Source organism: Sus scrofa, chromosome 9 (genome assembly GCF_054392235.1).
Source record: "Sus scrofa isolate SSC_HxYL_T2T_F1_AM1 chromosome 9, Sscrofa_HxYL_maternal_Yorkshire_Landrace_v2.0, whole genome shotgun sequence".
Classification (NCBI taxonomy): domain Eukaryota; kingdom Metazoa; phylum Chordata; class Mammalia; order Artiodactyla; family Suidae; genus Sus; species Sus scrofa.
Window position 1 is genome coordinate 95,507,257 of NC_139391.1, and position 1,153,433 is coordinate 96,660,689.

Below are 1,153,433 nucleotides of genomic sequence, written 5' to 3' on the forward strand. Positions count from 1 at the left end.
CAGCCTCTATGGAAAACAGTATGGAGGTTTCTTAAACTAAAAAGACAGCTGCTAGATGATCCAGCAATCCCTCTTCTGGGCATTTATCTGGAAAAGATGAAAAATTTAACTCAAAAAAAAGTACCCCAATGTTCATTGCAGCAGTATTTACAACAGCCAAGACATGAAAACAACTCAAGTGCCCATAATGAATGATTGGCTTAAGAAGATGTGTATATATACACAATGAAATATTACTCAGCCATAAATGAATGGAATTTTTCCATTTGCAACAACGTGGATGAATCTAGAGAATATCACACTAAGCAAAGTCAGTCAGAGGAAGACAAATGTTATGCATACATTTACCATGTAACATAGGGAAGTATAATATCTTTACAATAACCTATAATGGAAAATAATCTGAAATATATATATAATTGAATCACTTTGCTATATACATGAAACTAACACAACATTGTAAATCCACTATACCTCAACAACAACAAAAAATAGTAAAGATAATTCTGAAGAAGAACAGAGGAGATGTCCCTTACCAGCTATCAAAACATACTATAAGGTAACAACAATTATTCTGGTGTTAGTACAGAAAAATAAAAGAATAGGGCATTAAAGAGGAGATCCATGTACTTACAGGACTTGAGCGTATGATAAAAACAATACTTTAAAGTAACAGGGAAAGGAGAGACTATTAGTAAATATTGTTAGGATAACTGGAGAGGTTTTAGGAGGAAGTTTTTATATTCAACTGCTAAGTTTAACTGCATCAACATTTTTTATTTTATGTAATATATCATCAGAGCAAAGCTAAAAGATAAGCAACCTTTCAGTTAAAGATGCTAGATCTCTGTCTTTTTAAATCTTTTTATCTTTCCTTCTTCTCAAGGCTCCAATAAAATACATGCGAAGTCACAAATACAGAAATTCACAAGGGCAAAGAGAATGGAAGAGGAGTTAACAAAGGATGAGAGATTTCTACCTATTTTGGTGAGGTGTACAGCAAATGGATACCTGTTAACTGATTTAGAAAAGTGGAGAAATTTGAAGCCAAAATCCACAGGGGAAGAGGAACGGGAAGGGATCCAGGTTGCCTCAACAACCTGGAGATGCTGAGGACCCAGAGGGGCAAGTACAGCCAAGGGCAGGTTGAGATGGACTCTGAAAACATGAAGACTGGCTCAGAGTCTGCATGGAGTGTGGTTAGATGGATCCCCAGACTTCCTCCTTACTCCTTATACACCCTGGACTCAAACTGCTGGTAGGAGATCAGCAGTTTCTTGCTCAGAGACTGGGCAGCCCAGGAGAAAAATGCCACATATTGACATCTGAGGGTCCCCAAGTGAAATATTCTGTGCTCTGCACTACTGTCCTAAAGTGACACTCAGGCCAACAAATCAGGTCTGTGCCACCAGACCACAGCATTGGAAAGTAAGCATTGTTTGGGCTCCTCTTGGACATATACAATAAAATGAGGAATGCCAGGCATCTTAGGAAAAGCTCCAACAGAAAATAAATTCACAGAAGCCAATAGGAAAAATAAATTTGCTCAAAAGACGTATCATACTCTAGAGAAGATAATTTATAAACCATTTTTTTTGCATCCTCAAAGTGATACTAGAAGATATGGTACTTATATATAAGAACAGGATGCCGAGAGAGAGAAATTCAGAAATGAAGTGTATGTTCAGGCTGAAAGGACTTACTGAGTAGCTAACATAGCAAGTGCCAATGTATCCTTGTCTTCATGAAATTTGAAATCATCCTGAAATTTCAGAACACCAGGAGTAAAAAGATCCCAAAAGTTTAAAGAAAGAACAAGACCACAAGTATCACAACAATAGCACACTTCTCAGGTAGTCTGGATCTAGAACATGGAGAAATATTTCCAAAACACAGAGAAAACATGATTTTAAGCTACTATCAAACACCCAGCAAAACTAGCAATTCAGTGTTAAGTATTAAAAAAAAGTTACCACTGTGGCTCAATGGGTTAAGAATCTGACTGCAGCAGTACAGGTCTCTGTGAAGACACGGGTTTGATCCCCAGACTAGTGCAGTGGGTTAAAGGATCTAGCATTGCTGCAGCTGTGGTATAGGTCGCAGCTGTGGCTTAAATTCAGTCCCTGGCCCAGAAACTTTCAAATGCTGCAGGTATGGCCATAACAAAATAAAAATAAAAGTAAAAAATAAAATAAAGCCATTGTGTGATTATTATATAATCAAAGCATACTTCTCGGGTATTAGAAGATAGACTCAGGTAAAACCAGGTAGTAAAATTAAAGAGGGTCCAGAAAGGAGACTGTCAGACGGAAATGCTGAACAATAACTGCAAGGCAGGCTGAGAAGTTAAAAATATGATCATCAAAATCAAACATTCGGTGAAAGCTTTGGAAGGTTCTGAAAATTTGCGAAAAAGTAAAGCAGAAAGAAAATGAGATGGAAAGTATTAGAGAGAAGCCAAGAGACACATAGAATTAATGAAGGGGTTCTAACATTTGAGGAAGATGCGTTCCAAAATGAAAGAACAGAGAAAATAGAGTGGAAAATAAAAGGCAGAGGGAGAGAGGGAGGGTAGAAAGCTCTAGAGGGAAGGACAGCAGGGAGTTCCCGCTGTGGTGCAGTGGATTAAGAATCTGACTGTGGCATCTTGGGTCACTGTGGAGGCTCAGGTTCGATCCCCATCCAGCACAGTGGTTAAGGATCCAGCACTGCTGCAGATGTGGTATAGGTTGCAGCTGCAGCTTGCATTGATCCCTGGGCTAGGAAATTCCTTATACCATGAGTGCAGGTATTAGAAGATGGACTCAGGCAAAACCAGGGAAAGAAAAAAAAAAAGAGGGGGGCACCAAGAAAAAGAGGAAGTTGAAAAATACATCACCAGATGGAGCATAGAGGATATGTGATATAAGGGAAGAGACCGTTAGAACGCCAACAAAACACAAAGCGGTACTGTAAGAAACAGTAATTATGGTGTATGCCCTGGCTCTGCAATATGTGATATTTGTGGAATTTTTTTTTTTTTTGTCTTTTTAGGGCCACGCCCATGGCACGTAGAAGTTCCCAACCTAGGGGTTGAATCAGAGCTGTAGCCGCTGGCCTACACCACAGCCACTGCAAAGCGGGATCCTAGCCACATCTGTGACCTATACCACAGCTCACGGCAATACCAGATCCCTAACCCAATGAGCGAGGCCAGGGATTGAACCTGTATCCTTGTGGATGCTAGTCAGGTTCATTAACCACTGAACGATGACGGGAACTCCAAACATTTGTGGAATTATGACATAAATACAGGTTATTTGACTAAAAATAGTGGTAACAGTACATTGAGAAGGTGAAAGAAAAGAAGTAAATGTAAAGACTGACTGCACTTTTACCTCTCAAGAAACCATTAATACCCAAAATTGAACAAATAAATAAGTAGTAATATAAGTATATTATTTAAGAATATGAAAATTCTTAACAGAATCACAGCTTTAAAACAAAGCAAAATATGATGACTCTAGGGATCGGGAAGAAAGGAAGCATAATAGAAAGGACTTCTCGTTTTTATTATAAGCTTTTCTTGGAGGAGGGGTTGTAACCATCGAAAGAAGCAAGAGCAAGGTTACTGTAACCTCTGTGGTGCCTCTTTCCAAAAGGTATTTGAAATATCTCACCCAAAGATATTTGAATAAGAATAACCTACATGATTGGTTATGCGTAGTTAACAGCAAAGGGAGTTATGAATTACTCCATTTCCAGATTAATCAAGATGAAGAGGAGGAGGAAGATGAGGATTAAAACTCAGGTATCTGCCGTGAGCTGTGGTGTAGGTTGCAGACGCGGCTCGGATCCCGCGTTGCTGTGGCTCTGGTGTAGGCCGGTGGCTACAGCTCCGATGAGACCCCTAGCCTGGGAACCTCCATATGCCGCGGGAGCGGCCCAAGAAATAGCAACAATAACAACAACAACAAAAGACAAAAAAAAAAAAAAAAAAAAAAACTCAGGTATCTGTAATAGTTTTTATGAGTTCTTAAATACAACTAAGGAATGAAAAACAGTGTATTACTGGGGCAGATCTAGGATGTGTGGCACTTAATGTTCACATAATATACCCTTTAAGCAAAAGAATAAAGTTTATAAATAAAAATTAGTTATAAAGGTAACTATTTAAAATGAAAATCTAAGACAAAAAATTATAAATGTAAGAAAAATGAAAATACCAAAGACATCATAAAATACAGAAAAGACAATATTTTTTATTAACTGCCTGATTAGCCCTATAATACATTTTCTGACATTTTTTTGGATACATATTTTGGATTACCTCTTAATTTGTAATATGAAAGTAATGTCACTTCCTTTAGAGGGAACAAAAGATTTTTTTTTTTTTTTTTTTTTTTTGTCTATTGTCTTTTGTCCGCACCCACTGCATGAGGAGATTCCCATGCTAGGGGTCGAATAGGAGCTACAACTGCTGGCCTGTGCTACAGCCACAGCAACAGGGGATCCTTAACCCACTGAGCAAGGCCAGGGATCAAAACCGCACCCTCATGGATGCTAGTCAGATTCATTTCTGCCGAGCCACAATAGGAACTCCAACAAAAGATAATTTCTTCTTTCTGGGTGATTGTCATTGCTTTTATTATTGAGAGTTTAGAAACGTTCCTTTGTTTCATGAGTTGATATTGATAATGTCATTTATACTAACACATTTATGACAAATTTTGGAAAACTCTATTCACATTTTTTTTTTTTTTTTTTGCTTTTTAGGGCTGCACCTGTGACACATGGAAGTTCCCAGGCTAGGGGTCGAATTGGAGCTGTAGCTGCCGGTCTACACCATAGCCATAGCAACGTGGGATATGAGCTGTGTCTGCGACCTACACCACAGCTCACGGCAATGCCAGATCCTTAACCCACTGAGCGAGGCCAGGGATCAAACCCGCAACCTCATGGATACTAGTTGGATTTGTTTCCACTGCACCAGGACGGGAACTCTTCTATTCACTTTCTTTAATACATGAATAGTAAAATGACAAGGTATTTAAAATTTTCTTCTGCTGTGATTAATAATCTTAAATACTCTTTTTAAGTTGAAGATACTGATAAACCAATTTGTCATCAATTCTTTTTGTCTCCTCAGTTCATTTGTCACTGTTATATATTGATGTCGTGATTTATTATGACAAATAAGAATTTGCAGGCATGAAGGAAAGCCTGATCTTCGGTTTATAATTTATAGATCTGATCACTGGAAGGATCTTTCATAAACTAGTTTCTGGCTCTGTAAATTTCAAACCTCACTTCTTCTCTCTTACATGTTGCCAGTACCAGAATACAGCACATTCCTATTACAGTTTGACCTCTGGCCCCAAAGCTTCATGTCACAATACTAGGTGAGTTGGCCAACAAACAGTTATTTCTGAAAGTGCTTTCTGTACCTCGATGGCCAACAATAACTTTACCATGTGTGGGAAGTAACTGCAAACCATGTAAATACATTCCACTAAATCCAAACAAAGTATGTCTCCTTAGATCCCAATAATTCCACCACTACTTCCAACATGAAGGAAAGTAGGAGCCAAGAGAGGCAGCGGTCTCAACAGTGTTATTAGCGTATCTTGCTTTTGTAAATTTTACGGAAGCACATGACTGTGAGGACTTTGCTAGCGCCTCTCCCAGGACCCTGGAAAGAACCCACGCAAGTGAAGACCCTGAGGGTCAGGTTTCATTAGTTTCCAGGAAAAGCCGCTTGTGGATATGAGTTTATTATTTTTTAACTATATGCACATATTATCTTGACAAAAACAGAGAATGAGAAGGGGAAATAAAGCATGTTAAATAACTGGGAAACAACCAGGTTCTACTGTACAGCACAGGGAACTATATTCAATATCCTGTGATAAACCACAATGGAAAAGAATATGAAAAATAATATATGTGTGTATACAACTGAGTTGTTTTGCTGTACAGCAGAAATTAACACATAAATCAACTATACGTCAATAAAATTTTTAAAAAAATAACTGGAAAATTATTTGCATTATACATATCCAAAGATTAATATCCAGAATATGTTTTGAAAACTTCATATGGCTTACAACAACACAAAGAAGCCAATAGGAAAACGGTAAAATAAATGACATACTTGTTACAACAAAAATATAAATACAAAATATAAAAAGGCATATTTTTATGTAAAAGATGTCAAAAGAGATATACAAATAGCCAGAAAACAAAAGAAAAGAAGGATTTTAGCAACCAGGGAAATTCTAGTTTGCAACATGAAACAGTAAGCTGGATAGGTTTTATGACACATTACATGATCTTGTACAATACACATAGGCTTATGAGGGCAAAAGGGTTACAGGCATAATAGTAAAAACTTTAGGTCTCAAAACTAATATACTTTTCAAAAGTAATTAAATATGGAGTTCCCATTGTGGCTCAGGGGTTAAGAAGCTGGCATCGTGTCTGTGAGGATTCAAGTCAATCCCTGATCCTGCTCAGCGGGTTAAGGATTAGGTATTGCCGCAAGCTGTGGTGTAGGTTGCAGATGCAGCTGAGAGTGTGTGTGTTTGTGTGTTTATGTGTGTCGTATACTCCTCCATGAGTCACTATTTTTAACTAGGTGATATTTTGGGGGTCCTCTGATGACACTAGCAAGAAGCTTAGCCATCTCCCACCTCCCCCTTTTTTTGTGCCTGGCAGAAATAATAAAGCAAGTTCATTTCTAGGAGACATGGGAATCCCCTATCAGGTGACTTTGGCTGGAGGGCTCCCTGGTGGCATGATCAGACTTTCCTAGGAACTGCACTGTAGTCTGAGACACTCTCACCCATACATTCTTCCTCCTCTCTCTCCTGTACTTAGGGTTCAACCTACCCTGGGGTCTGATGAGTCTCCTAGCCTCTCCTGGCTCCCTCCCCATTTTCTCCCATGAATATTTCTCCTCATAAATTTCTTGCATGTATATCCTCTCTTGGCCTCTCCCCAAGGTATTACAATGAACGCACGCATCTTGGTAGTTTTAAGTCTCCTACTTAGCTACTGTAGGAATTCAAACATTGCAGTCACTGGCTATAACAGAAGAGACTGTACCATTTCCATCCTCCTCATAATTTCTGTAAACTCACACCTTATTTCCTTCTAATCTCCCCTGTCTCACAAATTAATCCTTATGGGCCATCTTGGTTCAGCCTCAAACAACATGCATGACCCATTGTTAGCTTCTGCAGGAAACCAGTGACACTAGGCATAGCATGCATTTGAGGGTCTTATTGAATATTTGCAAATTTCACAGGGCATGAAGGCACATCATAGGGAGGTTGTCTCAGCCGTTTCAATGGTTTACATAGTCTTCATGGGTTTTCCTCCCTTCCCTGTAATTTTCTGTGCTTCCTGGGACCACCTCCCAAAGAAACTGCTTGCATATATGTCCTCCCTCAGAGCCTACTTGCAAGGGAATCCAAACAGAAACAATCCAAATAACAGCTAAGAAGGTCTTTTTCAAGGCTATATTAGCAGAATCCTCCTGCTTTGGTAGCTTACTCTCCTCAGCTGGGTATCCTCCAAGTTGCTGAGTCTGGTCTTCGGGCTCATGTGGCCACAACCTCCTTCTCACCATTTCTATGCCCTGTCTCCTCCAGGGAACCTGTCCTCCAGCCACACCAGCTTACTCTGTTTTCAAACATACCCTGGCCATTCAGGTGCTTGGGTGGTTCTGCAGCAGAGGAGGACCCTAGGGGGCTTTCAGGGAACAGATTCCCCAGCCATGTCTTCCACCTGCCTCTTGTCTGTAGAAAAACGTTAGCCTCCTAAGCCTTCCCCCACTTCCAAAGAGTAAATTTAATTACAGAAGTGAGAAAATGCAGAAGGAAAGGGAAACTGTGAAACGAGACAAAATAATAAGTGTTTAACCATTAAATGAAGTGAAAGACCTTTAGCACCTCCTCAATGGCTGAAAATAATGCTCTGAGCCATGCCCTCTGAGCTGTTTTACAAACACTGAAACCCCACCAGGTGGGAGAAATCACCCATATGCTGCCCACAAGCATGTTGACTCTAGACTGGTTGGAACCAGAAGGCTGATGATGTTGACTCCTGATTACTTCACCACCCACCCATCAGATGCATGTGGTGTAGGCCAGCAGCTGTAGCTCCAATTCTACCCCTAGCCTGGGAACCTCCATATGCTGCAGGTGTGGCCCTAAAAGACAAAAAAAAAAAAATCTAATATCCGTTAGGATGCAGCTTCAATCCCTGGCCTCACACAGTGGGTCAAGGATTTGATGCTGCTGCAAGCTGCAAGCAGCAGCACAGACCACAGGTGCGGCTCAAATCTGACGTTTGCTGTAGCTGTGGCATAGGCTATGGCTCCAAGTTGGCCCCTAGCCTGGGAACTTCCATAGGCCATGGGTACGTCCCTAAAAAACAAAACATTTTTTTCATTAAAAAAATGCAAATCTCAGGGGTTCCCGCCATGGCGCAGTGGTTAACAAATCCGGCTAGGAACCCATGAGGTTGTGGGTTTGATCCCTGGCCTTGCTGGGTGGGTTAAGGGTCTGGTGTTGCCGTGAGCTGTGGTGTAGATCCCAGACTCGGCTCGGATCCCGCATTCCTGTGGCTCTGGTGTAGGCCAGTGGCTAGAGCTCTGATTAGACCCCTAGCCTGGGAACCTCCATATGCCGTGGGAAGCAGCCCTAGAAAAGGCAAAAAAGACAAAAAAAAAAAAAAAAGGCAAATCTTATTGGAAGATAATGGAAAAATAAAAAATAAAAATAGTATTCTTTAGTCTCTCCACGTATACCATTGACCAGAACCCAGTCACATGGCCTTTAAATGCTTCAAGAGCTCCTGGGAAATGTAGTCCAGCTTTGGTTCCAGGAAAAAGAGTAAATCCATTCTGTTGAGCACAAATTTTCTGCCACAATCCTATTAATTCATTTATTCCTCACAAAAATCTTTTAGGGTAGGCACTATTATTAAACCTTTTTATAGACAGGTAAGCTTGGCACAGAACACTTGAGCAATTTGCCCAGAAATATAGTGTAATTACATGTCATGTCAGAGCCAGGATCTGGACCTAAATAGTCATTCCATCTTTTAACATCTGCACCTAATGTCTCCTCTTTAAACATCCACCCCTCCAGAAAGTGGTAGCGTGGATGCATTAATAAACTAATCAACCAAATCTTTCTCTCTTCAGAAACAGTGTGTCTGAGCTTTCAAAACCAACTGAGAATAACACAGCCTCACTTTGAAAAGACATCTTGGAACTACCTATCCTACCTATCAATTCAGAGGTAAGGAAACGGAGAATTGACTTGTCCTGTAGCATCAGCCCTGGGAACACATTCTCCTGATTTCTATTCTAGTGCATTCCCCACCACATCCTGCTTCCTCCCAAAGCCCTATTTGTATTGTCATCATTTTTTGGCACCAATGGACAAGGTCACACTCAGTCAAGTACTAAAGCGGTGAGCTCTGCCCTTTTCTCTCTTGCTACCCTGCAGTCAATTTTCCTGTCACTTTCCAAATCTCTTCTAAATGCCACATACTTATACTTCTGACATCTCATGCACTTGGTGGCCACAAATATTTGTGGTGAAGCAAGTTCATAAAGAGAAAGGGGAATTTCAGTGCAGCCTTAGGAATGTTTGTGCATTAGCAAATTTCCCTTTTTTTCTGACAGTTTTTACTTTTGTGTCCCACTTTCTCATATGTGACTCTCTAGATTTCCTCCCTGAACCAGCAGTCATTTGGCACGTGTGTGTGTGTGTGTGTGTGTGTGTGTGTGTGTGAGCTGACTGACCTGTGCTCAAAAGCCAGGGCTACAGAATCCTCCAATTTGTCAGCTCACACAACTATCCCACAAGAAAAAATGGTTTCCTTTTGTTAGCTCTCTGGCTGTAAGAAAAACAATGAAAAGTACATTAAGAACATTTTTTTTCTTAACCTTGAGATCTTGACCTTTCTCAAGATGGTGAAGACATAAAGATTACAGTTAGTCCCAGGGTTCTCACTTTGTCTGATCACATTCTTCCTAGTTATTCTATGGAGTCTGCTGTGCAAACTTTCTCACTGTTGCCTGATTGAAAATTTTTAATGGCAATAAACCCATTTCACCAGCAATTTGTTTGTTTGTTCGTTTGTTTTTTTGTAAAAATGCTTGGGAAATAGATTTAAGATTTGATCCAGGGTCAAAAGTATCTTGAAGAGGAGTTCCCATCGTGGCGCAGTGGAAACGAATGCAACTGGGAACCACAAGGCATCGGGTTCCATCCCTGGCCTCGCTCAGTGGGTTAAGGATCTGGTGTTGCCGTGAGCTGCGGTGTAGGTCGCAGACACTTGCTGTGGCTCTGGTGTAGGCCAGCAGCTGCAGCTCCAATTACACCCCTAGCCTGGGAAGCTCCATCTGCCAGTGTTGCGGCCCTAAAAATACAAAAAAGGCAACAACAACAAAAAAGTATCTTGAAGAAATTTAGACATCAATGCACAGCTTTCCATGGGATTTGATTTAACAAATCTTAACATGAAAAACATCTTTTCTAATCTATTTTGATAATTACCCAGGATATACCGAGTACCCAAATATTCTTGTTTTCTCTCTCTTGGCCTTGGTAGACATCTCCAGTAGACGTGGTCCGTGCTCTGCCTGTAGCCCTTGCAGTGTGCCCTGGCTGACTTTTCGGTTGCTGGGACCTGCATCTCCGTCTTTGAGGATTATTTTTCCAGAATTATAGAAGACACCCTGCCTACTGCCATGGCCAGCAAGAGTGCCAGGGGGAACTCCTCTGGGAACAGCCATCACCCAATGAGGCTTGGATAATTGGTGTAAATACCCTGGTTCCCTTGCCCCTTGGATGGAATAATTCTGTGTGTGTTTTGTACCATTTCCCGTAAGATTAAGCTTCAGTTCCCACTATGGCAGCAGACTTAACAATGGAGCCTTTAATACCCACCTTCCCCTCCCTATATTATTTCGCTACTTCCCTCTGAGTGTTCCCTTCACTTTCTCAGAATAAATTCCATACCTCTTGTTGCCTTCCATCATCTTGTCTCATTCTCCCTCTGAAATATGCACTCTGCAATACCCTTTACTAAATTTCCACTTTCACACAAGGACTAATAAAATCCAGATTTGTTTTCCCAACTTAATAAAAACACCAGACAAAATATGTGAAACATTTAAAATATTGCCACCAGGGAGTTCCCGCCATGGCTCATTGGAAACGAATCCCACTAGTATCCATGAGGATGCGTGTTCAATCCCTGACCACGCTCAGTGGGTCAGGGATCCGGCATTGCCCTGAGCTGTGGTGTAGGTTGCAGACTAGGCTCAGAGCCCATGTTTCTGTGGCTGTGGTGTACGCTGGCAGCTGTAGCTCCGATTTGATCCCAGGCTGCAAACTTCCATATGCTGTGGGTATGGCCCTGAAAGGCAAGGGGAAGAAAATTAAAATAATAAAATAAAATAAAATATTGGCCACCAGGTGGTATAGGATAGTGGCCCCTGAGAGAATGGAAAATAATGAAATGGACCCCATAATTGTCCCAGCTCACCGCCTGGAAGCCATGACTCAGCAAGAAAGGAGAACCCAGGCAAACCTGGAAGTCTTCCTGAAATGAGATGAGGTTGGGTGTCTGGGGGCCAGATAGCTAGAATCTGCAGGGCAGAGAGGAGAAAGCGGCACAGAGGTAGCACCAGAAATCTGCAGGTGTACCTTGAGTTTTCAGCAGGGTGTTGATCAGTGCATGTATGTGATGATGCTACCCAAAATAGCCAGGGACAGAACCACCCCACATAAGCAGGCAGAATAGTCCTTGTAACCCATATAGGGCCAGGCATAACTTATAACGCCACCAGCTAGAGTAGAAAAGCCTCTTAATATGTGGGCATTAGATAGTCTCTGAATGATCAGAAGTCTCTGAATGATCTTATCTCAATTGTGGTAAAGATTAGCCTCAGCAGTGGTAAAAATTAGCTATGATCCCACCTAAAAAAAAGCTTAAAATCAAGTCTCAAAACGATCAAAGTGCTGCCATGTAACTTAATTGCATCCCAGAAAAAGGGAGATTTAAATTTTTTCAAAAATATCTAGCACCTAACAAAGTAAAATCCATCATGCCTGGCATCAAATGAAAAATTACCAGACATGCAAAACACACACACACACACACACACACACACAAAGCAGGAAAATGCAGCCCATAGTGAGGAGGGAAAAAATCAATTAACAAAAACTGACCCAGATATGACACTTATGGTAGAATTAGCAGACAAGGACATTCAAACATTGTGTTCAAGAAGGTAGGCAAAGTATGTGTATATTAAGCAGAAATACAAAAGGTATTTTAGAAAAAATCCAAATTAAACTTTTAAAAACAAAAAATACCACATCTGAGATGGAAACCCTTTCACATCTTCAATCCCACTGCCCAACCTCATTCTCCTGAGGCTGCTATAAATAGTGTGATAAAATTACAGGGTTGGTACCACCATCAGTTCACATCCATGGTCAAAATGTGCTTGGTAGTTCTTTTTAATGTGTCTATGGCAGCTCCTTCTCCCATCCCCCCAGCAGTTTCTCTGAGCCTCTTCCATTCACCACCGTCACTTTCCTTACTCTCATTAAATGATTTAGGGACTGGAGTTCCCTTCATGGCTCAGCAGTTAACGAAACTGACTAGGATCTATGAGGATGCTGGTTCAATCCCTGGCCTTGTTCAGTGGGCCAGGGATCTGGCATTGTGTGAGCTGTGGTGTAGGTTGCAGACACAGCTGGGGTCCCATGTGGCTGTGGCTGTGGCTGTGGCCGTGGCCAGCAGCTGTAGCTCCGATTGGATCCCTAGCCTGGGAACTTCCTTATACCTCGGGCGCAGCCATAAAACCAAAAAAAAAAAAAAAAAAGAAAGAAAGAAAGAACAAGATGTAGGGACTACGTAATGCAGACAATAGAAGCCACCTGACAGTATGTCCTACGTCACTTCTTTCTCCCGCCTCTAGACACCACCTCCCCAATAAAACACACCTTTATGATCTCTGAGACCTTGATCCACCCATTGGCCCCTTTCTTCTGTATTTCGAGCTCCATCTCAATTCCAGCATCATCTTCTTAGCTTACAAATATGTTTCCCTGTTTAATCTCAAAATAATATTCCCTTAGCTTAGATTATTCCTTCTTGAAGAACAGTATATATAAAACTATAAAACACTTGGAAGAAAATATAGAGGAAGACTTCATTACATTGGATATGACACCAATTTGTAAAAACAGACAAATTAGACTACATCAAAACACAAAACATCTTTGTGTCAAAGGACATATTCAACAGAGTGTAGCGGCAACCAAAGGAATAAGAGAAGATAATTATAAATCATACATCTGTTAAAGGGTTAATATCCAGAATGTATAAAGAATTCCCACTGTGGCTCAGTGGGTTAATGAACCTGATCAGTACCCATGAGGAGACGGGTTCGATTCCTGACCTTGCCCAGTGGGTTAAGAATACAGCGTTGCAGATGTGGCTTAGATCTGGCATTGCTGTGGCTGTGGCATCCAGCAGCTGCAGCTCTGGTTTGACCCCTAGCCTGGGAACTTCTATATGCCATGCATGCAGTCCTAAAAAGGAAAAAAAAAAAGTGTGCAGAATATGTAAAGAACTTCTGCAACTCAAGAACAACAAAATAACCTGATTAAAATAGATTTGAATAGACAGTTCTCCAAAGATGATACACAAATGGCCAACAAGCATGTGAAAAGATGCTCAATATCACTAACCATTAGAAAATGTAAATTAAAACATGAAGTGTCTCCTCATATCCATTAGGATGGCTAATAAAAATGACAGAAAAAAACAAGTTTCAGCAGAATGTGGAGAAATGAGTTGTTTCTACTTTCTGTTGCACTGCTGCTGTGAATGTATAATGATGGAGGCACTATTGAGAATAGTGTGATGATAACTCAAAAAATTAAAAATAGAATTACCCTATGATCCAGCAGTCCCACAACTAGGTATGTATCCAAAAGAACTGAAAGCAAGGTCTCAAAAAGGTAACTGCATCTCCATGATTATAGCATCACTATTCACAATGGCCCAAAGGTATCCAATGAGGATGAATCAATAACCCAATGAGGATGAATCAATAAGCAGTCTACACACAATGGACTATTACTCAGCCTTAAAATGAAGGAAAGGAGTTCCTGCTGTGACATAGCAAGTGAAGGACATTGCTGCAGCTGTGTCATAGTTCAAAGCTGCAGCTTGGATTCAGTCCCTAGCTTGGGAACCTCCATATGCCACAAGTGTGTCCAAAAAAAAAAAAAATTAAAAAGGAAAGAAATTATAATACATACTACAACACAGATGAACCTTGAGTATGGTATTAGTTTGCTAGAGCTGCTGTAACAAAATAGCAGAGATAGAAATTTATTTTCTCACAGTTCTGGAGACTCTAAGTCCAAGATCAAGGTGCATGTAGGTTTGGTTTTTCCTGAGGCCTCTAGAATGGGTTTGCAGATGGCTAATTTCTTGCTCATTCTTTTCTCTGTTCAAATGTCCTTTTCTTAGATTGGGTTAGGGCCTATTCTAATGGCTTCATTTTAGTATCATCAGCTCTTTAAAAGCCCTGTCTTGAAATAGAGTCACATACTGAGGTGCCAAGGTTTAGGGCTTTAACATGTAAATTGGGAGGAAGACACAATTCAGCCATCAAGAATATAATGCTAAGTTAAATAAGCCAGTCACAGAAAGACAAATACTGTATGATTCCACCTAGGCAAAGTATCTAGAGTAGTCACATTCACAGAAACAGAAAATAGAATAGCAGTTGCCAGGGGTGGGAGGAGATGAAAATGTGGAGTTAACATTGTAGAGTTTCAGTTTTGCAAGATGAAAAAGTTCTGGAACTTCCTGTTGTGGCTCAGCAGAAACAAATCTGACTAATATCTATGAGGACACAGGTTCAAACCCTGGCCTCGCTCAAAGAGTTAAGGATCTGGCATTGCCATGAGCTGTGGTGTAGTTCAAAGAACAGACTTGGACCCAGCGTTGCTGTGGCTGTGGTGTAGGCTGACGGCTACAGCTCTGATTCAACCCCTAGCCTGGCAACCTCCATATGCTGCCAGTGGGGCCCTAAAAAGACAGAAAAGTTCTGGAGTTTGGTTGTACAACCATGTGAATACCCTTGACACTACTGAGTTGCACACTTGGAAATGGCTAAGTCAACAAATTTTATATCATGCATTTTTTTTTTTTTGCCACAGTACAAAATACTCATTAAAGAAAAGAGAGTAATGTGATTGCTCCAGCCTCTCATCTCCCATTCATGGCAGATGAATTCACCACCCTCATCACCTCCACGATTATCCAACAGGAGATCCAACTACCTCTAGGACATCTCCTTTCAAAGTGTACGATGCTCAACACAGCAGGGTAAGATTTACTTGATTTTCCCAAACCTACTCCTCTTTCTACTCAGTTTGTCACCAAGGTGACATTTTTTTATCACTCTCTTCCCAAGATCTCAAGCAAAAAAAAAAAAAACTTACGATCATCCTAACCTCCTGTTCTGCCCACACACCTCCACTTCACACCACTCAACAAGCCTACCTCTTCAATGTCACTGTCATGGCCACATCCTGTCCTTGCCAGGACAACTTGACACTTGTCTCTCTACTACCAGTTTTCTGCCTTATGACCCACTTTCCTAACTCACTGCCTTATAGCACTCAGGCCGCTATAACAGAGTATCTTGGACTGGGTGGCTTATTAGCAGAAATTTATTTCTCCCAGTTCTGAAGGATGAGAAATCCATAATCAGGGTGCCGGTATATTCAGTGTCTGGTGTGGACCCACTTTTTGGTTCCCAGATGGTCATCTTTTTACTGTAACCTCACATCAGGGAAGGAGGGAAGTGGGGTCCCTCTGGGTCTCTTTTATAAGGGCACAAATCCCACTCAGGAGGGCTCTGCCCTCACGCCCTAAGCATCTCCCAAATGTGCTTCCTCCTAACACCACTGCATTGGGCATTAGCACAAATTCTTGGGGAACACAAACATTTAGCTCATACATCCTCCATCCCCCTTCTGAACTGCCTCCAGAGAGCTCTAAAACACCAATCTGATTATTCCCCCCACCCCATTTAAGTGCCTTCAAAGCCTCCCCAGGATAAATTGTAAAGGACCACACCCTGGGGTGACCCCTGCCTGACTCTTCGGCCCTGACAATCTCCACCCCACCCTCAATACACCTTCCTTTCTGCAGCCCTGCTGAAAGGATGGAAGCCAGCCTGGGTTCTGTGCCTCCACCTTCCAGGCACACTGTCCTCACAGCTGTTCATCAGATTGGGCTCTGCTTATCCTGAAACAGGCACGGCCTTGATCCTGAACACCCAGTGTTTCCCTCTTCCTGTGGCAAGGCAATCTCACAGCAGACAGCTTCTTCTTTCTTCTCCTTTCTTCTCTTCCTCTTCCCCCTCCTTTTCCTTCTTCTTAATTCCTTACTTTATTTTTTAAATTTTTTATGAAAGTATAGTTGATTTACAAGGTTGTGCCAATTTCTGCTGTACAGAAAAGTGACTCTGTCATTTATACATTTTTAAAATATTTTTTTCCATCGTGGTCTACCCAGGAGATTGGATATAGTTTCCTGTGCTCTACGGTAGGATCGCAAGTTTCATCCACTCTAAATGTAAAAGTTTGCATCTACTAACTCCAAACTCCCCATCCATCCTTCTCCCCTCCCCTTCTCCCTTGGCAACCCCAAGTCTGTTCTCCAAGAGCAGACATCTTCTTAGTCGTCCGTGCTTCCTCTCAGATGCCAAGCACCTTGAGAACAAAGACTGTGCTCTTCCTTCACGCTGCACAGATTAATGAAGTTGATATTTACTATACCTCCCTGTGCTAGATCTTTCTGCCCTCATCACCACCTTTAGAAGAATATCTGGCGTGGATATTCAGTGGAAACCTGATAAATGTTTGTTGAATTAGATATTAAATCTTTTCAGTTTAATTCACATTCATTAATTATCTTGAAAGTGCCTGTGGAGTATGAGGCAGGATGCCACCACTCAAGGGGGCTTGTGGTCTAATGAGGACAAGAGAGAAAGCCCATGGTTCATGTTTTCCAGTAATGCCTCAGGGAAGGAGAGCAGCAGAACTGCGGCCATGGAGAAAGGGAGGCAGGACTCAAAGATCGTGGCCTGCAGTTAATGGGAATTCATTTTTCCTTCTCCCTATGTCACAGTGAGACAATGCAGTCGATGGAAGTGAGTGTTAAGTGTGCGCCTGCATCAAAGATGAGCTGCAGGTCACCAGCTCGGCCTGTGGAGACAATTTTCTGTTTCCCCCAAATTCTGCTCTGACTCTCAGGCAAGCATATTCCGAGAAAAAGAAAGAAGGATCATTTGCTCTGATTTTAGAATTGCTTGAATGTTGACCACTATCTATTCCATTTCTTTATCTTGATATCGTCAGAATTACCTTCTGCTTCATAATGTAGCCTCCAGGTTGGTCTTTCCCATGTTGTCTTGGGCCACTGTTACCTCCTATTGATAAGGATGGAGTAGGCACAGGTAGTTGTAGAGGTCCCAATAAAGGACCATGAATAACGAGGGAAAGTTAGCAGACACTGGGAGGTCACTGTAAAGTGATAAATTGCTCAAAAAAAGCCATCAGAACAAGGCAGGCTTGCTTGGCTAGTGGAAGTGCAAGAATTGCCTCAGGTCGTTGGTTGGGGATGGGATGAGGCCTGCATTCAGATTCAGACCAAGGGCAGGTGTTTGAGGACTGCCCTTCTGCTAATCTGAATACACACCTTACCGGATACCAAGGAGGAGCTACCACTCCCAGAAAGGAAGAGGCGGGCTTTTCTGACCCCCACTCCCCTTGGACGATAAAACTGTAGTCCACCGGATCCTCAGGACAGAGTCTCCTTGCCTGCCTACTTGCATGTCTCACAAGTGTCCTATCCTAGGAAATCTATTTCTTTCCTATCGCGCTTTGTCTCTTGCTGAATTCTTTCTGTGCGGAGGCGGGAAGAACCTGAACCTCAGTGAGTCCAGACACAGGGTGAGTGATTCTAATTTAAAACCTTGGGTTCAAGTCCCAATCTGTGTTCTGCCTAGGTTCAGGCTGTTAATGCTGTCAGTTTCACTATCGCTCAGAACCACAAGGCCAATAAGAACCATGGCGTGCCACCCACCCCAGATAAGTACACATCACAGCCTAATGCCAGTTAGCCAGGGACAAGACTCTGCAATGAGGCAGCTCTACCTGTAATAACAACAGTGGTGAGACATCACTTGCCAGGGCTCTAGAGCCCTGGGCTCTTCTGCTGATGAGCCGAAAATATAGGGGAGTCACTTAACTTCTCATGCCACAGTTTCCTCAGTTTGGATTGGGACTTTATCTTTTTTTAAAGAATGGTATCTTTTGAAGTCAAGTTTCACATGTAACTCTTCTCTGTATTACACTGTATCGGTACAAATAACTTAGGTTATTCCACACGTACGATTCCACAATCTCAGTAGATTGACCCAACACAAGTTGTTCATTCCTGCTACATGCCTGCCTGGCACAAGTCAAAGGGACAATTGCTCATGGTAGCCATCAGGGACCCAGGAGGACAGGGGACCATCTCAAAAGTGACCTCCTTAATCATTGAAGTAGGGAAAAAAGAAATATGATAAACTGTGTGCTGTCTCTTAAAGGATTACCTCAGACATGTCACATATCATGTCTGCCCAAATTTCACTGGCCAAAGTATGTCGCTTAACCACAGCTAAGTTAAAGGGGCAGAGACATACAATCCTACCACCTGCCTGGAAGGAAAACCAAAGTGTTTGTGAACAAATCATTAACCACACTCACACAGCAGTTGTCACTTGGCACATGGTAGGCATCCGATGAATACTCATGAGGCAAATAATAAGATGTCGCAAACACTGAGATCCCCTCATGTGAGAATCCCTCAAGAAGATTTTTAAAAAATCCAGAGAGTAAGTCTGCCCTCCAGACTACTTCAATTGCCATCTCTGGAGACATGGCAGAGGCAGTAGGATTTTTGTTAAACTCCCGGGGTTTGAGAACCATGGGTTTAGACTCTCCCCCAAACATCATTCCACAGACCAGCCTGGCTTGAGTGCCACAGAGACGTGCCCAGGTCTAGCTACTTTGATTATATTATTTTGATTCCTGAGTGGAATTGGTCAGTGAAAGGAGGAAGTTAAAGATCACCAAACTAGTCATATTTCTGGTAAGATATCTGTGTCTCATACTAGAATAGTTTGCATTTAATTTTACTTTCTATTGCTTTCACTGCTTCGTGTTCATTCAAGAGCTGTTTTCCTGACTGGACAGGAAGGTCCCTGAGGACAAAGCCCAGGCCAAGCACCTGTAGCCCCGCAGAGGGACACTGAATTGACCCCAGGTTGGGGGTTCAGTACCCCTTAGACTTGCTGGTAGATGCCTCGGGCACAGTCCCGTGGCTTTTCTGAGACAGTCCCCTGTGCCATAAGGCTTCTCTATGGAGAAAGATCCTAGGTTGTCAGGGCAGAAGTTTTGTTTCTCTGTCTACATCCTACACTTTGTCTTCTTCCAAAAGTATTTGAGATAAGGAGCAGAACTCTTAATGCTTTTAGCCAAAGGCCATTGCAAAATTGCAGGAGAAAATAATAAGCAGTGTATAATTATCAAAATTAATTTAAAACCTGAAAACAGGAAAATCAGTTCTGAATTTATATGCAAAAAATATGCAATGTGCTTGAGATTCTGAAAATGAGGGATTTTATCAGTAGTATTATGGGTGGCACACTGATTCAACTTCATATTTGCCCACAATCCCTGTTTCCTCTGATTTTTAAAGCAGCCTCTGCACAACTGAGAATCTTCAAAGATCTAGTGTACTTATTCCACAGTAACTTACTTTTCTAAGAATAGCCTTGACTCTCTGTTTCCCTGCCTTGGGAACATCTAGCATGACTTTAGTTAGTCTACTACCTAATTACATAATCAATACCATCTAATAATAATGTGAAGGACTTCTAGCTCAGAGAGTCCACAAATTCAAAATTTGCTAGTTCAAAAAGTGCTATGGCTTTTTGATAAATCCACAAAGCACCCAGAGACAGAACAGTGCAGGATTCAAACATCTGTGGAAAAGTGCGTACTGATAAGAAGCCTCCCAAATGCTTTTTGGGGGAATTTCTATTTTCCCTTTAATCTCACTTGCTTCCTCTTAATCCTGGTCATCCTTTTCTTGGTCTTATTTTCATTACACCTTAACATGACCAAGTTTTACTTAGAGGTGAGCATAATTGATTTAGAACAACAGTGTAGGAGTTCCCTTTATGGCTCAGCAGTAATGAGCCTGGCTAGTATCCATGAGGATACAGGTTTGATCCCTGGCCTTATTCAATGGGTTGAGGATCCAGAGTTGCTGTGAGCTGTGGTGAAGGCCATAGATGTGGCTCGGATCCTGTGTTGCTGCGGCTGTGATGTAGGCCAGAAGCTACAGTTCCAGATTCAATCCCCAGCCTGGGAACTTCCATATGCTGTGGGTGTGGCCCTAGAAAGGCAAAAAAAAAAAGAGAGAGAGAGAGAGAATAACAGTGTATAATCAGCTTATTAGACACACATCCCACTGAGAGGAGACTTTACTTGAATTCATCTTTTTCCCTCCAGTCCTTTGACTAGTGTCTTACCCACAGCAAGTACTCAATAAATGTTGATGAAGTGAATGAATCCATAATGTATGAGTTGAAGCTCCCAGTATTTTCCAACCAATTAGGTTTTTAATTATTGTTTAAAACAACCAGATGTAGCAGCATTATTCACAATAATCAAAAGGCAGAAGCAACCCAAGTTTGCATTGACAGATGAGTAGATAAAAGCAAATGTGGTTAATACATACAACGGACTATTATTAAGCCTTAAAAAGGAAAGAAACTTTAACACATGCTACAGTATAGATGTACCTTGAGAACATTAAGCTAAGGGAAAAAAGCCAGTCACAAAATGACAAATACTGTATGATTTCACTTATACAAGGAACGCAGAGTAGTTAAATATATAGAAACAGAAAGTAAAATGGTTGTTGCCAGGAGTGAGTGAGGGGAAAATGGGGAGTTGCAGTTTATTCGGTATAGAGTTTCAGTGTTGCAAGATGAAAAAGTTCTGAAGGTTGACTGAATATGACACAACATGAATATACTTAACACTACTGAACTATACATTTTAAATGACTAAGATAGTAAATTGTATGTTATGTGTATCTTACCATGATTAATTTTTAAAATCAACATCAACCTAACTCTCATTATGTGAAGTATTTGCCAAAAACCCATTAATTCAGTTTCCAATTTGTATTTGGAGTAGCACATGGGATAGTGTGTGTTGCATTTAAAAGAAATAAAAGTGATAATCAGAGCAAGTGTGACTATGTAAATATCATGGCATGGAGGATTAGTGAAAGGAATTGGGGGTGGCTAGTTTAGAGAGAGATTTGGTTTGAAGATTACCAATTTCCCAAATAGCTGAAGGCTGAGCCATGTGAAGGATGGCTATTAGATCTAGCCCAATTTCTTACAAAAAAAGGAATTTGAACAGATGGAAGTTCCAGAGATAGAGATTTCAACACAAACTTTCTACAAAAATGTTGTTTAAATGTGGAAGGAGTTATCCCATGGGGGAGTTCCCCGTCAAAACAAGTCTTCAAGAATAATCTGCAATAAATAAATAAATAAATACACAAACAAATGGGACCTAATTAAACTTAATTTTTTTTTTTTTTTTTTTTTTTTGCCTTTTCTAGAGCTGCTCCCATAGCATATGGAGGTTCCCAGGCTAGGGGTCGAATTGGAGCTGTAGCCGCCAGCCTATGCCAGAGCCACAGTGACACTGGATCCTAACTGTGGCTGCAACCTACACCACAGGTCACAGTAACGCTGGATCCTTAACCCACTGAGCAAGGCCAAGGATCGAACCCGCAACCTCGTGGTTCCTAGTCAGATTCGTTAACCACTGTGCCACGACGTGAACTCCAAACTTAACTGTTTTTGCACAGCAAAGGAAACCATGGATAAAACCAAAAGAACTACCGAATGGGAGAAAATATTTATAAATTTTATATATAACTGATAAGGAGTTAATATCCAACATATATAAACAGCTCCTACAATTCAATATTGAAAATACAAACAGCCAGATTAAAAAATGGTCATAGGACCTGAAGAAACATTTTTTTTCGAAGATGACATGCAGATGGCCAACAGGCATATGAAAAGATGCTCAAAATCACTAATCATCAGAGAAATGCAAATCAAAACCACAATGAGCTATTGTTTCACACCTGTCAGAATGCCTATTTATCAAAAAGAACACAGATAACAGATTCTAGCAAGGATGTGGAGAAAAGAGAATCTTCATACAATCTTGGTGGAAATGTAAATTGGTGCAGCCACTGTGGAAAACTGTATGGAGGTTTCTCAAAAATCTAAATGTAGAACTACTATATGACATAGCAATTCTATTCGTGGGTATATATCTGAAAAAAAAATACTAATTCAAAAAGATATATACACTCCTAATGTCCACAGCAGCATTACTTATAATTGCTAATATGTGAACGCATCCTAAGTATCCTTCAAAAGATGAATTGATAAAGATATGATACACACACACACACACACACACACACACACACACACACACACACAATTGAATACTATTCAGCCATGAAAAAGGATGAAATCTTGCCACGTGCAACAACATGGTTGGATTTTGAGGGTCTATGCTGAGTGAAATAAGTCATACAGAGAAAGACAGGTACTGTATGATATCATTTATATGTGGAATCTAAAAAATAAACTAGCAGATATAACAAAAAAGATATACTGAGTCTAGTGATTACCAGTGAGGAGACAGAAAGGAGAAGGGCATTATAGGGATAAAGGATTAATAGTTTTACTAATGTGGATACAAACTATTATGTATAAAATAAGCTACAAGGATATATCATACAACACAGGGAATATAGCCAATATTTTATGATACTTATAAATGGAGTATAACCCTTAAAAATTATGAATCACCTATAACTTGTGCAATATTGTACACCAACAATACTTCAATAAAAGAAAGAATAGCCTGCAAAGTTGCTTATCTGGATGTTATCGAAGAAATTCTTCAGAAAACGCTTACTTCCAGAGTTCCCATTGTGGCTCAACAGTTAATGAACCTGACCAGTATCCATGAGGACAGAGGTTTGATCCCTGGCCTTGCTCAGAGGGTTAAGGATCCAGCATTGCCATGATCTGTGGTGTAGGTCACAGACGTGGCTTGGATCTGGCATTGCTGTGGCTGTGGTGAAGGTAAGCAGCTAGAGCTCTGATTCAGCCCCTAACTTGGAAATCTCCATATGGCACGAGAGCTGCCCTAAAAAGACCAAAAACAAAACAAAACAAAACAAAAAAACAAAAAAAAAAACTTACTTCCATATAGTTCCAGACCCCCTTTCTTTTGAGATGTTCTCATTAATGAAGCTTCTCCCTGATGCTGTCATCTGAATGAAATCATCTCTTTGATTTTGGGTACATTTTGTCTGGCCAAGTTTTTGCTGTGTGACTTGGCTAGAATTGAAGCTCACCTTCAGTTCCTTGTTAACTCCACCTGAGTGGAGCCCTCTCGGAATCCTCTGTGCTCTGTTCCTGAACAGTGATCCAAAGACCCAGTGGTGACTCAACTCCTGGTCTCATATTGCTAACTCTGCAGCAAAGATTTGATTTGGATTCTCTTTGATTATTTGCTGCATTTTTCTGGTGCCCAGCTTCACTTGGTTTTATGATCTGACTATGTGGTGATCTCTGTAAAGGGGATGACAGTTCACAGAGCTCTTGTCTCTTTGGGGTAAAAGATGAGAGAGAATCTGCTTGGTTCTCCTCCCCTGTTGATGGGTCTATTTATCTGAATTGAGCTCCAGTCACGTAAGTCATACCTGGCGAGGGGTTAAAATATGAGGTGGGAGCAACATATACACACTACTATAAATAAAATAAATAACCACCAAGGACCTACTGTAGAGCATAGGGAACTATACTCAATATTTTGTAGTAACCTATGGGGAAAAGAATCTGAAAAAAAAAAACCAGATTATTTACGTATAACTGAATCACTTTGCTGTACAACTGAAAGTAACACAACGCTGTAAGTCAACTACACTTCAGTTTTTAAAAAAGGAAAAGAAGTCATACCCACTAGGAAGAGAACAGCTCTTTGATACGGTTCAGCAAATTTTGTGATCCTCTGTTAACACTTTATCCATGGCTGATGCTGTAGTATTGAAGCCAGAAGCTCTCTGTGCCTGAGTGTTTTTATGTAATTCAAAAAGGATCTCACTATACATTGGGTCAATGTATAGTATTTTTCTTATCTCTGAATGGCATTACCAAATGAGATGATAAAATCCTGGCCCCTCCCTTCTCTTGGAGACATTCCTCTTAATCAGTGTGATTCTTATTGTAACGGCCTGAATAAAATCACCTTTTAATTGTCTGGGACATGTTGTCTTTTATAGGTGAGAGGCTCTTTAAGTAGGGTACCACGCATAACCATGTATTTTACCACTCAGGACACTTTTGAGCATGAAAGAAGGTATCACAAAATAAACAGAGTTTCAAAGGATATTTAGTTACCGATCAGTAAGCTATTTTATTAAATTGGTAGATATATGTGATATTTCTAAGTAGATTTTATTCACAAATAAAATTCTTTCTCAAAATAAAAAAAAGCATACATCTGTGCACATTGAGACAAAAAAATTTATACTCTTTATCAAAATAATTCTCTAGATTTTACCCAGAATGATATTAGGAGTAACACAAGCATTAAAAAATCATGCTGAGAAAAAAAGGAAAAAATATCATCCCGGGTACACATTCTTTTATTTTAATCTATTTGTTAGCTGTATCAGTTTCCACATAGTCATTATTATCTTTCCAAAGAGTGTAAGTGGTATTATTTTTAACTTTTTCACAAAATTTCTATCAGTCTTCTTCACATTTACATTTTAGTGTTGATGTATTTGAAACTGACCTTTCTCTCTCTGTGGGCCATCATGTTTTTCACTGAGAAAGTATTTTCTCTACAAGTGTTGACATATCTGGTAAAGTCGGAGCAAGTGCTGATAAATGAAGGCTCTGTGCAATTCTAAATTTTTTATATTAAATGTGAAAATATCTCAGTCCAAGGAGCCTCATGGGTCCTGCTTCATCTCTGTTCAGAGCATTTTTCTTAAACAAGTATTTTTATAAGATAACATTTATCATATAACTTGTCTGTATTTAGAATTGTATTGAATATTCAGCCAAATTAAGATGCTCCTAAATGTTCTGTTCTGGCGGAGAATATAAATGCACCCAATTAAAACCAGGAGCACCATCAAAATATTCTTTCTGCATGTGGAGAGAGTCCAAAAAACAACTGGAGAGTTTAAAAATTCTATCTTGTACATCATCTGAGTGCTGATTAATTTATTAGTTCAGGTCCTCCCTTGCTTCTGTAGGAACACATTTCAATCTCCAAATATCCTCAGGCTTTGTTTTTAATAATTGTGATTTGCTAAATGTTTTAAAATCTGATCTTAGGTGATGGCCTGTTTTTTCGTGTGTTAAAGACCGGGCATTAGAGATTTTTAATATAATCCAACTAAAATGAGAAGATGAACTCAGAAAAAAAGTTCTATACCATCACTGAACATTTAAGTTGACTTACAAAGTAGTTCTTCAACAGCTCCAAATTTCTAAATGCTAAGTGAAGGCAGAGAGGAGCATGCACTTTTTTCTTCACATCAACAGCATCATCACAGAAGTTCTGTGATTCAGTTACTATGGTATAGAAAACATGTATTTGACAACTCTTGCTTGCATTGTGATTAGAATACTGCAGCTTATTTGAATAAAACTTAAAATTACATACATAAACACCAATTCCAAGTACATTTCTGCTACTTCAGCTTTTTGTCTAAGAATACTCTTTTAAGATGTACAGTTTGAGGAGTTCCCACTTGGCACAGCGGGTAAAGAATCCGAGTGCAGTGGCTCAGGTTGCTACGGAGGCATGGATTTGATGCCTGGCCTGGAGTAGTGGGTTAAAGAATCTTGCATTGCTGCAGTTGTGGCATAGGTCACAGTTGTGACTCAAATTCAATCCCTGGCCCAGGGATTTCCATATGCCATGGGTATGGCCATTTAAAGAAAAAAAAAAAGTGTTTACAATGAGATCCTGCTGAGTAGCATTGAGAACTATGTCTAGATACTTATACTGGAACAGAACAAAGGGTGGGGAAAAAAATGTATACATGTAAGTGTAACTTGGCCCCCATGCTGTACAGCGAAAAAATAAATAAATTTTAAAAATAAAAATTAAAAATTAAAAAATAAATACATAAAAAAATTTTAAAAAGTACAACTTGATGGTTCAAGATATATAAATATACAGTAAAATAATGACCACAATCACAGTAATGAACACATCCATCACCTCCTATAGTTACCTATTTTTTAGGTTTTGTGAAAATGCTTAAGATCTACTCTTAGCCTATTTCAGGTATACAAATACAGTATTATTATCTACAGTCTCTATGGCTACCATGCTATATATCAGATGCTCACAGTTTATTCCTCTTATAAGTTTGTACCTTATGACCAACATCTCCTCATTTTCCCCATGCTTCAACCCCTGGAAATGACCGTTCTACTCTCCAGTTCTGTGAGGTCAACTTTTTAAGATTCATATAAGTGAGATCCTACAGTATTTATCAATTATACCTCAATAAACCTAGGGAAAAATTACGTCATGATTCTGAGGCCCTCAAGAGGTTTTTTTTGTTTTGTTTTGTTTTTTTGTCTTTTTGTCATTTTAGGGCTGCACCTGCGGCATATGGAGGTTCCCAGGCTAGGGGTCCAATCAGAGCTGTAGCTGCTGGTCTACACCAGAGCCGCAGCAATGCAGGATCCAAGCCGCATCTGCGACCTACACCACAGCTCATGGCAACAATGGATCCTTAACCCACTGAATGAGGCCAGGGATTGAACCCCCAACCTCATGGTTCTTGGTCGGATTCGTTTCTGCTGTGATGCTATGGGAATTCCCTGAGGGCCTGAAGAGTTTTTGAGGCAATCACTGGGGACCTGCTGTCTAGCACAGAGAACTCTACGCAATGTTGTGTGATAGTCTCTGTGCAAAAAGAATCTGAAAGAGTGGATATGTGCACATGTATGACTGAATCCCTTTGTTGTACAGTAGAAGTTATCACAACCTTGCAAACCAACTATATTTCAATAAATTGAAAAAAATTTTTAATTTTTTTAAAAAAGAGATGGTCAGGAAATCCCTTGATAAGATACATAGTATTCTTTGAAGAGAAACTTCATTTGAGTTGCCTTACCACTTTCTAGCTGTTAATGAGTTTAAGCTAAGATGGGTTGTGTTTTTACACAGTGAGCACAAATATTGAATTTTCTAAGGCTAGATTTTCACATTGATAAGAATGAGATTTCAGATTTAAACATGGAATAGATAGGAAGCACAATCTTCTTTATTTTTTTTTAGGGAGCGCAGTCTTTTAAGCAGTAAGTATGTCATTTGCCTTTTCAGCATTATTTAAGGAAATAGGAAGACAGTGGGGGTAATATCTGATTTGGACAACACAAAATCATAAAGCACGAAAAGAGGACTGTTTGATGTGGTGGGAAGCTTGGTGTAGTAGCATTGTGGTAAAATGAGCTCAGATAAGTCTTACTCAAATTTTATTTGAGTTTCTCATGGAGTTAGAGTGAAAGGCCTATTGTGAAGAAGACCTCCTTTGAGATGGTGTTATTAGAACTGCCTGGACTAAAGCCCCATTTCAGGTGTTAAAAGAGGCAGCAAATCCCTATTGGAATAAGTAAATAAATAAGTCTGGAATATCAAGAGGGTATGATTCCTCCATGCAAGAACAATGAACTGGAATCTTTTGGTATAAATTCTGAGTCCTTGGGTGTAAAATACAAAGAGCAATTTCATGTTTCTAACAGGTGTTAATACTCTAATGCTAGAATAACTCTAGGAAGGACAATTAATAAATTGAAAACTGCAATGAACTTTATAGGAGCAACAACCATCAACATTATTTGAATTGGTAATTTTCCTGTAAGAAATATTACTGGATATCTGTTAACAACAACAACAAAAATAGAATATTTTTACCATGATACTATCAGACTATGCTCCAACAATATTTGGATACTCACAATGTCATGTCCTTAACATGCTAAGCCACAATGAGAACTCCCCTATCTGGACTTTTAGAGAAGAAGTTTGCAGAACTCTGATTTAGTACAACTATCTTAATCTAGCTGAAAAGTCATGCTCCACAGAGTGGTATGTATACACACCTTATGTCTTCTTTTTTCCATATGCTCAGTGGTATAATTACTGTGACGCCAGTAGTAGATGGTAAATATAGACCATTTGGGTAAAGTACAAGTTTATCATCAACTTCCGCAAAAACAGAACTTTTAATTAGTTAATTAATTTATTTATTTTGTTTTTTTAGAGCCACACCCGCAGCATATGGAAGTTCCCAGGCTAGGGGTCAATTGGAGTCGTAGCTGCCAGCCTACACCACAGCCACAGGCAATGTGGGATCTTTCACTTACTGAGCAAGGCCAGGGATCAAACCCAGGTCGTCATGCCTACTAGTCAGGCTTGTTACCACTGAGCCACGACAGGAATCCCTCATTTAATTTTTAAATTAAACGTGCACTTATATTTTTGAGCTCATTGTTGCTAAAATGCTTTAATTGAAAAAAACTTTAAGTACTACAAAAAGTATTCTCAAATAAATGGTTCTAATTTGCATTATGGTAGAGAAAATTCATTTATGAAACCAATAAAAAGATGAAATATTGAGGAATAAATATAATAAGAAAGGTTTGAACCCATATGAGAAAAAAATTAAATGCTCCTCGAAAAAACAGACGTGGCCTTGAAAGACATCCCTTATTGTTAGATGGAACAACAAACAGTGTAAAGATGTACCATTTCTCTCATAAGAGAGTATATAAATGTTAATAAAATTCCAGTGAAAATATTAACAAGCATCAATATATACGTGTGATAATGGCACACACATACACAGGCTAGTGCAAGAGAAGACCAGAAAAAGACCTCAGTACATGTGGAAACTTGGTATTTCAATATCAGGTAAGACTAGCATCTCAAATAATTGCTCAAGTGTTAGACATTTTAAAAAAGGAGGGTAAAAAACTGGCAAAGTATACCAAAAAAAGAAAACTAAATCCATTTTTCACAAGATGCATAAGAATAAAGTTATGGAATCTAAGTGTAAAAAAATGAAACAACACAAATACAAGTAAACATGGTGAATTCCTTGTCAGCCTCAGTGGAGGGAAAAGCTTTTTAACTATGACTCAAAACAGAGAGACAAATAGGAAAATAATAAATTTTACTACATCAAAAAAAAAATCTGCACAGCAAAGTGTTATAGTCAATGTCAAAAGATCAGTGGCAAACTGGAAGAAATATTTGCTACATATACTATAGGTGAACAACTAATATCCATTTGTATGTATATATATATATTTTAACTCTTTTATATCTATTAATAGATAAATAGAAAAATTTAACTCCTCAAAATTGAGTAAAGAACCAAAAATCCACTAGAAAAATGAGGAAAAGATATGTAGACAATTCCCCAAAAAGGATATAAAAATAGGCCTCCACTATAAGAAAATATATACAAATTCAGTCATAGTTAGAGAAATGCAAATTTATAACAACACTGAGATACCGTTTTTCACCTGTCAGATTTGCAATAATTAAAAAGTATGGTAACACCTGCTGGTGAGGCTGTGGGGAAATGGGTATATTAACTGAGAGGAAAGAACACTGATATAGTCCTATTGGAGGGAATTGGACAATACCTACAAAACTACCTGGTGCTTATTTTTTCAAGGTGTTTTGTCTTTGTTTTTGTTTTTACTGTGATAAAATATAAATGACATGATTTATCACTGTAAACACTTTTTGGGGGGGCACACCTGTGGCATATGTAGGTTCCCAAGTTAGGAGTCAGATTGGAACTGTAGCCACTGGCCTGAGCCACAGCCAAAGCAACGCCCGATGAGAGCCATGTCTGTGCCCTATACCCCAGCTCACGGCAAAGCCGGATCCTTAACCCAGTGAGCAAGGCCAGCGATCGAACCTGTGTCCTCCTGCATGCTAGTCAGATTTGTTTCCACCACGATGGGAACTCCTGGAAACATTGTTAAGTGTCATAGGTATGTTCTCATTGTGCCACTATCACCACTAACCACCTTCAGAACTTTTGTGTCATCCCAAATTGAAGCTCTGTACCCTTTGTCTATTTTTTGGTTGCCCTCACAACATATGGAAGTTCTCAGGCCAGGGATTGAATCCTAGCTGCAGCTGTGACCCACACCCAGCTGTGGCAATGTCAGATCCCTAACCCACTGCATCAGTGTGAGAACTCTACGAAACTCTGCACCCTTTAAACAGTGACTCCCCAGTCTCTTTCTCCCAAGCCCCTGAGAACCTTTATGTTATTTCGTGCCTCTGTGAATGTGACTACTATTAGTACCTTATTTAAGTGAAATAAAATATTGCCTTATGTGTATGGCTTCTTTCACTAAGGATAATGCATCAGAATCTCATTCATTTTTATAGCTGAACATTATTCCATTGTACTATATGCCATGTTTTGTTTCCCCATTCATTTGTTGATGGACACTTTGGTTGCTCCTACATTTTGGCCGCTGTGAATCCTGTTGCTATGAAAAAAGATCTATAAGTATCTGTTTGAATCCTGCTTTGAACTCTTTTGGAGTGGAATGGCTAGTTCTAGAGTAATTGTTCAGCTTTTCAAGGGACTCTTTTCCACAGCTGCACTGATATTTTGACCCAGCAATTCTACTTTTAGGAAACTGCCTTGAAGACAGACATCCAACAACATATGAATATACAGGCACAGGTTATTTGCTGCAGTATTGCTGGTAATTGGCAATATGAGAAACAACTTCAGTGGGTACATGTAGGAAAGTGGGTTGAATAAATTATGGTACATCTACCCAATGGAATAATATGCAACTGAAAAAAGGGAAAAGAAAGATCTCTGTGAGTCAATTATGTTGTAATATCCTAGATATAAGTACAAAAAACAAAGATCAAAAGGTATGCTACCTTTCTCATGAGAGAGGATATAAGAAAATACACATGTATTTGTCTACTTGTGAAGGATAAAGCCAGAAATTAAACTCCATAGCTTATACAGAAAATGTATAGGAATGGACTGGAAAAAATTGAGAGAATGGCAATAAGGTCGCAGGAGTGGGGAGAAAACAACTTTTCTCTAAACATATGTTTTTTCTTCTGCCTCTTAGAACCACGGTAATATTTCACAAACCTTAAAACATAATTAAAATCAATCAGAACACGGATGGAACCCTATGTAATACAAACAGTAACATGAACCTAACTGTGTAACAAAAGAACAACATAATTGCATTGAAGGAGTGGGCAAAAAAAGGAACTAACCTAAGTAAATTTGGAAAACATGATTTTAACTTTATATTGTAAGGCTAAAAGCTGAAGATACTGTATACAGATGCCCTAGTTAATGGGCTTCTAACAAGGATGTGGGAAAGCTATTCTGAAACTGTTTTATGTGTGTACTAGAACTGAACAATAAGGAAAGGGAAAGATAATTTCAAAAGGAATGAACCCTATGGTATTGGATTAGTGTCAAAATTATCAGTATAAACTCTCGTGTGTGTGTGTGTGTGTGTGTGTGTGGATAGATAAATACATAAATATAGGCATATGCATAAATTACTATACATACACAAAAGTTCACCAAGTTCCTTGTCTGCTAGGGCAGCCTAGCAACAATGATACTCCAGAGGCCATGAGCACATCTAGTGCATCGATCATGTTTTCTAAATACCATCCTCAAATAAAAGAATGGGCTCCTTGGAGAAATGGTTGCTTCCAGGGCCAGAACAGACAAAATATAAGATGAGCCTGGAACATCCTGGTATGGCAGAATACACAGAACTGCTCACAAAATGATGGGGCCATGTCAAAATGGTTTTTCAGAACCCATCTGAAAGCGCTCCTAGGGCCAAGGCTGGAAAAATATTCAGCAAGGAAAGAAATGAAGACAGCTTTATTTATTTATTTATTTATTGTCTTTTTTTTTTTTTTTTTTTTGTCCCTTTGTCTTTTTTGCTATTTCTTGGGCCGCTTCCGCGGCATATGGAGGTTCCCAGGCTAGGGGTCCAATCGGAGCTGTAGCTGCCGGCCTACGCCAGAGCCACAGCAACGCGGGATCCGAGCCGGGTCTGCAACCTACACCACAGCTCACAGCAATGCCGGATCGTTAACCCACTGAGCAAGGGCAGGGACCGAACCGCAACCTCATGGTTCCTAGTCGGATTCGTTAACCACTGCGCCACGACGGGAACTCCGAAGACAGCTTTAGATTATAACCTAAAGAATAAAATAAATGAGTCTACACCGATATTAAAAAAAAAAAACAACTAAGTAAATAAATAAACAGGGTAGAAGAAAACTCTTCTTTACAGAAGAAATCCAATTAGTAAGTCTAAAAGTGATAGGAGAAATAAGGGGAAAATCCATGGTAATAAAACTGTTGTAGGTATTAACAGATGCCAAAATTAGTGGATCAAAGTTTAAGAAGAAACAGGATATTTACATAGTCTTAAAATTTCACCTCAAAGATGTTTATTAACTATAAATGGGATAATAGTAATTTGATTGTGGAGAAACTAGTAGATGCCACCTTAACATCTTACACTTCCAGTAATAAGACACATTGACATCACATACTCCCTGATATGATGCAGGGAAAGTACCTGGTATCACTTTCATAATATTCCTGCTAAAAATGCCCACCCTCATCTAAGCATTGAGAACACATCAGACAAACCCAAATGTAGAACAAGGTACATTCTACAAAATAACTAGTTAGTACTGTTCAAAAGTGACAAGATCGGAGTTCCCGTCGTGGCGCAGTGGTTAACGAATCCGACTAGGAACCATGAGGTTGCGGGTTCGGTCCCTGCCCTTGCTCAGTGGGTTAACGATCCGGCATTGCCATGAGCTGTGGTGTAGGTTGCAGACCCGGCTCGGATCCCGCGTTGCTGTGGCTCTGGCATAGGCCGGTGGCTACAGCTCCGATTGGACCCCTAGCCTGGGAACCTCCATATGCCGCGGGAGCGGCCCAAAGAAATAGCAAAAAGACAAAAAAAAAAAAAAAAAAAAGTGACAAGATCACCAGCAAAAAAAGGCTGGAGGAGAGGAAAAAGATGCCACAACTAAATTCAAGGTGGGATCCCAGATTGGGTCCTGGTCTCGAAGAGGATGTTAGTGAAAATTCGAATAAGGTGAGTAGATTTAATTTATAGGCATGGGACTAATGCTTGATTTCCACACAAAACCTACTGTGATATGTAAGATGTTCACATTAGGGAGTGAAGGATATTCAGGAATTCTCTGTACAATTATGCACTTTTTCTATAAGTATAAAACTATTTCAAAAGAAAAAGGGTTTTTTTTGGATGGGTTTTTGTTGGTTTGTTTGTTTTTAATTTGCCACCCTGAGGCGTATGAGTTCCCGGGCCAGAGATTAGATCTGACCCACAGTGACAACCCAAGCCACAACTGCTACAACGCCAAGTTCTTAACCCACTGTGCTGGGCTGGGGATTGAACCTACATCCCAGTGCTCCCAAGAGAGTGCCAATCTTGCTGTGCCACAGCAGGAACCCCTGTGTGTTTTCATTTAAACCTTGTTGGACCTGAGGTTCCTTATCAAAAAAGTAAGTAGTTTGCTCCTTATGTTTATAAGATCTATTCCGGCTATGAAATCATGAATCACCAATCACTAAGCCAGACAACATCAGCCCCTGGCACCAACATGTGCTCCAGCCATAACAATTATCCTGATTTACTAAAACAAGCATCTTGTTTCTGTTGAAGGTAGCGACCTAGTGTACATACATTACTTTGAAGTAATTGCTGGGGTCAGTATTTCTTTAAGAAATGAACCAGATCCCTCCATAAGGCTGGTCATTTTCTTACCTCAGCCGAAGTCAATGTTTGAAAATTAAATGAGATTAATCATTGAACAATTTAATCATTATATCCTACAGCCATAGCAATTTTCATATGAACAGCATCATTTATTGAGAATCTGCTCTGTCCATGTGTACATCACCCAGCTGAGGATAAGGAGACCTCTAATCGCTTAGAGCCACAGTGAGAATGTCACTGACTGCATTCCTTCTAGACCAGGAACACGGGGTTCAGAGGGATCGAGCAGGTGGAAAATGCGGACATGAACTCTTTGCGGTACACAGCATATGTGTCATCTTTCCACCCCACTGTTCTGGGTCTCTAGATGTAGACAAGCTAAGGAAAACCCCAAAACAAAAAAGCGGTCAGTTCCTCACTCCACACCTTTATCTTAGAATCATAATAATGGAGAACTAATCAAAACACAGCTCAGGTTTCTCACCCCTCTTTTTTCAAACCAAAAGTGTTAAACTTGGGGCTTGGGACATATAGAGGCGGGGAGGGACGGGGAGGGAGAGGAAGGGAGGAAACAAGGAAGGAAGACAGGAGGGGTAACCTTGCAAGCTCCATTATTACCATAAATAAAAGGGCAGGGTCCCCGGAATTATCAAATACAGACGTAGCCAAATAAATAAAACTACTTTCCCATTAGCGTCATCCATTTTGTACCACAGAAGAAAATCCTCTCATTATTCACATTTTCTGTGTTTGTCCCCTGGGGAGAGGGAGGGTTCTAGGAAGACAGCAAAAATCTTTCTTGGGTCCCTTCGACCTAATTGATGGGCTGTTTTTATACAACAGTGCCATCTACTGGAATAACTCAGAATCACAGGACGTTCTAGAAATGTTCAGTTTTTTTCCTGCTTCACTTTTGAAACAAGCTAAAAAAAGGTAAGATCTCCATTCTTAGTTATTGCTACCAAAATCTCCATCTTATTAATAAATATGTCTGTAGAGGGCAAAGACCAAGTCAAATCCTGGGTCTGCACTAAAACCACCCAATGGCCTAGAAACATTCCTCAAGGATTTCATCTTGGAACAAAGAGAAACAGATGCACATCTGGAAGTTTGAGGGTTTTTTCAAAATTGAAAAAAACTATTGTTGAGAAATGGTCCTTTGTGAAAAGATAAGAACATTTAGAGAGGCCAAAGGGCTACCTAATCCCTATAATTCTGCTAAAAAATAGCTATCCTTTGGATTTCTTTATAGTTCTATTATTTACATTTGTGGAGTCATACTATATGTTGTCCTATAAATGTTTTCTTCCATTAGTAATAATAATAATATTATGCATAACCATCATTGTCCTGAATATTTCACATATATACCTAAGTATGTATATATAAGTGTGAATACGTATAATCACTTGTTCTGAAAAGGTTAATCCTCATGCGCATCGCTATTTCATTTCAGTTCCTTTGAACGACAGGTTCTCTGGGCATCTTTAAGTGGAGACTTGACTTTCTCATGGGTATTGATCTGTTTACTCAGCCCCAAAACATCTTCTATTAATAAGAGAGCAAAGGAACAAGAAACTAAGCGCTTTCCACCTCTCTAGGTCTTCCCTGGTTCAGGCTGTCCCTCCCATGGAGGAGGGGGAGTGGAGAGGCTGCATCACAAAACAAAAAAGAAATGAAAATCTTTGTTTCAAAAAGCTTTTGAACCGCAAGGCCTCAGGGGTCCCTTAAATATTTAGGAGCAGTAGGGAGTACATTGGCAAAGACCAATTCCATTTCTTAAGAGGAGGTCCCTGGAATTTTTGTGAATGTCTCTGCTTTTCACGGAGAAATGTATAAGTCACAAGCCATTCAATGAATGATTTCCTCCAATATTACTCTAAATTCTAAAAAGAACAGTATTATTACAAGTTAGGGGTTATGACAGCAGGGATCCTTAACACCTATGGGTTCAATATGTTAGCAGTGCCCTTCCCACTATGGGTTTGCTCAATCTAGGTATGGAGCACATCTGCCTATTTTGTAGAACGTGGAAGATTATTTTATAAGCCTGCTATAGGTTTATGGTTGTTTTATGTCTACTTCTTTGACGCATTGTGGCCCGTGTTAATGATTTACTTGATTCTGAGGCTGTGTTCAGAAATACAACCCCGGTCAGAATATGCTTCCTATGGGAAAATATGCAACACTTAGAAATGATTTACTTGCACAGAGTGGTTTCCAGGGGACCATTGTGGAAACAAAAAGTACTATGTCTATACGTCATTTTGGAGTTGCTGACTGAAAATTGTCACTTGCCCTTTGGTTCTACAAGGATGAAGTCACTAGACCCTGCAGTCCCTGACCTTCAATACCCCCTGAAAGGAGCTCAGGGCGGAGATCAACAAGGAGATGCTCTGGGAAAAACAGAATAAGCCTTTGGAGGAGTTCCCGTCGTGGCGCAGTGGTTAACGAATCCGACTAGGAACCATGAGGTTGCTGGTTCAATCCCTGGCCTTACTCAGTGGGTTAAGGATCTGGCGTTGCTGTGAGCTGTGGTGTAGGCTGCACATGCAGCTCGGATCCTGGATTGCTGTGGCTGTGGAGTAGGCTGGTGGCTACAGCTCGGATTGGACCCCTAGCCTGGGAACCTCCATATGCCGCGGGAGTGGCCCTAGAAAAGGCAAAAAGACAAATAAATAAATAAATAAATAAGCCTTTTCCAATAAGGTTGGCTATTTTCAGGAGATTTTATGAACCCAAATTCTTAGATCTTCTATAGTTCATTTTCACATATGCTTCTCTGAGTGTTTGTGTTTGAGTGGACCCAGTGGCAGACCTTGTACCTGGAGAGTCTATGGTGAATAAGACACAGTCTCTGAGTTCAAGTTTCTCACAGGCCTTGTGGGGAGTCAGACCCCTAAAGGGAAATGATGGTGCATAATGGAAAGTGTTCCCAAGTCATACAGACTAAGATGCTAGGGAAGTATATTTCCTAGGAGGGGTACCAGCCAGCCTTACGGGGTAAATTGTGGTTAGGAAATACCAACAATTTCTCCTAGGAATCAATAGATGAACTAAGACCTTCCTTATCCCATCAGGTTTAAAATAGCACCAGCTAGGGAGTTCCCTGGTGGTCTAGTGGTTAGGACTCAGCACCTTCATGCGGGAGCGGGGTTCAATCTATGATCTGGAGACTGAGATCCCACATCAAGCTGCTACATACAATGGCCAAAAAAATAAAAAAACACTAAGCTAGCACACGGTCATCACCCAATCAGCATCAGGCATGCTCTTAAGACCCATTATTTCACTTAATCCTCATGACAGTTCTCTAGAGTGGTACTATTATTCCCGTTTTGCAGTTGAGAAAACTGATGCTTTGAGAAATCAAGCAAGTCATCTAATGTCACCCAACTAGTAAGTGGTGTGCCCGGGATTTAAATCTGGCCTCTCTGACCAACATGCCCAGGCCATTAACCACTCCACCGCACTGCCTCCATCTTACACTGTTATACTGAGTTCACTTGTAAGAAACTTAAACTGTAACTTTGACTTCACCATATCTGCAGTTTGCTGTTTCACTGGTTTCAATGAGCATTATTCCACAAATAAACAATTTTTATTTAAAAATTTCTTACTCGTAACTACTACGTTAATAGGATGAACCCAGCTCATTGCCTTTTCTTAAGCTTACAAAGATGCACAGTTTCACATGCAACACAGGAGGTTGGTAAACTTGGCAAAGGATCCTTCAGTTTTCAATTGGTGAATCCAGATCCCATTTTCTATTCTAAACTCTGTTTGACAGATTTGCAGATTTTTGGCTGGAAGGCTGTACAAAGTAACATGAGGTCATGGGGAAACAGATTGGTCTAACCTTGGTCTGATTCCTTGAGAAATCTTCATGAGGAGGTGAGTTACTTAGGGCCCTTATGATGTCCTCTTTTATCAGCATGAATCAAGACCAAACAGAGGAAAGCCAACCAAAAGAGGATGCTGGAATACTTAGCAAGATGTAATTGGCCGGAAGGTAGAATATGATTAGTGCAACATTTAATAACCAGTCAAGAGCTTTGGCCAAATTCTCTTACGGGGCATAGAAGTGGGCATGGTCTGGCCCCTGACTCCCTTTGTTCCATTGTTGCTTATGGACTTCCTCCTAGTCCCTTCCCCGACTTCCCCATCTCCACATCTCAAAACACCACCACCTTTTGAGGTCCAGCCCCAAGTTTCTTGCAGCTCCCCCTACACAAGCCAGGCTCCCTATGATCTCCCAGCTCTTGCACATGTATTTGCCTCTTGCATATCCTTCCCCACATGTCCTTGACCCTCTGGCTTCTTACCTTTCCTCAAGGTTAATTCCCATTCAGATACTCTCCAGAGATTCCTTTGGGTCTGCATGAAAAGATTAGGAGCTTTCTCTTTGGTTTTCCCATTGAGCCTTCTGAAAACCTTTATTCCTTTTCTGACACCATTGCTCTAATTCCTGGTTGCAAGGCTATAAACCTGTATGGTTTTCCTGACAAACCATTCAGACTGGAAGACAAGAATTGTATTTTATTCATCTTGTACTCAACTTCATTTTGAAGAGTACCTGCTATAGTTTGGGTGCTTAAAACAATTGACTGGATGGATGGATGGTGGTATCAACTCAAAGGAAACTCCTCAATCATGACACCACTGATTACTTTCAGAATTAAGGATAAAGAAATTTCTGACTTTAAAAGGAAAACATTTAATTGGAAGTCTATAGTTACAGATTTTAGTCCAGTGATTTACCCCCTAGCTTAGATCAGTTGTTGTCTCATTGATGTAGCCTAAAAATGGAACAAAAAAAAATAATAAGGAGAATTTAAATACCATTTACAGATTTGCTAGAAGTCACCAGTCCACCTTTCACAGGCAAAAACTAACAAAACTTAACAAGAAAATAAATGCCAGATACTCTCAAGATAAAAAAACGGCCACAAGCTCTGGATATGGTAAAAGAAAAATTGGATCATTTCTATGCTCCTTTCTGCTTCTGAATTCTCGTCTTCCTGATGAACAAGAGGGCAAGGCAAGGGGTTTTGAGGTTCAACCTGTGCCTTGCTGGCAAAACTCCAGAAGTGAGAAAAAAAAAAAAAAAGGCACTTCTCTCCCTGCTTCAGATCCTTAGCAAGGCTTCACTGAAGGCTGCGGAGGAGTGAGGGTGTCTACACCTGCTATTTCCTTCCTATCTCAACACTGTGAAGCAGTACTCAGGCTGCGGAAAAAAACAGATCAGGAAGCTGTCTATTGCGCAGGCTCTGTGATAACTGCCCTCACTTCTAGTAATTTCTATTAGCATACAGAAAGCTTTGTGACTTTAAATTCTACCAGTCTCTGCTGGTGGCACCTTTACTGCTTGCCTCTGGGGAAGTGATTATTGCGAATGTACATGGTTTGATCCACAATATACAGTATCGTGTGAAGCTTGCTTTTATTGCCTTCAGCCTTTTCTTTCTTGCAATTTATTTTAATACATTTGAAATTATTATCCCAAACATTAGCCAGCTGGCCCGCTGGGGTTTCCTTTGCTGGATTCACAGTCTCTCTTTTTCTAATCCTCTCTTCATGGATAATCCACTCTAATGCTTCTTGGCTCTTGAGGGGGTTTTGCTATTACTACCTGTTGATTAGAAATTCACTTTGTCCTGTGTAGGTGGTTCTAATGGTTAGGTAATGAACACCTTATTAGAGTCAGCTGAGGTCAGAGTTATAGTCATGAGGTTTTCTTTCTTTTCCCCAGATTTCTGGATGCTTACTTATCTTTTTTTTCTTTTTTTTTTTTTTTTCCTCCTGAGCTGCAATTCAGTGAGCTGGTCTTTGAAAAGAGTCTCCAAGACCTCGCCTCTCAGAAAAAGAAAAAAGAGCAGGAAGAAAGGAGAAGAAAACTGTATGGTAAGACCTGAGAAAGAGAAAGGCTTTTATTTCAGCTGCACAGATGCCAGGTATATGTCACTTTTGTCTTTGCCAACCACTGGGCCTTCAGGGTCCTGGCTGCGGGCTTCCCTGCTGACAGAGGTGGAGGGTTTAGGAGGGGAGCCAGGAGGAGAGCAGGCAGCAGGCAGTGTTTTCAATCATCAGAGGCCACCCAGATGCCAAGGGTATGAAGTCAGAAGCCAGCTGGGTGTGTGGCCACGTGGTAGGAGCACCAAAGCCAAGTGTTCCAGTGGGTCCCCCAGCCCCGCTGAATCCTCTCCTAAGTTGAGCTTCTCCAGCTCCCTCTGCAGAGAACCCCAAATGAATCGTGCTTCCTAACAGCCACTTCAGGAAAAGGTGCCGTGTGTCTCATCAGATGGAGCATTTCTGTATTGAAAAATCTGTGGTCTGCATTTGTCCTAAGGGACCTGCAGTTTACAGTGGGGTAACTACTGGCTACATTTCACCTGCCCCTCCATAGAGGTTTTTAAAATTACTACTATAGGTTTCAGAACAACACTCTCTGCCCCATTCTTTTTTTTCTTTTTTCCCCCTGTCCTTTTGTCTTTTAGGGCCGCACCCACAGCATATGGAGGTTCCTAGGCTAGGGGTCTAATCAGAGCTGTTGCTGCCCGCCTACACCACAGCCACAGCAACGCCAGATCCTTAAGCCAGTGAGCAAGGCCAGGCATGGAACCCACGTCCTCATGGATGCTAGTCGGGTTCGTTAACCACTGAGCCACGACAAGAACTCCTCTCTGCCCTATTCTTGATAGCCCCACCAAAGGTGTCCTTTTAGTCTGTCTATAGCTACATTTTGGAGGTGTTGAAGCTTGTGTGAATACCTCGCCAGGGGATTCTGTTATTTATATCCAGCTAGTCTCTGAATCACACATATTGCCTGGTGCTTTGTGGGTAATTAATAAAAAGGGAGGAAGAGAAGGACAAAGAAAGGAGAGGTTTGAGAGGCAGGAGAGTAAGGGGGATTATTTGATGATGGTGGTTGCCATTCTTTTTCCCTTTTAAATTATCCCTGTGCCTATTAGCCCTTAGCACTTTGGTACACATTTTCACCATTTTATTGTGTTTTATTCCACTGTTGGATAGCTTACTGTATATGTTTCCAGTGGAAAGGCCCCCAATGAGATGAATGGAAGTAAATGGCCTGGAGAAGTTTTAATGGCTGTCCTCCAAGAGAGAAACTCAGTATGGTACCCAATTCGTTAAGATATAGTTTCTCTTCCTATAACAATGACCCAACTAAATGATAGCTTAAACAGAACAGAAGGTAATTATTTCTCATGCAATCACTGAAGTAAGAAGTTCAGGGATGAATTGTTGATTCCCTGGTATAAGGAACAGAGGGGTCCTGGATTCACTATCCTGGTGGTTGGTCATTTTTATCTCATTTCAAGTGGACCGTCTACCTGTCTACATTTAAGAATAAGGGAAGAAGAAAAGGGACGGGACAGAGCACCTGGGCACATGCTTTCTTTTTTAGGATATGACCTAGAACTTGTATACATCACTTCTGGAACCGAGCAGAACCCTAGATCCACCCTTCCCCCTAAGTACAAAGGCCCCTCCATGTCTTCAGCCTCTTGTTTATAGCAAAGATGAAGTCTCCCAGGCCTGAGTCACAAAAGCACAGGCTCAAGCAGTGTCTGAGGCAGACTCCTGAGGTGTTTTATTGATACTGTAACTGCTGCCAGAAGGATAAAGCTAACCGCAGGATGACCAGACTGCAGGCATGACATGAACTGTTCTATCTTGAGCAATACCGAGTCTATGATGAGCACAGTTCTAAGAACTCACCATAAGAGAATGGGATTAACGCTATTGCTCATAATAGTGTCTTTGTGGACATCAAAGTAATTGTAACTTGTTCTGCCTGTATATGTAAGTGGGCAAGTACAACTATGAGCAAAAAGACACTACTGATCAAGGTTGAGAGCTTCCACTCTAAGGATGTGGTGCCCTATGTCGGCATGAAGAAGTTACAGAAGGAGGACCTTCCTCTATGATCCCATAGAAATGGCATGATATTCTGACAAGCAGAGATTTGATTTTTAAGCAGCTTTTGGCAGGAAAAAGCTTTTTGCAGGAAAGAGCTCTCTGCAGGAGGCACCCCTTTGTCTTGTCACTAATCTTAAGCCGGGCACCTTCATGCTCTACTCATCTCTGGCCCTAGCACAGCTTTCAGATCTTCCCATCACACAATACCTTGTCTGACTTAGTTCTTTCCACACATCAAAGAAGTAGAAATGAAGAACAGGTAATTAATAGATGACCAGATCTCCTCCCTAGCTTCGCCCTTAAGTTATCTCATGGACAAATCATGTGAACTAGACAGCATCTAAAAATCACAAGACATTGACAAGCCTGCACACAAGACTGCTGTGGCTGACTCCAGGCTCTTCTTTTGGTCTTAAAACTGGGCAAGTGCAGGGCTTGTTAGCCTTTGGGTGTGCAGCCCAACAAACAACATGTCACGTGCTTTTATAAACCTTAATGTGATCTTGCTGCATTCCCTCCATATTGCATTGACACTTCCAATCTGAGGTTCCTTTCCCACAGTAACTGTGTGTGTGTGTGTGTTTGCACACATGCATGCCTACTCTATTTCTGGCTTGAGCAAGTGATGTGGGGATGCATGACTGGCTTAGCGAAATTGGGTACTTAGCGATACTAAGACCAGCTGCCCGCTAAACAGAATGCCAAAGAAAAATGTTGGCATCTCGTTGTCTTGGAGAGGTGATGTGTCTGATGATTCCGTGACAAGCTGGTTTGAGTCTGGGTGAAGTCACAGTCCATAAGCCCTCTGAACCTAGCAGACCAGGCAGAGCTATTAAATGTGAAGAGTTAGAATCTGCAGCCCAGCCATTTCTGTGCCAAGGAAATGGGAAGGGACATTATAATGAGGAGGCAAGATGGGATATTTTTAAGTCATGAGCACTGGAAGTGTTTATGAGGAAGAGGGAATGACTAAGGGCTAAGAGCAGATTTGGAAGGGGTGGCCTGGGGGTCAGACAAAGGGGAAGTTGGGGAAAGCACACACTCAGAAGGATGCTAAAGCGTGACCCCAGCCAGGAAGAGGGGAGTGGGAGATGGGCCAGAACCAGTCTTGGATAATGAGGGGATGGACTATTTAGAGAAATTTATTAGGAAATAATGAAAAGGCAGATGGGAGGAGCCGTCAGGTCAGGTGAACATGTCTCTCTCCGTTATTCTCCATGGGCGCCTGGTTTTGTGGGGTGGGGGCTTTCAGCGACATCACACTTCACTGTGTAATGAGGAGTGAGCCACACTAGCCATAGAGAGGGCCGTTGGGGTTGAAGGTGCCCCATGCTAAATATGAGAATCTGGGATAAATGAGAATAGCTGGCCTGAATCCAAGAGCACGAGAAAGGCGATGCTTGCTATACCCAGATGGGCAATAAAGGAATGATGGAGAAACTCGGGAAGAGGGCTTCTAGGCCATCCATGGAAAGTGGCCTCTTCTGGGCTGTAATGTTCAGTAAAGGAAGATGCACACCCTGCTCTGGACCTGCACTGGCCTATTATATGGTGGAATACATCTGCCTGGCTTTCAGAGAACCTAGAGCCCTAATGACAAGATTACAATATTTTTTGTTTTATTTAGTAAGTTGGTTGGTTGGCTTTTGTTGCTGTTGCTGCTTTGTGGTTGGTTTGCAAATATTTATTTATTTATTGTTTATTGCCACCTGTTTGCAGGCTGAAAGAAAGCAATTGAGAAGCTGTCAAAGATGTAAAGCACATAGGTGGAAGGTCTTCCTCGAACCAGAAAAGGATGCAATCCAGGGCAGGGCCTTGAAGGATGTCTAGATACAGATAGATACGTACTGGGGGAGCCTGTCATGCCATAAGTATCTATTAAGTGCCTAACAGGTGCTGGGTCTGTGCTTAGCACTCCTCTAGAAAGTAGGTGCCTAGAGGTCAGCGTGTATTAGGAGTTTAAAGAAAGGCAAAACATTTAAAATAGCTTCAGGGGCTATGATTTGTCTTTTAACAGTTGAACCAAAGAACCATCCATCAGTGATGACCTAGTGGGAATTGCCCAGCAGGACTTTATGATGGGACTTTAAGGTCTGCAGGGTTAGCTAGTCCATATTGAGAAATGCAGAGAAACACATAACGGAACCCAGAAATGCTTTATAAGCAGGGTCTAGGAAAAAGAGCAAAGCACCCAAAGAGATGTCACACACTTCCAGGCTCCTCTTGGCCCTGGTGTTTCCCCATTGCTGTTAATAAGAACAGTTTCTGAATTCCCAGGAGAAGTGGAAGAGAGAAGCCAAATGCGCTATTGAGTGAAACCACAGTGTACCAGCACAATATAGGGGCCTATTTCTAGCAATAAAGGCTGATGCATATTAATTCATTCAACCAGCCCCATTGTTTATAATTCTTGCTTACATTTGCTGTCATGCACTGGAGTTAAAATTTACACCCTTTTTTGGATGCAAGAAGTTATTTTTATTTATCCTTCTTTGTTAGCTATTTCACTTCACAATAATTAATCAAATCACCAAAGCAGCATCAAATTGGGGAGTGACGACTTATTTACATTATTTGGCTTTTCTAACAAGCTATCTCAGAGGGTGAGGACTCTGCTATAATATGGCCCTTATTTTATGACAGGTTGCAATTTTCTTGTACTGTTAGATGTGTTTCATCTTGATAATTATGCTAAATTAAGTAGCCTTACACATTATAGAACTGTATATGAAGATATATTAACTAAGATTAAGAATTTTAATTAGGTTCTACATATCATGGGATCCATGTTAAACAAGAATTCATCCGAAATTGAGATTCTGAACATAATGCTATATAACTCAAACCAATTATTAATGGAGAACCCAAAACTCCCATCCTTTTCCCTGATAGGATTTTTTTTTTCTCTTTTTGGCCATGCCCAAGGTGTGGTGAAGTCAACGGGCCAGGGATCAAAACCTGTGCCACGACAGTGACCCAAGCCACAGCCGTGACAAGGACAGATCTTTAACCCATTAAGCCACCAGAGAACTCCCCCTGATATGAAATTTTATAATGGGTATTAAGGCTACACATGAAAATGGAAAGCCTGTCTAGTTAGGAATTCATTTCAAACTTTCTCCCTTTGCTAGTCTATCCTTTCCATGACTTTTTCTCTTGCTGCTCAAGTTATCAGTAATAAAGAAACGGGTCAGTAAGGCAACTTGACAGTTTCTATGAAATCCAAGTGCTGGAGAAGGACCAGACATAAGCCAAGAGATGTGCCCTGGTGCTGGCCGCTGGATTTCTTCTACCTGGGTGAACAGAGCTTTGAACCCACATCAGCTCTGGGATCACAGCTCTCTCCATGGGGCTGGGGATTCCTATGACAGTAAAAGAGGGGACCCTGGAAGGCCATACCCTAGCCTTCATCTGGAAGTCCTAGTCCACCAAACACTCTGTCAGGCTCGTCAAGGCACAGGGGCTGTGCTGAAGGGGCTGTTATCGTGCAAGACCTGATCCTCACCCAGCAGAAGAAGACTGTTAGGAAACATGGCCCTGAATTTAGAGGAGCCACAATTTAAACAAAATGACTACAGAGCTGGCAACATCCTGCTCCTCTGAACTCGATTTTTAGGGTTTTTTGTTGTTGTTGTTGTTGTTTGCTTTTTTGTTTGTTTGTTTGTTTTGCAAGCAGCTGAAACCCACTTTGACTACTGGCTATGGCCAAAGTGTGTGCCTTCAAAACTCGTATGCTGAGGTCCTAACTTCCAAGACCTCAAATGTGATTGTATGTGGAGGTGGGGAAGGCAAAGAGGTAGTTCAGGTAAATGAGGGCCATATGGGTGGCCCCCAATGTGATATGATTCATCTCTTTATAAGGAAAGGAGATTAGGACATAGACACCCTCAGAGAAAAAACCATGGGAAGATGGAGAAGGTACCCATCCAGGAGCCAAGGAGAGAGACCTTGGAGGAAACAAGCAGACTACACAAAGCAGCTCCTGTCTGCCCCACCACCCTTGGTAGGACTGGTCTTCCCCGGAACAGCTTATCTCTGCAACGCCCACACAGTAGTCTGTGGGTGACAGGCTCCCAAAATGACAACAAGCAGCACTCTGTGGTTTTGTTGCATCTTGCAGCCCAGATGATGGGGTGTGCAGCTATCATAACTAGCTACCCAGATTCACATGTATAAGAATATCACACGCTGTGTTTTCTCTAAGTTGACTTGATTTCTATCTCATCATCAGTCCAGCCAGCTGGGGAATTCAACCTTCTCCTTCTGTTCTCCCGAGGCTGTATTTACGTGCAGTGCTTGATGGAGAAGATAGACAGTTGAAAAGTATCTATCTTGATACAGATATAGATATAATTGCACATTATTTTTATAGCATCACATTCCACAGGATTTGAGGCAACACAAAATTGAATTAGGATCTCTCTTACACGCATATGAAATATGACACATGATAAATGTATATATAGTTAATTAGAGAAAACTATGCACTCTAATCATTTGTGATAAAACATGATAGCTTGGTGGGAAAAATCAGTTTTAAGAAGCTTCCAAGGGAACAAAGCTTTTTATTGACGGCTCTTCTAAAGGAATTTTTGGTTAAGAACATCCTTTTTTTCTTTCCCTGCCTAAAAAGACTTGTCCTTTTTCACTCTTATAATCCCATTCCTCCTAGTTCACCATGACCCAAACAGAGGAGCCCAAAATAGGCATCTGGAAATTATACTGCTGTTAATGCAGCTTTTAAATTGACTCTCTCTCTCTATTGTCTTTAGATAAAATTTAGAACCCATTAAATCAATAAACTTAAGAAACTATTGTCTTCACTCTTTTTTTTCCCTACAAAACTCACTTGGGCTTAAAGATACATTTTGGCTGAATCTTAATAAGAGATACTATTAGCCTAAGGTGCACTGATGCAAAGTTAAGATTTTTTAAATGTTTTTCTGTTTTTGGTCGCCCCATAGCACATGGAGTTCCTGGGCCAGGGCCAGGGCTCAGATCTGAGCCACAGTAGTGACCTACACCCCAGCTATGGCAACACAGATCCTCTAACTCACTGTGCAGGGCTAGGGATCGAACCTACGGCCTGGCACTGCAGAGTCGCCACTGATCCTGTTGTGCCACAGTGGGAACTCCAAGATGTTTTTCTATTTTTTGCCAGTAGTTTTAGAATTAGCCATTGTACTGTCCTTTGTTTCTTATTAACTCCCTGAAGTTCAGAACAACTGTGGCTGATACAAGAAAGGAGGAAAAAAATCTAACTATCACCAGCATAAATCTCATTTTAACCTAAGTAGGAATTTATTGCACAAATGAAAAGAAGGAAAAGCACAGTGTATTAGGAGAATCACAAATGCATTTTTCAAGTCAGAGCTGATAAGTAAGTTCTTTTTTTTTTTTTTTTTTGTCTATTTAACTCAATGATTTTCAACCAGCAGCGATTTTTGCCCCATAGGCTTCCAGAGAGCATTTGACAATGTCTGGAGACCTATTTGTTACAAATGAGAATGGGTGCTCCTGGCATCTAGTGAGTCAAACACCATACAATGAACGAGACAACCTCCTGGCATCTATGCCAAACACCCTACAATGAACGAGACAACCTCCCCAGCAAAGAATTATCCTGCTCCCGAGGCAGGAGTTGAGAAACTCTGCTTTAACTCTCCAAGACCTTTCCATGTGGTTAAAGGTCTCTCCCATGATTTTATTCTCAATGTGCACTCAGAGGAGGCCAGCGCCAAGGAGAGACTGGTGTGACTTTGGCACATGGGAGTCCCCTCTGCCCATCCCCTGCACACTTGGATAGAAAGGACTTGAGAGAAAAATCATGTCCTGTAAAGCCATTTTTTAAAAAAACTTATTGATTGCAAACCATTTATTTTGCCCGTCAGATAAACTGCTTGCTAGTTTTCATTGAAAACACTGCTGTGCCTGTAGTGAAAGAAGGCTGCCTGGGGAAATTTTAAGGGCATTTGGGGCGGATCATTTTTTAAGTGGTGAGGGCAAATGGTGGCAGTCGTACCTTTTCAGGAGTGCCCTGGGAGAAGGGGGGAATTTAGACCTTCCTGCTGTTGAGTTAAATCTCTGCTAAGCATAGCATCGTGTGGAGTTCCCGTCATGGTGCAGTGGTTAACGAATCCGACTAGGAACCATGAGGTTGCAGGTTCGATCCCTGGCCTTGCTCAGTGGGTTAAGAATCTGGCATTGCTGTGAGCTGTGGTGTAGGTCGCAGATGCGGCTTGGATCCTGTGTTGCTGTGGCTCTGGCGTAGGCTGGCAGCTACAGCTCCAATTAGACCCCTAGCCTGGGAACCTCCATATGCCGCGGGAGCGGCCCAAGAAATGGCAAAAAAAAAAAAAAAAAAAAAAAAAAGCATAGCATCATGTGATTGTGTGATTACGTAGTGCTGGGGCTGGAAGCAAACAAGGAGCCGAGGAAGACCAAGGGTGGGATGCACCCATCCCATGGAAGCCAAACAAGTACATCTCATTTTCTCCTTTATTTCTTATTATTGTTCATAACCAATCATAAAGTTGCTTTAGATTAGACTTTAGTTTGCAAAAAAAAAATTTTTCTAATTATATGAAGGGAGAAATTGGGTTCTGATGATGGTTGTACCACTACACATGTAATAAAAATTCATTGAGTTTTAAATAATTAATTTTTAAAAGAAGATTATTTGAAGGGATAACGATAAGCCTGTGGATATGAGAACCTCTATGGCTGGGGCCTGGGCATTGATGTTTTGTAAAATCTCTCCACTGATTCCAATCTCCATCCAGGTTTGAGAACCACTGAGCAGGAGTGTGAAAAATTGGAAATTTAGACTCTGTCATTAGCCTACTGACTAGAGGAAATCTAAAGTGTGGAATCCCAGGAATTCCTGTTGTGTTGCAGTGGGTTAAGAATCCTACTGCAGCAGCTCAGGCCACTGCAGAGGAGTGGGTTTGATCCCTAGCCTGGGGCAATGGATTAAAGGACCCAGCATTGCCGTAGCTGCAACATAGGCATAGGTCACAGCTGCAACTCAGAATTCAATCCCTGGCCTGGAAACTCTGATATGCTGCAAGCAGGACCATAAAAAATTTTTTTAAAAAAGGTAGGACAAAAGAATATCCCTGGGTTAAACTTCTGGGAGAATATATTTTAAATGGTGACTCTTTCCCCAAATTTAGTTTTTTTGTTTTGTTTTTCAGTTCGGTTGGGTTTGGGGCGGGGGGGTGGGGGGGATTCTCATGGCATGTGGAAGTTCCTGGGCCAGGTATCAAACCTGCACCACAGCAGCAACCAGAGCCACAGCAGTAACAACACCAGATCCTTAACCCACTGAGCCACCAGGGAATGCCTTTCTCCAAGTTTATGTGTTTTTAAGAACAATTCAGTGTGATCAACAGCTCCATTCTCATTATCAGAAGAAACAAGGAAACCTTTATTTAATAGGGTCTAAAACTATATAAAACTAAATAAAGCACTCATCCCATCCTAGTCAGACACCTCTTCTTCTTTCTTCCTGGCTATAAGTTCTCATCCTCAAAACACACTTCTCTCTCCACCTTGCTCTTCTCTTGAGTCTTCTGGCTTTTCATGGTGCCTCCACATTTTTGGCTCAGCCCCGTGATTCACCCCTTGCAGTGGGTGGCCTGAAGTGTCAACTCAGCTCCAAAGAGCTCCACCCACATCAGAGCCCTGGGTCACCAGCTCCAAAAGAGGAGTCAGAACAGACAAATCTATCCATCCATCGATTCCCCACCCATCTACTCACTCATCTCAGCACCAGCATCTATTCATCCTTCTACCCATCAACCCATCCATGTATCCAGGCATCTGACAAATACATGTCCTATGTTGGCTATTTGGGAAGAAAATGGGGACATGACAGCCACAGTCCCTTCCTGCTCTTCAAATCCAAAGGACATCTGTAAGGACAGGTACTGAACATTACATATGGGGTGAGAATTACAAAAGAGGAAAGCAGATCTCCACGGGAATATAAAAAAGAGAATTTAACCCCTCCCTGGGAAAGCAATAAAGGTTTCTAGAGGAGATGAATTTTAAGCTGAGACACAAAGAAAAATGAGAAGTTGTTCATCAGTTGGTGTGACAAAGATAAAGAGCAACAGGAAAGAAGAGATCTAGTATCAGGAAAGAACAGGGAAATTTTTGAAAAACTACGCTCAGTAGGGCTAGAACAGAGGGAGAGAGGATGCTGAGGATGCTGACAGGAGGCCTGTGGCGCACACCCCCAGCTGTGGCTTTATCCCAAGTAGCCAGGAGTTTAACTGCTTTCAGACTCCTCAAATTCCTCCGGATTTTACTTTCTTTGGCTATAGTCAATTCAAAGAGTATTTTCTGAGCCTCCCTGCTAGTTATGATCCACACTGCATTAGATGCTATGGGGCCAGGGCAATGATGCCAAAGCCAGGGAAGGTGTGGAGTCTGCCTTTGAGGAGCCTGTGGTCACAGGGAGCCAGCAGCATCTACTGGAGGATGAAGGACCCTGGGGGACGGCTGGGTGGGAAGCACTTTTCAGGCAGAAAGAACGGCTTCCATATATATGAACATTTGTCCCCTGCTCACCCATATGCTCTAATCTACTTAGATTATATAAAAATACACATTAAAAGTGCTTAGCTGGAAAAGCAGCCCCCAAATAGAAGCTGGGCATTTCACGCAGCTTGGGGCTTTGATTTGGGGAGAAGCATTGGTCCTGCCCTAAGTGTTGAGCAGGAAGCCCGGGGTCCCTTTGCTCCTGGTCTATATCACCCTCTGCTTCAAAGCACTTCAGATAGGAGAGCAACTCTTCTCATGAATGGCCAGTTTTGCCAGAGTAAGAAAAAACTGGATGACAGCTCCTCTGGAAAATGAGATAATGGTGCACGAAGGAATGTTCAGCATCTAGGACCTTCCATCAGAGATGAAGGGGGCACTAGGGTTAAATTGTAGTGAGGCCTAAACTTGGCTTTTATTTATTCTGTTCCTGCCAGGCCCTATAGAGAAAAAAAAAAAAATTTCGTTTTTCTTTCTTAAAATGTTAGCGTGCAAATTTAGACAGCTCCACAGCAGCGTTGAGGGGGGTTAACGCCACGCAATCTGGCAGAGCAGCCAGAAGGGAGAGGCGGATTATTGAACTCCTTTCCCTCTGGGAGGCTTTTTCCTTAGTGGGATGACTCAGTCCCTCAGAAATCCACAGTAGGGGGACCTGCTTGGGACAATTACATTGAATCATGTGCCTTCCCCAAACAATTTACTCTGTGGGGAGGTCCCCAGCTTGCGGGCCATCCTTTCACAGAAGCCTTATTTTCTTTTCTTTGCCTCAGTAGGAGAGGAAATGGATGTGATCAATGTTGGTCCCTGAAAGAGCCATACGTGCCGTGATACGTGCGTTTTCTAAACATCTTTTTAAGCAGGATAAGCGATTTTATTATTATTTTAAAAGTCAGAAGACTGCCTGGAATGTGTCTGTTGACACATGGATGTCAAAAAGAAGTAAATAAACTGAGATGAAGTAACTCTGGGAGAATTAAAGTCGGGGGGGGGGGGGCAAGGTTTTTCCTGGAGGCGGGCGTAGATGAGGAGGCTGGGGAGAGGCGGGTAACCGCCAAGATGAAGCCTCTGATGTACAACCAAAGTAGCACTGATTGCTATATATCTTGTGACCAGAAATTAATTGATGTACATGCAACATTCATTTAATTTGCCTAATTACAATTTGTTCACACCCGCACCACAGGGTTTTGTTCCAAATGACTGCCCAGCCCCGTCCACTGGGGGCGGGGGCGGAAAGGCGCTCCTCCCGCGGTTTGTGGGGGGCAATTTGCATATAACATCTCCCCCACCAAATTATTAATTGGCTCCCGGGGAGGCACTGGTTTCCGAGGTTCTGCTTAATTACTGTTCGTGTCAAGGTTAAACATCTGCCCGGGGGTAAGCGCGGGTACCTGCTAGCCTGTCTGCACTCGCTGCTGTCAGCATCATCGTGTTTACATTCACAGCTAGGTAGCTCGTGTCAACACATCCTTTCCAGGAAAACAACAGCAAATGTTGCCGTGACACTGTTTAGCTGATCGCTGAAGGTTGTGTGGGTAGAATGTAAACAAGGGAAGGAGGCGGCTCTGGGCGGTTGCCTGTTCTGTGCAGGGCCTCCCGCAGTGTTAGGCTGGGGCTGGGGGTGGGGAGAACCTAGCCCTTCCCCTTTGCTCCGCTCCTTGCCTAGGGTGCGACGCGGCTGCCCAGCGGTGAAAAATATTCCCAACACGTCTCCTGAAACTTCTGAAGCTCTCTGGGTTTCTTGGAAATGGAACGGTGCCTTCTCCCAGCCCCACCGCCCCCATCAGATTAAAAGATCCTATTTGGGAATATGAGGCTGAGATGTGTTTTGTTATTGTACACAGCTAGTTTGCTGTCCGGTCCTCGTTTTAAAGGTCCCGACTTCGGTTAAAGACTAAGCTTTGAGGGCAGGAAGAATCCCTGTAAAACCACCTGCTAGTGCTATAAGCATTGGGATGTGACTGTTTTTGGTGTAACTTTCAGGTTCATTTTCAAATGTTCCTACACCTTTGGGAGGGTACATGCAACGTAGCTGAGTAGGAGAGGTGGGCCAGTTAGGCAAAGGAGCAAACCCACTTCTTGGGCTTCTCCATTCCTCTCCAAGGCTAATCAGTAGGCATTGCACACAGGAAGCTAGAAAACCACATTTCATTTTTCATAGCCCATATTCCATTTAGCTTGCTAGGGAGACACCAATTTTAATAGCAGGAAGAGATGGAAAGAAAGAAACTAACCAAAAAGCACAGGTTCAAAGTAAATCAAGATGGAAGATGATGTGAGAAAAAGAATGTGTATTATATATATGTGTATGTATATACATACATATATATATAAATAACTGGGTCACTTTACTATACAGCAGAAATTGACAGACCATTGTTAAACAACTATAATTAAAAAATTACAAAAAAACCAAGGTAAATCAAGTGATCTAGAACAAGAACCAGCAAAACACAGTGCACAGCTTGCCTGCTGTCTGTTTCTGTAAATGACATTTTATTGAAATAGTGTCATTCATTCATGCATCATCTGCTAGGGGCTGAATTGTGTTTCTCTGTCCTCAAGCCCTCCCTGCCCAAATGAATGAAGCCCTAACCCCCCATGTGACTGTATTAGAGATAGGGCTTTGAGGAGGTCATTAAGGTTAAATGAGGTTCTGAGGGTGGGGTCCTAATCTGATAGGATTGGTGGCCTTATAGAAAGAGGAAGAAAGAGTGTCCTCCTCTGTGTTTCTGAGGACACACACAGAGGAAGGCCACATGAGGGCACAGCCATCTGCAAGCCAGGAAGGAAGGTCACACCAGATTCTGACCATGCCATCTGCAAGCCAGGAAGGAAGGTCACACCAGATTCTGACCATGCCTAATCTCAGATTACCAGCCTCGGAAACTGTGAGAAAATAAATGTCTGTTGTTGAAGCCTCTCAGTCTCTGATAGTTTGCTATGGCAGCTGGAGCAGACTCAGACCTCCCGTCTTATGGATGCTTTGGGGCTATGGCAGAATTGAGCAGCTGGACATGATGTACAAAGCCAAAAAATTTTACTGTTTCGTCCTTTACAGAAAAAGTTGGCTGACCCTGATGTAGCCTGATTATCTTCCCAAACCCTATTTAGGACTAAAACTATTATGTAAAGAGGAGAAAAATCCTCACGAGATATTAGAAGCAGGCAGCAATGTATGAGTGAAAAAGGTAAAGATAGGCAGCAATTAATATACAGATCTAGATTAGAAAAGTGAAAAGTTGATAGACAGCAAAATATAGACAAAACCCAATTATTGATAGAGGTGAATTAAAAGAAATAAAAGAAGGCAAGGAATGTGAGGTTTGGGGCAGAAATTTGTACCAATGGCTAATTTTAAACCGTTATTTTCTAAAACCAAGGAGGAGTTACAAACTTAGACAATTACAGCAAACAGACAGGCAGAGTGTGGGCACCTGAAGGGGAAGAGCGGATCCTCTGTGAAAATGGGCAGATAGAGCTTAGCTCCAGCTATTTCTGCTCGGTCCTGATTTCACTAAAAAAAAGAATATGGATTTATAAATATATGTGTCTATATATTTGTATATATGTATTCTTGTATGAAATCTCCCAATTTATTAAAATAAAAAACACTTAGTCCTGTAGAGCAATGTGAATAAAATCCTTGGCCCATGAGCCTCTAGTTTGTTTTCTTTTTGCTATGATATATATTATACTAAAGATTTTTTTTTAAGGAGGAGAGCACAAGAAAAGACCTCCTCTGCTAATTTCCTTAATAATGGTGGAGGGCGTACTTTCTAGAGATGCTTGAGTTTCAGATAGGTTCAGTTGCAGTATTTTCCTGATGTTTCCAAATTTAGCCAATGGATTAACCATCGGGGTGTCACTTAAGCCCCATTAGTCGCTCATTTCAGGCAGGTGTAATGTGGCGTGATGCATGAGATGTTGACTGACAGGCTTTAATTGCACTTAATTGCTTTGAGTGGAACAAATAGTTTATGTATATATGTTTAAGTATGTATATATACATGTGTATAGACAGATGAACATTTTTTTAAAGTGAAAGCCCTTAAAGCAGCAAGATCATGTTCTAGGAAATCTTTAGCTCCTGACATCCACGTGCCTGCAGAAAATCCTCAAAGATACTGAGTGAGGCCATCTCTTGTGCTCCAGCTGGAGCAATAGCTTATACAATTTGTTGCCTTGTTTTGTTAAAGCAAAATTTACACTGGCAATGAATTTTTTTTTTTCATGTAGTTGAGTTGCTTTAAAATATTAATATTTTTCGTTTTTCATTTCTGGCCGAACCCACAGCTTACGGAAGTTCCCAGGGCCAGGGATCAAACCTGCAGTGACAATACCACATCCCTAACCCTCTAGGCTACCAGGGAACACCTGACATTACCGTTCTTCAAAAGAAATAACTGGGGTAGAAAATAGTTGTTTGAGCCCAAGTTTATAATGAAAAGCCAACCAGAGGAACCTAGACTTTGTAAGGACTTCAGGTTGTGTTCTTTGTGGCCATTTTGTCTCATTAGAAGCTCAAATAGATGGTATCTGACAAATAAATACTGATGGTATCTGATGTAGAGGTCGTATATATTAGAAACTTCTCATCGGAAGGATCAGGACCAGTATTTGTTACTTAATCAAAAAAAGTCAATTAAAATGGAAATATTTTATTTTTTATTAATTATTTTCTGTTTACATCTATCTGCAGCATGTGGAAGTTCCCAGGCTAGGGGTCACATCGGAGCTGTGGCTGCCGGCCTACACCACAGCCACAGCAACTCAGATCTGAGCTCCATCTGCAGCCTACTCTGCAGCTCATAACAATGCCAGATCTTTAAGGCAGAGCAGGCCAGGAAGCGAACTTGCATCTTCATGGATACTAGCCAGGTTCATTAACCACTGAGCCTCAATGGGAACGCCCCCAAAATTTTTTTTTAAAGATTCATACATTGCCTAAACATTTCATTTTAATGTAATATTAAAACTTTCCACTAACTTGCCAATTTAGCTTTTTGATGGAGGGCCAAGACCTTGTCTTTGAAAATGGGACCTCTGATTAGAGTTCCTTATTATCTTTCTTGCATTAACCTCACACACAATCCTTCAGGCAGTTTCCAGCCTGCTTTCTTCAAAGTGGACTGAAGAGTTAATACACAGGCAAAGCAACCTGAATACATGAGCACGTCCACACCATGATTATTTCCTCTAATCTGTCATAGTTGTCTCATCACTCATGTGACAGCATTTTTTAAAGAGAAAGTATTTTTATTAAGTCTTCTCAAAGTTTCAGCATTTGTTTTCATAGGAACCACAACTGTCTTTATTCTCACATTCATATTTCATTGTTCTATGTAATAATTAAATTATGTGATTATAATGGCAACTGCAATTGGAATATGCAGGTTTGGGAACAGATAAAGCCAGCTCCTGGTGGGTATTCAACTCGATTGGTGAGAGGAGATATGGAAGGTTATATTTGAAAGAATCCTACTAAAGAAAGACCTCAGCGATATTAGGGGTTCAGTTCTAGGCCACCACAATGAAGCAAATACCACAATAGAGTGAGTTAAATGAATTTTTTGGTTTCCCAATGCATATAAATGTTGTGTCTATACTATACTGTGGTCTCTTAAGTGTTCAAGAGTGTTGTATCTTTAAATTCAGGTATAGACATTCTCTTGCTAAATGATGCTAAGCCTCTAGCAAGTCAAATCATTTTGCAATAATAACATCAAAGATCACTGATCACAGATTGCCTTATGAAACAAATAATAGTGATGACAAAGTTGGAAATACTCCAAGAATTACCAAAATGTGACACAGAGACATGAAGGGAACAAATGCTTTTGGAAAAATGGCACCAAAAGACTTGCTCAAGGAGTTCCCGTCGTGGCTCAGTGGTTAACGAATCCGACTTGGAACCATGAGGTTGCAGGTTTGATCCCTGGCCTTGCTCAGTGGGTTAAGGATCCGGCATTGCCGTGAACTGTGCTGTAGGTTGCAGACGGCTCAGATGCCGCATTGCTGTGGTTCTGGCGTAGGCCAGTGGCTATAGCTCCAATTCGACCCCTAGCCTGGGAACCTCCATATGCCATGGGAGCAGCCCAAGAAATGGCAAAAAGACAAAAGACTTGCTCGACATGGGGTTACCACAAATCTTTAATTTGTAAAACAAACAAGCAAACAAATAAAACCCATGCAGTATTGTGAAGCACAATAAATTGAGGTGTACCTGAACCTGGGAGTGATCAGTGAGGTCAATGTTCATGATTTACAGGTGAAAATAGAAAGTTTTGCTTAATACTTACATCATTTAAAGAGAGCTCAACTAAGAGAACTCTTACTGTAGAGCTTTGCTTCAAGTGGAAAACAGGATGTAAGGGAAAGAAAGCCCCTTCCCAGCCTGTGCTAAATAAAATCGTCACACATGAGAATAAGAATGACTCCTGGTCAGTCACACACAGCAGACACTCCATCAAGTGTGGCCTCTCCTTTGGGCCCTACACCAGCTGTTACCCTCACAGGTTACCTTCCAGCAGAGGGCACAGACTCTTCAGACTCAATCTGCTCCCAACCGAGTGTTTATCTGCTCCCTAACCTGCTCCTCCTGTGGTGCTCCCACCTGTCATTCACCCAAGACCTCAGCTGTGAGGAGTCATTCTAGAGTCAACTCTTGCCTGCAGCCCTTACATTCAATTGGCCATTAAGCCATGTCCATTTTGCCTCTCACACTTCTCTCTAACTTTGTCTTCTCCTCCCTATGCCCTTGCTCTGGCCCAGAAACTCATTCAATGCTGCTCCTTTTGTCTCAGATCCCTTTCCCATTGCTGCCAGGGTGATCTTTCCCAACTGCACTCCTGATGAGCTCACTCCCTTGAAGAAATCCTTCCATGGCTGGCCACTGCCATCAGGACAATGTTCATACTCTTTAGCCTGGCAGGCACCATCCAGCCTCTGCCAACATTTTCAACCACATGCCTCAACACAGGCCCCTCCTTTACTCCAACGAAACTGAATGAATCCCCAGACACACTGGGCTGTTTTATAACTTCACCCGTATTTCTTCCTCTGCCTGTAGCTCCTTTTTCCCCCACGTTCCCCTGCTAACTCTGCTTATCCACTGGGACCCAGCTCAGGGGTCATTTCATTCTTTGTGTCACCTGAGCCTTCACCAGTTGTGAGCCTCTCTGTATCCCTTAAAATGCCATCACACTGCTTATTGAATCTAGTAATGATTGCTGACTTTCTTGTCTGTCTTTTCTGTTAGGTTGATGTTTCTCAAAACATAGAATGTATTTTGCTATCCTCTGTATCTCTTGCATGAGTATAAATCCTGAAACATGTTGAGTAATATATTAGATGAACAGATGCATGAATGGATGGATGAGGGAGGGACTGGGAAAATGGTCATAAAAAGAGTATACTGTGCCTTACCCACTACTCTCTTTAGTAGTAAAGCGATGTACAACTGAGCAACATAATTAAAAGGCAATTAATTTTGAAGTACCAAAGTTTTTAATGTTTCTTAAAAGGTAGAGGAAGGAAAAGCATAGTTCTAGGTGATTTTAACTGTACATTAGATGAAGAGCACCTAAATTGCTACCATGGCATGAGGAAATAACGCTGTGATTTTATTATAGGGAATTTGGGGCTTATGTTCAATATATGCATATAGAAACATATAGCAGAGCCTATTATCAAAGATGCTGTCAGATGGTAGCTATTGTATAGTTATTAGTACCTCTTTTGAAATGGTAACAAATATTCTGCATACACAGCATGTATATACAATTTTGTTTAATAATTATAATTATATATTCTGTATGTATATACAGAACTTCATGTATACACAGAACAATTATATGTATAACTATTTGTATTATTTATATATCATATATATACACACAAATTGCTATTTTAAAGCCATCATTATAAGACTTAATCCATAAGATTGAGATGTAAACACCAAGTATAAAAATGAACTTATGTCTTTTTGTGCATAGTTTGTCAAAATGATGGGATTAATATGAGAGTAGTCACATAGCTAGTAACTTCAATGCAAAGTATAATCGTTAAGAGTAATTTAAGAAATGGATGTTCATTGCAGCACTCTTTTCAATAGCCAAGACATGGAAACAACCTAAATGTCCATTGATAGAGGAGTGGATCAAGATGTGGTACATATGCACAATGGAATATTACTCAGCCATTAAAAGGAACGAAATACCAGCATTTTTAGCAACATGGATGGACCTAGAAATTATCATGCTAAGTGAAGTCAGCCATACAATGAGACACCAACATCAAATGCTATCACTGACATGTGGAATTTGAAAAAAGGACAGAACGAATTTCTTTGCAGAACAGATACTGACCCACAGACTTTCAAAAACTTATGGTCTCCAAAGGAGAAAGTTTGGGGGGTGGGGTGATACACTGGGGTTGTGTAATGGAAATCCTATAAAATTGGATTGTGATGATCATTGTACAAATATAAATATAATAAATTCATTGAGTAATAAAAAAAATCTTAAAGATTAAAAAAAAAGAAATGGAACAAAAGTGCCACCATGACAAAATTTGTCATCTAGCTATTTTTAAATTGTAATGTACATAAGAATCAAATGAAGATCTTGTTAAAATGCAGATTCTAACTCAGGAAGTCTGAGATTCTGCATTTTAACAAGCATCAGGTGAGAGCAATGCTGCCAGCCCACAGACCGTATTTGAGTGGGAGCAGGGTACCTCAATCATGACCAATCACAAGGACTCCCTGGGATGTTTATTAAGACATGAATTACTATCCTCTAACCAGCTGTAAACACGCATATACACAAACCCATGTTCATGACACAGAGATTTGAGAGGAGGGGACTGGGAAGGTCACTAACATGTGGTATGTAAATACTTATGCAACATTATCTTCTGTGGAGATTCATTCACATTCACCATGAATCCCTCAATTTCTAAGAGGTTACTTAGAAGCTTCTTGTAAACTTCAGATATCTGAATAAAATATCCAAACCAAAGACCTTGGACAATTCCTGCTTTTCACCTTTAAGTTCTTTACATTTTTGTTAGTATTGTGTCACTCATTAAAAAAAAAAATTATTGTATTTTTTTGGCCACATCTGTGGCATATGGAAGTTCCCAGGGCCAGGGACCAAACCTGAGCTGCTACTGCAGTGACAATGTTGGGTCCTTAGCCTGCTGCACAAGAGAAATCCCATTCATAATTGTTTGATGAAAGAGACTAGTTCTTCAAACTTTGAAGATTTCTAGAGAAATTTCTGGTTCAAATTCTATCTTAGAGATATTTAAAAATTCTTTTTTTGCCCTAAATATATATTGTGAATATCAAGATGGGATCTGATGTAGTCTGATTATCTTGATTTTAAAACAAATCTCTCCCCCTTTTTTGACAGTGTACCCAAGTAGCTGGATTCCCTCTTCTACCAAGGATGATGATGACAGCCATGGTGATGATAACAGCCAATACTTACGCAGCACTTAGTAGACGCCAGCCACTTTCTAAGTGCTTTGCATCAATCAGTTCTTTCCATAAATTGATGTGGGCTATCATTATTATCCTCATTTCACAGATGAGAAAACTGAGCCACAGAAGTGCTTTGCCTAAGATCACCTAGCTCATGAACAACAGAGCCAGAATTTCAGTTCAGACAATCTAACTCTGAGGTCTGGGCTCTTGACCATTACAACTTATTGCCAACTGTTGCTACTTGAGACTAAGATTTCAGGTGTCTAACCCTCTTTAATTTTATTGTCATCTTCAGGTGTCTACTGATATTCGAGCCTTCATTACTTTCACTATGGTGTCCATCAATATGAAAATGGGCAGGAAAACCATTTTCAATCCTGTGCATGGGCTGTGCATAATTCCAAGAGACATCATTCCCATCAGCAGTCCTGATAAAGCTGTGTAGTTATTACAATTTTCTAGAAGAGAGTAGCAAAGTGTCTTGAGGCGTCTTTTTTAATTATTTACTTATTTTTTATTTTTTGTCTTTTTTAGGACTGCACCTGTGGCATTTGGAAGTTCTAGGCTAGGGGTCGAATCAGACCCACAGCTGCTGATGTATGCCACAGCTCACAGCAATTCCAGATCCTTAACCCACTGAATGAGGCCAGGGATGGAACCCTCATTCTCATGTTTCATTGTCAGGTTCCGTTTCCACTGAGCCACAATGGAAACTTCTTGGGGCATCTTTTGATAATCTGTACAGCAAGCAGTGAGGACTGAATTTTGGCACCTCCAATTATATGACGGTGGTAGCCTAGAAAACATGGCCGGAATATTTTATAGCTACCTCAAACAAGAGAGATGGAGTCTTATTTCTCCAACTATTAAATCTGAACTGCCTTGAGACTTGATTTGACCAACAGAACGTGCTAAATGCGAAGTCAACCAAGTTCAGGAATCTAGGTTTCAAGAAGACTTACAGCTTCTGCCTTTGCCCTTTTGGAGCCCTTCTACAAAGCGATTCGGTCCAACCTCCTGGAGGACAAGAGGCCATATGAAAGAGAAGTAAGGGATCCCAGGTGACAGCTCCAGAAGAGTATCAGACCAAGAGAAAATGGCCCTCTGTCCTGTCTTAGCTGAGCTCAGCTCCAAGCTGCCCTGGCAGCTGAATGAGTGAGCTCAGATGGGCCTGGTAGATTAATTTCCCAGTCAACCTCCAAAATCATGGGAATTAATACCCTACTGCTTCAAGCTACTAAATTTTGAGGTGGTTTGGTAGATACTAATACTTTATATGATAGTTTAAAAGATAAATAAAAATTGTTGTTTTCTAACTAATGGTATTTGGAGAATTATTCAATGGAATAGGGCCTTTTGATTCAAGGAAATAATTTTGTATAAAAGCTGACCAAATTGAAGATTTACCCTTAGTGATTTCCGAAATCACAAATTTTCCTAACTAGCAAGACCACTAACTAAGTACACCCCTATAAATTCTGAGTTGTTTTCATTGATTTTATAATCTGAGATTTGTACCCAGTGGATAGAAAAATTATTTTATAGTAAAAATTTGATAGTGTGTTAAAAATAATACAAATCCCCTCTTTTAGAAAAGATAATACACTACCAGAAATATGAATCTCCACTCAAGAAGGGGTTCAACTTCTAATTAAAGGGAAACTATGAAGCAATCTCCATGGATCTAAAATCACTTTGTTTTTTTTCTTTGTTTTTCCAGTTACTGTGTTGTAAATCCCTTCTCTGTGTTGGTAAGGAAACTTGTCAAATTGTTTTACTACAGAGCTTATCTTTACCCACCTAAATTGTAGACCTTTATATTTTTATTGCTGTCAAAGGTTTGTAAAATATGTCTCAGATAATTGTGGAAAATCATAAAACCTGCCTGGGGTAGGACATGGTAATAGTTCACAAATTATACTTACTGTTAATCAGTTCAGACATAACTGAACTGCAAATGAACTTCCTTTTATTTTTTTCTGCCTCAGGCGAAGCCCCACGTTCTCCAACACATTTATGATTTCTGATAACGGAACCACAAGCTTGCTTTTGTCTCTTCTCTGCAGTGGTCACAAATATAAGAGCTTCTGACAGCTGCAAAGTCTTACATACCACAGAGCACTGTTTACTAGTCTGAGAGCCGTGGTAATCTAACACCATCAGTAAATACACTAAATCCTGCATGATAGGGACACACAGGATGACTACATGAAACTATGTTATCACAGTTACATGACTGTTAGTAGTTCCTTAAAAGAGTGAGAAGACTGGTGGAAAGGTCATGTGTCTCCTTAATCCTGGTGGAAATTCTTTAGAAATTCCAGCAATATATGACCATTATTTTGTGTGCTGTAGGTTCCATTGCAAAATGTTAATTGTTTGCAAGTTTCCTTGACATCACACATTTTCAAAATAATGGAGCCCATAAGTAATTTAGCTTTTTCTAGCTTCTATTATTGGCCTTTACTATGAACCATTAGGAATCTATCAAAAATTAGTTTAAAAAAATAATGGAATGCATTAAAGTTCTACTGTTAGCTCCCGAGAGCCTATTTATGCTAAATCTTTGGTTTGGACACACAACCCTTTTTAAAAATTACTAGAGATGTAAATATTTTAGTTAGGATTCTAATGGATTTCTAAGATTTTGTGAGACTTCTGTCAGATTTGTACACTAATATGACTCATGCATCCATCCAAGGAATTTTCTTATGTGCTAAAAAAAGCCTTGAACAATTCCAATGAGTGAGTCAGTCTCAAATACTGCCTGGAATTTTAAGAACAACTTTTGAACCCAGCTTTATTTTACAGTTTTCTCATCTTTAAGCTTGATAATAGTTCTTGCTGGTTATTTTTCTATGGTCAGTTTTCCTTGAGAAACTGTCAGTGAGGGTGTGAAAAGTTTTTACACAGAAATGTAGATCCCAACCCCTGCTAGATGGTGTCACCCACCCTTCTAGACAGAATGGGCTCAGCTACCCTTCCATCTGTTTCTATGTCTTATATGAATTCTTTTTTTTTTTTTTTTTTTTTTTTTTGTCTTTTTGTTGCTGTTGTTGTTGTTGCTATTTCTTGGGCCGCTCCCGCGGCACATGGAGGTTCCCAGGCTAGGGGTTGAATCCGAGCTGTAGCCACCGGCCTACGCCAGAGCCACAGCAACGCGGGATCCGAGCCGCGTCTGCAACTTACACCACAGCTCACGGCAACGCCGGATCGTTAACCCACTGAGCAAGGGCAGGGACCGAACCCGCAACCTCATGGTTCCTAGTCGGATTCGTTAACCACTGCACCACGACGGGAACTCCTTATATGAATTCTGATGCCCTCTCCAAGATATCTGTTCTGAGGGGTTTACACTTTTATGGTTACCACTAACTCTTTGAGTTTTTTCTGTGACTTTAGTTGATTCCAAGAATGTGCAATTGAACTACTTTCCCTGATTGCCAACCAACCAACCCAAAACACCCTACTCATAGAAGGCTCTTGTCTAAAGCATTCACTTGAGGGTTTGGGAGCGATTTGGGGGAGAGATTTTTAGAAGACTGCAACAACTTAAAATTATTTACTGGATATTCATGGTCCTTTTATTTAAAATGAAAGCATTTTATTGTAAAAGACAATGCATACCTTTAGCAATATATTTAAAAATAGCAAAAATCAAAAAAAGCCAAAATTCTTTCTCTCATCTCTGACCCTCTGGCTACCAGTTTCCCTCCCCAAAGGTAACTACTCTTACTAGTTTTTTGTGGATCATAGAGAACTATCCTATGAGTATAAAAATTATGTGACTGTTTCATCTTTAAAAAAGAAAAAATATTATATCACAATTTGCTTTTCTCACTTAATGTTGCAACTTTGAGATCACACACAATCATACAGAACTGCCTCAAAGCATGCTAGTCATTGGATGTACTGAATTTATTTAACCAATTCCCTTTGATGACCATTTAGGTTGTTGCTAATCTTCTGCTATATCTTGAAGAAGATGAGCAACATCTAAGTGTTTAGGTTAAAAATAATATTGTTATTGTTTTCATTTTAATTTAATTGAAGATTTGTAAAAATTGGTCTGTAAATGTTTAGGTTTACTTGTTTTTATAAATTTCTTCTTTTCTAAATGAGTTCATTTTTCTTATACTATATTAATATAAATTGTGTGTGTGTTTGTAGTTTGTATATTAAAATAATCTACATGGGAAAGGAATAAAAAAAGAATGGATGTGTTTTATATATATAATTGAATCACTTTGTACAGCAGAATTATAACATTGTAAATCAACAATCCTTCAATCAAGCTTTAAAAGGAAAAATTAAAATTAAAAAATCAAAAATTATGTATATATATAGTGCTTCACGTTTATTTACAGTCACTGTTTTTCACTTCCCTGTGTAGTCTTAGGATGAGCATAATTAATTTTCTGCAGCAGAACAGCTATTAACACCCACTCCTCATGTGCATACAGCTTCTTTCTCTTCTTCTAGATTGGCTTAACAATGAATTATGGTGGGAGCCAAGTTTCTCACTGTTGGAGTGAGAATTTATTGATAAGTAAGGGGAAGTAAATAGGATGACCCATATGATGAAGAGATGGTGACATCAGTATGAACTCATATTTACCTTAATATAGATACAGAAGGTTATATATAGAAAAATTTTTAGCTATATGTCTATGCATGGTTTATTATACATATTCTTCCTTGGTCCGTGAGTTGAGAGGGTCTACAAACAACATCACAGTAGCACTGAGCATACCTAGCACCCAAATCTTGGTTTCTAATACCATTAATCAATACAAGTAACCATTCCTTGGAGAAATGGTTCATTTTAAGACCCAGATAGGGCATGAAATATACTAGGTGAGTATGGAGCATCTTGTTGTACCAGAAAGTAAGCAAGTGGTTTTTTAAACAAATAAAACAAACAAATAATACAATAGGACACAACCAAGAGCCAAGTGAAAGTATTTCCAATGCCAAATCTGGAAAAATTTCAGTGACAAAATAAAGTGATATCAGATTATAATCCAAAGTATAAAATGAGTATCTATGAATTCATATTGATATCAATTTTCAAAGAAATAAGTAAATAATAGAGATAAATATCCCATCTGCACTTGAAGAGGTAAAATATAACACACTGCTTTTTGGGGGAAGGGGGGAGCGCACCCACTGCCCATTGCATTCAGAAGCTCCTGGGCCAACACACTACATCTGAAATGCGGGCTGCATATGGTGATTTCCAAAGAGTAAGGTATAGAAAGGAGGGGGAAAAAGAGGAGCTTTATAGTAGAAAAATGTGACAAACACTGTCCCAGACAGATGATCAAGTTCAGCAATAATAGTGATAAGTCATGTACGCTTTATATGATGTGATGAAAATGGCCCTTCACCTTCTACGCCCCAAAACACATAATCCTAGTCTAATCATGAAGACAAACATCAGACAAACCTCAACAGAGGGACATCGTACAGAATACCTGACCAATACTCTTTAAACTCCCAAGGTCATCAAGAACAAGGAAGTTTTGAGAAAAAAACACAGCCTAAAGAAATATGATGACTAATTGTAATATGGTATCCTGGATGGGATCCTAGTACAGAAAAAGCTTTTCATTGGGTAAAAACTTAGAAAATCGGAATAAAACACGGACTTTAGTTAATAGTGCTCTATCAATACCAGTTCACCAATTGTAACCAATGTGCCACATTAAGATGTAATGACAGAAGAAAGTGGGTGCATTGGATGTGTGGGAACTCTCTACTTTCTTTGCAATTTTTCTGTAAATCAAAATTCTAACTTTAATTAGGTCCCATTTGTGTATTTTTGCTTGTATTTTCATTACTCAGGGAGGTAGATCCAAAAAAATATTGCTGCGATTTATGTCAAAGAGTGTTCTGCTTATGTTTTCCTCTAAGAGTTTTATAGTATCCAGCCTTATGTTTAGGTCTTTAATCCATTTTGAGTTTATTTGTGTGTATAATATAAGAGAATGCTCTAATTTCATTCTTTTACATTTAACTGTCCAGTTTTCCCAGCACCACCTATCAAAGAGGCTGTCTTTTCTTCACTGTATATTCTTGCCTCATGTATTGGAGATTAACTGACCATAAGTATGTAGTTTTATTTCTGGGCTTTTAAATCCTGTGCCACTGATGATATTTCTGTTTTTGTGCTGGTACCATACTGTTTTGATAACTGCTTTTTAGTATAGTCTGAAGTCAGAGAGCCTGATTCCTCCAACTCCATTTTTCTTTATCAAGATGGTTTCGGCTTTTCAGGTTCTTTTGTGTTTCCATATAGAAACCATTTTTTAAAAAAAGACAACCCACTGAATGGGAGAAAATATTTGCAAACAAAGTGATCTACAAAGGATTAATCTCCAAAATATGCCAATGTCTCATACAGCTTTATATCAGAAAAACAAACAACCCAATCAAAAAAAACGGTCAGAGATCTAAATAGATATTTCTCTAAAGAAGTCAGAGGGCCAAAAAACAAACACATGAAAAGATGCTTAACAGTATTAATTATTAGAGAAATGCAAATCAAAACTACAAAGAGGAATCATGCACACCAGTCAAAAGGGCCATCATCAAAAAGTCTACAAACAATAAATGCTGAAGAGGGTGTGGAGAAAAGGGAACACTCCTATACCGTTGGTGGGAATATAAATTGGTACAACCGCTATGAAGAACAGTAAGGAGGTTCCTTAAAAAACTAAACATAGAACTACCATATGATCCAGCAATCTGGTTTTCTCTGGATAGATGCCCACTTCTGCGCATCTATCCAGAGAAAACCATAATTTGAAAGGATACATGCACCCCAGCGTTCACAGCAGCACAATTCACAATAGCCAAGACATGGAGGCAACCTAAATAGCCAACAAGAGAGAACTGGATAAAGAAGATGTAGTACAAATATATGACAGAATATTATTCAGCCATTAAAAAGACTGAAATAATGCCATTTGAAGCACTATGGATGGACCTAGAAATAATCATGCTAAGTGAAGTGAGTTAGAGAAAGACAAATATCACATGAGATCACTAATATATGGAATCTAGTAAAAAATGATACAAGAACTTATTCACAAAACAGAAATTGAATCAAAGATTTCGAAACTAAACATGATTACCAAAGGGGAAACGGTGGGGGAGGGATAAATTGGGAAGTTAGAATTGGCATAGACTCACTGTTATATAGAAAATAGACAACCAACAAGGACCTACTGTATAGCACAGGGAACTATAATGCATATTTTGTAGTAACCTTTACGAGAAAAGAGTTTGAAAAGAATGGGTATATGTATATATGTAACTGATTTACTTTGCTGTACACCTGAAAAGAACACAACATTATAAGTCAACTATACGTCAATGATTCTTTGTGAATTCTAAGAAATAAAATTTATTCTAAAAAACACATTATAAAGAATTTTTCAGATACCAAAAAGGTTAAAAATAAACTCCGTGTACCCATTCCTCAGCTCAAGAAATGATGCTAACTAACAGCTGAAGTTCCCTGGGCATTCTTCCTCATTTACACTCCCAACTCCCTTCTCTCAGAGGCAACCACTATCCTGGATTTGGTATTTATTACTCCCTTTCATTTATTGATACTTCTAGGCCATATTCTTCTGCATGTTAAAATTTTATATAAATTACATCACATGACACCAGCTTTTGCCAAGGTTTCACTCAATATCAAGCTTACATGACTTGTGTTACCTTATGTATCTCCAATTCATTTTTTTCCTGCCTTGGAGCCTTGCATTATATGAATATACCCAAATATATTGTTCCTTCAGATAGACTCTTAGGGTGTTCCATCATTCCAATTGTTGAAAGTCCTTCCATTCACCTTTCATTGGACACCAGGGATTTATCATTCGCTGATCCATTCCACACAACACTGCACATCTCAATCTAGCTGCCCAGCTCCAATGTCTCCTGTCTGCTTGCTCTCTTATTCCCTTCTTTTCAGATTGGCCTCTGGAAGTGCCAAGTCTTCTCTCCTTATGCATAGATGTTTAGCTCTTCCCCTCCTTCTCCTAAACACAAATCCCAACATGACTTTGTATATTTACAAACCATCCAAGACCTCAGCTGAGGAAAAGGACCCTCTACTTCTTCCCTAGCAACACCTATCCCATGCAAAACTATGAAAAAAATCATAGTTAAAAAATTCTTCTGTTCAAATGTGTTTTGAAATAATCAGAATGAGAAGTACCCATTGTCTTTTTATAAAACGATATTCAATGACTTCTTTATATTCAACCTATTAGTAAAGGCAGTTAAAATATAATCTTAAATCCTAGGTAGCCTACATAAAGGAGAATTTTAATAAGTGAAATTCCTATGAAGCACATGGTTCTCTAGAACTTGGCAGAATTTGGAAAGAATGAACCAGTTGGGTATCAGTTGGGTATCAAGTTAAGCTTGTTCTAAGTAAAGAGGGACACACACCAACTTATATGTAATTTCTATATCCTCAGTATATCCATATTCCTCTTCTTTCCATTTAAAGTCATGTACCTAGATAAAAGACATTTCTTTGAAGGGATGCACAAAGAGTTAAATGTGAACAAAATACCGTTCAGAAAAATGGAACCAGAGTTTGGAGATCCTTGAATTCTCAAGAGAGAAGTGATTTTTGAACCTATAGGTAATTTTCTCAGTTGCATTCCAAACTAGATCAAGTACATACTCTTGGTTTTAAGGTACAAAAGAATTGTCACATTTAGATTTCTACTGAGAGATAATATTAATAAAACTATGTAAAATCTATGCTGCTCCCCCAATTAGGAAACTACTTTTAGCTGTTAAGGAGAAAAAAATGGCTCTGGTGTTTTTGCACTATTCATTTGACAACAGCCAGTCAGATGCATGAGAAGGTGAAGGTATGTGTCTGTGTTCATGGCAGAGGCGTGTTGTCATTGAGAAGAACAGAGCCTTGGCTAAAATAGTACTTTATGTATAAAGCTACGAATGTCTCGATGCGATGCAGCAAGTGACAGTGAGAAAGGAGATAAATGGAAAAGACCTACAGTGAATTGACAAGATCCCTTGACCAGACTGAGTAGTTGATGGGGACAAAGGCGTGAGAGGAGTCTAGGTAATTTCCTAATTGCCCAGGTGTGGGGGACTGGGATGAGGGTGGGGCCATTGACAGAAATGGGAAAGCATAGAATTGCACTATGTATAGCATGAGGATGCCACTCACAGGGAGCCAGCCCAGAAAGGACTGAGTATCAAACACCAGATTTCCAAATGAGACAACTGTCAGGATAGCCCCACGCAAAGGAGATTGAAGGGGAAGAAATGAAACCAGTGAAGGAGATGGAAGGGAAATGCGTTCCGCAACATGGAGGCTCAAGAGAAAGAATATTCAACAGTCAAATATAGTCAATATGGGGCTTTGAGGAGGCTCTTGATTATGTTACACAGAATAGTTCTGTCTCCACATCCCCAGCTCCTTTCTTCAGTGACATGGCAGAACCCTTGTCTGTTGTCCCGCCTAGGTTCCCTGTGTGACAGAGGAATGTCACAGCCTAAGGGCACAAGTTTATCTATTGAGTGAGGATAAGAAATTTGAAGAAAAACCGACAATGTCTCTGACTCACAAGTTGCGCAAAGCCTGGTCCTGAAATGCCTTACTTCCAGGTGCCAATATCACTTTTTCTCACATCTGAAGAAGGACATTTGGCTCAGCTGATTGTGTAGCATCCCAGGTCCTCCTCCTGGCTGACATTTATCGTTTATTTCGTCCATAATGTAGGGCTAAACATGAAAATTCTCTTCAATACCCTCTTGCATAAATCTCCTCTAACTTTGCATTTTCATACTTCCTTAGCAAAAGTTTACTCCTCACCAGAAAGATTTAAAAACTTATGATTTTACTAATTGCCTTGCACGCACTGAGTTGAAATTATCCATTGAGAATTTAATATATGGCACAAATGAAACTTCCCACAGGAAAGAAATTCATGGACTTGGAGAACAGACTTGTGGTTGCCAAGGGGATAGGGGAGAAGAGAGTGGGAGGGACTGGGAGTCTGGGGTTAATAGATGCAGACTCTTGCATTTGGAGTGGATAAGCAATGAGATCCTGCTCTATAGCACAGGGAACTATATCTAGTCACTTGTGATGGAACATGATAGAGGATAATGTGAGGAAAATAATATATATGTGTATGTATAACTGAGTCTCTTTGCTGTACCATAGAAATTGACAGAATACTGTAAATCAACTATAACGGGAAAAAAATCATAAAAGAAAAAAATTATCCATTGAGAATGAGAGGAAATCCACACCCTTCAACCATTTATTCAGACAGCCATGTACTAAGCACCTACTATGTACCAATCACCAGTACAGGTGTTTGGGATACATATTCCAAATAAGACACGGCCATGATTGACAAGCAATCTTCGGAGAGAGATGGATAAGTGAGTCAGCTTTTCCAAGTGCACCCTGAAGAAAGGATCATTTGGAGATACAGCTGCCATCTCTCACCACTATTTTTAGTTTATTGTTAGTTTAGAAGGAGGTTCTTTGAAGGATCCACATTTAGTAAGGGAACCCGGGGAGGGGGGGGTGTTGGTTGGCTGATGGTTTTACACAAAAGCAGTTGTATCTGGAGTCCGTTGTAAATGTCACGCTCAACTTAGTTTGTAGGAGTTGGTGTCTATCTGGGTTGAGCATAAAAATAGGTTGACTGTGGGATTCGGTAAATGATGAAAGACAAGAAAGCTCTCACATGCATATTTAGGAAGTTGTTGCTGGACGTACTGAATGTGGAGATACTATCCTTGGTCCAGGTCTTTGTGTCTTCTATTTAGAATCTAATTCCTTGTGAGTTTAATAAAAGTGAAATAGTGCCTGGAGTGTAATTCTTTCCAAATGTTCTTTGTGCGTTGAAGTTTCTCTGCCCTTTAGAAAAATTAGGCAGATTGGACCAAGAAGCCTCAAATTAAAAAGAACCAGATGCCTTTATCCAGTGCCTCATTTTGCAGTGTAGAATCACAGGAAAGGCAACACTCTAGCTTCCTTTAGGCGCCACTGACGAGGCTTCCTGTTTGGCTCTCCCTAAGGAGAGGATGACCGGCTTGTGGCCATCACCTCCCTCTCTCCCACACCAAGGCAATCTTACTTTGTAATTCAAATCAGCCTCTCTTGAAAAACAAGTGCAGCAGCCTTAAATCTTCTGAGGCAGTTAAGCAAATTTTGCATTTTATGAGCGAGGATAATCCTTTCACATTTTCAGAAATAAGTTTACAAGCCCGTGCGCCTGGTGAGCAACGGAAGCTGTGTGACAAATGGGGACACAGAACGTCCTCCAGGCAATCTGGGTGACATGCAGTAAATCCTCCTGCTTTGGCAGGTCCGCAAGTGTGGGGAGAAAACAAGATCAATTCCCCCTCGGCCTCACAAAGGATCCTTCATTGCTGATGGCTGTTCAACCAGAGGAGAAGCTTAATGAAGTAGATGCTGAAAGATGACAGGAGTATTGGAAATGAATATAGAGAAAATGAAAATATTATGCACCAAATTGGCAGAACAGAAGACTGAGTGACGATTAGTGGACACAAAAATAGAGCGTGGCTGAGTGTTTTCTCAGGCCAGCTGGTGACAGCAGAATGTCTACGAGAGGAAGTAGTAAAATGAAAATCCGCACATGGGATGAGGAGCCCTTGGAAATCCGAGTTATAGCCCAGAAAGCAGTGCAGAAATTGGAAATTGAGGCCTGCCAGCATTTCAAAAAATCAACTCGGCTATGGTGAAAGGGAATGGGAGTCGGAGAGAAAGGAGAAAACAGAGGACAGTGGAAGGAAAGATAAACTGCAAATAGCATCTGAGGGCAGAAAATCTTTTATCCCCTCTGATTACTTTTCTCCTCTGGCTCCTAATTTGCTGCTTGTTTGTTCTGTGATTGCTCACCTCATTCCTGCTCTCCAATTTTTTTTCTTTCTGCATTTTCCTAGTGTGAGTTTACACAAATGCACCTGAAAAATAACATTACAATTCAAGTGGAAAAGTATTACAAGATGGGGAGACATAGTATTTTACAGTTTTAACTGATGTTATTAGCAAGTTATGTCCAGAGAAGTATCAGAGTGACAAAACGGGAAAATAAATGCATTGTCATCAGGGAGAAGGGGGAAAGTGGCAAGGGTGTTACACTCCTACTTTCAAGGAAAGAAGGTCTGGCTATTTCCAAGAATAAAATACATCATTGAAAAGTACCCCCTCTTAATGTTCTGTTTAGCTGAAGCAATAAGACTCTCGTTCACAGCCCCCTTCCCTGGTGAGCACATTGCTGTTATCAGCCATACAAATTCTGTTGAGAAGGATGCGGAGTTCTCCACCACTGGCCTGAGTTCAGTTTAGGAAAAGGGCAACCAGGGACTATGCTCCCTCATCTCTGAAGCAATCTCTTGAGGGAAATGTGGTCATTCTGGAACAATTTGACTAAAGTGAGAGAACTCTGGTGATGTGGTTCTGTTAGGAAAAGAGAAAAGAGTGAAACAAGAAGGGATTATACCAGTAGGAATCAATCCCATGGGCTAAACTTGTTCAAAATAGAAGAGGATATCACTGGACATAGATTTGGGCAGCTTTATCCATCATGACCTTAACTGACCCAGCAGTTAAGGGGGCACAGGAATATGATAGACTATGTGAGAGTTACACCTAACCAGTCAAGAGATGTAGGCATCTTTATCTACTAGCCCCTTGACTCACAGAGTGGGGGGCTAATAGGACTAGAAGATACTATGTTAGCTCTAGCCATTAGGCCACCACCAGATGGGAAACCGTCGGTGGGTTTACAGAATGTCAGGGTTTTCCTGCTTGCCTCAGACAGCAAACTCTCAAGTGAAGCCAACATCTTTTTATGATCCTATCAACGGAATTTGGAACTTAGTTCCAAATGGAATTCAGTCCTTTCATGGGAAAGTTGTCTGCTTGGGAGACTGCTTTCCTGTAGGTTTGCATCTTCATGGAGTTTGGCTCTTTAATTTCCCCAAGAGTGAGCATCAGGAGTCTGAAATCTTGAGTAGAGGCATCTACACCCCTGCTCCCGCCTTCCCTCTGTAACTAGTTTCAAAGAGGATGTGGAAGAACAGGGCAGAGAAGCTAGCAGAAGGGACAACGCAGGGGTTGGGGGGGAGATGAGGGAAACAAAATGGATTATGAATTTGAAAATTGCCAATTATCTTGTATCATCCAGCTCAGAGCCCTGGCACAATGATCAGCCACAATCCAGATTTTTCAGCTTAAATGGCTTTACATTCAAGCAAGCAAATTAACCATAAAATAGGGGGGGAAAAAAAAACAAAATATCCCAAGGAAGAATAAACTGCAGATAATAAGCACCAATCTGGTGTTGAATGCAGCCCAAGATACCAATTGTTTTAAGTCACGACAAAGACAGCTGAAAGCTCATCTTGTGGAGGCAGAACGAGGATGATTGCCTGCCATGAGTATCTTCTCTCACAAATAACAGTTTTTTCGCTCTTAATTTTCTGCTAAATTGGAAGCTAACTGCTTCCCACATTGTCATCGGAACACCTGCAGCTGTGCTGGATTTCTGCACACCATTTCTTTTAGGTAAAACAGCACTCCACTTCCTTCAGCTCCTCATTATGCCGAGGTCTTCCTTTCACTGCGCCACAGCACTAATGATGCAGGCAGGCTGGTCAGTCATTAAGTGACAAGCAAATGATACCGTGTGCAACGTGTGAGTAATCGGTCTGAACAAATGAAATCACAGACTTGCCTTTCCCATCATTCATTTCACAAACAGTAGCAATGTGCTGCACAGCAGGTAGTTCGGTTAAAACCAGCCTTGTAAAACAAATTTCCTGCAGCCGTTTAAGTGAACGGCGATGGATTGGATGCTTCAACGAGAGTGGATCGTGCCTGGAGGAGTTAAGAAAGGTTGGGGAGGAGGGAGAGGGGAGGGGGGCTCTGTGAGGGGAGAGCGGCGTACATACATTAGAGTAATTAAGGGTTTCGTGTCTTATTGCTATGTTTTTCCTTTGCATGGATCTCAGAAATGACTGTTGGTTGAGCAAACCCAAAACAGACAGCATCCACTTCTCCTGTACTTTAGGAGGAGGCTGTTAGGAGACTGAAGCAAAGTTCCCAAATATTCTAAATTCAGAGTCATGAGGACGTCATAGGGAATCAGATGGATTGCTAGAAAGCTGGTGATGCAAATCACCATGATTAAGAAAAAGCTTCGGGGCTTTTATTTTCACAGTAGAACCCCTTTTGACTATCAATTATTTTGTGAACAGTGCAATGGGCTTCTAATAGAAACCCAACTAGCGTATTAAAGCTTAAAATGGGTTTGAGTAGCCTGAAAAAAGTAAGATGTAAAATTAAGAGAAGCTGACAAGGAAATCTGTGTTGTCCCAAACTCTGTACCTGCAGGCCTCTGGCTACTGGACCCCACAACCCGCTGGCTGGGACAGGGAGAGGGGCTGCTTTCTTCATGGAACTGGGGTCTCCATGCAGTTTCACTCCCAGTGCCAACCCCAGTGACTCTCTTTGGGCCGAGGCCCCGGCAGATAAAGGAACCAACAGTGTTTGGGTTTAAAGCATGATCCGAGTCTGTCATAGCAACAGTGTGGGGTTGTGGGAGCACAGTCGGGTACCACGTGTGCCCATCAGCTCTGTTCCTGCCACACCATCAGGGACAAAACTAACAGGCCTCCTCCGTTTTTCTTATCTCATGTAATCCTGATTTTGGCTTCAACCGTCCTCGTCGTGTCCTTGCAGGCAACTTGTAGAAGCTCTCAGAAGAGGGCCTAGGCAAGCTGGCTCGGCAGGAACCCACATGGTCTGTGCATGTGGGGAAGAAGGAAGACCTCAGCCTAGGGTCTGGCACTTCCCCGCTTGGGGCTGGGCTTGCATCTGCCTTCCTAGACACACAAGCAAAATTTAGTATCCGCAACCTCCCTCTGGCCCTGACACACTGTATAACATAGAATGCAACCTAAAGAGTGAAAAGAAGACTATTCCTCCTTCAAGAAAACGTGAACGCATGAATTAAATTCCTTTTGGGTGAGGCCACTGTTCTCAGTCTGGGCAGCTTTGCAGGTGGTTCCTACTCTCTAATTCAAGTTGTGGCAAGAAGATGCGATGATAAGGCCTTCTCGTAAATGGATGACAAGGCACCCAGTGCCAAAGGACCACATACTACGCCTTCAACCCCGTCTCCATCTATGCCCAGCCATGAGTTTACCACAATAAGACTGGTGCCAGGCTGTCTCTGATTTGCGAGAAGGGTGCACAGATTTTTTAAGTTTTCTGTAGACAATTATTGAATTCATACCTACTTATTGCAGAGAAATCAAATGGTTCTGAAGATTGTATAAGACACTCCTCTGTGTTCCCCTTACGGGGGTATCACCACTGCTGTGAAGTAGGTTGTTCATCCTCCCAGCATTTTCTGTGCTTCCACCAATGCTCTCATGAACAGAATCTCGCTCCGTACGCCATCCTACAAGTGACCCAGGTGCAGTGGGCACCTTTCCACTTTAGCACACGTAGGTATGTCTCATTCATTCTCACATCCACAGAATACTTGGGCCTATTGGCGCATTTTCATTTATTTAACCAATCCTCTACTGAAGGACATTTAGGTTGCTTCCAATTCTCCGTCTATTGAAAATAATGTGGCAATAAGCATTCTTGTACATCTATCCACATGCATTTGTGTAATTGTAAATTCCTAAAATCAGAGTTAGTTACCAAACAGTATAAGCCTTGCCTATCTGACCAGTGATTGTTTTGCATACACAGTCTTATTTAACTAAACATGAAGCTGAAAATCATTTCAAGTTTCAAAGCCATTTGCAATTCTTTCTGCCTGGGGCTTGCTTATATGCCCACTTTTCAGTTAGCATGATTTTTTGTTTGTTTTTTGTTTTTGTTTTTGTTTTTTTACTGATTTACAAACACACTTTTTAATGCATGTCTATCTAGCCTGTGTTACAAATGCTTTTTCAGGTCACTTTGGCTTTTTAAACATTACTTTTGCCCTAAAAATAATTTAGTATTTATGCAAATATTACAACTTTTTTCTCTAATGATTTTTTGAATTTGCTTTATGTTTGAAAAGTCCTCTCCATTCTGGTATTGTAAAAATATTCACTCTTTTTTCTACAACGTTTATGGCTCTGGGATGAATGGTAGTTAAGAAGGAAGGGAGAGATCCAGCTCTGCTTCGTTTCCACGTGGTTAGCCACGTCCCAGCACCATTTGTTGGGGGGCAGTAGTACTACTCCACCCTGTCATCTCATAGAAAATGATGTGGTAAGCCTGGCTGCTTTAATCACGGATCTAGGCACTAACATTCAAATCTACATATTCATAAGTTCTGCCCTGAAATGCCAACAATCTCAAGTTAATATAAACAGATGTTTTAAGCTTGTTTGAAGATCCTGGGGCTTTTCAGTCGTCCTGGTGCTGGTTTGCCTCTTGGTTCAAGAATGGACTACTGGGCGTTCCCATCATGGCACAGTGGAAATGAACCCGACTAGAAACCATGAGATTGAGGGTTCGATCCCTGGCCTTGTTCAGTGGGTTAAGGATCCAGCATTGCTGTGAGCTGTGGTGTAGGTTGCAGACGCGGCTCAGATCCCTCGCTGCTGTGGCTCTGGCGTAGGACGGCAGCTAGAGCTCCAATTAGACCCCTAGCCTGGGAATGTCCATATGCCGCAGGACCAGCCCTAGAAAAAGCAAAAAGACAAAAAAAAAAAAAAAAAAGAGAGAGAGAGAGAGAGAGAATGGAATACAGCCTGAAATCTCTTCATCGGCATGCTGAAATGCAAACAGCTCTGGAAGCCGGCAAGGTTGTCTTTTCACTTGCTTGATTTTTAATTCGTAAAACCTAAACCATCACACATCTATTTACAGTCTCTCTTCTCTTTAGCCTGAATATCAACACCTTCTGCTTCAGACCTTAATGTTCAGTATACATACTCTGTGATCCTTTTAAAATTGAAGAATATGAACTTCCAAAACATATCTGGTCCTGAGCGTTTTGGAAAAGGGATTATGGCTCAGGTAAGAAGAGTCCTCTCGTCTCCCATGGGAACAAAATTTGCTACTAAAGTTTGCTACAGATGTGTGTTGAGGGTTGATGGAAAGATGGAGGGAAAGGATGAAACTTGCCAGAAACCTGAGTGGAAAGGAGGAGACGCTTTCATGGACAACTCTTATTTAAAGCTGCAAGACTGCTTATCAGTCAGACTCCTAGCTCAGTGATATGAAGACTGAGAATTTATCAGGTGAATAGCAGTCAGGAAGTCACTCAGATCCATGGCAAACAAAACAAAGTTGAAATTTTGAACAATGTCAATATGAAAAAAAAAAAAAGATTAACTTCACAGTGACTAATAAAACAAGGTTGTGAGGGAGTTCCATTGTGGCTCAGTGGGTGAAGAACCCAACATAGTCTTTGGGAGGATGCAGGTTAGGTCCCTAGCCTTGCTCAGTGGGTTAAGGATCCAGCCATTCTGGTGTGGCTGTGGCGTAGGCCTGCCACTGCAGATCCGATTGACCCTAGCTTTTGAACATCCTTAGACCCTGTGTGTGGTCATCAAAAGAAAAAAGTAATAATAAAAATAAAATAATGTCATGCTTCTGCATTTTTTCAAGGATCTTTCAGGACTTGGTGCTACTCTGGGGTGAGGCTTCATTTCAGTCAAAGGATGGGTCCAGGAGATAGATTCTCCCAGGCACATTTTCGACTGAGCTTTTTAGAATGGGCCTAGGAAACCAGAACGCTCTTGGCAACAGCTGTTTGATCTCAAGGACCAGAAATGAAACAGGCAGGTGGCCTTTTTGCAATTGAAACCACACAAAAGTAAGCACAACATCCCTCAGGATCCACAGGGGAGCCCATAGACATGAAAATCCAAGGATACTCATATAAGTTCCTTATATCTAAGTTCCTTACATAAAAGGGTGCGGTACAACAAATAAAATTGGAAGGAAGGACTTAAAGTTGCACACTACAGCCCTCTAAAGTTATATTTTACAAATATGAACTGAAGAGGCAATTCCTCTTAAACTTGAACATGATCAGAATCACCTGGAACCCTTATTAAACCAGAGCTCACAGGCCCCACCTTCTGAGGGTCTGATTCAGCGGTCTGGGGTGGGTCCCAACAAAGGGCAGTTCTGACAAGTTGCCAGGTACTGCTGGTCTAGAGACTTTACACTCTTGATGTAATTAGTATGTGGTATGACGATCATTGTTCATCTTTCAGAGTTCCCCGGGTGACTTAAGATGCATCCAGGCTGGAGAAGCACAGAGCAGGGCAAGGAGCCTTTCACTGTACACACCTGACCAAAACAGCCCACGTTGTTCTCTCACACAGTCAGGAAGGTGACGGCCCTCCGCCTCCTTCGATCATCAGTACTTTTTGCTTAAAGTTGCAATGAAGGGGAAACTCCAGCGACTGCGCAAATGATACCCTTAGAAAAGAAATTACGCAGTGATGACTGTCAGTTCATTTCTGGAAACCCAATAATCTACTCTGACGAAAAACCTTTTAATAGAATTGTGAAGATGAATGTCAAGGGTGAGCGAGGCACTTGCTTTCTTTGAAATTTCACGTTACCCATGATTTTGTTTGTCCCTTATTCTTAACTGTTGGAAGGGGCAGAAGACATTCTTGGGCATGCTAATACACCCCCTGTGACACTAGACAGGCTTGAGTCTCCCTTATCTGCTGATTTAAAAAAAAATTTTTTTTTGTTATTTTTTTTTTGGATAGTCTTTACTGGGCTAATAGCCTCTTGGTGCTGCCAAAAAGAAATCTGGGAATTTTCCTATCTGCCTTTGTTTGTTTTCCAAATCTGCTTCAAGGACATGTGGAACTGGTTCTGATGGATCATGAAAGCCCAAGTTAGAGAATCTGAACAAAACAGAACCAAAGGAATGAATCTCCAGAATTCATCATTACGGCAGGACCAGTTTCTTTCTTTCTGCGCCAGCATCCTTCTTTACATGCTTCCAGGAGGCCTGACCCAGTCTGCTGTACACTCTCTGTTCCTGCTCTGCAGTCTGCTCTCAGGTGAGAACACCAAGTCCCACACATCTTAGCAAGATCAGAAACCACAACAAAGACTGATGTCTGGCTTTACAAGGAAAGGCTGCATTTAACTTAAGTAGTAAGGGCAGAAGTGCCTCTTAATTCTTTCTCTAATGTAGCTAATTGCGCCCCAGACACTGGGGTTAATTCAGTTCCTTCACTTGGTTGATTTATAAGACTGTGTTTCATCACCCAAGTGAAAACAGGCTTATCAAGCAGTTTTATTTCTTTGGACCCACATTAGCTGGAAGCCTAAGAGGTGGGGATTTAGCATTTAACTGCTTTTCAGCCTTTGCCTCCCTTTTTGGATCATCACCCAAAGGTCCGTGCCCTCCAGGGCTGAAGATGGGGGCACTGTTGCTAATAGGTGGCCGGCCATCCCTATAGGACTTCCTTTCACCTGCCTCCACCTATTTGAGGGTGGTTTTGCCACTCACACCACCTCTATTACGTGGATAGGAAAGGAAAGCAAAAAAAGGCAAAAGGCAAACAACTCAGTCTTGCATGTGCCCATCGGAGGTTGGAGGCAGCATAAAACATTGCCTGATGGTGAGAAGTCAATTACAATTCGGTATCAGATGAGAATTCTAGTTTCCTGCCCCTTCTTAGTTATCATCTCTGCAGCAGAGAGGGGCCTGGCTGGGGCTTTTGCCACCCTCACTGTCTCATCCCTTTAAAGCCAATAGGGGCTCTGATGGTGGGGAAGGGCAGCGGACTATGAGAATTTCCTTCTTGACTCCCTTTCAGTTTCCTTCCTTGCTACCTGCCCACCTTGGCAGTTGTGAGCAGGGCTGACAGTCAGGAATTAGGCTGCCCCTTTTGCTGAGTGCCCAAAGCCATCAGAGGCGATCCTCCTAGGAAGCTACCCTCCCATCACAGAGCCCACAGCACTTCATCACTTACATTTCTCTTGGAAACCACTCTGCTTCCAGCCTTCTGTCAATCTGCAGCCTTCTCCCGACCCCCTGGGCTGTATGAGCTTTGATCCATGCTCCAAAAGGTTCCTAAGGCCCTGCTTTGAGTACCTTCCCAGGCTTTCTCCCCAGGAACTCAGGCCCTGATCCCCAAATGATTGTGACTTGCTTTACCATCATGTTTACCTCGATATCTATCAGGACAGGTCTGCTCTTCCTTTTGACAGAGTCTAGAGGTAACCTGGAATAAAGTACATGCGATGGCTATTTGTGGTGTTTGGTGCTTAGTGTTCAGAACCCAAAATTTTCCACTAAGACAGCTCTTTGATACAAATTAGCTGCCCGGAGTTCCCGTCGTGGCGCAGTGGTTAACGAATCCGACTAGGAACCATGAGGTTGCGGGTTCGGTCCCTGCCCTTGTTCAGTGGGTTAACGATCTGGTGTTGCCGTGAGCTGTGGTATAGATTGCGGACGCGGCTCGGATCCTGTGTTGCTGTGGCTCTGGCATAGGCCGGTGGCTACAGCTCCGATTGGACCCCTAGCCTGGGAACCTCCATATGCCGCAGGAGCGGCCCAAGAAATAGCAAAAAGACAAAAAAAAACAAAACAAAACAAAACAAAACAAAACAAAACAAATTAGCTGCCCAAGGATGAGAATCAGGTATAAAGAACCCAAACAAATCCCTTAAGAAAACTTAAATCATCCCCAAGTAAAAGGGGCAAGAGGAGAAGAAAGGTTCACCAAAAAAGAGAAAACTTCAAGTACCAATAGCTATCAAAGAGGAAACTCAGCCTCACTAGCAACCAGGGAAATGAAAATAAAACCACCATGAGATTAGCAATCTTCTAAAAGTTTGATCATATAAAATGTTGACAAGGATGAAGTGCAGGGGTCAATGAATACTCTCAGGTCCTGCATTTAAGCAGGTAAGTTGTTCAGCTGCCCTGGAGAGGATGTGGCAATGGGCTGGGAAGGTGATGGTGTACTTGACATAGAGCCTGACCATTTTTTCCCAAAGCATACATCCTACAGAAAGTCATGCAGATGGACCCAAGGCATTGTTGACAAGGATGCTCACCACAACATCAGTAGGAAGAAAGGGAAACATTCTAAATATTTATCAATAGCAAAGAGAGAAACCACAGTATATATTCATATAACAAAACAGTACATAGCATTTAAAATGAACGATCGAGAGGTACCTGTCTCAATATGCTTAATTCCTGAGAACATAATGGAACATAATACAATTTATTTAGATTTAAAAAGCACGTAAAATGCCACTATTACCTATACTTTTTTTTTGGCTGTTTAGGGCTGCGCCCACAGCATATGGAAGTTCCCAGGCTAGGGGTCGAATCAGAGCTGCAGTTGCCGGCCTATACCACAGCCAGAGCAACGTGGGATCCGAGCTGTGTCTGCGACCTATACCACAGCTTGTGGTAACACCAGATCCTTAACACACTGAGCAAAGCCAGGGATTATACCCACACCCTTATGGATACTAGCCAGGTTCTTAACCTGCTGAGCCACAACGGGAACTCCCTGTGTGTATGATTTCTAAATCCATGCTTATGCAGTCAAGATATTAAAATATCAACAGAAAAGGCAAATACTGAGAGCCATACTGTAGTTACTGCTGGAGAGAGTGGGAGGGATGGAAAGGCTGAGGGTTGCAATGGAAGCTTCAACTCTATCCAAAAGGTTTTGTTACTTTTAAAAAAAGGAAGCAACATGGCAAGATGTTTATGTTTATTAAATATGGGTAGGCATAGACATGGGTGCTTTTTTGTGTATCTGAAATATTTCTCTTTTTATCATTATTATCATAGTAACTTCCACTTTAGTCAAGAACACATCTTTTAACCTCCTGATATGTTGGATAAGCCTAACAGCTAAACTCTTTCTCATTCTTAGACCTCTTCACAGGAGCTTTCAACACAGAGCGTAGGAATAGAACCCGAAGCCATGCAGCAGACAAGCTGGACACACAGAAGACTTTGGACTAGCAAATCTCTCCTTGGGCTGGAGCTACACATCAGTGCTGAGACACTTCCAGAAACCTCTTTTGGTTTCATTCTCCTTTAAATGCTACATAGGAAGAAACAAAAGGAGATGCCCCCCATAGCTTTAAGTCAAACCCTTAATTTTATTTGAATATAGTTTTTTGTCATTTAATTACTGCCATTTTTTCTTTTCTTTCTTTCTCTTTTTTTAAAGCCTCCAGATTGCTGTGTAATTTTTGCATCTATGCAGATTAGACTGAGAGTCCAGGAAGACCAGCCACATAATTAAGGACAGAACAGAATCTTCCCCTTTACATCCATCGTCCCCAATTCCAAAAAGATGACATTTTCTGTTTCCTGATCATATTATCATTGGCTTCCAGTTTTTCTCTTTAGGCCAATAGTTGCTGTTCAAAACCTGCTGCAATGAATTGGCAGCCCCTCACGTAAACATGGATTTGAGCGCAAGGTGCATCTTCAGAGCTCACTGGCATTTTTGCTCTGGACCCAGTTCTAGGAAGTAACAGTGGGATACGTAATATTCTCCCTTCATCAGGGCCTTTCCTTGAGAACTTTTGTGGGACCTCAAATCAGAACGTGTTACAGATTTGAACAGACCTCCTTGCTGCTCCTAGATGTGTTTTGTTGCCTCGCTGGCCTTGGAGGCTAAATTGCTTTTGAGATGCAGCAACAATGGGTTATCAGTCAGTACCTAGCAAACAGGCAGCATCCTTAAATTTGGGAATTTGAGCAAAGTCTGATACAGGGACTGTCATCAGGGTAAAGGAGACCGTAAGATTTAGTGATCCTGGGGCTTCAACGGGCAAGGAGAGGAGTGGTTATCTACAGCTAGAGAGACGTGTGCACAAAGAGCAGCTGACCAGGCTTGAGAAAGGCAGCAGTGCAGGGAAGAGGCCAGGAAATAAGACCTCAAATCACTTTGCTCCCTCCTTCCATTCTCTTATTGGTGCCTCCCATTGGCCAAACCCAACAGGAACCAGAAGGTAAAGAAATTCCCTGATTTCAGGTCAGCCACCTGAGCAGAGGGTAGGGCTCATAGGTAGAGTGGACATCCAACACACCCACTACCCAGAGAAGGTCTACCAATGCACTTAGGTGTCTACATGCTGAACATTCCATGTAGGCTGACAGGCACTAGAAATCAATCCAAGGATAAGATATCCTCCTTTTGGGTGGTTGGGGCACTCACATTGCTCAGGCAATTTACCTGTCACTTGGAGATGCCCTGATTCCCAATCTATTCCACTAGTGGGACTTAATAATCGACTGACTTAATATGGTACATTAAGGGCATAAGAAAAGATGATTCATCAGAGGAAGGGGCAACACATTTTGCACTAACCAGGAGTTCAATTAAGATAAGAACAAAGGCAAATGGATATTGTAATAGCTGATTTATGACATGAAGAAGAGTCTTTTCATACTTTTGTGTTCTGTAGAGCATTGAGAGGGATCTTCCTATCAATAGGAGACATCTGGATTGAGAGAGAAAAAGTCTATTACATTCTTTCTAATGTTAGTAAAACTTTTATGTATTAACTAGGATATATAATTACATTTGAAAAAAATTGACTAGCTGCAAAATAGATTATTTCCAAAATAGAGGTATTACTAAGATGAGTAAAGGCACAATTCCTGACCTCCAAGACAAAAGCAAATGGTCTATCCTGCTAACTAGGAAAGTAATATCCTAGACACAGGTGGCGACATAACCACAGTCACACCCTACCCACCATGCCCTTGCTGGCCCCATCTGAATCCTTCTCCACTTAAACCTCCTTCTTCTTGCAGTTAAATAACATAATACATGTTTGGTGCTCCACATAGGAAGTACTTGATAAATGCCTGCAATAGCAGCAGCAGTAGTAAAAATTAAAAAAAAAAAAAAAAAAAAAAAAAACAAGAAAATTCTTAGAGCATTTAGAAGAAAGCTCATATATAGTTTAAAAATTCATAGTATGTTTAAGAAATGAACCCCAATGTTCAGAGCAGCACAATTTACAAGTAGCCAAGACATAGAAGCCACCTAAACGTCCATCAACAGAGGAATGGATAAAAAAGATGTGGTACATATATATATAATGGAATTCTCCTCAGTGATTAAAAAAGAAGGAAATAATGCCATTTGCGGCAACAAGGATGGGCCTAGAGATGACCATACTCAGAGAACAGAAATAGACTCAAAGATTTCAAAACCAGACTTAAGGTTACCCAAGGGGAAACACTAGGGGGAGAGATAATTTAGGAGTTTGGGATTAATATATGCACGCTACTGTATACGAAATCGATAGCCAACAAGGACCCACGGTATGACGCAGGGAACTATACTCAATGTTTTATAATATCCTTTAAGGGAAAAGAATCTGAAAAAGAATGGCGACTTAAGTATGGATAATTGAATCACTCTGCTGTACACCTAAAACACAACATTGTCAATCAACTCTGTTTCAATTAAAAAGGAAATTAACATTTGAAGTGGTCGTCAAGAATGAGAACATTCTAACAAGTGAAAAAGAGAGCAAGACTGCCAAAGAGTATGGAGTTGAAGCTTCAAGACAATAGCATTTGCAAAGGTAGTTAAGTGTTGGTTATAAATGAGATTCCAGTACATTTGTCATAATCCTGTGCCACTGATTTTGAACTTAATTTGGTTAACATTGGAGAGCTAATGAAGGAATTTGGAAGAGAGGGGCAGTAATAATAAAAATGAGCAGCTAATCTTTATTGAGCACTTCCTGTGTATCTCAGGCACTGTACATGTGTTGATCTGATCATCCTTACAGACATCTGTGAAAAAGTTGATTTTCATTGCTACACTGGGTGAGGTGCCATGGATAATGTCAACATTACAAACAGTCTCTCAATTCCTTGACATACTTGCTGGGGGTGAGGGGGAGTGTTTTCACAATTTTAGACCATCCGAGTTGGACCTGCCCTAAAGATATTAACTTAATTATTCTTCACCAGAATCCCATGAGGTAAGTCCTATTATTCTATCAATTTATAGACAAAGAAACTATAGCAGAGGAAGTTGAAGTAACTTGCCTAGAGTCACACCATGACTAGGTATTAGGGAAACTGACGGCACTAACGGCCTGAACCCTGCCAAAACCCAAATTGGACTTAAACCCATGTGCCAGGACTCGAACCCAGCCTAAACCCAGATTGGGACTTGAACTCATGGTTTTAAATTAGAATCACTCACCCAGTGTCTGGGCTCACTGAGGCTCAGGTTCTTTATGCCTCGGATCAGAAGGATTTCAGTGAGAAACAAAGTGACAGGCAAGAAATAGCTTATTAAAATAGGATGCTTGTGATAGATGCAAGCAGGGAGGCAAGGAGGCTCTGCCCGGAGGATCTGGTGGGCTATGGTTTTATCAGTCATGGGGAGTGGGGGTCAGAAAAGACCACCTCTTCCCTTCTGGAAGTCGTAGCTCCTCCTTGGTAACTGGTAAGGTGTGTATTCAAATCAGCAGAAGGGCAGTCCTCAATCTCCTGCTCTTGGTCTGAAGGCCTTGTCCCATCGCCCACCCCATGACCTGAGGCGGTACTCACGCTTCCACTAGTCAGACAAGCCTGCCAGGTTCTAAAGCCTTTTTCTGAGCAATGTATTTACTTAACATCCCCTAGATTTCGCTCTCTATCTAGGATCCTTCACTGGGACTTCTACAACTACCTGTGCCTGCTCCATCTCTATCATTTGGAGCAAAGTACTTGATTTCAGTTGGTTTAACTCCGCAGTCCTCCCTTTTGATCACTGCGATGCTGCTCTCCCACATTGAACAGACGTCTCTTGTAAAACTGGTATCTGTCCTTAACTGGGCTAGAAACTGGGGCTACAGAGATAGATGCGATGTGGCTCCTTCATGGAAAGGAGTCCTAGCCATAGACAATTATAGGTATTATGACAAAAGCTGTGGTGGAGCCCCACTCCCCACCCCCAGCAGACACAGGGACTCACAACTGGAAGTCCATGCTCCAGAGGCTTCAAAGAAGGTTTCCCATGGGAGGGTGGCAGACCATGCACTGGTCTGACAAGAGTCAGAAGAACTGACTGGCGGGGAGGCAATACATGCAAGGATAAAGAGGCAGTAGAGGACACGGTGGATCTGGAAGCAGCTGGGGTTGGTAATGGAGATGAGCAACAGTTCAGAGAGTAGAATCAGAAGGCTTTAGAAATGAGTTGGTTGGAGAAATAAGTAAATAGAAGGATGGCAGGATTCTGGTCATGCAATGGGGTAGAAAGTCAGGCCAGCCACAAGGATAAGGGTGGGAGGCCTAAAGGTTAAGGAGATGGAAGTCTATTCTTAGGGGTGCACCTGTGGCATATAGAGGTTCCCAGTCTAGGGCTCCAATTGGAGCAGTAGCTACTGCCTACACCACGGCCACAGCAATGTGGGATACAAGCCTCATCTGTGATCTATAGCACAGTTCACAGCAAAGCTGAATCCTTAACCCACTAAGTGAGGCCAGGGGTTGAACTTGTGTCCTCATGGAGGCTAGTCAGATTTGTTTCTGCTGAGCCACAAAGGGAACTCCCGTAGAAGATGAAGTCTAAAGGGAAGGCCAGTGAGGTGAGCTTCGGACACATTTACTTGGGGTAGGTGTGATATCTCCTGATGGAGGTGTATGCAGGAGGCAATTGGGTCTACAGGCAAGAAAACTGACATCTATTGTGACTTCCAGGGCCTGTAACAATATCATTTGGAGTATATCATTTAACCATGATGAAAGCTAAATAATTCCACACTGAGAAGGTGGTTTTGGGGTGTCAATGTGAAAAAAACCCTTGGAACTCCATGATGGCATTTTCTTGGAAAAAGAACAAGAATTCTAAAATTTGGTCTTTTGAGGACAGATTTGCATGAGGAAATTACTCAGGATAAAATATTTTGGCTTTAAAAAAAGCAATTATACCTCTAAAGGGAAGAAAACAGTTACAGCTTTCATTCTGGCTTGGTGCTATCTCTGAAGGCAATTTAGAAAGACCTCATGTTTCCTAAAATGCTATTTGCTAAACAGGATTGCCAAATGTGGTAGATAATAGGTAGGTAGGCTTAGATGGACAAGAGGGAAAATAATTAAGTCAAGTGTTTCATTTCCAGAGCAATCAAGTGCTGGTTTCTGTCAAGTGAATGGCTTTGCAGGCCTGGGATGAGGGTGAGGCAAGGAAGACCTTGAGGGACCCGAGAGTGAGTGTCTCCTTTGATTTTGTGTCTGAGATGCCTCTCTCACACCTGCCTGGTCCTGGCTCTAGTGATCAGCTTGAGAATCATACAGGGGCTGATTAAGCAGTAGGTGGCCTTGAGCCCAGGGGAGAAGAGATGGGGCCAAGCCAACCCACTCACAAGACTTCCTGAAGCCCAGGGGTCACAAGATGAGGACACAGCCAATGGTTCTCCACCTGCCTGAGCTTAGAAGTCATCTGGAGAACTTGTAAAGAAATCAAATGCCTGGCTGTCCCCCTCTACTGATTCAGATTTCACTGGCTTAGAGATTCAGACACCAGGTTGTAGGGTTTTGTTTTCGGCTTAATGTGGGATCTCAATTCCCAGACCAGGCAATGAACTTGGGCCATAGCGGTCAAAGTGCCAAATCCTAACCACTAGAGCACCAGGGAACGCCTAAGTGTTTTTTAACTTTCCCAAATGATTTTAATATTCAGTTAAAGTTGCAAAAGGCTCACCTAGAAACAATGACAACTACAGGCAGGGGGAAAAGGAAAACATCAGATCCAGAAAAATGCCAAGTGTATGACTGGAATGCTTCAGATCTTTAGTTACTGGAAGTCACTGAAATGAATTAGTAATGTTATAATGACTTTTAATATTCCTTGTAAGTAATAGTTCCTTTCTAAGGCAATACCTGCATTGTCTGCCGACATAACCATCCAGGATGAAGGGGATTGGCTTAAATAACAAAGTATGGCCGTGGAAAACACAAAGCTACAAATCACCCCAAGGAAGATAGGGAGTGCTTGAAAAAATAAAATCAAGTTCACAAAACTGAGGAACCTACCTGAAGGCCCTTCACTATGGATTCTGTCAGCAACAGGCCAATACTGGAGCAAAGGGGTTTCCATGATGTAGTGTGGATAAAGCAGATTGAAAAAAAATGTTTATTACAACATGCAGGCAACATTCAAAGATAATCTAGCTATTTCCATAAACCTAGATCTTGGCTGTAAACTACAGAACAAAGGAGAGAATACTATTTGCAAGTAAGTTCAATTCAAAAGCAGAGAATTCCCACCAAAAATAAAAAGAATAAACTCACCCTCCTTTGCTTTCCATCTTCATGGAAAGTTTTACGCTTTTTTTTTTTTGCCCCCTTCCTTTTCTCCTTGTCTCCTGACACCCTCTAATTAGCGCTCTCATCTCTGCCTCTGGCACCCGTGTTGCTGTAGGTGGCTGGCGTGACATCGGATTCCTGCCCCTGCAGTGCTATTAGGCCCCCTGTGGTGCGCAAACAAAAAACCCAGAAAGCCTGACCCAACTATTTTCCTATGAATAGAAGATGCTTTCTTTATCGAGATAGAAGGTGTTTGTGTGCGTCTATTTGTATAGAGCTGTGCTATGCATGTAAGCATAAATAGAGGGGACTTGGTGCATGTGTATTGCCTGTGAGTTTCTTAGTCTATTTTAAAAGATTCAGGGTCAGAAATATTTTGGTGTGTCCTCAAATATGATTGGAAACTCCTCCAAGACTAAACATTCGTCCTTCATGTTGGAAAGGCTAAAAGAAGAGAGTGGATGTTTCTAAGAAGTAAGCCAGAGTTGAGAGAAACTTTTTTGATCTTACGATTTAAAGCAGCTCCCAAAATTCAGTTAACCCCCTTCCCCTTCTTCCAACTTCTTTAATGACATCTTAAATTGCAACGTCTCCCTTTGCCTTGGAGACAGAAGTCTGGGTCCCTGTACTTCCTGTACCCTTCCACCTCCAGTGGAAGATGGAAACAAAAAGCTTATTTTCCACAGCCAGATATGCAGTTGGTATTTGTTAAGGGACTACCAGTGACTGAACAGCCCACCTTACTGAAAAAAGGTCACTTCAGGTCTTACTGAGTTTACTTTATGGAGAGGTATAACTAGTGTGAATGCCAAGAATGTTGAAAGGTGATGATAGTGGATGGTCATAATCTGTGCTGAAAACAGGGCCACCGAGGAGGAGTTGCAAGGGAACAGCCTTTCTTGGGGTGGTGGCCTATTTTGGCAAGGATTAGTGTTAAGGCTAGGGAAGTCAAAACACGATGACTAGTTAGACCTATCAAACCCACTCAACTCTCTAAACTTGAATGAGGTGCACACCCTGCTACAGTCCTTACAGATGACCCAACCTGGAAGATAGGCTATTCCCCCCTTTTTGTTAGACAGGAGAGCTGGGAACTCTCTGATAAGGGCACTAATCCCAATCATAAGGGCGCCACCCTTATAATCTAATCACATCCAGAGGCTCCACCTCCTAGTACTCCCACCTTTACAGTTAAGATTTCAAAAAATACACTGGGGGCTAGGGGCACAAAAACAGTCAGACCATAGCAGAAGTTATCAACTCTAGTGCCCAGGGCAGGGCAGGGCAAACCAACCAATAAACGATGAGCAAGTGACTGAATGGATGTATCAACTACCCTCTGGGTTCAGAGAAGGGGAGATTGACAAGAGAAGAGAATGCATTGATTTCTGGACAAGATGGAAACCTTCATGGAAGAATGAGTTGGATGAAATAATAGGAAGGGTTTGTGGGGTGGGGGAAGGGGAGCAAGGAGCTCAGTCAGTCGGTGCAGCAGGCTGACAGCTGAGAGGAATGAGCCCATCCTAACAAACAGATGCAAGGGCGCATTTTGCCTGCCACCACCACATGCAATTTGCCAATAGAAAAAAAAAAAAAAAAAAAAAAGGCGATTTTATTTCCAGTGTTAGGGAAAGGAGCGACATAGTGAGTTCTAAGAGCACCCCAGGTATGATTAACCATGTAAGCCTTTTTGACCTCAGGGTCTCTAGCTGTGAGTTGACATGCCACAAAGGGCTTGATGATTTAGATATATCTCTCAATACACTCAGAGCATCTGAATTCTTTGAGGCGAGAGTTTATTCTGACAATTCCACACGAACATGAAGAACCAATGCTGAGCATGGACATGCTGAAAGCTGGGGGCCACAAACTCACACGCCTTCAGGAGCCAGGCAGGTAAGGCATGAGAGCAGCAGACACGGTGTACCACAGTAAGAAAAGGCTTGTGTCTTCTAGACACTGTGCAGCTCTTTTATTTTTTTTTTATTTATTTTTTATTTTTTGTCTTTTTGCCATTTCTTGGGCTGCTCCCACAGCATATGGAGGTTCCCAGGCTAGGGGTCCAATCAAAGCTGTAACCACCAGCCTACGCCAGAGCCACAGCAACGTGGGATCCGAGCCGCATCTGCAGCCTACACCACAGCTCCCAGCAACGCCGGATCCTTAACCCACTGAGCAAGGCCAGGGTTCGAACCCGCCACCTCATGATTCCTAGTCAGATTCGTTAACCACTGAGCCACGATGGGAACTCCAGACAGTGTGCAGCTCGTTTAAAGCACTCTAACTTTTAAAACCCACTTGGGTAACCAAAGAAATTATTTATAAGCTGAATTGAACCTCTGATTAACAGTTTGCAATGCATAGACCAAGAAAATACCTATCTTTCACTGATACATCCAAACAGCCTAGAATGCTTGGAAGTTCTTCAACTTTCAATAAAGTAGACTTTTCAATAAAAAGGTCTTTGTTCCCTGATGTATCCATGTGTCTGGACCATGATAGGCACTCAGTAAATACTGTTGAATGAATAGCTAGCCAATGTCTCAGAGACATTTCGTATTTATTATCAGAAAAGAACCCAGTGACCATGAGGTCCTAAGTCAAGGCAGATAAAAAGAAGACTGTTCTGTTTTTCTTCATGCTTAAAATTTAGTTGTGGCTTCACTAGTTGAGAACCTTTGAAATTTGATCATTAAACAGATCGCAGTTCTCTATTTCACTGGGGAGAAATTATCTAGGACCTGTACCTGCCCCCTCCCTGCCCCCGGCCCTTTTTTTTTTTTTTTTTTTTTTTTTTTTTTTTTTTGGCTACTCCCATGGCATGTGGGAGTTCCAGGGCCAGGGATCAAACCCCTGCCGTAGGAGTGTTCCAAGCCCCTGCAGTGACAATGCCAAATGCCAGATCCTTAACCCACTGATCTACATAGGAACTCCACAGGCCTGTACACTTTGACAGTCTCCCTTTGAGCTACATTCAAAATAAATCGGACTCTGCAGAGAGAGAGGTAAAGAGCAGTTAAAACCACACATACCAGAGATTTGATGTTGCCATTGCTGAGGCGTAGGCCTATGGCTGCAGCTCTGATTCAACTCCTAGCCCAGGAACTTTCTTATGCTGCAGGTGAGGCTATAGAAACAAAAAAACACAGAGATTGACAATCCACACTTTTTAACCCAAAAGGTGCTGGGATCAAACATTCTCAAAAACCAAATTTGTTCAATTTTTTTTTTTTTCCTGTCTTTTATCTTTTTACGGCTGCATATGGAAGTTTAGGGCAGCATATGGACATTCCCAGGCTGGGAGTCAAATCAGAGCTGCAGCTGCTGGCCCACACCAGAGCCACAGCAATTTGGGATCCGAGCTGCGTCTGCAACCTACAGCACAGCTCAACGGCAACGTTGGATCCTTAACCCACCGAGCAAGGCCAGGGATCGAACCCGCGTCCTCAGGGATGCTAGTTGGGTTCGTTCGCCACTGAGCCACAGTGGGAACTCCCTTGTTAAACTTTTAAATAGAATTTCTACATAAAGGTTATTGTGGTGCACAGGGAAAACTGGGATATGGCAGTTAGGAGGCAACTACATCTTAGACCTATATCACATTGCTTGTATCAAGTGACTGAGAGAACAAAGGATAGACTCGGCGATTCTGATTTGAGTTCCACTACCAACTAATGTGACCTTGAACAAATTGGCTTATCTCCAATAAGATAAATACCATATCCTGAAATTGGTCTATGGAACAGAGCTTAAATTTAAGAATAAATAAATGTGCAAATTACTCTCCCTTAGATATTAAAAAATACGAAGAGTTCTGAAAGCAGAAATCAGCACAGTTGCACAATTGCTCTAAGGAAATGAACAAGGGAAAACCTGTATAGTGAAGCATTTATTATGCCTACTACCAGCATCAGAAATGGAATCTCTAAGGCTGTGCCTAAAGAGAGCAACTACCAGCTCACCTACAACTGCACTCCACTCCATTCTTCTGTGTTTTAACACACTATCTTTCATTTGAAGTGTTACTTCTAGACTGCATATATGAGAATGTTTTCATCTACCACAGGCTACTTTGTGTACCTCCCCCCAAAAAAGGAAATGAGGTAAAGAAAGTAAGTCATCTTTCTCTCTTTTTTTTTTTTTTGCTTTTAGGCCCAAACCTGTGACATATGCAGGTTCCCAGGCTAGGGGTCCAATCGAAGCTACAGCTGCCGGCCTACACCACAGTCATCCAAGCCCGGTCTTCGACCTACACCACAGCTCACACCAACATCAGATTCTCAACCCACTGAGTGGCACCGGGGATCAAATCCGAATCCTCACGGACAGTAGTCAGATTTGTAACCTGCTGAGCCACAACGCGAACTCCCCTCTCTGTCTTTCAACCATAAAAAAAAAAAAAAAAAAAAGGGAGAACCAGCTGGGCTTGCTCACCTTTTCCTGGACCCCAGAGCTTTAGAACAAGCCCCCAAACCTATGCCTAAGGTTAGGGTAGAATCATGGAATATCTGCTTCTTTTAAAAATTTGATAGCCCAAGGCAATGATAACTGTTAGAATTCATCAGTCTCATCCATCACCAACCGGCTATGTTAGGATGATTATAGTTTTAAGTTGCAAATGGTTAGAGATTTTCATGTGGCTGAAGAGAACGATACTACTGTTGGTTAACAATTCACGTTAGAAGACAATTTTACAGAGTTCTATTTTACAGACATGGCCCATGATGTGCCTACAAATGGGTAAAGAAAACATCTCTGGGAGAAGCCTTGTGATAAGTGAAGAAAGCAGATACAAAACAGGGTGGAACCATCCTGTTTACCACTGTCTTCCAAGAAAGAGCCTGTCCAGCATGGTGGCCTGGTACATGGGTGCCACAAAAAATTGTTTACTAGACAAATAAACAAATGATTTCACTATAGAAAATGCATTGGGGAAAAAATACTGGAAAGAAAGTGCTTGTGTGTTAGTAGTGTTTTTCTCTCTGGACTCTCTTGTCCTCTTGGAACAGTTTTTGTCCAATAAACATATATTGCTTTTATAATAGGAAAAATAAGTAAATGCAAAAAACAAGGTCTTTTTGTTTTCTAATTCCTCAGTGTTTCCCATCTCCAAGTGTTAAGGGCTGTTTTTCTGTAGCAATTACATATATCTCCAGGGATCAAACCTGCAACCTCATAGTTCCTAGTCAGATTCGTTAACTACTGAGCCATGATGGAAACTCCTACTTTTATATTTTATCCCATGAAGAAATATTTTTTTCCAATATTGAAAATATAACTGCACATGGAAAATGATGCTCTTTTGCTAGGAAAGCTTAAGATCCACTAAGGAAGTTAAGATAGTACTTCACAGAAAACTGCAACAGGGCTGAATAACAACCTCGTAGGAGCAAAGAAGTAAACCAGGCAAATCTGTCCAGAGGGAAGGAAATGACAAGACTTCATTAAGTTTGTGCACTTCCCTGCCATTTACTTCATTGTCATTGCAGAGTAAAAGCCAGCAGGGCTGGTGGAAACTTTGCAGGCTGGCTGAGGTTTTCTGAGCATTAATTGTTATCTATTCATTCAATCATTTGGGCATTGTCACCATGTGTTTGTCAATCACAGTGCCTTTGTATGAGGCTGGTTGAGGTTCAGGTCAAACTTGTGGCCAATAAAAAGGCACCTGAGGTTCTTCCAGTCTTAAAGAATTTTGCAGGATCATATAGGTAACTCTACTTTTAGTTTTTTAAGGAAACACCATACTGTTTAAAAATAAATTTACCTGAGCGTTCCTGTCATGGCTCAGTGGTCAACGAACCTGACTAGTAACCATGAGGTTGTGGGTTCGATCCCTGGCCTGGCTTAGTGGGTTAAGGATCCGTGTTGCTTTGAGTTCTGGTGTAAGTTGTAAACTCGGCTCGGATCTGCGTGGCTGTGGCTGTGGTGTAGGCCCTACAGCTCCGATTCAACCCCTAGCCTGGGAACCTCCATATACTGTGAGTCGGGCCCTAAAAAGACACAAGACAAAAAATAAAAAAATAAAAAAAATTGGAGTTCCCATCTTGGTGCAGCGGAAACAAATCCGACTAGGAACCATGAGGTTGTGGATTCAATCCCTGGCCTCGCTCAGTGGGTTAAGGATCCGGTGTTGCCATGAGCTGTGGTGTAGGCTGCAGACGCAGCTCGGACCTGGCATTGCTGTGGTTTGTGGTGTAGGCTGGCAGCAACAGCTCCAATTAGACCCCTAGCCTGGGAACCTCCATATGCCACAGGTGTGGCACTATAGAGACAAAAAAATAAAATTAAAAAATTAAAAAAATAAAATTACCATATGATCCAGTGATCCCTCCTGGGCATATCCGGACAAATCTTTAATTCGAAAGGATGCACGCACCCCTATGTTCATAGCAGCACTATTTTTGATAGTTAAGACATGGAAGCAGCCTACATGTCCATCAGTGGAGGAATGGTGCATATATACAATTGATTATGACTCAGCCATAGATAATGAAATAACCTCATTTGCAGCAACATGGATGGACCTAGAGATTATCACACCAAGTGAAGCAAATCAGATAAAGACAAACATCTTATGAGGTCACTTATATATGAAACCTAAAAAATGAGGTAAATGAACTTATTTACAGAACAGAAATAGACCTACCGACAGAGAAAGCAAATTTACGGTTATGAAAGGGAAAGGGATGGGGAGGGATAAATCAGAAATTTGAGATTAACAGATGCACACTGCTATACATCAAGAAGATAAGCAACAAGGATCTACTATATGGCACAGGGAACTTGTACTCAGTATTTCTAGTAACCTCCAAGGGAAAAGCATCTATAACTGAACCACTTTACTGTACACCTGAAACTACCACACCATTGTAAATCAGCTGTATTTCAATAAAAAAGAAAAACAGGAAAAAAAAAAAAACCTTTTACAAATTGTACTGACTCTTACTTAAGTCAAAGAATCACATCAAATGACAAAATCTAAGGCATTCAACAGCAGAGCTCCTGATCAGCTGACACTCCCTTGAGGAGACCATCTCTGACAGCTTCCATAGGGTCTGGGGATCAGGACCATAATTAAAGGAGTTAGGGTAGAAGATCTTTCATTTGTAGGATATGTTCTATTCACATTTGTATGGAAATTTTCAAAATGTTTTCACGGTGTTCCTCACTCACCAGCTCGGTAACCACCGTTTCAAGTCAATACGGCTGAGGGCATCCGCCGCCTCTCATGGATGGGTCTACTGAGGACCCCAGAGATGGTGTGACTTACAGACCTTTACACTGTTAGCTGGAAGGCAACTGAGGCAGGCCTGGAACTGACTTTATACGCCCTGCAGGAATTAAACAGCTGAAATGCTCACACCTAGGACAGGCAGATCCGCCCAACGTCACTGGCATTAGGTCAACAGTCCTCAGTAATGGACCCAATCTGATGGGGACACAGGCAAGTCATTTTCTGTTAGACATCATCATCGTTAGCATTCAACAATTACAATTCTCATTCCTTTAGCCCAGAAAAGCCAGTGGAGAAGCTGTTCAGGTAGTTTGGATCCAAATTCCACAGATCCAAGAGGCTTGGTGTTTCCATTGCAGGCTCAGTAAAGCCTACAAATAATTGGCCGAGGAGTGGCGCCAAATGGCCGACCCTTTTGAGGTTTGCCGGCCACCATGGGTTGTTCCGTTCAGACTGTCATCTGGCAGCTGCAGCTTTCAAGCAATTACCCGTGGCCACTTAGTGACAGTATTAGGAAAGTTAAGTTGGGATGGTTCCCAACTCCTAATTTACCTCGCAATAAAAATGGAAAGTTAAAAAGAAAGCTAGCTTGGCTGCAGCCTCTAAGTGTTTTTGGAAGACACATCTGGGGCAGGGGGCTATGAAGGAAGTCATCTGACCAAGAACTTGGATGAGCTGGCGATGCTGAGGGAGGACCTGGCGAGGGCCCCAGGAGCTGTTTTCAGGGCGCAAAGTAGCTAAGAGTTGTGAGAGGGGAAAGTGGGCAATTCGTGCTTATCCAGAGGATGTTTCTCTTTTATCCATGCTCAGACTAGACCCTGTCATCTCTGCCCTTTTCAAGTGTTTTCTTGACTCCCCTTTGATGGTCCATCTTAAACCCCATACCATCAATGTAAACATTTATGACTCTAATTTTAATGTCAGGGTATTTTTTTTAACTTTTTTAAATTAAGGTATAGCTTGTGCCAATTTCTGCTGTAGAGAAAAGTGACTCGGTTTTATATAAATATATATATATATATATATATATATACATACATTCCTTTTGTTTTATTATCTTCCATCATGGTCTATCCCAAAAGAATGGATATAGCCCCCTGTGCGATACATAGGATCTCATTGCTTATCCATTCTAAATGTAATAGTTTGCATCACTAACCTCAGTCTCCCCATCCATCCTACTCCCTCCCCTGACCCCTTGGCAACCACAGTTTGTTCTCTGTGCCTCTGAGTTTCGTAGGTTCATTTGTGCCATATTGGAGATTCCACATACAAGTGATATCACATGGTCTTTGTCTTCCTCTTTTGTCAGGCAATTCTCACTGCTACATCTGACTGTTTCAGATACCCTAACTAAAAGAAAGTCAACTGTATCTTCATTTTTGAGTCCTGTAAGTTGCTTATTTGTTTTAAAAATTACTCCTGACTCAAAGAACTTTCTAAGAACTACAATAAAAAGACACAAAGGAAGTAGGGGGAGACACCCTTTACCCTGCTCCCCTATGGAAGCTGTCAGAGGTGGTCTCCTCAAGGGAGTGTCAGCTGATCAGGAGCTCCGCTGTTGAATGCCTTAGATTTTGTCATTTGATGTGATTCTTTCACTTAAGTAAGAGTCAGTACAATTTGTAAAACTGCTTTCACTTTTCCTCTATTACATTCATTTTAGAGAGTATTAAAGAAATTTTCCATTAAAGATGCTGAACATTTCATGGGACTGGGCTTCATCACTGCAATCATGATGAAGTGGCAGGCTCTGGGAGGCTGATTATTGTTTTAAACATGAGTGGATGCCAGAAGGATCCCACAAGTCCTCAGCTGGCAAATGTTTACCGCTTTCCCACCCTATAGCTCTGTACGTTCACCCACCTCCCATGGCTCTCTTCCAAGAATTCTTGACACTGGAAATTAGCTCAGCTCCTTATAATTTAAGCAGGACTTAATTTAAACAAATGGTTCCATTACCATCTGGGAAAGGCCTGGCAGAGAACTAGAAAAACCCTCTAAAATGTTTAGCCTGTTTTACTCCACATTTTCCTAATATTTTGCTTTATGTGTCTCTTTCTCATCAGCAGCTATTACTGGGTCTTTATCTTTCTCCCTGCCCACTTTCACCTGTTCAGCGTCAATTTCTATCCTTTTTCCCTCTCTCTCCAGTTCCCCCCTCTTTTGATTTTCTCTGCCTTCCCTTTGGATGGGCAGATGGTGTAGCAGGCAGCACCTCCTCCTGGGCTAATTGAGAAGGTTCCTGCAGAAGGTGCTGCTCCTGTTTTTGTCCATCCTGGGCAGGAGAATTGGTAGGTAGGAGAGGGACAAAAGTGATGATTTAGAAATCACAACCCATTACCCATTTTTTAAAGCCGACAGACACCAAAAGCAAAGGCAACAGAGGCAAAAAATAAACAAGTTGAGACTACATCAAACGAAAGAGCTTCTGCACAGCAAATAAAATCAACAAAAAGGCAATGTACCAAATGGGCGAAAATATTTGCAAATCATACATCTGATAAAGGGCTAATAACCACAATATATGAAGAACTCATACAACTCAAGAGTGCAAAACCAAAACAATTTGATTTAAAAATGAGCGGAGGATGTGACTAGACATTTTTACCAAGAGCACATGCAGAGGGCCAACAAGAACATGAAAAGGTGCTCAGCATCACACATCGTCAGGATAATGTAAATCAAAATCATGAGGAGCTATCATCTCACACCTGTCAGAATGGTTGTTATCAAAAAGTCAAGAAACAAGAAGTGTTAGGGAGGATATGGAGAAAGGAGAATACTTGTGCTCTGTTGGTAGGAACGGAAAGTGGTGCAGACATTACAGAACAGAGAATGGAAATTCCTCAAAAAATGGAAACTAGAACTCCCATAGGAGCCAGCAATTCCACTTCTGGGTACTTATCTAAGACAACAACAACACTAACTGTACAAGTTGCCTGCACTCACATGTTTGTTATAGCATTATTGACAATAACCAAGCCATGGAAACAACCGCAGTGTCCACATAGATGGGCCACAGCGATGAATGGATAAAGAAGATGTGGCATATAGATATGCCATAAAAAGGGGAAATTTTGTCATTTGAAACAATATAGCTGGACTTTGAGGGTATTATTCTAAGTAAAGTCAGACAGAGAATACCGTATGATCACATCTATAGGTGGAATCTTAACAAAAAAACCCCTCATAGATGCAAAGGACAGATTGACAACTGCAAGAGGCAAGGATTAGGGGTGGGTGAAATATGCGAGGGGTGACAAAAGGTACAAACTTCCAGTTTGAGATAAGTAAATCCTGGAGATATAATGTAAAGCATGGTGACTATAGTTTTTAATACTGTATTGCATATTTGCAAGTTGCTGAGAGTAGATCTTAAAAGTTCTCATCACAGGGAAATTTATGATTATATTGGTGATGGGTGTTAACCAGGCCTGCGTTAATCATTTTGCACTATATACACATATCAAATCATTATGGAGTTCCCGTCATGGCTCAGTGGTTAACAAATCTGAATAGGAACCATGAGGTTGTGGGTTCGATCCCTGGACTTCCTCAGTGGGTTAAGGATCTGGTGTTGCCATGAGCTGTGGTGTAGGTCACAGATGTGGCTCGGATCCTGCGTTGCTGTGGCTCTGGCCTAGGCCGGCGGCTGCAGCTCCAATTAGACCCCTAGCCTGGGAACCTCCATGTGCTGCGGGAGGAGCCCTAAAAAAGGCAAAAAGACCAAAAAAAAAAAAAAATTATGGTGTACACTTGAAACTAATATAATGTTATATCTCCATAAAAAATAAAAGCTGATGAGTATCACAAACATCACAAAATCCAGAGACAGAGCATTATGTAACTTAAAATAACTCTAAGTATACATATATTAGTTGACCGACCAGTCCATCATCATTTTTCCCTACACTTTTGGTGGTGGACTTTTTATATAACAATGACTTCTGTAATATCAAAGAGAAGCAACTCATTATTCTTAATGTCATATACGTTTTAAGGATTGTTGTCAAATTTAGGAAAACTATTAAGTTTGATTTCAAGACTAAGTCTTAAGATTTTAATGTAGCAATAATTTTAAATACTACAAATTGAAGACACTTAAGAATCAATCTGTCATAGATGTCCTTGTTGCAGTGGCCCATTATGATTTTTTTATTAAGGATTTTTATTTTTTTCCATTATAGCTGGTTTACAGTGTTCTGTCAATTTTCTACTGTGCAGCAAGGTGACCCCGTCACACACACATGATTTTTTCTTTAATTATTGATCTCTGATGGGATAAAACCTCCACTCTGACCCAGCATCAGAGAGAACTAAATCTTCTACTGACAATATTAAAGTTCTGATGACTACACAAGTTTTATACATACTAGCTCCTGGCATTGTACATTTCAGACCTATTTTTTTCCTCATTACAGACAGGCTTCAGTCTTGGGCACAAGCACGGTAGTCCATGGGGGGCACTCATAAAAGCCTCGGCCACACTGGGACAATGAGCATCACTTATTTCAACAGGAGAGAACTGGGAACCAAAAAAATATATTCCATGAAGCCCAAAACAAATGCATGTGCAAATCAACTTTCCCTTAGCTGGAGCCCCAAATGACCATCACCAGCTCAACTGCTACCAGATGCAAAAAGGCACTAGAGGGCACTGTGAAAGGGAAAAAAGATAGAGGTTTCAACGGGTTACAGTTAGAATACCTCATTTTTACCCCAATTTTACAAGAACACATGTCATGTGAACACATTCCCAGATCAGGCCCAGGCCCCTGGAAAAAGCCTTACAAGCACACAACTCTGATAGTGAAGCTAGTGAAGCTGCAGGTTCAGTCTGCCTCTGCTAAAGAAAAAGTCCAATTTGGGCTTTTTCAGAAATAGAAAATTAAGCTTTAAGAACCACAGAAACCTTATCCTACAATGAAACAAAATTCAGTTGTTTCTACATATTTCAGAAGCTAAAAAAATCCTAACTTTTGTACAGTGGCTGTCTGTACAGATACAGCTACTGAGTAAAATGTCAGCTCCATAGGTAATGAGAAGCACATGGTGACAGTGAAGGGAAGGGAAGCATGCTGGGCCAAGGAATTGGTGAAGCAGAGCAGAGCAAGTGGGAATCACTTCAATTCAGGCCCCATCATCACCGAGGAGTTAAGAGAATCACCATCTGATTCTTTGGCACGCAACTTCTTTCAAAACCAAACAAACCAAACGACAATGGAAGAAACACCTTTTCTTCCTCTTCTGTCTTACCCCCAAACCTCATCCTTTCTTTGTCAAATCCTTAACCCAGCTAACAGGAGAAAGCTCTTTTTGTTGTTGTTTGTGGGTTGGGAAGGCACTTTCACTTCTGCTTTGGGGTCCATTTTTATTGCACTTGCCCTTCTAGAATGGGCTCTGATGTCACAAGTTCTGTTTCCACACTTAAGAAACCAGGGAAAACTCTTCCACAGCAGGTGAGGGAACATGGGCTGATCCAAGATCAATCGTCACTGAGGGGTCCATGCCTTGGGGGTGGGGGGTGTCTGCATTCCTTTGCTCAGTGGGCGTGTTCTTTCCTTTTAGAAACTGTGTTCTTTGTGTGTTTGGACCCTAGGGAGCAGGAAAACCTCAAAACCCTACTGATGCACAGAAGTGAAAGATAATGTTGCTGAGCTGTCTTCCCCACCACTGTCTCCCACTCTAATTTCCCTACTGAAACAACATCCAAGAATCAAAAAAACACTATTCACAAGTTCATTCATAGAAATTCATTCACAAATATTTGTCAAACACCAGCACTGAGGTACAGTGTACAGGACAAAATTGCGGTCCTCATGGTCATGACATTCTAGAGAGACAGGCCCTAAACTGAGAAGGAAAGAAGAAAGAGCTTAGCAGGCAGTGGGGGATGGTTAAAAAAGAGGAGGGAGAAGCACCCTAGATCACAGCCACTAAAGCTTCCAAGGCCAGAGTCAGATTTTATGCTAATCCATTGGAAAGTTTGGGACAAGATCTGGTTATTTGTCATGGCCCCCTTTGGCTGCTGTACTGAGAACAGACTGCAGGGGGCGCACAGAGGCAGGAAGCCCTGTCCCGCGGTTGAAAGAAATACAAGTGAGAGCTGAAGATGGCTTGGTCTAGCGAGGTCCCTGTAAATCGGCTTTGGTGCATCACTACAAACAATTGAGAACTCACTGGTACACAGCCATGTCCTATGTTTAACCAGATCTGGACCCAAACCCCTGCCGAATCTGCAGCAGCCACCAAGTTAAATCTCCCACACATTCTCTGCCTTTGGCTCCAATAATCTGAAGTCTGCAGAACCTGCACATCATTGTGTCAGGAGTTAGGCTGACAGACCAAGTGCCCACACTTCCTTTATTCATTTGTACCAACTACACAAAGCTTTGGGGACCAGAAAGACCTGGGGGAGGGCACCCTGGGCAAAGCAGCCCTGGGCAAGTTCTTAACCTCAAGAGTCTGCGTTCCCCAGGGTGGAAATGGAGAAACTGATGCCATTATGTTGTGGGAAGAACAAATGAGTCAAATATATAAACAAGGGCTTCGCCCAGTGGTGGGCATTTGGTAGAAATAAGATCCAAAATATAGCCTCATCCATATGAAAACGGCCACTTTCTGCCCCTTGGGGGTAAAATTACTTCTGCTATTTTCTGATTACCTAGTGAAACATCTTTTGAAACAGCACCTAAATTCCTGGCAAGTCTCCAGGAAATTGATTTCATCTGACTGATCCTCTTCACCAATTGTGACACCAGAGGTGCCTGTTAAAAATGCATATTCCTGACAGCGACCTATTAGTTCAAAACAAGAAAATCTAGGGTGAGAGTCAGGATGGGCATTTATAGCTCCTCCCCTAGTTGTGCTGCCTTTTGAGAACCATCCCCCTGTGAGCTCCAGGTCGGTCCAGGGAGAAGGGGCCCCAGGACCCCACTGGCCATGAAGAGTTGGCGCCAGGTCTCAGCCCTGCTTTGACAAAAAGGGACAGTCGGCTGCACCGTGGCGGCCGCAGGAGCCACTGACAGCAACAGTTTTTCATCTTGGGGAACATTTCAGTCTGTTTGGGAACTGCAGCTGTTTACATCTTAGTTTAGGGTCCCCTTCCCGGGAACCCTCCTACCCCCTGCCAAGCCGGCAGCGCACAGCCTTCGTGCATCTTGCAGGCTCTCGCTTTCCCGACCACAGTGACACCTGCTGAGGCAACCCGGTAAGTATGATGCTGCGATGGTGCTGCCCACGGAGCATCCGGCGGCCGCACGGGGGCGGGGGGACGGCACAGGGGAGAGTGCAGGCTGGTGGCCTGGCTGAGGTTCGCCGGGGCTGCTGCCCTAGAGCGCCCTGGGGAATTTCGGAGGGGTGCCCCACTGGCCCACGAGATCTGCTGGAGGACCAGGTTTCTTTCAGGAAATCGAAGGACCAGCGCCCTCCAGCGCCCGTCAGGCGCTTAGGTTTTCTTGAGAGTTGAATGAAGCTCAAATAAAGAGAAGGATGAGACTCTATTGAGGAAAGAAGTGCTTCCATCTAATTGGGGCTCCCTGCCAGCCCGGTCCTGGAGCTCCCGTTTCCACTCCGCCCTGTTAACGGGGGTCTCTGCACTGTCCCATCCCCCTTCCCTAAAAGGGAACGCTGCAAGAGAACCTATAAAGTAGGTATAGTGGGAAATTTCCCAGAGAACAATTGCAAGGAGGCAGATCAAGCGGGGCCAGACGGAGGAGAGAAGGGAAAAGACGCAGACTGGGATCCTAGCCCACCACACTTCCCTCCCGCAGTCCACACCCAACTCCATCTTCTCTCCCTGTCCCTTAAGGACCCCCATTGGGCACAGCCTAGGGGCACCAAGTCTGACTTGGAAGTCTCCCTCACTTGGGTATCTAAGCTTGGGCTGCTGTAACACAACTGTAGTCACTGGATGACTTAGAAATTGCTGTGTCACAGTTCTGGAGGCTGGGAGGTCAGAGATCAGGGTGCCGATATATCAGGTTCCGGGCAAAACTTTTTCCTGGTTTTCAGACTGAGGTCTTCTTGCAGTGTCCTTAGGTGGTGGAGAGCAGAGGGAAGTAAGCTCTCTGTGTCTCTTCTTCTAAGGGTGCTATTCCCACTCGTAGGGATCCACCCTCAGGGCCTTATTGCCTTCTAAAGGCCCCACCTCCAAATACCATGACTCTGGGGATTAGAGCTTCTGAAGTTTTTGTTTTTTGCTTTGCTTTTTAGGGCTGCACCTCCTGCGGCATATGGAGATTCCCAGGCTAGGGGTCCAGTCAGAGCTATAGCTGCCAGCCTACAAACAGCCACAGCAATGTAGGATCTGAGCTGCATCTTCGACCTACACCACAGCTTATGGCAACGCCAGACCCTTAACCCACTGAGCAAGGCCAGGGATTGAACCTGTGTCCTCATGGATGCTAGTCAGATTCGCTTCTGCTGTGCCATGATGGGAACTCCTGAAATTTTTTGATGAAACACACACACACGCAGCTGATAAGAGTCCTTCAGGCGATCTTGGGATCTCTGAGATGTAATTGAGTAGTGTCACATTATACATTATCACCCTCTGTCCCTTCCATTGTCTGCCCTGTGAGATATGGGACTTGGTGTTGTACTCTCTGCTGTACCAGGTGCCTGGCACATAGGAGCTGTTTAATAGGTATTTGTTCAATAAACATTTTTTTTTTTTTTGCTTTGTTTTTAGGGCCGCACCCACGCATGGCATATGGAGGTTTCTAGGCTAGGGGTTGAAACCAGAGCTGCAGCTGCAGGCCTACAGCACAGCAACATGGGATCCGAGCCACATCTGTGCCCACAGTCATGGCGATACCAGATCCTTAACCCAATGAGTGAGGCCAGGGTTCGAACCTGAGTCCTCATGGATGTTAGTCAGGTTCGTTACCACTGAGCCACGACAGGAACTCCCAACGAACAATTCTAAAACACACTAATTTGGAGTTTCCTGTGTGCCAGGGAGTGTTACAAGATTTTCACCTGTAGGAACCCACTTAGTCCTCACTACAACCATAGGAGGTAAGGTTTTCAGATAAGGAAGGCCGGACACCCCATAAATAATGCACACAGAGTCACACAAGCTGGCATCAGACATAGGCCTCCTGGTTCCAGAATCCTTCTTGCTAACCAGGGTATGGCAAGGCCTCTAGTGAATGAATGAGTAACAGTGCTGGTTCTCAGGCAAAAGAGAAAGGCTTTGGGCTGCAAAAGGCCTTAGTAACAAGGAGGACCCTTCTGACAGTGTTGGGGGAGAACTGGAGCTCTGGGATCTCTAGGCTCTTAGACAAATGTTCCGGAACCACACTCATAGTAACCAGCCGAGAACTACTGCAAATGCTTGCAGCTGTAGCCGTGGCTCTCAACTTTGCACATCAGAGGCACCCTGCAAAAAATTTTTAAAAACCCAGTGGCTCAGGCTACCCCTGCCCCCGCCCCCAACACTAAATGAATTAGAACCTTTAAGGGTGAGGCCCAACCATCAGTTCATTATGTCTGAAAGTTTTCCAGGTGATTCTAATGTGCAAGCAAAGCTGAGGACTTGGGGAGTGGGCACCTCATTCATTCTCCAAGTGTGGCTACTGATCACTGATTCAGAACCACTGGGTTTGCTTGTCCACAGCACTGATTTCTTGGGGTTTTTTTTTTTTTTTTCTTTTTCTTTTTTTGATCTTTTTAAGGCCACACCTGTGGCATATGGCAGTTCCCAGGCTCGGGGTCAAATTGGAGCTGCAGTTGCCAGCTTACACCGCAGTCACAGCAACGCCAGATCTGAGCCGCATCTGTGACCTGCACCACAGCTCATGGCAACACCAGATCCTTAACTTACTGAGCAGGGATGGAACCTGCATCCGCTTGGATACTAGTCAGGTTCATTACCGCTGAACCACAAGGGGAACTCCATTAGTACAGATTTATTGAATACAAATCTCTTGGAGTCAGCCTGCTCAAAAGAATAAAAGTTCCTAGTGATTTGTATACACATTGGGGCCTGAGGACCGCTAGGGCAGTTGTTATTAAAATATGGTCCTCGGAGTTCCCGGCGTGGCTCAGTGGTTAACGAATCTGACTAACATCCATGAGGATGCAGGTTCAATCCCTGACCTCATTCAGTGGGTTAAGGATCCAGCGTTGCCGGGAGCTGTGGTGTAGGTTGCAGATGTGGCTTGGATCCTGCATTGCTGTGGCTGTAGCATAGGCCGGCAACTACCCCTAGCCTGGGAATCTCCATATGCTGTGGATGAAGCCGTAAAAAGCAATGAATGAATGAATAAATAAATAAATAATAAGGTCCTGGACCAGCAGCAGCAGCATCACCTAGAACTTGTTAGAAATACAAAGCCATTGGCCCCACCCCAGGCCTCCTGCACAAGTAACTCTGGGAATGGGGTCCAGCTGTCTGGGTTTCATAAGGCACCAGGTGACCTTAGAGCCCCCAATATTTGTAAACCACTTCTCCGAGTCAAGGGGCTCTGTTTCAAATCCCAGCTTGGTCCCTCACTAGCCATGTGACCCCGAGAAGTTCATTTAGTTGCTTTACGTTTCAGTTTCTTCATTTGTTAGTTGGTCAAGGGAGGTGTTATTGGTTGAATTATGTCCTCAAATGCCTGTGTTGAAGCCGTCACCCCCAATACCTCAACATGTGAGCTTATTTGGAAATAAGGTCATTGCAGATGACATTAAGCTGAGGGCCCTAATCCACCGTGGCCGGCGTTCTCACGCTACAGGGGAACTTGCAGCCAGGCAAGCACACAGGGAGAATGTCACATCAAGAATGGAGTGATGTTGCCACAAGCCAAGGAGCTATCAGAAACGAAGAGAAAGACCTGGAATAAACCTTTCCCTAGTGCCACACAGGGAGCAAGGCTTAGCCCACACCTTGCCTGGGGACTTAGAGCCCCAGACTGTGGGAGAGTACATATCTGTCCGTACCAGCAAATGCAGTCAGGGACACGGGCCATGCAACACGTGCTATCTGCCACTAGTGGTTTCCCAAGCCATATAGATCTTATTCTTTATAAAGAAGGAGGAAAGGTGATTCTGTCCCCTGCCTCCTTGGGTGGGGATTAAACCTGAGCAGGAGGAAGCAGAACAAAGCAGGACATTCCAGCCCATGGATGGAGGCTGGGGTGGGCGGTAGCGGTGCTGTGTGCCAAGACGTTCAGCCCTGGCCGGAGGCAAGGAATGGTGGACAGATGGTCACCATTTCTGGTCACTCCTGATCTGGACGAGAACCAAATGAGGGATCCAGAGGCAATGGTGTGTTTAGCGCCGATGTAGCTTTCTCTTTCATGTCTAAAGCTCTCTGTGGAGGCCTCACTTGCCTTCATGAACTGCCCCAGCCCTGCCCGGTCATAAGCATCCTGTCCTGAAGACCAGAGGCCATTACCAGTGCCCTGATCTACTCAGACCCCCTCACCCCAAATTGCGTGTGTGTGTGTGTGTGTGTGTGTGTGTGTGTGTGTTTGATGAATCACCCGAAGAGAATACTAATGAGGCAGAATAGAAAGTTCCTTCATCACTCTCACAGAATAGTTATCTGGCTGCTGGTTAGCCACTGTCACCTTCAAACAGGAGCCCAACCCCTGTGAGTAACTTCTCTCACTGCTATTGGTCTACCAGACAGAAAGGAAGAAACCAGACTGCATCCAACTTTCTCCTGTGCCTCTTACCTGAGCAAACGCGGATCCCCTGCTTTCTTGCCAGCCCCATCATACACCGCGCCTGGCACTGGGGACTGTCCCAAGGCAGCTGGCAAGCCAGGTTTATCAAGGAAGTGGGGTCTTCTGCCATCTCTGAGGCACTTTTCCATTTTAAAGCCTGCCCAGCTCCTTTCAATTCACAGAGGAGGCAGAGAGCATCTGAGGGATGGTTGTTCCTCAGAGGTAGCTCCTCAGTGCTCAGCTGGGCTGACGTCCACTTCTGTCCTAGGACCTGGGCAATTTCATGGCAAGTTGGGGGTGTTCATCAGGCTCCATCACACCCTGGCAGCCCAAGTGCGACCTCCAGGCCAGCTGTTAGCTGACTTGAGTTGTTAACAGTGCAAAGCCTGTTCCAGCAGGAGGCTAGCATTCCCACCAACCACAGAGCTTCAATTTAAATTCCAACCAGCTCCCTACTGGCACCCCATCCTGTTCTTAAACATCCTCCTTTCCCTCCTGGCTGTAAGGGAAATAAGGGGCGCTAGTCTTGGATTAGCAAAAGACTCTGCTGTGTGACCTTGTGAAATTATATGACCTCTCTGAATTTCAGGGCTTTGTTTTTTCTTCTTCAAAAGGGATGTAGTAATACCTCCTTGGTTTTTCTCATGAGGTTGTGAAAATTCAAGGAGATTGTGTATATGAAGTGCTTTGTCCACAATCTAGTGATTTGGAAACAATAAAGAATGATACATATGAAAGAACTGAAAGTAGGGCAATTGATCATGGCCTTGTAAACATTCTGCTTGGAGGGCCAGGAGGGTTCTTTGACCTTGGTATGGTGATAGGTCTTCAAAGAATGCAGACAAAACTCAGCAGGACATAGACGGAGTAAGGGCAGAGTGAAATGAACTAAGATCGATGGACATGATCTCATTTAATCCACTCAAAAAATCAAGTAAGAGACAAGCTGTAATTGAGCTGGACCCCATGGAGCCTTCAAGGGACATACCACCTCTGACCCACCCGTGTCCTCCACTTGCCTCTTGTTTGTAGAAAAACTAGGCCATCCCCAAGTTCCCAAGAATAAATTTAATCAGGGGGGTGAGAAAATGCAGCAACAAAGAAAAACAGTCATACAGGACAAAATAATAATACTTTAGCCATCGAACAATGTCAAGGACCTTTAGTTCTTCCTCAAGGGTTATGGATAATATTCTGAGCCAAATCCCTTGAGCTCTTTGGTAGATACCGAAGCCCCTACCAGGTGGAAGAGATTAACTGCCTGCTGCTCACAAGCACATGGCCCCAGACCAGCTGGAACTAGAAGGTTGATGACCTTGACTCCCAATTACCTCACCATGAGCTGCTCACACACCACACACCACCCTCTCACTCCATCTTTATAAACCTTTCCCTGAAAGCCAATGAGGACTAAGGTTCTTTCAAGCATTCGCTGCCCTTGACTGCTTGCTTGTCGTCCCTGCATTTCCCTTTATCACCCACGTTAGGAGATTGGCTTTAGGTGAGAGAGCAAGTGGACCCAAGTTTGGTTCAGTAATGAAGTAATTAACCCACTATTAAACCATAGGTTCTCCAAGTGTCCCATTTCATGATCCTTCTACTGCATCAGCATTCCTAGGAAAAGAAACACCTAAGAGTTCTAATTATACTGTGTAGTCAGGTTCAAACCATTCAATCCGCATGGACAGCCTGGCAACTGAGCAGCCCCTCACATCTTCCCACCTTTTGGAATCAGACGACTGCCAGCTCATTTCTTGTTCCTCATTGCCTTTCCCATAGTGCTAGTATTTTATCACCGCTGAAATTGCTTGTCATCGATAAGACATCATCAAAAGGAATCCAGCAATTGACTATTGAAACTGAACTATCTCAGGCCAGTGGTTCACACAGTGTTGGATAAATGGTGCTGTGTTTCCCAAGAAGAGTAAAATATTCCAGAGAATCCCCTTTGAGTTCCCTGTGGTACCCTAGGGTGCCTCAGTGCACAGTTTGGGAACTGAGGTCAAAAAACTGATGGATGCTCAAAGATGTGGAGTAATTTCCAATCAGAGCTTTTCAAATGTTAACCTGCACAGGGCCCCCTGGGTCGGGGGGTCTTGTTACACCTCAGATTGTTTCAGTGGGTCTGGAATGTGACCCAAGGGATGGCTTTTCTAAAAAACTCATGAGTTTGGAGGATGTAGGGGATTCATGGACCATTCTCTGAGGAGTGAGGCTGTGAGTGAAGCAGCCAGGAAAGGAGGACAGCCAGTGAAGAGTCCAGATCTCCAAAGCCCAGGCTCTTTCCCACAACCACATGCTTCCCACGTAATTACAGCTGTAACAACACTTAAAGAAGAGTATTTGAATTCTGGTTTCTAGCTCTGCCCATAAGAGGCTTGGAAGTTCTCCCATCAACACAGTAACAACAACAAAAAAGTAGAACAAACTGAGAATCACACTTCTTCTTAGATCCAACAGAGAGCTGAGGTCCCAGGACAAGCCACTTCCCCCAAACAGGAGACACACACACAGAAAATCACAACTTACCAGGGCAGAAGCCTCTGTGGAAATCAGCGCCCGGGGTTGGGGTGGGGGGAAGCTGAAGAGAAGTTGAGGGATTGCTGGAGGCGAGGTGAGAACACGTTTGAGAGTTAAAACTTCAGGGAAGTATCCACAATTCTGGGAGCATTCTTCTGCTTGGCCAGGTTCTCCCACTGACAGATCAGAGAATAATCCCCTCCTGGTTCTGAGAGGGGAGGGGAACACAGCCCTGCTTAAATACACCCAGGAATCTCACCCTTCTTAACTATTTTGCCAGAGCCTAACCTGCTGAGATTTTATCAGATCCTAACCCACCTGGGGGTAATGGAAATACCCAAATCAGCCCTCTCTAGCCTCCTTGTCTCACCTAAGTGGGAAAAACCAAACTAAAACTGAGAAGCTCTTGTGAAGGTCCCAGGTGGGGGCCTGGCTCATTAAGGCTGTGCTCTAGTCACAGGACAGATGCCCTCCCGTGTACATCTTCCTCATTACGAGGGCCCCTGTGTGAAAACAGGACACACTCCTGGGGGACTTGCTCCTCTGAGAAGATTTAAGAAGCCTCTGGGAAAATCTGAAGACCACCAGGGAGGCAAAAACAAGGCCACTTGGAGGAAAGTTCAGCCTCTAACACTTACAGCTGATCTCTGAGAGCAATGGCTTGAAGAGAGATCTTAAATCTCTGCTCAGGAATTGAACCTGGGCAGCCTGGGTGAAAACGAGGAATCCCAGCCAGCAGACCAGCTAGAGGCTAGAAGCAGAATTGCCCTGATTCTTGCCCCTTGTTGAAAGCAAGACTATTTCAAGGAGGCAAAGACAGTGAAAACAGGTATAAAGTTTATTGTTAGAGTCACAGCACAACATGGGGGAGAGCACACATGAGAAGAGGAGAAGTAGTTTATTTAAGTCAGAAGCAAGAAGTAATACACACCCTAAAGAGGAGTGCAGGTGCGGGCATCCCCCGAGTGGAGAGCACAGCTGAGAGGTCATTTAATTCACTTATATATGACAGTTCTTTTGGGTCTTTGTTTTCCTTTGGCCAATTATCTTGTTTTATTTCTTACACCTGACCAAACACCAGACCCTCCCCAGTATGTGTGCACATCTTTTGGCAAAGATGGATTCCAGAGCAAGGGGTTCTGGGATGGAATTGGGACTTATTACGGCCTGGCACCTTTTGACCCCTAGGAGCCTTATTATGCATGTGTAATTGGGGAGATGTCCTTGACCCCACGAGTGACTGAAGGGGTCATCTTATCTTTCTATTCCAGCAGAGCTCAGCTCGTGCCATTAGCTTTTTCCTTACAGTGTCAACGAGAAGCAAGGTCCAATTGACTCAGCCTGACAGGTCTCAGCAGTTCTTAGTCCAGAGGCCCATCTTCCCTACCACAAAAAATTAGAAGGCACGCTACAAGCCAAAATGCAAAATATGAAGCCTCCGAACCCCTGACCCATGCTTCATTGTCCCTGCAGACGTCACTCACAGGACACAAATTCAAAATTAAAATGAAGAACTTCAGGACAGAAGCCACAGAGCATTAGAGCCCAAGCAGGGGCCCTTCTCAGCACAGGCCACATCTGTGAAGCCAGTCCATACACCAGTCACAGTATGGCCAGCCCTTGTGACGGCGGTCGCTCCCAGCCAAACTGTGTCCAAGTCCTAGAAAGGACAGGGTTTGGTGTAGCAGTCTTGCCCCATCAACTGTGTGTTCCTTCAAATCATAGTATAGGCAAGAGAGCGTGGATTCAGCTCCAAACCACTGCTGTAAATCACAATAACGCAAATCATGGGTAGTCTTTGGTTTCCCAGTGCACATAAAAATTATATTTACACTATGCTATAGTCTCTTAAGTGTGCAATAGCATTATCTCTAAAAAAATTACGTTTAATGTTAAAGTATCTTAAGGCTAAAAAATGCTAACCATCATCTGAGCTTTCAGCTAACATCAAAGATGATTGATCATAAGTCATGATGACAATATAATAATAATGAAAAAGCTTAACATATTGTAAGATTTACCAAAATGTGACACAGAGACATGACGTGAGCAAATGCTACTGGGAAAATGGCACTGAGAGACTTGCTCCATGCACCACTGTCACAAACCTTCAATTGTGTAAAATATCTGCGAAGCACAAGAAAGTAAAATACAGTAGGAGTTTCCTTGTGGCACAGCGGGTTAAGGATCTGGAGTTGCTGCTGCAGTGGCTCAAGTCGCTGCTGTGGCTCGAGTCTGGGAAACTCCACATGTCATGGGTGTGACCAAAAACAAAACAGAACCAAGTGCCCTAAAATGAGGCCTGCCTGTACTGTTCCTGGGGCCACCTCAAGCTCACCTGGCCTGTGGTAGCCTCTGTGTTCGCTCATGGGACACATGTCCTGACCCTGAGGGCAAACCCTCTGTCCTACCTGTACGATTCAGAACACCCAGTTCTGTGTGCACCTGCCATGCTCCACCTCACAAGGCAGGGATATCGACTCAGCGCAGGGGCGTGGAGCTATTTTTTGATGGAAAGCATATACATGAAACCCTGTGTGTCATCTGCAGAAGTGATTCAACTGAAAGACACTCTCATAAGATATTTACTTAAAGCAAATCAAAGCTATTCAGTAAGACAAACAAGAAAACAGGGGCAGCATTATCTCACTGCAAAGAAGATGACCTCAACATCACGGACAGATACTCACAGCAACAAGCACCTAAGTCAAAACTCAACAAAGCCCTGGTCCCAGCAAGTGTTCTGTCCACCATCAGAACGTAGGCCCCAAACCATCGTTTATGCAGCATGTTGGAAGCAGTAGAGGGTCAACTGAAAAACAGAGTCAGGAGTTCCCCTTGTGGTTCAGCGGAAATGAATCCGACTAGTGACCATGAGGTTGCGGGTTCGATTCCTGGCCTTTCTCAGTGGGTAAAGGATCTGGGGTTGCCATGAGTTGTGGTGTAGGTTGCAGATGAGGCTCAGATCATGCGTGGCTGTGGCATAAGCCAGCAGCTATAACTCCAAGTTGACCGCTAGCCTGGGAACATCCATGTGCCATGGGTGCGGCCCTAAAAAGAAAAAAAAAGAAAAAAAAGAAAAACAGAGTCATCCATCTTTCTTGGGAGGTTTTCGATTACCAATTCAGTCTCTTTACTCTTATAGGTCGTTTCATATTTTCTTTTTCTTCGAAATTCGGTCTTGGTAGGTTGTAAATTTCTAGGACTTGACCCATTTCTCTGAGTTTATCCAATTCGTTGGCATGTAGTTATTCACTGTATTCTCTTATGTCCTTTGTTTTTCTGTGGTGGATTAGTTGTTATATCTTCTCTTCCATTTCTCATTTTATTGAGTCTTCTCTCTTTTTTTTCTAGTTAGTCTGGCTATAGGTTTGTCCATGTATGCAGCTTCTGACTCAGAACTTAGGATGAGCCAAGAGAGAAACAAGCTTCTTTGGCAGCATCCACACAACTGGAGAATTCAGAAGCTTACTCACACATTCTCACTTTCTCCCACACTAGAGAGAAAAGCTCTCTTGGCCCTGAGCTGAACTGCCCTCAGGAGGCATGACATAGGTAAAGTCAGCTGTTCCTCTCACCCTCATTGATGTGGCCAATCTCAGATTTTTTTTTTCCCCCTAGGGAAGTGCTGGAACTTCTCTGCTGGACTCCTGGCATTACACAGAGTCTCTCTGATCTGTGAGTAATTGTCAAATCGGTGTTTTTTAGGGGGAAGACTTTAGAAACCTTCTATTCTGCTATTTGGATGATGTCACTCTCCCACAGATAGCTTTAAAAACATAAACTAGGAGTTCCCGTCGTGGCGCAGTGGTTAACGAATCTGACTAGGACCCATGAGGTTGTGGGTTCGGTCCCTGCCCTTGCTCAGTGGGTTAACGATCCGGCGTTGCCGTGAGCTGTGGTGTAGGTTGCAGACTCGGCTCGGATCCTGCGTTGCTGTGGCTCTAGCATAGGCTGGCAGCTACAGCTCCAATTAGACCCCTAGCCTGGAAACCTCCATATGCTGTGGAAGCGGCCCAAGAAATAGGAAAAAAAAAAAATACATAAACTAACGAAGCTTACTCAAGATGAAATTGATAACCTGATAGTCCATCCGATGACAACTGAAGGAATTGAATTCATAGTTTACAATCTGTATCAATTTGCCTGCTTCCAATCTGGAGCTTAAAACCATACAGGAGGTTAAATAGGGAAGGTTTAATATGAAGAATCATCAGGAGTTCCTGCTGTGCTTCAGTGGGTTAAGAATCAGACGGCAGCAGCTCGGTTGCTGTAATGGGTTCAATCCTCAATCTGGTACAGTGGATTGAAGGATGTGGCATTGCTGCAGCTTCAGTCTACACAACACCTGTGGCTCAGATTCAGTCCCTGGCTCGGGAACTTCCTGTCGTGGTGCAGTGGCAACAGATCCGACTAGTATCCATGAGGATTCAGGTTTGATCTCTGGACTCACTCAGGGTCAGGGATCCGATATTGCTGTGAGCTGTGGTGTGGTCACAGATACGGCTCAGATCTGCTGCTGCCATGGCTGTGGTGTAGGCCGGCAGCTGCAGCTCCAGTCTGAGCTGGGAACTTCCATGTGCCACAGGAGCAGCCCTGAAAAGCAAAATATGCATATAATTTAATTATACATAAAATTATACATAATTCTGAGGTCTACTTTAGGCTTCTCTCCTTGGCTTGTGGATAGCTGTCTTCTCCTTGTGTCTTCACAACATCTTCCCTCTATGAATCAAAGTACATAAAAAAAGGACATGAGAGTTGTCTGAACTTCTCATAAGGGTATTGAGTTAGGGGCCCCATCCTGCTAGAGCATGACCTCACCTTAACTAATGACATCTTCAGTGATCCTATTTCCAAACAAGATCACATTCTGAGGTCCTAGGGGTTAAGACTCAATGATGCATTTGTAGAGATAACAGTCCAACCCATAAAAATGTGTATAGTGATAATTATTATTAAACTTTTTTTTTTATCTTTTTAGGGTCACGCCTGCAGTGTATGGAGGTTCCCAGGCTAGGGGTCAAATCAGAGCTACAGCTGCTGGCCTACACCACAGCCACAGCAACATCAGATTTGTAACCAGCTGGGTGAGGCCAGGGATTGAACCCACATCCTCATGGATACCAGTCGGGTTCGTTAGCACTGAGCCACAACAGGAACTCCTTATTAAACTTACTCCATAATTACATATCTTTGAGAAGAAAAGCTTCTGAATCCCAGCTTTAGGAAGCAGATGACATTACCCCAGTGGCTGCTGGCCAGTCTATACCACAGGATACACAGTGGACTCTACTCTGACACCTTTCTCTGAAGATGTGCCCACTCTGGTGATGTGGGCATGCTCAGGTGAGTGGATCTCAAGTTGCAAAAGAGAACAGGTGACAGTCTGTATGAGGTCACTTCAAGTTGGCTACAAAGAAAGCCTGGCCAATCATCAAATGCAGAAAAACCTGGTCCTGCATATCGGAAGGAATCCCAGTGGAAAAGAAAGCAAGAAATACGGAGGGGATATTGTAAAACTTTTTTTAGGATTTAAAACTTGCTTTCCTAAACTGGTGTCCACTTATACCCCCATTCAGTGGATTGCCTCAAGCATGAAAATATTGAAAACTACTACTGCATTAAATAATCTGTTAGATGAAAAAATTAAACTGTTGACTATTAGCGGATTTGAAGGCACTAGCGGGCTCTCACTGTGCTCTTGAGGTCTCGCTTTGGCTGCCTGCCAATCAGACAGCCTCAAAACCCAGCATCCAGAACCGTCTGGAGATGGGCCAGGCAGCAGTGAGAGGCACTGTGTCTGATCTGGAATGTCTAAATGAAGCTTTTACAGAGTAATTGATCTCCGCAGGGCAGAAGCATGTGAGCATGTGAGCATATGAGCCACCAGATGGCGCTCCAGGCTCAGCAGGGACTTGCCAGAACTCAGCTTCCCTAGAGCAGGGCTGGCTTCCAGGGCTGGCTTATCTTTTGGGCACCACAGACAGCATGCCTAAGGCCTACTCAGTGTTCAGGAACTCACAAAAATAGTTTACTTTCTTTTGAAAACAGGAGAAAATAGGACTACAATACTCCTCGATTACTCGTTGCTGTGGCTCTGGCGTAGGCTGGTGGCTACAGCTCCGATTAGATCCCTAGCCTGGGAATCTCCATATGCCCCAGGAGCGGCCCTAGAAAAGGCAAAGACCAAAAAAAAAAAAAAAAAAAAAAAAAAAAAAAAAAAAAAAGAAAAAAAGAAAAAAAGAAAAAGAAAAAGAAAAAAAAATCAGTTTCTTCGTTTGTTTTGTCTTTTAGGTCCACACCCACAGTATATGGAGGTTCCCAGGCTTGGGATCGAATCAGAATCAGAGACGCAGCCGCCAGCCTACACCACAGCCACATCAACTCGGATCTGAGCTACATCTGCAACCTACACTACAGCTCACGGCAACACCAGATCCTTAATCCACTGAGCGAGGCCATGGATTGAACCCACGTCCTCATGGATGCTAGTCGGGTTTGTTAACCACTGAGCCATGATGGGAACTCCTCAACCTTTTTTTCAGAGAAGGATGCCCCAGCAAAAGTGATTGGAAACTTTCGAAATGATGCTGAAGATTTTCGGAATCGCACAGGGGGCCTTTGGATAGGAATCAAACTTACCTTTAGCATCTCCTCTGTTTGGTTCTAGCCACACAGAACACCCTTTAAGAGCTCTAGGCTGTTCAGCTTGTGTGAATTTACAGACATTTCAAGCATAGGCTGCACCTGCCCAGTCCTCACCCTCACCTATCAGATCTACCAACCCTGCAACACCCTGCCTCGAGCTCCTGCCCTCTGCCACCTCCCCTGGCTCCTCTCAGCAGTCCTGCTCTCCCACGTGCTGCCTTAGCTCTAATGTACTTCTTCATTTGCATCTTTTCTTTTCCCTTTATCACGTGATGGAGTGGGTGTGTGTCTGATCTGCACGCATGGACCCCAGAAGGGTTGCATCGATACAGCAGCCACTAGATGCCGGGCACTCAGCGAGGCCCTACCTATGTGTCATTTCAATTCATCTCTCCTTGAGGTGACCTACTCACCCCAGGTTGCCCGGAACTTTCTAGATTTTAGCTCTGAAAGTCCTGTGTCCCAGGAAAACTCCCCAGCCTCAGGCAAACTGGGATGTCCTGGTCACCCTGTCCAATAACCCCCCACACAAATGAGAAAAGTAAGGCTCAGAGAAGTTGTCACAACTTAGCTAAGCTTGCAAAGCTAAGCAGCACTGGCACCTGGCTGTGCCCCTCAGAGCTCTTTCCACCACACCTGTTCATGGGCAGGGACCAGGTCTGGTTCACTTCTGCACCTTCATGCCTGTTGGGATTCCTGCATAATGAGATATTTGATGAATGAGTGAATGAATGCATAAATAATGAACTCTCCAACAGGGAGCCAGAACAGTGGTGACAGGATGACACAGTGACCTAAACAAGCCGTGCTGCCTCCCTCCCAGGGATTCTACACCATTACAGAATGTGACTAAATTGGGTTCAGAGAGGGCGAATGACTTGCCCAAAGTCACAGTTCCAGGAAGAATACGGGGCGGGGACCAGAACTCCTGGTCCCTCCTTCCTGATTTACACTCCGGTTATCTTTCTACTGGAACACGGAGTGAAATAAACCAAATAGCAGAGAAAATAAAGGGAGAAAACTGGATATTTTGGGGGCATTGGGGGGCTGCACCCATGGCGTACAAAAGTTCTAGGGCCAGGGATTTTGAACCCGAGCCACAGCAGCGACAACTCTGAATCCTTAGCCACTAGGCTGCCAGGGAACTCCAAAGCTAGACTGTTTTTAAACATCTAACTTAAGATGCTAAGGAGCTCTGAATTGCTGGGATTTGTACCATAAAACAACAACGACAATGAAAATCTAAGATTGGGAACTTCTCTGAAAAGAAAAGGAAAAAAAACTCTACTAAGAAAGAGAGCCTCCGCATCAGGTGGGCTAAGAACCAGAGCAGGAAATACAGGAGGTGCCATATTTGTCATCCTGAGGGAGCCTTTGTTCTGACAATCCTCCCCACTCCCACCCCGAAACAGTCAAGCCGTGGGTCTGAAACAACCTGGCATCACCAAAACAGCAAGACTGTTAGGAGTCCCGGTGGCCAGGCACTGCCAGTCAGAGAAGGGGCACTGCCCCACGGCCACTGCCTGCGTGCCCTGAAATGCCCATTTGTTTCCATCTTTATGGGCGCCTTTTGGCTTCCAGGCCGTGTTTGTGCTTTGTCCCCTGCCTTTGTTGATCTCTTTGAGTCTAGGGAGAAACTCAGCCCCAGGCAAATGGAAATTTCAATGCACAATGGAAAACTCAGGTTCCTCTAGGGCTGTTGGCTGATCCCGGCATTGTGATTCTGGCCTTTCTAGAGGAGCTGCAGCCCCAACACTGCCTGTGCCAGAGAACGAACAAAGGAGCCCAGCGGAGGCGGGGGCAAAGGAGTAACTTGCCCTTCTTTTCCTTCTGGATCTGCCCTCAAGGCTCTTTGTGGGAAAGAGGAGAAGGCAGGGAGAGAAGGAAATGAAGCCTTGTCTTTGCATTTTGTCCTTGTCCACCCCCACCTCCCCCCCACACCCTGCCCCAATCTGCAGGCTGCCTACTGAGGCCACATCTGGGAATGTTCCAGATGCTTATATGACCGGAAAAGCAGGGTTGCTTAGCCATGGAGTCAGCTTCCTGAGATCTGTGGCCTAAGTAATTAGCTCTGGTGGGACTGTTGGGGTGACAGTGGTAGTGGGGGGGGGGAAATGGAGGTGGAACAGAGGACAGATTCTCAGCACCCCCAATCAACGAGGGTGTCCTTTTGAGTGGGGGTTCAGCCAACGCCTCTCAGGGTCTCCCTTGAATTGGGGATGGTGTTCAGAGCTGCGAGGGAGAATGTCACAGTGGTGGTTCCTAAAGCCTCTCCAAAAAGATAAAACGCAAAAACCCTCTGGCTGAGATAAGAATTACCAGACCCTTATCATTCTGTCTCACTGTAATTGTTCAATGTTCATAAGGACCGCCTCACCCCAGCAACCTGGCCTACTCCTTCCTGCCTCCTACTAGGAAAGGTAAGTGGCTTCCTCCTTACCCACCCCTATGGGGCAATATACGCCCCCAACCAAGCAGCAAGTATATCCCAAGACACCATCCTTCCCCAACCAAGCAGCAATTGTATCAGAAGACCCCATTCCTCCCCAACCAATCAGCAGGTCAACAGGTGAATGGCAAAACCTCTCCTGGCACTCCTTTGTCTCTGGGCTATATAAACACACGACCATGTGCCCAGGATATGCTCTTCCTGAATATCAGGAATTCGGCCAGCTGTGTTAACAGTGTCTCTTGCCTCAATAAACTTGTCCTTTCTAGACCTGTCTTTGAATCCGGAAAATTCTTTTTCCACCTGTGTGCAGAGACCACAACAGTCCTGGGACCACTGTACTGGTTGCTGCTGGCACAGACCTCAGGTGGGCTGACCTGGATCACCTTAGCAGTCCTCCGACAGCTGTTAGGAATGTGCTGGAATCATTACAGGCGACCTCCCTGGCCCCACCCCGGCTCCAGGAGATCATCAGCCGTCCCCATCACCCTCACGGGGACCTGAAACCGGCAGAGCTCGTGGGGTGGGGGGCGGGCTAGGGGGGTTCTGAGGAAACCAAAGCATCTCCCCCTGCAGCATCACTGAACCCTGATTTAAGTCCTTTACCTGGGCCTCTGAGTTACCTGGGGGTAAACCTGGGGCATCTGAGGCTCCCAGCAGAAGCCAATCCATGCAAGCGGGAGGGGCTGGGCGGCTTCCCTGCAGGTGCTAAGGCTGGAGTGTGAGAGTTGCTTAGCCAGGAGCAGAGGGGAGCGGCAGGCGGGCGGCCTCATTTAGGGAACCACGCACGCGTAGGAAGCAGAACGTGGGTCTGGTTCAGGGATGCAGCCCCGCGTTGAGCACAGCGCCGCCTGGCGCCGGGAGAGCCCACTCGGTTCTCGGCTGTGGAATGAATTGTCTTCAGGCTAGGGAACCGAGAGGCCTGAAAGGTTGAGTTCGGCTGGAGTGGAGTGTGTTTCCTGGGAAGTGGGAAGGAGATGGGGAGCAGTGCCCAGAGGAGAGGCTGGGGACGGGAGAAGGGGTCTGATCCAGAGGTGCCCTGTAAGCCTTGTTTGGGGCTTTTCACCTTCTATTGAGAGTCAATGGCAAGGAGCAGGTAGGAGTGAGCACCTGCCTGGTCCATCCCGCATCCTGGCCCGCCATCCTGGCCCTCACCCTCCTTATCCCCTTAAGAGACAGAAGATGACATTACCTGCCTGACCCCTTCAAATGTCAACATTCTCCAGTTCGACTGCTTTCTCATTCCTTTGATTTCTGTATTAAAACAACAACAACAAACCCCAACACAACTCTGCATTGTATTGTAAAAACAGAAAACAAGAACCCACTGGGACGTGGCCCAGAAAGGCCGAGGAGCCAAGGCAGTGCCTCTCACAACAGTGCCCCATTGTGTCCTTAGATTTAACCAAGGCCTGAAGAACATACATTTACAACTGAGATTTTTAGGCTGTGCAGGACCGGCACATGCCCACCAGATGGCGCTAATGCCTCACATTTTGGTCCCACCAGCGGCAGAGTCCTTCAGTCAACAAATACTCATCAAGCATCTAACGTGGACCCTGCGCTGAGCTGAGCACTTTAGATGAAAATTCCTTTTTCACAACATTGTTCTGAAGGTAAACGGTAAGAAGTTATTTCCCATAATGGATAAAGTTTGTCTCTGGCTGTATCATGGAAAATTTGAATTGAAAGTCTGGGAGCACCTTCAAAAGTCTGTTTCAAGAGCCTATACCTCCAACTGAACCCCTAGTCTGGGAACCTCCATATGCAGTGAATGCGGCCTTAAAAAGCAAAAAAATAAGTAAATAAAAATCAATCAATCAATCAAGCATTCCTTTTTTTTTTTTCCCCATAAGCAACAAAGATTTATTTCTTACAGTTCTGGCACCTGGGAAGTCCAAGATCATGGTGCCACTGGGTTTGGTGTCTGGTGAGGACAGGCTTTCTGGCTCAGAGATGGCACCTTCTTGCCATGTGCTCATGTAGCCTCTTTTGTAAGCATCCCGATTCCATGAGGGCTCAGCCCTCCTGACAGAACCACTTCCCAAAGGCCCCACCTCCTAATACCATAACCTTGGGCATTAGGATTTCACCGTATGAACTTGGGGAGTATACAGACATTTGGACTGTACCTCATGGGTTCAAGTTTCTACGCTGCCACTAACTCAGCATGGACAGGTCGCCTCACTTCTACGGGCCTCAGTGTCCTCATCTGTAAAAGCAGATTGAGCTTGGTGGTCTCCAGGCTTCTTTCCAAGCTCTAGAAAATGTGGCTCCCAGTAGTTCTTTGCTGGGTCTTATTGTTTCTGCAGGTTCTAGATTATCTATTTCATAAGCATATAAAGGGCTCACAGGGGTGGTCCCTCCAAAACTAGATCTGTACTAGGGCTGGGAAGAGTTAGGAAAACAGATGTGTCTATGAAAAGTGGGAATGAGTGACATTTACTGGGATATGGGTATAAACTAAAGTTGACAAAACCATATAGTTCAATAAATATTTATGGACTGCCTACTATGCAGTGGATATAAAACCATTACAAAGGTTTTGTGATTTCACAGGAGTCAGGTTACATTTGAGAGTGAAATGGGCCACTTCAGAGCACTACCTCCATTAAGTTCTGCCCAGCTACCAAACCCTGTGAAAACCGATGCACCCACTTTAAGGAGGTGGTCTGACCCTCCCAGGGTCAAGCTGTATGACTGCAAGACAGAAATGATGGAGGGAGGTAGCAGGCTTAGAGCCGATGGGCCTTCCAGGAGAGGAAGGAGTTCCAGATAACAGCAACTCACTGGACAACAGCCAACCTGCAATGAAGAGGGACCAGGCAGAAGTTGGCTAACTGCGCAGCAGGCCAGAGGTAGTAGTTGGTGATGAAGGCATCAGGATAATCCCGCTGGAGTTTGGCCCAATTGTCCCGGTAACAGTCCATTCAGTGTCCCTACCAGTGAGAGGAAACAGCCTAGAAAACACGGGGTAAACCCCACCCCCACCCCCTGATCCAGTAGCAACCTCTTTAGTGCATCCACCTTGGTGGCGCGAGGGATGAGCCAGTCCAAAACCTTGTACCAGCCTCCAACTATAGGGCCCACAAAGCCACAGCCCATCAGGGACCCAGGGGTCAAGACCTGTACTTTCCATGGGTGAGCAGTCAGAGCCCTCTGGTATGCTGGACAAAGTGCCATGCTTCCTGGGCAGGAGCTCAAACCCTGCAACCATTCTTTAATTAAATAAAAATGAAACCAGAGAGAATGTTCCCCAGCCACCAAAGACACGACTCCAGAGCAGTGAGCATCTGTCTCATGTCAGAATCAGGATGCTTCTGTGTTGCTGCCAGGAAGCCTACAGCTTGTGAGGGGAGCTGCTGGCTCTCAGGTCTGCTGTCCCAGCAGAGGACAAGAGGGGAAGGGGTGAAGTAAGGTGAAGGCACAGCCCTCCTGGGAGCTCCAGGGAGCCCTCAGAGAGCTCATGAGCAGGCCCCAGGTCTGCTCAGCCTTGCTTCTTCCTATTAGCAGTGCCCCAGTTTGCAGGCTCTATCAGACATCTTTATTCGGATCAATCAGCAAACACTTAGGGCTTTGTCCCAGTGTTTGCAGAGCACGTGGAGCTCTGGAAGGCAGTGTCACACTGGTGTCTCACTTAAGCTCGGACAGGGGAGGCCTGCCTGCATTGTCTGTTTCATTCACCCAACTGCCCAGAGGCCAAGATGTGGCTCCTTACCTTGTTAGACAATCAAGAGAACAGAGAAGAGAAGTTAATTCCCTACAGCAGAGTAGAAATGTGAGTCCACCAGGGACCTATGGGTACAGCACAGGGAACTGCCCTCAGTATCTTGTAATAACTTGGAAGGGAAAAGAATCTGGAAGAGAATAGATGAATACATGTAAGTGAGTCACATGTACGTGTGAGTGAGTGTACCTGAAACTGACACAACACTGTAAATCAACTACACTTCAATAAAACAAAAACTAAGTAAGCAAACATTTTAAAAATGTTTAAAATAAATTTTTAAAAAGCAATGTGGATGCAAATCTTCCAGCATGCATCCAGGACTTATCATCAGAGAAGGTACCATTTAAGTGTCTATTCTGTACTAGGCGTTGTATTAAGCCTTGTATGTGCATTTCATTTCTTATGCAATCTTATGAAGGAAGAGGTATAAGAACCCCCATTTTCTTTCTTTTTTTTTTTTGTCTTTTTTTTGTCCTTTTAGGGCCACACCGGCGGCATATGGAGGTTCCCAGGCTAGGGGTCCAATCAGAGCTGTAGCTGTCAGCCTACGTCAGAGCCACAGCAACGCTGGATCCTTAACCCACTGAGGGAGGCCAGGGATCGAACCTGCGTCCTCATGGATACTAGTCAGGTTCGTTAACCACTGAACCACAATGGGAACTCCAGAACCCCCAATTTCTGAGGCAGAGAAATAGCAGCTAAGATTGTGGTGGAAACTTTCACCTGTTTTCCCAGCTCTTCAGGGCCTGAGCCTGATAGAAACCTGGCAGCCTGACCTGAGGGGCTATGCCGTTAACCCTTGTCTTTACCTCCAGGCAGGATGGGTGGAGAGACGGTGCAAGGGGGGCTCCTCAGAGAGTTAACGGGTAGGCTCTGCCTAGGAGTTCAGACAGGGATTAGGGGGTTGGGTGTGGGATGAGAGCTCTCCAGGAGGGCTTGGGAGTGGACGAGCCTTATGTGGCAGGTAAGGAAGGGTTCCTGGGCACAGCGAGTTCCCCGGTTGGGTGGAGGGCCTGGCCAGACTGGGCAGGGGGCCTGGGAGGGAAGGCAGGGTCGGGCCAGGTGGCAGGAGCCCGGAATACAGTGACAGCTGGGAGGATGCAGATCCCCCTGGGGAGGCAGCAGCCGGCTGAGTACTCGGAAGCAGGCCCTGCTGCCTCGACTCCAGGGGCTTATTTGGCAGTTGAGGGCAGGCCTTCATCTCTGCAAGGACTGTGAAGTCAGCAGGGGCACAGGACGGGGAAGGGGCGCGGCGCTCCTTTCCGCCCCCTCCCACTGCCTTTCCCTTCCAGCTGAGGCCCAGCCGGGGTCAAGGGAATACAAAGGACCATGAACAGTTCTTATTTCCCACAGCGGCCAAGTCACTTCCTGAAACGAAACAAAACCAGTTATCTCTAGCGATCACAGGCTGCACCAGTCCTCTTAACAGTCAGGGGCTGGGAGGAAGGGAAAGGTCCTCCCCAAGAGCCCTCATCTGACGAATGAATTGCCCGTTGGGTTTACCTCTGCACATCTTGAGGAGGGAAGAGCTCCCGGTCCTTAAGGCAATTCCAGGGGCCTGTGAAAATTCAGTTAGACACTCCGCCCAACCCCAGCTGGTTCTGCATCCTCACCAATCTGGCTTCACCACACTGATGGCTTCAGTTTGAAAAGTGCATGTAATTCTCACATACTTATTTAAGTAGCAAATGTTTAGTGCATGTTATTTGTGATTGGCATTTTTTTTTCTCTCTCTGTTGGGCCACCTCGTGGCATATGGAGTTCCCGGGCCAGGAATCAGATCCAAGCTGCAGTTGCAATCTCCACCAAAGCTGTGGCAATGCCAGATCCTTAACCCCCTGTGCTGGCAGGGGATCTAACGTGCTTCCCAGGGCAGCAGAGACACCGCCAATCCCGCTGTGCCACAGCAAGAACTTCTCCACTGGCATTTTTATTAGTTGGAATCCATGAATCTCCCTGAGTAGAATAGCGGTTTAAAGGGGGAACAGGGAGTTCCCGCTGTGGCTCAGCAGTTAATGAATCCCACTAGGAACCATGAGGTTGTGGGTTTTGTCCCTGGCCTTGCTCAGTGGGTTAAGGATCCGGTGTTGCCATGAGCTGTGGTGTGGGTCACAGGTGGCTTGGATCCCGTGTTGCTCTGGTGTAGGCCAGTGGCTACAGCTCAGATTAGACCCCTAGCCTGGGAACCTCCATATGCCACAGGAGCGGCCCTAGAAAAGGCAAAAGAACAAAAGAAAAGGGGGGGGGGAGGACAAAATGACAAGTCTCCTGGCGACCTCTTCCCCATCTCTCTGGCCTGGATAGTAAGGAGCAGCCAGAACGTGGAAAATTTGTGTGCTACTGAGGTTTAGTTCTATCGATAGCCTGGAAGGTGCTACCAAGGATTCTGAGCTAGGACGAACACGATCAGCTCTGTGTTTTAGGAAAAAAAGGAAAAGAAAAAAAAATTGGGGGGGAGTGATTTAGACCAAAGGGAGGAAGCCTACGTAAGGGTCACTGTAATGAGTGATGAGTACGACTCATGCGGGCAAAGTGGGGACGGAGACGCTGGTGGAGAACTCGATGAGCAAGGGTTGCTGGACATGAGGAACCAAGATAGTTTCCATGGTTCGGACTTGGCCAGTAGAGGCATCACAGGTCCTCCAGGAGAAAGGGACTTACCGTTTGGGGACACCAGAGAGCCACTGATGCTGCAGAACGTGGGAAAGATCTTGCCACTGCCTTGAATTTGCCCCCATGGGCTCATTGGTTTGGGAACGTCCCGCTCTCTTTGTGTGGGTTTGCTTGGTTTTCGTCAATCAGGACTCCTAGGACTGAGGGGACCACTGCAGGGATTTTCTCAGAATGTGACTGTTTTCACTCAAGTTCTAACTAAGAGATTACAGCCTCTAACCCTCTAAGCACACACACACACAGTTTGGGAACCTCTAACTTCCAAGAGCAGGCAGGGGCCCTAGGGAGAGGGGGGGTTCGGTACCACTTCCCAGGGTTGCATCTCAGGTGGGCAGGGCTCCAGGACTGACACTGCTTTCAGGGTCTTCCTGAGGGAAGGAAAGTCCTGTCAGGAGCGCCTGGCTTTTTCAGCATCTCCACTTCCACGGTGAAATCTGGGGATGTTAGAGACAGCCTGAGATATTGGCAGAGGCGGGGGGGTGGGGGGTGCAGTCCACAGCAGGGGCTTGTTCTTCTCTGTAGGGGAAAAAACCCCAGCCCTTTGGGAAGCTGTGCAAATGGTGAGGTTTCAGCAGGACATAGACACGGACACGGTGGGGTTGGGCAGCAGGAAAGGCTTGGAAGAGTTCCCACTGCCCACTGCCCTGGCTTTACAAGTGCCCTGTGAGGGGGACCTGGATGTTTCCTCCCCTCCAGGCCGGGGCAGAGCAAGGACTCTGGAGGTGGCTGCAGAGGCCATGGTGGGGAGTGACGTGACCTCAGGGCAGCAACCTCCTGGAAGCTGACCCTAGGAAACCCAACCCCAGAAGACCCCCAGCCCGAGGGAGGGGGTGCATCAGTGGGGACACAGCAGGGCTGGGGAGTCACATGGTGACACCAAGTCACCATAAGAGAAGCAGAGCCTTGCCCAGTTCAGAGTGTGGTGGGGGTGGGGGTCTCAGCTTGTACAGAGAACCTGCCCTCTGCACCCCTCCCTCTTCGCTGTGTGCGCCCCCCTCATTAGAGAGATTTTCTGGTGCTGGGAAAGGGAGTGGCTGCTTCTCGGTTAGGGCTAGGGTTAGGATTAGGGTTAGGGAGAGGCATTCCTGCTGCCTTCAGGAACATGTTTTCCAGAAGGACATCGGCAAGTTTAAAATTTTAGGAATTTCATTTGCTTGAAGTAGTAAATTGAAAACAGAAACACAGGTGGCTCACTGGGGATCCAGAAGAATTCAAAGAACTGGATCCGACCTGGAGCTCTCCTCCTCTCTGAAAGCTGAGCTTGTGATTTGTTTGTTGTTGTTGTTATTTTAATTTTTGTCTTTCTAGGTCTGCACCTGCGGCATATGGCAGTTCTCAGGCTAGGGGTTGAATCGGAGCTACAGCTGCTGGCCTACACCACAGCCAATACAAGACCAGATCTAAGCCACGTCTGCAACCTACACTACAGCTCACAGCAACGCTGGATCCTTAACCCACTGATCAAGGCCAGAGATTGAACTCATATCCTCACAGAGACCATGTTGGGCCTTTAACCTGCTGAGCCATAACAGGAACTCCTGAAATCTGATTTTGTAGCCAGTGCACCAGGGCCAGGACCAGAGAGTCCATTTTGAGGCTTGCTCATTTGAACAAGAACCAGCTCCCGAGTATGTGGGAGCCTTCGTCTTTCCAGTGGGCATAAGCCCAGTGAAGCAAACCTCCAAGCATCCCAAGCAATGGGAAGGTCCCTTCCCTCTCCGTTCCCTTCCCCTGCAGGAGCCCAGGACTGCCGTCCTCCCCTGCTCCCGATCCAGGCCTGTGCCCAGAGATGTAGCGATGCTGGGGCCAGGACAGTGTGGTCAAGGTCAGTGGGCCTCTCTGCTCCCTAGTGTCTGTCTTACAGGCAACGCCCCCCATGCTCTCTCTTCCCATTTTCCCTTGTTTCACAGAAGTGCCCCTTCCCGATGATTAAGAACCCAAGGAAATCACCTGCTCTTTTGTACCTTTTCCCATATAAATGCGAGGCATGGATGTGGGCAGCAGCTGCTTTCGTCCCATTAGGTATTGTGCAAAGTCAATACTATCACCCATATAAAGAGTGAGAGGAAGAGATGTTTATTAAGATAAATGTGTCCCAGGAATTCCCGTCACGGCTCAGCAGTAATGAACCCGACTAGTATCCATGAAGACATGGGTTTGATCCCTGGCCTCACTCTGTGGATTAAGGATCCGGCGTTGCTGTGGCTGTGATAAAGGCTGGCAGCTGCAGCTCCGATTTGACCTTTAGCCTGGGAACTTCCATATGCCCTGGATGGGGTCCTAAAAAACAAAAAAACAAAAAAAAAAAAGAAAGAAAGAGGGAGTTCCCGTTGTGGCTCAGTGTCAGTGGAAACAAATCTGACCCACTGAAGATTCGGGTTTAATCCCTGGTCTCACTCAATGGGTTAAGGATCCTGCAGTGCTGTGGCTGTGGTGTAAGCCAGTAGGTGCAGCTCCCATTCAACCCCTAGCCTAGAAACTTCCATATGCCATGGGTGCAGCCCTAAAAAGCAAAAAAAAAAAAAAAAAAAAAAAAAGAGAGAGAGAGAGAGAGAGAGAGAAAGATGTGTCCCAGAGGTTGTATCACTCAGCTTAGGTGAAATTCCTGCTCAGGTTACAACCCACCCACTCCCCACCCTCTGCCATCTAATCTCAGTGGCTTCTAAAGATGATGTTTTATTTTTATTTCTCACTCAGGTTACACATCCTTCACAAGCCGGAGACCCTGGTGGATGGACACAGCTTTACCTGGAGCACTGTGGGTCTCACAGGAGAGGAGGCACGGTGGCCACAGGTTCCTTCAAGGCCTCAGTTTCCAAACCACAAAGGTCACTTCTCCCCCTTTTTCACTGGACAGAGAGAGTGTGGACAACACAGTGAGCTACCAAATGCTCTTGCAGGGAGGCAGCGCCACACACCAAATGCCAAGCTTGACATCCACGGGCAGGATGAAGAAAGCTTCCGGAGGGAGGGGCGAAGATTTTGGACAGTAGGCCCCTGATGCCCACAAGCCTCTTCTTTCCATTCTTGCCCATCGTCACCGACCCTCTGCTTCCTCCTCCTACTGCAGCTCGTGTGCAGCCACCCGTCTAGGCCCAGGGCATCACCCCTGGGGCCTGGAGCTTCCCTGTGTCCAGGCTGGTCAGGAAGGGAGGGCACCTGGCCCTACGTGAGTGGGGTGAGGGGACTCTCCAGATCCCAGAAGATGAGAATACTGGTGCCACTGCCAACATCAGGTAACGTGCTGGCCGCCTACTTAGGGGCTGCCTGAGAATCTCATCACGCTACAGCACATTCAGAGGGCAAATGTTTTCTGAGTTCCAAACTTTTGAGCAGAATATTGCCAGGACACAGGCTATGGGGCCCCCAAACAGCACAGGCAAAGCATGAAGCTCTGAGGCACTGGAGTTCCCATTGTTGCTCAGCCAGTTTTGAACCTGACTGGTATCCATGAGGATGTGGGTTTGACCTCTGGTCTCACTCAGTGGTGTAGGTCACGGACACGGCTCCGATCCAGCGTTGCTGTGGCTGTGGTGTAGGCCATTGGCTAGAACTCCGATTTGACCCCTAGCCTGGGAACTTCCATATGCCTCGGGTGCGGCCCTAGAAAGCAAAAAAAACGAGGCTATGAAGCACAAAGCGTATCTTTAACATAATCTTATATTTGGAAAAGCAGTTTTTTAAAAAAAAAAAAACACTTGAAAATACAAGATAAAGTAGCAGTGACTTATATAAGTTTTCACCTTATATTGCTTGGCCATTTTTACATATAAATTATTGCTTACTAGCTTTGATAAATACCCAGCACGGTCATATATACAGAAGCGGAAAGCATGAAAAACTGAGAAAGAAAATACTGTGAATGGCGATTCTGGTAATTCCACAAATGTTTCATATTTACCAGCTCTTCTAATGGTGGAAAACTACGAAGTGTAGTCCCTGAGAAGTTAGGTAGACACCCTGATGGCGGGTTTTCTATCTTCTAACTGTTAACGCAAGCGGACAGTGTCACAGCAGTCCTAGTTAATGGTATCTTAAAAGGCGAGAGTCCTTGCCTCCGGTCACTGATTTCATCCCAGTATTTAAGAACAGTGTAGTACGAATACAATAAATAGGCTATGCAAATAAATATTACTCTGCTAAAAAATGTTTAGTATATACAGCTTGGCTTTATACAGTAGTACATTTTCATCTAACTTTTTGGCAATTTTTAAAAACTTTTATCCCCCTACTAGTTTTAAGCATAACGGCTCACACATTCGTAAGCAGGCTGAAATTTTAAGGACACGTCTTTGAAGCATTTAAAAGAAATGAGACCGCTGCAGTGGACCTGACCTTCCCCATTAGACTGTTTCTGCCTAGTTCCCGAGAGGTGTGGGTTAGTTGCGCCTTTTAGGGACACTTGGGATTTGTGGTGTGATGGTTACAACAACATGGTGCGGCTGGGGTCCTGGGATGGCTCCAGGGATCAAAGGCCACCAGCACCTTCTCTATCACGTGGCCACTTCTCCTGCCTTGAAGGTGCCTGTCCATCATCACATCTTCCTACAAACTGGGAGGGGCGGGTCTTTGTCTTCATGCTTCTGAATTGAATGTATACTCCATCCAATTTGCTCGTGGACAGAGGTCTAGGAAAATGAGTTTATTCTAAACAGATACTAGAATAAAGTGAACGCAGGCCATAATATTTAGCATGGCAACCACGTGGCAACTGTACAGATTATAACAAAGAGTCAATTTAAAACACTGTAGTCTTTGGAGCATCTGAAAATGTGAATGGAAAAAAAAAATTTAATTTTTGGAAAGGTTCTACTTTTGCCTATATGAACCTGTCCTGTGCTAGCCTCTAAGCAGGGCTGGTGTGGAGGAACAGTGACAAATCCAGAGACCCACAGGGCCATATGAGAGCTGAGCTTCAGCAAAAAGAACCCACTCAGAAGTGCCCAGGCACCCTCGCTGGCGAAGGTGGCAGATGAGAGGGGACTGTTCAGAGTGAAGGGCGATTTTGTGTGATCGTGAAACTCTAACAGAGCTGGAAAGGAGCTCAGATGTCTTCCAGGCCACCCTTCCGGCCTGGACACAACCTATTCTAAACAGGCGTTGGCAGGGATTTGGAGACGGACTGTGGCCCATCCCTGTTGACAGTGACCCTGCTTTTCCCGTGCAGCCTGTTCACTTACACAGACTCATTAGAAAGAGCTTCCTCATGTTGAGCTAAATATGCTTCCCGCAATTCTGCCTTGAATTCTGCAATTTCAGATTTCGGTCCTCTCAGTGCTTCTGAAATTTCTGAGAGCGGCTGCCTGGGAAACTCCTGGAGATAGTGGTTAGATTTCAGGAAGATTCAAAGATTATGATTTTCAGGACACAGGGGATGGAAAAGCCCTTCTAAAGTCAACAAAATCCTTTTCTTTTTGCTGCCCAGAGAGCCATGTGACCACAGCTGGAGGAAGCATGGACAAGCACCGTCTTCTCCCCAGACTGTTTCCACCTGTACCACATGTGGTACCCTGACCAACCCCTCGAAATGCACTCAGGCTGGATGTGTGGGATGGACGTGGGGGCTCATCTGGCCATGTACATATCTCAGTTGCGGTCCAAGCAGCAGGTGCTATGCTGAAGTAGTTCACTGGAGCAAGTGAAATTGTTTTAGTTGGAGCAATGCTGATCTAATGTAACAATTTAAACCGTACGACACAGAGACATCAAAAATGGCCTTATATGAGGAGGATGGCCAAATGCTACTCTGTAGCACAGAGAAAAGACCAGAACACCCTCTTGGTGCTGTAAGCCCATGCCATCCTCATTAATTGCCAAGGGGGAGCTTTTCCAGTGTTTCAGCCGAGAGAGAAGCCTCTTCTTCCGGATTCTGATGGCTCTGATCTCCAAAAGGTCCCAGTCCATTCCCAGCAGCCCGGGGCATTTCTCTGAGTGGACCAGCTTGGGATGGTGGCTCGCTATAAAGCCCTGTTAATCTTCAGGGCTGGAGACAGAATGAGTCGCTTTCAAAGTCCTACCCCAAATGTGCTCCTGGGGGTTCCTTCCAGTGATCTTGCAAGCTGGAGCCCAGGAAACAGCACTGCTAGAAAGGTGACAGAAAGCCTCAGGTGCATCTCAGTAATGAGGTGCTGATGAGACAAAGGGAAGCAGTTCTGTCCGGGCACCAAGCAGAGTACCGGGCACGGGTGGCAAGAAGGGCACCAGGGTCACACGTGTGAAAAATCAATGGATCTAATATGTGAAGCAGGGTCCTTGTATTTTAGCACAGTGACAAGGATCTGGCTGGCAGGGGTCGATTTCATTATTGTATCCCATAGGCTTTTTTGTTCATTTGAAAGTTGAGGGAGATCCCCTAACCGGTTTCTGAGAACAGCAAGAGGTCTCATTTACTGGAGGAGCCCAACTTGTAAAAATGGGAATACAAAGAGACTTAAAAGCCTCTGAGACTTCGAAGAAAAAAAGGCAAATTATAGAAAGCTTCCCTGTTCTTGGTTGGGAGGTGGACTATAAGATTTTTAAGCGGCAAAGGTAAATGAAACAGTTGGATGTGTGGGGGCACTTTTCATTTGCTGAACGACAGGCAATCACCACTATCTTAATCCCTTGTTCTTCTCCGGGGAGTACGAAGTGCCTCACACATCAAATCCCACTTAACCTCCCTGTACTGGCGGTTCTCATTCCAGAGTAGGGGCTCGAGGCTGCCAGAGGCATGCAAAACACAGGGCATCGCCAGGCCCAAGAAGGCAGACCTCTGTCACTCTGTCATCTCCGCAAACAGAGTGTCCACAATGTGTCAGGCACTGTGCTTTTTTTCAAAAATCATATTGTGCCCAAGGAGAAATGAGAGCCTGCTTGCACTTGTAAAAAAAAAATCCCCATAAATTAGGCAAGTCAATTTCTTAAAGAGGATAGTTTTTCCACATTGGCAAAGCAACTTAATCTAACTTGCCTACAGCTATAAATGAGTTGTGCAGACACGAGTTGCACCTGCAAGCAGACATCACTAAGTGATTGTGGATGCAAAGAAATGCATGCCCTGACATTTCTCTCTGTGGAGCAGAGCACGGAGGCCAGGGGCCCATCCCTCACTAACTCCCTAGACACGAGCGGCTTTGGGTGATGGCAGAGTGCGTAAAGACAGAGCGCAGTCAGTCTCCCTGGAAACCTAGAGATGTCATCACTTCTTTGGGTGTTCAAACAAGCTCCTTCTTTGCAGCCTAGAACGAGTCGTCTCCCGCCAGGCTCTGCGGCTCACTGAGATGTGTGGTCCCTGTATCACCCAAGATGGTCTCTCGGCCTGAGGCTGGCATAGCACATCTCAAAGTGAAAACTGGATTGGCTCAACAAGGTGATCCTAAGAAACTGGACTTCCCTGTTTCGAGAAAGCTTCTGCCTCTCCTTCTGCCTTCTCCTTCCAAGAGCAGCCTCTCCCTGTCTCTGGCGGCTGGTGTCACTCCCTGAGCCCGTTCTGGCTGGCTTTCCCGTGCAGTCCCGAGACACTGATAAAACTCAGCAACTTCTTCTCTCGCAGGAAAGCCATGTGCTTGGCACTGCCAGCACCATGACTCCCGGGGCTGCAGTTCCAGGGGTGGCGGGGGTGAGGCGGCGGGGATCACACCCGAGGCTCGATCCGGTGCGAGAGCTCGAACAGGGCCTGCTGGCTGTCAATGACGTACAGGTGATGGACATAGGATTTTAACTCTTGGTGCTCTTTGGGAGACATGTCACCTCCTATTTGGGGGCGGGGGGTGGAAGAAAATGACAGTCAAGCTCACAAGAGCAATAATGCTATTTTTAAAAACCAAAAAAATACCACCTGAGGCTGAGAGTAAATCCAAAAGGTAGACTCTCAGCAGTCAGGATCCCAGAGGAGGTATCTTTATCCCAGTCACAGAGCTGCCTTTTAGCTCAGACTAGATTCCTCAGGTCAGGTCATTAGACCAGGTAGATAGTTGTTTTACCCATGATGATAGAGCACCTTCTCCTAATGTGACAGAGGATTTAGTGATGATGTCATTATCCCCTTCACAGAATGAGAAACAGCACAGACATAGCAAGCAGGTGGCAGAGCAGGACAGGGACCCAGGCCGTGAGGCCCCCGAGCCCAGGGTCTCAGCTCCCACGCTCCGCAGCCTGTCACAGCGATGGCCCCTTTCAGTGGCTTTCACAGGCTGGAAACGTCAGAAATCACTGCTAATCTGGGGCCTGCACAGACACAGTATTTTTGTTTGTTTTGCTTTTTTCAAGATTTGGTATAATCTTTTGGCGTCCTTATTTTGGGGAAAAAGAAATGAAGGGAACCGTGGAATGAACAGCTACCCCAGAAGTGAGCAGAAATACAGTTAACAGGCAAAGCAGGTTCACCAAGCATGTGGATGGGCTAACGTCTACCCAGCGCAGGACAAGGCAACGAGGTTCCTACACCCAAACTCAGGGCTGTTAAAGGTTTCACAAGAGACTTTGGTGCCCTGTGAACTCCTATGCGCCAGGCTGGTGCCCGCTCTGATAAGGAAGCAGAGATAGATAAAGTAGCCTGGACCATGGGCAAGCCCATGTTCCAGAGTCAAAACCAAACAAAAACCTCCAGAAGGCGTGAGCAGACAGGCTAAGCCGCTCCAATGAGACAAGGTAACCTTGCGTCTTGTGACTTCCTGCGATTTCAGATGGAGAAGTAGGTGTGAAGCTGAAGCTCAGCTTCAGCAGAAGGAAGGGGCCCCCAGGAGGCTGAGCATTTTAATGCAGACATTTTTTTCCCCTTGGTGAAAATCCATTTCTTACGAGGAAATAATATAAGGCGTGTACGTCATAGGTGGCTTGTTAAGTCTTAGATTTAGTGGAAACAAGGCTCCCTGGTTTCAACAGGTAAAAGCACCAGGAGTTAAAGTTTTTACCATCCTCCTTGTTTGGTTTGGAAAAAAAAACATGCTACCAAGATAATTTTGTTAACTTTCCAGCCTTTAAAAGATGGCAGGATGGAGTTCCCTTCATGGCTCAGTGGTTAACAACCCCGACTAGGATCCATGAAGATGTGGGTTCAATCTCTGTCCTCGCTCAGTGGGTTAAGGATCCGGTGTTGCCATGAACTGTGGTGCAGGTTGCAAATATGACTCGGATCCCAAGTTGCTGTGGCTGTGATATAGGCAGGCGGCTACAGCTCTGATTCGACCCCTAGCCTGGGAACCTCCATATGCCTAGGGACTGGCCCTAATAAGCAGCAGCAACAACAACAACAACGGCAGGATGAATGCTTTCAGCCATGACAAGTGACACTTGCATTTATAAGTGGCTTGATTAACATTATTTTATCCCACATGCTGACCTTGGTTAACCCTGCCTCTATAAACTGTCGAAATGAATTTAGATAGATCACTCCCAAACTTGATTTTTTTTTTTTTTTTTTTTTTTTTTTTTGCTTTTTAGGGTTGCATCCTCGGCATATGGAGGTTCCCAGGCTAGGGATCAAATTGGAGCTACAGCTGCCAGCCTATGCCACAGCCACAGGAATGCCAGATGCCAGATCCGAGCCCAGATTTTTAAAGACATATAAATACAAAACACAAAATGGCCTAATAGTTAACTTAAATTTTCTTTTGCTTTGTGCTATGCCGACTTACTCTCTGGTGATGGGAGGTTCAAGAGCAGGGTTAAGGCCAGCCGCGCAGTATAAACTTCCTGCCCAACTTGCAGAGTATATGGACCAGAATCCCTTGGTAAGTGAGACTGATGTCTCAGAATTAGCTGAGTACCCATAGGCACTTGGGAAGCAAAAGAGAATACGCACCCACTACTCATCAGCAACACTATCCTTGTATATTTGAATCAATCTCCATAACAATGTCATTGCTATTTCTATTCTAATTGCACTGTCCTTGGGTAGTTAATGGAGAATTTTAGAAGCATACCAATTGGTATTTGACAATGTGACTACTTAGAAAATTAGGTCCCGTATTTATAATTCTTTCAAACAGAAACTTTTAATCCACAGGAAGTTCAGTTGCACGGTCGGAGGACAATATTGTTACCCAAGACCGGCACACACAGAAAGAAAAATTTTGAGAATATGTACCAAATTGTTAGCAGCATTTTCCTAAGAAAGTGGGATTTTGATGGTTACTTTGATGCAGGAAAAAAAACTGGCTTACAATGAGGATGTATCACTTAAAGTAGGTTTTACTTAGTGGTCACTTCAGATGATTTAAAATTACTGAACTCTCTGTTTTGCTTTGTTTTTTAACTGCTCTTTATACCAACAGAGTCTGTATGAGGCAAAGGGAAGGGCACAGGCCAAGCAGCCAGGGTCTTGGTCTGGATGCGCCAGCCTCTCCCAGCCTCTCGGAGAGCTTGGTTTTCTGCTCTGCACCCAGGGGGTCAGTCATCTCCACTTATCAGCACTAGTGTCAGGACCCCATGGCCCATATGAAAGCTCCTTGAACTCAATACAGTTGATTTCCTTCCTTCCTGCAACGTTTTAACATTATTTAAACATGGCGTAAATTATTCCTGAGATTTAAAAAGGAACAAATATTCCTACATACATTCATCTCAGTGGGGAGTCTACAAACGTGCTCAGAAAAATACCTTTTCAGTGAAAGGCAGCACCAGGCAGGAAGTTTTTGTTGGAGAGGAGCAAAGATTCTGGAAGGCTGCTTTAGACACTTTTACAAACTATATTCCTATTCCAGGAAGGCTCTAAGCAAGGAGGTTATGGGCAGAGTCACCTGGATAAACCCATGGGTCATTCTGAGCCAGTGGCAAGCTAACAAGACCATCTGGGTGGGGGCAGTGGGCGTTTCTGATCACTGAAGTCACTCTGTAAGTGTAAACTTCCTGCCAGGAGAGGGTAAAAAGCTGCCATTTCTTGTCTATTCCGAATCCCAAACATGCCATGATGAAACATAGAGAATACAGGATACACGTATGATGTGCATATTATATTTTATGATCTATTTAATTTTTTTTTTAACCACCAAATCACTTGGATATGGCCACAGTCTGTACCAATGTATGGTAAATTAACAATCCATACCTAACTTTAATTACTCACCAAACTGGTTAGTCCTGCAGTGTCTCAGGGTTCGGACAGTATCTGCAATCATGTGCTGGAAGGCAAAAGAGGAAACACATCAATGGAGGAGTCCTTTGGGGTGGTGCTGAGGTAGCAGTGGTGTAAGGCCGGCTGGACAGTTTAACAGTCTGGGGTGTAAACAGAAGAGTTATATTTGGTGCTGGACCAAACTTGAATGGATTACACTCAGTTTGGATTATAAAAGAATTTCAGACTTTGTCTGCAGAAATAGTGGTTCTCACTTCCAGCTGTATAGATTGTAACCGAGGGATGGAAAAACACATTGTAGAGAAATGCAGCACAGAACAATTTACAGAATGCGAGAAAATATTTGCAAAAATGATATGATGGATAAGGGGTTAGTATGCAAAATACATAAAGAGCTCATACAACTCAACCTCAAGAAAAACAAATAACCTGATTAAAAAATGAGCAGGGAGTCCCTGCTATGGTGCAGTGGGTTAAGGATCTGGCATTATCTCTATGGTGGTGCAGGGTTCAATCCCTGGCCCAGGAAATTCCACATGCTGTGGGTGAAGCCAAAAAAAAAAAAAAAGGTGGAGGCAGAAGACCTGAACAGACATTTTTTTCCAAAGATGATATGAAGATAGCCAATAGATATACAAAAAGATGTTCAACATCATTAATCATCAGTGAAATGCAAATCAAAACAACAATGAGATATCACCTCACATCTCTCAGAATGGCTATCATCAAGAAAAATACAAATAACAAATGCTGGTAAGGATGTGGAAAAAAGGGAGGTGCCTTTGTACATTCATGGGAATGTAAATTGGTACAACCACTGTGGAAAACAGTACAAAGACTCTCAAAAAACTAAAAACAGAACTACCACATGACCTAGCAATTCCGTTCCTGGGTACATAGATGAAAAAAATGAAAACACCAATTTGAAAAAGTATATGCACTCCAATGTTCACGGCAGCATTATTTACAATTGCCAAGATATGGAAGGAACAACCTAAGGGTCTGTTAAAAGATAAAGAAGATGTGGTATATCCACAATGGAATACTACTCAGCCATAAAAAAGAATGATATCTTGCCATTTGCAAAAACTTGGATGGACCTGGGAGGGCACTGTGCTAGGTAAAATAAGGTAGACAGAGAAACACAAATACTGCATGATATCACTTATATGTGGACTCTAAAAAATAAAACAAATTACTGAATATAACAAAATGGAAACAGACTCACAGATATAGAGAGCATACTAGTGGTTACCAGTGGGGGAGAGGAAAGGGAGGGGAGGTAAGATAGGGGTAGGGAATTAAGAGGTACAAACTGTTATGTATAAAATAAATAAGCTATAAGAATACAGTACAACTCAGGGAACGTAGCCAATATTTTATAATAACTATAAATGGGGTAAAAACTTTAAAAATTGTGACTTGCATTGTTGTACACCTATAACTTATATAAGATTATACATCAACTATACCTCGATTGAAAGAAAAAATACTCAAAACGTATATAGCAACGAGATCCTGCTGTATAGCACTGGGAACTATATCTGGTCACTTATGATGGGGCATGATAATGTGAGAAAAAAATGTATGTGTGTGTGTGTGTGTGTGACTGGGTCATCTTGCTGTACAGTAGAAAACTGACAGAACACTGTAAATCAGCTATAATGGAAAAAAACAAAAATCATTAAAAAAACATACAAAAACATATATGCTAAAAAAAAATAAAAAATAAAAAAAATAAAGAAAAGCAGCGTAGCCACTCCCGACCTACCCATCCACATTCGCTCATGCTTTCCCTTCAGGAGCTGCTTCACCTTCTCCCGGGGCAGCCTAAGATCTCCATTCCGGACTTCGGAGCTTCCATTCTCACCTCCCCCACTGTTCTGTGTACCATGGATCCTGGGTTTGTGTTGTCCTTACTAGGGAACTTTCCTCCTCCTCCAGACCAGGTACCGCAAGGGGGCTGTGCGTGCCGGCCCCTACCATATGGCTCCCACGGAGCCTCACACATATGTGCTGAATGGAGGCAGGAATTTTTGTGGAAGCAAAACCCAAGGAACTCAAGCGATGACAAGAAACACAGTCTTTATGAAAAACGAACATTCCCTAAAACATCAGTATCGTCACAGAGACCATAGCCTGTTGACGACTTACATTCTCTTTTATAGTCTTCAGTTTTCTATCTTAATTTCTTTCTCTAAAGTTCTTACTGATCTCCAGGGAAGGGCTTCTTAAACCTGCAGCTCCTTTTGACAAGACCCCCCCGGCCTCTGACTTGCGTACCTGCAGCTGTCTTCTAAACTCTCTCTACCACAGTCAGTTTTCCATGGCAGAGGAAAGACAGCATTTAGGACAAGACCAATCTCCACTACACTTCCTCCTGTGCAGCTGTCAGAATAACCTCCAAACCCTTGTCAACGTGTTCCAGTCCTGTGAAAGGCTACAGTGATGACACACTTTGATTCATACAAAATTCAAGCATCACCCTGTAATTCACGAATTGAAATTATTCATGATCTGGCCCTCTAAACCCTTCTAAGTGGGCCATCATCTTTAAAAAAAAAAATTGAAATATAGCTGATTTACAATATTATAATAGTTTCGAGTGTATAGAATAGTGATTCGAAATGTTTATAGGTGGAGTCCCCGTCATGGCTCAGCAGGAATGAACCTGAGTATCCATGAGGATGCGGGTTCAATCCCTGGCCTCACTCAGTGAGTTAAGGATCCGCTGTGGCATAGGCTGGCAGCTACAGCTCTGATTAGACCCCTAGCCTGGGAACCTCCATATGCTGTGGGTGTGGCCCCCCAAAAAAGACCAAAGACAAAAAAAAATGTTTATAAATTACACTCCATTTAAAGTTATCATAAACCATACTGCCTGTGTTGTATAATATATCCTCCTATATTATTTATTGTGTACATAGTAGTTTCTCCCTTGGCCCATCATCCTTCATGTCCCACCCCCACATAGAAAATGGAGCATCGTTAATATACAGCAAATCCTCAGTGAATTATTGTTAAAACTATAATGTTAATACTAAATATATATATATTTTTTACTTAATATTCAGCAGACCTCAGAAACATTATTTGAATATGACCTACTTATTAAATTGTTCTCCCAGGCTGGATTTCTATTGTATGTCTACTCAATAGAGAAAAATTAAATAGGACAGTGATTATAGCAACAGCTCGAATTGCATTTATACAGGAAATGAGACCTGACTCATGTCTGTGAATGTATTGTTAAATTTCCTTCCCAAAATTTTGCCACTATTCCCAGGATAGTCCTCTTGTTGTTTTAAGGTATGGCGTCACCCTGATTCCTATCGTGTGCCACAGGCGCGGCTGATGCAAATGCAAGGCGCACTGAAACCCAAGCCCTGATCTCATCTTTAGGTTTTCTGAAGTGGGAGGGAGGACGCTAGGAGACCCAGTGAGCACTTCTGGGTCTCTGTGTCCTCTGACTTAATGTGTTGGCCTGGATCAGCCAGATATAGGTAATACACTGAATTATCTGTTTGCTGCTAATATCCATCACGAGGAACTGGCTTCTCACAAGTTAATTCAGTTAGGAGCTATCGGTTCATTATTGTGAAAGATGATCCTATTTTAGCTTAAATGAAACCCTGTCTTTTGCTAAGAAACATGCCTTGAAACTAACTGACTCTCCTAGGAAATTCAGTTTCATTCCCTGGCATCCAAGTATAACACGGAGCTATGCAGAGTGTAAAACAGAGGTTTATCCTTCCAGTAAAAAAAAAAAAAAAAAAAAATCTGACTCCACCCTGGCTTCTCTGTGCAAGGAGGGGGTCCGCAAGAAGCCTGCTGTATTTATTTATTTACTTACTTATTTTTAGGGCTGCACTCAGGGCATATGGAAATTCCAGGGCCAGAGATTGAATATGAGCTGCAGCTGTGACCTACGCTATACCAGCAGCCATGCTGGATCCTTTAACCCACTGCACAGGGCCGGGGATCAAACCCGTACCTCCACAATGACACGAGTCGCTGCAGTTGGATTCTTAACCCACTGCACCACAGCGGGAACTCCAAAGTCTGCTCTCTTTAGAAATGATGTGCCACTGAGCACCTGACAGTGCTCCTGTGTGCCAGGGGCCTGCTGTGTGCATGTGTAATTGCACTTACCCTCTAGCTGTCTTTTTAATAAGAGGCCTCATTAGAAATTTAAAGCAAAAGTTTACCTATTTATGCCATGTGATTTCCTTAGACTTTATTAAAGGATTATGGGCACATACACTTTCTGACTTAAGAGAAGAACATCAGTTAGACTTTGTTTGAGTCCCTACAGTTATTCTGAAGTCTTGACACATATGAAATCAAGACCCTTGACTACACTGGCAGGCATTAAAAGGCTCCCACTGGACCACTGGAGAAAGCAGGGGAGGACCAGAGACACTGGTCAGGATGAAAGCGAGAAGGGTGCAGGAGACCTTCCATTGCTTTTTCATATCCACAGCATACAGAAGTTCCCAGGCCAGGGACTGAACCCAAGCCACAGCAGTGACCATGCTAGATCCTTAACCACTAGGCCGCCAGGGAACTCTCCCATTTCATGTCTTTATCAAATTGTCCTCTTGCTTGGGTAGCTCCATCTGAGGGGAAATGACACAAGGAACTTAACCAAATCACTGGGCCCCTTTGTGAAGAAAGTCAACCCCTAGCCTGCCCATCAAAATAGACAAAAGTTGTCATATAAAGAGCAGACCTGCTCTCCTGTGGTCCTGGCTTTGTCAGAGGGAAGGGTACTAGACCTTTAGAGGGAATTCCACTTGGTGTGACACATCATCCCACATCTTTGCACATGCTCTTGAAAGAGTATGTGGCATTCATAAGCAGATGTGTTGGCCAGGATTTGAAACAATATTTTTTTTCAGGTTTTTTCTATATAATGATTTTTATTTTTCTCCATTATAGCTGGTTTACAGCGTTCTCTCATTTTCCCACTGTATAGCGTGGTGACCCAGTTACACATACATGTATACATTCTTTTTTCTCACATTATCATGCCCCATCATAAGTGACCAGACATAGTTCCCAGTGCTACCCAGCAGGATCTCATTGCTAATCCATTCCAAAGGCAATAGTCTGCATCTATTAACCCCAAGCTCCCCATCCATCCCACTCCCTCCACCTCCCCCTTGGCAATGACAATAAATATTGACCAGAAATAAATACGGACCAGACACTTTCTATTCCCACAATCATTTCATTAATACCAAGCACTGGAGATTAGCCTGCCTACAGACTAGAATGTTAGTGCCCACAGTCTCTACCCTGAGACCTTCAGAATGTTATACAGAAGGAATCTAAAGACTAAGTTCAAGAAAACCCAATACTTAAATATCCACTTCAGGCTGTCTTGGTTCAACTGTAGTATCTATAATAACCGAGTTCGATTCCAAAGCACTTAGCATGCAGAGAGACTTGGAAACGTTATGGCCATATGTCCACTTCAAAACTAATTAGTCGCAAAGTGATCTTCCTCAAATAAATAAAATGGAGCTATGGCAAGATAGCAGTCTTTCACATTTTAGCTGCTTGGGTTTTCAGGCTGTACAGAGCTGACTGTACTGGCTCCGTGCCACCTCCTTCTATGTGTGGTCACTTAACCTCATCCCTGGAGGAGGATACTTATGACGCAAAGGTCAGAGGCCAAACATTGTCTGGACTCATCAGCTGGTACTGTTCTTGGGTCATGGTCTACGGCCCTCAACCTTCTCTCAAAGGCCTGACCCAGTTTCACCAGGAACTATGGGTCTATTTCTGAAAGAGTTGACACAAATCCATTACCATTACTGAAAAGGTCACTCAAAGGTCAGGGTCTATGGACAGGGGTCAATGGTATCATCTTTGACCAGGCATGGCAGTCTCATCTATGACATGAAAGTTCATCTGTCAGACAAATCCATTCGTGTAGTCAATTGGGTCACTTGGGAGCTCTCCTATTTTATAGTTGCTCAATTTCTCCTCTGCCCTCAGGCAGGAAGAAAGGCTAGAAGGAGCCCACTGCCTGACAAAGTACCTGGGAATATCCTGGAAATAATTCAGGAAGGGACGTTTCAGTAACCTGTGAAAAAGAATTGGCTGGGGACCCCTTTCTCATGAGCAGGGAGGGTGCTTGGCCAGAGCTGGTCTCCCCGCAGTGGCACCATTTGTCTACAGGCTGGTAAAGGAGTGGTTCCTCCCCTCACATGTGGACACTACAAGTTTCAGCATCATATCCAAGCTGGATGTATTTCCCCAGAAGGACAGCTTTCTCCTACAATGTGGAAGCAGCAGGTTCCAAGACACAGAAAGATGTCTTTAAAGTAGTAAGGCCGAACCTCACGAGTGTGAATTCCTACCGACAGGAACCTTGCAGTTTTAATTCCAGTTCAAACACATACTCTCAACCACTGATGCTAATCCAATGAAGTTCCATTTTCTAAAATAAAAACCAGATATTCATATTTGGCTCTAAAAACCTTGCCAGCACACTTCTATTTAATGGGAATACATTTTATTGACAAGGCACAACATGCAGCAAATAAATCACACATTCAGTGAACAAAAGCCCTTAAACCATTTGTTTCTTGGAGCAAGAAAAACATTCGTTTCCCTTACAGTGGGAAAAAGGAGAAATAGTGACATCTACATACCAGTTTTTCAAAATTGACGAGATTATCCAAAAACGTTTTATTTCCTTCATGAATAAATGTTACATCTGAAAATTAAAAACAAAAAGATATATGTACCATTAGGAATGGATTGTGAGTCAAGGTTGAAGAGATACCTTGCTGCAATGTAGCTTATTAATTTTTCTAAAGCCTTATGGATTATTTCATGCATTGACAAGGAAACTTGAAATTGAATCTGTACAGTATTTGATGTGAGAGGGCATAATGCATGTGTGTGGGGAGAAAACACTGTAACATTCATGCAAGTATATATCTTATACTTAAAATGCAGGCTTTGACTTCATCGTCCTTAACATTAGCTAACACTATTCTATAACCTAACTGGTCCATAATGTCTTTAGGTCAAAACACTGAGTAGAAAAGAAATGAATAATGAGAAAGAAAAAGAATTTTAATAGTTACGTGTCTGCTTTTTAACAGTGCCTGGAAAGTATATGGGATCTGCTTTACTTAAAAAAAAAAAAAATTAAGGTTTAGATTTAAATGTTTAAATTTATTTATTTATTTATTTATTTATTTATTTAGTCTTTTTAGAGTGGCACCTGAGGCACATGGAGGTTCCCAGGCAAAGGGTCAAATCGGAACTGTAGTTGCTGGCCTTCGGCACGGCCACAGCAATGCCAGATCTGAGCCACATCTGCAACCTACACCACAGCTCATGGCAATGCTGGATCCTTAACCCACTGAGAAAGGCCAGGGATTGAATCTGCATCCTCATGGATACTAGTCAGATTCATTTCTGCTATGCCGTGATGGGAACTCGTAGGTGTTTAAATTTAGATTTTTGGTTCTCAAAGCCAGGTCCTGATTAGCTATCAAAAGTGAGTGAAAAAAGGGTAAGTTTGCAAATGGCAAGGTTTCCAGGCCCACTCAGCCACTGGAAAGCAAGCATCATTGATGAAATAACATAAGGAGACTAGGATGAAGGTACATTTTTAGAGGAAGCGAAGGTTAGCTTGATTTGAGCTTCTTTGCATTTGAAGTGACAGAAGATATTTAAATAAAAATCTTCTTTTGGTTGCAAAAATCACAGGAGTGCCTCTTGGAGAGATGGTAATTCCTTAACATAATGACAGCAGCTGAAGCTCTGAAAAGGGATGGCTTAAAAAAACTCATAGGGTCAACGACTAAGCATTAGGGAATCCTTACAGACAAGAATCAAAGTAAGACATATACTACAATTTAAAGAATGTGCAAATAATCATGTTATATCACAGACGTGGAGGGCAAACCAAATGAAAATAATTTTCAGAAATCGTGTGAAAAAATAACATGACATAAAAGACGGAAGTGAACAGACAAATTCCTCTAAAGAGTGAGGGAAAGCATTTGCATATAATCAAGCCTTTGATTCTGCTGGTGCCTATGGGGGCATTATCAGATAGGTGCTTGTGAAATCTGCCTACAACACATTCAGCTGCTGAGCTTTGATGACCCACCAGGGGGTGACACCAGTTACATGGTTAACACCATACAGTGACTACAACCCTTTTTTTGTGACAACCCTTTTCTCTGCCACTTTTTACACAGCTTCCAGCCTGGCCAGACTGCATCGTTTTTCTAAGCTTTCCCCCCACACTTTTCTTTTTTTTCATTTTTTAAACTGACGCCTTCCCAGGAAAACAATTCGCAATTACACAGTCATCTGACAAAACTCTAGCTATTTTATTATCTTTTCAGGGTTTGCTTTCAGAATTGAATTGCAAGGTTCTTTCTATGACACAATATTTAGAAACAGAGTAGCCAACACAGAGAGCTTGTATCTTTTTTTGCATAGCAAGTACAGCACTGTGTGCCTAGGATCTTCAAGAAACACCATTTTACAAGCCTGGTATCCCCTCGCTCCCAGAGATTTCAGATTACAAATGCCCTGTCAGAGTCTCATGGTCCATGTCTGTCTCAGTGTTCCAAGGTCTGTCATCCCCTCCTTGTATTCCCAAGGATGATGACAATAATACAGCTTATATTTATGAGCAGCATCAGATATGACACTAACCTATTTAATCCTCACAAAGGACTGTAAGGTAAAGCCCTAGCAGGAGAGAATACGAAGTATGGTCCAGGGAATGATCACAGCTCTAAGTCTCAGAGGCAGGATCCAAGCCCAGGCAGTCTGCTTCCTCTCACCACTGGGCCTCTCTGGTACCTGAAAGGACTCAGACATTTCTTACCACCTGTTACAATCAATGCACTGAATTAACTAGATGTGGGGGTTTCTGCCAATTTTTAAATGTTCCCATTGTCACTCCTCTCTCTTCTTTCTCCTCTGTCTTGGCTGGCCTTGCTTGACCTCAACTCTCAAGGACTTTTCAAGGTCAGCAGATGAAGATGCTCTACGGAGGGTGGGGGCTGTTAGGCTGATGCTGACATGAGGATAAGGCAGGAAAGGTGTGTCTGGCCAGGTGGGGAGGGAAGAGAGGCTGGAAGGGGCTGCTCCCCAGGAGAAGGGGGTCGACGTGGCTGCAGGTGTTGATGTGATGAATGGCACGTGTGTGATGAGGAACCAATAGGTGGTTGAGCTCAAAAACTGGGGTCTCAGAACCCAAGTCATGGGCTGTGAAGCAGTTCTGGGTACCTGCCAGGTTCAGAGTGCTAGAAATGAGCGCCTGCCAGACACGCTCCTCACACTGCATGTAATACAACTGTTGGATGAAAGGTCTCCATGTGAAGAGATGGCAAGTGAAAGAGAAGCAAGAAACATACAAGCACGTCAACATTCCTTTTATCCAAATACCCCCCAAAATCCAAAATAATAATCTGCACTCCAAGATACAGACACAACCTCAGTTTACCTTAAGAGGCTTGTTGATTATTCATTGTGTTGGAAGGACCGCCAGCTTCCCAAACCCTACATGATATACATGATTCAACTGCTTTTGACCTTTCGCTCAGCTGGAGCCTTTGCCCAACACTTATTTAGGGTTTCCCACTCACTACGGTCTGAACTGGAATCCACAGTAGAGGGGATTATAAATGGAAAGAAATTCACTGGGAAATGGAAAAGCTGATGGCTGGAAGCATCTTCAGGTTATGTGCTTACTTGATAATCTGCTCGTGGGAACTGACTGTCTCACAAAATGCAACATGGGGGGCCCGGTCCTTCTCAACACCCAGGAGATCAGTGTGGTCTCCGTCTCTAATCAAGAGCAAGCCCAGGTAGGAGGCACAAGGGGGAGGGCTGGGAAGTTTTGCCTGAAAAAGCTGGTGGTTTTAAAGTAGTTTGCGGCACATTTTAAAATAATTTTGCAGCTCACAAAAGCTAAAAATTCATGTCGTTTGTGTTTTCCAAAATGTCTCATCTCAGACATGTTATACACATATTTAAAAGTTTCATCTTATTTTCCATTGGAAAGTATTTCAGACAAAAATGTAACTTTAGGTGTTCCCGTCGTGGCATAATGGTTAACAAATCTGACTAGGAACATGAGGTTGTGGGTTCAATTCCTGACTTTGCTCAGTGGGTTAAGGATCTGGTGTTGCCGTGAGCTATGGTGTAACTCACAGATGCGGCTTGGATCCTGCGTTGCTGTGGTTGTGGTGTAGGCCGGCAGCTACAGCTCTGATTAGACCCCTAGCCTGGGAACGTCATAGGCCGCAGGAAGCGACCCTAGAAAAGACCAAAACAAACAAACAAACAAACAAAACAAAAAAAAGGTAGCCCTAAGTACAGTAGAGAGTACTAATGCTGTTTATTTTTACAATGAACAAAATTAGGATAAAGGAAAAATAAGTGCTTATTTAAACTCAAGAGAGCTTCTAATGAAAAGATGGAAAAAAGTTTAATTTACTAGTGTGAGTGAGAGAACATATTTTCAGTAGAAAAAAGGGAAATTTGTTTTGCTGCCAACAATGAGGGCTAGATAAGTTCAGTAGAGCAGAAAATTGCATCCAAGCTAAGATAGTGAGGCACCTGAGTGCATTAAATATTTTGAGGGGAAAACCACTAATACATAGCAGAAAGCTCAACTCACATCTAATTAAGGTAAAGGGACATTGTTGACTATCTTCTCATTACCTTACCAACATTTATTGCTTCAAAGTTTTGTCTTCCTAAAACCAATTCCCTTCCCAGATCTGTCTTCATCTCCTATTTTTCCTATCTGTGGCTAAATAATTCTAACTGTTACTTCCTACACTACCACCTCCACTCTCCAGTTGGTATTTTATTTTAAATAAAAATCACAAGTCTCACTAAACTTATCTTAGATATAAATATGAAAAATTAGATGACCTTTTTTTTTTTTTTTTTTTGGTTGTGCCCATGATATGAAGAAATTCCCAGGCCAGGGAGCAAAACTTGGGCCATAGCAGCGACCTGAGCCACTGCAGGGACAACACCAGATCCTGAACCTGCTTCACCACAAGGGAACTTTCTAAATGAACTTTACATTTTTATTTTGGCTTTATAATCTCTCTTTATTTCATCCATTTACATTTAGCAGAATTCTTTGCATCTGAATGAAGCATTCTGTGTGCCTCTTGACTGTCCTAATATATGAATGTTTCATAGCAATTCTTGCTATATGCCAGATGAAGATGAAATAAGTAGCTGCAAGAATGCATAACAACTCAGAAATTCTCCAAGCTCTGGCTGTTCTTGAGAAGTTGAAAAGGGAATATCAGCTTTATTGCCAGTGGGGCAGGCGAGAGGGGAGGTGGGGGAGAAAGATGGCCAGGCAAACTAGCAATCCAGTTCCCAGGTCATTCATTTCCAGAATCACACTTGTGGGTGTAGGCACTGGGGCCTGACCCAGCAGAATTTACAGGCCTCTGAAGGGCGGAGGCAATATAAAAGAATATTCCTATAAAATCCCTTGGCAAGAATCAAAATATGGCCAAGAAAAATGACCAAAGCCCTTTCTCCTGGAGAGCACACAGAGAGGATGTTCACTGAATGCTAGGAGCACAGGCCAGATGGAAATGAACGTCCCTTTCATGCATCCCCCTGGTTTCAAAGAGATCACCGAGACCTCAACAATAAATTTAAAGAACATGTTTTCATGACCAGTTATCTGGGGGTCTCCTGAAGAGAAGTCAGTGGACTCACTTGGAGGTGTCATATACTTTTCCAACTGGACTCACTCCAGGGAAGAAGAAAGTACCTTCTCTACCAATGCTTTTCATACATTGCACTGCCTGTGTTGACTGAAGGTATTCCTTTTTTTTCATTTTTATTTTTTGTCTTTTTGTCTTTTTAGGGCCGCACCCACGGCATATGGACGTTCCCAGGCTAGGGGTTGAATCGGAGCTGCACCTGCCGGCCTATGCCACAGCCACAGCAATGCCAGATCCAAGCTGCATCTGCAACCTACACCACAGCTCATGGCAATGCTGGATCCTTAACCCACTGAGCAGGGCCAGGACTGAACCCGCATCCTCATGGATACTTTGTTAACCACTGAGCCACTACGGGAACTCCCCGAAGGTATTTCTTACACAGCAGCAGGCCATGCGCTGAAGCTCTGAAACATAGGTTACGAATGCAGAACATGACTGATTACCATTCGGGCTCTTTATGGCAGCCTTATTCTTGGCTGAATTAAGTGAAATGTAGACTCAAAGAAAATAAGATGGCTTAGAAGCAGAGTAAAATACAACCACAAAAGTGTCCAGTGCCAAGTTTGATGAACCAAGTGAAAATGCTTTGCTGTCTGCTCCTGTCCAGTTAGGTTTCTGAGGTATCTCAGAAATCATGGAACATTTGTAAAACAATCCCAAGCCAAGAGAGTTAGGTCTGAAGGTCAAAATGACTTTAAAGATAAAAACAGAGAATCCTTTTCTTGCCCTTTACAGTTGAGGGATACTTTTCCGGAACACAGAATCACACACAGTATACAAGATACAAAATTGTTACCTTTAAGCAGTAAGGGCATGAAGGGGATTTTAGGTGGCTTCATCTTTTTGAATGCATCTCGATAGGCTTTGTGGTTCAGGGAAGGGTCCTGCCGAACCAAGCAGATGACAAAGACGAAGGAAAATCAATGCACCATAGAAACAATTCTAAATCCACTTTTGCTATACAATTTGAACATGATTTAGATATAGAGCGGTTCTTCCTAAGAACAAAGTAGATAAAGGTTTCCTAGGAGAATAAACTCACTAAATGAGGGCAGGAAATCTAGGCAATGAATGAAAATCAAGTTATTGGTTGACAATAATGGGAAATGACTGCCAAGGAGAGACACCTTTTGATTGCCCTATTATCTTCCCTCGAATAGGTTCCTTAAGTACAGTTTCCTCTCCATAATTTCTATCATGAAGTAACCCCAAAGTCTTTTGTTAGGAACACTGCAAAGAAAAACTGCCCTCATAATGCACAGATAATGCAGAGAGTAGTTTTACTGCGTTCTGAAAAGAAACTACCCATTTTGTATCTAAACGTAAGAAACAGCAAAAAGGAAAAAAGAAGAAAAGTGTAATGCCTAAGAATTGCACACTCAATTTATACTGATTAATTCTGTAGGCTTGGAAATGGCCTCTACTTAAAAAAAATCTGCCTTCTGAAAATCACACCAAAAGGACCATTCCTGCTACCTTTTTTACATGCAGAGGAAGAAGCATTAACTGTCAACTTGCTTCATTTTCTAAGAAACAAAGCTACATTTTTATAGACATATACATATATATTTCCATATGCACACATTTTCATACATCTAACATGGTAGGTGCAGATTGTGACAGCAAATTCCAGAAAGAAATTCGACATTAGCAATCAATTGCAAGATTAAATCCACTTTGGCTCAGCGACTTACTGTTAAACTTTCAAGTTCAGAGAAAAGTTTCTTAAACTTCCCAGGAATTTTCTAAAAACAAACAAACAAAAAGGTCAGAGAGGTCAGCTATTTTGAGAGGCACTAAAGGGGAGCGTTCATTAAGCTCTGTTTACATATGTTACATTTCTGAACATAAAGACCTCTAGCATCTGGTTCTACCCTGATTGCATCTCATTATGCAATTTTCATCACTTCTAAATGGGACTGTTCTTGGGAATGTTGCTAAAAATAGTTTAAAATAAATAACAGCCACATGAGTCAGGAATCTCATGGTTAGACAGTCCACACATGGGCGATCTTTTAATAAAAACTTGCATTTCAGTTTCATATCTTACCTTTGACAGATGCGTACACTTTCTTAAACAGTCTTGCTGAGTGGGAAACAATAATGTTGGCTGATGCTTTTTTGTATAAATGATCTAATAATTATGTTTCACTGCAGAGGGATAAATAGTGAAAGGCCCTGAAAACCCTAAATGATGAAGCCTGCACTTTAATGGGTAGAAGCACTGAGCTGTAAAGATCCACCAGGCCAACAGGGGGCACAAAGAATGACAGAGGATGCAAACAGAGGCCATCCTCCCAAATAAAAATTCAGGCCTCAGAAGAGCCTGGGCTTTTCCAGCCTGTCCTGAACAGTGAAGTGTAAAGCTAGGTGCCTCAATGGTAGGCCAGTCTTTATTTGAATTCTGACTCTGCCCCTTTCCAGCTGTGGGTCTGGAGTGAGGCTCCAAGCTCTGACTGACATGAAGACAACTCAAGAAGCATACCGTCCGTAGCTGGTGCTCAGCAAATTCCAGCTCTTAACGCTAAGGACAATGTCCCAGAAGATTTGGGGGTTTTGGGGGGTTTTTCTGTTTCCACACAAATCAAAATAATGAAATCAACCCACAATAATCAGACTTCTAAGGTATTTGAAAACAGACTTTCCAATGTGGTAATTTTGAATCCAGACTCAGTTTATTACAGCAAACAGGTTGTCTGATCCGTTTGGAAACTTATCCCAATACACATGTATTAATAAATGGAAGAGAAACCATATGAGAAAAGGGCAAACACAGACCTCTGCAGCTGAGGCCAAATGTTCTTCTGAGCTGTGTATCTTCGTTTGTTGGATATTCCACACAGATGTCCCAGTGGCATCTCAGAACTCAATATACCTAAAGCCAAACTGATCTACTCTGGGAGTCGGTCATGGGCCAGATTGGACTGCTTGCTTTTATAAATAAAGTTTTATTGGAACACTGCCATGCTCATCATTTATAGATGAATCACAGGCTGCTCTTGCACTGAACTGGATCACAGCAATGGAGACCACATGGCCAGCACAGCCTAAAATTATTCACTATCTGGCCGTTTCCCCAACATGTTTACTGACCTCTATTCTAGTTCTCCAAACCGACTCCTTTCCCTATTCTGCCTTTTTAGGAGAGTGGAGTCACTCTCCAGGTCTAGAGATACTGAGCTCACCTCTGCCAGGGACATCACCCCAATGTCCCTCTGTAGCAACTCTGGTCTCAACTTTCAAGGCTCTGCTGCTCAGGGCTGCTCAGCCACCCTGAGACAGAGCAACCCCTGCCCGGCTCTGCTCTGATATGCTTGGAACTGGGTCAAGACCTCCTTGCTCACAGCACACCGTGTCTGGATCTGGCCCACCTTCTGTCTGACACAGGGCTGACGCAGAGCCCCGCACATGGCGGTGGGCCGTCAACATGCACACAAAGTGCACGCGGCCTGAACTGAATTGAATTGAACTGTCCCCCTCTCAATGTTTGCCAATCAAAGCTTCCTTCCAGATTTAATTTCAGTTTCCACTCTCCTCCTTGGACCCTCATCAGCCATTTGTTTTCCTCCTGCTCTGATCCACGGAGGCACCTCTTGCTCACCTCCTTGCTCACCTCCTATCTCACCTCCTATCTCATCAAGGGGATGTGCATCTTGTTTGCTTAACCGGAGCTGCGGGCCTTTCAAGCCTTTTCTTTTGAACCAGTTTAAGGAGCACTGACCCTGACCTTGACTTACCACAGCGCATTCCATCAGTGCATAGCCCAGGATGCAAAGAAAGGGAACCGCGCCCCCCCCCCAAAGGTTGCCCAGAGACCGTCCCTGAGATCAAACGTGAGAAGACAAGATTTGGCCTGTTGGCTTCTCCCTTGCAGGATTGTGAACTGGGGACCAGGAGGAGTGAGGTACAGGTGTGGAAAGGGGCTGCATCTGAGAGGATGGGGAGAGGCAGAGGGGGCCCAGTGAGCCACAGGCAGGTTGGATCCGTAATGTGGGAGAGAAGTGGTACAGGCAGTGAGCAGGTGGTCAGTAAGGAATGGAGAGGGGAAGAAACAAAACCCCAAAGGAAGAAGGTGGCAGGGCCTGGTGCAGGCAGAGGGCCCTATATCTGTGTCTGGCCAACTTCAGGGACACCCCGGTTTCAGGTCTTCCCACACAGACCCTCAGAGTCCCTGTTTGAGAATGTGTGCTCATGTGAGTGGGCCTCACACTTGGAACCCAAACAGTCTGCATCACGCAAGGTGGACAGGCAGAGCCAGGATTTGGGAGGCTTGCAACTTATAAGGCTTTGTGGTCCCTCTTTGGGAAAAAAAAGAGTACAAATTTGTTTTTTTTTTTTTTTGCAAATTTTGCAAAGATAGACATCGCTATGTGAACATACTGTCAGGGGCCCCACAGGTGGGAAGCACCTCAGCAAATCTGCTTCTGGACACACAGGTGAACATCTGAAGGGCCCAACATGGAAATGTAACCACGCCATCACAGGAAAAAAGTAGAAAACTAATTCTAGCTGGGATGCATATTACAATGTTTGTTTCTTTCATATATATTATAGAACCATTTTGAAAATCATTTGATGGAAATAGTTCCTATCAACTCAAGACACTAATTTTCAACATTTTTCTCTAGTGGTATTTATCTCATTTAAATTAATTTATTTTATTTTACTTATTTAATTTTTTCTTTTTGTTTTTTTAGGGCTGCACCTGTGGCATACGGAGGTTCCCAGGCTAGGGGTCCAATCAGAGCTGTAGCCGCCAGCCTACGCCAGAGCCATAGCAACACGGGATCCGAGCTGTGGCTGCCACCTACACCACAGCTCAAGGCAACACCAGATCCTTAACCCATTGAGCGAGGCCAGAGGTTGAACCTGTGGACTCATGGATGGTAGCTAGTCAGGTTTGTTAACCACTGAGCCACGACAGGACCTCCTCAATTTATTTTAAATAAAGAGTTTCAGTTGCAACATTTCTGGCTCAGTTTTATTTGTGGTCTTTCCCCCCCCCACCCCCCTACCCCGTGCCCATGGACCAATCCCCCACTCCACCCTCCCTATTGACCCCCCCAGAGCTCACCTCCCAAGTCTGGGACAGCCGGCTGACAGAAGCAGTGTTGAGACCCATCACAATAGCAAAGAAGGAATTCAGGTTTCTCTGGGCTTTGCAGCTATGGAATAAAAGAAAGCAGAAGGCACTTTGAAGCAACATCCTTTCACCAGATGATCTCAAGAGATAAAGCTACAAAGACTCTCCCAGGCCAGAGTTCAACTTCTAGGGCAGGGCTGTACCCATGGCCTGCCCCGTGGGAGGGGTGGGATCTCCTAGCACAAATGAAAGGATTCCAAACACTTCAGCTCATTACCTTTAGGAAAAGATCAGTGTTCTTGGTACCCTCTGGACACTTCCAAAGATCCCTCCATTTTAAAAAAAAAAAAATCTATTTTTGGATTCATTTATAATTTCAACTGAAAACTCTTACATTCATGTTTTTTTTATATATTCCACACTCTCATTATAACCCTAGTATGTTGCCTTTCTTTTCATCTTGCACCCCTAAGCTCCCCCTTCCTTCACATTTAGACATATTTTCTTTGCTCTCAACAAAACAGTGTAGGAGAAAATGTCTCAATAAAAATGTACAAAGGAGAGACCCCAGCCATGATGACTAAGCAAAGTCCAGCCAACTGCCCCAACCACCCCTCTCCCACACATCTGCTTCTGTAAAGTTGTTTCCGCATCTACTACCTTGCCTGACGTCACTCTGGTCCGACTAGCCAAGCATGGACCTGGAAGAGGCAGCCCATAAAAGCCTTGTGAAACCCTTCTTCCGGGCTCAGACTCAGGAGAGTGATCTCCCCTGAGCCCGCCGGCATAATAAACCTGAGTTCTCCAACTCTCCGAGTGCTGGCTTGGTTTCTTGCCAGGTAAAAGAGCTGATACACTGCAGCCACAGAGCTGCTGGAGCTGGTACACTAAAGCCAAAAGGCTGTCGCTAGAGCTGGTACACTACAGCCACAGGGCTGTCACCAGAGCTGATGCACTGTGGCACAGGGCTGCTGGGCGGCTGCCGTAACAACGGCTACTATGTTATATATACCTTTAAAATATCACATATAAAGAAATAAATAGGAGTTCCCGTCGTGGTGCAGTGGAAACGAATCCAACTAGGAACCATGAGGTTGTGGGTTCAATCCCTGGCCTCACTCAAGTTGGTTAAGGATCTGGTGTTGCCATAACCTGTGGTGTAGGTTCCAGATGTGGCTCGGATCCTGCATTGCTGTGGCTGTGGTGTAGGATGGCAGCTATAGCGCTGATTGGACCCCAGCCTGGGAACCTCCATATGCTGCAGGTGTGGCCCTAAAAAGACAAATAAATAAATAAATAAATAAACAGGAGTTACTGTCATGGCTCAGTGGGAACAAATTTGGCTGGTGTCCATGAGGATGCGGTTCAACCCCTGGCCTCAGTGGGTTAAGGATTGGGCGCTGCTGCAAGCTGCAGTGTAGGGTACAGACATGGCTCAGATCTGGCATTGCTGTGGCTGGCAGCTATAGCTCTGATTCCACTGCAAGCCTGGCAACTTCCATATGCCACAGGTGTGATTATAAAAAGACAAAAATAAATACATACATAAATAAAATATCACATATATTATGGGGACACTGTTCCATGTTTCTAATTTAAGGAAAAAAGGAAATAAAATGCAAAAAGGTCACATTGAGCTCCAGTCATTCTGCAAGGTTATCTGCTCTGCAGAATGTCAATCCTGCCCTTCAATTTAATCTATCAAAACTCCCCTAATTTTCGAAGCCAGACAGGAGGTGGGGGGAGCTTAGAATAGCAGAGGGAGGATGGACATCCAGGTCACCTGCAACAGCCTGTGAAGTCCAGACACTCCTTTATCTGGGACTTACTGGAAAATAGGCATGTTTTTAAAATTAAAAAAATTACCCTAACTTGATAAATATGAAAGTGATTAGCAGTAAGCTGGGTGCATAAAAAAGTACCTCGTGTGTGTTGCCTGAGCAGCCCTCAGATGTCATCTCTCCAACAATGTCTCAGATGGAATCTGGGGACAACATACACACAATTCTGAATCCTGTTTTTATTTACATACTTTGTTATATATTATGGTTCCTTCACTGTTATCATTAATGGCTAAAGAACACTTCGTCAAAAACATATTTCATCATTTGTTTACTTATTCCATTATTGTTGACATTTAAATTATTTTCAACTCATTCCAACTCTAAACAGAATGCCACAATTGATATCTTTTGTGTATAAAACTTTTTACTGTCATTTTAAAAAATTAAGCTTGACTTCCAGTCTCTACATGATTGATCAAAAGCTATTATGACTTTACAGGTTTTCAACACATATTACAAACTTCTGTGCCCCCCTCCAAACTATACCAATTTCCAGTCACAGAGGTGTGTATATGAGCATTGAGTTCAGAACCAGGAAACTGGTTTGGGATCTGAGAGTGGTAATCTATAGAGCTGGCTGTGTCCTGGCTGGTCTTGTCTGAACTGGTCAGCTCCCAGAGCCAGCCTCGAGGACTGGACACTGCCCAGTACAGCTGTGCCTGGGCATCAGGCAGTGGGGGTCATGCTGGGGGACAGTCTGGAAATTCTATCCTCATTAACAGGAGAACCTGGAAAGGCACTGCTGCCTCCATACCTAGTGTCCCAAATATCAGGGTGAACCCAGTAATGCAAGCCCCTCACTGCTGAGCCTCCACTGGGCATGATCTGTCCCCTCATAATCTTCCTGTCCAGCTTTGGACTCAGCCTGTTAGGCAAGAGGACTTGAAACTCAGTCTGACTGGCCCCTTCATCTGGTTTCTACCAACTTTCTCCTGCGTGGACCCTGCTTTAAGATACTTCCTGGTCTATGATATAGAAACCCACCTGTTTTAGAGAAACCCTGCCTAAAGGCATCCACACTGCAGCTCTGCTTCCCTTTTGCCACTCATTTCCCTCATTCCACCCTTTGTCCCATCACACCCTGGAAAGTTCACACAGGCCAGAACAGCCCTGAGTCAGCTCCATCTCTCTATGTGATGGCATGAAGTACCAGGCTCCTCTGCCAAGGCTCTGTCACCAGTGAGAACAGGCCTAGGCCATCCCTGGGCCAGAAGCATCTCCACCAGATGTTTTCCTTCACTCCCAGTCCTGCCTCCTAACTTCATGATGGAAGTCCCGCTGGGTCTGTCATTTCCCACTAGACATTTGTATATTCTGCCCATCACTCAAATGCATAAACTTTTGCAAAACTTTCAGGGGAAATGATTTTATTATTATTCATTATAAAAAGTTTATTCTTCTTCTTTGTATTCAAAATCACTTACTGACATGAAATTTTTTTTTTTTTTGGTCTTTTTTGCCTTTTCTAGGGCCGCTCCTGTGGCATATAGAGGTTCCCAGGCTAGGGGTCGAATTGGAGCTGGAGCCACTGGCCTATACCAGAGTCACAGCAACGCGGGATCCGAGCTGCATCTGCGATCTATACCACAGCTCACGGTAACACCAGATCCTTAACCCACTGAGCAAGGCCAGGGATCAAACCCAAAACCTCATGGTTCCTAGTTGGATTCGTTAACCACTGAGCCATGATGGGAACACCTGACATGAAATCTTAGATATAATTCCACCTTTTAAATTTTTTTTTTTTTTTTTTTGCTTTTTAGGGCCACACCCATGGCATATGGAAATTCCCAGACTAGGGGTCAAGTTGGAGCTGCAGCTGCTGACCTGCACCACAGCCGTAGCAACAGAGGATCTGACCTGAGTCTGCGACCTGCAGCACAGCTCATGGCAACACGGGATCCTTAACCCACAGAGCGAGGCCAGGGATCGAACCCGCATCCTCATGGATCTTAGTTGGATTCGTTTCTGTTGCACCACAATGGGAACTCCATAATTCCCATCTTTTGATGTTTTAGCTCCCCATAAACAATTTTCCTGGTTCAGGTTTCTTTTTTGGTCATACTTAAGATTAAAAAAAATAATAACCCACATATAATTCCCTCTGTAAAAAGAAAAAATTAATATAGAAATGATTTCTCTATACAACAAATTGATGTAGTACAAATATGATTACCATTCCAGTCTGGAGTCTTCCTTTACCAAGGTCCATTCACTCCAAGATAAGAACAGACTATCTGACATTAACACATTCCAGATTAGCAAAGACTCCTTTGTCTGTGTGAAGATATAAAATCCACTCAATCCACAGAGGTGGGGGATGGGACCGGTAAGAAGGAAGGAAATATGAATATGCAAATAGGATGCCTTAGGCAGGGAAGATGCTTCAGGATCATGGAAATCACTGTTTTCCCTGGGCTATTCCTACCAGTTTGATTATGAAGAATGTAACTTTTATGTTTCTGTTGGCATTCTACTCTACCTGCTAGGAATAGAGACCAGCTCAGCAAATAATCCAAGGGCATGAGGCCATGCACAGAAGACGTGACTATACATAATTTCATTTCCCTGAGGATGGATATAATCTTACACTGGGAACTAAACTATGTGGTGTCATTTTAGTCCTTGGGATGTTAATGTCCCATTTCACCAAGTAAGGGGCCTTTATAAGAAAGTTTTTGAGGAGTTCCTGTTGTGGTGCAGCCGAAACGAATCCAACTAAGAACCATGAGGTTGCAGGTTCAATCCCTGGCCTCGCTCAGTGGGTTAAGGATCCAGCGTTTCCGTGGGCTGTGGTGTAGGCTGCAGACACGGTTGGGATCTGGCACTGCTGTGGCGGTGGTGTTGGCCGGAGGCTACAGCTCTGATTCGACCCCTAGCCTGGGAACCTCCATATGCCGCAGGTATGGCCCCAAAAAGACCAAAAAAAAAGAAAGAAAGAAAGAAAGTTTTTGATCCCAAAGAGCCTCACCCTTCACAGGCTATTATAGACAATGTACTGGTCAAATTAAAAAAAAAAAAAAAAAAAAAGACTGTTTACTCTAGAAGAGTTCAAGACTGAGGTCTAGCTGTTACCTATCTCGCCTTCGATTCCCAGTCACATCAAACAGCAGGTCAGGCACTGCTATTCTCTCACCTAAGTCAACAAAACACCCTGCTTCTGGGGTCTCCTTGCCAACAATTCAGCCTGTGTGCTACTTCCAGATCAACCTTCCTGCAGAACAACTTGGATCATCTCCATCTCCTGCACAAAAACTTTTCAGAGAATCCTCACTGCCTTCTCAATTCAGTCCAAACTCCTCCATCTGAAATTCAACATCCTTAACAACTTTGTCAAAGCACCTTCCTTTTCAGATCGGTCTTCCACAACTGCATGACAAATGCCTTTCACTCTGGCAAAACTGGATGGGGTTCCTTTCTCTGACCACCATCTCTCAGCCTCCAAGGAACTTCACTGCTTCTCTCCTCTGCTGAGTTTGACCTCTGTGGAGAGTGTGCTCTTTTGAATTCCTACCCAGAATTTAAAGATAGCTTCAAATGTGACTTTCTTTCAAAAATTTGTCTAATCCTCCTTTCCCATACCCTTGGCATATAAATTTCCCATCCCCTAAAGCCCCCAGAAGAATTTCATCTTATAAGAGGGCACCCCCTCCACGTCTATTTTGCAAATTAGCCATTTGAGTTATAGAAAGTGTCCCCCCCAGTAGACTGAGAAGTCCTTGAAGGCAGAGTAGTTCACTCTTATTTCCCCACCCTGCCCTGGATGGATATGCAAATATAGTTAAATGATCAGAACATATTTCCTAAATATATTACACTGTCATGTACTCAAAAACGCTTTGATTTAAAAAAAAAAAAAAACTTAAAGAAAAAAGAAAAAAAAAATGGGAAGATCAGAAGGTAGAAGGAAGTGGGAAAGATTGAGATTCATGTTGTCTATTTCTGTTGGGAAGCTGTCCCAGGAGTAGTCTCAGGATAATAATCTGGTATTTTGAGAGATGCTCACAGGAAGTTACTAAAATGTCATTCAAACAACCTTCCTGAGTCACTGCTATTTACCAAGTTTAGTACCAGGCACCCCAGGCACAATGATCGATTAGAAATGGTCCCTGCCCTCTGGAAGCTAACACAGCCTAATGAAGGAATCCTACACAAAAAGTTAGGTTTAATCAATATAATAAAGAAATTTTTAAAAAAGGAAAAAAGCCTGTGTGCGTGATATGGGGAAGCTGGGGTAGGGAGCAGCTGATTCTGCGTTTGAAAGTCAAGGATGATTTTAGGAAGGAAGCAACATATGACTTAGGTCTTGAATGACAGCAATCTGCTAGATGGAAGTGGCCATTCTTGGCAGGGCCAACAACACATGTGCAGGCTTGGGTGATAGTGTGCAGGGGACAGGGAGAGCCAGTTATTGTCATAAGGGGAAAAAATGTACCCTCTCAAGGAGAGGAGAGGAATTGCATTTTTAACCACTAGAAACTCACTGAGCAGCAATTTTGATGAATTTTTTCACCAGCTGCACTCGCTTGCCTAGCTGGCTGCAGAGGAGAATCTCCGTGGCCACCCAGAGCTGGACTTCATTGCATCTCTGAAGCAGAAGGCTGAGGTTCACCGTGTGCTCCCCACTTCCTTGTCTGCTGAACGTGAAGTAGATCAGCTCTTGCTGAAAGACAGTGTATTCATGTCAGTGTTTATTTTTACAGCACAGAGTCAAGTTGATACAAAATTCAATACACTTTTTTTTTGCTGTGCCCACAGCATATGGAAATTTCCCCGCCAAGGATTGAACCCACCCCACAGCAGCAACCTGAGGTGCTGCAGAGACAACTGTGGATCCTTAACCCACTATGCCATAAGGGACTCCCTCAATCTATTTTTTTGTCTTTTTAGGGCTGCACCTGTGGCATATGGAAGTTTCCAGGCTGAGGGTCGAATTGGAGCTGTGGCTGCAGGCCTACACCACAGCCACAGCAACATGGGATCTGAGATGCATCTATGACCTACGCCACAGCTCATGGCAACACCATATCCTTAACCAACTGAGCAAGACAAGGATCGAACCCGCATCCTCATGGATACTAGTCAGGACTGTTACCACTGAGCCACGACGGGAACTCCCTCAATCCATCTTTAAGAGCTACTTTCAGTAACCCCTGTCATATCATAATAACAGTATATTAAATTCAAGACAATTTACCTTGACTTTTAGAAATTCCTCATGAAATAATGTTCTCGTAGAATCATTACATAAATGTAATTTTTTAGAATGCAAGGATGATGCTTTTCATGAAAATCTAAGACGTTCTAAAGTTTAGGTCAGGAGTTCCCATCGTGGCTCAGAAGAAACAAATGCGACTAGCATCCATGAGGACACACGTTTGATCCCTGGCCTTGCTCAGTGGGTTAAGGATCCAGTGTTGCTTGCCATGAGCTATACGTGTAGGTCTCAGACCTGGCTTGGATCCCGTATTGCTGTGGCTACGGCATAGGCTGGCAGCTCTGATTCAACCCCTAGCCTGGGAATCTCCATGTGCCACGGGTGCAGCCCTAAAAAGCAAAAATAAAATAAAATAAAATAGTTTAAGTCACGAGCTGAATCAAACCTCAACTCCCCAAACTTGTTATAGAGGCAACTTCAAGTGAAAAAGATTATCACTAGAATCCGTTAAGATGCACATTGGACCCTCACAGGTAGAGTTTCTAGACATGGGTTTTCACATTTCAGCATGAACCAGAATCACCTGGAGGCCTGTTAAATAAAGCACAGATTGCTGGAGTTCCTGCTGTGATTAAGAATCTGACTGCAGCAGTTCAAGTCGCTGTGGAAGTGCATGTTCAATCCCTGGCCTGGTACAGTGGATTAAAGGATCTGGCATTGCTGCAGCTGAGGTGTAGGTTGCAGCTGTAGCTTGGGTTCAATCCCTGGCCAAGGAACTTCCATATGCTGAGGGCGCAGCCATAAAAAAATTAAAAACAAACAAACAAAAACCACACAGATTGCTGGGCCCCATCCTCTAAATTTTCTGAGTCAACAAGTCTGCGGTCTGGCCAAAAATGTGCATTTCTAACAAGTTCCCAGGTGTCCTGCTGATGCAGATCTGGGTACCCACTCTGAGAACCACTGATATAAGACACTGTTAAATAACAGACAGAGAGTGAGATTAGGACAAGGCACAAAACTTACAAAATTGAGTTAGACCAGTAACTATTGATATGGATGGATCATATGCAAAGCAATGGAAGAAATTTGTTTCTAATTGGAGGGGAGTGCGTATGTGTGTATTTGCAGGAGTAATTCACATCCTTCCACGGCATAAGCATCCATGAGCAGGGGCACCCCACTCTACCAACACTTTCAAGTTTCAAGTCATTCAGCTTGAATGAGTTCACGACTTACTCAAATTTAAATAATCATGTTGGAATGTTGTTGGCAAAAAATCATGATGATATTTAAAAGATGTTACAAAACGAAAATGAAGCTTGGGGGTCCCTACATTGGGCCCAAGTTCCTTCTTCAGAAGGAAAGGCCTTTTTGTATGAAACAGTTCACAAGAAAGCAAAGCAAATCAACAAACCGTATGTAGCAAGAGGTGCCTCATTTTTCATCTCCTGATTTCTGAGTCTTTCTACTGGCTATGTTTATTCATTAATTGTCAGTAGCATTTTGCTCCTCATCTATTGTTTTATAAACGTTTAAGCTGTTCTCAAGGGAGAGGGTGATGGACATACACATTTGAAATATATCTCAAAATTTTCAAGTACTTGAAGACTCACAATATATATAGTCTAAATTTATAGAATGTTCTTAGAAATGTGTGTGTAGGTGCATTTATAAATGTGATTCTTAAAGTACTGTAAAGCTCATAGAAAACATAAAAAGCCAATATCAAAGGTATCAAATGTAAAATGTCTCTTAAATCCCATTAGAACTTTATATACGTAAGCATATATATGAATACATGTTTTCAAGCAAAAAATATAGCATATTTATGCTACATTACACAAACATACAATTGTATTAAGTACAAATAAAGCCTGGTCCTGTATCCTGATTTTCCTAGGTTTGGGTCAGTCTTTCAATATATGTAAAGTCCCCAAATATTTCTGGGGGCCTTGGCATCCTAAAGCCTAACTATATCACTAGATGATGGATCTTCTTAAAACCTAGTCACACACAAATATTCTTCAAAAAGAATCCACAGTTAAAACAGCACTGGCACTTATTTTATCATTTCGAGTCTTACCTCGTGAATTGAATTAAAGAGGCTCCAATCAAAATTCATCAATTCCAGAGCGAGATCCCAAGTGTTCATTCCCAAAATCCTAATCGACCTTTGCTGTGACTCCTCATTGTCTGCGAACGGATTCTAAACCAGCAGAGAGAAGCAAAAGGATCCTCAGTAAAACCCCTACAAGTTGGGCACTGAAGTGGCTGGCTGCAGAAAGCCACTAGAAGCCCACATTAGAAAAGTCATCTTGTTTGAGTGCACTTCATATTTTCTCTGATCTGTTCACCTTCAATGAGTTACAGCCAATTTAGGAAACAGCCTTGGAAGCAAAAGAATGTGATGAATGATACTGCACTGTGGTGCCCCCCTCCCCCCCGCCCGAGAGAGAGAGAGAGAGAGAGAGAGAGAGAGAGAGAGAGAGAGAGAGAGAGAGACGTGCATGCACAAATCTGATTATAAAACACTGCCCCAGCCGACAGCATAATGAAAGCAAAAGCCCTGAAGTCACTTTGGCTTCTGGTAAGAATTAATGTGCCAGCAGGGCTAGTATAAAAACAAACAAAAGAAATGTCACGGTGCACTTCAATAAAGACAGACAAGGCTTTTACAGGAAATATGTTTAACGAGTCTCATCCCAGACATACACTGACAAATTTTATTAAAATGCTCATGGAAAGCAAATGAAAAAAAAAAATTAGACAGGAAATAAAATGAAAGTTACTTCATTTATATGGTGGACAATTATTTTAAAGTATCAGTTGCTTCCCTGCAGTAGCTGTGAATTTGGTAATAAAAGTATTTCCTTAAAATCTGGCATAAAATTATTAAATGTCATCACAGCTTTAAATCTACTGCCATTGTTAAATGTTAAATTGATTAAAAATTATTTGGCATCTTTTCAAAATATGTGATATTTTCTAATTAAAATGGAAATTCTCGCATTTGAGGAGCTGGACCTGAATAGTTAATGTTAAAATAGTTAATGATTTGGAAAAAAAAAAAAAAAGAGGGCCTTGCAAAAATAAATGTCAAAGCAGGATAGAGAAAATTTCAGATTCCAAATATTAATCTCTATTTTTGAACTGCAAAATAAATTATTGACATTTTCAAACTTTTACATTTACAAAAAGGTTTCCTAATTTAAAAAATGACTAAAGACCTTCATGAGCTTTTCCACAGACTTGATTCTCTTCAGCATAGGTCAAGGTACAAATTGCCCTTGTACCCTCAGTGTGGATACAGGGTGGAGCTCAGTAACGGCAGAATGAATGATGTGTGTACAAACACCAAGGTGCTGAGATGGGTGGGAGAGAGCCTGGGCTTCTCAGGGATTGGTTTGGCCACACTGGGGCCAGATGGACTCCACGCTGCCCTGCAGACATCCTAAGAGCCACGAGTTGGGAAGTAATAGAGATCTCTGCTTTTCAATTTGGAGGTGTAAGGATATTTTCACTTGGCTTTTTATCCCTCTTATTTTCTCCCTAAATGTGCCCTTACCCTGACATTGCTCTCTGGTTATCCAAGGTAATCCAATGTGCCCTTTAAGAAACACTATTCCTCTGTTCCATTCATTCAGGACTATGAATTCCAGTCTTCCAAGAAGACTAAAAAATCTATGCACAAGTAGAGTGGATACAAGCGGTTTCACGTGTTTTTCTCCCCTTACAATGTTCCATTTCAGCTGCTCTCTTGGGGATGAAATACCTAAATGATGACTCCAGTGGGGAAATTCTAGGTGACTCGAAAAAATTTCAAGAAGGGAAGCATCCCAACACAGGATGGCATTTTGCTCAAGCGGAACATGCTTCCCAGTACCTATTTATCCCCTAAAACTCTTCCAAGGCCCTGGACCACAGCAGAAGAGAGCCTGGGAAGGCACAGGAGGGAACCAAGTGAGAATCAGTATGTGTGTTGGGAGGAGGGGGGTTGACAATTCAAGTGCAGGTCCTGCCATTACCAGAAGACCATAGAAAGTGCACGTTTGATCCTACTTCAGTGAGGAAGGGTCCAGTCACATCAATCTCATTATTTACTCAAAGATGCTGTTCAGCATCCTGTCATGTTCCACTGATGGAATTACACCATACACAGACATGGGCCCAGTGATCTGCAGAAAGACACTTAGGACCCAGAAGGCCCAAGTAAGATAGATGGCTTCCCTCTCCTCTTCTCCCTCATGATGTACACATGAAGGGAAGGTGCAGGAGCTCCAGAGTCAAACCTAACTGGACTGAAATCCTAGCCTTCTCCTTGACTTTGCTGTAGGAAGATACCCAGCCTCTCCAAACTTTACAGGGTTAGCGGGAACATTAAATGAGATACTGTGTGTCAATTAGTCAGTACATACATGTCTGATACTAAGTGTAAAAATAACAGTGACTAATGCTATTATGGTAGCTTGGTATCTTATAGATAATTTTACATAAACTATTCTTATTAATAGCAGTGTTGGTTAACCCACAGATTCCTCCATTATGTATACAACAGGGGCCAGCCAGCTGGGAAGACCCATTCCTCTCATGACTCCATGGAACAGACCAGGACCATGGGTCTGGATGATACGATCATCATCTGGCCGAGCCTGCTTCTCAGGGGTGACCCTACCGTTCAGAAAGCAACCACCAGACTGAGTTTTGTAGGAACAACAGCAACAGATCATCCACTTAGGTGTAAATGTTCTTAAATTTAGGATTGAAAATAATGTGCAGCATGGGCTCTACCTTTCTTCACACGTGTGCTCTTCAGTGACATCTGATGTCCCACTGCCATGTGCCGGTTTTACACAGGAAGCCTGATCATTCGCCCTTTCTTCAGGGGAACAGCACACTCAGTATGCACACGATGGACAGAAACTAAGAACAGACTCTTCCCTCCTAAATCCATGCAGGATGCATTTCTCAGCCTAATCTCGACATACCCACCCCCAAGGAAGAAAAGGAATTAAGATTTAATGGGAGAGGGCGTTCCCATCATTGTCCAGTGGAAACGAATTCAATGACTATCTATGAGGATACAGGTTTGATCCCCAGCCTCGCTCAGTGGGTCAGGGATCTGGTGTTGCCCTGAGCTGTGGTGTATGTCTCAGACACAGCTCGGATCTGGTGTGTCTGAATCAGTGGCTGCAGCTCCGATTCAACCCTAGCCTGGGAACTTCCATATGCTGTGGGTGCGGTCCTCGAAAGCAAATAAAAAAAAATTAATTGGGAGAAAGAGTCATATCTCTCAAATCCCTTGTTTCCGGAGCTCAGAGAGAAACAGGGTTTGACTTAGGAAGGGTTTAGAATTCTTTAGGATGGGCTTGGCTTTGATTTGCAAAAGTAGTGTTATGTGACATGTTGGCTATAGAAATTAATAGTTTGATATATTTTTCTAACCTTCTTTTTTTTGTTCTTTTTTAAATTTTTTCTTTTTCTTAAAAAAATTTTTTTTTGTTTATTTCTCTTTTCTTAACCCTCATTTTAAAACATACAAAAACTAAGTTCATAGTCTGACATCTGTGTCTATATGTTTCAAGTGCAAGGCTAAAAGTCCTCACCAAAGTGTCAGCCAGGTCTTTCTGGTAGACATATATCCGACCAGATGCTTCAAGGGATTTGGAGATGGCCAAGTCATTTGGCTGAAGTTCATGCTTTTCTTCATTTTTTAAAAAAAAAAAGAGAGAGAGAGAAATTAGAAACACAAGAACAGCACTAGGCATTCACGGTACATCTAAAAAGTGAAACTTGCCAAAGAAAAATATTTAAAAGTAAATGGGATGGGAAGTAGATTTAATTCAGTTCTGCATACGCTCTATTATGGCACTAGATATCAAAGCTTGATCACAAGTGGTACCCTCTTGTGATTCTTTTTCATAATATTTCTTAGTCATTCTTTGGGACACAGAACAGTTTAGAGAAGAAAGTAAAATTCACCCATGATCTCATCACTCTGAAGTAACCATGTGATAGTAATATTGATAACAGCTGGTATATTTTTGCCCTGATCAAATGTGTGTGTGCACACGCAATACAAATACTCATAACTATTATTTATATGTGTGCATTAATAATCATTATAGATACATATTTATAATTATTCCTTATGTGGGATACTCCAATTGTAAGTACTTACCCACCTGTCAAAATTATTTATGTCATGTGTAATTTGTTATATAACAATCCATTATACCATCATTTAATCTTTATGCTTAACATATAATGGTTTCCAATTATTTTTTTGTCATATAAATAAGACAGCAAGATACATGCTAAATACTAGCATGTAGCCCAACACATAACAGGGGTTTGATAAATGGGATCTATTATGTCAGCAACCATAATATACATTGCTAAAGTCAATACCCTTGTGGATAAATCTTTGGGTGCTTATAGATGAATTTATTAAGATAGATTCCCAGTCATGGAATTACTACATCAAAGAGAAATGAAAATTTTTAAAGTTTTTGATACAAAGTGTCAAACTGCTTTCCAATTTATACACCCACCAACACTTTGAATAAGTTAACTGGTTTGCTAAAATCAAAAATAGATTCTCGGGTTTATTTGGTATTCCTTGACTACTAGTGAAGCTGATTATTTTTCATTTGTTCTTCTTCTATTTTATTTTCCTGCCTCTCCTATCCTTTGGCCATTTTTATTCCACAGTTCCATAGAAAAATAGAAAAATATCCCCCCTCCCCAACCTACCAAATGCAGATGGGAATCAACTAAAGCGCTTCTCAAGTTTATTCCACTATATCTATCCTTAGCCTCTCCTGAAGGCAGCCCTTCAGTTATCCAGGATGATTGGAAATATAATAAGCCACATATCTTCTTCTAAGAATGTCACCGGTTCAAATGCCAGGTTTTGTTTTGAACATTACTGCTTGATCCAGAGTACACAAATGAGAGTCTAATACATTCTTTATGGCCCAGCATCACAAAGATCAATAGGACCGTCATGTCTGGCTGTTGTTGTCTGCAGTTAATGGTCTCACATGGCTGGGCTCCGAAAGTTCTGTCACCTCTCAATTTGTTTAGCTACAATTTCTTGCAACCCTCTGTGTGTCCATATGTATCTTAAATCCGAGTTTATAAAAGCCATTTGGCACTTGCTATGGAATAAAAGGCAGTGGCTTTCTGACAGTAATTTTTCTATTTGCTAAGAAATACTTTTTGTTTTATTTTCAGGTTTGTCACTATACTGTAAAGGATTAAATATGATAAAATTTTAGGCTCTGAATAACTGGGTAGGCTTCTGATACCACATACATATACCTGCCCTGGGTACAAACTAGCCAGAAACCTCCTGAAGGTTGTGAAGATAACAGTACCAGTCTTTTTTGAAAAATCTATAAAACCTACAAGATGTCCAACATCCTTAAACTTCTTTTGAAAAAAAGAAAGTAACAGTAGATCTCACTGTCATTTCATTTTGAAGTAGCATTTAAAATATTTATTAAACATGATGGAGGATAATCTGAGAAAAATAATATATACATATGTATACACACAGACACACACACATATATATATGTGACTGGGTCACTGCTGTACAGTAGAAAATTGACAGAACACTGTAAACCAACTATAATGGAAAAAACAAAAGCCATTATAAAATAAATAAAACATTTATTAAAAATTACACAACTAGAGCAAGGAATATATTAAGCTCTGCGAGCTTTTTTTTTTCCTCGATAAAAACATTATTGTTTGGGGGATATGAAGCTGCAGGCAGAAAGGTTCGGAACGGACAAAGCTACTAATTGATGGAAAATGATGGCACCTTTCCAAATAAAACCTAATTTAATAGAGTGTAAAAATGGTATTTGACAGCCATCAAATAGATATTGGGTAGTAAAAGAGCCACTCATTAATTTCGAGGTTCATGCATGGCCCTGGGGCGACTCTGACTCAGCCTCCAAGGGGGGTGGGGCTCAGCTGTGCCACCAGGGTCACTTGGGGTCCTTCCTTCTGCAGCACATTCTGTCTGCACAAGGACTCAATGATTGCTTTCTATAATGGTATCACCCGAGAGGCAAATGCTGGCTCTGAAGAAGCTTCATATTCTTTAGAATCATTTAATGTTTTTGGTCATTTAAAATTAATATACAAATACCACCTTGATCTGGAATCCCTGATATATTTTATTAAACATTCGACAACTCCCTGACTAACGTTTCTGAAGTTTTTGCTCTTTCTCTTTAGATAATTTTTTTTTTTTTTTTTTTTTGATGGGATGCACAGTGAGGGCTGGGGAGAGGAAGGAGGGTCACTTATTAGGCTTGGGGAGAAGGGCTTTATCCGTTGGTGCGTGGAACCGACCAACTGGTGGGTCCATTCTACCTGCCTCTGAGTGATAAAGCAAAAGAGGCAATATTCTGTCACACAGTGCTTTAACATCAAGTACACTCTGATCTTCTCCTGACTCTAGAATGATTAAAAAAAAAAAAAAAGCAGGAATGCCCTCTATTTGCTCTCCCTCCCCCATCCACCCCATCTCTGGCTGACAGTTCGCAGAGCAGAGTACTTCTATTTTTCAACTACTGAGGCTAAGTCACTTTCTTTGTGGTTTTCTCAGGGTTAATGAGATATTAAATAAAGATCATAAGCCAAAAGAGGAGGCCAGTGACACTGAGATCTGACAGGCTCCAGTGAAAACGAAGGGGTCTGTTCAGGTCACACAGATCAATAGTGTCAGTTTGTAATCTGTGTGATCTTATTCAAAACAGACAATAAACCATTCTCTGAGGATAAATAAGGCCCAAGAGAAGGAAAAGCTATATCCAGGCCTCACTTCTCACGTCCACCTGAAAGAACATTGCCTATGAGCTTTTGGCTTATTGTACGGTTTTTATTTCCTTCAATAGGGAGTCATTCAATATTAAATTGTCAGCCAGCAAAATGACTAATTTAAGGCTGTCTTTCTTTTTTTCTTCCCAAAGTAATTTCATCCTTTAGCAATTTCCCAAGTTAATTTAAATATGAAAACAGAAGGCTTATCTAGAGCACGAAATATGTAAAGCTTTATAATATATTTCAAAACACTGGCGTGCCTTTCCATTCAATAGTTCTTGGGGAGGAAATTCAGCATCCAACGGTACCCAACTGTTGTCATGGAAACACCTCTGGTAGGAGGCTTCTTATTGCTTCTGTTGTCATCCAGCTGCAGACCCAGAAGGGACACAGTGCACGTTTACTCCATAAAAATGTCAAGTCTCTCCTTTTGTAGGTGATCCAGTAACAGATTATTAATATTCAAAGACAGAAAATTATTTACCCCCAGAGAAGGTAATGGCTACCAAAGCCAGATCCTCTTCTGCATGCTGGATCTTTTCTGCCACAACTCTCAGGATCTCCTGGGCTGTACTGGAAACTTTGGCCTTCACACTGACATAGGAGTGCTCTGTTATATATACGTGGCAAAAAACTGGATGAAGCAAAAGAATTGTGAGTAAACAGAGAACTGTGGCCATGAGGTAGAGACTTTTTCAAATCAAGCACTTACTATACCCTTCTTTTTGGGACAGAACAGACACCAGCTGGATTTACATATTTATGGATGTACGTGGGCACCTGAAGGTATATGCATATAATTATGTGCCTGCATGCACATGAGATGGAGATGTCAGAAATCTGGTGAGCAAGCCGCAGTAGTACCAGGCATCCCATACTCTGGTAAGACCCACATCACGCAAGCGTGTGCTCATGGTGGAGGCAGACTGACCACAACACAGTGGAATCTGTGCTCCATGGGCTGCCCTTTGGAGTCCCTTCTTTGAGCGTTACTGAGATCTCCCCACGCTGTCTATGAAAATGTCTAACTTGTACATTTTTACCCTACATTTCACCTCTAGACGGTCACGGTGACTCAATCAAGAACATCACATTTGGTTATTAGAATTCTCATAAGCTTATCTAAAAATCCATCACTTGCCATGGATGTTGGCTTCAGCCTTCTTGATCACTGACGAATGACTCCCCCTTCCCCCTCCCCATTCAAGGTAGTAGTGAGTTTAGTTTCCAAATGGATGTCATATCTCCAGCCTTTTTAATTTCCTTTGTCTTGTCTGTGGTGCTAGGCATTATCACTAGGACATCAGCACTGTCAGGGTAAATGGGCCCAGGGAAAACGCTGATGATTTGATAGCAGAAACTTTTAGTAGTGATGGATACAACTGACACACATTATTTGTTTCTTATATCAGCCCTTCTGAATGCATAAAACACTAGCTTCTTTAGAAACAACAGAAGGACAATAATATACTTAGAAATTCTTCTTTTCTGGATTGCTTAAAAAAAAATGCAGCTCCTAGAGAAATTTCATATGCAGTTTAAAAGGCACTAAAAAAATAAACCCAGGGATGTTTTCACAGAAATGCAAATGAAGCAAAAGACAAACTGTGGGCTTACTAGAATAAATCTCAAAGTAAACACGCCACCAAGAGGCACCGACAATATTTCGTTTGGGGTTTGGCTGAGTGTGTCACTAAAACTATAGCATCTAACAAATAGCTGTTTAATGTGTTGTCAACAGACTTGTGAGAGACAAAAGCCCTTTTTTTTTTTTTCCACTTCTGCAGAAAGATGGAATTTTTGAGCAAGGCAAAGATCTACACACTATGCAATGTGAGCAAAGTTTCCAGCTTGCTTAATAAAACGATGAACAAAAAGTGGCTTGGGGCAGGGGGCTTGAAATGTTCAGACTCTGCGACACTCAGCTGGGAAAATTATGCAATTAACTGTAAGACAAATGGGGAAGGAAGGTCAGCGACTGAGACATGAGGAGCCAAGGCAGTTTCCCTTGTTCCTCCACTTGGAACAGGTGACACTTAGGATGACCCGCCGAGGACCACCGTGAGCAGCAACTTATACACAAACAATGGAAGAGAGGAGGTGTCCTTGTGACACATTGTGGGTTAATCTTTCAAGAAGTAAAGCAAATATTTCTGGTCCACACGTAGCATCTCAGTACCGTCGGGAAAGGCGAGGTAAAAGAGAGTCTCCCCATCATAAAGCTGTGGACATCTTGATCGCTCTGAGCTTTTCCCAGCTCTGCACCTGACTCCTGACCTTTATCCAAACAGGAGGGAACCACCTCCTGCTCCCTTATAACACAGTGACATAGCAAAGGTGCTTTGACGAAGCAAAGGGGCTCCCTGCACTGAAGGAGCAGCCCTTCTCAGGGCGGGTCAAGAGCCCTTCTGGCACTAGCACTGAGGACACACAGGACTTATGCCACTGCCCAGCACAGCCTTGCCTTGGAAGCATGTCTATCGCATATCCTTCCTTTCATCATTCCTTCCAAGATTGTCTTCTCTCAGTCCTGCGGACCGCCTCAGCCAAAGCCCTGTGCGGTGGATTTTGAGGACTTGCCAGTCATAGGCAATGGGCTGACAGAGGAAGGGAAATGGTGGTCGCGGGGAAAAGGGTGCCTTTCCAGTCCATTTGGCACTGCTCCCTAAGAATGCAGGGGGCTCTTTGCAGTCTTCTTTCCTAGGTTCCCCAATAAAAAATGTCCTTGGTCCTTAGAGCAGAATTCTACAATAACGAAAACTTGGAATGCACCCAGCAAGAGAAGAAAAACCATCATTTTGGATGCTAAGGTGCTGGTCAGAGGGGTGTGGCAGCTGGAAATGGTTAAAGGCAGGCTGGTGTGTTAAAGGTTGGAGGAGAAGGGTGATCAGCTGCTACTCCGCCTGCCCCAGACCCCTGTTCACGTCATACTCACTTTCCTCTGTTTCCGTCACAGTTCCTCTGTGCTGCAGCCAGTTCTCCTTGAGACTGAATTGGTGGAAAAGGGCTTTATTCTGCTAGCAAGGAGAATGAGAACAATGAATGAATGTATTCCTGCCCTTTGGAAAACCACAGCTGTTTGTGACATGTTCCAAAAGAGCATGCCAATTTTTTTTTTTAAAATATGAAATTCACCCATCCAATCTTAGAGGGATAAACTGGGAGTTGCCTCAATTAATGCATGTGGAGGTGGAGAGTCTGAGCAACAAGGCAGACTGTGGCTAAGGCCAGTGGAAGGGAAAAGCCCCCATAATGAGTTCCTGCAATGTGCTGGAGAATATTGGTGTGATTAAAAAAAAAAATTATTGGAGTTCCTGTTGTGGTGCAGTGGTTAACGAATCCGACTAGGAACCATGAGGTTGTGGGTTCGATCCCTGCCCTTGCTCAGTGGGTTAATGATCCAGCGTTGCCGTGAGCTGTGGTGTAGGTTGCAGATGCGGCTCGGATCCCGCGTTGCTGTGGCTCTGGCGTAGGCCGGTGGCTACAGCTTCGATTCAACCCCTAGCCTGGGAACCTCCATATGCTGTGGGAGCGGCCCAAGAAATAGCAACAACAACAACAACAAAAAGACAAAAGACAAAAAAAAAAAAAAAAAAATTATTATTGTGGGGGGGGCTGCATGCATGGCGAACAGAGGTTCCTGGACCAGGAGTTGAACCTGTGCCACAGAAGTGTTGATGCTGGATCCTTAACCCACTATGCCACCAGGGAAATCCTCAATGTGATTCTTAACCTCTGGCTACTACAAACATCTACAGCTTCTTGTGTTCAGAAAGACGTTGTCCTAGCATCAACCTTGCTTTTGGATAAAGGCACTGTGAGACGGTTTCATAGCTCTGCTGTAGCACAGTGACTGGCTTCATAGGGACAGGATTCACTACTGTTATTCATCTCCTGATTAATCAGGTTCTACAAAAGTGGTGTCTGGCATCTCATTTTGCATTTACCCGCTCAAGACAAAAGATAAGGAGTTCCCATTGTGGCTCAGTGGTTAACAAACTTGACTACGATCCATGAGGATGAGGGTTCAAGCCCTGGCCTTGCTCAGTGGGTCTGAGGATCTGGTGTTTCCATGAGCTGTGGTGTAGGTTGCAGATGCGGCTCGAATCTCACGTTGCTGCGGTTGTGGCATAGGCTGGTGGCTACAGTTCCAACTGGACCCCTAGCCTGGGACCCTCCATATGCCTTGGGTGCGGCCCTAAAAAGCGGGGGGGGGGGAATGAAAGATGAACAGGAAACACATTCCTTCTTGCTACCACCTCTCTTTCTGTTAGGTTGAAAAGTGCAAACCTTTGTCTTACAAAAGGCTTCCTTACTCTTGCAGTCAAGAGTCTTGCATAGATTGTTTCCTATTTTGACATGAATGATTAAAAAATCAAATTTATATCATTCTGAGAACAATGGGGAAACTCTGAGACTCCCAAATGCACCAAAAAAATGCAAAATGTCATAAAGTCAAGGGCACCTGGCTGAAAATGGATGGGCACCAGCACAGGGAAATTCAAAGTGACGCAGGAGTGGGCAGGCAAGCTGCAGCCCCTGCTCACTCTGCCTCCACTTGCTCGGCTGCAGGCAGCATTCATTTTAATTATGAAGAAATGCCAAGTGGAGCAGGTCCAGGTCCCTAAACCAGATCACCCCATGTCACAGAGAAGGGTCTGCCTTACCTTCCTCTGTGGTGAATATTCATCCACAGTGCTGAAAGGCAAAGGACAAGAAGTTAGTCTTTGTCTCGAACTCAGAATAATGCAGTGATTGTCACAGAGACTACTTTTCGGGTACTGGGCAGAGGTTTTTGCTTTTCACAAAGATAAAACACTCAGTATTCATTAGTTTATGATGTGTAAAATTCAGCTGACAGTGGGCTCTGGAATTCAGTGAACCAGGGGGGAAAGAAATATATTCAACCACTATATTTTGTTTTTTACCCACAGGAAGTGAGTAGTGAGGGGAGAACTGGATTTATTCACTCTACAGAAACTCGGTTCTCACATTTTGATAGATTTTAGGTGAAAATACTGTTATTTGTATGGCTAAATAAGCCAGCCAAGGCAGATCTTTTCCAAGATGTATCTATGTGTGGTGGAACTGGGGGACATCCTCTAAGGGCTCAGCTCAAATCTTATTCCAGAAACTAAAGAGATTTCATTATCTTAAACCAAAGAGGAAAGAAGCATGTCTTAGATAATATTCTTACTAAATGCATTGTTTCTCATTTTTATGTAAGTCTTTTTAATGGAAGGTATTAAATTCCATTAATGTATTTAATGCATTTAAATGTGTATTAAGCCAGAATTAAAATTTCCCAATTGTAAGGAGTCCCGCCTTATAGCATAGATCAACTTCCATGCAGGGGATTATTTTGACGTAAAGCTTTCTTTTTCCATTTTTGCTTCATTTGTTTATTCATATTTTCATGATTTCTTAGGCTATGGAAATTTATTATAGCACAGTCTGTGATAAAAGAAGGCCACCAAAATTCACAACATTCATTTCCAACACCTTATACCTCATTTCTGGATTGGTGAATGTGTGATTTTCATGACTGGGGAATAAGGCTTACACATGATTTCTTTGCTCCCTAAATTATTTATCTAGCCATTTAATTTGCAATAGGATCTCCATTTGCTAAAATTAAGTCAGGCTTTAAATCTCAAATCAATAACCTGAAAGGCCTGAATTACTATTTTCTATGAGAAGTGCATTTGTGCCTGCTGAAATCTTAACAGAGCTTTTTCACAACTTGATAACAGATGTTTCATGTTTAAAAAGCAGAAACTAAATCAGAGAACATTTTTTTCCCTTCAGATTAACTCTGCAGCTATATCTGAAAATTGAATAATGACTTGATAATTTCATTTACCAAAATTACTAAGAAAAGTTAATGGTAAATCAGAGTAAAGTCAGGTTTTGGCAATTTGAAAGATTAATAATGGATACCTCAGGGATACTCAGACATGACAAAAGCCACTGAGTAAATACTTTCCTTTAATCTTTCTAATTTGATAAAGAAACTTCAGAGAATCCATAAATTAAGCTTTTTAAAATGCTCCATGGGGAGTCCCTGTTTGGCTCAGTGGTAAAGAACTAGGATCCACGAGGACATGGGTTTGATCTGTGGCCTCACTCAGTGGGTTAAGGACCCAGTGTTGCCATGAGCTGTGCACACATGTGGCTTGGATCTGGCGTTGCTGTGGCTGTGGTGTAGGCTGGCAGTTGTAGCTCTGATTCGACCCCTGGCCTGGAAACTTCCATATGCCACAGGTATGGTCCTAAAAAGACAAAAGAAAAGCAAGCAAGCAAGCAAGCTCCATGGCTTGCTGGGACCTATTTATATAACTATTTTTTTTCTTATCCCACGAGAGAGCTATAAGCCCCCCAAGTGATGAGTTACATATTTACACTTTTAAAACTAAATAATAATTTAGTAAATAATTGTTCTTATGTACTCAGGTTGTCATGTTTGTTTCTAGTATATAGAACAGGGTTAATGAAACAGCCAATAAGCTTGACTGAGTGAGTGTTCATTTTGAGATATAAAAACAAAATATATATTTACTATCAAGAAAGCTAAGGAATCAAGATCAATGTTGGATTCAGAATGTTCAGAATGAGCTGTGTGAGACACCCCCGAATTCCTTCACACTGGGTGCTGCTGTCTTTCACTAACTGTGATGAGGAAAATGAAATACTTACTGACGACGGTGCATTCCAAGTATCTTTTGAAATTCTTTCAGTTCTTTTTCGAGTATTGGGTATTCGTATACATCATCCAACACATTCCTGTATATGGTCTAGGGGAGAAGAAAACGGTAGCTTCAGTGGTTTGATGCCTATTTTGTAAGGATTACAATTTATACAGTGGTGAACCTCCTCAAGAAAATAATGGTACCCGGAACAAGGCAGGGAGTTAAACCAGGTACCAATGAGATCCTGAGTAGGGTACCACCTTCTCGCCACCTCCCTCAACAGGTGTGGCTCTCTGACAGCTGTTAGGGGCTCTAGGTGGGAATGCTGGAAGCTTAAGAGAGCTCTGGCTCACTACTCAAGATTTCTGCACCTAGTCTTTATTTTTCAAAATAATATCCACATCATCATTCGGGAGGGAAAAAAATCAACTACATCAACCAACTACCCAGTTGTTTTGAAAATAATATTAGTTTAGTCAAAGACTTGGTTAAACCAGTTTTTAACTGGATGTCTAAATGATATCTGAATTTTGAAATCAAAGGGATTTCTTTCATGAAAGGCAGAATCAGTGTAGACACTTGCTTATTCGGAAACAGAACACTTTCCTGCTCAAATCCCCTCCTACCCCTTCTCTGTGTTAACCTGCACAGCTAAAATGGTTTGGTTGGCCAGAGGAGTCCAACTGTCCATAAACCATCTCCAGAGAATCATCTTTGTTGAAAAGATAGTGCAGGCTATTAATGATTAGTCAAATATATCAGTTTATTTAATTTCAGGTGGAAATCTAGATTACTATCTATTTTACAAGTTACTATTGCTTTAATTTCTCAAAATGCACCACGTCCTGAAAAGGTTTCTAGTATATATACACTGCCAATATAGTTTTTTAAATGATAAATATTGTTCTATCCCATTATTACAGACATAGGATTAGTTAGTTTAAACTTATAATACATCTCAACATACCTAATGGCATCAAGTTTTAAAGTATGTTTTATTTTACCTTCCTTAATTATTTCCTTTGCAATGAAAACTCCCATGACTTATATAAAATAAATAACCATAATGAGTGGCTGTGAAACATGCCTTTTACATTTATTCACATTGAATGACTTCAGTTAAAGTTTTATATCTATGTAAGGACTATCAGGCTTCAGAAATCAAAACCAATCAATACTTGCTCTGAATCATAACTTGAATATTATAAACTGGTTGGATGATGGTCACCCACAAATGAGATTTTTGAAATGTATAACTGACAATCAGTCATTTGGCATCAAAGAATAACTAGATAACTGCAAGTTTTACATTACCTTCAGAAACATTTTTGAATGCTCATCTTCGTGTAACCAGTCTTTGTAGAGAGCAATCCACTGGGAAACAAGATGCAAGACCTTACGTTTCCGGCAAGGAACATCGGAGCTTTCTTCTTTGCCTTGATACTTCTTAGCAGAATAGGTGCCCATGGTTAAGACGGAATATTACATTGTTGCAAATAAAAATATGCAGCGATCTGTTTATTCTGGTTCTCACAAGATATGCTAAAGCACATTTTCCAAAAAATCTCCAAGTATCTAAATACACAGGAAAAAAAAGAGTATGTGTAGGGAGAGTAAATTGTGTGCACTGAGAATAGCAAAGTAAACCCAGGAAAATGATGTATATACACTTGGGGGTGGGCTGTGAGGATAAGGATTGGACAGTTGAATTCACAGCTGCTGACGCAGTTCCACAGGCAGCTGGGTTAATGCCACCCCAAAGAGATCTGATGGGGCCTGTTAATTGCAAGGGTGGCTCCAAGAGATGTGGCCTCACTACACAGGTGGACACAGATTGGAACTAGGCCAGGTAAACTCTGATCCTCAGAAATTCTCATTCTCAAGTAGCACCAAATGAGCACAGATTTCTGGAGCCTAATTTGTGACAGGATTCAAAGGCCCACCCCTAGGGATTTACTTGAAAAAAAAAAAAAAGAGTTGGATAAGTGCAAATGTAAGTAAAAATGTTCACTTTTACTGGAGTGAAAGAAATATTACATTGGAATAACCTAAATGCTTTGACTATTGAGGACAGGCAAATAAACTATTGTACATCCATTTAACGGGCTCTTCCGTAGCCATAAAACTGATGGCCCAGCAGTGCATTTACTGACACAGGACATTCACAATATACTGTTGAGTAGGAAAGTAAGAAAAGAATTATGTTAGGATGCTTCATTTCTATTAATTATGCTTATTTAAATATTCATTACCTGGAAAGATATATATTGATAGTGAACAGTGGCTTCTTAAGGTGATGAAATTTCAGAGAACATGAATTATTTTTATTATACTTATAAGCATTCCCTAATTTATATACAATGATTATGTGTTAACTATGCTGTTAAAATTATACAAGAATAACAACCTCAAAGGTAACCTGGCTTAAAGCTTTAGGAATGGCACAGAAGCTTGGTGCTTTCCAAAACAAACAAGGTTTTTTGCCCCGCTAAATCATCATTTCTGAGTATCTGGGACACAATAAAAAGTTAGCTAGAAATCGAAAATGCTATGATGCCAAACAGAGAGAGACTCTGGGGTTACTGGACAGGATTCTATATTCTTTAAAGCTGATAGATAATTGCAAAATAGGAATAAAATTCTCTATCAGGCTTTGTAAATAAAGCATAATTCAATCACGGTCTCTGCAACCTGCAAAAGTACATTAAGGACATCTGAGTTCTACCTGTGAAACGAACTCAGGCAAGCACATAAAGAATCTGTTAAAGTATCTATCTCTTCTAGCTTTTCTCTTGAGAGGCATAATACAAAGATTTATTTTGCATTATTTCCACTTATGCAAATGTTCTTTTCTGCTTTTCTTGTGACTATCATGGCTTGACTAATGAAAAAGAAAAAACTCTTCCTTAAATGTTGTGAGGCAAGACACTCATCTGGAAACTTTGAGAATATTTCCTTGGCTTGACCTTCCAGTCTTTGATCTGGTGCATCTCTTCTAGTTAGTGTATACGATTCTAAAGCTTCCTTAACTGGTCATTAACCTTCTAATCACATCCATCATCCTAAGAGAGCTCCTAAGAGAGCGTGTTCTGACAAAGCACTGAAAGGATGACAGCTGATGATATGGTAAGACCTCCCATGTGGGGAATCCTCGTCTCATCTCCTCTGGGGTGCTTGCCCAGAAACACAGTATCAGTAGGTATGTTTGCCCACCCAAGTGGTCTAACCCTAACTGACTGACTGTCTTGTAAGTTCACTTATTGCCAATCCTTGACTCAACCTCTTGACTCTGGCGTTTTACCCAGCATGCCAAATTCATCTCTGAAGTCTTGAGACACAGGTTTGAAGAAAACCTAGTATCGACACACAATTTACCCATGACACAGAATGTGAAAACAGCAGCTCTGTGTTTCCAGTTCCCCCTGCCTCTTCTGTCTCATTTCATCTTTTACCTTGGCTATCATGACATTAATATTTAACACAGCCACACTCTACTGAGGGGTGGAGTAAATTAAGAAAGGCAGTTAATTCCTAATATGAGACATCTGTCTAAGAGGAAGCCGACACAGCATCCTGAGGTTAATGAAGGATATTGTCTCAACAGTGCCTGGCACAAGTCGTCGGTTGTCATGAAGACCGTGTACGTGAGAAGGAAGTCATCAAGGAGGGTATCTGCAAGAAAGGAAAACAAACACAAGGTGAGCAAATCCCGTGATAAGAAGGGCAGCTGCTTATTCAGGCCCCAGAACAGTGTGCACAGCAGAAATAAAATAAACGGGGGGTGGCAGTGGGAGGTGTGAGGTTAGAAGAATTTTAGACACAAAATATGTTATTTATTGGAGTTATTTTTAAAAACTCTTTAGATAGAATGCCTCAAGCATTAAAAAAAATTCTTTTTATTGCAAGGCTCTCAAAACATATAATTTTCTCATCTTTTTTTCTTCCCTAAAACATCATCTATACTTATGGGTATAGATGTTATGGAAAACCAATGCATAAAAAAATGTGCTTGTAAAAATACATTTTATAAGCTTTCTGAGGTATGCAACTGCAGTCCTACCGGGAAAAAGCCTACATGTTCTAATAAATACTTTCTAAACCCATTTACCTAAGTCTAGGGCAAGAACAATGGATAATAAAATCCAGAGGACACACATCAGGTGCCAAGGCCATTCACCTCTATCTCTCAAAAGCATCTGTAAGAAGCTGGGAAAGTCCTGAGTGACTTACTGTGGTGAAGAGAGACAGAGCTAAGGCCAGTTAAACACAGAGAGCAGGTAAAATGGATCAAAACAAACTCCTTCCTAATTCCTTTTCCACCTCTTCAACCAACAAAAACAGGTTCCATTTTTATTGCCTCTTTGAGTGTTTTTTGAAAAGTCCAGTTATATATAATATGGGACTGCTGAACAAGCAAACTGACCTCCAATATAATTTCCAAAATGACAGAAGATTTATATTCAGAATGCAAAGTAGACCTTTTGCCAGAGGAGTCTTTATCTACCCTCCTTACCTTAAAATCATTTTACTATATTATTTAACCTCTGTATCTTTTACATTCTGGATATCAAAGTTTTAGCTTATCTGAAATAGTAATAAATTGTAAGAAGAGTGAGCATGTATACTCAATAGCATTGATACTCTCTTACGCTAAAAATGTATAAGTAGAAAGAACTGCCTAGTGTGGAACTCAACAGCTCTATTTTGAAGACTGGAAAAATTCCAGAATTTTAGCAATAACCAGCAACATTTACTCTAAAAGTTATCAGTGTGAAACAAAAGGCCATGTTTAAGAAAACAAAACTCTGAAAAAAAAATTTTTTTTAATTAAATTTCAGCATTTAACTCTGGCTGTGAATTGCACCTATAGTCTGTATCAGCAGCAGGGGTTAATTTATTTCCATGTTTTTTAAAATGAATTTTATTACATTTATAGTTGTACAACAATCATCACAACCCAATTTTATTGCATTTCCATCCGAAATCCCCAGTGCATCCCCCCACCCCTCAACCTGTCTCATTTGGAAATCTTAAGTTTTTTAAAGTCCATGAGCCAGTATCTGTTCTGCAAAGAAGTTCATTGCGTCCTTTTAAAATTTTTTTAATTTTAATTTTTATTTATTTTTTTGTCTTTTCTAGGGCCCCACCCGCAGCATATGGAGGTTTCCAGGCCAGGGGTCTAATCAGAGCTGCAGCCACTGGCCTACGCCAGAGCCACAGCAATGTGGGATCCAAGCCATGTCTGTGACCTACACCACAGCTCGCGGCAATGACGGATCCTTAACCCACTGAGTGAGGCCAGGAATTGATCCTACCACCTCATGGTTCCTAGTTGGATTCGCTGGATTCGTTAACCACTGAGCCACGACTGGAACTCCATGTCCTTTTTTTAGATTCCGCATGTAAGTGATAGTATTTGACTTTGGTGTCTCACTGTCTGACTAACTTCACTTAGCATGATAGTTTCTAGGTCCACCCATGTTGCTGCAAATGCCGATATTTCTTTCCTTTTAATGGCTGAGTACTATTGCATTGTGTATATGTACCACTTCTTCTTTATCCACCCCTCTGTCATGGGCATTTGGGTTGTTTCTATGTCTTGGCTATTGCATACAGTGCTGCAAGGAACACTGGCGTACACGTATCTTTTCAAGTCATGGTTTTCTCTGGATAGATGTCCATGAGTGGGATTGCTAGATCGAATGGTTCCACAGTTTGTTTATGCTACAAAATATCAAGATAATCCTGATCTACACAGGTAAGTGGCTGCAAATGCTGTTAGTTAACAAAAAGAAATCTTGCTTTCTAGTTGCAAGAGGCCCTTAATTAAAATGAACCAGAGGTGTAATAAATGAGTATTAAGGGAATTTTTTCAAAGATACTTACTCATTTTATTTTTTATTTTTTTGGACACACTCACAACTTAAGGAAGTTCCTGGGCCAGGGGTTGAATCTGAGCCACAGCTGCACAATGCCAGATCCTTAACCCATTGTGCCAGGCTAGGGATTGAACCCACACCGCCCAGAGATAATGCCAGATACTTAACCCATTGCACCACTGCAGGGTCTCCTATTCATTTTAGGTAAGGAGCAGTATTCCTTGCTACAAAAATGATGTGACAAGTGGCACCTAAAATGTAAAATAAGCCTAAACTTAAAATGTTGTATCACACTGCGGTATGTGCACAGTCACTAGACTAACCTACTATCACTCTGTGGCAAAAACTATCAAACAGGTATGTCTGGGCCTTGTTGGGCACAAATTGAGTCTAGTACAAGAAAACTGTGTGAATGCGGCTGGTTGAACAACTGAGTATGAGTGGTCATGCACAGCCTGCATTCAGAGCAGGGCTGGGAACTCTCATATTTAGTCCCTTTTTTACAAAAGTTTTAAATCTATGCACAAAAAGGCAGGAGAAGCTTTATTCTAAGCTTTATTCAAAACCTGCTAACCTGGCAGCACAAGTTCATCATCACAGTAAAAATGTGGAATATCATTTGAAACTTTGTGTCTCTTTCATTACAGCGTTTTAAACAGTTGAAATTAAAATCCAACAATGGCATAATGTCTGAATTCCAAGGATGTTCTGGAATCCATCTTGAAAACTATCACTCTGGGATGGAAGTGAACACAAAGCAATGCAATGTTCACAAATTATAAAATTTCTCTGTACTAAATATGGTTGATGAAAATCCTCAACTTCTCTGGTCTGATTAGAAATTAAGTTTTTTTTGCATTTGGTGTTAGATATGGGCAGCAAGGACCACAGAGTAGCCTCAAATCTATTTAGGGATTTCAATGGGCCCTTATAGATTGGAGCCAACCATACAGAGAAGCCACGGAGAACCTCACACAACTCAGCATATAAAATCCTTGGTGTGACATTTGGGTTCAGACTCTTTGGGAGTCTCACACTTAGCTAATTTAACAAGGTTGAAAGTATTCTCTGATCAAGATTTACTCCATGAGAAGCTGAGGTTAAAAAGAATACCATTCACTTTGACATATGCAGTCATTCCATTCTGGAACAGCCTTAGATAAGGAGCTGAGTGAGTCTGGTTGGATGGTGGCAAAACCATTTGGCATTCCATTCAAATAATCAGCGCACAAAGGAAAATATTTTGTTAAGGGCTTTGACCCAGAAATGCTTATTTTCCCCTACGATACTGCCATATTTAATATTCAACAGCATTTACCTAATTATCTCTCTGCCAGAGAAATATTTGTTAAAATAAAAACCGTGAGGATGCATAAAAACATCTGCAGTTTAAAACCTAATGAACAGAATAGCTAAAAATCCTAAGGAACAGAACAGACTCTCAATACTTCTAACTCAAATCCTTCTCTATTTAACTACCATATTGTTCTGAAAATTTTCAATATATATGAAGAGCTTTCCTTTATTCTTTTTCAGCATATTGGTATTTTTTTGCCGCACATGAAAGTAACTGAGTGATACAATCAAAGCGACACACTTCAAATAAAAGTGCATTTTATAATAGCCATGCTTCAAAAAAGGCTGTCCCATTGGTATTTAGAGATATTTTTAGAACCACAATGGCTATATAAATGATCCTCTGAAGACGATTAGCCAACGATGGCCATTTAGAAAGACTAGCACATCCACCGGCATCCACATTAAAACACTGTAATTATCTATTACCTTATGTAGTGCTTAATTAATAGTAATTGAAGACTCTGTGCAGAAAAGCGCCTTTGTGTATAAAAAAATCTTTCATTTAAACACATTTATAGTTGCCAAATAGAGTAACATTCTGAACAAAAAGACACACTTGTTTTGATTTCTAGCTTAATGAATACCTAGGCATTAATATACAAAAAACTTTTCTTTGAAATTTTATTCATTAAATAAATTGCTAAATCTAATCCCAATTTTTTTGGCTCATCACTGACAAAAATATTCAGCTATCCTTTAGGGAAAACCCCCTCTCCCCAAAATAATATAACATTTTGTAGTGGCTGTTTAAAATACAGGAATTACTCTTCATGGTAGAAAAGTAACATACTGAAAACAATCAAAACTAGAGGGCAAATGCTACTACAGTTTTAAGAACTATGTAACTTGAAATAAAATATATTAACGAGCTGTCAAAATCTAAAGCCTTGACAGAAATGGCTCTAAAATGCACGTCTATAATCAGCTGCAATGATGCTAATACAGAATTTTCCTCTATCATCTGCTATTGTTTTAACCTTAAGGCATTAGAAAAGAATTATCTATTTTTATTTGACTTTACTTGAATGTATTTTTCTTTTAAGCATAAATTTAAAAATTACCATCACTTTTTCAGTGTATCAAGCACTAAAAATTTCCATTTTATTTTGCAAAACACAAGCATTTCCAGAACATCCCAGAGTTGTGTCAGGTAGAATGGTAGCTGGTTTGTTATAGACCCTTTCTATAGGGTTCTGTTAATTCAATCAAATTAAAGGCAATGATCTAAATATTTCCAAAAGTCTAAGCTTATTTTTTGTAAAGAAAAACAAAAACATAAAAACAAACCCTTAAGTCTAGAAATCATAATGAGTATAGCGTGACTTAGGAACAATTATACAAATCTACTTCCGTTATTTTTCAACACTCGTAAGCAAAATGCACTGCAATAATGAAACCACTCATCCATTAAAGTGAATTACCGAGAGAGCAAATGAAAAGAGTTTTGACAGACTACTGCCAAATTAGAGCCATTTAATCTAAGTAAGGTAACATGAATATTCAACATTTCTGTACTAACTCATATTCCCTAAAGTACTGTAAGTAGTTTTGTTTCACCTGTATTTCTACTGCAGAAGCAATGAAATTTAAGGCACTCTAAAATATGCTCTATATTTAACCTCTATTTCAAGAAGCCAAAAAAAAAGCTTTGTACTTGAAAGGGCCCATTTCTGGCCCTGGGATGTTAAACTGACCATTATTTTTTTGAGAAGCAGTGCCAAAATGTACCATGTAATTTGATTAAGCACAAAAGACAAAAAAAAATGTAATGTTTACATTTGTATCATAGGTTAAAGTGCCATGCCACCAATAAGCTATGCTTCTCTCTCAGTGTATTTTGCATTCCAAAAAGCAGTATTCATGACCTCAAAATGCAACTGCTCACCACAGCTTCTGCACTCACTCCACTCCTGCATACTTTTATTCTATTTTATTATTATTATTATTATCATTATTATTATTTTTGTTTTTTCAGGGCCACACCCACAGTATATGGAGGTTCCCAGGCTAGGGGTCTAATTGGAGCTATAGCCGCTGGCCTACGCCAGAGCCACAGCAATTCGGGATCCAAGCCTTGTCTGCGACCCACACCACAGCTCATGGCAACGCCAGATCCTTAACCCACTGAGCAAGGCCAGGGATCGAACCTGCAATCTCATGGTTCCTAGTTGGATTCATTTCTGCTGCGCCACGATGGGAACGCCATCCTGCATACTTGTATAATTTCACCAGAGTAACTGCTCAGCCATTCCTAGACTGCCAAATCTTAAGATCTAGTTTTATTTTTAGGTATTGGTTGTGTAAGATATGCTCATCCATTTAATGATGTTTCTATATCAGACCTGAAACGTCATCTCTTTACTGATAGGAACTTTCTATAGACAGGGACTGTGTGTGGCACACTTCCAATAATGAAATCCGATTTCATTTTAACTTGTGAAGTTTGGTTTGGAACCCCATCAGGTTTCTTTAGGAGAGAATGATTTGAATCCAGGAAGTTTTATATTCTTGGCTATGTTTAATTCCACGTGCTGCCTTTATACATGTCACTAGAAGGAGCATGGAGTATTAAAAGCGGATTTATCTTCTCTGCACTGGGATAGGGTCACATTTGCAGGTCACTCTGTTGTTACATAGAGGACAGGCCCCATGAGCTCCTGCTGTCCCAGCTCCAATCAGCTACTCTTTGGTGTCTAGGCAAAATTCTACCAAGTCTTCTGGGAGGCTCAGAAAATAGTGTAAAGCATGTAAAGGGAATCAGAGAGTTGGATTCCTACCTGGATAGAATTGAGCAGAGTACCTTACCTCTCTGGGCCTCAGCTGTATCACCCATAAAGTGGATGTCACATCAATACCCAGTAGAATTGTAGCTGGACTTAAAGAGAATAGGATAGCTAATGCATCTGGCGGGAGAACATGGCATACATCAGGTACTCAATGAATACCATCTGTTCTTTTTTTTTTTTTTTTTTTTTGTCTTTCTGTCTTTTTAGGGCCGCACCGGTGGCGTGTGGAGGTTCCCAGGCCAGGGGTCGAATTGGAGCTCTAGCCGATGGCCTAGGCCAGAGGCACAGCAACACTGGATCCAAGGCGTGTCTGCGACCTACACCACAGCTCACAGCAACGCCAGATACTTAACCCACTGAGCAAGGCCAGGGATCGAACCCGCAACCTCATGATTCCTAGTCAGATTTGTTTCTGCTGCGCCACAACAGGAACTCCTATCTGTTCTCTATTTTCCTAAAGTAAAATTATTTATGTCCTGTCTCAGCTCTCCAAGTGCTACCAACCAACCAACAACAAACTGTATTGAGACTGACTCTGTATAAGGCATTTGTTAAGGCACTAGAGGTGAGAACAAGGAAGCACGATGCTGATCCAGGGCTTCAGGCTCATAATGAGACTCCCATGAGATGAACTAAGCAAGGTTACACTGCAACCGAGCCGTATCAATCACAGAGGTCACGAGGGATGAAGGAGAAATACCAATATGCCAGGGAAGGTTTTGCCAAATGGTGGCATGTGAGATGATCCTGAAATTTCTGAGAAGAATTGGTGGAGAAAGAGGTGAAATATACAAGCAAAGGAGTGGATAGGGGCGTGGGTCTGAGACAGGAGGGAAGTGGGTACGGCACAACCTTTAAAAGAATGGTATAGACATTGTGGATATAACAAAAACTGGTTACAACACAGATGAGGCCCAAGACGGCAGAAGATCTAACATCCTATAAGACCTTAAACCTCATTATGCACTCGTCATAACACACGAGCATCTGAATGACATGCCACAGTAACCAGGACAGTTCTGAGGCCCATGTAAAAGGTTAGGAAGTGGGCAGTGGCCTAATTCCTGGAAATGCCTGCCCCTTCCCTCAAATAGTTGGAATAATCCTCCCACTCATCAGATTATGAAATTACCTAGTCCATAAAAACCCCCACACTTTGGGGCTGCCCTAGCCTGCTGAGACAGACCACATTCTGCCTATGGAAATGTATCTTTCAATAAACTGCCTTCACTTTACGATGGCTGGCTCTTGAATTCTTTTCTGCATGAAGCCAAGGCCCCTCACTTGGTGGCCTCGGAACATGCCCAGGACCTGGGACATAACTATTCTCTCACACCCCACTTTCCTGCAAGCTCTTTAAAAACAAAAAATATTAATAAATCTACCCTTGCCTATCACTCTGCTAAATACGCACTGAATTCCATCTGTGCCAAGGCATAAAGAACCTGAGCCTCATTAAGTCCTGAGACAGAAGAGTTGTGTGGTTTCAGCTGGAAGATTGTGGATTGGAGTCCTACCTGAGGTTCAAGTCCTATTTGAGGTGTGTAGTTTCATATCTGTGGCTGAGTCATAAACCTGTGACCTTTGAACCCTGTTTTGCCCTCAAAGGTGATTTCTGTTAAGTGATGATATTTAAAAATCAGAGCTCTAGCAACACCAGGTCCACATCTCAGATGGCAACTGTGGTCTAGAGCTGAGTTGTGTTTTTAAGCACGGTGCCCTTCCCAGGTTAGCACAGTTCTGCCCTGACTGGCGTCACATGAACTGTCTGTGGATATGAGTTTGTAAGTCTTAGCCTGTGGTACAGTTGTGATACAGTAATGGAAGAAGTCATGGGGTGTAACTGAAAAGCTAGAAAAGTAGGTTGGAGCCAGTTCCTGGAGGGTCTTTGAGCTCTGAACTAAGGAGCCTGGGGCTCACTTTGCAGGGTAAGCCAAGTGAAAGAAGACTTTCAAGGTGAGAAGTAGTAAGAGATGCAAATCCCGGTTGCTGCATCCAGGAAGTCAGCTGGGATAAAGGAAGAATAAGGGCAGAGAGATGACTTTACTTTTAAATGCACCAAGCCTGGGTTCCCTAGGTTACTCCCCCCCCCCCACCCCCCGGTCTTTTCCCATTTCTCTACACAGTGTACCTAATACAGTTTTATTGGTTTTTTTTTTTTTTAAGTTATTTCCCCAATACAATTTTTTTTCTATTGTGCAGCATGGTGACCCAGTTACACATACATGTACACATTCTATTTTCACACATTGTCATGTTCCATTATAAGTGACTAGACATAGTTCCCAGTGATACACAGCAGGATCTCATTGCTAATCCATTCCAAAGGCAAGAGTTTGTATCTATTAACCCAAACCTCCCCAACCATCCCACTCCCTCCCCATCCCCCTTGGCAACCACAAGTCTACTCTGCAAGTCCATGATTTTCTTTTCTGTGGAAAGGTTCCATTTGTGTCTTATATTAGATTCCAGATATAAGTGATATCATATGGTATTTGTCTTTCTCTTTCTGACTTACTTCACTCAGGATAAGAGTCTCTAGTTCCATCCATGTTGCTGCAAATGGCATTATTTCATTCTTTTTTACGGCTGAGTAGTATTCCATTGTGTATACATACCACATCTTCCTAATCTAATCATCTGTCGATGGACATTTGGGTTGTTTCCATGTCTTGGCTATTGTAAACAGTGCTGCAATGAACATGCAGGTGCATGTGTCTTTTTTAAGGAAAGTTTTGTCTAGATATATGCCCAAGAGTGTGGTTGCTGAATCATATGGTAGTTCTGTGTATAGATTTCTAAGGTATCTCCATACTGATCTCCACAGTGGTTGTACCAACTTACATTCCCACCAACAGTGCAGAAGGATTCCCTTTTCTCCACATCCCCTCCAGCATTTTTTATTTGTGGACTTATGAATGATGGCCATTCTGACTGGTGTGAGGTGGTATCTCATGGTAGTTTTGATTTACATTTCTCTAATAATCAGTGATGCTGAGCATTTTTTCATGTGCTTGTTGGCCATCTGCACATCTTCCTTGGAAAAATGTCTATTCAGGTCTTTTGCCCATTTTTCAATTGGGTTGTTGGCTTTTTTGCTGTTGAGTTGTATAAGTTCCTTGTATATTCTAGAGATTAAGCCCCCCCCCAAGGTTACTTTAAGTGGAACTACTGAGCAAAAATATAAAAGATCAGAGTTTGCTCAAAAGGCTAGATGACTATGGGAGCAAGTGTATAAAGAGAGTGGTTGCGAATAACATGAATTCTCAGATTCAGTCTTGGGAAGATGTAAGCAGTGGGCTGAGGGCTGAGCTGGAGTGGATGTTCATATTTGGGAAACAGCAGGATAAAGATGAGTTTAAAAAGAGGAAAGAGAAAAAGCTGGAGAATTGGAAGACAATAATGTATCAGAAAGAAAGACTGGAAAAGAGAGCAGATCATAAGTATCAAAAGATTCTGGAAGGAGCAGTTTCCCTCGTGGCTCAGTAGAAACTAATCAGACTAGCATCCATGAAGACACAGGTTTGATCTCTGACCTGGCTCAGCAGGTTAAGGATCTGGTGTTGCCATGAGCTATAGTGTAGGTCTCAGATGCGGCTCAGATCCCGTGTTGCTGTGGCTGTGGTGTACGCCAGAGGCTAAAGCTCTGATTTGACTCCTAGCCTGGGAACCTCCATATGCCATGGGTGAGGCCCTTAAAAAGACAAACAAACAAACAAACAAACAAACAAATTTCTGATAGGAGGTGCATGAGACAAAGCATTCTAAGACCACTGAATTTGCTGTGTGATGGTCCCTGGTCTGAGGGCTTTAGAGAGATGCCTCTTGGTAAATGTTAAGGCACACTCCAGTTAGACTAAAGGAACTAAGGGTATTTTGATTGTCAGCTCTCCCACCAACTAACAGGCTGTTTTTCCCCCAAAGACTCTGCTTGCATTTGTGTAGCTCATTGATCAGTAACAGCGGTTGCTCTCACAAATGAGCTGGGAGGACAAATTTCTTCATGATCAATACAAGGATCATTTTGCTTAACAGTACAGATGAGAGCGTGGGGATTGTCAAGGGTAAGGTGCTTTCAATACCAATCTGCCAGCATCTACCAACCAAAATTAATATCCAGTGCTAAGAGTTGCTCAGTCTAATGTAACTGACCTCTCCGCACTGCTGCACCTTATAGGATGAACATCATATAATGAACTCTTAAGATACAAACTGTGTTCCTAAGTGCTTGTCAATTAAATATTCTAAAATTTCATGAAACAAAGAAAAATTAAACATTAAATCTTAAATTAGAAGTCTCAGACATGGTTATTTCAAGCAATAACTGATATTTCAGTCAATGTAAACAAGGTACAATATTTTTATCTCCTAAACACTAAGAAGAATCTCTATCAGCTTTCTTTCAAAACTTGAAATATTCCACCATTCTGAGTGTTAATTCCCCCCCCCCTTGGTCATTATGAGTCATTAGCACTGAATTTCAAATAAAACTTTATGTATTTACTAATTTATTTTTTGTTTCTGTTTAAAAGACATTTTAGGGACACTAGAGAGAAGTTATTTTCAACAAAGTTTAGCAATGGATTGGTCAACCACCTACTTTAAAGCGAATAACTGGCATGATTGCTAGATATATTAAAGAGATATTCTGCAAATTTAACTAATTTAGAGTAAACACAACTAAGCAATCTGGCACAAGATCTTAGACAAACCAAACACTTCCAATACAAGAAAATTTAATGCACTGCCTCTGTTTGAAAACATTTCTAGGACAAGTATTTCAACTAGTGACTGACAGCAGACATGCCCTTGCTTTGGTTTCCAGAAGAGTCATTAGAGTTCTTTCCAATGTCACATAGCGACTTTCTCACACAGGTGAAAGGGAGGCTTGAGGTTTAGGGTCACAAAGAAAGGTCTGGTTGCAAATGATGATGATCTCAGCACCGTGCTCTGCTGTGGCCGAGATAAAGTCAACTTCCACAGGGGTCTGGAATTTGATGGGTGAGATCATGAAAGGACCACCGAGGGAAGTTTAAAGCCCCAGCCTAATGAATATTCCATCCATGTGAATGTCTGAGCAAACCTCTGCCCCACCCCACCCCCATCCACCACCACCACCCATATACGTTTTAGCCGCAGAGAGCCCCAAATTTGCTTTGAACCACACCCGTTCCTTACTGTGCCCCAGGAAGCTAGTGGTGGTTTTGGTGGCCCAAGAGGAAAGGTTGAGAGGGAAGACAGTAGGCAGTTTGTGAAAATAACCATATCAGTTACCCTTAGGGACGATAGAGTGTGTGCTGTACCAGACGCCTCACCCACATGACCTGTGATGGTTTCAGCCACCCTAGGAGGGAGGGATGATGACATTGAGACAGATAAGAAAGGAGAATAACTGCCAAGTTGATGCAAGTTCATGCCAGAAGGGCCTAAGTCCCAAGGTATGCTGAGCCCCAGCTCTGGCTCTCCCTGCATGAGGCTCTCCGCAAGGTGTGGATCCAGCATTCGGGCTGGAAGGAAAGCAAGTGCAGGAAAGCCATGGAATCTAGGGTTTGGAGAGGGAGATGAACCAGACACAGAAATTTGATTTTTTTTTTTTAATTGGTTTTGAACTGCCAAAGACGCCCCTATGAAGTTGTTTTCCACAGATGTGCCAGCGTGCTGGAGTTCCTTTATTCTGACTCAAATGTTATTTTGCTTCTATTTTCTAGCCAACACCTGGCAATAGCAAATAGCTATAAGAGATCAGCCAATTTGCTTTTCTAAATGTAGAACTGACAACCACATGGAAGGATTAAGATGGTCCACAAATTCATAATGCTTTTAAGATGTTTTAATGGCTAATTATACTTATTTATACTTTTAAAAATTGAAATATAAAGGCAGAGATGAAAACAATTTTTTAAAAGGTCAAATCCTAAAACACTTCCTCTTCTTCTTCTCCATATTAGACATCAGATTCTGAAAATCTTTAGTCACCTTATATTTTGTTCACTCTTTCCTAAATCCCAGAATTGACTTGCCTGTCAAAGTCTTCACTGTCTCTCCCCTCAGTTATCACCTACCAGCGTACCATCTGGATAAACAAGCCATCAAACATGTATCATCCACCACTGGCCAAATATGTTTACCTTTTGGCCAAGGGCACTCACATAAATGTCTTGTCTCAAATGGTTCTAATAAGTCAGCTCTGTTTTGTTTTAAAATAAATGTACTACTCACAAACCAAAGAACATCCTTCAACTTTTCTGTTGGCATGATTCACAGTAATTTGACCCACATACCAGGTATGTAATAGGCACATATGACTTCTCAAATATCACCAAGAGTACAATAACATAATTATAGAAAATTATATACCATAACCTGCTCTCATGGGGATGGAATTTAATTTATGCTACTGTTTAAAAAAATGTCTTCAAAGCCATGAAATATTTCTTGGTGTGTGTTTATTTTATGAAAAGTATTTCTAACAACTTGCAGGGAAATTTTTGGAATGAAAGACATAGAATTCTCAGGCATGAATACAGTGGCTTGAAATCACACATGAGAAAAGTGCTGCTATGTTAAGCGAATCTTGAGAATTAAAAATACATGAAATTAGTGTCAATATTCATTTGCTGAGAAGAATATAAGAGTTAATCCAAACCACTTTTTGGGCTTTAAAAAAGTGATTATACAGTGCTTTAAATCATAATATGCTTATATTACTTTGAAGAGACAGAAATATGTCATTATGGCCTCAGGTCTCAAGTATCAAAACAAACTCACATAAGCTTCCCTTTATAAAATTACATGCCATTTACCTCTTCTTTAGGAATCAAACTTTGATTTTTCTTGGGCCTAGTGCTTTCCAGTTATTTTTAAACCAAACTAGATAATACATTTTCCAGCTTCACTTGTAGCTGGATGTGGCCACAATTAAGTTTTGGTCTGTGAGAAAAAAGCAGAAGCCACGTGTGGTGAACAGGTGTGTTTTTTGACCTGCTCCATCCTGCACCTTGGACTGTGATGCTACAGTTATCCTGATTCTTGGGATGCAGATCAGACTCTACGAACATTGGAGCCAAGAGCTGGAAGGAATCTCACTCCTGGCTGACCTCAGAGTGGCCTTTCCAGCTCCGAAATGCATTTCCTTATTTTCATTTTCACATGACAGAGAAGTTATATGTATATCTTAAGTCACTGTTCCAATTTTTTCTGTTACCTAATCACAAATAAATTATACACACAGAAAATTTTCAGGCACTCAAACACACAATAAGGCTAGTGGTCTGGTTCTCAAGTTTCTCAATTATCCTAAGCAGGAAAAGTACATTTAAGCAGAGGTAAATATTGTGAATTTTTTCCGGATCCCACTACTGTGGATTTCTAGAAGGTGCTGATGAAGACAAATTTGCCGTGCATGTCTTTGATTATTTTTTAAAAGAACAAACAACCTCCCTAGAAGACTGTCAAATAGTGTAAACTGTTCTAATAATTATGAGATGTGTACTCGTAATATGACGATCAGCACTAGCAGAATCTGAGCTTTTCCACAAAAGTTGTCAGGGATGAATGAATATAGCTCTGCAATGCCTTCAAATTTGAATTAAACTGAACCAAGACATAAAAGGTTATTTTTTTTAATGTTCAGCTCTTAAGAAAAGATCCAAAATTAGGATGAAAATATCTTCACCTTGTTCTCTCTGTTTTTTTAACAAAACACATGACACTGGATTTACTATCTATATCCATAAGCCTGCTACACAAAACAAAATATATGATATCAAGCAAGATAGGAAGAAAACTGGTGTGGGGAGGATCTAACTTGCTCCAAGCACTATGGACATCTTTCTTCATAGCAAGTCTACTTAAGACACATTGAAAGGGATGTAGCAAGAAGAAAAGTACCAGATGCTTTAATGTTAGAATTACTACCTCTTATGAGCCCTGATACATACACTCATTCACTTAACTCTCCATTTTTTAAAGAAGTGTAACTTGAAAACTGAAAATGGAAAAAAAAAAAAAGAAAACTGAAAATTGCCTTTTATTTCTTGATTTATTTATTTTGGCTGCACCTGCAGCATATGGATTTTTCCCAGGCAGGGATCGAACCTGCGCCATGGAAGCAACCCAAGCTGCTGCAGGGACAACGCTGGATTCTTAACCCACTGTGGCACAAGGGAACGCTAATAAACTCTTCACCTTTAGACTGAGAATTTAAGTATAAATATCCAACCTGGCAGGCAAAGGGCAATTTTAACTTGTGCTTTTCATCTTTACACTAAAAGAAGCTCATTCACAGGATTAAATGAAAAGTTAGAAGATTCACCAAGTATCCTATATAATGAAAACGGACAAGAACGGTAAGTCTGAAGCAGAAAAGGATACAGGATTGCTCTCGAAGTAATTTTCTGTCACCATTTATATTATTAGAAGATATTCTAGGGATTGCAAGATATTTTAGGAACACTTTCTGTTCACCCATTACCTACCAGTTCTAATTTCATATTTACTTCTGAGATTCAGGGGAAGGACTACCAGCCAACTACTAGCCTTAAGTACAAGGCAAAAGGCTGCAAACAGAATGAAAAGAATGGTTTCAATTGATGAGCAAGAAAGCCCCCAAGGGCAGAAAAGGAGGATAATGGGAAATGGGGGGGGGGTTATAATGAGAAAGACTGCACGGAGAAACAAGGAAAAGCGCAATTACAGGTGTGTTGAAGGCAAAACTTCTCCCACCTGAAGAACATCCCCTTTAGACACCTACTTGTCAGTTACAGCAATTGTGTGGCCCTGCACCCTTTCTACGAAGCCAGGATTTCTTTGAAACACACTAACAGAGATTAACATACAGTGATTACACTCAACAAATCGACATCCAGTAGCATTCCCCCCTCACACTTGATCTGAAGTACACACTTGCACAGAAAAGTCACTTTTTTTTTTTTTTTTTTTGCATTTTCTGATAAGATGCTACATTTTGCTTGAGGACAAGGTCACAGCACTTTAAAATACAGACAAGAACATCTGATGATCTCATTTTAAATCCATCAACTGGGTAGATGACATATAAGATCTCAGAGGCAGAGAGACAGAGGGAGAGAAAAAAAGAGTTTTTCCATCTTTTGACATTGTCTTAAACAGAGTCTCAAGTAATTTCATTTGCTGATGTTACATTGAAACAATAGTTTTGCTGAAATTACTCAACTATCAAACTCACTTTTTTTTTTTTTTTTTGGTCTTTTTGCCTTTTCTTGAGCCGCTCTGTGGCACATGGAGGTTCCCAGGCTAAGCGTCCAATCAGAGCTGTAGCCACTGGCCTATGCCAGAGCCACAGCAACACGGGATCTGAGCGGCGTCACCACAGCTCACAGCAATGCCAGATCCTTAACCCACTGAGCAAGGCCAGGGATCGAACCCCACAACCTCATGGTTCCTAGTCAGATTTGTTAACCACTGCACCACGACGGGAACTCCTCAAACTCACTTTTGACATGGTATCTTGTCTCCAGAATTTTCAGAATCTGCGGCTTCTTTCAATTTGCTGCTCCAAAAATGCCTGACTAACATCACACATTTAAACAAGTTTCTGGAGATACAGCTGAACGCTGACAAAATTACCAATGTTTCTAATGAAGTACACTATTAAACAGCCAATAGACTCCAAACGCACTGAGAAAATATGGTACTTTTAAAAACTTTAGGCTTTAAGAAGAGCATTTTCTTTTTAAATGAAAAAAAAGTTTACAGGAACAAAAATCAGCACCAGACTAACAAAAGAAACTATACTATAGAGATTATAGGTTATAGCACTTTAGATAGAAAAACAGCAGTAACAGCCTTTGTTCTTAAAAGGTATATATTAGGGGGATAAAATACAAAGAGAAAACTGAACAAAGTTATTATCTTTCTCAAATGTATTTTTATGAGAAAAACAAGTTAGACTAGATTTGTGTTTCAAAAGCAACCTTCACCCTATTTCAAAGAGACTACACAGATTTAAGCCAATATCTAATTCATGTAATTATAAACTATTCTACATGTACTCTGTGACGTATTAAATAAGGCCTTTATATTTTATATTTTAAAGACAGATTGAAATACTATTTTGACTCATTGAAAACCGATAATTTACATACATATTTACGGCGACTCTCAGTTTACCAGAGCATTTTAGTATTTGTAGTAATATATCCACCAGCCATTCTAGGAAATTAGAAATTTACTGAACTATAAAAAAAAAGAGAAATACCTACGGTTGCTCACGGTTGTCTAGCTGTCTAAAAATTTGAGTATCAAAGTGAACACCTGAGGTAGAGGGAAAGCATTTTAGGGGAAGCAAATACACTGTCAATAGGGAAGTAAAGCAAAAAAGATGTGCAAAGGTGCACAAAGGACAAAGTCCATTTATTTCCAAGTCTTCTGTTGTGGCTACAGTTTGCACAAGAACATTGTCATGTTTGGGGGGTCAAAACATCACCAGCAGGACAGACTTCACAGAAACAAGCACTTAGAATACAGTATGTGAAAGAAAATTTCGAATATCCTATATCTTACTTCCTGACCCTAGGACATGGCGTTCGCTCTAACCCACCAGGAAACTATTGATATTTTCCTTAAAAGCATTCAAAGAACAAAGTCTAAAAACTTTGTTTTTTTTGCTTTTTTTAGGGCCACACCTGCGGCATATGGAAGTTCTCAGGCTAGGGGTTGAATCTGAGCTACAGCCGCCGGCCTGCACCACAGCCACCGGCCTGCACCACAGCTACATCTGCGATCTACACCACAGCTCACAGCAAAGCCGGATCCTTAACCCACTGAGCGAGGCCAGGGATCAAACCCGCATCCTCATGGATACTAGTTGGATTCTTTTCTGCTGACGGGCACTCCTAAAGTCTAAAAACTTTTACTAAGACAACTCAAATTTTTCAAAATCCTTATCATCTGGAGATGAAAGATTTAAATTCTAGTTTTTGCCCCTTGTGTATTTCATTTTCCATTTCCTATCTTCAGATCCTCCTGAAAGTAATTTCCCACAGCCCTACAATATTTCAGTTTGTTTCAGTGTGCTCTAGACTTACACTTAAAGCAGTGGAAGCAATCATGTGGAGTAAATACGAGAAGGATGCAACTGGGAGTTCCCTTCATGGCTCAGTGGAAACGACTCTGACTAGCATCCATGAAGACAGAATGCAGGTTCGATCTCTGGCCTCCTTCAGTGGGTTAAGGATCCAGCACTGCCATGAGCTGTGGTGTAGGCTGCAGGTGTGGCTTGGATCCAGCATTGCTGTGGCTGTGGCAGAGGCCAGCGGCTACAGCTCTGATTTGACCCCTAACCTGGGAACCTCCATATGCTGTGAGTGGGGCCCTAAAAAGACAGAATGAATAAAATAAAATAAAATAAAATATCCTTTAAAAAAAAAAAAAGAAAAGGATGCAATTGAAAACGTGCACTCCAATGATGCAGTCTCACTCTAAATAGGGACTGTTTCCCTGAAAAGTAGGCTGTACTCCTACTTATATCATTAGCCATTAAACAACTGCCTTTGCCCACTGGTTATGCTGTAATGAAAACATCCACATTTCCATTATTAATCAGCGTATGTTAATGACCTTATGCTTCAGCTCTGTCTCACTTCATTTCACCTTGCTTCATTACCAACAGGAGTATTAATTAACCCACAGTCTACTGGCAGTGTAAAAGCATCAATTCCCCTGTTATCATATCTAACATCACCTGTTCAAAGGTAGTGTGCATAGGTTAGTTCAGGTGAACACCTCAAATGAAATCCACAGTCAAACTCTGATTTTAATCATTTCTTAGTGAGTGGTCTGATGCAGCATCACCTGAATGGAGAATCTCTTCCCCCACACCCTCTTTCTTTTGTAACCTTCCTGAGGCAGTTAGTCACCCCAGCGGCCACCTTGTTCACAGCTGGAAACTAAGAAGTAGGTCTTCGTGCTGGAGATGAGATGGCTCCGAGGTGGCTACGGAAGCACTTGGTTTAGGGTTTATAGCTAAAGTCCAGTGATAGGTGTTTTTTACTTCAGTTTCTTTCACCCATGATTCTAGACAGGAGATAAAAGTGATGTCTGGGACCAAGCTAGGCATATAGCTGGGTTCAATTCCAGATCCAGATGATGGCTCTTATCTCTGAAGCAGCTTGGTCTACCTTAGCATCCATGTCCGTGAGACAGAGGTGATCATCCTGAACAAGCATCCATCTAACAGAGCGGAAGTCTGGATGAATGGAGGGACGGCAAATCCTGGCTCTCAGAACTGAAAGGGTTCTCAGCTCTTTGCTTTCATAAATGAGACAACTGAGAAGGAAACGTCTACACAGTTCTAACTGTCTCATCACTTTGTCAGTATTAATTTATAAAGTCTTCCAGCACTTCAGGTACAATCGGCAAGAACATTGCAGTCTCCATATTAGCAACGAGGAGAGAAGCTAAGGGAACTGCCAAAAAACCCAAACCAAACGAAAAGCACAAAGGTTATAGAGAGGAACGGAAACCATACTCTAACATGAGCACTTTCGAGCACTTTCTCTCTAGAAGCACTTGGGGGATTTTCACTGTCACAGGGGGGTCACTGTTTCAAGCCTACCTGGAAAAAAAAAGAAAAGAGCTCTCACTGAAGAGTAGAGCTTTCATCTGCAGGGGAGGCACACCCAGGGCAGCTGGAGTTGGTGCTAATGGATTTATTTAGTCTTCCGTTGATTTTTTCATTAGCATGTATGCAAACAAAATTAACCTAATAATTTAAAACTGACAGTTTCATAAGGCTGAAAAGGACCTCAAGGGGCAACCCAGTCCAGTTATTTGTCTTTGAGAAAGCTATTTCCACAGGTCAGGACAGGAAACAGCTGATATCAAGCATTTCCAAAGGTACAGATCCTAGGGCTTCCAGCTGCAGCAAGCACCATCCAAGATACTCATACTGGCTTCAAATTCCTTTACTACTTTTGGTTCTTTATTTTTTCCATTAAATCTATATCCTTTGGTTATGAACTGCTGAACAGGACCAGAAATTTCATGTCAGTTCTCCATAACACTTTTTTTTTTTTTTTTTTTTTTGCTTTTTAGGGCCTCACCCTTGGCATATGGAGGTTCCCAGGCTAGGACTGAATCAGAGCTACAGCTGTCAGCCTACAGCACAGCCACAGCAATGCCAGATCCGAGCCTCATCTGCAACCTACACCACAGCTCATGGCAACGCCAGATCCCTAACCCAATGAGTGAGGACAGGGCTTGAATCTGCAACCTTGTGGCTCCTGGTCAGATTCGTTTCTGCTGTGCCACGGCGGGAACTCCTCCATAATACTTTAAATACATTAAAATACCCTCTAGCTTCTTTATTCTTAAAGACAGGTGGATATAGTTCTCCTGAACTAGTGCCTGTAAGGAGATTATTTATTTTGTTCGTTTAATATCCATTATTACCCTATTTGCTTTTTGTCTGACTCCCTCTACTAAAACAGAATACCCACGAAGGCAAGGCATTTGTGTATTCCACTTATAGCTCTAGCCCTGCGTCTAGAATAGTGCCTACAAAATAGGTCAAAAATATTTGTGGAATGAAGGAATTAAATTTTCCTAAGGTATTCATTCACACGGATATAGAAACTGAATACTTTAAAATGCACTGTTACATTTTATTACAGAAGCAGTGTGTAAAGTGAAAAGCAAAGGAATCACGGGGGAGGGCTAGTATAGGAGCCAGGATGCAGTATATATCATCACTGGGGGAAAAACCGCTGCTTTCCTCTGGCAACAGGCTGTTTCTGAATATCCCCAAATAGCTTGGTAATAAAATGCCCTGCAAAAGGATTTTACTAGGAGGTGATAAATCAAAGGTGAAATGGTATACCATACTTGCTCAAAGGAACTTAAAAAAGTTCCCACTGGAGCAGGTTATATACAAACACACACTTAAATCATCATCAGGTGTGGCCATCAACATTCTAACTGCTCTCTGAGTGATGCTGAAGAAACAGAGCGGGGATGTAAAGTACCATGAAGTCAGACCCAAGAGCCCAGGTCCCTGTGCAATGGCAAAGTGATGGGGACACCAGCGTAGAATGACCACAAGGTTCTGGAGCTAGTCTCCATGAATTCCAGGGGCTCCTGCAGATCTAGAATTCTTTGGTCCTGTGACATAATTGGAAAGGGAAAGGGCTTTGGAGCAGAGCATTTTAGTGAGGCAAAACACTGTGGAAATCAGCTCGTGTTATAACTTGCTCAAAGTCTCAGGGTGTTTTACTAATGGAGCCCAGATCTGGGACCTGAGGCTTCAAAATCTCATTTTAGAACCCTTTCTTCTCTGCTAGGTGCATATCCTCCTCCCTTAAAACCATCATTTCTTTTTTTTTTTTTTTTTTTTTTTGTCTTTTGTTGTTGTTGTTGCTATTTCTTGGGCCGCTCCCGCGGCATATGGAGGTTCCCAGGCTAGGGGTTGAATCGGAGCTATAGCCACCGGCCTACGCCAGAGCCACAGCAACGTGGGATCCGAGCCGCGTCTGCAACCTACACCACAGCTCACGGCAACGCCGGATCGTTAACCCACTGAGCATGGGCAGGGACCGAACCCGCAACCTCATGGTTCCTAGTCGGATTCGTTAACCACTGCGCCACGATGGGAACTCCAAAACCATCATTTCTTACAGAAGTAAGCATTCTGGGCTGTGAGTCCTAAGAACCTCCCAGAGATTTTGAGTGTGACAGAACCCTGGCAAAATCCCAAGAGTTGTCACCTTTTCATTCCAAGAGTTAAGAGATTAAACAGCGGTGTGTCCAGTACCTCTGTTTCCTTTGATTGTTTCCTTTTTTCAAAACCATTTCAGGGAAGGACTAGCAATGCAAGTTTGTGAATTTTGAACTTCCCAGGCTGCAAGGCTCCAGGGCAGGGACAAAGAACCCTGGAGATGAACTTGGGGGATGGAGAAGAGAGGAAGGACACCCCTAACTCTCAGAGGTGAATATACAGCTACTAGGAACTTGGAATATGTCTTTGAAAAAAGTGGTGAGTGAGCCAAAGTCATCATTCTAGCTCAGTGGCTCTCACACCTGGCTACATATGAGCATCGCCTGGGGAGCTTTTAAAGCCCATCGGGCTTAGGCCCTGTCTCAGGTCAACTGAATCAGGATCTCTGTGGTGGGACCCAGACATTGGTAGTTTGAAAAATGCCCCATGTGCTGCTAATAATGCAGCCTCGGATAAGATCCACTGGTCTATTACGTGTGACACAGCATCCCACATGCAAAGAAAGAAAAGATAAATCCAAGATAATTTTACATGCACATTAATGGCCCCAAATCATGGGGAGTCCTACTCAGCTAATAACTTCTGTGCCTGCCCTCAAAAAGCTTTGGTCCTGCAGATGCCATGAGGCCAAAATGTTATGAAGGTCTTATCACCCGCAAGATAAAGCCTGGACCCGAGGCACCAAAACATCTTTCCAGACATCTTCAAAGGTAAGGAAACCAAGGAAGAAGTTCACCTAAATTGTCTTCTACCTTTCTCATCATCAGGGAAAAGGCATTCTGAATGTTCCTACACGAGAAATATGTATCAAGTATTTCTGACAGACTTGGTGCCGGCAGAGGGAAGAAGATAAAAAATGAGGGGCCTGTCCTAGCTTCGCTCAAGGTTCCATCAGGGCAATGCTCTAAAAGAGCCGTGAAACTGGCCATGGAGAATGGCTTTGGGACTCTGTCATTTAAGTGAGACACTCCTACGATCTAAAGCAAGGACTTTCACAGAGGTGGCTGCCTGGTTACAAAAGTAAGGGGCTCACTTTCTCCATGACATCATCAGCCCACGAGGTGCTACTGAAAGCACACTGCCCACACATGGAGGCATCTATGCCATGGTCAAAGCAGGCTGAGCACACCAAGTACACAAGATGCTGAATGATAACTTCATGAAGTAAAAGCATCAACCAGCCCTGGGAGAAAGCTCATCAAGCCCAATAAGAGTGGCTGATAGGCTTCACCTGCTTCCATTATCCTAGTCTGCTTGTTTTTTTGAAAACCTGTAATCATAAGTGCATTTGCTTCAAAAAGATGAATACAAACCCCCAAAATGGAGAAGACAGGAGTAAAGCAAGTATTTCCTCTTGAGTTTCCCCTAAGGTAGACCCATCATAATACAGATACAGAAAAAATAATCAGTAAGGTTTCTCTCCGTGTAATCTAGCTGATATACACTGTCTCCCTGCCCCACCACCGTGCCTGCTTTGAATCAGAAATCTTTACTCCTAACAGAAGCATCTCTACACAAAACACACTTCATCCTTTCCAGGGAGGGGAAAGGGTTAAATAGGAGCAGCCACCTCTGCAGACCTTACAGACCAGGGCTGGTGGTGGGAACCTGCTCCTCCATCCTTCCAGCTCCTCAACTCACAACAGACTGTTTTTCTTGCTTCTTGCCTTCCTTGTAATTCTCCTGGGCTGAGAATGCCCAACGATGTCTGCCCTATTTCTGGGAAGATGAAAGACAGAGCTGCTTGATTTTTCTCTAATATCCCTAATGTTTCAAATCAGAACCTGAACCTTGAAACAAAAGGAGATCTTGGAAAACAGCCTCAGTCTTGCCATGTTTGCAAATAGATGTCCAGCTACCAGACCCAGATAGCTTTTCCACTTTAAACAAGAATTATCCATTCATTCATTCATTCCACAGATATTCACTGGATGACTTTTTATGCCTGGTATCTACCGGGGAGGAAAGCTTAGCACATAGGGGGTTATGCAAATAAGCTTGGTTAGTGCTGTGTGAATCAGATCATTTAGGAAAATCATTAGCAGGTTGTTTGTAAGCTACTAATTTTTTTTTGCTCTTAAAGCTCAGTTTGATATAGTGATAGAATATGACACAAATTGTTGTTTTCTATTCTATTCCTGATGCACGTAACAACAAAAATACCTCATAGCCCTGGCTTTCTATTCCAATTAAGTAAAACTTTTTTTCCACTTGCATATTAACAGCAATTAGGAATTGCTTCAACCTGTCCTTCATGAGTATCAGGATCTTCTCTTGGGCCTTGCACCTGCATTTTCACAATAAAATGACTCCTGCAGGGAAGAGATGGGAGATAACTTATATCTCTCACTTGCTTATCTTGCCCAGCCTCTGGTGGGTACAGGAATGTAAGCATCCAGCAGGCTCATCCCAGCCTTCAGGACCATTCATTTCCTCCCATGTACCCTTTCTTCCTTATTGCCATGGGGGCCATGTGGACGACCACCATATGGCTCCACCCGGCCCCATATGGCTTCACCTCCCTAAAAGGGGCGCTCAAGAACATTAAAAACTGCTGCTGTAGACTTTTATTGCAGCCTCTTCTCATTTTCCTCCATCTGTCTTCCATATGTTTATGTGACTCTATTAGGCTCTTGCAGACATAGTCCTTTTATAATGAGGGTTGCCATCCTGACCAAGAAAAAGAGCTAAAAGTCACTTCTGTCAGGGACAAGAGGACTCAATGGCTTTAAATATGCGACTCCTTTAGTATTCCAACTGGAACAAACTCATAACCACGTTTCCTCAACTTGCACATGAAACTGATTTTCGATCTATGATATTTCTTTTCCTTTTAGCAACAGAAGCCACGTCGTGGCTTTTCTGCTGTATTTTCTCCAAGAGCTGCTCAGGAAGTCTGGAAGACCTGCAGGTGACTTGTGCTTAGGCGTCTCTAGGATATTACACAACAATCGATCACTCTCCAAAGTTGAGTTTTTCATTTTCATAAAGTGCTTCTCTGATCTGAGGAAAAGGTGTTAGCATTTTTCCCTCGGGTGGGTGTCTCGGTAAACATCTGACATCTCACACATGGCCTCTTTGCAAATGCTAAGGAAATGAGGAGGAAGTAGAGGCTGACCCCAAAGGGACTTCACCTGCCCCACTGAGATCACACTGCTGAGTCCCAGTCCTCTTTGCTTGCTCAGCATGTGCTAAGAGGGACATACGTGATCCCAGTGTTGATATAACTGAGAAGAAACTGGGAACAATAGTCACTAGACTCTGGGTACAACACCGTTGCCCAACAAGAGGCAACTCTTGGCCTTAGTAACAAGAATTCGAGTGATTTCTTATTTCGAATGTTAAATAGTCGGCACATGTTGGCGGGCACCTAGGCCATCTTTCACAAGAAACCAATGACAATGAGAAAGAAAAAAGAAATCAAGTAGGCCGAGGATTGACTTTAATAATTCCCACTCTTATTAATAGGACTTGGACTCAAAGTCTTAAGAAGAAAACTCTGTGTTTAAAGGTGTCCCCTTCAGGGCAGATAATGTGCCTGTGACCTAGTCTAAGCCACCTGTGTAAATCATTCTGGTCATCAGTACAGGGAAGATGATGGCCAGGTCCATGATGACTATCTCTGATGAAGCAGAACACAGAAAGAGTGCTCAACTGCACAAAACTATTAACTGGTAGACATACAGACACAACCCCGCAAATGCCATGAAAATATGTTTTTCTTTTAGCTTGTCTGTATATAAATGACACAACCGCTCATATTTTTTCCCAAACATAGGTGTGCTCAACGGAGTATGTGAATTTTGAGATTAAACAATAACATTACTGCAGGATGTATGACTGCCTCATTTTGGCCTTTAAAAAAAACCCACATTCACATTTCACACATCTCTGCTTCTCGGAATGTCCTTTATAATGCAATATAAAGCCAGATATCCATTAAGTTCAGGCAAAACTATTGGGACCCAAGGAAAGTTTTTTCCCACCTAGGCTGTCATTTCACAGTCCTTCCTGCATGGGAAAAAACCCAAGGAGTTACTATGTACTAATACAACCTAAAAATGCCTCTTATTGATGTAGTCAATATACTGCAAACTGTGGGCATCACAGGTGCTATGTATGGTGGCAGCAAAAAGTGCATTTTAGTCAGGGGATCAAGTTACAGAAATGAGGCTACAGCCAAAGCCCTATTCACTGGCATAATTGCTCCAGGCTGGAACAAATTACAAATTCTGGCTAACAGAAGGAAGTACTGCCCTTCTGTGATAAAGGAAGCACGCGTAGATCATGCAATCAAAGTGCAAGGGTGAAAAGCTAAAGGGGTACTTTGTTCCTAGATTAAATAGAAAGGACAAGAAGTCTGATCAATAAGACTTGAGTGAATTATAATTTCTGGTCTAAGGAGCTATTGGTCTCATATTCTGCAGAGCAGGGCTTGCTCTAAGCAGTTTGTAAACAACTTGGGAAAAGGCAGAAGTTGATGCTAAGCTTATAGTTGCTGAGTGGTTGCATTAATTGTTGACATTTCGGCAGGGAGGCTACTCCCCCCAGCCCAGTATTTCCCATACGCCAGGTAAATACTTGCTGGCAACCTCCACCCCTCCAATTCCTTCCCGTTGAACACCGGCTATTGAATGCTGGCCTCTTGCCAACTGCCTTTAGGTGAGAGGATTGGTAAAAATTGCCAAGGAGACAAGAACATCTGCCTTCCTATCATCTTCTTTGTACAGCTACTTCCCAGGCGGCTGCTAGGATCTGCATGTGTCCATTTACTGGATTTAAACAAAACAGCACGAGGCCAAGGGGGAGGCGCACAAAGCATATGCCGGTTCAGCCCACCCCTGTTTGGCTACAGCGGGAGCCTGGCCCCATAGGATGCAGACAAGGGCAGCCGCAGCCTGCGTCTGGAAGCAGGAGACATCCCTGCCTTACCTGTCTCTTTGTCCTGGACTTCTTCCAGGTGCAAGTCATTCAGAAGGTGCTCCAAGATCTTCTCCGGGGTCCCGGACACGACCACGTATCTGTCAGAGAGCAGAGAGTCCACTGAGTCATCCTCCGTGGAGGATTGTGAGCGGCTACTCCATTCCTCGTCCTCGTCCTCCTCGTCAATGTATTTGAAATAAGGCACATCGAAGGTAGGCAAGGGCAGCTCTCGCTCTGAAAGCGTGGCGGAATCCTTCCTCTCCAAATGAGGGTCAAAGACCCTCAGCCGGGAGCTGCCCATTGTGCGCGGCTACTAACAAAGGCATCCCCTAAACACTCCAAGATCTTGCCATCCCGGTCCTTTCACTGGGAACCGAGTCCATCTGGCTGCTCGGAGCTCTGCAGTCAGCTAGAACGCGCTCGGGAGGCGAGAGGCGGAGAAAAACGGGCGGGGGAGGGAAGAGGAGGCAGGGAGAGCGAGTGAGATGGAGCCGGAGAAGGGGAGGCAGTCAGGGAGAAGGCGCGGGGCTTTCGGCGGAAACTCACCTCCAATCACTCTCGGAGCTCCCCGCCTGGGGGGCTGGGCCGCAGCTCTGCACTTTCTTCAGCACCAGGACGTTCCGGTCCTGCTCTTTAACCTGGACGGTTGTCACTTCATCATCCTGCTTTAATTGCAGATGGCAGTGAGCGAATGGAAGAGGGAAAAAAGGAGAGAACATTAAAAAGGTTAAAAAAAAAAAAAGAAAGAAAAAAAAAGAAAGAAAGAAAAGGAAAAAAGAGCTAACTAAAGCTGCATTTTCTCAAGGTGCTTTTCCCCAGAATTTCTTTACAGATTCAAAACAAATTAGGAGGCTGGTCAAGAACCTCCCTCACATGGTACAGTGTCCAGGCTCAAGTTCTGTGGACACATAAAGCATGAAAAAGACATAAATACTTAAAGGAAATTGAAGAAAAAAAAAAAGTGGGGATGGGATTCAGAATTCATTGGTAAAACTACCTGAATGAATTAAGAAATCCAAAGTTCGAACTCTCAAAAACATGACATACTCTCTGCACGTGTAGTATACTCTCTTTTACTTGGTTAATGCTTTTTAAACAGTCACTATATTAAAACTAGAAAAATCATATAAAACACCATTTAAACACTAAAACAATAAGCCATATTAAGAAGGTGCAGCAGGGACATATATTCATTTACATCATAGCCTTGCTTGAAAAGGTGGGCAGAAAACTACTCATTCTATCATTCAGTTCATCCCCCACCCCCAAACTTGAGAGGGCCTTCACATTTATCATGGATTTGTTTTGCCAGAATACAAGCGAAAATGGATCTCTAGTTAGAATCTCATCTAGGTTGAAATTCGGATGTCACGGGTGAATGCACTGACTTTCTTCACCTCGGTCCCTTTTAAAAGAGAGAGAAGGCTGAACGATCATTCCTTTCTGCACACACAGCTTCCCCAGCCCAGAGCCCAGCGTGGCCGCTGACCTGGCTCTGTCGGAGTCAGGCTCCCTGCTGACCCAGCAGTGTGGAGCCCGACCAGAGCTGAACACTTTCAGAGCGTGGAGTGTGAAATTCCCCCATGGGCGACACCCAGCCAGGGAAAGGTGGCTGGGGTCAGGTGGGAGTGGGGGAAGAAATGCATGTTAGAAAATGTAGCTTCTGTATTTCTGAGGTCCTGAGCAAAAGGCTGAATTAACATTGATAGCAAATAGGCTTCGCCTTAAAAACAATGCTGCCTCTTTATTCTTTTTTTATTTTTTATTTTTTGCTTTTTAAGGCTGGACCTGTGACATAGGGAAGTTCCCAGGCTAGGGAACTGTAGCTGCCAGCCTAGGCCATAGCCACAGCAACTTGGGATCCAAGCTGCCTCTGGGACCTACACCACAGCTCACAACATAGCTGGATCCTTAACCCACTGAGCAAGGCCAGGGATCAAACCTGTGTCCTCATGGATACTAGTCGGATTTGCTTCCGCTGTGCCACAAGGGAACTCCCAATGCCGCTTCTCAAAAAGGGAAACACATCCTAGGATTCCTAGCATGTTTCTGCTCCTGACAGAAAATCCTACCTATTGTAGGTACACAAACACACAAAAAACCACTTTCCCCGTGCAATGGATCAAGAGAACTACGTCCTTGTGCCTTACTTATTAGTTCCATAGATCTATCAAGGATGTCAACATATTTTATTCACCTTTCACAAGAATAGGAAGGCACTACTCTTGCATAATTGCCAACCAAATCAGTGGGAAAATTAGGATTTCAACTCCCGGTGTCCTGATTCCTAAGAAAATGCAGCAACCTAGTCATTTGAGTCCTCCAAGAGCTTCTTCAAAACAAAAAAGACTGGTTGTTCTAAATAGCAATATAATTTTATGATCATTCCTTTTTAATCTTTTAGTGGCAAATAATTTTACTATGTAAAACTGATGTGTTACATTTCGGCAAGGTCAGACACGTAGTTACTGTGGCAATTAATGCTGGATATTCATTGTTAAATTCCCCGAGGACGCCAGTGCGATTCCTGCAACATGAATACCAATGTATAATTGCTCTCTCTCATTTCTCCAAAGGGGTTCTTTTGTTATCCATGTGGCTCAAGTGAAATAAGGTAGCCGGAGAGAGGAGCGTATAGTGACCACATTAAAAAAAAAAACAAAACAGGCAGAACATGAGTCTTGGATACTGAGACACAGGTACAGATAATTCAGTAAAGAGCAGGTCTGAAAGGACAAAAACCTTTCGCCAGTGTTCCTCTCATCCGTCATAAGCCAATACTCGTTTTATATGAGCCCGCTGTCACTCGGAAGTACGTTTTGCCTTCTACGTGCATGTGATATATGGCATTATTAACTTCCACGGGCCATGCACATACATATGGATGCGAAGGGCTTCTGAGTGTCTGTGTACCTAATATGTAGTACAGGGCTGTGCCCACAGCAGCCACACTCTGCTGGGCAGGGGAAGAGCTGAATCATATTGATGTACTATCAATAGTATCTTATGTCATAGTGAGAGTTTCCATTTTGAAAACCTGTTCAAAAATGAAGACGTGAAAAAGCAGGAAAAAAAAAAATCAGTGTAGAAAGGGAGATGGAAGTTATCTCAAATTGCCGTGAAAGCATAATAACCCTTACGCGTTACATCTGGCTCTCAGGAAGGAAGGTGAAATTAATGCCTCCCGACTGACCTGACTGCTCTTCCTGGAAAAGAGCAGAAGGGCCAGAGTCAAGGTTCTGGGTATGAAACTTCATTCGGGTGCTTGTTCAATTAAGAATAAAAGTATTCAGCAAATGAATGGCAAAAAAAAAAAAAAAAAAAAGATGTTCAACAACAAATAGTTCGTGAAATGCAAGGAAAGCATTATGATGCTGAATTTATAGTCATTCAACAAACAGGGTCTCCTGTGGCTGAGGCACCACGCCAGACACTAAGAGGCAAGCAGAGATGAGCAAGATAAATGCCCTGCCCTTAAATGACAAGGTAATGGTGCTATAACGACACAGGTTCAACATGGTGAGTTCCCTAAGATGAGGCCACAGGCAAGAGACGGTTCAAGTGTGGAACCCAGGGGATGTGACCATCAGAGATGACTGTGGGTGACAAGGAATAGGAATGCCATTAAATGGGATAAAAAAACTGGTTCTGTGGAGTTCCTGTTATGGTGCAACAGAAACAAATCCATTAGCATCCATGAGGATGCGGGTTTGATCCCTGGCCTTGCTCAGCAGGTCACTGATCTGGCAGTGGTGTGAGCTGTGGTGTAGGTTGCAGACGTGGCTCAGATCCTGAACTGCTGTGGCTGTGGTGTGGGCTGGCAGCTGTAGCTCCAACTGGACCCCTAGCCTGTTGTGGGTGCGGCCCTAAAAAGCAAAAAAAAAACTGGTTCTGCTGAGACCAATGATTCTAGTTTCAGACAACTGATGTTTCAGTGTTGATAATACATGATGCTGTAGATGTTTAGCAAGCAGTTAAAAATAAAGAACTGGGCCTCTGGACAAAGGCCAAGGACAAAGACAAATGTGTGAATTATTCAAGCGAGGGAGTGGGTGACATTGTTAAGGGGGACTAGGACAGAAAGGAAATTATGAAGATGGATAAAGGAAGGAGAATCACTCAAAGCAGGGGGAAGAGGGAGGGGATCAGCGTCACGGAGGAAACCTAGTGAAGAGATGTTGGAGAAGAGAGACGAGACGAGGCAGGAGAAGGTGTGGAGGACACTGTCACAGGAGAGTCACGGGCAGAGTCTGTCTGACGCCATCAAGTTTGGGAAGATGACAAGTCTTAGAGAAAGGGATGAGGAACTCGTGTTAGGGTGGGAAGCGGGGTGCTGAGGTGGGAGTGGCCGGGGAGAAGGTGCACCGACAGGGAAGACCACCTCCTCGGAAGGTGGTGCCTGAAGAGGGGGTCTGGCTGGGGAAGGAGGGGTGCTGTGGAGAAGAGGCAACAAGCCACGAACATGCAGGGAGGGGTTAGGCTATAACAGGAGCGAGAGTTCCTCCTTTCCGAGAGGATTACGGGAAAGAAGATGGGTGGAAATTGAGAAAAAAAAAAAAAATTAGAGTAGGGGAAATAAGGAAGCTGAGGTAGAACAGATGAGATGGTTTCTATGGTCTTTGTAGAGTGGGAATCCAGACCGTCTTCTGGAAGGGGGGTCCACTGGTGGCCTGAGGAGATACTTGTAGGAAAAATGGCTTTAGGGGCCGCAGCAGGGAATAAACAAGTTATAAATAAAGGGACTGCCAGGCAGCTTAGTGCTGCTGAGGGTAGAAAACACATGTTCATGGTTTTAGGCCTTTCTGCTGAAGTGCTCAGAAGCCTGGGAGGGGACCCTTGAACGATGGGCCCCTCGAACAATGGGCCCCTCCAGGGGAAGGATCAGCAAGGGCCACGGGAGGGAGGGAGGGAGAAGGGGGTTCTGGGCCACTGTCAGCACACATGTAAACAGCGCACCCCACGTGGCATCGTGTGGTTGGGCACAGGAGTGGGCCAGAGAGGAGCTGACAAACTGGGGTGACATGAGGGGCTGAGGACAAGACTTCACAGGGGTGGAGGGAGCAGGCAGGCCCCAGAGGAGGAAGGAGGTGGAGGCTTTGGTCAAGGAGGCTAAGCTCTCAAATGGAACAGCTCAGAGCAGAGAAGACAGAGCAAGAGAGAAGCAGCCCCTGACTCCCAGGAGCCGGCCTGGCATTCAGGCCGGGCTAATGCCCTCCTCTTGAATGTTAAGGATTCTTCGAAAAATCAATATCAGATAAGGCCACTCTGTGACTGTGGCGGGACAAGACAAACACAGAGCCACTTGGAAATCATATCTGAATACAGACAAAGCATAAATACTGGTCACGGCAGAGAAGACCAGAAAGCCCACCTAATGAGGGATTGCTGCTACTTTCCCAGTGACAGCTTTAGCTTCGTTGTCTTGCAATAGGTGAGGTTTAAGATATCATCACAGAGTCACCCAGTTTCCTAACTTAGAGCAAAGCTCTGCGATTTTAAATCCATCCCAAATCACCAAACACAAACCCAAGTCCTGTACGTCCTTTCTTCTAACACCTTCTGGTAACACCCACAGCTCCCCAGTGTGAGGTCCCATCACCCCACAAAGCAACAAACCCAACTTTTTCAACTGTAGGTGTGTCCTGGGGGTCTCTGGCTAGAGGACAGTGACCACTGGCATGGAACTGTGTGGAGATGCTGGCTGTTGGAGTGAAGGATAAAATGCAGGAATGTTCCTGCAAGTAATTGCAGGGAACGGGGCTTAGAAGATGGGTGAGGGAGGAGAAAGAATGCCGGAGCAAGTGGCACAGACCTGAGGAGAGAAGGGCCTTCCATAGGTGCATCACTGAAGAGGAAGGAGGAGTGGGGAGTGGGGTGTATCCCTGGAAGCCCCGCCCCGCCATGTCCTGGCCCGTGGTGCTCAGCCCTGACTGGTACAGTCTCCCTGAGAAATGTCCCCTCTCCCTGACCCATACTTTAGCTTTCAGATCTGCAGAAACCAGGTCTTTCCCCACTTTCTTGAAGGGATGTGGGAAGAGCAAGAAATGGCAAGGACGGGGCCAGAAGGAGTCCTCAGAGCTCTGCTTACAGGTTGCAGTCTGGGATGAGCCTGGAGGTGGGGCAGGAGAGGAAGTACAAAACTAAACAGGTGTCAGCTGCAGTGGGGGCGGATGCGTGCCTAGAGCGAAAGCTGTTTGATCCCAGACTCACAGGACCTTTTGAACAGAGTCCATGAGACAGATGACGACAGAGGAGGGTTTTCCAGTTCTCCCTGCCCTTTTCTGACTACCTCTGATTTCTTTTTATGGCTACCCTGCTCTCCTGCCTGCACATTCTGAATGAAAAATAAAACCCATACCTTTGACTTATTCTAGACTAACTTCCATGACCAAGATCAGCTTTTACACTGCTAAATCAAATTATTCCGTTCTCATTTATTCACATGACAGACATTTGTTTTTCTGATGAAAATGCCACAGAGTAATAAAAATATTGATTTTTTTTTTTTTAAGCAAGGTGAAGAACTGATGTTCACCGTTTAGCAGGTCTAAGGCTGCTCAGAACCAAGTTTCTGACCACATTTATATTTTCACTTATCACCAGGATGAGCAAGAAAAAATGACTGCTAAGGGATTTCTCAGGTCTGCTGGACTTGTCACAACTACTTGCCTGATTTTCATTATCTCTGATAATGGACCGTCTTCCTTCCTCTCCTCAGTCCTCACATAAAGCAGCCACTGGTATTCTCCCCGGCAGTGCATCCCTACTGCTCTGTGAGCATCAAATCTTACAAGAGTGCTTAACTAGGGGTTCATGGATGGGCTTTCGGGACTCTGAGAGCCCTCTGAAAGTAGATAAAAATTTTACATGTAGGCACACTTTTCCATGCAGAGTCCAGAGTTGTAGATCTTATAGGCACCTAGCAACCCCAAAAGGTACAAATCATTCCATATGATGAAACTCATATTTATCATGACATCTAAGGAATCTCCTTTGACAAATCTCCTGTCAGAAACCCTGCCTCTCTGCATGAGATGCCCAGAGAACACTGATCACGTGACCTCTGACTATCTGCCCCCTCTGCATTCTCCACTAAATCATGTCTTGGGACGGGGACTGTGACTTCTATTTCTCTTCCCAACACACAGCTTGGGGCCTGGGACTTGATGTTGACTTGATAACAATTTATTGAACTTGCCAGTTATAAGCAAGCAAGAGAATGACTGGGTGGGTGGATTACCATTATTTCTTTTAAAATTAATTATATTTTGTCATTTTAGGGCTGTACCTACAGCATACAGAGGTTTCCAGGCTGGGGTCGAATCGGAGCTGTAGCTGTCAGCCCACGCCAGAGCCACAGCAACGCGGGATCTGAGCCGCATCTGCAACCTACACCACAGCTCACGGCAATGCCAGATCCTTAACCCACTCAGTGAGGCCAGAGATCAAACCTGAAGGGCCCAAGCACTGGGCAGACATGGAACGGTACACTTTAAAATGGTTAATTTTACTGCCAACAAAACAAAACTGGGCTGTGATGAGCCTGTGGACACAGGAGTTTGCTGATGGAGGCACATGGGACTCTGTACCAAGCAGCTACAAGGGGGCTGGGACACATGCCCTGTGAGGTACACAGGCAGCTGCAATGGCTAGGGGAAAAAAAAAGATCAAGAGAATGAAATCACAGTAGGAAATTTTCATTCTCTGAGTTACCCAGCCTTGTGGGACAGAGACCCATAGAATTACCCAGGATGTTCTAGAAAGGTGACCTTCCCTTAATGGGTGGCTAGATCAGGAAAGCAGATTGAGGCTCAGTTTGAGGGAGTACTGATGGCAGAGGCAGAACAAGCTCTCTCTCAAGCTGGAGCAGAGCCAGTCAACAATATTATGGACACATGAAGATGGTTCTTCAGTGAGTGAGGCTGGACAAGAAGATGACCTTGGCATTTTGTCCAGTCCTCAGATCCCACAAAATTCAGTTGTAGGGGGAGGAGGGAGGGAATGGGATGGACGGGGAGTTTGGGGTTAACAGATGCAAACTATTACCTTTAGAGTGGACTGGCAATGGGGTCCTGCTGTACAGCACAGGGAATGATATCCAATCTCCTGGAGTGTACCATGATGGAAAAGAATATTTAAAAAAAAAAAAAAAAAGCCTGTACATTTTGTATGCCCGAGTCTCTTTGCTGTACAGCAAGAAATTGACAGAACAGTGAAATCAACTGTAATTTTTAAAAAAATTCAGTTGTCTTGATTCCACTTTTCTCACAGAAGCCCAACATGGTGCTGACTCTCCTAAATAGGAAAGTGTGATTTCATGGATAGAGATCTCTCCTCCTCTTGTACTACAGAAATTCACACACAGCTTAGCAAACCAAACCACCCATGCCCGCATCTATCCTTGTACAGTTAATATGGGTACAGCAGAACTGGAACACTTATCTGAAAAAAAGATCTCCTCTGGCCAAAAACAATTCTGTCTGAGAACAACCTTCACAGAATTTGCTGACAATGTATTTCATGATTCTCTTTTCTCATGGGGGGAAAAAAAAGCAAACAGATCTCTTAAAAAAAAAAAAAAAAAAAGGTCAAAAGGATATTGCCGGCAAGATAGAACTGATTAAGAGAGCCAACTAAGGGAAAGATTAAATAAACAGATGTGTGTCAAGGTGAGCTGGTGATTTAGATTTACTAGATTGCAAAGCTCTAGCCTGACAAACACATCCTGGCAGAAAGAATGCCTGAATAATGATAATTAGTTCTTCTGAAAAATCTTATACACATTATGATTAACAACTCAAATTCAAGCCTAAATAGGCTTAGTAGAATTCATCATCCACAAACTTACAAGATCTAGGCGAAGGCTGACTTCCACAGTGTGACAGCAAATACAAAATTGTTATGGAACATGACCAAACTCCCAGAGAAAACCAATACACAAGACTGGATAGGAAATTCTAGCTGCTAGAAAAAGAACTACATTTATTAAGTCTTATTGGCTCTAATAATGATTATCATGTCCAACAAGTTTTCTAAGAACCCTAAAATGAGTGCAAGGCTGGGAATTTGATCCTGAGGCCAACCTGAGCTAGTAAACCTATTGCACAACGGAGAGGAGGAGACAGGGACAGACTGTAATATCCTGAAACACACAGTCGTCGTCTTTCCATCACACGTCTATTTCCATGTGCAGTATTAGCTTGATGGGTTATACTAGACACGGGCAGAAAAGACAGGCACACTAACTAGGTTCTGAAAGTGTATAATGAAGGGACTATTTATAGAAGCAGGGGTAGGTCTGAGGAAATTAACCCTCAAGTGGTGAGAAAACCAGGGACTAGCAAAGTGGGAAGTATTAACCACTCCTGGGCTTGGACGAGCAAGAGGAAGTAAGAGTGAGAACTGGACCCCGCTGGGAGCTGGCGAAGTAAATGAGAGGCTCAGAAGAGGCGATGCCGTCCCAGCAGGGTGCATTCACTGCAGGAAGTGCAGCAGAGAGTGGAACAAGGGAGGAGGAAATGTCCTGACTTCCCTCTCATCCCGCACTCTGATCTCCTGCGACAGCGCCACTGGCCAAGTCCCACTCGCAAGTGGAAGGCAAGAGACACAGTCCCTAGGTGTGCCTGCTACCACACAGAGGGCAGAGGTGAGCATGGAGGAGGAGATGCAAATGCAGATGATCCAGCAAACCTGACCTTTCAGTTTCCAGAGAAGCTTCTGCCCATTTATCACTAGTTTAGATGTCACCATACAGGTCATAGAGTCCATTGCCTTGCTGTTAGGAAGACAACTAAAAAATCTAACAGCTTTAGAGGAGATTATGGTGGCAGCCCCCTACCTGACTTAAATTGAATTCCTGCATGTTTACTGTCCCAACACTCTTTCTGGTCTGATACCTACATCAGTTTACTACAGTTCAGATCCTACAATGTGCTTCGTACTTGACCCTGCCCATGTCACCTTTGAGTGTTATTAAATCACACAGGCATTATCATTTTTTTTTATCATAAAGCTTAAGTTTTACTAAATCCTTCCCAGTAAATCCTCTAGTTCTGGTATAAAAGCTCTTGGTTGGTAGCCAGATTCGTGGCTGGGGATGGAGGGGAGAAGAGAAAGGAGAAATGGCAGGACAAGTTCCACTCTGATATCTGCTGCATGAGAACAGAGGCTGTTACATGAATGAATGACCTGGGAATGACGGATGAAGAGACAGACACTAGACATTGGAATGGCCCAGATCAAGGATGGAGAGGTAAGCAAAGCCAAGGAAGAGCAGGTTCAGCCCACATAGTCCACAGAGCCATACTGAGGCCAGAGAGCAGGCAGGGGTAGAAAGGAGAAATTCCAAGAGCTAGTTAATGTCTGATTATATGTAAGGGAGCAGGCGATGTCCCTTTGCATCAGCAAGCCTACCGTATTAACAGGACAGAGCGCCAGCAGCAGCAAGCGAGGGGTGACATCAGTCACAGTCACAGAGTGAGGCTGCTGTACTCCATCGCTCCTGCCACTCCACAGTCCCAGCAGTGGTTTATTTCATTCTGCTAAGACCCATGGGTTATTGACACTCACCCTGATGAGTGGGCCCACGGGAATATGGAAAGGCTCAACTGGGCTGGGAAGTCACTACGACTTACCCCTTGGCTTCTCTGGAGTCAAGAAGCCCAGGTGGAAGAGCAACTGAGGGCACTGCCTTGTGCATATATATGATCCACAGAGGCCTATTAGAAGGTAGTTCAGAAGAAGGGAGGATGCCTTCAAATCCTAAAGTCAGTTGTTAAGCATTTCCTAACATGACTGGGGTCACTGGAGAAAAATTTTGTCTTTCAATACTTTGCATGTGTGAATTCCATCAGTCCAAAGCATCCATGCAGCTGGTGTGCATGGCATGTTCACGACAGATTCTGCTACTTTGCAAAAAAAACTGAGATGACTGCGTCCTGAGAATAGCACTTACTTCCACTTCTCATTAATGGTAATCTCGATGGGCCTCAAAATACAATACATATGCTGCTTGAGTTTTCAAACAACCAAAAAAATCTGAAATCTTGCTTCCTAGGAAATTTTACAGAAATGACAAATATAAATTTTAGAAATTCCTTCTAGTTCCCAAGAATTCTCAAGTGTGTGTGTGTGTGTGTGAGAGAGAGAGAGAGAGAGAGAGAGAGAGAGAGAAAGAAAGAGAAGAGAGAGAAAGAGAAATATATGCAAAGTTACTCAAAAGGGAAAATATCAATACTGACACTTTCCCCAGCAGCACAAAGATGAGGTGAAAAACCTACAGTAAGTTATGAATCAGACAAAATTTCTACATAGTTACAGATATACTTGTCACCCGGGGTTTGAATAATTCACAGCAGTAGTTTTACAGAACCCTTTAAAATCTGAGTACCAAGAGGACAGTATGGATTTTTAGAGTATCACTTGATAGCCAGCCCTGACTGCTTCCTATGGCTTTGGCTTCTCCTCCCAAATCCCTCTTACAGAAAACTCATTTGTATTTGGAAATGCCTCTTGATTAAGCAGAGATCCAATTTACAAACTGAAATTACTTGAAAAAGCTATTTGTTAACTCTGAAGAGATCCAGTAGAAGAATTCCCGAAATTTAAAAAGTATTAGATACATTGGAGTTCCAGTCGTGGCAGAGCAGGAACGAATCTGACTAGGAACCATGAGGTTGCAGGTTCGATCCCTGGCCTCGCTTAGTGGGTTAAGGATCCGGTGTTGCCGTGAGCTGTGGCGTAGGTCTCAGCTGCAGCTCAGATCTGGCATTGCCCATGGCTCTGGCATAGGCCGGCAGCTACAGCTCCAATTAAACCCCTAGCCTGGGAAATCTCCATATGCCACAGGTGCGGCCCTAAAAAAAGACCAAAAAATAAAATAAATAAATAAACAAAAAATAATTAAAAAAATAAAAAGTATCAGATACATGAAATTTGCTAAGAGAGCAGACTGAGTGTTCTCACCACACACACAGAAAATCTAACATAGTCACGTGAGGTAGGGATATGTTAATTACCTGGATTACAGTAATCATTTTACAGTAAATATATATATCAAAACATCATGTTGTACCCTTTAAATATATACAATTTTTGTCAATCATACCTCAATATAGCTGAAGAAATTTTTTTTTTATGTTCATTTCGTGAGTGTTTGAGAAATGTTTCATGATTATTAGTGTTTGTTATTGTTTTTGTTTTTTTTTTGTCTTTTTGCTATTTCTTTGGGCCGCTCCCGCAGCATGTGGACGTTCCCATGCTAGGGGTTGAATTGGAGCTGTAGCCACCAGCCTACACCAGAGCCACAGCAACACAGGATCCGAGCCACGTCTGCGACCTACACCACAGCTCACGGCAACGCCGGATCGTTAACCCACTGAGCAAGGGCAGGGATTGAACCTGCAACCTCATGGTTCTTAATCGGATTCGTTAACCACTGCGCCACGACGGGAACTCCTTTGTTTTTTTTTTTTGTGTGTGTGTTTTTGAAGAAATTTTTAATAAAAGTAAATAAAGTGTAAAGTAACACAGAAAATGGGAAGGCTTCAGGTCAAGGAACTCTATTATAACTCTTTCCAAATCTCTTTTGTGTGTAAATGTGTTTACATGTGTATGCCTGTGGATATGCACGTGTACGTGGTGTGTGTACAGGCATGTGAGTGCATATGTAACCTAAGAGAGGGCAAAGCGCTAATAAAAAGGGCAGCCTCAGTCCTTATGCAAGTTATGGAATGAAAAATTCCTAGTTACCATAGCAACTGCTAGATCACATGGCGTGGGAGCAAGGAGATACAAAGCATCTTAAGTAAACACTCTTGTTTTTTCATGTTTTGCACATTCCTTGGTGTTTTTAGAGAGGCACACCTTGGTTTTGTCTCTGCAGTAACCATCTCAGAAACTTTATTTCAGTTTGAAGCAAGATTGGGAGTAAGGTAAGACTGTATCAGTCTTGGTTTATTGCATAGCCATGGAAAGTTGGTAATAAAACAGGTTAAAGAAAATTTTAAGTGCAATGAAATATTGCTAAAACTAATTGAGAGACAAAAAAAAATTAGGTTAAAAAGGAGGAGAGAAGGTTAAAATAAGACAAAGATAAATTTAGTTGCATAGGAGTAGGTGTTTTTCCCCCTTTTTCTATAGTGAAGGATTGGTGGGGGGGAAGAGAAGAGTAGATTGAAAAGAAATGGAAGAACATAAGTAATAATACAGACCAAAACAAAACAAAACAAATCTTCTATTTTCCTGAACATTAGTGTGCACTTGGGGTGGCAGTGAGGATTGAAATCCTTATACACAAACCTGCCCAGGTAAGATTCTTGCTCCATAAACTATGACTCACTGAAAGTTTGTGTGTACTTTTTACCAAGTATGTTTTCTCCCAAAGCCTTGTCTACAGTTACAAATTGACATTGTTTCGGCTTGTTATTTCCAGGTTAATTCCCTTTGGTACAAAACCTGAAAACTTTAAATCTCCAATGAACTGGAAACCTGGAGCTGGTATAATTTCTGACTTGCATAGGTTTGGTTCAAATACTTGAACTTGGAAGACATTTCAAATCACCCACAATTGCATTCTCTACTTCATTCAGGTTTGCAAATGTTGATTAAAAGCTTAATGCTAGACAGTGAGGATAAAAGTTCAAATACAACATGGTGACTGCCCTTGGAGAGGAAATATTCCTTAGGGACAGAGAGGAAAGAGATATAAATTTGCTTTTTTTTTTTTTTTTGGCTTTTTTGGGGCCGCACCCTCAGCATATGGAGGTTCCCAGGCTAGGGGTCCAATCGGACCTATAGCTGCCAGCCTACACCAGAGCCCCAGCAATGCCGGATCTGAGCCATGTCTGCGACCTATACCACAGCTCATGGCAACGCCGGATCCTTAACCCACTGAGCAAGGCCAGGGATCAAACCCCCAACCTCATGGTTCCTAGTCGGATTCCTTTCCGCTGCACCGTAACGGGAACTCCCTAAATTTGCATTTTTTAAGAGCAGTGGTTTGAAGCCAGGCTGTGGCTAGTAGTTCATTCATGAACTTAGACCCTTTCTTCTTATTTCTAGCAGTTCAAGGTGGTTAACATCCCGAGGCTTTTTCAGTGTCTCAGTATTTGGAGTTTTATATCTCCATCCTCCTCAGGACATTCTGAACTCAGAAAAACAATTCCAAATATTTAATGACATGATTTGAAATATGGCTTGAACACCCTGATAGCAGAGACATGGCTGGATGCTAGATCACCATCTGTCTCATACCAATAGCGTTTCACAAAAAGTAAATTTTTTAGAAATTCTAGCCACAGGAGTATATTTAGAACATAAAAGAACAGAATGATTCTTGGCATTGACAGGAATAGTCAATCAGAGTAAAAAATGGCTATTCCAAGTCTCCTGAGTAATCAATTGGTAACCACTTTAAAATGGTGAAAATTTCCCCAAAGTGTTCAACACTCAAAAGTATGAATGCTGCTGAATTTGGGGGAGGGGGGGTGTTGTCCTTCCACTTAAGAAGGAATTTTAGAGCAAGAAAGAATCTCAGATCTCTAATCTCCTACCTTTCTAGATGAGAAAACTGAAGCTCAAAAAGTTAATGTGACTCACTAAATTTGTATTCAATATATTTAATTTGGAGGTAGTTTGTTAACAGAATTTCAATTTCTCAAGAATAAATGGGTTTTTGTATGGCTATTACAAAATAGTAAAAATCTGAAAATAAGAAAAAATTGGCCTGTGATAGCTAATCAAGAAATCTTACTTTTACAAATTAAAATCTTACAAAAATAAATCCTAGCTATACTAAAAACCTGAGTGAAAAGTGTAACTCTGTAAGAAATAGAAGAAAATAAAATTGAGTATTTAGACACAGAATGGAGAAGGACTTTCTAATTTCTACAGTGATTTTTAAAATCAAATGGTATAAATCAACAGTTTTGCTCATATATGTATAAAAATAAGAAACAAGTTTGAAAAAACTACACATAACAAGTATGACAAAGATTTATGTCCTTGATATATAAAGAGCTTATTTGAATCAATGAGAAAAAAAATCCCAGTGGAAAAATGGACAAAGGAAATGAATAGGTTATTTACAGAAGATAGATGGAATAGTAAAAATTGCAAGATTCAACCTCACTAGAATAGAAATGTAAATTTCCCTCCCATCAACCTGACAAGAATACTGGGTTTCTCTTCCTAAGAATCATAACAGTCAATGAGGAGGAGGGTATTACAAAGCAAGTACTTTCATGTAGTGCTGATTATCTGAAAACTGGAACAAACTCTATGAAAAGCAGCTGAGCAAGAAACATAAAAGAAATTAACACAGTTCATACCAATGAGCAATAACTACAAAGCCAGAAATTCATCCTTAAGAGACATAACCTTAGGTAAAGATCTTTATAGAGACGTGCATCTCAGATTATTTATAACAGCAAAATTCTGAAAATCTATTTGCCCCTAAATGGGAAGAGTAGTTAAGTGAAACATGTTATGGAAACATAAGAATGGCCTCTCAATGTATACAGTGACACAGGTGGGAAGGCGAGGAGAAACTATGGTTAGTTCTCACTAAATTTTTCCTTTCTTGCTTGTATCTTTCTATTATTTCTAAATTCTCTATAAAAAGGTATTTACAGTTAGTGGAACCTTTTTAGAAGATTATTATTATTTTTTTTTTTTGGTCTTTCTGCCATTTCTTGGGCCGCTCCCTTGGCATATGGAGGTTCCCAGGCTAGGGGTCCAATCGGAGCTGTAGCCACAGACCTACCCCAGAGCCACAGCAACTCGGGATCCGAGCCGCGTCTGCGACCTACACCACAGCTCACAGCAACGCCAGACCCTTAACCCACTGAGCAAGGGGAGGGATCGAACCCGCAACCTCATGGTTCCTAGTCGGATTTGTTAACCACTGCGCCACCACGGGAACTCCATAGTGGAACCTTTTTAAACATGAAAGTAATGGAAATGTGCTATCAATTCTAGCAAGTTGCTTGATGCCTTGTTCTCTAGTGGTAAACACCTATAAACCTTTAAGAATGAAGCTTGTTCTCAAAAACAAATTCAATCAGTAAAACAGGTCAAGAACTATCTAATATACTAAGTTAAAAAATATCTCAGGGCGTTCCTGTCGTGGCTCAGTGGTTAACGAATCTTACTAGGAACCATGAGGTTGTGGGTTTGATCCCTGGCCTTGCTCAGTGGGTTGGGGATCCGGTATTGCAGTGAGCTATGGCGTAGGCCAGCAGCTACAGCTCCCATGAGACCCCTAGCCTGGGAATCTCCATATGCCAAGGGTGCAGCCCTAGAAAAGACAAAAAATAAAAAATAAAAATATAATAAAAAATATCTTGGAGCTAGAAAATGGGGAGGGGGAGAATGGTAAACACCAACAATGTGTCACTTTCTTTAGATTGAAGATTTATGAGCTTTCATGTATGATTTGTGTTCTTACCTGGTCATAACCCAGGAAGGAAAAGAGATGATGTTTAATGTAGCAAACACTGAAGGTGAAGAAACAAATTTCTAGAAACAAACACCTTCTTCAAAGTAAACCCTTGCCTTTCTTCTGTCTGTGTAGCACCCTCCTTTACTCTCCTGTCTTTGTTTTCTCATCCTTTCCCCTCATAAACGGTGGGTGCCTGGGAGCTCAAATCAGATCGTGCTCACCTATGTCTCTGTCCCATTGTGTGTGATGCCTGGTTCACTGCGTAGCAAATGTTTTTCTCAGTGACTATAAGCAAGGATAAATTCATCTTAGCCAAGTCCTTTAAGAAGTTGCTCTATATATGAAAAGGAGAAAGTTCTACTGCAGTTAAAAATTATTTAGATGCTCACAAAGTCAATTTTGTGCCATGGCTGAATGCCCACTACTGGTAGCAGCAAGCTTAACAGCTATCTGGCTGTCTCCCATCTTTACCTAGTAGGATTCTTTCTATTCACCTCTAAGAGCTCATGGGAGTCTGAAATAAGCTACTAATGGTGGAGAAACCAAGTGTCTGATTGATGAGGGAGGCTGGTGTTTGTCTGGACATCTCAGCACAGTTAGGTCAGTGTTCGAATGCCCCAGAGTCGGTGGGTTCCCACCTCCAGCTAAGGCACGCACTTTTCATTCCCCTGGGTCTTCCATAGGCCTGTCCCACCCACCTCTTCTCTTCTTTCTGTGGTCCCTCAGACTGGGAGGTCTGCAGCCTGCCATTCCTGATCACTGAGATGGAAAAGGCATCATTCCCAGCTTTTCTAATCCAGGGTGAAAAGTCTCAAAACTTTGGTTTGGGCTAAACTGGGACAAGCAAAACTCTTACTAGACTCTTCCCCAAAGGTTCTGGCATAGCCAGTCTCGGTGCATAAAAGCAGAAGCTGGAGCAAAGATGCAAAAATGGCAAACCAAAGAGGGTGAGGCCCAGGGAAACAGCAGCTGCGGTTGTTGACTATACCTAGGGCCACCCTGATCTTTTATTGAGAAGGATTTTTCCAGGGTGTGGTGAACTTTTCTCAGGTCTATGCAGATCTTCTCCATATGCCAAGATTATGAGTAATACTGAAGGACAGGAATTTGAGACTTACTGACTTGGGACAGAAGTGGGATGTACTTAAAACCAAGATGCAAGTCAGATGTGGTGGCCCAATTACCATGGAAATGACACTTAACAGTGCAACCGGTCATGAAAAGTATCTGTCCACAAGCATCTGGCATTCAAGAGTCATTCCTTAAAAGTCAAGAAGAATAAAACTGGCTGCTTTGTTCCAAAGTTTCTCCTCTTGGATATTAAGGGTTAGTTAGAATTCCAGCTCATCCAGGCTCAAAAGCCTCCCTTCTCCATCTGGTTGGTGTGCCCCTTAACCTCAAGCCTGTAGGTATAAATCAGCACTAAGACAGCATGGTTCTGTCTCTGCCACTTTATATCCTGTAGTTCTACTCACATCTTTTAAAATTCTAGTCATACAAATTACAAGAGGAGACAGTCTGATCCCTCTGGCTTCAATTACCCTCTCGGTTCCCATGATTTCAGAGTTATATCTCAGTACTGTGTTAATACGGAGATAATTTTTAAATGTGTGCTTCCCTATGAGTGTCTAATGAGAAGCACTGAATGATCCCATTTACTTTTCACTGACAGAATTGTTGGGGCCTGCTTTCAGGACTTGCTGTGTTAATTTTCTGATGGGGAGCTGCTAATAAACAGGGGAGAAGCAGATCAACAGAAATGCTTACTGTGGCAAAGGTCATTTCAATCAGGCTAGTCTCGCTTTAAAGCCCCACAAAACGTTAACTTCAGAAACACAAACAGATAAAAGCCTGTTTGTGCTTTTATTATATCTTTCTCTAATAAACCTGAAGGATTTCGGATAATGACGATTTTAATGAATGATTTCTTGCTTCTGACAACAGAGGCTAAAAGATAATACATTTTACTAGAAGAATATTATCAATGGTCCACATCTTCTTGTGATTAATGAACTTCTGACAGAATTAATGGATTGTAAAGTACTTATTGCCTATTTTAGAGGATACTCTTTATAATCCTATTTAGCAGGTGCCAGTTTTTGAGTGAAACTCTTTCTTACCCAGTCAAGACACGTCATACCTAAAAAGTTCTTTCCACTGCCTCTGACTCTCCAAGGAAAAGTCCAAGATACTCAGACTGACTGCAAAAAATAACACACATCACAATCCCCCAACTTGGAATAATGGTGAATTCACTGAGCATGGAGAAAATGATAGCATCCATCAACCATAAAATTCAGTTTGGGATTTTATTATGCATTGCACCATTTGGGAATCATTAGAATTCTTTCTTCACAAGAGTATTAATATAAAGCTTGTTTTACCTCTCTTAATCTTCGCCAAGGCAAGATCAAGGAAGGTTTAACGAATGATCCGTATGAAGAACCATTCTCTTCCTCTTTGACTGCACAGGGTCAAAATTTTACCCGGATACCTTCCACCCTGCCCCCACCTGGGAGGTCACTAAGATACACTTCCATGACTCATTAAGTTTTCATGAGCTTCCTTAGAAATCCCTACCCCCCCAGCCACTTCCTGCCATCTTAATTGTCTTATTATCACCATTGTTCTCTCCCTCCCAGTACTTCTTGGATCCTGAGAAGCCCCTAATCCTTTCTTGTGACTCAGCTCACCTCAATCATGCCCAGCCATTCCTGGCACCAGAACAAAGGACATTTGCAAGGCTTTGTTAAAATTGCCAAGCCTTGTTCGATTAATTATGTACAAATGTACAATAAATGAGCATACATGCTGTATTTTATTTCTCCATTTTGCTTTCCATTTAGGAGGGGAAGATTGGAAAAGAATAAAAACCTTCAAAAACCTATTTCAGGTAAACCGAAGTGTGATGGCACTGACTTCTTCAGACCCAAACAATTAAGTCTTTTCTGCTTCAGAAATGGGAGTGGGTGGTTTTTTAAAAATTAGAGACAAATTTTTATGTAATGACAAGAACATGGTCATGTTTTAAGGAAAATATGGGTATTTAACATGATTTATTAGAAAAATATGTACTGTACATTTGCCCACAGTCTGCTATGTTCTGTTATGATATTTGCAGCAAGCATCTATTTTTGCTATCTTAAAACAACATTTACGGCTGCTGTACGCCAGATGGAATTTTCCCTTTCCACCCACTTACCACTGAAAAAGAGAAATAAGGTCCTTTGCATCCCACATGCAAATCTTTTATAAATTTCTTTTCCTCATCTTTATCAACTGAAGTATGTGAATCAACTCAGAAACCACCAAACTCTGGCTGAATCAGTATAGAGCAAATGTCATAGAGCAGAGTAAGTACATTTAATGTGAACATGCATGCCTGCTGGGTGTTAATTAACAGAAGTATTCACATTACATGCAGGCTCAAAATTCATTTCTATAAAAGTAGGGCTGGATTAAAGTCAACTTTTTAAAGAAAAATGATGATGTTGTGGCATATGTTAGGGAAAAGCGAACAAGTAAGAACCATAACTGGACATTCTGTCTTCATAACAAAGCATTAGTGGTTATGCCAGGTATCGCTTTATATAAAATCAAGAGAGGACCTGTGAGGAAAGGAGAGTCAGAAAGCTTTGCAAGGGGTGAGTGTGACCCAGTCTCCACCTGCAGACCCCGTTCCCACACGGCAGCAGAGGAATCGCCAAAATTCCAGTCTAATCATCTTTCTCTCTCTTGTTCAAATGCTTCACAAGAGCATGGGATACTGCTCTTAGCTCCCGCTTTGGCTAAGCCTGTGTGGAGGCCTTGCAGTACTACCCTCTGGCCCCTGTGCCCCTCCCCCAGTGCACTGTCCCCCACCCCCAACTCCAGCCACCGGGTTCTGTCTGCAGAGCTCTCTGAGGTGGCCTCTTCTCTCAAGTCCTCACACGGGTTCTTCCCTCTGCCTGGAATGCCTTGCCTTCCTCACCTCTCTCAGTCGCTCTTCTGAGTCTTCAGATTCTGTCTCTTTCTCAGGGACACAGGCATGTCCCCCTGGACCAGGTAAGCTGCCTGTGACAAGCTTCCACTGCACCCTGGAACTCAGTGCACAGGTAACCAGCCTCTGAATTCCTTGCCCAGGAGTTCCCGTCGTGGTGCAGTGGTTAATGAATCCGACTAGGAACCATGAGGTTGCGGGTTCGGTCCCTGCCCTTGCTCAGTGGGTTAACGATCCGGCGTTGCCGTGAGCTGTGGTGTAGGTTGCAGACGCGGCTCGGATCCCGCGTTGCTGTGGCTCTGGCATAGGCCAGTGGCTACAGCTCTGATTCAACCCCTAGCCTGGGAACCTCCATATGCCGCGGGAGCGGCCCAAGAAATAGCAACAACAACAACAACAAAGAAAAAGACAAAAAGACAAAAAAAATTTAAAAAAATAAAAAAATAAATAAAAAATTGAATTTCTTGCCCAGTCAAAGGCAGGGATGGAGCAGGGAAGTCTCTGGGGAAGCAAGGCTCATGCATGCTGGTACCTATGTCTCTATATTCCTTGATGTCTCCTCATGTTTTATGTCCCCAAGCCTCAGGAGCACATGATAGTCATAAAGTCCTGTCCCTCTCTCTGTGAGGGGCTGTCCATCTGCCTGTGCATTTTTTCTCTACCTTTCTGTCTTAAAGCATCCATTATAAACTCAAATGAAACCAACCCACTAAAGATTTCTAGTGTTATCAGACTGGATAACAATCTATGAGGTATTAATATTGTTATATTAATGCAGATCGGGCTATGATAGGTGTAGAGAAAAAAAAGAATATAAGGTTGCCAGGGGTCTGGTGCGAGATATACCACAGAGAGGAATGAAAGTCAAAGGAAAACAACCAATTTTTCAATATTACACCTCAATCATTTCTCAAACCTACGTGAGATGATATGGGCATTTTAATTTTCTAAGAATAACAACTTAAAAAACCTGGGGGGGTAGTATCTATACCACAGGGAATGTAAGATCCATTGAGAACACAAGTTTGACAAATCAAACTAACTGAGTCAGTATCCATTTTCTTAATTGAGCCATTTAAAAATAAACCTGGGAGTTCCCATTGTGGCGCAGTGGAAACAAATCTGACTACGAACCATGAAGTTGCGGGTTCGATCCCCGGCCTCACTCAGTGGGTTAAGAATCTGGCATTGCAGGTGTAGGTCACAGACGCGACTTGGATCTGGCGTTGCTGTGGCTGTGACGTAGGCCGGCAGCTGCAGCTCCAATGTGACCCTAGCCTGGGAACCTCCATATGCCTCGGGTGCAGCCTTGGAAAGACAAAAGAGAAACAACAACAAAAAATAAATAAATAAATAAATAAATAAAATAAACCTGAAGATTTTCAGAAACATAAACAAATATCATAATAAGTTCCTCTCTTTAAAATGTTAAAACTGTTAAAAACTGAAACTAGTATTTTAAAAATACCGAAATTTCAGGAGTTCCCTTGTGGTGCAGTGGGTTAAGGATCTGGCATTGTCACTGCAGCAGCTTGGGGTGCTGCTGTGGCTCAGGTTTGATCCCTGACCGGGTAACTTCCACATCTGAAAAAAAAAATGTTGAGACTTGAATCGAGATTCCTGTGAGAACCTAAAAATCTAGCTAATGGGCAGATGGCTTCCCCCAGACAGCGTGAGCACATCACTGATGTCCACTCCTGGCTGCCATTTTTCTGGAAAGAAAAATCAAAAGCAGAATTTAAAGTGAACCAAACTTGTAAACCTTCCTTTTGAAAAAGGAGAAGAGTTCCTTTTTGGATTGCTGCAATGGTGAGTAGGTTTACCGGAGGTATTTCCCTCTCCCTGAACGCCTGTGAAATTATTTAAATACTTTCATTAAATACTGTCTTGAATGGTTACTTTATTTTCCATGTGTGATTTTTTTCTCCAGGGAGGCTGTACACTTCTTGGCTGTCCTGCCACTTTTGTGGTTACTTTGTGACCATATTAATCCTGATGAAAAATGAACTAAAACAACTCACTCAAGGAAGGCTACTTGCTCCAAAAAAGTGAGTACTTTAGTACAAACCAACTCAAAGTCAGGATTTTGTAATTAAGAAAAAATAACATGGTTTTACACAGGATTTCTCAGTAGTGGGCAACTTAACATATCATGACTTGCCTATTACATCTGAATTTTGCCTTTCCATATAAAACAATAATGTTGTAACATTCTATTTGTCTTTAAATAGTTTCTTGGTTCACCTAAATTACTGGCGAACTTCAAATAATGCCATGATTGCTCTTTGACTTGCTGAGGTGTATAAGGCAAGGTTGAACACAGAATGATAAAGCCATTTCCGTTTAGTACTTCATAGACAGTAAAAAGACGGCTTTCACTTTATATTAAGCTTTTTTTTTTTTTTTTTTTTTCAAAGTAACAGACTAAATGGAAGTTGGGAAAATGCAGAGCCCAGCATTCGGTATGTGAAATAGGAGTGGCAGGAGCCAGAATACTCTAAACCACTTCTTCCCCTAGTAATGCAGGACCATAGAACCCTTTGACGCAGGCAGGGTTCCAGGATGAGGCTGCAGGAAACGGGGAAAAGGAAATTCCGGTTGAGGTGGAGAGATAGGGACCCTACCCTGGCAGCAGATGATGCCAAGATTCAGTTTCAGAATGTGCAAAAGCCCCTTCCCGCCCATATTTCATGAGTGAATTGGAAAAGGGGAAGGAAGTAGGGCGGGTCCCCAGGCTTAACAAAGGAACTGAAGAACTGCGGGTGGGGAGAGGGAGGGATGCAGACAGGGTCCCCAGGGAAAGCGTCGCTGCTTAGCATGACCTGCACGTCCATTTTATAGACCTTCATTTCTGCTGTTGGGAAATTAGGAAGTCCAGTTGAAGAGCTCCTCAGTTAGGAAATGAGAAAGTCCAGATGAGGCTGATATTTCTACTCTACAGGTTAATACACTACAGAGCACACACTACCTTTCGGGAAACACTGCGTTTCGGTTTTGGGGTACACGGTGCACCGGTACCCCAGAAAACAGCACCCACATCTAGATAGATATTTTAATCCTGCTACTTCACAGAGACTAAATGGGAACAGTTTACACACTTTAAAAAATTAAGTTAGGACTCAAGCTAGTGCTTCCTCATTTGCTTTTCTTTTTTCCTTCTCTCTCTTCGCCCCCAGCATCCCTTCCATACTCAGGAGTTCTGTCTTTCCTCCAGGGCCGTCCCCCTGGTCACCCCTCTTTCTCAGGACCATCTGATTCTTGTCATTCTGCCTTCCTGTCCTATCAAGCTTCCTGGGTGATGATGCTGAGACAAGGTGCCACCCAGGAGCAGTCAGACTGGAGCTCCTGCTTAGCCTGGCTCTGCTTAATCACTGAGCTGCCTCACACTGCACTAACATCGTTTACCTCACACAAGGGCCCCCCTCATCCTCCTTTTTCATGAAAACTGACAGAATAAGTCAATGGCTCTTTGATATTTCTAGGATGAAGTGAAACGTCTCAGCCCCCCAAATCCTCCGCAGCCTGGTCCCATCTCATTTCTAACGCGTCCTTCTCCTGCCTCCTTGGCACCCTTTCCCTCGACCCCACCCTTGGCACTCTGGTGACACAGAATGGTTTCATTTTCCAAAACATATCTTGTGCATATTCTAATGCCCTTCCTCCCACTGGGAATGTTATTCTTCAGTTTGAGTTGTTTAAATCCAACCTAAAAACTTACTTTATTTTTTATTTTTATCTCTTCGGGTCTGTACCCGAGGCATATGGAGGTTCCCAGGCTGGGGGTCAAATCGGAACTGTTGCTGCCAGCCTGCACCAGAGCCACAGCAATGCCAGATCCGAGCCATGTCTGCGACCTATACCACAGTTCACACAATGTCGGATCCTTAACCCACTGAGCGAGGCCAGGGATTGAACCCGTGTCCTCATAGATGCTAGTTGGGTTCATTAACCACTTAGCCACGATGGGAACTCTTAAAACCTATTTTAAATTCCCCATATCAAACTCCCCCTCTGCCATGAAAGAGAATCCTGTTTCTCCAGGTGTAAATTCTGCGTGTTAACACCTGTGCATCTCTCTGGGGCTTATCCCTGCCTCCTTCTATGGTGGCGATTTCTGACTTTGCTTTTCTCCACAATTTGGCTACACTCTTTCAGGGTAAGAATTACCATAGTTAATCTGGATCCTCTACAACATCAGCTTTAATAAAAGTGTACCGAATGAATAGACAAACAAGAGTGTTCTAGAATTACAGCACAGTAATGGGTTAGGAGAGCATCCTTAAAATCACAGTTAGTTCTAAAGGAGGCACACACATCACTGAAGCCAAGGCCAAAGCTTTGGCCAAATAATCCCATTCATTTTGATGTTGCCAGAGATCTCCATGGTCCAGGCACTGTGAAAGTATCTGGGACTCAGAAGAGGCAGTCTCTCTACTGTTAGCCAGAACAGTGTGTTCACGAGATAAACACTGTGTGCTTTAGAATATATCTCAGGCACCTGAAACACACTGCAGGTCAAAGCAAAGGTGACCAGCCAATCCGGTGATAAACAGAACTTTCTCATGTCTACCAAGAAACCGTAATACAAATTCAAAAATCGCTTAATACACATTAGCAGACACATCCCCTCCATTGCCAGTTGTCCCATTCTGCCAATTTTATCATGTAAATGACTCAACATCTGTGGCCTTCTCATTTCCCAGAGCTGCCACCCTGTTGAGGCTTATATTGCTCACCTGACTCACAAGAGTTTTCTAAGGGTTCTTTTCTGCTCAATCTTTCCTCTAAACCAATGCCAGAGAGATCTGGCACATCTGATTATGCCACTTCCCTTCTTTGATGGCTTTACTTTGCCAGAAAGGCAAGTCCAAACTCCTTAGAGCGGACCGCCAGGCCTTTCACAACTGAATTCTAGTCTCCCTTACAGGCCACTCCACCCACTTCATTTACCAGGAATTGCCCAGGGCTCAACTCCTGCATCTTCCTGCTGATAACCTCTGCCTTTAATGCTCTTCCCTGCTCTACCCTTCTATGGCCATCAGCCATCCTTCAAGGTCAATCTCAAAAATCCCCATGTAGTAACACATACCCCTTCCTCTATGGATAGAATCACAGAATTAAGACTAGAAAATATATCTATGTAAGAGGCACTTTCTTTAAAGAATTCATGACCCGATGTTAATCTCACTCTCATAATATTTGTAAGAAATGGACTCATCTGCCTCCTTCTTAAAATTCTCACATAATTTCCAACACTTGGAATGAGTGTTGGCTAATTCTGCCTTTCAGCTTCTTCATACAAAATAGGAAAACTAAGTGCTTCCTGAGAAACTTGTGATAATTACACACTTAACTTTTTAAATTTCAGAAACACTTTGGCAAAAGCACAGAGTGAAGTGTTTCTCTAATTGCGTCCATTTATAAACATGGCATTTACCAGTTTAAGAAGATATTAGATATCCTAACTCGGAAAACTAGAAGCCCCTTCAGTTTGTAACAAGACCTACCAGCAACAAAAGTTTTCTTCTATCCCATTCAGGTCTATCTGTGTGCTGCAGAACCTCAAAGTAGCTCTCTTATTTTGGCACATACGTATACAAAGGGATGTGACACTCTAGGCCTGGAGAAGCAATGAGGTTTAGTGAAAAGAATGACTCAATAGGCAACTTGTATTCTAACTCAAATTTTATCACTGGTAGGAATGGTAGGATGAGGGAGATGAAGCAATCACACAAGAAAGGAAATATAACCTAGATGAATCTAATCTAATTTAGCATGTGACTCTAAGGTTTGGTCATTCTTATTATTGTTATACCAAGAATAGGAAATGGCAGAAGGAGGTTTACATTAAGTAAACTGCAGTTTCCTCTGTATATTCTGTTTGTTGTAACTGAGCTTTTGTGATCAAGAACAGATGACTGCTCTTGCAAAGAAAGCGAGGGCAGGAAAAACGAAAATGCTGCAACCATCTTATGGACATTGTAAGCTCAATGGGTGAGCAAAGGTATCGCTATATCAAGTGCTTAAGACAAAAGAGTGAAATAATCTATCAGAGGGTTTTTATTCCTAGTAAATCACTGTAAAAAGTGGAAGCATCTGGTATGGAACATTCCATTAGGTGCTGGCCTTGAGAGTTAATGAGTTTAGCTATGTCAGCCCGCAGAAGGGGGATCACAGGGTGGCCAAGTTCATATTTATCACCAAGGAAGAAAGATCCTTAATACTCAACTTTCCTGCCCTTGGGCTACAGTAGGAAAAGTCTACATAGAAAAGGCCATCATTCCACTATTTGTTTATATGGAATCTTTTCTCTCCGAAGCACACACACTTCAGAGCTGTTGATACACCCAAACGATGACATTTGCAACATTTTGCGCAAGAAGGAAAAGACCTTAGTGTTCCTTTTTACGATCTTAAAACGAAGGTTTAAAGAGAACAGCAAGTACAAAACCGCAAGCAGAGTTGCAAACCTTCCACCACTAAATTTCCATCTCACATTAAAAAGTCTTTACAATTATCAGCAGCCTGTTCAGTTTTCTATTACCATATAGGTGGAGAGTATTATATTCTCATTAGCTGTAACTATAATATTGTGGATTAAACTAATAAACCAAAAGCAACACATGTATCTTTTCAATAAGCACAGAGCTGTGTGTGGCCTAAGGCTGATGACTTCTAACCTTGGTGATGAGGTAATCTACTATTGGTTTGATTTCACAAGATTTTGCCTTCCCCTCAGGTTGTCTCTGATCCACTGAATCAAATATGCAATCCACTGTAAACTAGGTCAACCATTTCTAGGATCACTAGGAAGGAAAACTGCTCCCAATTAAACTAGGACATGTTTTTGTATCATCAATTGTTAAGACGCATCCTGATTTCAGAGGTACTACAATGTGCGGGAGACACGCACCACGAAATCAATAAAATACAGCCCGTGAAAACTACTACTCTTCTAATTCAAAGGAACCAAAAGGGATATGGTTTTGAGAAATTTAAGATACACTGGGATATTCAAATATTCTAAGGATGTGGCAGAGGGTAGGAGTACGTCTTTGATAGGATCAACCTTCAGGGTGTTTTTAACATCTCAAACATGACCCTTAACTTTCTGTATCATCTGCGAACTTCTCAACAGTACCTGTTGAAGTGAAGGCTCCTGAGATCTTCACTTGCACTTAAAGCCACCTTTAAGTTTCTAAGTTCACCTCAGAAATAACTGCTATCATGAGGCTTTGAAACTGCCAGATTATTCTCGCCCTTGAGACGCCAATGGTAATGACGTGATGCTAGGCTGCTGGAGATGAGTTATGTTATTAAACTAAACAGCCTGCCATTTACAAACATCTCACCTCCTCTCCTGCTCAGTAAAAGTCTGGCATTTCTATTGATGGCCTCGGAGCAGAAAAGGCCTTGGAAGGGGTTGAGAATAAAATTCCAAGGAGAATTTAAAGGCCAAAAAAGACATGTTCATAAGCCCTGAGGAATGTTCCCCTTCATGAGCAATCCTGGACAGTTCAGCGCTGAGAGTGAAGCTGTACACACAACAACAACAAGTCAACAGACGACAACAACGCAGACCAGAAGAAAGTGGTCCCATTGTCTCCCCAGCATGACGGCAGCGTCCTCAGCTCTAAGGCTCAATCTGAATAACTGCTTTCAGGAGAACTGAGCAGAGTGTCCCTTTCCTCCAGCTGAACTGTATCAGAGACAATGTAACTCTTGTTGGAACACAAAGGTTCACAACACACTGGGAAAACCTCCCTCTGACTTTCCCACTTGGTGAGAACATCTAGGATCCACTCTTCTGCTCTTACCTATTTCTTGTGACTTCCAATCCATTCGTTTGGGAACTAGATCTAATCCCTTATATTAAAACATAAAAGTGCACTGACATGTTCTTTCAAAACTCACATTCCTCAAACTATCTGATGGGGTGAAACTCCCCAAGTCAAACTTGAAAGCCATCAAATAGGCGTGTATTCATCTTTGTTCCCATGTGTTCTTATATTTCTACATGATTTACTTCTGTGAAGAGTTCTCTTATAAATAAACCCACTGTCATAAACCACTGGCTTAGAAAATTACAGTAGCTGTCATTTTTTTTTTTAACTATGAAGGGGAAAAAAAAAATCCCAAACCTAAAGAATTTAACATCAAATATTCTTTCCTTGAAACATACAATCAGGCAGAAACATTTTCTACCCCTTAAAATCTGCATCCCCAAGAGGAAAAGGCTTACGTTGTCTGACTTCTCTTGTTCTTTTTTGTCCGTCTGCAAAAATTGACAGTTTTCTCTTGCCAGCTTCTGAACCAGTTCAATTCGCCCGATATCATCTCTCTCCTGAAGTTTGCACATCACCCCAGCCTTGAGAGTCGGAGAAAAAGCAAAGATGTACTTAAATCCACAGTCCCAGGACATGACACCACAGCAAAGTTCCCCTTATAATAAGCTCATCTTCTCCATCATCTGGATTAAATCATGGTCTTGGTAAGATATTTTGCCCTTCCAAAATTGAAACTGTATTATCTTAATCTAGGAATGTCGCACCAAAACACTTAAAAGTTGAGATCATTCCTCGGTCTAGTTTAACAGACTGAAAGGCAGAGCAAACTAAATCATTTGCTACTAAGGGGTGCTCCTGATATGCCACTATTTGTTCCTGACAGCCTGTTTCCTGTTACATAAGCCCAGCGAGAGGTTAAAAACTCATGGGAAAGTTAGCCAGGAACTACTCCGGCAATAAGGGTGAAGTGATAGAGAGTCCTAAAAATAACAGTACACGGCCTTCTAATTCCTCAGCTCCACCAGCTCATTCCATGGACAAATACCCAGCCAACAAGAAGATCACAAGATAATTTTTTTTCACAACTGGAAAGTTACTATGGGGCATTACTAGCAAAATACTTCCAGTGTTACATGAAATATGGTGGAAAGAGTTATTACAAATAAACTGCACAGAGAAAGCTTAAAATCTTATCAGGGTTTAGAAACGCTCTACAAAGCATCAAGTTTTTTATTACATCCAACACCAAATAATAATAACATGGAGGAGGAGACTCTAGGACTTGGATCAGTAAAAAAAAAAAGTTCATTATAACACACAAATTATGAACTGTGTCTGCTCAAATTCTTTCAAAAATGGTTCATACTGCTATATCAGGACATGATCTAAACAGAAATCTGAAGTTACTCTTGGCAGGAACAGTCAAAACTATCAAATCTCTTACTTATACAATCTACAGGATTTGAAAGGACTCAGCAACTAACCAAACACAGGGAAGAGGCCAGCACGTCATCACAGCTTCAGGCTCTTAACGGTTTGTACTAAAGATAGACATTTTGTTGAGGGGGCATCAGAAAAACGGAGAAGTAAAGACTAAGTATGCATTTCTAAAGGTAAGGACGTCTCCTTAACTAGCAGGCTCTCCAACAAACAGGAAGGAAACAAGCAAACAAAAAACCATTGAAATGGCCCAAATCAGACTCCCATGGAACAGCAAATGGAATTCCTCTGCCCAAGTCAGAGATTTATTTTTACAGCATTCTTCACAAGTTGTCTTCCAGTTCATCTCCAAGGTTTCCTTGGACAAGGATCTCAGTTTATTTTAAGACAGTCTGTGCAGTGCTGGAGAGTCAGAATTATTGGAAAGTCCCTTATCATGCTAGACAAAACTCTGAGAGCACTGAACTTCAACCCATAAATACTAGCATTGCCTTTTAAGCAACTGAAACTATGTCCATTTTTTTTATCCAAAATGACAACCTTACAAATACTTAAATACCAATGTTTATGATATCCTCCTTTCTGCATTCTCATGCATGTTCCCTAGCTCCGTATTTTCTTCATTCATTCACACATTCAACTGATTTTATCTGAACCACCACCATGTGCCACGATCTATTATAGGTTCTAAGGATACAGTAGTGAACAACAACAATAAAAACAAAGTCCCACATTCATGAAGCTTATATTTAATAGAGGATGTAGATAACATAACACATAATTATGAAAAATACTGGATGGCAATACATATGGTAAGAAGTAAAATAAAGCCGGGTAAGGGACAGAGAAACGTTATGAGATAGGAATGTCAGAACAGGAACCCTTGATTGATATTTGAGTAGAGAACTAAAATAAGTGCAGAATGTTCAAGGCAGAGGAACAGAAGTGCAACAGCCCTGAGGCTTGGGAGTGTTTGGTGTGTTCAAGGAAGAGCAAAGCAAAGGGCAGGCTGGAGCACAGATGTTAAGCGGGAGATGGGCAGGACTGCTCAGTGAGGTGATGCTGGACCAGAATATACAGCTGCCTTACAGATGTGTTAAGGGGTTAGATGCTTTTTCTGAATGAGATGGAAATACAGAATGTTTTGAACATGGGGCTGGTATACCTTAACTTCCATTTTAACAGGATCGTTCTGCCTTCTGGGTTGAGAAAACAGTGTGAAGTGGGGAGAAGCACTTGAAGCTAGGTGACCAACTAGGTAGGAGACTGGTCTTCAGACAAGAAATGGCTTGGAACTTGTGGCAGCAGTAAAGATGGTGAGAAGCAGTTAGAATCTGGATCTATTTCAAAGGTAGGGCTCGCCGAAGATACATGGCCTGAGTGCCTGGAAGGGTAGGGTTGTCATTTCCTGAGATTGGGAAGACTAGGGGAGGAGGTCCAGGGAGGTATCTGCCCATTAGACACCAAGTGGAGCTGGCCGTCCAGAGGTCCATAAGCCTAAGCTGGAGGTAAACTTTGAGATTCATCACAGTGCAGATGGTATAAAAACCAGAGGAAGAATGGGGTGACCAATGGCCTGATGGAAACAGAGAAGAAATCCATGAACTGAGGCTAATACTGAGATACAGGGAGGATGAGATGTCTGAAAAGGAGAATAAGGAGGAGCGGCTCTAGGAGAACCTGGTGAGTAGCAAAGATGCTGCTTTAAGGGGGAGGGAGTGAAAAACTGCATCCAATGCAGCTGCAACATCAAATAAGAGGAGTTCAAATCACCTGACATTGAAGTTAACAAACGTAACTGGTGACTCTGAAGATCATGCTTTTCTTTTTAGAGAAAAAAGTGGTGGTGGGGGGGAACCTCATGAGCTTGGGTTTAACAGAATGAGAGAACTCTTTTGAGGAGTTTTATTACAAGCAATGGGGCACCAGTTAAAGAATGATGTTGCAGGAGTTCTGCTTGCTTGTTTATGGTGAGTGTATTTCAGCATATTTATCTTTATTAGAAATCAGCCAGTACAGAAGTAAATTCGATGATGTAGGCGAGAGAGGGAGCCTTTTTAGGACTAATGTCCTTGAGTATGAAAGAGAGCATAAAAATCTACTCTCTGAAACGGGAATATGAAAACTTTACTCACTGAAGCAGAAGAGGGGGTGGAGTTCAGGGGTAAATTGCAGGGAAGCTGGCATATCTGGGGGTGGGAACATGTGGAAATTCTTTTCTGAAGACTTCTATTGCCCAGAAAAATAAGGAGTCAAGTTATTAGTAGAGAGGAGGGACTGTAAGGAGATGTGGGAGGTGTGAGAAAAGAAGCCATGTAATGGTCATTTCAGTTCCGAGGGCCGGCAAATGTTTTTTGCAAAGGGCCAGAGTGGAAATACGCTAGGCTTAGTGGGCCACGTGGTCTCCGGGCAATTACCCAATTGTGCAGTTTTAGCACAAAAGCAGCAAGAGACAGTATGTAAATGAATGAGCGCAGCTGTATTTCAATAACACTTTATTTACAAAAATAGGCAGCAGGCTGTGGTTTCTCAACTCCTGACCTAAGAGCAGAAGAAATTGGACAAGGAAAGTGGAATAAGATTGCCAAGCATTAGGAAGGGTCCATCTGATTTTATTTTTAGATCCTTTTACCATCCTAGCCATTCTCCTTAGGGCATACTGGTTTGTCAGGATTTTAATGGACTCCCCATAACCTGTGATAATGCTAAATATACAATCTTGAAGAAGCTCTTTTAAAAAAAAAAAAAGAAGTAGAGCTGATTTACAATGCTGTATCAGTTTCAGGTATAACACACACTGATCCAGTTTTATATACACACATATATATAAAATATATGCATGAGTATATATATATATATAGTATATATATATAATAGATTATCACACACACACATATATATTATCTTTTTCTTTTTTTTTTTTTTTTTTTTTTAGGGCCACAGGTGTAGCATATGAAAGTTCCCAGGCTAGGGGTTGAAATCAGAGCTGCAGCCTCCAGCCTACACCACAGTCACAGCAACACCGGATCCTTAACCCACTGAGTAAGGCCAGGGATTGAACCCACATCCTCGTGGATACTAGTTGGGCTCATTTCCACTGAGCCACAACAGGAAGTCCTGATTATCTTTTTATTGGCTGTGTCCATAGCATGTGGATGTTCCCAGGCCAAGGATCAAAACTATACCAGAACTGTAACCCATGCCACAGCAGTGAGGAGCCAGATCCTTAACCTGCTGAGCCACAAGGGAACTCTTGATTAAGTGTGTATGTGTTAATTCCAACCTCCTAATTTATCCCTCCACCTTCTCTTTCCCTGGTGGTAACCATGAGTCTATTTTCTACGTCTGTGGGTCTATTTCTGTTTTGTAAATAAGTTCACTTATGAAGATGCTCTTTTACACCAGTATCAGAGAGTAAAAATGGATCTGTGGTGCTAAGGATCCTCCTTTAGACTAAGAAGGCAAAGAAATTATTCAGGAAAATTTCTACATAAAAATGATTAACATTCTTCAAATGTTTGACACTTAAAGGGATATATTTCTATTATCTAAAAAATTTATTTATGCTGGCCATCAAGGATTTCTTCTCTTTCCATTCATGTCATCCCTGTGGTGTTTAATACACTGTCCTGCTAGAGAGAGGGGGTGTTAATGACACTGCAGGCTTTGGACCTGCTCCTCTCCCCAGTGTGGCACCCCTGTGTAACAGAGGGCATGTGTGGGAATAGGCCAGGCAGGGGGGTACCCAGGAGGAAAGCGCTGTGAGCTAACTAATTTAGCAAGTGGGAATGAAACGGTTACCTCTCCTCACCAGCACAGGTCCCAAAGCCACTAGACTGAGGTTCCACAGACTCTAATTTGGAGACAGGGGCTTTCCTTCTGTCTGTGGGTCCCAAAAATATTCTTTAAAAAAATAAAAAAAAAAAACTAATATCATTAGCAATAAAAGGGCAGGAACGAGTAAAGGAAACTTAAGAGACCTTGACTATTTTTCTGCTTTCTAGGTGAACACGAGTTTTTTTATTAAGGTCCTAAATAGAGACGTTTCTTTCTAGAGGAAATCCATTTTTATTAAAACCACACACTTGGGTATACAAATTATGTATTTTAAACTGAGATGCTATTACTTTAAAAAACGGGTTTCAGATTGACTTATTTCATATTTATAAGGAAATCATCTTATAATTGAAAAAGGAATATTGCTCTCTTGATTTTCTGTTGTCTGCATAATTTCTAGGTGCCTTTTCACAAGTAATCAATTCTACAGCACTCCTGACACGGAACTATCAAAAAAAGGCTTTCAAGGAGGGATAGGAAAGCATCTTAACTCCCTAGAGAACTTTAAGCCCAGAGAGATGCCCGTACATCATAGATAGTTTTATAAGACAGCCCTCTTTGAAAATACCCTGCGAAACCAGATGTTCTCCAGGGGGTGGGGTGGGGGGCATTCACAGTTCTGTAATTTAGTGATTTAATTCAAAAAAATTCATGAATTTATTAATGTATTTTGAGAGTTTTGTTATGGCAGAAGAAGCAAGATAACTAACAGCTCTTGATCTAGACTTTCACATTCCTGAACTACTTAATTTATCTATGTAAAATTGATTATAAACAGTTTACCTAACACTGCTAGGCCAGAAAAAAAAAAAAAAAAGATTAATGTGTAACCATCAGAGGAGTTATTTAAGAGCCATATTTTAAGGTCTGCTTTGGAAAAAAAAATCTCTAATGCATAATTAAAGCTATTCATATGATTTTCAGTCTTTGAGAAAAGAAATGCTAAGAATGTAAATGAAAAGCCTGTTTCCTTTATAAATTAAGTCATAAATGTTTGGTCCATTCTTTCAATGGCAAAATGAAACTTGGACAGAACTCCCATAGGAAAAGCTCCAGGGATGATAAATGAACGACCTTTAAGACATAAGGTGAAAGAGCACAGTACTATATATATAAGCATTTTCTGCATTATCATAACTTTAACAATCACCTTTTCTTTTTTTTTTTTTCTTTTTTCTTTTTTTTTTGTCTTTTTAGGGCCACGCCTGCGGCATATGAAGGTTCCCAGGCTAGGGGTCTAATTGAAGTTGTAGCTGCCGGCCTACACCACAGCCACAGCAATGCCAGATCCATCCAAGCCATGTCTGTGACCTACACCCATAGCTCACGGCAACGCTGGATCATTAACCCACTGAGCAAGGCCAGACACCAAATCCACAACCTCGTGGTTCCTAGTCGGATTCGTTTCTGCTGCACCACTATGAGAACTCCAAAACTCACCTTTTCTAAAACACCTAGAGAAAACATCATGTAAACACTGTGGTCCAAGGAAGGAAAAACCAAGATGAAAGAACCCACCTTTCATGAAAGTACTTGTGCAATAACAGAATGCTGTTCAATACACACTTAGGGAACTGGGGTAAATTCGTACTGATTAATACATAACAGATTCATTTCTTTTAAAATTAAATCTTGAGTAGACATTTGTTTTAGTTTCTTCTTTGATCTTTATAATTTCCTTCCTTCTGCTGACCTTAGGTCTTTTTTGTTCTTCTTTTTCTAATTCATTTAGGTGGAGGGTTAAGTTGTCAATTTGGGATCTTTCTTCTTTTTTGAGAAAGGCCTGTATTGCTATAAATTTTTGAGTAGACATTTGTAAAATCTTTGCTACGTTAAACAGAAAGTCCAAATGACCAACTAAAACATTGATGGACTGGGATGCTATGTGACATTACTAAATTGTACATGCCTATTCCCAACACAGATACAGGAAAGATCCTTTCCAGGAAAATTCAGATGACAATTATAGTAAATGAATCATAACAAAATCATTTCATCTTATTATTCATATTCTCAAATTTCTTCAGAGAAGGAAAGAAAACCATGAAATTTCTTGCTGGTTGGAATACACCCTTTGAAAACTGGGGAAAGGACATACGATGGAAAGTGTGACGGCAAAGGCAGGTTTACTGATGTCTGTGGTGTCATGACATCAAACATCAAACACCATGCTGGGGCATCAGACAGCCCCCAAATCATTCAGGGACTCCTACCTAGTCCCTCACCGCCCAGGCGAAGCAATGCCCATTCAGGGAGGTTCATTCCCTGCTCCCCATCCCCTGCAGAAAGACCTGTGCAAATACACCACCATCCCCAACAAACACTGTGTGATCCTGTGTCCTGCCAAAGGGGGGCCAGGGGCGGGATGGAGGCAGAAACCAGAGACACATGGAATTTACTACTGCTGTTTCCCTCAAATACTTCCTTCCTCCGCTCTATTTTCTCTTCTGATGAAACGAAATACATTACATATTAACTGATGAAGTCAGGGGTCCACTCATTTCACACACTGGATTCCTTGAACTTTCAGACTAGAACAGGGAGGTCACCAATATTTCATCTTGTGTTGACCTGAGAGAAATTACAGCTCAGATCTGTATATATTATTGACCATACCGCTAAGCAGAGCAACAAAGTTGGCAAATAGTAAGGTTGTAAAAAAAAAAAAAAACAAACAGAGAGGGAAAGAATAAACAAATTGAATAAATTCTAACATCAAGGACTTACAGGATAATGTTTTCTGTGATAACTACCACAGCCTTAAATAAGAGCTTTCTTTAGTCCATTTCTTTAAAAATCGCACTTTGGCTACTTATAAAATAATCATGAAATATTTGTATCATTCACAGTTATCACCACTTAACATTAAAATGACTGATTGCAATGGGAGACAGAAGACAAAGAAAAGAATTACTGAATCCAGTGGTCAATGGCCACCTGAATAAAAGCGAGAATTTTCAAAGTTCACGAGGTTATAAATTAGTCATTGAATGTCATTAGAACCCTTAAACTAGAACCTGGCAAGAACGCTCTACATTTTGATAAAGTTTCTTTTTTATCCTTTAGTCCTATATAAAGGGTTATAATGAGTAATGGGTCTAGAATGTTTTATGTCTGTGCAGACACCATAATGGAAGGCAGAGGGTGACACTGCAGCTCAGCCCCGCTGGATACCTTGAATATTCAGACCAAAAAGCAATGTGACCGATGAGCATGATGATAAGGACAGCAACGCCAGGCGGCTGACATTCTGGAGTACTTACTATGTGCCAGGCACTGTTCTATTGCTTCACATATATTCTTTAATCTTCAAAGCAATCATCTCCACTTTATAGATGTTAGAAAGGCAGTTTAGCACAGTGGTTAAAAGCAAGGATGTGGAAGCCAGACTACCTTGGTTGGATTCCCATCCCTGCCACTTAGCAGCTCATCTGTGAAGGGGCAGTAATTGTATTATCAGCCTTATAGGGTTTGTTGTGAGGTTTAAAGACATTAATGAAAACAAAGAGCTGAGAAGAGAGCCCAGGGCATTTGAAGTGCTGCCTCAGTGTTAACTCTCCAATACTCTTACAGGAAGGGAACAGGGGGCACAGGAGAGTAGGGTAACTTGACCAAGGTTGCGGGGACAGAGCCAGGAAGAGAACCTGGCAGCCTGGCCCAGGGGGCAACCCTCTTACCCTCACGCATGCTGCCTAACAGGCACTGAAACCCTTTTGTGTGCCAGGATGGCAGGCATTTTTAAATACTGCTTCATTTCAACCTCGTAACAACCTTCTAATGTCTCCGCTTTACAGAGATGAAAACCAAGCATGCCGAGCACAGTGGGAACACCTTGGTGACAAAGATATGGAGGCCACCCTATGGGAACTTACAGACATAGAGACACTCCAGGACTTGCCTACAGGCCCCAGCTCTGAGGAAGGAGGGCAAGGACACCAACTCCAGACTGTGTGCTCCCTTCACTTTGCCGACACATCACTGAGGAAACAGGGAGCTTTTGAGGCAGAAAAGCTCTTTTTAGTGAGAAAAGGAAGAAAGAAACCAACACATGAGGGGAGAACTAGAGTTTTCTGGTAGGTGGAAACCTGTAAACAAGAAGACCCAGCCTCTGGATTTAGCAACTGGCTTAACCTTTCATAACTCCAAATTTTCAGCAGCCACGGGGCATTTACCCCCTAGTGACATATTTTATCATCTACAGGGAAACAATGAGAAACCAATTTGCACTTAACTTGTTTAAAATATACTCTGGAGTGAAGACTGCAATCATATGAAATAATAATATGATATACTTACCATGGAGTTTGACTACAAGTGATCAATTAAATATATGTGTATACATCAAATATCAAATTAATATTTTAATGTCAAGTGCATACTTGTATACACTGATGAGCACACACATAATTTATTTCTATTTCTGCCTAAAATATCTGATGGTGAAAACTCTGAAAGTGTTTTTTAAGCTCGCCTTACACAACTTGAACCACTAGTGACTCTACCCAGAGCATGTGTATAGATGGACCTGTAGAATCTAACCAATAAAAGTGGCCCTTTTACTGTGGCAGCACGTCAGGCTAGCTCAGACACATCAGAGGAGGGGACAGCAGCCTAGGCCTACAACACTCACAATGATGCATCCAGTGAACTTACTCATGACTCTCCAACCTAAGTAGAATCTGTTCCTGATCTAATAATTGAATCACTGGTTTCCAGTGGTTTCACGATTTCATTCCTCTACATATCCTAGAAATACAGGTATGTCCCTGTTGCTGAAGAAAGACACAAACTGCATTAAAACTTTAATTAAGACTTTAGTCTACAGAATAAGTTCACAATAAATAAAGAAGAGCAACTTAAACTTAGAAACTAAATAATAAATGGTCCTACCAATAACTTAATGCTTTAAGAAGACCTGGAGAAGCCATCTCTCCCCAGATTTGCTTGGAAGCCTGAAGTGGAATTTCAGCATGAGTTCGTGGATTGCCGCATTCTGAATATTCCCACAGCCCAACAATTCCAAACAAGTCCTTATGTGAACTTACTAGAACATGACAACCTGTGCAGTCTTGCCTGAAAGAGCTAATTGCAGAGTAACGTGATTACTCTGGCCAGAATCCACAGATTTACAACTTTAAAGGTGAGGTACAAGGGATCAACCAAGCTAAGAATCTGGTTTTTTTATCCAGCTCTATTGAGGAATACTTAATATATAGAAAGTCGCACACATTTAATGAGTCTGATTTTGATGAGCTTGGACCTGCATGATATCATCATACCATCACCCCAATCTTGAGCGGCTGCTCCCTCTGTGAGATCTAGTAGGACACAACAACCCTCCGTGTATAATAAGGGCTCAGAAGGATGTGTCTGCTTCTAGAGGATTCCACCCCTTTGCCCCCGAGGGTAGGGTCTGTCTGACTCTTCTCCCAGGGGAGGTCCATCAACCCACTGCTCTGCATACATCACAATTGATTTCCAAATAGTATACTTTCCTGGACCCACTCCTTTCTCATTCTCACTTATACTAAAATCCGATGACTTGTTTATTCAACATACTTCTCTTTTTAATGCTCACAACTCTCCTATCAGGAAGGTTTACAGATGAATCACCTAAGACTCAAAAAGGTCAAGAAACTGGCTTGAGGTAGCTAAATATTTAGCCATGTCACATAATGTCACATAATAATTTTAGCCATGTCACATAATGTCACCCACATAAGGCTGGGTGTCAAGAGGGTAGGACTCTGAGGGGTGGAGCTGAATGGTTGGGGACTTGCAAAAGAATGCCTTTATGCTACTTATTCTGCTTCTCTCGCTGCTGTCCCCACCACTAATTTTTAAATGCTCTGCATTTATATAAAAAGTTAACAGCTGAGAGCTGTAGGGTGTGTAAAGTTTTTATGCAACCCTAGTACTTGGAGGTCAGTTGCTACTAAAAGCATGTCCATGTCATGAGGTAAATGCTGGGGGCAGGCACAGAAACTGGCAGGTGATGCCCGGCACTGGTCCCAGCTGCTGCACTGTCAGGTGGCTGCTTTTCCTCTGCTGTCTCCAAGGGATGGTCTGCCCAGGGCAGTTTCCCCCAGTTCTTCAATGACTTTGCTTACTTTCTCTGGGCAGTGGAGGTGTCTCTGTACCTGTCCTTCTTCCACGAATCAAACTATAAATATGATTAGCAATTTAGACTTTTCTTGTGAAATAGTGCTTTATAAAAAATAAGTGCCTTATTCCCACAATAGAACTATTTTGCAGAACACAAAAGGTCAGACCTCTACCACCTGCAGACACCTGCACTAGCTGCTCACCACTCTCAGCACAGAAGGGAGAAAGAAGGGGCCGTGGCAGAACTTGTCGCACCTGAGGATCTGGAATGCAGTCAGCCTCTGTCACAGTTTCACGTTTGTCACTGTTGTCTTCGTCTTGTTCAATTGCTTAAAAAAAAAAAAAGACAAAGAGTGATATTAAACCAATGTATCATCATAAGAAAACTGTTTCAGGTCATTTTCTTTTCGGAGGGCAATTTGGCAGGAAAAAATAACATTAGGTAGATTCACAAAATGTAACATCAGTACTACTTTTTAAATTATTGGGATAAAAAGTTTAACTAACAGCACTGGGCACTTTCCATGTACATTATTTCATTTGTTAAATCAATGGCATTGGAGAAATCTGATCTCAATTTTCCTCATCACCTCAACCTACGAGACACAATCATGTCAGTTTGGGGCTTCACCCAAAGAAGCAGAGGTGGAAGCGAAGGCTTCTATCCAGTTCATGTGAGAACAAGATTTTTTTAAGCATAATTTTTTTTCGCTAATAGTTTAGTGTTATATAATGAAGGAAGCACAACATATATATATTTTTTCTTGAAGTATAGTTGACTTACAACTGTTGTGTCAGTTTCTGGTGTACAGCAAAGTGATGCAGATATATATAGATACACGCACACACACACAACTATAATTTTTTTGGATTCTTTTCCATTATAGTTTATTATAAGATACTGAATAAAATTCCCTGTGCTATGTAGTACAACTTTTGTTACTTATCTATTTTATATATAGCCATGTGTATATGCTAATCCCAAACTCCTAATTTATCCCTTCCCTACCCCTTTTCCCCTTTGGTAACCATAGCTTCTTTTCTATTCTGTGAATCTGTTTTAAAAATAAGTTCATTTGTATCACTTTTTAAGATCCCACATATAAATGATATCATATTTGTCCTTAACTTACTTCATATGGTAATAATCTTAGTATGATCATCTCTAGGTCCATTCATATTGCTACAAATGGCTTATGTCATTCTTTTTTATGTCTGAGTAATAGTCCATCACACACACACACACACACACACACACACACACACACACACACACACACATCTTCTTTATCCATTCATCTGTCAACACTTAGGTTGCTCCCATGTCTTGAATAATATAAATAATGATATTATGAACACTGGGGTGCATGTATCTTTTGGAATTAGAGTTTCTTTGGACATATGCCCAGGAGTGGGAAGACTACAGGAAGCACAATATTTTATATTTGGATTGCTTAGGACATTGTTACCACAAAATTCCAGACTATAGAGTCTTGAATCCACTTTTTCTCCCATATTTCCCCAGCATCTCCCTATCCACGTCTTAGTCACCTTTTCTAGGTGCAATAACCTCTGACCATGAAGCCCCTGACTCTAGACTCTCCCTAACAAAAAAATACAACAATAAGTGCCCTGCTTTGGCCACTGTATCACCTATCTCATCAAGTCTGAACTTTGTTCATCACTGAAGGTCTTCCTTGAAATCTTCAGCTTCCTCCTCTTCTCCAACTTGACAATGACACTCACCATCAGAATGTACTATACCCAACTCTGATCCAAACTCTGCAACTGCATTCTTTTCCTCCTTGTACAGCTTGCTTTTTCATTCTAACAACTATGTACTTAGCACCAATGAGGCACTGGGATTAGTCTTGTGAACAAGATAGAAAAGGCTCCGACCTCATGAAGGACACATACTAGCTGGGGGGGCACAGCGAACAACTACTGCTCCAACTAGATACAGTAAGAATTGTTAAAATAATAAGGTTTTAAAATACGATGGAATTAAAGATCATGATAAATGGGGAAATGACAGAAAACAATGAGGGGCGGTCACTGTGGAGGGGAGGCCAGTGTCTGTGCTTCTCTGAAGAAGTGATATTTGGACTGAGGACCGAGACTGAAACGAAGCCGCCCACGGCTGGTGAGAGAGAGAGGAGACAAGCCTGGAGAGAGCAGGATCACGGTGAATTCAGGTGTTAACCTGAGAACATGGGGGAGCACTGAGGAATTTTAAATCAGGAAATGCATGATTTGTTGTCAATTTTCAAAAGCCCTTTTTGCCTGCTTTGTGGAGAATACATGTAGGAGGAGCAAGATAGGAAGCAGGGGGACCAGCCAGGCGACCATGGCTATCATCTGGGCTGCAGAAGACCATGGCACAGCCCAGGGGGTGGCCACGAGTGGAAGAAACAGGATTTGAGCTGTGTTTCTGAGACAAAACAGACACAGTTTGCCAATGAACTGAATGAGAGGCGGGGGACTGTGGGGGTTGGGGGAAGGGAGTTGAATGCCAAGAAGCAGTCAAGGTAGAATAGGCAGACCAAGTCATTGCTTGTACCCACCGTACCACTTTTTCTTTTTGTCTCCTCCATCGAAAGCCCCAAACACAGCAGCCTCCCTGAGAGTGAGGTCACCCACCATACTTGAGGATTTGGTTGGCACTGTTTTGTGTGCTTTTCAATCCTAGGCTCTCTGTGCTGCATTTTTTAAAAAATATCATTTCATGTACCCTTTGCTTTTGTATGCCTTCCATGCCTCTGTGTGATGCTCACTATGGCACCCACCTACAACGGTGCATGCAGGATGAGCTCTGTAAAAATTAACTGAGACGAACAACTGCTCCTCAAGTGACCAAAATGGCACCGCTTGACTACATATATAAATGACGTCTGTCATAACCATTTATGAAAAAAGAGGGGAGGAAAATTCTTCTGTTAAACTTCACGAATAACTAGAAAAACTCCTACCAGCTGAGCATCTAAAGGCAAGGCAGAAACCACAGAAGTGGGCAGAAGCTTTTCTTCTATTTTCAAACAAAAAATTCCATTCACGCTTATTCAAAAGGGGTTCCTGTTGCTACTGTTGCCCGGTTAGGAGGAAACTTTTAAGAATAGAGAGAAACACACGTTTTCTCCAAAAACTAGAGGCAAGAATGCAAAGAGAAAAATTAAATACAAAATGACATCTGATAATTCCACTTAAACTCCAGTGGAGGAGTTCCTGTCGTGGCTCAGTGGTTAACGAATCCGACTAGGAACCATGAGGTTGTGGGTTCAATCCCTGGCCTTGCCCAGTGGGTTAAGGATCCGGTGTTGCCGTGAGCTGTGGTGTAGGTTGCAGACAAGGCTCGGATCACTTGTTGCTGTGGCTGTGGTGCAGGCTGACGTCCACAGCTCCGATTAGATCCCTAGCCTGGGAACCTCCATATGCTGTAGAAGCGGCCCAAGAAATGGCAAAAAGACAAAAAAAAAGTGCAGTGGACTCTAGCAGTAAGGGACTCCACTAAGCTAACTGAAATAATAAAAGAACTTTTTCCTCATCCTGTAATTTCCCGGAGGGCAATTCAATACCAATGTGGGACAAGGTGCCTGCACGAAGTGCCAACCATACCTTGGCACTTAATTTACGCTTTATTTGAATTTTTGCTCCTTAAAGTTTGGCTTTTGATGAAAATTTAAAAAATGCAATTCTGGAATACTTTTGCCTACTAAATTCATGTTTTTGTTTTTAAAACAACAACGTTCTAGAGTTTGGGCATTTCTTTTTCTCATCTTATTATATAGCAACATACACCATGCAGGACAATGAATAACCATCTCATGATTGAGACTTAACACTATTTTTTGAGATTTAGGCAGAATTCTTCATACATAGAACCAAAGGAAGAAGAGATGAGCAGAGAAGCACACTTGGGATAAAAATTCAGTCCTTTATTTCTAGCTTATCCTCCACAATGATACATTTCTTATCACATCGTTGAAGACCTCAAAATGTGCTGCCTGGAGTTACACTCTGGTTAAAAGAGCAAAGATTAGAAACACAAGTTAAAGGGATGTGACAAAGGTAACTCAGCAATTGATCGCAACGTGGTTGATGAAGAGACACGCAAAGTTCTGGTGGACTCTTAACCTCAGCACCCTAATAATGAAAAAAAAGAGTGGGACCTCTTATACATTATTTTCCGGGAAATGCTAAAGAAATACCATTCCAAGAAGGCCTTTTAGCCAGTAGTTCACATACACCCTTTAGGAACAAAACTTTATTTATCATGGCCTTCTGAGGATTTATAATCACCCCCACAAAGTCTCAGGGATGCCCCCAAAAGGGAGTGCCTTACTGACCCTTTAATGTGAAGATTAATGTCAAGGAATCTTTAAGGGGGCAATTTGTCTCTTCAGGCGTCCTTGTAGCGTGGCTCATGTGGTAGAACAAGAGGAAGCAGTTATTTGGGTTTCTGAGCGGAATTCTTTTATCTGATCAGAATAAGAATATGTTGGGATACATTTTCCTACACAAATGTTGATTCTGGGACAGTTCCCTCCAATGGAGCATGACACAGGAATGACAGCTTCTGGGACCAAGGGAGGCTTGCAGCCTTACTCTCTGCCAACACAAACCATCCCCTTATCTCTCAACACACAGAATCTAAAAGCCCAAAATAGTCTTTGAAAATAACTTACAACAAAACTCACAGCACAAGATCTGAAGCGTACACTCTGAATAGTAAACATAAGCACCCCCTTGAGAACTAAGAATATATGTGGATTAATTAGCACTAATTCACACAAGACTACTTAGTTTAATTGTATCTATTTGTAAATTAGCCAAGAGCAATTCAGGAGTTTCTAGCAACAGCCTCTGAGGATTCCCAGGCTTGCCTGGATGTCACTTTCTTGCTGCCTCGGGGACAATAGGTTCTTTCTCCCTGCAACTTACTCGGATGGTTGCTAAGAAAACTCTCCTAGTAACTCTATCAATATTATTAGTAAACACAAAGAGGATTGATGCTCTTTCAGAATGATGCTTATATAATTTTTTTTGGTCTTTTTAGGGCCACACCCATGGCACATGGAAATTCCCAGGCTAGGGGTCAAATCAGAGTTACAGCTGCCAGCCTACATGACAGCCACAGCAACACCAGATCCAACCCATGTCTGAGACCCACAACACAGCTCATGGTAACACTGGATCCTTAATCCACTGAGCAAGGCCAGAGAGCGAACCCATATCCTCATGTGCACTAGTCAGGTTGAGACAAAATGGGAACTCCAATTTCCAATCAATACTGTAAAGGGAAAAGTCAAGCCCACAAATCATTAGGAACAATGATAGCAATGCACTGGGTGACTATAGTTGAGAATGGTCCTTAAAAATCAACCCAACTATTTTTTTTTTTCATTTACAAACCAACCAAAAATCTTATTATAGGCAGAAAATTTAGCACTTCAAGTCCCAATGGCAGAAATCAGCCAAAGTAATTCAATGAGGATCTTGCCAAGAATTAAAGTTTGGACAATAATGCCATTTTTCACCTGTGTGGTCTTTTTACAGAGAGAAAGCTCTTTCATAAAGAGTCTCATGTGATGTTCACACAACCTGAAGAGCTGGGCAGGTAAAAACACACTCGATTTACAGGGAGGTTAAGGAACTTGCCATAATCCTCCCATATAAAATATATGTAACTGTGGAGTTCAAGTCACCCTCAGTCAAGGATAGAGCAGTATAGGCTGGTGAAACTGCGCATCTGCAAACCCATTCATGTGGATCCTGTTTCATTTCATTTCTTTTCCTCCTTCCTTCCTTTATTTCTAAAAAGTTAAAAGTCAAAATGCATTGCAACTAGGAAAGCTAAGTATTTTTCACAAATGTGAATTAGATGTGTGCCAGGTCAGGCCCTTTTGGGTGTCCTATAGGTTGTGGACATAAAAATGTTAGGGAAACAGAGAGGTGTTTCCAGGCCACAAAAGGCAGAACCCAGTTCTTCATTCTCTAAATAACCAGCTTCTTTTTGGTACCATTCCTGGAGAAGGATCACAATATTTATCTTAGGAGGCCCCTCAACAAGACTCCATCCACATTCAGCATGGAATGTATCCCCCATGAGAGGGCATGGAATAAGCTTCCAGAAAGATATATTCACTTTTAGTTAGCAACATGTAAACACGAATGTTTCCAAATGCTCAGATCTTTTCTAAGCTTTAAGAAAGAAGGGAAAAAGCAGTTGCAAGCTTCATCTCATCACAAGGTACATTTTTAGTAGTAAAATTTGAAAACTAGTGGTCAATATTCACCATTAAGTCATGCCATATAATATTTTTTACTTTTTAAAGTTTTATCTATTTATTTTTCCATTTTTACGGAAATTTAAGGTGCACGGCAGGATGGTCTGATTTACATTGTGTGGTAAGTGATTACCACCATCTGTTCAGCTAATACCTATCTTCTCTTATGGACACAATAAAAAGAAGAGAAACAAAGGCAAAAGGTTTTTTTTTCATTAAGATGACAATTCTTAAGATTTAGTCTCTTAACAACTTTCCCATATACCACACAGCAATATTAGCTATGGTCATTATATTGTACGTTATATCCCTAGCACTTATTTACCTTCTAATTGGAAGTTTCTATCTTTTGATCACTTTCCTCCATTTCCCTTCCCCCCACACCCTCTGCCTCTGGTAACCACAAGTCTGATCTCTTTTTCTATGAGTTTGGCTTTTCCTATATCCATTCATCCATCGATGGATACTACGGTTGTTTCCATGTATCGGCTATTGCAAATAATGCTGCTATGAAACAGGGGTGCAAGTATCTTTTCAGGTTAGTGTTTTAATTTCCTTTGGATATATTCCTAGAAGTGGAATTGCTGTATCACATCGTAGTTCCATGTATAATTTTTTTAGTCTCCTCCATACTATCTACTCTAGTGGCTGCAGCAATTGACAATCCCATCACGCCACAGTATTATAATCTGGCCCATCCAGTGCCATTCAAATTTCTCTTTGAAAGCTGACCGATAACCACCCTATCTCTGCCCCAATCAGTTAAGCCTGGTAGCTGAACTTGAAACTGCTGTATTAAAACTCTCTTTTCTGGGTCCGTATCATGTGGAAACCCTCTAAAAATGCAGGTTTCCTGCAGGCTCTCTTTCCTCTCGTTGCCTCTTTCCTTGGTGATCTTATCGGGTCCTAGGGTTTCAACTTTCACTGTTATTCGAGTTATTCCCAGATCTGTGTCTCGGATCTCTGCACTCTTCCCTGAGTTCCAGGCCCGTGTCTCCAGTTACACAGTGAGTACACTCATTTCACAGATCATCATGTGTCTGTTCCATGCAAGATGCTATGACTGCTGTGGTGGCACTCCCTCTGCCCTCAAGAAAGAGTCATCTATTTAATGGGATGCGAGGACACCAAGGTCTGAACCCCATGCATCACACTCACTATATCCTGCAAGCCACTTCCTCCTCCTGGGAAATTGGTATTTTAGTTCAGATAACTGCCACGCATCTTCATATTCTTCTCAGTCCTCACATCCATCTCTCACTAGACCCTGTCACTACTATCTCTTAATCGTTTCTATCCCTCCTGCCTGCCACGGTCATAGCTCATGACCCCGCCACCTCTCACTGGGGCCACTGTCACAGCCTCTAAGCCAGCTTCCCCCTCAACCCATTCTCTACCCAGCTACCCAAGCTCCACTTCCAAATTGCCAGAGATCACACCACGAGGCCTCCCATCCTTTTAGCCTGATGCCCTCTGCCACTTAGAGAACATGACAGTCACACAAGGAGCTCAATACAGATCCAGGTTCCACAGCCCTGCCCCTGCATCCCCAGGGATGGGCAGGTTGAGAGTGTTAACACCTGTGCTCCCTACTCTATCAAACACTGAAGGCCAGGCATTCGGGTTGCACTCTCCCTGGTGAGCCTCCCATTTCTTTGTTTCTAGCCTGGAACAGCCTTGTCTCCACCTTCACCAGGTGAAATTCTTGTCCACTGAGCTCTTCCAGCTCAAACCCCATCCCTATGGTTAGAATCTCCCTGAGTCCACACCCCTGGCCCTCAAAATAAGTCCTTCCCTCCTGGCCTACCAAAGTTCTACTTCTATACAATTATGCTTTTTCATCTCAGCATTTTAAAACTAGCAGCACAAACCTCTGACCTTACTAATCTACATTGTGAGTTCCTCAAAAAAGAGAATCACTTCTAGGAACAGTGCTGCTGAGTATTGGTCTACTGAACTGAACAAAGGTGACCCATTCGGAAACAATTATATAGATATGAAGAGAATAAAATGTCCCACTGTTTGAGGGAGGTGAGATTATGAGAGAGACTTCCAGGAAAAGTAGATTCTGGCAGGTGAATGAGGTGCAGGAAAAAGGCAGTCAAGGTGGAGAATCAGCCTAAACAGACCTAGGGTGGAGAAAAGAACAAGATCTGAGGTGGGACCAAAGAATAGAACAATGTCAAGAAATGCTAAAAAAAAAAAAAAAAAAAAAAAAAACCAACAGAACAAGGCTGGGAAGAGTTAGTTGGGCTCGGATGTTAGGCTGAGAAACTTGGAGATGATCTAGCAGGAAGTAAGGTGATGTAAGCAAAAGAAATAGCACCAACATTACACTATATATGTACAGCACTCAAGCTCTTCCTGGATTCTAGACACAGCCTCTTCATGTGGATTAATCCATTTAATCTTCTCCATACCCCTCTGGAAGAGGGACTGGCAAGGATGGATTGAAGTGTGTGGCCACTATGGGCAGGTTAATAATTTACTCTTTATGCCAACATGAGTTAAATATCTATTCAGTATTTTCTTAGTAGGGCTAGTGAGAAACTTAGTTTCTCTTCCTAAAAGGCAAATACTACTTCTTGGAATTTAGCATTTCACTTCTTTTAAATTGTCTCATACGGTCATTTTTTTGGTACACTCTTCATTTTTTCCCACACACAATTTTTCCAATACACTGAGTAAAGAGAGGGGTAAATTGTGTACATGGATAAAATCCTGTCGCCCAAATCCAGCCACACCCCATGCAAGATTTGGCTTCAGAATGATCACTCATTGTCAACCAAAAGCTAGTAAGTCTACAGGTCAGTGGGCTGCCTCAGTGCACCTCTCGTGACCTGTTTATGCTCACTGACAAAGGACTCAATGATACTCAGACCCAGCAAGGAGCACCAACAAATTTCTAGTACACATGACCAATTTGCTTGGCCAAAGCAGAATCCATCTACATTTTAGCAGTTACTGAATTCACTTCATATAGAAATCTGAGTTAAATGAGATCATCTGTCTGTTGTCCCAGTGATGTTACAGGGCAGGCAAATGGTGGGCTTTCTCCTTAATCCGATTCCAAATGCTACTGTGATCATCCCTATTTTACAGGTGATAAAACTGAGGCTGAGTGATGCTAAATAGCTTGCCCAGAATTACACAGGAAGTCAGTGGAGGAGAGAGTTAAGTACCCAGGTCTGACCCTTTATCTGCTCCAATAGGCTATGAAGATTTACATTGTTTAAAATGTATTGAATAGGAGTGAGGCTGAAAACAAAGAAAACAAGTTTCTTTCCAATAGCCTAAACAAGAATTGACTTGAATTTCAAACTAGGATTTCAGTCTCTCTGAAAATTAGAGCCATAATGACATACTTTTTTTTTTTTTTTTTTTTTTGGTCTTTTTAGGGCCCCTCTTGCGGCATATGAAGGTTCCCAGGCTTGGAGTCTAACTGGAGCTACAGCTGCCGGCTTATGCACAGCCACAGCAATGCCAGATCCGAGCCGAATCTGCGACCTACACCACAGCTCACAGCAACGCCAGAGCCATAACCCACTGAGGCCAGGGATCGAACCCACAACTTCAATGTTCCTAGTCGGATTTGTTCCCACTGCGCCACAACGGGAACACTGACATACTTATTTTTATTTTATTTTATTTATTTATTTTTTTTGTCTTTTTTGTTGTTGTTATTATTGTTGCTGTTGCTATTTCTTGGGCCGCTCCCACGGCATATGGAGGTTCCCAGGCTAGGGGTTGAATCGGAGCTGTAGCCACCGGCCTACGCCAGAGCCACAGCAACGCGGGATCCAAGCCGTGTCTGCAACCTACACCACAGCTCAGGGCAACGCCGGATCGTTAACCCACTGAGCAAGGGCAGGGACCGAACCCGCAACCTCATGGTTCCTAGTAGAATTCGTTAACCACTGCGCCACGACGGGAACTCCCTGACATACTTATTTTTAAACACTCCTACATGTTCCCCACTCTCCAACTCTCACCACGCCTCCCAGCCCCCAGATTTATACACAACAGGTAATAATTGTTGCATGAAAAGAAATGCAATGCTTTCACTAACATTTGAATGTAGGTATGCTGATATTCTGGAAAGTCACAGCACTCAGACAACATGATAAATCTGTAATGTGGAAGCTAAAATAGAGGTTGTTGAAAAAAAAACTGCCATCTCTCCCCATTGGGTGCTCACACACTTGGCTGGAGAGAGAGGGAGGGACTCAGGGAGCCTTACAGCCTACAAAGATTTATCCCTGCCCTTAGGCAGAGAGGATTCCATTGCAATTCCGCCTTTGCCTTACAGGCAAAAGGACCCTCCAAATTTCCTCTCCTCCACTTCTTAATAGGTTTTTACCTATTAGGTATTTTCTTTAGAGTAACAGTTAATACACATCCAGCCAGTGGAAAAGTTATTCAACAGGAGAAAATGATAATGTCACCAGAATAAAGTGTATCCTTTAATGAGAGCATGAATATTGCCTCCACTGGCGAGGGTAATAAAGAGCTCATCGGTACTGGAGCCTCAGAGCCTGTGTGGTTGCCCTTCTTATAAGGAAACTGTAGCAGAAATAAACAAGCTTCTTTTTAATGCAAAGATGGCTTGTAGACAATCCAACTAAAATAAAACCTCAATGAAAAATAATCAAGTTAAACTTAGCAACAATTTTTCGAAGACACTGTTGTCCAGAGACAGAAAGCCTTTTGTTTTTTTAAGTGTCTTTCAAGGATTATGTTCTGGTGACAAGAACAGGTTCAGGCTAATCACATGGTAAAAGATACAAGCCGCAATGATGCTCAGACACTGAAAGACATTTGTTCATTTAAAAAGATCCTAGTGCACTCCACTATTCTGTACAGTTTTGCTGAGGAATTAAAATTTCTAAGGATTTATCTCAGGGAGTGAAAGAAAAGTGAGGTCTAAGCCTAACTATGTTCCAACAAGAAGTCTCGTCTTACTCTCTCCCACCCCTAAGAGCCCAGAGGCATGTGCTATTTGCTCCACTTCACAGAATAAGAACTCGAGCATCTGGAAGCTACCACTTCACAGTAAGGGACCGAGTCAGAACTGAACCTGAGAGGCTCTTCATTTGCTAGTGACAGCTACAAAATTCTGCCTCAGGGACTGTAAGCCAGAAAACACAACAGGTCAGATCAACATGGACACTCTTGTTAACGAAGGTTTAGAGCAGACAAGGAACCTACATTCAAAAACAATGTCTATTACAACTTGCTGCTATTCATACAATGCTTATTCTTTTTTATTGTTCCTGATTTACTAGCACTTCTACTGCAGCTGAATCTTCCCATTGATATTCAGTGAAATTCTAAAACATACAGAGAAACCACCAAGAATCCCCTAAAAGTCCCTGTGTTTGCAAATACAAGCAAAGAGACCAAAGGAGCCAATCAGTCATTGGTAAGGGGGCAGAAAAGATGTGAAAAATTTCCTTAACCTTCCTCAAAATCCATTCTGCTACTGAATAGACATCTCTCCAAGGAAGATACACAGATGGCCAGCAAGCACATGAAAAGATGCTCAATATCACTGATTATTAGAGAAATGCAAATCAAAACTACCGTAAGATACCACCTCTCACCAGTCAGAATGGCCATCCTTAATAAGTCCACAAATAACAAGTGCTGGAGGGGTTGTGGAGAAAAGGGAACCCTCCTGCACTGTTGGTGGGAATGTAAGCTGGTACAACCACTATGGAGAACAGTATGGAGGTACCTTAGACATCTATACATAGAACTGCCATATGACCCAGCAATCCCACTCTTGGGCATATATCTGGATAAAACTTTCCTTGAAAAAGACACATGCACCTGCATGTTCACTGCAGCACTATTCACAATAGCCAAGGCATGGAAACAACCCATATGTCCACTGACAGATGACTGGATTAGGAAGATGTGGTGTATATATACACAATGGAATACTACTCAGCCATAAAAAAGAACAAAATAATGCCATTTGCAGCAACATGGATGGAACTAGAGACTCTCATCCTGAGTGAAGTAAGTCAGAGAGAGAAAGACAAATGCCATATGATCCCACTTATATCTGAAATCTAATATATGGCACAAATGAACCTTTCCACAGAAAAGAAAATCATGGACTTGGAGAATAGACTTGTGGCTGCTAAGGAGGAGGGGGAGGGAGTGGAATGGATTGGGAGCTTGGGGTTAATAGATTCGGACTATTGCCTTTGGAATCGATTAGCAATGAGATCCTGCTGTGTAGCACTGGGAACTATGTATAGTCACTTATGATGGAGCATGAAAATGTGAGAAAAAAGAATGTATACATGTATGTGTAACTGGGTCACCATGCTGTACAGTAGAAAATTGACAGAACACTGTAAACCAGCTATAATGAAAAAAATAAAAATCATTATACATAAAAAAAATCCATTCTGCTAGAATTTCAAGAAATTTCCTTTGATTACACATTTGGGGAAAAAATATGGCATCACTCCTACAGTATTTCTACCATATGATCTTTGTCAAATTACTTCAACTCACCAACCTTTAACTTCATTACTTGCAAAACGGGATGATAATAACCACCACACCACAGAGTGGGTGTGTGGAAGAAAGGATGGATGTCAAGTGCTTAATCCAGGACAGCTACTTCATTAAAAAAAATTTTTTTAATTGAAGGTTAGTTGGTTTACAACATTGTGTTAGTTTATTTTAATTTATTTTTTAAGGTTTTATTGGAGCATAGTTGATTAGCAATGGTGTGTCAGTTTCTGGTGTACAAAAAAAGTAATTCAGTTACACATATACATATTCTCTTTTCATATTATTTTCCATTATGGTTTACTACAGAGTTTGAATATAGTTCCCTGTGCTATACAGTAGGATTTTGTTATATATCCATTCTATATATAATAGCTTGCATCTGCTAGTCTCAAATTCCCAATCCACTGCTCCCCCACTCCCCCTTTATGAAGGGTAGTTACTTTATGCTACAAAACACATGTGTGTGGGTTTGGTTGGTGGTTTGTTTTTGGCTATCCTGAGGCACATGGAGCTCCTGGGCCAGGGATCAGATCAAAGCCACAGTTGCAACCTAAGCTGCATTTAACGGATATCTAATTCACTGTGCCAGGCCAGGGATTGAATGCGAGTCCCACGGGCTCCCAAGATGCTGCTAATCTCATCCCATCACAGCAGGTGTTCCATAATGTGTTTTTGATTTTGCATTTTCATCTATGGATGGAATCTATTTTCGAATCAGACCTACCTATGGCTGGGGTCGAATGGAAGAAAAGGAGCATAAAAACAAAGCCAATAATACTTTTATTCCAACCTCCAAGGTAGAATTTTGCAGCAAGAGAGCAAACTTGAAAGGGGAAAATCTGTAGAGACTGCCCCATCTTCTTTTGCACTTCAAGAACCAACTCTGAAAGTCTCAGATCTCAGATCCCCCTCTCTGGGACAGCTAGGCCATAAGTGTGCCCTCCCCGCCAAAAGAGGTGGTCAGGAGGTAATGGGCTAGAAAAGCTCTAGGCTGTCCCCGTGTTGTTGCGAGTGAACTGTGGGAAACAGCAGAGGAAAGAGTCAGCAGAGGCAAAAAGGTCAGAGCAGTGGGCCTGATCCCCTCTGGCTAGGCCTGGGCTCTGAGGCTGAGATTGGTACAAGGTTAAGGGGACACTGAGGTTTACACACAGACTGGGCAGGGCACACAGAGGATCATGCTGTGTAGTCTACCCTAGCCCCTGTGAGCATGAGGGTCATCATGCTCACAGTGGATCGGCAGCAAACAGTAAGGCTAGGGACAGAGCTTATTTCTCTGATGTGCTCTTCTCTCTCTGGTTGGGAAGTTTGCAAAGACTCCAGTTTGTCCATGCCCTGGGGAACAGGGGTCTGGGATGGAGCCCACCCTCACCAAGGGCCTGGGATGGATGGAGCACATAGTGGGGAAGCGATGGGGGTCAGAGTTCCAACAGAAGGCAACATGGGGCTGGAGAGCCAGGAAGGTCCAGAAAGTGATCCAGCCGGGATGGGCTCCTGATGGCAATTGCAAATCCTAGGGCAGCCACAGGCGTGGGCACTTCCGCAGAGATCAGAGAAGCCCCAGGGCCTCATGGGGCTCCAATGACCCTCACATGCCAGAAACTAAGTGGTCCAAGAGTGGAGACTGCAACTAGACCCAGACAGGATCAACGTCCTGAATAAACCATTTACCACACAAAAAAGTTCAAATCAGAAACAGCTGAAATATGGCTCATGGGTAGAACATAGGACTACAGCCCAGTTGCTGAAAATAGAGAACAAATCATTTCCTATCTACGCTTCAGTGTAGTGAATAACTCTGAGAATGCATTACATTATCATTTTTGAGTATTAGTGTAAGTGTTCTAATGGCTCATAAAATAAGATAATCTCGTAGATTACCAGATAAGAAAACCAAGCCAAGATATATGTGGGAAGAAAAAAGGTTTGAAACATCACTGGCTATCAGCTTAAACTATTTTTTCAGGAGTTCCCGTCGTGGCTCAGTGGTTAACGAATCCGACTAGGAACCATGAGGTTGCAGGTTCGGTCCCTGCCCTTGCTCAGTGGGTTAACGATCTGGCGTTGCCATGAGCTGTGGTGTAGGTTGCAGACGCGGCTCGGATCCTGCATTGCTGTGGCTCTGGCGTAGGCCGGGGGGGCTGCAGCTCCGATTCGACCCCTAGCCTGGGAACCTCCATATGCCGCAGGAGCGGCCCTATGAATGGCAAAAGAAAAAAGAAAAAAAAAGAAAACAAACAAACAAAAAAACTATTTTTTCACATTCACGCTGAAGGCCCTGAGCCATATTTCTCTCAAAAAAAGTTTGTGTTCTGATTTTTCATATGAAATTGATAGAACTACAGGTTACTTTATTTGACTTTCTTCTTTAAATATCAAAGTAATGAAAAACATCACTAAAGCAGCCAGGAAAATTCCCTTGGACCACTGACAGAAATGTAATCTTTTGAAGAAATGGTCTATTTGATTACAAGACTAACTCAAAACTAGTTGATTCATGTAGTCCTGATGTTATTAGCAAAATGAAGCAGCTTCAATAACTTGGATTTAGGTACCAATGATAAGGCTGAATCCCACAACCATAGTTAGATTCAGTGATGACTCTGAGAGGACTGGAGGGTGCAAGGTGCCCAGTGTCCAAGTCCACAGCCTAGGTGTGCTACTCTAACACTGAGACTGGATGATGGGACCCCTGCTCCTTCCCTGACCAAACAAGATAGACAGACACTCCCTGGGGCCCATAGGCTGCTGGGACAGGGGGCTCTCATCCAGGGCTACAGACAATCTCCCCTATGCCTCTCACTTGAAAGTGCAAGTTTTCTTATTAATACATGATAAATTTGTGTTTTCTCTACATGATTCCCCTCAGACAGAGGAAAAGAACCTTAGCTCCACCTTCAAAACTATGGTATAGAAATGGGCCTTTTAGACACTTGAAAACAAAACTGAAAATAAAAATGAAGAAAATAGGAACATATAAAAGAAAGATGGCAACTGTATCTGCCATGCTTTTCTCTCTATTGTAGTTAGAGTGGAGGAAAATGGGCAACATTTCTAAAAACTCTATACCTACGGGTATAAAGAAAACCTCAATCTCAAATTTCTCAGTCATTTTCTACCAGAAAACAGTAACATGATAAAATGTAAACTTCCTCCATTATTTTAATAGGTCTTAAAGTGAATGCCTCCTATCATATGTGTGAAATTTTAATACATAGAAGTTAGCCTCTTTTTGGCAAAAGGACAGCCAGACAATCCCTTTAGTTATGTCGACTTGGAATGTGCTCACAGTTTATGAATTTGTGGCTATGGTTCAGGTGCACTTATTTCAAGCCAAGGTTTAATTCACTTCCTCTTTTAATCAGTGGGAAACCCCCACTTCCAAATATCTTCCTGGTAAATTTCATATACAATGTTTGCTTATTCCTGAGTCTGCCCACCAAATAAAGCTTAGTAATAATTCTGTTCATTTACAAAGGTTTTATTGCCAATGCCAAGAGAGCTTTTAATTCTGTTACCATTCCCATGACGAACTTTCCATTCAGGGCAAGAAACACGGAAAACTTGAGGCCTCTGTCCAATAAATAAGTTAGTAGCAAAAGTATACATAACATTTTGATTCCCTCTACCCTACTGGATTGTTAGACTGACACCCTTCAGTAAACACCAGCCCACTCTATGAGATTGCAGATCACACAGACTTTGGAATGTGTCTGTAAAAGCTATAAAAGCATGGCATCTAAATCGCCTAGGATGCCACGAGTGCAGCCCTAAAAAGCAAAAAAAAAAGCAAAAATAAACAAATACATAAAACACTTAGGAGTGAAGGCTCGTTAAAAACTCAGATACCAGGGCCCCCATCTAAACTTAACTGGACAGGGGATGGGGTCAAGCAGGGCAGGAATTAGCAGTATTAGCAAGAGCAGCAGGTAACTGCTAGGGAAATTAAATTTGAGGGCCCCTGCTTTAGAAAAACAAAATTGTATTTAGTTGAGCAATTCTGACGCATCTGTTCAAAAGGAAACTGAGGATTATTTTTATTTGTCTTTTTTTTGCCTTTCCCAGGCTAGGGGTCTAATTGGAGCTATAGCTGCTGGCCTATGCCACAGTCACAGCAACTCAGGATCCGAGCCACCTCTGCAACCTACACCACAGTTCCCGGCAACGCTGGATCCTTAACCCACTGATCGAAGCCAAGGATCGAACCAGCAACCTCATGGTTCCGGAACAGATTCATTAACCACTGAGCGATGACAGGAACCAGGAAACCTAGGATTATTTTTAAAAGTATCTATCCATCTCTGTTTCCTCTTTTCCAGCCAAAAATACTTAGGTTAACAGGTACTGCTGAAGGTGAAGCTGTATGACAGACACAAGCCTTCAGTAACTTTAGAGTCAAAATTTCTATCACCAATGTCATTCCATAAACAGAGCTCAATCACTATAGGCAGTATTAAAACAAAGTATTTTTACAACTTTTGTGACAATTGCAAGTAGCTAGAACCACAATTTGTCTAGCTGCTTACAAAGACAATGTCTGTTTAAAAGATGCTCAAATGTAAAGTATTTATGCGTCAGAAATGGAAAGAACAGTTCATGAAGCAAATTTCACTTTTATAGGAATGGCATCACTTTTTCTGGTAGAATTCGGCTGAACCAAATTGTGTGCTTTGCGTTATATACTATGGCACATTAGTTAACTTATAGTCACGCACACTGTGTCCGTGTCATTTTCAGTTTTACTGAGAACAGCTCCATTTTCATGGCTGTTTATACAATTAGACTTTTAATGTGACGAATGATGGACAATGACTGGGTCATGTGGCCAAGACAAAGATTTCCCTTGAGAGCTCTTACTTGTCAATACAAATGACAGCAGAAAATGTTCCCTGAGTGGGGCGGGGGGAAGAGGGCATTCTCTAGATCTTCAATAAGGAAACAGTCAAAAAAAAAAAAAACTATGGGAAAGAAATTATCAGTAGGCGGTTATTATTCTTACATCCTTAGTAAATAGATAGCAACATATCTTAAGAGAAGTCAAGCTGCTTAGGGTCTGGTACTTTTAGGGCATGGCCTGCAAGCCCAGCATGGAGCCCTAGCATCAACCATAACCAATCTCTTCCTCTTGAGAAAAAAAGAAACTGAGGCTGAGGGAAGCCAATGACTTGCCAGAGTGAACCGGCCAGTCTAAGAGTCAGATTTCCTGACGACATGCCCAGGACTGCTGGACTGTGGTAGCAGGCTGTGTTTACCAGACCACAGAATTTCATAACTTCATACAAACAGCATCTAGCGAGGATTCTTCTTAAATATTTTAGTTCATAAGAGAGCATTTTGGCCATTGATACTATCCATTTAATTATCCAATCATCTTTCTCTTTCACTATTTCCTTAACTATTCTAAGGTTTACTACTTTAAAACATCTCCAAACTGCTTTTATTCTGTACCTTAGGACTATACAAAGAAGCATTAACAATTGTCAAAATGGATTATAGGTCAATCCCTCTCCCGCTCCTCCCCCATGACCCCGCCTCTCCCCCCAAATGTAAACCTTTATTCAAACACACAGAAATAGTCAGATACAGGTTTAGTTTTAAGTGGATGCATGTCCTTTTGGGGCACTTGGTAATTTGCATACTGGCCTCTCGGGCTGGCCTCCAGACACAGGGTGGCATACATCACATGTTCATCTGGGAAGCAGCTCCCAAACCCCAGAAGACCAAGAACAAAGGAGCTGGCAGGCTCTGGAAAGAGCTACCCTGTCAACAGTGTATCAAAGGCACCCATTAGTTGCCTCAATCAGCTAATTAGCTCAACAAATGCAAAACACCTAAATCATTAAAGAAAGTGGCCCTGATTGCATTGCCAGGCTCTGATTTGGTGTCACTAACTCAGTGGGGTGGCAACAGGGTAGTTCCACAGAAAACAAAAAAAGGGTCCACACTGGGGACCTGGAATGGGATGGGTCTTAATTTTTTATGAAAGTTGAACCCTACCAGGAAGTTTCACTGGTGGAAAAAAGGGTACCAGGGAGACCTCTGTGTTTATGCTTTGAAATTTAAATCAATTTAAATATAAATTGCTCTCCTTTTTTGTCATTATGAGAAAGAAATAAAATGTGGGTTTCAGCTCTCTGGTGTGCAAATGGTCATTAACTTTCATTTGACCTTGGGTGCAGAAATAATATTGAATTTATGCACAGGGTACACTCATTATACTCATCTAGTTTCCTCACAGAAAATATGTTCCCAGGAGCTGCAGTGCTAGCAGCCGTTTTTTTTTTTTTTTTTTTCAGCACTCGAAGAGAAAACTTGGTTCTCCCTTTCATGCCTCTTTCCCACCTCCCACCTACCTCTCTGCTCCAGACCTCAGGAAACTGCTCCAAGGGCTGGCCATGGTTAAAAAACCACAGGCCAATACAGGTAGGAATCTGAATGACATAAAATCATTGCCCTGGACCACCCAAGACCAGGGGGCATCAGGGCTCAGTTCTTCTTCCTGGTATCTCACTGCCTAAAATGGGAACAAGCTCCCATTTAGAATGATAAGTACCTATGTCTACTGAGCCTTATAAACAGTACCGACTGCGGATGAAAGCCCCCAGCAGTGGTGGGGTTTTTTTTTTTAGAACAAAGGCCTCTAAACCTTTTATCCTTGAGCACTCTTGGCTGCGTTATTACAATTATTCTCCTTCTTGGCAAATCAGTTCCATTGACTCAGCTAATGGACATGACCACGTGGAAGGATGAAAAAGAAACTCACCTTGCCTCACTTGCTCATTTCCTGAATTCTAAGCAACCCTCAGGGGTAAAGGAGCCCAGCTTCCTATACAGGATACTCTGATCTCTTGCTATTCAGGAGAAACCAGGGCAAAGAGCTACTTTCTTTTACTGTATGTCACTGAATGGTTATTTATCATTTGCACCTAATAGCTCTAATTACAAAAGCCAGTGTCATGGATTTTTTTTTTTAAAGGCAATTTTCTAGGTATCCCAGTGGGAGAGTTAGGAAAAATTTACAAAGCATCTGCTTCTTGCATTTTCAATTGTCCCCTAGGTTTTTTTCAATGCTATTATTTTCTTGATTGTAAGATTTTTACATTTTCAAGCATTCTTTAACTTTGCACTGCACTGAGAATTAAGGTTTCAAGACTCTTATTATGGTTTTATGCCATTAAAAAGAAAAGGTAAATACAACTTGTCAACTGCTGAATTGATCATTGTTCAATAAGAACATGCACTGGTGGGGATGGGATGTGAATGTGCAAAATCCATCAGCGAGCAGGGACAGAAGAACAGTCTCTGGAAATGTTAGAACAAGGAGTTATTATAGCGCCAAAGAAGGGGAGAGAGTTTACAAACTTCAACAATCAGCCTGGTGTTAGGCAAAGCTCTCTCTTCTCAGGAAAACATGCTGGATCATCAATCAACCAGGAAGACCAGAAGGGAGTGCTGATTATTTTAGGGGAAAACACATGCTCCTGCTTTCCTCTTGGCTAACAAATGCACATTCAGTGGGGCTAACAAGACAGTCAGTGTGGGTCTGTGCTGACCAAGAGGGCCAGCTCATCATCCAGGAGGTGGAAGAGAAAAAAAGGACAAAATATAAACCATGTGGAAACAGCAATTCCTTGAGGACAAGGCGCACTCTTTGAGGACAGCCTGGGAAAGACTTGGGAAATTTGGAGTGGTTGAAAATATCACTCAAAATTAAGAGACATGCAAATCAAAACTACAATGAGGTACCATTGTTATTCAACAAATAACAAATGCCGGAGAGGGTGTGGAGAAAAGGTACCTTCCTCCACCCTCCACCGCTAGTGGGAATGTAAATTGGTACAACCGCTATGGAAAACAGTATGGAGGTACCTGAGGAAACTAAATATAGAGCTACCATGTGATCCAGCAATTCTACTGCTGGGCCTATGTCTGGACAAAACTTTCACTGAAAAAGATACAGGAACCCCTATGTTCATAGCAGCACTATTCACAACAGCCAAGACATGGAAATAATCTAAATGTCCATCAACAGACGAATGGATTAAGAAGATGTGATATATATATATATATATATATATATACACACAACACAGTATTATTCAGCCATAAAAAAGACAAGCTAATGCCATTTGCTGCAACATGGACGCATCTAGAGACTCTCATACTAAGTGAAGTAAGCCAGGGGAAAAAAGATGAATACTATATGATATAACTTATTTGTGGAATCTAAAATATGGAACAGATGATCCTATCGAAAAATAACAAACAAACAAAAAGCAGAAACAGATAACAGCCAAGAAGGGCAGACTTGGGGTTCCTGGGTGGGGGGAGCAGTTGGGGAAGGGGAGGGAGTGGGATGGAAGGTCATTCTGGGCTTTTTTTGGATGCAAACTGTTATATTTAGAATGGAAGGGCAATGGGATCCTACTCTGCAACACAGGAAAACGTGTGTGATTGGGTCACTTTGTTGTACAACAGAATGTGACAAAACATTGTAAATCAACTATACTTTAATAATAGTAATAATAATTAAGTAATATCTTAATTGCTTCCAATACAGCTAAGAGACTTTTGCCACTATATAGTACTTTTTAGCTTGAATATTATTAGAGCACTCAGAGATTAGATGCAAAAAACTATTCAAGAGAAAATTACTATAGCTTTTAGTTTTAAGAGCATTGAAACTTTTTCAATAACAAATTAATCACAGTCTGAGACAGTAGTAATTGTACCAGCACATAAGTCTGTTCTGGCTGGCTCTTAACTGTATTATTACCATCTACTCTAAAGTCCCAATTTCTGATGCATTCTCCTATCTCTAAGCAATGCGTTCACAAGAGGATAAAGTCAAACACTGTGCTACACTAAAAGAAGAATGTCAACTAAAAATAAAAAGTAAAAAGTTAAGAGGATCATAAAAGTTGGAGCAATTCCAAAGACTTAGTGGTTATTTTTTTTCTTCTAAATGTGCACAAGCAAAAGCCTTTCTCTGCTGTTAAAAATAATCAGTCGATCTATTTCCACTCCCTTGACAAAGCGACAGGGATGTCTTTTCTTTGGAAAGCTTCTGCCCTGAAAAAGACTATGTCTCTTCCACTGTGTTGAGACCTCCAACCTCACGGCAGAGCCTCCTGTCAACACTGACTTTTCCTCATCTCACAGACTCGTACTTAAGAAGGGGGCCTGAAACTGCTGAGTTCCTACAACATGTTACTGGTGACCAGTGATTGTTATCAACAGTCGATCTTCAAAGCTGGGAATTTAGCCAGGCTGATAAAAGGCCCTCAACTTGTCTGACTGGTCCACTATGACCACCAGATCCAGGGGTTGCTTGTTTGAATATTTTACACACACACAGTTCAGTGTGCAGCAAATAGCATTAACCAGGTTGTTGAAAGCACACACCCATTCAAAAGCCTATTTTAACTCAAGTATAGGATTCAAAGATAATTAAACAAAAGGATCTCTAAGGCTAGGAGAAACAATTTAACTCAGATATAAAACACTGGCTTCTCTCTCATGTTTTCTAGCCTATTTCTAAAGAGCTAAAACTAAACACGATAGGCAAAACCATTTCATACAATCTTGTTATACATATTTTGATATCCCAAAGAAATAGTAAAATATCTCGGTCCAAAAATAACACTTTTTTTTTAAGGGCCACACCCTCATCATAATGGAGGTTCCCAGGCTAGGGGCTGAATTGGAGCTGTAGCCTCTGGCCTATACCACAGCCACAGCAACACCAGAACCAAGCCGCATCTGTGACCTACACCACAGCTTACAGCAACACCGGATCTTTAATCCACTGAGCAAGGCCAGGGATCGACCCTGCATCCTCATGGATATTACTCAGATTCATTTCTGCTGAGCCACGATGGCAACTCCCTAAAATAACACTTTAACCTGAATCCCTGGCTGATTTATTTGAGAAAAGGAAAAAAAAAAAAAAAGTGATGCTAGCTACTACCTGAAAAGTTTGAGTTTTCATTCTCCTCTTTCCCATCTCCAGGAACAAAAGTGGAAAATGGGAAGGTCTTCACAACCACATCCTTCTTCCCCAGAATCCAGAACATCCCCACAAGGGAAGGGGCACAGTGCAATTGAGAAAACCAGAGACTGGGTGTTGGGAAGCCTGGGTGTGCATCCCAGCTGCAGCCTTTCTACCTGGTGTGCTCCCAGGCAGGACACGTCCCCTCTAAATCATGAGACTGGGATAAAACAAACAATTCCTCCTGCGCTGAGCACCCCGCCCAGCAGTCACTTCCTCTCCTGCTGGTTTTCTCTGGGGGGCTGCACCTGACCCAGCCTCAGTCTGTGGGTCTCGTGGGGGCTGAGGTAACCTCTCTGTCTCCCACCACAACCACCTGGCAGCTGCTCCAGAGATGGGCATTTCGGCCTTCCAGCAAGGTCCCCACCAAGGCTTCCATGGCACCTATACCAGGAAGGAAGTTCTCTCTTTCCGCAGAGACTGATTGACTCCACAGATTCCCTGAGTCGACACATTCCCTTTGTGATTTTTCAGTTTGTTTTTCTCTCATTTGTACCTGAATGAAAGATCCCCAAGGTGGTGACTCCATTAAGGATAATGAAGGAAATTAATGGAAATATTCGCTGTTATAATTAAATATTGGAGCTGGAAGGAATCTCTCACGTTACCAATGCTGCGCCAACTCCCTCATGATACAAATTGGAAACACTTTGCTAAGGTCACACAGATAATTAATGGCATAAACAGAGGCAAGAACCCCTTTTGTCTTTTCCAAACAGTAATATCCTAGATACTTAGTTTGACAACACTTAACTAGATATGGCCTAGGCAGAGAGAGTGAAATATCAAAACTGCCAAGGAGGTTTACCAGTATGAGATTTCTGGCTTTCCAGAAACAGAGGCCCACCATGGCACAAATTTCATGTGATCTAAAGATAATGAGAGCTAAATGTGCTTTGGCAGTGGATTTCCTTGCAAAGGGGAAGAAACAGATCTCCCAAGACTCTAACTGGCTAATAATGAGCAGCAGAATAAGCAAGTCAATAACAGAAAAAGAAAGTGCAAGCATATCTATGCTAATTAAAAAAAAAAATCTTGTGAAGCCGTAAGATGCTATTCACGTTCACTAAGGTTAGCATTTAGAGGAGAAAACTGTTTAAAGGCACATCCTAATGGCTTCTTAGAAAATTACAAGAGAATGGATTTTTTCCTAAGCTAGAGCCTTGAATCATTTATATAATCTATTGATTGGCAGTTACTTTTATTTCTGTTCGTATGGTGAGCTGAAACAAAAAACTTTTTGTTTTCATAACCCTTCGTAGTGAGACATAAATCCGGCAGGACCACCTGCGCCCTAATTAATGATTTTACTGTAAGACATAGACATTGGGGTTCTCAATCCCTTCTGTCAAGCCCCAGATATGCCAACTATCATTTTAATACTTTTTTATTAGAAATATACCAGCTTGTTTTTCTTCTTCCTCTTAAAAGTCAAAATAGTTTTTAAAAATGGGCATACACAGAAAGTACCATTCTGCAGTTAAATGCTACTTAATAAAGGCTGTACTTCATAGTTCTTCATTTTATCACCTCCTAACTACTCAGTAATACATTTTCCTTTTTCAGACAGCTATTGACTTATTAATGTTTTTTTTTTAATCTGTGAAACATACAGTGTGATTTTAAAACAGCAGGAACCGTATTTGTCCTTGCTCACCACTGTACCTTCATGCCTTTCAGTGTACATGGCATTGAACAGATTGTCAAAATCTGATAAAGGAATGATGGCAAGATCTATGACTTAGGATCTTGGAGTTTGCCTCTGTTATTTTTCATCTACTCTCAATGCCAACTCAAGCAGTAGGAAGGTAAGTGGAATCAGGTAGGTATCTCCTTATTTCCATAACTGGATTCTTTGAATACTGTAATTTCACCTTGTTGGTTATTTTTGCCCCTAGGTTTTTTCCCACATTTGTTGTAGTTTGGAGGATGTGGGACAGAAAGGTCTTTGTTTTTCTCTAAAATGATCTTCTTCACTCATACTACTTTTCTAATCAGGAAACATTTCATTTTGCCAAGGACAAAATAAGAATGTCAACTATCACTGATATTACTCAACCTATATCCGGATTCTAGCTAATGAAATAGGAGAAGGGGGAAAAAAAGGAAGCTATATGCATTGGTTAAGATAGAGATAAAATAGTCATAAATGAAAGATCCTGTAACTGCACACACAGAAAACCCAAGATAATTTTTTTGGGAGTGGGGGGGCCTGCACCACTGGTATGTAGAAATTAGCGGGCCTGGGATCCAAGAGAAACCCAAGCTGCTTTATTGACAATGCCGGGTCCTTAACTCTCTGCACCACAAGAGAACTCCTGGAAAACCCAAGATAATTTTAAACCAAGCTACTAGAATTCATTCGAGTTCAACACTTTTGCCAGGCACAGAGGAAACAGATCTCATTCAGCAAAAAAAAAAAAAAAAACCAATTAGGGAGTTCCTGTCGTGGCTCAGTGGAAAGGAAACTGACTAGTATATACGAGGCCGTGGGTTCGATCCCTGGCCTCGCTCAGTGGGTTAAGGACCTGGCGTTGTCTCGAGCTGTGGTGTAGGTTGCAGACGCATCTTGGATCTGGTATTCCTGTGGTGGTGATGTAGGCCAGCAGCTACAACTCTGATTTGGCCCCTGGCCTGGGAACTTTCATATGCTGTATGTCCCTAAAAAGTAAAAAATAAAAAACAAAAAACAAAACAAAACACCCAATGAGAAAAAAATAATAGATGTGAATCAACAAACTGATTCTAAAGCCTAAATGGAGAGGAAAAAGACCCAGAATAGCCAGCACAATGTTGAAGGAGAGAAACAAACTTGGAGGACTAACAATATCCAACATCACCACTGATTATCAAGTTACAGTAAAGCAAGCAGTGCAGTATTGGTGAAAAAACAGACCAACAGATCAATGGAACAGAATAGAGAGCCCAGAAATTAACCCACACAAATACAGTCAAGTGATCTCTGCCAAAGGAACAAAGGCAATAAAATGCAACAAAGATAGTCTTTTCAACAAATGGTGCTGGAACAACTGGACATGCACACACAAAAAAATGAACTTAGACATAAATCTTACAGTTTTCACAAAAAGTAACTCAAAACGGGTCAGACACCTAAATGTAATGTAACACCATAGAATGAGAATACAAGTTACAGACTAGAAGAAAATATCTGGAAATACACCCGAAAAAGAACTGGTATCCAAAATATATAAAGAACTCTTAAAACTCAACAATAAGAAAATAAGCAACCTGACTAAAAAATGGGATCAAAGGCCTTAAGAGATAACTCATCAAATAAGCACATGAAAAGATGTTTGACAGCATAGGTCATCAGGGAAATGCAAATTAAAACAACAAAATCTGGAACACTGACAATGACAAACACTGGTGATGATGCACAGCAACAGGAACACTCATTCATTGCTGGTGAGAATATAAAATAGCACAGTCATTTTGGAAGATAGTCTGGTGGCTTCTTACAAAACTAAACATATTCTTACTGTACAATCCAGAAAGCACACTCCTTGCTACTTACCTGAAGTAGGTGAAAACTATGTGTGTAACGTGTGTGATTGAAAACTACACAAAAACTTGCACCCAAATACTTATAGAAGCTTTTTTCATAACTGCCAATACATGGAGTTCCCATTGTGGCTCAGTGGAAATGAACCCGAATAGTATCCATGAGGACACAGGTTCCATCCCTGGCCCTGCTCAGTGGGTTAAGTATCCGGCACTGCCATGAGCTGTGGTGTAGATCGCAGATGCGGTTTGGATCCCACGTCACTGTGGCTGTGGTGTAGGCTGGTAGATACAGCTCTGATTAGACCCCCAGCCTGGCAACTTCCATATGCTGCACCTGTGGCCCTAAAAAAAACTGCCAAAACATGAAAGCAACCCAGATATCCTTCAGTAGGTAAATGGATAATTAACTGTAGTACATCCACACTATGGATTATTATTCAGGGGTAACAAGAAATAAGCTCTTGAGCAATGCAACGATATAAAGGAATCTTAGATGCCTATTGCTGAGTCAAGGAAGCCAATGTGAAAACACTCCATTCTGTACGATTCCAACTATATGACATTCTGGAAAAGGCAAAACTTTGGAGACAGTGACATGATGAATAATTGCCAGGGGATGGGGGGCATCCACAAATTATGGGGTGCACAGGGGTCTTTTAAGCCATGATAGATACATGTTGTTACACATTAGTCAAAACCTATTAAATACATAAAACCAAGAATGAAGCCTAACATAAACTATGGACTTGGGGTGATAATGATGTGTCAGTGTAGGTTCATTGATTATAACAAATGTACCACTCTGTGACCATGGTGGTAAGGGAGGCTGTGCAAGGGGGGAACAGGAGCTATACGGAATCTCTATGTACCTTCTGCTTTGAACTTGAAACTGGTGTAAAAAGTAAAGTTTATTTTTTAAAAATGTGTAATGAAAGACTGAGAGACCACAGGAAGAGATGAGGATAACTTTTTTTAAAAAAGTTAATTTAAAAGAGTAACCAAAACTATAAGGTACCAAAAAACACATCAAGCAAAATAATGTGGAAACCTAGATATCCTAGGTTTGTGAATGCAAACACTTATCTCCAAAGTGTCCATTTATCTAAAGATCTATAAAGGTGACACACTTAAAAAAAAAAGCTCTATAGGGGTTTTCCCGAAACTTGACAAAATAAAACTATGAAGAGAACAGAAAAGTAACAAGAAACTCAGGTTACCATTAAGTTCCCCAAAGTCTTATTATAAAGCATTGGTAACCGAAACAGGACAGTATAATCACAGGAATAAACAGATTAAAGGAATACAGGGACCAGAATTAAATTCAAGCATATATATCAATTTTATATACAATGGACTTAGCATTGTATCCAATGGACACTACTGGACTAACTGGCTTTGCAGAAGGAAAACATAAATTTTTTTTTTTTTGTCTTTTGTCTTTTTGTCTTTTGTTGTTGTTGTTGTTGCTATTTCTTGGGCAGCTCTCGCGGCATATGGAGTTCCCAGGCTAGGGGTTGAATCGGAGCTGTAGCCACCGGCCTATGCCAGAGGCACAGCAACGCAGGATCCGAGCCGCGTCTGCAACCTACACCACAGCTCACGGCAACGCCGGATCGTTAACCCACTGAGCAAGGGCAGGGACCGAACCCGCAACCTCATGGTTCCTAGTCAGATTCGTTAACCACTGCGCCACAACGGGAACTCCATAAATCTTGATTTCTACTGACACCATATACAAAAGTAAATTCCCGATGATTTAAGGTCTTAAACATGAAAAACAAAACTTTAACACTGTCCATACCAAGCTATTGACCTAGCTATTCCATTTTTAGTAACTTATTATTTGAAAATAATTGGAAAAGGGCAAAAAGATATATGTACAAGAATATATCTTCAGGCACTTCTAATATTATTTATTATAGAAAAGTATTCAAAACCTAGACATAGGTTTTAGTTAAAACAAAGAATTAGTTAAATAAGTTGTGGGGTATATGTGGCTCATAAAAACAACACAGAGCTACATTACTGCATGAAAATGAATCCTATGAAAAGTGGATTATTTATGCGATAGTAATCAAGTCTGCAGTACTCGTCAATACCAATGGACGCTGTTCAATGGAACAGAACAGAGAACCCAGAAATATGCCCACACAAATATGCTCCATTTATTTTTGATGCAGGTGCAAAAGCATTTCAATGGAAGAAAGATGGTCTTTTCAATAAATTGTGTTGGAAAAATTGGACATTCATAAACCAAAATAAAAACAAAAAAACTCGACATCCCTTACCTTATATAAAAAGTAACTCAAAGTGCATCATGAACTCAAATGTAAAACATTAAGCTATAAAATCTTTTAAGGAAAAAAAAAGACATAAGAGAAAATATTTGGGATCTGGGTCTAGGCGAAGACTTAATCCAAAGACATGATCCATTTTAAAAGTATTAAAAAGTTGGATTTCACCAAAATTTAAAACTTTTGCTCTGTGAGAGACTTTGATAAGAAAATGAGGAGTTCTCATCATGGCTCAGTGGTTAACGAATCCAACTAGGAACCATAAGCTTGCAGGTTCGATCCCTGGCCTTGCTCAGTGGGTTAAGGATCTGGCGTTGCTGTGAGCTGTGGTGTAGGTCGCAGATGCGGCTTGGTTCTGGTGTTGCTGTGGCGTAGGCCAGAGGCTACAGCTCTGATTAGACCCCTAACCTGGTGTGGCCCTAAAAAGCAAAAAATAAAAATTGGGAGAAACTAATTGCCAACTACATAGCTGACATCTAAGATATCTAAGAATAAAGAAATCTCAAAACTGAACAATTAAAAACAACAAGAATCAAATTAGAAAATGGGCAAAAGACAAAAACAAATATTTCATGAAAGACGACAGCAGATGGCAAATAAACACAGGAAAAGATGTTTAATATTTTTAGCCATTAGGGAAATGCAAATTACTACACACCTATTAGAATGGTTAAAATTTTAAAATAGTGACAATACCAAATACTGGCAAGGATGCAAGAACCTGGATCACCTATACATTGCTGGTGAAAATGTAGAATGGTACAGCCACTATGCAAAACAGTTTAGCAGTTGCATTTTTGTGCAATGACATAGCTCCTAAAAAACAAAGTATGCAATTACTAAACAAGCTAGCAACTGTATTCCTGGGCATTTATTCCAGAGAAATGAAAACTTAGGTCCACACAGAAAGTTGAACATGTAGTTTTATTCATAATGGTCTAAACTGGAAACCCCACCATCCTTCAATGAGTGAATGGTTACATACAGTGTAGTACATTCATATGATGATGGAGTGCTATTCGGCAATAAAGAGGAAAAAGCCATTGATGTACACAACCTGAAAAAAATCTCCAGAGAATTACAGCAAGTGAGAGAGCCACTCCCTTAGAGATTCCATTTATAGAACATTTTTGTAATGACAAAATTATAGAAACAGAGAACAGATTAGTAATTGCAGGGATAAGGAGGGAAAGGGAAGGAAAGTTAGTGTAACCATAAAAGACAGGATTCCTGTGATGATGGGAATCTTCTGTATCAATGTCAATATCCTGGTTGTGATGCCACCCTGGAGTTTTACAGGATGGTACCATGGGTAGGAGCTGGGTAAAGGGAACAGTGAGCTCCTATCACTCCTTACAATTGCACATGAATATACCATTATCACAAAATAAAAGAGCACATGTAAGATGACCCCACCCTTATAAGCCCTGCATATATTATATATTATATATAATATCTACATATTGAGAGAAATGTCTGGAAATACATACAGAAAATAGTATTATTGGTTATTTCTCTTGGTGAGATGATGGGTGATTTTTCAATTTCTTTGTCATACATTCATGTATTACCAAAGTTTTTTTTCAATGAATATGCTAAATACTAATTTAAAAAACGAAGTCGTTTTTATTATGAAAAAGACAAGCGGAGTTCCCGTTGTAGCTCATTGGAAAGGAGCCCGACTAGTATCCATGAGAATGCGGGTTCAATCCCAGGCCTTGCTCAGTGAGTTAAGAACCCGATGTTGCCATGAGCTGTGGTGTAGGTCACAGACATGGCTCAGATCTGGGATTGCTGTGGCTGTGGCGCAGGCTGGCAGCTGCAGCTCTGATTAGACCCCTAGCTGGAGACGTTCCATATACTAAGGGTACAACCCTAAAAAGCAAAAACAAACAAACAAGAAAACAAGTAATACATGCTCATTGTATACACTTTCTTCCAATGAACATTTTACTATATTAAATATTCAAAATATGAATTTAAAAATTGTTTCACATTCCATTACATTATCACTTTTACCATTTCTCTATTATGGGAACTTAAGGGTTGTTTCCAACTAGCATGCTAAGTGAAGTCTGCCATACAATGAGACACCAACATCAAATGCTTTCACTGACATGTGGAATCTGAAAAAAGGACAGACTGAACTTCTTTGCAGAACAGATGCTGACTCACAGACATTGAAAAACTTACGGTCTCTGGAGAAGACAGTTTGGGGGGTAGGGGGGAATGTGCCTGGGCTGTGGGATGGAAATCCTATGAAATTGGATTGTTACGATCATTATACAACTACAGATGTGATAAATTCATTTGAGTAATGAAAAAAAATAAAAATTTAAAAAAGGGTTGTTTCTAATTTCTTTACTGTTAAAAAAAAAAGCAATGAAATAGGTTTCTTCTGCCTGAATCTCCACATGAATCTCTGATTATGCCCAAAGCTAGACCTCCAATGACTGAGTTACTGGATTATAGAGTAATATACTGTAACACATTGAAAAACTGCTTTTCTGAAAAACTATGAATTTCTGTCCCCATCCTTAGTGTCTGTGTGTTTTGCTCTATCCCTGAGAAGTTGCCAGTGTTGTATTCACATTCCAAGCTCCACAGAGGAAATCAGTAAGGAAAACAGACATGTTAATCTCATCGCTATAATAAAGTCAACTTTGCAACAGTCTTTTCCTTTGTGTGTCTCGCTTCCTCCTCTTCATTTCCCTTCGCCTCCAGAAAGTTCACACTTCTTAGCCTGACATCCAAAACCTACCTCTGCTCGCTTCATTCACTTAGCGCCAGCCACTCTCACCTCCTTGCTGTTCCTCAAACACATCAGCCATACCTCTGCCCGAATGCTCTTGTCTTGAGGTCCACACGGCTCCCCCATCACTGACTTCAGGTTTTTGCTCAATTGTGTCCTATCAGGGCCTTCTCAGCCCACCCTGTGTATCAGCAATCCCCTTCTCCAGCCCCATTTCTTTTTATTTGCTCTGTTTTCTTCCAGCAAGCATGTACTGTAAGTTTTTGCCTATTTCCTTAACTTTTTCTGAAACTTAAAAACAAACCAAAAAACTATCCTTCAAGGCACTGCCATCCCAATTCCCAGAGTCCTTTATCTCCTTATGGTTACAGGAACCAATATCAGCTCTCACAATTTATTTCTAATTTTTCCCTCCTATAAACTTTATACTGATGTCCTTTCTCCATCTTGGCCTAAACTTTTGCTAATGTCCATGACCTAATGCTGTTCTCTGAGGAGCCCTATGATCAGGCTGGGCTCTCTGGGTCCAGATGGCTGTTCCCTGAATCTCCTCTCTAATACTTTTTTTTTTTTTTTTTTTCTTCTTAGGGCTGTACCTGAGACATATGGAGGTTCCCAGGCTAGGGGTCTAATCAGAGCTGTAGCCATCAGCCTCCACCACAGCTCGAGGCAACGCCAGATCCTTAACCCGCTGAACAAGGCCAGGGATCGAAGCCGCAACCTCATGATTCCTAGTCGGATTTGTTAACTACTGAGCCATGATGGGAACTCCACTCTCCAGTACCTTTATGGCATCCAGTCTCTGCCTCCTTTACAACAGCCAAATCAACAAAGATATAGTATAAACATAACAAACTAATTCAAACTAAGGGTATGTTTGATTACAAAAGCACCTAAGAGAAAAGCAAATTTTAGAGTTTCGAGCTAGAAAAAGAAAGATGGTAAAATGTACTGTTTCTCTTCTGAAGACATTTCTGTTCCATTTATTTCTTGAAACTTTGGCAGTTCTTGGATTGTGTCATAATGCCTGCATCAGAAAAGCTTTACTTTGGTTTAACACTCTCCAAGAAGTATCTTCCTTCTGTCTGTGGCTCCCTTCAGCATGGACACCTCCTGCTTCTGAACAGCAAAGGATGCCTCTGCCTACGTCCCATGCTCCTCCTTTCAAAGCAAGTTCTTCCTACCTTACTGTGTCTTGGAATTTCAGAAGACCATGGCTTTCTCTCCTCAACATGTATGTGAAAGATCCCCCTCCCTTCCACATATTCCCATCTACAGACTGCTGCTGAAGGTATTCGAAATCAGAGCCATATAAACTCCTATGAAAAATGCTTGCTATTAAATGACATTAAACAATTCAATTATTTTTAGAAAAAATTACTTTGAGATGAAAACTCTGTCTTAAAAAAAAAAAGACCACCTTTATTTATTTTTCTGTCATTATGATAGGGAATGCAAAGTGATTTGCTTTCTTTTGCTGGGTACCTAGATTTTTTTCCCCCATGCTTGCAGGGGACTACAAACACATTTTTAATTTTTAATTTCATTTTTCCTTGAAGTATGAAATATAGCAAGGCAGTGAATTTTAAAGAGCTATATACACACCTTTGCTATTTTGATATAGAAGCAATGATTTTAAAAACAAATGGACTGTACAGCAGAAATGAGCACATTATAACTCAAATATACTCTAATTAAAAAATTTAAAAACAAAAGCAAAGAAAAACAAATGGAGATACTTTTTGCATTCTCTACCAAAGCTTCCTGAGATACATTCAACAGCTCACACAATCACATGACATGTGAAATACCCCCCAAGAATTAGAACCTTCCTCCAGCCCCATGAAAGACTACTTACCAGACTTCTTTGCTTTCAAAGCAATAACAGCTGCTAGCTCTCTCTGCACCTAATAGAATATGAGAGGGAAAAATCAAGTTAGAATAAGAAAAAATGCAGCTATCAAAAGCAGTACTTTTGGGAGTTCCTGTCATGGTTCAGTGGTTAATGAACCTGACTAGCATCCAGAAGGACATGAGTTCGATCCCTGGCCTCAGTGGGTTAAGGATCTGGTGTTGCCATGAGCTGTGCTGTAGGTGGCAGACATGGCTCAGATCCCGTGTTGCTGTGGCTGTGGCATAGGCCCTCGGCTACAGCTCTGATTCAGCCCCTAGCCTGGAAACCCCCATATGCCACTGGTACGGCACTAAAAGACAAAAACAAAACAAAACAAAACAAAAAACAAACAAACAAAAAGCAGTACTTTTGTTTTAGATACATAACCAAAGTTAAGAGCTGTTGCAATAAGAGCTAAGTATGCTGCCATGTTTTTGTTTATTTGTAATAATATGGAAAAACCTCTGCACAAGAATTTTAGGCCAAAAATCTGGAAGAATATGATTGATTTACTTTAATTAGTTGCCAGAATATATACCTTCAAAAATATTAGTTCTTATGCTGGGATGATGGGAAGTACCTCAATAATATAACTGTATAACATCCAGATATAATGCAAATAAATTATTAATACAGGCACAATACTGTGGCAGATATTAAATATTCTTTATTCCTCAAAGATTCTAGTTTACAGAGAAATTCTAGAAAAACTGAGGTTTGCGATCCTAGTTTAATTAAACTAGGATCTAATTCGAGCACAGGGAATGTCCACTTGAGGCCTGACAGGTTGACAGCAACCATTTCCAATGCCAAGGTTACATAAAAGCAAGTGTTACCAACACACAGGGCCGGGGAAATAGCAACAGCCGACCTTTAAAAAGCAAGACAACCTTTAAAATCCAAAGTGCCTTAAACCCCACTTATGCGCCCAGATTTTTTGCTTGTTCACTCACTCTCTCTTCCCCTCACACCTTCTGAAAGCTTAAATCCTGTCTTAAAAACATTTCCATTCTCAAAGAGGAACATCAAACAGAGACCAAAAAAGACAGCCACAGTCACTTTCAAAGATAATATGTGAGGAAAAGAAAACATGAGGATCATCTTTAGGAAATCTATGTTGGAGAGCAAAAGAGGTTCTACTGAAAGCAAGCTCAGTCCTCTTTAGGACGCAAGCTTTTAAATTTAGGGGAGAGAGAGAGAGTGCGTGTGTGTGTGTGTGTGTGTGTGTGTGTGTGTGTTTGGAGTGGTGGGAGGAGGGAGAGGGAGGGAGAGAGGGGGAGAAAAAGAGAGAGAGAGAGAGAGGAGTGGTGGGAGTAATGAGTTTGGAAGGGTCCTGCAACAATGTATTACACTAATGGCATGTTATAGGGAGAGCATGGAAGTTCAAGGTTAAAGAAGATTTACTGTTGAAACTAATATAATTTACATTGATGGACTCGAAGGCAAAAGCAGCCCAGCGCCACACTGGGACTCAGGGCCAATTTCACCACGGCCAGGGTACTGCCACCCTGAAGAAGGCAGCGTTGCCCTCATACTGCTCCACGGCCGTGCTTTCCCTGGCAGGCTAGTATGAATGCCATTCAAAAGGATATACACTTGAAACTGGCACAACATTGCAAATCAATTATACTTTTATTAAAAACAAAAGGCGATATACTCTTGGAGTTCCCAGGTGGCTTAGCAGTTAAGGCTTTGATTTGGCATTGTCACTGCTATGGCTCAGGTTTGATCCCTGGCCAGGGAATTTCTGCATGCTGTAGGCGAGGCCAAAAAAACCAAAAAAAATCCCCAAAAGGGTATACTCTTGATTTAGCTGATTCTTTGAAACCTTAAGACTTTCCCAGGAAAATTATACTCTATTGAGAAGATAAGCAATCCCTCTCTAATCATGGGAGTCTGAGATGAGAAAATGCTCTTAGGTAGAAAAATTTAGAGTCGAAGAACTTAAGGGGGAAAAGAGAGCTGGGGGAGAGAAAAGTGACAGAGGAAAGCCTTTATAAATACTTGTATGTGTAGTAAAAATATAGCAACAAAATATACATTAGTGCCTGTTTTATACATTTGAAATTGTAACATTTACTGTAGTAACAACATCTCTTTTCAGGATTTTCTTCCATCACAGTGTCACAAATATTTGAGGGGTGGGCAAAGATGCAGATTATGAACACTCACTGGGACTTTGTCAGTGGCTTCCCCATTTTATGAGCTCGCAGGGAAGAATCCACTATGGCTCAGAGACAGAAAGAAAGCAAAGATGGAAAAGGATGCATAAGGTCAATCACTTCATATGCTTACAGGGGATTGAAAGCTGTCTTCTCAGAGTTCCCGTCGTGGTGCAGTGGAAACGCATCCGACTAGTGTCCACGAGCCTGCAGGTTCGATCCCTGGCCTCATTCAGTGGGTTAAGGATCTGGTGTTGCCATGAGCTGTGGTGTAGGCCAGCAGCTGCATCACCAATCTACCCCCTGGCCTGGGAACCTCCATATGCCGCGGGTGCGGCCCTAAAAAGCAAAGAAGAAAGAAAGAAAGGAAGGAAGGAAGGAAGGAAGGAAGAAAGAAAGAAGAGAGAGAGAAAGAAAGAGAGAAAGAAAGAAAGAGAGAAAGAAAGAAAGAAACTGTCTTCTCCACCTGCCTCCTTCAGTTCTCCACACCCGAAATTCTCTTCATGAGACCTTCAGTTTTCTTTTCGCAAATGAGAACTGAGGCTCAAAATAGAAACAGCTCAGAAAAGGAAATCGTTAGATTCCCAACACTGTGTAAAACTACATCTTTTCAAAGAGTTGATGGGGAAAGTGAGGCAGAATGGGAATGAGCAAGAAACCAAGAGAGCACTTTTTGGGGAGCCATGATCATGAGAGATGGACAGTTGAGAAAGATAAGAACTTCACAGTTAAATTTTGAAGGAACCTAACCTTTTTTTCTTTTTTCACATAAAGTAAATGAGATTATTGCACTACACTACATCCCCTGAACATGTGCAGTCTGGGAGGATGGAAAAGATTTATGTAGGGCAGAGGGTAGGGTATGTTTCTACCCCTGGAGGGGAAAGGTTTTTGACCAAAATGCCAAAGTTAGGTCATTCCTCCTCCAAGACACAAAGGGGGAAGCACTGATCAAGGGAATGCAAACTGGGAAAGAGCCCATTATAGGCTCCTAGAGCATCTTCCCAGCACTTGATTTTTTAAAACACACTAGCAATCATTTAATTCATCATTTCAATTGTGACGGATGCCTGTCTCTGGGCAGAAGCTCCTTTGAGGCAGCCGTTTCACCACCTTATCTGGGCCATCAACACTCACACTCCACAGGAGGCAGATGTAGAAGGAAGCTTAAGAGAAGAGATAGAGGCCAGCAGAGGAAAAAAGCTGCCTGAGGGAGGCCAGTGAAATGCAAAGAGATTTTTAATCTGGGGGTGATCTATTAAATAGCAATAGATAACTTATACAGGTGAAAGGATAAAACTTGGCTTGGAAGCCTAATAGCTAGAAGCTTCTCTACAATGCGCTCTTGAGAACACTACAGCTATTTAAACAGCATACAGGGAAGTGGTGAACTCAACACATCACACTATGAAGGAGGCAGAATCATGACAATGCACGTCTCCTGCTGGAATTTGGAGGGAGAAGGTCCTTTCCCATTAAGATGGATTGTACCGGAAGTGCAGAAACATGGTTTTCTCATAAAAATAAAAGTACAAATAATCACTACGATTTTAAGAACTGTCTCACTCAAGTGATATCTTACAGTTTCTGTGGTTAGGAGTTGGGAAACAGCCTAGCCTGATGGTTCTGACACAAAGTCATAGGCAAGCCATTGTCAAGAGCCTTCAGGGGGCTTGAGAATCTACTTCTGAGCTCTACTGTGACAGTCTCTGAAAGCACAAGCCAGCACTCCTTCCTCATCCTGTTCCTTAACAGCAAGCCACTACACCCAGCTTGCACTCAGGCGGAGGGGACAAGCCCTGCCCTGATCAATGGAGCAGGACCAAAGCATTTGTGGTAGTACCTTAAAACACCTCACCTCCAGCAGAGGGTGAACCCAGGTCAGGAGGGGGTAGCTTTAAATTAGATGACATACTGAGAGAGGTACTGTTACTGAGTTACTCTAAGACATGAGTTGACAAACATAAAAAACAGACTGGCTCCTCACAGCCACCTGCCAGTTTTGAGGGGGTGGCAAGAAATGGCAATCCCCAGGAGAATCTATCTATACATTTGCCTGATGTATACTACCTGCAACCCAAGGGTGCATTGCAAGACTTGGTACCACTTGCCCGCTGTCCCCTTCAGCTAGGTGTTGACAGAGGAAATCAGATTCTTCTATTTGAGCCACTCAGGTGGACTTCATTGGAGTTAGGGTTGTTAAGCAAAGGGAGCAAACATGAATTAGCTATAGGGTTATTGGGCTGAAGAAAAGCTAACTGTTCAGATTCAGGGTGAAGGGGCTGACAGCATCCGAAAGCCAGGTCCCCATAAGAGTCAATCCTTGCACCTGCTCTCACAAACCATACCAGCTGAAGCAGACATGGGTTGGGTCTCTCACCCAAGGAGCCACTTCTTTCTTAATGAGAATGGAACATCTGGGAATTAGAATATCTGCTTGATTCTTCCTTTAAATCCAGGATGCAGTTTAATGCTGCATGCCCTCCTCATCCCGGCCTTTGTGAGGGAAATGGGTTCTTAAAGAGAACCAGCCCTGTCTCATGATCGAGGGAAACTTAGATGAGGCTTATCAGTTCAACACATTCTTAGTGAATGTCTGCTGTGTGTTTATGGCACCCATGCCCAACCAAGCTTTTAAAATTTTCAGACATCTTAAGGATGCAAATTCTCATTTGGATTTATGTTCTGCCTCTTCCCCGCATTTTCTTTTTTTTTTTTCTATTACTCAAATGATTTTATTACATTTGTAGTTGTGCAATGATCATCACAATCTGATTCTATAGGATTTCCATCCCACAACCCCAGCACATCCCCCCAACCCCAAACTGTCTCCTTTGGAGACCATAAGTTTTTCAAAGTCTGTGAGTTAACATCTGTTCTGCAAAGAAGTTCAGTCTGTCCTTTTTTCAGATTCCACATGTCAGTGAAAGCATTTGATGTTGGTGTCTCATTGTATGTCTGACTTCACTTAGCATAATTTCTACGTCCATCCAATGTTGCTAAAAATGCCGGTATTTCATTCCTTTTAATGGCTGAGTAATTCTTCATTGTGTATATGTACCACATCTTGATCCACTCCTCTGTCAATGGACATTTAGGTTGTTTCCATGTCTTGGCTATTGAAAATAGTGCTGCAATGAACATTGGGGTACATGTGTCTTTGCGAGTCATGGTTTTCTCTAGATAGATGCCCAGGAGTGGGATTGCTGGATCAAATGGCAGTTTCTGAGGAATCTCCATACTGTTTTCCACAGTGGTTGCACCAATTTACAATCCCACCAACAGTGTAATAGGGTTCCTTTTTCTCCATACCCTCTCCAGCACTTACTGTTTGTAGACTTTTTTTTTTCTTTTTTTGGTCTTTTTCCCATTTTGGGGGCCACTCCCATGGCATATGGAGGTTCCCAGGCTGGGGGTTGAATCGGAGCTGCAGCCGCCAGCCTACACCACAGCCACAGCAACACGGGATCTGAGCCAAGTCTGCAACCTACACCATAGCTCACAGCAATGCCAGATCCTTAACCCACTAAGCAAGGCCAGGGACTGAACCCGCAACCTCATGATTCCTAGTCAGATTTGTTAATCCACTGAGCCATGCCAGGAACTCCCTGTTTGTAGACTTTTTGATGATGGGCATTCTGGCTGGTGTAAGGTGGTATCTCATAGTGATTTTGATTTGCATTTCTCTAATAATGAGTGATACTGAACATCTTTTCATGTGTTTTTTGGCCATCTGTATGTCTTCTTTGGAGAATTGTCTGTTTAGATCTTCGGCCTATTTTTTGATGGGGTTGTTTGTTTTTTTGGTATGGAGCTGCAGAAGGTGTTTATAAATTTTGGACATTGAGTCCCTTGTCAGTTGATTCATTTGCAAAGATTTTCCCCCATTCTGTGGGTTGTCTTTTCGTTTTGTTTAGGGTTTCCTTTGCTGTGCAGAAACTTTTAAGTTTAATTAAGTCCCATTTGTTTATTTTTGTTTTTACTGCTTGCTTTAAAGAGTACACTTGAATGAGAAAGCATTGCTGCTGAGGCAGCAATTTTTAAAAAGGTACTTCTTCCAGAAGTAAAGAACTCATCTTTAAAGCACCTTCAAATGAAATTTTTCCTTTTGATATTGAGATGGAGTCAAAATAAATGGTCGTTTATAAAAAAAAAAAAATGCAAAGAGAAGGCATTCCCCATTAAGAAAGGATCACCAGCAGAAATCTAGAGAACATATTAGAAGGGCTCAAAGCCTCTGTTAGCAAATAATTGCTAGGTTTATATTGAGGACTAAAACACTGAACAACTGCAGAAACAGAGACAAGAATTTTATCTTTAAGTACTAACAAGGGACCTGTTGACATTGAAAAGGAAATGTAACACTGCAGCACCAGTTAAGTCTTAGGATGCCTGAAATCCCGGTCCATATTTTGCTAATAATTTCCTGGGAACCCTGAGCAAAAACCATCCAGCTAAAATGCACCTGAATTCCTAATATTCAGGAACTGTTTAAGATAATAAATACGTGTTGCTTTCAACCATAAAATATGAGGGTTTTTTTTACGGTGAAAAGCCTTTTATGTTTTTCTACTTGATCTACTTGTGTTGCTGGTTAACCCAAGTTTCTCTCAGCATCACAGAAATGAAACCTTCTTCTCAGATCAGGCTCAAAAAATGTATATACAGCCAAGAGCCATGTTCTGATATTTGCCATTGTTTTTATTTAAATGCAGGTGCTAAAACACTGCTTAGGTAATTAGAAGACATGCTTGCTGTTAATCTGATGGGAAATACATTACTGCATTGGCCTTGCCTCTTATAAGCCTTCCCTGCTATGATCTGGAACCCCTGAGGCTGATGTATTCCAGAATCCAACAATTTATATGGCTCAGAAAGGTACCCTGGAGTTCTCTCATGGCACAATGGGTTAAGGATCCAGCATTGTCACTGCAGTGGCTTGGGTTACTGCTATGACGTGGGTTCAATCCCCAGCCCAGGAACTTCCATGTGCTGTGGGTACAGTCAAAAACAAGACAAAAAGAAAGGTACCCTTTCTAGGTTATACCTTCAGTGAGGTCTGGGGCAGTAACTTGTAATCAGAAATCAAATGCATTGCTATTTCTGCAACAAAATACATGATTATTCATACCAAACAGGATAAAGACAAACGAAGAAAAGCCTCACGAGTTTTTATTAAGTATATTCAGTTTAGATTTTGTCACCAAGTAAGTTATGAAGACCTTTTGTTTTTCAGAGCTTTTATATTCCAGACCTGAGAATAATGGATTGTAAGCCTTTACTAATTTTACGCTAAAATTTTCTTTCTATCTCTTTCTCGTTATTTCTTCTTGTCAAATAGCTACATAGCTACTACATTCTGTCTTCTAAGAAATGTTTTCTTTAAGTAGCTTCGATTTTCATCTATCTATTTCAAACCCGATGCACATTAGAATCACTTGGGGAGCTTTAAAAAAAAGAAAGAAAAAAAGATGGATACTTGGGCTGCAACAACTCAGAATCTCTGGGGAAAAGCCCATCAGTACTGCTGCTGCCATTGTTTCAAGCTCCCTGAGCGATTCTAGATTGTATCAGGGTTGAGAATCACTGTACTATTTAATAAGCTATCTTAGTGTCCTCAAAACTCAACCTTTTAATCTTGTAATCACTTCAACTGACAATCAATCTTTACTATTTATTTTGTTCTCCTCTAATTCAATTCATTTGTAAAGGAACATGGCCTTCAAGGTGTTTAAGGTATAAACTTATGCTATAATCCAATCAAACCATAAGATTCAGTTACTACCTCAGCAGTTTGACAGGCATGATCTACTCAAGCACAAGGAAAATTGCAAGGGAGCTTTTAAAGAAACTTAAATTCTAAAATACTGTTTACTCAATATAAAAAGAATTATATAACTCAACACACATCAGCAGCTTTGGGTACATTTGCTCTTGTGAATATCTAAGTAGAGGATAATTAAGGGAATGATAAAAACACATCTCAGATTTTTCTCTCTCCCCTGGGTACCACCAGAAATTGTGCAATGTTTTAAAATATTGAAATGTTTTGGCTTTCTTTCTATAATAACCAGCAGAGCTATCCACAAAATAGCCCTGAAGTTCAATAGGACTCAGAGCCGGTCTTAGCTCCAGCATTTTGTCTCTTCTCTCTGGCACTTTACATGCCTTCAACCTCAAAATACAAATGCTTTCAAAGCTGTTTTGCATCACTGAGCAGGACCCAAGAGGAAAGAGAAAGTGTCAAATACAAACCCTGAGTGCCAGAGAGCACGGCCATGGAAGAGGTTAATTGAGAAGACTTGGCAGGCTTCCTGGAGGAAAAGGCCCTTGAAAATCAACTGTGAAGCTGGATAGAAAATCAACGAAGGTCATTTGAGGAGGACGGACCAACAGTGGCAAAAGCCTTATCTAACCAAAGGGTTGTCTTTACAAACTAATTTTAAATAGAATCAAGAATTTCCTAAAGGACTTTAGTAAACCTATTGCTCTTAGAAACATTTAAATTTTGATACCATGATAGAAATGTCTTTAATACACAGAACCCACTTTCTCAATTTCCTAAACTAAATGTAAGAAGAAACATATTCCAATACTCTTCTCTGTTTCATCCTCAAACACACTTGTTTTTAAACCACTATAAAATCGTAAGCTAGTATAGACTTTAAGAATTCTAGGAAAATAAATAAATATGCTTCTTAAAGTCATCAGCATACTTTTGGATAATACACAAACTGAGCAGTAATGATGGCTAGACATTTGTCCTTTGAAGGAATACCTAGGGGCTCAGTAACAATTTTCTTTGTTCTTTGGAGGCCTATTTTAGCATGTCCAAGTTCATTATTTGTTCTGAAAAGCTAATTTTGCCACAAGTGTGACACATGGAAAATCTTGTGATTACCTATTAATGTCAACCAATAATTAGAAAATTTAGAAAATTATTTTGTCGAGACACTACTTCTCTCCTAATAGTTTACTTAACTATAAAACTCTAATAGTTTACTTAACAAACATGTGTTTTCCCAATAACTGCTCTCACCACATCTAAGATGGGTTTGCTAAGCCCACTGGGATGATAAAATACGCTTATGCTTACTCATTACAAGGTTATTAGGGATCTTTTTTAAAATCTTACATAGGCTTTGTTGAATACATACAGATATGCCTCAATTTTATTATAACTTAGACAACAGCTGACCACATACAGAAGTGATTTAAATACTAACACACATATATATAGAAGTGATCCGAAACTAAAAAATAAAGTGGAATGAAGTCCTACACTTAGGTTTTTAAAATCTGTTATTTAAGTCTGTAACACGAACATAGACTACTGTAAGAGAGGTTCACATTAAAAACATGTGATCATTATCAGCTGATAATAAACATGGAAGTTAATGGAAATAAGATTATTTAGAATGGACAGCAATGTTTTTAGGAATATTACTAGAATGACTACCAAAAAATGATGGACTCCAGAGAGATCAACATCTGGATCGTATTCAGTTTGCTGTACATTTGTTTAGGTTCGTGAGGCGTCAAGAGCATTCATAGGAGGACAACCAGGGTAATACCCTCCTCGTAGTAAGTGCGATGGATGCATCAGCCTTCGCTTACTTTGTCCTCCCTGTGGGGTTTGGCATTTGCCCACCCATTCCCTTCCTCTTAACCACTGGGATTCCAGGGCAGTGCTCTTCTCTTTTCTCTCTGGCTGCTCCTTCTCCTCTCCTTCCTCCGTCTTTAAGTTTTGATGATCCTCAGTGATCTATCCTTAGCCCTCTCAACTTTCTTCTCTTTCTATTCATTCCTCTGAGGCAATCTCATTTAGTCACAACAGTTGGATTTTATATGCATCTCCAGGGGCCTAAAGTTCCACATCCATCCATCTCCAGGACCTAATTGTCCCTCCCATTAGTAGCTCAAATTCAACACTTTCAAATGTGAAGTCACTATCCTACCACTTTCCTCTACTCTGTGAATCTACTTTAAGATAAAATACTCAGGCAATGAATGGTACCACCATGTACCCAGGGTCAGAAGCTAAGAAGTGAGGGTATATTGATCTGGCTCATCCCACCATCTTCTCCCAACTCAGACTGCTATGTCTTTATCTCTCTTCATGTCACATCATTCTTTACCCAATAGAAAATAAAAATCTTACATTACATCTTGCTAAAGACTTCCCATGACACCATGACACAGTCCAATGTCTAATACCATATATACAGAATTCTTTTAATCTGGCCTTAAAATCCATATTTGTTTGTTTGCTTTCTTTTTTAATTCCATGCTCTAGCCTTAGTAAAACAGAACACTTGAAATTCTCTGAATGGGCCATGGTCTTTCTTTCCACTTTGGGAAGCTGTCACTTACTTGTTCTTCAGGCCCCAACTTAGTGCCATCTTCTCTTGAATCCCCTACCTCTCCCAATGGAGCGAAGTGCTCCATGTTTATTCTCGGAGAGCATTCTATTCTTAACGTCAGTTAGAGCACTACTACCTGCTAGTGAAACCTCCTCTTTAGCTAAGGGTCTCCAATAGTAGATTATAAGCCCACTGAAACGGACTCCTTTATTAATAATTCTGACCCTGACTCCTGATACATACATTGGTGATCAAGAATGGAAGTAAAAACAATAAGGTAGTTCCCTGTATAGCACAGGGAACTATACTCAGTACCCTATGAAGAAACCGTAATGGAAAAGAATATTTTTTTAAGTATACAAAAAAAAAGTTTGTTGGAGTTTCCATTGTGGCTCAGTGGTTAACGAATCCGACTAGGAACCATGAGGTTTCGGGTCCAATCCCCGGCCTTGCTCAGTGGGTTAAGGATCTGGCATTGTCATGAGCTGTGGTGTAGGTCAGAGACGTGGCTCAGATCCCGCATTGCTGTTGCTCTGGCGTAGACCAGCAGCAACAGCTCCAATTAGACCCCTAGCCTGGGAACCTCCATATGCCGTGGGAGCAGTCCTGGAAAAGGTGAAAAGACAAAAAAAATAAAAAATAAAAAAATAAAGAGTTTGCAGTTGCTACTGAGAAGAGTAGACTTAGAAGGAACATGATCATTAGCTTCAAATATTTGAAAGGCTGAGGGTAAAATTCAGACCAATGGAGGGAAGCTGCAAATAAGTATGTTTAAGCCCTGTGAACTTTCAAATAAGCAGAGCTATTCACAGTGGAAATGGTCTACTCTGTGAGGTTTGGCAGAAGATGCTTTACATGGGAGGGTAAATACTAGAAGCACAAGACAAAGGATTTGTTCTAAAGATTTGCTTTATGAATGCCTCCTTTCCAAATCATCTACTATCTAAAGAGAACAAGCATGAGCCTCCTGGGAATGGCCATATCTGTCAAGCTGCAGTTGGACAACTGCTGATGTTATAGGCATCTAATCTATCCAGAGGAGATGGGGTTGGGCAAATCTCAACCAACAGATGAAAAATAGCTGTTGGAGGCCATTTCTTACTGTGAAAATCTCATAAATTTCATGGCACAAAGGACAAGAGAAGCTACAGATGTACTGACTGGATGAAATCTGAAAAGAGCAAGCAAATGGCACCGACATCTTTTCAAAAGAGCATGTGTATCTATCTGCTCCTCCTTCAAAGCTGTTCTTACAACTCTTCATCCAGTGATTTCCCCCAAGCCCTCACTGCTGACCAACATGAATTTCATAGCAGATAAAAATTTCACACATATAAAATGTATTTTAAGGAAACAAGAATATATTAGATATTCTGGGTTTTGCTAAAACAATGAAATAAAACACTGGTTATATTTATATCATTACATTTTTTAAAATTTTTATGTCTCAAGTTATTTTTTTTCTAGTTTCTGGCAAGACTAGAGCCCGTTCAATCTATGCCACATTTAAATGATACTTCAATAGATTTACATGACACAGTTTACTTAAGAAAGTATCTTTAAAGACATAATTTGCAAACTCATCTTAGTGTGCCTTTTATTTCATATTACATGTCACTCCTTACATGTCTTCTCTCAATCACGATGCTTTTTGGAGGTAAGGTTCTAAACCGTAGCCAAGAGTGTAATTACAACACTAGACATCCTCGGGGTCATCTATGGTAAGGATCTCCTATCTGTAGGGGTAGGTCCTGGAGGGATGTTACATTAGAAACTCTTGCATCGGGGAGTTCCCGTAGTGGCACAATGGTTAATGAATCCGACTAGGAACCATGAGGTTGCGGGTTCGACCCCTGCCCTTGCTCAGTGGGTTAACGATCCGGCGTTGCCGTGAGCTGTGGTGTAGGTTGCAGACGCAGCTTGGATCCCGCATTGCTGTGGCTCTGGTGTAGGCTGGTGGCTACAGCTCCAATTGGACCCCTAGCCTGGGAATCTCCATATGCCACGGGAGCGGCCCAAGACCAAGAAATAGCAAAAAGACCAAAAAAAAAAAAAAAAAAAAAAAAAAAAAGGAAACTCTTGCATCGGGATGAATCCAGATCAACTAAGACCCTTTCCAACAAGCAAATCTATCCACAAAACTGCTAACATGGGAGGGCTTCCTGAAAGAACAAAATTCAGAACTCAAGATCCAAAAATCTACAACAGGAATAGGAAATCTCTATTTATTTCAGGCCAACCTTGAGAGAAATTTGAGGATTCTGGCTGTTGAGATGGAGTTACAGCTCTCCAGTCCACAGCATAGGATTATTGAGAATTAAATGAGTAAATACCTAATAAAGCTTCTGGAATGGCTCCTGGAACAGTAAGTGATATTTGAGTGTTAGCTATTATCATCACATTATTGTAAGTAATATAGTCGACCTTAACAATAAATTTTAATAGAAGGATGGTCCAATCCTTAGTTGCTTTAATATATCATATGTCAAGCCACATCGTCCCACCTAAATTATAAACTCCCTGATAACCAGTATTGCTTCTGCTTATAATATTCCACCTACGTGGGGCCCCACATTACAACTAGCATAAAAGGACCGATAATTTTCACTGAAAAGTTTTGAACAGTGCCTACAGTGCTTGTATTGCCAGGGTTTACTTCAAAATAAGCTTTTACATGTCCACAGAATTCTGAAGCTTTTACATGTGTGTGAAAGACAGGCGCTGGTTTTAGAAATTCACTTTGAAACTTCTGAGGGCTCAGTCAACTAGCTGTGGCCTGGAAGCTTTTTTTCTTTTTGCCTTTTGGGCCGCATCTGTAGCATATGGAAGTTCCCTTTGAATGGGAGCTGCATCTGCGACCTATACCACAGCTCATGGCAACACTGGATCCTTAACCCAATGAGAGAGGCCAGGGATTGAACCTGCATCCTCAGGGATACTAGGCAGATTCGTTTCTGCTGTGCCACAACAGAAACTCCTAGCCTGGCAGCTTTTGACATCTGAGAAATAACTGATGCTTAATAAGTCAAGAGATTGAGGGTATGTATTTAACAAGTGGTGTGTGCTAATTTTGTACTTCTGCCACAGGAAATTACTACCCCTGAGCGGCTTAAGAGGGCATCCATTTTTCATCTCACATCTCTGTATGTCCAGAGTCCAGGGACCGCACGGCTCAACTGGGTTCTCTACTTAGAGACTCATGAGACCAGAGTCAAGGTGTGGGCAGAGCTGTTTCTTACTGGAGGCTTTAGGGGAGAATACACACTTCCAATGCATCCAGGTTGCTGGCAGAATCTGGTTCCTTCATCTGTAGGACTAGGATTCACATTTCCCAGCTGGTCGTCACCCAGAACCTGCCCTGAGCTCCTAGAGGCCTCTGTGTGGTCCTTGCAAATGGGCTCCTATTTCTCAGAGCCAGCGACACCACTCTGAATCCTTCTCATGCTCAGAACTTTTTCTTACTCTCTTCTGCCATTTCTCTTTGATGCCCACCAGAGCAAGCCCTTTGCTTTAAGACTCAGAGGATTAGATTGGGTCCATGCAGACAACCCAGGTCTGTAGCCTTAATTATGTCTGCAAAGAACCTTTTAGCACGTAATGTAATATTTATAGGTGCCAAGTAGCTCATTCATCTTTGGGGCCATTCTACCTACTACAGAATAGCAATACATATCCTCAGAGCTTTCCTAAAAAGCTAGCCCTCCACACCTTTTTATAGTTTTATAGTAACGTGCTAATAGAGTCTAGCCCTGGAACACGATTTGCCTGCTGCAGCATCTTCACCAGAGTATAGCTCTGAGTCACACCATGAAACCTGAAGACTTGAGAGCCATCTGAATCTATTTCTAAATTGCTACACCGTGCAGCCATGTTTATCATATTTGATGATTCCTAATATGTGAAAAATTTAAATGCTGTTTAATATAACTTTATAGATCTCATTTTGTAAAATTCTTCAAAAATAAGAAGGGAATTCTATATTCAAATCTCAAATACAACCTGTTGAGATCTATTCAGTAACTATGAAGTATTTTAAGGGAAGATTATGTAGAAAGTTGCTTTTTGAGTCCTTAAATGTTATTTTTAACTAATGTGGACCCTTCATTACCACCTCCTGTCTCAAATGCTTCATCTCTCCAATGCAAATGACAATATACCCTGCTGTGTGAGGCTAAATGTGATAGTCCATGTAAAGTATTAGTGGAATGCCAGCCCAAGGTAAGAACTCAACAGATATCACACATTCTTGGCCTTTTGTCCAGATCTCACCTGGTCTCTTTAATGCAACAACAGGCTAATAAGTTAACATCTGCATGCAAGTCTCCTCAACAATTTCCCCACATAGAAGTTCATCCCAGAGTTCCTGTCATGGCTCAGAGGTTAACAAATCTGACTGGCATTCATGAGGACGCAGGTTTGATCCCTGGCCTCGTTCAGTGGGTTAAGGATTCGGCATTGCTGTGAGCTGTGGTATAGGTTGTAGACACAGGTTGGATTCTGCGTTGCTGTGGCTGTGGTGTAGGCAAGCAGCTACAGCTCCGATTCGAACCCTAGCCTGGGAGCCTCCATATGCCACAGGTGCAGCCCAGGAAAAGCAAAAACAAAACAAACAAATAACAAAATATACATATAACATATATATAAAACATATATGTTATATATATAACATATATATAACATATATATATATATAATATATATGGATAAGTTCATGGAACGGAGTACTATGACCCACTATAAATATCATACGAGGTACTGTTAGCATTGAAAATACATTAGCACAAACCCACAAAATAAAAAGGTCATTTTTTTTTTTTACCTATTTTACCAAAAATATACACATGAGAAAAACAGCTTAGAAAGTAAAAAACACTGAAGTGTTACTAATGATTATTTCTAAGTGATTTCATTATAGGCATGTTTTTATTTTGGAATTTTTTAAAAAAATTATAGTCTTTATGTTCAAGTTAATCCAAATGTCAGGTGAATTTTCTTTTTTTTTTTTTGGCCTCTTGTCTTTGTAGGGTCACACCTGTGGCATATGGAGGTTCCCAGGCTAGGGGTTGACTTGGAGCTACAGCTGCTTGCCTATGTCACAGCCACAGCAACACAGGATCCAAGCTGCAATGCCAGATCCTTAACCCACTGAGCAAGGCCAGGGATCAAACCCACAACTTTGTGATTACTGGTTGGCTTCACTTCTGCTGCACCACAGTGGGAACTCCCAGGTGAATTTTTTAAAATTGCAAAGCATGATCCACAGTAATGACAACCCACTACCAGATTTACCATCATTTTGGCACCTAAAAAAGTACAAGAATAGACTTAAAAATACCAGAATAGAATTCACCCTATTTTCTACCCATTACCCACACAAAATTTTCTTATATTCTGATTTTTACAATAATATAAAAAATAAACTAATTTAAAATCTACTTATTTCATAACCACTAAAACTTCAAGAAATTTTCACTTTTGTTTTAATATGCCTCTTGGTTCTGCTTCCCATATGGACATACTAAAATAAAGTTACATCATTAAATTACAATGTAAAACTACATTTCATCTAAGCAGCTATAAGAAGTTCTATTTTAAATAAGTGCGCAAAGAAGCAACCCAACATGAAATGTTCATGGATCATCCTTTCAAAGCTCCTTTCAACTTCCCTTAGATAGGATTTCACGGTAACCCATGACTGTTAATATACCAATTCACAGCCAAATGGTATGCTTCTATTCCTTGCCAATTAAAAATGTCTGTTTCCTTTGTGTGTTGCAGATAAAAGTTATCTTCATCTTGGAAACAGATACTCAAAGACCATAGAATACATGTAGATGAGCCCATGAGCGCATGTGGGCGCTCTCTCTCTCTCTCTCTCTCTCTCTCTCTCTCTCTCTCACACACACACACACACACACACACACACACACACACTTCTTCCTCTACTGACAAGGGATTCATGAAGACACATTTTACTTCTGAATGGGTTCTTCACACTGACATCTTTCTGAACTGATGCTAAGAAACAAATGCCCCCACACTAGGCTTATTTCAGAAGGCAAAACACCAGGTATTATGCTGTTCACCAAAGCCACCTTCACAAGGCTAGAGTTAGGTTATCACACGATCTGGCCATGTGCAAATGGTTCCTTTGGAAGTAGAGATAACAACTTAATTTTTAATAGCTAGGTGTATATACCTGCATCTTTGGATATTTAGGGATCTATTCTCAAAATGAAGCAAATCACTTTGATGTGCGATAGACCTAGACAGAACACAGTACAGTATTTTTTATGGACGAGGGCTAGAAAAACACCCCTGAGCTATCTGTTCATATATTGACAATCCTGGGCTTATGAGGGGTTAGTAGGAGATCCTACTGGAGGGAAACTAAGGAGCTTTAACCAACTCTGCGAGTGGTCCTGGAGACTTACAAATCCACAGCCAAGGGCACGGTGAACACTGCAACAGCTGCTGAGGGCAGCTCTTACACACAAGGAGGGAAGGTACTAACAAGCCCCACGGCTCCTTATCAACACCAAGAACAAGGAATCCTGCCCCAGAAACGTGCTCCAAGTCCTCTGGGGCTTCCTTAATGCTCCTTGAAATCAGGTCTGTCTTCGAGGGCCTCCCCTGACCCTTTTTCTCAGATCCAATCTACCCAGCCCTTCCCCAAATAACAGGGCAGCTCTTAAGCCCCTGGAAGGGCTGGAGCCAGACTGAGGATTCCATGTAGGAATTTTGTGTTCCCTGCAGATAAGAAGTATAAGGTATCAGGATGTTCACGATCCTGTGGCAGCCAGACAGAAGGTGAGTCATTCCCTGGGGGAGTAACTTACTTTTATTCTCTGAAAAAACATGCCCACTCAGGTCCGTGACAGACATAGAAAAGGGAATTTAACTGCACCCTGGTTTTCCGTTCCCCAGGAAGAGGCAGGTGGCCAGGAAAAGGGGGAGTGGAAACTAGCATCTCGGCATTTTAAAAAGCCATATGTCTAAATGCAGTGAAATTCATCGCTAGATGATGGTGACATTCTCCCACTTTCCTTAACCTAAGACTATGTGTAGGCCTTACTCACTTGAAATACAGCCTCCGAAATAAGTCTCCAAAATTCTAGCTTTTTAAAGATTTGGCAAAACTCAAATCCCATGCTATTTCTGCTTCCTGAGCCAGTATCAGTGCGGCCATATCCAGTCGTAGAAACTGTCACTGCTATCTTCAGATACTACTGTTCAGAAAGGAATTTCTCCAACATAGCAAACCCGACGTGTAGATCCATCATGGACAAACTGAAGGAATGAGAGTCACTCTATGTACTTCCTGACCCAGAAAGGGTGTAGACAGAGTCCTGAGAAAGATACACCGTAAAGGAAATGACTGAAGCTCCAGGTGAATGACAGACATGACAAAGGAGAGGAGCTTCAAATGACTGAAAGCAAAATATGAGGACAGGAAACCTGAGAGGAAGGAGAGAGCTGACAACACAGAGAATCTTGGAAAGTTGGGGTCTTTGAGTTTCCTACTGTCCTGATGTTGCTGATACAAGACCAGGGGTTGTTCATGAAGACACAGCTCCTGGTACCTCTGTAATAAGGATTTCCCAAAAGAACACTATGCAAGGAAAAGATGACACAGAAGAAGAATCCGAGGCCCAAGTTAAGTGCAGGGCTTAGTTAATACCTTTATTAATCTGTAAAGCAGAATCCCAAATGGGAAAACAATGAGCAGACAACTTTTACTAGAAAGAAGGCTGGAAAGCACAAGAGAACAAGTTCACAGAAAATGTGATAACTGACGGGGCTACTTCACAACTTTGGACACTGAGCTGGGAAAACCCTTTTTGTGAAGTTGACAGCATGCTGCAGTTAATTATAACCACCTCTTCTTTCCCCTCGAGAGGTGCAAAACCAAATTCCATAGTGGATTTCTTTTTCTCTAACACTTTAACCAAAAGTTATATATCCTCGTACATGGCTTCTTGGGGCTTCATCTACTTCAAGGTCTTCTAGAACTTAAAAGAGTCGCCTTCATTTATAATTTGGGTTTGATTTTTTTTTTTTTTTTTGATCTCGCCCTCAGCATGTGGGTGCTCCCAGGCCAGGGACCGAACCTGAGCCTTAGCAGTAACCCAGGCCCTGCAGTGAAAATGCCAAATACTTAATCCACTGTGCCACAAGGGAACTCCCAAGTTAGATTTTTTTTTTTTTTTTTTGAAGCTCAGTGGTTTTTCTCAGAGGAGTGCTAATGCACTTGAAGACCCCATGAGAAGGCATTGGAAAATACCACTAAAAGCATCAAATGCAAAGGTTCTACATTAAAGGTGGATGGTCTGAAGAAAATGAGCAACAGGATAGGGCAGACACATGCAAATGGGGGAAACCTCAACTGAGGAAAATTATCAACTACATTAGCTTTGAAAAGGAGTGTGAAGGTGTAAAGAGTGTCCCCGAGGATTAGAGTCTGTTTTCATCTTCACTGAACTTTTTCTAAATTCTGTACACTCGATTTGCCATGTGAATTCATCTCTCAAGATAGGGCCACACACTCATAGCTGTCACCACCACCACTAGGTTAGTGTTTGTTGTAGACACTCAAAAGCGTTCTCTGTCACCCTCTGAGGAATGGCTGACTTTGCTGGACCACACAGCACAGAAGACCACACCACTGCCCTCTTTGTCCTTGTATAAATGCCACTCATAACTGTGCCATTAAATAGACATCTAACACGTAAAATTCACACCCTAGTCTAACGCAATTGCCTCAGTGGTTTTAAAATTAATGTGGATAAAAATTACAAATTTCCCTCAGATAAGATGTTTGTGTTTTCTCCTCTCTACCACTGCCATCATGACAACTGAGCCTGAAGTAACAGAAATAGCCCAACACAGTTTGTTTGGGATGTCCATTTTTTTGTAAGCATGAGCTGGAAGTCCAGAATCAGTTTTTCTCTCCTATTTAAGGATGTCCATGTTTCCACTTCCTGTCTTTGGATGAATCCCAAGTTCTTTAAAGAATCTCTGTTTTTTAAAATGCCTCAAAGTTTAGCTTATTTCGTAAATTTACATCCTAGGAACTATGACTTTGAAGGCAGTATTTCATTCACTATAAACTCTTGCCTATGTCTAGTTTATCTTGGATTGTAAAACAAATATATAAAAGCTATGTCATCAATTCTGAGCACTCTTTTTGTCATGTACACTAGGAGAATGAATGTTTTAAAATAAAATAATTCTCAGAACTTCAAGGATAGGAACTGGTAGATGGTGTCAACCAAGGGCCCTTCTTAGCCTTCTAGCTTCATCAGACCAACAGAGATGCAGCGTAAAGGACAAGAAGTTTTTCAAGTTAACAAAATGTGTTAAGGTCAGAAGATATTAGAAAGGATGCTAAGATGTTAAGGAAGAAACCATATACACAACAGGGAAAGCCAGACTACTTTCAGATAATAATGCCCAAATTCTCAGAAGCTTTCTGCAGACTTTATATAATGGAAGGAGTCTTATTATGGCCACTTCCTTTTTCCTTAAGCTGAAAACTTCTTTACAGAATTTTCTCATTTAGGTTTTTGGATGTCAGGCACTTGGGAGGGTGGCTCTTTCCTGAAAAGCACCAGAAACGTAGCTGGAACATGTTTAATGTTCATGTTTGTCCTAATTTAACAGCTGTAAATCTTGCTGAATTATCAAGGCATTTTTCTTTCTCTACATAACCTGTCTTCTAATATTCCTTTACCATGAAAACTCATTTGTGTTTTCTTCCAGGGTAGAATGTTAGATGTTATTTTTTAGATGAAGGGACCTTTCTCTCAATGAACCTAAGTTGAGACTAAGTACACTTTAAAAATGAAGATTTTTAAAAGGCAGCCATATAGAAAATTCCCAAGTTTGAGTAAAAAGAGGGGAATACACAGGACAGGACAGTCCACAGTAAACTGCCACCCCCTTTCCAGCACCCCCTAATTATACAAACCTTTGTAGAGAGCTCTAACAACCTGCATTACAGATGTCACTTTTGCTTTCCTTTAATGCATTTAAGGGTCACACTAGATGACAACTATGGCTTCAGTGGTACAGGCAAACATACCTCTTCCTGCATGGTGTCAACACCTAGGTAATAAAGTTTTCATACCACTGCCAACTGGAACAACTACACTGTGAAGAGGTGAAACAGAAGAGTGCCTTCATAAATGCTTATGCAGTGAACAGAGGAATTTTAGAACATAGATATTGTCTAGTCTACCATTCAGTTAAGCCAAGGTCACACTGTTGGGAGAATTAAAAATCAAGGTCCACATTCTCAGTTCAATCAGCCATGAAATGAAAAGATGAATTTTTCTCTTCTGCCCTCTATTCTCGTTCCTACTCCAATATCTTACCCAATATTTATACAGTCTTTTTAGCTTGGAGATTTTTCTAGTAAGATTACCTCGACCAAATACATAGCCAACACTTTGCTGTCCATCCTTCCTTCGTAGAGTCTCTCTTGACTTTGACTTCTAGGCTATAAACCATTCGGTATTTCTACTTCCTCTCACTGTCCTCCAATTTCCCTGTTGCCTCTCATTGTGGCTGCTGCCCAAGACTCCGTCTTCCACGCTGCTCCTCAGTCGACAGCCTGGAACTGGTTCCTGCAGCTCTAGCCCTGACCCTTCTGAGTTCCAGGCTCACGTTTCCTTTCTCTCCTCAAACTCAGCATGTTCAAAACCAAGTCAGCTACCCTTCCACATATTTTACTCAACTTCCTAAGAGTATCATCACTTTTTCATGCACACAAGTTCAGGACTTTGGTTATCTGACTCCTCCTCTACCTTTTCCTAGTCCTACTGAATTCTTAAAAATGCTGTGTGCTCCTTTTTAAACTCGTTTTTCTTTTGGTCTCCCCCCGCCCCAACCCTGCACCAACAAACAACATAAACTGGGTTTTTGTCAGCCTCTCAACCCATCTCCCCATCTCCAACTCACCATCTTTCTTTCTTAACCATCTACTTCATCATGTTAATCTGTTGTTCAAAAAGTCTTTTGCTTTCCCTTATGAGGTCCTTCCTCTCTAACCAGGTTACTCTACTCACTGTTTTCCCACTGTCCCTGCCCATTCCTCTGCCTGCACACAATAACCCCACAGCTGGAGCACACACTCTCCTGTCACCTGTTCAAATCCTAATGGCCTTCAATGCTCCATCAAGTCCAGTCTCTTCAGTGAAGTTTTCGGATACTGTGCTTGGGTTTACTGTCTATAACCCATGATTTTTGGTGCTCAAATGCCAGCTATTTTATAGGTTAACTTTTTCATGTGCTTGTCTTCCTGGTATGACTGCAGAAACTACATCTGACATGTCTGCTGCTTCTGAAATTTACCTAATAACTACACTACATTATTTAAAAATTGAGGCACAGTACTTAAGAGAACATGAGCAGAATGTAGAAAATTCTGAGTTCAGATGCTGGCTTTGTTCCTTTCCAGATGGTTGACCTTGGGCAAGCTGCTTAACATATACATGCTTTTATGTCTATAAAATACAGAAAATGCCACTTATTTCATAGGGCTGCTTTGAAGTGTAATGCGTATGTGTGCGTATGTACACATGTACCCAAACAAACACATACAATGTTTTACAGAATATTTGGTCAGTAGTGAGTACTTTTGGAAATGGGCAGCTATTAATGATTTTGCACACAACAGGCTCTCCCCTTTGGTCAATATTTTAAAATGAAAAGGTCATGTTAAATAGTTTTGCATAATGTGCTGTCAAGCTTCTATTTCGTGTGAAGTTTTGTATCATGGAGCACTATATTACATAGCCAAAAATTACTTTTCTAGGCTATATTCCAGAAGAGTAGGAAAGACAACTTTTTTTTCTTTCTTTTTACAGCCACACCTGCAGCATAGGGAAATTCCCGGGCAAGGGGTCAAATCGAAGCTGAAGCTGCCAGCCTCCACACAGCCACTGCAATGCCAGATCCGAGCCACATCTGCCGCATCCATAGTTTGAGGCAACACCAGATCCTTAACCCACTAAACGAGGCCAGGGATCCAAACGCCATCCTCACATACGCTATGTCAGGTTTTCAACCTGCTGAGCCAAAACGGGAACTCTAGAAAGACAACTTTTAACTTTCAAGTTGTGTCCAGATGCCAGGACTTGGTTGTTAAAGTTACAAGATTAGTTTCATTCCATGTACATAAATCAATCCAGCATGATTTTCTGCAACCACCATTTTAAAAATTCAGTTAAAGAAGAACTAACAATCTCTGGAGAGGCTTGAAAAATTTCCAGAAAGTCCAGCCCATGGATAAAGGTTGTGTGAGACAGCACTGTTAGAGCCTGTCAAAAACCAGTGCCCAATTATTAGCAACCGAGGCCAGCTTTTTCCTTGAAGAAGGGGATTTCCTTCCTTCCTTCCTTTCCTTCAACCTAGTCAGTTGCAACTCTAATTAATGGCTTGCAAAGACACAAGGAAAATGTTGCAATCCAGCACATTGAAAACTAAAGACCTGATCGTTTTGTTGGTTGAGGCAATGTTTTCCTTCCTAATGAAACATACCATCTTTGCTTCTTTGTGCAGCAGGTCACAACTTTTCCTAGGTTAAGCCATAACGTATTTTTAAAAATCAGGTATTATGCCTCCACTAAGGTTCCAGGAACTTTCCACCAAGAGTATCTATGATCTTGCAGGAGAGGCTGCATCAGAGCAGAGGGCATGAATGCCACTGTCTGCTTCTGCCTGAACTTGAACCTCCCTCAACAGTCGCAGCCCCAGGGCAAGCGTCTCTACACCACTACCCAAATGGATTCCCTTCAAAGACCCCAGGCTCATTACTGCTGCACCTCTGGGGAGGGAAAGGGCAGGGCCTTACCGCAGACGTTAGACGGGCGAGAATTTCGTCGCTGCTCTCCTCTGAGTCTTCAATTTTCTGATGAGATCTTTGAAAAACAAAGAATAAATTACTATTCTGCTTTGGTTATTTATTCACCAAGTTATGGGTAATGCATGGCAAGTAAAAGTGTTACTGCTTCATACATTAGTGAAAGTGTACACACGGTAACATGGGGACAATAATGCCAGAGGAACACAACTCTGTTGCAGCTCAACAGTTCCTTCAAAATCAATTAGTAAGACCCTCTTTTCCATACATCGATTAAGTCCTGGGATTATGTACTGCTCTCCAAAGGTTATCACAGAAGAATCCTGACACACCAGATTTACAAATATGGGCATACACAGAGCATAAGCAGACGGTGAATATAACGTGGCTAAATACTAAACTTCCCACTAATTCCAAATGAAATCCAGATTCTGAAAAAATGAAAAATGAATTTTCCGCTACCTCTGAGTTTCAGCCAAAACAGGCTTATTATGAATTGGTCTATTACAAGCCGAATGCTGGGACAGGAATTATGTGGATACCATAGCAGAAGCCCTTTGCCCTTTTTTATGAGACCATGGCCCAGTTAAGAAGATGTTAAATAACTAAGGAGACATACAACATATTACACAGAATAAGATCAGTTTTAGAAAAATCACCTTTCTAATGTAATTCATGAAACAACTGTCATCACACAAGCATACATGTGAACATATAAAATCATCTACTTCAAAAAAATTTTACAAAATCACTCCCCCCCCGACTTGATCAAAGGGAAAAAAAAAAAAAAAAAAAAAAAAAAACATTGAGTAATGCCGACTGAATATATGTAATTGTCTCCCAGATCTATTTCCACAAGCAATTCCTTTCAACACCTTCTGGGGACTTGGGGGGATTGGCGGTAATTGCCCTGCAGAGCGGCGTTATCGCAGTGGCAGTCCAGTGATTGATTTCAATCTCGGGAACTGCAGTGGGCCAGCTGAAGTGCTAGCCTTGCAGGGCAGGAGGGCTTCTCCCAGTTCCTAGGAGGGCTAAGAAGATGCTCTATAAGAAAGGAAAAGCCAGTTGGATCAATTCTGGCATTGGCTTCCTGTATCTGGAAATGTTATTAAACCCCTTCAGAGGAAAAAATGTCCCACCCTTCAAATCGGAGCAATGAATTACAAACTACTGCCTTTACAAGAACTGCCTGATATAGGTATGAAGCTGTGGGCATGTTGTCAAGTAACTTAATTACTTGTGCAGCAAAGCATCGGAAACATGACCTTGAAAATGAAGATTTCAAATAAAATGAGCTTTATTATTAAAACTATCTATTCACAAGGTTTCCACATATGTGGAAGAGATATAGAGGTTTGCAACCCTTTATAACCTAAGTCACCAAACCAGGGTTTATGAGGTGAGAGAACAGATCTGAGAGGAAATTAGGAGCCGAGAGCATTAGATATAAGAGCATCAAAACCAGGGTTTCAACGCTCTGTCTGTGACTGCAGCAAAGCGAGAGCTGGTCAAGCCCCCCCATGCTTCTCAGCCCCCAGCAGACACCTAAAGGATGAGTCGATGTGCATCTTTGCATTAGCACAGATTCTGTCATGGATGTGTTTTCAACAAACTGCTGAAAAGAACTCAAAACTGCAAAGGCAGCACCTGTGTAGGTGACTGATCATGGCTATCTGATGAGTAATGGCAAGCCGTTGCTAGTTAAACAACAAATAATTTCAACTCTGTTCAAGCGAAAGTACCTTTCATCATGCTTCCAGCACAGAACATGCATTGTGGAAATCTTTCTTTCTTTCTTTAATTTCTTGCCTTTTTAGGGCCGTACCGCAGCATGTGGAGGTTCCCAAGGTAGGGGTCTAACTGGAGCTGCAGCTACCGGCCTAGGTCAGAGCCACGGCAATGCCAGATTCGAGCTGCATCTGCGAGGCCAGGGATTGAACCTGCAACCTCACGGTTCCTAATCGGATTCGTTAACCACTGCGCCACGATGGGAACTCCTTCCCTGCCTTTCTAGTCACCAGATCCTCTGCTCAGCTGTCCTGTGGTCCCCCCTTCACAAGACCCACTAACAGGCCCTCACCTCCATGACTTATTTTTACTGCCACCTAACCAACTATCTCTGCTTCTCGTCCCATACCCCATCTCTTCTGAACACCAGGATTCTCCTCCTCAAACACAGATCTGATCTTGCTCCCCTAGGACTCCACGCCTTCTGGAATGATCCTGCTGCTCGCTCTGGAACACAGAAGGACTCTTCTGCTGAGCAGTCCCCAGCCCACCCTACAGCAGCAGCTACCTGCATGGCACCGGCGTAGAGGCAGGTCATGGGAGGGGGCCTGGGGTGGGGGGGTCAGGCAAATAGTGAAAGAGCCTAGAGAGGGGAAAGGAAGAAAGAAAGAGAAATGGGTGATGCCCACCCACTCTCCGTCCTTCCTCACGGGGGTGGTCCTTCCCCAGCTTGATGCCAAATGGCTGAGAAATATCCTGATTCTTTTATGATGTGAACACACATCACGGCATCCCACTGAAGACAAGTTCGCACATATCAGATCAAAACAGAAAATGAAACAGATGAGGGAAGGGAGAACAAAAGAAAGACTCTGGTGAGTCTCGAGTGTCTGTGGATCTGGGTGTCCACGGGGGTCCTGGAACTAACTTCCCCATGGATCCTGAGGGAGGACTGGACTTGCGTGTATTCCCCGTTATTACTAAAGGGGGCTGTGCTGCTTGGTGAGAGAAGGGAAACAAAGAAACCATGGCCGACTCAGCAGCTCATATCAGTGACACGCTGATATAAGAAGAAAAAAGAGGAGTTCCCGTCGTGGCTCAGGAGTTAACGAATCCAACTAGGAACCATGGGGTTGCAGGTGTGATCCTTGGCCTTGCTCAGTGGGTTTAAGGATCTGGCATTGCCGTGAGCTGTGGTGTGGGTCGCAGACGCAGCTTGGATCCCGTGTTGCTGTGGCTCTGACATAGGCTGGCAGCAACAGCTCTGATCAGACCTCTGCTAGCCTGGGAACCTCCATATGTCATGGGAGTGACCCTAGAAAAGACAAAAAAAAAGAAGAAGAAAAAAGAGAAAAGGGGTGACCCTGGGAAGGAGACATCCCTGAGTGTGTGTGCCAGCAGGAAGCTCTGGCTCTAAAGGTGTGCCCCTTATGAATTCTGCTTCTCAAGGTCTCTTCCTGCCAATAGCCCAAGCCTGACCAGTAATTCTCCATGGGAAATGCCAAGTCCTGATGCTCTGGGCAGACATCTTTATCAATTCGAGAGGTCTGCAATACCTAAAGATGCAGCAGTGAGGACACAGGAATGGTAAAAGTCTGTGGTCCTCAGCCCTTGTCCCTCTAACCATCACACAGAACACATTTTCATTCTCCCCAACTTCCACCAAAAAAGAAACAAATCCCCACCTGCATCCCTACAGTCTTTTCCACCTTAACTATAGGCAACTCCATCCTTCCAGGTGGAAGTCATCCTTGACACCACCCCCCCATACTCTACATTGTATCCTTCCCCTAACCCCATAGCTCTGCCTTCAAGAGCAAGCTCTCTTTTGACCATTTCCCACCACCTCCACTCCTTCCATGGTTGCCCCAGCCACAGAAGCTTGTACCTGGACCCAGGAGCCAGAGAGGTCTTGTTTACACGTGCATTAGAACATGTCCCTCCTCAGCTCAAAATCCTCCACTGATTCCCCTGCTCCCTGGGTCCAGAGCCCCAGCCTCCACAGGGGCTGCCATCTCTCGCTCTCTTCACTCCATCCCAGTCACTCTTGCTTTGCCTTTAATGCTCCTGTCGTGGGGCTTGCGCCAACCATCCGCTTAGCCCAGACGGCTCCCCTCACACTGCACACTGCCTTTCCCTCACATCCTTTAAGTTTCTGATGACCTCTTGGAGGTGCCTCTCCTGACCCACATCTCCATCACTCATTTCCTACTTTCTTTCTCTGCATAAAGTTTTTCCACCATTAACCAACATAAGCCCTTTTTATTTATGAAACTACCCCTCCTCCTAGACTCCGGGCTCCACAAGTGTGGGAATTTCTGTCTGCCGTGTTCACAGTTACATTCCCAATACTTAGAACACAACTAGTCCATAGCAAGCATTCAGTGACTCTTTGTTGAATAAATTAAGTGGGGACCTTCAAAACCTCCAGGAGTGCTCTGCTGGGAGCCACCCCCCATCCCCTGAAGACCGCTGCACAAGACATTAGCTAGTGCTCTGTGGTCAGTCGACTAAGGCTTAACCTGCTTATACTCAAGGGCTCTTGCCCTGAGCTACTCCATCAGCTTCCTGGATCCCTGCAGTGGTCCCTCCTTCAGTGACCTTCTTGTCATTCAAGTCCAACACGAATGACTTTCTTCTATCAAATGCCAAAGAGCTGACATCTTCGAAAAGATCTTGAATAAAATAAGGTCACTCCCACCTCCTCACCTTCCCCTGAGAAACAATTAGTACAGACTGAGTGACAGTTTCCAACCTGGCCAACTATTCGGCCATCACTTACTCAATTCACAGGGCAACAGAAAAGCAGGAAGTTCCCCACCCAGAAAGGTCTCCCAACCCACAAACTCTCAGCTCTGAGGGAGCTAAATAGTCAATGGTGTTGAGTTTCAATAAAAGCCTGAACACATGGGCCAAGATCTGGGCAACAGAAGTCCTTGTATACCAGTCAGGACCAGTATAACTTCTAGAAACTTGGATTTAATTGGTATACCTGCAGGGATTCCCAGAATTCTCTTAGTAAAAATTCCTCCATGAGAATTAGTATAACGGGTTTGAGATTATTCCCATGATGTTTTTAAAGATCAAAGCTTACCATATATCATCTATATATGTGATAGTATCCATACTCCTTAATCAGGTTTTCACCAAAATACTTGTGCCTCCAGATTCAAGAGCAACCAATATCATCCTGGAGTTGGAAAATCCTACTTCCTTTTCAACAGTGGAAGAGGTTTTCTGGGACCATTTCTTACAGAAACATTATCTAAATAATATCACTTTACATTTGTATATTGATACAACTTTAAAAATACACAAGTTCTGTCTATAATCTATGTTTGTTTTCTTTTCTTTTCTCCTATTTTTTGTTTTTTTTTAGGGTTGCACTTGTGGCGTATTGAAGTTCCTGGGCTAGGGGTTGAATCAGAGCCATAGCTGCCAGTCTACACCACAGCCACAGTAACGTAGGCTCCAAGTTGCATCTTAACATACGCCACAGCTCATGGCAACACCGGATCCTTAACCCACTGAGCGAGGCCAGGGGTCCAACCCGCATCCTCACAGACACTATGTTGGGTTCTTAACCTGCTGAGCCACAATGGGAACTGCTGTCTATATCTATGTTTCAATATTGAATAGCATATTCACTGAGCAGCCAAGAGCTACTGCTACACACATAACATGGTTCCTACATGAAAATGTGTTAAATGCATCCCACAGCCATAAAACAGACAAGCGTTTGGAGTCCAGGGGTTTCAGAGGTGTAGACTATGCACAACTGGCTTAGGCTAATCCAGCTAGGGTATCACACACAGCCTTCCACGCACAGGAGACAGTGCTATCTATCCTGGGCACAAGCGTGGTGCACACACAGAGGATGCTAACCATGAGATGTGTCCTCAGTCAGTTTTCATTTAAGTTGCTATTACTGCCATCCCAAAGGCTGTCATTTGTTTCTGAGCATCTTACATACACACTACACATCAACCTTTGCCTTCAACAGAGATATTCCAGATTGGGACTGAATGAGGGTGGGCAACACGCCTATCTCCAAATCAGAATTCTGAAAGGAAGAGGATGTTCCTGGGGAATTCAGAGCAGACCTATCCTCCACCTCCCACCCCGCTTCACGCTGATGCTGCTCTGCTCTGCCTTGCTTGGTTTGGAGGGACTTGAGGAAAACGCAATTTCTAAGATGGACCTCAGACTACCCTACTAGAGGCTTGTAAAATTCTAGGGCATGGAATACACCAGAACCAAGACAAACTATGCAGGAATCTTTCAAACATGATTTCACAAAAAATAACAGATGCACAGCACACATATATATGAAAAAAAAAAACATATAACACTTAGTGGGCTTAGCAAAACCTATCTTTAACATATTCTGCCAACACAAGTAACGGCCACTTAGCCTGATCTGTGATTCACAGGCGTCTTAGGAGAAGTGATATCCAAGCTGACGCTCTGTGGAAAAGGAGTGGCCCTGGGATGGAGCAGAATTACCAGCATAGGGGAGTGGGAAATGGTAAGACATTAAGCTGAGGCCAGAAGAGTCAGAGTCAGGGCCCGTCTACTACTGCCAAAGAGTTTGGGTTTTATGCTGAGGGCCATGAACCATGGCTGTAAAGCAAACAAGACAGAAAGAGAAGTAAGCAGAAGATACAAAATCAAAGGCAGGTTTGGTTTCTTGCTGTTATGATTTGGAGAATCATTTGCCTGTAGAAGGAGAATAGCCATGAGTGAGTGAGGAAGTAAGAAAGCAGGCACAGGGAATGTCCAGGGAGGGGTTGGACCCACAGTCCAGGAAGGAGAGTCTGGAGCAGGAGGGACTCTGCCACCACCAAGCTGAGGAGAAATGATGTTAAACATGTCCACTGACAAAGAAGATGTGATTATATATATATAAAAAATGGAATAATGGAATATTACTTCACCATAAAAAAGAACAAAATAAAGCCATTTACAGCAGCATGGATGGACCTGGAGATTATTATACTAAGCAAAGTAAGAAAGTCAGAGAAAACAAACATCGTATGATATCACTTATATGTGGAATCTTAAAAAAAAAAAAAAAGATCTCCTTTACAAAACAGAAACAGACTCATTGACTCCGAAAACAAGCATAGGGTTGCCACAGGGGAAAGGTAGGGGTGGGGGATGGATTAGGAGTCTGGGATTGGTATAAGCACAGTATTGTGCATGGGTTGGATGGTCAATGGGAATCTGCCATATAGCACAGGGAATTCTACTCAATATTCTATGATAACCTATATGGGAAAAGAATATGATAAAAAGTGAATATGTATATATGCATAACTGAATCATTTTCTTGTACAGCAGAAATTAACAAGATACTGTAAATCAACTATACTTTAACAAAATTTTTAAAAATGAAAAAAAAAATGATGTTAAGTCAGTTAACAATGCCAGAATCCAAGATCTCCTTACACAACCCAGAGTCCATTTCACATCTGCTGAAGGTCAGACAAGGAAAAAAGTTAGGGACTTTCTCTTTCAGAAATATCTCCTGGGGCAGATTTAAAAGTTTATGTCCTAAGAAATCACTGCCCCAAGTTCTAGATACCAAAAAAGAGAATGTTCCTCAAGAGGCACAGAGTCAATCTGTACCACATTTAATACCCATGGACCCCCAAGAGGATAAAAAGGTGTCATATCTGCCACGTAAAACTATATCTTCCCATAACATCGATAACCTGGACAGGCCTACTTTGCTTAAAACAGCAAATTCATATGACCAAAAGAAAAAAATGGGATGGTGAAAGCATGAGAATCAGATTTCTTTTCTGAGATCACTGGTATCACGAGTACAAATACTACTCAACCTTCTCAAGAGAAGATAATTTTTCATAGCATCAGCTAGTAGTACACTTATAGAGGAAATTTACCAAACAGTAGTAAACTGTGAACATGACAGGTTTCATTAAGGGTTCAGGATATATAGTGACACGGTCATCTACGACTGAATAAAATTAGTTATTACTGTTATCTCTTCTTCACATTTTACATGAAAGATTCAAGAACTAATGCTAAGTATCTAACTGAACAGCTACATTTCAAATGCTGGCACAAGCAAGCCTAAAAGTTTAATTTTTGTTAAAATTCCAGTACTATTTCAAAATTGATGTACTCTGATAAAGATAAGTAGTCTATTCCCACACCTGGAGTAAGTCTTGTCTGTAAACAATGGAAATTTTGGAGGACTGTTTCCTTGGGAAAAGGAATAATGAGTAAGAACAAACACTAAGACCAGTTGATTCCACAGCTTTGTTATGCAGGCAATTTAAAACAATAAATGGAAATTTTCTTCACCTATGACCCTAACACAAAACATATGCCAAGTTTCATCACGAAAATTTTTTTGTCAAATACTCAAAAAATATTTGTTTACTTATCTGGCATTCCCTCCTCTAGAGGGATCATAAAATGATAGTCTAAATAGGCAAAGTCAGGAATACAAATGTTAGATTTGGGACGTTGGAATGGCAGACTTGACGCTGATCTCCCTGGTTAGAAGGTGCTAATCCAACAGCATTTCAGAAATTAAAGATGCCAGTGGATTTCCTGTGTTGCTTATACATGTCAGGTAGAAAAAGACAAGTTAGACTGGATAAGGAGAATAAGGGACGAAGAGAATAAAGGAAGCAGAGGTGATAGGATAGCTGGTGGTGGTGTTATTGTATATAAGGTCCTAAGGGAAGACAGGTACCTGAATTTTAGGAGTCATCACCCTGGAGCTGCTATTAAATACTTAACTAGAGGAGGGTACCTCCACAGTGAAAGCAAAAGAGTCTGAAGACTGAGCTACGGGGCACACCCTATTTAGAGGTCAATGTTTCCACTAGTAGGTTTTATTATTATGCAGGTATGGTGAGGTCAACTGATCAGGGGATGACTGCCACTGAAGAGCTAGGTCAACATGGGGAGAATTAACATCTCAGCAATATCGAATCTTCCAATCCATGAATGCAACTAGATTTTCTAATTATTTAAATCCTGATTTTTAAAAATTAGGCTTATAAAGTGTTCAACAAAGCTCTTACACATTTTCTTAGATTTATACCTCATTATTTCATACTGTTTTTTGTGCCAGTACATGGAAAAATAATTTTGTATACTGACCTTGCAGGCTGTGATCTTGCTAAACCCACTTACTAGGCTTAATATTTTTTGTTGTAGATTTCTTGGGATTTTCTATGTATATAACTATGTCATCTGCAAAGAGAGATGGCTTTGTTTTTTCCTTCTAATCTGAATATCTTTTCTTGCCTTATTATACTGGCTACTGTTGAAAAGAAGTAATAAGAGGCAATGTATCAGCCTTGTTCCCAATCTTAGTGGAAAAGCATTGGGTCTTTTGCTATTAAGTATGGTGTAAGCTATGTGTTTTATGTAAGGCTTTATCAGATGGAAGAAACTGCCTTATAGACCTAGTTTTCTGAGAATTTTCATTTTTTGGCTACACCCACCACATATGGAGGTTCCCAGGCCAGGGACTGAACCCAAGCTGCAGGAGACAATGCCAGATCCTTAACCTTAGCCAGGGGGGAACTTCTCTGAGAATTTTTTATCATGAATGGATGTTGAATTTTTTTTAAAATGTTTTTTCTGTATCTATCTTTTCAGTATCTATAGAGCTTATCATAGTTTTTCTTTTGTAGGACCAAATCTGATAAATTACATTGATTGATTTTTGGATAGTCAATCATCCTTGTATTCCCGTGATAAATATCAGTTTATGACATAGTTTCATTTTTACATATTGCCAGATCCCATTCAGTAACATGTGTTAGGATTTTTGTGTTTACATTCATTTTCCTCTTCTGAACTTTGTCATAATTTTATGAAGCTAAATTGATGGAATTTTAGAAGCATCGACCAAGTGAAACAGGTACTGTGCTCAATAAAATCTTTATGTCCTGATAAACCTAATCTGGCTTCTTTACATAGTATTTTGAGTCTCATTAAATTAATTTGCACATTTCCTATCACTTAACAAACTCTGTAAAGCTAATTTTGTAGAACAGATTTCAACCTTGGTGTGCGTTAGCCTTACACTTTACAAAAAAATACTGATATCCAGGTCTCATCTCTCCATCCCAACCCTGATTCAGTAAATCTCAGGTTATACCTGTTTATTTTTAAAAGTAACATGCCTGAGAACCACTGTCATAAAGATCATTTCCAAATTCACCTTCTGCCTTCAAGTCGTATTGCTTCCACCAAGTACAGATGCGTGTCCCTTTGGTACGTTATGTAATCTGTCTTGCCTCGGTTTCCTCATCTATAAAATCAGAACAACTCCAAACTACTGTTGTGAGCCTTAAATGAGTCTTACATAAAATGCTCCACATAGTGCTTTGCATGTAGTAAGTACACAGCTGTTAATTAACTACTGTTGTTATTATTTTATTATTGCCACTACCAGGGCAGCTTCAGCCAAGTGACCAAGCTCTCTGTTCCTCATTTTCTAAGTAGGGGACCGCTTTAACACAGAAACTCATCACAGAACCATGTAAACTCTATAGCTGTTGATTCAGCAAATACATCACAAAAACGTCCCTATGAATTCAAGTAAACTATATTTTACTTTTTCAGCAGCATTTATATACAGTTAAATCATTCTCTTTGTTCCATATAAAGATAATGCTTGGCCTCCATAGAGATGTGCAGACCCCTGCAGTTAATCTGAGCTCTGTTGCCCCCTCCCCAAGGTCTGAGGTCCGCTGACTGTGACCAGCCACGCCAGTCACATCAAGCCGCCTGTGCTACCTCACCATGCCAACCATCTCTCCAAACTTCACCCCCTACACAATGTTCTTCCTTCTACCACAAGCTCCCTGCTGCTTCTCTACCCAGAGCACAGAATCATGGATGTTAACAGAGTCATCTTAACTCACTGGACTGAGCTTTCCCGAGAGCTGGTTAGTGAGGAATCGAAGGTGAGCCACACCATCCAATTAAGTAAGTACTCAGCTCATTAACAATAACAACAATGAGTAGGCACCATTTTTTTAATAGGTTAGCATCAGGGAAAGTCAGAGCGAGATGCCAGGAGAGGGAGCTATTTCAGCAGAGGTCAGGTGACCGAATCCATGTAAGCCACAGGCAGAGCTCCAGGCTCCCAGAAGCACGTATCCACCAGGACCCCCAGGCACTGATGAAGCCGAGAGAGACAAACCAAGCTGACACCAGTCCCAGTCCCCACAGTAAGAGCACACCTCACTTACACTTCACAGGTCACTAGGCAGGATCAGTGGGGATGGGAAAGGGCCACTCTGAAAGGACAGCCTGGCCTGCCAGGGTCAGAGACCCTCACCACTCACTGTATACCCAGGGGCTGTCCTGCTGAGGAGCAAGGACAGGGGGCTGAGAGGCCAAGCCTTTTTTTTTTTTTTCCAAAATATGCTCAAGAGGAAACTTCTCAAAGGAAACTGATAAAATTACATTATTAGAATACTTGTACTGGATTAGGCTAAAATTATGGGGCTTTTCTTTTCCTTCTCTCTGGCTATCCAGCAGGACAGAGGCCCAGGCGGACAACAAACAACAGAATGCTTAGAAGACAATGAAGCAATTCCATTTTTCTTTACCTGCCTTAGAGCAGCATGAGCTGGATTTTAGCCATCCTCTATGACTCTTACCAACAGCGTTAGTGTTAACTACTCTGTAATTGACAGGACAGAGTTTTATGTATCATTATATGTAACAGACTCAGATATTCAGAGCACTTCCACTTCCACCTCAGGCAAGCTCAGAGGACTGCCATAGAGGCTGCTGAATTAAAATATCCAAGCTCCCTCACAGCCTCAATTCTCAAGTGTTAGAAAGAAAAGCATCTTGGAGTTCCTGTTGTGGCACAGCGGAAACGCATCTGACTAGGAACCATGAGCTTGCGGGTTTGATCCCGGGCCTCGCTCAGTGGGTTAAGGATCTGGTGTTGCTGTGAGCTGTGGTGTAGGTCACAGACGAAATTCCGATCTGATGTTGCTGTGGCTGTGGTGTAGGCTGGCAGCTGTAGCTCTGATTCCACCCCTAGCCTGGGAACCTCCATATGCCACGAGTGCAGGCCTTTAAAAAAAAAAAAAAAGAAAGAAAAGAAAAAGAAAGAAACAAAAGGTCTTACTGGTTGGGAAGGAATCCTTAGGCTGCTTCTCCCCACACTGTTACTTCAGCATTCCTATTCCCACCCCTCCCCCAAGAAAAAAAAAAAGGTAGAAAAAAGGACATGCTGGATGACTTGATTTGGCTTTCAGTTTGAATAAGATGTTCTTTCTCCCCCCAGTACTGCTGACAGCTAAGGCACTCTCTGCTTTCAAATTATCTACTTAGCTTGGATATAAAAGTTATTTTGTATAGAATAGGAATTTTGTTTCTTCCCATTAGCCTAGAAACCTACCATAGCTCCATTTCCCTTCCTGCTTTAAACTGTTTATTTTATTTTTTTTTGCCTTTTTTTTTTTTTTTGCTATTTCTTGGGCCGCTCCCACGGCATGTGGAGGTTCCCAGGCTAGGGGTCCAATCGGAGCTGTAGCCACCGGCCTACACCAGAGCCACAGCAACGTGGGATCTGAGGCACGTCTGCAACCTACACCACAGCTCACGGCAATGCAGGATCGTTAACCCACTGAGCAAGGGCAGGGATCGAACCCGCAACCTCATGGTTCCTAGTCAGATTCGTTAACCACTGTGCCACAACGGGAACTCCTAAACTGTTTATTTTAAACGGAAAAAAAAAATGTTTCTTTTTTCAGTTTTCTTTTTAAAAATGTATCTTTAAAGAACAAAAATGTGTTTACATAGAGGCATGAAGTGGTTTTCTCACATAGTTTTAAAGACATTTAGAGAGATGAAAGCAAATTAGAGGTGTTTGCTGTAGAACTGCATAGGGAGACCTTCATGGCCTTTAAATGTCAAAAACATTATTCGAAGGGCCTTAGCACTGAGTTTTCAGCCCTTGAAAGGGCGGTGTAAGTTAATGAGTCACGAGGACTTCAGGGGACATTTCAGAACAATGGGTAAAATGAATGTGTAACACAGTAGAAAAGATAGCTACAGGACTAAGAATGACAAAGACAAATGGCAAAAAAAAAAAATTTGATATAAATAGGAAGAGCAGTTACGTTACTAAAAGTTAAGGCTGCCAAAGACTTCGGACATCACGTAAGTTCTGTGGTCAAGGTAGGACTTGGGCTCCCCCTTGAGGGGTGGGTAGAATGTGACAAGGAAAGAGCAGACCTTCACGAGGGTATGAGGGAATAAGCGGGGATGGGATGGGGGCTAGAATGAATGACAGTCACCGGATGAGAGCAGAAATTATGATGGGATCATATGCCCTGAACAGTAGGAAGGGCTGTGACAACTCCCCAGAAGAGGAGAGTTTTCTTGGACATCTTTTCTCTGACCACGTTTCATTCCAAATCTGAATAAATTAAACCTTGGCTCTCTAAAATGTGTCCCAGTGGAGTTCCCATGGTGGCTCAGTGGTTAACGAACCCGACTAGTATCCATTAGGACATGGGTTCGATCCCTGGCCTTGATCAGTGGGTTAAGGGTGAGCTGAGCTGTAGGTAGCAGACGTGGCTCGGATCTGGCATTGCTGTGGCTGTGGTGTAGGCTGGAGGGTACAGCTCCGATTTGACCCCTAGCCTGGGAACCTCCACATCCCACAGTGTGGCCCTAAAAAGACCAAAAATAAATTAATTAATTAAAATAAAATAAAATTTGCCCCAAAACATGTGACCATAGCTTAGAAATTTGCTTGTGACTCTACTATAGAAAAAATACATGTATATATTTTACTGTTTATATAATATATAAAGAATATATTTTAATAAAGAATATATCTTTCTTTATATTTTAATATATAAAGAATATATCTTTCTTTATATTTTTAATATATAAAGAATGCATTTTTTTTCTCTCTCTGCAGAAAAGACTTGCAGTGGGTTCAGCAATTTTATCATTTCATAGTTAGTACTTATAATATGGGAGACACAGGTCTATCACTCCCCAAAGCCAATTTTCCCTAAGGAATTACCACTCCCATATGTACGCATTCACACCAAGAGAAAAAGAACATACTGATAAGGCATGCTACAAGTGACTGTCAACTCCAGAGGCATGACTGTGTATGACGATTGGTGCGACAAAAGATTGCAAGTAATTTGGAATTAATATTAGGAACCAAATGTTTAAAATATTTCCCTGTTTAGAATCGACAGTAGACTCAGGATCTCTCTCTAACAAGGTCATCTCATTGGCACCTACTTTGCTTTCTCGGATGGGGAGGAAGGAGAGGAGCTAACCATGAGGACCGCTCGTGAGTTTACTTCAGGGGCCCGTAAGCCCCCAGTAATCTGGGTGCGCCTCCCGGGACCGTGCACACCTCCATCTTGAGTTCAGGATGGGAAAGGGTTAAGAAGATCTGCTAGAGAATGCCAGTCCCACAGACTAAAAGCAAGCCACAGTCACCTCTAGTTTAAAAAGGATTCCACTCCTTCTTAGAAAGCTTTTTAAAATTTACCGAAATGCTCCTTGACTTTTCCTGGGAAACGTCTGACCTAAGTTGACAGCACCTTACATTCAGGAACAATTTCCATATTGACACAACCAATGAGTGATGCGTTGTATTTGAATTCTGCAGAACCACTGCAAGGTCCTCTGTAAACACTGGTGGTGCCAGTGGCCCTGAATTCATAACCATTTCAGGATCAGTCTAACATTTCTCTAGTTTCCGATTATAAAATAAAGGGAAGCTAGAACGACCCCGTGACTCCTGCACACATACCCTAGCAGGTGTAAACAGCAGGGGCATTAGAGCCAGACAGGCAGGGATTCCAACCCGAATGCTTCACACACCACTTGAGTGACCATGGACAGGGTACCTGACCTCTATGCCTCAGTTTCCTCACTTTAAAATAGTAGGAAACTGTCTTACAGAATTCTTCAGAAGATGAAACAACAAATATAAAATATTTAGCAGAGTTCCTGACTAAAATGTACTCTCTACAATCAGACTATTAGTTCTCATACACTTTGACTTTTATTTCTTTTCTGAAAACCTGTATTAACTATCTTCTTTCAACAAGAGTAACTCATCTTTCTTATGGTTATAAGGGTTTCTCCCTGAATCTATTTTCTTAGCCAAGACATAAGGATAATACCACTTGCCTTGCTAATCTCAGGGAATTCAAAGTTATCAGTATGGGAACATTCTGAAAGCTGAATATGTAAAAGCTACTAACTGAAGCAATGAGATCCTGCTGTACAGCACAGGGAACTACAGCTAATCACTTGTGATGGAACATGATGGAGGATGATGTAAGAAAAAGAATTATATATGTATAACTGGGTCACGTTACTGAACAGCAGAAATTGACAGAACATTGTAAATCAACTGTAATTAAAAATTTTTTTTAATTTATTTTAATTTTTTTTTTTTTTTTTTTTTTTTTTTTTTGGTCTTCTTGTCTTTTCTAGGGCTGCACCGGTGGAATATGGAGGACATTCCCAGGTGAGGGGTCGAATCAGAGCTGTAACCGCTGGCCTACACCACAGCCACAGCAACGCAGGATCCGAGCCACATCTTCAACCTACACCACAGCTCACAGCAATGCTGGATCCTTAACCCACTGAGCGAGGCCAGGGATTGAACCCGCAACCTCATGGATACTAGTCGGATTTGTTAACTACTGAGCCACGATGGAACTCCAAAAAATATTTTTAAAAAAATAAAAGTTGCTAACTGTAATTTTTAAACTGCAATTCATTATACTGAAGTAAGCTTGTCATTAAGTGCGGTGGATAAACAAAGGCATGTCAGAATCACCGTACCATGACTCAAGTCCTGTTCCCACACCTCCTCTAATGAATTAATTTTAATTTATTTTAACCATAGAGTGATTCAGCATCTTCATGTGATAATGATTCACGTGTTTTAATATGCCAAACGTTGCTTCTAGATTATTTTCAGAAATGTCTGCCGAGTTCTTAAGAAAGTCACGACGTGGATAGAGGATAAGATGTCAGTTATGACTTTATTCCAATTTAAGCTAAATCACATTTTTCCCTAATTTAGATCATCTACTCATACAGCAATGATTAAATCAGAAGCAGCATGGTGCAGCTGGCAAGGCGTGGATTTGGGGGGTCTGAATACTAGTTTAGCTGTTTATTAACTGGACTGAATTTTCACCATTTTACTTTTCTGAACCTGCCTCTGAGAAATGGGACTAAAACAATTACTTCTTATAGGAAATGATCTTCAAGAGCAGAAGTACAGCTCCCAGACATAGGAATCATTCTGAGTGAGAATAACTTGACAACGGAACAAAATATCATTTACTTACAGGTCACAGATGCCAGCTCTGGTGGGAATGAGAGGCACAAGTTGCAGTAAAAGTTTGACACCATTTTGCCATTCCTCCTCTCTTTCAAATTCACAGTACAAGTAGCTACACTCGTCAGATGAAAACTGGTAGAAAACATAGGTATCTTGAAAGTATAAATGCTGATCCACTGTTGGAAACAAAAAAGACATGGATCACTTTTTTAAGGTCTATTATTTAGAGACTCATCTATCAAATCATAAATGGAAAGGCCTACTAATTATTAGGAAGAAGCCAGGGATAGGACTATAATTAAGTCTATTCATGTTCACAATCCTATTGAATTAAAAAGGACTTACTGGCCAACCTATGTGTATTACTTGTTGTTTCGGTCAGTACATTCATAGCTATTTTATAACTTTTCCACTTCAGGAATGTGTGAAATCCATCACAATTCAAAGAGTAGAAGAAATTTTATTTTGTTTTTTTTCTTAGTGTCCCAAAGCAAAACATTTAATTACCTTAGTGGTACACACATACAACACTATGGCAAGTTTTAGATCAGTGGTTCTCAACAGGGGTGACTGTCCCCTCCCACACCCCACCCGCTTCAGGGCACTTGGCAATGTCTGGTGACACTGTGAGTTGTCACAACCAGGGGCTCTTACTGGCATCTGGTGGGTAGATGAAAGGGGCATTACCAAATATTCTATAATATATAAGGCAGTGCCCATTACTCAGGATTGTCTAACACAAGATGTTCTCACTTCCAAGGCTGCAAAACCCTGTTTTAATACACATCAAGAACTGGAGACTTTTTCCAAAAAACAGTAACACAAAATGTTTTGCTAACCAGAAACCGCAACCTCACAAGCAAGCTGATAATTATATTCCTCAAAGGCAAGTTCACTGATTGTCTAAAGCAGCATCAGATTTCTAAATCTAAACCAATATTAACAGGGGTTACCGATGACACTCACATCCCCGTGTGTACCATTTTCCACAGTGGGACTCCGGGTGTGCTTTTCTGACCCTCACTATGTTCTCTGACCCTCAATATTTATCACCTATAGAAAAAAAGGGCTCCCAAATGACCAACCAGCACCTGCGGGACAGAGCAAAATAAAGAATCCCAACTGTTTGACCTCTAGGTCTTAAAATCCTTGGGCTCAACTAAGAAAAGAGATACCCACCAACTATTTTAGTTTCTAGTTAACATCAATGTTCCATAATCTTTAAATAGCTAAACTTCATAGATCAGCTTTCTAACTGTTCCTGATTAGTCAACTAAAATGGTATGCACACTTCTACTCATAAAGTCAGTTTCTAATATTATTCTAAGTACACCAAGACAAATCACACATTTAGAGCAACTAAAGATGTCAATAACTTAAAAAAAAAAAATTGTGACCAGCATTTTAAGTAGAGAAGGGCAGGGTAAGGGAAAGACTCCTATAGGTAATAGTTTATGAACCGAGTACCTAATAATTTTATAAAAGGTGAGAAAAAGAAGAAAAGATCACCCACTTCTAAGAGAATACAAATATTTACCTGTAAAAACAATTTCTATCTAGATAATCAAACACATTTTGGTCAAGTAGCTTTATATCACAATAATTTCGTAAGCTTCAAAACATGTAATACTAACCTGATGACATAATTCCCATATCCAGTAGGAGCTGCCAGACCCCTATGGCCATAGATCTGCACTGGACAAAAGGACAGTGTTCTAGAAGCCAGTCTACCAGTTCTGACCCAACGCAGCTTCTCCTGGACAAAAGCAAAGCCATTCACAGTAAGACACTGTTGCGAACCATTTGCTGAAAAGATGTTATTTAATACCATCCCTTTCACGTGCTTGCTTTTTTAAACAAGCAACTCAAGAATAAATGACAGGTATCTCTCACTCCTCCTTCAGATTTTAGCTCAAATATCATTTCCGTACAGATACTTAGAATCATATCTCTTACACATTTTTTATATCACCTAACATTTAGCAATTATACATCTTTCCAACTGAATATCTGCTTTTGTCCCTTGAGAATAATTTTCAAGAGAAGAGGGACTGTGTACATGTAATTCTCAATTAAATCCTAACAATTAGAACAGTTTAAGTACACAGTTAATTCTCTGAATATACATATTTGAATAAATGAAGGAATAAATTTAGCAATCCTTTATTTAAAGGTAATGCTTTTGGGGAATTCCCATAGTGGCTCAGTGGTAACAAATCTGCCTAGTATCCATGAGGACATGGGTTCCATCCCTGACCTCACTCAGTGGGTTAAGGATCCAGCGTTGCCGTGAGCTGTGGTGTAGGTCACAGATGCAGTTTGGATCTGGTGTTGCTGTGGCTGTGGTGTAGGCTGGCAGCTACAGCTCTAATTCAACCCCCAGACTGGGGAAACTCCACATGCCAAGAATTAGGCCCCAAAAATCAAAAAAAAAAAAAAGGTAAATAAATACAGTTAATGCTTTTGCCTTGATAAGACAAGTACCTCAAATTGGTGGTGGTCAACTTTGGTTCAACCATTTATATATTTTTAACTAGTTTCTTAAAGAAAAAAGTAATTCTAAGGTTAGACAAAACTGGGACCACACTGGGTGATATACAAAGTTCTGCATGCTACTCTTCAAACACAGATTAAACCTTAACATTTATGAGAGCTGCCACTGCGGTACAGCGGAAATGAATCCAACTAGTATCCATGAGGATGTGGGTTCAATTCTTGACCTCGATTAATGGGTCAGGGATCTGGTGTTGCCATGAGCTGTGGTGTAGGTTGAAGATGCAGCTCAGATCCCGCATTGCCGAGGCTGTGGTGTTGGCCAGAAGCTAAAGCTCCCATTTGATCCCTAGCCCAGGAGCTTCCATACACCACGGGTTCGGCCCTAAAAAGACAAAAACCAAAACCAAAACCAAACAAACAAAAAACACAACCGTATTCAAAGAACGTCCCATTCTGGGCATTACAAGCAGTATTTTCATGCCTAGTTTTCCACCTTTACCAGCCTCAGATGAAAAGCCAAAAGAAGCTAACTTTCTGAAATAAGATTTTTTCATGTGGAAAAATTTCATTGAAACCCACTCTCCCATATGAAAAGAAGTCACCAAAATGTTCTCTTCAAAAAGATGTATCATGTAAATGACTACCTTTCTCCTATATGCGGTATTTAAGGATCAAAAGATGCTAACATTTATTTGCATTTCTAAAACAGAGAAACACTGCCCATGTCTTGTGACTGGCATAGTCATAAATATCTAGAAATCACACAGTAACCACAGTATGAAGAAATGCCATAGGTGCTACATTTTCTTGGGTGATGGAAAAATAAGGTACTAAACATTTCTGCTGAGATATTTGAACAAATAGGCTAGCTTTTGATAAAGCATCACTTTTTTGGGTAAAGAGGTGAAAGACACTCTGAGGCCATTATGGCCATTCCAGACATACTCAGATGCAGGTTAGCATTAGAAAGATTAACAGGAGCTCCCACTGAGGCACAAAGGAAACGAATCTGACTAGCATCCATGAGGATGCAGGTTCCATCCCTGGCCTCACTCAGTGGGTTAAGGATCAGGTATTGCTGTCACGCTGTGGTGTAGGTCGAAGACGTGGCTCGGATCCCAAGTTGCTGTGGCTGTGGCGTAGGCCAGTGGCTACAGCTTTGATTTGACCCCTAGCCTGGGAACCTCGTATGCTGCCAGTGCAGCCCTAAAAAGACAAAAAAAAAAAGAAAAAGAAAAAGAAAGGAAGATTAATGGTCAAATAAATGGATATTTCTTGAAACAAAATGAGAAGACAGACTACAACAAAACAGGCAATTAAGACCAAACCGTCAAGTCTAAGTTCCACAAGACACCTTTCATATTAAACGCTCAAAGTGTTTATTCCTCAACATTTCTGTCAATTACCCAGCACCACTGGGCTTGTAAAGCACTTTTTTCATCTTCCCTTATTCTCACAACAATACACATAGCTCCTCAGCCTGCGCTGTGTCTGACATGACCTGGAACGTGGCAGGACACAACAAAACACTTACTAAAAAAATGAAATTGTCGAACTGCAAATGCTGACTAGACAGCAGTGTTGGCTTGTTTGTTCACAGTGATGGAGAAGCTCCTGAGACCATTTGCTTCTCAAACTTGGGTTTAGTACGAGTTGCCTGGGGGTTCTTGTTAGCGTGCAGACTTTGACACAGCGTGGTTAGGTGTGGCCCCAGAGCCCTCATTTCTAACAAGCTTCCAAGGGATGCTGATGACCACCAAGTCACCATCCCCAAGTCCCACCTTCTCATTGGCCAGGGCCCACTCTGTCTTGAGAGGACAGGGCTGAGTCCATATGCTCAAACACACTATCTCCACGACAGTTGTCATCCATAGTTATTAGTTAATCCTCAGGCTCCCACTTGCAGACCAGGCTATTATTTCCACTGCAGACCATCTCTTTCTACCCCACCTCCAATTTATCAAGTTATGTTTTGTGAGTTCCCGTCCTAGCTCAGCAATTAATGAACACGACTAGCATCCGTAAGGATGCAGATTCGATCCCTGGCCTTGCTCCGTGGGTTAAGGATCCGGCATTGCCGTGAGCTGTGGTGTAGGTCGTAGACATAGCTCGGATCTTGTGTTGTTGTGGCCGTGGTGTAGGCCAGTGGCTACAGCTCTGATTTGATCCCTAGCCTGGAAACTTCCATATGCTGCAGGTGCAGCCCTAAAAAGGCAAAAAAAAAAAGTGTGTTTTGAATTGCTTTCAACAATCCATCTGCACCAGGCAAAACATCATTAGAGTAAGGTTCAACACTACCACTAGTATCACCAATGCAAAGGTGAGGTGAGCTGCTGCTGCAGTTACCTCATACCCCCTCGACTTGCGGACCAGGTCAGCAACAAGCCATTTAAAATATCTAAACCTACAGAACTGAAGGATGGGCAGTGGGGAAGAAATCAGAGATGCCTGGGAGGAATGTGAACACCGCAGCAGTTCTTACTCCCCCAGTATCTGCAATCTTGTACTGAATCCAGAAACTGTTCAGAGTTCATGTAGCCCTAACTACGGTTGCAATACTAGACAGGAACATGGTGATAGGAAAGTGATCAGTTCCAAAGCCAATGCCACTGCTGAAACACAAGAGTCATTTTACTAATCTCTGGAGTTGACAATTTGGTTTTTTTGTTTGTTTTTACTTTTTAGGGCCGTACCCACAGCATATGGAGATTCCCAGGCTAGGGGTCAAATCGGATCTGTAGCCACCAGCCTACGCCACAGCCACAGCAACACAGGATCTGAGCCACATCTGCGACCTACACCACAGCTCATGGCAAAGCCAGATCCTCGACTTAATGAGCGAGGCCAGGGATCAAACCTGCAACCTCATGGTTCCTAGTCAGATTCGTTTCTGCTGCACCATGACAGGAATTCTGTAGAGCTGAAAATTTGATTTCTCGTGGCCTCCGGTTACATTTTTAGCAATTAATTCAGAGTAGTACAGAGAGAACACTCATCTCAAATGGAAATGGGGTGGTGGTATTTAGACACTTATTTGAAGACTCGGAAACTAGTATGTTTTCCTATAGTACCAAATGAATGGAAAGCATTTCCAGGTTTTGAAAGTAATTCTCAGGAGTTCCCGTCATGGCTCAGTGGTTAACGAACCTGACTAGCATCCATGAGGATGCAGATTCAATCCCTGGCCTCGCTCAGTGGGTTAAGGATCCGGTGTTGCCGTGAGCTGTGGTGTAGGCCGGCGGCTACAGCTCCAATTGGACCCCTAGCCTAGGAACCTCCCTATGCCGTGGGTGCAGCCCTCAAAAGTCAAAAAAAAGAAAAAGAAAAAAGTAATTCTCAAGTGGTACATGGGGAACATGTTACCTCAATTTACCACCAGACAAATGAAAATGACCCAGCCTGGGCAATCATTTTAGCACTTTATCATTTTAGCGCTTAACTCAGAGTATTAATCAGTCCTTAGATTATAAAAGAAAGGAGGTTCTGGCCTGACCAGTGAGAATCTAAAATAGCACAACCCACAATCTCTGCACATTCTACTCCCATTAAACCCTAAGTATGTTCTTACTTGGATGGATGGTTCTTTTCTGTGAACCTGATTAATGTATATCTCCCAATTCTTTTTTCAGTCTATACCAATCAGAGACAAAACTGAGAACAAGGACAGATCCTACACAGAGCTTCATGTGGTAACTGTAATGAGTCCTTTAGCCTGCTCACAACCAGACACAAAGACTTACACAGGCAGACCTCGTTCTATTGCACTTTGCTTTATTGTACTTTACAGAATATTGGGTGTTTTACAAAATTGAAGGTCTGTGGCAACCCTGCATTTAGCAAGTCTCCTGGTGCCATTTTTCCAACAGCATTTGCTCACTCTGTGTCTCTGTGTCACATTTTGGTAATTCTCCCAGTATTTCAAACCCCTCACCAACAAAAAGAGGATGACTTGCTAATAAAGGCTGATGGTTAGGATTTTAAGCAAAAAAGTACCTTTTTAAATTAAGGTACGTACATTGTTTTTAGACCTAATGCTATTGCACACTTAATAGACTACCATGTAAACATGACTTTTATATGCACTGGGAAACCAAAAATTCATGAGATGTACTTTACTGTGACACTTGCTTTACTGCAATGGTCTGGAACTGAACCAGCACTATCTCCATGGTATGTTGTACATGCAGTTTTAGTTTTTAAAAAGGAAAAAAAAAAGTTAGACTTGTCTAAAGCTGATACCTCATCTATTTAAAAAAAAAAAAAAAAAAAAAAAAGAGGCTCTACATGAAGTAACCCACTATCAGCATAGCCCCTCTTCCAGCTGTTGAATCTGCTTGGTCTGGGCTCTGAACCAATGCTCTTTCATCCTTGGGCTATAAATTTCTTATGGGAGGAAGCGGGTGGGGGTGATCTTGGGGCTTTTTCAAGAGGTTCACGATTCCATATATACGAAAGCATTGTCTGTCAATAAATCATGTCTAACCTACGTCAAATGTGTCAAAACCTATGTATACGCTAATGTGATTAATTAAATATGGGATTCTCAAGTTTTAATTCATTGTAGTTCTCCCATCTCTACTACACAGTGGTTTGTCAATGCCTAAGATTACATATCCTGCCAAGTTTTTGATTAGAAAGCAGCTGGCGGCATGGGATAGTTATGGGCTGGAAAGGGACGTGAAGAAGTATCTGGGAGTTCCTGTCGTGACTCAGCAGTAACAAACCCGACTAGGATCCACGAGGATGCAGGTTCCCTGGCCTCACTCAGTGGGTTAAGGATCCAGCATTGCCATGAGCTGTGGTGTAGGCTGCAGATGTGGCTCAGATCCTGCGTTGCTGTGGCTGTGGCTCAGGCCGACAGCTGTAGCTCTGATTAGACCCCTAGCCTGGGAACTTCCACATGCCATGAGTGTGGCCCTAAAAAGACCAAAAAAAAAAAAAAAAAAAAAAAAAAGATAAAAGATAAAAGATAAAAGAAAAAAAGAAAAAAAGAAACAAACTATCTGGGGTGTGAAAATCCTCTGGATCTCGATGTGGATAGTAATCACATAAGTTTGTGTAATAACTAAAAATTCATCAAGCTATACCCTAAGATTTGTGCATTTTACTGTATATAAACTATGTCTCAATAAAAAGGGGGTCTTCTTACTTGAACAGGAACCACTATCCCCCAAATCCAGGCCATAATGAAATTCTTACCAACAATGGCAAATGGGGGGGAAAAAGGGAAGAAAATATCCTAAGTCTGTGATAAAACCAAATTTAGTTAAACATCTTTATTCCGAGAATCTTTCCTACTTTGGGGGGTATCATTTATTCTGAGTACTCTTCTTATCTTACGGTACTGTAAACTCATTTCTGTAAGAAAAAAATAATGCTAGTAAACGATAGTAGTTTTTTATCTTTCTCATTTTTGTAGTTTTGGTATTGTTTGGTGTGTAATACCTTTCCTTGGCAAAAATAAAAAGCTGATAATTCCCGTTTGTTTCTTCTTTAAATAGCTCCATGAAATGAAAACATGTGAAAATTGCTAAGTGACTATTCTCTTGGTCCAGCTGTAACTTGAAAACTGACCATAGACGCACTCACTTAATGTAATACCTCTGTCCTGAGTCACCTGTCAGGGCAGAGAAGTGCCATCCCTATGCCCAACTGTCCCCCCCCCCTTTGTAGCCCCCAAGAGGGCGGCTCCTTCCCACCTGAAGAGTTAGAGCAGAAGCCCTCCCCCACCCCAGGGGACCTCAGAAGGGTCCTCACCGAGCCCCAATAAGGTCCCTGTGGAAGGGACCGATATTTACTGAAGTCCCAGTGCAGCACACGCTCTCTAATGATATTATAAAACAGCCCATCTCAGAGGAAGCAGAACGGAGCCTCTAGGGAGCCCATCCACGCCTAAGGCCGAGGATTCCATACCCCACCTTCAGAGCAGAAGTCCAGGTATTAAACACTTGACTAAGTTAATTAAGGGAAAAGTCACCACCAGTGACCCAAATAGGCACTTCAAACAAACCCTCCTACTGACAGAGCCCATCTCTCTGTGATCAAGGTTATAACTTTTAACATGTGTTTTTGTTTGTTTGTTTGTTTTCCCTCAAGGAGAAATTTTGACAAGGTATTAGGAAACCATGTTACCTGTAAAATCCCTTGAGGTTCACTCTGTCCTTTATCAGGTCAGCTGCCTGAACAATAATAATATTCCTCAATGCTCTTCCTGCACAAGAAGAATTCTCTCCATAAATCTAAATGGAAAAGACAAAGAGTCACTGAGAATTCAGAACAATAACATGACATTTTGTGAGCTGCCCATCATGGCCTACCATATAGAAAAAATTATGGCCAAGTCCATAAGCTTAAAACACTTGTATTTTAGCTGACATAGCTATAGACCTACAACAACCTATTTAATTTATTTTTGCTACTGGAACATTTTTGCTATTATGCTGTAATAACTACTTTCCAAATACTATACGGCTTTAACTATAAATAATCTCCTTTTACACAAAGTTTCCAGGGCAAAATGTCTGTTTTTAAAAATACAGTGTTTCTATCAATGCAGCAAAGTGAAGAATATTTATATATTAACTCTGCCGTATTGATAAGGCGTTCCTGTAAAGGTCTTGGAAGATGGGAAAATAATTTATTCCTATCTAGCCAACATCTCACAACATGACGTAATTTGATAGCAGGAGCCAGTCTGCTTTGCTTTTAAGCTTCACTCAGCTGCAGAGTTCATAGTTAATTCCAAGCATTCTGGTTTCATCTGCTCCACGGTTTCATCTTGTAGATAAAAATTTCATTTAGCTTCTTTTTTTCAATCTTCTAATCCACCCATACACATTTCTGATTCTTGTAGGATGAAGGAGAGCATTCCTTAGATCTGGAGAGGTCTATGTCCCACATTAGAATCTACCCCCTTTCTCTATAATTGGCACCTTCCTCCACAGGGCAAAGTTGTTTCACAAAGGAAGCTAAATGAAAATGAAGTGTCGTCCTAAGTAAAGGTTCATGGGTCTATCTGATCACTTCTTTCTTTCTTTCTTTGTTTTGTTTTTTTTTTTTTTCGTCTTTTGTCTTTTTAGGGCCACACCAGTGGCATATGGAGGTTCGCAGGCTAGGGGTCTAAATCTACGCCAGGGCCACAGCAACTTGGGATCCAAGCAGCATCCGAAACCCACACCACAGCTCTGGGCGACGCCAGATCCCCAAGCCACTGCACAAGGTCAGGGATCGAACCTGCTTCCTCATAGATGCCAGTCAGATTTGCTGACCGATGAGCCATGGCAGGAACTCCCTCTGCTTTGTTTCTTGCTGAACTCTTTTTGCACCTATAAAATTTTGTCCCTACAAAATATTTTAGATCTCCTCCCAGAGCAAACACATTGATAATATACTGACTATAACTGGATCCAGGACACTTCAGCCCTGTCCTTATTCTCCCTTAATCTTCCTGTTATCACCTCCTAAGCCCAACCTAATGACAGAATGTGAGAAGGGCAGGAAATGATTTATTTTTAACACATTAAAAGTATTTCAAAGAGAAAAACTTAGGTCAGATCACAGAAAGTTTTACAATAAAAGAGGTATGGGTCAGCTGACACTTGACTAGTCCTGACATGGCACCTGTGTTCATTCACTAAGTCATTCAACAAACATTAAATGAGCAGCTACAGGCCCCATTCTAGATGCTGGGGATGCAGTAGTGAACAAGCCCCAAAAGACCTTGCTCTCACAAAGTTCACAGTCTCCTGACATTCTAAAAAACACAACTCTTGTCAGTGGATTCTTTAATACAGCACAACGAAAACATCTTCACCTTTTTCAATAAGCATTCAGAGCTATTGTACTATTAGATAACTGTAAATATAAATAATCCCTTTTATACAAAGTTTTCAGTGGAATAGATTCAGTATTTTTAAAACACAATTTCTATCATACAGCAAATGCAAGATATTTATATTATATACAGAACTCTGCAATATTCATAATGCATTTGTATAAAGGACTAGGAAAAAAAATTTTTTTTTCCTATCTAGTGAACATCTTGCTTCATGACACAACCATCAGAGTATTTCGAACACCTGTGGCCGTGTCATCCCAGGTGAAGGAGACAGTGAGATCAGGAGCAAATGGGATCTCTACCTGCTGTAAGACAGAAAAGAATCATACCTGGGAAGGACTGTGTTCAAGGTATGGATTGGAAATTCTTCTCGATAAAGTCTATTTGAAAAGAAAGAAAAGGGGAAAATTAGAACCAAACAGAAATCTTTGCACCATAAAGACACAACCTATGCAACCATGGCAGGCCTAGCAGTTGTCCAGGCCAACAATGTCACGGGCCACGAAATAGTAACATCCTTACTTAGTTTAAGTACCTGATCAACAACCATCCTAGCGGGCCAGCATATTCCATGGGAATGGCTCCCCGCTTAGAGAGGACAGCTTTAAAAAGTACAACAGAAAGGCAGGGATATTTGTGACTTTGTCACTTTATTCTCAAGATGATGGTGATTCCATTTCTCCTTTCCCTTCCAAATCCACTTTCACCCATGTAAGTCCACTCTCATCCCTGCACACCTGGACTGCTGTTTCAGCTTCTCAATGGATTTCCCACACTCTGGTCAGGTCCCCTCAGACCAGCCTGCAAATCTCAACTAAACAGAAGTCCCTATATCACCCCGCCAACTGACAGGGGTCTCTCTTCTTGCTTATGTAAGTCAATCCAAAGCTCCAGCCTGCTCTCCTGGGCCACAGCAGTCTGTGCCCAAGAGATTTCTCATATTGTCCTCCTACCTCCCTACACAACCTCTTCAGTCTACTCATCAGAAGAGCCTGCAACTGACACCTGCCTCTGCTCACAGTGTCCCACCTCAAGCCAGCGAAGTCCAGGTCTGTGCAGTCACCTCTTGGGTGAAGCTCTGCCCACTCACCCTAGTCCACTGGGGGTTGTCCCGCTTTGGAGCTCTTTGTTTTCTGACCATTTATGTGGCAGCTCCTGGGTGCTCTGCATTGTTAGCTGTCTTTCTGTGTGTGCATTTGCCCTAACTAATCCACAGGCTCCCCAGTATGATGCTGCTGTAAGGATGGGGTTAAAACTGGGATCCCAGGAGCAATAAACATGGAACGTGGGAAGAGTCGGAATGTAGCGGTGACTGATACCGATGTAACGGCTTCTCTTTTCTGGAGTGTTGGCAGCGGATCCTGCACTGCTTTCACAGCCTCAGGTACACAACCTCATACCAAAATGTTTATTTATTTATACATCTCTGTATTAATTAAGTATTTGCTGAATGATTTGAAGGGTAGGAGCTAATTTTTCCCACCTTACAATCCAGTAAGCAGCACCATCACCCACTCATGTTGAAGCACAATAGAAAACTGTCATTTACCACTGTGGTTTAGGAATAACAAGAGAGAAATGAACATTTACTGAACCTATGCTTAAAACTTTATTTTTTTTTTTTTTTTTTTGTCTTTTTGCTATTTCTTGGGCCGCTCCCGTGGCATACGGAGGTTCCCAAGCTAGGGGTCAAATCAGAGCAGTGGCCACCGGCCTATGCCAGAGCCACAGCAATGTGGGATTCGAGCCGCGTCTGCAACCTACACCACAGCTCACAGCAACGCCGGATCATTAACCCACTGAGCAAGGGCAGGGACTGAACCCGCAACCTCATGGTTCCTAGTCAGATTTGTTAACCACTGCGCCACGACGGAAACTCCGCTTAAAACTTTTTTACATCTCTGTTCCAAAGCCTGCTGTCTTTTGAGACCCCATAGTTTTTGCTCTGCTGCCTCTACTTCTTGGAGTCATTGACAAAACATACCCTGCCACTCACTGCTCTCCAGCATCGGAACCTTCTATCAAACTTTAAAACAGAATTTTCATTCTGCCTCTTCCCCACTCCACCCAGCTCCCATACTACTTCTCTTCTAATTAAACTGGAATAAATATATGGACTCTTTATTCAAAAATGCCAATTGGTACACTCTGCTAAAGATCTGCGATAGCTTCCAAAGATAGACAGGCCATTTTAAATTGCCATATGTTGAACTAAGACATTCACCCAGCCCTTCTGGTCTAGTCTATACACATCCCCAATCGGCCCTTCCTAGGCCTTCTGTCACCTGAGCCTAGGTATTTTATTCACTGACTGAAATACTGAACAGCTTAAAATTTGCATCTACATCGGATTTATCATTTGAAGATGAATCATCATGATAAAGGATCTTTGTTTTCCCTAAAGAGACTTGAAAAAAAAAAAAATCAATATGGTAGGCCAGAGCTGACAATCTTTATTACTCATCTAATTGCCTGAATCGGCCCAGAAAAGCAACTCCATCATGTGATCTAGTTAAAAAGAAAACTTCAGGGCAGAAACAAGTTCTAAAGAATTAGGTGGGGGCACGTTCACGAAAGAAAACCAACTGCTTCCTTTCTTCCTTTCTGCCAGCCTAGACCTGGCGGCCTCAACACTAGTGTTACACTTGCACAATTCCACTCCACAGAAACTTCCCCCGCGATGGCTTGTCACAAAAGATCACCAAGGTGAGTCAATAAAGCCTTGGGACCCTTCCAGGCTGACTGGATAACTGTTAGATAAGCTACTGGCCCACTGGGAATTGACAGCAGGGCAACCTAACAAGAACTGCCTTTTACAGAGACACAATACCTGGGTTTGTTGTCAGAAACGCCTATAAAGCCTGCTCTGAACTGGTCCCAAGGGGCTTTGTTTGATTACCTCTGGGACAGCAGCTCTCAACTCCCCTGAGCTGGGGGAGCTCAGCACTCCCTGCAGAACTCTGGAAGGCACCATTTGTTTGTTCAATGAACTACGACTACTCTGTACTTTTTCTGAGACCACTTGCTGTTTTTAATCACTAGTTAACATAAAGTGCTGAAGACTTAAAGAAAAGAAGAACATGGAGGAATTGTCCATCCACTACCTCATTTTTCAAAGATCTTGTGAAAGGACGGTTGTGTAGTCTTATCAGGGGAATGCCAGGGGCAACTTAGAGGAATCTGAGTATCCCTGCTCTACGGGACCTCACAAACTGCTCTTGCAGTGTTTCCCTGAAAGGAGAGCACAGAACACCCTTGAAGATGCACCCCTCTCCATGCAATAGGCTTCCCCTGATATTCAATTACTCAGTTGTTTTCATCCCATCTTTGACTCGGCTGGGTTTGCTTCTCTTCCCAGCCTTCCAAGGGCTTCATCTAGTCACTCTTGCTGCCACCAAGCCCCATTCATCTCACTTAGGAAGGATCTACTGAGCTCCTTGTCAGGCACAGTGGAAGCTTCCAGAAACAGACATATGAACAAGATAGGAGCCTCTAACTTGGGAATCCATTTTTACAGCAGACGCAGGATCTGAAGAACACTTTAAACTCACAATGCCTCTTTCCTGTTCCTGATTTCCTAACAATTTACTTTATAAATTGGATGGCTGGTCCAACTGATGCAGGTGTCCTCCTTTAAAGGGTCTCACCGTATCTCAAATATAATGCCCAGATGAGATGATTCTTTTCCTCCCTTTATTTCCAACTTCCTAGAATTACTTAAGCTAGATGCAATGATTCTTTCATGAAAGACTCATACTAACCATAGAGAGGCTAGTAACAACACAAATGAAATTAGATTTTAATTCAAATTCATTTCTTCTCCTTTCCAATTTAATGAACCATAGAAAATGATTCCCTAAATGATTCTGAGCAAACCTAATATTTTAAACATGTTAGAAAATTGTAACCCTTTAATATTCACAAAAGAACTTCCAGGAAAAAAAATGGCATAACTCAGAAGGATAAATAGTTAGCAATCATCTACTACCTTCATTTTTTTAAAAGTTAGGTCTCCACTGAAGTCACGCTGTAATAGTCTATAGACTGAGTCTGAACCAAACATGGAACTCATTTCAGAGTCACCGAAAAGATCATGCTAAACTATATGGTAAGGCTTAAGGCGCCTTTCTTAATCCGCTCTTAAAGGACATGCCTTAATGTCCTCTTGACATTGCATCACAATAGTTAGGCTACAAGGGAAGAGAGAAATGAAAGGAAAAAGAATGAATCACCACAGAAGTATGAACTGCTCTATTACAAACAGGAACCAATAGCAACGACCAAATGTGTTGACAACTTGAGAATTCAGTTCACAACACAACTTTCTGTCACCTTCAGCCATCATCCTTTACCCATTCTGGGTGACCAAGTAGATTTAAAGAAAGACTTAAAATAGGAATTGAGATTAATGTTAAAGTGCAATAAGAATACTTAAATTTCTTACAATTCTAGGAAGTCAAAAAGTTCCATAAGTAACCAGAGGTATCATATGTTAAGAGGTTGTAGACTAAAACAATAAAGGCTGTGATCCAGCAGGCTGTGCAATAGATTCTGAGACAGGGTTCCATTCTAAGCCGCAGTGTACCCTTACATCTCAATCAAAGCTTGATCCAGGTTAAAGGACAGAATCCTGCCCAGCCAGGATACTGGCTTGGGAAGGACACAGTCATCACAAATGTGACACAATGCAAACTGGAGACATGAGCCAACTGCTGTGACAGATGCACTGGGCAGGGCACAGTGACTCTCCCGCAAACTCTGGTCCCAATTCAGGTCCAACGATTCCCAGGGCTCCACAGGATGTGCTCCCCATGGTCAGTCACAGCCACAAAGGCCACTTGTAACAATACGTTCTCAACACAGCCTGGTGAAACCAAAGTCAACAATGTTCTCAAAATCAGATTTTTCTACTGCCCTGTCATGTGTCAAGAAAACAGAATGAAACAGAAGGTGGCAGAAATGCTTACTGACACCTCCTTTGTCTTAAACACTTCCCCATGTTAGGAAATGCTTTTATTAGATGTGCCCATCTATTCGCACTTTGGTAGACAAGAGTCCTGAGGGTCAGAAAAATCAAGAAATTTACCTAAAGACCCAGAGCTGAGAAGTTCAGAGCTGAGACTAGAAAAAAATTTTGATTTTGACTCCAAAGTTGCCACCTGCTGCATGTTATTAAATAATAAACAATCCAGTTTCTACTATGTGCTAGAGATGATACTAAATATTTCACAAGCAACATATTGCTTAATTTTTGAAAAACTATAAAGTATTACTAATCCCATTTTGCAGATGACAAAATTAGACTTAAAGAGGTTAAGAAATTCACTGTAGTTTGCAACCCAAACCTGTTTTTAGTAACTGCACCATACATTTATCTTACAACATAGAATGTGCTGATTTCAGAATAACATGTGGCTCAGCAGGTTAAGACCCAACATAGTATCCATGCACATGAGAGTTTGATCCCCAGTCCTGCTCAGTGGGTTAAGGATCCAGAGTTGCCGTGAGTTGTGGTGTAGGTTGTAGCTGCGGCTTAGATCTGGTGTTGCTGTGGCTGTGGCTGTGGTGTAGGCTGGCAGCTGCAGCTCTAATTCAATCACTAGCCTAAGAACTTCCACATGCCGCAGGTGCAACTGTTAAAAAAAAAAAAAAAAGAGTAACATGACACACACGTGCATATAACTCCATGAATTAAGCACAGATAGTCTCTACTAGGTCCAGTGGTTCTCAAGCCTGGATATATATTAGAACCATCTGGGAAATGGAAGAAATAACCAAACAGGAACTCAGGTCTCACCCCAGAACCCAAAGAATTACAAGCCATAGGAGTGGGGTCAGGTGGGTTTTCTCTAAGCTCCTGAAGGTAACTTTGATATGCACCCTAGTTTGAGAAAAACTGTAAAAATCAGTAGTCGAAACTGGTGATTTGAACCTCTCATTGTCCACTTCTGCAATGAAGCTTGGTGCTCCCCTCAAACATCACCTCCTTCATATGCCCAAGCCAAGTTCTGAACACAGCAGGTTGCAGGTCATCTGAACAACAGGCCTGGGATCTGTGTCTGAGCTTCTCAGTCTGGCTTGTGTAGAACAGATAGCCTGTGAATCAGGAAATCCCACCTTGCACCTGATCACATGGGTCTATTTTCTATCTAGCCCACCCTAGACACAGCCCTGAGCCAAGGGACCTCTCGTCTGTAGAGTGGCATCATACATACCTATGCAGCTTCGGAAAGGACATCCCCTTTTAATGGCATCCATAGCATTAGACTGAATTTCTACTTCCCATCACTAAAGGACTCTCTTCTAGTATAAACATGTTGGCCTCACTTAAAAGCTAAAGGAGAAAATTAAAGTGGGGTCTAGGAATACCTATAAATATTTCACAATCTTGCCCACCTAGAGAGATAAATCAGCAAGAACCAGCAGCTTCTGGGAAAATACATACAATGGTATCACAGAACCAAACCCCAAAGTGTCACCAACTTGATTTTACTTATCCCCTGGGAAAATATCTTTCTCCTCATTGTGTTTACAAACAAGAGGATGATTTTGCCTAATAGGGTGAACTTCCTTGGTTAATGCAATTCAGAAAAGCCTTTATAATTTAGAAATCAAGTCACTGTAGATTCTGGATCAACAGGTAAATTAGCAGCTTACTTATCTCCACTTGTCACTGAATTCCCTACTTGCAGTTAACATCAACCCACCCAGTTACACCAGGACTGCAAGATGTACCCTTTCCACAGCAGCCAACATGAAGAAGCCTCCACTGGCCAAATCTGGGACAATCTGAGCAGCAAAATAATGAAACTATTACGTGAGACCTGTAGGATAAACATCTGTGAGTTCATATGGATATAAATAATTGAATAAACAAACATGAGGCAGGGGACAGGGTGGGGAGACAGTTCTTCCTTACAGTCTTCCACTGACTAAATGCAATGAAAAGAGGAAAAGAGAATACCACCATTAGACAAAGAACAAAGCACTAAATGTTGCAAAAGCAACAACAATCAATGAATGCCAAAATCAGTCAACAAAAGTATGAAGAGATCCAGGATACCTAAATAGTATCAACGTTGTCTCCTCACAAGATATTAAAGAGTACAGAGGAAAAAAGTAGTAACTTTGCAGTGGAGCTTAGCAGACACCTCCTTAACTGATAAAAGTTATCACTAATCATGAGACTTGACATCACTTGTTGATAGCCTGAGAAAGGCACTTTGGTGGTATTTTTGTCAAAATGCATACCTGAATTGAATGAGAAACATCAGACAACTCCAAACTGAGAGACATTCTTCAACATAATTAGCATGCACTCTGCAAAAACTGTCAAGGTTAAGAAAGACCAAGAAAAACTGAGGGTCTATCCCATATTGGAGGAGACCAAAGGAGAGGCCATGTGATCCTGTGTACAATCCTGGAATAGGATAATGACCTTAATAGGACAGCTGGCAGAATGGGAATGAGGTCTGTATGTGACTTGAGTATGGATGCTGGCTTTTGGTTTTCTTCTTTCTTTTCTTTCTTTTTTTTTTTTTTTAAATCACACCCACGGCATGAGGAAATACCCTGGCCAGGGACTGAAACCACACCACAGCAGCCACAAGAGGCACTGCAGTGACAACACCAGATCCTTCACCCACTGAGCCACAAGGGAACTCCAGTGCTGGTTTGGACAAGTGCACTGTGGTTATATAAAACAAACTTGGGGAAGCTGGGTGATGATGCTAAGGCAACGCTCTTTGTGTTATTTGTACATTTATGTCTGGTATTACTTCAAAATGAAAAGTCTAGAAAAAAAGTAATGGCCTCTTTCCTCCCCAGAAAGTCTCAAAAAACATTCAAATATTATTTCAGAATGCAGGGCCTGTTTCTTCACTGAAAGCTGTTCTCACCAGAACGTTATCATCCTGGGCTGCACAGAAGATCCGGCCCGCCTCCCTGACCACTCTGGCCTTTTGCACCTTCACACAAATCAGATTAATTCTCCCTAAAACATCTCTTTACACACCACCTCTTTATTTAAAATAAAATTTATTTTGAAACAGTTTATGCTCCCTACATGCTCACAGACAATGTCCCAGGTCTTTACCAAGCGGCCAATCCAGGTCCACATATCTTGCCTGCACGTCCCTGCTGCAGACTCTGCACTCCACCAGGGCAGAAGTCTGAGTTTTACTCTGCAAACCATGGGCATTCTCACCTCTGTCCCAAGCCTTTGCCATGACCTCTCCTCCCTGTATTTTCTCTAAATTTCCACACCTGACCCTACCTTCGATCCACACAAATGCTGCCTGAAACTTACCCAAGCCTTGGGCCTCCTGGGACTAATCTCTGTCCCAAACACTCTACACTTGTCTGTATTTGCCACTAATATGCCTGCTGGCTCTGTCCGCATATATGCTTGCCATTTGTCCTCAACCAGCCTTGTAAACCCCAGGAGGGACTTCTACCTTCTGTTGATCTCGGACCTTCCATTGTGTATAGCAGGGGCTGAACAGCCAGTGGCGACTTCTTCCTGCTGTCACACAGCCTGGTGACCCAGACTCTCAGACCAAGTGCTAAGACATGATGTCTCAGACCAAGTGCTAAGACACTTTCAACCTATGCAACCCACCGCCACCTCGGTCACCCCTTCCCATCTCCTTTCTCAACTGTCCTAAGTGGTGGCATATGAAGTCAGAGTATATATACAGTATATTTTTGTACAATGAATAAATTATGTGCTTGTTTTGAAACTTAAAGATCCATTTGAACACCAATCATTTCTCTGTAGTGGAGAACAATTCAGTAAGTCACTTTGTGTTCAGGCTTCAAGAGGAAATAATGTTCACATTATATCCTTTCCTACATTCCTGCCGAGTCAGAAATGAGCAAAAGAAACACACCTTGAAGTAGGCATCGTTCTCCCCTTTGTTGGCTCTGGAAATAAATTAGTCTCTTAGATGCTTCCTGTCAATTTCACATAATTTTTTTTTTTTTGTCTTTTTGGGGCTTCACATGCGGCACATGGAGGCTCCCAGGCCAGGGGTCAAATCGGAGCTGTAGCCACCGGCCTATACCACAGCCACAGCAACGTCAGATCCAAGCAAGCCGAATCTGAGAGCTACCCCACAGCTCACAACAACGCTGGATCCTTAACCCACTGAGCATAGCCAGGGATTGAACCCGCAACCCCATGGTTCCTAGTCAGATTCATTTCCACTGTGTCATGATGGGAACTCCCCATTTTTATATAAATTTTTGAAAACTACAAAACAATAACAGTGATAATGTACAGTCTTCTGGCAGAAGGAAGACTTAGAAACCAGTTCTGGTTTTATTTTTCACTCAACTAAGATGTAGAGAGAACCTCAGAAATACAGCACCAGAAAGGACATCCCAAGGTCACCTGGCCCATTCCACAGCCTTCATCAAAGTGATGTCAGGCAGGCGGGAATCTGAATCAGGGGGGACCAGAGACCAAACCCAGATGCCACCTGGTTTTCATGGTGTTACTGGACTAGGGCTGTGCCCATGCCTTTACACAGGGCCTCGGGCCATTTTCCTGACAAAAAATTTACTCTCTGGCCTTTTACAGAGAAAGTTCACCAATCCTGGTCTAGATTATCAGGTTTTACAGATCAGGAGGGACTCTATAATCTCCTTTGCAATACGGTCCAGTGTGTAACCAGTTATTGATAAGAATTTTTTTTTTCCATTTTGAACTAAACAATCTCTTGCTGCCATTTAAGATTATTTCCTCCAAAATCATTTAAGGCACATTTCCATTTTCACTGATGTCTTATGTAATAGCAAGAAATAGGTCAGAAAAATTTTGATCTCCCAAAATTGAAACAAACAAATCAACAAGGAGCAATAAGTTTCATGAACTCCTTTTAAACCAGGAATTACCGGGAGTCCCCGTCATGGCGCAGTGGTTAACGAATCCGACTAAGAACCATGAGGTTGAGGGTTCGATCCCTGGCCTCGCTCAGTGGGTTAAGGATCCAGTGTTGCCATGAACTGTGGTATAGGTCGCAGACGCGGATCCCGAGTTGATGTGGCTGTGGCGTAGGCTGGCGGATACAGCTTCAATTAGACCCCTAGCCTGGGAACCTCCATATGCCACAGGAAGCAGCCCTAGAAAAGATGAAAAGACAAAAAAATAAAATGAAATAGAATAAAATAAAAATAGGAATTACCAATCTATGCTGTAATGCAGACTAGTAAATCCATCAATATATGTAAATCTTGCACACAATACTCTCTCTGCCAGGAATGCCTTTCTCCTCATACATTTGTTTACATTTCCACAACACAGTTGGGCACTCATATGCATAGGCCAGCAGCTTCAGCTCTGATTCAATCCCTAGCCTGGGAACTTCCATGTTCTACAGGTATGGCGCTAAAAAGCAAAAACAAAACAATCCATCAGCAGATGAATGGCTTAAGAAGATGTAATACATATATACAATGGCATGCTACTCAGCATGAAAAAGAATGAAATAATGCCTCTCACAGCAACATGGATGCAACTAGAGATTCTCATACTAAGTGAGCTATGAGAGAATGCCAGATATCACTTCATGTGAAATCTAAAATATGGCACACAGGAACTTATCTACAAAACAACGCACAGACAGAGAGAACAGACTTGTGGTTGCCAAGGAGGGATGGGAGTAGGATGGACTGGGAGTTTGGGTTAGTAGATGCAAACTATTACATTTAGAATGGATAAGCAATGAGGTCCTGCTGTATAGCACAGGGAACTATATCCAGTCTCTCGGGAAAGTCTATGATGGAAAAAAATATAAAAAAGAATGTATATGAGTTCTTGTTGTGGCTCAGCGGCTTAAGAATCCAACATAGTGTCTGAGGAAGAGGGTTAGATTCCTGGCCTTGCTCAGTAGGTTAAGGATCTAAGCTGTGGTGTAGGTCACAGATGCAGATGGGATCCAGTGTTGCTGTGGCTGTGGTGTAGGCCAGCAGCTGAAGCTCTAATTTGACCCCTAGCCTGGGAATTTCCATGTGCTGCAGGTGCACCCCTTAAAAGAAAAAAAAAAGAAAAAAGAAAAAAATATATATGTATGTACATATAAAAACTGAGTCAGTTTGCTGTACAGAAGAAACTGGCACATGGTAAATCAACAACCATTTTAAAAAGTTTTTTTTTTAAAAAAAAGAACTGACTTTACCTAGGGTTTTAAGTAGCAAATGAAATTCCTACAGTTCCCTTTCAACTTACCTTGTCTCCTGGTAACTATTTACCCTCCTTTGCGCTCCCAAACCTTTCAGTTAATAATTCATTTCAGAACCTCAGAGGATCAATATTAACCTTGGCAGTTTACAATTTCACACATACAACTTATAAAAGTCATGACACTTGCAACAATAATAATACCAGGGTGATGACACAGATCCCCCCAAATTCGGCAAATTATCCTAAAAGCAGTGCTGTGATCCCACGTGCAGACTTTCAGTCTCATTTTTCTTGATCCCCGGAAGTTTTATAAAGCAGCTGGGCACTCCATTGCTGCCTATCTTGGGCGATTCCAGCTTGAAAAATCATTCTCTTGATGGAGATAAGAAAGTAAAGATAAGATGTCTCTATTTTTATTTTTTTTAGCCCTCACCCGTGGCATGTGAAAGTTCCCAGGTGAGGGGTCGAATGGGAGCTGCAGCTGCCGGCCTACACCACAGCCACACAGGATCTGAGCCACATCTTCGACCTACACCACAGCTCAAGGCAACGCCGGATCCTTAACCCACTAAGCGAGGCCAGGGATCCTGCCTCCTCATGGATGCTAGTTGGGTTCTTAACCCACTGAGCCATAAGAGGAACTCCCAAGAGACCTCATCTTGCCATTTGCCACAAGGAGCAGGCTGGCCTATGCCTCCCTTTCTCTGATCACTCATAAAATTGTAAGCTTTGTACAGGCTCATGAAGCTTGCTTTATCCAGGGCCACACGCCCTCCTTCCTCTCAAGCGCAGGTCTTCCTCAAATCTGAGGTCCACTGAGAGCTCACATTACTGCCACATGGGTCTCCTTCACTACCCTCCACTCCTCTGATGCATTCTAACAGCCATGCCATGGAATCGGAGCTTCAGCCACATTGTTTGTGGATTTCCTTTGAGTATTTCCAGCAATGACACCCTCACTATCACCTCTCTTAATGTGCTGACAGCTGATGCCACCACGTGCAGTGCAGGGTTCAGAACAGGGTCACCTTCTCCCCGGGCTCCCTCCCTGAGATGGGCAGAGTCTAAGGACCACTGGGCTGCACTGGTGCTGAGGTTCTCGCCTTGATTGTACGCTTGCTTGTTTCATTCCTTAAATTGGATCTCTTTCTCCTTCCATGGAGCCCTCTTCTTTCTAGCCTCCCCGCCAAGTTCTTTCTTCTAACCCATATAGACATCCTTTCTTTTCTCTAACAAGTCATCACAGAGTTTTTCTTCGACTGATCTCCTACCTCCTCCCAACGTTGTACTCCAGCACAGAGTCCAAGAAGAGTCCCAGCAAACAGAACCAGCGAGCCCTTCAGCGAGAAGGAGAAATAGAGCCCACAGCTCGCAGGTCACCAGGCAGTGTTCAGGCGTCCGAGAGTTCACAGGCATCTCCAGCTGTCCGGCTTCCCTTTGGAAACCTCCCTTTCACCATAACACACAGCAGCAACCTTCAATCAGTTCTCCCAGCTCCCGAGGGGGCCTTCCAGAAGGCTACTAAACCACCTGGCAAGTATTGCTCTTCCTCAGGCCCCACCAAGGAGGCCAGTAATCAACAGTTCACCTCCTCCCTCTGCGGGTTCTGTGCAGCAGCAGCACCCGTGCACCACCTGAGCATGTCTGTGACATGCAGATTCTCAGGCGCCGCCCCAGAGGCACTCAATCAGAGGATGATGCATAACAAGAGCCCCAGGTGAATCATTTCACAGTAAAGTGTGAAAAGCCTTCATCTCTATTACCGAGGTATGAAATCCTGCTGCTGCTACAAATGTTTCTAAACCAATTTACCTCCAACAGTGGTCCCCCTAAAAAAAGGATTCTATGGGCAGCATGAATTTTGAAGATGCTACTTATTCTGTTCTCCCTCCTCAAAGCCGAAAATGGCACCTCAGCAAATTAAAGATGTTAAAGAATGCTTGCAGTAAATAAACCTGCTTCAGTCAACATGTCTCAAATACAACCAACCTAGGAATTTTAAAAATGTATTTAGCTATTTCTTATAAACATCTGTCACCAGCTCAAAGAACATTTATTGGTTTTAGCAGAACACAGTAAATTGCAAAGCCGGTCCCAGAGGATAAGCACCTCCCTTTGCCAATTACAAAGTACAGCTATCACCTGGCCAAGCCCCTCCCGCTGGCCTGTTTACCAATGACCTTGAAGCACATCTATTAAGCAAGTTTAGACGGGATGCTGCCCCCCTCCCTCCTTGGCTGGGGAGGTCAACCAGAGGCCAGCTGTGGCCACAAAGGTGGGATATTAGAGAGCTGAACAAGTCACGTAAGGGAAAGAGGCCAAACACCAGAGCCACGAGACCCTCCTAGTAAAGCAGCCTGTGACTTCCCAAACTTGCTGGACCTACTTTGCCTCCTTTCTTTACTATTTTTTCACCACCTCAGCAGAAGACATTCAGACTCTAATTGACATGTATTCTACAATATAAGATCCAAAAGCAACTCCAAGTTTTTTGCGTTTACCCCTCCTCTTGAGGCATCGTTGCTATAAGAGATATTGCATAAGGGACTCCATTCTGAGAACTTCCTCAATTTTCAGGTTTTTTTTTTTTTGGTTAAGTTTTGAAGCATAGGTGATTTACAAGGTTGTGCTCATTTCTGCTGTACAACAAAGTAATTTAGTTATACATGTACACACGTTCCACTCTCTTTCAGATTCTTTTCCCATAGAGATCATCACAGAATCCTGGGTAGGGTTCCCTGTGCTATACAGCAGGTCCCTTGGCCAACCATTCCATATGTCAGAGTGTGCATATGCCAATCCCTTCATTTTAAACACTTACAACTGCACTCTGCCTCCTTTCTATCCGCATGGAATTAGGTAACAAACTTATCTTCTCTAACTTGACTCAGCTGAGCTAGAATCAATCACAACCCGAATTTTTAACAGGCCCCTTTCAAAGTATGTTTCTAGATGAAAGGCCCAAAGTTAATAAAAGTGCCCTACATTTCAAATTAACCGACATCATGTACATGGATGACAGAGGAGGAGACATTTTGTTAGTTTTTTTGTTTTTTGTTTTTTTTGTAACTACTTGAGAGAGTGTTACAATCCTTGGTTACCTAAAAACACTACCTGCTCTATCACTCCTGGACCCATATTCCCCTCCGCCCCCTCCAAGTCTTCATACCTGACAAAATATGATGCAGCTATTACAAATATTTTAAAGAACTTGTAATATAGGAAGTATTTTGGTGAAAAGTAAAAAAAAAAAAAAAAAAAAAAAAAAAAAAAAAAAAGGAAAACTAAGACAGTATAAGGTCAACTACACTTAAAAAACAAATAGAAAAGAATATACCAAAATGCTAACAGGCTGTTAACAAAAGGCTAACTGGCTACTGGTAGATTTGTTTCTCTTCAAACTTCCAATTTTTCTGTATTAAATATACTCCTCATATAACTAGGAAAAAAGATAAAACCTCTTCTTATACCACTATCCTCCACCTCTGACCGAGTATCAGAAAGGCAAGGTTACACAAATGCAAATAGTGATTCTTTACACACGAAGCATTAAGAACACGTCTACAGTCAGAAAGATATCCAAACTTAAATTAGCCCCGATATAAGTACATGGATGAGTTTGGGAGATGGAGATAAACCTCGAGGGAAAGAGCCAAGAAGACAGGACAGGTTGTGAGAATTAACATGCCTTTTCTATCAAAAGAAATCTTGGTCACTCCATTTTGCTCTGGTTTCAGCAGAAATGCCCTCCTGCAACCCCGTCCTCTTTACCTCGTCACCCAGCAACAGTTTGTTTCAATTAGCCAACCGGGCAGAAGGTGAGGCCTGACCTGACCAATGGGAAGGGGACAGGTACATCACCTGCATTAGGGGTAAATAGGGAGGGTCTTTTCCTCTTCGCGTGTGCTTTTGGAGTACCCGAGCCCTTCTGCAGAAGAGCCTTGTCGAGATCTTCCCATGTTCATGTGTCTCACTTTCCGACACTGATGATCCAAGCAACTCTCCAACAAGGTTAAAGAGTCTGCTGAGGATGATATTTTCACTCTTTCCCCCTTTCTGCTCCATGGAGTCCATCCCACACCCTCCCTGTCTTCCCGAGAGAGACAGGAGCACGGATAAGACTCAAGGAGAGAAAAGGGCGACAGAAGACCTTGAGAGATGACAATGGGGAAACTGCAAATACACAGCAAGAAGAGACGGGGCAGCCCTTCCATTTTGAAATGGCCCTTGGTCGGGAAAGGGCATAGTCTGGGCTCTGCCCAATGTCTCTATTCTACTAACATCAGTGCTCAGAGGGTTTTGTGGTCAATTTGCTGAAGCCCTTAGGATCACTTTCGCTTGCCATTAACCTCTGAACACTCACTCAAAGCTAACAGCATCTAAGAAAATCAGTTCAGGAAGTAAATACCTCAGAGTCAAGTACCAATAATGTAGGACTTCCCAGTGTTTGGATTTAACTGTCTGTACAAAGCCAGGTTAGACAGCAGCTTCCAAGGGAAGAAGGTGAGATAACAAGAGATTATGTGTAGCAGGTACATTAACACAGGCTATGAAACCATGTGGTCAACAAAGTTTCTAGTAAAATCTAACTCGTTCCTCTGCCCCCAGAGAATAGGTCTGCATACAACTCTCAAATATGCAAATTTTGGAGTTCCCGTCGTGGCACAGTGGTTAACGAATCCGACTAGGAACCATGAGGTTGCAGGTTTGATCCCTGCCCTTGCTTAGTGGGTTAATGATCCGGCGTTGCTGTGAGCTGTGGTGTAGGTTGCAGACGCGGCTCGAATCCCACATTGCTGTGGCTCTGGCATAGGCCGGTGACTACATCTCCGATTAGACCCCTATCCTGGGAACTCCATATGCCGCGAGAGCGGCCCAATAAATGGCAAAAAAGACCAAAAAAAAAAAAACGCAAATTGCACATCATTTTTTAAATTAACTGTCACCCTCAGGTATAGGACACTGGCTTCATCAGCGCCATTAGCAAGAATTTAAGTTTTGGTCCTGACCTTGTGGACCTCATCGTGATCCATCACATCCCTTCCTGAGTCCTGAGTGACAACTCTCCAGTTCAATGCAAAAGAACGTCAGTCCTGAGACCTCAGCACACAGACTCTGACAAACCCCTCGGCCCATAGGAGAAAAAGGGCTTCTAAAATGCCTTTCGGTGTATATTCAATTAACAACTATTCCACACAGGCCTCTCACTGAAGGTAAGATTAAATCACCAAGAGAGTTGTTTTTAAAGCAGTTCCTAAGCTAGACTGAAAACTATTTAAAACTCATGCATGGATGGGTTAAAACTGAATTAGACCAAAATCTTTGCAAAAGAACACAAGACTGAAACCTTTTCACATTTCCTAAAAGAGATGCCCCTCCCTAGGCAGGAGTCCTTCAGAAGCAAGGATTTCTGCATCATCATTTTGAATTTGAAACTTCGTGTGCCCTTAAAATCAAAGGTCAAGACTACTGGAGTTCCCGCCATGGCTCAGCAGCAATGTACCCAGCTAGTACCATGAGGTTTCGGGTTGAATCCCTGACTCAATGGGTTAAGGAATCCAGCATTGCCGTGAGCTGTGGTGTAGGTCACAGACACGGCTCAGATCTGGTGGTGCTGTGGCTGTGGCGTAGGCAAGTAGGTACCTGTTGTTCCAATTGGACCCCTAGCCTGGGAACCTCCATGCCATATGCCTGGAGTGTGGCCCTAAAAAAAAAAAGGTCAGGACTCCTTTAAATATACATACAACAGGAACTTTCAAGAACGAAGCACTATTCATAAGCATGAATTAGGATACAGTGGTTAAGTACTGGAAAAACTTAGAATACTAAAATATTGTTAAAAACCTAGGGTAAAACCATACCCTTCTGGCTTTAAACCCATATATGTTTCTGGAGACTGACTGCATAGCAATGAGAGTGTGTTTAACATACTGAACTGTATACTTTAAAAATGGTTATGATGGTAAATTTTATGTTAAATGTATTTTACCACAATAACATTTTTTTAAATTTTAAAACTGTATTTGACAGGTTCTGAAATTCCAAATTTATTTTAAAATGATCATCTCCAAAACTAAACACACAACTAAAGCCACCCCAACCTGCGAAAGGCTCTTCCCAGGCACTCTCTAACTTTGCCTGTGAACTGCAGGAACCTCCAGGCCACGTGCAGATTCAATGCCTTGTCAAATCTTACTTCTTAATTTCAATGAGGTTTTAAATGGCAACGTTAGAACGGTAATCATGAGCAAATGAAGCTCCGGGAGTTAATTACCACCATTGTATACCCGTGTTTTCTCCTTATAAGTACATTTAAATGCATCGCAAGAGTCTTCAGAGTCACGGGTATAAATAAAGCCTCAAATATGAAAGTGAAAACAAGGTCTGTTCCACCTGCAAAGAACAGGGTTTAGCTTTCTCCATTCTCACCCACATTTCTGCCGTCAAGATTCAATGCTAACAAAAGGTTTTCCAGTGTCGGTCCTATTTCTTATTGCTGGCTATATGTGAACACACAGAGGGAAATGCAGTTTTGAAAGCTTTCCAGTTATAAATTCATGCCATGACTCCTGGCGGGCGACTCCTTTTCACACAACTCTCACTTCCATCCTGTGTCTCTCAAGTTGGACCACAAACACTTCTCCACAGTCACAGGCCTGTTACCCACTGGGCCATGCATTCAATTTAAACCACTTTCTCTCTGGCTCTCTCCCACTCCCCGCTGCCCGAGGGGGCAACCCACTACATGGTGAACAGGACACAATTGCAATAAGCTGTGGCTGTTTTGTTTTATTTTGTTCTTAAATCATTGCCTCTTAAACTTCTTTGGACTTCAACCGCAATAAAGGATACATTCATGGGGTGACCCAGGTCACACAAACATATGTAAATATGAATATAACTAAAACACAATGCTTTTTATCACCTCCTTATACAGCCTGCCAAATGAGAAAAAACCTGAGTCCGGTTATTTTATATATATCCATATTAAGTGCTAACATTTCATTAAAATGATCCTACAATTCTCATGTTAAAGAGTCAAGGAAAAAACTTTTTCTTTTTTAGCTACTTGAATCTTTAATATACTCCAACAGATAAATATTTAAGTACTTAGGAGTTCCTGTTGTGGATCAGCAGTAACGAACCTGACCAGGATCCATGAAGATGTGGGTTCAATCCCTGGCCTTACTCAGTGGTTAAAGACCTAGTGTTGTAGATGCGACTCAGATCTGGCATGGCTGTGGCTGTGGATATGGCTGTGGTGTAGGCCGGCAGCTGCAGCTCCGATTTGACCCCTAGCCTGGGAACTTCCATATGCCGTGATTCATATACATATATTTAAGTACCTATATATTTTCATGTTCAAAGTCAAGCTGAACTGCATGACTGGATTATATGTGTGTTTATAGGCAAAAAAAGTAAACAGCTAAACTTGGGAAGCAAAACAGCATACATGAGCTATACCTAGCCACCGATTTTTTTTTTTTTTAAGTAAAACTTCTCTATAAATGAACTACGTCCTCCTGGTTTGCCAGAATAACCAACACTCTTAATAATAGTACCTAAGGGGAAGACTCTTTCAATAAGAGAATGGATAGATATAATTACCTTTGAACCAAATTGAAGAGGGAAAAGAATATGTATTGCAAAAATCTCCGGCTCTTTTTTAAAGAATTAATTATTACTATTAATAATCATTACACAACACTAATGTTAATTATATATATTAATATGTTAGACTATTGATGCTACACTTTAAAAGAGGGAGTCTCCTAGACACCTTCCCAGAGGTAGGATGGTCTATGAGAATTTTCATTTTGGCTGTTTCTCTTTGAACAAAATTGCAGAGGGAAAGAGAGAAGGGGGTGTTTCGTAACGATCATGAAAACACAGTATCAAAAAAAAGACATTAAGTGGCAGGAAAAAAAATCAACTATACTATTGCTCAGGGTGGCAGAATAAAACTAAAGCCCCAAATGTACAGACTGTGATCTTTATGAGCTCCTGTTGGTAATAATGTCCCAGAATCAATGTTTCTGAGGGAACTGCAAAGAACTGAAACAAAGCCTGTGAACAAAGGTTGGCACTTTGTGATAAAGGAACAGCAAGTTCCAGCAAAGAAGAGGTTGTGGGCATGGAAGCAAAGTCTGCAGCCCAGGGAGCAACCTGGCATTATGTTTAAGAGCTAAAAGCCGGAATATACGAATGCACATGCACAACCTCAGCATGCTCACCAAACGTCGAGATTCGGCTTATTACTTGTCAGTCACTGTCTTAGGCACTTTTTACAAGTATGAATGCATTTCCCACTGGTAACTAACCTGGAAGGCACAGAATGGTTAAGTAACTTGCCCACAGTCATTCAACTGGTGAGGGGCAGAGAAACCCAGGCTGGTTGTTTTCAACATTCCTGCTCTTAATCCTTACTTTCCATGGCTTCTTCTCTGGAGACATCTTTGGTTCCTGCCCCCTCTGAAGCCTACCTCTCCAGTCTTCCAATAATTCTACAGACCAACCTGCGTTCCAACACCCTTCTAAGAATTCAATCCCAAATGAATTCCAAATGTGACTCAGTCCCAAATGCAGTTAGAGAGACAAGTTCAAGTGAACACAAAAGCCTCCATGGAACTCTGGCCCAGCAACTAGTCAATTACCCAAGGATGCTGGCAAGAGGGAGGTTAAGGTTATGGGGGGTGGGGGGAGCATATATTTGTCATGTGAAAAATGAGCCAACTCCTCACCCAACAGGGTGGGAAGCAAAAGCTATCAGGAAATTTGTGAAAGCAAGAAATAGTGGTGTTTGTGGTTCTCAGTGTCAAGCAGAAGACAGGTGGATTTCAGGAGGTCAGCCCTGAAAAAGATCACAATTCTCCACTGGGGTCTACTGGGACAAGCAGCTATGAGTAAGTATCTTCAGGCCAGAATTCCCTGGACTTCACACAGAGAAACTTAAGAAATGGAAAGTCAGGCAGGATTAAAGGAAACACTCCCCTTTCTCAGTCAGCTGCCTCCCTTTCCACACAGGTGATCTTCTACCTAACCTTCCTCGGCCTAACCCAAGGTTGGGTGTGAGGGCAGCTGGCACAAGGCTTAGGGACACAGAAGGCACTGAGCAGATGCAGGCTGAGGATGAGGTGTTGAGGGGAGGGGCGGGGGCAGAGGGACGAGGGAAGCATCCATTTCCACCTGCCTAGAGGCCCCCCAGGACCAAGGCTGAGGGGCCCAACGGAATGGGGGCAGACTGCCATTTAGTTCTCCCTCCCCATCCAGGAAGCAGAAACGTCAAAAAATGTCCTAAAGACAAATTAAACCATTTAGTCATTTAAAAAGCAATCCCCCTTTCTCTCTTTCTCCTTCACATAAGCTGACTTACACCCAGAGACAACTTTTCATTCAAACACACACACACACACACACACACACACACACACACACTTTCTTATAATTTCTTTCTTTCTTTTTTCTTCCTTTTTAGGCTGCACCTGCAGCATATGGAAGTTCCTGGGCCAGGGGTTGATCAGGTTATGCAACTGAGGCCTATGCATGGCAACACTGGATCTGAGCTGCACCTATGAATTACACCACAGGTACAGAAAGGCTCGATCCTTGACTCACTGAGCGAGGCCAGGGATTGAACCCACATCCTCACAGAGACAACATCAGGTTCTTAATCCAATGAACCACAACAGGAACTCTTCTTTCTCATAATTTTGCAAATAAGAGTCTCAGGAATCTAAGAGACTGTCTGCATAGAACAGGGAGCACCTTTGGTCATATTTCTGACAGTCATATCCCTTTCAATGCCAAGAACTTATCTTGAGTTCTAATTTTTTCTTTCTTTTTTTTTGGGGGGGGGTGTCTTTTTGTCTTTTCACAGCCACAGCTGCAGCATATGGAGGTTCCCAGGCTAGGGGTCCAATCGGAGCTACAGCCGCTGGCCTACACCACAGCCACAACCACGCCAGATCCGAGCCGCATCTTCAACCTAAACCACAGCTTATAGCAACAATGCATCCTTAACCCACTGAGCAAGGCCAGGGATCAAACCCACAACCTCATGGTTCCTAGTCAGATTCGTTTCCGCTGCGCCACGACAGGAACTCCAGAAGGACAGTTCTTTACTAGGGAGTTGTGTGTATTTTTTTTTTTTTTTTTTTCCCACTGTACAGCAAGGGGGTCAGGTTATCCTTACATGTATACATTACAATTACATTTTTCCCCCACCCTTTCTTCTGTTGCAACATGAGTATCTAGACATAGTTCTCAATGCTATTCAGCAGGATCTCCTTGTAAATCTATTCTAAGTTGTGTCTGATAAGCCCAAGCTCCCGATCCCTCCCACTCCCTCCCCCTCCCATCAGGCAGCCACAAGTCTCTTCTCCAAGTCCATGATTTTCTTTTCTGAGGAGATGTTCATTTGTGCTGGATATTGAACTAGAGAATCTCATACTGAGTGAAATGAGCCAGAAAGAGTTGTGTTCTTTTTGTTTTTGTGCTAAAATTTCTCTCTTGAAATGTAAGAGCCACTGAATTTTTCTAAACCCTTATCGGCAACATAAAAGAAGTCTGAAGTCACTTATTAATTCTCCCATTTTAAAAAAAAATTTACTAGGGCATTAAATACAAAGTCTGGCAACCTCTGTATTACACAGGTTTTCCAAAGACACCATCCACTGCTAATAATAAGGTTAACACAAAGACAAACTCAAGGTGACGTATGACCTTCTGTTAATTTACAGATCCAACCCTTTTACCCTGCACTCCCGCCCTATCCAGGCCCATCCCTCCATGTCCCTCTTCTGTGCCAGGTCCCTTCCGCCCTGACCTATTCTTACTGTCCTGTCTCAGGAGAGTCTTACCAAACGGAGAGACGTCCTGCCCTCCAGCACCACCTCTGCCCAGTAGCTCCCTGACAGCCTGCTAATCAAGCTTCACAGTACATACTGTCCTTTTTTACGGAAGTATAGTTGATTTACAATGTTGTGTTAATTTCTGCTATACAGCAAAGGGATTCAGATATGCATTCTTTTTTTTTTCTTTATTGTTTAGCACGGGATATTGAATATAGTTTCCTGTGCTATCCAGTAGGCCTATTCCAAACTGTAGAGTAGGCCCTTGTTTATCCATTCTATATATAATGGTTTGCATCTAACTCCAAACTCCTACCCCTTCCCTCCCCCACCCCCTTGCCTCCTTGGCAACCACAAGTCTGTTCTCTATGACTGTGAGTCTATTTCTGTTTCATAGCTAGGTTCATTTGTGTTATATTTTATTTATTTTTTTTTAGGGCCACATCCATGTCATATGGAAGTTCCCAGGGTAAGGGTCTAATTGGAGCTATAGCTGCCAGACTACACCACAGCCACAGCAACGCCAGATCCGGGCCATATCTACGACCTATACCACAGCTCATGGCAATGCTGGATCCTTTAACCCACTGAACTAGGCCAGGGATTGAACCCGCCTCCTCGTGGATACTAGTCAGATTCTAAACTCACTGAGCCACAATGGGAACTCCCTGTGTTATATTTTAGATTCTACATATAAGTGAAATCATGTGTAAACCAGTTATTCTTAAATGAACCACTGTGACATCCTTAACTTGGTAACTATTTGCCACAAGAGCTTTACTATTAGCAACAGAAATACTGAGGTTTACAAATATTTTTTAAAATCAAAAGCAGATTGTTCTTTTAAAATAACATATCTTCCAGGTCTACTTTCCTGAGCGAGCAAACCAGAGGTGAAGAGCAACTCGATGTATAGTTCGCTGGAATTTTTATGGAAAAAGCCATCTGCCACTGTTGATCATGGATGCAATACAACCCTGGGATGGTCAAGCAGGTGAGCACCATAACCATGCTTCCTGTGTCTCTCGGCAGAGGGAAAAGCTGAGAGCCACTAGAGTGGACCAAGCAACACTGGGCAAGAGGTGTTCCACGGAAGTTCATGACATATAGAGACAAATCTCAAGTCTTGGCATGTCACACTCGAAAAGAATAAGCTTCCAGAATTCACGAATCCTCTTTTACCTCTATACGCATCAGGCACTCAAATTTAAACACCACAAGCAGAATCAGACAAGTTTCTCCACCAGATGATGAGCTCCTTAAGTGGTCCTCAATCCTGCTCCCCTAGGAATGGTGGCTGGTGCACTGTATTAGTAATTGAACTAAAAAGCAGTGGAGGTTTTATGGAAGGAAATATATATAAGTACACAACTTCATGTACAGTCAGAGGAAGTCTAATGGAAAAACCATGTCCCCCATGTGTTCACCAAGCATCACTGAGAACCTCCTATGCTCCATGTACTAGGCTAACTGACTGGGGATACGACCATGTATGAAACAGGCAATAATCCTTGCCCTTGAATAGCTTACATACTAGTGGGGGAAGACTAAGCATAAACAAAATAGATAATTATCAATTATTTATCTTAGAATAGGAACAGGACATGGGAAGGAGATGGATATTATAATCCTAAACAGGGTGCCTAGAGTGTTCAGAGAATGGCCTTTGTGCAAAGACTTGAAGCAGGTATCTGGAGAAAGATTTCAGACAGAAAAAAAAAAAAAAAAAAAAAAAAAAAAAAAAAAAAAACAGGTGCAAAGGCCCTGAGGTAGGAGAATGTCCAGCATGATTGAGGACCACCAACAAGGCCAGTGGGGCTATAGCAGTGAAAAAGGATAAAAATATAGCTTTATCAGGTCAGTGGACAAGACAGTCATCTTTTGTCTATAAAGCAAATTGTTTGCACTGTTAACACAACCAATTGCCTAATGACTAACTCCGGTTGTTATTTTACATCTGGCTTTATTCTTTTCATACTGTAACAGTAAGTTTAATTTTTGAGATCAAAGAACTGTCAGGAGCATAATTGCTCAGTAGAAGTGGTATTTGAAAGTCTTTATCAGAAGGATACTGTGTGGTGCATTTCACAGGAACTGGCAGGTTTGCTCTATCACTGACAGGCTGCTTTCATTTCTTTCTTCAGATCTTAAAGAAAAGATAAGCCTGTTTCTTAGAGCTGTATCCCAAATGAGTAGTTTATATATGATGCAACCATACCATCACGTAAAAGAAGACTAGATACCACCCTCACCAAGGTGATGAAGACCTAACCTGGAGAAAAGAAAAAGTCTAGCCCTCACGTCACCTCTACTTGAAGTTCTCCTCTGTTTCCAGCTCAGGGAGGTAGATGCTCCCTCGTCTCTGCTTCCTAGGTGCTTTCTGTTCTATCCCAGTCATTGTCATGCTGTGAATGTTGTAATCTGTACAGCTTTGTAAGATCAGAATGTAATACCATGAACATGTTTACTTCCTCTGCTAGACTTAAAGACGGGGATTATGCCTTTATTCATTTCTATACTTCCAGGTTCTGGAGCCTGCAGCAGACATTCCTAATGGTTGTGCCCCTTTTCTCTTTCAAAGCTCCTGGGAAGAGGACACTTCCCCATGCTGAGAAGCGAGGTCATGTGACTTGCTCTGATCAATAAGATGTGGGCACAAGTCCCCTCAGACAGGAGGAGCATTTAAATACCTCTGTGAAACTGTCCATTCTTTCTTCACATTTTGCAGTCACTGTGGAAGGTGAGGACATGGAAATGTCATATGGTGGAAGCAGAGCCACCACATGGAGAACAGTGACCCTGGTGAGCACCCAGATGCAAAATGGACTTGCTGTGAGCAAGAAAGAAATTTCTATTGGTTAAGCCACAAAGATTTGGGGAGTTTTCTGTTACTGCAGCAAAATCTAGACTAGTCTGACAAAGAAGAGATTAGGTGTGTTATACAGATTTTTAGAAGGAAGAAAAGACACTGGGAAACACCAAAGTGAGGTTGACTCACTGGATGGCCGTCTGGGATGTAAGCGGTAGGTGCTACGTGACAAGAAGCTGCCTGCGATGAAACAGCGATTCATAAAATCATTAATCCACTTTATTTTGTCTTCCATTCAGCCTTGTGCTCCAAGAGCTAACTGCCTACATGAGACTTCTACCTTTATTACGATCATTGAGAAATGAAACTGATCTTGAATTTCACAGTCTTACTTCTCACCGGAGCAACACCTCCTAATATACATCCTTTGATGGAGACAGAAGTCTCTATTTAAAGAAGGTAGTTTGGGAAATGTAATGCCAATCAGAAATTGGTATGTTTGTAAACCTCACATCCCCCAAGGCCAACCAAGGAGACAGTGGTTATTCAAGCCCTTGCCAAAATTCCTCTTCTCTTGGAGAGTTAAGAGAGGGAGGCGAGGTTTACATAAATGCCGTAAGAACTTAAATCATCTTTAAAAAAATTAAGGGACGTTGGTTTGATGAAGGCTTCCCTGAAAGTCTTAACTTAATGATCTTTAACACACAGAAGTGGGCATGAATCACCCCAACTTCTAAGAAGAGCACAGGGCATTCTCTTCGCTGCACAACAGCCCTCATCTGGGGCCAGGTGAATGGTAAAAGGATGAAGAAATAGGAGAGCTGTGCAGGGAAACAAGGAGAGCAAACAACAGGCTGAGCTGATTCAGAGAAGACATGCTGGGAAAACAGCCCATCAGAAAAAGCCTTAGGGTACAAAGCTGGAGGGAGGAGGAGGAAAAAACCAGGAACAGTAGAGCCAAAGGAAACCAAACCCCAAACGAAGATGGATAGCTCATTCCAAGGGAAGTGAAGTAAGGAGATGAGCCCTCAAAACACCAGGAGAGAGGCGCCAAGAGATTTCTTGGGGCCAAAACGGAAATGGAGATACTAAAAAGACCAGTGCTCCTTCCCCAGGTGGGGGGTAGGGAGGATTTCCACTCAAGATTGGAGACGGAAACAAGGTATCTCAGAAAGAATCGTCCCCACCCCAGGGTCTGAGACGGGAAAAGAGGCCTGTGATGGGCGATGGGGGCCGAGCCGTACTGGCTCCTCTCTGCTCCTGGAATAGGACTCAGACTCTCTCAGGATCACCTGCACTAGAAGCCCCCTTATACCCTCCAGTCACTTTCCACTAACAGATGATGCTCACATATCACCGCTTCAAGGCAGACTCCATCCGGGAAGGCACCACCCCCTTCCCAGCAGATCTGAGACCCTCTCCTCGGTGGCTTGTCTTCTCCTCTGGGTGTCCAGCCACCAAGTTCTATGGGACCAATGACCAGAAAGGAGAGAAACCTGAGCAAAAACAAAGGGCTCATGTGCCTTAAGTCTGTCCCCTGGTGAGTAACCTGAGGTGAGATATTATCATAAATTTGCCTCAACTGTCTGAGGTCACACCCCCAACTCCCTCACTTAGCCATGTTTTCTGACACATAAATATATGAAAACCCAGAAAGAGGGGGAAAAAAAATCCAGAGTTAATCTTTCCTCATAGAGACCTTTTCCTCTTCCTAAAGAACTGTAACAGGAGTTCCCATCGTGGCACAGCAGAAACGAATCCGGCTAGGAACCATGAGGTTGTGGGTTCGAACCCTCGCCTTGCTCAGTGGGTTAAGGATCCAGAGTTGCCTTGAGTTGTGGTGTAGGTTGCAGACGAGGCTTGCTTGGATCTGGCATTGCTGTGGCTGTGGCGTAGGCCGGTGGCTACAGCTCCGATTAGACTCCTAGCCTGAGAACTTCCATATGCCATGGGTGCAGCCCTAAAAAGACAAAAAAAAGAACAGTAACAGAAAAGTTGCAATCAAGGGCCTGTTTTGTCTTTAAACATTTCATTTATTAAGACAAGATACTGAGACAACCTTTGCTACTCGTCCCCTCTCAAAAAAAAAAAAAAAATCTATAAAAGTCGTCAGTCTGTCCAGGGCATAACATTTCAATATAGAAGAACCGATTATCACATAGAATTGGTATTAGGCTGAGCTGTGGTCCTTCCTGAATGTGCGGTGACTGGAGAAGGTGATTTGGCTGAGTGCCAAAACCACGACAAGCGTTCTTCATCTTATGCACACGCCCATCACTGGAACCCATGGGCAAAGGCATAATTATTCTCTTCTACCATTTGTTACTCTGTGAATGTAGTTTTGGCAGGCATTTCAAAACATGTTCGATATACTATGACAAAATTTAGCAAGATCAAAGTACCACAAAAAGATCTTATAACTCCTGTGTATAGACCAGCAATGCTAAGGGTGTCTGGGCAAAAGGGCAAGGGCAGGGGCGGGGCGGGGCGGGGAGGGGGGGGAAGCTGTCAGGCAATTATAGAAGAGGAGTGCAAATTCTTCATATAAAAGAAGGCTTCTCTGACTCAGAACCCTAGCCATCTAAGTTTACGCTCAGCAATGAATCAGGAATGGCCCTTGGATCACATTCTAGCACAGTTAGAGCTTCTCACCAGGGATCTCTCAGGCCCTTCTATGGTTCACCCAGAGGTCGGGCCCCCTCCCCGCACTCCTCACCTAAACCCCAGGGCTGGGCCAGCTTCCTGGTCTCATCGCTGCCAGTGCCCACTCCTTTCACGAGGTTCTTCTCACCCACAGCTACACACACACTGCTCCTCCTTGGCTCCCTATATATCAGTCAGGGGCTCAGAAGGAGCCTATCAAAGACATGTGGGAAAGGTTCCTCGATCCAGCAGGAGAGGCTGCGAGACACAGGGGCCAGGTATGGGGTGGGGACACAGATTTACTAGAGGCTGGAGAGAGCCCATGCCGTGGAGGAAGGACCGTCCCATGGTAGCTGGTGAGAGATGGTCATGGTCACTGCCGTTGATACACTGGAAAAGAGAGGGAACGGGGAGGAGGGGACAGACAGGCACCCATCCCTGGCTTCTCTCCCCGCTGGCCTTCCACTGACTGAACCCTAACCAAAGCCACATGGTAAGAGCCCTAGTGATGGACATCCAGAAGGGCAGCCTCCAGACAGAGACCAGAAGAAAAAGAGAATGCATGGGCTGCACAGGGGATAATTAGCTCAGCTGCCAGGGACCCTTCATGCTTCAAATGCTCATCGCTTCTGTTTCAACTGCCAGTCACTTTGTAGAAACCAATCAAGGAGAGTTTCCGATATTATTAATTCAATCATTCTTATAGTCATGGTTGTCATCTTGGTTTGTCCTTTCTTCAGGGAGATGGCAAAGAAAAAAACAGGTAGACTCCTGGCCTCAGTAATTTTCTGATGTTGAAGGTCACCAAACATTTAGGGTCCTTTAGACCAGTGTGAGTAAGTGTGGGCCATGTACCAGCAGCATCGGCATCACCTGGAACGTGACAGAAATGCAGCTTCTTGGGCTCCATCCAGGACCTACTAAGTCAAAGTCTCTAAGATTGGGGCCTAGGAATCTGTGTTTTCACAACCCTCAGGGATTCTCCTGTATGTGTCTGCTACAGTTTAGGAAGTCCTCCTTTAAAACCTCAATTTTGATAGCTTCAGGGAGAAAAGACCAAAGATATCCTAGGAGAGACCCTTCTAGCCTAAGGAGCCCTTGGCTCTTACCTTCTTCCCTATGACCTTTAGCAAGATATCAATGGTTGAGCCTCAATGTAACCAATAAGATCTCTTTCAGTTTTTGTTTTTTTGGTTTTTTTTTTAGGGCCGCACCCGGGGTATAATGGAATCAGAGGCTAGGGGTCAAATTGGAGCTGCAGTTGCCTGCCTACGCCAGAGCCACAGCAACGCACAGCAATGCCAGATTGGAGCCACATCTTCAACCTACACCACAGCTCACAGCAACACTGGATCCTTAACCCACTGAGCAGGGCCAGGGATCGAACCTGCATCATCATGGATACTAGTCGGGTTTGTTCCTGCTGAGCCTCAACGAGAACTCCCTCTTTCAGCTTTTCAAAGGGCTTGATCTTTGAAAATCCTTCAGACCTGTCATTCCAGCTGATGACGATGGCAGCAATGACAACAGCAGCAGCTCACACTAAGCCTTCCCTACTCAACCGGTTCCGTCTGCAAAGTGCTGTGCATATTTATTTACTTACTCTCCTGCCCTTTGAGGTCACAGGCGGTGAGGTTGGAACCTATAGAAAAGCTTCGTAACTTGTTTTGTCTATGTAAGAAAGGAATACCTATTCCAGAGCTACAAAAACAGTAAAACAAGACTGTGAAAGCACTTTGTAAATGTAAAACCTTATAAAAATGACAGCAGAGGGAACAGCCAAATACTGATGAACTGGATGTGCTGAGTTTTTTTAAGCTCTAACTTCCTCAGATATTCAATGTATATTAGAATATGACTAGGAGGCTTTATTTTTTTAAAAAAGAAGTTATGTGCCAAGAAGAGTAGGAAATTTCAGTGTTTCAATGGGTGCTATTTGAAGATTTTTCATAAATTTGAAACAGTAGGGGAAAACAAATATTGATGCTAATTTGAGGCTAAGAAACACCTTTCATTGATTATAAGAAATAGCAACAAACCTCTTATCTAAAAGAAGATAAAACCACCTGGTAAGATTCCCCCAGACACAAAGGGCCACTGCCACAAATTCTCTTCTGACCCCTCTCCCAGAGCTCTGTTTATGGCCACACAAATGATTTAATCTTCCAGAAACAGATTTATAGACACTCTTTTTACTCTTTTGATAAGACAGCCTCTTGATTGAATCAGACTCTTGCACTTTCAAATGCTCTTTCAATGAAAGCATTACCTTCCCCCTCTCCAACTCAAGAGACGGGGTGAATATTAAAGATCTATCTTTGCTTCTGTCTAAAATATGCCCCACAGTGCCCTGGGTGTTGAGTTGGCATCCTTATGGAGAAAGACCACTGCTCTGACCTTGGTTGGTCAGACAAGGACCAAGAAGAGAAAACTGATCCCCTCCCCCACCACCAATTTTCACAAGAGAATACCGCTATTCCACTTTAGAGACAGAGACACAAAAAGGTTATGTGACATATTCCAAGTCACACAGTCGTTCAATGACAAACACACAGAAACACATTCTCTCTACTACACTGCTGTCAAATTCTATTTTAATGAACTGAAGCAGGCATCATGCTTCCCCGAATTTCTAAAAGGTATTGTCACACATCTTTCTTTGTTTGCTTTTTTTTTCCCCTACAAAAGAAGATTTCATACCTCTATATAAATTCACAACACACTATGATGGCGTGAACCACTTGTGGTATTTGCGCATTACAGGCAACATTCAGAGTGTTAGACGAAGCAGAAGTGAAAAGCTGTTCACTTCCCTCAACGGTAGCAGGAGAGAGGAGAACAAATTTACACTTGGCACCACAGGCAAAAGTGTTAGGCAATCACAAGTATTTGCATGCACACCTCATAACAGCTGCAGGTAAATGATTTGACAAGGTCAAATTTGACTGAACAGCAAAACCACCAATGGGGCTGGAGGTTAAAGTTGCTAGACCAGTTAGAAAAAAAATACAGGAAGACAAGCAGTGAGACCGCAGAAGCCCTGGTTTTTCAGACTGTTGAATTTTAGTAAAGGTTTGTTTTGCCTTTATTAGAAATTCTGAGGTATGTTTTTTCTACAGGTGACACAAATGAGCAAAGTAAAAAGAAAAGCCTTTTAGAAGGGAGAAGCCGAGGTCTTATGAATAAAGCAAACAAAATACAAAAAAAGACTGAGTCACAGAAGGTAAGATCTGCCAATTCCCCACACAATGTGCAGTGACTCAAAGGCCAAGTCTAAATCTGTTGTCACCTGGGGATGTTCAAGGTTTTTAGTTTTGAAAAAGAAAGGAATTCATACAGGAAACGTAACTTGTAAATTTTGCACTAAAAAAAATCTGAAGGAAACCAATAATAAACTGTACATGTATATATAATTTCACCTTCAACATTACCTTAAGAATATTCATGTTTTCTGCAGGAAATTTTTTTTTAAATTCAAATGTATTCTCTGACATTTAAATCACTAAGTAATTACCAGTGTTCAGTGTATCATCCTAATTCACATTTTCATACTTCATAAGTAGATAAGGATTTCGTTTGTATGCACCATTTTGTGATTTATTTTGATATGTCTACAGATAAACTATGTAGACATTTTTAGTTTAAAAACTAAAGCAGGGCTTACTATAGTTGTTTTATTCTAAGACAGCAACATTTTGAGATATACTATCAATTTAATAAAAGCTGTAGGACTTCCTGTTGTGGCTCAGCGAGTGAAGAACCTGATTAGTATCCATGAGGATGCCAGATCAGCCCTTGGCTGTGCTCAGTGGGTTAAAGATCCAGCATTGCTGCAAGCTGGGGTATAGGTTGAAGATGGGGCTCAGATCCAGCATTGCTGTGGCTGTGACATAGGCCTCAGCTGTAGCTCCAATTTAACCCCTGGCCCAGGAACTTCCATATGTCGCAGGTGTGGCTGTAAAAAGAAAATAAATAAATACAGAAATAAAAACGAAAGCTTTTACAAGGAAAAAAAGTAATATCCCTTTAAATGATTATATCACTTGTAACAAATATTCCTATTTCAAAAGTATTAAAACGAAAAAGAGTGAGAGACTGTAATCACAGAAATACATTATTTTATTTGCAGAGAGGATACAGCAGAATAGGCAGACCTTGTAATATGAAGCCAGACTTCAAATCTTGGCCCCTCCACTCATTAGGTGATCTCAAGCAACCTACCTAGCTTCTATGTACCTCATTTTCTTAAAAGAAGACAATGAGAGCATCTGCCACATAAGGCCGTTATGAGGATTCGATGAGGGAATGTTCTCAAAGTACCTCGAAGGACTCTGACACGATAAATGCTGTATAAGGATTTGTTAAATAATAATAGTATGACCTGCGCCACCACCTCTCAGCATTCACTGAAGCTTTTGCTACATTCAGAGATGAACAACTAATTCAACACGCCAATGAAATATTTTGATTTGGGGGAAATATTTACTGACGATTGAATGAGTGCTGGATACTATGCCACATTTTTAGAGGAAGGAAAGATAAAAAGTCAAATAACTATAGAACCAAGGTGCTGATTCTAGAAGGTGGGCTTTTGACTAGGTGTCTTTGGTGACCCAGGCTTCAAAACATTCGCAAGCCTGGAAATGAGATGCAAACTTATGTTTCTAAGTGCATTTTCCTGGGGTGCTATCCTTTGATTCTTGAAAAGGCCTGGGATCCCCACCCCGAAAAAAAAAAGAAAAATTAAGAGCCATTGGCTTCACCACATTAAAAAAAAATTTTTTTTAATATACCAAAGCTTATCTTTGTTAAAAGGTATTTGTGGGTTCTCAATGACTTGATTCAACTGTAAATAGTTCATTTATTTTGACAGGTAGGCACAATTCCCCCTTCCTCATCTGAAGTTTCTTAAATATCAAACAAGTCACCCTCAGAAATGTAAATCCTGGGTCACAAAAACCTATTCGACTGCTCCTTCCAGACTTCCTGAAAAGGAAGCTACTTGCTTTCTAGAGCTCCCTGTTCAATGGTAATAAAGAGCTAGTTAGCTTCCCAACCTTGTGAGAAAACAATAGCTTCTGGAATGAGTCATCCCAAACCCTCAGGTTTCTTGCACAACAGCTGTACTGCTGGGAGGTGATGGACAGCTGCTGCTCAAGCCAGTGTCAGATCTTGGGAGTGAAGACTGATCCTGGAAGCCATTACTGAAGACATGGGAAAGAAAAGGAGCTGTGTTTTGCATTAAACTTGAAAATGTCTAGGGCGCCCACTGTTTCAGTAGACCACATAGCTTAATTATGTCAGTGTCTCCAACATGATTTGGGGGAAAGGCCACAGATGATGTTGGAATCAGACAGTCCCGGGCTCCGTTCAGCCTGTACTGTTTCCCAGCTGGGGGGTCCTGGGAAGGTTACTTAACCTCTCCAGACTGTATTTTCCTCATACGTAAAAATACCTCCTCCCTTTAGGGTTCTATTGAAGTTTCAAACTGGTAAAGACCTGCTGGTATCCACAATGGTGTCTGGGGACTTTCACTTTTCCATCTCCATGAATGATTTATCATAGCAATAATTAACTATGGGGGGAAAAAAAAGTCATTTATTTTAACTACTTCATCTTCACATAAAATCTTTTAATTTCTCACAAATTACTTCTAGATAACATATCCTTACCAGAATCATCAGTATTCCTAAGAAGGGTTGTTATGCAATATTGAGGTTAAAAAAAAAAAATCACAAGTACTCAGTCATCCCCAAAGACTTTTCTCCCACCTTTCCACCTACTTTTAGCCAAACAAGTTACCAATTACTGCCAAGTCAATTTAAGAAAAGTGCAAATGTGAAACTCTATTTTGTTTTGGTACCAACATTTAGACACTATGTTCACTATATATTAGGACATCACATCTTTTAAAAACACGGAAACTGACACTGCACATGAAAGCAAAATTTTTTGTGCCTAAATTTCCATAAATATGTCTATCAAAGTCCGTTTGCCTAGAATAAGCATCCAGCTGGGGAAGGAAAAATTTAAGCTCCAATGTGCCTCCAATTTTCCATACACTGAATCTATTCTCAGAAAAACCTCACCCACAGTGTATCTCATTAAAGAAGAAGAAACTGAGGCTTAGAGAGAGCTCAGAGAATAACATGCAAGCATACAACAGAGGGATGGCTCTGCCATTCAAATACAGCTTCTGTAGCTGTGGCCCAAGCTCTTTTCCTTTAATTATGCAACTGAAACCTGAGCAAGGGGGTCACAGAGGAGGGAGAGAAAGAAAATAAATACAGCATTCACTCGCCCTTGAGTTTCATTGTTAGAATTATAAAAAAATTAGAATACATGAATCTGTCATTTCTTTTCCTTCTCGAATATCTTTAGAGGTGGCATCCATGGAGTTTTACTTTCCTTGTAGCTGTGATATCACAGTTCTATGATATCAAAGTTCGAGCTGGTAGGAAGTCCATGTTTCTCAAATGAGACCAATACGTGCCCTCATATCTGATGTGATTCACCTTTCCTGGAAGATGCAAGCCTCCCTTAATGGCCTTTATCAAGCTACCCTAAGCAGATAAGAAAAAAGTAAGCAGGGTGAATTGACAAGTTTGGGGATTGATTAAGGTGGGCCCCCGGTGTTTTTTGCTTAGGATACAATGAATGCAACTTGGAATTTTTGTAACTATTAGTTACCATACACCTATAACCACAACACTTGCCCTCCTCCCCAGCTCCCCACCCCACCCTCATCCCCACTCCATTCCCAGTAGGTCGATCACAAGGCACTGTGTGCACACATGTAAAAAAGGCTAACATCTGGCATAATCAACTGGATGTACTGACCACCCTCAGAATGGTGAGGTCAAATGAGCAGGTGCTATAGGGCTATAGGCATTTAGAATAAACAGACCCTTTGCCCTCAGTGCATGTGAGAGTCAATTCAGAACACGAACTATGGAACCACACTGGCTGGCTTCAAACCTCCCTCCCCGACCCAGTCTGTGATCTTGGGCAAGTTATCTCCATATTTCTGTTTCCTCATCTGTAGAATGCAAATAATAGCGTTTAACACAGGCTTGTGGCGAGGGTTAAAGTTAATATCAGAACATGTGAGGCATATAATTCAGTGCTACGAAGTGTTAGCCATTGATTTTAATTTAAATATAAAGGAGAAATTACATCCTTTGCTTACATGTGTAGAAAACAACTATAAATTGGTCACAATGGTATAACTTGGATCAGAATGTGTTTTTCAATCAAGGAAGTCTTTTTTTTCCACAGAGGAGGGTTCTAGGTCAGACCTAAAATACTCCAGCTTGGACATAGGAAATGGGCAACCTCTTTCTTTGGGAGGGAGCCATGGGGTAGGGACTGTAAATGAAAAAGAGAGAACTTCAGGCTGAGAGCACCAGCTGTTTTTTCAGTTCAAGTGTGAAGAGCACCTGTCATGCCACGGGGACCGGGCCTGACGGAGCGTGGCTACAGGGAAGAGGGCAGGGGAGAGAAGACTCACCCAAGAGCTGAGGATCACTGGATGACTTGGGTGAACAGTCAAACCAGCACAACTGGTGAATCATTCTGGCTGCTGTAAAGGAAACAGATGCCAAAGAGAAGAAGCGGTAGATCCTGGCAGAAAATATTGCAGCAGCCAAGGGCCAAAATCAGCCAGTCCCAGCACTCCAACAGTACATATAGAAAGAGGGGATGGTAGTTACCAGCTATCTTAATACAGGGAGAAAATGACAGTCTTAGAAACAGCCTGATGAGAAGAATTTCAAAAGAGACAAAAACTTAAGATGAAACGCTTTAAAATGGAGGCTTAAAAAAAAAAAATGCACCTACCAAGAGAGGCAAAAATTGAGGGAAATGAATGGTTTTCAGTAAAAAGAATCTGTGTTCCTTGGGAAAATGGCTGATTTGGGGTCTGGAACAGGAAGTGGATGAGACAAGCTTAGCCTCTCTTGTTCCAGAAAGCAGGAAAGGTATCAGACTACAGGGCCTTGTAAGAAGCATACAGGAGATAAGTATAAACTGAGCATCGAAAAGAATATTGGGAGTTCCTGTCGTGGTGCAGTGGTTAATGAATCCGACTAGGAACCATGAGGTTGCGGGTTGGGTCCCTGCCCTTGCTCAGTGGGTTAAGGATCCAGCGTTGCCATGAACTGTGGTGTAGGTTGCAGACTCGGCTCGGAGCCCGCATTGCTGTGTCTCTGGCGTAGGCCAGCGGCTACAGCTCCGATTGGACCCCTAGCCTGGGAACCTCCATATGCCGCGAGAGCGGCCCAAAGAAATAGCAAAAAGGACAAAAAAAAAAAAAAAAAAAAAAAAAAGACCCACAGACCCACAAGTTCCTACTGACACTTTTTTTTTTTTTTTTTTTTTGGATTTTCTGGGACCCCTCCCACGGCATATGGAGGTTCCCGAGCTAGGGGTCGAATCAGAGCTCTGTGGCACATGGAGGTTCCCAGGATAGGGGTCCAATTAGAGCTGTAGCCACCGGCCTACACCAGAGCCACAGCAACACGGGATGCGAGCCGCATCTGCAACCTACACCACGGCTCACGGCAACCGCCGGATCCTTAACCCACTGAGCAAGGGCAGGGACCCAACCAGCAACCTCATGGTTCCTAGTCGGATTCGTTAACCACTGCACCACAACGGAAACTCCCCTACTGATACTTGAAAAAGAAAAACTCATTGATTGTCATGGTAAGTTCTTAGGGCACTAAGTCATAACTCAGAAAACTGATATGAAAAAAATAAGCTTTTTTCCTTTCTTTCCTACAGACTCTGAATTTCAGCAGATCCAAGACGTTCAGGTGGGCAAATTCTTTATAGACAGAGTTCCAACTGATAAATGCAAGAGTAAGGATAGATTTAGAACATAATCAATTTGCAACCATCCATTAATGAAATGCATCTAGGCTATAACCATCATTGATGCTAAAATCGTTAGGTGAAAGGTAGGTTGACTCTCCCTGAACCAACTATTAATCAATCTTGACATCGCAGAGAGAGAAACATCCAGACATCTCAGGTCTTTTTTTTTTTTTTTTTTTTTTTTGGCTTTTTAGGGCCACACCCACAGCAACGTATGGAGATTCTCAGGCTAGGGGTCTAATTGGAGCTACAGCTGCTGGCCTACACCACAGCCACGGCAACTCAGGATCCAAGCCAAATCTGTGACCTACACCACAGCTCACGGGCGACTCTGGATCCTTAACGCCCAGAGTGAGGCCAGGGAACAAACCTGCAACCTCATGGTTCCTAGTCGATTTGTTTCCACTGCACCATGACAGGAACTCCTATCTCAGGCCATGTGATGTAATGCAACAGATTTTCTACAGTATCACCTACCAAGGATGCTCGCTCACTGCCCCACTACAGGAAATATAGAAAATAAAGGAGCAAATTCGACAATACCACAAGTAAAAAGTCAGCCCAAAAGTGGCACCTTCTACTGGACAAATGACCCACTATCTCCATCAAATCAAAGGCATGAAAAAAGAAGGGGCAGGTTATTTTAAAAAAATAGATTTGAACACCTAACAACTAAATGCAATGGTTTCGAATCATAAGTGAAAAGACATCTTTGACAAAAATTAAATATGAGAATTATATTAAGTATTGTTAATATTTTTAGGTGTGAGAAGGGCATGAAATTTTTACCTTTTTCAAAGAAGTCCTTATCAGAGATGTGAACTGAAATACTTATGAGTGAGATGGCATAACGTTTAGGATTTTGCTTTAAAATATACCAGCCCCCACAAAAAAAAAAAATGGGGAAAGGAGAAATAAGTGAAACAAATTTGGCAAAATATGAATAGCTGCTAAAGGTTAGGTGGTATTTACGCTATTCTCTCAGAATCATCATAAGCACAAAGTTTAAAAAAAAGCAATTAAATGGTTTTGGTAGAAATTCAATCTGTGCCTTATCCTACCACTGATTTCTTAGGCAGTAGCTAAGGTTCTCCCACAAAGCAAAACAGAGTCATTCCCCATGGAGCCTAAAGAAGTATTAAACAGTCTTAATCGGTGTGCATTCTGAATTCAATATGATTAGAAGTGACTAAACCAAGGAACCAGGAGTTGTGTAGTAACAACCAAATGCCAGCCTAATTTTTCCCAGTAAGAGATGACCTACAAGGCACCTGGGTTGAGCTACACAACCCTCAGAGAGCTTATCTGATGACCATTGATGTCAGATTGTCAAGATTTCTGGGAGCCCAAGGCACCATGGGCAGGAGTCACATGTATGCCTAAGATCTTGGTCAATACAGAAGTTGCAAACTTTCCTACCAGCTTGTGCAATGTACAGAGCTGCTTTTACCAGTGGTCATAAATTTGTGTTAACTTGACCCTATAATCACTGAGCTATAATCTGAAAGTTCAGCCCATGAGGTAAGGTCCACAAAAAGATCTAAGCCTATGATTTATTTGCATTGGTATCAGTGCCCTAACCAAGGTGCTAACCATATGACCCCAGGTGCTCAAAAGTCACCAACTGGTTTGGTACATATTTCTCATGTTTTTCTCTTTCCTTCAAACCCCTTCTGTTATGGAATGAATGTTTGTGTCCCCCCAAAATTCATATGTTAAAGCTATAAGCCCCAAGGTGATGGTATCTGGAGGACCTCTGGGAAGTATTTAGGGTTAGACCAGGTCATGAGGATAGTGTTTCTGTGATGAAATTCATTGTCTTATAAGAAAAGGGAGAGAGGAGTTTCTGTCGTGGCTCGGTAGTTAATGAATCTGACAAGGAATCATGACGTTGCAGGTTCGATCCTTAGCCTCAATCAGTGGGTTAAGGATCCAGCATTGCCGTGAGCTATGCTGTAGTTTGCAGATGGGGCTCAGATCCTGTGTGGCTGTGGCTGTGGCGTAGGCCGGCAGCTACAGCTCTGATTAGACCCCTAGCCTGGGAACCTCCATATGCCACAAGTGCAGCCCTAGAAAAGACAAAAAGACAAAAAATAAATAAATAAAATAAAAAATAAGAAAAGGGGGAGAGATCAAAGAATTAGAACAAATGATTCTAAAATTTGTACGGAAACACAAAAGACCCCAAATAGTCAAAGCAATCTTAAGAAGGAGAACAAAGCTGGCAGTATTATGATCCCTAATTTCAAATTATACTACAAAGTTACAGTAATCAAAACAGTATGGTACTGGTACAAAAACAAAACACACAGATCAATAAAACAGAATAGAGAGCCCAGAATAAACTCACAGTTACATGGTCTATTAATCTATGACAAAGACGGCAAGAATCTACAGTGGGGGAAAGACAACCTCATCAATAAATGGTGTTGGGTATCAGACACAACTTAGAATAGATTTACAAGGAGATCCTGGTGAATAGCATTGAGAACTTTGTCTAGATACTCATGCTGCAACAGAAGAAAGGGTGGGGGAAAAATGTAATTGTAATGTATACATGTAAGGATAACCTGACCCCCTTGCTGTACAGTGGGAAAATAAAAAAAAATTATTAAAAAAAATAAATAAATAAAAATAAATGGTGTTGGGAAAACTGGACAGCTACATGCAAAAGAATCAAAATGAACCACCTCTCACACTACATACACAAATAAACTCAAAATAAAGACTTAAATGTAAGACCTAAAACCATAAAACTCCTAGAAGAAAACATAGACAGTACACTCGGACATCAGCCTCAGCAAAAATTTTTGATCTGTCTCCTCAGGCAAGGGAAACAAGAGAAAAAAGTAAACAGGTGCAACTACATCAAACTAAAAGGCTTTTTCACAGTGAAAGAAACCATCGACAAAACAAAAAGGCAGCTTACTGAATGGGAAAAGATATTTGCAAATGCCATATCCAAGAATGGGTTAAGAGCCAAAATATCCAAAGAACTCATACAATTCAACATCAAGAAAACCAAAAATAACTCCATTTTAAAAAATGGGCAGAGGACCTGAGGAAACATTTTTCCAAAGAAGACATGCAGATGGCCAACAGGCACATGAAAAGATGCTCAACATCACTCATCATCAGGGAAATGCAAATCAAAACTACAATGAGATATCACCTCACACCTGTCAGAATGACTATCCTCCAAAAGACAACAAATAACAAGTGTTAGCAAGGATGCAGAGAAAAGGGAATCCTCCTAAACTGTTGGTTAAGTTTAAATTAGTGTAGCCACTATGGAAAACAGTATGGAAGTACTTCAAAAAATTAAAGATAGAACTACCATATGGTCCAAAAATTTCACATCTGAGAATATACCCAAAGTAAACTAAAGCACTAATTGGAAAAGATATACGCACCCCTATGTTCACTGCATCATTATTTAAAATAGCCAAGATATGGAAGCAATCCAAGTATCCACTAATAGACAAAAGGATAAAGAAGCTAGGGTATATACATACACAATGAAAGATTACTCAGCCACGAAAAAAAAAAAAAAGAAAGAAAGAAATCTTGCCATCTGTGACAACATGGATGGACCTAGAGAATATTATGCAGAGTGAAATCAGTTAGAGAAAGACATATATCGTATGATCTCACATGTGGAATTTAAAAAACAAACAAAATGAAAATAGACTCAAAGAGAACAAACAGGTGGTTGCCAGAGGGGAGAAGGTTGGGGTGGGGTGAAATAGGTGAACAGGTTTAAGAGGTATAAATCTCCAGGTGTAAAATAAATAGGCCATGGGGATGTCATGCACAGCATAAGGAATATGGTCAATAACATTGTAATAACTTTGTATGGGAAAGATCCTCACGACTTACTATGATCATTTTGTAATGTATGCATATATAAAATCACTATGTGATACATCTGAAACTAACATAATATTGTACCTCAACTACATTTCAGGGACAGAAAGAAAGAAAAGAAGAGAAGAGAAGAGAAGAGAAAAGAAAAGGGAGGGGAGAGAGAGAGAGGGATGGTCCCCCTCCGCGTGCCCCAAAGAATGGTTCCGTCAGCAACAGTGAGAAGGTGACTGTCTGCAGGTCAAGAAGAGAGTTCTCACCAGAAACTGAATCTCTAGACACCTTGATTTTGGCCTTTCCAGCCTTCGTGACTGTGAGAAAATAAGTTTCTGTTGTTTATGTCTTCTAGTCTATGGTATTTTGTTATGTCAGTTTAAACAGACTAAGACTAATACAGACCAATTCACCTATTTTTCTCTTTCAAAGTCTTTCCTAGGGGCTTTAAGCTCAAGGGCAGAGCATTTGACTGTAAATCCTTTCCTACCTCTTTGAAGGGAAGATTCTAAAATCACAAAGCTGGTTGCAAAGCCAAAGGAAGGGAAAATCTTTGAAACTTATGGTTTCCAACATTGGAAAATTTTACAATCTTCCGCCAATAAAAAACTGGCCATGCATTTAAGAAATGTGTTTGGAATGTCCCAAGGAGAAATAATACAGTATAATACAATACAGATGCAATACAGTAACCAAAGAAGGACCAATAAAGTATACATTATTTGAGATAATCACATTCAGAATAACTGAGAGTAAACATGTACACTGGCAAGGCACACAACGTTATCCCAGGCAGAGAGAAACACAAGCCTCTATGCCAATGAACACTCCAGATCTATTTACACAGAAACCCTTAGCAACTCTCCTCACAGATTGCCTGGCTGCCCTCATGTCTTCAGTATTCTGTGCCGTGAAAAAAGTAACTGTCAAGGATAATAGGAACATGATTTGACCTACTTTTCCCTAGATTCCTGCAAAGTCTATAACTCTGGTTCTTACATTTGTTTAGCTATCACGAAATAGCTTTGGGACACCTTTCCTGGCTTTCTCTGCAGGCAATCCTGCATGCCACACATTAAGGTCACTTGTGGCAGTTCCTAGACTCTCATGGTCATGAACTTAAAGATATCCTATGACACTCATCTAATACTCAAAACATCCTTCTGGGGTAGATCCTGTACACTCATCCCTACTCGGGAAGAAAAATTCTTAAGAAAGGAGGAACAGAGCCTAGAGAGGTGGAAGACCTACATCAAGTCAGGCTCTTCCCTGCCCAAAGGAAGCCAGACCCAAACCAGCATTTCTCCCTCTCAAGTTTCCACAAAACGATCTTGCAAGAGCGGACAGTCCCTCAGTACGACCTTTAAAAAGGCAGACAACCAAGACTTGTTTTAATTACAGTCCAAAAAAATTACATTTGTAGCAGTTTTCGGTAAAGCCTGCTTAACGATGACAAATTTTTAAAAGCTAAGTAGAACCCACCAAAGATGCCCAAGGCCCTGTGAGCAAGGACTCCTGACAAGTCAGCCCGGTGGCCAGAGGCCCCGGCAGGGATTGCTGTGAAAGATATCAGACCGTCCCGCTTCTCTTAATATACAAAACATGTCTGACCTGCTCGGGCCATTAGATGCACTTAGAACTCAAAGAGGGACACTCCTTCACCAGGAAATCCTATTGGGACACAGCAGCAGGAAGTCAATATTTAAGATTCTGTGGGGCGTGCACCTTCCAGCTCAAGGGGGCGTCGCCGAGTACTAAGTTCTGGGGACCCAGGAACTAAAGCTCGCCCGGGTACTTCAAATCCTAGGTCTCCCCCTCGGCTCGGCGGCGGCCAGTGCCACTCCTGATGCCCAAAGCCTGCAAAGGGGCATCTAAAAGAAGTACACAGGTCTCGTGCTTCCTGCAAATTGGGGTCCCACTGGTGAGGCCTGAGGCTCGCTGTCGGGACAGGGCTGGCCGAAGGCTAAGCAAGCACCGGACACCTGCAGCTCTCCCTCTGGGGACAGGCAAACGGCCCATCCTCCGGCGATGCCCACGGTCCCGCAGCCTGAAACCAGGTGCTGAGGTTAAGCCAGGTGCATCAGGGGAAGGGGAAACCGTTTCTCCCCAGGGTGCACCCATCTCACCGCCGTCCCAGTTCCTCTTCTGCCCCGCACAAGGGATCCCCTCCTGGCATCTCCCCAACTTCCAGACGCCCTGCTCGGCCGCCCAGGAGGATGGGTGCGGGCTCCACGTGTGCGTCGCCCACGCCCACTCCTGCCCAGCAGCACCCGGACACTCACCCGGCCCCCGGCGGCGCTGCGCTTCCTCCGCAACGTGAGCCCGCTTCGCAGCAACGCCGGCAAGTCCCGAAGCCGCGGTCGCGGCGGCACCGGCAGCTGCTCGCGCTCCGGATCCCGGGCGCTGGGACTGCGGCGCAGGGCGCCGTCCGCCGCCGCCACCGCTGCCGCCGCGGCCAGGGCCGGGCTCTCGCACGGCGGCTGCATCTTGACGGAGCCCACGGCCATCCTCATGCCCAGACGGCGGCTGCGGCGCCGGCGGCCCCTCCTCAGCGCGCTCGCCTCCGCACACCGTCCGCGCCTTCACCAGGCAGCGAGAGGGCGCGACTGCGGCTCGGGCGCGGGGCGCGCTGCCAGCCGCTGCCCATTGGCGCGCGCCGCAGCCCCCGCTAGGCTCAGCCCCGCGCACCTCCCCCTCCCCGCCCAGGTGCGCCCGGCCCCGCCCCTCCCCGCCCCGCCCTCTCCGGCGGCACGCCTCCGCCCGCGGACCTGGCCCCCCAGCAGCCACTCCAGGGGACATTGGGCAAGGTCTCTTCCACAGGTGCCGGATTCCCGGAATCCTCCACCAAACCCACTCTCCTGCTCGACCCATCCCCCAGTTGCTTTTAGGCTGAAAAGTCCCCCTTCTCCACTCCCTTTTCCCATCAGCCAGGGTTGACTTGAACTTCGTCCGACTGAGTGAGCTGGGAAGTCTCACCACCCCCACCCCGTGCCCGCAAGCTTTTTTTTTTTTTTTTCCCTAACAGCCTACCTTCAAATCATAATCACTATTCACAGAAATGATTCTTGCCAAAGAACTTCAAAATAGGCTCTGTATTCTGCTACAAGTCAACCACCACTGAGATGGAATTGCCCCCACACTGTCCCCTCTTTGGCAATACATCATTAAAGGCTAAGGGAAGAAAACTTTTGTTGGTTATGATAGGTGTTTAGCAAAAATAGGTTCAAGTCTGGTGACCTGGAGGTGAATCTCTGTTAACAAGTTGGAACCTGACCTTCCCTGAAAGCCTGATGCAGATGATGAATGTGCTTTGGTAAAGCGTAAAGGCCTCTATGGGGGGTGAATCATTGTTTACACCATTCCAGGAGGTAGGAATAGTGGAGCCCTGGGAGTGAAACTATTCCAGCAGGGCCTTAAAGTTCAAGTGGCTGGGAACCTTCACCTTCCAAATCAATCTGTCTTCAACAAGGGCCAGTGAGGGCTTTTATTCCTTATCTGTTTCCCTATCTCTGCCTAAGACTTGTAAGAAAGGAATAAGTTTACTCACTGTGGAAAAAATAAAATTGACAAATGAGGATTACAGGGGATCAGGGCCCTTAGTTGGTTCATCACTGTACCGTCAGCCCTCACGTGGTAGACGCTTGGCAAATACTTATGGAAATATGGCATGTAAAGAAAAAAGAAGAGCCACTTGTGACCTCTGCCCTCGAGAAACTTAAGAATTGGCCCAGAATTAAATAAACATGAAAAAAATATATATATACATATATATATTGCCTTGTACTCTTGATAATTGCCAAGCCAGTGCGAATAATGACATTCTGGGCTCATTCCAGGGAAATGCTTCTGGCCTGGGATGGGCAGAGTTGGAAATGTGCCTTTGAGTTGATTGGAGAAGATTTAGTCAGGCAGAAAGGAGGGTGCGGGTCCTTCAAGTAAAAAGGAACAACGAGAGAAAAATACCCAGGTAGTAGGACACGGAACCTACTGGGCATTGAATGTGTCATTCTGGCGAGAGAAAGGGATCATGTAATGGAGAAGGAGAAAATATCAGAATGGATGCTGGCAACACCCTGGAGAAGGCCTTAAATCCTGTCACCTAAAGCTGTGGCTGTTTACTAGAAAGGGCCCCACAATACACTCTTTCACCTCCATTACAGTTTCCAAATACCTACTGTGTATATTTATTCAGGGCTGAAATCCCACTTGTATCTACGGCATCATGTTGAAATACTTAATGTTTCAACAATGTATAATGTTGAAACACTTCCGCTCCCGTTAGTAATCAGACATTGCCTTAAGCCCCAATATCACCCCATACTCCAAACTTACTCCTGAAACACTAAAAATCCACTAGACCTTTAGTTCCTGGTCCAGTATAGGCCCTCCAGGACACTTGTGGTCAACGATCACTCTGGTTAGTGGGTACTTGTGCCATATCACCCCCGATAATACCCTCTGAATCATACCATGAACCCTCTGCTCCAAAATAGAACATGGGTGTTCTGTCTCCTAGTCCAGATCCTTGGACTTCATGCTCTTTGACAGAGCTTTTCAGTGCAGGACCAGGGAGTTTGGACTGTATCCATAGATCTATGGCATTGACCAAAGGTCTAAAACTCAATTATCAACAAGGGCCTTTGGAAAGTTGGCTTAGGTTAAGGTGCTAAGTGACAACTGCCATCTAGCCTGGGTATAAGACAGACAACAGGGAGTAGTACGAATGTGTAAACAGAGGACCCAGCCACTGTTTAGCTCAAATCAAGCAATGCCCCACCCCAAGACCTTTGCACTTGCTGTACCCTCTGCACGGAATGCTCTTCCTCTGAAATGCTGTCCAGTAGAACTTTCTGCAATGGTGAAAATGTTCTCCATTTTTTTGTAGCCACAAGTCACATGTGGCTTTTGAGTACTTGAAATGTGGCTAGTACGCCTGAAAACCTGAATTTTTAATTTTATTTAAATTTTAATTACTATAAATTGAGATAGCCCTATATAGCTGTGGGCTATGCTATTGGAAAGCAAAGTTCTAGAATTCCATGTTACCTTTCCTCTACTCTTTTTTTTTTTTTTTTGTCTTTTTAGGGCCACACCCATGGCACATGGAGGTTCCCAGGCTAGGGGTCTAATCAGAGCTGTAGCTGCTGACCTACACCACAGCCACAGCAACGCCAGATCCAAGCCGCATCTTCGACCTACACCAAAGCTCAGGGTAATGCTGGATCCTTAACCCACTGAGCAAGGCCAGCAATCGAACCTATGTCCTCATGGATACTAGTCGGATTTGTTACCACTGAGCCACAACGGGAACTCCTGTTCCTTAAGTTTTTTAAACTGAAATGACTCCATTTCGGTGAGGCAATCCAGGATCACGTGATTTTAAATTGTAGCGCCCATCTATTCCTTTCCCTGTCTCCTTCCTAGCCCTCCACAGAGCTTGTTGCCATTCAACCTTCTATTTCACTTCTCATTTTGTCTATTGCCTGCCTCCCCACAACAAGAAGGTAAGTTCCACAAGGCCTGAATGTTTTTTTCTTTTGTGCAGTATTTAGAACATATTAGTTGAGGAATTGAATTTTTCTACATGTGAAAATCCAGTTTTTCAAAAAAGAACTTCATCTGGATTTTTTCATAAAATCTCCTGATTTTTCAATGTTAGAAGTTAAAAAAAAAAAAAAAAAAAAAAAAGCAAATCCTACATATGCCAGCATCACATAGGTCAAACCAAATCAACTTGGGTACCAAAGCTGATTTTTACTTAGGAGAATAACATCATTAAGGCTAACATTTATGGAAATACATATGTAAGAAAACACATTTTTGTGTGTTTTTTTTCTTTCTCTCTCTCTCTCTCTCTCTCTTTTTTTTTTTTTTTTTTTTTTTTGGTCCTTTTTAGGGTTGCACCCATGGCATATGGAGGTTCCCAGATTAGGGGTCAAATTGGAGCTGTAGCGCCAAGTCTGAACCACAGCCACAGCAACACAGGATCTGAGCTGAGTCTGTGACCTACACCCACAGCTCAGGGCAATGCCACATCCTTAAACCCAGTGAGTGAGGCCAGGATCAAACCTGCGTCCACATGGATACCGGTCAGATTCATTTCCGCTGAGCCACAACGGGAACTCTAGAAAACACAAATTTTATTAGCTATTTGCAGTGAGGGGAAATGGGAGACTAAGAAGATAACTCTGACATTTAACTAACCACAAAGAGATGACGGTCTGAATTAGTGGGGTTAGTGGAAATGGGGAGGTTAGATGTCAGACATTACCAAAGAAAGCTCCTCCAAACTGGCACAACATTGTAAATCAACTATACTTTAATTTTAAAAAATAAAAAATTTTTAAAATTTAAAGAAGGAGTTCCCGTCATAGCGCAGTGGAAACAAATCTGACTAGGAACCATGATGTTGCAGGTTTGATCCCTGATCCTCACTCAGTGGGTTAAGGATCTAGCGTTGCTGTGGCTGTGGTATATAGGCCAGCATCTACAGCTCCGATTAGACCCCTAGCCTGGAACCTCTATATGCCATGTATGTGGCCCTAAAAAGACAAAAAGACCAAAAAAAAAAAAATAAATTAAAAGAAAAGAGGGAAAGAAAGCTCCTAAGGCCTTGGACATGTGTTAGGAGGAGAAAAATATTTCAGGTTGTGTTACAGATTGTATTTTACAAAAATGACCAACCCAGTATCTCCTATCCCCCATGATCTTCTGCAGTACAATCCTGCCACTCCACCATATAGAGAACAGGGTTTATTTCTCCAGCCCCTGAACCTGGGCTGGCCCTGTGACTACTTTGGCCAATGGAATCCAGCAGAGGCAACAGCGCCTGTTCTGTAAACAGCCCTTAAGTGACCTGGTAGCGTTCACTCCCTGCTCTCCTGGGATATTCCTGCTCACAGCCCAGCTTGCTATGAGAAGCCCAAGCCACCTGGAGAGTCTATGCAGAGGTGCTCTGACAACTGAGTTCTCATTCATAAACCAGCATCAAGGGCTGGCCATTTGTAAGCCATTTTGAACTTTCAGTTCAGCCAAGCCTCTATGTGACCCCTGCACTAGCCAATGTCTGGCTGCACCCATAGCAAGAAACCAAAGTAAGAACTACCCAGATGAGCCCAAAAAACCCAACGAACTAACTATGCAAGTTAGCAATGAATTGGGGGTTTTTTGTTTGTTTTTTGTCGTTTTGGGGCTGAAACCACAGCATATGAAGGTTCCCAGGGTAGGGATCAAATTGGAGCTACAGCTGCTGGCCCATGCGATAGCCACAGCAACGCAGGGTCCAAGCCATGTCTGCAACCTACACGGCAGCTCATGGCAACTCCAGATCCTTAACCCACTGAGTAAGGCCAGGGGTCAAACCCGTGTTCTCATGGATAGTAGTCAGGTTCGCTATCTCTGAGCCACAACGGGAACTCCCACAATGAATTGTTTTAAGCCACTCACTTTAGAGGTATTTGTTACACACCAATAGATGACCAGCACACATGGTTCAGAAAAGTGTGAAGAACGCATATCCTGGAGTTCCCGTCGTGGCACAGTGGTTAATGAATCCGACTAGGAACCATGAGGTTGCGGGTTCGATCCCTGCCCTTGCTCAGTGGGTTAACGATCCGGCGTTGCCATGAGCTGTGGTGTAGGTTGCAGACATGGCTCGGATCCCGCGTTGCTGTGGCTCTGGTGTAGGCCAGTGGCTACAGCTCCGATTCGACCCCTAGCCTGGGAACCTCCACATGCTGTGGGAGTGGCCCAAGAAATAGCAAAAAGACAAAAAACAAACAAACAAACAAACAAAAAAACGCATATCCTTATGAATTTTTTAAAAAGAAAATTTATATTTATATTGGTATGTGTGTAAAGAAACTTGAAGTTTCTTGCAAGTGGTTGGAAATGGCTACATGAGGAAAGGAAAGAGACCTTTTTAAGTAGAACTTTTAATACTTTTTGTTTTTATAAAAACATGTAAACATATTACCTATTGAAAAATTAAATTTTAAAAATTGGTCTCAATTTAGAGAAGTCAGGAGGTAGGGGATCTGGTGTGGGGGGTTTTGTTTTACAAAGCAGTTAAACTGGCTGAACTAGAAGGCTCCACAGTGAAAATCTGACCATCATGAGCCAAGGGAGGGACTGGCACTCAAGAGAAAGGACTGGAGAGAAAGCTCTGCTGAGGTCCAAATATCTGATGGTAAAGGATGGAACTAGGTGGGGGTGCTCAGGGGAGAGAGGGGAGCTGAGAGTGTCCACCCCTTCCTTCTGGGACTTTGGAGGACACACAGCACTTGACTTTCCATTCCTAGTTGTATGAATTTTGGAGCATTGACTTCCGTGGCTTTTCCTCCTTTAATTTTTGTGGCCCCATATGATTATCGAGAATACTAAGGAAAGCTTCTATTAGCTGGGCTTTCCCTTGTGTCTTTGCCTTTCCTGTGCACCTGCTCATCTCCTGATAAAGGTACTCAATGCGTGTCACGCTCCTAACACCATGACGATCAGGAGTTGATGAGTCCTCCTTGGTGTCCAGCCTTCCCAACCTGTCTTGTTTTAATTTCTCTTCTATTTAAGATGTTCTGCGTTGCTTTACTAGCTCTCTGAAATAGAAAAGCTAAATAAAATTTTGCCTCTCTATTCAAGCCTACCAACACTGCCAGTGATCAACATGGTTTGAACAGACCTTCCCAAGGACTAAGGTTGAGCAGTGGGAGATCAGAGGCAGATCTTGTGCTAGAAACCCAATGCTGCCCATACTGCCTCTGCTGAGAACATCACATCTAACTGTATAGTTGATACTAACACATTGTTTATGCTTCCCATTTCTTTGTTTGTTTCTTGCTTGCTTGCTTGCTTTTTTGCTTTTTAGGGCCATACCCATGGCATATGGAAATTACCAGGCTAGGGGTTGAATCAGAGCTGTAGCTGCCTGCCTATCTATGCCACAGCCACAGCAACTCGGGATCGGAGCCATGTCTGCAACCTCCACTGCAACTCATGGCAGCACTGGATCTTTAACCCACTGGGTGGGGCCAGGGATTGAACCCATGTCCTCTGGATACTAGTAGGGTTTGTTACCACTGAGCCACAACAGGAACTCCTATTTTTATGTTTTCTTATGGAATGAATATGCAATCAAGAGCAATGTGGCAAGATAACGAAGCATGTTTCAAACCTAAAAATGTTAAGCCTTACTCATCTTATTTTAGTTTTCAAGAATCATAAATAGAACTATCTGCCATCAGACCGTTCATGACAAAGCTGTGTGATGCTGTGCTATTATTTGTGTAGTTCATCGTGCACTATGCATCACACAAATATCCCCCTCAGGGAAGAGACATTTTTCTTACACTATTTGCATTGGTGGCTCCAGCCAGAACCTGGCTGATAATGGTGAGTGTCGTTCTTTTCCTTGTAAGTCTATCTTCTATTCATTACACTCAATCTCAAAACAAAATCTCTCTTCATGTCTTTTTCATATGTTATTTACTGTTATCATCCTGAAAATTCCTTTTTTTTTAAATCAGGTGTGTGAGTTTATCAGGCCTTTGGGTACCTTTAAGATATTGGCACCAAAAAAAAAAAAAATCTTTGTTGTCAAATGCGCAAAAAGACAGAGGAAGAAAGGCAAAAAGAAAACTAACTGGATCAAAAGACAAGCCAGCCATGCCCCATCCTTCCTGCTCTGGTTATAGAAATCTACTCATCCTTTCACAGATCAGACAACACCTCCTCCTAGAAGTTTTCTCTACTCTGCTCATTGGGATGAGTCCTTTCCTTGAGTAAACTTCAGCATTCACCTACAACTATGAATCTACTTTCACCATCTCTCTTATCCCAGGCTGTTTTGTATTTGAATTCAGTGTTTGCATATAAAACCTATATGAAGTTATAAACCCCCAGAGGGCAGAAATTGTTCATTTTTGTCTCCCCTCTAGTGTCCATTGCAGTGCCTAGCTCACCATGGATGCGAAGTTGATAAATGCGTGCATGAACGAATGCTGGATGGATGAACAAATGAATGAACACAACCGTGATAAGCTAACCACTGTCATCCTAGGTTGAGGAAAGCAAGACAGAGGCAAAGTCTCAAAGGTCACAGGAAAATGCATTATCCCTAGGGTGGTGGGAGGCTATAAATGGACTCCAGATGGTGCCATGTTCAGATCAGCAAGGAAGGAAGATGATTTTAGCACCAGCATGTAGAGTGCTTTAAAACAGGGAAACACTGAAAACTGGTTAGCCAGCAAAGCAGGTTACCGAGTCCCAGGCATGAAGGATTAACATGGTAATCCATAAAATCATGTTAATGCAAACTTCTGTGTTTTCCTTGCACCCCCAGCATCAGTGCATCCTGTGCACAGAATTTCCATGCTCATTAAACAACATTCTGTTTATAAAGCTGTTTTCAAACTTTAAAGCACTACACAGAGAGCACTGCTTTTCTGTAGGAGGGAAAGGCAAGCAGCAGATGAAATGATGCCTTGGAGAAAGCAGACCTGGGCTAGGATGGCAGAAGGGAGTGGGAAAGGAAACGGGGTGTCAAAGATTCTGCCCAACCAGAAGACAGAGACCTTTCACACTGTGTTTCTTCCCGTTTGTGAATGTGAAGCATTTGTAGCATTGACCCCAGCCAAGTACAGAGTAAGCCATGAGAAAATCTGTCTTAGAGCTTTCTGGCAACACTGTATGAATTTTTTAAAATGATTTTTATTGTTTCCATTATAGCTGGTTTACAGTGTTCTGTCAGTTTTCCACTGTACAGTAAAGTGACCCAGTCACACATCCATATATCCATTCTTTTTCTCACATTATCCTCCATCATGCTCCAACTAGATATAGTTGCCAGTGCTATACAGCAGGATCTCATTGCTTATCCATTCCAAAGGCAATTGTTTGCATCTGTCAACCCCAAATTCCCAGTCCATCTCACTTCCTCCCCCTCCCCCTCCCCCTCCCCCTTGGCAACCACAAGGCTGTTCTCCAAGTCCATGATTTGAAATTGGCATTTGAAGATCTTGGTAAGAAGATAGAGATGCAGGGGTAGGGAACACTCAGAGCAGGAAGATCTCCTAAGTTCTTAAATACAAAGAAGGTCTCAGCACGCAAAGAACACAAAGTTGTTGTTTTCCTATGTCTTGAATATACAAAAGGGAAATTGGATTCATTTGATACAGAGTTAAGATTGAAGACGGAAACCACAGGGAAAAAGTTTCTTCTCAAAAGAAATAAAGGCTTTTGGAGTTCCTGTCGTGGCTCAGTGGAAATGAACCTGACTAGCATCCATGAGGATGTGGGTTCGATCCCTGGCCTTGCTCAGTGGGTTAAGGATCTGGCATTGCCCTGAGCTGTGGGGCAGGTCGAAGATGTGGCTCGGATGTGGAGTGGCTGTAGCTGTGGTTATGGTGTAGGCCGGCGGCTACAGTTCTGATTCAACCCCTAGCCAAGGAATTTCCATATGCTGTGGGTGTGGCCCTAAAAAGACAATAAATAAACAAAAAAACAAACAAACAAACTAAAGGCTTTTCTACTCACTTAGGTTCCATTTTGAACCTGAAATAGTCCTTACCCTTGCAAAATGGGGGGCTTACATCAGGCTTCATGGAATTTTGTTTTATCAGAAGCGTGATTGGGTTCAATGACCTGTAATGTTCCATCCAACCCAAAGATTCAGTATTTTCACTGGCCCTGGTGACTACAGAAGTGGTTGTATAGCACAGCAATTTCCCCAAGTGTGGCCTGGGGGACCTCTGGGGATCCTCAAGACCCTTTCAGAGGTTCCTTAAGGTCAAAACTGTTTTCTCAATAATACAAAAAATGTTATTTGTCTTTTTGGTTCTCGTTTTCTCATGAGGACACACTAGTATTTTTCAGAGGCTGCTGACATGTGATACTGCAAGAGGCGGAATGCAGGAACAGATAAGACACTCCAGCGGCCTCTACTAGGCCAGACACGAAGGACATTAACAAAAATATAAACAATAGCATTCTTTTCACTAAATTACGTTTTGTTTTGTAAAACAGTTATTCTTCACAGAACATATAATCAGTTTATTATTAAATGAATCACTAATATTTAAAAATATTTGCTCTTCTAAATTTTATTTTTCCCACTGTTCTAAGTATTTTAATTTTTTTTTAATTTATATTGGAGTATAGTTGATTTAGAATGTTGCATTAGTTTCAGGTGTACAGCAAAGTGATTCGGTTATTAAATGTGAGGATAGTAAGTATTCATAGACACAACCCACAGAAAAAAAGCTCGTTGAAGTCCTCAATAATTTAAAAGTATAGGAGTTCTTGTCGTGGCGCAGCAGAAACAAATGCGACTAGGAATCATGAGGTTGCGGGTTCGATCCCTGGCTTTGCTCAGTGGGTTAAGGGTCTGGCGTTGCCGTGAGCTGTGGTGTAGATTGCAGATGAGGCTCGGATCCTGTGTTGCTGTGGCTGTGGCGCAGGCCGGTAGCTGCAGCTCCGACTGGACCCCTTGCCTGGGAACCTCCATATGCCTCCAGTGCGGCCCTAAAAAGGAAGAAAACAAAACAAAACAAAACAAAACAAAAAAACTTTACCAGTATAAAGAGGTCCTAAAACCAGGAAACTTGAGAACTACTTTGGAGGGGATGGTCAGAAAAAGAAAAAAATTACCTCTGATAATAAGAAAGCAGGCAGGTGAGAAGAGGCTCAAAAAACTTTCTGCTTTGCCCACTTTCCAGTACCTTTGCTGAATTAATGCCACTTTTATCCTGATTCATAACTACTGAATTCTACAAAAGTGGCTACTTGGGGGACCTGGGTGGTGTAATGGATGGACCTATACTTTGGAATCAGAGGGGTCTGAGTTCAAATCCTGATTTTTCTACCTTCTAGTTATGTGGGTTTAAATTACTTGCCCTTGGAGTTCCCGCTGTGGCAGAGTGAGGCAAGAATCTGACTGCAATTGCTCGGGTCACTGTGGAGGTGATGGTTTAATCCTCAGCCCAGTGCAGTGGGTTAAAGGATTGAGCATTGCTGCATCTGCTGCCTAGGTTGTAGCTGTGGCTCGGATTCAATCCCTGACCTGGGAACCTTCATATGCTGTGGGCTCGGTCATTAAAAAAAACAAAAAAAAAACAAAAAAAAAACTTGAGTTTCCATGATCTGTTCTATGTAATATTTATACTACTGGGTGGTTGAGAAGATCAGACAAGATCTATGCGCAGAATCTAATTCAATGAGGTACCTCTTAAATTATAGTTCTCTGTGCGGCTGGAGCTGCCATTCATCAAACCCTAGTGAAAGGCCCAAGGAAGCTGCATAACCGGGTGAACAAATGATGGTCTAGATATGATTTTCACTGACTTTTCCCACATTATCCCCTCTCTAGGCAAATTCCAAATCTTTAGACAGGTTATTCCTCAACTTTCTCCACTGCCAACCACTAAAAAACCACTTCCTCATCCTTCCTACTCTAAGTACAGTTGGGAAGGAGTAAAATAAGCATTGAACATGGAGTCAAAAAACCCAGGTCATGTTCCACAATTATTGATTTATGAGCTCTCTGATCTTCACCAAGCACTTCACCTCTTGGAACCTCTTTCCTCATCTATAAAACAGGGATAATAAAAACTAGTCCTCCGTAGGGTGGCTATAAAGGCTAAAGTAAATAATACTGATGAAAACACCTAGCAAACGGTAAAATATATATGTGTTGTTGTTACTAATAAATCTCTTCTATTCCATGTGCAAGACTGGTCTAACCTAAAAAAATCCCACAGTGAATGCTTAAAACTATCTCTGCATGAACACACACATACACACTTGCAAGTACGCACTGGAGAGTAACATGAAATTTGCACATATTTTTACAAGTGCAAAAACTTTCTGCATGTGTTCTGGGAACCCTCCCCTGGCCCCTGCAAACTCCTTTTTCTGCTCCAAAGCCCCAATAAAGAGCAACACCATGACATATCAATCTTTATTTCTCAGTAAACCTACTTAAAAGAGGTTATGCTGACAAGAGTAGCAATGAAAAACTTTCTTAGGAAATTCAAATGTGACATTCATCTGATTCCCTCCCTGTGACCTGGTCCCTTAGGAGGGAAAGATGCTTGAAGGGGTGGTAATTCATAAGTGCTATGAGCAGAGCTGACTAAATCTTTAATCTGCAGGTGCTCTTTTAGGTCTATTGATTTAGAAGGAGGAAAAGCTGTCGTCATAAAGTTTCGGTTCATTCCTGATGAAATGTCAAAACCCACATTGTGGAGACTGCGAGAATCTGACTCCCTTCTTCAGTCAATTCAGGATGAGCCAGTTTTGGTCACGGTCCATTGGGTTGCATGCATCTTTGTTATTCTTGGCTCCTCCTTGGCTGTGAACTTTCAGAGGACTGATGTCACTCCTTCTGAATATTGTGTAAATTCTCCATCACTTACAGTGTTGGTCTCTGCCTGGTGGGCCTGATGGAACTGCAGTTTTATGATTCCAGATCAAAACTGATATGGTTTCACTTTTCAAGGATGTCGATTCAAAACATGCTCTCAGAAACCATTCATAATGGTAACAACAGAATTTCATATTTATTTACAAGGGAGACCCAGAGATGCAATAGACCTTAATAGTTGTAAAGTCTTCATAGTTTTTCTCAAGGTGTACGGACCGGATGCTCTTTAGAGCTCTAGTTATGGCGGAGACATTAGAAGAGAAGATGAAATGAAGTCAAGAGTCCAGGAAATCATAGGAAAGACTCAGAAGCATCATGTGTTTTCTCTTCATAACTAATTTCTTATGACTTTTCCTTGTAGTTTCCAAGCCAGGAATCCTAAATGAGCCTCACTGTCGTATGGTGGTCTCTCGGGCCTGATGGGCTAAATTCAGATCCTCTCACTGCCTTTTACAGTCCTGAGAAGCTGAACAGGCCACATCTTTGGCCTCTGTTCCCTTATCTGCACAATGAGGATAATCATAGGAACTGCCTCATTGAATTACAGTGGAGAATACATGAGACATAAAGTATGAAGTACCTAATGATGTAGGCACAGAGCAGGCATGTTAGACAGTATCTTTATTACTCTTTTCAATATGGGGTCCATAGATTTTTAGAAGGGGTGGCAACATCCCAATATCACATGGAAAATGTCTGTACAGCGTTGCCATCATGACTCAGCAGTTAATATTAACCTGACTAATAGCCATGAGGCCATGGGTTCGATCTCTGGCCTTGCTCAGTGGGTTAAGGATCTGATGTTGCTGAGGCTGTGGCTGTGTCGCAGGCCGGCGACTGCAGCTCTGATTCTACCCCTAGCCTGGGAACCTCCATATGCTATGGGTGCAGCCCTGAAAAGACAAAAAAAAAAATAAATAAATAAATAAATAAATAAAAATGTGCGTTTTTCTGATGAAAGAGACACAGGCCTCATCAGATTTTCCAAATACATCATCTAATAACAAAAACTTCTAAGGCCCATGGCACTTGGGCTGAACCTAACTTCATAAATGTGACTGACTATGTATAGAAAAACCAAGATGAAGACAAACGTAAGCTACCCCTTTTATACTGTGGCGGTCATGTGAATTCTGCTATGATTTAAAAGGTTGCTCCTCCCCTTACAGATGTCCTACAGACAGATGTCCCTCCAGTGCCCTGCCGCTACCATGCAGGACCACCATCAGATGTAAACCTGAAAATGAACAGATATATTGCATGCTGATGTTTGGGAGATGGACTGGTATTGACTGGCAAAGAGGTTTTTACAGGGTTTGAAGGCAGTCTGGGAAGGGGCAGAACAAGTGGAAATCTGACAATTCTGTTGATGCTCAAATCCTGAAAATAGCCCAAAGGAGAAATGACAGTCATCACAGAATCAGGTATGACAGGGAAAATGCTAGAGAAGAAGATACCAAAGAAAGCACTTGCAGGAGGCTACTTTACTTCCTGATTCAATTTTGCATTTGTCTTTCTAAAGGCGCATAAGATCCCCCATAAGAAGAAAAAGACAGATAGGTTGACAGAATTTTGTGGCTGTTTTCTGGAGCATGTACTAGAGAATTTAAGATTCTTCACTGTTACTATTGGGTATGTATTTAGAAAAATGTTCTGCCGTGACAACAGGTAATCCTCATAAAATTTCAATCTCTAACAAGAGGGCAGAAATGTTGCTTTTCTAGCATTTTCTGCCTTTTAGTTTGCATATTAATAACCCTGAATAGCTACTTAGGTGTTCTAAATAACTAAATCGGCCTTGCTCAAAAACTACTTTATAGTTTTTTTAAAATTTGATTAGAGTATAATTGACTTTCACTGTTGTGTTAGTTTCAGGTGTACAGCAAAATGATTCAGCTATACATGTATCCATTCCTTCTCAGATTCTTTTTCCATATAGGTTATTAGAGAATATTGAGTAGATTTCCCTGTGCTCTGCAGTAGGTCCTTGTTAGTTATCTATTTATACATAGTAGTGAAAACTACTTTATTGTTGTTGGTGAAAAAATAATTCTGTCTTCTCTCTGGACAATTTGGACAACTTCCTGGAATGGGCTTTAGCTTTGGTTCATATTAGTCATCCCTGGAATCAAACTAGAGATGATGCTGATTTTTGCCTTAAGAAGCATATCAACATGTGATGTTCTTTTTTCTTTCTAGTTTCATTGTAGATGATGCCCAGGAATCAAACCATCAGTATTTATAGAACATCAGTCCTGGACTGAGCACCGTATGAGCCACAGATGCGGATAGTAGCCTTTATTCCCTCAAGGACTCAGAAAATAGTTGGGAGAGTTGAAACAAGCACATTTGAAAAAAGAGAAAACTTCTCAATAGTCACTAAGCCCTACTGTGTCCGGGTGGTGAGATGGAAAGATGAGTAAGTGAGGGTTCATGCCCCCTGTAGCAGTGGACTTCTTAGGAACTGCTTTTGGAGGAAGAGCTTATAAGACTTGCAGAACTTCAAGGGAAGAGGAGAACCAATGAGAACTGGCAGAGTTAAGGGAGACATCATGGCTAAGGGACGTTTTGAAGGATGTGAAGGATTTAGACAGGCAATGAATGGGAAGAAAGAAAATCATGGAAGTGGAAATGACCAGCATTGCATGGCACTTGATGCTGGGGGCTATGCAAAAGCTGCACAACGATATTCACCGGCCCTGGAAATGACCATGGCTCAGTCAGAGTAAGTGGAAAAAGCAGGACATGTTGAGTGATGGAAAACAGGTGTATGCTGGTCTATATGGGTCAGGCTTAGATTGTTGAGGGCCTCAAAAGCCAGGCAGAGGATGTTGGGAGGTGCATGACAACTCCTAAGAGCACAGTATGTTTCTTAGTTGGGGGCAGAGGGGATGTGGTGGAAGTGTGTTGGGGGATAGTTAGCCAAGAAAGAGGAGGCAGAGTTGCCTGGAATATCTAGAACAAGGAGGCAGGCTTGGAGGTATCACAGTGACACGTGGTTGACGTAATGACAACTGAGGTGACTAAATAAGCAGGAATGGAGAGGAGAGGAAGAATGGAACATATGGAAGCAAAACCCAACAAGATGATGGCGTGGGAAATGGAAGATGAAAAAGGCTTCAGGCAAGGATGATAACCTGCTTTTGCTGAGCCGCCTAACACAGTTTGGTGCTCAATGCTTTTGTCTAGGATAATGAGATAATGCTGATTTTTCAGCCTAATAAACCTACTTGCCATTATTAAAACAGAAGAAAGACAGAAAATATTTTTATATTTCAGGAAACAAATTCTGGGAAGGCAAATGAGGGAATTTGTGCTTTGCAATTCAGCTCCAGCTCCGTTTGCATCAGGGCCAAACTAATACCCCAACAGGTTGCTAAGAGAAATTATCTTACAAAACATGTTTGAGCTAAAGACGGGATTAAGGCCCTTGTCATTTGCAGAATGACCTACTTTAAAGGAATTCCATTTAGATGTAATGGGTGGACTTTCAGGAGTTAGTTGATTTACCCAGAGCCTATATGAAATCTTTCCTCCATATAATATTTTACTCAATTCACAGGGGAGGCTTTTCTAAGTAATTAGATGGAAAATAATAGAGCACCATACATTTTATTATTTCCTTTTTACCAGTAAATGAGCAGAAGGTAAATAAATTGGCTAAGACACATGGAGTGAGTCAGCCACCAGTCTTCAAAACTGTGGTCCTGGCCTTTAGCCCTGTGCTGAAGACCACATAGCAACGAAGGTGATTAAATACGATGGTGGACCTTGAACGTTTCATATAAATCCTTTAAGTCAGCAATACTTCTGAGGATTAATGCACTCACAGAAAAAGATTCACAAAAGATGCAACAGAAGAAATAGCTTCTGTGACAGAACCTTTTCTATTTGGGGCAAAGAAAAGGGATCCTGTCAGCAAAACAGCTGCAGAGTTTACATGCTTAGTCAGGTGAGGCCTTGCTGACAGTCTCCCTAGAGTCTTGTCCCAGAGCCATCCTCATTCCAGAACTGCAGGTCTGACTTTAAATAGCTTGCAGGGAATTAAGGGAGGCTAGAAGCCTGCAAGTTATTTAATATGGAAGGTCTTTAGCACTGTTCTGAGGAGTCACTCAGCCCCTGATTGGCTCCCCATTACCCTGAGAGTAAAGAGAACAGACTTAGGGTCCGTGGTCCTATGCAGAACTGTTATTGCACCCACAGGGCAGCTTGCTTGTTCCTAAGAAGTCTACAAAAAGAAAAAAAAAAAAAAAAAAAAAGGAGTTCCTGTCGTAGTGCAGTGGTTAACGAATCCGACTAGGAACCATGAAGTTGTGGGTTCGATCCCTGCCCTTGCTCAGTGGGTTAACAATCCGGCGTTGCCGTGAGCTGTGGTGTAGGTTGCAGACTCGGCTCGGATCCCGCGTTGCTGTGGCTCTGGTGTAGGCCAGTGGCTATGGCTCCGATTCAACCCCTAGCCTGGGAACCTCCATATGCTGCGGGAGCGGCCCAAAGAAATAGCAAAAAGACAAAAAAAAAAAAAAAAACAGTCTGTTTCTACCACAGTCTCTTGGACTCCTATGCAGAAGCAACTCCACTTCCACTCCCCCATGGGCCAAGAAAACGTCACAGCAGTTATTACCGCATCCCCATCAGGAAATATTTGGCTCAGGCACAAGGCAACCTACTACAACCATACTACACTGATGCACACCCACCTACCCAACCTGGAGATGTGATGAAAGAGCACAGGCTAAACAAAGCCAATAAACATTGAAGGGATTTAGCTTTGAGGTTTATGGAAGAGAAAATGGAGAGGGTTGACCTGAGGCAAAGGAGCTCCATAACGCAGGACTGTGAGCACCCCACCCTGTAAGGAAAGGCTCCGGGGTTCACCAGCTGATGGACTACTTACCATTTTACCATGGAAAGAACTCAGTGCAGTGTGTCTTCTTGTTAAATTAGAAACCACAGCGACATCTTTAAATATGGATGTTTCATCATGTACCCAGAGGTAGCCAGAAAGCAGGTTGCCCTAGCTCTGGTTCCCCCCAAATCACACTCTGAAATAGGAATTCTACAGCAAGTAGTTTACTTGGAAGATGCTTCTAGAAACAGCAGTGGAAGGATGGAGAACTACAGGGAGAGGAAGGGAGCCAAGGAAAGGTGCCTTATCCCAAAACAGTAAGGAAGTTTCATCCTGCTGGAGAACTCTGGAAGCCAATGCAGAGTTATCAGAGTTACCCTACTGGAGGGTGAGGGAGCTGGGGTGTTTATATTCTAGTTCCAGAGTTCCCATTGTGGCACAGCAGAAACAAATCCGACTAGGAACCATGAGGTTGTGGGTTCTATCCCTGGCCTCGCTCAGTGGGTTAAGGATTTGGCAATGCTGTGAGCTGTGGTGTAGGTCGAAGACAAGGCTCGAATCTGGCATTGCTGTGGCTGTTGTGTAGGCTGGCAGCTGTACCTCCGATTTGACCCCTAGCCTGGGAACCTCCATATGCCGTGAGTACATCTCTAAAAAAAAAGCTAATCTAGTTCCCAGCTGTCATTGGGCATCAATTCTCTAGCACTTCCAGTCTGCCAAGCACTGACAGAGTCGGTTTCAGGGGCCAGAAAAAAATTTTCACACGCAGAGATGCAATGCTGGCAATTTAACGCCTGGCTCGTGTGCACCACAGCGATGAGGCCCGAAGACATGTAGGCAGGCTGTGGACAGGATCTGCCATACAAATTTTGTCTTCCTCAGAAAATATCCCAAATATTAGTGCAAGAGACAGAGTTTTTAGGTAAACCTGCTCTTTCTCCCAAAATACATTTGTCTCCCATTTCCTTCAAGCAGATGCCATCTCCTATTTTCTGGAGTGACATTCCTGAAAAGAGGCAAAGGTCCAAAGGAAGAAACATGTATTAGTTTGCAAGGGCAGCCTAACAAAGTATCACAGACTGAGGAGCTTGTACAACAAAAATTCATCATCTCACAGTTTTGGAGGCTGAAAGTCCAAGATCCAGGTGTAAGCAAGATTGGCTTCTCCTGAGGCCTCTCTCCTTGGCTTGTAGGCAGCTGTCTTCTTCCTGCGTCTTTGGATGGTCCTTTCTCTGTGCATGCATGTCCCTGGTGTCCCTTTGTGTGTTCTTCAAATAACCTTAACTACTTTTTTAAAGCCCCTATCTATTTAAAAAATTTTTTTTCCTTTTTTTTTTTTTTTTTTTTTTTTTTTTAGGGCCACACCGTGGCCTATGGAGGTTCCCAGCCTAGAGGTCAAACCAGAGCTGCAGCTGCCAGCCTACAGGGCATCTGAGCTGTGTCTGTGACCTACACCACAGCTCATGGCAAGGTGGAATCCCTAACCCACTGAGCAAGGCCAGGGATGGAACCTGTATCCTCATGGATACTAGTTGGATGTGTTTCCACTGAGCCACCACGGGAACTCCCAAAGCTCTATCTTTAACCACAAATCTCTTTTGGAAGTGCTAGGGCTGGGCCTCAACATGGGAATTTCAGGGAGAAGAGGGTGGAAATTCAGCCCATGACAGAGTAATTAGCACATTCACCATTTAGATTTGTGAAATTTCTCTTGAGAAGGAAAGTAGTGTTTAGCAGGTTCAAGCAAACAATTACTGTTGACAAGAAACAAATCTGTAGAACTCTGTTGTCTTAATTTGGGAGAGAACTTTTATGAGTTCCTTGGGCTCTTGGCCCATGGTCTGCAGACCACCTGTAAAGAGACCGCCCTGCTGTTGAGTAAATCCTATAGCTCTACCGTGTTCAGTCCTGAGTGGTACCCGTGAAAGTCGTGACAAGAAGACCCCATCTCTACTGAAAAATTCCTTTGCATCAAGGGCTGTGCTAAGCACTCCATACCTATTAAATGATTCCTGTAGTTTTGGTAATTAATCCCATTTAACAGACCAGAAAACAGGTTTAAAGAAGCAAAGTAATTGTATTTGTAGTTTCTTTCCCCCCCCCCCCCCCCCGGTCTTTTTTAGGGCCTCATCCGTGGCGTGCGGAGGTTCCCAGGCTAGGGGTCCAATCAGAGCTACAGCTGCCAGCCTACATCACAGCTCATGGAGACACCGGATCCTTAACCCACTGAGCGAGGCCAGGGATGGAACCCGAATCCTCATGGATGCTAGTTGGATTCGTTAACCACTGAACCATGACGGGAACTCCTGTACTACCATGTTTATATTCAGTAAACACTTGAAAGGTAAACCTATTAAGCACTGAGATCAGGCTTAAGGGAAGATAGGAAGAGTGAGGTCATTAGTAAGACTTAGACTCATCCCAAGAGGCTGATGATATCACTAGGAGAGAGGAGAAATGTACCAGGTAAAGCAGGATAGAAAACAACCCACCATGGTTCAAAGCCTCTTGAGAACTCAGACCAAGGGGACATTGATCCCAGCAGAGAGGATGCAGGAAGTCTTGAAGGTGCTGTAGGCACTTGAGCTAAAACAATGCGGTTTGGGACATGGAACTAGGCAGGTTGACCCACTCTTTCTCTATTCTTCAACAGCACATGCTTATAAAGTTGAGCTGAGGATTCCAGCACAGCCGGTAGGAGCACTTCCATACAGAAGGTCACAATCTGAGAGCAAATGCATTGCAACGGGGATAGAGCATGTTCAGCCAGCACAGTGGAGGCAGGAGACAGCAGCATGTGGGCTCAGCACGAGCTGCAGGTGTAGGCTGTTGGCAGGGAGAGTACCTTTGTAAAATTAGGTGCCAACATTCAACGATTGGGAGATTTCTCTCTAACTCCAGCTATTGTGGCCACTCTGGACAAATTAAAAGACCAGGTACCCTGGCCTGCACAGCTGCTTGATGTGAGTAGCAGTTTCTCATTGGCTAGACAGTGCTGTACCGTTTGTTCCAGCCCCATCACTTCCTGTTGTCTTGCACTCACTGACCTCACTTCTTTAAAGTTGCCTGCCAGGACCCTGGAGCAGCTGGGATGATATCACTTGGCTGAATGTCATGGTGATTCAGGGGATTTAAAGAGTCAACAGGATCTGTGCTTCAGTCTTGGCTCTGCTATTTTAATACCTGTTACCTCAGTTTCCTCATCTGTTAAGTGGGCATAATTGTGAACGCAAATCTATAGCATCCACTTACTACGTATCCACTTAATATGGAATCTGCTTAGCATAGCATCTAACCCATAGAAAACTTTAGAGGTCAGTTCTTATTATTGTTACTGTTGTTCTAGTTTTATCAGCGTGGGAGTTTGTCTTGGGATAATTTCCTCCATTGGAGAAAAATGCTAAGGGAGCCAAGGCCTTTGGTTTGGAGCATAGGGAGGGCAGTTATTTCTAGATTGTTCCAAAAGCAGTTCTGCAACCCTGGCTCAGCCTGGCAATCTCACACATATGTCATTGTCCCAAAAGGCACCAGGAAAATAGTGTAGAAAAACACTCCATTGACAAAGGGGTTAGTGGCATCTCTTTCACAGACCAGGTACAAAGATTTCTCTTAAAAAATGAAAAAACACCTCCAATCTCTATTGTACGAAGGATTTATGCTAAATTCAAATAAACAAAACTCTAAGAGATGAGGCTGTAGACATAGAAATGCCCCTTCATGATAACACATTACCTAAGATTTAAGAGCAGGAAAAATAAATTAATAGATTTACATACATGAATTCTATATATATTCATAAGTATTCCTCAGCTAATAATAACCTGAGTTAACATTCCCTGAGCAGACAGGGACTGATTGCAGGAGAAAAGGAGGAGGGTGGTAAGGTGTGGGCTGCCAGATTAATCCATGAGGCATTTTAGTGTGTACTGAGGAAATCCCACACGGGATGTTGGAGACTGGTCTCCCCTGAGAAACTGCATCACTGCAGAGTGGCCAGACTCAGGACAGTAGCTCTTCTCTTCCTTCCCCTGCAATAGCATGGAGGTTGGAACCAGGGCCAGAGTCCCTGAGTTCAAGCTCCACCCCTGAACAAGTCACTTAATCAATCCAACCTTTGTTTCCCCATGTAAAAGAGGAATTCAGTGAATTCTTCTTACCTGGGGTTGTGAGATTAAAATGCACATACAGGAAGAGAGTTCCCTTCGTGGCTCAGTGGTTAACAAATCTGACTAGCATCCATGAGGACCCAGGTTCAATCCCTGGCCTCCCTCAGTGGATTAAGGATCTGGCATTGCTGTGAGCTGTGGTGTAGGTCACAGAAGTGGCTCGGATCTGGCATTGCTGTGGCTGTGGTGCAGGCCAGCAGCTACAGCTCTGATTCGCCCCCCTAGCCCAGGAACTTCCATATGCCGCAGGTGTATATGCAACAAGGCTTAGCACAGTGCCTGACATGGAGTAAATACTCAATAAAGCTGTATTACTATTTTTTTTCCCTTTTCAGGCCTGAACCTGTGGCATACAGAAGTTCCCAGGCTAGGGGTTGAATCAGAGCTCTAGCTTCCGGCCTACCCCACAGCCACAGCGACACGGACTCCAAGCCATGTCTGTGACCTACACCGCAGCTCATGGCTATGCCAGATCCTTAACCCACTGAGCAACGCCAGGATTGAACCCACATCCTCATGGATACGAGTTGGATTCGTTTCCACTGTGCCACAATGGGAAGCCCCTGTATTACTGTTATTAATTAAAGGTCAGTCTCTGGACCCTTTAAACAAAATGCCCAGAATGCTCAGCAGAAATAGAAAGAACTTTGTGTCTCTCTGGCTCTCTCCTGAGTTCACTGTCAGCTTGTGCCTGCAGAGGAGAAGGCACACTTGCTTTTCCTCCTCCAGGGAAATAGAGATTTGTGAAGGTGGCTACGTAGGTGGTCGGCGTGGTGGGTTAAGCTACAGAAGTGCTGCAAAAAAGAGGTGGAGATGCAGAACTGAGAAAACAACAGCAAGGTTGACTCTGGGCAGAGAGAGGGCAAAGACAGAGGACATTCAGCAGGTATGAGTCTTTCCCTTTATTTCAATCCAACGCCGAGGATTTAAACGTAGTTGTTAATAGGCACCAAGGCCTCATGTGGGTGAGCTAAGATGAATATTTTTTGCATCGTTTTGAATTATTGAGGTAGGAAAGCGTAGGGTTGGATTCATATTTCCAAATCTCACCTAAGAGTGAAATTTCAAAGCAGGTACGGTTAACCATACTGAGGGCAATTTCTCAAAGAAATTAACAAAATGTACTTCCTTTGTGAATAAGTTTCAATTTTTCAAAATTCTGCATTTATAACCAGGCATGAAAATAACAGGTCCATGGGGTCTTTGACTATTAATCCCGCCCCCCCTCGAGGTTGCTTGGGGAACTCCCCTGTCCTAGTCAGGATGTAGGGACCCTGGAGTGAAATCCTGATGGACCCCAACTGAAGAGGACACTTAGTTAATGATTCTTCACACCTCCTTCTTGACCTGTGGGCCCCTGGGAAATTCTGCTGGTGAATTTCAGGTCTGACACTAATTTATACAGGCTTTAAAAAGGTCCTTTTCTGCCTTACAGCCTCTTCTCGGAGGAGTAAAGCATGGGAGCTGTAGCAAGAAAGAAGAGACTTGAGTGAAGGGCAGAGGAGGGGCGCCTGGGGAAATTGAACTTGGAACAAACGGATCGTCGTGGATAAGCGCGCTGTTACAGGACAGAATTAAGATGTCAGCTGCATCAGGGCACAGGCTGTCTTTCCAGTGCCAGGGGGAGCTGGTCCTCTGCTGGGAAACAGCCAGGGACTCAGTAATGAGAGAGAGGCTGAAATGCTTGCCAGACAAACAAGACAGGGAGGGGGACAGGTGCCTTGAGAGATGATAATTAGCAACGAGGGGCCAGTGGACTAGGGTAGAGGTGAAAGGCAGTCCAGCCACATGACTTTATTTACCTGTTCCTGCTGACCTCTGCAAAGTATCATACGGATGATCATTGTCTTTGACTTTATAGTGCTTGACTGGCCTATTCGTGCAGACATGATCATTTTGAAGGCTTTTTGCTTTTATTCCTTTTTTTTTTTTTAAGTTCCCTTCATATGAGCTACAGGCATAGGTTTAGCTATTGCCTAGAAAGCCTCCTGTCTGGGGTGGGGCTTCTTGGAGGGAATATCCTGAAAGCTTAAGGCAAGATGTTTGAGAAAGGTGGAGAGGGAGAGCTTGACATCGTTCTGCTGGGAGACGCCAAATGTAAATTCCGGCCACATGCTACAAACTCCGAAAAAGCTCATGAGCATTTGCAGTTGCTTATGAAACGTGCTCTTGACTTGATCAAATGACAAAGGATGTGAGCCCTGCCCATGGGTTATTTATTCCAGCAGTGAACACTCAGAGTGTCTGAGATTCTATTATCATGTGAGCCCCTGTGGACCTCAGGTTCTTTTTTTCTGCATTTAAATGAGCCTGGCGCCTTTGTATCTGTCCCGATAGGTCATATTTTTGAATGACAGAATCATCTTAGAGGCTCTGCTCTGGGCTGTCCGTAAGGGGTGGGGGAGCACGCCAATTAAGGAGGTCTGGCTCCAGCACCAAGGGTCGGCCGGCTACAGCCCATGGGCCATGTGCAGCCTGCCTCTTGATTTTTAAACAATGTTTTACCAGATAACAGCCCTGCCATTTATTATGGATTCTCTATGACTGCTTTCGAGCTATAGCAACCAAGCTGAGTTGTTGCGAGACTGGCCTACATGGTCTAGAGTATTTTCTAGATGGTCCTCTATAGACAAAAGTTGCTGACCCCTGCCCTGTGGCAGGGCCTCTTCTGCCAACATCACTGGAATGCCTGGCAGAGGGCAGGATGGAGGAGGAAGCATGACCTAAGTAGGTTCCTTGTGCCCTCCCTATGCCCAGCGATGTCCCTTTCTCTCTTTCCTCACTCTTAACATAGGAATATTTGACTCTCAGGTTCACAGAAGTGAGGGAATTATACCCTTTTATTTATTTATTTATTTATTTTTTATTTTTGTCTTTTAGGGGCTGCACCCATGGCATATGGAGGTTCCCAGGCTAGGGGTCCAATCAGAGCTGTAGCTGCTGGCCTACACCACAGCCACAGCAATGACAGATCCAAGCTGCATTTGCAACCTACACTAGAGCTCACAGCAACAACGGATCTTTAACCCACTGAGTGAGGTCAGGGATCGAACCTGCATCCTCATGGATACTAGTCAGGTTCATTAACCACTGAGCAATGACGGGAACTCCTGAATTATACTCTTCAATCCACAGCCCAGCATCCTGGGTCCATGCAAGGTCCATGGGTGGTTTGACTTTATTTCACTAAACCCTGTATGAGTTCTTCAAAATACTTGTGACATATTAGTTCCCCAGAGAAGATACAATTTTCTAAAAAGAACTTGCCACACATAAAATACAATAGGGGGCCTACTTCTGGGCATCTATATGGACAAAACTATAATTCAAAAAGCAACATGCACCCCTGTGTTCATAGCAGCATTATTCACAATAGCCAAGACATAAAAACAACCTAAATGTCCATTGACAGAGGAATGGATAAAAAAAGATGTGGTACACACACACACACACACACACACACACACACGAGAATACTACTCAGCCATAAAAAGAACAAAATAATGCCATTTGCAGCAACATGGATGCAACTAGAGATTCTGCTATTAAGTGAAGTAGGTCAGAAAACGAAAGACAAATATCATACGATATCACTTACATGTGAGCCTAAAATATGATACAAATGTACGTATTTACGAGACAGAAACAGACTCACAGACATAGAGAACAGACTTAGGGTGGCCAAGGGGGAGGGGGAGGGAGCAGGATGGACTGGGAGTTTGGGATTTGTATATCAACCTATTACATTTAGAATGGATAAGCAATGAGTCCTACTGTATAGCACAGGGAACTATAGCCAGTCTCCTTGGACAGACCATGATGGAAAGGAATATAAAAAAGAATGTATCTATACACACACACACGTGTGTAACTGAGTCACTTTGCTATACAGCAGAAATTGGCACAACATTGTAAATCAACTATAATAAAAAGTATGGCACAAATGAACCTATTTACAAAATAGAAACAGTCTCATAGACATAGAGAACAGACTTGTGGTTGCCAAGGGGGAGGGAGGAAGGAGGGGGATGGACTGGGAGTTTGGGTTTAGTAGATGCAAACTATTACATTTAGAATGGATAAGCAATGAAGTCCTGCTGTATAGCACAGGGAACTACATCCAATCTCTTGGGATAGACCGTGATGGAAAAGAATATAAGAGACAACAGAGTTTACATAATTCAATAGGAGTGTTGAAGTTCTTTACCTACGCTGGGGTCAAACTTAATCCTGAGGCCATATTTCTGATAAGCATTCCACATATTCTGTACTGACCACACCCACACCCTACAAGCTCATCTGTGGCCAACCAGACATGGTCTGTGCTGGGTCCTGATCAAAAATCCAAGGTTTCGGGTTTTGCAGAGGATAGAAACTCAGGCGGGCTTACCCTGAAAGAGGCAAGAAAGAGCCAGAACAGTGTTAGTCCCCAACAGCTGCTGGATCAGCTTCACTAACACAACTGTGAGATAAACCTAAAAGGACCATAGTTCTCTCTTCCATTCCCAGGTCTTATGCTTGGTTGATATGTTCGGTTCATAAGCCTTCCTGACTCTTAGGCTCCCCAATGTCTTGGAAGTTGGACAGTGTGCTGAACAGGGAATTCTGGCCATTTGCCAATAAATGGTGTTTGATCCATGATTTTGTGTTAAACTCAAAGGAAGAGTATTCAACTTTGACCAATCATTATTTGCACGCAATATTGTAAATAGTTTCCTGGCCAAAGCTTTTAATCTCAACTATCATGAAAATACGTATTTTTCATGTTACTTTTTATATTGTTAGGAAAAAAAGAACTGTGTCTTTTCACATTTGATACTTTTCTTTTTTCTTTTTTTTAAATTCTTTTTAGGGCCACACCCACATCATGTGGAGGTTCCCAGGCTAGGAGTCAAATTGGAGCTGTAGCCTCTGGCCTACACCACAGCCATGGCAACACAGAATTTGAGCCACACCTGCGACCTACCACAGCTCACAGCAATGCTGGATCCTTAACCCACTGAACGAGGCCAGGGATTGAACCTGCATCCTCATGGATGCTAGTCAGATTCATTTCCATTAAGCCACGATGGGAACTCCTGATGCTTTTCTAAAACAAGTGTAGGCAAGATATAATAGACTATTGATCTGCATGTACATTTATAGTAATATTTGAATTGTAATGATGTTAATGTTATCAGACTCCTAATAGAGATCCAGAGAGCTTTTGTGGAGCACTTAATGCACCATTCAAATTACTACTCTTTGCTCCTGTGAGAATTAACATATATCTCTTCTATCGAAGGAAGCCTTGGTTACTCCATAATGTTCCTACTGTGTCTGAGACACCCTCATCCACCCACCTTTTTCCCTCTTTCAGTAACAATTTGTTTCAAATTAGCTAACTGAGAAGAACGTGCCCCCTGACGTGACCAATGGGAAGTGGACAGATGTACCACCTGCGTTAGGGATAAATAGGGGGTTCTTCCTTTTTTGTAGGTTTCTTCCTTTTTGAGCACTTGTGCCCTTCCGCAGAAGTAGAGTCTTGTAGCGATCTCCCTGTGTTCATGTGTCTTACTTTCCGACACTGATGATCTGAGCCAGGGTCACTTTTCCCCAACACTTCCCACACCACCCCCAAATGTTAGGGCAATCCTAATTTATATTTAGGGCAGACTATCAATACCATTGAGAGGGGACTGTGATGAATTGAAAAGGGGGCTGATTTGCTGCAGGATATGATGACGTGATCTTTTTTATTGGCCCAGAGGCTGGGATGGTGGCAATGGACAGTAGCCCAGGGCTTCAGCATGGCCACAACTTCTAAAGTGCCCCTATGGTGTCCAGACCAATGCTGATGGCAATTCTGTTCCTTAAAGAAGGGCTCTTGACAGTCCATAATTCATCGCTTCTGTGCCTAATCAATACCACCTTCAACTCAATTTCCTCAATTTGCAACTTGGAATGGAGGACCTGTAGTTCATCTTATGGCTGATTTTTTTTTTTTTTATCTGAACAATATCCCCCTGCCAGAAAGCATGCACACACAAAACCAAGCTTGTCAGAGTAAGATAACTTAGGCTACCTCTCTGCCTTTCTGTCTCTTTACGCATCTGAATCCTACCCACACACATCTCAGCAATGCAGATAGACAAGCAATCTTTCCAATTTGCAATTAACAAAGGTTAAAAGAACCTTGCTGAAATTTAATCTAGGAAGAGCTATACTTCTAGTTTGTAGCTAAAGAGGTTGTACACTTATTAAATTGAAGTGCCTAACAGGATTAAAGCAAAAACTTCCATGAAGGGAAACATCTAGGATGCATCAGTGAAGAAAGCATGAAACAAAACAAAGGTCACTTAAAAAAAACTTTTTTAGGATAAATAGTCACAAGAGTGAAGATTTTCACACAGGAGATGACTATTCATATAATCCTAATTAGGTATCTTTTTAGAAAACAACTTTGAACAAGAGACCACTTCACTGTCACTGCAGAATCCAAGCACTTGGTAAAGAGGGCAGCGGTCAGCCACGGGTTCTTTCTGTCCAGAAGCTGTTCTGCTAATAAATCTTCCTCCCCTTTCCTGCCTCCATCCCCAGCACATGTTCCAGGGTTTAGTCAACTTCTTCGAGCTGCCTTAACCGTGTATCTTCTGCTATTTGTCATCTCCCCACCCACATTCAAAAGTCATGAAATGTCAACTGTCACTTTTTTTTTTTTAGAAAACCAAAGGAATTATAACTTCATGTCAGCCAGGCCTAATAAACTTTTTGAGAACTTAGATGATAGGCACAAGGGATATCCCCAATAGCATTTTCCTAGGGGAAAAAAACTATACACCGAACATGCTGAAATTTCTTAAGCTGAAAGACACAGAGACTTCATAACTAACTCAAAGTAATTTTTATTTAAAAAATGAAGTCTAATTTATGAGTCATAACTTTCATCAATATAGAAGTTTATTATTTTTCCACATTTGCTTTTTAAAATGTACTTACTGGAGTTCCTGTCTTGGCTCAGTAGTAATGAATCTAACTAGTATCCAAGGGGACACAGGTTCAATCCCCAGCCTTGCTCAGTGGGTTGAGGATCCAGTTGCTGTCAACTGTGGTGTAGGTCACAGACACAGCTCGGATCTGGCATTGCTATGGCTGTGGTATAGACCGTTGGCTACAGCTCAGATCCAACCCCTAGCCTGGGAACTTCCATGTGCTATGGGTGCAGCCCTAAAAAGACAAAATAATAATAATAATAATAAATTTAAAAATAAAACATGCTTACTGATTTCATTCATATCTACACTTTAACAAAGCAAATAAGAAACCAATTTACTTCACCATACCTTAAGCTTTCAGATTGAGAATTGCAGAGTCTCTTAAAAATCTCAAGACTGTTATGTTCAAAAGGATTGGTCTAGATTGAGAGGCAACATGAGAAACAAAACATTTCTTTGTGCCCATTGACACTGTTTTGGATATAAGCCACCAGGCTGTTGGATCATCCTCCTCTCTCCCTCCCATTCTGCCTTGTCTCCACCCAGAACCCTTTGGGTTGTTTTTTTTTTTTTTTTTTTTTTTTTTTTGTCATTACCGAACTCTGGCAGAGAAACAAAATATATGTCTGAAATTCACAAGCAATGAATGGTTAATATAATGCTTGGAGTTGGGTATGGGGTTTCCTTAGCATTGACTGTCATGAGGAAACTGCCATTTCTCTGACTCTGATTTAACCTCAGCCTGTAAGGACGGCTAGCCAGTAACCTCTATCTGGCTCCCAGCTAATCCTAACTGAGCCCAAAGGTCAGAAGAACCCAGACTGAGTTTATGAGAATATCTTCTCTTCATATTTCTTACTCAGATTATTTACCAGTGGATATGGTTAGAAAGCAGCTCTACATTAAAATACTGTAGAACATTCCTTTAGAAATCAACATATTAATATTAACATACTAATATCTAAATAGTAAATTATCTTCAAAGATGCTAGAATATAAGCTTCTAGAGGGGCAGAGTTTCTTATTTGTTTGTTCACCAACATATCCCAAGAGACCAGAATAGTGTTTGTATATGTTAAGAGCTGAATAAATATTCATTGATCAAATGAATGAAGTTAGAAGATAAGTTTCAGCTAAGTGTATTTAGGAGTCTATTTTGGGGAAGTGGGAATAATGAGGCAGTTAGAATCAACTGTGAAAAGAGATAACATTGACTCCAAATAGAGATCACTCTTTGAGAGGGTTTGCTTTTCAAAAGGGTTACACTTTCCTTTTAAATGTAACTAACTCACAGAAATCCTGGCTGACCAAGGAGACATTAGAGAAACAAAAGCAGAACCATTTTAATCTGCATGTCTGAATTTTTCTAATTCTAAAATTCACCTAACAGTTATCTTTTCCTGTGCAAAAACTTTACTTGCAGAAAATAAATTTAGTGAACACTGTATTTCCAACTTTGAGTTTTTCTTCAAAAACTTTTTCTTACAAACTATTATTAGCAACTACAACTTGTATATGTGAAAAACTAGCAACCAAAGGCTTTTTTTCTGCTTTATTTTTGTTTTTCCGTGGTGCTTAGCCTTGGTTATTGTGAGGCCCAGGCTCTACTATTTGATATCTAAGAACCACTATAGAGACACCCCTGCATTTCCATGACAACCAGCAACCCAGGGATATACCCCCACTCAGCCACTGGAAAACTGTGCTCTTTGAAAAGTCAGGATGTATCTCAATTTCACCATCTGTAAAATGAGTTTAAATCCATCATCTGCCTATGTGAGCTGAAATAGTCATGATATGAAAATCTTTAAAAAAGTTATAAGGTAGGAGTTCCCACTACAGCACAGTGTCTGACTGCATTGGCTTGGGCGGCTGCAGAGGTGTGAGTTTGATTCCCTGCCTGGTGCAGTGGGTTAAAGGATTTGATGCTGCCCTAGCTACAGCGCAGTTGCAGCCGTGGCTCAGATTCAATTCCTGAGCAAGGAACTTCCATAAGCCATGGGTACGAGCATAAAAACATTTTTTTAAAATAAATTATAAAGCAAACAGGAATTGCAAGCAAAAAATGCATGATATAGTTGGACCTATATATTGGTGCAATACTTTCATTCCTGCCCTCAACACAACTGAGAGAACAGATTATTCTGATGATGTATTTTGGAAAATTCTTGCATATAATCGCCTGCCTTCTGCAGCTCTGATGGAACCCATCAAGAAGGCAGTTTGGTTCAATATCGGTCTGCCAATTAGTAATTACTCCCCAAATAAGCTAATCTCTCTAGGCTCCAATTTCTCCACCTGCAATTTGGGAATAAGGAACAGAATTGCTCTAAAGTAAGGGAAAATAGTGTGGAGTGATTTTTAAGAGGAATAATAACAGCGTATTATTTGCATACTTGTTTTTTGCAGATCTGAGATTCATACTCAGGTCTTCTAATTTCAGATATAGTACCCCCCTTTTTTAATTCCAGACTTACATTTATCCTTATTCTTAAGTAAACTCGATGTCTATCTCATGTGTATGGAGAAAATATCTGTGATATTTTGGCATAGTAAATAGCATGTCTTATTAAAAATATCCTCAAGACCTCACCCTTGAGACAAGTTGTAATTGAAGAGACCATATACAGATTTCTTTCTTTTCTTTCTTTTTCTTTCTTTCTTTCTTTTTTCTTTTTTTGCTTCTTAGGGATGCAACCATGGCATATGGAAATTCCCAGACTAGGGGTCAAATTGGAGCTGTAGCCACTGGCCTATGCTACACCAATTTGGGATCCAAGCTGCATCTGCAACCAACACCACAGCTCACGGCAATGCTAGATCCTTAACTCACTGAGCAAGGCCAGGGATCGAACCTGCATCCTTATGGATGCTAGTCAGATTCATTTCCACTGAGCCATGACAGCCTCCAGGAGGACTTCTGATACAATACGCATCGGCTTCCCAGGATGCAGGGTAGGATGGGGTAACAAGGAGATGATATGTGGAAAGATAAATGGGAAAAACCATTCTGATATAGGGCTGCGTCCTTGGCATATGGGGGTTCCTAGGCTAGGGGTCTAATCGGAGCTGCAGCTGCCAGCCTACACCACAGCAAAGCGGGATTTGAGCCACATCTGTGACCTACCCCCACAGCTCATGGCAACACTAGATCCTTAACCCACTGAGCAAGGCCAGGGATGGAAACCACAACCTCATGGTTACTAGTCGGATTCGTTTCCACTGCACCACAATGGGAACTCCCCCATTATGATATTTTAATGACTACTTTATATCCATCACAAAGTCTAGGATGAAGCTGGGCTCATGGTAGATCATAAATGCTTATAAAACTTGACATTTCTTTTTGCCTGGTGTCTTAGTGAAAAAGTTGAGATTAAGCTTGTGAACTACCTAAATTTACCTATAGCTTCAAATAGTTAATATGAATAACCAGTCATAGACCCACCCCTGCCATGAGAGACAATTGTTTTGCCTTTCCAGTTGGCACAAAGGCCACAACATCAACTCTTCCTCTCACGGTTAGTGCACAGGGCCAATAAATGGATAACTGTTGAAGCTGGGAGCTGGGTGCATACTCTCTCTACTTTTGTGTATATTTGAAATTTTCTCTAATAAAACATTAATTAAAATAAAAATAACAGCCACCACCACTGACCATGTGAGGGAAGGGACCACCCATGGTCTTAAATACCCATCTGGTTCTTGCATTGGGTAATTAACTTGGAATTTATGGGTAACTGTTATTGGATTTGTCTTTTTAACTTATACAATTAATTCTGCAAAGACTAATGCTTAAGGCATTTTTTTATGTTTATGATCTATAAACATAAATTATATTATAGGTCATTTTATATGGTGATTTTAAGTTGTGCCACTTATTTGGTGAGTGCACAAAATAACATTGAGATAGCATTTAAAGACCTCCTATAATTACACTGAAACATCTTTCCCAGAGTTACTGAAATCCGTGGCAAATTTTGCTTCCAGATACATAAAGTACTAGAAAAGTAGCCAAAAAAGAGACATGGACTCAACACGCTGCCAAAAATAATAATAGAACTTTAAATGTTAAACAGTTTTTTAAAAAGCTCTTCTCTGGAATGAAACGAATTTACTCAAGTTGTTTTTCCTTCCATCCTCCTGCTTCTCGTTATAGATGTGCCTTTCCACGACTTCCTGGTGGGCCTCGTGCTACTGAGTCAGCTGGCTGCAGCTGTCTCATATGGGTATGTGGAGCTGGTGGCAAGTGAGATGGAGAGTGGAATGGACACTGAGCACTTTAGGAGATTTTAAATAGGAAAAATATTGAGGAGCACTGAGTTGCCATCAAGACGGCAAGTCTCTCGCCCTTCCTCTCTCCATAGGCACCATGAAATGTACTTGATGATTGAGGCCAGAATTGACCTATTTGTGAGAACAGACTTGGGGGCGCCAAGGGGGAAGGATCTGGGCGAAGGATGGAGTGGGAAGCTGGAGGTAGGAGATGTGAGCTGTGAAACATGGAGGGGATAATCAACAAAGCCTTGATGCATAGAACAGAGAACTGTATTCAATAGCCTATGATAAACCATCATGGAAAAGAATATTTAAAAAGAGTAGACATATGTGTATGACAATCATTTTGCTGTGCAGCAGAATTGACAGAACACTGTAAATCAACAATACTTCAATAAAAAAATAAACTTTTAAAAGCTGACCTATTTGCTTTGCTTCTTCAGTGAAAAAAGAAGATCCAGGATTGTCCTCTGGTTGGCATCATACTCTTCGAAGCACAAGTTATTTCCTGTTGCAAAGGCTTTGCAGGCCACGTGATGGGGAAGGGCAAGAGTCATTTTTCCATCATCACTGCGAAAAGAGTATCAGGACATTTCATTCCAAACCATCCCCCTAAGTCTGCTTGCCCCTCTTCACATGCTTAAAGAAAGACCATGAAAGGAGCCAAGACATAGCAATGGATGGAGTGATCTCTCAGGTCCAACCGGTTCAGCCTGGATCCTTGTGATCCTCCCCCAGTGTGGGCCACTCAGGGCTTTCCTTTAGGGACATGTTCTGAGGTCAAGCCCAGATTTCAATCATTTCCCGTAATTTTAGGAGGAGATATTTAATGTCACAATTTCTAAGCATGTAACACTAATTCCTGTTTTTGAAACTTTAATAATGAAAAAATAAAGAACACAAGGTATATAAAGGCTGCAGCACATATACCGAAAGTCCATGAATATTAGTTCTTATGGATGATTATCCTCACAATGAATATGACAAACTTAGTTCCACATTACTTATTATTATTATTATTATTATTATTATTGCTTTTTTTAGGGCCACACCTGCACCATATGGAAGTTCCCAGACTATGGGTTGAATCGGAGCTACAGCTGCCAGCCTGCACCACAGCTACAGCAATGCGGGATCCAAGCTGGGTCTGTGACCTACACCACAGCTCATGGCAACGCCAGATTCTTGACCCACTGAGTGAGGCCAGGGATCGAACCTGCAATCTTATGGATTCTAGTCGGGTTTGTTAACTGCTATGCAATGACTGGAACTCCCCACATTACTTATTCATTCATTTAGTGAACAGTTACTGAGCACATGCTATGTGTCAAGCATTGCTGTTGGTCTGTAGGGAATGCGGCAGCATACAAGCAAGGCAAAGTCCCCACCCTTCCCCCCAACTTCTGGGAGGGATGATAGACAATAAATTGTTAAATTAAGGCATTTCACTTAATAATTGCCATGAATAAATAAAGCAAGACCATAGGGATAGAGAATGACTGTGGGCATCAGGATAGGGAGGGAAGTTGATTCTAGACAGAGTGACCAAGGAAAGCTTCACCCAAACTTGGATGATAATGTGGAGCCTGCCTGCAAAGAGTCCCAGGTGGAGCATCACAGGTAGAGGAAGCAGCAGGAGCAAAGGCCCTGAGGTGACCCCCATTTCAATGGCATCACCATAGGCAGGGGATGCTGAGCTGCACTCCTCTGTGCTCTCCTGTTAATAGGTTCCATTTTTAAGGCATCCGAGAGTACTTGACCTGCACTCAGAATAAACTGCCACCAGGAGAACCATGGTACTTTGGCGAGAACTAACCCATTTACACAAATGGTGAAGACATTTTAGTTGAACCAATGAGAACTGTCTCCTTGAAACAGCATTGCTGATGTCACTGTTGCACATTTTCTTTGGAGAACCCGCTTTTGATCTGGGGACCAGGCCCATGACTCACTGCTATGTGAATTCACTGATCTCAGAACCAAAGGATTAGGTGGGATGGCTTCTGCTCTGCCAGTGCCCTGCTGTGAGCTCTTGAACAAGTTGCTTACTTAGTTTGTTCCTGTGTACAACAAGGGGAATGGCTTAGACCAGTGCATCTGAAATGTATCCAGGCCCCTGGGGATTTTGTTACATATAGACTCTGATTCCATTAGTCTGGGGTGGGGCCTGAAGTTCTGCATTTCTTTCTTTCTTCCTTTCTTTTTTTTTTAATGACCACACCTGTGTGTATGGAAGTTTATGGGCTAGGGGATGAATTGGAGCTGCAGCTGCTGGACTATGCACAGCAATGCCAGATCTGAACTGCATCCATGACATACGCTGCAGCTGGGGACAACACTGGATCCTTAACCCATTGAATGAGACCAGGGATTCAACCCGCACTCTCATGGATACTAGTCAGGTTCTTAACCTGCTAAGCCACAATGGGAACTCTCTGAGGTTCTGCATTTCTAACCAGCTCTAAGGTAGCGCTGATGCTGCCAGTCCCTGGACAAGACTTTTGAGTAGCAGGAGTTTAGATGCTCTTTGAAGTGCCTTCTAGGGCTCTTGTGTTGTAGGCTAATTATGACTTTAAGCCCTTGACAGAATCACTGATGTACAGCAGCTACCTATGCATTTTAGGGCAGAGACCAGTGAAACTCCTTATCACTTATCAAATCCAATATGACAAAATGAGGAAGCTTCAATTTCATAAGTGTGCCACATTCAGGCTGAAATGGAATGGTGAGTTTCTCAGAATAAGCAATAATAAAGGTGCATATTACTTTAAGTGACATTTTTAATTAATGAATGCAATATTTGGGTAATATGTTTTAAAAATTACACAAAGTTCCACAGAGCTGTGGAAGTTCAATGAAGGATGTTATTGCTGATTTTACCTTAATTACCCTTATGGGTTTCTCTTTGAGGGGTTATTAAGCAGGTGAAAAAAACCCAAAAACCAAACCCAGATTCTTACAATTTAAACAATCCCTCAACTCATCACAGCAAGATGAGCTGACACCTTGGCTTTTTATCTCCCAAAGATGGGACTGAAGTGGGCAGTTTCCCAGGGTTTGTCTCTAACAGGCAATGCAAAGTGGAAGCAAAAAGCTGTCTCAGGAAACTACTAGCCTGGTTAAAGAGACTGCTCCACTATCGAAAGCAGAAAAGAAAGTGGGTATACTGTCATAGTGATCATGATGGCTTACATTTGAATGTGGCCTCAAAGTGTTTTCAAGAAGTGACTCTGCTTAGTAACATTTCATGACCAAGGAGACTGCAGGCTAAAGAGAGCGACAAACTGATAACTGGTAGAACCAGGTCTAAATACAAGTCTTCTCTTCAGTGTAATTTTCAGTATGGAAATAACGTCACAATTACAGGACACTAACCTAGTCTCTACAAACTTTCCCAAGCTCATAGAGCATGGTACATGGAGGAAGAACCAAAAACCTGTCCAGTTCTGTGGGCGCTTGGAGTGACAACCCTCATTGCTGAGTCTGCTATCTATATTTCACAGAAAGTCCCCTGGGGACAGATTGAGCCCAGACAAGATGCCAATAAATGGTGTAATGGAATAACTAGAAGCATTTCATTCATCTTTCAAGGTTTCTTCTATCAGACATCAGTCCAAGGGACCATGATGTTATGGAGCACCCATCAGAGGAGAAGAAACAAATGAAATATGACTTCTCCCCAGTTCTTTTCAGGCTATGCAGGTGTAAAGCTGGCCATTTCAGATACTATAGATACTAGTTAGTAGGTTCCTGAATTTTCAACGGCTCTCTCTCTCTCTATATATATATATAAATATATATATACATATATATATGCTCTCTCTCTTTATATACACACACATATGCATGTATGTGTGTATATATATGTATACATGCATATTTTGTGTGTGTATATATATGATGTATGTTTATGCTATGAAGGAATATTTTCTACCTAAAATGAGTGAGAAGACATTTCCAAACAGATGGTATCACTAAGAACTACTCATTGAGAAGCCAATTCTTTTAGAAAGAACTAATAGGGAACATAGAGAGATGATACTGAACATGCCTCTTGGCCAAGAATTGAAATCAGTTCAGGGCTGCAAGAAGGAAGAGAGGTATTCATAGACCTATGATTTCTACCTCTTGTGGACTCCTTATATGGTTCATAGGAGCCACAACAAATATTCAGAAATGATCATGATATATAGATAGGCAACGACCTTATTACAACAGCAAAGCCTGTGTTAGAACTGCTTTCACGGACTTCCTGGGTGCAGCAGCAGTAACTTAAAATGGCATCCATAGATGGGAGTCCATTAGCACCATTATGTAAGAGATTTTAAAAGTCATTTTCCACCTAAATAACTCAGTTCAAATCGCAGGCCAATATCTAGCATGATATAGGGTTGAATATCTCAGTTCCAGAGCCTATGAAAAGCCAACCATCAAAAGTAACATCCAAGATGTATTTCCTTTTTTATCTTTTCTTCTCATTTTTTAAAAAAAGTGGCTACACCCGCAGCATATGGAAGTTGCTGGGTCAGGAACTGAACCCATGCCTCTGCAGCAACCTGAGCTGCTGCAGTCAGATCCTTAGACCCACTGTACCATAGCAGGAATGCCTTCTCATTTTTAACCAGAACCTTTCCCCCAGTAAGATAACAGAGGCTTTTCCAATGGCATGCTAACGTGAACTGAGGCCCTGGCAAGAATTAAACTGGACACATCCACCTGCTCACTCCCCCCTCCCCGTGCTGATGACCCTGGCCTTAGCTGAGGAAAACCATGTGGAGCTTTCCAATGGCAGTGGGATTCTAACCCAAGAAATCCCAGCCTCATGCCTGCCATACCTGAACTTGGGTGTGAGGCCAAGCAGCATCCGGAGCAGACTTAGATGTGCAGTGGGAACTCATGTCCTCCTCTTTCGCTGACAAGAACCTGAAGGTGATGGCAACTTCACATGTTTCTGCTGCAGTCCCAGCTTGAATCCATAACCACTTCCTATTCCATTTTGATGGGATGAGAGAAAGTGTATGTAGGGACTAGGCAGGGGTGGGGTGGTAGCGAGCTATATGGCAGGGATATGGGAAATGTCCTGGCAAACTAGGAAACTTGAGGAAAAGGCAGATGAAACACATTGTGGATGAACTATCCTACTTCCTTACCCCCTTCAGCTTTCATCTTCTAACTCTCTTAAAGGACATCAATGGCTTGTTAGGAGCTAATAAACGGATCCGAGTCCCCAAAGTGCTCCTCTCTGCAAATGACCAGTAGGCAGTGCCAGCCACAGAGGTCAACGTCCTGACGCAGGAGCATCCTAGCACCGGGGAAAGTTTTCCCATGGAAACGACCTGGATTCCCTTCCCCTGCCCTTCGCTGGGGCTCAGCCCCACTAGATCTGCCTCTAACTGCAAAGATACTTTCCCATGGAAGGGGCAGCATGAGGGAACAGCTTCCCTCACTTGGTTATAACAACGGACAAAGGACTATCGAACACCAGACACCCCGCTATGGCCTCGTTGGGGCTACAGAGACAGGCTCTAGCTTGGTGAGAAGGTTTCGTCCCCGTGCATAACTCTTGCCTGAGAGCCACAGAGAGACACCATGCCATGCCACCAACTTTCTGCACACTTCCTAGAAGCTCCAATCCAGAAGGGGAAAGTGGTGGGAAGCATCTGCAGTCAGCCTCTAGAACTGAAACAGCGGTCGCTAAGCAGTTTCGGCTGCAACTCCTCACCTTGCATGGATTGCAGGCTGCTGGTTCTTGGAAATGGGACCCACCCCCAAGTGTGAATCAAAGACATGACTCTTGGTCTAGAAAGACCTGGTGACCCATTAGGGTTTAAAGAGGTACCATCTCTTGGTCCTTATGCCCAATCGTTACTTCCTCCCCTTGGTTATCTTGGATAACCTAGAAAGGAGCTGAGAGATGTAAATAATGCTTCTGATAGTGGAGATCTAGGACCCAGTTGGCAGGGAGGGGTGTGATTAAATCCAGGCTGACTCAGAAATGACAGCAAGGACAGCAAGGGCAGTAGCCATCTGCAGGAGGCGGGCAACTCATTAGGGATGAATTTTAGGAACAGAAGAGGGAGAAGCTGTGCTGAAAACCCTTGCTGAGGAACAAGAATCACCCCCCCACTTCTACAGCAGATCAGCCTCTCACTCCTCCCCAAGGCCATGTTTGCAGATAGACAGAGAGAGGCGAGCCCTGGGTGACAGAGACAGCAGGGCTCTTTCTATGGTGGGGAAAGGAAGGATGCGATGCCATTGCCGACTAAGTTTCATTTCCATAAACATTAATTGAGTGCCTGCCTATGAAATCCCAGGCACTGTGATCAGAGATGAGACAGCAGAAATAATCTCTGGTCCCAACCTAGGAACAGAACTCTGTAAGACAGAAACCCAGATTCCTGCATTAGCTCCTAACAAGGAATCGATGTTCTTCCCCAGAGGGGAGAAGGAAGTCCTGGTCTGAGCCACAGAAGAGAGAGAGCCTGGCTCAGCGGCAACCCAGGCGGAGGGAGACCAGGCCAAGGCTGGGGGCCCAGGTGCTCTACTGCACTTGCGGTCACACTATCAGTCAGTCCCAAGTAGGTACTTAGGATACATAAGCAAAAGTCTCTGCCTTGTGGGGTTTCCCTTCTTGGGGCAAAAAGCAGTTCATAAATAACAGTCATAAGACTAATTAATTATATGGTGTGTTAGCAGATGCATGTACGGAAATTAATAGAAGCTAGAGCAGGGTGAGGGGATGAGAGGTACCGCGGTTTAAAAGGAGGGCAGGTCTCTGTAAGAAGATGGCATCTGAGCAAGGCTTTGAAGGGAGCGAGGTCCCTCAAGGAGGAGAGGTCAGGGGTCCTGAGAGTAAGCCTTGGGCCCTCCCCTGTATGTGTCCATGGGCGGGTGAGGGCCTCGCTCTGCCAAGTGAGGGCTAAAGAGTCTCTGTGGGCACCTGTCCTTCTTCTCATACAAGGTCTGCTACTTGGTAAATATTCAGTTAAAATCCAGGGATGGGAGTTCCTGTCATGGCTTAGCAAGTTAAGAACCCGACTAGTATCCATGAGGATGTGGCTTTGATCCCTGGCCTTGCTCAGTGGGTTAAGTATCCCATGTTGTGATGAGCTGTGGTGTAGGTCGAAGATGCAGCTTGAATCCCGAGTTTCTGTGGCTGTGGTATAGGCCAGCAGCTGCAGCTCCAAATTGATCCCTAGCCTGGGAACCTCCATATGCAAAACCAAAAACCAAAACCAAAAAGCAAAATCCAGTGATGGACCACCTTGTGGAGAGGCAATCCCAGGCCTGCTCTGGTTAAGGCCCTTTTCCCAGGCTGAACAAGACCCTGATAAAACTCTGAATACAGACATACTGCTGGTGTACCATTGCAAGAAAGGCCCCCATTGAACAAGCCCTTCAAAATAATTGCCTAACTTCATCCTCTTGGATGACAATCCCTGCACAATGGCTCATGTGGGATGATGGACCCCAAACCCAGTCAACTGAGAGACATACTGCAAGCAGCTTTTTGTCTTGCCAGAAGTGTGGGTATTTATAATAACCCAGCCTAATCATCTTTGGCTCTTCCCTGAATCAGATGCATCTCGTAGGCCTCCTCAGATGCCCTTGGCCTCTTGCTCTGCTGCTGAAGAAGCTATGGCCGAGATGGAATCTGTGAAGGCAACGGGGGCAATGGCCTTGCCACCCAAGGCCCATGTGTGGAGATAGATGCCCAGGGTCCCCAGCACCTCTGGGTGCCCTCCGATCTGAGCCACGAGGCCCAAGATCCATATCACATCCTGAGGGGGGTTTCAGAGGGAAGTCCAGGGGACTGGAAGCGAGGGAGCCAAGAATGATTTTCTCTGCTCCTCCTTCTCAAGGCCTCTGTTCCAAACACAGAAAACACAAAGCAGATAAAGGTAAATAGTGAGGATTGTGCTTGTTCCCCTGGACACATCCCCCCCCCACCCCCCAGCCATCTATTTCAGCTGCCTTTGTTCTATGTTTAAGATGGAGCCATAAAAACTCAAGATTAAGTCCCATCCACAGGACTCGATGCTTCAACTTTTTCAATGATAACAAAACACAAAGGACTCGGGTTCCTTCCAGTGAAAAAGACTGTCTGATTCCTTTCCTCCTGGAGTCTGCTGTAAAATTCATGCCTCTCACTAGCCCTCCACTTCCCTCTCACTGCAGGAAAAGAACAGTAAACCATACTACCCCAGCCTAGGGGCACTATCAGACAAACAGGTACATCATTAAGGCACCACTCGCCCCTGCGTGTGTGTGCATGTGCGCACCAGCCTGCCAGGGGCTGACTCGCAAAAGCCCGCTAATGCTTTTAAGCTCTGCTTTGAAATTTTTTTTAAACTCAAATAATTTTCCAGGGTTTTACTCAGCTGAACTCATCAAGCCCGCTTTGTTTTTTCCTTCGTGGATCAGCAAAGGCAATTTTCCCAACGACTCTGGAGGGATTATTCCTCTAATGTGTTTCTTCCCTGAGATCCATTTGGCTCTTGATGAGCTGAACCCGACTTTCTTCAACCCATAATGGAGCGGTGGCGAGAGTGACTACCTGGTCTTTCACACAACACGATAACAGGAAATCTACTTTTTGCATCACGTTCCCTTTACTCGGGGCAGGCTCCTGGGTGCACGTATTTAAATTGGACGCGGAGTGATTTTTCATGAAGTTTCAACGCCTTGAGGCTCACCGACACATACCTGTGGCTCTGGCCCAGACTCAATAAACACTTCCTCCTAGAGCAGAAGAGGAGGCAATAGCTCTCAGCTCTGAGAGCATCTACTTTTGCAGGCCTCTGGGGGTCGATTAGAAAGTTCTGTTATAGGACCGTTGCCTCTGAGGCCTCATTCTAGACAAGCTGGTTTATGAAGAGGATCTAAGAATAAAAGCTGTGTGGAGAGGCTTTCTGAGAGGGATTCTTGGCTCGCTCTCGGCACCCAGGACTCCGTGATGCTCCCTACTCAGCCACGTTTTAGGGTCATCTCCTTTGCACGAAGAATGACGGTAAAACTCCTACCAGGGAACAATACTCAATATTTTGTAATAACCTGTAAGGGAAAAGAATCTGAAAAGAATATAGTCTGACACAACCTTGTAATGCAACTATACTTCACGAAAAAATAAATAATAAAAATAGTAAAACCAACAACAACAAACTTCCAATGGCATCTGAGACCCATGGCAGAAGAGCTGCCAATCATTTCTCCACCTTTAATTCCCTCCCCTGAGCCATGCTCCTCCAAAGCAGGGCACCCATCTCAGAGCAGACACCAAATTGGCCTCCCCAAACCCACCTTCAGTTTGCCCAAATCTGGCCCTTTCTTTACAGAGATCCCACTGCCAGACAGCATCACTCCCACCTCGTGAAATCACAGGGCACCTTTCCAGGCTCAAGTGAAATGGTGCCTGCTCCAGAAAGCTTTCTCAGATACCCCATCCCTGTTGAAATGCACTTTTTCCTCAATTCCCACCACTCTCTGGGTCTCTTTCATGGGATTTATTAGAATTCGGGCAAAGGAAGGTAGCAGAGCAGATGTGGGGGGCAATTAGGAGAAACTGGGGCAAATCACACACAGGCATTTTTAAATTTCACTCCCCTTTTTGTTAAGAGGGAAGCGAGATGCTTATGTGAATGGAAACTGATAGAAGCAAAGCGGAAAAGGCTGGTGGGTTTGAAGCAGACAGAGTGTTCCAGGATAGTCCAGCATGCTTAGGGACGAGGGCTCCAAGGGAGAGCCAGAGAAAGGGGCCAAAGTTTTAAAAACCCCAGGAATGAAACGAAGGCTGCAAGTTGATCTGCATCTACATTGGAGGTGATGTTTTATGAACAGATATAGAGAGAAGCTGCCTAACAAAGGAAGTACTGTCCCAAATTCCCTGTGTCTCTGGGGTCAACACCAACAGCCTGGGATGCCACGGTTGACAGGGATAGAGCACTCATCACAGACAGTGGCAGAGCTCCTGACTCTGCACCTGTCTCGTCCACTTGGCTTTGAGCATGTTGAGGGCAGAGATCAAGCCTTACTCACTTTGGTACCTCCCATGTGCTGGCACTCGATAAATAATGGTTGTAGAATCAAATTGAATTACACTGAATGAGCCCTGGTAAAAGTTTCTATCCTAATGGTCTCTTAATAGCATCCATAAGAAAATTGGACTCGATTTTCCATTGCTTTAAAAACTCTTATTTACCCTGAATCAGCTTCAAGAGGGAAAATGCTTCTTTCAAATAGGTATGTGTGTCTAGAAATAGAAAAGTGCCCAGGAAAAAAGGCCCTTCATCTGAAACATTATCTAAGCCCTAAGGCAGTTAGTCTCACTTTGGTCCAATAATGTGAGGTATCTGCCCTGTACGCTCTGCCTTGAAATGTAGACTCTTTCAAATGCGAAAAAAAAAAAAAATGCTGACACAGCCAATTCATGTCTATTTTATAACTGGGGGAAATTAAAGTAGACACATACAAAAAAGGAAAACAAAAATATTCATGCCACCCAAAGAGAAAGGCTTTGTGAGGGTTTTGGTATCTGACTGTCCACCCCTCCTCCTACTCTTCCAGACCTCACCTTGGGTCCAGCAGCTACAGGTGTCCAGAGTTATCCTCTGGGACCATGGCTGCATCCTTTCTAGGTGGCCATTGCCTGGGTCTTACCTTGGATATCACCTTCCTTTATCTTTCTGGTTCTCCCTCATTCATTTTAGGGTCCCACACTTTATGCTTTCTCTTCTTTCCTTGTCTGTTAAAATCTGCTCTCAGGAAAAGCTCTAACTCACATATCCTCAGATGTAATTGACAGGTAAGACTTTGGATGCTACTCATTCCGGAAGCATATGCATTTAATTAGAAGTGAAGGCCTCAAATGAAAGAACTGCACCCCCAATTCTAAGCTCTAGAGCCCTAATAAAGTATCTCATTCTGTATTACCTCCGGAGGCCCTTATTCTTTTTTTATTCTTGAGGAGTCTTCTTAAGAAACTCCACTAGAGTCAAAATTATGAATACAAAAGTAGATATCAGGGAGTTCCCATTGTGGCTCAGCAGTAATGAACCTGACAAATATCCATGAGGTTGGGGGTTTGATACCTGGCCTTGCTCAGTGGATTAAGGGTCCAGCGTTGCCATGAGCTGTGGTATAGGTTGCAGATGTGTCTTGGATCCCGAGTTGCTGTGGCTGTGGTGTAGACTGGCAGCTGCAGCTCCAATTCAACCCCTAGCCTGGGAACTTCCATATGTCATGGGTGTGGCCGTAAAAAGCAAAAAAAAAAAAAAAAAAAAAAAAAAAAAAAGAAAAGAAAGAAAGAAAAAAGAAAAAGAAATAAAAAGAAAAAAAATTAGATAGTCTAAGTATACTTATTAAGAAGAAAGCCATGCAAGTGAGGTACTCTCAAGTTCCAACTCCAGGAGCTTGATAATAAATTCACTTCTGACTTTTTTTCATTAATCCTTGCTATCCAATGAAAGTGGCAAGGTAAGTACCATTAGCCCCACTTTACAGATATGGTAACTGAGTCCCAGAGAAGTCACATAGTCAACAAAGAGAATCATGTAGTAATAGACCCCAATGACTAGAGGCCAGAACAGTTAAATAATGGATTATAAAGAAGAAAATCTTTGTAGATGAGATCTAAACCCACATCTCCTGACTCCAATCCTGCTGTTCTTTTCTGGTGCCAGCACTATCTCACTGAACAGAAGCTCTAGCTCTCATGTGCTGAACCTTTGCCCAGTTCTTTTTCCCCCATCCCTGAAGTGGTCTGACTTTTTTAAAAAAAAATATGTACTACTGTTGCAGATTTTGCCTTTTCATATACACAAACATCTTAAAAAAACCCCAAAACAAACAAACCAAAAAACCCCCAAAACTAAGAGTATCATCTTAACTGAGAGAAATACGGATGTGTCATGTTCCATGTAATAGGAGTGCCCAGAAAATGTCTGCGCCCAATTTCTCTGAAGTAAATTATATGGTAAGTAGAGAACTCACTATTTCAAGGAACTCTATAATAAAACCTTCTGTTAAAAATTAAAAGAATCCTTGTCAATCAAAGAATAACATCCTAATTTCTCTTTTGACAGTTTGAGTGTTCCTACCCATTGCTGTCTTAAGATAGAGCCTGGTTATACACACTAGGAAAAATGTTGGAATTTGGACAGGCCTGTGGGGTAGGCAGAAAGAACGCCTGAGACATGGTTTGCCAACAAGAAGAGCAGGTGGCAACAGTGTGAAAATGCATGTCGATCTTGCTAGTTTTGTTTTCAGCTCAACCATGTGAATGATGTTGTCAATAGAGTTTCCTGTCCTGTCTTTAAAAGACAATTAATCTGCCTAGTTTCTTGCAAGCTACTCTAGATTGATGGCAGGAATGGCCCAATTGCCCAGGTCTCCCCGGATCTACACAGTTTGTAGTATTACTTTGCATCCTCTCATAAGGAGGTGGACTCTATCTCCCCACTTCTTGAATATGGGTCGGTCTAGTGACCAAAGGTGTGCCATTGGCAGCTTAGGACTCACGGGGCCTTCTGGGCTTCCAGTCACTATTTTGGCCCCCTGGGACTACACTGCAAACAATCCAGGCTCTGGGACTACACCGCAAACAATCCAGGTTGGTCTGCCAGGGAATAAGAGCCATGGGAAACAGTACCCTCTTCCCCACCCACCACTGGCTGAGCTGACAGCCATCCAACCACCAGACAGGCGAGTAAGGCCACAAGAGACCCCCAGGCCCTGAAAGACCTCCCGGCTCACAACAGAGCCTGAGCAAGTCCAGGCTCTATGGTTTGAGACTGGTCCAGAGCCTGGTCTAGATTGAAAGGACCAGCCAGGCAATCCACAGATTCACAAGCTAAATAAATATTGTTTTAGAGTATTTAGTTTTGGGGTGTTTGCTTTTGTAACTAACTGATAACAGAAAACAATTATAATACATTCCAACAAAGAACTAGCTACTTTGAGAGCATTTTCTGCTTCAGAAATGAGTGAAACTTTAGCATTAGTGGTTAATATTCCATCCACTTTAATATCTTGGAGAAACCAGTGAACTGTGCAGACTGAGCTTAAATAATTACACACAATGAATATTTTCACACGGAGTCTGGCAAGAACATGGTTCTGGCAGCCATTACAAAACAGAAAAGGTAGAGTTTTCAGAACCAATGAACTTTTATGATGACTAGATCTGATTTTCCTTCATTCTCAAGATTCAGTCATTGCTCTTGATATCTCATCAAATAATTAAGAATTTTTATATACGCTGTAATTGTGCAGTAGAATCATCAGGAATAAACCCTTATTACACATAGAATAAAGCCCATGCAGGCTGTTTGCCAGGCTGGACACCTGTTTTTGTAAAGAAAATTTCATTGGTGCACAGTCACACTCATGCATCTACATATTGTCTGTGGCTGCTTTTGCATGGTAACTGCAGAGTTGCAACAGACACCCTATGGCTCACAAAAACGGAAATATCTATTATATAACCTTAAGGAAAATTATCAAACCTCTGCAGTACACCATACACCATAAATATTTTATTTATTTATTTATTTATTTTTGCTTTTTTAGGGCTGTACCCTCAGCATATGGAAGTTTCCAGGCTATGGGTCAATTTGGAGCTGTAGCTGCCAGCCTATACCACAGCCACAGCAACGAAGGATCTGAGCCACATCTGCAATCTACAACACAGCTCACAGCAATGCCGGATCCCCGACCCAATGAGCGAGGCCAAGGATGGAACCCACATTCTCATGATACCACTGTGCTACATCAGGAACGCCTAATATTTTAAAACTAACTCTATTAGCATGGCTAATATTAAGATACTCCAAAATGACAAGCTCTGGCTTGACGAATCCTAACCAACTGTATTGCAGGGGGAGAGAGTAAGAAAGGGAGGCAGGGGCATGTGGGGGTATTTACACACACACACACACACACACACACACACACACACACACACACACACACACACACAATGTAGGAATGCAGTCCTATTGGGTCTGCTGAATCGCTTTCCTCCAGTTAAGCTGCAGTTAGCGTATACAAATAGGTGAGCCAGTAGTCATAAAGGATTTCCATAAAGTCAAGCCCCTTGCCCATCTGTTTTTCTGTAGCCCATTTATTAATCATGCCCCTTAGGAATCACCTGATTCCTTTGCTGGACCCATAGTTACATTTCAGGCATTAGAGCTCAGAGCCAGGGAAGGCAGACACCTGGGCCTGATGTTCACTTTCCTAAGCTTTGGCTTCCTGGTTTACAAAATGACCACCAGGTAGGCTCTGAGGTTCCTCCCAGGTTGGACACCGTGATTCTGAGCTGGTGCTAGTGGGGATGGTGCCACTGGCATGACAGGAGCTGTGGCCACTCATGGTACAGGTCCACCAGAGCAATACTTTTGCTTTCTTGGATCCTACAGACCAGCTGACCCCAGCTCAGCTCTACACAGAGGGCCCTGAGTCTCAAGTTCTGGAACCCACATTACTGAAGGAGTTAGTTACCTGCTGGTGCCTCACCCAGTGAGGCCACAGGTAGAGAGATGGCAAAATGGTGGTGCCACCAGCTTCTCCAAAAAAACAGACAGGATACGTATCCATTTGACAGGAAGCGATTCTGCACCCCTAAGTAGTAGCAGTATAACTCTGGGTGTTAAAAATGCCAGTGCTTGTTAGTTTTCTTCTTTTCACTAATGTGCATTTTAATAATGGTGCACATGGTGTAAAAAAAACCCAAGAAACAATAAGAGGTGTTTTTCAAAGGACCTCAGTCCCATCACTAACAGGGATGACTGAGGCAGTCTGATGATCAGACTCTTCCCAGCTACACATTTCCATTCTGAATCATGACCACCTCTTCTCCCTTTCAAATGTAGCCTTGATTTTTTTTTTTTGCTTTTTAGGGCCACACCCACAGCATATGGAGGTTCTCAGGCTAGGGGTCGAAACAGAGCTGCAGCTGCCAGCCTACATCACAGCCACAGCAATGCAGATCTGAGCCTTGTCTGCAACCTAGACCACAGCTCATGGCAACAATGGATCCTTAATTCACTGAGAGAGGCCAGGGATTGAACCTGCAACCTCATGGATCTTAGTCAGGTTCGTTAATCACTGAGCCATGAAGGGAACTCCCTTGATGCTCATTTTTAAAGATATCTCCTGTGCACATCATGGATGATGTGTCTTAGCACCGCCCCCCTCCCCATCTTCACCCCTGGCCTGTTTTAGCCAATCCCCATGCTTGGGAACATTCTGATTCTGCAATGGCAGGGACTCCAAAACCTTCTTGGCTGTTAGAAACACCTAAGGACATTGAATGTACACTGTTATTTCCAGGGGCGCAGACTGGTCTGGTAGCTCAGGAGCAGTGCTCAAATTGCTGCCTTTTTTTTTGTTTGTTTGTTTTTAATGCTTTTTAAGGCCATACCCTGAGCATATGGAAGTTCCCAGGTCAGAGGTCAAATTGGAGCTGTAGCCAGTTGCCTACGCCACAGCCACAGCCACAGCAGATCTGAGCTGCATCTGAGACCAACACCACAGCTCATGGCAATGCCAGATCCTTAACCCACTGAGCGAAGCCAGGGATCAAACACACGTCCTCATGGATACCAGTCAGGCTTGTTACTGCTGAGCCACATCAGGAACTCCAATAGCTGCCTTTTTTTAAAGTTCCCCCAGTGGTTTACATGATCAGCTCAGTTTGGAACTCAGAGCCCACTGGAACCACAGACAGGCTGGGAAATGTAACCCCAGCTGGGCCTTACGGAAGCCAAGGAGAGAAACACAGCAAAGGGATTAATGGGTTTTTCCTTGCTAATCATATTTTTCCCTCCTAAACTTCCTTTTATGTTTATTTTCTTTATTGGTAAAGAGCCCAAACTCTAAAACCATTCTTCTTGCCTCGACTACTTGGTTCTGCCACTACCCAGTGGTAGGATTTTGAGCAAGTTTCTTAACCTCTCTGTGCCTTGAGCTCTCTTATCTGTAAAATATAAACCTTCTTCAGAGTGTTTCTGGGAGAATTCGACAAATTGATGTAACAAGTACTTAGAGGGGTGCCTGGCATGTGGTAAAACTCATTGATGGTGGCTATTTTTATCCTCAGTTGATGTGTTTTGGTCTAGCATGGCACCCTAGGCACTCTTGCCTTGGCCTCATTTCCAGGGAGAAGCACAGTTTCTTCAGGGCACTAGTGGAGATGCCAGGTCACGAAGAGGTGCCAGAGAGGAAGGTTTGGGATGGGCTTGTCAACATCCCTTCAGTCATAACCCCAAACAGGGCCCCATGAAGTCATGAGGGGCGTACTGCGTAAGTGAGCACTTTCTGGAGGTGCAACAGATGGGGGCGCCTCCAGGTCCTAGTAGTGGGTCTCCTGGGGATCGGGGACAAAGAGGATCCAAATCAAGGAAAACATAAGTAGGGGCAACCTGCCTCAGGGCACGCTCCTCTTTTCTATCAATAAGGTTGGCCATTTGGAAAATGTCTCATGTGTTAATTATCAAAACAAGGGACCCTAAGCCATTGGTTGAGGTCAGACATTTCATCACTCACCAAGTTTCCTGTTAAAATTGTGGAGTTTCAGTTTAGTGCATTCCTGACTCCCATTCTTGCTGTGGGTTAATAAACAATCGTAGCTGTGGCTGATCACAGACTGAGGGAGAAAACAGCTTTCTTCCAACCTGTCCACTCTGTAGCTGGAGCAGTTTGGGATGGCAGAGCTCCAGAAACTGCAAAAAGCTGCCATGAACAGTGTCACTGTTTTTCGAAGCTACATATATTAGCAACCCACAGTGAATCAGTTCTTTATTTTTAGGTATCAAGCATGATCCTTTCTCTTCCCAGGATGGCATTAGCTGCTTCACCTGATGATTTAATGAGCACCCCTCATAAAAGTTGCACAATTATCTATGTTTACAACCCAGAAATTTCTAGTGTCACCTTACATCTGGAGGTGGTGTTAGCATTTACTAGATGCCCTCGAGGATAAACAAATGCTTACTGGTATGGTCAATACCCCCCACCCCCCAGGCACCTACAGTTAGTCACTGATGGGATAGAAAAAACACAAGAATTCAAGTGAGAGTAACTGGGTGTGAGCCCAGCTCCAAATTTTGTCTCTTTAGGCACATTTCTTAATCTCTCTGAGATGGCTTCTTCAATCAAGAATCAAAGCCACCTCAAGGAGTGTGGCAAAGAAATGAATGCTTATGTGTATCCCAAGGGCTCACCCATGTTTCCCAACCACCTTGCAGCTGGGCAGGGTCATGTGACTAGTCCTCGCCAATGAAGGATGAGTAGAAATGACACAGGTCACTTCTAGCTGAAAAACTCATATGTGATTGACCAAGGGATGGAGAAGGCCACCTTCTGGGAGTTCCTGTTGTGGCTCAGTGGGTTAAGAACTCAACATAGTGCCTGTGAGGATGTGGGTTCAATCTCTGGCCTCGCTCAGTGGGTTAAGGATCTGGTGTTGCCACCAGATGCAGTGTTGGTTGCAGATGCAGCTTGGATCCAGTGTTGCTGTGGCTATGGGGTAGGCTGGCAGATGCAGGTCTGATTGGACCCTTAGCCTGGGAACATCAATATGCCATAGGTGCAGCCCTTAAGAAAAAAAAAAAAAAAAGGCCACCTTCTTTTTCAAATGATGGAGTTTATAAGATGGTGAATCCTTTTTCAGCTGGGTTTCTGAATGACTTCGTGGAGCAGAGCCTTCACCCCCCTCTGCCCCCACCTGTCCCCATTCCTATCTCCTCATGGATTCTCAATGAATAGACAGTTTGAATAAAAAGCAATCATTGCTAATGGGGTAGCATGGAGATTTTGAGTTCTTGAATTCTGTCAAGAGATTTCCAAGTTACTTCATTCCCAGTATAACATAGCTCATCGTTACTAATAGCCAAGGTCACTGTGAAAGAGTAAGATGGAGCAGTAAAGAATGTGAGGGTTCTGGAGCCACAATGCCTTGACTGGAACCTGAGTTCCATCACTCATGGCTTTGTGATCTCTCTGTGCCTCAGTTTCCTCACTGAAACATGGAGGTCATTCCTCAGAGGATTGTTATAAGTAAAGACCAATCAACAGACACAAAACTCTTAAAACAGTCTTACGCATAGTAAACGCTCAGCAGACAGCAGCTACTCCTGGGTAAATCATCTAGCCCTAGTAGTTATTCAGCAAATATGCTTCCTCGATCCACCACCTCCTTCTTTCCCTTGGATCAGTGATGCTCAACCCTGGTTGCACATTAAAATAACTTAAGGAGATTTGAAAAAGGACAAAGCCTGGGACACACACACACACAGAGCTCCTGATTGAACTGGCCTAGGTGGGATGCAGCACCGAGTTTCAAAATCTGCTCAGGTGCATCTTCTGTGCATGGCCAGCTTTGGAAGCACCCTTCCACCCATGGCAGCAAATGACTGCTTGTCTGCTTGATCCCAGGAAGTTTTTCCGAAACTGGTAAGTCACAACAACAAGATGCGGGGTGTCCTGTCAGCTGTTATCCTTTCCCAAATCCATAAGGGTGGCATTCAAATCACAAAGGAAAAAAAAAAACAAGCTTTTTTTATGCTGATTTGACAGCCTGGCTGACAGTGTGTTTTTCACAAACAGCTGATCTGCCACAGCATTTACTAGGTCTGTGGGGGAAGGGGATCTGCAAAGAATCAGGTTTGTTACCCAAGACACCCAGAACTGCAGTTGCCTCGTGGGCTGGTTCATCAGTTGGGATTACAAAAAACAGAAGCCAACTGTGCCAGCCTGCGGGAAGAGAATGGGATGGGTAGATGCAAGAGGCAGGATCTTGGATACTGGAGAGCCAGCTGCCCAGCCTGCAGGAGCTCAGGAGGACTACCCCTGGGCAGCCAGGAACTAAGGAGACTGCTCCTTCTCCTAGAGGCCACTCCACCTTCCTGTCTTTCTCTGGTAGCTTCTGCCCTACTTGCTCCAACACACCTTCTGGTTCTGTCTTTACCCTGAGACTCCTGGGCTTAAATTCTCCCACGAATTGGGGGCAGTGTATTACTTTGTTCACATTTGCCCACTCAACTCTGATCATACCTACCAAACTACAGGGCTTGGGCCACCCAGTAAATTGGGTGACCTTGGGTCAGGAATTCATGCCTGGTCTCATCTGCTGTGAATGAGGAAGCATGACCAGAATAGAGAAGGAAGCATTAAATTGGAAGTTTCTGTTAGGACACCAAGATGGTATGTATCCTGGATTTCAGCTTTGAGTTCAGAGGGGGCAACTGTGCAGATGTGTCAAATAGGTGGTTAAGAACCAGCTCAATGACTCTCAGATGCTCACTGAGGAGGGCAGAGTCAAGAGAACATTTTTAAAGATCGTTTCTTTGGCATGAGCTAACCTCCCTGCATAACTTGTTACCCTGGCTATAATAGACCCTCCCCACAAAGGTATAACTGGGGAATGTATGTCTCCTTCAGGGGCTCAGAAAACTGGCACCTGATCAGCTGATGTAGCCTGTGGCAACAGAGTGAGTAGCTGCATCTTGGACGTGATTTCCTATCAGCAGGTCAAAAATGTGTGAGTCCTGGGGATCAGATGTGGGAACCGTGGTAGGACTGTCAGCCAAGGTGGCAGGGGTCCAGAGCAAGAGGTTAGGGGTCCTAATACCAGGGGCAGAAGCTGAGGGGGCATCCGGAGAGGCCAGCCAAAGGAGAGGTGCTGCCTGAGTCAGGGACACTGTACTGGGAGGGCCCAGTGGGGGTCTCAGAAGAACTCAGGAGGACACCTGCGAGGGAAAGAGTATGCTGGACCCGGTGACAATACCAGTCACATATAAACTCACCTAGCCCCCACCTTCCTGCTTCTTCAACTTTGAACGTCCACAGAATGGACCTTCTTTTCTGTCTCTGACCAGTAATTTCCAAGAGCAGTCAGGTGAGCTTGCCTGTACAACCTCCCAACAATTCACATGTTGGGCAGAGCTCCTCCAGAGAGTGGCGTGTGGGCACATAGCTCATGGGTTAAAAGAAGATGGAGCCAGTGAGAGGCCACATCACCTTTCATTCCCAAGTTAACCAACTAAACAAGAACAAGTTTATCTCCTGCTCTAGTCCAAGCAATGGGGTCTGCACTGCAGAGCATACGAAGATAAAACAATCTCTCCCCATCGTGTATTTAATGTACAATAAAGAGGGTGAGACAAGTGCAGAAATAATCACAGTGAACCTCAAGAGATGGACGGAGTCTCTGGGAGTTTAAAAACAAAGACCAACTTGTTCTGAGAGGGAGGAAAGGCATGCAGTGTAGAGAAAGGTCGGGACTAGGACTCTCTGGTAAATTGTGGTATTTGAGTTGGCCTTCAATGGTTAGCCTTTCAAAAGAAGAGATAATGAAGAGAGAGGAAAAAGAAGGCGTTCTAAGCCCAGGGGAATTGCCACTGCTGCCTGGTCTAAAATGAGAGATTTTCCTCCATGCTGAGATTGGAGAGGTTAAAAAAAGTTTCATTTCCTGTGAAAATTCACCAAAATATGAAATCTGCATTCAACTTGAAACATTCAAATCACTGAAACTAATATGGTACATTAACTATATTTCAATAAAAAAAATTAAGGTTTCTAGGGAGTTCCCACTGTGGCACAGTGGGTTAAGCATCCAGGTGCAGTGGCTTCGGTCGCAGCTGTGGCTCAGATTCAGTCCCTGGCCTGGGAACGTCTATATGCCACAGGTGCAGCCATTAAAAATGTTCTTAGGCAAATATCATATGAGATCACTAAGATGTGCAACCTAATTTAAAAATGATACAAAAGAACTTTTCACAAGGCAGAAACACATGCAAAGATTTCAAAACCAAATTTATGGTGACCAGGGGGGAAACACTGGGAAGAGTGATAAATGAGGAGGTTGGGATTAACATATACACACCACTGTATGTAAAATAGATGAGTAACAAGAACCTACTGTGTAGCACAGAGACATCTACTCAGTACTGTGTAATAACCTGTATGGGAAAAGTATCTGAAAGAGAACAGACAGGAGCTCCTACTGTGGCACAGTAGGTTAAGAATCCTACTGTGGTGGTTCGTGTCACTGCCAAGGTGCTGACTCGATCCCGGGCCTAGTGCAGTGGCTTAAAGGATCTGGCATTGCTACAGCTGCAATTTAGATTGTAGTTGCAGCAGGAACTTCCATAGGCCATGGGTGTAGCCATTAAAAAAAGAATGGCTATATGTGTATGTGTAATTGATTTGCTTTGTTGTACACCTGAAACTAACACAACATTGTAAGTCACCTATACTCCAAGGAATTCTTAAATTAAAAATTAAAAACAAAAGTTTCTAGGAGTTCCCATTGCGGCACAGTGGAAATGAATCTGACTAGGAACTATGAGGTTGCGGATTCGATCCCTGGCCTTGCTGAGTGGGTTAATGATCCGGCATTGCCGTGAGCTGTGGTGTAGGTTGCAGACGAGGCTTGGATCTGGAGTTGCTGTGGCTCTGGCGTAGGCCGGCAGCTATAGCTCCCATTCGACCCCTAGCCTGGGAACCTCCATATGCCCTGGGTGTGGCCCTAAAAGGACAAAAGACAAAAAAAAAAAAAAAAGTTTCTAGACAAAATACGTTTTCTAGACCAAAAATAAGGTTTCCAGATAAGACCAGGCCCTCTGAGCCCTCTCTTATCTGGCTGAGGTAATTCTCTCCAAAGCCTCCTACAAAACACATGCATTTTCTGGGGAAAGTAACTCAAGGCTCCCTTAGTGCATAAAAGAATTGATGGGTTAGACTAGGGGGTTCTCACACACGGCCAGTGGGAGAAGGGCCTGGTGCTTTGGACTCTTGAAGAGGGGGCCTGAGTAAGGCCCTGAGGGGAAAAGGGGCGGGGGGGGCAGGATGCACCTGGGAAGACTCTGGGAGGAAGAGACCGTGACACATGACACAGAAAAATGGTAGCACCTGAGGAGTCGGGCAGTAGGGACTTTCTGACTGTTGTGATAGAAACGTAAACAGACACTGGACTGGGAGCCTCTCTGCAGCCATTCTTCGCTGGGAAAAAAACTCACTATGAACCATGAGGGCAGCAGACAGCTCCTGGAACTCACATGTCCTTCATAGAGGTACCGTCTGTCCCAGGGTAGGCTCTGTAATTTCTACATGTTGGAAGCCCACAGGAAGCTTTTAAAAAATCCTGATGCCAGCCTCCTCCCATGGAACTAAGCTCAGTGATTCGTTGTGTTTTTTGTCTTTTTAGGACTGCACCCACGACACATGGAAGTTCCCAGACTAGGGGTTGAATCGGAGCTGCAGCTGCCAGCCTACACCACAGCCACAGCTACGTGGGATCTGAGCTGCATCTGTGACCTACACCACAGCTCATGGCAATGCCGGATCCTTAACCCACTGAGAGAGGCCAGGGATCGAATCCGCAACCTCATGGATACTAGCTCGCTCATCACCACCAAGCCACAATGGGAGCTTCCAGCTCAATGATTCTAAACCTCAGCTGCACAGTGGAACCACCTGACAATCCCCACCCCTCACTTCTGTCTAGACTCTCACTGAATTGAATTGGTCTGGGATGCAGTGTAGACTACTGAAATGTTCCTCAGGTAATCCTAATGTGCTGCCTTTGTTGAGAATTTGGACCCAAGAAAAACTTGGGAACCAGAGACTCTGAGCCAGGAGATCTGGGATCTAAATAGGGGCCCAGGAATCTGTACTGAAATGACCACTAAAACCAAGTGGGACCTGGATTCTACTTGCAGTGACAACATGCTTGGCTGTTTCTATGTGGCATGAAAACTCTATGAATTTAATTGTGTCAATTCAGGAAAAATAGATCAATCTGATTAGCTAGCATCGTGTTGACTTGACACCTGATTGACTGATCAAATTTTCCCCTTTCCATGGGGATATCCTATTGAAAGGGCGGCCACACACTACTATAGTTTAGGCATTTTGATTACAATGACTGGTCTGTCCCATCAGTGCCCAGCAATGTCTTCATCTCGTATCCTCTCCCATCACGATGTCTGGCACACAGATGACAAGAAAGTAGGAAGTGAAGTGCAACCAGTAGTTACCTGGGGATCTTTTAAAAAAAACACCAGGCCTCACCCTAGAATAAACGAATAGAATATTCCAACTGGGTCCTGGGCATTGGACCTATCGCTTGTTTGGGTGCATGGGCTAGTATTTTTAGTCAAAATGGTCAAACTGGGTTATGTGTATGTAAACCCCACCTCAAGCTTTCTCTGAATGCACTCTCTCCTCTTTGGGTTGGGGGTGGATGCCTGTGTTAGCCTGGCAGACTCGGTAATGCAGAAGCCTCTCTATCCTCCTATTTCCTTCCTTAACGCATCTCCTAAACACACTCATCACTTCCATGGAGCTCTATCACTTGGGAGTTTGCAGCTCTCAGCAAAGTCCTTCCTGGGAGGACCAGTGGGCTCCCAAGGGGAAGATATGGTGTCATGTGCGCATGTCAGGGCTTGGCTGAATACTGCTCTGGAAAAATTGAGCCTTGGGGGAACATCTTTTTTGTTTTTTGTTTGTTTGTTTTTGCTTTTTAAGGCCGCACCTGTGGCATATGGAGATTCCCAGGCTAGGGGTTAGATCCGAGCTGCATTTGCCACCTACACCACAGCTCATGGGCAACGCTGGATCCTTAACTCACTGAGCAAGGCCAGGGATTAAACTTACATCCTCATGGATACTAGTGGGATTCGTTTCCTCTGTGCCACAATGGGAACTCCTAAGCCTTAGTGGAACTTCTAAACTAATAGTAACCTATAACACCCCGCACGTCCACAGCGAACTTGGCTGTTGGGCCAAGCAGCAGAATGCTTTTGCCGTCAGCCCTGCTCACTGGTCAGGACCCTGAGAGATGGTCAGTGCTGGAGTCTCAGCATTCACATCCTCGGGCCTTTCCTTTGCATCCGGTGGATGCTCAGGGTAGGCTTGTTGTTTCCAGGACGCTCGCCCCATGGCCCTCCAGTGTTTGCTCACATTGATGATAGTGGGAAAGCATTCTCTCAGCCCACAACCTTTAGTCCACTTGAAACAGATAGAAACTGTTTTTCTGTTTCTAGACAGTTTTTTTAGACAGAAACTTAACCCTCAAGGATTGTGTTTTCTGCAAAGTTAGGTGTGTTGTTGTGTTAGTTTCCATAATCCTTCACAAAGAAGTTCTGTTCAGGATGAGTCTTTCCCACTATGAGAGGAAGCACTGCCGATCTCACAGCAGCAGCCCCTGGCACTACCTGTCTGACCCTGTCACCTCCGCCAGAGCTGACATGAGCGCAGAACTTGATGTTAACAGGGAGAATCAATACTGTGCCAGTTAGGATTAGGTGCAGCCCCCATTCCCCTACATTAACCCTGGCTGTTCTGGACGCTGCTCACATTCTAGCACGTCAAGGGTAACAGTGGGCTCAGCAGGGGCCTCCAGATCCTTCTCCAGGGTGAGTGGCCATTGACTTGGATCAATCGGTTCCCCTGCTGGACTGGGCAGGGCATCATGACTGCCATCTCTGTCCACCTCATGCCTCCATAGACTGGTGCCGTCTCGCCATGGCCCCCAGACAGCTCACATTCCTGAAGCCCTGGGACAGTCCCATCCTGCAGGGACAGGGATTTCTGAGTTTGGGGTCCAACCCTCTTGAACTCTTGCTAGCTGTCTGGCTTTGGTCTGTGGTCTCAAAACTAACTTCTGGTCTTCTGAGGCGGGGAGAGAAAGCTGTCTAGCAAGCTCCCAGGGCTGGGTGTGCTGCTCCCAGGCCTGGCTGAGTTAGGTCTGTCTAGGACCCCCAATATACCTGGATGAGAACGGAGGTTTTCTGGAACAGGATGAGGGGAAACATGAGCCTCAGAAAGGAAGGGGGCAGAGAAGGGAGATGGAAGGAAGGAGCAGCAGCACGGAAACAGGTTGGGATGCTGGCACCATGGGGCTCTGAACATGAGCCCACAGTGGAGGCTTCAGACAGAGAGGAGAGGCTGCTTGTGGGTGAGGCAGGCTCAGCAGGACATAGGTGGGCTTGGAAGAGTAAAGGGAATCCAGATCCAGTTACTGAATTCTCAGCTGTGTCCCTTGTGCTAACTCCTTACCCTGATGAGCTGCTAAATCTTGGGTTCATCTCTGTCCTGTCAGTCAGCCCTGCCCAGGCCTGGGGTCCATCTCAGGAACCCTCCCTGGTGTCTGTTCCCTGCTCCCTGAGACAGACTTCTCAGATAGAGCTGCCGGCCAAGGACCTCTACATGCCACTGAGATGAAGTGATACCTGGCCAAGGCCTAAGGATGGAGGGGGTAAGCTACGTGGGTATGCTGGCAAAGGGCTTCTAAGGAAAGTGACCAGCAAGGGAGACAGCCATGGGGTTGGCACGCAATTGGTGTGTTCAAGGAATGAGGAGGTAGAATGATCCAGGGAACTTGAGGTGGCAGACGTGATACCGCCTAGAGCCTTATGGGCCAAGTGAGGATTCTGGATTTTACTCTGAGGGAAATGAACAAGACACTGTTCTCAAAAACTTACAAAACTTGCAACTGGAACAGCTAAGGTGATAAGGACTAAGCAGGGATGACATGAAGCACTAGGATGTGGTTCTGGTTCCAGCTTCTTCTCCTCAGAGGCAGCCCCAACCCAGGAAGAAGGTCCTGTTCCTTCTGTCTACCTTGCCCATGTGCATTAGCCCTCCTTGGCCTATGTCACCAAGTATAAGAAGTGTCCATGTCCCTCTCCTCCTTGGCCCAGAGGAAGAGACAGAACAAAATGGACAACAGCTGTGGTTAGTAAAGCCTCTTAGCATGTGCACTCTGTCCAGGGCAGCAGAGATAAAGAAGGGGTACTCAGAAGGGGAAGCTGCTGCTACTTTTAGATGGAGGGAGACTGGAGTTCCCGTCAAGGTGCAGCAGAAACGAATCTGACTAGGAACCATGAGGATGCGGGTTTGATCCCTGGCCTCGCTCAGTGGGTTAAGGATCTGGTGTTGCCGTGAGCTGTGGTGTAGGTCGAAGATGTGGCTCAGATCTGGCGTTGCTGTGGCTGTGGCGTAGGCCAGCAGCTGTAGCTCCCATTAGACCCCTAGCCTGGGAACCTCCATATGCCTCGGGTGAGGCCCTGAAAAGGCAAAAAGACAAAAAAAAAAAAAAAATGATGAAGGGAAACGGAGAGTCTGGTCCTGAAGGACCATCTTCGCTACCTTCCTTCCCTCCATCCCTCACCTCTCCCTCCACCCACCACAACCATGTGCTCCCCTTGCTAAAGGCTTAGTTCCTGTTCTGTTGTCAAGCCCAATGGCTCTGACTTCATGCAATGGCAGAAAATCCTGACCTGATTCCTAAAATATGTATTGGCCTTGTCTCCATATCTTTACCTACCTCCCCACACTCTGCCCCATACTCCTTGGTGATTGGAGACTTCATCTGGCCTAGAGGCGGGTAAGTTTTGGAAGGGTTCCAGGAGGTCATTATAGTCCAGCTATAACTATTGTAGCCCAAAGAATAATCTATGTAGCAAACCTCTAGACAACAAGTCCATATTCACTAGAGTTAAACAAAGTTTCAGGAATGCCCTTCACGGCACAGTGGAAATGAATCCGACCAGGAACCATGAGGTTGTGTGTTCCACCCCTGGTCTCGCTCAATGGGTTAAAGATCCGGCATTGCCGTGAGCTGCAGTGTAGGTCACAGACACAGCTCAGATCCCACGCTGCTGTGGCTCTGGCGTAGGCCAGTGGTTACAGCTCCGATGAGGCCCCTAGCCTGGGAACCTCCATATGCCACGGGAGTGGCCCTAAAAAAACAAAAAAGACCAAAAAAAAAAACCCCCAAAAACCCCACAAAAACAACAACAACAAAGTTTCAAAGTTAAACAGCTTTGAAAACAATATAGATAAACTCTATCTATCTATCTATCTATCTATCTATCTATCTATCTATCTACCTAGGTCCACAATAGAAAAATGGATAAAAGACACAAAAAGTAACTAACAAAAGAAATACTAATTACTGAAACCTTCAAACCCTCAATCTTTCTAGGACTCAAATAAATATATATAAAAACATTGAGCCAGTAAACACTGACAGTAGCCAATGTTATTTTAAAAAAAAAGGGAAAACAGAGTTTCTCAAGCATGACTGATGTTGATGTAAACTGATATGACCTTTCTGGAGGGGAATCTAGCAACAGGTAAGGAAATTTTAAACAGGCGTACCTTATATAGTAATTTTGCTTCCAGGAACTTATTCTTGGGAAATAATTGGACAATTCCAAAGACATGTACAAGGATTTCCAGGGAGAGCAACCTAAAACTCTACAGTAGAAGACTTGTTAAACAAATTATGGTACATGTACACTATGGAATAGTCTTTAGATACCAAAATTGAGACAAAGCAGTGCTCGCTGACATGGAAAGGAGTCCACAATATAAGTACAAAAGCTAGATTACAAAAGTGTGCAGGGTATGATAGTTTTTTTTTTTTTTTCAGATTCTGTGTTAAATGTATAAAGTCTGGAAAATATATATATACTCCAAAAATAAAGCATTTTTGGTTACCTTCAGATTATAGGATTTTGTTTGATTTTTACTTTTTCATGTTTCTACATTCTCTGAATTTCAGGTAATTTTAAATTTAGGTAACATTTGTAACTTATGAAATCAGATAAAATCAGGAATGCTGAAATGCTCTAAAAAGTGAAATGAAATGCTTGATCAGTAGACTGAGTAGAAAGGAGATGGCCTTTCTCTTCTCCCACCTGAAGCCAATCCATCATGGCCACTTCCAGATGGGATTATGCTTCTCCTATCTCAGGAGGATGAGTACCTACCCTATTTCTAAAAGCTCCCAGAGAAAGAGGCTTCAAAATATCCATTGACAATCCATTCCAGGGTTTATCAAATCCATCTGAAAAAGAAATTTCCCCTTATATCTAATCTGAAACACCTGTTCTGTGATGTAAGCCATTGCTTTTCTCCTTCAACTTGCATTGAAAATAGGAACTGGTGACTGCCATTTGTCCTAATCAAGAGCAATTATTTTCCAGAATATCTAAAATTATGTACATCCTGCAAGCTAAACACATGTCCTCCCCCCACACACTTACACTAAAACTGGCATTATCACATAAGCAAATATTCAATTCTGAGCCTTAGGCACAATCAAAGAAGCCATTTGGAAAGCTCCAGCCCATCCTAGGCTGCTTGAAAGCACAGAATTTCAGCCCCAGGTTCTTTGTCTGTTCAGCAGGGGCATGCTCAGGAGGATAACCTTGAGCAGGAATGAGAACTGGAGATGCTGCAGGGGCCATCTCAGACTGGTTCTGGCTAATAAGAAAGAGTATCAGCCCAAACTTTGAGAAAAGGAGAGAGAAGAGCAGTTTGCTGATGCTGACAGCCCACGTGAACTACACATTGTGACAAGAGCTTTCTACCTCTCTGTTCTTTAATTCCCCCTCCATTCTGCTCTCTCCCTCCTCTCCCTACTGTTCCCTCCCTTTGTTGTCTCCTGCCGAATCCTTGTCTTCAATCCCATCATGGCTAACATTTATTGTCTGTTTACCACACGCCAGACACTGGAAAACACATGTACTCTCTTAATTCTCACAGCCACCCTGGGAAGTGGACTCCACTACCCCCATTTAAAGTGGCTGCATCCGAGAGCACTTTCCTCTACTTGCTGGGCACCAGATGATCTCTAGGTGCAGCCCTTTGGAGTCTCAGGGGATTGCCCTGACCCTGGAGGGCTCCAGGAGGTTGGGGTGGCTGTGCCTAGGAGCTACCATGGCTCCAGGACCAAGGGAGATGAGCAAGGTAGAGGGATAGAAACCTCTTGCTGTGAAGCCTGGAGCAAATGCTCTCATGTGTCTGCCCAAAACTCTTGGACAGTCATGCTTTCCAAGATGGCTTCCAATTACCAGGCTCTGCCTCTCTGTGCCTGGGGCCTTTGTTCCCTAAACTGCAGAGAGCCACGCTGCCCCTGGGAGCAGCCCTCAGACTCAGGTGCTTGGTCTGGCTCCCTCAGCCTTTGAATGCGATTATGCTGGGTCATGAGTTTTGCCCTTTTTCTCCTTTTTTAAACCACAGTAGCCATAGTTGTAACTAATATAACAGTATCCTTTATCAGCTGCCTTCCTTCTCCTGAATTACTTCCCGCTGCCCAGTATACTATGTGTACCTGAATCCTTATCTCCTTGGGAAAACCAAGATAGAGTCTATGACATGCCTGGTTTGAACACCAGCTCCCATCCTTTTTTTCTCTATGACCTTTGATGAGCTTTAGCTCTGAAAAGGGGCAAGATGTTGCAGGGCTCAGACATTTCTATGGATCAAGTTCTGGTACACAGGCACTGAAAGAAAGACCATTCTTTCTGCTGTGTTATGAGTTCATTCTCCTATTCCTAAACAATAATAAAAATATCTTTTTATTCCTCACTAACACCTATGGACACTTTAACCCCAAGGCTTGCAGCTGACTGCTCTCCAGTCTTGGACCAGGGAAGCTAAGAATCAAATTTGACCTATGGTGAAGACCTGATATCAGATATAAATTCTGAGAGTTCAATTTCTATTTCGAAGAAATAATTGCAAGTAATTTTCCAAGAATGAGTTTTCCACCTACTTGCTAATTTGGAGGCGCTAATTCCTTGCTTGAGTAGAGTGTGTTAATGTTGACAGAACACTTCCATCCAACTTTTGTAATTGCATTGATTCTCATGTCTGATCCCTGTTTGAGGGTGGGGTAGATTGTGCTTCATAACAAACCCCATAGACTCAGTGCATTCACACAGCAAATGTGTGTTTCTTGCTTGCTCTCTCATAAGTCAACTGGGGCATCTACCCCATGTCATCTTATCTGCTGCACCCACACTGACAGGATAATCATCATTTGAAATGTTCACTGTGGCAGAAGGCAGAGAGCACCTGGCAGTGTTCTATTCTAGAAATTAAATGCTGTGCTCAAAAGTAAGACTCTTAATTCACTGACAGGATCTGGTCACATGGATAAGAAGCTGATCTTACTATGTACCTGGAAGGCAGGTAACAGGAAATCTTTGGTGTATAGAAGTAATGATTATCATATTAATCTATCCATTTTATTATGGAAAACATGAGAAATGGTGAGTTTAAGCGCTTTCTTAAAGTCACCCAGAGAGTCAGGGCCAAGCAGGGCCCAGTTCTGGCAGTTCCTTCTCCCTGAGATGCCTGAAGAGGACCACAGTGGGAGATGAGGGTCCTGTCCCCCTCCTATCTCTCCCCAGATTGAACCAACCTGAACCATCTTTGTCCTACCCACTGGTAATCGCAAGGTCAAGGACTGATAAATGAAAATGACTTTCTGAAGTAAATTAGGGATCAGGAGATAAGGGATTTTTTTTTTTTAATTATGCTGTGGAAAGGAAAGCAACCCCTCCCTCTGGCTGGTTAGAGGGCACTATCTTGTTCTCAGAATCAGGTAGGTCTCTCCAAACAGCAGGGTTTTAGAGCCCTCAGTTCACATCACCAGTATGTGGTGTTCTCTGGAATCCTGAAGCTTCCACCCAGTGGTGATGTGGAACCCACTCAAGTCAAGAACAGACTGTGTGTGTCTTTTCCCAGCTCCCAAACCAGCCATGTCACAATGGTGGCTTGAAATTGGCCACAGTAGGAATATTTACACCAGAGAAATTGGAAAAGCTGTAAGTCCGGGCTTTTTGCTCTCAGATTGCTGGTCATCGAACACACCCCAGAGCACTACTGTTTCTATGCTCACTCTCTTGCCTCGTGGGCATACACAGAACCCTGAGGACTGGAGAGCTTCTCTGAAGAGAGGGGCTCTGCCTTATCCCTTTTTAAGGTTCTTGTCTTTTTTTTTTTTTTTTTTGTCTTTTTTCCTTTTCTAGGGCTGCTCTCGTGGCATATGGAGGTTCCCAGGCTAGGGGTCTCATCAGAGCTGTTGCTGCCAGCCTACACCACAGCCACAGCAACATGGGATCTGAGCTGCATCTGTGACCTACACCACAGCTCACAGCAACGCCAGATCCTTAACCCACTGAGCAAGGCCAGGGATCAAACCCACAACCTCATGGTTCCTAGTCAGATTCGTTAACCATTGTGCTACGACAGGAACTCCCTAAGGTTCTTGTCTTACCTGGCACATACTTACATGGCCATTTCTATCTGCCAGGCATCTTTCTAATCACTATGTGTATAAAGTCTCTAATCCTTATGAGGACGGTGCTATTGTTTTACAGATGAGGAAACTGAGGCACAGAGAAAGGAGGTAACTTGTCGTAGGTCTACGAGGCATGTAGGAAGTTTTAGCCAGGATTTGAAGCCAGGTAAATCCAACTCCAGCAACCCTGCTTATAATAACCACATTCTATGGACTCTCAGAACACATAATAAAAGAATAGGCAGATTTTAATTAGGTAAAAAAATCATTTTAAACACCATTTTTCTGAATATCCAATATGAATTATGCCTAGCAACCATATAGTTAAAGTGGATTTTTTCACTTATTTAATATTCATTCTTTGCACACCGGCTGTATGGCAGGCTCTGTGCTAAGTGATTAATAGGATATAAGGAAGTAGGCAATATGAGGCACCCTTATTGTGCTCTCTCTAAACAGGCGCTGTGGTGGGTGTTGAAAGGGCTGCAAAGATAACTGTGATGACTGATGATGATGACAGCACTGAGAGTTACTGTTATTTAAATGCCTAACTGCCACATTGTGCTGAGTGTCATATATTTTAATTTTGCTACACCTGTGAGACAAATATTTTACACTGTGTGCCCATTTAACAGTTGAGGAAACTGAACCCTAGGGAGGTGTCAGAAGCCATAGCCTGTCAAGGAGCTCACCACTGAGGCAGCTCTGACTACACTCTGTCTATGAGGCAGGAGAGTTAGACTCTTTGGGGTTTCTCTCCATCGCCTTCTGATCACAGCTTAGCAGTTCTATCTATGTTCCAGCTCAATTCTCAAAGTTTATCTTTCGGCCTTCAGGAGATTTTTGCTGTTGTCAATCCAACCCTCTTTGAATATAGATACGGTGAGAAGAAGCCCATAAACCAAAAGAAAAAAAGATTTTCCCAAGCATTTTTGTAAGAAACATGAATCATTAGCATTCTGAAGAAGCCTGCAACAAGCAGAGATGTGCTTGATATTCACTGAGTTCAACACACAGAGCCGACGAGACCAGAAACTCATTACATGCTCAGTAGGGAGCTTAAAAACCAAAGCAAGGAACTCTTCTTCCAATATATACCCAGCTTTGTAATTAGAACCGCCTATGGGAACATTTTCTGTATGAACAAAACTTTGAACTTGGAATTATTAAAGTTAACTTTGAAATGACATGTTACTATCCAGTAGTGGGATGAAATTTTAAACAAATAATGTGAGAACTTGTACAACACTTCAACTGTCTTTATCTTTAAAGATGTTACGCTAGAAGGTTATTCTCCTGATCGAGTAGTGTTATCACTTAGAAGTATTGGTAGCACAACTTTTAGAATTGTTTTCTGGTTTAATCTAGGAAACACACACACAAAGCAACTGTGTGTGTATATGCGTGTGGACGGGGACTTAACAATATAGTTCATATTTCTACTTCAAGTCCATCGCTTGCCCTACTGAGTAAGTTTGGTTCCAAATCACTTTCTGCTCTTTCTAAAAATAAAAAATAAACATCACCTGCCACAGACATTAGAACCACTAAGGAGAGCCAAAATAATATGCCACAGGCTCTACAGGGCAATTTCAAAAGCGCAGTCCTCCAAAATGACTAGTGGGATATAACTTCATTAGAACACTCGAGGTGAATGCTTTGAGACTAAACGTACTCATTAGTATGGTTTTTCCTGAGTTTTTTTTTTTTTTTAATCCCACTCCTTTCGAAAACATTTAAAACATTTGTTGATCATTTACATCATCACATTAGTTTGCCCTAGAATTTCATTGGCCAAATTTCTAGGAAATGATTTTCTTTGAATGAGAAGGAAAAAGATGAAGTTTTATATTGAAAGGGTGAAAAGGAGATACTGGGAGAAAGAAAGATAATTAAAAATACTTCATTTAAAAGAGAACACTCCTACACTATTGGTAGGAATGTAAATTGGTAAAATCATTATGGAAAACAGTGTGAAGTTTCCTCAGAAAACTAAAAATAGAATTATCACATGATACAGTAATCCAACTCCTGGGCATGTAGCCGGACAAAACTATAATTCAAAAAGAGGAGTTCCCGTCGTGGCACAGTGGTTAACGAATCCGACTAGGAACCATGAGGTTGCGGGTTCAATCCCTGCCCTTGCTCAGTGGGTCAAGGTTCTGGCGTTGCCGTGAGCTGTGGTGTAGGTCGCAGATGCGGCTTAGATCCTACATTGCTGTGGCTCTGGCGTAGGCTGGCAGCTACAGCTCCGATTCGACCCCTAGCCCGGGAACCTCCATATGCCGCAGGAGCGGCCCAAGAAACGGCAAAAAGACAAAAAAAAAAAAAAAAAAAAAAAAAGATACATGGACCCCTGTGTTTATAGCAGCTCTATGCATGATAGCCAAGATGACATGGAAACAACCTCAATGTCCAACAACAGATGAATGGATTAAGAAGATGTAGTACATATACTCAATGGAATACTGCTCAGCCATAACAAAGAACAAAATAATACCATTTGTAGCAAGATGGAACTAGAGACTCTCACACTAAGTGAAGTCAAAAAGAGAAAGATATACCATATGATATCACTTATATGTGGAATCTAACATTTGGCACAAATGAACTTATCTACAAAACAGAAAGAGACTCACAGACATAGAGAACAGATTTGCGGTTGCCAAAGAGGAGAGGGGAAGGAATGGGATGGACTGGAAGTTTGGAGTTAGTAGATGCAAACTATTACATTTAGAATAGATAAGCAATGAGGTCCTACTGCATAGCACAGGGAACTATATCCAGTCTCTTGGGATAGATTACTATGGAAAATAATATAAGAAAGGGAATGTGTATATATGTATGACTGGATCACTTTGCTGTACAGAAGAAATTGTCACAATGTTGTAAATCAACTATACTTTAATAAAAAATAAATAAAAATGAAAAAAAATTCAAAAAGATACATGCACCCCAATATTCACTGCAGCACTATTTACAATAGCCAAAACATGGAAACAACCTAAATGTTCATTGACAGAGGAATGGATAAAGAAAATGTGGTACATGTATACAATGGAATATTAGCCACAAAAAATAATAAAATAATGCCATTTGCCGGAACATAAATGGAACTGGAGATTAAAATACAAAGCAAAGTAAGACCAAGAAAGACAAATATCATTTGAGATCACTAATATGTGGAATCTAATTTTTTTTTTTTTTTTGCATTTTCTAGGGCTGCACTCATGGCATATGGAGGTTCCCAGGCTAGGGGTCTAATCGGAGCTATAGCTGCCGGCCTTTGCCAGAGCCACAGCAATGCCAGATCCAAGCCGGCCGCGTCTTCGACCTACACCACAGCTCAACCCCAGATCCTTAACCCACTGAGCAAGGCCAGGGATCAAACCTGCAACCTCATGTTCCTAGTAGGATTTGTTAACCACTGAGCCATGACGGGAACTCCTGGGATCTAATTTTTAAATGATATAAAAGAACTTATTCACAAAAGTCAAAGATTTCAAAACCAAACTTACGGTTACCAGAGGAGATACATTGGTGAAAAGGATAAATTAGGAGACAGGAATTAACATACATATGCTACTATATATAAAAGAGATAATCAATGAGGACCTACTGCACAGAGCGATCTACTCAATACTCTGTAATACCCTACATGGGAAAAGAATCTGAAAAAGAATGGGTATATGTATATGTATAACTGATTCACATTGTTGTACACCAAAAACGAATACAACATTGTAACTCAACTATCTCCAGTAACACTTTTTAAAATATTCTATTTAAATATGAATTTTAATATACTAAACTAATATATAAAAAGACATGAGAAACAAATGGGATAAATGGAAATTATTTTAAATCCTTACCTTTCATTATGGAGCAAAACAAAAGAGACAAGTGAAGTAATATATATAGTCCATATATTAAATAGACTGTAATTACAATGACAAGTTTTGCAGAAGTGGGAACATCACTGATAAGAATGTAAGATGGTGCAGCCACTTTGGAAAATGGTTGTTTCTTAAAAAGTGAAGCATGAATTTACCATATGACCCAGTCATTCCACTTGTAGGTATCTAGTCAAGAGAAGTAAAAATATATGTCCATACAAAGACTTGTATATCAATATTCACAGCAGATTTTTCAAATAGTCAAAAGGTAGAAACAACCCAAATGCCCATCAATGGTTGAACGGATAAATAAAATGTGGTATATCCATCGATGGACTATCATTTGACCACAGTAAAGAATGGAATTCTGATATATGCTACAACATAGCCAAACCCTGAAAACATACTAAGTCAAAGGCTCCAGTCAGGAAAGACCACACAGTGTATGATTCCATTCACATGAGATGTCCATTATAAGGAAAGTCATAGAGCTATAAAGTAGATTGTGCTTGCCTAGGACTAGGGGAAGGAATGAAGAGTGACTGCAAATGAGCATGAAGTTTCTTTCGGATGATAGAAATGTTCCAATTTTAAATTGTAATGAGGTTTGCACAACTCTGTAAATTTGCTTAAAGTTAATTGAATTGTATACTCAAATAAATTCATGGAAGGAAATTATGCCTCAATAACAATGTTGAAAATAAAAATGGTAATTAATGACTTTACCGTCTATCTAGTTCTGATTCCCAAACTTAAATTCAACATAAAAAATAACAAAGGGGAGTTCTCATTGTGTCTCAGTGGTAATGAACCTGACTAGTATCCATGAGGACACAGGTTCAAGTCCTGGCCTCGCTCATTGGGTTAAGGATCTGGCATTGCTATGAGCTATGGTGTAGGTCGAAGACAGAGGTTGGATCTGGCATTGCTGTGGCCGTGACGTAGGATGGCAGCTACAGCTCCAATTTGAACCCCAGCCTGGGACCCTCCATATGCTGAGGGTGTGGCCCTAAAAAGACAAAAAAAATAGTAATAATAATAACAAAGTGATGATACATATGATTACATAAAAATGTAGAGACTTTATACGTCAAAATACAAAATAAAAATAAAATGCAGTGGATAAATGGATGATAACACTTACAGTACATAGGGAAAAACTAATTAGTATATAGAGATTTCATACAAATCTTTGAAAAAATAATGAAATTCTAACATATAAATAGGTAAGGGGCACAAACAGACTAGTTCAGCCCACCCTTTGAAAAATGACTAGTAAACTTACATAAAATATATTCAACCCTAAGAACAATTAGAAAAATGTAAATTATAAAAACTATAATTTTGGGAGTTCCCATTGTGGCTCAGCAGTTTAAGGACTTAATGTTGTCTCTGTGAGGATATAGGTTCAATCCCTGGCCTTGCTCAGTGGGTTAAAGATCTGGCATTGCCGCAAGCTGCCACATAGGTCACAGCTGCAGCTTCCCTAGCCCAGGAACTTCCACATATCACAGGGACAGCCATTAAAAGGGAAAAAAACTATAATTTTACAATTAAAACAGCATTTTAAAAATGTAATATTCCATATTGGCCTAGGTACGGTGAGAAAAATCCTCTTGTGTCCTGTTGGAGTAAATATAAATAAAGACATCCTTTTCTGGAGTTCCCGTCGTGGCGCAGTGGTTAACGAATCCGACTAGGAACCATGAGGTTGCGGGTTCGGTCCCTGCCCTTGCTCAGTGGGTTAACGATCCGGCGTTGCCGTGAGCTGTGGTGTAGGTTGCAGACGCGGCTCGGATCCCGCGTTGCTGTGGCTCTGGTGTAGGCTGGTGGCTACGGCTCTGATTAGACCCCTAGCCTGGGAACCTCCATATGCCGCGGGAGCGGCCCAAGAAATAGCAAAAAGACAAAAAAAAAAAAAAAAAAAAAAAAGACATCCTTTTCAGAAAACTATTTGGCCATTTGTCTCAGAAGCCTGAAAAACATCCATAACTTTTGATGAAATAATTCTACTAAAATTATTTTCTAAGCTAGCATCATATAATTAAAGATATTAGAAAAAACATACAGACATGTTCAGTTGAATAGTATTTATAAGGATTGATAACAAGAAATAGCTTAATTGCCCAACAATAGGAGAATGTTTAAGTGAACCATTCTGCATCCATATAATGGAATACTATGTATCATTAAAAATACTTACAGAAAATTGATAACAGGGGAAATACTCCAGTATACAAATTGTTAAGCGGAAAAAAATAATGTCAGGATATTGTATAATTTCAGTTAATAAAAAATGCATGGAAAGATTGGAAGGAAGTATATACTAAAGTATCAATTGCCACCATCTCTTCATGGGTGGGATTACTGAATATGAATTGTAATAATACTTTCATAGTTAGAAAACATAACATACTGCTGTTCTTAAAAAGGGAATCTTTAGCCTGGGAACCTCCATATGCTGCGGGTGTGACCCTAAAAAAAGACAAAACAAAACAAAAAACAAAAAGAGACTCTTGGGGAACTTGGGGAGTTCCCTTTGTGGCACAGTGGATAACGAATCCGACTAGGAACCATGAGATTGCAGGTTCGATCCCTGGCCTTGCTCAGTGGGTTAAGGATCCGGTGTTGCCGTGAGCTGTGGTGTAGGTCGCAGACATGGCTCAGATCCCGAGTTGCTGTGTCTCTGGCATAGGCCGGTGGCTACAGCTCTGATTAGACCCCTAGCTTGGGAATCTCCATATGCCATGGGAGTAGCCCTATAAAAGGTAAAAAGACAAAAAAAGAAAAAAGAAAAAAAAAAGAAACTTCAAAGCAAAAGACCAAAGGCAGGTATCCCTAGATACCTCATTGACTATTTTTTGAAGGTCATCATAACCTGATCTATCAAAAATTGGCACTGGATTATTTGATCCAATGATTTGATGTGATATATTAAAATTTAATTCACTGGACAGAATAATATATTCTCTATTATTCATGTCTTCTTAAAAATTTAATTTATTGAAGTATAATTGATTTACAATGTTGTATTAGTTTCTACTGAACAGCAAAGTGATTCAGCTGTACATATATACATATATATATATATATATATATATATATATATACGCTCTTTTTCATATTTTTCCATTATGGTTTACCACAGGATATTGAATATAGTTCTCTGTGCTATACAGCAGGTCCTTGTAGTTTATCCATTCTATATATAATAATTTGCATCTGCTAATGCCAAACTCCCAATCCTTCCCTCCCCCACTGCCACATCCCCTTGGCAACCCCAAGTCTGTTCCCTACCACATGCTTTTTAAACCAACTTACTGCTAGTTTGGCAGCAATAAGTTATTTTGCAAGGAAAAAGTTAGCAAGCTGTCTACCAACTGGGGCTGGCCACTATTATTCATGGCCTATTTGTTGCATTTGATCATGGCCCAGCAGAGCAATCACTGTCTACCATGTACCAAAAGCAACCATGCAATTAAGTCAATTCGGTCCTGAAGTCAGACAATTCAATGAGACAAATAAGGTTTTTTTTTTTTTTTCTTTTTAAAATGTCAGTTGGCATCACATGAAGCAAAATTGATTGACTGACTGAACATCTCAGTTTTCAACTGATTTGCATGGTATTCTGAGCACTCCAACCTGCGGCCATTTTGCTTCAAGTACAGCCTCTTCCCAGCTATGCTATCTCACAAGAGCCAATAAACACTTTTTTTTTAATCTGCTATAATGATCAAGGCTCCAATATTTCCATTTTTTAATTTTTTAATTTTTTTTTAGGGCTGCACCAGCAGCGTATGAAAGTTCCGAGGTTAGGGGTTGAATCGGAGCTGCAGCTGACAGCCTACACCACAGCCCCAGCAATGTGGGATCTGAGCCATGTCTGTGACCTACACCTCAGCTCACAGCAATGCCGGATCCCCAACCCACTGAGCAAGGCCAGGGAGGAACCCGCATCCTCATGGATGCTAGTTGGATTCATTTCTGCTATGCCACAATGGGAACTCCCCAGTATTTCCATTCTGACTGTCAACCACCCTAGGTGTAGCCTAAATGAAACTGCAGGCACTGAAGGTAGATGATGGCCTCTAGCCTTACCCAGAGCCTAAATTCTGAGGAAAATGGGTTCTCTGGATCTGACTTCTAAAGAAAAAGCAAAAGATGTAGCTTCTGACAAAAACTTGCCTGCTGAAATCAGCCACAATTCTCAAAGCTATTTTCTAGTACATATTTACAAATGGCTATCACAGCCCTCAATGCTGACAAGTGTTTCCTTGGAACTAGAAACTGGTGTGTTATGATTATTGTTTTTGTTCCTTTCTGTCTTCCCTAACTATACACACTTGGTTAGAAATAATCTATTCTATTAGATCCTCTAAAGAAATTAGGGCACACCCCTAGCCCAAGGTGAAAGTAAAGTACTCACCATGGTGGAGGTGAGGGATCCCCGGGTCTGGTCTCAGCAATTTGATTTACAGAGAGACCTTGAGCAAGTCATTCTATCGGCCTGCTGTGCACAACAGGCAAGAGAAATAGAAGTTTGATGACTTCTAGATTCAACAGTTTTGCAAGCAAGGTCATCTGAAATACAAAATACAAAATAAAGAAATAATTGGTTGTAATGCATACTAAGCTCACTAGAAAGTAGTAAGGGAAATTCTCAGAGGACCAAAAAAAAAAAAAAAAAAAAAAAAAGAAGCGAGAGAAAGAATTCAGAATTTTTTAGAAAGTGGTTAAACCAAAGTTGCCTGGGGATGTTTTCCAATATTCACACATTGAAAGCTATCAAGTGAAAAGGCAGAGGCTTGCTTCCGCCACTCCAACTTCACAAATTTAGTTAGATCTCCCAAGGGCTACCAATACCTTTAGGTAAAGGGTGAATGACAACATTAAAAACAAGAACAAAACAGCTGCATGAAGGCAGAGCTCTGGCCCTGCGTCAAAGGAGAAGCGGTCTCTCCTGAGACTTTGCAACGTCAAGTACTCACTCATTCACTCATCAAATATTTCTTGAACAACTACTATGTGCCAGGCCATGTGGTAGACATTGGAGATACAGCAGTGAACAAAATAGATAAGCTCTGCCTTGAAGATTATATTATAAAAGTGGAAGACAGACAATAAACAAACCTACACATCAGGCAATGATGAATGTTAGAAGAAAAATAAGGGGGAAGGAGAATAATGCGTAGCTGAATAGGGGTGAAATTTTACATGGTTGGATGAAGAAAGGACCTTGATAATGTAATCCATAAGCAAGAACAAAAGGAGAGAGGGAGTGGTCCATGCAGATGTTAAAGGGAAGAGCTTTCCAAACAGAGAGAACAAAAAATATAAAAGCCCCCAAGCCAGATCTGTCTGAGGAGCAGACAGGTAGGAATATGGGCAGGGTAAGCAGAAGAACGTAGAAGACAGGGTCCAAGAGACAGAAGAGGGCCAGACCCTATGGCCGAACGGTGACTTGGAAATTATTCTAAAAAGCTGGAAAGGCTTCGAAGGGTGAGTTAACATGCAAAAGGCTCACTTGGAGGGCTGTGTGGGGAACAGCCCACAGGGAGACAGATCCAGAAGCCAGAGTGCCAGCTAACATAACAGACCAAGAAGTCGTGATGATGGCCTAGACAGCTTGGTGCCATGGTTTGAAATGTCCGTGTTCCCCCAAATCCACATGTTGAAATCCTGACCCCCAAAGATGACAGTATTACAAGGAGGCCTTTGGGAAATACTTAGGTCTCAAGGCTTGAGCCTTCATGGATGGGATTAGTGTTCTTATCAAAGAGACCCCACAGGAGTTCCTGTCGTGGCGCAGTGGTTAACAAATCCGACTAGGAACCATGAGGTTGCGGGTTCGGTCCCTGCCCTTGCTCAGTGGATTAACGATCCGGTGTTGCTGTGAGCTGTGGTGTAGGTCGCAGACACAGCTCGGATCTTGAGTTGCTGTGGCTCTGGCGTAGGCCAGTGGCTACAGCTCCGATTCAGCCCCTAGCCTGGGAACCTCCATATGCCGTGGGAGCGGCCCAAAGAACTAGCAAAAAGACAAAAAAAAAAAAAAAAAAAAAAGAGACTCCACAGAGCTCCCAGCCCCTTCTACCATGTGAGAAGATGCAGCTATGAAGCCAGAGGGCTGGATCTCCAGAAAGCCACCAGGCTGGCACTTTGATCTTGGATTTCAGCCCCCAGAACCATTAGAAACAAATTTCCATTGTTTATAAGCCACTCAGTCTGCGGCATTTTGTTATAGCAGCCTGAGCAGACTAAGACCCTTGGTGTAATAGAGATGGCAAAAATGACCAGACTCTAGAAAGGCCAAAAAGATATCCAGATTGACTGGAAGTGGGGTTCAAGAGAAAGACAAGCTCAAACATGACTTCCAGACTTGTGGCCTGGTTAACTATAAGAATAGAGTCAGCTTTTCTGAGATGGGGAAGGGTAGAGGGGAAACAGAGAGAGGAATTTATAGAGATCACTAGTTTGGGTATGGACATATTCTGTTTGACATCATATTTGACCTACAATTGGAGATGCAGTTTTTAGGCCAGTAAGTTGTGACAAAAAGGCAAATTCCAAAAAAGTGTAACTTTGCAACTTGGCTCAAGAATAGAAAACCAGGAGTTCTGGTCGTGGCTCAGCAGTTAACGAATCTGACTATCATCCATGAGAACTCTGGTTTGATCCCTGGCTTTGCTCAGTGGGTTAAGGATCTGGCATTGCTGTGAGCTGTGGTGTAGGTTGCAGACACGGCTTGGATGCTGTGTTGCTGTGGCTCTGGTGTAGGCTGGAAACTATGGCTCTGATTGACCCCTAGCCTGGCAACCTCCATATATGCCTAGTATGTGGCCCTAAAAAGGCAAAAAAAAAAAAAAAAAAAAAAAAAAAGAAAAGAAAGAAAGAAAAGAAAAAGAATAGAAAACCTGACTGTTCTTATAACCTTAAAATAAGTCAGTGGTTATGTCTTTGTCTTCCCACAAAGACAGCATCTGTAAAATCTAAGGAACATCCAAAGAACCAAAATTTTCCATTCATATTATATAACCTCTTAATGCAAGAAGGAGAGGGAGATAAGGAGGAGGAAGACATAGAGGGAGATGAGGAGGAGGAAAGACGGAACACCCCAATGAACTTCAAAAGACTAAAGTATCAAAATGAAACAAGAATCATGCAAGAAAAATTAAGCAATAATCTCATTCATGAACATAAAGGCAACAATTCTACATAAAGTATTGGCACACCAGATCCACCAGTGTATAAAAGCTAAAATACATACATTGGCACACCAGATCCACCAGTGTATAAAAGCTAAAATACATACCCACCAAGGTGAGTTTATAACTAGAACATATTTTAATGTAACATCTCATATTAAAGATATGAAGACCCTTTCACTGTAAAGAAATTATAAATGGTGAGTACATCTGTGGAAGACATTCAAACTCATTAGTAAATTGGGGACATATCATTTAAATATACCAAATTAATAAAAAAATTAATCTGACAGTATCAAGCGTAAGCAATGACCAACCCAATCACAAGAAGTAACTATTTACAAAAAGCAAATAACAAGCCCTAGTACCCAGATTGTTACTTTCAATACCATTTCCCAGAATTATAGAGAAATGGCTGACTCTAGGTCTGTGACATAAAATGTATAAAAAGAATCTGACACTTCCTGCCATACCAGAAAATTAAGGGCATACAAACCAACTTAAACAGGCTCCCACTGGCCAAAGAGGTGACAACTGCAATGGATTAAAACATCAGATACTTTAAATGTGGTAGATAACAATTTTCAAAATTCACTGGTCATGTCTAGAGAAAGTAGGAACCAATTTGTCATTGTGAAAAATGGTAAATAAAAGAAACAAATCAAGCAAACGGAATCTGTTTACAAACTCTATCTTGGGATACCAAACAGTCGATGAAGGGAAGGGTTTCTTTCTAAAAGTACCCCAGCTAATCAATGAAGTGGGAGCGATAGAACTTTTAATATTTTAACACCACAATTATATAATGAATCTAGGCAATAATCATTAATGGCTGTTGTTAACATTAAAAAAAAACAACAGCTAACTTTCTATTATATGCTTCCTGATGGATGGAAGGACAGTGCATTATCTGATGGAGTCTTATCAAAAAAATTGAAGCTAAATATGTACAGTTCACTACATCTTAGCATCAATTTACAGGAAATAGGGGGTTCTGTGAAATATTTTGATTGACACATTGGAATGCAATCAGCAAAATCCAGACTGTAGGAACTGTACAGAATATGTTCCCTCTATACTCACTTCAATAAGAGTTCTTTTTTTTTTTTTTATCATGAATGGATGCTGGATTTGGTCAAATGCTTTTTTGTGTCTACAGAGATGCTCATGTGGTTTTTGACTTTTCTTTTGTTAATGTGGTATACGACATTGGAAACTATACAGAAAAAATGACCTGGCTTCTTCAACAGAGAAACTGTAAAGAATAAAACTAGAGATGAGAAAAAAATCTATATGGCAAGAAAAGCTTCAGAGTTGTATCAAATGATTATAATCTGAGTCTTATTTGAATACTGATTTGAAACCAATAAATACAACAATAATTTCTGACTCACTTTGAAAAGAAATTTCAATGTGACAATACCAAGAGTAAGCAAGACTGTGGTATAGCCGAATCCCTTACAAATTGCCTGTGGGAGTGTGAAGTGACATAACCACTTTGGTAAATTTTGGTACTCAAGGCTACATGTGCCCTACAGATCAGCCACTCCACTCCTAGGTTTAGACCCTGGAGAAACTCTTGCCTGCAGGCATGAAGAGAGAGTATGGGAGTATACACAGTGGCAAATAGTATGAACCCCCTACCCAAATGTCTACCAACCACAGCAGCAAAAATAAAATGTGGTCTATTCATAAAAAGAGATGTCACAGTTCAGTGAAAAATGAGTCAGGTTACCTGTATCAACAGAGATTAAGTCTCACATCAACTGCATATTTTAGAAGAATACCTACAGAATGACATTATTTACATAAAGTTCAAAAGCTTATAAATGTAAACAATACATTAAGATTGTAAGTGTATCTGATGGGCTTAAATGGCCTGACACAGGTTGGGCAAACCTTATAGGCAGTAAAACCATATGAATGATAAAAGCAAAATTCAGCCAAGGGTTTACCTCAAGGGCAGAGAGTATAAGGTTCCAGACAAGGGAAGTGACGTATATCACCTTCGAAAGGACCACTTCTCAAGTTGGCTTGGATGAATGGGTGCTTGCTACATTATTCTTTATAATTTGTACATATATAGTTATTTTATGTATATACAGTGAGCTCACACTTTTATAAGGAGCGTGAACCAAATGACTAAAACGCTTCCCGTCACTTAAAATTCAACTTGTGACCTCTGACTTCCCTCACCTTCCTCTTGAGAAAAATAGTGGTAACTTTCTCAAAGGCTGTGGTGAAACTAAAGGAGTTATAGCACGCAAAGCGCTTGGATTAAAAGCATTGGGGGAAAAAAAAGAAAGAAAAGATTTAGGACTAGTAATGAACATACAAATGCTCCATTACTTATTAAGAAAGGGTGTCTTTAAAATTCATAAATCTGAATAAAGTATGCATGAACCTTCCAGATATCTTCTAAGAGGCGACTTGTGTGCACACGTGCCATACAAATTTAATATATTAATAGTAGCATTCCATTATGTCCAATTAAATCCTATTATCTCTTTATTTTCACACCAAAATAAATAAATAAAGGGCTGGGATCAGAGCCAGACATGTATTAAGACACATTAAGTGCTCAATAAATATAACTCCAACTATTACCATTGTCTTCCTATTCACCATCAGCACTGCCAAGAGAGAACATCTTTACTCTTTCAACAGAGAGGAATTATTAAAATCCCTAACCAAGGAAGAAGTTGTGAAAGGATATTTTGCATTGTTGCCTGCAGTAAAGCGAGGGCCGGCCAGGGGATGCCCGCCTCCTCCTCCCCTGCCCCAGCTGACCTGGTTCTGACGGAAGCCTGGGAGCCAAGGCTGGGTCTGGCGGCTTACTCTCTGAAGAGTCACGATGGATCATGCTGAGAATGCAGAACCATGGTTTTGCCTCAACAGCCAAGAATTCTCAAGGAACCTGGAGAGAGCCACCTCCTGCTGCTTCAAGAGGATGTTGACCTCATTTCAGAACTGTCTGTCCAGCCTGCCCCAGGGCCTGGTGAGCCCGTCAGACAGACACACTCACCACCATGACAGGGCCTTCCCTTGCTCTTGGCTGCCTGTTTCCCCATCTCGTCTCTACCAAACACAGAACCCTTGGCTCCATGATTCCAGCTTCCACTTTGCCCCAGGCATTTTGGACTTGATCCTGCTCTTAGCCTTCCTATCATTTATGCTCAAGTTATTCCAATTAGACTGTAACTTGCCTCACCATGTGGTGCCTCCCCTTCTGGGGCGCACTGAATAGGAAAATGTTCTCTGGTTCCAGGCCCAATCCTGGTGGCTTTGGTAAAATGGTTTTGGCTGCAAGTAGCAGAAACCTGAAGTCGACATGAATAATAAAAACTATAGTCCTAGGGGGAGTTTCGGTGCCGCAGTGATGGCACCAAAGACACTACTTCTTTTCATCTTCTCTTCTGTGGTACCTGTTTCATCCTTAAAGCTGACTCCCTGCATGTTTGCAAAATGGCTGGAAGCAGCTTTAGGGAGTGTGTGTTCCTTGGTTGACATCTTACAGGAATGGGAAAAGTCTTTCTCATTCGCGGTAGTTCTCAGAGAAGTGAAACATTTTCTTTTCTAAAAGTCTCTAGAAAAAATTTTGGGGAGTTCCTGTCATGGCTCAGTGGAAAAAATCTGACTAGCATCCATGAGGACGTGGGTTCGATCCGTGGCCTCGCTCAGTGGGTTAAGAATCCGGTGTTGCCCTGAGCTGTGGCGTAGGTCACAGACGCGGCTCGGACCCGCATTGCTGTGGTTGCGGCGTAGGCCGGCAGCTACAGCTCTGATTTGACTCCTAGCCTGAGAACCTCCATGTGCTGTGGGTAAGGCCCTAAAATTTAAAAAAAAAAAAAAAAAAAAAAAGAAGAAGAAAAGAAAAAAGGTTTTTTGGGGGGGCCTGATTTGGGTTGTGTGTCCTGAACTAAGCACTGTGGCCAGGTGGGTGGAATCTTCGGGTGGGGATGAGCTAATGAGAGCCTAAGGCTCTGCTCCCAGAGTGCATGGGCTGGTGGAAGAGGCAAGATGTTTGTGTCCTGTTTTACCCTCACCCCCAGATCCACTCTGTTCTATGCCCTCCGGGGCAAGCTCTTCAGAATGCATCACCCTGGCCGTCTTGCTCTCTGGCTTCAGGTTGGATTAGATCCTGGGGAGACCGGTGGAGGATCAGAGGTGGGAGGAGCACAGGGTGGGGGGTAAGTATCTCCCCAGCTGGCTCCCCACCTTGTGTGATTCTAACAGGGGCAACTCCAGGTGGGCAGCCACAGCCCTCCCAGCTCCAGTCCCAGCCAGGCTCTGGTCCCTCTGCTCCCATTCTCACCCCATCAGGCCCAGGGATGGTGACAGCTCCCTGCTCTTGCCTGTCCCTCTGGGCTCTACCGTCCTTTGTCGTTCCTAATCCCACCACATCTGTGCGACTAGTCCTTCACTAAACCCTGTGGTGGTGCATCTGCTTCCTTTCTGGACTTTGACAAGTATCTGAATGAAGATGGGGAAAATGTTCCCAAGAGGAAGGGAGAATGGATGCCAGGCAGCCCCAAATATCCACGACTCTCACCCTCCCCTCACCCTCCCGCCACACCAGGGGGAAACAAGAAACTGCCCCTTCGTGGTTTCTAATAGTCAGTTTACTACCCTAGTTTGTTTTTCTGCTATGGAGCGTATATGCTATGAACGATATTTGAATACACATAATAGGAGTCTTGTCTCTTTCTAGAGAAATGCTCTCATCATTCCCTCAGAGCAAAGGGCTTACAGTTGCTTCAAGAGCTCAGGCAGAAAAGTGCTAAAATCTTCAGACCTGCTAGCAAATGCTGCCTGATTGCGCAGAGCACATTTCAATAATCATCTCGAGGATGAAAGACAGAAGAGCAGGTGAGAGTGAGAAGACAGGGTATCTCAGAATAGAACAAGACCTAATGAATGAGTGATTCCACAAGAAATACGCACTTCATATACCTCCTGGTTATTTGACTGGACTTCTGCACTGGCAGCGAGGGTTCCCCCTCATTGTCTCCAGCCCCTCCTCCCACTCCACATGCTGCCTCACTCTAACCCTGGGGCAGGGAGGTGGGGGTGGCGTGAGCATGTGCCCACAGCAGCATGAGGACAGATTAAGTCAGCACTTTTTAGAGGAAATGGGGCACAAGTTATGGGGATTTGGGGCCTGCTACACAGGAGAATTTCTATTGAGTTGAAAATATTGCAAGGTGTCCACATACAATAGAGAAGAGTTTAGCAAAAGATGTGAAAAGATGGGCTCAGGACTGTGGAGAAATTTCATTCCAAAAACTCACCCACCCCTACCCCTTCAGGAAAAAATGAACCCTTGGAACTGGTCTAACTGGTTGTCAACTAAGATGAATTGAACAGGAAAAATTACTGGGCTTTGTCATGATGAATATGCATGTATGTGTGTGTGTGTGTGTGAGAGAGAGAGAGAGAGACAGACAGACAGACAGACAGAGAAACAGATTCCCTATTACTGATAAAGTCCTCTCTCCTCTCATTCCTCTGGAGCACCAGGAAAGTGCTGCCGTGAGGGAGCCCACCTACCTCCACCGGCCCCCATCCTGACAGATGGGGAAGGACACACACAGGAGGCCTCACCTGCACCCCCCCGCCCCCCGCCTGCCTAGCAACAGCTGTTCTGACCACGTAAGAAGCATGTGGGTTGCTGGTCATTCTCCATGAGAACAAAGAGCCAAGGACGCAGAGATGATTGTATCAAGGGGATTCAGTTTCCTAGATGACCTCATGGCAAAGATCTGCAGAGCATAGATAAGCATCATGGGGCTCTGGCAGAGGGCCCCTCCAGGGAAAGGAAAGGGGCGGGAAGCTCACAATGGGTAGTCTATCCTGCCTGCCTTGACAGAGGGACAGGCCACCTGGGGCCATCCAAAGTCATGCTGCGCCATGCTGGCTCCTTCCAGCTCTACAAGAAAGACAAATGAGGGTCATGTCACCCCCCAGTGTAAGGCCTCTACTTGCCCCACATGGGTCCATGGGGAGCCTTTCCTTCTGCCTCCTCCACTAAAGGTTTCTCATATTTTCATTCAAATGAATCTGTATTTCATTCTTGAACTTTGTCCTTCATGTTCTCAGGATGTACAACATTTCAAATAATAAGAATAGGTTAAAAAAAGGTACATCTCAGAATATAATTTGTGAGCCTACTAGCTGTAGTTAGCAATAGAGAAATGAAATAATGCTTCTAAGCATTTATTTATTCATCCTCCAAACTTTTTTTTTTTTTTTTTGAGCTCTTTCTGTGCCAGACACAAATTCAAGCCTGAGAGACAGAGAAATAAAACACATTCCCTGTTCTGGAAGAACTCACAGATTTGTTGGAAGTCATAGACACTTAAACAAATGGCTATATTTGTGCTGTAAAGTAATTTTACCCCTAGGAATTCTACTAATATCATATTAAATAATAAATCAAACAGAGTAAGTATCCATTATCAAAGCTTTGTTTTATAGTGCCCAATTTTGGCCCTGGAATTTGTTAATTTATCCAATACCTTACCATAAATCAATTGCCTCTTTCCAATAGAACTTTCTGCAATGAAGGAAAGGTTCTAAATCTGTGCTAATTAGCGTCATGCTAGCCACCTGTGGCTCCTGAGCACAGGAAGCATGACTCGTGTGACTGAGGAAGAGAAATTTAAATTTAATTTAATTTTAATTAATTTAAATACCCACGTGTGGCTGGTGGTTTCCATTTTGCAGAGCACCCTTTCACCATTCTAGTCCTATGTAGATCTGCTCTGAATTACCAAAACCAGGGATGGTTAATCAATTGAGATTAAAATCAAGTAACACACCAAGGGGCACAGTCAATGAGGCATTAATGAGTCAACTGCCTGCCCACCTGGACTCACTGGACCTTGAGTGTCTGGAAGAAATGAACCTGTTACTCAGATGGGGCAGAAAAGCAGGTAGGAAGTGTAACCATAATGCGAGGCTGAGCAGCTAAAATGGAAGCCCACGCATGAGCAAACCAAAGAGCCAGTGTAGCAGGGACAGCCCCAAGGTGGTGAGTGTCAAGAAGCAGAATCAAACTCAAGTCAACTTTCTAAAATTTGAGATATTAATCAATAATATGTAATCCCAAACCCATTTATTGACGACTGTCTTTCCAACAGCAAATGTCTGTCTGAACACTTCCTGTGTGCTCAGCACCAAGGAGTCAAGAAATTATCTAGTAACATCAATCTCTGCTTTCAAGAAGCTGAGATTTTTGCTTGAAAAGACCAAAGGCACACACATAGAATAGTGAGAAAAGTGCACAAGAGCGCATCCCATAAAGCACTGAATAGTATGTAACTGAGCCGTGGTCAAAGCTCACCTGTAAAGAGCAACCACCACGAGTGGGGAAAAGGGGAAGCGGGCAAGTGAAGGCTGCAGTCACCAGCAGCTCTTCGTGGGAAAGGGGAGTATTGATATGGGCTTTCCACAACCCTCAGGCTCCATCCAAGATAGCCTGACATCTCAGGCACGTCACAGCCTGGCCTCCACCTGCCTCAAGCAGCATCCTCATCAGCCCTCCAAACCCCTGTTTTTGACAGCATGACATAGTTCCCCAATTTGCCTGCCATCTCTCATGCTGAGTCTACATGTAGGCAGAACCATTGGTAGATCTGCCAGGCATGCCCAGCACTGGAGTCACAGACTTCTTCTGGACCCAGCCTTGCCAGTCCTAGCTGGGGGACCTCAGTCAAATTGCTAACGCCTTCTAAACCTTGGTTTCCCTATATGTAAAATCGGAGTTATAATACCCATCCAGAGGATTTGGGGGATAGTTGAGATAAAGGCTGGCAAACAACTTTTTAAAAAACTGCTTTTCATACTTTAAACGATCATTTCCAACCTATCTTTCAAGGTTCTGCTTGGTATCCCTTGTTGGGTGTTTTCCCAGAGGAAAGCTGTGCTGGTGTCACTCACAGCCCATGAGACAATATACCCCACTTTACCCAGTACAGTCCCACTTTATGCTTGGCCTCCTATGCAGTTTCTAGCATTTGCCCTAGATGTTTTATTTTTCTATAAAATACCATTCATGATGATGGCATTAAAATATGCTGGAGGTGAGTGTGGCAAATGTCCACTGTGGTTTTTGGTTTTGGTTTTGGGTTTTTTGTGGGGTTTGTTTGTTTTTGTTTTTTGTCTTTTGTATTTTTAGGGCCTCACCTGTAGCATATGGAGGTTCCCAGGCTAGAGGTCAAATCAAAGCTGTAGCTGCCAGTCTACACTACAGCCACAGCAACGCCAGATCCGAGCTGCGTCTGTGACCTACACCACATCTCACAGCAACGCCAGGTCTTTAACCCACTTAGCAAGGCCAGGGATTGGACCTGTATCCTCATGGATACTAGTCAGATTCATTTCCACTGAGCCAGGATGGGAACTCCTAGATGTCCACTTTGTACTTCCAACTTACTGCAGGTATCTAAGATTTACGGGAGATAAATGGGGTTCTCACTTTAGTACATGATCATCTGAAAGGTTATGAGGCATCAACTGTGTCTTTTCCTGAGCTTTTCTAGATAAAAATGGGAACAGGTGATAACTAGCATCTCACTTTCAAGGGCAGCAGGCAGGGCACTTCCTGATGATAAAGTGAAATATGTATATAACTCTTTCTGGTCTTGGAAGGTAGGGAGATAGATTCAGCACCACCACTCCCACTGGTCACTTAGTGAGCCAACCGGGTGTGTGCTGGGGCCTTAAAGAGTGCCAAGCCATCAGGATTTCAGTCAGTGTAATTTTTGGAGAGCAAGAGAAATTATATGTTAGGCCCTTGTGTAAGACATGCAGGAGTTTGAGACTGAGCAGTCCTACAATAAAGGGCATAATGAATAATCTGAATACTCTTGCTATAAAGGAATTTGCCTTTATAATACGGCATAAAAGTACAACTATTTATTTTACTATTTGGTAACACTTTTAAAATCTTGGCAAAAAAAATATTTTCAGCAGCAATTGAACAAAAAAATGTGCATGTTAAATTTAAAGCTAAGTACTGAATTTTCATGTATCAAGAAAATTGATGTGGAGTTCCTGCCATGGTGCAGTAGGCTAAGAATCCAACTGTAGCAGCTTTGGTGGCTGTGGAAGTGGCTGCAGCTTTGGTGGCTGTGGAGGTTCAATCATCATCCAGTGCAGTGGGTTAAAGGATCCAGTGTTGCCACAAATGTGGCATAGGTCGCAGCTGTGGTTTGGATTTAATCCCTGGCCCATGAATTTCCACATGCCGTGGGTCCGGCCATAAATTTTTTTTTAAAAAAGAAAGAAAACTGATGAATATGTTATTTGTACAAAATATTTAATAATATTTATCATCCACTGCTGGATCCCAGTAATATTACCAACTGCATTAAAACCAGACACAAGTCTACTGAGGAAGTTCCAGTTTCTGTTTCAAAAGTTAGAACTATTTTAAGAAGCCTATGCCCCCCAAAAACAATAGTTTCACATATGCAGCTGCAGAAAGTGTTTACCTATGAAGCATGACTTCATTTAGATCAAACTATTCTCCCACTTTTGCTACTTTTATTCCAAGTCTGCACATGCAAAAAGGGAACTGACAGCTGTATGTGTGTTGGTGACATTAAAAGAAGAGTTGCCGAATAGCTGCATGAAACCCTTTTTATGTGAGGGCCTTCAGATACATCAAATAAAAAAAATCAGTCGATTCCAACTATGGTGTGATGTTTTCCCCATACAATTCATGAAAGCAAAGTAAAACTGTTGGAAGTTTATTCTCAGGTAAAACATGACATTGTTGGGAAGGCTGTTGTAAATTCAGTTCCAAAGTTCAACATTGAAGATAAGATGTGGGTTTTTTTAGTCATAATAGGAATACAAATTTAGAGGAAAGCTTAGGTTCACAGAAAAATAATATTCTTACGAAATTAAGAAAGCTGCAGGGGAGTTCCCTTCATGGCTCAGTAGTTAACGAACCCGACTAGGATCCATGAGGATAGGGGTTTCATTCCTGGCCTTGCTCAGTGAGTTAAGGATCCGGCGTTGCTCTGAGCTGTGGTGTAGGTCGCAGACATGGCTCAGATCCCATGTTGCTGCTGTGGCTGTGGTGTAGGCTGGCGGCTATGTCTCTGATTCGACCCATAGCCTGAGAACTTCCATATGCCGTGGGTGCAGCCCTAAAATAGCAAAAAAAAAAAAAAAAAAAAAAAAAAAAAAAAAAAAAAAAAAGAGAGAGAGAGAGAGCAAGCTGCAGGGCAGAAGGGCAGAAAGTACTTGGAAAATTGTTGTGGAGCACGTAACTTATGAATGTCTCCAAAGAACTGTAATATTTCATCCAAGGAAATAGAAATTGTCATTGTCAAAAATTACAGATGTTCCTGTATATAAACAAAGTAACAAAAGTACAAAATTCTTGCAACAGAGCTGATGTAACGTATCCAGTCACCCCTCTTAAAATAAACAAATCCCCTGCATTAACAGTAACAACGAAAGCTTCAACTTGGAATGCACATCTTACTTTCTCTGTTGCCCATCAGCAATCTGATTTTAGAAATGTTTGAGCCTTTGAATAATTACTTTGTAAATCAACCTATGCACCCTGGAATACTATTGAATTATTTTGGAATAGTTTCTTAAATGTTGGTTGCATTTAAATGAAAACCAAATGGAATATTTTAATAAATTATTCAATAAATGGAGCACAAAAAATTCAGGTTGTGAAGCTTTTTATGCATAGTAATTATCTAAAACAAGCTTACCCAGGGACACATTGAAATTGTCTCTGCCAAAGCAAGTGAGGAAATGAAGAAATTAAAACTATAGGAACTCAGATGTATACATTACTTTGACTTGTGGAAAGGATTTTTTGATGAAATTTTTAATTGGATTAATTTATATTCTGTTCTGAAAGGGAATATAATTAAGATGGTCTGCAATCTTACACCTAACATTAGTTAAACATTCAAAGACATCATAAATAGTGAGAAATTATTTGATAATTTGTGCCTTGTAAAAGCACTCATTGAATAAAGATGCTCTGAGTGTTGGAAAAGACTTATCTGAGGAAGTTATTTGGGCTGAAATATTAACAAAGTCCAGTTTGAAAACATTAGAATCAAGAATATTCACCATTTAGCTGTATTTGCTCTGAGTCTACTAAAAAATTTGGCATTTCTACAGAGAGGATTTTCTCAAAAGTATATTGGTCCAAAGAGAAGGGTCATTTTCAAGTTTATTAATCATATAATTTAACCAAAAATGGTATCATGGTCAATTTTATTTTAAAAATTAAAAATAAAAAGACAAGCACATTCTTCAAAGTGTCAGAAACTTACTGCAATATAAACAGGTATGACTGAGGGTTTCCGCCGTGCTCAGCAGTTAACAAACCCGACTGGCATTCATGAGGATGCAGGTTTGATCCCTGGCCTTGCTCAGTGGGTTAAGGATCTGGCATTGCTGTGAGCTGTGATGTAGGTCGAAGACGTGGCTTGGATCCTGTGTTGCTGTGGCTCTGGTGTAGGCTGGCGGCTACAGCTCCCATTTGACCCTTAGCCTTGGATCCTCCATATGCCACAGGTGCAGCCCTAGAAAGACAAAAACAAACAAGCAAACAAATAAACAAACAAGTATGACTGAAAAATGATTAAAGTATGGGAATGTGTATTTATGTACAATATTACAGGCATAACTCAGAGATATTGTGGGTTTGGTTCCAGACTACTTCAAAAAAGTGAGTATCATAGTAAAGTGAGTCATGCTAATTTTTTGGTCTCCCAGTGCATATAAAAGTTATCTTTCTACTCTACTGTAGTCTATTAAGTGTGCAATAGCATTATGTCTAAAAAAATAATGTACATATCTTAATTCAAGAAGGCTTTATTGCTAAAAAAAAAATGCCAACAATCACCTAATGCTCTTTTTGCCGTGGAAGATCTCGCCTCAGTGTTGATGGCTGCTGGCTGATCAAGGTGGCAATTGCTCAAGACTGGTTGTGGCCATTTCTTGAAATAAAGCAACAATGAAGTCTGATATATGGTTTGACTCTTCCTTTCATGAATGATTTATCCTTAGCATGCAGCACTGTTTGATAGCATTTTACTCACAGTAAAAATTCTTTCAAAACTGGAATCCATCCTCTCAAACCTGCTGTTAATTTATCAACTATGTTTACATAATATTTTAAATCCTTTGTTATCATTTCAGCAATCTTCACAGCATATTCACCAAGAGTAGTTTCCATATCAAGAAACCAATTCTTTGCTCATCCATAAGAATCAACTCTTCATCCATTAAAGTTTTATCATGAGATTGCAGCAATTCATTTACATCTTCAGGCTCCACTTCTAATTCTAGTTCTCTTGTCATTTCCACCACATCTGCAGTTATTTCCTCTACTGAAGTCTTGAACCTCTTCAAGTCAGCCATGAGGGTTGGAATCAGCTTCCTCCAAACTCCTATTAATGGTGACCTTTTGACCTCTTCATGAATCACCAATGTTCTTAAGTGGCATCTAGAATGGTAAATCTTTTCCAGGAGGTTTTCAATTGACTTTGCCCAGATCCATCAGAGGAATCACTATCTATAGCAGCTGTAGCCTTACAGAATATATTTCTTAAATAATAAGTCCTGAAAATTGGAATTCCTCCTTGACCCACGGGCTGCAGCATGGATGCTGTGTTAGCAGGCATGTAAACAACATTAATCTCCATCGTACATCTCCATCAGAGCTCTTGGGTGACCAGGTGGACTGTCAATGAGCTACTGCTATTTTGAGAAAAATCTTTCCTTCTGAGCAGTAGGTCTCAACAGTGGCCTTAAAATATTCAGGAAACCATGTTGTAAACAGATGCTATTATGCAGATTTTGTTGTTCCATTTACAGAGCACAGGGAGAATATATTTGACATAATTGTTAAGGGCTCTAGGGCTCTAGGAATTCTTGCAATGGTGAATGAGCATTAGCTTCAAGTTACCAGCTGCTTTAGCCCATAACAGGAGAACCAGCCTGTCCTTTGAAGCTTTGAAGCCAGGCATTGACTTCTCCTCTCTAGCTATGAAAGACCTACATGGCATCTTCTTCCAATATAAGGCCTGTTTTATCTACATTGAAAAATCCACTGTTTGGGGTAGCTACTATCACTAATGATCTTCACTAGAGCATCTGGATAACCTGCTACAGATTTGACATCAGCATTTCCTGCTTTCCCATGCCCTTTGATTTTATGAAGATGGCTTCTTTCCTTAAACCTCATGAACCAATCTCTGCTAGCTTCAGACTTTTCTTCTGCAGCTTCATCACCTCTCTAACCATTCAAAGAACTTAAGAGTTGGCATTGTCCTGGATTAGGCTTTTGTTTCAGGGAATGCTGTGGCTGGTTGGATCTTCTATCCAAATCACTAAAACCTTCTCCATATCAGCAATAATGCCGTTTTGGTATCTTATCATTGTATGTTCACTGGAGTAGCACTTTTAGTTTCCTTTGGGAGTTTTCCTTTGCATTCACAACTTCGCTAACTGGTGCAAGAGGTCTAGTTTTTGGCCTGTCTTGGCTTTCAACACATCTTCCTCATTAAACTTAATCATTTCTAGCTTTCAATTTAAGGTAAGAGATGTGTGACTCTTCCTTTCACTTGAACACCTAGAAACCATTGTAGGGTTATTAATCAGCCTAACTTCAAAATCATTGTGTCTCAGGGAATAAAACAGGGAGGCCCAAGGACAAGGAGAGAGAAGGTGGAATGTCTGGTCAGTGAAGCAGTCAGAACACACAATATTTATCAAGTTCATAGTATTTCAAGGACATAGTTCATGGTGCCCCAAAGTAATTACAATAATAACATCAAGATCACTGATCACAGCCAATCATAACAAATATAATAAAAATGAAAAAGTTTTGTGAGTTCCTATTACGGCGCAGTGGAAATGAATCCTGACTAGTATCCATGAGGATGTGAGTTTGATCCCCGATCTCGCTCAGTGGGTTAAGGATACGGCATTTTCTGTGAGCTATGGTGTAGGTCCTGCTTTGCTGTAGCTATGGCATAGGCTGGCAGCTGTAGCCCTGATTCGACCCCTAGCCTGGGAACTTTCATATGCTGTGTGTACAGTCCTCAAAAGAAAGAAAAAAAAAAAAAAAAGCAAAAGCAAAAGTTTCAAATACTGCCGGAGTTACCAAAATGTGACACAGAAACATGAAGTGAGCAAATGCTATCAGAAAAGCGGTGCCAGGAGACTTGACTCATGGTTTCCACGAACCTTCATTTTGTAAAAAATGCCATGTCTAGGAAGCATGATGAAACAAAGTGCCATAAAATGAGGGATGCCTATATTGTACCTTGCTTATATTTTCTTAATCAGTATAAAATTTTTTATTTAAAAATTTTGGTGTACATACATGAACAATGTTATTTTATATTTTTAAAAAAAGAATTTATCTGTATCATCATTTTTGAAGAGTACTATTTACTATTTACCACTGTGCTGAAACGAATTTGGTAGTCAAAAAATAATTTCAGAAATGATGTAGTTTTCAATATTCTAGTACCCACCCCCAAACTCAGAAGCTCCTCAGACTGGATATGTACTAAGTTTCCCCAGCCAGAGCTCACACCAGCCTTTGGCATGACTGTCTAAGCTCAATCCCTTTCCTCTCCACTGAAACTTCCTTCAGAGCAAGGATGTGATGTTAAGGACTGGTACCTTTTTGATTCCCTTACCATGTCCCAGGTACTGTTTAACTCTCTTAATCTTCATGAACCTCTGAGATGAGCATTCTATTCAGTTCCCTTTTACAGATGAGAAAACTGAGGTTGGCTAGAGGTTAATTCCATTATGGTCCCATATCCCAGACAGTGATGGAGCTGGGATTTGAGCTGAAGTCCCTAACTACAAACTCATGTGACTCTCCCTCAGTAAGTATCTGTGGGATGAATGAAAAATGAATGAATAGAGAAAGGAACAGGAAAAAGACAATGGCAACCATTGTAACTGTGATGGGTAAAAAGACTGCAGTGAGAGGAAATGCCTAACACACCACCATGTATTCACAACACAGTTGAAAGGTTTGGAGCTAGAACTAGCACTTTTCAAGGGAAAGCAATCTACCTTAAGTAAACAGCACTGCTTCCTCAGCACCCCAATGGCCAGGATGTGAGGACTCAAGAAAACAAACGTGCTTTTCCCCCTGCTGATAACAGAGACCTCCTCAGTTGTTTACTCAGACCCTGAGAACCAGACAGTCTGCCTAAAATAAGGATGTGTGGACCTTGTCCTGTCAGGCTCTGGATGTCTGATCTGGCCCCAGTGAAAGCAGGTCTGGGCTGCAGTGGGTGCCTGGAAGTGGTGGGTGGTAGGGTGTCAGAGGCATTAGGAAAAGGTGAAGGTGCTAGATTTTCATCTGCAGGACCTGACAGTGCCCTTGACAGAGTTGGAATCTTTGGAAAGAACACTGTCATGGAAAGGAATATACTCTAGGGAGGTTTGAGCTTGTTGAATGTGACTCATGTGGAAACTGGTTTGAAAGAGAGGCTGTGGATGAGGAAGGGTCACTATGTCCTGGGTCACCCCCAAGGAAGAAAATTCAGAGGTGTTGGAGAGAAAGAAAGTGCCAGGGCAATGGAGACACAGGTGCCACTGATGGAGGAAATAGGGGATAAGAAGACACTGCCTAGAGAAGAAAAAGCAGTGAATGGACTTATGTCCCAAATCTCTGAAAGTAACATTCCCTTTTTAAGACCCAGAAAAAATCCTAGCATTACGTTCTTTGGATATCTTCAAGAATCTTGGAGTTCTCGCTGTGGCTCAGCAGGTTAAGAACCTGATGCAGTGTTTGTGAAGAAGTGGGTTCAATCCCTGGCCTCGTTCAGTGGGATAAGGGAGCTGGCTTTGCTGCAAGCTGCAATGTAGGTCGCAAACGTGGCTTGGATCTTGTGTTTCTGTGGCTGTGGTGCAGGCTGGCAGCTGCAGCTCCAATTCAATCCCTGGCCAGGGAACTTCCATATGCTGTGGGTGCAGCCACAAAAAGGAAAAAAAAGAATCTAGGACTCAACATGAATTGTTCATGGATTCACTTATTTGATTAATTATTCATTTAATCAATGGCTTGAACAGGTATTAATTAAGGACCCATCATACTCCCGGAACTGTGCTGGATCCTGGGGATATAACAGCCAACAAGAAAGACAACCTTGTCTAGGCAACTTGGAAAATGAAAAAGACATGAGGAATCCGGGAAGGAGCAGCTCTTTCCTTGGGTGCAGCTGAAACTTAAAGGATTATATCCTGATTAAAAAATACCCTACAAGATGGTCATCCAGAGACTGAAAAGATCTTCAGTCCCATACAACATAACTTCCACTGCAGCCATGCCCCTTCCACCCTGTACACGCCCAGTTACCACCTCCAGCACCCACTGGAGAGGGGCAACAGCACAGCCTGGGCAAGATGACGGCACAGCATTGCCTGCTCCCACAGTGGTCCAGGGGGTGACATTTGCCAGCTGCCTTTTCTATTTTCATCTCCCTCTCCCTCCCCCCACCCCCCTCACCCAAAACACTTCCATTGGCTGGAGTCATTACAAATTTGGTTTATATATGAAGTGCCCCCAAAGTCGCCCCAGTTGAACGAGCTCCAGGTTGGAGAAGGAGCTGACACATCCAGCGGAAGGTGGGGTGGCAGGAATGGGACCAGGGAGGGTTCGCAGAGCCCTGGGCCAGCCCAGAAGATTGTCCCTAGAGCTGGCTCTCGGTGGGATGCCGGCTGAGTCCTGCTGCCCGGTCCCCTCCATCTATGCGATGCAGGAAGTCAGATGACCCTGTAGCCTGAGGATCTCCTCCAGGAGACCAGCACCGGAGCCCGTGGGGCCTGTGTGACCAAGCCGAGCCTCCTTAGGGCTGGGACTCTTGGGGAGGGAGTGGTTTGAACACCAGCTCTGCCATCCCTGTCCTAAAAGAACAAAGAGCAAGTCCTTTTAGCTTCTCTAGGCCTCACTTTCCTTTGCTACAAAGGACATAGCTGCATCTTCCCTGGTGGGTTATTGGGAGGATTAAATCCATCATTTCCAAGCACCTGGAACACACACACTAACAGCTGTTATTCTTCTAGTGTGCCCGGCTCTAGCCCTTCAATGCCTCTACTTCTGTCATTCCACGCTTACCTACTTCCTCCTAAAAAAAGAAAACCGATGTACAAATTCCTTTCCACTTTCAGGAAGGGTTTCTGCAATAACCCCCAGCGTAAAGCTTCCAGGGCCCTGGACTCTCTCTGTAGAGACAGGATACTAGTCCAGCTCAGGGAGAAAATGGCCCTCGAGGCGCCCATTCAGCTACACAGGGGCCTCTGCTTGGGCCCCACACAGCGAACCCAGGGAAGCAGGGGCCTCTGGCAGAACAATAGGATGGCTGTGGCTCCTGCAGGAATCCCACCTGTGGCTCTGAATAACAGGTTTTGATCTTGGGCTTGCTGCCAGTTAGAAAGTGAAACCCTTTCTAGAACACTTGCTGTCTTGTTGGTCTTCCCCTGGAGAGCTGATTTCACCCAGAAACCGTGTACTGAGGAGCTGTGTGCAGAGTGGGTCTCTGTGAAAACTAACAGGATATTTCATCCTCTTCCTCATGAGTGGGGACACCGTGGTCTCTCACCCTAAACCCCAAAGGGTGCATTTCCTGTGGCCTGAGCAAACTGAGTTGTCCACATGGCCCAAGGGAGCCACCCCGACAGCTGTGCCACACCCGCCTTCTTTTGTAACCCAGAGGCCTAAACCGAGGATGTGAAAGAAAAAAGGGGCCATTGTTTCTGCTGACAGGTTTGCGTTCAGAATCTGGAAAGGGAGGCTGCTTCAGTGTGGGGACCTCTGGGCAGGGCCGGCATTAGAAGCAGGGGCTGAGGGAGCTTCCTGAACCTTCCCACCCTCATTATCAGCAAGAGTGATTCCAAGCCAGTTCTGGGGATGGTGGCAGGGACCTCCAGGTGGTGGACTTCTCTTAGGCAAGCAGCGTCTTCTGCGGCCCTGGAAGAACAATGGGAAATCTTTTCCCATGACCTTCATTCCTCCCTCGTTAGAGATTCCATTGTATTTGTAACTTCAGATACGGGGGACTGCTTTCTGCAACTCTTCAGGGAGGACAGCTGGGCCACCTCCCCTTGAGCCTGCCAATCTTCCTTCGTCTTGTCAGCCAGTGGCGCTGGGATCCTCAGGCAGGAACTAGCCAGCAGAGGTGGCTATAAATACTCCTCTTGGCCGCTGGCCTCCCTCAGGAGCACACAGCTGAGGGGCAGGGTCTGGGAAGCACCTGCATCTCTTTAGGGCACATCCGCCACTGGCCAGGCTTCCTCGCCTTCGACCTTTGAGCAGCACTTTCCGTGGACATTTTCCAGCTCTGAGGAAGCCTGCGGTCACCCAGCCTTCCAGCCAAATACTGGACTCCAAGCAGCCAGCCCTCTTTAAACTCAGAGCCTGGGCTTTGATTGTCAGTGGGGCTAATGAAGCAGAATAGCTGAGGCTAAAATAAGGAGGGAGGGCGGAAGAAAGTCAAAGAGGCTCTCTGAAGAAGGCTTTTCTCCTCCTGATTTCGCTTGTGTGGGGAAGCATAAAAAAACTCCTTACGAGATAAGGCTCTTTCCCTCCGATGAGGTGGACACTTGACAATTGAGAGGTTGTTTTTTTTTTTTTTTTAAGGTGACTATTTTCTTTTTTTATTTTTATTTATAAAGCATAACCGAGACATCCCTGATGGGCATTTTAAATAACCAGAAGCAAGTCACAACAACTGCTAATGGTCGGTTGTAAGTGGAGTTCTGCTGTGCGGTTGTCACTCAAAGGGAGATGGAATTTTAACAGCCAGGTTGCATAAGAGATGAGAGAGTGTTTAAAAATCCACTGGATGACAGTTCTCACACTTCCATGAACTGAAGAATCGCCTGGACCACTGATGTAAAAGACAGATCCCTGCTGCCCATCCCCCCAGACTGATCCTAAATGTCTGGGCCCTGGCCCAAGAGTTCGCATTTGAGTCCTTAAGTAATTCTGACTTACATACTTAGGGTGGGAACTACACTTTGGGAAACAGTGCCCTGAGACAGCAGTTCACAAAGTGAGGGCGCTGACCAGCAATAGTAGCAGCACAGGACATTTGTCAAAAATGCAGATTCTCAGCCCAACTCCAGACTTAAAAGATCAGAAACTCTGGAGACAGGCCCCAGCAATCTGTTTTAACAAACTACCAGTGATTCTGGCGGTTGAGAAATATTGCTCTAAGAGATTTCTTACAAGCCAAGAGTGCAAACCCTGGACCAAAAGTGATTTTAACATGCAGCCTAGATTGAGAACCTCTACTCTGGGTCTGTGGGAATATAAATGCTAATATCACCTTCCTAGTCCCTATTTTCTGAGCATCCACCATTCTGAGCCAGGGTCAGAGTTAAGGGGGTGAAGGGGAAAGAATATGGGCTTTGTTTCAGATAGACAAGGATTCAAGTCTTGCTGCCAAATGTAACCTCTCTAAACCTCAGGGTTTTTACCTGTGAAATGGAAGGAAAGACATCCATTCCACTGTGATGCTGTGAGAAGTAAGGAGATGCGATCTGGGAAGCACGAGCTAGTGCCTGGCGCATTGTGAGAACTGGATTTTCCTCTCTGTCTCTCTGCAATCATTATTTCCCTTAGGTTATTGGGGTCTGGAATAAGATTCTTAATCTTTATAGAAATATAGCTTGAGGGTTTACTCTCCAGAGAGCATGAAAAACCTCATTTTAAAATTCATCTCTCTTATTGGCGTAGATGCATGGAGAGTTCAGGGAGGAATCCTGATTTCAAAGACTGGAAGTGTGAGTCTAGAAGTAGCTCTAACGCCACTTAACCTGATTCGACTCTGCAACCATAGGCATTTTCTTTTATTCATCACTCAATTTTGTGTTTCAGTAATGGACAAAATCTTATAGTTTTATTATTAGGTACTTGGCCCAAGGGTTTTACTTTCTCAGTTCATCTCCACTGTTGATAAAAAGCCAGATAAACTACCACTAGTGTGGTGCCAGAGATCTGTACAGAAATCATTGAGTTGTGTGTGTGTGTGCGTGCGTGCGTGCTAGTCAGCTCGTAATTCAGTTGGCTGGAACATAAGCCAGTACTGTGCACTCCCAAAAGAGCAGATTCACTAACCACTCTGGCATGAAAACGTCTGTGTTTTACATTTTATATAATACATAATGGTTTTATTGACCCTAGAGAAGCACTTGACAGTGACCACTTCAATAGAGTCTCAAGATGAAATGGATGCAAACCTGCCTCCCCCTGGGGCCAGGACTGAGCCACATGCTGTGTGTAGCAGGCACTCACACAGACCACAGTCGTGGGAGAAAAGGAGGAGCAGCAAGTCCATGTGCGACGACCATCCAACGTCCCACATTCTTGCCTTAGGATGGAAGGTCCCTGACGTGATCAAGACCTGGGACAGTGTGCAGCCCTAGATGGCCAAATGTTTTAGTTCAAGGTGGGCTGATGGGCAGCCCTTAGGGCAGGAAGAGGTGGATACACACATGCACACACACACACAGGTTCATTGCCAACTAATATTTCAGCTTTAGCTTTAACAAAATTTACTAAGGGCCTGTCACATGCAAAGCACATTTACATGCATAATCTAAGGTTTACAGTGGTTACCATCCACTTTTTACATATGAGGAAACCGAAGGGCAGAGACATGAAGGCATCTGATAAACATCCTGCAACCAGTTACTAGCAAAACCAGTACATCAAGCCAGATCTTTTGCCTCTAAGACAGTGTTGTTCTACTAAGCCACAGGTGTTTCCCTCCAAAGGGTAAGATTAATATACCATCTATTATTGATTTAGAATTTCTAAGTCCATTGTACAGATGACCAAATAAAGACAAGACACATGCTTTAAGAAAATGCAACGTAAGCCATTCATTCAGCCATAGGTCTTTCTAAAATAAAAACAAAAGAGAGACATGGGCTGACCTGGCTCCTGATCTGGGAGGGCATGTTGGTTATTTCCATTTCCCATGTGCATATTTCCCCCAAAAGAGCAATGGAGAAACTCAAACAACTAATTTGAGCAGAAAATAGAGAATGTTATTATTTATCCTAGGAGGGACTTCTATCTTCCAATTGCTGACTCACTTATTCTTTCCCTTATTCATTCATCCAGTGTTCATTGGTTATAAGTAAGGCACCTGTGTTTGCTTGCATATCTCCTCAATTTTGGAAAACTTCATATTCTCTTAAACTTTTAAAAGATGAAATCTAAAGTTTCTCTTCTATAGTGTGTATATATATATATATATATATATATATATATATATATATACTTTTATACTCTATTATAAACTTTCTCAAACTATTCTTATACTCTATTATAAACTTTCTCAAACTATTCCCTTAAATAGTTTCAAAGAATGTAATTCTGGCATGTAGTCAATACCAACAAGTTAAAAAAAAATTGTTGCATGCTTTTATATGTATCCAAAGAACTATAGATACCACAGAAATTTTATATTTATCATCATTCAAAATTTAAAAATACATAAATGACCTTTCATCAGTAAGAACATTTTGTGTTCCAGCTTTCCTCCTTGAATTCATATTTCCACTCCATTTCCCCAATTTTACCCTATTGTAATGTATTTCATGTGTGAAAATCTCTTATTAATCATTCTAGCATTATTCTATGTAACAACAGTATAATATAAATCAAAATTATTTTTTTGATTTCCTATAATCATAAGGCTTTAGACACTAAACTTTTTCTTCTGGGTTGAGTTATTATTAAAATCATTAGAACAAAAAATCCAAACAGCATGAATATATTACAACTCTAGACAATGCTCTATAAAATCAGGGAGAAATAAGAGGTATGCCTTTTTTAAGTACAAGGTGAGCTGGGAAAGAGGAACCTTTCCCATGGGATCTCCCCTGCAGGAGTGTTCTCAGGCTGATCTTATTAGGAAAGAGTGTACTCAGGGAAGTCTAGGATCTGGAAATTAATTCCCTGAAATATATGCAGTGTAATATATTCCAGCAAGAAGATGTTACCCTATGAGCCAAGAGCACAGAGCAGGGAGGGGGCATATACAAACAACAGTGCACCAGTCAGATGGCATGTCCCTCCTAGGGATGACTAAAAGACAGGCCCTGTTAATAAACTGAACGTGGGACATCAAGTATAAAGAACTGTTAACTAGGCAGAAGATGATTAACAACCAAAAGACATGAAAGAACTGTAAAATGTAACAGAGGTGGAAACTCAGAAGGCAACCACCCTCCCTAAGGCTGAGGGAAAAGTAAAGGAGGAAATCAGAAATGTAGAGGAGGGTGCCAGGAGACTGAGACGCAGACCGCTGGAGAGAGGGCATGGCTGCTGCAGTAAAGAAGAAACAGGGTGATCGAGGTGCTCATGACAGGACCCTGAGAGCCATGACCACTGCTGTGAACATTTGCTGGGACCGTCTGCACCCCAACTTCCTGGCGGCTGCCTGGCAAACAGTCGTTGGAAGAAAAAAAAAAGTCCCTTTCTTTCCCTTCCGCTTTGCAGCGCCCTCTATTGGTAAAGCGTACATCGAGCCGCCTGGTAAAAGAACCCCAGGGCGTGGAGGCTAGGTGCAGGATGACATATCAGGACACCCACAAAAAGTGGGTTTGGAGCTGAAAGGTGATTAATTGACTACCGGCACAAGCGTCAAGAGAAAACTAAAGGATTGCATGAGTCCAGAGAAAGGGAAATGACTTTTAATCTTCCCTCTCCTCAAATCAATAGATGGATGGTCTCTACTACGCTGGATCCTGAAGTAACACCTTTGGACCCAATGCACTTGCAGTTTTTAGCTGAGAGGAACCGGAAGCTAAACAACTCCCTTGTAGTGACGCCCAGGGCTGAGCATCTTACCCCAAGCTCATGAAATCTTGATTTTGCTTCTGTGTGCGTGCAAAGCCAACTGGTTCTCTCACAAGTGCTGAAAACACAACCAGGATTTTCCAGGGGCCAATTGTGAATCTGCCTTTGTGGCAGTTGCTCAGCCAGACACCAGTCCTTAGAGACTGCTTTTACTGTTGAGCTTTTTCTCCTTTGATTCCTGCCCAAGAAGAGTAGGAAGGCAGGGAGTTGGGGATCATCTATTTTGATTTCTCATATTTTGCTCTGTGTTTTGAAGTGAAATGATTTCATACTGCCTCCAAATTGGCACCAAGTTCTCCTTTTCATCAGCTCCCCCACCATCTTTATCACTGCAGTCAAGAAGACTAAAAAAAAATCGTGTCAGTGCCAACCAACTGTGACAGGATTTTATTTCAAAATCATCCTCTGTTGCTTTACTTGTACAAAACTCTCTGCCGTATTCTATAATACACCCCATTACTCATCTTAAACGTCTTTAGAAAGAAACCCTCTGAAAAGCCACATGATGGGCAGGAAGTGCTCTGGTTGGGAATAGAAGGCTGAGGTGTTCCCATTTCCAGCACTAACTGGTTGCGCCCATGAGAAAATCACTTGGTTTCTCATCACCTCCCTCAGCTTCATCCCTGACCACTGCAAAGTTTGGGACCATATTTACAGCCATCGACCTCAGAGGATGACTGGCAAATACCCCATTCATGTTGTTAAGCACTGTTGGGGTAGATGCAACCAAGGGGATCAATTAGAGGAGATCTTGTCTACACAGCATTAGACCCACAGCCCTTTTTATGACCTTCTATTTACATTCCTTTTTAGTTTGGTTTTGGGTTTTTTTTTTATTATTTAGTTATAATAGACATATAGTAAAGTGCACATATTGATGACTTTTTATGTAAATATACATCTCTCTAACTAGCTTTTGATCAAGCAGCTACATCTAATATCCTTACCCCCTCCCAAATCTCTGTGCTGTGTCTTAGTCAATATTCACTCCTGCCCATGGAAGTAACTGCTGTTATGACTCCTGTTACCAGAAATTTGTTTTGTCTCTTCTTGAACTTCTACAGGAGGCGCTCTTTTGCATTTGGCTTGTTGCACTGTCTGTGAAATCCATCCACAGGTAGCTCCCTCCTCTTTCTAGCTGAGTAGTATTCCACTGTGGGAATATACAACAATTTATCTAACCATTATGCTGTCAGTGGACATTTGGGTGGTCTCCAGTTTGGGGCTACTATGACTAAAACTTTTATGAACATTCCTGTGCCTGTTTTTGGTGGACATATGTGTGTATTTTTCTTGGGTACTGTATCAGTCCAATCAGAAGACCAAAACCATGAGGTAATTTGAATAGGAAAAGTTTAACATAAACAATATTTAACTGGAGTTCCTGTCATTCTCAGAGGAAATGAATCGAACTAGCATCCATGAGGACGCAGGTTCGATCCCTGGCCTTGCTCAGTGGGTTAAGGATCTGGTGTTGCTGTGAGCTGTGGTGGGATCACTGCCATGGCTCAGATCCAGCGTTGCTGTGGCTGTGGCATAGGCCATTGGCTACAGCTCCAATTCGATTCCAAGCCTGGGAACATCTATATGCTGTGGGTGTGGCCCTAAAAAGACTAAAAAAAAAAAAAAAGAAAGAATATTTAACTATAAAAGAAGTAACAAGGGATTGGCTAGTAAGAAAGAGAAATCTAAAGAATATAGAGAAACCAGACACAAGAAGAGTTTACCAACCCCAAGGCTGAAAGAGATAGAGCCTTCAAGAGATATCCACCTTCCCTCATCTGCCCTCAGAGCATGGGCTGAGATATTGACCTTGTTGGAGAGGGCATGGCCATGGTTCATAGACTAGTAGAGAAGTCACTGTATTGTTGCACTGGTAGAAACTTTCAAACAGCTGCTCTCTGGAAATTGTTGGAAATTTATCTTCTAAGATGCATGGAAAGGCATTCATAAGGGAATGTCATACCTGAGGTACTTTACTGCCAAAGTGACTGAAGTGGCTATCCAGGGAAACTGCAGGCCACTAGGTACCACTGGCCACAATGCCCTTCAGGGGCTCAGAGCTGGAGAAGCCACCTATGCTGCAAGAACTAGGTGCCAGAGAAACACATCATGGAAGCCTGGGGAGCAGCACATGGAACCAGGAAGCAGAACTCTTCCTCCTGCAATTCATCACCAGCAACCTCTACTGAACAAGCTTTGGTATCAACTGACAAAGGAAAAATGTATAAAAGGCCCAGATATATTTTCACGCAGCAGTCAAAAAGGGTCAACTTATGCTGACAGAGAATTAATGAATCACTGGCACAGGTACATACTTACATAGCCAGGGGCAGAACCGCTGGTTCATAGAGATGCTGCAAATTTAGCTTCTGTGGATTCTGCTCAACAGTTTTCCAAAGGGTTGTACCAATTTACTGTTTCACTGGTAATGTACAAGAATTCCAGTTTGTATTGTCAGTCTTCCAATTTTAGGCATTCCTATGAGTATGAAGAGGTATTTCATTAAGATTTTATTGAGCATTTCCTGATGAATGGAGATGTTTCATTTGCTTATTGAACATTTAGAAATCCTCCTTTTTGAAGAGCCCATTTTTTTTTGTTGCCTTTTTCTTACTGATTTGTAGGTAGGTTTTTTTTTTAATATGTTGGATATGAGTCCTCTATCAGATAGGTATACTGAAAATATCTTCTCTCAGTCTCTTGTTGCCTATTTCACTTTTTTTTTACATTGATAGAGATGAAGATTTCAATACTGTATCTTCCAATATGCTGCCTCTTTAGGATAAATATCAATGGCTATAGTGTCAAGGTGACATGCTTAAATTATTGGAATAAAAGTCAACTAATCTTCTGGAGTTGGTTTTTGCAATTGTGTAAGAAGAAAAATATATTTTTTAGAATCCTCCAGGTCAGCAGCCAGTCATGCTAGGCCCTGACCCTACCCACCATAGGTTAGCAGCAGCCCCAGGAACCCTCCAGCCATGCAGCCAGCCATGCTGGGCCAGCTCCACCCATCAGGGCCAGCAGCCTCTGTACCGGGCAGGGCCCAGCAGCCAACTAGACTAGGAGTCAGCTCTTTATCCTAGCACACCACAGTAGTCAGCCCCTTCCCCCACAATAGAAGGGCCCACACAGCCCACAGAGTGGGCATCCCTAGAGCATATGAATCTGCTGACCAGAAGGAGTGTGCTGCTGGGTCCTCTAAGATGTCTCCCACCTAAGGCTACTTCTCCAAGATGGGAAAACATAACTGATCTACCTAATATATAGAAATAAACAGAGAATGAGGCTGAATAAGGAGAAAGATGGATAAGTTTCAAACTAAGGAACAAGAGAAAACCTCAGAAAAAGAACCAAATACAGTGGATACAAGCAATCTACCCAATGAAGAGTTCAAGGTAATGATCATAAAGAAGCTCAACAAACTTGGGAGAAGAATGGATAAATACAGCAAGAAGTTTCACAAAGATTTTAAAAATAAAAGGGAGAACCAAACAGAGCTGAAGGATACAATAATGGAAATTCAAAAATACATTAGAAGGAATCAACAGGAGATTAGATAATAAAGAAGAATGGATCAGTGAACTGGAAGGTAGAGTAGTATAAATCACTCAAGTTGAACAGAAAAAAAAATGTTTTAAATGTGGATAGTTTAAGAGACATCTGGGACCACATAAAGCCTACTAACACATTGTAGAGGACCCATAAAGAAAAGAGAGAGAGAAAAAAGCATAGAACTTATTTCAAGAAATAATAGCTGAGAACATCTTCAACCTGAGGAAGGAAACAAATAACCAAGTCTAGGAAGCACTGAGAATTCTAGACAAGATGAACACAAAGAGGTCACATCAAGACACATCAAAACTAAAATGGAAAAAATGAAAGACAAAAAGAAAATACTAAAAGCAGCAAGAGAAAAGCAACTAGTTACATACAAGGGAACCATCAGCTGAGGGTGCAGCAGAAACTTTGTAGGATAGAAGGGAGTGGCATGAAATATTCAAATTGATTTAAGGAAAACACCCCTACAACCAAGAATACTCTACCAGGTAAGGCTATAATTCAAATTTGAAGGAGAGAAAAAAATTTACAGACAAGCAAACATTGAAAAGAGTTCAGATCTACTAAACTAACTTTACAAGAAATGTTAAAAGGACTTCACTAAGTGGAAAAGGAAAGACCACAACTAGACATATGAAAATTATGAAAGGAAAACTCTCATTGGTAAAAGCAAATAGTGAAAGTTGTATATTAACTACTTATAAAGCTAGTAGGAGGGTTAAAAGACAAATGTCATAAAACCATCTATATCCACAATAAATAAAGGATACACAAAAAGATTATAAAATATGATTTCAAAAACATTAAACAAGAGGGGAGAGTAAAAGCCCAGGGTTGTCAGAATGGTTGTTAGATCTTAAGAGATCACCAACTTAAAACAATCATTCATACACACACACATACATGTATATGTATGTATATGTTGTTGTGCATGTCACAGTTTATATATAACAAACCAAAAACTTGTATTAGATACACACACGCAAAAGAGAAAAGAATACAAACCTATCACTAAAGATGGTCATCAAATCACAAGAGAGCAAAAGAAGGAGCAAAAAAAGAACTACAAAGCAACCAGAATAAAATTAACAAAATGACAATAAGTACATACCTATCAATAATTTCTTTAAGTATAAATGAACTAAATGCTCCAATTGAAAGATACAGAGTGGCTAGGTGGATTTAAAAAAATAAACAAGACCTATTTATATGCTGCCTACAAGAGACTCACTTCAGATCTCAAGACACACAGACAGAGAGTGGAGGAATAGAAAAAGGTATTCCATGCAAATAGAAATTTTAAAAAGCAATATTTTAGGGGAGTTCCCCTTGTGGCACAGCAGAAACAAAACCAACTAGTATCCATGAGAATTCGGGTTTGATCCCTGGCCTCGCTCAGTGGGTTAAAGATCCAGTGTTGCTGTGAGCTGTGGTATAGGTCACAGATGCAGCTTGGATCCCAAGTTGCTGAAGCACAGGCTCGCAGCTGCAACTCCAGTTCAACCCCTAGCCTGGGAACTTCCATATCCCAAGAGTGTAGCCCTAAAAAGCCAAAAAATAAAATAAAATAAAAAATTTTTTTAAATAAAAAGCATTATTTTTTTACTGTGTCTCCTAAAGCAACTGAACCAAAAGCAAACATAAACAAAGGTGACTACATTAAAAGCTTTTGTACAGTGAAGAAAATGATCAACAAAATGAAAAGGCAGCCTACTGACTGAGAGAAGATATTTGCAAACAATATGTCCAATACGGAGTTAATATCCAAAATACACAAAGAACTCATACAGTTCAACATCCAAAAGACAACTGATTGAGAAATGGTCAGAGCACCTAAATAGACATTTCCTCAAAAAAGACATACAGATGGCCACTAGATACATGAAAAAATGCTAAGCATCACTAATCATCAGGGAAATAGAAATCCAAACCATGATGAAATACTACCTCACACCTATCAGAAGGACTAACACCAAAAAGACAACAAATAACAAGTGTTGGTGAGGATGTGGAGAAAAGAGAACACTTGTGCTCTGTTGATGAGAATGTAAATTGGTGTGCTACCATGGAAAACAATATAGATGTTCTTCAATAAAAGAAAAAAAAAATAGGAGTTCCCGTCGTGGCGCAGTGGTTAACGAATCCGACTAGGAACCATGAGGTTGCGGGTTCGGTCCCTGCCCTTGCTCAGTGGGTTAACGATCCGGCATTGCCGCGAGCTGTGGTGTAGGTTGCAGACGTGGCTCGGATCCCGCGTTGCTGTGGCTCTGGCGTAGGCCGGTGGCTACAGCTCCGATTCGACCCCTAGCCTGGGAACCTCCATATGCTATGGGAGCGGCCCAAGAAATAGCAACAACAACAACAACAAAAAAAAAAAAAAAAAAAAAAAAAAGAAAAAAAAAAAGAAAAAAAAATAGAACCACCATATGATCCAGCAAGGCCACTTCTGTGTATCTACACAAAGAAGATAAAAACAATGATTTGGAAAGGTCTATGCACTCACCCCCATGTTCATTGCAGCTTTATTTACAATAGCCAAGACATTGAAAAAACCTAGTGTCCACCGATAGATGAATCTGATATATATACACAATGGAATATTCCTCAACCATTAAGAAATGAAACCTTGCCACTTAAGACAACGTAAATAGAGCTAGAGGGTTTTATGCTTTGTGAAATAAGTCAGGCAGAGAAAAACAAATACCACATTATCTCACTTATATTAGAATTCTAAAGAACAAAACATACAAGTAAACAAAACAAAATGAAAACAGACTCACATATACAGAGAAACAGGTGGTTGCCAGAAGGGAGGGTAATGAAGGCATGGGTGACATAAGTGAAGGCGATTAAGAGGTTATTGTTGTATAACCTCCAGTTATATAATAAATAGGTCACAGGGATATCATGTACAGCCTAAGGAATATGGTCAATAATATCACGGTAACTTTGGGGACCGATGGTTACTGGACTCATTATGGTGACCATTTCATCATGTATGTAATGTTGAATCATTATGTAGTACACTTGAAACTAACATAATACTGTAGGTCAAATATTTCAATAAAAAAGAAGTTTCCTCAGTACCAAAACCAAAAACAAAGCAATTATCCTAATCCACTTAATTGTTCTTCCCTTCTGCCGGTTTAATTGTTGAAGTCGAAAGATTTCTAAAGCTAAAGAAAAGATGCAGGATTTGAATTTATTATGGAAGGCTCCTGGGAGATCATTCAAAGTGTCTTCTTCAATTTCCATGGAAGACATCAACAGCAGGACGATGCCACTTCTAAGTACTCCAGTAGTACCCACTCTTTCCTATCATGGAGCCTTATATTTATGTGCTTGACTATCTGTTTTCCTTCTTAATGTTATGTTCCTTGAAAGCCAAAGTCAAACACTCTTATTCTTCTGTATAAGCAGGCTAGCCTGGGAACTGGTTTGCCCTCTGCACTCAAGAGACCTTTCTTAAATGTCTTGACTGAATCACAGCAAAAATCGATCCCAGCTGTAGGACGAGACACAAACTGGGTTTTCACCGATGTCTACTTATAACCAATGCTGGAGCTGATGGTGGCTAATAAGAGCAAGATCAAAGCCTGGGAGAAAGGTCTGATTCCCTGAGGCATAAAAAAATGGGAAACTAGAAACTCCAGACCAAAACTCTGGAGATGGGAACTGATAAGAGAGCAGGAACCAGAGTCTGGTTTAGACCAAGGAGGAATCCGAGGCCACCTGACGATGGAATGCCAGAGGGATGAATGGAAGAGAGAGAGAAGGCTGGGAGCGGCCAGGAACCACTTAGTCGATTCCAGCTGCCCATTAGTCCTGCCCAAGAAGATTAAATCATACCAGTGCCCCAACTCGGCCCCACCCCCACTCTGAACCATTGATTTAGAATGTGGTTGGAGCAGGTATCTTTGTGTGTGTGTGTGTGTTTTTTTTTTTACAAAGTATCCCAGGTGATTCTGATACATGGTAAATGTTGATAACATCTGCTCCTGAGCAAAGTGAAGTTGGAGAGCTTCTGCTCAACCTTGACCATGAGTTCTGCATTTAGAAAAGCCTGATTCATATAAATTCCCATGGAAGAATCCAGAGGATCCACCAATTAAAGGTCTGGGTATTATAAAGTGAGTAGTTTTAACCTAGCTTTGAGGTTAGACTTAGGCCTTCTGTATTGAGGACTTTTTGTTCACTGTAGAAAGAAAAGCAATAAAAGAGAGTTTTGACATTGAACTTGGGATACAACACTTAAGGTGACCTAGAAAGCAGATAAGGCAATCATCCTAAGGAAAAAGCTACAATTAGACAATGGTACCCCCTTTTTGCTTCAATTGCTACAATGAACCAACTACATCTCCTGTGTACCCTGAAGGGGCCACCCCCTGTGGTAAAGTCATTTAAGAGTTAAAAAGTTGAGGCCAGAGCATGGAGGGTCTTGAATGCCAAGATAGGGAGAGTGAATGCCTTACTGTGAGTGGTGTCCACAGGGCATAACTCTTCAGACTAAGGAACTGGTTCCTGGGGTAAGTGGCTTCACCAGTGGGTCAGCCTCAACTCTGAAACCCCACAATTCTATGATACACATTTTCAGTAAAATGCAAAGGAAGTACTAGTTATTTTTATTTATTTATTTATTTATTTGTCTCTTTTGCCATTTCTTGGGCTGCTCTGGTGGCATATGGAGGTTCCCAGGCTAGGGGTCTAATCGGAGCTGTAGCTGCCGGCCTACACCACAGCCACAGCAACGCGGGATCCAAGCCGTGTCTGTGACCCACACCACAGCTCATGGCAACGCCGCATTCTTAACCCACTGAACAAGGCCAGGGATCAAACCCGCAACCCCATGGTTCCTAGTCGGATTCATTAACCCACTGAGCCACGATGGGAACTCCAGTACTAGTTATTTTTTAATATGAGTTTTCTTCATTTATATTTTGCTAAGGCCAGCTTGCTTTAGTAACTCACATTTTTCACGTGAATACAAATGGCAGTTGCTGGCATGGTTTAGGTCAAGCACAGAGAACAAGCAAACTAATGGGAAAGTTTTAAGCCTTGTAAATCTGAGGTTTTGAAAGAAAGTGCAAAGTCAACTGCAAGGTCCTGCCTGCCTATATAATGACATGGTATTAGAAAAAGAAAGTGCATGAGGTTAGAAGGCATTGTAATTAGTGGTGTTGCTCTACATTGAAATCTGGGGGTTCTGTGGCACAAAGAACCAGCTGGAGAAACCAGCTCTCCAGCCATTTCCTATCCCAACCAAACTCACCCAGCCAACCTTCACTGTTCACATCTAACAAGTCCAGATAAGCCATTTCAATAGGTTGTTTGGATAAGGCTGTCTGCTAAGAACAGAAGACAATATAATCCAGCTGAAGGAGGGGAAAAAACACATCATTTTGGCAAGGGAGAGCCATACTTATTCATTCCATAAACATGGATCAGGTAACAACGGTGTGCCAGGCATTGTGCTGGGGGCCAAAATTTCAGAAGAAAAAATGTGATCCCTGTCTTCATGGAGCTGAGTTTGAGGAAGAAACAGATATAGAAACAGAAAAGTATAAGTCAGTGTGCTGAAAGGCAAGGATGGAGAAATACACAGTATGTCAGGAGAGGAATCAGCAGGCTGTAATCAGGGAAGGCTTCCTGGAAGAGATGCTATTCAAGCAGATAGATGGAGTCGAGGGTGAGCTAAAGCCCCTCACACTGACTTGCAAAAGCCAATTACCTACATTTCTTTCCAATTCTGCATTTAGTGACCAGATTGGTAACTTGAAGTCAGCAATAGCATGAGTATTCACACCTCAGAAATCAGCAAACCCTATAAACCAAGCATTTTCCTCCTGGAGAGATTGTTGTTAAACATTTCCTGACACAGCACTGGGTAAGGACATAGTCAGGATGGAGGGAAGGGCATTTCAGGAAAAGTATACACCACAGAGGCAAAGGCATAGAGGCCAGGAAAAAAATATAGCAGAAGGGAATAGAGGATTTCAATTTTTCTAGACTGTGAAGTGCACAGCTGTAATGGCAGGAGATAAAACAAAAGGGAGGAAAGGGCTAGGTTATGGAGGGCATTACAAGTTGTGCCAAGGAGTTTCCACTTTACACAGTAGGGGATAGGTAGGCAAAGAAGTTTTAAGGTAGGGTGTAACAAGCTAATCTTTTTGGAAACATCCTATTTACAACCCCTGAAGCTTCTCCTTGATGACACATAACATCTTATACAATATGAATTGAGATTTGATTGAAGAAAATTTGCTCCTAAAACCACCCTCAAAGCCAAAGTAAAACAAAAAAGTAAAATAAGTTTTTCAGAATACAGGAATCTGGTTTTAGCACCCAGATTTTCCACCACAATAGCATAATTTGGTTCAGGTAGGTGGTCTAAGGCAGGTGTAAAAGCTGAGGTCTAATCAGAAGAGAAAAACCACACAGTGGGTTAAATAGGGAGTTTAATATAAAGAATTATTAACTACGAAAAAGACTTCTAAGACAGAAGGAAACTCCATGTGGCACCCTAAGGCTGAGGCAGGGGGACCTAAGAAAGAACAACCTTGGAAGGGGTTCACTGGTTGAAGGTGGGTTCAGCCCATCACATAGAAGAGAAGTATGCTGCAGAGCCGGTCTGAGTTGCCAGGCAAATAATCAGTCTCTAGGGTGCAGGCTGGGGGAACTGACCACCAGAACTGGTGGCCAGGGTGTGCAATGGACATCCAGGTGCGGGCAGGGTCAGTGGGGGGCTCTGGTTTCATTAGAAATAGCAACAGAAAGGTGACTGTCAGGCTGAAGCTGCAAAGCTACAGAGGGATCATTGTTCTGAGCCTGAGGATGGGACAGGTGGCCCAAGAGAGCCCAGGAAAGCCTGTTTCTCATGTAGACCACCCCACCCCAAGTACCCTCTACTGAGCAAGATTTATGCTTTAAGGTCACTTATTTTTATTTATTTTTTTGGTCTTTTTGCATTTTTTTGAACTGCTCCTGCTGCATATGGAGGTTCCCAGGCTAGGGGTCTAATCGGAGCTATAGCCACCAGCCTATGCCAGAACCACAGCAACACCAGATCCAAGCTGCGTCTTTGACCTGCACTGCAGCTCACGGCAACGCCAGATCCTTAACCCATTGAGCAAGGCCAGGGATCCAACCCACAACCTCATGGTTCCTAGTCAGATTCGTTAACCACTGCGCCACGACAGGAACTCCAAGGTCACTTATTTTTAAAATTGTTCTTTTACTATATATATACACATGCGTATATGTATTATAAAATAATTTTACTTATTTTATTGCTCACTTTAAAGGATAAATACGTACAGGAGTCCCATTATTTATCGCAGATCATGTTGAAGAGTGTTTGGGGACTGAGAGGCAATAAATAGAGATGTGACGCAGGAGATCAAACATTCCAGCAGAAATTGAAATATGTGGTCATTCTCCTGGCTGTTTAGCTCCAGGACCCTGAGTTGTGCTACATCTTTTTGGCAGCCCTACACCTTGAAGAATTGCTTCCCACTCATTCAGGGTCTCACTGTGGGGAGCTCAGCGGAGGCACAGCTCTAAAGACGCTCATTTGGGTTTCCACTGTGTTATTCCTTCCAGCCACTGAGCGCCTCCTGCTCTGGGCAGCTCTGCACCAGTGTTTCCCTTCCCCCACCCACTCACAGGTCACTGTCGGGATGCTCATATTTCCCACAATTCTAGACCAGTGGATTATACCACATACTGCACTTTCCACCATCTCTCTTTGGGTAAAAACCAAACCAAACCAAATCAAACCAAACCAAACCAAACCAAAAAACATGCCCTGTGGTGGTTGCTTAGTTTTCTTGATGGTACAAATAAGCTCTTCTTATGAGAGACCATGATTAAGAGCCCAGGTTCCAGAATCAGACATCTCAGTCTCAATATTTAGTTAAGCTCTGCCTGAAGTCAAGTTTTCCCCTCTGTAAAATGGGGATGAAGGGCACCTGTCATGTGACTGTGAGAAGCATTAAATGAGATAATCTGTATATCTCACATAGTACCACAGCACAGTAAGTACTTGGCAATAGTCACTGTTATTATGCTGGGCAGATGGCCAAAAACTCAAACTCCCAGAGAAATGGCCAACCATGCCTTGTCTTCCTCAAAATGCTAAACATTTAATGGTTATTTATACTTAGGATTTTGACGCTCATCATTACCCAATGGAAAAAGAACTGGGTTTTGTGGGAAAGTTTTTTACGCTCCTCAGATTCTCCTCCCAGTGTGGAGAATTTGTGAGGATTCGCCTGTGATTTTTCTTCTCTCTTTTTAATAAATCTGATGGGATTGTTCATTATCCACTTGAAGTGGCATTAGAATAAATGAATATTAAAATATTTAAATTTAAAACAATGCGCTTGAAATGCCATTAGAAAGATTTATCACCTGCACCAAGAAATCAGGGCTCCATGAACTCCAGCCCCCTCTCCAGTAAGTCTAGAGACCTTGGGTTCACATCATCACCGAACACCTCTCTCCCTCTCTGGCCCCTGATGCTGTGTGACAGCTGCTCTTGAGTTTACTGAGGGTTTGTTCTACTGACTCTCTTTGCACTTCAGATACCTGTGTCCAACTAGGTGCTCTTCAATACCATCTGCTTAGATGCTTAGCTTCGGCCAGTTAACACTATGAGGAAAGGCAAAACTCACTTGTTCCACCAAGTGTTCATGATAGCGCAAAGAGTACTGCAGGAAAGCAAAACGACTAAGAGCTCTATTTCCTTAGAGAACAGAGCTGTGAGAAGGAATCCCGCCACAGCTGTGAGGCTGTAGAGTGTGGTTGTTAAGGCCCTAATTCTGCAGCAAAGCTGCCTGGGTTCAGATGCCAGCCCTGCCACTTGCTGGCCACGAGATCTTGAGCAGTTTACTTTGCCTCTCTGGTCTTTGATTTCCTCACCTGCCTCATAGAGTTATAAATATTTCATGAGTTAGTAAGTGTAAAGGGCTTCGAACATCTAGCATCAGGTAAAGGTTGTGAAAGTATCTGCTGTTATTACCTGGTCTTTGAAAAAGACTTAAGAGGAAATATAATTACAGGTTCTTCCAATCAATTAAGCACCTGCCAACATTCCAGAAGACCCCTTATTTAGAAGATCTCTTTCTTTGGCTTGGACTTGTCTCCCTTCTCTGATTTTATTCAAAAGAATAACGACCTACTTTTAAGTAGCAAGCCCTGAGGAAGTCACTTTGAAAGAAAACGTCTCAGGAAATTCCCAAGTAATCTGCTGGGGGGAAAAAAATCTTAAATCTGCTTTAAAAGCCAGCCAGCCTCAAACCAGCCTATTGCACTACAAGCCAGGATGGTGGCTTAGCAATGTGCTATTTCTTGATCTGAAGCTGGGTCCCAAGGTATGCTCACTGGATGAAAGCAGATCCAGCCGAGCACTTGTGTTTTGTTTACCTTTTTAAAAAAATATACAATCAACTTCAATACAGATCTTATTGAAAATATTCTATCAGAAATACAGCTCCAGATCACTGTAGAGCCTTTGAATTTTTTTTTCTCCATCTTCTTTATGGATATTTGAACATTTTTTTGGTGACGAGCTCTGATCTTTTGGGGCATATGCTGAGGCCTGAGAATAGGCAGCCTCTAAATGGGACAGATACTAAAAAAAAATTTACATGAAATTCAAATTTAACTGAGTGTTCTGTATTCTTGTTTGCTAAATTTAAGTTTTGAATCTTTAGTCTATCTTGAATATTACATGGAATGTATTTATACTAAAAAATTTACCTAAAACCCAAATTTAACCAGATGCTCTCTGTTTTTCGTTTGTTTGTTTGTTTGTTTGTTTTTGGCAGTCCAGCAGCATATGGAGTTCCCAGGCCAGGATCAGATCTGAGCCATAGCTGTGACTTAAGCCACAGCAGGGGCAACACCAGATCCTTAACCCACTGTGCTGGGGATTGAACCTGCATCCCAGCATTACCAAGATGCCAACCATCCCATTGCACCACAGCAGGAACTCCTGGACGCCCTTTATTTTATTTGACGACCCTATTCTGAATGCTTTATACATATTGATTCGTTTAACTCTCATACACTTGAATAAAAGGACTATTATTACCTCTATTTGACAGATGAGGAAACTGAGGAAAAGGGTCTAAGTAGTTTACCTAAAAAATCTGGCAATACCAAGTGCTGGCAAAGATACAGAGCAATGGGAACTCTCATAGACTGCTGGTGGATGTGCATAATGATACCGTCACTGGAAAAATCATTTGGCAGCTTTTTAAAAGTTAACATACACCTACCGTATGACACTACCAACAACACCACCTCCCAGAACACTTTGGGAAGGTTTTGGTTGGACGCTATAAGGCTAAATTAAAAAAATAACTGTGCATACACACTCTTTTAGCTGATAAATCTGTTTCTCATAGGGTGAAGGATTAGAAATTTCAAAACTATCTGTATAATAGAGAAGAAAAGCTAAGTAAATATATCAAATAATTATAGCCAATTTCTCAATATTGGCAAAAGAAGTTACAAATAAGGAATGGAAGAAGGTTAGAATGAACCTTTGGGTACTAGACTGGAGTCAAAAGTATCAATGTTGACTTGTGCTTTACAAGATACACACACACAGGTAAACAGATATAGAAATAAAAACAGAGGTGTGTGTCTGCATAAGTTAGTATATACACATATGGGTAGATTATCTAATTCTATCTCCCGAGATAGGCCAGAAGCCACACCACCCCAGGAGCAAGGTAGTAACACCCACTGCCCTGATCTTGGTATCTTCTAATACTATTCTTCAATGAAAGGAACCAAGACTCCTTGGATAACTGGTTGATCCTAGAGTTGGAATAAAAAATATATAAGATGAGCCTGGAGTATCTTGTGGTGCCAGAAAGTAAGGAAGTACTAAAAATTATGTCAAAGGAGGGAGCATAACAAAGGGGCACATGAGCCACTGAACGAGCTCCCAAAGACCAAAGATGGAACATTTGAGCAACAAGAGAAATGCTAATATTTGATTATAACTCCAAGAACAAGACAAATATCTAAGAGTTATAAACAAATAACTGAATAAATGAGGGAGAACTGACAAGTTGTCTTTACAAAAGAATTTCAATGTAGGAAGTAGAGAATCACTATTAGAAGACCACCGTAATTACTACTGAACGAAAGATCCACCTAAAGATGCTAAAATCAGGGAGTTCCCATCATGGCACAGTGGAAATGAGTCCGACTAGGAACCATGAGGTTGTGGGTTTGATTCCCTGGCCTTGCTCAGTGGGTTAAGGATCTGGCGTTGCCATGAGCTGTGGTGTAGGTCGTGCCTACAGCTCTGATTAGATCTCTAGCCTGGGAACTTCCATATGCCATGGGTGCAGCCCTAAAAAACACAAAAAGAGAAAAAACAAACAAAAGAGATGCTAAAATCAGGCGACAAATAAAAAAGAATGAAATGGTACTATTTGCAGCAACATGGATGGACCTAGAGATAATCATACTAAGTAAAGTAATAAGTCAGAGAAAGGCAAACATATATCACTTATAAGTGGAATCTAAAAAATGATACTAATGAACTTATTTACAAAAGAGAAACAGACTCACAGACATAGAAAACAAATTTATGGTTACCGAAGGAAAAAATGGGGGGGGGATAAATTGGAAGTTTAGGATTGGCTGATGCAAGCTACTGTGTATAAAAGAAACAAGGTCCTACTGTACAGAACAGGAAAGTGTATCAATATCTTGTAATAAACTGTAATGGAAAAGAAAAAAACTCAGAGGTGCAAGAGTTTAAGCAGAAACAGGATACATACTTAGTATCAAAGAATCTCTTTCAAATGTTTATTACAAGAAGAAAATAGTGAGTTTATGGTGGAGAATCCTGACAACTACCTTAGCCAAGTGACTAAAATGAGTATCACCAGTAACACATAACAAATCATGTACCCCTGATAAGATGCACTGCGAAGGGCACCCTTCTGTTGTATCCTTCCCCAAACTGCATAACCTGAATCTCATCAAGAGGAAACATCAGCCAAACCCCAACGGAGGGACATTCTGTAAGAGAATTCACTTTTCAAAAGCATCGAGTTCATTCAAAAGGAAGACAGACTGAGGAACCATCACGGATGGGGGAACACTAAATGAAATACAGGATTCTGGAAGAGAGAAAACAGCAGTTGGAAAAAGCAGTGAAATCCAAATAAACTTGGTAAGTTGGATATAGTGTACTAAGGTCGGTTTCCTAGTTTACATAAATAAATGCAATGGTCACTAGATGTTAAAGGAGGGAGTGGGTGAAGAGTACACACACGGTAAGTAAATCTCCGTATTTTTGCAACTCTTCTCAGTCCATCATTACCCAAAAGCAAAATTATTACCCCCAAATCATAAAGCCCTCATGTCTCCCACACAATCCCTTACTTTACCAAAAGAAAAAATTATTAAAGAGCCAACTGGCCACAAGAATTGGATCAGGCTACCACATTTTAGATAATTCAATGATCTTGCTAGTCCTCCTTTCATCTTTAAATTGGGTCAGGAATCTTAGAGTCTTTTTTTCCACCCTTTCCCTTCAAATTTCTAAATCAGGATTTCCCACTGAATGCATGCAGCTGGCATCTCCCACGCGGCCCCATGCCTGACAGAGTGACAAGGCCCAATCATGGGCTGTGCCCCTTCTGAGTCCCTCTGCATGTACATTAATTTCCAAGTGCAGGTGTGGGAAAATAGGTTCCCCCGGAAGGTACCACATAGTGTTACAGTGTCTGCAAACTCTTCTAGAATCTTTGTGACAAAAGCAACACAGAGGAATCTCATCCAAAGCAAGAGATGTGAGGCCTGATCTTAAGGATCCCCAGTTGCTTCATTTTTTGAGGAAAATCACTCCCATCTCTGAATGTATAAATAAACCGTTAGTGGGTAAGGAAGTAAAAACCATCTGCTGCCATCTGCAAATGCTGCCAAACTCTGGCATTTCATAGGGCAGTCTACATCTTCTATCTTTCCACAGACATGTCTAAAAAAATTTTTTTAATCTAAAGGTAGATGTTTTACCTCATTAAGGTGTCAGCTATCTTATGAGGTCCCTCACTTTTCAGTTAGCTCGTAAGGTAAACGCCAATTTTGATTAATGGCAAATGTTTGCATAGTGATGACAAGAATCATTGGCAATAACTACGTTAAAAGAATATGTTTCTAGCCAGTGGGAAAATAGGCTACCTACCAAAAAGAAAGAGAAAAAAACCCACCACCAACAAAAACCAGATACCCAGGGAGACACCATCTAGGTGGGAATCCTTTTAATAGGCTCAAGACACATAAGAAATGTCTAGGTTTTGAGGCTCAGGGATCACTGGGACTTTGGGGATGAGAGAATGGGCATCATTATCCCTTTCTCCAGGCATTAAGCCAGCTTCTCTCTCTCTCTCTCCCTCTCTTTTATTTTTATTTTTTTTAGGACTGCACCCATGGCATATGGAGGTTCCAAGGTTAGGGGTTGAATCGGAGTTGTTGCTGCTGGCCTACGCCACAGCCACAGCCACACGGGATCTGAGCCGTGTCTGTGACCTCCACCACAGCTCATGGCAAAGCTGGATCCTTAACCCACTGAGGGAGGCCAGGGATTTAACCTGCGTCCTCATAGATGCTAGTCAGATTCGCTTCCACTGAGCCACAACAGGAACTCCTAAGCCAGCTTCTTAAGACCTCATGAAGACACACTACATTCACAGTAGCTGTGACCAATGCAACTTGATCACAGCAAGCTGTCGAGCAGGCATGTTCACTGGGCACAGTGAGATATTTCTGGGAGATTTTCAGGGAGAAACTGCAACTCTTGGAGAGGAAAGGGGAAGGGCTCCATCTCCTATTTCCAGTGGATCAATGGTGGTATCTTCCAAGCTCCTTGCTGGTCTCAGAAAACCACAGTCCATCCTCCAGATGTTGCATTTCATCTCAGTCTGGATAAAGAAGGCAACTTTGAACAGGTGAGAAGTCAAATAAGAGAGAAGAGATGGTCAAGATAATCTGAGAAGGCACAGAGGATTTTTGTTTATCTTAATTTCCAATGCTGCCTCCACCAACTTTTGTATAAAAAATAGCAAAGGGGAATAAGACAACATGGAATCTGTGTCTTGAGTCCAAGGAGAGCACAGAAACAATCTAACTCTCCACATTGGTCACCAAGGAATGGTTTGTTCTACTATTAAAGTTTACAAGGGCAACGTGAACCCTTTTAGTTTAGTTTAGTTATGGGATACTAAATTCATTGCCTGTCACTTTGAAGGGAGATATACATATATAAATATATGTATATCTATATAAAATATATCTGTAGATTTGGATCTATAGACCTCCCTTCGAAGAATATATGTGAATGGACATATATCATATATATTTGTATATTCAAATATATAGATGTCCAGGGATTGGTCCATTTCAGGCCTACATGCTAGAGATGATTTCAAAAGGGCCCTTTAGTTCCATGACACCTACTCGTTGCTGCACCATTGCATGACCTGTGAAGTTAAACAAGTCTTTAGCCATATTCAGTTTATTTTTGCGCATGGTGTGAGGGGGTGTCCTAGTTTCATTTATTTACATGCAGCTGTCCAGTTGTGCCAGCACCACTTGCTGAAAAGACTTTTTCCCATTTTACCTTCTTGCCTCCTCTGTCAGAGATTAGTTTATTTCTGGGTTCTCTATTCTGCTCTGTTGGTCTGTATGTCTGTTTTTGCACTAGTACCCAACTGTCTTGATTACTGTAGCTTTGTAGTATTGTCTGAAGTCTGGGAGAGTTATGCCTTCTGCTTAGTCCTCCTCCCCCCAGGTTTGCTTTGGCAAGTCTGGATCTTTTGAAGTTCCATATAAATTTTTGGATTGTTTGTTCTAGTTCTGTGAAAAATGTCATGGATAATTAGATAGAGATTGCATTAAATCTGTAGATTGCTTTGGGTAGTATGGCCATTTCAATGATATTAATTTTTCCAATCCAGGATCATAGGATATCTTTCCATTTCTTTCACCCCTCTTTCATTTTCTTGATTAATGTTTTATAGTTCTCAACATATGAGTCTTCCACCTCCTTGGTCAGGTTTATTCCCAGGTATTTAATTTTGGGGGTGCAATTTTAAAAGGTATGGTATTTTTTATTCGGTGGGTGTGTGTCTGGATGGGGTGTGCCTGAAATTCTACCTCTGACACTTTTCCTCTTTCTTTCTCTCTTTCTCTCTCTCTTTCTCTCTCTCTCTCTCTTTCTTTCTTTCTCTCTTTCTTTCAGGGCACACCCATAACATATGGAGTTTCCCAGGCTAGGGGTCATACTGGAGCTGTAGCCATGGCCTTTGCGACAGCCACAGCCACACCAGATCTGAGCCATGCATGTGACCTACACCACAGTTCATGGCAACACCAGATCTTTAACCCATTGAATGAGGCCAGGGATCAAAACTGCATCCTCATGGATACTAGCCAGATTCATTTCCACTGAGCCACAATGGGAACTCCTGATTACTATTTTATAGTACTCAGCATACACATCTTTCACCTCTTTGGTCAGGTTTATTCCTAGATATTCTATTTTTGGGGTGTGATTTTTAAAAGGTGTTGTGTATTAATATTTCTTTTCTAATACTTCATTGTTAGTATATAGAAATGCAACCTTGCAATGTTAATCTTGTATCTTGCTACTTTGCTAAATTCATTCATCAATTCAAGTGGTTTTTGTGTGGAGTCCTTAGGGTTTTCTTATACAGTATCATGTCATCTGCATAGAGTGACAATTTCACCTCTTCTCTTCCATTTCTTTGTGCACAGTAAAGGAAACCATTAAAAAAAAAAAAAAGACAACCTACAGAATGGTGGAAAGTAATTGTAAACAATGCAATCGACAAGAGCTTAATCTCCAAAATATACAAACAACTCATTTAACTCAGCAACAAAAAACCAAACAACCCAATTGAAAAATGGGCAGAAGACCTAAATAAACATTTTTCCAAAGAAGTCATACAAATGGCTAACATGTATGTGAAAAAATGTTCAACATCACTAATTATTAGAGAAATGCAAGTCAAAACTACAATGAGGTACAAAACAATGGCCATCATTAATTAATCTACAAATAACAAATGGTAGAGAGGGTGTGAAGAAAAGGGTACCCTCCCCTTCACTGTTGGTAGGAATCAGTACAACCACTATGGAAAACAGTATGGAGGTACCTCAGAAAACTAAATTTATAACTACCATATGACCCAGCAATCCCACCCTTGGGCCCATATCCAGAAAAAACTTTCATTCAAAAAGACACATGCACCCCTATGTTCATAGATGCACTGTTCACAACAGCCAAGACATGGATACAACCTGAATGTCCATTGACAGATGAATGGATAAAGAAGATGTGGTACATATACACAATGAAATACTACTCAGCCATAAAAAGGACAAAATAAAGCCATTTGTATCAACATGGGTGGAACTAGAGATTGTCATTCTAAGTGAAGTAAGTCAGAAAGAGAAAGACAAATACCAAATGATATCACTTATATAACTTATATGTAGAATCTAAAATATGATGCAAATGAACATCTCTATAGAACAGAAACAAACTCATGGACATGGAGAACTGACTTGTGGTTGCAAAGGCAGAGGAGGAAGAAGTGGGATGGTCTCTGAGTTTGGGGTTAGTAGATGCAAACTATTGCCTTTGGAGTGGATAAGCAATGAGGTCCTGCTCTATAACACAGAGAATTATATCCAGTCACTTGTGATGGAACATAATGGAGGATATTATAAGAAAAAGAGTGTGTGTAATATAGCCTTTCCCATCTTCTGTTGGCTACAAGCAAGTCACAGGTTCCACTTCACTCAAGAGGAAGTGGAGGGAGTTCCCATTGTAGAGCAGTAGAAACTAATCCAACTAGTACCCATGAGGATGTAGGTTCAATCCTTGGCCTTGCAGGGATCCAGCAGCTGTAGCTCCAATTTGACCCCTTAGTCTGGGAACTTCCATATGCTGTGGGTCCAGCCCCCTGCAAAAAAAAGAGGAAGGGGATATACAAGGGTGTGACTCATTGGGGGTTACCTTAGGCTGTGTTTGCCATACTCAGACACTAGCTTTTGTATTTGACACAGATTATGGTACTCAGTTTCCTCTTTGATCTTCCTGCCATGCCTGAACTTGGCCTAGATTTTTGTTACTGATCCCTGACCACTTCCCACTAAGTAACCCTGCTCCTCCAAATCATTCTCCCCCTGCCAGATGCTCTTGCATGATGTAGCTGAAGGTGTTGGTGGCGATCAGCTTTGACAAATAAATGCCATCTATCCTCTTAGGAAACACTGAGAAAGGGTAAGTATCTTGTCCAAGGTCATACAGATAACAATACAGATTAAATCTGAACCTGGGTCTCCTCGATTCTAAATCCCACGAACTTCTAGGAGTTCCCATCATGGTGCAGTGGAAACGAATCTGACTAGGAACCATGAGATTGTGGGTTCAATCCCTGGCCTTGCTCAGTGGATTAAGGATCCGGTGTTGCCGTGAGCTGTGGTGTAGGTCTCAGAGGCGGCTCAGATCCCACATTGCTATGGCTCTGGCATAGGCCAGCGGCTACAGCTCTGATTAGACCCCTAGCCTGGGAAGCTTCACATGCCACGGATACAGCCCTAAAAAGACTAAATAAATAAATAAATAAATAAATAAATAAATAAATCCCAGGAACTTTTAGTCTGCTTAGCCTATAAGGTAGTGATAATAATCCTACTCATCTCTAGAACCAATAATGAAATAATGCATGGAATAGTACTTTGTATATTGAAAAGTACTATGCTAATATTTATTAAGAATTTCATTGATTAATATCATGGCTTTTTAGCTTCTTAACAAAGGAGATTGTCACTTACATTTGCCTTTTGAAAACACCACATCTAGGCAAAAAAATTTTTACATGGCTTTGTGGTCCATTAACAAGAGTTAAATTTTTTATTCCTTTTAGTTAAAATTTAAAAATTAGTCTTTGACAAAGTAGGCAAGAATATAAAATGGGAAAAAAACAATCTATTCAGCAAGTGATGCTGGGAAAATTGGACAACTGCATGTAATTCAATGACATTAGAGCACACCTCACACAATGCACAAAAAAACTCAAAATGCCTTAAAGACTTAAACATAAGACATGACACCATAAATCTCCTAGAACAAAGGCAAAATATTCTCTGTACAATTGTTAAAAATTGTACAAATGTTTAATTAGGTCAGTTTTTCAGGGCAATGGAAATAAAAACAAAAATAAGCAAATGGGGGACCTAATCAAATGTACAAGTTTTGTACATCAAAGGAAATCATGAAAAAAAAGACAACCCTCAGAATGGGAAAAAATATTTGCAAATGATGCAACCAGCAAGGGATTAATCTCCACAATATACAAACAACTCACAACTCAACAACAAAAAAACAAACAACCCAACTGAAAAATGGGCAGAAGACCTAAATAGCCATTTTTCCAAAAAAGACAAACAGATGGCTAGTAGGCACATGAAAAAATCCTCAACGTCACTAATTATTAGAGAAATGCAAATCAAAATACAATGAGGTAACACCTCATAAAGGTCAGAATGGCTATCATTGGTAAGTCTACAAATAAAAAATGCTAGAGAGAATATAGCGAAAAGGGAGCACTTCTACACTGTTGGTGAGAATTTAAATTGGTGCAACCACTATAGAAAACAGTACAGAAGTCCCTCAGAAAACTAAATATAGAACTACTATAGGATCAAGCAATCCTACTCTTGGCCATATATCCGGATAAAACTATAATTCAAAGAGAAACATGCACCCCTATGTTCATAGCAGCACTATTCACAATAGCCAAGACATGGAAACAATTTAATGTTCATCGTCAGATAAATGCATTGAGATGTGGTACACCGTGGAAAGCAGTATGTAGGTTCCTTAAAAATCTAAAAATAGAACTACTATATGATCCAGCAGTCCCACTCCTGGGCATCTATCTAGAGAAAACCATAATTTGAAAAAATACATGTACCCCAATGTTCACTGTAGCACTATTTACAATAGCAACCTCAATGTCCATTGACAGAGAAATGGATAAAGAAAATGTGGTGTGTGTTTGTGTGTATATATATATATATATATACACATATGTATATATATATATATATATATATATATATATATATATATATATAATGGAATATTACTCAGCCATAAAAAAGAATGAAATAATTGCATTTGCTGCAACATGGATAGACTTAGAGATTATCATACTAAGTGAAGGTAGTCAGACAGTGAAAGACAAACATATGATATCACTTATTTGTGGAATCTAAAAAAAGGATAAAAATGAACTTATTTGCAGAACAGAAACAGATTCACAGACTTTGAAAACCTGTGGTAACCAAAGGGGACAGGTATGCAGGGAAGAAGGAAGGAATGGACTAGGGGTTTGGGATTGGCATATATACACTGAGATATATAGAGGGATTGGCCAAGGGGGACCTGCTGCGTAGTACAGAGAACTCTACCCAAAATTCTGGACAATCTATGTGGAAAGAGAATCTGAAAGAGAATGGATGTATAGCTGACTCACTTTGTTGTATAGCAAAAATTATCACAATCTTGCAAATCAACTATTTACATTAACAAGTTTTTTAAATTTTTTTTAAAAAGAAAATGTGGTACATATATTTAGACCTGTGATTTCTGTGAATGAGCCACTGATCTCAGGAGAACTCGGCTGCCAGTTCAAACTCCCCTTGTCCGGGAAAAGCACAGAGGCCTCCCTCCCACTTCAGCAGTGATGGAATGGAGTCCTGCACTGCCCACCTGAGCCCAGAGCTCTAGTTTTAAGCAGCAAGGCCCAGGAGCTGAGGCTGCTGGGAAAGCCTGGGTGGGGGGTAGAGGGAGGATGCCGAGACTCAGGCCCAGACAGGTCTCTGTTACAGCACCAAACTGGTGAGACCTGAATCTGGTCACGATCAGGTTCCATTTGCTGGATAACTGATGCTGTTCTTAAAAGCCGAGAGGCGGACAATCACAGTATTGTTTGAGTAGTCTGGCCTTTATCTTTGGTTATTTAAGGCAATGAGGACAGACCAGAGTTTCCCACATCTCTCTGGCACTGAGACTTGGAGCTAGTAAGGCAGAAACGCCTGCTCCCACTACAGCCTACCACTCAGAGATAAGCAGGCATTCCTCCAGTTATTAAACACCATCTATCTGTTCTAATCGCAATGTTCTCACGGGATATTCTGAACTTTTTTTTCCTTAGCACAGTCTTAAGATAGTCATACACTGTGACAGAGGTGAGGAGCCCCTTATGCTCTGAGATGACATGTGATCAAAAGTCACAGAGACCTGGACTGAGAACTCAGTTCAGCTGTTAGGTACCCAGTTCACCTGAAACTTCTCTGGGCTTTTATCCCTCCCATCTAAAGTGAGACTATTACTACTTAACTCATCTATATGCTGTACGCATGCAATGGCTTCATGCACATAGGGCTTTGTCTAGACTGGCACTCACCAACAGAATTTGCTGCAAGGATGGAAATGTTTAGGACCTCTGTGGTCCAATAGAGCAGCACCAGCCACACGTGGCTGGTTTGAGTTTTGTTCTCTCAATGTCTTCCTTCCTCAGTTTTAAGAAGGATGTCAGGCATCATGTCCCCTTGCCTCAGGAGCACCAAGACCACCTGGCTTTCACTCTGTGGTTTCTGTTAACCTGAGCTCACTGAGGGGGCACCTTGGGCACAGGGGAAGCAGTGATGGAATGGAGGTCACTCTCAGCCCTGGCCAGCTCCCCAGCTGCACTCAGGAGGGGCAGGACCGCAGGGGAGGCCTGAGTGCCTCACCCAAGAGCCTGCCTTCCAAATGAAGCTCCCAACCAGCTTGGTGATTTGATTTAAAGAAAATAAAGACATTTTTTTTCATAGCCAAGGGGACTAAGAGTCATTCGTGCTACATTATTATCACCATCATTTCCACCAGGAAATTAGCCATTCCTAGAGCTTCTCTGGATAGGACTGGATCACTAGGGTAGAGAATGGTGAGAGGGCAAATACAATCTTTATACTGAATGAAGGTGGTCTCATTGCCTGCACCAGGAATTCTCCCTGCCTTCCCTTAATAGAGTCATGTGACCGTGCCTAACATTTTACAATTTTCAGTCTTGTTCAGTAAATGCCTCTGAACTCTGAGAACTAATTCTTTCTGCTAGCCAAGTAAAAGATATTTTATTCATTGTATTATCATCCTTGGCGAGTAAATACCCACAGAAGGAGTGGGCAAGTAGGGAAAGTCACGTGATGGCTGGCAAGTATTTTAGACTGAATGTGCTTACTTTAAACGCTCCTAATATTCCATAGGCTAACTGAGCCTCCCCTCCCCCAGCTCTGATGCATAAAATTCTCTCTCTCTCTAGAACCACACTATGCAGCCTAATAAAATCTTTTAGGTGTCCATCAACAGAGGAATGGATGAAAAAGATGTCACACACACACAATGGAATATTACTCAGTTATTAAAAAGAATGAAATGCTGCCATTTGCAACAACATGGATGAACCTAGAGGGTATTATGCTTAGTGAAATAAGTCAGACAAAGAAGAACAAATACTCTATATTAACACTTACATGTGGGATCTGAAAAATAAAACAAATAAGTGAATATAATAAAACAAAGAGACTCACAGCCACAGAACAAACGAGTAGCTACCAGTGGGGAGAGGGAAATGGAGAGGGACAAGTAGGGTTAGGCGATTAAGAGGCACACACTACTATGTACAAAATAAATAAGTTACGGAGTTCCCGTCATGGCACAGCGGAAACGAATCTGACTAGGAACCATGAGGTTGCAGGTTCGATCCCTGGCCTTGCTCAGTAGGTTGAGGATCCAGCGTTGCTGTGAGCTGTGGTGTGGCTCGCAGATGCCGCTCAGATCCTGTGTTGCTATGGCTGTGGTGTACGCTGGCAGCTGTAGCTCCGATTAGACCCCTAGCTGGGAACCTTCATATGCCAAAGGTGTGACCCTAAAAAGCAAAATAAAATAAAATAGTTACAAGGATATATTGTACAGCACAGGGAAATACAGCCATTATTTCATAATAGCTTTAAATGGAATCTAATCTGTAAAAACACTAAATCACTATGTTGCAAACTGAAACTAGTATTATAAATCAACTAAACTTAATAAGAAAATTTTAAATATATTTTTTTAAATTGCTATTAATCAAAATTAAAAACTATCCTCAGGCACACAAGCCACACTTTAAGTGCTCAGGAGTCACACCAGGTGACCGTCTACCTTACTGCACAGAGAGAGACAGAACATTTCCATCCTGGGAGCATGTCCTAGCACACAGTCCTCTACAAAGGGGGATTCATGAATGCACATCTGGAAGAGTGTTTCACATGACCATTACTTTGGTTGTTATGAGGAATAACTTATTTTCTAAATCTCACCCTGTTCCACATCTTAAACAATCATTATCTATAGAGTCACAGTTTTTGTTTGTTCGTTTGTTTTTGGATGCGCCCAAGGCATGTGGAAATTCAAACCTGTGCTACAGCAGTGACCTGAGCTGTTGCAGTGACAATGCTGGGTCCTTAACCTGCTGCGCCATGGAGAACTCCCAGAGTAATAGTTTATGCCACACTAGGAGCCAAAAAATAAAAAATAAAAATATAAATAAATAAATAAAGCTAAGTGTTGCGACATACACAGCACTTTTATTTCTTTTGGAAGCTTTACATATGTGCTTCCTGGGAACCAGTGATATTTCAATACTCTCATTGATATCTGTGAGCAGCAGTGCCTTTTGTGTCCCAAGACCCAGTTACTTCACAAAAGTGATGAGAACCTAGAGACCTGTGTTCAGAGTGGATACAGGCAATGCCCTGCTGCCCAGATGGATTCAATTTATGGCTCACCCCGGGGAGACTCAGTTTAGAAAAGCCAAGTGACAGGGGGTGGGGAATTGCCATAAGGATGCAGGTAATGAAGGCACTAAGCTATCAATTCTATCGATGCAAAAAGGGCTCGGGGTTGATTGCCTGGGCACACTGCCTACACACCTGATTATCCCCACAATGGTTTGACATTCCCCCTCATCTTCCCAGTGACGACATGCCTCTAGATGGCACAGGGATTATGGCTGCGATACTGGAGCGTTGGAGTATAATGCCACCGCCCATTAGAATCCCTTATCCCTTTTTAATAGGTGCCAGCTGCAGCATGCCTACACAGATTTCTAGAAGTAGCAGGACCAGAATGGAACAATTTTAGTTCCACCCTCAAGAAACAGAAGCTATGAGACAATGGAGAAAAGCAGACAGTAAGAGGGCCAGCTGCCTGCCCAGATGACCACAGCAAGTCCTTGACAGTGCATCTCCTTGCCTGCCTGAGCACAATTATCTGAGGTTGTACTCATAATTCATAATTCATAACTAGTGGTTACTAGTTATTAGGGGTTTACTCTGACAGACTCAAGTGCCAAGCATTATGCCATGGAAATCTCTAACAGCTCCAAGAGTCACTGTCATGACCCCACCTCACAGTGCCTTAAACAAGTTAATGAAGTGAGAGGTAGTAGCTGAACTTGAACCCAGATGCTCTGACTGCTGCTATGGGTTTCTGCAGGTCTTCTGGCCCCATATGCTGTCAGTTTATCTGTGTACCTATCTGTGTACCTATCTGGTCCACCGGGTCTTTTAATCAGCTTCCCCAGTCACAGGATTAAGTGTTAAAGCACATGCACTCTGGGGCCAGATTGCCCAGGTTCAAATCCCACCTCTGCAGTTAGAGTGATCACTAGAATCAGGAGGGGTAACACTTTGCTAATATCAGGCCTTTTACCCAGTAGATCCCTGACATCATTCCTCACCTCTTACCTGCCCTCCACACCTGGAGCAAATTCAGAACAGAGCAAAGACAAGAGTGAACAGGTTCTCTTAGAAGCCATCACATGGGGGAGCGCTTGCCATCATGGGCAAAACCGGGCACAGGGTCCTGCAGGCTCAGGAAATTGGGAAAGCATTGCTTGTTTGCCTTTAAATAGTGAAAACTGTTGAGAAAAATCATCAAACCCTATACCTCACACTAAGGAGAAAGGAAAAAATGAGTCCTGCTCATTCTGACACTTGGGAGAATCATGTCATCCTGGAAGGAAGTCATTGCCAGGATTCCGTTTTGCTGCATTTAACAGATTTTTATTCTATTGAAGGGTGAGGGGAACAGAGTGTATACTGACTTATCCTCCAGTGAAGGAAGTAAGAAATGTGGGAAAGCTTCTTGTGGATACTATTTGAGAGGCAATGAGAGAGTCAATGAATTTCTTAATCCCCCAAATTCCACCATTAGAGATTTATTCGAGTGAAGTCAGCAGTTCTCAATGAAGGAGGATTCTCCAATAGATTTCAACTCCAATTGATTCAACAGACCCTGAGAATTACACATCTGACAAGTTCCCCAGAGATGCTGATGCTACTGGTTCATGGACCCCACTTTGAGAACTACTGGTTACAAGGCCTGAATAAGATAATGCATGTACATAGGTAACTATCGGTATAATGCCTGCCACATATGAGCCTGCCACACTCAGTGGATCTTAAATCCGGCTGTATGTTAAAACCTCCAGGGGCTTTGGGGGTGGCATGTAAAAATGCCAGTGTTCTGCCTGCACTCCAAACCAGTCAGATCAGTATCCCTAGATGGGAGGGAACGCCAGATACCACTGCTTCTTGAAGCTCCCAGGTGATTTCGCTGTGCAGCCATGGTTCAGACATACTCTGGTAATAGCGGCTTAGAGAGAGTGTCACTTGCATTCATAGAATCCTCTCTAATTTCTTTTTTTTTTTCTTTTTTGTCTTTTTGCTTTTTCTAGGGCCACTCCTGCAGCATATGGAGGTTTTCAGGCTAGGGGTCTAATCAGAGCTGTAGCTGTCAGCCCACGCCAGGGCTACAGCAACGTGGGATCCGAGCTGTATCTGCAACCTACACCACAGCTCACAGCAACGCCAGATCCTTAACCCACTGAGCAAGGCCAGGGATCAAACCCACAACCTCATGGTTCCTAGTCAGATTCGTTAACCACTGAGCCACGACGGTAACTCGAGAATCCTCTCTGATTTCTGACAGCCCCTGGAGGAAGCAGATGGTAAAGGCTGTACCAGTACCACCACTGTGGGGCCAATTCTGCATCTGGAAGAACACTCCAGGCCTAGATGAGCAGGCAGGGCCAGGGGAGACATGCAGTTCAAGAGATTCCAAACAGGGCCCTGAGAGCTTTCTTCTACTTGTCACTGGTGGTCTCCAGTCCTCTGAAAAAGACTGGCTCTGCCATCGCCCCTCCCTCCCACCTCTGCCAACCTTCTGTGTAGAGTCCTAAGGGTCCCTTCTCCCCTGCTGGCTTCTCATCACGGGCTACTGCCCCATCCCCTCCTCCGACTGCACTGTTCTCCTTAGAAAAGCCTCGGCAAGGCACTGCCCCAGGGGCCACTCACCAGGCACGAGTGCCCAGGCCCAGTCTTTCCTGCCCCCGTGGTATCGAGTACATCAAGCCACATCTTCTCTATCCCCATGAGCTCCGTGTTTGGTCCTCACCAGCTCTCATCTAACGGCTACAGCTCCTCCTATGCTAGTCTCCCCACCTCAGGCCATCCTCCCCTCCCCTCCTGTCCGCCCTCCACTCCACCAAGGAGCAGTCCTGCTAAGACACGCAGCTCCTGCTCTTACTGCCTCTTGGACAAACCTTCCCACTGGGTCCACCCCTTCCTTCTAGCCACACTGGCATCTGTACCTGCAGCCCCTTCCCTCTGGGCCTTCACACAGGGACTAGGGCACACGCATGCCCTGTGACCTCTGCCCTACCCTCTCAGCTTCCTGCTCCCTCCCAGGAAGAGATCTCAGGAGCCACACTCCCCTCCCTAAAAGCCCAGCTATGAGAAAGGCTGTTACTGTCAAATACTAAGAGTCTTCATAATCATGGGTTTTTCTCTCCAACCAGAGAGGGGAACAGGGGAAATCCTCAGTAATAACAAGACATACCATTGATCTATCATTTCCATTATTTGTTTTTCAGCTTTGCAGAAGCAAAAATGAGAAAATGACCTCTGCTCCAGAGAAATATTGAGAAATATTTCCTTCAGCTATGTGATTATTTGTTTGGAAACCCTTAGACAAGCTCTCAATTTTTTTAATTTGTGTAACTGGAGTAGGACTGTCCCAGCACCACCCCCACTGCCTCTACAAATGGTTAGAGTCACTGTGACCCATCCTGGAGGTGAGAAATCCACAAAAAGGGACCGCTCTCCTCCCATGGGCCACCAGAGAGCTGCTGCTGCCCCATGCATTTCCAGCCATGTTGCAAACAGGTGGCTGCACACCGTCCCTGACCTTGCTTCCTTCTCTTCTGGCTTTTTCTCAACTCCCCTCCCATGAACAGCTGCTCCATCTGTGTGGCCTCTGGGCCCCCACAGGTTGCCCAGGCAGCTGCCATTTCCTCTTTGTCCCTGTCCCACCCATCCTTCCCACAGCACAGGACTCCTTCCACAGGTTTCCTGTGGAGCCCTGTATTTTTTGTGTTTGTGAGGTTGCAGGGGGAGGGATGGGTAGAGAGAAAGGAAGAGCTTTTTTATCTGAACCACAACCTTCAGGAACACACCTCCCCACCATCTGTTATCCTATAAGCCTGAGCAAAGGAAAGCATCCTTGAATGACCTGGTCACCCAGTGGGTTCCGTGCCCCTGGACAGTAGGAATTACGGTGTGAATAAGTGGACCCCACCTCTCCCTCCTCCTCACCCCTACTGTGCTCACTATGTCCTTCTCTCCAAATATTAAATTCAACCTTAAAATGGAGGCCAGGCAGGGATTTTAAATAACCCCCTTAAGCTCTAACAAAAGACAGTGAGAACTGATGCTCATGTTTGGCCCCACCACGCTTGGTAGGAGAGCATCACAGATGCTAATCCCAGCAGCCCCCTGAGAGGAAACCCCTGATGACTGCTGCCCAGCTGTCACACTGTCATGTGAACACAAAGACTTGCACAGCCTAGGCCTTATCCCTAACTCTGCAAGTTCAGGGTCTTCAGCCCAAGCCAACACACACAAAGGCGCAAACTGAGCAAAATCCTTAAGAAACGTCAAAAAGGTTTTTGCTAAGGTCAAGACCCCAAATGGATCAGGGAGTGGAATAAATTAGAAAATGGCTAGCTAGCTGTTGCCAAGACTGGAGTCACAGTAGCCTCAGATACGTTTTTCTCACTCAGTGAGTGTATGGTTATGCAGTGCTATTTTCCTGATCCAGGGCTTTTTTGAGAAGGGACAATCATAGAGCAGGCAGCAGCGACATCTGCTGTTCAGAACAGCCTGCCTGGTAAAAACAAACCCCTTGACTTCTCCAGAGAAACCAAGTCCCAGGGTCTGTCGCTATCTTTCTATGTGTTGTTTTGAGATTTCTGATTTCCCGGGTATGGTTATGGAAGCTGTTGTGTCAGTTAATGATATATTTTGATTAGTAGTTTTTACAACGTTCTTGGAATAGAGGGAACACAATACAGCCAAAGCCCAGTATTCAAACATAGTAAACTCTTCCTTGTACTGAAAGTTGACTCTTCCAAGTGCTACAAAGGTGAAGAACCCTCAATAAATACAACCAATATGACTGATAAGAAGACACTGCTATAGATTAAATTGTGTCCTCCAAAAGGTGTTGAAGTCTTTACCCCAGTACCTGTCAACCAGACCTTAAATAGGAAACAGGATCTGTGCAGATGATCACAGCCCATGAGGTCATTAGGATGGGCCCCAATCCAATAGGACTAGTGTCATCATAAGAATGGGAAATGTAGATACAGAGACAGCCATGTACACAAGGGGGGGTGCCAGTGAAGATGAAGGTCAAGATCAGGGTGATGCATCTACAAGTCAAGACAGGCTAAAGATGGCCAGCAAAACCCCCAGAAGCTAGGAGGCATGAAATAGCTTCTTTCACAAAGAAACCAACCCTGTAGCAACCTCAATCTCAGACTTCATACCTGCAGAACTCTGAGACAAATTTGTTCTTCTCAGCCACCCGGTCTGTGGGAATTTGTTATAGCAGCCCTAGAAAGCTGATATGGGCATTAGTTATAATTTGAAGCATCTGCTTACCCTGTAGCCTCAACTGGATAGAAACAGTCGGGAGGCAACCAAAAACCGAAAGTGGGTTCTAACCCCACTTCCCAGTTGTGTGGCTTTAAAGCTCAAAGAAGCCCATCAACTTACTTACAACTTGCTTTGTCTGTAACCTCCTCAGAGTTAGTATGCATCCTTCATGAGCTCATGCATGAGAACGTGGCCTAGCAGTTGGAAAGGGGGACAATTATACATGGTTATCACAAGAAGTGTTACTTTTCCTTCATCTAACCCTGGCCAGATCTGCTCAGAATGAGGCCCCCTACACATTCCTACAACCACCTTGTGTTCTGCCTTTGAAGTTGACCTGTAAGGAATGCATTATTGGCTCCCTTCTCTTCCACCATCAGTTGGCATTGGACAAAGGGAGGCATGAGCAGATGATCAGAAGGCGAGAGAACAGAGATGCTAAGGCCTTTATCCCCCTGGCACCCTCCCTGCTGGGTCATCAGGAGCTGAGTGTGTCATCTGTAGAAGGTTTCAGCTCTGTCAGGCAACCGTTTCTATACAGCTACCCTCTCAGTGTTCCAGAAATTCTGCCCAGCCCCCATTGTTCCTTCAGGCTTAGGAAGCAACAGATCCCTGCAAGTGCTAACTTCAGGACATGGCATTACACATGACTGATGTGCTCGTATTCTTCTCACACCTTGGTAAATAATCCCTTTAGTAAAGGCCTCTCCAAGTATTCTGGTTTGAGTATGACATCTTCAGCCTGCCAAGACTCTGATTCAGGAACTAGTTTAGAAGGTGGCCATAAACAAAACAAAAAGACAACCCACAGAATGGGAGAAAATATTTGCAAATCAAGTAACTGACAAAAGATCAATCTCCAAAATACACTAACAACTCTTGCAGCTTAATATAAAAAAAAATCCAATCAAAAAATGGGCACAAGAGGGAGTTCCTGTTGTAGCTCAGTGGTTAACGAATCCGACTAGGAACCATGAGGTTGCGGGTTCGATCCCTGGCCCACTCAGTGGGTCAAGGATCTGGCGTTGCCATGAGCTGTGGTGTAGGCCACAGAGGCTGCTCAGATCTGGCATTGCTGTGGCTCTGGTGTAGGCTGGTGGCTACCAGCTCCGATTAGACCCCAGGCCTAGGAACCTCCATATGCTGCGGGAATGGCCCTAGAAAAGGCAAAAAGACAAAAAAAAAAAAAAAAAAAGGCAGAAGATCTAAATAGAAGACATACAGGTGACTAAAAAACACATGAAAAGATGTTCAACATCACTAATTATTGGGTAAATGCAAATCTGGCATTGCGATGAGCTGTGGTGTAGGTTTCAGATGCAGCTCAGATCCTGCATTGCTGTGGCTGTGCTGTAGGCCGGCAGACACAGCTCCTATATGACCCCTAATGTGGGAAATTCCATATGTCATGGGTATGGCCCTAAAAAACAAAAACAACAAACTTCCACAAGCCATCATCAAAAATTCTATGAATAATAAATGCTGGAGAGGGTGTGGAGAAAAGGGAACCCTCTTACACTGTTGGTGGGAATGTAGGGAATGTACATTGGTGCAACCACCAAAGGTGATTCCTCAAAAAACTAAAAATAAAAACTACCGTACAATCCAGCAATCCCACTCCTGGCTATCTATCCAGAGAAAACCATAATTCAAAAAGATACATGCACCCTAATGTTCACTGCAGCACTATTTACAACAGACAAGACATGGAAATAACCTAAATGCCCATTAACAGAAGAATGAATAAAGGAGATGTAGTACATATATACAGTGAGGTACTACTCAGCCATAAAAAGAATGAAATAAAGCCATTTTCAGCTACGTGGATGGACCTAAAAACTATCATACTAAAAGAGGTTAGACTGTGAAAAACAAACATCATATGATATCACTTATATGTGGAATATTAAAAAAAAGGATACAAATGAACTTACTTTCAGAACAGAAATGGATTCTCAGACTTTGAAAAACTTGTGGTTACCAAAGGGAATGGGTGTGGAGGGAGGGAAGGATGGACTGGGGGGTTTGGGATTGGCATGTGTACACTGAGGTCTATGGAAAGACTGGCCAACAGGGACCTGCTGTCTAGCACAGAGAACTCTACCAAGTATTCTGTGATCATCTGTGTGGGAAAAGAATCTGAGAGAGAATGGATATGTGTATATGTATGACTGGGTCACTTTGTTGTACAGCAGAAATTATCACAGCATTGTAAATTAACTACAATAAAACTGTTTTAAAAAGTGGCCATAGAAAACAAGAGCCTCAAAATGCAATTGCGAGAATGTTTTGCTCATATATTTGAGGACTTTCTGGATAAACTCCTTTGTGAGGGAAATGGAACACAGGTAATTCATGACATGCATAGTGATCACCCCACTTATGCACTGGTGGTGGCTCAGGATCAAGTACATGTGGAGTGTAAGATACGGGGAAGTCAAGTGATTGCAGCCCATCTTTGCTAGAGTAAAAATAGTGATTGTGGTTTTAAAAAAAAAGAAGAAGAAGAAAGAAAAAGCACAGGGAGTTCCCTTTGTGGCTCAGCAGTAAACAAACCCGACCGAGATCCATGGGGGCACAGGTTTGATCCCTGGCCTTGCTCAGTGGGTTAAGGATCAAGCTTTGCCATGAGCTATGGTGTAGGTGACAAATGTGGCTCGGATTCCTCATTGCTGTGGCTGTGGCGTAGGCCAGTGGCTGTAGCTGATTCTACCCCTAGCCTGGGAACCTCCATAGGCCACAGGTGCTGCCCTAAAAAAAAACAAAAACACACACAGGAATACTACTCAGTCATTTTTAAAAAGAAGAAAACTCCGCCATTTGCAACATGGCTGGACTTGGATATTATGCGAAGTCAGACAAAGATAGACACTGTATGATATCACTTATATGTGGAATCTGAAAAAAAAAAACAAATTCGTAGACACAGAGATCAGATTTATGGTTACCAGGGATGGGGAAATTAACTGGAGGGGGTCAAAATGTACAAAATTCCAGTTATAAGATCCATAAGCTCTGGGGATCTAGTGTACAGAATGGTGACTCTGTTTATCAGTGCTATATTATACACTTGAAACTTTAAGAAAGTAAATCTTAAAAGTTTTCATCACAAGGGGCAAAAGTTTAACTATGTGAAGTACTGGATATTAACTAGACTTACTGTGGTAAATTTTTTGCAATATCAAATCATGATATTGGACGCCTTAAGTGGATATGTTATACATCAATTATATCAATAAAACTGGGGGAAAATGGACACAACTTGCAGTTCCTCATATCAAGAGGTAGAGTCTATTTCTTTACCCCATTTCTGGCATTAGCTGTCTTTTTCTTTGGCTGTTCAGCTATTAACAAATTTGACACAAGCAGAAGCTGCCAGAGCGCCTGTGTATTTCCAACTTGCCCTTCTATCGCTGCTCATTGGCAACCTTGGGCCACTGGGGGAGAACACCTAGGCTGGCCTCCTGGAGAATGAGGCTGCATGGAGAGAGACCCTAGCCATTCCCAGCTTCTCCTATAGGTATATCCCAGCTGAGGCCCCAGTCGTGCCATTCTAGACCATCTAGCACCAGTCAATCGGCTTAGGCGTGAGAGCAGTGACCGGCTGACCCATGGAATTGTGAGCACATAAAATGATTGTTTTCTTAATCTATTCTGTTTTGGGGTGGTTCGTTATACTTCAGAGGCTAAATAAAAAAGTAATTACAGAGATGGTAGGGTCCACTGACTTATTCTAAAGGGACTAGTGAGAATGCAGAGAAAAGGAGAATTTGAAGGCCATGAATGTCCAACTGAGACCAGAACTGGAAAGTCAGCAGCCTCTGGGGCAGCTTTGAAAGAACCCTGCACTTCGTGTAATCCCAGGGAGATGTGGCTGGGCCAAGCCCAACACCTGATTGTCAGGGTTGCAAAATTGAAACAACAAATTTTCAAACCTACCTAGCCTCTCAAACTAAATTTCCAAGGGTAGTTCCCACACCAGCAGCAACAGTATCAACTGGAGGCTTGTTAGTAATACAAATTCTGGTCTCTACCAAAGGCCGGATGAAGCAGGCATTATGGGATGGGTAGAGCCCAGCAGTGGAGTTTACCACGTCTTCCAGGCCATTCTGCTGCAGGTTACAGTCTGATAACCACTGCACTGAAGTCAGGCTCTGATGGGAATGGAGTGGGTCTCTGCGAGGGAGGTTATTTGAGCAGACGCGGCTAAAGCAGAGAATTCCAACCTCATTCCTCTTAAATCTACTCATGCTCACAGGCAGTCCTTCTCCTTTCCAAGGATGCTACCTACACCTACAGAAAATCTTTCAATGACCACCAGGATGAGCCTCCAGGCTTACAAGAAAATCTAGATCTCAGAGGAGCCCAGATAAGCACTAGGCATGCTCTGACCTCATCAACTGGTGCAGCAGGAATTCAGGGTGCATCTAGAAAAATTAATTCTAAGAGTGACACATGAAAGAGAATAAAACCTAAGCAGTGGTGTGCTGGCTTAGAGGACCAGTGGTTAAATTTTCAAGCATATTATGAGATCCCTGTTAGACAGTGTTTTTTAAAACTTCAATCACACAAACTTACAGTTAGGTATATTAAAAATAAAAGTAACAACTCATCACCGCACTCTATCATTATCTAACGCTTTTGGGAAGATTCACTTCTAGCGTGGCTCTACAACAGCAATATTACGTAACGGTGGGCTGTTCTGCATCTCTTCCCAAATCCGTGTTCACCAACAAGATGTTTATAGCTTGAAGTGAGCAATGGTGAGAATATTTACAACTTGGAAATTGAGAAATGCTGGAAGTTAGGATTTTTCTCCCTGAGGGGCTGATAATTAAGCATTTACCAGCAGAGCCCTCACCTGACAAGGCTAAATTTATTTTCATAGGTTTGCCAGTCTGAGATTCAGGATGTAATTATGTTTGCTCTAGAACCTGGGAATGGCATTGAGTTTAAACTTGGATCCAGTGGTAGCTGTGCTCCATTTCCTGTTGCTCCTGTGGCAAGTTGCCACACGCTTCATGGTTGAAAACAGTATCAACAATATCAAGTATTATCTGGAACTCATTAAGCTCAGAAGGTCAGAAGTCCAAAATGGGTCCCGGTAGGCCAAAATCAAGGTGTTAGTAGGACTGCTTTCCTCTCTGGAGGCTCAGGGGCGAATCTGTTTGCTTACCACTTCCGGATGCTGGAGTCCCCCTTCCTCCACCTTCAAAACTGGCATCCGCAGGAAGAAACCCACTCTCGGTGCTAACTTTTCCACGCAAACTCTCCTGCCTCCCTCTGCTCCATTTAATGCCCCTTGCAATTAAATTGGGAGCACCTGCATGACCCAGGCTCCCTCTCCCTATCTTAAAGTCAGCTGACCAGCACCTTAATTCCACCTGCAACTCTTCTGCTTTCCACAGTAGCCTACAGTCAGAATGAATTATCAGAACGTTCCTGTAAAGGCTCAGAGAGATAGGCCCATGAGAACGTATCTACAGGCAGACCTCGTTTTAGTGCCCTTGGCTTTAGTGCACCTTGCACCACCCTCCAGGATGGAGTATTTTTTACAAGTTGAAGGTTTGTGGCAATCCTGAGTAGAGAAAACCTATTGGCACCGTTTTTCCAACAGCATTTGCTCACTTTGTGTCTCTGTGTCACATTTTGGAGATGTTCCCAAAATTTCACATTTTTTTTCATTATTATTATATTTGCTGTGGTGATCTGTGATCTGCGATGTTCCTATTGCAAAAAGATTATGACGCTTAAATTTTGGATTTTTTAGCAATAAAGTATATTTTAATTAAGGTACATATCTTGCTTTTTTAGACATATGGTGCTTCACACTTAATAGACTATGGTATGGTATGAACATAATTTTTATATGCTCTGGGAAAACCAAAAAAATTCATGTGACTCACTTTTTTTGTGACACTGCTTTGTTGAGTCGTCTGGAAGTGATCCCGAAACATCTCCGAGATCTACCCATACTACATATGTGCAACTGCTCACAACCCCACGCCATCCCAACTACACACACACACACACAAAATCATTCCCAACAGGTGGATCTTGGAGCAGTCTCCACACAAAGGCATTACAAAGTGTTTGGGGATAGGGCAGCTGTGCAGAGCTCTGTGAAAAGCCCTGTGGTGGCTGCCCTCTGTAGGCAGGTGATTACTCGAGGGTGCTACGTGGAATTAGGATCCCTAATCTCAAGGAGAATAACCCGATTCAAGAGGCACCAGTGATCTGATAGACAAAGTGGGTGTAATTATCACACTAAAATGGACACAAGAGTTGAATGGTACCACAGGGATTTGTGGCTATGGCTAATTGAGTTTGGTATCTTTAGAAATGACATCAAAAGATGCTGCTTGGCATACATAGACAGAAAAAATGTGGATTTGGGGAGCGGGGGCAGAAACCTATCTCAAATTATCCTAGGGGAATATATAATCTCTTTCTCAGTTCCAGACCTGGAGCCCTAGGAGGAATGTCCAAGCATAGAGTATAATGTCGCCACAGAGTGTTATTAGATTTTTCTTCCAAAGCTTTCCCATAACAAACTGTAGCCATCTACCCTGGTAACTGTGATTGGAGAAAGGGAAATATATAGACCTTCCAGGAATTATTAGATATTGGCTCCGAATGACATGAATCCCCAGAGACCTGAAATATCACTATGGACCACCATTCGGAATGGACCTCAGGGAGGTCAAGTGATGGCCTGTACATCCTGGCCCAAGTTCCTCTCACAGTAGGTCCAACATGGACACTTCTTATGGTTATTTCCATAATCCCAGGATATATAAAAGGAAAGGATAAACTTGACAACAGGAAGAGGGCTTACAGTGACTTCCAGGCCTATGGTTAGAGGCCAGTATGGCTGGAAGGGCCAGATGGAGTCCCCTGGATTCCCCTGGGAATTGTCAACTTTAATGCTGAGATCAATGCCTAGAAAGACGCAAAGGTGATGAATTTTACTGCATCCTCATCCTGCTTGGCTGGTGTAAATTCCACACAGGTCATGAAGAAGGACTGTATTTTCACTAAGTAGGTACTTTTGGATTTTATTAAAAATTCTTGGTTTCCTTGGGGAAAGAAAAGCTTTTCAAAGGAAGACCTAAACTCCAGAGTCCATAAAGAAAAAAGATGGATCAATTTGACTATATAAAGGTTAACATTTTCTGGATGAAAGGATTGGGTGAAAAGACAAACAACGAGGAAAAAAAGATATTTGCCGCAGATAACAAAACATTCATTTACTTAACACATAAAGAACACTTGCAAATTATTAAGGAAAAACTATAATCCAAGAGAAAATTGGGAGAGAAGTATAAACAGGAAAAGAAATCCCAAAGGCTCATAATTAAATAAATGGAATTACAACATTGAGAAACCACTCTTCTTTGCATTGTACATTGGCAAAGTATTTTAAAATTAAAAAAAATTTTAAATACAAAATGTTATCAAGGATGTGGAAAATAAACATTTTAATATATTATGCAAATTGTGACAGTTTTTTAAAATTATAATTTGGTAAGACTCCATCAAATGTACAATGCACATCATCTTTGACATGACAGTTCCACTTCAAATAATCTATGCTTCGCAGTAACTGCATATGTGTAGGAAGATGCCACTAAAGCAATGGCTGGTTAGACCAAAGCTGGACATGTTCTAAATACAAACTCCATTACTTACAGGGCTGAGTGAAATAGAAAATTGAAAGCCCAAATACTTGGATTCTGTCTTAGTTAAACTTGTAGTTTGAAACTGTGGACTGCAAGTTTCCATGATATTACGGAAACTTTATTTTTTAAATTTATTTATTTATTTATTTTTGCATTTTAGGGTCACATCTGCGGCATATGGAGGTTCCCAGTCTAGAGGTCAAATTGGCGCTCTAGCCGCCGGCCTAGGCCACAGCCTCAGCACTCGGGATCTGAGCCACATCTGACCTACACCAGAGCTCACAGCAACACTGAATCCTTAACCCACTGGGTGAGGCCAGGGATCAAACCCGTAACCTCATGGTTCCTAGTCGGATTCATTACCGCTGCGCCACAACAGGAACTCGAGATTATGGAAACTTTGAATGAAGATATTAATATATGTTTTTGATAAGTGAAGCACCTGATTAGCTGTGATCTTTTGCTTAAAAAGATAAGGAAAAGTTGGAAAATATTTTCCAACTGGTTACTGGAACATTAAAATAAGTTTATACTAATTCTGTATCTTGTACAGATGCAGCTTAGTTTCTGTCCAAGGCAGTTTACTAAAAAGAGCAAAAACTTTTCCTAATATTTAGAGGTTTGTTTTCATCATTATCTATCAAGACTGCTGACCTGTAACTTTGAAACCATGTGTTCGCTATTGGAAACGGTACATACGTGCCTATTTTAGAAGACTGTGTTTGTTTTCTTGGAAACTATGTTTGCATAACAGATTTAATTGCTTATCAACCTCAGACACTTAACCACTCACTATGACCTCATGGGTCTTGTAATAATAATAAACAAACCCACATGAAAACTGTGAAGTTTCTGTTGGAGTTGAGAATTTAGCTTCATTTTGGCTTTGTCCTTTCATTAGTTTATGAAAGTAAACCACTCTTTCAACGGTATTAATAACAGATTCATTATTCAAAACACAATTCAAAATAGTTTATCTTTTTAAATTACTTAAATAAATTGTGGGATACCAAAACAATGGACTAGGAAATAGAGCAAAACTGCAGCGGTTCTCAAATCTGAGCATAGAGGGTTTGTTTAACACTCACCATCAAGCCCCAGCTGGAGTTTCTGACTCACTTGGTTTGGAATAGGACCTAAGAATATGCATTTCTGACAAGTTCCCTGATGATGCTGGTGTAGCTGCCTGGGGACCACACTTAGAGAACCACTGCTTCAAAGTCATAAAGTAGCTCTCTATATGCTGATGTAGAAAGATTCCCCAAGACACAACAGATTAATAGAACAAACAAGACTGACAGGTATGTCTCATTTGCTTTTGGAGATGGATGTATCTGTGCTTAGGGAATGGCTGGAAAGAAACACGAGGTTGTGGAACATTTCTTGGGGGCAATAGGCATGTGTGGGAGAGAAACTCACTATATGGTATTATCCTTATATTACTTTGTTGACCACGTGTGTGTTTAAAAAAATAAAATAATAATTCTTAAAAACCAATCTTAGTAACACAGGCCAGTCGAGACTGGCACTGGCTGAGGGTCTCTACCAAATGCACTGCATCCCTTGTGGCGACTGGGAGCCAAGCAGGGCATCCTAGGCTTACATCATCCTAACGGTCAAGTTCTTTATCCAAGTGGTGCCTCGGTGGGGCCATGGGAATGAACCTGTAGCCGTTTCATTTCTCATCCTGGAGTGCTGTGGCAGGCAGGAAAAATTAGCCAAAGGGGCAGAAGGCCATGGAGCTGACTCGCCTTGTTTGGTTGGCAGGGGTGGGGGCCAGGAATCTGCAAGCCTGCCTGGGAGAGGGGACAGAATAGCGGCAACCTTTCCCTGAACCAGGTAAGGAGAAGAAATTGTAGCCAGCCTCGGGGTGAGGAAAGGAAAGGAAAGGGGTGATGCTGCTGCGACTCTGGGGACATCTCAAGAGTTATAGGGTGAGGGAGGGGGATGGTTAGTGTGGGGAGGGAGGAAATGATGGGGGTGACAAAGCCCAAGCAAAAGCTTTGGTTGCCCCCAGTTTACTCTCAGGCCCTGACTTTTGAGTGGGGATAGGGAGGGAATACATCTGGGTGCCTGTGCAGTGAGCTAGGTACCTGGGCCCTGAGCGGAGGTGCACCACCCAGTGAGGCACCCAAGCCACAGGCAGGAGGAGGGAGACCTCCACCCCACAAAGCACAGTGGCCACAGTACAAATCCATCTTACAATTTATGTCACTGGATATTTGTTATTCTACTTAAATGGTATCATCATTGAGCTTTCAGCTTAAATCTATAGTACTTTCACTGCGGGACAAATCACTGGATAATTAATAATTTTCTATTAATAATCCATTAAGTATTCTAAAGATATTTTCTAGGGATTATTATACAATGATCCACTAGTTATGTCATAGCAATCTTTGTTGCAGGAAGAAGAAAAAGGACAGTTATTTGGATACTTCAATATATTTTGGAGACAATATAAGAAATGCCCAGAGTGACAGAAAGGAACTTGAGAGGTTCTTGTAGTTTTTTGGTTTTTTGGCCACATCTGTGGCATGTGGGAGTTCCTAGGCCAAAGATCAAACCCATACCACAGCAGCGACCCAAGCCACTGTAGTGACAATGTTGGATCATTAACCCACTGCGCTGCAGGAGAACTCTGAGAGGTCCTTGTTTTAATGGAGTATGGCAGGCATGAAGTCCTGGATGGGCACCTTCCACATCTATGTCACTAATACTGAAGAACAATAAAAAAGAAGGAAGAGAAGTTCCTGTCGTGGCTCAGCAGTAATGACCCAGAGTAGTATCCATGAGATTCGAACCCTGGCGTTGCTCAGTGGGTTAAGGATCCAGCATTGCCATGATCTATGGCACAGGCCGGCAGCTGCAGCTCCAATTCAACCCCTACCCTGGGAACTTCCATATGCCTCCAGTGTGGTCCTAAAAAGACGAAAAAAAAAAAAAAAAAAGAAAGAAAGAAAAAGAAAGGCAGGAAGAGATGAAACTCCTATGAAACCATTACCCTGAATATATATTTTCTCTAATCCAGGTACATGATTATATAATTTGAGTATAACACAACAGAACACTCTTATTGAAAATTATTCATGGAGGAGGGGAAGGTAATACATTAGGAGTTTGGGATTAGCAGATACAAACTACTATGTATAAAATAACAGCAAGGCCCTACTGTATAGCACAGTGAACTATAGTCAATATCTTATAATAAACTATAATGGAAAAGAACATGAAATGTATATAGATAGATCAATAGATAGATTTGTACATTTTGCTGTTTACTTCAGACTAACACATTATAAATTAAATATACTTCAATTAAAATTAATAAATAAAGAAAATTATTCACCAGTGAAAAGTAATTTCTACCTTTTAAAGATGATATAGGTAGGAAGTTTTGAGAAACTTATTTCTCAAATTTTTCCAAGTGGTGGGAAAAAACACAAGATTCTTATTATTTTATTCTACCTCAAAATAGTCTGTCTTGTCACTATGCTAAAGTCTTTGTGGATGAATATGAAAACTGAAGCATAAGGATGCATGAAAGATTGGCAGAAGGCAGCACAGACTTTAGCAAATACAACAAAAAGAAAATACATAGGAAAGGTATGACTACATATTTAAAAGTGAAATCTTACTTGAAAATGTATAACTGTCAATGCTGCAGAACAATGAGACATAAAAATCAGAAAAGACATCAGTGAGCTTCTGTTGAAACATAAGAAGCATAATTGAATTTAAAGCAGTAGCTAACAATAGCGGAATCATCCACAATGCTACATGGCTGTGGTGGTGTGTATTGTCTTCACCTGGCAGAAACCACAGCAAATATCAATAATATTATGGAAGCACATCAATGCAGAGTATAAACATCAACTCCAAATAATACTTCTCTGTCTAGCACAAAACACAGAATTTAAGAATTTTAAAAAATAACAGATGTAATGAATAAAGTAATTTCGAAAATGTGAAGAAATGTTTTTTTAAAACACCCAGTTATACTGGAATGGTTTTTTATTTTTATTTATTTATTTATTTGTCTTTTTGCCTTTTCTAGGACCACTTCCCGCAGCATGTGCAGGTTCCCAGGCTAGGGGTCTCATCGGAGCTGTAGCCGCCGGCCTATGCCAGAGCCGCAGCAACGTGGGATCTGAGATGCGTCTTCGACCTACACCACAGCTCACAGCAACGCTAGATCCTTAACCCACTGAACAAGGCCAGGATCCGAACCCACAACCTCATGGTTCCTAGTCGGATTTGTTAACCACTGCGCCATGATGGGAACTCCTGGATTGTTTTTTTTAAAACATCCAGTTATACTGGATACAAGTCTCTGAAGAACAGATCACAGTTATCATTAGGTTGTTCATTTTTCCCATGTAACTGTTCCCCTCTATATACATTTGACCCCTCAAATACTATCTAATAGAAGAGAAGATATTGCATGTTTTCTGCAGACCACTTATTAAAAACTCCATCTAAACCAAACATAATTTTGAAGTTCAAGAATACCATAATTCTGTAAATATGTATAGGAAACAAAATTAATTATAACAGAGAGTCCTCTAAAGTATTTCTAGGACATTCTGTCTTACTCTGTATTCACTTGATAGTGAATAATGAAGCAAAAATCTCTTTTGGAACTTTGAGTTTCTAAAATATTATCCAAGGAGTTCCTGCTGTGGTACAGTGGGCTAATGATCCAGCTTGCCTCTGTGGAAGCCCTGGTTAGATCCCTAGTCCAGTGCAGTGGGTTAAGGATCCAGCGTTGTGCAGCTGCAGTATAGGTTGTAGCTCTGGCTCAGATTTGGACCCTGGCCCAGGAACTTCCATCTGCCAGAAGCATGGCTGAAAAAGAAAAAAAATAATAAAATAAAATATAACCCAAGATCTCTACATGTGCAATTCTGTACATGAAGTACAGAATTTCATTAAAAAACACATCCAACAAAACTAAATTTGAGGCCATTTTCAAAGGCAGAGTGGAAATGTTGAGTTAAAAAAACAGTATGCAATACTCACTTAAAAATTGTCAATGATTTTAGAGTGGCACAGTGATTAAAATCGGTGTTGTCTCTGCCATGGCATGGGTTCAATCCTCAGCCCAGTGCAGTGAGTTCAGGATCTGGCGTTGCCACCGTTGTGGCTAGAATTCCATCTCTGGCCTGGGAATTTCCATATGCCATGGGGGTGGCCAAAAAAGAAAATTGTTGATGATTTTATTGATAAAGACTTTCAGATGTGAGCCTAAGGTACATTACTGGAAATATTAACTATAGATTTTATTTACCCAGTACTAATTTCAGATGATATATACAGTAAAATCAATGATACAAGCCAAACAATGCATGAACCAAACTCAATGTGCATGACACTCCTTCTATGACCCCAAATTAGACTTTCAAATCAATTTCTTTTTTGACAATAATTTTAGTAATTTCATCATTAAAAGAAAATTTATAATACTGAAAGAATACCACGGACATCCAAGTTTTCTGGATGACATATAATTAGAAAAGTTAAAGTAGAGGTAAGCTACTTTATTATATACCACTTCTCTAGAACGTCAACTTTGCTCGTGAAATTCATTTAAAAACATAGTAAGGGATGTGATAATGATGGGTCACCAAGTCTGAGGAACTGAAAACTTTAAATTGCTTTCTAAGTTCTAATATGAGTCTCTTTTAGGCATTGCAGTATAGTTATAACAATAATATACCAGGAATCTCCAAATACTTTTGGAACTTTCAGAATATAGTTAACTTGGCCAGTGAAGAATACAGCCAGTAGAAAACATAGCCTCTCAAACTTTATTTTTAAAAACTACCTACATTTGTACTGCATATGAGGATCATAGCATCACAGAAAGCCTGTCAAATATAGCAATTATCTCTACAGAAGATGAGATATTGGAACAAGTAAGCATTGAAACTGCCAAAAAGATACTGTTTCTGTCGGAGCAAGATAAGTAACTCCACTGAAACCAAGTATCACATCCTAGTGATATTCAATTCCTAGTTATTCTGATGAAAATTTCAGGCTTCCTATTGTTGGATCATTAACAGTTTGATTTTTTAAACTTATATTGTTGAAATAGTTTTGTTACTGAAAATTTTTAAATATTTTAATTTTAAAAACATGTTTTTTCTTTTTTTAATTTTATAATGATTTTTATTTTTTCCATTATAGCTGGTTTACAGTGTTCCATCAATTTTCTACTGTACAGTGCGATTTTACTTGAGTAAAGTTATTTTTTCCTAACCTAGACTAACCCACTGTATAGGCCACCAGAATTTTAAAACCCGCTGATTCTAACCAGGATATAGGTCCTACAACCAGAGTATGTACAATGCCATGTACAAGAAGAATAGACCATTCTTTACTTCTACTCCGTTTCCCCACTCTTTACTTCTACTCCGTTTCCCCACCTTCACCCCCACCTCCACAGAATTTGGAAAAGTTCCATTTTTATGTGGTCTATGAATTCTCCTGAAGTGGCTGTGAAAGTCTGGATGTATGTGCATTTGTATCTTTCCCCCTAGAACAACTGCCCACCCTGCTAGGAGATCAAGAACTATTATTTTAGGCTGTAACTGTGAGACTCAAATTCCAGCATGCATTTGAATTACCTGGAGGGCTTATTAAACCATAGATGACTAGGCCCACGCTCCCAGCTTCTATTTCAGCAGATCTGAGGTAAGGTGCAAGGATTTTGTTTTTCTAACAAGTACCCAGAGGCTGCTGTTGCTACTGTTCCAGGGACCACATCTGAGAACTCTTTTGTTTATACACTGCCCAAGCCTCTGCCAGCAGAGGGCAAGCCCACATGTATTCCAACATGTGCCAACAGCATCTTCCATCACTAGGTGGCAGCACGTGCACACAATTCCCTACATATGTCTCCCACAAAGATAAGAAAGCCAAGTGAACAGTGTTTTCCTACAAATTGGATGCTAAGCTATTTCAGTGAAATGATACCCAGTGCAAATCAGGCTTCAGGTACAAATAGGCTGTTTGACAGAAAGGTAAAGAAGCCAGACTCTGGCCTCTGGCTTCTAGGCTGAGATTCCTAGATGAGATTTGTAGTTCTCTGTATGGTGATTTGGAAATGTCCCTCTGTGGAAAGTCCTAGGCTGGTTGCTGCAAAATTACCCTCATTAAAAATGCAGAGCTCTCTTCCTCCACCCCATGTAATTAAGGAGCTCTGCTGTTAGATACAGGCTGTCATCTTTTTTTTTTTTTTTTTTTTTTTTTTTTGTCTTTTTTGCCATTTCTTGGGCTGCTCCTGCGGCATATGGAGGTTCCCAGGCTAGGGGTCTAATCGGAGCTGTAGGTGCTGGCCTACACCAGCGCCACAGCAACGTGGGATCCAAGCCGCATCTGCAACCTACACCACAGCTCACGGCAATGCCGGATCCTCAACCCACTGAGCAAGGCCAGGGATCAAACCGGCAACCTTATGGTTCCTAGTTGGATTTGTTAAACACTGAGCCATGACGGGAACTCCTGTCATATTTTTAATAGGTGTCCCAGTTGATTCGGAGGCACAGCCATGTTTTGGTTACCTATATCTGTACATTTACTAAACATAGACCAATGCAAAGGTATGACTATCTGGACAACTCTTACTTTCATGACTTTCATAAAATAGTTCTTTTTAGGTTCAGACCTGGCAACAATTCCAAAGGCAAGAGAACGCTGTCCAACAACAGGGGTCACCAGCTACATGGGGTTCCTGGGCACCTGGAATCCAGCTTGTCTGCATTGAGATAGGCTGCAGGATTAACTAAGATCAGCATGATGTGATAAAAAGAATGTATATATGTATGTGTGACTGGGTCACTTTTCTCTACAGTAGAAAATTGACAGAACACTGTAAACCAGCTATAATGGAAAAAATTAAAATCTTTAAATAAAAAAAACCCCGACAAACCCAATAGAAGAAAGATGATGTAAGCAAAGGTACAAAGAGACATAAATTACCAACAAATAGGGGGAAATATGAAACCTCACTGGTAACAAAAGAAATGCAAAACAAAATGGAACAAAAAGATTTCAAAGATTCAAAGGGGAAAAAAGAATAAGATAATTTTAATGTCACTACTACAAAAATGCCATTACATATGTGGCTTGCATCTGTGTCTTTTATACAGTAGAGGACATAAATAATTTTGACAAGAATGGAGGGAGGGAGTGGAAAGTGGAGAGGCAGAGCATAGCAGGCTGAGATAGTCTTGACTGCCCAGCATTCTAACAGCATTCCTGGACCCAAACCTCACAACCTGGCAACTTGGCTAGGGGAAAGGAAAAAAAAAAAAGTCCTAGGCCTGCAGCCACTACAGTTCTACAAGCTCCTCCAGGCATGAGTTTGCAGTCTGAGCCCAAGCCGACTGTAAATACTCAGGAAACATCCACTTCCAAACAGGGTGAGTCTGAAACAGACTTACCAGAACTCAGAGGGCAGTTTTACGTAGAAAAAAGGATGGTTGTTATAACTGATTATTGGCGTGCAGGCCAACCCCCAGGGATGATAGCTAAAAAAACTTCTGTGGTCTTCCACTGCAGTCCTTTGGGCTAGCAGCACTAGCAACATCTGAGAATGTGTTAGAAATGCAAACTCTCAGGCTCCAGCCCAGACCTGAAGAATCAGAAAGACCATGGAGTTCCCGTCGTGGCGCAGTGGTTAATGAATCCAACTAGGAACCATGAGGTTACAGGTTCAGTCCCTGCCCTTGCTCAGTGGGTTAACGATCCCGCGTTGCAGTGAGCTGTGGTGTAGGTTGCAGATGTGGCTTGGATCCCACGTTGCTGTGGCGCTGGTGTAGGCCAGTACCTACAGCTCCGATTAGACCCCTAGCCTGGGAACCTCCATATGCCGCAGGAGCGGCCCAGGAAATAGCAAAAAGATCAAAAAAAGAAAAAAAAGAAAGACCAGAGATGGGGTCCAGCAGTCTGGACTCTGACCAGCCACGCAGGGGATGCTGAGGATGCATCCAAAGACGGAGAAGCACGGATCTGGATAAAGAGGAGGCCAGTTAAGGGGAGCCCCTGAGGCACTGAAACAAGCCCTCGAGGTTGTGCTGCACCGTGGTCCAGTGCTTCCGCTGTCACTGGGAGCTGGCTAAGAGCCTGCAACTTGGAGTGGGAACACCTGGTTCCCTCTCTGTCAAGCTCCATTTCCTCCTGTGTGACCTGGGGTAGTTAAAAACTTTTCTGAACCTGTTCTGCTATCTGAAAGATGAGGAAAGTAATACAACTTGTGTATGACTGTTACTGGGAATAAAGGCACAAATGCGTGGGAAAATCTGCACGAGGTTCTGGGTACAGAGCAGTGGGTTCTTATTGGTTCATGACCATAAGTCTCCCATAGTGCCAGGAAAAACAGCCAGAGAGCTCCCAGCTTCCCTAGCCATTGTTAGTATCTTATCTGTGCCCACAGCATGCTTGCTTTTTTCATGGAAATTACTTCTTTTCCATGATTAGTCAGTGAATCTACAAGATGATTTTATCTAATCACATTCTTGCATAATTGACTCATTCAAGTTTTATCACCTTGGTTTTACTGAATCAGGTTTGACTCCAGTGAACTCCCCCATGTGGTTTTCTAGGGTTCCTACTTTCTCTGTCTTCTGACAATATGGCCTCAGAGGCTGGTTTGATCAAGTGAAACCAGTCTGCGAGTATTTCTGTGCTGGGACCTGGATGCTGATTCCTGGGGGAGTTTCTGCTTTCCTAAGTCTATCTCATAAAATGCAGACTGCTTGGATAGCATGGATGTTTGCTGACATGACTGTGATAGTGGAATATGGAAGGATCAGATTTTGCATATAGGTTGTTTGGGGGTTTTTGTTCCCCACACACCCACCCTGGATCTTTGAAGAGAAGCCTGGCAGGGGAGAAGTCACATAGTGGGAAATATCATTTTCAAAGGACCTGAGATAGGCTGAGTCATCAGCAAATGCACACGACAGTGGCTTTCCCCAATGTGCACTTCCAGTTTGGGCAGCATCTCAGATTTATCTAACAGGCAGCAGAAATGCCCTGATCAGGTCAAATCAGACATCTGAAACCAAGAATCCCCTAGTTTTTACCTCCTACTGGTTTCCTCTCTCAGGTAGTCAGTGCTTTCTTAGCATTAATGATGTACTTTTCAGTAACTTGTGTATAGGGGTGGATACAGGTGCTGAGTCTTTTACATCCATGGCGAATTCCAAAGAGCAGTAAAACCATGGGCTTCAGGTTTGGAAGGAGGAGCAAATGCACTTCCACTTCCCACTTCCTCACGGCCAGCTCTGTCTGCCTCAGGGCTGCTGGGGGAGGAAGCTGAAGCCCCAGCTTCCTTCTTCTCTTCCTGGCATCTGGACTTCAGGTGAGCACAGAGGGAGGGGGCACCAGCAGCGGGGTGTGTATGGTGGGGGTGGGGGGGGTGGACCCTTCTTCCTGGGAAGTTCCTGGCCCTGAGAAAGCCTGAAACACACCATTTCAGCAAGCTGGGCTGCCCAAAACTGCATTGACCTGTTTCTGGGGCATGGATGGTGAAGTTCTGTTCACCATCATTGAGAAGTCTCTCATTTTGGAAATATGTTCTTTTTTTTTTTCTTTTTGCCTTTTCTGGGGCCACTCCCACGGCATATGGAGGTTCCCAGGATAGGGGTCTAATCAGAACTGTAGCTGCCGGCCTGCGCCAGAGCCACAGCAACGCAGGATCCAAGCCGAGTCTGCAACCTACACCACAGGTCATGGCAATGCCGGATCCTTAACCCACTGAGCGAGGCCAGGGATTGAACCGGCAACCTCATGGTTCCTAGTTGGATTCATTAACCACTGAGCCACGATGGGAACTCCTGGAAATGTGTTCTTGACCAAAAGTGTTCTGCGGCTGTCTATAGGCTTCTTGGGGGGCTTACAGATATTTCTTGATCTTCAGCGCTGGGGGCTGTCTTTGCATCCAATCCCTTCATCTCATTCAAAAAGTTGTCAACACACAAGGTCTCAGAAATGCCTCTCTTGGCTTCTTTCTTGGGATGACCATGGTAGAGAGGTTACATCTCACCTGCAAACTCCAATGAATGGCCTGGATCCATACCTCTGAGGCCACCCCACTTGGAGGATCATGATGGACGATCACCATCTGCTCAAAGCGAAATGTGATGGAAAATAGCCTGCATATCGAATGTTCACTACTCTCTTCAAGAGCAAAAAATGCTCAGTTTCTCAGCCTCCAACCAGGAAGTCCTCTTGAGACCACTTACCTCACCCACACCTCGATACAACGAACAAAACAGTGATAACCATTACCATGTACTCCTTGCTATGTCAGAATCATGCTATTCGGTATTGCCTGCATATTGTCTGCGATTTTTCACAACGGCCCCTCAAGGAACACATCACAATGTTTCCTTGGGATGAGCCTGCTGAGACACAAAGAGGGGAAGTAATGCCTCAAAGGTACAAGGGTAGGGCCAGGATTTGAACCCATGCCAGCCTGACTCAACAGTTCGTACTGTTTCTCCCTGCCCTAAGCCATCACTTATCTCTGGACTTCTCATTCTTAGGCTATGTCTGGTTCTGCAATGTACTAAAATAAACAGACTGTTACTTCATGAAGAAACAAAGTGCATGAGACACAGGAGTCAGTCAGCAAATGAACGTTGAGTGAATAAGCGGACCGAGCCTGTGTCAGCTCTCTCCTCCCACAGGCTCAGCCACAAGGGCCTTCAAAGCCCAGGCTCATGACCTTAGGGAGGACTCCAGGCTCTGCTCGCCAAGCCGCCTCACCCACTGCCTGACCTCACAGAACCCCGCAGAATTAAAGCTTCGTGTGGTTCGTGTCTCCTGCCAATGCTTCCTGAGTTCGGACTTTGGTTTTCTTTTGTCTCGAGCCCATGTTGTGATGCAGCCAAATTCGGCTCCTTGGGGATCCAGTCCAAACCAGAGAGTATGGACGGGATGCAATGGAAGAGTAGTGAAATCATGTAAAGAATGGACCACTTTAAGTCATGAATACTGCGGGCAGAGCTCAGGCACACTAGGGACTATGGTTGGCTGGAAAATGCATTTTAGAGGCATAAAAAGGTGAAGATGTTGGTGAACACAAGGAGAACTTTGGTTTTCATTTCAAATGTGTTTGATGGTGAGCCCCCCCCATCTATATACTTCCCTATAATATTAGGAAAATGAAAATAAGACACCTCTAGGGGTGCAGCGTAGCATGACTTATCTCAAAAATGATCTCTAGATTCAAGGATTTGGGGAAAATGGAGACCATGATTGTTTTGTTAAAGAAATTCCTGCCTGGTTACAAACCACATGTACACAGCAAATGAAGAAGTGGCTTAATGACTAATGGATGTTGCTAAAATCTTCATTCATCACTGAATTCACATGGGTCCTTCTCGCAGGGCCTGATTATGCAAATTGCTTAAACAGTCTTTTTTTTCTACTTATGATGGGAAAAGAGAAGCTGTTTCTCTCCCCTAAAACTGTTTCTCTAACTCTTGACTCCAAGCCCCTGAGTAAAGGCATGGTTATGACTTTCACTTGGGGTGTGCCTGTGCCTGTGGACAAGCAGACAGACCATGATGCTGGTAGACGCACATGCTCCGCTGGCCTCCAGGACCCTGCACACTCTCTGCCACCTACCGCATGGCTTCCTGTCTCCTTGGCTGGTCTCCCCAACTTCTTAACACTCAGTTTTTTTGTCCTTTTCTCCTCATTATCCCACTCCCTTGTGAGCTCATCTGCCTAGTGGCTTCCATAGCACCTGTGCTCTGAGGACTCCCAAGCTGGCAGCCCCAGCCCAGACTTCTCTTCTGCTCACCAGCCCATGTCCCTGAGTCCCAGCTTCGCCATTCCCCCTCGATGCCTCAGAGCCTTCCCTAAAACAGAATGCCTGGTCCCCCAGTGATTCCACAGCAAGTGTTCCCATCACAGTTAAGAGCATTTCCATGTCCTCAGATGCTTCAGCTGAAGACTATGGCATGGTCCTCAATGCCCTTCCTTCTCTGATACCCAAAGTGCCATCTGTCAGAACCTCTGTTGGCTTCCAAATATATCCAGACTCGAACTTTCCTCAATACCTCCATTACACAGCCCTCCCCATGTCACTCAAAGGAAAAGCCAAGGTTTCAGAGCCATTCACAGGGCCCTAGCAGGCTTATTCTCTCTGACCTCACCTCCTGCTCCTCTCCAGCCACAATGGGCTCTTGGCTGTTCCTGAAGCACATGGGGCACCTCCTACCCTAGAACCTTGGCACTGGCTATTCCTGCCTCTTCCAGGACCTTGTTCAAATGTCATCTGCTCATTGACACCTGCCTGGCCACCCTACTTAAACCTAAGCTCCAGGTCCCCATGCCTGCACTCCCAGTTCCCTACTGGCAATACTTTTTCACAGGCTTTATGTTTATTGCTTGTTGACTGTCTCACCCACAAGAATGCAGAGCATGAGAGCAAGAGTATTTTTTCTGTTTGGTTCACTGTGTATCCCAAAGGCCTAGACCATGCCTCGTATGTTAAGTATAGTAGTTGCTTAATAAATATCTATGGAATGAGCAAATGAACACTACCCACACAGTTTATATCTGAATCTTAATAAGGGGAATAACCATCTCGTAATTCTTACTATGGGCTGACCCTCTAAACACAACCAAAGCCATTCTTCCATGTAACCCTAAACTCATTGCGGAAACAGCCCATATATCTGAAATGAAGCTGAAAGAAAATATAAAAATTCCATTTCTGCCTCTTGAATACTCAGCTCTCCATATTCTGGTAACACTCCTATCTGGCTTTGCCAAGTGCCACATGCCCACTGGTAGACCAGATACTCATCATGAACCCTTGGGCAAGTACATTTGATCACTGATACCCCCACCCCCACCCCGTCCTTGGCCCAAGTGACCATGGACTGACCTCAGTTCTCAAGAATTTCCCTGCATTGCAAACATATTTTTGTTGCACTTGCTTCCCAAAAAGAGGCACAGTATTTACCCTGTGTTTCAATCCTGACTCCAACAAGATTACTTCTTAATATCTCCCTCCCTTTCTCTCTCTTTGTCCTCATCTGTAAAATGAAGATGATGATAGTGGTGCCTACTGCACTTGTGTGAGGATTCACTGCATAAATAGATACAAAGTACCTAGAACAGCAGCACAGGGCATGTAGTGAGTCCTCACTAAATTTTAGCCATTGTTATCTGCATTGTTACTCTTACTATTAACATTAAACACAGTATTGCACTTGGCATTTTATTTCCAACTCCTAGTACACTTCCTGGGACATGAGACATGCTTAGGAAAAGTTTGCTGGTTAGATGAATGAATAAATAAATGTCTGAGGATGAGCCTTTTCAATGTGAGGGCTATAAATTTTCACTCCATTTAGCAAAAACCCCATACCTAATAATTCTCTGGAAAGGCTTGTTGAATGTTGAATGAATGACACACGGGAAGATTTCTGCACATACTCTCTGTAGTACAGAAATCTTTGAGAAAGCATAAAAAACCAAAACTAGTGAAAGCACTGGGGGAGTTGGTCCTTAAGAAGTGCTGGGGAGAGTTCTCGTCATGGCTCACCAGGTTAAGACCCTGACATAGTGTCTGTGAGGATGAAGGTTTGATCCCTGGCCTCACTCTGTGGGTTAAGGATCCAGCATTGCTGCAAGCTGTGGCATAGGTTGCAGACACAGCCCAGATCCCACATTGCTGTGGCTGTGGCTTAGGCTGGAAGCTGCAGCTTTGATTTGACCCCTGGCCCAGGGAACTTCCATATGATGCAGGTGTAGCTGTAAAAAGAAAAAAAAAATTTTTTTTATGAGAAATGGATAGACCAAGTCTGTGACTTTCGTCAAAATTTTTAAACTTTTCTGCGTCTCAGTATTCTCCTCTACCAACTGGGGTTGAGTTGCCTCTGCGTCCTAAGAAGACTATACCAGAAAATGCCTGCAAAATGCACACATTTCAGGGCCTGATAAAACTCATTCAGTAAATACTGACTTAAAAACCACATGGCACTACTATATATAAAATTGATAACCAACAAGGTTCTACCAATATAGCACAGGGAACTGTACTCAACATTTTGTAAAAACCTCTAAGGGAAAAGAATCTGAAAAAGATTATAGGTATGTATGTATAGAGAGAGATATCATAACTGATTTGCTGTGCTATACATCAGAAACTAATACAATATTGAAAAAAATTGTTGAAAAAAGAAACCCCACCCTGTGGCAAGAATGGCAGACACATGTACCCCTGCAATGAAGCCCTGGGGGCTGGAAGGAAAGGCAAAGTGCCTGGACTCAGGGACAGGAGCTAAGTCTCCATCTTTCTATCATGTGTCTTCATGTTTGCATATATAGACACCTTTACAAAGGTGTCTCTTTTTTGCCCCCTTCTGTCCCTTCTAGATAGACCCCAGGGACAATCTAGAGAAGTTCCCACTTCCATAACCAGTACTTCCCTATTTGTCACATGTGAGGCATTTCTCCAAAACTTTTCAAATAAGTCCAGACCAGTCTACCCCTTCAGGGAACTTGAACAAAAACTGGGCATTTTCCACTGGTGTCCTCTCCTCTACCACTTCCTCTCCTGGACCCTCGCCAGGTCCATGCAAGCAAGAGATGGCTCCAAGCAGACTCAGATCATGACGTATCAAGCCTCTAATCACAAATGGCCCTCATCCTCATGCTTGCCCAATATGGAGCAAACTTTCCCTCAGTTGGTTTAAATCCAGAAATACCCAGAAGTTTATAATTTATCATCTCTGACTACTCTGAGATCTGTGTTTCCTCTCTCTCTTTTTTTTTTTAATTTTTTTTTTTTTCCAGTCTACGCTCTGGCCACGTGGAAGTTCCTGGGTCAGGAATCCAACCTGCGCCACAGGAGTGACCTGAGCCACAGTGGATTCTTAACCCACTGAGCCACAAGAGAACTCCCCCTCTCTTTTTTTTAAATGCCATATAATATTTTGAACTGATGGACTTCTCTGAAAAATGTGTGGTTATTATTTGAGAAGAAAAAAATTGGGAGAAAATTTTCTTGCTCTTGGATGAGAAGAGAATCACCTGCCTTGCTGGCGTTTTGCAGCATCTGTACAAGGGGAATTGGATAAGGTTGGAGCCAAGAGCTTATCTCTTTGCCTTTCAAAATTAAAAAATGGGAGTGTCTACTGTGGCACAGTGGGATCAGCGGTGTCTTGGGAGCCCTGGGTCACAGGTTTGATCCCTGGCCCAGCACTGTGGGTTAAGGATGCCGTGTCACTGCAGCTGTGGCTTAGGTCACAGCTGCAGCTTGGTTCTGATCCCTGACCCAGGAATTCCATATGCTGTGGGGCAGCCAAAAAAGGAAGAAAAAAAAAAAAAAAAACGGGAGGTGGTCCCTGTGGCTCAGTTGTGGGTTAAGGATCCAGTGTTGCCATTGCTCTGGCTCAGGTCACTGCTATGGCACAGTTAATCCCTGGACCAGGAGCTTCTGTATGCCATGGGCATGGCCAAAAAATAAAAATAAAAGTAAATTTTAAGGTGTTCCTGTTGTGGCTCAATGGGTTAAGAACCTGACATTTCTTTTGTGAGGATTCAGGTTCCATTCCTGGCCTTACTCAGTGGGTTAAGGATTGGTGCTGCTGCAAGCTGTGGTGTAGGTTGCAGATGCAGCTTAGATTCAGTGTGGCTGTGGCTATGGCATAGGCCAGCAGCTGCAAGTCCTATTTGACCCTTAGCCGGGGAAATTCCAAATGCTACAGATGTGGCCATAAAAAGAAAAAAAAGTTTTTAAAATAAAAGTTGTTTATATAACAACTTTAAGGAATTTGAAGAATAACAACCAGAGTTCCCGTCGTGGCTCAGTAGTAACAAACCCGACCAGTATCCAATGAGGACTTGGGTTCGATCCCTGGCCTTGCTCAGTGAGTCGGGAATACAGCATAGCTGTGAGCTCTGGTGTAGGTCACAGATGTGGCTCAGATCCTGTGTTGCTGTGGCTGCGGTGTAGGCTGGCAGCTACAGTTTCAATTCAACCCCTAGCCTGTGAACTTACATATGCTGCATGTGCAGCCCTAAAAAGACCAAAAAAAAAAAAAAAAGAAGAAGAAGAAAAAGAATGCCAACTAAGCAACAAGAAACTAAGTTTTTCTCCTCTCATGAACTTTGAAAAGCAAACTTAAAGGTTCTCAAACTAAAAATTTGAAAGAGGACAACATCAAAAACAAAAGTATGGAATGATGGAGGGGATAATTCCTATAATTTCGAAAATGTCCCCATATTTTTTCTCTTTCATCCTATACATGAAAAAAGCCATCAAAGGAAAATAATACAGTTTTCGCAGAGCTCATTGCCTCAGTGATGGGTGAGTATCTCTACTCTTTGGTACCTTCATTTTTATTATAATAAATGAATTAAAAGTCAGTATCTGAGGCTTTAGTCATGTATTTGCCATCTGTATGTACATATGTAGGTATGAGTGTTTCTATACACACATATCTGGTGACTTACTCTTTAAGAATCAACTTTAAAATATCATTTGGAGCAGGAGTTGTTGGAGAAGAGGATAGGGGACTTTCTTGTTCCCTACCAAATCTCAGCACTGAGAAGTACACTCAGTCAATATGCATTGACTATACAGATAAATGAAATGGTGCATTTAACCAAAATCACATATTTAAATAAAGTGGTGGTATGGACTTGATTCAAGGAAGGAAATTCAAGCAACCAGGAGAAGATTTCTGCAACGATGCATGGCACTCTGGTATTGCCATTCTTTGGTGGTTGTCTGTGTTTTGACATTCATACCCATTTAATTCTTTGAAAGCAAACCACTGAAGTTTTAACTTCTTTTTATTACCATAAGATCTGTGCCTCATCCCCCTACTCCACAAATTGGTCGTCCTGGTCCCTAACTCACAGCCCATCCTTGACCCTAACCTCATCCCTCCTTAGAATTTGCCATATATTACCCTATCCTTCCAGATGCTCCCAAATCAAAAGAGCCTTGGTGGGGTTTTTGGTTTTGGTTTTTGTTTTGTTTTTTTTTTTTCTTTGTCTTTTTTGTCTTTTTAGGGTTGCACCTGTGGCATATGGAGGTTCCCAGGCTAGGGGTCCAATGGAGCTGTAGCTGCCAGCCACAGCCACAGCCACAGCCACAGCAACGCCAGATCTGAGCCGCATCTGCAACCCACACCACAGCTCATGGCAACACTGGATCCTTAACCCACTAATCAAGCCCAGGTATCAAACCCGCCACCTAAGATGGCTCCTAGTCAGATTCGTTTCCACTGCACCACGATGGGAACTCCAAAAAAGCCTTGGTGTTTAAACAGCATCACCCAGTGTCCATACATGGGCCACCAGTGGCCTGACCAGGGATGCTGGAAGTGGCCATAGAAGGAAAGGCAGAGTGAGAGGAACTCAGAAGGAACAATCCATGAGATTGGCATTGAGGTAGCAGAAGGGATGCAGAGAATAGCTAAAGAGGGCTCTCTGGTCAGCAGGTAATGAGAAGGATGAAAACACTAAGGCAGTGAGGAGCAGGAGGGGGATGTGAAAATAGCAGGAGAGGATGAATTGGGTGGGACGTGCCAAGGTCAGCAGTGACATCAAAGTCTGTGTGGCTTCACAATGTTGTAGATCAGAGATGGCACAGGTGGCATAAGATGCATGAAACCCAGGCACAGGGGTCAAGTTCTGGCAGGGCGGAGGAACAGAGGATTTCTGAGAAGGAGGGCTGTTTCGAGGCTGCAGGGACCTGGCTTTCAGGCTATGCTCCACGGTACCACTGCTGAGGGTACCAAACACTTCCACTCATTTATTATCAAAGCCCGAGTCCCTCTAAAGGTGGAGGAAGAGGCCAGTCTCATAAGCCATGGGTGGCTGAGGGAACTGTCAGAGCTTCACTGGAGGGAAATGCTCATTATTCTTCTCTACTCAATTATTCAAATAAAGAACTCCTCGGAATTATTCCCCTGAGGGAAAGTGGGGCTGTGATTTGGAAACCAGAAGGCAAATGTGCCGGGGCTGCTGTAACTGAGTACTACAAACTGGGTAATTTAAGCAATTTTGCTACCCAGTTGATTTTCTCGAAATTCTGGAGGGGAGAAGTCTGAAAGCAAGGTCAGTTCCTCTGGGGGCTGTGAAGGAAGGGTCTGTTTCAGGCTTCTTTCCTCAGTTCCTAGATGTCAGTGTTGATATTCACATGGCCTTCTTCCTGTATCTTTATACTGTCTTCCCTCTGTATGCAATCTTGTGTTCAAACTTCCACAAACTTCTACTTTTTATAAGGACACCAGTCCCATTGGGGCCCTACCCACCCTAAAGACTTCACTTTAACTTGATGACTTCTGTAAAGACCCCGTCTCCCAACAAGGTCACATTCTGGGGTCCTGGGGGTTGGGATGTCAACATATGAATTTGGGAGGCCATCAGTCCACCGAGAGCAGCAAGTCAGAGGGAGCAAGCAAGTGCATGGGGAAGTTCACGTTGCAGGACAACCGGCAAAGTGTGCAGCCATGCAACTATTGGCTTGGCCCCGGAACTCTGGAAATCCCCTTCATCTGGTTTTCCCAGTTCCCGTAACCTCATCCCACCAAAAAAGACGTTTAAGTACATTCCATGCATTTCTGGGGAGAAGCTCACTCTGCTGTACTCTGTGCTACGTGCTAACTAGGTTTTAACTGAAGTGGTTGAGATGATTTAGTTAAAAGGATCCCTGAGGAATTTCACCCATCCCTTAAGCCTAAACAAATCTGACCTGGGTGTTTAAGATACTGCACAATATTAGACCACCTGACACTCCCTCTCCTTGGGGCAGGCTAGGATAGTGATGAACGTGGCTGGTGACCTTTGCATTCTCGTCTTTGCAGAGAAACCCTATCTCGTGTCTCTCCAAACCAGTGTGAGGGGTCTCTGCTGGTGAGGTAAAAGGTTTACTCAGGTAAATAGGGGCTCCAGTGAAGCCCTGATGATGTGCAAGGTATAGTATTAAGGACTCACCTGGGACAGTTTGCTGCATGGGAGAGGGAATTCTCAACTTCCCATGGGCAGGTGGAATTTATAGTGAGTGGGCCTAGAAGCTCAGTGGGACTAAATCTGCTGCTTTCAGCCACAACCCTTGCTGGCTGGTTGTGCAGATATTTTGATTGGTGGGCTCCCATGCCAAACCAGTTGCTAAATATTTTTTATTACTCCTGACGTGAGCACACAGTTAGAGGGAAATTGGAAAGGAGGTAGAGATGGCAACCAGCTTAAGCTAAACAAATGGGCTTTAGATGCTTACAGAGTTTAGGGAATCCGCATGGGGAAAATGAGTCAGGTTCATGCAGCAGATCTCAAATATCCTAGTACCAGGACTCCTTTCCACCCTTAAAACTATGGTCAATTAATCTGTGACAAAAGAAGCAAGAATATACAATGGAGAAAGGACAATCTCTCAATGAGTGGTACTGGAAAAACTGGACAGCTACATGTAAAAGAATGGTGCAGCAGTATCTTTTTTGATCCATCTCCTAGAGTAAAGAAAATAAAAACAAAACCAAACAAATGGGATCTAATTAAACTTAAAAGCTTTTTTTAAAATCCTTTTTAGGGTCGCACCCACGACATATAGATGTTCCCATGCTAGGGGTCGAATTGAGCTACAGCTGCTGGCCCACACCACAACCACAGCAACATGGGATCCAAGCCACATCTGAGACCTACGGCTCATGGCAATGTGGTATCCTTAACCCACTGAGCGAGTCCAGAGATCAAACCCACATCTTCATGGATACTAGTTGGACTCTTAACCTGCTAAGCCACAATGAGAACTCCATTAAACTTAAAAGCTTTTGAACAGCAAAGGAAATCATAAACAAAACAAAAACACAACACAGAAAATGGGAGAAGATCTTTGCAAATGAAGCAACTGACAAGGGCTTGATCTCCAAAATATACAAATATCTCATACAGGTTTATATATATAATCAATTTAAGAATGGGCAGAAGATCTAAACAGACATTTCTCCAAAGCCAGATGGCCATAAAGCACATGAAAAGATACTAATTATCACTAATTATTAAATAAATAAAATTAAAACTATAAGAGGTTACTACCTACCACCAGTCAGAATGGCCATCATCAAAAAGTCTGCAAACAATAAATGCTGGAGAGGGTGTGGAGAAAAGGGAACCCTCCTACACTACTGGTGGGAATGTAAATTAGTACAGCCACTGTGGAGAACAGTATGGAGTTTCCTTAAAAAAACTAAAAATAGAACTACCATATAATCCAGCAATACCTACTGAGCATATATTTGGAGAAAACTATAATTTAAAAAGATACATGCACCCCAATGTTCATTGCAGCACTATTTACAATAGCCAAGACATGGAAACAATCTAAATGTCCATGGACAGAGGAATGCATAAAGAAGATGTGTATATATATATATATATATATATATATATATATATATATATATATAATGGAATATTATTCAACCATAAAAAAGAACGAAATAATGCCATCTGCAACAACATGATGAACCTAGAAATTATCATACTAAGTGAAGTAAGTGAGACAGAGAAAGATAACTATATGAGATCACTAATATGTGGAATCTAATAAAAATGATACAAATAACTTATTCATGAAACAGACTCAAAGATTTTGAAACCAAATTTATGGTTACCAAAGGGGAAATGTTGAGGGGGCAGAGATAAATTAAGAGGTTAGGAGTAATATATACCTGCTACTATATATAAAATAGATAAATAACAAGGACCTACTGTATAGCACAGGGAAACCCACTCAGTACTGTGTAATAACCTATATAAGTAAAGAATCTGAAAAGCAATGTATATACATATATATATATAACATATACATAACTGATTCGCTTTGCTGTACACCTGAAACTAACACAACATTGTAAGTCTACTATACTCCAAAAAACTTTTAAAAAAGATTTATTTGGTTTCTATCTATTCCTATTTACCATGATAAAAATGAAAAATGAGCAATTTCTGTGATTTTTTTGTTTATTCATTTAATAACTGACCCTTTACATGTTAACATAAATAACATACTTATCATGAAAATTAACTATATTTCCTCCCCTCAACAGGTAGTCAGAAGATTGTCATGTGTTATATTTTGGGAAATTTACTTAATGTCTGGCCTCAGAGAAGAGAGCTAGAACCTCATATCTACTTCCACTTTCAATCTGTTAGTTATATCGTCTTAGTGGAAGGGTATGAAGAAAATCCAGCCTTACACAGATATCTAGCTGGAAAAGGCAGGATTTTGCGAATCTCCTGAAAAGAACCCAGGGTTCCCCAGGGGTCCTCTGGCTTCACTTTGAGAACCATCAAACTAGCAGTCTTACACTCCTGTTATATCCTAATTGGAACATCTCTTACAACCATACTGTGACAAGGAAATTCAAACCTCAGGATTTTAATCCATAATATTAAAAAAATTTAACCTGTCTGTGTCATGTACATACCTATAAAGTCTGAACTCCCCCTACCTCCACATTGGAGAAATCAGCTGAAAGTCACTGTCTTTTTCTTAGTTTGCAGTTAAGTCAGTTGAAAAAACAGATTAGCAACAAATACGATTAGCCAATACCTATATTTAATTATCAGACATAGCTTTAGTTGATGCTTCCAACTCTAAGACCCAAACACTCTTAACCACACACTTATAAAAATATTAAAATATGTATGCATAAGCCATAGGCAATAGGAAGTATCTTGTGAATTTTGTTCAGCTGTCTCTTTTTCTTGGTCTTTCGAGGAACTATGTCATATGAATCATGATGACCACTGACAATGCAAAAGAAGATAAAGGAAATTGGTTCATTGCCCAACAGCTTTAAGCCCAACACTGATTAGCAAATTGTAGTTATCTACGCTGACCAAGGGGGCTTGACCTTGGCAAGACTCTGGGTATAGTCACAAGAGAATGACCTGCAGACATGATAATGAAGTGTAGACAGTCTTACCTTGAAAGCAGCCCACATGCTGTATTTCTAAGCCAGTGGTTTGCAGAATACAAGGATGACTGACAGAAAGATTGGTCCACAGATGTCAGAGGTTATAGAAGCCCAGCATGAAGTTAGGTCTTGGTACCAATAGTTCCTGCCTGGGGCTGAGCCCCTGGGTCCAGAAGGAGGAAGGGAGTGGAGAGAAACACTCTCATCCCCTTCCAGAAATCAAGGCAGACCTGAGACTGTACTCACTTTGAAAGACCCCCTTCCACCAACATTTTGCACTATCTGCCACCTAGGAATGTCCCTCGCCCTGAATGCACAGTGCTTTCCACTGCCCTTATTTTATGTCATTCGGGTCATGATTTCCCCAGTGTTGCCCCCCCTCCCACCTCAGCTGCCCTTCTCCTTAGTCTCACTGTCCAAATTCTGGTGCCCCATCTGGGAGTCCCAACAAGATCAACGTTCCATGGCTGTTCAACCTTCAAGCTTTTAGACATTTCCTGAGCTCTCTGTCTTGTCCCATTCTCTGTTCTCAGCCCTGAGATGAAATCAGTGTCCCACTGTTTTGGCTGGGGCCATTTGTATCTTTAAGAAGTAGGCTTGGCGATCCCGTCATGGCTCAGTGGAAACAAATCCAACTAGGAACCATGAGGTTGTGGGTTCGATCCCTGCCCTCGCTCAGTGGGTTAAGGATCCGGCGTTGCTGTGAGCTATGGTGTAGGTCGCAGATAGCATCTGGATCTGGCATTTCTGTGGCTGTGGTGTAGGCCAGCAGCTGTAGCTTCAATTCAACCCCTAGCCTGGGAACCTCCATATGCCAAGGGTGTGGCCCTAAAAAGAAAAGAAAAAAAAAAAAAAAAGAAGTAGGCTTAATTGGTGGCCCTTCAGTAGAGCATCACAAAGAGAAGCGAAAACACTCACGTGCTGTGAGGGAAATATTGGGGCCTGGGATGGGGGTGGGGGGGTCACGAGGACATCTTGCACTGTCATCCCCAAACTTACTAAAAGCTGTTCCTGTCAAGAAGGAAGGGCCATACCCCAGGGAACTCACCTTTGGGTCTCTGGTTTGGTGTGAATTCCCCTACTCCCTTTGCTAGAAAAGAAAGTGAATTTTTTTTTTTTCTAGATATATTTGAAGAAAAACCAATAGCGGTTCTTTTAGCTTCAGAGGAGGATTTTTCATGCATGGCCTATGACATCTGGCTTTGTTACCCCAGGTCTACTGATGCAGTCTAGAGAAAAGGCTAGGAGGTCTCAGTAGGGTGTTGCCAACGAACTGTCAATGCGTCTTTGCCACAGTGACAAAATGACAATTTGCTTTTGTAATTGGTAGGGAAAGGATACCTTTCTTTCTGCCTCATTTCAAATTATTGAATACAGGGTAGTATCTGTCAGGTCAAGCTTTTCTGACACTATACTCTCTGTTCTTTGTGGTTTGCTTTTTTTTGGTAGTGATTCTGTTCCATAGTTTTCTTTTGGGGTTAATGTATCTCCCAGGTGTTATGTAGCAATCCAAAGTTGAGCATGACTTCCCACTAAATAGTAATGAAGATGGTATTGATCTGCATCTTAACTGCATCCATCAATTGATTATTGTCCAAACAGATTTCACATGGATGGATTTTCTGGGATGGTAGATTGATGTGGACTCATGGAAGATTTTACAACCCCAGCTAGATCCTAGAGAAGGTCTCACATGCCAGTCAAAGTCCGCGGGAGGTATTTCATTCTCAATTTTATTGTCTCATTAAGAAGGTTAGGCATACACATAGGAAAAATTAGTATATTTACTTTTAAAGGAATTCTAAAGCCGTTTTAATTATTGGATTGCATATATGGATTAAGCTTTGGAATAGGAATAATAAGACTTTAAGAGATAATGTGATATTTTAAAGTGTAAACACATATATACTCATATCTCATGGAGCAATAGAGGAAATTTTCTACTGAAAGAGCAACCAGACTCATAAATTCATGCACATTCCTGGATTTATGACGACGTGGCTTTATTCACTTAACGTTAACTTTCCACATTTGGCTACCAAAATAGCTTTCCATTCTGAGGTTGTTACTGCAAAGTAAGTAGCTTAAGTTTCCCTCTCACACCTCACCGGATATTAGTCTTTCAGAGTTCCTGCCTCCCCGCCCCCTATTGCAATGTTCCTAATTTTCATGCTTCCTATTGAGAAATTGCTGCAGACACTGAGGATATCCTGCTTGGTCAGCAGGGTTAGTTGATCCGAGTCACAATTCTCAGGAGATATGCCTCCCCTGTGATATGCTTTGGTGAAAAAGCCTTGGGCCCTAGGAGTTCTGAGGTTTGTTTGATTGAGCCCAATTTCTTTGACCAACAGTTGTCTTTCAATGTTTTTTCTCTTATAGAATTGCCATGGCTAGGTAATCATTTCTTATTTAGAAGCACTGGCCATTTGTAGAGGTGGTTCCCTGGTGATTACATAGTTTCACATTAGCTTACACACAAAAACACATTTTAGGAGCCCCCGACACTCAGTGAACACCATCACATTGAGTAGAGATAATTGGAAGGTAGTTGGAGGAAACAATGATCCCAGCAGGACTTCGTTTTGGACTGTTTTCTCAGAGCACTTCAAGGATTGTTTTGTTAGTGCCAAGAAATCTGATCAGAGAGGAACATGGGCAGCTTTTCTGAGGCTCATACTGGAGAAGGGTATTTCTTTATTGGACAGGGGAGAGTTTGTTCTCAATTAGGGAAAATTGAAAAATAGCTTGTAGGACTTGAGTTCTAACTCAAGTGTTGTCTCATTTATCAATTACTGCCTAACAAACCACCCCAAACCTCAGTGTCTTCAAACAAAAACCAGGTTATTCTTCATGATTCTGGGGGTTAGGAATTCAAGCTAGGATCAGTGGGGATCGTTCACCTCTGGTTCCCAATTGCCTGGGGCTGGAAGATGCAAGATGGCCTCACTCACGTGCTTAGGGCATGGGTGCTAGCTTATGGCTGGGGGACCTTCTTTTTCCTCCAAGACCCTCTCTCTCTCTCCATGTGGTCTCTCACCATTCAGTGGTCATAGTTACTTGGAGGTTGCTGATTCTGTATAGGAACTGAAAGTCCTCTCATAGCCCAGAAGTCACATGTGTCATGTCTCCCATATTCTATTGATTAAACTAAATCACAGGGTCAACCTAAATTTAAGGGAAAAAACAGACTCTACTCCCTGGCTGGAAGAGCATCCTATCTGCCTAGGAATTGTTGATGGCCATTTGTTTGCTGCTACAGTGGCTGACTCCTAGCAAGGTGCTTCAAATTCCTTCATTTAACAAATTAATATTAGACAATTGGTTTTTTAAAAAAAGATACCGGAGTTCCCGTCGTGGCGCAGTGGTTAACGAATCCGACTAGGAACCATGAGGTTGCAGGTTCGGTCCCTGCCCTTGCTCAGTGGGTTAACGATCCGGCGTTGCCATGAGCTGTGGTGTAGGTTGCAGACGCGGCTCGGATCCTGCGTTGCTGTGACTCTGGCGTAGGCCAATGGCTACAGCTCCGATTCGACCCCTAGCCTGGGAACCTCCATATGCCGAGGGAGCGGCCCAAAGAAATAGCGGGGAAAAAAAAAAAAAAAAGATACCTTATTTTATTGACTCTAAAATGCCACCAATTAAAAATGCATGCTGTTTTGTACATCATTTAAAAAGAAAAAGGCCACCAAGCAAAACATGACATGACACAAATTGTGATGCGTCTTAATTCCAGAGATACTAAAAGCCGGGGAAAACATGCATGTTAGAGTCAATAAAAAAAAAAAAGGTAAATATCTGATGTATGAAACAACAAAGTTCTGAGATGAATGGACAAAAATCCAAGGTTTAAAAACTAGTCGTTTTTATCTCTGACTCCATTAATTGCCAACGTTCATAGTTCTCATCTTGACTAAGGCACTCATCCTGGCCATGGTCTGATAGAACAGGGCCTTAAGGGTCAGTATTTACCTCTTACCTCCTCACCAAATCATTGGGAAAGACAACCCATAGGAATGAAGAGAATCATTGAGTGTTTATAGCTCAAAGAGCAAAGCTACATTCTACTGGGAAGTTGATCTCTGTGTTTGGGTGTTTTGTACCACTCAACTCAACTAATACATTTAGACTTTTTTTTAATTCACTCATTGAATAGTTTTTAACCGTTAGATAAGTTCTTTTACTCTCACAATGGTTTCATGGATCCCAAACACTAAGTCATAGAAGAAGTGATTACTCTATTTTCAAATTTAACCAATGCTTATTGGTTCCCTACTGTGTCCATACAGTATTCTAGATGCTACAATAGTTAAAAAGAAAGACATACAGCCTTCCTTCTTATAACCGACACTCTGAACAGGGAGACAAGCAGTGGAAAAGTGAAATAAACATCTTATATCATGAGAGTTTCTGCCAGTACCATTAGGGAAATAAAGATGAAGAGGGAAGGTAAGAGGAACCTCTTTCAGATGGAAGTGATCACGGAAGAACCTTCTGAGGAAGGGACATTTAAACAGAGACCTCAAGGAGAAGATGAGCCAAGCAAAAAGCCAACAGAAGGTTCTCTAGATGAGAGAGAAAACACAGCAAGTACAGAAGGGCTGAGGTGGCAAAGTGCTTGGCATATTCTTGGAAATGAAAGAAGATTGGTGTAATTGGAATGCAAAGAGCAAATTTCTCTGAAGACCACAAAACATACCCAAGATTGCACGTTCAAATTTTTCCTGTTTTACACAGGCAACACTAACCAAAAAATCTTGTAAAAAACAAGCCCACAACCAAAAACACCTGGACCCAGAATTTTACAAGCCTATAAACATCTTTGGGAGGAAAAACTGGGCCCTAAGTTGTTTTGTTCTTTTCCTTCTTAGACTATGATGAGACCGTTTCTTGGATTTATAGGAGCTTATTCACTAAGTCCATGATTCTTAAATATGAGTACTACAGCAACCTGCTCAAGGAAAAGTATTTTAAATTGTCAGTATTCACTGAAATCATTTTAACTATAATGTTTCTTTAAGATGGAGTGTAGGAGTTCCTGTCGTGGCGCAGTGGTTAACGAATCTGACTGGGAACCATGAGGTTGCAGATTCGGTCCCTGCCCTTGCTCAGTGGGTTAACGATCCGGCGTTGCCATGAGCTGTGGTGTAGGTCGCAGACGCAGCTCGGATCCCGCGTTGCTGTGGCTCTGGCGTAGGCCGGTGGCTACAGCTCCGATTCAACCCCTAGCCTGGGAACCTCCATATGCCGCAGGAGCAGCCCAAGAAATAGCAAAAAGACAAAAAAAAAAAAAAAAAATGGAGTGTAAATGCCTTATGCAAGTCTAAAACTAAATCAAGTTTACACATTAAATATAAACTAAGCTATAAAACCAATAAAATGCAAATTACTGACATTAATTGAGAGTAATGAATGGTGTTGTTTTCGGTCACTGAATTGCTGATGTTTGATTACTAGTGTTTCATATCACTTGTTGCAAACTTGGACCATCATTTGAACTTTTATTGTTATGAACCTCATTGTTTACCTTTTTATTATTTTATTTTATTTTATTTTTTTTGCTTTTTAGGGCCACACCCAAGGCATATGGAGGTTCCCAGGCTAGGGGTCAAATTGGAGCTGCAGCTGCCGGCCTACACCACAGCCACAGCAATGCAAGATCTGAGCTGCATCTGCGACCTACACCACAGCTCACGGTAACACCAGATCCTTAACCCACTGAACGAGGCCAGGGATCAAACCCGCAACTTCATGGTTCCTAGCTGGATTCTTTTCCACTGCGCCACAATTGGAACTCCATTGTTTACCTTTTTAAAAAATAAGCTTCTTTTGACAATGGACCCATTATCTTGAAAAGCCAGTGAGCACATTCCAAAATACAATATTGAAATTAAAAAATACTAATCAACAAAAAAACCTTTGTTTTTCACTACTGCATTTTCTGCTATCTAACCATTGCTTATTTGTGTATAAAAAGATGAGATTTCACCATATAGCCACTGTGTGAATAGGTACTGACGGCCAGCTCTGGGGTCTTTACAGTTTCACATGCCAATGATGGGGCCAGTCCATTCTCCCATTCCACATTCTCTATGGAATATCTGCAAGAGCCTAGAGTATGTGATGTGAGGTAATTCGGCTTTCCTTGGTATTAACATGACTACATGTTCAATGCAAATGCCCCTGTGAAACTGCTTGGAGTACTTCAATAAAAGGAGTAGTCTGAGATTTCCAGAATGTGCTATTAAGATGATCATAAATATGAAAATCCAAAAATCTTTCATTCCCATAGATTTCCTGGACTCAGGAACTATGTCAGAAGATTCCAGGTTGAAAAATGCTGCACTTATTAATAATGGGGTTCAATGAAAGAAAAGGTCATCTGAACTATTTTACAGCATCAGAAACAATCAACCCAATGTAATTAGCTAGTCTCCTGCATGCCACAGAGATACAGCATGGGGTGTTTAAGCAGTTTAAAAAGAAAGCCAATAAAGAAGCATTTTAAAAAGGTACTAACTAATAATAATGATTAATACTTATTTCATGTCTACAGTATCAGGCACTGTGTTAAGTAATTAACAAATACTAATGACAATTTTAAGAATGCGCTTCATTTCAGCTACCACAGACATATCGAACTGAATCACGTGGTTTCAAATAGGTAACTTAAAAAAAAAAAAAAAGGCAGGAGGGTAATTTGTTTTCTAATTTCACAATATCAAGTGTAAGAATCTAAAGATCTTTTTTTTTTTTTTTTTTTTTTTTTTTGTCTTTTTCCCTTTTTCTAGGGCCATTCCCTCGGCATATGGAGGTTCCCAGGCTAGGGGTCTAATTGGAGCTGTAGCCACCGGCCTACGCCAGAGCCACAGCAACACGGGATCCAAGCAGTGTCTGCAACCTACACCACAGCTCACGGCAATGCCAGATCTTTAACCCCACTGAGCAAAGCCAGAGATTGAACCCACAACCTAATGGTTCCTAGTTGGATTCGTTAAAGACTGGGCCACGACGGGAACTCAAGAATCTAAAGATCTTGAAGAGAAGTTTTCTGCCCAGTTTCCAGAGACCCAATCGCTCCCTGAGTTCCAGGCCTGAATATCAGCACACGTTTCAAACAGAGCATCAGTGATAGGTGGTGTCCCAGCAAGGCTGCCAACAGCTCCTTCCCTCCCTCTACATGGATGCTGCTCCTTGCATCGAGAGGTGAAGGTCTACTCCTTTTTGGTTGCATACAGGCTGGCCTTAGTGGCTTGCTTGACCAGTAAAATACAGTAGAAGTAACAGTTCGGCAGTTGTAGAGCTAGGTCATGGAACCTATGGTAGAATTCTGTCTGGCTCTCTTGAAATGCAACTCCCTGAGGTACTCGCTCTTGGAGCTGCCCTCATGTAAGAATGTCAAGCAACATGTGTTGGCATTGCCAATGACAGCTCCAGCTGAGCTTCCAGCAAATGGCCAGCCATACGAAAGAGTCCTCGATAGCTCATTGCAAGTGCCAGAGGAAAACAACCAAGAACCACCCAACTGAGCCTAGTCCACATTTGACAAATTGTAGCTTTAAGTCACTAGGTCACTAAGCAATAGGTGACTATGACTATAATAGTACCTCAAACCAGATCCTTTAATTCCCCCTCAAGAAACCTCAGTGCGTTTCTCAGGAAACATTTGCACTTAATTAGGTAAAACATCTTGGAGTCACCCTTGATATGTTTTAATCAAAAGCTACATTGGCAAATCCTGTTGGCTCAGTCACTAAACCATATCCCACACTTCATTTATTTCTTCTGCCCCTCCCATTCTTATTCAAGCTGCAATTACCTCTCACCAGAGCTTCTGCAGTAGGAGCAGCTGGGCAGGCAGCCAGAGTCCTTTAAAAACGGAAATCACTCCTCTGCTCAAAATTCTCTTGTCACACTTAGAATAAACCCAAAGTCCTGGCCTTGGCCTAAAATGTACTCCAAGAACTGGATCCTGCTTCCTTTTGATCTCATTTCCTATCATTCTCCCTTCTGCACACTCTTCAGCCAGACGGGTGCTCTTGCTGTTTCTTGAATGTGCCAATCAGATCTCTTCCTCAGGTCCTTGACTCTCGTCCCTCTCTCGGCCTCTCATATGCCCTTGAGATGTTATTATGACTCTTCATGCATGCCTCTGGGCACACTGCTTCCCCTCACCCTCAGGGAGGCCCTTCTTGACCCCCTAACGAAAATGGCACACCCTGCCTTTCTCCATTCCCTAACACTGCTTTAGTTTTCTTCATTATATTTCCACCACTCACCTTTGCTATTGATCTCTTTCCATTTGCCCCACCCAAATGGAAACTCCATGAGGACAAGGATTTTGTCTCTTTGGCTCACTTACATATCTTGAGTGCCCAGGATAATGCTTGGCACAAAATAGGACCCCAATAAATATTTGTTGAATAAATGAATGATCCATGGACCTGTTTCCCAAAGTGTCAGTAAGTACTGACATGCATCTGCCTTCTTGACATATAAGCTAATATTTTCCATCCCTTCCTTCAAGAACAACAAGATGCATGACTTTTCCAAGCTGACGTGGGGTGGGAAGGAGCACGCGTCATCCCCATGTGTTGCACACTACTTTCTTTGGCCTCAATACCATCTGGGTATTAAGTTCTCATTCTGTGACCACAAATCCTTCTCTCAACCCTAACTTCCTGGAGTTCAGGTTCAGACTAGACTTTTTGGAGAATCCAATGCAAGTCCAGATGGCCAACACTGGTCATTCGTCTATTTAATTAATGTTGATAGATCCCCTGTGTCCCAGGCCTTGCTCAGAGAGCTGGTGATATATCAGGGAATAAGACAGACTGGGCTCCATCTACTCAAAGCTGGCATTTTAAGGGATGCCTGAAAGTAGGGCCACTGGGGAGTAAAAGTCCAAGTGCCAAGGAGGCCACCTAGAAGCACCCCCTTGGGTGTGAAATGGAGCTCACAGCTCTCTTAGTTTAGAACAGGCCAGGAGTGCCCCCAGAGCACCCCTGGATTCTCAAAGATCCTGCAGCTTTCCATCAACCTGAGGCTAGACCAGATATCCTACCATAACTGCCCTTTGTAGACAATAAAACCTCGTGTTTGTATGGTTCTCTGGGGAATAACGGCCAGCATGTTCTAGTGCCAATACCACAAAGAACTCTAAAGACCATCTCATTCTCACTTACTTCACAATGAACTTGAGAGGTGGGGGCCATCATCCCTACTTATAGGTGAAAAACCAGAAGCTCACAGAGGTTCAGTGAGTTGGCACCCAGCTAACATAGAGCAGTCAGAACTCATATCTGCCTGGCTCCAAAACATATGCTCTTTCCTTAATACCACACTGCTGCTTATCAAAAATTACAATAAAATGCCCTGATGTCAATGCTTTTAAAAAAGTTCATGTCTATTATCTCTTTTTATCATTATATATATTCTTCTGGGTCAGTAAAGTCAAGGGTGGCTATCCCCATTTTACAGAAAAGAAAATTCAGTGCAATTTGACAAGTGTGATAGAAGTCATTTAGGACAGCTAGGCAGGACTGTGCCTGCAAAAGGATTTCCCACAGCAGCTGCCATTGTACCGAATTTCTTCTTATTAAAACGGGAGTGGAGTTCCTGTCGTGGTGCAGCAGTTAACGAAGACTAGGAACCATGAGGTTGCAGGTTCGATCTCTGGCCTTGCTCAGTGGGTTAAGGATCCAGCGTTGCCATGAACTGTGGTGTAGGTTGCAGACGTGGCTTGGATCCCACGTTGCTGTGGCTGTGGTGTAGGCCAGCAGCAAAAGCTCCAATTAGACCCCTAGCCTAGGAACCTCCATATGCTGTGGGAGCGGCCCTAGAAAAGGCAAAAAGACCAAAAACAAACAAACAAACAAACAAATGGGAGTACTCTTAAGATGGCTTATGCCCCAAGCAAATTGTTGGGTACAATCTTATCAGGGTCTGTCTGAGGGTCAGCAGAGAAAGTTATTGCTTCCAATGTCAGATATTCATGGAAAGACTTCTAGGCACAAACTCCTTCTTCAGAAAACAACGTAGATTAGACCCTAACAAGAGAGACTCCTGGATTGGCAGCTGCTATGTGACTACATTAGCAAGTGAACCAGACAGACCTGGAACCCGCAGCCCCCTGGCTCCAGAGCTTTTGACTCTGTATGTCACAGTCACGAGGTTGAGCTCACTCAAGTCTGAGTCCATTATCTTGGCACTCTGGGGAAGGGGTCAGGGGGCATGCAGTGCCTGAGGATCTACAGTCAACTGGAAGAGACCCAGAGAAATCACAAGGGAGCTCTCCGATGCCATCTGGCACAAGGATTTATGTACTTTTGAAGGGTGTTCCCTTACTCTGCAAATACTTGGATTTTAAGAGTGTTTCATTGAGATGGAATCATTTGCAATAAATAGAAGACCCACCAACAGAACCTACTTGTGTCTCCCTGCTGTAAGACAGAAGCACCCCTCGGGCACACGGGGATATGTGGTCTGAATCCCTGGGACAGACACGGGTGGCTTGAGGGGTCCTTCTCTGGCAGTCTTCGCTAGATGACTTCGGCTGCAGCCGGCACACCCGCAGACTTCCGCACAGACACTTTGCCCACACTCCGCGAGGGCCCTGGGAAATCCTGTATCAGGGCCAAACAGCTGTAACCCTTCAGGCCTTTCCAAGCACTTCCGAAGCCTGGGAGGGCAGTGTATGATCTGTATTTATCCAGGACCACGAAGGCAAACCACACTCGTGAATATTTTCAGCAGTTGGGGCTGTCCAAAGAGCAAGACCCATGACTAAACAGACCCAGTCCAGTTTCCCTGCGCTATTAGGCAGGGCTTGTTTGGACTCTGTTTTCTTTTTTTTTTTTTTTTTTGTCTTTTGTCTTTTTGTCTTTTGTTGTTGTTGTTGTTGTTGCTATTTCTTGGGCCGCTCCCACGGCATATGGAGGTTCCCAGGCTAGGGGTTGAATCGGAGCTGTAGCCACCGGCCTACGCCAGAGGCACAGCAACGCAGGATCCGAGCCGCGTCTGCAACCTACACCACAGCTCACGGCAACGCCGGATCGTTAACCCACTGAGCAAGGGCAGGGACCGAACCTGCAACCTCATGGTTCCTAGTCGGATTCGTTAACCACTGCGCCACGACGGGAACTCCTCCTCTGTTTTCTTTTTGTTTTTCAATCCAATTACCTTCAAACAGCAATCATATTGAAGGAAATAAGCACTATAATAATAAACATCTTTTCTACCTCATGAATTACTGTGGACCTCTTTCCTGTATTTATTTTCTCTAGAATTCCTAAATTCCTAGGGAAACCATTCCTAATCAGATTTTCAATTAGTGGAATCTTTTGTGAAGACTCAGGGATGAGGGTCACCAGCTCACATACGAAAGTAGATGCATTTCCCCACGAGCATTAAAATCCTCTTTATACTTCTCATGTGTGTCAGTCAATGAACCTCTAATTCAACTCCCATCCATCATTTTTTTTTTCAAAAAGAATAAGAATCACCTAACAAGAGTATCTCCAGGACTAATATAACAACATCTAACCTATACTAAATGCTCAGTGTGTTAAGTGCTTTAAATAAATTATCTCGCTGAACTCTCACAACAACCTTGTTAGGCAAACGCTATCTTCCTCATCATCACCACCTAGCTTTTACAGATGAGGACATGAAGACAGCATGTTCTAGTAACTAGCCCAAGGTCATACAGAAATAGGATTCAAGCAGGATCCATCTGACTGCAGAGCCAGCAAGTGTAACCACTACGCTCTTCAGACTTGTTTCAGAGGTTGTCAGCAAACACATCTTTGGATGTGCAACTGCAGAACCTTTGTCCGTCCCTAGTCCTCCTACCCTTGATGCTTCTGCAAAGGGAACCTGGTTCCTTTCACCAGAGCATTCCCCAAATGGCCCCTGACTCCTGCCTTCATCACTGTGCTTTCTCTAACCCCAGCCTAGAGGTTGCCCTCTAGGGGCTGGTGAAGGAACTGCTAAAGTGCAGAGCCTCTCCTGGGACCCGCCCACCCAGGGACCCCCTTTATTTCCAGCGCTGAAATTTACTACATTGGGGACTCCATTTGCTACTGCAATCTGCTCTCCATTGGTACGATTTTTCATAGAAAAACAATATGTTAGTTTCAAATAAGCAACCTATAAATGAGCCTTATCCATTCCAACTGACCGTTTAGGATTTGTTGCAGTTGAAAATTCCCATCTAACCTTATCTCTCCGAACCTAACAGTGAAAACTGTAGATAAGACAGGATGAAGTTAAGTCAGAATTTCCTGTTTCACTTTTTACTGTACTTATGTAAATCAATCATTAGTGCAGTTTCCCAAGGCCAGAAATTATTAGTCATTTCAGTGTTTAATGGCACATTTTGCGAAATCCTGTCCAATGCAAAACACACGGGATTTGGGTTATCTGTTCTGTATATCTTTCCAGATTTCACCATTTTGAAATTATCTAGTGCTTACTTTCTGTCCTTTATTGGCAGCATATTTATTCTTCATACTTTTTTTTTTTTTTGTCTTTTGTCTTTTTAGGGCCACACCCATGGCATATAGAGATTCCCAGCGTAGGGGTAGAATTGGAGCTGTAGCCACCAGCCTATGCCATAGCCACAGCAATGCCAGATCCTAGCTGCGTCTGTGACCTATACCACAGCTCACGGCAACGCCAGATCCTTAACCCACTGAGCGAGGCCAGGGATTGAACCATCGAACCATGTCTTCATGGATGTTAGTCGGGTTCGTTAACCACTGAGCCATCACAGAAACTCCTATTCTTCATACTTTTCTTCTATTCTTTTAGGCTAGTCATTGAAATACCAGCTTTAGTCCACTGAAGAGAAAATTTAAAAAAAGAAAAAATTTACTGTCATTTCTTTCAAGTTGTAAAAACAATACGTTACTTATAAAAATTACTAATTTTCTTAGCAATAAAAACCATCTTTTTAGTTTCCATTGTGGCTCAGCAGGTTAAGGACCTGATGTTGTCTCTGCGAGACTGGAGGTTCGATTACTGGCCTCATTCAGTGGGTTAAGGATCTGGTGTTGCCATAAGCTGCTTCCTAACTCCTAGGTGTGGCTTGAATCCAGTGTTGCCATGGCTGTGGCATAGCCTGCAGCTGCAGCTCCAAACTGACCCTGGCCCAGGAATTTCCATATGCCGCAGGTGCAGACATCAAAAAATAAAAAATAAAGAAAATAAAAATCATCTTTTGGCTTCAGTCTAATAAGTTAATCAGGAAAAAAAATCATACCAGTTCTGAAAATGCCATTCTTTCATAAGACATAACCTCTTGAGAATAATGCACATATCAGAATTACCTGGAAGGCTGGTAAAAACACAAATTACTGGGCCCTACTTTTAGAGGTTCTGATTTAATAGGTCTGGGGTGGGGCCTGAGAACCAGCACTTCTGATAAGTTCCCAGGTGAAGTTGATGCTTCTGGTGGGAAGACCACATTTGGAGAACCATCAGCATAATACTAGAGCTAAAAAAAAAAAAAGCCTTGGAGTTCCTATTGTGGCTCAGTGGAAACGAACCCGACTAGGAACCATGAGGTTGCGGGTTCATTCCCTGGCCTTGCTCGGTGGGTTAAGCATCCGGCGTTGTCATGAGCTGTGGTGTAGGTCCCAGACACGGCTCAGATCTGGCATTGCTACGGCTGTGGCTGTGGCATAGGCCAGCAGCAATAGCTCCAATTAGACCCCTAGCCTGGGAAACTCCATGTGCCGCGGGTGTGACCCTAAAAGACAAAACACACACACACACACACACACACACACACACACACACAAAGCCTTTAAGATCATTTCTGCCTTGTTTAAAGCTCTCTCGTTTGCAGTTTACAAAATCCTACTCCAACTGGCCTAAGGGGGAAAAAAAAATCTTATTGGAAGCAGCTGGGGTATCTCCAAGATAAAGCTAAACCATCAGGGCAAAGAGCAGGCAAACGTAGGAGGAAAAGGATCCCCTCAATGGGTGTCTCTTTCTGTCTGGCTTTCTCTCCACACTCAAATCCAAGCTGGAGATTACTCTGGGCAAATAATCAAAGGGCGAGATCTGATTGGCCACTGGCCAGCTAATAAAGGGACTCCCCTAGGATTGATTTAATCAGCTCAGGCCACAGGTGAAGAGTCTTTTTTTTTTTTTAATTTATTTTTATTTTTATTCTTTATTTTTTTTTTGCTTTTTAGGGCCATACCCGCAGCATATTGAAGTTCCCAGGCTAGAGGTTGAATCGGAGTTGCAACTGCCAGCCTACACCACAGCCACATGGAATCTGAGCTGCGTCTTTGACCTACACCACAACTCTTGGCAAAGTGGGATCCCCGACCCACTGAGTAAGACCAGGGATTGAACCTGCGTCCTCATGAATACCAGTCAGATTTGTTTCAGCTGCACCATAACAGAAACTCCTGAAGAATCTTTTTAATCCAAGTATGGCACGGTGAGAGAGAAGGTGCAATTCTCAGAGAAGAATGATGCAGGCGTTCAGATTCTTAAAGATACCTGAACTCTCTTATTCTTCAAAAGAGTGAACTGTGTTTGGAAAAAGTAAAGCCCTTGCCAAGGAGCACACATCTAACAGGTGGCAAAGCTGAAGTTAGTCTTTTTGTGGGGGTGGGGGCCAGGGGGCAAGGGGGTGATACATGTGGACCCAAAGCTGGCCTGGAAGTGGCAAGTAGAGATGTGTTTCTTAGCCTGTGGCTGGTTAGAGTTGCTGGTACCAGCTCCAGAGGGCTGTGTTAGATATTCAGGAATTTAGCAAGCAGGTCAGCCAAGCTGGAAATGTGCCACAGTCAGAGTATTTACTAAAGTAACAAACCAGCCTTCTCTTTCCAAAGAGCCAGTTTACCAGCGCACTATTGCTTAGCTCCATGTGGAGAAAATTTGCAAACAAAGCAGATGCCATATTTCAGATGAGAAACCACCCCAATCTGCAGTGTTTTCTAATTGTTGCTCTTTCCAACTGTACATCAGCTGATTGCCCTGGAGCTGTCAGCTAGAAGCCACTTTGCATATCCAGTCCCTCAAACCTCTCTCCCCAAACCTCTCTCTCTCTCTCTCTGATCTCAAGTGCAAAATGAATCTCCACTTCCACTGCCCTTGTTGCCAGAGCCAGCTCCTTCCTAACCATTAAATAGTGGAACTTCAGTACTAGAAGAATGAAACAAATCCTGGAGTTCTCATCATGGCTCAGCGGAAACGAACCTGACTAGCATCCATGAGTACAAAGGTTCTGGCCTCGCTCAGTGGGTTACGGATCTGATATTGCTGTGAGCTGTGGTGTAGGTCATAGACATGCCTAGGATCTGGCATTGCTGTGGCTGTGGTGTAGGCCAGCAGCTACAGCTCTGATTCGACCCCTAGCCTGGGAACCTCCATATGCTGAGGGTGTGATCCAAAAAAAAGAAGAAAAAAAAAAAAAAGAAAGAATGAAACAAGCTTAGGCAAGCGCATGTAAAACCAAGAGAAGTCTTTTTAAGAGATTTGCTTAAAAAAAAAAAAGACTAACGAGGCAGCCAAAAAGCAAATGCCCCCAGGGGAATTGACCGACTGTAGTTATTTAAAGAAGGAAACTCAAAAGCAAATTGCCTAAGCCATCTTTCTCCAGGCTCCCCATCGTGTGGCTTGGCTGCCCACTGCCTCGTTCCCATCAGAGGATAAAGGCTGAAGGAGAAAGAAACCTCCATGACTGTAAGTGATTCCCTAGGCCCTTGGCCTCTGCCACCTGTCACCAAGCCTCTGACGCACCTCCACTGTCACGTTGGCAGTGCTCCACACAAGCTCCTGTCCCACATTTCTTAAGAGGCACAAAAAACATTTACTTCACTGACCACAAGACCAATGGGAGCTGGGGTGGGGAGGTGGGTGGAGTGTTTCCATCCAGTGATGCTGCCTAGGCCAGAGAGGCTAAAACAACACAAAGCTAATCTCCAGGCTTCCGGAGGAGGAGGGGGAAGCTATTGCTGCCACTGCGCTGCTGTGACTTCTGCAAAGTTTCCTGGAACGTGATGTCGTCATGAGATTGTCCATGCGTCTCTCCAAGGCAGACCTGGAGTTACCAGTTAGAATATTGAAAAAAAAGAAAAAAAAAATACGAGGATGCCAAGACAAATTAAGCCCTGGCACTTAACATCTATGGACATAGAAGCATTCTCACATTTTAATGCTCTTTTTTCCTTCCCTCTTTCTTTTTTATTCCTCCTTCTTTGCCTCATCATCCACCTTCTCTCTACTCAAAATCTGCCCTCTGCCCCATTTTATAGACACTGACTTTCACGGTGAGCTTCCACCAACATACCAAACGATGTATTTTCAGAAGCAGGAAAATGTGCCTTGAGGTAAAAAGAATTCAGTACATGGATGCAGCCACCTCCATCTCTACAAGCAACCTGCCTTGACTTTTCCATTTGTTTCCTCAACAATCTGTGCTGAGCATGCTGTTCTTTGTGAGGGTGGGTGTGACATGCTCCCTGCCCCTGAAGCCTCCCAGGGAGGCAAATACCTGGAAAACTAAAAAGAGCCTGGAGGAACCCCTACTACAAAGTGGTATCTACCAAGTGTTAAGGTCATTGCGTCTAGTTTTATGGGATCACAAAAAAACCCGCACTGGGTTAGCACATTATAGAGTGTACTCTTCACAACAACCAGATGAGGTAGCAGGGGAGAATGGCAGTTTTTCAGTCCAACTGTCCCTCCTGCACTGGGAGCTCCTGGGAGGAAGGACCTTGTTATAGGGTCAGAGAGTCTCATAGTTGAAGGGACTATGGAAGAAGAAAGACACTTAGCACCTTCTTTATACAGAGGAGGAAACTGGGGTAGGCAGGCAGCAGGAGAGGGTGACAAAAGCAGGGGATTCTACCTGGCCACCTGTGTTCCTGTCCCAGCTCTCAACTGTATGCTAGACACATTTCATGGCAGGTGACTTCATCATGCCTTGATAGCCTCTTCTGTAAATGGAATCAACACTTTTTTCTCTGCTCATCTTCTTGGGCTGTTTTGAATGTTATATGAGGTAATGGATGGGAAAATACCTTGTGAAACGTTACACATTGTTACAAATATGATGGCTCCTTGTCCCCATCTCTCTGCAAGCCTGTCTAACTCTGTGTTACACTTGGTTTAAATATGGTTGTGTAGGGACCAGAGTGTGAGCTCTTTGGAGGCAGGGGACAGACTGTATAAATATTCTTCTCACCATTGCTTAGTATAGTGTCTTCTAAACTGTTGCTTTAAACATATTTGTTAGACAATGATTATTGGATTGGTGGTTAAACCATAAATACAACTTGCCCACTGGCAGTTCTGGATGTCTCTGGAGCTATTTCAGGGATAGCTCATGAGCAGGCCCTCTGAGGAGTTTGTCTTTCAGCTCTAATTCAGTGCCTGTGATAGAACTAAAATAGGGCAGGATAGTGAGTTAGTACCCCCACTACCCCAGAAAGATCACACATGTTTCTCACTGTAGCATGAGGGAGGGGGAGAGTGAAGATTGCCACCTTGAGATCTCACTCTTATAAGGATATTGCCCAGTTTCCCTTCGTAAACTCCACCCCGATTATGCCGAGTGTTGGCCAAAGACCTTAGTGGGCATCCTGTAGGCAGTGCTGCTGGGAGGGATAGACGGTCATGAGAATGGAGCCATGAGGTCTCCAAGATGCAGCGGAGCCCCTGGGACGCTCTGCTTCAGGTTACAGGTCCACTGTTGAGCACACATCCCTGCTCAGTCCAGACGCAGAGTCTGCTGGCAATTCCAACTGCTCCTATGGGACACTCCCTGGAAATGATGTGCTCGTCCTCATCCACTACTTGATGAATTAATTCGAGGGTGTTTGTCTGTGAAGCACCTGCTTTATCCTATGCTGGACTTACTGATGTAGACATGGTTCTTGAAGGTGAGTGCTGAAGTTGTGAAAATGGGACTTGTGAGTTGAGGTGTTGGAGGATATTCACAGATGGTAAGGGTGGCAATAAAGAGGAACTAAAAAGGGGAGCAAGAGAGTGAGAGAAGGAAAGTGAGGGAGTGGCCCTGGGTGAGTGACATATCATGGTAACCAAAAAAGGGGGGGGGGAGATGAGGTAACAGTTTCATATCCAGTGGGGTCATCAAAAAGAACTCTGATAAGAGACTTTCCATGTGGCAATAAAGAGGTCATTAGTAAGACGTGGGAGAAAAGGTTCAAGTGGGTGGTGAGTCAGGAGGAGAAAGCTAGGAGAGGTGTGGCTGCCCAGGAAGGTGATGCTGTGGTGGCAGCTCACATACTCAAGGATTTGGACAGGAAAGAATTCTTAACCTATAGTGAGAAGTGGTACCAGCATCAAAAGAATATCCTTTCAATCAGGGCAAATCTCAGCACATCTGATGATAGGAAGAAAAGAGAAAGGAGATTGTGAAATAACTATATATATTTATAATATATATTAATTATATATGTACAAATATATACATATACACAGATGTATATCTATTTGTATCTGCCTCCCAGTTCTTGGCACAGAGCTCCTAAAAATCCTTGGAATTTCCGAAGTAATAAAAACACTAGAGAACATCCTTTGTTCTAGTAATTGGTCTTTGACCCCAGTTCCTGACACAGAGCTCCTCAATCCCTTGGAATTTCCTGGGTGATGGGAATGTCTTTTGTTCTAACAGCAATTCTTGGTGGGCCCCTGGGTAGCTTCAGGATGGTGGCTGGTCACCAGAAAGACCAAGCCATGATGAGAAACTTAGAACCTGCTTTCTTTTTCTTTCTTTTTTTTTTTTTAGAGCTGCACCCACAGCATATGGAGGTTCCCAGGCTAGGGGTCTAATTGGAGCTGCAGCTGCAGGCCTACACCACAGCCATAGCAATACCAGAACTGAGCTGCGTCTGCAAACTACACTGCAGCTCATGGCAATGCTAGATCCTTAATCCACTGAGTGAGGCCAGGGATTGAACTCACATCTTCATGGATACTGGGTTCATTACTGCTGAGCCACAGTGGGAACTCCAGAAACTTGAAACTTTCCCCTCACCCTCTATCCTCCAGAAGAGGGAGCGGGAGTGGAAACTGGGTTAATGGTTGATCTTGCCTGTGTCATATAAGCTCCATAAAAACTCCAGAAGTACCAGCTTCAGAGAGCTCCCAGGTCAGGTTGGTAGAAGTGCTTGGAGAGTGGTTTGCCCCTTCCCATGCATCTTGCCCTATGTATCTCTGCATCTGTCTGTATCCTTTATTATGTCCTTTGTAATAAACTGGCAAACAAAGGTGTTCCCCTAAATTCTGTGATCCACTTTAGCAAATTATTGAATCCAAGTAAGGGTTTATGGGGATGCTGATATATAGCCTGCCCATCAGAAGGGCAAGTGACCACCTGGGACTTGTGGCTGGTGTCTGAAGTGGGGACAGTCTTGTGGAACTGAGTCCTTAACCTGTGGGGTCTGATGCTAACTCCAGGTAGATGGTGTCAGAATCGGATTAAATTTTAAGACACCCAGCTGGTGTTGCAGAGAATTGCTTGATGTGCGGAAAACCTATACATCTGGTGTCAGAAATATTGTATGTGAGTAAAGAAACACAGGTGTGATTTTCCTAGAAAGAGGGGAAGGTTCCAAAGAAGAGAATGACTGTGGGACTGGGGTTTACAGAAAAGGATGGGATTTACATGACTGAGGTCAGAAAGCTCTTCCTCTGAGCCTACACGACCGAAATGAGGGTGAAGATAAAGGGCAGTAAAGTTACATTATCAGAAGCCAAGTCCTCCAAAGAGTACAGAAAAACCTGTTAATCAAGCAACACTAAAGGAAGGATATTTATGGGGCTTGGGGATTTGGGTTCAAGTGGTTTAAGGCCATTCTAAGGGGGAGTCTGATTAGAACTGGGCAGAATTCATGACATAATAGTTTAGTGTTGGTGGATGCAGCAAGGTGAAGGGCAAGTCTTGGGTAAGTAAACAGTTATTTGACAAGTGAACTGTTGCCTGAGTAAATAGTCTATTGTCTTGAGAAGAAAGCTGTTTGACAGATGAACAATTTATTTGCTCAGACAAAAGCAAATGTGAAAGTTATTTATTGGTTTACAGCGTTTTCTTCCTAGACAGGAATTTCCTGGAAAGAATACTGCTGTATTGACAGAGATGGTCTTAGGCTCAGTCCTGACCCTTAAGCTCTGTTGATGCCATAGCCTGCACGCTCAACATTGAGGGCCTCCTTAAGAGTGAACATGGGAGTTCCCCTGTGGCTCAGTGGGTTAAGAACCCATCTAGTATCCATGAGGACTCAGATTGAATCCCTGGCCTCGCTCAGTGGGTTAAGGATCCTGCATTGCCATGAACTGTGGCATAGGTCAGCAGGTGCAGCTCTAATTCAACACCTGGCCGGGGAACTTCCATATGCTGCAAGTGCAGCCTTGAAAGGAAAAAAAAAAAAAAGAGTGAGCATGAACTAGAAACTTTTCCAAATTTTGCTGGGCATTAAAATCATCCAAAGACCTTCCAAAAAAATATTGATGCCTGGTTTCCACCCCCAAACATTGATTTAGTTGCTATGGGGTGCAACTTGGGCACCAGGACTTTTAAATGCCCCACAGGTGATTCTAAAACAAAATGTTTGGGAACCACTTCTCTAGAGTTAAAAGAGAAAGTCAGCATGAAATAACCCTTTGGTTATTTATAACCCATAAAAGATTGATAAGCCACAATCAGTGATTACTGAGCTTTGATTCAGAGTGTATAATTGAGCTTTGGGATTTTTGTCAAATAGGTGAAAAGAATATCTCAGAATAGTTTTAATTCACATTTCTCTGAGAATGAGTGTATCTTTATATATTTAAAAGCTATCAGTAGTTCCTTTTCTGTCAACCATCCCCTCATATCCTTTCATGCAAATATCAAGTTTCTTGTAGCAAATCCTTTTCCTTCCTTTAAAAATGTAAATAGAGTTCCCATCATGGCTCAGCTGAAATGAATCTGACTAGCATTCATGAGGACACAGGTTCAATCCCTGGCCTTGTTCAGTGGGTTAAGGATCCAGCGTTGCCATCAGCTGTGGTGTAGGTCTCAGACACAGCTTGGATCTGGCATTATTGTGGCTGTGGTGTAGGCTGGTGGCTACAACTCCGATTCAACCCCTAGCCTGGGAACCTCCATATGTTGCACATGTGGTCCTTAAAAAAAAAAAAAAAAGTTCAGAAGACAGGCACAAATTTCAAAAAAAAATCAAAATGGAAATGGTTTTATTGTTATTTCTGATTATTAAAATGATTAGAATTATGTTTTCATGGTACAAAAATTTAAATAAAATGTAAAGGGACAAAATTATTACTTGGAGTTCCCTTGTGGCTCAGTAGGTTAAGGATCCAGCATTTTCACTGCAGTGGCTCTGGTTAGTGTAGTGGTGAAGGTTTGATCCCTAGCCTGGGAACTTCTACATGCCATGGATGTCCCCCACTTCCCCCAAAAAAGTATTACTCATAATGTCGTTACCAAAAGTATCTTTTTTAACATTTGGATGTCTATTTTTTCAGGCCATTTTCCAGACATTTGCATGCAGGCATGTTTTTTAAAAAAAAAAAAAACATGATTCATTCAACAAATATTTTTGCGGTATGAGTATTACAAAGGTCATACTATGTATACCATTTTGTAACTTGATTTTTTTCATTTAAAGATGGATCATGGAAAGATTGTTCTTAGCCTTATGTGCAGATAGTTGAGTCAACAAAGTATAAAATGTAATTCAGCAAGCAGTAATGGAGCTTCTCTCATCCCCTCCAGGCTGCTGTGTCTGTCTATTCTGATAAAGATGCCAGTTGAACCAGTGACAGGGATTGACAGAGCAATATTACCAAGTTGGGTGGACCCTACCTCTTTGTTCAGCTACAGCAAGAGAGTTCAACAAGAATTTATTGAGGACCTACTGTGCATCAGCCAGGAATCTATTCTAGATGCTGGGAATGTAACAGGAAAAGAGCTAGACAAGTTCCCTGACTTCATGCAGCTCAGTGAAGGAGACAGGTAACAGGCAAGAGAATCTGAATGTGGGATGTGTGTTATGAAGAAAATAAAACCAAGTGATGTGACAGAGATTGATGGGGGAGCTGCTTTAGACTAAGTGGACAGAGAAGGTCCACTAAGGAGGAGACACATGAGTCGAGGTGTGATTGCCAAGGAGCCAGACAGGTAAAAATCTGAGGAAGAGAATTCCAGGCTAAGGAAATGGCAGATCCAATGGACTTGACTGGATGTAGGAAGAGGAAGAGGGCCAGCCTGAGGAGCACAGTGAGAGAGTGCCATGGCTGAGGCCAGAGAGGTAGACAGTGGCAGTCTAGGAGAGCCTTGGAAGGGAGTTTGGCTTTACTCAGAAAACTGGGAAGTCATTGGTGGACTGATGTGATCTGATCTACATTTTTAAAGGAATGATTTTAGTTTAGGATTGCCTGAAAAAATATAGGATACTCAGTTAAATTTGAATTTCAGTTCAACAATGAATAATTTTTTAGGATACAAATAATTTTTTTTCTTTTTTACAGCTGCACCTGCGGCAAATAGAAGTTTCTGGGTTAGGGGTCAGATCGGAGGTATAGCTTCAGGCCTACGCCATAGCCACAGCAATGTGAGATCTGAGCCGCATCTGTAAACTACACTGCAGCTTGTGGCAACACTGGATCCTTAACCCACTGATCGAGGTCAGGGATGGAACCCATATCCTCACAGAGACAATGTTGTGTCCTAAACCCGCTGAGCCACAACGGGAATGCCAATTTAAAAAAAACTGGGGGTAAATTTCCCATCGTGGCTCAGTGGTTAATGAATCCGACTAGGAACCATGAGGTTTCGGGTTTGATCCCTGGCCTCGCTCAGTGGGTTAGGGATTTGGCATTGCCATGAGCTGTGGTGTAGGTCGCAGATGCAACTCGGATCCCACGGCCATCAGCTACAGCTCTGATTAGACCCCTAGCCTGGGAACCTCCATATGCCGTGGGTGTGGTCCTAGAAAAGACAAAAAGACAAAAAATATTATATATATAAATTAATAAAAATTTTAATGTAGTTGATTTACATTGTCCTGTCAACTCCTGCTGTACAGCTATCTGACCCAGTCATACATGTATATACATTCTTTTCCTCATATTATCTTTCATCATGGAACTCCAATTTTTAATAATATCTTACACAAGTGAAAATCACCTATTGTTCATCCAGAGTTCAATTTTACCTGGGTGTCCTGTATTTATTTGCTAAATGCAGCAACCCTATTCTGGCTGGTGTGGAGACTTTCGTGAGGTCTGCGAGGTAGGTGCAGCGCAATCCTTAAGGGGCTTTTTGAACAGTCCAGGAAGTGAGAGTGGTGGCCCTGGATATGAGGGAAAGTGAGTGGATACAGAGTCTATCCTGGAGGTAGAACCAAAAGGCCTTACTGACTGATGGTTGTGGGGTGGGAAGGAAGGGAGGCATTAAGGATGACTTCCAGGTTTTCATCCCCTGGATGGATAACTGCAGAGTAATTGTGATTTTCTCCCTTTGTTTGTTTTACAACATCTGCAGATGTGTGACTACTGAGTAAATAACAAGAAAACAAAATAAGAAGCCAAGTGGTTTAAAGCAAGGGTAAGGAACCTGTTTTGTTATTGAGAATTTGGAATCTTCCATTCCCCACCTCCCTAAATCAACTGAGATCAGTACACTGAAAGCCAGGTCATTTATGCTCTTTTTTCATTCTTTTTTTTTAGGGCCACACCTGCAGCGTATAGGAGTTCCTGGGCTAGGGATCGAATCAGAGCTGCAGCTGCCAGCCTACGCCACAGCCACAGCAACACCGGATCCAAGTTGCATCTGTGACCTACACCACAGCTGGCAGCAATGCTATATCCTTAACCCACTGAGTGAGGCCAGGGATAGAACCAGCATCCTCATGGATACTAATCAGATTCTTAACCCAGTGAGCTACAATGGGAACTCCTATCCTCTTTCTTAAACAACTTTAAATTTTTTACTTCTACCAAGAAAAAGAGGGAACATAAAATGTTATTCAATAATTAGAATAAGCGCTAATTCTATTTTGGCACCATTCACTGGACATTACACAGCAAAGAGTAAATGATAGGAGAAAGGAGGTTGGAGAGAGGAAAGAATGGAGGCAGGATGGAAGAGATGCTACAAAGGGACAGGAAGACAGAAGAAGAGGTGAGAGATTGAGTTTGGCTTCTAAGATGCCTAGTGAAACATAGTCTTACTCCATTGGTTAATCCCAAGGCATTCGAGGCATTTGGTAAAAGCATCAGTTTACTAGTCTGAGCAGTGGCACAAGAAGGACTATTTCTTGAGCCCCCTACAAGATACCAAGTTTTTCACATACATTTTCTCAATTTTCACAACAACCAGTGTTGTAGGTATGTTTACTTCTCTTCTACAAATGTTAGTAACTTGCCCAAGGACACAAGAGTAAATAGCTGTTAGACTTAGATTTAAATCAGATCTGTCATCTGCCTGAACCCTAAGCATGTAGTTTTTCTTTTACACCATCTTCCTTCACATGGTTTAAAGAGTTTGAATAATATTTACGATGAATTTCTTTGTTGGCTCTATTCTCCTTCCTAGATTCTTTAATTCCAGAGACAGCCATTCTTCCCCTCCTGCCCGCCAGCTTGGTTCCACTGAATATAAATAAAGATATCTTAAGCAGCAGAGAAGTAAATATTTCATGAATTTTTTTTTTTAAGAGAACAAAAATCTGCCTACACACTGTGGCCATTGCTAGGTGGGAGTGGTTGATTCAAATTTAGAGGAAAATACCTCTTTTTTTTTTTTTAAGGAAGACTTTAAAGGAATTTTTCGTTGTCTAAGATAAGGTTTAGACTAATTTGAGATAGGGGAAATTGTTTTAAAAAAGCAGCTGAATATCTTAGTAAAGTAAAAAGGAGTCTTCCTTAAGCAGAGAGCTGTGGATTGGGTTTCAGGAGAGGGGAATGTTAATTTTTTTCTTAGTTGCTTTAATTAATGGATTTTTGTTTTCCTTTACAGTTTGAGAGCTGGGGATTCTGAGAAGAACAAAGATGTGAGTGAGACAACGAATTCCAGCCACAAGCCAGAACTCAGGGTGGAAAGGTAAAGAAGGACTCACGAAATGGAATAGATGAATAGGACTGTGGTATTTAGAACTTTATGTTTTTCTTTTGTGCTTCGTCATTCTCTTTGCTAGCTCCATTTTTAGGAAACAGATTAGACACTGTAATTCAGATTGTGTTAGCGATGCCTTAGGAAATGAAGGAGGGGCTATATTCTTGGAGTAAAGCCAGGAGAGAGAGAAGCAGAAGACTTCAGAAGCTGTCATTAGTTCTAAGAAATCACTCTCCATAGTCCTCTGGAATATTTTGGAAAATAATGGATTTCCTGCTATTGGGCAGGATGAAGCTTGAGTAATTTAATTTGGGGAGGTTGGGATGAGGGGGTCGGCGGTCAGATTGTATGTCTGGGAAAATTCTCTTAGCACTGTGTGTCTATGGCAGGAAATTAGATACAAGATGAAATCCAAGAAGGTCCTGTGGCTGGGTTTCTCTCACAGAAGGAGGAAAAAAAAAAAAATCCCTGCATCCCTAATTATGCAAATACTATGCAAACTGGGGTAATTACATATTTACTTAGAAAATTTCAGTTACCTCATTTTGCCTTAAGGAAGAGTTGGGACAGCAAAAGGGAATGTTTGTCAACAGTCCAGAGTTGTTAGATTTCTTTCAGGGGAAACGAAAGGGTAAATTTCCTATCAAACGAATGCCAGGGTTTTAAATGAATTTTTCTTTTTTTTATTATTATTTTTTAAATAGTTATTTCCCCAATACAATTTCTTTTCTACTGTGCAGCATGGTGACCCAGTTACACATACATGTACACATTCTATTTTCACACATTGTCATGTTCCATTATAAGTGACTAGACATAGTTCCCAGTGCTACACAGCGGGATCTCATTGCTAATCCATTCCAAAGGCAATAGTTTGCATCTATTAACCCCAAACTCCCCAACCACCCCACTCCCTCCCCATCCCCCTTGGCAACCATAGGTCTATTCTCCAAGTCCATGGTTTTCTTTTCTGTGGAAAGGTTCGTTTGTGCCTTATATTAGATTCCAGATATAAGTGATATCATATGGTATTTGTCTTTCTCTTAAATGAATTTTTCAAATGCTTTAAGGTCTCCCTTCTGCAAAGCGTACCAAAGAATAATTCTGAAAGGGTTAAAATACCATTCATAGTTAAAATAAAGTGGAAAACTCTTTTCTCCCATTCTCTTTACCATAGGGTCCTTTCCTCTCTCTCTCTCCCTCTCTCACAACAATGTGAAGGAAGGGCTTGGATTTTTCCTTGCATATGATTTTCACTGTTACTTCTAGCCATTTCTCTAAATCTTGGATTTGAATCTATCACTTGGAAGTGCCTCCAAAGGCCTGTCTGATAAGGTGATATGTGAGGCAAGGCTGAGAGCATCAAACAAATGGACCAGCTGTTTCCACAGCTGCATCTGTGACACATCCAACGGTGCCCAGGCAGCACGGCAGACACCCACCTGGGACAGCTGTAGGCAAGAAAAGGTGGATGTTGCTTGGGGGGCTGGGGAGGGAGTCAGGGAACTGCCATCTCTCCAAGGGCAACCTAAAACTGAGCAAAATCTGTCTTGGGTTGAGTTAAAAATCTTTTCTGAACATTAGCTGATCTGACTAATAGTTAGGCATCTCTCCTCTCAGCAGAAGACAGTGGAATATGTCTCCTAGCAACAGGGATATTTTGCCATTTGATAGCAGGACTGTCTCATCATGGATGCTTGCACTGCTGCCCACAGTTCTCCCAGTAAGTACCAAGAAGGGTCACAGTCAGAACAAACTTGGCCATCGGCCTTCAGTTTCAGTGCTTGGTACCGATAAAGTGATGATTCCAAGACGTGGGTTAACTCAACTGAGGTAACCAGATTTTCTGAGTATTTCCCTATTTCTGTTAAAGGTGTCACCATTGATTGCATCAGCTACTGGCTTCAGAACCTTGGTATCGTCTGTGTCTTTCTTCTCTCTCTTTTATCCAGTGTCTGGCTGTCTGGCTGGCTGTCTGGCTGACTCTGGCTCTCTTTCTCTCTCCCAGTTCTCTCTCCCTCTCCTTTCCTATGTTGCCTCCCCCAGTACTAGTCCCTTCTCAATCTGTCTTTCAAACTTTATCTTTCCCTTCTTCATTCCTACCCTGGCAACCATCCCCCAAGAAGTGCTATCAATTCTCCTCTTGCCATCTCTCAGGTCTTCCCTCTACCTCCATCCCCAACCCTTGTTTCAGGTTCAGGTAGCTCCTCACCTTTCGTGAGGACAACAAAGCTGGTCTTGGCCTCTAGTTTCTTCTCAAAATAGTTTATTCTACATGCAGCTGCCAAATTATTTTCTCTATAACAGCAATCTAATCATAACATTGCCCTGCTCAAAAACTCTCAAGGGTTCCCTCTGTCCTATGAAGCAAAGTCCAAAGTCCTAAGCCTAACATTCCTGCCCATGTTTTGCAGCCATGGCTCTCCCTGTCGTCCTTCAGGCATATGCTGCTTCTGCCAAAATGCCTCTTACCCACTTGGGCCTTTTCTCAAGCTGTTTCCTATCTTGAAACAACACCCCCTCATCCCTCACCCCCCAGTTCCTCCATTTTTATGTATCCAGAGTCATCAGACCTAGTGCAAGACTGCTCTGGTCTATGTAGCCTTCCCTGATATCTCTAGCTAACTTTCTGAACCCCTATAGGACTGATCCACGTGATGAGGTCACCCTGACTATAATAAACCAACTTCGGCTGGTTCTGTCCCACATGCTGATAGGACCTCAGCCTCCTCTTCTAAGTTCCATTCTGCTAGCATTCCTAGAAGTCCCCAGAGTCTTCACATATACTCACTAAACAAGGACACTTCTTTCAAGCTCTCCCACTGCTCTGCCATCTTCCCCCATCTGCTGGGCACTGCTGCTCCTGCCACAGCGGGCAGACTGGAGCCCCTACCACGGCAAAGGTGAACACCATTCAGCATAAAAAAAGCTTCTTCCTGAGGACGTGGAGCCTCTTTTACCAGAGAGCCCCCAAATGAGTGCTGTTGATAGCTCCTTGTCTTTGAGGCCCTGTGAAACAGTTCTTTCTGCTCCCCTGCCCCTTACTCCAATGTCACCTACGAATCCATAAGGTTCAGGTGTTGGGTAAATATGGACAGGACATTGCGCTATACTTGGAATTGGCCTCCCTGCCAAAACTGCAGCAGTCCTCATTGGGTTAAGTATCTTATACCTGCTCCAGCTCCATGAGCCCCTCATACAAGTGGATGAGGGGTGGACTGCTCATATATATTTTCCCAAAAGTGTAGCCTTAATGAGTCACTGTTATTGTTGGGAGTCTGTCATGTCCCTCAAGTATGTTGGGAAGAAAAATGGTTAGGATGTACCAGATAATATGAACTGCACTGTCCAATGTGGGGCTCCCGAGCACTTGAAGTGGGGCTGGTTCTAACTGAGAGGTGCTGTGAGTATAGAATACATGTTAGGTTTTAAAGACTTAACTCCCCACCCCCTCCAAAAGTAAAATAAATCATTAATAACTTTTGTAATATTGATTACATGTTGAAATGATAAGATTTTGGATAGATTAGGTCAAACAATGTGATTAAAACTGATTTTACTTGTTTCTTTTCACTTTCTTTTATTAATTAATAAATTTATGTATTTATTGCTTTTTAGGGCCATAACCACAATCTATGTAAGTTCCCAGAATAGAGGTTGAATCAGAGCTACAGCTGCCAGCCTACGCCGCAGCCACAGCAACACAGGATCCTAGCCATGCCTGCAACCTATACCACAGCTCACAGCAATACCAGATCCTTAACCCACGAGCGAGGCCAGGGATTGAACACACATCCTCATGGATACTAGTCAGATTAGTTTCCCCTGCACCACAACAAGAACTCTTTTCACTTTCTTAATATGGATTCTAGAAAGCTGAATGTTACATATGTGGCTCGCTTTGTGGCTGGCATTAAATTTCTGTTGCCACTCCAGAGAAATGATTCACTTAAACAGCAGCAGCCCCTGGGAACTTGCTAGAATTGCAAATCCTCAGCTCCTACCCCAGACCTACTGGGTCAGAAACTCTGGTAGGACCAGGAATCTGTTTAGCAAACCCTCCAGGAGATCCTTGTTCACACAGAATTTTAAATGCCACTGCTGCAGAAGGTAAGCTCCAAGGGATGGAAAAGAGATCTGGAGCATAACAGGATCATCATAAATTTTGTTTAATTTAATGTAATCTCAATGGTCCCTTTTAATTTTAAAATCTTCTGTAAACCTGTCAGTCAGTCAGCCAACCATATAGTAATATTTGTTCCTGACTGTGGAGGAACAGCTTGCTAGTAACTTCAGAAGTTGCCACTACTGGTCAGGAAAAATTGCAAGTCATCAGCAGGACATTTTAAAAAAATTCTCAACAAAATGTAATGAATACAAGGAATGTACTAGAGACAGTCTGACATGAAATCAACATAAAGAAAAATAAAACCATGCTGACTAAATTATAATATAAGTCAGCTCTGGGTGATACTTTTCAGGGAGTCACTCTGGGGCTGAACCCTGCCTCCCCTCACGCTGGTGCCACAGCCTTGGTCCCTCCTGCATGGCCACCACAAGGTCATCAGCAGCTAAGGTTCTCTGACATAGCCCTCAAGAGCCTGCAGTCCTTGTATATTTCAACTTGACATCTTCAGCCTATTGAAATTCACAAGTTTTCCTTTTTTGTTAACCTGGGCCATTACGGAGATTCATCAGTTGATGACCGCACTTGAAGAACAACACAAAAATATTCCAAGCATGGCAAAGCTACCTTATTGAACGGAGGCTGGTATGGAACAGAAGGGAAATTGTTCTGGCTGACCTGCTTTGGACACCCCTTAAGTGAAATAACCTTCAACCTGCACTCTCTCAGGAACTGATACTCTGTTTAACTTATTTAGTGGTTTCAAAAGTATCATCCATGTACTCATTAAACATGTTCACTGTTAGAATGCAGAAGTTCTCTTCGCCTGATTCAGTTCCATCCCTAGCCTGTTTGGGATTTTAAAATATAGATATTGATATGGATATCTATAAGAAGATATATTTTTTAAAAAATGAGATCAAATGATCAGGTGATTTTGTAATTTGCTTTTTTCACTAGGTCAGCATGTTATACACAACTTTCAATATCATATATGTAGATTTACCTTTTTCCGTTAAATAGAGGCACAGTATTCTATTCTATGAATAGTTTATTTAATCATAGTATATTTCAACCACAGTGCCTGAAACAAAGCTCTCAACAAGTATTTGCTATTATTATTTACAAACATACAATATTTCCATATTCCTTATTTATTTATTTATTTGGCTTTTTTAGGGCCACACCCGCGGCATATGGAGGTTCCCAGGCTAGGGGTTGAATCAGAACTACAGCTGTCAGCCTATGCCACAGCCACAGCAATGCCAGATCCAAGCCGAGTCTGTGACCTACACCACAGCTCATGGCAATGCCAGATCCTTAACCCACTGAGTGAGGCCAGGAATTGAACCTGCAGCTTCACGGTTCCTAGTCAGATTTGTTTCCACTGCACTACGACAGGAACTCCCATACTTCCTCATTTAGACTTTTGAATTTATAAAACTGTTTACTTGTATTTTCTCTTATTTTAATGTAAAATTTTCTAGAACTATATGTATTTGAAAGAATAAACTAGCTTTTATTGATCAAGTCAGCATTTTTGTTTTATTTTTGTCTTTATATTCTGTTTTCTTTGGGTTAATTTTGATGCTTTTCTCTTAGCTTCCAGAAATTAAACATGTAGTCATGTTTATTTTCTTATCCTATTTCCTAGAAAGGTGTTTTAAAGCTAAGAAAAGTATTTTAATGTGGCTTTGGCTATGGCTCCTATGTTTATATATTTATAATCATTATCAGTTTATTTTAAAAAATCTTAAAATTTTCAGTTCCTTTGGATCCAAGATTTACTTATTTATTATTGGCTATGCCCATGGCATTCAGAAGTTCCCGGGCCAAGGATCAAACCCAAGCCACAGCAGTGACAGTGCTAGACCCTTTAATTGACAGGCCACCAGGGAACTCATCCAAGGATCATTTAGAATAATGTTTTTACATTTCCAAACATAAATAGTTAAATTGTTAATATTTTGTTGTTTGAGTTTTATCACATTGTGTTTGGGGACTATGGCCTGTATGCTTTCTGCTTTTTGCTTTTTTTTTTTTTTTTTTGGCCACCCTGCAGCACATGGATTTCCCAAGCCAGGGATCAGATCTGAAACACAGATGCAACCTAAGCCACAGCAGTGGCAATGCCAGATCCTTAATCCACTGTGCCGGGCTAGGGATTGAACCTGAATCCCATGGCTCCCAAGACACCACTGATCCCTTTGCACCACAGTGGGAACTCCCTCTATACTTTCTGTTTTTAAGAAACTGTTGAGTTTTTCTTTATAAGAACGGGCATTTTTCCCACCACATGTATTCTCATTGTGCTGATGAGATAACACAAACCATTAATCAGAGAAGATGATGCTGCACCGAACTGCTGTTGTTTATAATGAGTTTGCCATCTGAAAGAGGCTCTTTGCACATAGGAAGCAAACTGTCACTGACTCCATGCAGGAATGCACAACTATTTTGCATGGTGAGCTGCTCAGTTGGAATCACAATCTCATGTTTACCGCTAATGTTTGCAAACTGCGATACCAGTAAACTGTAGGGTCAATATCAGAGATAATAGCTTTAAGTGAAAAATTCCCACTGTGTAAATCAAAGGGCAAATAAGAATATGTTATGATTTGGGGGGCCAGTTGTGATCAAGCAATTTATTACTTTTAGCTAGTAATAATATCTTCAACTGATGACCCTGCATTATACTCTAGAACTTCAGGCCAACAGGCACAGGAGGGCATTTAAATTTAAATTAATTAAAATTAAACAAAATTCAAAATTTAGTTCCCCAGTTGCACTAAGCACTGTGTTCAATAGCTAGTGGCTGTTGTACTGGACAATGCAGAAGTAAAACATTTCCATCAATGCAAAATTTTCTGTGAGCACAGCTTTAATGTGATAGTCTTTTGATGTATCCACTTGGCAAGGCTACAGTCCTCAGCTATCAAACACTAACTAGGTATTATTGTGAAGGTATTTAGTAGATATAATTAACATCCTTACTCAGTTGACTTTTAGTAAGGGAGATTATCCTAGATATTCTGGGTGGGCCTGATTCTAATCAGTGGAAGGGTCTTAGGAACAGAATTTAAACTTCCTTGATTAAGAAGAAATTCTGCTTGTGGATGTTTCAACCTTGCCACCTTTCCTCACAGCCTGCCCTACAGATTTTAGAGCTACCTTACAATCACAGAAGCCAGTTCCTTGTAATCTATCAATCTTGATAGATAATAAAAATAAAAATCATTATTACTATTTTCATTATTATTATTATTATCTACCTACCTCCTACTGGGTCTGCACCTCTGGTTGAACCCTGACTAATATAAACAGGAACTTTCTAATGGGCATAATCCCCCAAACTACAAACAACATGCCCCAAATTCATTTTTGCCTGCTCTCTTGTCTCACAGAAGAGGAAATAGCCTTCCTCCTCCTCTAACAGCCAGTTTCTCCACAGCCCTCATCCCACCTCCTCTCACCTTCTCAAAGGTCCTGCTCCATTAGTCATCTTCTGTGTCTTCATCTTCTCCTTTTCTACTGGATCCTTCCTTCATGCTCCAATATGTATAGAAAGCTTGTATACAGGTTGGTGACATATTTAGAAGTGAGCCTAGGATGGGAAGGGGAGGGGTGACACATGGAAAGAAGTTAATACATAGATGCTTTTTTTTTTTTCTTTTTTGCCACCTTTAAAAAGACCTGATGTTCTACCTCATGGATCTTTCTCTATAGATTAATGAAATGTGTCTCAAAATCAACCAACCAAGGGAATAAAGGGGATAAAAGCATTGGTCCATCAGCTCCCATTGCCCTCTGGTCAAAGTTCATCCTTGGATATGTTATCTCCTACGGTTTCTGGGTTCCAAAGGCATCAATGCCAAAAAGTTCCCTCGGGACCTGCCAGCCACAAGGAAAGAAGCCCCAGAGTTGGAGGGCCCCAAGGCAAGTCACTGTCAGGTTAAACCTACAGGAAGCCGGTTGACTGCTGCTTAGAGCTTACCAAGGCAGTGGCTGGGGTAAAGAGTGGGAGCCAAGATTTGATATGACACATAAGACGTGTCCAATATAGTACCCCCTATGTATTAACTCATCTCCTCGTGTTCCCTTATAGTCACACTTTTGGAAAATTTGTGTCCATACGTTAGCTCCACTCTTTCACCTCCAGCTCACAATTAATCCTACTGTAAACTGGCTTTGTCCCCTCCTTTCCCTTTCACACTTTCCTCTCAAGGTCATTAACGATCTCCATGTTGCCAAATACGGTGGATTTTTCAGTTTTATTTTACTCAATATCTCAGCATCATTCTACATAGTTAGTGACCACTTTCTTCTCAAAACAGTCTCCTCTCTTTATTTCAATGCAACAACACTTCTGGGATTTTCTCCCAGCCTCTCCTCCTTCCTGACACTTTCTTTCCTAACACTGGATGTTCTCAGAGCTTCACCCTGGGGGCCTCTTCTCTTCTCACTGTATACTTCCCTCTTGGTTAATCTATGAATTCTAATAAATCAAAGTATGTTTCTTGTTCTTTATACTCATACATTTATTTACCCAACTTGATTGGTCTTTTAACTCTAGAACCATTTAACCAATTGTATACAACTGCACAGGAATCTCTACATGTCCAAAATGGAACTCCTGATCTTTTCTTGAAAATGTGATTTTTCCACCAGCCTATCTGACTCATCAACATCAACCTAATTGCTCAAGTGAGAAACCGAGGAGTTTTCCTGGATTTCACCTTTCTCTCATTATTATATCTAATGTAACACCAAGTTCTATTTATTCTACCATTAGAATATCTCTCAAATCCACCCAGTCCTCTCCATCTCCACTGCTACTTCCTTGTCCAAGACACTTCTCACCGAACTCATGAAAAACGTTCTAATATTTCTTCCTGCACCCATGCTTGCTCCAATTCCAATCCTGTCTCCTTATAGTGGCCAAAGACGGCGTGGTCTTATAATGTCAGTCAAATCATTTTACTCTCTAGCACAAAATCCTTCAACAGACACCAGTTGCCTGTGGACTAACATCTAAGATTAGTAGAGGGTGTATAATGGCCTGGCCTCCACATGCTTCTCAGGCCTCACCTCATACCCCCTGTTCATAGGTGCATCCTTTCATTTTCTCATAAAGACCAGGCCCTTTTCCTCTTTGGATATGTGGGACATGCTATTTATGTAGACTGAAACAATCCTCTCTCACTTTCTGAAGAAACACCATGCTTTTGCTCTCGACTCAAATGCCACTTTGTCAAAAGGCCTACTCTCATCTACCTATTTATAATTTAGCAACATGACTTTTTTTTCAAAGAACTCATCACAGTTTGTACCCATATCTTTTTTTTTTTTTTTTTTTTTGGCTGAGCCCATGACATGTGGAAGTTTCTGGGCCAGGGATTGAACTTGTGCCACATCAATGGCCCAAGCTGCTGCAGTGACAACGTGAGTTCCTTAACCCTTTGTGCCATAAGGGAACTCCCCAACATCTTTTTTTTTTTTTTCCTTTTTTGGCCACACTGTGGCAATATGGAGTTCCAAGGCCAGGGATGAATCTGAGCTGCAGTTGCTGCAGTTATGACATATGCCACAGCTGTGGCAATGCTGGATTCTTAACCCACTGCGCCAGCTGGGGATTGAATTTGCAATTCTGCAGCGACTCAAACCACTGCATTTGGATTCTTTTTGTTTGTTTGTTTGTTTTGTCTTTTCTATGGCCACACCTGCAGCACATGGAGACTCCCAGGATAGGGGTCCAATCAGAGCTGTAGCCACCGGCCTACGCCACAGCCATAGCAATGTGGGATCTGAGCTGTGTCTGTGACTCACACCACAGCTCATGGCAACACCAGATTGTTAACCCACTGAGCAAGGCCAGGGATTGAACCCGCAACCTCATGGTTCCTAGTCGGATTCGTTAACCACTGCACCATGACGAGCACTCCTGCAGTTGGATTCTTAACCCACTACAGGAACTCCTCCATATCTTTATTTATGGAATTGCTTGTTCTTGTCTGTCTCCCCATTCCCACGGGGGAAGGAACAACATCTAAGCTGTTCTTTACAGTATGCTTGGTAGCTCCCATGGCAGCTGAGACTCAAAAAACATTAACTGAATGAGTGAAGGGAAGGAAAGAAGGAAGAGGGATTTTAATTATTAAAATCTTGTAGGGAAATTAAACTTTATTGTGATTCTGAAATATTCTAGCCTCAACACCAACTTCCCCACTGAAATAACCATGTACTGAGCACAGGCCTTGCAGTATGGACATCTAGTCTGTTCCTTTTAACCTCTGTGTCCACCACATTCTGCCTTCCTATTCTCTAGTAATGGATACTCAGATTGCCTCCAGCTTTCCCATCAGCATAAACAGTTGTCAACACTTAAAATGATACTTTTGAAATGTCTCAATATGTTCTTAATAAACTTAAGTTTGAGTGAGTCATAAACTGCCAGAGGGTTTTGAAGCATATCTTTCATAATAACTTAAGTACCTAAATTCGGTATTTCCTGCAATCGCCCAAATGTGATATTTACAGGCCTTTAGAGAAAATACAAGCATTTTTTTAAAAGGTAAATTATTTCCAATATGGTGGATGACAAAAGAAACCAATTAAATATGTAGACTGAGTTAGAAACTTGACCAACTGAAGAAAAGGCATAACCAGGATGGCCCCTTCTTGTTGGATAAACTTCACTCAGAGAGAAATAAAGGAGATGGTGTATTCAGTCATACCAAACACTTACCTAATTTCTCAAGCCAGAAACCTAGGATTTATCTTTGATTCATACATGATATTATTATTATTTCATCATCTGGGGCAAATCCTAGTCATTTAAAATTTCTGTTTTGACGTTATTATTATGTTCACACAACCTCTGAACTGGATGACTGGCAGGTTCAAAGTGAAAAGAGCCATAAAATTATCAGAGAGTGTTGGTCTTCTGCCAGTTCTATGTATCTGCAGACATTTCACAATAGTCACTTCCAGATCTCCCTCGACGTGTTCCTCTCTTTGCCCATATCCTCTCAAATCCCTTCCAAGTCATTCTCCACACAGCAGCCAGGATGACCACTTTAAAACTTGAACTTGATTCTGTTATATTACTGCTTAAAAAGCCCCTGATGGCTTCTCAGATAAAATCTGTAACCTGCTCACGAGGGCTGGCCCTGCCTGCTGGCCCTTCTGCCTCCTCCCCTGCTCTGCATGCATCTCTGCTCTCCCATTGCACACCAGGCTCCTAGTTCCTCAAATGCACCAGAGCCCACGCATACCCTTTTCTCTGCCTGGAAGGCTTTTCTGGAATTCTGCTCCCTGACACCCCGACTCCTGGCCTCTGATCTCAGAGCAAACATCAGTTTCTCAGGGAAAGACTCCCCTGGCCTCCCATTAACTGCTCTCAAAGACCTTCATACCTCTCCTTTGGAGCACTTAAAGCAGTTATAAATTACATAGAGCTCTGTAAGTCTCTTTCACTAGTTCCTGATCATCCTTGTTAGACCAGAGGATCCCAGATCTGGGACTTGCCTAATGTTGATCATCATCGTGGTCATGGCCCCCGGTAGAAACGGCACAGAATCAGTGCTCAGAAAATATTTTAAGTGGATAAATATATGAATCATTAGGCAACTCATATTATTTTTTGGACTTTTTGCCTTTTCTAGGGCTGCTCCCTTGGCATATGGAGGTTCCCAGGGTAGGGGTCTAATCCAAGCTGTAGTTGCCGGCCTACACCACAGCAGAGCAACATGGAATCTGAGCCACATCTGCGACCTACACCACAGCTCATGGCAATGCCGGATCCTTAACCCACTGAGCAAGGCCAGGGATCGAACCCACAACCTCATGGTTCCTAGTTGGATTAACCACCGTGCCATGAAGGGAACTCTGTGGCAATTCATATTTTTAAAGCAAACTTTCTCTTTACTGTGACCAAAGCCCAATTCTAGTTGAAGAATCTGTGTGAACTTTTTATAATTAGCCCCTGAGCTTTATGTTTTCTGGTTTATTGGATTCTCCTATTTCTTGCACACTGATTTGGGTTTGTATGATTGGTACAAGATGTGTAGTGTGGGGTGAGGATATAGAGGGCCTGGTGATAACAGCCAGGCTGGAGGACCGGGCAAGAGACTATCATCTTGGTGAGAGTGAATCTCACTGAAGAGTGGATGTCAGAGAGAAGATGAGAATTTCAGTCACTGCTATGGTACATCCAAGTGGTTCTACTGTCCAAGAGTCAGAAAACCAGGACTTGATCAGTATTTCTGAGTACAGCCATCTGGGTTGGGACCTAGTTAAACACTAAGAACAGCGCCATAGATGTGGACAGACCACAAATGGTCTCGTCTGCACGTGGCAACCCTGCACCTCTATCCAGAACTGACTGATCCATGGTTATATCTGAATTAGTCAAATTCTCTCTCCCAGGAATTTGAAGGCAGGAATAGGAAAACCAGGAGGCTAAGAATTACTAGTATTATGTTAATGTACTAGCAGTGGACCCTAGAGCCATTTCGGTTCATGACTGTTCACCTCTTGATTCTGTGAAATGTCTCTGTGACCTTCTAGTAAATTTCCCCTCCTTTTTTTTGCAGCCAAAGTAGGTTTCTGTTATTAGCCACTCAAAGAACCCCGTGACTACAAATATAGAGAAGATACCTCTGTGCAGGTGGTAGCTGAAACTACAAATGTGGGGAAAGATGGTTTTACAAATTACAGGAGGAAGAATAAGAGGGAAAGAGGGAGATGGGGTGTGAGAGAGCAAGAGCGAAAGAAGAAAGGGGGAGAAAGTGTGAGTAAGAAAGAGAGCAGGGGCAAGGGCAAGATGAGAGCCAAGGCTGGAGTGTGAAAAGTGTGGAGAGAGCAAGAGAGAGAGTGCAGGATGGAGACGTGAGGGGCTGGGGCGGGAGCGGGGGCGGGGGCGGGGTGGGGGGGTAGGGGGAGCGAGGGCAGGTAGGGGAAGATTAGAATAAGAGAGAGGGTCTGGGATTGTTGGATCCCAGTAGCAAGCATGTGGACCAAAAGGTGAAGTTCTATTGGGGTTAAAGTCAATAAAAGCCCTAACTGAGGAAATAAGCCATGATAGATGATAGATAGATAGATAGAATCAAACAGTTCAGAGGGGGAAAAAATCAAATAAAAAAATGGAGACATGGCGTTCCTGTCGTGGCGCAGTGGTTAACGAATCTGACTAGGAACCATGAGGTTTGCGGGTTTGATCCCTAGCCTTGCTCAGTGGGTTAAGGCTCTGGCGTTGCCGTGAGCTCTGGTGTAGGTAGCAGACGTGGCTCGGATGCCACGTTGCTGTGGCTGTGGTGTAGGCCGGCCGCTACAGCTTGGATTAGACCCGTAGCCTGGGAACCTCCATATGCCGAGGGAGCAGCCCTAGAAAAGGCAAAAAGACAAAAAAAAAAAAAAAAAAAAAAAAAAATGGAGACATACTAAGTGAAGTAAGTCAGACAGAGAAAGACAAATATCATAGGAGATCACTCATATGTGAACTTTTTAGAAAAATGATACAGATGAACTTAATTACAAAACAGAAACAGACTCAAAGATTTCAGAACCAAACTTACTGTTACAAAAAGGGAAACACTGCAGAGAGAAATAAATTAGGAGTTTGGGATTAGCATATACACATTTCTATATATAAAATAGATAACCAACAAGGACCTACTATATAAGAGAGGGAAATTACTCAATATTTTGTAATAACCTATAAGGAAAAATAATCTGAAAAAGAATAGATATATAGATATGTATAATTGAATCACTTTGCTGTACACCTGATATTAATACAACGCTGTAAATCAATTATACCTCAATTTTTTTTAATGGGGGGAAAATCAGCCTGCAGTAATTCTGACAGAACAATCCACCACGTTTGAGAAACTATGAGTGGGAAAACATCAGATGTGCTTCCTGAGCGGTTAGGATTTATTTTTTCTGATGGGGTTTTATATTTTTTTCCTCATTTACCCTAGTTTATGATAGAACTTGCAGAGGAATAAGGAAAAGAAAGACACAAGTAAAGAGGAATCAACTTTGTGACCACAGATGAGAGTAAATTTGTTTGAAGGCTGGAGTAACAGAGGCTTCATAAATCCTGAGAAGTGGGGTACAGGCACACAAGTGCTTGTTTCCTCCTTTTCATACAGAGATGATGTCTGATCTAGTGATTTTCCCCCTGGAAAATCCACAGGCTTTACAGGAAGAGATGGCTTTGGTCAAGTTTACAATGTAGATTTATTGGGCCACCATTGAACTTCCAAGCCAGATTAAATATTTATAGCAGCTTCATGAAGAAAATTAGGTTTTGTTATTTTCATAATATAATCATCATATATTATAGAATGTCATCATATATTATAGCGCATTAAAAAAAAAACAAAAAAACAAACTTCTTGCTTCCTTAGTCTGACTCCATCAGCAACTCCTTACAAGTCAGAGATCTTGATGGAAATGAGCGATGCAGGGCTGGGCAGGACAGGGCTTACAGGTGACAAGTGCCTCCTCTCCTGTGAAGCTCTGCTCACTCACCTGCCCTGCCTTGTCTTGAATCTGCTCTCATCACACGGAGTCCACTGGGCTCTTCCTTTGCCTGGAGTGCTGCATCCCAGATCCCTAGCCCCTCCTCCTCAGCCTCCCTTATGACATGTCTTCAGAGCAGGAGGTCCTTTCCTTCAGAGCATTCCCCTCATGTTATATCATAACGTTCACTGGTGAGATTTATTTGAATGATGCTGTCTCTAAAGCATCTAGCCTAAAGGCTCTAGGAGGGCAAGGATCTCTAGGAAATCATTGCATCCCCATGATCTAGCAAAATGCCTGGCAGATAGGTGTTGAATAAATACTCACTAGTGAATGGATAGAGCTAAGTAATAACAACTGCTCCCTTTTAATCTTATGCCATTTCTAAAAGGACCAGACAGGCATTTATTCTGGCCAAGATCACTCAGGAGGTCAGCATCCTGGGTATGGCTCTTCCCTTTCCTTTCTGCTGCACCTACTTGGGATCTGAGTCCTGGCAATGCTGTTTCTGTGCCATTTCTCACTCCTGCCCCTTCTCCTCCCCTCTTAGAGTCTCTCTCCTAGCAACACCATCATAAGGATGACAGCAATACATGCTCACTTATTGTGTTGGTCAACACTTGAATCCCACCTCCACGGAGTTATTCTGCTCAAATTCCGCCTGACGTTCCAGTTTGAGATGGGGCTCCAGTAGTCCCTTCTGCAGCTTTTTTCAACTGCTGAACAAATCAGTGGTTCTCCACATTATATACCCTAAAATCAGCCATGGAGCTTTGTAGGTTATACTAGTTATAATCCAGACATGGGCGTATTGACAGTAGCCTGTCCAGTTTTTACTTCAGTTGACTTCATCCATCTGAATAAAAGGTCCAGGAAGGTACTTTGAATCTGTCCCCCTGTTACCCCACTGCCTCAGAGAGCCTGCCAAGAACCCACAAGAAAGCACATCAGCCATCCCCTGGCCCACTGTGGTCACTCCCTGGGGTTGCTATTGTTCTTCAGCCCACGTCACCATCTGGCAGACATGGAAAACACCAAAAAAACACCCGGGCCAGAAGTAAAGTGGGAGATGTGTTCTGGAGTTAGTATGTAGCTTCCTAAGAAAAGAAGTCTGCACAAAGAAAGCACTACACATGGATGATAGAGGAAAAACAACATGGAAAGAGTGATGCTGGAAAAAGTATTTAAAAGTACATTTTGGCCTATGGGAATATGCAAGGGACAGGCCAGAGAGGGAGAAGATGTTTCCCCATAAAGCAAAGCCTCCTTAACTTTTGGGATTAGACTGGGAGATGGGAATGTTCACAATTATACTATAGAGGAGGATCTGAGAAAAGTAATCCTCTGTCATCCATACCACTGCAGAGTGGAGCCAATAAGATCAGTTTGGCCATATCTGAAATGAGAGAAAAGAACATGTGGAAACCCAAACCACAGTAACAACCAAAATAGGGGTCTGACCAAAAACCACTATGGCAAAAAGGGCAAGGAGCGTCATTCTGGCGATATGGAAGAAAGAAAGCCTTCAAAAGAAAACATAAAACTATTTTGTAAGATGTAAAATGACTCACTTCCAGAGTGAAAGAGGGGAAAAGGCCATAAGAAGATCATCTGGCTTAAAGAGACTATAGAGCAAGTTAAAGGGCAATGACAGATAAGAAAGTATTGCCAAAAAAAATCAAAAAATGTAAACGCAAAAATTTGAGCATTCGTGTTGTGGCTCAGCAGTTAACGAATATGACTAGCACCCATGAGGACACAGGTTCGACCCCTGGCCTCTATCAGTGGGTTAAGGCTTCGGCAGTGCCGTGAGCCTTGGTGTAGTTTGCAGACGTGGCTCAGGTCCTATGTTACTGTGGTTGTGGAATAGGCCAGCAGCTACAACTGCGATTCAGCCGCTGGCCTGGGAAACTCCATATGCCTTGGGTGTGGTCCTAAAAAGCAAAAAAAAAAAAGAAAAGTTCGAATCCAGGTCAACAGCAATAAAGAACAAGATTGACACAGTTGGAACTGACAGTGGGGTTGGCAAAATAGAGAATTTTTCACACAAAAGGCAGAAAAAATGTGCCAATGCCAGAGCCTCACTCCAAAAATTGGGATTTAGTTGACCCAGAGTGGAGTCCAAGCATATTTTTCATTATTATTGCTTTATTTCCCTTTTTTTTCTTTCTTTCTTTTTTTTTTTTTTTCTCTTTACAGCCACACCTGTGGTATATGGAAGTTCTTGGGCTAGGTGCCTAGGTCGCAGTCATGGCAACACCAGATCCAAGCCACGTCTGCAACCTATGCTGCACCTTGCAGCAACATTGGATCCTTAACTCACTGAGCAAGGCCAGGGATGGAACCCACAGCCTCAATGACACTATGTCAGGTCTTAACCTGCTAAGCCATAGCAGGAACTCTGTTTATTTCCTTTTTAATCCTAATACCCAGGCCACATTTCTGGCCAATTAAATCAGAATCACTGGAGATTGGACCCAGGCATTAGTTTTTGTAAAACTCCAAGGAAATGGCCCTGTACACTCAAGGCTGAGCATGACTGCTCTGGAGGTTTGGGAGGAAAAATTTGTAGCCTGAGGACTTTGAAGTTATTTTTCATTCATGAAGACAATAAGTAACATAGTCAAGCATGTAATTACTTACAAAATACCAATATATCTTCTAGAAGAAATAACTTGAAGGCATCCTTCAACTGACCAAAACATAAAGTAAAAAAAATAAAAACAAAAAAACTAAAAACCAGTAAAGTCACAATATAAAAGTTATGGATCTAGTTTACAATATCAATATTGTTCTTGAAAAAGAGTAATATAATTTAACAGTATAATTTAAAAATTAAGTCCCCATTTTATATTAATAATGATTGAAAAGTGAGGGTCGAGGGGAGTTTTCACGGTGGCTCAGCAGAAACAAATCTGACTAGTATCCATGAGGATGCAGGTTTGATCCCTCGCCCTCGCTCAGTGGGTTAAGGATCTGGTGTTACTGTGAGCTGTGGGATCTGGCATTGCTATGGCTGTGGCATAGGCCATCAACTACAGCTTTGATTTGACCCCTAGCCTGGGAACCTCCATATGCCTCGGGTACACCCTAAAAAGACCAAAAAAAAAAAGTGAGGGTAGAGAAAAAAAATATATTATACACATACATACACGTACATACACATATACATATATATATTTGTGTATCTATCTATAGATACATGGAAAAGACAATTTAAGCAAAATGAAATTATTAAGGCATTTCTAAAATATCTTCAAAGTCCCACAGCTCTGAGTCAATTCTGTACTTAGTTGCCTGGTCATACTACTAGAAATAACAGTATAACAAGTATGTTTCCCTCTGTGAGATATAGTACAAATTTATTTAATCTTTGAGTCATATTTAATCTTGTTTAAATATTACCCACAAAAAGTGGAAAGGACCCCTTTCCTACCTTTGCAAAAAGTCAATTTTTATTGCTGCTAGCTATGGTTGTTGCTGCAAGCTTAAATGGTCAAAGGAAGAGCCACGATTCATTTCAACAACTTTCCTCCCTCATCAAGTATAGCAATAGCTTCCAAAGCCATGCTACATATTTGCTCAGGCCCTCTGCAATTGAGAGCTTAAGCCTGGGTAACCAACATAAACTGCTACCTTCTGGAATCCAAGTATTATAGGCCCTTTTCAGTTCTTGAAGTTGTAACCATATTGAAGGGTCTTTATCCTCAAAATATAAGGACCAGAGGACTTCTGTTCCTGCGTGAAATGTAGCAGGTCTTGGCAGGCTATAATTTCCATTGCAACAACTAGAAAGAGCCAGCTAGATTACACAAGCTGCATTTTTAAGGGTGTCAGGAAATGAGGAAGCAATGAGAGCTACATAAACTAGCTGTTCTTTTCTTTGGGAGTATTTGACAATTCTGGGCATGGACTGAGAATTAGACTTGGCTTATAAAGAATTTTCTTGAGGAAAGAGAAACCAGTGAAGTTTTTAGTAATCACATGGGGTTAGTCAGAGAAACTAAAAACTTGAGAAATGCTAAACACAGCTGGTTTTCCCCTTGGGACATCTTCTGAGTTCAGGAGCTATGCAGAGAAGGCTGGGAAGTTTGGCCAAAGACTTCCAAAATGCATAGTACAATCTCCTGTAGATTCATAGTGCTAAGGTGAAAAAGTCTAACCAGAGAAAGGGGTCCTGCCATTCAAACACATAGCCAGGCACTTCTTAGGACATCTTCCAGATTTGGGAGTTAGGATGAGGCACGAAGTGCAAGGTAAAGAGTTAAGTTCACAGCCTCAAATTACAGCACTAAATTTCCCAGTCTTTCAGGACTGAGAAGCAGAGATCTTGCAGGCTCCAATCAAAAGTCCAGAAAGTCTATGTTTGCAGAATAGGGAAAAACCAGTAGTGGACTAAGTCAACCAGTAGTGGACTAAGTCTTACAATAGCCGCAATGTAACTCTGTCCCTCTGAAAGATAAAACCCCTCATTCTATTGCCTAACAGGGAAAGTGGAAACCCTTTCTCGTGGTGGGCATCATATGGAGCCTCTGCATTGCTTTTACATACAATGTCTGACAAATAATAAAAAATTACTAGGTAAGTACAGAAACAGGAAATTTGATAATTATAACCAAGAGAAAAGATAAACAACAGAACCAGACCTACAGATAATCTAGACAGTGAAGCTGGCAGACAAGGATTTTAACAGATTAATGTATTACAGGAAATAGAAGGAAAGAGGGAAAATGGATGAAAAGATAAGGAATGTCAACACAGATATGAAATTTACTTTAAAAAAAAAAAGTCAGGTGGATATGCTTTAAAAAAGAACCCAATACTGAAGTCGAGAATCATTGAATGTACAGAGAAGAAGAGACAAGATTACCAGACTCTAAGACAGTACAATAGAAAATACCTAAATTCATGCACAGATAGAAAGCAAGCACATATAAAAATAAAACAGAACATTAGAGACACATGGAAAAAAGTTGAGATGTCTACCATATTTCAGCAAGATACTAGAAGAGGACAAATAAGATGGCACTTTTACCAGAGCAGCCTAGGTTCAATCCCTGATCTGGGAAATGACATCCCACATCAAGCCACTTCATGCTGTGGCCAAAACAAACAAACAAACAAACTATACATAGACATATTTTTGTCAAACTTCTAAAAATCAAAGTCTGAGAGAAAATCTTAAAAGCAGAGAAAAAGGATACATTAACTTCAAAGGCACAGCAATAAAATTAATGGTTGAGTTTTCAACATAAGTTACGGAAGACTGGAGATAGGGTAATAACATTTTCAAAATGCTGAAAATAAAAGATTGTCAACCTATAACTTTATACTTTATTTAAAATATCATCAAGGAGTTCCTGTTGTGGCTCAGTGGTAATGAACCTGACTAGAATCAATGAGGATGTGTGTTGGATCCATGACCTCGGCTTAGTGGGTTAGGGATCGATCCATCCTTGCTGCAAACTGTGGTGTAGTTCACAGACAGGGCTGGGATTCTACGTTTCTGTGGCTGTGGTGTAGGCCAGCAGCTGCAGCTTCAATTTGACCCCTAGCCTGGGAAACTCCATGTGCCACAGGTGCAGCCAAAAAATAAAATGTCAAAATAAAGACATTTTCAGAAAAAATAAAATGGAGGTTCCCATTGTGGCTCAGAGGGTTAAGAACCCAACATAGTGTCCTTGAGGATGTGGGTTCAATCCCTGGGCTGCCTCACTGGGTTAAGGATCTGGTGTTGCCACAAGTTGTGGCATAGGTAGATGATGTGGCTCAGATCCAGTGTGGCTGTGGCTGTGGTGTAGGCCTCAGCTGTAAATTCAGTTCTACCACTAGCCCAGGAACTTCCATATGCTGATATGCCTCAGGTGTGGCTGTAAAAAGAAAAAAAGAAAGAGAGAAAAATGAGAGACGTTTTCACCAGCAGACCTACACTACTGAAACAATGAGAGGAAATGATGATGTGAAAACATTGAACTGAAAGAAGGAATGAAGAGCATCAGGAAGTATAAATGTGTGGGTAAACATGAAATATTAGTGATGGCTTCAGGTAACAATTAATAATAATATCTTGTGAGATTCAAAGACTATAAATAAAATCTATAACAATAATAGCACAAGGTTAGGATGAACTATATATTAAATCAAGGAGGCATATTATTGTCTCTAGAGAAATCCTAAGGGAAAAATAAATAATTTAAAACTAACCATCTCATGGAGCAGAGAAATGAAATGATAAAATACACTTGGTTAATCCAAAAGAAGGAGTCAAAGAACAAAGAACAGATGAACAAATGTAAAATAAGTAGCAAGATGGTGGACTTAGGAGCTCCCACTGTGGCAAAACAGTGGTGTCTTGGGAGTGCTGGGATGCAGGTTCAATCCCCAGCACAGCAAAGTGGGTTAAGGACCTGGCATTGCCATAGCCTTGGCTTAGGTCTCGACTGAAGCTCAGATCTGATCCCTGGCCCAGGAGCTCCATATGCCACAGGGTGGCCAAAAATAAAAAAATAAAAAATAAGAAAATAAAGATGGTGGACTTATACCCAATTATATCAATTATTCCATTTAATATAAATGAGCCAAATAATCAAGTTTTTTAAAAAAAAGATTATTAGATTGAATAAAAAAAGAACCCAACTATGTGCTATCAACAATAGAATCACTTTTTTATTTTATTTTATTTTTTTGCTTTTTAGGGCCATACCCTTGGCATATGGAAGTTCCCAGGCTAGGGGTTGAATTGGAGCTACAGCTTCTGGCCTACACCACAGCCACAGCAATGCCAGATCTGAGCTGTATCTGTGACCTACACCACAGCTCAGGACAACGCCAGATCCTTAACCTATTGAGCAAGGCCAGGGATCAAACCTGCATCCTCATGGATAATAGTCGGGTTCATTACCCCTGAGCCACGATGGGAACTCCAGAATCACTTTAAATGAAGAGTTACAGAAAGGGTAAGAGTGAAAGGATGGTAAAAGATATAAGGCAGACACTAACAGAGAGCTGCTGTCATTATGTTAACAGCGGACATTAACACAATACATACTATACTGGCCTTAAGGGAAGTCTTAACTTTTTTTTCCAAAAAAAATTACATCATATGTAATATGTTCTCTGACTACAAAGTAATTGAAACATAAATCAATAAAAGAAGATAATTATCAAAAGTAATTGGTAATAAATCAATAAAAGAAAAATATAAATCAATAAAAGAAGATAAAAAAATCCCCCAAATATTTTAAAATTATGTAATATACTTCTGAATAACTCAAGAATCAAAAAATCAAATGAAATTAGAAAATATTATGAGCTGAATGATAATGAAAGTGACATATTAAATAGTCATGACAAAAAGGAAATTTATAGTTCCAAATGCATATTGGGTAGGAGGGAGGTGGGTCAGGGAAGGGGAGAGAGGAGAAATATTGAAAAGCAATAAACCTAATTCTCATTTCAGGCAAATTAAACCCAAATAAAATAGAAAAAAGGAAATACTATGAGCAGAAATCAATGAAAGAGGTAAGAAACATATAATTGAGGAAATAAAGGCAAAAGTTTGTTCTTAACACAAGTGATAACCTTGGATAAAACAGATCAAGAAAAAAAGAGAGAAAACATAAAAAGACCAATATCTAAAATAAAAAGACCATCCATCACTAGACATTTAATAGACAAGAGAATATTATTAAAAGTTTAGATGAAATGGATAAAACATTTTTAATTACCAAAATGGACACTAGAAAAAATTTAAAATCTCGACAGTTCTGTATCTATTAAAGAAACTGAATCGTCTATATATTGAATTGTTCTAAGAAATAGAATAGTTCTATACCTGTTGAAAAGACTTAAAGAAATTTAAAAACTTGCAGTCTCAAAGACTGCAATGCTAACTCTTTATAAATATTTAAGGAAGGAATAATATCAATCTTACACAAACTCCCCCACCCCGCTTTACTATGTTTCTTTATCCTTGGCTAGATAATTCAGGAATTTAGTTTAAAAGGATAATAATGTAGACCAATATTCTAGGGCTATTTCAAAGTGCCTACAACCTCTGAGCAAAATTTCTCTCTGGATTGGAAATACTACATTTAAAAGAAGATGTATTCCCACAGGGGCAAGGAGAGGTCATGCATTTGTAACCCTAGTTTTCCTTCTTGTGGTTTGGGAGTGAGGGGTGAAGAGAAATGGATGCTTTTTTTATTCATCATAAATCTACAGCTGAAGGAATTAAAAGATACAAATGAACTTTTTCTTTTTTCTTTTTTGTCTTTTTAGGGTCAAACCTGTAGCATGTGGAGGTTCCCAGGCTAGGGGTTGAATCAGAGCTGTAGCTGTAGCTGCCGTCCTACACCACAGCCACAGCAATGTCAAATACTTAACCCACTGAGCAAGGCCAGGGATTGAACCCAAGTCCTCATGGATGCTAGTCAGATTCATTTCCGCTGAGCTACAATGGAAACTCCACAAGAGAACTTTTTCAATAACTTCATCAACCCAGTGGTAATATAAAATGCTTAGGATAATACCTAGCACACAGCAATCACTTATTAGTTCCTTCACATTTTAGCTCTCATATGTATATATTAGTGACTTGCAGTAGACATTTCTTTTTTTCCCCTTGGCTTCCCCTCTATCTTTTGGGCAATAGTCTCATAATTTTCCTATGAAAGAACTATTTTACCCTATTCACAACCCATAAGTAGATGACCCTATACTTGGGCCTCAGAGGCGGAAAAACAGCATGGACCAGTGAAACTGTAGTGGTTAATTTTATGTCAGCATCAAGTGGTGCCCATATATTTGGTCAAATATTATTCTGGGTGTTTCTGTGATGGTATCTTTGGATGAAATTAACATTTAAGTCAGCAGACTGAGTAAAGCAGACGGTCCTCCCTCATGTGGGTGGTTCTCATCCAATCAGTTGATGACCAGAATGGAAAAAATGCTGACCCTTCCCCCAAAAAAGAGATAATTCCTCCAGCCAGATTGCCTTCCATCCAAAACATCAGTGCTTCCTGGGTCTCCAGAACTGCTGGCTTTTTAGTGGAATGACTGAATCCATTCTCCTGGGTCCCCAAAGTGCTGACTCATCCTGCAGATCTTGGGACTCATCAGCCTGAATAATCATGTGAGCCAATTCTTTAGGGAGATGTATTGTAAGGAATTGGCTCATATGACTACAGAGGCTGATAGACTCAACTTCAGAAGGAGGAGGTGATTATGAAGGAAACAAGCTATCCTGAGTCTATGATGAAGTGTAGTTAATGCTGCTGGCATGGGAAAGAGGAGTCAATATGCAGAGCAAACAGAGGAGCCAGCTCAGAGGATGGAGAGCAGAGAGAGGGGTCCTTGGGGACATAGGCTAAGCCTTCAGTTAGGCTGCTGCTAAAGCTGCCCTGAACTTTCAACTTTTCAGCATGGATCAGCCAGTACTTTTCTCTTATGATGATTTGGATTGGGTTTTCCTAAATGAACACACACACACACACACACACACACACACACACACCACATAACACACACATGCATGCTCTTGTTTTTTCTCTTTATTTTGGTTGCTTCTGATTAAAGCCTGTTTTACTTAAAAATGAGAACATGTTGTTTTCTTCTTCCAGACCAGCATTGTCCAGTAAAATTTTCTGCTGGGATGGAAAGTTTTCTCTTTGCTTTGTCCAATAAAGCCCCCAGGACTAAACACAATGGTTTAGGAAGAGAATTTGGATAGAGATGAGAAGGCCAGGGACAGGGGCTGGTAGGGGAGGGAGGACTAACAGAATGGCAAGTAGAATAGGAATAGCCCACAGAGGCTTAGAGAAGAACGTGGTGGCTCAAGAAGAACAATATCAAGCACAGCTTAGAAATTAAATGAGCTGCATATAGAGGACAACTGAGCCTGGTAAGAGCTGATTCAGTGGTTTGGTGAAGATGAAAGCCCAAAGGAGTGGGCTGGGGAGAGAATGACAGGTGAAGAAACATGGACCGTGGAGTTTGCTAACACTTAGAAATTTTTTCAGTGGAGGGAAACAGGGAACCCAGCCATTGCTAAAGGGGAAATGGAATCATTTTATTTTTTTTAAAGATAGGTGATATGAAGTCATTTTTGCGTGCTGGTGGGGAAGATCCAGGAGAGAGGGGGAAGTCCATGGTACACAAGAGGAAGGAGACAGGCTCAGAGTTGACAGCCTTGAGCAGGTAAGTGGATGGGATCCAGAACACACATGTACTTCCCTGCAAGTAAGACCCTTTGTGTTCCATACAGAACTGGCTCCCTAAATAAATTGAAACTTAGAAAAGTAGAAACAGAAAGCAACATTGTTCTTTCCCACCATCATCCAGTGGAATCGCTTGTCTCAATTTTCACCTCCCTGGTCCTGGATAAAACCTCCAGGACATCTCATGGCTTTTCCGGTCATGGCTGACGACATCAAAAATACATTGATTGTGTCTTGTTCCTAGAACATTATCAAAACTCCAATATTAATTTAATTTTAAATTTCTCCCACTTGCCAGCCCCGGCCTATGCCGTAGCAGGAAGTCATCAGTGCGGGAAGGGGAAGGAGAGGTTGTTTCTCTCTTCTTGTTTGTTCTACCTCATCTATTAGTCTGACCCACAGGTGTTTGCCCTTCCCAGGTTAGAGCCTGATAGGAAGGAAGAGGGAGAGGAGGAAAGGGTCTTATTTGATTGTTTTCTTATAATTTGGCATTGATGCCCTTTTAGAGTATAGAATTGAAATGCCAGTTCTCTCTCTTCTGAAGCATTTTTTACGGATTCTTCAAAGACGTCCCACAGGTAAGGATCTCCCAAGACAACAGCTGAACTCCTGCCCATGGTTTTTTATAAGTCACCCCCATCTATGGAGGGTCACCTTCCCCCTCCAAGCAATCCTCTTATACAGAGTCCGTTACAAAATAACCCAGTCTCGTCCATGGGATCCTTATCTGACCAAGGGGAAACACCTGGGCCTCACTGAGCTCTGGAAAAGTATAGCTCATGACCAACCAAATTCTACTCCATGGGAGTTCCCGTTGCGGCGCAGTAGTTAACGAATCTGACTAGGAACCATGAGGTTTCGGGTTCGATCCCTGCCCTTGCTCAGTGGGTTGACGATCCGGCGTTGCCGTGAGCTGTGGTGTAGGTTGCAGACGCAGCTCGGATCCTGCGTTGCTGTGGCTCTGGCGCAGGCTGGCAGCTACAGCTCTGATTAGACCCCTAGCCTGGGAACCTCCATATGTCGCGGAAGCGGCCCAAGAAATGGCAAAAAGACAAAAAAAAAAAAATTCTACTCCATGGCTCCAGACCAGTCAGTTAGAGACAGTCTCTCCTCCTGAGACTTTTGAGGTGTTCCCTCACACTCCAAGGGACAGGTGACAACTTCTCTGTGCCTCAAAGACCCCCTTTGGTTGGTTTGAAACGGCAGAAACATTCCCTCTTTCCTCCACTTCCCCCATGACCACCCCAGGAAAATTCTTTCCAAAGATAATCTCAACATGGCAGCTTTAGCTCTTCTATTCTGTCACTTGGAGGTGAGCCATGGGTTAATGCCAGCAGAACAGAAATCAGTCTCTAAGCATATTCTGCATAGGTGAGCCAGAACTATGTTTAGAATGCTGGGATATTTGGTTCTCAGACTTGGGTCCTCTGCCAAAACTCTGAAATCAAAAGAGTCCCATTTTAACATTCTATCGGAAATACATAAAAAGAAGCATGAGTGCATAAAGATCACTGAGGCCGTGTGGCCAGACTCTGCCGATACTGCACTTGACTTCCACAAAGTCTTCTTTCCAGCGCCACGCACATTCATCTTTCTTTATATGTTAGAGCAAAAGGAATAAGAGGGAGCCAGGAAACCACAAACCATTCAAAGGCTGTTCACTGCACAAAGGCACCAGGCTGAGGGGCAAGTCGTGAGTATAGCCCATATGCCATCATGGCCCCTGGTTAGGGCTGTGTTATTCTGGAGGGGCACTTGTTTTATTTATTTGCAGAAAGCTGCTTTGCAAGTTAGCAGAGGCCCTGGAAGAAGCTGTAAAAGCATGGGAGTAATTACTAGTACCAAAAGAATTATTATGACTGTGGGGTAGAAGAGAGAGTGCTACCATAGCAATATAATTTTTTCTTTATTCAGCATGATGATGGGACCTAACCGAGAAAATCCAGAAGCAACCCTGAGTGGAGAGGGAGTAGAAGGGGTGAGCAAAAACAAGTCAAAGAAGAAGGAATGAGCAGTATTTGAACTGAGTTAAAAGATTAATTAGTTGCAAGCAATTTAATTCAAACAGAGAAGACAAGCCAACTAAAATTACTTTCTCTCTTTTGAAATATTATTTTGCCTTGGTCTATTTTCTTAAATGTTTAAGTATGTCGCAGAAATGCTTCCAAGCTTTTTTGCACCCACGGGATTCCAGACCCTGCCCATGGGTTTAGCAGCACTTTCTGGAGGAGATTCTCCCTCCATTGCCTTTGCCTGGAATGTTCAACCCTCTGGGCTCAGCCAAATGCTTGAGCCTCTGAGCTGAGCTAAAGACATGGCCCAGGAGGGGTCTCAGGAGGACTGACATCTGTGTCTACATGAATGGTGGATAATGGTTGTTTGCATCTGCCAGAGGTTGATATGCAGAAGGAATATAAATCTAGGAAGGGGGCTTTTGGTTGTAGTAATGGTATACTACTATGGTTATATGCTTCCTATGTGTGCCTAGACTAGTGAGAGGGAGAGAGGGGAAAAGAGTAGGGGGGGTGAGATGGGGGAAAGAGGGAGGGAGGGAGGGAGAGATGAAGGGAGGAAGGGAAGGAAGGAGAGAGATGGGTGGGGGAGAGAAAGAAAAGAGAGGCTATAAGGGAAGAGGAGAGGAGGGGAGGGGTGGGGAGGGGAAATACCACGGCATTTAGCTGCCTGAAAATTCTTAGCTACAGTGTTGTCGTCTCTTGGATATAACCCAAAACAAGCTGTTATACCAAGTGAACATAGCTTTTTTTTTTTAAATCCTCACTTTAAATTTTTTAAATTGAGGAGTTCCTGTCATGGCCCAGTGGAAATGAACCTGACTAGTATCCCTGGCCTTGCTCAGTGGGTTAAGGATCTGGCGTTGCCGTGAGCTGTGGTGAAGCTCACAGACGTGGCTTGGATCTGGCGTTGCTGTGGCTGTGGCATAGGCCAGCAGCTTCAGCTCCGATTCGACCCCTAGCCTGGGAAACTCCATGTGTCACAGGTTCAGCCCTAAAAAGACCAAAAAAAAAAAAAAAAAAATTAAAATTGAGATATGACCCAAGATTGTGTATATAAAGGTGTACAATGGTTGATTTGATATATTTATATATTGCAGTATGATGACCACTGGAGTGTTAGCTAATACAGCTATCATGAACATAGAATTTAAAAAATTCTCTGAGCAAAATAAGCATAAGAGGGCAAAATAATACACGGTCTAATTACCTGATTTATTAAAGAGTAAAATTAGCGGTGAAGATAGTTATGTTCTTCCCTGAACTCACAAAGCATTTAGTGTTTCCTATGGCCCGTTATTTACAAAGTTACTCAGTTGCACCTTGACATGAGGCATTAGCCATTCCCAGCCATTGCTCAGCTTCCTCGGAGCCCCTCCTCTGTCAGCAGAGGCAGGTTGGTGCTGTCCCGGTTCTGACCATACAGGGGACATGTTTTTCCCCCGCCAACTTTCATCCTTTTCTGTATCCATGTGGGATCCTGACAATTGAGGACAAAACCAGGCAATGAACCTCTGAGCAGATTTACTCTGCTGGGCTTGTTCCTAAAAATTTGTTCCAATCAAGGAGCCCTAAATCAACTATGACAGGGAGAGGGAGCTAGCTGCCTCACAATCAGAAAACAGACTTAACTCTGTGAGACACAGATTCCTGACCCTGCAGGGACAGTAAACGGGAAGGGGTTGAGCTCCTTGTCTTGTTTTATTGGGTTTTTTTTGGTTTGTTTTTTTCTTTTCAGGGTTGCACCTGTGGCATATGGAAGTTCCTGGGCTGGGATCGAATTGGAGCTGCAGCTGCCAGCCTATGCCACAGCCACAGCAACACCAGATCCAAGGTGCATCTGTGACCTACCCTGCAGATCACTCCTTAATCCACTGAGCGAGGCCAGGGATTGAACCCATATCTCAAGGACACTATGTTGGGTTCCCTACCCACTGAGCCACAATGGGAACTCTGATAAAATTGGCATTTTAATTTATATTTTTATATTAGCACATTCACTATTGCTTTTTGGTGTTTCTTCTCTAATTAGGTTTCTCTTTTTTCTCATTTGTATATCAACCCATTGATCTGCTATATAGGCTGTCCATTTCCTCTTCACTTTTTGTTTGTCCTTTAACTTTGTTCAAGGCAAATATTTTGCCCTGTAGACATTTTAAGTTTTCATGTGGTCAGATCTGCTGTTCTTTTCTTTTAAAACTTCTTGGTTTTATGTTAGGCTTAGAGAGGCCATTCCTATCTCACCATGATAAAAATACTCATTCTTCTGGATTTTTGTTGTTGACTTTATGTAAATCTTTCATTTATCTAGAATTTATCTTCCACATAAAAGAATGACTACAGGGAACTAAGTTTCTTCTTTTCAAATGTTTGGTAGAGCTCTTACATATCCCTTCTTCAATCTAAATGACTGAATGAGTGAGCGAAAGAAAGTAGGAATGGCAGTTTGTCAGAGAGTCTCTTATTTTTCTTACCTCTGCTCTGTATCCTGAGCAAAGAAGAAATTGAGAAGGGATTGCAGGGATTACACTGCCTCCTGCTCTTGTCGTATCTTCCCTATGTCCCAATAATTAGTTAGCAAAACAGCTAAACTGGAAAAATAGCGTCTCCCAGAGACCTGCAATACTTTCTCAAGTATGTGCTGATTAAGTTTTTATCATACGTTTCTGAAGGAGCAACTCTGTTCCCATGCTGGATTCTAGACAGATGATTTGGTCTTTGGTAATCTTCTCTGAGAGAAGTAAAGTAGCATGTTGTTCCTGGCTGTGTTTGGTTGAGAGTCTATTGAGTGTGGGGGTAGTGGGGGCAACAAAAAAGAAGGCAAGCCATAATAAGAATTATATCTGTTTTTAAAAATGGACACCTTTTAATTGCTGCGGTACTGTTTTAAGATAGCTGAAAAATCACAGAAATATTTTGCCCACGTGCCCCCAAAACTCATCTGACTGCAGCCTTCTTGGATTTACACATTCCAAAGTGCTCAAGGGTCATTTCCTGAATTTCCACCAAATGTTCCAATAAACTTCACTTGGATTAATTCAAATTCCAAGGAAAACACTGAACTGATTTGTGAAAAGGAAAAGAGATATTTGAACTAAAAACATGGTCAATAGTAATTTACAAACCAAAGATGATTTTATGTCAATACTCAATTTGGGAAAAGCAACTCTCATAGGAATTTCCCTTCTCTCCCCCAAGATACAAATAGCCAGCCTGTTCATATGGACTCCGCTGCTTACTGTAAATGGAAGAACTTGCATTTCACTTCTAAAAATAGGTAAGGTACTCTGTAAAAAGAAATAAATTTCATACCAAAGAGTCCCTTTTCTTATTAAAAAAGGTATTTTCTACATTTTATCATATGGACATTAGTTATTTATGAGGTTAAAAAAAAATGCATGTGTCACTAAACGCTGTTGGAATTGATTTGGAGTTAGACTACAGACTGAAAGTTCCAAAATGTAATCTATTTGGAAAATGTCAGAACATCAAGTCAGCTTTTACCTTTGTAAGGGTATTATCTTGTTCACTGCGGTGAAAAATGAAAGCTCCTTTGTTCTTTTACTCACAGGGAAAAAAAATGGCTATTTCATGACAAATATGCATGCTTTAACAGATCTTTTAGGAATGGGTCTTTCACTCAAGATTATGCATGCTTTTAAAATCCTCACTCTCGTTTCATCCAAGCAATTAAATTTTTCATGCATTTTGTGCCCCAAATTTGCAAAAACATAAAAACAAAAAGATAGATTATGAAAGGAGTGGGGGGAGAAGCAGGTTAAAGCTTAGAAATTGGAAAGAGCAGTTCTGGTAAGACAAGCAAAAGCAAAAAAACCTTTAAAAGTTACCAAGCTACCGCAGCAGAGGGATTTCATTCAGTGCTGAATGAAAAGGCCTTTTGGAGTAATAACTTTACAGATCAGCTGGACTTGTCACCATCTGAAAGTAGATTCCAAGCAAAAGAACACCACCCCCTCCCCCCGTTCCTGGAGTTTTTATCTATTCCAGATATGAGCTGTATTTGGCGGAACAGTGGCTCTTCAAAGATACAGGTCCTGTACCCTGCAGCTTGTGAGCATATTTCTTTCTGTGGCCAAAGGAACTTTGTGGGTGTGATTAAGTTGAAGACTTTGAGATGTTCAAGATCATCCTGGACAAACTTGGTGGGCCCAGTCACAAGAGTCCTCATATGAGGGAGGCAGGAAAGTTCAAGTGAAAGAAGAAAGTTGGTGATGACAAGCAGAAAGCAAGAGTCAGGAAATCTGAAGAGGCTACACTACTGGCTTTGAAGATGGGGGAAGGACTGTGAGCTGAGAAATGTGGGTGGCCTCAGAAGCTGGAAAAGCCAAGTAATGGATTTTCCCCTGGAGCCTTCAGAGAGAGGCTCTGCCAACACCTTTGACTTTAGCCCTTGGGATTTCTGACTTCCAGAGCTATAAGACAATAAATTTGGGGTGTTTGAAGCCAAATTTGTGACAATTTTTTAACCGCAGCAGTAGGAAATTGATACACTGGCCTAGCCCAAATCAAGTGTGACATGCATAAATTTTCACTCATTTAAAAAGGAGCTTCCCCTTTCTGTGTGAGGATTTTGTGTAACAGTATTCTGAATAAGTGAATGCAAGAGGCCAGCAGCCTGGAGTGGGTGTGTAGGGGAAAGAGCTGGGGAGAAAGTGCTGGGCAAGAGGGACTATATTTGCAGTCAAAAGACCCAAGGTAAGGGGGTGGGGGTCCCCAGGGGATCACAGCTCCACCTGCAGTGAAGGTTTCAAAGTGAAGAAGACCAACTCCAGCAAACAGCTTGGTGGAGACCATAATCCCGAACACTCTTTTTTATATTTATTTATTTTTTTGTCTTTTCTAGGGCCGCACCTGTGGCATATGGAGATGCCCAGGCTAGGGATCTAATTGGAGCTGTAGCTGCCAGCCTACAGTGGAGCCACAGCAACACAGGATCTGAGACAAGTCTGCAACCTACACCACAGCTTATGGCAACGCCAGATCCTTAACCCACTGAACAAGGCCAGGGATCAAACCTGAAACCTCATGGTTCCTAGTCAGACTCATTAACCACTGAATCACGACGGGAACTCCGCGAACACTCATTTTTAATATGTTTCTCTTTCCTGACCAGCCAGGGGCAAAAAAAAAAAAAACAGATTTGCCCCACTTAACGAATATCTCTAGAAATATGAACTGCATGATATTAAAATGTGCCTGGGGGTGGTTTTCGGGGGTTAAGACAGTAGCACAATTAGTCTTCCTCCCAGTTCCTAGTGAGATGCCCTTTGGTGGGTTATTGGAAGTTATTAACATTCCGTGAGGACCATTGCTACCACTGGGGCCCAGATAGAACCCGGGCCTTAGAGCAGAGCAGCACAGTAGCTGCCTGAGGCTTAGAGAGGATTGTGGCTCATTTCCCTCACACTCTGATCAAGCAGTGCCACACCCCCCACCTTCAAGTGCAGGAATCCAGGGCCACATGATCTCGGCTGCTGCTACCTGCACACGCCCACTGAAGTCACTCAGGCCTCTGGGCGGCCAGTCCCTGGTATCCCGGTCTCAGCCACTTAGGCAGGCAGGCTCCTCAGCTCAGGTGTGTGGGGAGCCACAGGCCGGCCTCCTGTCTGATCATCCCGAAATTCCATTGTTCACCTCACAGAATGTGGAGAAACTTATTGCAGTGAAATTTTGTGTGTGAGACAGCTAAGGAGACTTTGGAGGCATGAATAGGATTGTTGTGAAAGGAGAACAGGGCCAGGCTGCTTGGCCTCAACTTCTTGCCCTGTGGCCTGGAGCAAATTTCCAGTCATCTGAGGGCCTCGATATCTTGATTGCAGAGGAGGCCTGAAAACTTCTCCTGTCAGAATCTAATTCAAACTAATTGACTGTTGTGGGGTCTCATCCTGGAACTTTTCAAGGGCTGAATTAATATTAGCCGCTGTCATTATCATCATTCTTACTGCTGTCTGTATAGATTTCCTGGGCTTTTCCTTACCTATTCAGCAGAAATGTAGCAAATGTTCACTGATGTGCAGACTCTAGAAACACATGGTGAGGAAGTTCCTTTTGCAACCAAGGACTCAGATTTAGAAGGAGAGACATATACAAATACACAGTGATGATAGGCTGGCCGTACCACCATCACAGAAACACATAAAAGGAAGCCCAACTGCAATCATGTATAGTTCTTTGATTTAATCTTCTAGATCACAAACTGGGACCCACTGACAGGTTATGTACGATCTATTTATAGTGGTTTTACAACTTTTTCTTAATTACAAAATGTTTCAAACCTACAGAAAAATAAAAGGCATAAGCACACATATGCCCAGTATCTAGGTTAAATCACTGTTATTATGCACGAGTATGTGTGTCTGTGTGTGTATGTGTGTGTGTGTGTGGAGAGAGAAAGGGATTTCAAGATATTATTACACTTCATCCCTAAATATCTCAACATGTATCTCTAAAAAACTTTAAGAAATTCTTTTATATGCCATTAAATACCGCAATACCATTATCACACTCAAATGAGTTAACCAGAAATTCCTAATATCATCTAATATCTAGTTTATACTTATATATCACTGTCCCCAGGATATCTATTATAGGCAATTTTTTTTTTTTTTTTCCAAAACCAGGCTCCAAAGACACTCATTGCATTTGATTGTCATGTCTGGTGAGTTTTCTAGTCTTTCTCATCTACAACAAGCCCTCAGCCCTGGACTTTTCTTTTTCTTTTTTTACCCCCTTTCTTTTCTTTTTTCTTTTCCTTCCTTCCTTCTTTCTTTTACGACTTAACTTATTGAAGGAACCATGGTATATCTTATAGGCCAACCCATATTCTGTATATGTCTGATTGTTTCCTTGCAGTGTGCTCAAGGTTTTTAAAAAAATATATGTTTTGGGGAGTTCCCGTTGTGGCACAGCGGAAATGAATCCAACTAGTATCCATGAGGATATGGGTTCAAACCCTGGCCTTGCCCACTGGGTCAGGAATCTGGCCTTGCCATGAGCTGTGGTGTAGGTCACAGACATTGCTCGGAGCTGGCGGTGCTGTGGTTGCGGCGTAGGCCAGTGGCGGCAGCTCCAATTCAACCCCTAGCATGAGAACCTTCATCTGCTGTGGGTGTGGCCCTAAAAAGCAAATATATATGTTTTGAATTAATAACCTACATTTAAAACTTAGAGCAATTTTGTATAAAATTCTGGATTTTTGGCTTCTTTTAGAAGACATCCAAAGACCTGACAGTACTAGGCCTGTGTTGCCGACTGTTTACAGTTTGTGGTACAATGTATGAGCTTCTGCCTCTGACCAGCCCCCATGCTGCCTTCCAATCAAACCCATCGCATCTCAATCCATGTGTGGAGTTCCCTAAGGCATCTGCATTTATAACTGCAATTGTTAGGGTTCTCCAGAACCGATTAGATACATATGAAGAGATTTATTTTAAGGAACTGGCTTGTGCCATTGTGGGGTCTGGCTAGTCTGAAATCTCAGAGTTCCTGTCGTGGAGCAGTGGAAACGAATCTGACTAGGAACCATGAGGTTGCGGGTTCGATCTCTGGCCTCACTCAGTGGGTTAAGGATCCAGCATTGCCGTGAGCTGTGGTGTAGGTCGCAGCTGTGGCTCAGATCTGGCATTGCTTTGGCTTTGGCGTAGGCCGGCAACAACAGCTCCAGTTAGACCCTTAGCCTGGGAATCTCCATATGTTGTGGGTGCAGCCCTAAAAGGACAAAAGACAAAATAAAGAAAAGAAAAAGAAAAGAAAAGAAAAATGAGATGCCTAATTCACAGAGGATTTCAATGTGAGCCTTGCAGGATTACTTCTTCTCCAGGCAAACTCAGTTTTTGCTCTTAAGGCCTTCATGATGAGCCCCAGCCATGTTATAGAAGGTAATCTCCTTTACCTAAAGTCAACTGATGATAAATGTTCTTCGTAACTTCACAGAAACATCTAGACTAGGGTGTGACCAAACAGCTAACTGGGCACAGTAGTCTAGTCAAGTTGAAACATCTAAAGAACCATCACGACAACTTTACTCCAAAACCAAACATAGGAAAGTTGGTTTTACTTAGCATTCTCATCTCAAAGGCCTTCTCCTCCTGCATATTAGTTTTCTATTGCTGCGTGGAATGGAAGGTTTAAGCCACAAAAATAACAGCTGAAACAAAACAAATGTGCTATATCTTACACTTTCTATAAGTCAGAAGTCTGAGTGTGGTATGCCCAGCCTCTCAGGGTCTCACCCGACTGAAACCAAGGTGTCAGGTGGGGCTGCCTTCTCATCCAGAGCTCTAGGCCCTTTTCCAAAATCCCTGCTTTGGGCAGAATTCATTTCCTTACAGTTGTAGAGCTGAGGTGTCTCCGCTAGAAACCACACGTTTCTCGATCGTCCGTAATCAGTTGGAAAAAACTCTCTGCTTTTTTAAAAGGGTCATGTGATTCGGTCAGGCCACCAGATAATTTCCCTTAAGGTCAACCATGCCATACAACATAGCCTAATTACAGGAGTAAACTCTGTCTTCTTCTAGTCTTACATATGCATTATACAGAGCACCTACATGGAAGGGAGGGGTGCTGACTTTGGAGGCCCCTCTTAGAATTCTGCCTATCACATGCTTCTTTAAGTTACCTGCAGAAGTTACTGTCCTTCATATTCAAGGAAAGAACAGAATTATAGTGACATGCTCAAAAATCCATCAGTGAGCACAATTCTCTAATGAGTACCAGGAACTAGTAGGTGCCTCAGCCATTCCTTTCCATAGAGGACCAGGAGAATTTTAAATGGAGCCTTGCTAAACTGTGCATTCTCATAAAGTGTAAAGGGGATCTCACTTTCTCCCTTTCTATAAGCTCTGCCTTCAGAGTAAGAGGTTACTCATCTTTTCCCATTCTGGGTTTTATTGGTGGCTCCTTGTAAAACCAGTCTCAGTGGTACCCAGCCAAGCAGGCATAAGGACTATCAAAACCAAACAAAGAGCTACCTAACCTCTGTAAGCATCACATTTTTAAAATGACCACAAAAGGGAAAAGAGGGGGGAAAAATCCCAAACAGGGCCTACTCATGCATGCATTGATCTCAAAGAAGCTTAAGGTGGTAAGTCAGATTTCATACAAGTTCCTTGTAGATTGTTCTTTGGTGCAGAGGGGAAGCAGGTTGAAAGTGAAAAAGGCAACCTTGAAGAATAGACACAAAAACAAAGTTCCAAATCAACAGAAATGTTGACCCGACCACAAAATGTACTGTCACACTTATCTTTTTTTAGATCATTCTATGAAAAGAAGCCTGGCATTCATCTGCCAAAAAATAAAGCAGCGGCAATACACATTTGTCAAATTTCTATTACATGTAGATCTCTGCACTGGTTACACTGGCAGTCCTGCCTCAGAATATTGCCTCGAAAAACTTTACAGGAAAGTTTAATAAGAGAGAAAGAGGTGCTTCAATTCCCTTATTTAATTTTCCTTTTACTGGAAGACCTGGAAGAAGAACCCAGGCATGAGTGGGTGAGAAGCACTCATTTTCCTATGGACTCAGTTTATAATTTTAGGTGACAGAGAGGAACATAAAACAAAAAAAGAGTTTTTGAGTATTACTACCATAGGCATTTCAGACTGTTTTACAACACACTGCCCTTGACCATGGACTCAAGTGATTTTCTGGAATGTACTATTGGAAGTTCCTCTCAGAACTTTTCCTCTGTGAGGAGGAAATTAAGGATACCTCACTTGATTAGAAGAGTTTACAGGGAACTGAAATATTCTCGTGAATTTTAATGTTTAGCTTAAGCATTTCTTCCCCAAACAAAAACTAAACAGAAACTTTGCCAGACAGCTCTGGTAGCCAGGAGAATTCATGATGCTGTCCCCTGCCAAGTGCTTGCAGAGATTGAGAATAGGCTGTCCATCCCTAGAGAGATTTTAGGTCATGGATTTTCCCTCCAATCCCAACTTTTTAGGGAGATTTCTATTTCGTATGCCCAGGATATTTATTATAGTTATTTAATGATGAAGAGGAAATAGGAGGGCAACCAAGAAACAACAACTAGGCTTTCTTGCATAGTGTGACCTAAAAACACAGAGATACACAATGAGGGAGAATGTTGGGAACACAGCCAAGGCAGAGGCTCAGAAGAGCCATCAAAAGCATTTAGTCATCCGTCATGTCATCCCTACCCTCAGATATCCCTGATCGGGGGTCTGGAAAGAGAATGTGATTTTTGGTTGCCAGAGTTCAGAGCCCAGAAATCAATTTTCTTGCCTGCATCTACCAAAGAAAGCTACTTTCATCACTCAGGCTTTACTTCAAGGGAAGGTAAGAATGAGCATATCACAGACACAGGTCTTCTTGACAACATAAATTATAGTTCCCAGAAGTTCCCTTGGTGTGTTCCATTGTTATCATTACTACTATTTATCACAATCACAAGCAGCTCTCCAAGAGATCTTGAGAAGGTAAGCTATTTATTTATTTTTTATTTGTTATTATCATAATTATTAGTAGTAGTATTTTCTAGGGCTGCACCCACGGCACATGGAGATTCCCAGGCTAGGGGTCTAATCAGAGCTGCAGCTGCCGGCCTACACCAGAGCCATAGCAACTCGGGATCCGAGCCACATCTGCAGCCTACACCACAGCTCACGGCAACACCAGATCCTCAACCCACTGAACAAGGCCAGGGATCGAACCTGCAACCTCATGGTCCCTAGTCAGATTCGTTAACCACTGAGCCACGACAGGAACTCCAAAGGTAAGCTACTTAAATCAACGCCTCCCACAAATAACTTCTCAGCTCTCAGAGTTCCTGTCATGGCTCAGAGATAACAAACCTGACTAGTATCCATGAGAATGTGGATTTGATCCCTGGCCTCACTCAGTGGGTTAAGAACCCTGCATTGCCATGAGCTGTGGTGTAGGTCACAGATGTAGCTTGGATCCAGCATTGCTGTGACTGTGGTGTAGGCCAGCAGCTGTAGTTCTGATTCCACCCCTAGCCTGGGAACTTCCGGATGCCATGGACACGGCCCTAAAAAGGAAACAAAACAAAACAAAACAAAACAAAAAACCAATTTCTCAGCTCTCAATTTCCATCCAGCCAACTGTTCTCCCCCCATTTGACTAAGGAAAATTAGATCCTCCCCTCTGACTTCCCATTAGTTTTGCACAAGTGCTCATTTCCTTTTCTTCTTCCCCATGACAGTTCCATACCACATAGAATCCCCTTAAAGAAGGAAATTCTTTTTGACAGAAAGGTGGAAGTGTTTATTCGGCATGTACTACGTGTCTATGGTGTTAGGTAAGAAGCCTGAAATTTTGAGCTAGAAAATCTGTTTTTATAGGAGTTGTTCCATGCATTGTAGGCTTAACAGCAGCACTGACCTCTATACACCAGATACTAGCAGTACCCGCTCCCTCATTGTGACAACAAATAATACCTCCAAATGTTGTTAAATGTCCCCTGGGGGGTAAAATTGTCCTGAGTTGAGAACCATTAGATTAAGGGAATTACAAGACAAATATAAGATAGAGTCCCTTTATGGAGTTCCCATCATGGCTCAGTGGAAACGAATCTGACTAGTATCTATGACGGTGCATGTTCGATCCCTGGTCTCACTTGGTGGGTTAAGGATCCAGCGTTGCTGTGAGCTGTGGTATAGGTTGCAGATGTGGCTCAGATCCCGAATTGCTATGGCTGTGGTGTAGGCCAGTGGCTACAGCTCCCATTCGACCCCTAGCCTGGGAACCTCCACGTGCTGTAGTGCGGTCCTTAAAAAAAAAAAAAAAAAAAAAAAAAAAGATAGAGTCCTTTTAAGAATGTAAGTTCAACAGAAAAAAAAAAAAAAAGATGTATATATTATATATGTTGCTGCATATCACCAAAGTGCCCACCATAAATATTGTACTAAAGCAATAAACTTAAAAATGGGGGAAAAAAAAAAAAGACAGAGTCCCTTTCCTTGAGGAGTTCAAAATCTTAAGGCAAAGAATGTTAGATATAGAAGAATCCTTAGAAATGATCTTGATGAAATCTTCTTTTCCTTTTTTTTTTAGTCAATAAACTGAGTGAGGAGTTCCCATCGTGGCACAGTGGTTAACGAATCCGACTAGGAACTATGAGGTTTCGGGTTCGGTCCCTGCCCTTGCTCAGTGGGTTAACGATCCGGCGTTGCCATGAACTGCAGTGTAGGTCGCAGACGCGGCTCGGATCCCATGTTGCTGTGGCTGTGGTGTAGGCCAGTGGCCACAGCTCCGATTAGACCCCTAGCCTGGGAACCTCCATATGCCTCGGGAGTGGCCCTAGAAAAGGCCAAAAGACAAAAAAAAAAACAAAACTGAGTGAGGCTCAGAGACATTAAATGACTTGCTCAGTTAGTTGTATAATAGAAACACTTCAGAAAAACAATCAGTAAAGAATCAAGCCTAGATTATATATGCATAGGCTGTAGATGTTACAAAAACCTAAAGAAGGGGGAGAATAATGTTGGCTAGCAGTGGCATGGAGAGAGCAAGACTTTGTCTCAAAGGATTTGTCTTGAAGCATGAGACAGGCAGGAAGAAGAGGGAAGGTGAGGCCAGGATGACCGCAGCACAAGCAGAGGCTTGAGGGTAAGAGCAGAGCATGGAACTTTAGGGGAATGAGGTAGCGACAAGCCTAGAATGGCAGGTAATAAGGTTGGAAAGTTGAGTGGGTCTAAATTCTGAAGGCACTTGATTTCCTAGAGTGAGTCCTAGCACTGATTCAGAGCCCTCCAAAAAAAAAAAAAAAAAAAAAAAAAAAAAGACTTCTGGGAGTTCCCATCGTGGCACAGTGATTAATGAATCTGACTAGGAACCTTGAGGTTGCAAGTTCGATCCCTGGCCTTTCTCCGTGGGTTAAGGATCTGGTGTTGCCATAAGCTGTGGTGTAGGTTGCAGATGTGGCTCAGATCCTGTGTTGCTGTGGCTCTGGCGTAGGCCGGCGGCTACAGCTCCAATTGGACCCCTAGCCTGGGAACCTCCACATGCCGTGGGAGCAGCCCTAGAAAAGGCAAAATGACAAAAAAAAAAAAAAAGGACTTCTGATATTCTCATGAGGAAGGCAGGAAAGTGAAAACACACAAAATGGAAGTTGAGGGGTATGGTTCTAGGCTCAGCAATTCCCTGAGAGCTGAATGACTTGGTCAAACTCCTTTATTTCCCTTGGTCTCAGTTCCTTGGTCTCAAAATGAGAGGGTAGATCTGGATGATTCCCAAGGCCTTTCCAGCTGTCGTAAACACACGTCCCCAATCCCCCATGGATAAGACACCCCTGCTCTCACTTACACTACTGATCAAAGGGCTGTTTGTCACATGCTCTCACATGTCTCCCTGGGGATCTCGAGGTGAAGGGTATGTAACTTCTGGCCTAACCACATAACATCACATCCACATGCACGCAGCCTGACTTCAAGGAAATATGCTGGTCCCAAATGTTCCTGATTAGTGGCAATGATTTCTGTTACAGAATAAGGCCTGCCATTTCCCACCCTGACTTTTGCAAACACATGATTGCACAGTGGACTGGGTTCAGAAAAAAATAATATAGAACAGCTGAAGGGCAAGTGAACAGAAAACAAGTTATCTAACATGACGTTGACATTTTAGTAAACGCCAACAAAGCTGGTAAAATGGGATAGTGTGGTTTAGCATGGATGAGGGCAAACAAAGACAAAACAAAACAAATGATCTCTGTTCAATGAGGGACACTACAGAAAAGTTTCAAAGACAGTTGAAAACCATTGAGCCATTAATAAGTAGAATGCATGTGGAATTCCAGAAGGTCAGTAAGAAAAAGAAAGCAGTCCCAATGGGAGAATCAGCAAAGGCTATGAACAGGCAATTTCCAAAGAAGAGAAAATTCAAAAAGCTAATAAGCACACCATGAGATATTCAAAATAAAGAATAATCGGGGAAGTGGAAAATTAAAGGAATAATAAGATATTGCTTATACCTAATTGGCTAGTTAGAATTAGTAAACTGGATAATGCCAAATGTTGGCTAAAATATAGGAACTTCTATAATCTGTTGGTGGAAGTATAAACCGGTGCAGCTAGTACAGAAAGAAATCTGGCAGATAATTAGCCAAACAAAATACACGTATACCTATGACCTTTCCCGGGTGAACATCTATATTTGTTTCTTTGGGCTGCCTTAGCAAAGTACCAGAAACTTTTTAGCTTAAAACAAACACAAATTTATTCTCTCACAATTTTAGACGTCAGAAGTATGAAATCAAGAATATCAGCATATCAAGGAATCCTTCCTTGTCTCTTTCAGATTTCGTTGGCTCCAGGTGTTCCTTGGCTGCATAATTTCAATTTCTGCATTTGTCTTCCTGTGGCCTTCTCCTCTTTGTATCTTCTTCTCTTCTGTCACTTCTAAAAACATCAGTTATTGGAGTTCCCATTGTGACTCAGTGGTTAACGAATCCGAATAGGAATCATGAAGTTGTGGGTTCAATCCCTGGCCCTGCTCAGTGGGTTAAGGATCTGACGTTGCCATGAGCTGTGGTGTAGGTTGCAGATGCAGCTCGGATCCCGCGTTGCTGTGGCTATGGAGGAGGCCAGCAGCAACAGCTCCGATTAGACCCCTAACCTCCATATGCCGCAGGAGTGGCCCTAGAAAAAAACAAAAAAAATAAAAAATAAAAACACCAGTTATTTGATTTAAAGCCCATTCTAATCCAGTATGACCTCATCTTAACTTGATTACATTTGCAAAGACTATTTCCAAATACAATTCACAGGTTTCAGATAGATACAATTTGATGGGGATATTATTCAACCCAGTACAGTTCACCCTCTGATGCCCCCCGCCAAGTATGTCCTTCTCACATGCAAAATATATTCTCCCAACAAAACATCCTCTCAAATTTTAATCCATTCCAGTATCAACCAACTCTAAGTTCCTCTCATCTAAGTATGATTAACTCAAAATTTCCAAATCTCATCATATAAATCATCTAAATCAGGTATGGATGAGACTTGAAGTATTGTCCCTCAAAATTTCTATGTATGGATCTGTGGAACTACAAAACAAGTTATCTGCTTCCAAAAGACAATGGTGGGATACTTATAAGATAGATGTACCCATTCCAAAAGGGAAAAAAAAATCAAAGCAATAAAGTAGCTACTGGTCCCAAGAAAGTCAAACCCTAATAGGGAAAATTTCATTAGATTTCAAAGCCTGAGAATAATCTTCTGTGACTTGATGCACCCTCTGAGCCCATGGCAGCCCTACATTTTGGACCGGCAGTAGTCCCATCTTCCAAGCCCACAGTGACCCTACGCTTTGGGCTTACAGTGGCACCTCAGAGTCATTCTTCCTTTTTCTTGAAGGGTAGCGAAATGTTTGCAGTCAAGTAGTTCTGTCTGTACAGTTGGGGGAGTCTGATAGCATTCTTTGATTTCATCCTGTCTTTGTCCTTTTCAGTACAAGCTAGCAGTGCTCCTGATGATGTAACATACTCAGAAAATTTGTGGGTCTTCTGTAGGTGTCACAAGGGTTCATGCCGTTAGATAAGAAGGGCCTCCACAGATCTTTTCTGCATAACCCTATCTATATTCTAACTTTGGTGGAGATAGTTGAGTAGATCCATGAGCCATAAACCTAATTTCTTCAGCAAAAGGTTGTCCAGCTGCACCTTCAGGATTCTCTCTAGAGAACACTTCCCAAGAATAAATTTTCTAATCTTGGCATCTTTGTAGTCTCAGTAGACTGAGAATCTCCCCCAATCAAAGTACTGGTTCCTTTTCATTTAATAGTTCCTTCAATTTATCTCTTCTCTCACATTTTGCTATAAGTGGCAAGGAGAAACCAGGCTGCACCTTCAATACTTTGTTTAGAAAGCACCTCAGCTAAATATCCGAGCTTGGAGCTTACAAATTCTGCTTTCCACACAACAAAGAAAATACAATTTAGCCATGTTTTCTACCACAATATATCAAAGATAACCTTCTGATTTCCTTCTGAGCTCTTGCCAGAAACACCTTCATTGTTCATTTTTCTAATGACATTCTATACATGGCAACATACACATTCTCTAAGACCACAGAATCTTTCCCCACTGTGTTCCTCACTTCCTCATGAATTCTCACCAGAATCTAGTCTTTTTCTATAATGAGCCTCAAAATTCCTCTAGCCTCTGCCCATTACATAATTCTACAGCCATTCCCACAGTTTTAGATATTTATTACAGCAGCACCATAGTTTTCAGGTAGAAAAATCTGTGTTAGTTTTCCCTGGGGCTGCTTTCATAAAGTTACACAAAACTGGTGACCTGAAACAATGAAATTTATTCCCTCACAGTTCTAGAGGCCAGAAATCTGAAATCAAGGTTGTGTTCCCCTGAAGGTTGTAGGAGAGAATCCTTCCTGTCTTTTCCAGCTTTTCGTGGTGCCAGGTGTTTCTGGCTGTGGCTGAATAACCCCAATATCTGCCCCATTTTCACATGGCCTTTTCCTCTTTGTCTTCTCTTCTATCTCTTAAAAGGACACATTATTGGATTTAATCCAGGATGATCTCATCTTAATAATTACATTTGCAAAGGACTTTTTTCCAAATAAGTTCACATGTGGAGGTCTTGGGGCTTAGGATGTGGATATATGTTTTGGAGATCTACCATTCAACCCACTACCATGTCCCATGGGTATAAACCAAAGATATTCACTGCAGCATTGTTTGTGGGGGATGGGAGTCAAATGCTCACCACTCAGACCATATCTAGATAAAATACAATTCATGATCACTGTATCAGAGATATTTATAGCTCACGGATTACCCATGTGCTCCCTACATTTCCTGGCCACCACACAATTGATCAGGGCCATATCACAGTTTTGGTCAATGTGCTATGAGTGACAGTGACATGTTACTTCAAGTTCAAAGAAAGTAAGAGCAGGTGTGAATTCTCCATTCTCTCTCCTTCCCTATCTCAGAAACACTGAAAGTTATATCCCAGTGCCATAGCTATGAAATGCAAGTGGTAAGGATACCTGAATCATAGCTTAGAAAAGAGATGCCCTGAAGAATTGCTGGACCTACAAAGGATTCTGCATCAATGAAAAATGAACTTTTGTGTGTTAAGCTACTGAGGGTTGGGTGTTATTTGTTATTTTAGCATACATAGCACAGCCTACCTTGAACTATGTGTCCATCATGAAATGCTATCCTTTGAAGAAGCAACATATTAGAAACATACATGCCCATGGAGAGATCTTAAAAGCGTAATTCTTAATGAAAAATCAGGAAGGATAATGGATATTTAACATAATATTATTTACACTAAAATAAATGCGCACAAATAAAAATACACATGTCACAAAAACATATCCAAGTTGAAAAGAAATATATATACACACACACACACACACATACACACACACACACATGGGTTAGGGGAGAGGAGAGAGGCAGGAAAAAGGAAATAAATTCTATCAAGGGAGGGACTTGTCAGATCTAATTAATGTGCCAGGACCCAAGGAAGATGATTAATCAGATGCTCTGCTCCTCAGGGTCAAAAGGGAAGCTGGGGTATGCTGGCCTAGGTGGTAACCCTAGAATAGACGGGAGAGAAAGTTAGGGTGTGCTGAGCATTAAGAAGTGAGGAGGAAATGGGTGTAGAATAGGAAGACTCTGAGCTCACCTCCTCCCACAGGCACATCAAAATTATAACAATTTACAGAGCAAAAATCTATCTGAACAACATGAAGGCTAGCAGAAAAGATTTTCCACAACTAAACATAAAAAGAAGGAACCAGGATGTGACAGGAGGTGCAATACAGCCAAGCTCCACACAAATAGGTAGGTAATTCACAAGTGCAGAGGTGTTCCCCAGGAAGTTAGAGGTCTGAGCCCCACATCAGGCTTCCCATTCCAGAGGTCCTGTACCAGAAAGACAAGCCTCCAGGGCATCTGGCTTTGAAGGCCAGCAAAACTTGTGTACAAGAGAGCTGGAGGACTAGAGGTCAGAGAGGCAGTAATTTGAAAGGAGTCTGGGTCAGATCCACTTGCTTATCTTGGAAAGCCTGCTGGAGAGGCAGGAGGCAAGTGGGACTCTCCCTAGGGACAGAGACACTGGCAGCCATTTGGGGTAGATTGTTCTACCATGAGGACTGTGGTGTTGGCAAGTGGATTCTGAAATCTTCCCTCTAGTCTATTAGCATCAGGAACTTCCCTATCCACTAGCAGGCCAGCAACAGTCCTGGGACCTCCTGGGCCACACAGCCAGCTAGAAGGGGACTGTCCCTGCCTAAGAGCAGGCTAGCATCAGGCCCAGTATCCCTGGGCCATGCAGTAAATGGCCCTGGGTCCCAGCCCTGTCTTTCTATGGCATGCCTATCCATGGCAACCAACTGGGCCAGGGGCCAACTCCAACTACCAGCATGCCTCTGTCACAACTGAAAGGCCCACACGGCCCACATATGGGCACCCCTAGAGCACAAAGCATTAGTGACCAGAGGGGAGCATGTTGCTGGGCCCCAGAGGACATTTCCTACATAAAGCCTCTTTTCAATTATTGGGAAATGCAACCATCTTAACTGATACATAGAAATAAATGCAGAGGATTAGGCAAAATGAAGAGACAGAGGAATATGTTTGGGACATATTCCTGAAGGAACAAGACAAAACCTCATAAAAAAGAACTAAACAAAGTAGAAATACACAATGTACACCACAGAGAGTTCAAGGGAATGACTGAGAAGAAGCTCAGCTAACCCAGGAGAAGAATGGATGAACACAGTGGCAATTTTAACAAAGAGTTAGAAAATATAAAGAGAACCAAGTAGCACTGAAGCAAACAATAACTGAAATTTAAAATACTTTAGAAGGAATCAACAAGCAATTAGAAGATACAGAGATGATCAGCAAAGTGGAAAAGAGTAGCGGAAATCATCCAAATTGAACAGAGAAAAGAAAAAAAATTTTTTTAATGAGGATAGTTCAAGAGACTTCTGGGACAACATCAAGCATACTAACATTTGCATTTTAGGGGTTTCAGAAGGAGAACAGAGGGAGAAAGAAACAGAAAATTTAATTGAGGAAACAATAGCTAAAAACTTCCCTAACTGGGACCAGAGGTTCAGGTTCAGTAAGCACAGAGAATCCTGAACATGTTGAACCCAAATAGGTCCACATCAAAACACATTATAATTAAAATTGCAAAAGTTAAAAATATAGATAGAATCTTAAAAGCAGTAAGGGAAAAGCAGCTAGTCGTGTACAAGGAAACTTCCATAATTCTATTAGCTGATTTTTTCAGCAGAAACTTTGTAGGTTAGAAGGCAGTGGCACGGTATGTTCAAAGTGATACAAGGGGAAAAAATACAACCAAGAATACCCTACCCATCCAAGGCTATCATCTCTTGAGGGAGAGATAAAGAGTTTTCCAGACAAGCTAAAACTAAAAACATTCAGCACTACTAAACCAGATTTACAAGAAAATTTAAAGGTACTTCTCTAAGTGGAAAAGACCACAACCAGACATATGAAAATTACAAAAGAAAAAATTTCATCAGTAAAGGAAAACAGAGTAATGGTAGTGTATCAATCTCTTTTGAATCTAGTAGTAAAGTTAAAAGACAAGAGTAGTAAAGCTAATGATTAAAAAAATTTTTTAAATAAATAAATAAATAAAGCCAACTATATTCACAAGTAGGTAAGGGATACGAAAAACCCCAAGAATTGTAAAGTACGATGTCAGGACAATAAACACGTGGGGCTGAGGACTAAAAATGTAGGTTGTTAGAAGCATTAAAATTTGGGTATCACTGACTTAAAATAATCATATACAGGGAGCTCCCTTGTGGTTCGGCAAGTTAAGGATCCAGTATTGTCCCTGCAGTGGTGTGGGTCACGGCTGTGACATGAGTTTTAGCCCAGGAATTTCTGTATGTCACAGGTGTGGCCAAAAAAAAATTTGATAATAATAATAATAATAATAATATATATATACCATATATAGAGAGAGATTGTTGTATATGAACCTTGTGGTAACCACAAACCAAAAACCTGTAATAGATACACATTACCAAAGAGAAAATAATCCAAACATCACACTAAAAATAGTCATCAAATTACAAGGGAAGAGGGCAAAAGAAGGAACACAATAACAAAAACCCTGCAAAAACACTGGAAAACAATTAACAAAATGGCAGTAAGTACATAGCTATCAATAATTACTTTAACTGTGAACTAAATGTTCCAATCAGAAGGCAGAGAGTGACTGAATGGATAAAAAAAAAATAAGACCCATATGTATGCTGCTTACAAGAGACTTGTTTCAGATCTAAACATGCACAGAGACTGAAAGTGAGGGGATGGAAAAAAAGTATTCCACGCAAATGGAAATTAAACACAGCAATTTTTTTTTTGGATATGTCTCCTCAGACAAGGAAAATAAAACCAAAAATAAACAAATGAGACTACATCAAACTGGTTCTTTTGCACAATGACTGGAACTGTGGACAAAATGAAAGGGCAGCCTGTTGAATGGGATAAGATATTTGCAGATGACATGTCTGATAAGAAGTTTATATCTAATATAAAGAGTTTATACAATTCAACATCAAAAAAACCCCAAACAACTCAATTGAAAAATGGGCAGAGGACTTGAATGGACATTTTTCCAGAGAAGATATACCAATGGCCAACAGCATACATGAAAAGATGCTCAACATCACTAATCATCAGAGAAATGCAAATCAAAACCACAAAGAAGGAGTTCCCATTGTGGCACAATGGGATTGGCTGAGTCTCTGGCATGCAGGGACACAGGTTCAATTCCTGGCCTAGCACGGTGGGTTAAGGATCCTGCATTGCCGCACAGCTGTAGTATAGGCCACAGCTGTGGTACAGGCCACAACAGCAACTCTGATCTGATCCCTGGCTGGGGAACTCCATATGCCATGAAAACACAATGACATACTGCCTCATACCTGTCAGGATGGCTATCTTCAAAAAGACAATAAGTTTTGGTGGGGATGTGGAGAAAAGGGAACCCTGGTGCACTATTGGTGGGCATGCAAATTGGTGCAGCCACCATGTAAAAGAGTATGAATGAAAATACATTAATTAATTAATTAATTTTTTAAAAAAGAGTATGAATGTTCCTCCAGAGATTAAAAATAGAACTACTATATGACCCCAAACAATCTACAGATTTAATGTAATCCCTCTCAAAATACCCATGACATTTTTCATTGAACTAGAACAAATACTCTTAAAATTCATAGGGAACCACAAAAGATTCCAAATCGCTAAAGCAATTTTGAAAAAAAAGAACAAACCTGGAAGTATCATCCTCCCAGATTTCAGACTATTCTCTAAAGCTACAGTAATCAAAACAATAGAGTGCTGGCACAAACAGACACATAGATCAATGGAATAGAATAGAGAGCCAGAAATAAACCCATGCAGCTATGGTCAATTAATCTATGACAAAGGAGGCAAGAATATACAATGAAGAAAAGACAGTCTCTTTGACAAGCGGTGCTAGGAAAACTGGACAGCTGCACCTGAAACAATGAGATTAGAACATTTCCTAACACCATATACAAAAATAAACTCAAAGTGAGTTAAAGACCTAAATGTAAGACCTGATCCAGTAAAACTCCTAAAAGAGAACATAGACAGAACAGTCTCTGACATAAATTGTAGAGGTTCCTGCTGTGGTGCAGTGGGTTAGTGATCTGGTGTTGTTTCTGCAGCGGTGCAGATTCGATCCCCAGACTGGAGCAGTGGGAAAGTGGCGTTGTCACAGCTGTGGCATAGATTCAATCCCTGGCCCAGGAACTTCCATAAGTTCCTTTACCATGCTTACTTTACCCTCTTAAATTCATTGAACAGGACCTACAAATTAGATTGACAAAAGATAGATTACAAGAGAAAAGACATACAAATTTTATTTGGGGTGTTTGTTTTGTTTTGTTTTGTTTCTGCTATTTAGGGCCTCACTTGCAGCACATGGAAGTTCCCAGGCTAGGGGTCGAATCAGAGATACTGAGGCTGGCCACAGCCACAGCCACAGCAACTTGGGATCTGAGCCACGTCTGTGACCTACACCACAGCTCACTTCAAGGCCAGGGATTGAACCTTAGTCCTCATGGATACTAGTCAGGTTCACTGCCACTGTGCCACAACAGGAACTCCAAGGTGTTAGTTTTTATGTGACACAAAGGGCTTTCTAAAAGAAGTGAAGACCCAAAGAAGTGGATTGGCCTGAGAACTTATATATCAATTATAATAAAGAATGATAAATTGTAGAGATGTAACAAGACAAAGGAGAAGGGTTTTTAGACTTCTAGTAGCTGTAAACTATGGGATATTAAGCATATGAGGGAAACTAGTGAAAGATGAGGGTTGGCCTTGCAAGGTTTGTTTGTGCAGGTCCACCTTGGTGCCAACTCATCATTTTCTTCATGGCCATAAATCTTCCCCAGCAGAGGCAATATGGCAGTCATTTCTCAGGAGTTTCTGCTTGAGTCAGATAAAGGAAGCCCTAAGACAGTTTCTTTCCCCTTCTGCTGAATCTCAAATATGCACTTCTGCTGCATATTTTGGGATGGCAATTCCTGATCCCCTTCAAAGCCATGAGAGGAGATAAGACAATCAAAGAACACTTTTACTATCACCACTTGAATGAAGTTGTGGATGCAGTTCTTGGGCCCTACAGTGGATCTTCATCTAGGGTTCTTGAGCTCTGGCTCCAAATTTCACTCCCAAGCAGAAAAATACAGCTGCAACATTCCAGCACATTTGTCTGGCAGGTTGAGAAAGATACAATCCCTACCATCTAGAGAGTTTATGCTTAGCTGAAACATTCCATGTAAGCTGAAATGGGAGGAAGCACTGCTGGCTCCCTAGACCACTAACTTGAATCCCTTGCTGCCTAAAACCCATTATTCTGCCTTGGAGCCACTCAGCAGAGTCATCTGGAGCTGTAGAGGTTGAAACATTGCAGGAGCCAGGGAACACATCACCTTTGAACATCAGGTTACTTAAAAGTTCTGTCCAGAGCAAGACAGCCTTTAAGAAATCTATAGCCATCATCAACTTTTTTCTGAGCAGTTTCTGACTCAGGGCAAACCGTTCACAGTCACACTGAAAGAAGAGGGTAAATGATGAGTTTAAATGCTACACCAGTTCTCATCCCTGGTTGCCTGTTAGAATCGTCTGGGAAACTTAAACACACACACACTGCTTGAGTCCCACTTCAGAACTTCTGGGGATGGAACTTGGACATGGGTATTTTCCTAAAGCACTACAGGTGATTCTAATGTACAAGATAAAGGAAAAAATGGTTTCCAATTGTAGAAATGTGTCCCTGAAAAAAATTTTCCTTTCTCCTTCCCCTTCTGTCTTCCTGGAAATTAATAGAAGACATAAAAGCAATCTCAGCATGTGTGCCTCACCCGTGGTCAGACTTTGGTCATCAGCTTCTCTTGGAGCTCTGCCCAAAAATGGCAACTGAATGACTCAGTCAACTCTCTGTTCCCGAGGAGCCATTGGGGGAAAAAAGGTCCATTGGAGAAATCGGAGGGAAGGAGGGAGAGAAGATCAGACCCCAGAGACAGCAGGACAATGTTGCGGCTGCTGACTCAATCAGTTGGCATTTCCCTTCCTTCTGTCTTTGCTCTTAAGAATCATCTAGATACCAACTACTAGGGATTCAGGTCCAGAATTCATTTTCAGACTTCTTTAGAACATACATGCATTAAAATCCCAGGAGCAGGAAACATGCTGGCCTTAAATGTTGTGTAAAATGACCATTGAATGAAAGCATTTGACTCAATCCACTGCCACCTTCTTAAACCCACCTTCTTGGTAAAAGGATACATTCATGGTTGTTCTTCTACTTTTCTAAAGAATGATCCATTCTCCACTTCCTTCACTACTCCTCTTCCTTCTCCCACTTTTCTTGGGGGGCTCTAAGTCTCTTTAGAACTACATAGAGTTTCTCAAGACAGCTTGATCCAAGCCCTACTCCCCCATTTTACAGAACTGGAAACTGAGATCCAAAAAGAGCGAGTGATCTGCCCAAAGTCATGGGGCTAATTAGTGACGAGGTGACGACTAGGACTCAGGTTTCCAGAACTCCAACCACATTCACTACTCAATTCTCTCTACTACTGAGTCAGTCACAGGAGGAAAACACCAAAAGGTACTGATCTGTATGGAGGTCTTTCTATTCTTCTAGATCCTTGCTATTCAAAATATAAACCATGTACAGCTGCTATGGATCACAGAATGGATGTTCCTTAAAAAACTAATCTGGAACTACCACATGATCCAGCAATCCCTCTCCTGAACTTATAACTGGAGAAAACCATAATTTGAAAAAATACACGCATGCATCCCAATGTTCATAGCAGCAGTATTTACAATAGCCAAGACATGGAAACAACCTAAATGTCCATCAAAAAAGGAATGGATAAAGAAGATGTGGTATATGTATACCATGGAATACTACTCAGCCATAAAAAATGATGAACTAATGCCATCTGCACCAATATGGATGGACCTCGAAATTATTATACTACGTGAAGTAAGTTCAAAAAAGATAAATATCATATAATATCACTTATATGTGAAATATAAAATAAAGATACAAATTATCTTATTTACAAAAGAGAAAGAGACCCACAGACATGGAAAACAAACTTATGGTTACCAAAGGAGAAACATGGTGGGGGAGGGATAAATTAGGAGTTTGGGATTAATATATACACACTATTATGTATAAAATAGATAGGCAACAAGGACCTATGACATAACACTGGGAACTCCACTCAATATTTTGTAATAACCTGTCTGGGAAAAGAATCTGAAAAAGAATACATACGTATAACTGAATCACTTTGCTGAAACTAACACAACATTCTAAATCAACAATACTTCAATTTAAAAAAAATAGATATAGAACATGGACCAGCAGTATGGGTCTCATCTAGGAACTCATTAGAAATGCAGAATCTCGGAGTTCCCTTGTGGTGCAGTGGGTTAAGGATCCAGCATTGTCACTGCTGTGGTGAGGGTTTGATCCCTGGCTGGGGAACTTCTGCATGCTGTGGGCATGGTCAGAAAAAAAAAAAAAAAAAAAAGAAATGCAGAATCTCAGGCCCTGCCTAGACCTACTAAATGAATCAGAATTTGCATTTTGACAAGATCCTTAGGTGGTTCTAACATCCTTTAAAATTTGAGAAACACTTTTCTAAATTAGCATTTAGATTTTTACCCATGCCTAAATGCAAGTATTTATTCAACACACATTGTATAAAGCGGGATGTTAGGCATTGAGAAGGTTATACTACCAGAAAAAGAAAAAAAAAAGAATTTGTTTTAATTATTTAAAAAATTTTAGAAATCACAGCAAATTAAGATAGTTAGACAACACTGATACGTGTAGATATGATAGCCTCATCTCCATATCAAAATGATTTTAAAACTAGTGTTATAATAACTTATAAAAATTAAAATCTAAACACCCACCATCCTGGTATCAAGTACATTTCCAATGTTCCCAAACCACTCTTCATTGCTATCCAAAGCCTTTCCTTGAGTCGAAACTACTGCAATGTAGGAGTGACTGCATTCAACCCAGGGACTGAGCAGTAGTTCATTCTCATTATCGTAAAACTCTTGGCACAGAATAACTTTACTACCTTAGTCATTGTTGCACCCTTCCAATTTTCCTGATTTTCTGGGTATTGTCAAAAACTCATTTCTGGTGTGGATTTAACACCTGATGTCTGCCAAATTTCCTTCCCCTTTCTCTTATTAACACTAAGTTTCACACCAAGAACTTGGCCTTTCCTTGTTTCCTGGCAACAGAGCTTCCAAAGGAAGTGCAAGGGCAAGGACCTACACAAAGACTACAGCAGAACAAAAGAGAGGATAAACACATACACAGGGAAACACAAAAGCTCCACCGGTGAGAAAAATGGGCCCCTGTGGTAAAATGAGAACGCATTTATCAAACCCCAGGCATCAAGGCTCCTCTGCTCTCTGCTCTAGTACTGTCTTTATGCACTCAAATAACATTTGTAACATTCTTGTTTATGATTCTAATTGACTGCTGAGAAAATAAGATCAAGTCCTAACTTAGGGAAATGACAGACTTTGGAATAAATATTCTTGAGGAGAAAAGTAGTGCATGTGCAAAACAGTGATGTCAATGCAAGCCAGGATGTGACACAGCAGCCAAATGAGGGACAAGGATAAAATGTGTAACACCTGCTTAAGAGAAAAGACCAGACTGGAGGCAAAGAGAAAATTGTCCTCTCTGCAGACTGGTTTTTGGTTGTTTTTTGTTTGTTTCTATGTTTGTTTGTTTTCTTATTCATTTTCATGGTGGGCAAAAATGGCCACTCCACAGCTCCCAAATTTGTACATCATAGATGAAATCATAGAGAATGCCCGCCTCTTAAGGTCATGAACTACAAAATCGCAACAGAGAAAATGTCTAGTCTGTTTGGATCAGGAATCCACCCCTGCGCCCATCAGCTATGGCAGGGATCTTTTAGCAATCCCTACCTGCACAGAGACCATAAAGGAAGAGGGATAAATTCCTAAAAAAGAGGATGTATTGGCTTATAAGTTGGAGCCAAAATGTGTTTACCTGTGAGGTGGAGGTGATAAACACAACAGTAGCACCAAGCCCAGCACTGGATGTCTGAGTTGAATGGGACCTCACTGTCAGAGCTGTCTACAGCAGATGCCCTAGTACTACCATGCCCCATGACTAAGGTCAAGGGAAATCCACAACAACCCCATCCAGGCAGGACTACAAATGGACCAGACTCTTCAGGAATAAAGGACTGGGTCACCCTATCAGGTGAAGAATCTCAACCAGTTGAAGAGCATGCTACAGGGAAAGAGAATACAGAGTGGTATGAAAGAAAGTAGTTATAAATACCAGCTATGACCATGTGACTAGTTAGAGAAAAACAAGGACTATAACTGTCATGAGTATGCCTTCCATATTTTACTGTGAATATGTGTATCTTTGTTCTTTCCTCTATTATTAAAAAAAGATGTATTGACTTCACATCTGTATTTAAGTATTGTTAATTTTACATCATAGTATTTGCGTTATGGAACATCTAGAAACAACATTCAAGAACTTTTTCTCTTCTTCTAGGGAAGGGTTGAATGCATTTTTGGTTGTTTGCAGGATACTTATTATGTCATAAAAAAATTATAACCTTGTTATTGTCTTTAATTGGAAATTAAATATGGTTTAAGGAGATGCATATGGGGTAGACTTGTGATGGTTAATTTTATGTGTTAACATGACTGGATCACAGGAGTCGGATAAATACTATTGGTGTACGTGTCTGTGAGGGTATTTCCAGATGAAATTAGCATTTGAATCAGCCGACTTAGAGAAGCAGTCCACCCCCACCCCCGCAGTGTGACAGGCATCATCCAGTCCACTGAGGACTTGAATAGAACAAAAAAGGTGCTGGAAGGAAGAATTTGACCCTTTCTGCCTGATTGCTTGAGCTGGAAACTTGATCTCCTGCCCCCTGAATTCCTGGGTCTCAGACCTTGAAACCTGGCCTGGAATCTACATTAGTGCTTCTCCTGATTCTCAGGTCTTTGGACTCAGACTGAATTATACCACTGGCTTCCCTGGGTCTTCAGATTACAGATAACAGTTATAGAATTTCTCAACCTCCATCAATGTGGGAGCCAGCTCCTGATATTAAATCTCTTTCTATATGTATATCCTATTGGTCTGTTTCCCTTAGAACCTTGGCAAATATAACCTGTTAGCTGGCTCCCCTCATGATCCCAAGATGGCTGCCAGAGTCCTTGGAGTCAAGTATAGGCAACAACTACAGAAGAGTTCTATGTGAGAACTTCTTTTTATCAATGAGGAAAATATTTCTGAGGCCTCCAGTAGACTTCCCCTTATCTTACTGGTCAGGACCATATCAAGGGCCCACACTTAAATAAATTACCGGCAAGAGGAAAAGACAACTATGATTGGCTCAGGCCAGTTAGAATTCGCCCCCAGGGCTGCACAGGGATCCATCTCCTGTAAAGCATGTGACTGTCTGAAATCCCAAAATTTGGAATTCTATTAGCAAGAACTATGGGTAGAGAACCAGTGGTGTCTATAATAGTTAGCACTTTCAGAAAAGCATTTCCAGCACTAAAGAGAAGCTGCCTTCCTTAGCAAAGAAAGTTAGAGCCAGGCCTGAAAACTGCTTTCACTCAGCCAGAAGTCCTGTTCCAGCTATGGGGACAATCCAACTATGCTGAACTGCACAGCAACAATAAGATCAATGGCACCTTAAAAACCATCCTGAGCACTCACCATATGCCAGGCCCTGGTGATATACACTACACACTCTAGGTGTAGGCAAGACTAGGTAGGCACAACACTTAAGGAGGCACTCACGCTCAGGGTTGTGCACACACAGGCTGGCACTTGAGAGCAGGTGCCTCCTTAAATTTTGTACCTTGGGGATCTCACCTGCCTTCCTTGTTGTGCCCCAACCTCCCCAGACCCACTACTCTATAAGGAATTAAGGCAGCTCTTCTCCCAGATGCTGGGACTGTGGGTGGCTGGGCGCTCTTAGCTGAGTCCCTCTCAGCTCTTAGCTGAGTCTCCCTCAGCTGAAGAGACCAGCCTTCCCCCATTTCTCATCCCTTCCTAGAGGCAGCCCCACCCAAAAACTGTGAGGAGCAGGGACATGAAGACCCAGCATTTGATATCAACATGGGTAAACTCTGCAGGGCTATCCCACATCCAGTCCTGTGGGACTGACTGAGCCCATGGGATTGTGATTTCACTGCAGTCCAGCTTCTCTTCCTATCCATCTTATCTCCTTCATTCAGAAAACTGTTCCCCAGCTACCTTTAGCATACAAATCTCCATCTCAGAGCTTGTTTCCTGGTGAACCTGTCTGGCAACAGTTGTCTGAAAAAGGCGTAGGAGTTGCCTGAAAAAGCAAATATTAAAACAGGCTACAAGAGTTCCTGTTGAGGCTCAGGGGCAATGAACCCAACTGTTATCCATGAAGATTCTGGTTCGATCCCAGGCCTCAGTGGGTTAAGGTTCCGGCATTGCTGTGAGCTATACTGTAGGTCAAAGGTGTGGCTCGGATCCCACATTGCTCTAGATTTGATGTAGAGCCAGCAGATACAACTGTGATTCGACCTCTAGCCTGGGAACTTCCATACGCTGCAGATGTGACCCTGAAAAGAGAGAGGAAAAAAAAAAAACAAAAAAAAAAAAAACAGGCTATAATTGAGGAGTTCCCACTGTGTCACAGTACATTAAGAACCTGACTGTAATGACTAGGGTTGCTGTGGAGGACCAGGTTTAATCCCCGGCCCAGCACAGTGGGTTAAAGGATCCACCATTGCCACAGCCATGGCTCGGATTCAATCCCAGGCCCAGGAACTTTCATATGCTTGGAGTGCAGCCATAAAATTTAAGACAAAACAAAACAAAACAGGCTATAATAAGGTCATCTTCCCCAGTGATAACTGAAGCACTGATAGATCCTCATATGTACCTCGTATTTACCTCATTTGAGAGAGAGATGGGGTAAACACAGATCCTAAGCCTGATGGCATTGGATAGCTATTGTCGGGAGAAGAGATGCATTGGAGAAAATAAAAGACTGAGTGTGATTACTCACTAATCAAGGCTCAAGGTTAATACCAAAAGGCCTCTTTGGAAGCATATAAAGAAACTCTCATATCCTGCAGCCAGAGGGCAGAAAAAGCTGAACCTCAGATCTAGGACTTAGTTATAAGAACAGCAGAGCCCCAGAAGAGATTGAATTCTCACTTCACAACTTGTTCCACATCAGAAGCTGGCTGGTTCCTTTGGCCCAACCAGTACTCAATTTCCCTATACCTGAATATATAATTCAGTTGTTGGCTGAGCCCCCACGCATCGCAGTGGGAAAGCCAAGTGGGAGCCTCTGAAACTGGCCTTCCCCACTCCAGCCAGAATAATAAACTGAAAACAGTATCCAATCCCGAGGGAAAAGGCAGATCTCAAAGATGCAGGGTGATGATCCCTATCACATTGCCATTTAACTCACCAAGCTGGCCTCTACAGAAGCCAGGTGGGTCAAGGAGAAGGACTGTGGACTAGTGCAAACTCCATTATGCATGAGCCGATTGCAGCAGCTATGCCAGCAGTGCTATCTTGACTAGGGCTGATTCAGATCACCTCAGGTACATAACTTGCAGTTAAGGATCCGAAAAATGCATTCTTTTCCAGTTTTATCAGAAAGAAGATCAGAAACAGTTCTCCTTCACTTGGGACGGACAACAGTGTACAAAGACAGCCTTGCCCCAGGGTGTGTTAACTCCCCCACCCTAGGTCAAAATACAGTCCCAAGAACCCTGGCCCCCTGGACATCCTGCAGAACATCATATTGGTCCACTCAACCGATGACAGTATGTGATTTGGACCTGAGGAGCAAGAAGTGGCAAGTATGTCGGAGGCCTCAGTAATACATGTGCCCTTCAGATGGGAGGAGAAAAATGCTACAAAGATTCAGTGCCTCCCGGCATTGTTGGTGACCCAGTAAGTTTGCCATTAAAGGATAAGGTGTGGTTGCCACCCAGTTACGTCATTGTTCATACCAAGAGAACAGCAGGCAAGGAAAGGAGTCAGCATTCCAGCATGAATAACTGACTCTGAAAATCAGGAAGTGATAGGGCTGCTTTTACAACTGGAGAACAAGGAAGACTATATTTGGCACCCAGATATTGGATGTCTCTTATTGGAAAATGGATAAGTACAGCAGCTGCAGCCTATTTTGCACCCCCCAAGTAAGCCACTTGGTGTGTTACCCAGATTTACTACCCCCTTCGGAGCTCAAGCACTTGTTTCCCTCGCCCAATAGGAGTGATGGCCTCTGCAGTTAGCTGCTGAGTCCCTCTCCAGACCTCACTCACTGCTGAAGAGTTTCTTTGCCTAAGATCACACCCCCTTCCTGGGAACAGCACATCCAATGACTGGTCAATGTGGGGACCTAAGACCCACCCCTTTGTCTCAATTCAGGGTAAATCTAAAGGGGTATTGCAGCTGCACAGCCACCCAAGGGCTTAAATTAAACTGTATCACAGTTCACCTCTCCCTCAACCAATCATGCGATCTCCACTTTCCCAAAGGTATTGACCCCAATAACCTTCCTGCATGCAAACTTCCTCTCATAATCTGTGTCCCAAGGAACCTGAGCTGCAATACACGCATTACTGCATTGTCTAATTTGCTTCTCACCATTGCTATGATGTTGTCCTTTCCACTCATATCTTTACTATTATCCCGATCTTACAGGGGAAACTCAAGTTCTAAGAGTTTTGGTAACCTTGAACTCTCCCTTGTTCTAGACCTATGCTCTTAACCAGCATAGGTAAGCAAACTCTAATCCTAGTTCTAGAATCAATACCCCCCTGGATGAGACTCTGGGTACAGCCAGTCAAGCACTAACTCTTAGAATGTCTCTTTGCATCGTGGACCTACCTGCAAGTTGCAGAGGAAGGAGGGAAGGATCGTCTGTGACCCAGCTCCCCGCTCCAGGCTCTGTAAGCCGCCCCTCTATTGCTGTGAGTTCCCGGGGTCGTCTCTCATGAGTTTAGAGCTCTCTCTTGTGCTGGTGACTCTGTGCAGAGGAGGTCCCCACCATGGCCAGCTGCTACTCCCAGCCCAGTGGGTCCCAAATTTCAAGGTAACTGGAGCAGCCCACATGCACAGTGATATTGGGCCTAAGAATTCAGTGGTTTACTAGGTCACATGTGGCTGGAAAGTTACATAACTGCAGAGATCACCCAGGTCTGCTTCAGGTCTTTTCTCTCTCCACCCACCAGCTCTCTGTCCCTCTCTTGAGTAGGGCCCTTTCACCCAGCCCCCCACCCCAAGTTCCAAGGTGACAGTACTAGATGGAGGAAATGCTGAATGGGAATGTGGCTAAAACTGTCTCCACTATGACAGAGGGATAGCTTGTCATCTACTTCTGCAACCTCATTCTCAGCTTATTCTCTGAGCAGTATCTTAGACAACATCTGGACTCCCATCAACTTCCCATCAACTTGGCACGTATGCAACGTGCATAAGTAACTAGGAAGGGCAATGGAGTGTGTTTAGTCATTTTGCATAAGAACTTCCCTTGCACAACTTCTGTATATAACTCATTTGGCAACCCCCTTTTCTACCCATTAAGGTGCCAGCATCGACCACGTTCTTAGGAGAGCTCACAGTCCTTCCGCCTTGGGCTCCCTGAGGCAATGGAAAGAAAATTCCAGGTATTGCTTTCCCCTACCCCTTATATCCACATCCTTAGCTTGTCTCTTATCATTCTCAGTCAAGGTTCTTCTGCCTAGGAAGGTCTGTCTCCTTCCCTCTACTGACTTGTTCAGCTCATTCCTGCCCTTGTTCTGGTGTTGGGCCATTTTCCACCTTCCTCCTCGCAGGAGGATCTCCTTGACACCTGCAGTATTCTGTATGCACTGCATCCCCCCAAGACACCATCCCTGAGGGACTTTGTCCCACTCCCCACACTCACAAAGCCTTATCAGCATGTGCTTGTACAGATGTTGCACTCAGCTTGGCAGTTTTCAGTGGCGTCTGATCCAGTTTCAGAGTCAGAATACTGTTAACTCTGTCATTTATGGGAATGTGATCCTAGAGAAGTCCCTTAACTTCTCCAAGCTTCACTATCCTCCAAGAGTAAAAGCTATGCAGCAAGTCTGTGGGGAGAACAAACGAGGTGACGTAATGGGAGGTGACTTTAAATGTTCAAGTGTTACACAAGTGTTACTTGATCATTACTGTGTTGTTTCTCCCCAATGCCCTCTGGAGCCACATCTTTTACTTCCTTCCTAACTCTCTCCTGGGTCATACACAGTGCCAAGAATACCCTAGGCTAATATTAAATGCAGAGTTAAGAATGAATAAAAGGAGTTCCCATCGTGACGCAGTGGTTAACACATCCACCTAGGAACCATGAGGTTGCAGGTTTGGTCCCTGCCCTTGCTCAGTGGGTTAAGGATCCCACGTTGCAGTGAGCTGTGGTGTAGGTTGCAGACGCGGCTCGGATCCCGCGTTGCTGTGGCTCTGGCTTAGGCTGGTGGCTACAGCTCTGGATTCAACCCCAGCCTAGGAACCTCCATATGCCGAGGGAGCGGCCCAAGAAATAGCAAAGAAAAAAAAAAAGAATGAATAAAAGAAAACCGACCCCTAGCCTGGAAACTTTCACGTGCCATGGGTGCGGCCCTAAAAAGCAAAAAAGACCAGAAAACCACTTGCCCAACAGGATGAAGGCAGAAGAGTAACCATATTAAATCTTATTGTAGCTATTGTTCCACAGAGTGGATCTAGAACTTGCTATGCACGGAAACACCCTGAGAAGGATTGAAAATTTATTTGCATCCCACCTTGCAAATCTACACTGAGAGGAAGAGGAATAGCATTAAAACACTTCCATTCCTCATTCCAACATGGGGCCAACATTGCTAACAAGGGGCCGGTTAGCCTCTGGAACTCTTGTTAGCCTCTCTCCAAAAGACTGCCACCTTTACACACCCAGCTTTTTATATCCCCCTTAAAAAGATCTTTTTTTTTATCTCCATAGTATGATCAGTTCCTCTTCAACATCTGATGCAACACTTAGTGTTTTCCATTGCTTTCTAGCTGTGTCAGATTTCCCTAGAAGACAGAAATGAAAGTGATGACTAAGAAGATTGCACTTAAAATTCAAATTTTTGACCTACGCATTGATTTCCCCACCCACCCCTCCCATTCCTATCTCCTTGCCTTCTGAAGGGGGAAATTACCATTTTTACAGAGGGTAAAACCTTCAGCATGCAACATTACATGTAGACTTGCAGTCTTAAGCTACAAATTTAGTTCATTTACTTGAAATCATTCAAAGCAGAACCTACTCAGAGAATTCAGACTTCTTTTTCTATGTCTCTGACCATCTTCCAAAGAGACAGAAAGAGCCAGAAATATACCAGTTACAGTCGATTTCCCCTCCATCACTTAGAAACAATTAGGCATTTACCTTATCAACTCCACATCGGCATGTATTCTATATACAGTCTTGCCTACAAGTCGAATTATTGAAAACGCCGCATGTGGAATGCAGAAAGACATTGTGCATGAAAAGAAGAAAAATGAGGCGGGGAATAAATAATAAAATGGAGTGGTTCTTCAGACTATCTCAACAGACACAGAATATTTCCCTCACAGAAACAGGATGAGATTTCTCAATTGGGTTTTTTGTTTTTTAATGACCCAAACTTGAGTAATACAGTCAGTACTTTGATAACTATCTAAGATAATTAAATGGTTATGGTGACGTGTCATTGTGGCCCATTTTCCAATGCAGTCTGTTCCAAATATGCTCACTCTTAAATCAAAATCACCTACAGTTGAGCAAACATCTTATCCCCATTCTCAACCCAAAGGCAAATTCTCTCATCTACCAAGCTAGCAAAAAATAAATCAGTAGCTGGCCCAAACTGTCACTGAGGGACTCTTTCGGAAGGAGGAATGGTACCCCTCTGGTGTTGGTCAGTGCATGTTGCAGGAGCTCTACACTTCCTCAATATATTTATTGAAATCCAGACACTGGAACTAGAAAACTGATCAAAACCACCCCTAAACAGAAGTTCATGCTCTCAGATTGACCAATTAGCAGGTAATTTTTTTATTTTATTTATTTATTTTTAGTCTTTTGTCCAGTTTAGGGCCGTACCAGCGGCATATGGAGATTCCCAGGCTAGGAATCGAATTGGAGCTGTAGGTCCTTGCAAGTTTTTCTTTCCTTTTTCTTTTTTCAGCTGCCCCTTGGCATATGGATGTTCCTAGGCCAGTGATCGAATCCAAGCCAGGGCTGCAACCTACAGCACAGTTGCAGCAACACTGGCTCTTTAACCCTAACCCACTGCGTCAGGCCGGGGATGGAACGGTTGCCTCTACAGAGACAAAGCTGGATCATGAACCCACTACACCACAGTGGGAACTCTAGCCCTTGCAAGCTTTACTGCAGCTCACTTTGTTCCTTCCAAACCTGAGGACTCAGAAATGACTCCATTGTTGTGACGGGGGTGCGGGTAGGGTGGGGATCTGCCACCGGAGCAGAGGAAATCACCATCGCTTCCTCAGAATCCCCTTCTCCCCCCTACTAAGCCTAAGAGCTTTGATGTGGGGCCAAGCCCTTCTCTCCTTCCACATCCTCATCTCTCCCAGCTAGTTCTTCACTTTACCTCCCTCTGACTTCTGGCTGGCAGCCCAGCCAGTTTGCCAGAAAGCCCAGAGGCACCTCGTTCCTGACAGAGGACACAGCTGAGGCTAGAGCTGGGGCCCCTGCTCCATCATTTCTCTCTACTTTAATCACAAATGAGAAAGTAAATCTCCAAACATCATTTCCAATACCAGAAACCGTTAACAATAGATGCCTCCGGAGGGGGGAACAGAGCAGCTGAGGTAGAGGGCAGAAGGAGATTAATTTATACATACATTCCTCAGTAGTTGTGAGGCTTATCCTGTGCTTTGGGATTGCCTATCCAAGGAGTGCAATTTTCTAGACAATTACTTTAGAAAGAAAAGTAATTTTTTTTTGAAACCCAGAGCTTTCAGAATATTTTCTAGAATGCAATACTTTCCTTTGTTCTCAAATGGCTTAATAATCATATAGGTAAAAAGTCAGTAGGTTAAAAAAAAAAAAAAAAGGCGAAGAGTGCTTAAGAAGACAAACGTCATACACGAAACCCATTGCAAGACCTTAATTAAGTTTCTTAACCTCTCTGTGCCTCAGTTACCACATTTGTAAACTGGGGGTATGTACGGCGCTTATGTCACAGACATTGTGGGATGAAATGACCTACTGCATATGAAGCATTCAGTGTCTACCAGATAGTAAATACTGTATCATCGACAGGAAACAATCATTATCCTTAGAGGTGGCTGCTCACCTCTGTCACCTACTACAGAGAATGGTAAGAGAAAAAGTTCCAGGTAACTACAACATGCCTCTGAGAAGGACAACACATAGATGATTTAAAATGAAATGTAAGTGCTTTCGAAACTTCTGTCACACTTTGCTTAGTGTCTCCAGCCTGCTGGAGAAAAACTTCAAGTGTGCCAACTGTGGGACACAGTATAAGACCTGAGTCAGGGACCTGGGTGCAAGCTGTTGTTTCTCCACTAACCTGCTGTGTGACTTGGGCAAACTGCAAGGTCTCCTGTCTTAGTTTCTTCACAGGAGTGTCACAGGGCCAAGGAATCTAGTTTATTTGTGAAAAGGCTTTGTACCCATCAAAACCCTGCAAATGAGGTGTCATTATTTAGAAAATACAGAGTTGATGGCCTATTAAATAGAACAGCCGGGTTAAATAGAATAGAGTGTCCAGAAGGTGGAACCACCTAGAAGTTTCTACACGGCCATGAGAGAAGTTGATTTTTGGTGAAACTCTGCAGCAATTCAATCCTCTGCTGAAAAATAACCGCCTCTCAGAATGCTCTCATGGTGGGGTTGCTGGTGCTCCCCTTGGCCACTGCCCTCCCAGGGTAAAAGAGCCCTGAGACTTTGAGAGGTTCCCTTTCTCTTCCAGATGTTTCCTCTGGGTTCACACTCTGGGTCCTTTCACTTCTCTGGAAATAACGTGCTCCCCTCAGACCCAAGGCATCAAAACATGCTGCATGTCCCTGTAGTTCAATCCACAACGGATTTTAATTTTAATAAGTTCAAAGAAATCTCAGAGAACCAAGTTCACCAGTTCAATAGCTTCAAAGTAAGTCAGTTAATCTCTCCAGGCCACAGCTTCCTTACCAGGAAAATGATATTTCAGATTCTAAGAGTCACATCAGCTTGGCCCAAGTGTAAATTCAGTTTTCACTGTTTCTTATCTCTCTGACCTTTCTGGTTCATTCCATAAACTTCCACTCCTAGACCCAGGCTGAAATCTACCTCACTCTTGGCTTCCTCTGGTTTTGAAGAAGGTGGGTCCTGATTTGTTTGAGTTCTCAGGTGTGAAAGGTTACTCTCCTCCCTGCCAGGCTCTCCTGGCCAGGGTTCTCACACAGCTTTTGTTTAGTAAATTCTTGCTTAGTGAAGACACAAAGGAAAGAATGCTTGGATGAAGGATTAGCTTGTTCATTCACCCAACAAATATTTACTGAGTATCTATTATATACCACGTAAAAGAGTTCATTAAGAACCTGACCCACCTGTTAGGTGGAGATGGAGGTGAGGGGGTTAGGGAGGTGTCCCTGAGCAAGTGAAGTTTGGCTGGGTTCTGAAGGAAGAGTAGGAGGTAACTCTACTAGGGACATTCATGAGACCAAAGACCCTGCAGTGGAAAAGAAGGCAGATGAATGGGTGAATGAGTGAATGAGTGAATGAGTGAACTAATAAACCAATGAATGGGCAGCCAGGCCTTACCTTTGGCAGCTGGCACTGTGTTCCTCTCATTGGGTTTCTTGTTCAATTAACACATCCCTGTTGCCAGACATGTGTGGTGATAGTTCATCAGCCTACAAAGCAGGTGTGAGTCCTGGACACCTATCACTGTGGTTAGAAAAGAATTTTGCAGGATATACATAAACATTTCCTTGGTTTCTACTGTGTGGAAAGCAGTCATTATCCAAATGGAGGGCTAAGAAATTTCAGACTTTTACTACTTCAGAAGATTCACTCCTTTCCAGCCTCAGCTAATTTGCCAATTTTCCCCAATTTATAGCTCTCCTTCCAGCCATTTCCATTATCAGAATAGTTGAAACAGCTCTCCAAATTGGCTAGAGCAATTTAGACATTTTCATTTTGCAATAAGATCCAGTAAATCTAGTATAGAATTTAACCATGTTTTTCTTTCACAAGGTGAAAATCTTCAAGGGAGATAAGTTTACAAGTAGACAGAAGAAAAACTTTTGTCATTCCTGAGAAGGGGGGAGGGAAGGAAAAAAAAAAACCCTGTAAATGTCATACTGACTAATCCCATCTATATTTGGAAGGCCCTGGGGGGTTTCAGGGCTTTCCAAGCGCTAAATTGAACAGTGACATTCCTCTGAAAAAGGAATGTGCTGTCTCTGCTCCCTAGAGCACTCACCTGCAGCAGCTGGAATTAAAGTCTTTAAAGTGAGTGGGAATTTGGGGGATGCCAGCACAGTTTCCAACTGTACCCCAACCTGTTCTCAGGTACCACAGGTCAACGGCATATTTAAAGTCCAAGAATCAAGAATGTCCCTCATCTGATAGCTTTCCCCAGGCCACAGTGGACTTGTGATGGCACCGTTTTAGCACCTGCTTCTCCCACTGTGTCTATTACTATTGACTCCATTTATACCTGACTTAGGATGATACCCAGCTCTGTTCCCATGAGACTGACCTGAGCTCTATCAAATCAATGTGAGTCCTGTGTCTGAAAGTTCACTGTCTGAAGTTCAGAAAGATAAATAAACACAACATTTGCCAGGCTGTAGGATCCTTGATTTACCTTCTCCTCTCCAGCCCTGCCAAAGACATCTACAACCAGGGAAGATCTGAAAGCTGAGCCTCGGGCTGTGTGAGTCAGCCCTGAACAGCGTTTTGCTCAGTTGCTTCATGGAGCTCAATTTTTTTTGTATCTTATATTCTACCCCTATTTCCATAAAGAAACCCTGCCTCACCATGATTAAAATTAAAGTTTCACTTCTTCTGAGACGGAATTACATATTAACAGGCATTCTAATGTTATTCTTACCTTTTACTTAAAAAGTAAATTGTTTAAAGACATTAATAATTGCTATACTATTATTGGGAGTCAATTTTATTCCTATGTCTAGAAAACATATTAGCAAATGATGATGTCACAGTAGTTAAATTTTGCAATACAACAATTGAGGATTTTACCACTACCTTAAGTCTAAACCACAACACAGATAAGTAAAACACTGAGAATGAACTCTGTATAGGTTATTGACACAAGTTTTTTAAAAATCCATTGAAAATTTACAAAGTTAATAATAATGCACAACCATGCATGCATATAATCATAGGGGTGAAAATATGCTGGCTTCTTAGGAATTGTTATAAAAACTCTACATTCCACCTACACGATATGTGGGTTACAGGCATCCTACTCCCATTTGGAAACCGTTCTCTCATCGGATGTTTTTAAATACATCCAAGGTCGCTGTTCCATTTCCATGTGCTCTGGAGATGGAGGCCAGTGGACACACAAAGGAGATGGGGCACAGGGCTGAGAACCTCAATGCCAACTTTGACCAGAGCGTTAGGTCCACCCCACCTGACAATACCCTAGATTGGGCCTGACGTCAAACCAGCTTCCTGGGCTCTGAGTGATAACAGGAAACAAATTCCTCATGCTCCATTAAAGCGTCCACGTGTTTTTCAAAAGAAAACCTTAGAATCTGCTTGATAATGTGGATAATTTTGCACTAACAAGGTGATGGCCAGTCTGAATTAGTGAAAACCTCCTTTATGCTTTAATGTGATTTCCTGGACAATTTTTAAGAAGTTTTATTACTTTCAAAATTATGGTGTAGCACTAAGGTAGGTTAACAAAGAACCGTTTAATGGGTATCTCTTACTTGGTGACCAGGTCGGAAAGACTTTTCAGCATAGTCATTCTAAGTTCTAAAATATCCAACTCGAACTTGGAAGCCATTTGTTCCTTGAGTTTTTTTTGTTTGTCTGTTTTAAAGCTTTTTATAAAATTCTACTCCCATTCCAAAAGCAATGGCTTTCGTCTGAATTGCCAGACTTCCTATGGCCCACTCTATCTTAATTAGGTTGTGACCTTTTGTTAGGGCAACTATGGCATGCAAGATTTTAAGAAGAAAAAGCTGCACCACCCAAGCTTTCTTAAGAAACCCTGCTCCAGGATGAGGGAGCAACTGGCAATCTGCAAAAAGAATTGCAGAATGAAGCATAAAATGAGGACCTCGACACAACTTCCCAGAGGTGTGCAAGCAGTGTCAGGGCCCCAGGCTGAAGGTGAGCTGTGCTGTGTGAGTTCAGCACACACATGGGCTTGGGTCCAGCCACATTCACGGTGCCCACATGCACACATTAGCATGCATACTTGTTCCTCACATCAGCCTCCTTTCCTGCCTGCAGCTGTCCAGCAGAAGGTGGTAGGTATATGGGCCCATATTCTAAAATCCCTGAGGGATCCTAGCCTAATACTCAAGAACTCTCACTCTTTACTATTATTATTATTACTATTATTGTCTTTTTAGGGCAGCACCCACGACGTAGGAAGTTCCCAGGATAGGGGTCAAATCAGAGCTATAGCTGCTGGCCTGCGATACAGCCACAGCAACACAGGATCCGAGCTGAGTCTGCAATCTACACCACAGCTCACAGCAAGGCTGGATCCTTAACCCACTGAGTAAGACCAGGGATCGAACCTGCGTCCTCATGGATGCTAGTCAGGTTCATTAATGCTGAGCCATAATAGGAATTCCTACTATCATTATTTTTTATTTTTTATTTTTATTTTTTGTCTTTTTGCCTTTTTCTAGGGTTGCAACCATGGCACATGGAGGTTCCCAGGCTAGGGGTCGAATAGGATCTGTAGCTGCCAGCCTATACCAGAACTACAGCAATGCAGGATCTGAGCCACTTCTTTGACCTACACCACAGCTCACAGCAACACCAGATCCTCAATCCACTGAACGAGGCCAGGATCGAACCTGCAACTTCATGGTTCCTAGTTGGATTCATTAACCACTGAGCTATGATGGGAACTCCCTCATTATTTTTTAATGGTAACATTATTATATTATATGGTAACTCATATTAAATGGCAGAATCAAAAATCCCGATATGCCCTTTCAGAAGAAAAAAATTCAAGGGAACAGGGTTCTATGCAAATCATCATATAAACAAATTCAGGGAGAAGACATGACAGCCAGAGCAAGTAAGCATAAATACAAAGCTGGAACTTCTAGTACCACTTAAAGAATTAAACATGTGTGTTTGTTCTCCCCACAGCCATTAAAATGGCATGACCAAAAAAAAAAAATTGTTGAGGAAAAAATCTCCTAAGAAGCCAAGGAACCTGCCTATGGAACTTCAGCCACAGGTGTGGGCAGAATGAAATGCCAACAGAAGCGGGGAGATTAAGTGAAAAGGTTCCACTGGGTGATACGGCACTCATGCAGGTGCTGACGCACACACTCCCCGACATCACCCCTTCTGCCAAGCTTACAGGGCTCAGCTATCAGAATACTTGCAGGCAGGTTTATGTTCTCCAGGCAACAGATTGAACAACTCCTCTCTGAGGAAACTGAATACCTCGAGAGAAACCTGTCCCCACTCCCAGCGCACACTGACATTTAAAGTTCCTTCAATGGGAAAATTGAGAGCCCTGCCAGATTCCTCTCGGAAAAGCCCACCTGCTGATCAGCCTCACCTACATAAAACTTCCAGTCAGCATTTCAGTGCCTCTCCCTTAAAAATAAGTAACCAAGACATTTGAGAAAAGCCACACCCGTGAAAGAAATAGACCCAAACAAACTAACAGGAAGAAGAAATTCAGGAGAAATAAAAATACAAGAAGTAGGAAAAAAAAAAAAAAAGAAAAATCATTTTAAGCTAAGATCGATTTCCTCGGAGAGATAAAAAAAGATATTCATGCAACAAGGCACTACTCTTTAAAAAGAGAGTTCTTGGGAATTCTAAATATGATAGTAGAGATGAAAATCTCTGTGAAGTGTTAAATAATAAAGCTGAGTAAATCTCCCAGAAAAATAGGAAAGAGAGAAACAGATTGAAAAGAGGAAAAGAAAAATGTTTCCTTTAAAAAAATAAATAAATAAAGGGTCAATCCAAAAGGGCCAATATCCAGAAAGGGGGAATTCCCTGGTGGAGAGAATAAAGAAAATAGAGGAAGAGAGGGGAGTGGGGAGGGTGGACTAAAAGGAAGGAGGGAGGAATATAGAAACAGCCCTGGCATACGACGCAGCTCATATGCAGTCAGCACACCATAGAATGTTGAGTTCCTACCAACAATGGCAAAAACTGAAAACCATTGGAATTGGCAGTGCAAAGTCATTCAAAGACTTAAGAACTAGCAGTCCAGAGGCTTCAGAAACTGGGGATTACTGTGAAGCAATCAAACCTAAGACGGCCTGAGTGAAGGCCTTTTGAGAAGAAATTAGGGCCTTCCATCCTCTTTCTGCTCTGCACCACTGGGTCTTCTTCCCCAGCCCCCTGGAAGATAGCAGATTTCTTCTTTGAAGGAACTCTTTCTGGATTGGAGGGTAATCCTTCTGGCCCAGTCGTAGGCTTGGGTGCAGCAGTACCATAAACTTGGACGTTTAGTGATTCTGACATGCTGAAACTCCCAGCTCTCCTTCCCTAGCCCTGTTTCCCCAGTTGGGTACCAGAACACCGGCAGCATACTAGTAACCTCAACAGGAGATAAGAAAAGTTTCTTTCTGGAGAATATGACCAGCCCAAGAAAAAAGCCCAGAAGACAATTAAATCAGAGGTTTCCTAAAATAGTGCTTCTGGATCACACTTCAGTGAATCTCAAAGTCAACAAGCCCCATCTATAAACTCAGAGCTTCTGATGAGCTTTTTAGTCCTCTACTTGAATACTGAGGAGACAATCACGGGTTACCAGAGGTCTAAGGAAGGCCAAGAACAAAACAAATAGAAAAAAGCAACTTGAAGAAGCAAAATTCACAGGCATTAAAACAAATTTGAAAGTATCATTAATACTATCAGGGAAATATGAGACAACGTTATATCCTTAAAACAAGAATAGAAAACTTATAAAGGAACATTCAGGTTACCAAAGAGAGAGAGAGAAGGCATTAGAAATTAATAAACATGAAGGTAATTTTGAAAAACTCAGAAAAATAAAATCTGATTAACAAGTGTTTCAGAAAGAGAGAACAGAAAACCAAGGGGAGGACATCATCAACAAAATAATTTAAGCAATTTCTCAGAAAGGAAAGATCTGAGTTTCCAGATTTTCTGAAAAGATCACTGAGGGCCCAATATAATGGATGGAAATAGGTGCAGGATCAGGAACATGACTGTAATTTTCAGGACACTAGGATAAAGAAAATATCCCTTTTTGCCTTGACTACTGGAGGATATTCTCCACCAAAACAAGAGAGTAAATCAAGAAAGAGGACAAGATTAGGAATCCAACTCAGGAGAAAAACAGGGAATTCCAAGGTTGATAATGAAGGGAAGTCCCAGGATGACAGCTCTGCAACAACATAGAGGGCATATAACCCAGAGAGGATAAGGTTGGAGGAGTGGGGGGCTCTAGTCAAGAAAAAGAACAGTACTGGCAGGTTACCTAATATTGGCTGACCTTGTATCTCTTAGAAGATGTGTCTATTAGAAGGCCAGTGCAAAGAAAATTACACTAATGGGAGGAAAAGCAAGAGTTAATTTCAGGCAAAATAAGAAGAAAAAAAAAAAAAAAAAAAACAACCATAGTCCATAATGCTCAACTGTGAATGATTTTCATAGACAAGTTACATAAGCCCAGAAGCTGACTTAAGCAAAGTGTATTGTCTTAGGAGCATGGGGCACAGGAACAGAGGGGAATTCGATGTAAGAGGGTTGGATGCTTATCTACCATAAGAGGTGATAAAAAATGTCTAAAAGTCACAATTTGAAACAGTATAATCGAGGCATATTATTTAGAAGCACTCCAGAAGAAATGGCCAAAAAATTTAAAAGTGGTTGCCTCTGGAAAGGGGCACTGGAGGAGTATGAGGAATAATGCAGAGAACCACTGTTTTGTTGTAAATTGTTCAGTACTCCTTAACTTTCTAAATGATGAGCATGTGTACCTTTGATCAAAATAATTGTTTAAAAATAAGAGCTCCCTGATGGCCTACTGGGTTAAGGGTCCAGTATTGTTATGGGTTTGATACCTGGCCCAGGAACAGCATACTTGTAACCTCAACAGGAGATGTGAAAACTTTCTTTCTGGAGAATATGACCAGCCCAAGTGGGCGTGGCCAATGTGTAGATATATGCATTATAATTTTTTCAAAATGAAAAAATACAAATGTAAAGGATTTTAGTTCTTCAGGCTAACCCTCTCCTGACTGAGCTATTTTGGCCACCCAGGACTTTGGTTCTTAACATACTGAATTGACATGGTGAGGGACTATTAACTTCTCCAGATAAGGGACTAGTCTTATTCTCCTCGTTCCCAGCATCTAGCAGAGTAGGAACTCAGTAAATATTTGTTGTTTGCTTTTGCTTGATTGCTTTATTAGTGGGTGTCTTGAGCTACATCAATAGAATAATTCTAGGGGAAAATTTAATAGCTAACATTCATTGAACACCTACTTCATGTCAGCCTTTGTTCTAAGTTCTGGGCATTTATCACATTGTTTAGTTTTCACAATCCCATGAGGAAGATGTTGGCATTGTCTTCATGTTATAGATGAGGAAACTGAAGGACAGAGGTTATAAAGCTCAGTCCAAGTCACACAGTTAGGTGATGTCCAATCTGGACCTACACCTAGGCTGCTGGGCTTTAGAGTCTCTACTCTTAACCACTGAGCTTTACAGCCAAGGAGGAGGAGTTCCCAGTTCAGGCTACAGGCTATATTCTGCTCTGTGCTCTGTTCTGAATTCTCTCTCTCTCTCTCTCTCTCTCTCTCTCTCTCTCTCTCTCTCACACACACACACACACACACACACACACAGTCTTTAGAGGCGAAATGTAATCATAGGAAGTTAAACAGGATGTGAGAAGACCAAAAACCATGCAAGTGGGTGTGGGAAATAGGGATAGTTTGTCAAAGATGACAGTCTAATCATGTTTCAAGGGCACAGATAAAGAGGAGGGATTGGACTTACTCTTTGCACCCCAAGCAACAAAACTAGATCTGACAGTAGAGATTATCTGAAGCTGTATTACAGTTTACAAGTTTTCCAAAGTTCAGAGGGAAATCAACTGCTTTAGGAAATAGATGGTCCCATTACTGAAAATCATTAGCTTATCAAACTCCAGGTTTGGAAGAAAATGTAAAGGAATTTCATCCAATCATCTCAGGATGCTGGATCACCTTTACATCACCCCCCTAAAAGGTATTCTCAAACTTTTCAGAGAAGGAACACACTAAAGACAGCATATCTGTAAATTTTTTTTCTTTCTTTCTTTTTTTTTTTTTTTTTTGTCTTTTGTCTTTTCTAGGGCCACACCTGCGGCATATGGAGGTTCCCAGGCTAGGGGTCTAATTGAAGCTGTTGCTGCCGGCCTACGCCAGAGCCACAGCAACGCCAGATCCGAGCCAAGTCTGCAACCTACACCACAGCTCACAGCAACACTGGATCCTTCTCCCACTGAACGAGGCCAGGGACTGAACCTGCAACCTCATGGTTCCTAGTCAGATTCATTTCCACTCTGCCAAGACAAGAACTCCAAATTTTTTTTTAAAGTCAAAGTTACATATGCACACAATTTAAAGAGTTTTACAAAATTCGTTAAGGAAAATAGAAACGCCTCAGTGGAAGTATCCACTTCCCATTTTTTAAGGAAATTCTTCTAGAATGTTTTACATCCGTAACTGCAAATAACCTCCTTATGTTGCTATATGTTGATTGTTCCGTAGTAGGCATTCTTCATTAACTTCCTGCAATGTTAGGTAATCACTGTTCTCTTTCATTCCTCGCATACAATATGCACACATACACTTTCCTTCTCCTTATTATTCCAATATAATTTGTGTAGCAGTTATGGTTAGATTAGCATTTACTACTTACGTTACTATAACTAAATACTATTCAGAGTTGAGTCATGATGTAAACCTTGATTATTTTTCCTTTCCTACACATCTTTGTATTTCCTCTTGAATGAATAAAACATCTCGCTTTTTGTCTTTGCTTGTTTTCTTCATGTGCTTATCTGTAATTCAAACCCTCGATTTTCTGTCAAATATCTGAATTCCCTCTGAAGACATTCACACACAAGCAAAGTTACACAGCTGGCATCTGGGAACTTCCTTTACCATCACCTGGAGAGTCCCTTCCTGTTTCTTGTATCTCTTGCCTCTTATCTAGTTTTCTCCATTGTCTTAGTGGTGCTCATTCCACAGTAGCTTCTTGAGAAAGGTTGTGTGGGAGGTAAAATTTTTGAATGTTTTCAAGACTAAATATGTCTTTATTCTACCTCACACTTGATTCTAAATTGTATTCTAGTGTTGCTATGGAGAAGCCTAGAGTCATTCCAATAGCTAGTCTTCGTATGTGATCTGTTTTGTCTCCCTTGAAGCTTTTAAGATCATCTCCTTGTCTTGAGTGATTGACATTGAGAAATTTTCCAGTGCTATGCCTTGGGTGTGGGTCTATTTTCTTGCACTGTTCTGGACACTCAATAGACAATTTCAGTCAGGAAACTCATGTCTTCCAGTTCTGGGAAATGTGTTTGAATTACTAGGTTGATGACTTCCTCCCCTTAGTTTGTTCTGTTCCCAGTTTTGGACACTCAGAAACTGCACTTCCTGGACTGATCTGCTAATTACTTTATCTTTACTTTTCTTCCCTGTTTTCTAGCTTGTTTCTTTAGATTCTAATTTCTGAGACATTTTCTCAACATTTTCTTCCAATCTTTCTACCAAAATATTCATTTTTTTGAGGGGGGGGCTGTGTTTGCAGCATGCTGGTTGCTGGGCCAGGGATTGAACCCACATTACAGCAGCAGTGACAATGGATCCTTAACCCCTCCTCTCTAATTCTCCCATTCTTGTGGGTTTGAGCCACCAAGGAACTCTGAAATAGTTGTTTTTGATGTAATTTTATCAGTTTCTAAGAACTTTTTGTGTTCTATTACCTGTTCTTTTCTAGCATCCTATTTTTATTTTATGGTTAGCTTATTTATAACTCTGAAAATATTAATAACAGGTTTTGTTCCTTGAAGGTTTCTTCTCCTTGCATCATCTCTTTTCTTCCTTCTGCTTTAGTTTTTTCCAGTTGTTTGTTAAGTCTCTATCTTTCATTTGAGGCTATTCTCAGAGGTCTGGTATTCCTTCGTTGTCTGGTCAAATTAAATAGGAATTTTAAAACTGACTAGAAGCTCTAGCCTTTGCATGGGGTTGGTCCAACTTTGGTTTCACTTTAATGTAATCTAGCTGGGTTGTTTGTTGGGGAAAATCCAACATCAGAAACATCAGGTATTTCCTCTTGACTTGAACAGATATACCAAAGTATACTTTTCTGTTCTTTTGTTTGAAAGAGTCCTGGCTGACAGAAGTTTAAGAGTCCAGGGGTGTTTCTCGACAATATCTCTGCCTAAAATTTCTGACAATGTCTCAACTATAATTGAATCCTCAGGCCAAAGACTCTGTTTTATCATCTCCAGAGGAAAAAACTCCAGGCTCCTGTTAAGGTTGGAGTGGGGTTGGGATCTAGCATCACTGAATTGTTCTAAGGGTCCAGAACTCTAACTACATACCAATATCGGTCATGTAATTTTAGGCTTCTCCCTTCACTCTAATTCCATAAATACCTGATTCTGCCAACTCCAAAGTCTTTGGGGGATTCTGAAATTTACATCAGGGAAATCTCAACTTTCCCCACTGCCAGCCTAGGATTCATCTTTCCCAGATTTACTAAGTTGGTTGCCACTTGTCCATATGCTTCCCACCTTTAAAATACTTTTGTTTGGCCTCCTCTCTAATGCTCCCATTCTTGTGGGTTTGAACCTTGAAAAAAAAATCTTTTAGTTTTAGTGGTTTGCGGAGGAGGAAAGAATTGGAAATGTGTGTTCAATTTGCCATCTTTGCCCAGAAATCTTCCCATACCATTTTTGGGCGGTTCTGACAGAAAATCTTCCCCTATTGTTATGATCTCTTTGGAGGAAAACTGGTCATTCCATCAAAATTTTAAATGTAAATAACCTTTAGTCCAGTAACTCTATTGCTAAGAGTTATTTAAAAGATATATTCATAAAAGTAAGCAGAGAAATATAGATGTCTATTACAGCATAACTTTCACTCAAATAAATGAACAAACAGGAAATAATCTGACTATTGGTAAGAATGAAAAATAAATGACCGTTTATCCATATAGCGTGAGAACTTCCAGCTATTTAAAAGAATGAGGTAGCTCTGTGTAGGGGCAAACAAGCAAAGTAAATAAGAGCATGAACTCTGAAGCCAGGCTTTATACACCAGCTTTGCCACTGCATGACCTCAGGAAACTTGCTTAAATCAATACACAATTATTATCTCAATTTCCATGGGTTAGGAGTTCAGGCACAACTTAGATGGACCTTCTGCTCAGGGCCCCATTCAATTGCAATCAAGGTGTCAGCTGGGCTGTGTTCTCATCTGGAAACTTAACTGGGGAAGGATCTGATTTTAAGCTCACTCAAGTCGTTTGTAGAATTCATTTCCTTATGTATGTCTAACTGAGGACTACTGCTTCTTACTGGTTGTCAGCTAGAGGACACCCTCAGATCCTAGAGGTTGTCCTCAGCTTCTAGATAGTAGTTTCAGTTTCATGCAGCATAGCTGCTTACTTCATCAAGTCCCCAAAGATTCTCCAAAGCAAGATGGAGCCTTATATAATGTTAGGCAAACATGAGAGTGACATCCATCCCCTTTGCTATGTTCTATTGGTTAGAAGCAAATCATAGATCCCACTCACACTCAAGGAAAGAAGATTATACAAGGGTGAGAACACCGAGAGGCAGAGATGGTAGTGGGGGAGCCCTGTGTGGTCAGCCTGTCACAGGGGTTAGTAGCAGTACCTATCTCAAAGGATTGTTGTCTTCAGTGCGTTATAATATATAGAACAATTAGGCAGTGCTTGGTTTACAGTTAGCATTAAATAAACATTAACCATTATTATTATTATTAAATCTGATAATATGAAAATACATCCAAGGAATATTGCAAAGTGAAAAAAGCAAGGTGCAAAACAATGGACAATGTGATCTATTTAGTTTAAAAAATTTAAAACATGCAAATGTATATAATCATACATATAGAAATGGTCTAACTGTTAAGTATTTATGGAGACGAAATAAGACTACAAGAAGAAAGAGAGAAAGGGCTTCTGTATATTGAATTGAAATGTCTCATATAAAAATTATCCACTGGTGATCATCACTTCGCTACTCTTCCTTGAATGAGCTCCGGTTTTGAAGTGTTTGACAAATGTCCTTCATTGTATAGGACTTTCTTGTGCTTTGAGATCATTTAGAATTCATGGCCGCTGTCCACTAAATGCCATAGATGCTCCCGACTCATGTGACAACCCAAAATGTCCCAATGCCCGCCCCCCAACATTTCCAAACACTTCCAGGGGAAATGCAGAAGTTTACTGTTGAAAACCACCATGACCCTTTAAAAAGGTGGTACACAGAACTACTCTAAAGGTGAAAAGGTGCAGTATCCCATAACCTTTAAGAGGCTTTCTAACTCTGAGAACGTAAGAAATCAACTGATATGGCCCAACTGTACCTTGACTGATCTCAGTCCGGTGGTGCCTATAAGAACTAGAAACTTTCTCCTAAACCCACACATTTAAGGCTTGATCATAGTCCCCAAATCTCTATAAGTGAACTCAGCTGCAATTTACTGAGAATATGTGTGAAGCATTGGATTTGATGCTATGGAGAATAAAAGAGTATTGGAAGATGTGGTCTCTGACCTCAGGGAGTTCCAGTACAGTGAGAGTGGATAAGATGGACCCACCAGAAACAGGAGGAAACAATACAAGGCAGGGTATGATTAAGGGCCAAACTTCTCTTCCCAGTGATATGACTTGGTAATGCTCCTTCATATCTGTTTCTATGGCTCCTTCACAGTTTTCCGTCTTGGAGGGCAGTCCCTTAAAGGTAATGAGCACATCCATCCCTCACTATGGCAAAGAGAAGACTTATCCTGACTGACTTGGACACATCAGGATCAGTCTATGGTGAGGAATGGATCTATCCCACTAAAGGTCTGTAGCGTCTCTTCAGTCATTATGACAATCAGGAATGTCCACACACATTTTTAAATACCTCTGAGGAATAACTAGCCAAGGTTGATAAATACTCGGATTCTCTTTTTTAAAAGATATTGCTATACAAAGGAGAATCTGAATAGAATCCTGGGTAATAACTACAATATCCAAATAGGAGAAGGATCTGAATAGAATTTGGAGCAATAGCTACAATACCCAGCAGAGTATTATCATCTCTGCTGCAGAGTTGAGAAAACTCAGGCTCAGAAATTTTAATTTGTCCAAAGTTACTCTGTGATCAAAAGCAAGCCACTTAACCTCTCCAATGCTGAACTGCTTCTTCTATTATAGGGAGGTAATGGTGTCACCAGACAGTTTGCAAACTTTGTGCTTTGTACAAACAATACACATGGGTATGAACATGTGTGCTCCCTTACACGCTAACCTGTCTCCACTCCAGAGGAGAACAATGAACATCCAAGAGATGATATCAAATAACCTCTCCCCAAATTGTCTCAAATATTGTGATCTCACATTTTTTTTCTCAATTAAAATACTGTGAGATTGTGAAAGAATGAGTGAGTGTGTGTACATTTCTATATGGGGGTAGGCAGAGAAATCTCCTGATGTAACATCTGTCCTCGGTGGCCCTGGGGGAAAGGACAGCACTCAACTGGCAATTATAATAGATTAGCCCTCATGACTGACAGAACTAGATGTGATCCCCAAGGGTGGACTATCTGAGCACATTTGAACTTGAGCCAAGCAATCTGAACTCTGCCTCTAGGTCATGTGCCCTGAATTATCTCACATCCTATCGCTTATCTCACTCCTGTGCTGCCCATCCTACCACTGCTTAGGCAAACCTGCCCTAAGGGTCTTCCTAGCGACATTCTATTCATGCATACACCCTCTTCCAGAAACACACCCAGTGCTTGGAAAACCCTTCCCAACCCTCTGTACAGTCTCCTTCACCACCACCCCAGCCCCAGGTTCTAAAGTCTCAGCCTTGGTAGTTGCCAAGGCACCAGTGATTAATCAGAAAAAGAAGGTAATTTCCTGGAATCTCTCTCCCATCACGCACCTAAAATGCCCTTTAATCTATTGTTCAAAAACCCGAGATGAGTATTTTCCAAAGAATAGCCATATACTGCTTAGTGTTTTATCTTTCTAGTCATCATCATTTTTTCCACAGTTCAGTTTAAAGAGGGTAGAAGTAGTGTCCTTTTTTTTTTTCTTTTTGCAAAGTACCCAGCACAATGCTACATTCTTTATTCGTCCATCCATTCATTCATTTAACAAATAACAGTGAGCATTATCTCTGTGCAAACCTGCAGAGACTCTGCCCTCTGGGAACTTAGAAATGCATAGGAGATAGAGAACACAGACAGTTACAATATAGGAAAATGCTTGCCTCCATGGAGCTGCTTTCAGTCTCCCTCAGGTTGTTTGCAGAGCTCATTTCCTTGTGTCTGTAGGACTGAGGACCCTATGCTTGAGGGATAGAGTATTAGGAAAGATATCACAAACTGGGTAGCATCAAGGGTGCCCTATTCTTCCGAGACGGAAAGATGAAGAGGGCATTTAAGGATAAGTAAACAGCAGCAAGAAAGCATAGCAAAGAGTATGTTCAAAGAATATCTAATAGTTCAGCATCACTGAAGTTCAGAGTGTGAAAGGAAAATGGCAAGGTGACAAGTCTGGACAAGGAGGCAGGAGCCAAACCATGAAGGGCTTGCATGAGAGATTAAGAAGCTGAAATGAGAAGTCACTGAAGCATTCTGAATCAGGGAGTGATATGATCAGATGTTTGTCAGGAAGATTCCCCCTGGCAGCAGGAACAAAACAGGTGAAGGGAACAGAACATGGAGGCGTTAAGGCAAGGTCTGACAGGAGATGGAGACTCTTGAACTAGAACAGTGACAGTGCAAGTGGAGAGGAAGGGACAGACCAAGGAGAATGTGATGAAGTAGAATGCCTCGAGGAGAGTATGGTGAGACTCACCGCATCAATATTCAGAGTACATGCAAACCATAACATTTGGAATGGATGGACAATGGGGTCCTATGGTACAGCATGGAACTCTGTCTGATTGGATCACTTTTCTGTACAACAGAAATTGAATAAACATTGCAAATCAACTATATTTTAATTAAAAAAAATATTGAGTACAGGAGGGGAGCAGATGTGGAGAAGAGGATCTGAGCCCAGTTAGGGACTGGTTGGCTTGCAGATGCCTAGGAGATACACATGTGGGGCTGTACAGGAAGAGTAGAGTAAAGGTCTCAATCCAAGCTTGGGTTGAGATGAACATGTGTTCATCATGAGAGCCACACCCATAGAGATGATGGTTGGAGCCATCACAGATGATGATGAAAATCCCTAGGGAGAGTGTGTGAAGCGAGGAAAAAGAGAGGACCCAGGGTGGATTTCTGGAAACACATAAAATGTCATCTGGAGACCACAAAGAGACTGAGACAACAAATGTGGTTGACTCCTTTGGACCCTAACACTGTAGCTTCTCTTTCATACAATAAAGATCCTGGACAAATTGGACCAATAATATCTTGTACATCACTGTATTGGAAGGCTTAAAGGAATATGCACAACCAAAATTATAGCAAACTGTGCCTCCTTCTCTACTCAAATCAAGGTATAACATGCTTGGAAGTTCCCATCGTGGCTCAGTGGTTAATGAACCAGGCTAGTATCCATGAGGACACAGGTTCTATCCCTGGCCTTGCTCAGGAACCTCCATATGCTGTGGATGCAGCCCTAAAAAGACCAAAACAAACAAACAAACAAAAAAAGGTATAACAGGTTTACCCTATGTGTTTGTGTAGGAGCTTGGCTCTCCAAAAGCACCTTTTGTTCTTTCAGCGTCTTTGCTTGAGCTCTGTTGCATTATTCTGTAGGAGTGGACTTGGTGAAAGAAAGACACAGAAGGACCATTTCCCTTTTCTGGAGTTGGATATGGGGATGAGATCTGGGCATCAAGACTCAGAGCTAAATGGCACAGGATGACAAGAATGAGAGTCTCCAGTGACAGATGACTGAGGAAAGAATAAAAACCTCAGTAACTTATAAGGAAATTTTTTTCTCCCATTGTAATAGCCATGTGTGTGTCTGAAGCTAAAGACACATATTTAAAACTAAAATTTACACCATGTGGTGACCAGTAACAATTTACTTACATCTTGATTTCTATGAAGCAGAGAACTTTCCATTTATAGGAAGCTCAACAATAGGCAAACCTGAGCTCTGCTGATGAAAAATCATGATAGTGGCTGCACATGAGGGTGGTTAACTGAAAAGGAGATGAACAGAATTCTATGGGGTAATGGAAATGTTCTATATCTTCATCTGGGTTGTGGTTACATAGGTGATACACAAGTAAAAATTCTTCAGTCTGTACATCTAAGACTTGTACATTTTATTGCACCTAACATATGACAGGTAAATTTTACATTAGTAAAAAGAGATGATCTCAAACAGAAGTGATGTAGCATATATTTGCATGTACACACACACACACACACACAAACACACACACACCCCAGATGGATACACAATAAGGTTTAGAATGCCCAGGAGAAAAAGTGAAATCAAAAGAGGACTTGTAGTGGAAGGACCTGAAGGACCTTGTGAGATCCAAGGGCTGACATAATGAAAAAGGGAGTGAAGGGGTGGGGAGATCAGAAGCTATTATCAGGGTGGAGTGGTGGCCTTTATAAGACTTCATGAGTGAAGCAGCCCTGCCGGATGGCAAAATCCATGGTAGGGCCAATGGTGTGAAAAGCTTAAATGGAAAACAAGTGAAGATCTTTGGAACAGAGGAGATCTCCAAGAGAAGGAACACTAGAAGTGTCAGCTATGTGGTCACTAATTCTCCCTAAAGAAGATGGCAGGAGTGAGAATTTCAAGTGCCAAAGACCTGAAAGTGTTCAGGGATGTGGCCAAGGAGATGAGTAGATGACCACTTGAGATGACAGCAAACCATTCAAGTGATTCACCAATGTTTTTTGATTATGATAGTAAAGGGGAAAAATCAGTCACCAGTTAAGGGCAGAGTACTCTTCAAGAAAGAGAGTTTGTGAGTAAAAATGAAAAGTTGAAGGTTAGTATTATGTTCTTGGGAGGGAAGGAAGAATTTCTGGTGTTAGGTCACCTTCTGCAGTGGCATTCAGTGGCCTTCTCTGCTGTGCTACCCTAACAGATCAGCTAAGATTCTTACCTAAATCCCCACCCCAACTAAGAGTTCCTGAAGGATAACAACTGTCAAATGTCTGGGATGCAATGATTGTTTAGGGAATGAAAGGAAGAAAGGAAACAAAGGAGGGAAGAAAGGAAGGATATAAATTCTAAAGAAAACCTCAGGTTACAATTTTTTTTAAGTGCAATAAGCTACACCATAGTAAGATAAGCAGAGTTTAAAATTTTTAATGCTGTAAATTGCAGTCATGATATGGAAACGTTATTAAAAATAATATTTTAAAATTTAAAAATATTTTGGAGTTCCCATCGTGGCACAGCAGAAACGAATCCAACTAGGAACAATGTTATGGGTTGGATCCCTGGCCTCGCTCAGTGGGTTAAGGATCTGGCGTTGCTGTGAGCTGTGGTGTAGGTTGCAGACAGGGCTCAGATCCTGCATTGCTGTGGCTCTGGCATAGGCCAGCAGCTGTAGTTCCAATTCAATCCCTAGCCTAAGAACCTCCATATGCTGAGGGTGAGGCCCTAGGGAAAAAAAGGCAAAAAGACAAAAAATAAAAATTTTTAAAAATATTTTTTTACTGTCAAATAATCAGAAGGAAGTCGCTTAACTCCCCAAGAGGTAAGTACTAGCATGAGCCCTACCCCCAGGGAGCAGGGTTGAAAGGAGGGTGGGGCCCCCTTGGCAATGGCATTAATATTCAAAGTCATGTTATCCTGGGTTGAGGGCCTTCAAGTTTTACTGTATCAGAATGTGACCCCAAAGCGGCAGCAGCATTGCACTTGCTTCCTTTGCAAAGAATATTCCTACAAGTTCCCAAGTGAATCCTGGTGGAAATCAGAATCTGCACATGCCCAAGAAGGAAGCAGAAGCTTAATCAATATGTAAGGGTTTTGTCTATGATTTCAGTCTCAAAAATATCCATCTGGGAATTCTCGTCGTGGCTCCGTGGTTAAGGAATCTGACTAGGAACCATGAGGTTGCATGTTCAATCCTTGGCCTCACTCAGTGGGTTAAGGATCCAGTGTTGCTGTGAACTGTGGTGTAGGTCACAGATATGGCTTGGATTCTGAGTTGCTGTGGTGTAGGCCAGCGGCTGCAGCTCCAATTAGACCCCTAGCCTGGGAACCTCCATATGCCGCGGGTGCAGCCCTAGAAAAAGACAGTCATAAAAAAAGACAAAAATATCCATTTGGTTCAGGGGATACAGAACAGCAGAGTCAAGTAAGCAAGCAGAGGAGACAGCAGTTCCCAAGAGGCTGACTGGCAGAAATGAGCCACGGCCCAGCATGGTCTGCTCATACTTTTTCCAGGCTCTTTTTCCAATTCAGCTTTTCATCTTTCCTGACCTTTCTCTCTAGTGGACTCATTAGGGCAGAAATCATTCTTTTTTTTTGGTGTGTGTGGGGGGCATACCTGCAGCATATGGAGATTCCCAGGCTAGCTGGAGCTGTAGTCACCGGCCTAAGCCAGAGCCACAGCAACATGGGATTCTAGCCGTGTCTGCCACCACATGCAGCTCACGGCAACTCTGGATCCTTAACCCAGTGAGCGATGCCAGGGATTGAACCTGTATCTTCATGGATGCTAGTCGTGTTTGTTAACCACTAAACCATGACGGGAACTCCAACATGTGAATCAAACCATCTCACACCAGTCAGAATGGACATCCTCAAAAAGACTACAAACAATAAATGCGGGAGAGGGTGTAGAGAAAAGAGAACCCTCTTACACTATTGATGGGAATGTAAATTGGTTACGACTATTGTTGGAAACAGTATGGAGGTTCTCTAAAAAGCTAAATATAGAACTACCATATGATCCAACAATTCTACTCCTGGCCATACATCCAGACAAAACCATAATTTGAAAAGATACATCCACCCCAATGTTCACTGCAGCACTGTTTTCTTTCTTTCTTTTTTCTTCTTCTTTTTTTTTTTTTAGGGATGCACCTGTAGCATATGGAAGTTCCCTGGCTAGAGGTCAAATTGGAGCTACAGCCACAGGCCTACACCACAGCCACAGCAATGCCAAATCCAAGCCGTGTCTGTGAACTACACTGCAGCTCACAGCTACATCAGATCACTAGCCCATTGAGCAAGGCCAAGATCGAACCCGCATCCTCATGGATACTAGTTGGGCTCATTACCCTTGAGCCACAATGGGAACTTCCCATTGCAGCACTATTTACAATAACCAAGGCATGGAAACAGGCTTAATATCCATTGATAGATGAATAGATAAAGAAGGTATGGTGCATATACACAGTGGAATATTACTCAGCCATGAAAAATAATGAAATAATACCATCTGCAGCAACATTGCTAGACCAAGAGATAATTATACTAAGTAAAGTAAGTCAAAGAAAGACAAATATAGTATGAGATTACTGATATGTGGGATCTTTTTCTAAAATGATACAAATGAACTTATTTACAAAACAGAAACAGAAATGGATTTCAAAATCAAACTTATGGTTACCAAAGGGGAAATGTGGGGGGTGGGGGGGGATAAATTAGGAGTTTGGGATTAACACATACACACTACTATATATAAAATAGATAACTAACAAGGACACACTGTATAGCACAGGGAACTCTACTCAATATTCTGTAATAACCTATATGGAAAAGAATCTAGAAAAAAATGGATATGTGTATATAAATATAAAAATGATTCACTTTGCTGTACACCTGAAACTAACACAACATTTTAAATCAACTATACTACAATAATTTTTTTAATAATAAAAGAAGTTGTCCTTGTAAATAAATGAAAATACCCTTTATGAAGTACCACTAAGGTGATGCTTCTGCTTGAGGCTGTTTTCAAAAAAAATGTAATAAAATCAAAGAAATTGTGACTATAAACCAGCTATAATGGAAAAAATTAAAATCATTAAATTTTAAAAAACTGTAAACCAGCTACAATGGAAAAAATAAAAATCGTAAAATTAAACAAAAAAGAAATTGTGAGAGCTTTTATTTAATGTTTGAGCATATGGAATATTAATGGGGAAGATAAAGGTGACCTAACACGTATATAAGATCTACTCTGTGATAGGAAAATTGTAGTTAAAATAGCACAAGGAAGATTAATCATCCCCTCAACATGATAGACACTGCCAGCGAAATCTTATTTCATAAAATAATTACTTTTCACACAACTCAGACAGAACACTGGTCTCTTCCTCCACTTAAACTAAGCAGATTTGATGATGATCTAGGAGAACTGTACTGTATAAGGACAGAACATTAGAATAGCTGTCATGGAGTGCCTTGTTATATTAGCCCTGACCAGAATTTCTATATCCCAAAGAGTTATCAGATATCATTGGTGAACATAAAATCTCTAGTTTTAAAGTTAAAATGTTCCTAAAGGGGAGATTTGTATACCTCCTCTTTCAAAACCACAGATCCGAGGTCCCCAGCCCAGCCCAAACCCTAGGAATTGAAATTTCTGAAAATAGGGCCCCAAAATCTGTACTTTTAAAAGATCTCTAGAAGTTCCCATGTGGCACCATGGATTAAGGATCCAGCATTGTCATTACAGCAGCTCAGGTCACTGGCTTAAGAACTTGATCCCTGGGTTGGGAATTTCCACATGCCGTTGGCATGGCCAAAAATATACATACATACATACATACATACATAAATGTACTCCAGGGAGTTCTTATAAATATTTGCGGAGTTTTCGTTTGTTTGTTTTTCAGGGTTTTTTTGGTTTGTTTTTTAGGGTCACACTTGCGGCATGTGGAATTTCCCAGCTAGGGGTCAAATTGGAGCTGCAGCTGCTGGCCTACCCACAGCCATAGCAACGCAAAATCCAAGCCACATCTGTGACTGGCAATGCCATATCCTTAACCCACTGAGCAAGGCCAGTGATTGAACCTGCTTCCTCATGGATACTGTTGGGTTTGTTACCGCTGAGCCACAATGGGAATGCTCTGATTTTTATGAATATTAAACTTTGAGATCCATGAAATTAAGATTGTCTGTATGTGTTTCTTGATATTCCTTTCAGTTTTCACAAAGTAATTAAATTTATAAATCCCACCATTTCCATCACTTTGTAAAACACCAGGGAAAAAAACCAGTAGAACGAGCTCAAATGCACTGTTGTCCTATGGTGGCTGTGTGACTGAGGATTTAGCAACTTGTAAATATGTCTAATTTTTGGCTTCCTCATCTGAAAATATGGATAAGAGTATCTACTTCATAGGCTTGTTAGAAGAATTAAATCATAATACATGCAGATTAAGTCATCTTGGACACAAAATCGTAAACAGTTCCACCCTTAAGTGATTACAACCACAAGGGATGTAGAATGGTTTTATCACAAACGTGACAAGCCTTTGTGACTTGGCTCAATGAAAAATCTGGTCTTAGTTATAACTCCAAACATGGCAGCTCCAGTCAACAGACAATAAAAATGAAATGAGATAAGAATGCTCAGAACCATGCAAGCATTTCATATCCTAGAAGTTTGGCTAGTAACAACAATTTTTATTAAAAAGTTTAAGTGTCACAAAAGAAACCACAAAAATATTATTTGAATGATATGATTACTAGTAAAAGTCATATCAAGTAACAACATCTATTACTATAAATAGGACAGTTTGGAAAGACAACCAGTTACAGATATACAAAGACTTTCCACCACATATGATGCAAATTTTAATAAAAGAAAATTTTACATATAATGGAAAAATATTCTATTCCCAAAGCACAACAAAATCATAAAATACATAGGAAATAATCTAAAGGGAAATATATAGGTCCTGTATGTTTCTTAAAAATCAAAAATTTTTTTCATGATATTTTTAAAAATCAGGCTTGGAAAAAACAAAACAAAATTTTACTGAAACATGTAAAATGTTAGCTAAACAGACATGAATTTGCTTATTGAATGAGAAAAGTCAGCATTGTAAGATGTCAATTCATTCCACAATAATTTATATGTTTAATTCAAATTTCAATTATAAAAAGATTTTTTTTGAAATTTGAAAAAGCATTCCAAAGCTAATGAGATGTGTTAGCTAAGAAAATAAAAAGGAGAAATATCAAAGGAGGCACCTTTGCTGCCAGAAAATAAGATATATTTAAAGCCCCCCAAATTTGAGTGATGTGGCATTGGTAATAGGAGAGAAAGCAAGCTCAGTGAAATGAAATAGAGAGTTTAGAAACTAACAAGTATACAGGGATAATCATCACTCCTATATATGATGAATATGACAAGTCACCATAAAGAGGTTATTTCAAATAAATAGGAAGATAAAAGATCATTCAATAACTATATCAGGATATTAAAAGGCAATAGCATGAGTATCTTACCTCAATCTCTTTAACAAAATTAATTCCATGTAGGTTACATCATTCAAAAAAAAATATTTTTTTGCTTTTTTTTTTTTTAAGGGCCGCACCCACAGCATATGGAGATTCCCAGGCTAGGGGTCAAATCAGAGCTACTGCTGCCGGCCTATGCCACAGCCACACAAACAGTGGGATTGAGTCATGTCTGTGACCTACACAACAGCTCACGGCAACACCAGACCCCTGACCCACTGAACAAGTCCAGGGATCGAACCTACATCCTCACGGATTCTAGTAGGATTCGTTTCCGCTGTGCCATGAAGGGAACTCCCCAAAATTTTTAAATGAAGCAAAAAAATGAGAAAGCAAACAAAACCCTGGGTGAGAAAATGATGATAGTTACTTAATACTGGAATAAGATGTAATGTAATGTAATATGCATTATGCCATGGTAGAAGCTATAAAGGAAAAAAATTATAAATTTGATTTACAGAATTTCATAGGTAAAAAGTCATATACAAAATTTTTTAAAATAGGGGACACTATTTGCAACATGTATAATAAAGTGTCAATATTCTTACAATATAGAACATATTTTGACTACCTATAATAATTTACACTTATGTAGCGATCACTATATGCCATACATGGTTTTAAGCACTTTCTATATATTAATTTAATCCTTATAAGACCATCTGAGGTAGAAATGATTCTTCATTTTACAGATGAGAAAACTGATGCACAGAGAGGCTAAGAGGCTTACCCAGGATTACACAAACAGTGAGAGGTAAAATGGTATATAGGCCCAAGCAATCTGGCTCCAGACTAATAACCACTCTGCCATGCTGTCAGGGAGTTAGTGGAGTTTATTTATTGACAGAAATAAATAATAAAGAGATGAACAAAGCAAAATGCCAAAGATACAAAGAAGCAAATCACCATAAAAGTGTATCTGACTATGAAACACATGTAAATATGTCAGACTCATAATCAAAGAAATGCCATATTAAGCACTGAGATGCTATTTATACTTACCAAATTGAAAAAGATTAAAAAGTTAAGTGCCTGCTGTTGACCACAGTCTATATTTCCAAATACTGCTGGTGGGCGAGCAAACTACTACCACCTTTATGAAGGGTGATGTGGCAACATTTATCAAAAGCCTTAAAATATACATGCCCTTGATGCTGCAATTTCACTTCTAGGATTTTGTTCTGAAGAAAATGTTGGCTGAACACAAAGAGGTCTGAGCAATCATGCACATGCCAATATTATACATGATAGAAAAATGGAAATTATGTGCATAAAATTGAACAAAATATATTAATAAAAACTGTATAGGAGGCACAGTGTGACAGTGATTTATAATATAAATTAAAATGCATACATATACGCATGTATGTATATTCTAAAACATTAACAGCAATAACTTTTGGATAATAAAATTATGAATCGCTGTTCCCTTGTGCTTTTTGGTGTTTTCCGAATTTTTTCTATTGAAAATGTTCTGTGATTAGGAGAGACAACACCCATTCGTAAGAAAAAGAGGGGGAAAAGCCTGAAGTAGTTTTTCTGGCTGCGGGGAATGGACAGAAGGCAGTTTCAAATCACTGGAGGAAAAGAGCACTGAGCAGAGCAAGGCTAGCTTTATAAAAAGAGAAGTTATTTCTCAGTAATAAGTGGCAAGCAATAGGCTTACCACACACTCCTTTGATGGTTGGCAAAACCTGTACAAAGAACTTTGAAAGAGCACAAAAACAGAGGATGATAATGAGAATAAGATTCCTCATTCAAGATCTTGCCCCATCCACCCACTCTGAACTAGCATAGCACAAGAACACAGAGATTTAAGATGGAATGGAAGGAAGGTACTTCCCATAACCATCCTCTGATCAGGGCTCACCAATGCCCTAGTCAGGAGGAAGGGGAAGCTGGGATCAGTGCCCTACTGTAAATCTTTGACAATGTGTTGTATACAATTATGCTGGAGGTAACTACAGAAAAAAGTATATCAAGTTCTAATTCCATACCATATGCTCCTTCAGTCTCAAAAGACCTTTTGTCTGTCTTCAGAAGTTACAGATAGAGATTTCTTTCTTTCCTTCTTTCTTTCTTTGCCCCCGCCCCCCGACATATGGAGGGTCCTGGGCCAGGGAGCAAACCCATGCCACAGCAACAACTTGAACCACTGCAATGACAACCCTGGATCCTTAATCTGCTGCGCCACAACAGAACTCCAATAGAGGTTCCTTCATGTGCCCCGATGAGCTCTACCAGACTTCACTTCAAAACTCTGGTGCCTAGATTTCTGGCAGACTTTCACAGAATGCTGTAGTACCAATGAATTATTCTATTTGGGAGTGTTCTCTAAGAAAAAGGCTTCTGGCACTATGCAGAAACTCATATGTTTTGCTGAATTTATATTGTAAGCCCTGGAAACAGCTTGTTATGACTGGTGCCTGGAGCTGAAGTTTGGAGGCTGGAAGCAGAAGAAAAAAAGATGAAGTCTTTGAGCAAAGCCAAAACAACACCATCATTTTCCACTACTACCATGGCTTATTTAAGATAATTAAATGCTCAGTTGCAAATAGCAATACTAAAGGACAACAAAACTCTTAGAGGTAAATGTAAGCAGAACACTCTCTGACATATATGCAGCAAGATCTTTTCACATCTACTTCCTAGAGTAATGAAAATAAAAACAAAAATAAACAAATGGGACCTAATTAAACTTAAAAGTTTTTGCACAGCAAAGAAAACCATAAACAAAACAAAAAGACAGCCCACAGGATAAGAGAAAAATCTTTGCAAAAGAAGAGACTGACAAGGGATAATCTCCAAAATATACCAACAACCCATGCAGTTCAATATCAAAAAAACAAACAACCTAGTCAAAATATGGGCATAAGATCTAAATAGACATATCCCCAAAGAAGACAGACAGATGGCCAAAAAACACATGAAAAAATGCTCAATATCACTAATTATTAGAGAAATGGAAATCAAAACAACTATGAGGTACCACCTTATACCAGCCAAAATGGCCATCATCAAAATGTCCACAAACAATAAGTGCTGGAGAGGGTGAGGAAAAAAAGGGTACCCTCTCACACTATTGGAGGGAATATAAATTGGTACAACCACTATGAAAAACAGTATGAAGGTTCCTCAAAAAACCAAAAACTACCATATGATTCAGCAGTCCTACTCCTGGGCATCTATTTGGAGAAACACATAATTCAAAAGGATACATGCACCCCAATATTCATTGCAGCACTATTTACAATAGCCAGACATGGAAGCCACCTAAATGTCCATTGATAGATGAATGGATAAAGGAGATGTGGTATGTATGTACAATGGAATACTACTCAGCCACAAAAAAGGAATGAAATAATGTCATTTGCAGAAACAAGGATGGACCTAGAGATTGTCATGCTAACTGATAGAGAAAGACAAACCATATGATATCATTTATATGTGGAATTTTTAAAAAGGATACAATGCACTTATTTGTAGAACAGAAATAGACTCACAGACTTTGAAAACAAACTATGGTTACCAAAGAAGTCAAGTGGAGGAGAGGAAGGGACTGGGGCTTGGGGTTGACATATGCATACTGTGGTATGTGGAATGACTGGCCAACAGGGACCGGCTATATGGCACAGGGAACTCTACCCAATATTTTGTGATAATATACGTGGGAAAAGAATCGAAAAAAGGATGGATATGTGTAGATGTATAACTGAATCACTTTGTTGTACAGCAAAAAATTATCACAACATTGTAAATCAACTACACTTCAATAAAACTTTTAAAAAATGACTAAATGCTCATTTGCAAATGTCAACACTAAAGGACAACAATTTTGGTGTCATATGGAGAGATAAATCAAAGTTGTCTTTTTGCACTGAAATTATTCAAGGATAGAAAGCAAAAAAAATGTATCACAGAGGAGGCTTCTTTTAGTTTGAAGAAGCCCATGAAACACTGTTAGGTTATGAACAGCGATCCAATCTCTTTGCATATCCATAGAAGAGGAAATTATTCGAACTAATTGAAGCAAGACCCTTCTGAATTCAGGAAGCTGACACATGGTTTCTGAGGATGTTCTTGGAGCCTTCCCCCCTGGAAGATTTTTAAGAGCAAGAGGATGAAAACCCAAACCTAGGCTGGCTGAGGAGAAAACTCCCTAGTGATCAAGACATGTACTCTCTTACCATGTGATGTAGCAATCCCACTCCTGGACATATATGCAGGTGAAATTATAATTCAAAAAGATACTCACACCCATATGGTCACAGCAGCACTAGTCACAAAAGCCAAGACTTGGAAACAACTAAATGTTCATCAACAAATGAATGGATAGGGAAGATGTGGCACCTATCTGCAATGAAATATCATTCATCCATAAAAAAGAATGAAATAATGTCATTTGCAGCAACATGGATGCAAATATAGATTATCATACAAAGTGAAGTAAGTCAGAAAGAGAAAGGCAAATACAACATGTAACTCATATGTGGAATCTAGAATATGACACAAATGAACATGTCTACAAAACAGAAACAGACTCACAGACATAGAGAACAGACTTGTGGTTGCCAAGGGGGAAGGTTTTTGGGAGGGATGAACTAGGAGGTCTAGGTGAGCAGATGTAAGCTATAATACATGGAGGGGATAATCAACAAGATCCTACAGAATAGCACAGAGAACTATGTTCAATGTCCTATGTTAAACCATAATGGAAAAGAATATTTCATAAAAAGTATGTGTGTGTGTGTATCTGAATCACTTTGCTGTAGAGCAGAAATTAACACAACATTGTAAATCAATAATGCTTCAATTTAAATAACAATAAAAAAATTTTTAAAAAAGACATGACATTATCCAGGGCTTTTGGTCCTGTGGTTTTTTTCTCTCTTTTCTTTTCTTTCTTTTTTATTTATTTATTTATTTATTTATTTATTTATTTATTTATTTATTTTGGTCTTTTTAGGGCCGCACCCTTGGCATACGGAAGTTCCCAGGCTGGGGGTTGAATCGGGGCTGCAGCTCCTGGCCTACGCCACAGCCACAGCAATGCCAGATCCAAGCAGTGTCAATGACATACACCACAGCTCACGGAAATGCCATCCTTAACCTACTGAGGGAGGCTGGGGATCAAACCCACGTCCTCATCGATACTAGTCGGGTCGTTAACTTCTGAGCCACGATGAGAACTCCAGTCCTGTGTTTCTATAAACGGTGGAGAGATACTTATTTTTACATTCTAAGTTATTACCACTCTGTTGACTTGCACCTTCATCATATACCTTTCTACCCTTGACATATTTTTCTTCTTCATTTTTATGCAAATATTTTATTATTAAACTGGGGGGGAAGAGAAGTTATTTAGTTAAATTATCACTAGCAGCTGCAATATCAGAAAAAGAAAAATCTTTCCCCTGGCAGGATGACGATGACTATTAACACCTACACATCCTTCTGCTTTAACCCAATAGACCATATATATCTTCAAGGTTGGAACCCTGACTTCACAGCAGCCTCTGCTTCTGAGTAAGGGCTGTCTGCTGGGGAGTAAAGGGATAGAATGACATGGAGGGGGAAAACCACTGCATAGTTTGCTTTTTGCTTTTTTTTTTTTTTTTTTTTTTTTTGGTCTTTTGTCTTTTGTCTTTTCTAGGGCTACACCTGCAGCACATGGAGGTTCCCAGGCTAGGGGTCCAATCGGAGCTGCAGCCACCGGCCTACACCACAGCCACAGCAACACCAGATCCAAGCCGCATCCACGAGCCACAGCACAGCTCATGGCAACGCCGGATCCCCAACCCACTGAGCGAGGCCAGGGACCAAATCGGCAACCCCATGGTCCCCAGTCTGATTCGCTAACCACTGAGCCACAACAGGAACTCCCAGTTTGCATTTTTTTAAAGAGCAAGGTGTGTGTGTAAATATTCAGACAGAATGACACAGTGCTTTCATAAGGTTAGAGTTGAAGACAAATTATGGAAATTTAGTATGAAGTTAAAGGCATCAGGAAAGAGGTAGCACAGATTAAAAAAAAAAAAAAAAGCCAATCTTATTCTTGCCACAAAATTACTTTCCCCTTCAAAACAATTTTTATTACCCTAATAATAAGCCACAATTCTAGCAGGGTTGGTTGGTTAGTTTTGTTTCTGGGATACATGGTTCTATGTTTTAAATGGCTTTTGGCCAAATATGAAGTGTCACCAACAGAGACATTTTCCCTCATCAGATACTTCTAGATTGGTCTTCTTTGGGGGGATAACAACTTTCCCATCTACTACAGACCTCAGAATCTATCCAGAAAGAGTCTATCCACTCTTAAAAATCATGTAGAAGAAGACAGCAACCCAAAACAAAAATGAGCAAAAAACGTCACAGAGTGATTATACTGGTCAATAAAATATACACACAATACTCATTGCCATGAATAATAACAAAAGAATAAGGGCCAAAGAAATTGGTAATTTCCATTTTGATCAAAAGTGTAGAGAACCTGGGATTGTCAGTAAGGGTATAAACTAAAAAGCAAAAAAAAAAAAAAAAAAAATCTCAGAAGAGAAATTTGATAGGTCTATCAAATGCACATAACATTTTCCTTAGAAGCCCACTTCTGGGTATTCATTTTGCAGATACAATATGGCAAAAATCTATATTCAGAAATATTCATAAAAGCGGTATTTGAAATACCAAAAAAAGGAGTCTAATAACAACTTAATTATCAATAAAAAGAGACTATAGAAATTACAGTAAGTTCATATAGTAGTCTATTATGCAATTCCTAAAAGATCAGATAAGTCTATACCTAACAGGCAAATTGTCCAAATAAACATATTTTAATTAAATTGTATTTAACAGTCATATACATACTCATTTTAAAAATCAAATTATATTAAGAGGCTTAGAACAGATATGGTAATTCCTTGTTCTATACCTCCTCAGTCCCCCAGTTCCTTCCCCAGAGCTAATCACTTTTCACTATCTTAGCTATTTCCTCTGGCATTTACACATCGCCTTATTTTTAAATCAGTGCTGCCCACTAGAAAGACAAACCACATATGTAAGTTTAAATTACCTGTAGCCAATTTTTAAAAAGGTAAAACAAAAGTGAAATTAATATTAAGATATTTTATTTAACTCAATATATTCAAAATATTATCATTGCAACATGTAATCAATACAAAAATTCTTTTTTTTTTTTTTTTCTTTTTAGGGCTGCACTGGTGGCATATGGACATTCCCAGGCTAGGGGTCAAATCAGAGCTACAGCTTGTGGCCTATGCCACAGCAACGTGGGATCCAAGCCACATCTGCAACCTACACCACAGCTCATGGCAACACTGGATCTCCAACCCACTAAGCTAGGCCAGGGGTCGAACCTACAACCTCGTGAATACTAGTTGGATTCGTTTCCACTGCACCACAAGGGGAATTCCAATACAAAAATTCTTAATGAAATGTTTTACATTTTTTTTGGACTAAGTCTTCAGAATACAGTGTGTAGCTCACACTAAGAGTGTATCTCAATTTGTATGAGCCACATATCCAGGACTCAATAGCCCTAGGTGGCTAGGGGCCATCATATTGGATAGCATGGCTCCATACATACAACGGAATAGTATTCAGTCTTAAAAAGGAAGGAGATCCTGTCACATGCTGTTACTACATGGATTAATCTTATGGCTAAGTAAACAAAGCCAGTCACAAAAGACAAATACTGTGTGATTCCACTCATGTGAGTTCTCTCAAGTAGTTGAATTCATAGGAACAGAAAGTAGAAAGGTGGGGAAGGAGGAAAGGGGAGTTGTTGTTTGGCAGCTATGGACTCTTAAGTTTTGTAAGATGAAAACATCTGGAGCTGTATTTCACAACAATGTAAATACTTAACATTACTGAACTGTGAACTTTAAAAAGTCAAGGTGGTAATTTTTTTTTCTTTTATGGCCCCTCCCGTGGCATACAGAAGTTCCTAGACCAGGGATCAGATCCTAGCTGAACTGCAACCTACACCACAGCTGCGGGAATGCTGGATGCTTAACCCACTGCGCAGGGCTGGGGATCAAACCCATGCTTCCACAGAGACAACAGCGGATCCTGAACCTACTGCGCCACAGAAGGAACTCCAAGATGGTAAACTTATGTTACATGTTTTTTACCACAATAAAATATATATATTTTAAAAGGACTAGTACAAGAGTTCCCTCATGGCTCAGCGGGTTAAGGATCTGGCATTTTCACTGCTGTAGCTCTGGTTACAGCTGTGGAGCAAATTCAGTCCCTGGGCCAGAAACTTCCACATGCCACCAGCTCTGCCAAAAAAAAAAAGGACCTGTGCAGTGGCAGAAGATTTGGCAGGGACAGTTCTGATGCCACCTCCTGAGTCATGCTGTTCCAATCTGTACTGATTGCCCTCTACATCTGATGCATAATTGCCGTCCTGGGAACTCCCTCCACCACTCTTCAGGAGATTCCCTTCCCTTCTCCACAGTGATGGATCCTCTGTATCCCCTGTCTTCCTCTTTCTTGGCTTATTTACTCATCAATGGGGAATGATCCTTGAGGACCTTCCTGAGAAAGGGGACTTTTTGCAATTTTTTTTTAGCATTTGCCTCTCTGAAGTATCTTTTTTTCACCTTCTCTCTTGACTCATAGTTTGGCTTGCTATAGAAATCTAGGTTGGAGGAATTCCCTTTGTGGCTCAGGGTTTAATGAACCTGACTAGTATCCATCAGGATGCAGTTTCAATCCCTGCCCTTGTTCTGTGGGTTAAGGATCCCGAATTGCTGTGGCTGTGGTGTAGGACAGAAGCTACAACTCAGATTCGACCCCTAGCCTGGAAACCTCCTTATGCCAAGGGTGCAGCCCTAAAATAGCAATAAATTTAAAAATAAAATAATAATAATAATTTAAAAAAAAGAAATCTAGGTTGGAAATAAATGTCCTTCATAGTTTTGAAAGTATTGCCCATGGCCTTCTAGCTAGCTTCCAGTGCTGCTATTAAGTTCAAAGCCCTTTTGATTGCTGATAACATGTATGTGACCTGTCTTTTCTCTCTGGGAGCTTGTGGAATCTTCCATTTTGCCAAGGTGATGAAAGTTCACAATATGTTGGAGGTATTTTTTCATCCATTGCACTGGGCAATCACTGGGCCCCTTTAATCTCAAAATTCATTTCCTTTAGCTCTGAAAAGCATTCTCTCCTCAATGTTCTCTGCTCTCTCTTTCTTCCTGGAACTTATATTGTTGGGTTGTGGGATCTCCTGGACTCATCTTCTAATTTTCTTCTCTTTGTTTTATTTTCAACTCTCCCCGTCTTGTTCTACTTTATAAGATTCTCCTCAACTTTTTATCCAACGCTTCTTCTGTTTTTCACTTCTAATGTTTCCAATACCCAAGGATTATTTTTGATGCCAAACAGTACTTTTAATAGCCTCCTGTTCTGCTTTTACAGAAGGAATATTTTCCTTGAGGATATCAACGTCAAGTTTTATTCTAACTGAACAACGTGTTTCTTACAAGTTGCTTTTCTGTTTATTTTGGACATGCTCATGTTGGATGATGTCCTCACATAGCTGCTTGTATGCTCATGTTTAAAAGGGGGAAAAGGGGCTGATTGGAAGCTTAAATCTTGAGGAGGGGGCTTACTGACTTTGAGCTTCACTGTAGAGTGATCGGGGCAATACAGTGTCTCTGTCTTCACGTCTTTCTGTTTGCACAGATATGATTACTCTCCATATACTTTTCTAGTCCCTACCTGGAGGATAAAGGCCTGACTGCTGAGCTCAGGAATCCAAGTGGAAAAAAATCTTCAGTGTGCATCTGCATTATTATGTGTATAATTCCTATTTTCAGTACAGTCTGGGCCTTCAGCTGTGCCTCACATTGCTAGCCCAGATAGCCTGGTCCTCACACCCCTTATTCCCTCCTCCTCACCACCCTAATACTCCCATTTCCAGTTGTCAGCTGCTGAGCCTCTGGGCATCCTGAATTTGAACTGGTGGCTCCCAGCTTCCTCCATGGCCAGTTTAGGTTCAGCTTTCATGGGCCTACTACATGAGTTGCCATTCTTCCACCTGCATTTCTGCTTCTAAAATGTTAGGTTTTTGTTTCCTCTTCTATTTGCTCCCTCTTAATACATTTTTGTCCTAAAAGGAAATCCCTTTCTGTAATTTTAGTAGAGTTTTGGAAGGCAGAAAAATTATGTGCTCAATCTATCATACTAACCTAGACGTCTTCAAAATAAATCTACTTTTTAAAAGAAAAAAGTTCAGGAGTTCCCGTCGTGGCTCGGTGATTAACAGATCCGACTAGGAACCATGAGGTTGTGGGTTCGATCCCTGGCCTTGCTTAGTGGGTTGAGGATCTGGCGTTACCATGAGCTGTGGTGTAGGTTGCAGACGCGGCTCGGATCCCGAGTTGCTGTGGCTCTGGCATAAGCCGGCGGCTGCAGCTCCAATTCGACCCCTAGCCTGGGAACCTCCATATGCCGTGGGAGCAGCCCAAAAAATGGCAAAAAGACAAAAAAAAAAAAAAAAAGAAAAGAGAAAATTTCAAGTTCCCATTGTGGCTCAGCAGGTTAAGAACCTGACTATTCTCCATGAGGACAGGGGTTCAATCCCTGGCCTTGCTCTGTGGGTTAAGGATCTGCCAGTGTCACAAGCTGTGGCATAGGTCACAGATGTGACTCAGATCCAGTGTTGCTGTGGTTCTCGGGTTGGCCTGCTCTTCTGTACTGTTGATTTCATTTTTTAAGCTATAAGCATAAATAATTGATAAAGAGCTTGTTTAAAATTACATTCTAAAGACATAGCTTTAATAAATAAAGCCATATTTTAAAAAGAGAGCATGTCACAAGTTAGCACGAACTGCACTGAACCTGTTACCTGCTCTGGCTTGTCACTGGTATCAGAGAAAGTCAGAACCAGTTACGCAACTAAAATGAATGCAAGCTGTATGTCTGGCTTTAGGAATCTTGGAAAATACTCCTCCTGCTTAGGCCATTCTGCTTCCAAGTATAGAAAGAACCTAAATCTTTACTTCTAATTCAGAATAAGAGAAGTACTAGGAAACAGACCAGGCCAGATCACTTTGGCTTCCTGGGACTCTTCTGCTGAGACTTGCCTATTCCATCTGTTACGCCCCCCACCAGGCCCCCTCCCTCATCAGGCACCCTCCCTCATCCCCCCACGCCCCTTCCACAGCTCAGGAACACACTGTACACTGTAGCTAGGCCTTCCCAGCTAACTGAAACCCCAATGTGCCTGCATTTCCCATGGAGCCTTCATTCTGTTACCAAACATTTATTTGTGGCATATCATAATGATTAACCTACATAGACTGATTTGGTTCCCCTACTATCAACTAGCAAACCATCAACCTCTCTGTGCCACAGCTTCTTTGTATATAAAATGGGGATGATAATGATATCTGCCTTCCAAGCACCTGGGAGGATGAAGTGAACTTATAAATGGTGGGTCTAAACTGCACCTCCCCTATATGAGAGATGGCTCTAGGGCCCATGGATTCAGACAGAAGTCATCAAAATAGAGATTCCTGCTTCTACAGAGTTTAAGATCTAGTAGGAATGACACAATTTGGTTTGCTTTTTTTTTTTTAAAGATACATATAACAAATAATAACACGTGTGATAAGTTCCATAAAGGAAGAGGACAAGTGTAGTAAAAGGTACAAAAGGGGGCCTGTTTCATGACTATTCTCATAGCTCAGGCCAGAATTCAGTGGTCACACAGCCAAAAATACTCAGAAAAAGCTTCCTCTTTGCCAACAATTGAAGCATGTTACAGATTCTTCTATTTTAAAAAAACGGTCTCACTTTTTAAAAGTGTGACAGACCATTGGAGCTTCTTAGTAAACAAGTAAATAAACTACTACATATGGAATGGATGCGTAACAAGGACCTACTGTATAGCACAGGGAAATCTACTCAGTACTCTGTAGTAACCTATATGGGAAAAGAACCTGAAAAGGAATGGATATAGATAGGTATATGTATAACTGATTTACTTTGTCGTATACCTTAAACTAACACAACATTGTAAGTCAACTATACTCCAAAAAAAATTTAAATAAATAAATAAACAGTAGACAGATTCCAAGGTGCATGTGCCTTAGGGAAAATAAGAGTTATGCACGTTATTTCTTCCCCCAGCTAAAGCATACATACCTATTCATTCTCTAAAGTAATAAAAGAATAGCTAACATTTATTAAGCACTAAGTGTAAAGGTACTGCACGCTTTATCTCAGATTGTCCCTAGCTTCACAATCTCAACTTTCTGGTTCTTGGGGACACTCCCAAATGCCCCAGGGAAGATCTCAGTACCTCCCACCCCATCTCTGCCTCAAGCCAATAGATTATTTGGCCTGTTGAACATATACTTGCTGAGGTGCCCTATACTGCAAACCCCAACAATCTTCAAATCTTAGATACTGTCTGAGTATAAGCCATAGTTTAAAGCAATTTTCAATCATGATTTATAACAGTAGAATGCTCTTGACCAACAAAAAGTCTCAGAGGGCAGTTTACTACTATTACTCCCACAGGTAAAGGAATTCAGTGGACTATGAATAGCTATGGGTCTCCATCTTCTTTTCCGGAGTTATCTAGGGTTTAAGCCTTAATGCAAACCATGATAGTGTGTGGCCCCCAGTCTGATTCTGTCCCTGGCTTTCATAGTCAAAGGGACTTCCCCAGCAGCTCAGTAAAAGAGAGAGAGGAAGGGTAATTTACAAAGTACTTCCCTTCCCTCCAGTCACGAGGCCCCTGCTATTTCCTATCTGAGACACTCAGATCATAAAGTATCAATGAAGATGGCTGAGATTGAATGTAGACATTACCTTGTGATTAAGAGAACATAAAAGACATACATGCATATACATGTGCCCAAGTATAAAGTACAATATATAAAAGATATGTCTTAGGTAATTGGAGCCAGACGAGACAGATCAAGAGGAAATTTAAGAGCTGGACATGTTTCATTCATTCATTAAACAAAATTTAATGAATGAATGAAACTTACTGAGTTTCATTTTACAGAGGACCTGCTATGTGCCAGGCACTCTGCTAGACACTAAGGGAACAACAGTGGACAAAATCAGTCATTTTGGAGTTCCCGTCGTGGCGCAGTGGTTAACGAATCCAACTAGGAACCATGAGGTTGCGGGTTCGATCCCTGCCCTTGCTCAGTGGGTTAACAATCTGGCGTTGCCGTGAGCTGTGGTGTAGGTTGCAGACGCGGCTCGGATCCCGCGTTGCTGTGGCTCTGGCGTAGGCCGGTGGCTACAGCTCCGATTCAACCCCTAGCCTGGGAACCTCCATATGCCGCGGGAGCGGCCCAAGAAATAGCAACAACAACAAAAAAGACAAAAGACAAAAAAAAAAAAAAAAAAAAAAAAAATCAGTCATTTTATCTGCTCTCATGGAACATACAGAAAGGAGGGGAAAGCTGAAATTAATTAAGTTATTATACAAACGATTGTATGAATTGCAGACTGATAAACATGCATATTGGGGGAGGGAAGGGTTCTAGGAATGCCTATAACTAGAAGCAGTTAGGAAAGATTTTCTTGAGCCAAGATCTGAAGGGTGAGTAGGAGTTCACTGGGCAAAAGAAGATTTTTTTTTTTTCCAAGTGTTCCGGGCAAAAGAGCAGCATGTGCAAAGGTCCTATAGCAGGGAGGAGCTGACAAGTCAGGAAACTGGAAGGAGCACAGAGAGGAGAATGGTACAAGTCTGAAAAGTCACACCTTACAGGGCACTGGAGGTCATATCAAGCTGTACTTCCAACCTAAGAGCCCTAGGGAGTCACTGAAGATTTTTAACCAGGTGGTAGAGAGAGAACAGAATAACCTGTTGAATAGTTCAGTCTGAGACCCAATAGAAGGTTATGGTCCAGGTGAAAGATGACAGAAATTTGTTCTGGGTGGTAGCAGTAAAGAGAGATAGTAGTAGGTAAAGCTGAAAGTTATTTACAAAGGAAAACTGATAGGACTTCCAAAAGATTACATGTGGGATGAGGGAAAGGCAGTACTTACAAAGTACTTCCCTTCCCTCCAGTCACGAGGCAAAGAATCCTAGGGTCCTTAACCTGGAGCATAGAGAAGAGAGTCACATTGGGAGTTCCTGTTGTGGTGCAGCAGAAACGAATCAGACTAGTAACCATGAGGTTTTGGGTTCGATACCCGGCCTCGCTCAATGGGTAAAGGGATCCACTGTGGCTGCGGCCTGTGGTACAGATTGCAGACATGGCTCAGATCCTGCATTGCTGTGGCTATGGTGTAGGCTAGCAGCTATAGCTCTGATTTGACCCCTAGCATGGGAAAATCCATATGCCATGAATACAGCCCTAAAATCAAAAAACAAAAAGAAGAAGGAGAAGAAAAGGAGGAGGAGGAGGAGGAAGAAGAAGAAGGAAGAGGAGGAGGAGGAGGAAGAAGAAGAAGGAAGAGGAGGAGGAGAAGGAGAAGAAGAAGAGAGTCACACTGGGAAGAGCTGAAAGGAAAGAGAAGCAAGTAAGGTGGTGCTCCTTTGAGCTGAATGGCTAGGTCTGTCTAGTCTGTCTTTCTGAAGAGGAACATCTGAGCTGCTTTATAGTAGGAGATAACATAAGAGGATCCCTCTTCTATCTCTTTACCCCCCAGGTGGGCCACTGTGCTTATAGACACAGGAGTCAGGATACCAGGATACCTACCAGGAGTCAGGATATTCTGGATCCATTTTGGACCTCACCACTGACTGGTTGTATGATCTCAGGCAAGTCACTCAACCTCTCCATATTTCAGTTTCCTGAAAGATCCTCACCCCTTCCTCCACATATCAGAATCCCTGGAAGTGCTTATTAAAATGCACATTTATAGACATTTGTCTCTGTTGTACTATGAGCAAGCACAGACTGAAAGAGTGCCCTAAGGTCATATAGGTAGTAAGAGCCAGAATGAGAACTCACTTCAGGTCTGACTCACCCTAAAACTCTAAGAGATGAGTAATGGAGAAGAGAGTGGAGAAGGTCCCAAAAAATACTATCACTAAGGAGATGACATAATGTAATAGGGCCAGGTTTGGGGAAAAGCTGTAGCTGTCCTTCCATGTCCTGGTAGGACAGTATTACAGTTAAGTTTCATTATTACATCATTTCCTCTATTGACCCAGGGCAGGCACCACTGCACCCTCAACCAGAGACACATACAATACTGACATTTTACAAAACAATCCTTTTAAAAAGTCTAAAATTTCCCTTTGAAACCCACTGGAAGAACCAAATCTACCTCAACCATACCCTGAAGAAAATTTTCAACAGGGATACCAATAACATTTTTTTTAAACTTCAGAATGTTTACTCTAAAGAAACAATGACAAACATGGAATTGAAGATTTGAAAAATGAGGTTGACATAGCAACTGGTCTTATGACTTATGAGATGCTTTCAAGAGAGTCATATGAAATGAAAAGGAATTCTTCAAAAGCACTAAACTCCCCAAAAGAAATTATTTCATTAAATGGATTTTTTTTTTTCTGCCTTTTGGGGGCCGCACCCATGGCATATGGCAATTCCCAGGCTAGGGGTCAAATTGCAGCTGTAGCCAGCGGCCTACACCACAGCAACAGCAACACCAGTTCCGAGCCACATCAGCTCACAGCAATGCTGGATCTTTAACCCACTGAGCAAGGCCAAGGATTCAACCTGCCTTCTCATGGATACTAGTCAGATTCGTTTCCGTGGAGCCATGAAGGGAACTTGGAAACTGATTTTTTTTTCAGGGCCACACCCGTGGCATATAGAGGTTCCCAGGCTAGGGAACCAATCAGAGCTGTAACCTCAGGCCTACACCGCAGCTCAAGGCAATGCTGTAATCCTTAACCCACTGAGGAAGGCCAGGGATGGAACTTGTTTCCTCATGGATGTTAGTCACATTTGTTTCCACTGAGCCATGATGAGAACTCCCGACAATGATTTTTTTTTAATTATCCATATAAATTATCCACATAAATAATCTACAAATTAGATCTGACTTTCTAGGACACTTGGAGCCTTCAAAGGTCTTCACTGTGTCTTAATGGTTTCTAACAGACTTACTGTGTTTTTCCAAATAGTCTGGAATACATTCTAGTACTTACTTTGGCACTTCCTTCAGTGCCTAGTACATTCTAAATATTTAGTGTTGTACCACTGTACTATAGCACATGATAATAGTACTGAGAGTAAGCATGTATTGAATACTAAATACTTTATATGTATTATCTCACTTGCTTTTCACAACAAGCCATATGAATGGGGAAACTGAGGTCACACAGTTAATAAATGGCAGAGCTAAAAATTCCTATCCAGGGCTATATGATTCCCCGCCTCCTTGAACCTATCCCCACAGTATGCTTTATACTTAGTGAATGATTCATCTCCTGCCTTTCTGTTTTTCTCTGTTTCTTTCAGTTGTATCTCATGCTTTCTGAGTCACCAGCATAATTTTTAAAATCCATAATCTTAAGGGGAAAAAATGTGACTTTTCTGGGGGGAGCACGCATGCTACATACATAAGTTCCTGGGCCAGAGATCAAATCCATGCCACAGCAACCACCCAAGCCATTACAGTGACAATGCTGGATCCTTAACCCACTGAGCCACATGGAAACTCCCTGTGACTTTCCTATAAGTAGATGAGACCATAAAGTGCTAGAATTTTTTAGGAAATCTTAAATGCATACATTAGTTGGTTTAGTAATTCCATTGCTAGAGATATAGCCAAAGGAGATACTCACACAAATAAGCAAGAAAACCAAAACTATACAGCATCATTTATATAGAAAATGACTGGAAACGACCTAGACATCCTTATCGGCTAAGTAAATAATGTTAGGTTTTTATGGAATATTATCTAGCTTTTAAAAAGGAATGAAGTAGGTGTGTAGTGTGTGTGTGTGTGTGTGTGTGTGTGTATGTGTGAGAATATGGATAGATCTTCAAGAAATATTAAGTTGACACAAAAGAAACAGTGCGTTATATGTCTGTCCTATGACACCAACTTTGATTAAACTAAATAAAAGATACACAACATGTAATAGGGTGTCAATTTTGAAATACTTTCCAATGTGTGTATGTTCCCTCATTGGCAAACTTACTTCTCTCCCTGAATTCTGCACTTAGGGTTTGGACCAAGGCATAGCACTGGAGCTGGGATGGAGGAGGACGTGCTATAGGAGAAATCCCAAGCAGATGGGAAGAAGGCATAAAATAAGCCCCAACTTTCAGGTTCAGTGGTCTGTGGGAAGAAGGGAGAGAGGAGAGGCAGAGGATCAGACATGTGTGTTATGGAAATCCTGTCACCCAAGTGAAAATCTAAGATGGTGGGAAACACTTCTGGTGAAGAAAATTAAATACCTCTTTTCCCCTCATACTCTACTTCTGCATTAAAAAATTAAAATAATACTTTGCTGGAAACCAATAATGATGAGCTCTAATGAGCTCTCCAGACCCATATCCAAATCAAAAAGGACTCAAACACTTCAAGAATTTAAATCTTAAACTGAAGCAGTAGTATAAGATTAATTCTTCCATCACATATCAGAAACAATTCCCTAAATGAGAGGCTTATAGTTATAAAGCATTCACCTGATTCATTCATTCAATAAATATTTTTGAGAGTCAATTATGTACTAAACACTTTTACGGGGACTAACATACAAAGATAAATAAAACCGAGTCTCTGCCTTCCAGAAGCCTCCATTCTAGTGGGAGAGATGAACCACGAACATGCAGGCATATAGATAAATTACATCAGCTGGTGCTAAATGCTAAATTTATAAATTTGTTTTTTAAATGGCAAAAATAAATCAAGCATGAGCTATCAAACCACAAAAAGACATGAAGTAACTTTAAACACAGATTACTAAGTGAAAGGAGTTAATCTGAAAAGGCTACATACTATCTGATTCCAATAACATGACATTCTGGAAAAGACAAATAGTAAAAGTATCAGTAGTTACCCAGGCTTGGGGAAAGAAAGGGATGATCAGGTGGAGCCCAGAAGGTTTTTAGGGCAGTGAAACTACTCTCTATACTATAATGGCAGGTATAGGTCATATATCTATCAAAAACCATAGAATATACAATACCGAGGCTTAACCCTAATATAAACTATGGATTTGGCTTGATAATAATGTGTCAGTGTAAGTTCATTGATTGTAACAAACGTATCCTCTGGTGCAGGATGTTGATAATGGGGGAGGTGGTGTGAGGGTGTAGGGGTTATAAGGGAAATATCTGTTAATTTCCACAAATTTTGCTATGAACCTAAAACTGCTCTAAAAACTTGTCTTTTCTTTTTTCAAGTTAAAAAAAAATCAAGGTAGGGGAAAATAGTGAAAAAGATTGGGAATTATTTTGAACTGAATTCTCAATGGATTCTTCACAAATAATTTTTATTTAAAATGATTTTCAGAAGGTAAAATTATTTCACTTCCAGTACTTTGTCTTTTAATGTTTTTTAACAACACCAGACAGCATAGAAGGAATGTGAGCGTAGGAACCCTGTAGAAGATTAACAAGTAGTACAAATTATGAGAGCATAAGGAAAGTTAAAGGTGACGGTTAATTTTGTGTCAACTTGACTGAACCACAGGTGCCCAAATATTTGGTTATACATTCTGGGTATGTCTGTGAACATGTTTCTGAATGAGACTAACATTTGAATAGGCAGATGTAATAAACCAGATTATCCTCCCTGGTGTGCTAGGCCTCATCCAAAGCATCGAATGCCTTAATACAACTTAAAGGTTGAGTAAGGCAGAATTCACTCTCCCTTTCTGTCTGAGTGCTTGAGCAGGAACACTAGTCTTCTCGTGCACTCAAATTGGAGCTTAGGCCATCCTGGTTCTCAGGCCTTTGGTCTTGGAAAACTATTGGCCTTCCAGGGTCTCCAACCTGCCAACTGTAGGTCTTAGAGTTTCTCAGCCTCCATAGTCATGTTATTCCTTATTAGTTGGTTACATAGAGACTTGGGTTGAATATACATAGATATATATACACACTTATATACACATATATTCATGTGTGTGTGTGAGTGTGTCTGTGTGTGTCTGTATGTGTGTGTATCCTATTGGCTCTGCTTCTCTGGAGAATGCTGATATAGTAAGGTACTTCCCTGAAGTTCTATTGGAATTTTGAGTCACAGAAGTTAGCACTTTGAGGTCTACCCCGAATCATCGTGATGTGAATACTCTTAGTCAGTGTTACTTTATAAGATAAGGAAAAGGATGCTCAGAGGTCCAGTGATAGGGCAGAAAGAGAGCAGAGCTGGGGCTCAGACTCAATTTCAAATTCCAATTCTACAATACTCTGTAGCCACATGAGTTGTATGAAAATAGGGGTTGTAATTAAATTCAAATATATTAAGTGAGGACAGACGGATACTCTGACAGTGACCCAAACGTCCTTCAGTTTGACTGTGGACAGGTTTTTCTTGCCTTGCTTTGTTTTGTTTTAAGTACATACCTGGGGAGTTCCCTTCATGGCTTAGAGGTTAACGAACCTGACTAGGATCTATAAGGATGCAGGTTCAATCCCTGGCCTCACTCAGTGCGTTAAGGATCTGGCATTGTCATGAGCTGTGGTGTAAGTCCAAATGTAGCTTGGATCCTGAGATGCTGTGGCTTAGGCCAGCAGCTGTAGCTCCAATTTGACCCCAGCCTGGGAATTTCAGTATGCCGAGGGTATGGCCCTAAAAAAAAAGTACATACCTGGAAGGTCTTGGGTCATGAAGCGATGCTTAATTTTTCAAAACTGTCTCCCAGAAAACAAAGAAAAGGTCTCTCAGTAGATGCACCCCTGGGTACCACAAACTTGTACTAAAAGAGAATTCTTGTGTCTCTAAAATCAGTCATTCCCTGTGGGTGAACTACTTATTGTCCCAAATCAGACCTGGGAATCTTAAGTGCTAGAACCTTCCCTAAAAGCCTAGTTTGGGAATCTGACAGACTTGGGTTTGACTCTAGCTTTGCTACCTCCTAGCTGTGTGATCACAGATGAGTTAACTGACCTCTCTCAACTTTAGTGTCCCATCTATAGAATACAGATTAATGATTTGTATGAACAAATTTGCTCAATAAATGTTTCTTGGCCATTTCCTATGTGCCAGACACTATGCCAGATGCCAGAGATAAGAAGAAGAACAAGACAAAGTCCTCTAGTCTACAGAAGTGCCTACTCTAGTGGGGAGACACACATACACCATCATTCTAATACCACATAATAACTCTAATAGACATATAGAGAGTGGTGGCATCTCACCTGTAGCAGAGTCTTCTAGTGCTCACCTATGTCCAATTCTCCTACCTTCCAGCCCCATGAGAGGATTATACTTCTGCCCCCTTGCAGCTAGGCAGGGCTGTGTAACAGGGCTCACCAGTGGGCTAAGAATGGGCATAACATGGGTACCTCTGGGCCAATACATTTAACTACTGACATGCTCCTCTCAGAATTCTCTTCTGAGCCAAGTGTTTTGGGTGGTATGATCACAGAATGGTGGAGTCTCCACCAGCAGGTCACTGAGGGGAGTACCCAAGAGAATGATCCAGATCTGAAGCAGACTTTGACAAAACAATAAATTTGTGTTAAGCCACTGAAACTGTGGGTTATAAGTCACAACAGCATTAGCCTCACTCATTCATAAACCAGCCTGCAAAAGGCATTCTGAAAGAGCCAAAGACTGAGTGTGTGCTAACTGATTAGTGAGAGAGGAGCTAAGGGAAGAGGAGAGGAAGAACCAGCAGAACAGAGAGGAAGGCAGAGCAAAGGCCTGGAGGGTTGCAGTAACCTGGGAAGGTGGGTGACAACAAATGGTCCAGAGCTGCTGGAATGCAAAGTGAGAATGAGCGGGCAAGAGAGAGATGGAAGAAATAGGCAAGCCCAAATTGCAGAGGGTATCATGGGCCATGTAGTAGCTTGGCCTTAACCTAGAGGAGACAGGAGCCATGCAGGCTTCTAAGCAAAGGAGTAACATGTTTATCTGTGGTTATGTAGAGGAGGGATTGGGGCAGGACTAGAGGCGGGAGACCAAGATGAAACTAAACAACTTATGGAAAGTACCTACTGTTTTACCTGCCAGACAAGTGCAGCACTTCCCTTTTCCTTTCCTCTGCTCATATAACTAATGTAGTCTTAGAAACTAGCCAACCCCATAGCTTAGCAATCTTACTTTTAGGACACTTTAGGAATAAATGCTTTGTTCTGCAAGAATGTATGTACAATGACTTCTCCTGGAGCCTTACATATCAAGAAGAAATTGGATGAATCAATCATGGAACATGCTATAGTACCTATTATTAAAAAGAATAAAAGCTATGTTAAGTGACCTGGAAGGAGTACTCACGACACAGAGTTCAGTCTGAAAAACAAGAGGCAGAGTAATATGCATTATATGATTTCATTACTTTTAAAATAATAAATGAATAAGTAACTCAACCCTGTATATGTAATCTGAGTGCCTGTTTGTATCCATTCAGGTAAGCCTGTGGCAGGGTGTGGAAGGTGACACCACTGTTAACAGCGGTCATCTCGAGAGGCTAGCAGTCTTACCGTAGTTACAATTAACATACGTTTCTTTCTTTCTTTCTTTCCTTTTATCTTTTTAGGGCTGCACTCTCAGCACATGGAGGTTCCCAGGCTAGGAGTCAAATGTTACTCGGGATTCCAGCCGCGTCTCTGACCTACATAACAACTCACAGCAACGCCGGATCCTTACCCCACTGAGCGAGACCAGGGATCAAACCCACAACCTCATGGTTCCTAGTTGGGTTCATTTCCACTGAGCCATAATGGGAACTCCCAGAATTTATTTTTTAATTAATAAAGAAATGAAAAGAAAAACACTATCCTGGAGAACTGGTACTGGTAGTGCTTGTCCTGTAGTGCTTGTTAGCAATTGTAAAGCCAAAAAAGCCAATTTTTCAGCCAGAAAACCAAGCCAACCTCTTCTGGTTGAGGTTTCCTCTTCCCAATGGAATGTAATTGTTTTTAAACCGAATGCCATACCTTGAGTTCTCTGTGATTACTAATTCCAACGGATTGGACCCAGACTCTCAGGGGATTTAAACGGATCCAGACCTTCAGTTCTAATTACTCCATGAGAGGAAACCCTGTTCACTTTTAGGAAATGAACGAGGCTTCCCATCAGGATAAGCGAATTACTTTGGACTATGGGGAAAAGGCAAGCAAAATCTTCCAAAAGATTTATTGCCCTTAAAAAGCCAAGAACATGCAAATCAAGATGAATCATTGAAAGTTCTGAGGGCTGAGGCCAAGGCCTTTTAGGTGCTGATGAATTGAATCTAACTTAATTAAAGCACAGCCTTGACTTCAGATAGAGTCTACCTGATTTAAATCTCTCATAAGCTCTTTGCGAGTCTTTTCCAGCAGGCACTATGAAAAATACCATCCCTCATCTTTCCAGATGCGCAACCTCAGGAGGTACTGACATGCTTAATTTAAGGTGTCTGTGGGTGGGGTTCCCTGATGGCTCAGCAGGTTAAGGATCCAGGGTTGTCACTGCTGTGTCTCAGCTCACTGCTATGGCACAGATTCGATCCCTGGCCCAGGAACTTCTGTATGCCATGGGTGTGGCCAAAAGAAAAAAAAAAAAAAAAAAAAAAAAAAGGTGTCTGTGGGAGACCTAAGTGGAAATGTCCACTAAACACTGAAAATGTCTAGGCTCTCTGTCTAGAATGCAGGAGATCAAAGCCATGGACAAACACTTGGGAGCTACCTGTATGAAAGACAATGGATAAGTAAAGCCACGCAAGGATGAGCTGGCCCCCAGAAGGTACAGAGGAAAGAGTGCTTGGGACAGTTTAGTGTGCTCGTAAGACACGCCATTTAGAGAGGCAGTAAACAGCAAAGAGTCCCTGGGTTTCAATCTTGGCTCTACCTTTTTTCTAGTTGAGGTCTCTTTGACTTGTTACTTAATTTTTCTAACTCTCCATTTTCTCATCTGGAAAATACTGTTGATAATCATACTTCCTTTTAAAAAGCTGTGGTGAGAACTGAGTGAGACACTATACACAGAGCAATTAGAGCACTGGCTGCGCAGTGAACCCTCTCAAATGTCACCAGTCTCGAGGATCGGCCAAGCTAATCAACAGAAACAGCCACAAGGAGGACGGAGGAAGGCACAGCAGAGAGAGGAGGCACCAAGACCAAGGAGAAAGGCATGGTCAGGAGCTTCAGATATGCCAGTGACAAAGTCAGATTAGGACTAAAATGCTTCCCCTGGATTTGGCAAGGAAGTCACCAGGGGCTGAAGCTGTTCAGGGTGGAAGCTGGACAAATTGTTTCCAAAACAAAAGTAAACAGCATTACTAGCATTCTGGAAATCCAAAATCAAGGGGTATCTTAAATGAAGTTTAAAGGCAGTAAAAGTAAATTTCATTTCATTAATATCTTTGCAAATATCAAAGTATCAATGCAAAAGACCTGGAAAACAAAGTTCAAAGAGGGGCAAAACTCTGCTTCTTCCACCTTCCAGAGAGACCTTCATTTTTCCAGTGTATTTGTATGCACATCAGGGTGTGGACAAGAATAACTCATCTTATCATGGGATGAGAATAGCCCTAATACCTTGAAAACTTATTACTTAAAGATACTTGAGAAAAATTTAGAAGAATATTCCAAAATAATATTAAGTAGAAATCAGAAATCAGAGTACACTAAACTTCTTAAATGTGTCACAAAATTTAGAAACTATGAAAGAAAGGATATATTGGAGTTCCACTATGGGCAGTAGGTTAATGATGTGGCTTGTCTCTGTGGTGTTTCTGATTTGATCCCCAGCCCAGTGCAGTGGGTTAAGATCCCTGGCCTGGGAACTTCCATATGCCATGGGTGTAAAAAGAAAGAAAGGATATAAAGACCACTTTATAAATTTTCTGCAAAGCAAAAAAAAAAACCCCAAAACTATAAATAGATGAATGATAAGCTAAAAACACACATGAAGAACAAAAGCTTACCTTTTGGAGTATGTCAAGATCTCCCTCAAATCAATAGGAAAAGCACAACATTGTAAATCAACTATACTTTAATTAAAAGATTTTAATCGCTATGAAAAGGATCAAAAACCAACAGAAAATCAAACAAAGGATATAAACAGGGAGTTTGTGGGAAATTACATAAAAATTGTCATATATCTCTCCAGATGTTCCATCTTACTCAAGAGAGATGCAAATTAAAACTACCCTGAGATATGTTCCTCCCTCTTCAATCTGGCAAAGACCAAGACTGATAGCATCATGTGCTGACAAGAGTACCGAGAGAGAGGTGTTCTCACACCTTGCTGGAGGGCGTGTTAAATGGGAACAACCTCTGTCTGTCTCTAGCAAAACTGCCTCTATTCTTTGAGCAACAAATTCCATTTCTAGGAAACTATCCCACTGATACACTCACATGTGTGAAATCACACATGAACAAAATTATTCATTGCAGTTTTGTCTGTAAGAACAAAAGATTGGAAACAACCTAAAATTCCATCAGTGGGGAACTGGTTAATAGATGGAACACAAGGGCTCTTAGCACAAAGGAAGCAGCCCTGGATCTCTTGCAAAGGAACGATGGTTAAAACACGCTTAATAAAGAAAGAAAGGCTCGGGAAACTTGTAACCTGTGTACCCCTGCTTAAGTAGAAGAATAAAATTAAATCATGGGAAGTGTGAACATTTTGTTTATCAGTGTATATATGGAGTATTTCTAGAAGAAACAATCGCTGGGAAAAAAACAAACAAACAAACAAACTAAGAGAAGTAGTTGCCCCCAAAAGAGGTAAACTAGTTAGCTCAAGTGGTATGAAAGTGACTTCTTTTTCATTGAGTATCCTTTGGAACCTTTTGAATTTCATGCCATGGCTCTGTGTTAACCACACAAAAAGTAAAAAATAAAAATACAGTATTTAAAAACAAAATGAAGTCTATAAGCCACTTTATTTTTCTTTATTTTCTGAAGGCTGTTTCTTTTTCTTTATTTTTTTTTCACTGTCTTTCTTCTTGTGCCTTGTCCACCTTGGTCCTTTTCTATTTCCCTTCTCTTCTCTTCTTTCCCTTGTCCTACCTCTGTTAAATACAACTAAAAAAATAAAATAAAAAATAGAAAAATAAAAAGCACCCGCTGACAATTTAGTATATACCAGTAACTGTGCTTTATGGGTGAATTCTCACAACACCCTGAGAAGGGACATTGTCTTTGCCACAATTAACAAAGAAGAAACTCAAGCACAGAGGGCTGAAGTGCTTTGCCCAAAGCCATATGAGCAGGAAATGGTGGGGCTGGAATTTAAACCAAGTATATCTGTGAAATTCACTCTTCTCTTAGTAAGCTATATGGCCTACAATATGAAAAAAAAAAATCCATAAATACATTTTTTAATTGTTGGATAAAAGAGTATAGTCTTTATTTCTGATTTAAAAATCAAGAGAGCTTAATACTTTATATGACTTTTAAAACACACTCATGCAAAGAAAATTCTATGAATTAAACATTTTTATTTCTAAGCTCTTGATGATTATTTTTAACAAATCAACTGGAAAGAGCCCTCAACTTTCATGCACCTATCGTCCCTGAGTAGTTAGTGTTTAGAACTGTGCTATTCATTGGCATTGACAGATGGAAACTTCAAAGAAATTCTCAGTCAGTTGCAGAGAAAGCAAGAGTAATACTTACTGGGTCCCTCCTATGTGCCAGGCAGGGTGCTAAGCATTTTACAAAGGTTCCAACAACTGTATGACAGAAGGTGCAATTGCTACCCCTTATTTTGTAAATGAAAAAAATGAAGCCTGGATGTTCAATAGCTTCCCACTTGACCACAGCTTGCAGAGTACAGAACAGTAATTTGAATCCAGGCACTTTGGCTCCAAAGCCTATGCCATCATGACACTGCCTGGAAAGTGACTAGTACAGCACATGACACTGCAGGAGACCCCAGAGGAGAACCCTCACTCTTTCTGGAAATGGGTCAGCAAAGGCTTCCTGGAAGACCAAGACATGGTCTAAGTCCTGATGGAAGATCGGAACAGAGAGACGTCATGGCATCCGCAAGATGTCATCCACCCTGCACTGAAGCTGTTATGAAAAGACTTACTTCCTTTGGAGAGGGGGAAAAAAAATTGTAGCCTAGAGCCTAATGTGATTTGCCTGGGATCTGTGCCATGTAGTGGAACCAAGTTTCTGTCAGGGAGTTTTGTGTTTTACTCAATATTCTGAAGTTTGGTTATGACACAGTCAAGTATCAACAGGTTCCTGTCATCAGGCAGGTTCTGTTAGAAGGAGGCAGGGGTTGGATTTAATAGCATTGTTTGTTTTCCCAACACAACATCCTAGAAATATGCAACAGAACCGTAGCAGAGATGAATCAAAAAAAGGATGTAGTACAATAAGATGCAATGCCAAGAATAACAGTAGGAAAAGTGATTCCTTGTGATTCTGGTAGTTAAGAGCAAAACTTATGACCTAAGCAGAAATCTTTGGGGACCTTAAGAAAGCTTCAGGGCTTTCCTCATCCTGTCCCCTAAAAGCCCCAGAGCTGGACTCTTGATTCATCAGCTCTGGTTGGGATGGGACAGTGACAAAGCAGAAAACCCTAAGCCCTTGGGCTGCCGCCTTGCTGTATCTAATTCTCTCACTATGATCAGTCATATGACAGTTCCTAACTTGGCCATGGCTCAAGAGCTGGGCTCTGTCTCTGCTCTGATCCACTAAGACATGAGCCAATACCTGGCTGGAGAACACAAATTCTGCCATGCACATACACTTACGCCCCCAAACTCAGCTTGTAGTCTGTGCCAACTTGTTAACAGAAATAGCAGTTTTCATTCGGGGACATAGGAGCAGCATGCCTTACTCAGAACAATTTCTTTTCTTAAAGAGCTTTATGGCCAATTGCCTTTGAAATGCAATTTCAAATAATACCTTTGATACTTGCTTTCCGTACACTCCCTTCATAGTACCTATATAATGACCAGTCTCTAGAGTGCACCGATTTTGTCCTTCAAAATATCCTTCCAGCCCCTCAGGCTCACAGATGTGCTAGAAGAAATTTAATAATTCTTAGGGCCCTGTTTCTAGCATTTGCCACTTTCCATAGTATAACCACCCCTGCCCTGTCGAATATAACGCTACCAACAGGCATAACTGAAGACAGAGTTGGGGAGAGAGAACACAGTCAGCTCCTCTGAGCCTGAACCAGCCAAACCCATCACACCTCTGCCTGGGCTGCATCCTGGTCTCACAGCCTCCAAATCCACCTCCCTCTCCAATCTCCTAGGGACTTCTTGCTGCTCATTTGGATTAAACACTTTCATCATGTCACTGCTTTCCTCAAACTATCTTCTTTGGCTCCCTATTCCTTTTGCTTCTGCCCTGCTTCCAGAACCACCCTCCATAAGCAGGTCTACTAAATAAGAATTGGGAGGCTTAACCAATAAAAATAAAAGATACCCAGTTAAATCTGAATTTCAAAGGAATAAGGAATACATTTATAGCATAAGTATATCCCATGCAATATTTGGTACATACTTATACTAAAAAATTATTTGTCATATATCTTAAATTTATCTGGACATCATGTGTTTTATGTTGTAACCCTACACCAAATATATCCAGGACATTTGACCTCTCCTCCCGAACACCAGCAAGCATCTTCACAATTCTGGGAGCCTGCATGATCTCAGGTAAGTCTCTGAGCTTCAGAGTCCTCATCCATAAAATGAAGCTAATAACTGCCACTTTTATAGAGTGGAATTTAAATGAACTAATGTGTGTAAAGCAACTGGTCCAATACCTAGCATTCATCAAATACCTGATTGATTCCCCCATGTCAATCCTCAAATACTCAAAATACCTTAGAAGGAAAACCATACTATGGTTATGGAATCCAAGGGCCAGGAGTCCTCCTAGGACATCACCATGTATGTCCAAATTCTCCCAAATAGGTACTTGTGACTGTATTTTTAAAGAAGTCAGCAGCAGAGGTTAGTGTTAGGGGATGCTGAAATATCCAGTCGTAGTCCATTCCAGCATCTCAGAGTCCTCCAGAGAGGCCAGGGCTGTCTACTTCTTACCAAAACACCTCCTCCAGTCATGCTCAAGGGAGGGCATCTGCTTAGTGGTGGGTCTACCTTCAGCTCCCACAGGAAATGCAGTTTCCTTCCACAAGCAACACAATCCCAGCAGGTGGAAACCAGAACTGGAGATGGAAAGGGGAGGAATGTTGCCAGACTATAAACATCTTATCAAGATGTACATTTTATTCTTCTCTGTAGAACAGGCCCCTGTAAGGAATCTCAAGGTACTAGGGGAAATGAAACACACAAGATGAGAAGAAAGGATTTTGTCATCACCTGCGACAACTCCCCATCCATCATAAAACCAAGAGCAGTGAACTACCGATCAATGTCCTGTGCAAGAACCAACTGGAGCTTAGCTACATCAAGTTACCAGAACAAGCTGAGAAGCAGGCATCAGTTGAACTACAAATTTCACCTTCATGATGTCAAACAATCAGCAAGACTTACTGATTTAGAGGTTATGCTATTCCACAAACAACTGATAAGTTAATGCCATGGGAAACTCAGGGAATGGTTTAAATGCATCTCACCCCCATTAAGATATGAACCCTTTCCCCAGTGCCTTGGGCCATGAGCAGTGACCATTTGCAGCGGCCATCAACAAACCTCACTCCATGTTTCTCTTCTCAACCGTGACCTGTATAGCCATTATTTACATCATGTCTACTCAGAGAATTATCCAGAATGTTAAACACAAAGCAGTACGAAAAAAAGAAAAGCAGGTTATAAAACACTGTGTATAGAATTTTTTAGGAGTTCCTATTGTGGCACAGTGGAAACAAGTCTGACTAGTATCAGTGAGGATGCAGGTCCGACACCTGGCCTCACTAAATGTGTCGGGGATCTGGCGTTGCTGTGAGCTGTGGTATAGGTCGCAGATGCAGCTCGGATCCCACCTAGCTGTGGCTGTGGTGTAGGCTGGCAGCTGTAGCTCCAATTCGACCCCTAGCCCAGAAACCTCCATATGCTGCAGGTGTGGCCCTAAAAAAGGGAAGAAAAAAAAAATACTATGTATGGAATTTTTCTACTTCCCTTACATTTATAGATGTATTGCTACACAGAAAAATGACAAGAGTGACTACAGCATGGTGCTAACAATGATTACAATGGGATGATGAGATTATTTTTCACTTTTTGGGGCCTATATCTATTTTCTCAATTTTCTACATTGAACAGGTTATTACTCGCATAGTTCTTTCTTAAGTTAAAAACAACTATATTTTGGAGTTCCTTTCATGGTTCAGCGGTTAACAAACCCAACTAGCATCCATGAGGATGAGGGTTTGATCCCTGACCTCACTCAGTGGGTTAAGGATCCAGCATTGCTGTGGCTGTGGCATGGGCCGGAGGCTACATCTCTGATTGGACCCCTAGCCTTGGGTGTGGCCCTAAAAAGACAAAAAAAAAAAAAAGAAACCCAAAAATCAGTTACATTTAAAAATATTGATATGTTCCTTCCTGTATGACAATTAAGAAATCCGCTAGATCCTGACATTCAGGGCTTTGGTGTCTTTCCAATCAGTTTAGTCAGCCTGAGGCCACCAAGATCCAGAGCATGTCAAAATGGGTGGTACCCCAACCAGCCCCAAGAGGTCTCTGGGTGTGAACCAGGAAACAAAAGCAGACATTTGGACTTTCAAGAACTATTTCTTAATTTAGAGTCTCCCATACCTATAGTTCCATTAAAAGGGGGCTCTGGATTATCAAGCATAGCTAATGGAAATGCACAGCATCACAGAATGTTGGAGAGAGGAGGCAATTTAGAGAACATCCCTCTAATGGAGCCCTGAGACGGAAGAGTACTTTGCCCCAGATCCTCTAGTTGATCAAAAGATTTTGCTGGCAGCAAAAAGCTGCAAGTTCCTTCCAAATCCTGCAATCTAAGACAAGCCGGGAAGGCTAGAGGGGTCTTTACAAGACTAACCAACAGAGTGGCCACACAATATCGGATAGATAAAGCTCAGAACATAAATCTCCTCAGAAACCTATCAGACTCCATACCTTATGTAGTCTGGAGCCAGGGTAAACTAACTTGACACAGGAAAAGGAGTATATCTTCCAGTCTCTTTGTTGACTGTCCCAGGACAGGAGACGCTGAGACAGTTAGCAGCCACTTCTTAAGCACCAAGGCTCCAAACAAACCTCTAAGGATACAGTCTCCCTTCTAAAAGTTCACCGCCTCCCAAGAAAAGTATCACCAAAAGACAGCTTCAAATGCCAGGTGGAGGACACCATTTCCACGCATCCTGATCACGCGCCAAGCAAACTGGTATGATAGATCATGCCTGTCCTCCTATCACTACCTCTCATCCACATGGCAGTAGCACACGAGAAACATGGGCTCCAGAGCGGGAGCTATAGGCCCATCAGCCCCCAGAGTCCTTAAGCGACACAACGCTTCTGCTCAGACACAAAGCACAATACAAGGGGAGCTACAGGTCTAGGAGACCAAAGTGACAGCAGACCCCCAGCTTCCTGGGTCCCCAGACCTCTAAGGCCACCCTTACACAGTGAGGGCAGTATCCCCTGGAGCTGTGGCTATGGTGTGTAGGTCAAGGACTCTGAGCCAACTAGACCCACATCCATACATAGGTACATAGAATCAATAGCTTGAAGAAATTATCCGTGATTCATTGATATGCTTACCTGGATCTGAATTCTTCTATAATACTGTTAATTAATGCTGGTGGATCTTCCTTCAGGAATAATAAACCCCAATGGCTCAGGTACAGAGCATTATCATAGAAATTACAGTGTATCGTAGAAATTATTCCACCGTGAAGACTAGAGTCTTTCCCCACCTTCATGGATTCAGCTCATTAAGTAGAACACATATGAAGCATAGTCCAAAGAGACAAAGACATTCTCTTTTCAGAAAATAAGTAGTAAAAGGGTCTGGGAGAGAGGTAAAATACGTCATAGGTAGGCCAGCAGAATCCCCTGGTATTACCATTACATGTGATGCTTTCAGATGGGTTGTTAGTACCTCAATTTTGAGGGAAAAGAGTGAAAGAAACCAGCCAATGCTTTTGCATGCTTAGTTTCTGCTCATGACACTAAACTCAAGAGAACTGAGACCTTTGGAGAAACCAAAGATGGTTCAAATGACTCGTGAGAATAAATTAACTCAGTACTCCTTGCTGATGAGGTGAAGTTTCCTAACTGTAAAGCAGAACCAGGAGCTACCAATACAGAAGACCTACCCCCAGATGGGAAAGAGATAAAGCACTGAAACTCAGCCTGAGGGACCTCCCCAGCCTTGGGGCACAGGGCTGTGGGGCTCCTCCAGGATCAGCAAATAAGACCTCATTACCAAATGAGCATCAGAGCAGCTGGCTTATTAACCTCTGGAGTTCCAGGCACTCTCCTCCAGGCCTGGAGACCAGGAGGAAGGGGGACTTGGGGAGAGGGAGGGATCCCCAAGGTAGGGGAGTCCACATTGTTGCCCCAGGAGAAGCCACTTCCCTCCTAAGATGCCTGGGATTTTCCACTTCGGCAGGGCGGTAACCAGCACATTGCAACGAGAGCCCAGAATGGATGACCTTCCTGCACAATTTTGGATCGGAAACCCAGCAGGGCAGGAGAGCCAGCACAGCTCCAGCACACCTTTGCCCTCCAGAAAGCTGGGCCAGTCCCAGGGAGCTTCAGTAGGAGCTCCAGGAGCTAAGGTTGTGAGGGCCAGGACTGAGACTGGACCAGCCTGGGGACTGCCCAGAGCTTTGGTCTCCAGGCCTGGCCACCCTCCAAGATCAGCCAGCTCTTTCCTAGTAGTCATACTGCATGTCCCTAAAGTAATGCTACCATTTTCCCCCAAGCAAAGACTCTTCTCAGAGACTTACAGGCCTGATATCTGTTCAGTGGGACTCAGTCTCAGAAGGAGTTGTTCAATAACCCACTGTTTCAGTGTATAGACTTCTTTGGACCTAGTGAAACTAGAATGCAGTGACAAGTGAAACTGCATTCTGAGAGCGACTGCAAGTTCCCTAGCACCCAGTGACTTCCCTTTTTTCTTGGGATACTCCCTCCCACTAAATCACAGAACCTACCCACCCCTACCCACCAGAATAAAGACAGAGTGCAACCCCCCAATTTAACCTGTGAGATGTGGACAGTTCTTCTCCTGAGAGCTTAACACTAAAGGGAAGTTACTTTTTCCCCTTCACCCCAGATGCACTTCTGGGCTTTCTGAACTGGACTCTACCAACATGTAGAAGAGCAGTCATGAGCAGTAATTTCAAGGGGCACAGGCAGGGCCAGCCAACCCTAGATGAGGGTAAAGAGGCAAAGCTCCTTGGTATTCCTTCTTCCTCCCCAGGTATTCCCATTTGTCAGATCTCTCTTGGTCTCAGCTGGTAGTCACTTCAAATCACTGATGATACAATCTAGCAGTTGAGGTTATTAGTTAATAAATGCCAACATCATGGCATTTCCTAGTCATATGTGCACATTAAAATATGAGGGATGAGATCGCCAAGGGGAAAATCCATTGAGATCCAAAGGAAGGAAACTATTGGTGGAGTTACAGACATTGCATTAATTCTCCGGAGCGAAGGTGAACCCTTTCCCCCACAGGCAAATGCCAGCTCAAGGACAGGATACTAACAAAAACCCTAGATGCTGGCAATGTGCCAAGTGGCAGACCCTGTCCTCCAACCTCCCCACACAGTGCATTCCTGCCCCCACACAATTTGCCCTGTCCTGGCTGCCAGAAGCACAAGGTCTGAGATTAGGTCAGGCCCCCTCTCCCTTAAGGACCACTTTCAAGATTTTGATTGAATAATAATGATGGCCATGGATAGGGAAGGCTGCAAGCTTCTGTCATTAAAAAAACAAAACAATAAAACAAAACAAAACAAAACCTTAGCAGAAAGCTTTGAAAATGCTGTAGGAACACAATGCAAGCTGGGCTCACTGTCTCAGTTGAAAGACCAGGTTTGGGGATCTTAATGTTCTCAAAACACTAGAAAGAGAGAGAGAGGAGAAATCACTTTTTTTCCCCTTCATCTTCCACTTTCAACAGAACATGGTCTCATTTCTTCAGAGGAAAAATGACTGAGAGACCAGCTGACCAGCATAGTGGTCTAGCTCATTCATAAGAAAGATGCCACGTGGACTGCTTGACAGAGCTGAGCTGGAAGAGTTCTCCAAGGCAGAGACCCCGAGCCAAGGAATGTCACAAAGAGCAAGTGTTAATTGCAGGATTACTGTGCTTCAGGAATTTTTCACACTTCATCTCATTCATCTTCACCACAAGCAAGAGGGAGGAAGTGCTGTTATCCAAGTTTTACAGATGAGCAACCAAGGGCACAGATCTTTAGGGTAACTTAGCAAGGGTCACACAGCAAGTGATAGAACTGGGCTTTACACCCAAGCTGTGTGAAGTCAAAAGCCTGTGCTCTACCATGGGCCCACCCATAGCGAATTGACTAGGTGACATCCAGACAATGGGAAATTACAGTGTGTGTGTATCTGTGTACAAGTGTGTGTGTGCGTGTATGCGTGTACATAACACATAAACCAATAATATAAATACAGAGGTGGGTACCTAGGTAGCTAAAAAAACTTTACCCAGATAAGGTAACAGGATTTAGTTGAAAACTAAAGGAGAGGAACTGGAAGGAAAAGAGACTTACCTTTCCCTGCATGCCCTAATATTCTGTTTGAACATTACATCATGTACATGTACTTCCTATTCTAAAATTTTTAACCTAGAAGAAAAATCTGGGAGTTCCCGTCGTGGCTCAGTGGTTAATGAATCTGACTAGCATCCATGAGGACGCGGGTTTGATCCCTGGCCTTCTCAGTGGGTAAAGGATCCAGCGTTGCCATGAGCTGTGGTGTAGGTTGCCAACACAGGTCAGACCCTGCGTTGCTGTGGTTGTGGCCGGCAGCTGCAACTCTGATTTGACCCCTCCTGGGAACCTCCATATGCCACAGGTGCGGCCCTAAAAACCAAAAAAAAAAAAAAAGAGAGAGGGAGAGAGAGAAAGAAAGAAAAGAAAAATGTGTACATCATGTCACTAAGTATTTGAAACCTCCCGCTGCCCCCATCCCCAACCTGGCCCTGGCTGCACTCATGGCCTATGGACGTTCCCAGGCCAGGGAATGAATCTGAGCCTCAGCTATGATCTATGCCACAACTGCGGCAATGCCAGATCCTTAACTGGATGGGCCAGGCAGGGGATAGAACTCACGCTGTCACAGAGACAAGCCAGATCATTAACCTACTGAGCCACAGAGGGAACTCCTCATATTTTCTGAAAAATAGAAATGTGAGAAGAAGCAATCCCACACTAGAGAGGCCTATCACATGCATCACAGGGGAGCCAGGAGAGGTGGCCTTGTTCAGTGCTGGAGGGTTGTCTGGTAGAGTTTAAGTTGCACAAGACCCAAGAGCACTAAAAGCGAAACCATTCAGCCATCCTCCCATTTTCATTTTCAAACACTCAAAACCCCGCTACCACCACTGCAGCTCCTGCCTCTCTATTTAGAAAGTCAGGTGAAAGAATGGATGACCTCACTTTCCTCAACAGGCAGGTCCCAACATGTTGTGAACAAAACAAAACTTGAGTAAATCGATTCATATTTTAAATACCCTAGCTGAGGTCTTTGTTTTAGCAATCCTGACAAGATCCTCTTTGCGAAGCAAACCCAAGCAGATTGTGATGTTAACACTGTTTTGCAAACAAACAAACAAAATTTTTTTGGTATCCTGCAAGTGTCCTAGCTTCAGCCTGGAATCAGTCTTAAGAGCTGTCCGGGTGTCTGGGCAACTGGTGGGGGAACCTGGTATAGAGCCCATTTGTGTGAAACCAAGGACCCTCCTGCAAGAGATACCACTGTAGGGGCAAAGGGAGCCTGTACAAGCTCAACCTAGTATGGAAGCCTGGGGCTTTGGAGAGAAAGTGTGATTCTGAACCTGGAGCCCTGCTCTATCAGACTACTATTCAGCCGCCTCTGGATTCAAATCAAGTCATACAGCAGAAGGGAGCTATGAACACACGCTGCAAAAAATGCCACAAGGTCCTCCTTTGACATCCTATCAAAGAGGTGAGTAGTATTCTCCCCACTTCTGCCCTAAGCCCAGGGAGTGTCAGTAAAGTTAGGGCTCCAGTAGACCCAGCATGCCCTCGGGGTCCTCATGGCTCCCCAGTGGGAAGAGGATCACCCTGGTGCCTGCAGTGGGGACCAGCAGCACAAGACAACCCCCTTGGCCCAGAGATCAAAGTCTTCACTGGGAGGGTCTCCAAAAGGCCACTATGAAGTGAGTAGGGCTGTCGCTGACCTGGCCGAAGTGGGTTTGAGCAGGCAAGGAGGAAACCGGCAGAAGCTACGTCGTGGCCAAAAGGAGTCATTCATGTATGTACCCACATTGCACCTGGAGATTCCTAGAGACAACTGCAGTCAGGACGTTCTGCAACAGCTGGTCACAGCGAGAGCAAGGAAAAAGTACTGCAGAGGGCTTGTAGTGTCTTCTTTCTAACCCCAAGGGGGTGGGCTGTAAGGTGGTCTGGGGAAACTCAGGCCAGAATATCTTAAGGGTTTTTTTACAAACATGAAATAAACTGGAATACTAAATCCTAGCTGGTTCATCTGGTAATTATTTTTTTAATCATAGTCAGCCTTAGCTTTTCCTGACCCCCCAGCCCTGTAAAACTTCGTGCATGACTTCAGCTTTACTTTTCTTCTCAAGACATGTCAATGTGCTGAGTCACTAAAAAAAAAAAAAAAAAAAAAGAAAAGAAGAAAGAAAAAAAGCAAAAGAGAAAAAACAGAAAGTGAAGGAAAAATGATCCGGCTTCTGAGGACTAGCCTTGGTAATGACCTAAGTGGCACTTTTTTCCCTGGTTGTGATTCCTGTGATGCTAAAGGACGTCACATTGCACAATCTTAATAAGGTTTCCAATCAGCCCCACCCGCTCTGGCCCCACCCCCACCCTCCAACAAAGATTTATCAAATGTGGGATTTTCCCATGAGTCTCAATATTAGAGTCTCAACCCCCAATAAATATGAGACTGGGGATGTCTGAGGCTCAGTCTGCCCTCGAGCCCACCAGGAACGAAAGAGAGCTCCATCTGCCCTCCAGGAACCCAGCTATGAACTCCCTCTCCACAAGTAAGTGAAGGAAATCCCTAGCCTTGGAACTGCCTGGCAGCCGTGCCTGGCGAGGGAGGGGGTGTGTATCCGCTGCTGCGAGAGCTGGCGGGCGGCCAGCAGCCAGAAGCACAGCTCCCCCAGTGGTGCAGTCTGCTCACTGGCTGCTCTCCCTTCCCTCCGGCACAGGCGCCTTCAGTCCAGTCGCCTTCTCCCTGGGGCTGCTTCTGGTGATGGCTACTGCCTTCCCTACCCCGGGACGCCTGGAAGAAGATGCCAAAGGTGATGCCACCTCAGACAAAATGCTCTTCACCTCTCCGGACAAAACTGAAGAACTCATTAAGTACATCCTCGGCAAAATCTCTGCAATGAGAAAGGAGGTGGGTAGGCTCGCCTGAGGGAGATGAAGGGCCCCTGTAGGTGGTCATCTCCTCGGCCTTGGATGTGAACAGCGGCTCCTGCTTTTGGTGGGGAGGGGAAGGTCTTTGCTGGGTTCTGGGACAGCTTCGATCTGAAGCCAAAGGGGCAGGCTGTGTTTTTTAATTTCTCCTCTGCTGCTGGTCTCAGGTAGTTCCTTTTCCTCCGGGGAAAATATACTGCGGGGCTGGAATCCATGCCTCAAGTCTCATTCGCATTTCCATGCTTGGCATGAGCTGAGAGTCACACTCACTGCCTCTCAGGATTTCCTCTTCTCTAACCAAAAAATAAGGCCTGTCAATCTTCTTTGCGTTCCTTGGACTTGGGGGGAGCATTTAAAAGCACCACTGAAATGACTGTTCAGCTTCTCAGGACAGTCACTGTACTTTTAGATTACGCCAGCTCAGTGGTTAGGGACTCCCCAGAGTCATTCCGGCAAATAAGATGCATACCTGACAGCCCACCAAAGTGGCAAAATCCTAGGTAGGTTAAAGCAGCTCCCAAGCTTAAAATGTAAGGGAGTTTGGCTCTGTTTGGTAGAAAGGAAAGAACACAGGAGAGGAGATTGGGAGCCTCAAATTTGGTTCTGATCTGTTGAACCTGCTTTGTGATCTCGGGCAAATTCCCTACCACCTGTGCGCCCCATCTGCAAAATTATGGATTTAGACTAGATGATCTGAAAGGCTCTTCCAGCTGGCACATTCTATGGCTCAAATTATACTCACCCAATTATCATCAAAATTCCTGTCATTTATTAAGGATCCACTATGTGCCAGGCACTTTACAGATAAATATTATATTAAGATATAAATATTATATCTTATCCTCACAGTAAACTTACAAGGGAGGTGTTTCATTATCCCCAACTAGGAGAGTTAGGGGCACTGAGACTTGGAATAGGTAATATGCCTGAAGGCAGAGGGGAGGTCAGAATGGAACCCAGGGGTGCCCATTCTCCACTTGTTTGCCTGGATGCGAATGGGTTCTGACTCCACTTTTCTTAGAGAACTTCCTGGCCATGGTAGATCATGAATCAGCCCTCTAGTGGTGTTTGTTTTGGGAGCACTTATATGATAACAGCTCTGATACTCTTTCCCAGATGTGTGAGAAGTATGAGAAGTGTGAAAACAGCAAGGAGGTACTGGCAGAAAACAACCTGAACCTTCCAAAAATGGCAGAAAAAGACGGATGCTTCCAATCTGGGTTCAATCAGGTATGGATGCATTACATTCACTTTTAGCTGCTCCCCAGTCCAAAGTTCTTCTTCTTATAACTGGTGTCTGTACACATGTAGACCAAGCAGGCATCAAAAGTAGGGGAGAAATGTGAAGAACATCAGGTAAATTTCCTGAGGAGGCCAACTTAAATGTTATTAAAGGCAACTTATTTTTGAATGACCTGGTCAGAGGTAGCTCCTCGGTGTTGGGATTTTCACAGCTGTCAAAGGGGTTAGAACAGCCCACAGGTTTAGCTAGTTCATCCTGGGTGTGATGGTCCAGGGAGGTTTATCCTCCTTGTTGCCTGTAGCAGGATCCAGTCCTAATCTCCCCACTGAGAAAGTTCTCTGCACCCTCTCCCTCCAGACAGTGAGATAACCTGCTTATTCCATAAAACGAGGTTTCAGTCCAACCGTGGCAAAGGCATGAGGGCAGCCAGAGGGAAGAGCGATTCAGAGGAAGGATATTTGCCACAGTCTAGCATCTGTGGGGCTTTGGGTAAAATGAAGTGGTGCCTCTGCACTGATCACATGTTTTAAATGGGGCTGCTGATGCTGTCTGATGTCTCAAAGCATGATCCCTAAGAAGTATTTGAGGCTCCCTGGAGCGACACAGGGAGAAGTTGTTGAATTATGGCAGTTTTAACTTTTAAAATCACTTATGTCTTCCTAGCAATAACCAATCTTCCCACCATCTTTCCTCTTAGGAGACCTGCTTGATGAGAATCACCACCGGTCTTGTGGAGTTTCAGATATACCTGGACTACCTCCAGAAAGAGTATGAGAGCAATAAGGGAAATGTCGAGGCTGTGCAGATTAGTACCAAAGCACTGATCCAGACCCTGAGGCAAAAGGTGAGTTTCCTTGTCCCCTCACTTGGCGCAAAGAAGTCAGCCTAGACAACCCGACTGTGCAAAGTCAATTCTAAGAGATGGCCGCATGCAAGAAAAGGGTCTGAGAAGTACTTCCTGACAGTTAAAACTTTTGCTTTTTGGTTCTTTTCTGCAAAAGGCATCAATAACTATATTTAAAACTCTGTTAAATGGGGTGGGTTTTAATATCAACTTTTAAAAGCTTGAGGAATAAGCAAAAAAAAAATCTGAAGAGGCAGAAGAAAACACACCCAATCCTGCTTAGTGATCCGTAATAACAAAGAACAGAGAGCACAAAAATTATATTCATGTTGCCAAGTGACATTCTTGTTATTACAGTAGTTTCCACTCCTTTCCCTTAATCTTTTGCCAGCAGAGTTAATGCTGAAAAATGGCTAAAGGCTGGAAGAGCAGTACTTACAAGTTTTGGTCACTACCAGCTGGCCACTCAAACGCCACATGGTAGGGGCTTGATGGCACAGGGTGTGGATGAGCCCCAGCACCAACAGAAGGGTCCTGGTTGGAGAAGTGGGCACATGGGTGCTAATCCTGCCTCTCCCTTTTTTTAGCCGTTTGCCTTAAATCAGGCCTGCTCCCACATTAATGTGCACATGAGTTTCCCTGGGGGATCTTGTTACAATGTGAAGTCTGATTCAGTAGGTCTGGGGTGAGACCTGAGACTCATATTTCTAACAAGCTCCTCATGATGCTGAGGCTGCAGTGTTCCAGGATCACCCTTAGAGGGGCAAGGCCTTTCACAATTACTTGGCCCCATGTCAGTGGTTCTACAAAAAATACTCCCAGCCTCCTTATACTATCAGAGCAGTTGACTCTTAATAGATGCTGTATGGATGGTTGAGAGGGAAACCAGAGACAAGTAATTAGGGTTAGAGGGCCCTGAAGAACTTATTAAAAACGGCTTTAAGTAAAAGTTCTTCATTTATCTACTGAATTCCAACTATGTGCCAGGCATTCCTTAGGATAACAGAAAACAAGTAAGGTACTATGGCTGCCCACGGATGCTCAATGGCCTAACAGAGATGGGCAGCAAAGGGATGTGTAGAGCTCAGTTGCTATGGGAGAGCTGCAGGCTGGGTGGGCTCAGAGGAGAGGCACCTCCCCCTGTCTGGGCGAGTCACAGCCCCAGTTCACACCTTCCCCCAAATGTGAACCTCCTCCCACAGGCCAGAGCATCCCTCCACTGCAGAGGATTCATTCAATATTAAAACAATTATTTGTGTTTTCTTTTCCCTTCAGGGAAAGAATCCAGACAAAGCCACCACCCCTAACCCCACCACAAATGCCGGCCTGCTGGATAAGCTGCAGTCACAGAACGAGTGGATGAAGAACACAAAGATCATTCTCATCCTGCGCAGCCTTGAGGATTTCCTGCAGTTCAGCCTGAGGGCCATTCGGATAATGTAGCTGGGGCACCTGAGATTGATGCCGTCCACGGGCATTCCCTCCTCTGGTCAGAAACCTGTCCACTGGGCACATAACTTATGTTGTTCTCTATGAAGAACTAAAAGTATGAGCGTTAGGACACTATTTTAATTATTTTAATTTATTGATATTTAAATATGTGATGTCGAGTTAATTTATATAAGTGATAGATATTTATATTTTTATTAAGTGCCACTTGAAATATTTTATGTATTTGTTTTGAAAAAGTAACGTAAAATGGCTACACGGCTTGAAGATCCTTGTTGTTTCAGAGCCAGGTTGTTTCTTGGAGTGTGTAGGCTTACCTCAAATAAATTGCTAACTTATACGTATTTTTAAAAGAAATATTTATATTGTATTTATATAAAGTTTAAGTTGTTTTTATACCAATAAACACCTTTTTAAAAAAAAAAAAGATTAGCAACGAAGGCTCTCTGTGTCCTGTGAATCTTCGTATAAACAATTTTCTGTCACCACCATAAAAAATGCTGCCATCACCCAGAGAACAATATAACTGAGCACCTGCTGTATGCCAGACACCAAGCAAAATATGTTGCATCCCTCATAACTAATACTAGTCCTTGCACTTTCTTTTTTTTTTTTTTTTTTTTGGCTGTGGGAAGGTAAGTAATTCCCTCAGTCGCCCAGCTGGAAGGAAAGGCACAGGCCCAGATTTGAAATCCAGCTCTACCTGCATCCGGCCCCCTTCTCTTAACCTTTAGGTCCCATTGCCTCCCACAGAGAACTGAGAGATGATGTAGAAAACCTCATGACAACACAGGGAAGACATTTAAAGGTGCCATCAAAAGCCTGTTAAGATGGTACAGCCACTTGTAGAAGACACAACGCTGTGCAGGCTTCCAAATAACAAGCAGATGTTCTACTGCCTCGTCTGGGTTCCTCACACACTCACACACCGGGCTGTCACAGCACTGACCACACTGTACCACACCTTCAAATGGACGGATTTTTCTTTTCACCTAGCATGTGGGCTCCTCACGAAGGCAGATTCTATTGTATTTATCTTTGCCTCCTGAGCCCATGGCCTGGAACACAAACAGGAGGCACCATTACCCATCGCTGAATGATGAAACCACACGTAGATGATCAAATCTAAGGCACCTCTGTTCTCAGGGACATGTATTTTTGGTCAACGAATGGGAAAATTACAAATACTGTGTACTTATGCAGCTGTATCTTAAAGAAAAAACAGCCAGACTTAGGATGAAACATCCTAAGACCTTCTAGAGGAGGCAGTGAACAGACTGTGCATATATAGCTGCCTCCATTTTCTTTCCCAGCAGCTCCTTCCTCCACCCTCTCCCTCACCCGTGTTGAGAGGGGTGGTAAGAGAAGTTATCTGGGTAAGTGCACATGGCCCCTCCACCCTACCTCAGCACTGTGTTGGGAATTTGGCAAAGATTTCCCCTTTGCAACTCCAGCCATGTTAAATATCTGTCTTCTAATAAAGCTTTCCCACCCTCTAACCACCACGGACATCTTCCTCCAGGGCAGGGGTTCTGCTGGGCAAGGGAAAGTCCACAGGGGTCCAGAAGTGAGAAGAGTTAAGCAAGAGAAGAGCCACACACTCTGATTTCTAGAAACCATGTATCATAAGCAGGCTTCCCCAAATTAGAGCCAAATCAAAAAAAACAAAGAGAGGGAGTTCCCTTCGTGGCTCAGAGGTTAACGAACCCGACTAGGACCCATAAGGATTCAGGTTTGATCCCTGGCCTTGCTGGGAACAAAGAGAAGTAGCAGTCAACCAACCTCCATTCTTTTTTTTGTCTTTTTGCCTTTTCTAGGGCCGCTTCTACGGCATATGGAGATTCCCAGGTTGGGGTCTAATTGGAGCCGTAGCCACAGGCCTACACCAGAGCCACAACAACTTGGGATCTGAGCCGTGTCTGCGACCTACACCACAGCTCATGGCACCGCTGGATCCTTAACCCACTGAGTAAGGCCAGGGATCGAACCTGCAAACTCATGGTTCCTAGTCGGATTCGTTAACCACTGCGCCACGACGGGAACTCCCAACCTCCATTCTTCAAACGAAAATGTGTGGAGTGCCACATACGTCAGGTGATGCTGGGAATGCAAAGTTGCACAAGTAGACATGTCTGCTCACGTGGTTTACACTCTGGAAGGGAAAACAGATATTTAACGAAAGATGTAAACGTGATGAAGTTTACAAAAGAGAAATGTGAGGTACACAGAGAACCTATACTGGGAGCACCAATAGCAGAGGGACCCAAGTAAGCCTTGGGAGGGCAGTCATGAAGGCTTAATTGAGGAAGAGAGTTTTGGACTGAGACATGAAAGATAGGCCAGGATGGGTGGAAAGAGCATTGCAGCCCAAGGGACCAGCATGTGTAGAGGTTTGAGTCAACAAAGAACACACTAGGGTTGAAATCATGAAATTATGTTACTTCCAGGCATAAAGAATGAGAAGTGGAATTGTTGTGAGTGAGTAGAGAGGGAGGCTGGCACCAGAGGGCTGACAGCATCAGAAGTCATATTAGTATAAAATTATATTAATATAAAATATAGGAGTTCCCATCGTGGCGCAGTGGTTAACGAATCCGTCTAGGAACCATGAGGTTGCGGGTTCCATCCCTGCCCTTGCTCAGTGGGTTAACGATCTGGCATTGCCGTGAGCTGTGGTGTAGGTCACAGATGCGGCTCAGAACCCAAGTTGCTGTGGCTCTGGTGTAGGCTGGCAGCTACAGCTCCGATTCGACCCCTAGCCTGGGAACCTCCATATGCCGTGGGAGCAGCCCAAGAAATGGCAAAGAGACAAAAAAAAAAAAAAAAGCTTTAAAAAAATAAAATAAAATAAAATTTATAAAATCTATATAAATCTGGAATTTATCCCATATGTGGTGAGAAGGCATAACAGTTTTAAGGAGTAGAATGAGGTGTGTGATGTACATTTTAACATGATCACTCAAATTGCAGTGTGAGGAATGGATGGGAAAGAGGGTGGAAGAGAATATTTGAGGAATATTCCATAAAACTTCATTGTAGTCCAGGGAGGAGATAAATTAGCAGGGTGACAATGGATGGAGAAGAGAAGGCAATGGCAGTGATCAGCAAAAGACAGCTAGGAGCCAATTCAGTAGGATTTGGTGATTACTGAACAAGATTCAGGAATTCTAGAGGACACTTGGGCTTTGAGAGAGGGATGTGGTAGGAGTTGAAGGGAGGAGTAAAACAGAGAATTTTGTATTTGAGAGTTTTCACTTACTCATTTATTCAAATATTCTCTGAGCTTCTACAATGTGCCAGATGTTCTACAAGGCCCTGGGGATATAATGTTAAATAAAACAGACTAGGTCTCTGCTGTTAGGGAGCCGACAGTCTAGGGAAAACCATTTAAATAAATAACTACTTTCACTCTCGGGTTTCAGAAGAAAGAAAGAGAAAGAAAGAAATTGAGGAAGAAAGGAAGGGACTCCTATGCTGTATGCTAAGTACGTATGTGACTGTTATGAATAGAATTGTGCTCTCAAAAAAGATATGTTGAAATCCTAACCCCTGTACCTGTGAATGTGACCAAACTCAGAAATAAAATCTTTGTAGATGTAATCAAGATAAGATGAAGTTATTTGGGTGGGACTTTTAAGAGTAAAAGAGACACAGAGAGACACATACAGGGGAGATGTCCACATGAATAAGGATGCAGATATTGGAGATATGCATCTACAAATCAAGGGTCACTGTGGGTTGTCGACAACCACCAGAAGACAGGAAGAAGCAGAAAGCGTCCTTCCCTGGAGCTTTCAGATAGAGCATGGCCCTGCTCTCGCCTTGACTGCAGATGTCTAGCCTCTGAACTGTGAGACAAAAAGTTCCAGTTATTTTAAGCCACACAATTTGTGGTAATTGGTGATAGCAGTCCTAGGAAACTAATACAGCTGTTGTAACAGAACACAATAGGAAAATCTAATCCAAAATTAAGGGTTCACTTCCTACACTGTAGGTGAGAATGTAAGGTGGTGCAGCCACTATGGAAAACAGTTGGGATGTTGTTCAAAACATTAAAAATAGAGTTACCATATGATCCAGTAATCCTACTCCTGGGCATATTTCCAGACAAAACTATATAATTCAAAAAGACACATGTACCCCTGTGTTCATAGAAGCACTATTCGCAGCAGCCAAGACATGGAAACAACCTAAACATCCATCAATAATGAATGAAAAAGGAAGATATTTGCAGTGGAATATCACTCAGCCATAAAAAAGAATGAAATAATTCCATTTGCAGCAACATGGACAAACCTAGAGATTGTCATATTACTAGGTAAAGTCAGTCAGAAAAAGACAAAATAGGAGTTCCCGTCGTGGCGCAGCGGTTAGCGAATCCGTCTAGGAACCATGAGGTTGTCGGTTCGGTCCCTGCCCTTGCTCAGTGGGTTAACAATCCGGCGTTGCCGTGAGCTGTGGTGTAGGTTGCAGATGTGGCTCGGATCCAGCGTTGCTGTGGCTCTGGCGTAGGCCAGTGACTACAGCTCCGATTCGACCCCTAGCCCAGGAACCTCCATATGCCGCGGGAATGGCCCAAAGAAATAGCAAAAAGACAAAAAAAAAAAAAAAAAAAAAGAAAGAAAGAAAAAGACAAAATACCATATGATATCACTTATACATGGAATCTAAAATATGACACAAAAAAATTTATTTACAAAACAGAAACAGGCTCACAGACATAGAAAACAGACTTTTGGTTGCCAAGGGAGAGGGATAGATAGTAGGGGAGGGATGAATTGGGAGTTTGGGGTTAGCGGATGCCAACAGTCATACATTGAATGGGTAAATAACAAGGTCCTATTATGTAGCACAGGGAACTATATTCAATGTCCTTAATGAAAAAGAATATTTAAAAGCATATATATATATATATATATATATATATATATATATATATGTAATATGTATAACTGAATCACTTTGCTGTAAGCAGAAATTAACACACTGTAAATCAACTGTACTTCAATTAAATAAATAAATAAATAGAGGGTTCAGAAAAGCTTCTCAGAATGAATGATGACTAAGCTTATATTAAAAGAACATATGGGATTCAGTCAGTTGGAGAGGCAGGAAAGGTGTTTCAAGAGGTGAGCACAGCAAATACAAAGGCTCAGAGGTCAGAGAGGACAAGTTGGAGGAATGAAAAGAATCCTAAATAGCTGAAGCATGAAGAGGGAAGTAGGAGAAATGAAACTGAAGCAGTAGGGTCTAAGTTATATAAGTGCACAAAGGATGGATTTTTTTCTAATGTTAATATAGCAGAAAGAGCAAGAGCAATTTTCTTAGAAAAGAGTTTTTGATTTGGGGATTTTTGTTTATTTGTTTGCATTCTTTTTTTAATGTTGAGGGATTTTGCAGCACCTTCTGATAACATGGGTTAAGGAGGTCTGGATCCAGAGGTAGTACAGAGAAGATCTAGAAGAGATCTAGTTTTCTATAGTGGGTTCCAGGAACAGGGCAGACAGGACAAGGGAGGTGAGAGGCAAAAAAGAGTGAAGGTGAGAAGAAGCACCCCAAGGCGTGACTTAAGAACTTCAGACACTGTGATGCCTAGTATCAAATTTTCAGCTATCTTCCACCTCACTCATAAACCCTCCATGAGCTTTATTATAAAGCCAAAACATGGCAGCCTTGTGCTAGCTAAGCTCTGAAGAATGAAGGGAGGTTCATGTCCACCTTTTGGGGCAAAATGGATAATGGAAGACAAAACACAGGAAGATTCAGAGAAATGTTCAAGGGGAAATCAAAGAGTTCAAAGCAAGAAGTAAGAGGCAACAATCAGAACATGTAAGACCCCACCAAGACAATCAAGAAGGAAAAAAATAATTTTTAAAAGAAAAGTAATTAAAAGAATACTCAGGGGGGAAAAAAGAATACTCAGGAAGATTTGGGAGAAGTCTGAATTCTTCGTAGTTGGCTTGGGATGGGAATATGGCTTATAATATCTACATGTTAAAGGAAAGAAAGAATGATCTCCAAAGGCTAGGGGATTGAGGACATGCAGGTTATACTAAAAAATGACTCCAAAATCTATGAGAGAGAAAGCTGATAGGAAGGCAGCAGTCCAGATTTCACTCCTGATAAAATTCTGAGTTTCTGGTGGGTTAAGAATAGAAAGGAAGGAGTTCCTGTCGTGGCGCAGTGGTTAACGAATCCGACTAGGAACTATGAGGTTTCGGGTTCGATCCCTGGCCTTGCTCAGTGGGTTAAGGATCTGGTGTTGCCATGAGCTGTGGTGTAGGTTGCAGACGAGGCTCGGATCCCACGTTGCTGTGGCTCTGGTGTAGGCTGGTGGCTGCAGCTCCAATTAGACCGCTAGCCTGGGAATCTCCCTATGCCGTGGGAGCAGCCCTAGAAAAGGCAAAAAGACAAAAAGGAAAAAAAAAGAAAGGAAGGAAGAGGAGTACCCACTGTGACAGTTAGTTAAGAATCTGATTGCAGCGGCTTGGGTCTCTGTGGAGTCACGGGTTCGATCCCCTGCCTGGCAGCAGCAGCAAGTTGCAGCTGCGGCTCAGATTCAATCCCTGGCCTGGGAAATTCCATAGGTTGCATGTGTGGTCATAAAAGAAGAAAAAAAGAAAAAAGAATAGAAAGGAAGAGATAAATCAACCCATATAAATAGACTAATAATAAGATGAAGAATAGACCAATAATGATAATAATCCTTTATTGAGCAGTTACTGTGCACCAAGCACATTTCAATGTACGTATCATTTCAGAGGCACATGTACTAATCAAAGGAGCAGAGAGTCTAAGCAATTTATGCAAAGTCACAAAGTGTGTAAATTCCATAGCAGACTGCTAGTTAACCTTTCAAATCAATTTTCCACTTTGTTCATAGTAATAGCTATGAATTAGCCATGTGGTTACTCATCTACAGGCTACATTTCCCATTCTCCTCTGCAGATAGGTGTGGCTATGCTGGAAAAAGAACATAGCAACAGATCCACGACTTCAGAAACATCTTTAGAAAAGCCCACAAGTGTGGTCCTTGGCTGGCATCTGGAAAATTAATTGGTAAACAGTTTTCCTATATCAATATAAAACTTTCCCCAAATGACTCCTCTAATCAAAGTGCCTCAACTAAAAACCATATGGTTTATACAAATCACTTGCTTTCCTTCTGAGAATCTGTAATTTTAATATGTGCCATGCAGAGGGTACCCCAATAAAAACTTTGGGCATTGAGCTGCTAATGAAATTCCCAGGTAGAGACGAGCTGTGACAATTCACTCTGGAAGAACTGAGCACATTCTGTGTGGCTCCACTGGGAGAGCACTATTGGGAGCTCGTGCCTAATTTCTCCAAAATCCACCCCATGTGTCTTTTCCCTTTGCTGAGTTTGCTTTGTATCCTTTTGCTGTCATAAATCACAGCATGAGTGTGAGTCCTGTAACTCATATACACTGAGTCCTGGGAGTCCTCCTAGTAAATCACAGAACCTCAGAGTGGTGTTGGGAACCCCTGACACAGTGGCTGAGTTTTCACCAATGAAACGTGAGTAAAATTGATGTCGTAATTGTACTTTCACTTGCCTAAAAAAATATTACTTGCCTTCCATTGTCTTTCACCTTTCTGTGGAGTAGAAAAAAGAAAAGAAAAAAAAAAAAAAAAAAAAAAACGCTGTGGTGAATCAGCTTTAATCGTGCAGAACAGAGCAATACCTGTAGCTGCGATGTCCAATATGGTACACGGTAGTCACTTGTGAGCATTCAATTTTAAATTTAAATTCATTAGAATTACATAAAACTTAAAAAGGAAGGGAGTTCCCGTCGTGGCGCAGTGGTTAATGAATCCGACTAGGAACCATGAGGTTGCGGGTTTGGTCCCTGCCCTTGCTCAGTGGGTTAACGATCCGGCGTTGCCGTGAGCTGTGGTATAGGTCGCAGACGCGGCTTGGATCCCGCGTTGCTGGGGCTCTGGCGTAGGCCGGTGACTACAGCTCCAATTAGACCCCTAGTCTGGGAACATCCATATGCCGCGGGAGCGGCCCAAGAAATGGCAAAACGACCAAAAAAAAAAAAAAAAAAAGGGAAGACCCCCAATTTCACACATTCTACTAGCTATCATACTGGGCAGTGCAGATAAAATACATTTCCATCATTGCAGAAATTTCTACTAGACGTTCCTGCCCTAGAGGATAGTGGAACAGAGGTAAATGGAACCTTGATTGCTAAATGACCTCATGGAATTAAACAGATTCAACAGCCTGGGCCAACAAAAATCAATGGATTATTAGATGATACAGAAATATATTTCTATCTTATTCAACTGTATTTGGAGATATCTTTGTTAGAGAAGCTTACCCTATACTCTAACTAATATAGCTCCCAACGTACCCTTAAACAAGGATTAAAAAACATGCAGAAAGCAAAGTAATCATGCAGGACAGGAGCAAAGTCAGAATATCTAAGGACCCTTGATGCCCAGGTCTTTAATTAAAGAATATATCAGTGGTTACATTATCCATATGGGCTAGGGTCTCCTAGGATCTCAAAAGCTCAATTCCCGCCCTACCATTGCCCTTTTGTACTACCATTCAGGAAAACTTAGACACACAATCTATGTACTTTTAACATAAACATTAGTGCTATAAATTTCCCTCTCCAATACTGCTTTGCTGCTTTAGTTTTGTCCCACAAATTTTCGTATGCAACATTTTTCCATATCCATGAAAGAAGTTCATGGGCCAGGGATCAAATCCAAGCCACAGCAGTGACAACACTGAATCCTTAATCACTAGGCTACCAGGGAACTCCTGCTGAATTTTCATTTTTTCATTTTCATTTGCTTCCATGTATTTTTTAATTTTTCTTGAGGAGTTCCCATCGTGGCACAGTGGAAATGAATCCAGCTAGGAACTGAGACGTTGTGGGTTTAATCCCTGGCCTCGCTCAGTGGGTTAAGCATCCGGAGGATCCGGTGTTGCCGTGAGCTGTTGTGTAGGTCGCAGACAGGGCTGGGATCTGATGTTGCTGTGGCTGTGGCATGGGCTGGCAGCTGTAGCTCTGATTAGACCCCCTAGCCTGGGAACTTCCATATGCTGCGAGTACAGCCCTAAAAAAAAAAAAAAAAAAAAAAAAAATTCTCTTGAGATTTCTTTGATCCATGAATTATTTCAAAGTATGTAGTTTATTTTCCCAGTATTTATTTGATGATGTATCTGTTATCTTTCTCATTTCTAGCGTGATACCATTATGGTCAGAGGACAGAGGATTTCAATTCTTTTAATTTTGTTGAGGTTTGTTTTATGACCCAGAATATGGTCTAACTTGGTTCTTGAAAAGAGTATGTTTTCTGTTGTTGTTAGGTGAAATGTTTTATATGCCAATTAGATCCTGTTGGTAACAACCAACAGGTGCTATTGGGCTCTTCTATATGCTTGATGATTTTTATCTCTAGTTGTTCTAGAGAGGAGTGTTGAAGTTGCCAACTAGAATTATAGCTTTATCTATTTCCCCTTTCAGTTCCATGAGTTGCTTCATATTTTTTTAGTTTAAGTGGCGAATGAACACTTGAGATTAATTTGTTTTCTTGGTGGATTCACCCTTTTATCATTATATAATGTCCCTCTCTGTCATGGGTAATTTTCTTTGCTCTCAGTCTACCTTATCTGATAGTAATACAGACAGTCTGCTTTCTTTTATTTAAAGTTTGCTTGGCTTATATTTTTTCCATCCTTTTATTTTTAATCTACATATATCATTTGAACTATTTAAAGTGAGTTTCTTTTACAACATATAGCTGGATCACTTTTTAAAATGCATTGTGCCAAGCTCTGTCTTTTAATTGGTATGTTTAAATCATTTAATATAATTACTGATATGTTAATCCTTAAATCTGCCATTTCGTTATTTTACTTTACATTTAATCTCTCCATAATTTTGTTTCTTTGTTTTCTTTTTCCTGCCTCTAGTAGGTTACTTAAACATTTCTCCAAATTTCGTTTTGATTTTACCTGTAGCGTTTTTAAGTGTTTCTCTGTGTACAGCTCTTAAGTGTTTCCTCCAGGCATCCATTATAGTCCACTAGTGTCAACACTTTACCAATTTAAGTGAAGTATAGAACTCTAGCTTTTTTTGGCTGTGCCCACAGCATTCAGAAGTTCCTGTGCTACAGCAGTAACAATGCCAAATCCTTAACTACAAAGGTACTCCACAAATTTTTCTTTACATCCCTTTACTCTCTTCCATTTATAACATAATCTTAATTATCTCCTCTTCATGCATCCAGAACCACATTAAACATAATTTTTGCTTCAACAATCAAATATAGGAAGTTCCTGCTGTGGCTCAGTGGTAACGAAACTGACTACTATCCATGAGGATGCAGATTCGATCCCTGGCCTTGCTCAGTGGGTTAAGGATATGGCATTACTGTGAGCCATGGTGTAGGTCACAGACATGACTCAGATCCTGCATTGCTGTGGCTATGGCATAGGCTGGCAGCTGTAGCTCTGATTAGACCCCTAGACAGGGAACTTCCATATGCCACAACTGCAGCCCTAAAAAACAAACAAACAAACAAACAAAAACCTACCACATACCACCAAGTGTAAGCTGCACATTGACTTCAGAGATGTTAAAGTGTGAACAAATGTGTATCTTAAAAAAAATCAAATATAACTCATAAAGGTCAAGAGCAGAATGAAAGTCTACTATATTCAACCATTTTTTTTGCTCTTGCCATGTCCTTTCTTTCATGGACATGGAATCCTTTTACCATTTCTGTTTTGTTTAGAGAATTCCTTTTGCTATTCTTATAGGATAGGTATATTGACAACAAATTTTCTTAACCTCCCATCATTGAGAATCTCTTGATTTCTTCTTCATTTCTGAAGGATATTTTCACTGGATATAGAATTCTGGATTGACAGTTTTCTTTCAGCACTTGAAAAATGTTGTGTCACTCCCTTCTTTTGTCTATAGTTTCTGATGAGAAATCTGCTTGTCATTCAAATTGTTTTTTTTCATATCAGCAATAAGTAATGATGTAACTATTTCTAACTATTTTCAATAATTTTTCTTTGTCTTTAGTTTCCAAGTGGGGAAAGAAGTCTAGGTATTCAATTTGTCCTCGACTGACACCCAGGGTAGGAGGTACCTCTTGTTACTACTAGGCATGGGTGGAAGTTCAGGCTCCCCGATATGTCTCCACAGATACCATGCTGGCTAGACTGGGACACCTCATTACTGATCCCCATTTGGACACCAATGACATGTTGAGGGATGGAAAAGACCTTGTCATCAGTAAGAGTTGGTGGAAGTTTTGACTCTCCATTAAGTCCCATCATATATCATTCAAGTGGGGAGAGAAAGAACCACTTTCTTAAATCAGATGGGAGTGGAAGTCCAGGATCCCCAAGTGGTCTACTGACACCACAAGGGCTGGGGTGATGGGAAGGGGGTGAGGGGAGGACTGGGATGATGGGAAGTGGCTGAGGGGAAGGTTGGGATGATAGGAAGGGGGTAAGGGAGAGGGCAGTGATGCCTGGCAGAGATGAAAGTCCCAGATACCCACTTAGCTTTCTCTAAGACTACTCCAGTGGGATTGTTTGAGTTCCTCATTACAGGCTTATGAGGGTGGAGATCTAGGTTCCTCACTTGGTTTCAGCTAGAGGAGGGGCACTGGGATGTTATTTGTTTTCTGTGACATTTGACTGGAGTCTAGAGGTTATTATCTAAAAGTTTTCTGCTTTATAAGACTGTCCCTTCCCTAGTCCTTGACTAGAGAGATCAAGCTTTTCTTGGGACTTTTTTTTCTTATTTTCACCAATTGGCATTTTCTGGGTTGCTATCTTCCCCAGTATTGAGTGTGAAATATATGAGGCAAAAAGAAAACCCCAGGAACTCACCACTGTGTCATTCCTCACATCGAAATGTCCCTGACTGGTCTGCCTCTTCTCTCTAGAGTGTTCTTATATTTGTTTTATACATAATATCCAGGGTCTTAACTACATTTAGTATAAGGAATAGGGAAAGTATGTCTATTCCACCTTCCTGGAAGCAGGATATAAGTATAATATCAGGTACTCCCAGTTTTTAACCCAAAATCGAATTTGTAAGACCTCATCTTCCTTGTGCAGAGTCTGTCCCAGTGAGCCATCTCTCCAGGGAATTGGAGAAATAATATTCATAAAAGAAAAATAGAATAGCGAACTAAAATGAAGACTCTAGAATGCACAATAGATATTAATCATATATTCCAAGTTGCAATGTAACTTTTTTTTTTTTTGCTTTTTAGGCCCACGCCTGCAGCATATGGAGGTTCCCAGGCTAGGGGTCGAATCAGAGCTACAGCTGCTGGCCTATGCCAGAGCCACAGCAATGCAGAATCCGAGCCACGTCTGAGACCTACACCACAGCCCATGGCAACGCCGGATCCTTAACCCACTGAGAAAGGCCAGGGATCGAACCCTCATGGTTCCTAGTCAGATTCGTTTCTGCTGTGCCACAACAGGAACTCCCCAAGTTGCAATGTAACTTTTACGGGTAATATTTTCATATATTAAACTGGTATTCTTTTCATTGCTAGTAATTCCTTTTTGCCCCAAGACCCTTCCTCCACTCAAATTGAACATTCAGGTGTCAGGTATCTACTACTACCAAAAAGGGATGCTTCTACAGAAAAGAAGACCATTTTTTTTTTAGTTGTAATAGCCTGATCTTTTGAGTATACGATCAAGAGTATATATTGCCAAATGGACTGGACAGAATGCAAGATGACATAAAACCCAGTTTTTCCTGTTCTAGAGGAAATACAGATTCCTTTAGCTGTGCAAGATAGGCAGTCATAAGATGGAAAAACAAGAGAATGACTTGTTAACAAATATCTCTGAGAATGCCATCCAAATGTTGTATGAATATCTGACGGTCACAAGTAAGAATAGCCTGAAGATCTTAGAATAGAACAGGGCAGACACAGAGCAATGTTGCATCTGATAATCGGAGACGTGATTTACACTTGATACCTTGGGAATGGATGACAACTACTTAAGGGCAGTCATCTTATTCCCACCCACCCCCACCCCAACCACAACACACACACTTCCTCCTTGGAAGTCCTGGCACTCTTGGAAATGACTCTCAGTCCTAACAGGTGGGTGGGTAGTAGGGGGGAGCCAAGAGCCTGAACTGACAGAAAAAACCCTGATTTGGCTAAGGTTAAACTTCTATAAAATGAGGGCTTGACTGAGAACTTATGTTCAATTTAAAAAAAAATAAATAGACATGGCTTACATACCTCTGTTGAGAGCTTAAGTTTCATGCCACTACAGAAATAATGAAATAATAAAGAAATGTTGGCAAGTGACCAGAAATACTAAGGTAAGAAAGTCTGGGTTTTCCAGTAGAGTTGGTACACTAAGTACCTTTTGACAAATAAGTTAATTAAACTTTGCTTAACATATCCACAAACTTTTAAATGTGTAAATGAAGTTCTATTCCACTACAATAATAATTAACTATGGAATGCCATAAAGACTAAGGAGCTATGATAAGTAGTTCTGTATGTGGCAGACAATTCAGGTTTTGAAATCTCCACATTTTGAAAAAAGAGCCACGAAAGAAAATGAAAATTCAGAGATTTCTCTTAAGAGTCAAATATTCTGGTTAGAAAGCAGTAATAATGGTCAAGCATCATTTTTATGTTTCAGGCATTGATTCAATTTAATTAGATGGCAGTTAGGCCACTGCAGATAAAGTGGTCACAAAAATGTTTATATCTCTTAAAAATGCAACAACGAGAAATGGAACTACATGCACCTTTACATGTGAAATGCCACACTACAGCCATGCACTGGCTTTCCTTCCCCTTCTTTCACCAGCCAGCATTTCCCAGAGTTGGTCCTCATGGATAGTGCCTAAGAATCTGCTTTTTCTCAGCTTCCTAGGCAACTCTTAGATTCAAAAGACAGAAAACAAACCGACTGTGGATCAGGTTCATGAATCAGATTAAAAGCCACAGTTTCTGCAGTTTCCAAATGTGCTTCTGTCACCTCTCCCTACAACTCACCCCAAGCTCATAACCTCTCTTTCTGCAGAACTCTCTGGGGCCAAAGCAAACTTCTCAACTTGAAAAATTCCAGATTACTTTGAGTTTACCTCCCTCAAATATTACTTGCGCCTGGGGGATTTCTGGATAAAGACAGTGGAGTAATACATTCTCCTCCACTGCCCTCTTTCAAGGTTTCCTGAAAACAAAAATCTGAGGGGAGAAAGAAAAACAATGATATCATCAGTGAAACAAGGAAACATACACATCTCCAGTTCACAAGTACACTGCCTCAAATCTGGGGTGTCTGGGACGAATGCACCATACCTAAATACTTCCCTAAAGGGTCTGTCAGTGCATGGAGAGATCTGTGCAAGGAACTTTGGGTTAGAGAAACAAGTCCTGGAGGCAGAAATGCCCACGGAAGTGAGGTGTATGGTCTTTTCAGATATAACACGTTTCTTTAATGAGAATTAATTCAAATACAATTGGTAACAAGGGGGATGTTATGGTATAATTCAGAAATTGCATAGATACATAAGTGATGATTCCCAGGCATTCCGAAGCTATCAGGGGCAAGATTTCTCACCTAAGGAGAAAGCTTTAACAGTACATGACATCCAAAAGCAGAGGGCAAATTCCTTTGCTCAAGTATTGGCTGGTTTAGTGACTTCAAGTACCTTTACATTTTCTGCTATACCAACCATTTGAGGGAAGTGAGAGTCCAGATGTTGGAATGGCAAAGGCATTTTCCATATGTTTAAAAAATGAATAAGGGAGTTCCTTTTATGGCTCAGCTATTAACGAAACTGACTAGGATCCATGAGGATGAAGGTTTGATCCCTGGCCTCATTCAGTGGGTTAAGGATCCAGCATTGCCCTGAACCATGGTGTAAGTCGCAGCTGTGGCTTGGATCTGGCATTGCTGTGGCTCTGGTGTAGGCTGGCAGCTGCAGCTGTGATTCAAACCCTAGCCTGGAACTTCCATATACCACCAGTGCAGCCCTAAAAAAGTAATAAATAAATAAATAAATATACAGACAGATAGATTAAAAACTCAACAAAGAGACACTTAAGCCCGGGTCAAATCATATTTTTTATTTTGTTACTAATCTCTGTTAGAAGCAAATGTTTTCAAGGACCTATACCTCAGTACGGTTACAAAGGATTTACTGAATGATGTTGGATGCAAATGTTCTTGAAAATTTAACTGTGCTACTGTCCTTCTTGTTAGAATTGTTACTGGTTTTGCTTTCAACTGATTACAAAAATACACAATTTTGAGTAGTGTTCTAACCCTATTTTCCCCCAGAAGCCTTATTTTTAGAGCATGACAAGGTTTTTCTGTACTATATTAACTGTTACAGCAGAAATGCTTTTAGGCCTATGGAGAGGCCCAACTCAACTCCACTGAATGGCAGAGAAGAAAGGATTGAAGAAAAATCATGTGCATTGTTGACCCTAGGCATCCCAGACAAGGGAGCTAGGAGTGTGGGATCTCCAAATAAGGAAGAGCAGATGAACAAGGTCTGAGATGCTGAATTGTTAGTCCCTCACCCCCCACTCTGGTTCCAAAATACTGGCAGCCAGGCAGGATACTGGAAGAGTTTTCTTTAAGGAATTCAATTTAAAAATAAATACATGAAAATACTAATATCAGGAGCTCTCCAACAAATGGTCCACACATTATTTTGTAAAGCTCAAGAGTAACAAGCCCTACACACACATGCTTAGAGCTTCCAATGAGCTTTTTCATTCTTAACTTTTTAATATAAGCAAACAATTAAATCAGACATGTAAGGAAACTTCTGTTGACCTGAAACAAATAGACAAACAGCTCTTCCTCTCACAAAAATGGGTTTATTTGGAACCAGCAGAGAATTGAAATTTGGCTCTGCCACGATGGTGAGCCACATACAAGTCTCTGCAAGGCAAAGGAAAGAGAACACTTCCACTGAGGGGAAAAGGTAGAGTAAACAAAGAGTCTGCGGCTTGTCTGGCTGGAGTCCTTTTCCATAGACTAGAGGAGACTGCCTTTTTCCTGTTGGGCTCAGCAACCATTTCAGGGCACGAGGGCTCCCCCTTCTGGTCTCCTGTCTCTATTTGACTAAGGTTTCTGTTTTTTTGACCTCTAATGTAAAAGATAGAAACAAACCGCTTCACCCTCCCCAAAAGCAATTTACAGGAAATAGATATTTTGCAGTGAAGGAAACTTCAAAAATATCATCAGTATTCTTGGAGAGGTAAGAGAGGACAGTGCATTCATGAAACAAGAATGGAAGACTATCAAAAAGGGAACAGTCCAAGAAAACAAGGAACTAAAACATGAAAAAATTTAAATGGCAACCCGCCTAAGAGATACAACATCCAAAACAAACAAAAAATAAACTACAATTATAGAAATAGAAGACAAAGAAAATGAAGAGCTGGAAATCAAAATCGGCAAAATAATTCCAGAAAATTTCTCAGAATGTCTAAACTGAAAGTGTTACAACGCAATTAATTTTTTAAATGTCCTACAACAAAACAAAATGAAACAAAACAAAACACCAGACATGAAAGCATATTCTTGGGAAATTTCAGAGCTCTGGGAACAAAGAGAAGATTCTGCATGCTTTGGAGAGGAAAAACTATGTCACATATAGGGGGAAAAGAAAAAAAGAATCAGATGGCTTTGGACTCCTCAGTAGCAACACCAGAAGCAAGAAGACTGAAGAATAAGAGTGATGAGGAGTCCCCTTCCAACATCGTATCCGTGAGAAAGAGGGTCCGATCTCTGACCTTGCTCCAGGGGTTAAAAATCTAGTATTGCTGTGGTTGCAGCATAGGCCAGTAGCTGCCACTCTGATTTGACTCCTAGCCTGAGAACTTCCATATGCTGTGGGTGTAGCCCTTAAAAAAAAAAAAAAAAGAAAAGCAATGGAGCAATGTCTTCAACATTTCTCCAAATTCAGCCGAACAATTAATCAAGCCTAAAAGAAGAATGATGATATGTAAAGGAAAAAGGAAAGAATTGAAGGTAATCTCAAGAAGGAAGGATAAAGGGAGATCCTGGGTTAATAGCTATGCACTAGGTTCAGAGGGCAACGGTCCAGGTTGGTGCAGTGTCACCAAAAGACAGCCGTGTCCAAAGCTGTCAACCCTTGGATACCTGCTCCTTTGCACTGCCTTCTTAGTGGAGGAATGCACAGCTAGTGAGCCTGTCTCACACTGTCATCTATACTCAGCATATCCTGACCAAATGCTAATTACCTGAGCTCATGCTTTCCCCTCCAAGCTACAACAGGGATCAGGAGGATAAATAGAATAGCCTTCAGCATGTATCAGAATCACTGCAAGACTTCTTAAAACACAGACTGTTGGGCTCTAATCCCCAAGATGCCAATTTAGTAGGTCTGAACCAGGGATTGGGAATTTCTAACAAGTTCCCAAAGGATACTGATGCTGCCAGTCCAGGAACCATCCTTTGAGAGCCACTGCTTTTTACTTACCTTTTAGCCTTGGGATTGGTCATGGTGAGCTGGGAAGCAACAAACAGAGAACCCCACTCCCTTTACCCACTTTTCCTCTGGATATCCCTGGCCTACACTCCGGGCCTGCCAGAAGTTTTGACTTTCCCAGGACTCATTCAAGCCTTTGCCCAAAGGCATCTCCAGAAGGGTCTCCTGTAAACCAGAGGCCCAAGAGATTGGTTAGCTATTTTCTCCTAAGAGATTTCTAACAATGGCAATATAACTCTTTCTCTATTTAGCTAAGTTTGTATTGACTAATCATGTTTTTATGTATGCTTAGGCATACATACATGCATAGGTGATTTTAAAAACTGATTGTAAGTGAAGAAATTATGAACACAAAAGTCAGCAAATGGTTACCACCAGGGAAGGAATGGTGTAATCAGGGCAGGGCATCCAGAGGATTTACAAGACACTGGAATGTTCTATTTATATATGAACATTCTTTTTAGGATTAGTCATTAAAGTCTAATAAGGCATATATCTTATTTATTCTTTGGTATGAACTACAGAGTTTGCATTTTAAAAAAAAAGAAAAGAAAATAACACCTTCTTATTGAATAGTCCCTCTCAAAAAAAAAAAAAAAAAAAGATGGGGGAGGGGTGAAAGAAGACAGCTGAGGGAAAATGCTTCTCCAAGACAAAGGCAATACTAGATTTGATGTTTGAGACAATAATCCCAAGTCGGGGGTTCAGATTGCCCCAGTTCAGTATGCCAACCACTACCTTTGCCTGACAGCCAGGCCATTCAAGGATGTGTAACGATCAGATGGCAATCAATGTAGAAACTATACATAAAAATTGCAAGAAAGGGAGTTCCACTTGTGACTCAGTGGAAACCAATCTAACTAGCATCCATGAGGATGCAGTTTCCATCCCTGGCCTCCTCAGTGAGTTAAGGACCTGGCATTGCTGTGAGCTATGGTGTAGGTCGAAGACTCAGCTTGGATCTGATGTTGCTGTGGCTGTGGCATAGGCCAGTGGCTACAGCTCAGATTCAACCCCTAGCCTGGCAACCTCCATATGCTGTGGGTGTGGCCCTAAAAAAAAAAAAAAAGACCAAAAAAATTGCAAAAACATCAAGAAAAGGAAAACGAAAAGTTAGAAAAGAGCAGATACCATCAGAGGAACCACTCAGAGACTGCTGTTACTGGATTGACTAAGTAGAATCACTGACACTCATAGAACTTCTCAAAAATCATTGACTAAGTGCCCAGCAAAAAGGCGCAGAAATTCATTTAACTTCCCTGAACAAAAAATAGAGTAAGGGAGTTCCCATTGTGGCTCAGTGGGTTAAGAACCCAACATAGTGTCTGTGATGATACAGGTGGGTTAAGGATTCAGCACTGCTGCAAGTTGTGACTCGGATCAGGTGTTGTTGGCTGTGGTATAGGCTGGCAACAGCCAGCTCTAAAATTCGACCCCTCGCCTGGAACTTCCATATGCCTCAAGTGTGGCCCTAAAAAGAAAAAAGAAAAAAAAAAAGGTAGAATAAAAAATTCGCCAAGATATTTAATGGCAGGAGGAAAAGGAAAATTAGCTCAAAGGTAAGATGCTCTGTGGCAGATACCCCTGGGTGGCAGCCACCTTCCCTCTCCAGGACCTGCCAAAGTCATGTGAGCTGGGTACAGAGCTGCCTTGTCTGGACTAGAAGTGCCTGCCACTGGCCATAGCTGACTGGCCCAAGGTTAAACTCAAACAAGGGCTCAAGCCAGGCCTATCCCATTCTCCAGAAAGAAAACTGAGCCTAGAGTTTGCTGGAGCAGGGACCTTGATAACAGAGTTCTACAAACTCCTGCTAGTGAGTCCTCAGTTCCTGTCCATCCTAAGATTTGGCTGGGCAGTGATTTCTTGGATGAATAAGATAATCCTGTGTCCATCCAATACACTTCCTTTTTGTTTAAGCTAGCCAGAGTCTATTTCTGTTACTTACAAACCAAGGAATCTTAATTCACATAGCCCTCTAATTATTTCCAGGAGAAACCTCCCAGAGCCTGACTTCCAAATACTTGTGTAACTTTATTTATTTATTTTTTAAATATGCTAAGCCAAACACTTGAGATTCCTGGAAGCTGTATGACACACACTCTTCTCTTTATAATGAACTCATTTTCTCCTGAAGAGAAAGCAAGTCAGCTGCACAGCAGGCCTCACAGGAATGGCCCAATAATCCAGTTTGGACAACCTCACTAGTGTCTGATCACCTGAATCTCTTGGACGCTCATGGGGATTGGCATTCAGACAGTGTCCTCATTTATACACTGAAAACAGTTCCAGAAACTCAGTGAACTACCCACTTCAACTCACTTGTTTTAACCAATTTTACCTTTACCATGAATATTTTATTTCATTATAGGAGTAGAATGGATTAAATAATATACAGTAGTGTTCATAATTAGTGGAGTACATAGTTTTTGGATATTACACTGCATTAACATATTCACATAACCCACAAATTAACCGTATCTGAATAAGAAGTAGCAATTCAGTATTTGATAGAGTAGTCCTTAGTCCTCAATAATTCAGCATTTGAGCAGTTCGGATGTCCTAATCCAAGAGTCCCCAGTCTTCATTAACCAGGAATTAAGATATCAGTATATATTAACCTCCTGTCCTCTCTCTCTCTCTCTCTCTCTCTCTCTCTCTCTCTCTCTCTCTCACACACACACACACACACACACTTTTCCCTCCTAGAATCTGAGGGCATTTCAAATGTAGATTAGGCTTGGAGATAAAACATAACTGGAAAAAACCTTTCATACACATAAACCACTTAGCAGTTCACTCTTCTTAGTGTTGCCCTTCTCAGAATGAGAGCCCATAAGAGGAAGCTAGCCCCAGAGCTAGTAAGTCTCAGGCCTGGAAGTCTGACTTTGTCTTAGTTTTAAAGTCCCTCTTTCCCTACCATAGGATTAACCCACTCACAGGATGACTGCAAGAGAACCACAGCTATCTTGAGGAAATGCCATCCCATCACTCAAAAAACCCCATCCAAATTCCTTCCTTATCCTTCAAAAAAAAAAAAATCCTCTTTTTTTGTTTTTTGTCTGTGCCTGCAGCTGGCGACAGGCGTGGAGCCTATGCCAGATCCTTAACCCACAGAGCCACAAGGGAACTCCATAACTGGTCTTTTTTTCGCCTTTTCTAAAGTGGCTCCTGCGGCATATGGAGATTCCCAAGCTAGGGGTCTAATTGGAGCTGTAGCCACCAGCCTATACCAGAGCCAGAGCCACAGCAATGTGGGATCTGAGCTGCGTCTGTGACTTACACCACAGCTCACGGCAACGCCAGATCCTTAACCCACTGAGCAAGGTCAGGGATGGAACCCGCAACCTCATGGTTCCTAGTCAGATTTGTTAACTACTGAGCCACGACGGGAACTCCAAAATCTTCATTCTTGATGTTAGAAAATTATAATAATGTTATTGTTCAGAAAGAATTAGAAAAACCTACACTCTCTTTAAAAGTTTATAGACACAAACTCTTCTGCAAATTGTCCAACTCCTCATGTACTGTGTGGCCAGCTCAGCAGGACAGACAAGCTCAGAACTACTGGAGGCTAGTTCATAGCTGTGCCACCCAAGACATCTGGAGAGCCAGTGAACAGGTGTGAAAACCTAACATGCTTTTATTTCAGGTGGAGGCACAGCTCTCATTTTACAGTCCCATTCTACAGCTTTTCATGTGATTTTTATAAAAATACTGATCTTATTTATATTATATGTTTATATAATTTATAACTTTGTGTGTATCCATATATATATAGATATACACATACATATGTAGAGAGAGATTGATTTAGCACACCCTCCCAAACAGAAACCACCTCAGCAAGGGCACTTGCCACATGATGTTCAGTGTCACCTGGGGCCTGGTAGATCTGGATCGCTCCTGCTGCCTTGTCTAGCAAATGGAGCACAAATCAGAATAGCCAAGATAACCTACACTCTCATTACCATTCATGCCCTGTTACTTTGGGCTCAAAAACTTACAAACACAGAAGTGAAATATACATGAGTGAACGTAAGTGCATACCGTAGCTCCAGGATCCACCCTTGTTCAGATCCAGGAATGTCAGTCCTGGTTATCTCTGCCCAGGTTCCTAAGTTTATCCAACAAATCTATCTTCTCTGCCCAGTTATATCTCAGCTCAAGCTAAAGCTCTGCCTATGTCATTCTAGCCACCTAGGAAGCAGGTCTCTCTAATCTAGTTTATTTATTTATTTTGCTAATCTTTAGCCCCTTGTAATTTGAAATGCATTTAGAGGCTATTTTAAAAGTAACAACAGAAGTTCCAATTGTGGCTCAGCAGTAAGGAACCTGACTGGTATTCGTGAGGATGCAGGTTCAAACCCTGGCCTCACTCAGTGGGTTAATGATCCAGGGTGGCCATGAGCTGTGGTGTAGGTCAAAGATGCAGCTCCAATTCAACCCCTAGCCTGGCAACCTCCACATGCCACAGGCAGAGCCCTAAAAAGCAAAAAAATAAAATAATAAAAAATTAAAAAATAACAACATATATAAAAGTCTATAAGATGCAGCCAAAGTCAATCTACATTCATTTTACAAACATAAATAGTGAGAGCCTGCTATGTGCTGAATGTTTTCTCAGGTGCTAATGATAAAGTAATGAAGCAATCTTACAAGCATCTCTGATTTCATTGAATTTACCTTCAAGGGATGAAAGTCAAACATAAATAAAATAAGCCAGAAAACTACATGGAATTTTCGAAGATGCTAAGTGGTGTGGAGGAAAATAAAGCAGAGAAGAAAGATAAGGAGCTGGGTGGAGAGGGGGAGGCTGCAATTTTAAAGAGAGTGATCAAGAAAGGCATCAGCAACAACATAACTTGGAGCAGGCAAAGGAACAAGCAGTCTAGAGAAAAGAGTTGCAGTGCAGCTAAAGCAGAGAATCCAGGAGGGTAGGAAGAGAGGGCATCTTGTGGAGAGGAGAACAGAAAGAAGAGCATGAGCACTACATTTAGTTGTACAGGCTATTCACTCTATGAAGTTACCAAGCCAAGAGGGTAAATAGGTGCTAAAATCAACCCTGTGTGTGCTTACCAAGCCAGCCATACACCAGGGCCAAGTTGTGTCTTCGAGGTGAAAGGAGATCTTTTTTCCTAATTCACAAGAAGACAGGTGTGGCGAGGACTGGCTCTTGGAAGAAGTGAGTCAAACAGCATGAAGATTTGTGAGCAAAGGAAAGATATCTGACTTATATTTTAAGAGGATTGCTCTAGTTTCTGTGCTAAGACTAAATGGTGGGGGTTGGTGGAGGTGGCAAGGGTAAAATCAGAAAGACCAGTGTGGAGGTTAATCTAATAAACCAAGTGAAAGATGATGGTAGCTTGGACCATGTTGATAGCAGTGGAGGAGGTGAGAGAGAAGTGGCTGGATTCTTGATATGCCTTTAAAGGATAGTCATCAGTATTTGCTGACAAATAGATGTAGGATAAAGAGAAAAGTCAAAGATGACTCCAAAGTTTGGGGCATTGATAATTGGAAGGATGGCACTGCCAGTGAATGAGATGGGGAGACGATAGGAGAAACAGCTCTCAGGAAAAGATAAGGTGTTCAGCCTTGAACATGATAAATCTGAGACGCCTCTAAGGGTATAGTGATATCTATGTAGTGATACTGAGGTGCTAACTGATATGTAAGTCTGTAGTTCAGTGTAGACTAGACTGAAGAAGTAAATGTAACCATTAGAAGCCTCATAGATGGTATGTAAAACCGAGAGACTGGGAGAGGTCACCAACAGAGACAAAAGCAAAGAGAACCAAGGCCTAGGCTATGGGACTCCCCAACACTAAGAGATAGAGGAAGAAAGAAGGAACCAGCAAAGGAGACTGTGATGGAGCAGGCAGTGGGACAGGATGAAAACATGGTGGTTCCCATAAGCCAAAGGAAGGAAACATTTCAAGGAGGAAGTAGTGGTCAGCTCTGCCAGAAGCTTCAGGAAGGCCCAGAAGGACAGTCTGAGAAATGATAATGCACTGAGTTAGCAATAAAGAGGTTTGGGAGCATTCTAAGAAAAATATTCATATCCTGAAAATATTTATTTCAAAGAAAGATTAAAAACAAACATCCGAGTTAAGAAGCTAAAAAGGATTTCCCGGAGTTCCCATCATGGCACAGCAGAAACGAATCCGACTAGGAACTATGAGGTTGGGGGTTCAGTCCTTGGCCTCACTCAGTGGGTTAAGGATTCGGTGTTGCTGTGAGCTGTGGTGTAGGCCGGCAGCAACAGCTCCGATTAGATCCCTAGCATGGGACCCTCCATATGCTGCAGGTATGGCCCTTAAAAAAAAAAAAGACAAAAAAATTTTAAAAAGGGATTTCCCTTGTGGTGCAGCAGGTTAAAGATCCACAGCTGTCATTTCAGCAGCTTGGGTCGCTGCTGTGGCATGGGTTTGATCCCTGGCCCAGGAACTTCCACATGCCACAGACATGGCTGAAAAGAAAAGAAACTAGAAAAAGAAGCTAATTTTTAATGTGAAAAATTATTTTGCCAAAATCATAAATTAATAATCAAAAAGGAAAATCCTACAACCTTAGAAAAGATAATTCCAAGAACTGGTTCTACTAAAAAGACCAATAAATGAGGCATAAGACTCCAACAAGACAGAATAAGAAACAGAAAACACACACACACACACACACACACACACACACACACACACACAATTAGTGCTGAGAAAGTAAACATCACCACTTTAGTTTCAAAGATTTAAAAAATTGTAAGAAAATGTTATGTACAACTTCAGGCCAATAATATCACTATCAATAAAACAGATTCTATTTTAGAAAATTTTTTATTACCAAAATTAACTTGAGGAAAGGGAGAAAAAACCAGCTCAACAATCACTGAATGGTTATCAAAGACATGTGTCTCTAAAAACACCAAGATGAGATAACTCTTTTTTTTTTTCCCCCAAAGCAGCATCTGTGGTATATGGAAGTTCCCAGGCCAGAGGTCAAACTGGAGCTGGAGTTTCAGCCACCATAGCCACTGGCAGCACTGGACCCAAGCCATAGCTTAAGTGGATACTTAATCCACTGAGTGAGGCCAGTGATTGAACCCACATCCCCACAGAGAAAGCATCAGGTCCTTAAGCTGCCGAGCCACAAAAGGAACTCCAAGATGAGGTACTCTTAAAGCCAAAGATCTTCTCTTAAAACTGAAATGACACAGGTTCACATGTTTTGTTCATAAGTTACTTATTTCAAAAAACAGAAAAATATAGAGGCTAAGATAATCTTGATAACAATGCTCAACCAAAATATCATAAAAAAGAAAAATATACATTTTCATGTAAGAAAATTAAACTTAGCAAAATGAATTTAGCAGATTATTTAAAATAATACTAACATTAATAATAATGTTAATGTTAATATTAACATCAATAATTATTTATTGATAGTAATAATAATTTTAAACACAAAGTATTTATTCTAATAATACAGATGATGAAATATCAAGGAACCTAGCAATAAAACTCCTATAAGTTAAAGAAACATCATATGATCATCTTAATAGATTCCAAAAAAGGCTTTTGATAAAATTCAACATTCATTCTTTAAAAAAAAAGAAAGACACTCTAAAGAAATTATAAATAGAAAAATAAATGGACTTATTCTTAATGGCATTTTTCAGTAACACCAAAAAACAAAAACAGATTTAACCTTTTATTTTTTTATTTTATTTTATTTTTTTGCTTTTAAGGGCCCAGGCTAGGAGAAGTTTCCAGGCTAGGAGCTGAATCAGAGCTGCATCTGTGACCTACACCACAGCTAATGGCAATGCCAGACCCTTAACCCATTGAGTGAGGACAGGGATCAAGCCTGCATCCTCATGGATACTATTCTTTATAATAGCAAAGAAGGTCCAACAATGACAGGAATATTAAACAAATTGCAGTACATCTACTCAGTGAAATCTTGCACTACAGTACGTTCTCACTTGGCCAGATGTACCAAATAAGAGTAAGTGAAAAAGTAAAACTGCAGAGTAATACGCTTTGTATGATGCCATTTTTCTTTAAAATACATATGCTCTTATATGTATAGAAAAAAATTTTAAGGCTATACACCAAATATATACATATATGCCAACAGTGGTTACTTCAGAGGAATGTGGATGGTGATATATTTTCTCTATTTTATTCATTTACTAAAAATATATATATATGTATATATATATATATTTTGTCTTTTCTAGGGCCACTTCCCACGGCATATGGAGGTTCCCAGGCTAGGGGTCGAATCGGAACTGTAGCCACTAGGCTACGCCACAGTCACGGCAACGCGGGATCTGAGCCATGCCTGCGACCTACACTACAGCTCATGGCAACACTGTATCCTTAACCCGCTGAGCGAGACCAGGGATCGAACCCACAACCTCATGGTTCCTAGTCGGATTCGTTAACCACTGTGCCACGACGGGAACTCCTAAAAAATATTTTTAAAAGCTTGCCTTGGGCCACACAGCAAATGATAACTCTAAATTAGCTCAATCTTTTTTTGTATGTAATACTTTAATGCTGGAGGAAGGTATTGTATTTTTATTCATTTTTCGGATTCATCTTAGTTACCATCTGCACATGGTATAATATTCAAGGCACAAAACTGTAAAGAGTGAAGAACTTCCCTTTCATCAAGGCCCCAATTCACCCAGAGGCATCCACTGCTCCCTGCTTCTTACACATCCCTCCAGAGATATTTCACATAGACAGGAGCATGCGTGATTGACAAGGGCATTCACCTTAGGTGGGGCAGATTTGTCTTTTTTCTGTATGTTGGTCTGTGAGGATCAGAAAGCTCTTGCTAATGTGCTGAGTGAAAAGCACCAGGCTGCAGTGGAATCATTTATAGGAACATACATCTTTACTGTCTCATTAGTCGGTCTCAGCCACGCTCCATCATCACTGTGAGCTCATCAACAAAAATGATCCTTCTGCAGACCCACACTTTAACCCCTAAACTCCTGCTGTGGTAGGGCAGGGCAGGTGCCCAGCAGCATGGAGTGAGAAAGGGAATCCATCATTTTAGGTAGCTCTTCCCACTCCACCACAACTCACCCCAAGATCCAGAAGCATCTCAGTGCTTCAGAGGTCTTAGCAATTTTGCTTACTCCCAACTCAGACTTTCACTGTCTCGAAGCACTCATTCAGTTTTCACACATCTACTCACATTCTAGCTTCTAAACTATGATCACTATTTTCTCTTTCCCTGATCTTCCTGCCCTTATGGGTCTATGATTATTTTAAATCCATTTACAGTAGGTCTCGTGAAGTTTAGGCAGGGGAAAAGTTAAATGGATATATTAAAGCAGCCAATTCGCCCTGAAATTCTCATTCTTTTTTTTTTTTTTCCTTTTTTTTTTTTTAAACATGAAGCTGTTTTAAAATGATACCATGCAGGAGTTCCCGTTGTGGCGCAGTGGTTAACGAATCCGACTAGGAACCATGAGGTTGCGGGTTCGGTCCCTGCCCTTGCTCAGTGGGTTAACGATCCGGCGTTGCCCTGAGCTGGGGTGTAGGTCACAGATGCGACTCGGATCCCACGTTGCTGTTGCTTTGATGTAGGCCGGTGGCTACAGCTCCAATTCAACCCCTAGCCTGGGAACCTCCACATGCCGCGGGAGGCGACCCTAGAAAAGGAAAAAAGACAAAAAAAAAAAAAAAAAAAAAAATACCATGCAAAGAACTCCTACGTCTAAACAACAACAACAACTCCCAACAATCCAATTCGAAAACGGACAAAGGACCAGAATAGGCCTTTTTCAAAGAAGATATATAAATGACCAATAAGTACATGAAAATATGCTCAACATCACTAGCCATTAGAAAAATACAAATTAACTCCAGACTGAGAAACCACTTTACATTCATTAAGATAGCTATTATCAAGAAACAGAAAACAGAAGTATTGGTGAGGGTGTGGAGAAATTGGAACTCTTGTGCATTGCTTGTGGAAATGTAAAATGGCACAGCCACTGTGGAAAATAGTTTTACAGGTCCTCAAAAAGTTAAACATTGAATTACCATATGACCCAGCAATTCCATTCCTAGATACATACTCAAAAGAATTGAAAGCAGGGACTCAAACAGATACATGTACACTCATATTCACTGCAGCATTATTCACAATAGCCCACCAGTGGAAACAGTGTCCATCAACAGATGATGGATAAACAAAATATGGTATAGGTATATACTATATACATCTGCAATGGAATATTATTCTGCCTTACAAAGGTATCAAATTCTGATACATGCTACAACATGAATAAACCTTAAAAACATTCCAAGTAAAATAAGCCAGACACAAAGGACATATTGTGTCTGATTTCGCTTTTATGAGGTACCTAGAATGGGCAAACTGGTTCAAGCAGAAAGCAGAACAGAGGTTACCAGGGGCTGGGGTAAGAGAATGAAGAGGTAAAAGAGTACAGAGTCTCTGTTAGGGATGATGAAAAGTTCTGGAAATTGGAGGGCTATACATTTTGAATATACTTAATGCCACTGAATGGCACACTTAAAAATCATTAAAACAATTAAATTTTGAGTTACATATATTTGACTGCAATAAAATTGTTTTAAATTGGATACACACCAGAGAGTATGTATCTGCATGAGAGTACACTGTTGACTGTATTTTCCAGCAAAGTTAGAGGTGAGCAGAAAGCCTTGTTTCACCTCTTACTGAACATCTTTCTTAAACCTGTAACCTTGCTTTCATCTTAATGACTCTGTGTGGCTGAAAACCTTTAGCCAAACCCCAGCAACCTCTACACAAGCCAGCAGTAACTAATCAGCTGGCAGCTCAGTCTGCCTGTAGCTGGGCTTCACTGAGCTGCACAGTGTTTCAAAGTGTTTTAATTTGCTGCCAACCTTTTTAATTTAAAAAGAACTAATAAAAATCTGGCTATCCAACTCTTCTTAGAAATCAGCAGATCTAGGGAGTTCCCATCGTGGCTCAGTGGTTAACGAATCCAACTAGGGACCATGAGGTTGCAGGTTCGATCCCTGGCCTTGCTCAGTGGGTTAAGGATCTGGCATTGCCATGAGCTGTGGTGTAGGTTGCAGATGCGGCTCGGATCCCGCATCGCTGTGGCTGTGGTGTAGGCTGGCGGCTGCAGCTCCAATTTGACGCCTAGCCTGGGAATCTCCATATGCCGCGGAAGCAGGCCAAGAAATGGCAAAAAGAAGAAAAAAACAAAAGAAAAGAAAAGAAAAAAGAAAAAGAAATCAGCAGATCTAGTGGCTCTGGACTCACAGTCATGCATGGTCACAATGAACTGAAGTTAAGAGCCAGTAGCTGCTCTGTTTAAACTCAGTGCACAGGCAGATCACCATAGTCCCACCCAGCCTACTTTCTTTCTTATATTAAACGCTTGCCTGGCCTGTGGGCATTTTAGTTTTCAATCTCTTTAATAAGAAGAGGTAAAAAAAATAGAAATGAAGACATTAATCTATAAAGCCACTGGAAATATAGTAGCCCTGGGATACCTGTTTTTAACTTCCCATTTTTCGTGCATGCAAATGATGGAGGTGGAATATATTTTATTTAAGGTACTTTGAGAAAGGTTAGGAAAAAATTTGTTTTTGATAAAGTGACATTTTATAAATGTGACAGTGAATTTATTTTCCTAATTGTACCTTAGGAAAATAATAAATTTGGAGAATAAAATTGACTGTAGGACTTTTCGTAGGATTACAAATAAAATCAACTCAAATCTATCTAGCAAATGAGTCATCAAAGAGTTCTTTTTCATGTAGAACTGAGTTGTCGCAGCAAATAGTTGGGAAAAAGAAATAACATGTGCATGTAATTTAGGTACTTAGGTATTGTGCCTGTATTTGTGAATTGTCATGAGACAGCACACTGACTGGGGTGTCAGGTCCCTCCTGCCACTTTCAAGCTGTGGGAGATGTGACAGCAGAATGAGAATAATATCATTCATTTTGAGTTGCACTGATGAGACAGTGTGTGTGACAGTGCTTATAGGCTATAATGCAGTAGTCAATGCAGCTGTCTACAGTGTTCTGTATATCTTAGTTACCATCTCGTCAAATGCTGCTCAAAGTGTGGTCAATGAACTGACACTGGCCTAAGAACACTTTGCTACAGGTCTGCAATTAGATAAAGACTGAAGTTGACTGAGTAAACTTTTGGAAACAGCAATTTGATATTCTTGCAGCATCCAAGCATGTGATCAGTGTCTCCTCTGATTGAGGTATAGACCAGTCAATATTAATGAACTTATAAGATGAGGTGCATGTGGTAGGAGCTGCGTTCAGGTCAGGAGCAGTAGGAATATTCTTTTTTTTTTTTTTTCATTTTAAGTGAGAATTGCAATGATTTTTAATTTTTCTATTTTTATATTTTGATTGATTGATTTTGCTTTTTAGGGTTGCACCGGCTGCATATGGAGGTTCCCAGGCTAGGGCTCTAATTGGCACTATAGCCTCCGAACTGCACCAGAGCCACAGCAACGTGAGCCATGTCTGCAACCTAACCATAGCTCACGGCAACGCCATATCCTTAACCCACTGAGGGAGCCTGGGGATCAAACCCACGACCTCATGGTTCCTAGTCGGATTTGTTTCCGTTGAATCACGACAGGAACTCCAGAACATTCATTTTAAGATGAGTTTGTCTGGAGTTCCCATTGTGGCTCAGCGGTAACAAACCCAACTAGTAACCATGAGGATGCAGGTTCCATCCCGTTCCATAAGCCACGGGAGCGGCCCTAAAAAGACAGGGGAAAAAAAAAAAAAGATTAAACAAACACTTAACATTTCTTTCTTTTCTTTTTTTTTTCGGTCTTTTTACCTTTTCTAGGATGGATCCCTTGACATATGGAGGTTCCCAGGCTAGGGGTCTAATGGGAGCTGTAGCTGCCGGTCTATATCAGAGCAACAGCAACTCGGGATCCAAGCCTCGTCTTCGACCTACACCACAGCTCACGGCAATGCCAGATCCCTAACCCACTAAGCAAGGTCAGGGATCGAACCCAAAAACCTCTTGGTTCCTAGTCAGATTCGTTAACCACTGCGCCAAGACTGGAACTCCCACTTAACATTTCTTTAACAAACATCTGTGCCTTGAGAGCTTCTTATAAAATGGCCCTTCAGGTTGCTAACACTAACAAACCATATACAATTGACATTAGTTAACAACATTAGCGAAAGACCAAGTCAAAAATAATTTACTTCAAATTGATGAATATACAGCAAAAAAGAAATATAATTCAGGTACCACTTTTTCTAGTGGTATTATAGATAGTTGTTTTCAGAAACTAACTAATGATATGAAAGACTAACTTGAAGAATAAAGCTAGCAACATTTTTTATTGCAATTTGATAAAGGCACAAATGTAGCTAACATACAGTTATTAAAACCAAATGCAGACACAACTTAGCTATATGTTATCTCATGTAAATAACATTATGAGCAATCCAACCTGGATTTTTCAATTAAAATATTTAATGCTGATAAACATGCATACATTCAGATACAAATGAGCTTACTCACAAAACAAAGTCTCACAGATACAGAAAATAAACTTAAGGTTACCAAAGAGAAAGAGGGAAGGAGAGAGAAATTAGGAGTTTGCAGATACAAACTACTATATATGAAATAGATAAAGAAGATCCTACTGTATAGCACAGGGAACTATACAATATCTTGTAATAAACCATAATGGAAAAGAATATGAAAATATAAAACTGATTCACTTTACTGTACACTAGAAACTAACAGCACTATAAATCAACTATACTTCACTTTAAAAAAAAAAAAAATTTTTTTTGGCTGCCCTACACCACATGGAGCTCCCACACGAGGAATCAGATCCAAGCTGCAACCACAAACTAAGCCGAAGCAACGCCAGATCCATTGTGCTGGGCGGGGGATCAAACCCGCATCCCAGTGCTCCCAGGCTGCTGCCCACCCACTTGGCGCCACAGCAGGAGCTCCCAATTAAAATCTGTTTAATGTGTATGTTGAAGGTATTTACATAAGCATTTAGTATAAGAATCCATTATTTCCCCCATAACTTTGTATAGTTATGATTGCAAAAGACAAAAGTCTGAATGTACAGCAATTTCTAAATTAATCGCCTGTATGTGCACACCCAGCGTGTGTGTATAGATTTTGTATTGCTCTTTTCTTATAGGATGTCACATATACTTCTCAGGAAGTAAAACCACAGTGTGGAGATTGGATGAAAAAGAGCTAAGAATGACTTCCAAGTTTTTGGCTTAAGCAAATGAAAAGGCGGTAGAGGCATTTACTGACACTGAAGAAATAAGATTAGGAAGAAAAAAAGTTTCAATTTTGACATGTTATTTTTACAATGTACTTGTGAGATATCAAAATAAAGGTACTCAAAATGGATATGATTTTCTTACTCAGAAAAGAAATAGAAATTTGAGAAATGTTTAGAATTTCAATGTTTCACAGACCACTTCTGAATTAGTTGTATGCAGTGGAAAGAGCTGGAATTCATATATCCCATATTTTGCTACCAAATATGCTGCGAACTAGCTGTATAACTAAGAGATATCACCCAACCTTTCTTAGCTTCCATTTCCTCGTGGAGAGAGAAACCCCACCTCATTCATAGAATATGTAATTCAATTATGAGCATTTTGAAAACGAAAAAGGGAAACCAATGCCTGGAGTTCCTATTATCGCTCACGCTTCTGGATAATAAAATGAACGAGACATTTATTTTGTTTCCATAAGGATATCATCCCCAAAATTGAAGGAGGCACATACAAAAGAATTTTTTATTTTTAAAACAAATGAACTTTAAAAATAAAAAAGCCACAGTTTTAAAAGAAAAATTTTATTGCAATCATTTTAAAAGATCCAATATCAATTTTTGAAATCCAAGGAATCATAAATTTAAATTGAAAAGAATAAGCTCTCCTGAATTCTTGTTTTAATTAAAGTTTTTTACATTTTAAGAGTTAAACCACTTACCAGAGATTTTCTTTTACTATTTTGCAAGATGTTGGAAGTATTAAATATGTAAAAGCTATCGTCATTAAAGAAGACACTTAGGGGGAGTTCCCTTCGTGGCACAGTGGAAACAAATCTGCCTAGAATCCACCAGGATGCAGGTTCAGTCCCTGGCCTCACTCAGTGGGTCAGGGATCTGGCACTGCTGTGAGCTGTGGTGTAGGTCACAGACGAGGCTCAGATCCCTCGTTGCTATGGTTGTGGCATAGGCCAGAAGCAGTAGCTACAATTCGACCCCTAGCCTGGGAACTTCCATATGCTGTGGGTCCAACCCTAAAATGCAAAAAAATAAAAATAAAAAGAAGATACTTGGTAACCCCCAAAACAAGTGTAGCATTAGAGTTACACACAGTAACTTTTTTCAGAGGGTCTGTGTTCAGTCTTTCTCCACTTAATAGCTGCCTGAACTTAGACACATTATTTAAAATAATGAACCCCAGTTTCCAATCAGTAAAATGTAAATATCAACAGAATCATTCTAAGGGAATGGTTAGGGGGATTAAAGGAGATGATATGTGTAAAGCATTTAGCACTGTGTTAAAGGGCTTGAGAGTAATTACACAGATGTCTCACAAAATCAGAACAAAAAATGGATGGCATATATAAGGAAAACTGAGCGCTTTCAAAAGTAATATAATTAACAGAGTTGTTCTGTAGTTGTTATTGTTATTGTTGTTAATAGCATCTATAGCTGCCAAGAACAGTAAAGGAAGGATCCTATTATTACTAACAGAAGATGGTCAACATGGTAAAGTGGGAAGATCCTGAACTCGTCTCCTCCTACAGAAATACCAAGATTACAACTACTTATAGAGCAACTATCTATGAGAAAAACCTGAAGACTAGGGAGTTCCTGTCATGGCTCAGTGGTTAACAAGTCCGACTAGGAACCTTGAGGTTGTGGGTTCAATCCCTGGCCTTGGTCAGTGGGTTAAGGATCCGGTGTTGCCGTGAGCTATGGTGTAGGTTGCAGACGTGGCTAGGTCCTGCATTGCTGTAGCTCTGGTGTAGGCCAACAGCTACAGCTCCAATTAGACCCCTAACCTGGGAACTTCCATATGCCGCAGGAGCAGCCCTAGAAAAGGCAAAAGACAAAAAAAAAAAAAAGATGAATTTTTTAAAATTTTTAATTAATGGAACACTGATAAAGTAATTATGCAGCCATTAATTATGTTTGTAAGTAACCTTAATGACATTGAAAAATGTTCACCATATAGCATTGTGAAAGAGAAAACAAAAACAGAAAACATATTGTAAATTTGATTATAAAGTACAATATTGACTATGTAAATTATACAGTACATGCATTGAAAACTAAAGCCCAGGGAGTTCCTGTCATGGCTCAGCAGTTAAGGAACCCAATTAGGATCCATGAGGATGCAGGTTCAATCCCTGGCCTTACTCAGTGGGTAAAGGATCTGGCATTGCCATGAATTGTGGTGTAGGTCGCCGACGCGGCTCAGATCTGATGTTGCTGTGGCTGTGGCACAGGCCGACAGGTGTAGCTCCAATTCGACCCCTAGGATGGGAACTTCCATATGCCATGGGTGCGGGCCCTAAAAACTGAGCAAAAAAAAAAAAAAAAAAAAAAAAAGCAAAAAGAAACGAAAACTAAAAACTAAAGCCCAGAAAGAAACCACTAAAATATTAAGGATAGTCATTTCTAAGTAGAAGATTATAAATGATATTTATTTTCTTTATTCTTTTTGTAATTTTGCATGTCCCAATTTTTTCTTCAGTGAGCATTTACCACTTTTAAAATTAGAAAAATATTATTTTTTAAGCACACCATAAATTTTATCACAAAAATTCATTTATACATATTTCTTCAGCTTTGTTTTAATAAAAAAATTTTTTCAATACTTTGAATTTTCAAAACTAAGACTTAGATAAGCCAACAATCATAAGTCTTGGCTTTTGTTAGTTTCTTAATTTAGCATCAGTATGTAACCAAAAACACTTAGTGGTTTTATCAGCTATTTGGAAATAAGTTCTTGGCACTATGCCCCCCTAAATCCTTTGGAACTCATGTGTTGAAACAGTTGCTTCATTTTCACTAAATAATCAGAACCATTCCTCAGAGAAGCTCAAATCTATGCCTGAATTCAGATCAAGAATAGAAGGGACAGTAACCTAATCATTTCTTTTTAAGCTTGCCACAGGTCAAAAGAATGCATTTGGTCAAGAGACTGGGAAATAAAAAATAAATCAGACCTTGCTGGACAATTTAAGGTGGTCACCAGGTGTCTTGGACGCCTCTTGCTTCATATGACAGCCTTCTGAATAATAAGATATTTAGCAATGCACAGGTGAAAGGATATAAAGCATGGCTCCCTATCCCAAGATATCTCCACTGTGAGATTATGATTGTTACACATGTGTCTGCTTCCTCCATCCAGGCACTGCCTGGATAAATATAAATAAGTATCCCATAATCTTCCCCTAAATATATTCCATAAATATTCCCCCATTCCTATGCTGACAAGCTTAAGACCAGGTCTCCACTCACGTCTCCAGACTTCCCACTCCTTACTTCACAGCAAAATCCAATCACAGTTCTGAACTCAGTACACCTTTGAAGCCTTACCCAGCTTGTACTAGCTTTCAGTCATAACTGCATCCCTACCATCTCTGTCCCAATCTCATCTCTGCAAGTCAAACCTGATCAACAAAGCTCCCAAGGCATGCAGTACCAACTGCTTAGTCATTCAGCCCATTGCCATCCTCCTGTACCCCAATGACTTCATTAGCTGGCCTCCACACTTCACTACAGCTTCCCTAGACCATCTCCACCACGGGCTTTCTACACTCTGACTTCTGGGGGCCCAGTCTCGCCATATTCAACAGGAAAGAACTGATTTACGCTGTTTCCTATTTTCTTTCTTTTTTAACTTTATAACTGTCCGTACTTCAGAAGGGACTTGATATAACTTACACTCTGATTTGACCATATTTTGTCTGAAAGGATTTTTAAATTATTTTTATTGAAGTAAAGTTATGTATAATATTATGCTAGTTTCAAATATACTACATAGTGTGACATCTGCCTACATTATAAAATTACCACAGTAAGTCTAATAACTGTCCCCATACAAAATTATTACCATATTAATGACCATATTCCTAATGCTGTATATTACATCCTCATGACTTATTTATTATATAACTGGAGGTTTATACCTCTTAATGCCTTTCACGCAGTGCCCCAACTCCCCTCCCTTTGGGAACCATTTGTTTATTCTCTGTATCTATGAATCCGCTTTCATTTCGTTTTGTTTTTATCTGTTTTATTTTTTAACTTTACATATAAATGAGATCATGAGGTATTTTTCTTCCCTTCTGACTTATTTCATTTAGCAATAATACCCTCTACATCCATCCATGTTCTTCCAAGTGGCAAGATTTCATTTTTTTAATAGCTGAGTAATTTTTCATTATATATATATACATATATATACACACACACACATATACAATCATATTTTGTACATATATATCACATCTTCTTTACCCATTCATCTATCTATAGGCACTTGTGGTTATTTCCATATTTTGGCTATTATATATAATGTTGTAATGAATATTGATGTGTATATATCGTTTTGAATTTAAGTTTTTGTTTTATTTGGGTAAAACCCAGAAGCACAATTGCTAGATGAAATGGAGTTCTAGTTTTAATTTTTTGAGGAAATTCAATACAGTTTTCCATAGTGGCTGGACCTATTTACAGTTCTGTCAAAAGTGTATGAGAGTTCTGTTTTTTTCACATCCTTTCCAAAATTTGTTCTTTGTTGTCTTTTCGATGATAGCCATTCTTACAGGTGTGAGGCGGTATCTCATTGTGGTTTTGATTTGCATTTCTCAATTAGTGATCTAAACATCTTTCCATGTGTCTGTTGGCCATTTGTGTGTCTTCTTTAGAAAAATATTCATTCAGGTCCTCTGTCTATTATTAAATCAGAATTTTTTTTTCAGTTGTACAAGTTCTTTCTATATTTTGGATATTAACCCCTTATCAGATATATTATTTGAAAATATCTTCTCCCGTTCAGTAGGCTACCCTGTGTTTTGCTGATAGTTTACTTCTCTGTGCAAAAGCTTTCTAGCTTGATGTAGTTCTGTTTGTTCAATTTTGGTTTTGTTTCTAAGACAGATAGAAATATTACTGAGACCCATGTCAAAGTGTGTACTGCCTATGTTTTCTTCTAGTAGCTTTACAGCTTCAGGTCTTACAACTAAAACTTTAACCCATTTAAATTTATTTTTATATGATGTGAGAGAAATTGGTCCAGTTTTTCCAACACATTTTTTTTATTTTTTATTTATTTTTTATTTTTTTTGTCTTTTTGGTATTTCTTTGGGCCGCTTCCACAGCATATGGAGGTTCCCAGGCTAGGGGTTGAATCGGAGCTGTAGCCGCCGGCCTACGCCAGAGCCACAGCAACGCGGGATCCGAGCTGCATCTGCAACCTACACCACTGCTCACGGCAACGCCAGATTGTTAACCCACTGAGCAAGGGCAGGGACCAAACTGGCAACCTCATCGGATTGGCAACCTAGTCGGATTCGTTAACCACTGAGCCACAACAGGAACTCCCCAACACAATTTATTAAAGAGGCTGTCTTTTCCCCATTGTATATTCTTGCCTCTTTTGTCATAGATTAATGGACCACATAAGCATGGGATTGTTTTCAGGCTCTCTGTTCTGTTTCATTGATCCATGCATCTGTTTTTGTGCCAGTACCATACTAATTTGATTACTGTAGTTTTGTAGAATAGTTTGAAATCAGGAAGTATAATAACTCCAGATTTGTTCTTTTCTCAAGATTTCTTTGACTGTTCAGGGCCTTTGCTGTTTCCTCAGTAATTTTAGAATTATTTATTCTAGTTCTGTGAAATATGTCACTGGTAAAAATAGGCATTTCTTGCATCTGTAGATTGCATTGGGTAATATGGTCATTTTAACAATATTAATTCTTGCAATCCACGAGCATGGTATATCTTTTCATTTGTGTTGTCATCAGTTTCTTTCATCAATGTCTAAGCAGTTTTCAGAGGATAAGTATTTTACCTCTTTGGCTAGCTTTATTCCTAGGTATCTTCCTTTTACTGCAACAGTAAATATGATTGTTTTCTTAATTTCGCTGATGCTTCATGATTAATGTATAGAAACAAAACAGATTTCTATATATTAATTTTGTATCCTGCAACTTTACTTAATTCATTTATTCTAAAAATTTGGGGTGGTATCTTTAAGGTTTTCCTATATATTGTATCATGTTGTCTGCAAAAAATGGTAGCTTTAATTCTTCCTTTCCAATTTGGATTCCTTTCATTTCTTTTTCTTATCTAATTGCTGAAGCTATGACTTCCAATACAATGTTGAATAAAATTGATGAGAATGGGCATCCTTTGTTCCTAACATTAGGGGAAATGCTTTCAGTTTTTCCTGGTTGAAAAACATGTTGGCTGAAGGCTTATCATATATAGTCTTTATTATGTTGATGTATATTGCTTCTATACCTACTTTGTTGAGTTTTTATAATAAATCAATGTTGAATTTTGTCAAAAGCTTTTTCTGCATCTATTGAGATGACTGTATAATTTTTATTCTTTGCTGTTAACGTGCTGTCACATTGATTTGTATATATTGAAGCATTCCTGAATATCTGAGATAAATTCCACTTAATAATGATGTGCTTAATGTATTTTTTAATTGTTTGTTAATATCTTGTTGGAGATTTTTGCATCTATGTTTATCAGTGATATTTGCCTGTATTTTTCTTTCTTGTGTGGTGTCTTTGTCTAGTTTTGGTATCAGGATAATGCTGGCCTCATAAAATGAAAATGTTTCTTCCTTTTCAATTTTTTGGAATAGTTTAAGAAGGACAGCTGTTAATTCTACTTTAAGTGTTTGGTAAAACTCACCTTTGAAGCTCTCTGGTCCTGAACATTTGTTTGTTGGAGATTTTTTTGATTACTGATTCAATTTCATTACTGGTACTTGGTCTGTTCATATTTTCTATTTCTTCCTCAGTATTAAAATATTTTACATTTCCAGAAACTAGCTTTATTAGTGACCGACCTATTATGTTTACTGTATATTTATTGCCTTTACCAGTGAGACTTTTTCCTTTTATAAATTTCATATTTCTAGTTGTAGTCTTTTCCACTTAAAAAGTCCCTTTAACATTTCTTTTCAAGCTTGTTTGTGGATCTGAACTCTTGTAGAGTTTGCTTCTCTGTACAACAATTTGTCTCTCCTTCAAATCAAATGATAGTCTTGCAGGGTCAAGTATTTTTGGCTGTAGGTTTCTTTTTTTTATCATTCTGAATATATCTAGCCTGGAGAGTTTTTCCTGAAAACTCAGCTGGCTATCTTACAGAAGTTCTCTTGCATACATCTAGTTGCTTTTCTCTTGCTGCTTTTAAGATTCTCTCTTCATTTAAAAATTTTTGTCATTTCAGTTATAATGTGTCTTCACTTTTGGGGCTCATCTTATTCAAGACTTGATGCTTACTGGAACTAGATGTCTGCTTCCTTTCCCCAAACAGGGAAGTTTTCAGCTGTAAGTAACTTATCTGTTACTTTGAATAAATTCTCTACCCCTCTTTCTCTCTATCCCCCTTCTGAAACCCCTATAATGCAAATGTTATTGTGCTTGATAATGTCCCAGAGGTCTCTTCAACTATCCTCATTTTTTAAAAATTCTTTATATTTTCTGTTCTGTTTAGATGATTCCCACCACTCTGTCTTCTAGTTCATTAATCTATTTCTCTGTGTCAAATAATGTTTACTATTTCTGGTTTATTTTTTAAGTTATTGCATTCTCCAGTTGTTTAGTTCTTCATACTTCCTACCTCTCTTAAAATTCTCACTCTGTTCATCCATTCTTCTCCTGAGTTCATTGAGTACCTTTATGATCATTACCTTGAACTCTCTATGGGAAAGATTATTCCCACTTTGTTCCATTCTTTTTATGAAGCTTTATCTTTTTCCTTCATTTGGAATATGTTCTTCTCTCTCATTTTGCCTAATTCTCCTGTTTATTTCTATGTATTAGGTATGTCATCACATTTCCCAATCTTGGAGAAGAGGCCCTATGTCAGAGATGTCCTCTGGTTACAAAAGCTATATATTCTTGGGGTGTCCCTATGTTGGCCATGTGGGCCCTTCTGCTGTGGTGTAATTGTCTATCATGGGTGCACTGGTAGGCAGTGCTGACCTAAGCCCAGCAGGCTACCAGGCCCTGCATCATGTGATGGCTGCTGGCCCCCTGATGGGTGACACAAGGCCCAAGTATGGTATCTGCACTACCCAGGTATCCTATCATTGTTAGGCAGGTAAGCCCCTAGTGCTAATAGGCTAGAAGGAAGACTTCAAATGACCCTTGCCAGCACAAGTGTCCTTGTGATAGAAGGAGCTACCAAAAATGCTACTGGTAATGTCTATGTCCCCAGGGGGAATCCCAGTTGCCTCCTGCCTCTCCAAGAGGCTCTCCAAGATCATCAAGTTCGTTTGGCCCAGGCTTCTTTCAAACTACTGGCTCTGTGCTTGTGCTTGGAGCATGAGAGATTTTTACATGTACTCTTTAAGAGCAGAGTATCTGTTTCCTACAGCCCTTTGGCTCTCCCACACACAAGTGCTGCTGGCCTTCAAAACCAGGCATTCTGGGGACTTGTCTTCATGGTACAGGACTCTCAGGCTAGGGAACCTGACACAGGGCTCCAACCCCTCACTTTTGGGCAAGAACTTCTGCAATTGTGATTTTACCTATTTGTGGCTTACCTAACACCTGTTGGCAGTGTGGGTCTTGAATATACTGTAACTCTGCCTATCCTACACCTCTTGTTGTGTTCCATTTTTATATCTTTAGTTGTACAAAATCTTTTCTGCTAATCTTCAGATCATTCTCATTGTTGTTCTGTAAGTAGATCTAATTTTGGTATCTCAATGGGAGAAGGTGCAATCAGAGTCCCTATTCTGCCCCTTGGCCACTCCTTTTAAGAAGCTGTCCATAACCCATGTGTTTTTTCACAGGGACTCTACCTGCCCTATGAAGTATAATGGAACCCAAAAACAGTGCTTCTCTATGACATCAATTCCTGCCCCCCCCCTTTTTAATTAGGGCCACACCCACAGCATATGGAAGTTCCCAGGCTAGGGGCTGAATTGGAGCTGCAGTTGCCAGCCTACACCAAAGACACAACAATGCCAGATCCAAGCCATGTCTGCAACCTACACCATAGCTCATAGCAATGCCAGATCCTTAACCCACTAAGCAGGGCCAGGGATCAAACCCATGTCCTCATGGATACTAGTCAGGTTCATTATCACTAAGCCACAATGGGAACTCCCACTTCCTGCCCTTTTTAAGACAGGTCAACAATAATATCAGAGGCAATTCTCTTCCCAGAAGGAAAATAAAGATAAGGTACTGACCTTGAACTACAGCTAGAAACCAAGTAAGATACTAAGACAGCAAAGTACAATACTGACCTTCAACTGTCTGCAGCACAGACCTTTTTACAAACAAGTGCTGCTCTCTCACTCCCCTCTTCTGGGTTATCTAGTTCCCACTGCAACTTTTCCAACATCCTCAGCCCTAAGCTGGCTAGTCTAACACCCTTTTATACCTCAAAATGTATAGACTAAACACTAAAGAGAAGCTACACTTGCTAATCACATTTCATGAACTTCAGTGCCATACTAGAGAAAGGAAGAATTCCTCAATGGAAAAAAAAAACATAAACTACTTGTCAGGCAGACTGGCATCTGAGTCCTCCATTCTGTTATTTTCTGGTTATTTGATATCAGGAAAATTATTCTGAGTTTCCCTGGGCTTCAATCTCATTTGTAGAATGCAATAACATCCACCCCCATGTGGCTGCCATGAAAATTACATGAGCTAGTACTTGCAACACTGCCTGGGCCAGGCAGGCATCCAAGTTTTGTCTTTCCAGTGCCCTTCAAGTAACACCTAACCTCTTGGCACCCTAGTGACTTTATAGAAGAAATGGTAATATCTGAACAGTCTACCTGTGAGAATTGGCTATGTCAAACAAGAGAACAGATGTGCATCAAAGCATTTTGTAAACCATGAGGTGGTATGCTAATTAACTAATCAGTGACAACACTTGCCTAGCACTTTGAAGAAACAAAGATGAAATGCTAGTTTCAATCTGTGCAGAATTTTATATTTGTGGAAGAAATAAGCCTGTGTAAGAATAACTATGCTTCAAAGCAGAGGCTAAAGTGGTATATTTAGTTTAAAAGAAAAAGAACAACATGATCAGAAAGGAAAGAAAAATTGACTTTTATCTGAGGTGGAGGGTGGGACAAGAATCACAGATGGCTTCATGAGTGTAATGACACTGAACCAGGTTCTAGAAAAAAATAAGATGTGGGGCACTCAAAATGAGGAGCCTCCCAGACTCAGAAAAGAGTGAGGGCAAAGACACAGAGGAATGGAGGGTTCTGGGCATACTAAGGACTCCAGTTTGGCCGCAGCACAGGATGAGGTGCCAGAGAACAGGGTTGGTTAGACATAGTCTTCTGTTGTATGTTACTTTATAGCCAGGCAAGGATGAGCCATCTAAGGTTTATGAGCTATGTGTCTAAGGAATTTTACTGAATGTGAAGGATGGCAAGAGGTGGGACGAATGAGGGTAAACATAGGAAAGAATCATGACTGCCAAAGAGTGACAACAGCCGGGAATGATTCAGCAAGAGCAGAGGGAAAAAAAGGACTGAAAGGAAGGGGAAAATATAAATGGAAGTCATTACAATCACAATATTGAAGACAGAGAGTCACATGTTATCACTCAGTTTTATATATACCAAAGGAAAAAATATCAGAAGGATGCCACAAGCTCAAATTGGTCCACGAGCAGCGAAATGAAGTTGTAAAGTACTACTTTTATAGACTTCCAGAATTAACAGGGCAAAAGTGGTGGATGTGATAGAATTACTTAGCATCTAAGTAGGCGAATTTCAGAAGTAAATTTCAGCAACATGCATTCAGTCAACGTATACTTTGATTTCTGCTTTTGAGTTAAAAGTTACTTTTTTTTTTTTTTTTTTTTTTTTTGGTCTTTTTGTCTTTTCTAGGGCCACACTCTCAGCCTATGGAGGTTCCCAGGCTAGGGATCCAATCGGAGCTGCAGCTGCTGGCCTACGCCACAGCAGTGTCTGCAACCTACACCACAGCTCACAGCAACACTGTATCCTTAACCTGCTGAGCGAGGCCAGGGATCAAACCTGCAACTTCATTGTTCCTAGTTGGATTCATTAACCACTGAGCCACAACAGGAACTCTGACCTAAAGCTGTCCTTAAGAGAGATTTACCTGAGAGCAGAAGCATATCTCCCTGCAGCTCTCCACAATCACGCTGCACAATGAGGCATTTACCTTGCTGCTTTGTTCAAGGTAGACTGGAAATCTACCAATGCAAATCAAACTTTCTCACTTCACCCCACTGACTAAAGTGTGAAAACGAAGACAAACCCAAATGGGATGGTCAACTTATAACAGCAAGGATGAGGCTCTTATTCCTTTAGCACACTAACACATTAGTGATCATTAGCTGATATTAAAATAAGCCATCTCATTAAGCACATGCCCCAAATTAAGATGCTTAATCCATAACACCTTCAGAGGAAAATAAACTTCAGGTTTTTGCAAGTTTTTCTTTGAAGTCATATGTGTTCAATGTAGAAAATAAGAAGAAAAAAAAAAGGAGAAATAGCAACGTGATCTAATGTACCATGATCAATATTCATTTATCATTAATTTTGGGTGTATTTCCTTTCAGTCTTTTTTTTTTCTGTGCTTTTTAAAGAAGCAAATTAAGATTAGAATATAAATATGTCTGCATATATATCTCATCCTGCTGTTTTACTTCCCATTGTTAAAAACTGGAAGAGTTCACTCAGAATCATATTGCTTTAAGAAGACAACCTGAGAAGCTAATGTATATTGATTTAGAACTGCAATGGAGATTTCCTGTTTGCAGTTCAACATTTAAAAGCTTAGAAGTCATCATAACAAGAAAAAAGCTGAACAAACTGATAATAAACAACCCTTCCTAGATCTATCAGAGACTGGGGTCACAGGGCAAAGCTCAGCCGCCAAAATTGGGAAACTATTAAGAATCACAGCTTACCAGGAACAGAAGCCCAACGCTGGAGCCAGTACCAGTAGGAACACATAAACTACAACAGATGAATTGCTGGAGTCTCAGTGTAGACAAACCCAAAACTTAAAGACTCTGAAGGGTCCAGTCTTTGGAAAGTTCTCATACTTTCATAAGTTTTACCTCCAAGAGCCCCACAAGGTTCTCAGAGTGAAGACTGGAGGAAAATTCCATAGTGCTTCCAGCAGTGGGGAGGAAAATGTAATCTTTCTGACATACATAGAGAATTCTGTTCTTCAAAAAGCGTGCCCTTGAGGGAAACCGTTTTACCTGAGCCCAACAAATTTGAGTTTTACAAGAGCCTACCCAATCTGGGGAAAGGAAAATACCCAATTGTAGCTCCCTTTAGCCTTCCTGTCTCTCCTGGGGGTTTTGGGGTGGGGGCAGGAAAGAAAGCTGAGAAGCACTTATGAAGGTCAGAGCCCAGGAGCACAGACACATTAAAAGACTGATGCATAACCAAACATAGGTCTGCAGAATGCTTCCTTACCACCACAAAATAGGGTCCCTCCATCCTTTCTTTGAAATGTATGAGGTTTACACGATACAGGGCTGAGGAGTTAACCCTTTACTACACAGGAAGCCACCCAGGACACAGTTGCCTAGATATGAAAAGCTCTCCAGATGGTAATGAACTGGATGCAGAGCTTCTTGGTTCTGTGTGCCCTTTCCTCAGTAGGCATTGCACCCTCAGTAGGACATATACTAGAATATGGCCAATCAAGCAGGAAGGATATCAGTGTTCCTATGATCATTGCTGAAGGTTCCCTCAGTGGGAAGAGGACTTTGCAGAAGCTTCTGTCTGTTAAAACATAGAATTACTGCCCTAGGAGGGCCGTGTGATGTAGAGAAAGAATTGTAGGCTCAGAATGAGGACACTTGATTGTTAACTATGACATCTGTCTAAAGGTTTCATGGTGTTCATCTGTAATATTTTCCCTACTCAGAGGTAGAAGGCATTACTGCACAGTAGGTAAGAGTGTCAGCCAGACAGGCTTAATGGGCAAACAACCTGTGTGGATACAAGAGCCAAGAACTTGGTTTCATGCTCTTGAAATTCCTAACAATTTTAAAACAATTCCTAACTTTTTTTTTTTTTTTTTTTTTTTTTGCTTTTTTTGCTTTTTAGGGCCGCACCTGTGGCATGTAGAAGTTCCCAAGCTAGGGGTCGATTAAGAGCTATAGCTGCTGGCCTATGCCAGTCACAGCAATGCAGGATCCAAGCCGTGTCTATGACCTACACCATAGCTCAGAACAAAGCCAGACCCTTAACCCACTGAAAGAGGCCAGGAATTGGACCCGAGGCCCCATGGATATTAGCCGGGTTTTTTACCACTGAACAACAATGCGAACTTCAATCCCTAACAATTTTTAAACATCTTGAAATTCCTAACAATTTTTAAACAAGAAGCTACACATTTTTGTTTTGCACAGGGCTACACAAATTATGGAGCCTGACCTGGTGCCAAGACTGTAATGGGCTTATGGGTTCAAATCCCCACACACCATTTTTTAGGAGTATAACCTAGGACACATTATCAAATTCATTTTAAACCTATTTTCTTTTCTGTCAACGGAGGATAAAAACAAGTTGTTGTGAGAAATAAATGAGAAAATATATGGAAAGAAATACATAAACAGTCTACAAGTACTAACAATTATTTGTTCTCAACAATGACAAAACGAGAGTATATTAACTGCTCTCAGTTTATAGAAAGTATATCTACTGCTGTGTAACAAATTACCCCAAAACTTAGGGCCTCAAAACATTTTTTTGGCCACACCCATACATGTGGAATTTCCTGGGCAAGGGACTGATCCTGAGCCACAGCAGCAATCCAAGCCACTGCAGTAACAACATCATATCCTTAACTTGCTGAGCTACAAGGGAACTCCCTAAAATGACATTTATTATCTCAGGTTCTACAGGTTAGACATCTAGGAGCAGCTTAACTAGGTCTTCTAGCTCAGTCTCTCACCAGACTATAGTCAAGGTGTCAGCTGAGATTGCAGTCATCTCAAGACTCAAGTGGAAAAGAATCTGCTTCTAATCTCACTCATGTGGCTATTGGCAGGATTCAGTTCCTGCTGGGTTGACAGCCTCAGTTCCTTGCTGACTGCTACTTGTAAGACACTCTCTGTTCTTTACGAACTGGGCCTCTCTCTATATGGCAATTCCCAACATGGCAACTCTCTTCCAAGCAAGCAAGAAGAGCCAGAAAGAAAGGTTGAGCAAGGAGTTTCCGTCATGGCTCAGTGGTTAATGAATCCGACTAGGAACCATGAGGTTGTGGGTTTGATCCCTGGCCTTGCTCAGTGGGTTAAGGATCTGGCGTTGCCGTGAGCTGTGGTGTAGGTCACAGACATGGCTCAGATCCTGCGTTGCTGTGGCTGTGGCGAAGGCCAGCAGCTACAGCTCTGATTAGACCCCTAGCCTGGGAACCTCCATGTGCCGCGGGAGCAGCCCTAGAAAAGGCAAAAAGACAAAAAAAAAAAAAAAAAAATCAATGTAAAATTACTCATGGGAGTTCTCTTCAAAGCATTTGAAAATTCTAATAATCTAGCTATCCATTCACATCAATACTGTTAATCAGAGCCTCTTTTTACTTAAAAGGGAGTACAACAAGCAAAAGGATAGAAAAATAAGCCAAGAATATATGACAACTCCACCACTCACTGACAACAATGTCAATTAAAAAAATAAAGGCTGGGACCAGATTCAGCCATGACAAAATAGCTGACATTAAACTTAGCCTTACTGACATATTCTGGACAAAATATATAAATAACAACTTTCAGTACTGGACAGCTATCAAAACAGAGTTATGATGCTTGAAAGAAGGGGGGCCAAATGATCTTCACATTCACCCTGCTTGGGAAGTTGAGTTCAACAAGAAAGTTGCAGTTCAAAGGAAACAGATGAGTTTGAGGTTGCCACTGGGGCTGATTCAAAAGTCAGGGGCTAGAGAAGAGCAAATTGCACAGGAGATTAACTTCAGAGAAGGAACTCCTGAAATGATATAGAATCCTTTTCACATCCTTGGCCCCAAGGTGTATGAGTACAGGGTGAGACTCTCGGAGTCCCAGCAGAGAATAACTATGGGGAGACTGGCGAGCTGGGAAGAAATTTTGGAGGCGGCACAGCACTGGGAAGATGGTGAAGTTCTATCCATCTAACCAGTCAGAGCAGAGGGATACCAGACCCCAGGCTTGCAGAAGAGTACAAAAAAGATCATGCTCTAGGAGTAAGGGCTACACCCTGAGAGAAAGGCCAAAACTGAAATAAACCCAGCATAATCATCTAAATCCAACCCTCATCAGAATTAAAGTGATTTGCCAGTAGCTTAACTGGCAGCTAGAACAAAATTCAACACCTTTTACAGGAAGGTAGCATAACCAGAGCGTTAACAAATACCATCCACAGTATATAGCATGAGTTGACATTAAAAAAACAAAACAGCCAGTTATTTTAACAGGAAAATTAATTTATTCAACAACAGCAGAGAAATTACAGTTTGGGACATGCAAACTATGATGCCCCATGGGCGAGTCTGAGGAGTCAAAAGGAAGGTCACCTTTTATTAGGTTTTTAGGAGGAACCTGGGGAGGGCTGTAGTAGTTCTTCATTGGCTGTGGGCAGTGCACAGCATGTTGCTGATGGTTTAGAAGAAAATCTACCTTCCTGCTAGGGTAGGTAACCTGTGGTGAGTGACACAAGTGTGAGAGTTCCCCATTCTGGGCTTCATGATTCCATTTTAAATGAAGTTTTCCCATTTTTAATACATGAAATACAAGTTTACCAAGTGCAAAGACTCAGGGTAAAGTAACTAATAGCCGAGAGTTAGTGGAGAAGACTTCAAAATAACTATAACTAATACATTAAATAAAATAGATGTCAATTGACAAGGAGGATAGCAAGAGAGAGTACATCAACAGAGAATTAGAATCCTTCTTTTTCTTTTTTGGCTGCCCTGCAGCATATGGAGTTCCATGGCCACAGATCAGATGCAAGCAGAGCCCGTTACAACCACAGCATAACCTATCCTGCAGCTGCAGCTGCATTAGCGCCAGATCCTTTAACCACTCTGCCCAGCTGGGATCAAACCTGCATCCTAGTGCTGAAGAATCACTGAAGAACCTGATGCGCCAGAACTCCTTTTTCTTTCTTTCTTTCTTTTTTTTTTTTAAGAAATCCAAGTAGAGGAGTTCCAGTCATGGCTCAGCGGTTAACAAATCCGACCAGGAACCATGAGGTTGCGGGTTCAATCCCTGGCCTCACTCAGTGGGTTAAGGATCTGGCATTGCCGTGACCTGTGGTGTAGGTTGCAGATGCAGCTTGAATGTTTTGCTGCTGTGGCTGTGCTGTAGGCCAGTGGCTACAGCTCAGATTAGACCCCTAGCCTGGAAACCTCCAGATGCTGTGGGTGCGGCCCCATTAAAAAAAAAAAGAATTCAAGTAGACATCCAATAACTGAAAAGTTCAATATCAGAAATTAAGAATTTATCAGATGGGTTAATAGAGCAATAGAAAATACAGTTAATGAATTTGAAGATAGGCCAATAAAATATATCTAAACTGAAGCACAGGAAGACAAAAAATAATAGAAAAAATAAGTCATCTAAAAATACATTTTTGGAGAGATACTCTCTTATTTGCCTCTCTTTTTCTTCTCCTTTTTCCCAAACAAATTATTTTTCTAATAAGAGAAAAAGGTGGGTAAGGATGGAATTTGAAATAATACTTACCTGGTAAGAAACATCCACATAATAAAGACAGTCTCAGACTGAACAATGGTTTGATTTAACAAATTTTTTTTTTTACTTTACAATGGTGTAAAAACAAGACGCGTTCAGTAAAAACCAAATTTAGAATTCCGAATTTTAATCTTTTCTTGGGCGAGTGAAATGTGGTATGATGCTGGACAGCAGAAGCAAGCTGCAGCTCCTAGTCAGCTGTACCATTATGAAGATAAACAGCTAATATACTTACAACCATCCTGTACCCACACAACCATTCTGTTGTTCACTCTCAGCACCACATTCAACAAATTGCATGAAATATTCAACTTTTTATTATAAAATAGGTTGTGCCCAACTGTAGGCTAATGTAAATGTTCTGAACACATTTAAAGTAAGCCCGGCTAAGCTACGATGTTTGCTAACAAATGCATTTTTAACTTCTTTTCCACATATGATGGTTTATTAGGGTGGTGAAGACAGTCTTTCATTAGGAATTAGTCTTGGCCACAAATATTAAGCAGAAAACTTGTATGGACAATTCAAATCTCCCCCTTTCAAGGTCCCTACTCTGTCCACATCCAGAGTCCAGAAGCCAAACCACTGCGCTTTTCTTTAACAAGTTCAAGACCTCTACTGAACTGTCTGCTCTCCCAAAATTTGGTCTCAGACCCTCCAAAGAAAAGGTGCTCACCCTGTGTCTCATCCCCTCAAGTTGTGCATATTAAGCAAGTGAATATGCTAATTAACAATGCAATTTATCTGTTAGCCCTTATAGATTATCATTCAACATGATAATCCTGGCAATACAATAAATACTGCACAGGAGTAAATTACTGAAGTTGGAATTTGGTACTCTAAGACATGCCAGTGAAGGATAGAATATAGGAACTTTATTTTAAATAATAAAATGAGGAGGAAGAGGATGATAATAAAACGACAGTAACACCTCTACTACTTGCTCTGATTACATATAAACTCTTGAGCCTCTTGGCATTTAAACAATTCATTAATATCAGAAAAAATGTAAATGCATAATCTTTGGTGTTTTATTTACCTTCCTTCAATCCATTACTCAGAAGACCCAAAAGTAAAAGAAAAAAAATTAAATTTTGGAGAATGGCCCTGTTAAAATATATTCAATATTAAAATATATCACAGAGGAAGGAGTTCTTCAAGATACTATGTACACACTGTCATAGAATCTATAATAATAAATTTGAACAAAGCATTTCCCAAACTGTTTTATTCTAGTTCCAATAAAATGCACTTGTAGCTTATCTATAATTAGTTTGCAACTAAATATTAGTAGCTCTCTATTGTTTATCAAGAGTAGCTCTCCACTGTCTATAAGAAGACATCCAAGCTCTTTCTTCTAATGTTCCAGACCCCTATCATCTGTTTCCATCTAATTTAGCCCCATCTACAGTGGCTACAGCCCTCATCTACAGTTCTCCTCACATCAGAAAAGTACCTTTTTCTTGCACATGTTCCTCACTAAAAATGAATCCAATGATGAATTTTATAGAAACTCTTCTCAGATCCTTGGTCTTTAGCTGTATGAGCACAGGGTGAGCGAGATACCATGAAACCCAGCACAGAACAGTTTCTGGGAGCGTAGAAAACTGAGATGAGCAGATATGCCAGAGATGGCACAAAAATGGATTTTTTGGTAGGCAACTAACATTTTATGCCATTTCTACTTCTTTGCTTACCAAATATGGTGATCCCACTATGTGCCATGCACTATTCTGGGTGTTAGGGATATAGCGATGAACAAATCAACCAGGTTCTTGCGCTTCTGGTAAGAAAGCCAGAAAAAGGGGGCAGGAATAGGAATAGTGAGGAAGAATTAATGGGCATTAGTTGAGGTCCCAAGGCAAGAGAGGACATGACTCCAAGAAACTAATGTGATCCTTTTGGAATTTATTACTTAAACTTCTTATTTCACTTCACCCACACCTTTTCTAGTTGATCCTATCTATACTAGATAAGATCTAGTTGATCTTATCTCCTTTCTGGAACCTGAAGGCAGGGTAGTAAATAAGATCATTAAGAGAAGTGGAGGTCAGAAAAATGAGAAACTGCCTTAGTTATAAATTACAAATGGAACAAAATATTAAAATATAAACCAAAATGTAACAAAAGAAAGATGTGGCATAGATATACAAAGGAATACTACTCAGCCAAAAAAAGAACAAAATTTTGTCATTTGCAGCAACATGGATGGACTTAGAGGGCACAATGCTAAGGGAAGTAAGTCAGACAAAAACAAACACTGTGTGATATCACTTATGGGTGGAATCTAAAACATACAACAAACTAGTGAATATAACAAAAAATAAGTAGACTGACAGAGAACAAACTTAGTGGTTACCAGTTGTGGGGAAGGGGTGGGAAGGTAAGAAGTACAAACTATTGGATGCAAAATAGGATACAAGGATGCATTTCACAATGCATGAAATATACTCAATGCTTTGTAATAAACTGAAAATAGAGTATAACCTTTTAAAATTGTATAAAGATAAAAATTTTTAATTTTTAAATTCAAAATGTTTTCTAACAAGTAAACAAGCAAATAAGTAAATATCAAAAATATATATACCAAAGGAAAGCTTGGGAAAAGATTTTTTTCCAATCTCAAGATAGAAAAAGACTTTGATACAATTCAAAAGGTTTTTTTTTTTTTTTTTTTTTTTGCTTTTTAGGGCCCCCCATGCAGCATATGGAAGTTCCCAGGCTAGGGGTCGAATCAGAGCTACAGCTGCCAGCCTATGCCACAGCCACATGTCACATGGGATCTGAGCCGCATCTGTGACCTCACCACAGCTCACGGCAACTCCAGATCCTTAACCCACTGAGCGAGGCCAGGGATCAAGCCTGCGTCCTCATAGATACTAGTTGGGTTCGTTAACCACTGAGCCATGAAGAGAACTCCTCAAAAGGCATTTTTAAAAGTCAATAATTTGATTCATAAAACTCAAAACATCTGCATGGCAAAGATGGTCATAAACAAAGTCAAATGACAAATAAAAAATTGGGGGGAAATGTCTATAATTAATATCACAGGTAAAACCTCCTTAAAATACAAAGTACCTATAAGTCAATATGGAAAAGATCAATACTGCAACAGAAAAAAATGGGCTAAAGGAAACACAAATGGTGCTTTAAAATGTGAAAAAAAGACAAAAAACAATGCTGTACCTCACTCATAAAATGCTAATTTAAACTACAATACATTGTATTTTTATCTGTTTGGAAAGACCAGAAAATTTGATAACAAAGAAGCCACTGAAAGTGTGAACAAACAGAACTTCTCATAGAATCTTGAGAAACCTGGATTCCTAACATCACACCACTCAACCATTCCTAGTATATATGGCTTTATCCTCCTGGTCCACAAACAGCTGTGATCCAGTTATTTCAGATCCAAGAAACACACTTCCCAGAAGTATCACACAACATTTCTTATATCTCAATTATCAACTTATTACTCATAGAGCCACACCTAAATTTCAAGGAGTCTGAGAGCCTTTAACTTAGCCGTAATGTAAGCAAATATCACAATTAGAGAAATAAAACTGACGTTTGATAAGCGACAATATTCTGACATGTCTTCTTCTTTGCTGACCAAATATTCACACACACTAATTCTCATACCCAGAACACAATCAATTACTCCCAGGGAGTCTTATCTAGATATTGCATCCATGGCAAAGTTAGGGAATTCTGGGAAATGTGCACCTCCCATCTGGACTGGATGGCTCTCCAAGGTCCAACAATTCAGTACAAATTAACCGCCCTCAACCTACCCATTATACAAAGGTGGAATAACCTCATTGAAACAGCCATTCAGAAAAGGGAAGGGAAGAAAACCTGCAGTGGTCACGAGTCTGCGGCAATATAAAACTCCACGGAACCGAAACAGACACTTCCTTTCCTGTAAATATTTGGGGCCTTCAGTTCTGCTTTCCAGGAAACTCCTCCTGGACCTCTAATTTTGATCTCTGGGAGCTTCTTTTTGTCCACAGCCTCAACTTCAGTGGGCATTAGGGAACACCAGGGAGCTGTTGACATTTCTTCACTCACTTCCTGTTAGTGGCAGTTTTCTTCAGAAAAAAAAAAAAAAAAATGTATTTTTCCTCCTGTCTCCGTGCCCTTTTTCTTACTTCCTCTTCTGGACTGTCCTTGATAGAAGAGGAAAGAAAGGGCTGCAGTAAAACTCTCCTCATCCCAGTTATCAGTAAAATTCTAAAACTATTATTATTTTTAACTTTTAGTATCTTTGCTTATGGGAAAGAGAACATCAACTCAAACTTCCCTGCAGTTTATCTATGTCGACCTCTAAAAAATTTTTCCACATTTAATTCAAAAATATTTGTCGAGCACCTACCAAGTGCAACACACTAAGGATCCCAGGTTCGAGTAGATCCTGGTCCCCATCTTGGCGTGGTGGTTACAGGGTATACATGACTGGCAGCACTCATCAAACTGTATACATAGATCTGCTCATTTCACTGTTCGTAAAATAGACCTCGATGGAAATGTAGGCTATTCAAGAAAAGACCATAAAATGTTTTTTGTTTTTGCCTTTTTAGGACTGCACCTGCGACATATGGAAGTTCCTGGGCTAAGGCTCGAATTGGAGTTGCAGCTGCCAGCCTATGCCACAGCCACAGCCACGTCAGATCCAAGCCACATGTGCAACCTACACCAGTTCATGCCAACGCTGGATCCTTAACCCACTGAGCGAGGCCAGGAATTGAACCCACATCCTGATGGATACCAGTCGGGTTCGTTACCACTGAGCCACGACAGCAACTCCACAAACAAACAAAAAAATGTTTAGAGTTTCCTATAGCTGGCATAATAATTTCAAATAAGTTAAACTTACGTAAATTTGACTACTCCCTGTGCTATCATATATAGGGCTGTGGATTACAGATAAAAGTAGATGTGCCCTCTCTATGGAACTTGAAGTGTTAATATTTTGTAGTTGCTGTAATTGTCTATTATACCATTTCATCAGTTGTTTTAAGTTACTTTTAAATGTGGCATCTATCAGTAATAACATACTAAGCTTCTAGTGAGCAGACATAGGTTCAAACTCAAGTTTTCTCTGTGATTTGGAAAAAATGACCCAGGCCTGTTTCATCTGCAAAATGGAGATTAGGTCCTACTTCACAGCATTGTTGTGGTGATTAAATGAAAAAAGTGCCAAGTCAGAGTAAACATTCCCGTTCCCACATCATCTCTTTCCAACATCTTTTATTCAGGATTTATTACCAATTATCACTAATGAAGAGAAAAATACTGGCCCTATACAACGATTCCTTTTATAAAAGTTTCCAGTTCTCAAAGCATTTTACACTTAACACATACAACCCCATAATTCATTCATTCATTCATTCATTCTTCTTGGACATCTTCTATATATCAGGACCTGTACTAGCCTCTAAAAATAGAGTCCTGGAGTTCCTGTTGTGGCTCAGTGGTTAACGAATCTGACCAGGAACTAAGAGGTTGAGGGTTCGATCCCTGGCCTTGCTCAGTGGGTTAGGGATACCGCGTTGCTGTGAGCTCTGATGTAGGTCGCAGAAACAGCTCAGATTCCTATTGCTATGGCTGTGGCGTAGGCCAGCGGCTACAGCTTCGATTAGACCCCTAAGCCTGGGAACTTCCATATGCTGTGGGTGCGGCCCTAGAAAAGACAAAAAAAGACCAAGAAAGTAAAAATAAAAATACATATATATATAAATACAGTCCTGTGTTTACGGAACTTACATTCTAAAAGCGAGAGATAAGATTATTCATATACATATATTTTAAAGGTGGGTAAAAGTTCTTTGAGGAAAAGTAAGATAAGGTTAAAGAGAATGAGCCACAGCTACAGTGGCTCAGGGGTTAACGAATCTCACTAGGAACCATGAGGTTTCGGGTTTGATCCCTGGCTTTGCTCAGTGGATTAAGGATCCGGTGTTGCTGTGAGCTGTGGTGTGGGTCGCAGATGCGGCTTGGATCCCGCATGGCTTTGGCTGTGGCTGTGGCTGGCGGCTACAGCCCCGATTCGACCCCTAGCCTGGGAACCTCCATATGCCGCAGGAGCAGCCCAAGAAATGGCAAAAAAAAAAATTAATTAAAAAAAAAAAAAAGATGGGAGTTCCCGTCGTGGCGCAGTGGTTAACGAATCTGACTAGGAACCATGAGGTTGCGGGTTCGGTCCCTGCCCTTGCTCAGTGGGTTAACGATCCGGCGTTGCCGTGAGCTGTGGTGTAGGTTGCAGATGCGGCTGGGATCCCGCGTTGCTGTGGCTCTGGCGTAGGCCGGTGGCTACAGCTCCGATTAGACCCCTAGCCTGGGAACCTCCATATGCCGCGGGAGCGGCCCAAGAGATAGCAACAACAACAACAAAAGACAAAAAAGACAAAAAAAAAAAAAAAAAAAAAAAGATAACAATAAATTAATTAAGAAAAAAAAAAAAAAGAAGAGAATGATGGGCCAAACCTACATACGACCAACAGGCACATAAAAAGATGCTTAACAACACTAATTATTAAGAGAAATGCAAATCAAAACTACTAGTTCAGAACAGCCATCATCAAAAAGTCTACAAATAATAAATGCTGGAGAGGGTGTGGAGAAAAGGGAACCCTCCTACACCATTGTTGGGAATGTAAATTGGTGCAACCTCAATGGAGAATAATACGGAGTTTCTTTAAAAAAAAAAAACTAAAAATAGAGTTAGCATATGATCCAGCAATCCCACTCCTGGGCATCTATCTGGAAAAAAAAATTTTTTTAAAGATACATGCAACCCAATGTTCATAGCAGCTCTATTTCCAAGAGCCAAGACATGAAAGCAACCTAAGTATTCATCAACAGATGAATGGTAAAGAAGATGTAGTATACTACTCAGCCATAAAAAAGAATGAAATAACACCATCTGCAGCAACATGGATGGATCAAGAGATTACCACACTAAGTGAAGTAAGTCAGAGAAAGACAAATATCACATGGCATCACTTATATGTGGAATCTAAAAAAAAAAATACAAATTAATTTATTTACAAAACAGAAATAGACTCGGAGACATAAAAGAAAACTTGCAGTCACTGAAGAGGAATGTGGAGGGGATGATAAATTAGGAGTTCAGGCTCAACAGATATACTACAATATACAAAATAGATAAGAACCTACTGTATAGCACAGGGAACTATATTCAGTATCTCATAATAACTTACAATGGAAAAGAACTTGAAAAAGAATATACATTCACACATAGATATACATTTGTTTGTGTGTGTATATATATATATACTGGAACCACTTTGAAACTAATACAATATTGTATTAGTACATCTGAAACTAATACAATATTGTAATTCAACTACACTTCAGTTAATAATTAATTAACTCAGTTAATTATTAATTCAGTTAATAATTTGTTTGTGTGTGTATGTATATATACTGGAACCACTTTGAAACTAATACAATATTATATTAGTACATCTGAAACTAATACAATATTGTAATTCAACTACACTTCAGTTAATAATAAAAAATAAAAAAGAATTATGGAGAGACAAGGCAGGTGTAGTTTGCTGTTTTACATAAGGGTCAAAGACATAGTCTCTGAAAGACGGTAGTTGGGCACAGACTACAATAAAACCACATGTGTGGGTATCTGGGAGGGGTGCCAGCAGAGAGAACAGCTAATTCAGACTCCAAAGTGAGAACACGCCTGGTCTTTCTGAAGGACAAGAGATCAAAACAGCAAGAGTGCAAGTGAACATGGAAGAAGAATCCTGGGTAATGAAGAGATCAATGGCACATGAAACTAGATTATAGTTTTGTAGGTTATTGAAAATAAGGATTTGGGGATTTACTCTCAGTGAGGTAGGAAACCATTGGCGAGCTTTGGTCAGGGTGTGATGTGACCTTACTATTAAAAGGATCACTCTGGATATGCTGTGGAAAAGAGACTTTAATGCGTATGGGGAAGCAAGAGGGCCACTCTAAGTATAGGACAGTATTCTCAAATCTGAGTTGTCTCACTCACCTACAGGACTTTAAACGCAGACTGATCACACAAAAAGATGTTCACAAATGTTCCTAGCAGTTTTATCCATAACAGCTAAAAAATGGAAACTCAAATGTCCTCCACATATATATATATATACCATTGACTACTCCTCAGCAACAAAAAGGAATAAACTGGATAAACACAAAACCTCAAATCTATGCTAAGTGAAAAAAGCCAATCCCAAAAGGTTATTTACTGTATGATTCCATTTATGTAAATTCCTTGAAATCACAAAATTATAGAAATGGACAACAGGTTACTAGTTGCCAGAGCTTGGGGATAGGGATGAAGTGTGATGGAGGAAGAGTGGCTATTGAAAGGGTAACCTTAGGAAGCCTTCCTTGATGGAAATGTTCTGACTGTATCGAAGTCAGTATCACAACACTGTATACAGACTTACAGAATGCTAACATTTGAGGAAAACTAGGTAAAGGATACAGGGATCTTTCTGTATCATTTCTGTTTGTTCGTTTTGGTCTTGTCTTTTTTAGGGCTGCACCTGCGGCACATGGAGGTTCCCAGGCTAGGGGTCTATTCAGAGCTACAGCTGCTGGCCACAGCCACAGCCATGCCAGATCCGAGCCACATCTGTGACCTTACACCACAGCTCACGGCAATGCCGGATCCTTAACCCACTGAGCGGAGCCAGGGATCAAACCTGCAACCTCATGGTTCCTAGTTGGATTCGTTTCTACTGCGCCAAGATGGGAACTCCTGTATCATTTCTTAAACTCCATCCAACTCTACAATTATCTCAACAAGTCTAATTTAAAACAATGGTTGAAGTAATTAAAATACACACACAGATCACTGAACTTCACCTCCAGATTCTGACTGAGGAAGACTTCAGAAATGTGCACTGCTAACAAGGTCCCGAGTGATGCTAGTCTGGAATGAGCTATGACAACCGCTGCTTTAGGGAATTACACATTGGTACAAGTATTACCCCTATCATGTGGAAGCAACTCAAGTCTAAAGATTAAGGAACTAAACATCAGGGCCAGGACTCAAATCGGGTCCTATCAGCTTGGTGTTTGCCTAAGCAAAATCAAGGTGAGAAATCATCTTAACGGTAAAGACTCTCTAGTGTCTAGCACAAAACAGAGACCGATGCGTGAACTAGATTGCACTGCCCTAACAACTAAAATCCAATAAAACATAGGAGCTGTTATAAACATTTCACAAACTTTCAGATGTACACAGATATTAAAGTGTGTACCAGTCTCATGTCTTAGCTGCCTTGAACAAATGTTTATACTGTTCTTGTAGCTTCCTCACATGTAAGAACAAGGAACTGGTCCCTTTCTATTTAATTCTGGATTTATTTGAAAATTTCCTGGGGTTTTATACATAGCTACAAGTTAATTCCTAAAAGAACAAAAACAGTTACATTTACTATCCATGTTATTTAGTATTTTTTACTTGCCATAGCTTTATTTTCTCAATTTCTGAAAACCCTAAGTGACAAAGGAAAAAAAAAAAAAAAAACTGCACCAAAATACTAAACAAAAATTCACTGACAATACATTTAGCAGCAAGGATGGGAGTGTCAGGGGAAAGGGCACAATCTTAAGCAATTCTATGAGGATTTAAAAACTGCTCAGAGATTTTAGCTGATCATACGTGCCTAGATTCATGGAGATATTAAAGCAATTACATTAAGCGCACACCAAAAATGGTTCCCCTGCAGTCAGTTCTCAAGAATTCCACTTTAAAATCCCCTTATGCAACAAGCCTCCTAAGAGTCTTCTAGGTCTCCATGGCAAAGGTTAACAACTTGAGGAAATAGGCCTAAATGGCTGAAAGGGTTTTACATTAGAAACAAGGAAGAAATTTCTGATGACAGCTCCATTTACCTGATATTATATTCATGATCATTCTCTACTTAACACTGGATGTTTAAAACATTCAAGCCAATGGTTTCCTCCCAAATCTTGTTTCAGGCCTAACCTTCCTATATTAATTACAATTCCACCAAATTAAGTAAACATCTATTTTTTTTAATTACAGAAAAATCTAAATTAAAAAAAAAAAAAAAGGAAGGGGGACTTCAAATACAGGTAAAGTCCCAGGATACCAGGACCTCGAACTGAAAACTAGTTCCCATTAGTTAAATGACTTTTCTTCTATCAGAAAATAGAAAGTGTTGCTATTCTGTGTAGTCTCCATGAGGTCCTGCCCAGCCATCTCTATAGGCTTCTAACACTATTGAGAGAGATCTTAGATTCACACTTAATCACAAATCACACAACTCCCAGTGCCATTCCCACCCCCCAACAGCAGAGCCAAAGAACCCTGCTTCTTTTAATCTGAACATTACTTTAATGCAATACAGAAGTAAGGCCTGGTTTGTCACAGAGAGCTGTCTCTACTTTTACTACCATCACAGAGGGAGTTATTAATTCACAGCAAAGTGAAACTGGAATCCATGTTAAGTGAGTGACCAGGAATTAACTTGGGAATTTTCATATTTTTAAAGCAACAGCTAGGCACATAAACAGATTCCTTTTTTGAAATAATACCAAAAGGCTAAATTTTTACCTAACAATCCTATTGCGTTCCATTCAAAAAGGACTCAAGACATAACATTGTTAAAAACATTTATTTTAATACAGTCTATCATAAATAAGTCAATAGAGGTTCCACTCTGCCAGAGATGCATCTGAGAAGTAAGAGCCCTGTGCCATCCAACTGGTGAACGTCTGAACGATGTCTCATCTCTTATCCCAGCCAGAATGCACACCTTCCATGTTGTTCCTCTGCAGTGACTGCTTCCAAAACCAGATGACCAAATAGTCCTTTATCCCCAAAGTAAGCTAAAATGTTTGTGAAGAGGAGAAATAAATTAAACCCCAAGGTAAAAGCTTCTTAAACATACCTCAAGAACTAGAAGATTTTATACATTTATGTTTGTGTTTATTCATCTATCAAATTCGGAGTCAGCAGAAGGATCAATCTCATAGAGGAAAAAAAAATTAAAGAGACTTTAAAAATAGTTTTGTCACTTTTTATTGTAGTCACCTATTATAAACAAAGAAGAAAACATAAACTGAGGTCAATCAAAAACTGACATGAAGGATTGATGAACCCAGACAGTAAAGCTGTATCATTATTAGATTCAGGAAGGAGACAAGAGGCCTTTCATTTCTAAGTCCTGTGGATTTAAAAGGTAGTTTCTAGTAGTATGTCAACCTAAATAAAACTGTATTACACAATGACAATTTTAGCATTCTGTTTATTTTTAGAAAGTATTTTCCCTTTGCATGTCAAACAAACCAACATACATCTATTTCCAGTTTTCCAAAGTGTATCAAAATCTCCCATCAAACCCTGAGTATTTCTGCATATAGTTAAGATATGAAAATAAATTATTTATGGGAGTCCCCGTCATGGCTCAGTGGTTAATGAATCCGACTGGGAACCATGAGGTTGAGGGTTCAATCCCTGGCCTTGCTCAGTGGGTTAAGGATTCAGTGTTGCCGTGAGCTGTGGTGTAGGTTGCGGATGCGGCTCAGATTCCGCGTTGCTGGGTATCTGGTGTAGACCAGCAGCTACAGCTCTGATTAGATCCTAGCCTAGGATCCTCCATATGCCACGGGAGCGGCCCTAGAAATGGCAAAAGAACAAATAAATAAATAAATAAATAAATAATTCATTTATCAAGGTCTCTTCTTCAATGGTAGTGAGCATCTAAGATAAAGAGAAATGAAAAATCTTCCCTGGCCTTATACAGATAACAGGAACAATCATTCTTAGTACTCATATATTTTGCCTAAATAATGTTTTACTAAAATATTAGCCCTTATTCATTAAAGTAGTGCATTGTAAATAAAACATTTGTATCAAAGTTCCCTACGTGGCTCAGTGGTTAATGAATCCGACTAGGAACCATGAAGTTGCGGGTTCGGTCCCTGCCCTTGCTCAGTGGGTTAAGGATCCAGCGTCGCCGTGAGCTGTGGTGTAGGTTGCAGATGTGGCTCGGATACTGCGTTGCTGTGGCTCTGGCATAGGCCGGCAGCTACAGCTCCAATTCGACCCCTAGCCTGGGAATCTCCATATGCCGTGGAAAAAATGGCAAAAAAGACAAAAAAAAAAAACAAAAACAAAAAACAAAAAAAAAAACATTCGTATCAACCAACTACGGATAATGTGCCATCCTGAGTGAAAGAAGAGGACACTAAGACAAATGCAGACACAATCTCATGGAAGCCAACAAGAAAAATAGACCAGTAAATCATGAACTACATTTTCATAAGTATTATATTAAAAAATTTATATGTAAACAATAAACTTTATAATTAAATAAGTATTATATTAATATAGCATTTACATTAATAAAAACCCCAGCAAGACACAAGTCTATTCCTTTCAGAGTACAGACTAGGCAACCCAGGAAAACCTCTCAGTCAGTCTCCCCAGCGCAAGCAGCATAATCCTTTTCAGACACTCCTCAATTTCTTCCTAAATCAAAAATACCCCTGGAGAGAAACAGAAAATGTCCCCGATGACAGAAAAGAATGAATGACTGTCACACCAGAAAGGAGAGGAGCACTAAGATGACAATCAGGTGAAGAAATGAAAAAGCAGGTCAGTAGTTGCCTCATCTAGTCTGCAACTTTGTGTGTGTGTATATGTGTATATATAAATATATATATATATATATATATATAAATATATATATATATATATATATATTTTTTTTTTTAAAACGGCCACATTTGCAGCATATGGAAGTTCCCGGGGATAGGGGTCAAATTGGAGCTGTAGCTGAGTCCTATTCCACAGCCACAGCAACATCAATACCAGATCCAAGCTGTATCTGAACCTATGCTGTAGCTTGTGGCAATGCCAGATCATTAACCCCCTGAGCAAGGCCAGGGATCAAACCTGCATCCTCACGGAAACAATGATGGGTCCAGCAAGGCCACACAGGGATTAGTCCTCAACTTTGAAGGGTCAACTCTTGGTGGGATAACTGAAGTCAATACAAGTTAATACAAGAGAAGGGCACATTCCATCCCCACCTCTGGATCCTGGACCACCTGGTATTTCCCAACACTCAACTCCAGTTTAAAAACAGGCAGGCTATTCCTGTCCCAAGACCACCAAGAGGTTAGGATCATTTAATTAAGTTAATCCAACACTTAAAAAGGGCTGCCAAAGTAGTTGGCAGCTACCTTAGGTACATACACAACAAAATAGAATATAAATAAGCAATAAGCATAACACAAGGTGGGGAATGACAGACAAGAAAGAATACTATAGGAACACAAAAAGAACAGAGCAGTTTCATTTAGGAGAAGGGGGAAAAGTCTTAGGGACAGGGTGAGAGTTGAGATTGGGTTTTTCTAGAAGCAGGTTTTCGTCAAGTGAAACTGAGGGGGAAAAAGTATTCCAGGCTGAGAGAGAACAAGCATACAAAGGCATAAAAAAGAGTTTCTTCTGGGATTAGCATGCAGTACCACACAGCTAGAGTATAGCTCTCACTGGAGAAGAAGTGGGGTAAAGGAGATGACATAGAAAAGATTAAAAATTATTATTAATTTTAAAAATTATTATTAATAGCTAACTGCTCACACATTACTTGTCAAGCACTGTTAATATTTTACACACACAGTCTTAATCACTGCCAAGGCAATGAGGATTGAATAAGACTAAGATAAAGTAGGTATCATCCTCAATTTACAAAAGAGGAAACTTTATCTTAGAAAGGTTAATGGCCTCTTGGGGGAAAGTATTCGATGATAATTTCCCTTGCTTGGAAAATGTTTACACAGCTTGGCCAGGTAGCCCCATCTCTGACAATGTTTTCTAGGTACTGTTTCCCAGTTATTAGAGAAATAACTGGTCTAAGGTCAACCGGCTACTCAGTAGCAGATGTTACCTTGAGTCCTCACTTTACAAAAAAGTAGCCTGGTAGTTCCAAGAGTAAAGGCTGAAAACACAGAGCTTGGTAGGGATCTCTGAAAGCAGTTACTTTTCAGGCTGCACCAGAGGCACAGGGAACATCCAGGACCAGGGATCAAACCCACACCACAGCAGTGACAATGCTGAATCCTTAACCTGCTCCACCACCAGGGAACTCCTAGAAGCAGTTTTAAGAAATCATACCATAGGGAGTTCCCGTCATGGCACAGCAGAAACAAAGCCGACTAGGAACCATGAGATTGTGGGGTTCGATCCCTGGCCTCGCTCAGTGGGTTAAGGATCTGGCATTGCCGTGACCTGTGGTGTAGGCTGCAGGCTCGGCTTGGATCCCAAGCTGCTATGGCTCTGGTGTAGGCTGGTGGCTACAGCTCCAATTAGACCCCTAGCCCAGGAACCTCCAAATGCCCTAAGCACAGCACTAAAAGGACAAAAGACCAAAAAAAAAAAAATTATACCATAAAAGGTTAAAGAAAAAGGGGAGTGAGGAAAGGAAACAATGAGTGAAGACCGTGTACCAAAGAACTTTATCAGGGAAAAGACAGTAACTGCAGAAATGGACAAGTGGGAGTTCCCATCGTGGCTCTGGTAATGAATTGGATAGTATCCATGAGGATGCAGGTTCGATCCCTAGCCTTACTCAGTGGGTTAAGGATCCGGTGTTGCCATGAGATGTGGTGTAGGTCAAAGGTCGAAGATGCAGCTCAGATCCTGCATTGCTGTGGCTGTGCTATAGGCTGGCAGCTGCAGCTCTGATTAGACCCCTAGCCTGGGAACCTCCATATGCTGAGGGTGTGGCCCTAAAAAGGCCAAAAAAAAAAAAAGGGAAGGAAGGAAGGAAAGACAGACAGACACATGGAGGGCACATATGGTGGTAGCCCTGAAAGAAAAAAACTCTTGTTTTGAGAAAGGAGAGGCTGACAAGGCACAGTGCTGAGTAAGAGGTCAGATTATCTGGAGGAGGTCATGTGACCCAGTGGAAAGTGTGCAAGTCTTGGAGACGGACATACTCCACCACCTACTGACTGTAATGAAGTAACAATTATAGAGATACTGTATACAACAAAGCACTTAAAACAGTGGTTGGTAACACTGTAAATAACTATACTATGACTATTATTATTTCTGCCCATTGTAGAAAAAAGTGGCTTAGTTTAGGAGTCTGAAGAAACTGAAGACCTAGACTAGCCAGTGAAAAATGTATTAGGACAAGCCACAAGAAAACGTCTCTAAGACAGAGGGTCAAGCTGAAACCCCATGGTACCTATGCAGGGGTTCTAGTCATCATAGTGCCGTATCAGTTTTTTCTACTGAGCAATCCTGCCTGTTCCAGATTCTGGCTTCACCCATAGACACACACACACACACACACACACACACACACACATATGAATATGTAGTCTGTAATTTGTGTTTATGCAGAAGTTTTCACAGGTGCTTATGCAACACTGGCAAGGTTGTTTCTGAGAAAGGAGATTTGACAGTGTATTTTCACAGTCACAAATGTTCATACACTTCGACTTATTAATCCCATGAGAATTTACAAGGTAATAAATAAAAACCTATAAAAATCTATGCACATTAAAATATTTCTAACATTGTTATTTAAAATACTGAAAACCTGAAAAACCTAAGCAATCAACAACTGGAAAATATTTGGGCTATCACCTCTAATTTTAGGTTAAAAAACAAAATTCTATATACGCTTATAAAAGGTTGTTTCCTTATTTGAATAAGGAAAAGATGGAAATATAGGAATTAAAAACAGTTCACCTTTGAAAGAGGTAAAATGATAATTAACTCTTTTCCTTTAAAATAGGCTTCATTATGGTTATAACATGGTACAGCATAAAAACTAGGAAGGGGAGCAAATGTAATTACCTGATAAGTTACAGTGGTCTGCAAACTGCTGCAGTTTTCCAACAGGCCAAAACTACATGTGACTGATAAAGCTCCAATACAATGCCTACCACTACTTCTCTTTTGCTTCCCATGATTCAATACTAATATATGAACATCTGCCCTGCAATGCTTATTTTTAAGAGCAGTACCTCAAAACAGTTGGTTCAGGCATTCCAGGATCTGCACCCCTCTTAAATCCTGGAGGCGGGGGAGGAAAGAGAAAGAATATTAATTAAAACCCCAGCAGACCAAAAAATTTATACTCAAGACTTTTTAAATCAACCTAGGGTAGCTAGAATGATACCCAGATCTAATAGAACTATCCAGATTTCCTATGCAAGAGAACAGTCTCGAATCTTCACTAGAGTATGAGATTATGTACAGGACTAACCAGCAGGGAAGACTAACTACCTTATTCCCGTAATACATACATTTTGCGCAGTAGCCCTCGGCATGCACTATCTTTCATTATTAGTCATACCCCCAAAAAAAGGCATCACCAATAAGTCATACTGGATGAAGGACTACAAGGCACAAAGATTTTCTTTTAACTATACTTTTTTTTTTTTCCTTTTTAAGGCTGCACTGACAGCATATGAAAGTTCCCAGGCTAGGGGCTGAATCAGAGCTGCAGCTACAGCAACACCAGATCCTTAACCCACCGAGCAAAGCCAGGGATCAAACACACATCCTCACAGAGACTATGCTGGGTCCTTAATCTGCTGAGCCACAATGGGAATTCCTAACTATACTTTTTAAGGAAACTGAAGATATCTTATTTTATCCCCTACAAATTCCTCTTTTTATAAAGCAACCAAAAATTGCTGATAGAGAGGAAAAAAAATTCAAGTTATTAACAACCTAATCAAGTCGATGCTTTTATCACAAATATGACTAAATAAACTTTTTATCTTTTAAAATGTATTTATTAACTGGACAGCATATATGCTAATTTGCTGAAATAACCAATTAAAATTAGAATTGGCATCAAGAACTGTGGAGTTTGAAACTTAATCCCATTGTTTAAGACTTCCAGCTTCACAGATGCTAGTAGAAGACACAAGATTGCAACAGAGAAACAAGGACAGTTCATAACTCTCAGCATTAACTGTGATTAGAGTATCATCATTGAAGAGATGAACTCTAAGTCTGGGGAACCAGAGTCTTTTATAACAGGCAGTGAGCATGTCTCCCCTTTGCTCTGGTACTATTTTTCAAAGCTGTTCACCCTACAAACATCTTTAAAAGGAAAATATGGAACGAAGGGTGGTCAGAGCCTCTGTTCACAAGATTTGTAGAAATTCAGGACACCAAGGAGAACTGTCTTCCAACAGGTAATTGATTAAAATCCTTTTGTTGGTAAATGTCCAGATTCTTTATCATCATGTCACTGTCTGTCCTATTTTATAGCACTATATTCCCACTATACACCCTAAAGCTCTAAAAGGTATGTTTGATTCTAAGTTATACAAGAAATTCAATATGCAGTTGCAGGTTTTAGTGAGAGCTAAGGTAGAGAAGTAAAACATGGGAACTAGGTTAGACATAAAATTAATTTTAGTTAGTTTAAGGAAAAAAATAATAATTAACAAGGAAGAAGTACTAAACAGACAATAGTTTTAACATAATCTCCACCTGAGTTGGACACTAGGGTAAAAAAATCACCATGATGGTCCTAGTAAAGAGAATACTGCCAGTGTGCACAAAAACAAAATAAACTCTAGGGTGGAAAAGGAGAGCAAAACCCTTGATAGACAGATTGTAACAACCCACCACCACTTTCTGGTAGTAGCAAAGGAATTTCAAAAAAGGGAGGAGGGAAAAGCATGTGAAAAGACCCAAAGAGCAGCAGCAAAACCACAGGGACTAAGAAAGCAGTAGCAGACTAAAACAGGACTGAATATACACAATAATGGAGAAAGGAGGTGGTGCAAAGAAGTAGAAGAATCAAAGCCCCCAAACCTTCCTTAGCTAAAAGGAGAGCCTGTCCTAGCCAAACTGAGCCCTTCCACCATTAAGTAAAAGCTGGGGGGAGGGTCTGGGAGAAAGAGATGATTCACAACCTACGAGAGCAGGGTGTCCTAATTACTTGCTCTAATCTTTGATACATATACAAAGTCACTAAAATCTGGGAAAGTAAATGCTCTTAAAAAAAAAAAAATGCATTCAGGAGTTTCTGTTGCGGCTCAACAGGTTAAGAATCTGACTAGTGGGAGTTCTCTTTATGGCACAGTGGAAACAAATCTGACTACTATCCATGAGGATACTATTTAGATCCCTGGCCTCACTCAGTGGGTCGGGGATCCGGCGTTGCCATGAGATGTGGTGTAGGTCGCAGACGCGGCTTGGATCTTGTGTTGCTGTAGCTGTAGTGTAGGCCAGCAGCTGTAGCTCCAATTAGACCCCTAGCCTGGGAACTTCCACATGCCACATTTGCAGCCATTAAAAAAAAAAAAAAAAAAAGGCCAAAAAAAAAAATAAATAACATCAGGGGCGTTCCCGTCGTGGAGAAGCCAGAAACGAATCAGACTAGGAACCATGAGGTTGCAGGTTCCATCCCTGGCTTCGGTCAGTGCGTTAAGGATCCGGCATTGCCATAAGCTGTGGTGTAGGTCGCAGCCACAGCTCGGATCTGGCATTGCTGTGGCTCCGTCAGAGGCCAGCAGCAACAGCTCTGATTAGACCCCTAGTCTGGGAACCTCCATACGCCGCGGGTGTGGCCCTAAAAGACAAAACACAAATAAAATAAAATAAAATAAAATAAAATAAAATAAAATAAAATAAAATAAAATCAGAGAACTCTGAAATGCGAATCTGAACCTTTGAAAACGTCAAACTTACGCTTAAACTGACAGAGCTGAAATGCTTTCATTTCCATTATCTGCCTGAATAGCGCAATTAAGGTTAAAAATACACTGAGCACTTACAAAGCCTTGCAATACAACACAGTGGTTAAGAGTATGGACCACGATGCCCACTGTTTGAGTTCATAGCTGCATGGCCTTGAGCACGGAACAAACTTTCCTAAACTATTTTTTCACATGTAAACCCTTTACTACAGATGAGAAGGCGGAGGCAGCCAGCAACTGTCACTTCATGCCTCAAGGCAGTGGCCATCCATGAGGTCTAAGAGCCTCAGGCCCACCTGGAGAGGTGAGGACAAATGCCTGAAAAATCACCTAGCACCAAAGAACGAATTAGTCGCTTTCACATATATCAGGTCGTCCTAACTCTCCCAATAATCCTGAGAAGCAAGTCACCTCTATTTCACAGATGTACAAACAAAACGAAAAGATTACGTAATTTACTAAAGACCATAAAAACAGTGAAGGAAAGAACAGGAACTTGAACTCAGATTAAGCCAACCCCACTTAACCCGACAGCCTCAAAGGACGTGCGCGGCACGGTCGCGTTTCTCTCTCCCGCGCCAAGCCGAATATGGAGTCTCAGCCTCTCCACCCTCTTTCCTGTCTCCTCCCAGGTCCTTCTCCCACTGACCCAAGTAAATGACGAGAGGAATGAAGCCCCAGCGGATAGCAAACTGGCCCCCCTTGAAAAGCTGCTGCAGCCTCTGCTTGGCCTCTTTGCTCAGTTTCACCATGGCGACGACCGGGGCGACACGCTCAAGACACCACAGCCGCAACCCCACTGGGAATCCGAGAAAGAAAAGAGGTGCGCATGCGCTACACACGCCTTTACGGCAGAGTCGTGAGCGTCACCAGCGGCGGTCGTAATTCTGCGTTCTTGACCTGCCTCGCCCCTCCGCGGCCTCGCCAGTAGGGAGCGCATGCTGTGGTTGGTTTTCCTCGGATGGAGGCTTTAAATTTTCTTTCTTCGGTTTTTTGCATGGTTTCCCTGATTGCCGCATTCTTGGGGCAACTGCTCTTGGGATTCCTTCAGGCCTGAACGCCCTGTCTCTTAACTACAGTTTTACCCATTTTTTTTTTTAAATGTGCCCCCTGCCGCAGCAAAGCGGGTTTCCCGGGCTAGGGATCGAAGCAGAGTCGTTATGGAGACAATGCTGAGTAGTTATGTTGTGAGCCACAAGGGGAAGTCCTTAACCCATTCTTTTAAAGTGTATCTTGAAGTGTTCTTTACCGAACATAGAAGGGACACTAAGGAAATTAAAGAGGACTGAGTTTTAGTCCAGACTCTTACTCTGACTTGCCGGGTAATCTTGGACAAGTTAACTTCCGTCCCTATCATTTTGTTTCTTCAAACTGAATGTTTAACTGCAAAGAAACTGGCGCCCAGAAAGGCCCCTATTTATGTTTTATTTCACTTCTAGAGTATTTGTTTTGCTTATTTAACGTTTTAAATTACTTGCCAACATTTTAAAGTTTAGGAAACTTCACATGAAAATCTGGACTTTTTCAGAAAAGTTGGCCAACCCCATGGCAACAATCAACATCCATCCTGCCCTTAGTGGTTTAGGATTGCAGTGGCTCCCACTCCTGGCTGCACAATAGAATAAAATGAGATTTAAAGGCATGTTTCTGCTGGGGTCCTACTGCTGCCTGGGACCAAATCCTAGGAATTCCGTTAAGTCTGTGGTGGAGCCTAGCCTTTGGTTTATCTGTGAAGTTCTCCGCTTATGATTAAGTAACTGCCTGACAGCTGTGGATATTTGAGCTTTTGACCCCAGGTCTAGGACTTTTTAATTTCTTTCTTTTTTTTTTTTGGCCTTTTTGCCTTTTCTAGGGCCGCTTCCCCCGGCATATGGAGGTTCCCAGGCTAGGGGTCTAATCGGAGCTGGAGCCACTGGCCTACGCTATAGCCACAGCAATGCAGGATCCGAGCCTCGTCTGCGACCTACACCACAGCTCACGGCAACGCCAGATCCTTAACCCACTGAGCAAGGCCAGGGATCAAGCCTGCAACTTCATGATTCCTAGTCAGATTCATTAACCACTGAGCCACGACGGGAACTCCAATGAATTGTATCAGGAACTAACAGCCTTGCTTAATTATGCTACTTAACCTAGAACAGGTATCTCAAATACTTTGCAAAAGAATTGACATTCTTTTTCCTGGTGGGCAATTACACTCAGAAAACCAAGTAAAATATTAACTAATATTTACTGGGCACTTAGTGTATATATGTACTGTGCTTGCTCACATTCCTTGGTTGAATCCTTGCCACTCTGTGAGATGAGATCTGTACTAAAAACCTCATTTTATAGATGAAGAAACTGAGGCATGGGGAAGTGAAGTAAATTTGCCCAATTTCATAGAGCTGGTCAGTGGTAAAAGTAGGGTCTAAACCCAAACCTCTTGTTCCAGAATTTGAATGTTAACCACTGCCTTATAGGAGAGAAGTAAACAATGGACTGGAAGAAAAGAAATCATTATGTTCTCAAACTCAGCTGTTGATGCCTCAACCCCCTGTGGAGGGGTTTGGAGAAAGGGCCTTTAAAAAGGTAATTAAGATTAAAGGAGGGCTTAAGAGTGGGAGCCTGATCTGACAGGGCCACTCCTTGTAAAAGAAAGAGACGCTAGAGTTCTCTGTCCGCATGCACACAGAAGAAAGGCCATGTGAAAATACAATGAGAAAGGGGCTGCCTGCAAGCCAGCAAGTCTGCACCTCAATCTAGGACTTTGAGCCCCTAGAACTGTGAGAAAACAAGCCTCTTGTTGAAGCCACCTGGTCTGTGGTGTTCTGTCATGGTGGCATGAGCAGACTAATACACTACCATAACAGAGTTGTGTGTGACAAAAATTATATCAGAACACGTGAGTGTATTTACGAAAGTATCATGTATTGGACAGCTCCCTATGCCAAGCCTGCAATGGACATTATCTCCAATCCACCAAAACTTCATATTTTTTGCACCCATGACACTGGCTGGTATGTATTTGGTTGGTTGAATTTTTTTTTTTTTGTCTTTTGTCTTTTGTTGTTGCTATTTCTTGGGCCGCTCCCGCGGCATATGGAGGTTCCCAGGCTAGGGGTCCAATCGGAGCTGTAGCCACCGGCCTACGCCAGAGCCACAGCAACGCGGGATCCGAGCCGCGTCTGCAACCTACACCACAGCTCACGGCAACGCCGGATCGTTAACCCACTGAGCAAGGGCAGGGACCGAACCCGCAACCTCATGGTTCCTAGTTGGATTCGTTAACCACTGCGCCACGACGGGAACTCCGGTTGGTTGAATTTTAAATCTGAACATGATAGTCTTATTAATACCGCATTTATAAACCATAATTGTTTTCATGCATTCATTCGTTCTGGAATATTGAGTTCCTCGTATTCTGGACAATTATGTGTGGAGGAGACCCTTAAGAAAATGAGATGCAGTCTTCCACTTAAAGGTTCTGTGATCTAATTAGAGTAAGACAAGTTACTTGTCCATGTGACTAATCTTTGGAAAAATAATAACATCACATCAAGATTAAACACAAGGACTAAAGGGGCAGAACCTCTGCATTTGAATCCTGGCTCTGTCAGTTAACTGTGTGATCATGGCCAAGTTGTTTAACCTCTCGGATTCCTTTTTCTCATCCACACAAGAAGATAACAAAAACCTGCACCTTGGAGTTCCCATGTGGCTCAGCAGTAACGAACCCAACTAGTATCCCTGAGTCACGTGCGTTCAATCCCTGGCCTCTCTCAGTGGGTGAAGGATCTGGCATTGCCATGAGCTCTGGTGTAGGTCAAAGATATGGCTCAGATCCTGCGTTGCTGTGGCTATGGTGTAGGCTGGCAGCTACAGCTCCAATTCAACCCTTAGCCTGGGAACTTCCATATGCCAAGGGTGCAGCCCTAAAAAGATTAATAATAATAAAAATAGTAATAATATGCACCTCAGTCAGTTATTATAAAGATGAAGAGATGATATGCATGAAATACGGAATTTAATTAAAAGACTTAAGCAAAGGTAAGATATTTCTATTATTGTTTGTTGCTTGCACCTTTGTTCTTACTGGTTTGTTTTAAAGATCTACCTTTCTCAGAATCTCTTCTTTAGTTCCAAGGCTGCATATCAACAGCTTTCTAAGAATTGTCTGCATCTACCACATACACGGCCGCAGAGTGAACAAGGGACAGACTGATGCAACATGCAATAAAGTGTAAGCTCCTCAAGGAGTATAGTTTACATTCTGTGTCCATTAAACCTGAATACAGTGTTGCACCATGGAGGGAACCTAACATATATCCACTGCTATAAATAAAAGAACACAGGCTTAAAAGGCACATGGATCTGAAAGTCAACTTGCCAAGGTTTATTGTATTTTTATGTTTTTTAGTTTTATTAAAATATAATTTACAATGTGCCAATTTCTGCTTACAGCAAGTGGCTCGATTATACATATATACACATTCTTTTTTCTTCTTATACATTCTTTTTTGAAATATTCTTCTCCAGGGAGTTCCCGTCGTGGCGCAGTGGAAATGAATCCAACTAGGAACCATGAGGTTGCAGGTTTGATTCCTGGCTCCGCTCAGTGGGTTAAGGATCCGGCATTGCCGTGAGCTGTGGTGTAGGTCTCAGGTGCGGCTCGGATCTCGTGTTGCTGTGGCTCTGGCCTAAGCCGTGGGCAGCAGCTCTGATTAGACCCTTAGCCTGGGACCCTCCATATGCCTTGGGAGCGGCCCTAGAAAAGGCAAAAAGACAAAAAAAAAATCTTCTCCATCATGGTCTATCTCAGGAGACTGGATATAGTTCCCTGTGTTGTACAGTGGGAAGTTATTGTCTATTCTTATCTATTCTAAATGTAATAGTTTGCATCTACTAACCCCAAACTACCAGTCCGTCTCCCTCCCCCTTGGCAATCACAAATCTATTCTCTACATCTGCAAGTCTGTTTCTGTTTTGTAAATAGGTTCATTTGTGCCATATTTTTTTTTCTTTTTATGGCCACACCTGCGGCATATGGAAGTTCCTGGTCCAAGGGTAGAACTGAAGCTGCAGCTGCCGGCCAATGCCACAGACACAGTGGATCCTTAACCCACTGAGTGAGGCCAAGGATCAAACCCACATTCTCACAGAGACAACATCACTGAGCCACAACAGGAACTCCTATGCCATATTTTAGATTCCACATATAAGTATATGGATATATGATATTTGTCTTTCTCTTTCTGACTTTACTTCGTGTAATATGATAACCTTTAGATGCATCCAGGTTGCTTCAAATGGCAGTATTTGGTTCTTTTTTTTTTTTTTTTTGTCTTTTTGCCTTTTCTAGGGCCACTCCCAAGGCATATGGAGGTTCCCAGGCTAGGGGTCTAATCAGAGCTGTAGCTGCGGGCCTACGCCAGAGCCACAGCAACACAGGATCTGAGCCACGTCTTCGACCTACACCACAGCTCACGGCAACACCAGATCCTTATCCCACTGAGCAAGGCCAGGGATTGAACCTGCAACCTCATGGTTCCTAGTCAGCTTCGCTAACCACTGCACCACGACACAAACTCCTATTTGGTTCTTTTTATGGCTAAATAATACTCCATTGTATACATGTACCACATCTTCTTAATCCATTCATCTGCTGGTTAACATTTAGGTTGTTTCCATGTCTTATTATTTTATTTATTTATTTTTTCCTGAATTGCCAAGGTTTAAATCCAATTCTGCCATTTATCCAAAACAAAGACCTCAAGAACTAGTTGATGATAGATCAGAAAAACTAATTAATTCACCATGGTCTTAAGGAAAATAGGGCCTATTTTTAAAAATGCAGCCAAATATGCACACCAAAATGAAAAAGAGGAAACAATTTTGTCATGCATCTTGTTTTCCAGAAATGGTATACTTAAAAATATACCAATATTCAATCACCATGTGCTTTCATGAGTTTAAACTCTTACTCTGTCCTCTCTTTTTCTGCTACCATGTTTTTGGGTGGATAGATAATTTTTAATTGCCACGATATGGCTTGAAATTCTTAAGTATGTCAGGCAAGCCTATGAGTGGAGTACAATTTCTACAAAGAAGAGATTAGTTAAAAAACATCACTGGAACCAAGCATAAAGTTCTGCCAGAAGAAGGGAGTTTCAGAAAACTCTCCTCCTCAGCTACTGCCCACAAGGATTTGGGAATCTTATTTGGGGACAGAGTGCACATACCTTTGAAAAGCAAGAGGGTTTTGGATAAGGGCCAAATGTGTAGGGCAGACAGTAAATTGTTATAGGGAAGTGGAGGAGAGAGAAACCTCTGAGGGCTGGATGGTTCCAGGAAAACATCATAGCAGTGAGCCTGAGCTGCTGTCTAATGGCTGGGGAAGAGGGAGCAAAGAATAAAGAAATGCCAGAAAGTACGCAATTATGAAGCGAGAGTGAAAAATGCTTTCAGTAGAACAGAAAGCTCCAAGCAGGAAATAATGAGACCAAGTTATAAAAAGAATCCAAATGTCAAGTTAAGAAATTTGGATTTTAGCCAGAGAGTATCTGGAAAGCTACTGAATATTTTAAAGAAAAAAAATTACAAGGTGAGGGCAATTTATTTGGGGGCTAATTTTTTTTCACTTTTCTTAATTTGGTTGAAAAGGAAATAAATTCATAGTCTGCATTGAAAATGTACAGAAGGTTACATAGTTAAAGAGCTCCTCTGCTTCTGTCCTCTCCTGCCCATTTTTATCTCTAGAGGCAAATCAGTGTTACCATTTCCTGTATATTCTTTCAGAGAGCTATGCACACAGAAGCAAAGACACACAGTCCTCCCCACTGTTGTTTTGTAAATGGAATGCTGTCAGATTTACCTACCTTAAAAATGTAACTTAAGGAGTTCCCATTGTGGTGCAGTGGTTAACGAATCTGACTAGGAACCATGAGTTTGCAGATTGGATCTCTGGCCTTGCTCAGTGGGTTAAGGATCTGGCATTGCCATGAACTGGGGTGTGGGTCCCAAACAAGGCTCAGATCTGGCATTGCTGTGCCTGTGGTGTAGGCCAGCAGCTCCAGCACCTATTCAGCCCCTAGCCTGGAACCATTATATGCCATGGGTGTAGCCATAAAAATATATACACATATAGGAGTTCCCATAGTGGTGCAGCGGAAATGAATCCAACTAGGAACCATGAGGTTTCGGGTTCGATTCCTGGCCTCACTCAGTGGGTTGAAGATCTGGTGTTGCCGTGAGCTGTGGTCTATGTCACAGAGGTGGCTTGGATCTGGCTTGCTGTGGCTGTGGTGTAGGCCAGCAGCTGTAGCTCCTATTAGACCCCTAGCCTGGGAACCTCCACATGCCGTGGGTTCGGCCCTAAACAGACAAAAGCAAAAAAAAAAAGAAACACATACATGTATCATATATATATAACTTAGATGGAGTTCGCTTGTGGTGCAGTGGGTTAAGGATCTGGCATTGTCACTGCAGCAGTTTAGGTCACTGCTGTGGCCCAGGTTTGATCCCTGGCCACACATAATTATAATATAGACAATAAATATAATAATAATATAGATACTATATACCTAATCTAAATTATATATTATATATGCATATATATAACTTAGAGATTATTTCCTAAGAATACATTGAAAAATTTCTCATTACCTTTTTAAAAAAATAGATGGATTGGTACAAAAGAGCATAAGTTCAAATTCCATTTCTTTTATGCTTTGTTGCCTTATTCTTCTCCTTGGAGGCAATCCAATTTGTCTAGTTTTATATACATCCTTCCAGAGATATTCCAGGCATATGGAAGCAAATAAACACAAATTCACACATTCTCCCCAGCCCTTTTAAAATATACAAATAGTGTGCATACTATACAGTATCTCACGTTTCTTCATTTAAAAATACGTCTTGGGAAGTTCTCTTGTGGCACGGCGGGTTAAAAATCCAACATTGTCACTGCAGCAGCTTGGGTCTGTGCAGTGGCACAGGTTCGATACCTGGCCTGGGAATTTCCACTTACTGTGGGCACAGCCTAAAAAATAAAAAATGAAAATAAATTAAAAAATTTAAAAGTAGGAGTTCCCGTCGTGACTCAGTGGTTAACGAATCCGACTAGGAACCATGAGGTTGTGGGTTCAATCCCTGGCCTTGCTCAGTGGGTTAAGGATCTGGCATTGTGGTGAGCTGTGGTGTGGGTCGCAGATGCGGCTTGGAGCTTGGATTGACCCTAGCCACCTGGGAACTTCACATGCTGTGGGTGCAGCCCTTAAAGAAAAAAAAAAAAAAAAGCATGTTGAAGTAAAAAGTATTAAGAATATGTCTATACGATTATTCTATGTTGGTATAGACTGGGTACCATTGGATTATGCCCTTTTTGTAGATGCATAGTAGTACTTTTAATAAACAAAATGAAGGAAAGTATCTCAGATTTCCATTAAATTCTGGAAAATTAATAACAGTGTCCATCCGTGTGTTCCCAGTCTTTGGCTCCATGGTTAAGAGGGTCTATGTACCAGATTATGTAACCATGATAAATGTTCCAGTGGGAAATCAGTGGCTGGGGAATCAGGAGCACCCAGTTCTCATCCTAATCTTCTGCTCACTAGTTGTTTGATGTGGAGCAGATCATTTAACCCTCCTGTTTTGGCTTTCTCATCAACAATATTGGACTTACCTGCCCTACTTACCTTTCAATTATTATTTTTTTGTCTTTTTTTAAGGGCCGCACCCACGGCATATGGAGGTTCCCAGGCTAGGGGTTGATCAGAGCTGTAGCCGCCGGCCTATGCCACAGCCACAGCAATGCCAGATCCAAGCCATGTCTGCAACCTACACCACAGCTCATGGCAACGCCAGATCTTTAACCCTCTAATTGAGGCTAGGGATCGAACTGCATCCTCATGGATGCTAGTCAGATTCGTGGTTCCGCTGAGCCACGACGGGAACTCCAACTTTCAATTATCTTGAAAGTTAGGCGAACTGTTAAATGAAACACTACTTGCTTAAGTTGAATCCACTGTAATGATGATCACCTATGTCAGAATCCTCTACGTACAGTAGAAATAGGAGTTACCTCATGGCAAGTTCAATCTCAGTTTGAGTATCAAAGAAAGCTGTATCCTAACCCATGTTATTTATTTATTTTTTTGGCTTTTTTGCCAATTCTTGGGCTGCTCCCGTGGCATATGGAGGTTCCCAGGCTAGGGGTCTAATCAGAGCTGTAGCCGCCAGCCCATGCCAGAGCCACAGCAACTCGGGATCCGAGCCGAGTCTTCGACCTACACCACAGCTCATGCCAACACCAGATCCTTAACCCACTGAGCAAGGCCAGGGATCAAACCTGCAACCTCATGGTTCCTAGTCGGATTTGTTAACCACTAAGCCATGATGGGAACTCCCCCCCCATGTTATTTTTTATTTAAAATTATTTTCTGAGCTCTTCTGTTTTCTAATCCTGTCACTAATGACTGTGGGGGAGGGGCACACAGTAATAATGAAATAAAACATTTGCATTTAATAGCCATTCTGCCTCAATACAATGCACGGTACAATACAACCCATCCAACAGTCTGACTTTGTGATAGCAGCACACTTTGCAGGTAAATCAGCCTGTTGGAAATGTCAAGAAGCGATTTCAGTTAAAACCCAGACATTCTAAAGGTGTTTCACTCAGGGTGATATTCAAAATATCAGTTTCCAGGAGTTCCCATCACGGCTCAGTGATAGCAAACCCAGCTAGTGTCCATGTGGATGAAGGTTCAATCCCTGGCCTCAATGGTGTCTTGAGCTGCGGTGTAAGTCAAAGTTGTGGCTCAGATCTGGCATTGCTATGGCTGTGGCATAGGCTGGCAGCTGCAGCTCCGATTGGACCCCTAGCCTGGGAACTTCCAAATGCTGTGGATGCGGTCCTAAAAAGACAAAATAAAATAAAATGAAATAACAAAACATCACTTTCCACCAATCAGAATGGCACCAAAAGTCTTACCCACATTGGTTCACCTGAAAAGCAGAGTGCAGCTTTTATTTTTGTTTTCCCTGAAAGGGAACTTCATGTAGAATTTCTCTAAAAATAAGACAATGTGGCCAAACCTACCCATAAATTTTTTCAGGCTAAACAGATTCAAAACCTTTGTTTCTTTTTTTTTTCTTTTTAGTGGGAAAAGATTCAGTGGGATCCTTAACTCACTGAATGAGACCAGAGATCGATCCCACATCCTCACAGAGGCATTGGGTCCTTAGCCTACTAAGCCACAAGGGGAACTCCCACAAAGAGATTCTACTCCAGTCAAAAACAGACAGAAATATAATGTTGAAAGAGGGAAGGGAGCCCTCTGCTCCCACATGGAGCCTGAGTAACAGAGAAAGCTGGTTGGCAATGAGAGAAAAATGAAGCACACCCAGGCAGAAGCACATGGAAGAGGCTCACCTGATTTGAGAATCAAGTCTTTTCCCAGGGTCCATCACCTTTCCTCCCTTTCTGCAACATTTCCTGCATCCTCACTGAAAGTTTGCCAGTTGAATTAGTTTCTTGCAATTAAAGAATTTACCTAGAAAATAGCCTGCCAAAATACTCACTGCAGCATGATTTTTGACTTAGAAGCAACCTCAGTGTTCAGCAGCTGAAGAATTGTTATCAGTGCTGGCGTACATAGGTGTGCAGCCTTTTAAACCATGTATTATATGGACCGTGCAGCAACAGGGTTAAAGCATTGTTAACTGACACAAGGACAAAGCAAAATTTTAGGGGCATTTGGGCTACAACTGTATAAAAGTATGTCGAAATATGGACAAAGCCTGGAAGAGAAAACAGACTAGCAAAGGTAGATGTGAAAATATGAGTTGGTAAATACCTAACATTGAATGTGGCACTGGTAATGGAAAACTAAGGATGTGAGTGGCCTGTTAAACTGACTGGAAAGACAGCAATTCAAATCACCTATGAGAATTCAAGTTTGGGTGATTGTAAGTATTTCATTGTGGCTCACAGGTTAAGAACCTGACTAGTCCAAGAGAATGTGGGTTCAATCCCTGGCCTTGCTCAGTGGGTCAGGGATCCAGCATTGCCATGAGCTGTGGTGTAAGTCGCTGACCCTATTCGGATCCCGAGTTGCTGTGGCTGTGGTGTAGGCCGGCAGCTGTAAGCTCTGATTTGACCCCTGGCCTGGGAACCTCCATATGCTGTGGGTGCGGCCCTTAAACAAAACAAAACAAAAAAAACCCACAAGGCTGAATGACTTCTTTTGAAGCAAGAGAAAAGGGACTGCAAAAGTGAGGTGCTGGAGAGAGCAGCAGGACGACAGAAGCTGGCTCTGGAGACAAGGAGAGAACAAATGCAGGGACAAAGGACTTATTAGGGTAGAAGTCATAAGAAAACAGAAGATCCTGTAAGCAAGAGAGTGCAGAGAGAGAACATAGCCAGCGAAGAACTCACAGAAAATGCCCAACTGAGATGACAGCACCAGGGGACAGAGGCAGCCTGGTAGAGCAGAAAGTTCAGGCAGAGGGAGAAGCAGGGCTGTGTGAAGTTACTCAAAGCTCCTAGAGTTCCCGCTGTGGCACAGTGGGATCGGAGGCATCTGTAAAGTGCCAGGTCACAGGAGGTTTCGATCTCTGGCCTGGCACAGTGGGTTAAGGATTTGGCATTGCCACAGGTGCAGCATAAGTTGCAACTGGGGCTCAGATCTGATCCCTGGCCTGGGAACTCCGTATTCCACAGGGTGGCCAAAAAAAGAAAAATATAGTCCAAGCAGGCCTGTGTTCAGAGGTCTAGGGAGCTCAGAGGTCTAGGGAGACCCTCCTAAGCATGCCCTCAGCGCCCTCTGTCTGTTCAGCTACCTACAGAAGCACCTCTCATGGTTGCAGTTCAATTTCTGAAAATATTATATGACCGATAGTGTCAGATTCTGCAGAAAAATCCTCTAAGATGAGGAGTGAGAACAAAGCTTTTGCTTGTGAAAATTGGGAAGTCACAGGTCACAATTCCAGAAGACAGTTTTGTCAATTTGAAGGGATATACACTAGACCTTCAGGAACTAAGGGTGGGGGTTGGGATGAAAAGCCAAGATGGAAACATTTTTTTTATCTTCCACCCTTCCCCCACCTCCTTGCCTTAAGGCTGTTGATAATCACCTTGCCTCAAAGAGAAACAGGATTTTCACAGCTGAAATGAGAAGAAAGAGAAACAGTCAAATTCAGGTCTTTAGAAAACATTTCTAAATAAATAAATGTTTTCTAACATTTCTAAATGTTTTTCTGGGCTGTGGGATGGAAATCCTGTGAAATCACATTGTTATGATCATTATACAACTACAGATGTGATAAATTCATTTGAGTAATAAAAAAATGAAAAAATAAATTTAAAAAAACTGCAAAAAAAATAATAAATAAAAGGAGTTAACTACTAAAAAAAAAAAAAGAAAAAAAAAGAGGAGTTCCCGTTGTGGCGCAGTGGTTAATGAATCCGACTAGGAACCATAAGGTTGTGGGTTCGATCCCTGGCCTTGCTCAGTGGGTTAAGGATCTGGCGTTGCTGTGGCTCTGGAGTAGGCCGGCGGCTACAGCTCCGATTAGACCCCTAGCCTGGGAACGTCCATATGCCTCAGGAGCGGCCCAAGAAATGGCAAAAAGACATAACAAAACAAAACAAAAGCCATCAGATCAAGGCAGGCCTGCTCAACTAGTGGAAGTGCGAGAATTGCCTCAGGTCATTGGGTGGGGGATGGGATGAGGCCTGCATTCAGATTCAGATCAAGGGCAAGAGTTTGAGGACCACCCTTCTGCGGATTTGAATGCACACCTTACCAGATACCAAGGAGGAGCCTGCACACCCAGAAAAGAAGAGGTGGGCTTTTCCAACCCCCACTCCCCTTGGATGATAAATAGTCTGCCTCAGAACCATGAGATTGTGGGTTTGATCCATGGCCTTGCTCAGTGGGTTAAGGATCTGTCGATGCTGTGGTGTAGGTCACAGACGTGGCTGGGATCCTGTGTTGCTGTGGTGTAGGCTGGCAACTGTAGTTAGCCTGGGAATCTCCATATGCCTTGGGTGTAGCCCTAAAAAACAAAACGAAACGACTAAAACCTATTTCTCATCCTCCTAGGGAATAGGAGAAGCCTGAACAGTAGGAAATCATCTCAAAAGGAATATAACCTTTTACTAGGGGGAGTGTGAAAGGGTGGTAATATTTTTTTATTTTTATTTTCTTTTTGTCTTTTTGCCTTTTCTGGGGCCGCTCCCGTGGCATATGGAGGTTCCCAGGCTAGGGGTCCAATCAGAGTTGTTGCCGCCGACCTACACCACAGCTCACAGCAACGCCAGATCCTTAACCCACTGAGCAAGGCCAGGGATCGAACCCACAACCTCATGGTTCCTAGTCGGACTTGTTAACCACTGAGCCCCATGGGAACTCCAGGGTGGTAATATTTTTTAAAAATAGGTTGTGTTTTTTCTCTTGTTTGTTTTGCTATACATTCGTTATTTATTCATTTCATCCAACAAACAGGTATTAAGTGTCTGATGTGAGTCACATTATTTGAAGGACAAGGAGACATAAAGAAGACAACGTTTCTGCCTTCATGGACTTTATATTCTATTGGGGAAGTCAAGAATAAAAATAGCAGCAGGGAGTTCCCGTTGTGGCACAGTTGTTAACGAATCAGACTAGGAACCATGAGGTTGCAGGTTTGATCCCTGGCCTTGCTCAGTGGGTTAAGGATCCGGTGTTGCTGTGAGCTGTGGTGTAGGTCACAGATGTGGCTCGGATCCCGCGTTGCTGTGGCTGTGGTGTAGGCCGGCGGCTATAGCTCCGGTTAGACCCCTAGCCTGGGAACCTTCATATGCTGCGGGAGCAGCCCAAGAATTGCCAAAAAAAAGACCAAAAAAAAAAAAAAATAGCAGCAAATACTCAGGGGGTGCATTCCACATGTCAAATCCATTTCTAAACCTTTCCATATAGTAGCTCATTTTATTTTTTTATCACAACTTATATGGTAGGTGCTATTATTATCCCCATTTTACAAGTAAGGAAACCAAGGCATAGGCAACCTAAGTAAGTTGTCCAAGTGCACACAGATAGGAAGTAGCAGAACAAGAATTTGAACCCAGGAAGTTGAATTTTTTTTAATGCCCACACCTGTGGCATATGGAAGTTCCCAGGGTAGGGGTCAAATTGGAGCTGCAGCTGCCGGCCTACGGCACAGCCACAGCAACATCAGATCTGAGCCATATCTTGCGGCAATGCCAGAACCTTAACCCACTGAGAGAGGCTAGGGATCGAACCTGCATCTTCACAAAGACTACATCAGGTATTTAACCTGCTGAGCCACAACGGGAACTCCTAGAGTCCATGTTTTTAATTGACATAGATTGGTATAGATATGGGTATGGATTTGGGTTTGGCCATGGAGATGGAGAGGAAGATACAAGCAGAGATATAGAAGCGGGCAGGAGACTTCCAAGTAAATCATCTTGAAAGGTACCTAAAATTTCAGTAGAGGAAGCTAGATGAGAGAGAGATGGATAGATAGATACATGCTATAAAGAAAGCATTGTGCGGAGTTCCCGTCGTGGCTCAGTAGTTAATGAATCCGACTAGGAACCATGAGGTTGTGGATTCGATCCCTGGCCTCGCTCAGTGGGTTAAGGATCTGGCGTTGCTGTGAGCCGGTGGCTACAGCTCCGATTAGACCCCTAGCCTGGGAACCTCCACATGCCGCGGGAGCGGCCCTAGAAAAGGCAAAAAAAAAAAAAAGGCAGTGTGAAAGAAAGAGAAGAAATGTGTGTGTTGGGGGGTGTTGGTTTGGGTAGGGTGGCCAGGGCCAGTGACTTTGGACTTGACTAGAGCAGAATCCCAAGGCCTGCTCAAGCCATAAGCAAGTGTGATCATGAGTGACCAGGTCCCAGGTGTTCAGCAGGACCCAGAGCTGGAAACAGTCCCATCACAACATTGACTGATCCCAAGGGCAGCACCCACAGCAGCAAAGACCAGCTGGAAAGCAAAAGATTCATCTGGGTCTGTCTTCCTCCCTTCTGGGACCATAAGCGCCTCCCCACATTTGCCATGGGGAGGAGAAGAGAAGGGGAGCAGAAATCAGAGAGATGGGGCCTTTTCACAAAAACACACTCAGTGTTCATCCCAAAAGCTTGTTCAAATTATTGAATCTGAGTAAATTTACTTGACTAAAATGTAAAACTCCTTAAGCACATCCAGCACTCTTTAGCAGAACACGGGCTCTTAAGGGAATGCAGATCAGCAATGGAACTGACTAGCTCTGCTCTCAATACAGCATTTGTGATGCTGCTTACCCCCATTCAAAGGCTACTTTGGCAAGGAGAGGGGACACAGGATGGATAGCAAGAGAGGCTAAACAGGTCTATTGCTTTCCTTTAAGGCAGAATGGTCGTGATTGCACAGATGTTTAGTCCAGGAAGGGGTAGGAAGGAAACACATACTTAAATATATGCTGGAGAGAACAAAAGGATTAAGCACTGTTTCACTGTAATTTTTCTAAAGCTTAAAGCATGATTTAGGAGAAGCCATTTGTGGCATTGCTTCTTTCAATTACCCAGCACAGATTTGGATGGGCCTGTCGGCAATTTCCAGGCTTCCAAATGTGGGTCACAAATAGTGTTAATCAGGAAGGACACTGCAATCAAGTGGCTTCACACATTTATCATCATTTCTACAAAAGGCATTTATTAGCAACCACCTGCATGAGGTTCATGCAGCCTGGGCTTCGTATGTAAAAAGGTAAGAAATTACAAATCCTACCCTCTTGAAATTTAAACTTTGCAGTGGTGATTTGAACAATCATATAAATACACAGCAGAACAAAGCTGATCTGCAATTATTTTCTTTCCCAGGTCTCCAGTGAGATTCAGCCACAGAGAAGCTAGAAGCCCTTTCCACTTAGCAATTCTGTACACAATGTTCACACTACTTGAAACTACAGGGTAGTTTCACTGCCCTGAAAATCCTCTGTGCTCCACCTACTCATCCTCCATCCCCACAAACCTCTGGCGACCACTGATCTTTCTATTGCTTCTATGGCTTGGCCTTTTCCAAAACGCCATATAGTTGGAATCATACAGCAGATGAACTTTTCAGATTGGCTTCTTTCACTGTAGTATGTATTAAGTTTCCTCCACATCATTTCATAGTTTGGTGGCTTATTTCTTTTTAACATGGAATAATATTTCATTGTCTGAATATACCACAATTTACTTATCTATTCACCTATTGAAGCTTGGTTCTTTCCAAGCTTTGGCAAGTATGAGCATGTAAAATTGCAGTAAACATCCCTGTGCAAGTTTTTGTGTGGACTTAAGTTTTCAGCTAATTTGGGCAAATATCAAGAAGCATGATTGCTGGATTTTGTGGAAAGAGCATGTTTGGTTAGGAACTGCCAAACTGTCTTCCATTTTGCATTCCCACCAGCAAAAAATGAAAATTCCTGTCATTCTATATCCTCACTAGCATTTGGTGGTGTTGGGGTTTTGGAATTTAGCTATTCTAGTAGATATGTAATGGTATCTCGCTGTTGTTTTAGTTTGCAATTCCCTAGTGACATATGACAAGGAGCATCTTTCCTGGTGCAATCTCATCACTATTACTGTATTCTAGTCACTGGAAGAAATTCACCAGGTCCAGCCCACACTCGGAGAGAGGAAATGACACAAAGGAAGGAAAAGCAGGAGATGGGACCATTGAAGACCATCTCGGAGGCTGCCCAAAATAATCAAATTCAGAACAGAATGAAGGAGAGGAACTGGCAATGCTTTTGAGGAGTCTTGCTATAAAGAGAAAAAGAAATGAGGGGTTAGTTGCAGAAGAATGAGGAGTTAATGGATATTTTATTTGTTTTACAGCAAACTAAGTCATGCTTATCAATAAAGGTGATATATTTGGTATATTGAATATAAATATGGAACAGAAATCTATTTTGTACCTTTATTCCTATATTTCCTAGAGGTTTTGTGAACAATAACATTCAGGTTTGTAAGCAAAAAACCTGAGAGAGGATTTTTTTTTTTAATAGCCTGTTTTGTACCCACTTGTGAGTCAGAAACAAGTACACCTGTATCTCAGGACTTCTAGGATGCTTACCGGTACACCCTCTAATTACTGAGATCCACCATGTTTCAGCAATCATCAGCTTCTGTTTAGGCAGGTGAAACCAATAGGCCTCAGTAAGCACAGACATTCTCTCTTGGCTTGAAAACAAGCCTACAGCTGCTTGGAAAAAGCAGCCTGCTGGGCAGAACCTGCCTGTGGCAAATGGCCCAATGATGACAATTAAAATATTACCCAACTGAAGTGATCACTTAAATCATAAGTAATGCCTGCAGTTGCTTTATCTCCTGACTCTGTACTACAACAACACAATGAAATGTGCACTAGACACAGAGACAAAAGAAGATGAATGGGCCAATTAATTTGCAAAAGCAAATGTCCCAGATCTGCGTCTGATGTTAGTCCATTGAGAACAAATGAGTCTTGGCATCTCCTGGAAATAAGGATCAGACAACTGCAGGGCTTGGGGAGGGTAATAAATAATGTACTTTCTTCCCACCTTCAGAACTCCAAATAAGACACAGAATGAAAATTAAAGTGTTAGCTTTACTACTGACAAGACCATGTCTTCAGAGCTGAGTCTGTTCTACTTTCCGCACCAGTCTAGACTTTGGGTGCCCATTACTTTATATTGATCCTGGGCAGCAGCAGGGGAAGAAAAAGAACATGAATCTTCACAGCTAACAGCCTTCTAATGGATTTGCTCTTCTTTGAGAAAGATGAGCCATTGGACATCACCTGCCATAACAGACATGCAGGCCAAAAATTTAAAATGAGTAAAACACAGAAGCATATTATTGCAAGGTTAGTGAGAAATGCTATTTTTTATTCAGTTTGGACTATTGTAAAAGCACAAAGGTTAAGGGAGTGACACTTATAATGTACCCAACTGAATGTACACACCAAACCAAGAAAACCCTTAATGGCTTCAAATGGTCAGTCCTTACCCCCTGTTTTCCCTTCTCATCAGAGAAAATAATAATCTGAAAACAAGGAACAGGTGGAGGATGGACACCAACAAGCCTACACGGGTTTGCAGGCTCTCAAAATACATGTTAGAACAGGATGTTATTGAAATTCCTTCCTCTTATGAAAGGGAATGAATAAAGGGTGGACAGAAGCTCAGGGCATTGTTCTGCAGAAGTTCCTCCACAAAGAAACATGGTATGGGGAGGAGAGGTGGGGAATGGGGAATGGGGGGGAGGTTCCCTTCCAGCAGCAGCAAAACTACCCAGGGAAGAGTGCCTGACACCTCCCAGGGGCTGTGGATGCTTGCTCTACAAGTAGTTCATCACATGTGTGAAAGGCAGACCAAACACACACCAAGAAAGGAAATCCAAGAGATACCCTGTGACTCAGTGGGTTAAAGATCTGATGTTGCCACTGCTGTGGCTTGGGTCACTGCTGTGGTGCAGGTTCAGTCATTAGTCTGGGAACTTTTGCATGCCATGGGCATGGCCAAAAAATTGAAATTAAATTTTAAAAGAAAGGAAATGCAGCAGGTTTTACCAAGCTTTATAAATCCAGCAGGTTTTATTGCACCAAGTTTTAGACCATGTACTATGAATGCAGGGATAAATTCCTATTCAAGATGACCCAGGAAATCTACAGTCTGGAATAAGACCCCACCACAATGATCCTTGAAGAGTTTTATAGTATGAAAACTCAACTGTGGGAGATAAATGTCAAATCTGTTTTCCTGGAGTCATTTCCCACTTACCCAGTATGCTCCAGGCACTAAGCTGAATTCGAAGGATCCAGTAAAGCAGGAAACCTAGTCTTCATAGACCTTATATGACATCATCACGGCAAGACTGCTTTTCCAGAACACACCAACGGTGGCTCTACTCCACCACAAATTCTATATGATCTATAATGCCCCTCTACTCGATGATTCTTCTCTCTTGGCCTCTCATATATATGATGTGCAGCCAGCCTCCTGATAATAATGCTAGACTCAGTCTAGGTACCCCTTCCTCCAGGAAGCCTTCCCTGATCCATTAGCAGGTTGGGCTTGGTGGCTTTGTGCTATGCCTTTGGCACACTGTCCGGGCTTTTAGGGGCTAGTCAACCTCACTCTATGTTCTCTGAAGGCAGAGGCAGTTTCTCATTCAACTTCACAGGGCTCAGTAGTGCCTGAGGGTGGGCTCTCTGACATATTTGTAGCACGAAACAGTCCCTCCAAGCCAAAATGATCTCCAGTGCTCCAGTACCTAGGAAGCCTCAAATCTCAAAATTCCAGGGACAGGTTAAAGATGAAATCAAAGGTAAGAGCAAGGCTGGGGACTGTGAGTGCTGCTGTCTAGCAGTGCTTCTGGGGGCTTGTAGGCCACCCTGGGGGAAAGCATGGGATACTTGAAGTGGGGAGAGGAGAGATGGGAAGAAATACCTAACATCATTGGAGTGCCAGGAGCTTTGCAGAAACCGCAGAGAGGTGAACACCACACTTGGGGAGATGGGGGAGGCCTGAGCCGCCGCCCGCCCCGCGTGCTCCTAGGCCGCCGGCAGGGGACGTGCGAGGGCCTCCAGGGCGCCGCTGGCGGGGCGGGTTCTGGGCCGGGCGGGGCGCTGGGGCAACTTTTTGGTTGGCCGCCTCCGGGTGCTGACCGCCCAGGCCCGTTTTAAACTGGATCTCTCCCCACCCCTCCCTTTTCGGCCGCGGCGTGCGACTCGGTAAGTAGCTTCCCATAGTTTCAATACCCGGGCCCTCCACGTGCCCTGGGATCTCTCCAGTGGCACTTACCTGGGGGCGCCCCTCCTTATCCCCGAACCCACCCTATCTCGGCCGCTGGACTTGGGTTCCGCCTCAGCTCGGCGCCCCCTTGGGAGAGGCCTCCCACCCTCTAGGGGAGTCAGTGCGAGGACCCCTCGTGGTGTCGGGGACCCTTCCCTTCAGGGAATGACCCCACTTGGCTCTGAGAGCTCCCCTTTTCCACCAGGGGCCGAGGCGCCCGGCACCTTCTGTGCCTTCGAACCACCCCCCTCCCCGCCCAAGGGTCCGGGCCACATGAAGCTTCAAGCTCCTTTTGCAATGAAAGAAACATTCCTAGAATGGAACTGACGTGAGGCACAGCCCCGGACAATGTCCGGATGTTCGGCGCACGCGGGGCCCCAGCCTGCCCCGTGGCTCTGACAACCCGACCCGGACGCGGCCAGTTTAGGAAGCGGATGAGATCACTGGCCTGAAACAATTTAAATTCTGGTGTTAGCAAGAAACGGGGGTAATTTCGGCCACACAGACCCCCGCCCCCGGCCCAGTCGCAAACTCCTTTCACTTGCCGCTTCGCGCAGCCCTGAGCTTTTTTAAAAAGGGTCTGGAGTGAGCCTTAAGGCGAGAGCCTACAATTTCCTCCCCCAGATTTCGCCATTTCAGGACTGACAGTGCGCTAGGCACCATAGGACCCTTTTCCAGCGTTTTCAGGGTGAGCCCCGTCATGGTTTTCTGTCCTGGGCAAAAGTCGGAACCATTGGGGTTCTGATTTGTGTCGCCAAGATAGAGAAACATGCAAGTCTGCCCTAGAGAGAGTTGTCTCAAGGAAGTGTTTCTAAGTTTCCCTGAGGCTCTTTTAAGCGTTGTATTGGTATACATTAGTATAGAGAGGGTTGTTACTGAATTTAATGAAGTTTGTAAAGATCTAATCGTTAGAGCTATTATTGCTACCACTTATTAATCCTCCCTTGAAATATGCTTGTGGGGTGTTTTCCATTTGCCTCACTTGTGAAAGACCCTTTCAATGATGAGAAAGTATCTAATTTTTCTGAATGGGAAATCAATTTTTATCCTGCATTTAAAGAGAAAATAAAGTGTAGTAGCATTGCACATTTCATGCATCCTGGGCATCCTCATTTCAGCCATGTATAGGGTTGGAGCACAGGCACAGGAAGATTTTCCCTGCCCTGACTACCTCCATCTCTAGTGAATGGCACTACAATATACGATGGTCAGGCTTTGTTATTTATTTATTTTTTAACACTTTTATTTATTTATTTTTGTCTTGAGGGCCAAACCCATGGCATATGGAGGTTCCCAGGCTAGGGGTTGAATCGGAGCTATAGCTGCTGGCCTACACCACAGCCACAGCAACTTGGGATCCATGCTGTGTCTTTGACCTACCACAGCTCACAGCAACGCCAGATCTTTAACCCATTGAGCGAGGCCAGGGTTCGAACCCTTAACCTCATGGTTCCTAGTCAGATTCACTTCCGTTGCACCACAATGGGAACTCCAGGCTTTGTTGTTTTACCTTTGGTTTAGATGTTGGGGATTCCTGTAGAGCCAAACATTAAAAACAATTCCCTCTAGGAGGAGAAGCAAGGGCTAAGAGCCAGGCAGCCTGAGCCAGTGTCTATTTAAGGACTGTTCTCTACTCACTGGGTTCTGCCTCTGGGTAAACAAGTTTCATACTTAATTTGGTTTTCTGTAAATGTCGAAAGTTTGTTTCCAGGAGTTTCCTTCATGGTTCAGTGGTAGCAAACCCAACTAGCATCCATGAGGATGCTGGTTCGATCCCTGACTCCACTCAGTGGGTTAAGGATCCGGTGTTGTCATGATCTGTGGTGTAGGTCGCAGACACAGCTTGGATTGGATCTGGTGTGGCTGTGGCATGGGCTGCCAGTTGCAGCTCTGATTGGACCCCTAGCCTGGGAACCTTCCATATGACACAGGTGCAGCCCTAAAAAAAAAAAAATTCCTTTTTTCAGGTAGATACTGTTGCCAGTAATGTTATTTTTTCTAAATTGATATTCTTCCATGCTAGTATAAAAAGGAAATAAAAGTTGGAAAGATGGTAAACACACACACACAACCATGAAAAGTTACCATAAGATATTAACAGTTTTTCTTACTTCCATATCAGGCTTGGACCAGTTTAAGATGCTGACAAAATTCAGGTATGGATTAAACGGAGAGAATTTGGCTTGAGTTATTTTCTTAAATGAATTGTTGGCCAAAGATGAGAACTCGAATCTGAATGGATATCCTTCTGCTCTGATGGGTTAAAGGATTTACCTGAGGCCATCCTAATGGGAATTTAGTAAAAAGTATGTTTTAAAGAAAATGGAGGGGGGGAAGCTGCCAATAAACAGGTAATTTATTATGCCAAGAAAATGGTTTTTTGTAAAAAATGGATAAATGATTGGCATAATAGTCTTTCAAAATGTAATTGCTGTTCTAATTATCCACTGTGATACTTCTTTTCCAGGGCTGGTGCTTAGAAGAAGCTTTTCAAGGAGGTATGGTATATTTGAACATGTGAAATATATGGAACAGAGGTTTTTGCTTTCTCTATCCCTTTCATGGTGGTGGTGATTAACTTTGATCTCTTTGACAGAAAATGGATCAATAGATTGCTAAGGATCAGGGAATAGTTTGTTGCATAAGTTTCAAGGGGTGTGTTCATGAGGAACTATTTCTACATTTTGATTTAAGGTTGGTTTCTGCATTTGTCAAATTTCAGTGTTTTACTGAATGTAAATTCTTCAATAAACATGATTTAAAACTTACCCTATGTGGCATCTTAATGACATTTCCTGTGAAACTGAAAGATGATAAAAGTGCTAAAAACAATATCACTTTGGGGTCAAGTAAGTGACTCATGCATGCAACAAATACCCAAGAAACAGAATAAAAAGGTATGTGTTCACTAAGCTATCAAGGATATACATTATGGATATTTCAGGTAACAGCATACCCTCACTGTCTTAACAGCTGCATTTTAAATTTCATCTGGTATAGTGAGTGGTATGGCGCTTTTCCCTCAGTCTCATGTGTGCTAGTGGCCACACAGTAGCAGGAAACAAGTGAACGTTATTACCCAGCAAAATTTAGAGCAACTTTGACTAAGCCAGAAAGTTAAGGAATAAGTGAGGTTCTAGGTGCTGAGTAATTAATTGGGTTTGAGTTAGTCTCAGATGTAGAAAACCACACGGATTACTCCTGGAAAACTCTGGGAATATTCAAGGGTGCTTTTGAAAGGAGGATTGGGCAAAGTGTTGGTTGTGTTCTTTCCTGTGGGTAATAGGTCTGGCCACAGTGCCCCCCCCCCCAATGACCATAGATGCTGGCAACTGTGTTGTACTGTCTTCCTTGTAGGAGCAAAGCCTTCGGATGCCAACTTGGGCTTCCAGGTTTGGTAGATAACATGCTCCCTTTCCCCCCAGCCTCCTTCCTTGTGCCATGGCAGTGCAGTATCTTGGTTGAGTGAAATTTAAGATCACCCAAGGAAATGAGTTGTAGACAGTACCCTGTTCCTGCAGTCAACTTTTTTTGGCATAGCACATTGCTACATGTTGAGCAGACCTAGAGTAAAAATATACCATCATGACTACTGTTAAACAGGCCATTCTTTTGTGTGTAAGTGCTCAGAGACGTGGAGCAAACCTGGAGCTGAAGTGTTTCCAGAGGATTTTTTAAGGGCTGCACCCTCAGCATATGGAAGTTCCCAGGCTAGGGGTTGAATCAGCTGGAGCTGCTGACCTGTGCCATAGCCACAGCAAAGCCAGATCCAAGCCACACCTGCAACCAACACCACACAGCTCTGAACCCACCGAGCAAGGCCAGGGATCGAACCTGCATCATGGGTACTAGTTAGATAGGTTACCCTGAGCCAGGGTGGGAACTCCTAACTCAGATTTTAACCATGAAGCTTAGTTACTTCTTTGGTTGGCTTTTAACGTGCATAGAGATAAACCTTTTCCCTTGTTCACTTTCTTTTGGCTGTCTGGGAGTGACTCTGGATCACAGGGGCTATACTTTTGTCTTTTTTTTTTTTTTTTTTTGTCTTTTGTCTTTTGTCCTTTTTAGGGCCACACCTGTGGCATATGGAGGTTCCCCCAGGCTAGGGGTCTAATCAGAGCTGCAGCTGCTGGCTTAAGCCAGAGCCACAGCAACGCCAGATCCGAGCCGAGTCTGCAGCCTACACCACAGATCATGGCAACACTGGATCCTTAACCCACTGAGCGAAGCCAGGGGTAGAACTCGCAACCTCATGGTTCCCAGTCGGATTCGTTTCCACTGTGCCACAATGGGAACTCCTTTTTGTGTTCCTTAGTGACATCTTTTTGTCCATGGTTAAGCTATAAAAAGAATTACTGGTTTTGAGTCACACTTGGAATACATATACTTTTTGAGATTGCCTGGGAATAAATAAAAGGTTCAATACTGCCAGGAGAATTATTGGTTGTCCTGGCCAAATACCTGATAAATGATAAATGCAAGGACTTTTTAAAAAGGTTCCCACCCTAAAACATATATTATTGAAACTTGTCAATTTCAAAAACTCCTGACTAAATGACAGCTTGTCCTTAGAGACACAGCTCGGAGGTCACTTTTGCCATGAAGCCCTTCTTGATCCCCACTCCCTCCTGCAGACTGCAGCCCTCACCTGGGACCCTTAGTGCTGTGGTCACATTCTCATTACCTCCCTAGCCCCTGAGCTCTGAGGGGCCCGATGCAGAAGGGGGCTCACAAAAATGTGAAGATGAAACATCAAAGAGATGAAAGAAAACACAGGCCGTGTGTCTGTCAAGCTCATTTTTTCTGTCCCTCTAGGAGCAGGGCTCCAGCATCAACAGGAGCCTGACTGACCTGCTGTCACCCTCATGCTCATTTAGACATTATCAGTCTGGATTTTTTTTTTTTTTTTTATTTTCAAAAAATTTTTTTAACTTGAAGTCTGTGTCGTGATGGTGCCTCTGAGTAATAAGAAACGTAGTCACTTCAAGAGTGGGATCCACCTGTTGGATCTGAGCTGATACTGGACAAGATGGAAACATAAGAGGTGGAAAAGGAGAAGCTCAGGGGCTGGGCCTCAAGCTTCAAGAAGACAGAGATGAAGAGAAAGGAGGCAGGTGGGGCTGCCAGGGCCTGGGTCAAGTCCAGGGGGGCTCCCAGTGTCACATCCTGTCAGTTTCTGCTGTACCTGCCTGGACACGCAAGACTGTTTCCCATGCTGCATCACATCTGCAGGCCGTCACATGGCTGGGTCCTCCACCAGGAACCCCTCCACTTAGCTGGCAAAGCTCCTCACCCTCCAAGACCCTGCTTTTTTGTAGGACTTGTCCTTGACCCTGCTAGAGCACCCATCCCATTCATGACTCACCGGCTCTGTACCTGGCTCTCCTGGTTGCAATTGCCTGACCACTGAATGTTTCCCTGGGACATGATCTGCCCTTCAGGACCAGCTTAAGAGACCAGCAGACCTAGGTTATAAACTAAGTGTGTGACCTTGAGCAAGTCCCCTATCCCTTTAGAGGGTCCATTTCTCACTGTAAAGGGATCTGGCAGTGGCCACCCCACAGCAACACTGAGCTAATTGAGCTGTCAGAGGTAGAGGTGGGGCTGGGGCTGAGGCCCTGCTGCTGTTGCCCTCACTGCTGATCCTGGGACCATGACTGCTGGCGTGGCCAGGGTTTGCTGAATGCCTGGATGCAGTGATGCATGAGGGAGTGAGAAGGGTGAGGGTGCAGCTTTGGAGCCAAAAGACATAGCATTGCAGGGGGCGTTTTCCAGAGCCCCTGGTCCCGGGCCTCTCCCACTCCCACCCCTTCCTGGCTGCCTGCAGAGGGCACATGAGGAGCCTCTGTTTTGGCGGCTGCACTCCGAGCCCATTTATTCCACCCACCCAGGGGTTGGGGGAGATGGTGTCAGAACAGGCTCCATACTGCTGTGGTCCCATGTTCCTTGTGAAGCAGTGAAGCTCCATCGGGCTAGAGGAAGGACTGCACCCAGATGTCTCCAGGGGCCAGGCAAGGAGAGGCGGGGGGGAGAGCCTGGGCCCAGGGGAAGCTTAGGGAGTGGTGGGGACTGCGCAGAACTGGGGACACAATCTCCACCCAGAGTAGGTTCCCACTCAGTCCCAGAAGAGCTTTGCCCTGGGGGAACACCACCCAGAAGGCTGAAACTTCTCATTTCATATCAAAACAAACACAGCTAGAACCCTGAATTTAGTTGGAAATCTAGTCTTTCAATGTTAGAATTAAAAAAATCTGAATTTGTCCTTGGGCCTGGTTTGAGGCCCTTGTTTAAGATTCTTGGAGTTCCTGTCATGGTGCAGTGGTTAATGAATCTGACTAGGAACCATGAGGTTGAAGGTTCGATCCCTGCCCTTGCTCAATGGTATAAGGATCCAGCGTTGCCGTGTGCTGTGGTGTAGGTTGCAGACAAGGCTCGGATCCCGTGTTGCCATGCTATGGCTCTGGCATAGGCCAGGCCTCTACAGCTCCGATTAGACCCCTAGCCTGGCAACCTCCATATGCCGCAGGAGCGGCCCAAGAAATGGCAAAAAAGACAAAAAAAAAAAAAAAAAAGAAGATTCTTGAGCGAGGGTGAGCCAGGTGGCCTCCCCGAGGCAGGGTCCAAACAGGATGTTCTGTCACTACACAGCTCCCCCGCCCCCGCCCCTGTGCCCATGACCCCACTCGGTGCCTCCTTGTGGACAGTCAGAGAACCTCTTTTTCCCCCGGGAATCATCCCCTGGTCAGGGTATGGAGGGGACAGGGCTCTTCCAGGCCTGCCCTCTCCTTGATCGGATCTGCAGCCTGGGGAGCTTTGAGACCACCCACCCTTCCTCCTTCCCCACCCACAACCCAGAGCCCTGATCCAGCCCTCTGCATACCAGATGAGCCTTGCTCTGTACTCTGAAGTGCTGGAGTCGGCCTCCTCCAGATAATAACCCCGTGCAGGAGAGTGAGTGTGCCTCCCCTGCAGCCTGAAAGCTGTATTGAGCACCTGCTGTGTCCTTAGTCCCAGGTTGGGAGCTCTGGGGACTGCAAGGGCCTGGGTATCTAACCACAAGAGACCAAATAAAGCAGATGAGAAGGCTGTGATGTCGAGGGCTTTCAAGAGGACAGGAGGATCCATCTGATGGGGAGGAGGGCAGATGACTGGGGTAGCCTCGGCGCATGACCATGATGTGATCCAGTGGGGACAGGGGACAGGAGTGCTCAGTAGAGCAGCATGTACAATGGCTTGGAAGGCGTGGGGGGAGTGGACGGTATGTGACCCTGTCCCTGTAGCAGGCCTCCATCCCCTTCCTCTGTCATGTTGGGGCTGCTGATGAGAACAGCTCTCAGTGAGCCCTCTGGGGCCTTGTCCCTGGTTCTCTGTTACAGATGAGGACACTGAGGCAAGGAAGTCCTGCCAGCACTCAGGCCCCATGCAGATTGTAAAGGGAGGACTGGCTCTATGCTGCCAGCAGGGGTGCAGGCCTGGGATGGATGTTGAAAGCAGCCTTGATGTGCCCAGAGCAAAGCACGTGTGCCACACATCCCCACAGCTGATCCTTGACAAGCAGCTCAAGTGCCATCCAGCAGCACCTTCTGTTCCTGTCTAAGGCCTTTCCCTCCTCTGTGAGAGTGGCTTGGAGCAGGTCTCAGCATCCCAGGAAGTCTGAACAGAGTTTTCATGGCTTGGGGGAAGTCCCTGTTCCGCACAACTTGGATTCCAGGTTGTCCCAACAAGGAACAAAAGCACCTGCTCAGTGTTTTAGCAACAAGGTCCTCCCTTTACAAACCGCCCATCACTGGGAAGTGGGAGATGTGAACTCCAGAGCACGTGACCCTCTGACCGATGACTTCAGGGAACTCATGCCCACCTTCCTCCACCCTCCTCAGAGCCAGCCTTAGAAGGGGGATTAAGGATCCATGGTCACGTACAGCTTTATCAGAACACTGCCCCACCCACTACTGGAAACACATGTGTGAGAGGCAAATCTCAAGGGCCTGGACCCCCATCTTTCATAAAGCAAAAGTCAGGGCAACAAATAAGGGAGAAATTACTTTCAGATCATATATCTGGTAAGTGGTAAATACCCCAAACAAATAAAGAACATCTACTACGCAACAGCCAAAAAAAAAAAAAAACAAAACAAAACAACAACAACACAACAACAGGTATATGAAGAGAGGCTCAACATCACTCATCATCCTCACACCTGTCAGGAGGGCTGTTATCAAAAAGACAAGAGAGGAGTTCCCATCGTGGCGCAGTGGTTAACGAATCCGACTAGGAACCATGAGGTCTCGGGTTTGATCCCTGCCCTTGCTCAGTGGGTTAACGATCCGGCGTTGCCGAGAGCTGTGGTGTAGGTTGCAGATGCGGCTCGGATCCTGCGTTGCTGTGGCTCTGGCGCAGGCTGGCAGCTACAGCTCCGATTTGACGCCTAGCCTGGGAACCTCCATATGCCGCGGGAGCGGCCCAAGAAATAGCAACAACAACAAAAGACAAAAGACAAAAAAAAAAAAAAAAAAAAAAAAGACAAGAGAGGAGTTCCCGTCGTGGCTCAGTGGTGAACGAATCTGACTAGAAACCATGAGATCAAACCATGAGATTTTGGGTTCGATCCCTGGCCTCGCTCAGTGGGTTAACGATCCGGCGTTGCCATGAGCTGTGGTGTAGATTGTAGACACGGCTCGGATCCCACGTTGCTGTGGCTCTGGCATAGGCTGGCGGCTACAGCTCTGATTGACCCCTAGCCTGGGAACTCCATATGCTGTGGATGTGGCCGTAGAAAATACAAAAAAAAAAAAAAAAAAAAGACAAGAGATAACAAGTGTTGGCAAGGATGTGGGGAAAAGGGAGGCTCCCAACTGGTTCGGGGGTTGAGGATCTGATGTTGTCACTGCTGTAGCAAGGGTTACAGGTGTGGCTTGGATTCAATCCCTGGCCCTGGGAACTTCTGCATGCCTTAGGTGCAGCCATAAAAAAAAAAAAATAAAATAAAAAAGGGAAACTCAGGCCTTGTTGGTGGGAATGTAAACTGGTGCAGACCCTATGGAAAAACAGTATGGCGGTTCCTTGCAAAATTAAAAATAGAGCTGCCGTAAGATCCAGCATTCTATTCCTGAGAATATATGCAAAAGAAGTAGAATCACTATGTTGAAGAGACATCTGCACCTCAATGTACACTGTGGCATTATTTACAATAACCAACATTATTTACAATAACCAACCTAAGCGGCAATCAACAGATGAATGGATTTAAAAATGTGGTATATATGAAAAATGGACTCATATTCAGCCACAAAATAAGAGGGAAATCTTGCTATTTGCAACAACATGGAGGGACCTTGAGGGTATTACGCTTTTTTTCCACTGACGATACTAGCAAAGAAAAATCTAGGAGTTCTCTTGTGGCATAGCAGGTGAAAGATCTGGTGTTGTCACTGCAGTGGCTTGGGTCACTGCTGTGATGCAGGTTTGCAGGTTTGATCCCTGACCCAGGAATTTCCACACGTTGCAGGCATAGCCTCAAAAGTAAAGAAAGCGAAGAAAAATCAGTACAGCATAACTTTCTTCTAGGTGCTGGATACCTGCAAAATCATTAATATCCATTTGTGCTTTAAGATTTAATAGCTCCAAAGGAGCCGTTGCAATGTGTGGTAGGCAAGCATTTAAAAATAATTTGCAAGATGCATCAACAGTAATGGTTTCACACTATCAAAATAGAGCTTATATTGGCGTTCCCGTGGTGGCGCAGTGGTTAACGAATCCGACTAGGAACCATGAGGTTGCAGGTTCGATCCCTGCCCTTGCTCAGTGGGTTAAGGATCTGGTGTTGCCGTGAGCTGTGGTGTAGGTTGCAGACGCGGCTCAGATCCCGCGTTGCTGTGGCTCTGGCATAGGCTGGCAGCTACAGCTTTGATTAGACCCCTAGCCTGGGACCCTCCATATGCCGCGGGAGCAGCCCAAGAAATGACAAAAAGACAAAAACAAAACAAACAAAAAAAACCCAAAATAGAGCTTATATAATATTTTTTGTAATGCCATGAAAAAGTTTTATATCTTGGTAAAGGTATATATAATTTTTCAAGCCCTTCTGAAGTATAATTTTATTGAAGCAAAGAACACTATGCCAAAGAATAAGTAGAAAGTTCTCCAAACCTTCCAGTGCCAACGGCCTTCCATCTCACTGTGAGGTCACATCCCACTCACCCCCATTACATTTCTGCCTTCAACTTCTGCTTCTGCTTCTCTGCCCTTCCTCACTCTCTGGCCTCTTTGCACACCTCAGTGATACCCAGAGTATTTCAGAATTAAAACATTTGCATGCCTTCAGTCTAGCGTCCACAGACGACTACACGCCTTGCCGGATAACTATCTTATTTACTCAAAGATCACTTTTTAAGGGCTTTTATGGTTTCCTGTGTGTTTAGAATGCAGTCCCTGTAGACAACAGCCTATTTTTCCTTTCCCCGATTGAATTTTTCTCCTCACCATTATCACTTGCTAAATACACATACTATTTTAATTTTGCATGTTAGTTCTTTTCTTTCCCTAGTAGAATATAAGAACTTGAACCAAAGTGATTTTATTTTATTTTGTCTTTTCTAGGGCCAAACCCGATGCATATGGAGGTTCCTAGGCCAGGGGTCTAATCGGAGCTGTAGACGATTAACCACTGAGCCGTAATGGGAACTACAAACCAAAGTGATTTTAAGAAGTTCTTAGATCGAGTGTTTGCATTCTATTTACTTTTATTAATTCATTCTTCTATTCAACTAATATTTTGAAGTCCTACTATGTGCCGATTACCATTCTAAGCAGGGTGCATACTTAGAATCCCTGCTTTCTTTCCTTCAAATGAGGGAAGACAGACAATAAAATAACTTACAGGAAGTCCTGTGTGGCTCAGCAGTAATGAGTGGGGCTAGTATCCATGAGGATGCGGATTTGATCCCCTGCCTCGCTCACTGGGTTGAGGATCCGGCATTGTCATGAGCTGTGCTGTAGGTCAGATCTAGCCTTGCTGTGGCTGTGGTGTAGGTCAGCAGCTGCAGCTCTGATTCAACCCCTAGCCTGGGAACTTCCATATGCCACAGGTGCTGCCCTGAAAAAAAAAAAACCCAAAAAACTTACAGGTGCAAAGCCCCCCAGGTAGGCAGAGAGCAACGAGCTGGGGGTGGGACTTGACGGAGGGAAGGCTGGCGCTGGAGCTCAGATTTGTTGGGGAAGGAGCAGCAGGAGATGTCAGAAAAGACGGTTCTAGGCTCAGGAAAGAGCTAGTTCAAGTCTCCAAGGAGGGACCCCTCCCTCCCACCTGTTTGAGGAACCCAAGGAGGTGAGGGTGGCCAGAGCCCAAGGAGCAAGAGGGAGATAAGAGGGCGGGAAGGAGGCGCTGGACCAAGGAGGGCCCTCGGCTATTTTAGGAATTAAAAAAAGAGACCCAGCGATCCCTAGAGAATTTTGAGCTGATAAATGTCAGAATCTGACTTGTAGTTGAAAAGGCTCAGGGCTGGCTGCTTTTTGACGGTGCAACTGAGGGTCCAAAAGCGGAAAGAGGGGCCTGGTTAGGAGGTTACTGAGCAGTGCAGGAGAGGGTCTCCAAAGGCTTCGCTTCGACCCAGCAGTGGTGGGGGCTGGGGTGCAGGGGTGCGAAGACGCATTGGAGGCAGAGCAGATAGAAGTCACTCTGCACAGGCTGCAAGCAGAGGAGGAAGAAACAGAACAGTTAAGGTCAACTTCAAGGCCTTCGCCTTGAGAACTGGAGGAAGTTAACATTTCCTGGAATAGAAAGATCCCAAGAAGGCAAGTTTTAGGTCATCTCTTTTAATCTAATGCTCTGCCTCTCTCTGTGTGTGTGTCTCCACTTGTAATTTATCACTTACCTGTTGAAAAACTAGTTTGTACGATCTACTTCCTTTTCCATAGCATGGATTTTGCTAAGTCCGGGAGGTGTTGGAACAAATGGCCCTCACACTCAGGGCTGCAGATCATTGGAGCATCAGACCAGGTACCAGACTGTTTTTGTTTTCAGGAGGTATCTTGTGATTTGTTTTTAATAAAAATATTACTCTTCTACTTTGTGTATATAAGCAAAACTTAGAAGTGAAAAATGGGTAGGTAGGAGTTTCTTTAAAAATTACTATCTTAACTCAGTTCTACAACAGTACAGGGGAAAAAACTGATGAAAAGTGTAACTCATTTTCTGACAAGTGAAGATTCATTTGAATACTAATGACCCACTGTCCTGGCATTTTTCTCTTCACAGAGGACAAAGGATGGACCATAGCATAGCATCTCATGATTTGCAGATACAGCCTACGGCAGTGGGCTGCAACCCAGAGAAATATTCATTTCCAGAGACTCCATGGACCAGATAGGCATCATCACCAACAGCTCCGAGTATTTGAGCTGTATGTCTCCTACTAATGCAAGATGTGAGGCTGTTGAACACCCCAGGTAGGCTGAGAATGGAGTGTTACTTTTCATTACGATCTCAGCTAGTGGATGGAATGACTGAAACAATCCTTCAGGTGTGGCTTATTACCCGAACGAGCCAGTCTTCAAAGTGCAGGCGGCCGTGAAAGTAAAATAAAACCACCTGCTTTGTTTTCTGGGAAAGAAAGCTAAGAACGTACGATTTTTTTTTTTAAATTCCATTGTTTTTATAGGTTTTTCAATTTTCTATGGATATATATTTCTGTGTGAGTGCTTGTCATGTTTAGTAATCAGTAGTTGCTATGGGTGAAAGTTTATCAGAGCTCCTTGTAAACTTTCAAGCAATTTCCTTCAGTTCTTCAGTTGACTTTAAATAGGAAAGAATTCCAGCGGCTGTCTGCAGTAGATAGTATATAGAACAGGATAGAATTTAGAACTCTTTGTTGTCTGTCATTGTTTAACGGTATCTTTTGGTCTCAAGAAGTCCTCCCTAAATTTTTTTTTTTTTCATGATGATTTACTTTTAGCAGTGCTTGAGGATGTGTGTGTGTATGTGGTGTGTGTGTGTTAGGGGTGTAGAAAATAGAACGTTTACAAAGGGTATATTGGAAATATCTTCACTGTAAGACCCACACACTCTGATGTTCTTGGCAATAAAGTCACGTAGTCAAAGAAAATGAAATCTCTCCATCGATAGCATATCATAGTGGAAATAAAGCATGTGTTTTGAGTCAGAGAATCATTCACACTTTGTAGCCTTGCTGATCCTTGGGTATGTTATTTTGTGTGTGTGTGTGTTTGGGGAGCTCATTGAACTTCTCTGCCTCAGTTGCCAGTGTCTTTTTCAGTCCAATAAGGATTCTAGTGCCTATTTTGGGGTGACTGGTAGAATTTAATGAGGAAATATACCATGTCCTTATTATAGGACTTGATGAGCTTTAGAACTTTGTAAATAGCAAATAGCATATTGATTATTTTTAATATTAAGCTACTTTTTAAAAATTATTTTTAAGGAGGTATTGTTGATTTACAATGCTGTGTTAGTTTCAGGTGCACAGCAAAGTGATTCAGTTAAACATACAACTAGCCATTCTTTTTCAGATTCCTGTTTAGGTTAGGAATCTGTTTACAGTCCTATTTACAGATGATTGCGTAGTGTTCCCTGTGGTGTATGGTAGGTCCTTTGTTGATTATCTATTTTAATGTATAATATTGTGTATGTGTTAATCCCAATCTCCTAATTTATCCCTTGACTAACCAACTGAAGTAAAACGATATATGTAACTACCTGTTCCTTCAGCTAAAATAAATTGGCATTAGTAGTATTTTAAAAACCCTTTTCATAGACTAAATATTGTAAAGCAAATTACAGTCTCCCCTTCTGAGTCATTTTTTGCATCCCAATTTCTATTTTCCAGGCTAATTAGTAGAATAGCTGAAGCAAGGGAAAAGAGTGGTTGATACAGCAAGTTTCCTGTATTACTATATTCTGTATATATCCCAGTGAGAAAAAGAAAAAAAAAACCCAACATGATTTAATAGAAATCTTTAATGGGCTGTTTTAAGGAGCTAATGTTTGCTGTAATTGTTTTTTTTCCCCTCCCTCCTGGTAACATTCAACTTTAAATATCCATTTACTTGACCTTAACTAAGGCTGAATTATATTGGAACTTAGGTAGGAGTATGTGTGACATCTGTTTGAATACAAAGTATACTCATTAGCATCATAGCAATTAAAGTAAATATCAGATGAGTTTGCAATAGCTATACACGTAAAATGTTATTCTTTATTTAAGAACCTTACCCTCAGAAAGTTCATTTGGGGCTCTATATTTTCTAGTGATACTCTGTATTTATATGGACCTCATTTCTATTTTGAGAAATATTTGGGAGTACCGTACTATTAGCTAATATATGTAGAATTACTTATTTATGATTTCTCACAACTTTTACAAAAGGATAGTAATATAAGACCTGCAATATTATCTCTTTTTACTACTGCAATTCTTTTTTTAAAGAATCCATTTTAAAGTAATGCCTAGAGTTCCCGTTGTGACTCAGTGGTAATGAACCTGACTAGGATCCATGAGGATGGAGGTTTGATCCCTGACCCTGCTCAGTAGGTTAAGGATCCAGCATTGCCATGAGCAGTGGTCTAGGTCGCAGATGTAGCTCGGATCCAGAGTGACTGTGGCTGTGGCGTAGGCTGGCAGCTGAACTCTGATTCAACCCCTAGCCTGGGAACTTCTGCTGTGGGTGCAGTCCTAAAAAAATAAAATAAAATAAATAATGCCTTTGCCATTTTTTGTGGTCATATCTGTTCTTGCAATATAAGTATTAATTCAGTTGTCCTTAATCAGTTTTATAAAAGACATAGAAACAAGGCAAATGCATGTATTCTATTTCATACCAATTCAAAAACCAAATTAATTCTATCCAGACAGAAAAAAAAACATTAATAGCTATCCCAAACCACAAGGATGTCAACAAGTTTTATATTTATATCCCTAGGACTGCGCTTACATTGTTATATGAACTTAATGAAAGGCAGAAATCTTTTATTTTTATTGATTGATTTATTTTTATTAAAATATAGTTGATTTACAATGTTGTGCCAATTTCTGCTGTATAGCAAAGTGACCCAGTCATACGCATATATACACATTCTTTTTCTCCTACTATCTTCCATCATATTCTCTCCCAAGAGATTGGATATAATTCCTTGTGCTATAGAGTAGGACCTTGTTGTTTATCCATTCTAAATGTAACTGTTTGCATCTACTAACCCCAAACTTCCAGCCATTCCAGTCCCTCCCCCTCCCCCTCAGCAACCACAGTCTGTTCTCTATATCTGTGAGTTTCTGTTTTGTAGATAGTTTCATTTTGCCATATTTTAGATTTCACATATAAGTGATATCATATGGTATTTGTCTTTCTCTTTGATTTACTTCACTTAGTATGAGAATCTCTAGCTGCATCCATGTGGCTGCAAATGGCATCATTTCATTCTTTTTTTATGGCTGAGTAGTATTCCATTGTGTATATGTACCACATCTTCTTAACTCAGTGGACATTTAGGTTGTTTCCATGTCTTGGCTATTGTGAATAGTGCTGCAGGGAACATAGGGATGCATGTATCTTTTTCAGTGAAAGTTTTGTCTGAATATATGCCCAGGAATGGGGTTACTGGATCATATAGTGATTCTATATTTAGTTGTCTGAGGAACCTCCATACTGTTTTCCATACTGGTCGTACCAATTAGCATTCCTACCAACAGCATAGGAGGGTTCCCTTTCCTCCACACCCTCTCCAGCATTTGTTATTTGTAGATTTATTAATGATGGCCATTCTGACTAGTGTAAGGTGCTACCTCATTGTAGTTTTGATTTGGATTTCTCTAATAATTGGTAATGTTGAACATTTTTTCGTGTGCCTACTGGCCATCCATATGTCTTCTTTGGAGAAATGTCTCTTTAGGTCTTCTGCCCAGTTTTTGATTGGGTTGTTTGTTTTTTTGTTGTTATTCAGTTGTATGAGTTGTTTGTATATTTTGGAGATTAAGCCTTTGTTGGCTGCATCTTTTGCAACTATTTTCTCCCATTCCGTGGGTTGTCATTTCATCTTTTTTATGGTTTCCTTTGCTGTGCAAAAGTGTATAAGTTTGATTAGTTCACATTTGTTTCTTTTTGTTTTTATTCCTGTTGTGAAAGTCAGAAATCCTTTAAACAATGAAATCTACTTTTGAAATAAATAAATACCTTAAGAACTTGAATTTGGGAGTTCCCAACGTGGTGAACCAAAAACAAATCTGACTAGGAACTATGAGGTTGCGGGTTCAATCCCTGGCCTTGCTTAGTGGGTTAAGGATCCGGTGTTGCCATGAGCTGTGGTGTAGGACGCAGACGTGGTTTGAATCTGGCGTTGCTGTGGATCTGGCATAGGCTGGAGGCTATGGCTCCATTTCGACCCCTAGCCTGGGAACCTCCATATGCCGTGGTTGTGGTCCTAAAAAGACAGAAAAACAAAACAAAACAAAAAAAGAACTTGAATTTGATAAATTAGACACCAGGAGAAAATTTCCCTTAGATCCCTTAGATCCTAAGTCATGTCTTAGTCAGCAATCCTAATGCTTTCAAGCAGCAAAAATATTTCTCTAGGAGTTCCTGTCATGGCTCAGCAGAAATGAATCTGACTAGCATCCATGAGGATGTAGGTTTGATCCCTGACCTTGATCAGTGGGTTGAGGATCCAGAGTTGCAGTGAGCTGAGGTATAGGTCATAGACATAGTTCAGATCTGGCGTTGCTGTGGCTGTGGTGTAGGCCAGCAGCTGCAGCTCTGATTTGACCCCTAGCCTGGGAACCTCCATATGCCACAGGTGAGTCCCTAAAAAGAAAAAAATAAAATAAAATGCATATATGTGGGAGTTCCCCTTGTGGCGCAGTGGTTAACAAATCTGACTAGGAACCATGGGTTGCAGGTTCGATCCCTGGCCTTGCTTAGTGGGTTAAGGACCTGGCTTTGCCGTGAGCTGTGGTGTGGGTTGCAGACATGGCTTGGATCCTGCATTGCTGGTGGCTACATCTCCGATTAGACTCCCAGCCTGGGACCCTCCATATGCCATGGGAGCAGCCCAAGAAATGGCCAGAAGACAAAAAAAAAAAAAAAAAAAAAAAAAAGAGCATATATGTGTAACTTAGTTTCACTGTTGTTATGTATTTTACAAAATGTTATACTTTCTTTTTTTATTTTGGTCTTTTTGCCTTTTCTTGAGCTGCTCCCATGGCATATGGAGGTTCCCAGGCTAGGGGTCCAATCAGAGCTACAGCCACTGGCCTACACCAGAGCCACAGCAATGCAGGATCTAAGCCATGTCTGCAACCCACACCATAGCTCACGGCAATGCCAGATCCTTAACCCACTGAGCAAGGCCAGGGATTGAACCTGCAACCTCAAGGTTCCTAGTCAGATTCATTAACCACTGAGCCATGACGGGAACTCCTGTTTTGTTTCTTTAAATTTCTTAATGTAGTCTTGTTCTTATAAATCATAGTTTTATTGCTTATTTCATTGAAAGAAGGAATATAAATTATCCATCCTTTTGGGTAGTTTACAATAGGTTTTGTATCTATTGAAAAGGAGTTGTGTTCACAATTTTTGCCTGCAAAGTAAGCTGTGTAAAATTTAATATACCTTAATGATATTAAATTGTGATTTAGTGGCATCCAAAAGACAAGAAAACATGACCCATGACCCTGGCATTGTAACTTATAACTTACTTTTAGAAAAAATTCTAAACTTTGGTGAAGCTATCAAGAAAGTAAACTTTGCAAGTTTGTGATGTGCATGACAAGAAACTATAGATAAAACATTCCTCAACAGCAACTAAAGATTGGCATTTTCAGTAAATGAGATCTATTGTGTCTAGTCTGTATATTAATCCAAAGATTAATCATTTAATTATTTTGTTCAATAGTTGTACTGAAATTGGAGGATCTAGTTAAATGGGACAAATAAAGAAGATAGTAATAACTACAAGGTAAAATGAGAAAAATAAACCTCGTAATATTTGACACCGAGGCAACTAGCATCTTCATAGAGGACACTGTAGTTAAAGATGAGATAAATCAGGGAGTTCCCGTTGTGGCTCAGTGGGTTAAGAATCCAACTAGTATCCATATAGATGCAGGTTTGATCCCTGGCCTTGCTCAGTGGGTTAAGGATCTGGTGTTGCTGTGAGCTGAGGCATAGGCCACAGACTCATGTCGGATCTGGTGTTTTTTTGTTTTTTTGTTTCTTGTTTTTGTCTTTTTGCCATTTCTTGGGCAACTCCCACGGCATATGGAGGTTCCCAGGCTAGGGGTCGAACCGGAGTTGTAGCTGCCAGCCTATGCCAGAGCCACAGCAATGCAGGATCCGAGCCACGTCTGCAACCTACACCACAGCTCACGGCAACGCCGGATCGTTAACTCACTGGGCAAAGCCAGGGATCGAACCCGCAACCCCATGGTTCCTAGTCAGATTCGTTAACCACTGCGCCACGACGGGAACTCTGGATCTGGTGTTCTTACACAAATGTTTGTTGTTTTGTGTGTATCAGGAATTGTGAAATATGATGTACAGGTTGAGATGTGAAGAATTTATATGAGTTAACTAAGAAAAAAATGGAGGAGTTCCCTGGTGGTGAAGAGGGTTCTGGATCTGGCATTGTCATTGCTGTGGCTCTGCTTACTGTTGTGGCATGGATTTGATCCCTGGCCTGGGAACTTCCACATGCCTGGGTGTGGCCCCCCCCCCAAAAAAAAAGAAGATTAAAAAATGGCAAGGAAACTTCTAGGTTTGAGATATTAGAATGTATAATATTCTGAGATGCAGGTCAAAGAACACAGTGTTTTTAAGGAAACGAGAGACATCAAGGTGGCTGCAGCAGAGAACTAGAAGGTGAGAGGGAGAGGGAGAGAAAAACAGACTCAGGAGATCAGGCCAGAGTCTCTGTGTGATGTTACAGGTTTCACTCGCAGGGTGTGGGGAATTGTTGCACGAAGGGAATTCTGGCTGTGATGTGGAGGGAGAAGAGAATCTAGGAAGGGCGGAGTTTGTATGAAGAGACCATCTGGGATAGTGTCACAGGAGCCCAGATGAGACTGGATGACTGGGAGGTTCACTGGGAATTAAAAGCAAAGTTTTAAGTTTATTTATTTATTTACTTGTTTTTATTTATTTACTTATTTATATTTATTTATTGTCTTTTTGCCTTTTCTAGGGCCATACCTGCGGCATATGGAGGTTCCCAGGCTAGGGGTCTAATGGGAGCTGTAGCCACTGGCCTATGCCACAGCCATAGCAACTTGGGATCTGAGCCGCATCTGAGACCTATACCTCAGCTCACAGCAACACTGGATTCCCCAACCCACTGAGCGAGGCCAGGGATTGAACCCACAACCTCATGGTTCCTAGTCGGATTCACTAACCACTTATTTATAAGGGAACTCCCTTATTTATATATTTATTTATTTATTTTTGTTTGTTTGTTTGTTTTATGTTTAGATAGCATAAACAGGACCTATGATTGCTTGTATGTGGAGTAACTTGAGGAGAGGGGAAGTACAATCTTTGCATGTATCCAAGGGTAAGGATAAAACGAATGACTATAAACAATTGTAAAGTCTTCATAAGATGACTCAAAGAGGTCATGGGAGGAGAAAAAAAAAAAAAACAGAAGAAAGAAAACGCTATTTTGAAAAACATGATTTAAGGGAAAGATACTGCTACCTAAAGGGACTCAAAAGTAATCATCAGGAGTTCCCGTCATTGCTCAGTGGTTAACAAATCTGACTAGGAACCATGAGGTTGCGGGTTCCACCCCTAGCCTCGCTCAGTGGGGTAAGGATCCGGTGTTGCTGTGAGCTGTGGTGTAGGTCGCAGATGTGGCTCAGATCTGACATTGCTGTGGCTGTGGTGTAGGACGGTGGCTACAGCTCCCATTGGACCACTAGCCTGGGAACCTCCATGTGCTGTGGGTGCGGTCCTAAAAAAAAAAGACAAAAGACGGAAAAAAAGAAAAAAGTAATCATTAGAGGAGTTCCTGTCGTGGCTCAGTGGAAACGAATCTGACTGGCATCCATGAGGACACAGGTTCGATTCCTGGTCTTGCTCGATGAATTAAGGATCCTGAGTTGCTGTGGTGTAGGTTGCAAATGCGGTTTGGATCCCTGTGTTGCTGTGGCTATGGCTTAGGCCGGCAGCTACAGCTCCGTTTCGACCCCTAACGTGAGAACCTCTACATGCCATGGGTGCGGCCCTAAAAAGACAAAAATAAAAAATAAAAACCAACAACAACAGTAATGATCAGAGCCTTAGGAATAGAGTCAGATTAGAAACTGGCTTACAATGGCTAGGAAGCTAAGGAAATGAATACTTAACAATCAGCAAGTAAGAAAATAAATAAAATCAGGAAAACTAAGATGTGTTCAGTGGGGAGACGTGGAAGGAAGCCAGCCCCTGGCTTTGGCTGTTGGAAGAGGCCACTGGAGTTTGTGTCTCTGGGGTCTGGTGGTTGAAGCCACTGAAGAATGAATGGGAAAAGGAAATAGCAAGTGAAGTTTTTCAAAAAGTTCTCTGTTAAATAAATGTTAAGTACAGGAAGAGATGCTTAATTGGAAGGCAGAGCCAAAGCAAGGGTTTAGAATTTAAAAAAAAATATTTTTAAGGATGAGAGCTGCATCTCCACTTGATCCAAATAAGAACACTCTATCCATAACCTCAGAAAAGCTTCCAGATAGTGCTATCACGCTAGCAATGTTATTTTGTAATTTCTTTGTTGTTTACTCGTAATCAAATCCCATTGCCTTGCAAAGTAAAGGTAACGTTGATGTTCAGAGAAATAAATTTAATGTAGTATTTCTATCGAATCGCATATGGATGAAATAATGGATGATTTTTGTTTCCAAGGCTGTATGTTTTCTAAGATGTTATTTTCCCACCAGTGTGTGACCAGACTTCTCTACAATACTAAGTCGCCCAAATGGCATCTGGATTCTCTTACCCTGTTGTGTTTGTTTACTGTTTACCAAAACCGGTGACTGGTAGTTTTTCTGAGAGTGAATAATGTTGTGGAGTGTTAGTTGGCTGGGAATGTCACAGCCACTTGGACCTTCACCCCATATCTTAAATTGTCTTAAGGAAAATGATGACTCTTTTTTTACCTTTTGGTATTGGATCTGGCATTCAGGGCTATATATATTGTTACCTATATAGCTGGATAAACAATACTTACACATAATTATCTCTACATTAGACTATGATATAAATGGAGGGGAAATGGCATTATATTAAGCGTTTATCAGGGGCATTTACATATATTGGCTGATTCATTTCACTCCCACTACTTTGTAAGTTATGTAACCCTCCATCCAATTTATAACTGAGGAAACCTAACTTCATAGGGGTTAACTCACCAAAAGAAAAATGGTAAATATGGTGCTGAGTGTCCAAACCGAGATTAAAATCTAGGCTTATGTCCTGCTAGAACTCACTTATTTTCTACCAAAATGTTTTGAAAATGGAAGGAAGGGACAGAAGGAAGAAAGGTAGGGGACAGGGAGAGATGGGGAGGAGAGAGAAGGAAAAAAAAAATGAAATAGGGCCCCTGATAAGCTAATTGATTATGAAAATTTTAATTTGTTCTAAACTACAGAAATAACAAGTGCTTTCAACATAAAGATGAAGGCTGAAGCATTTTTGTTAAGCAGTAGGCCCCAAGAGACATTTATAAGAGCTGCAAAACCTACATTTTGAAATCCTACCTCCCGCCCCCCTTTTTTGGCATCCAAAGTGTGTTTAATGGGATGGTTTCCATTCATCTTGACTCAGGGTGCTTTTAGTGCTGCCTCCGTGAAGGAGCATCCCCCTGTGGGCTGGCAGAAGACAGCACAGCAGCCACACCACAGTTGTGTGGCTAAAGACAGTGGTGACTTTATAGCGTCTCAGACATTTCACACCCATGAAATAGGAATTGGGGGCTCTGCACCAGGTGCCTTCTTCTTGTGTGTGTTCTATTCTTCTGGAAAGGGAGGAAGGAGATCCTCTGTGAGAGGCACATTTTTATTTATTTATTTATTTATTTTAGGGCTGCATCTATGACACATGGAAGTTCCCGGGCTAGGGGTCGAATTGGAGCTGTAGCTGCAGGCCTACACCACAGCCACAGCATCGTGGGATCCGAGCCGAGTCTGCAGTCTACATCACACCTTATGGCAACACTGAATCCTTAACCCACTGAGCGAGGCCAGAGATCGAACCCGAATTCTCACAGATATGACTCGGGTTCATAACCCATTGAGCTATAGTGGGAACTCCTATAGGCACATTCTTGTGCAAGGTCATCACCACCGAAAAGGGTGTGTTCCTACCCTTTTTTCCCCCAGTATCCCGCATTTGGACCTGACAAGTATAATAAAAAATATGGTTTAGATGACAATTAGTTTGGACCATACTGAAAACATTTTATGTAAATGAAATAAAAACAAGGCTCATTCTGTAGAACACTTGACTTTCATGCTTTTAATATCAAGGTATTTCAAATAGGACAGGTGAATTGTATATTGAAATAGAAAAATGTTGCAAAAGGTTATCCACTTTTTTCAGACATAAGATAGGAAAACAAATTGACTTTTTTTATCTTTTCAGAAGAAACTCATATCTCTAACGCTAACACATGACATGCCCAATGTTGTGTGTTATTAATTTGCTGTTGACAAATTCTCAGAGACTCTGTTAGAAGGAGAAAGAAAGAGTTGGCCCCATCTGCCAGTGGGTGGACAGTGGCTGGGGAGTGGGCCCTAGGACAATGACAGTGACAGAAAAGTCAACCAGCATAAATGTAGAGATTTATTCTCTTGGGGTAGGTAATTGTTTTCTTTTTCTTCTCTTTCTTTTTTCTTTCTTTTTAGCACTGCATCCATGGCATATGGAAGTTCCCAGGCTAGGGGTCGAATCGAAGCTGTAGCTGCCGGCCTATGCCACAGCCGCAGCAATGCTGGATCCGAGCCGTGTCTGAGACCTGCACTGCAGCTCACAGAAATGCCAGGTCTTTAACCCACTGAGAGAGGCCAGGGATTTAATCCATGTCCTCATGGATACTAGTCAGGCTTGTTACCACTGAGCCACAGCGGGAACTCTGGGAATTGTTTTCTTCCTTTCTCCCTCCCTCCCTTTCTCTTTCTCTTTGTCTTTTTCTCTTTCTCTCTTTCTCTCTCTCTTTCTTGCACCTGCAGCACGCACAAGTTCTCCCACCAGGGATTGAACCTGTGTTGCTGCAGCAGCAACCAGAACCACTGCAGTGACAACACAGGATCCATAATCTGCTGCACCACAAGGGAACTCCAGGAATTGTTTTCTATCAAAAGAATCAGATAACCCTCAGTTTGGTCATATAATTGGGAGGGTGAGAGGACAAGGGGAGCTGGTTACGTATTGGGTAACAAGAGTGAGGAGACTGAGTGTGAGGGGTGCTGGGGAGGATACAAGGGTAAGGCCAGAGAGAGCAAAAGAAAATAACTGGAAAAAACAGCCCACTCTGCAGTTCTGTCCAGCTAGGCTGTGGATTTTATTTAGTATCTCATAATTTTTTTAAAAGCACATTAATCTAGTTAGCCCACATGTCACGATCAATTAATCTTTCTTCTTAGAAAGCAGCTTTGTAAAGGTCTCTAGAAACCCTGTTAATGTGAGTGTTTTATGGAGAAGAATTGATCATGCACTGTTTTTCTCTTTTCAGTGTCACAACTGAGTCAGTAAAGTCAAGGAGAGATTGCATGTGTTTACAGTCCAAGTCAAGGGGAGACCATTATTCCATCTTCAGCGAAAGATCCATTCAAAAAGAAAGAACATACTTTCTAAAATGTTGCTTTTCTGGAGTTCCTCTTGTGGCTCAGCAGTAATGAACTTGACTAGTATCCATGAGGACAGGGTTCAACCCCTGGCCTTGCTCAGTGGGTTAAGGATCCCGCGCTGCCTCGAGCTGTGATGTAGGTGGCAGACCTGGCTCAGATCCTGTGTTGCTGTGGCTGTGGTGTAGGCTGGCAGCTGCAGCTCTGATTTGACCCCTAGCCTGGGAACTTCCATATATTATATATATAAAAAAATTGCTTTTCTATTTCTAGCTAAGAACATCATATTTATAACTTTGTTATTTTTTATTTTTTATTTTTTGCTTTTTAGGGCCTCATGTGCATCATATCTGCATCCTCATGGATACTAGTTGGGTTAGTAACCTGCTGAGCCACAACGGGAACTCCCTATAACTGTATTTCTTATGACTAAGAAAACTAGAGCTGTTCCTCCTTGGAAACATCAGGAGAAAAATACAATATTTCAGGTTCATTCTCCAAACCACCTTCTCAGAGTTAAGATGCCTTCTCCAAGAGATCCTAAACCTTTGTAGGGCCTTCATTGTCCTTAGAGGGAGAGGAGGAAGGAAAGGAGCCCAAGGCAAGTGCAGCCCCCAGGGCTGGGGAGGGAGGCAGGAGGAAAGGCTGCGAGTTTGTATTAGAGCTGATGGCCACTAGAGGGCGTCGGAACACCGGCGGAGCCCACCTGCCTCTGCCAAGCGCGACCTCCAGGCCCAGAGTTGGGGGTGGAGAGGGTTTGGCAGAACCCCAAAGAGGTGCCCAGAGAGAGGGGTTGGTTTCTCCACACCTCCGACTCTGCGGTCAAAATTGCCTCGCTTCAGAGAGAGGACAGGTCTGCCTTCAGCATCTGGTGGGGCACTTGCAGCCTGGCTGGGTGGCACAGTGGCAGGACAGCCCTCAGGAGATCTGGCCCCTCCCTTTCCCTAACTGGCATCCAACTTCACAGTCACTAAATCCTATTTGTTTTCTGTCCTTAGTATATTCAATCTAATCCACTTCTCACCATCATCTCTGCCTCCACCACAGTTGGTTAAACATAGGGAAATTATTCCAGGCCTAGGGATGAAGAGTTGACAGACATGAAATGATGTAGCAGCTCCAGGACAAGAGTGAAGAAATAGAGGCACCTAGGATGCAGATTTTAAGGAGACATCACTCTCAGGACCAGGTAGATGTTGGGTCAGCTCAGATGAGTGCCTTGCTGAGTTTGCGCCCTAGTTACTTCTTTGTCTTACTCTAATCCTAGCCCCATGATTTTAAAAAAATTTTAGTATAAATTGTTGCCAAAGTCTATTAATGCTCATCCAGATGTTACTTACATTTCTCCACATACCCCAGTTACTCACCAGTGGCTCAAATACTGCCACTTGGTGCCTGCATACTTGGAGGATCTCCCCCTTGCCTGGGGAGGATAAAATGTTTGCTTTTGTTTCTTGAGTTGCCGTTTTTCTTTATGGATGTTTTCCCCTCTGCTCTTTGTATTATCTGATTTCATTTTCTAGTTTTACATCAAGACACCTGTTGGGCGAGTCAGCTTTTATTTAGATGATGCTGATGTTGGGGGCCAGAAAAATTTGAGAAGTTCCAGGATAATGACAACTTGGTGGCAAAACAGAGGTTTCTCTTCTCCACCTGCCACTGACAATGCTGTAGCATTCAGGCACCTTCTTTGTTGCAGGTAGAAGTTTTTACAATGCATGGAGACATATACAGAACTGCTTCTGGCAGAAATTTTATTATAACCACTTCAGCATATCTCTCTGCAGCTGGCCACTCATGAAAGTAGCAATGGCTTTGTTACATGGACCACAGCTTTAACACAGAATTCGAAGGGTGTTTACCTCAGCCTCAGAGATGGAATTGTCTGAAAAACACAGAAGACCTTTCTTCTTCTTTTTTTTTTTTTCTTTCTTGTCTTTTTAGGGCTGCACCCTGGCATATGGAGGTTCCCAGGCTCAGGGTTGAATCAGAGCTGTAGCTGCCAGCCTATGCCACAGCTACAGGAACACGGGATCCGAGCTGCATCTGCAACCTACACCACAGCTCATGGCAACGCCGGCTGCTTAACCCACTGAGCGAGGCCAGGGATCAAACCTGCGTCCTCATGGATGCTAGTCAGATTCGTTTCTGCTGCAACCAAAACTCCCAGAAGACCTTTCTTAGTGAATTACAATATTCCACCCTTAGTCTAGCTGCCTGGTACCATCGTGGATCAGCAGTGGCTGGGCTTTCTGGCTGGACAGCAATCTCAAGTTCCTCTTTGTACAGGGACACCAGAGGACATGGGGGAGAGGGAGATGGAAGACTACAGAAATGGCCTCAGCCAGATCAATAAGTAGTTTTTGTTTTTTTGTTTTGTTTTTTTTTTTTTTTTGTCTTTTTGCTATTTTTTTGGGCCGCTCCCTTGGCATATGGAGGTTCCCAGGCTAGGGGTCAAATCGGAGCTGTAGCCACTGGCCTACGCCAGAGCCACAGCAACGCAGGATCCAAGCTGCGTCTGCAACCTACACCACAGCTCACGGCAACACAGGATCTTTAACCCTCTGAGCAAGGGCAGGGATCAAACCCGCAACCTCATGGTTCCTAGTCGGATTCGTTAACCACTGCGCCACGACGGGAACTCCCAATAAGTAGTTTTTAAGACTAATGTCTTCTCTAGCACTGCTTTTATCAGTAGGGTGTGTAAGATGCTGCTCTTCCCCCTTAGGCCATGTCTCTCTCCGAGTTAATTACAACTCCTATGGGATGCATTCACTTTCAATCCACCCATCCACCTCTCTTCTCTTCCAGTAGCTGGAGATTCCACTACCTCCAACAGGGACCCCAGGAACAGTTGTTCCCTGTGCTGCATCCACCCTTACCTACCCATTGAGTCCCCGAAGGCCTTAGTGGCTGTGGGGGAGATTTGCCAAGACTAGGACAGGTAGGCGATTGCCCATCTCTGTGCATTCCTGTAGTCCCTGGCTGACTTGGGTAGAGGAATGGAAATGAAGCCCTGCTGAGGCTCAGGAGGGGGCAGACGAAAGCCTTGCCCCAAAGGTGTTACCCTCTCCATACCTAGAGAAACTGAGTCCATGCCAAGTTCACACTGGGCACCCCTCCAAAAAAAATCCTTTCTCAGCTTTCTTCTCTTAGGTAGCTGGCAGGACCACTGGATAGTAATTTTGGTTTCTCTTTTATAAAGTTTCAGTATTCGCCTTGCTGCACAGTTTGGTCCATGGACCAGCAGCGTGAAGTCACCTAGAGGCTTAGAATGTCAAGCCCCACTTGCGAATCTGAAGTCAGAATCTGCTCTGTAACAAGATTCTGCTTTGTGTGCGCTTTGGAGTTTGAGAAGCACTGGTTTGTTGGGCACTATTCTGTCTGATCCTAACATTAATTCTTCTCTAGTGGGTGGTGTTTAACAGAAGAGGAAAACAGTACACGAGGGGAGGGAAACTGTGCCCTGTCCCACAGCCAGAGGCAGGATTTAAACCAAGATCTGGCTCATTCCATAGCTCATAGTCTGGTAATTATGGGGTTTCACTGACCTCCAAAAGCTCTTGGTAACTTTAGGGGTCCCTGTCGAGGTTCAGCAGAAACAAATCTGACTAGTATCCATGAGGACGAAGTTTTGATCCCTGGCCTCACTCACTGGGTGGGGATCCGGCATTGCTGTGAGCCGTGGTGTAGGTCACAGACACAGCTCAGATCTGGCTTTGCTGTGGCTGTGGTGTAGGCCGGCAGCTACAGCTCCGATTCAACCCCTAGCCTGGGAACCTCCATATGCCGCGGGTGCAGCCCTAAAAAAACAGACCAAAAAAAAAAAATAATTGAAAGGTAAGTAGGGCAGGTAATCCAATAAAAGCTATTGGTAACTTTAGCAGAGGGTGTGTGTGCCCATGCCAGCGTGTGTGTGTGTATAGAAAACAATTTTTTTTTGTCTTTTTGCCTTTTCTGGGGCTGCTCCTGCGGCATGGGAGGTTCCCAGGCTTGGGGTCGAATTGGAGCTGTAGCCGCCGGCCTACGCCAGAGCCACAGCAACGCAGGATTCGAGCCGCATCTGCAACCTACACCACAGCTCATGGCAATGCCGAATCCTTAACCCACTGAGCAAGGCCAGGGATTGAACCTGCAACCTCATGGTTCCTAGTTAGATTTGTTAACCACTGTGCCACAACAGGAACTCCTAGAAAAAAAATTTTGAAATCAGATTGGTATAATATTTATTTTTACTTGGTGGTAAACATCGACCTTTCCCACCAAGAGAATTCTCTGTAAGAAATGATTTACATAAATTACATTAAGCTGAATTTCTTCTCCCTTTCCAGTATTTCCAGATTGAGGTGAAGTTGTTCACATGTTTGATCAATGTGGAGGTAGAACCAGTGTAAATATACATATGGGTAAGTCTCAGTTGAGAGCCTGGTATAATTGTAAAGCAGGCCTAGTTAGTAATGAGCAGTAGCTAATTGACCTGTTAAACAAAGAAAAGAAAGAAATGACTCTGTCCTCCACTTTCAGAGAGATTTCATGGGCTAGCTTGGTTTCCGTTCACTCTTAGTCTCATAACTGGTTAGAACCGTATTGAAAACCTGGTACCCAGGCACCAAAGGAAGTGACACAACCTAGTGACCAGAAGGTGCAAAGAAGGAGTTCCCATCGTGGCGCAGTGGTTAACAAACCCGACTAGGAACCATGAGGTTGCGGGTTCGGTCCCTGCCCTTGCTCAGTGGGTTAATGATCCGGCGTTACCATGAGCTGTGGTGTACGTTGCAGACGCGGCTCGGATCCCACGTTGCTGTGGCTCTGGCGTAGGCTGGTGGCTACTACAGCTCCGATTCAACCCCTAGCCTGGGAACCTCCATATGCCAAGGGAGCGGCCCAAAGAAATAGCAAAAAGACAAAAAAAAAAAAAAAGAAGGTGCAGAGAAACCAGCAGGACAGGCCATAGGGACTTTTCCAAAAGTGTCCTTCCCACTAACGAGTCTCTGAATTCACCTTGGTCATCACCAGTAAGTGAAATAGGGGTGAGGCCATTTGGGGATGAATGAACAGATGCAGTGAAATCAGACAGCTCTAAACATGAACACAAGGCTCCTGACCACACTTCCCTCTTTTTTTTTTTTTTTTTGTCTTTTTAGGGCTGCTCCCATGGCATATGGAGATTCCCAGGCTAGGGGTCAAATCAGAGCTGTAACTGCTGGCCTACACCAGAGCCACAGCAGCGACACTTCCCCCTTAGGTGTTTGGAACAGAGGACACTAATAGCATTTTAAATTCCCTTGCTGAAGTGATACTTAGCCCTAACCTTGAGATATCATCTGTGAAGACAACTTGAATCTCAGCTCTGATTTCTTCAGGCCCCAGTGCAGCCAGGATACTTAGAGAAGGTCATGTCATATGGAAATTGCCACCAAGGAGGGAAAGGATGAAGAGATTGCACCTGCACTGTCAGAAACTCCCCCTGGGAGTCCCCAAGACACCGATAGAGTGATTCTGTCCCTTCTTTTTGTCACATACACAGTTTATTGAGGGGACTGTCCTTTCCCTGGTGTATGTCCTTGGCCGCTTTGTTAGAACTGATCACACATGTGCGGGTTTTCCCTGGCCTCTCTCTCCTCCTCTGGTCTGTGTGCCCCTCTTTGTGTCATTTCTACACTGTTTGGTTCCCAGAGCTTTGCAATGTGGTTTCAAGTCAGTGAGTGAGTTTTACTCCAGTTGCTGTCCTCCTTTCTCAGGGTCCGCGTGGCTCTTTGGGGCCCTTTGAACAAATGTCAGGATTGTTCAGTTTCTATAAAAAATGCCATTGGAATTTTGGTAGGAAGTACATTGGATGTACATACGGTTTTGGGTAGAATAGACATTTTAGCACTCCTACTGCTTTCCATCCAAGAGCACAGGATATTGTTCTATTTGTTTGCGTCTTTAGTTTCTTCATTGATGCCTTGAAGTTTTCAGTGGGCGGCTCTCTCACATCCATGACTGTCATCTCAATTAGCACAATAACTTCAAGGTTCATCCATGTTGTAGCATGTGTCAGAAGTGCCTTAGTTTTCAAGGCTAAATAATATTCCCTTGTGAATATACCACATTCTATTTATCCATTTATCCACCAGTGGACACTTGGGTTGCTTCCACCTTTTGTTACTGTGAATAATGCTCTTGTGAATAACGCTCTTATGACTATGAGTATGCAAATATCTGCTCCAGTTCCTGCTTTCAGATATTTTGAGTAAATACACTGTGGAATTTGTGGGTCATATGTTAACTCTGTGTTTAACTTTTTGAGAAGCTGCCATATTGTTTTCATGGTAGCTGTACCATTTTACTCCATCCATTCACATGGCAGAATAATAAGACAGTCCATGGATGTGCTGCATTTTGTTTATCCATTTACCTGTTAAGGAACATTTTGTTTCTACCTTTTGGCTGTTATGAACAATGCTGCTATGAATATTCGTGTACAACTTGCTGCGGTTTGGGGTTGTGTTTTTGGCCACGCCTGAGGTATGTGGAAGTTCCCAAGCCAGGGATCGAGCCTCAGGCACAGCAGTAAAAATGCTAAACCTTTAACTGGTTGGCCACCAGAAACCTCCCTACAATTTTTGTTTGAACACTTGTTTTCAGTTCTTTGGTGTCAATCACTAGGAGTGGAGTTGTTGAACCCTATCATACTATACATTTATGTTTTTGAGGAAATGTCAAAAATATTGTACACCTAGGCTGCACTATTTTATATTTCCACAAGCAATGTTTAAAAGTTCTGTTTGCTCTACATTGTTACCAATATTTGTTATTTTTTCTTTTTCTTCTTTCTTTTTTTTTAGGGCCACACCTGTGGCATATAGACGTTCCTGGGCTAGGGGCTGAATCAGAGCTGCAGCTGCTGGCCTACACCACAGTCACAGCAACACCAGATCCTTAACCCACTCAACTAGGCCAGGGATTGAACCTGCATCCTTATGTCCTCATGCATACTAGTTGGGTTCCTTAGTATGAGCCACAATGGGAATTCCTGTTTTTCTTGATTTTAACAATTCTAGTGTGTTTGAGGGGATATTGCATCACGGTTCAAATTTTCGTTTCTATCATGACTACTGATATTTGACATCTTTGCCTGTCCTTGTATGTCTTTTTTTTTTTTTTTTTTTTTTTTGGTCTTTTTAGGGCCACACTCACGGCATATGGAGGGTCCCAGGCTAGGGGTTGAATTGGAGCTGTAGCCCCCAGCCTATGCCAGAGCCATAGCATCTGCGACCTACACCACAGCTCACAGCAATGCCGAATCCTTAACCCACTGAGCAAGGCCAGAGATCGAACCCGCAACCTCATGGTTCTTAGTTGGATTCATTTCTGCTGCGCCACAACGTGAACTCCTATATATCTTTTCTAGAGAAGAGCCTGGTCAAGTCCTTTGTGTACTTGGAAAATTGAAATCTTTGTAATTTGGTTGATGAGTTTCCTGATATATTATGGATAACAGACTCTTACTAGATATATGATGTGCCAATATTTTCTTCCATTCTGTAGGCTGTCTTTTCACTTTGTGGATAGCAGTTTTGGTGCAATAAAGTTTTTAACTTTACAGAAATCCAATGTATCTATTTTTTTTTCTTTCATTGCTTGTGCTGTGATGTCAGATCTAAGAAACTATTGCTAAATTCAAGGTCATGAAGATTTGTTCCCTTTGTTTATTTGAGAAATTATAGTCATCCCAGGGTATCCACTTTGCCTAGGGTTAAGGTCTGTGGTCAGAGTCCGTGTCAGGGCTTAGGGGTCAGGGTTTAGGGTTATGGTTGGGGGTAGATAGTCAAGGTAGAGGGTGATAGTTAAAGGCTCAGGGTCAGAGATTAGAACTGAGGTGTCAGGGGAGTTCCCATCGTGGCTCAGTGGAAACAAATCTGACTAGTATCCATGAGGAAGCAGGTTCAATCCCTGGCCTTGCTCAGTGGCTTAAGAATCTGGGGTTGCCAAGAGCTGTGGTAAAGCCTGCCGATGTGGCTTGGATCTGGCATTGCTGTGGCTGTGGTGTAGGCCGGCAGCTGCAGCTCTGATCTGACCCCTAGCCTGAGAACTTTCATATGCTGTGGGTGCGACCCTAAAAAGAAAAAAAAAAAAAAAACTGCGGTGTCAGGATCAGAGTCTAGGGTCCGAGGGTAGGATTGTTAGGTTGGGGGTTAGGGTTATAGGTTAGAATATTAGGGTCAAGGTTAGAGTTAGGTTAACCTGCCCTAAGCCCCCTTGTCCCTTTCCATCTCTCTGAGGCCTCCAGGAAGGACAGGGCTAGTCTAGGATCACACAGACCCTTGCGCTGGACCATTGTTTCTTTGCCACTCTTAGTCCTGGGCATAGTTTTATGTAATATCTGTGTTACCTTCTTTGACCAGGTGTTTATTCAGAGCCTTCTTTGTTTCTAATAGGGTTGTTTGTGTTAGAGTTCTTTGTATATTTTGAAACAAATCCTTTGTAGAGTTCCCCTGTGGCTCAGCGGGTTGAGGATCTGGCATTGTCACTGCAGCAGCTCATGTTGCTGCTATGTGCTATGGCATGGGTTTGATCCCTGGCCCAACAACTTCTACATGCCATGGGTGTGACAAAAAAAAAAATCCTATGTTAGATATATCTGCAAATATTTTTCTCTCAGTTTGTGACTTTTGATTTTTTTTGATTAAGGCCATTCACAGACTAGAAATCTTTAATTTTACAAAGTCCATGATATTCCTTGTTTTTCTTTGTGGATTGCCTTTTTGTGTTGTGTGTTAAAACTCAGAACTCATGACCTACCTGACCAAACCCAAGCGCCTGTCAATTTTCTTCTATATCTTCTGCTATAATTTTGAATAATTTTGCATTTAAAATTTGTCTGAATAATTTTGAGTGAATTTGGTGTAAGTTGTAGAGTTTGCATCTGCATTCATTTCATTCCATATGATTTCCAAATAATTGTTTCTTAACTATTTTTGGATAATTTATGGGATAAAGTCTCCATTTAGGTTTGAATTTCCACCGTTGAACAGATTCCGCAGTTCTGTCTCCAGTGAACTAGGAGGTAGGCACGGCCTGCACTCCCCGCACTGACCACAGGGGGAGCCGAGACCGGCTCTCTGACCCACAGCGCACGCGCATTCCACACAGTCATTGGCTCTGCCCATAGCTCAGAAGAGTTCTGGCTCCTCAGGCCCTGCCAGGGCTTCACCTTCCATGTCTCTGCTGGCAGGGAGTTCAGTCGCCTTAGGACTCTGGGGTTTCTGCTTAAGGGAACACAGGACTGCAGTCAAGACCTAGGTTTCCTGACAAGCCAGGTGATGTGGGGAGAACCTTCCTGTGTGACTGACTGGCTAGCAGGGTCCATCCTCACTGGACCCAGGAAGGGTTTGATATGGAAAACTGTGGGTTTTTTTGTTTGTTTGTTTGTTTGTTTTTTGTCTTTTCTAGGGCTGCTCTCGCAGCCTATGGAGGTTCCAAGGCTAGGGGTCTAATCGGAGCTGTAGCCACCGGGCCTACACCAGAGACACAGCAATGCCAGATCCGAGCGGCATCTGCGACCTACACCACAGCTCACGGCAACGCCGGATCCTTAACCCGCTGAGCAAGGCCAGGGATCAAACCCGAAACCTCATGGTTCCTAGTTAGATTCGTTAACCACTGCGCCACGACGGGAACTCCTTAGTCAGTCTTGAATGCAGTGTAGATGGTGTCTAGTGTCACTATGTGGTATGTGGTGTCCAGTTTTCCCAGCACTGTTTAGTGGGGACTATCCTTTCCCATGGTGTGTTCTTGGCCCCTTAGTATATATTAACTGCCCCCATCCAGGTGAGTTTAATTCTGGGCTCTCTGTCCTGTTCCACTGGCCACTGTGCCTGTTTTTGTACCACTACCACACCGTTTTGGTGACTGTAGCTTCATAATGTAGTGCGAAGTCAGGGAGCCAGATACCTCCAGCCTCCTCTCCTTTTTCAGGATCTATTGGCTGTTTGGAGTGTCCCACACATATTAAGATGATTTGCTCTATTTCTGTGAAAAATACCATTGGAAGTTTGGTAGAGATTGCATTCTGGGTGGAATGGATGTTTTAACAATATTAATTCTTCCATGAGAACAGGATGGCATTCCATTTATTTGTATCTTTTTTGATTTCTTCTCCAATATCTTAAAGTTTTTTGTATGTAGGTCTTTTATATTCTTGGTCAAATTTATTTTGTTTTTTTTTTTTGGTGCAGTTGTAATTTTTCCCCCTCTTTCTGATGGTTATTAGTGTTTAGAAATGCAGTTGATTTCTGTGTATTGATTCTGTAACTTTACTGAATTCATCTTTATTTCTAATAATTTTTTTGGTGGAATGATGTGGAAAATTGGAATTCAAAAGCCCCACTGTTTCTATCACATCTGGGTCATCCACAACACAGAAGAAAATGGGCCTAATATCATCCCACAGTGGCTCTAAATTACATGTGGATGTTGGGTGAAATGTATCTGGGTAAGGCTTGGCTTATATATGGAAGTTTGATGTTTTCTCTGCTTTCCTGGTATGGTATTGACATGATGTTTTGAAAAGTAATTTGTTTTCCAGTAATTTCTAATGTATAGGCAACTTTACATACATAAAAATGTCTTGTATCTTGATTAAATATATTCCTAAATATTAAGGTTTACATTAAAGTTTACATTAAAGTTCTCATGAATTCTTTTTCATTTTCACATCATTTATTGCTATTGTATATGTACAATATAGATTTTCTTGGTATTTTTCCATAATTTTGCTTAATTAGTTGACTAGCTAAAATAACTGTTAATAGGAAGTTCTATATATAAGATGATGTGATCTGTGTTCTGTGACTAGACACCATTTTAATTTTTCCATTCATACGTGGATGCCTTTTATTTCATTCCTCAAAACTCTAGGTAGAACTTTGGAATTCCCATTGTGGCTCAGCAGGTTAAGAACCAGACTAGTCTCCATGAGGATGCAGGTTGGATCCCTGACCTTGATCAGAGAGATAAGGATCTGGTGTTGCCATAAGCTGCAATGTAGGTTGCAGATGTGGCTTGGATACTGTATTGGTGTGGCTGTGGTGTAGGCCGGCAGCTGCAGCTCCAATTTGGTCCCTAGCCTGGAAACTTCCATATGCCTCAGGTGCATATCATTAAAAGGACCAAGAAAGAAAAAAAAAAAAGATTCTAGGTAGAACTTCCAGTACACTGTTGAGAAACAGTGGTGACAGCCAGCTTCCTGGCCCTCTTCTTGATTTTAGGAGCACATCTTCCAGTCTTTAAATTGAGCATGATGTTTGCTGTAGCTTTGTATACCACCCTTTTCAATATTGAACAAATTTCCATTTATTCCTACTTTCTCGATGTTTGTATTATGAAATAGCACTGGATTTTGATGATAGCTTTTTCTGCAGTTATTGATATGATCATGTGTTTTTACTTCATCCCTTTATTGTGGTTTAATACATTGCTTAGATTTAATATGTTGAACAACATGAAATTTCTGGTGTAGAGACACTTGATTATGGCATCATCTGTTTACTATTTTGTTGCTTTCATGTTGATCTTATTTTGTGGAGGATTCTTACATTCCCGTTCATAATGTATACTGATGTAGTTTTCTTTTTTAATGATGTATTTGTGTGATTTTTATTAAATTTGGCTTGGTGTTAGTGATTTGGAGGGTTAGCATTAGAGTTGGGACTGGGGGCTACAGCTTGGGCTGGGTTATGATTTATGGTTACTGATAATGGTTTAAGTTTTATGGTTATGGCTTACAGTTATGGCTTATTGATGCATATGTTAATGAATACATTTTATGGCTTATGACTAGGGTTTTGGTCATGGTTTTGGCTTTGTTAATTGGTTAAGGTTTATGGTTTTGGTCTCTGTTAGGGTGTTAGGGTCCTGCATTAAAGTGGGTGTTAGGGTATGGGCTAGAATTAGAGTACAGGTAGGATACAGATATGAGTATGGGTTAGGGTAAGGTACAGGTTTAGGATATGGGCTAGGGCTAAGGTTAGGTCAGGGTTTAGGGTCAGGGTCAGAGTTTAGGGTTAGCATCAGTATCAGGATTAGGGTCAGGGTTGAGCTAGGCCATTTTTTCCCTACTCCTCCAGTCCTGGGCTCTGATAGAAGATGAATGAAATGTCTGCTTTGGTCACTTCCTGTCTCAAATTGAACTCAACCTCATTCAGGTGTTCTTAGGGTCTCAGGGGTCATGCAAGGCTTCCCTCCACCCTCCTGCCTGGGAAAGGTGACACAGGCCCTGCTCTACCCTGTCAGCCCTGACATGCAGGGTACTCTGTAGATGTGTGTAGACTGGGTGTATCAAGATGCTGCCTTCTTGAGGGCCGATGGGGCCCTCCAAGGACTGGTTGCATCCTTTGTTCCATCTGCATGGGTGTAGGAACAGGTCTCAGAACAGCTCTTGGCCTCTGAACATCCAGGTAAGCAGCCATGGTCCTCCAGCTCAGCCTTGTCCCTGAAGCCCCCATGGCCAGTTACTGAGGTCATTGTGCTGCTGGGTAATTGAACAGCTACCTGGGCAGCCTAGATAGTTCCTTGGAATATTTCAGTTTCTAATATCCATATCATTGAGACAGATACATCCTCCATCACAGCCTCTGAGTCTGCCAAGAGAGGGAATAACCCTCCAATGTTGAATGCCCTGGTCACGACAGCCATACAGACTCTGGACTTGTAATCCTTTAACATTCTGGTTGTAACAAAGATTCATATTCACACTGATTGAGAATCAAAGATATGGAAGCATCTGGACCTCCTAGTGGATACTTTCATGTTGAGGCCATATGGCCTTGGGGAGATATGTATATCCCTGGCCCATAGCCTGTGGTCTCTGGAAAGCTGCCAGCTGTGTTACCGTGGTGTAGAATAATCTTTGAGACTCTCGCTATTTCTTTAAGAATTTCCTTACCACTCTGATATTTTGCTTCACTTTTAGTAGAGAGAAGAGACTAGAAGATGAGCAAACACGTCTTCATGGGTAGGTGATTAATGTGGCAGGGGGCAGGCATGACTCCTGGGCTCCCACCTCCCAGGGTGAAGAGTGAGGTCTTTGTGCCTTCTCAGGGCACACAGGTTATTCTTGGCCAGTCTCTGATGCTGCCCCAGGCAGGAGGCTGAGTTTATCATCAACACCACAGCTGCTTATTCAGCAAGTGGAAGAGGTTCTTGCCCTCCTGGGAGGACAGCAGGCGCACTGCATGGGTGGCCACAGCCCCTGACCCTTCTTTGGGCTTCAGATACACAGCCATGCAGTGGGCTGTCAGGGCTGTGCAACGTGCTGCTTTCCCTAACCCAGCATCTGTTCTCAGCATCTCAGCTTTTGGGAATTACACCTCACCTGCTTCCGGTCCACCCATTTGCAGAGGATTGATCCCATGTTCTGTGGAGTTCCCATTGTAGCTCAATGGTTAACAAACCTGACTAGTATCCATGAGTATATGGGTTCAGTCCCTGACCTTGCTCAGTGGGTAAAGGATCCTGCATTGCTGTGGCTGTGGTATAGGCTGGCTGCTACAGCTCCAATTCAACCCCTAGCCTGGAAACCTCCTTATGACATGGGTGCAGCCCTACAAAGACAAAAAAAAAAAAAAAAAAAAAAAAGGAAATGATCCCATGTTTCACCTGCCTGGACCCACAGATAGCCAATCTCATGTTCCATCCTCTTGGTGCTCTGGTGGGTTCAACAAACCAGAGCAAAAGTATTTATGTCATGACTTTTTGTGGAACCTAAAGGAGAGGCCCTTCACAACAGAACAGACATGAGTGCATCGCTCAGTTGCTGGAGGCCCCTGATGCAGAGAGACTGTGCCTGTGGAAGAGGCCACCACAAAATCACTTAGTAGGACAGAGGGACAGGTTACAGCGTGAGAGTGTAAGCCCCTGTCCCACCAGGCCCCAAACCACTCCTATAAATGCCTCTTGCAAGTGTTATTTTATTTCTATCATTACATATTATTTTACATCAGTAAGTGTCTAGTCCTTTGGAATCCAGAAAGTCCTAGCCGACACATCAGAATCAGTAACCCCTGAGACTCCCTCTGGAGGGTATCTTCATTTAGGGGTTTAGGGTGGGCAGCGGTGAAGACACCGGGTGGGGTTGGATCTTAGGGGAGCTGCCTGACATCTCTGTTCCTGTTCCTGTCCAGGAGGGGAAAGCCCCAGAGTAATGAGAGAAACAACAGTAGGGTAAAGATGTCCCTGGGTAGCCAATCTGTTTGTATCTTCCTTAATTTATTTTTTAAAGATTTTTTACTTTTTCCATTACCATTAATTTATAGTGTTCTGTCAAATTCCACTGCAAAATGACACAGTCGTACATATACTTATTATTTTTTAATTTTTTTTTGTCTTTTTTTGAAGGCTGCACCCATGATATATGGAGGTTCCCAGGCTGGGGGTTGAATCAGAGCTGTAGCTGCAGGCAAGTCAGGATCCTTAACCCACTGAGCAAGGCCAGGGATCCTCATGGATGCTAGTCAGATTCACTTCCACGGAGCCACAGTGGGAACCTCTTTTTTCATATATTTCTGAATGAGTTTCTGTTAAACTCTGTAATGTATCCTGTGTTATTCTCATATCCTAAATAACTAAAATTGAATATGATTTGTTGGGCTGTAAACATTGATGGGTTTAGACAAATGCATGGTGGCAGGTGTCATCATTAAAGTATCCTATGTAATATTTCAACCACCCACCTATAACCTATTTACTATCTCTGTTTTACCTGTTCCAGAATGGCGTTAAGTGGGGTCATACAGTTTGTAGCACTTCAGACTGGATTCTTCCACTTAACTATATATGTAAGATTCATCCATGTTTTTTTGTATGGGTTGATGGTTCATTCTTTCTATTTCTGAATGCTGTTGCACTGCATGTGTATCGGAGGAAAATCATTTTCTCTTTACCCTTCTTTTTTTCGTTGAGTTTCCCTTTGTAATGAAAATGAAAGGCAGATGAACTGGAGAAAAACAATCAGAAGTGTAAGAACAGGTGTACCTGTTATATGCAAGGGAGATATTCAGAAAAACTGAGTATTGCCTTGAAATTGCCCAAGCCATTATTTTCTATACTCACCTTTATCCCAAGACAAAAGAAAGGAAGGGTGTGGTTGTTGTGCAGATTTAAGTTTTAGCTTTCTCCACTGGTAAAGAGTTTCTTGAGATTTAGCCATCCTTCCATTCCTGTTAGGGAGCAGGATATAACCTTTCAAACGGAGATTTTGAGTGTAAATTTCCCTCACAAAAGGGCAATCTTGATTTAGTTTTCAGAGATTCTCATGTGTCTTTAAAAAAAAAAAAAAAAAACAATAAACTCAAATTAATCCTTATGCCAGCAAGTATATTTTAGGGTGGCATATTCTCTGCTTGAAATGGATATACCCCAATTTGCTCACATACTCTTCTACTGAAAGACATCCTAGTTTAAGTTTATAGCCATTATGAATAGGGGTGCTATTCTTAATTACATCGTTTGAGTTTGCAAATAGTTTTTTTTTTTTTTTTTTTTCTCTCTTCAGGGCCGAACCTGTGGCATATGGAAGTTCCCAGGCTAGGGGTTAAATCAGAGTTGTAGCTGCAGGCCTACCCCACAGCCACTGCATTGCAAGATCAGAACTGTCTCTGTGACCTACACCACAGCTCACAGCAACGTGGAATCCTTAACCCAATGAGCAAGGCCAGGGATCAAATCTGCATCCTCGTGGATACTAGTCAGGTTCATAACCCACTGAGCCAGATAGGAACTCCCTGGACATAGTTCTTAAAAGCAGCTGTTTAAATACTAGAGGCATGATATTGGTAAGCCTTATTTTAGCTTTGGAAAAAACTTCTAAAATATCTTTTAAAGCAGCTGTATATGCATTTCACCAGCAGTAAAGGTGAGTTCTGTTTTTCTTCACCCTCCATAATGACTGATTAGTGTCATTTTTTGAGTTTGATAGGTATGTAGTGCTATCTCATTGTTTTGATTTGTAATTCCCTAATGTTATATGATATTTAGCATTTTCTTGTATGCTTATTTACTATTTGTATCTCTTCTTTGGCCAGGTATCTGTTTCAGTCTTTATTTGTTTTTAGGGGGTTCATTCTAGAGTTCTTGGAATAATCTGAACACAAATTTTTTATCAGATATTTTGCAAATACTTTTGAGTTTGTGGCTTGTCTTTTGTTGTTTTGTTTTTGTTTTTGGCTGTACCTGCAGGATGCAGAAGTTCCTGGGCCAGGGTTTGAACCCACACCACAGCTGTAACCAGAGCTATAGCAGTGACAGTGCTGGATCCTTAACCCATTGTGTGAATAAGATATTTCATAGAGTTTAAAGGAGTTTCCATATGGCTCAGTGAGTTAAGAACTGAACTAGTATCCATGAGGACGTGGGTTTAATCCCTGGCCTCACTCAGTGGGTTAAGGATCCAGTATTGCCGCAAGCTGCAGCGTAGGTCGTGGATTCTGCTTGGATCTGGTGTTGCTGTGGTTGTGGTTTAGGTTGGCTGCTGTGGCTCCAATTTGACCCCTAGCCTGGGAATTCCATATGCTGCAAGTGCGGCCCTAAGACTACAAAAATCTTTTTAAAAAAGATATTTCGTAAAGTTTAAAGTTTCTTTAATTTTATTGGAGTATAGTTGACTTACAATGGTGTATCAGTTTCAGGTTATGCACAGTAAATCGGTCATACATATAAGTATATCCATTCTGTTTCCCATATAGATTATTATAAACTATTGGGTAGATTTTCCTGTGCTATATATACAGGAGGTTCTCGTTAATCATCTATTTTATACAGTAGTTTGTGTAGTATGTTATTCCCACCCTCCCAATACTCCCCTCCCCCGCCAATGGTTTCACCTAAGGTAAATAATCACAAGATTGGTTTGAAATCTGTGATTGAAATCTGTGAGTTTATTTTATAAGTAAGTTCTTTTGTGTCATTCTTATAAGATTCCACATATAAGTGATATCGTATTAGCCTCTCTCTGTCTGACTTACTTCACTCAGTATGATAATCTCTAGGTTCATCCATGTTGCTGCAAATGGCATTAACCTTGCTCTTTTTTATGGCCAAGTAGTATCTCATTATATATATGTACCACGTTTTATTTATCCATTCATCTGTTGATGGACATTTAGGTTGTTTCCATATCTTGGCTGTTGTGAACACTGGGGTTTGTATACTTTTTTTTTTTTTTCTTTTTTGGTTGCCCCATGGCATATGGAGTTCCTAGGCCAGTGATCAGATCCAAGCCGTAGTTGTGACCTAAGCTGCAGCTGTGGCAATGCCAGATCTATCCCACTATCTGGGCCAGGGACCTAACTTGCATCCCAGTGCTCCCAAGACGTTACTGATCCCATTGTGCCATAGTGGGAACTCCTGTATATATCTTTTTGAATTATAGTCTTGTCTGGATATTTGCCCAGGAGTGGGATTGCTGGATCATATAGTAGTTCTATGTTCAGTTTTTTTAAGGAACCTTTATGCTGTCCTCCATAGTGGTTGCCCCAAAAAGTTTTATTTTTATTTTTTTTGGTAATAAAAAATAACTTTCTTATTAATGGTTTTCTGCTGTGAATTGTATGTGTGAATATGTATCATGCCCCTTTTAAAAATGTTTTAATTTTTATTACTCAATGAATTTATTACATTTATAGTTGTACAATGATCATCACAATCCAATTTTATAGGATTTCCAGCCCACAACCCCAGCACATCCCCCACTCCCCCCGAACTGCCTCCTCTGGAAATCGTAAGTTTTTCAGTCTGTGAGTCAGCATCTGTTCTGCAAAGAAGTTCATTCTGTCCTTTTTTCAGATTCCATGTGGCAGTGAAAGCATTTGACGTTGGTGTCTCATTCTATGGCTGACTTCACTTAGCATGATAATTTCTAGGTCCATCCATGTTGCTTAAAATGCTAGTATTTCGTTCCTTTTAATGGCTGAGTAATAGTCCATTGTGTTTATGTACCACATCTTCTTGATCCACTCCTCTGTCGATGGACATTTAGGTTGTTTCCATGTCTTGGCTACTGAAAATAGTGCTGCGGAGTTCCCGTCGTGGCGCAGTGGTTAACGAATCCAACTAGGAAGCATGAGGTTGCGGGTTCAGTCCCTGCCCTTGCTCAGTGGGTTAACCATCCGGCCTTGCCATGAGCTATGGTGTAGGTTGCAGATGCGGCTCGGATCCCACGTTGCTGTGGCTCTGGCGTAGGCCGGTGGCTACAGCTACGATTCGGCCCCTAGCCTGGGAACCTCCATGTGCCACAGGAGCGGCCCAAGAAATAGCAAAAAGACAAAAAAATAAGTAAATAAATGAAAATAGTGCTGCAATGAACATTGGAGTACATGTGTCTTTGCGAGTCATGGTTTTCTCTGGAGAGATGCCCAGGAGTGGGATTGCTGGATCAAATGGTAGTTCTATGTTTAGTTTTCTGAGGCATCTCCATACTGCTTTCCACAGTTGTTACACCACTTTACAATCCCACCACCAGTGTAATAGGGCTCCTTTTTCTCCACACCCTCTCTAGTACTTATTGTTTATAGACTTTTGGATGATGGCCATTCTGGCTGGTGTAAGGTGGTACCTCATAGTGGTTTTGATTTGCATTTCTCTAATGATGAGTGACGCTGAACATCTTTTCATGTGTTTTTTGGCTATCTGTATGTCTTCTTTGGAGAATTGTCTGTTTAGATCTTCTGCCCATTTTTTGATGGGGTTTTTTGTTTTTTTGGTATGGAGCTGCAGAAGTTGTTTATAAATTTTGGAGATTAATCCCTTGTCAGTCGTTTCACTTGCAAAGGTTTTCTCCCACTCTATGGGTTGTCTTTTTGTGTTGTTTAGGGTTTCCTTTGCTGTGCAGAAACTTTAAAGTTGGAGTAGGTCCCATTTGTTTATTTTTCTTTTTATTGTCAATACTCTAAGAGGTGGATCTGAGAAGATGTTGCTGTGAAATCAAAGATGACACAAATAGATGGAAAGATATACCATGCTCGTGGATTGGAAGAGTTAATATTATCAAAATGACTATACTACCCAAGGCAATCTACAGATTCAATGCAATCCCTATCAAATTACCAAGGACATTTTTCACAGAACTTAAACAAAATATTTTAAAGTTTGTTTGGAAGCACAAAAGATCCAGAATAGCCAAAGACATCCTGAAAAAGAAAAATGGAGCGGGAGGAATCAGGCTCCCTGACTTCAGATTATGCTACAAAGCAACAGTCGTCAAAACTGTACGGTACTGGCACAAAGACAGACATATAGATCAGTGGAACAGGATAGAAAGCCCAGAATTAAACCCATGCACTTACAGCCAACTAATCTATGACAAAGGAAGCAAGACTATACAATGGAGAAAGGACAGCTTGTTCAATAAGTGGTGCTGGGAAAACTGGACATCCATATGGAAAAGAATGAAATTAGAACACTCCCTAACACATACACAAAAATAAACTCAAAATGGATTAAAGACCTAGATATAAGACCAGACACTATCAAACTCCTAGAGGAAAACATAGGCCAAACACTCTCTGACATAAACGACGGCAACATCTTCTCAGATCCACCTCTCAAGAGTTTAAAATTTTTTAAATCCATGTTCAGATTTTTTTTTTTGTGGATAGGGTTTTGAGGTTTTGTGTTAAAATTCATCAAATACATGTATATTTCCTTCTATGTTTTCATCTACAATTGTTATAGTTTTACATTTTAAATTTGTGGGCAATTTTGAAGGAATTTGTAGTTTGTCTGTAGTCTTTTGCTTGCATGTGGTTTCCAAATAATTATTCAATAACTATTTTTGAGATTCATGGAATATTTGGCTCCATTTCAGTTTGAATTTCCAAATTTAGTGGTTCCTACAGGCTTGTTAGCTGGGAGCATGAGCTCCACTGATCTGAGGTTGTGGCCTGCACTTCCCAACTGGCCAGCAGGTGGCATCAAGACTGTCTCTTTGGGAGTTCCCGTCGTGGCGCAGTGGTTAACGAATCCGACTAGGAACTATGAGGTTGTGGGTTCGGTCCCTGCTCTTGCTCAGTGGGTTAACGATCCGGCGTTGCCGTGAGCTGTGGTGTAGGTTGCAGACGTGGCTCGGATCCTGCATTGCTGTGGCTCTGGCGTAGGCCGGTGGCTACAGCTCTGATTCAACCCCTAGCCTGGGAACCTCCATATGCCGCGCGGGAGCGACTCAAGAAATAGCAACAACAACAACAAAAGACAAAAAGACAAAAGACCAAAAAAAAAAAAAAAAAGACTATCTCTTTGACCTTTGAGGTGCATATGTATTCAACAGGTGGACATGGTTCGACTGAAGGAACTTGGCTCCTCCCACCGCTGATAGAAAGTGGGTCTCTTCAAGATCTGCCATGGTTTCAGCTTTGGGACAACACTTGGCTCAGTCTACAAAGGCAGGAACCAGATGTCTTCATGAACTGCCAGGAGGTACCATCACGGGAGTAAAAGATGAGGAAAAAGCAAGGAGAAGCTTCCTGTGTATGGCTTGCTACCAAGAGAGGTCCATTTGCAGAGTACCCAGCAGAGGAAAGGCTCGATGTGGAAAATTGTGGATTTTAAATAGTTTTATGTGTGGTGTTGATGGTGTCCAGTTTTCTTGGCACTATTTATAGAGGGGACTGTCCTTTCTCCATTTTGTGTTCTTGGCACCTTTGTTGTGAATTAACTGACAACATACAGATGGGTTTGCTTCTGTGCTCTCTATTCTGTTTCTCTTGCCCATGTACCTGGTTTTGTGCCAGTGCCACACAGTTTCGGTTACTGTAGCTTCATACTGTAGTGTGAAGTTACAGAGGAAGATGCTGCCAGCTGTGTTCTTCCTCAGGTAGCTTAGGCTATTCAGGCTATTATTATGTAACTATTTTTGGAGATGTCATGGAATATTTGGCTCCATTTCAGTTTGAATTTCCAAATTTAGTGGTTCCTGCAGGCTTGTCAGCTGGGAGCGTGGGCTCTACCCATCTGAGGTTGTGGCCTGCACTTCCCAACTGGCCAGCAGGTGGCGTCAGGCTTCTTTGCTATTCTATACATGTGGTAGGACTGTTCTGTTTCTGTGAACTATGCCGTTAGAATATTGAAGGGATTACATTGAATGCATATACTGCTTTTGTTGCTGAATTAAGTTGTATGTACCCGCCCTTGGGGGTCCTGTAACAAATTTGGGTGAGCCAGCCAGGAGGGCAGTCTTAGATCCACCATTCTGCCCAGTAATTCAGCTAGGACTCTTGCTTGCTGACCTAGGGCTGACAAAACAAGCTAAATAGCTGGGTAGTTTGCCTCAATCCTTGACCTATGAGGTCAATGAGGGCTACTGAATTCAGTTGGAGATCAGAAAGCAGCCAAGGGTTAGGTGGAGTGCTCTCCGCATCCTGGCATATCTACAACAAGGAAGCTTATTACAGATTGGGGTAGTGTCCAGGGGATGATTGGCATAGGGGGAACTGACCCCAATTTGGCTCATCTGGCTGAGGTTGGTTGTAGAGGTTGGCTGGTTAAGGGCAAGGATCCTGGCCTGGTTGGACTCTGGTCTAGAGGACTGAACTGGGTGACTTGTCTAAATATAGCTGATCCTCTGCTAGTGGATGTGACTGAATAATAACAATTGGTTGTCTGGTTGGACCAGTTCCTGGCAAGGGGACTAGGCTGGATGAGAAGCCCTTGGAAGGTCACCAAGTGGTATGAACATATCTTTGTTTTCCATGTATGTTGTAAGTTCTAGCTTCTGTTCCTTTTTTTTTGGCCACCCCATGGTATATAGAGTTCCTTGGCCAGGGACCAGATCTGAGCCACAGTTGTGACCTAAGCTGAAGCTGCAGGAACAGTGGATTCTTAACACACTGCACCAGGCCAGTAATCTAACCTGTGTCCCAGCCAGCAGAGGGACCAGAGTGGGAACTCTCCTGTTCTTGGTATGATTGAAGCTTCAATCTCTGTTCTATGTGGTCTTGTCTGTCCTATTGCTCTTCGAAGTCTTTGCTGCACATGTGGGTGCAAGTCAAGCACCTAAAAGCCACTAGGACACTGGAAGACTGCCACGAAAGGAGAAGTCAGTCACAGACCAGGGTATGTGAGCACTAGGCACCCTGCCGACTGGAAGGAAGTGTCTGTGTAAGGAAGCACACTGTGAAATGCTCACAGCTCCCCAAACCCCTGCTGCAGTCTCACCTTTAGGATACAGTCAAAAAAATCCAAGAGCACATCCTTTGTGTTGTTCTGTGTTACCTCCATTTGCCATTCCAGGGCAGGGTATGTGTCTCTCTTGGGTAGGGCTCTCCCAACTCCCCTCCATTGCAGATCCCTGAAAGATTCCCTCCTTAGATATGAAACCTTTAAAGATACTGTTTTTTGCCAGATTTCAGGAACATTACTTTGATTGGTGGGGAAAGAAGAGAACACCCAAATCAGCCAGAGTCCTTGGGTCCCTGTAGCTGAGTGTATAGATAACTGGATACATGCCAAATGGGCATTTGGCTTCTCTGCCTGATTACCTACAACCATATGGGACAAGCCCTGTTTAAACAAGTCTCGACTGCCACAGACGCTCTCCCGGCATTTGTTTGGCCAGAGAACCCTGTTTCCCACCCCCTCCTTCACCCTACCTCCAGGGACTGCACCCCCTTATACTAGGTATCTCCAAAGCCCCACAGTGGGTCTGGGAACATCTAATCAGTGACTTAAGAGGGGACCTTATAACTCGGACCCTCTTAGCATTTCCCCTCACAGCCCCCATAAAGATTGGTTCATGTTTCAGTGAGGGTGCCTAGACCACTTGGTGTGTCCTAGATCTTATGGGATCTGCATCACAACCAACCCTAGGAGGAGGCCATTGGGAAGCTGGAAACAAACTAAAAATACCCCATAGGGGTAACCAAGCCTCTGTCCCAGGATGCATCCTCCATAACTGGAAATAACGACTCACTAACAAACAGCTTCTTCTCTTTTACAGCACCCCTATGAACAGTTATATGGCAACAAATTTGACAACCTAGAAGAAGAGGACAACTTTCTAGAGATGTACAGCCCACAAAAACTGAATCAAGAAGAAATAGATCAACTGAACAGACCAAACACTAGAAATGAAATTGAGTATGTAATAAAAACACTCCCAGGACCAGATGGCTTCACAGGTGAATTCTACCAAACATACAAAGAAGAGCTTAGACCCATCCTCCTTAAACTTCCAAAAGGTGAAAGAATACTCCCAAAGACATTCTATGACACTACAATCACCCTAATACTAAAACCAGACAAAGATACTACCAAAAAAGAAAACTATAGGCCATTATTTTTGATGAATACAGACACAAAAATTCTCAACAAAATTTTAGCCAACTCAATCCAACAACATATAAAGGCAGTAGAGGTCCATTTTTCAGCTGGACCTCTACTGCCAGCCTTTGAAGAAAATGGGTTGAGATCCCCTATGTCCAATTATTCATGAAAGCATGAGGCTTTTTGCAATTTCTCTCTCCTGGATTGGAACCTCAGCCTGAAGAGCCCCATGACTTCCTCCCTCTGCCATGAGGAGCTGCTCCCTTTTGGCAGTTCACCGGAGACTCCTACCTCATTTACCCCCAACCTTCCCTAGTTCCCTGATACTTTTTCCTCCCTCCAGTTCACCCCCACCCTACCTGGTACCCTGGTCCCTTCCCTGACTTTCCTCCCTTCATCTCTCAGCGTGCCTCCCTCAGGGAGTAGTCCAAAGCAAACCTCAAGTGGCACTTAGTACCAGCCCCCTGGAATCGACATGCTCTTCCCTTTTTGGGAGATCCCCAATGGAGAGGGCAGACTGACCCCCACTGTATGAACCCTTCTCCTCCCAAACCTATACAACTGTAAGGATGGATCTAAGGGTTTGAGGGAAATCCTCCAGGAAGTCCTTAATTTACTCCAGCGAATAGTCCACACTCCTTTCCCCACTTGGGCAGAAACCTTCCTGAACATCCTATCCTCAGGGGAAGAAAAGGCACTGGTTCTGACTGTTGCCAGGGAGGAAGCTGATAAGGCCAATCAAAATAATGCAGGACATGCTCTATGCCAGCCTTGAATCTGGGCTGTTCCTGACCTGGACCCTGGGTTGGGACCGTTGAGAGGAACATGGTCAGCAGCATCTCACACATTTCAGGGATGTGATCCTTAATGGCATGCAGTGGGCTGGGAAGAAACCCATAAATTGGAGTAGGGTTTAGGGAGTCACCAAGGGTCTGCAGGAAACCCCTTGGCTTTCCTAGAATGCCTAAGGGAGTGCCTTTGTGTGTACACGAACAAGAGCCACCTGGAGCCAGTGGAAGGGCAGACCATTCTTAAGTCCCATTTCACTTCCCAGAGCACCCCAGACATTGGGAGAAAATTATAGAAGTTGGAGATAAAACCCACCACACCTACTTCCCAGGGGTGGAGTTAGTGTTTCCAGTATTCAACAACTGGGATCTGGAGGTGGATGCCAAGGAAGATGGACAAGCGGCCTTATCTGCCAGTATTCTGGTCTCAGTGATTCAGGGTCATTCAACCCCCACCACCTAACGTGAACAGAAGGGCTCAAAGCCAATCAGCATGCAGCTGCCCTAAGGAGGGCCACTGGAAGGGGAATACCCCCAATGTCTCAAAGGAATCTAAGGGAACCACTGGGTCCTGGCCCATTCTTGATGGTTGCACACATGAAAGAAGAAGATTAAAGGGGCCTTGGCTGACCTTGACTGTGGGGGGTAAGGAGGTTGACTTTCCAGTTGACACAGGGACCACCTACTCAGTCTCTCTTTTTTTGGTTTTGGTTTTGCTTTTTAGAGCTGCACCTGTAGCACATGCAGGAGTCCAATAAAGAGCTGCAGCTGCTGGCCTATGCAAGATCCGAGCTGCATCTGCAACCTTACACCACTGCTCATAGCAACACTGGATCCTTAATCCACTGAGTGAGGGCAGAGATCGAATTTGGGTCCTCATGGATACTAGTTGGATTCATTACCACTGAGCCACGATGGAAACTCCACACTTACTCAGTCTTCAATGAATACCTCACAAGGCAAAATGACCAAAGATAAATGTTAAGACAATGGGAGTGGAAGGGAAACTACAGGAATGCAATTTTATAGAGTTCTGGGAATGGGTTTGGAAGGGAGAATGTTATCTCACTCTTAAATATACTGGAATGCCCAATTCCCCTAATGGGAAAAGACTTACTATACAAATTGGGAGCTACAATTTATCTCAGAGACAAAAACCTTACCACTGAAATACCTAAGACTCCCTTCCATTCTTTAGTCCTAGGGCTACTGCCCTCTGCCAAGAGTAATGGCCCGGTTAGTATTGAGGAGTTAATCCCTCAGTATGGTTCCCATGTCACCATGGGCAGAGCCAGGAGGATACCACTGGTTGGTTGTATTTAAGCTGCAGCCCGGCCACAATCACCCAAATAAAAATACCCCTTAAGCAAAGAAGCCCTAGTGGCACAAAGCCTAGGCAAACAAGGGCTTCTTAGACCCTACCAGTCCCCTTGCAAACACTCCTATTCTGCCTGTAAAGGAGTCAAATGGGATACCCACAGCTACTTCAGGACCTCTGGGCCAGAAATGAAGCTACAAAAGAGTCACCCTGTGGTGCCAAATGTACACATTACTCTCTGCCCTGATCTCTGAGAAGATGTGGGCTTCAGTGTTAGGCATAAAAGACACCTTCTTTTGTGTGCCCCTAACCCCAAAATCTCAAGACATTTGTGCATTTGAATGTGCTTGAACCTGGACAACTTGAGAAGATAAAAGTTGTGCTGGATGGTCTTGCCCCAGGGCCTTAAAACCCCCCTACCCTTTTAGAAAGATTTGAGCTGAGGACCTTGGTGACCTTGAGTTAGAACAGACAGCTATTCTCCAACAAGTACATGACATCTTAATTGCCAGCCCCACCAAAAAGCTTTCTCTCATGATATGGCTAGTGTCTTAAATCACTATAAAGTTTCAAAGGAAAAAGCCCAGATCTCCCTCCAGTGGGAAGAATACTTAGGGTTTGTTACAGAAAAGGGGCATGGGGCACTAGTTAGGGAGAAGAAGGAGTTGATTTACCAGATGGCAGCCCCCCAAGAGTACAAGAAAGCAGCCCCAGGGTTTTCTGGGGATGGGAGGGTTCTTCTGCATATGGATCCCAAACTTTGGTTTAATTGCTAAGCCCTTTATGAACAATTAAAAGGGAAGGACCCTTTCTAGTGGATCCCTGACTTTGTCCAGGCTTTCCTTGAAATAAAAAATCATCTCATGAAAGCTCCCATGTTAGATTTACCTGACCAGTCCCCTCCATCTATATGGACACAACTACAGCCCCCTCTCAAGCAAGCATAGTTATGTTAACATCAGAAAAATAGACTTTAAGGCAAAAAACATTACTAGAGTTAAAGGAGACACTTAAAAAGATATAAGGTACATTCAACAGAAAGTCTTAATTTCTAAACATGTATGCATCTAATTACATAACCTCAAAACACTAAGGCAAGGGCCAAGAGAACTACATGGGGAATGGACACATATTTGATTCTAGTGGGAAGTTTTAACTGCCTGGGAGTGCTTACACAAAAATGGGACCTCTGACTCCGGGTTAGCTTTTTTTTTTTTTTTTTTTTTTCTTTAAGAATTGGACCAAACAGCTGAGGCTTTGCCTTCTGTCTGTTCTCCCTATAAAGGTGAGTTATCTACCCTAGTCAGAGCACTAGAACCTGGGAAAGGCAAAGTTGTCACCATTTAAACTGACTCTAAATATGCCTGTTGAATCCAACATACCCATGGGGTCAGCTAGATGGGGAAAGGAATGCTGACCTCAGAATAAAAAGATTAATAATGGGGGGGGGGTGGATTATGCAGCTGCTGGAGGGTATACTCCTGCCAAAGGAGTAGCAGTTATTCACTGCAGAGGCCATCAAAAGGGAGAAGGAGGAATTATAAGAGGGAATAACAGAGCAGATATGGCAGTTACACAAGCAGCAAAGGGTGCAGACAGACTTCAAATGCCACTCCTACCATCTCCCCCACTCCCTAACTCCAACACTCCCATATACACCCCAGAAATAAGGGAAAAGGCTTTGAGATGGGGCTGTTTTTGTTTTGGCCATGCCCACAGCATGCAGAATTTCCTAGACCAAGGATCAAATCTGAGCCACAGCAGTGACAATGCCAAATCCTAAACCACTAGGCCACCAGGAAACTCAAAGGTGGGGTTGTTTTAAAAGGCATAATACCCAGGTAGCTGGTTAATGGTCATGGGCAGCTATTCTCCCATCAGCCATTGCTCTCTGGGAAACTCACTAGAGCATACTTTATGGGCAGGAGGCCCTGTATCAACAGCTTATCCAATCCATGACTACTCCCAATTTCTGCAGTCTACTTAAACAGGTGGTAAAAGCTGCCCTATCTGCCTCTGGAATAAGCCCAACACACCTCCCCCGACCCAAGGCCAAGGGAGTGACCCCCACCCAGTATAAAGGCACATATGCAGGTTAAGACTGGCAATCTGATTTCACAGTAATGCCCTGGGGCAATTAAATTTTAGATATATCCTGGTTTTGTTTTGTTTTTTGGCCACATTCATGGTACACAGAGGTTCCCAGGCTGGGAAATGAACTCGAACCATAGCAGTGACAATGCCTAATCCTTAACCATGAGGCTACCAGGGAACTCCTATGCTGGTTTTGACACCTTCTCCAACTAATGGAGCATTCCCCACTCAAACAGAGACTGCTTGGAGGTCTAAGGCCTTGCTCAAGGAAGTAATCTTCAGCTCAGGCTCCTTATATCCATCCAGAGTCACAACGGGCCCATGTTATTTTCCCAAATTACTAAGAGAAACTCTAGAGCTCTACGAATCAAATGGGGTTCACACGCTACTTGGAGGCCACAATCCTCAGGAAAAGTAGAACAAACCAAACCCTCAGCAAAAATTTAGGAATTCTCCTGTGGTTCATTCATCAGCCTAGATCTCCCTTCTCCCCACAGCACTTTTGAGAATGCAAATGGCCCCCAAAGGAAACTCAGGTTGAGTCCATATGAGCTCATGTACAGGAAGCCTATCCTGAAGAACCCAGCTCCAAGACCAAGCCTAGGGCTATGGACTGGTGAAAACAGACCTTACAGAGAGGGGGCAGAATCAAAGCTTTACACACCTCAGGAATCCAGAACTGCCTCTCTCTTCTGATATGGATTCACATCTTTTGTCCCCTAGGATTGGGTTTATTTGGAAGCCTGGAAATCCATAAGAGCAGTTAGACCCCAAGTGGACAGGACCGTATTTAGTAATCTTGACCACTCCTTCTTCTTTTTTTTGTTTTTTTGTTTTGCCTTTTCTAGGGGTGCACCAGTGGCATATGGAGGTTCCCAGGCTAGGGGTCTAATCAGAGCTGTAGCCACTGGCCTATGTCAGAGCCACAGCAACTCAGGATCCAAGTTGCACCTGCAACCTACACCACAGCTCACGGCAACGCTGAATACTTAACCCACTGAGCGAGGCCAGGGATTGAACCTGCAATCTTGTGGTTCACTAGTCAGATTCATTAACCACCGAGCCACGACGGAACTCCTTGACCACTCCTTCTGCCTTGCAATGCCAGAACGAAAGTCCGTGGCCCACCATACCTGAGTGAAGACGGCACCTATGCCTGAGGAAGAAGTTACTGAGCCACCCACTCAATACACCTGTGAACCTGTCACAGACCTTAAGTTACTTTTCAAAAGGAAGAACTTACCAATAAAGTAATGTGGTAGACAGACAGGCTTAGTAGTTGGCTTTTTCTTTGCCATTGCCGTACTTGACTTCTGTTGTTCTGCCAAAACTCCTCCCTCTGTCAACACTTCTGTCCATGCTAGATGTAGGGGAATCTTCATACTGGAAGCAGGATGAGTGGCCATTATTGTCTATTCTTTCTGATCTCCTCTGTTCCATCTCTTCTGTCCACAGGGAATAGGAATTCAATGCAATAGTAAATTTCTTAGGGATTATAGCCCATGAGCAAAATCTATCCCGGTGCTGGTCTGTCACTTCCACCCACAAAGTGATCCCTAAGGATTAAAGATACTACATTTCATCCCTAAGAATGACAACCTCACTCTCACCTTGGCTAACAGGTCTGTTAACCCTACCCCTTTTGAAGTTCATATCCAGTCGCTAATGCATCTTCACAGCTTGGATCTCGCCCCTTGAATTAACATCTCTAAAGAATACAAAGTCCTCACTCTGAAGTGCCTCACTGCCCCTACCAAAGGGAGGAACTTGCAGTAACACCTGGGGCTTCTCTGGACCCTGGTCAATGCCTCTTCCATTACTCACAGTTTAAGGGCCCTTGGGACTGAATCCTATGGAAATCTCACCCACTGGTGCCTTCTGCACTGACTCAATGAACACACACAGGGACAAGACAGGAGATGTACTTGCTGGGAAGGAAGACGTCGGTTGTCTGGTGTTAGCATTAGTATGTAGCCCTCCTGACGCCTGTGGAAAAGCCACTAGCCAAGAATTGCCCGTGTGGGCCTCTCTCACACTGCAAAGGTGCCTTCTCTCGGGCTAGCTACTGATGGAGGTGGTTCAGTTCCTCAGAAGTGTGTCAGGCATGCACTCCCCCTGGGTACTTCTTCCTTTGTGTCCTAAGAGTAAACAAACTGCTCCATCAGAACAACCCTAATGCCTTCCCTTCTCCAAGATGGGCCATAGCCAACCCTTGCTTAGATAACGTCAAATCTGTGCACAATGCATGCTGGGCCGGCTGAGTTCTAGGAACCTAAGTATCACCATTCATAACATCACCCAGACCTGAGATAAAAGGGCAACAGAACTCATTCTGGCAGGAGTAGGGATTGCTTTTGGACTGGTGGCCCCCTGGGGAGGTTTTGCATACCATGAAATCACTCTAGAAAACCTCACATGGCCCCTTGATGACTTGTTGAAAATTATGGAGGATGCCTTACAAGGACTCCATACTTTTTTGGACTCACTAGCAAATGCTGCTCTTGACAGTAGGCTAGCTCTTGACTATTTCCTGGCTGAGTGAGCGAGCTTCTCCACAGTTATTAATCAAACTTGCTGCAAGTAGGTCAGTAACTCTGGTCAGATTGAGGGAAATATAAAAGAGATACACGAGCAAGCTCAAAGGTTACATAAATATAACACACAGCGTCCGGATCCAAGATCCATCTGGATTATGGTTAAACGGCCTCCCCAGTTTGACCTGTTATTTTCCATTTCTTGGCCCACTAACTGCTGTTATCCTCCTGCTTATGTTCAGGCCTTGCTTCCTTAACTGCCTTGTCAAATTCATTAGTAAACAGCTTGAAGCCATCAAACTTCAGATGATATTACCACAAGGGTATAAGCAACTGGGACTACAGCCTGGCGACCATCAGACCTATTTTAGGCTAATCAGGGAACAGTTCTGCTTCTTTAATCTAGGGGAACACTATGCCCATGTTCAGTAGGAAGCAGCTTCAGAAGGCAGAGCTTTGCCCTTCAGCACCCCTCAAGAGTGAGGAGCAGGAACAAGGAAGAGAGGATTTTGTTGCCAGAGTTGTGCCAAATCTTTGCTCCAAACCTATCAACCCCTGCTTGAAATGGAAATACCATGTACCTTTATGTCACAGGATCCAGAGATGAAAGGAGGAAGCTAAAGCAAGAGACAAAAACCAGAGAGAACTTGCTGAAACCAAGGAGGCAGGGAATCTGACCTCTGCCCCTCAGTCTCATTCTATGCTGATCTTACTATGTTAGCTACTAGATGACACACGTTGGCCATGTGGCCACGACTGGAAGATGCAGACCGAAAAAGGATACAAAGGGGGTAGCACCCCATGTCCAGGAAAGCCCTGCCCCTTCCTGGGGAGATTAATGCATATGCCTTCACATCATTAGCCTCACTCCTCCCTGTCTTTAAAATCTAATCCCTCTCACCATGTGGGCAAGAAGTTGCCAAGTTCCTGCTTCTCCATTCTTTGGCCATGGAATAAAACTTGGGCTGCATCCATCTCAGCTTCGGTTTTGTTTTTTTGGCTACACAAACCCAAACTAGCATCTATTCTATACTTTCTTTTCATTCTTGTCCTTCTACTAATAACAAGCATTACTGAAAATAACGTCTTAAAAAGAAGCCTTTGCAGTATATTTATGACCCTGGTTTTATAAATCAGAAAAGCAGAAGAATATATCTAAGACTCAAGGAAGAAGCTCCAGCTCCACCTTCAGCTCCCAAAGCTGAACTTCTACTTCAACTATTTCCCTGAACAATTTACTTTTGGGGCATTAACACCATCTTTAAGCACTAGGTGTTAAAAATGACATAAAAACTGACATTACTCTGTATTTTGTGCATTACATGCCCCTCCACAGGTGTAAGGAAAATACATATGCTTCACTACATAATCATGCATTAATTATCTACCCTATATAAGCATGCACTTCAGCCTATTAATATTACGGGACACAGTAAACAGTTCAATCCGTATTTGATTTGAGTCCTTATAGAATATTCACAGGAGTAACTGAAGTGGTTGATATCATGCAAGACATGTTTATTGATTGTACACACCACATTATGTCCAAATATTTCCAGTTATCACACTTATCATAACTAATAACCAGAGCTTAATCAGAAAGCCTTAATAAATCACCAAGCTGCCCACAAAATCCCTCTCTCCTCATTTTGGGCCCAAGAACCATGGGGATTTCTGTAAGTGAATTTTATCTAGTATCTAGTTTTTACTGCAGAGCCATCTCACTTAAAATTGCCCACTCCGTCCTCTTAAAAAAGACATCTTGATGGACTATCACATTAGGTTATGCTCATACATAACTCGTTCCATGCACTGGGTATTTTTTAATTCTAGGGGATGCTGTGACTCCCCATCAGAGGCCTTAACACAGTCAAACAACTTGTAGCTGAGCTTAAATTGAGTATTATTTACCAACATAGTCAACTATAACGTGTCATTGAGTCAATGATCACAGGACATAGAGCAGTTACACATGTACATACACACACACGTGTGTGTCAAGTAAATAGCTTCCTTAATCAAACCCTCCTATTTCCCACTAAATCTCATACTTTGTATGCGATTATTGCCTTGCCAACCCCCATCCCACAAACAAGGCAGAGCATATGAGTCAACTTAACTCATCATCTAACATATTGTCCTTACTTTACCAATCCAAAGTTAGTATAACTACAAACTAGCCTCCCTAATACCACCAATCACCTATAGAAGTCTCGTAGGAAGACACCCCCCCTAGAGCTGCCATTTATCTCAAACAAAAAATAAAGTATATTTTAATAATCTCAAAAAATGTTAAATATTTCAATACCAATTTCTTTGGCCACACCTGTGGCATGTGGACGTTCCCAGGCCAGGGATCAAACCCTCACCACGGCAGCGACCCAAGCTTCTAGAGTGACACAGCCAGATCCTTAATCCACTGTGCCACAAGAAAACTCCTTAATACTAAGTTTAACACAACACACATTACTACACTGAACATCAATATATCACATAAATACCTAAATCTTACATGTACAAAGTCCTGCTCAACCTGTAGATGTAGCTTAATAATTAAAGTGAGGCACTGTTAACACCTAGATGAATTTACTAACTCTATAAACACGTAGACGTGGCCCCAGCCTATTAATTTCTAATAAAATTACACGCACAAGTCTCTGCGTCCCATTGAGAATGCCCTCTAGATCACAAAAAGTTAAGAGGAGCAGGCATCAAGCATACTAAAAAGTAGTTCACTATGCTTTGCTTAACTTCACCCCATAGGAAATGGCAGTGATAAAAATTAAGCTGTAAAAAAAAGTCTGAGTAAGTTATATTAGCTAATTAGGGTTGGTAAATTTCATAATCCACCACCTTGGCCACAAGATTATCCATATTAATAGAAATCTAGCACAAAGCATGTTAAAGATGACCCTAAAATAAAGTCCTATCCTAACTAAGCTATAAAAATCTACAGCTAAAATAAAAATAAGCTATGAAAGTGACTTTAACATTTCTGAGGACATGACAGCTAAAATCCAACTGGGATTAGATGGCCCACTATGTTTAGCTAAAATCAAAATAATTATAACAATAAAATTATTCAGCAGAATACTACTAGCATCTGCCCAAAAGTCAAAGAACTTGGTGGTGCTTTACACTTTTCTAGAGGAGCCTGTTCTAAAATTGATCAATTCTTATAAGCCTCCCCAGCCCTACATAATGCCATGCTCCGGAAACTAGTAAAGAACAACAGTAAGCATAAATATCAGACATAAAAATGTTAGGTATAACTTGTGGGAGCAGAAGAGGTGGGCTACATTTTCTAGCTTGAGAATTTAATTTATATGAAAGTTTTCATAAAATACTATTAAAGGAGGATTTAGTAGTATATTAAGTATAGAGTGCTTAATTGAATCAAGCTATGAAGCACACATACATTGCTTGTCATACTCCTCAAATATAACTTTTCATAACCTATTAACAAGTACCAAACGTAAAAGAGGAGGTAAGTTGTAAGAAGGTGAGCGTGCTAGAAAGTGTACTTGGATGAATCAAAGTATAGCTTAAAGAAAAGCACCCAGGAGTTCCCTGGTGGCTCAGCAGGTTAGGGATCTAGCATGGTCACTGCTGTGGCTGTGGTGACAGCTGGGGTGTGGGTTTGATCCCTGGCCTGGGAACTTCCACATGAACACTTTGTACTAAAACTAGCCCAAACTTCCCACCAAATTCAACTACAGAAAGTAGATTAAATAGGAGTTCCTGTTGTGGCTCAGCAGAAATGAATCTGACTAGTATCCATGAGGACGCAGGTTTGATCCCTGACCTCACTCGGTGGGTTAAAGGATTCAGTGCTGCCATTAGCCATGGTGTGGGTTGCAGATGTGGCTCGGATCTGGCATTGCTGTGGCTGCAGTGTAGGCTGGCAGCTGCAGCTCCAATTCAACCCCTGGGCTGGGAACATCCATATGCTGTTCATGCAGCCATAAAAAGACAAAAAAGAAAGTAGATTAAATAAAACATTCATTCAACATTTAAAATCATAAATTAGAATATTAAATAGAATATTAAATCTGATAGAATTTTTATTCTGGTGCTATAGATAAAGTGCCATAAGGGAATGATGAAAGAAGATTTACAAGTACCAAAAACTGGAGTTCCTGTCGTGGCTCAGTGGTTAATGAATCTGAGGTTGTGGGCTCGATCCCTGGCCTTCCTCAGTGGGCTGGGGATCCGGCGTTGCCGTGAGCTGTGGTGTAGATTGCAGATGTGGCTCAGATCCCGTGTTGCTGTGGCTCTGGCTTAGGCCGGCAGCTACAGCTGATTAGACCCCTAGCCTGGGAACCTCAGTATGCCATGGGTGCGGCCCTAAACAGACAAAAGACAAAAAAAAAAAAAAAAAAAAAAAGATGAAATGGAGGAAAGTCCTAATTTTGTGACAAGGTAGATGGTAGATACTGTTAGATTAAGGATTTTTGTAATTCATTGTGTTCACTGACCTGAGTATATTAGATTAATGATAATAGCCATTATAAGTAATATTGATGTGGTAGATTATTTTATAAAATATTTGTTGGATGCTCTTATAGTTTATGGGTTAATGTTTTTATTAGAATAGATATAACATTAGCCAGTATGAACTTGTTACTGCAATTACGGTTCCTAATATTGCTAATCACAATATCTACACTGTTACTACCCTTACCATCCATTCTCTCAGTGCTGGACTAGGAATTCAGCTTAGTTTAGGCCAAGAGCTTTCAAAACCCTAAACAAGTTAAAACTTACTTAATTCCTACAAATAAGGATTTCAAGACTCTATCTTACATCAATTCAATGCAAATAAAACATTTTAATTAAGTTAAATCCTGACTAGATTGATGGGATTCTACCCCAGGAAATTTTAGTTAACAATCTAATGACTTCAATCTACTGTCAAGAAAAAAAAAAGCAGGAAAAGTATGGGCAGAATTGAAGCTGGTTCTTTGTTTTGTTTTTTTTTGGGGGGTTTTTTTTTTTTTTTTGGTCTTTTTTTCTTTTCTAGGGCTGCTCCCATGGCATATGGAGCTTCCCAGGCTAGGGGTCAAATCAGAGTTGTAGCGTAGCTACCAGCCTACACCACAGCCCACGGCCACAGCAATGCCAGATCCGAGCCGCATCTGTGACCTACACCACAGCTCACCGCAATGCCAGATCCATAACCCACCGAGCAAGGCCAGGGATCGAACCTGCAACCTCATGGTTCCTAGTCAGATTCGTTAACTACGGTGCCGCAAAGGGAACTCCTGAAGCTGCTTCTTTGAATCTGCAATTCAGTTTGTTGATTCAACACAGTGTTTGGCCAAAAGAAGGCTCAATCTCTTTCTTTATAGTCTAATGCTAGCTCAGTCATTTTATCTGTTTCAATAAACCGCTGATTATTTTTAATAATCACAAATTACAAATTTGTGAATCACAAATCACAAAGATGGCACTTTATATTGGTGTTTGAACTGGAAGAGGAGGCAATACCTTAAGTCCATTAATCCATGCTGGGCTATGCTAGCTTGGATCACTACTTGGAGATGACCAAACCTATAACATAATCATGACAGCCCTTACATTTAGCATGATTTTATTTGTCGTTGTGCCAATTGTGACTGGAAAGTTCAGCAACCACCTTGCCCACTAATAACTGGGTCACGTGGTACAGCATTTTCTCAAATAAATACTATAACCTTTTGGCTCCATTCCCCATCATTACTCCTGCTTGTATCATCCATAGTAGCAGCTGGTTTTGGTACTCGTGAAGGCGTGAATCCACCTCTAGCTGGCAGTCTGGCCTACACAGGAGCCTCTACCAACCTAACCACGTTCCCCTTACATTTAGCAGATGTTTCCTCAAGTTTTGATGCTATTACTTTATGACCACAATCTTTAATGGAAAACCAGCAGACATATCCCAATACCAAACATCATTATTTGTTTGATCTACTCCGATTCCAGCCATATTACTATAATTACCACTCTCAGATAGAATCCAGAATTTCCATACTGTTAACAGATAGAAATCTAAACACTACTTTCTAGGGTTCCCATTGTGGCTCAGTGGGTTAAGGACCTGACGTGGTCTCTGGAGGGATGTGGCTTGGATCCCTGGCCTCACTCAGTGGGTGAAGGATCTGGCGCTGCTCCAAGCTGTGGTGCAGGTCATAGAAGCAGCTTGGATACAGTGTTGCTATGGCTGTGGGGTAAGGCCATCGGCTGCAGCTCAAATTCAACCCCTAGCCTGGGAATATATGCCACAGGTGCACCCTTAAAAAAAAATAATAAAATAAACACTACTTTCTTTGACCCTGCAGAAGGAGACCCAATCCTATATCAACACCTATTTTGATTCTTTGGTCACCTGGAAGTCTGTATTTGTAGTTTACGAGGGTTTGGAATACTCTCACGTACCATGACATACTATTTAGGATTTAAAAAGAAAGGCTTTCAGATATATGAGAATAGTGTGAGTCATGTCCATTGCCTTTTTAGGATTTATCTTGTGGGCCCATCGAATGTTTACTAAAGGGATAGATGTCAATCCATGAACATATTTATATCAGCTACCATAACTATTTCTAACACTACAGAAGTAAAAGTAGTTAGCCGATGAGCAACTCTTTGTGGAGGTAACATTACGTCATGTCCTACTATATTATCGGCTTTAGGCTTTATTTTTCTTTTTAGAGTACATAGTTTGACAGCAATCATCTTAGCCAGTTCATTCCCAGCCACTGTCCTCCAGGATACATCCTCTGCAATCACACACTTTCCTTGTGTAATATCAATGGGAACAGTCTTCACCATTACAGGAAGCCTCGTACGCTGATGTCCACTATTCTCAGTCTATATGCTTAATATACGAGCAAAAATTCACTTCACAATTATGTTTGTAGTAGTAAATATGACTTTCTTCCCACAGCACTTTCTTGGCCTTTGGGGGATGTCATTACCCTGATACACACAACACAAAGTATTTCATCTAGAGTCTCATTCCTCTCATTAACAGCAGTAATTATGATAACTGTCATAATCTGAGAAGCATTTACCTTCAAATGAGAAGTCTCAGTAGCAGAAACTACTACTACTAACCTAGAATGGTTACACAGATGCCCTCCACCATATCCCACGTTTGAAGATCCAACCTGTGTGAATTTAACGTGAGGAAGGAAGGAGTTCCCTGGTGGCTCAGTAGGTTAAGGATCAGACATTGACATTGCTATGGCACAGGTCACTGCTGTGGCATGGGTTCAATCCCTGGCCCAGGAACTTCCACATGCCATGGGTGCAGCAAAAATAAATAAATAAAATAAAATAAGGAAGGAAGGAATCAAACCTTGTCAACCAGAGTCAAGCCAACACCGCAATGACTTTCTAAGTGAGGTGATAGTAAAAATTACATAAATTTGTTAAAGTTAAATCATAGACAGAAATCCTGAATATCACTAAGGGATATCCATTTCATCCAGGCTCTCAAGACGCAGTATCACCCATTGCGGAAAAACCTTTACCTTTTCATGATCACATATTAACAATCATTTTTTGGATAAGTTTTCTAGTCCTCTATACTATTTCACTAATATTGACAACTAAATGGACTCACCCACATACACGAGATGCACAAGTAGAGATAATTTGAACAATTTACCAGTCATCATTGTAATTTTTTTTTTTTTTTTAGGGCTGCAGCATCTGCAGCATATGGAGGTTCCCAGGCTTGGGGTTGAATCGGAGCTGTAGCCACAGCCACAGCAACACCAGAGCTGAGCTGCGTCTGCGACCTACACCACAGTTTATGGCAAGCCCAATTCTTAACCCACTGAGAAAGGCCAGGGATGGAACCCACATCCTTGTGGATACTAGTCAGGTTCATTAACCATCACAACGGGAACTCCCATCATTCTAATCTTAATTATCCTATCGTCGATATGAATCTACATGATACATAAAATAAGTAGTCCTTCCCTAACTTCAAAAACCACAGGTCATCAATGATACTGAAGCTATCAACACAGAGATGATGAAGATTTAAATTTTGGCACGTCTATAATTCCCAACTCAGGGAACTTTGTGGATGCTGGGGCTGAGGCCAAGGGAGGGGCTGGGGCAGTGAGGCTTTCACAACTGTGGAATTTTGGTTTCATAAGATGAAAAGTTCAGGATGCTGTGACGACTCCACAACAAGGTGAATATACCTGATGCCTTGGAAAAGTGCACTTGAAATGGTGGTGATGGTCAGTGGTGTGTGACCTTGTTTTATTTCGCTTAATTTTTCTTTTGCTTTTTAAGGCCACACCCATGGCATACAAAGTTTCCAGGCTAGGGGTCAAATTTGAGCTAGAGCCCCCAGCCTACATCACAGCACTGTGGGATCCAAACCATGTCTGCAACCTACACCACAGCTCACAGCAATGCTGGATCCTTAACCCACTGAGCGAGGCCAGGGGTCAAACCTGCACCCTCATGGATACTAGTCAGTTTCATTACCGCTGAGCCACAACGGAAACTTCCTCACTTTAACTTTTTAAAGTGTTCTGGTTTCATTGATTTGCAACTGTACAGGTTTCCCAGCAATACTTGCTGAAAAGACTGTCTTTTTCCCATTTTATGTTCTTGCCTCCTTCGTTGAAGATTAATTGACCGTAGGTGTCTGGGTTTATTTCTGGGTTCTCTATTCTGTTCCATTGGTCTGTATGTCTGTTTTGCTACCAGTACCACACTGTCTTGATTACTGTGGCTTTGTAATAATGCCTGAAGTCTGGGAGAGAGATGCCTCCTGCCTGGTTTTTGTTCTTCAGTACTGCTTTGGCAATTCTGGGTCTTTTGTGGTTCCATATAAATTTTTTGATTATTTGTTCTAGTTCTGTGAAAAATGTCATGGGTAATTTGATAGGGATTGCACTGAATCTGTAGATTTCTTTGGGTAGTATGGCCATTTTTACAACATTAATTTTTCCAATCCAGGAACATGGAATATCTTTCCATTTCTTTACATCTTCTTTAATTTCCTTGATTAATGTTTTATAGTTCTCGGCATGTAAGTCCTTCACCTCCTTGGTCAGGTGTATTCCCAGGTATTTGATTTTTTGAGGTACAATTTTAGAAGATATTGTACTTCTGTATTCCTTTTCTAATAATGCATTGTTAGTATACAGAAATGTGACTGATTTCTGAATGTTAATCTTATATTCTGCGACTTTGCTGAATTTGTTGATCAATTCAAGCAGTTTTTGAGTCCTTAGGGTTTTCTATATGTAGTATCATGTCATCTGCATACAGTGACAGTTTTCTCTCCTCCCTATTTGGATGCCTTTCATTTCTTTTGTTTGTCTGATTGCTGTGGCTAGGACTTCCAGTACTATGTTGCATAACAGTGGTGAGAGTGAACTAGAACACACCCTCACACAATGCACCAAAATAAACTCAAAATGGCTGAAAGACTTAAATATAAGACAAGACACCATCAAACTCCTGGAAGAGAACATAGGCAAAACATTCTCTGACATCAACTTTACACATGTTTTTTCAGGTCAGTCTCCCAAAGCAAAAGAAATAAGAGCAAAAATAAACCCATGGGACCTAATCAAACTGAAAAGCTTTTGCAAGGAAACCAAAAAGAAAACAAAAAGACAACTTACAGAATGGGAGAAAGTAGTTTGAAATGATGCAACTGACAAGGGCCTAATCTCTAGAATATACAAGCAATTTATACAACTCAACAGCAAAAAAGCCAACAACCCAATGGAAAGATGGGCAAAGGACCTAAATAGACATTTTTCCAAGGAAGATGTACAGATGGCCAACAAGCACATGAAAAAATGCTCGACATCCCTGATTATTAGAGAAATCCAAATCAAAACTTCCATGAGATACCACCTCACACCAGTCAGAATGGCCATCACTCATAAGTCCACAAATAACAAATGCTGGAGGGTTTATGGAGAAAAGGGGACCCACCTGCACTGTTGGTGGGAATGTAAGCTGGTATAACCACTATAGAGAACAGTATGGAGGTACCTTAGACATCTATACATGGAACTACCATATGACCCAGCAATCCCATTCTTGGGCATATACCTGGACAAAACTTTCCTTAAAAAAGACACATACACCCGCATGTTCATTGCAGCACTATTCACAACAGCCAAGACATGGAATCAACCCAAATGTCCACTGATAGATAATTGGATTAGGAAGATGTGGTATATATACACAATGGAATACTACTCAGCCATAAAAAGAACAAAATAACGCCATTCTGGCAACATGGATGGAACTAGAGACTCTCATCCTGAGTGAAGTAAGTCAGAGAGAGAAAGACAAATACCATATGATATCACTTATATCTGGAATCTAATATATGGCACAAAGGAACCTTTCCACAGAAAAGAACCTTTCCTTGGAGAATAGACATGTGGTTGCCAAGGGGGAAGGGAAGGGAGTGGGAGGGACTGGGAGCTTGGGGTAAATAGATGCAGAATGTTGCCTTCAGGATGTATTAGCAATGGGATCCTGCTGTGTAGCACCGGGAACTCTGTCTAGTCAATTATGTTGGAACATGTAATGTGAGAAAAAAGAATATATACATGTATGTGTTACTGGGTCACCACGCTGTGCAGTAGAAAAAATATATATATAAAGAAACAAAAATTAAAATTAAAAAAAAAATTTTAAAGTGATGTTTTGTTCATTGAGATTCCAATTCAACTCCCCTCTATCACAAATGTTCGAGGGCCAAGAAGCATTGCCCACCCCAAGGGTCATTCTGGCACCCTCCCAAGAGACCATTCTTAGAGGCTAGTCTGTGCTACTTGAGCTCTGCCGGGGCGGGGGGGGACCCAGACAGTGGTGACCCCCACAGATGAGAGAGTCTATGCTCTAACATTAACATGATACCACCAAGGGTTGTCACTCAGCCGAACACAGAGCAGAAACCCGCTCCACAGTGTCAGTCCTCATAGGAACATGACAAAGTTAAGAAAAGCGACCACAGGTTAAATGAGGGAAACACCCTCAGTTCAGATGTTGGAAATCTTAGAGGGGACAAGACATGCAAGCAAAGAGCAGAAATAGGGTCTTACCTGCACGGGAGCCCAACCCACACAGATGGGTGAGACCCCACAATCCCTAGTCCCCTCACACTCGACGTCATACGTCCACACTCAACCAGAGTGACCCTAATATCCCAGACCCTGCATCTCATGTCTCTCCACCATGGTCATGCTGGGTAGGCCCCCATGTGTGAGCAAGCTGGGTCCCTGGGACCACAGAAAGACCAGTAGGGTCTGTCTCCTCTCCCAACACTTGTCCCAGAGGAGTCAGTCCCCACACTTCCACTTTGTTCTGTGTTATTTTTACCATTTTTAAAGCTTTTATGCTGAAGTGGAACACACTCCTTGGTTCTGGCAGGCTCAGCCCTTTCCTTTCTCACTGATGTGTTGAGAAAACTCACGGGACCGCAGGGCTGAAAGAGGAGGGCAGGTCCGGACCCTGCCAAGGGGTGGGCAATAGAAGGAAAGCATGGCAGCAACCTCACCTGCTGCCCATCAGCCTTAAGGCCGGATCCACGAGCCCAGCAATCAATTCACTAGCTTAACATGCCTGCCTACTTGCCCTTCAAATGAGGAGAGGCCCAGCAAGCATCCAAGCTCCTCATGCACTGGCCCATTTCCCCACAGTGACCTGCCTGCCCACCCCGGCTGCATCTGCCCTCACCTCAAGTGCCCGGAGCCTGCTCTTTCAAAAGCACTGACTACCACATGAAGACGACCAGTGGGGTCATCACCCCTCCACTCTGGATGCTGAGTTTGGGGAGAATGAACCCCCATGACTGGGCACAGGGACCCTCCGAGGAAAGACGCCCTGGCCCCATCCACATGCGGCCCATGCTGAGCGAGAGAAACACAGGAGCTCAGACCCTGGAAGTCAGGACACCACGAGGGGAGCTCCCAGCCATGGCCCAGTTCTCCAACTGCCATGTTGTAGTTTAAAGGAGATGGGCCGATGACTGACTGACGGGGGCCTGAGCTGGACCCTGAATAGGGCTTTAAAAAGGTGTGAAGAATGTTACTACAATCAGAAGCCAGACTCTATGTTAGGATATCCTGCCCCATCTCTCAAATGCCCACGATCCATGACCCTTACAAAGCTAGGCTGAATCGTTTGAGCAGATGCACAGACTTATCTGGGGCCCAGTTCAGTCTGCAACCAACTTGCAAGTGGTCCAGCAAACACACAGGGGTGTGCATGAGTGTGCACAGCACGCACACTAACCTATGCACGTGCACAGCACAAATATGTGCACACACTACTGTACGAACACGCAGGCACATGGAGGCGTAGCACACATGTGCCCATGTACACACTGATGTGTGTGTAAACACCTACACAGGCACATGCATAGCACACACACAGGGAGTCAAGTGAATACAGCAAAGCCGTAATTCTTGAACACAAGTAAAGCCCATTTGTATTTTTCCCTTTTCTTAAGAAGTTTAAGAAAAAAAATAATTGTGAACAATTTTTGATTCATAGGTTTTTCTGGTTATTCCACAAATATTATAAGACATGAGAAATTAATGTATATATTACATGTGTCCATTGATGGATGAATGGAGAAGCAAAACATGGTCCATCCATGCAATGGAATGTCATCCAGCCTAAAAAGGAAGGGAATTCTGGCCCAGGCTACAGCACGGATGAAACTTGAGGGCATTATGCTCAGTGACATAAGCCAGACACAAAAGAACAAATAATGTTTGATCTACTCACACAAGGCCCCTGGAGCAGTCAGATCCATAGAGACACAAAGTAGGACAGCCAGAGGCTGAGGGACAGGGAATGGGGAGTTAAGTGTTTAATGGGGACAGTCTCAGTTTTGCAAGATGAAAAATTTCTGGAAAAGGACAGTGTTTGTGGTTGCACAATAGTGTGAATTACTTCATGACCCTGAAATATGCACTTAAAATAGATAAGATGGTAAATTTTATGTTATGTGTATTTGACCAAAATTTTAAAAACTTTTTTTAAACCTTAGGAAGTAGTCCAAGAATGCAATGAAATGAACATTTTCACTAATAACCCAGGGAATTAAAACCATAAGAAAAACTATGCATACACCTACCAGACTGGCAGATATTAAAGACACAGTATCAAATATCAGCTGGATGTGGAACAATGGTAGGTAAGCCTGGGACCCCGTGGGGGTGCAACCACTTCTGAAATAGTCTTCCTTCAGAATTGAACTCTGTGCACACAGACCCACAGTACTGCTCCCAGCTATACACAGACTCATGAGCACTGTACCAGGACACACAGACGGACTCTGCAGCAACAGGAGCCAAACCCTAAACCAATCTGAAGCCCATTACAAATGGATGCAGAAATGAACTATGAACTATGCATGTTCACATGAAGGAGTATTCCACAGCAATTGAGTGTTTTTGTTTGTTTGTTTGTTTGTTTTTGCTTTTTAGGGGCTGCACCCGTGTCTTATGGAGGTTCCCAGGTTAGGGGTCTATTCGGAGCTACAGCTGCCAGCCTATGTCACAGCCACAGCCACTCCAGATCCAAGCCACGTCTGCAACCTACACCACAGCTCACAGCAACGCCGGATCCTTAACCCACTGAGTGAGGCCAGGGATCAAACCCACAACCTCGTGGTGGTTCCTAGTCGGATTAGTTTCCGCTGCACCACAAAGAAAACTCCTTAGTATGTTCTTTTTTTCTTGTCTTTTTGCCTTTTCTAGGGCCGCTCCCGCGGCACATGGAGGTTCCCAGGCTAGGGGTCCAATCGGAGCTGTAGCTGCAAGCCTACGCCATAGCCCCAGCAACTCGGGATCTGAGCAGCATCTAAAACCTACACCACAGCTCACGGCAACGCCGGATCCTTAACCCACTGAGCAAGGGCAGGGATCGAACCCACAACCTGATGGTTCCTAGTCGGATTCGTTAACTACTGAGCCACAACGGGAACTCCAATATGTTCTCAAAGTTAGTAAAACTATAAAAATTTTTGAAAAGGTATATCCACAGGATGAAAGGATCTCATAGACAATGCTGAGACACCAAGAGTGACAAAGCAGCAAGCTCGGTCCACCCACGTACGGAGTTCATAACCAGTCAAAGCTGGGCTGCGTTGCTTGCAGATATGTGCTTGGAGGTAAACTATGAGGACAAGATTACTGCACAAAGTCAGGGAACAGCTATTTCACAGTAGGTAGGAGGCTGTGATGAGGAAGGGCAGGCACTCTTGGGTACCTGCTCATCATATTGTTTTTTCATCTGATTATTCTTTTCTTTTAAATTTTGTGGCCACACCCAAAGCATATGGAAGTTCCAGGGCCAGGAGCAGGGGCAGGAACACTGGATCTTGCCCAGTGTGCCGGCTGGGGATCAAACCCACAATTCTGCAATGACCTGAGCCACGGCAGTCAGATTTTTAACCTGCTGTGCCACAGCAGGAACTCCTTAACCCATTGAGCAAGGCCAGGGATCAAACCTGTCTCCTCATAGATACTGGTCAGATTTGTTTTCCCTGTACCACATGGCGACTCCAGCACAATCCACTTTAGAACATCAGCTCCTCAACTCCCACTCTTGAGAGGTCACCCTTCACTTCCCACAGGCCCAGCACCACTAATCCACTTGTGGTCTCTATGGATTTCCATGTTCTGGAAGTCTCATGTAAGTGAAATCAACTAACTGTCCTTTTGTGTCTGGGTTTGAGCATCATGTTTTCGGGGTTTATCCATGTTGGTAGCCTATTGCAGTGCTCAACCCCTTTTCATGCCTGAGTAATATTCCCCCTCTACTTTTAACTCTTTATTTTGACTCCCTGCCCGCAGTGCATAGGGATGATGAGAAATTTAGGTTTCTTCATTCTTGGGGTGTAACCTGCACTTTTAACCAACACCCAGAGATCCTGTGCAGGGGCTGAAAGCCCAGGCCCACATGGTGCAGTCACCCTGTGTGACCAGAGCCCAGGAGCAATGGTACATGTTTAGAGGATCAGAACCCTGCAATCTCATGTGAAACCGACTCACTGGTCAGTGTCCTGTGAGAGCTGTCCCCTGGGCACCATGGAGGGAACAGAGAATGGTCAGGGGCCATGGCGCTGCCTTCAGTTCAGGCCCACCCATGCCAACTGTCTACCTGGAAAATGCTGAGGCTCCAGGGGAGAATCCTTCCTGCTTCTTCCAGCTTCTGGGGGCTCCAGGCATCCCTGGACTTGTGGCTGCATCCCTCCCACCTCTGCCTTCATCTCCTCATGGCTTCTCTGTGTCAGTGTTTAATCTTCTACGGATACAATCACACAGGATTAGGGCCACCCTAATGCCTTCGGCTTTTTAGGACTGCAACTGTGGCATATGGAGGTTCCCAGGCTAGGGGTTGAATCGGAGTTGTAACTGCTGGCCTACACCACAGCCACATCGATGGGGCCTCCACCTTGGCCCCTTGAGGTTCTGCTCAATCAGGTTCATAGTCTTCCTCCTGAATTACAATACCAAGCAATGTCAGAACCATTCTCATGTGTCAGTGAGGGACTGTGGGTGGTGGAGGAACAGGAGCTGGGCAAACATCCACAAGAGCATCCTGCGAGGCACTGGGTCTGTGGAATTTACACCACAGAGTCCTGTCCATTAGGATTTTTTGTTAACTCTGTGTTACACATCCTGCTTATCAGTTTAGCTAAAAAAAAAAAAAAAAAAAAAAAAAGTATGTGCTCATATATGCATCTTTGGGGAACTCTATTGACAATGGAGGATTATGTGTTACCTGTTATCACATGATATCAGCATATTATGTTTATCTGTGTTCCACTGTCCTTTGTATCAACTTTTATCATAAACTGTCACACATGCTGGCTTTTCTTTCCCTGGAGAACAGAGTCCTGACCACTGGCCAGCATGTTCTTGCCTATGATCCTTTCACCACCCTTGGTGGAATTCAGACCCTGAAATGTCAGTTGGACTTGCACCCAAGACCTAGACGTCAGAGGTATGGATTTTCAAGACTTTTTCACCTCAATTCCATGACTTTGCCAATTGGATAAACATGCCACTTTGCACACAGAAATGTCAGCGAGGGCAGTGGGCAGAGCTCCGAGATGGAGGAGGAGGAACACAGTATGTCTGACCGGTGGGTCTATGACTATGGCTGTGGTGAAGCTGGGCACTCTCAGGTGAGAACCAGACAAAGATGCTGTTCCTGCAGGATGCCTGTCACCCCAAGAAACCCTCGGCCTCACTCATCCCCTAGTGAAGGAATGGAAGGAGGGAGGAATGGGCGGTCACCCAGCAAGCTGTCCACAGGACCCCAGCTCCTCCTCAAGGAAAACTTGAGTTGCTCCCAACAGGGAGCTCACCCAATACCTGCAGTGTGGGCCCTTGACACACACTCCTTGACCCCGACCCCAAACCCTCAACAAGTTTGTTGAGTGAGTGAACAAATGTCACCCCCAGTGCAGTCACAAGAGCCCCAACCTTTTAAGATTGCCCCTGTACCTTAGAAGCACACAGACATTTCCATCTACAGGAGCCATCATTCCTTCAGGGAAATCCAGTTAAAACATGAACAGATCACCCCTTCTCTGGACCCACCTGGTAGCTCACCTAGGCCTGCCCACCACAGGTGCACACATCTGGGCAATTTGCTGTGACTAAGATTAGGGGCAGCTGTTCCAGATGTGAGGGTGGTGGTGCTGAGTGACCCTTTACTAACATATTACCCTGCAATTTTAATCCTCAACAGAATGGGCTAATTCCTGGGGCCTCATCTACCTTGAGACAGAGCAGAAAACATCCATCCAGAGAGCAGACAAGTCTGCAAGCAGACTGGGGAACCAGACTATACCGCCATTGGGCCTCACACTGGCAGTGTAAAAGCAAATCCCAATTCAAACCTGGGCTCAGTTGCCTGAAGATAAAGGAGTACTCCCTCCTTCTTTTTCCCTAGGGCACTTACTTGGGAATTCCTCCCCTGTCTCCCTGAGGTGTGCGCACATGTTTTAAAGGCAGACTCACCTCTGACACTGACACTATCACAGCTCAGGATGTTTCCAGCTGGCCTGGGCATGACTCCAAAATGTGATAGAGAAGGAAATGCACATCCCCCGGCTTCTGGAAGGAGGGCCTTGACACCAGGAGGGCCTGACTGCAAACACAAACTCTCCTCCATCATAAAGAAATCAGTGATTGTTTATGTGGGAACATGGATGGGGCAGGTGGTCTAGGCTCATCTGCACAAAGGGTCAGACACTTCCTTCTCTGCAGTCCCTCAGCAGGTCTGCCTGATGCTGCCTGTGATGTGGGTCCCACTGTGATGACATGCTGGTTCCAGAGTAAATGGTGTTTTCTCTCCTAAGTTTGTGAAATGTCCTCTCCCACCTGTCACAGCCCAGGGTCTGAGTGTCTCCTCCCACCTGTCATAGCTCATTGCCTGTCAGTGATGCTGAAGGTCCAGAATCTCCACACCCTCTGTTCGAGAAACAGCTTCCCACAGAGACTCTTCCCCACAAAGGCTCTGCTGTGACTCAGGACTCTCTTCCCTGACCAGGCCACACAGACCCAGTCCCTCCCCAGGCTGCTGGGAAGCTCTGTGAAGATTTCTATCCTTGGAAACACACACAGAAAGGCAGATAAGTGGGTAATCTTTTCTTCTCTCCCAGTTCCACCATGTCCACAAGAATTACAGCTGGCTCCCCTTCCAATATCTATACATTCAGAAGAGTTAGGTGCAGGTGCTAAAGCCCGAGAAAAAAGAAAAAATAGAAAAAAAAAATCCCAAAGCCTGAGAAAAAAGAAAAAAATAGAAAAAAAAATCCCCAAATCCCAAAGAAAAAATAGAAAAAAAAAAAAATCCCAAAATCCCATCACTTTAGCAGCAGGAACCTACCCTTGCCTGAGACCCAGGGCTGGGCCAGGATCCAGCTCCCCTGCAGATGGCACCTGCGCCTGCACCCACCTCCGCAGGAGACATCCCTTGCCTGTTCTAGAGTCTAGAAACCACCCAAAGGCTGTTACCATAATTTACGTCAACAAAGAGCTTCAGTCCTTATGAGGGGCACAGAGACTGTCAAAAGAACATTCATAGAACAAAAACCCAAAGGACTGAGACCAAACATCACTGGCCATGATCCAACTCTAATTTTAACATTGACCAAAGATCTTTAGTAATTTTAGAACCCAAAGAACGAATTTTTAAAATCCTGAAAACATTGAATTATGCTGACAAAATTAAAACAAATCCCTTCAAGTCGTCTGGAGCAGAATCTGAGTTCAGATAATGGGCGTGCCATGCGTCAGCCCCATTTCAAACTCCAGCTAGTAGCCATCGCCGCAAAGATGTCTTTAACGCAGTTGGTGCTACTGGCAAAGGTGGTGAATGACAGAATCACTCTCCAATGTAGTAGCAGAATGAGGTAGGCAGCCAGCAGCAACTTTGGGAAATCACTGCAAACAGTGTGAGTGAGGGCCAGTTAGGGCTCTGAGTGGTGAGAGGGGCTGCCTACCTGTCAGGTTAAAGCTCCCTTCTTTGCTGTCTTCTGAACATGGGCGTTTCTAATCTTACACTTTCTTGCATTAAAAAAAAAAAAATACAGCATGTGCCCCATGGTTACAAATAGGATGAAGATGAAGACGAGACGCTGAAATGCCATGGCCGCAGAGCCAGCATGACCCAGACGAAGTGGATGGAGGGCCATGAGGTGGTTCAGGAAGCATTGCACACCGTTCGCAGCCCCTTGCTCTGCTTCTGGAATGTTCTCCTGAAGAAGCTGGGTCACGGTGAGGTCGAAGGACCAGATACCTACAGGGCAGCAGTGTAGAGGGAAGAGAAAGACAAGCAGATGTCAGAGACCCCAGTGAGGATTCCGCCGCTAGCACTGACTGCCATGTTGGGTAGATGAAGCTTTCAGTAGCTCAGTTTCCTCAGCTGTGAAATGGGAATCTTTAGAGCACCATCTCATTGGAGGATTACCTAAGATGTTATTGTGCAGCATGCAGCGTATGCCTGGCATGGTAGTTACTGTTATAATTTGTGGTGCTATAAATTCTATTTTTTTTTTTTGGTCTTTTCTAGGGCCGCACTAGTGGCAAATGGAGGTTCCCAGGCTAGGGGTCAAATCGGAGCTGTAGCCACCAGCCCAAAACAGAGCTATAACAACACGGGATCGAAGCTGGGTCTGCGACCCACACCACAGCTCACAGCAACGCTGGATCCTTAACCCACTGAGCAAGGCCAGGGATCAAACCCACAACCTCATGGTTCCTAGTCGGATTCGTTCACCACTGAGCTACCACAGGAACTCCTAAATTCTACTATTTTTAAAGGACTTTTTGTTTTTAGCCATACCCACAGCATCTGGAAGTTCCCAGGCCAGGAATCGAACCCCCCACAGCAGTGACAATAGCAGATCCTTTACCTGCCAAGCCACCAGGGGCTCCCTATAAATTATATTTTTGAATCACCATGGCCACCATTATTACTAGATAGAAATGCAACTTTATTTTGGATGTATTTATTTACGTCTCCATTTCACTCCACAAATAGGACAGAGATTAAGTCTTGAGCTTCATATCCAGCTTCAATTTGGGTTTTTCCCTCCTTACTCCTGGTTTGGTCCAGACAGAATTAGCCTCCTTTCCCCTCCCCACTTCAACCACATCAAGAGGCTACATGTGATTACATTTCCAAAGCAGCCTCATGACCTGCTATATAGGCACCATATATGTCAGAAACCAGCTGTTGTGGTGGCAATGTGGCCCTTAAGTGACAAGTAGGGGGCCTTTGGTACCTGCCTCCATAGGTACCTGCTCCCAGCCTCTACCTATAGTTGGTCTCCTTCTGGATTCACCCTGAGATCCAGCTGGGGCCCCGCAAAGGCCTCTCATTTGCCTCTGTCTGTCCTGACCACTGGATTCAGCTCTGAACTCAAGAATTTGGATTGAACACGCTGTGTCCTCCAGTGTCTGCCTTGCAGAGCACAGCCAGGCCCTCTGTCCCTCCAGGCCATGCTGGTCACCTTGCAGTAGCCCCGACCGGGGGCCCTGACCAGGCTCCCTATCTTCATGGGCTGTTCTGACACCCTGCCGAAGGCTCTGACCTAGAGCCCATGTGTAAAGTCCCCGCACCTAGCCCTTAACCAGCAGGTACGAGGTATTTGTAAAATGCTGCAGGGGCACAATGCAAAGCACTACAAGGGACGGCTGATTCTGCACCCATAGAAGTGATCATAAATTGAGGACCTCAAGAGTCATAGTTCTTAGATTATAAAAAGCAAAGTGACTTTTGGGCAACCTGACAAATCTTGTTGTAGCCAGAGTTGTGTAACTGAGTTTCCACTAGAATGGTGACAAGTGTTTACTGAACACAGGCCTGGGGTGAGCTCTGAGCCTGGGGAGCCACGGTAGATACAAGGCGGCCACAGGCCACTGGTCCCCATGACAGCACCAGTTGTCATGGCCACCATGCCTCACCGTGCTAAGAGGAAACATTCCCTATAGAAATTATTTCAATGCACCCTGAGCACCTCCCTGACAGGTAGGTACTATCATTACTGCCCTATGGACAAGGAAACAGGGCCACAGGGAGTTTAGGTAACTCGCCAACACTGTCAGGCAGCCTGGCGCTACATCCGGAGCTGCCCCGCCTTGTGAGTGTCAAGTGTGTTCTGGTATCTCTGGAATTCTTAGCAAGGGTCAGTAAAACGAACAGCTATTGCCATAGAGAAAAGCCTCAAGTTTCTCTCACACTGAGTGTTTCTCCAGATTGTAGGCACTGCTGATGAGATTTCACATTCTCTAAATGTGCCATTTCCTTTGTGTCAGGAAGAATCAGGTTGGACTTGCACTTTTCTTGTAGAACTAGCTCATTATCATAATATAATGTGAACTGTGCAGATTTTAAATGGCCAAACTGCTATCATTCAGCAATTAAAGGCTGGAGATCCAAGCCAAATACCCTGTAATAAAAGATAACTCACCCATCAGGTCCTTCACTTAAAATATCTTAGAGGTTAGGTCATCTCCAGATGAAAGAACAGGTTTCCACATCAGCTATTTGGAATTAGGAATAGTTCCTTTCTTAAACACACACATGAGAGGATTGAGCTGGCCAAGCTAGCCCCTATTTTACAGCCTCTGGAACTGGACCAACAAAACACTCATTTTCCTTCTCCCAATATCCCAAAGCTTCTGTGGACCAAGGAGTTCTGGGTCTCCATGGCAGAAATCAGGATCATAGCCCTCAACCCCACAACGCCAACCCACGGTGGCCCCAGAGGTGAGCAGGTGAAGCTCTGAACCCCAGGAGGTCAGGGACCCTGCTGAAGCCCAGAGTCCGGGCTGTGGTTCAAAGGGGAGGCACTCAGGGAGATGTGCTAAATGAAGGAGCAAGACGTACGGGTTCAAACCACTCCTTCCACCACCCTCTGTGACACTCTACAGTCCCTCATTTCTGCCCCGGGGTGGGGAGTTAGTCCCCTGACCCTGAACTGTGTCCTCAAGGAGGGGCTTTGGACTGGAAGGAGGGAACAGGGCTTAGGCAAAGAAATGATGCTCCCTGGATGGAAACTGGATCACAGGGAGTCCATGTCTATGAACAAGGTCCAGACTCTTCCCAGGCTGGGCATCTACAGCTCTAATCACCTGGGCCGACAGGCAGTTAATCCCCATCACTGTTGATACTGTGGAATTCATCAGGCATGAAATGACCAAAAATAAATTTTAAACACCCTCATAAATTCATATATATCCTCACTGCCAAGGTATGAACGACATAGGGTTGGTGGCAGAGTTCTGAGACCAAGTTCTCAGGGATGACAAGCTTGCAGATGCTCCCAATTAGGCCCCCTAACTCTGGGAAAGGATTTCCCTCCCCTTCCCTGGGCAGCCAAGGAAAACTTTGGCCCCACCAAGCTGTCCTTTTTCACCTCTCCCTATTCTAGTCCCATGGAGAAAAGACCCAGGTCCAAATACACCTTCAGTGTAGATGCCACTGGTAGCAGTGACAGGCTTGACACCCTGGAAGTAAGTCTTTTCACAGCCCCACATCTCCACATTTTCACATTTCAGCTTTTGCACAACTGTCCACCTTGCCTGGAGCACTTTTCCTCTCCATGTCACCTGCCTAGCTTACCCTTCAGGGACCTCTTTATCATGCCTTCCTCTGGGAAGACTTCCCCAGCTCCCAAGACCAGATTTCAGGTCCCTTCTCTGTGTCTCCAATCCTGTCCTTCTCAAACACAGCTCCTGTCACTTTGAGGTTGGCTGTCACTACTTACATACCCATTAGTCTCCCATCCAGACTGTACAATCCATGGGGCTAAGACCTTGTGTGATTAAACCACCCCTGCATTCCCAGTGTCTAGGACACTCTGTCACATAATGGGTTCTTGGTGAATGAACAATGAAGACTTACAATGACCCAGTGGTGAGACCATCAAATGCTTCTATGATGACTACCAATATCACAGGCTGCAGAATCCTATACCACACATGACCCACTGTCCATTGATTCTTGCCAGGGTCATGCCCAAGAAGAGCAAGATGATGGAGATCTCAGAGTCAGGATGCTTGGGTGCTGCTAGCTTCAAACAGAACCATGCTATTTGTCCAGTGGATGGAGCAATGGTCCAGACATGTAGGCTGGTTCAGTTTTCTTCAAAGGAATAAACATGGACGTGGTCTTCTTTTAGCAGCTTATGGTTTGAAGAAGAGTTATTACTTAATGGAAGTGAGAAAGCAGCCAGAACAAAAGGACTTCCAAGAATTCCCATTGTGGCTCAGCTGGTTAAGAACCCAACTAGCATCCATGTGGATATAGGTTCGATCACTGGCCATGCTCAGTGGGTTAAAGACCTGATGTTGCTGCAAGCTGCAGCCTAGGTCACAGGCTCAGCTTGGATCTGGCAGTTCAGATCTGGTGTGGCTGTGGGTATGGCTGTGGTGTAGACTGGCAGCTGCAGCTCTGATTCAATCCCTAGCCTGGGAACTTCCATATGCCACAGGTGCGGCCCTTAAAAAAAAAAAAAACAAACAACCTCCAGGAGCAAAGACAGAAAACATGCAGAGTATCAGATAACCTACGTGGAGCTGGCTGGCTATTATTCCTGTGGTGACTAGGCCATAGTGCCCCCTGAGCCTGGTGAAGAGAGGCCAAAGCTGAAAGGGCTGTCAGGATGCTAAGGAGGGAGCCTCCAACCCCTTGGGCATGGCCGATGGTGATGCTGTCACATCCCATCAGTGTCATGCAGAGGAAGGCCAAGGCCAAGTCAGCCACTAAGATGGTCCACCTGCGTGAGCTTTCCACCCTTGACGGCATGTGCATAAGAAAACCCTGAGGCAGTGGAGTTCCTGTTGTGGCGCAGCAGAAATGAATCCGACTAGGAACCATGAGGTTGCGAGTTCGATCCCTGGCCTCGCTCAGTGGGTTAAGGATCCAGTGTTGCCATGAGCTGTGGTGTAGGTCACAGAGGCAGCTCAGATCTGGCACTGCTGTGGCTCTGGCATAGGCCAGCGGCTACAGCTCTGATTAGACCCCTAGCTTGGGAACCTCCATATGCCACAGGTGTGGCCCTAAAAGGACAAACACCAATAATAATAATAATAATAATAATAATAAAGAAAACCCTGAGGCAGAGAAACCCTGAGGCTACGGCCTATTGACCTTTAAGGTGAGACCTCTGGTCTCTTGGCTTTTCCAAGGTTTAGGGCTTCTTGATGAATCCATCAGTGGTTTCCTAAGAGTTCATTTCACCTGAAATAAAACCCAAAAAAGCTGTATGTCAACACATGCCCAAAGGCACTCAGCCTAGCCCCAACCTCATCTGTGTCTTTGCTGGACAATTTTTGGGGGCACTGATGGCTTCCTACCCAAGCACCTGTGTGTCTGAGGGTCTCTGTCCAGCAACAGAAATGTGAGGACAGGTTGCAAGTGCCCAGAAATCAATGTTATTGGGAACAACACTTGACCGATGAGAGAGAGCACCAGCCATTTCACTCCAGGTCCTTGGCGTTTCATGGCACAGTCCTGAGGTGTGGTCTACGCTCCCACACAGAGGGCCCTGGGCAGTTGAGCCCTAATGTCCCGCAGCAGTAATCCATATATTAACATATCCTTTATTGGCTTTCTTCCCTTCCTGGTCTCACTTCCCATTCCCTCACCATACTTCCTGCCATCGCTTTCCAAACAGATTATTTTTCATCCCAAATCCCTATCTCCAGGTTTGCTCTTGAGAGAACCCAGACTAAGATACACAGTGAAGTCAGGAAGCTGGCACTGACAGGAGAGGGAAGACAAGGGGAGAGTAAAAGACAAAACTGCACACGCTTGAGCTGTGGAAATGAACTCTTGGAAATAGCAATGAGCCTTCCCTTTGGTTGTGTTTCTGAAATAGCCGATACTCATGAAAAGAAAGTGATAAATACCTTTTGGTTTTCCAGGCAATGATTGCAAAGAGATTTTTTAAATATATAACCATTTGTGAGAGGTTATTTTACACAAACTAAAACAAACTCTGAAAAGGACTAGAGGAGCCAAATAAGGCTATGAAGGAAGGAGAGAGGATTGGGTGGGCTAAATCCACTCTAGCCCAAGAACTATGGGAAAGGGGAATTTGGTTATAGAAAGGACTTTATTGCCATACCAGTTTTTTTTTCCCTCAAGGTAACAATAACAACAACTAAAAAAAAAAAACAGCTAACATTGACTTAAGTTCTATTACATGGGGAAGGAAATAGGGCTTTACATAGACTATCTAATGACATCCCAGCTATCAGTTCTGTTATTGTTATTCTTACTTTACAGACAGTGAAATACAGTGAGTCTGAATAAATTAGCTGGGCAAGGTCACACTACAAGTAATAGCTGGAAAGATAGAGCTCTATTTATCCATTTATCTACCTATCCACCTACCAAACCACTTATCTATCCATCCATCATTATCTAAACATGTACATCTATTTACCTGTACCTATAAATATATAAAATTCATCCATACAGTGAGATCTGGTGAACTTTTATTGCGGAACAACTTGAGAGAAAAATAATTACAAGAAGTCCAGAAAGAGAAAATGAGGCCAGAAACAATACCTGGCTGTGTTGCCCAGGCAGCTGGACAACATTGTCAATAGGCAGGTATGGCTTTTGTCTTGGGAGAATGAGGTCATATTTATTGGCAGGTTTCCTTTCCTGCCATCCTCATCCTGATGAGAAGCAATGTCTGATTTAAAAAATATTGCTGATAGCAGGGATGGCCAATTTACCTATTGTCTTGACCACAAAACAGCACAGATTCCCTGACATAGTTCTCTCTCTAGCTTAGCATCTTTAGGAAAGAGTCTTATGAGTGAGATAGGAAGAAGTAATTTTCCCCAAGGACCATGGAATAGGTTTTGCAGGCTGCATACTGCACAGTCCCAATGGAGTACTACTCACAGTGGAATTTGTCTGAATGGAGCCTCTGGAGTTGTGTAGTATACAACCTGTGTAATTGTACATGGCAGACCCACCTGCTCCCACCAATGAATAATAAACCATATGAACTGAAAGACCAATGACACCATTGGAGCCTTCTCATTTTTTACTGTTTCCAGGCACATTTTCAGATACAATACTGAGATTATCATCAGACACAAGCTCTGGAAAGAAATGAAATGATAACATAAAGGAGGAGGAAAAAAACAAAAGCTGAGTTTGCATTACCTTGAATGTTCACAGTCTCCTGTTGCCTTTCTAAGAAGTGCCCCCCCTGTTTGTTGCTAGGGTTTTACAGCCAATTGGGGAACTAGTTGAAAAACCCTAGATAGAAATAGAAACTCAACAAGAAGTAAAACCAAGTTCTATCCAAGAATGAAACCACAACTGATCACATGAGATGCCCATGTCATCACCTGGCCCACAGATAGGCGAGCAAATATAGTGATCGGACAGCTGCATTCATCCCTGTAAGTGACAGAAAAGACACACTGCAACTCAGTGCTTGAGTGTCTCTTCCGGGCAATTTATTATCATTTGTTTACTAGATTTTCGAGCCACACACTGGGTGAATGGCAGTGAAAACAGGAAAGATCCCTTTTAGTCTGACTATGGGTTACCCATAGGAATTTCAACCTGGAAAAGAACACTGTGATCAGTTAGTTCCATTGGAACTTGAACAATTAACCAACAAGTAAACTGAGGATGAGAGCGACTAGGCCACTAGGTTACTTGGAGCTAATTACTCTTTTATCTTAGTATTCTCTATCACATCCCATGATCTGAAAAACAACAATATGAACAGCCATTATTATGACTAACATGTTGAAAGGGAAGAGGGGTGGGCAACAGAGCACAAAGGACAGAAAGAATTGAATACTTACTCTGTGCCAGGCACATAGTTCTTAGCCTTCTACAGACATTTGTCTTACTTAATCCTCAGAAGAGCTCTAAGGGGTCCACAGAATCTCCCTTTTACAAATTAGGAAGCTGAGGCTCCAAGAAATGAAATTACTTAAGGTCACAGAGAAGGTAAATGGTGGAAGTGAGATTCAAACCCAGGCCATCTGACCCCAAATCTTTTAACTATGCCACCATCATTAAAGAACGTATTTATAAGATGATTTTTTCTTTAATGGTGGCACGCTCACCATATGGAAGTTCCAGGGTCAGGGACTGAATCCAAGCTGAAGCTGTGAACTTCAGATCCTTAACCCACTGTGCTGGGCTGGGATTGAACATGCATCTTTGTAGCAACCCAAGCCACTGCACTCAGATTCTTAACCCACTGTGCAACAGCAAGAACTGCACGAGCTTTTTTTTAAGCTAGAATAAACCTCAAATCTCAATCTGTGCTTTATTTTAGATTTCTTCAAAATTAATTAATAGTGAGTAGGAAGATTTTCTTTTACCCAGAGATAGAGGACACTTTCAACGCCATATCACCCGGCTTTTACCCACATAGCTGTTTTATTCTGGGGGCTGTTATTTAAGACACAGTGCATCCAAATAAGTGTAGTTTAGAAGAAAACATGATTATAAGGGGCTTCTATACTTTGCAAGGAGTGTATTTTAATAGATGGCTCTATAACAGCTTCCTTTATCTGGGCTATCACACTCATGAACATTTTCTAGCAGAGCACCAATTGCACAAATATAGGGTAGGACAAGAGCTCCAGCTTTAGGATAGCGATTTGAATATCTCATGATGTGAGGGATCCAAGATTTATAAGCGGAAGAAAAAAAATAAAGAAGATGCCAGATTCTTTCACCGAGCTCCAGTATTGAAAAAAAAAATTCTGCGTCTCACTATCAGTGATTAAAATAATCAACAGTCACATTTGGTGATGAATTTTCTGGGGAAAATAGAAGCTTATCACTGGCCAGAATTAAGAAATCTTGTAATTTATTTTCCAACTCTAAAACTACCAAAAAGAACCTCTGTAATATATTCAAAGGGGCTCCTCTCCCCAAAGTACACTCTGTACATCTTTTTGATAATAATGGCATCATCCATTTCTTCTGCGCTTCCTACATGCAGATACAATGCTAAGTGCTTCACAAATCCCCTATCTCACAGAAGCCTTCCCCAAACTGAGTGATGGCAAGGTGGGGGGTTGTCATAATTTCCCCATTCTACAGATGAGCAAAGTAAAGTCTAGGGAAGTTAGTTAACTTGCAGCTGGTAGGAGCCGTAGTTGGTTTTGGCTGGATTCAAGTCCAGGTCTCTTTGACTCCAAATACCTTCTTTCTCTCTCTTTTCTTTTTTTTTCTTTTTGCTTTTTAGGGCTTCACCTACAGCATATAGAAGTTCCCAGGATAGGGGCTGAATCAAAGTTGCAGCCACTGGCCTACACCACAGCCATGCCAGATCCAAGCTGCATCTGCAACCTATACCACAGCTTGTGGCAATGCCGGATCCTTAACCCACTGAGCGAGGCCAGGAATCAAACCCGCATCCTCATGGATACTAATGGGTTCTTAACCCACTGAGCCACAAAAGGAACTCCCAAATACGTTCTCTTAAAGGTTACAGCACTGCATTTCTCAGAGCACCCAAACTCTATTCACCACACCAGACCTACTTCTCAGCAGATTAGAGAAGCTGTGATGCTCTGTTGTGTCTTGGGGTGGCACAGCTCACCAGCCAGCTGGCCTCTGCTGTCACCTGGCTCACAACCCAGTCTCTCCGAATGGTAATGGTCAGTGCCGTGCTGGCCAGGTTCGCCAAGGCCACCAGAGTGATCACGACTGCATAGCAGACCACCTATACAAGGAGGGTAGAGAGAGTATGAAACTCAGGAATAGATTTTCTCAGCCCACTGTGGTACATATACTTATTTATCTAACAGCCTAAAGAACACCTAAAAGAACCCAAAGCCTTTTCAGAGAAAGAAGTTCAATGTAGGTTTGAAGCCAAAGATGGTTCTGTTTATTCTAAGAATTTTCTTCTTCCTATCCTAGTACCACCAGATATGGTGCTAATTTGTACCTTGCAGACAGAGACGCTGCTGTTCCATTGCCTTCATGTCTGTGAGATTTAGGCTCTGATTTGAAAATTACGGGTGAGGAGAACACTGCTTAAAGATTAGTTAGATCCCAAATCAGTGAGCAGGACCACCCAGAGATGACTCACTGAAGGGCATTCGCGTCTTGCCTCTGACGTTTACTCTCACGGCACACAGGGTGGATGGAAGACACGGTGAGCCAGCAGTGCCAGAACTGTTCCAGCTCCCTTCTGCAGGAGGACACAAGCATCAGGACAGCAGGTGGTGACAGAGGCATTCTGAGTGAAGAGCAAGCCATGAACAACACAAATAGAAACAATATTTACTCTTGGTTTTAAAAGTTTTGGAGTTCTCATTGTGGTGCAGTGGAAACGAAGCCAACTAGGAACCATGAGGTTGCAGGTTTGATCCCTGGCCTTTCTCAGTGGGTTAAGAACCCGGTGTTGCCGTGAGCTGTGGTATAGGTCGCAGATGCAGCTCAGTTCTGACGTTGCTGTGGTGTAGGACAGCAGCTGTAGCTCCGATTAGATCCTTAGCCTGGGAACCTCCATATGCCACAGGTGCGGCCCTAAAAAGCAATAAAATAATAAAATAAAATAAAAGTAAAATAAATAAAATAAGTAATAGTTCCTGTCATGGCTCAGTGGTTAACGAATCCGACTAGGAACCATGAGGTTGCAGGTTCCATTCCTGGCCTTGCTCAGTGGGTTAAGGATCTGGTTTTGCCGTGAGCTGTGGTGTAGGTCTCAGATGCGGCTTGGATCCCGAGTTGCTGTGGTGTAGGCCGGCAGCTACAGCTCCAATTAGACCCCTAGCCTGGGAACCTCCATATGCTGCGGGCAAGGCCCTATAAAAAGCAAGAAGACAATAAATAAATAAATACGGAAATGACAGTTTGCAGCTCATCATTTAAGGCAGAGTAACTGCATTTGACCAAATCCCTGCATCAACAAGGATTATTGTTTCCACCAGCAATCACAGGCTAAGCAGGAGGCAAAGGGCAGGCACATGTGCTCACTCAAGGCAAAGCCTTTAATGACCAAAAGAAGAAGGGAAAAAAGCTGGGTTTTGCAAGTAAATGAAGACATGCTTTGAGAGAGAGAGATGATAAAAAAAAAAGCAGGTTATGAATCAAAACACTTAAAATTTTATAATTTAAATCCAGAAGAGTGTAACCTAAATTATCAATATGGCCTAAGGACCAACTGTTTAGATTTTTAATAAATTAGCCTTTTCATTCCTGTGGTTTCAAAGAATGCCTTGCTAATTCTGCCAGGTGGAGAAAACAAGCAAGCTGACCAGTAGTCAAAGAATTGGAAAAACTTAGGAAATCCCATATTCTTCTTGGGTAAAGGAGGGTTAAAGAGGATCAGGGCTAAAATCTAAAAACAGATAAACATTTGAACAAATAAGAATGCAGATATTAATCCCCAGTTTAGACAGATTACTTGGTACAAAAGATATCTTTTACAAAGAGAAATCATCTTTAATAAAAACAACATGACTATACTATACATAATACCAGGGTATTAAGAAAACATGTTTTCAGGGACTTAATATTAAAAATCTATGATTAGAGTTCCCATTGTGCCTCGGAGCATTAAGGACCCAACAATGTCTCTGTGAGGTTGCAAATTCAATCCCTGGCCTCTCTCAGGGGATTACGGATATGACATTGACTCAAGCTGCAGTATAGGTCACAGATGCAGTTCAGATCTGGTGTTACCATGGCTGTGGCATGGGCTGCAGCTGCAACTCCAATTTGACCCCTAGCTCAGGAACTTCCATATGCCACAGGTGCAACTGTAAAAAGAAAAGGAAAAAAAAAAAAAACTATGATAGATAAGAATCTAAAAACTACAATAAAATATTTTAAATATAGTACTAGAGAACAAGAGAAAGCTGTTTAACTCTTCTCTAGTTTTTAAAAATTACATCCTATTGCTATTAAGTTCATTCATATCTGTATTTTATTTCACTAAATATGCCAAAAAAGCTAGTGAGGTCATCTGTTATCATATAATTATGTATTACCTTTCTTTTTTGGTTTCCTGTCGATCCAGTCACCAATTAAGACCCAAAATATTAATACAGATCCAGCCACCACTAAGCCAAAGTGCTGCTATTAGTAGAAGATTGTATCTATATAATTCTATCAGGAACACAGATTTCACAGTCAGGGTCACATTCAGTCTCCCTGCAAGACAGGAGAAGCAAAGCATGTTCTAATCATTTACCTAAAAGATGAAGCAAAAGTTCACAAAGATGCGTTTCTCACATAGGACAGGTAATATGTAGGATTTACAACCAGAAGTTCCAAATTTAGACTTTTATGAGTACAGCTATAACATTTTTAACACAGTTATAATTTTTAAAAGCTAGACAGATTTTAAAATATTACAACACCCAAGGGGAGTTCCCGCCATGGCACAGTGGTTAACGAACCCCACTAGGAACCATGAGGTTGCGGGTTCAATCCCTGGCCTTGCTCAGTGGGTTAAGGATCTGGCGTTGCTGTGAGCTGTGGCGTATGTTGCAGACGCGGCTCGGATCCCGTGTTGCTGTGGCTCTGGTGTAGGCCAGCGGCTACAGCTCCAATTAGACCCCTAGCCTGGGAACCTCCATATGCTGAGGGAGAGGCCCTAGAAAAGGCAAAAAAAAAAAAAGACAAAAACAACCAACAACAACAACAAAAAAAACCACCCAAGAGACAAGAAGCCCATGAGAAAATATCAGATGAACACTTGGACAACATGAGGAGCCTGAGAATTAAGTGCAGGTTACCCTGAGATATTTTCTGATTCAGAAGAGCTGTGAAAGAGAAATGCAGTTTTAGTCACCTCAGAAAGTCAGATGATGGAAGTCTCCGCTCACAAAAGACGTGAGTAAAAACGTTCCTACCTTAAGCTGAGCTACGACTCCGTGAGACGTGGTGTGGGTCACAGACACGGCGCAGATCCTGTGATGCTGTGGCTCTGGTATAGGCTGGTGGCTACAGCTCCGATCAGACCCCTAGCCTTGGGAACCTCTATATGCCATGGGAGCGGCTCAAGAAAAGGCAAAAAGACAAAAAAATATAAAATAAAATAAAAATACATTACCAAGCACAGGCTATAAAATAATAGTGCTTACTATATTTAGAGAAATAAATGCCAAATCTGTCAATCTGAACAGGGAATTGCAAACTATAAAAAAACATTTTCCATTTGAAAAGAAGTAAAGAGGAAATTTAGGAATAAAAAAATCTAGCAATAGAAATTAAAAATTCAACTGATAGACTCTATAGTAGATTATAATTAAAGAAAATTAGTTAACGGTAGGTATGTCTGAAGAAAAACCCACAATAAATCACAGAAAGATAAATTGAGGGAAACATGGTAAGAACAAAAATAAAGGAGAAAAAGAAACATAAAATGGGCTATGCAAATAGAAAACACAAAATAACATGAGAGATTTAGCTTAAATATATCATAAGTTATCAGAAAGGAGGGAGGGAGGAAAGGAAGGAAGGAGGGAAGGAAGGAGCAAATAGAATTACTGTGGGAGATTTTAACTCACCACCTCCTTCTTTGTAACTGATAGAACAAGCAAAAAATATAAATATATGCAAAGAATACATATTTTATATATTGTATATATGTGTGTGTCCTGTAAAGGTTACACAAAAAACAGTGTACTTGACAACTTCAGAATACACATGCTTTTTAAGCACATGAAACATTTGTAGAAACTGACAAAATAACCGGATAATGGACCTTAAAGTAAACTTTAATTTCAAAATATTGAAACATACAGAGAATGTTCTGTGACTTTAAGGCAATTAAACTAAAATTAGTAAGAAAGAAAATTAGAAATTTCTCCTGTTTGTGAATTAAGGAATACATTCCTAAATAATCTGTAGGTCAAACCAGCAATCATAAAGGATATTATAAAATATTTCAAACAAAGTATATCAAAACTTGTCAAAGGCAATCAAGATACTGCTTAAAGAGAAGTTTATAGTTTTAAATGTATGTATTAGAAAAGGAAGGCTGAGTTTAATGAGCTATCTGTATTAAAAAGTTAGGGAGTTCTCATTGTGGCTCAGCAGGTTAAGAACCAACACAGTGTCTGTGAGGATGCAGATTAGGTCCCTGGCTTCACTCAGCAGGTTAAGGATCCAGCACTGTCTCAAGCTGAGGTGTAGGTTGCAGATGAGGTTTGGATCTGGATTTGCTATGGCTGTGGCATAGGCCAGCAGCTGCAGTTCTGATCTGACCCCAGCTCAGGAACTTCCATATGCCACTGGTGTGGCCCTCTAACAAAAAAAAAGTTAGAAAAGGAACAGCAAATTAAACCCAAAGAAAATAAAAGAAAATCAGTAATAAAGGTAGAATTAATGAACTAGAAAAATGAACAATTAAAAGCGTGATAAGGAGTTCCCGTCATGGCGCAGTGGTTAACGAATGCGACTAGGAACCATGAGGTTGCAGGTTCGGTCCCTGCCCTTGCTCAGTGGGTTAACGATCCGGCGTTGCCGTGAGCTGTGGTGTAGGTTGCAGACGCGGCTCGGATCCCGCGTTGCTGTGGCTCTGGTGTAGGCCGGTGGCTACAGCTCCGATTCAACCCCTAGCCTGGGAACCTCCATATGCCGCGGGAGTGGCCCAAGAAATAGCAACAAAAACAACAACAACAACAACAACAACAACAACAACAACAACTAAAAAAATAAAAAAATAAAAAATAAAAGCGTGATAAGGCCAAAACCTGGGCCTTTGAAAAAACTAATAAACTGGTTTATTATACAATGAAATACTATACAGCAATGAAAAATAGTAGCTCAGGGCTGCTTGCAAAAACATGGGATTACAAACTTAATGAGGAACATAAGATGCAAGACACAATAGAACACATATGGTAAGCCTTCATTTATGGAAAGTTCAAACTAAACTTGAAATCAATGCCAACTGTATAACTTAGGGATGCCTACAGCAATGGTGAGACTATAGAGAAAAGCAAGGAAAGTGAGGCTTCTGGCTACTTCTCCTTGGTGAGGAATGGGTATGATTGAGAAGTACCCCACAAGGGACTTCTTGGGTGCTGGCTACATCCTAGTTTTTGCATTGAGTGGTGGTTTCATGTTTTCACTTTTCATGTATTCATCTATGGCAAGTCACTTAAGAGGCTTTCTGAAACCCAAAGGGCAGCATAAGGCGCTGAGGACAGACATCTAAGTTGTACATATCATCTCCTGACATAGGAGCACCACCCAGCCACCGACCTCAGTGCTGGAAGACTGGTGCCGTGGAGATCACCAACCGTGTGGCCTTTCCCCAGGTGCACCAGCATTCTTCACCACCTCAGCAATGCCTGCCAGCACCAGAATTTTGCTGTCCACATCACAGCCCAGCACTGGACAAACCTTCCAGTGACAGTGACTGCACCGAAGAGCAGGGTCTCTGACTGGTACCACAGTCTGCTACAGACTGGCCCCACTGGCCCCCAGCTGCTAGCAAGAACTTCTTGGGAGTAGGCCTCTTACATCAGGAATTCCCTGGAACTTTACTGGATCTTCCATCTGGCCCAGCCAGGTGAGAGGTCTAGCCAGGGGTTATTACCTGTGGCTGGCTGACCTCACTTCAAATTCATATCACAAACCCTAAGTGAGGCCTTAGGCTGCCCGATCCTCATACAGTCCACTTACTTCCCTACTCTCCTCATTTCTCTCTTAGAACAATTCCCACCCTCACCCTGAGCTGATGGTCTTGTTTGCTATGTAACTAAAGATATAAAAACAGTGGAAGAGGACTTCTTGAGTTCCCATCACCACACCTGCCCACATCTGTGGCTCCACTTTCACCTCCTGTTTCCATGGGCCACAGGAAAGTCAACTCCTCACCACACCTCTCTCTTGCATCCTCCAGGACATTGGTCTTTTTTTTTTTTTTAAACAAGTGCTGTATCTTTACTAGAGTTAAATAGAAAAGAAATGCTTCATATAAAACACTGGCGAAAATCACTCAAAATATGTATTCTAAGGGTTAAGTCCAAGTTTGGAGGTAGAACAGTTGAATAGCTTCATCAGCAATGCGTCATCTCCTGGGATCACTGCAGGGAGACAGGCAGCCATAGGCTACAGGTGCAGCCCCAATAAGATACTTGCATCAAGGAGGCTGCCAGAGGCACTGATCGACAGAGTAAAGAAGTGGGGCTATTGGGCCTGCTCCTAACCAGCCCTGTTACAGAGCCTCTGTGTGCCAGTCATTGTCACAGCCAGCCATATCCCAGAGATTACTCAGAAACAGGGGATAGCAAGCCATGATATATTTCATCACAATGCCAGCCATCAACACCAAATGCTAAATCATTAGACAAATGTGCCATCGTGGTGGTTAGGGACCTCTGGACACTCAGAGACCTGAGCCCAAGTCAGGCAATTCTATGCCTGCCTCCCAAGGAACACGATTACAGCTCAGTGACGGTTAGGTGTCCCTCACCAGTCTGGGAATTTATTTCAATACATCTACAATGAATGTGCAGCAGTCTTTCTAAAAGCCTACACTTAGACCAAAGGCTAGGGGAGAGGACAGGAAGGAACTCTAGTTATGGTGATTACTTGCTATGATCAATAAATGGACTTCCATTTTAACAGCCCAGATATTAAGATTATCTTATATTGGCCTCACACAGGTTGGGGAGAAAGTAGAAATTAGTAACAATTGCTGAAAGCTTTCAGTTTTCTCTTTCCTTATTAAGTCCAATGACTCAGACTGAATCGGAACTTTCTGTAACAGGCAGGATCCTTCCTGCATAAATGAGAGAACATGTAAGTCATCTATTAAAAGAGCCTTGCACACAGTGGACAGTAGATCAACTGTGACTAAAAATACGCTAAGTTCCACTTGAGGCTCAGCAGGTTAAGAACCTGACTAGTATCCATGAGGATGTGTGTCTGATCCTTGGCCTCACTCAGTGGGTTAAGGATCCAGCATTGCTACAAGCTGAGGCACAGATTGCAGATGTGGCTTGGGTCCTGTGTTGCTGTGGTCGTGGCCTAGGCTGGCAGCTGCAGCTCCAATTCAACCTTGAAAAAGATAAAAGGAAAGAAAGACAGAAAGAAAGAGACACTAACATAAAAAATACAATGAATAGTAGTATATATTCTACCCTGCTGCATAATGTCCCTGTAAGGAGAAAAATCTTTTAAAGTAAACTGTATGGTACTACAGATGTGATAAATTCATTTGAGTAAATTAAAAAATATATAAATAAATAAATAAACTGTATGTTGAAATGTATTATCAAACTTGGAAACAAAAGATCATTTTCAAGGATGGTTAAATTTTCTATTTCACTGAGCTAAAAAGACACCCTGTGCAGGAAGACAAGAAACCTAAAGTCTCTGTTGGGCATCATTTGCCTTTCTGCTAAAAACAGCAACAGGATACAGTAAAAAATGAGTTCCAGCTTTACTTTCATTTAAAATCATTTCTACTACCTAGTGAAATAGAACCATTTCCTCTCTAGAGAAAAAGGGCAACTGTTCAGAAAATGGAAAGTAGCTGCCATTTTCCCTTTTTCTCATTAACAAAATGTCCATCTTGTTTGGGGAGACAGTGGATCCCTAGCCCTATGGAGTGAAATCACAGATGAGGAAAGTCACTTATTGTGATGGCATTTCCAAGACCACCTGTAGCTAGGATCAGCCTCTGATTATTCTAGCCACTGAGGTGGAAGCAGAAGTCTCCTGGAGGAACCTGGGAAAGATTTTGCTTTCTTTTCCTTTTTTCCAATATAATAATAATAATAATATTCACATACTAACAGGTATAAGGTGATAGCTTACTATGTTTTTTTAAAATTTTTTATTGAAGTATAGTTGTCCTTAAAAAAACTAAAAATAGAACTACCATGTGATCCAGCAATCCCATTCCTGGACATATATCCAGAGAAAACCATTATTTGAAAAGATACATGCACCCCAATGTTCAATGCAGCACTATCTGCAATAGCCAAGACATGGAAGCAACCTAAATGTGTCATGATGGAGAACTGGATAAAGAGGATATGGTACGTATATACAATGGAGTATTACTCAGCCATAAAAAAGAACAAAATAATGCCATTTGCAGCAACATGGATGGACCTAGAGGCTATCATTTTCAGTCAATAATTCAGTGATATCATATGATATCACTTATATGTGGAGTCATGATACAAAAGAACTGATTTGTACAACAAACCAGGGAGTGGGATAGAGATAGCGAAGGAGTTAAAATATGGTGTTCACCTTCTCACACAAACACATTAAAAAAAAAAAATCCAGAGTTCCCATTGTGGCGCAGTGGTTAACGAATCTGACTAGGAACCATGAGGTCGCGGGTTCAATCCCTGCCCTTGCTCAGTGGGTTAAGGATCCGGTGTTGCCGTGAGCTGTGGTGTAGGTTGCAGACGCGGCTCGGATCCTGTGTTGCTGTGGCTCTGGCGTAGGCCGGTGGCTACAGCTCCGATGAGACCCCTTGCCTGGGAACCTCCATATGCCACGGGAGCAGCCCAAAGAAATAGCAAAAAAGACAAAAAAAAAAAAAAAATCCATCTACATGTTGAAAAATTCACACAGAACATCTCAACGCTGGCAGAAGACCTAAAACCTCCAAAAAGGGCAAGAAACCCTCCACATAACTGGGTAAAACAAAAGGGGGAAAAAAAAAGAGAGAGAGAGAGAAAGGAATCAAGATGGGACTAACACTACGGAGAGGGACCTGTGAAAGAGGAAAAGAACCCACACCCTGGGAAGCCTCCTGATGGGGTGATCAGGCAAGAAAGAGGAACAGCAAAGCTTCAGAGAAAAGTGCAGCAGCTGGACTGAGAAGGGAAAACTAGACAGAGAGCCACAGAGACCATTGGAACCATCTCCTAAGATATCACAGCATGAGATGCTTGGGTGGGGGCTGGGACCTGACACACAGGTTCTGGAAGTCAGTTCCAGGGAGAGGAATAGGGTTGGCTGTGTGAAGATAGCCTGAGGGGCTAGGGAGTCATGCACCAAGGGTTTAGGAGCAGTGCACCACAGCCAAGGGAACATGGGAAGAGATCTGGGCCCACATGAGAAGAAAAGCACCATTGCTGGAGAAGGTAAGAGGAGGAGGGGCAGATGGCCATAAGAGTATCTTTCTCTGCCCTCTACGGACTCTTGGAGGGTGTGGATGGGGGGGGGAAGGCACTTTTGTGCAGGCTATGGGTAATGGCCCCCTCTTGTGTGGGCTATGGGTGGCAGCAACTCCTGCACAGGCTAAGTATGATGGGGCACCTCTTGTGACACCTGCAGGTGGAGGGGGCAAACTCAATCATCTCAGTCTCCAGAGGTGGGTGTGGCCTGCCTCCACCAGGGGTCAGTGAACAGGCACTACCTACGGACCCAGTCACCTCAGAGGTCAGTACGGGAGGGCACTGCAACCAAGTACCACCCATTACTACTCTCACTCCCTGGGAATGAATACACCCTGCTGCTGCCACTGCCAAATACTCCTGGCACCACCTACATCTGCCTGAGGATCACTGCCACTTCCCAAGATCCTGCAACTAGGAGCAGCATGCACCACCTTGCTGTGGGCCCTTTGTCACTCTCAAGCATGCATAGGACCCTAAAAACAAAAAATAAGCCATAACAAAATGCCCAGGGGTACTCACACATATAAATAGCCCTCTAAGACTACTGTAGTTGCTTACCCTACACTCAGAGAATAAGAAAAATATAAGCAAAATGAAGAATCAGGAGTTGCCGTCGTGGCGCAGAGGTTAACGAATCTGACTAGGAACCATGAGGTTGCGGGTTCGATCCCTGCCCTTGCTCAGTGGGTTAACGATCCGGCATTGCCGTGAGATGTGGTGTAGGTCACAGACGCGGCTCGGATCCCACATTGCTGTGGCTCTGGCATAGGCTGGCATCAACAGCTCCGATTAGACCCCTAGCCTGGGAACCTCCATATGCCGCGGGAGCTGCCCAACAAATGGCAAAATACAAAAAAAAAAAAAAAAAAAAAAAAGAATCATTCAAGAATCATTCCCAGTTGAAAGAATAGGAGAATTCACCTGAAGTTGCAAAAAATGAAAGATACCTCTGTGGTCTAACAGATACTGAATTCAAAAAGGAGACAGTGAAAATACTGAAGGAATTAAGAGGGGATATGAAGGATTTAAGAGCAGATATGAACAGTGATGCAGATTACTTCAGAAAGGAACTAGAAAATAGAAGGAAGAACCAAAGAAAATTAGAAAATTCATTTACACAGATACAAGCTGTGCCAAAGGCACTAAAGAGTGAAATGAGTAATGCAGAGGAACGAATTATTGACTTGGAAGCTAGAATACTGGAAATCACCTAATCAGGACAGGAGACGGAAAACCAAATGAAAAAACATCAAAGCAATTTAAGAAATCTTTGGGATGATATAAAGCAGGCCAAACTATGCATAATAGAGATTCCAGAAGGGGAAGAGAAAGGAAAGGGGTTTGAAAATATATTTGAAGGAATTATGGCTGAAAACTTTCCAAATCAAAAGGAAACAGATATCAAGATACAGGAAGCACAGACAGCCCCAAAGAAATTGAACCCAAACAGGCCCAGACATATTATATTATAATATGACATAATATATGATATGTCATATATTATATATCATATATATCATGTATATATAATATATGATATAATATGACATAGTATAACATAATATAATAAGACATTATAATAAAAATGGCAAAAGTTAAAGATAAAGAGAGGTTTCTAAAGGTGGCAAGAGAAAAACAGTGTTAATTATAGGGGAACCCCCATAAAGCTATCAGCTGATTTCTCTACAGAAACACTGCAAGCATAAGACAGTGGAAAGCTATTTTCAGAGCTCTAAAAGGGAAAAATTTACAACCTAGAATCTACCCAGCAAGAATATCTTTTAAAATAGGAGAAATAAAGATTTTTCTCCAAAAAACCAAAACTAAGAGTACAGCAATACTAAACCCATTCTCAAAGAAATACTGAAAGGGCTCCTCTAAATAAAAAAGAAGTAAGAAGAAACAGGATGGAGGAAATCATAACTGGAAAGTAATCATTTAAATAGCCAGTATACAGATCTAAAAGGAAAAAACAAAACAAAACCCCTACTGTTAAAGCAACAATAAACAAAAGGTAGCAAAGAGACAAACATGAAGCTGCTAAAAAAGGACTTCAAAATCATAAAATGTGGGGAAACTAAGTAAGAAAATCGGGACTCTTTTTTTTTTTTTAAGACTGTGTTTGAGCCTATATGACTATCAGGCTAAAGCAAGCAGATATAGGTAGGGGTTAACATACTTGAAAAACAGAGCAACCACAAATAAAACCAAACATTACATTCAAAAAAATTAAAGAGGAAGACACAAGCGTAAAATAAATGAAATCATCCAATCAAAGAAAGAAAGGAACAAAGGAGAAACATAGAATCAATTGGAAAACATGGTTTAAAATGGCAATAAATACAGGAGTTCCCATCATGGCTCAGTGGTTAACAAATCAGACTAGGAATCACGAGGCTGCAGGTTCGATCCCTGGCCTTGCTCAGTGGATTAAGGATCCAGCATTGCCGTGAGCTGTGGTGTAGGTCACAGACGTGGCTTGGATCCCGTGTTGCTGTGGCTCTAGTGTAGGCCAGCGGCTACAGCTTCAATTAGACCCCTAGCCTGGGAATCTCCATATGCTGTGGGAGCAGCCCTAGAAAACGCAAAAAGATGAAAATAAATAAATAAATAATTAAATAAATAATAAAAATAAAATGGCAATAAATACATATTCATCAATAATTACCTTAAATGTCAATGGACTAAATGCTTCAATCAAAAGACACAGAGTGGCAGATTGGATAAAAAAGCAAGAACCTACAATATGCTGCCCACAGAGACTTACCTTAGGGCAAAGGATATATATAAATTGAAAGTGAGGGGATGGAAAAAGATACTTCATGTGAATAGGAAAACAGGAGTTGTAATACTCATATCAGACAAAATAGACTTTAAAACAGAGGTCATAACGACAAACAAAGAAGGACACTATTTAATGATAAAAGGATCCATTCAAGAAGAGGATATTACAATTGTGAATATATATGTCCCTATTATAGGAACACCCAAATGCATACAACAAATACTAACAGATGTAAAATGAGGAATTGATGGGAATACAATAATAGGAGGAGAATTTAACACCCCACTTCCATCAATGGACAGACCTCTAGACAGAAAATCAATAAGGCAAGAGATCCTAAATGACACAATGAAAAAGTTAGACTTTACTGACATCTTCAGGACATTGCATCTGAAAAAAAAAATCAGAATATACATTCCTTTCAAATGCACATGGAACATTCTCAAGGATTGACCACATACTGGGGCACAAAAATACCCTCAATAAATGTAAGAGTATAGAAATAATTTCAAGTGTCTTCTCTGACCACAATGGCATGAAACTAGAAATAAACCCCAGGAAAAGAAATAAGAAAAAATGTCTATGTGGAGACTAAACAACATGCTACTAAAAAACTAAAGGGTCAATGAGGAAATAAAAAAAGGAAATTAAAAAATACCTTGAGACAAATGATAATGAAAACACAACCATTCAAAATCTATGGGATGCTGCAAAAGCAGTGCTCAGAGGGAAGTTCATAGGGATACAGGCCTCCCACAAAAAAGAAAAATCACAAACTGACAACTTAACCCACCACCTCAAAGAATTAGAAGAAGAACAAAACCTCAAGTCTGCAGAAGGAAAGAAATCATAAAGATCAGAGAGGAAATCAATAAAATAGAGATTCAAAAAAAAAAATAGGAAAAAAAAATCAATAAAACCAAGAGCTGGTTCTTTGAAAAGGGTAAACAAAATTAAAAAAAAAAAAAAAAAAAACAGAGTTCCCATCAAGGTTCAGTGGTTAACAAATCTGAGTAGGAACCATGAGGTTGCGGGTTCGATCCCTGGCCTTGCTCAGTGGGTTAAGGATCAGGTGTTGCCGTGAGCTGTGGTGTAGGTTGCAGACGCGGCTTGGATCCCGAGTTGCTGTGGCTCTGGTGTAGGCCAGCAGCTACAGCTTTGATTTGACCTCTAGCCTGGGAACCTCCATATGCTGCAAGAGCGGCCCAAGAAAAATGGCAAAAAGACAAATAAATAAATAAACAAACCTCTAGCCAGACTCACCAAGAAGATAAAGAACTCAAACAAAGTAAGAAATGCAAAAGGAGAAATCTCAACAGACACTGTACAAATGTTAAAAAAAAAGTGTAAGAGAATACTATAAACACTTATACACCAACAAATTTGACAACCTAGAAGAAATGGACAACTTTCTATAGACAAACAGTCCACCAAAACTGAATCAAGAAAAACAGATCAATTGAACAGACCGATCACTAGAAATGAAATTGAATATGTAATAAAAACACTCCTTATAAATCAAAGTCCAGGACCAGATGGCTTCACAGGCAAATTCTACCAAACATACAAAGAAGAACTTATACCCATCCTTCTTAAGCTTTTCCAAAAGGTTGAAGAAGGAATACTCCCAAAGACAGTCTGTGAAGCCACCATTAGCCTAGTACCCAAACCAGACCAAGATACTGTAAAAAGGAAAATTATAGGTAAATATCTTTAGTGAATATAGACACAAAAATTCTCAACAAAATTTTAGCCAACCAAATCCAACACCATATAAAAAAGACCATACACCACGATCAAATGGGATTCATCCCAAGTTTGCAAGGATGGTTCAACATACACAAATCAATCAATGTCATACATCACATTAACAAAAGAAAAGTCAAAAACCACATGATCATCTCAATAGAAGCAGAAAAAGCATTTGACAAAAATCTAAGATCCATTCATGATTAAAAACTCTTCACCAAAGTGGGTATAGAGGGAACATTCCTTAACATAATTACAGCCATTTATGACAATCTCTCAGTCAATATAATACTCAATGGAAAAAAGCTGAAAGCCTTTCTGCTAAAATCTGGAACAAGACAAGAATGCCCATTCTCACCACTTTTATTCCACATAGTAATGGAAATCCTAGCCTCAGCAATCAGGCAAACAAAAGGAATAAAATGTATCCAAATTGGAAGAGAAGAGGTCAAACTGTCACTCTATGCAGATGACATGATACTATATATAGAAAACCCTAAGGACTCCACACAAAAACAACTGGAAGTGATCAATTAATTTGGCAAAGTAGCAGGATACAAGATTAACATTCAGAAATTGGTTGGCATTTCTGTATACTAACAAGGAAATTATTAGAAAAGGAATATCAAAATACAATACCTTTTAAAAATCACATCCCCCAAAATTAAATACCTAGGAATAAACCTAACCAAGGAGTTGAAAGATTTATAGGCTGAGAACTATAAAACATTAATCAAGGAAACTAAAGAGGAATCAAAGAAATAGAAAGATATTCCATGCTCCTGGTTTGGAAGAATTAATATTGTTAAAATGGCTAGACTACCCAAAGCGATCTACAAATTCAATGCAATTCCTATCAAATTCCCATGGTATTTTTTTCACAGAACTAGAAAAAACAACCCCAAAATTTATACGGAACCATAAAAGATCCAGAATTGCCAAAGCAATCCTGAGGAAAAAAAACTAAGAAGGAGACATAACTCTCCCAGACTTCAGGCAACATTACAAAGCTACAGTAATTAAGACAGCATGGCACTGGTACAAAGACATACTGACCAATGGAACAGAATAGAGATCCCAGAAATAAACCCAGACACCCATGGCCAATTAATCTTTGACAAAGGAGGCAAGAATACAAAACAAGAAAAAAACAGTCTCTTCAGCAAGTGGTGCTGGGAAAACTAGACAGTTGCATGTAACTCAATGAAACTGGAACCCATCTTCACACCATGCACAAAAATAAACTCAAAATGGCTTAAAAACTTTATAAGACAAGTTACCATAAAAATCCCAGACGAGAACACAGACAAAACATTCTCAGACATCAACCATACAAGTGTTTTCTTAGGTCCGTCTCCCAAAGCAACAGAAATAAAAGCAAAAACTAATGAACAGGACCTAAACAAATTTACGACCTTTTGCACAGCAAAGGAAACCATAAAAAAAAAAAAAAAAAAGAACCTACAGAATGGGAAAAAACCAGTTTCAAATCATGCAACCAACAAGGGCCTAATCTCCAAAATATACAAACAACACATACAATTCAACAGCAAAACAAACAAACAAAACCCACCCAATTGAAAAATGGGAGAGGACCTGAACAGACATTTCTCCAAAGAAAACATATGGATGGCCAAAAGGTACATGAAAAAATGCTAAGTTTCAGAGAAATGCAAGTCAAAACTTCATTGAGCTACCACATCACACTGGTCAGAATGGCCATCATTAATAAGTCTACAAATACCAAGTGCTGGAGAGTGTTTGAAGAAAAGGGAACCCTCCTACGCTGTTGGTGGGAGTGTAAATTGATAAAACCCCTATGGAAAACAGGGGTACCCCAGAAAACTAAACATAGAACTACCATATGATCCAGCAATCCCACTCCTGGGCATCTATCTGGATAAAACTTTCATTGAAAAAAATATATGCACCTGAATGTTCACTGCAGCAATATTCACAGTAGCCAAGATATGGAAAAAACCTAAATGTCTATAGACAGATGAATGAATGGATTAAGAAGATGTGGTACATATACACAATGGAACACTACTTGGACAAAAAAAGAAGAAAATAATACCCATTTGCAGCAACATGGATGGAACTAGAGACTCTCATTCTAAGTGAAGTCAGAAACAAACAAATACCATATGGTATCACTTATATGTGTAATCTAATATATGGCACAAATGAAAATTCAGATGTACCACACTCCGAAAGAGAGATGGGAAAGCAAAGCTAATTGTTGTATGACATTTAAATTAATGAAATCAACTGAGATTTTTACAGAACATTGTTGCATGAAGGACAAAATGTTGCTTGAATATCTTTGCTTATTTTTTTAACCTCTCATTTTACTTAAAACCACTGTGCCCAGAGGAACTTTACAGTTTTACATTGCTGCTGTAAATATAGCAGGATCACCCCGCAGGGGCAGCATGCCCCCTTTCTCAAGTAGAGCTTACTAATGTCTAACCAGAGTCTCACCTCAACGACCCTTCTCTCTTCACTTGCCTGGTGCTTGCAATTCTAGTCTGTTTTTCCTCATTTCCACAATTTTCAGTGTCATTTGATTCTCCCACCATTACTACATGCTGAGAACAAAAGATTTCAAATAATGAAAAATACATTTAATCTACTATAGTATGGTCATAAAGTGGGAGAAGTCAATGTGGTTTAACTCAATTCCAATTGGATTCCTCTAAAGCCACTAGTATTCCTTTCATTTCAACTGCAGAAAATTAACTGCATAATCTATTAGAAGGACTTTATTGTGTATGAATAAAGTCATAGCAAGAGCAATTGCTGTTGAAAGATGGAGGCTGATTATTTACGCTCAAAACCCATTATTTGGGAGGAAATTTTCAGCCAGCTATAATCAGAGATTCACAAACTTACACTCAAAAAATGGTTAAAGATATGTTTTGACTAAATTATCTGTGTCACCATTCAATCCAGGAACAACGGTGTAAGCACTGGTATAAGTAATTTCTCCATCTTCAACATGTTATTTGTCTAACTTTTTCTTTTTTTCTTTTTTTTGGCTTTTGTCTTTTTGAGGGCCACATCCACAGCATATGGAGGTTCCCAGGCTAGGGGTCTAATCAGAGCCGTAGCTGCCAGTCTACACCACAGCCACAGCAACACCAGATCTGAGCTGAGTAGGTGACCTACACCACAGCTCATGGCAATGCTGAACGCTGGATCTTTAACCCACTGAGTGAGGCCTGGGATCAAACCTGCAACCTCATGGTTCCTAGTGGGATTTGTTTCTGCTGTGCCACCTCGGGAACTCCAACTTTAATTTTTCAAAAGGGCACATTTTTTAAGCTTAGAGTTAACTAATGAAAGTCATAAAATTTTCATCATGTTTTCACAAACACACCCCCAAGAAGCAAATGCTTGCTTTTGCTAATGACCAAGTTACCACTAAATAGAGAGAAAACAAGGAATTTCTAAAACTTTAACATTCTGCTTTTCGAACACAGGTAACAAGAAAGTCTGGATCCCCCACTGGACTCCCAGAGGCTAGGTAGAAGATTGGTCAGGGAGATGCCATTGTGGTGCAGTGAAAATGAATCCAACTGGTATCCATGAGGATGTGGGTTCAATCCCTGGCCTTGATCAGTGGGATAAGGATCTGGCACTGCTGTGAGCTGTGGTATAGGTCGCAGACCCAGCTAGGATCTCCTGTCGCGGCTACAGCTCAGATTCGATCCCTAGCCTGGGAACCTCCACGTGTCGTGGGTGAAGCCTTAAAAAGTCAAAAAAAAAAAAAAATGGTTTTTTGGTTGGCACCTGCATCATGCAGGAGTAGGAAGGTCAGAAATTGAACTCCAACCCCAGGAGTGAAAACAGTGGACTCTTAACCCACTGAGCCAGGAAGGAACTCCTTGTTAAGATTCTTAAAGAAGAAAGCTTGATTTTATGTTTCAAAATGTATCAGAAAGCACTTACAGGCAAATAAGAGCTGCCCTCTGCAGAGCTGAAGAGCAACCCAGATGCCTCTGTGCAACCCAGAGGGCTCTCTTAGGCTCTGCAGGCCTTTCCGGACATGATTGCCCACTGGGCATCTTTCTCTTTCTTCCTCCAGGCTTTTTTTTGTTTGTTTTTGGCCATGCCTGGGTCATGCAGAAATTCCAGGGCCAGGGACTAAACCTGTAACCAGAGTCACAGATGTGACAACGCCGATCCCTCGCTGAGCCATGAGGGAACTCGTCTCTCCAGATTTGATGCTCATCTGCGGTGCCTCAATCCCCTTGGCAAACTGTGCCCGCCAGGCCCAGCAGGGATGAATACTACTAAGGGTTAAAACCAAGCCCAAGTTTGGGGCTGGTCCTCCTAGATTGACTGGCCCTCTTTCCAAGAGCAATACCAAGCTAGCCAAAAGGATTCTGCTTTTTAATGGGAATTTCAGGATTCAGTATTTTTTCTTGGGTGAGGGAGGGTGGGATCAGAAATGTTTCCATTTCTTTGGTTCATAATGGGGAACATTTAGCTGTAGCTGTGGCCCAGCAAACCCTCCTTTTGTTATTTCTGTCCTAAGACCTTAGAGCATTGAGTAAAAAAAAAATCTTTGAGGTCCTGATTCACTTCAGTAATGACCTATTAACATTTCTCTTAGACAAGCTCAGATTCTGGGACTGTCTCTCTGTTTAGTCCCTACATCTCATTTGCAGTGAATGGCAGTTAGTTGAGAAATCTAAGATACCAAAGCTTTTACTGTATAAATGTTCTACCAAAGAAAGCCAAAAAAATATCATAAAGCATTCAATCTGACACATTTCAGATAAATTATTTAAATTTTGCTGCAAATGCTTCAGCCTAAAATAAATGGCTTTGTTTGCAGGAGCTGGTGTGATACCGCACATTTGTCAGACCTCCTTACCCATTTCAAAGTGCTGTTGCCCTGGTAACTGGGGAGTTTGGCAGAGCTGAGCGATCTTGTCGGTGGCAGGGTGTGACATAAACCCCATGAGGGCAGGGCTCATGTCTGCTATATTCCCCACCCTCCTTCAGTGCACTGCGCTGGGATCTCCAGAAATGAGCCCATTTTCTGTATTTCCAAGTTGAAGAACATGGCAGTAGCAGCAGGCCCTGAGCTTGCAGGACAAAGAATAAAAGGGACAAGTGAAGCTTCATCTTTGATGCACACACAAGTGACACCACATGGACAAAAAAGGAGCAGGAGGAGTTTTTCCTTTTTCTTTTAATTTATTTTTTATCTTTTTGCCTTTTCTAGAGCTGCTCCCATGGCATATGGAGGTTCCCAGGCTAGGAGTCTAATCGGAGCTGTAGCCACTGGCCTACACCAGAGCCACAGCAATGCAGGATCCGAGCCGCGTCTGCAATCTGTACCACAGCTCATCAGCTCTTGGCAACGCCAGATCCTTAACCCACTGAGCAAGGCCAGGGATTGAACCCGAAACCTCATGGTTCCTAGTCAGATTCGTTAACCACTGAGCCATGACGGGAACTCCAGGAGTTTTTCTTTTTTTCTGCTTTTTAGGGCCTCATCTGCAAAATATGGAAGTTCCTAGGCTAGGGGTCAAATTGGAGCTGTGGCCACCAGCCTACACCATAGCCACTGCAACGCTGGATCCCTGACCCACTGAGGGAAGCCAGGGATCGAACCTGCATCCTCGTGGATACAAGTTGATTCATTTCCACCGTGCCACAATGGGAACTCAGAGTTTTTCTTTTCAGAAGAAATATATTCACAAAGTATACGGAAATATTAATACAACTTTGAGGTGGTTTCCCTAAGCAGGAATCAGCAAGAGTTGAAAAAGCCAATTTACCACTAGGCAGACACTTGATGGTTCTTGAGAATGGGACAAGAATTTTATGGTACTTCACAAGTGGCGCGTACACACACACACATAATGTTATAGAGCTATACATATATACATACGTAGTATATACTTAAGTATATGTTTGAATATCTCCAAAGATCCTAGTGGTCTAGCTCAAACTTTCCAGGCTGAATTGAGATGATTTGGTCATCAAGAGAGAAATAAGAAAATAACTCCCAAAGTTTGGGGAGAAGTGGAGGGTGGGGAGAAAACTCTTATTTTCTTTGGTTTTTGTTTTTGTCTTTTTAGTGCTGCACCTGCAGCATATGGAGGTTCCCAGGCTAGGGGTCGAATCAGAGCTGTAGCCGCTGGCCTACACCACAGCCACAGCAATGCCAGATCCGAGCTGCATCTGTGACTTACACTATAGCTCACAGCAATGCCTGGATCCTTAACCCACTTGCGAGGCCAGGGATTGAAACTTCGTCCTCATGGGTACTAGTCAGATTCGTTTCTGCTGAGCCATGATGGGAACTCCTTTTTTTTTTTTTTTTTTTTTTAAGCTTTCTAAAAACTACCTTAGTTCTACATAAACTATAAAAAAAATCATTTCAGAATTTTCACGCTACACTTTCTACACTTTTAACAAAACTGAAATCCAAACTCAATATTAGAAGAGAAAAGGGATTATTCACTCACTGCCAGGGAAGCAGTCTTTCTTTCTTTTAAGGGATGTTTCTTATGGTTATTGTTGTTTTCAGGAAGAGAAACTGGTACCTGGGAAGTCATTGTGAGAAGGGTTTTTACTCTCCAAAGAGGACTAGTTCCCCCTCACTCCATTGCCAATGGAAGGATGTACTGGATTTAGCATCCCAGAGGCAACTGAAACCTTAAATTAAAAGGCTCCAAGGAGTTCAAGCAAGAAACAAAGGGGAACCAGACTAGACACAAGATCTCTCCAGAAACACACAGCGGGTTCCAGTTTAAACCAATCGTATTTTCCAACTCAGAGGCACCCCTCCTACAGACCCTGGCGGTCACAATGTCTTTTTGCAAGAATTACTGACACCTGTACCCAAGCACAGCTGCTAGAGTCAGATCAACCCCAGGCTCTACCCACCACATGGCTGCAGTCAGGGTCACTGATTTCTTATTTTTTTTGAGAGAAAAGCTTTTATTCTAGTTACGTAAATCATTAGGAATAAAATAAGCATTTCCTTTTGCCTTGTTATAAGGAAACAGGATTTCTTTTTCCCTCTATCAGGAATCAGAACGGTAGCTTTGTTGATATTGAGTTATAAAATTGCCTACCAATTAAAGTTCTTTCTGAAGATTTAAAGAAACCAGCTCATTTTCCTCTACAATTTAAAGAAATATTTGCAGTGTGCGTAGGAGTTATAGGTTATATTGTAGACCATTGTGACAATATTTAAAAGGCCTATTGTCCCCATTTAAGAAATTCTACCTCAGAAGGTAAAAGGAAATCATCCCTGAGCAAAAAGAAAAATAATAAGTACTTTTGTTATTAGACGTTTCTAGAACATCCTCCCAGAATTTACATAACTGAGGCGAGTATGAGGTGCTCTCAGGCTTTCTGAACAAATGTATTAATTAGTTTGAGTAGTTGCTCTGCAACAATTTAATTACCTACGCAGCTAAACATTTTCCATTTCGAAGTCTGAGAAAATCCTAAGAAGGTACTTATGGGACCTGAAACTACTGGGCATAGAGGAATTTTTAAATTGTTACCAAACTGTAATAGGAGGAGAAAATCGTAGTGAGAAAGGAGCAGGACTTTCTTCTAAGTCTAGGGGCTCCGGCTATCTCTATGCTATACTTCTCTCCTGTAAGTATAACCCAGATGTGGAAAAATTAAGAATGTCCCAAATTAATTTTAAGTCATTAAGGAGTAAATGACAGAAAACACTGTGGCTTCTTAATCAAGGAGTGCTATAATTTCAAAGCTTCTTAATATAATTCATTCAACCCTAAAGCGATTGTACAATAAGCAAAAAGGAAAACAACAAAGGTACGTCCTGTAAGGGCCAAAGAGCAGGATCTCCTGCAGCATAGCAGTTAACCTTCCCATACTGGAGTCTTGCTTAAAAGGCCATCAACAACTCATATACTTTTTTGCGGGGTCTTTTTTAGGGCTGCACCCGAGGAGTCTCCCCGGTTAGGGGTCAAATCGGAGCCACAGCTGCTGGCCACAGCCACAGCCAGATCAGATCCTTAACCCACTGAGCAAGGCCAGGGATCAAAGCTGCGCCCTCATGGATACTAGTCAGATTCGTTTCCACTGAGCCACAATGGGAACTCCAACAACTGAGATTCTTGAAAATCACAAACATATCACCAACAAAAGGAGTGTTGATTAGAATTTGAAGGGTCATTGAAACTTCAAGTTCCTCAGCTCTAAAGTGGGCATAAAAACAGCACTTACCTCACAAAGTGGTTATGAAGACGGAACAAGGATGATGACCCACAAAGGTGCTTAGCAGAGGGTCTGGGTTGCAGTTAGTGCTCAAAGAGCACAGTTATTGTTATTTTTATTAGCAGATTTGCATATTTAGTTATTATTATTAGCAGCAGCAGCAGCATTATTATACCCAAGGAGTTTGGTCTGACCTGAGGTCAAAGTGTGCGATGGTGATCAAAATGACGGAGGTGTAACCGAACCAAACTTGGGTCTACGCGCCCTCTCGCAATAAGACCAAACTACCGACACAGTGTTGATAAAGGAAAGTCTTTATCCAAGAGACGCCAAGCAAGGAAAGCAAGCAGCTAATTCTCCAGAAGCCCCAACTCCCTACAGCTTTCAGGGAAATGTTTTTAAAGACAGGGTGAAGGAGGGGGTTGCGGAGCGCGTGATCAGCTCATGGATGTTCTTCTGATTGGTTGGTGGTGAGATAATTGGGTGAACGTCACCAACTTTCTGGTTCCAGCTGGTCTGGGCTATGGGCTTGTGAGCAGCGTGCAGTTAATCTCTTCCACCTGGTGGGGGCTTCCGTCTCTGCAAAACAGCTCAAGGGATTTGGCTCAGAATATTATCCATACCCCTTGAGGAGGAACTAAAAGTCCTTGACTTTGTTCAATGGCTAAAGTATTATTATTTTGTCTTGCTTGACTGTTTCCCTTTGCTTCTGCATTCTTCTCACTCCTCTGATTAAATTTATTCTTTGAAACTCGGGGAAGGCCTAGGAGGCTAAAATTTTTCTACAAACAAGAGGCAGGTGGTCCTGCTCAGTTACAAAGGCAATGGATGGTTCTGGGGAAGATAAAAATTAAAACCACAAACACACCTTCTCTCCTTCTGTGCCAGACTGTCACCCCTAGGTTTAATCTAGGCATTGCCCTGGGTCGAAGGTAACAAGCTGAGTTCTTCCATGCGTGATCCATAGTGATAGAAATAAAGCCATCAGAGTGACATAGAGCACAATAAAAAAAGGTACTTTTTCAAACTAATTCTCAATTGATGTGTAGATTTTCCTCATAAAAATACAAATAATACAGGAGTTCCCGCTGTGGTACCGTGGGTTAAGAATCCCACTGCAGTGGCTCTGGTCACTGTGGAGGTGTAGGTTCAGTCCCCAGCCCAGCATTGCTGCAAGGGCAGCTCTGATTCAATTCTTGGCCCAGGAAATTCCATATGCCAAGGATGTGTCAAAAAAAAAAAAAAAAAAAGACAAAAACAATACAATACAGGTAAGGACAAACTCTCCTTTGACCACTAACCCCAATTCTAGAGCCCTCCCCAGAGGTAAGGACTATTACCAAGGTGGAACGCATCCTTCCGACTGTCCATATGAAAATAAACACTATCCATTTTGGTTCGCATACATGGACTCACACTCTGTACAATTTGGCAACTGCTTTTCTAATTCATGAGTGTTTGGAAATATTGCCATGTTTGTGTATATAAATAGTTCTAACTCATTCTTTCTTTTCAGTGTGTGTTTATTCCCAGTAACTGAGGGGGTAGCTTTAATAGGTCTCAAGAGAGTACATCCCTCACCTTTCTGTCTCTAGCAGAAACAGTTCCCTTTTGGAAGGAAATGTCACTAACCTGAGGGTCTAGAAACGTGCTCTTTGGTTCTACCACTTTTAACTAGAAGTAGACCTAGAGAACTCAATTCCCTTATTTATTGAGAGAATTGGATTACATAGTTTCTAAAGGCTTTTTTTCTTTCTGTTTTTGCTTTTTAGGGCCGCACCTGAGGTATAAGGAAGTCCCCAGGCTGGGGGTCGAATCAGAGCTACAGCTGCCGGCCTATACCACAGCTCACAGCAATGCCAGATCCTTAACCCACTGAGTGAGGCCAGGATAGAACACGCAACCTCATGGTTCCTAGTCAGATTCGTTTCTGCTGTGCCACAATGGGAACTCTAGTTTCTAAGTTTTGATGCAGCTGCAATAATCAGTGTTTGGAGTATTGAAACAGAAAAGTTTTCTCCCAATTATCAGAATGAAGAAAAGTTGTGTGAATGGGCAAAAGCTGAGGATTTCTGAAGAATTCTGCCTGCAAAGAGGTGTATGCTTTCCAAAGTTTAGTTCACTTATAAAGTCTGGCTTATCTCATTCTTTTATATTTGCAGAGTATTCAATAGTATGTGGGCTTTGTTTGAAATCAGAGTCAAGATATCTTTGACAAACAGAGTAGTCACAAACATTCACCTGGAAGGATTTAGTTGAAAGTAAGTGTACTTGAGCTGTTTATTAGGGAGGCAATTAGGATGTTAGAAGGAAGACTTGGGTGAATGCTAAAAGGGAGATACTTCAGTGCCCTGAGAAGGTTCATTCAATTGAATGAACATCCACTATGTCCAGAGGTGAGGATACTATGAAATAAAGAACCAACATCATTAGCTTTTGTACTTCTAAAGTCTTAGCCTTTGTCTGTTCTCCACACCAAAGTTATCTGTGTTGTGGAGTAGTTCTCTTGTTCCCCAGTCCATTACCTATTACTTTGCTGCTGGAGATTTCAGAAGCCTTAAAGAACTACTTGTCATTGTGTCTTTTTTTTTTTTTTTTTTGGTCTTTTTGCTATTTCTTGGGCCGCTCCCGCGGCATATGGAGGTTCCCAGGCCAGGGGTCGAATCGGATCTGTAGCCACCGGCCTACGCCAGAGCCACAGCAACGTGGGATCCGAGCCGCGTCTGCAACCTACACCACAGCTCACGGCAACGCCGGATCGCTAACCCACTGAGCAAGGGCAGGGACCAAACCCGCAACCTCATGGTTCCTAGTCGGATTCGTTAACCACTGCGCCACCACGGGAACTCCCATTGTGTCTTTTTAATGAGGGTCCCTTCAACCCCACCATTAATATTTTAATCAGTAAGGGAGAGAGGGGTGATTGACAGTAATCATATCATTACATTTATTTATTACTTTTTATTATCTTATTTGGAATATATTTTTAAATGATCATTACTGACACCAAAAAGAAACATTCACCAGAAAACAGGGACCTGCGTGGATGAGCAGTGATAAAATATGGACCGTGCAGGGAGAATGAGTGTGTAGTTTGCCTTGTGGGATGAGGGGGAGAGGGAGACCCAGGCAACTCTCACCTGGCTTCCTCCCTTTGCCCTCTGAACTGCAATAGGTGATAAAGACTTGGGGAGCCCATAGCATGACTGCCCACACCCCTGGTGCTGCGCCTCCAGGGAAGTGAGTTCTGAACCACTGCCCCCTAAGCCCAGGTTCTCCTGGACCAGGTCCCATCCATAACCACATTCCCACTCCCCAGATGGACTCCCAGAGCTCCAGGGTTGAGGGGCTCCAGAACTGACTTCTTCCTTCGCTCCCAGGATCAGCCTTGTCCATGGAGTTATGAGGTACAAGCACAGAACCTCCCAACCCCATCTGGCTCTCCAACGGACTAAAGAAGTCAGTTCTTAGCCCTCCAGTGTTTAGACTTCCTGCCTGCCTATTATCAAACAGTTCTAGTAAAGCAGGTACTGGAATACCCTAGTTTTCCTTCACAGATGTTAAACATAACTCCATGAAGGGCTGAGCATATCTTCCACTCTCTCATATCCCACCACCTTCCCTGAACCTCCCTGCACTAATGGCAACAGGTTAAAGCCTACAGAAATCAAGACTAGCGGTCTTAAGTACAGCTGTAAGGTAGTCCTGCTGGCTTTCTTGCAGCCCTCTTTTCCCTTGCAGGGACTTCCCTCTGTGCTTCCCACTGCCCCTGAGGGTTCCGATTCTAGGGCTCCCCACGGCAGGGTCACTGTGCTCCTTCCCAGGGTCCTTGTTAATGTCTAGACTGTAAGGAAAAGGGTGGGGCAAACACATACATCCTCATCTCTGAGCCTTGGGACCAGATAAAATAGGAGTTCCCTGGAGGCCTAGCGGTTAAGGACCCAGCTAGTTAAAGACCCAGCATTGCCACTGCACAGGTTCAATCCATGACCCAGGAAATTCCTTATACCACACAAAAAAAATCCTATAATAAATCATAATGGAAAAAATATGAAAAAGAATGCATATATACATATATTTGTATAACTGAATCATTTGCTGTAAGCAGAAATTAAAACACTGTAAATCAACTATAACTCCATAAATAATTTAAATGCATGTGTATCCTGTATATCTGTGTGTATTTAATAAAGAATTATAATTTGAGTCCATTGTGACTAAGAGCCTTTTAGGTGTCTTGGAAACATGAATATGTGAAATTGAATAGAAAGTCTAATTTTTCTCCCTTATTTCCATTCATTTGCAATCCTTTCCACAGCAGCAGGCTCTGTTAGAATGTGATTCTATTAGAGGCATTTATATGTAAATGCAAGCTTGCCAAGACCTCTGCAAAGGTATCTGAGACCACGAAGTCAGCATGAACAAGTACTGAAATTCACCTGGTCATCCCTCTGGTCATCCCTGAATCCCACAGGCATGAGGGCCACCTCAAGTCAGAGGGCCTTCCTTCCATCCCTGTGAACTGCTTTACCTTCATTTTTGTCTTAATCACCATGTGAAGCATTCTTATTATGTTCATTTTCTAACATAAGCCTTATTTTGCTCCCAATAGTCAGGCAAACAACCCTGAAAAGTTCTCAAAGCATAATGTCCACATTGTTAAGTCATGAGATAATTGTACTTCGTCTCCTGACATCCATTCATCACTCCTTAGCCCATGACTTAACTTTCCACCCTGCAGGGCTCTCCTGCACACTGCTATTGCTCTGAACAGTAACTTGCAGGAAATGGTGTAGGGCAAAGATAGCACCAAACACCAGCAAGGCAGAGAGGCTGTTTTTATTATAGTGCTTTCCTTACATTGAATCCTCTGTGATATCCAGCTAGCCGAGCTCCTTGGCTAATATATTTGAAATGAAAAAAAGAGCCCAAGTTCTTCAAAATTTGCATTCTCAAAGGCTGTCTTCTGGAATTTCTACATTTAAAAAGCAACCTTCTGACAACTAAGATCGTACTTAAATCGGTTTTGCAAATTCCAGCAAAAAACTGAGTCCACACCGCTTGAGGATCTATTCTGTTGACTTCCCTTGCTTCCCCCTAGCCAAAGAGATAAACCATTAAAAAGTTTGATAAAATTACTTTAAAAATATTTTAAGGATTCAACAAACAGGTAGCTAGGCTCCCTGGGAGTTATGGTAGAGAAGGAGAAAGGGACAAAAGGATACAATACCAAGAACTGGAAAAGGAAAATTTCTAAACTGAGTATTATGCCTGAAAATCATGCCCTTATGGGCAGGCTGCAGTTCTGGTTTAGCGGTGTGGTTCACAGGGCATTGCTCCATTATGGAAGATGGTTGTCCAGATCTTCCCAAACTAGTGTGTATTCATTTGTGTAGGTAAGAACAAAAGTAAAACACAAAATTTAGCACGTGACCAAAGAAAACTTGCAGCCCCCTCCCCCAAGAATAAGTCCATGAAAATTGCCAAATTTGAGAAACACTGTCCTAAATGATTTTCCTCTCTATTTTTCCCTGCTCTATGAAAATGCAACCCTTACTGTGAAGTATGTCTTGGAATTGCACCATGACATTCATTTCCTTCTGCAATCTCTAGTGTGAGTGGATAATTTTTTTTTCCTAGTAAAAAAGTACCCATAGACGACACAGTGATGGTCTCAAAACCTTAAGGAATGGTATTAAATGCAAAATACGTCAATTTAGAGCCTTGTTCTTGTTTGTTCCCTGCCATTATAAATGGACTAACTAACCCTGAATTAATTAATTTGTTCAAAATGACCCCTACAGAGCTTTTTTTTTTTTGGTCTTTTTGCCTTTTCTAGGGCCGCTCTCGCGGCATGTGGAGGGTCCCAGGCTACAGACCCAATCGGAGCTTTTACTGCCGGCCTGTGCCAGAGTCAGAGCAACGCAGGATCCGAGCTGTATCTTCGACCTACACCACAGCTCAAGGCAGCGCCGTGTCCCCAACCCATGGAGTGAGGCCAGGGATCAAACCGGAAACCTCATGTTTCCTAGTTGGATTTGTGTCCACTGCGCCAGGGCGGGAACTCCCCACAGAGCTTTTTTTAGGTCTCATACCTAAGGTTGTATGAATTCCTTTCCTGGGACAATTAAGCAGCAAGGCTAAAGCATGTAACTGTCATCAGGTCCAGGAAGAGATGTGGACTTCGATGCCAGTTTACTGGCAGTCTCCCAACTGGATGAAGTCTCTGAAAGTGTCAGCACCTTAGCTCTGCCTTATGTACAATTCACTTTCGTTTTTTCAGAGATTAAGGGTGGGGAAGGAGTTGCACTGAGCACTTCCTGGCAGAGAGGACATAAGTAAGGCCCTGTCCCATTCCCAACTCCCATCCTAAGCTTCTCTGCCATTCGGCCTAAAGAAGAGCCTTCTCTAACTGTCTGGGAGTTCAGAATACAGATCTTCCATTTGTTAGCTTTGAACATTGTGACTTAACTTCTCTAAGTCACTTGTATTCAACAATTATTGAGTCAGTATGTGCCAATCAGTTTTCCAAGGGATGAAGAAGACAAAGCCCTACCTTTCTAAACTCTCATTACTATGAAAGGAGAAATAGTGAATGGATGGGTAAAGAGGGATTTAATAATGTCAAGTGGGGAGAGTTCCCCGGTGGTCTAGTGGTTAGGACTCCACTCTTTCACCACTGCAACTGGCTGACCCTGGTCTGGGAACTGAGATCCCACATCAAGCCACTACACCCCACAGCCAAATAATGATGATGAAGATGATGTCAAGTGGTACTAAAGTGCAATGCAGGAAAGGGAGGCACAGTGAAGGAAAAGAGGAAGAAGGGAGGCTATTTTAGGTAGAGCCATCTGGAAGGGCTGTCTGGGGTGTGAGGTTGGATCAGAGGCTAAATGAAGTAAAGGGGTGAGTCTGATCTGGGGAAGAGAAGAGTGACCACAAATGGCAGCAAGCATGCAGCCAGCAGGGCTGTGGTGAAGTTTGTGTTGGGTGGAGTAGAAGGAGATGAGGTCAGGGAGGTCCTTGGTCACCATGGGACTTTAGAGTTTATTCAGTGCCAGGAAGCAGTTGGAGGGCTTCAGCAGAGGAGTGATATAACCTGATTTCATGTTATAAAAATGACACAAGTTGAAGTCGAGGAGAGTGGACTATATGGGGATAACCATGGGAGCAGAGAGACCAGACAGGATGGCTGAAACAAGGGTTAATGGTAGTTCAATAGTCCATACCACAAGGATAATGGCAGTGACAAGAGCATGGGGCCATGGTGAGAATTAAATGGATGATCCATGAGTGGCTTAACATAGCGCCTAGTCCCTAGAAATAACTCAGTGTTACCATCATTACTGTTGTTGTCACAATGATTTTGAGGTGATTCTTCTACCCTAACAGGTAGCTCCTTTTCTGAGCTTTGGCACTCCCCTTGCTTGGAGAATTTCACATACTCCTTTATCTCCTCTAAACAGGTCTCCCTGTGTCCTGAGCAGCCTTGCCTAGGAAAGGGTTTATTGTATTTAGTCAAAGTCCTTCAAAATGCTTGGTCAAGACTATTTTTATTCTTTGTGGTTGTGAGTCCTGCTGTTTATGACCATTGAGAGACAGCATAATGGAGAGCAGTGGAAGAGTACTGCCTTCCCCCTCAATAGGTGAAGTGGATCTGGGGAATGGAGTTGGGGGAGCATTTCTGGATGTCACTGTGACAGGGGGCCAGTGCTGGCACTTAGTGGGTGAGGTCAGGGATTGCTAAATGGGACAACCCTGCACAGTAAATGATTTCCTACCCAAAATGTCCATGCTGGCCCTCTGAGAAACATTTAGGGGGCAGGACTGTCTCCAGGCAAGTTATATATGGCCAACTCCCAGGAGGTGGTGCAGCTGGGGAGAGAAGATCTGGGGATGCTGGGGGAGAGGAAAGAACATTGGGTTGAGGGGCAGCTCTCATCTCAACTCACAATACAAGTCCTGAGAATTTAGATCTTTCACTGTCAGTAAGCCTCAGCTTCCTGATCCATAAATGGGGAGAGCTGTCCTTAATGACCTCCTTGTAAAGCTAAGAAAATTCAATAAGATAAGGCCCATGTATGCACTTATTAAACTATAGATCATCATGAGGCTAAACAATCTGTCTCTGCACACAAAAGTTGCTAATCTGGTCTCTGTCCTGGAGAAATTAGAATGCAATCACCATTAATGGAGAGCTACAAGCTCACATAAGAGGAGGAAGTAGGAAATGTGCTTTCAAAATCACGGGCCCGAGGATGGAACTAGAGACTTTCATACTAAGTCAAGTAAGTCAGAAAGAGAAAGACAAATACCATATGATATCACTTATATCTGGAATCTAATTTATGGCACATATATACCTTTCCACAGAAAAGGAACTCATGGACTTGGAGAACAGATTTGTGGTTGTCAAGGGAGAGGGGGAGGGAGTGGGATGGACTAAGAATCTGGGGTTAATAGATGCAAACTATTGCCTTTGGAATAGATAAGCAATGAGATCCTGCTGTATAGCACAGGGAACTATATCTGATCACTTGTGATGGAGCATGATGGAGGATAATGTGAGAAAAAGAATGTATATATGTATGTGTGAATAGGTCACTTTGCTGTACAGTAGAAAATTGACAGAACACTGTAAACCAACTATAATGGAAAAAATAAAAATCATTTAAAAACAAAAACAAAAACAAAATCACAGGACAGGCCTGTATTTTGCAAGCCATTTTATATTTCATTACACTTTGCAAATGCCAATTATTTCATCCCAATTAAGCATATTTTTCCAAGAATATCCATATCATACTAAAACATATTAAGTAAAACATACTCAAAATGCTACTTCGGCTTCAAAACAAACTTAACAAATAACAATTGTTTATGACACTTACCTTCTTTTAAAAATGGAAAAGGAAATAACCCAAGGGCACAAATTAAGCTTTTTTTGTTTTGCTTTGTTTTTTGTTTTAATTATGATTACCTCTTTTATGGCAAAATAATCTCATTAGAAGAAATTTTGTTTTGCTATCTTTTATCAAATTTTATTTTTGGAGTCAGAAAATAGCTATTTCTATGACTTTATTCACTCACGCACTGTAGATTATAATTATTATCTGTCAAGCCTGTTTTGTACAATGTTCAAAATGCATTATAAACGGCACTCCTAGCCCAAATAAATGATAATATGGAAATAAGAGGTATAGGGCAACAAACACTAAAAGCTAGACTTAGTATAATTCTTTGAAGCAGATAGTTTTCCTTATTTAGTAAAATAAATTACTAATGACAAAAACCGAAAAACAAAAAAGAATTGTGTTAAAACGTACTGAGGTTAAAAATTTGGCAAAGTATATTAGATAAGGGTAATTACTGTGACAGATACTGATTCTTATTTACCCTATATATTCAACCCCTTATTTCCTGCTGACAAACACCAGTTTATTCATGTAGCAAACAGTTTGTCTTATTTCACCATAGATGCATTTCTCTATTTCCAGAATATGAATGTTAATTTGCCTAATTCAGTCTCTACATGTGGACAATTATTGCCATAAAGGTAGTGGTGAGACCCAGTTTTGGCCAACAAGATAATGATAAACATTTGCTATGTGTACTGAAGGATAACTTTTCATATACTATATTAAAAAGACAAGATCTAATTAGGAATGCATTCTGTAATTACTAGAGAAATCATAAAGAGGTTATAATAATGCAAAGAGGTATGGCTAAAATGCCAACAAATACATTAAAATGGAATAGTAGAGGAGTTCCCATCATGGCTCAGTGGTTAATGAATTTGACTAGGAACCATGAGGTTGCGGTTCGATCCCTGGCCTTGCTCAGTGGGTTAAGGATTCGGCATTGCCGTGAGCTGTGGTGTAGATTGCAGACCTGGCTTGGATCCCACATTGCTGTGGCTGTGGTGTAGGCCGGTGGCTACAGCTCTGATTAGACCCCTAGCCTGGGACCATCCACATGCCATGGGAGCAGCCCTAGAAAAGGCAAAAAGACGAAAAAAAATAAAATAAAATAAAATAAAATGGAATAGTAAGGAAAAAAATTTTAAGCAAAAAAGTGGGAACGGGAGAACAAAAAACAGAAAGTACAAATGAGAGAATGAATTGTTAGATCTAAATCTAACCATATCAATAGTTACATCAAATTAATGATCTAAACAAATTATTTAAAAGTCAAAGATTATCAGCCTGGATAAAAAAGCAAGACCCAAATATATACTCCCTACAAGAGGCATATTTTAAACAAAAAGACACAAACATTTTGAAAGAAAAAGGAATTGAAAAAATAAGCTGTGAATTCTGAAACAATGTTTAAGCAACCAAGACAAATCAGGAAAAAATAAAATAATTTAAAAAAAAACTATCTGGAAGGAACTAATAGAAAACACTGTCTACAGTAGGTGCAAGACCCTTGGATTGAGGCCAGGAATGGTGCTAAACATCTTCCAATGCACAGGATAGCTCTCACCTCTCCAACAAAGAATTTTTGGGGCCAAAATTTCAATAATGCTGAGGTTGAGAAGCACTGAGCTACAATAATCAAGACAGAATTGTACTGGCAAAAAGATAGACATATGAACCAACAGAAGAGAATACAGTCTAGAAATAGATCCATACATATATGGTTAACTAATTTTTTTAAATACAAAGGCAATTCAATGGGAAAAAAAATCTTTTCAACAATGGTGCTGGAACAATTTGTCCAAATCATACACAAAAATTAGGTCAACCTGTTATCAGAGACACAAATGTAAAACCTAAAACTATAAAGCTTCTAGAAGAAAACAAAGGAGACAATCTTTGTGACCTTGGGATAAAACAAAGCTTCTTAGATAGGAACACTAAAATATGAATCTCAAATGGAAAAAAATAATAAATTGTACTTCAAGAATCAAAGATATATAAGTGACTAATACGCACATAAAAAGATGCTTAGTATCATCGGCCATTAGTGAAATGAGAATCAAAACTGTAAGTTACAACTTCACACATAGGATGGCTGAAAGAAAAAAAATAAGACAATAACAAGTATTGGTAAGGAGGTAAATAACTGCAACTCTCACAGACTACTGGAGGTTGTATAACATAGTTCCACCACTGTAGAAGCGTTCCTGTGACTGCTCAAAAGATTAAACATAGAGTTACCATACAACCCACCAATACCACTCTGCTTTGGTCTGTCCCCTCCCTCTCCAATTCATACACTGAAATCTTAATGCCCAGCGTAATGATGTTAGAAGGGGAAAACTTTGGGAGGTGGTTATGTCATGAGGATGGAGCGCTCATAAAGAGGATTACTGTTCTTATAAAGGAGATCCCATAGAGGAGTTCCTATTGGGGCTCAGCAGTAACGAACTGACCAGTATCCATGAAGACATGGGTTTGATCCCTGACCTCATTCAGCGGGTTAAGGATCTGGCATTGCTGTGGGCTGTGGTGTAGGTCACAGATGCGGCTGGGATCAAACATTGCTGTGGCTGTGGTATAGGTCACAGATGCGGCTGGGATCTTACATTGCTGTGGCTGTGGGGTAGGTCAGTGGCTACAGCTCTGATTCAGCTCCTAGCCTGGGAACCTCCACATGCCGTGTGTGTGACCCTAAAAAAAAAAAAAAAAAAAAAAAAAGAGATCCCATAGAGCTCCCTGGTCCCTCCCACCATGTGAGGACATGATGAGAAGGCTGCATCTGAAGAGGGTCCTCACTTAACCATACTAGTGCCCTGATCATAGACTTCTGACCTCCAGGACTGAGGGAAATAAACAAACTCAAGGACTGGAGAACAGACTTGTGGTTGCCAAGAGGGAGGGAGAGGGACTGGGGGGGACTTGGAGTTTGGGTTAGTAGATGCAAACTATTACCTTTGGAGTAGATAAGCAATGGGATTTTGTTCTACAGCACAGGGAACTATATCTAATCACTTGAGATAGAACATGATGGAGGATAATGTGAAAAAAATGTATATAAATGTATAACTGCATTGCTTTGCTGTACAGCATAAATTGACAGAACATTGTAAATCAACGATAATAAAAATAAATGAATAAATAAAAATAAGTTTCTGTTGTTTATAAACTACCCAGTATGTGGTATTTTATTACAGCAGCCCAAACAGACACACTCTTCAGTATATACCCAAAAGAAATAAAAACATGTCCACAAAACTTTCCTTAAAAAAGACACATGCACCCGCATGTTCATTGCAGCACTATTCACAATAGCCAAGACATGGAAATAACCCAAATGTCCATCGACAGATGATTGGATTAGGAAGATGTGGTATATATACAATGGAATACTATGCAGCCATAAAAAGAATGACATAATGCCATTTTCAGCAACATGGATGGAACTTAGAGACTCTCATACTGAGTGAAGTAAGTCAGAAAGAGAAAGACAAATACCATATGATATCACTTATAACTGGAATCTAATGTACAGCACAAATGAACCTTTCCACAGAAAATAAAATCATGGACTTGGAGAATAGACTTGTGGCTGCCCAGGGGGAGAGGGAGGGTGTGGGAGGTATCAGGAGCTTGGAGTTATTGATTGCAAACTATTGCTCTTGGAATGAATTTACAATGAGATCCTGCTGTGTAGCATTCAGAACTATGTCTAGATACATTGCAATACAACAATGGGAGGAAAAAGAATGTATACATGTATATGTAACTTGGTCCCCATGCTATACAGAGGAAAAAAATAAAAAATAAAAAACATGTCCATGAATGTTCATATCAGCTTTATTTGTAATAAACAACCCAAACGTCTATCAACAGGTAAATGGATATACAAATTGTGGTATATCCATATGCTGGAATACTATTTAGCTATCTTAACTACAAGCAGGACAAACTACTGATTTACACAATACCGTGGATAAATCTCAAAATAATTGTTGGATGAAAGATTCCAGGTCAAAAAACAAAACAAAACAGTGTGCACTTTATGATCTCATTATATAATACTAGAAAACAGAAAAATTAATCTTTAGTGACATAAAGCAGATTAGAGATTGGCTAAGGATGGAATTGGAGGGAGGAATAGATTCTAAAGAGACACAATCAAACTAGTTTTCTAAAGGAAAAGACAAAGTATAACAACATAGTATAACATAGCAACAATATTTAAGTTTATGTAGAGATACAATAATGTGTATATAGAGGAAACGATTAAAATAAGAAATATGATTTGGCTAAAATTCCTTTGGAAAAAAGATAAATATCTGGATTGAAAAAAAAATCCAACAAATCTGATACTTTCAAGAAGCATCTAAAACACCAAAATACATAAAAGAGCTTTTTTTTTAAAAAAGCAGAAAATTTGTCTGGGGGGTTTTAGCACTCAAAAATAAAAAGAGAAACATCAGTGAGTTCCCATCATGGCTCAACAGTAACAAACCTAACTAGTATCCATGAGGACAAAGGTTTGATCACTGGCCTTGCTCAGTGGGTTAAGGATCCCACGTTGCCATGAACCGAGGTGCAGGTCACAGATGCTGTTGGCATCCTGCCTTGCTGTAGCTGTGGTGTGGGCCAGTGGGGTGGCTGCAGATAAGATTGGACCCCTAGGCTGGGAACTTCCATTTGCAGTGGGTCTGACCCTTAAAGAAAAAAAAGAGAGAGAGAGTCATCAACTGGGTTCCTACTTTTGTTTAAGAAAAAAACAAAACTAGCTATCAAGCCAAGAGAGAGTAAGAAAAGGGAAGTCACAAATTTAAGATTAAACATATACTAAGGAGAAGAAAAAACATTAATAAGATCAGTAGTTATTGCTGAAACTTTTTTTTTCCGCTTTTTAGGGCTGCAGCCACGGTATATGGAGTTTTCCAGGCAAGGGGTTAAACCTGAGCTACAGCTGCCGGCCTAGCCACACTGCAGCCACTCGGGATCCTAGCTGAGTCTGACCTGCCCCACAGTTCATGGCAATGCCAGATCCTTAACCCACTGAGAGAGGCCAGGGATAGAATGTGCAACTTACATCCTCATAGTTGGATCCATTTCTGCCGTGCCACAATAGGAATTCCACTGAAAAAAAAAATCTAATGGAAAACCTATTAGCTCAGATAATGAAAAGCGAAAAAGAAAATGCCAGTTAGTAGAATTAACTGATTCATAATAGATATTTGCTGAAGGATAAATTAATGAAAAAAGAAAAAACAAATAAAAATTTGAAATAGAGAGCTGTAATTTATATGTGTAATGTACATAAAGTGAATGTGGCAAAATATTAATTGCTGATTCAACATTTCTGTAATATTTGAAATTTTTTATTTGAAAGTCTTAGAAGAAAAAACAGAAGATAATTTTCTTCTTTTCTAACAAATTTTATTACTACCTAGATGTAGACAGCTATAAAAATGCTAATAATCAATATTAAAACTGATAAAACAAAAGCAAGAAAATAAAAAAACGTTTAAGACCAATAAGATACACAATGTAAAAACTATACGGTCCTAAAGAAAACTCGGTAATTAAAACTTAAAAAGAATTTGTCCTTGGGATGCTATAGCGCTTATTGCTGGACTGCAAAGTGAAATAGTCATCAGGCTTTCAAGAGGAAAAGGGCATAATCCATATCTTAAAAGAAAATATTTTAGGGAATTAATTTGTGGCACAGTGGGTGAAAGATCCTGCATTGTCACTATTGTGTCTCTGGTTATAGCTATGGTGAGGCTTCGATCTCCGGCCTGGGAATTTTGCATGCCACAGGTACAGCCTCCCCCCACAAAAGAGAAAGAAAATACCTTATAATAAGCCATCATCTTTAATTTCTTCTCAGAAGAATTAAATATATTTAAAGATAATTTGCCAGGAAGGAAAAAAGTAATATAATAATCTCCTGTCTTTATATAATGCTTTCTAATCTTTCCCAAATGTAGATATACTTTTAAATGGCATTTTGTATTCTGGTTTCTCGCAGAGGATATCAAATATGTTTCATTTCTATGTGCTACTTAATAAAATATATTAGTTATGGAGAATTTCTTTAACACGACTAATAATTTCACCATCTAATAGAAGGAATTTATGGAAAATACAAAACTCTAATAGAGGGGGAAATATAAATTTATGAAGACATATGCCTTGTTTCTGTCTGAGAGGACTTAAGGAAAATATTAACATGTTCGCCAAATTAGATTAAATTAAATGCCAGTTATCTCCAGCCCACCCTCTTGACACATTAATAGCAAACTTAATTTGGAAAGATTAGTGAACAAGACTATTATACAATGTGTGTATTATTTGATGATGATGATAATGAATAGTAGCTTTATTAACAGTAATATCATCATCATAATCTAAATACTGCCACTATTTTTTTCCAGAAGGACATTGATACTCACCGACTCAGATCAATTAATATTTCCATCTCTATTGACTCTTTAGTCAAGAAGAGAAATTCACATACCAATGTGAACAAAGAAGCAGTATGGGCCAGGAATAAATCAAGAGGAGGGAAAGGAGCTTTTTTAATACATCGAAATCTGACATATTAACTCTGAAAGTTACAGTTGACTCTTGAACAATGTAGAGGTTGGGGCTCTGACCCCTGCTAAGTGGAAAATCCAGGTGTAACATTACAATCCGCTTCATGTATCCACAGTTCCTCAAGTGCAGACTCTAACCTCTGACTGTATAGTAATGTGGTATATATTTATTGAAAAATCCACATATAAGTGGACCTGTGTCCAAGTCCAAGCATAAATGCTAATTCCAAATAAACATTAAATGCTATTACTAAAAAAATGGATTGGTATATTTATCTCAGCTACAGAACAATAAATGACAAATGGAGGCCTTCTTCAGATACACATAAAATAGATCTATCAGGACACCAAGCACAAATAACCATAACCTTCTCACCTTTGCATTATCAGTACACAAAATAGCGAGTACATAGCAGGTCTTTAGTGCATGTTTATGGATTGAATGAGATACGTATGGACACAAAGATCTAAAATAAGGAGAAAGGAGTTCCCGTCGTGGCGCAGTGGTTAACGAATCCGACTAGGAACCATGACGTTGCGGTTCGGTCCCTGCGCTTGCTCAGTGGGTTAACGATCCGGCGTTGCAGTGAGCTGTGGTGTAGGTTGCAGACGTGGCTCGGATTCCGTGTTGCTGTGGCTCTGGCGTAGGCCAGTGGCTACAGCTCTGATTCAACCCCTAGCTTGGGAACCTCCATATGCCGCGGGAGCGGCCCAAGAAAAATGGCAAAAAGACCAAAAAAAAAATAAAATAAAATAAAATAAGGGGGAAAAAACCGACTAGGAGATACACACAAATGAAGTACGAAAGTACTTCACTGATACAACTCAGTGAAAAATACCTAAGGCTATCACTAAGTATGGGCAAGAAATGTCAAATAAAGTCTATTTAACATTTATCTTTAGTGCTGTGAAAAGTCTAGTTTTCTTTTAAAATGTAAAATATGATAAAAATTATTTAAAAAATAAGCATGTATATATTTGCAGGATTAGGAGCTCTAAAATATAAAATGCAAAATGTTACTAAAATGGGTACATTTTCATATTTTAAATTCATAAGTAGATTTGTTTTAGCAATCCAATTACTTTGGGAAATAAAATACATCATTACATTTTCCTGTTGCTTTCCTGGCCAGCTAATTTTAGCTAACTTCTAGTCAGTTACTACAACAAAGTGTTTTAGGAATATGCTTATTCTCTCTGAGGTATGTTCACTCAAAAAAAAAAATCTACAAAAATCCACAAAAATTATATTGCTATCATTATTTCATGTTAATGTTTATGTTTTATTAAATTAAAGCAGCTTCTCAATTAGGGCTATCTGTTTAGAAATCTACATCTTGAGTACCTGGGTTTTAGTTAAAGCCTACACCTGGAAAGGCATTTCATGGAAAGGCTAAAATTATGACCACACAAAGTGCTCATTTACATGGGTTTTGGCTTCAAGAAGAGACAGGAAGAATTTCATGACTTTTTGGCTTTTTATGATAGCATCAGGGAACAATTACTGGAAATGGATCCTAGTTGTTGCCATCAATTTGGTGGCTGCTTAGAGACTTAATCCTAGAAGGTATCAGGTAAACAGGGACCTTATAAATGAGAGTTGCAGTATGTAGGTTGTTTTGTCTTGTTTTTGGTTTCTTTCTTGGCTCATTTGTTAATTTTTAATCACAACCAATTGCCCTAGTAGTACAGTTCCAACTGGTACTACAGTTCCAAATGGTTTTGTTTTTATACCAGATAATCTTTGATGACCAGTCTTGATGTTTTTTTTAAAAAAAATTAGCAATGTCTTTGGAGGCAAGATTCTTTACCCCTAAGACAGTCCCTAGAGAGAAATTATTTATTGTTCTCATATCTATATTGAAGTTCAACATTTTTGAAATGTTTCTGATAGGGATGGAATAGGATAATAACACAGTTATTGAAGTCCCAGGAGGGAACCATAGAAAAGAGGGAAAGCTAGGGAATTTTGGGAGACCACTGTAAGGTAACACTCAAGAAAGCCATCAGAACAAAGCAGGCTTGTTTAACTATAAAACCATAAATAAAAGCACGTGATATACCTCATTCATTAAGTGAAAGATAAAATAAGGCCCACATTCAAGTTCAGCAAGATAATGATCCTTAGAACCAAGGACAGGAATTTAAGGGAAAGATGACATTCCGGAGTAGGAGACCCTTATTATACGGAAACCTGAGATGATTCAACGTATCTTAGCATATGTTACCACCTTTCTGCTGATTATTATAATTATTATTTATTTATTTATTTATTTATTTATTTTGTCTTTTTGCCTTTTCTGGGACCGCTCCCACAGCATATGGAGGTTCCAGGCTAGGGGTCCAATCGGAGCTGTAGACGCCGGCCTACGCCAGAGCCACAGCAACGTGGGATCTGAGCCTCATCTGCAACCTACACCACCGCTCAGGGCAACACCAGATCCTTAACCCACTGAGAAAGGCCAGGGATCGAACCCACAACCTCATGGTTCCTAGTCGGATTCGTTAACCACTGCGCCACGACGGGAACTAAGTTAAGAAGTTTTAAATAACAAATGCCATACATAGACACTTTCCTTTTTTTTTTTCTCAGCTTCTTTAATAGACATGAGATTATTCAAATTAATAATTATAACAATGTATTCCTGGGTTTATAGCTATAAAGATTTAGTTTGTATAACAATAATAGCACTAAAAAAGATGGAAGAAGGAATGACATAACATTTCTATATCTAATGGAATTAAGTTAGTATAGATCTAAAACTGGTTTTGATATGTTAATATGTATATGGTAAGTTCTAGAGTAACCACTCAGAAAGACTCAAAAGCCTATAGTGAAAAAAATAATTAAATAAGCTAAAATATTACACTAGGAAATATTAACTTAATGGAAAAGAAAGTAGCAAAGGAGGAATAGAGAAACAAAAAAAGACATAAGATGTGGAAAACAAAAAATAAAATGGTAGGCATATCCAACTACATCAATAATAACATCAAAAGTGAATGATTAAATAATACATTCATGGAATTCCCCATTGTGGCTCAGGGGGTTACAAACCCGACTACCATCCATGTGGACATGGATTCGATCCCTGGCCTTGCTCAGTGGGTTAAGGACCCAGCATGGTGGTGAACTGCAGTGTAGGTTGCAGAGGTGGCTTGGATCTGACGTTGCTGTGGCTGTGGCGTAGGCTGGCATCTGCATCTCTGATTTGACTCCTAGCTTAGGAACTTCCACATGCTACAGGTGCTGCCCTAAAAAACAAACTAATAATAATAATAATACAATCAAAAGGCAGAGATTGTCAGGCTGGATAAAACACAAGATTCAACTATATATTGTCTGCAAGATGCACATATTAGATTCAAAGACACAAACAGGTTGAAGATAAAAGTATGTGTAAATGTGTATCTTATAAATAGCAGCCACAAGAAAGCTGAAGCGACTATGTTAACATCAGACAAAACAGACTTTAAGCAAACAAAAACTAGAGATAAATAGGGATGCTATAATAAAAAAAGGATAAAAAAATAATAAAAGGATCAACCCATCAGGAAGCTATAACAATTATAAACAGTACCCCCAAAATAGGTGATGCAAAAACTGACAAAATTGAAAGAAGAAATGTGAAATTCAACAATAGCTGGAGATGTCAATACCCCACTTTCAATAATGGATAGAATAAATGGCATAAGATCAACAAGAAAAAAGATTTAAATGATAGCACACATGAATTTGACTTAACACATATCTGTAAAATACTCCATCAAATAACAATAGGAAACAGTTTCTTTTAGAGTTCCTATCATGGCTCAGCAACGAACCCGACTACTATCCATGAGGATGGGGGTTCCATCCCTGGCCTCGCTCAGTGGGTTACCGTGAGCTGTGGCGTGGGAGCAGACTCAGCTTGGATCCCATGTTGCTGTGGCTGTGGTACAGGCTGGCAGTTACAGCTCTGATTTGACCCCTAGCCTGGGAACTTCCACATGCCTCAGGTGTGGCCCTAAAAAGCAACGAAAGAAAGAAACAAAGGAAGGAAGGAAGGAAGGAAGGGAGAGAGAGAGAAAGAAAGAGAGAAAGAAAGAAAGAAAGAAAGAAAGAGAGAAAGAGAGAAAGAAGGAGAGAAAGAGAAAGAAAGAGAAGGAAGGAAGGAAGGAAAAGAGAGAGAAAGAAAGAAAGAAAGAGAGAGAGAAAGAAGGAGAGAAAGAGAAAGGAGAGAAAGAGAGAAAGAAAGAGAAAGAGAGAAAGAAAGAAAGAAAGAAAGAAAGAAAAAGAAAGAAAGAAAGTAAAAGAAAGAAAGAAAGGAAGAAAGGAAGAAAGAAAAAGAAAAACAGTTTTTCCTCAAGTGCACATGGAACAATCTCAAGGTTAGATCTTATGTTAGGGCATAAAACAAGCATATTTGTTAATAACATAACAAATTCTATAGAAAGGACATTACAGCTTTAACAAGTACTCTTTACCCCAAGAATACAATGTTGTTTTAATATTCAAAAATAAATTAATGGAATACACTGTACTGACAGAATAAAGGACAAAACTATAGGATTATCTCATTAAATGTAGAAAAAGCATCTGATGGGGGGAAGGGGAATGAAGACAGTGTTGGTCAAAACATATGTAATTTCACTTAAGAAAGACAAATAAGTCCTCAAGATCTACAGTACAAGTGTGTATAAGTTAATAATATTGTATAAGTTAATAATATTGTATACCAAAAATTTTGTCAGTAGAATAGATCTTATATTAGATGCCCTTATATTAAGAAGGAGGAGGAGGAAGAGGAGAGAAGGAGGGAGGAAGGAAACTTTTAAGAGGCGAAGGTTAAGTTTTTGGCATTATACATGGTGTTGGTTTCATGAGTGTATACTTACCTTCAAAATCATCAAGATGTATACATTAAATATGTACAGTTTTTGTATGTCAAACATGCCTCAGTAAGTAAACAAAAAAGAAATGTCCGTATCCCTCTCAAAAAAAGAAGGAAAAAGCATTCAACAAAACCCAACACCCTTTCATGATTAAAACGCTCGACAAACTGTGAAAATCATCAGTCTGAGAAAAAGCATGTACTAGAAACCCACAGCTACCATCATAACAATGAAAGACAAATTCAGAATGTGACTTTATCTAGAAATAGGGTCTTTGCGGATGTAGTAGTTAGTTAAAATGAGGTCATGTTGGATCAAGATAGGTCCAAAATCCACCGTCCTTATAAGGTCATATGAAGAACACAGAGGAGAAGGCCATATAATGAGAGAGTCAGAGATTGCAATAAAGCAGCTAGAAGACAAGAAATGCCAAGTACTGCTTAGAGTGACCAGAGGTTTGGAAAAAGCAAGGAATGAGCATTCTCTACAGCCTTCAAAGAAAGCATGGCCTTCCCAACACCTTAATTTCAGACTTTTCCAGAACTGTGAGAGAGTAAATTTCTGTTGTTTTAAGCTCCCCAATTTGTGGTAATTTGTTAGAGCAGCCCTGGGGAACTAATAATAAAGATTTTGGTACAAGAAAGTAGGATGCTGCCACAATAAATACCTAAAATTGTGGAAGTGCCTTTGGAATTTGTTAATAGGTAATGGAAACTTTGGTGTTATTACCTAGTCTGCCACTAATGGAGGTGGAATTGTCCCTCTACTTTGCTTCTTACATTATAAAATAAGTTCCTCAGATGCAGTATTTTGAGGAAAATCATGATGGTGAATAGGGCACTTAGTGTTGCACACAGAAGCATGGCACACAGGGAAGTAAATCTAAATGCATATTAACAGTGTCTATTCTATGAAGTGTCTATTCTGCTTCTCCCTGAGACATAATCGGTCTGCCAACAGGCAACTTTTTGGTTACCCTAGAGCATGAGATCATTCATTGGGTTTGTCACTACTGCTGGCAGATTGCGCTCTTAGCAGTGGCAGTAATCGGGGTAGCCTTGATGAAAGAAGGTCCATATTGTTTAAGTCCATGTGTAGCCTTCATACTACTAGTTTAGCCACTTTGTTTGCAAGCTGATTGACCAAGGACTGGTATATTAAAGAAAGATCTACTGACATCCTCAGAATCATCTCGACCATCTGATTTTTAGTCTCCTTCATAATGGAGCCTTTGCTTAGTATTTCTGTAAGTAACAATTATTCTTACAATCTAAGCCCATTTTGAGAAGTCCAACCACACTTTCAGTGCCCAAATTTTATCACTTATCCTCCAAGGTTATTACTTCCATGTCCTTACCACCTGGCCAGTTATGAATCATAAAAAGAGGTAGATCTACACCTTGGGATATCTTTATCTTCTGTGCAGAGCAGATAAAAAATACTGCTCAGATTTATTCTCACTGTAAAGAGCTCCTCTCCAAACCATCCTCCACAACCATTGCTGAATGGTGTTCTAGAGCCACAGTTTACCTCTAACTAGTACCAGCATACTGTGTAGTAGTGCTTGTATAACTCAGCTCAATTTTTTCCTGTTGGTGAACTAAATAGTATTCTCTTCTACTAGAAGTATAGTTCATGGGTTTGCTTGCTTATTTTCTCCTTCAAACATCCTGCCTCATTAATTCAACATGGTGGAAGTAAATGAATATTGAAACAAGAGTCTACACTAGAGTAGAATTAGAATAGAAGAGGAAGTGGTGACCTGTTGTATTAGGGGGTTACATTTCAAGAGATTTGGAAAAGAAAATGTTAGTAAAAATTACATGGCACGGGGGTAAGACAGACGTAGAAGCACCTTGGCTAAATGAAGAGAATAAAAGTGTAAAGATAAATGTACTACAGGCCTTTATTAGGTAGTGTTGGACCTGGGATACATAAGTTAAACATATTTATAGCTTCTATAAAAGGAAGCAAGTAAAGCAAGAAGTGAGAACTTGCAGTGTTGAAGTTAAGTCTTGCCCATTTTATTTTCTGATGAGTCTAGATATTATTTATGTGAACCAGAGAAATACTGAAGAGAATACGATAGGAAAAAAAGGTCAAACATTAGCCCAGAAAAACACTCATGCTCTCCATTATGTAAAAAGAAATGTGATATATCATAATTTACTTCTCAAAAAAACTGTTATGCAGATATACTTTAAAGAACCAAGGTGGTGGAATTCCTATTGTGGCTATGCAGGTTTAGAACCCAACCAGCATCCACGAGGATGTAGGTTTAATCCCTGGCATCGCTCAGTGGGTTGGGGATCTGGTGTTGTTGCAAGCTGCAGTGTAGGTTGCAGATGTGGCTCGGATCTAGCATTGCTGCAGCTGTGGCATAGGCTGGCAGCTGCAGCTCCAATTCAACTCCTAGCCTTGGAACTTCCATATGCCACAGGTACGGCCCTGAAAAGGAAAAAAAAAACCAAAGTGGTAAAGTATTACAACCTTCATCTCTGTACAGTAGAAAAGCACATAAGGGAGTTCCCATTGTAGCTCAGCAGTTAAGAACCTACCACATATCTATGAAGATGCAGGTTCAATCCTGGCCTCACTCAGTGGGTTAAAGGGTCCAGTATTGTCATGAGCTGTGGTGTAGGTCGCAGATGAGGCTTGAATCTGCCATGGCTGTGGCATAGGCCAGGAGATGCAGCTCCAATTCAACCCCTAACTTGGGAACTTCCATATGCTGCAGGTGTGGCCCTAAGAAGGAGGGAGAAAAAAAAAAAAAAGGAAGAAAGAAAATGAAATGAGTTTCACAGACTTCTCTTGATCAGAAGAGGAAAAACAGTGTCCCTATGTTGTCACTCATTTTCTGGATTGATTGGATTCACATTCTATGTAGTCAAACAAATTCATATTCATTATCATGTATGAGGTATTATACTAAACTCCCACAGGGCAAAGGTTTAGTGAGGGAGACAAATATGGGGAAAGATAATCACAGTACAATATGACAAGGATCATGTAACATTTTACAAGTGTAAACCAAGTGTGATAGGAGTCAAGAAACTTCAGAAGAAATCTCTGGGATCTTCAGTAGAACCCCCAAAAGCCACTAAGAAGATTAAGAAGACAATCCATATGCTATATTGATAGTATTGATTTACAATCTTTGAATGGGGAGAGATAAACAGACCTAAAGCTGTCAGTGTCAATATAAGACTTAGATAAGACTGTAGCCCATCAATGTCAGCATGAGTTAGTTGTTTATTCCAGTGCCCAGAAAAGATAAGATGGAAAATAAAATAAATCAAAAGACAAACAAAAACAACCTCTACTTTTTGTCTGCATAAGGAAGTTCCCAGAGGATGGTGACAGTGATCTGCTTACCTGGGCAACCAGCTGGCTTATCAAACAACAGTTGACTCAAGGCTCTTCCAGGCCCTTGTTTGCTGTGTTCAGCAATCCTAAACCATTCATTAACTTTGCCAAATCCAATCAGTTCCTTGTCTTGAAAGACATGCTTTAAACCATTTGGACACAGATCCCAGAGCTCTATAAATAGCTAATTTTTAGTTCTGAGAGCAGATCAAGGTGGTATACTGTCTTACTGCAGTAAGTTTTGGTGCTTAATTTTGCTTTATTAGCAGGTCATCTGATGATATTTGAGAGAGTTCAAAAAATTTTTAAGTGTTTTTTTAAAGGATTGCTCTTTTAATTAGCATGTCCAATTTGGTAGAATCATTTTTCTATGTCAGGCCAATTTATCTCTCACTAGCAGGTCTATATTGATGATGTCAATTAATATTAATTGGTTTTATCTTAGGACAATCGCCATTTAGAACACAAGATCTGTTCAAAAAATTTGTCCTTTCTGAAACAACTTATGTGTCCATCAGTAGATGAATGAATAAAGAAAACGTGGTGTATACACACACACACACACACACACACACACACACATTGGAATATTATACAGCCATAAGGAAGAAAATCTTGCCATTTGTGACAATATGGATGGATGTCGAGGGCATTATGCTGGGTGAAATAAGTCAGAGGCAGGGATGGGAAGGTGGGCAAAATGAGTGAAGGGAGTCAAAAGGTACAAACTTCCAGTTACAAAATAAGTAAGTCATGGAGATATAATGTAATAGCATGATGACTATAGTTAATAATATAGTATTGCTTATTTGAAAATTATCAGAGTAAATCTTAAAAAGCTCTTACCATGAAAGAAAAAACATTTTATAACTACGTATGGTCATGGATAATCATCTACACTTACTGTGGGGATTATTTTGCAATATATACAAACATTGAGCCATTATGTTGTATACTGGAAAGTAATATAATATGTCAATTATACCTCAATTTTACAATTAATTTTTTAAAATATTTCTTTCCTAACTACAAACCACTTCCAGAGACTTAAAGATAACCAATTCACTTCTATCAGCTACTATATCAACTGCTAAGTTTGTATAAGAATCAACTGAGGAACTTGTTAGAAATAAAGGTTTTCATGCTTCATTCAGTGATTCTGATTCAGAGGGATTAGGACAAGGCCTTGGAATCTCTATTCTAAAAAAGCACTATGTTTTTTCCCTATACAGGCTGTCTTAAATACTACTTAGAGAAACACTGCTTTCCTCCCTGCACATACATATCATATAGCTATATAAACACACACATTAAATGTTCTATACACATCTCATAAAAATGGGATGACTCTGATGTATTTTTTTCAGAGAACACCATATTAAAAACTCTGAAGCATCACAAATCTGCATTGTTTTTCACACTATATTACATTCTACTGCATGTGTGCACCATAATTTATCCAGTCCTCTATTAATGGTCATTTAGACTGTTGCTTTTTTTTTTCCTTTTTGCTATTACAAGCAATGCTGCAATGAATACCTTTATATATTTGTGCTAAAATTTCTGTAGAATATAGAAAGTGGGATAAACATAGAATAGTGTGTGCACTTAAAAAATTTGATAGATCCTGCTGAATTGTTCATCAATTTAGTTGTACTGATTTAGAGTCCTGCCAGTGGCCTCTTGGACTAATGATTTCCCCACACCTATATTAATACTAGTATCACTCTTTTTAATCCTCATCTATCTGACAAGTCAAAAAAAATGAAATCTTATTTACACTTACTATTTTAAATATTAGAATAACTAGCATTCAGTTTACCACTGAAACACAATTACCTAAAATTCTACGAAACACTAGTTTTAGAAAACAACTCCATCACCTATAAGACAGATGGAATGAGTGAATGTCATATATACGGCTATTATGTAGTAATATCTTCTTTCTACAGTATCTTCTTTCACCAAGTGATAGAAACATGAGTCATAAGACTTGTGTTTAAGCCCCTAGCTTTGCCATCCAGTGGTGAAGTGACCTTGGGCAAATCACCTGCCCTTTTTAAAGCTTCAGTTTCCTCTTTTGTAAAATGGGAATTCTAATCATTTTATAGGACTATTTTGAAGATTAAATGAGATTATAATGTTAATTGCAAATATTAGCTATTACTACCAGCACAATAACAATGCAAAGGAAATTACCAAGTGACTAGAATTAGCTGTAAAAGCCTTTCTTAATAATTATAAAATAATTATTCTGGTATTACAGATTCTATGATGTAAGTCAACTATTTATTGGGCATTCTAAATTTGCTAGAAAATTTCTATTCCATAGAGCTACCAGGCTGCTTACAAAATCACTGCTCTTGTTCTTTATGAATGCAACAGTAGCTCAGAAAATATTTCCTAAATTACTTAGTTCCTTAGATGAAATGCAATTATCCAAATATATAATCAACAATACAATAGGATATTTTTTCAAGTTTCTAAGAGGGTTTTATTTCTAAGCACACACAGTAGTCCTATCAAGTAATATCATGAGGATTTCCTAGAGTCAATAAATGATATTTAAAATTTTTACTGTAATATAATATGTTGCAGACCTTATCCTAGATTATTCCCCAAAAGTAACATCAACATATCTCAAACATTCATTAAGTGTTTCAATACCTACCATTCACAACGTCCTATGCTAGGTACTAGGGGCATATAATCTCTGCACTCAAGAGATAAAGACTTCTGTGAAAGATAAAAGGGCAAAACATCGTTATTTAAATTTGCCCCTCCTTCTAATATATAAATAATCGGCCAGTGGTGCGTGACCCAGGTGCTCATCTTCTTTTGCACAGATGCTAATGAATTTATGAACTTGTCACATTTCTCACCCCTAGGCTACATAAAACAAAAGCCACGAAAGAGATGTCATTGTCCTATGGCTTACGCCCAAAAGCTCTCCATGGCTCAACTCACCTAAGTCTTCCTCCTTTATTTTCTTCCTCCACATCATGCCTTTTACAAAATTTTAGGATGATTTTTTAATGAGTAAAATGATCTGGAAAAAATTTTTTTTCAGTTTTTATTTCAATAAAACAAGAGACAACACTGTTGTATAAAGTATTGCATATGAAGAACATTTACACAAATATACAAAACTTCAAAAAACTAAACTCCAGTTTATTTCCATAGCCTTAAAAAGGTAGAGAGCACATAAAAATACCCAGTCATAATTTATTCTTTAGGAATGTAAACTCTAGGAAAACAATTAGAAACAAGTATGTTTACTATAAAAAGATAAGTATCACTATATGATTAGAAGTAAAGATAAAAGGTAGACAATAAACTCCACATAATAGAAAGTAACAGTATGTGAAATAGGGTCTTGTGTTTACTAGTAGAAACATCTTATCAAGACATAAGTATTCTAAAACTCTACTATAAAAAAACACAGACATCTTTAAGATGTTCACTGATATTCTCTTTAGATATGCACAAGTTACAAAATACAGAAGACAAAATATTTACATTCTCTGATGAAGTATTTAAGAGTATTAAACATAAACATGAATAATTCAATGTACTAAGTATAATTTTACTAAGCAATTAATCTAAAAGTATAAATTCATGCTAATTAAAGGACTAGAGAGTTATTTTTCATCCAAAGACTATGAAGATACTATTCTACATTAATTTCTATCTACAACGCTTAACTAATTTAAGTACCCATCAAATTATTCTTTTTTTAAATGGCTTAAATTTTTTTTTCAGTTACATTAGTTAACATATATATTTCCTTGATGTGCTTCCCTTTAATATAGATTTGTTTTGCCTACAGACTAAAATATTAAATAGCCTTATATTAAATATGTGTGAAAAATTAAGTCTCAGAGTTATTTTTTCTTTTTAAGGGTTTCAACACTTTAATTTTATTCTTCCAAGATCAGCAAAATCTCCTAAAAATGGGATTATTGTGGAGTTCCCTGGTGGCTCAGCAGGTTGGGGGAATCTGGCATTGTCACTCCTATGGCTGTGGTTGCTGCTGTGGTACCGAATCAGTCCCTGGCCTGGAAACTTCTGGATGCTATGGGTGTGCCCCCCCCCCCCCAAATCACTATTTTGGTTTAAAATTTTTATTTCTCTTTATTTCAACTTTTAGTTTTTAAATAAGTAATGTTTGCTCAGCAGTTACTTCAAAATTGAAAAGGGCAATGAAACAGTAATTTTTTTTCCTTTTTAGGGTCGCACCCATGGGCATATGGAAGTTCCCTGGCTAGGAGTCTAGTCAGAGCTGTAGCTGCAGGCCTACGCCACAGCCATAGCAACAGCAGATCCGAGCCACACCTGCAACCTATGCTGAAGCTTGTGGCAACACCAGATCCTTAATCCACCATGCAAGGCCAGGGAGCGAACTCGCATCCTCATGGATACTAGTCGGGTTCTTAACCACAACAGAAATTCCTGAAATACTAATTTTTCAAAACAAACTGAAACCATTTAAGGACTGAGAATTTCTACTCTTCAAAGCTACAGAGCTCCCTTTAAAAATTCCATGGTGATATACAAGGGATTCCAGGGTGATCACTCACCCTGGAACATTCCCCTGAAAAGACTTTCTCATCCCACTTGGATTCCAAAAGGCAAAAATGTCAGGGCTCAGCTTCATTAGAATATTCCAGGTAGTGGATTATTTGAAGAATGAGAAGTTGGGTAATTTAGAATCTCTAGAGGTTAAAAACGTGGACTGGGACTACAATGTCTGTTCAGATCTTCTGAGTTATAAAGTACAAGGTCACAATTTTGTGCAGAATCCTTCTTGAGATAAGAGGTTATACAGGTTACAAAGGTTATATAGGTTAACTCTGGTTATATAGGAGGTCCGTGACCGAATGGTCGTATCTACATCTTCATGAGACAATGACCTACAAAAGCCACCCCAGCTTCCAAATTTAGAAAATGAGTGGGACAAGAATAATAGGGATAATTACAATCATTACCATAGTTAGTATTACCCAATATTTATAACTGCAATATAAATTTTCAAATGTATAATCCTTATTTGAAATAGTATCAAAGGAACTACAAAGAAAATTTACTGTTAACTCCACAGTTCAGAAAAATCAACTGCTGCAAGTTACCTAGAGTAAAAATTCAGAACCACTCCTTTGAGTAAGCATTCAGGGTTTTAAAAGAATAACCACATGCGGATTTGTTGTGCAATGTATAAAAGGTTGGTATCCCTTTCACACTTAAAACAGTAGGCATCTAAGGCTCTGATTCCATTTCCAGTATATAAAAAAAAACACAGTGTTACATTTTTATTGTAAAAATAAATGAGAATCATTAAAGATGCAGGATTAGAAGATAAGTCAATTGACACTATTAAAAATTAATTAACTGTTAAAAACAATAAAGGTTATAATGATCTAGTATCTAACATATTTGATCTAGGGTTGTGAGACCACTCAGAATTCTAAATATTAGGTAAGTGATATATTTGCACTTTGACACTGACTTCTCCAAAAGGTGCATAATAATCACTTTCTATCTTATTAAAACGCATATTATGATTCAATAGATCTAAGGTGCCTTTGATATTTTGCATTTTTAACAAGATGTTAGGTGATGCCAAAGTTCCTCACTTGTCCTCAGATCACAATAATCTAGAATAGCAATGATATAGAATAATACCCAAATGAGGTTCCATTACCAGAGCTGAACATTAAAACTGATCTCTCTTTTGTGCCAGCCAATGGCTAATGTTTCCTTAAACTTATTCTACAGTGTTTCCTAAGCACCTTAACTCGTTTACAATGGCAATCTTTTAAATTAGGTCTAAAGACTATTAATATTGTTAGTAACTACACCTAGAGGAAATTCTATATTAAAGAATTACAAAAAGACAATAGGAAATTCACAGTGACATTTTACAAATATTTTAAATTGTACACATATTTTAAGTTCCTATTAAATTAATACTTTATCAACTTTCACTGTCTGGTTGCCTTCTTTTTTTAAAAAAAATACAATGTACACCAATAGATCTAATTCCATTATTATCACTGGAACTAAAAAAATCAAATCCATTTAGGTTAAAAACCATCTTTTGTTCAGGGTAAACAAATGAAAACCAGTTCATCCTTTTCAAAGAATTAGATTTAAAATGATCAAAGCCACTGCCACAGCTGTGGCGTAGGTCACAGCTATGGCTCGGATTCAATACCTGGCCTGGTAACGTCCACATGCTGTGGCTGTTAAAAGAAAAAAAGAGCCTAAGCAGTTAATCAAACCTGCATTAATGGCGTTCCCTTCATTGCTCAGTGGTTAACAAACCCAACTAGTATCCATTAGGATGTGGGTTCAATCCCTGGCCTCGCTCAGTGGGTTAAGGATTTGGCATTGCCATGAGCTGTGGTGTGGGTTGCAGACGAGGCTCAGATCCCACATTGCTGTGGCTGTGGTCTAGGCTGGCAGCTGCAGCTTCAATTCGACCCCTAGCCTGGGAACTCCATATGTCGCAGTGTGGCCCTAAAGAGACACACACACACACACACGCACCAAAAAAAAAAAAAAAAAAAAAAAAAAAAAGCATTCATAGTGTGAATGCTTTAGCAGTCTTAAAGAAATGCAAATTTTTCACACATTTGAGCTCTGCATAAGTATAAGAGGAAAACCAGCATTTTCTGTGTTTGACCACACCTAAGGACTGTGAAAAAGGAAACCACTATAAACTAACCACTAACAAGGCAACAACTCCCTGGGTCTTCCTCCCCAGTCAACTTACTCTTATCCTCAACACTATACTCTCTTACCCTAAATTATTACTTAAGTATACCTGATTTACAAGGAACCTCAACCATAGCTGAAATCACCACCACCAGCAAACAACCCACTTTCACATCCATCTGGAGATCATGTGATTTTCTCTGTAGCTTCATACAAGTTTGTTTAACTTCTGTCATATTGTCTTTTTACTCTATCATAACAAAAACATTTAACATAGGCTTGTTCAACAACAAGAAACACATTTAATATTTTTCATATTTTATAGCTTGAACTTTAAAAACAAACATAAATAGCCCTAAATTAGTTAAAATATATAAATGTCCTTTGTCCTAAGTCACTATTTTAATCTTTTTTCAATGATATTTTATACATGAAAAATTTACCTAATTTCCTTCATTTGTAGACAAACAATTCAGTGTTACATGGTGAACAATGGCGTCTTGAGAGCTAGGTTGTAAAATTTAGAGTGATTTCCAGGAAGTCTCCAATGATGTGTGCTCTGAATTACGGGAATCCAAACTAAGTAGAATTTCTGAAGTCCAGCAGCAAGGTAAGTCAGCTTTATGGCTTAGTACATCTTGGGAACTGAAGGGGATTTTCAGGAGCTCCCTGGTGGCCTAGCACTTAAGGATCTGGTATTATCACTGCTGTGGCTAAGGTTACTGCTATGGTTTGGGTTGGACCCTGGCCCAGGAACTTCAGCCTGCCAGAGGCATGGCTAAAAAAAGAAAAAAAGAAAAGAAAAAGAAAGGGATTTTCACCTGCTAAATCCAGATCAAATGCTTCAAAACAACACATCTACTAGCAATCTGATTTTTTTATAGAAAAAATGTTCCAAATATAACAACAGAAATCCCTCTTCACATCCCTGGAATCATATAATAATTCAGGGTACTACTGAGTTCCCAGGTATTTTCCAGTGGTTTATACAAACTGCCCTACTAATCTTAAAGGCGATCCGATTACAAACATTTTTATAGGGCACTTGTCATACATATCAATTCTGTTTTTTTCACAAGCCTGTTTTTCATAGAATTCCTAGAGTTGCAGTTCAGCCTCATCCTTAAAAAATAGTTCCCATACATGGAGCTCCCCTTTTACACTGAAGGCCAAACATACAGCTTCCAAAATAGCAGTTATTAAAAAAAAAAAAGACTCACAACCCCACATGAGATGTAACCAATCTGATCAGACAACCTGCCAAAATGTGTTATCACACTGACAATTTTAGTACAACAAAAACAAAAAAGAAGAAGGAAAAAAAAATACTCAAACTAAGGGGAAAAAACATAACCAAGATATAACAAAACCATATGTCAACTTACTGCAATCTAGACATTATTCACTTCATAAAGTCAAGGTAGCAGAATTTAAGACAGCAGTGCTCTTGTCAGGAACAGGGATGAAAGACCCTGGGCACTTTGATAAAGAAGCAAAGTCATATTTCCAGATTCACTGGTTACATGAGAAAACGATTACAAATTAATCTGTGGACAGAGTAATGCTAATACTAGGAGGTCTCTGATGACCTGCTTGATGCTTCATTGGAAGTTCAGTCCTCTCAGAAACGTAAATAAGCTTTTCTTCTTGGAGACTACAAGCAGAAAACCTATTGGAATCTGCCCCAGCCCCACAGCCAACAGCAGAAGATGGGTTATGTGGGACTGTGACACCACTGACTTGTTCAAAGGACTTACTAAATACAGTCGCGGCGGTTTTAGCCAAACCATGGCTACTAGGTTTAGGCAGGGACTGGCTGGTTGTTAATGTAAGTCTCTTCAAGGAGAGAAGCTCGAGATTCTCACTTTGGGCTCTCTGAGTTTGTTTTCGAGCAAAGTGATCTTTGCAAGACTCCCCTGAAGTTTCTTTCTCTTTTCCTCCAGTTTTGCTTCCTCCTGACCGTCTCTGAGTCTTTCCTACACTTGTCTTGTTACTACAATTTTGACTACTATTTGATAAACCCGACTGGCTGGTACTAGATGCAGCCCTGGAATAAAATCCCTCGTCAACTTCAGATATCTCCATCAGTTCTTCTTGACCTGTTAATTCTGTATTTCCTAAACAAAGAAATGACAAAGATTAATTAACATCATTTTAAGCAATACTTTTTTCATGACTAATATCAAGTATATTTTATATAAATTAAACTTAAGCATAATTATGTAAAGCAACAGATTGGAGACCAAAATCAAAGGATAAATCAAAACATTCTACAACATCAATCAGTTCATTAAAATTAAAAAAGAGTAATTTAGAGTGTATTAAACAAAAAGCATGCCATAAACCACACCCCACTGTGTTTTTAGAAAGAGTTCTCTTACTATTCATGCAAAAGATCAGAAATAATTAGGAGAAATACAACACAGTAAAACTATGAGTAAACTCTCCTCCACTAGCAAAGCAGTGTAAAATCAAAGATTGTACTAAGGAATATTTTTAAAAACAGTACTTAAATATTTTAAAGATTTTTTTTCAAAGTTGCACTCTACATTACCTTGCTGAGAAAAATATATAGACCATAAGTATCAGAAGCTCAAACATATTAAAATTCTTTATACATTATAAATGATACAATCCTTTATATTAAAGATGGCAAAAAGAAAAAGATGAAAAAGTAATTTTAGATCTCAAAAGATAAGTAGAAAATTATTTTGGAAGCAATTTTCCATCTCATTTTCATAATAATTTACTCAGAGACAGTAGAGATATGACCATTCCAAAGAGCATTAAGAGTCACTGAGAAACTGTGGTGCATAATTCATGCATTTAGATTAGATGACATGCAAAATTTTTGTGACTGTGCAACTGTTGCTTAGAACATGCAGCAGTGGCCCTCTGCCATGAGATACCTTGGAGTGCAGCTATAAAGTGCTGTGCTAAAACTGCACTCTGCCAGGTGAGCTTATTCCATCCTCCATCATTTTTCTTACAGATTTTTGCCTCCTGATCTCTGGCAAGCCTTTGCTCTCAGTTCTAGGATCTGTGGCTGTCTCCTGTACACCCTGTAAATGCTGAGCATCAATCTCTCCTAGTGTTCTGCCTTTTTCCCCATTCCCGGTTCTCTCTCCGGCCACATTTGTGACACTAATCTCAGGAATGACAAGGATGCCCAGTTCAGTAGTATCATTATTGCTGTCAGGTTGCTCTAGAATTGAAGATGATAAGACAAAATGATGGCTGAAAACAAAACAAAACAAAAATGCAAAACAAGAAAAGCAAAAGATCCAAAACAAAAATTGGACGACTGAATGTTAGGTAGCTATTAAGCTAAATATTTGGACTGTAGAAATTTCCATAATTTACAATACTCTGACAGTACTGGAGACAATGGGGTCGTGTTCTTTCATTTTAAATGACAATGAAAAAACTCAGAGCATCAATTTATGTTCTGGATTTTTTCACACATATATTTGACGTGGACAATGAAGGACAAGGTTTTTTTATGATTTTAAACAGAAATTTTATTGTTTTAAAATAATATTGTGACCACTTGAACTTATATCAGGCCTTAGGCAAATTTTCAAGGATGTATATAGCCAATATTCTAGTGCTTGTGAACATGAGGAACCAAGCCACTTAGGAATTTCCCTTGCACAATTCTTTTAAATTAGATTATACTGAGGCTGCCTTGATAAACCACAATACTGAAAAAATGCTTATTCACTTATATCATGGTTAGAAATGCTACAGAAATAGTTTTTGTCTCACACAACAATCATCTTGTATGTTGCGGCTATGATATAACAGTCTAGTCCTTCAGGCTCATATTAATTCCATTAATTTAGGTTAATTTGTAACAGTTCATTACTAAACTGAAGAAAAATAAGAATGGATTTGGAAAAACAAATCAGCTCTTGGTTCTTTACTCCGAAAATAGTCATTTGAAACCAAAACAAAGGAATGAAACTCCTAAACTAGTGAATACTTGTTATTTTATCGTGTCTCAAATCACAAAGCCATGGTTTATTTAAAGCTGTCAAGGAAATATCTGTAATAAATGGGAAAAAATAACATGAATATATCTTCCATGCACCAATAATGAAAGTTAAAATTCAAAACATAAGACTATGTAAAACAGCATATACTCTTTAAAAAGGCAGACCACAAGTCTGAGTGAGGGACATTACCCACTGTGTTCAAATATTTTCCAAAATAGGACATCAAGCTCTCATTAATGATGCTAAAGTATGTGAAACAGTAAACAGGTGAAAGAATGGAGGCCAGAGCCACATGTTCCTGTGGGCCCCCACTTTGCTGTTTCTCTTTAGGTACTAATGATGCCTGGCTCTCACCCTAGGCATTTTTATTTATTTATTTATTGCTTATTAGGGCTGAATTTGTGGCACATGGAAGTTCCTGAGCTAGGGATCAAATTGGAGCTGCAGCTTCAGGCCTACACTACAGCCAGAGAAATGTGGGATCTGAACCATGTCTGTGACCTACACCACAGCTCATGGCAACACCAGATCCTTAACCCACTGAGTGAGGCCAGGGATCAAACCTGCATCCTCATAGATACTAGTCAGGTTCGTTACTGCTGAGCCACAATGGAAACTCCCATCACTGTAGACATTCTGATTTAAGTAGTATGAGGTATGACCTAGGCATTGGGATTTTTAAAAATTTCCACATGACTAATGTGCAGCAAAGTTTAGGAACCACTGCTCTATTCCAATTCTTTTAAATTTTGAAAACTTAAAACAAAAGCTATTATAGGTGCCCTGAGTGCTCCACATGCAGCAGCTAACATGCATCTTGGAAGGTCCTCAAAGCTTAAGTGTTTCCCTGGGCTACTGGGCCAATGTGTTGGTATATTAATTTCCCATTACCTAGTACTTTGTAAACTTTTGGCTGAACATACCCTAAAAAGAAAAAAAAAAATTTTTTTCTAAATAGGCTAAATCATGTTGGTGAGCTCCATAAAAGACATTTAATGAGACTCAAAAGTTCCAAAACGAGCCCATTTCCCCTTGCTAATTGTTGTCTTCGAAGTGAGGGCAAGTAAAACCTGAAGTAAATGCCAGAGGCCACTGCAACTGAGAATAAAACCAGCACGGCACTGTTGGGTCACAGCCAAGACTTGTCCATTTACAATGTAGAAGCAGTTTCACAAAAGAACTATTTATTTATTTATTTATTTATTTATTTATTTGTCTTTTCTAGGGCCGCTCCCACGACATATGGAGGTTCCCAGGCCAGGGGTCGAATTAGAGCTGCAACTGCTGGCCTACGCCAGAGCCACAGCAACACGAGATCTGAGCTGCATCTGCGACCTACATCACAGCTCACGGCAACGCCAGATCCTTAATCTCCTGAGTGAGGCCAGGGATTGAACCCAAAACCTCATGGTTCCCAGTCAGATTCGTTAACCACTGAGCCACGACGGGAACTCCCTCACAAAAGAACTATTAAAGGGATCACCAGTCCCACAAAAATTATAAATTGTTGAAATTATCCAGACATAATAAAGCCAATGAATACTAAATTTAATAAAATTTTAAAAGATAAGCATAAGTGACCTAACAGTATAGAAAACAACACTGTTTACATTGATTGACCCTAAATAGTTTTCTTGAGATCATTCACATATGTTATTCAATAATATTCTCAAAACAATGTGTTGGTGAGCCTCTGAAGCGGCAACTTGGCTCCATTTACAGACAAGGAAACTGAAGTTCAGAAAGAGCTAAAACAACTGCTATGTGGGGGACTTTAACATTAAAATCTTTTGACGTCACATGTCCATTCTAACAAACCATAAATTCTAACTCTTCAATTCATTAAAGTCAATTTGAATTAAATATTCTCTGATAGATATCTTTCAATTAGGTTTAACTTATTTGCTTAGATTCCTGGTCATTTCATAGAAAACAAATAATTTGCTTTGGCTAAACAAAGAGCTAGAACAAATAAATCCCAACAAAAACCTAAAAAAAATCATAACTGTCAAGGTTAACTTATTTTTTTAGTTGAGTTTATTTTTTTAAAGATTCAAATGAAAATTAATTTAAAATGGTGCTATAATGATGAAAATTTAGAATTTTCCAAGAAACACTAGAAAATGACAAGAACATTATATAAAAGAAGCACTAAGCAATTGGATGCTAATCACATTTAATAGGATAATAGTAAGATCTGTGGCCCAAGAAACAATAATACTATTTTTTTTTTTTTTTCTTTTTTGGCCACCCTGCAGCATATGGAGTTCTCAGGCCAGGTATCAGATCCAAGCCACAGTTGCCACCTATGCTGCAGCTATAGCAATGCTGGATCCTTAACCCACTGTGCCAGGCTGGAGGTTGAACCTGTGTCCCAGCACACTTGAGACGCCACTGATTCCACTGTGCCACAGTCAGAACGCCAATAATATCAATTTTTTAAAATTGTGAAATGAAATGGCAAGTAGAAAAATGAGATCATTTGTTTTTCCACAAGCAAAAATCTTTTTTTTTTAAACACACCTGCACCTGAAGCATACAGAAGCTCCCTCGCCAGGGGCTGAATCAGGGCCACAGCTGCAGCCTATGCCACAGCTTGTGGCAACACAGGATCCTTAACCCACTCAGGCCAGGGATTGAACCTGCATCCTCACAGAGACAACACGGGGTCCTTAACCCACTGAGCTACAACAGAAACCCCCAAAAATCTTTGACTAATTAATTTATGTATATTATCATTCAAAAATGTTAAAAACCACAAGATTTTTTAACTGCTTATTTAATTCAAAGAAAGAAAAGCATATAATTCTGCACAGAGCTAGAAAGAACACTGTAATTCTCAGGAAAATTACAGAATAAAGAAAGATAATTACCTAACAAATAGCTGTTATATGATCTTGCTCTCTGTTATGTCTCCAACTTCTTTCCCTATATAATTCTGTAACCTAATCCCCCTACACACAATTTTTCATTGGTCTTTCTGTTGCCTATGCCCGGAATGCTTTTCCCTACATAGCTACATGGCTCACCCATCTCATTACTTCCTTCAGGTCTTTTCTCAAAAATTTTCTTCTCAGTGAAGGCCTCCCTGATCATCCTGTCAAGTTTCAATATTCCACATATTTCATATGCCTTCTTCCCCACTTTCTTTTTTCTCTCGACACTTTATGACTCTCTAACCTACAATTACTTATCTTGTCTACCAGATGTAAGTTCTATGAGGCCAGGGATTTTTGTATAGTCACTGCTGCATAACTAGTTCTTAGGAAAGTAGCTTGCATACATATATGCCCAATAAACACTTGTTTGATAAACTGAATGAATCTTCAGTTATGAGATAAAATTATTATTAGAATAAATAAAGTTGAACACAAAGAAGAGATGAGAAAGATAATCTGGGAATGTGTTACCTGACTTTATAAAATGAAAAAATAATATATAGCTAATAAGAATTTTAGATGGCAAAGAAAAGCAAAGGCTCTTTGTTTTAGAAAAGTGAAGTAACTGCCTCTAAATGTAGGTTTAGTAAAATGCTTAGTAACATCAAAAAGACTACAAAATCTGTAGTTCTTTTATTATGTTATTCAGAGGATAATATACGTAGCTAAGAAGAGGAAGTTACTTCTTTCTTTAAAAAAAAACAATAAGGGAGGTATCTTAAGGAAATATAAATGCATTAAGAAAATAGATTCTATGGAGTTCCTGTCGTGGCTCAGTGGTTAACGAATCCGACTAGGAACCATGAGGTTGCGGGTTCAATCCCTGACCTCGCTCAGTGGGTTGAGGATCCGGTGTTGCTATGAGCTGTGGTGTAGGTTGCAGACACAGCTTGGATCCCGCGTTGCTGTGGCTCTGGCATAGGCTGGTGGCTATAGATCCGATTCGACCCCTAGCCTGGGAATCTCCATATGCCGCGGGAATGGCCCAAGAAATCGGAAGAAAAAAAAAAAAAAAGAAAGTAGATTCTATTTAAAAGCTCAAAACAAAAATTTATGGAAAAGGTGTCATGATTGTTCTATGCCTATAAAAAGCAATACTTACATATGACTTCAAATAATTCAAAAAGGTCAAAAAAGATCCAAAGAGAAACTTCTCAGAGAATTTTTTATTTGTATAGCCTTTAAAAAGAGGTAAACTTCTCTCCATGTATAGAAATGAGGAGAGTTAAAAAATACGTTTAATAGACATTTCCAAATTGGTTCTTAAAGGCACTCAAATCATTTCTCCCTACAAAATGTCTTCTGGCTTTGAGGGAATAAAAAGTTGAAACAAACTGCAACTATCATTAAAACTGATAATGAGGAGTTCCCGTCATGGCGCAGTGGTTAACGAATCTGACTAGGAACCATGAGGTTGAGGGTTCGGTCCCTGCCCTTACTCAGTGGGTTAATGATCCGGCGTTGCCGTGAGCTGTAGTGTAGGTTGCAGACGCGGCTCGGATCCCGTGTTGCTGTGGCTCTGGCGTAGGCCGGTGGCTACAGCTCCAATTAGACCCCTAGCCTGGGAACCTCCATATGCCTAGGGAGCGGCCCAAGAAATAGCAACAACAACAACAACAACAACAACAGACAAAAAGACAAAAGACAAAAAAAAAAAACAAACTGATAATGAAAAGTTATGATTTCTCTCATATGTAATTTTATAATCTCAAATATCTATTCCATATGTCACTCATGACACTCTTTATCCTAGCTTTAGCTTTATTTTTTCACAGCTGCCCTATTTACTAACAGTGACAATTTAAATAAAAGTGGGTTGAGGATCCGGCATCGAAATGAGCTGTGGTGTAGGTTTCAGACTCGCTCGTATCCTGAGTTGCTGTAACTGTGGTGTAGGCCGGCAGTTGCAGCTCTGATTCAACCCCTAGCCTGGGAAACTCCATATGCCGAGGGTGCGGCCCTAAAAAAGACAAACCAAAACAAACAAACAAAAAGAATAATTTATTATTCACAGAATTTCCACAGCTCTGTATGCTGATTCATAAGTCTAAAGGAGTCTAATTATGATCTAAGGCACTTACAAGTTTATTTGCAAAAAATAAAATAAGCTGATATTTAAAAAAATTAATCTGTACTTCAAATGTCTATATCATACAATTCTGACATAATTATGTAAAGTATGTTAGAGTAAACTCAAAAAGAAAGTCATACACACTCCTTTACAATTTTCAAGATAATATCACAAAATACCTGAACAATTTCATAGTAATTCAGTTGGTTTAATGTTTACAATTTATTCTATTCAATGGGAGACAAAAGTCTTCTATGTTCATTAAGCTATTCATTACAGTGTTATATATAATTGCAAAAAATTAGAAACAAATTAACATATTAAGGAAATTGTTAAGTAAATGATGGAATAACAATTCAACACGGTATCATGTAGCCATTAAAATAACAGAACTTAGAAGAACTTGGGAAAATGTTTGATAATGTTAACTGAACAAGCAAAATAAAAAAATTTAAATAAAGCGCAACTATGAAAAATACATGTACATATATGTAAAATGGTAACTCTTTAAGTACCAGGATTATAAGTGAATATCCTTCTACCAGTTTACTATCATGTTGTTATAGTATTTTTCAATAAAATAAGAACAGAATTATTTTTTTTTAAATAAGGAAAGAACAATTGCTCAGTCCGTATTATAAATTTATCATTCACTCATTTATGCATTCAGCCATTTATTGAGCACCTATTATATACCAGATATTGTTTTAGGCTCTGGGATACATACATACTTACAATATACATACTTATATATGTATAAGTATGTGTAAGTATATTGTATACTTACAATATACATACTTGTAGTATGGGAATTAAGTAAACAAGAGAAATACTATATAGTGGAAAATGCAATGAAGAAAAGAATAATGGGAAAGAGTAAGCAGGGTAGAAGAGGAGAAAGTCTACTTTAGATAGGTGGTCTGGGAAGACCTCTTTCAGGAAGGGATATTTGACCTGAGGTCTGAATGATGAAAAAGCACCGGCTGTACAATACTGTGGAGGAAGAGCGTTTAAACTCTCATTCAAATCTCAGCTAAAATCTTCCAAATTGCTAGTACATTTTCGGCCCCTAGGCAGAAATGGCTTAGTATGTTGAAGGGTTAGAAGAAAAAGTGAGAGTGGTATGTAGGTGAGGTCACGGCAGTAAGCAAGACAAATCACTAGAGCCACCTATGCCATATTACAGAGCTTACATTTCATTCTGACTGCAGTAGGCATCCATTGACAATACCACAGATAAATTAATAATCAATAGAAGTTTATTTGTGTAAACACAAAATATTGAGCACAAACCGTGTCCTGAGTTAGAAAGAATAGCAGATGTAACAGTTCACAGCCTGGGCTGGTAATTTGCAAGGCAGATTAGAGGAAAGCAAAGCTGCCACAGAAACACAGAATACGGTCCTCACAGAATAAGCGACTGTACTCTCAGCATGCACGTGAAGGAAGACTACGATTTTGTAATCTGAGTTCTGAAGCCAGAAGAATAATTTCCAGATAAGAAAAGAGAAGCCCGAGTCACAGAGAAAAACAGTCTGGACCTGAACGACTTATTTATAGACACACTGGTCAGGAACTACCACTGGGTTCCTTAACTAAAGAAGAGTCAAGTCTTAAATTGTGTTGTGTATACAGTAAAGGACACAATTCTCCTTACTGAGGTGGATTCAATCACTCTCAGTAACTTTTTCTGTCATCTTTATTAAACTTGAGCATTAAAAAAAAATCTCTTTGAGAATTGCAACATATGGATGCTGCTGAATGAGATGAATCTTTCATGATCAAAGATCCTCATGATCAGATAGAACAAAAACAAGTGAGCAAATCTACTATAAAACTATCTATAAAAGCTGATTTTTCTCCTCTGTGAGCATTGTGCAACAAATGCTCTTTAAAAGACACTTAGAGGAGTTCCTGTCGTGGCTCAGTGGAAAAGAATCTGACTAGTATCCATGAGGACACAGGTTCAATCCCTGGCCTTGCTCAGTGGGTTAAGGATCCAGCATTGCCATGAATCGTGGTGTAGGTCACAGATGCAGCTTGGATCTAGCATTGTGGTAGCTGTGGTGAAGGCCAGCAGCTACAGCTCCAATTTGACCCCTAGCCTGGGAACCTCCATATGCCCAGGGTGTGGCCCTAAAAAGACAAAAACAAACAAACAAACAAAAAAACCCACAAAACAAAAAAAAACCCACACTTATACCTTGAATCTAATGTACGCCACAAATGAACCTATCTACAGAAAAGAAACCAACTCAGACTTGTGGTTGCAAGGCAGGAGTAGGAGGGAGTGGGATGGACTGGGAGTTTGGGGTTAGTTGATGCAAACTACAGCATTGGGAATGGATAAGCAATGAGATCCTGCTGTACAGCACAGGGAACTATATCTAGTCACCTGTGATGCAACATAATGGAGGATAACATGAGAAAAAGAATGCATGTGTATGTGTGTATATGTATGTGCGTGTGCGTGTGTATCAACTATAATAGAAAAAAATAAAAACCTAAAAAAATAAAAATAAAAGACAGGAGGAAGGGGTAGAGCTTAATAATACATAACAATAAATAATAAATTCCTTAACTACAGCATGAATTATAAAAGGCCTCCTTAGTAAAAACGGTAGAACACAATAATTTACAAGCAACTGTTTTTGCCTCATAGGACCAATAATTTTAATGATCCTGCTTCTCTGTATAGAAAATTATTTTACTTGATTCTATACAGAAATAGACTAAGACATTTCATTTTCTTCTAAAGTTAGTTAAACCAAGATTCTAAAACGAATGTCTTCCTCTTTAATACTAATGTTCACATGTGTCAATTGTATTTTAGCTCTTTAGTTAATGCATCCTTTTTCTTTGTGTCACCTAACATTTCCTCATACATTATTTTGTCTTCTATATAAAAAATGCCAGTTAAAATTCATGCAATACTAAGTTTGGTCAGAAGGAAATGCTTATTTTTGCTCCAAATGTTTTATCATCTATATTGGGAAAGGAAAATGTGTTCCTCAAATGGCATTTTAGAATCTGAAAATAATGGAGTGTGTCAAAATGATTTTTTTTCTAAATTTCTTTAATAAGTATAAACAACGTTTAAAGTAACAATAATGCTTTATAAACTTCGAATTGCAAATGTAGAATTCCGATAGCCAATTCTTTAAAGTTTACTATTTTTGATTTTTAAATTACTATTTCTTCATTTTTCAAAGCACGTTATAACTATTAGCAACTCTGTTTTTCCTCAAATGCTTTACTCATAAAGTCATAAAATCAGATTCACACGTTCCATTTCAAGACTTATGGCATTTACCATCTACACAATCCAGAAAGACTAGATTAAATGTTTTGAAATATTTTTAATTATTTTAAAATTATTTAACTGGAGTTCTCATTGTGGCTCAGCAGTTAGCGAAACCAACTAGCATCCATGAGGACACAGGTTTGAACCCTGGCCTCACTCAGTGGGTTAAGGATCCGGCGTTGCTGTGAGCTGTGGTGTAGGTTGCAGATGCAACTTGAATTAGGCATTGCTGTGGTTCTGGTGTAGGTTGGTGGCTACACTTCCGATTTGACCCCTAGCCTGGGAACCTCCATATGCTGTGGGTGAGGCCCTTAAAGACAAAAAGACACACACAACAATAAATAAATAAATAATTTAGCTGAAATATACCTTTTATAATTAAACTCTTTTCCAATATGAACTGTATCTTTCAACTGTCCCATTTCTATTCACATCTAATAAGTTAGTACTAAACCACTGAGCAAACTGAAGCAAATTACATTTTTTGTCATTTTTAAAAACATAATCACAGGTCTTGAATTTTGTTATAATAATCTCAGTTTATTTAAATAACTTAGCATCCTTTAAATAGAAACAATGTTGAAAATGTAATAAAACTGCTATAACAACATGAAACTTCACTTTCTTTTTTTAACTTTTTTCTGGGGGGTGCCTGTGCCCACAGCCTGTGGACGCTCCCAGGCCAGGGACAGGACCCATGCCACAGCAGCAACCCAAGTCACTGCAGTGACCACGTGAGAACCCCACTGTGCCACAAGAAAACCCCAACTTTCTTTAGATTCAATCTATATAAACTATTTTATTTCATTTTTTTCACTTAAACGTTCTATATAATTAATTAAATCCTCTAAAATTCATAGTGTACTGATTCGGTATTAATAAGTTAGGAGACTTAAAAATATATGCAGCCCTCGAGAAGTTCCCTGGTAGTCTAGTGGTTAGGATTTGGCACTTTTAGCACTGTGGCCTGGGTTCAATCTCTGGTCTAGGAACTGAGACCCCACATCAAGCTGCTGCGCACAGTGGCCAAAATACACACACACACACACACACACGTAGCTTTTTTTCCCACTACTTTAAACTCTGTACTCCTGGATCTCCTAAGTCAAAATAATGAAATGCAAATTAGAAAAATAAATAATTTAACACATGACAGGACCAAAAGGCAAAATTCAAAGAATCTAGATAATAAATATAGCTTTTATTGTTATGTCTACCTGTTGCAAACAGCTGTGACCAGACACAAACAAGAATATAAATTTATTCTATTTTCATGTCAATTTGGGATTCAGACAACAGGTATTAAAACAACATTCTAAAATGCTGATATATGGAATTCTCCTCGTGGGCGCAGCGGAAACAAATCCGACTAGGAACCATGAGGTTGTGGGTTCGATCCCTGGCCTCAATCAGTGGGTTAAGGACCTGGCATTGCTGTGAGCTGTGGTGTAGGTTGCAGAAATGGCTCAGATCCTGCATTACTGTGGCTATGGCATAGTCCAGCAGCTGTGCTCCGATTAGACTCCTAGCCTGGGAACCTCCATATGCTGCGGGTGTGGCCCTAAAAAGACAAAAAAAAAAAAAGACACACACAAAAAAATAATAAAATAAAATAAAAATCTGATATAAATGTCAGATAACTGAGTTATAGAATTATGCTTCAGGGATACTGAAAACACACAAAATAAACTAACTGTTAGTACTGTATAACATTATGTATACTTTTTTGTTTGAAACTACATAAACCTGTTTGTGTCAAATTGAGGAAAGCCAATGAAAAGGTTAGTCAATCACAGGACTATTTGAATAGCAAGCTAGCCAATAAAAACATATCAAGAACACAATTACTGTGTAGCTAGTAAAAGGAAGTAATTCTTAATAAACAATCATCCTTTACCTAGTGCTATAAAGCATACCAAAATGCTTTTCAGTGACATGTTTCATTACAAGGGCACAAATGGAAAAAATACTGGGTAGTAAAAAAGAATTAGGATTTCACTAGATAAGATTTTTATCAGACAACTAGCTAGCAAAAATTAGAAGCACTCATTACTTGCAACCATAACTTAATTAGGGGACTTTTATGGCACAGGTATTCAGGTATTTCACCAAGTTTTTTTTTTTTTTAAGGGGGAAAGTTGATTACATTTTTCCAAGTACAGATAATTTTTTAAAAAGTAGAAGAGTGAGTCATAATGGTGGTGGGGGGGGGGGAAGACAAAAAATAGCAATTCAATTTGCTCAAGAAGAAAAGAAGGAGTGAAAAAGTACAAGGAAATAAATAAGTTGTATAATAAAATCCTGTAGAGAATCACTCAGGGATTTAAGAAAAATGGCTCATAACTAAAATGGTAGATAATGAAGATAGCTTTAGAGAAGCAATGACAATAGAATGAAAGCATAATTATAAAGAAATACCTTCAGTTTTCCTTTCAGTTATTATTTGTTTTTAAAGGTAATAAATATTTAAGAAAATAAAACTGCCTTTTTATTATTAATTTTTTAAATTAATATATTATTTCACTGTTTTATTTTTCTTACTGGAATTCTCACTTTGATTCTTGTTATAGTCATAATATACTCACATTCTTCTCTTACCTTACTTAATACTTTAAAAAAATCTTTATTCTATTATCATCCCCTCTAACTGCATTTTACTTTCAAATTATGACTTCTAAATAGCCCTCAATCTGCAGGTGGCTTGAAAAATCTAGGGTTAAAAAATACACACTAAGTTAAACACAGCATGCTTTATAAAATTAAATATATATATACAGATAGATATAATGTCTACTAATTCTAAAACCATGACCTTTGAAAGTCAAAAGTTGCAATTCTACATTGCAATTTTACTTTTTAAACATACATCTTGATGTGGAATTATAAATTCTTCTCAAAAACTTATATACAATGTTTAAAAAGTCTGAAAACACATTAAGTTAAGCCATGTCAGCACAATATTAAAATGATAACGTGAAAAGTGGGGAAAACCAGACAAACACACTAGTTGTCAAACATGTCTTGCCAAAATAATATTTTGGCTGTAACCAATATTTCTTTAAAAATCACCCTATTAGTCAACATGAGGATGTACTGTCTGATCAAACTTAAAATTAAAGCGCCTTGCAAAACTGTCTTGGGATTTTGATAGTGGGAGAGGACATAGAGGATAGTGGTCTGGGGGTATATGAACTCTATATTTTCTACCCACTTCTGCTGTGAACCTAAAACTGCTCTTAAAAATAAAAGTCCATTAATAATACGAATAATAATAGGACTAGTCAAAATATAATTCTAAGAATTTTTTTTTTTGTCTTTTTTTTTTGCCATTTCTAGGGCCACTCCCACGGCATAACGAAGATTCTCAGGCTAGGGGTCTAATTGGAGACGTAGCTGCTGGCCTACACCAGAGCCACAGCAACACAGGATCTAAGCCACGTCTGCGACCTACACCACAGCTCACAGCAACGCCGGATCCTTAACCCACTGAGCAAGGCCAGGGATCAAACCCACAACCTCATGGTTCCTAGTTGGATTTGCTAACCACTGTGCCACGATGGGAACTCCTAATTCTAGGAATTTGAACTGTTATTCAATAATATGATCACAGCAAGGGATATATATTCTGAAATACGTGATAATGCTAAAGCTAAAGTAATTTTCTACCTTCCAAAACTGCTTTCCAAAAAATATAAACTATAAATTCTTAACTTTAAGAAAAGATGGCAGATCTGTAAAATTTCAGAGAATCCTAAAATACATTCTAAAAAGGGCTCAGAAAAAAAAACTGTAATGCAAATGACTAAAACAGTTCCAAGATAATTTTTGAAAGATTAAAATACAAATTGATTTTGGCTGTAAAGATAAAGAGATTTTTCTATTACACCTAAGAAAAAGAATAATTGCTCCAATTTAATGTATTTGTCTCATGTGTAATTTTTGGTGACTCAGATTTGCAAACACACTGATATGTTCACATGGCTTAATTATATATATTCCTTACAGACAAAGGAGATAGAAAAAAAGCAAATAAAAGTTTTGCTTGACTATTTCCATGGGACAATCTCATTTACTCCTGTCTTTTTCCTCCCTAGATAGGATGCAAAATAGAGAAAAGGGGAGAAAGGCAATAAACAAAGATATAAATATGAAAACAACCTAATTAATGTCCATTGACAAATGAAAAAGGAAAATGCAGTATATGTACAATGGAGTATTATTTGGCCAGCAAAAAGAAGAAAATCCTGTTATTTCCAACAACATGGATGGAGCTTAAAGGCATTATGCTAAGAAATAAGTCAGACAGAGCAAGACAAATGCCATATATTTGGAATCTTAAGAAATTGAACTCATAGATACAGAGGACAGATTGATGGTTGAAAGAAGTGGAAAGTGGGAGTGGGTGAAATGGGTGAAAGTGATCAACAGGCACAAACGTCCAGATATAAAAACATTAAGTCCTAGGATGTAATGTACAGCATGATGACCATAGTTAATAATAATACTGTATATCCATATACTGAATCATTCCATTGCACACCTGAAACTAATAATGTTGTATGTCAATTATATCTCATTTTTTAAAAAAAAGAAATAAAGGAAAAAAGGAAAAGAAAAAGGTAAAAGATTCAAGAAAAAAGAAGGAAAAAAAAAAGGCCTATTTCCTTCTTTCCTTCCCAGCTTTGGCAATAACAATGAAGGAGGCAAAGAAAAACAAAAAGAATATTTCTTAAAGTTCATTTTTCTTGTCTCTCCTCCTTCCCCAACTCTCATTATCACTGACTTAAAGTTATATATTTCTTGTTCCCACCATGTGATACAGTTCAGGATCTGATAAGAAATCCCTCCTTCTGAGAGAAATGCTGTCACAAGGGAATATAGGGATATAGGTGAAACAGTAAACAACTTAGAGCTCCATCAGAGAAACTCTAAATATGTTTCATAAAGGAAACTTACACTCTACAGTGCTATGTTTCAGAAACATTTTAAGATGATAAGTATCACTCTGGAATCTACCTTTAATATTGTTTCTGCAAAAAGTAATACATAAATTATTATTTATATATAATTCATGTTATGAATGCAATATAATAAACATAATTTATATAAATAAATTTCATTTAAAATCCACTTACAACTTGAGAACTGTCTATATATTTAAGAACTACAGTAAAGATACCTATCTTCCCCACAAGAAACCAGTGTGAGTGAGAGTCCAGAATGATAAGGTGTTAAAATAGAAGTCAAGACCATAAAGATGGAAAACAGAAAAGCTTTCAATTTAGCAGAAAAAGCTAACAATGAAAAACACTGCTCTAGGATAGAAAGCTAAAACTGCTCTGAAAAAGGGAGAATGCAGCTTACCTGTAGAAATAAATAAGGACCTTGGATGAGGAATATTTTAGAGTCTACTATAGAAGAGTGATAAACAGGCTAAGCTACATTCTGTATGTGCTACATGCACCTGGCTTGCTTTTTACAGTTTATTCCCTTCTAAATCCTTATCCCTGACGTTTCTGTTATCACAAACAGGAGTTGTCCAAGTGTTAGAGTTGTGAAGGTTGAATAAGTGTAGGGAGACAGGTGACAGGAAGGTTACTATAATGAGACTAACCCTTAAGACACAACCTTTTAAGTGGCAGCCAAAATGGAATCTGGAATATACTAAGAATCTAGTAGATACAATATATTCAAGTAGTCTTTTCTCCTTTGGTAACTTGCTATATAATATTTCCAGAAAATGGTTTCTATTTTATTGCAAGGTACACATCCTATTTATGGGCATACACACCAATCTCTTTCATACATATGCACATAAAATTAACTTCAATATTTCACATTTCAACTGCAGGACCTATTCCCAAATTCTGAATACGTCCAGCTAAATAGCAAGAAAGGAAAGTGGAAGAGGAATTAAAGTTCCTTTTCACATTTCCTGTAGTGGTAGTTTTGGAGTGCTTATGGCTACAATGACCCATACAAGCTGGTTCATCACCTCTATACCTATTTTTACCTATTAATGTCCAAACAGAAAACTGATCTTTAGGGTAACATGGTAGTATCTAATTAAATAACTTTCTATCTATAATATAGTCCCATTCATTAGCATAATTTCACTGAAGAAACTGATGCACATTTAGATTCTGACTATATGTTTTAAATGGTAGTACAATTTACCCTGCTAATGGCAAACATTTACCACCTCTTTTTATGCATTCCTAAAGGACTTTCCAGAATTGATCACACTACTTTAAGAAAGGAAAAGACTGAAAATGATCATTGGTTAAGCTGAGATTTTCATCATCTTTTTTGTTTTTTATGGACATATTGGCTCCTAGAGTCCCTAAGTAGGAACACTGGCAACTGTTGTCACCAACTTTCTATTTCATAGTAAATAATCTTATTCTTCTCACTTTTGATTTTTCTCTATAGATATCACAGAGACAACTGGAACCAAATATACCAAAAGGAGCTACCATTTTCACTGCAATTTGTAGGAAAAAGAAAATACAGAATGGACTTTGTTTAACCCTAATATATATGTTTGCTTGGGGCCAAGAAGTGGCTTTTTGCTTCCCATTCTATGGCTAATGCTAGGAAGGTGATAATAATCTTCTTACACAGATTCTTGCCTACTACAATAACATCTAGGTAGGAGGACAGTTAAAAAAAGAGTAAGAAATTAAATAAAAATAATAATAAGTTATAAGTGAAAGGAGAGATGGAAAACATCGAGAAGGCCATGATAAATAAAATTAACTTCCATTTGAGTCTTTAAATAATAAAATGATCAAGAAGGAATATTAAACAATCTTGCAAGGAAACTAACTTCTAGAAAATAGAAATGCCTAGAGTTGTATCAATACTATGGGATTCTCTACCAAAAAGTCCAGAAGAAAATGTTATAATCCCTATTAGCTGTTTTATTTCAACATGCAAGGTTACCTGCTAAAGAGTTGAAAAATCGGAAACATTATTTGGAAATAGTTGTGACTAAAAACCCAAAATGTCTTAGTAATTTAAAAATGCATTTTCCTACTCTCCTACTCTGTTGAAATATAATTTAAAAGCTAATACATACTGTAAATCAGCTATAATTTAAAAGAAAATTTATAAGCTAATACAATATTTAAATAAATTTTCATTCATATATAACATAAGGACATCTGTTTTCTTACTACCTGCCATTTGTCCATAATAAATTAAAAATTAAAGGTGATCCAACAGCTCTTTCTTCCATGTCACTGTGGTACTATTTACTAAAGTTAGTTGCGGCAACTTAAGTACAGAGAAAAAGGAGAGAGCACTAACAATCCTCTAATTTGAAGAGTCTTTTATTTCTTACCGTGTCTTTTCCACCTATGACCTCTAATTGACATGCTGGTTACTGCATTTCTTGATATTCTAGAGGAAGTTGGTGTAATTTCAACTTGAATACACCTTGTACCCTCCTTACTAGATTTCATGGCACCATGAGGCAATGAAGCCTGTATTGCATTAGCAACCTAAGAAGAAAAGATATAATTTAAGATTGGCATTCACCAGATGTATTATGATACCCTTAGCTAAAACAAGATGCTAAATTTTAATAGATTTTAAAGAATAATCTCTCCAAGGCATTTCCTAAGATACATTAACTCCTCTAGAATAAAGAGTAAGAACACAGAAGGAAACTTATGGTGAAAAATATGTGATGAAATTTTAAATTCCAAAATATCATATTTCCAAATGCCTAATGCTAATTAATAAATGCAGCTCTGGCACATTAATGAGAACATTCTTACAAGTGAAATTGACTAATTATCAGGCTAAGAAGTTAGCCTAGTGAAATTTTCAAATTTTATTATATATATCTTTTTAAAGTATATAAGTTTTTCTACTACAATAGCATGAGTCACTGAGTATTAATGCACTATGAATGGCTATTTCTCAGTTTATAGTTCTAAATTGAGAAATTTTGAATTACAAAATTTACATAAATAAGTGAGGCACCTACCAGCAATGGCTCTGGATATAATTCTAGCTGAGCTCTGTATATGATATCATCCAATGCTTTTTGAGCAAGATCCCATTCTCCATTATAACTATAAAATTAAAGTATAATTATTTTAAATTAATTCCATATAATTGAACAAAATATGAGAAACTTTTTATCTTTAATGATAAAAATAATAGACAATATTAGCACATTGCTTAGCATTCCACCCTCATTCAAAGTGTACTTTTAAATGTTTGAATGCCTTTCAATTGTATCTGAAACCCTATTAATAGCAAAGAATATTTTATAGATGTGTATTTCTTCTCTAAAGAACATGTGTATTTATAGAACAGATATCAAAAAAGCTAGGCAATCTCAGAGCATTTACACTCAAAGCAAGTCAGAGCATAATAAATTATATACCTTAGAATAATGTTCAGAACACTTTATGGTCAAATTACTCTGTAACTCCCACGATTTTTAATGAAAATCTGCATTTACTATGGCTTGCAGAACCCTATGTAGTTACTTCTTTGCATTCAAATAGTCATTTAGAAGTGTATGTGATATATGCTGCAAATATCACAGAGACACTGAGAAAAAGTGAGTACATATATTAATTAATTCAGCCAATAAAGATACGGCCAAACCTTCCTAAAAACTGGCTAAACGATGAAATGGACATAGAAATGATGGCTTGCTCATCTGCAACAAAATAAAGTGTGAATTACATCAAGAAAGCAAGTGAGGCCCCAAAAATATATCATTGCTCTCACTCTAAAAACTACATTAAGCCAGGTAATCCACAAAATCATAGCTTCTCATGAATCCAGCAGGGAACTAAGGTCACAGGGCAGCCAAGTAGCCAGAAACTCAATGGTAGCCAGTGCCCCCAAGGAGAGTCAGGCCACAATGCAGGAAGGGCAAGAAGAATTCAGCTAAACTTTTTTAACAAATTGCTAACAGCCAAGTGCAGGCCAACCCAAGAGTATAAAAACTCTGGAAGCAGACACAAAGGGACCTCATACAAACTCACAAGCTCCTCTCCACAAACCACCTTTAGGGATTCATTAGAAAAATTAAGTGCAAGGCAAGGGACCAGGGAAAGCCTGAAGAAGAGTGGCCAATAAAACAAGAAAGGCAATAAGATCTAGCCAGACCCCTTCAGTAGGACACAAGGCTAAAGACTTTAAGGAAGGAGCAGCAAACTCTTCACCCTGAGGGCAGAGGTGAGAAACAACTGTGGCTGTAAAGGAAAGGAAAAAACCTCTACCTGTAGGTGAGGATCAGGAAATAATCCTATCCTGAGAAGAAGGAAGGTTAGAGGTCTCTTACTACTGGGGAAGGGGCAGGACACTGAGGAACTCCCACCTAGAGAAGCAGGGACATAGGTCCTGCTTAGAACTAAGGCCAGACCAAAACAACAGAGAACACCACTCCCCTCCCTCTCACCCCAACCAGGCTAGCACACATCTAGACACGTGCAACAGCACTCTACTGCTGGAGGAGGGGCAAGAACATGGGGAGAGAGCCTCTCCGAGGTACAGACACACCTGGAAAGTTAAAAGCTGGATGGAACAAGAACACTGAAGAACCCTCCAATAATAAGTATCAGGTAACATAAAAGGAATTTGAAGTAGGTGGTGCAATACAGGTAACCATGGCAACAACAAAATCCAGTCCCAGTTCACTCCTACCTCTAACTCTACTAGCAGGCTAGAAAAGAGGCATACTCATCTCCAGGCATAAATAATATTTATCTCAGTCTCTACTGTCTTACCCTTTAACAAAATGAGGATCAATCAAATATTACAAAGCACACAAAAAGCAAGAAGAAAACAATCCACTGTCAGGAGACAAAAATTAACAGAAGCAAATTCAGAGATGACTCAGATATTGTAGTTATCAGGGAAATTCAAATAACTAAGGTTAACATATTAAAGGCTCTAGTGGAAAAGATGGACAACATGTATGAACAGCTGGATTATTTCAACAGAGAGATGGAAATGGTAAGAAAGAGCCAAATGAAAAGCCTAGAAATAAACTTAGTAACAGAGATGAAGAACCCCCTCAGTGGACTCATTAGTAGATACAACATAGTCAAGGAAAGAATCAGTGACTGTGAAGATAGAGCAACAGAAATTACTTCATCTGAAACACAAAGCAGAAAAGAGAAGAAAATAAAGGAAATCAGAGCTTCTAAGAACTGTTGGACAATATTAATGGTCTAACACAGGGGTGAACAAACTTTTAATTGAAGGACCAAATAATAAATATTTTAGGCTTGTGGGCTATACAGTCTCCACTGTAACTACTCAACTATGTCACTAGCTATAGCACAAAAATAGCCATAGATAATATGTAAACAAATGGATGTGACTGCAATTCAATAAAACTATTTTTAAAAACAGGGAGCAGGCCAGCTTTGGCCCAAAGATCATAAATTCTGCCTTCAATAAGGAAGCTTATAATCTCCTGGGGAAAGTTAAGATATCAAGTGAATATTAAAAAAGTATAGTAAGATATGTATATTAAGAAAATTACAAAGTAAAAGATAGGGTTCAAAGAAAAATGCTAATATTTTAAGTATCCAAAAAGACTAAGCATCAATATTAAAAATAGCAAATTCATAATAACCATTGTGATGATGAAAGAGGCTCTAAGATGTTTTGTAAGAGACCCTTGTACTAACTGAAGTAAGCCAGAAAGAGAAAAACAAAGACCATATGATATCACTTACATTCGGAATCTAATACATGGCACAAATGAACCTATCTACAGAAAAGAAACTCATGAACATGGAGAACAGACTTGTGATTGCCAAGGGGGAGGGGGAAGGAGTGGGACAGACTGGGAGTTTGGGTTAGTAGATGCAAACTATTGTATTTGGAGTGGATAAGCAATGAGATCCTGCGGTATAGCATAGGAAACTATATCTAATCACTTGTGATGGAATATAATAGAAGATAACACGAGAAAAAGAATGTATATATATGTATGACTGGGTCACTTCACTGTACAGCAGAAACTGACAACATTTTAAATCAACTACAGTAAAAAATTTTTGTCTGGGAGTGCCCACTGTGGTTCACTGGGTTAAGAACCCGACTAGTATCCATAAGGATGTAGGTTCCATACCTGGCCTCCATCAGTGAGTTAAGAATCCTGCATTGACACAAGCTACAGTGCAGGTCGCAGATGCAGCTCAAATCTGACATTGCTGTGGCTGTGGCGCAGGCTGGGAGCTGCAGCTCTGATTCGACCCCTAGCCTGGGAACCTCCATATGACATGAGTATGGTCCTAAAAAGCAAAAAAAGAATAAAAATTTCTATAGGGAAATCTACTCAATATTCTGTGATAACCTATATGGGAATGGATATGTTTATATACATAACTGAATCACTTTATACCAGAAATAAGCAAAACATTGTAAATCAACTATATTTCAATAAAATTTTTAAAAAAGAATTAAAATTTCTAGAAATGGAAAAGGATATTCATTAGGGGAAAATGCTGTTTGTAAATTACAGGAAAAGAAAAGAGTAATGAAGGAGTTCCCTTCGTGGCTCAGTGGTTAACATCCAACTAGGAACCATGAGGTTGCGGGTTTGATCTCAACCCTTGCTCAATGGGTTAAGGATCTGGCACTACCGTGAGCTGTGGTGTAGGTCGCAGACGTGGCTTGGATCCCGAGTTGCTGTGGCTCTGGCGTAGGCCAGCAGCAACAGCTCCGATTAGACCCCTAGCCTGGGAATCTCCATATGCTGTGGGTATGGCCCTAGAAAAGGCAAAAAGATTAAAAAAAAAAAAAAAAAAAAAAAAGAAAGGAAACTTTAGTGTATCTAGGTGTTGCTAATTTTCATTCTGTCCCTAAATTAAAGAAAGATAATGAAGGGTTTTAGCTGGTTACAAATTCTTCAGAAAGATATGTTTTAAATAATAAAGCTATTATCAAAATACTGATTTATATTTTTTCACAAAAATATGCTGACTGTTTTCTGAGATTACAATAGAGTAACAATAAAATAACAGACCATAATTTCCCAAAGATCAAAGGTTAACTTTGTATATAAACTTACAAGGCAAAATAAATCCCTGTTAACATCTGCACCATGAATCCTGAAGAAACTGGTACCCTGCTACTTATACCTTTGTATTTTCTTACATGTTGTCGAGGATATCCACAAACACAGATTCTAGAAAAAACAAAACAAATATATGTGTAAAATTAGTAAAAATTTGGATAATTTATATTTTAACATTTATAAGCCAACAATGTCAAGGTATGCTCACATAACAAACCAAATAGCAACAAAAAATAATCTTTCCAAAAAGAACGTTTATTTATAACATTTTTCTAAGTTAGACTGGGCAAAATACAGAAAGCTAGGGGTGTGTTAATATATGTAAGTGAAGATTCTCAGAGCAGGTTCACTAATTTTGGTCAATAATTATTATTGACCAAATTATTAGTGAGTCTTATTATAAACCATGGAACTCAGCACTATTTACCATGAACAGATTTGTGGTATGATGCTCTATTCCCCACAAAGTTTGTGACACAAACTGCAGACTCCAAAAAAATCTTCTAAAATTAGACTCAAACCTCATACAGCACATCTCAATAAATTTCAGATAGATTGAAAATTTTAATAAGATGCCATAACAGAAATAAAACATGACTAAATAGTTACATAGTGCTCACATGCCTAAACACGACACCAAAGTTAGAACCCTAAAGATCAATTGATTTTACTAAATCTTTAAAAAAAAAAAGACCATAAACAAAATTGAAATGTGAAGAAGTGTTTTGTTTTGTTTTTTGTTTTTTTGGTCTTTTCTAGGCATATGGAGATTCCCAGATGAGGGGTCCAATTGGAGCTGCAGCCGCCGGCCACAGCCACAGCAACACAGGATCCGAGCCACGTGTGACCTACACCCCAGCTCATGGCAAAGCCGGATCCTTAACCCACTGAGTGAGGCCAGGGATCGAACCCGAAACCTCATGGTTTCTAGTCGGATTCATTAAACACTGAGCCAGGACAGGAACTCCGTGAAGAAGTATTAATCATAGCAAAGAATAATTAAGGAGTAGTCATTTAGAAGTCCAACCCAGAGATCAATTACATAAATCATTCAGAGAATACTAAGAAACAATTAAACATGATGTTTTGAAAGTTAATATAAAACGACAGGGAGAAAAACTACAAACACATGCATCCTAATCCCATTTGGTAATAAACAGAGAGGTGAATGGCATTTGTCACTGAAAAAAAAATTATATACAAGGTTATGGAGTTATCTTAGATAACTTATTTTCTTCTTTATATGCCTATTTTCTTAATTTTCCATGATCCATATGCACTGCTTTTAAATAAACAGTTAAGTTTCTATTTTTAATAAAATTGTTTCTCACAATATGGTGTGATGATATGATACAACAGACACTTAACATAGTACTAGTTAATACACTGTAATTATTTACCTCCTCCATCCATGCAATTACTATCTGGGACTTAATATTTCCTCTACTCAATAAATCTAAGCCTTTACCTAAACATGCCCAAGTATACCACAGACCATTTCAAAAATATCCCCCTGAGGATATCACTAATTCAAAGCAACTTTAAAGAATAAATATAAATTCATTTAATATTGAGAGGATCTTTAAAAATTAAACTGTTTTGAACCAAGAGAAAAAACAGAGCAGTGATACTTATAAACTGAATGTTTCCACCTCCCCATTCATATGCTGAAGGCCTAATCCTCCAATATGATGGTATTTGGAGTTGGGGCCCCGTGGGAGTAATTAATTTTAGATGAGGTCTTAAGAGTGGAGCCCACGATTGGATTAGTAACTTTATAAGAAGAGGAAGAGACACCAGAGCATGTTCTGCAATGTGAGGGTGGTGAAGGTGGTCACCTGCTAGCCCAGGGCTTGCACTGGGAACAAAATCTCCTGGCTCCTTTACCTTGGTTTTCCCAGCCTCCAGAACTGTGAGAAATAAATGTCTATTGTTTAAGCCACCCAATCTATGCTACTTTATTATAGCAGCCTGAGATGACTATGACAGAAATTGAAAAAACACTAGCTCCACATGAAATAAAACCAACTCAAATTTTGTTTGATATTATAAAAACTTATATCCAAATTAGAATTGACACTCCTCTTACTCTTATTATCCAAAGAAGCAAACTTAGAAAAATTTTATTTTATTATTATTTTCTTTAACCATACACCCTCATGATAGGGATGGTAGTAAACACCAAGAACCAACACATGAAAGAAAGAATTTTTTAATTAATTCACCTATTCATTCAATAAATACTTATTAAGGATTCATACTGGGAGTTCCTGTCGTGGCAAAGCAGAAACAAATCTGACTAGGAACCATGAGGTTGCAGGTTTGATCCCTGGCCTCGCTCAGTGGCTTAGGGATCCAGCGTTGCCGTGAGCTGTGGTGTAGGTTGCAGACTCGGCTTTATGTTTTTTTGCTTGTATTGTCTTGACTTGATTTCTAAGTATTGCTCTATGTATTCTTCCTCTTACTAACTTTCCAAAGCTACAGTCTCTAAATAAGTTCCTCAACTCTAAATTATTCTACGAGTTCCTCAATTCTATGTTTTTCCTTGTTTATTACTTGAATTACCAAAGGTCTTTCTTTGTTTTTGTTTTTGTTTTTAGAGAAAATTTAGAGTATATCAGGAAATCACATAGGAAAAAAAATTAAACCGTAATTCCACCAAGTAGACATAACAATTTTTTTTTTTTAAGATATATCTATTGTTAATATTCTTGTCATACTTAAGTCAATGCTGGAATTACACCATATATACTATCATTAAATATTCTTTTAAATCAGAATTCTTAAATGTTTGCATACCCAAGGATTATCATACTTTATTTATTTTTTTTAGGTCACACCTGTGGCATATGGAAGTTCCAGGGCCAGTGATTGACTCTAAGCTGCAGCTGTGACCTAGGCCATAGCTGTGATACCACTGGATCCTTTAACCTACTGCACCAGGCTGGGGATCAAACCTGCACCTCCACAGAGACCTGAGCCATTGCAGTGGGATTCTTAACCCACTGTGCCACACAGGAACTCCCATCATAATTTATTTAACTAAGCTCTTGGCTAATTTTTTTTTTTTTTAACAAGAGAAGTTTAAAAACTAGTATCTCTAATTTATTTCTTGGTATCAAATTAGAGCACAAGAAAAATAACTAGACAGATAAAACGCAAACAAAATAGAAACCAACTATATGCCAAAAACTGGAAGGTCATAACAGTTCCATCCTTTTAATTATATAATATGATCCTTTTCTAATTAAATATTCCATGAAATGTTATTTAGCTTTATTGTGTTTTTTGTGACTTCACTTCATTGCATTTTTACGGAACTTTTGGTGGAGCTTCCTATTAACTTATTTAGTGTTTTAAACAAATGATTAAACAAAACAAAAATAACTTAGATATGTAACAAACTAGCAATCTTAGATTCACATGTTTCAATATTGAAAACATTTGAATTTGAATTTACCTTGAACAAATCTGACACAGCGATTGAAGAGAAACACTGGGCATATAGGTTAAGGCAGCATTGTAACACAACAAAAGGAATGTCAACACCTCAAACCTAAAGATAAACCAAAAAGAACATTTACAAACTTTGAGAATTCTAAAAAGTCAACTATAATTAGGCAGGCACTGGTGAGAAATATTATGCTATGGAATGGACCTGTACAATGTAATCATCAGAAATACAAAAACTGAAAGGAAAAAGAAGAGAGTCATACAGAAATTATCTTAAAAATTCAATGTTCCAGATGACATCTGGAGCAAAGTAAAAGTGACAAATTGGGAAGATGAGTTTTTCTCTTGTATAAAAAAGTGACTCAACATTTTAGAAAATAGTTACATACAACTCATTAAATGTGATTTATAAATCTACTGAAAAAATTTCTTAAAAAAGTCAGGATGGTAGAATAGTAGGTTATTTCTCCACAGTATACCTATTCTGTGCTGTCAGCATCTCCCTTTGGGGGTGAGGTCCGCTGTACACAACTTTTGACAAACCATGCTGGGATAGAGCGCTCTCAGTCAGAGCCATGGACCCAATGCTGGAAGGCTAAAGAAAAGACATGTGAGTAAAGAAAAAGCCATTCTGTTGAAGACAGATATTTAGGATATATACACCAATAAGAACAACTGCCATGAATATCATACATCTTAAAAATATTCAGACTGTCTACTAAATATTCTGCACAAAGATTTAACAAATAATTAAAAACAAACCACAAACAGAAATAAAAATAGTTTAACTTCAAAAATTCTAGCCCAAGAGTTCCTGTTGTGGCTCAGTGGCAACAAACCTGACTAGTATCCATGAGAAAGTGGGTTCGATCCCTGGCCTCACTCAGTGGGTTAAAGATCCAACGTTGCTGTGAGCTGTGGTGTAGGTTGCAGATGCGGCTTGCAACTGCCTTAGGTGGCAGCTGCAGCTCCAACCCCTACCCTGGACACTTCCATATGCCATGGGTGTGGCCCTAAAAAAAAAAAAATTCTACCCAGAAATACATAACTGCTGCACACAAAAATCTAATCTGTCAGAAGGAGAGAAAAATATTTCAAAATGAATACTTTCAATAATCTTTTAGTTTCAATTTTAATGATTTTGATTTCCAACTTTACTTTGAGAAGACCAAATACTTTGTGTGGTGTTTTATTACCTTTTAAGCCACCAAGAAATTAATTTTTTTTTTTTGCTTCAATAACCAGATCCTAATTTATAGTTCAAACCTTAGGGTCAATAAACTTACTTTGATAAAATGTTACTTACTTCGTGATATACAGATGGTTTGGATAAAGATGGAATCGTAAAGCTCAATACTTTGCTATGTCCCTGTTTGTCAACTATTTCCTAAGAAAGTGAAAGAAGATACCTTAAAATATTTATTTTTAACACATAAACTTAAAAACCAAATTTAAACTGTTAGTCTAAAACAGAAATGACCTGAGAAAAAAGGAATTTTAAAGTCAACTAAATTTTAAACTATGATAATCTATTATCAATTATTCACTCCTAGTGTTTCTAGGAGTTAACTTTCCCCTTAATATATAAGTAACATAGTTTTAAGAATGAAATACAAATGTAATATCTTAATAATCAATGATTTTTTTCTCATGTAAAAATTTACATTTTCTAAATCAATTCATATGAAATATGTAATAAAATAACCCTTAAATTATTTTTCCATTAAAAAAATGTAAACCTAAGTATGTGTCTAGAATATCATACTATTTAATATACAAACACTATATAGTAATGCAAACTATATGTTAAATCAATGTTGTGAACTCTGGAGCTAGTCCAGATTTTATGGAGTTATTAGTGTCAGATATTTGACTATATCTTTTCTCCCAAACTTTTGGTAAAGGTCACAAGAGATAATTTATAGATAGTGGATCATAAGTTTAAAAAATTTAAAATTCAACACTGATATTTTTCAGATATCTATAAAAGAATTTAAGTAGCCTGATTTTTAGTTTTCAATCAATCAACAAAAGTATATATTTATATAATTACAAGTATATAGGGAGTTCCTTAGTGGCTCAGCAGTTAACAAACCCGACTAGGATTCATAAGGATGAGGGTTTGATCCCTGGCCTCGCTCAATGGGTTAAGCATTCGGCGTTGCTATGAGCTGTGGTATAGGTTGCAGACATGGCTCGGATCCCGCATTGCTGTAGCTGTAGTTGTAGGCTGGCAGTTGTAGTTTGGATTAGACCCCTAGCCTGGGAACCTCCATATGCCATGGGTGCAGCCCTAAAATAGCAAAAAACAAAACAAAACAAAACAAAAAACACAAGTATATAATTGTACTTAGAAGTACAAGTCCTCAACCTCTGAAAAGTTATTCTTGGGAGAATGAGTTATGAGTCATTTGATGTATGAAAAACAAATATAAGCTTTACTAAAATGAAAAGTAGTTGCTAGTATGTATTTACTTTTGCTGAAAGGGTTACATATTTGCTTTTGCCAGAAAACATTTTGTTAACTACACTAAATACAAACCAAATTATAAACCCCTAGAAGAAGAGCTTCAATGCATCCACTGCTATGCACATTTCTGCTGGCTGAGACGGCAAGGTAGCACCAAATCAGTTCTGGAAGAAACTGCAAGGTAAATCGAAGCAACTGCTCCTCTCCACTGCGATAGAATTCAAAGAGCTGGTGACAGACAGGTTCTAGCAACTGGAAGAGAGACAAAATATTAATTCAAGTATTGGATTGTATTTCAATGACAATGATATATGAAATAAAAAAGGTTTTCTCCTGACTGGTAATTAATGAAATATACAAATGTTTCCATTTTTTTTTGGATGCAAAACTATTCACAGCTAAGCTATTTAGTAAACCTAGTGGAAAACCAAACTGCAAAATAAGTATATATGGAAGCACTCTGCAAACTCTAAAACATTTTGTAACTTAAGGTAATATTCTTACTACAGCTATATCTTTTTAACTTCCTAAAATAACTAGACTGTGAGAAGTTTTTTCCTTAACATCCTTTTCTTCCAGATAAAACATGCCATTATATAAATGACTGGCTACAGGGCTGGAGAAATTAAAATGGGAATCCTAGGTAATTACTGTCACAAGGCCTTCCTGAGCTTAAAATTAGGCAGCATCTGACAGCAACGGCTGGTGCATGGAGAAGGTGAATAACACAGAGCCCCCAGATCTAGTTTCCTGTTGTAACCATGGCTAATTGCTCCTGGATAATCTAAACATCATTGTCACTTTGGGTTTTTTTAAAGATTTTTATTTTATTATAGTTGATTTATGATAGTCTGTCAATTTCTGCCATACAGCAAAGTGACCCAGTCATACATATACATTTTTTTTCTCACATTATCCTCCATCATGTTTCATCACAGGTGATTAGATATAGTTCCCTGTGCTATACAGCAGGATCTCATTGCTTATCCATTCCAAATGCAATAGTTTGCAGTTTTCCCAAACTCCTGGTCCATCCCACTCCCTCCACCCCCACCCCCCTTGGCAACCCACAAGTCTGTTCTCCAAGTCCATGAGTTTGTTTCTTTTCTGTAGATAGGTTCATTTGCGCTGTATATTAGATTCCAGATGTAAGTGATATCATATGGTATTGGTCTTGATTTGGACTTGAGAGCCTTTTTTTCTTTCACTACACCCCCACCATTATCCAGTTAATAGAGATTACTATGTCTGTATAATAGACATTTTTTTTTAAATCAGAAAGTCAAGGTAAGAGACTTTTATAGGTAAGTATTATCTTAAAGCACACATAATGATCATACACAGGTCATTAACAAATATGTCAAGAGATTCACAGGGCTATTTTTCAAACAATCAGGCTATTATATTTTCCATGAACTGGAGTTTATACACTTCACTAACTTAGGCAATAGATTTAAGTCAATTTACAGAACAGATTTTCTACTATCAATAATTGTAATGAATAGAAACTAATTTAAAGTGGATGTTTTAATTTCAAAAAATAAAATAAATATGTAAACTGGGTATAATTAAAGTCAGTATTATTTATGCAAAGTATACAGCAAAAGCTATACTTCAATAAGCATTGACTAAATCAAACTGGCCTTTCCTATTGAAAAATTACCGAACTTCTGACAATTAAGGAACATTTTTCCACTCTCAAAATGGTCATTAAAGGGCAAAAGGTGTCCACTGTGGCATGGCAAAAGCAACAGAAAGTGGGAGGGTCAGAGGTAAAGTAACCCCATTCATAAATAGCAAGAAAAGTTTTTAGGTTAGGAATTTAGAAGAATGGAGATGACAGTAGTAGAATAAAGAAATATTGGTAGGGGAATATTTAGCTTTCAAGGTGGAGTTTTAAAATTTTCTTTGGGGACAAGGGTCAAAAATCTTGTATTATAGTGTGACATCCCTCATCTCTAAATATCTGGGAAAGCTTTGATTAAATCTCTTGATATAGTCTAACAAGTATCTGCAAAATTGTGAAACTTTATGTTGAAAATTTATTTGATAGTCTGAATGAACACATAATCAATTTTAATCAAAATGCTCCCAAAGGCCTTTTGAACTAGTTTAAAGTCCAAAATTAAAAGGAGTTTTCGGGAGTCCCCACTGTGGCACAGCAGGTTAAGGATCCAGCATTGTCTCTGTAGTAATGCAGGTTCAATCCCCACCCTCATGCACTGGTGTAGGCTACAGCTATAGCTCAGATTTGATCCCTAGCCTGGGAACTTCCATATGCCTCAGGTGTGGCTAAAAAAGAAAAAGATAAATGAATAAAAGGAGTTTTGGGGAGTTCCCGTCGTGGCGCAGTGGTTAACGAATCCGACTAGGAACCATGAGGTTGCGGGTTCGGTCCCTGCCCTTGCTCAGTGGGTTAAAGATCCCGGCGTTGCCGTGAGCTCTAGTGGTGTAGGTTGCAGACGCGGCTCGGATCCTGCGTTGCTGTGGCTCTGGCGTAGGCCGGTGGCTACAGCTCCGATTCGACCCCTAGCCTGGGAACCTCCATATGCCGCGGAAGCGGCCCAAAGAAATAGCAAAAAAGACAAAAAAAAAAAAAAAAAAAAAAAAAAAAGGAGTTTTGGTTTATAAAGCAGTACCAAAAGGAATGCAGAAGGTATGTATTGCAATGAAATTATGCATATCAACCACTAGAGATAGATACCAGTATCTATACAGCATTTTTTGTTTTTTCGTTTTTTGTTTTTTGCTTTTTTAGGGCTGCAACCACGGCATATGGAAGCTCCCAGACTAGGGGTCAAATCAGAGGTGCAGCTGCCACCCTACGCCACAGCCGCAGCAATGCTAGATCCAAGCTCCATCTATGACCTACACCGCAGCTCCTGGCAAAGCCAGATCCTTAACACACTGAGCAAAGCCAGGGATCAAACCTGCATCCTCGTGGATACTGGTAGGATTCATTTCTACTGCACCACAACGGGAACACCCTCTGTGCAGGGTTTTACAGCTTGCAAAGTATTTCACACACATGAACCCATTTAATTCCCACAATACTACAGGATAGAATGTCATTATTCTCATGGATACTTTTTACATAAGGAAATTGAGACAAAGAAGCTATCTTTTATAATCCAAAATCACACAGCTTGCAAAGGTCAGACTGGAGCAAAGCTTTTTAACTCCTTTGTAAAGATGCCTGAAAAATGTCAGAAAAGAATAAAACAATATATAATGTGGGAAACTCACAGGCAGTATTTGACTTATTTAACCTGCATATATTTGAGACAATATTGGAGCAATAGAACATGGTATATTTCTATGAATTTTTGAACGTATTTTCTCATGGCAACATCGTTACACCTGATGTGTAGGTTTTATAGTACTATTAAGAGAGAAGTGCACCTCAAGTATACTTTCATGTGTTAAATGGCCTTTTTATGGTCTAATCATTATTAACTTCTTTCCCTTCTAAAATGAATGCTGGAGTTCCCATCGTGGCTCAGTGGTTAAAAGAATCCAACTAGGAACCATGAGGTTGCAGGTTCGATCCCTGGCCTTGCTCAGTGGGTTAAGGATCCAGCATTGCTGTGAGCTGTGGTGTAGATCACAGACACAGCTCGGATCTCGCTCTGCTGTGGCTCTGGTGTAGGCTGGTGGCTACAGCTCTGATTAGACCCCTAGCCTGGTAACCTCCATGTGCCATGGGTGTGGCCCTAGAAAAGACAAAAAGACCAAAAAAAAATTAGTAATAATAATAAAATGCATGCTGAATTCTAAAACAATTCAGGTACATTCATAAGAAGTCTGTATCCTAAAAGAATTTTAATGGTAATAGAAATGTGACATAAAAATGCCTTTAAATCACTAAAGTAAGCACAGAAGATAGAAAAGAGTTAAGTTTGGGTAAATTTACAAGAGAATCTTCTAAACTTTTCTGCACTGAACAAGAATTACTGAGAATATGCATAGGAAAAAGATATGGAGAAAACCTACAGAAAAGATATGGAAGAAAGCTACTATTCAGGTGCCAGCAGCTGATGAACTGACCTCTCCTCACTCTGGGCTCCCTATGCCTATAAAACCAAAAAGATTTTATGTGGCTTTCAAAAAACAGCTGGTTTCATAGCAGACTTGAGCGCTGTTAGCCTCTAATTCTATGCCTATTTTAAAGCTATATCAATTAAAAGCACTGGTCAAGTAAACGTCATTGTATCTATAAACTGCCTCTTAGTAGTTTCTCGAGCCCACCACATATCCCTACCTCAGGGCCTTTGCACTCACTATTTTCTCTCTTGGAGAGCTCTTACCCCAGTTTTATTTTCTTTCTCTAATGCATTCCACCAAGATTCAACTGTCACCTCCTCAGTCACAACACATACTTCCTCTACTTTATTTATCTTCACAGTTTTATCACTAACTGAATTTGTATTACACATTTAGGTATTAGTTTTATGTTTATCTCACCTACCACAATACAAGTTCTAATCCATAAGATCAAGAATTTGTTCTATTTTGTTCATTACACATTTCTAACTGATTTCTGGCATATTATATGTGCTGAATAAATATTTATTAAATGAATTAGACTGAATAATGAAAAAGTACTCTTAGTAAAATCCAAATACCAAATTTCCCAGACTTCAAATAACAGCATAACTAAGATTCCAAATTTCAAAAATGCCAGAATACAATGATATCAACCTTTTAAGAATATCTCCCAGTTAAGGTACAAAATAATCTAAAGAGCAAAAGAAAGATTATGATGTTAAAGTAGATTACACTGTTATATTTTAGAAGCATTTCTAAGTATATTTTTTAAGATTGAGCTGTCTTTTTAAGAATACAGAATACAGGAGTTCCCATTGTGGCGCAGTGGTTAACAAATCCAACTAGGAACCCTGAGGTTGCAGGTTCGATCCTTGGCCTCGCCTAGTGGGTTAAGGATCCGGCATTGCCTGTGAGCTGTGATGTAGGTCACAGACACAGCTCCTCGGATCCCACATTGCTGTAGCTCTGGCGTAGGACAGTGGCTACAGCTCCGATTAGACCCCTAGCCTGGGAATCTCCATATGCTGTGGGAGCAGCGCTGCAAAAGGCAAAAAGACACACACACACACACACACACACACACACACACACACACACAAAGAATACAGAATACACACTGTCTTTAGCACATCCATCAGACTAAAAGCATAAAATAAACTTACATGCAAAAGTTCCTAAACCAGTGCTTCTGAAAGTACAGTCCATGGACTGAAGACCATCTACAAACTGTTATCAGTCCCCAACAATATAAATCCAGAAATTGAGAGGAAAGATTTAAAAACTTTTACAGCAACTTGGTATGGCTGCAACATCCATGTGGGTGATCAGCAGACTTATCAAACAGATTATAGATTAGTTGGGAGTTATCAAATTTGGGTGGTACCTCACATGTGATGTGAGTTGTACATGTGTCATGCACATTAGGTACACCTATTGGTCTGTGATATTGAGAAAAAAAAATTTTAAGCACAAGTAGTTTGAGAAATACAGCTCAGTACCATGAGAGGTCTATTCACTGTCATCTGAATAAAAGAAATGCTATGAACCAGACTAGCCTATCAGAAATTTGTCAGAGTTCTCGTTGTGGTGCAGCAGAAGCAAATATGACTAGGAACCATGAGGTTGCAGGTTTGATCCCTGGTTTCTCTCAGTTGGGTTAAGGATCTGGCATTGCCATGAGCTGTGGTGTAGGCTGCAGATGCAGCTCAGATCCTGCATTGCTATGGCTGTGGTATAGGCTGGCAGCTGTGGCTCCAATTGGACCCCTAGCCTGGGAACCTCCATATGCTGCGGGAGTGGCCCAAGAAATAGCAAAAGACAAAAAAATAAAAAAAAATAAAGTTTTTGTCTTGTCAATATAATCTCTATTCTTTTTCTCAGCACTTAAAATTCATTCATGATGGAGTCCCCTTAGAAGCCCAGTGGTTAACAAACCCGACTAGGATCCACGAGGATGCGGGTTTGATCCCTGGCCTTGCTCAGTGGGTTAAGGATCTGGTGTTGCTGTGGCTGAGGCATATGCCAGCAGTTGTAGCTCCAATTTGACCCCTAGCTCGGGAATTTCCATATGCCAAGGGTGTGGCCCTAAAAAGCCAAAAAAAAAAAAAAAAAAAAATCATGTAAACTTTATAGCATGACCAGTAGAAGCCAGGTTATTCTAGACCCCCTCCAAAAGAGGTTACCTACTCAAATAACAAAAGACTAGCTTTGATGGTTTCATCCCAAGGTATGTAGGTCCATAAAGCACTAAACTCCAGGGTGCAAGTTGTTTTACCACTGGATAATAGGATTAGAGTAGTATTACAGTCTATCATTTCACCTAACAAACTCAGTATAAAAGGAATTGCACACCTCATACCCTCCTCTCTACCCCACCTCTTTCCATTCCCACTGACACTACCCTAGTCCAGGTTCTCCGCAGCCCCCTCTTACACTGTCGTCATAGCCTCCTAGTCTTCTTGCTTCCATTTCCAATCTATCCTCCACATACTCATCTTCCTAAAACAATAATCTGGTCAAGTTATCGACGCAAAATAAGCCTAAACTACTTACGATGGAATTCAAAGCCCAACTAAACAACCTAAACCTCTTTGCAGCTTCATTTCCCAAGAGCGTATCCTTTCTTGTTAACTACTGCATTAGCATACTTGCTGTCCATGCTATTTCCAATCTCTATCTATTTCTACTATGAATGGTGGGATTTATAAGCATCAGAATCTGCAGTATAGATCATTTTGTCATCTTCTAACTATATTTGCTATCTAAAAAAAAAGAAATGTGGGGAGTAGGCAGAGAAAAGAGGAAAGGACTGGGTTATAATTAGTGTATATAGGTGTATGTGTGCCTAAAGAGACACAGACATAGCAAACTACTTGCTACTCCTTAAATTTCTTGCATTTTCTCAGGCCTCCATATACTACCCCTATGGCTTACAATGTCCTTTTACCTTCTACACCCGGGAAATATGTGTGAAACCATCTAGACTCAATTAAGCATTGCCTTGAAAGCATGTGTTTACTTACTTTCTCCCTTTCCTCATTTGGGATAAAAACTGTGTGCTACTCACCTTTGATTTTCTTTTTTTTGTTTGTCTTTTGTTTTTGTTTTTTAGGTAGGGCCACACCCTTGGCATATGGAAAGGTGCACCATATGGAAGGTGCACCATATGGAAGGTCCCAGGCTAGGGGTTGAATTGGAGCTACAGCTGCCAGCCTAGACCACAGCCACAGCAACTCGGGATCTGAGCCAAGTCTGTGACCTACATCGCAGGTCACGGCAACGCTGGATCCTTAACCCACTGAGTGAGGCCAGGGATCGAATCCGCAACCTCATGGTTCCTAGTCGGATTCGTTAACCACTGCACCACGACGGGAACTCTGGGAACTCCAATCATAATTTTTTTATTCCGCCACTTTACTGAACATAAAGTATTCTCTTATCCTTCTATTCATTTCTCAAAAGCAATCAGCTAAACACTTCAGAATATATATTACAGTTCTTTAAACATATATTCTTCTTATATTTCACAATAAAACATTAAAAACCAATCAAATGAATACCACTAGCACAATAAACTGTGAGAGTACTTACCTCACTTTGTGGCTCCTGGATAACTTTATAGAGAGATGAAACTAAAGAACTCTTGTCTTTCAAATTTGTAGCATAACTTGGTAAAGATGTTTCTGGTAGTGTCTAAACAAATTCAAAAAAACACATTTTATTTTTCTGAAATGTCCAGAATAGGCAAATCCATATACAGAAAGTAGATTAGGTGTTGCCAGAGACTGGGGGAGGGGGACTTGTGAGGGAAGAGAATTGGGAATGACTAACTGGCGTGAAGTGTTTTTTGGGGGGATGGAAATGTCCTGGAATTAGATGCTAGTGTTAGTGGCACAACATTGTAAAACCATTGCATTTTAACCCTGAAACAATGCATTTTTTCATTTTGTGAATTATATCTCAACAAAAAAACTGTAAAAATACAACAAAAATGTTTAATTCTCAGCATCAACAGGGACATAAATTAATATCAACACTTCATCTTTGATCACAGTTTGGGGTTAGAAGTGAGAATACAAATAATTTGTAAAGCCAAAAATATATTTTTTGCAGCATTATATAAGTTACTGATCTCATTAGCAATATTTTATCCGGCTTCTTAATAAACCTATTGTATAAGGATCTAATGTTTCAAACTTCAAAGCCACAGATCGTCTATCAAAGTAACTCCTGAGTAACATGTTATGACCATTCAGTTACGTAAGATTATTCTCCTTTACAGAATTGGAGGAAATTTTTGACTTCTCAGAACTGGAGAAAAAATAGTCACACTACCAACAAACTTGTTTTCTTAACAACATTTAAAATACTGACACACTAATTACAACTTGGCAGAACCACCCTCTTGGAAAGGACACCATGATCAGAGAGGAATGAGAAGAGAGAAAACTCCAGTAGTTAAGTTGGACAGTTTGGGGTAAAAGTAGCAGGGAAATATGAAAAAAACAAAAACAAAACAAAACACTTCATTATAACAAATGATAAAAACCTATCCTTCTAGAGTATACCCCTTCCTTAACAACTTCTATCTCCCAAGTCATTATTTTTCCCCATGAAAATTACTTATTTCAATCAACCAATTAATCAATGATATTAATCCTACAGCAGATATTGCTATTAGTCATTCTAAGATATACACTCTTTCTTACATGCCCCATATTCTAGTATTTCATGATTTAAAATGGGTTATAGTTTTTAAAAAAATGGGTTAGTTAATGTACATAGGTGTATGTGCGCCTAAAGAGACAGAAAATTAAACTGCATAAAATTTTATAAGGACATTTGATTTATTTTTACTTTACTGCGAACTCCTTGAGAGCAAGAACCATCTCCTCTCTGCATACACAGCATTCAGCACAAGGCCTCATACTCAAACCTTTGCTGAAGATATTTACTATTAATGAACAAAATACGAAATAAATACTATTACCATTTACTCTTCGGTAGATTCTTTAAAAATAGGTCACATTTCACTTTAGGATATATATAAAATTAGTAGACTCTTTTTTTAATTTAATAAGATAGTTTTGTTTACCAGAATGGTAAGTAAATAAATGTGAACTACCTGGCAGTTTTCTGCTATTCTCAAGGGAGTGGAGAGCAGGGAGGTTTCACTCTAGCAGCTTACATAAAGAGGAGGTTAGAGCTTTCTTCAATATTTCAAAAGCATGTAACAAAAGATCTCCAGGCAACATTCCATTTCCGTTATTTGATCAAGTGCAACCCAATATTGGTGGGATTTATATGAAATTTATATAATTTATATAATAGTCAAATAAACCAGAGATTTCTAATCTCCTGAATGATAATGATGAATCTAAATCATATATACAAAACAATTTAATGTGTGTATGCGTGTGTGTGTGTGTGCACAGGTGCATCTAAATGTAAAATTTTAAAGTAAGTGAATTGAAATATAAATCTCAAAAAAAATTAGTGAATAGAAATATTATTACATACACCATCTAGGATAAAACCAGAACAGTCATTTAAAAAATGAATTACAATTTTCAGTTTATGCACCAATCATGAGTAAAACATTTTTTATGAAACAGCCTAAAGCAAAAAGATATCTCTTTTCTGAAAAGGTAAGCTCTAGAAAATACCCTGGGCCTAGACTACTATTGCTAAATGAAATTAGTATAGTGAACTATTACATTTTACCACAACTCTGTCATTATTTCATTTTGTGAATGTGGGAAAAGTTACTTGCTTCTATAGAAGGAAAGAAAATACAATCACTGTGCTTATGAACACTGCTTTGAAAACCTTATCTAAAGGAGCCTACGGATTTAAATATTGTTACAGCAATCCTTTAAATATTCTTGTACTGCACCAGTTCAAAGTACTGGCCTTCTTAAATACCAGCTAAACTTTCTCATTTTTCAGAAGGCATATCTGGAGACAAAAGATGTAATAATGGGAAATTATGTTAGGAAATAAGTCTTGGCAAAATTTGAAGAAGACAGATGCTTCATATTAAAGTATCACTTGACAGATGGCTTTTAAGAAACGTAAGGAGGTGATATGGGTTGGGTAGAAGAGAATTAATGAAGACGGACAGATGGGTGGAGAACCAATAAATAAAACAACTCTGTCCAACGACATCACACATAAGACTAGATTCTGAGTCATATATTGAGATTCAGTGACTACCAGAAAAATTTCAAAAATTAGGAGTCTGAAAAATCTGCTGGATAAATCTACACATAACATTAGGGAAAACACGATACCATCTGAAAGATAATATTTTACAAATAAATGTTTGAAAAAATAGAGACTGAATTAACTATTCATGAAATCTTAAAATAATGAATCTAATCACTTTGTTTATAATATGAAGAGGTTTTGTTTGTTTTGTTTTGTCTTTTCAGGGCTGCACTTGCAGCATATAGAGGTTCCCAGGATGGGGTTGAATTGGGGCTGTAGCGCCCGTCTACACCACAGCAATGCGTGATCCAAGCTGAGTCTGCAACCTATACCACAGCTCACAGCAATGCCGAATCCTTAACCAGCTGAGCGAACCCTCATCCTCGTGGATACTACTTGGGTTCATAACCTGTTGAGCCACAATGGGAATGCCTTCTAAGAAAATATTAATGAGAACACGTAGGTAGAGTAGATAATAGTTTTTCCAAAGGAAAAAAATTTTTCACAAAGCATATTGTGCTGTCTCTGTGCACCTGAGGGAATGCTGAGTGAGATTATGAGGTTGCGAGTTCAGACTGTAACCATGGAACAGTACAGAGTGAAAGTTATTTTCACAGACCACCTATTTCAGTTTTTCTGATGAGGATACTGAGAGCCAAGGAAGTTATGTGATTTGTCCAGCATCATAAAACTGCCTAGTGGAAAAAATTATGATTGGACCAAAGGGTTTCTGACTTCACAGCCCCATGTACTCTCTACCACCACTTATTTTATCAACCATGATGACCTTTGCCTGATTAGCACCATGGTTATTTAATTAAACAACCAAGCAGAGACATAGATAGATAAATAATCTCTAAACTTTATTTCTTAAATATTTTAACCAAAATATGTACTTAACATCACGAATTATTTCAAAAGACAAGATACTCTAATTTTAAAAGTATACTTAAGAGATTTGTTCTCATACACTTTCCTATCTTCTGCTTTTATTTTTTGTTTTTATATTTGTCTTTTTAGTGCCACACCCACAGCGTATAGAGGTTCCCAAGTTAGAGGTCAGATGGGAACTGTAGCCACTGGCCTGTGCCACAGCCACAACCACAGCAACGTGGGATCCGAGCCACATCTGAGACCTACACCACAGCTTACAGCAATACCGGATCCTTAACCCATTCAGCGAGGCCAGGGATCGAACCCACGTGCCCAGGGATGCTAGTCAGATTGGTTAACCACTGAGACACAACAGAAACCCCAATGTTCTATTACTTTTAGTGTGCTGCTGATTTTGCCTGGTAACCTTAATCTCTTTATCAGACATAAGCAAAGCTGAATTCAACACACATTAACATAATTCAAAATAATTTTCAGAAATGCATACCCAATAAACCAAGGAATAAGAAATATCTTCCCCTATACTTGACAATAATACAAATCATTTGTTACATGAAATTGATTGAAAATTAGGTAAATTTAATCTTTGAGGGTTAGAGGAAAGTTAAATAACTTTTTATTTCATGAGGAAATAAAATCCTGGATTTTACTCCCCTTCTCCTAAAGGAAAAGTTTTCTTTCCAGAAGAGGAAGATAATAAACAGATGGGAAGGGAAAGGAATTAGTTATGATTTTTTTTTTGCTTTTTGGGGCCACATCCGAGGGAGGCATGTGGAAGTTACCAGGCTAGAGGTAGAACAGAGCTGCAGCTGCTGGCCTATGCCACAGCAACTCGGGATCCAAGCCACTTCTGAGACCTACACCACAGCTCATGGCAACACCGGATTCCCAACCCACTGAGCGAGGCCAGGGATCAAACCCATATCCTCATGGATACTAGTCAGATTCGTTTCTGCTGGGCCATGACAGGAACTCCCCAGTCATGACTTTCAATTCTTTGCCTTAATAGGTGACTCCACCCCTTTGGCCCCCACCCTATATCACGACTTCTTGCCACAACTCCCATATTAAAGGGTAGCTAACAGGCTCTACTTGCTTTTACAATTTTTACTTCACTATGAAACATAAGAATTCTCTAGAAGTGGTACTCGAATGTTCAACAACAATTTTCATCAACTTGCCAAAAAAATTAAGATAACAAACTGCGTTAAAACACTCTTGAAGCAGAAAAAAAGCTTAAAAAACACAACATACGTAGGAAAAAAAAAGGCACATACAAAATTTAAACAAACTATTAAAATATGTAGAAGGCACTGTAAACAGTTTACTCTCATAATATCCCACATCACTTTATGATGAGTTAAGGGATCCATAGAAGGATACTCAATTCATGGTTATAAAAGCTGACAAAGTGAAAATTTTGGTCATTCACTAGGATAAGATAATAATGACAGGTAAGGCCAGCTACAAAATTAACAGGAAACACTACTTTTCTCAAGGACATACCACAGCTGAAAAGTGTCATAACAACCTTTTTTTGAGTGACTACTGTATTCTTACTAAGTGAGAAGTCTTGTTATCTAAAATCATAGATACCAAAAACTTTGCTGTCTAAATGAACCTATCTACATAACAGAAACAGATGCGAAAAGCAACCTAGTGGTTGCCAAAGGAGAGGGGGAGGGAGTGGGATGGACTGAGAGTTTGGGGTTAGTAAATGTAAACTACTGCATTTAGAATGGATAAGCAATGAGGTCCTGCTGCATAGCATGGGAAACTATATTCAGTCATTTGTGATAGAACATGATAGAGGATAATGTGAGAAAAAGAAGATATATACATATATATGTAGGAGGTATATACATTACATATATGTAGAAGGTGTATATATATATATATGTATATATACATGTATATACACATACACATACATATATATGTATGTGTAACTGGGTCACTTTGCCATGCAGCAGAAATTGACAGAACTTTTATAAATCAACTACAATAAAAAAATTTTAAAACAAGGAAATAAAAGAAAAAACAACTTTGCTGCTTAAACATATTTCAGTAAGAATAAAATATCCCTTTTTGGAGGATCTAAGTCACCTAGACACAGAGAAGCAGGCTCAGATAAGAGGTTTCTGACCACGACATTCCACATAGATGCTAACTGTGTAGTTTCTAAGACAATATGACTCTGGGTCTATATCACAGATCAGGCCAGATTTTCACCCCTTACCCATAGCTCTGCTTTGTTCTGAGCCCATTAAAATACTGTTTCATTTAAATTTCGTCTAAACTACACCTGTCCTCCAAACTCTTTAACAGTTTTATTTTTTCCTTTCTTTGGTGAGATGCCTACATGGTACCTACTGTATAGTCTCCCTTACTGAAACAGGCCAGTAAGTCTGACTTTTGCAGTTCTTGGTAGCTCGGTGAGTTAAGGATCCAATGTTGTCACTGCTGTGGCTCAGGTCACTGCTGTGGAGTGAGTTTGATCCCTGGCCTGGGAACTTCTGCATGCTATGCTCGTGGCCAGAAAAAAAAAGTCTGATTTTTGTCCAAGATCTGAGGCTAACTGGGCTGGACAAAAACAATGACAATTTCAGTCCAAATCCTTCATTCCTGTGGTTCATGATCCAGAAGCTCACATAACACAATGTTAAGTGTAATAAAACCCAGAGGACAAAAAGAAGGTAGTTAACTGTTTAAAGGAACACAATTTTAGCTGTTATAAAGAAGAGTTCATGAGATAAGAAAACAGTTTTATTTTCTTCATCAACTAACCAAAAGTTATACATCCCTTATGCAGGCATTTGGTCAGCTGACTAGAGAAAGGTCCACTGATGGAAAGTTGGACAAATATCTCCCCATCTTCTCATTGTTGATCACGACCACTGCCCCCCCAGACTGGGAGAGATATTTCAACAGTGAATCTTTGATGGTAGTTGGAGAGAATAACTTTCAGAGACTTTAACCATTCTTTGGGGTATTACCATAAAAGGGAGAAAATAAACCTTTAAACCACTTGGAAAAAATAGGAATCAATTTCCTAGAAAAGATGACTATGTGTAAATAACTCCCTATTAAGATTTTTGGAACATATTTTGGCTTCCACAGATATTTAGCTTTTTAGCCTTCTGTTTGTTTTTTTAAGCCACTGGAATGTAAACAAATCCCAGACAAAACTTCTTGGGAATATAATTATGATATTAAAACAACATATATTACCTTAAACTCTGACAGCCATTCCTCCACAACCCCTTTCTCTGAAGTAAACATCTTTCCACATCTGTTCTAAACCTTCAACCTGAAAATTTACACAGAAAAATTAAAATTTTGAATACATTTTCTTTATAGTCAGATTACCAAGGGTAAAAGTAATCCTATAAAATTTGGCTACTTTGCTGCTTGTGATATTAAAGCAATTTCAAACATAAATTACTGGGTTCATTTCAAAACCAATGTGTACAAACAAGCAGTAAAATGTAAGAATTAGGACAAAAGTATAAATATCATAACATGATGAAACTGGCTCTACAATTTTCATTCGGCTTTCAGTAATGCCAGCTGTAAAACATCCTGGACATGTTCCCCCAGTTTCAATTAAATAATTCCAAATAGATAATGCATCTTAAGAAAACTGCAGAATACATTTTAAAACTGTGAAAATATAAAAAGACATCATCCAAAATTGACTTTATAGAAAATATTAAAGTAATTTAATTTGCTTAATTTCAGTTCTTTACAACAGTAACAATCTATCTAGCCAAGCCACTTGGTTCCCTGAAAGTTTAATATTCATAAAAAAGAAATAAAAGTGGTAATATCCAAGATAATAACGATATTCAACAATAACTATTCAGAAGATTGGAATGTACCTAAGTAAAAAGAAGGGAAAAAGGAAGTTAAAGGAAATGCAAAACAAATTTATCTCAAGCAAAACTTTTCAAAGTACAATGTTGGTTTCTTCACCCAACCATCTTTATGAGAGTTAGACTTAAAATTCTTCTTACTTTCTTAATTTTCATCAGCATTATCATGTGGTAGGAAACCAAAGCAGAATTGACAGAACTTGAATCTTGATTCTATTCTTACTTATTGGGCATGTTATTTGCCTTACTTTTCTCATTTGTGAAATAGGGATAACCACAGTACCTACTTTAAATGGGTTATTGTGAGAATTAAATTTTAAAAATGTAAATTTCATTTCATAATTAAATGAAAAATGTAAATAATGTACCTGACAATAAAGTGTTATTACTATGCAATATTACTATTAAAGAATATCAACTCTAGAGCTTCTGCTCAGATGTCTATCAATGTACACAGATACGTCTTAATGAACAACACAGATTCTTGCAAAGAGTATGTTACAGGCTTCAAGTCCCCTCCAAGGAGATTAAACCTAAAAGCCTCTGGCCACGTCTCATTGTAATGCCCCTTTCCCCAACTTGACCAACCTGGGCTGCTCACTTCCTGCTAGAGAAGGAATGTGGCCTCTTCCTCAACCCGCCACCATGCAACCTGTTCCCCATGCAAATAAGGTATCCTGCCCAAGACCAATCAGAAGATCAAACTGGGTCTCCACTCAGGTCACACTGTGGGCTATAAAGACTACAGCGGAGTGAATTCAGGCCCTCTTTTTTTTTTTTTTTGTCTTTTTGTCTTTTTTTTGTTGTTGTTGTTGCTATTTCTTGGGCCGCTCTCACGGCATATGGAGGTTCCCAGGCTAGGGGTCGAATCGGAGCTGTAGCCACCAGCCTACGCCAGAGCCACAGCAACGCGGGATCCGAGCCGCGTCTGCAACCTACACCACAGCTCACGGCAACGCCGGATCGTTAACCCACTGAGCAAGGGCAGGGACCGAACCCGCAACCTCATGGTTCCTAGTCGGATTCTTTAACCACTGCGCCACGACGGGAACTCCAGGCCCTCTTTTTAACCGGTGCATACATGAGTCCTCTCTCCCTCTCTGAAAATGTACTTTGGCTTTAATAAATTTATTAATTAAATAATAATTCCATTCCAATGCTTTGTTACAGTGAGACAGGGACAGAGGAAGCTGTGACAAATACATTCTAAAGTTTCTGTTGTGTAGATTATATTAAAAAAACAATGGTTAAGAAAAAAAAATATATATATATTCATTCATACATTCATTCATGAACAATTACTTGAGAGATATGCATTTTTTTTTTTAGGATAAAAAATTGCCCTTTTTTAAATTCTAAATTTTATCCTTGGATCAAGACAGACTATTAAAAAATCATGTATTTGTACCATATTACTGATTTAATAGAACTGTCCATTCAGATAAGCTGAGCTTTGGAATTATGTCCCAACTGTTACTGAAAAGCCTGCTAGATCACGTTATCCCCTTTAAAATCCAAAGGAGAACATTCTCATCTTCACTTTTTAGCACCAGGGAAAACTCTACTTTAGAGTGACTGGTTTGTTTTTATATTATAGATACTGTGAATCTCATAATGGATTCTCTTTGCTTTGATTTTAATAAAATGGGAATCAGAGTTTCTGTCTTAACTCTGTCCACAAACAACAACAACAAAAAAAAGCAGACCAGGATTAAGCTTATCTATCATTTTATGTTATACACTTACCCAATTTTCTTTCTACCTAGATCTACTTATTTTTATCCTGTTATACATGTTTGTGAAGCAAAATGAAGCAAAGTAAACATAAATGTACATGAGTTTTCTTTTGTATTATCCACTGTTTATTTAATTAGGATAGGAAGCAATCACAAATAGGACCACACTACACCAAGTTACACAGAATTGGAGAGGTAGAATTTTTACAAAAATTCAAAATAATTCTCTAGTTAAAATTAAGACTAATTTTTAAAATGTTAAAAGGAATAAACAAAATGCAAAAGGATCAAGAATAGTCAAAGCAAAAGTTCCCTTGTGGTGAGCAGGTTAAGGATCTGGCGTTGTCATTGCAGGGGCTGGGGATCACTGCTGTGGTGGTGTGGGTTCAATCCCTGGCCCAGGAACTTCCATATGCCATGGGTAAAGTTAAAAAAAAAAAAAAAAAAAAAGCAATCTTGAAGAACAACAGAGCTGGAGAACTTAGGCTTCTAAATATCAAGACTTAACTACAAAACTTACCACAATCATAGTGATTAAGCCAGCGTGGTATTATCATCAGGAATTACCATATTATCATTATCAAAAAACCCAACGGGACAGAATAGAATATCGACCTACACATACATGGTCACCTGATTTATAATAGAAGTGACACTGTAATTCAGTTGGGAAAAGGTGGTCTTTATAAAAAATGGGGCTACATCAGCTGGACAGCTACATGGGGTGGAGGTGAGGAGAGAACCATAACCTACTAGCTCATACCATTTGCAAAAGTGGTTGCAGTTGGGAGTTCCCGTCATGGCTCAGCGGTTAATGAACCCAACTAGCATCCATGAGGATATGGGTTCGATCCCTGGCCTTGTCCAGTGGGTTAGGGATTCAGTGTTGCCATGAACTGTGGTGTAGATCACAGACATGGATGGGATCTGGCATTGCTGTGTGGTGTAGGCCAGAGGCTACAGCTCCGATTCGACCCCTAGCCTGGGAACCTCCATATGTCATGGGTGAGGCCCCAAAAAGACAAAAAAACCCCCCCCCAAAAACCAGTCAGTTGCAGTTCAATACTATATCTTATTTTAAAAAGTAAAACAAAGCTTTTAGAAGAAAACATAAGAGAATACCTTCATAACTTGGAGGTTATGGGCAAAAAAAAATTTTTTTTGGTCTTTTTGCTATTTCTTGGGCCACTCCTGCGGCATATGGAGGTTCCCAGGCTAGGGGTCGAATCGGAGCTGTAGCTGCCAGCCTATGCCAGAGCCACAGCAACTCAGGATCCAAGCCGCGTCTGCAACCTACACCACAGCTCACGGGAACGCTGGATCCTTAACCCACTGAGCAAGGGCAGGGATCGAACCCGCAACCTCATGGTTCCTAGTCGGATTTGTTAACCACTGCGCCACGACGGGAACTCCTGGGCAAAATTTTTTAAAATATCAGGCAAAAAAATACTAACCATAAAGGAGTTAAAAAAAAAAAGGAGATAAATTGTATTTCATTAAAAGTAAGAAACTCTGACTGCCAATAGATGAATGGATAAAGAAAAGGTGATACACACACAATGGAATTATTATTTAGCCTTAAAAAGAAGAAAATCCTGCCCCATTTGCAACAACATGAATGAACATGGGGGACAACACTATGCTAAGTTAAATAAGCCAGAGACAAGGAAAGACAAATACTAAATATTGCCAGATCTCACTTACATGTGGAATCCAAAAAAGTCAAACTCATGGTAACAGAGAATAAAATGGTGGTTTCCAAGGGTGGGGAGTTGGGGGAGATGTTGGTCAAACAGTATAAACTTTCAGTTATAAGATGAAACAGTTCTGGTAACCTGGTAATGTAAGCATGGTAACAACAGTTAATAACGTGTACTTGAAATTTGCTAAGAGAGTACACCACACACACCAAAAATGTTAACTAAGTGAGGTGAGAGATATGTTAATCAGCTAGATTGGAATATATCAAAACATCACATACACCTTAAATATATACAATTTTTATCTGATAATCATACCTCAATAAAACTGGAGAGGAAACAGGAAGAAGTTCTATTCATCAAAAGATACCATTAAGAGAATGAAAACGCAAAAATCATTGAATTGGAGAAGATATTTGTAATTCACATAGCTGACAAAAGTCTCATATCCAAAACACATAAAGAACTCATAAACTATTAAGAAAAAGACAGAAAATTCAATAGGAAAAGCAAGCACAACACTTATCCAAATGGAAACTTAACATATGAAAGGTGTTTGACTTCATTAGTCATCAAGGAAATAATACACACACGCACACACACACACACTTACAAGTATAACTAGAATGAAAAAGGTAATACCAGTGTTGAAAAAGGTATGAGGCAACCAGAACATTCACACACAGCTAGAGTGGATATAAATTGGTACAGTACTTTGGAAAACTCTTTGGCAATCCTCTGCTTAAACACATGCATACTCTAACAATTCCATGCATAAGAATAAACCTCATAGAAAATGTGGATATATGTTCTCTGAAAGATATTTTCAGGAACATTCACAGCAGCAGCTTTTGCAAGCAGTCAAAAACTAGAAAGAGGAGTTCCCGTCGTGGCCCAGTGGTTAACGAATCCGACTAGGAACCATGAGGTTGCGGGTTCGGTCCCTGCCCTTGCTCAGTGGGTTAACGATCCGGCGTTGCCGTGAGCTGTGGTGTAGGTTGCAGACGCCGCTCAGATCCCACGTTGCTGTGGCTCTGGCATAGGCCGGTGGCTACAGCTCCGATTCACCCCCTGGCCTGGGAACCTCCATATGCCGCGAGAGCGGCCCAAGAAATAGCAACAACAACAACAACAACAACAAAAGACAAAAAAAAAAAAAACTAGAAAGAAACCTAGTGTTCATCAAGAGTAGAATGGGAGTTTTCTCGTGCCACAGTACGTTAAAGATTTGGTGTTGTCACTGCGGCAACTTGGGTCACTGCTGTAGCATGGGTTCAGTCTCTGACCTGGGAACTTCCACGCACGGAAGGCCAAAAGCAAAAAAAAGAACAGAATGGATAAATCATAGTACATCATAGATGGAGTTCTACACAACAATGAGAATAAGCAAACCATAACTATATCAATGTCACAATGTTGGGGAAAGGAAAGCAAACAAAAGGGTACATGTCATACAATTACACTTATATAAACTTTAAGAACAGGCAAAACTAATCAATTGCGTTAAAAGTTAGGATAGTGGTTTCTCTTGAGGGAGTTCATTCTTGGGTGCTGGTAATATTTTGCTTCTTGACCTAAGTGCTGGTTACACAGGTGTATTCAGTTAGTGAAAATTCACCAAGCTGAATACTTAATTTGAGCATTTTTCTGTGTGTATATTCTACATGAGTAACACCAGACAGCCCCAGGCCTCCTATGATTCACTTGACAGAGATCAAAGGGGAGCCCTCAGTTACTGAGCTCACATGAACACACACTCAGGAGAACTGTTCCTCCCCATATTTCTTTACCTGCCTCTGCAGAGCTCAAAAGGGAGGCCTCAAAACACCTCCCTACTCTGAAACTTCCACAGCCTCACCACCAACACCTGCCTCAGGCCCACCAGGACCAGTCATTTTCCCTTCATCCCTATTTATGTCACCACAAGAAACTACAGTTTCCAGGTTACACTCAGCCCTTGCACAGTGATCTTTATAACTCTCTGCATGCCCTCTACTTTATCTTCGTCTCCTATTCCACCCGAATTCTGGAAAGAGGTTCTCTGTCACTGTGCCTTATGGAATTGACAATTGGTTACCAGCAAAATCCTCTATATTTTCAACAGTTCTCTGAATGTTACTTTGCTCCTGTTCTAACAAGAAACCTGGCTCTTCTCTGAACACACTCCTTTCTCTGTAAGCTTCTCAAAGAGTGACAGCTTTTCCTCTCAGCCCCAGAAGAAACCACTGGCTCTAGAGATAAAGCAAGTATCCTCTTTCCTCCTGATAACCATTTCAGATCATTCTCTCTCTCTCCCCTCAAACTATCCACCCAATGCTGTTCCAAAATTCATGTAGCTGTCATCAATCAATTTTTCCCCATCCCAACCATCCCTTTCCTTCATTTCTAGATGATTTTAGCTCTAGCTCATTGTCATGCTTTCAAATTACTCTTATTTAAAAATCTTAATATTTTTTTGTTCTCACTCCCTGAACTCTTTTAATTCCTAAATATTTCTTCCAACAATATTGTCTTTCCTGACTCAGCAACTCAATCCTATGATCATAACCTACACCAAACATTTAGGTCAAGGCCATTTTATATTTTTAAATATTGAGCCATCCTGAAAGAACACCCAGTGGTCCAAGTTAGAACAATTTGAGCAACAAAACAAACAACATAGTAGTCAATTATTACCTGGAGTATAAAATAAATATACATGACACCATATTGATATGAATAAATGACTAAATAAACAAATAGATGTTAGAGAATAAAAGACAAATATTCCTTTCAAAATAAATCCAAATAATATATGTAGATATTTCCCCCTCTAGGAGAAATTTAGACCCTTCCTCCCCACTAAGAATGGGCTGGACATAGTGATTTGCTTTCAAAGAAGAGAGTATGGAAAGGAGAAAATAGTAACTTTAGAGTGGAGAAATCTGATAAACACTTCCTTAATCAAGGTTAGCATCACCCATGATGTCATGTGAATATCATATACCCTTGATATGATAAGAAGGGCACTTTACCTCTGTGATATTCTTTCTTAAAAGCCATAAACCCAATATAACCATGATAGAAACATAATAGGAAACTCAGTTTGAGGGATATTCTATAAAATATCTGACCTGAACTCCTCAAAACTAAAAAGGTCATGAAAAACAAAAAAGACAGAGACTCTTATAGACCAGAGAGACTAAGGTGACAGGACAACTAAATGCAGTAAGGTCTCCTAAAACAGAAAAGGGATAGTGATGAAAAAAATGGTGACTATCTGGAGTTCCCATTGTGGCTCAGCAGGTTAAGGATCCAATGTTTCCTCTGTGAGGTTGTGGGTTCGATCCCTAACTCAGTAGGTTAAGGATCAGATGGTGCTGTGAGCTGCAGCATAGATCAAGCAGCTCGGATCTGGTGTTGCCCTGGCTGTGGTGTAGGCCAGCAGCTGTAGCTCCAATTAGACCCTGAGCCTGGGAACGTCCATATGCCATAGGTATGACCGTAAAAAAAAACAAAAATAAAAAAAATTGTGAATTTCTAATAAAGTCTGGAATTTAATTAATAGCAATGTAATAGTTAATGACAATGTAAAATAGTAATATAAGATGACATCAAGAGAAACTGAAAGTAGGTGTGGTGTATACAGGAATTCTCGGTACTATCTTCGTAGCTTTTTTATAAACTTAAAGTTGTTTTTAAAAAATAATTTCAAAAAAGTATGGAGGCTCTGACATATTTCTGTTCTAGGATCCAATCCAATTGATATTCACTATATTCAAAAACAAAACAAAAATTCAAAGCACAAGAACACATAACATATTTTATTAGTCATCACTTATCATGTAGCCACTGTATACTCATAAGTGGGAGTAAAAAAGACAAATAATTGTCCCAGTATTGTTACGAAAATAGCTTTGAGCTTGCAGACCCCATGAAAGGGTCTTCAGGATCCCAAGGGGGTCTCAAGATTACACTTTGAGAACACTGCCCTACCCATCATTACCCCCCCCCCGTTTTTTAGGGCTACACCCCCAGAATATGGAAGTTCCTAGGCTAGGGGTTCAATTGGTGCTGTAGCCGCTGGCCTACGCCACAGCCAGAGCAATAAGGGATTTGAGCTGCATCTGCGACCTACACCACAGCTCACAGCAATACCAGGTCCCTGACCCACTGAGCGAGGCCAGGGATCGAAACCACATCCTCATGGATACTAGTCAGGTTCGTTAACCACTGAGCCACTACAGGAACTCCCATTACCCATTCTGATTTCTCCTCATCTTTTCAGCACACCCTTTTACGTACCCAGACCCCAAAACCTTTTGATCATACTAGAAACTAAAGTCACCTCCCAATCTTCCCCTTTCTCTCCTTACCCATTTCAAACTCCTTAGTCAATTATAATAACCATTTTGAATATACTCTCTCAACTCCTTTGCTCTTACTTGTTTCAGTCCTTCAGCAAAAATACAATTTTGGTAAAATCCAACTCTCCACCTAGTCCAGGTCAGCACCCATGCAGCTAAACAAGGTGGAAAAAACAACTAAAGCAACACTTAGTATTTATGACCAAGAACCTGAAGTGAGCTCTTAATGCTGCCTGGCAATCATGCAGTGTCTTCCCAGAGTCCATTCACTTCGCTACTCTCTTATTTAGTTGTTTCGTGCATTCTACCTGATCCTCAAAACTCCAAAACCATCTTACCATTTCTACTCTCAGCTGATGATTTTAATTCCTATCCCACCGAACAACCAGAAGAGAACTTCCACAAACTCCCGTATGTCTACCTACCTTAAAGCATCTGTATTTTTTTTTCCTTTTTAGGGCCACAACCACAGCATATGGAAGCTTCCAAGCTAGGGGTCAACTGGAACTATAGCTACCGGTCTACGCCACAGCTACAGCAATGCAGGATCTGAGCTGCATCTGCGACCTACACCACAGCTCATGGCAATGCTGGATCCTTAACCCACTGAGCAAGGCCAGGGATTGAACCCACATCCTCATGGATACTAGCTGGATTCATTAACCACTGAGCCACAGTGGGAACTCCAAAGCATCTTTCCTCTGGTACCATAAATGAATTGTCCATGATTCTACTATCTACAGCCAATTCTCTGAATTGCACACTACAACTATCCTCTCTTGCCTGCCTCAAGAAACTGCTCCAACAAGTCTCCTTTTCTCCCTAATTGAATCTCCCCTCTCTACTGACTCATTCCCCCAAAACTCTCAACCTCACCTCCTCTTCAGCTATTTTCACATTTCTCTGCTTCTGTTTTACACTCAAACTTCTCAAAGAGTTGTATGGTTGTTTCTATTTCCTGCCTCCCCTCATAACTTTTTTTTTAATTTTTAAAAAATTAACTTTGAGGGAGTTCCCTGGTAGTCTAGTGGTTAGGATTTGACACTTCCACCACTGTGATATGGGTTCAATCCTTGTCTGGAAACTGAGATCCCACATCAAGCCACTGCATGCTGCAGCCAAAAAATACATGGAAATAAATTAAAAAATAAAATTTGAGGTATAATTTATACACAATAAAATATAAACATTTTAAGTGTACAGCTCTATGTATACATCACTCCCTGTCAATCCCTCAACCTCTTATCCCAGGCACCTACTGATTTGATCTCTATCACTAGATCGCTATCACTATAGCCTGTTCAAGAATTTCATATAAATGGAATAATATATTATCCACACTTTTATCTGGTTTCATTCTCTCAGCATATTTTTGAGATTTTTTTTTTCATGCTGCTGAGTGTATCAATAGCTTTGTCTTTTTTATTGCTGAACTTTTATGAATATGTCTACCTATTCACCTATTGATAGACATATGGATTACTTCCAGTTTGGAGCTATCATGAATCAAGCTGCTATAAACATTCAAGTGGCAGAGTTCCCATCATGGCTCAGTGGTAACGAATCCAACTAGGATCCATAAGGATGTGGGCTTAATCCCTGGCCTTGCTCCGTGGGTTAAGGATCCTGGTGTTGCTGTGAGCTGTGGTACACATTACAAACACGGCTTGGATCTGGCATTGCTGTGGCTGTGGAGTAGGCCAGCAGCTGTAGCTCCGATTCGACCCCTAGCCTGGTAACTTCCACATGCCATGGGTACGGCCCTAAAACAGAAAAAAAAATTCATGTGGCACACTGTATTGTCTTACAAGATGACTTGGACATGCCTCTCATCAAGTAGAATCTAGGCAAACTTGATACTATGGCGAGGTCACACAAGGTGATAAAGCTTCTACCTGATTTTCTGTGGGACTATTATTCTTGGAACATATCCACTGTATTGTGAAAATGCCAGAAGAGTAACAATGGAAAGACCACATGTAGATTTCTCCAGTGACAATCTTACCGAGTCTTAATTAACTACCAGCATCAACCAGCAGACTTGTAAGTGAGAGAGTCTTCATATAATTCTAGCCCCCAGCTGTCAGGTCACCCCTAGCCTTTGAGCCTTCTCAGCTGAGGCCACACTGTGAAAGAGAAAAGTCATCTTCACCTGCCTTTTCTGAAATCCTGATCCATAGAATCCAAAAACATTATGAAACGGCTTTATTATTTTATGTTACTAAATTTGGGATGGTGACGCAGCAATAGTAATTGGGACAATTTGTATACAAACCTTCTGGTGGGCACATTCTTATTTATCTTAGTAAAACACCTAGGAATACAGTTACTAAGTCATATAATAACTATATGTTTTAACTTTATACACACACACAACAGCCAAACTGTTTCCAAAATGGCTATACCATTTTACACGTCCAGCAACAATTTATTAGATCTTCAGTTCCCCTAACCCTTGTCAACATTTGATATTATCACCTTTTTACAATTTAGCCATTCTAGGAATTCCCATTGTGGTTCAGTAAGTTAAGAACCCAACATAGTGTCCATGAGGATGTGGGTTCATTCCCTGCCTGGCTCAGTAGGTTAAGGATCTCAAGTTGTTAGAAACTGCAGCATAGGTCGCAGATGCCATTTGGATCTGGTGTTGCCATGGCTGTGGAAGAGACCAGCAGCTGCAGCTCCAATTTGACCCCTAGCTCAGGAAGTTCCACATGCTGCAGGTGCAGCCATTAAAAATTTTAATAATTACAGGGGCATTTCATGGTTTTAATTTACATTTCTGTGATGACTAATGTTGAATATCTTTTCATGCACCTATTTGGCTATCTATATATCTTCTTTTGTGAAGTGCTTCTATAAGTTGTTTGCCCATTTAAATCAGGTTACATGTCATTGAGTTTTAGGTGTTCTTAAAACATTCTGGATTTATGGTTATTTTGCCCAATATTTTCTCCTGGTTTGTGACTTGCCTTATTTTCTTAATGGTATTTTTAAATAACAGAAGGTTTTAATTTTGATGAAGTCCAATTTATTCTTTTTTTCTTTCATGATTAGTATTTTCCATGTCCTATTTAAGAAATGATGACTACCCAAATAATTCAATTTCTCTAATAGATGTAGGGTTATTAAATTATTTCTTTTCATGTCAGCTTTAGTGAGCTGGGCACTAATACTTTCCATGTGTTGATGCAGTTCTCTGCCAGAGAAAAAGTGTATCCCATGTGACCACTATGAGGGAAGACTGAAAGCTTCTGTCTGGTTTCCTCCTGACTCTACCTAATGCATCTTTTCCCCCTACTGATTCAGCTTTATATGTTTTCACCGTAATAAAGCACTGTGAGTATAACTGCCTATGAGTCCTGTGAGTTCTTCTGGTGAGTCCTCTAATGTGTTGGGTCCATGGGATGTCTGGAAGAGGCTTATATCAAGATTTCTCTTTATTTTTGTTTTTCAGCAGTCTGTGATAAACCTAGGTGTATTTTTCTTTGAATTTATCCTGTTTAGGGTTAGTTTCAGCAGTCTGTGATAAACCTAGGTGTATTTTTCTTTGAATTTATCCTTTTAGGGTTAGCTGAGTTTCTTGTATCAGTAAATCAGGTCTCACAGAAAGAACTCATGTTATGCTTAGAGTCAGCTAACTCCCAAGACTTTTCTCATACAAACTACTTTCAAAACAGATCACTCCTCTCCCGTACTTATTCTTAAAATCAATTCTTAAAAATCTGTTACAATTTAGCCTTTTCATATGAACTCACACATAAAAGCTATAGAAACATTTCCCCAGTGAATGAATAAGTGAACAAACATTTGAATATTTGCTAGTATGGGCCCTGTATTGATTCTGTGTTTTTAATATAACATTCATTTTAGTAATTAGCCTTCATGGTAGTTGACGTCATAGCCTGCAATAAAAGTGATCCTGAATGCAAGGAATTTTGTACTAGAGAAAAAATAAGAAATTAGAGCCAGAGATATGTTGTAAAGCCATCCATGCATAAGCAATACTGTGGAAAGATACCAGCCACTGTGGGCAGCAGATTTAACATGAAAATATTTCTTTTAAAAAATTTATTCTTTTTTATATTTTTAAATTGTATTGAAGTATAATTGATTTATAATGTGTTAATTTCTGCTATACAACAAAGTAATTCAATTATACATATATACTTTTTTTTTTTTTTTTTGTCTTTCTGCCTTTTCTGGGGCTGCTCCTGCAGCATATGGAGGTTCCCAGGCCAGGGGTCAAATCGGAGCTGTAGCCGCCGGCCTACGCCAGAGCCACAGCAACACAGGATCCTCAACCCACTAAGCAAGGCCAGGGATTGCACCCACAACCCCATGGTTCCTAGTCGGATTGACCAACCACTGAGTCACAATGGGAACTCCTATATTCTTTTTCATATTCTTTTCCATTATGGTTTATCACAGGCAGGATACTGAATATAGTTCCCTGTGCTATACAGTAGGAACTTGTGTTCAAACATTTCTAATTTTTAAAGGTACATTTATTTTATCAGACATAGAGTAATGCAGTATATTATCTGCCACAAGTATAATCTGAAAGCCTCTTTCAATAGTGGGATTGTTTGGGGGCTTTTTGAGGAGGGCAGGGGTTATAGGGTTTTTTTTTTTTTTTGCTGAGTGCATGGCATGCAGAAATTCCCAGGGTCACAATACAGCAGTGACCCAAACCAGAGCAATAACAACACTGGATCCTTAACCCACTAAGCCACTAGAGAACTCCCAAAGAAACTAATTTATAAAGAGATTTCTTATCTAGTTGTTGCAAGTTAAAAAAAAAAAAAGGAAAATAATTATAGTACTGAATTACAAACATGAATGAAAATTCAAGTCATATTGACTTGTCATTAGTTGTGTTTTCTTTTTAAAAACAGAAAGATACTTAAGTATTTTAGTTGTTTTTATATGGAGGCAAAAATCTTCAGTACAAGGTAGAAATATCTTTAATTAAATTTGTAGTTCCACAGACATATTGAACTATACCATAAAATTACTATTATTATTATTTTTTGTCTTTTCTAGGGCCGCACCTGGCAGTATATAGAGGTTCCCAGGCTAGGAGTCTAATCGAAGCTATAGCTGCTGACCTAGACCACAGCCACAGCAACATGGGATTTGAGCTGCATCTGTGACCTACACCACAGCTTGTAACAGCACCGGATCCCTGACCCTCTGGACAAGGCCAAAGGATCAAACCTGCATCCTCATGGTTACTAGTTGGATTTGTTTCGCTGTGCCACAACGGGAACTCCCATTCCTATAGTTTTAAATTACCAAGTCAATACAGTTCAGGAGTTCCCATTGTGATGCAGTGGAAATGAATCCGACTGTGAACCATAAGGTTGCAGGTTCAATCCCTGGCCTCGCTCAGTGGGTCAAGGATCCAGCGTTGCCGTGAGCTGTGGTATAGGTCACAGATGTGGCTCAGATCTGCCTTGTGGTGGCTTTGGTGTAGGCCAGCATCTACATCTCCAATTAGACCCCTAGCCTGGGAGCCTCCATATGCTGCAGGTGTGGCCCTAACAAGACAAAAAAAAAAAAAGACAGTACAAAACAAATCTAAATATGGTAAAACTTACAACGTTCTTTCAGATGACAAGTTTTTTTTGTAATTTCATAAAAGGAAAAGTATCTTAAGAAAAATAGAAAATATGCATATATTAAAAATGGGACTCAGCATTCCCTGATGGCATAGCAGTTAAGGATTTGGTGTTGTCACCACTGTGACTCGGGTTACTGCTGTGGCTCAGGTTCCGTCCCTGGCCTGGGAACATCCACATGCCAAGGGCAAGCCTAAAAATGAAAAAAAAAAAAAAAAAAAAAAAAAAAAGGCAGGGCGGAGACCTGAAATATTAACACTATTATATGAGAAAGAGGATAATGGAATTCTGTAAAAAGTAGGATAAATAAATAGATGAAAAACCAATAGTGTATGCTAGTTGACAGAAGCTTTTCTTTGTCCTTACCACACATAGCAACATTATAAAAAATTTTTCTTCCCGTTAGTCCTGGGATCCATGATGAATAAGAGGACTAAAGGTACCACTAAATACTATACAGGACAAGAAGCAAAATGATGAAAAAATTGAAACAATGATTTAAAAACTATTTCTCAAAGGAACCCTTCTACACTGTTGGTGAAAATGTACAATGGTACATCCACTAGGGAAAATGGTAAGGAGGTTCCTTGAAAAACTAAAAGAAGAACAACCATAAGGTCCAATAATCCCACTCCTGGGCATGTATCTGGAGAAAAGCATCATTCGAACAGTTTCATGCACCACAGAGTTCCTGTTATAGTACAGCAGAAATTAATCCCTAGTATCAGTGAGTTGGGGATCCAGCATTGCCAGGGTAGGCTGCAGATGAGGCTCAGATCTGACATTGCTGTGACTGTGGTAGAGGCCAGCAGCTGCAGCTCTGATTTGACCCCGAGCCTGAGAACTTCCATTATGCCACGGATGAGGCCCTAAAAAAAAAGATTCATGCACCTCAATGTTCACTGCAGCACTGTTCAAAATAGCCAAGTCACAGAAGCAACCTAAATGTCCATTGACAGATGAATGTTTTAAGATGTGGTAGATATATACAATGAAATATTACTCGGCCATAAAAAAGAACAAAATCATGCCATTTGCAGGAACTAGAGATTCTCATACTAAGTGAAATGTCAGAAAGAGAAAGAAAAATACCATATGGTATCACTTATATCTGGAATCTTTTTTTTTTTTTTTTGTATTTTCTAGGGCCATGCCTGCAGCATATGGAGGTTCCCAGGCTAGGGGTCTAATTGGAGCTGTAGCCGCCAGCCTTTGCCAGAGCCACAGCAACACGGGATCTGAGCCGCACCTGTGACCAACACCACAGCTCACGGCAATGCCGGATCCTTAACCCACTGGGCAAGGCCAGGGATCAAACCCACAACCTCATGGTTCTGAGTCAGATTTGTTAATCACTGAGCCATGACGGGAACTCCTGGAATCTAATATATGGCACAAATGAACCTTTCCACAGAAAAGAAACTCATAAACTTGGAGAACAGACTTGTGGTTCCCAAGGGGGAGGGAGTAGGATGGACTGGGTATCTGGGCTTAGATACAAACTATTGTATTTAGAGTGGATAAGTAATGAGACCCTGCTGTATAGCACAGGGAACTATATCTAATCACTTGTGATGGCACATGATGGAGGATAATGTGAGAAAAAGAATATATGTATATATATGTATGACTGGGTCACTTTGCTATACAGTAGAAATTGACGAAACACTGTAAATCAACTATAATGGAATAAATTAAAATCACTTAAAAAGAAATATTACTCAGCCATAAAAAAGAATAAAATAATGCCATTTGCAACAACATGGATGGAACGAGAGACTATCATACTAAGTGAAGGCAGACGGAGGAAGACAAACATCATATGATATCGCTTATATGTGGAACCTAAAATATGATATAAATGAACTTATTTACAAAACAGAAGAGGACTCACAGACTTCAAAAACAAATTTATGGTTACCAAAGGGGACAGGTGGGGATGGGGGGAAGAGACAGACTCGGGGTTTGAGCTTGGCATATGCACGCTACTGTATATGGGATGGATGGTCAGTGGGAATGTGCTGTACAATAATCTGTGACAATCTGAGAGAAAAGGAATGTGAAAAAAATGGATATTGTATAACTGAATCACTTTGTTGTACAGCAGAAATTATCTCAACATTGTAAATCTATAAAAACAACTTTATAATTCAATGAATCTTTTTAAAAAGGCAGTCAAAACTTCAAAAAAAAATCCAAACTATTTCTTTCTATAAGCACACAGCAAGAGGCTCTCTACAGTTGCTATCCCACCCCCACATTTCATATCTAATATGTAATCTTTTAACATTCATGGCAAAGTCTTGATCATGTAACTTTGAAGCTTTATAGGCCTAATTAGATATCTCGAGTAATATTCAAAATACACTCTCACATTAAAGAAATCTTTCTTCTTCTCAAAGGCAAAAGGAACAAAATTAAAATAGATGTTTCCCACTGTGTAACTAACTTCTTACTTTTCTCAAATATATCTTGGACAAGAATATTTAAAAGTATATTAGAAAGCTTGCTAGAATTCTATTTAGTATTTCACAAGCAGAGCCAGTCTGCGTGAAATTAATTTTTTATATTTTCGGTATGTAATAAAATCTTTCTAAATCTAAAGTCTTAGTATTCAATCCCCACACTATATTTTAATTTTGACCTTAATAAACGATACCTGAATTTCTCAAAGAGCTTTCCAGAAAGCATATCAGAAAAGTGTTGTCATGAAAGACATACAACTTATGGAGTTCCCATCGTGGCTCAGAGTTAACAAACCCGACTAGCATCCATGAGGACATGGGTTTGATCCCGGGCTTCGCTCAGTGGGTTGAGGATATGACGTTGCCACGAGCTGTGGTGTAGGGTGCAGAAAAGGTTTGGATCCCGCATTGCTGTGGCGTAGGCCGATGGCTACAGCTCCTATTGGATGGACCCCTAGCCTGGAAACCTCCATATGCAGTGGGTGTGGCCCTAAAAAGACAAAAAAAAAAAAGACCTAACTCATTAAAAATGTTATACTCTTATCCAATTAAGGAAGAAAATAAAAAGAAAAAATATATTTATAACTTTCACTATAAAACTCTAAAAAATATTTTTACTATTATTTCACATCATCCCTTGCATCATGAAGTATTAACTATAAATTGCTACTGATTCTTTTAAAACTATTTGCTTTATATCCCATGAAAATCAAGTTTCTATAAATCTACAGAATAAACGAATTTCAAAATCAAGTTTCTATAAATCTACAGAACAAACGAATTTCTGTAAATGGATTTTGACACACCACAAAGTTTTAAACTTCTGTCCTTAATAAAATGGGGCCATTGCGGTAAATTAAGCACCACCAGAAGATAATCAAGATTCTTAGCTAAATTTCAGGAAAACAGAGCAGAAGGAAACATTTAGATTATATTACATAATACAACTAATTAAATCTTAGGGATTTCACTGCATCGAAAATGACCAGTCAACTGGAGAGCCCTATGAAACGGGAAGGCACCTGTTCTGTTGCTTGAAAAGAAATGTTGCTAATTGCCCCACTGCCTACTTGTGTCCTCAAGGGAACAAAGTTTCCTCCCAGAGCACAGGAAGGAAGAATATAACTTATCAGCCAGTAGGAGAGGTGTGAGAAGTCTTTCTAAAGACCCATAATTTAGGCCTATTTTCCCTATAAATCACAAAACAAGTATCTAGTTATTAAAAATAGAGCAGAGGTTTTTACTATGGGAATTTTTCTTTTCTCTTTTCCTTTTCTTTTTTTTTTTTTTTTTTTTTTTTTGCCTATGGCATCATTTGCCAACCCCAAGGAGAAATAAAATTATGTTGGGATATCAATATACTATGGAAACCAGACCAGTGTGTTCCATTTGGAAGAAGAAAAGTAGCAATCCTTCTTCTCATTCCCCATTTCCATCTTCCTATTCTTCTCAAATCCCCCAGGACTTGAAAAGAATCTTTTGTCCAGGTAAAGGATATCTGATTTGAACTCAAATAACAGAAGTTAGAAAAATCTTCTAAATTTATCGACAACAATTTTGATATCTTGACAAGCCCATGAGCTTCTTCACCAAAAGAATCCAGTGAACACAATGCTGTGAGAGTTCTGAGGCCAGGCCTTAGGAAATCTGCAGCTTCCACTTTCATGCATTTAGAATCCACCTGTCATACTAAAGAAGCCCAAACCATCATGAAAGGTTATATGGAAAAGATCCAAGGAGGGTCTCTGCTAGGCTACCAGCTGAGAGTCAGCACCAAGCACCAGCCACGAGACTGAACCATATTGGACATTCCAACTAAGTCAACCTCCAGATGACTGTAGCATCAGCTACATGAAGCAGATTTGCCAAGCTAAATCTAGCCAACCATAGATTTGCAAGACATAAAATATACTTGCTATTTGAAGCCACTAAAGTTTGGGGATGGTTTGTTAGGCAGCAATAGATAACCAAAACACCATCTTAATCAAGCATTTAGGGCATACCTTTGAGTACAAAGCATTGTGCTAACTTCTAACATAAAATATTAGACTTTTCAAGACATGGTCCCTGTCATCAAGGAATTAGATTTTTCTCTGAAAACTTATAGTAAAACCTATTGTAAATCAGGTATGATCTAAGAAAGGCCAATAAATGTGTTTACATTCTGCTGATGTATACTTTCTATGCCTGATCCTATTGTTAATAATGACACACTGATATAGTTACCCAGAATTCAAAGTTTGAAGAAGTCTATAGTCCCAAAGCAAAACAAAACTCACTGGCTAATAACCATTCTATCTTCAATGCTATTCTTAATCTATGAAGCCGACATATCACAGCAAACATCACAGTCATCACTGTATTATAAAAAAGTTGCTTTTATGCATTAGGTATTAATAATCTTATTTTGTACATATCCTGATTGCCAGCACCTCAGAATTTTCCTGAGATGTCAAATGATTTCATTTAAATTTTCAGTTAAAGAAAATGAAGTTTCATCTTGATTTTCTCCTTTATAGTATAGATCTCTGCAAATATTTAAAGTAATATAATTAAAAATTTTAAGTCAAATGATATAATTAGAGATTTGGGTTTGATAGAATTATTAATAACCCTTATTATTAGGAACTTCAATATAAAATAGGCTACTGAGAGAAAACATTCAATTTCTAAAATTCTTTAAGACTGACAGATTTTTTTCATCCACATATAAAATTAATTATTGAAAAGAAAGTTTAGGTAAAATGTTACTATATTGTTGGGCATTGTCAGACTTTGTACCATCTTAATGTTACAGAAAGGGCTATATGAAGAAGACCACAAAATCTGTGTGTCCAACACACAAATCTCAAAGCATAGGATGAACTCATCCTGCCTATGGTCTATTATGGCTATTCTAGTCTTAACTACCACCTTTCTGCTACAGGGACACACTCTCCTCTTTACCAAACCTGCATTTCTCAAATATTTATCTATTTTCCAAATATAGCTCTGGTTGTACCACCAGTTCCTTATTCTGATCCTGACCACAATTCACTGGCCACCCTGGAAACCGGCCAGCCTGAAGACTGGCCACCCTTGGGACACATATCTCCCCGTGGTCTAACAGCTGAGATCAAAGATACAGACTAATAGAGATACAGCTTTATTTCACAGGGGCTTTGCAGGGACAAAAGTGGTAACCATATCTAGTATCTACCACACATATAATATCTCAGAAGAAATCTAACAAGCTGAGTAACAAGATGACATTTCAGTCAGGGAAACCTAAAATTTTTCACTTTCCTTTGCAATCAAGTGTCACAGAAAGAACTCATGTTATGCTTGGAGTCAGCTAGAACCCAAGACTTTTTTTCATACAAACTGCTTCCAAACCAGGTCACTCTTATCTTGTACTTAACCAATCAATTCTTTTTTTTTTTTGTCTTTTTTCGTCCTTTTAGGGCTGCACCCACGGCATGTAGAGTTTCCAAGCTAGGGGTCCAATAGGAGCTGTATCCTCTGGCCTATGGCAGAGCCACAGCAACGCTGGATCTGAGCCGCATCTGTGACCTACACCACAGCTCATGGCAAAGCCGGATCGGTAACCCACTAAGCAAGGGCAGGGATCAAACCCGCAACCTCATGGTTCCTAGTCAGATTCGTTAACCACTGCGCCACAACGGGAACTCCGTGAAAATCAATTTTAAATGTTTAGAACAAAGAAGGAATGAATAGGGGCCTATGCTGACGAAGGTTCCAGATCATGTAATGAAATACCAATCTCTATTGATAACAGGAGAAATACCAAGGAGAAAGGAATAACAGTATACAAGAATTACAACAATGAATCTGATGACTGCCCAGAAAGACCACTCAGAAAACAAAACACTTTCAATGGAATGAAAACACTGAAATTCAGGGCTTACATTCAGATCTAATAGAGAAAAAAATAAATAAAAGCAGTGATATAGGCAATATATTTACAGCTATGAAAGTAAGAAGAAAAAATTACTTTTACTTGTTGTAAACAAAGACAATACCAATAAAATTGAAATCTTCAAGTCTGACTTTCTCATGAGCAAACTAAGGTATAAATTATTTATAACATGATGATTTATCTCCTTTGCCTCACTTTGCCCTCATACTTACACTCCAACATGCGAAGTATTATCTGTATTACTTAAGGTAAATCTTTTATAAGAATGATTAATGTGGCTCTTTGAGTGGATTCATACATACTTCATGTCATTGGCTTTAACCAGAGAAAATGACCTTGAATTTAAAGTACTTTTCAGTTTCTTTAGTTTCTATTAAACCAACAATGTACTTTAAGTATTGCTCAATATAGAAATCATATTTATAATATGCTAAAAGTATGGCACAAAGTGATAATTGGCATATTAAGACTGTAAAGACTTTTATGCACTAGAACATTCTTAATCATTCACAAATATAAGTTTCTTAAAAAAAAAAAGTTTTCTGGTTAAAAACTTATATTTGCTTACCAGAGGATTTCTCATATGTACAGTTAGATGCCTTTCAATTTGTTAATCAAATAAAGTATGCATTATTTTAAATGATTAAGAAAAAGTGTTCTTCATTTTAGAAAGGTCTAAGATTATTTTTAAAACTACAAGTCACTAAAAAAGAGAATATTAAGAACTTCACCCCAGTGTACATGATTTTAAAGTTTAAACTTGTGTTGTAATTAGAGGCCAAGTTCAGTCCAGATATTAGAAGCACAAGTATATATAGCCAAGTATTTAATAAATGTTTGTTGAGTAAAGGAATAAATTCCAGCCTTTATAATGCCTGTCAAATATGCCATCTGCTCTCCAACTTGACAGCAATACCTTCAGTCTGGGCCTTTAATGCCTCTGCACAGTCAGTTCATAACAGCCTTTCTGCTCCTGTTTCTTCTCCAGGGAACCATGCATATTACTGCCAAACTCATCTTCCTGAAACATTGTTTTTCTCTTGAAACATACTATGACATTTTCACACATCCTATCTAATAGATCTTCTACCTCAAGCTTCCCCTATAATACAGCCATAATTTACCTATCTAAATTTTACTTATTGCTATTCTCCAAATACATCATGCCAGTCTAACCTCCATGTTCTTGCCTGCTCTTTTCCTTTCTACCATATCTTCCTCCTACTCCTCAGTTTTTACAACCCACGCAGTAAAAACTCAGGGCCCGCATTGATGAAGCAAGGCAAACTCTCAGGAGAGAACTATAGCACTGCATCTATGAGCCACAGCAGCAGCACCCAATTGATTGTTTTAAAGACTGGATGATTGAATGATTGACCTTGACTTAGAAAATCTTAGAATTTTACAAGAATTCTAAAGAGTCCACTAACGTAAGTTATACATTTCATTAAAATTAAAAGTATCAGAAATTGAATAATTTTAAATTTAATATTAGGTAGAAATCTGTAAGAGCAATTATTGGCTGAAATAAGATTTTCCAAAATGTTTGTAGCATCTTTGACAAAATATAATTATAGTATATACTCAATGATTCAGGTGTTACTTCAGTAAATCAAAGTCCATGAAACCGTGATAACTATGGCAAATAGTACAGTTTATGTTGATGGACTACAAAAGTTTCAAACTACAAAAATCACCTCAATATCATCCATTGACATGATTACTACATATGTAATAAGGAGGTAGTATAGTGATCAATAACGTTTTCTACATATTCACTAGATCAGGACCTCAAATTGACAAATTATTTATACATCCCCTGCCGAGCTTATACAATTTATCCAGACAGCCAGCCAAGTACGACCAGAGTAGGGACAAAAAAAGAGAACAAGACTAAGTAAAAACAGACATAGGGTAAGAATCAGTCATGTGGATAAGTCATAAATATTTTTATATATGCAAAAAATCAATATTACTATATATTCTAATTGCAACATTAATAATTCAACAAGCCCTTGAGTGCCTACTGAGTGTGTCTATTACTTTGTAGTGTTAGCAAAAATAAAATATGATCTGTGTGCACAGACGCTTGTAATCCAGATGGCAAAGGAAGGGAGTAAGGAGGGGGAAATGAATCAAGATAGCACCCTATATTTTCTAGAGGAATAATTACAAGTGCTAGAATCATGACAAAATTATGAAAAATACACAAACTCAGCAATGTAGAGTGTAAAACAAGGGTTCTGCTTATTATGAAACTACCAAAAATTTACAAAATTTCCATTAAGAAAGAAAACAAACCAAGAAACTATAAACACTTTCATAGAACATTAATCTCCCATCTCCACTAATATTTCTCTTTATTGGAGTTTTTTATTGACACACTTAAATCTTTTCCACATAATTAAAAGAAGTGTTCAGGAGTTCTTTTGCAGCATAGTGGTTATAAAAGATCTGGCGTTGTCACTGCAGCAGCTCAGGATGCTGCTATGGCGCAGGTTTGATCCCTGACTCAGGAACTTACACATGCCGCAGGTGCAGCCAAAAAAAAGGAAAAGAAATGTTCATCTTTCTCACTGCTGCTATCCTACTATTCAAAGGAAAGCACTGTTCCACCGTTATGTATTATTTCAAACTTTTTGCTATGCATATACCATATAATCAGCAGTTCTCAAAACTCTTTACTCTTGGAAATTACTGAGAACCTCAAGGAGCTGTTGTTTACAGTGGATATATTTACTGATATTTGTCATATTTAAAAATTTTAATGATAAAATTTTAAATATATATTACCACAATAAACCTATCATGTCAACATACTTTTATTTTAAAAATCCCTAAACAAAAACCAAAATATTGAGAAGGGTGGTTTTGTTACACATTTTTGCAAATTTCTTTAATGTCTTGGCTTAATAGAACACTGTTGGATCCTTTTAACTGCTTTTACATTCAAAATGATATGATATGATATGATATGATGGTCAATTGGTGTTTTGATTATTTCCCCCCAAAAAATGGACTCTCTCCAGAGACGATCTTTTTACATCCAACATATCCTGGACACTTTTCTTCATGTGTGATAAGCTTTAATAATATTAATATTATATTTACACCCTCAACAAACAATCCTTCCTACTAGTTACACCTTTGTCTAGTCTTCTCCCACACTGATGCTGGACTTGGTAATGTGACCTGTTTTGACCAGTGGACTTTAGCAAACATGATGCCAGCGAAAGCTTAATAAAAATTTGGACCTGGGGCATGTCTTCTTAAAATACTTCCTCTTAGAAGGTAACCACCTTGCTATAAAAGCTCAGGGATAGACATCTGAATGAGAAGCCATGTGAAGAAAGACCGTGGAGGATGAGAGGCCACCTTGGGGATTTCAGCCTCGGCCAATCTCCCAGTCAAATGCAGCTGCGCAAGTGACTTCAGCTATACTGATTTTAGCTATGCAAAGGCAAAACTGCCAGCTGAACCCAGTCAACCCATAAAATCATGAGAAAAATATACCTTTCTCGTTTTTAAACCACTTAGTTTGAGGGTAATTTGCTACAGAGTAATATGTAACTAAAACATCACAGGATACATTTAAAGAAATTAGGGGGCTTTTTAAGAAGAAAAAAACTTTCTAAATATTATAATTTTAGCTAAATCTATTAAGTTATGAGTATTTCCTGTTTTTGAAATTTTTTCCAGCCCTTCAAAATGATTGTTTGGGAGTTCCCGTCGTGGCGCAGTGGTTAACGAATCCGACTAGGAACCATGAGGTTTCAGGTTCGGTCCCTGCCCTTGCTCAGTGGGTTGGGGATCCAGCATTGCCATGAGCTGTGGTGTAGGTTGCAGACTCGGCTCAGATCCCGCATTGCTGTGGCTCTGGTGTAGGCCAGGTGGCCACAGCTCCGATTGGACCTCTAGCCTGGGAACCTCCATATGCCGCGAGAGCGGCCCAAGAAATAGCAAAAAAAAAAACAAAAAAAAACAAAAAACAAAAAACAAAATGGTTGTTTGTAAATTTTCTATTCAAACAATGCTATGACAAACTTTCTTGTATTTCTGCAAAGTTTTTGGAAGACGGAAGTTCCTAGGCCAGGGACTGGATCTGAGCTGCAGCTGCAACCTAAGTCATAGCTGTGGCAACACTGGATCCTTTAGTCTACTGTGCGGGCCAGGGAGCGAACCCATGTCTCCGCAGCAACCCAAGGCACTGCAGTCAGATTCTTAACCCACTGTGCCATAGCAGGAACTCTCTCTGAAAATACTTCTATAGGACAGACTCAGAGAAAGAACACTGCTGGGTCCAAGGATACTTGTGCATTTTGTTATCTAAGAGGGCTTAATTTTTACTGCTATTATAAATGAGCTCTTTTTTCCCACACTTTACATTTTTTCCTTTTTAATTATAACCGCTTTCAAGTATTTTGGAAACCCACTTTTTCCTATGTATTGTTTACTTCATTTCTAACAATCCTACTAATATTTAGCCAAAGATCTAATAATTCTTTAGTCTATTATCTGAAATATTTGAGGTAGACAATCATATTAATTATAAATAACTGTTCCATAGGACAGTAAACTTTTATTCTACCTCAATGTTAATTTCCAATTTAATTTTACCTATAAGAATTGTGCCATTCAGTTGGCATATCATTTTACATTTCAAACATTTTAAATATTTAGGTATTAAAGTTTGCTGCTATGGATATGATACAAAGAGATGTTGGCAATACAGCTGAGATGACAAAAGTTTCATAAAATGTTATTTCATGAAAAGATTCCTGAATTTTTCAAAAATAAATAATCCAATCAGAAAAATATTATATATATATTATATATATATATTATATTATATATAGCTAACGAAACCATTTACCTGTTTAGTTCATAATTAAATGAGAACTATTAGCACCACAGACAAATGACCCATTGCCAATTCCTCCTCTCCCCTCACACACTCACAAACATGCACAAACACTTTAGTCATGCTAACACTCATGGAAAGGACATCCTTGTGACAGCTTGGTGTCTTACCCTTAATCTTGAAAGGTAAAGCTGAACGGAAATTAAATGAAGACCATACAGTTCAGTCTGAAAAATAAACTGGACAAACAAGGATGGGGGAAATATGACTACATGTAGAAATTTAGGTGCTTAAAAAAACAATGGGCTGCATTAACAGTAAATATTTGGATAAGATATTTGAATGAGTGTCATCTACAACAGAACACAATATTCTAAAGATGCTGAAAAACTATACAGGGAAAATCTAGAACAGCAGCTGGGGCCAGAGTTCTGTTTCCACCAATTATTCCAGTGTGACCAGGCAAACATGGAAATTAAGGCTCAGAAAATTTAAGTAACTTGAGTGTTAAGTGACATGGAAGTGGAAAAAGTACTAGTTGCCCTCCCTATCACACACAATAGAAGAAAAATAAAGCATGTGAAAACCCTCAAAATTGTAGAATGATAAATGAATATAAGGTATTATTACTAGTACTGGTTTGGGGACATGCTATTTGACAAATCTCTTTTTGAGGATAGATTTTTTTTTTTTTTCAGTTAGGCCATAAACTTATCAGAATATGACAAAGTAATCTAAATTAAGTTTGTAAAGCAAAACTCACTTTCTTAACCATATACAGATTTTTGAACTTGTCGAGGAATGATTTTTAACCAGATTTCTCAAAGGTGCTGTAGTTCTGTTAGTGACTATTTCTATAATGAATTTGATATCAGGGACTTGATCAGGAACATAGCTCCTATTCCTAGAACATATTTGTAAGGCTGGCTATGTGATAGTTGGTATCAAGGCTGAAAAAAGTCAAATAATAGATAAGTTATTTCAATGACAAATCTTTAATGTAACCAACTGTTTACAGTCATTTTCCCCATTTATTTTGTTACTTCAAAAAGGGGGGAAAGACACATTCTTTGAAATCTCCGCACAGCCCCATAATTCAGAATTTCAGAGGTAAAAGAAAAGGACTTTAGAGATGTAATCTACCCATCTCAGACTAGGAAATGAAAGCACATATGGAAGTTAAATATAAGATCACTCTCCTAATTGGTTACAGAGATATTACTAGAATCCCAAACTTCTGGCTTACTCCAACTACACAACATATTGTCACAATCAGTCCTTATTAATTCAATAAACTTTAGGTAAATAGAACAGTCCTTATTAATTCAATAAACTGGGTAAATGGAAGTATAAATAATGCTTCCTAAACTGCTTTTAAACTATTTTTAAAAATATTAACAGAAGAAAAGGCTTTCCCTGTGAAAATGTAACTATTTAAGAAAGTTAGTTTTCTTTCTTTTTAAAGGATTTCTGAGAGCCTTTAACATGTTATATCTGTGTTATGAATCTCAAAAGAAAAAGTGTTTAGAATGAAATATTTTCCCAAATGTATTTGACCATGTAATCCTTTATGGTCCAGCTACAAAGGGCATCACTGGGAATCCAGTCTGGAAAACTGTGAGTCAAACATGTCAACAACAGATATCCAGAGGTAATACTGTGAGTAATGACTAACAGTTCTCAAGCACTTATGTGTCTGGCACTCTGCTAATTGCCTTATAGGAATTTTTATTTAATCCTCCCAGCCTTCCTAAGTGGTGAATTAATATAATCTCCATTTCAGCAAAAAAAAAAAAAGCAACTGAAGCTTAAGGAAATAACTTGTCCAAGATCACACGCTAATCAGTGGTTGAGTTAGGATTAGAACCCAAGAAGCCCAACTCCAAAATCCCCATTCTCAGTCATTACTCATGCTAGCAATCCCTACTCCCAGCACATTGCAGTTCAAAGTTCCTGGTACTTGTCTTGTGAATAATGAGTCTTTCATTCTTTCCTTCTTAATATTTTCATTCTAAACTGAACAAGAGAATATTTTCATTTCAAAATAAATTGGTAGAGGAAAATAAATTACACAGGTGATTCTGCTTGGCAAACTGAGAACTACAGGGTCACAGAAGAACATGGTAGGGTACTACAGGAAAAGTTTTCAATTTATAGTGAGACCAAGCTCTGCCACTTGCTAGCATGTAACTTTGAGGAAATTATTGGTTTCAGTATTTTTCTTAACAACTAGAATGAAGGAAAAGAGATGAAAAAGTACATCACTGGTATTTACCACAGTATTTACAGACTGTTAACAATGGTGCTCTAGGAGTTCCTATTGTGGTGCAGGGGAAATGAATCCGACTAGGAACCATGAGGTTGCAGGTTCGATCCCTGGCCCCAATCAGCAGGTTAAGGATCCGGCATTGCTGTGAGCTATGGTGTAGGCTGCAGACACGGCTCGGATCTGGTGTTCCTGAAGCGTAGGCCATCAGCTATAGCCTGGGAACCTCCACATGCTGCAGGTGCAGCCCTTAAAAAGCAAAAAGAAAAAAAGAAAAAAGCAAGCAAAGCAAAACAAAACCAAACAAAAAAACAATGGGGCCCCCCAGACTGTGTAAATGTGACTGAAGTTTAAATACCAAAATTAGGTTAAAATTCTTGCTTGCCCATAAACTGGAGGATTTTCTGTTTGTTTGTTTTGTTTGGCTTTACGGCAAATATAATTTTTTTTAAAACTCTAGGACTAAGATCTTTATTCATTCTGCCAGGTAATTTAGTTTACTCTATGCTTGGAACACGTAGATGACATCCAAATGATGAAAGAGCAAATGTTCTTTTTCTTTTTTTTCTTTTGGCCACCCCTGAGGCATGCAGAAGTTCCCAGGCCAGGAATCAAACCCAAAGCACAGCAGCAACCTGAGCTGCTACACTGATAACACCAGATCCTTAACTCAATCTGCTACAAAGGAACTCCTCCTTCTTTTATACTTGTTCAAAACTTTCTCTTTCAACTAAGTATCTCAAAACACGACACAATTTTAAAACGACAAAAAGAAATAGATGCTAAAAACTGCATATATATTTAGCTATGTCTAAATCATGTAATAAAAAATGCTAAAAATGGCTATGGCAACTCAGTATGACTGGTTGATGACAAAGGGTATGGCAATTGTCAAATAGGCAAGGGCCAAAAGACACACTGCTCTGCCCTGTTGATCATGACACAGGCAAAACAATGTTGTTGATACTACACACACAGGCAATTAGTTCAAATTAATATCTTAATAAAAACAATTTTATTCAGTTTTCCCCTTCCACACTAAACCTGCAACCAGGTTTATTGGCAGAAGCTCTTGAAAACTTAAGAACACAAATGTCTCAAACATTTTCTCCATGCCAAACCTAACAAATTCAAATGAACTAGGGAGAGCCAGCTACTCGCCAGTAATTAACATTGGTAAGAAAGGAGTTCCCGCCATGGCGCAGCAGAAACGAATCTGACTAGCATCCATGAGGATGCAGGTTCGATCCCTGGCCTCACTCAGTGGGTTAAGGATCTGGCGTTGCCATGAGCTGTTGTATAGGTTGCAGATGTGGCTCAGATATGACATTGCTGTGGCTGTGGTGTAGGCTGGCAGCAACAGCTCTGATTCAACCCCTAGCCTGGGAACTTCCATAGGCTGTGAGTGCGGCCCTAAAAAGCAAAAAAAAAAAAAAAATTTGTAAGCAGGTAGAAGGAGATGAATAGTTATTATTTCCTCTGTTAAGCCATCCAAATTTCTCTCTCCCATGTCTTGCCTGAGGGAAGAGTAAAAAGTTTTAAGGTTTTGGCATTGAGTTTGCCAAATTGTTCCCTGGAGATAAGCAAATTAAGGGTATTTGAGATTTTGCTACAGCCAAGAATACAAGCCAGCTGCATTTGTTCACTAGTGTTGCCCTCACAAAGTACCACAGGCTGGGTGGCTTAAACAACAGAAATTATTTTCCTACAGTTCTGGAAGGCCAGAAGCCTAAAAATGGAGGTTTCAGCAGGGTTGATTCCTGCTGGGAGCCATTAAGGAAAGGATCTGTTCCAGGTCTTTCTCCTTGGTTTGCAGCCATCTTCTCCCTTTACATTATCGTTCATCTGTCAAACCATATTCAGGTTTCCTCCTCTTTCATTTTTTTGTTTGTTTGTTTTGTTGTTGTTGTTCTGTTCTGTTTTTTGGCTGTGCCCATGGCATGTTTGATCCAGGAGAGGGATCAAACCCACACCACAGCAATAACAATGAGCCATGACAGTGACAACACCAGATCCTTGACCTGCTACGGACACAAGGGAACTCCCAAATTTCCTCTTATAAAGACTTTGGTCACATTGGATTAGGACCCACCCTAATTACCTCATTTTAACTTAATCACCTCTACAAAGACCCTCTCTCCAAAAACAGTTACATTGTAAAGCACTGGGAATTAGGACTTCAACATACAAATGCAGGGTGAGGCGTTCCCGTTGTGGCTCAGTGATTAACAAATCTGACTAGGAACCATGAGGTTTTCGGGTTCGATCCCTGGCCTCGCTCAGTGGCCGTGAGCTGTGGTGTAGGTTGCAGACTCGGCTTGGATCCCGAGTTGCTGTGGCTGTGGTATAGGCCAGTGGCAACAGCGCCCATTAGAACCCTAGCCTGGGAACCTCCACATGTGGCCCTAGAAAAAGAAAAAAAAATTAAAAAAAAAAAAACCACAAATGCGAGGTGAGGGAGGAGATACAATTCAGCCCATTAACCCCATCAAAGATGCATACAATAAACTAGGATTGCAGCAATTAATCTCTCTTTTCTTGTATTAGAGGTGCTTAAATATCATCCATTTATTCTGTAAACTATTAAATGTCTATTACATCCTAGATGCTAGATGTACAAAACTGAATATGACATAGTCCCTGATTTGGATTCACAGTCTATTAAAGGAAACACATAAATCTAAAATAGCAAAAGTGACCTTTAATCCCGTTTGAAACAAATCAAGGCAAATCAGGGTATAAGCAAATAAAATAAAATAATAAAACAAATGCTATGAGGAAAATGAGGAGGAATCTGAAAGAAGGCCCAATGTAAATATTATCCTGCAGTCATTTTGCTATCATTCACCCTTCCTTCCTCTTTCTCCAAAATTACAACATATAGAAATATACTTTCCAATGCACAGCTCTACTTAATTTCCTTCATGGTTTTTTGAGGGTTTTTATTATTATTCTGAAGAGGTAGTTTTCCCTCTCTAATGTTGGAGACAAAAAAGAGAGAAATGTTAACAGATCCAAACTCCAAGTGACTCAGGGTTGAGTTGATGTCTTAGGGTGAGTCACTGCCCTTTCGAAAACTGGGATGCGACTTCAACCATTAATGATGTCTGCCAAGAGAGGTTCAGATGTTTAATTAGAAAGGGGGGGGTACAAAAGAGGGTACGATAAGAAAGTGCAAATAAACACAATTAATTGGTGGTAATATGTACTAATAGAACCATAATAATAAAAGCAACAGATCTTGACTATACTAAAAAATTCTATTTGATTTGTCTCAATTTGAAACTCAGTGGCTCTTAATATAATCATTTTTCTTGATTTAAAAAACTTACAGTAACCAAAGCAGAAATAAACAGTTCAATAAGATCATCTTGATTCATACTAACTGGGTTAACAGTCAATTTGTTTTAGCAGTAGCTGAACTATAAAATTTTTTTTTTCTTTTTAGGGCTGCATGTGCGGCATATGGAAGTTCCCAGGCTAGGGGATGAATTGGAGCTGCAGCTGCTGGCCTACCCCATAGCCACAGCAACACAGGATCTGAGCCACATCTGCAACCTACACCACAGTTCACGGCAACACCAGATCCTTAACCCACTAAGCTGGACCAGGGATGGAACTGCACCCTCATGGATACTAGTTGGGTTCATTACCGCTAAGCCACAATGGGAACTCCATAAAATTGTTTTTTAGCCTTTCCGCCGGTGACAACATCCTAAGAGAATGTGGCTCTCGCAAAGAATCTCCTTCATCCCTCTCCAGAAGAGAAAAGGAAACACAAGAAGAAGCGCCTGGTGCAGAGCCCCAATTCCTACTTCATGGATGTGAAATGCCCAGGGTGCTATAAAATCATGACGGTCTTTAGCCATTCACAAACATTAGTTTTGTGTGCTGGCTGCTCTACTGTTCCTCTGCCAGCCTACAAGAGGAAAAGCAAGGCTTACAGAAGGATGCTTCTTCAGGTGGAAGCAGCACTAGAAGCACCCCGAATCAAAATGAATGGTAAACAATCCCAATAAACACATTTTGGATACCAAAAAAATATTATTTTTTAAAGTCTGTGATGACATTAAGTCTTATACTAGTATAATGAAATGTAACTTAGATGTTGCTTTGCAGCTAAATTATGTCCTTTATTTTCTTTTTTCTTTTTCTTTTTGTAGCCGAATATGAAATTAAAATTAATACAGCAAAAATTTTTACCTTGGTTCTCTCAAAGTATTTGAAAGTCCTGTAAGAATGTTTAATCCCTAAAGTAGTTTAAGTATTTCTTTTCAATTATGCATTGTTTCTGAAGAAAGGATTTGCTTTTATAACAGAAAATTAAACATCTATTTGGACTCTTTCACCAATAACCAAATTCCTGACTGATGGATCCAAACTAAATAAATCGTATTATATTACAATAAACTCTGGAGCTTTATAATCTGGTGTCATGAAAAATATCTGTCCTGATTACCATCTTGTGACCAGCACAATACAATTTTCATGGCTCTCACAGAGAAAAGAATAAGTTTTACTCTAACTTTTCTTGACATCATCTTTCTTGGGCTGTCCTTCCTTTCCTCGCAGCCTATCATTATCATGGATAAAAAGAACCACTTCATCTCCAAATAAAATGTTATACATAAGGTAGAACAGCTTATTGGAACGAATCCTTTTATAAAACATTTCAAATAGAAAACATGGTTAACACAAAATACAGCAAACATAACTAAAATTTCTCTTCCGCTCCTTTCCATAAGGAGAGGAACCATACCTTATATTCCTTTTACAACCACCGCTTCCGTAAGTTTTTTAACACAGCTCAAGGACACAACATGACATAATGAAAAGAGTCCAAAAAACTCATGCCCTCTTTCCACCAAGTTAAACTTTATCAGTTTTCTCCACTGTAAAAAGTAGATGATAACATCTACATTACAGGAATTGAGAATTAAAAATGATACAAATAAAGCACTGTCATAACACCAATGCTCAATAACGATAGCTCCAATTATCACTAACAAAATATTTTCAAGTGGACAATTTCTGTTTCATTCAATTGGACAAAATGCATTTCAGGATGGGGTGGGCAAGAAGCTTCATTAGATTCTAATGCCCTCCAGTTATTTTCATTCTTATTCTTCACTGATTAACTTTCTGATTTAGTAGCCTAATTTACTGCCACTGCCTCCAATCTCACCACCAATTTGATCCTTAAACCCCCTTTACAGTATATATTTGGTTCTCATCATAAACTCACGACCCTAAAAATAACAATTCTATTGGTTCTCTCGCAATACTCATTCTTTAACCTTGCCTCAAGCATCTTCCTTTCTGAAACTCTAAGACTTCACTGACTTCAATATTCTGCTTCTATCACCCACGTAACCCATTCTTCTAATTTTCTGTTCTTCTCTAATAGTCTTTTCAATTTGCACATTTCTCCTTCCGTACTTTTAAAATACTTTCACCTTTCTCTCCATTCTTTTATTCAGACCCACTCGAAGTTTCACAATTTTACAAAATAGGCTCTCCTTCTAAACCACTAAAGTGTGCACTGCTTTAGAGACTATGTTGTAACTCTGTCTACCACAATAATATCTATGGATTAACAAATCAATAGGAACTTTGAAATTAAATCAAAAGGGTATATATGTGCCAGGTCACACTGGCAGATTTTTATACCCTGCACTAGCTGGAGGTGGGGAGTGAGTATAGTCTTGTATGTTGATTAGAACCAAAACCCGAATTGAATTAACTCAATGTTACTTACATTTAAATGGGGAAAAAAACTCACAGGCGCTCAAAGACAGAGAGTTTATAATTGCTTGCCCAACTTAAGCACTTTAAGATTTACATTTTTCTCTTAAATTTCCAACCCTGTACATTCCTCTATAAAAGAGTAAATGCAGATCTTCCAACAGCTGAAATCTCAAATAATTTTCATTGTACAGGTCAAGAACTCATACATCATGTTTTCATTAGTTCTAGTGCAAATACATGAATGAATGCTTATGTATTTATATGAGAAAGCAACTAATGTTCATCTGCTAATCAAAAGACTCTTTGTTCAAGAAAGCACACACCAAACAAATATCATTTAACAGTTACTACTAAAAGGCTATCCTGATGCAAGCTTCAACAATGACAAATATTTAAACTAGAATGGAAAAATACTATTTCCAAAGCTCCTTGATCTTTTATATGCATTGCACTTAACATTCTTTACAAGGCACAAACAGGATTCAGGACTGCAACTTGATCTTGAACACACAATAAATTAAAATGTGAATTATATAAAGTGCTTTAAACAAATATCACCCTGTTCCCATTCTGGTATTGTCTAGCATAACAATACTGGGCTGTATTTGTTAAAACAGCAGAACATATGATAGCAACACAGAGCAGATCAGTAATAATTATGACAGGGTTACCAAAAACTAAAACTAATTGGGCAATGAAGAAAAAACAAAATAAAATAAATTAATAAAATAATTAAGTTCACTTCTCAGTAACAGAGCATAAGAGAAGAGTCCTAATTAAGAAAAAATTAGAGGAGTTCCTATTGTGGCTCAGTGGGTTAAGAACCTGACTAGCACCCATGAGGATGAGGGTTCAATCCCTGGCCTCACTCAGGGGGTTAAGGATATGGTGTTGCCGCAAGCTGCGGTGTAGTTTGCAGATGCAGCTCAGATCTGGCGTTGCTGTGACTGTGGCATAGGCCAGCAGCTGCAGCTCCAAATCGACCCCTAGCCTGGGAATTTCTATATGCCGTGGGTGTGGCCCTAAAAAAATTTTAAGAAGCCAAAAGGAAAAAACAATTAGAGTATTGATTTAAAAACATGAGTTATGGCATCAGACAGGAATTGAGTTTAAACTCTACCACTAGCAGAAGTTCCTAGGCATGTGATCAAACCCATACCACAGCAGTGCCCTGAACCACCAAAGTGAAAGGATCCTTAACAAGCTAAGCCACGGGAGAACTCTGCATTTCAGTTTCTTTCTTTTTATCTTAACAGTTTTAATACAATTTGCCTGTTAAAGTGTACAGTGGGTTTTTTTTCGGTTTCTTTATCTGTAGAATAAGAATAAAAATACTTATCTTGCAAAGTTGTGCACAGATAAATGAAATATTAATTATGCAAAGTACTTAGAAAGTAGCATATATTGAAATCTTAACAAAGTTTATTCAGTCCAAAAAGACCTAGACATTAGTACAGCTCAACTATTTCAGACTTTCAAGGAAGAGATTGCTAGAGCATATAAAAAGATGGAACACTTTTAATTTTTTCTGTTTTACAAAGCTAGGATATTCAGAAATCAAAACCTGAAAAGGGTAATATAAAAGAACACTAAAGATCTTACATGACAATCAAATCTAGATTTTAAAGAGGTATTTCCAAGTTGCCTTTAAAATTGGTGAAATCTACTAGAAAATCTTCTAATATAATTCACCAACCAAGGTAAAAGAAGAAAAACCATATAATCATCTCAATATACACTGCAAGAGTATGTGATCAAATTTAATATCTTTTTCCAATTTAATCTCAATTCCAAAAAAGGGGAAATAGGAAACTATTTCATTGACATACTGAAAAAAAATGTCAAAAAGAATACATAGGAATTCCCTGATAGAGCAGTGGATTAAGGATCTGGCATTGTCACTGAAGTGGCTCAGGTCACTGCTGTGGCACGGGTTTGATCCCTGGCCTGGGAACTTCCACATGCTGTGGGGTATGGCAGAAATAAAAAAAAATACACTACTGTGAAATCCTAAAGGTATTCTCATTCAAATGAGAAATGAGTCAAAAATGCTCACTATTCACTACTATAATTTAGCATTCATCTAGATGTTCTGATCAATGTAGTTTAAAAAATATATTAAATATTGCCAAGAAAACAAAATTATGACTAATTACAAATGCTGTGACTGCTTTATTTCAAAATCCAATAAAAACTATTACGAATTTTGTAACATGACCATTTAGAAAACAGAAGTTCCCAGGCTAAGGGTCAAATTGGAGCTGCAGCTGCCTGCCTAGGCCACAGCCACAGCAATGTGGGATCCAAGCCATGTCTGAGACTTACACCACAGCTCACAGCAATGCCAGATCCTTAACCCACTGAGCAAAGCCAGGGGTTGAATCCATATCCTCATGGAAATCAGTTGGGTTCGTTACCACCGAGCCACAACAGCAACTCCAGATGCTACCCTCTTTTAAAAAAATGTAAAAAATAGTCCACACGGAAAAGCAACCACAAGTTTTAAGATACCAAAAATCAACTTTAAAAATAGGCAGAACCACACGAAGAAAACTCTAAAACACTGAGTCATAAAGATGACTTGAAGAAAAGATGAAAATATTGTAAAGATATCACAGTTATCTCTAAAAAATTAATTTGGAAATAACAATTGGGTTCGTTTAGGATCTTAACTGAATTAAAGGTAATCTGAAAAAAAGAAATATATGAGAAATGCTGACAATGTTTTTAAATAGATAATAGGAATTCACACAACATAATTAGTGAAATACACTAAAAAGTTACAATAGGAGCTCCCGCTGTGGCACAGCTGGTTTAGGATCCAACTGCAGCATCTCAGGTTGCTGCAGAGGTTTGGGTTTGATCCCTGTACCAGCCCAGCCTGGTGAAGTAGGTTAAACAATCCAGTGTTGCCTACAACTGCAGCTCAGAGTCAACTGTTGGCCCAGGAACTTTGATATGTCCCGGGTGTGGCCGTTAAAAAAAAAAAAGTTACAATAATCAGAATTGTTTGGAATTACTAGAGCAAAGAACATAATCCAATGAAGCAGTATAGAAAACTTAGAAAAAGGTGTTCCCATCGTGGCTCAGTGTTAAAGAACCCAACTAGTATCCATGAGGATGAGAGTTTGATCCCTGGCCTCACTCAGTGGGTTAAGGATCCGCTGTTGCCGTGTCACAGACACAGCTCAGATCCTGCATTGCTGTGGCTGTGGTATAGGCCTGTGGCTACAGCTCTGACTCAACCCCTAGAAACTCCACATACCACAGGTGCAACCCTAAAAAGACAAAAGACAAAAAAAAAAAAAAAAAAAAAAAAAAAACCTAGGAAAAAAAATCATGAATTGGCATACAATAAAGAAGGTATTTAGGAGTTCCCATCGTGGCTCAGTGGTAAACCAATCCAACTAGGAACCATGAGGTTGCGGGTTGGATCCCTGGCCTCCCTCCAGTGGGTTAAGGATCCGGTGTTGCCATGAGCTGTGGTGTAGGTTGAAGACGTGGCCCAGATCCCTCGTTGCTGTGGCTGTGGTGTAGGCTGGTGGCAACAGCTCCGATTAGACCCCTAGCCTGGGAACCTCCATGTGCCTCGAGTGCAGCCCTAGAAAAAGGTAAAAAGACAAAAAAAAAAAAGTATTTAAAACCTCTGGGAAAAGATAATTGTTCAGTAAACGGTATTAAAATAATTGACCTGCCACTCTACCTTAAAGTACATGCCAAACAGATTAAAGATGTAAAGGTTTTTTTAAAACTCTGAACGTAATATAAGGAAGTAGAGGTGAATACCTACATACTTTGGGAATGCAGGAAGGCCTTCTAGGCAGGCAGATATCATGAAAGAAAAATTTGATAGATTTAACTATACTGAATGTTAAAAATCTGTGGGTTTTTTTGTTTTATTTTGTCTTTTGTCTTTTTAGGGCCACAACCACAACATATGGAAGTTCCCAGGCTAGGGGTTCAATTGGAGCTGTAGCTGCTGGCCTACGCCACAGCCACAGCAACACGGGATTTGAACCACGTCTGTGACCTGCATGACAGCTCATGGCAACACCGGATCCTTAACCCACTGAGCAAAGCCAGGGATGGAACCCAAATTCTCATGAATACTAGTCAGGTTCATTACTGCTGAGCCTCAATGGAACTCCCTAAAAATCTGTTTAAAAAGAAAAAACGCATACCAAAAACAAAATTAGGATGCAAATGACAAACTGAAGAAATTATTTGCAATGTAATTTGACCAAGGTGTAATAGTTTTATATACAAAGAGCTCTTATAACTCAGTTTTTTTAAATGTCCAATGTCATAATAAACAAAGGACATTAACAGATAATTTACAAGAAAGTACATTTAATATCATTAATAATGAAACAAAAAAATGTCTAGAAGATACAACTTTTCTTATCGAAATGACAGTTTTTCAGTATGGAGAGGATGCTGGCATTCTCAAGCACAATTAATAAAAATAATTGTTTTTTGGTCACACCAACAGCTTGTGGGATGTTCCTGAGCCAGTAACCCAAGCCATAGCAATGACCCAAGCCACTGCAGTTAACAACACTGGATCCTTAACCCACTGCACCACAAGCAAACTCAAAAAATTAATATTAATTAAAACTTTTTGGAAAGTAATCTATTAATATCAATCAAAAATAATTAAAATATGCATACCTGTTGACTTCAGAATTTGTCTTAAGGAAATAAAGATATGTGCAATGATTAATCCATCAAGAAGCTAACTACTAAACTATTCTTTCAAAATTACTGAGAAGAGTTTAAATTTTCAACAACTGAAGCATTGGTTAAATAAATGATGATAAATCCACATGCTGGAATATTAGCCACACATTTAAAATGATATTATGTAAAAGAATAATATTTTATTGACTCAAGTAACCATTCACTCAATTAAGTGAAAATAAGCTAGAAACAAAACAGCATGCACAACAAAAAGAGTTGTACAATATGGACACTTTTGGTTAAAAAAAAAGAGTAAATCTGATTTAAAAGAACCTATAAGGATAGTCATCAAAGTGTTAATAATAATTATCTCTGGGTAGAGGCACTATAAATGTTATCATTTACACATTCCTGAATCTTCCAAATATCTTATAATCATTATGTATCTTACAATCATTATGCATTATTTTCTTAATAATTAAGAAAATACACAACATTTACAATATCGCATTGACCATAGTAACAATAGTATTCAAAATCATGTCAACACTGATATTCCCACTCTTTTAGGCTGCACCAAAACTAGGCATGCCTACCCTCTCTAGATCTGATCATACTATTATACTTTAATCACAATGAAAGGAATTTTCAGAACTCTAGGAAACAATCAGATAAGTTTTTCACTCCACCTTTACTTATGATCAAATACAAGGTCAAATAATATTTAGGTATTAATTATTTGCTTTGAGCCCCCTGATAAAGTTAAGAATTAAGTGAGGAACAGGGAGTTGCTGTTGTAGCTGAGTAGGTTAAGAATCTGACTAGTATCCATGAGGATGCAGGTTCAATCCCTGACCTTGCTCAGTGGGTTAAAGGATCCGGCATTGCCGTGAGCTGTGGTGTAGGTCACAGACAGGGCTCGGATCTGATGTTGCTGTGGCTATGGTTGTGGCATAGGCCGGCATTCCATCCCTAGCCTGGGAACGTCCATGTGCTTCAAGTACGGCCCTAAACAGACAAAAAAAGGGGGAGGGTGAGGAAAAAACCCTGCACCTCAAACCAGCAGGGTTCAGCATTCACATATATCCAAACATTGAGCTAAAAGTTTAAAATTAAAAAAAAAAAAAGTGGAAAGGAAGCGTGGAATATAGGTATTACTTTTCTCAGGACGGAAAGTACGGGCTTCTGAAAATTTCTAATCACACAGCTCATCTCTGTCTCATGTGGGAGACAGAAGAAAGATTTTCTCCTCCAATGTTTTAAAAGGTATACATCCAAAGGGCAAGCAAGCAGGATTTCTTCTGAACAAACAAGGTTTAAACAGGAGATTTTTAAATGTTAAATGTCTTCTTTCCACAGTGCAGATATGCAGCCTAACTCTGAGAGGACCAAACAGATTCTGGCAGTACTTGGCTCTCAGCATAAGCAAGAATCAAACTGTTAATTCCATCTGCTCCCCTCCAAAAAAAAAGACAAAGCAGAGTTCCCTTAGTGACTCAGCAGTTAATGAACCCAACTAGTATCCATTAGGACGCAGGTTCGATCCCTGGCCTCACTTAGTGGGTTAAGGATCCGGTATTGCCGTGAGCTGTGGTGTAGGCCGCAGATGTGGCTAAGATCCTGAGTTGCTGTGGCTGTGGTGTAGGCTGCAGATGTGGCTAAGATCCTGAGTTGCTGTGGCTGTGGTGTAGGCTGGCAGCCACAGCTCCCATCTGACCCCCAGCCTAGGAATCTCCATATGCCACAGACGTGGCCCTAAAAAGACCAAAAAAAAAAAAAAAAAAAATGACAAAGCATTACATGGTGGTGCCAGGGATCTCAGGCTCCATTTGAGAAGTTTTCCTAAAAAGCATCCATTTTCATCATATTGCGATGAAAATTGGTTTTGAACACTTCAGAGAGCTGATCTTGATACTACATAATGGCAACTCTGATGCTGATAATAAATATGTGTGTGTGAATATATATATATATATACACCTATCTTTAATATCATATTTTATTTGAGATGTTGATTCCAGAATTGTCTTCCTTTTTAACTGGTCAAAGCTCTGAATCCCATCTACTTTTGTCTCCCCAGGGTCTTAGTTCCACTAAGTATCTCATCTTTGCTAATCTCTTACTTCTCACTTTCCTTATGCATGTAAAAAAACAAGCATAATATTCCTTCAACCCATATCCTTCTGCAGCAGTTTTCGACTATGTCTGCACACTGGAATTACCCAAGGATCTTTAAAATACCTATACAACTAAGGTATAGTAACAAAAAGTAGATCAGTGGTTTCCGGGGATGAGAGGGAGAGATTACAAGAGGGCACTAGGGAACTTTTGGAGGTGATGGAGATATTTACTATTTTGATGCTTTAGTGAGTATAAACATATGTCAAACATTAAACCACACACTTTTGGAGGTGATGGAGATATTCATTATTTTGATGGTTTAATGAGTATAAACATATGTCAAACATTAAACCACACACTTTAAATATGTATAGTTAGGAGTTCCCATGTGGCTCAGCAGTTACCGAATCCAACTAGCATCCATGAGGACATGGATTCAATCCCTGGCCTTGCTCAGTGGGTTAAGGATCCAGGGTTGCCATGAGCTGTAGCAGAGGTCACAGATGAGGCTAGGATCCTGCATTGCTGTTGCTGTGGCTCTGGCATCAGCCAGCAGCTATAGCTCTGACTAGATCCCTAGCCTGGGAACCTCCATATGCTGAGAGTGTGGCCATAAAAAGACTAAAAGACAAAAAAAGTATAGTTTATTATATGCCAATTATACTTAAATAAAGCTGTTGAAATAAATACTGATGCCTGGTTCCTGCCCTATCCCCCAAATTAGTATGGGAGTTTCCTCTTGAAATCAAGATTCTTAAAATCTCTCCCAGATGACTGTAAATTTGTAGATAAGAGAGAGAATCACTGCTCTACAGCTGTCATTTTTTCTCAAAATGACTCCCTCAAGCATGTCTACCTCATTATCATCCATTCTTTCTCAATCTTCTGAAGACTAGTTTCTAAACCAGCACTCAACTAAACCTGTACTTGTTAAAGTCACCTATGGACAAATTCACTGGTGTTCATAGTACTCTCATTACTTGAAACCTCCTTTAAGCATTCAAAAAATTTCCCCCTCCATTTGAAAATTTCTCCACCCTTGGCATCCTCTTGAAATTTTTCTAATGCTTCTAACTACTACTCTTCTTCTTCACACTATTCTTCTACTATCTGCTTTTTATCCATATATTCTCTGACTGCTGCTTTAATTATGATAAAGGCTTCCCCAGTCTGAGTCATTTCAACATACCCAATTCAATATAGCTTCTTCCATTCAACCCCCAACCTTCCCTCTATTCCTGATTTCCTTTAAAAATTCCACATCCTAGATCCAAACAACTATCTATATCTTCACCTGAATGTATGTTCCATGGCTTCCTCAAATTCAAAAAATCCAAAATAGAATTTATCATCTTCCCTCCATCTATGTGTTCCTCATGTCCAATCAATGGAACCAAGTCAAATCTCGTTCCTCACTGCCAAAGTGAAGATCCAAAATACAAATCCATTAAATAGTTTCTTATTCATCACTTTCAATGCAATCCCCTTACCCAAGGATATACTGCCCTAGTCTTGCCTTCTACCACCCTCATTTTTCTCATCTTCCACCATTTCTGCCTATCTAACCCCTGCATTCGAGTCATGTCAACATTACTGACTTTGGACTGTCACCGACAATGACTTCTCTAAACTGCCAGGTTTCTCATGCTTCCTTGCTTTCTCACTTATTACATTCTACTCTTAGGAAGTTATTCACTTACCTCCTGTACTTGGCAAAATTATACCATACTTTATTGTGTGTGTTTTTCATGTTTATACTTTATTAAAGTATGGTTGATTTACAGTATTGTGCCATCTTCTCCTATACAGCAAAATGACTTGGCATACATGTATATACACCCCTTTTCTTACACTTTTAAAGCTCTACTATGTACTCCTGACTTTATTTTTATTTTCATTTTTTTATTTTTTTTGGCTTTTAGGGCCACACTCATGGCATATGGAAGTTCCCAGGCTAGGGGTGGAATTGGAGCTACAAGCTGCTGGCCTACACCACAGCCACAGCAACATAGGATCCAAGCCGAATCTCCAACCTACACCACAGCTCATGGCAATACCGAATCCTTAACCCACCGAGTAAGGCCAGGGATCGAACCTGCGTCCTCATGGATGCTAGTCAGGTTCGTTAACTGCTGAGCCATGACAGGAATTCCTGTGCTCCTGACTTTAAATACATGCAAGCTGGGTTAGTCATCTCCTACTCTGCTCCCTTACTACACTAGACATATCTCTATTCACACTTATCACAGGTCTTATAATTGTTACTTATCTGTCTTACACATTACACAGTAAATTCCTTATGACAAGAGCTATAACATTATTTCTATATCCCTAGTACCTATTCAGCCTGGCATAGCGCAAATTTGACATAATTTCAATTACTTACAAAATGTAAATTCGATGTCCACAAAATGGTCCTGATACTAACATTTTAAAAAGATTTCTTAATACTCATTATAAAATAAATATCAGTCAACAGGATCCTGAATAAAACAGTTGACTACACGATATATTTAAACTCCAACTGTCAAAACAACACTGCTCTAAAAATGCAACCAAGAGCAGATTTCATAAAATAGGAATACAACAGAAAAGGGAAGCACAGCAGGGATAACACACTGACCTAGCAAGTGCCTCATCTGGATGTCGATATCCAGATACTGTTAATGCTGATAACTAAGAGAGTTTATAATCCCTCTATGGTAATAACTATAGTAAATAAGCCAAATCCAGAATTTATTTTCTAAAACAGGTGATAGTTTTCTTCCTTGCCACTCTGTCGAAATGAATTACTAGAATAACTATGAAGCACTATTGGCCAACCAAGCAGATCCTAAAAAATTTCTTTTCTTTCTTGCCTGCACTTCAAAAATATGGTGCTTTGAACTATTATTCATCATATGAACCTTAAAATGTATTAGCCTAAAGAAAAAATGCTTAGAAACTGGGGGCCGAGGGAGGAGTTGGGGGTGGGGGTGATCTTAGGAGAATGTTCTTATGGAAAACAAGCCTCCCGGGACTATCGCACTGACTCAAGGTTACACAAATATTTACGCAGATAAGGCTTTAAAAGCTGAAAATTTCAAACCGTAAACTGTTACAAGAACCAAAGAGGTGGCATACCTGCTCCAAAAACTATTGTGTGACCCAAAGGACAAATAATTTGCCAAAGAACAGCTTGGCTCTACAGCCGGTAGTACGGTCTCTGAGATAAGTAGTAGCTGCCAGCGGAACAAACTCCCCCTACCTGAAGAGCCGAGCGGCTGCCGGGTGTGTGATCGTTTATTTATCAGAGAACCGATTCTGTGCAGTACGAAACCACTACTGGCATAATTTTTAATTTTCATGAACGTCTCAACTTTGAGGGTACACGGCACACATGTGCACATCGAAAGGCGGAAACCTAGTTTTGCCAGAGCATGAAAACTTTGAGTCTTTCAACGCAGCAATTTTCGGACAAAACCCCGATTCTCGAGTAGGTTAGAATCAGCCTCGGGAGAGAACTAACTCCTAGTAAGAAGAGGGCAAGGGCTGAATAAGAGATCTCCTGGGTCAATAACCAAGGAAGGAATCTTGGCTGCTTTCTAAATCTCTCTGTCGGGGCGGGGCGGGGGGGGGGGAGCCGAGGCGAACGCTGCTCTCAAAGACGAGGGGGGGTGACAGTGACCATTTGGCTATTAGACTGGTCGGATAGCGGCAGCCTCGCTAGAGTGGGACAGAGGTGCAAGAAGGGGTGGGAGAGGTGGGAAAGGTCAGCCCGGAGCATCAGCCTCAGATGGGTAAAGGTGAGGGGGTCCCACCCCAGGCCGACGCAGCCGAGGGGCGGCCGGTAGAGCCGACGAGGTGGCGCCCAGGTCACGCCCGGAGATTGGACGGCTCCTCTCCGGAGAAAGAGAAAGACCCGAGTCCGCGCGCACAAAGCTGCCGCCGCCCAGGCAGCAGGCTGACTGCGCCCAACTTCAGGGCCAGCAGCCGCCGGCCGCAGCCCACCACCCGGTCCCGCCCCCCCCCCGACCCCTGGACTCCCCTGACGCTCTCGAGCTCACCCTCGGCGCCTCGCGCTGGAGCCGTTACCCCCAACGAAGCCGCCGCCCCGGGAACAAAGTCCCGGTCCCCTCCCCGCGGCCGCCTCGTCCCGGCTCCTCCCTGACAAAAAAAAGTTATCGGTCTCCGGCCGCCCCGAGGGCCCGGCGTGGTTCGCTCGGCTGGACTCACCAGAGCGGCTCCTCAAGCTCCACCTCCAGAACCTCGACTTGTCTGGCTCGCAGCGACAGCGACGAAGGCTGCTCCGCTTTCTCCCGGGTAAGCAGCACCACCTTCCCCCCTTCCTCCTAGCAGAATGGGTCCCAGCGAGCCATCTTCCCCCTCCGCTCACTGACTGACAACCCAGCCCCGAGAGCCGCCACTGCCGCCAGCTACTCTGACAGGCACGAAGAGGAACCCGTCCCTAGGCAGCCAACCACGACCGCCCCACGTCGGCTCGGCCTATCGCCGTTCCCTGGGGCGGGACCAGAACAACTTCTCCACCAATGAAAATATTTCTTTGCTAGGCCTGGGGCGGAGCCATGAGGTGGGAGGGAGAGATAGTTGGTGGGCGTGGTCTAAGCAATAGGCGTGGTCGGGGCGCCCAAGGAGCGATGATTGACTGTAAGATTGGGGCTGCAACCAAGCGATAGTGATCTGAGAAGGTCTCTTGGACTCTGCCATTGTGATTTACGGCCCTCGCAGAAAAGAGTAATCCTTTTGGAGAGATGTTATGTGGTTATACAGAGGGGAAACTAAATGATATTTTAATTTCTTGGTCAGGAGTATTTAATTCAAGTCACCAGAATTTCTAAAAAAATCTCATCAAATCCCAGGAGGAAAAAAAATGTACATTTTTGCAAAACGGTAATTAAAAACTCTTCTCAGAGTTTCCCATCGTGGCTCAGTGGTTAACGAACCTGACTAGTACCAATAAAGACGTGGGTTCGATCCCTGGTCTTGCTCAGTGGGTTAAGGATCTGGCGTTGCCGTAAGCTGTGGTATAGGTCGAAAAGGCTGCTGGGATCCTGAGGTGCTGTGGCGGTAGGCGGGCAGCTACAGCTCCAATTCAACCTCTAGCTTGGGAACCTCCATATGCTGCCCCTGTGGCCCTAAAAAGACACACACAAAAAACTTCTTCTCATCATTGCTTTTGTCCTTAGCCTGGAAATAGTCAAACACAATTCCACAATATCCTTTCCATGAGCTGTTTTTGTTTTCCTCATATTCCCTCCCTACTCTTCTCCAAAATACACAACTTTATGGAACAACTAGAACCTGAGCACATCTAAACCATTTCCTACATACAGTCCCTCTGTTTTTGACCTTGTCAACTCCTCCTACCACATCCCTCTCAAGATCAATCAAAATTACTTAGAAGAAAACTGAACCTTCAACCTGGAAGATGGGTAGTCATTCTAGTTTTACAATAAAAGGGAAGGACTGCTCCCAAAACACCAGGATCTTTTCAAATATGGCAAGCACACAAATAATAAGCACACAAAAAAATTACTCGATATTGAAAGGACATCGAGGAAGTTCCCACTGTGGTTCAGCAGTAAAGAACCAGACTAGTATACATGAGGATGTCGGTTGGATCCCTGGCCTCACTCAGTGGGTTAAAGGATCCGGCATTGTTGTGAGCTGTGGTGTATGTTTCAGATGTGGTGCAGATCTCTCATTACTGTAGCTATAGCATAGGCTGGCAGCTGTAGCTCTGATTCGACCTCTAACCAGGGAACTTCCATATGCAGCAGGTGTAGCCCTAAAAACCAAAAAAAGGAGTTCCCTTCATGGCGCAGTGGTTAACGAATCCGACTAGGAACCATGAGGTCGCGGGTTCGGTCCCTGCCCTTGCTCAGTGGGTTAGCGATCCGGCATTGCCATGAGCTGTGGTGTAGGTTGCAGACGCGGCTCGGATCCCGCGTTGCTGTGGCTCTGGCGTAGGCTAGTGGCTACAGCTCCGATTTGACCCCTAGCCTGGGAACCTCCATATGCCGAAGGAGCGGCCCAAGAAATAGCAAAAAAAGAAAAAAGAAAAAAAAAAGGCATGGAGCAAATAGTTTCAGGGTAATTGTTAGGGTAGATCTGTAGAGCGATCTGGATCCCCCATTGAAGAGTATAGACAGATGTATAAGCAAATCAGAACAAAATATAGTGATAAGGGAAACAGAGGTAGGTTCAATAAGCCAGGAGAGCACTGGAGAAGAAATTATTGTGTTTGAAAAAGTCAAGGAACTTCACAAGGAATGTGATGTTTGAGTTGGATCTTAAAAGGAAAAATAGGAGTTTGCCAGAGAAGTCAAAGGGGATTTCAGGATGCAGGAAAAGCAAGTTTGAAGGCATGGAGTTGTGAAAGGGCACTGAGTGACTGGGAACACTGAGAAAGCTGGTGGGGCTGAAATCTAAGTAGCAGCCAAAACTTAAGCTAGAGCAAAATGTTGAGATGAGATTATAAAAGGCCATATGAACTACACTAAGGTATTAAGATGAGCACTGTCCAACAGAACTTCCTGCAATAATGAAAATGTTCTATATTTATGTTGTCCAATATGATAACCACTAGCCACATGTTAGCTATCCAGCATTTGAAATATGGCATAGCAGAGGCACTAAATTTTTTATTTGAATTTTAATAACTCCCATATTGGACAACTCAAGTTTATTCTTTATTATATAGGCAGTGAGAGACCAAAAGAAGCTTTTAATCATGTGGACAATACAATCAGGTTTCTTTTAAAGGGTGAGAATCCTAAAGACATTGTAGAAAGTGTCTGTTCTCTTTGACAGTAATCTTGACACATCAGACCAGCATGGAGGATCGGCAGGATAATTTATGTCAGCTGGTCAAGAGCCTGGCCAGGAGATGTGTTTACCTGAAGGAATAGGGACAGGAAGATCCAGAGAGTATGTTGTACTCTAACATCTTAGAGAACACAAGCAGTCAAAACCCGAGGAACTGATTCTGTCATCAGGTCCTGACAGAATGGGGAGTAGGAGAGTGAGCAGTCAGAGAGGGAAATAGAGCCAAAGGATCAGCTGGATCATAAAATAGGGAGAGAGCAAGGGTGAGCAGAGTACAGGCACAATCAGTTTTACTGGCCATTAGCCATGTAGGCTACTGATGTGTTGACCCGATTTAAAGAGGCAGAGGGTGTCTGTTGGTAGGAAGGCCCACTAGGACCAGAGCAAGGCGCCAGCAGAGAGGAAGGGCCAAACCACACCTGCAGAAGTGGGGATGGAAGAAAGGGGCAAATACCTAGTGACTTCCTGTGCTAGGTATTTGCCAAGGATACAAAAGAACACCAGAAGCTCCCAAAGAGGTGAAACATAAAGCAAAGAACAGTCATTTGTCACAGCAATAGAAAAGATGACACGAAGCGGTACATGATGGATTCGTTGTTCAGGTGAGATTCTAGGCAATAACTGCTGTGTGAGTTCAGAAGAGGGAACAAGGCCTCCAGTCAAGAATGGTCAGGGAAGGCTTCATGGGGGAGACAAAACCTGAGCCAAGTCTTGAAAAATGGGCATGAATTTGATCATTAAAAAAAAAATGTGGAGTGCCCATCATGGCGCCGCAGAAATGAATCCCACTAGTAACCATGAGGTTACGGGTTTGATCCCTGGCCTCATTCATTTGCTCAGTGGGTTAAGGATCCGGCCTTGCCGTGAGCTGCAGAATAGTTTGCAGACATGGCTCAGTTCCCGAGTTTCTCTGGCTGTGGTGTAGGCCAGCAGTTGTAGCTCCAATTTGACCCCTAGTCTGGGAACCTCTATATACTGGGGGTGCAGCCCTAAAAAGAAAAAAAAAAGTATTAGAAGGAAATTTGGAATACATGGAAAACAAATAGAAGAGGGGAAGTACAAGGAGTGTATAGAAGACATGGAAAGCCGTTTAAGCTGTCCATACACTGGCAAGCTAGGTTGGAGACTGATAGCAGAGTGCCATGAAAACAAACTCAAATGCTCAGATTCTGTTTGCCTAATAGTTTGCTGTCGGTTCCTTAGAGTTCCTTAGGCAATTTAAGTTGTCTTTCCTCTCTAGTCAGAGTAAAACCAAAACACAAAAGTATGTTTTTAGTCCATTCTTGTTTCTATCACAACTTGTCCATATAAAAATAATTTTCAACAATGATAGTCTGCCATTAACAGTTACACATAACCGTTTATATTTTAGCAGCAAAGCACCAGGAAAATGCCTGAGAACATCTGTTACTTAGGATGCCCTTCTAAAATATAAATGTCGGAGTTCCCGTCGTGGCGCACTGGTTAACGAATCCGACTAGGAACCATGAGGTTGCGGGTTCGGTCCCTGCCCTTGCTCAGTGGGTTAACGATCCGGCGTTGCCGTGAGCTGTGGTGTAGGTTGCAGACGCGGTTCGGATCCCGCATTGCTGTGGCTCTGGCGTAGGCCAATGGCTACAGCTCCGATTGGACCCCTAGCCTGGGAACCTTCATATGCCATGGGAGCAGCCCAAAGAAATAGCAAAAAGACAAAAAAAAAAAAAAAAAAAAAAAAAAAAAAAAAATATATATATATATATATATATATATATATATATATATATATATATATATAAATGCCCAAAGCACACCCACATCAAATAAATCAGAAAATTGGGGTGGGACCTGGATATAAAGTTTATTTTAAAAGCTTTCCTAGTGCTTTTAACATACACCCAAGGTTAAGAAGAGGGGAATGACACAACATTTTACTAATGCTAAACCAAGACTGTACAAAGGATGGAGTGAGTGGTAAGAGACTGAAGGCTACGAATATTTGTACATTTGTTTCCCTTCTCAAGAGGACAGGAAGCAGTTTATTGCCTGACTTCACTTCCTGTTTTGCAGTGGTAAGATGATATAGAAGGCAATTTAAGTTGTCTTTCCTCTCTAGTCAGAGTAAAACCAAAACACAAAAGTATGTTTTCAGTCCGCTCTCGTTTCTATCACAACTTGTGCATATAAAAATAATTTTCAACAATGATAGTCTGCCATTAACAGTTACACATAACCATTTATATTTTAGCAGCAAAGCACCAGGAAAATGCCTGAGAACATTCTGTTTCAAAAGGGACAGGAAAATACCAGGAAAATGCCTAAGAACATTCTGTTTTAACCTACTTTATGAAAGTCAGCATATTCCAGAATTAACTATCCTTCTTTGCTAGTCTCTGATATCTGTAGGCACAATTATATATTAACTATAAAAATGCATTTACCGGCTCATACGACTCAATAATAAAAATACAAACAACCCCATCAAAAAAAGAGCAGGAGACCTAAATAGGCATTTCTCTAAATACATACAGATGGTCAATAGACACATGAAAAGATACTCAGCATCACTAATTATTAGTGAAATGTGACTCAAACCTGCAGTGAAGTATCACCTCATGCCATTCAGAATGGCCATCATTTCAAAATTTACAGAAGTTCCTGGGGGTGGCTCAGCAGTTAAAGAATCTGACTACCAACCATGAAGACACAGGTTTGATTCCTGACCTCGCTCAGTGGATTGAGGATCCGACATTGCCGTGAACTCTGGTGTAGGTCACAGACATGGCTCAGATCCCAAGTTGCTGTGGCTGTGGTGTAGGCCAGCAGCTACAGCTCTGATTCAACCCCTAGCCTAGGAACCTCCATATGCCACGGGTGTGGCCCCCAACCCCCCAAAATTTACAAATAATAAATGCTGGAGAGGGTGCAGTTGGTGCAGCCATTATGAAAAACAATATCGAGTTTAAAAAACTTAAAAAACTAAAAATAGAATTATCATATGATCCAGCAGTCCCACTTCTGCACAAATATCTGGAAAAGACAAAAACTCTAATTTGAAAAGAAACACACACCTCAGTGTTCGTTGCAGCACTGTTTACAATAATCAAGACATGGAAGCGACCTAAATGTCTACAGACAGAGGAATGGATAAAGAAGATGTGGTACATATACACAATGGAATACTACTCAGCCATAAAAATTGAAATAATGCCATTTGCAGCAACATGGATGGACCTAGAGATTATCATTATCATAGGGAAGTAAATCAGACAGAGAAAGACAAATATCATATGACATAACTTATATGTGGAATCTAAAATATGGTACAAATGAACTTATTTACAAAAGAGAAACAGACTTACAGATATAGAAAACAAACTTACCATTACCAAAGACAAAAAGCAGGGGAGAGGGGATAAATTAGGAGTTTGGGATTAACAGATGCAAACTACTATAAATAAAAATAAACAGCAAGATCCTACTGTATAGCACAGGAAACAGGATTCAGTATCTTGTAATAAGCCATAATGGAGAAGAATGTGAAATTATATATATGTATGTATAAGACTGAATCACTTTGCTGTATATCAGAAAATACATTGTAAATAAAATATACTTCAATAAAAATTAAAGTAATAAAGTACATTTGCTTTTTTCCAAATAAGTTTATTAAAATACCATTTGGGGAGTTCCCCAGTGACCTAGTTGTTAAGGATTCAACGTTATCACCGCTGCAGTATAGATTCAATCCTTGGCCAAGGAACTTCTTTCTACATGCCATAGGCAAGACCAAAAAAAAAAAAAAAAAAAAGGCCAGTTTAACATTATAAAGCAGGAACATTTTCACTATGTTTTTTTTATTATTTTTTTTTTTGTTTTTTTAGGGCCACACCCATGGCATATTGAGGTTCCCAGGCCAAGGGTCTAATCGAGCTTCAGCTTCCAGCCTATGCCATAGCCACAGCAATGCCAGATCCAAGCCATGTCTTCAACCTACACCACAGCTCAAGGCAATGCCAGATCCTTAACCGGAAACCTCATGGTTCGTAGCAGGACTTGTTTCTGCTGCACCGTGACGAGAACTTTGTTCACTACGATATTTAACTTAAAAAATTTTAAGAAAAATTTAGCTCAAACATATTTCTATTAAAGTTAATTGGAAAACAGCTTGGCAACAGGACTTTTTTTTTTCTCCAAGTTTATTGAGATAAAATTGACATATACAGCTTTGTGTAAGTTTAAGATGTACAACTTGAGGGGTAATGAACCCAACTTGAGGGGTAATGAACCCAACTAGGATCCATGAGCACGTGGGTTTGAACCCTGGCCCTACTCAGTGGGTTAAGGATCTGGCGTTGCAGTGAGTTGTGATGTATGTTGTGGACTTGGCTTGAATCCCATATTGCTGTGGCTGTGGCGTAGGCCAGCAGCAGTAGCTCTGATTAGACCCCTAACCTGGGAACCTCCATATGCTATGGGTGCAGCCCTAAAAGACAAAAACAAAACAAAACAAAACAAAAAACAGATGTACAACATGAAAATCTGATATACCGACAGACTGTGAAATAATTAAGACAATATTAGTTAACACATCCATCACTTCACAGAGTTAATATATTTTTTTTTGTATCTTTTTTAGGCCCCACATGACATTTCTTTTCTTTTCTCTTCTTTTTGGTGGTGAGAAGGTCTAGGATCTACTCTCTTAGCAACTTTCATGTATACAGTATAGTATTGTTAACTGTAGTTATCATGCCATACATTACATCCCCAGAACATATTCATCTTATAATTGGAAATATGTAGCCTTTAACCAACCTCTCCTCCTTTCCCTTAATTTCCAATCTTAGGCAACTGCCAATCTGTTGTTTGTTTCTATGCACCATGATTATTTTATGGGTTCAGGACTTTTCCACTGTGCACTCTGCTATCTCCATCACTACTAATTTTATATTTTATTTTATTTTATTTTATTTTATTTTATTTTAATGTCTTTTTGCTATTTCTTTGGGCCGCTCCTGCGGCATATGGAGGTTCCCAGGCTAGGGGTCGAATTGGAGCTGCAGCCACTGGCCTACGCCAGAGCCACAGCAATGCGGGATCCGAACCACGTCTGCAACCTACACCACAGCTCACGGCAACGCCGGATCGTTAACCCACTGAGCAAGGGCAGGGACCGAACCCGCAACCTCATGGTTCCTAGTCAGATTCGTTAACCACTGCACCACGACGGGAACTCCCCATCACTACTATTTTAAAAGAAAGAATTAGAAGAATTTTATCTTGAAAAAACATGAAAAATATGTTACTTTAATGGCAAATATGTTAAAATGTATTTTTTAAAAAAAAAGACAACACAAAAGGAATGTGCCTATGAGGTCATTCTGTCTTGTTAGGCCATATTCCCCTTCTAAGAGCATCATTCCAGCCACTGCCCCAGGCGGAGGCAACAGCCAAGATCTGTGCCATACAAGCCGCTTCCTAGAACATTAAGACTCAAGGGAAGCCAGGCCTACAGGGTGACCCAATGTGAACACTCCACCCCAACAGGGATAGCCATGACTACCTACCCCCAATCTCTTTCAAGAATTTGAACTGGAGGAGTTCCCATCGTGGCTCAGTAGTAATGAAACCGACTAGTATCCATGAGGATGTGAGTTCCATCCCTAGCCTCACTCAGTGGGTTAAGAATCCAGCATGGCTGTGAGCTGCACTGTAGGTCACAGATGTGGCTGGGATCTGACATTGCTGTGGCTGTGGTGTAGGGTGGCACCTGCAACTCTGATTTGACCCCTATCCTGGGAACTTCCATATGCCGCAGGTGCAACCCTAAAAAAAAAATAAAAAAAATAAAAAGAAAAAAAGAATTTTAACTGGAAATGGAAAGAGAAAATCAATTATGTGGTTAGAGCCAATGCTCAAAATGTCAGCAGTAGAAAGAAGTGCTAAGAAGCCCTAAGATGGGCAAGTTATGAGTAAACCGAAACCATTAGGTAGGGAAGAGACATAAAAGTTGAGGATGAAATAACTGGTAACAAAGGAGCAGTAGAAAGACTGAGTCACAGTAGTAAAGATGGAGATCAATGAAGTCTTGCTGCTGAGGGAACAATGAGATAATCCATTTCCTGCAGCTGCACTGAATCACACCCGTTCCCAGTGTTTGTGGTCTAAATTGGGGAGGTCTAACTGCAGCTGTTTCCAGAGTCCTATAAGATTCCCATCAGCATCACCTAAGATATTCTAAGTAAATTGTTGTACCTTTAATGCCTGTAGAAACCAGTAAGTGGACTTCCAGAATTATGGACCAAGGGAAAGAAGCTAGATCAATCGCATTTTGCAAAGAGAATTTTATCCTTCAATGTTACATATTTTTCTAGGAATAACATGCTAGAAAGAAAACAACATTCTCTACATCTTAAAAAAAATCATAAATTAAAATTTCAATACCTATTTTAAGGGAAAAAATTTCTTTCTCTTATATTTTAGCAGTAGAGCCAATCCTGCTCATACTTATGAAGAAGCCATATGGATGGGGTGGAAGGTCTAATGACTAACCACTACCCTCAAGTGATTAGAAATGAAAATTATCCACATATATCTTCTAAGACATTTTATTAACCAATGTTTTCTAAAAGAATTATTGCTAGGAGGGTCTTGTTTTGCAGGTTTTATAAATCATGTTTTTGAAAAATATTTTATGACATGGAAAAAGATGAAAAAGAGGTACAAAATTGCATATATTACATGGTCACAATTTTACGAAGGTTCATGTCTGGGGGGATTTATTGGTAACGTAAGCACTGAGAATTATGACTGAGTTTTATTTTCTCTTTCACATGAGTTTTTAATTTACCAAATGTTCTATAATGAATAGGTGTTAGTTTCATAACCAAAAAAAAGTGTTCATTGTTTTTTAAGATAAAGAGACAACAGCCTGTACATGGCTTACTGTGAATTCTGCTCAAGCGAACCTCGGTTAAACAATCTTCCTTTTACTTTTAGTCAAGATATTATTCAAAATTCTTTCAAGGGCTCTCATAAATTTTGCAGAGAAGCTCTTGTTATTGCTGACAAGCAAAAGATCTTGCTAGTGAATATTTAATACAGAAACACAAACTTGTATGCAGATTTTCTCTTCCGAATGGGGTCCACACAAGGAAAAAAAAATTGAGATAACTGTGATAAACAGTGAACCTCCAGAGCAAGTAGAAATGTGTTGTGACCTTAAAAAAATTTTTTTCTTAATTTTATGGCCACATCTACAGCATATGGAAGTTCCTGGGCCAGGGGAAGAATTCAAGTCATAGCTGCAACCTACTGCAGCAACACCTAATCCTTTAACCCATTGTGCAGGGCCAGTGATGGAACCCACACCAAGCTGCTACATTTGGATCTTAACCCACTGCCCCACAGAGGGAATTCCAAAATCATTTCATTTTTTCATTAAATAAACCTTGTGGATGAATTTCCTAGCAGAAATTTAAGAAAAGCCTCTGTTAATCATTGCACAGAATTCCAAGTTTCTAGTGTCTGGGCCAGGAACTTCCCTAGCCAGGAATCAAACTCACACCATGGCAGCGACCTGAGCCGCCGCAGTGACAATGCCAAACCCTAAATCCACTGTGCCACAAGAGAACTCTGGGTCGTGGCACCTTTGTGTGCTCCTAAAGAGGAACTCCAGAAACGCAGATGAAGGGAGCACCTGAAGAGACAGCAGTTTTCCTCCTCTGTCTCAGTTTGGTTGACAAATATTTTTCAGTTTTGCCCTCCTATCTCCATGGGCTGAGCAGAAACCTGATTTCTTCCCTTTTCTGACCAGATGCAAAGCACTCCAGTGGTATTCAGTGTGGCACTTCCCTGTGTATCAACTTTAATATTTCCAAAATGGTTTCCCATGTGTTACTCTCTCACCCAGAGAGCAGAGGCAGCAATAAAGCCACATGATGCCTTGGTTCCCTTGCCGAATGGTACCCACTAATCAATTCAGTCAGCACAAGTACTGGTTAAAAAGTAGACGAATCCAAGAACTCATGGTCCAGCTGCAAGGAGAGGGATGGAAAAGAGAGGCAGGAAGAGGCACACCCCACAGAGTTTTGCCAATCCATTCACCCTGGTCTGTAACTCTTGGGTTAAGAGAGTCAAATGTATGAATAACACTTCTATTTTTCACTTTTGTTCTCATGTAGTCATCATCACCACACCCTGATATTTATGCCAAAAAAAAAAAAAAAAAAAAAAAAAAAGCTCCAGTGAGGGAATCCAACATCATCACCAGTGTTCAGTAAGGACAGGCCTCTCAACCATTTCTTCTACCACTGTGTTGAAGTGACTCAGTCCTCCATCAAGCTTGTCTCTCTCAATATCCATTATGTTAGCAGAACCAAGGAATACCTTCTATAGACTTTCTGTCTACCCAAGGCAAGTCCTCAACACAGGCATGGGACACATGTCCAGGCCAGCTACCCTGTGTCCTTTAAAGCGTGTCATCCCCCCAAAACCTCTGCCTCTGTGGGCTGAACCATGTTACTAATCCTAAACTTAATCCCAAGGGTTTTTCTCAAATTTGAATTGAACTAGAAGAGAAGAGGTCACACTAGTCATAATAAATTAGCAGAGGAATTCTATAGTGGCACATTGGGTTAACGATCTGGCATTGTCACTGCTGTGGCTCGGGTAGCAGCTGTGCTGTGGGTTCCGTCCCTAGCCCTGGAACTTCCGCATATCTCAGGCATGGCCAAAAAAAAGTAGCAAAGACTAATTGATCATATCTCTAAGACAGAGCAGGGTGTTAGGAAAGACAATGGGGAGGACAGGCGGAAGTAGTGTACATATCTGAGCCTGGAACAGGACGTAGGGAGCGCTCTCCTGCTAGAGACTATGCGCAGTAAGATGATAACGGGAACTGAGAAGAATCAGGGAGGCCACTGAAGGAAATAAGATATGCTAAAGGGGTCAAGGAGGGGCAGGCTATATTGACTTAGACCAGTCCTATCAGCTCTGCAATTGTAATCTTGTTTTAATTAAGGTATAACATACATCTAGAAAAATAGAGAAAACAAAAATATGATTAACTTAGTAGATTGTCACCAATGAACATTGCAACCACTGTTCCAGGTCAAGGAAAAAATGCACTGGCAGCAAGTCAGAAGCTGCTTGGTTCTGCTCCCAACCACCACTTGCTCCCTTCTTCCCAAAGATAATCTCTGTTTTGACTCCTACTGCTTCAATGTATTTATGCTTAAGTTTGGTATAAGGAGAATCATACAAAATATATACGCTTGAGTCTGGCTTTTTGCTTTATTATTTATGGATACCACCCATGTTTCTTGTTGTATTTATTGTTTATTCACTCTCATTGCTATATAGTATTCTAATACATGAATATGTCACAATGTGTCTGATAATTCTATAGCAGATGGACATTTGGGTAGTTGTCATAGGAAGGTTATTGCAAATAATGCTGCTGGGAGCTTTCTTTTACTATTTGGTTTTCAGTGCACATGCATGTGTCTTTTGCAGTATATATTCAGGAATGGAATTCCTGGGTAGGGGGTCAGCCCATGCTGTCCTTTACATGATACTGTCAAAGCATTTTACAGAGTAACTATCATTTCTACACCTATCAGCGGAATATGAGAGTTCCTGTTGCTCCACCTCCTTAGTAATACTTGTATTACCAGACTTTTATATTCTAGTTATTCTGTTGGATATGTAATAGTATGTCCTTGTGATTTTAATTTGTATTTTCTAGATGAATGATGCAGACCTTTCCATGCTGTGCAATTTTAGAGGATTTTTGCATGTCCGTTTCATTGGAAACCACTGTCAGCCACATTTTGATTCAGAATCAACAATCTTTGAGTTCCTTTTGTGGCTCAATGGTTAAAGAACCCAACTAGTATCCATGAAGACGTGGGTTTGATCCCTGGCCTCTCTCAGTGGGTTAAGGATCCGGCTTTGCTGTGAGCTGTGGTATAGGTCACAGACGCGGCTCAGATCCCGTGTTGCTGTGACTCTGGCGTAGGTTGGCAGTTACAGTTCCAATTCAGCCCCTAACCTGGGAACCTCCATATGCTGTGGGTGCAGCTCTAAAAAGACCAGAACAAAAAAATTTTTTTAATTGAAATATATCTGACATACGATGTTGTAAAGTGTACAACATGTTGTTTTGATACATTGATATACCCTAATATAATTACCATTGTAACTATTGCTAGCATCTCTATCCTCTTACATAACTATCATTTCTTTTTTGTGCCTGGAATAATTAAGATGTAGACTTAGCAAGTTGGATGATCAAAATATGATTGTCTATATTCACCATATTGTTCATCAGATCTCCAGGACCTATTTGTCTACTAGTTGCAAGATCAGCTATCATTTATTAAGTCCCTACTGTGAGTTTGAGACTACATGTGTTAGTTGCCTCCGATCACATGGCCTGAAGATGGTATGGTGGTGAGAGATTTTTCTGGACTGGGTGATTTCAGGTCAGACCTGCTGATTTAGCTCCAGTATATTGTCACTGACATTGTGGGGTGAACACTTCTGGGAGAAGAATGTGCCAGCAGGAGCAAGGGCAGAGGAAAGGAGTTGAGTAAAAGAGTGAAAACCAGCTGAGTTTTCAAACTTTACAGCTTGAGAAGAATTGATGTCAGTTTCCACAGCTAAATAATTTAATCTATCAACCATAAAATAGGATGATTATTAATACTGATACAGATAATACTAATCTTTATAAGCAAGGGGAAAGTGAAATATGACAGGTGTTTGATGATATTGTGCAATAAAAATCTCTTAGAAAGATCTTTCTTTGAATGACTCACAGGACAGTTTCTCTAAAAATATGGGTGAAACTCCAGGAACATGAGGTTTTTTGAGGGCCAAAGAAAAGTTTACTTGGCCTCAGAGTTCTCTTGTGGCATGGCAGATTAAGGATCTGGCACTGTCACTGCAGGGGCATGGGTCACTACTGCAGTGCGGGTTTGATCCCTGGCCCAGGGAACTTACATATGCCATGGGAACAGCCCAAAAAAAAAAAGTTTACTTGACTTCAAATCCCACCTAGCAGTTTTTTCCAGAGCTGGCACCAGGCTGATGAGAAGCTTTTTTGTATTCTAGAAAAAGAAGCTATAACTTATCTTCCTGTTCACCTCAACCAAGAGATGGTGCTAGATAACCTTCCCCCTGCTGCTTCTCTTGCTGCTCAAAGCTTTTACCCAGAAGTTAGAGGGTGGAAATAGATACTTCGCAGGTTGACTAGAGTATGTGACTATTCCACCATAGGCTCTTTTTATCAAATTGAGATGCAGACAGTAGCATCCCTGAGATACAGATAGTGGCCAGGAATAACATGGGGAGTGTTTGGGAAGGATAACACAACAAACACGCTATGTTAACTATATTGAACAGTTAGACACAACTTTGTTCAGCAGATCTCCTGCTGAAATCTCACTGAAAGGAAAATCCTCAAGGATAATAGGCTTTGACTGAACAAAAGGCCAAGACAGTCTGAAATGCTGGCCCACATTTAAGAGGGTAGGAAGAACAGCTCCTGGCTCAACAGGGAACTGGTTCTTGGTGACTAGGAATGAAGGGGAGGAAACTACTTTGGGTGGAGGAGTGGGCTTGAGGCAACTTGAGGCAACTTAAGTCAAAGGTCAACCATTTCCCAATTTTCCCTAAGGCTGACCCTGAAGTATTTAAAACTAAGTGGCCTGCATTCCCTACACTGAACCTAATAATAGACCCAACATTTTAGCCACCCCCAGAGGGCACCTGTGGTGCCTTTAGAAGGGCAATTTGACCTCTCCCAGTGAGCCAGTTTTTCTTATCCATCCACCTTGCCCAAAGGGATATAGTTGAGCTTTCATATAACCACATTTTCATTTCTATGCAATGTGCACATACTCAGATTTTCAGAAATCCAGGTTTGAAAATGGTTATTTGTCTAACATAAACACAATTACATAATCCAAGTTCCAAAGACCATGCCCTCCCTCTCCACATCTCCTCCAACAAGAATCATTGAATTAGGTATTCAATGATTGAATACCTAATTCAATGATTAGGTATTCATTGTGGCTCAGTGGTAACAAATCCAACTAGTAATCTGGATTTCTTTTGCATAAAGCCTGTACCTGTGCATTGTTGTGAGTTACTGAACTGATGAAATCCAATGGAAAAACAACAGTGTGGAGTTCCCATTGCAGCTCAGCGGAAACGAATCCAACTAGTATCCATGAGGATGTGGGTTTAATCCCTGGCCTTGCTCAGTGGGTTAAGGATCCAGCATTTCTGTGAGTTATGGTGTAGGTTGCAGACACGGCTCAGATCCCCTATTGCTGTGACTGTGGCATAGGCCAGCAGCTGCAGTTCCAATTTGACCCTGGCCTGAGAACTTCCATATGTTGCAAGTGCGGCCCTTAAAGCAAAAACAAACAAACAAACAAACAAAAACAAACGAAAAAAAAGGAGTTTCCATTGTGACACAGCGGAAACGAATCTGACTAGGAACCATGAGGTTGCCAGTTCAATCCCTGGCCTTGTTCAGTGAGTTAAGGATCTGGCATTGCTGTGGCTGTGGCATAGGCCAGCAGCTGTAACTCTGATTCTACCCCTAGTCTGGGAACCTCCATATGCCATGGGTGCGGCCCATAAAGCAAGTAAATAAATAAATAAATAAAAGGAAAACTACAGTTCAATAAAAGAGAAAAACAATAGCATAAGTACAAAGAAAAAGGAAACCTTGTAACCCTGTATATCTTTCCCTCCTTCAAATAAATACATCTATCAGAACTCACTGTGCTCTGAAAAGGAGAAAAGGATTAATAGCTAACATCAAATAGGGAGAGGGGGAACTTAAGGAGTTCTGTATTTCATAGCTTCCTTTTTTCAAAAAAATTTATGGCCACACCCGCAACACATGGACATTCCTGGGCAAGGGGTCAAATCAAAACTGCAGCTGCAAACTACACCACAACTGAGGCAGTGCCAGATCCTTAACCCATTAAGATGTGGATCAAACTTGAGCTCCCTAGACCCAATGCCAGATACCCAACCTGCTGTGCCACAGCAGGAACTCCCATAGCTTCCTTTTTAAAGAGAAAATTTTTGTATGAGCCAGGATCCTGGTAGGAAACTGAATTCTCCACACAAAATAGTTCCTTGGAAGAGGTTTTAGTAAAGGGAGTATTTATAGAGTTGAGGCTCTTGTTAAGAGAACCAGCAAATTGGTGAAGGTACCCAGGGACCATTGACAGTGGGAAGTTATTAACATTAGCAGGTCTGAGGGAGCAAAGAGGGCAGAGGTGTGACCATCTGGAGGAGGCGCCACCCCATAGAAGTTGGACTTGTGGATACAGGACATCAAAGCAGGAAGGAAGCAGGAAAGAAATCTCTCATTCAGCTCTCACTTCTCCTGCAGTTTTCTCCCACTGGCCAAACCTAGAGAGAACCAGAGAGCAGAAGAGCCCAGGAGATGCAATGTAAGTAGGGAGAGCCTCTTTAGCACCAGAGCATGCTAGGCTCTGGGGAGGAAATAGAGAATAACCAGGCCTGGGGTTTCCATCATGGCTCAGCGGAAAAGAATCTGACTAGTATCCATGAGGATGTGGGATCTATCCCTGGCCTTGATCAGTGGGTTAAGGATGCAGTGTTGCTGTGGCTGTGGCTGTGGCCAGCAGGTGCAGCCTGATTCCACCCTTAGCCTGGAAACCGCCATATGCTGTGAGTGCAGTCCTAAAAAAAGAGAGAGAGAGAGAGAATAACCAGACTTCTTCTTCCACACTCTGACTTCTGGGTAAAAACGATCAAATAAGGATCGTTTTGCTTTCAGCTCAGCAGCCAGTCCCCTCAGTTTTGAGAAAACTGAGGACCCCAGAGCTTATTCAAAGTCACAGAGGATGACTGTGAGGTGTCAACCCAATCCTGCCCTCTGGCTCCACAGAAACGTCCAGGCACTGTGAGTGTTTACACTCTTCCCTGCTGCTGCTCTTCACCTTTGAGACCCGCTGGGTCTACTCTTCATCTTACTTCTCTCTCAAAATTCAATTTCTCTGTTCTCCTTAGTCTCCAAGAGAAGGAAAAAGAGAGGTAAAAATTTCATCTCCAGAAAGACACATACCACATGCTGCGGGGGCTGCCCTAGAGAGGCAAAAAAAAAAAAAAAAAAAAAAGATAATAATTATTGAACTTGACTTGGAAATGTGACCAGATTCAGCAGGCAGTTTCCAAGTTTCCCCTTTCATTTTGCATCCAGGATAAACATAATCCATGGCTTAAATTTTTATACATTTTGGTTTCAGTCAGGAGTTGGCAGTTTTTCAGAAGGGCTGTGCCAAGTTTTATTTATTTACTGAAATTTACATTTTTGACTCTTTCTGGCTTTAACCTCCCTCCTGATGTCCTCTTCTTCCCTCATCTCCCAGTTATTGTGGATTGAGGCTACTCTATCATCCAGGAATAAAGGGATTTGAGAAGGTAAAGATCTTTGATAGAGACATCAAACTTGACTAGAAATGTCTGTGAGGTCTGAAAACTAGATGTGTCGAAGACATATAAGATTGTCAGGGAGGTAGGGAGTTTATAGTTTCAGAGAATGAAACCTGGAGCTTTTAGAGCACTAGAGAGATATGAAGTAGAAGGAGGAATGAAAACACTTTTAAAAAGCAAAAATCTCTTAGCTAAATCTTTCCTAAATTATGTACCATGGAGTTCTAACACTGCACCTCCTATGGGGTACAGGTTGCAGGGAGATTATGATCAAATAAGTTTGGGAAATAATGCAAAAAGTGGCAACTCCTTGGAGAGCCCCAAATCATACTAAAGGTACTGAGAACTCCTGTAGGCAGAATCCCGTTCAATGGTTGAATCCCCATGTTCCCCCTTAAATTCTTAGCAATGAACTTTTAACATAACACCTATTATCACTCTCTTGTGGAAATATCAAGGAACGAACTTTTGAAGAACACAATCTATCATACTGAGAGGAGAAACTCAGGGAGTAAAAAGAGAAAAACACTATTTGAATCTTCTTGACCTCTTTATTACTTGCTGTGCAACGTGGCTCTTGCACTAGTATTCAAAATCAGACCTCCGCTCTTTTCCTCCCTAATAAACATTATAGCTGAACATGGTCTCTAGAGTACCACACTGGCAAACGCTAAGTGCTCCGCAAATGTTTGTTGAATGAATTAATGATTGAATGAAATGAGCTAGTCCCTGTAAAGCACTTAGTACAATGTCTGACACAGAATAAGTAGCAACAAATGTTGTTATTACTATTCATCATGATCTTTGGATTAGAGAACACAGAAAAAAACTCAAAACTTGAATTTAACGCCCCCTTCAAAATAACCTAAATTCAGAGTTCTTTTGTGGCAGAGCAAGTTAAGGATCCAGCATCATCTAGGGCCACTGCATTAGGGCCAGTGCTGTGGTTCAGGTTCAGTCCCTGGCCCGGGAACTTCCACACGCCACAGGAGCAGCCAAAACAAACAAACAAACAAACAACAACAAAAAAAACCCTTAAAGTCTCAGATGGACTCTCTCATCAGGTAACATACAATTTCTGAAGGATAACTGAATGCCTATACCACAATAAAATGACCTTTCACGCAGAGAAGTTTTACATAGAAATGCATCACAATCATGGACAAAAATATTGTTTGCTTACAGTCACAATGAATGGCATATTTTTACAAGGAAGAAATGAACCGGGTAAATACACCCACACACACATACACACACACACACACACACACACACACACACACATTCCAGTTCCAAGATACTAGAAGAAAGAACAGATTTATTCAGAATGTTGCGTTTTAAATTTTCTTTTACTTTTTTGGACAACTTGAGACAATATGGAGTTCCTGGGCCAGGGATCAAATCAGAACCATATAATATACGACCTAGACCATAGTTATAGCAATGCTGGACTCTTGACACACTACAATGGGCCAGAGATTGAACCCGAATCACTGCCACTCAGAGACACCCTTGATCTGTTGCACCACAGTGGGAACTCCTTGCTTTTTTATTTGTAATGTCCTTATCATAGTTGCTATTACTTACAGTAAAAACATAAAGCATGAAGGAGGTGAATTTACTTCACTTCTGCTCCTACCTCGACTTTTAAACAGAATGGAGCCTCTACCACACTGCAATAAAGATTATGTGAGTGTTCTCTTGTGGCACACAGTGAGTTAAGGATCTGGTGCTGGGTCACTGCAGCAGCTTGGGCCACTCCTGTGGCTTGGGTTCAATCCCTGACCAGGGAACTTCCATACGCCCTGGGTTCAGCCAAAAAAAATTACATGGATCAGCTTCCAGCTTCCTTAGAAGAAATTTATCTTGTCTAAGAATCTCAAGTGTTTCCTAATTTAGCAATGTACCAGAGTTTGTTTCTCACTGACAACTATTAACTAATCATGTCAAATCTTTTGAAAGAGAATTGTCTTTCCTGCCCACAATATGTCATGCAAGCAGTAAGAGTAGGGTCATGCTTCTATTGAGCATTTTCCGTGATTTAAAGCATAGAAATATATTTATATTTATATATGCATTATCTCATTAATGAAAAATAAAGTTGTCAGTTACTTGGAAGAGAAAAATCTCAAATTAAAAATGTTACTCATTTCAAATGCATTTATTTTCATTTCATTGAGCTTTAGGAATTTATCTGACATTAAGTAGTTAAGGATGGCCAAAGTAATGGAAGTTCTGATTTGACGTTGCTTAAACAAGGAAATTTGCATAACCTCGAATACCAGGAGGTACAGAGGAATCCCAAACCTCAGCTTGGGTGATACAGCGGCTCAATGAATTCATCAAAAATGTGGGCCTCATCCTTCTCTCTGCTCGACCATCTGCAGCACTGACTGTTTACTGAGGCCAGTTGTCTCCTCATGGTAATAAGATGGCTGCCAGCAACCAACAACTGTTCATTATTCATCTACAACAGGAGAGAGTAAATCTTCCAACCAAGGAAAATGCACCTTTACCTTTGGTCTGATTGGGCCAATTTACCACACCTGCCCATTCCCAGAACGGAGGAATGTCAAGGATTGTCCTAAATCAATGATTCTCAAAGTACAGGCCCAGATTGGTGGCTTGAACTGCTGGGAACTTGAAAATCTCTTAGAAAAGCAAATTCTCAGGCCTCCCTCCAGCTCTACTAAATGAGAACTGCTGGGGGTGGGGGCCAGCTATCTGAGTTTTAAGTCATATATTCTAAAGTTTCAGGATCACTGTTTTAGACTAAACAGAATCTGGACATGGAGAAGGGGTGGACACTTGAATAAAATTGGGGTTATGTTAGAAAGGAGGAGAAGGAGGAAGTTATGCCTGTTGAACTACTAATGGTGTCCACAATCTGGATTTCTCAAAAATAACACTAGTTTCAAATATCCTGTTCCATGGGGGTTACATCATGTAGATGACTCGTTCAAAAACTCTCTTGAAATATTCTGGTGAGTGTTTTGCATCCTGGAAAGACAGAGAGTATATATCAGGACTCAAAAGAGATGAGATCCAGTTCTAGTTGTGTCACTGATTAACCCACCAATACCCTTGGCAAATGCACTGAGAGGCTATGAACCTCAGCTTTTATTTCTGTAAGGGTGTTGAAACAGAGAGCCTTTACATTCTTTTCTTTTTCTTTTTCTTTCCTTTTTCTTTTTCTTTTTTTCTTTTCTTTTTCTTTCTTTTTCTTTCTTTCTTTTTTTTTTTCTCAGCTGCCTCATGGCATATGGATTTCCTGGGCCAGGAATCCTTTAAGCTGCTGTGCCAGGCTGGGGATCAAACCTGTGTCGTGGTACTGTAGAGATGCTGCTAATCCCACTGTACCACAGTGGGAACTCCTAAATTCTTGAAAACAAAAACAACTGTAGCCAGTATTTAAGTGCTTACTAGGATTTTATTTAGCATGCTATCATTGAATACTCAGAATAGCCCCTATGAAATGTATGACTTGCCCAAACGCAGAAGGCTGCTGAGGGAAGAATCTGAGATTCAACTCTATCTGACCCCACAGTCCATTTGCTCCATGTATACTGGCCCACCCTCCCTGACCTCTATTATACTAACTCTTTGTAATTCTATAATCCGCTTGGTTTCTTATGGCTTAGCTCATTATACGTTTAAGGAAAGACACAGGTGATAAAATGAAAAGAATGTGGACTTTAAATTCAGAATATATTTGAATCTTGGCTTCACCAATCTCCTGATCTGTGACTTCAGGGAAGTTACCTAACTTCTCTGGAACCTTAATTTTCAATCTATAAAATAGCATTTTGTCTTCTTTTTTTTTTTGGCTTTTGGTCTTCTGGTCTTTTCTAGGGCCGCATCTGTGGAATATGGAGGTTCCCAGGCTAGGGGTCTAATCGGAGCCATAACCACCGGCCTTTACCACAGGCACAGCCACGCGGGATTCGAGTCACATCTGCAACCTACACCACAGCTCATGGCAACGCCGGATCCTTAACCCACTGAGCGAAGCCAGGGATCTAACCCGCAAACTCATCGTTCCTAGTTGGATTCGTTAACCACTGAGCCATGACGGGAACTCCTAAAACAGCATTTTGCATAAGACTTGTAAGGATTAAAGGAGATAAAACATCTAAAGTGCTTAGCACAGTGCCTAGACTATAATAGAGATTTAATAAATGTTCATTTCCTCCCCTGCCTATTGTCTCATGAGAAATGTTATTTGCTAGATGAGTGGGAAATATTTTAGAACATTAATTATTAATTCCCCCAATATTTCCATTCATAAATGATCTGATTATATAGCACTAGGAATGGAAAAAAATCTGCCTGTGCCCTCCTTTTTATTTATTTATTTTTTTGGCTGCACCCACAGCATGTGGAAGTTCCTGGGCCAGGAATCAAATCCGTGCCACAGCAGTGACCACAGCCACAGCAATGAAAACACCAGATCCTTAACCTGCTGAACCACTTGGGGACTTCATGCCTATTCCTTCTTGACTAAAATTTTTCTAGGTATAAGAATCCAGAGAGGGGAGTTCCCATCGTGGCTCCACAGTTACAAACCCAAACAGTATTAATGAGGATGTGGGTCAGATCCCTGGCCTCGCTCAGTGGGTTAAGAATCTGGCATTGCCATGAGCTGTGGTGTAGTTTGCAGACACAGCTCAGATTCCACATTGCTGTGGCTGTGGTAGTTTGGTAGCTTCAGCTCCAATTCAACCCCAGCCTGGCAACTTCCATATGCTACAAGTGTGGCCCTAATGACAAAAAAAAAAAAAAAAAAAAAAAAAAAGCAACCCAGAAAGGGAATTCCTACTGTAGCACAGTGGGTTAAGGATCTGGCATTGTTTCAGCTGTGTAGTAGGTTTCAGCTGCAGCTTGGATTTGATCCCCACCCTGGGAACTTCCATATGCCATGGGTGAGGCCAAAAGAGAAAAAGAAAAAAGAAACCAGAGAGAAGACTATGTTCAGGACAGAGCAATCCTATATCTTCTATCAGTTCCCCCATAACCATGCTCTCTTACCCATCTCTTCCCAGAGTGGGATGCATGGGTCTCCATTGGAATTTGGAAGATTATTTTCAAATTTCAGAAGTATTCCTCTTAACCTGTGTTAATCTCAAAAGATAACATTCTCTGTGGGGTAAGGAGTCCCCTCTTCCCTTTCATAGGCCCCTCAGTGAGGGAGGAGTAAAAGCAGCCACAGACAGAGTTTGGGGAGAGTCATTTGGCTCATGACAACAAAGACCAGAGCTTCCAGGGAAAGACAGCTCCCTTTGAAGTAGCTACATCGACGAGAGAAAAAGTCTACCCTTCAAGCTTAGAAGGGTATATGTAGTAGCTATTTTATGATTCATTCCCATGAGGTTTAAAGAAATATTTAATTGACAAATTTCTTGTGGCTCTATCATCACATCATTTTTAATGATCAGAAGTAATAGAAGTAGAAAACACAGCCCTTTCAAATACTTGCAAAATAAGAAGTTCTGAGGTTTGGTTTCTTGTTTGTTTGGTTTTGGTCTTTTTAGAGCCACACCTGCGGCATATAAAAGTTTCTAGGCTAGTCCACTGGCCTACACCACCACCACAGCAACACAGCATCCTAACCATATCTGTAACCTACACTGAGGAGGGCCAGGGATCAAACCTGCATTCTCATGGATGCTAGTCAGATTCTTTTCCTCTGAGCCACGATGGGAACTGCTCCCTGAGTTTGCTTTAAATTTCAGTGTTAGGTTCCCCTACAAGGACAAAAGGAAGATACAAAAAAGGAGGAGGCAAATATGTCCAAAATTAGTCCAAATAAACTTGAAAAAAGAGAAGACATGACGTATAAAAATATTAAACCTTTTCTTCCTTTTCCCTTGACAAAATCTCATGAAATATCAAGGGAAAATTCCCATGAGTTGAAGGATTCAGAGATGAACAGAGATGAACAAGCTAATAATTACTACAAAAATAAATGCATATCCAGATACATTCCGGTAAAATTTCAAAATTCTAAGGATAAACAGAAAAAATGAGAAACAGAAAAAAATCTAAACGTTTCCAGAAGGAAGGAAAAAGAAAAACATGTTAAACAAACAAAAATAAGATAAAATAAGAATTACTCAATGCTCAACCAAAAAACTACTTGATCAGCAAATTCAGCAAAGTAGCAGGATATAAGATTAACATTCAGAAATCAGTTGCATTTCTGTATACTTAGAATGTAATACTAGAAAAGGAATACAATACCTTTTAAAACTGCACCACAAAAAAATCAAATACCTGGGAATACAACTGACCAAGGAGGTAAAGGACTTATATGCTGAGAACTATAAAACATTAATCAAGGAAACTAAAGAAGATGGAAAGAAATGAAAAGATACTCCATGCTCCTGGGTTGGAACAATTAATATTATAAAAATGGCTATACTACCCAAAGCAATCTACAGATTCAGTGCAATCCCTATCAAATTACCCCTGACATTTTTCATAGAACTACAACAAACAATCAAAAAATTTATATGGAACCACAAAAGACCCAGAATTGCCAAAGCAATTCTGAGGAACAAAAACCAAGCAGGAGGCATCTCTCTCCCAGACTTCAGGCACTATTACAAAGTCACAGACATCAAGACAGTGTGGTACCGTTATCAAAACAGACAGACAGACCAATGGAATAGAACAGAGAACCCAGAAATAAACCCAGACACCTAGGTCAATTAATCTTTGACAAAGGAGGCAAGAACATAAAATGGGAAAAAGACAGTCTTTTCAGAAAATGTTGCTGGGAAACCTGGACAGCTGCATGCAAATCAGTGAAACTAAAACACAGCCTCACACCATGCACAAAAATAAATTCAAAAGGGCTGAAAGACTTAAATATAAGACAAGATACCATCAAACTCCTGGAAGAGAACGCAGGCAAAACATTCTCTGACATCAACTTTACACATGTTTTCTCAGGTCAGTCTCCCAAAGCAACGGAAATAAGAGCAAAAATAAACCCAATAGGACCTAATCAAACTAACAAGCTTTTGCACAGCAAAGGAAAAAAAGAAAACAAAAAGATGACTTACAGAATGGGTAAAAATAGTTTCAAATGATGCAACTGACAAGTGCTTAATCTCTAGAGCACATAAACAACTTATACAACTCAACGGCAAAAAAGGCAACAACCCAATGGAAAAATGGGCAAAAGACCTGAAGAGACATTTTTCCAAGGAAGATGTATAGATGGCCAACAAGTACATGAAAAAATGCTCAACATCCATGATTATTAGAGAAACACAAGTCAAAGCTACCGTGAGATACCACCTCACACCAGTCAGAATGGCCATCATTCATAAGTCCACAAATAACAAGTGCCGGAGGGGGTGTGGAGAAAAGGGAACCCCCTGCACTGTTGGTGGGAATGTAAGCTGGTACAACCACTATGAAGAACAGTATGGAGGTACCAAAATCTATACATGGAACTACCATATGACCCAGCGATCCCACTCTTGGGCATATATCCAGACAAAACTTTCCTTAAAAAAAGACACATGCACCCGCATGTTCATCACAGCTCTATTCACAATAGCCAAGACATGGAAACAACCCAGATGTCCATTGACAGATGATTGGGCTAGGAAGATGTGGTATATATACACAATGGAATACTACTCAGCCATAAAAAAGAATGCAGTGATGCCATTTACAGCAACATGGATGGAACTAGAGACTCTCATACTGAGTGAAGTAAGACAGAAAGAGAAAGTCAAACACTGTATGATATCACTTATATCTGGCATCTAATATACAGCACAAATGAACCCTTCCACAGAAAAGAAAATCATAGACTTGGAGGATAGACTTGTGGTTGCCAAGGGGGAGGGGGAGGGAGCGGGGTGGATTGGGATTTTAGGATTAATAGATGAAAACTATTGCCTTTGGAATGGATTAGCAATGAGATCCTGCTGTGTAACACTGGGAACTATGTCTAGTCACTTATGATGGAGGATGATAATGTGAGAAAATAGTGTGTGTACATGTATGTGTGTAGTGTAGTGTGTGTAACTGGGCACCATGCTGTACAGTAGAAAAAAAATTGTATTGGGGAAATAACAATTAAAAAATAAAATTAAATTAAATTAAATTAAATACTAAATGAATGAATTAGATCAGAATCTGCAATATCAAAAGCTTAAAAACAAAGATATAATGGCTAGAACATTCTCAGAGAAAATGTCTTTGAATCTAAATGTCTTTACTCAAAGTTGTATGCAAGAGTGGACTGAATATAAGCACCTTTTCAAACATGCAGGGATTCAGAAAGTTTATCCACAAATGAAAAATAAAGCTAAGCATCAGACAAAAAAATAATAAAAATAATGTTACAATAGTTATGGGCTATTTAATTTGCCACCTTGAAGAGTAACAGAAACTTTTGGAGTAAATTTATAATAAATGGCTTTTGTAGGTATTTAAGGCTTATATTTTCTTGCAACATGATTTAAGTAGAGTGGACATTTATGGCCTTGTGTTTTCAAGGGCCATGACCAATACCCCTCACCGTTACATTTTGAAGCAAGTATTTGACATCAGATAATTCATCCAGAGAATAACTCTCCAAAATGTCCTTTATTGTAACCAAGAGGCAGTAATATATCATGAAGATGAATGTATGTTATTATCCCTCTGGTTGAAATAGACAACACAAGATGATAAAAGCTGTTTTATGGCCTCTTTTTATCTAACACAATGCTAGGAAAGTCTATGGCCATTTATCTTGTGTCTTCATGAGCAGAAGAGAATATAAAATTGAAAAAATATCCAAATATGATGTTACTGGTAGTCATTCTTAATAATTCACCTCTATCATTTTTCCAGGTTTCCTCATAAAAATTTTATATGTAACACATATTTATTTTACTTATATGTATAATTATATAATATATAAATGTTCTAATGTTACAATATGGATATATGGTTTTAATTATTAGACACCAGAACGGGGTTAACAAACCAGTATCTTGAGACTCAGTGGGATATAGGCCAGGCACTAGTAATTTTTTAAAGCCCCCAGGTGATTACAATGTACAAGCAGAGTTAAGAACCATTCATCAAAAAGATTCTACCAGAGTTCCCGTCGTGGCGCAGTGGTTAACGAATCCGACTAGGAACCGTAAGGTTGTGGGTTCGATCCCTGCCCTTGCTCAGTGGGTTAACGATCCGGCGTTGCCATGAGCTGTGGTGTAGGTCGCAGACGTGGCTCGGATCCTGCGTTGTTGTGGCTCTGGCGTAGGCCAGTGGCTACAGCTCCGATTCGACCCCTAGCCTGAGAACCTCCATATGCCACGGGAGCGGCCCAAGAAATGGCAAGACAAAAAAAAAAAAAAAAAAGATTCTACCAACTACACATGAACATGAACACATATATTTTCTTAACCTCACTGGATACATCTACTACTAGTAATATAGTTTCATAGTACAGACAAGTTCAAGGGCATGCCTGCTCCCTCTCCCTGTTATCCGTCATTAACTTCTCCTTGAGCAGAATATCCAAGAGAGTGGTTTGCCTCCTAGAGCACCATTTTAAAACCTGCCTCTCAGACCCTAGACAACTTGGTTGTCTCACAGAGTGGCTTCTAGAAGAAGACCTATTTCAAATATGACAGGAAGGGCCCCAGAACAATCTACTGGATCATACAATAACCAACTCCACCCAGGCAGTCCTGGATCAACCTCTGCCTACCCTTGGCCATGCTATGAAACACCAATAATTGTAGATGTTTAGAAGGTTGTTCTCTTCCAGTTCCTGATATGAATAGTTCTGCAGAGCTTTTTCTCATAGGTGGTGCAATGGGGCAGACAATACCAAGTGTTCAACTCCTTGCTGTCTCCATGCCTCCAAATCAGGGAACATCCCGAGGGACTTGAAAAAGGACTGCCAGTCATGACAGGTCAATGTAGGACTAAAAAGGAGTGTGTGGAGTTAGGGAGGGCAGTTCCGCCCACTTCACTTTGGTGTTGGAGAAGTAGTTGTGGGCAGATGGTTTCTAAGTCTCAGTCTTTGTTAAAAACAAAATAAAATGGGAGTGCCCTGGTGGCCTAGCAGTTACTGATTCAGCACTCTCACTGCTGTGGCTCAGGTTTGATCCCAGGCCTGGGAACTTCCACATGCCCCAGGTGCAATTGTTAGTGAAGTTAACCAACTTGGCCAAGGTCTCAGAGTGGTGAGATGAGATTTCACTCCATGCCTGTCTGATTTCAAAGCCCGCAGGCCCCACTCCATTTGCTTGTGCTTGAGGAAAGGGGTTTTGATTGGAGGATGAGGTAAAAGGTGGGCAATTTTAGTGAACAGGTGAAATTGGGGTCAGATCAGGCCTAAGTAAGTGCTTCACTAGTGTCTTCTAGGAAGACAAAGGAAACATACGACCATAAGGGAGCTGGCAAAGAAAGACAGAGGGAGGACATCAGAGACAAGCATCACCTACTTCAAAAATTGAACACTCTGAATCAAATTCTGATACCTGGGCATTACTAGCTGTTATGTAGAAACTAAATCTGTACAGTTCTTTCTTTTTTTTTTTTTTGCTTTTTAGGGACGCACTTGCGGCATATGGAGGTTCCCATGCTAGGGGTCTAATCGGAGCTACAGCTGCCGGCCTATGCCAGAGCCACAGCAATGCAGGATCTGAGACGCATCCGCAAGCTACACCACAGCTCACGGTAGCTCTGGATCCTTAACCCAGTGAGCGAGGCCAGAGATAAAACCCAAAACATCATGGATCCTATTTGGATTTGTTTCTGCTGCACCACAACAGGAACGCCTAAATCTGTACAGCTCTTAATGTACTTTCAAATTCTGCATTCATTTAATTCTTCATCTTATTTCTGAGGCACTTAGTAAAGAAAGCCATGATAATCTGATTTGTCCTAGATAATCAAATATCGTAAAACTTTCAACACTTATTAAGGTGCCCAAGTGGCAATTCATTTCACACGGATCACCAATGGGATTGACTTCTGGCAATGTCTGTCCTGGTCTAAATCATAAATAGGTAAAAGGGATCTAAAGGTACAAACTTCCAGTTATAAAATAAGTATGACTTGGCGATGTAATACTCAGCATGGTGACTATAGTTAATAATACTGTAATTGAAAGTTGTTAGGAAAATAGATCTCAAAAGTTCTCTTCACAAGAAAAAAAAATTTCGTATGTGTAATGATGGATCTTAATTAGATTTATTGTGGTAATCATTATTCTATATATACAAATATAGAATAATTATATTGCACACTTGGGAGTTCCTGTCATGGCACAGAGGAAGCAAATCCGACTAGGAACCATGAGGTTGTGAATTTGATCCAAGGCCTTGCTCAGTGGGTTGAGGATCCAGCGTTGCCATGAGCTGTAGTGTAGATCACGCATGCGGTTTGGATCTGGCGTTGCTGTGGCTCTGGCGTAGGCCAGGGGCAAAAGCTCTGGTTCCTACCATGGGAACATCCATATGCCTCCGGTGAGGCCCCAAAAGGACAAAAAAGAAAAAAAAAGTTTATTAATAGTTATATATCAATTATCTTAATATAAAGAAGAGAGAGGAGGAGTTCCCCTTGTGGCTAAGTGGTAACCCGACTAACCACCCATGATGATGCGGGTTCAATCCCTGGCCTCGCTCAGTGGGTTAAGGATTTATCGTTGCTGTGAGCTGTGATGTAGGTCACAGATTTGGCTTGAATCCCAAGTTTCTGTGGCTGTGGTATAGGCTGGAATCTGCAGCTCCAATTCAACCCCCTGCCTGGGATCTTCCATGTGCTGCAGACACGGCCTGGAAAAGCTAAAGTAATAATATTAAATAAAAGAAGAGAAAGTAGTTCTCTTGTAGCACAGCAGGTTAAGGATCTGGCGTTGTCAGTGCAGCAGCTTTCAGTCAGTGGCCCAGTAAGTTCCACGTGCCATGGACACGGCCAAACAAAAAAAAAAAAAAAAAAAAAAAAGGAGGATTTCCTACTGTGGCACCAAGACACAGGTTGAACCCCTAGCCTGACACAGTGGGTTAAAGGATCTGACATCACCGCAGCTGCAGCGTACTTGCAACTGTGGCTCAGATCTGATCTCTGACCCAGAAACTCCAAGAAAAAAAAAAAAAAGAAGAAAGAGAGAGACCCAAAGGTCACACACTAATTCAGTAGTTCATTTACAATTTGCCACTGAGTTCCTCCTGGCTCCCATGTATGTGGATGTGATGACAAAGAGACCAAAATGAGGTGTTTTTTTAAAACTAATTTAAACAATGTACCTCAAGTAAAATTTAGTGCCAATTATCCTAATTCATACAACCAATTTTTAAAAAGAATGTGTAAGACAATCAGGGAATTATGAACACTGACTCTATATTTGAGGTTAAGGAATGTATTGCCTACTTCTTTTAGTTTAATAGTAATATTGTGGTTAGTTTTATTGTTGTTTTAGAATATGTCTCTCTCTTTTTTTTAAATGGCCTCATCAGAGGTATATAGAAGTTCCCAGGTGGCCAGGGATTGAATCTAAGTCACAGCTGCCACCTATACCACATCGGCGGCAATGCAGGATCCTTTAATTCACTGTGCTATGCCAGGATAGAACCCACAACTCCACAGTGACCCAAGCCTCTACAATCAGGTTCTTAACCCACTGTGCCACAAGGGGAACTCCCAAAAATATTTCTTTCAAAGCTACACGCAAAAATATTTACAGATGAAGTGATATTATGTCTAAGATTTGCTAAAAAATAATTCAGTGATCAGGAGGGAGAGGAGAAAATGTAGGTGAGTAAAAGCGAAACAAGATTAGCTATGAATTAATAATTGGAATAGGGAATTCCTGTAGTGGCTCAGCAGAAACAAATCCAACTAGTAACCATGAGGTTTCGGGTTCGATCTCTGGTCTTGCTCAGTGGGTTAAGGATCCAGCATTGCCATGAGCTGTGGTATAGATTGCAGACGAGGCTCAGATCTGGCATTGCTCTGGCTGTGGCTGTGGTTGTGGCCTGCGGCTACAACTCCAATTCAACCCCTAGCCTGGGAACTTCCATATGCCATGGATGCAGCACTAAAAAGCAATAGTAATAATAATAATTGGAGAAGATGGATGAAGAATAAATGGAAATTCATTATACTATCCCTTATCCTTTGTTTGCATTTAAAATATTCCACTAAAAAGTTTTGATTTGGGGAGTTCCCACTGTGGTTCAGCAGGTTAAGAACTTGACACTGTGTCCATGAGGATGCAAGTTCCATCCCTGGCCTTTCTCAGCAGATTAAGGATCCAGCATTGCTATGACTGTGGTATAGGCCAGCAGCTGCAGCTCCTATTCAACACCCCCAGCCCGGGAACTTCCATATGCTGTAGGTATGGCCATAAAAAGAAAGAAAAAAAGTTTTGCTTTTCTATATATCTCTAATCAGTGTGACATAAGGGCAATTTCAAAGTCTATGGAGCCAGGTAAACCAGAGTGCAAATACTGGTTCTTTTCACTAAACAGTTTGTGAAAAGTTTCTTAAACTCACGAGCTTCTTTTTTATCTTTAAAATAATTAACTTGTACTTCATAAGAATACTGAGAGTTAGAAGATAATATCTCTAAATCACCTAGCACGGTGCCTGATATACAGTAGATACTCAGTAACTATTGTTATAATTGTACAAGATAGTGAAAACATAGACATTTCAAAGAAACTTGCAACAACATGTTTTTGAGATTTCAATAGAAACTTCAAAGCAGAATGAAGTAAAGTAAGAAAAGGAAAGGTGTTACTTTTCACAGAGAGCCCAAGGTTAGCACTTATCTTCCTAGGCAACAAGACAATTATCTGAAACATAAAAGGAAACAATTTTCTATTTATCTCATTTCTAAGGTAACCATTGTATCACTAGTGAAATAGTCCAGGGATAAATTGGATATGGCTTGTAAGGTCTCAGATTCCATTCTGCTTCAGTATTTGAATGAGAAAGGGCAAAGACATATGTCCTTGGCTGGGAAGAGAAGAATAGGATCCAGAGTGGGTTTCTTTTTTTTTATTGACATCTTTCTTTTAAATTTCTACTTAAATTTATTTAATTATGTGTATTCAACTCACATAGACCTCCTATGTGAAAAATTGATTCTTATTAGACAATTATGTTTATAACTTGTTCCTTCTTCTGTAATAACTTACCCCAGTTAATGGCTTCACCATTCAGCTGCTCAAATCAGAACTCTGGTAGATATACTCAATTCCCTTTTCTCCCTCACCCCAACTCTCCCCACACACTTTCAGCTGATCGCCAAGTCCATCAGTTTCATATCTCAGATACTTTAGTCCAAGTCCTCAGCATGCCATAATTAAATTTCTGAAGCAATTACCAAACTGGTTTCTCTATCTCTAGTTTCTTATTTATTCAAATCATGTTCTAGAATATTGGTAAAATGGCATTTTAACACTCAAATCTGATCATGTCTTTATTCTGAGCAAAATATTTCAGTAGCTCTCAACTATCCATAGAAGTCCAAATGCCTTAGCATAGCAAAAATCCCTTGATCCCGTTTCTAACCACATCTCTTCATCTATGCATTCAAATGCACATTGTCCCTTGCTCTGTAGCCTTACTAAATTACTTGCCATCTTCTCCAAGTGCCATGTTCCTTTCTGCTGCTATGTTCTGACATATGCAATTCCCTTTGCCTTGCAAGACATTCATTCCTTATTTGACTAACCGTGCTCCAACTTCAACTCTCAGCTTAAACGTTCTTCTTCATTGTGGTTTACCCTTTCACTACCAGTTGCTCCCTCAAAGCCACCATGTTGACTTAGACCCTCTATTCTCTGAAAATTTGCACATGCATGCACTTACCCCTATTTAAAAATCTTAGGGGTTTCCATTGAGGCTCGGCAGTAATAAATCTGACTCTTATCCATGAGGATGCGGGTCTGATCCTCAGCCCTGCTCAGTGGGTTAAGGATCCAGTGTTGCCATGAGCTGTGGTGTAGGTCACAGATGTGGCTTGGATCCTGTGTGTAGGATCCAAGCGGCTACAGCTCTGATTCAACCCCTAGCTTGGGAACTTCCATTTGCCGTTGGTGTGGCTCTAAAAAGAAAAAAGAAATAAAAAGATTATAATACTAAGTTGTGTGTATGAGCCCATGAGCTCCTGGAGAACAGAAATCACAGCTTATTTACCTTTTTTTTTTTAGGGCCGCACCCAAGTCATATGAAGGTTCCCATACTAGGGGTCCGATCGGAGCTGTGGCTTCCAGTCACAGCCACAGCAATGCCAGATCAGAGCTGAGTCTGCAGCCTATACCACAGCTAATGGCAATGCCAGATTCTTAATCCAATGAATGAGGCCAAGGCTTGAACGTGCATCCACACAAATACTAGTCAGATTAGTTTCTGCTGAGCCACTAGTCAGATTATTTATCTCCTTAAATGTTACCTAGTACCTGGCACAAAGTAGGTGCTCAGGGATATGTGAAATAAATAAAGGGAACAAAGTAAGCAAGGACAAGTTTTTTTTTTGTTTTGTTTTGTTTTACAACTAGAAAGTGGGGGACCAGGAGGCACTCTGTTCAGTAGAATGAAGGCCCTGGGCTTTAGCCCACATGACTTTTATTAAGGAAGGTGCCATATGTAGATCAGTGAACAGGAGCAGGTATAGGCAATGACAAGGCTATCTCTTAGTGAATAATAAAGGAAACTATTAGCACTGGTGGGTACCTCTAGCTGCAGAGAGTGCAGCAGCTTATGGAATAGCATAGTTTATACATAATGTCTTTGAAAGAGACCCTATATTCTAGAACTCTGTGTCAGCAAATATTTGCCTTCTGCAGTGTTCAGCAGCTCAGTGGTCTCCAACATCTCCCCATTTTTTATTTATTTGTTGCATAAGAACAGTCATAGTGAATTTTGATTGCAGGTCATTCATCTGAGTTCTATGCTTATCAATTCAATTCTGCAGACCATGTCCACAGCAGGTCTCCAAGGTGAACAGTCACATTCAGGGGGGTAGAGGTCTGTCACCAGCCTCCTGAGAACCTATCATTCCAGCCTGTTTTATATGGGATGGGGCAACAGTTCTCTCTTCTGAAGCTACTACCTGCTGGCTAGGGGTGACGAGTACTAGGTGGCTGGACATGGTAGGTTCCTGCTATAGAGGATCAGAAGAAAAGAAAAATAAGATTAAACAGAGGTTTGGAATTTATATTGATACTGGTACTGTTGAAGAAGGAGTGTAGTTTTATCTAAATAGGTTTTAATGGTTGATGTGGTATTAAGACATAAATAACAGGAGCTATTGGTCCTTATAAATGTTGTCTCCTTTCTGTTGTTATCAGAGGAGATTTTTAAAATGTAAGGTTGCAGCTGCCAACTGATACTGCTTTGAGAATACCTGGTGGCATCAAGTCTAACAGGGCACATAAACCTTATGTTCTTAATAATACAAAGACTTGTCTAAACTTGTCTAAAATTATTCCCATAATATTTCCTAGTATTATCTTGGAAGTCTGACCCACAGCTACTCCATTCTGCCTTTCCTCTTTAATGGCCATTGCAGATGCCACTGTTAATGATTTCTGCTTTTCTAGATATGAGAAGACATAAGAATTTGGGCCCATACAAATCCTTACCTAAAATCTAACTATCTAAAGGCCTGTTCTATCAGTTTTCTCAGAGCACAGAGTGCCTCACTCCTGGTCTCCACTCTGAGCTCTGCTCAGGGGGTGCTGGGGGTCGGCAGCTGCAGTGGCTCATGTTTTACTCCATGTAGAGGCTGATGTCAAGTGCCAGGCTTCAGTTCACAGTGCTCCCCCAAGGTCATAAATTCAACCATAGTTTTGGGAGGTATTTCATGTCCATTTCATCCCATGGTGCTAGGAATGAATATTCCTAGATCTGGCAAAGATTTCCCTGACAGGCAAATCAATATGCTATTACTAGACTATGCCTTATTAACAGTAGCCAAAAGTCTCTGGAAAACCTCTATTCCTAGTCTGTTTTGGTCCAGGAAAATATTCCCTTGTTGCATTTTCCCATATCTAGAGATCACTGACTTCATATGGAACCGTATATCATTTTATCAGAGACTTGGTTACAAATTTGGCTATGCAAGAAATAACAATTTTGTGAAAACAGTTAATAAAAATTATATAGATAGCAGTATTAGTAAAGTCATAAACAAAAATTTAAGAGCTCTCACCCTGTTCAGCTGGCTTAGTCATTTCTTATCTTTAAAGGAAATTATATAATGACTTTGTCCATTCAGCCTAATTTCCTAGTGTTATTAGGTTAGAAGCAAGGACAAGTTTTAAAGTGCAATACAATTAATAACTATACTTCAATCTTTCAAAAATATCTATTCTTGGGAATTTCTGCTGGGGCACAGTGGGTTAAGAATTCAACTGCAGCATCCGGGACCACTGCAGAGGTACAGGTTAGATCCCCAGCCTGGTGCAGTTGGTTAAAGATCTGGCATTGCTGCAGCTCTGGCTTGGATTCAGTCCCTGACCTGGGAACTTACATTTGCTGCAGAAGCAGCCATAAAAAGAAGCAAACAAAACTATTCTTGAAGTTCTCTTGTGGCACAGCAGGTTAAGGATCTGGCACTGTCACTGCAGTGGCTCGGGTCACTGCTGTGGCATGGGTTCAATTCCTGGTCTGGTAACTTCCAGGAGTGTGACCAAATAAAAAAAGATAATTCTCCCACTAGAATATGATCTCCTTATTTCCAAGGCATATAATTTATTCATCTTCATATTCACAATGCTAATACAAGTCTTGGAAAATCTTCTATATTAGCATAAGATATTCAGTGAATGAATGAGTACTTTAAAAAGCTGCAGCTTTTCCTTATACAACATATATGTCATAAATATCAAAATTTAAATCTTTCACTCTACTAGAAGGATTCATCTTTGGGTTCTATAGGAGAAAATCTACATGTTATTAAATATAAGTAATGATTTTTTTTTTAATGAAAGCTTTAACAAACCTAAAGATCACGTCAAGCTTAATAGTCTCAAGTTGCCAGCTATATTATATACTGAGTTATAATATTGCTGGTTATGCAAATTCTTTTTGCAGAAATATTGCTTAGTTAGGCTTCAAAATCTCCTTTAACCTGTGAAATACCCAGTATTTTATATTTATGGCAGCTCTGTGTCTGTGTCAGTAAGAGAAAAAAAAAAATCTAGATTCTTATTTCTTTCTTTCTTTATTTAAAACAATTCATGTACAATGAGACACCAACATCAAATGCTTTCACTGACATGTGGAATCTGAAAAAAGGACAGACAGAACTTCTTTGCAGAACAGATGCTGACTCACAGACATTGAAAAACTTACGGTCTCCGGAAGAGATAGTTTGGGGGGTGGGGGGATGTGCTTGGGCTGTGGGATGGAAATCCTGTGAAATCAGATTGTTATGATCATTATACAACTACAGATGTGATAAATTCATTTGAGTAATAAAAAAATGAAAAAAAAAAATAAAACAATTCATGTATTTTTATTAAAACATTGACTTTTTTCCCTTCAGGGCCACACCCACAGCAAATGGAAATGCCCAGGCCAAGGGTCGAATCAGAGCTGCAGGTGCCAGCCTATGCCACAGCCACAGCCATGCCACATCCAAGCCCCATCTGAGACTACACTGCAGCTCACAGCAAGGCCAGATCTTTAAGCCACCGAGCAGGGCCAAGGATCAAACCCACATCCTCCTAGATATGAGTCAGATTTGTTACCACTGAGCCACAATAGAAACTCCTAGATGATGCTTTTTTTAATATATCACACATCAAGACAAAAAAATAAAGACATTTCTGAATTCTTGCCTTCAGGCTGGCCAATCAGTTAGCTGGCCTACACTACAATGACATCTACTGGCACAAGCAGACTGAGCACCCAGAGGCAATAGTCAATATGACACAATAGTCTTTGAGTCTTTCTTTATGATTACTGCCTAATAACATGAGTTGCAACAGCCTAAATTTCTTTAAGAACAGAGATCATATATATATTTTTTTTTTGTCTTTTTGCCATTTCTTTGGGCCCCTCCCGTGGCATATGGAGGTTCCCAGGCTAGGGGTCTAATTGGAGCTGTAGCTGCCAGCCTACGCCAGAGCCACAGCAACGCAGGATCCGAGCCGTGTCTGCGACCTACACCACAGCTCACTGCAATGCCAGATGGTTAACCCACTGAGCAAGGGCAGGGATCGAACCTGCAATCTCATGGTTCCTAGTCAGATTCGTTAACCACTGCGCCACAACGGGAACTCCTATTTTTTGAGCTTTGAAACGCTCATGCCTAATATTATGTTTGTCACATAACAGATGCTCCACGAATGTGTTCAAACATCATGAATGTAGTTGCTTGTAGTCAAACCTTTTAAAAAGCATGGAATTAGAGTTCCCACTTGGAGAAGTGGGTTAAGGATTTGGCATTGTCTCTGAGGCAGCCATGGCTCAGATTCAATCCCTGGCCTAGGAACTTCCAAATGCCACGTGTACAACCAAAAAAAAGTGGGAAAAAAAAAAAAAAGCCCAAGGTTCCAGAAAAATCACACACAATTTTATACACCATTTTACAAATACCTTAAATGCTCTCAACTCCAGGTTAAGGACCCCAGATCAGGAGGGAGCATAGGTATTAAGGCACTTCAAAATGCATGTGGACATATTTACAATAACCAAGACAAGGAAGCAACCTAAATGTCCACTGATAGATGAATGGATAATGAAAGTGTGGTACACACACACACACACACACACACACACAGTGGAATAGTAGCATAAAAAGAATGAAATAGAACCTGATGAAAGATAATATGAGAGAGTGTGTATAGATGTATGACTGGATCACTTTGCCGGACAGCAGAAATTGACAGAACAATGTTAATCAACTATAATAAAATTTTTTTTAGAAAAAAAATGAAATAATGTCATTTGCAACCACGTGCATGGACCTAAAGATTATCATATTAAAGGAAGTAAATCAGACAGAGAAAGACAAGTATATATGATATCAGTTATATGAGGAATTTAAGTATGACTCAGAGAGTTCCCTTGTGGCACAGTGAGTTAAGGATCTGACTTTGTCACTGCAGCTGCTTGAGTCATTGCTGTGGCACAGATTCAATCCCCGGCCCAGGAACTTCCACATGCCATGGGTGCAGCCAAAAGAAAGCAAAAACAAAAAATAAAGTATGACACAAATGAACTTATGTACAAAACAGAAATACACTCGCAGACATGGAAAACAAACTCATTGTTACCAAAGGGAAAAGGGGTAAGAGAGAGATAAATTAGGAGTTTGAGGACTTCTCATTGTGGTGCAGTGGAAACAAATCCAACAAGTATCCATGAGGATTCGGGTTTGATCTCTGGCTTCACACAGTGGGTCGGTCAGGGATCCGGCATTGCCGTGAGCTGTGGTGTAGGTCACAAACTCGGCTCTGATCCCATGCAGTTGCTGATGTGGTGTAGGCCAGTAGCTGTAGCTCTGATTCGACCCTTAGCCTGGGAACTTCCATATGCTGCGGGTGCGGCCCTAAAGAGAAAAAAACGAACAACAAAAAAAATTAGGAGTTTGGGATCAGCAGAAATAAACCACTACATATAAAATAGATAGCTATGGAACTACATTCAATATCCTGTGATAAACAATAGTGGAAAAGAGTATGTATAATCTATATGTACAACTGAATCTATTTGCTGTACATCAGAAACTAACACAATACTATAAATCAATTATACTTCAATTTTTAAAAATGCATGAGGACAAATTAAAACAATGAGATATCACTAAATACCTATTAGAATGGCTACAATCCAAAATATTGGCAACATCAAATGTTAGCGAGTATGTGAAAAAATAGGAACTTTGATTCATCCTTTGTAGAAATGTAAAATGTTACAATCATTAGAAGGAACGGTATTAGAAGGAATTTTTTTTTTTTTTTTTGCTTTTTAGGGCCACACCTGTGGCAGATGGAGGTTCCCAGGATAGGGGTCTAACCAGAGCTACAGCTGCTGGCCTATACCACAGCCACAGCAACACGGGATCTGAGTGTGTCTGCGACCTAAACCACAGCTCACAGAAATGCCAGATCCTTAATCCACTGAGCAAGGCCAGGGATCAAACCCACAAACTCATGGTTCCTAGATACATTGCTGCTGCTCCAGGATGGGAACTCCAGAAGGAACTTAAGAAGCCAAGTTTGCAGTTCCTTATAAATACCTTATGTGTGACCAAATACTCATGCTCCTTGGTATTTATTCAAATGGATTAAAAACTTATGTTCACACAAAAATCTGAGTATGAATTTTTTTGTGTGGCCATGCCTGTGGCATGTGGAAGTTCCCAGACCAGTGATAGAACCCATTTCACAGCAGTGACAACACCAGATCATTAACCCCCTAGGCCACTGGGGACACCTGCATACAAATTTTTATAGCAGTTTTATTTATAACCGCCAAAACTTAAAGGCAACAAAGATGTCCTTTGTGAGCAAATGGATAAACAAGTTGCTATAATCTGCACAAGAAATATTATTTAGCAATAAAAATAAATAAACTATTAAGTGTCACAAAGACATGGAAGATCCTTAAATCTGTTGGGGAGGAAGAAAATTCCTCTATTCTTCTAGGTTCTTCTGGATGGTCTAAGAATAACATTGGCATAAGATAATTAAGAGGAGAAAGTCATACCAAAGTTTAATAACGTGTACATGGGAGAAACCCAGGAAAACTGAGTAAATTGCCCAAATGCCTAAAACCCTCACTATAAATGCCCTTTTCACCTAAAAACAAAAGATGTTGGGTAGTAGTTTGGGACATTGAAAGAGGGGAAGACAATTCATATGAAATTGAAAAAGCAAATGTTTGGTAATGAAATGTTCACTGAGGAGTTCCTGTCATAGATCAGCGGTTAACAAACCTGACTGGCATCCATGAGGACATGGGTTCGATCCCTGGCCTCGCTCAGTGGGTTAAGGATCTGGTGTTGCTGTGAGCTGTGGTGTAGGTCACAGACATGGCTCGAATCCCATGTTGCTGTGGCTGTGGTGTAGGCCAGTGGCTACAGCTCCAATTAGACCCTTAGCCTGGGAACCTCCATAAGCCATGGGTGCAGCCTTAAAAAGGTAAAAAAAAAATTCACTAAGCCAAGCAGAGGCAAAGAGACACAGAGTGAACTCTGATCTTTAGGCCCTGCCAAGTTTTCCCCACCACACCTAGCCCATATTCTTTGTATACATCTCTGATGATAGCACTAAACCAGGAACAGGCAGCAAAGGGGGAGGTCAAAGTATCTTCCTTGGTCTTTTGGGCCTTGAATTGTTTTCAGCTCAAAATAATCCATAAGCCAAAGAGCCATTTGGGGAAGGCAAAATTTGTCCTCCTGCAAATGCATATTGTTTTTTGTTTTTTTTTTTTGTCTTTTTTGTTGTTGTTGTTGTTGTTGTTGTTGTTGTTGCTATTTCTTGGGCCGCTCCCGCGGCATATGGAGGTTCCCAGGCTAGGGGTCGAATCGGAGCTGCAGCCACTGGCCTACGCCAGAGCCACAGCAACGCGGGATCCGAGCTGCGTCTGCAGCCTACACCACAGCTCACGGCAACGCCAGATCGCTAACCCACTGAGCAAGGGCAGGGACCGAACCCGCGACCTCATGGTTCCTAGTCGGATTCGTTAACCACTGCGCCACAACGGGAACTCCCCAAATGCATATTGTTAAGTGAAAGAAGCCAGTCTGAAGAGGCTAAAAACTGTACAGCGCCAACAATGCGACATTCTGAAAAAGGCAAAACTTTGAAGACAGAAGTTCAGTGGTTGCCAGTGGTCTAGAGAAAAAGGTATAAATAGTTGGAGAACAGGGATCTTTAGATCAGTGAAACCATTCCATATGATACTATAATGTGGATGTGTCATTCACTACACATTTGTTCAAAATCCTAGAATGTACAACACAAAGAGTGAACCTTAATGTAAATTACAGACTTTAGTCAACAATAATGGATTAATATTGGCTCATCAACTGTAACAAGCATACCACACGAATGCAAGATGTTAATAATAGGAGAAACTGTTTTGTGGATGGGGAGGAGGCAGTGGAAGAGGTATCTAGGAACTCTACTTCTTGCCCAATTTTTCTATAAACCTAAAATGACTCTAAAAAATAGTCTTAATTTTAAAAATAAAAAGAGAGAGTTTCCTTGGAGTTCCCATTGTGGTGCAGGGGAAACAAATCCAACTAGGAACCATGAAGTTACAGTTTCGATCCGTGGCCCCGCTCAGTAGGTTAAGGATTCGGCATTGCCTTGAGCTGTGGTGTAGGTTGCAGACACGGCTTGGATCTGGTGTTGTTGTGGCTGTGGCATAGGCTGGCAGCTGTATCTCTGATTCGACCCTCAGCCTGGGAACTTCTATATGCTGTGGGTGTGGCCCTCAAAAGCCAAAAAATAATACTTTTAAATAAAAATAAAAAACAGAAAGAAATAAAGTTCTGTCATATTGACATGGGATTTGTCAGAGTACAAAAAGAAAAAATGTATGTGGTTCCACCAGGAATGAATAGGATTACCTTCTAAAGTTATTCTCTGCTAAAATTTTATTTTTATTTATTTATTTATTCATTGCTTTCTAGGGTTACACCTGCGGCATATGCAAGTTCCCAGGCTAGGGGTTGAATGGGAACTACACCTGCCAGTCTATGCCATAGCAACAGCAATGCCAGATCCAAGCCTCATCTTCGACATACACCACAGCTCAGGGTAATGCCAGATCCCCATCCCACTGAGTGGAGGCCAGGGACTGAACCCACATCCTCATGGATACTAGTTTGTGAACTGCTGAGCCACGATGGGAACTCCTTTGCTACAATTTTAAATGACACACAATCTCTGCTGAAAGTCTATTTTACAAGTGCTTATATAATCAAGTCTCTCTAACAGAAGGCTATTTAAGCCCTTCGGAGAAAAAGACTTTTTACTTAATCCTTGGGTTGATGAAATTAAACACTTCATTTGGTGTGCTTTTCATTTTGATGTCCCTTAGGACTGAGAATTGCCTTTCTCAGAAAGCACTATAAATCAAATGTGAATTGCTGGGCTGGGCTGATAGAGGGAAAAAAAACCAATTCTATTATAGCTTCTGCCAAGGGCACTGAGGCACATCTAGCAAGCTTCTGCCAATAAATGTTTAATGGTATGGTACAGAGTACTACTCCCTGGATCCTTATGAAAAACTGAAAATTGCTATTGGCTGGTCAGTTGCATTGTAAAAAGTCTTAGTTTTCAAAATTGATTACCATTTTATCCCAGAAAGCAGAATAGCAGTCCGGAAAATCACAACTCCTGTAAGTCCTCATGGGAACCCCTGATGGTTACCAGAGTAGAAATATTTTTAGTCCATCTCCATAAAGTGCAAAGGGAGGGGGACATGGCTTGAATAATCTCAATTTGTTTTCTACTCTCAGTTATTCAAAGTTTGGATCTATTATAATAAAAATTTTACAGAATCACTTTCTGCCTTCACCACAGAGCAGTCCTAATCTTAGCTAACAAAAATAATAATAATAAACAATTGTAAGATAAGTTTATAGCCATAAATTTTCATATTATTCAGGTTAAAAGATATTTTAGGAGATTCCATTCTGGCACTGTGGGTTAGGAATCTCACTGCAGTGGCTTGGGTCACTGCAGAGGCAAGGGTTCTATCCCCAGCCCACCACAGTGGGTTAAAGTATCCAGCATTGCCTCAGCTGCAACAGAGGTAGCTTGGATTCAATCCCTGGCCTGGTAGCTTCCATATGCCACAGGTGTGGCCATTAAAAAAAAAAAAAAAGATATCCTTTTGGAGTGATTAAATGTGCCTAGTTTGTGTCTAAGGAAAAGACCCTGCCCCAAATGAAAACATAAAACCAAAGGAAGTCAATCTCTGCACCCGCACTGGAATGTTACCTTGCACTTAGCTTGCTTAGGGCATAAATTGGTGCATATATGAAGTCTAGTTCACCAGGGCCCCCAGGATCCTTCTGACAGAGAAGAAACCATGTGAGATATGAAATGCTTAGAAATGCTTTTCTTTATCTGATATTGAATGTTGCAGTTCTTTCTGGTCACTCACTGTCAACTGCAGTAATAGAGGTCACTAACACCCCTTGAGTAAATTAATCTGCCAGATTTCCCTTTTGTAGCATCTGGCCAAGAACAGAGCTCTAAAGAAACCATATACTCTTACATACCTATTAAAGACAGGAAGAAGGAATAATTTTGGAAAAAGAAAGAATTGGAATACTTGGGGGATTGCCCAAAAGCACCATAGAGGGAGCACTTCTGATTCAATGTATTCATTACAAGTAGCAATAGCTACTGAAACCATACACCTTAGATTGGGGCTCGAACCCATGAGCTAGGATTCTAACCCAGCCAAAATGCAGAGTGGGACTTGAATCAACAGTCTGTGACTCAAACCCAGCTGTGGCCCACATTGGGACTTGAACGTACTGTTTTTTAATTAATATCACACACCTGAGGAGTTACCATTATGGCTCAGCAGGTTAAGAACCTGAGTATCAGGAGTTCCTATTGTGGTGCAGCGGAAACGAATCTGACTAGTATTCATGAGGATGCAGTTTCAATCCCTGGCCTCACTCAGTGGGCCAGGGATCCAGCATTGCCATGAGCTGTGGTGTAGGTGACAGATGAGGCTCAGATCCTGCCTTGCTGTGGCTGTGGCCGTGGCATAGGCTGGCAGCTATAGCTCCATTCGACCCCTAACCTGGGAATTTCCATATGCTGTGGGTGCAGCCCTAAAAATCAAAAAATAAAAAATAAAATAAGAATCTGAGTAGCATCTATAAAACAGAAATAGATCATGGACATGGAGAACAGACTTGTGTTTGCCAGGGGATATTGGGGGGAGGGGGGTAGATTGGGAGTTTGGGGTTAGTAGATGCATTTGGAGTGGATAAGCAATGAGATCCTGCTGTATAGCACAGGGAACTATAGTGAATCCCTTGTGATGGAGGAAAATGAGAGAAAAAGAATGTATATATATATATATATATATATATATACATATATATATATAACTGGGTCGCTTTACCATACAGCAGAAATTGACAGAACATTTTAAATCAACTATAACAAATAATTTTTTTAAAAATAGTCAGATGGGAGTTGCCATTGTGGCACAGCAGAAATGAATCTGACTAGGAACCATGAGGTTGCAGGTTCGATCCCTGGCCTCGCTCCATGGGTTAAGGATCTGGCATTGCCATGAGCTGTGGCTTAGGTTGCAGACACAGCTCAGATCCTGTGTTGCTGTGCCTGTGGTGTAGGCCAGCAGATACAGCTCCGATTTGACCCCCTAGCCTGGAAACCTCCATAAGCCATGAGTGCGGCCCTAAAGAGAAAAAAGAAAAAAAATAGTCTGATGGTTCTACAAGACTCTTCACAAAAATATTGGTGCCCTGACATCCCCTAGCCTCTTTCCTGCTGCCTATGGCAACCACTGTGAATTCTTTGAAAATGGCCCTTTTGGCATTATCTCCACATCTTTATAAGACATGCCTGTGCTGAGCCTTCATGATTTGTTTTGGCTTAGGCATTATTTGTTGGCATCCCACTCTGAAAGAGAAGGATTGAGGGCTTTTTCACACACATGCAGCCCATCACCTAGCTTTAGAAATGAGGAGATGAATGTCCAAGAGGAAGTGGTTGATCAGTGCCTGCTAAGAAGAGTCTCCACATTTCCCATCACTTCCCATGAATTTACAAGATCCTGGAGTCTCCTCAACTTTTGGAACAGAGAGGAAAATCTAGACTCCTTAGAGATCTGATAAATACTATGGACCTGTCCCCCATAAACATGCCCATAAGCTTGGACACACAATTTTCTGTATGGTTAATGTCAGGAGGGCCACAGAACCGTGCTGGGTTTGTTTTTGTTTCGTTTTTAGAGCTGTACCTGTGGCATATAGAAGTTCCCAGGCCAGGGTTTGAATTGGAGCTGCAGCTTCTGGCCTATGCCACAGCTACAGCCACACCAGATCTGAGCCGTGTCTGCAACCTACAGTGCGGCTTCTTGCAACACTGGATATTTAACCCACTGAGCAAAACCAGGGATCAAACCCACATCAACTAGTTGGGTTCTTAACCTGCTGAGCCACAAAGGGAACTCCTGTTTTGCTGGTTGTTGTTTTTTTTTAACCTTAAGCTTCTTTTCATACACAATTTGCCACAAGCATTTTTGCTGCCTAATTAATTGACCATAAGACAATTTTACTGTGAATAACCAAATAATAAAGAACTGGTCGATAGCTTTGGGTTTGACAGTTTGGTTTCTACTGGTTGAAATGCGTGAGAATTTCTTCCAGTAGTGACATTATTAATGGCTTTGTCCTGCTAACCAATGACAGTGATTTGCCCCAAGATTTGCTTTCTTATTTTGAAATATGCTACGTTGGAGGAGAAGGAGGCTGAGGGCAACACTGTCCACAGGACTTTCGAACATATATCAATGGACATGTGTTAAGATGCCAAGACTGTACCACAGTGTAGAGGCTTTCATAGCTCAATACACAGCTCAGGTACAAACATGCATAGTAGTATTTAGAAACAGACACCTCTTTTAGTGAAGGAAGAAATGTTAGCAAGAAAGAAAAGGTGTGAGGAGTTCCCATCGTAGCTCAGTGGTTAACAAATCTGACTAGGAACTATGAGGTTTTGGGTTCGATCCCTGGCCTTGCTCAGTGGGTTAAGGATCCGGCGTTGCCATGAGCTGTGGTGTAGGTTGCAGACTCGGCTCGGATCCCACGTTGCTGTGGCTCTGGCCTAGGCCGGCAGCTACAGCTCCGCTGAGAACCCTAGCCTGGGAACCTCCATATGCCATGGGAGCGGCCCAAGAAATGGCAAAAAGACAAAAAAAGAAAAGGTGTGATGCCAAACAAGGAGATGAATCAACAAACCAAAAAAAAAAAAAAAAAAAAGTGTATACAATACTATGAACAAAGGAGTTGGATGACAAATGCTCAGGTAAAACCCACAAAATAAAATCAGTCGATTGTACAGTATTGCTATGATCTACACAGATTTTAAATGTATTCAAATATTTTGTATTTCACAAGAAAGTTTTTGAAATGCCTTTGGAATGGATTAGCAATGAGATCCTGCTGTATAGCACTGGGAACTATGTCTGGTCACTTGTGATGGAGCACGATAATGTGAGAAAAAAGAATGTATACATGTATGTGTGACTGGGCCACCTTGCTGTGCAGTAGAAAATTGACAGAACACTGTAAATCAGTTATAATGGAAAAAATAAACATCATTAGTAAAAAAAGAAAGAAAGAAAAGTGGGCAGAAGACCTAAATAGACATTTCTCCAAAGAGGACACATAGATGGCCAACAGGCACATGAAAAAAGACTCAACATCACTAATTATTAAAGAAATGCAAATCGAAACTACAATGAGGCACCATTTTACACTGGTCAGAATGGCCATTGTTAATGTCTAGTAAGCAAAGAACAAATGCTGGAGAGGGTGTGGAGAAAAGGGAACACTCCTACACTCTTGGTGGGAATGTAAATTGGTACAACCTCTATGGAAAACAGTATGGAGGTTCCTCAGAAAACTAAATATAGAACTACCATATGACACAGGAATCCAGCTCCTGGGCATATATATGTGGACAAAACTTTCATTGAAAAAGATATGTGCACCCCTGTGTTCACTGCAGCACTATTCATAATAGCCAAGACATGGAAACAACCTAAATATCCAACAGATGAATGCATTAAGAAGATGTGGTACGTATACACAATGGAATACTATTCAGCCATAAAAAAGAAAATAATGCCATTTGCAGGAACATGGATGAAACTAGAGACTGTCATACTAAGTGAAGTCAGAAAGAGAGACAAATACCACATGATATCACTCATATGTGGAACCTAATATTTGGCACAAATGAACCTATCTACAGAAAAGAAACAAACTCATGGACTTGGAGAACAGACTTGCGGATGCCAAGGAGGAGGGGAGGGAGTGGGATGGACTTGGAGTTTGGGGTTAGTAGATGCAAACTATAGCATTTGGAGTGGATAAGCAATGAGGTCCTGCTGTATAGCACAGGGAACTATAGTAAATCCCTTGTGATGGAACATGATGGAGGACAATGTGAATAAAAGAATGTATCTATAAATATACACACACACATACACGATTGGGACATTTTACTGTACAGGAGAAATTGCACAACATTGTAAATCAACTATAATTAAAATTTTTTAATAAAACTGATTAGCTAGGAAAAAAAGTAGATTTATGGAGAGATAGGTAAAGTATGGGCCATCTCAAAAGGTGAGCGAGTAGCCCTGAGAGAAACATCCTCCACAGACAGAGTGTGGGCTATCGCAGAAGGCAAGAGGTCCTGAATATGGGGTGGTACATTTTTATGGGCTGGGCAATTTCATAGGCTAATAACTAGGAGGATTATTTCAATTATTTCAGAGAAAGGGCAAGGGTTTCCAGAAATTGGGCCACAGCCCACTTTCTGGCCTCTTATGGCTGGCCTGGGAACTGTCATAATGCCTGTGGGCATGCCATTCAGCAAGCTACTGTGTTACGGTGAGCACTTAATGGAGCTCAAGGTCCAGTGGAAGTCAGATCTTCCCCCCTCTTGGATCTAGCTGGTTCTAAGCAGTTTTTGTCAAATCCTCAAGGACTATGTCATTCTTTTAAGGGTGGTGCCCTGTCCCCTTCCCTCCTATTTCACAACTAGGCATATATCTTCGCCTCCTACTTGGTATCCAGATTTCTTTGCTGAGAAATTTAGAGGATAAAATGTAGCCAAGCAGGACCCGAAGGGGCCTTCCAAGGTCAGATTCCTCACCCCCGCCCCCATTTGCTCTGTATTAGCTCCTCTTTCAAGTGCCTATTTCCTGAATTTTTCATATGCTAAAACAATCACCAAATGGAAGAAATTTACTCCTTGATGATCAACAGCAGGTAGCTCTCAGACCTTAACCCGAGAACAGGTCACAAGCGGGTCACATGCCCTGGGACACCCCTCCCTCACCTTACCTTTAAAAATGCTTCGCTGAAACTCGTCAGAATTCTTGAGCTCAGGAACCACTCATTCTCTTTGCTTGGCTCTGCAATAAGCCTCTCTCTGCTTCAAAGTTTGGGTTTCTTTGGGTTTGTTTGGCCTTTCTGAACTGTTGCTCACATTCAGTAACAAAAATAACAGTGGATAACTATTATCACCATTTTCCCCTTCTTTCAGTACGAAATATTTTACTTGTGTCCTTCCTTTTGAAACCAAAACATCCCAGCCAAAACCCAGATTGGGGCTTGAATCCATGGCTTTTTAATTAGAATCACTCACCTGGTTTTCTAGACGTACCGCGGCTCAGGTTCTACGTGCCTCAGCACAAAAGGAATTCAACGAGAGGCAAAGTGATAGGCGAGAAATAGATTTAAGATAGGACACTTGTGAGGGAGGCAAGCAGGCAGGTGAGAAGGCTCTGCCCTGAGGAGTAGGTGGGCTACGTTTTTATAATCCAAGGAGAGCAGCGAGAGGGAAAGGACTGCCTCTTCCTCTTTCTCCAAGGGAGTAGACGTCATGCTTACATCATTATCTCCTCCTTCATAATTGGTAAGAGAGTATTTGAACCTATGAGGTCATACTGGGACTATCACTGTACTTATTCCAATTAGCAGAAGGGTGGTAACATATGCTAAAATATATAGAATCTTCTCTGGTTTCCCCGTATCATGAGGGTCTCCTACTTTGTTGTTTTGTCTTGTTTCTGCTTTTTAGTGCCACATCAGCAGGATATGAATGTTTCCAGGCTAGGGGTCAAGTCAGACCCCTGCCAGCCTATGCCACAGCCATAGCCACACCAGATCTGAGCCGCATCTTCGATCTCCACCACAGCTCACGGCAATGCTGGATCTCTGATCCACTGGGCAAGACCAGGGATTGGACACGCATCCTCATGGATACCAATCAGATTCATTTCCACTGTGCCACAATGGGAACTCCCAACTTTGTTGGTTTTTGTTTTGTTTTGTCTTTTTGTCTCTTTAGGGCAGCACCTGTGACATATGGAGGTTCTCATCAGAGCCGGTGCCACCAGCCTATACCACAGCCACAGCAATGCAGGATCTGAGCTGTGTCTGTGACCTACACCACAGCTCAGGGCAACAACGGATCCTTAACCCACTGAGCAAGGCCAGGCATGGAGAATGGTGTCCTCATGGATGCTGAGCCATGACGGGAACTCCAGGAACTTCCAACTTTGGAATGTCATATTTCCCTTATTCCTGTCCTTCATCCTAAGGACCATTATCTTTCTGTACTTGAAGGCAGGTCTCAATTTATCTTTCACTCAATGACCTGAGGCATATCTCATGCTTTTATTTATGGTTTTATTGTTAAGCAAGCCTGCTTCATTCTGATGGCTTTCTGAGCGATTATTAACTTACCATGTTCTCCCAAAGTTCCCTAGGTTTCATTCTCTATCTATGGTCCCCTACTGGGACTTCTGTAACTACCTTGTGAACTATCCTACTCTATCCCTATCACTTCAGCCAGACATTAATTTGAGATACTATCCAGAGATCTAGTTATCTTTAAGGTAGGGAAATCTGAGTTGCTACACTCAAAGCAGCATCAACCTGATTTTAGCATCTAAATAGGAAGAGATCATTGTTATAGCCACAGTGTTAAAACAGGTCATATTCTGGAGTTCCAGCTGTGGCACAGTGGCTTAAGAATTCAACTGTAGAAGCAACACCGACTAGTTATACTGCGAGTCACACGAGTGGCTCAGCAGAAACGAATCCAACTAGGAACCATAAAGTTGCAGGTTTGATCCCTGACCTTGCTCAGTGGGTTAAGCATCTGGCATTGGGTGAGCTGTGGTGTAGGTGGCAGGTGTGTCTCTGACTAGTCCCCTAGCCTGGGAACCTCCATATGCCTCAGGTGCAGCCCTCAAAAGACAAAAGACCAAAAAAAAAAAAAAAAAAAAAATTCAACTGCATGGTGTTCCCACTGTGGTGCAATGGAATCGGTAATGTCTCTGGAGCACCAGGATGCAGGTGTGACCCCTGGCCTGGAGCAGTGGGTTAAAGGATCCTGCATTGCTGCAGCTGCAGCTTGAATTCAACTCCTGGTCTGGAAATGTCCATATGCCTCAGGTGTGGCCATTAAAAAAAAAAAAACCTTATTAACCCAAGCCATATATTAGGTATGGAGAGTCTAACATATTGGTCCAGATCACACAATTGCTAAATAGCAGAGTCAGGATTCAAACTCATGCTCACCTGACTCACATTATTTCCTTTTATTTCAACACCCTCTCAATGACTCATTAAATTTTGGCCATGGTTTTAAATGCCTTATGTCCATTAACTCCTTTAATTTTCCCTGTAGTTCTAAGAAGTAGGGACTATTATTATCTCTATTTCCACATGAAGACCCTGAAGCAGTAACAGAAGAAATAATTTTCCCAAAGCTGTGCAGCTAATAAGTGGTAAAGCTTGGATTTGACCCCAGGTAAACTTGACAATACAATAATGCCTCTCTAAAATCCTAACGCAAGTTTTCTCTTCTTACAGATGAATTTTGAATTCCTCCCCCCATGGTGATCAGTTTCAGCCTTTAGAAAACATCTCTCTTCCCACGCCTTTTCCACACCCTGATTCTTCATCTGTAGCAGGTGAGGTCATGAGCTTATCGAGAGCAACACACCAGTCATTCAGCAGGCTCAGTCTAAGACAGTGGACAGGAGCCAAAACCTAACTCCCAGCTGTGTTAAATTGGGCAAGTCCTATAACCTCGCTTGTGGTTCCCTTGTCTATAAAATGGGGATATTTACTCCTTTCTCATGTAATTGTTTTGAGAACTAAAAATGTAGCAACAGTTTTATAGCAAAGACATGGAAGCAATCTAACTGTCATCAGCAGAGGAATGGATAAAAAAGATGTAGTGTATATAAACAATGAAATTCTAGTCAGCCACGAAAAAGAATGAAATAATGCCATTTGCAGCAACATGGATGGACCTAGGGAATATCATACTAAGCGAAATAAGTTAGAGAAAGACAAATATTTTATGATATCACTTATAGGTGAATTCTAAAAAGTGAAACAGGAGTTCCCTAGTGCCTCAGCAGGTTAAGGATCCAGTGTTGTCACTTTTGTGGCTCTAGTTACAGCTGTGCCAGGGGTTCAGTGCCTTGTCCAGGAATTTCCCCATGCCTTGGATGTGGCCAAAAAATAATTTAATAATTAAATAAAAAATAATACAAATGATAGTGTTCCTGTTGTGGCTCAGTGGGTTAAGAACACGACATAGTGTCCGTGAGGATGAAGGCTCAATCCCTGGCCTTGCTCAGTGGGTTAAGGATCCGGCAGTGCCACAAGCTACAGCATAGGTAGTAGATGCAGCTCGGATCTGGTTTTGCTGTGGCTGTGGGGTAGGTCAGCAGCTATAGCTCTAATTTGACCCCTAACCTGGGAACTTCCATATGCTACAGATGCAGCCCTAAAAATAAAAATTAAAATTAAAAAAGAAATAGGGTGCTGGGATTGACACATACACACTACTGTATATAAAATAGATGGGTAATAAGGACCTACTGCATATCACAGGGAAATTTACTCGATATTGTATAATAACCTTTATGGGAAAAGAATCTGAAAAGGAATAAATATATATAAATGTATAGCTGATTTACGTTGCTGTACACATCTGAAATTAACACAACTTTGTAGTCAACTATATCCCAACAAATTTTTTTATTAAATTAAATTTAAAAATAAAATTATCATAAAAATCAGCATTTCTGATAAGGAGAAAACAACATCCTCCTACACCGTTAAGGAGAATATAATTTGAGGAGTTCCCGTCATGGCTCAGCAGTTAACAAACCCAACTAGTATCTATGAGAACTTGGTTTAATCCCTGGCCCTGCTCAGTGGGCTGAGGATCTGTTGTTGAGGTGAGCTGTGGTGTAGGTCACAGAGGTGGCTCAGATCCAGCATTGCTATGACTGTGGTGTAGGCTGGCAGCTACAGCTCTGATTCAACCCCTAGCCTGGGAACCTCCATATACTGAGGGTGCAGCCCTAAAAAGACAAAAGACAAAAAAAAAAAAAAAGAGTATATAATTTGTACAATTTATTTGCCAGGAAATTTGGCAATATCTAATTGGAGCTACAGCTGCTGGCCTACACCACGGCTGCAGCAACGATGGATCTGAGCCATGTCTGTGACCTACACCACAGCACATGGCAACACCAGATCCTTAACCCACTGAGCAAAGCCAGGGATTGAACCCACATCCTCAGGGATACTAGTCGGGTTTGTAACCTGCTGAGCCACAACAGGAACTCACAACTGTGTTACTATTATACAAGGAACACAAATTATGAGTGTTTACAATTTGCAGTTACATATTTGTGTGCTGTTTCCAAAAGGAGGTTTGGAAACTCATGTTTCCAATCCTGTGAAATATGACTCATAGTGTTCGTCAAAAACATTTGAAGCAAAGCAGTAAGAATTTGGAACAAAAATTTGCTTTATGTTAAAATGCCATGTGCCAAAGAATAATCACTTTCTCACAAGTGCAAAGTCAGAAACTTGAACCCAACTTTTTGAATTAAGCCATAGGACAGGGATGACAGGAGGATGGTAATTATAAAGAATATCTTCTCCAAAACATAAGCAACAGGGACTCAGCATCATGTCAAAACTCAGCCTCTGTCCATCGGTACTGAGTAGAAACTCGGAGACAGATTTTTGGGTGAAGGAGAAAAAAATAGCTTTTATTGCTTTGTCAGGCAAAGAAGGCCACAGTAGGCTAATGCCTTAAAGACTGTGTAGTCCTTTGGGGCAGAATTGCAGGGAGTTTTATAGTCTAAAGGGAGAAAAATGGGATTTCAGATAAAAATCAGGATTGGGGCACATATGCATTCTTCGTTCTTGTGGGGATTTTAGTCATCAAAGCTGACATCAGGAGATGTTGGTGGATGATTGCCTAGAATAACAGTACTTGCAAAAAAGGGCATATCAATCAGAGATTAGAACAAACTACGGAAAGTTCCTGAAAAACATCATACACTAATAATCTTTAACCCACAGGCAATTGTGCTCAGGGTGCCTAATCTTTAGCTCACAGGTGATTATGTTTAGGGTGCAATCCAACAAGGGAGAAGCACAAGGAAGGGCTCCAAGCTGTTCAGTTTTAAAGTATTCATTTCTAGGAGTTCCCGTCATGGCTCAGTGTTTGGCGAACCCCACTAGATCAGGACTGGGATTTGATCTCTGGCCTTGCTCGGTGGGTTAAGGATCTGGCGTTGCCATGAGCTGTGGTATAGGTCGCAGATGCAGCTCAGATCCCACATTGCTGTGGCTGTGGCGTAGGCCGGTAGCTGCAGCTCTGATTCAGTCAGTCCCTAGCCTGGGAACCTCCATGTACCACTGGTGTGGCCCAAAAAGACAAAAAATAAAAATATTCATTTCTAAAAGAAGCATGAGGAATATAACTTTTCTCTTAGGTGTATAAGATGCCTACATCTTCTGTGTATCTCCTGAGATGGAACCAGGTTTCTATCCCAAGGCTGTACTATTGTTGCTTGACTGCTCCTCCCTCATCTTTGCATCTCCTCCCTGCCCTGATCTTCAACTGTCTGAATCTGCCCCTTGGAACTCAAGAAGAGCCTGAATGAGGCCCATTTCCTAACAATAAGAAATGGGGGACACAGAAAGGTTTTTGTGCCCAGGAACCACACAGGGCCCTACTCCTTTTCATTGACCCTGCCCATGCAGGTCCACTGCCCTTGCAAATTCTCGGTCTCGTGTTTTTATTCCTTGGACAAAATCTTTGGCAGATCTCATAGGTTTTCTTATCTTCTCGGTAATAAAGGAATGTTCTTGTTTTCAGGTCTTTTTTTTTTTTTTTTTTTGCTTTTTTAGGGCCACACCCCTGAGGTATAGGGAAGTTCTAAGGCTAGGGTTGATCTGGAGCTACATCTTCAGACCTACATCACAGCCATAGTAATGCAGGATCTGAGCCGTGTCTGAGACCTACACTGCAGCTCACAGCAATGCCAGATCCTTAATTCACTGAGTGAGGCCAGGGATTGAACTTGAATCCTCCTGGATACTAGTTGGAGTCATGTCCACTGAGCCACAACAGGGACTCCTCGTTTTCAGGTCTTAAATAATCAAGTTTGGTGAAATATCAAAGCTCTAAACTTTGACCCAATTGAAAGCATCTCTCCTCCTTTCTTTCTGCTCAGATGGAATCAAGACGTACAGGGGGGATGTGTTAGTTTCTTCTGTCTCATGTTATCCTTTCCCCCACCTGCTGGCTGCAGTTTAGAACTCCTTACAAGTTTGGAGTGGGGATGAAGACTAAGGGGCAGGAACTGTCCTTGACCAGTAGTGTGCTAGTTTTTTATCTGGGTGTGCTAGTTTCCAAATGCATACTCTTTTGTTGGAGACCACTGAAACTGCTGAACTCTGCAGTAGACAAATTTTGGCACACGTGCAAAAGCCCAACTACTAAGATAGCTTTATCATTACCTGCACCTGATTTTGCTCATTAATCTATATCACCTTCCCTAATAAGATCATGTGGGCTAAAGCCTAGGTGCCTTTGTTCTGCCGAGCAGGGTACCTCCTGGTCCCCCGCTTTCTAGATGTAAAAGAGTCTTGTGTGTTTTGTTATACCACGCCGTCCCTCTTTCAGGATCTCCCATTGCCCTGCAGCGCTGGACAAGGCACTGTTTCCCTCTGGGGCACAATTTTGGTGAAGCCTCACCCTTACCTGCTCTGTACCATCCAACCTCTGGGATCAGCTGTCTCCACTTCCTGTGATATAGGTGATGTTTCTTCAGGCATCCCTGCTTCCACTTCAGCCTCTGAAGTTTCATCTGTTGCTTCTTCCTGCTGTGGTTCCCTCAGGAGGCCCTCTGGGGACTGGCCCCTTTCAACCCATGCCCAGGTTTAATCTGCAAAGCTCACCCTAGCCCAGGGAAAAGATGCCTGTGTTCTTGACCTGCTGAAGCACGTTCTACCCTCTAAAACCCAGGTGCAACCCCTCAACTTCAGACTTTGCAGGTTTGAGTCCAGTATCGATCTCTGTGTCCCTCCAACTCCAGGAATGTTTCCCAAGTTTTGCAGCGGCTCCACTGAAGCCTATAGCACCTGGCTTCAGATAAAGGTTACATCTCTCCTCTCCCTACTGTGTCTCCCATTCTTGGAGACAAGAAGAAGAAATGCACAATACCAGGAGTTGCCCTCGTGGATCAGCAGTAATGAACCCAACTAGGAACCATGAAGACACGGGTTCAATCCCTGGCTTTGTTCAGTGGGTTAAGGATCTGGTGTTGCCATGAGCATGGTGTAGGTTGAAGACGTGGCTCGGATCCCGTGTTGCTATGGCTGTGGCGTAGGATGGCAGCTGCAGCTCCAATTCAACCCCTAGCCTGGGAACCTCCACATGCTGAGAATGTGGCCCTAAAAAAGAAAAGAAAAGAAATGCACAGCACCCTGCCCTCTTCCCAAGTTTCTTTCGAACTTGAGTGCCCTCTAGCGTTCTCTTGAGGCTCAGCAATTTAAGGGTCTGGCATGGTCATTGCAGCAGCTTGGGTCATTGCTATGGTGCAGATTTGATCCTGGCTCAGGAAAAGAAAAAAAAAAAAGCAACTTGAATGCCCCTTATCATCTGAGACAGTCTGGAAGTTGGTCATGGATGATGTCAGAAGGATAGGGCCATCCTGAGGCAGCCTCACCTTTTCTTTAAGGTGTGAGAATTATTGTTAGCTATTCATTATTTTTGGCCCTTGAAACTGAAGGAATTCAGAATAAGCCTCCCCAGGAATTCGCATTGTGGCACAGCAGAAACAAATATGACTAGTATCCATGAGGATGTGGGTTCAATCCCTGGCCTTGTTCAGTGGGTTAAGGATCCAACATTGCTGTGAGCTGTGGTGTAGGTCACAGACTCGGCTTGGATCCCACATTGCTGTGACTGTGGTATAGGCCGGCAGCTGCAGCTACAATTAGACCCCTAACCTGGGAACTTCCATATGCTGCAGGTTCAGCTCTAAAAAGAAAGTATTTTCTCTCAGATTCTTAAATACTTCCATAAAATCCAAGCAGCTGCTGCAACCTATACCACAGCTGGAGCAACACTAGATCCTTAACCCACTGTGCCGTAGCAGGAACTACAAAGATCACTGTTTTATACACCAAAAAAATATTAAATCTTTTTTGTGTGTGTCTTTTTAGGGCCATACCTGCAGCATATGGAGGTTCCCAGGCTAGGGGTCTCATCAGAGCTGTAGCCACTGCCCTACGCCACAGGCACAGAAATGCCAGATCTTGCCATGTCCACAACCTACACCGCAGCTCACAGCAATGCCAGATCCTTGGCTCACTGAACAAAGCCAGGGATTGAACCCCCCACCTCATGGTTCTTAGATTCATTTCCACTGTGCCACGACAGGAACTCCGGTATGTCTTTAGGTTCTTCTTAGGACCCTAGGCATCTTTGAATCCACCCAAATTTGGTGCCTGGGAGCAAGAATCAGTAGAGACTTCTGCCCAGATATAACAAAAGAAATAACTTTGGTAAGCTGTAAATGGTGGTTGACTTTGCCAAGGTTTATAGCAAAAACTGAAAATGCTGAGACTCCAGCCAACCTACAGTTAGGGTCCCCTAGGTATAGAATTGGAAAGGCTCTATCTGTCTCTCTAAGCAATCCGTAAGACCTGAGCTTTGAGACATCATTCCAGCCACTTGTTTGCTTTCTTTAAGTTCAAGAGCAGCTTGGGGTTGATAGGCTGAATAAGGCCGTGGAAGGGAGTCAAATTGACTGTACCCTGGAGATCTGAACACACAGCTCTAGTCTCAGGGGCCTCGTGCTCATGGCAACTGAGCTCATATTACAGAGAGCAGTGAGTAATACGGTAGTTGTCCCTAGAATGCTATTTCTCCCTTTGCCCAGAATGCTTCTAAAATATTTGCAGCTCTCCTCTTGACTAGATAATCAATCTAAGAGTCTAGATTTTCCTATAAATTTTATATCAGTATGATTCTGAATTTCAAAAGATTTTAAAGTTCCAGAGAGATATATGAGGGAGAAATGTTCTACCAAGAGAGTTGTAACTCTCAGAGTATCACTCCACAAGACACGATGCTATCAGACTGTTTTGTTATCGAGGTATTTCTGCCAACTGCAGGTGCCGGCACAGTAAAAGAATAGATGCAGGAGTTCCCATTGTGGCACAGCGGAAATGAATCCAACTAGGAACCATGAGGTTTTGGGTTCAATCCCTGGCCCTGCTTAGTGGGTTAAGGATCCAGCATTGCCATGAGCTGTGGTGTAGGTCTCAAACACAGCTCAGGTCTGACGTTGCTGTGGCTGTGGCATAGCCCTGCAGCTGTAGCTTCGATTAGACCCCCAGCTGGAACCTCCATATGCCTCGGGTGTGGCCATAAAAAGCAAAAAAATAAATAAATAAAGCAGGTGTAGCATTTCCTCATTATCAGTTCATTTCCCAGATCTTAGCAAGTCCTGAAAGAGTTGGAAATTGGTTTGAAATCTCCACTAGGAGTTTCTAAAAAACTCAACTCTGAATAGGAGTATGTGTGAAGTGGTTTCCATTTATTGTGTCTTTTTTTTGGGGGGGGTGCCACACCCTTGGTGTATGGAAGTTCTCAGGCTAGGGGTCAAATCGGAGCTGCAGCCACAGGCCTACGCCACAGCAACACCAGATCTGAGCTGCATCTGCAACCTACACCAGAGCTCATGGCAATGCCAGATCTTTAACCCACTGAATGAGGCCAGGGATCAAACCCGAAATCCCATCGTTCCTAGTCAGATTCGTTTCCACTGTGCCACGACAAGAACTCTTTGGTTTCTATTTATTAAAACTCCTGAAGGCAGGAACAGCATTAATTCTGAGTTATGGCTCCTGTTAGAATACTGCTTCTAATCTTCCCAGGCACCTGTCAACCAAGAGAAGAAATGTTATCTCCTTCTGAGATGCTGAATATCACAGCAAAGCAACTCCAAAAGTCATATATCCCAAAGTTTGGCCACAGAGAGAGGATACAGGAATCATGACAATGCGAATGAGACATCTATTGATCAGAGATTAAGGGTGAGTAATAATTACATGACAAGGATTCTTATTGCCTAGCCTATAATAAGTGACTTGGAGATGATTCATTTATTTTTCTTTCCTATGCTTAGAAAAGTTTCATCACTTGTGGCTGCCCCCCCAACCCACAAAGTGCATACATACATAAAGTTAATGGCTATTTACAAGTGAATATCAACTTTCATGCCACTCATATCCTAGATTGTGTTCCACCATATTGCCTAAGAAGATAGTATACCTGAGAGTGGAAACAAATCAATTTTTCTCAAATATTATTCAACTTGAGCCCTGACAAATACAAAGTGTCAGTAAAACAGCAGCTGAACTTGGAAAAAATCCAGTGTTTTTGTCTTTTGCTTTTCCTAGATATGACCTTCTCTTTAAAAAGCTAAAAGCGCTTATCTTTCTGGAAGAGTGATAACTAGGAATGAAAGAAGTAATAGCCAGCTTCTGATGTGTAAACTAGGATTTTACAATGAGAAACAGTCAAGGTGAAATAGATTAATCTTCTACATCTGTTTGGCTCTCACTTAACATGTTAGCAGCTAGACTTGGCAAATCAAATCATAGAGCTTTTCTTCTTTTGCCTAGACATGATGCCAAGAAGCTTCCTACTCTGTAGGGGGTTAGAGAGAGGATGTGATAGAGAAGAAGGAAAAGAAAACTTTCCTCTTCTGGTCTGGGGGATGGTGGAAAAAAAGAGCAAAAAAGGGAAAAGGACACACTTCATGCAAACCTTGGAGGCAATCAATATAAACCTAGAGCCAGCTCAGAAAAATCAGAGCATGTGATGCTGACTTGCAAAAACAAACAAAACAAAGTCTGGTTGTAAAAAGGAAATATAAAGCTTGATATGATAAAAGAAAGGAAGAAAGGAAGGAAGAAAATAGGGAGGGAAGAAGGGAGAGGAAGAAAGGAAGGCAGGAAGGAAAAGAAAGAAAGAAAGGGAGAAAGAGAGAAAGCAAGCAAGAAAGAAAAGAAAAATTCATGCTGCAAGGTAGACATCTTGTCCATGTGGGATTCTGGGAGAATTATGCTGAGTGGCTTCACCTCAACATGTGATGCCCCAGCCTAATTAAAAGACTGGAACACTGAGGTCCCTTTCTGAGAGAAAAAGAAAGAATGAGAGAAATAATTTGCACTCCAAAGCCTACCTTGGTACTCAGGTAAATAACATGGACACAGGGCACAGGGGTGACAGCCAGAAGCTTGCCATGGGACCTTGTTGTGGCAATGAGATGGATGATCTCACAATGGAAGGATTCAGGATGGACAGGCTGGCTGGGGGCAGGGTAGGGAAGAGACTCAGAGGGTCTGCAGCCAGAAAGCTGAAGGAGGGCCAGGCCAGAAAGGAAGAGCAACTACGCCCTGACCTAACCAGGGAAAATAACTTTAGGAGCCACTGAAGTCTGTAGGCAAAACCAGTAGACCAACTGACCAGTATGCAATTAGGAATGAGGACAAAGACAGGGGCTCCCATGGTGGCTCAGTGGATTAAGAATCTGACTAGTATCCATGAGGATATGGGTTTGATCCCTGGCCTTGTTCAGTGGGTTAAGGATTCAGCATGGAGTTCCCAGTAGTGGCTCAGTGGAAACATATCCAGCTACTAACCACGAGGTTGTGGGTTCGATCCCTGGCCTTTCTCAGTGGGTTAAGGATCCAGAGTTGCCGTGAGCTGTGGTGTAGGTAGGCCGGCATTGGATCTGGCATTGCTGTGGCTGTGGTGTAGGCTGGCAGATACAGCTCCGATTGGACCCCTATCCTGAGCACTTCCATATGCTGCAGGCATGTCCCTAAAAAGCAAAAAAATTTAAAAATTTAAAAAATGATTTGGTGTTGCCATAATCTGCAGTGTAGGTTGAAGATGTGGCTTGGGTCCTGTGTTTCTATGGTTGCGGTGTAGGACAGCAGCTACAGCTCTGATGATTCAACCCCTTGCCTGAGAACTTGCATATGCTGTAAGCCTAAACAGATGAAAAACAAAACAAAACAAAAAAAAAGGAGAGAGAGCGCCTGTCAAGTTTGAGTCATGGAATTAAGTCACCTGTTTCTACTCTCTTGCACCCTGCCACCTACCTTAAAAAGATCCTTGAGTAGCCTCTTGTCCCAGAATATAAACGCATGGAACAAAACCTAAACTCAAAGCACAGTCTGAAAGAGAGCCTCACCAGCCCACCTACATGAACATGTAGTAAGTCACTTTGGGGTTGCACTTTATACATTAATGTTGCAGCAGATGGAGTTCCTGTTGTGGTTCAGCAGTCATGAACCCAATCTACCCATGAAGATGTAGATTCAATCCTTGGCCATGCTCAGTGGGTTAAGGATCTGGCATTGCTGTGAGCTATGGTATGGGTTGAAGATGCAGCTCAGATCTTGTGTTGCTGTGGCTGTGGTGTAGGCCGGTAGCTGCAGCTCTGATTCAACCCCTAGCCTGGGAACTTCCACATGCCATGGTTGCAGCCCTTAAAAAAAAAAAAAGTCAAACTTTCCCAGGTAGTCAAACATTGATTATAAACTTACTTAATTATACTCTCTAAATGATTATTTAAAATCACAAACTAACACATCAGGTTCTTACCAATTTTTAAACAACTCACAATGAAGACAAAATGCCGGAGGCCAGCTCCGGCGGCCAGGGAGTGTACGCTTTTTCCCGATAGGAAAGGGATGCGATGTCGGTGAATGTACAATTACAGAGACAGCCTCTTTGTCCCTTCTTTCAGGGCGCTGGACTGCTCAAATTTTATTGGCATAAGTGGTTGATTATATAGACAGCTTTTTGCTACAGATTACATCACAGTGTTAAAAGTACATTGGTTAACTATTACATGGTATAGCAGCCATACATCATGTTTTAAGATCTTAGTTTTAACTAAACTTAGAGGGTACAATTTAGGGGCAATTAGGTACAATACATCATGTTTTAAGATCTCTATCTTAACTAAACTTAGTGAGTACAATTTAAGGGCAATTAGGTACAATAAATCATGGAAAGGAGGAGACAGTACAAATCATCCCATGGCCAGCCAGTCTTTACAATTTGAAGAGTTCACAGACACAAGAATTTGGCATTCACAAATCTTGTTTTTAGACTGGTGCTTATCTTTAAAGCGTTATGGCAGGGAGACAGTGTAAGAAAATATAAACCAACTTAACTAGATATCACTTAAAAGCTTCTATAACTCATAGCTAGGTGTCTTTTGGTCAAGAATAATATATGTCTAACTTCTATGAACCTCATTAAAATCCTAACTCTAAAATTTACTGTATAACTAGTTAGTAGATAAACACTATATTTTAATTAAGTTGGATTTAAATAGGGGAAAGTCCTTTAGGATGAAATTCTTATTATATTATTGTTGTAACTTTGTTAAATCACAAATCACCACAGGAAAATAAGAATGGGAAATAAGAATAATAAGTAAATAATCAGGAAAGACTGAGGAAAACTGAATAGCAAGTGAATAACAGAAAAGACTAAGTTATCCATGGAACAATCCCCACTCAGCAACACAAAATGGAAATTATTTCCTGGGAAATTTAGTTTTCCACCTACGTCAGCAGGCAAGCCTTATTATCTTCTGGGGCCTGTCCTTGGAATTGTGCTGTGCAGGCAGGCACTCCCTTGTTTAGGAACCTGCCTTCGGAATTGTACCGTTCAGACAGGCCCCTTTTCCTGATTAGGAACTTGTCCTCGGAACTGCACCGTTCAGGCAGGCCTCTTTTTCTGATTAAGAGACTGCCCTCAGAATTGCACTATTCAGGCAAGCTCCCTTCCTCGGCTTCTTGTATCTTCTCGGCTCCCCGCAACAAAACACATATTCTTTTTTCCTTTTTAGGGCGGCACCTGTGGCATATGGAGGTTCCCAGGCTAGGAGTCAAATTGGAGCTATAGCCACTGGCCTACGCCACAGCCACAGCAATGTCAGATCTGAGCCACATCTGCAACGTACACCACAGCTCATGTCAACGCCAGATCCTGGCCTCACTGAGCCATGCCAGGGATCAAACCTGTGTCCTGATGGATGCTAGCTAGGTTGGTTTCCACTGAGGGGAATTCCAAAGCACACATTCTTATCTATTGATTACCAGCACTGAAGAGTTTAAATAGACAAGTGACTGCTTCTCAACTGGATTTGGAATCCAGCTACACAGTTCTACATGAAACTATTGATTCTATCCCAAAGTACTAAATTAAATCTCTACTACAGTCAAAACTCACTTTTAATTAATTGTTGTTCCTATAGATTTTAATTTATCTTTTATTTTTTTCTTTTTGGCTATATCTGGGGCATGTAGAAGTTCCCAGGTCGGGAACTGAATCTGAGCTATATCTGTGACCCATGCCACAACTGTGGCAATGCTATATCCTTAACCCATTGCACCACAGAGGGAACTCCCAGATTTTTTTTTTTTTTTTGGCTTTTTGCCTTTTTGCCTTTTTGCCTTTTCTAGGGCTGCACCCGCAGCATATGGAGGTTCCCAGGCTAGGGGTCGAATCAGAGCTGAGGCCGCCAGCTTATGCCACAGCCACAGCAATGCGGGATCCGAGCTGTGGTGTCTGAGAACTACACCACAGTTCACGAAAATGCCGGATCCTTAACCCACTTAGCAAGGCCAGGGACCCGAAACCTCATGGTTCCTGGTCCCATTCGTTAACCACTGACTGAGCCAGGACGGGAACTCCTAGATTTTTAATTTTTGATACATGGTTTCTCTCTACAACGACACATTTTTTTCATGTTTTCTATCTCTGGCAGTATGTAACCAAATAGTTTACCACTCTGACATAATAGTCTAGCTTGAAAGTTTAATTGGAGACTTCTGTTTCATGGGTATCTTACTATAATTAGAATATCTAGATCAGGGTTTTGCAAAGTTTAAGGTACGTGTAAATCACCTGTGAATCTTGATAAACTACAGACTTTGGTATTTCCTTAGTGGCCTAACAGTTAAGAACCTGGGGTTGGAGTTCCCGTCATGGCACAGTGGTTAACGAATCTGACTAGGAATCATGAGGTTGCAGGTTCGATCCCTGGCCTTGCTCAGTGGGTTAAGGATCTGGTGTTGCCGTGAGCTGTGGTGTAGGTTGCAGACGTGGCTCGGATCCCGTGTTGCTGTGGCTCTGGCATAGGCTGGCCACTACAGCTCCGATTCGACCCCTAGCCTGGGAACCTCCATATGCTGCGGGAGCGGCCCTAGAAAAGGCAAAAAAGACCAAAAAAAAAAGGAACCTGGGGTTGTCACTGCTGTGGTGCAGTTTCAATTCCTGGCCTACGAACTTCTGTGTGCCTTAGATGCAGCCAGAAAAACAACAACAACAAAAACCAGACTTTGGTTTAGTAAATTTGGAATAGGACCCAAAATTCTGCTTTTCTAACAAGCTCCCAAGTGATGTTGATAATGCTGGTGCTTGAACTATAGATTGCATAGCAAAGATGTGAAGATATCTTCTCCTAACTGGTGAGGGATTGAGTCTGTGTAGCCAATTCTCTTCTTTGGGATCACTGACTCTTTTATTTTCGTGTAATGCATTATCTTTCTGTATGGCTATTTTGTGTGCTGAATAACTGTCAACCCCCCGTTTTACTCGTAACTTCATGTGGCTGCTGGTGCTGATCGGTTTTCCTTTTTTGGAACATCTTCTACTTCTTCTGTCATTCCCTGTAGTATATTCTTTCCTAAATACAGACATAAAAATAAGGATTTTTATTTACTTTATAAAGAGATGTGAGGCAAAATTGTGAAAAAAATTTGAAATCAGAAAAACAAATTGGGAGTTCCTGTTGTGGCACAGTGGTTAACAAATCCGACTAGGAACCATGAGGTTGAGGGTTCGGTCCCTGCCCTTGCTCAGTGGGTTAATGGTCCGGCGTTGCCGTGAGCTGTGGTGTAGGTTGCAGATGCAGCTTGGATCCTGCATTGCATGGCTGTGGTGTAAGCTGGCAGCTGTGGCTCCAATTGGACCCCTAGCCTGGGAACCTCCATATGCTACGGGAGCAGCCCAAGAAATAGCAAAAAGACCAATATATATATATATATATAAAAAGAAAAAAAGAAAAACAAATTGTTGGAGTTCCCATCGTGGCTCAGTGGAAACGAATCTGACTAGCATCCATGAGCACGCAGGTTTGGTCCCTGGCCTCACTCAGTGGGTTAGTGGGTTAAGGATCCAGCATTGCCACGAGCTGTTGTGTAGATTGCAGGTGTGGCTCAGATCTGGTGTGGTTGTGGCTGTGGTATAGGCTGCGGCTGCAGCTCCTGATTCGACCCCCAGCCAGGAACCTCCACATGCCGTGAGTATAGCCCTAAAAAACAAAACAGAAAAAATATTAAGTGTCCTGTATAGCACAGTCTTCCAGGGTTCATTGATGGGGTTCACACTGCCCCAAAATATGGCACATTGGCATATTGAATGTGTTAAGCTGAAAAAATTTGAGGAACAGTGTATGTGGACAGACTTTTCTTACTCTGAAGCAGCGTACACAACTCTCCCATGAGAGGTGCCCTCTCTATTCTTGGAGAAATGGCACATCCATATCTAAAGACTCCGAGAAGAGTTCCTCTGTTGTGTCTCAGTGGTTAACAAACCCAACTAGTATTCATGAGGTGGTAGGTTCGATCCCTTGTCTCACTCAGTGGATTAAGGATCTGGCATTGCCATGAGCTGTGGTGTAGGTCAAAGGTGCAGCTTGGATCCCGAGTTGCTGTGGGTGTAGTGTAGGCCAGCAGCTGCAGCTCTGATTTGACCCCAAGCCTGGAAACTTTCATATGCCATGGTGTAGCCCTAAAAAGACAGAAGACTAAAATAAAAAATAAAGACTCTGAAAGGAATCTGAAAAAACAGATTACCCTAGTTTTTTATAATTAGTTCATACCCCTTTTTTGTGTGCGTCCCATTACACCACTCTCTACATCAAACTTTGTTCAGTGGGTTAAGGATCCAGGATCGCCATGAGAGATCATGTGGCTGTGTGGCTGTAGTGTAGGCCGGCAGCTGTAACTCCAATTTGACCCCTAGCCTGGGAACCTCCAATGTGCCTCAGGTGCAGCCCTAAAAAGAAAAAAAAGGACAAAAAAATGCAAATTAACAGTTGAATGCAATTTATTATTGCCTGTAGATAGAGCCATTTTAATGTATTTGTAAATTTATTTTGATATTCCTTAGCCCCTATGTATGTGGTTCTTTGAATTCTTGTTTGACTCAAGTCATAGAGAAATAATGCCCTCTTCTAAAAATTATCCTGGGAGTTCCCGTCGTGGTGCGGTGGAAATAAATCTGACTAGTAGCCATGAGGATGCAGGTTTGATCCCTGACCTCACTTAGTGTGTTAAGGATCCAGCATTGCTGTGAGCTGTGGTATAGTTCGAAGACAAGGCTCAGATCTGGAGTTGCTCTGGGTGTAGTGTAGGTCGGCAGCTATAGCTCTGATTCGACCCTTAGCCTGGGAACTTCCATATGCTGCAGGTTTGGCCCTAAAAAGAAAAAAAGTTATCCTGAAGTTCCCTTGTGACATGGTACATTAGGGATCTGGCATCGTCACTGCAGCAATTCAGGTTGTTGTTGCTATGTCATGAGTTTGATCCCTTCCACATGCCATGGGCACAACCAAAAGAAAAAAAAAACCAACAAAAAAGAAAAAAAAATTAAAAATTAAAATTATTCTTTAGTAAGACATAAATTGAAAGGAAAAAACCACCTGCTATATTGTTTATTATTTAACATTATTAAGTAAAAATCAAACATATCTATTCATTTTCACCATTCTTTTGTCTTATAGCCACCTTTTTTCTTACTATTTATTCTGTTTTCTTATGAGTATCATTATGAACTTAAAAAATAAAATTAATCATTTGATTCTTAATTTTTCAAAATCTAGACAATTTGGCAACTATGCCCTTTCAGCACTGACTCTAATGTATAAGAATCCTTGTTTTCTGGCAATAGAAGGATATTTCTTCCCCCATTTCAATTTCTTTTCCTGTCTTTAATTTTGTTTTTTTTTTTTTTAGACTTAGCAAAATTTATTTTATTTTATTTTTTTACACTGTACAACATGGGGACCAAGTTACACATACATGTATACATACTTTTTCCTCCCATTTTTGTGTTGTGATGTAAGCATCTAGACATAGTTCTCAATGCTACACAGCAGGATCTCATTGTAAATCCATTCCAAGAGCAATAGTTTGCAGTCAATAACCCCAAGCTCCTGATTCCTCCCACTCCCTCCCTCTCCCCTTCCAGGCAGCCACAAGTCTATTCTCCAAGTCTATGATTTTCTTTTCTGTGGAAAGGTTCATTTGCACTATATATTAGATGCCAGATAAAAGTGATATCATATGGCATTTATCTTTCTCTTTCTGACTTATTTCACTCAGTATGAGAGTCTCTAGTTCCATCCATGTTGCTGTAAATGGCATCATTTCGTTCTTTTTTATGGCTGAGTAGTATTCCATTGTGTATATATATATACCACATCTTCCTAGCCCAATCATCTGTCGATGGACATTTGGGTTGTTTCCATGTCTTGGCTATTGTGAATAGAGCTGCAGTGAACATGCGGGTGCATGTGTCTTTTTTTAAGGAAAGTTTTGTCTGGATATATGCCCAAGAGTGGGATCGCTGGGTCATGTGGTAGTTCTATGTACAGATTTCCAAGGTACCTCCATACTGTTCTCCATAGTGGCTGTACCAAGCTTACATTCCCACCAACAGTGCAAGAGGGTTTCCTTTTCTCCATAACCCCTCCAGCACTTGTTATTTGTGGTCTTATTAATGATAGCCATTCTGACTGGTGTGAGGTGGTATCTCATGGTAGTTTTGATTTGTGTTTCTCTAATAATCAGGGCTGTTGAGCATTTTTTCATGTACTTGTTGGCCATCTATACATCTTCCTTGGAAAAATGTCTCTTCAGGTCTTTTGCCCATTTTCCCATTGGGTTGTTGCCTTTTTTGCTGTTGAGTTGTATAAGTTGTTTTTATACCCTAGAGATTAAGCCCTTGACAGTTGCATCATTTGAAACTATTTTCTCCCATTCTGTAAGTCATCTTTTTGTTTTCTTTTTGGTTTCCTTTGCTGTTGAAAAGTTTTTCAGTTTGATGAGGTCCCATTGGTTTATTTTTGCTCTTATTTCTGTTGCCTTGAGAGAATGACCTGAGAAAATATTCATGAGGTTGATGTCAGAGAATGTTTTGCCTGCGTTCTCTTCCAGGAGTTTGATGGTGTCTTGTCTTATATTTAAGTCTTTCAGCCCTTTTGAATTTATTTTTGTGCATGGTGTGAGGGTGTGTTCTATTTTTATTGCTTTGCATTCAGCTGTCCAGTTTTCCCAGCAATTCTTGCTGAATAGACTTTCTTTTTCCACTTGATGTTCTTGCCTCCTTTGTCAAAGATTAATTGACCATAGGTGTCAGGGTTTATTTCTGGGTTCTCTATTCTTTTCCATTAGTCTGTCTGTCTGTTTTGATACCAGTACCACACTGTTTTGATGACTGTGGCTTTGTAATATTGCTTGAAGTCTGGGAGAGTTATGTCTCCTGCTTAGTTTTTGTTTCTCAGGATTGCTTTGGCAGTTCTGGGTCTTTTGTGGTTCCAAATAAATTTTTGGATTATTTGCTCTAGTTCTGTGAAAAATGTCAGTGGTAATTTGATAGGTATTGCATTGAATCTGTAAATTGCTATGGGTAGTATGGCCATTTTCACAATATTAATTTTTCCAACCCAGGAGCATGGGATAGCTTTCCATTTCTTTGAATCCTCTTTAATTTCCTTGATAAAGTTTTTATATTTCTCAGCATGTAAGTCTTTCACCTCCTTGGTCAGGTGTATGCCCAGGTATTTGATTTTTTCTGTCTTTAATTTTGGAAACTGGTACAGCCTAGGATTATAGGCTCCTTCTGGTGGAAAAAAGTAGCAAAGAGCCAAATATGAGCATTATAAGTGTGGCAGGAAGGAGAACCCCTTTCCAGGGCCCAAGAGTGAGCTCTTTTCTAAGGAAATGAATTGTCAGAGACACACTTGCTGACTTTATTGGGAAGAGGTGCCCAGGGGGAGAGATCCTGGCTCAGGGTCATTCTTGGCATCTCTCAGCCAAGATGGATTCCAGTGATAACTGTTCTAAGAGGTTATTCATCTCCTTTCTCCAGTAATGCCCCTCCAAAATTTTCCCAGTTAAGGTTTGTTTGTTTCTTTCTTTCTTTGTTTTTTAGGGCTGCACCCTCAGCATATGAAGGTTCCTGGGCTAGGGATCAAATCAGATCTGCATCCGCCGGCCTATGCCACAGTCAGAGCAATGCCAGATCTGAATGGCATCTTAGACTTACACTCCAGCTCATGGCAATACCAGAACCTTAATCCACTGAGTGAGGCCAGGTATTGAACCCAAATCCTTATGAATACTAGTTGGATTCATTACCACTGAGCCACAACAGGAGCTCCTGGTTAGTGTTCTGGGCAGCATCATGTTCCTTATCAGGGCCTTCTGTTGTGAAACACCCCTTCCAAATGGCTATTATCCTGCCTGGCCAAGGTGGATGATTTCAGTCAATGCTCCCCTAACTTAAGCACATACATAATTTGGTGGTGAGTGAATTCTACTGATGCAGGGGCATTGAAGAAGTCACAGAGTTAGGAAATATATGCCTTGGGAGTTCCCATCGTGGCTCAGCAGAAACAAATCTGACCAGTATCCATGAGGATGCAGGTTTGATCCCTGGCCTCATTCAGTGGGTTAAGGATCCACTGTTGCTGTGGCCGTGGTGTAGGCCAATTGCTGTAGCTCTGATTTGACCCTTAGCTTGGGAACTTCCATATGCTGCAGGTGCGGCCCTAAAATGCAGATATGTATTAAGATATACATTAATATGTATCTTAAGTTCATATCAATTTTCCAAGTATATTAAATTGCTATGTCCTACTTTTCTTTTAGGCCAAGGTTTTACTGATCTCTTAGACTTTCTACCATGCTTCTGCTAAAGAAAACATGCTAAACCCATAGAAAAACACAGACAAAAGTTTCCAGATGCAAAGTACAGGGCTTTGAGGGAGAGATGCAAAATAAAGATTTGTATCTTAATTCTAATTTATGTCTTTGCTCTAATCTTGTTTTGTTTTTTCTTTTTGTCTTTTCTAAGGCCACAACTGTGGCATATGGAGGTTCCTAGGCTAGGGGTCTAATTGGAGCTGTAGCAGCCAGCCTACAGCAGTGCAGGATCCAAGCCGCATCTGTGACCTACACCACAGTTCACAGTAACGCCAGATCCTTAACCCACTGAGTGAGGCCAGGGATCGAACAAGCAACCTCATGGTTCCTAGTTGGATTCATTAACCACTGAGCTAGGAGGGGAACTCCTGCTCTAATCTTGTATGAAGTGTTATTTACATATGACCAGAGATTTGGGAAAATGACTTAGGGACAGAACAAGGACAAAATACAAACTATGAGCAAGAAATCAAATATTCTGTTTCAGACACTCTCTATTCCTCTGGAATCAAAACAAGTTCCCAAACTGGATGTAGTAAAATATTCATTTCAACCTCCCCCTTGGTAGGGATAGAAAGCCAGTGTTCTCCACTGTGGTTTGTGATACCCTGGAGCTTTCTCTAATGCAGAAAATAAAAAAATTCTTTCCCACTGTGAGTTTTTTCATTTTGTCCAAGAAAACCAAGTACCACTTGATTCTAAAGAGTTTTCCTCTTGCCAGCTATTTCTCCACTGAGTTCTCTTCCCTTCGCTGCATTTTTCATCAAAATGAATTTCATCCTGCCCCACCCAGAGGACCAAAACCATGACTAATCTCAAATTCTTGGATCTAAGCATTAAATACAACCACTTCTGAGTTGGAGGGTTCAGGCATCATTTCTGTCCTCATGTAAGGCAGACAGAGGGCAGAGAGAGAGAGTATAACTCCTATTCCACAGACTGGCTGTGCCTTAGCATGGAGCTGCTATTTGGGGCCAACTTCTCTTAAAATCTAGATTGTGGGAGTTCTCATCATGGCTCAGGGGAAATGAATCTGACTAGCATCCATGCAGGTTTGATCCCTGGCCTCACTCAGTGGGCTAAGGATCTGGCGTTGCTGTGAGCTGTGGCATAGGTCAAAGATGCAGCTTGGATCTGGTGTGGCTGTGGCTGTGGCATCAGTCAGCAGTTCCAGTTGGACCCCTAGCCTGGGAACATCCATATGCCATGGGTACGGTCCTAAAAATAAATAAATAAACAAATAAATAAAATAAAATAAAATCTATATTGTTTCTCAAAGTCAAATTAACATTTAAGTGCCCTGCCCCTCATTCACAGACACACACACACATACACACACACGAATACACACAAAAAAATAGTTAAATGCTGTTGTGTTATTGTAAGATTCTTCCTAAAACTATATCACAGGTTATCAGGTAAAAAATACTCTTGAGTGTTTTTTATTTTATTTTATTTTTTATTTTTTGTCTTTTTAGGGCCACACCTGCAGCTTATTGAGGTTTCCGGGCTAGGGGTTGAATTGGAGTTCTAGCTGCTGGCCTACACCACAGCCATAGCAATGCAGGATCCTTTAACCCACTGAGTTAGGCCAGGGTCCAAACCTGTGGCCTCATGCATATTAGTTGGGCTCACTACAGCTGAGCTACAGTGGGAACTCCATTCTCTTCATTTCTGATCATTGACAAGTTATTGCCCCCAAAGAAGGAAGATTATCTTTTAAAAACCGCAAATGAGGAGTTCCCACTGTGGCAAACAGGATCGTCATCTTTTTAGGAACTCTGGGATGCAGGTTCACTCCCTGGCCCAGTACAGTGGGTTAAGAATCCAGGGCTGCTGCAGCTATCTTAGATTGTGACTGCAGCTCAGATCTGATCCCTGGCCCAGGAACTCCATATGCCATGGGGCAACCAAAATAGAAAAAAAAAAAAAAAAGAATCACAGATGAAACAAATTTGGGGACACATTTTAAGTTACTACCTCTTTGAAGCATCCATCTATCTATCTATTTATTATTTATTTTTAGTGCTGCATCAGTAGCATAGGGAAGTTCCCAGGCTACAGCTGCTGGCCTATGCCATAGCCACAGCAAATCAGGATCTGAGCTATGTCTTCAACATACACCACAGCTCATGGATCTTTAACCCACTAAATGGGGCCAGGGATCAAGCCCTACATCCTCATAGATACTAGTCTGGTTCATTACTGCTGAGCCACAATGGGAACTCATCTTTGAAGCATTTATATGAGACAAAGTTTGGATTACTTGGCCTTGTGAATAGAGAAGGACAAAGAAATGTATAAAAGATTTTTCGTAATCAAAGATATCTGAGGAGTTCCTGTCGTGGCGCAGTGGTTAACGAATCCGACTAGGAACCATGAGGTTGCGGGTTCGGTCCCTGCCCTTGCTCAGTGGGTTAACGATCCTGCGTTGCCGTGAGCTGTGGTGTAGGTTGCAGATGCGGCTCAGATCACGCGTTGCTGTGGCTCTGGCGTAGGCTGGTGGCTACAGCCCTGATTCAATCCCTAGCCTGGGAACCTCCATATGCCGTGGGAGCAGCCCAAGAAATAGCAACAACAACAACAAAAGACAAAAGACAAAAAAAAAAACAAAAAAAACCAAAGATATCTGAGGTTGAGGTTAATAGGATACCTGACTGGAGTTCCGTGGCAGCTCAGTGGGTTAAGGATCCAGAGTTGTCACCGCTGTGGCACAAATTAGATCCCTGGCCCAGGAACTTTTGCATGCTGTGGCTGTGATACATATATATCTTTGCTAAAGTAATAAGAAAGAAGGCTTCCTTAAGAGAGCTACTTTCTGCAAAGAGCTGCTTCCTTGCTGAAGCTGTAAAAATAAATATATAAATACCTCAATTAAATAGAGTTGTGAGGGAATTCCCATCATTGCTCAATGGCAACGAGTCAGTATCCATAAGGACTCGGTTCTATCCCTGGCCTTGCTCAGTGGGTTAAGGATCTGGGACTGCCATAAGCTGTGGTATAGGTTGCAGATGCGGCTCAGATCTGGCGTTGCTATGGCATAGGCCTGCGGTTACAGCAACGAATCCACCCCTAGCCTGGGAACCTCCATATGCCTCGGGTACAGCCCTAAAAAGACAAAAAAAAAAAAAAAAGAGTTGGGAGACTGGAATGGGGAGCTTTCATGCGCTATGACAATAGAGTCCAACAAGAAGAAAAACTTCTTTCCTGATAAGGACTCAGTCAATGAAAGCCATGGACTCTTTGTTTATAATAGCCTTTCCATCTTCCATTTCCTCTCTATAAAAGCCTTCTCATTCCTTGTGAGAATGAGAATTTCAATGGCTTACCATTGTTGCAGAGCCCAAATTGCAATTCTCTCCTGGTCCCACCCATCTTTGCTGAAGAAATATCTGCCATTCTATTTGTTTCAGCTCAAAAAATCTCAGCGGAAAGGAATTCAGGAAAAGCATGTTCTTTCTCCAGCCAACTTGACCTGAATTCTGAGGCAGTACTAAATGCCTTGGGCTGAAATCCTTTCATAGAAGGACTCATTGTCATGTTGTTTTCTTAACTGAAACAGCATTTCAAATATAAGCTATGGTTACAGTGAATTAGTGTATGACCCACAGGCAAAACAGTCAATCAAGCAATTAGAAGAAATGTACCAATCTCTTTTGGTGTCCCCTGTCCTCAAATAATTTCTTGAGGATATCAGAGACATTATCCTTTATTCCTGAGTCTCTTTCACTAGGGCACTTATATATACGATTCATATCTTTTCAAATGAGGCTGTGACTAAGTCATACTCTGCCCCTGCCCCCAAGACTCATATGAGTTTAGAAGACTAAATATGTTTGGCATTTTAATTTGAAAAGGAAAAAGAAAACATGACATTCCTAGGCATGCCACTTGAATTGACTTGTTGGCATATGGGCCAAAGACCACCCCCTTGCCCCTTTCCCACTATATTTGAAAGAGTCTTTATTCCTGTAGACTTAAAAAATATGCACAACTTCAAAGTTGAGAGTTAAGTTTTATTTGGGGCAAAATGAGGACTATAGCCCAGGAGATGGCATTTCAGATTGCTCTGAAAAACTGCTCGAAAGAAGCAGGGGGAATGTCAGTATATATGGGATTTTGGTGAAGGGAAGGATACAGGCAACCGTGCACGCAGTTTACAAAAGGCTGCTGCTCATCTCGTGAAGGCTACTGCTAGCAGATGTAACCATGAAGGATGTCACCATGAACAATTATAGGGCTTTTCTTGATACAAAGAGATGCAAGAATTGGGTTCATAAAATCTGAAAATATCTATCTGAAGACCTGTTCTGCCAGTTGTCCCAGAGCACAGAGTGCCTCATACTTGATCCCCACCCTGAGCTCCTTTTAGGGAGTATTGTAGGCAGGCAGCTGCTATGGATCATGATTCAATCCCTGTAGAGACAGATGGCAAGTGCCAATCCCTGGCTCACACTGCTTTTACTTTTTTATTTTTTATGACCACATCCATGGAATATGAATGTTCCCAACCTATGCTGCTGCTGTGGCAATGCTGGATCCTTTAACCCACTGTGCCAGGTCAAGGATTGAACCCTTGCCTCCAAGCTGCTGCAGTCAGTCTTTTTTTTTTTTTTTTTTTTTTAACGACTGTACCTGCAGCTTATGGAAATTCCCGGGCAAGGGGTCAAAATAGAGCTGCAACTGCCAGCCTACACCACAGCCACCACAACTCTGAATCTGAGCCACATCTCTGACCTACACCACAGTTTGTGGCAATGCCAGAACCTTAACTCACTGAGCAATGCCAGGAATGGAACCCACATCCTCACGGACAGCATGTCTGGTTCTTAACTTGCTTGGCAAGAGGAATTCCTTAAAGCATTTTTCTATCAATAAGACACAGGGGTTACAGAGGGACTTTTGTACCTAGAAAGTCCCAGAAGGGTTCTGTCTGGTTTGAATCCCCCTTGGTTACCCCAAAATTGGGTTTGCCTCTTGGTGGTGTAAAGCCAAAAGATACAACCAAGTCAAAGCATGGGAAAGGAAGGATTTATTATTTGAGGCAAGTAAGGAGAACACCAGTTATCTTTCCAAAGCAGTATCCCCCCAACAGGAAAATTTGGGAAGTTTTTTGTTTATTTGCTTGTTTGTTTGTTTGTTGGTCTATTTAGGACTGCACCCATGGCATATGGAGGTTCCCAGGCTAGGGGTCAAAGTGGAGCTGCAGCTGCCAGCCTACACCACGGCCACAGCAATGAGGGATCCTTAACCCACTGAGCGAGGCCAGGGATCAAGCCTGAATCTTCATTTCTGGTGAGCCATGACAGGAACTCCAAAACTGGAGAAGTTTAAAGCTAAGGGTACATGCATATTTAGGAAAATGCTTGGGCAGTGGACAGAGTCCAAGCTTGAGTGAGACTGAAGTCATGAGGGTTATAATAGGTCAACATCGTCATTCCTTAGGTGTCAGTCATTTGATGGTTGAGTGCTTCAGACTAATGATGGGAGTCATTATAACTGATACATTTGCTATTGTTACATCTCTTGCCTGATAACTCTTATTTCTTACATTCTTTTGTCCCCTCATAATCATTAATTACTGACGCCTATTGTAGAGCAAGCATTGAGACCAGGCTTAGATAGCAAAGCGACAGGCCAAAAATGGAGTTCTCTTATGTCAAGAAAGCCATAACTGGTTCTCTTTCTCTAGGGATGCCCTACTCTATCAGGCACTAAACAAAATATCACCTGCCATATCCGTAAACAAAGGATGTCACAGTCACCAGTGATTACACCCAAGCCAGTGAGCCAAGGGAACTCAGGATACAAAAAAATAGCGACCCCAGAAACCTGAGGTACATATCAACAGAATGATTTCAATGAGCCCAGAACCTTGTATCTTCCCATATATAGAAAAGCACTAAATCCCTTAATATTTGGTTTTCTGATATTAACAGTAATCTTTTGTTCTTACTACCAGTCCTTTGTTGCAAAACTCCTATGTATCCTAGATCCCTCCTCACCTCCTCAGAGGAGTTTTCTCAGGGTTACCTGAGATGCTGCCTCATTTTGCCCCCAATAAAATTTAACTCTCAACTTTTAGGATGTGCATTTTTTTTTGGGGGGGGGGGTTCCTTTTTAGGGCCACACTCATGGCATATGGAGGTTCCCAGGCTAGGGGTCAAATTGGAGCTGTAGATGCCAGCCTACACCACAGCCACAGCAATGCAGGATCTGAGTCATGTCTGCAACCTATGCCATAGCTCACAACAACGCTGGATCCTTAACCCACTGAGCAAGGCCAGGAGTCAAACTCCTGATTCCTAGTCAGATTCATTTCCGCTGTGCCATGACAGGAACTCCAGTGTGGGTTTTTATTTAACAGCTCTGATTTTTATTTAAAAAAAATGAAATCTCCTATATATCCTGACTCCTCCCTTCCCTTCTTGGAAGCAGTTTCCCAGAGCTATCTGAGATGCTTTGTCCCAGGCTTAAGTCCTCAGTTTTGTCTGCCAAATACAACATAAATCTCAACTTTTTGTTGTTATTGTTATCTTTTTAGGGCCGCCCCTGCGGCATATGGAAATTCCCAGGCTAGGAGTCAAATTGGAGCTGCAGCCACCAGCCTATACCACAGCTACAGCAACATGGGATCCGATCTGCATCTGCAACCTATGCCACAGCTCATGGCAAATACCAGATCCTTAACCCACTGAGCAAGGCCAGGAATCCAACCCAAATCCTCATGGATACTAGTCAGGTTCTTAACCCTCTGAGCCATGATGGGACCTCCCCATATATCTCAACTTTTAGGTTGTGCTTTTTTTTCCTCAGTTGAAATCTTTTTGCCATTAGCAAAGTAATAACAACAATAACCACGACATCACACAATACTCTCCAATTACCTACCATAGGTCATACATCATCCTAGGCACTCTAATTTGCACAATAATCCTGTAAGAAATGAATTACTAGTTCCATTTTCCAGCTGAGGGGCCTCAAGTTCAGAAAGGTTAAGTAACATGCCTAGAATTACACAGCCAGGAAGAAATGGAAACAGGGATGGAATCAGATTAATTTGAATCTATTATGCCACTTTGCCTCTTAAAAATTAAGACAACAGAAGCTTTTCACAAAGTTTTGTTGCAGGAAAGGGATCCCTTCCAGGGCCTAAGAATGGGCTTTTGTCTAACACTCAGAAATGAATTGTCTAAGGAAACACACGTGCTGACAAATCAAGAGACTTTATTAAGAAATCCCACCCCCACCCCCTCCCCGGGCAGAGAGCAGCAGGGTAAGGGTGTAGGAGAAAATATCCCGATAAAAAGGTAGAAAGGAGAGACTCCAGCCATGATGACTAAGCAAAGTCCAGCCAACTGCCCCAACCACCCCTCCCCCACACATCTGCTTCTGTAAAGTTGCTCCCACAATTACAACCCCGCCTGTTCTCACTCCAGTCCGACCAGCCAAGCACAGACCTGGAAGAGCTACCCCATAAAATCCTTCTGAAACTCTTCTTTGGGGCTCGAATTCAGAGAGCGATCTCCCCTGAACCCACGACATAATAAACCTGAGTTCTCCAACTCTCCTAGAGTGCTCACTTGGTTTCTTGCTGGTAAAAGAGCTGATACACTGTAGCCACAGAGCTGCTGGAGCTGGTACACTACAACCACAGGGATGCTGCTAGACCTGATACATTGTGGCCACGGGGCTGCTGGGCAGCTGCCATAACACAGGAACCTAGGAGAACTGCTCTGTCACATGGTTTGCAGTCTCCAGTTTATGGAAATGGGGTTAGTTTCCAGATTTTGTCTGGCCAGTCGTCTTGTTGGGCCAATACTTGGTCTGGCCCAGCATCCTTCTTGGTGATGCACTCACCTCTTGTTATGACAGCCACCCAGCAGCCCTGTGGCCACAGTGTATCAGCTCTTTTACCCAGTGAGACACCAAGAGAGCACTCAGAGTTGGAGAACTCAGGTTTATTATGCTGGCAGGTTCAGAGGAGATTGCTCTCTGGAGTCGGAGCCCCAAAGAAGGGTTTCAGAAGGCTTTTATGGTGTAGCTCTTCCGGGTCCGTGCTTGGCTGGTCGGATGGGAGTGAGAAGAGGCAGGGTTGTAATTGTGGAAGCAATTTTACATAAGCAGTTGTGTGGGAGGAGGGGTGGCTAGGGACAGTTGGTTGGATTTTGCTTAGTCATCATGACCAGAGTCTCTCTTTCTACCTTTTTATTAGGACATTTTCTCCTACACACTCAGCCAAGATGGATTCCATCGCCAAGGATCCTGGGAGGTTAGTTGTCTCCTTCCTCCTATTGGCCCCTCCCAAATCCTCCTGGCTTTTCTTATCAGGGCCTCCTGCTGTGAGACAGCTCATTCATGCAAGGACTATTGTCATGCTTGGCCAACATGGGCATTTTCAGTCAATGGTCTCCTAACAACTCTGCCCAGGGAGAGACTTCATATGCAAAATACTTCTTGGGAGTTGGGGTGGAGGTCTCTTTCTTCTGTAACTACTTCCTCCTGTTAGTGGGCTCTGTCATGCCTACTGGAGTAGACGTCTCTCTCTACCTGATCTAAATCAAGGTGTTCCTTGTCCAAAATCAGCTAGCACCCTGGAAACAAAAACTTAGCCTGTAACTGTTGGACCCTGTTGGAGATAAACCTTATAAGCAGTTGAAACAGGGGACAAACAGGAGGCCTTATAAGATAGTCATTGCAGGAGTTCCCATCGTGGCTCAGTGGTTAACGAATCCAACTAGGAACCATGAGGTTGTGGGTTCCATCCTTGGCCTTGCTCAGTGGGTTAAGGATCTGGCATTGCACGGCTCAGGTCCCACGTTGCTGTGGCTGTGGCTGTGGCGTAGGCTGGCGGCTACAGCTCCGATTAGACCCCTAGCCTGGGAACATCCAAATGCCGTGGGAAGCGGCCCTAGAAAAGGCAAAAAGAAAAAAAAAAAAAAAAAAAGGAGAGATAGTCATTGCAGGGCCTGAAAAAGGAAGGAAAATTTTGGAGTAAGAGTGCAGGGTGTGTGACTTTGTTCTGACGGGTTGGTGATGAGCTAACAGGGAGGTGCTGCAGGAATCTCCAGCTCAGCCTAAAGTTACCATCCTCCACCTGGTGGGGGCCCTGGTTCTGCAAAAGAACTGGAAGATACTATTATGTATACTCCTTAAGGAGGAGCCAGAATCCTGCCCCAAGGCTGAACTATTGTTTCTTGACAGCTCTTTGGGCATCCACCCCCTTCCCTGATTAGCAACTGTTTAAACCTGCCCTTTGGAACTGCGGGAAGATCTGGGAGGCTGTATGAAGACTTTTTCCTGCAAACAGAAAACAGGGGACACAGAAAGGATATGTACCAGGAAGTCCCGTAGAGTCCTATTGGTTTCAATACCCTTTGCTTTGATATTCCTTAATCTTTCAAGGAATAGGACAATGACATTTCTGGCCACTTATTGCTGAACTGGTACATAATCCTGCCTCAATTTAGGCAAGGCACCAAATTTGAGACTTCCTGTCATGGCTCACTGGAAATGAATCTGACTAGCATCCATGAGGACACAGTGTTTATCCCCAGCCTTGCTCAGTGGGTTAAGGATCCAGTGTTGCCCTGAGCTGTGGTGTAGGTTGCAGACATGGCTCTGCCCCTGCATTGCTGCGCTGTGGTGTAGGCCAGCAGCTACAACTCCTATTCAACCCCTAGCTTGGGAACCTCCATATGCTGCATGTGTGGCCCTAAAAAGCCAAAAAGCCAAAAAGCCAAAAAAAAAAAAAAAAATCCCTGACTTGCAAGCCCTGGATCTGAGTCTTAGATGATTAAGACTTCAGTCTCTTAGTCCGCCATTTTTATGAAATATACCCAATTAGAAGCAGGAGGAAGACTGACAATTGGAATTTTAATAGACCAATTAGATCGCATTCCCTGAGGAATTCAGAACAATAAGCCTGAAAAACATTCTGGACCTTGCTCCTTGGGAAGACCTGTAGCCAGGTAGCCAGTTGTCTTGTGGAGGCAGCGGTCAGTAGCCCAAGGCTGGAGTGTATCAGCTCTGGTGGCAGCCCTATTGCCAGTGTACCAGCTCCAGCAACTCTGTGGCTGCAGTGTACCAGTTCCAGCAGCTCTTTCATCAGGCAAGAAACCAAGCGAGCACTTGAAGAGTTGGAGGACTCAGGTTTATTATGCTAGAGGGCTCAGAGGAGATCGCTCTCTGAAGTCTGAGCCCCGAAGAGGGGTTTCACAAGGCTTTTATGGGCTAGTTCTTCTGGGTCCATGCTTGGCAGACCAGAGTAAGAACTGGCAAAGTAATAGATGTGGGAGTGAGTTTTACAGAAGCAGATGTGTGGGGGAGGGGTGGTTAGAGGTAGTTGGCTGGGTTAGGGGCACTTTGGCCAGATTTTGCTTAGACATCTGGCCGGGGTGTCTCCTTTCGACCTTTTTGTCGTGATATTTTCCCCTACAGGGTACTTTTATCTAAGTAGGTTTTAACATCTGATATGGTATTAACAAAGACATCACAGCCGTTATTGGCCATTACATTATTTCTCTGCTAATATCTGATCTAAGGCAATTTCATTGTCTAAAAATTTGAGAGTTACAAGAGGATACTTTGACTCCTTAAGGTTGCAGCTACCAGCAGATGTTACTTTGAGAATGGCTGGTAGCATCCCAAGTCTGACACAGCTCAGAAAACTCAAGTGCTGGAGTTCCCACTGTGGTGAAGTGGAAACAAATCCGACTACTATTGATGAGAATTCAGGTTCAATCCCTGGCTTCACTCAGTGGGTTAAGGATCTGGTGTGGCCTGCCATGAGCTGTGGTGTAGGTCACAGATGCAGCTCAGATGCCAAGTTGTTGTGGCTGTGGCATAGGCCAGCAGATGCATCTCTGATTTGACCCCTAGCGCAGGAACTTCCATGGGTTCAGCCCTAAAAAGGAAAAAGAAAAAGAAAACTCAGGTTCTCAGCATTACAGGTGACACTGACAACACTTATGACTTGAACCTAGCCAGAACCCAGATTGGGACTTAAACTCATGGTTTTTAAATTAGAATCATTCATCTTGTGTCTGGACTTAATGAGTCTCAGATCCTTTGTGCCTCAAAGCAGAAGGAATTCAGTGAGAGACAAAGTGATGAGAAAGAAATAGATTTATTAAAATAGGACACTTGTGGATTTCCCGTCATGGCTCAGTGGTTAACGAATCCGACTAGGAACCATGAGGTTTCGGGTTCAATCTCTGGCCTTGCTCAGTTTGTTAAGGATCTGGCATTGCTGTGAGCTGTGGTGTAGGTTGCAGATGCTGGTCGAATCCCACATTGCTATGGCTCTGGCATAGGCCGACAGCTATGGCTCCAATTAGACCCCTAGCCTAGGAACCTCCATATGCTGTGGGTGTGGCCCTAAAAGGACAAAAGACAAAAAAAGAAAAAGAAAACTAGGACACTTGTGAGAGATGCAAGTGAGCAAACAAGGAGGCTCTGCCCTGAGGATTAGGTGGGCTACATTTATATAATCCAAGGAAAGTGGGGGTGGGAAGAGATCACCTCTTCCTCTTTCTTTGAATGAGTAGACATCAGGCTTACATCATTATCTCCTCCTTCATATCCAGTAAGAGAGTATTTGAGGGTCTCCCACTTTGGACTGCTGTCTTTTTCTTAAATTCCTGTCCTTGGTCCTAAGGGTTATTGTCTTGCTGAACTTGAATGCAGGTTTCATTTTACCTTTCACTTAATGACTGAGTCATATCTCAGGCTTTTATGTTTTATAGTTAAGCAAACCTGCTTCATTCTGATGGCTTTCTTGAGTGATTATTAACTTGCAGTGATCTCCCAAAGTTCCCTAGGTTTCCCTCTATATCTATGGTCCCCTACTGGGACTTGAACAAGTACCTGTGAAACTGACAGCATTAATGGCCTGAACCTAGCCAGAACTCAGATTGGGACTTGAACCCATGTGCTTGGACTCAAACCCAGTTTAACCCAGATTGGAACTTAAACACAAGGTTTTAAATTAGAATCACTCACCCTGTGTCTGAACTCACTGAGGTTCAGGTTCTTCATGATGTCTCTGTGCAGAAGGAATTCAGCAAGACAAGGCGATAGGCAAGAAATAGATTTATTGGGGTTTCCATCATGGCTCAATGGTTAACAAATCCAACTAGGAACCATGAGTTTGTGGGTTCAATACCTGGCCTTGCTCAGTGGGTTAAGGATCTGGCTTTGCCATGAGCTGTGGTGTAGTTTGCACATGTGGCTCAGAGCCCACATTGCTGTGGCTCTGGTGTAGGCCAGCAGCTACAGCTCTGATTCAATCCCTAGCCTGGGAACCTCCATATGCCATGGGTGCGGCCCAAGAAATGGCAAAAAGACAAAAAAAAAAAAAAAAAAAAAAAAGAAAAAAGAAATAGATTTATTAAGATAGGACGCATGTGAGAGATGCAAGCTGACAGGAATGGAAGCTCTGCCCTGAGGATCCAGTGGGCTGCAGTTTTATCATCCAAGTGGAGTCAGGGTTGGAAAAGACTGCCTCTTCCTTTCTGGGAGTAGTAGCTCCTCCTTAGTATCCAGTAAGGTGTGTATTCAAATCCACAGAAGGGTGGTCTTCAAACTCTTGCCCTTGGACTGAATGTGAATGCAGGCCTCATCCCATCCCCTACCCAATGACCCAAGGCAATTCTCAAGGCTCCACTAATGAAGCAAACCTGCCTTGTTCTGTTGGCTTTTTGAGCAATTTATTTACTTACAGTGCTCTCCCAATGTCCCCTAAATTTCCCTCATTATCTGTGGTCCTTTATTGGGACTTCTAAAAACACCTGTGTCTACTCCATCCCTATCACCTGTGTAACTATCCTACTCCACCCCATCACAGGGACTTGTCTGAAATCACATCCATAATGCCACCTAGTCCTACCTTGGATGTCTGAACCACAGTTACTCCATTTTGACTTTCAATCGCACTTCTATCCTTAATGGCCAAAGCAGATATCACCGTTAATGATTTCAGTGCTTTTCTGGATATGAGGAGATGCAGGAATTTGGGCTCATAAAAATCCTTACCCGAAAATATCTATCTGAAGGCCTCTTCTGCCAGTTATTCAGAGCACAGAGAGTCTCATTCCTGATCTCTTCCTTGAACTCCTTCCAGGGTGCGTTGAAGGTCAGTAGCCACAATGGCCATTGACTTCATCCTTACAGAGGCAGATGGCATGCCAATCTTTAGTTGGCAGGGCCCCCTCATGGTTCCCAGGCTTTCGTGGCCATTTTTCCCCCGGCACTAGAAATGCTCATTCCCAGGTGCACTGATAGGCCACTAAATATGTTATTACTGGATTAGACCTTATTGCCAGTAGCTAAAATCTCTTGACCCCCGTCTTATGGTCCAGGAAACTGTTTCCTCTTGTTGCTTCTTCCTATATCTAGAGTTAGACTATTACAATCATTGATCTCATATGGAACTGTATTCATTAATTTATTAGAGGCTCAGTCACATATTTGGTAATGCAAGAAATAACTATTTGATAAAACAAGCAATATGAAAATATAACTAGCAGTATTTGTATGGTCATAATTAAGAACTTAAGAACATAGCCATTTGCACAGTATATTCCCAGGTCATCTGACTTAGTCTGTTCTGTACCAATTCTTATCTTTAAGGGAAATTATATATCGGCTATGTCTATAAGGCACTCAGCCCAATTTCTTAGTGTTACTGTTGCAGAAATTCGATCTCTGTCTACCAGTGCCCAATTGAAATGCAGAGACAGAGTTTTCAGTGAAAAGGAAAAAGATAGCTTTATTGCTTTGCCAGGCAAAGGAGACCACAGCAGGCTAATGCCTTCAAGACTGGGCACCCCTTGGCAGAGGTTTTAGAGGTGGTTTTATAGTCTAGGGAGTGGAATAAAGATCACGGCTGTAAATAAGGATCAGGGTAGAGGCAAACTTGCATTGTTTCTCAAAGCTGGTGTTTAGTGGCCCCAGGACTGGTTCTCGTGGTCCTCCTTCCCAGGAAGAATACTTCACCAAGAAATTCTTCCATTTGTTGGGGGTTTTAGTTCTACAGAAAGGCTTAAAGATATTGCCATGTGTATTTCTTGAAGAGGAACAAGGACCCTGCCCCAATAATGCACTGCTCCTCCCTGGTCTCTGCATCCCCTCCATTCCCTGATTAGAAAATGCATTTTGGAATTCAGGGAAGGTCATGGCAGCTGAGGCTTATTCCCTAAAACTAAGCAATGAGGAACACAGAAAAGCTTCTGTGCCCAGGAACCCCACAGAGACTACATTAATAGATACAGTTCCCTATGCTATACAGCAAGATCTGATGGCTTCCCACTCCAAGTGCAAGGGTTTGCAACAATTATCCCCAAACTCCCAGTCCTTTCCACATGCTGCCAATCCCCTATGTCAACCAGGCATCTGTTTTCTAGTAAATGAGTTTCTTTTCTGTGGAAAGGTCCATTGGTGCCCTATGTTAGATTTCAGAGACAAGTGAGAGCATATGGTATTTGTCTTTTTCTATTGGATTTATTTCACCAAGTATGAGTTTTGTGTTGCATCTGGGTGGCTGCAAATGGTATATTTTATTTTCAGGCCAAACTTGTAGAATATGGATGTGCTCAGGCCAGGGGTCCAATTGGACCAGCAGTTGCTGGCATATGACAGCCAGAGCAACAAAGGATATAAGTTGCGACAGACTGCACAACAACTCAGGGCAATACCAGATCCTGAACACAATGAGCAAGGTCAGAGATCAAAACTGAAACTGCATGAATCCTAGTTGGAGTTCTTTCAGCTACACCAGCATAGGAATGCCACAAAAGACATTTTTTTGTTCTTTGTTTTTTTTCTTTACATGGTGAGTAGAATTCCATGGGGTATATGTGCAACATTTTCTAAATCCATTCACTTATCAATGGGTAATTAGTTGCTGTCCATGATTAGCTATTGTGAATAGTGTTGCCAAGAGTAAAGAGTGCATATATATACATCAAAAAACCTGTGTCCACAGGGTGGGATGGCTGGGTCATAGGATCATACTCTCTACAGATTCCTAAGTTAATACATACGAATTATCGAAGTAATGGTAACAACACATGTAACCGTGCATATTATAAAAGTTATATTTCCCCATACATATTCCTACATGATTAGATGGAGCAACTATTAATGAGTGCCATAGGGACAAGTGTGAGGTGGTAACTTGGAAGCGATTCGGCTTTGCATATCTCTAGTAATGTGTGAGGGGGAGATGGCATTATGTCTGCCTAATTACCCATCAGTACATCTGATGGGGAGAAAGGACATTTCTGATCTTGGGCCCATTACTCAATCAGGATGTTGGTTTTGTTGGCCTATGAGGGTGTCAGGGCTTGAGCTGGCCATTTGGAAAGCCCAGCCAGGCCCGGGGGTTGGGATCCGGATCATGTGCCTTCCGGGGGGTGGGGGCAATGGAAGGTGCACACACGGCGATCGTTTGGGGAGCAGCTGCGCTCTTCCCTGTGCTTTTTCTCTCAAGAGGCCTCCCGCAGCTCCGTTCTTTTCTTCCCATGGGAGCCTCTTTGTGTCTGCCCATACACGTGGCCTGAGGACCTGATCCAAAGCCAGGTCTGGGGAATTCAGGCCGGTAGATGGATCCGAGGAGAGCTCTGGCGGAGATCCCTCCTGGCGCCCTGGCTCAAGGATGTGTCTCTGTCCCTGCGGTGGCTTCGGGAACCCCTGTGGCCTTGAACACCGTCGGCCCCTTTTGGGGTGGGCGGGTGGGCTGGGCACAGCACACACACACACACGTCAGCTGGGGTGGATTCAGAACGAACGAAAGGCAGAAGGACAGAACGAAGGAACGAAGGGAAGACAAAAGACAGGCAGACAGGCAGGCAGACAGAGAAGAGAGACAGAAAGAGAGAAAGAACGACGACAGACATAAAAGCAGCAAGACCCACAGGAAGGAAGGATTCCCAGTTGGGACGTCCAGAATCGTCCAGAATCGAAGTCAGCAGTTTCCCGGACACCCACCTCTCTTCATCCACGCTTCGGTGCCTGCCTGTCTGAGCAGGGGCAGAAGGCTGTCCTGACAGGATGGGTCGGGAGCTGAGGGTCTGACCGGAGGGGCCTGGGGCAGGTTGGCCTCAGGGCGCTGAAAGGCTTGGGGAGAGGAACGGCCCAGCTTGTAGGGCCCTTCTTGGTGCTTCAAGCACGGGGAGGCAGGAAATCCCACCAGCATATCGCCCGAGGCCAATGAAGCCCCGGGGGCTGCTGAGCCAGAGAGAGGAGGAGAGCCTGAGAGGTGCTGTTCGAGCAGGTGTCCACAAGACGGCGCCAGTGTACCTTCTGGACCCAGGGGCGGCTGCAAGGCTGCAAGGCCAGGCTCAGCGTTGGCCTTGAGGGGCTGTTGGGCGGAACCCACAGGCAGCACCCAGAGGGTTGGGGCTGCTTTCCGGGCACCTGGGCCTCTCTGCTCCCAGAGGCCCCCTGCCAGGCAGAGGACGCCTGGTCGGGCGGGTCCGGGGGGTGGGGAGGCAGAGGGTTGCCAAGGCTTCGAGGGTCCGACTGGCTGTGGGAGGGCCTTGTGTTCCTGCCGAGGCAAGAGCTGGGACCCACGCGGCGGCGGCTTGGCATTGGGAGCTGGCCATTTTCCAGCCCCTGAGCGTCGAGGGTTTGGCTGCCCGGATAGAGGCTGGGGCTGTGGAAGGGCTGGGGGACTTCGGGGGCCTTTGGGTGGGCGGCCGTGCTCATCCCTGTGCTTTCTTCGCTCCAGAGCCCTAGGGAAACGTCCTGCCTGCCTTTCCACATGAGCCTGTCTTTCCCGTTCCCGCGCCAGGGGATGGGGGCCTGACCGAACGAAAGCAGGTCGGACCCATCATCGAGCAGGGCCGATCGGTACCACGCACGCGCTCGGGGAGTTCCCGCGTGGCTGCCTCCCTTAAGGGCCCGTCTCTGTCCCTGCCGTGGCTGGCTGTGGGAAGGGCTGCGTTGGGCGCTCCAAACCTGGCCGGACCCCTGCCCACCGTCGCACATGAACGCATACAAATGCACACTGAAGAGGTCGAGCTCGATGGAGCGAGAAGTCCCTCGAGACATACCTGCATTCCTCCACGGTCCCTGAGGGAATCGAGAGCCAAAGCCGCCGGCAGGGAACTCCTGGCCTCATACACGTGTGCTGGCAGAGGGTCTCCTGTACGAGCCTGGGCTCGGAACGGCTGGAGCGTGGCCTCGGCTCCTGGCCAGACCGTATCTGCCTGCCACACGTGGGTCCAGACTACTCAGCGAGGAAAGAAAGCAACAGACGCACACCCCGGCGATACGGACGTCTGGTCGGGCGTCACGCTGCCATGCCACCTTGGCCGGTTCCACGCGGTCCGATGGCCGGTTGACTCTCATGAGCGGCAGGACTCTGCACCCAGAGATCTTCTCTGGAGGAATCGGGGCTGCTCTTTCTGCTGGGGTTTGATGACTTGGTCCCCACCAGACCTGATGTGTAGCGGCCCTGTCCTTGTCTCTGTTCCAGCCAAGAGATCCAGCCTCCCAGGCGTGTCCCCTAGCCCTTTGCTCCCGTTCGCCTCCCTCGTGTGCCGAGCCACATGGCTAGATGCAGAGCTCCCTGTGCTCTAGAGCAGGATCTGATTGCTCCCCCGCTCCAAGTGCCAGAGTGTGCCTCCGTTATCCCCAAACTCCCCGTCCTTCCCGCACCCTCCCCAACCCCTCTGGCCCCCAGCCATCGCTCTTCCAGACCATGCGTCTCTTGTCTGTGGGAAGGTCGGTGCGTTTGTGCCCTAGCTTCGATGCCAGCCAGAAGCGATGGCCGACGGCAGGTGTCTGTCTCGGGCGTTCTTAGTTCCCTCAGGGGGCGTGTTCCTTGTTCCCTCTAGGTGGCCAGGCAGGGCCTTGCTTCGTCCTTTGCTTCTGGAACGGCCCGGGAGGAGGTCCTTGTGCGTCCGTCCCCCATCGCCCCCACGCATTCACCCGTCGATGGGCATGTGGTTGGTTTGCACGTCTTGGCGGTTGTCAAGAGTGCTGCAAGGAACAGGGGAGGGTATGGGTCTCCTTCAAAGAACGTGTGTCCGGACATACGCCCCGGGACGGGATGGCCGTGTCGCAGGGTCGTGGTTCTCTACGGAGGTCTCGGAGCGCCCTCCGCACTGGTGTCCGGAGTGGTTGTGCCAACGTACACGCCCACCCACCCTGGAGGAAGGTGCTCTTTGCGCCACCCCCACTGCCGCATCGGTCCTTGGTCGTCTGGCGACGGATGGCCATTCGCCCAGGTGTGAGGTGGTCCCTCGGCAGCAGTTTGGCTTTGCGCTTCTCGACACACGCGGGGTGGGGAGCATGGCTTGGGTCACGTGCTCCTTGGCCATCTGCACATCTTGTGGGGAGAAAGGTCTTTTCGCGTCTTTGGCCCGTTTGTCGAGTGGGCCGTGGCTTTCGTTGGCCCTTGAGTGGCGTCAGGGCTTGAGCTGGCCATTTGGAAAGCCCAGCCAGGCCCCCGGGGGTTGGGATCCGGATCATGTGCCTGCGGGGGTGGGGTGGGGTGGGGCAATGGAAGGTGCACACACGGCGATCGTTTGGGGAGCAGCTGCGCTCTTCCCTGTGCTTTTTCTCTCAAGAGGCCTCCCGCAGCTCCGTTCTTTTCTTCCCATGGGAGCCTCTTTGTGTCTGCCCATACACGTGGCCTGAGGACCTGATCCAAAGCCAGGTCTGGGGAATTCAGGCCGGTAGATGGATCCGAGGAGAGCTCTGGCGGAGATCCCTCCCGGCGCCCTGGCTCAAGGATGTGTCTCTGTCCCTGCGGTGGCTTCGGGAACCCCTGTGGCCTTGAACACCGTCGGCCCCTTTTGGGGTGGGCGGGTGGGCTGGGCACAGCACACACACACACACGTCAGCTGGGGTGGATTCAGAACGAACGAAAGGCAGAAGGACAGAACGAAGGAACGAAGGGAAGACAAAAGACAGGCAGACAGGCAGGCAGACAGAGAAGAGAGACAGAAAGAGAGAAAGAACGACGACAGACATAAAAGCAGCAAGACCCACAGGAAGGAAGGATTCCCAGTTGGGACGTCCAGAATCGTCCAGAATCGAAGTCAGCAGTTTCCCGGACACCCACCTCTCTTCATCCACGCTTCGGTGCCTGCCTGTCTGAGCAGGGGCAGAAGGCTCTCCTGACAGGATGGGTCGGGAGCTGAGGGTCTGACCGGAGGGGCCTGGGGCAGGTTGGCCTCAGGGCGCTGAAAGGCTTGGGGAGAGGAACGGCCCAGCTTGTAGGGCCCTTCTTGGTGCTTCAAGCACGGGGAGGCAGGAAATCCCACCAGCATATCGCCCGAGGCCAATGAAGCCCCGGGGGCTGCTGAGCCAGAGAGAGGAGGAGAGCCTGAGAGGTGCTGTTCGAGCAGGTGTCCACAAGACGGCGCCAGTGTACCTTCTGGACCCAGGGGCGGCTGCAAGGCTGCAAGGCCAGGCTCAGCGTTGGCCTTGAGGGGCTGTTGGGCGGAACCCACAGGCAGCACCCAGAGGGTTGGGGCTGCTTTCCGGGCACCTGGGCCTCTCTGCTCCCAGAGGCCCCCTGCCAGGCAGAGGACGCCTGGTCGGGCGGGTCCGGGGGGTGGGGAGGCAGAGGGTTGCCAAGGCTTCGAGGGTCCGACTGGCTGTGGGAGGGCCTTGTGTTCCTGCCGAGGCAAGAGCTGGGACCCACGCGGCGGCGGCTTGGCATTGGGAGCTGGCCATTTTCCAGCCCCTGAGCGTCGAGGGTTTGGCTGCCCGGATAGAGGCTGGGGCTGTGGAAGGGCTGGGGGACTTCGGGGGCCTTTGGGTGGGCGGCCGTGCTCATCCCTGTGCTTTCTTCGCTCCAGAGCCCTAGGGAAACGTCCTGCCTGCCTTTCCACATGAGCCTGTCTTTCCCGTTCCCGCGCCAGGGGATGGGGGCCTGACCGAACGAAAGCAGGTCGGACCCATCATCGAGCAGGGCCGATCGGTACCACGCACGCGCTCGGGGAGTTCCCGCGTGGCTGCCTCCCTTAAGGGCCCGTCTCTGTCCCTGCCGTGGCTGGCTGTGGGAAGCGCTGCGTTGGGCGCTCCAAACCTGGCCGGACCCCTGCCCACCGTCGCACATGAACGCATACAAATGCACACTGAAGAGGTCGAGCTCGATGGAGCGAGAAGTCCCTCGAGACATACCTGCATTCCTCCACGGTCCCTGAGGGAATCGAGAGCCATAGCCGCCGGCAGGGAACTCCTGGCCTCATACACGTGTGCTGGCAGAGGGTCTCCTGTACGAGCCTGGGCTCGGAACGGCTGGAGCGTGGCCTCGGCTCCTGGCCAGACCGTATCTGCCTGCCACACGTGGGTCCAGACTACTCAGCGAGGAAAGAAAGCAACAGACGCACACCCCGGCGATACGGACGTCTGGTCGGGCGTCACGCTGCCATGCCACCTTGGCCGGTTCCACGCGGTCCGATGGCCGGTTGACTCTCATGAGCGGCAGGACTCTGCACCCAGAGATCTTCTCTGGAGGAATCGGGGCTGCTCTTTCTGCTGGGGTTTGATGACTTGGTCCCCACCAGACCTGATGTGTAGCGGCCCTGTCCTTGTCTCTGTTCCAGCCAAGAGATCCAGCCTCCCAGGCGTGTCCCCTAGCCCTTTGCTCCCGTTCGCCTCCCTCGTGTGCCGAGCCACATGGCTAGATGCAGAGCTCCCTGTGCTCTAGAGCAGGATCTGATTGCTCCCCCGCTCCAAGTGCCAGAGTGTGCCTCCGTTATCCCCAAACTCCCCGTCCTTCCCGCACCCTCCCCAACCCCTCTGGCCCCCAGCCATCGCTCTTCCAGACCATGCGTCTCTTGTCTGTGGGAAGGTCGGTGCGTTTGTGCCCTAGCTTCGATGCCAGCCAGAAGCGATGGCCGACGGCAGGTGTCTGTCTCGGGCGTTCTTAGTTCCCTCAGGGGGCGTGTTCCTTGTTCCCTCTAGGTGGCCAGGCAGGGCCTTGCTTCGTCCTTTGCTTCTGGAACGGCCCGGGAGGAGGTCCTTGTGCGTCCGTCCCCCATCGCCCCCACGCATTCACCCGTCGATGGGCATGTGGTTGGTTTGCACGTCTTGGCGGTTGTCAAGAGTGCTGCAAGGAACAGGGGAGGGTATGGGTCTCCTTCAAAGAACGTGTGTCCGGACATACGCCCCGGGACGGGATGGCCGTGTCGCAGGGTCGTGGTTCTCTACGGAGGTCTCGGAGCGCCCTCCGCACTGGTGTCCGGAGTGGTTGTGCCAACGTACACGCCCACCCACCCTGGAGGAAGGTGCTCTTTGCGCCACCCCCACTGCCGCATCGGTCCTTGGTCGTCTGGCGACGGATGGCCATTCGCCCAGGTGTGAGGTGGTCCCTCGGCAGCAGTTTGGCTTTGCGCTTCTCGACACACGCGGGGTGGGGAGCATGGCTTGGGTCACGTGCTCCTTGGCCATCTGCACATCTTGTGGGGAGAAAGGTCTTTTCGCGTCTTTGGCCCGTTTGTCGAGTGGGCCGTGGCTTTCGTTGGCCCTTGAGTGGCGTCAGGGCTTGAGCTGGCCATTTGGAAAGCCCAGCCAGGCCCCCGGGGGTTGGGATCCGGATCATGTGCCTGCGGGGGTGGGGTGGGGTGGGGCAATGGAAGGTGCACACACGGCGATCGTTTGGGGAGCAGCTGCGCTCTTCCCTGTGCTTTTTCTCTCAAGAGGCCTCCCGCAGCTCCGTTCTTTTCTTCCCATGGGAGCCTCTTTGTGTCTGCCCATACACGTGGCCTGAGGACCTGATCCAAAGCCAGGTCTGGGGAATTCAGGCCGGTAGATGGATCCGAGGAGAGCTCTGGCGGAGATCCCTCCCGGCGCCCTGGCTCAAGGATGTGTCTCTGTCCCTGCGGTGGCTTCGGGAACCCCTGTGGCCTTGAACACCGTCGGCCCCTTTTGGGGTGGGCGGGTGGGCTGGGCACAGCACACACACACACACGTCAGCTGGGGTGGATTCAGAACGAACGAAAGGCAGAAGGACAGAACGAAGGAACGAAGGGAAGACAAAAGACAGGCAGACAGGCAGGCAGACAGAGAAGAGAGACAGAAAGAGAGAAAGAACGACGACAGACATAAAAGCAGCAAGACCCACAGGAAGGAAGGATTCCCAGTTGGGACGTCCAGAATCGTCCAGAATCGAAGTCAGCAGTTTCCCGGACACCCACCTCTCTTCATCCACGCTTCGGTGCCTGCCTGTCTGAGCAGGGGCAGAAGGCTGTCCTGACAGGATGGGTCGGGAGCTGAGGGTCTGACCGGAGGGGCCTGGGGCAGGTTGGCCTCAGGGCGCTGAAAGGCTTGGGGAGAGGAACGGCCCAGCTTGTAGGGCCCTTCTTGGTGCTTCAAGCACGGGGAGGCAGGAAATCCCACCAGCATATCGCCCGAGGCCAATGAAGCCCCGGGGGCTGCTGAGCCAGAGAGAGGAGGAGAGCCTGAGAGGTGCTGTTCGAGCAGGTGTCCACAAGACGGCGCCAGTGTACCTTCTGGACCCAGGGGCGGCTGCAAGGCTGCAAGGCCAGGCTCAGCGTTGGCCTTGAGGGGCTGTTGGGCGGAACCCACAGGCAGCACCCAGAGGGTTGGGGCTGCTTTCCGGGCACCTGGGCCTCTCTGCTCCCAGAGGCCCCCTGCCAGGCAGAGGACGCCTGGTCGGGCGGGTCCGGGGGGTGGGGAGGCAGAGGGTTGCCAAGGCTTCGAGGGTCCGACTGGCTGTGGGAGGGCCTTGTGTTCCTGCCGAGGCAAGAGCTGGGACCCACGTGGCGGCGGCTTGGCATTGGGAGCTGGCCATTTTCCAGCCCCTGAGCGTCGAGGGTTTGGCTGCCCGGATAGAGGCTGGGGCTGTGGAAGGGCTGGGGGACTTCGGGGGCCTTTGGGTGGGCGGCCGTGCTCATCCCTGTGCTTTCTTCGCTCCAGAGCCCTAGGGAAACGTCCTGCCTGCCTTTCCACATGAGCCTCTCTTTCCCGTTCCCGCGCCAGGGGATGGGGGCCTGACCGAACGAAAGCAGGTCGGACCCATCATCGAGCAGGGCCGATCGGTACCACGCACGCGCTCGGGGAGTTCCCGCGTGGCTGCCTCCCTTAAGGGCCCGTCTCTGTCCCTGCCGTGGCTGGCTGTGGGAAGGGCTGCGTTGGGCGCTCCAAACCTGGCCGGACCCCTGCCCACCGTCGCACATGAACGCATACAAATGCACACTGAAGAGGTCGAGCTCGATGGAGCAAGAAGTCCCTCGAGACATACCTGCATTCCTCCACGGTCCCTGAGGGAATCGAGAGCCAAAGCCGCCGGCAGGGAACTCCTGGCCTCATACACGTGTGCTGGCAGAGGGTCTCCTGTACGAGCCTGGGCTCGGAACGGCTGGAGCGTGGCCTCGGCTCCTGGCCAGACCGTATCTGCCTGCCACACGTGGGTCCAGACTACTCAGCGAGGAAAGAAAGCAACAGACGCACACCCCGGCGATACGGACGTCTGGTCGGGCGTCACGCTGCCATGCCACCTTGGCCGGTTCCACGCGGTCCGATGGCCGGTTGACTCTCATGAGCGGCAGGACTCTGCACCCAGAGATCTTCTCTGGAGGAATCGGGGCTGCTCTTTCTGCTGGGGTTTGATGACTTGGTCCCCACCAGACCTGATGTGTAGCGGCCCTGTCCTTGTCTCTGTTCCAGCCAAGAGATCCAGCCTCCCAGGCGTGTCCCCTAGCCCTTTGCTCCCGTTCGCCTCCCTCGTGTGCCGAGCCACATGGCTAGATGCAGAGCTCCCTGTGCTCTAGAGCAGGATCTGATTGCTCCCCCGCTCCAAGTGCCAGAGTGTGCCTCCGTTATCCCCAAACTCCCCGTCCTTCCCGCACCCTCCCCAACCCCTCTGGCCCCCAGCCATCGCTCTTCCAGACCATGCGTCTCTTGTCTGTGGGAAGGTCAGTGCGTTTGTGCCCTAGCTTCGATGCCAGCCAGAAGCGATGGCCGACGGCAGGTGTCTGTCTCGGGCGTTCTTAGTTCCCTCAGGGGGCGTGTTCCTTGTTCCCTCTAGGTGGCCAGGCAGGGCCTTGCTTCGTCCTTTGCTTCTGGAACGGCCCGGGAGGAGGTCCTTGTGCGTCCGTCCCCCATCGCCCCCACGCATTCACCCGTCGATGGGCATGTGGTTGGTTTGCACGTCTTGGCGGTTGTCAAGAGTGCTGCAAGGAACAGGGGAGGGTATGGGTCTCCTTCAAAGAACGTGTGTCCGGACATACGCCCCGGGACGGGATGGCCGTGTCGCAGGGTCGTGGTTCTCTACGGAGGTCTCGGAGCGCCCTCCGCACTGGTGTCCGGAGTGGTTGTGCCAACGTACACGCCCACCCACCCTGGAGGAAGGTGCTCTTTGCGCCACCCCCACTGCCGCATCGGTCCTTGGTCGTCTGGCGACGGATGGCCATTCGCCCAGGTGTGAGGTGGTCCCTCGGCAGCAGTTTGGCTTTGCGCTTCTCGACACACGCGGGGTGGGGAGCATGGCTTGGGTCACGTGCTCCTTGGCCATCTGCACATCTTGTGGGGAGAAAGGTCTTTTCGCGTCTTTGGCCCGTTTGTCGAGTGGGCCGTGGCTTTCGTTGGCCCTTGAGTGGCGTCAGGGCTTGAGCTGGCCATTTGGAAAGCCCAGCCAGGCCCCCGGGGGTTGGGATCCGGATCATGTGCCTGCGGGGGTGGGGTGGGGTGGGGCAATGGAAGGTGCACACACGGCGATCGTTTGGGGAGCAGCTGCGCTCTTCCCTGTGCTTTTTCTCTCAAGAGGCCTCCCGCAGCTCCGTTCTTTTCTTCCCATGGGAGCCTCTTTGTGTCTGCCCATACACGTGGCCTGAGGACCTGATCCAAAGCCAGGTCTGGGGAATTCAGGCCGGTAGATGGATCCGAGGAGAGCTCTGGCGGAGATCCCTCCCGGCGCCCTGGCTCAAGGATGTGTCTCTGTCCCTGCGGTGGCTTCGGGAACCCCTGTGGCCTTGAACACCGTCGGCCCCTTTTGGGGTGGGCGGGTGGGCTGGGCACAGCACACACACACACACGTCAGCTGGGGTGGATTCAGAACGAACGAAAGGCAGAAGGACAGAACGAAGGAACGAAGGGAAGACAAAAGACAGGCAGACAGGCAGGCAGACAGAGAAGAGAGACAGAAAGAGAGAAAGAACGACGACAGACATAAAAGCAGCAAGACCCACAGGAAGGAAGGATTCCCAGTTGGGACGTCCAGAATCGTCCAGAATCGAAGTCAGCAGTTTCCCGGACACCCACCTCTCTTCATCCACGCTTCGGTGCCTGCCTGTCTGAGCAGGGGCAGAAGGCTGTCCTGACAGGATGGGTCGGGAGCTGAGGGTCTGACCGGAGGGGCCTGGGGCAGGTTGGCCTCAGGGCGCTGAAAGGCTTGGGGAGAGGAACGGCCCAGCTTGTAGGGCCCTTCTTGGTGCTTCAAGCACGGGGAGGCAGGAAATCCCACCAGCATATCGCCCGAGGCCAATGAAGCCCCGGGGGCTGCTGAGCCAGAGAGAGGAGGAGAGCCTGAGAGGTGCTGTTCGAGCAGGTGTCCACAAGACGGCGCCAGTGTACCTTCTGGACCCAGGGGCGGCTGCAAGGCTGCAAGGCCAGGCTCAGCGTTGGCCTTGAGGGGCTGTTGGGCGGAACCCACAGGCAGCACCCAGAGGGTTGGGGCTGCTTTCCGGGCACCTGGGCCTCTCTGCTCCCAGAGGCCCCCTGCCAGGCAGAGGACGCCTGGTCGGGCGGGTCCGGGGGGTGGGGAGGCAGAGGGTTGCCAAGGCTTCGAGGGTCCGACTGGCTGTGGGAGGGCCTTGTGTTCCTGCCGAGGCAAGAGCTGGGACCCACGTGGCGGCGGCTTGGCATTGGGAGCTGGCCATTTTCCAGCCCCTGAGCGTCGAGGGTTTGGCTGCCCGGATAGAGGCTGGGGCTGTGGAAGGGCTGGGGGACTTCGGGGGCCTTTGGGTGGGCGGCCGTGCTCATCCCTGTGCTTTCTTCGCTCCAGAGCCCTAGGGAAACGTCCTGCCTGCCTTTCCACATGAGCCTCTCTTTCCCGTTCCCGCGCCAGGGGATGGGGGCCTGACCGAACGAAAGCAGGTCGGACCCATCATCGAGCAGGGCCGATCGGTACCACGCACGCGCTCGGGGAGTTCCCGCGTGGCTGCCTCCCTTAAGGGCCCGTCTCTGTCCCTGCCGTGGCTGGCTGTGGGAAGGGCTGCGTTGGGCGCTCCAAACCTGGCCGGACCCCTGCCCACCGTCGCACATGAACGCATACAAATGCACACTGAAGAGGTCGAGCTCGATGGAGCAAGAAGTCCCTCGAGACATACCTGCATTCCTCCACGGTCCCTGAGGGAATCGAGAGCCAAAGCCGCCGGCAGGGAACTCCTGGCCTCATACACGTGTGCTGGCAGAGGGTCTCCTGTACGAGCCTGGGCTCGGAACGGCTGGAGCGTGGCCTCGGCTCCTGGCCAGACCGTATCTGCCTGCCACACGTGGGTCCAGACTACTCAGCGAGGAAAGAAAGCAACAGACGCACACCCCGGCGATACGGACGTCTGGTCGGGCGTCACGCTGCCATGCCACCTTGGCCGGTTCCACGCGGTCCGATGGCCGGTTGACTCTCATGAGCGGCAGGACTCTGCACCCAGAGATCTTCTCTGGAGGAATCGGGGCTGCTCTTTCTGCTGGGGTTTGATGACTTGGTCCCCACCAGACCTGATGTGTAGCGGCCCTGTCCTTGTCTCTGTTCCAGCCAAGAGATCCAGCCTCCCAGGCGTGTCCCCTAGCCCTTTGCTCCCGTTCGCCTCCCTCGTGTGCCGAGCCACATGGCTAGATGCAGAGCTCCCTGTGCTCTAGAGCAGGATCTGATTGCTCCCCCGCTCCAAGTGCCAGAGTGTGCCTCCGTTATCCCCAAACTCCCCGTCCTTCCCGCACCCTCCCCAACCCCTCTGGCCCCCAGCCATCGCTCTTCCAGACCATGCGTCTCTTGTCTGTGGGAAGGTCAGTGCGTTTGTGCCCTAGCTTCGATGCCAGCCAGAAGCGATGGCCGACGGCAGGTGTCTGTCTCGGGCGTTCTTAGTTCCCTCAGGGGGCGTGTTCCTTGTTCCCTCTAGGTGGCCAGGCAGGGCCTTGCTTCGTCCTTTGCTTCTGGAACGGCCCGGGAGGAGGTCCTTGTGCGTCCGTCCCCCATCGCCCCCACGCATTCACCCGTCGATGGGCATGTGGTTGGTTTGCACGTCTTGGCGGTTGTCAAGAGTGCTGCAAGGAACAGGGGAGGGTATGGGTCTCCTTCAAAGAACGTGTGTCCGGACATACGCCCCGGGACGGGATGGCCGTGTCGCAGGGTCGTGGTTCTCTACGGAGGTCTCGGAGCGCCCTCCGCACTGGTGTCCGGAGTGGTTGTGCCAACGTACACGCCCACCCACCCTGGAGGAAGGTGCTCTTTGCGCCACCCCCACTGCCGCATCGGTCCTTGGTCGTCTGGCGACGGATGGCCATTCGCCCAGGTGTGAGGTGGTCCCTCGGCAGCAGTTTGGCTTTGCGCTTCTCGACACACGCGGGGTGGGGAGCATGGCTTGGGTCACGTGCTCCTTGGCCATCTGCACATCTTGTGGGGAGAAAGGTCTTTTCGCGTCTTTGGCCCGTTTGTCGAGTGGGCCGTGGCTTTCGTTGGCCCTTGAGTGGCGTCAGGGCTTGAGCTGGCCATTTGGAAAGCCCAGCCAGGCCCCCGGGGGTTGGGATCCGGATCATGTGCCTGCGGGGGTGGGGTGGGGTGGGGCAATGGAAGGTGCACACACGGCGATCGTTTGGGGAGCAGCTGCGCTCTTCCCTGTGCTTTTTCTCTCAAGAGGCCTCCCGCAGCTCCGTTCTTTTCTTCCCATGGGAGCCTCTTTGTGTCTGCCCATACACGTGGCCTGAGGACCTGATCCAAAGCCAGGTCTGGGGAATTCAGGCCGGTAGATGGATCCGAGGAGAGCTCTGGCGGAGATCCCTCCCGGCGCCCTGGCTCAAGGATGTGTCTCTGTCCCTGCGGTGGCTTCGGGAACCCCTGTGGCCTTGAACACCGTCGGCCCCTTTTGGGGTGGGCGGGTGGGCTGGGCACAGCACACACACACACACGTCAGCTGGGGTGGATTCAGAACGAACGAAAGGCAGAAGGACAGAACGAAGGAACGAAGGGAAGACAAAAGACAGGCAGACAGGCAGGCAGACAGAGAAGAGAGACAGAAAGAGAGAAAGAACGACGACAGACATAAAAGCAGCAAGACCCACAGGAAGGAAGGATTCCCAGTTGGGACGTCCAGAATCGTCCAGAATCGAAGTCAGCAGTTTCCCGGACACCCACCTCTCTTCATCCACGCTTCGGTGCCTGCCTGTCTGAGCAGGGGCAGAAGGCTGTCCTGACAGGATGGGTCGGGAGCTGAGGGTCTGACCGGAGGGGCCTGGGGCAGGTTGGCCTCAGGGCGCTGAAAGGCTTGGGGAGAGGAACGGCCCAGCTTGTAGGGCCCTTCTTGGTGCTTCAAGCACGGGGAGGCAGGAAATCCCACCAGCATATCGCCCGAGGCCAATGAAGCCCCGGGGGCTGCTGAGCCAGAGAGAGGAGGAGAGCCTGAGAGGTGCTGTTCGAGCAGGTGTCCACAAGACGGCGCCAGTGTACCTTCTGGACCCAGGGGCGGCTGCAAGGCTGCAAGGCCAGGCTCAGCGTTGGCCTTGAGGGGCTGTTGGGCGGAACCCACAGGCAGCACCCAGAGGGTTGGGGCTGCTTTCCGGGCACCTGGGCCTCTCTGCTCCCAGAGGCCCCCTGCCAGGCAGAGGACGCCTGGTCGGGCGGGTCCGGGGGGTGGGGAGGCAGAGGGTTGCCAAGGCTTCGAGGGTCCGACTGGCTGTGGGAGGGCCTTGTGTTCCTGCCGAGGCAAGAGCTGGGACCCACGCGGCGGCGGCTTGGCATTGGGAGCTGGCCATTTTCCAGCCCCTGAGCGTCGAGGGTTTGGCTGCCCGGATAGAGGCTGGGGCTGTGGAAGGGCTGGGGGACTTCGGGGGCCTTTGGGTGGGCGGCCGTGCTCATCCCTGTGCTTTCTTCGCTCCAGAGCCCTAGGGAAACGTCCTGCCTGCCTTTCCACATGAGCCTGTCTTTCCCGTTCCCGCGCCAGGGGATGGGGGCCTGACCGAACGAAAGCAGGTCGGACCCATCATCGAGCAGGGCCGATCGGTACCACGCACGCGCTCGGGGAGTTCCCGCGTGGCTGCCTCCCTTAAGGGCCCGTCTCTGTCCCTGCCGTGGCTGGCTGTGGGAAGGGCTGCGTTGGGCGCTCCAAACCTGGCCGGACCCCTGCCCACCGGCGCACATGAACGCATACAAATGCACACTGAAGAGGTCGAGCTCGATGGAGCAAGAAGTCCCTCGAGACATACCTGCATTCCTCCACGGTCCCTGAGGGAATCGAGAGCCAAAGCCGCCGGCAGGGAACTCCTGGCCTCATACACGTGTGCTGGCAGAGGGTCTCCTGTACGAGCCTGGGCTCGGAACGGCTGGAGCGTGGCCTCGGCTCCTGGCCAGACCGTATCTGCCTGCCACACGTGGGTCCAGACTACTCAGCGAGGAAAGAAAGCAACAGACGCACACCCCGGCGATACGGACGTCTGGTCGGGCGTCACGCTGCCATGCCACCTTGGCCGGTTCCACGCGGTCCGATGGCCGGTTGACTCTCATGAGCGGCAGGACTCTGCACCCAGAGATCTTCTCTGGAGGAATCGGGGCTGCTCTTTCTGCTGGGGTTTGATGACTTGGTCCCCACCAGACCTGATGTGTAGCGGCCCTGTCCTTGTCTCTGTTCCAGCCAAGAGATCCAGCCTCCCAGGCGTGTCCCCTAGCCCTTTGCTCCCGTTCGCCTCCCTCGTGTGCCGAGCCACATGGCTAGATGCAGAGCTCCCTGTGCTCTAGAGCAGGATCTGATTGCTCCCCCGCTCCAAGTGCCAGAGTGTGCCTCCGTTATCCCCAAACTCCCCGTCCTTCCCGCACCCTCCCCAACCCCTCTGGCCCCCAGCCATCGCTCTTCCAGACCATGCGTCTCTTGTCTGTGGGAAGGTCGGTGCGTTTGTGCCCTAGCTTCGATGCCAGCCAGAAGCGATGGCCGACGGCAGGTGTCTGTCTCGGGCGTTCTTAGTTCCCTCAGGGGGCGTGTTCCTTGTTCCCTCTAGGTGGCCAGGCAGGGCCTTGCTTCGTCCTTTGCTTCTGGAACGGCCCGGGAGGAGGTCCTTGTGCGTCCGTCCCCCATCGCCCCCACGCATTCACCCGTCGATGGGCATGTGGTTGGTTTGCACGTCTTGGCGGTTGTCAAGAGTGCTGCAAGGAACAGGGGAGGGTATGGGTCTCCTTCAAAGAACGTGTGTCCGGACATACGCCCCGGGACGGGATGGCCGTGTCGCAGGGTCGTGGTTCTCTACGGAGGTCTCGGAGCGCCCTCCGCACTGGTGTCCGGAGTGGTTGTGCCAACGTACACGCCCACCCACCCTGGAGGAAGGTGCTCTTTGCGCCACCCCCACTGCCGCATCGGTCCTTGGTCGTCTGGCGATGGATGGCCATTCGCCCAGGTGTGAGGTGGTCCCTCGGCAGCAGTTTGGCTTTGCGCTTCTCGACACACGCGGGGTGGGGAGCATGGCTTGGGTCACGTGCTCCTTGGCCATCTGCACATCTTGTGGGGAGAAAGGTCTTTTCGCGTCTTTGGCCCGTTTGTCGAGTGGGCCGTGGCTTTCGTTGGCCCTTGAGTGGCGTCAGGGCTTGAGCTGGCCATTTGGAAAGCCCAGCCAGGCCCCCGGGGGTTGGGATCCGGATCATGTGCCTGCGGGGGTGGGGTGGGGTGGGGCAATGGAAGGTGCACACACGGCGATCGTTTGGGGAGCAGCTGCGCTCTTCCCTGTGCTTTTTCTCTCAAGAGGCCTCCCGCAGCTCCGTTCTTTTCTTCCCATGGGAGCCTCTTTGTGTCTGCCCATACACGTGGCCTGAGGACCTGATCCAAAGCCAGGTCTGGGGAATTCAGGCCGGTAGATGGATCCGAGGAGAGCTCTGGCGGAGATCCCTCCCGGCGCCCTGGCTCAAGGATGTGTCTCTGTCCCTGCGGTGGCTTCGGGAACCCCTGTGGCCTTGAACACCGTCGGCCCCTTTTGGGGTGGGCGGGTGGGCTGGGCACAGCACACACACACACACGTCAGCTGGGGTGGATTCAGAACGAACGAAAGGCAGAAGGACAGAACGAAGGAACGAAGGGAAGACAAAAGACAGGCAGACAGGCAGGCAGACAGAGAAGAGAGACAGAAAGAGAGAAAGAACCATGACAGACATAAAAGCAGCAAGACCCACAGGAAGGAAGGATTCCCAGTTGGGACGTCCAGAATCGTCCAGAATCGAAGTCAGCAGTTTCCCGGACACCCACCTCTCTTCATCCACGCTTCGGTGCCTGCCTGTCTGAGCAGGGGCAGAAGGCTGTCCTGACAGGATGGGTCGGGAGCTGAGGGTCTGACCGGAGGGGCCTGGGGCAGGTTGGCCTCAGGGCGCTGAAAGGCTTGGGGAGAGGAACGGCCCAGCTTGTAGGGCCCTTCTTGGTGCTTCAAGCACGGGGAGGCAGGAAATCCCACCAGCATATCGCCCGAGGCCAATGAAGCCCCGGGGGCTGCTGAGCCAGAGAGAGGAGGAGAGCCTGAGAGGTGCTGTTCGAGCAGGTGTCCACAAGACGGCGCCAGTGTACCTTCTGGACCCAGGGGCGGCTGCAAGGCTGCAAGGCCAGGCTCAGCGTTGGCCTTGAGGGGCTGTTGGGCGGAACCCACAGGCAGCACCCAGAGGGTTGGGGCTGCTTTCCGGGCACCTGGGCCTCTCTGCTCCCAGAGGCCCCCTGCCAGGCAGAGGACGCCTGGTCGGGCGGGTCCGGGGGGTGGGGAGGCAGAGGGTTGCCAAGGCTTCGAGGGTCCGACTGGCTGTGGGAGGGCCTTGTGTTCCTGCCGAGGCAAGAGCTGGGACCCACGCGGCGGCGGCTTGGCATTGGGAGCTGGCCATTTTCCAGCCCCTGAGCGTCGAGGGTTTGGCTGCCCGGATAGAGGCTGGGGCTGTGGAAGGGCTGGGGGACTTCGGGGGCCTTTGGGTGGGCGGCCGTGCTCATCCCTGTGCTTTCTTCGCTCCAGAGCCCTAGGGAAACGTCCTGCCTGCCTTTCCACATGAGCCTGTCTTTCCCGTTCCCGCGCCAGGGGATGGGGGCCTGACCGAACGAAAGCAGGTCGGACCCATCATCGAGCAGGGCCGATCGGTACCACGCACGCGCTCGGGGAGTTCCCGCGTGGCTGCCTCCCTTAAGGGCCCGTCTCTGTCCCTGCCGTGGCTGGCTGTGGGAAGGGCTGCGTTGGGCGCTCCAAACCTGGCCGGACCCCTGCCCACCGTCGCACATGAACGCATACAAATGCACACTGAAGAGGTCGAGCTCGATGGAGCAAGAAGTCCCTCGAGACATACCTGCATTCCTCCACGGTCCCTGAGGGAATCGAGAGCCAAAGCCGCCGGCAGGGAACTCCTGGCCTCATACACGTGTGCTGGCAGAGGGTCTCCTGTACGAGCCTGGGCTCGGAACGGCTGGAGCGTGGCCTCGGCTCCTGGCCAGACCGTATCTGCCTGCCACACGTGGGTCCAGACTACTCAGCGAGGAAAGAAAGCAACAGACGCACACCCCGGCGATACGGACGTCTGGTCGGGCGTCACGCTGCCATGCCACCTTGGCCGGTTCCACGCGGTCCGATGGCCGGTTGACTCTCATGAGCGGCAGGACTCTGCACCCAGAGATCTTCTCTGGAGGAATCGGGGCTGCTCTTTCTGCTGGGGTTTGATGACTTGGTCCCCACCAGACCTGATGTGTAGCGGCCCTGTCCTTGTCTCTGTTCCAGCCAAGAGATCCAGCCTCCCAGGCGTGTCCCCTAGCCCTTTGCTCCCGTTCGCCTCCCTCGTGTGCCGAGCCACATGGCTAGATGCAGAGCTCCCTGTGCTCTAGAGCAGGATCTGATTGCTCCCCCGCTCCAAGTGCCAGAGTGTGCCTCCGTTATCCCCAAACTCCCCGTCCTTCCCGCACCCTCCCCAACCCCTCTGGCCCCCAGCCATCGCTCTTCCAGACCATGCGTCTCTTGTCTGTGGGAAGGTCGGTGCGTTTGTGCCCTAGCTTCGATGCCAGCCAGAAGCGATGGCCGACGGCAGGTGTCTGTCTCGGGCGTTCTTAGTTCCCTCAGGGGGCGTGTTCCTTGTTCCCTCTAGGTGGCCAGGCAGGGCCTTGCTTCGTCCTTTGCTTCTGGAACGGCCCGGGAGGAGGTCCTTGTGCGTCCGTCCCCCATCGCCCCCACGCATTCACCCGTCGATGGGCATGTGGTTGGTTTGCACGTCTTGGCGGTTGTCAAGAGTGCTGCAAGGAACAGGGGAGGGTATGGGTCTCCTTCAAAGAACGTGTGTCCGGACATACGCCCCGGGACGGGATGGCCGTGTCGCAGGGTCGTGGTTCTCTACGGAGGTCTCGGAGCGCCCTCCGCACTGGTGTCCGGAGTGGTTGTGCCAACGTACACGCCCACCCACCCTGGAGGAAGGTGCTCTTTGCGCCACCCCCACTGCCGCATCGGTCCTTGGTCGTCTGGCGATGGATGGCCATTCGCCCAGGTGTGAGGTGGTCCCTCGGCAGCAGTTTGGCTTTGCGCTTCTCGACACACGCGGGGTGGGGAGCATGGCTTGGGTCACGTGCTCCTTGGCCATCTGCACATCTTGTGGGGAGAAAGGTCTTTTCGCGTCTTTGGCCCGTTTGTCGAGTGGGCCGTGGCTTTCGTTGGCCCTTGAGTGGCGTCAGGGCTTGAGCTGGCCATTTGGAAAGCCCAGCCAGGCCCCCGGGGGTTGGGATCCGGATCATGTGCCTGCGGGGGTGGGGTGGGGTGGGGCAATGGAAGGTGCACACACGGCGATCGTTTGGGGAGCAGCTGCGCTCTTCCCTGTGCTTTTTCTCTCAAGAGGCCTCCCGCAGCTCCGTTCTTTTCTTCCCATGGGAGCCTCTTTGTGTCTGCCCATACACGTGGCCTGAGGACCTGATCCAAAGCCAGGTCTGGGGAATTCAGGCCGGTAGATGGATCCGAGGAGAGCTCTGGCGGAGATCCCTCCCGGCGCCCTGGCTCAAGGATGTGTCTCTGTCCCTGCGGTGGCTTCGGGAACCCCTGTGGCCTTGAACACCGTCGGCCCCTTTTGGGGTGGGCGGGTGGGCTGGGCACAGCACACACACACACACGTCAGCTGGGGTGGATTCAGAACGAACGAAAGGCAGAAGGACAGAACGAAGGAACGAAGGGAAGACAAAAGACAGGCAGACAGGCAGGCAGACAGAGAAGAGAGACAGAAAGAGAGAAAGAACCATGACAGACATAAAAGCAGCAAGACCCACAGGAAGGAAGGATTCCCAGTTGGGACGTCCAGAATCGTCCAGAATCGAAGTCAGCAGTTTCCCGGACACCCACCTCTCTTCATCCACGCTTCGGTGCCTGCCTGTCTGAGCAGGGGCAGAAGGCTGTCCTGACAGGATGGGTCGGGAGCTGAGGGTCTGACCGGAGGGGCCTGGGGCAGGTTGGCCTCAGGGCGCTGAAAGGCTTGGGGAGAGGAACGGCCCAGCTTGTAGGGCCCTTCTTGGTGCTTCAAGCACGGGGAGGCAGGAAATCCCACCAGCATATCGCCCGAGGCCAATGAAGCCCCGGGGGCTGCTGAGCCAGAGAGAGGAGGAGAGCCTGAGAGGTGCTGTTCGAGCAGGTGTCCACAAGACGGCGCCAGTGTACCTTCTGGACCCAGGGGCGGCTGCAAGGCTGCAAGGCCAGGCTCAGCGTTGGCCTTGAGGGGCTGTTGGGCGGAACCCACAGGCAGCACCCAGAGGGTTGGGGCTGCTTTCCGGGCACCTGGGCCTCTCTGCTCCCAGAGGCCCCCTGCCAGGCAGAGGACGCCTGGTCGGGCGGGTCCGGGGGGTGGGGAGGCAGAGGGTTGCCAAGGCTTCGAGGGTCCGACTGGCTGTGGGAGGGCCTTGTGTTCCTGCCGAGGCAAGAGCTGGGACCCACGCGGCGGCGGCTTGGCATTGGGAGCTGGCCATTTTCCAGCCCCTGAGCGTCGAGGGTTTGGCTGCCCGGATAGAGGCTGGGGCTGTGGAAGGGCTGGGGGACTTCGGGGGCCTTTGGGTGGGCGGCCGTGCTCATCCCTGTGCTTTCTTCGCTCCAGAGCCCTAGGGAAACGTCCTGCCTGCCTTTCCACATGAGCCTGTCTTTCCCGTTCCCGCGCCAGGGGATGGGGGCCTGACCGAACGAAAGCAGGTCGGACCCATCATCGAGCAGGGCCGATCGGTACCACGCACGCGCTCGGGGAGTTCCCGCGTGGCTGCCTCCCTTAAGGGCCCGTCTCTGTCCCTGCCGTGGCTGGCTGTGGGAAGGGCTGCGTTGGGCGCTCCAAACCTGGCCGGACCCCTGCCCACCGTCGCACATGAACGCATACAAATGCACACTGAAGAGGTCGAGCTCGATGGAGCAAGAAGTCCCTCGAGACATACCTGCATTCCTCCACGGTCCCTGAGGGAATCGAGAGCCAAAGCCGCCGGCAGGGAACTCCTGGCCTCATACACGTGTGCTGGCAGAGGGTCTCCTGTACGAGCCTGGGCTCGGAACGGCTGGAGCGTGGCCTCGGCTCCTGGCCAGACCGTATCTGCCTGCCACACGTGGGTCCAGACTACTCAGCGAGGAAAGAAAGCAACAGACGCACACCCCGGCGATACGGACGTCTGGTCGGGCGTCACGCTGCCATGCCACCTTGGCCGGTTCCACGCGGTCCGATGGCCGGTTGACTCTCATGAGCGGCAGGACTCTGCACCCAGAGATCTTCTCTGGAGGAATCGGGGCTGCTCTTTCTGCTGGGGTTTGATGACTTGGTCCCCACCAGACCTGATGTGTAGCGGCCCTGTCCTTGTCTCTGTTCCAGCCAAGAGATCCAGCCTCCCAGGCGTGTCCCCTAGCCCTTTGCTCCCGTTCGCCTCCCTCGTGTGCCGAGCCACATGGCTAGATGCAGAGCTCCCTGTGCTCTAGAGCAGGATCTGATTGCTCCCCCGCTCCAAGTGCCAGAGTGTGCCTCCGTTATCCCCAAACTCCCCGTCCTTCCCGCACCCTCCCCAACCCCTCTGGCCCCCAGCCATCGCTCTTCCAGACCATGCGTCTCTTGTCTGTGGGAAGGTCGGTGCGTTTGTGCCCTAGCTTCGATGCCAGCCAGAAGCGATGGCCGACGGCAGGTGTCTGTCTCGGGCGTTCTTAGTTCCCTCAGGGGGCGTGTTCCTTGTTCCCTCTAGGTGGCCAGGCAGGGCCTTGCTTCGTCCTTTGCTTCTGGAACGGCCCGGGAGGAGGTCCTTGTGCGTCCGTCCCCCATCGCCCCCACGCATTCACCCGTCGATGGGCATGTGGTTGGTTTGCACGTCTTGGCGGTTGTCAAGAGTGCTGCAAGGAACAGGGGAGGGTATGGGTCTCCTTCAAAGAACGTGTGTCCGGACATACGCCCCGGGACGGGATGGCCGTGTCGCAGGGTCGTGGTTCTCTACGGAGGTCTCGGAGCGCCCTCCGCACTGGTGTCCGGAGTGGTTGTGCCAACGTACACGCCCACCCACCCTGGAGGAAGGTGCTCTTTGCGCCACCCCCACTGCCGCATCGGTCCTTGGTCGTCTGGCGATGGATGGCCATTCGCCCAGGTGTGAGGTGGTCCCTCGGCAGCAGTTTGGCTTTGCGCTTCTCGACACACGCGGGGTGGGGAGCATGGCTTGGGTCACGTGCTCCTTGGCCATCTGCACATCTTGTGGGGAGAAAGGTCTTTTCGCGTCTTTGGCCCGTTTGTCGAGTGGGCCGTGGCTTTCGTTGGCCCTTGAGTGGCGTCAGGGCTTGAGCTGGCCATTTGGAAAGCCCAGCCAGGCCCCCGGGGGTTGGGATCCGGATCATGTGCCTGCGGGGGTGGGGTGGGGTGGGGCAATGGAAGGTGCACACACGGCGATCGTTTGGGGAGCAGCTGCGCTCTTCCCTGTGCTTTTTCTCTCAAGAGGCCTCCCGCAGCTCCGTTCTTTTCTTCCCATGGGAGCCTCTTTGTGTCTGCCCATACACGTGGCCTGAGGACCTGATCCAAAGCCAGGTCTGGGGAATTCAGGCCGGTAGATGGATCCGAGGAGAGCTCTGGCGGAGATCCCTCCCGGCGCCCTGGCTCAAGGATGTGTCTCTGTCCCTGCGGTGGCTTCGGGAACCCCTGTGGCCTTGAACACCGTCGGCCCCTTTTGGGGTGGGCGGGTGGGCTGGGCACAGCACACACACACACACGTCAGCTGGGGTGGATTCAGAACGAATGAAAGGCAGAAGGACAGAACGAAGGAACGAAGGGAAGACAAAAGACAGGCAGACAGGCAGGCAGACAGAGAAGAGAGACAGAAAGAGAGAAAGAACCATGACAGACATAAAAGCAGCAAGACCCACAGGAAGGAAGGATTCCCAGTTGGGACGTCCAGAATCGTCCAGAATCGAAGTCAGCAGTTTCCCGGACACCCACCTCTCTTCATCCACGCTTCGGTGCCTGCCTGTCTGAGCAGGGGCAGAAGGCTGTCCTGACAGGATGGGTCGGGAGCTGAGGGTCTGACCGGAGGGGCCTGGGGCAGGTTGGCCTCAGGGCGCTGAAAGGCTTGGGGAGAGGAACGGCCCAGCTTGTAGGGCCCTTCTTGGTGCTTCAAGCACGGGGAGGCAGGAAATCCCACCAGCATATCGCCCGAGGCCAATGAAGCCCCGGGGGCTGCTGAGCCAGAGAGAGGAGGAGAGCCTGAGAGGTGCTGTTCGAGCAGGTGTCCACAAGACGGCGCCAGTGTACCTTCTGGACCCAGGGGCGGCTGCAAGGCTGCAAGGCCAGGCTCAGCGTTGGCCTTGAGGGGCTGTTGGGCGGAACCCACAGGCAGCACCCAGAGGGTTGGGGCTGCTTTCCGGGCACCTGGGCCTCTCTGCTCCCAGAGGCCCCCTGCCAGGCAGAGGACGCCTGGTCGGGCGGGTCCGGGGGGTGGGGAGGCAGAGGGTTGCCAAGGCTTCGAGGGTCCGACTGGCTGTGGGAGGGCCTTGTGTTCCTGCCGAGGCAAGAGCTGGGACCCACGCGGCGGCGGCTTGGCATTGGGAGCTGGGCATTTTCCAGCCCCTGAGCGTCGAGGGTTTGGCTGCCCGGATAGAGGCTGGGGCTGTGGAAGGGCTGGGGGACTTCGGGGGCCTTTGGGTGGGCGGCCGTGCTCATCCCTGTGCTTTCTTCGCTCCAGAGCCCTAGGGAAACGTCCTGCCTGCCTTTCCACATGAGCCTGTCTTTCCCGTTCCCGCGCCAGGGGATGGGGGCCTGACCGAACGAAAGCAGGTCGGACCCATCATCGAGCAGGGCCGATCGGTACCACGCACGCGCTCGGGGAGTTCCCGCGTGGCTGCCTCCCTTAAGGGCCCGTCTCTGTCCCTGCCGTGGCTGGCTGTGGGAAGGGCTGCGTTGGGCGCTCCAAACCTGGCCGGACCCCTGCCCACCGTCGCACATGAACGCATACAAATGCACACTGAAGAGGTCGAGCTCGATGGAGCAAGAAGTCCCTCGAGACATACCTGCATTCCTCCACGGTCCCTGAGGGAATCGAGAGCCAAAGCCGCCGGCAGGGAACTCCTGGCCTCATACACGTGTGCTGGCAGAGGGTCTCCTGTACGAGCCTGGGCTCGGAACGGCTGGAGCGTGGCCTCGGCTCCTGGCCAGACCGTATCTGCCTGCCACACGTGGGTCCAGACTACTCAGCGAGGAAAGAAAGCAACAGACGCACACCCCGGCGATACGGACGTCTGGTCGGGCGTCACGCTGCCATGCCACCTTGGCCGGTTCCACGCGGTCCGATGGCCGGTTGACTCTCATGAGCGGCAGGACTCTGCACCCAGAGATCTTCTCTGGAGGAATCGGGGCTGCTCTTTCTGCTGGGGTTTGATGACTTGGTCCCCACCAGACCTGATGTGTAGCGGCCCTGTCCTTGTCTCTGTTCCAGCCAAGAGATCCAGCCTCCCAGGCGTGTCCCCTAGCCCTTTGCTCCCGTTCGCCTCCCTCGTGTGCCGAGCCACATGGCTAGATGCAGAGCTCCCTGTGCTCTAGAGCAGGATCTGATTGCTCCCCCGCTCCAAGTGCCAGAGTGTGCCTCCGTTATCCCCAAACTCCCCGTCCTTCCCGCACCCTCCCCAACCCCTCTGGCCCCCAGCCATCGCTCTTCCAGACCATGCGTCTCTTGTCTGTGGGAAGGTCGGTGCGTTTGTGCCCTAGCTTCGATGCCAGCCAGAAGCGATGGCCGACGGCAGGTGTCTGTCTCGGGCGTTCTTAGTTCCCTCAGGGGGCGTGTTCCTTGTTCCCTCTAGGTGGCCAGGCAGGGCCTTGCTTCGTCCTTTGCTTCTGGAACGGCCCGGGAGGAGGTCCTTGTGCGTCCGTCCCCCATCGCCCCCACGCATTCACCCGTCGATGGGCATGTGGTTGGTTTGCACGTCTTGGCGGTTGTCAAGAGTGCTGCAAGGAACAGGGGAGGGTATGGGTCTCCTTCAAAGAACGTGTGTCCGGACATACGCCCCGGGACGGGATGGCCGTGTCGCAGGGTCGTGGTTCTCTACGGAGGTCTCGGAGCGCCCTCCGCACTGGTGTCCGGAGTGGTTGTGCCAACGTACACGCCCACCCACCCTGGAGGAAGGTGCTCTTTGCGCCACCCCCACTGCCGCATCGGTCCTTGGTCGTCTGGCGACGGATGGCCATTCGCCCAGGTGTGAGGTGGTCCCTCGGCAGCAGTTTGGCTTTGCGCTTCTCGACACACGCGGGGTGGGGAGCATGGCTTGGGTCACGTGCTCCTTGGCCATCTGCACATCTTGTGGGGAGAAAGGTCTTTTCGCGTCTTTGGCCCGTTTGTCGAGTGGGCCGTGGCTTTCGTTGGCCCTTGAGTGGCGTCAGGGCTTGAGCTGGCCATTTGGAAAGCCCAGCCAGGCCCCCGGGGGTTGGGATCCGGATCATGTGCCTGCGGGGGTGGGGTGGGGTGGGGCAATGGAAGGTGCACACACGGCGATCGTTTGGGGAGCAGCTGCGCTCTTCCCTGTGCTTTTTCTCTCAAGAGGCCTCCCGCAGCTCCGTTCTTTTCTTCCCATGGGAGCCTCTTTGTGTCTGCCCATACACGTGGCCTGAGGACCTGATCCAAAGCCAGGTCTGGGGAATTCAGGCCGGTAGATGGATCCGAGGAGAGCTCTGGCGGAGATCCCTCCCGGCGCCCTGGCTCAAGGATGTGTCTCTGTCCCTGCGGTGGCTTCGGGAACCCCTGTGGCCTTGAACACCGTCGGCCCCTTTTGGGGTGGGCGGGTGGGCTGGGCACAGCACACACACACACACGTCAGCTGGGGTGGATTCAGAACGAACGAAAGGCAGAAGGACAGAACGAAGGAACGAAGGGAAGACAAAAGACAGGCAGACAGGCAGGCAGACAGAGAAGAGAGACAGAAAGAGAGAAAGAACGACGACAGACATAAAAGCAGCAAGACCCACAGGAAGGAAGGATTCCCAGTTGGGACGTCCAGAATCGTCCAGAATCGAAGTCAGCAGTTTCCCGGACACCCACCTCTCTTCATCCACGCTTCGGTGCCTGCCTGTCTGAGCAGGGGCAGAAGGCTGTCCTGACAGGATGGGTCGGGAGCTGAGGGTCTGACCGGAGGGGCCTGGGGCAGGTTGGCCTCAGGGCGCTGAAAGGCTTGGGGAGAGGAACGGCCCAGCTTGTAGGGCCCTTCTTGGTGCTTCAAGCACGGGGAGGCAGGAAATCCCACCAGCATATCGCCCGAGGCCAATGAAGCCCCGGGGGCTGCTGAGCCAGAGAGAGGAGGAGAGCCTGAGAGGTGCTGTTCGAGCAGGTGTCCACAAGACGGCGCCAGTGTACCTTCTGGACCCAGGGGCGGCTGCAAGGCTGCAAGGCCAGGCTCAGCGTTGGCCTTGAGGGGCTGTTGGGCGGAACCCACAGGCAGCACCCAGAGGGTTGGGGCTGCTTTCCGGGCACCTGGGCCTCTCTGCTCCCAGAGGCCCCCTGCCAGGCAGAGGACGCCTGGTCGGGCGGGTCCGGGGGGTGGGGAGGCAGAGGGTTGCCAAGGCTTCGAGGGTCCGACTGGCTGTGGGAGGGCCTTGTGTTCCTGCCGAGGCAAGAGCTGGGACCCACGCGGCGGCGGCTTGGCATTGGGAGCTGGCCATTTTCCAGCCCCTGAGCGTCGAGGGTTTGGCTGCCCGGATAGAGGCTGGGGCTGTGGAAGGGCTGGGGGACTTCGGGGGCCTTTGGGTGGGCGGCCGTGCTCATCCCTGTGCTTTCTTCGCTCCAGAGCCCTAGGGAAACGTCCTGCCTGCCTTTCCACATGAGCCTGTCTTTCCCGTTCCCGCGCCAGGGGATGGGGGCCTGACCGAACGAAAGCAGGTCGGACCCATCATCGAGCAGGGCCGATCGGTACCACGCACGCGCTCGGGGAGTTCCCGCGTGGCTGCCTCCCTTAAGGGCCCGTCTCTGTCCCTGCCGTGGCTGGCTGTGGGAAGCGCTGCGTTGGGCGCTCCAAACCTGGCCGGACCCCTGCCCACCGTCGCACATGAACGCATACAAATGCACACTGAAGAGGTCGAGCTCGATGGAGCGAGAAGTCCCTCGAGACATACCTGCATTCCTCCACGGTCCCTGAGGGAATCGAGAGCCATAGCCGCCGGCAGGGAACTCCTGGCCTCATACACGTGTGCTGGCAGAGGGTCTCCTGTACGAGCCTGGGCTCGGAACGGCTGGAGCGTGGCCTCGGCTCCTGGCCAGACCGTATCTGCCTGCCACACGTGGGTCCAGACTACTCAGCGAGGAAAGAAAGCAACAGACGCACACCCCGGCGATACGGACGTCTGGTCGGGCGTCACGCTGCCATGCCACCTTGGCCGGTTCCACGCGGTCCGATGGCCGGTTGACTCTCATGAGCGGCAGGACTCTGCACCCAGAGATCTTCTCTGGAGGAATCGGGGCTGCTCTTTCTGCTGGGGTTTGATGACTTGGTCCCCACCAGACCTGATGTGTAGCGGCCCTGTCCTTGTCTCTGTTCCAGCCAAGAGATCCAGCCTCCCAGGCGTGTCCCCTAGCCCTTTGCTCCCGTTCGCCTCCCTCGTGTGCCGAGCCACATGGCTAGATGCAGAGCTCCCTGTGCTCTAGAGCAGGATCTGATTGCTCCCCCGCTCCAAGTGCCAGAGTGTGCCTCCGTTATCCCCAAACTCCCCGTCCTTCCCGCACCCTCCCCAACCCCTCTGGCCCCCAGCCATCGCTCTTCCAGACCATGCGTCTCTTGTCTGTGGGAAGGTCGGTGCGTTTGTGCCCTAGCTTCGATGCCAGCCAGAAGCGATGGCCGACGGCAGGTGTCTGTCTCGGGCGTTCTTAGTTCCCTCAGGGGGCGTGTTCCTTGTTCCCTCTAGGTGGCCAGGCAGGGCCTTGCTTCGTCCTTTGCTTCTGGAACGGCCCGGGAGGAGGTCCTTGTGCGTCCGTCCCCCATCGCCCCCACGCATTCACCCGTCGATGGGCATGTGGTTGGTTTGCACGTCTTGGCGGTTGTCAAGAGTGCTGCAAGGAACAGGGGAGGGTATGGGTCTCCTTCAAAGAACGTGTGTCCGGACATACGCCCCGGGACGGGATGGCCGTGTCGCAGGGTCGTGGTTCTCTACGGAGGTCTCGGAGCGCCCTCCGCACTGGTGTCCGGAGTGGTTGTGCCAACGTACACGCCCACCCACCCTGGAGGAAGGTGCTCTTTGCGCCACCCCCACTGCCGCATCGGTCCTTGGTCGTCTGGCGACGGATGGCCATTCGCCCAGGTGTGAGGTGGTCCCTCGGCAGCAGTTTGGCTTTGCGCTTCTCGACACACGCGGGGTGGGGAGCATGGCTTGGGTCACGTGCTCCTTGGCCATCTGCACATCTTGTGGGGAGAAAGGTCTTTTCGCGTCTTTGGCCCGTTTGTCGAGTGGGCCGTGGCTTTCGTTGGCCCTTGAGTGGCGTCAGGGCTTGAGCTGGCCATTTGGAAAGCCCAGCCAGGCCCCCGGGGGTTGGGATCCGGATCATGTGCCTGCGGGGGTGGGGTGGGGTGGGGCAATGGAAGGTGCACACACGGCGATCGTTTGGGGAGCAGCTGCGCTCTTCCCTGTGCTTTTTCTCTCAAGAGGCCTCCCGCAGCTCCGTTCTTTTCTTCCCATGGGAGCCTCTTTGTGTCTGCCCATACACGTGGCCTGAGGACCTGATCCAAAGCCAGGTCTGGGGAATTCAGGCCGGTAGATGGATCCGAGGAGAGCTCTGGCGGAGATCCCTCCCGGCGCCCTGGCTCAAGGATGTGTCTCTGTCCCTGCGGTGGCTTCGGGAACCCCTGTGGCCTTGAACACCGTCGGCCCCTTTTGGGGTGGGCGGGTGGGCTGGGCACAGCACACACACACACACGTCAGCTGGGGTGGATTCAGAACGAACGAAAGGCAGAAGGACAGAACGAAGGAACGAAGGGAAGACAAAAGACAGGCAGACAGGCAGGCAGACAGAGAAGAGAGACAGAAAGAGAGAAAGAACGACGACAGACATAAAAGCAGCAAGACCCACAGGAAGGAAGGATTCCCAGTTGGGACGTCCAGAATCGTCCAGAATCGAAGTCAGCAGTTTCCCGGACACCCACCTCTCTTCATCCACGCTTCGGTGCCTGCCTGTCTGAGCAGGGGCAGAAGGCTGTCCTGACAGGATGGGTCGGGAGCTGAGGGTCTGACCGGAGGGGCCTGGGGCAGGTTGGCCTCAGGGCGCTGAAAGGCTTGGGGAGAGGAACGGCCCAGCTTGTAGGGCCCTTCTTGGTGCTTCAAGCACGGGGAGGCAGGAAATCCCACCAGCATATCGCCCGAGGCCAATGAAGCCCCGGGGGCTGCTGAGCCAGAGAGAGGAGGAGAGCCTGAGAGGTGCTGTTCGAGCAGGTGTCCACAAGACGGCGCCAGTGTACCTTCTGGACCCAGGGGCGGCTGCAAGGCTGCAAGGCCAGGCTCAGCGTTGGCCTTGAGGGGCTGTTGGGCGGAACCCACAGGCAGCACCCAGAGGGTTGGGGCTGCTTTCCGGGCACCTGGGCCTCTCTGCTCCCAGAGGCCCCCTGCCAGGCAGAGGACGCCTGGTCGGGCGGGTCCGGGGGGTGGGGAGGCAGAGGGTTGCCAAGGCTTCGAGGGTCCGACTGGCTGTGGGAGGGCCTTGTGTTCCTGCCGAGGCAAGAGCTGGGACCCACGTGGCGGCGGCTTGGCATTGGGAGCTGGCCATTTTCCAGCCCCTGAGCGTCGAGGGTTTGGCTGCCCGGATAGAGGCTGGGGCTGTGGAAGGGCTGGGGGACTTCGGGGGCCTTTGGGTGGGCGGCCGTGCTCATCCCTGTGCTTTCTTCGCTCCAGAGCCCTAGGGAAACGTCCTGCCTGCCTTTCCACATGAGCCTCTCTTTCCCGTTCCCGCGCCAGGGGATGGGGGCCTGACCGAACGAAAGCAGGTCGGACCCATCATCGAGCAGGGCCGATCGGTACCACGCACGCGCTCGGGGAGTTCCCGCGTGGCTGCCTCCCTTAAGGGCCCGTCTCTGTCCCTGCCGTGGCTGGCTGTGGGAAGGGCTGCGTTGGGCGCTCCAAACCTGGCCGGACCCCTGCCCACCGTCGCACATGAACGCATACAAATGCACACTGAAGAGGTCGAGCTCGATGGAGCAAGAAGTCCCTCGAGACATACCTGCATTCCTCCACGGTCCCTGAGGGAATCGAGAGCCAAAGCCGCCGGCAGGGAACTCCTGGCCTCATACACGTGTGCTGGCAGAGGGTCTCCTGTACGAGCCTGGGCTCGGAACGGCTGGAGCGTGGCCTCGGCTCCTGGCCAGACCGTATCTGCCTGCCACACGTGGGTCCAGACTACTCAGCGAGGAAAGAAAGCAACAGACGCACACCCCGGCGATACGGACGTCTGGTCGGGCGTCACGCTGCCATGCCACCTTGGCCGGTTCCACGCGGTCCGATGGCCGGTTGACTCTCATGAGCGGCAGGACTCTGCACCCAGAGATCTTCTCTGGAGGAATCGGGGCTGCTCTTTCTGCTGGGGTTTGATGACTTGGTCCCCACCAGACCTGATGTGTAGCGGCCCTGTCCTTGTCTCTGTTCCAGCCAAGAGATCCAGCCTCCCAGGCGTGTCCCCTAGCCCTTTGCTCCCGTTCGCCTCCCTCGTGTGCCGAGCTACATGGCTAGATGCAGAGCTCCCTGTGCTCTAGAGCAGGATCTGATTGCTCCCCCGCTCCAAGTGCCAGAGTGTGCCTCCGTTATCCCCAAACTCCCCGTCCTTCCCGCACCCTCCCCAACCCCTCTGGCCCCCAGCCATCGCTCTTCCAGACCATGCGTCTCTTGTCTGTGGGAAGGTCAGTGCGTTTGTGCCCTAGCTTCGATGCCAGCCAGAAGCAATGGCCGACGGCAGGTGTCTGTCTCGGGCGTTCTTAGTTCCCTCAGGGGGCGTGTTCCTTGTTCCCTCTAGGTGGCCAGGCAGGGCCTTGCTTCGTCCTTTGCTTCTGGAACGGCCCGGGAGGAGGTCCTTGTGCGTCCGTCCCCCATCGCCCCCACGCATTCACCCGTCGATGGGCATGTGGTTGGTTTGCACGTCTTGGCGGTTGTCAAGAGTGCTGCAAGGAACAGGGGAGGGTATGGGTCTCCTTCAAAGAACGTGTGTCCGGACATACGCCCCGGGACGGGATGGCCGTGTCGCAGGGTCGTGGTTCTCTACGGAGGTCTCGGAGCGCCCTCCGCACTGGTGTCCGGAGTGGTTGTGCCAACGTACACGCCCACCCACCCTGGAGGAAGGTGCTCTTTGCGCCACCCCCACTGCCGCATCGGTCCTTGGTCGTCTGGCGACGGATGGCCATTCGCCCAGGTGTGAGGTGGTCCCTCGGCAGCAGTTTGGCTTTGCGCTTCTCGACACACGCGGGGTGGGGAGCATGGCTTGGGTCACGTGCTCCTTGGCCATCTGCACATCTTGTGGGGAGAAAGGTCTTTTCGCGTCTTTGGCCCGTTTGTCGAGTGGGCCGTGGCTTTCGTTGGCCCTTGAGTGGCGTCAGGGCTTGAGCTGGCCATTTGGAAAGCCCAGCCAGGCCCCCGGGGGTTGGGATCCGGATCATGTGCCTGCGGGGGTGGGGTGGGGTGGGGCAATGGAAGGTGCACACACGGCGATCGTTTGGGGAGCAGCTGCGCTCTTCCCTGTGCTTTTTCTCTCAAGAGGCCTCCCGCAGCTCCGTTCTTTTCTTCCCATGGGAGCCTCTTTGTGTCTGCCCATACACGTGGCCTGAGGACCTGATCCAAAGCCAGGTCTGGGGAATTCAGGCCGGTAGATGGATCCGAGGAGAGCTCTGGCGGAGATCCCTCCCGGCGCCCTGGCTCAAGGATGTGTCTCTGTCCCTGCGGTGGCTTCGGGAACCCCTGTGGCCTTGAACACCGTCGGCCCCTTTTGGGGTGGGCGGGTGGGCTGGGCACAGCACACACACACACACGTCAGCTGGGGTGGATTCAGAACGAACGAAAGGCAGAAGGACAGAACGAAGGAACGAAGGGAAGACAAAAGACAGGCAGACAGGCAGGCAGACAGAGAAGAGAGACAGAAAGAGAGAAAGAACGACGACAGACATAAAAGCAGCAAGACCCACAGGAAGGAAGGATTCCCAGTTGGGACGTCCAGAATCGTCCAGAATCGAAGTCAGCAGTTTCCCGGACACCCACCTCTCTTCATCCACGCTTCGGTGCCTGCCTGTCTGAGCAGGGGCAGAAGGCTGTCCTGACAGGATGGGTCGGGAGCTGAGGGTCTGACCGGAGGGGCCTGGGGCAGGTTGGCCTCAGGGCGCTGAAAGGCTTGGGGAGAGGAACGGCCCAGCTTGTAGGGCCCTTCTTGGTGCTTCAAGCACGGGGAGGCAGGAAATCCCACCAGCATATCGCCCGAGGCCAATGAAGCCCCGGGGGCTGCTGAGCCAGAGAGAGGAGGAGAGCCTGAGAGGTGCTGTTCGAGCAGGTGTCCACAAGACGGCGCCAGTGTACCTTCTGGACCCAGGGGCGGCTGCAAGGCTGCAAGGCCAGGCTCAGCGTTGGCCTTGAGGGGCTGTTGGGCGGAACCCACAGGCAGCACCCAGAGGGTTGGGGCTGCTTTCCGGGCACCTGGGCCTCTCTGCTCCCAGAGGCCCCCTGCCAGGCAGAGGACGCCTGGTCGGGCGGGTCCGGGGGGTGGGGAGGCAGAGGGTTGCCAAGGCTTCGAGGGTCCGACTGGCTGTGGGAGGGCCTTGTGTTCCTGCCGAGGCAAGAGCTGGGACCCACGCGGCGGCGGCTTGGCATTGGGAGCTGGCCATTTTCCAGCCCCTGAGCGTCGAGGGTTTGGCTGCCCGGATAGAGGCTGGGGCTGTGGAAGGGCTGGGGGACTTCGGGGGCCTTTGGGTGGGCGGCCGTGCTCATCCCTGTGCTTTCTTCGCTCCAGAGCCCTAGGGAAACGTCCTGCCTGCCTTTCCACATGAGCCTGTCTTTCCCGTTCCCGCGCCAGGGGATGGGGGCCTGACCGAACGAAAGCAGGTCGGACCCATCATCGAGCAGGGCCGATCGGTACCACGCACGCGCTCGGGGAGTTCCCGCGTGGCTGCCTCCCTTAAGGGCCCGTCTCTGTCCCTGCCGTGGCTGGCTGTGGGAAGGGCTGCGTTGGGCGCTCCAAACCTGGCCGGACCCCTGCCCACCGTCGCACATGAACGCATACAAATGCACACTGAAGAGGTCGAGCTCGATGGAGCAAGAAGTCCCTCGAGACATACCTGCATTCCTCCACGGTCCCTGAGGGAATCGAGAGCCAAAGCCGCCGGCAGGGAACTCCTGGCCTCATACACGTGTGCTGGCAGAGGGTCTCCTGTACGAGCCTGGGCTCGGAACGGCTGGAGCGTGGCCTCGGCTCCTGGCCAGACCGTATCTGCCTGCCACACGTGGGTCCAGACTACTCAGCGAGGAAAGAAAGCAACAGACGCACACCCCGGCGATACGGACGTCTGGTCGGGCGTCACGCTGCCATGCCACCTTGGCCGGTTCCACGCGGTCCGATGGCCGGTTGACTCTCATGAGCGGCAGGACTCTGCACCCAGAGATCTTCTCTGGAGGAATCGGGGCTGCTCTTTCTGCTGGGGTTTGATGACTTGGTCCCCACCAGACCTGATGTGTAGCGGCCCTGTCCTTGTCTCTGTTCCAGCCAAGAGATCCAGCCTCCCAGGCGTGTCCCCTAGCCCTTTGCTCCCGTTCGCCTCCCTCGTGTGCCGAGCCACATGGCTAGATGCAGAGCTCCCTGTGCTCTAGAGCAGGATCTGATTGCTCCCCCGCTCCAAGTGCCAGAGTGTGCCTCCGTTATCCCCAAACTCCCCGTCCTTCCCGCACCCTCCCCAACCCCTCTGGCCCCCAGCCATCGCTCTTCCAGACCATGCGTCTCTTGTCTGTGGGAAGGTCGGTGCGTTTGTGCCCTAGCTTCGATGCCAGCCAGAAGCGATGGCCGACGGCAGGTGTCTGTCTCGGGCGTTCTTAGTTCCCTCAGGGGGCGTGTTCCTTGTTCCCTCTAGGTGGCCAGGCAGGGCCTTGCTTCGTCCTTTGCTTCTGGAACGGCCCGGGAGGAGGTCCTTGTGCGTCCGTCCCCCATCGCCCCCACGCATTCACCCGTCGATGGGCATGTGGTTGGTTTGCACGTCTTGGCGGTTGTCAAGAGTGCTGCAAGGAACAGGGGAGGGTATGGGTCTCCTTCAAAGAACGTGTGTCCGGACATACGCCCCGGGACGGGATGGCCGTGTCGCAGGGTCGTGGTTCTCTACGGAGGTCTCGGAGCGCCCTCCGCACTGGTGTCCGGAGTGGTTGTGCCAACGTACACGCCCACCCACCCTGGAGGAAGGTGCTCTTTGCGCCACCCCCACTGCCGCATCGGTCCTTGGTCGTCTGGCGACGGATGGCCATTCGCCCAGGTGTGAGGTGGTCCCTCGGCAGCAGTTTGGCTTTGCGCTTCTCGACACACGCGGGGTGGGGAGCATGGCTTGGGTCACGTGCTCCTTGGCCATCTGCACATCTTGTGGGGAGAAAGGTCTTTTCGCGTCTTTGGCCCGTTTGTCGAGTGGGCCGTGGCTTTCGTTGGCCCTTGAGTGGCGTCAGGGCTTGAGCTGGCCATTTGGAAAGCCCAGCCAGGCCCCCGGGGGTTGGGATCCGGATCATGTGCCTGCGGGGGTGGGGTGGGGTGGGGCAATGGAAGGTGCACACACGGCGATCGTTTGGGGAGCAGCTGCGCTCTTCCCTGTGCTTTTTCTCTCAAGAGGCCTCCCGCAGCTCCGTTCTTTTCTTCCCATGGGAGCCTCTTTGTGTCTGCCCATACACGTGGCCTGAGGACCTGATCCAAAGCCAGGTCTGGGGAATTCAGGCCGGTAGATGGATCCGAGGAGAGCTCTGGCGGAGATCCCTCCCGGCGCCCTGGCTCAAGGATGTGTCTCTGTCCCTGCGGTGGCTTCGGGAACCCCTGTGGCCTTGAACACCGTCGGCCCCTTTTGGGGTGGGCGGGTGGGCTGGGCACAGCACACACACACACACGTCAGCTGGGGTGGATTCAGAACGAACGAAAGGCAGAAGGACAGAACGAAGGAACGAAGGGAAGACAAAAGACAGGCAGACAGGCAGGCAGACAGAGAAGAGAGACAGAAAGAGAGAAAGAACCATGACAGACATAAAAGCAGCAAGACCCACAGGAAGGAAGGATTCCCAGTTGGGACGTCCAGAATCGTCCAGAATCGAAGTCAGCAGTTTCCCGGACACCCACCTCTCTTCATCCACGCTTCGGTGCCTGCCTGTCTGAGCAGGGGCAGAAGGCTGTCCTGACAGGATGGGTCGGGAGCTGAGGGTCTGACCGGAGGGGCCTGGGGCAGGTTGGCCTCAGGGCGCTGAAAGGCTTGGGGAGAGGAACGGCCCAGCTTGTAGGGCCCTTCTTGGTGCTTCAAGCACGGGGAGGCAGGAAATCCCACCAGCATATCGCCCGAGGCCAATGAAGCCCCGGGGGCTGCTGAGCCAGAGAGAGGAGGAGAGCCTGAGAGGTGCTGTTCGAGCAGGTGTCCACAAGACGGCGCCAGTGTACCTTCTGGACCCAGGGGCGGCTGCAAGGCTGCAAGGCCAGGCTCAGCGTTGGCCTTGAGGGGCTGTTGGGCGGAACCCACAGGCAGCACCCAGAGGGTTGGGGCTGCTTTCCGGGCACCTGGGCCTCTCTGCTCCCAGAGGCCCCCTGCCAGGCAGAGGACGCCTGGTCGGGCGGGTCCGGGGGGTGGGGAGGCAGAGGGTTGCCAAGGCTTCGAGGGTCCGACTGGCTGTGGGAGGGCCTTGTGTTCCTGCCGAGGCAAGAGCTGGGACCCACGCGGCGGCGGCTTGGCATTGGGAGCTGGCCATTTTCCAGCCCCTGAGCGTCGAGGGTTTGGCTGCCCGGATAGAGGCTGGGGCTGTGGAAGGGCTGGGGGACTTCGGGGGCCTTTGGGTGGGCGGCCGTGCTCATCCCTGTGCTTTCTTCGCTCCAGAGCCCTAGGGAAACGTCCTGCCTGCCTTTCCACATGAGCCTGTCTTTCCCGTTCCCGCGCCAGGGGATGGGGGCCTGACCGAACGAAAGCAGGTCGGACCCATCATCGAGCAGGGCCGATCGGTACCACGCACGCGCTCGGGGAGTTCCCGCGTGGCTGCCTCCCTTAAGGGCCCGTCTCTGTCCCTGCCGTGGCTGGCTGTGGGAAGGGCTGCGTTGGGCGCTCCAAACCTGGCCGGACCCCTGCCCACCGTCGCACATGAACGCATACAAATGCACACTGAAGAGGTCGAGCTCGATGGAGCAAGAAGTCCCTCGAGACATACCTGCATTCCTCCACGGTCCCTGAGGGAATCGAGAGCCAAAGCCGCCGGCAGGGAACTCCTGGCCTCATACACGTGTGCTGGCAGAGGGTCTCCTGTACGAGCCTGGGCTCGGAACGGCTGGAGCGTGGCCTCGGCTCCTGGCCAGACCGTATCTGCCTGCCACACGTGGGTCCAGACTACTCAGCGAGGAAAGAAAGCAACAGACGCACACCCCGGCGATACGGACGTCTGGTCGGGCGTCACGCTGCCATGCCACCTTGGCCGGTTCCACGCGGTCCGATGGCCGGTTGACTCTCATGAGCGGCAGGACTCTGCACCCAGAGATCTTCTCTGGAGGAATCGGGGCTGCTCTTTCTGCTGGGGTTTGATGACTTGGTCCCCACCAGACCTGATGTGTAGCGGCCCTGTCCTTGTCTCTGTTCCAGCCAAGAGATCCAGCCTCCCAGGCGTGTCCCCTAGCCCTTTGCTCCCGTTCGCCTCCCTCGTGTGCCGAGCCACATGGCTAGATGCAGAGCTCCCTGTGCTCTAGAGCAGGATCTGATTGCTCCCCCGCTCCAAGTGCCAGAGTGTGCCTCCGTTATCCCCAAACTCCCCGTCCTTCCCGCACCCTCCCCAACCCCTCTGGCCCCCAGCCATCGCTCTTCCAGACCATGCGTCTCTTGTCTGTGGGAAGGTCGGTGCGTTTGTGCCCTAGCTTCGATGCCAGCCAGAAGCGATGGCCGACGGCAGGTGTCTGTCTCGGGCGTTCTTAGTTCCCTCAGGGGGCGTGTTCCTTGTTCCCTCTAGGTGGCCAGGCAGGGCCTTGCTTCGTCCTTTGCTTCTGGAACGGCCCGGGAGGAGGTCCTTGTGCGTCCGTCCCCCATCGCCCCCACGCATTCACCCGTCGATGGGCATGTGGTTGGTTTGCACGTCTTGGCGGTTGTCAAGAGTGCTGCAAGGAACAGGGGAGGGTATGGGTCTCCTTCAAAGAACGTGTGTCCGGACATACGCCCCGGGACGGGATGGCCGTGTCGCAGGGTCGTGGTTCTCTACGGAGGTCTCGGAGCGCCCTCCGCACTGGTGTCCGGAGTGGTTGTGCCAACGTACACGCCCACCCACCCTGGAGGAAGGTGCTCTTTGCGCCACCCCCACTGCCGCATCGGTCCTTGGTCGTCTGGCGATGGATGGCCATTCGCCCAGGTGTGAGGTGGTCCCTCGGCAGCAGTTTGGCTTTGCGCTTCTCGACACACGCGGGGTGGGGAGCATGGCTTGGGTCACGTGCTCCTTGGCCATCTGCACATCTTGTGGGGAGAAAGGTCTTTTCGCGTCTTTGGCCCGTTTGTCGAGTGGGCCGTGGCTTTCGTTGGCCCTTGAGTGGCGTCAGGGCTTGAGCTGGCCATTTGGAAAGCCCAGCCAGGCCCCCGGGGGTTGGGATCCGGATCATGTGCCTGCGGGGGTGGGGTGGGGTGGGGCAATGGAAGGTGCACACACGGCGATCGTTTGGGGAGCAGCTGCGCTCTTCCCTGTGCTTTTTCTCTCAAGAGGCCTCCCGCAGCTCCGTTCTTTTCTTCCCATGGGAGCCTCTTTGTGTCTGCCCATACACGTGGCCTGAGGACCTGATCCAAAGCCAGGTCTGGGGAATTCAGGCCGGTAGATGGATCCGAGGAGAGCTCTGGCGGAGATCCCTCCCGGCGCCCTGGCTCAAGGATGTGTCTCTGTCCCTGCGGTGGCTTCGGGAACCCCTGTGGCCTTGAACACCGTCGGCCCCTTTTGGGGTGGGCGGGTGGGCTGGGCACAGCACACACACACACACGTCAGCTGGGGTGGATTCAGAACGAATGAAAGGCAGAAGGACAGAACGAAGGAACGAAGGGAAGACAAAAGACAGGCAGACAGGCAGGCAGACAGAGAAGAGAGACAGAAAGAGAGAAAGAACCATGACAGACATAAAAGCAGCAAGACCCACAGGAAGGAAGGATTCCCAGTTGGGACGTCCAGAATCGTCCAGAATCGAAGTCAGCAGTTTCCCGGACACCCACCTCTCTTCATCCACGCTTCGGTGCCTGCCTGTCTGAGCAGGGGCAGAAGGCTGTCCTGACAGGATGGGTCGGGAGCTGAGGGTCTGACCGGAGGGGCCTGGGGCAGGTTGGCCTCAGGGCGCTGAAAGGCTTGGGGAGAGGAACGGCCCAGCTTGTAGGGCCCTTCTTGGTGCTTCAAGCACGGGGAGGCAGGAAATCCCACCAGCATATCGCCCGAGGCCAATGAAGCCCCGGGGGCTGCTGAGCCAGAGAGAGGAGGAGAGCCTGAGAGGTGCTGTTCGAGCAGGTGTCCACAAGACGGCGCCAGTGTACCTTCTGGACCCAGGGGCGGCTGCAAGGCTGCAAGGCCAGGCTCAGCGTTGGCCTTGAGGGGCTGTTGGGCGGAACCCACAGGCAGCACCCAGAGGGTTGGGGCTGCTTTCCGGGCACCTGGGCCTCTCTGCTCCCAGAGGCCCCCTGCCAGGCAGAGGACGCCTGGTCGGGCGGGTCCGGGGGGTGGGGAGGCAGAGGGTTGCCAAGGCTTCGAGGGTCCGACTGGCTGTGGGAGGGCCTTGTGTTCCTGCCGAGGCAAGAGCTGGGACCCACGCGGCGGCGGCTTGGCATTGGGAGCTGGCCATTTTCCAGCCCCTGAGCGTCGAGGGTTTGGCTGCCCGGATAGAGGCTGGGGCTGTGGAAGGGCTGGGGGACTTCGGGGGCCTTTGGGTGGGCGGCCGTGCTCATCCCTGTGCTTTCTTCGCTCCAGAGCCCTAGGGAAACGTCCTGCCTGCCTTTCCACATGAGCCTGTCTTTCCCGTTCCCGCGCCAGGGGATGGGGGCCTGACCGAACGAAAGCAGGTCGGACCCATCATCGAGCAGGGCCGATCGGTACCACGCACGCGCTCGGGGAGTTCCCGCGTGGCTGCCTCCCTTAAGGGCCCGTCTCTGTCCCTGCCGTGGCTGGCTGTGGGAAGGGCTGCGTTGGGCGCTCCAAACCTGGCCGGACCCCTGCCCACCGTCGCACATGAACGCATACAAATGCACACTGAAGAGGTCGAGCTCGATGGAGCAAGAAGTCCCTCGAGACATACCTGCATTCCTCCACGGTCCCTGAGGGAATCGAGAGCCAAAGCCGCCGGCAGGGAACTCCTGGCCTCATACACGTGTGCTGGCAGAGGGTCTCCTGTACGAGCCTGGGCTCGGAACGGCTGGAGCGTGGCCTCGGCTCCTGGCCAGACCGTATCTGCCTGCCACACGTGGGTCCAGACTACTCAGCGAGGAAAGAAAGCAACAGACGCACACCCCGGCGATACGGACGTCTGGTCGGGCGTCACGCTGCCATGCCACCTTGGCCGGTTCCACGCGGTCCGATGGCCGGTTGACTCTCATGAGCGGCAGGACTCTGCACCCAGAGATCTTCTCTGGAGGAATCGGGGCTGCTCTTTCTGCTGGGGTTTGATGACTTGGTCCCCACCAGACCTGATGTGTAGCGGCCCTGTCCTTGTCTCTGTTCCAGCCAAGAGATCCAGCCTCCCAGGCGTGTCCCCTAGCCCTTTGCTCCCGTTCGCCTCCCTCGTGTGCCGAGCCACATGGCTAGATGCAGAGCTCCCTGTGCTCTAGAGCAGGATCTGATTGCTCCCCCGCTCCAAGTGCCAGAGTGTGCCTCCGTTATCCCCAAACTCCCCGTCCTTCCCGCACCCTCCCCAACCCCTCTGGCCCCCAGCCATCGCTCTTCCAGACCATGCGTCTCTTGTCTGTGGGAAGGTCGGTGCGTTTGTGCCCTAGCTTCGATGCCAGCCAGAAGCGATGGCCGACGGCAGGTGTCTGTCTCGGGCGTTCTTAGTTCCCTCAGGGGGCGTGTTCCTTGTTCCCTCTAGGTGGCCAGGCAGGGCCTTGCTTCGTCCTTTGCTTCTGGAACGGCCCGGGAGGAGGTCCTTGTGCGTCCGTCCCCCATCGCCCCCACGCATTCACCCGTCGATGGGCATGTGGTTGGTTTGCACGTCTTGGCGGTTGTCAAGAGTGCTGCAAGGAACAGGGGAGGGTATGGGTCTCCTTCAAAGAACGTGTGTCCGGACATACGCCCCGGGACGGGATGGCCGTGTCGCAGGGTCGTGGTTCTCTACGGAGGTCTCGGAGCGCCCTCCGCACTGGTGTCCGGAGTGGTTGTGCCAACGTACACGCCCACCCACCCTGGAGGAAGGTGCTCTTTGCGCCACCCCCACTGCCGCATCGGTCCTTGGTCGTCTGGCGATGGATGGCCATTCGCCCAGGTGTGAGGTGGTCCCTCGGCAGCAGTTTGGCTTTGCGCTTCTCGACACACGCGGGGTGGGGAGCATGGCTTGGGTCACGTGCTCCTTGGCCATCTGCACATCTTGTGGGGAGAAAGGTCTTTTCGCGTCTTTGGCCCGTTTGTCGAGTGGGCCGTGGCTTTCGTTGGCCCTTGAGTGGCGTCAGGGCTTGAGCTGGCCATTTGGAAAGCCCAGCCAGGCCCCCGGGGGTTGGGATCCGGATCATGTGCCTGCGGGGGTGGGGTGGGGTGGGGCAATGGAAGGTGCACACACGGCGATCGTTTGGGGAGCAGCTGCGCTCTTCCCTGTGCTTTTTCTCTCAAGAGGCCTCCCGCAGCTCCGTTCTTTTCTTCCCATGGGAGCCTCTTTGTGTCTGCCCATACACGTGGCCTGAGGACCTGATCCAAAGCCAGGTCTGGGGAATTCAGGCCGGTAGATGGATCCGAGGAGAGCTCTGGCGGAGATCCCTCCCGGCGCCCTGGCTCAAGGATGTGTCTCTGTCCCTGCGGTGGCTTCGGGAACCCCTGTGGCCTTGAACACCGTCGGCCCCTTTTGGGGTGGGCGGGTGGGCTGGGCACAGCACACACACACACACGTCAGCTGGGGTGGATTCAGAACGAACGAAAGGCAGAAGGACAGAACGAAGGAACGAAGGGAAGACAAAAGACAGGCAGACAGGCAGGCAGACAGAGAAGAGAGACAGAAAGAGAGAAAGAACGACGACAGACATAAAAGCAGCAAGACCCACAGGAAGGAAGGATTCCCAGTTGGGACGTCCAGAATCGTCCAGAATCGAAGTCAGCAGTTTCCCGGACACCCACCTCTCTTCATCCACGCTTCGGTGCCTGCCTGTCTGAGCAGGGGCAGAAGGCTGTCCTGACAGGATGGGTCGGGAGCTGAGGGTCTGACCGGAGGGGCCTGGGGCAGGTTGGCCTCAGGGCGCTGAAAGGCTTGGGGAGAGGAACGGCCCAGCTTGTAGGGCCCTTCTTGGTGCTTCAAGCACGGGGAGGCAGGAAATCCCACCAGCATATCGCCCGAGGCCAATGAAGCCCCGGGGGCTGCTGAGCCAGAGAGAGGAGGAGAGCCTGAGAGGTGCTGTTCGAGCAGGTGTCCACAAGACGGCGCCAGTGTACCTTCTGGACCCAGGGGCGGCTGCAAGGCTGCAAGGCCAGGCTCAGCGTTGGCCTTGAGGGGCTGTTGGGCGGAACCCACAGGCAGCACCCAGAGGGTTGGGGCTGCTTTCCGGGCACCTGGGCCTCTCTGCTCCCAGAGGCCCCCTGCCAGGCAGAGGACGCCTGGTCGGGCGGGTCCGGGGGGTGGGGAGGCAGAGGGTTGCCAAGGCTTCGAGGGTCCGACTGGCTGTGGGAGGGCCTTGTGTTCCTGCCGAGGCAAGAGCTGGGACCCACGCGGCGGCGGCTTGGCATTGGGAGCTGGCCATTTTCCAGCCCCTGAGCGTCGAGGGTTTGGCTGCCCGGATAGAGGCTGGGGCTGTGGAAGGGCTGGGGGACTTCGGGGGCCTTTGGGTGGGCGGCCGTGCTCATCCCTGTGCTTTCTTCGCTCCAGAGCCCTAGGGAAACGTCCTGCCTGCCTTTCCACATGAGCCTGTCTTTCCCGTTCCCGCGCCAGGGGATGGGGGCCTGACCGAACGAAAGCAGGTCGGACCCATCATCGAGCAGGGCCGATCGGTACCACGCACGCGCTCGGGGAGTTCCCGCGTGGCTGCCTCCCTTAAGGGCCCGTCTCTGTCCCTGCCGTGGCTGGCTGTGGGAAGGGCTGCGTTGGGCGCTCCAAACCTGGCCGGACCCCTGCCCACCGTCGCACATGAACGCATACAAATGCACACTGAAGAGGTCGAGCTCGATGGAGCAAGAAGTCCCTCGAGACATACCTGCATTCCTCCACGGTCCCTGAGGGAATCGAGAGCCAAAGCCGCCGGCAGGGAACTCCTGGCCTCATACACGTGTGCTGGCAGAGGGTCTCCTGTACGAGCCTGGGCTCGGAACGGCTGGAGCGTGGCCTCGGCTCCTGGCCAGACCGTATCTGCCTGCCACACGTGGGTCCAGACTACTCAGCGAGGAAAGAAAGCAACAGACGCACACCCCGGCGATACGGACGTCTGGTCGGGCGTCACGCTGCCATGCCACCTTGGCCGGTTCCACGCGGTCCGATGGCCGGTTGACTCTCATGAGCGGCAGGACTCTGCACCCAGAGATCTTCTCTGGAGGAATCGGGGCTGCTCTTTCTGCTGGGGTTTGATGACTTGGTCCCCACCAGACCTGATGTGTAGCGGCCCTGTCCTTGTCTCTGTTCCAGCCAAGAGATCCAGCCTCCCAGGCGTGTCCCCTAGCCCTTTGCTCCCGTTCGCCTCCCTCGTGTGCCGAGCCACATGGCTAGATGCAGAGCTCCCTGTGCTCTAGAGCAGGATCTGATTGCTCCCCCGCTCCAAGTGCCAGAGTGTGCCTCCGTTATCCCCAAACTCCCCGTCCTTCCCGCACCCTCCCCAACCCCTCTGGCCCCCAGCCATCGCTCTTCCAGACCATGCGTCTCTTGTCTGTGGGAAGGTCAGTGCGTTTGTGCCCTAGCTTCGATGCCAGCCAGAAGCGATGGCCGACGGCAGGTGTCTGTCTCGGGCGTTCTTAGTTCCCTCAGGGGGCGTGTTCCTTGTTCCCTCTAGGTGGCCAGGCAGGGCCTTGCTTCGTCCTTTGCTTCTGGAACGGCCCGGGAGGAGGTCCTTGTGCGTCCGTCCCCCATCGCCCCCACGCATTCACCCGTCGATGGGCATGTGGTTGGTTTGCACGTCTTGGCGGTTGTCAAGAGTGCTGCAAGGAACAGGGGAGGGTATGGGTCTCCTTCAAAGAACGTGTGTCCGGACATACGCCCCGGGACGGGATGGCCGTGTCGCAGGGTCGTGGTTCTCTACGGAGGTCTCGGAGCGCCCTCCGCACTGGTGTCCGGAGTGGTTGTGCCAACGTACACGCCCACCCACCCTGGAGGAAGGTGCTCTTTGCGCCACCCCCACTGCCGCATCGGTCCTTGGTCGTCTGGCGACGGATGGCCATTCGCCCAGGTGTGAGGTGGTCCCTCGGCAGCAGTTTGGCTTTGCGCTTCTCGACACACGCGGGGTGGGGAGCATGGCTTGGGTCACGTGCTCCTTGGCCATCTGCACATCTTGTGGGGAGAAAGGTCTTTTCGCGTCTTTGGCCCGTTTGTCGAGTGGGCCGTGGCTTTCGTTGGCCCTTGAGTGGCGTCAGGGCTTGAGCTGGCCATTTGGAAAGCCCAGCCAGGCCCCCGGGGGTTGGGATCCGGATCATGTGCCTGCGGGGGTGGGGTGGGGTGGGGTGGGGCAATGGAAGGTGCACACACGGCGATCGTTTGGGGAGCAGCTGCGCTCTTCCCTGTGCTTTTTCTCTCAAGAGGCCTCCCGCAGCTCCGTTCTTTTCTTCCCATGGGAGCCTCTTTGTGTCTGCCCATACACGTGGCCTGAGGACCTGATCCAAAGCCAGGTCTGGGGAATTCAGGCCGGTAGATGGATCCGAGGAGAGCTCTGGCGGAGATCCCTCCCGGCGCCCTGGCTCAAGGATGTGTCTCTGTCCCTGCGGTGGCTTCGGGAACCCCTGTGGCCTTGAACACCGTCGGCCCCTTTTGGGGTGGGTGGGTGGGCTGGGCACAGCACACACACACACGTCAGCTGGGGTGGATTCAGAACGAACGAAAGGCAGAAGGACAGAACGAAGGAACGAAGGGAAGACAAAAGACAGGCAGACAGGCAGGCAGACAGAGAAGAGAGACAGAAAGAGAGAAAGAACCATGACAGACATAAAAGCAGCAAGACCCACAGGAAGGAAGGATTCCCAGTTGGGACGTCCAGAATCGTCCAGAATCGAAGTCAGCAGTTTCCCGGACACCCACCTCTCTTCATCCACGCTTCGGTGCCTGCCTGTCTGAGCAGGGGCAGAAGGCTGTCCTGACAGGATGGGTCGGGAGCTGAGGGTCTGACCGGAGGGGCCTGGGGCAGGTTGGCCTCAGGGCGCTGAAAGGCTTGGGGAGAGGAACGGCCCAGCTTGTAGGGCCCTTCTTGGTGCTTCAAGCACGGGGAGGCAGGAAATCCCACCAGCATATCGCCCGAGGCCAATGAAGCCCCGGGGGCTGCTGAGCCAGAGAGAGGAGGAGAGCCTGAGAGGTGCTGTTCGAGCAGGTGTCCACAAGACGGTGCCAGTGTACCTTCTGGACCCAGGGGCGGCTGCAAGGCTGCAAGGCCAGGCTCAGCGTTGGCCTTGAGGGGCTGTTGGGCGGAACCCACAGACAGCACCCAGAGGGTTGGGGCTGCTTTCCGGGCACCTGGGCCTCTCTGCTCCCAGAGGCCCCCTGCCAGGCAGAGGACGCCTGGTCGGGCGGGTCCGGGGGGTGGGGAGGCAGAGGGTTGCCAAGGCTTCGAGGGTCCGACTGGCTGTGGGAGGGCCTTGTGTTCCTGCCGAGGCAAGAGCTGGGACCCACGCGGCGGCGGCTTGGCATTGGGAGCTGGCCATTTTCCAGCCCCTGAGCGTCGAGGGTTTGGCTGCCCGGATAGAGGCTGGGGCTGTGGAAGGGCTGGGGGACTTCGGGGGCCTTTGGGTGGGCGGCCGTGCTCATCCCTGTGCTTTCTTCGCTCCAGAGCCCTAGGGAAACGTCCTGCCTGCCTTTCCACATGAGCCTCTCTTTCCCGTTCCCGCGCCAGGGGATGGGGGCCTGACCGAACGAAAGCAGGTCCGACCCATCATCGAGCAGGGCCGATCGGTACCACGCACGCGCTCGGGGAGTTCCCGCGTGGCTGCCTCCCTTAAGGGCCCGTCTCTGTCCCTGCCGTGGCTGGCTGTGGGAAGGGCTGCGTTGGGCGCTCCAAACCTGGCCGGACCCCTGCCCACCGTCGCCCATGAACGCATACAAATGCACACTGAAGAGGTCGAGCTCGATGGAGCAAGAAGTCCCTCGAGACATACCTGCATTCCTCCACGGTCCCTGAGGGAATCGAGAGCCAAAGCCGCCGGCAGGGAACTCCTGGCCTCATACACGTGTGCTGGCAGAGGGTCTCCTGTACGAGCCTGGGCTCGGAACGGCTGGAGCGTGGCCTCGGCTCCTGGCCAGACCGTATCTGCCTGCCACACGTGGGTCCAGACTACTCAGCGAGGAAAGAAAGCAACAGACGCACACCCCGGCGATACGGACGTCTGGTCGGGCGTCACGCTGCCATGCCACCTTGGCCGGTTCCACGCGGTCCGATGGCCGGTTGACTCTCATGAGCGGCAGGACTCTGCACCCAGAGATCTTCTCTGGAGGAATCGGGGCTGCTCTTTCTGCTGGGGTTTGATGACTTGGTCCCCACCAGACCTGATGTGTAGCGGCCCTGTCCTTGTCTCTGTTCCAGCCAAGAGATCCAGCCTCCCAGGCGTGTCCCCTAGCCCTTTGCTCCCGTTCGCCTCCCTCGTGTGCCGAGCCACATGGCTAGATGCAGAGCTCCCTGTGCTCTAGAGCAGGATCTGATTGCTCCCCCGCTCCAAGTGCCAGAGTGTGCCTCCGTTATCCCCAAACTCCCCGTCCTTCCCGCACCCTCCCCAACCCCTCTGGCCCCCAGCCATCGCTCTTCCAGACCATGCGTCTCTTGTCTGTGGGAAGGTCGGTGCGTTTGTGCCCTAGCTTCGATGCCAGCCAGAAGCGATGGCCGACGGCAGGTGTCTGTCTCGGGCGTTCTTAGTTCCCTCAGGGGGCGTGTTCCTTGTTCCCTCTAGGTGGCCAGGCAGGGCCTTGCTTCGTCCTTTGCTTCTGGAACGGCCCGGGAGGAGGTCCTTGTGCGTCCGTCCCCCATCGCCCCCACGCATTCACCCGTCGATGGGCATGTGGTTGGTTTGCACGTCTTGGCGGTTGTCAAGAGTGCTGCAAGGAACAGGGGAGGGTATGGGTCTCCTTCAAAGAACGTGTGTCCGGACATACGCCCCGGGACGGGATGGCCGTGTCGCAGGGTCGTGGTTCTCTACGGAGGTCTCGGAGCGCCCTCCGCACTGGTGTCCGGAGTGGTTGTGCCAACGTACACGCCCACCCACCCTGGAGGAAGGTGCTCTTTGCGCCACCCCCACTGCCGCATCGGTCCTTGGTCGTCTGGCGACGGATGGCCATTCGCCCAGGTGTGAGGTGGTCCCTCGGCAGCAGTTTGGCTTTGCGCTTCTCGACACACGCGGGGTGGGGAGCATGGCTTGGGTCACGTGCTCCTTGGCCATCTGCACATCTTGTGGGGAGAAAGGTCTTTTCGCGTCTTTGGCCCGTTTGTCGAGTGGGCCGTGGCTTTCGTTGGCCCTTGAGTGGCGTCAGGGCTTGAGCTGGCCATTTGGAAAGCCCAGCCAGGCCCCCGGGGGTTGGGATCCGGATCATGTGCCTGCGGGGGTGGGGTGGGGTGGGGTGGGGCAATGGAAGGTGCACACACGGCGATCGTTTGGGGAGCAGCTGCGCTCTTCCCTGTGCTTTTTCTCTCAAGAGGCCTCCCGCAGCTCCGTTCTTTTCTTCCCATGGGAGCCTCTTTGTGTCTGCCCATACACGTGGCCTGAGGACCTGATCCAAAGCCAGGTCTGGGGAATTCAGGCCGGTAGATGGATCCGAGGAGAGCTCTGGCGGAGATCCCTCCCGGCGCCCTGGCTCAAGGATGTGTCTCTGTCCCTGCGGTGGCTTCGGGAACCCCTGTGGCCTTGAACACCGTCGGCCCCTTTTGGGGTGGGCGGGTGGGCTGGGCACAGCACACACACACACACGTCAGCTGGGGTGGATTCAGAACGAACGAAAGGCAGAAGGACAGAACGAAGGAACGAAGGGAAGACAAAAGACAGGCAGACAGGCAGGCAGACAGAGAAGAGAGACAGAAAGAGAGAAAGAACGACGACAGACATAAAAGCAGCAAGACCCACAGGAAGGAAGGATTCCCAGTTGGGACGTCCAGAATCGTCCAGAATCGAAGTCAGCAGTTTCCCGGACACCCACCTCTCTTCATCCACGCTTCGGTGCCTGCCTGTCTGAGCAGGGGCAGAAGGCTGTCCTGACAGGATGGGTCGGGAGCTGAGGGTCTGACCGGAGGGGCCTGGGGCAGGTTGGCCTCAGGGCGCTGAAAGGCTTGGGGAGAGGAACGGCCCAGCTTGTAGGGCCCTTCTTGGTGCTTCAAGCACGGGGAGGCAGGAAATCCCACCAGCATATCGCCCGAGGCCAATGAAGCCCCGGGGGCTGCTGAGCCAGAGAGAGGAGGAGAGCCTGAGAGGTGCTGTTCGAGCAGGTGTCCACAAGACGGCGCCAGTGTACCTTCTGGACCCAGGGGCGGCTGCAAGGCTGCAAGGCCAGGCTCAGCGTTGGCCTTGAGGGGCTGTTGGGCGGAACCCACAGGCAGCACCCAGAGGGTTGGGGCTGCTTTCCGGGCACCTGGGCCTCTCTGCTCCCAGAGGCCCCCTGCCAGGCAGAGGACGCCTGGTCGGGCGGGTCCGGGGGGTGGGGAGGCAGAGGGTTGCCAAGGCTTCGAGGGTCCGACTGGCTGTGGGAGGGCCTTGTGTTCCTGCCGAGGCAAGAGCTGGGACCCACGCGGCGGCGGCTTGGCATTGGGAGCTGGGCATTTTCCAGCCCCTGAGCGTCGAGGGTTTGGCTGCCCGGATAGAGGCTGGGGCTGTGGAAGGGCTGGGGGACTTCGGGGGCCTTTGGGTGGGCGGCCGTGCTCATCCCTGTGCTTTCTTCGCTCCAGAGCCCTAGGGAAACGTCCTGCCTGCCTTTCCACATGAGCCTGTCTTTCCCGTTCCCGCGCCAGGGGATGGGGGCCTGACCGAACGAAAGCAGGTCGGACCCATCATCGAGCAGGGCCGATCGGTACCACGCACGCGCTCGGGGAGTTCCCGCGTGGCTGCCTCCCTTAAGGGCCCGTCTCTGTCCCTGCCGTGGCTGGCTGTGGGAAGGGCTGCGTTGGGCGCTCCAAACCTGGCCGGACCCCTGCCCACCGTCGCACATGAACGCATACAAATGCACACTGAAGAGGTCGAGCTCGATGGAGCAAGAAGTCCCTCGAGACATACCTGCATTCCTCCACGGTCCCTGAGGGAATCGAGAGCCAAAGCCGCCGGCAGGGAACTCCTGGCCTCATACACGTGTGCTGGCAGAGGGTCTCCTGTACGAGCCTGGGCTCGGAACGGCTGGAGCGTGGCCTCGGCTCCTGGCCAGACCGTATCTGCCTGCCACACGTGGGTCCAGACTACTCAGCGAGGAAAGAAAGCAACAGACGCACACCCCGGCGATACGGACGTCTGGTCGGGCGTCACGCTGCCATGCCACCTTGGCCGGTTCCACGCGGTCCGATGGCCGGTTGACTCTCATGAGCGGCAGGACTCTGCACCCAGAGATCTTCTCTGGAGGAATCGGGGCTGCTCTTTCTGCTGGGGTTTGATGACTTGGTCCCCACCAGACCTGATGTGTAGCGGCCCTGTCCTTGTCTCTGTTCCAGCCAAGAGATCCAGCCTCCCAGGCGTGTCCCCTAGCCCTTTGCTCCCGTTCGCCTCCCTCGTGTGCCGAGCCACATGGCTAGATGCAGAGCTCCCTGTGCTCTAGAGCAGGATCTGATTGCTCCCCCGCTCCAAGTGCCAGAGTGTGCCTCCGTTATCCCCAAACTCCCCGTCCTTCCCGCACCCTCCCCAACCCCTCTGGCCCCCAGCCATCGCTCTTCCAGACCATGCGTCTCTTGTCTGTGGGAAGGTCGGTGCGTTTGTGCCCTAGCTTCGATGCCAGCCAGAAGCGATGGCCGACGGCAGGTGTCTGTCTCGGGCGTTCTTAGTTCCCTCAGGGGGCGTGTTCCTTGTTCCCTCTAGGTGGCCAGGCAGGGCCTTGCTTCGTCCTTTGCTTCTGGAACGGCCCGGGAGGAGGTCCTTGTGCGTCCGTCCCCCATCGCCCCCACGCATTCACCCGTCGATGGGCATGTGGTTGGTTTGCACGTCTTGGCGGTTGTCAAGAGTGCTGCAAGGAACAGGGGAGGGTATGGGTCTCCTTCAAAGAACGTGTGTCCGGACATACGCCCCGGGACGGGATGGCCGTGTCGCAGGGTCGTGGTTCTCTACGGAGGTCTCGGAGCGCCCTCCGCACTGGTGTCCGGAGTGGTTGTGCCAACGTACACGCCCACCCACCCTGGAGGAAGGTGCTCTTTGCGCCACCCCCACTGCCGCATCGGTCCTTGGTCGTCTGGCGACGGATGGCCATTCGCCCAGGTGTGAGGTGGTCCCTCGGCAGCAGTTTGGCTTTGCGCTTCTCGACACACGCGGGGTGGGGAGCATGGCTTGGGTCACGTGCTCCTTGGCCATCTGCACATCTTGTGGGGAGAAAGGTCTTTTCGCGTCTTTGGCCCGTTTGTCGAGTGGGCCGTGGCTTTCGTTGGCCCTTGAGTGGCGTCAGGGCTTGAGCTGGCCATTTGGAAAGCCCAGCCAGGCCCCCGGGGGTTGGGATCCAGATCATGTGCCTGCGGGGGTGGGGTGGGGTGGGGCAATGGAAGGTGCACACACGGCGATCGTTTGGGGAGCAGCTGTGCTCTTCCCTGTGCTTTTTCTCTCAAGAGGCCTCCCGCAGCTCCGTTCTTTTCTTCCCATGGGAGCCTCTTTGTGTCTGCCCATACACGTGGCCTGAGGACCTGATCCAAAGCCAGGTCTGGGGAATTCAGGCCGGTAGATGGATCCGAGGAGAGCTCTGGCGGAGATCCCTCCCGGCGCCCTGGCTCAAGGATGTGTCTCTGTCCCTGCGGTGGCTTCGGGAACCCCTGTGGCCTTGAACACCGTCGGCCCCTTTTGGGGTGGGCGGGTGGGCTGGGCACAGCACACACACACACACGTCAGCTGGGGTGGATTCAGAACGAACGAAAGGCAGAAGGACAGAACGAAGGAACGAAGGGAAGACAAAAGACAGGCAGACAGGCAGGCAGACAGAGAAGAGAGACAGAAAGAGAGAAAGAACCATGACAGACATAAAAGCAGCAAGACCCACAGGAAGGAAGGATTCCCAGTTGGGACGTCCAGAATCGTCCAGAATCGAAGTCAGCAGTTTCCCGGACACCCACCTCTCTTCATCCACGCTTCGGTGCCTGCCTGTCTGAGCAGGGGCAGAAGGCTGTCCTGACAGGATGGGTCGGGAGCTGAGGGTCTGACCGGAGGGGCCTGGGGCAGGTTGGCCTCAGGGCGCTGAAAGGCTTGGGGAGAGGAACGGCCCAGCTTGTAGGGCCCTTCTTGGTGCTTCAAGCACGGGGAGGCAGGAAATCCCACCAGCATATCGCCCGAGGCCAATGAAGCCCCGGGGGCTGCTGAGCCAGAGAGAGGAGGAGAGCCTGAGAGGTGCTGTTCGAGCAGGTGTCCACAAGACGGCGCCAGTGTACCTTCTGGACCCAGGGGCGGCTGCAAGGCTGCAAGGCCAGGCTCAGCGTTGGCCTTGAGGGGCTGTTGGGCGGAACCCACAGGCAGCACCCAGAGGGTTGGGGCTGCTTTCCGGGCACCTGGGCCTCTCTGCTCCCAGAGGCCCCCTGCCAGGCAGAGGACGCCTGGTCGGGCGGGTCCGGGGGGTGGGGAGGCAGAGGGTTGCCAAGGCTTCGAGGGTCCGACTGGCTGTGGGAGGGCCTTGTGTTCCTGCCGAGGCAAGAGCTGGGACCCACGCGGCGGCGGCTTGGCATTGGGAGCTGGCCATTTTCCAGCCCCTGAGCGTCGAGGGTTTGGCTGCCCGGATAGAGGCTGGGGCTGTGGAAGGGCTGGGGGACTTCGGGGGCCTTTGGGTGGGCGGCCGTGCTCATCCCTGTGCTTTCTTCGCTCCAGAGCCCTAGGGAAACGTCCTGCCTGCCTTTCCACATGAGCCTGTCTTTCCCGTTCCCGCGCCAGGGGATGGGGGCCTGACCGAACGAAAGCAGGTCGGACCCATCATCGAGCAGGGCCGATCGGTACCACGCACGCGCTCGGGGAGTTCCCGCGTGGCTGCCTCCCTTAAGGGCCCGTCTCTGTCCCTGCCGTGGCTGGCTGTGGGAAGGGCTGCGTTGGGCGCTCCAAACCTGGCCGGACCCCTGCCCACCGTCGCACATGAACGCATACAAATGCACACTGAAGAGGTCGAGCTCGATGGAGCAAGAAGTCCCTCGAGACATACCTGCATTCCTCCACGGTCCCTGAGGGAATCGAGAGCCAAAGCCGCCGGCAGGGAACTCCTGGCCTCATACACGTGTGCTGGCAGAGGGTCTCCTGTACGAGCCTGGGCTCGGAACGGCTGGAGCGTGGCCTCGGCTCCTGGCCAGACCGTATCTGCCTGCCACACGTGGGTCCAGACTACTCAGCGAGGAAAGAAAGCAACAGACGCACACCCCGGCGATACGGACGTCTGGTCGGGCGTCACGCTGCCATGCCACCTTGGCCGGTTCCACGCGGTCCGATGGCCGGTTGACTCTCATGAGCGGCAGGACTCTGCACCCAGAGATCTTCTCTGGAGGAATCGGGGCTGCTCTTTCTGCTGGGGTTTGATGACTTGGTCCCCACCAGACCTGATGTGTAGCGGCCCTGTCCTTGTCTCTGTTCCAGCCAAGAGATCCAGCCTCCCAGGCGTGTCCCCTAGCCCTTTGCTCCCGTTCGCCTCCCTCGTGTGCCGAGCCACATGGCTAGATGCAGAGCTCCCTGTGCTCTAGAGCAGGATCTGATTGCTCCCCCGCTCCAAGTGCCAGAGTGTGCCTCCGTTATCCCCAAACTCCCCGTCCTTCCCGCACCCTCCCCAACCCCTCTGGCCCCCAGCCATCGCTCTTCCAGACCATGCGTCTCTTGTCTGTGGGAAGGTCGGTGCGTTTGTGCCCTAGCTTCGATGCCAGCCAGAAGCGATGGCCGACGGCAGGTGTCTGTCTCGGGCGTTCTTAGTTCCCTCAGGGGGCGTGTTCCTTGTTCCCTCTAGGTGGCCAGGCAGGGCCTTGCTTCGTCCTTTGCTTCTGGAACGGCCCGGGAGGAGGTCCTTGTGCGTCCGTCCCCCATCGCCCCCACGCATTCACCCGTCGATGGGCATGTGGTTGGTTTGCACGTCTTGGCGGTTGTCAAGAGTGCTGCAAGGAACAGGGGAGGGTATGGGTCTCCTTCAAAGAACGTGTGTCCGGACATACGCCCCGGGACGGGATGGCCGTGTCGCAGGGTCGTGGTTCTCTATGGAGGTCTCGGAGCGCCCTCCGCACTGGTGTCCGGAGTGGTTGTGCCAACGTACACGCCCACCCACCCTGGAGGAAGGTGCTCTTTGCGCCACCCCCACTGCCGCATCGGTCCTTGGTCGTCTGGCGACGGATGGCCATTCGCCCAGGTGTGAGGTGGTCCCTCGGCAGCAGTTTGGCTTTGCGCTTCTCGACACACGCGGGGTGGGGAGCATGGCTTGGGTCACGTGCTCCTTGGCCATCTGCACATCTTGTGGGGAGAAAGGTCTTTTCGCGTCTTTGGCCCGTTTGTCGAGTGGGCCGTGGCTTTCGTTGGCCCTTGAGTGGCGTCAGGGCTTGAGCTGGCCATTTGGAAAGCCCAGCCAGGCCCCCGGGGGTTGGGATCCGGATCATGTGCCTGCGGGGGTGGGGTGGGGTGGGGCAATGGAAGGTGCATACACGGCGATCGTTTGGGGAGCAGCTGCGCTCTTCCCTGTGCTTTTTCTCTCAAGAGGCCTCCCGCAGCTCCGTTCTTTTCTTCCCATGGGAGCCTCTTTGTGTCTGCCCATACACGTGGCCTGAGGACCTGATCCAAAGCCAGGTCTGGGGAATTCAGGCCGGTAGATGGATCCGAGGAGAGCTCTGGCGGAGATCCCTCCCGGCGCCCTGGCTCAAGGATGTGTCTCTGTCCCTGCGGTGGCTTCGGGAACCCCTGTGGCCTTGAACACCGTCGGCCCCTTTTGGGGTGGGCGGGTGGGCTGGGCACAGCACACACACACACACGTCAGCTGGGGTGGATTCAGAACGAACGAAAGGCAGAAGGACAGAACGAAGGAACGAAGGGAAGACAAAAGACAGGCAGACAGGCAGGCAGACAGAGAAGAGAGACAGAAAGAGAGAAAGAACGACGACAGACATAAAAGCAGCAAGACCCACAGGAAGGAAGGATTCCCAGTTGGGACGTCCAGAATCGTCCAGAATCGAAGTCAGCAGTTTCCCGGACACCCACCTCTCTTCATCCACGCTTCGGTGCCTGCCTGTCTGAGCAGGGGCAGAAGGCTGTCCTGACAGGATGGGTCGGGAGCTGAGGGTCTGACCGGAGGGGCCTGGGGCAGGTTGGCCTCAGGGCGCTGAAAGGCTTGGGGAGAGGAACGGCCCAGCTTGTAGGGCCCTTCTTGGTGCTTCAAGCACGGGGAGGCAGGAAATCCCACCAGCATATCGCCCGAGGCCAATGAAGCCCCGGGGGCTGCTGAGCCAGAGAGAGGAGGAGAGCCTGAGAGGTGCTGTTCGAGCAGGTGTCCACAAGACGGCGCCAGTGTACCTTCTGGACCCAGGGGCGGCTGCAAGGCTGCAAGGCCAGGCTCAGCGTTGGCCTTGAGGGGCTGTTGGGCGGAACCCACAGGCAGCACCCAGAGGGTTGGGGCTGCTTTCCGGGCACCTGGGCCTCTCTGCTCCCAGAGGCCCCCTGCCAGGCAGAGGACGCCTGGTCGGGCGGGTCCGGGGGGTGGGGAGGCAGAGGGTTGCCAAGGCTTCGAGGGTCCGACTGGCTGTGGGAGGGCCTTGTGTTCCTGCCGAGGCAAGAGCTGGGACCCACGCGGCGGCGGCTTGGCATTGGGAGCTGGGCATTTTCCAGCCCCTGAGCGTCGAGGGTTTGGCTGCCCGGATAGAGGCTGGGGCTGTGGAAGGGCTGGGGGACTTCGGGGGCCTTTGGGTGGGCGGCCGTGCTCATCCCTGTGCTTTCTTCGCTCCAGAGCCCTAGGGAAACGTCCTGCCTGCCTTTCCACATGAGCCTGTCTTTCCCGTTCCCGCGCCAGGGGATGGGGGCCTGACCGAACGAAAGCAGGTCGGACCCATCATCGAGCAGGGCCGATCGGTACCACGCACGCGCTCGGGGAGTTCCCGCGTGGCTGCCTCCCTTAAGGGCCCGTCTCTGTCCCTGCCGTGGCTGGCTGTGGGAAGGGCTGCGTTGGGCGCTCCAAACCTGGCCGGACCCCTGCCCACCGTCGCACATGAACGCATACAAATGCACACTGAAGAGGTCGAGCTCGATGGAGCAAGAAGTCCCTCGAGACATACCTGCATTCCTCCACGGTCCCTGAGGGAATCGAGAGCCAAAGCCGCCGGCAGGGAACTCCTGGCCTCATACACGTGTGCTGGCAGAGGGTCTCCTGTACGAGCCTGGGCTCGGAACGGCTGGAGCGTGGCCTCGGCTCCTGGCCAGACCGTATCTGCCTGCCACACGTGGGTCCAGACTACTCAGCGAGGAAAGAAAGCAACAGACGCACACCCCGGCGATACGGACGTCTGGTCGGGCGTCACGCTGCCATGCCACCTTGGCCGGTTCCACGCGGTCCGATGGCCGGTTGACTCTCATGAGCGGCAGGACTCTGCACCCAGAGATCTTCTCTGGAGGAATCGGGGCTGCTCTTTCTGCTGGGGTTTGATGACTTGGTCCCCACCAGACCTGATGTGTAGCGGCCCTGTCCTTGTCTCTGTTCCAGCCAAGAGATCCAGCCTCCCAGGCGTGTCCCCTAGCCCTTTGCTCCCGTTCGCCTCCCTCGTGTGCCGAGCCACATGGCTAGATGCAGAGCTCCCTGTGCTCTAGAGCAGGATCTGATTGCTCCCCCGCTCCAAGTGCCAGAGTGTGCCTCCGTTATCCCCAAACTCCCCGTCCTTCCCGCACCCTCCCCAACCCCTCTGGCCCCCAGCCATCGCTCTTCCAGACCATGCGTCTCTTGTCTGTGGGAAGGTCGGTGCGTTTGTGCCCTAGCTTCGATGCCAGCCAGAAGCGATGGCCGACGGCAGGTGTCTGTCTCGGGCGTTCTTAGTTCCCTCAGGGGGCGTGTTCCTTGTTCCCTCTAGGTGGCCAGGCAGGGCCTTGCTTCGTCCTTTGCTTCTGGAACGGCCCGGGAGGAGGTCCTTGTGCGTCCGTCCCCCATTGCCCCCACGCATTCACCCGTCGATGGGCATGTGGTTGGTTTGCACGTCTTGGCGGTTGTCAAGAGTGCTGCAAGGAACAGGGGAGGGTATGGGTCTCCTTCAAAGAACGTGTGTCCGGACATACGCCCCGGGACGGGATGGCCGTGTCGCAGGGTCGTGGTTCTCTACGGAGGTCTCGGAGCGCCCTCCGCACTGGTGTCCGGAGTGGTTGTGCCAACGTACACGCCCACCCACCCTGGAGGAAGGTGCTCTTTGCGCCACCCCCACTGCCGCATCGGTCCTTGGTCGTCTGGCGACGGATGGCCATTCGCCCAGGTGTGAGGTGGTCCCTCGGCAGCAGTTTGGCTTTGCGCTTCTCGACACACGCGGGGTGGGGAGCATGGCTTGGGTCACGTGCTCCTTGGCCATCTGCACATCTTGTGGGGAGAAAGGTCTTTTCGCGTCTTTGGCCCGTTTGTCGAGTGGGCCGTGGCTTTCGTTGGCCCTTGAGTGGCGTCAGGGCTTGAGCTGGCCATTTGGAAAGCCCAGCCAGGCCCCCGGGGGTTGGGATCCGGATCATGTGCCTGCGGGGGTGGGGTGGGGTGGGGCAATGGAAGGTGCACACACGGCGATCGTTTGGGGAGCAGCTGCGCTCTTCCCTGTGCTTTTTCTCTCAAGAGGCCTCCCGCAGCTCCGTTCTTTTCTTCCCATGGGAGCCTCTTTGTGTCTGCCCATACATGTGGCCTGAGGACCTGATCCAAAGCCAGGTCTGGGGAATTCAGGCCGGTAGATGGATCCGAGGAGAGCTCTGGCGGAGATCCCTCCCGGCGCCCTGGCTCAAGGATGTGTCTCTGTCCCTGCGGTGGCTTCGGGAACCCCTGTGGCCTTGAACACCGTCGGCCCCTTTTGGGGTGGGCGGGTGGGCTGGGCACAGCACACACACACACGTCAGCTGGGGTGGATTCAGAACGAACGAAAGGCAGAAGGACAGAACGAAGGAACGAAGGGAAGACAAAAGACAGGCAGACAGGCAGGCAGACAGAGAAGAGAGACAGAAAGAGAGAAAGAACCATGACAGACATAAAAGCAGCAAGACCCACAGGAAGGAAGGATTCCCAGTTGGGACGTCCAGAATCGTCCAGAATCGAAGTCAGCAGTTTCCCGGACACCCACCTCTCTTCATCCACGCTTCGGTGCCTGCCTGTCTGAGCAGGGGCAGAAGGCTCTCCTGACAGGATGGGTCGGGAGCTGAGGGTCTGACCGGAGGGGCCTGGGGCAGGTTGGCCTCAGGGCGCTGAAAGGCTTGGGGAGAGGAACGGCCCAGCTTGTAGGGCCCTTCTTGGTGCTTCAAGCACGGGGAGGCAGGAAATCCCACCAGCATATCGCCCGAGGCCAATGAAGCCCCGGGGGCTGCTGAGCCAGAGAGAGGAGGAGAGCCTGAGAGGTGCTGTTCGAGCAGGTGTCCACAAGACGGCGCCAGTGTACCTTCTGGACCCAGGGGCGGCTGCAAGGCTGCAAGGCCAGGCTCAGCGTTGGCCTTGAGGGGCTGTTGGGCGGAACCCACAGGCAGCACCCAGAGGGTTGGGGCTGCTTTCCGGGCACCTGGGCCTCTCTGCTCCCAGAGGCCCCCTGCCAGGCAGAGGACGCCTGGTCGGGCGGGTCCGGGGGGTGGGGAGGCAGAGGGTTGCCAAGGCTTCGAGGGTCCGACTGGCTGTGGGAGGGCCTTGTGTTCCTGCCGAGGCAAGAGCTGGGACCCACGCGGCGGCGGCTTGGCATTGGGAGCTGGCCATTTTCCAGCCCCTGAGCGTCGAGGGTTTGGCTGCCCGGATAGAGGCTGGGGCTGTGGAAGGGCTGGGGGACTTCGGGGGCCTTTGGGTGGGCGGCCGTGCTCATCCCTGTGCTTTCTTCGCTCCAGAGCCCTAGGGAAACGTCCTGCCTGCCTTTCCACATGAGCCTGTCTTTCCCGTTCCCGCGCCAGGGGATGGGGGCCTGACCGAACGAAAGCAGGTCGGACCCATCATCGAGCAGGGCCGATCGGTACCACGCACGCGCTCGGGGAGTTCCCGCGTGGCTGCCTCCCTTAAGGGCCCGTCTCTGTCCCTGCCGTGGCTGGCTGTGGGAAGGGCTGCGTTGGGCGCTCCAAACCTGGCCGGACCCCTGCCCACCGTCGCACATGAACGCATACAAATGCACACTGAAGAGGTCGAGCTCGATGGAGCAAGAAGTCCCTCGAGACATACCTGCATTCCTCCACGGTCCCTGAGGGAATCGAGAGCCAAAGCCGCCGGCAGGGAACTCCTGGCCTCATACACGTGTGCTGGCAGAGGGTCTCCTGTACGAGCCTGGGCTCGGAACGGCTGGAGCGTGGCCTCGGCTCCTGGCCAGACCGTATCTGCCTGCCACACGTGGGTCCAGACTACTCAGCGAGGAAAGAAAGCAACAGACGCACACCCCGGCGATACGGACGTCTGGTCGGGCGTCACGCTGCCATGCCACCTTGGCCGGTTCCACGCGGTCCGATGGCCGGTTGACTCTCATGAGCGGCAGGACTCTGCACCCAGAGATCTTCTCTGGAGGAATCGGGGCTGCTCTTTCTGCTGGGGTTTGATGACTTGGTCCCCACCAGACCTGATGTGTAGCGGCCCTGTCCTTGTCTCTGTTCCAGCCAAGAGATCCAGCCTCCCAGGCGTGTCCCCTAGCCCTTTGCTCCCGTTCGCCTCCCTCGTGTGCCGAGCCACATGGCTAGATGCAGAGCTCCCTGTGCTCTAGAGCAGGATCTGATTGCTCCCCCGCTCCAAGTGCCAGAGTGTGCCTCCGTTATCCCCAAACTCCCCGTCCTTCCCGCACCCTCCCCAACCCCTCTGGCCCCCAGCCATCGCTCTTCCAGACCATGCGTCTCTTGTCTGTGGGAAGGTCGGTGCGTTTGTGCCCTAGCTTCGATGCCAGCCAGAAGCGATGGCCGACGGCAGGTGTCTGTCTCGGGCGTTCTTAGTTCCCTCAGGGGGCGTGTTCCTTGTTCCCTCTAGGTGGCCAGGCAGGGCCTTGCTTCGTCCTTTGCTTCTGGAACGGCCCGGGAGGAGGTCCTTGTGCGTCCGTCCCCCATCGCCCCCACGCATTCACCCGTCGATGGGCATGTGGTTGGTTTGCACGTCTTGGCGGTTGTCAAGAGTGCTGCAAGGAACAGGGGAGGGTATGGGTCTCCTTCAAAGAACGTGTGTCCGGACATACGCCCCGGGACGGGATGGCCGTGTCGCAGGGTCGTGGTTCTCTACGGAGGTCTCGGAGCGCCCTCCGCACTGGTGTCCGGAGTGGTTGTGCCAACGTACACGCCCACCCACCCTGGAGGAAGGTGCTCTTTGCGCCACCCCCACTGCCGCATCGGTCCTTGGTCGTCTGGCGACGGATGGCCATTCGCCCAGGTGTGAGGTGGTCCCTCGGCAGCAGTTTGGCTTTGCGCTTCTCGACACACGCGGGGTGGGGAGCATGGCTTGGGTCACGTGCTCCTTGGCCATCTGCACATCTTGTGGGGAGAAAGGTCTTTTCGCGTCTTTGGCCCGTTTGTCGAGTGGGCCGTGGCTTTCGTTGGCCCTTGAGTGGCGTCAGGGCTTGAGCTGGCCATTTGGAAAGCCCAGCCAGGCCCCCGGGGGTTGGGATCCGGATCATGTGCCTGCGGGGGGTGGGGTGGGGGGGGGCAATGGAAGGTGCACACACGGCGATCGTTTGGGGAGCAGCTGCGCTCTTCCCTGTGCTTTTTCTCTCAAGAGGCCTCCCGCAGCTCCGTTCTTTTCTTCCCATGGGAGCCTCTTTGTGTCTGCCCATACACGTGGCCTGAGGACCTGATCCAAAGCCAGGTCTGGGGAATTCAGGCCGGTAGATGGATCCGAGGAGAGCTCTGGCGGAGATCCCTCCCGGCGCCCTGGCTCAAGGATGTGTCTCTGTCCCTGCGGTGGCTTCGGGAACCCCTGTGGCCTTGAACACCGTCGGCCCCTTTTGGGGTGGGCGGGTGGGCTGGGCACAGCACACACACACACGTCAGCTGGGGTGGATTCAGAACGAACGAAAGGCAGAAGGACAGAACGAAGGAACGAAGGGAAGACAAAAGACAGGCAGACAGGCAGGCAGACAGAGAAGAGAGACAGAAAGAGAGAAAGAACCATGACAGACATAAAAGCAGCAAGACCCACAGGAAAGAAGGATTCCCAGTTGGGACGTCCAGAATCGTCCAGAATCGAAGTCAGCAGTTTCCCGGACACCCACCTCTCTTCATCCACGCTTCGGTGCCTGCCTGTCTGAGCAGGGGCAGAAGGCTCTCCTGACAGGATGGGTCGGGAGCTGAGGGTCTGACCGGAGGGGCCTGGGGCAGGTTGGCCTCAGGGCGCTGAAAGGCTTGGGGAGAGGAACGGCCCAGCTTGTAGGGCCCTTCTTGGTGCTTCAAGCACGGGGAGGCAGGAAATCCCACCAGCATATCGCCCGAGGCCAATGAAGCCCCGGGGGCTGCTGAGCCAGAGAGAGGAGGAGAGCCTGAGAGGTGCTGTTCGAGCAGGTGTCCACAAGACGGCGCCAGTGTACCTTCTGGACCCAGGGGCGGCTGCAAGGCTGCAAGGCCAGGCTCAGCGTTGGCCTTGAGGGGCTGTTGGGCGGAACCCACAGGCAGCACCCAGAGGGTTGGGGCTGCTTTCCGGGCACCTGGGCCTCTCTGCTCCCAGAGGCCCCCTGCCAGGCAGAGGACGCCTGGTCGGGCGGGTCCGGGGGGTGGGGAGGCAGAGGGTTGCCAAGGCTTCGAGGGTCCGACTGGCTGTGGGAGGGCCTTGTGTTCCTGCCGAGGCAAGAGCTGGGACCCACGCGGCGGCGGCTTGGCATTGGGAGCTGGCCATTTTCCAGCCCCTGAGCGTCGAGGGTTTGGCTGCCCGGATAGAGGCTGGGGCTGTGGAAGGGCTGGGGGACTTCGGGGGCCTTTGGGTGGGCGGCCGTGCTCATCCCTGTGCTTTCTTCGCTCCAGAGCCCTAGGGAAATGTCCTGCCTGCCTTTCCACATGAGCCTGTCTTTCCCGTTCCCGCGCCAGGGGATGGGGGCCTGACCGAACGAAAGCAGGTCGGACCCATCATCGAGCAGGGCCGATCGGTACCACGCACGCGCTCGGGGAGTTCCCGCGTGGCTGCCTCCCTTAAGGGCCCGTCTCTGTCCCTGCCATGGCTGGCTGTGGGAAGGGCTGCGTTGGGCGCTCCAAACCTGGCCGGACCCCTGCCCACCGTCGCACATGAACGCATACAAATGCACACTGAAGAGGTCGAGCTCGATGGAGCAAGAAGTCCCTCGAGACATACCTGCATTCCTCCACGGTCCCTGAGGGAATCGAGAGCCAAAGCCGCCGGCAGGGAACTCCTGGCCTCATACACGTGTGCTGGCAGAGGGTCTCCTGTACGAGCCTGGGCTCGGAACGGCTGGAGCGTGGCCTCGGCTCCTGGCCAGACCGTATCTGCCTGCCACACGTGGGTCCAGACTACTCAGCGAGGAAAGAAAGCAACAGACGCACACCCCGGCGATACGGACGTCTGGTCGGGCGTCACGCTGCCATGCCACCTTGGCCGGTTCCACGCGGTCCGATGGCCGGTTGACTCTCATGAGCGGCAGGACTCTGCACCCAGAGATCTTCTCTGGAGGAATCGGGGCTGCTCTTTCTGCTGGGGTTTGATGACTTGGTCCCCACCAGACCTGATGTGTAGCGGCCCTGTCCTTGTCTCTGTTCCAGCCAAGAGATCCAGCCTCCCAGGCGTGTCCCCTAGCCCTTTGCTCCCGTTCGCCTCCCTCGTGTGCCGAGCCACATGGCTAGATGCAGAGCTCCCTGTGCTCTAGAGCAGGATCTGATTGCTCCCCCGCTCCAAGTGCCAGAGTGTGCCTCCGTTATCCCCAAACTCCCCGTCCTTCCCGCACCCTCCCCAACCCCTCTGGCCCCCAGCCATCGCTCTTCCAGACCATGCGTCTCTTGTCTGTGGGAAGGTCGGTGCGTTTGTGCCCTAGCTTCGATGCCAGCCAGAAGCGATGGCCGACGGCAGGTGTCTGTCTCGGGCGTTCTTAGTTCCCTCAGGGGGCGTGTTCCTTGTTCCCTCTAGGTGGCCAGGCAGGGCCTTGCTTCGTCCTTTGCTTCTGGAACGGCCCGGGAGGAGGTCCTTGTGCGTCCGTCCCCCATCGCCCCCACGCATTCACCCGTCGATGGGCATGTGGTTGGTTTGCACGTCTTGGCGGTTGTCAAGAGTGCTGCAAGGAACAGGGGAGGGTATGGGTCTCCTTCAAAGAACGTGTGTCCGGACATACGCCCCGGGACGGGATGGCCGTGTCGCAGGGTCGTGGTTCTCTACGGAGGTCTCGGAGCGCCCTCCGCACTGGTGTCCGGAGTGGTTGTGCCAACGTACACGCCCACCCACCCTGGAGGAAGGTGCTCTTTGCGCCACCCCCACTGCCGCATCGGTCCTTGGTCGTCTGGCGATGGATGGCCATTCGCCCAGGTGTGAGGTGGTCCCTCGGCAGCAGTTTGGCTTTGCGCTTCTCGACACACGCGGGGTGGGGAGCATGGCTTGGGTCACGTGCTCCTTGGCCATCTGCACATCTTGTGGGGAGAAAGGTCTTTTCGCGTCTTTGGCCCGTTTGTCGAGTGGGCCGTGGCTTTCGTTGGCCCTTGAGTGGCGTCAGGGCTTGAGCTGGCCATTTGGAAAGCCCAGCCAGGCCCCCGGGGGTTGGGATCCGGATCATGTGCCTGCGGGGGTGGGGTGGGGTGGGGCAATGGAAGGTGCACACACGGCGATCGTTTGGGGAGCAGCTGCGCTCTTCCCTGTGCTTTTTCTCTCAAGAGGCCTCCCGCAGCTCCGTTCTTTTCTTCCCATGGGAGCCTCTTTGTGTCTGCCCATACACGTGGCCTGAGGACCTGATCCAAAGCCAGGTCTGGGGAATTCAGGCCGGTAGATGGATCTGAGGAGAGCTCTGGCGGAGATCCCTCCCGGCGCCCTGGCTCAAGGATGTGTCTCTGTCCCTGCGGTGGCTTCGGGAACCCCTGTGGCCTTGAACACCGTCGGCCCCTTTTGGGGTGGGCGGGTGGGCTGGGCACAGCACACACACACACGTCAGCTGGGGTGGATTCAGAACGAACGAAAGGCAGAAGGACAGAACGAAGGAACGAAGGGAAGACAAAAGACAGGCAGACAGGCAGGCAGACAGAGAAGAGAGACAGAAAGAGAGAAAGAACCATGACAGACATAAAAGCAGCAAGACCCACAGGAAGGAAGGATTCCCAGTTGGGACGTCCAGAATCGTCCAGAATCGAAGTCAGCAGTTTCCCGGACACCCACCTCTCTTCATCCACGCTTCGGTGCCTGCCTGTCTGAGCAGGGGCAGAAGGCTCTCCTGACAGGATGGGTCGGGAGCTGAGGGTCTGACCGGAGGGGCCTGGGGCAGGTTGGCCTCAGGGCGCTGAAAGGCTTGGGGAGAGGAACGGCCCAGCTTGTAGGGCCCTTCTTGGTGCTTCAAGCACGGGGAGGCAGGAAATCCCACCAGCATATCGCCCGAGGCCAATGAAGCCCCGGGGGCTGCTGAGCCAGAGAGAGGAGGAGAGCCTGAGAGGTGCTGTTCGAGCAGGTGTCCACAAGACGGCGCCAGTGTACCTTCTGGACCCAGGGGCGGCTGCAAGGCTGCAAGGCCAGGCTCAGCGTTGGCCTTGAGGGGCTGTTGGGCGGAACCCACAGGCAGCACCCAGAGGGTTGGGGCTGCTTTCCGGGCACCTGGGCCTCTCTGCTCCCAGAGGCCCCCTGCCAGGCAGAGGACGCCTGGTCGGGCGGGTCCGGGGGGTGGGGAGGCAGAGGGTTGCCAAGGCTTCGAGGGTCCGACTGGCTGTGGGAGGGCCTTGTGTTCCTGCCGAGGCAAGAGCTGGGACCCACGCGGCGGCGGCTTGGCATTGGGAGCTGGCCATTTTCCAGCCCCTGAGCGTCGAGGGTTTGGCTGCCCGGATAGAGGCTGGGGCTGTGGAAGGGCTGGGGGACTTCGGGGGCCTTTGGGTGGGCGGCCGTGCTCATCCCTGTGCTTTCTTCGCTCCAGAGCCCTAGGGAAACGTCCTGCCTGCCTTTCCACATGAGCCTCTCTTTCCCGTTCCCGCGCCAGGGGATGGGGGCCTGACCGAACGAAAGCAGGTCGGACCCATCATCGAGCAGGGCCGATCGGTACCACGCACGCGCTCGGGGAGTTCCCGCGTGGCTGCCTCCCTTAAGGGCCCGTCTCTGTCCCTGCCGTGGCTGGCTGTGGGAAGGGCTGCGTTGGGCGCTCCAAACCTGGCCGGACCCCTGCCCACCGTCGCACATGAACGCATACAAATGCACACTGAAGAGGTCGAGCTCGATGGAGCAAGAAGTCCCTCGAGACATACCTGCATTCCTCCACGGTCCCTGAGGGAATCGAGAGCCAAAGCCGCCGGCAGGGAACTCCTGGCCTCATACACGTGTGCTGGCAGAGGGTCTCCTGTACGAGCCTGGGCTCGGAACGGCTGGAGCGTGGCCTCGGCTCCTGGCCAGACCGTATCTGCCTGCCACACGTGGGTCCAGACTACTCAGCGAGGAAAGAAAGCAACAGACGCACACCCCGGCGATACGGACGTCTGGTCGGGCGTCACGCTGCCATGCCACCTTGGCCGGTTCCACGCGGTCCGATGGCCGGTTGACTCTCATGAGCGGCAGGACTCTGCACCCAGAGATCTTCTCTGGAGGAATCGGGGCTGCTCTTTCTGCTGGGGTTTGATGACTTGGTCCCCACCAGACCTGATGTGTAGCGGCCCTGTCCTTGTCTCTGTTCCAGCCAAGAGATCCAGCCTCCCAGGCGTGTCCCCTAGCCCTTTGCTCCCGTTCGCCTCCCTCGTGTGCCGAGCCACATGGCTAGATGCAGAGCTCCCTGTGCTCTAGAGCAGGATCTGATTGCTCCCCCGCTCCAAGTGCCAGAGTGTGCCTCCGTTATCCCCAAACTCCCCGTCCTTCCCGCACCCTCCCCAACCCCTCTGGCCCCCAGCCATCGCTCTTCCAGACCATGCGTCTCTTGTCTGTGGGAAGGTCGGTGCGTTTGTGCCCTAGCTTCGATGCCAGCCAGAAGCGATGGCCGACGGCAGGTGTCTGTCTCGGGCGTTCTTAGTTCCCTCAGGGGGCGTGTTCCTTGTTCCCTCTAGGTGGCCAGGCAGGGCCTTGCTTCGTCCTTTGCTTCTGGAACGGCCCGGGAGGAGGTCCTTGTGCGTCCGTCCCCCATCGCCCCCACGCATTCACCCGTCGATGGGCATGTGGTTGGTTTGCACGTCTTGGCGGTTGTCAAGAGTGCTGCAAGGAACAGGGGAGGGTATGGGTCTCCTTCAAAGAACGTGTGTCCGGACATACGCCCCGGGACGGGATGGCCGTGTCGCAGGGTCGTGGTTCTCTACGGAGGTCTCGGAGCGCCCTCCGCACTGGTGTCCGGAGTGGTTGTGCCAACGTACACGCCCACCCACCCTGGAGGAAGGTGCTCTTTGCGCCACCCCCACTGCCGCATCGGTCCTTGGTCGTCTGGCGACGGATGGCCATTCGCCCAGGTGTGAGGTGGTCCCTCGGCAGCAGTTTGGCTTTGCGCTTCTCGACACACGCGGGGTGGGGAGCATGGCTTGGGTCACGTGCTCCTTGGCCATCTGCACATCTTGTGGGGAGAAAGGTCTTTTCGCGTCTTTGGCCCGTTTGTCGAGTGGGCCGTGGCTTTCGTTGGCCCTTGAGTGGCGTCAGGGCTTGAGCTGGCCATTTGGAAAGCCCAGCCAGGCCCCCGGGGGTTGGGATCCGGATCATGTGCCTGCGGGGGTGGGGTGGGGTGGGGCAATGGAAGGTGCACACACGGCGATCGTTTGGGGAGCAGCTGCGCTCTTCCCTGTGCTTTTTCTCTCAAGAGGCCTCCCGCAGCTCCGTTCTTTTCTTCCCATGGGAGCCTCTTTGTGTCTGCCCATACATGTGGCCTGAGGACCTGATCCAAAGCCAGGTCTGGGGAATTCAGGCCGGTAGATGGATCCGAGGAGAGCTCTGGCGGAGATCCCTCCCGGCGCCCTGGCTCAAGGATGTGTCTCTGTCCCTGCGGTGGCTTCGGGAACCCCTGTGGCCTTGAACACCGTCGGCCCCTTTTGGGGTGGGCGGGTGGGCTGGGCACAGCACACACACACACGTCAGCTGGGGTGGATTCAGAACGAACGAAAGGCAGAAGGACAGAACGAAGGAACGAAGGGAAGACAAAAGACAGGCAGACAGGCAGGCAGACAGAGAAGAGAGACAGAAAGAGAGAAAGAACCATGACAGACATAAAAGCAGCAAGACCCACAGGAAAGAAGGATTCCCAGTTGGGACGTCCAGAATCGTCCAGAATCGAAGTCAGCAGTTTCCCGGACACCCACCTCTCTTCATCCACGCTTCGGTGCCTGCCTGTCTGAGCAGGGGCAGAAGGCTGTCCTGACAGGATGGGTCGGGAGCTGAGGGTCTGACCGGAGGGGCCTGGGGCAGGTTGGCCTCAGGGCGCTGAAAGGCTTGGGGAGAGGAACGGCCCAGCTTGTAGGGCCCTTCTTGGTGCTTCAAGCACGGGGAGGCAGGAAATCCCACCAGCATATCGCCCGAGGCCAATGAAGCCCCGGGGGCTGCTGAGCCAGAGAGAGGAGGAGAGCCTGAGAGGTGCTGTTCGAGCAGGTGTCCACAAGACGGCGCCAGTGTACCTTCTGGACCCAGGGGCGGCTGCAAGGCTGCAAGGCCAGGCTCAGCGTTGGCCTTGAGGGGCTGTTGGGCGGAACCCACAGGCAGCACCCAGAGGGTTGGGGCTGCTTTCCGGGCACCTGGGCCTCTCTGCTCCCAGAGGCCCCCTGCCAGGCAGAGGACGCCTGGTCGGGCGGGTCCGGGGGGTGGGGAGGCAGAGGGTTGCCAAGGCTTCGAGGGTCCGACTGGCTGTGGGAGGGCCTTGTGTTCCTGCCGAGGCAAGAGCTGGGACCCACGCGGCGGCGGCTTGGCATTGGGAGCTGGCCATTTTCCAGCCCCTGAGCGTCGAGGGTTTGGCTGCCCGGATAGAGGCTGGGGCTGTGGAAGGGCTGGGGGACTTCGGGGGCCTTTGGGTGGGCGGCCGTGCTCATCCCTGTGCTTTCTTCGCTCCAGAGCCCTAGGGAAACGTCCTGCCTGCCTTTCCACATGAGCCTGTCTTTCCCGTTCCCGCGCCAGGGGATGGGGGCCTGACCGAACGAAAGCAGGTCGGACCCATCATCGAGCAGGGCCGATCGGTACCACGCACGCGCTCGGGGAGTTCCCGCGTGGCTGCCTCCCTTAAGGGCCCGTCTCTGTCCCTGCCGTGGCTGGCTGTGGGAAGGGCTGCGTTGGGCGCTCCAAACCTGGCCGGACCCCTGCCCACCGTCGCACATGAACGCATACAAATGCACACTGAAGAGGTCGAGCTCGATGGAGCAAGAAGTCCCTCGAGACATACCTGCATTCCTCCACGGTCCCTGAGGGAATCGAGAGCCAAAGCCGCCGGCAGGGAACTCCTGGCCTCATACACGTGTGCTGGCAGAGGGTCTCCTGTACGAGCCTGGGCTCGGAACGGCTGGAGCGTGGCCTCGGCTCCTGGCCAGACCGTATCTGCCTGCCACACGTGGGTCCAGACTACTCAGCGAGGAAAGAAAGCAACAGACGCACACCCCGGCGATACGGACGTCTGGTCGGGCGTCACGCTGCCATGCCACCTTGGCCGGTTCCACGCGGTCCGATGGCCGGTTGACTCTCATGAGCGGCAGGACTCTGCACCCAGAGATCTTCTCTGGAGGAATCGGGGCTGCTCTTTCTGCTGGGGTTTGATGACTTGGTCCCCACCAGACCTGATGTGTAGCGGCCCTGTCCTTGTCTCTGTTCCAGCCAAGAGATCCAGCCTCCCAGGCGTGTCCCCTAGCCCTTTGCTCCCGTTCGCCTCCCTCGTGTGCCGAGCCACATGGCTAGATGCAGAGCTCCCTGTGCTCTAGAGCAGGATCTGATTGCTCCCCCGCTCCAAGTGCCAGAGTGTGCCTCCGTTATCCCCAAACTCCCCGTCCTTCCCGCACCCTCCCCAACCCCTCTGGCCCCCAGCCATCGCTCTTCCAGACCATGCGTCTCTTGTCTGTGGGAAGGTCGGTGCGTTTGTGCCCTAGCTTCGATGCCAGCCAGAAGCGATGGCCGACGGCAGGTGTCTGTCTCGGGCGTTCTTAGTTCCCTCAGGGGGCGTGTTCCTTGTTCCCTCTAGGTGGCCAGGCAGGGCCTTGCTTCGTCCTTTGCTTCTGGAACGGCCCGGGAGGAGGTCCTTGTGCGTCCGTCCCCCATCGCCCCCACGCATTCACCCGTCGATGGGCATGTGGTTGGTTTGCACGTCTTGGCGGTTGTCAAGAGTGCTGCAAGGAACAGGGGAGGGTATGGGTCTCCTTCAAAGAACGTGTGTCCGGACATACGCCCCGGGACGGGATGGCCGTGTCGCAGGGTCGTGGTTCTCTACGGAGGTCTCGGAGCGCCCTCCGCACTGGTGTCCGGAGTGGTTGTGCCAACGTACACGCCCACCCACCCTGGAGGAAGGTGCTCTTTGCGCCACCCCCACTGCCGCATCGGTCCTTGGTCGTCTGGCGACGGATGGCCATTCGCCCAGGTGTGAGGTGGTCCCTCGGCAGCAGTTTGGCTTTGCGCTTCTCGACACACGCGGGGTGGGGAGCATGGCTTGGGTCACGTGCTCCTTGGCCATCTGCACATCTTGTGGGGAGAAAGGTCTTTTCGCGTCTTTGGCCCGTTTGTCGAGTGGGCCGTGGCTTTCGTTGGCCCTTGAGTGGCGTCAGGGCTTGAGCTGGCCATTTGGAAAGCCCAGCCAGGCCCCCGGGGGTTGGGATCCGGATCATGTGCCTGCGGGGGTGGGGTGGGGTGGGGCAATGGAAGGTGCACACACGGCGATCGTTTGGGGAGCAGCTGCGCTCTTCCCTGTGCTTTTTCTCTCAAGAGGCCTCCCGCAGCTCCGTTCTTTTCTTCCCATGGGAGCCTCTTTGTGTCTGCCCATACATGTGGCCTGAGGACCTGATCCAAAGCCAGGTCTGGGGAATTCAGGCCGGTAGATGGATCCGAGGAGAGCTCTGGCGGAGATCCCTCCCGGCGCCCTGGCTCAAGGATGTGTCTCTGTCCCTGCGGTGGCTTCGGGAACCCCTGTGGCCTTGAACACCGTCGGCCCCTTTTGGGGTGGGCGGGTGGGCTGGGCACAGCACACACACACACGTCAGCTGGGGTGGATTCAGAACGAACGAAAGGCAGAAGGACAGAACGAAGGAACGAAGGGAAGACAAAAGACAGGCAGACAGGCAGGCAGACAGAGAAGAGAGACAGAAAGAGAGAAAGAACCATGACAGACATAAAAGCAGCAAGACCCACAGGAAGGAAGGATTCCCAGTTGGGACGTCCAGAATCGTCCAGAATCGAAGTCAGCAGTTTCCCGGACACCCACCTCTCTTCATCCACGCTTCGGTGCCTGCCTGTCTGAGCAGGGGCAGAAGGCTCTCCTGACAGGATGGGTCGGGAGCTGAGGGTCTGACCGGAGGGGCCTGGGGCAGGTTGGCCTCAGGGCGCTGAAAGGCTTGGGGAGAGGAACGGCCCAGCTTGTAGGGCCCTTCTTGGTGCTTCAAGCACGGGGAGGCAGGAAATCCCACCAGCATATCGCCCGAGGCCAATGAAGCCCCGGGGGCTGCTGAGCCAGAGAGAGGAGGAGAGCCTGAGAGGTGCTGTTCGAGCAGGTGTCCACAAGACGGTGCCAGTGTACCTTCTGGACCCAGGGGCGGCTGCAAGGCTGCAAGGCCAGGCTCAGCGTTGGCCTTGAGGGGCTGTTGGGCGGAACCCACAGGCAGCACCCAGAGGGTTGGGGCTGCTTTCCGGGCACCTGGGCCTCTCTGCTCCCAGAGGCCCCCTGCCAGGCAGAGGACGCCTGGTCGGGCGGGTCCGGGGGGTGGGGAGGCAGAGGGTTGCCAAGGCTTCGAGGGTCCGACTGGCTGTGGGAGGGCCTTGTGTTCCTGCCGAGGCAAGAGCTGGGACCCACGCGGCGGCGGCTTGGCATTGGGAGCTGGCCATTTTCCAGCCCCTGAGCGTCGAGGGTTTGGCTGCCCGGATAGAGGCTGGGGCTGTGGAAGGGCTGGGGGACTTCGGGGGCCTTTGGGTGGGCGGCCGTGCTCATCCCTGTGCTTTCTTCGCTCCAGAGCCCTAGGGAAACGTCCTGCCTGCCTTTCCACATGAGCCTGTCTTTCCCGTTCCCGCGCCAGGGGATGGGGGCCTGACCGAACGAAAGCAGGTCGGACCCATCATCGAGCAGGGCCGATCGGTACCACGCACGCGCTCGGGGAGTTCCCGCGTGGCTGCCTCCCTTAAGGGCCCGTCTCTGTCCCTGCCGTGGCTGGCTGTGGGAAGGGCTGCGTTGGGCGCTCCAAACCTGGCCGGACCCCTGCCCACCGTCGCACATGAACGCATACAAATGCACACTGAAGAGGTCGAGCTCGATGGAGCAAGAAGTCCCTCGAGACATACCTGCATTCCTCCACGGTCCCTGAGGGAATCGAGAGCCAAAGCCGCCGGCAGGGAACTCCTGGCCTCATACACGTGTGCTGGCAGAGGGTCTCCTGTACGAGCCTGGGCTCGGAACGGCTGGAGCGTGGCCTCGGCTCCTGGCCAGACCGTATCTGCCTGCCACACGTGGGTCCAGACTACTCAGCGAGGAAAGAAAGCAACAGACGCACACCCCGGCGATACGGACGTCTGGTCGGGCGTCACGCTGCCATGCCACCTTGGCCGGTTCCACGCGGTCCGATGGCCGGTTGACTCTCATGAGCGGCAGGACTCTGCACCCAGAGATCTTCTCTGGAGGAATCGGGGCTGCTCTTTCTGCTGGGGTTTGATGACTTGGTCCCCACCAGACCTGATGTGTAGCGGCCCTGTCCTTGTCTCTGTTCCAGCCAAGAGATCCAGCCTCCCAGGCGTGTCCCCTAGCCCTTTGCTCCCGTTCGCCTCCCTCGTGTGCCGAGCCACATGGCTAGATGCAGAGCTCCCTGTGCTCTAGAGCAGGATCTGATTGCTCCCCCGCTCCAAGTGCCAGAGTGTGCCTCCGTTATCCCCAAACTCCCCGTCCTTCCCGCACCCTCCCCAACCCCTCTGGCCCCCAGCCATCGCTCTTCCAGACCATGCGTCTCTTGTCTGTGGGAAGGTCGGTGCGTTTGTGCCCTAGCTTCGATGCCAGCCAGAAGCGATGGCCGACGGCAGGTGTCTGTCTCGGGCGTTCTTAGTTCCCTCAGGGGGCGTGTTCCTTGTTCCCTCTAGGTGGCCAGGCAGGGCCTTGCTTCGTCCTTTGCTTCTGGAACGGCCCGGGAGGAGGTCCTTGTGCGTCCGTCCCCCATCGCCCCCACGCATTCACCCGTCGATGGGCATGTGGTTGGTTTGCACGTCTTGGCGGTTGTCAAGAGTGCTGCAAGGAACAGGGGAGGGTATGGGTCTCCTTCAAAGAACGTGTGTCCGGACATACGCCCCGGGACGGGATGGCCGTGTCGCAGGGTCGTGGTTCTCTACGGAGGTCTCGGAGCGCCCTCCGCACTGGTGTCCGGAGTGGTTGTGCCAACGTACACGCCCACCCACCCTGGAGGAAGGTGCTCTTTGCGCCACCCCCACTGCCGCATCGGTCCTTGGTCGTCTGGCGACGGATGGCCATTCGCCCAGGTGTGAGGTGGTCCCTCGGCAGCAGTTTGGCTTTGCGCTTCTCGACACACGCGGGGTGGGGAGCATGGCTTGGGTCACGTGCTCCTTGGCCATCTGCACATCTTGTGGGGAGAAAGGTCTTTTCGCGTCTTTGGCCCGTTTGTCGAGTGGGCCGTGGCTTTCGTTGGCCCTTGAGTGGCGTCAGGGCTTGAGCTGGCCATTTGGAAAGCCCAGCCAGGCCCCCGGGGGTTGGGATCCGGATCATGTGCCTGCGGGGGGTGGGGTGGGGGGGGGCAATGGAAGGTGCACACACGGCGATCGTTTGGGGAGCAGCTGCGCTCTTCCCTGTGCTTTTTCTCTCAAGAGGCCTCCCGCAGCTCCGTTCTTTTCTTCCCATGGGAGCCTCTTTGTGTCTGCCCATACACGTGGCCTGAGGACCTGATCCAAAGCCAGGTCTGGGGAATTCAGGCCGGTAGATGGATCCGAGGAGAGCTCTGGCGGAGATCCCTCCCGGCGCCCTGGCTCAAGGATGTGTCTCTGTCCCTGCGGTGGCTTCGGGAACCCCTGTGGCCTTGAACACCGTCGGCCCCTTTTGGGGTGGGCGGGTGGGCTGGGCACAGCACACACACACACGTCAGCTGGGGTGGATTCAGAACGAACGAAAGGCAGAAGGACAGAACGAAGGAACGAAGGGAAGACAAAAGACAGGCAGACAGGCAGGCAGACAGAGAAGAGAGACAGAAAGAGAGAAAGAACCATGACAGACATAAAAGCAGCAAGACCCACAGGAAAGAAGGATTCCCAGTTGGGACGTCCAGAATCGTCCAGAATCGAAGTCAGCAGTTTCCCGGACACCCACCTCTCTTCATCCACGCTTCGGTGCCTGCCTGTCTGAGCAGGGGCAGAAGGCTCTCCTGACAGGATGGGTCGGGAGCTGAGGGTCTGACCGGAGGGGCCTGGGGCAGGTTGGCCTCAGGGCGCTGAAAGGCTTGGGGAGAGGAACGGCCCAGCTTGTAGGGCCCTTCTTGGTGCTTCAAGCACGGGGAGGCAGGAAATCCCACCAGCATATCGCCCGAGGCCAATGAAGCCCCGGGGGCTGCTGAGCCAGAGAGAGGAGGAGAGCCTGAGAGGTGCTGTTCGAGCAGGTGTCCACAAGACGGCGCCAGTGTACCTTCTGGACCCAGGGGCGGCTGCAAGGCTGCAAGGCCAGGCTCAGCGTTGGCCTTGAGGGGCTGTTGGGCGGAACCCACAGGCAGCACCCAGAGGGTTGGGGCTGCTTTCCGGGCACCTGGGCCTCTCTGCTCCCAGAGGCCCCCTGCCAGGCAGAGGACGCCTGGTCGGGCGGGTCCGGGGGGTGGGGAGGCAGAGGGTTGCCAAGGCTTCGAGGGTCCGACTGGCTGTGGGAGGGCCTTGTGTTCCTGCCGAGGCAAGAGCTGGGACCCACGCGGCGGCGGCTTGGCATTGGGAGCTGGGCATTTTCCAGCCCCTGAGCGTCGAGGGTTTGGCTGCCCGGATAGAGGCTGGGGCTGTGGAAGGGCTGGGGGACTTCGGGGGCCTTTGGGTGGGCGGCCGTGCTCATCCCTGTGCTTTCTTCGCTCCAGAGCCCTAGGGAAACGTCCTGCCTGCCTTTCCACATGAGCCTCTCTTTCCCGTTCCCGCGCCAGGGGATGGGGGCCTGACCGAACGAAAGCAGGTCGGACCCATCATCGAGCAGGGCCGATCGGTACCACGCACGCGCTCGGGGAGTTCCCGCGTGGCTGCCTCCCTTAAGGGCCCGTCTCTGTCCCTGCCGTGGCTGGCTGTGGGAAGGGCTGCGTTGGGCGCTCCAAACCTGGCCGGACCCCTGCCCACCGTCGCACATGAACGCATACAAATGCACACTGAAGAGGTCGAGCTCGATGGAGCAAGAAGTCCCTCGAGACATACCTGCATTCCTCCACGGTCCCTGAGGGAATCGAGAGCCAAAGCCGCCGGCAGGGAACTCCTGGCCTCATACACGTGTGCTGGCAGAGGGTCTCCTGTACGAGCCTGGGCTCGGAACGGCTGGAGCGTGGCCTCGGCTCCTGGCCAGACCGTATCTGCCTGCCACACGTGGGTCCAGACTACTCAGCGAGGAAAGAAAGCAACAGACGCACACCCCGGCGATACGGACGTCTGGTCGGGCGTCACGCTGCCATGCCACCTTGGCCGGTTCCACGCGGTCCGATGGCCGGTTGACTCTCATGAGCGGCAGGACTCTGCACCCAGAGATCTTCTCTGGAGGAATCGGGGCTGCTCTTTCTGCTGGGGTTTGATGACTTGGTCCCCACCAGACCTGATGTGTAGCGGCCCTGTCCTTGTCTCTGTTCCAGCCAAGAGATCCAGCCTCCCAGGCGTGTCCCCTAGCCCTTTGCTCCCGTTCGCCTCCCTCGTGTGCCGAGCCACATGGCTAGATGCAGAGCTCCCTGTGCTCTAGAGCAGGATCTGATTGCTCCCCCGCTCCAAGTGCCAGAGTGTGCCTCCGTTATCCCCAAACTCCCCGTCCTTCCCGCACCCTCCCCAACCCCTCTGGCCCCCAGCCATCGCTCTTCCAGACCATGCGTCTCTTGTCTGTGGGAAGGTCGGTGCGTTTGTGCCCTAGCTTCGATGCCAGCCAGAAGCGATGGCCGACGGCAGGTGTCTGTCTCGGGCGTTCTTAGTTCCCTCAGGGGGCGTGTTCCTTGTTCCCTCTAGGTGGCCAGGCAGGGCCTTGCTTCGTCCTTTGCTTCTGGAACGGCCCGGGAGGAGGTCCTTGTGCGTCCGTCCCCCATCGCCCCCACGCATTCACCCGTCGATGGGCATGTGGTTGGTTTGCACGTCTTGGCGGTTGTCAAGAGTGCTGCAAGGAACAGGGGAGGGTATGGGTCTCCTTCAAAGAACGTGTGTCCGGACATACGCCCCGGGACGGGATGGCCGTGTCGCAGGGTCGTGGTTCTCTACGGAGGTCTCGGAGCGCCCTCCGCACTGGTGTCCGGAGTGGTTGTGCCAACGTACACGCCCACCCACCCTGGAGGAAGGTGCTCTTTGCGCCACCCCCACTGCCGCATCGGTCCTTGGTCGTCTGGCGACGGATGGCCATTCGCCCAGGTGTGAGGTGGTCCCTCGGCAGCAGTTTGGCTTTGCGCTTCTCGACACACGCGGGGTGGGGAGCATGGCTTGGGTCACGTGCTCCTTGGCCATCTGCACATCTTGTGGGGAGAAAGGTCTTTTCGCGTCTTTGGCCCGTTTGTCGAGTGGGCCGTGGCTTTCGTTGGCCCTTGAGTGGCGTCAGGGCTTGAGCTGGCCATTTGGAAAGCCCAGCCAGGCCCCCGGGGGTTGGGATCCGGATCATGTGCCTGCGGGGGTGGGGTGGGGTGGGGCAATGGAAGGTGCACACACGGCGATCGTTTGGGGAGCAGCTGCGCTCTTCCCTGTGCTTTTTCTCTCAAGAGGCCTCCCGCAGCTCCGTTCTTTTCTTCCCATGGGAGCCTCTTTGTGTCTGCCCATACACGTGGCCTGAGGACCTGATCCAAAGCCAGGTCTGGGGAATTCAGGCCGGTAGATGGATCTGAGGAGAGCTCTGGCGGAGATCCCTCCCGGCGCCCTGGCTCAAGGATGTGTCTCTGTCCCTGCGGTGGCTTCGGGAACCCCTGTGGCCTTGAACACCGTCGGCCCCTTTTGGGGTGGGCGGGTGGGCTGGGCACAGCACACACACACACGTCAGCTGGGGTGGATTCAGAACGAACGAAAGGCAGAAGGACAGAACGAAGGAACGAAGGGAAGACAAAAGACAGGCAGACAGGCAGGCAGACAGAGAAGAGAGACAGAAAGAGAGAAAGAACCATGACAGACATAAAAGCAGCAAGACCCACAGGAAGGAAGGATTCCCAGTTGGGACGTCCAGAATCGTCCAGAATCGAAGTCAGCAGTTTCCCGGACACCCACCTCTCTTCATCCACGCTTCGGTGCCTGCCTGTCTGAGCAGGGGCAGAAGGCTCTCCTGACAGGATGGGTCGGGAGCTGAGGGTCTGACCGGAGGGGCCTGGGGCAGGTTGGCCTCAGGGCGCTGAAAGGCTTGGGGAGAGGAACGGCCCAGCTTGTAGGGCCCTTCTTGGTGCTTCAAGCACGGGGAGGCAGGAAATCCCACCAGCATATCGCCCGAGGCCAATGAAGCCCCGGGGGCTGCTGAGCCAGAGAGAGGAGGAGAGCCTGAGAGGTGCTGTTCGAGCAGGTGTCCACAAGACGGCGCCAGTGTACCTTCTGGACCCAGGGGCGGCTGCAAGGCTGCAAGGCCAGGCTCAGCGTTGGCCTTGAGGGGCTGTTGGGCGGAACCCACAGGCAGCACCCAGAGGGTTGGGGCTGCTTTCCGGGCACCTGGGCCTCTCTGCTCCCAGAGGCCCCCTGCCAGGCAGAGGACGCCTGGTCGGGCGGGTCCGGGGGGTGGGGAGGCAGAGGGTTGCCAAGGCTTCGAGGGTCCGACTGGCTGTGGGAGGGCCTTGTGTTCCTGCCGAGGCAAGAGCTGGGACCCACGCGGCGGCGGCTTGGCATTGGGAGCTGGGCATTTTCCAGCCCCTGAGCGTCGAGGGTTTGGCTGCCCGGATAGAGGCTGGGGCTGTGGAAGGGCTGGGGGACTTCGGGGGCCTTTGGGTGGGCGGCCGTGCTCATCCCTGTGCTTTCTTCGCTCCAGAGCCCTAGGGAAACGTCCTGCCTGCCTTTCCACATGAGCCTCTCTTTCCCGTTCCCGCGCCAGGGGATGGGGGCCTGACCGAACGAAAGCAGGTCGGACCCATCATCGAGCAGGGCCGATCGGTACCACGCACGCGCTCGGGGAGTTCCCGCGTGGCTGCCTCCCTTAAGGGCCCGTCTCTGTCCCTGCCGTGGCTGGCTGTGGGAAGGGCTGCGTTGGGCGCTCCAAACCTGGCCGGACCCCTGCCCACCGTCGCACATGAACGCATACAAATGCACACTGAAGAGGTCGAGCTCGATGGAGCAAGAAGTCCCTCGAGACATACCTGCATTCCTCCACGGTCCCTGAGGGAATCGAGAGCCAAAGCCGCCGGCAGGGAACTCCTGGCCTCATACACGTGTGCTGGCAGAGGGTCTCCTGTACGAGCCTGGGCTCGGAACGGCTGGAGCGTGGCCTCGGCTCCTGGCCAGACCGTATCTGCCTGCCACACGTGGGTCCAGACTACTCAGCGAGGAAAGAAAGCAACAGACGCACACCCCGGCGATACGGACGTCTGGTCGGGCGTCACGCTGCCATGCCACCTTGGCCGGTTCCACGCGGTCCGATGGCCGGTTGACTCTCATGAGCGGCAGGACTCTGCACCCAGAGATCTTCTCTGGAGGAATCGGGGCTGCTCTTTCTGCTGGGGTTTGATGACTTGGTCCCCACCAGACCTGATGTGTAGCGGCCCTGTCCTTGTCTCTGTTCCAGCCAAGAGATCCAGCCTCCCAGGCGTGTCCCCTAGCCCTTTGCTCCCGTTCGCCTCCCTCGTGTGCCGAGCCACATGGCTAGATGCAGAGCTCCCTGTGCTCTAGAGCAGGATCTGATTGCTCCCCCGCTCCAAGTGCCAGAGTGTGCCTCCGTTATCCCCAAACTCCCCGTCCTTCCCGCACCCTCCCCAACCCCTCTGGCCCCCAGCCATCGCTCTTCCAGACCATGCGTCTCTTGTCTGTGGGAAGGTCGGTGCGTTTGTGCCCTAGCTTCGATGCCAGCCAGAAGCGATGGCCGACGGCAGGTGTCTGTCTCGGGCGTTCTTAGTTCCCTCAGGGGGCGTGTTCCTTGTTCCCTCTAGGTGGCCAGGCAGGGCCTTGCTTCGTCCTTTGCTTCTGGAACGGCCCGGGAGGAGGTCCTTGTGCGTCCGTCCCCCATCGCCCCCACGCATTCACCCGTCGATGGGCATGTGGTTGGTTTGCACGTCTTGGCGGTTGTCAAGAGTGCTGCAAGGAACAGGGGAGGGTATGGGTCTCCTTCAAAGAACGTGTGTCCGGACATACGCCCCGGGACGGGATGGCCGTGTCGCAGGGTCGTGGTTCTCTACGGAGGTCTCGGAGCGCCCTCCGCACT

The 1,153,433-nt window shown here is 43.0% G+C and overlaps 5 protein-coding genes, 4 long non-coding RNA genes, 5 other non-coding genes and 1 pseudogene across 64 annotated transcripts; 6 read left to right on the plus strand and 9 right to left on the minus strand.

The window, feature by feature from the left end:
- Nucleotides 1–121,708: 121,708 nt before the first annotated feature.
- On the minus strand, nt 121,709–122,517 carry LOC100518800 (mitochondrial inner membrane protein Mpv17). Its single transcript, XM_084978249.1, is given in 2 exon segments — nt 121,709–121,895; nt 121,897–122,517. Coding segments are annotated over 2 exon segments (447 nt in total). The 5' UTR covers nt 122,157–122,517.
- A 6,501-nt stretch (nt 122,518–129,018) lies between these two features.
- Nucleotides 129,019–563,443, minus strand: RAPGEF5 (Rap guanine nucleotide exchange factor 5). Of its 31 annotated transcripts, none has more exons than XR_014816835.1 (27): nt 370,749–371,146; nt 328,574–328,624; nt 326,540–326,646; nt 319,546–319,667; nt 317,919–318,087; nt 301,810–301,876; nt 278,393–278,441; nt 245,353–245,426; nt 234,171–234,296; nt 206,055–206,170; nt 205,518–205,606; nt 179,403–179,481; nt 177,124–177,268; nt 175,817–175,914; nt 173,788–173,818; nt 172,056–172,134; nt 169,605–169,754; nt 165,883–165,980; nt 162,363–162,485; nt 159,603–159,781; nt 155,197–155,258; nt 153,266–153,356; nt 149,886–149,936; nt 148,988–149,075; nt 143,095–143,159; nt 136,421–136,475; nt 129,019–133,107 (listed from the first exon to the last, which is right to left on the minus strand). XR_014816835.1 is itself a non-coding variant. In XM_084978468.1 (27 exons), exons 2-27 carry the CDS (start codon nt 442,571–442,573, stop codon nt 132,989–132,991), a joined length of 2,430 nt encoding a protein of 809 aa, XP_084834594.1. In that variant the 5' UTR covers nt 442,574–442,725; nt 563,313–563,443; the 3' UTR covers nt 129,019–132,988. The 31 variants fall into 31 exon arrangements, 19 of the variants coding, with proteins under 19 accessions (XP_084834594.1, XP_084834596.1, XP_084834599.1 ...); XR_014816834.1 differs by having other exon boundaries at nt 172,056–172,137; XR_014816833.1 differs by having other exon boundaries at nt 206,055–206,173.
- On the minus strand, nt 403,566–750,346 carry TOMM7 (translocase of outer mitochondrial membrane 7). Of its 4 annotated transcripts, XR_014814212.1 has the most exons (5): nt 750,173–750,346; nt 746,824–746,872; nt 563,313–563,443; nt 470,566–470,724; nt 459,113–462,275 (listed from the first exon to the last, which is right to left on the minus strand). XR_014814212.1 is itself a non-coding variant. In NM_001097467.1 (3 exon segments), coding segments are annotated over 3 exon segments (168 nt in total). In that variant the 5' UTR covers nt 750,276–750,322; the 3' UTR covers nt 741,436–741,647.
- On the plus strand, nt 678,249–682,660 carry IL6 (interleukin 6). Its single transcript, NM_214399.1, has 5 exons — nt 678,249–678,330; nt 678,499–678,689; nt 679,826–679,939; nt 680,650–680,796; nt 682,072–682,660. Exons 1-5 carry the CDS (start codon nt 678,312–678,314, stop codon nt 682,237–682,239), a joined length of 639 nt encoding a protein of 212 aa, NP_999564.1. The 5' UTR covers nt 678,249–678,311; the 3' UTR covers nt 682,240–682,660.
- An 18,884-nt stretch (nt 750,347–769,230) lies between the features above and the next one.
- Nucleotides 769,231–772,085, plus strand: LOC102161634 (uncharacterized). Its single transcript, XR_014815955.1, has 3 exons — nt 769,231–769,256; nt 771,440–771,473; nt 771,785–772,085. It is a non-coding gene; the product is annotated as an uncharacterized LOC102161634 (long non-coding RNA).
- On the plus strand, nt 771,527–771,600 carry LOC146400036 (small nucleolar RNA SNORD93). The gene has a single exon (XR_014816967.1). It is a non-coding gene; the product is annotated as a small nucleolar RNA SNORD93 (small nucleolar RNA).
- A 9,045-nt stretch (nt 772,086–781,130) lies between the features above and the next one.
- LOC102161750 (uncharacterized) lies at nt 781,131–821,897 on the plus strand. Its single transcript, XR_014815956.1, has 5 exons — nt 781,131–781,312; nt 781,571–781,761; nt 816,103–816,283; nt 817,941–820,740; nt 821,508–821,897. It is a non-coding gene; the product is annotated as an uncharacterized LOC102161750 (long non-coding RNA).
- Nucleotides 793,440–873,937, minus strand: LOC106507850 (uncharacterized). 13 transcript variants are annotated; one of them, XR_014815948.1, is made up of 10 exons: nt 873,572–873,937; nt 853,687–853,849; nt 851,637–851,882; nt 851,230–851,411; nt 846,836–846,925; nt 841,680–841,975; nt 821,872–822,073; nt 808,227–808,434; nt 807,877–808,110; nt 793,440–795,015 (listed from the first exon to the last, which is right to left on the minus strand). It is a non-coding gene; the product is annotated as an uncharacterized LOC106507850 (long non-coding RNA). The 13 variants fall into 13 exon arrangements; XR_014815949.1 differs by lacking the exons at nt 793,440–795,015; nt 807,877–808,110; nt 808,227–808,434 and adding exons at nt 812,833–815,185; nt 821,293–821,371 and having other exon boundaries at nt 821,872–822,011; nt 851,226–851,411; XR_001304153.3 differs by lacking the exons at nt 793,440–795,015; nt 807,877–808,110; nt 808,227–808,434 and adding exons at nt 819,739–821,371; nt 840,193–840,322 and having other exon boundaries at nt 821,872–822,011; nt 851,781–851,882.
- Nucleotides 873,938–900,461: 26,524 nt separating this feature from the next.
- Nucleotides 900,462–993,199, minus strand: HYCC1 (hyccin PI4KA lipid kinase complex subunit 1). 6 transcript variants are annotated; one of them, XR_014815945.1, is made up of 12 exons: nt 993,035–993,199; nt 948,710–948,788; nt 941,966–942,067; nt 934,400–934,579; nt 933,164–933,244; nt 932,337–932,452; nt 931,865–931,960; nt 928,399–928,515; nt 924,337–924,424; nt 923,686–923,845; nt 906,938–907,265; nt 900,462–906,145 (listed from the first exon to the last, which is right to left on the minus strand). XR_014815945.1 is itself a non-coding variant. In XM_005656687.4 (12 exons), exons 2-11 carry the CDS (start codon nt 948,758–948,760, stop codon nt 906,965–906,967), a joined length of 1,260 nt encoding a protein of 419 aa, XP_005656744.1. In that variant the 5' UTR covers nt 948,761–948,788; nt 993,035–993,199; the 3' UTR covers nt 900,462–906,145; nt 906,938–906,964. The 6 variants fall into 6 exon arrangements, 5 of the variants coding, with proteins under 5 accessions (XP_005656744.1, XP_084833350.1, XP_003357521.1 ...); XM_005656687.4 differs by having other exon boundaries at nt 906,938–907,233; XM_084977224.1 differs by lacking the exon at nt 948,710–948,788 and having other exon boundaries at nt 906,938–907,233.
- LOC100620741 (small ribosomal subunit protein eS27-like pseudogene) lies at nt 980,037–980,248 on the plus strand (annotated as a pseudogene).
- Nucleotides 993,200–1,040,663: 47,464 nt separating the features above from the next.
- Nucleotides 1,040,664–1,084,359, plus strand: LOC110262300 (uncharacterized). The gene is made up of 5 exons (XR_014815965.1): nt 1,040,664–1,040,763; nt 1,042,731–1,042,831; nt 1,050,132–1,050,290; nt 1,069,498–1,069,554; nt 1,078,015–1,084,359. It is a non-coding gene; the product is annotated as an uncharacterized LOC110262300 (long non-coding RNA).
- Nucleotides 1,078,466–1,078,538, minus strand: MIR9806-4 (microRNA mir-9806-4). The gene has a single exon (NR_128491.1). It is a non-coding gene; the product is annotated as a microRNA 9806-4 (primary transcript).
- MIR9806-2 (microRNA mir-9806-2) lies at nt 1,081,551–1,081,623 on the minus strand. Its single transcript, NR_128489.1, has one exon. It is a non-coding gene; the product is annotated as a microRNA 9806-2 (primary transcript).
- A 276-nt stretch (nt 1,084,360–1,084,635) lies between the features above and the next one.
- On the minus strand, nt 1,084,636–1,084,708 carry MIR9806-3 (microRNA mir-9806-3). Its single transcript, NR_128490.1, has one exon. It is a non-coding gene; the product is annotated as a microRNA 9806-3 (primary transcript).
- A 3,012-nt stretch (nt 1,084,709–1,087,720) lies between these two features.
- MIR9806-1 (microRNA mir-9806-1) lies at nt 1,087,721–1,087,793 on the minus strand. The gene has a single exon (NR_128488.1). It is a non-coding gene; the product is annotated as a microRNA 9806-1 (primary transcript).
- Nucleotides 1,087,794–1,153,433: the final 65,640 nt, after the last annotated feature.

What these genes read in the sequence shown, in the direction of transcription:
- IL6 (NM_214399.1), top strand. An exon ending in TCTCTGCAATGAGAAAGGAG is followed by an intron (nt 678,690 to 679,825) that starts GTGGGTAGGCTC and finishes ACTCTTTCCCAG; the next exon opens with ATGTGTGAGAAGTATGAGAA. An exon ending in TCCAATCTGGGTTCAATCAG is followed by an intron (nt 679,940 to 680,649) that starts GTATGGATGCAT and finishes CTTTCCTCTTAG; the next exon opens with GAGACCTGCTTGATGAGAAT.
- RAPGEF5 (XM_013989575.3), bottom strand. Translation starts at nt 370,979, where the DNA reads ATGAGGATGGCCGTGGGCTCCGTCAAGATGCAGCCGCCGTGCGAGAGC. An exon ending in TATGGGAATTATGTCATCAG is followed by an intron (nt 318,088 to 319,545) that starts GTTAGTATTACA and finishes TGTTTCCAACAG; the next exon opens with TGGATCAGCATTTATACTTT. An exon ending in TGCCAGGCACTGTTGAGACA is followed by an intron (nt 177,269 to 179,402) that starts ATATCCTTCATT and finishes AACCATGGGCAC; the next exon opens with CTATTCTGCTAAGAAGTATC.
- HYCC1 (XM_003357473.5), bottom strand. Translation starts at nt 948,760, where the DNA reads ATGTTTACTTCAGAGAAAGGGGTTGTGGAGGAATGGCTGTCAGAGTTT. An exon ending in AACCATCTGTATATCACGAA is followed by an intron (nt 932,453 to 933,163) that starts GTAAGTAACATT and finishes TCTTTTCTTTAG; the next exon opens with CCTTCCAGCATTGGGTCCAT. An exon ending in CTGTGTCAGATTTGTTCAAG is followed by an intron (nt 928,516 to 931,864) that starts GTAAATTCAAAT and finishes TGTTTTTTCTAG; the next exon opens with AATCTGTGTTTGTGGATATC.